The sequence below is a fragment of the Nyctereutes procyonoides genome, unplaced genomic scaffold, assembly GCF_905146905.1.
Source record: "Nyctereutes procyonoides isolate TBG_1078 unplaced genomic scaffold, NYPRO_anot_genome, whole genome shotgun sequence".
NCBI classification, from domain to species: Eukaryota; Metazoa; Chordata; class Mammalia; order Carnivora; family Canidae; genus Nyctereutes; species Nyctereutes procyonoides.
In genome coordinates, this window is record NW_026575021.1 from 10,990,662 (window position 1) to 12,144,094 (window position 1,153,433).

The 1,153,433-nt window shown below is 39.0% G+C and overlaps 8 protein-coding genes and 2 pseudogenes across 19 annotated transcripts; 8 read left to right on the top strand and 2 right to left on the bottom strand.

The window, feature by feature from the left end:
- Positions 1-918: 918 nt before the first annotated feature.
- Positions 919-13,247, top strand: CNGA1 (cyclic nucleotide gated channel subunit alpha 1). Its single transcript, XM_055339359.1, has 8 exons — positions 919-1,025; positions 2,097-2,219; positions 3,167-3,229; positions 7,786-7,827; positions 7,917-8,027; positions 9,184-9,291; positions 10,034-10,140; positions 11,625-13,247. Exons 1-8 carry the CDS (start codon positions 919-921, stop codon positions 13,037-13,039), a joined length of 2,076 nt encoding a protein of 691 aa, XP_055195334.1. The 3' UTR covers positions 13,040-13,247.
- Positions 13,248-30,145: 16,898 nt separating this feature from the next.
- Positions 30,146-102,521, top strand: NFXL1 (nuclear transcription factor, X-box binding like 1). Of its 2 annotated transcripts, none has more exons than XM_055340774.1 (23): positions 30,146-30,226; positions 30,589-30,828; positions 34,082-34,255; positions 45,385-45,494; positions 47,590-47,723; positions 50,615-50,793; positions 51,026-51,187; positions 51,308-51,408; positions 52,047-52,161; positions 52,987-53,111; positions 53,808-53,930; positions 55,885-55,975; positions 61,292-61,412; positions 61,643-61,802; positions 62,768-62,859; positions 70,171-70,192; positions 70,804-70,944; positions 76,918-77,084; positions 85,620-85,689; positions 92,911-93,015; positions 96,906-96,992; positions 98,013-98,066; positions 100,761-102,521. In XM_055340774.1, the coding sequence occupies exons 2-23, from the start codon at positions 30,591-30,593 to the stop codon at positions 100,932-100,934; spliced, it is 2,745 nt and encodes a 914-aa protein (XP_055196749.1). In that variant the 5' UTR covers positions 30,146-30,226; positions 30,589-30,590; the 3' UTR covers positions 100,935-102,521. The 2 variants fall into 2 exon arrangements, with proteins under 2 accessions (XP_055196749.1, XP_055196739.1); XM_055340764.1 differs by lacking the exon at positions 30,146-30,226 and adding an exon at positions 30,242-30,297.
- A 6,332-nt stretch (positions 102,522-108,853) lies between these two features.
- On the top strand, positions 108,854-328,719 carry CORIN (corin, serine peptidase). Of its 3 annotated transcripts, XM_055339217.1 has the most exons (22): positions 108,854-108,966; positions 140,554-140,698; positions 156,353-156,553; positions 176,673-176,877; positions 194,745-194,926; positions 246,450-246,563; positions 257,434-257,541; positions 260,091-260,201; positions 261,920-262,042; positions 265,987-266,094; positions 273,549-273,780; positions 277,490-277,635; positions 278,405-278,512; positions 287,509-287,622; positions 289,689-289,799; positions 290,913-291,042; positions 307,289-307,405; positions 310,004-310,053; positions 310,213-310,387; positions 318,556-318,827; positions 320,963-321,096; positions 326,782-328,719. In XM_055339217.1, the coding sequence occupies exons 1-22, from the start codon at positions 108,895-108,897 to the stop codon at positions 326,962-326,964; spliced, it is 3,141 nt and encodes a 1,046-aa protein (XP_055195192.1). In that variant the 5' UTR covers positions 108,854-108,894; the 3' UTR covers positions 326,965-328,719. The 3 variants fall into 3 exon arrangements, with proteins under 3 accessions (XP_055195192.1, XP_055195200.1, XP_055195207.1); XM_055339225.1 differs by lacking the exon at positions 246,450-246,563; XM_055339232.1 differs by lacking the exon at positions 156,353-156,553.
- On the top strand, positions 186,165-186,938 carry LOC129519080 (40S ribosomal protein S4-like; annotated as a pseudogene).
- Positions 328,720-329,359: 640 nt separating the features above from the next.
- On the bottom strand, positions 329,360-430,106 carry ATP10D (ATPase phospholipid transporting 10D (putative)). Of its 5 annotated transcripts, none has more exons than XM_055339191.1 (23): positions 429,696-430,106; positions 402,318-402,644; positions 399,946-400,140; positions 390,302-390,506; positions 388,070-388,155; positions 381,784-381,890; positions 381,360-381,491; positions 380,829-380,956; positions 380,455-380,707; positions 370,829-371,067; positions 364,129-364,317; positions 361,098-361,710; positions 360,419-360,525; positions 358,065-358,191; positions 355,717-355,901; positions 351,862-352,171; positions 348,929-349,005; positions 348,013-348,138; positions 345,146-345,346; positions 340,022-340,102; positions 338,508-338,612; positions 334,422-334,609; positions 329,360-331,153 (listed from the first exon to the last, which is right to left on the bottom strand). In XM_055339191.1, exons 2-23 carry the CDS (start codon positions 402,605-402,607, stop codon positions 330,823-330,825), a joined length of 4,275 nt encoding a protein of 1,424 aa, XP_055195166.1. In that variant the 5' UTR covers positions 402,608-402,644; positions 429,696-430,106; the 3' UTR covers positions 329,360-330,822. The 5 variants fall into 5 exon arrangements, with proteins under 5 accessions (XP_055195166.1, XP_055195165.1, XP_055195163.1 ...); XM_055339190.1 differs by lacking the exon at positions 429,696-430,106 and adding an exon at positions 428,616-428,838; XM_055339188.1 differs by lacking the exon at positions 429,696-430,106 and adding an exon at positions 428,241-428,606.
- Positions 430,107-447,028: 16,922 nt separating this feature from the next.
- On the top strand, positions 447,029-461,100 carry COMMD8 (COMM domain containing 8). The gene is made up of 5 exons (XM_055341779.1): positions 447,029-447,142; positions 451,868-452,023; positions 455,894-456,046; positions 458,653-458,808; positions 460,175-461,100. Exons 1-5 carry the CDS (start codon positions 447,077-447,079, stop codon positions 460,193-460,195), a joined length of 552 nt encoding a protein of 183 aa, XP_055197754.1. The 5' UTR covers positions 447,029-447,076; the 3' UTR covers positions 460,196-461,100.
- Positions 461,101-479,334: 18,234 nt separating this feature from the next.
- On the bottom strand, positions 479,335-838,455 carry GABRB1 (gamma-aminobutyric acid type A receptor subunit beta1). Of its 2 annotated transcripts, none has more exons than XM_055341766.1 (9): positions 838,319-838,455; positions 838,053-838,144; positions 837,572-837,639; positions 715,442-715,662; positions 583,816-583,898; positions 502,168-502,305; positions 501,879-502,031; positions 498,731-498,969; positions 479,335-479,807 (listed from the first exon to the last, which is right to left on the bottom strand). In XM_055341766.1, the coding sequence occupies exons 1-9, from the start codon at positions 838,396-838,398 to the stop codon at positions 479,460-479,462; spliced, it is 1,422 nt and encodes a 473-aa protein (XP_055197741.1). In that variant the 5' UTR covers positions 838,399-838,455; the 3' UTR covers positions 479,335-479,459. The 2 variants fall into 2 exon arrangements, with proteins under 2 accessions (XP_055197741.1, XP_055197734.1); XM_055341759.1 differs by having other exon boundaries at positions 498,725-498,969.
- LOC129520845 (U4 spliceosomal RNA) lies at positions 675,517-675,621 on the top strand (annotated as a pseudogene).
- Positions 838,456-872,856: 34,401 nt separating the features above from the next.
- GABRA4 (gamma-aminobutyric acid type A receptor subunit alpha4) lies at positions 872,857-1,096,144 on the top strand. Of its 4 annotated transcripts, none has more exons than XM_055339184.1 (10): positions 872,857-873,030; positions 873,378-873,496; positions 887,982-888,049; positions 889,048-889,268; positions 889,435-889,517; positions 892,085-892,228; positions 893,320-893,472; positions 900,075-900,334; positions 997,744-997,799; positions 1,096,069-1,096,144. In XM_055339184.1, exons 1-9 carry the CDS (start codon positions 872,945-872,947, stop codon positions 997,756-997,758), a joined length of 1,149 nt encoding a protein of 382 aa, XP_055195159.1. In that variant the 5' UTR covers positions 872,857-872,944; the 3' UTR covers positions 997,759-997,799; positions 1,096,069-1,096,144. The 4 variants fall into 4 exon arrangements, with proteins under 4 accessions (XP_055195159.1, XP_055195160.1, XP_055195157.1 ...); XM_055339185.1 differs by lacking the exon at positions 1,096,069-1,096,144 and adding an exon at positions 1,070,688-1,070,732; XM_055339182.1 differs by lacking the exons at positions 997,744-997,799; positions 1,096,069-1,096,144 and adding an exon at positions 932,682-935,108.
- On the top strand, positions 1,096,131-1,096,370 carry LOC129518990 (cytochrome c oxidase subunit 7B2, mitochondrial). Its single transcript, XM_055339186.1, has one exon. The coding sequence runs from the start codon at positions 1,096,131-1,096,133 to the stop codon at positions 1,096,368-1,096,370; it is 240 nt and encodes a 79-aa protein (XP_055195161.1).
- The last annotated feature ends 57,063 nt before the right edge of the window (positions 1,096,371-1,153,433 follow it).

Consider the following 1,153,433-nt stretch of genomic DNA (forward strand, 5'->3'; position numbering starts at 1 on the left):
GCGGGGCTCGGGTGAGTGGGGGCGTGGCTAGGACGGCTGGGGGCGGGGCTAGGGGCGGGGCTAGGCTCGGGCTGGGCTGGGAGCGGGGCTCTGGGGCCGGGGCCGGGGCTCTGTCGGCTAGGGGCGGGGCTAGGTGGGCGGGGCGGAGCAGAGGGCGGGGTTCTGGTGGCTGGGGGCGGGGCTCAGTGGGCGAGGGCGGGGCTCGGGGCGGGGGCGGGGCCTCAGCGGGCAGGCGAGGAGCAGTGCGCCTGCGCGCCGTGTGCCGCGCCCCAGCGAGAGCGGCAGGTGAGCTCGTGCCCTCCGCGGGCTCGGACTCACCTGAGGGCGTCGGTGAAGCCCTCTGGTCGCTCCGCGCCTTCTCCGCACGCCGGGAGGGGCTGCACCAAGCCGAGCCCTCTACGTGTCCGAATAATTTAGAACACTTGCTAAAAAAAAAGTGAAAAAAAAAAAAACAAAACAAAGCTAAGCTTTTTCACTAAAAGCTTTTCACTCCGAAGTTTGAATACCCCTCAGGAATCCCACCCCCCACCCCCTCCTTTTTTTGAATGCTTGCATCATTTTGGTATTTTATTGTGCTACTTTTTATCGTTACTTGTTTGATGTGTATGTGAGGGCCCCATAGTTCTGTTCTAGGCCTACATTGCCTGAATATTTTAAAGCTGGGATAAATCCAAAATAAAAAGTTCGACACCTCTGGTATATTCTTGAATTTTAAAAAATACACTAAAAACGAGCTAGTGGTAATTAAGGGTTTAGGCCACATCTGTATCCTATTAAAGAATAATTCCTACATATAACTGGAAATAAAATTGTTATGACAGCCTTGGATGAATGGTAGCGTGAAGCTTCTGATTAAATGGGTAAATATATAAAATTCTTCTAATGGGGCTTTTTCTTTCCCCAGATATTAAACTAACCATGAAGAAAAATATTATCAATACATGGTACTCTTTTGTAAACATTCCCAATGTGATTGTTCCAGATATTGAAAAGGAAATAAGAAGGATGGAAAATGGGGCACGCAGGTAAATCGTTGCATTTTTAATACCACTCGCTGTTCTTAAATTTAGGTTTAATTTCAGTTTCACTTTCAATTTGTGGCCTTGATCTTTGTAATTTATTTAATTTACTCAATTTATTTATACTTTGGAACAGCATAACTTGTCTCACAAATGAGCATAGTTTATTGTGGTCCTTATTTAGAAGCACTTATGCCGAATATTTCCTTAATCATTAGCAAGGCCTTTTCTTATGGGACATTTCAAATCTACAGAGACAGCATTGCCATAGACGAAATGTGAAATAATACAAAGTATGAAATGCTAAATGTTTTTAAAGTGTTTACTCTAGATCATGCTAAGCGAAATAAGTTAGAGAAAGACAATTATATGATTTTACTCATGTGGCATTTAAGAGACAGAACAGATGAACATAGGGGAAGGGAGGGAAAAATAAAATAAGGCAAAATCAGAGTGGGAGGCAAATCCTAAGAGACTATAGGAAACAAACTGAGGGTTCCCAGAGGGGAGGAGGGTGGAGGGATGGAGTAACTGGGTGGTGGGCATTAAGGAGAGTACGTGGTGTAATGAGCATTGGGTATTATATGCAACTGATGAGTTACTAAATTCTACCCCTGAAACTGATAATATACTATATGTTAATTAATTGGTTTTTTAAAATAAATAAAATGGTTACCCTACAAATGAATTGAATGGGTAGAAATGTGGTTGAATTTATTTTTTTGTGGAAAGAAATGTTATTACAGGTTAGTTCATACAAATGTATAATGTGACATAAAGCAAAGATACCATGCTTTCTATCTGATAAATATTAACATTAATCAATGCATCCAATAATAGAAATATGGAGGGCCTAGAAAGTAGTTTCTTATTATACGAATTTTACTGAATAACACATATACCCTAATTCCGTGTATTCTGAAAGTTCTCATTTCACTCTAATTAAAAAAGGCTATATGTTAATTTGAGAGGGAAGGAGAAAAGATGAGGCAATGGTCCTCCTAATGAGAAATGTTATTTTTTCGTAATTATTTAAAACATTGATCTGATTCATCCCTGCCACCTTTTGGACCATAGCTCCTTTTCTGATGATGATGGTGATGACGACAGTGCCTCCATGTTTGAAGAATCAGAGAATGAAACCCCCCATACAAGGGATTCCTGTAGAAATAACTCACAGAGAAGGGATCCATCACAGAGGTGAGCAGTATGAGCTACTCCTCCATAGCTCTTTTTAAACTCTTATTTAGATGAAATATAGGTATTCTACTCCTCTATTTAGTGGGCTTGACAAATGCTTCTGCTACCCCCACTTCAGAGGATCTTAGGAGTCACTTGCTACTCACCTTTTCCTCTCTTGGGCAACTGCCACAGCCTGGTGACTATTCATGTCCATGGGGCCTCAAGTCACAAACACCCTTGCTGGTCATTTTCAGAGGCCTGTCTTTCTTTGTCCCTGAAGAACCTCATGCCCCAGTCCCCTATGACTTCTTTCTGACCCTTCTTTCAGGGTCCTGAAGAAATTGTACGTGGGAGGGGTTGGCTGTGCTCCTCTAAAAAGCTGTGTCCCATTTGACCCTACTTTCAGGGAAGTCGAGCACTAGTGTGAGTAGCTAGAAAAGAAAAGCTACAAGTCCTTCATAGGAAATGAAACACTCATGAAAACTTCATACCCGTGACTCTGAGGGTGTGAGGGGAATATGGTTGTCGATGTGGATCAGGGGCTCCCATCCTATGGAACATATTTACTTTTACTTTGCTTTTGCTCCCTCCCTTTTTCCCCTCTCTTAATCCTTTTCCCACTGACCACCTTCAGTTTTCCCACTGTTTTTATTTATCTTTTCTTCTCTTCCCATCTTCCCTGACAATCTAAGTCTTAGATCTCTTCCTGGCAGTTGCAGCATCCAAGGTGGCTCACTTGAGGCCACGGAGGATGCTAAGCTTGGGTGTTAGCATTGATTAATAGGTATTTACTAATTACTTTGGTTCATAGCACTGATACTCAGCAACTCATGGAGGCTCTATATTTTCAAAAATTGTCTAGGCAGTAGTTAGAACAAAGAGTTTGTTCTTTAAGACTGTTGCTTGCCATGGACATTATGCAGATGGTGACGATTATGATTTCACTGTACATCTTCATTTTTCAGGGAGCAGTACCTGCCTGGTGCCATCGCGCTTTTCAATGTTAACAATAGCAGCAATAAGGAGCAGTAAGTACATTTACAATAGAACCAAAGCTTTGCTTTTAAGGAACATGAAGAAAAAGGTAGGAATATACTCGAATCTGCTATAGAGGAGATCTTTATTAGGAAAACTCTATCTACCATTACCATGGTAGATATTATGGTATCTACTGGTATAGATATGGTATTCTATTATTTTGTCATTTGGTTATTTATATCTGAAAAATGTGACTACCCAGATTGAAAGCAGCCTGTCTGTATGAATGTATGTATGTATGTATGTGTTTGAATACATACAGAAAACCATTGTCTATAGTGTAAACGCAATTGCCTCTCCTTGTGTACAAAAATAAATGAAATATCAGTAATCCCTTCTATTCTAAGCCAATGCGTCTTAGGTCAAATTTCTTAGGAGACAATCTCTGAGTGGGAGGTGTGTGCGCAAAGGTTTATTGGGAGCACTCTTAGGAACGATACCTAGGAGGGAGTTAGGTGAGCAGGACCAGGCAGAGGGAGAAGCTGAACTTCAGGAACAGAGTTGATATGGGGAGCTCTAGAGCAGGGATGGCCCTTCAGAGTCGTGTCATAGTCGGGTAGTGGGACTGGGCCTTTCCCCTCACGCAGTCATTGATCAAGGGCAGTGCCTAGGATGGGGCCATAACTTGGAGCATGGTGGCTTCCTTCAGCCAAAGCCAGCCAAAGGAGAGGGAGACTGTGACCTGTCAGCAACCAATACTCTTGGCAGGTGGGGGGAATGAGTGCCACAGTTCTGTGTGCTATTGCATCCATACCCTATGCTGCTTGTGCTGTTCAGCTCTGCTTTCTTCTTGCAGAAAATTCACCCTATTTGGGAACACCTCCTCTAGTAGTCTTGTTCTTCTTTTCCATGAGGAAGCTTATAAGAGGAAGGTTAATGGGATAAACTGAGGTCCCTGCCAGCTGCAGCTGGTCTCGAGGCTTTAACTGAAATTCCTTATGCTCTCCTTTCCTGCTTTCCTTCCTCCTTTCAAGACTCCTATCACCCCCTGGCCAGCACTTCTGCTGGTCTAGATGACTTTCTTGGTGGAATGAATGATGCAGACCCTTATCCGTGAACGATGTGAGCCCCTGGCCACGTGCCATTCTTGAGTTATAGCTGCTTTATTTGTCCATTTACCACTAAAACTGGGCTGGAGCACACCAAAGACACCAGAGCGGATCACCTGTGTGCCAAATATACCATCCCCCCAACCCATCATATAACAGCAAGACCATCTATGTGTGATGAAAGAAGTCAGTTACTTTTGCCAATATGGTGACTTCCTTTCGTACCTACTGGTTTTTTGACACGAGGGGCCCAAAGTGACTGGGGAGTAGTCACAGCTTAATGTTTAATGGGACACCGTGTTGCCTGTAAGACACATGATCCACCTGGAAACCTGGAAACCTCTAGATCTGCAGAACATAAAGTTGTGAGGATGAGAAGGACATACTCCCTATGTGAGTCACTCCCACTTAAACTCCTTGGTTCTTTGATCCATACCTGGCCATTTCCTTTTCCATACAAAGTGGATGATTGTGCACTACTCGAAGCTGTGCCATTGGGAAGATTAACTTTATCATGATCTTTTAGAGTCACCTTTAAAGTAGGGCCATAGGGTAGACACAACCCATTTTGGCTTGCATCTCGATGTCAGGCTGGCCCATGCCTAGACCATGCACCATCAGCTGCTCCTGTAAGACCCCCACATATGGCCATGGTGGACAATTGAGGGATGGGTGCTGATACAACAGTGGTAGATGACATGGAGGGAAGGTACCGAGCCACCTGCTCGATCCCAAATAAACCATTTCATCATACGATGGCTTGCTGTACAACCTTATAACTTGTTAATTCTGACAGAATCCAGGTCATGGTCAGTAGTCACTCTGTGTCCCATGGTCAGTTCATCCTCTTTCAAGGCCCTATATAGTGGAGAAATGTGATGTTCTCAGGAATATCCAGATGGTCCAAGTCCCTCTAGGCTGTGTTGTGACATTAAGAAGGAGAGAGAACATAGCTCTGGAAAAGACTATAAATGTGTTCTATTTTGCATCTCATAACTATTTCTGATCGTCTTCCCTGATAGTGATAAAAAATATAACACACTCCCCATGACTGACCTGGAGCATTAGGTATATGATGTAGAACTGCATGAATGTATTGCTTTTCACATTTGCCACAGTAGCTGCAATTGGGACTACTCTTTGCTCTCTGCAGTCTACTGTCACCCACAAGTATCCATGGGCTTTGTGTAGGAACCAGACTTTGTATTAAATGGCAATGGGAGGGAACCACCACCACTACATGCAGTAGGTCTGTAAGGACTGCATTTTCTTTTCTGTCCAGGATGCAGTGTTGTTTTCAGCCAGCAGACAGGAGGCAATGTGAGGGCTTCTACTTGGCCCTCTCCATTATGTAGCTCTTACTCTATAAGCCAAGGAACTAGTAGGGCTGAAGCTTCTGCTTCATGACCAAATATATACTTCCTACTTTTACATTGAGGAACTGGAGAAATGGACATAGTGGGGGGCTTTAGGCCCAGTGGAAGATCCGTAAGTCATATATCATGGATTCTGTTATTACTAGGTTACCATATGCTGCTTCCCCCCGCCCAACTTTAATGGGAGGCATGACATTTCAATCCCTGGGCCTCAATATCAGCTTGGGTGTCATGCCAAATAGTTTTTAATGTATCTGGAGACTCCCTTTCCCGCCAGGTGCAGCCACCTAAATAACCCACCAACAGGTTTTCTTTGGGGGAAAGACTGGGGAAATCATTACTGAATACACTTGTGGAGGTCTTGCAGGGTCCTTCGTGAGGGCTTAGCTTCTGCTTCAGTCAGTGGTTTCATTTCTGAGAATTGGCTCAGGTTTAGAAACTATCCATGAGGGTGTGACTTTTTATTGGGTTAACTTGCTCTCAACCTCCTGATCATCCATCCTGATCTGTTTTGATTATGTATATGTTAAACAGTGTCCTGACAAGCCAAAAGGATGTGAATCTACCTGTAGTAGAATATAGTGATCTATTAACCTCTTCCATAGCTCTCATGGGTTAAGTCCTCTGTCTACCCATGCTCACCTTAATGCTAATTATAGTTATTGAACCATCCCTCTTCTGATGAGTAAGCACTGCCACTGACCTCTCATTCCCAGATTCTATTATCCCTATTGCTCTCAGGGAACCCAGTTCTCTACCCAGTTTGGCATCTATCACTATCAGCCCTGGCTGACAGAGGGCCGCATCACTGAGTTTTCTCAGCGATGCTGGTGCCCCTCCTACGAGCACATTCCTTATCATTTTTGTGTCCTTTAAACTGTCTGAGGGACTGTAGTCAGTTGGTGGGCTCTCTTCCTTACTTGGCATGTCCACTATAGCATATTACTTCTCTGAGTCTTTCTGATACCTTTCTCCACTATCCACCATGGCATGTTGTAATTTACTCCACTTAGCATGAGCCATCACCTTTTCTGAGCTTCTGGGAGACATCTGAGCAGTGTGTTAGCACCATTTCCTAGGATCTGTGGTCCGATGTTAAAACCTGTATCACAAGAATGTGCTCTTAGAGCAATCAGTTCTCCCTCATCCAGTTTTATGTTCTGTTCCCCTTTGTACGTGACAACCTTAGGTGCCAAACCCCACTTCCTCGTCCATTCTATTTCCTGTTTCTCCTCAATAGCAGCATTCCACTTCTGCGCGGGTTATTCATGTACAGACTAAATTCATGTGTACGTTCCCACTTGAAAATTTCCTTCCCGTTAACATCCTCACTCTTCTTCTAAAATTCTCCAGCTCTTACCTGTACGTTGAGGCCTAGACCTGTCTCCCCTTAACAGGATCTCTGATGATGCTCCTGGTAGTGAGCTGCCTGTTTGTTCATGTCTGAATAATAAAATTTCCCAAGACATCTGAGCCAACAATGGCAGCCTGTTTTGACCTGAGGTCTGCCTGATTCTAGAATCCATTCTTCAGCTGATAGAAAGAGGCCTGTAATCACATAATCTCCACTCCAGAAGAAATTGCATATAGAAAAGGATGATTTAAAATCCAGTGAATGATTCTAAGAATTAGGATTCTACTGTGTGGAGCTTTTTGACTACTCATAAAAAATTGCTTCATTTGTGATTACCCTCCCTAAAGAAAATTGATGGCATTTTCTTGAAATTCTCAAAGCTCTTACTCAGTAATAAATATAAGTGATATCAAGAAGCTTAAATCTTAAATGGTTTTTTGGGGGATACATGGAGCCTGAAAGTGCACTCTTGGGGGGCTATTGCTTCCTGGATTTTCCTCTTTGAGTTTATGCCTTTATCTACTACCATTGCCTTCAATTTTCCACATGCACTAACCCAGGAATTTTTGTTTATTTGTTTTATCATCTGGGTACAGGTCCATTTTTGTAGAACTCTCCATTAGGAGACCAGATTTTTGGTCTCTGAGCATGGGGGCACGTCCCTGAGTGCAAGGCTCAGAATTCTTGCTCAATAGAGAGGAAAGTAAACAAGAATGGAAGTCAGAATGTAATTTGATCATGTGACTTAAATATTATTTCTTCTTTAGAGAACCAAAAGAAAAAAAGAAAAAGAAAAAAGAAAAGAAGAGGTAAGTTAGACTTTGGCATGAGTGATCCCAGATTTTTTGGCCCAGAATATTTCTGTGCTTTATGGCTAACCACATCTCTCTCTTTTCAGCAAATCAGGAGATAAAAATGAAAATAAAAAGGACTCAGAGAAGAAAAAGAAGAAAGAAAAGGAAAAAGAGAAGAAAAATAAAGAGGAGAAAGGCAAAGATAAGAAAGAAGAGTAAGTGGCACTGAAATTAGGAATGAATTTATAATGGATTTTGGATGCAGGGAGTTTCCTGAAAGCTGTTGAAGTTTTAATTTTTTTTAATATTTTTTTTCTTTATTTATTTATGATAGTCACACACACACACACACACACACACAGAGAGAGAGAGAGAGAGAGAGAGAGAGAGGCAGAGACACAGGCAGAGGGAGGAGCAGGCTCCATGCATCGGGAGCTCGATGTGGGATTCGATCCCGGGTCTCCAGGATCGCGCCCTGGGCCAAAGGCAGGCGCCAAACCGCTGCGCCACCCAGGGATCCCTGTTGAAGTTTTTATAAAGGGAAAAATCCTTAATAATATGGGCTTGGGGCATCTGGCTAGCTCAATCGGTAGACCATGTGACTATTGATCTTGGGGTTGTAAGTTCAAGCCCCATGCTGGGTGTAGAGATTACTTAAAAAGAAAATCTTTAGTTCCCCCACTACCAACAGCACCCCCCCCCAAAGTAGTCTTGATACTAGAAAATTTAAAAAATTTTCCATTTGAGCAAATATTTCCTTCCTTCCTTCCTTCCTTCCTTCCTTCCTTCCTTCCTTCCTTCCTTCCTTCCTTCCCTCTGCTCTCTATTGCCTCTTCATCCTTCATAGATGCTTATGAACAAATACTTTTTATTAGATTGTGTTACATTCTTCTTTCCCTACAGGTGAGAAAGAAGCCACGAGTTCCCTTTCCTGATTGTTTAGTTCCTGTAGTTCCTGATTGTTTTGTTACCTCCTATGGGGAGTGGCAACACTTCATCCTCTCATCACCCATAACCTACCAAAGAGGTCTATGGAATATCCAGAGTTTAGCAGGATCTGTGCCACTATTCCTTCTCAGTGGCTGGATTGATAGAAATGGCTGTAGCACCACAATAAAACAAGGGCTTTTAAAAAGCCTAATGTAAGGTTTAATGTAAGACTAGTAATTTATCTATCCAGTGCTCACTAAGCGATTTCTTATGTCTGGCACACTCATGCCAAGCTAGTCTTCTCCCTGTAGAGTGAGCTTCTCCAGCTTACTTCTGTTTCGTTCATTACAGGTGGGTGATGGACATAACCATATTGGATACGTGAAATAAAAATGTCCTTGTTTCTTGTTAACCTTCTACTTTATTTCTAATTGCTGTTAGGGAGAAGAAAGAGGTCATGGTTATTGATCCTGCAGGAAACATGTACTATAACTGGCTGTTTTGCATCACTTTACCTGTTATGTACAACTGGACTATGGTTATTGCAAGGTATCTATATATTTTTGTGGATCTCGACCTGCTTCTAATTTCTAAGTTACCTGACTTAACAGTGTGGTCCAGGGCTCTTTGGGACATACCTCTTTTCTATACCACAGGCTGTAAAGAGAGGTTGCATTATTCTCCATGTGTTTTCCTAAAATCAGGAGTGGGTGCTTTGGTTCCCAATATACTTAGATGCAGAGTAGAAGGATATTTTTGAACTTTTGATTGCTGAGTCACTTAATTAGAATTTGGGGAGAAACTTTGTTATTTTTTTATTTATTTAGGCCCATAAGAAAAAAAATGTTGTCAAGAGTGGGGGGATAAAAAAAGATCTGGGTTGTTTTAGAACAAGATGTGTTTCCCAAGTGATTTCTCTGGTTCTCTGTCCTTTAGACAGTAAGCATCTCAGCCATCCAGAACCAAGAACATTCCTTGAAGCATTTTGGGTACAAATAGTAAAAAAGAACCTGGTTATCTGTATTTTGACATTAGCTTGAGACCATTTATTCTTATTTGATGTCTTCATGAAGTGAACTAGTGTAATGGAAAGAATGTTGGAATTCAAAAACATGAGAAAACTACATCCAACCACTCAGATTCAGAAAAGCCATGGTTGTTTAAATTGACCCTAAGGACCTGATCAGCCTTAGTGTATTATATCTCTTAACGTGATAAAAATTACGCAGAGAAGACTTTCATTTGCATTTGCCCCTGTTTCATTTTATTTATGCAAGTTTTTCTTTTACAGAGCATGTTTTGATGAACTTCAGTCTGATTACCTAGAATATTGGATCATTTTTGATTACCTATCAGATACAGTCTATCTTCTTGATATGTTTGTACGAACAAGGACAGGTAAATGTGTTCGGCTTTGGATGTTTTGTAATTTGGCGCTTTTACCTCTACAGTATAATTTGAAATTCTGTCATTGAAGTGTTCCTCAAAATAAACTCCTAAAAATCTATTTTAGAGGAAAAAGCTGTTTGAAAGCAAGAGTGCCATATACCTACCCACAAGCTTAGGTCACTACAACTGATTCATTTTACTAGGCAACCTTTGAGTGTGGATTGGTGGCTTTCCCCCATTAACTTGCTCATGGGGTTAGTGCCATTTGAGAGGAATAAAGACAACAGAAAGATTCTGCTAGTTCTGTAGAGAAAGGGTAATTGCTACCTAACAGACATATAGCCAGGAAGAGGCATGGGGTGAAACCAGTATACCCAGCAGAGCTGTACTAGAGATTTTGTAACACGGTACAAATCCTTAATTCAACTTTGTGGTCATGGCGAGGCATTACTGACCAGGGAGCAGGATCTGATGGCTTCCCCTTAAGTATTCTTGACAAGTAGGTATAAACTTATCATTTTTACACTGCTCTCTGTGTGCAAAGGTAACCACCGTACAGAGAGTAGCACTTAAGAATCATTATTTAAAATAGGGACATGCTCCAAATACCAGTGGGCTGGAGCCATGCTCTGCTCACACCTCTGGTAGCCAGTCTAGGAAGGGGAACAGATTCTTTCCATGGTGAAATGTATCAGAATGTTAAAATTTAAAGCCCACTTTGAAAATGCAGGAGAAAGTAGGATCCCAGATATCTAAGGAAGCCTGGGGAACAAGAAGGAGAGAGAAAATGAACCTTCAAAGGACATTTATTCTTCACATTGAAGGGACAAGGAAGGAATACACATAACAGACAATAAGGCTGGTACCCAAGCTTCAGAGGTGGGGCTGGGATTCTGACAATAGACTAGCATGAGGCATTAGGCACAACACTAGGGCATTTAGAAAAATTTCCAAGAACGCTGTTCATAAAAATAATGGCTTTACCTGGGTAGAGATGCTGGATCTACAGAGGTCTGAATATATACAAAGTATATATTCATTGCCTATAATCTCTCACTTTTGCACTTACAATGTTTTGCTTTTTATTTCTTCAAAAGAATATCTTATCTTCTATAACCATATTTTAATCGGTATTCATATCTTATAACGTTGTTAAAAGCATGTTTATTAGAAATGAACTTTTAAAAATTTTAAAATTTATTTTAGAGCGAGAGAGCAAGTGGGGTAAGGAGCAGAGGGAGAGAATCTTCTAGTAGACTCTTCACTGCACCTAGAGCCTGATGTGGGGCTCAACGTAGGGCTTGATCTCATGACCCATGAGATCATGACCTGGGCCGAAACCAAGAGTCGGATGCTTAGCAGAATGAGTCACCCAGGGGCCCCTACTGGAAATGAACTCTTGTTTTGAACTTGATGAAGTTCCTTGAGGGTTATTTTAGAAAAATTCATAATGGCATAAAAACAAAAACATGAATTTTTTTTTTCTATTTTAGGTTACTTAGAACAAGGACTGCTGGTGAGGGAGGAGGCTAAGCTCATAGAGAAATATAAATCAAACTTGCAATTTAAACTTGATTTTCTATCAGTAATACCAACTGATCTGCTGTATTTTAAGCTGGGGTGGAACTATCCAGAAATTAGATTAAACAGACTGTTAAGGATCTCTCGAATGTTTGAGTTCTTCCAGAGAACAGAAACAAGAACAAACTACCCAAATATCTTCAGGATTTCCAACCTTGTTATGTATATCGTCATCATTATCCACTGGAATGCGTGTGTGTACTTCTCTATTTCCAAAGCTATTGGATTTGGAAATGATACGTGGGTGTATCCTGACGTTAACGATCCTGAATTTGGCCGTTTGGCTAGAAAATATGTATACAGCTTGTACTGGTCTACACTGACTTTGACCACAATTGGTGAAACACCACCTCCCGTGAGGGATTCTGAGTATGTCTTTGTGGTGGTTGATTTCCTAATCGGAGTGTTAATTTTTGCTACCATTGTTGGTAACATAGGTTCTATGATTTCCAACATGAATGCTGCCAGGGCAGAATTTCAAGCAAGAATTGATGCAATCAAGCAATATATGCATTTCCGAAATGTAAGCAAAGATATGGAAAAGAGAGTTATCAAATGGTTCGACTATCTGTGGACCAACAAAAAAACAGTTGATGAGAAAGAAGTCCTCAAGTATCTACCTGATAAGCTGAGAGCAGAGATCGCCATCAACGTTCACTTAGACACTTTAAAAAAGGTGCGCATTTTTGCGGACTGTGAAGCTGGGCTGTTGGTGGAATTGGTCTTGAAATTACAACCCCAAGTCTACAGTCCTGGAGATTACATTTGCAAGAAAGGGGATATCGGACGAGAGATGTACATCATCAAGGAAGGCAAACTCGCTGTGGTGGCAGATGATGGAATCACTCAGTTCGTGGTCTTGAGTGATGGCAGCTACTTCGGCGAGATCAGTATCCTTAACATTAAAGGTAGCAAAGCTGGCAATCGAAGAACAGCCAATATTAAAAGTATTGGCTACTCCGATCTGTTCTGTCTCTCAAAAGATGACCTCATGGAAGCTCTAACTGAGTACCCAGATGCCAAAACTATGCTAGAAGAGAAGGGAAAGCAAATCTTGATGAAAGATGGTCTACTGGATATAAATATTGCAAATGCTGGAAGTGATCCTAAAGACCTGGAAGAGAAGGTCACCCGAATGGAGGGATCAGTAGACCTCTTGCAGACAAGGTTTGCTCGGATCCTGGCTGAGTATGAGTCAATGCAGCAGAAACTGAAGCAAAGACTAACCAAAGTTGAGAGATTTCTGAAACCAATTATTGACACAGAATTTTCAGCTCTTGAAGGAACGGGAGATGAAAGTAGGCCCCTGGACTCCACACAGGACTGAGAAGCTGGTCATTAACAAGGACGTGCCTCATGATCCTTTTGGTTTAGGCAACTCTAAATTGGAAGAAGAGGGAGATTCAGCTGGGGGAGTGTTTCCATAAGGAAAATGGGCTTTGGTGCAGGATACAAGGCCCGCGCACCCACTTGGGAGGTACTGTGATTAACAATCATCATCCTTAGGATTTTTCAGAATGGATAATGTGCAAAGATATAGAATGATTAAGTTATCAGTATCTATATTTTCTGATTTTTTTCATATATGCTCCTTTTATGTAATACTCTATAAAAGCGAACAAGTATCCCTCACTTTCAGGCATTTTACATTGTGAAGGAGCAGCTGGGAATTACCATGTATGTCATGTTCAGGATACCATTTTAAAAAGGATTAGAATGCAATAAATTAAAATAAATCCTAAAACTATGGTGAATATTATTTATTTGATAATTTAATAGGGAGTTTAGGATCTTTTAGCACTTCAGGGTCATTTTAAGGATATTAGTCATTGTAGTCTAGGACTTAGGAAGGGTGGTGAAGAGAAACTTCTTATGAGAAAAGTGTGACAAATCAAACTCCACATATCTACACTTCTATAGAAATATGTAACATTAAAAATCATAAAATGTAGGAATCTTTTATAATATATTTTTTCCTTTCAAGATTTTATTTAAATTCAAGTTAGTGGGATGCCTGGATGGCTCAGCAGTTGAGCATCTGCCTTTGGCTCAGGGCATGATCCCGGGGTCCTGGGATCGAGTCCCACATTGGGCTCCCTGCAGGCAGCCTGTTTCTCACTCTGCCTGTGTCTCTGCCCCTCTCTGTGTCTCTCATGAATAAATAAATAAAATATTTTTTTAAAAATAAATTCAAGTGAGTTAACACATAGTATAGCATTAGTTTCTTGGGTAAAATTTAGTGACTCATCAGTTGGATACAACACCCAGTGCTCATTACATCAAGTGCCCTCCTTAATGCCCATCACCATTTACCCCATTCCCTCTCCCATCTCCCCTCCAGCAACCCTCAGTTTATACTTTTATAATAAATTTTTAAAAGTCTCTGATTCTTAAGACCTGACAGCAATAGCTACTATCTTCCTTACCTGACCGGCCAGCAACAAAAAAAGGTATAACAATAATCCCATTGCTGAATGATTAATAAAGGAAATTGTGATGTTAGAAAAGGAGATGTGTAGGTTCTGTGGACCAGCATGGCATCATCAGGCAACTTCTTAGAAATTCAGAATTTCAGGCCCTACCGTGGAGCTACTGGATTAGAAACTGCTTTTTAGCAGGACCCTTGGGTGATTCATACATTAAAGCTTGAGAAGCACCTAACTGGAGAACCAGGAAGGAGTTAATGGGATTTGTTCTAGGAATTTCAGAAAAGGGCTCTGTATGACAAGTGTGTGGTTGTGGAAGACATTGCTAATCCATCATAAACCTACTAGTTAACTCAGATGAGGTAAAAAAAAAAAAAAGTCTTCTTACCAGAGATCACTGGAATTGATATAAAATTTCTCTCTCTGCCTGTAATGATATGACTTAACGTGACATCCTGTTAATTTGACATTTCAGATATTTATATGGACCTTGATCAGTGCACGTCTATGGTATATTCTATTCTATCAATAGAATATTCTTTGAACTGTACATGGTATTTGCAGTCTCATGTTGACATTTTACATTTTATCTCTTCAATATCAGCTGGCAAGTATTTCTTCACTACAGAGGAAGTGACTAGTACTGGGGTGGGTGGGTCGTAATTAATATATAACAATGTTTCTGCCTGAGACAAGTACTCTTTTTCCTATCTTTTGTTTTTGTTTTTGTTTTTACTTTTTATTCCTTCTTCACATGCAGACTATTCTTTGTGCTCTTTGTCGCCTGTTATAAAAACCTCTACAACACTGTAAAGAGGCTTGATATGGTAAGGTAGGAATGGCCCTTGGCTCAGGGCCTCGCTCCCAAGGAGAAGCAGCCCTGGTCACAGCATCCAGGAGGGTGGGTACTTTGAGTCTGATTTCAACTAGAGACATCCCAGGGTTTCGACTTGATGAACTCTGACCCAAAGCTCTGGGAGTCTCTCTGATGCTTATATTGGACAGGTGGCAGATTCTTGATTCAAAGACTTGGGGTCGGGATCCCTGGGTGGCACAGCGGTTTGGCGCCTGCCTTTGGCCCAGGGCGCGATCCTGGAGAACCGGGATCAAATCCCACATCGGGCTCCCGGTGCATGGAGCCTGCTTCTCCCTCTGCCTATGTCTCTGCCTCTCTCTCTCTCTGTGGGACTATCATAAATAAATAAAAATTTAAAAAAAAAAAACCTTCAAAGACTTGGGGTCAGGAAGGCTCAGCCAATTCCTTTTCCGTGACTCCTCCAGGTGGAGGCTCAGACAGGTGGTGGCGAGGTTCCAGTTCAGAGCCCTGGAATGCAATGCTTCTGGCTTCATACCGAAATCATTTTTAAGCAAACAAACAAACAGGAAATAGGTGGCTTTCGAGAGACTCATGGTAAGGATGCTGAGCTGGGTACAAGTGAGTGCCAAAGGCGAATCCCACCTTTTGGTAGTCCAAAAACTACCCAGATTCCAGACTGATTCCAGACTCCAACTGGCTGTCTTAACATATTAAGATTATGACAGGCTTGATATAAGGACAAGGGAGGGCTGGTTACAATCTGAAGGTCGTTAGTAACTGCATCTGCGAGCAGATAAGAGAGTTCTGGAACTCATTGATGGCAGGTCAATGAGGGAGCAGAAACCCAATAAGCTAGTCTTGCCAGTGGATCTGTTTACTCTGCACCCCCCCCCCACCTATAATGTAATTTTCTCATAGGAATAGATCGCTTCAAGACTTTGCATGCATCTTTTAAAAACCCCAACTTTTCCAACTTGAAATATGATGCGATTCAACTTCTTACCATCAGGTGGCAATGTTGATCTATAATTACAACCTTCAAAGCTTAAAATTCTCTTCACAGAAAATATAGGTAGTAAAATCAGAGCTCTTCGGCAATAATGGGCATCCCCCGCCCAACATGAAGATTTCCAGAAGATTTTAGCATAGCGCACTATATGCCAGCCTAAAATTAAAACATGATCAAATAAAATTTCATGCAAATTTAATGGATGAAGCAAGATAAATGGAAGCATTTTAGTACTTCTTAATTTCAGAAAGTTCAACAAAGCGATAACAACAATTAAATTACAAGAAGCTTTTCATCGCTCTGTAAGATATGTATTCGAGGTAAGCAAAAGAAAAAAAGGGAGGAACCAGCATTTATTTTGAAATTCAGGTTATATTTTTATTTAAAATAAAAGTCCATTGCTTTAAAAAGTGTGGAAACCACTGATCTGTTTTAACAGTGTTGGAAGTATGCCTGGCTAAGACACTGTCAATTTAGGTAATATTCTTCCTATGACTAGAGAAATGGTATTTTTGGGTATCTTTACTGTTAAGAATGCAAAATACCAAACATCAGGCTTTTCAACCCCAAAGAAAAGCTTGCTGTTCGTGAGTTTATTTCTAGGTGAAGGGAGAAACTGGGAAATGCATGGGAAGGAAATTGGAAGATGTAGAAAATGCAAAACGACTCCAGAAATCATCTAATTCACCCCTTCTCATTTCACAAATACAGAAAAGATGATTAGGAAGCACTGAAATTGGTGAGGATATAGAGTATTGAGAATTTGGAATAACAGGGGGCATCTTGACCGTATGTTGGAGAGCCATATGCTAATATCCGCTAGAGCCAAGGTGGGGCTGATCTAAAACCCAGCAATTTCATTCCTTGGTATTGTCACTACAGAAACTTGGCCGCACATACAACAGGAGCAATGTTGAAGAATGTTTATAATAGAAAAAAATTGGAAACAGCTTAAGTGTTCATCAAGAGGAGGCTAGTTACATAAATTGGAATAAATTCCTATAATGGAATTATATAAAACGTTTGGATGGTAACAGAGACCATTAGGGTTTAGTTTGTGCCAGGCACTGTACAAAGATGCAGTTATTCTTTGTGAAAACTTATAGCTTCCACTATGTTTTTGGTTTAAAAGATGAGGAGGAAAGGCCGGCACAAAGGGTTAAAGTAATTTGCCCACCACTCACGGGAAAGACGTGGAACAACTGCTCCCTGAACCCCGACAACAAGGCTTCAGGGTGCCTGCCCTTAACCCCTGCCTTCATGCTGACTTTTGCATGTCCACGTAATATCTTCTGTAGAAAGTTTACAAACGCACAGCACAAGACTGAGCAGCATTTGTGGATCTGCACCTCTGGTGTAACAGTTTGATTAACAGGCTGGAGAATGCCTGTTATGAGCAGGAATCAAAACAGGGCTTACACTTGGGGGGCTGGAGAGAACAGGGTGGGAGGGAGAGTGAGACTTCTGAGGACTTCCACAGTCTATGATATCTCAAATTTTCAAAAACCATTTGAAGGAAATAAATCCAAATGTTAAGACCTGACACACCTGCATGCAAATACATGCATTCTCTCTATAATTTTGGTAGATCTGAACTGCTTTGAATGAAGGAGAAAAGAGGAGTAGAGGAGGTAAGTAAATTCACACAGCTAGTTCAGGACAAGGCCTGGACTTTGACCCTTGGTCCAGTGTTTACTTCGCTTAAAAGGCTGTACTCGATTGCTTTCTACACAGACTGAGTTGAGTGCTTTACGGGCTCTACTTGGTGATAACATGTCTGTTCTCTGTATGTTTTCACTTTAAACTAGTCAGACTGCATATTGAGTACATTCGAGACAATACTTGCTAGAATTACACTACGGGTCTGGCTCTTGGTTTCCTGATGAGTTAGAGGTGAAAGAATGCATTTTTCACCAATGCATTCCTTTGGGGTTCCAAAAATAGCAATTTACCACAAAATCACTCACTATCCTGACAATGTTGGCCCCTTAAAAGAGTTGATACTGCGTTTCTTGTCAGATCGCCAATGTCTCCTCTTTTTTAGTTGGGTTCATTTTTGTTCTATCTGGGTTGCGCGTTAGCCAGTTGGACTTGGTCCAAGAAGCTACTTGAGTTTGTTCTTCAGAGATCAGTGAGCCTGTTTCCTGAGTTTGTCACAAAGATTCATGGTGCCCAGGAGCACAGTATTGTGGTGGCACCAAAATCCATGGAGTTCTGTGGTATTCTTCAGTGGCCTCCTTGCTTATTCTCGGAAGAGTGACCAATGAGACAACCAGGGCACAAGGGATGAACGTTTGCCTACCATTAGCAGGAGGCTGGAGAACAGGAAAGTTATTTTTTTCCCACTCATTTCCGAAAGGAGGAAATCACTCTCCCTTGTTTCTTTGTTTGCAAAAAGTACTGGTAATTACTAGATCTACATTATGGGTGTTTCCATTGCTTCGTTCAGATACAGTGTCAAATTGCCCCCAAAGCACAAAATATATAAAATTACCGAGAAAGCATACCACAATAAAGTAACATGAAATTTACTTCAATTATATATATTTTTTATTTTTATGTCTAAGATAATTGGGTACTTGAAACTCATTGATTAAAGAGAGACAGGACTTTCCAGTGACAGAAAAATGAGAGTTGTTCTTAACTGAGCTGAAATGATGGCTATTTCCTCTCCTTTTAGAGATTCTTAATTAAAATTTTGGTTCTAAAAAATAAAATAAAATAAAATAAAATAAAATAAAATAAAATAAAATAAAATAAAATTTTGGTTCTGAATCTCTTACTACAGACCTCTTGGTTTACCACCACTGACCTGGTTTCATTTCTGTTTTTTTACCTGAAGAGGGAGCCTGCTTTCCTGGCCTGCATGCCAAACCAGAGAGCCTCTACTTCCTGGCAGCTCAGAGAAGATGGTCAAAAATGAATCACAAAGGATCTAAAAATACATAATATAACTTAACCATATTTCAAACACTTATCTGCGATCAAATATGGTATGCTAAAGGTGTTGACAATGTGGATTGAGTGCTCCCTGAGCCCAGTTAAGGTTGCTGTCTTCGGATTACATGATCTCTAGGAACATGAAAGCCGTAACTAAATCACCTATTTGAGCTGTAAGTAGATTTGTGGGTGAAAGGAAATCAGTAAATATCACTTGTTTGAACTTTTAAGAATTTATCATAACCACGATGATTATTTTTTTTACCACGATTATTAATTAAATTGTATATGACATTTAAAACAAGATTATACAATAAATGGTAAGAATAAATAGATTTTGCACATACTGATCCTGATGGGACCAGTTATACCTAACATGTTTAAATATTATCTTAAGAACCAATGGATGAACTTCAGTAGAGATAAATTCCACTGGAGTGCACTGAAGGAAAATAATTCAGATTATAAGTTTTCAATAATTCACTTTAAGCAGTCGAATATAGTAAAGGCCTACATAAGGAGTTTTGTTGCCTGTAATGTTCCAGGGAGGAATTACCCCCCAAATCACAAAAAGGTAGGGTTTCTTTAGGAAGTTTTGAGAAGCATCATTCTCTTGCCTTTTAGAAAATCATGAAACATCTGAACTTACAAAATTGTATGCACTTCTGTTTAGAGATCCCTGAATATATTTTATTACAGGTAGATAGGGTCTCGAAAATGAGTAAAAGGGTGATATGGGAATAAACAGAGATGCAGGACGGAGCATAGGCCTCCAGTACAAAAAGACAAAGACTGGAAGAAATATGCTTAAAATAAAACAAATCAAAGCAAAACCCAGCAGCAGCATCAACAAACAGACACCTGATGATTTTGAAGAGGATGGAAAGGGGGCGCCCGGGTGGCTCAGTGGTTGGGCGTCTGCCTTCAGCTCAGGTGGCTCAGGTAGTGACCCCGGGATCCTGGGATCGAGACCCACATCAGGTTCCCCACAGGGAGCCAGCCTCTCTCCGTGAGAGAATGGAAAACCTTAACCCTGATTAATTCATCTATAAAGTTCCTTCTGAAGCTGATTATCCCTAGACCTGTCCCTGAGCACTAAGAGAAAAGGAACATCCAGCCTTACTGTGGAAAGAGGCCTTAAAGCTTCTCTAATCTTAAAGCCAATTATAAGGTAAGCAGAGTGACCCAGCAGCCTCTGATTTTGCTCTACTGTTTGGACTTTCCTGTTTGCTGTGCATGTAAGACACAACAGACACCGTGGTACCAAAACTCCAGGAAGGCTATTCTCACTAGGGGAACCAATGGTCCTCAGCACTGAATCATCAAGCAGAGTTTTGAGGAAAAGAAGAACAAAATATTTCTGAGCAGAGAGAGGCCAGGTACAAGAGTGAGGGTAACAGTTTCTGGGTCAGTCTGTTCAAACTTCCCTGAATATTATGACCCATAATAAATGGCCCATGTGAAATGCTTTGTGATTATGATCCAGGAAACTGCGGCAACAAACCTTTCAGAAAAGAATACTTCCCCTTACACCATGCAGTGAGGACTTTCTCTTGTATCTCTTCTATTTCAGTTCTTTTGGAAAGAAAAATGCTTGTTGCAAATTACTAAATTGATTTCATGATTAATTAATGGGTCCCTACTGGCAATTCGCAGGGTGGGGGGCGGGAGGCAACCTTCCAGGGAAGGATAAAGTACGATTGCCTGGAAGAGACATTCCCTTTAAATTAGACAGAGGGGGAAAAATCACATAATGGGGAAGGGGAGGGAAAAATAAACAAGAGCAGAGGTTCTCGAAGCCTCTTTATGTAAAACATGAAGACCTTAAGTCCTCACTGTGCTGTCACCAGGAATGGAACAGAGCTTATCTAGAGTGGTTGCCTGTTATTCCTTGAGAAAAATAATGTACTGATGAATCATTTTGTTGCCAGATGGTTCCATCTCTGTCTCTCTCTATATCTTTAAGTGATAATCTGATTGTCAACCTCATCTGCAGGAACTTCCCTTCTGGTTCTTAGAAGATTTTCTTTCCACACATTCAGAGAAATAGTGAGTCTCTTACTAGATCACAGATGAATGGCAAGAATGTTTTGCAAGGTGCATCAAATCTACTCAGAACTTGGACTTCTCTGATTTTATTTCCTCCTTCGAGAGAACCCGGTGACTGTGGAAATGAGTTCTACTATTTTAGGAGCATTAGGCGGTGTACAGCACACCGTCACTCCATATTAGGAACTAGCTACCACGTTTCTGGTATCACAGTTTTGATGCAAACCCTGGAAAAATAAATGCAGCAGAATAATCCAACAACAAGCCCAGAAGAGACCTTGAGATGTCGAGTGAGCTATTGCTGACCTCCCCTGAATAATCTCTGACAATAATGTCTAAGCACTTTCAAAGGCCTCAAGGAATTAAAAATTGATCACCTCTTTTAAGCTAATGAGTCGATTCTCTGACAGCCATCTCATTACCTTTGGAATGTTTTTCCAATTCTTTTAATGACTTTCGATTACAGGTCTACGTAACATTCGTTGAAATCGAATTACCAACCTGCCTCCACAAAACTGGGTTATTTGTGTATCGCATGAGTCTAGAAGTGGGTTCCGCTGCCAGTGGAAGATAATAATGACTCAGTAGAATTCAGGAACTGGTTTCAACATGATGGATCTATAATTACCTCTCGTGCTGGAGTCCAGAGGCAGAAGAGGGCCACTGTGACATTTTTCAAAGACGTCTTCAGGGATATTAGCTCCTAACTGGGCATTTTGACGGATCTGCCTTTCATTCCCCAGGTCTCCTCTCCCGAGACCACCTCACCGCCTGAGATGGCTCATCCACCTTCTACCCCATTCACACATTAGGCATCAGGAAAGAGGAAGATAAGATAAAGGCCATTGTGTTCCGGAAGCTTTCCACCTCCACTTAGGTCTGGTTGATGAAAACTTAGTTGTGTGGTTACACTTAAGAGCAAGAGAGGCTGAAACAACATAGTTTTTACTATGGGATATATAATATTATATACGTGGTCTAGCCCATATACAATAGCTGTAAAATAATAGTGTAATATATACCGTATGCAATACATAATAATATAAATCTGAACAATATACCTTAGTGCATAATATGCATTATAGGTAAAATAACATAAAAGTCCAGCAGGAATACCTGTCTTCTTCCTTTAGCAAGAGAGGCCCTGATTTTATATATATCCCATGTATAGGATACCTGCCCGGATAAATCTGTTGTTTCCTGAGATCGTCATGAGCTAGTGAAGTATCCTGCTCCCGGCCTATCTATTTTTTTTAGAGTCAGCACTGAACGTCAGCACTATTTTCAGGGATTTCTTTTCTGGTTTTGGAGCATCTCCTCTCAACATATAGAAATGGTGAATCTTTTACTAGATCACAGATGAATGGCAAGAACATTTTGCAAGGTGCATTGAGTTTGCTCAGAACTGGGATTTCTGCTGGATTTGAACTCTGGGCTGAGAGAAGGGGAAAGCCTATCTTGGTTCCATGACTCAGAGGTTACAGCCGAGCTGAACGCTGGGAGGCCTGGATCCTAGGCCCGGAGTGCCTAGCCTCCTAGCCTCCAGAAGAGTCTCATGCCCCAAACAGTGCCCTGGCACTGCATTGCACCTCAGGGTCTTGCCACTACAGCAGCAGGCATGGGAGCGAGGCTGAAGAACGTCTGAGATAAGTCTGTTACAACGGGCAGGTGCTCCAGATTCCTGTCGGAGACACGACGTCTTCCCCTTGTGCACAGGCCCTAAGCCCTCTCTTTTACTCCAGGACTTTGCTGTTACAATGATTTCCCCCTTCCCTTGCCCCCCATCATGCTTTACCATCCCTCCACTCCCTGTGGATTGTCCCCTGCAGTGTGCCCTGGCTCAAATATTAACATCTACCTGATGCTTGACCCCATATCTGGTTCCAGCCAACACTGCATTCTGCTCTCCTTTCCTATAGAACTCTCTCTAGAATTGTCTTTGTAGAGTTCCTCTCTCTCTCTCTGTTCTTCCTTGAACCTGACACAGTGAAGTGTTGCTGTCACCCCACTGAAACTTCCTATCAAGGTCGCTGATGAACCCTGCTTTGCCAAATCTATTTGTCAGTCCTGAGTCCAAGACTCAGTGGACCTCTCAGTCATGTTACGTAAAGACAATCCCTGCCTTTCTTGAAACACCTTCTTCACTTCTTTCTTTCTTTCTTTCTTTCTTTCTTTCTTTCTTTCTTTCTTTCTTTCTTTCTTTCTTCTTTCTCTTTCTTTCTTTTCTTCTTTAAAAATGTTTTTTAGTTATTTATTCATGATAAACATAGTGAGAGAGGCAGAGACAGAGGCAGAGGGAGAAGCAGGCTCCCTGCGGAGACCCTGAGGTGGGACTTGATCCCAGGACCCTGGGATCACGCCCTGAGCCAAAGGCAGACGCTCAACCCCTGAGCCCTCCAGGTGTCTCTTCACTTGCTTTTCAAGACTCTTGGCTTTTAGTCACTTCTCTGGACTCCCACCTGCCTTGGTTCCCCTCCTCATTGAATCTTTAAAGGCCTAAGTGTTTCATGGCCATAATATTCACTCCCTAAGTGAGCTTGTATGTCCCATGAACTTTATCAGTATCTATGCTGAAGACTCCCTAATTTATATCTCCAGTTTCTCCTCTGAACTCCAGACTTGTATAATCCAACTAGGCAGTTGGTATCTCCTTTGGTAAATGTGCTTTAATACGAAATACATATTTTGGCCTTTATTTGTGGTTCCTGGCCCAAGCTCTTAAAACCGCTGTAGTTTCCTAAGTGATAAGAGCTATAGGAGCATCTTTTGTGATATTTGGTTTTTGTCACTGACTCCTAGACAGCTCCAGAGTGAAAAAATTTTAAAAAGCATTTTTTTTGTTATTATCACAAGCCCCTTTCAATCACGTCTGAATTTATGTTGACGAGGTAACTTTTGGAGAGCCCCCAAAAGAGGGGGGCTGGTTGCCAAGGGAATAAACCATATGATTAGAGACTTGGAACTTTCAGCCCTACCTCATGACCTCTGGGAAGAGGAGAGAGGCTGGAAGTTGAGTTAATTACCAACACCCAATGTTCTAATCAACAAGGCCAATGTAATGAAGTCTTTTTTTTTTTTTTTAAGATTTTATTTATTTATTCCTGAGAGATACACACACAGAGAGAGGCAGAGACATAGGCAGAGGGAGAAGCAGGCTCCATGCTTCGTTCCTGCAGGAACGGAGTCTGGAAGTGCACCAGCAGGCACGCGGCCTACGCAGCAGCTCCTACTCCAAGCCAAGGCACTGCTGGAGGACAGACTCTGTCTACACTAGGCTCCCTCTGCCTAGTGGGGATCAGAGTGCAGATCATCCACTTTTCAATAGGCCTGGGATTTGGAGCCAGGTGACAGGGCCACAGAACACAACTTCTGGACAGTCCAAGCCCCCGAGGTGTTCCCGGGGAAGTTCCTTGGATGGTGAGTGGGGGAGGCTGGTGGCCAGCCCTAGACGCTCCCTGAGCCCGGGCTTAGCTCCCATGGCAGTTGGAGGTGTCTGGGGAGATGTGTCCTCTGGTGGCCCCTTCCACAGGGGCTCCCCGTGTCCTAGTCCCTCTGCCCAGAGCACCCCTTGCTCCAGCTGTCCTCAGGTGTGCCCTCCTCTGATGCCCGCTCCAGGCTGGCCTCTAGAGTCTTCTCCACCACCCTAGCTCTTCCCTGGCTCAGCACCGGGTCTGATGGCCTAGTTAGCGTGTTCTCCCCCTAACCTGTGCTTTCCAATGTCAGCGACAGCCACCGGCCACATGTGCCTACTATGCTCACGCAACCTGGGTCGTGGCGTGCAGTATAAAACATACACAGGATTTTGAAAACTCCACGTCAAGTATGTAAAATATCTTTTTGATAATTCTTATACTGATTACACGCTGAGATCATATTTCGGATGTGTTGAGTTAAATAAAACATATTGTTAACATTAAAACAAAAAACAAACAAACAAAAAAAAACGGAGGCTCGTTCCTCCATGCTGGGGAGCTCCATGCAGGACTTAATCCCAGGACCTGGGGATCACAACATGAGCCAAAGTCAGGTAGGTGCTCAACCACTGAGCCACCCAGGCGTCCCTATAATGAAGTCTTAGTAAAAATCCTAACCCAAGGGGTTGGGGACACTTCTGCCTTATAACCACATTGAGGTGCTGGGACAGTAGGGGCCCCAGAGAAAGCATGGAAGCTCTGTGCTCCTCGCCACATTCCTTGTCCCATGCATCTCTTCCATGTGGCTATTCCTTAGTTGTATCGTTTATAATAGATCAGTAATAAAAAGTAAAGTGTGCCCCTGGCCTCTTTGAGACATTCCAGCAAATTACAGAACATGAAGAGAGGGACACGAGGACCTCTGATTTATAACTAGTTGGCCAGAAGGACAGGTGACATGAGACTTGGGGCTGGCACGTAAAGTGCGTGCGGATGCAGTCTGGTGGGTGGGACCCCGGGGGCCTGCACCCTCCAGGCAGCCAGTGTCAGAACCGGGTTAAACGGCGGACACCTAGTCTGTATATCCCACAAATTGAACTATTTCATGCGGAAGGAGCCAGACATCTGGGGCCAGCAGCTCTGTGCATGGAGAGAAGCTGGGGATTTTACTCTTCGTGAGGATGTGATGTGTCCTGAGCAGAACTCATGACTTCTTGTTCCCAAATGTGTTTCTTTCCCATACCCCCGATGGCAGAGCATGGCACTGCCATCGGTCCAGTGCCTCAGGTGAAGAACTCTGAGTCATCTTTTCTGGACTCTCCATCTCAAACCTGTCATCTAATCTGTTAGCAAATGCTGCCAATGCCAGCTCAGCTCAACCTTCAAGATACACCCTGAACGTCGTGGTGACTTGTCACATCCAGAGCTTTTCCAAACTGCCATCTTCCCCTGGCTTCCTACAGTTTGCTGTTTTTTTTTTAAATTTTTATTTAAATTCAATTTGCCAACATATAACACCCAGTGCTCATCCCATCAACTGCCCGTCACCCAGTTACCCCATCCCCCCAACCCCCCTCGGATTGTTTTCTATTGTTAAGAGTCTCTTATGGTTTGCCTCCCTCTCTGTTTTTATCCTATTTTATTTTTCCTTCCCTTCCCCTATGTTCATCTGCTTTGTTCCTTAAATTCCACATGAATGAAATCATATAATGTCTGTCTTTCTCTGATTGACTTATTTCACTTTGCATAATACACTCTGGTTCCATCCACGTCAGTGCAAATGGCAGGATTTCATTCTTTTTGATGGCTGAGTAATATTCCACTGCATACACACGCCACATCTTCTCTATCCATTCATCTGTCTATAGACATCTGGGCTCTCTCCATATTTTGTCTATTGTGGACATTGCTGCTATAAACCCTGGGGGTGCATGTGCCCCTTCAAATCACTATTTTTCTGTCCTCTGGATAAATTGTCCTGTGTAGAGTACTTCTACTTTTAACTTTTTGAGGAAGCTCCATACTGTTTTCCAGACCATTTTTGTCTCTGTTGTTGTTGTTGCAGTCGGTTTGATTGGGTCATATCCAGGATGTCAAGGAAACCTGATCTAAACCTGATCTAACCTGCCTATGTAGGTATGTGCCTAATCAAGAATAGAAACTACACAGTAGGTTAAGTTTAATATAAAGAATGAATGAGCTTTGATAAAAGAATGACCATAAGAAAACAATATATGGTATTTTAGGGCTGACGGAGAGTATCCAAAGGAGAGGCCTCAAAGCCAACCCCCCCGCCCTGCCACTCCCACCAAGGCTGGGGTTCAGATCTTATTTGAGAAGGTATAGTCCAACTCACTGGATAGCAGAGAATTTTGTTGGTTTGTCCTGGACACAGCTGTTCCTCTGTCCCTCTGGTGTACAGCTGAGCAGGAACCAGTAGGGTGGGCTTGCAGAGAGACTGGAGTCTGGGGCCCAGGGGAGTGCGCTATGATCTGCAGAGAATGCTGGCAGGTGTAGACTTTGCTGTCGGCTGCAAAGTCTATGGTGGCTCAGGGCACTGGAATGAGCAGGGGGCCTCAGGGTCAGTTTTCATGTGGAGAGGTCTGTCCCGCCAGACACAGGCTGCAAGGTTGCTGACAGTGGCAGAATGTGGTGGTGGAAACGCTCACCCCAACAGTTCTCTCCTCAGTGTCTCTCCAGCACCCTCTGCTGGGAAAACTTAGGATGATGCTCTCGGAGGAGATGCTTAAAAGAGCTCTGTCCTTTATTACAGAGCACATGTTGAAGGGTGAACTGGAGCTGAGAGGTCATACATTGATAACTGGCACAGGGTTTACCCAAGTATATATGTACTTATCGAGGATAAATGTGGTTGGGGGATTGTGTATGAATCCTCTGGCAAAAAGAATCCACATCAAGATAATAATCAGTAATGGAAAATAAATATAATTAAATCACATCTTTAAAGACATATTATCTATTTATTTTTGAGGGAGACAGTGAGAACGAGCAGGGGGAGGGGCAGAGAGAGAGAGAGAGAGACAAGCAGACTCCCCACCGAGCAGGGTACCTGACTCCGGGGCTCCATCCCAGGACCCTGAGGTCATGACCTGAGCTCAAATCAGACACTTAACTGAGTCACCCAGGTGCCCTTAAATCACATTTTTAAAGTGGTGGGCAATATAAGTATTCAGGTATCTTATTTTTTCTATATTTATTTTAGGATTTTTTAAAGAATTGAGGTGGAAATTGCACAAATCATAAATGTCTATATTTTTTGTTTGTTTTTGTTTGTGTGTACACACAAATGAAACTACTACACAGATCAAGATACAATTTTTCCACCACTTTGGTGGATACCTCATTCCTCTTCCCAGTTAAAATCCTCCGACCCATCAGAGGCAGCATTCATCTGGCTTTTTTTTTTTTTAAGATTTTATTTTTATTTATTCATGACACACACACACACACACACACACAGAGAGAGAGAGAGAGAGAGGCAGAGACAAAGGCAGAGGGAGAAGCAGGCTCCATGCAGGGAACCCGATGCAGGACTCGATCCCGGGACTCCAGGATCACGTCCTGGGCCAAAGGCAGGCACTAAACTGCTGAGCCACCCAGGGATCCCCCTCATCTGGCTTTTAGTTCTTGTTCAGGAACTTTATGAAATTGGAACCAGAAGTAAGTACTTTGTTGTGTCTGGCTTCTTTTGGTTAGTACGATGTCTTTGAGATCCACCCATTCATATATATATATATATTAATCTATATATATTCATCATATGAACATACCACATTAAATGAATATACATTTATTTTTCTATTCTTCTGGACATTAAGGTTGTTTCTAACTTTGTATTATTTGAATAAAGCCACCTTAAATGTGAATTTTTGGGGACTATGCACTCATTTCTTTTAGGTGTCTATACAGAAGTGGAATTGCTTGGTCATGGTGCTGCAGTAGTAGGTTATATTCAGTTTTAGTAGATACTGTCAAACATTTTTCAAAAGTCTTTGAAGCAATTCCACTTCCACCAGTAAGTATGAGAATTCCAGTTGCTCCAAATTGTTGCCAACACTTTATATTTTCAGCTTTTTTTTTTTTTTTAGCTATTCCTCTGGGTACTCTTTAAGAATTAAAATTAATTGGACTGCACATGATATTTATCGATCCTTATAATTTTAATTATCTCTCTAATTATATTTTGTGTTGTCCCCTTTGATAAACACAAAAGACCTCTTTTCTTCCAAATATTATCTAAAATTTCAAAGTAAAAATAACAACAAGTCACTTTTGAAAATGTTCTCAATTTACCCAGGCTTCGCATGATATACAGGTTTCCAGTGCAAAACTTTACTATCATACCACGACGGTTTCATAAGTGAGAGAACACGTAAGATTCTGATTCCAAAGTTATTATTATGATTATACATTTTCATTGTAGAACATGGCAGGTGAAAAATTCTGATTATGTGAGTTATTGGACTGATGAAGTCCTCTAAAAGTAACTGGAATTTCTAAGTAAGCATCAAGTACATTTATACAGTAACCATATGGCATAGTGCTTAAGAATATAGGCCAGGAATCCTATTACTCAGTTCTGATTCTGGTTCTGCTAGGATTTTGAATAAGAACATCCTCTCTGTTTCCTAATCTGAAAAATAGTACTGATAGCAATAACTAGCTGTGTGAGCAAAGGCAGGCTACTTGACCTCTCTGTGCTTCCATGTTCTTGGGTATAAAATGGGAATAAATAGTGTTATTGCGAATAACTAATTAGCTAACTAGTTAATACATAAGATGCTTTTTTTTTTTAAAGATTGTATTTATTTATTCATCAGAGACACACAGAGAGAGGCAGAGACACAAGCGGGCTCCATGCAGGGAGTCCCATGCGGGACTCAATCCCGTGACCCAGGGGTCACACCCTGGGCTGAAGGCTGGCGCTAAACGGCTGAGCCACCCGGGCTGTCCCATAAGGTGCTTTAAATAGTGCCTGGCACCTAAATGCTAGTTGAATATTAGGTATTTATTAATGTAGAGAGAAGTGAAGCTGGAGAGTTGCATGAAGACTGTGTAGTTCCAAACAGCGGTCAATGCATTTCTCCATCCCAGATGGATCCCCGTTTTTTTTTTTTGTTTGTTTGTTTGTTTGTTGTTTTTGTGGGTTTGTTTTGTTTTGTTTTTAGAAATTTATCGACCTATTTATATGTTATCGGAAAAGTCAGCGAAGTCAGCCTTAGGTCCCGGCTCTTACCTCTTACCTCTTAGTATGATCCACTTTAGGGAGCTGCCACATAGGTAAACACCGGCCAGCCTCCAGAACACCTGCCTGCACACCCTAAAACACGGAGTCGCCCCCTCCGGGTCGCTTTAGGGCTGAGAGGGATGCTCCCTCCGCTGCAGCCACGTCCCCGCTGCGCTCCCCGCTCCCCTGCCTCCTCCCCGACCCCGAAGTCTTTCCATCGCTTATTTCCATCGGTGAGAATCTCCCTGCCACCTGAAAGCGCGGGTCGAAGGTAAAGCTGGAGGAAAGTCAACTAGGGCCGGGGACACAGGATCCTGACACCCAAATGGGTTTGGGATGCTCCTAGGCAGCCCCCTCCCACCTCCCGCCTCTACCTTCCTAGCCTAGCGCCCTCTCCCCGCCCCGAGCCGGCCCCGAGCCCGCCCAAAGCCCCAGAGCACGCCGGGAATTGTAGTTTCCGGAGCCTCGCTCCAAGTCGGCGCGTGCGTCCTGCGCTCCCCCCGCCCCCTTCCAAACACTCCCGGATGAGGAAGTGGCCGCTGATGCCACGCGTTCTGCGGGCCGCGGGGCCGGGCTTCTGGGAGTTGTAGTCGCCGGGGGCGGACGCCGTCGGTAAGCAGACGTAGCTTTCCTTGGGGTCCGCTCCTGCAGTTGGTTCCGGGCGGGATCCGGGGGCTCGGTCGGTGCGTACTTGGGTCGGCCCCGCGCTCCCCCAGAGGCCGGGCGGGCGCCTTGGGTTCCCCGGCTTCCCCCTGCGTGGCGCTGGGTGCTCGTCGCCCCGAGCTCCATGCCTCTGCCCGGCCCGCTCCTCGGGCTGTCGGGTCCGTCCTCCACAACCGGGGCTCGGCGGGGACGGGCACTCGCCCTCCGGGTGACCCGGCCGCGACCTCCTGGATCGCGGCCCTTGCCCTCGGGCCCCCAGCCTCGCGCTCCCGCTCCCGCCACTCACCGCGTTCCTTTCTGCCCCCCTGCAGGGATGGAAGCCTCCTGGCGCCAGGTGGCCGGCGGCCGAGGCCGAGCCCGAGGACGGGCCACCGCGGCGGCCCCTTCTTCGGGGAATGGAATCCACCTCCGCGGCGCCGGAGGAGGGCGAGGCAAGGGGGCCGCGGGTCCTGGCCCCCGCCCGGGGGGAGCGGCGAGCCCGGCGGCGGCGGGGGGCTCGGCCCGGAGCGGCCCCGCGGGACCCGGAGCCCCGCAGACCCCCGCGGCGTGCGGTGAGCCCGGCCCCCGCCGCGCCTCCCCCTGCGCGGGCCGCCTCCGCGCCCCCTCCGCACCCCGCACCCCGCAGGCCAGGCGGCCCGCAGCCGCCCCTTGCACCTTGATTCCCTCCTTGACCACTGTCTTCTCTTCTTCTTCTTTTTTTCCGCCTGCTGAATCCCTAGGACCAGAAGTCGTGGCTGTGTTTTAGCAGAGCCTGAGCACACAGGCAGCTCTGGAATGTCCCTGCTAATAGAGGATTTGCATGAGGCTAAGGGAATACCCACCCCCACCCCAGAAATCATTTTATTTTTATGTTTGGAATTTATTTTTCAGTATATATATATATATATTTTTTTTTTCCCCCCAAGGGGAGGAGCAAGTTGAGCTTCTGAGTGCTTTTCCCCATAAGCCCATTTTAAAGTTAGATGGTGTTCTCTTAGTCTACAGCTGCTGAGTTTATTTTAATTACAGGGTAGTTGGCCTACAGTGTTTTTTTTTGTTTTTTTTTGTTTTGTTTTGTTTTAGTTTCAGGTGTGCGATAGAGTGATTCCACGCTATTGCACTGGGTTAGGATTGAGCCTGTAGTTTTGGGTTTGGTTCACGCAGTCCTTGAAATCTGAATCGGTTTGCCAGCGGGGTTTCTTTTCTCTCTCTCTCTCTCTCTCTCTTTCTCTTCCTTCCTTCCTTCCTTTCCTTCCTTCCCTCCTTCCTTTCCTTTCTTTTTTTGTTTTGTCTTTTTAAGATCTCATGAAAATCTGGTTAACTCTTTGTAAACTAGGATCCTGTGGCTTTAGCTTTGTGCATGGCAGTAGTCAGTTGCAGAAATCCCGTTTAGATTAGGTTTAGGGACTCCCATTTCACGTGGTCTCTCCTATCGGCAGGGTCGGTTGTCATTTTTCTACCCTTTGCAGGATTGCCTTGGGTTAGTGACTCTAATTGGCTCTGCCCTGTGTGAGCACTTGAGCTTATGCTTACTTCAAAGTAATATCACCTGAATATCATAATATATTTAGTGTTTGTACTTTTTTTCCCTGCCAGTTCAGAAACATTCTTATCTGAGTTCAAAAGGAAATTTATTTATTTATTTAAAAGATTGTATTCACTCATGAGAGATAGAGAGAGAGAGAGGCAGAGACACAGGCAGAGGGAGAAGCAGGCTCCATGCAGGGAGCCCGACGTGGGATTCGATCCCAGGACCTTGGGGTCACACCCTGGGCCAAGGGCAGGCGCTAAACCACCAAGCCACCCAGGCTTCCCCTATTCATAAATTTCATATCCTTTTTCGGATATGTCTGATGTGGCCTCCTCTGGCATGTCATTATCTTTCAACCAGGGCTGTGTTTTAGCAGAGCCTTAGAACACACAGGGAGCTCTGAATTGTCCATGCTAATAGAGGATTTGCATGAGGCTAAGGGAATAATCCCCCCCCAATTATTTTATTTTTATGTGTGGAATTTATTTTTCAGAATATATTTTTTTTCAAGAGGAGGAGAAGTTGAGCTTCTGAAGGCTTTTTCCCTAAACTCATTTTAAAGTTAGATGGTATTCTCTTAGTCTGGAGCTACTGAGTTTATTTTAATTCCAGGGTAGTTGGTATACAGTGTTTTTATTAGTTTCAGGTGTGCAATAGAGTGATTCCACGCTTTGCGCTCATCACAAGAGCACTCCTGAGTGCTCATCACGGATTTCACCCATCCCTCCCACCCACCCACCTCCCCTCAGGTAGCAGTTAGGAGTTTACAATGGTGGGAGTGGTGCAATGTGCAAGTTGGAGACTAAGAACAGTTTTAGTAAAGTTTCTTGGATATTGTAGGAAAAAGCAAGCATTCTCCTGGATATCCAATTGAGATTTGACTGTAAGACATAATATATAAAAAGTTCGCTTTTGTCACCTTTCCTTGAAGTGATCTTATGTGGATACGTTGATAGGGTTATGGACGTTTATATTATATCTTCTAATTCAGCCTTTAAAGAAATGCATCCTTAAGTGCCAGTTTTCCACAATTAGTGGCATTTATCATCTCATTGCAATCAAGTTTTGAGTCCTGTATCTTATAGTCATTACTTTTCTCCTAATACTTAAAAAGATTCCTGTATAGGTACTGTGTACGTTTTCTTTCAATTTTACTTGAAATAATGGCATAATACCCAGCTAGACTGGCTGCAACAACAAAAGGAAAACGTTTCACGAGAGAAATAAAAGATAAAACATCACGAAGTAGAGGCGCACCACCCAGACTAAGAAAGCTTATCTGGGTAGTGGCTCATTAGTTTCAAGCTCAAAGTGAATTTTCAATCAGTGATTTACAGTTTTAATTTGTGAATTTAGAATCCCCTCAATATGGGCACTAATAAATTCAGATCAATTCAGTTATGTTTGTGGCTCCTTTCTTAAAACTGTGGTTACCTCAGAACAATAAAAACCTTTGACTTCTGAAAAAACAAAAAACTGTGGTTGCTGTTTATAAGAGTTCGTTAATGGTACTTGAAGAAAACTCCCCTGGTCCTTGCCCCCTTAAGGACTTGCGAATATACTATGAAGTAATCTAAATCTTTTTGTGTTATTTAACCAAGTAACAAAATGAGAAGTACAGTCAGTGCTGAAGAGATTAGTGGAAGAACTAATCCAAAATTTAACATTTCTTTTTGGAATGAAACTGCTGTAAGAACCACATTTTCCTATCGCCAGCATTTTGTGTGGATTAATGTTAAATATATATGTTCTGTGGCCACATTTGAATAAAGGCAAAAAGTCCTTGAGCTTTCTAAGAGCAGATTATAAAGATAACAGGTATACGGTGAATATTGTTTGGGCCAAATCTTTGCTGGGCGGTAGCGTGGAGGAGGATTGTTTGAGAAAGCATCCAGTTTAACGGTTTCTGATGTGCTCCTAGGCGGCATGCATCTCCCCTCTTAAAAATCACTGTGCCTGGTTTACTTTTAAACATCCCATTTTAATTTTTATTAACATCCTTATTTTGAGGTTGATTAATGGTTTTTTGGATGCTTTTGTCATGTCTTTATAGTTTTTAAATTTGTTAATCAGTGCTTCTAGAACCAGTTGCGGCATTTAGCAGGATATCTAACAAAAATGAAAGTTTTCATTGTGGTACTATTGTGTTTAGTCGTGTGACGAGAAACTTGAAAATACTTCTTTTGTACATAGTAGTAAAATAGGATGCTCCAAGAATGACTTTTAAACCTATGCTCTTAGGGATCGTTTTGCAGAAACGAAGATAATTTTTTTGTTTGTTTTGTTTTAAGCAGAGCTAATGTCTCAAAGGAAATTTGAGGAAATCAAGAAGGCCAATCAAGCTGCAGCCAAAAAACTTGTTGAAGAACACTTTAGCTCTTCCTCTGAAGAAGAAGGAGATGAAGATTTTGAAGGAAAACGGGGGAAAATAGTTGCTAATACATTTACAAGTTACACTACTCAGACAGGTGCTGTGTACTTTTAACTTTTGACTTTTTAAAAAAGTTTTTATTTGAATTACAGTTGGTTAACACACAGTGTAATATTAGTTTCAGGTGTACGGTGTAGCGATTCAGCACTTCGTACAACACCTGGTGCTCATCACAAGGGCACTCCTTAATCCCCATCACCTGTTTAACCCATCTCCCTTTAGTAACCATCAATTCTCTATAGTTAAAGAGTCTGTTTCTTGGTTTACCATTCACTCTTTTTTCCCCTTGTTTTGTTTCTTCCACATGAGTGAAACCATATGGTATTTGTCTTTCTCTGACTGACATATTTTTTACTTAGCATTGTACTGTAGCTCTATCCATCTCGTTGCAAAAGGCAAGATTTCATTCTTTTTTATGGCTAAACAATATCCCATTGTGTATACATAACACATCTTTATCCATTTATCAGTCGATAGACATTTGGGCTGTTTCTATGATTTGGCTAGTAAACATTGGGGTGCATGTACCCCTTTGAGCCAATATTTTTGTATTCTTTGAGTAAATACCTCGTAGTGCAATGCTAGGTCATAGGTGGTTCTATTTTTAACACTTGGAGGAACCTCCATACTATTCTCCAGAGTGACTGCATCAGCTTGCGTTCCCACCAACAGTGCAAGAAGGTTCCCTTTTCTCCGTATCTTCACCAGCACCCGTTGTTTCTTATGTTGTTGATTTTAGCCATTCTGAGGTGTGAAGTGGTATCTTGTTGTAGTTTTGGTTTGCATTTTCCTAATGGTAAGTGATGGTGACCATCTTTCATGTGTCTGTTGGCCATCGGTAGGTCTTCTTTGGAAAAATGTCTATTTCTGTTTTCTGCCCGTTTTTTAATTGGATTATTCATTTTTTGTGTGTTGAGTTTTATAAATATCTTTATATATTTTGGATATTTGCATTTTATCACATATCTCATTTGCAAGTATCTTCTCACATTCTGAAGATTGCGTTTTCATTTTGTTGATTTTTTTTTTTTCCTTTGCTGTGCAGAAGCTTTTTTATTTTAATGAAGTTGCAGTAGTTTATGTTTACTTTTGCTTCTCTTGCCTCAGGAGACCTATCTAGTAAGAAATTGCTATGGCTGATGTCAAAGTTACTGCCTTTTTTTGCCTCTTAAGATTTCAGTGGTTTCTTGTCTTATATTTAGGCCTTTCATCTATTTTGAATTTTTTTTTTTTTAATTTATTTATGATAGTCACAGAGAGAGAGAGAGAGGCAGAGACACAGGCAGAGGGAGAAGCAGGCTCCATGCACCGGGAGCCCGACGTGGGATTCGATCCCGGGTCTCCAGGATCGCGCCCTGGGCCAAAGGCAGGCGCCAAACCGCTGCGCCACCCAGGGATCCCCCTTTCATCTATTTTGAATTCATTTTTTTGTATGGTGTGAGAAAGTGGTCCAGTTTTATTCTTTTGCATGTTGCCGTCCAGTTTTCCCAACACCATTTGTTGAAGACACTATCTTTTTCCCGTTGGTATTCTTTCCTGCTTTGTCAAAGATTCGTGGACCATATAGTTGTGGGTTCATTTCTGGGTTTTAGATTCTGTTCCCCTAATCTATGTGTCTGTTTTTGTGCTAGTACCATACTGTTTTGATCACTATATCCTTGTGTAAAATAACTTGAAGCCTGGAATTGGGGTTCCTCCAGCTTTGCTTTTCTTTTTTCAAGGTTGCCTTGGCTATTGGGGGTCTCTGGTTCCATACAAATTTTAGGATTGTTTGTTCTAACTGTGAAAAATGCTGGTGGTATTTTGATAGGGATTGCATTAAATGTGTAGACTGCTTTGGGTTATACAGGCATTTTAACAATTCTTTCAATTCATGAGCATGGAATATTTTTCCATTTCTTTGTGTCCTTTTCAATTTCTTTCATCGGTGTTTCATAGTTTTCAGAGTACACGGTCTTTCACCTCTTTGGTTAGGTTTTTTTCCTAGGTATCTGTGGTTTTGGTCTAATTGTAAGTGGGATTGATTTCTTGATTTCTCTTTCTGCTGCTTCATTATTGGTATACAGAAGTGCAAGAGATTTCTGTATATTGATTTTGTATCCTGGGACTTTACTAAATTTATGTATCAGTTCTAGAAATTTTGGGGTGGAGACTTTCAGATTTTCTCTATAGAGTATCATGTCATCTGCAAATAGTGACAGTTTGACTTCTTCCTTGCCAGTTTGGATGACTTTTATTTCTTTTTGTTGTCTGATTATTGTGGCTAGGACTTCCAATATTATGTTAAATAACAGTGGTGAGAACAGACATCCCCGTCTTATTCCTGAGCATAGAGGAAAAGGTCTCAATTTTCCCTGGTGAGGATATTAGTTTTGGGTTTTTCATGTGTGGCCTTTATTTTATGTTGAGGTATGTTCCCTCTTAACCTACTTTGTTGAGGGTTTTTGTCATGAATAGATGTTGTACTTTGTCAAATGCTTTTTCTGTGTCTATTGAGAGAATCTTTGGTTCTTGTCCTTTATTAATGTGGTGTATCACGTTGATTAATTTGTGAATATTGAACTGCCCTTGCTGCCCAGGAATTCATCCGATTTGGTCATGGTGACTGATTCTTTTAATTTACTCTTGGATTCAGTTTGCTAGTATTTTATTGAGAGTTTTTTTCATCCATGTTCATCAGGGATGTTGGCCTGTAGGTCTCTTTTTAGTGGAGTCTTTTATTTGGTTTTGGTATAAAGGCAATGCTGGCGTCATAGAATGAATTTGGAAGTTTTTCTTCCTTTTCTGTTTTTTTCATATAGTTTGAGAAGAATAGGTACTAACTCTTCTGTAAATGTTTGGTAAAATTTGCCTATGAAGCCATCTGACCCTGGACTTTTGTTTGTTGCGAGATTTCTTCTATTACTGATTTAATTTCTTTGCTGGTTATCTGTCCGAGTTTTCTATTTCTTCTTGTTTCAGTTTTGGTAGTTTATATGTTTCTAGGAATTTGTCCATTTCTTCCAGGTTGTTCAATTTGTTGGCATGTAATTTTTCATAATATTCTCTTATAATTGTTTGTATTTTATGTGGTGGTGTTTTTTTCTCCTCTCTCATTTGTGATTTTATTTATTTGAGTCTTTTTTCTTTTCTAAGTCTGGCTAGTTTATTAGTTTTATTAATTTCTTCAAAGAAGCAGCTCCTTGTTTCATTGATTTGTTCTATTTAAGTTTTCTATGTCATTTATTTTTGCTGCAATTCCTATTTTTTCCTTCCTTGTGCTGGCTGTAGGCTTTGTTTTTGTGGGTTTTCTTTTCCCCCTAGCTCCTTTAGGTGTAAGGTCAGTTTGTTTATTTGAGACTTTTCTTGCTTCTTGAGGTAGGCCCTGTATTGCTACATACTTCCCTCTTAGGATTGCTTTTGCTGCATCCCAAAGATTTTGAACTGTTGTGTTTTCATTTGTTTCTGTTTCTGTTTTTTTTTGTTTCTTTTTTTAATTCACTGATTTCCTGGTTGACTCATTCATCCTTTAGTAGGATGTTCTTTAACCTCCATGGATTTGTGGTCTTTCCAGATTTTTTTCTTGTAGTTGACCAGGTTTCTTATTATGGTCAGAAAACATGCGTGGTATGATCTCAATCCTTTTGTACTTGTCGCTTGATTTGTGTCCTAGTATGTGATCTGTTCTGGAGAGTGTTCTGTGTGCATCTGAAAAGAATGTGTATTCTGCTGTTTTAGGATGGAATGTTCTGAATATATCTGTCAAATCCATCTGTTCTAGTGTGTCATTCAAAGCCATTGTTTCCTTGTTGATTTTCTGTTAGATGATCTATTGATCTAGGTGTTAAAGTTCCCTACTATTACTGTGCTGTTATCAGTTAGTTCCTTTATGTTTGTTATTGTTTTACATATTTGGGTGCTCCCATATTAGGTGCATAAATATTTACAGTTGTTAGATCTTCTTGTTGGATTGTCCCATTTATTATGCTATAGTGCCTCTCTTTATGTCTTGGTACGGTCTTTGGTTTAAAGTCTAGTTTTTCCAAAGTTAGTATTGCTACTCTGGCTTCCTTCTGACGTCCATTTGCTTGATAAATGGTTCTCCATTACCTCACTTTCAATCTGTAGGTGTCTTGAAGTCTAAAATGAGTCTCTTATAGGCAACATATAGATAGGTCTTATTTTTCTTTCAAATCTAACATGCAATGTCTTTTGATTGGTACATTGGGCCCAATTTGCCCATTCAGAGCAATTGTTGATAGATATGTATCTAGTGCCCTTTTATTCTTTTGTCATTGCTTCTGGAGATTTTCTCTGATCCTTTCTTGTCTTTGTCACTTTTGGTCTCTCCTTTTCACTCTTTGACTCAGAGTCCCTTTTAATATTTCTTGCAGGGCAGGTTTCATGGTTCTGAACCACTTTAGGTTTTGTCTGGTAAACTCTTTATCTTTTCTTCTGTTCTGAATGAAAGCCTTGCTGGGTAGGGTATTCTTGGCTGCAGATTTTCCCATCCAGCACATTGAGTGTATCATGCCACTCCCTTCTGGCTCATTCCAAGTTTCAGTTAAGAGATCTGCAGCTAGCCTTATGGGTCTTCCCTTGTAAGTTAAAGACTTCTTTTGTTTTGCTGCTTTTAAGATTTTTTTCTTTATATTTTGCAAATTTAATTACAGTATATTGGTGTTGGCCTGCTTTTGTTGATTTGGATGGGAGTTCTCCATGCCTCCTGGATCTGGATACTGTTTCCTTCCCCACATTAGGGAAGGTTTCAGCTTTGATTTCCACAAATAAATTTTCTGCCCCCTTTTCTCTCTCTCCTTCTGGGACTCCTAGAATACAAATGTGAATACATCTGATGAGACTTAGGGACTGAATTCCCTAAGTCTTCTTGTGTTCCATAATTTTTCTTTGTTCAGCTTCATTATTTTCCATTACTTTATCTTCTATGTTATTTATTCCTTGCTCTGCTTCTTCTACCTTGTGTTCATTTCATCAAGCCTGTTTCCAGTCTCAGATACTGTACTTTTCATCTCTGACTGGTTCTTTTTTAACATTTATCTCTGCAGTAAGGGTCTCCCCTGATGTCTTCCGTTGTTTTCTCAAGCCCAGCAGTATCCTGCATACTGCTGATAGATCAAGCATTATCTCTTGCACTTAGACCTCTGGCCACGACTTGATCTTGTTCTTTTGTTTGGGATAAATTCCTCTGTCTTGGCATTTTATCTAAGTCTCTGCCTTCTTCTCTGTTAGAAAAGCCTGTTATGTTCCTGTTCCTGAGAATAATGACTTTATGAAGAAGAGGTTAATAGTGTTTAGGGCCTGGTGCTTCAGGGAGTTATCTGTGGTGTGTGCTGCGGGTGCCCTGCTTTTCTGGCTTGACTCCTGTATCCATTAGGCCAGTCCTCTGCAGAGGCTCTTCTTGCCTGCTGTGGGCAGTGTTTGGTCCTTGGCCAGAATGTGGCAAGTGGTCTGCTTATTAAATGAGACCTGATACTGCTTCCACTGGAACTGAAGGCCGGCAGAACTCTTTGGTCGGAGCTGTGGTGTGGGCAGGGGTTCCTGCTTGGTCTTCTGGGGAAGGGGCCTGCTGCCCTGGGACTGCGGCAGGCTTGACTGAGAAGGGCTGGTCCATCAGGATGCAGGGGTGTGGGACTTGGTGTAAGCAGGTGAGGCAGCCATTGTCAGTGCTGTGCTGCTTACCACTCGTGTCTCTGTGTTTATACTGAGGGGCGCAGCAGGGAAATGGCACCAGCTGGCTCCTTTGTCCCCAGAAAGACATCTGTAGTGAACATGGTCTCTCAGGGAGGACTCCAGGAGGAACGAATAATCTCGATAATCTCCTCCTTGTGCCCCATGCATTTTTCAGATCACTGTTTCCGCGGCGCTGTCTGCCCACAGATTGTTTGCCTGCCTTCCCTCCAGGAGCAGAACAGTGCCCTCTGGGCTCATCCCAGCCAGCCCGCTGACCTTTAAAGCTCTAGGCTTTTTATGCCCCACTGGTTGCAATAACTCATGAAAATCAGCCTTTTCCGAGCCAGTGGCTTTGAGGAAATGTTCTGTGTGTTCTCTTTTTGTGCTTCTCTCTCTCTCCCTCTCTCTCTCTCTCTCTCTCTCTCTCCTTTCTCTGCGACCATGGCTCCCCACCCCCACCCCACCGCAGCACTCAGGATCCGCTTTTCCCCTAAACCATTTTCTCTGTCTCCACACTTCCTAGCTGCTTCACTGTGGCTTCTTTCTCTACTAGTGGAGTTTATTCTGTCAATCTTCAGGTTGATTCCTGGGATATTGAGAATGATTTGATAGTTACCTTATAGTCCCTCAAATACTGTCTAGTATTCCCTCAAATACTAGCTAACTATCTAGTACTCCTCCTCTGCTGCCATTGTAGCTCACCCCTCAGTTTTGACTTTTTTTGACATCCGTGAAAATATATTCCTAACTTTTAAAAAACACCTTTAGTCTATATGGAAGAGTTTCTGCATCTTAAGAGTGAGCATTTTTTTATTGTAGAGTTGAATTTTTATGCATTTTACTGTTTGAGTTACATGGAGAACACTAATCTTCCCATAAAGCAGAGAGAATGGCAGTGTCCCTTATAGCCTTAGAAGTTCTCCTACATATATATACATACATACACACACACACACACATATATAGTTGGCAGTTCATTATAGTTGGCAGCCTTAGAAGTTCTCCTACATATATACACATACGTATATATACACACTCATAGGCAGTTCATTAGGCAGTTGATCAGGATTTGGGAGGGGGATATCAGAACTCCCTGAAATGAGTGGGGTCAGATTGTCCCCACTTCTGATTTGGTTGGGCTTGACGACTTTGAAGACTCCCTTAAATCTCTTCTTCATTTTTCTTTGTTTTTCATCATATTAAATGTGTTTTGACCTCAATTTCATTTATTACTTTATATTGTATCATACAACTTCCGACTTTATGCTTTTTCTTTTTAAACTAAGTCTTCTTTGGTTTAATGTGTACAGTCACATTAAAAGTTGTGCATATCTAGGTTGCTCTCATTACCACATTTGTTTACGAGTGAGAGGGCCAAATTGATGTTGCTATGAAGGATTTGGTACTAAGTATAAAAATAGATTATTTTACATTTTAATACTTTCTACATTTCATACTTAATGCCATTATTAGAAAAGATGCCTGCATTGTATCACCAGTATTAGTTAATAGCCTGAGTATTCCGATGGCATCATGAAGATGGGCACACATTCTCAAATAGATTTTCTGAGGAATTTAATATCTGCTAAGGAATTGAGATTAGGAAGCTTGAAGTCTGGCTCAGCCAGGTAGATTGATAAAGTGTGACCTTTATCAGCTGGCTTAATCAGGTAAGTTGATCCAAGAGTTACTTTAAGGTTAGGAAGTTTCTTGGTTCTAAAGGACTTTATAGAATGTATAACCTTAAGAAGTTTCCTTCTTCAAGAGGACCTCACTTAAACTATTTTAGATAGGGTTTTATTTTTAAATAGGAAATTCCAGATTGTAACTCAGTCACAGTACTTCTTCCTACTATTTAAGAAAACATTTATCATTTATAAGTTATTAATTTTTGGCCTGGCTCTCAGCTTAAAGTGTTAAGGCAATTTTTCTTATGTTTTTTGTCAAATCCATCAATATTTTGACTCCTGTTCCTTTTTGTTCTCTACTTTGCTTATATCAAAATAAGGAAATCTGATTACTTGATTTAAGAACAATAAATGTTAGGTTAGTGTGGTGTTTCCCATCTCAAATTAGTGGATTAAACACCAGAACTTTGCCCAAAAAGTTTATTCTTTTGTTTGAACCCAGTCTTTGTACGTACCTTCATGGCCCTTCTCTAAAATATCAGACTTGCATGGTCAACTTCCTGATGGGTGTCCCTATCTTGTTGGCCCATGGACTCATCAAACATAGGTTGAAAGATAACTTATTTCTTGTTTTGTTTACCTCAAATAGTAGCACCCCACCCAACCCAGAAATCCGAGTACAATGATGGCACAAACATGAGTATATCTCATCCAGTACCGTTCTCCCCTCTGCCCATGTTAGACATCTCATTAAACACAGCACTTTTTCCTTTATTGATATGAACATGGCTTTTAAAGGCAGGACGATCTAATTGTCACCAAGCCCTCCTGAGTTTTACTTCCTAAATTTCTTAACTCCATCTTTCCTCTCCCCACATACTGTTATTGCCTAATTTAGTCCCTGATGTCTGTTTAATATGTGGATTAAATCCACATTAACTCTATGAGGTAGATATTAGTATTGCTATTATTACCATTTTAAAGATGAGGAAACTGAGACAGAAATGATTAACTTGCTTAAAGTAATTTTTTGCTTTATCTGCTATGACTGCCTCTCAGTTGGTACTTCAGGCTTTCAGTCTTGGCCTTCATAGATTCATTTTTCTTCAGTTGCCAGAGTGATCTTTTTAAAATGTGTGACTTCAGATGCCAGGGTATCCACCATGACGTCTTAGGCAGTATACTTAATCCTGCAACCAAACTTGAATACAGTTATCAAAGAAATCTTAAATAAATGTTATAAAGTTGGACTTTGTTTTGTTAAAGCGTATTCTGTCATGTTCTCAAATTCTATTTTACATGTTAGCTTTTAAATTAGGTGAAATTTAAAATCTTGTACTACAGTTGACCCTTGAGCAACATGAGTTTGAGCTATACATGTCCACTTATATATGTATTTTTTCAATAAATATGCACAGTAAATGCATTTTCTCTTACTGTTTTCTTGATAATATTCCTTTTTGTTGTTTTTGTTTAAAATGTTTAAGTTCTGATTAGTTAACATATATTGCAGTACTGGTTTCAGGAGTAGATTCAATGATTCATCACTTGCATCTAACACTGAGTGCTCATCATAACAAGTGCCAGCACCTCCTTAATACCCATCACCCATCTACTAGCTCATCCCCCACCCATCTCCTTCCATCAACCCTCAGTTTGTTTTCTAGTTAAGAGTGTCTTATGGTTTGCTTCTCTTTTTTTTTCCCTTCCCATATGTTCATCTGTTTTGTTTCTTAAATTCCACATATGAATGAAATCATATGGTATTTGTCTTTTTCTGATTTATTTTGCTTAGCATAATACTCCATAGCTCTGTCCACATTGTTGCAAATGACGAGATTTCATTCTTTTTGGTGGCTGAGTAATATCCCATTTTATACACACACACACACACACACACACACACACACACACACACACACACACACACACACACCCCACATCTTCCTTATCCATTCACCAGTTGGATATTTGGCCCCTTCCTTAGTTTAGCTATTGTTGATAATGCTGCTATAAACATTGGGTTGCATGTGCCTCTTTGGATCTGTATTTTTGTATTCTTTGGGTAAATACCTAGTAGTGCAGTTGCTGGGTCATAGGGTAGTTCCATTTTTACCTTTTGGAGGAACCTCCATATTGGTTTCCAGAGTGGCTGCACTAGTTTGCATTCCCACCAACAGTGTAAGAGGATTCCCCTTTATCTGCATCCTCGTCAACATCTTTTGTTTCTTGAGTTGCTAATTTTAGCCCAGGTATGACATGGTATCTCATTGTGGTTTTGATTTGTATTTCCCTGATGATGGGTGATGTTGAGCATCTTTTCATGTGTGTGTTAGCCACCTAGATGTCTTCTTTGGAAAAGTGTCTATTCATATTTCCTGCCCGTTTCTTAACTGGATTATTTGTTTTTTGGGTGTTGATAGCATTTCTTACTCTCTAACTTACTTTATTGTGAGAATATAGCATATGATACATATAGCATATAAAATATGTTAATTGTTTTGTTATTAGGCTTTTGGTCAACAGTAGGCTACTAACTAGTAAAGTTTTAGGGAATCAAAAGTCATAAACGGATTTATGACTGTGTAGTTGTTTAAGGGTCAGTTGTATATTTGTTAAAGCCAACTATGTTGAAGAGCAAAGTAAGCACACAGTATGATTATTAAGTCTGCTTTTAAGAATACCTTTTAAACTTCAATTTTTTAAAAAAAATGAACAATTGTCTTTAGTAATTTTATAATACTTTATAGTTTGGGGAGTGATTTTATGTATATTTTCTTTAATATCCTGAATTATAATTATGTGTATTTAATGTAGAGCCAAGTTGTTGTATGTGTTGTTTACTTAGGTGATTTTAGAAGGTAAAGAATTAGCCAAATGTCTTACTTTTTTTCTTTGATGACTAAAATTTTGATTTGAAGCTTTTTATTGCCATGATAGCTTACGCTATTAGTCTACTTTCTTGGAGACTCAGTTCCTCTATTATGGAATCTATCACACTCAAGGCATGTAGGTTTATTTCTCTTACACCAAAGTGACAGGTTATTGTCTTTTTGGTGGCTCATGCTCTTGGGTAGCTTTTTAGGCTTTCATTTTGCTGTCACTTGTTATTTCTTGGATCTTCTTATAGTAACCTTTTGCTGCTACTGTGGTTAAGATGGCTCACTTTGCAGTCAGACTGAAGTTACTTAATTGTTCTTGCCTCAGTTTTCTCATTTTCTATGTAAAACAAAGATAAAAATAGCTCATTTAATCCCACTGAAATACAAATACAGTGCCTAGCAAATAAATGCTCAATAATTGCTTACAGAAAATTACAGTTTTGTGATATTTTCTAAAAAGTTCATGATACCTTTTTAAGCAAAAATCGTGAAATAATGAAACAAGGTTATTATAGGGTAACAAACTCAGGATTATTTCATTCAGCAAGTTTTCGGTAAGAATGTGCTGTGTATCAACACACCCACTTATATGTATGCTCACTGCGTCTGCTGAGGTTTGACTTTCCAGGTTCTTTCACTTTGCTCTTAGGTATGCTTTTCCTTGTTACTTGACATCTCACTGCTCTCGCTTATGGCTCTGCCCCGCCGGACTTGTTAAGGACTATAACAGCAGTAAGAGCAAGTATATTCTCAGAGAGGGCCAATGTGCTGTTTTTGAATCAAGGACATAAGATTTAACGTGTGGACTTTGTGATCTCTTGGCAGCTCATTGGTTCCTTTTTTTTTTTTTTTTTAAACTTCTCGTCTTTCAGCTATTTTGAACAATTGATAATGGCTACAGTCCTCACTTTATGTGGCACTATTGGTGAATTTGTGTTATTTTCAGCTGTTGCTTAACATGAAGTTTTCAATTTTTAAATTTCAAGATGGAGATATGCGTGAATTAGAGCGAACAAGACAGTATGTACATGAAGCTTTCCAAGCAGGGGCTATGACGTGCTTAATTTGTATTGCTTCAGTGAAGAGAAACCAAGCAGTAAGTTTTTCTCCTTATCTATTTTAACCCATCTCTACAAAATATCTTATTTTGAATTTATTGTATTGAACTATTCTTTTGCTTATTTTCATTCAAGATTGTTTCATTTGAGAAATTTATGAATTGATCTCCATTTTGCAAATCTGTAATTTGAAAAAATTTTACATATGCATCCAGGGCATCTGAGTGGCTCAGTAGTTGAGCGTCTGCCTTTGGCTCAGGTCATGATCCCGGGATCCTGGGATTGAGTCCCACATTGGGTTCCCCACAGGGGGCCTGCTTCTCCCTCTGCCTATGTCTCTGTCTCTCTCTCTCTGTGTCTCATGAATAAAGAAATAAAAATCTTTAAAAAAATAATTAATTGTAAAAAATGAGCATCTAGTATTTTTAACAATATTAAGTGAAGCAAATATATTCAGTTTTAATGCACATGTCAGTTTGATAAAGCATAGCATCTGTACTTTACACATTCCCACAAATACTGAAATGTAGAAGGAAGTAGAGAATCTAGCCATGACTCTTAGAGTTAATTAGTGAGCTTCTCTTGTGTTTCTTGTGTTGAAGACACTGTGGAAAATGGCTCGGGTCATTGGGAAGAGATGGATTCAGCTGTAACTTATGTACTTAGAGGTGCTGTGGTCTACTGGTGAAGTTAATCATATGTAAATTTAAAAGGGCATTAAAGAAGCAATTAAGGGGAAGTTATGACTGAATATGGTAGACTCAACATTTAGACTCAGATTAATATGCTGTTAGAGCAGCATTGCCTAGACAAAATCAGACTGGATGAATTGAGTTGGTTGTGTAGAGTGAATCAGAAATTTAACATGCATTGGATAGCATAGCTGTGGATTCACCTTCCTTTAGTGTCCAGAATCACATCTGGTTGGCTTACTCTAATTTCAGCTGCAGTGGATGAACAGTCTCTCTGCATATCGTTATAGTTCCACCTTAAACACTTGCTGTGTGTGTGGATTTATTGTTTTTAACCTTAATGCTTTCTACTTGGGAACTGACTCAGCTAGTACACGGACATCATGCACGAGCATAGGGGAGTCAATACCCCCTTGGGGCAACATTCTTCCACATGGAATTAATTGGTGGATGAGTGTCCCAGCCTTCTCCCTGGTAAGGGCTGGGGCTGGGGTAGTCTGTGATGTGTTTTACAGAGTCCCTGGTGGTTCTGAACTTGGGCCTTTAGCACTAATCAGCTCAACAGCATACAGTTTATTGGCATTTCCTCTTCCCTACCTTATCCCCTCATTGTTGCATCTCAGTTCTTTTCTCAGGCACTGCTTTGGAGGTAACTCAAACTAAGAAGTTGCCACTTTTTTCTTTTTTTGCCACCTTTTTTTAAATACTTTTGCCAGCTTAAGCATTGTGCTCCATGTGCGATTTTATTGAATGGTTGCAAAATGTTATATCGAAAGGAGAGCTGATTTTTGTCATTGAAGTGTTGGCAGGTTTTAAAAATTAATTTACTATTATTCCTTAAGTTTTAATATATAAAGTTTTTTGCTCAATTTTTAGAATTTAGCAGTAAGTGCTAGACTAATAGATTTTATATAACAAAAGGGTTATTTATGTAGAGATATATGTACATATTTCAGGATTCCTTTGTAGCATTATTTATAATTGGAAATAATCTAAATGTCCAACAAGAGATTGGTTACATAAATGATGATACATAAATCTACATGATATACAGTTATAAATATCATATATGAACATATTTTAATAATGGTAAATGCTTTATAGTATGTTAAAAGACTATAAAGTTACATACCAGTATAGCGTGACCTTCTTTTAAAAATGTATGAAATTTATACCAAAACAATTGGAGGTCATCTAGAATGTTAGTAGTAGTTATTTCTAGCTAAATGACTCTGGGTAATTAATATTCCTATTTAAAGTGTTCTACACTTAAATAAATTTTTATCAAGAACATTTCTTCTGTTAGACTGGAAAGAAAAATTTTTCTTTAGTCCTTAGGTAGCCCTTCAAAAAAATTCAGTGTGATGTTCATTTTAAAGTATTGTGGAATTATCAAAGAGAATCCTTGCATACATGTTAATTTCTGATACCTTTGTCTTAGGTTTGGAGCTGTTCAGGATGTTTCTGTATATTTCACATGCCCTGTATCCAGAAGTGGGCTAAAGATAGCCAATTTCTGGTATCTTCTCCTTTGACGGATGACGATTTTGGAAAGAGAGATTATCCTTGGCCATGGTAACTTTCTGCTAATTTAGTTGGAATAGTAAGTTGTAAAATAAATGAAAATTGTAGGTCATAAGTTGCCTTATTGGCAGTTTCAGGATCCTTGTTGGGCCTTCAGTTAGTTTTTAGTTTTGTGGCATTATAGTAATTTTTTTCTTCTGTTCTTGTTCCTTTCAAAAACTAATGAAATCTAATCATTCAGACTTTACTTTTTCTTCTGCAAAACAACTCCTTAATTATCTTTTAAAGAACTTCCATTTCTTTAAAATTCTATAGGACTAGAATCCATAATTCTGGTATTTCTCTTCTAGAGTTACTGCTAGTATACATTAGTTAGTATCACATGGTATAAGACTGTCATCTAATGTATTTTGATCATAGGCTTCCTGATTATATCTTCAAAATCTCTCAAACTGCAGGTGTTATTATCCAGTCTTACCGGTTTTTCCACATTTATTTCTTTAGCATGGCTTATTATTGATGAATATTTGATTATAAACTCCTGTTGTATTTCCAGGAAGAGCTGAGCAGTGGAGAATTTATATCTCTGCTAAATAAAGATAATTTATCCATCCTGGCAACTCAGAAGGTAGATTTACTGTCAGGATCTGGAAGCATAAACTTCAGGGTTCTGTGTTGATATAAATCTTTACTTTTGTGGCTAATTTTATATTATTAATAGAGGCCCCCAAATTATATGAGATTCAGACCTCAGAAAACCTGGATCCATATTAGACTTCCCCTTATTACCACAAATACCGATACATTTGTAAAATTGTGGTAGTGTAGTGGGTTTTTTTGTTTTTGTTCTTTTTTTTTTTTTTTTTTAAGTAGGCTCCACGCTCAATTGACTGAGCCAGTCAGGTGCCCCTGTGGTAGTGTAGTTTTTCAAAAACATTTTAATACTAGTTACCTTGAAAAATAATTCTTAGCATTCTATGAGAGTTCTTATTCCCATGTTAATGGGATATTGAAATTGATGAAGGAAAATAATATATTTGGCTTCTCTTACTTTTAAGTGGTAAAGCTAGGATTTGAAAACTAGAATTTCTGCCTTCTAAATTTAGTGCTTTTTCTATTCTTCTGAGTTGATTCTTATATTTTTAGAGATATAATTTGTTTTGTTTGCATTGAATATTAGCTTCTCTGCAACAGTTTAAAATTTCAGAGTCTGTATTTGTTTTGCTACTATATATTTGTGGGAGGATTTAAGTGTTCAATAGGTAAAAAACTAGGTATTCTGACTTAATTTTAGAGCTCTAAACCTTATGTATGCTTTTTATCACTCTTGCTCATCTCATTCTATTTTAAGTGGTCATCTTGCTACAGTGGTGGGAGATACCAGTTAAAAGGGAAATGAAACTTGTACTCTTTACTTAAATCTCAGAGGAACAAAAAATTGAGTTACCTGTGTAGTAGTAATCTTTGCATTCGGTATTTCATATTTTTTAAGAAAATCAAGGATTATTCTGGATTTATTTCATCCTCATCAAGATGGAACTAGAACTTGATACAAATATTAATAGTTTTAAATTAGTTTTGTGGATAATGGTTTGTATTAAGATATGGCTTATTTATACAGATATGACAATTACATTTCATTATTGCATGCCATTATTTTAGTATATGTGCTGCCGAAGCGAGCACTGCATGCCGTTGTTTTAAATAAAACACATGCATTTGCTCTTATTGCCCTTACCTCTCCCAATCCCCTGGGATAATTTAGCCTCACTGTTGATGGGTAGTATTAGGGTGTTGTGAGTTGTTTTTTAGCCATCCATATCTAGGCTTATTTAAGGTACACATCCCCCTTCGCATTGGCTTAGAAAAATGTATACATTTTTCTTTTATAATTCTTCCAACAAAATAATTTTAGTTACTATTCTTTTTGAGATATGGTATTTTGATTTTGATTTTTGATTACAGAAACAAATATCTTTCGTTATTTTGAATATTTATGTGGCATTTATTTGGAAACAGAACATGTTCTCAGGACACTGAAAATTTATATGATATAAAAGAAAGTGATACGAAATTTTTTCTAGTATAGTATGCTAACTATACTCGTTTGTCTGGGGGATAGTAAGGGATAGAACATCTTTTTAGAATGAAGCGATCTATGATCTAGAAGTGAATTTGATACGGCCGAGGTTAACACTGCTTTATTTTAATCTTGCTAGGTGAAAATCTTTCTGCTTTAGCAGAGAAGACAAAACAATATTTGAACTTTTTTATTTAAACACATTTGTTGTATACCTATTTTGAATTAGATGTCGAAAAATTCTTTATTTTTCCTCCTCAATTCTAAATTTTAGGCATGTTTCTTTCTTGCTGCTGTTGCCTACGTATAATCTGGTTTCTCTCTTCTGTTTGCTGTGTTAATCTGTTTTACTTATTTGCAGATCACCCAACCAAACTTTTAAAACCTTGAGCTTCATAAAAATTGGAATGACTACCTCAAGAATAAAGTGCATCTGCTTAGTAGAAAACTAATATTGCTTTCTTTTTGTAGCTTCATTCTAACTATATTCAGTACAGTAGCAACTAGCCACATATGGTTATTTTAATTTTGAAAAATTGTAAAACATTCTGTTTCTACCTCAGTTGTATGTGTTAGCCACATTCTAAGTGCTCGCTGGTCATATGTGGCTGATGGCTACTGATCTAGACATGGTAGGTATAGAACCATTCCATCAACTCAAGAAATTATATTGGACAGAGCTGTTGTAGATGGTTGAAATTGATTTTTGTAAAATCTTGTTTCTTACTAATATAAAGATAGAGCAGAGGGTGCATTAATAAAAAATTAGTTGCATATATTCTACTAAGTATATTTATATTCCTGTTTCTCATGTCGCTGCTAAAAATGAAATTAATTTCAGTAATTTCATTCTTTTTTGTAGTCCAAAATGTAGGTTTGAATACAAACGATCTGACACACCTAGTAGGTACTATTGCTATTGTGGAAAAGTAGAAGATCCACCTTTAGATCCATGGCTTGTGCCTCACTCATGTGGCCAAGTATGTGAGAGAGAATTTAAACCTCCTTGTGGCCATAAGTGTTTACTCCTCTGTCATCCAGGTGAGTTAAATACTACATTTCCAGTTATTTGTGGATGGTTATTTCTTATGTTGAGGCAGAAAAAAATTGTGAAAGTTTAATTCAGAAATTAGGTTTACATAAGAAGATATTAGAAAGGCATGTTTTTTAAAGTATCAGTAAAGAAAGCTTTACAAATTACTGATAGGTTTAGGAGTTGAAAGTTTTAAATTTTGACTTGTAATTTTTTCTTCCCCCTTTCATTGGATTCTAGGTCCCTGCCCTCCTTGTCCAAAGATGGTCACAATTACTTGTTACTGTAAAAAAGCAAAACCTATACCTCGTAGGTGCAGTGCTAAGGAATGGTCATGTCAGCTGCCATGTGGGCGGAAGTTGCTTTGTGGACACCATAAATGTGAAAGTCCTTGTCATGCAGGTAAAAAGGTCATATGTGTTTAGGTATTCTGACTTTTTAAGTAAAAATCTTAAGTAAAAATCAAGTTAGTCTTTATTGCTTTTGTAATGTTTCTATGCTAATTTATCATTGTGATTTTAGGGAATTGTCCGCCCTGTCCAAGAGTTAGTAGGCAAAAGTGTGTCTGTGGGAAACAAATAGCCGAAAGAAGCTGTGCAAGTCCACTGTGGCACTGTGATCAAGTAAGTGTAGGGGTTGAAGGGGTTGTATTAAAGAGTACACAAAGCATAAACAATTAGAAATGCCAATGAGGTTTAGCTACATAAAAGAAGAATAGCAAATCAAATGAATTATTTTCATGTTTTAGGAAACTATTTGCCAATTGAATGCAATTTTAATTAGTGGAGGAAACTTTTTTTTCCCAAATTAATTGCTATATGTTGAATTTTGGATTCAGTACGTATGTACTCTGCTTCTTTCTATCTCTCCTTCCTTGTCTTTCCCTTCTCTTCAGCTAACACTACCCCCTCTTGAGTTAATCCAATTGAGAAAGTAGGATTTTGTAGATTGTCCTAGAATTGACATGGTTTTAGTATCATTTGGAAATCTTTGGTAGATGGCCATATGAAGCTCTATGTACGTTTTCCCCTTTATTTTAAAAATAGACTTTGGTACATAGGAAATGTATGTGTGTATGTTTGTGTGTATATGTATATGATACCTATGTAAGACATAAAGCATAATGTGAAGAACATAAAGAAGTTGCTTGTGATTGAAAATAGATTACGTCATGCACAAAGTCTTTTCTGTTAACTTTTAAGTCCTTCACTTAAGGAAGGACTTAAAAGTTGCAATAAGTGCTTATTGCATTTTATTTTAGGTATGTGGGAAAACACTGCCATGTGGTAATCATACATGTGAGCAAGTTTGCCATGTTGGTGCTTGCGGAGAATGTCCTCGATCTGGGAAAAGGTTCTGTCCATGTCAGAAGTCAAGTAAGGCTTTTTTTTTTTTTTTTTTTTTTTTAAGTAAGGCTTTTTAAAAAAACTTTAATGGAGTACAATTAATTATCATGTTCACTTTTTTTTTATATCATGTTCACTTAGAACATGCTCTTAATTTAGATTTTTGTGTGACTTCATAATCTAATTTCAATAAAAATACCAATCTGATACTAGATTTTATTTTACATTTGGTGAGAGGACAATATAGCTTAATGAGTTAAGAGCTCAGACATTGGAGTCAGGCATATCCTGGTTCAAATTCTGCCTTCATGAATTGTAGTTTTCTCAAGTTAAATGCAGTAATAATACCTTCTTTGTAAGATAAAGAGAATGAAATGAGTAAGAATTAAATGATAAAATGCAGATAAAGTATTTGGTGTAGTGTCTGGCAATAAAGGTGTAGTGTCCGTCATTATCATAGGCTGTTGTCAGTATTGTATTGTGTATTAGGTTATGGGTGAATATAATTTGGCTGCTTTGAGATTAGGCTTAGAAGGATGTAGTTTGAGTCTACTTCTTTGACTCTGCACCAATACCAGCATACATATTTGTAATATTATTGCCAACACAATATGTTTAAGTTAAAGGTCAGTTTCATAATGTTCTCAAGTCTACATTTTTTTTCCTAATCCTGTGAGGTTGTTAAGAGCAAATTTTCTTTTTATAATTTTAGAGATTGTAGAATTCTTCATAGAGGTTTACATAGTCTTACTCTTTTATTTAGATAAAAATTCATAGTCTGAAAGGGCTATTCTTTAGAGAGCCAAAAGAACATGGCATGTATCTTATTAACTCTGCCTTTTTGTCCACTTTTAGAGTTTTCTTTGCCTTGTACAGAAGATGTACCAACTTGTGGAGACAGTTGTGATAAAGTACTTGAATGTGGAATCCATAGATGTTCACAGCGTTGTCACCGAGGTCCTTGTGAAACATGTAGACAAGTTAGTCATCTCCTATAATAATTCATTTTAAGAACCACCTATCTTTGTGTGTCAAATGGAATTATGCTATAATTGTTTTCCATTACTTTCCTAAACATCTGTGTGATGATCTGTATGAGTTTTGTGACCTAATATTTATGGTGGAGAAGTAGGAGAGTTGCCAACAATTAAATCTAAAAATTACCCTTTGTTTGATTTTGCTTGATATATAAGTTTAAGTTTTGTCTTTTTTTATAATCTGGTGTGGGGTTGTTTCCAGAAGATATTCAAAGCAATGATGAAGTTGACCTAGTGATGATGGAAAGAAATAAATGCCTAGAAGTGAGATGTTAAAGTTGTATGTCCTTTTGGTTTTGACCATACTACTAGATAATCCAATCTTTTGTTTTACTGAAACAAGATGTGCGCAGATGATATGGCGTACCCAGATGTGATTTTAATGTGTTATTGTTTCACTATTTAATATCCAATTTTTGCTAGATATAATAGAAATTCTATGAAATCTTTATTGTAACAAAGTAAGATACAAAGAATATCTGAGGAAACTCAGCTTTATTTTTTGCAAAGTCCTTTATATGAAAGGACTTTTGAAACTTCTTCATTCTTTACTAATTACAGAGATTGCAATGTGGGGGAAAAAAAAACAAAACATGTCAACAAAAGTTAGTTTTAATAACATTTATTCCATTCTTCCAGGAGGTGGAAAAGCATTGTCGCTGTGGAAAGCATACAAAACGAATGCCATGTCATAAACCTTATCTGTGTGAGACTAAGTGTGTTAAGATGCGGGACTGTCAGAAGCATCAGTGTAGGAGAAAGGTATGTGTAGTAAGCTTGGGAAATTGATTTAAAAATTGTTTTGAATTTGTCCTTTTTGAGACTGTGATAAGTACCATCACGATTTGTTCTTCAGATGTTCAAGTGTGTTCTTTGCTTTCCATATGAAATACTAACAAATATTCTAGATTAATCTTAATTGTTTATATTAGTGGGAAATCTTACCAAGGTTTTTAAGTGACAGGGGTGTCTTTTTGGCCCTGAGCATAAACCTTTTTTTTTATATATATATATTTTATTTATTCATTAGAGAGAGAGAGAGGAAGAGACACAGGCAGAGGGAGAAGCAGGCTCCATTCAGGGAGCCTGATGTGGGACTCGATCCTGGGTCTCCAGGATCACGCCCTGAGCCAAAGGCAGGCACCAAACCACTGAGCCACTCAGGGATCCCCGAGCATAAACCTTTTGACTTGGTTCTTGGACTGTTTCTGTTCCCTGAATTTTATTTTATTTTATTTTATTTATTTTATTTTTATTTTATTTTTTTATTTTTAATTTTTAAAAATTTTTAATTTTTTTTAATTTTTTATTATTTTTTTTGTTCCCTGGATTTTAAAACATAGATGATGATATAGGTGATATTTAAATAATTTCTGGAAATGGTTGTGCCTTCTCTTGGCAGTGGTTCTTTCTCAGATTTTGGTTATTTTCTTATTATACACGTAAAGATCAGTACTCAGCCAAGGACTCAAGGATCCTTTCTTGAGTTCTCTAGAGTTTTCTCTGTGGTGCTACCATTTCTCCACAAATTCTAGCCACACTGACCTCTTTGAAGTATGAATTTTGTCCGCTCAACATGATGATACTCCCAGACTCTGCTTGTGATCTTCTTCCTTGTGTTGTAGCCTAGAAACCAGGTCTAAGCAAGTGTTACCATAGGACTCACCTTGTTTGTCTCTCTTCTTTTACAGATTGTTGTACTGTGCTGCCCAGTTGTCTAATGTCTAAAAACTGTTGCTTCATGTATTTTGCCTTGTATCTTAGTTGTTTAAAAAAAAAAAAAAAAAAGTAAATCTGATCATTATTACTCCCATCATGGTCAAAACCAGAAATGTCGAAAGGCTTATTCAAGTCATGGACCACATAACTTTCTTTTTCTCCCACTGTTACTGGCAGAGTGATAGGCACATAGTATTCTGTGGCAAATATTCATCTAATTGAATGAACTATTTTGACTTTTAGTTGCTTTTCAATACTGTGTATTTTGTTTTGAACTATTTTTCTACACTGAGACTTATTCTTAAGTAGGTTACAACCCTAAGTTTTTTTCTCTTTTTTTTCCCCCTAAGTTTCTTTAAGACAGTTGTAGTCTGTATTTTTTTCCCTAAAGTTTGGATATATGAGAAGTCAAGGAAGGAATTAGGATGGCAAGATGGGCTTTAAGTAGTTGCTGTGTGTTCATAAATGGAATTGGGGGAGGTCTGCATAAATGGATTGGAAAACAGGGAGGTGAGAAAATAAAGTTAGAAGCAATTAGCCTTTCATTCTTTTAGTCTTTGATGCCATGATTTGAAAATAACTGCCAGACTAATCTATACATTGAACCATACATTGATTTATTTTCATTACATTTAAAAAATAGACTTGTTTGCCTGAATTGACTATCGGATTTGACCAAATCCATTCCTTTTGTTAATGTTGGCAGTCTCTGCATAGATAAATTAGAAATGAAGTTATCTAATGGGACTGTTTTAAGTCACAGAATAATTATAGGGCAAGGAAATTTAGCTTGACTTCATTAAATTAGGTCATTATTTAAATTTATAAGTCTTTAATGCAGTCTATCTAGAGAGAGTAATGTTGATACTCTTGAATACTTTTATGGTGAAAAGAAGTATCTTTTGCTTTTCATAAGTTTTGAGAATAATTAATAATGACGTTTATATTATGTATGGTTTTCAAATGACCTGTTCTTTATATATTGCTTTTCCTTCAGTGTTGCCCTGGAAACTGTCCTCCTTGTGATCAAAACTGCGGACGGACTTTAGGATGTAGAAACCATAAATGTCCATCTGTCTGCCACAGAGGTAAGATTTAACAATAGCTGTAATTATGTTTATATCTATACAGTGATTTATAGTTGATAAAGAGTTGTTATATTCACTGTCTTACTGTTAACAACCTGGAGAAGGTAGGGCAGTCACCATTATCCCTATTTTAGACAGGGAGATTAAGCTAAAGACAATTCAGTGACTTTCTCAGAAATATCTAGTAAAGCAGTATAGCTTAAGATTTGAACCCAGACCTTCTGAATATAAAAGTTTTGTTCTGGGATCCCTGGGTGGCTCAGCGGTTTAGTGTCTGCCTTTGGCCTGGGGCGTGATACTGGAGTCCACATCAGGCTTCCTGCGCGGAGCCTGCTTCTCCTTCTGCCTGTGTCTCTGTCTCTCTTTCTCTCTCTCTCTCTCTCTGTGTCTCTCATGAATAAATAAATAAAATATTTAAAAAAAAAAGTAAAAGTTTTGTTCTTTCTGTAACACATGTTATTTCCTTACTTCTCAGCTTCCCCTACAAAGTTTTTAAATTAATTAAAATGTTCTATGGTTTTTCAGTGTTATTTTGAATTTTACACATTTGTATGGAATTAAGTCTGATAAGGGATTGGATGTATCCTAAGCCAGTGGTTCTCCACCTTTTTGGTCTCAATATCCATTCACATTCTTATTGTACTCAAAGACTTTTTGTTGATGTTGGTTTTAATCTATTGGTATTTTTTGTATTTGGAGTTAAAATACAATATAAGAGTGTTTATGATTTTATTTAAAAATAGCAATAATAAACCCATTAATATTAATATGGTAACTTTTTGGGGAAATAACTATATTTTCTGAAAAATATAGTGAGAAGAATGATATTGTGTTACATTTCTGCAAATGTCTTTAATATCTGGCTTGAAGGAGGATAGGCAAAATCCACATGTATGTTTCTGCATTCATTTTGTTGTTATACCACTCGACCATGGCATCTGGAAAACTACCCTATGCATGTGAGACTTTGCAGACCTCCTGAAAACATCTCAGGGTTGCTGAAGTTACTAGACATTGAAAACTGAATTAATTGATGGGGTACCTGGGTGGCTCAGTTGGGTAAGCGTCTGCCTTCAGCTCGGGTCATGATCTCAGGGTCCTGGGATTGAGCCCTGAGTTGTTCTTCCTGCTCTGCAAGGAGTCTACTTCTCCCTCTCCTTCTGCTGGCTTGTGCTCTCTCCTCTCTCTTTCAAATAAATGAATAATCTTTATAAAAACAAAAGAAAAAAACCCTGAGTTAACTTCATCCCTTTGGAGTATGATGCTATGAAAAGAAATACTGATTGTATAGGGTAGTGGAAAGGGAAGTGTTAGGGTCAGAGGTTCTAGTTCAAATCTGGACTCTGCAACTTAGTAACTTTATGACCTGGGACAAACTACATTATTTTTGTTAACTTCCTTTGAGATTTGGTGGATACTAGATACCTCCCTTAATGTCTTAATCCTCTCAAAAATCCAAAAAGTATATTGTGCTACTGTTATTTTGTATAATAAGGAAACAGGCAAAGAGACTGTTGGCCCAAGGTCATAGAACTAGTTGCAGGGTCAGATGTGACCTCAGACTTTAATGATGTTTCCATTCTATGACATTGCCTCTCTGTTAGGAAAAGTGGCATATTCAGTTAACCCCATAGACCTTTTCCTGTGAATGTTCTCTGATTTGTTAGTATCTTTAAATTGTGAAAGAATTTTATTTTTTAAAATCATATTATGTCTTTGATTCATTAGATTTCATTAACACTAAATTTAGTCATTAATTCAATTAAAAAAGTATATTTGAGTGTCTAAGTACCAGGCACTGGGAACAATATTGACAAAGTGCCTGCTCTTATGGAACTTATTTTTTTCTCCTCTGTTAAAATATAAATAAATAATCAAATTAATATGGAATATCAGATAGTGACAAGTATAGAAAGAAAATCTAGCATGATCAGGGGAGGACTCTAGAAAGATGACATTTGAGAGGAATCCCAAAAGAAGTAAAGGATTACAGGCCATGTGAAAAAGGGAGTGGGATAGTGTTTTGGGCAAGAAAGCAGTAATTGCAAAGGCCTTGAGACAGGAGCATTTGAAAGAATTCACAAAGAGAATTGAAGTAAGTGATCAGAGAGGCAAATGATAGATGAGGTCATGAGATGGTGGATAAAGGATTGCTGGACAAATAATATGTATAGGACCTTGTTGATGTGGTTAAAACACTGGCCTTTAATTAGAAAACCTTAAGTAGTTGAATTATCGTAAAAGAAATTGGATCAGTGGTTTAGAATTCTCTCACCAAGAAAACATCAGGCCTAGTTGATTTTTACACATGATTTTTAACATTTAAGATCTCTGTGTGTGTAAGTCCATAAAATATTTGAGAGGATATGTAAAAAAGGAACATGTCCCAACTTACTATATTATCTACAAAGAAAGTAAGAGAAAATTACAGGCCAATCTAATGCATAAACATGTTTGTAGGGACACCTGGGTAGCTCAGCAGTTGAGTGTCTGCCTTTGGCTCGGAGTCGGATCCTGGAGGCCAGGGATCAAGTCCCGCATCAGGCTCCCTGCGAGGAGCCTGCTTCTCCCTCTGCCTAGGTCTTTGCCTCTCTTTCTGTGTCTCTCATGAATGAATAAATAAAATCTTAAAAAAAAAAAAAAAGGTTGTAAAATATTAAAATTTCTGCTACTCAAATCCAGCCATCTTACAATAGTATTAGCTATCTAAAACCTTAATCTTTCTTAATCAAGTTGGGTTTATTCCAATTATGTATGCTTAGTTTAACTTTAGTAAATCTAATGACGTGATTCACCACATTAGTAGACCAAAGGCAAAGTGAAACTATCTTAGTGTCTAAAAGCAGTTGATGGAATTCAGCATTCATATTTGACGTAAACTTAATTAGAAATAGAAAGGAGCATCCTTTGCCTGTTAGCACCTGCAAGAAGGGTAGAGCAAGCATCATACTTAGTGGAGGAGTGTTGAAAACATATCTCAGTCTTGTATTATATTGAAGCAAATCCTATAAATCCTTCAATATTCATTTCTAAAGGGTAGATTCTTAACCTAAAAATAGTTAAAATATTTCTTAATATCAGCAAATATCTGCTGTTCCATTATCTTATGTCATAAATATCTTCATTTTTTACTTTAGTTTGTATGACTCAAAAACCTGTAACGTTGACATATTGCAATTGGTTGGTGTCTCTAAAGTTGATGAATCTATACTTTTCTTCCTCTCTTTTTTCTGTTTTCCTTGTCAGTTATTTAAGAAATGAGGTTGCTTTATTTAGTCACAGAGTCTAGATTTTACAGATTGCAACTCTTCTCTGTATTTCCTATAAATTATTAGAGGTTAGATCAGATCCAGATTCATTTTTTTGGGGGGGGGGGCAAAGTATTTACTTATTTATTTTTTTTAAAAAGAAGCTTACTAGTCCCTAACAACATTTACTTTAATGGAAAGTATGTGGAAGATACTGTTAAGATGCAGCTTTCACCGTTTGTTTGATCCACAGTTACATTAAGATGTATAGAGCCATTATTTCATGCCGTTTTCCATCACTGGAGACACCTTCATGATCAGGGTTGTACAGTAACTTATAGGAAGAGGTGTGAATTGCATGTTTGTCCTGTGAACATATGAAAGTTTGACTACAGTTCTCGAAAGTCAAGGGCATCTGTGTTTATGGTTCTGCAATTACTGGACGGGTATACCCATTTTGGCTATTGGCCATTATAGTCGCATTCTATATGTTGCTTTTTCATTTAAAAAATATCACTGAAGCTGATTTATCTGTCCTGTTGAACAGGAAACTGTAACAAATTCTGTTGATGGCTAGGAAGACTTTTCAAAGAAATTATCTCTGTTTCTCAGGATTTAATTTCAAAAAAGGAAAATTGATGCTGTAGTTTAGAGTGTCAAAAAGGTGTTATGTTTGATAAGTTCCTGTTTGTATTACTGAAAATGAATGAAAATTGTAAAGTGTAGAAAATGATACAATATGCTGAATAAGGACAGACTTAAAGGTCTTTATTAACTTGTAGAAAATATGACACCTGATCATTCTTTTAGAAAGATAAAATAAAATTTGATCAAGTGGACAACTGGCTTGTCTTACCATCAAGAAAATATCTCACTGGATTATATTTTAATTTTCAAAACACTGAAGTGTAAATTTGGTAACTTGTACAATACATAAATGTTTTTCCCTGTGATGCTTTTTACTCTCATTTTCTTATTCCATGTTCATTATTTGAATCAGAATCCTCTGTTCCTTTTAGGATCTAGTTTAAGAGGCTTTAAACAGAGTACTTTTCAGCATTAGTCTGTTTCTTAGGTTAACTGCTCTTCAGTATTCTGTTTGGTCCTGACACATAGGCAGCAGTCTCTTATGATCCTCATTCCTTAGGTGAAGACTTCTATTCCCTTCTTGGTATTTCATTTCTAGTGGGGAACCTTACTTATTAGAATACTATAGTGGGAAGAAAGCCCTGAAGATAGATGTCAGAGCCTTAGAATTTTATAGCCTGTTTAAAAAAGTTTATTTTGTTTTTGTGTATTCCTCCCAAACTGTAACAAAGCTGAAACCCAAATAACTTTTCCTTAAAATGTTTAGAAGAGAAATATTTGGAATTATAGCCTAAAATAAGGGTTTAGAATTAGTCCTTCACAAAGCACAAGTAATCAAAAATCAAAACCTGATGAGAGAAATTACTCTTACTGGGGAATTTATCTAAAAATAATGTGCTTGAATAGAAGTATATATGAAAATAAGCCAAAGAGATGATTGATAATGTTAGATTTTTCCAAGATGTAGATCTATTTTGCTTGTGCAATGGTGAGTAGATGATTAATGTGTTAAATTTGTTATTTAGAATGGAATTTTTAGCAGATTTTAAAGAAAATTCTAAAGCTTTTTAATTGAATTACCAGTAAAGATATAGAAAAGTATACAATAAGAGTACAGCTTGATAAGTTTTTATGAACTAAACATAACCAAGTAACCAAAACTCAGATGATTAAGCAAAACATTACCAGTATTTCCAAAACCCTTCTTGTATCTTTCATAACCATAATCCTGGTTTCCAACAGTGTATATTAGTTTTTCCCATTTGTTTTATATAAGTGGCATCATATTCTACATACTCTTTGTGTTTGGCATCTTTAGCTCAGTGTTGTGTGTGTATGTGTGTGAGGTTCATTCACATAGTTTCTTTATTCTCATTGTAGAGTATCCAGTTGTATGATTCAACTCTTGATTCAACTGTTGATTGTCTTTTGAATAGTTAAGACATTTCTTTTTAAGTTTCAGACTTTTTTTTTTTTTCAGGCAGTTGTTATCCCTGCCCAGAAACCGTAGATGTGAAGTGCAATTGTGGTACTACAAAGGTGACGGTGCCCTGTGGCCGGGAACGTACCACAAGACCACCCAAGTGCAAAGAGCAATGTAGGTTAGTATGCGATTCTGCACAGACTTAAATCTGGTGTCTTACAAATTTAAATTCATATTGATTTTTAAAATTATTAGTATTTTAAATTTTGCTTTACTGTTCTAAAATACTAATATTCACAGTATTCTTGTTCTGTATGGAATTAGAAGATACATAAATAGATAATTGCACTTTAGATATAATTGTTCAATGATCAAAAGTAATTTAAAAAATTGTACTTTTTGATTTAGTCAACCACCAACTTGCCATCATACAAGTCAAGAAAAACATCGCTGTCACTTTGGCTCTTGTCCTCCATGTCATCAACCTTGCCAAAAAGTTTTGGAGAAATGTGGTCACTTGTGTCCTGCTCCATGTCATGATCAAGCGTTAATAAAGCAAGCTGGCAGGGTAAGGGAATATATTATTAAGAGGTAGTGCATTGCTCTGGGTCATGTTTTCTTAATTTTACTTAGTCATTCAGCAAGCAATGATTAAGTACCTACTGGGTGTTAAGCACTGTGATAGGAGCTGGGGTGCAAGGTAAATAAGACTTGCTCTTTTGTCTTCGGAAGCTCACGGTATAGAAAAGGCGAGAAACCAATAAACAGATGTTTGGTAGTGTCATGTGATAATCATGTAGGAATGCCGATACACATGAATTAGGCAGTCTTCCTTCATATATTGTGATTCAGGATTATAGATATCTTCTGATCTCCTCAAAATTCATTCACTAATTCAGTGAATATTTATGGAGTCCTTGCTGTGTGTTAAGCATTGTCCTAGCTGCTAGGGAGACAAGAGTGAACAAAATAATGAAGATTACATTCTGCTGGTGGAAGTTGGATTTTATTTTATTTTTTTTATACCATTTTTTTTATTTTTATTTTTATTTTTTTTTTTATTTATGATAGTCACACAGAGAGAGAGAGAGGCATAGACACAGGCAGAGGGAGAAGCAGGCTCCATGCACCGGGAGCCCGATGTGGGATTCGATCCCGGGTCTCCAGGATCACGCCCTGGGTCAAAGGCAGGCGCCAAACCGCTGCGCCACCCAGGGATCCCCTGGAAGTTGGATTTTAGAGTTCTGTTTCTCATTCCCCTTTTGGATAATAAGTCAGGGAAGCTACATTGCCTTTGTTCTGCCCTTTAAAAACTGTGGAGTCTGCCTTAATTTTTAATACCAAATGTGTGTGGAGGGGACTAATCTGATAGAATACAGATGGAATAAAATATTTCAGTAAGCACAATTTGGTTACTTGAAAAAATTTCAACTTGCTTGAGCAGAAGATATATGGAAATATTTTCTTAGGTTCTTATAGTGGCCATATGCTTTAATTCCTCTACTTTAAAATTGTTATGTCTTTTACTTGTAGCACCAGCCTACAGGCCCTTGGGAACAGCCTTCTGAGCCAGCGTTTATTCAAACTGCATTACCTTGTCCTCCATGTCAAGTTCCTATTCCTACGTAAGTATTTTAGAATTTTAACTTTAAGAAAAACAAATTTTTTTTTGACACAGTTCAAAATGTACCTTAAGGTATCTCCTTCTCTTTATCTTTGTCCAATTCATCATTATTTCAGGCCTAGTCTATAAACCAGTCTCTCTGTCTTCAGCCTCATTTTTTCCTAAGTACATTTTACATACTGCTTGAAAACCTCTAGATATCTTTTTTTGAGTCTTCCCCCAGCTGGAGTTTGGTGTCCTTCTGAGTTTCCATAGCAACTCACACTTACAATAATTCATCCAAGAGATCATCATCTGTTAGTTTTCCCAACTGACTCCCATGCTAGTGTGTGAGCTCCTTGAGGACAGAGGAAAGCCAGGTTATAGGTAAATAGGTAAGGCAAACTTGAAGGAAACACTGAAAATGAAAGAAAGTAGTGTCCTGAAAAGTAGTGTTCCCAGGAAATGACCTGGGTTGAGCTATAAGGAGCCAAACCTAGGGTACTGTGGAATCCTAGAATGGTTCATCCTCGGAGTAGAGGTTATAGATTATAAGAGTAAAAGAAGCACCACATTCTGGGAAGCAACATAAAATTAGAAAACAGATTGTTGTCTCCCAGTAATGTTCCTAATTGAATATTGGTATGCCTTCTCTACCTTTTTAAAGAGAGTTCTTGTTTACTTTAAAAGCTCTGACTCCTATTTTGTCCTTCCACATCTTTCCTCTCAGTTTAAGTGGCGTGTGCATTTTTAAATACTGGTTGTGCAGTCAGGTTGGGAGGCACAGTGCTGTTGGGAGCTATATCTACAAACAGAAGATTTTAGTCTGTAGATTAGTGGAGGGGGATTCATAGCACTAAAACTTTGTATAAATATAGTCAGTTATCTTTGAATTTCTTAAGCTGTCTTACAGGAGGATTATTTAACAGATACGCATATCTTATTTCAATTTCCTCAAAATCTTAGGTTGGATTAAATATTTTATGACTATAGAAAAACTGCCTGGAATTACCACCTCATGTTTAGTAGAGGTTTAAACAATTTTAAAAAGTCTTTCCTTTGCACTTGACTGGAATGTGCTGCTGAAAGTTTTTTTTGGGTATGTATGTTAAACACTATGCTTTAGAGTAAGAACTTGAGTCCAGGGTTGTGCTTCCTTCATGCTAACTACTACCATGAGTAAGTCATATATCTTCTCTGTTTGTAAAATGAGGAAATTCTGGATATTTACAAAGATGTTAGAGTAGAAGAGAGAATTTTTGGAGGTCCTTATCAAATAAGGCCTAGTAAACTGTTGTGCCTAGTAAACAATTTTTTTCTTAAATAGACTTTTTCTTAAATAGACTTTTCTTTAATAGACTTTTTTCTGATATTAGTATAGCCACTTTTACCCTCTTTGGCTTATAGTTTATGTGGAGGAATGGGCAGATTCTTAGAAATACAAAAACTTCTAAAACTGACTCAAAGAGAAGTAGAAAATCTGAATAAACCTATACCTAGAATGTAACCAAAATTAGTTTAACCAGAGATTAAATTAGTAACCAAAAGCTTACCATAAAGAAAAGCTGAGGACTAGTAACTTTACTGGTGAATACTACCAAATATTTAAGGAATTAACACTCATGTTTCATTATGGAGACACTTCTTATTCAATGAAACTTGTATTTCCCTGATACTAAAAGCAGAAAAAGACATCACAAGAAAAGAAAACTATAGATTAATATCCTTTTTGTATATAGATACAAAAATTTTCAACAAAATACTAGCAAATTGAAGCCAGCAACATGTAAAAAGGATTGTACATCATGAACAAGCGGGATATATCCCAGAAATAAGAGAAAATTAAAATATCAAAGTAATATTTTATCACAAGAATAAAGGACAATCCATAGATACAGAAAAACATTTGACAAAATGCTACATACTTTCTAGATAAAAACACTCAACAAACTTGGATAAACAAAGTCCCTCAACCTTATAAAGGGCATCAATAAAAAACCCTTAATCATACTTAATGGTGAAAAACTGAGAGCTTTCCTGTTATGGACAGGAACAAATTCGGATGTATGCCCTTGCCCCTTCTATTTATGTTTATATTACATTAGAGGTGCTAGCCAGAGCAATTATACTAGAAAAAAATTAAAAATGTATCCACACTGGGAATAAAGAGGTAAAACTATTTGTATTTTTAAATGACATGCTCTTACATATGAAAAATCTTAAGGAATCCTTACACAAGCTATTAAAGATAGTAAATGAGTTTGGTAAGGCTATAAGAAACATTAGTATACAAAAGTCAATTCTGTACACTAGCAATGAACCATTTGAAATTAAAATAATTGTATTTCCAGTGGCATTAAAAAGCAACTTGTTTATTCAAATTAAAAGAAATCTAAGATTTTTAAACACTGAAAAGTAGAAAACACTTTTGAAAGAAGTTAAAGAAGACCAAATGCTATGGTACTGGCATACAGATAGATATATAGATCAAGGGAATAGAATCGAGATTCTGGCCATAAATGTAGGAACTTATTTCTAATCAGTTTTTGATAAGGATACTAAGACACTTATTTAAATGGAAAGACATCCCATGTTTGTAGATGGGAAGACTTAATATTGTTAAGGGCACTACTACCCAAAATGATCTACAAATTGAACATACTCTGTCAAAATTACAGTTGCCTCTTTTGCAGAAATTGTCCCCAAAATTCATATGGAAATGTGAAGGACCCAGAATAGCCAAACAGTCTTGAGAACAAAGAACAAAGTTAGAAGACTCACACTTCCTAATTTTAAACTTACAAAACAATAGCAGTCAAGAATCTGTGGTATTGGTGTAAGGAGAGACATATTGATCAATGGAATAGAATTGAGGGTCCAGAAAGAAACTCATATGTTTGTAGTCAATTGATTTTTTTTTTTTTAAGATTTTATTTATTCATGAGAGACACAGAGGCAGAGACACACAGGCAGAGGGAGAAGCAGGCTCCTCACAGGGAGCCTGATGCGGGACTCAATCACGGGACCGGGATCACCCCCTGAGCCAAAGGCAGACGCTCAACTAACTTGAGCCACCCAGGTGTCCCATCAATTGATTTTTGATTAGAGTGTCAAAACAATTCAGTGGGAGGAAGAATGTTTTATGTCAGCACATGGTGCTGAAAGAACTGGATATTCACATGGAAAAAAAATGTAATTGGGCTTCTACTTCACAATATATATATAAATATTAACTCAAAATGGATCAGAGATCTTAAAGTAAGAGCTATTAAGCTCTTACAAGAAAAGATAGGTATAACTCTTTCTGTCCTTGGGTTAGGCAGTGGTTTGTTACATATGATACCTAAAGCATTAGCAACAAAAGTCAACGGAGGTTATTAAGCACAATTTCTTGATTGCGCTTCAGGAAACAATAAAAAAATTGAAAAGACAACCCACAGAATGGGAGAAAAAGTTTGCAACTCATATATCCCTTAAGAATATTATCCAGAATATATAAAGAATTCTTAAACTGAGAAGCAAAAAGACAAATAATCCGATTTAAAAATGGGCAAAATCTTTGAATAGACATTCCTCTGGAGAAGATCTTACAGATGGCCAGTAAACATGTGAAAAGATGCTTAAGTAATTGTTAGGGAAATGCGAGTCAAAACCACATTAAGATGCCATTTTACACTTAGTAGGAAGGCTAAAATAAGACAAATGTCAGTGAAGATCGCGAGTAGTTGGAACCATTGTACGTGACTGATGGGAATGTAAAATGGTGCAGCTACTTTGGGAAGCAGTTTGGTAGTTTCTCAGGAAACTAAACTTGGAGTTACCAATTTTACTCTTAGGTATACACTGAGAATTAAAAATACACGTTCACAAAAAAACTTGGACATGAATGTTACAATAATAGGAGCATTATTATTAATAGCCAGAAAGTGGAAACATATCTATTGACTGATGAGTGAATAAACAAAATGTGGTATAGCCATGTAATAGAGTATCATTCAGCTATAAAAATGCATGAATTACTGATACATACTATAACATGAATATCTTTGAAAACAGTTTAAGTGAAAGAGGCTGGACATAAAAGTTCACATAATATTGATTCTTTTTATATGATATGTTCAAAATAGGCAAATCTATAGAGGCAGAGAGCATATCAGTGGCTGCCAGGTGCTGTGGAGTGACTTCTAATCTTTACAGGGTTTCTCTGTTGGTTATGAAAATATGCTCAATGCTGATGATGGTTACATAACCTTGTGAATGTACTAGAAACCACTAAAATGTATTTTTCTTTAGGTTATTTATTTATTTATTTATTTATTTATTTATTTATTTAAAGAGAGAGAAAGAGAGCGTGCGAGTACAAGCAGTGGGGAGAGGTAGAGGGAGAAGCAGACTCCCTTGCTGAGCCGGGAGCCTGATGTGGGACCCTATCCCAGGACCCTGAGATCATAACCTGAGCTGAAGATATTAATTGACCGAAGCAGCCAGGTGCCCTGAATTGTATTTTTTGAAAGTATAAATTTTATGGTATGTGAGTTTTATTTCAGTTTTTAAAAGGAGGCAAACCCATATAAAGATCCTTCTAATTCTGATATAAAGATTTTTCAGTGGCATGTATAAGATCATAAAGTATATGTTAAAATTATTACTTGTCACATGAGCTATCTATGTAGTAGGATTTCTTTCTTAGAGGAGAATGTTCATGTCCTCTTGTCCCATTTTTAAACATAACATGACTTTTAATAATTTGGTCACATGGTGATAAGAATTCTGAACACGCGTGCTATATCATTTATGGCGCCTTTGGTTTCAAGTTATAAAGAACCTAAATAAAAAGGGACATATTAACTTTTATGCCCTGCACAATTAGACTGGAGATAGAGCAGCTCTGTGGTTAGTTAAGCTGGTTAATGCAGTGACCATCACAGGCCCAGATTCTATTTTATCCTCAGTGTGTCATTTTTGACCTCAGGCTGTTTGGCTTTCTGATCAACTTCCCATCCAGATAGGAAGTTTCCATAGAGAAAAACAGAAACTGTTTATGCCTTCTATTGTCATCATCTTTTTTTAAAGAGTGAGAAGCCTTTTCCAGAAGCCCCATAGCAAAGCTCCTTTCACATTTCGTTGGCCAGAATAGGATCATAAGACAATTTCTAAACCAGTCCCTGGAAAGGGATGCAAAATGTTTGTTTATTTAGTTTTTTAGTTTTTTTAAATAGACTTTATCTTTTTTTGATATATATATATATATATATATATATATATATATTAGTTTTTTTAGATAGACTTTATCTTTTTTCAATAATTTTCAGTTTTATAGAAAAATTACACAGAAAGTACAGAGTTCCCATTTGATCCTGCCACACATAGTTTCTCTTGTTATTAAGATTTTATATTACTGTGATACATTTTTTTTTTTTACAATTGAGGAACTGATGATAATATACACTACAGTCCATGGTTTACATTAGGGTTTACTTTTTGTGTTGGATGGTTCTATGAATTTTGATAAGTGCATGATCTCGTGTATCCACTATCCACCAGTACTATAGCAACCAGAGTAGTTTCGCTGCCCAAAAAATGTCCTGTGCTTGTTCATCCCCCACTTCCTCTCCCTGAAGCCACTTGTTACCACTGACCTTTTTAAAGTCTCTATACGTTTGCCTTTCCCAGAATGTCCTATAGTTGTAATCATATAGTTTATAGGCTTTTCAGCATATTTCATGTAGCAATATGCATTTAAATTTCCTCTGTGTCTTATGTCTTGGTAGTTCATTTTTTTTATTACTGAATAATATTCTATTGTATGAATGTGCCACAGATTGTTTATTCATTCACCTATTGAAGGACATTTTAGTTGCTTCCAAATTTTGAAAGTTATGAAGAAAACTGCTGTAAATATTCATGTGTAGATTTTGCTGGATCATATGGCAAGCCTGGTTTAGCTTTGTAAGACACTGCCAAACCATCTAACCAAGTGGCTCTACCATGTTGAAGTCTCACCAGCAGTGAGAAAGCCCGTTCCCGGTATTCTTGCCAGCATACGCTACTGTCCGTGTTTTGGGTTTTAGTCATTCTAAAAGGTGTGCAGTGGCACCTCATTTTAATTGACAGTTTCTAACAACATATGATGTTCAGCATCTTTTCATATGTTTATTTGTTGCCTGTATGTCTTCTTTGGAAGGTGAGGTGTGTGTTCTCCAAATCCCGACCATTTTTTAATTGGGTTGTTTGCTTTCTTATTGAGTTTTAAGATTTTTTTTTTTTACATTTTGGATATAAGCCCTTTACTAGATAAATGTTTTCCAAATACTTCCTGCCATTTTGTGGGTTCTCATTTAAGTGTTTTCATTTAAACTATCATTTAAGTGTTCTTCACAAGGCAGATGTTTTGGTTTAATAAAGTCTAGTTTAACCATTTTCTTTTGAAGATCATGCTTTTCGTGTATCTTAAAAAGTCATCATTAAATCCAAGTTACCTAGATTTTCTCCTTTGTTTATAGTTTCACACTTCACATTTTGGTCTGTGATCCATTTTGAGTTACCTGTTGTGAAAGGTGTGAGCCCTGTTGGGATTTTTTTTCTAGGTCAATGTCTTTATCCCAGCACTAACTGTTTGTTGAAAAGATTATCCCTTTTCAGTTGCCTTTTTCCTTTGTCAGAGATCATTTGACTATTTTTGGGTAGGTCTGTTTCTGGGCTATCTATTCTGTTCCATCAATCTATTTGTTCTCTTAGCAGTACCATGCTGTCTTAATCACTGTAGCTTCATAGTTTAAGTTGCATAGTGTCAGTATCCTGTTGTTCTTCAGTACTGTATTGGCTATCCTGGGTTTTTTGTTTTTCCGCATAGACCTTAAAATCAGTTTGTTGGTGTCCACTATTAATAAATTGTGGGATTTTGATTGGGATTTTATTGAATCTAGTTCAAGTTGGGAAAGAAGCAACATTTTAACAATATTTGCACCTTCCTAACAGTGAGCATGGGATATCTCATCATTTATTCAGATTGTCTTTGATTTATTTCTTTTGCCCATATAGATCACTTACATATTTTGTTAGATTTGTATCTATTTCATTTATTGTGCTAATATAAATGATAGTATGTTTCAAATTCCAATTGTTCATTGCTGGTATATAGGACAGCAGTAGATTTTTGTATGTTAACTTGGTATCCTGCAACTTTTCTATTATCACTGTTATTTCCTCATGTGTTTTTTGTTCCTAATAATACTAGTAGGCTTAGCAGCTTTGCTTCAGATAGTCTTTTTGAAGAATTTGAAATGTTTTCTACTTATTTATTTATTTATTTATTTATTTACTTATTTTGCAGAGAATGTCTTGGGAAGCATGAGGTGAGTCATAGGTACAAGTTTTAAGTGAAGCTTATAATCTATACCCCTTCTATATGAGGATTATTAGAAATGACAAAGTCAAGGTATTGTTTTTTTAAGTGCTCTAAAAAGTACAAGAGTTTATCTGCAATTTTTTTTTAAAGATTTACTTCTTTTAGAAAGCACACATGCATGTGTGCACATGGAGGAAGGGGCAGAGAGAGAGGGAGACAAGTAGACTCCCCACTCAGTGGGGAACCTGACACAGGGCTTGATCCCAAGAGCATGAGATCATGACCTGGGCTGAAATCAAAAGTCAGATGCTCCTGACTGATCCACGCAGGTGCCCCATGCTGATTTTAAAATATTTTGTAGTTTTGGGAATTAGCCTATGTATATGTGGTCACTGTCACATCTTTATATTGAATTTCCCTTTTAGGAATGGAGTATTTTGCTTTGACATTCATTTTTTGGACTTTTTGATAGGTTACTTTGATTTTGATAATAACTATTATTAATGAAACTGTGGTAGACCTTTATGAAACTTGTTCTCAAGTGATAACAGAGTCATTTCAGAAATATGGGTCCAGAAACTTTAGTGTGTGCTGCTAATCTTTTTTTTTTTTTTATAGGTAAGTCCACTACCATGCCATGCTGTAGGACCCTACTCTTGTAAGAGAGTATGTGGACGAGCCCTAGATTGTCAGAATCATACGTGTATGAAAGAATGCCACAAAGTAACTGAAATTGATGCCTGCATTGGCAAAAACAAGGTAATATCCTAAGGTTGAATGTATATGTACTTACAGTATGCTTGAAACATTTTTTTGAATAATTATGCCATACTTTTCTATTTTGTTAGAACTTTTTTCTTCTTGCCTTCATCCCTTCTTTCTTGCTATTCTTAATACAACCAACTTTAACAGCTTGATGTATATATGTATCTTTGTGCTAGCTCATGGTAAGTTTTTTGATGTTCTCTTTACATGCTGTACCTGTGTTAATACATAGGCTTTGACTTTATGATAAAAGTATTGAAGTTAGGGGGGATCCCTGGGTGGCTCAGAGGTTGAGCCTCTGCCTTTGGCTCAGGGCATGATCCCAGAGCTCTGGGATCGAGTCCCACATCGGGCTCCCTGCATGGAGCCTGCTTCTCCCTCTGCATCTCTCATGAATAAATAAATAAAATCTTAAAAAAAAAAAGTATAGAAGTTATGTGTCTATTTAGATAATAGGTAGCAATATCACTTCTACTTTTGTCCATTTATATCTCTTAGTTTAGGCTAGAGTTTTCTCAGCAACTTTTTATGCCTAATGTGTATGATAGGCAGTGTTCACAATTTTAATATTCCTAATCATTCTTTGGAAATAAAGTAATTGGCATCACAGATTAGGGCATGTGTGTGTGAAATTCACTAAAAGCATTTTACAAAGCATATGAGAAGTCAACCATTGAAAGATCTCTAAAATTACCATTTTACAAGGAAAAATAAATTTAGCTAATCAAATTTTAAATGATACTAAATTTTATTTTATTTTTTTTTAATTTTATTTTTAAACATTTAAATTCATCAACAAATAAAAATATAAAACAACAAAATTATTTTCAGTAGCAATAAAATACACAGGATTCCTATTAAAACAGAGATACAGATAGTCTCCTGTTCTCAATTTTCTAGGCCATATGAAAGGTGCTGACCAAGAAAATATAGGCAGAAATGTTTTCATCTCCAAGAATAGTCAGGAAAATCTTTGTTTATCATTAACTACTGTGCTCTTTCTCTACTTTTGTGATTGAGGAGGTTGTGTGTTCCGTGTGATATAGATAAAAGTTAAAATCACCCAGCGTCCCCGAATAATTGATTTGCCAGAGTTCCCTGCCAGCCTACATTTGACATGATGTGTGAATAAAAATAAACTTTTGTTATATAAACAATCATGTATTTTTAAAATATTTAATGTTTTTTGGTAAACTTCCACTCTTTAGGGAGTCAGAATACTATTAGCAAGTGTGTTTAATGAGGAATAAGCCAAAAATTTTAAGATTCATTTTACTAAATGGCATTAAATTTACAGATGCTTAAGTTTTAATATGAATTCTATGTTATTGAAAATTTCACTTGTAAAAAAAAAAAGAAAATTTCACTTGTATTTTTATTTTTTTGGTCTTTGATTTCGTGATTATAAAGCATGATAACATAAGTATTCCTAGTATCATTCTTGCTCTTATGCAGACAGGTTAAATGTATTGCTTATAATTTCTTCATCCACCTGTGCTTTGATCCTTAATAAAAACATACTCATGATAAAATGAAAAATATTGGAATTACAAAATCATAGTAAAGTAATTACAATTCAAAATCACTTTAACTAGAGTATAGCTACTATACTGGATTTTAGAATATGAAGTGAGTTGGAAAAAAAACACATTTTAAGGGACGCGTGGGTGGCTCAGCAGTTAAGCGTCTGCCGTCAGCTGAGGGCATGATCCTCGAGTCCCAGGATTGAGTCCCACATCAGGCTCCCTACATGCAGCCTGCTTCTCCCTCTGCCTGTGTCCCTGCCTCTCTTTCTCTGTGTCTCTCATGAATAAATAAAATCTTAAAAAAAAATACTCATTTTAAGAGCTGATAGGGTACTGAATGGGGAATTATCTTGGATTATCCCAGCATTGCTTCATGGACAGTGGCTGTGGTAAAATATGGGTTATAATTATGTGCAGTTCTTCTCAATTTAACTACAAGTCCATCTTTATCTTCCACTCAAGGAAGGCCACTGCAGTGCAAGTGAGTGAAAACTACATTATTTGGAGGATAACTTTGCAATCAGGTTAATTTATATATTAAAAGTGAAATAATTCATAAACTCTTCAAAATCAATTTCTTACTGTAACGTCTCAATTGAGACCCACTGGAAAAGATCTCCTTATATGTCTCTCTTGACTCAAATGGCTATGGAACTATTAATCCAGTTCCTACCTTAAATCCTAGCACAGAGCCTACAACAGAGCAGGTATTTAAAAGTGCTTATTGAATTGACTGGATTCAAAACTCTTTTGCTTCATATCTCTGTTCTGGTCTCTTTCCCTAGCCTAACTGGCAAATCTCAGTTCAGTCAAGGCTTTTTTTTGCAGGCAATGCCTCTGCTTGCTACCATTAGCAACAAATATATCCCTGTTGTCTAATTCATTTGGCTCGAGTAAGTGGAAAGCTGTTAACTGGGGATAGGTGTGAGGCTGATGGCAGATGAAGTGTTTTTCCCCAGCAAACCTGGGGACAGTTATTTTTTGAGTCACTGAAAGAAGAAATAATGAAGACAGTCTTTTCTCTTTGGGAAAAATCTATGCCAAAAGTAAATGAGAGGAAAAGAAAATATATGTACATAATCACACATAGACACATATATTTCTTATATAATTATGTTGTGACAGACCCTTGCCACGCAGTGTTGTCCGTAGACCAGCAGCATGGGCATCACCTGGAATCTTGTTGGAAATGCAAAATCTCAAGCCCTGCTTCAGTATTTTAACATTTGCCAAGTGATTGATCATGCATAAAAATGTTTGAGAAACACTGTTAAAGGCAGTGTGTGTGATGTGTGATGTTTCATTGATTAAAAAAAAAAGGGGGAGGCAGCCCAGGTGGCTCAGTGGTTTAGTGCCGCCTTCGGCCCAGGGTGTGATCCTGGAGACCCAGGATCAAGTCCCACGTCGGGCTTTCTGCATGGAGCCTGCTTCTCCCTCTGCCTGTCTCTCTGCACCCCCCCCCCCACTCTGTATCTCTCATGAATAAATAAATAAAATCTTTAAAAAAAATTGGTATAATCATCAAACTTGCTAAGAGTTTGGTACTTAATTGTTCCAGCCATTAAAAACAAAGAGTAATTTTGTAATGTGATAGAGGCATTAATTATTGTTACAATGACAATCTTATTACAGTATGTAAATGTTGAACACCTTGAATTTGTAACATATCAAATATATTTTAATGAAACGGAAAAAAGAATATTACTATCAAGATTTATTTTCCAATTTGTAATAGTAATCCAAATGCTTATTTTGCTTTCTTTCTCATCATCTCATTGATTATAATAAGAATTGCTGCCCTCCCTGAATTTCCAGATGTCAGATAAATCAGAAACTCATTTTAAAGTTGATAATGGGGACACCTAGGTGGCTCAATCAGTTAAGTATCTGCCTTCAGCTCAGGTCATGGTCTTGGGGTCCTGGGATTGAGTCCTGCGTTGGGCTCCCTGCTCAGCGGGGAGTCTGCTTCTCCCTCTGTCCCCCTTGCTTGTGCATGTGCTCACTTCACTCTCTCTCTCAAATAAAATCTTCTTTTTTAAAAAAAAGCTGACTTAACAGAATTATTGTGCATTATCCCAATTTATTCCCTAGGTTAGAATTTCTGGTTTTTCTTTTTTAAATGAGAACTGTATAAGATATTTGACAGCTAGGCTTGCTATATTTCTGAATTAAGATAGTTTCTTCTAGAAGATAGAACTTGATATTATAAGTGATCCAGAAATATAGCTTAGCAGTACAAATTAGTGATTTTTTTTCTTAATTAGAAGGAAGGAACCTCCTCTCATCATATAATTTTTTTGCAGATAGGGAAAGTGAAGATTGTCAGGTGACTTGTTTGTGGTCAGGTAACAGGACAGTAGTAATCAGAAAGTAGTATCCCTGATATCTTAACTCCCAGCCCACTATGTTCTATTCATGTTATTTAAATGAAAAATTATTGTAGGTGTACCACATAGCCAGGAAAAAGAACAAGCGAAATAGACTGTGTGTGTCATCTTTTGTTATGTTTGCATGTTTTGAGATTCATTGCCTATTTTTCTCCTGGTCTTTCCCATTTCAGAAAATTGTATTACCAGTTTTACCCAGTTCTGCAGATCAAAGGCAGGAATGTTGCTTGATTTCTTTCTTCATTGTCCTTGTCTCACAACATGTCTTGTCAGATTTATCTTCCAAGTACATCCCTGAATCTGACCATTTAGTATAACCTCTACCACTAATGTCCTCATCCAAGCCACTAGCATCTCTTCCCTAGAGGTGTCTGTACTATTCTCTCAGTCAGCCTCTCTACTCCCACCTTTGTCGTACTGCATCACCTAGGTTAATCTTTTAAAAATGTAAGTAAAAAAAAAAAAATTGTAGTCAAGTGTGTCATCTCCCTGCTCAAAACCCATCAGTAGCTTTCAGTTACTCTCAGGATAAAATCCAAATGGTCTTATGATGGCCTATAAGACTTCATAATGATCTAACTTCTGACTACATTTCCTACCTCTTCACTCATCACTCACTTGCTCACTTCTCCTTCTTGCTATTTCTTGAATGTTCCAAATTTGTTCTGTGTCAGAGCCTTTGCACTTAGTGATCTTTTCTCTGGAACTCTGCATTCTTATGGCTCTTTCCCTTATTTATTCTGTTCAAACATGAACTTTATCAGTAGGCTTTCTTCTTACTGCTTCTATTACTCCTTCTTAACCTTCTGTATCTTTTTTCAGAGTATTTATGAAGACAACTATTATGTTCTTTACCTCCCCCACTTAAATTTATATTTCTTATGTCAGGGATCTTTCCCATTTTGCATATTCCCAGTGTGTGAATAATTTCTGACATAAGATGCTGAATAAGTTAGAATAAATTAATATACTTTTAAAAATAAAAAATAAAAAAATTATAGAAGAATGTTTCATAACTGAAACACTTTTTCTTTTTAATCTACATTGTTAAAAATAGCTTAGATTTTTTTTTTTAATTTTTATTTATTTATGATAGTCACAGAGAGATAGAGGCAGAGACACAGGCAGAGGGAGAAGCAGGTTCCATGCACCGGGAGCCTGACGTGGGATTCGATCCCGGGTCTCCAGGATCGCGCCCTGGGCCAAAGGCAAGCGCCAAACCGCTCTGCCACCCAGGGATCCCAAAAATAGCTTAGATTTTAATTGACATAATCACTCTTGTAATCATGGCTATACTTAGGAATGATAACAAAAATTTCAAACTTTAAGACTTGGTATTGATGTCTGTAGCTCTCTTTATCTCATATATGACGTGAAAATAAATAATATCCTGCAATAACAGTTTTTAACCTTCTTTAGTAGGTAGATGGTATTTAAATTGTTAAATTACTAGCGCAGAGAGGTGCCTTGTTGAATTACGTTGAAGTACATTTACTTGTTAATGTGATTTTAGTTCATCCAAGTGCATTAAAACATAAACTGGTCATTCTCCTCCCACCCCCACCCCCATGAATGTTTCTCTTTGACAAGATGAGAGCAGTATCTCCAGAACATTGAATGCTTTGGGAATGTTTATGTATTAACAGAGTGTTGATTTCTTTAGTTTGATGGTGATCATGTTTGTTGGGTGGAAATGAATTAATAATGTTTTCTTTTTTTCCTGCTACTAACTATTCTCCAGGAAGTAATTTACATTTTTAGTAGGAATACTTCATATAATCAAGTACAATTTCAAGATGAGGCAGTTTGATTTAACGAGGTTTGTAGACAGAAATCTTTGTGACTAGTGGTCATATTGATAATCTTGCTGTTCATTGTGAATATGTATTTTTTTCATTTTGAATATTTTTAAGGTGAAAGCATACACCATTTTATTAACTGTATTCCTAAGAGCTACAAAAGTACTTCCTTTTAATGGGATATATAAATTTTATAATTTTAATATGTAGAAATGTTAGACTACTTAGGTGATTTATTTCCTTACTACCTATCAGGCTGGCCCAGAATGCCTTCAGTGTGAAGAAGGGTGCTCTAAATCACGTCCTCTGGGTTGTCCCCATCCATGTGTTTTGCCGTGTCACCCTGGAGAATGTCCTCCTTGTGTTCAGATGCTTAGAATAAAATGTCACTGCAAGATCACAAGCCTATATGTGGAATGTAGGTAAGTGGACTAGAGAAATATTCTTGTTTTACTATAATTATTTTTAACCAGTATCTTTTTGTAATTCAGAACCCTATAAAATGTACTTTAAGGAACATTATTCAGTGTCGCCCATAGGTGTTAGAAGCCTAGATTTTTCAGTAGAGACCTGAAGAAAGAAATGTAGAATACTTCACCGTCTAGATACTTACCCCTGATTTCAAAGACAGTTATGCTTTCTTTCCATTTGGGGATTCTGGTTAAGATTTTTTAAGGAAAAAAATTGGATCACTGCTTTAAAAAATATAGAAACATTCCTATAGTAGAGTGCTCAAATAACAGTGTCAAACTAGAATTTTGTTGGATAAAAAATTGATGTACACATAGCTACCAAGGCATATTTTTTTTCCTTTTATTACAAATGTATCTGTTATGGCTATGACCTTTTTAAGTTTAAATTCAATTAGCCAACATATAGTACATCATTAGTTTTAGATGTAGTGTTCAATAATTTATCAGTTGTGTATAACACCCAGTGCTCATCACATCATGCACCCTCCTTAATGCCCATCACCCAGTTACCCCATCCCCCCACCCATCTTTCCTCCAGCGACCCTGTTTGTTTCCTATAGTTAAGAGTCTCTCATGGTTTTTCTCCCTCTCTGATGACTTCCCATTCAGTTATGACTTCTGTATTTCCTTTACCTAAAAAAAAAAATCTGCACTTAATAAAATACATGTTTTTGCTTGTGGATTATGTGGGGCGGGGGGAGGATTGCCATTTTTTTTTCTACTTAATCATAATCTAACATAATTTACTAACTTGTTTAGCTCTTTTCACCCAAGTTTGTAAAGTGGGCTCTTTGTTAAGTATATTTTACTCAGGTTAAATTTGGGAATATGACTTTGTTTCTGATTTTTTTTAACATAAGTACTTTTTGAAAAATGCCAGTTAATACTAACTTAAATGTGCTTTTGTGACTGTAGGCTCATGTCTTGTTAAATTGGAAAAGTCAGATTTTATTCTTACTAAATATTATTTTGTTGAAATTTTAAGAATAAAATATTACTTTAGCTTTAGAAGTTTTGTAGAGAGAATGAAGAGAGCAATTTTGCTGTATTAATGAGTGATACTGAGGAAGGTTTTCTTTGGTCTTGCAGGACCTAAATTTCTCTTTTTTGCTTATTTTTCCCTTTGTCATGTAGTCTCCAGAGGGTGACTTTACCTTTTTACCTTCTTGTTCAGAGTGTTATCCTTCCAAGATTGGCTCCTTAATTCTTGTGCACTTTTTAAAGTTTCTTCCCATAGTTAGTGCTCTGACCTACCAAGACTTTTTCACATTTAGGGTGGACTTTCTCTTTCTCTTGTATGATGTTAGCTCAGTTGTGTGTTCTCTTTTCTGCTCAAGTTTTCCAGAACACTACTAGTTTTCTGAAATGATTTGCTGAGGGAGCTTGAAAAATCGTTCTGTTATGAATTGGTATTTATTTTTCAACTTACAGGTAATTTTGAACTTTGTAGAAATTTGCATCTTCTAATTATGTGGAGGTTATGGGATTTGAGTGATTTTATTACTAATGAGCTGAATGATTTTGGGGGAAAATGTGTAGATATATTTGGATTGAGGTGGTTTCCATTACTATAGGTGTCTGGAGTTCCTTTTTCCTTTCCTTGAATACATATTTGAAGTGTATGTTTTTTAGCAGAATACACTTTCCTTTGAAGTATACATGGAACATTCTTCAGAATGGATCACATATTAGGTTACAAAAGAGGCCTCAACAAATGTAAAAAGATTAAAGTTATATTCTGATCACAACACTGAAAGTAGAAGTCAACCACAGGAAAAAATGTGGAAAAACCACAAATACGTGGAGATTAAAGAACATGCTACTAAACAATGAATGGGTCAACCAGGAAGCTAAAGAAGAAATTAAAAACAAAAAAAAATACATAGAAACAAATGAAAGCGAAAGCACAGTGGTCCAAAACCTTTGGGATACAGTGAAAGTGATCCTAAGAGGGAAGTATATAGCAGTACAGGCCTACCTCAAGAAGTAAGAAAAATCTCAAAAAAACTAACTTTGTACCTAAAGAACTAGAAAAAGAACAGCAAATGAAGCCTAAAACCAACAGAAGAAAGGAAATCATAGGTTAGATTAGAAATAAATGATACAAGGGATCCCTGGGTGGCGCAGCGGTTTGGCGCCTGCCTTTGGCCCAGGGCGCGATCCTGGAGACCCGGGATCGAATCCCACGTCGGGCTCCCGGTGCATGGAACCTGCTTCTCCCTCTGCCTGTGTCTCTGCCTCTCTCTCTCTCTCTCTCTCTCCCCCTGTGACTATCATAAATAAATTAAAAAAAAAAATTAAAAAAAAAATGATACAGAAAATTTTTAAAAAATAGAACAGATCAATGAAACAAGGAGCTAGTTCTTTGAAAAGAAATTAGTAAAACTGATAAACCTTCAGCCAGACATGTCAAAAAGAAAAGAAAAAGGACCCAAATAAATAAAATCACAAATGAGGAAGAATAATAACCTACATCACAGAAATACAAACAATTAGAGTATTATGAAGAACTGTATGCCAACAAATTGAGCAAACTAGAAGAAACAGATACATTCTTAGAAACATAAATTACCAAAACAGAAACAGGAAGAAATAGAAAACTTGAACATATTGGTAACTAGCAAAGAAATTGAATCAGTAATCAAAAAAAAAAAAAAAAAAAAAAAAACTCCCAACAAACAAAAAGTCTAGGACCAGATGGCTTCAGAGGAAAGTTCTACCAAACATTTAGAGAGAAGAGTTAATAACTGTTCTTCTCCCAAACTGTTCCAAAAAATAGAAAAGGAAGGAAAACTTTTAAATTTGTTCTGAGGCTAGCATTACCCTGATATCAAAACCAGATAAAGATACCATTAAAAAAGAGAACTATGGGCCAATATTCCTGATGAACAGAGATGCAGAAATTCTCAATAAAGTACTAGCAAACCAACATTAAAAGAAAAAACCACTCACTGTGACCAAGTGGGATTAATTCCTGGGCAGCAATCGTCGTTTCAGTATTCACAAATGTGATACACCACATTAATAAAAGAAAGGATAAGAACCGTATGATCCTTTCAATAGATGCAAAAGAAGCATTTGACAAAGTACAATATCCATTCATAATAAGAACCCTCAATAAAGTAAGACTTAGAGGGAACATACCTCAATATGCTAAAGGCCATATCTGAAAAACCCACAGTTAATATCATCCTCAGTGGGGAAAAAACTGAGAGCTTTTCCTTTATGGTCAGGAACAAGACAGGAATGTCCATTCTCCTCACTTTAATTCCAAATAGTACTAGAACTTCTAGTCACTTCAGTCGGACAACAAAAAGAAATAAAAGAAAGAAAAAGCATCCAGGCTGGCAAGGAAGAAGTCAAACTTTCACTATTTACAGATGGCATGATACTCTATAGAGAAAACCTGAAAGACTCTGCCCCAAAACTGATAGAACTGTTAAAAGAATTCAGTAAGGTAGCAGGATACAAAATCAATGTACAGAAACCTATTCGCATTTCTGTATACCCCTGATGGTGTAGCAAAAAGAGAAATTGAGGAATCAATCCCCTTTACAATTACAAGATACCTAGGAATAAACCTAACCAAAGAGGTGAAAGATCTGTACTCTGAAAACTATAAAACACTGATGAAAGAAATTGAAGAGGACAGAAATAAATGGAAAGACATCCCATGCTGATGGATTGGAAGAAAAAATATTGTTAAAATGCCTGTATAACCCAAAGCAGTCTACACATTTAATGCAATCCCTATCAAAATACCACCAGCATTTTTCACAGAACAAACCATCCTAAAATTCATATGGAACCACAAAAGACCTCCAATAGCCAAAGCAACCTTGAAAAAGAACAGCAAAGCTGGAGGAACCCCAATTCCAGACTTCAAGTTATATTACAAAACTGTAGTGATCAAGACTGTAAGGTACTGGCACAAAAATAAACACATAGATCAATGGAACAGAGTAGAAAACCCAGAAATGAACTGAATGGTCAAGTAATAGTCGACAAAGCAGGAAAGAACATCCAATGGGAAAAAGACAGTCTCTCCAACAAATGGTGTTGGGAAAACTGTACAGCAACATGCAAAAGAATGAACCTGGACCTCTTCCTCATACCATTCACACAAAAAAATTCAAAATGAATGAAAGACCTAAATGTGAGACAGGAAACCATTAAAATCTTAGGAGATTACAGTAACAACTTTGACATTGGCAGTAGCAACTAATTACTAGATAGTCTCCTGAGGCAAGGGAAACAAAAGCAAACATAGACTATTGGGACTTCATCAAAATAAAAAGTTCTGTGCAGCAAAGGAATAATCAACAAAACTAAAACACAGCCTATGGAATGGGAGAAAAGATTTGCAAATGACATCTGATAAAATATTAGGATCCAAAATATATGGAGAACTTGTAAAACTCAACATCCAAAAACTGAATAATTGAATTAAAAAATGAAGCAAAGACATGAATAAATATTTTTTCAAAGAAGAGCTACAGAAAAGCATGTGAAAAGATGCTCAGTATCACTCATTATCCAGGAGAAGCATTCCAAACTATATTACCATCACTCTAGTGAGCTATCTCCTCACACCTGTCAGAATGGCTAAACTCAACAACATAAGAAACAACAGGTGTTGTAAGGATATGAAATAAGTCAGTCGGAGAAGGACAAACATTATATGGTCTCATTCATTTGGGGAATATAAATAATAGTGAAAGGGAATAGAAGGGAAGGGAGAAGAAATGGGTGGGAAATGTCAGAAAGGGAGACAGAACATGAAGACTCCTAACTCTGGGAAACGAACTAGGGATGGTGGAAGGGGAGGAGGGCGGGGGGTGAGAGTGAATAGGTGACGAGCACTGAGGGGGGCACTTGACGGGATGAGCACTGGGTGTTATTCTGTATGTTGGCAAATTGAACACCAATAAAAAATATATTATTAAAAAAAAAAAGAAAAAGGGGAACCCTTCTGCACTGTTGGTGGGAATGCAGGCTGGTGCAGCCACTGTGGTAAACAGTGTGGAGGTTACTCAAAACACTAAAGATAGAACTACCCTAAAATCCAGCAATTGCACTACTAGGTATTTACCCAAGGAACACAACAATACTAATTTGAAGGCATACATGCACCCTGATGTTTACAGCAGCATTATCTACAATAGCCAGATTATGGAATCAGCCCAAATGTCCATCAGCTGATGAATGGATGAAGAAGATGTGGGGTGTGTGTGTATATATAGAGAATGGAATATTACTAACCACAAAAAAGAAAGAATTCTTATCATTTGCAATGACATGGATGGAGGGTAGAGAGTGTTATGCAAAGTGAAATAAGTCCAAGAATGACAAATACCATGGATTTCATTTATATGTGGAATTTAAGATACAAAACAACCAAAGGAGGGGGAAAAGAGCAAATAGTAAACCAAGAAACAGACTCTTAACTATAGAGAACAAACTGATGGTTACTAAAGGGTCGTGGGTGGGGGGATGGGTGAAATAGGTGATGGGGTTTAAGGACGGCACTTGTGGTGATGAGCACTTCCATGTGTTGTATGGAAGTGTCGAATTACTATATTGTACACTTGAAACTAGTATTACACTGTATGTTAACTAATTGGAATTTAAAAACTTTAAAAAATCACAATGACCTACAACTCCGTACCTGTTAGCATGGCTAAAATTAAAAAGACAAAAGACTGACAGTATTAAGTGTTGGAGAGGATATGGAAGTATTGGAACTCATACACTGCTAATAAGAATGTAAAATGATACACTTTGGGGAAAGGTTTGATAGTTTCTTAAAAAGTTAAACATCTGCCTGCCATATGATACAACCATTCTATTCCTAGGTACTTAACCAAGAGAAATGAAATGTATGTCCCTACAAAGATTATGTACTTGAATGTTCATAATATTTTATATGTAATAACCTAAAACTGGAAACAATCCAAATGTCCAGCAACAGGTGAATAAGCAAATGGTAGATTTCTATACATTAGAATAAATAAAGCAGTAAAAATAAACTATTGTTATTTACAATGTCATGAATGAACCTCAAAATGTGAAATCTCAAGGTAAATGAAAGAAGCTGAGCAAAAAAGACTCATGCTCTATGATTTGGTTATGTAAAATTCTTGAAAATGGAAGCTAATCTATACAAGAAGTATGTATATCTACACATTATCAGTGGTTGCCTGTCAGGTGATGGGCAGTATAAAGAGATTCCTAAGGGACACAGGAAACTTTTGAGAGTGATGGGTAATGTCCATGATCTTGATTGTGGTGATGGTTTCATGGGAGTAAACCTATGTCAAGCCTTACCACATTTTGTTTTTTTTGTTTTTTTTTTTAGATTTTATTTATTTATTCATGAGAATACATGGAGAGGAGAGAGAGGCAGAGACACAGGCAGAGGGAGGAGCAGGCTCCATACAGGGAGCCTGACATGGGACTCAATCCAGGGTCTCTGGGATCACACCCCGGGCTGCAGGCGGTGCTAAACCACTGAGCCACTGGGGCTGCCCCTTACCACATTTTAAACATGTACATTATTGTGTTCTGCATTAAACCTTAATAAATCTGTTTTTAAAAGCACCTCCAAACATGAGGTGTATGTTTTTATAGAGACTTCTTCAAGGCTCAGTATTCATTATGATAATTTCATTTACTTTCAATTCAGTGAATTATTTCATGTTATCTTTTTTTTTTTAGTCCTTTTCTGCTTCATGTAATTTCTTCTGTAGAAATTAGATATAAAAGATACAGGTGTTGAAAATTAGTTTACCTAATTATAAAGTGATAGGAACAAAATGATACTAAGTCTTAAATTCAGAGGTGAGCGCCTTGTCAGAATGAAAGTATACAGCTTTTAGTAGAGCCAGTATAAAGAGTTTGCGATATTTAAACTTTTGCTGAGAAAATTGCATGTGTTACCTTGAGTACATTTATGCTAACTTATATGTATACTTAAGATAATAGTTTTGATATTAATTAGACTAAACTTGTATATTTTGGCAATTATGTCTAATAAAAGGAAATAAGAAAAGCAGGAAAAGAATCAAAAGGAGAAGAAAGGTGATGGGAAGAGAAAAGTAACCTATATGTGATAGGGATTCTAAGAGTGTCACTAGTTATTATTATGCCGTGTCTATTGTGGTTATATTCAACTATCTACGAGAAAGTTTTATTCTTTAGTGTTTGTGACTTTTCCTGAATTACCCATCAAGCCAAATATAAAAGCACACAGATTGATCTAAAATGATCAAATATAAAGGGAGTCAGTTTCTAACATTAGTAGATAGCTTACAAAAGCAGCTTAAGAAGCTTTCCGAAAATAAGCTTACTAAATTCTTCAATTTGAAGTAGTTTTTGTTGTTGTTGTTCTTTAAGAAACAAAACAAACAAGCCTAGGGAAAAAAAGGGAGAGGTAAACCAAGAAGAGATTCTTAACTACAGAGAGCAAACTGATGGTCACCAGGGGGGCTGTTTGTGGGGGGGATGGGTGATATAGGTGATGAGGATTAAGGAGGGCACTTGAGATGAGCACAGAGTATGGTATGAAAGTGTTGAATCACCTGAAACTGATTATACACCTGAAACTGATACTACAATTTATGTAACTAATGAGAATTTAAGTAAAAACTTAAGCATTTTCTCAGTGTTTTTAAGTAATATATTGAGCAATTAGGTTTTGTTTTGTTTTGTTTTGAGCCATTAGTTTTTAATCCTTTATGTAGAAGCTTTAGAAGGTGATAGCTATGAATAATGATTGCTCTACAAGGAAAGGTAATAGCAACTTTTTTAAAAAAGATTTTACCCAGGGGCAGCCTGGGTGGCTCAGTGGTTTAGCACTGCCTTCAGCCCAGGGCCTGATCCTGGAGACTCGGGATCAAATCCCATGTCAGGCTCCTTGCATGAAGCCTGCTTCTCCCTCTGCCTGTGTCTCTGTCTCTCGTGAATAAGTAAATAAAATCTTTTTTTTTTTTAAAGATTTTACCCATTTATTTGAGTGTGCAAGCACAAGCAGGGGAAGGGGCAGAGGGAGAGAGAATTTCAAGCAGACTCCAGGGTGAGTGTGGAGTGATGTGTGATTCCCTTACCCAGAGATCATGACCTGAGGCAAAATCAAGAGTCAGATGCTTAAGGGACTGAGCCACTGAGGTGCCCAGTAATAGCAGAACTATTAAAGAAAAGGCCAGGCACAGATGATATTTTGTGTGTGTTATATACTTTCTTTTTGCACTGATTACTCTTTTGGTATTTGATGTGTTGATAATAGATGAAGGGCTGGAAGGTTTCAGTTATCAGAAGGTAAATAATTTGAGGACAATTGTTACAGATGATACACAATTAAAATCTTTTTCAAAAAGAAATGAATAGCTTAATGGATATGTTTGAAATTGTGAATTATTTTTCTAGAAATTGCACTATAAAATGGACGTTGGTTTGAATGTCATCAGAACTTCCTCTTATTTTTAGAAAAATAACCACAGCTGATGAAAATGAAAAGAACCTCCTTAGTTGTTGCAAAAATCAGTGTCCTAAAGAGGTAAGCTTTAATAGAATCTTTTAACTTGTATTTCTTGGGCATTGTTCCTCTTGGATTTTCTCTTTTCTTGTTGGTCATCTTATTTCAGGTCTTTTCTGAGCCTGCTAGAAATGTGGGTCCAGAAAGGAAAATGTGATTGATGTCTGTAAAAATGTAATACATACTAACTGTGGATGCACATCACTCTTTCTGAAATTTTGGGGTATTAGAACTAGGAATAATCCTTTGAAGATTTTTTAAAAGCAATTTAAAGATAGCTTATATACTTTATATGATAAAGTATTGACCTAATGTTTACTCCCCTCCCAACCCCTTCAAATGTAAATAGATGGAGAACTGTGAGTGTGGATCATAGGCAGTTAAACAGTAGATCCATAGTAGGTTATTTAAAAAGCAGATGGTTGTGTGTGTGTGTGTGTATGTGTCTGAACTTTAAAGTTCATTATTATCTTGAATTGATTAATATAAAGCACTTATATAGGCAGTTTTATTTTTAAAGATTCTGATGCTTGTATATGCATTGTATTCATACTGAAAGTATGAAAACAGTGCAGGAAAAATTGCTCATAGTATAAAGGTAAAAACCAGTGATTTATCTTGATAATTTGAGAAACCAAAGTGGTCCCTCTGTAGTTGGTCAGTTTAAAAGTCAGAGTGTTCCCTCTTTTGTTGTTGGAGGTAGTGAGTTATTTGATTTGGTTGGACATTTATAAAGGAATTCTTTTGACTTACAGTTGTACTAATAGTACACTTTTATTCTAATTCTTTGTCTTTATGCACTTATCTGTTTTCTTATCCTCTTTAGAGTCAGGAGAGATGACAATGCCTTAAATAGAGTAGTCATTCTCTTTGATTAAAAACAGAAATTAATGCATGATATGCCTTTTTGCTAACAATATTTCCTTTTAACTAAAACTTTGGATGCCTTTTTGGATTCCTGTTTAAGAACTTTTGGAAATTGAACTTGGGTATATTAAAAGTTAAGTAAGATTATAAGAAGGGAGACCATTTCCAGCAATAAATGATTGTTTTAATAACCCTGTCTTTGTTATGTAAGTGAAACTAAGGGTATTAGGATATTTCAAATTTAATTTTCGGATTTCTTCAAATCCTGACTTTTTCCTTGTTAAAATAAATTTTCTTCTGTCCAGATTCAGATTCCAGGTAATAAGTGGTTGAGAATGCTTTATTTTTAATCTGATCCATTAACTTGATATGAGATTGTGGTTAGAAATAACAAAAGTAAAATTAGGGATTGCTAATTTGTAGTTTAGCATTTCCTTGGTGGCTGTGATTGAGTTGTGATAATGGTACAACATTTGGTGGGACTAGATGAGCAATCACTGTTTATTTAAAAATTTGTTTTCCATGCTCGTGATTTTTGGATTCTAGGCCATTCTCGAGCCCCTAATATTGCTAGAATCTCCTTGGGCTCTCTTGAAAAATATAGCCCTAGTTGGCGAATGATCCAAGTAGCTGTTATAGTTTGAAACAGTCTAAGAGTGGACAGGTGAGTATCCATGTGTCTCATAGAACTTATTCTGGTTTATGGCCTCCGGACATTGGCTACAACAGTACTTCTCAATCAGTTCAAGGGCTTCTTAAAACAGATTAACAGGCTCTGCCCCAGAGTTTCTGACTTTGAGGGCCTGAAGTAGGGGCTTAAGAATGCACATTTCTTTTTTTTTTCTTTTTTTAAGGATTTATTTATGCATGAGAGACATGGGGAGAGAGAGAGAGAGAGAGAGAGAGAGAGAGAGAGAGAGAGAGAGGCAGAGACACAGGCAGAGGGAGAAGCAGGCTCCATGCAGGGAGCCCAATATGGGACCGGATCCTGGGTCTCCAGGATCCCACCCCAGGCTGAAGGCGGTGCTAAACCGCTGAGCCACCGGGGCTGCCCAAGAATGCACGTTTCTAATAAGCTTATATATAACAGTGATATTGTTGGTCCTGCATCACAGTTTGATACTAAGCCGTAGAATCAAGTCATACTTAGGATCAACCAAGAACTCTGTTACTTTGAATCTGCAGTAGATATCTTATACTTGGAATTAAAGTATGGGATTATGATAAATTCTGATGTACTGACAAATTCTTGTTTACTTTCTCCTCCCGTTCCCTATACTATAGATTTCTTGGGGATAGGGACTATGTCATATTTGTCCCTGTATCCAGTTCTTTGTTCCCTGTTTTGTACACATTAGGCAGTTGGTAAATGTTTATTGAATGTGAATGAAACTGAACTGTGGGAATGGTATTGGCATCCTCCTAGCTCCACTGCTTCTCTGAGCTACTCCACTCTATATCTTCTGAGTGGTTTGAATTTAACTAAAAGAAAATATAAAGATACCATGAAGAACTGCGCCCCACATATACAATTCTACTTTTAAAAATTATTTCTGAATTTGGTTTTATCATCACTGTGAAGTTTTTCTACTTTTTACTTGAGCAAATTATTTAATGTCTCTTAACTCAAATTGTTTGTATATAAAATGGGGGCAATAATGCCACTTGCTTCTGAGTGTTGAGTATTAATGAGTTAACAGTATATGGTAAGTGCCATATATGTGCTAGCTATGGTGATGATGATATGGGTATTTATCCATAAAACAGTATTGTTTTGCAAGCTTTCTTTGATTATTTTTAAAGAGCTTTTTAAATTGTTGGTATTAAAATGGAACATCTAGACTAGACTGTATTGGTTATTGGTAAGGTATTTGAAATGACATATGCGAGTGTTAGAAAGATATTAAGGGCTGAGTAGAGTAGAAGAAAACCATCCCACATTGAGTGGAAAGAGTGGGACATCTCGTCTTTAAATTAATATCAAGGTTGGATATTTTAGAAAAACCTCTATTTTTTGGTGTGACGTCTGTAATGAAGATACAATCATAGTATGTAATGCTTTTTTTTTATAAAGATTTTATTTATTCACGAGAGACACAGAGAGAGAGAGGCAGAGACACAGGCAGAGGGAGAAGCAGGCTCCATGCAGGGAGCCTGACATGCAACTCAATCCTGGGTCTCCAGGATCAGGCCCCGGGCCAAAAGCGGCACTAAACCACTGAGCCACCCAGGCTGCCCTATAATGCTTTTTTTTTTTTTAAATAATTTTTATTGGTGTTCAATTTACCAACATACAGAATAACACCCAGTGCTCATCCCGTCAAGTGTCCCCTCAGTGCCCATCACCCATTCACCCCCACCCCCCGCCCTCCTCCCCTTCCACCACCCCTAGTTCGTTTCCCAGAGTTAGGAGTCTTTATGTTCTGTCTCCCTTTCTGATATTTCCCACACATTTCTTCTCCCTTCCCTTATATTCCCTTTCACTATTCTTCATATTCCCCAAATGAATGAGAACATACACTGTTTGTCCTTCTCCGATTGACTTACTTCACTCAGCATAATACCCTCCAGTAATCAGCTTCCTTTGGAGCTGCTTTTCAGCTCTTTCAGAATATAAGCTGGCTTTTGAGATCACAGATACTCGCACATCTTGTTTTTTAAACATTGATATTACTACCTACTCAAAAGTACATAACATATATGGACAGTTTTAACAAATAGTTAAAAAGCCAACACCATATAACTCCATCCAGGTCAAAAAATAGAGTATTGCTGCATCTCAGAAGTCTGCAAAGTCCCTGTCTGGTTATGGATTCTCCCTTCTATCCTGTATGTTACTTCCATCTGCCTTTTATAGTAATCCTTTCATTTCTTTTATTTATAGTTTTACTACCTATATGTATATCTGGAAACAATATTGTTTGCTTAATTTTATATTAGAAGTTCAAAACTATGAACTCTATTGCTCTGTGTTATGTTTGTCATGTTTATTGCACGTGGCTGTAGTCTTTTTCCCATTGTATGAGTATACTATGGCTCATTGTGTTTGCTTTACTGTGGGTAGATATTTGAGTTTCCAATTTGTGTTTGTTTCCAATTCCAAAATACTGCTATGAATATTCTTTTTTTTTTTTTAAGATTTTATTTATTCATGAGAGACAGACAGAGAGAGAGAGAGAGAAGTGGGCGTCAGAGACACACAGGCAGAGGGAGAAGCAGGCTCCATGCAGGAGCCCGACGTGGGACTCGATCCCGGTTCTCCAGGATCACGCCCTGGGCTGAAGGCAGCGCTAAACCACTGAGCCACCCGGGCTGCCCTTGCTATGAACATTCTTGTTTGTGCCTTTTAATATATGTGTGTACAGATCTATCTAGGCATATTGTAGTGCTAAGGGAGTGCCAATTATACACTCCAGTTGGTCATAGGGAGTGTATAATTTCAACTTGATGTCATATTGGTTTCCAAAATAGTTGCATTATTTATTACCAGTAAATTTTCTAATTTACCACCAGTATTTTATTTTTTTTTTAATTTATTTTTTTTTTTTATGATAGTCACAGAGAGAGAGAGAGAGAGAGAGGCAGAGACATAGGCAGAGGGAGAAGCAGGCTCCATGCACCGGGAGCCCGACGTGGGATTCGATCCCGGGTCTCCAGGATCACGCCCTGGGCCAAAGGCAGGCGCTAAACCGCTGCGCCACCCAGGGATCCCAACCACCAGTATTTTAAAGTTTCTGTTGTGACATATCCTTGTCAGCACTTGGTATTGTCAGAGTTTTAAATTTTTGCCAGTCTTGTGGCATCTTGTGATTTTAATTGAAATTTTCCTGATTATTAGTGATTTTAAATACTTTTTCAGGGTTAACGGCATTACTTTTGTCTGTGGGACATATATTGGATACCAGCACAGTGGACTTCTGGATGAGCTTCATTTTTTCTTGCAAGCTATAGTTATCAGTTTGGTTAACTTACCACAACCAAAGGTATATTTGGAGGCTATTGGGGACCAGTTTATAGATCCTGAAGGAAATGCTGTATAGCAAACTTCGGGAAGGGCAGGATCTGGGCAGCCCGCGGGGGTTTCCCAGCAGGAGCTTGGGGGCTCTGTAGTGAGATGACTGTTGAAAATACCACCTTTTCGTTTTTTAGTTTTCAGATTACCAGGAGAGAAAATCCGATTGGCCCCCCCTACATCAAGGGGCTCCCTTAGCATAGGCAGCAACAGACAGGAAACTGGAATGGATAGCATAGTCATGGCCATGGGAGAATTGTGATGAGCCAGGTAGCCATCCCAAGTTATGACTTTTGGGAACAGGATCAAATACAGTATTTAGAGAAAAGAGATTCATTTTGAAGGCAGAAGACTTAAAGGAGATGAGAGACTTTCAAGATGGTAGTGAAATTGTGAAGTGACCATGTGGTCTTTGAGGAGACAGAAAGATTTAACATCCAGACCGGTGGTTTTTAGCTTTTCATCAACCCCCAACATATTGAAAAAACACAATAGCATGATTCTGTGTAATTTCAGAGAGATCTTTACTGATTCTGACAGGCTTCCCTATTCACTTTCCCCTTTAGAATTATTGATTGAAAGTTAGAGTGCTTAGATTCTTGTAGAGAAAGATGACCGATGTAATTACCTCATAGACTGAAGCACGAACAAGAGGCTACAGAGATATGTTTTGAGAAGAAGAGAGGCTAGGTGGTCCGCTGATGCCAAACGTTTGTCTTCTTTGTGAAGTTAGACTAGAGGCACTGGCAGGAATGAAGGTGGGAATGAAGTTGAGGAGACAAAGACTTTACCCCTGTGAGGAGGTACTTGACAGTGAATAAATATTGATCTCATCGAGCAATGTTCAGTGCCTACAGTTAGGTGTAGAGAGAGACAAAACTGAAATGGTCCAGGGATGCTCGTGTGGAGCTCATTTGAGGAACACAGCCCTGTGATGGGATGGATGAAGATGTAGTGTGACTGAGCCAAATTCAGTTTTGTATGGATGTCTCAGCTAGAAAATGAAAGAACAAGCAAGCTTGTTGTTCATTAGAGTGACACTAAAGGCAATGGAAAAAAAAACTGGTGAATTTTTAAAAGTGAGTAAATAGCATGGAGGGATTAGTCTGGTGAATCATAAAGATCAGAAGTTGGAGAAACTCAGATGTGTATTAAGGTGTCCACTATTTGTAAAATGTCTTTGTTAATGAGTATAAGAGGCACAAAGACCACAGAAGACCATTGCCCTCAACTAACAACAACAATAATAATAATACTTTTTATTTTAATAGCTAACTTGAGCACAATTAATCCTCATGACAGCTTTACAAAATCCTGTCATTCTTCCCAGTTTTAAATGTGAGGCACAGAAAAATTAGGGGGCTTGCCCATGGTTTCACAGTTGGTAAACAGGGAAGCTGGGCTTCAGTTCCAGGCAGCCTGACTTTGGAATTTAACCACTAAACAGCAGTGTCTTTTATGCACAGTCTGCTCGGAGAGACAGACATTTGTGAAGTGTCTAAATATTTTTTTTAAGTTTAAGACAACACAAACAATGTCACAATAGTTTAGAAATAGATTTCTTATATAATTACTATTATTTGTTCAAGTATAGGCAAACTCCTATCATGCTTCTGTGGTGATTTAAGCCGTTTCTTGAAGTTTGGATAAGATTTGAATACAAAGGAGGTTAGAATGTTTCATCTGAAAGCTTGACTGGGATAAGAAGATAGTAAATAAAGAGAAGGAGCACATAGACATCATGGCAATTCCTGAGTTGGTTGGGTGCCTATGTGTTTTGATATATAGTGGCAAAGAGAAGTGATTTAGAGTAAAAGGCTAAGCAGTTGTATTACAGTACAGTGCCTTGGGGACAAGGAAGGTTTCTTTCTTTCTCATATAACCCTACAGGGACGGTAGAGGCATTGGCACTGGGCTCCATGTATTCATCCAGGAACCCAAGTATGCTAGGCAGCTCCGCTTCTCTTTGATATGTGGTTTCCATTATTGCTCTAAATGTCATCGTGTAAAGCACATTGGGAAGGGAAGAACATGGATGTGTGCTCTTGAAATGCATCAAGGCACCAAAATACGTATGCTTACATTCCGTTAGCCAGAATGTAGTCACGTGGCTGTAACTAGCCATAATAACGATCGATGTAAGATACATTCTTGGAGTGGAACTGGGGAGAGTATTGAACACTTCTGCGTAATTAAAATAATTTATATCTAAAGGAACGAAGTTGAAAAATTAGATGAGTATCCAGGGTTGATTAACCCCGTCGTAATAGACTCTCTCTTAAAATGGTTGTTGGAGGAAGGGGAGTTTGCAGAGTCTGACTAGAATGTAAATATGTAATTGCCTTATTTTGGTTTTATTTTAGCTTCCTTGTGGTCACAGATGCAAAGAAATGTGTCATCCTGGTGAATGTCCCTTTAATTGCAACCAGAAGGTAAAACTTAGATGTCCTTGTAAAAGAATTAAAAAGGTAAATATTTTAAGTTATTGAAAATACTGTTTTATGTAAAAAAATTTTTTTCTGCTCTGTGTTTTGGTAGCTCTTTGGCTTTTTGCCTTTTGATTTTAAGGTCTTATTTTTTAGAATCATTTTGTTAGCCCATCTATCTGTAAATACTTATTTTAAAAATCAGTTTTGTTTGACAATTTAGTTTTCTGTAATTTATTCATAAAAGAACTTTAAGTTCAATGCCCTTTTTTTGGATAGAATCAATATGCTCTAGATTTGAGGTCTTTGTACAAGGAACACAATGTGAGTAATAAAGTGAGTTTCGTAGTTTTAAGAAATGGTCTGGAATTAACCTTTGTTGCTCATGTTTATGCAACACTTTTTGCCATCAGGATCCAGTTGTGAAAACATAGTCTTAGATTTCACATGCATAGCCTTATAAAATAACCAATTTGGAGAAAATTCATTTTAAGATAAAATTGTGGTAACAGAAGTTTATTAAAGGGAAAACTAACGATTTAGAAAGCTCGATGGACACAAAGTGGACACTGTTGAGCTAAGCTAAGCTTACGAGGGAAGAGTCTCACTGATCTCCAGTGTCGGTAGCTGCGTGGTCTTGTTTTCAGTCCTTTCCCTTGGCTTCCCTGTTCACACTGTTGACCTCTGGTTTTTGCTATCTTTGTTAAATTGTAACTCCCTTTTTTCTTCATGTTCTTAACAGTCATCCCCTAAAGCTCATCTTTTCTTTTCTTTGAATTCATTCTTGTATTCATCCATCCAACAAGTATTTATTGAGAGGCTTTTGCTTTTCTTGAGGATCTTTGCTTTTCATTCATTTTCACAGCTCCTATTATTACTTCCTGGGGTATGTAACTTCTGAATTTAAATGTATAGGCCTTACCTCCTCTGGAGTTGAATCCCTAGGTTTTAGATATTTAAGTTGGACCATCAGTATATGAAAATCAATGTTTAGTCAATGCTTATCAATGCTTGTGATCCGGCTGTCTTTCAGGTTTTCTCTCATTTCATGTTACTGTCCAAGCACAGTTCTCCACCTGCTAGAGAACTTTGGCCACAGCTCATTCTTGGACTCCGATAACAGCTTCAGAACAGATTTCCTTGCCTCCGAGCATAATACTTCCCAATCTAAGTCCTTCAATGGTTCTTCCTCACTTATGGGAAAAAATATGCATTTAAAAGAAATGTGTATGCATATATAGAGTTGACATTCCAGGGAATCTGCGGTGGTACCTTTCTTTGCCTGCTTGTCTCCACTCCCATCCTCTAGTGGTTTTCTCCGGGAATCTGTTACTTACATGCCCTAATGTATATGTTATACTTCGTTTAATCCGTGGTGATAGAGACATTCTTTCTTTTCTGTAAAATGCAAAGTTTTTTTCCCTGCTCTGTTTACTACAATCCTGCTAGTATTCAGTGCAAGTATTTCCTTGTTTGGAACCTCTTCCTTCCCCTGACTCCCTTGGGAAGACTTGGATGCTGTTTCTCCTTGGTTTTCTTTATTCTAGGCTCATGACTAAAAGCTTTGTGATTCTAGGGATGTCTGTAACCTTGTTTTCTCATCAGGAAAATAGAGTTTATACATAGATTTATTGAAAGGAATGAAAGAGGTAATGCTTATATAGCATTTAGCACAGTGATTATTATGTTTAATAAATAACAGCTGCTATTAATATTAGTTCGCTACTTACCATATTTTTACATTATTTTTCTTATTGTGTCCCCTGTCTCTAACACAGCGCTTGGCATGTAATAGGTGCTCTGTAAGTACCCTTTGAATGAGGAAAGGTAGGGTAGGATCCCTCTCCAGGCTTGACAGACTTAACATCTGCAAATGCAATATTTATTTTTGTCTTTCAAGTTTGTATTTGTTATTTTTCCTTTGGACTATCCTTAGAAGACTGTTTATCACAACCTCAACCCAAAATGAAGAACTTAAGGGGGGAAAAAACTAAGTAATAAAATTCCATGCTATAAAGTGTTTTCACTAAATTATATGTATTTTGTTCGTAGGATTTGATGATCTCATATCTTAACTTTGGTAAATTTGAACTAAAAAAATTAGTATCTGAGAGTATAGTAAGAAAGGAGAAATTGATACAAATAAAGCAAAAGTAGTATCTGGCAGCAAGAAAAGGTAGATAAAACATCTACAAAAGCAAATTCTAGGACTTTAATATAAGGCTCACTTATTTTATGAGTAGTTCACAAATTGATTATAGGATTGATGTCACATAATCAAGAAAAGAGTAGGTTAGTTTTTTATTGTTTCAATAAATGCCTCCTTAGGCATTGAAGTGCAAACATAAGCTTTAGACCAATTTTCAAAATTTTAAAACTTAAAAAAAAAAGATTAAATGGTTGAGAGGAAAATTTGTAGCTCTCCAGAAAATTCTGCGAACTGCATGAGTTTGTAGCCATTAACCACATATGGCTGTTTATTTATTTGAATAGTTTTTAGCTTTACTGATGCACAATTGACAAAAATTGTATATATTTAAGATGCGCACATGGTGATTGTCTATACATACACACTGTGAAATGATTACAGTAATCAAGGTAACATTTACCTAATGGTTACCACTTCTTTGTGGTGAGAGCACATTCTACTCTCAGCAAATTTAAAGTATGTAATACAGTATTATTAACTATGTCATGCATGCTATATATTATTAGATTCCACAAAACATACTTACCTTATCAATGAAAATTGTACCTAGTGACCAACTTCTCCACATTTCATGTAGCTCTAGCCCCTGGCAATCTCCAATCCCTTCTCAGCTTTTCTAAGTTCTAATTTTTTAGATTCCACACATTAGTATGATCATACAATATTTGTCTGTATCTGATTTATTTTACTTAGCCTGATTGTCTCCATATTCATCCATGTTCTCTAAATGACAGGACTTCTTTTTTATGGCCGAATAATATTCCATTATAGGTAGATAGGTGGGCAGATCGCATTTTCTTCATCTCTTTATCCATTGATGGATACATACTTGTTTCCATATCTTGGCTATTGTGAATGATGATGCAATGAACAATGGAGCACATGTATCTTTTAGTTACTCTCTTCATTTCCTGGATATATATCTGGAAGTAAGACTGCTAGAATCTATACTAGATCTATTTGAAGTTTTTTTTTAAAGACGACTCTGTACTGTTTGTCTTACTGGCAATACCAATTTACATTTCCACCAACACTGTACAAGGTTTCTTTCTTTTTTTTTTTTTCATGTAGTCTTATCAACACTTGTTATCTGTTGGCTTTTCAATTGTAGTTATTCTAACAGTTGTGGGTTGATTATGTCATTGTGGTTTAGATTTGCATTTTTCTGGTGAGTAATGATGAACACATTTGCATGTACCTGTTGGCACCCTTATGGCTATTTAAATTTGAATTTTAATGAATCAACATCAAATAGTAGTAACCATCAGTTCCTTGATTTTGCTGGCCACATTTTGAGTTTTCAGTAGCCATATGTATTTAGTGTTACTTCATTGGATAGCACAGATGTAGAACATTTTTATTGTCTCAGAAAGCTGCATTGGTTGGCACTACCCTGGAGCATTTTTTCATAGCACAAAAATAATGAAAAGGAAATTGAAGCTAAGTTGATAGTGGCTCTCAGTAAATAATTACTAAATAGATGCTTTGAATTTTATGGTATTCACTTTTTTCTAGTTAGGAGGAAATAAAGGAATGATCACTTAGAATCAAGATATTTAATGCTTGTAACCGTATCATCATTAAATATTCATGAACATGGCTTTTAAATAATATGTATAACCTTAAGCTATCAGAGATACTTTGCTTTCTTCATAGCATAGAGTTAGGACTTTGAGGGAGAAATCTTTTAAAATCAAAATTTAAAAAAAAATGTTATTTGTAGGAATTGCAATGCAACAAAGTACGTGAAAATCAGATTTCAATAGAATGTGACACAACATGCAAGGAAATGAAGCGGAAAGCATCTGAGGTAATATCATGTTAAATGTAATTTTTTAAAAAAAGATTTATTTATTTTAGAGAGAGTGCAAATGAGCCACACAGGGTTGGCAGGGGGAGGGGCAGATGGAGAGAGAGAGAATCGCAAGCAGACTTCCCACTGAGCACAGAGCCTGACCCAGGGCTCCATCCCATGACCTTGAGAACATGATTTGAGCCAAAATCAAGAGTCAGATGCTTAACCTACTGAGCCACCCAGGTGCCCCAAACATCATTTTTAACGTGCTAATTAATGACCTTTTCCTGTTTATTTTGTACATTACTTTATGTGCTTATTACAAACAATTCAAAAGCTTACCTTTTTTGCTTTTGTAATAAAGCCTAGTTTTATAGGCCTATTTAAGATTCCCAGGTGTACTCTTTAGTATGTACTAGATTTTTTTTCTCTCCTCAGTAGCAGTAGCATGTGTGTTCCAGAACATAGTTTTCACCTTTATGTTACTATAAGCCTCCTGAAAGTTAGGTTAAAATAATACAAAATAAGGTTTTGGAATTCTTTGTTGTTTGCGTTACCTCTAGTGTCACTATTTCCCGCCATCAGTCCAGTGAATAAACTCTTGATGTTGCTTGACACACAGGATTCCCTTCCCAAGAGGGCATTTATGGAAAATGGTCCATTTCAACTCTAGAACAAGAGTAGTTTATTTAATAATTCATTAGAGACTTAGTATGGTATCTCAAGAGAAAAAATACAGTTTTAACAATATTTCATTTTACAGTTTTGTAACTCCTCGAATTGTGATCTAATATCTATTAGAGTTGTTAAGCTGTATGTATGTTTATATACAGTATAATACTGACCCTCCCCTCACCGCACAATCTATTAGAACCTTGGTAACGCTTCTCAATATAACATTTACATGTCTCTAATTTCCAATATAAAGTTACCGAAAGTTGTTACGGGTTAGTGGATCCTGAGTGGAAGATGTTAAAATTCTACATAAAATTTGATGATTACAATGTTAATTTATTTTTAAATGTCTATAAACAGATAAAAGAAGCAGAAGCCAAAGCTGCTCTTGAAGAGGAAAAACGAAGACAACAGGTAACTAAAAAAATACCTAGATTTATGTCTCTTTGTATTTTTTTAAAATTTTATTTATTCATGAGAGAGAGAGAGAGAGGCAGAGACACAGGCAGAGGGAGAAGCAGGCTGCCTGCGGGGAGCCCAACATGGGACTCGATTCTGGGACTCCAGGATCATGACCCGAGGTGCTAAACTGCTGAGCCACCCAAGCTGCCCTCATTGTTAGTTTTTATGCAAACACATGGTGTATTCCCACATACAAACCAGGAGCTGGTCAACTGTTCTCTAGACTGAAAATAATATGGTCCTACAAAACAAAAATTCTACTCATTCACTTCAGGGCAAGTATACTGAACCTCTGAAGAGGCACAAATCTTGTATATTCTCAGATATTTTGTATATTCCCAAATTTACTTCCTTGCCAGGAGCTTATGTCATCACTCACCTCAAAGTATTCTGAGTTCTGTTTTGCTGAGTTGTAGATGACAGAGTTAAGTATAAAAATGAGTGTTGTTTACTGACCAGTCACTTGCTTTCACAATTCATTGCCTTATTTCCCCTCTAAATTCCTAAATGCAGGGTTATTATCTGTACTTTGCTGTATAGCAGATAACAGCTACATTCCTGGTATCTTGTTTGCTTAAAATACCATATTGATTATATACTCCAAAGAGTGGTTTGACTTTCTAATAGTGACATATAATTATTTGTCATGTTGCATTTTGAGATGCTTATGCTTAACAGAAAGGGTATAAGGGTATATTATGTGCAAACTGCCACCTTTTGAATGAGGAAATTAAAATTTGACTACAGTGGAAGACTTTAGAAATAATTTAGGTAGCAAAAAGGTGGGCAGAAATGACCTCTGATATTATATGGTTCTATAAAGTTGATTTGCCTAACATTTCAAAATGAGTTATCAGAGCTATTACACTAGAACATGAATTGACAGGAATCCTGGGGAGGTTAACTTACTAGGAATCGTTCAGGGTGAACCTATTTCCCCTTTCTATAAACCATTTAATTGGAAATCTTAAATATATTTCCTATTCACTGACCTTTTAAATAGTGTGTATAGAACATAATTTAAACTGTAAATGATGACTATGGGTCATTATTAAAGCATCAGTTATTTTACTGGGTCAGTTCTCAAGTTTGGCTGTTTGATGTATTTTGATCTTCTCCATTTCAACAACAACCTGAGAATATTCTGACATTTTGGTTCATTGACAAATGCTACTGTGTTAAGTGTAGGAGTAGGGCATCTTCAAATGTGTTTTATAGGCAAAGTAATAGATACGTTAACTGAAGTTTGTACAGTTGACTCTTGAACAACACAGGTTTAATCAGTTTAAACTGCAAGGATCCACTTAATATGTCACTTCTTTTCAGTACCTACAATACAGTCCTATAAGTGTATTTTCTCTTCCTTATGGTTTTCTTTTCTCTAGCTTACTTTATTGGAAGAATACAGTGTATGACAAATACAACATACAAAATATGTGTTAATCAACTGTTACTGGTAAACCTTCCAGTCAATAGTAGGCTATTGGTAGTTAACTTTTTGGGGAGTCAAAAGTTCTATGTGGATTTTTGTCTCTGTGTGGAGTCAGCATCCCTGGCCCTCTACATTGCTCAAGGGTTAATTTATATTTCCTTCTGTTAAATAAACAATTATAGAATCTTGCGTGGATATTAGATATATATTTTAGTTGATGACTATCCTGTTTTAGTTACGGTTCACCATAGTGTATCATGTTATATTATTGTTTATAAGATTAAGTTCTTAACAGTAGATTAAAAATCCACATTTTATAATGAGTATCATCCAGTTACCCTTTTTTAGAACCAGTTTTTATATAATTCTACTTTCTAAAATTGTCATTTTGATTTAAAACATGAAGCATTTTTCCCTTGAATTTCTACTCTATTCTTAAATATATGTGGTAATCTGGCAGTTTTTTTCCCCAATTCACTTAAATTTCTTTCATACAAGCTAGTAATGTTTATTATCAGCATTATAAAAAATTAGAATTTTAGGTATTTTTTACTCTCACTGGGCATCTCTTGGAACTTGCTAGAAGTTGTATATTATAGAAACCCAACAGATTAATGATGTTGAAGAATAAATATTTAGGGCACCTTGATTTAATCAGATGTTTCTGTATTTAAATAGTGCCAGGGGCACCTGGAAGGCTCAGTCAGTTGAGCGTCTACCTTCTGCTCAGGTCCTGATCTTAGGCTCCTGAGATCCAGTCCCTTAGTCTGTAGTTGTAGGGGCTCCCTGCTCAGTGGGAAGTCTCTTCTCCCTCCCCTCTGCTCCTTTATCCCCCACCCCCTCTCATCCACTCTCTCAAATAAATCTTTAAAAAAACTAAATAAAATAAATAAATAAATAGTGTCAAAGTCAACCTTACAGTCTGAAATGATCTTCGTTACTCCCTGTTTCCCTTTCTGCTTACCCAAACTCTGAATTTGGTGAATTCAGTCCATAAATGGAGAGAGTTTTTTTTTTAAAAGCAAATCAATATATTTATTATATATACCATTTCTATTAAAACATTTGGCAAACTGCTTTATATTCATCGAGGTGGAAAATGCCAAGTCAGCGTGTCAGTTCTCAAGTTTGACTGTTTTTAATGTATTTTGATCTTGTTCTCCATTTCAACAATGAATTTAATATAAATGACGCTGTTTTGATTGTTGATTTAGGCCGAACTGGAGGCTTTTGAAAATAGACTGAAAGGTCGTCGGAAGAAGAACAGGAAGAGAGACGAAGTGGCAATTGAGCTAACATTGTGGCAGAAATACAAATACTATCTCCTTCCAGCGGGTGCAGTTGTGGTTTTAGTGTTTGCATGGTACATAGCCCATGATGTGGCTTAAAAATTATTGATCTGTTAATATACCTCAGATTGCGTTTAGATAAGTTGTTCACTCTGGAATATTAGGAAGTATATTCTGTAGAACATACATATTCCCATTCATCTCTGTATTCTCTTCCAGCTGTTGTTAGAAGGACAGACTGTTAAGCTTTATCTTAGCACACTAGAAGTGGCAAAATACCATTGTTTAATAGTAAAAGCATGACTGAAATTGTAAATATCTCATAAGGGATAGCCAGTGGCAGGGTAACATGTTGTTCAATGTGCTTCGTTGTGTTAACATCTGTGTTAACATCGTTGTTTCATTTACTGTTTCAAACCAACTTTGTTTTGCAAAATTAAGATGAAACTGAGCCATATATGCAGTAAAAGAAATATGTCACAATGTTTTGGTTACTTATTACAAGGTACTTTTCTTGATCATGTTTCCTGATCATGTAACTTTGTACTTAAAAAAAAAAAAATCCTCTAAAAGACCTCTTAAATTGTAACGTGAAGCTATATAATTAGATTCCGGAAATTGGTTTATTAGTGAGAAGTTTTTATCAGTTACTAAAATAAATTTTTAGGTAGTGGGTCCTTAGAGGAAAATATATAATTGTTTTTTTTTTAAATGAGAGGTTAGATTCCCCACATATGGCTATTTCTTGTGTAAGAAGCATTTAACTGAAGTTTGGCATGTTTTGTAAAACGTGTGTCTTTTCCAAATAATAATACAAGAAAAACTGGTATTTATGAGCAATAGATGCTGGGCACAGGGCTTATGAGCTTTATATAGTTATTCTCATGTCTTCTTACCATGATCCTATAAGTAGATTTCAGCTGGAAATAATCAGTTCTTATGAAACAAGCTGATAGAGAAATATCAGTAAGCCAAATCTGTTTGAATTGCCATTTTAAATGGTTTTGCTATTTAATTTTTGTATGATTAATGTTTTCATTAAAATTTTTCATACCAAATTTGTAACCTAGAATATTTACTATTAAAAAAAGAATATTAATATTATCTAAAATATTCAGGAGCCTATAATTTTAGGCTAGGTATTAGTATCATTGTAAAAAATCTCTAGTACTTGATGTAAAACATAGTTATTGATACTAAAAAGCATAAGAGTATGTATTAAACCGAAGTACAAAGGAGGACTTTAAACTTTGCTGACTTTAATGCAAAATTTTTTTAATGTTCTGTTCATCTAGTGTTAGCTAGGTGTCCTAAACAAAAGGGCAGTCATGCCTTTCATAATAGTATTTGTGTTTTGACTTTAGGTTTTGTTTCTTTTTTACCTTTCTCAATGTTAGAATACCTGGGTTGATGTTTCGGAAGCTCTAAATTAGAGCTGCTACATGCAAGTCATTTCCTCAATCTCAAATGAATATTAAAGACTATGAACAACTAGGTGTCTACCTACCTAGGAGCTATTTTCATGTGTCTCAGAATCTCGGCCTAATAAACAAGCCTGAAGCCTGTTTCCTATCCGTTTGTTGGGCTTCTGTTCTGGCTGGTTTTCTTTCTAATTTGTGGGGAGGAATTTAGTAAGCAGAGGAAGGAGATTGATTGAACAAATAATAAATTAAGCTGTTTACCATTTTTTATTTACCTCATTAATTTTACCTAAAGTCACACACCTGTTTGTTTGTTTATTTATTTAATCAACAGATACATTTCCTGTGCGATAGGTGCTTTGTAGTTCCCTTGGGGAGCTGCTAAGGAGCGGAAGAGGGCAGACAGGAAATAGATACACAGTAAAACAGGCATTCTTTCACCTTTCACGTGTGTTAAAAAATGAAATGGCACAGGAGGTGATGAAAAAGGAGGTGAAAGGTCACTAGCTGCTTAAGATTGGGGGGCGTCCCCGCTGAGATGGGGACCTTGGAGCTGTGGCCGGGGACCTTGGAGCTGTGGCCGGAAAAACCTCCATTTGAAGATCTGAGAGAAAAGTCCATGAGGGAGGGAGGGTAGCAAGTCCCCAGTCCCTGAGCCCAAGAGACCTTGGCAAGGACTTGGGGGGCGGGGGTGGTATTCCAGTCACAGTGGGCAGCCTGGGAAGGTTGTAAGTAGGAAACAGCTGTTGTTAAGGTGACTGGCTGCCCGGAGACAGGACTGGAGGGGGCAGGGGAGGGAGCTGGGTTGGGAGGCAGCCCGGGCTGGAGGTGCTGTGATGCCCGGAGTTCCCCATGGCCCTTGGATGAGTGCTGGCCTCCAGAATGAGCAGACAGCTGTGAGGAGGGGAAGAGGAGTGAATGAGCAGGATAGGGGAAATCAGTTCAAAAGGAAGTTCGGTTTGGCCTAAATGTGCGAATTTATTCTGAGGGAAATAAATCAATACATTTTGGCCTTTTTTGCTCCAATCTGAACCAATTAGAGAAGGACTGGAAAAGTTACCAAATAGCCGCTAGGAAACCACACAGATAAAACTGTGTCTGTGATGGCCTTTTCCTCCTACTTACTTTGCATCATTGAAAGAGTTGGATGAGCTTACTATTTGAAATTTGTGGAATGTTTATGTTGAAGTTTCTAGTTTTTCAGCTTCAACTTTTAGGGATTGGTCAGCACCTGGTGTTTGTATTTCAGTTACTTTCGCTCTTCATGTCCCAAATTAAATTCAGATAACCTCAAAAAATTGGTATAATCTTTGCTGAAATTGCCAGAGGAACTTTACTGAAGCAAAACATTGCAGACCTTTGCTTTCTGCAAAGAAGTCTGGCGCTTGAACTTCATGGCTATATGAATGTTAAAAATTTTAAACACAGATCAATATCTGTGGTAATGTTCCAAGATGACCTAAAGCCCTTTGGGCAGTGCATGTTATTTCAGATGACCAAGGTGACTCCTCCGGCTGTCACATTTGCCCATCCTTGGGTGTTAGAAGGTGAGGCAGGTGTTTAAGCCCCAGAGCCCGAGTCGATGTCAGGCATCTGAGTCTCCTCTCTGGTCTGCAGAAGTTGTCCCCTGTATTGAGTGACAGTGATTAGACCCTGGGCCAGTCTACTCATATGTTGGTGAGCTGCACAGAGGGAAGAAGCACCTCCTAGAAGAGATGTGAATTTGGGGGCAGGGAGGGGGGCAGGAGAAGCTGGGAGCCCCTCAGCTCTCCAGAGACCCTTCAGGGACAAGAGACCAGGTATCCACCTGGAGAACCATTGTCATGTATTACAGAATCTTGGTCTGTTGAGGAAGTTTAGGTCTCTTATTTGTGGTGCCTCCCCCGTTGCTAAGTTTCCTTTTCAGTTAATGTGGAGGCATGTATGTGTGTGTTCCTGTGAATTACCCCCTCCAGCCTGGAACTCCACAGTCCGGATTCACTGGAGTTCAAGCACCTGTAGAGAGCCAGTCCCCTTTCACCATCCCCTGGCCATCCTCCGTCTTCCAGTATTTTTTTTCTCGTAGCACCAAACAGTACGGGTCAGTGTCCTATGTGTCTGTTTATCGCCTCCTCTCCCTACTAGAGCATAGGCCGCGAGGGCAGGAGTGCGGTTTTGTTTACTGCCTTAGCCCTGGGCTGGGGCATGCCTAGCCACGTAGTAGATGCTGCTGTCAGTTTTCATGGGCTACCGTGGCAAATTACTGCAAATAGAATGGCTGAAACAACAAAAATGTATTTTATCACAGTGCAGGAGGCCAGAAGTCCAAAACCAAAGCGACCGTGGGATTGGTGCCTTCTAGAGACTGGAGACTGTCCCATGCCTCTCACAAGCCAAAGGCTTCCGGGTGTGAGCATCAGTCCGTGGCTTGTCCTGGCCCTGTAGACCTCATCTCTCCAGTCCCGCCTCCATCTCCACATGACCTTTTTCTCTGTGTCTGTGGTCTTTTCTGTCTCCTGTAAGGACACTACACTCTATTTAGGGTCCACCCTAAGCCAGTATATAATCTCACTTTAACTACTTACATCTACAAAGCCCCCATTTCCAAATGAGGAAGATGACATTCTCAGGTTCCAAAGGGACATGACATTTGGGGGATAGAGGGGAGGACAGTGTTCTACCCACTATAATGCTCAGTGTTGAATGAATGAATAAAGTGACTCTAGGCTATAAACTCCTTGGGCATTTTTCATTACTGTCTTACTATTCTGCAGAAGGTGGGGGTCAACAGGTCATTCTGGTTCCAGATTGCTCGGCTCCAATTCTGGTCCCGCCACTTCCCAGTCATGAAATCTCTCAGGCAATTACTGAACTTCTGTTAAGCCTCAGTTTCCTCTTCTAAAATAGTGATAATTAACATTAGCTATTATTATGTATCTGTGGCCGTTTTTTTTTTAAAGAGTTTATTTATTCATGAGAGACACAGAGAGGCAGAGACATAGGCAGAGGCTCCTGCAGGGAGCCCAATGTGAGGCTCAATCCCAGGCTCAGATCACAGTCTGAGCAAAAGGCAAATGCTCAACCGCTGAGCCACCCAGGCGTCCCTATCTGCAGCTATTTTATTTTTTTAATTTTTTTTTCTGCAGCTATTTTAAAAGCACTTTACATCTTTAAAATTCTCACACAGCCTATGTATTCATTTTGCAACAAAGGAAATCAGGTTTGTCTCAAGAATAAAAAAAAAAAATAGATGTCACCCTGTAAAGTAATTGGCACATAGCGTCTAGAACATCTTAGCTATAATAATAGATACATGCGACAACCTCATAACTTGAAGACCTCTGTTACAAATTGATTCATAAACTGGAGGAAAATCTGTTGTGAACTGAGACCCCCCCAGTGTTTGCTCATGTGGTCACTATCACTGAGAGGGCACTATCCCTGGGAAGACCAGGCAAAGTGCTGGCCAAACGTGGGGGCATTTGGACAAATTGCAGTAAGGGGCCCGGGTGGTGGGGGAAACAGCACGACGTGTGTGGGGATGCTAAAAATAAAATTCCCTGAGAACTTTTTCTGGGCCAGTTCTTCTAAACTACTTCCCAAATGAAGTGGTGTATCAGAGGAGGGGATTTGTGTCCTGGTAATATACACAGCAAATGGAGTGTCTACACGGACTGCTTTTAACATATGCAGGATATTTTAGCGTGCAGATACGGGTATGTTATTTTCTTCTTTTAAACTAAATAAACTCTCCCCTCCATGCCACAGGTCAACTTCTAGTTTGCCTCTTTCTTGCTCTTCAATATTTTTTAAAAGTCTGCATCTTGGGACACCAGGGTGGCTCAGTGGTTGAGCATCTGCCTTTGGCTCAGAATGTGATCCCGGGGTTCTGGGATCGAGTCCCACATCGGGCTCCCTGCATGGAGCCTGCTTCTCCCTCTGCCCCTGTCTCTCTCTCTCTCTCATGAATAAAAGCTTTTTTAACAAAGTGCATCTTTACATCTCAGCTAAAAAAGTTACATTCTAAATTCCTTAGAGCTAGTCCCACATTATTTTCAAGTATCTTTCCATAGCGAATATATGTGTACATTTTTTTATTATTATTCCACTAGACTGAAAGTTCTGCGGGGGCAGGGACTCATTTTGTTCATCTGGTGGCTAGCAAATCCTAAATTATTAGTATTAGTTGAGTGAACTAAATAAGCCGTGTGGTAGCATATCTATCTTAGCCACTGCTTGCCTATTATTCCTGGGAGGCTGGCTGCTTCTTCAAAATACTTCTTTCTTGTTCTCAAATTGCCTTCATTTGTAGTACTAATCACTAAACAGGTCTGTAATACATATATGTAACCAAAGTTTGGTCTGTAAGATCTTCCTTTCCAGAAGTATATTCACTACCTTTAAGTTGATTTTTTTCCATAAAGCTCTTTAAGGTTTGTATTTTTTTTCTCTTAAATTACCTAGTTAGTTGAATCTCTGCTCGAAATGCTAGACCATAAAAATTTCAAAGGGCTAGAAATGTTTCTTGTAAAGTGTTTTTAAGAAACTAGCTGATGTCTGCCACTTTAAGCTGAAAAGCAAATGTGGCAAATTCTTTTTAAAAAATAATTCAAATAGGTCATTGGAGATTACTGTGCATAAAGTACTCTGGATATGTTATGAGACTTCTCATATTTTTGTGATTTCTTACATTATAAACCTTTGTTACAAAGTATATAAAAATAGATGTTTACTCTCGTGCTAACAATACTTCACGTATTCTGGTGCTGTTGGTAACTAGAGCTAGTTGGTGGGTTTTTTTGTTTTTGTTTTTGTTTTGCTGGAAGGAAGCTTAAAGAATTCTTTTTTTACACCAACAGTGCAAGCAGCTTTAATTCTCACAATACAGTAGAGAAGTGGGAGAGGGACACTTGTCTACACTGGCTATCTCAAATCCACTGATGTAGCTACTTGAATTTCACAGTTCCAGCAGCACCTCCACCAGAGGGCAGAAAGTGGAAGAGAAAGGAGGTGGAAGAAATTCATGCTTGTAGAATGTCGGTGGAAACACTGAGGACTGAATCCAACTCTCCTTTTGCAAACCGAGTTAACTGTGGCTCAGATTTGCTCAAGGTAGACCTGACTGAAGAACCCCCTAGGCTCTCCATTGTCAGGCTGGTGTCCCTGCGGTGATGATGTCCCGTGGGGCAGTATTTTAGTTCAGAACACAGTCCTGAAATTACACCGCTTTTCCGGGCATCCCAGCTCAGCCCTCGCTAGCAATATAACCTCAGGCCGCCTACTGTGGCTCCCTAAATCCTCTTACCTCTAAAATAAACATCCTAAGAGCACTGACTTCCGAGAGTGGTTGCTAGAACTCTGAGCAACCACTTAGTGCATGCAAGTGAATGCAAGTTAATGCAGGTACCGTGCAGAATGCAAACCTTGCCTCAGATACTAAGAGCTTAATTTTTGTGAATTATTTTAAGTCTGGATTTTAAGTCTGATGTTTGCGGAACACCTAAAATCAGCGTTAATGTTTGTGAATCATGATAAACCTGTCAGATACTGGATTATAAGTCTGATGTTTGCAGAACACCTAAAATCTGTTTCCACCATTTTACTACACACATACAATACTTTTTACCTTTGCATTTCAGAAACAAAATACTAATTCCTTCCCCCACTAATTTTACAAAGAAATACACCCTCCCGCCCCCCAGCAATCACATTCAAGGAGCAGGTGCCTGCTGCATACTCTGGTGACCCAGCGAGGCCTCCACCAGAAGCGGGCGATGGATTTATTCAACGACCTCATGAGTCAGTTTTTGGAATTTCCATTAAGATCTGGCTTGACTGAAGTTGGCTGAAAACTCATCTCTAAGAAAGATGCAATGTACTCCCCTGTCCCCCGTCTCCCCCAAACATTTGACAACCGTCTTGGGCTCCAAACGGCCAAGTGAGCTTTACCTTGTAAGCAGGTGCTGCGCCCTCCCTGCCGCTGCGTGCAGAGTGGGTGCTAGTGGAGGGCGCAGAGGGGGCAGCCCTGGGCCCCTGGGGGGCAGCCTGTGGGTGCCTCCCCGGCTGACCCCCGGCCGGGTTTCTGGAAGCGGCCCTCGGCCACCCGTGCAGCCCTCCGCGGAGTCCCGGGCCGTCTTGCAAAAGCGGGGTGTCCCTGTGCCGCGTAGCAGGAGGCAAGTTTCCATCCATCTGCCAAGAACGCTCGCCTTGGAAACGTTACAGCTTTTTCGAGAAAACAAACTTGGCCCTCCGGTGCCAGCGGCTGCAGGTATTTGGGGTTTTCCCTGGGCAGGTGGGCTCCGGCTCGGCTACGAGGAGATGCCGGGATGGGATTAGGAGGCTCTTTAGCTCCCAGCTCCTCTGGTCTTCCCGCCCCTAACTTTCAAGCCCCAGCCTTGCTCCCTGCCCTCCTGGGGCGTCAGTTTGGGGCGGGGGCGGCGGGGGGTGGGGTGGGGTGGGGGGGAGGCTTCCCTCTGCCCCTGAAGGCGCGCTTGTTTGGCTGCGAGGAGGTGGGTTGCGGAGCGCCGGCCCCCGAGGGCTCTCCCGGCAGGACCCGCAGTGGCCGAGGGGAGGGTGCGCCGGGGGGTGGGGGGGGGCTGTCCCGCACACACGCGGGCCCCGTCCTGCAGCGTGGCTCGGGCCTCCCGCGGGACCGGGACATGCTCTGCGCGCCGCGGCCCCCCGCGCTGCCCCGGGCACAGCGCCACCGCCCCGCCGCGGCCGCCGACCAGGTAGGGCTGCGCCCCGCGCCCCCCGCGCCCCCGCGCCCCGCGCCCCGCGCCCGCCGTCGGTGGGCGCCCCGCCCCGCGCCGAGCTCCCGACCCGTCCGCGCAGGGTCTGCGGCGGACTTTCCGTCGGCGTCCGGGTCCCTGGGTCCCGGGGGTCCGCGGTCCCGCGGGGTCCCTCCCCGGCCCGGCGCCCCGCACGCCGCCCGTGCACTGGGCTCCCCCGGCGGGTGCAGCACGAGCCGTCGGCCCGAACCCCAGGACCCCCGCCCCCCCAGGGGCTGCAGCAGGAGCCGTCGGTCTGCCCCCCACCCCAGGACCCCCGCACCCACCCCGCGGGGCTGCAGCAGGAGCCGTCGGCCCGACCCCCAGGACCCCTGGCCCTCCCACCCCCACCCCCACCCCACCCAGGGGCTGCAGCACGAGCCGTCGGCCCGGCCTCCCTCCGGGGGACCCCGCGGGGCTGCAAAGGATCCGTCGCCCCCCCCCCGGGACCCCCGGCCCCGTCCCCCCGCGGGCGCCGCAGCCCGGCCGCCGGGACCTGAGCGCGCCCCACCGGTCCCGGAGCCCCCGCTGCGCTCGTCTCCCCGCGACCGCGGCCGCCCGGGGCTCACTGCGCGCTCGGCCTCGGCCCCGCGTCCCCCGCGCCCCCCGCGACCCCGCGTCCCCCGCGCCGGCCTGGGGGCGGGGCTCGGGGCGCGCCCCGGGAAGGGCCCGCGCTGCGCCTAGTTGGGGGGCGGGGGGAGCATCCTCGCCGGCGGAGTCCCCAGGAGCAGGGCCGACCTGCGCCCGCATCCCGCGGGGACCCTGTCTTGCGGGGACCCTGTCCTGCGGGGACCCTGTCCTGTCGGGCTCCGGGGGCGCGGGGCCGAGGAGCGCGGAGCAGGTGCGGGGCGGGCGCGGCCGGCGGACCCCAGTTGGCGCGGTGGCCGCCGCCGCCCGGGAGCCTCGGACCGCACCGAGAAGCCCCATCCTGGTGTCCGCGGTCTGCAGCGCGGACGGCGGGGCGGGGGGCGGGGGGTGATTTACTGAGGGAAGCAAAGCTACAGGGGAACGAACTGCAAAGGAAAGAGGCTGCAAAACACTGGTTCTGGGCATAACCCGGAGGCGAGGAGAAGAAACGATGCTTTAAAAAAAAAAAAAAAAGTCCCAAGTTGCATTTTTTGTTGCAGTCACAACACAACATTCCACCTGCCTGTGTGTATTGTTTGGTGCCCAACAGTTTTGTTTGGTTGTGAAATGATGCTAAACAGGAGCCCCCCCCCCCAACCCGATTCCTGGGGATTGAGAGGTTAGGCTGGACAGCGGTGTAGACATATGGGAGACTGGGGCGGGGCGGTCAGGTTTTCCCTAGAATCCTTTCCAAGATTGCACTTTGCCAGGTGTTGCACTCGAGTGAACTATTTCTAGAGCCGTTTGGCTGTGGAATCCCATCAACCTCAGAACCTCAGGATGCTGCAAAGCTTGATTTAGGGGAAGGGGCATCTTCCCAGAAAGTTCCTTGAAGGAGAGGCTGACAGTCCGAGGAGGACCGCCTCCGTTAACCTTCCAGGAGGTTAAAAAGACAAATAATAATTGCTTCCTTCATCTCACTGAGTGTATTTCCAGGCACAGGGAAACTTTTTTTTTTTAAGATGCAAAATGAATTCCGTGGGAAACCTTCCTCCTAATGCTGCGGTGATCTTGACAGCGATAGCCGGGAAGGCATCAGAGCCTCCACCACACACCAGCTGCGGCTTCATCTTGGAGGAGATCGCAGCCCGGGGGGCTCTGTTGCCCCGTGGGCACCTCAGCGGCCCCTCCCCACTGCGGGGAGGCGGTCAGGAAGGAGGCTGGGGGAGGCTGGGCAACCACACAGATATTCCGGCCAGTCGGCATCCTCACCCTCTGAGATCCGAATGTTCGGATCTCCCTCCTGTTCATCGGGTGGCGGTTGTTCATCTTTCCTCTTTCCCTTCCCTCTAGCCTCCCTTGCCATCAAGACCTAAGGACTTGCAGCTTTGGGGTTCTGAGCGCCTCTACCGCTGGGGAATGAGCAGGAAAGCTGGGCTGCAGAATTTTCCTGAATGAGTCCAAGGCAGAAAGATTCCTTGCATGTGCCACTTCGGCCTTAATAAGTTGACTGGCAAGCAAGCATCGCTGCATCCCTTTGGCCCCATCCCAGTGTTTGGCCTTGCGCTTGGCTTGGCCGAGTGAAAAATGGGGCTGGCCGGTTGGAGGATAGTGGCCTGTACGGACCCCTAGAGCCACAGGGGGTTCTCAAGCAACCTCCGGACTCAGCCTGTCTGACATCTGCTCAGACACACGCACATGTGGGCGCGCACACACACACACACACACACACACACACACACACGCTTTTGTGCTTCCGACTGTTCCATGAGGGTAGCAATGAAAGGACTCTCGAGAATGAAAGCTGCTCTTAGCTTAGTTGGGCCTTGGAGATGAGAGTATGGATTTTGGTGTCTAAACAAAATTCAAATCTTGGGCTTGACCCCTTAAAAGCCGCAAGGTTGGGGTGCCTGGGTGGTTCAGAGGTTGAGCGTCTGCCTTTGGCTCAAGGCATGACCCCTGACCCACAGGGAGTCTGCTTCTCCCTCTGCCTATGTCTCTGTCTCTTGGCTCTCTTTCTCTCTCTCCCTCTCTCTCTCTGTGTATCTTTCATGAATAAATAAATAAGATCTTAAAAAAAAAAAGCTCCAAGGCTCTGGACAGGTCCTATACTCCTGTTGAACCTTAATATCTTCATCCAGTTTGCGGGGATGACAGCACTGACCACTTACAGGAACGCCGTGAGGATTAGGGGAATGGATACGTCCTCGAAATACTGTCCCTAATAGTTGTACGTTCTGTGAAGCCTCCCTAACCTTTACTTACGGGGCTGGGCCCACCTCAGACCCAACGGGTCGTCAGGCTTTTCTCCGCAGCCCGACTTCTGTGACTAAAGCTGTACTCTCCCATGGAGGAGCTGCTGGTCACACACGTTGTTGTTTAGTTGATGTCATTTAAATTCATTAAAATGAAATCAAATTAAAAATTGAGTTCTTCAGTCTCCCAGACCCTCTCAAGGGCTTAATCACCAGTGACCAGTGGTTACCGTATTATGTTGATGGAACGTCATTTTCAATGTGGAATGTCCTCTTGAGCTTTCATTTACTTGAGTGATAATTTAATGAGGCTCTTGGATGATACAGTTTTTCCATCCAGAGCCTCCTGTTGCTTCTTTTCTTCCCGAGGAGTGGTTTTGTAGAGAGTTGGCGTCTTTGACGTTGCCGGGGCATTTGTTGAATGGTGAAGGGCCAGATCCCTTGGTAAGTCAAGTGTGAACTAGCCACCAAATCCTTGGGCATTCTTCCCTCGGCCTTGATGACTTTTGCTAACGTGTTCTTTTCCCTTCACAGTGAGCTTGACGGTGAGGGGTTTCCCAGGTTTAGGGCAGAAACTCTAGGAGACTAGAGGGAGGCTCCTCTCTCTCCCTCGTACCCTCACGCGTTGATTTTTTTTCTTCTTACAAGAATGACAAACTACAACACTAGGCTCAACGTCTGCATCAAAGTCCACTGAGCGTGCTCAATTTATTGAGATTTGAAACTAGTACCGCCACCCTAGTCTGTAGGACCCCCTTCCTGAACCTAGCACCGTTTGACACGCTGTATGTTTTACCTCTTTATGTTGATTGCTTTCTGCGTCCTCCTCCTACGCTCAGATCAAAGCTCCCATAAGCCAAGATTTTTCTGTGTTTCTGTTCGTTGCAGAAGAATGCCTTGGTGGGTACTTGGTACTAGTGATTATTTGTGAATGAGAGACCCTACAGATGTGTATTTGGAGCAAGGAGAGTTAGATGCTGGGATAGAGGGATGCTGCGTTCGTTTCCAAGGACTCTGTAACCAATAACCACACACCGTGTGGCTTAACACAACAGAAACTTACTCACTCACAGCTCTGCAGGTTACAAATCCAAAATCAAACTGTCAGCAGGGCCATGTCCCATGACGGTTCTAAGGAAGAGTCTTTCCACCCCTCTTCTAGTTTTTGGCGATTGCTGGCAATCCTTGGCATTTCTTGGCCCATAGCTGCATCACTCTGGGCTCTGCCTTCATAGCCCCTCTTCCCTGTGCCTCTTATTATCAGGACACCCGTCATAGTTGCTTTAGGGCTGACCCTGATCCAGTATGACCTCACCCTACATAAGCACAAAGTCACAACCCTATTTCCAAGTAAGGTCATGTTCTGAGATTCCAGTGGACATCAGTTTTGGGGGACACGATTCAAGCCGGTCCCAAAGCTTGGATAGCTAATCCTTTCCGTGCCTGTACTCCTAATGCCCTAGAGGCTGATTTTTGTTTCTGGGGTTCAGCTAAGTCTGCTTTATACCAAACACAGTCCACAACGGTTGTTATTCTTTGGACAGATCATCACTGTGCAGGTTGGGAGGTGGTGTCTGCTTTCCCCGCAGGGGTGGGAGGGTGGGGAGGGGGTACTTGGGGTGGCTCCTCTCGGATGGCTGCAACTGCTGCCCGCGCTGGGCTGCGGCTCCCCGGCCCCGGCTCCTGTCCTGCTCCCTCTGCGCCCCGGGAGAGCCACTGCTGGCCTAGGGCCTGGGCCTCCTGCTTGCCAGGCCATCGCGCTCTGCAGCCGGGGTTGCTCAGCTCCGAGCTCCGCCCAGCGGGGCCCAAAGATTATGATTTTCCGCTCAGCCCTCTGCCCAGCAGCTGCTTGAATGTGCTCCTGGAGATGCGTGCAGGCCATCGGAGCGGGGTGACAGGCGGGTGGCAGTGCCGGCTCGGGTGCAGGTGCTCCTGCAGGTGATCCTCTTGCTGCCCAGTATCAGTGCTGAGGCTCTGCCGGTGGCTCAGGACACCTGTGCAGACAGGCCAGGCGAGGCGGCCCACAGTTTGGCTTAGCAGTTGCCCAGAAGGTACGGGCCTGAGTGGCAAAGAACACTTGGGTGCCCTTCAGTCGTGCCCAGCCCGGGACCCCCTTGAGCCCTGAGGCTGACAGTGTTTGAGGAGCACCTTTTATTTCCAGCCGTTGGGGGCCTTTTTTTTTCTTTTTTTTTTGGCACATCAACAACTTAAGAACTTGTCACATGCCATTGAGCCTTTATTTTGCTTTTTTTTCTTTTGCAAAATTATGATTTCATTTGTCTTTCTCCTGCATCACTTGTATTGCTACTATTCCTAGGAAATGGTATCATTAATGGCATAATATTAATGAAGATGCATTTGCTAACACATATTGCTGATGGAAATGTTACATAGTAGGAAAACCATTGCTTCATCCCTTTTTTTTGGCAGGGGGAGCCTTTTAAAGAAAGGTCTCTATGCGGCTGTGAAAGTGAAGCACAGTCTCTCTGAAGCCAGGGAGCCAGCCATCCTGCTGAGGTGTCCCTGTAACATGGAAAAGGTTGATAGCGTCCAGAAATCCTACCTTGGGGGTTGCCCAGACCCCCACGGGTAGTGAAAAATCTCTATGAACACTTCCACGTGAATTTTTCTGGCCAGGGCACCCTAATCCCCCAAGAGGTTAAGAGTCATGTACGTACAGACCCACATCACTCCGCCTGATGAGCATCAGCCACACAGCCTGGGCAGCAAGAGGAATAATAGACTCATGCCCCCAGTCCGCTCACATGTCTACACCGGCATGGTACTAGGCACTGGGGCCCACCGGCGGCGAAACACAAGGATTCACGCACACGTGGAACCTGGTCTCTAAGCGCCACCCACACTGAATCAGGAGCACAGGGGAGAGCGATCTAAGTAGCATGAGTCCCTTTGCCTGTCATTCGACTTAGCGCCCAGGAGTGAGAGCCCAAGGTAAGAGAAGGGAGTCCACCGTTGGCTTCAGAACACGGGGGCCTTTATGTGTATCCACGTCGCCGGCCTCCGTGTGACCCCGTGTTCAAAGATTTGTGCCTTTCTCTCCTGCAACCTCAAGGCAATCATTTAATCTTGCTGCTCAGCTGATGAGCCTGTTCCATCTTTGGGGGGTTTACTGACCCGAGAGTGATGGTAGTCTCCAGGGTGGCACTTTCCGAAGGACTTCTCAAGGATGGCTTTGACCATATGTGATCCTTACCTCGGAGCGCCCATTCCGGAGCCTTCTCCTGCAAGCAAGGTGTCACTCCTCGGTAGTGTGGTTTGGAGATCAAAGCTGTATTATTTTACTTCAAGGTATTTTTCTGTGATCATTCAGAACAATTTTGTCCAATTCGAACAAAAGCAGAGAAGCACAGATGGGAGTCCTAGTCCTCATCTGATACTGAGTTGCTTAGAGACCTTACAGAAGCCAGTTACCCTGTTTGATCCCGGGGTCCTCATAGGTAAAATGAGATAGTTGGACTAGACACCCTCCGAGGTTTCTAGGTCTAAAAGCTGAAGGGTTGGGTGCCTGGGTGGCTCAGCGGTTGAGCATCTGTTTTTGGCTCAGAGTGTGACCCGGGGGTCCCGGGTTCGAGTCCCGCATCAGGCTCCCTCTGCCTGTGTCTCTGCCTCTCTCTGTCTCACATGAATAAATAAATAAAATCTTTTAAAAAAAAGCTGAAGTGTTAAGGTGCAAGCAGTGCATTGTACCTTTTCTTCCTTCCCTTGCCTCTTCTTTTTCTGACATTTGAGAAGTGCTGTCCGGGGAAGAGGCATCCTAGCAGACTTTCTCTCTTTGTGGGTCTTTTTGCTGATTCTTCTTATGGTGACCATCCACCAAAGAGCAGAATTGCCTGTTCAACCCCCCAAAAAACTGATCAGATGAAATCTGATCACCAGAGCCCTGATTTGTTCAAGGCTACAAGTCAGCGGCGAGCACTTCACCCACACATGCCGCTTGTGGGTGGTGGAGAGACAGTCCTGGCTGCTGGGGTTTTCCAACAGATGGCCCGGGATCAAGTTGGGAGCCAGGTACGCCTCGGGGTGTAGCTGAGGAGCAGTTTGACACGGGAGAAAAATCATCTTCCATTTAAGGAAGGTAGGACATCCACTCCTCCATACTCAGTTAAGAAACAAACAAACAAACAAATAAATGTGTTCAGAGTAGCCAAAGAACAGAATTCCTAGGAAAAAAAGGAAGAATTGTTGGGTCTCTGAAATTTAGGGAGCTTGGTTATAAAATAACTCAGGAGGTAGAGGGAGCCTAATGACATGGTTAAACCCAAGCCAGGAACTAGGCCCCTTCAGACCTGGGTCCTCACTTAGCTGCTTGCACCCCCAGCAGGTACCATTCTCAGTTTCCTTCTCAAAACAATGGGAACAGGATCCCCCCACCCCAGAGGGCTGTGATTGAGGATTCAGTAAAATAATGCTTTGTGGAGGTTCTTTGTAAGAATACAAGTTACTTCTTTTTTTTTTTTTTTTTTAGTTACCATTATCCGTGGAGAATTTAGTTGTACGTGCCCCTAGATAATATTCCTCTTGATTTGAAATCTCAATTCTGTGTAATCAGTCACTCTCCTTAGAGACGGTTGAAAGAAGAAATGTTGTTTTTTACGTCTGGGCTCCCTTATGATGAGTATGACCAAAATGAAGCAATTGAAATTTGACATCACCCTGCTTCCTTTGTGGTCTGCAGTAGCACCATCCCTTAGAAATATAGTGTTGGCCACAGGTGTTACATGAAACAGCCTTGCAGCTACATTTGAAAAAGCAAAAGGAAACAGGTTGATTTTAATGTATTTTATTTAACTCACTGTATCTAGGATTTTATAATTTTAACCTGGAATCAATACAAAAATTAATGAAATATATTACTTTTTTTTTATAATAAGTCTTCAAATTTCAATACCCTTATAGCTCACCCCGGTTCAGACGGGCCACATTTCTGTGCTCACTAACCACAGGTGGCTGGCTACGATATTGCATCGTACGGATCATGTGGAGTATGGTAGGTTGAATAATGGTCTCCCCAAATATATCCACGCCCTAATCCCTGGGACCTGCGAAGGCCACCTTATATGGCAAAAGAGACTTTGGGGATGTGATAAATTAAGATTCCGAGGTGGGGGAGATTATCCTAGATCATCTGGAAGGACTTGATGTAATCACCATGTCCTTGGGCAGGAGGGTCAGAGGAGGAAATAGTGAGACGGCAGGTGTAGATATTGGAGAGAGGTGTTTTCAAGATACAGGAAAGGTCCACCAGCCACGGCCTACAGGCCTACCAGCCACTAAAAACTGAAAAAGGCGAGGAAACAGATTGTCCCCTGAGAGCCTTCCAGAGGAAGAGGCCCTGATGACGACACGTTGATTTTGGCCCAGTGAAACTGGTTTCAGACTTCTGACCTCCAGAATTCTAAGGAAATAAGTGTATGTTGTTGTAAGCCAGCGTGGCAGTTGGTTGCAGCAGCCATAGGACACCACTTCCTCACTAAGAGTCTAGAGTTAATGTCATGTCTAAGACCGTCTTGAGAAGGTCTTCATCTGGCGCCATCATTTTAGGCAGTTACAGTTATTGGCTTCATTCCAGCCTGGGCTGGGGTGGCGAGGTGCCGTCCTTCCCAGGATTGGCACCCTTGATGGCCATCGTCCCTGAGCGGCAGGGTCTGTTTCTGACCCACTCAACTGCAGCCTTTGATGGCAAAACTCAGTTGACATCTTACCAGCGTCCTTGAGGATGAACCGCGGAGAGAGAGGAAGGGAAAATGGTCTGGAAAAAGTTACTGGCTCTCTCTGCTCTCCACTCAACCTTTTCTTGAATCTAAAAATGGGCTGAAAATAAGGTCCATTAATTTAAAAAATGTAGTGCCACGTGGGCTTGGAAGGGGTGAAGTCTTACTTTTGTGCCTTTATCTACAAATGTTGGTGAGTGTGGTGGGACCACGAATTCTCAACGATGAGTGGGGCAGGAGTATCCTTGAGATCATTGGGTAGGACCCAAGAATTTGCATTTCTACCAAGTTCCAGGGGATTCAGGCACAGAAGGTGGGCAGGTGGGTGTTGGGGGGGGTAGCCCCTGGGAATGCCTGGCCTGCAGGAGGCCATCCAAGGCCTGGCCTCCGTGGGGAGGGTGTAGCGCTATTGCTGGGAAGGCCCCCAGACTGGCCTCCCCGCCCCCCAGGGTAGACACAGAATCCTCCTCCGACAATAAGCTCAGCGGCCCTGTTGCTAAGGACCTTGAGAGTCGGCCCCCCTCCTCTGGCCTGGCTCTTCTGTGTCTCCCACCCTGAGGTCCAAAGTAGATGGCAATCCTGAGATCCCCACGGCTCAGCTAAAAATACCTCTCTTGCCACAACAGGCCAGCTGACTTCTCAGATTTCCCAGCTGGAGTGAATCCCCCAGATCTGGGGCTACCCCAGTGCAAAAGCTAGAAGCAGAAAATACCAGGTTAAAAATAGCCCTGGGGAGGCCCCTCCAAGCTCTTCACCCAGCTGCCCGCTGGAGATGACCAGCCCTGGGCAAGGGGGCGGGTGGGAGCATCCAGCCAGAAATGGCTGAAGGACTCCAGCTGTGCGTCTGGCTTCATTCTGTGGAAGGGTTAGGGCACATTTCAGAGAATAGCTTCCTGTCTCTTGGCCTTTGTGGGTTTTTTTCTGTGTGTGTGTGTGGGGGGGATGTGTGTGTGTTTTAAGATTTTATTCATTTATTTATTTATTTATTTATTTATTTATTTATTTATTTATTTATTTTTTCTGTGTGAGTGATGGGGAGGGGCAGTGGGAGAAGCAGGCTCCATCCCAGGATCCCAGGGATCAGGCCCTGGGTGGGAAGGCAGATGCTTAACCCACTGAGCCACCCGGGCATCCCTCTGTTTGTCTTTTAATGTAAATTCCAGACTTGGTAACTATAGGCCTAAACCTGGCTGAAGGTGATTTTCATGCTGCCTTCTTCTGCACCATAAAGCTGAGCTTCCCATCCTTTCTGAAACAGAGATGAGCCCTTGGAATGGTGTCCTCAGCAAGAAAGCCCGGGGGTCCCTTGGAGGGACTTGCAAGGGCTGATTCATGTCCCAGGGGCAGCGGCCCGGGTTGTCTTGTGGCCACCTCCACTTGTCCGCTTGACTCCATCCTGCGTAGCCTCAGCACTTTCTGTTGGGATTGTTTTCCTTGACTTCTATCCACGGAATGTCAGCAAGAGGAGCAAAAATGCTCTCTGGACGAGAGATCAATATTCCTAACTAATCATGTTCTCCAATCATTTTGTGTCAGGAACTCCTAAAAGCAGGCCACTCTCTCCCTTTCTTCCTGGAAGAGAGCTTTCCCAACTAGTTGAATTTTCCTTTCCAGAAAAATTACTTATTCTCCCTGATGGCAATAAGCGAAATTCATGGGATAACTATGTTAATCGTTATTAAAACAAATTTGTGATTAAAATGACATTTCTTTGACCTTTCTCTATGATTATTATTTTTTTAAGTTTTAAAAGCGGGCTTTTCTTTTTTAAAAAGTTTGTTGTCTCTACACTCACATTTCTCAAAGGCAGAAGAGAAATATAACAAAATTATCTAATTTGGCCCTTTTCCCCTCAATAGAGTGTTAAATGCTCTGAAGTGCAGCCCAGAAATTGGTCAAATGGGATGGGACGCGAGAACGCAGAGCTTCTGTGGTGATCTGGCTGCTGAGCAGAAAACGTGAGACCCACACAATACACACACACACTCACAACCTCCTGACGTCAAGGTGGAGGAGAAGGCCGAAGGATCCAGATCTTGTCGTTGTGTTCATTCATCTTTATATGTAAGTGGTAAAAGGGCGAGCAAGGGAAGAACGTGACTGCCTTCTAGAGGTTTCAGACCTTTGTGTGGATCTTCCAACTCTTGCCCCTTGGTGAACAACTGAGTCCTGAATTTGTTCTCTGGGTGTTAGCTGTTCTCAGACAGCGTGAGCATGGCACCCAGTGAGGAGATGGGGCCAGGAGACTTGTTGCAGCCTGGAGGACCCATCAAATAATCACATATATTAAGACAAAGCCACAGGGACTTGGGTCATGATCCCCGGGTCCTGGGATCGAGTCCCACATCGGGCTCCCTGCTGGAAGCCTGCTTCTCCCTCGGCCAGTGTCTTGGCCTTTCATGAATAAATAAATAAAATCTTTAAAAAAAAAAAAAGAATAAACCAAGTTCCTTGCTACTGGAAAAAGGAGTTAAAGATAAAGAAAGGCACAAGGCTAATCTAGAACCCTGTGATATGGGGTGGGAATTGGAGATAAGGGTGTAAATATATGTTTCAACATATAAAAATAGATACAGATGTCACGTGTGTATGTGTATGTGGACGAAAGATAAACAACGCTTTCCCCTGTAGCTCTTGTCTGCTGAAAGACACGGGAAACAGTGACAACCTAAAGCAGTGAGCATCCCCTGTGAGTTCCAAGGGGGACAGCAAGATATAGGTTTCAAATACCTTTTTTTTTTTTTTTTTTTAATAAAAAGGAACCAAGGTTCTTGGAGAAATGGCTGATTCCAAGGGTGAGGCAAGGAAAGTACAAGATGTGTCTAAAGCATCTTGTTCTGGAAGGCAAGGAGGGACTCAAAGAATGATGGGTGCTTGTCGAAAGGACGCAGGAGCCAGACTGACTCCCAAGGGTCAAAGGGTTGGTGTCAGATGAGTAATGGTGATGACAGATTATAAACCATTGAATAAAATGGGAAACCAAGAGTTCATGCACATGTCCACCAAAGAATAAGCTGAGAACGTGAAGGGATGGGGTATTTGCAGAACTTCAGGACCTCACCCCAAAATACTTACTGATTAGATAGATGAGGTGGGGGGGCGGAGAGTAGTATTACACAGGAGGTGGGCTTGGCGGACACCAGGGGACTGATGTGGTTTTGTCAATGAAGGGATACGTCGGTAGGATGCAATATGCGATATTTCTGGTAAGATGTCTGAGTTTAATCCCAAACCACGACTAAACATCCCACAAAATGACAGGCCTGTAATTTACAGAAGCAAAGTCCTGGAAGTCGGAGGAAGACTGCGGCAGGCCAAGGAAACATGAAAACTAAGTGTAAAATCTGGTTCTAAAGTAGACTCTTCTGGCATAAGGGGCATTGTTGGGGCTGTTGATAAAACCTGAGTTCTGAGAATTAATGGGAGCAGCGTGTCGGGGTGATCTGCTGGTTGTGCTGTGGTTATGTAGGGGAGTGCTTTGCTTTGTGGGAAGTACCCACTAACATATGCCAGGGTGAGAGGGTAGCCGGTTGGCAACGTATGAAATGGCTCAGGAAAATAGTTCTTTGTCTTGTACTTTTACTTTTCTATAAATGGGTGGCTGCTTCAAATTTTTTAAAAAAATATAAAGAAGTAAATATATTTTATTTAATATTTTCAGGAGAGTTTACAACTTCTGCTTGTATCTACACTGAGATTATTTGTAATCACAGCAACATTTTTTTTTTTTTTGGAAAGCAGTAAACAAAAAATATACTGTTAGATACAATTTAATCTTACAATTCCAAAAGGAGAATTTTCTTCTAAGTTCTTCATATGAAATCAGGATTATTCATACTTAGTTCACAATCATGATTGCAATTAAGCATTTTTTTTAAATGAAGGATAAACATCCATCCACCAAGTTTAGGGGATTATTAAACACTTGATGATATCTTTTTTATTAGGTTAGTCTAAGGATAAACATCCATCCACTGGGATCCCTGGGTGGCGCAGCGGTTTAGCGCCTGCCTTTGGCCCAGGGCACGATCCTGGAGACCCGCGATCGAATCCCACGTCAGGCTCCCGGTGCATGGAGCCTGCTTCTCCCTCTGCCTATGTCTCTGCCTCTCTCTCTCTCTCTGTGACTATCATAAATAAATAAAAATTAAAAAAAAACATCCATCCACCAAGTTTAGGGAATTATTAAACTCTTGATGATATCTTTTTTATTAGGTTAGTCTCTTAATTTGGATTCAGAGGTTTGCCTTTTCAGAAGCAAATTAGACACAATCCAAAACATACTACATATTTAAAGACATTTATCTTTTATGTTTGGTTTAGTCTCAAAGTATAGACAACTTTTGCACTGAAGAGAAACTCAGGAGAATTGACAGATGTTAGTCTTTGTGAAATAATATATTACAATTTAAAAAATTTTCCCTTTCACCAATTTGCCCATCCTCCCACCCACCTCCTCTCTGCCAACTACCAATTTGTTTTCTGTATTTAAGTCTGTCTGTTTGTTCATTTATTTTGTTTTTTAACTTCCATGTATAAGCAAAAACTTAGGGCATGTCTTTTCTATCTGACTTATTTCACTTAGTATAATATCCTCTAGATCATCCATGTTGTCTTTTTTATGGCTAATATTCCTATATATATGTTCATATATATATGAATATCTTTTTTATCCATTCATCCAGACAGACACTTGAGTTGCTTTCATACCTTGGCTATTATAAATACGCTGTGATAAACATAGAGATGCATTTATCTTTTCAAATTAATGTTTTTGTTTTCTTTGAGTAAATGCCCAATAGCAGAATTACTAGATAATATGGTATTTCTATTTTTTAATTTTTTGAGGAATCTCCATACTGTTTTCTAGAGGAACTGCACCAATTTATATTCCCACCAAGAGTGCACAAGGGTTCCTTTTTCTTCACATCCTCACCAGCACTTGTAAATTCTTGTCATTTTGATACTTGCCATTCTGACAGGTGTAAAATGATATCTCAATGTAGTTTGATTTGCATTTTCCTGATAATTAGTGATGCTGAGCATCTTTTCATGTCTTTTGGCCATCAGTATGCCTTCTTTGGAAAAATATCTATTCAGGTCCTCTGTCCATTTTTTAATTGGGACTATTGGGGGAGGGGTGGTGTTGAGTTGAGTTGTATAACTTCTCTATATATTTTGGGTATTAATCCCTTATTGGATATGTCATTGGCGAATATCTTTTCCCATTCTGTAGATTGCCTCTTTGTTTTGTTAATGGTTTCCTTTGCTATGCAAAAGCTTTTTATTTTTTGTGTAGTCCCAAAAGTTTAATTTTGCTTTTGTTTCCCTTGCCTTAGGAGACATATCTAAAGAAATGTTGCTAAGGCTAATGTCAAAGAGATTATTGACTGTTTTCTTTTTAGGAGTTTTATGGTTTCAGGTCAGGTCTCACATTTAGATCTTTTGTCTATTTTTTTTAATTTTTATTTATTTATGATAGTCACAGAGAGAGAGAGAGAGAGAGAGAGGCAGAGACACAGGCAGAGGGAGAAGCAGGCTCCACGCACCGGGAGACCGACGTGGGATTCGATCCCGGGTCTCCAGGATCGCGCCCTGGGCCAAAGGTAGGCGCCAAACCGCTGCGCCACCCAGGGGTCTCTCTTTTGTCTATTTTGAGTTCATTTTTGTATATAGCGTCAAACAGTGGTTTAAGAAAGTCCAGTTTCGTTCTTTTGCACGTAGCTATCCAATTTTCCCACCACCATTTATTGAAAAGACTTTTTCTTATTGTATATTCTTGCCTCCTTTGTCATAAATTAATTGACCATGTAAATGCGGGTTTATTCCTGGGATCTCTGTTCTGTTTCATTGATCTCTGTGTCTGTTTTTGTGCCAGTCCCACCCTGTTCTGACTACCTATTGCTTTGCAGTCATATATCTTGAAATCTGGGATTGGGATACCTCCAGTTCTTCTTTCTCAATTGCTTTGGCTATTCCAGGTCTTTTGTGTTCCCATACAAATTTTAGGATTGTCCTAGTTCTGTGAAAAATGCTCTTGGTATTTTGATAGGGATTGCACTGAATCTGTAAATTGCTTTAGGGAATATGGACATTTTAGCAATATTAATTCTTCCAATCTGTAAGCATGGTATGTCTTTATATTTGCTTGTGTCATCTTTAATTTATTTCATTAGTGTCTTTTAGTTTTCAGAGTATAGGTCTTTCACTGTGTTGGTTAAATTTATTCCTAAGTATCTTATCCTTTTTGATACAATCATAAACTGACTTTTAAAATGTTCTATTACTTGGGAGTACTAACTGTGGAAAGATATCAAAACAAAATTTAAAAATATGATGGATGGGCCAATGAGATTTATATTCTGAAAGGTCATCTTTTCATCTTTAACTTCTTATAATTTTAAGAAATGTTATGTAATTCTTAATACTTTGGACTCTGATCATAAATATTAAATAGCACAGGTTATGTTGTAAATATATATATTAACATATTAAAAACATTTGAAACCATCATTGGAAGAAATTGGGAACGTATTTATTAATAAAATAAATTATTTTTTATGGGTGAAATAATTCTAGCAATTCAGTTTTGAGTGCTAATAAGTATTCATTAGAATTCCTTGTCACTGAAGTATTTTCAATAATAGATTGTGCCCTATTGTAGTTAAGAACAACATGTTATGTTTTCATGAAAAAGTAGGACTTAGTTTTGGATGTTACATTACCACAAATTATTTACCCAATCATTACTCTATATAGCACTGAATACAATTATATTAAGTGAATATTTGTATAACTGTTAGTTCTCTTTCTCCTCCAATAGATTGTGTGTTCCATGAATATTGTTTTCAGTAGCCACTTGGCATAGATGTACAATCTAGAAAGCATGGTTTCTGAATTATTCTTGCAATGAATTGTCTACTGGAAGCTCTAAGAAGACAGCTTTCAGTAATTTCTCCAATGCTTATGTCCTTGGGGGTAATTAATTTATTTGTTCCTTGAGATCTTGCTCTTGCCCCTCTGTTTGATTTCTTTGGGTTCCAGCCATCTATTATTATCTAATAGCCACCAAAACAATCTTTCCCTTTCTAATAGCCTCTTTAAGAGTAGTAGACCTGGGTACAACTTTGCTGTTCTCTATCCAGACCTTCAGAGTCATGTTTTCTTCTTCCTTTCTGGTCAGCTCATTGGTGCAAGTCTCAGCTTTTCTTTTTAAGATCTCTTTCTTCCTCTAGCTTCATTAGTTTGTTGTTTTGGAAATCAGACCAAAGTATGTTTTTTAAACCATTCCACGTCTCCTTCACCTGAGGTAAATCAATTTTGTCAAGACAGAATGTTCAATGTACAGTCCTCTTAAATGGCCTTTTTAGGATTGCACTTATAAAAATTTTATAGAGTTGTGTTCCTATTTCACCTCAGGAAGGTGGAATACAAGATGATAAAGCCATCCATTCTTTTTTGTTTGTTTTGAAACAAAATCTGCCACCTTTCCCTCACAGAATCCATGAATTAGCCTCTAAAATCTAAAGCCAGGGTCAGAGGTTATTTAATTAACAAATCCAGAGTGAATTAGGACCATGTGATGGAAGATGGCTAAACCCTTTGAACAAGCCCCATACATCGGAAGTGTTGGTTTCTGTCCATGGCCCTGACGGAGTTTAAACAGCATAATAAATGGAACCTGGGGCAGCCTTTCTTCAGTATCTTTTCTCAGGCTGGCACAAATAGTCAAACCAGAAGTTCTCATCTACCTCTGGAAAGCCAAAGAATTTTAGCTGCTTTGTAGTTTCCAAGAAGCACATTTTGTTCTGCTCACCTGCAGGACTACAAAGGTTTGATCCTACCTCAGCCTCACTTGAAACGTTAGGCCAAGCTACACGAATCTCACTTGGTACAAGTCCACCAAAGCTTCAGGCCTCATGCCCTGTCTGCCCAAGAAATAATCGCTTCATGTGTATTTTCCCCCAAATATCACTCCTTAGGCTTCCTCACTATTCTTGGTTTAATGAAGTAGATGTTAGGTTTGGGAAGACTTAATAAATTATGCTTCTCCTCTTTAATTAATGTTGATATTAAGATTCTATGTCCTTCTATATGCCAGGTAGGGTGATGGTCATAATGAAAAGACATAATGTTTGATCTCAAAAAAATATACTATCTCTCTGTGGAAAAAAAGTGTAACTCTCAGTGTTTACTTAAAAGTATTAACTCTCGGTGTTAGTTAATGTCTGTAGAATGTGGGAGAAATTTGCTAACCTAGGACTTTGCCTTGCATCCGGAGCATAGGGCTGACTGTGCAGTATGTACTCAGTAAATGCCTGCTAGACAGCCAAAATGCTTCTCAACCAGAAAACATAGTACCCTGGGGGGCATTTGGAAATAATGGAGGGTATGTTAGGGTCACAGTGCCCGGGCTTAGAGGGGAGAGTTACTGCTGGCATTTATTAGGTAGAGGCCAGGGATGCCAAATGTCCTGAAATATGTGTGAGAATCCCATCAGTGAAAAATTGCCCTGCTTAAAATGTCAATTATATTGATTTCCCTTGGCTTCTCTCCTGTCTCAACCAACACACACATGCTTTCAGACCCAAGTGCTCAAGAAATAGTGTTGTTCACCTTGGTGCAAAGCAAACACTTACCTATTTAAAAAAATATAAGTGTGACCTGACGGTTCCCTAGTTCACTCCGCCCTCATGGTTGACTTATCCTTTCTACGTATGTGTATTGCTGTCCTGTCCTGGGGTATTGACATCACTCGTAAAGTGATGCGTCCCCTAGAACATAGGCTGTCAACTCTTGGAGGGCAGGGACTGTGTCTTTCTCATCTTCCTATAGCCCAGCTGTGCACCGAATAGGTGCTAAAGAAGCACAAGTGAAATAAGCCAAATTAATGAGATTTTGACATGTAGCGTAGACTTGTCTTGTAATGGAACACAATACAGAACTTCTCTGTATTTTCCAATTAGAATATTCATGAAATAGAGCAAAATAAATGATGAATATTAAGTTTGGGATTCATCCCTTTGCTCCAGATATTCAGAAAGAAATTGCTCCTTCATCTAACTCATAAAATTCTTACTTGTACTTTTTCTTTTCTTTCTTTCTTCTTTCTTTCTCTTTCTTTTCTTTCTTTCTTCTTTCTTTCTCTTTCTTTCTTTCTTTCTTTCTTTCTCTTTCTTTCTTCTTTCTTTCTTTCTTTCTTTCTTTCTTTCTTTCTTTCTTACTACAGGATTCCTCTTAGCAGGTAGGTTCAGTAGGTTAACTGTTTTCAACATCTGTTTATGTTTTACTTTGCATTGAAATGCCTAAAATGGATTGTTGTAGAGCATAAAATCCACTTTGTCTTGTATGCATTCCCTGATTGTTTTCAGCTGTAGGGAGTCAATATTGTAGCTCTGTATGCACTTTGCCAATCTGTTTGAATTTTTTAAAAGTCACAACATTTCCAATGTTATAGGATCAGTGAGTCAATTAGGTCTCTGAGATTTGCCCAAATTCAACAGTTTCTTTAATGCTCCATGGAAAGTAAATTTAGCTTCATTTGACAATACATTAGGCTCCACTGGATTTAGCCATAATTATCATTTGAAATACAGTAACTTGTAATCGGGGTGTGAAATTTAAAACATTTTATTAACACATTTTAATGAATAAATGTCAAACATCTAATTTCCTGAGGGATGGATAACCCAGCCCTCCTGTGTTTTTTTTCCCTGCTGTAGTCTCCATTGTTTCCAAAGAAGTACACTGAAAAGGCGTTAAGATTCGTTAATATATGCAGAAAGATTTCTGATGTTGTATCTATCTACCTTAAAAGGAATTTGTATTACTTTAAGATTTGTGCCTGCCACAAAATGGTAACATTGACATGTCTGAGATTGGGGGCAAAGTCATCTCACAAAAAGGACCTAGGGCCCTATTTATCTATCTTGTCTAGATGGGGAGTCGCCTGCTGTTTCATTCTGAGATAATCTCCTGTTACTGAACAGAAATATGACCCTCCCACCTTGCTCTGAAGAAAATGAGGTTTACCTTAAAAAGTTTTTTCCTGTTGCTTCTGAAGACATCTCCTCACTGGAATAAAGATTATTGTAACTTTCCTCCAGAGACTAAATTGAGCAAACTCCACACAATGTGTTGGAGAGAAATCAGGACTCATAGAGCTCTCTGAACTTGAAAGAGACATTGTTCTTCTTCTTCTTTTCTTTTGCTTTACCAGTTTCATTTTATTTTTGGAATATTTGTGGTTGGCGCAAGACATTTATTTTTCACCCCTTACTTACAGATATGGAAACATGGCTGGGACACGGTGATGGCTTTATAAGGTCACCTAGATTTTCAGTGGTGGAGACAATGTTATACAAGTTGCCTCTGAAACATTCCAATCTTCCCTCTCATATTTGAGACTTTGGCTGAACAATGCAACCCTCAAAACAGAAACACGGAAGCGATATGCTGCCTGGGTACTGGATTATCATTATTAGTCTCCTCAACAGGAAAAATATTTGTCGGTATTTAGTCTCTGTATTGAGCATCCATTCTGGGATGTGTGAATATTAAACTTGGCGTGGGGGTGCTATCTGGTGCTGCTGTTGTGTTGATTTTCAAAGGAGAAAATGTCAGCATAGTTGGCTTGCAGACCCATGTGTTCTGGTGTGAACTGAGTAATTTCATTTTGAGAGAGCTCATGAGTTCTTTGAACTTTGAATGCTTCAATTAAATACCAGAAAATGGGATGAGAAGACTTACTGAAAACCAGATGCTTGTTCTTCATGCCTCTTGGAACATTAAAAACAAACATCACAACAAAAGACATTTGGGTTTGGCATAATTCACTCATGGATGATTTTGGAGGCATTTCGCTTGTTGCTAGAGTAGAAGCTAATATTTGGAGAATTAACAGATGTCTGGTTTGAGTGTATCTAAATCACTGATCTCTTATTCAGTAAATCTACTTTTAATTCATACAGGGAATACTTCCACAGTTTATTGAGAACAGAGAGGAAAACATCTAGTGTCGGCAGATTTACTTCTTAAACATGGGGTAACAGTTGGCTTGTTTTTGCTCAATGGATAGACAGTGAGAGTGGGTTGGATAAGCTCTTCCTTTAATACTGAAAAAACAATTCAGATCACATTTCGGAGAGATGGTGTACAGGACAATGTTCCGACCTAAATATCTAACAGCAATTGAAGACTTGGTATCTGATTTTTTTTCAGGACTGTGAGTATATTAACACATGACAGTGTAGCATCCCCAGAGTTAGGGCACCTGCGTGCCTCAGTGGTTAAGTGTCTGCCTTTGGCTCGGCTCATGATCCCAGGGTCCTGAGATCAAGCCTTGCATTGGGCTCCCTGCTTCATGGGGAACCTGCTTCTCCCTCTCCCTCTGCCATTCTCCACCTCCCCATCCTCCCCAGCTTGTGCTCCCTGGATCTATCTGTCACATAAATAAATAAAGTCTTAAAAAAAGAAAAAACTAATATCCCCAGAGTTTAGAGGGAGCTTCTGTGTCTTGCTCAGGCCGCACCAGTCAGAGGGACTTTGTGATCCTTGCAGGCTGCTCTCTGCCCCACTGAAGCAGCAGAGTCCAGGATTCATCTGCACTTCTTCAGCTTCTTGTTTGGAGAACTAAGGTGCTAAGTTAGTCTCAAACCAACACATAGTTTGGGTTGGGGATGAATTTTTCTTTGGAATTGTTTTTAACATTGTAAGCAAATCTTTTTCAGTAGGACAGATGGTTATTGAATTGTGCCATAATTTTGCATAAAACCCCATCCACTAAAATGTGCAGTGTCATTTTGGTTTAAGAATGTTTTGATATTTGACTTGTGCATATCATAAACTTCAAAGTGATACATAGAATTTTACCAAACCTACCAGATTGACATTAGGAGTCAGGATACCCTTTAGGCAGTGATATTTGTACATGGCTAAAATTCACAGACTGTTGACTAACCGTCCTTTGTTAACTAGGGCTATATGATGTCATAATTGTTTTGAAGAAAATAGCTATTTTGATATTTAAGAAAATCCATAGTATATAGCATCACATTATGAAGGTGGAATTAACCTTCACGTTTCAAAATACTGTTAATCTGAAAGTGTACATATTACCTCAAGTTTATGTGATCTTTGGTTGCAATTTAAACATCCTATTTGAAATAAAAATAATCAATGTGTCTCTACATCTGATGCTGTTACACTTATAAGAAGTAGCGAGATGACATTAATCTCTTTATAGACAGTATCTTTGGATGAATATTTCCACTTTCAGAACTATCGTAGGCCAAGGATAGCATATATTTAGCAAAACCTTGGAACGGTCAGGGAAGGGAACAGTGTTTTTGTTGTTGTCGTAAATTAGGTTTTTCATGTATTAAATATCAATTTTAACCTCCTTTCTATTCTCATTTTTCACTGTTGAAATGATGTTGCTTACACTACACTACACTAAGCAGAATAACATCCACGTCTTTGAAAACTGATCACGAGGGCCAAGACCTGCATTCTCGGGGGATATTCTACACCATAGAAACTGTAGAAGATTTCACATTTTTCAGAATTCCAAAACATTCTCTGGCAATATTTTATAAATTTAATTCTTGACAGTTAACTTATTTTCTTATGATTTTTTTCCATGTCTCTGAAAGATGGAGAAAAGAAAACGTTTGTATTTAAGGATTCCGGGTAAAGTTTTGCTAGATAATTAATTCAAGATTTTAAAGGTAATTTTGAAATTTGAGCTTCAGAAAGGAATTGAAAAATGCCATGGATGGGCCACTTCTAAAATATATCTCTTATTGTCCAACTACCATGAAGTAGTAATCCTCCATTATCCCATATCTGGCCTGGGAGAAGGTGCAGAAGCATGGAGACTTAGGAAAAGGCCTATTTCTTAACCCCAAAGGGGCAGCTGTCCTGAGGAATGGGTGGTTTTGAACCTCTTATGATGCAGGCCATGGGATCTGGTCCTTCATCAGGTTTGGGGCATCAGGATTCAGTTCTGCATGACTCAGTGGGTAAAAGCTTAGTCTATCTTCACAGGAACAGAGCTGGAGAGTAGATAATGTGTTTAGGAAGTTCTGAAAGTCATAGAACTAAGCAAAATCAAAAAATTATGAGACCTCTAGTCTTTCTCCTGAGCTTCAGGAAAAGGAATGAAATGACTGAGTGTTGCTTTGGATTCTGCCTTTTTTGTCAATTACCTTGAAATATTTTTATGAAATAATTTATAAAGAACCTCACACTCCTCGTCTGTAAATAGGTATGTTAATAGCAACCCCCTAGAAGAGCTGTGTTGGGAATTAAGAGCTATTTTGTATGCAAAACACAGAAGTGCCTATCCCACAGGAAGTGCTCAATGGATTTTTTGCTGTACTGTTATTATTTCCATTATTATTATGACTGTCGTAATTATTTCATCATGGAGCAGCATTTTGGTCCTTGTGTTTCTAAGATTCTTCTGACAGCATGGGGGGGACACATTTAGGAGAGTTTATGGATTCATTATTTTTTTTTTTAATTTATGATAGTCACAGAGAGAGAGAGAGAGAGGCAGAGACACAGGCAGAGGGAGAAGCAGGCTCCATGCACTGGGAGCCCGACGTAGGATTCGATCCCGGGTCTCCAGGATCGCGCCCTGGGCCAAAGGCAGACGCCAAACCGCTGCGCCACCCAGGGATCCCCTGGATTCATTATTTTTTTAAAGATTTATTTATTTATTTGAGAGAGATAAAGAGCCAGAGAGCACATGAGCATGAGTGGAAGAGGGGCTGGGGTTGGGGGAGAGAGAGAGAATCCCAAGCAGACTCCTCACTGAGCACAGAGCTCCACACGGGACTCCATCCCAGGACTTGGAGATCATGACCTGAGCCAAAATCAAGAGTCAGATGGTCAACTGACTGAGCCACCCAGGCGCCCTGATTCATTATTTTAATACTTTTATGGAGTGCCTAGTAACATCCAGGCCTTTTTTTTGAGTTCTAGGGCTACAATGGTGGGCAAACGCCAACATGGACCCTGACTTCATGGAGTCTACAGTGTAGCTGGAATAACCAATGAAATCTAATAATCACAAACATACATGCAACTGGGATTAAGAGCAGAAAGATGAGAACCAACCATGGGGCGTGAGTTGATGAAGGAAGAGAATCTTGAGTGACACAAGCTGGTGGAGAGCTGAAGGGAGGCTTTCCTAGGCAGAGAATGCTTGTGAGGATCTGGAATAGAGGCCGAAGGTGGCAGAAGCATAGAGGAAGAGGCTGGGAGGGGTATGCAGTGAGCCAAGCCTAGGCAGAGCAGACCTAGAAGGGTCTCCAGATCCTGCTACTGAAAAGCAGCATCTGCATCACCTGGGAGCCAGTAAGGAATGCGGAGTTTCAGGCTCTACCCAAGACCTACTGGCTCAGCCTCTCCCACATGTTTCACATGTACATTGATGTCTAAGAAACATTGTCTTCTATGTCATATTAAGGAAGGTTCTGGAGGGTTTTAAGCAGGACCACAATGTGGAGATTGGAAGGGGACAAGTGAGGATGTGGGGAAACCAGGCAGGAGTTGCTGAAGTCAGTAGAGAACTTGGGGTTTCTGGTGGGATTGCAAGATGACCTCATTCGATGATTGCCTGCATTTTAACTAAACTTAATTTTTATTGCTTGGTCCCTATGAACTCCTGATGAAGACCTTTTGGCTACTACCCTGTATTTAGAAATTTTTAATTGAAAATTGAAAAGATATAATTTACTAAGTTGTACATTTTTTCCTTGGGAGTTTATCCTTGTTGAAGACCTATAAAAGGCACCAAGCATCTGAATAACAGGAGATAATCCACTGAGTTGCTGTTTTCCTGGCCAAAGGCAAGCAAACTTGACAGTTATAATATTTATCATAAAAATACTTTTAATGGTTTCTATCTCCCTCCCATCAAAAGTAAGTATATTAAAAATCCCAAACATTTCTTGGGAAATTATTTTTTTTAGTATCTTCACATAATATCCAGACTGGTGTTTGTTTTTTGGTTTTAAGATTTTATTTATTTATTCATGAGAGACACACAGAGAGAGGCAGAAACATATGCAGAGGGAGAAGCAGGTTCCCCATGGGGAACCCAATATGGGACATGATCCCAGAACCCCAGGACCATGCCCTGAGCTGAAGGCAGATGCTCAACTACTGAGCCACCCAGGTGTCCCTCTTCAGAAATTTTTTTGAGCATTGTGAGTCATTTATTCAATAGAGAAAGCATATATTTATTGTGATCCTATTATGTACTAGGCACTGGTTAGTTGCCTGGGGTACAAAATAATATTCTGGGCACATGATGTAGCAATTTGTTGAATGAATTGAACATGGAGCTTTACCTCCTGAAATTGTAGTTTAGTAATTTTAGTACATACGTACATGATAATGATGCAAAGTAAAAAGTGATAAATATATAGGTCAGTTGAAATTGTTTCAATTGCAAGTGATAGAATATTAAGATTAACAGTGATTTATCAAGAATTTATTCCTTTCTCATGTGAATATAGTCTGGAAAACAAGCAGTTCAGGGCTGATAGATTCACAAATCCATCAGGGATGTGGGTCCCTTCTTTCTTGCTATGTAAACACCTTCGGAATATAATTTTTAGCTCAGAGTCTTAAATAGTCGCTTGAGGGGCACCTAGGTGGCTCAGTCAGTTGAGTGTCTGTCTCTTGACTTTGGCCCAGGTCATGATCTCAGGGTTGTGAGATCAAGTCCCTCCTGGAGCCCCCTGCTCAGTGGAAGGTCTACTGGACGATTCTCTCTCCACTGCCCTTCCCCTGCTTGGGCACACTCTCTTTCTCTCTCTCAAATAAATAAACCTTTAAAAAAATAAAAGGAAGATTTAAAAAAATGGTTGCTTGAGCTCCAGCCATTACACTCATATTCCTTCCAGCAGGAAAGAGGAAGGACACTATTCCCCTCTTTGAAGACACTTCCTGGAAGTCACATTTACCACTTCTAGATTCATCTCACAAACAAGAACTCAGCCATGTGGTCTCGTATAGATGCAAGAGAGGCTGGGAGATGTTTTTACTCGAAGATGCCATGAAATATTGGCCCAATCAAATTTTAGGATTCTTTTTCTAACATCAAAGGAAAAGAATGGATGCTAGCAGCCAATCGGTCTCTGCCACTGACCAGAAACTCAGGTGAGGCAGAGGGAGATTACTTGTATCTAGAAGACCAAGGGAGGCTTTCTGAATGGGGTTAAAAATGAATGACTTCTCTAAGAATTCAGGCTTAGACAGGTAGACATTGGAAAATAGTCTAGAGCCCGATTTCCAAACTGAACTGAGGCCCCCAAAACACTGCAGTGACACACTGAGGCTCTGCTAGTTATTTTCCATTTTTTGAGGGGAATCCAGTGATACTCAACATTTGTTGGTTACCAAATGAAATAATAGCTTGAGGTAGTTTACAATGTCAGCATTAGATAGTACTGTGCTGTATTCCTTTTGATGTTGTCCTATCTTCATAAAACCGGGTTCTTGGTGGTTCTGTGTAAAAAGTTGAATGGTGGCGATTTCCAATCGGATTCCAAGATTTGAGGTATTGTGCACTGCCCAACAGACACACACATTACATTAGTAGGTGTCATTACTTAGGAATGGAGTGAAAATTTTATTTATTTCAAGTTATGTGTTGTATTTTTTTAAATGCCTACTAAATTTTTAGGATACAGACACTGATAAAGTAGTTGGACTTACTACGTGGAATTGTTAGGCATTTCTTTTGGTTTAGGCCACCGGAAAAAATTACCTGGTCACATAGTGTCCTGAACCAAGAATGTCTGGGAATCTCTGATTTAGGTGGCTAATAAAATTACAAAGCCACTTTGTTTTCTGTTCTTAACAAATATTGTATTTTTAAAAAATTTATCTGTAATAAAATTCACAAAATTTACTTCTTAAATTACAAAATTTTCTAGCTGACTTCAAAGCTCAAAATAGGAATTGTGAGTGGAATTGCACTAATAGTCCTAGTAAAGGCTGATTTTATTCATTTTAGTATATTTTTCCTGAAAGGGAAATATTTTCACTTTTTTACCAAATACATTTTCAATTTCATGATTTAGGAATAGACTTTGTAAGATATATACAATTTACAAAGAAGTAGTAATTTGCATAATGATGCACTGAGCAATTTTTGTTTAGGCAATTTAATTCATTTATTTATTCCACAGGTATTAATCTACTTCTGATTGTGTTCAGATGCTACGCTAGATGCTGGGTGTACACTGATGAGAAAAGGGAAGTATTTTCATTTAAAGAGAGAGTCGCAGCTGAGTTAATATTATTTATGCTATGATGACAAAAGCAGGTCTCTCTCTGTTCTAAAGCAGTTTTTGCCATTCGCAGCTGTGGAAGTCTTCCCAAGACTGGACTATGTGTTAATAAAGTCAAATGCTGGAGGAAAGTAGAACAGGATAAAGGTTAATGTACCTGAGATCTCAGGTCTGGTCTCTTTGACTTTTGAAATTGTAATAAAATGAACTTGAAATTCCATACACCCCTGTGCAAGTCCAAAGCCCTCCCCAGATCTCTACCAGGTCACTGGGTACATGCTTCTCATGATCATCTCTAGTTCCAGACTCGGAACCTCTTGAATTAGTTCACTTTGGGGATCATTTTTCATGTTTCCTTTTCTCATTATCCAGTGATATACAGCCTCTTTCTCACTGGGGCTAGAATGTGGAGAACAAATTAAGGAGTACAAGACTGGATAGAGGTAAGGTGTTCCACGTGAGACATGATGGTAGTTTTTACTAGAATGTAGGATCTATGAGGCTAGAGATTTTCACTCTACATAATGATATATCCCAAGTGTCCAAACAATACCTGACACACAATAAGTGCTCAATTACCTTTCCATGAGATAGGGAACTCTGGAAAAATACCAGATAGGGGGACGAAGATTATTTTTTTGATTGCAGACTTGTTAGGTTTGATGTGTTTTAATAACATCCACTGAGGAGATGTCAAATGGCCAATTGGATACAAGACTTTGGAGCTCAGGGGAAAGATCTACTCTTGCTGTTTTAAAGATGTAAGTCATGTGTGTGGGGCTGGCAATTGATACTATTTTTGTGGGTGACATGGCCTGGAGAGTGTGAATGTGAGAGAAGACCTTACAGAAAGAGAAAGAATGACCGGACAGGGAGGAGAAAGACAAGCCAAAGGAAGAAACTGCTTGAAGCAGATGGAAGTGGCTGACTGAGAACTTGATCTCTCAGATGATACTGGGATGTCATTACAATGATGGTTGAAAAATGTCTTTTGGATATGGCAACTTGGAGGTCATTGGCGACCACACCAAAAACTCTTTTGGTGCAGTGACAAAAGAGGGTACCAAATTATACAAGAGTAAACAGCAGGTGAGGAAATTTGGATATTAAATATTAGCAACTCCTAGGGCATGTTGGATAAGAAAGAAGGAAGGAGAGCTACAACAGTGGCTGAAGTGTGATATAGGCTTGAGGATAGCCAAAAATAAAAAAAAATAAAAATAAATTACTGAAGAGACCTAAACATGGTTAAAAGTTGATGGCAGTGGGGGAGAGAGAGAAAGAGAGAGATCTGATATATGCTTTAATGGAGAACTAAGATGTAAAATTCCTGAAAAGGGAGAAGGAGATGGAGTCTGTCACACAAGTGGGAGGAGTAGTCTTAAATATGAGGAGCTTTAAATAGCTTCTATTCTTGAACAGTAAAGAAAGGTTTTATAAATGATCACGTGTGTGGGTTTAGATTCAGGTAGATGGGGCAATTCTCATTTGATAGTTGTTATTCTCTCTGTAAAATGGGAATTGGGGCAGGTCCTCTTCTGAGAGTGATGGCATAGTGGGAGAAGATAGCTTGAGGAGAATGGAGAAGGCTTTACGTCAGCAACCCAATAGTCCTGTTGGGTGACTTTCTGCAGCCACACCCAACTGTCCAGGTGTAGACACACAGAGAGAAGATTACTGGCTTCATCTGCTGTTGGCTTTTACATGAGAGGGGAAGAAAATCCAGAGGGGTAAGCGGGTTCAGAGTATTAACAAGAGAATTGTTTCATTTATGGTCCAAAGATTCTAAGGAAGGTATGCAAGGAAATGAAAAAGGGAGAGAACTGATAGGTTGGGAGATGGTGGAGGCACCCATGGACCACAGATCCCCAGAGAGTCAGGGGAGGGCTGTGGTGAAAATGGTTGAAACGACAAGCTGGGAGGGGATCATGATAGAGGTAAAAATGTGGAAGGCGAGGGATGAGAAGGTGTCCCAAATGGAACGAAATTGACTCAAGAAAATATCCTAGATAGATTGTATCCGTACAGGTGTTATAAACCAACATGCCCCTGTTTTTAAAATAAATGTAGTTCTCAAGATATAAGAAGTGAGGTTTTACCAACAGGATTAGTAAAACACAAGAAGTACATATCAGAAGCATGGCAGGTCAATCAATCAGAGGCCTTCTTCCCTGCCTGCACCATGGAATGCTGTGCCTGGGCTTGGCTTACAGTTTCGAGCCTGTGGAGGGTAGATTCTGGAAGAGGGTGGCATCTGGAGAGAGGGCTGTGGTGTCCACTGAAATGAAGCTTAGGAATTTCCCCAGCAGTTTACCTCACTGGGCATTATTCACTCTACAGTAGAGTCTAAGAGTTCCATTATATCCAGAGGAAAGCCAAGGGCCTCTGAATAATGCACCACGAACAGCTGTCGTCCTAAGTGGCCATGAGCGCAAGAGGAAAGTTAGGGAATTGACCAAAGTGCTGACTTTCTTTGAAGTATTTCTTTCTCCTCACCCCTGGATAAGAGCAAACTATTTCCTGGACACTAGAGAACATATTTGCACCAATCATGAATAATAGGGTTTCTGAAAATCGAGTACTTGTTGATATATACTGACAGGAGATTTCAGAAGGAGCCTCTAGGACTTCCTCCGCTGACTCCTCACTTCTATATCCTAAGTGGGATGTGTTTGGCTACAGGATTCCAGGCAGCGCTGAGGCCATCGTGAATTTGCCACCTAAGAAGATGATCCTTAAAATCTCCTGTGTCCATCTTAACCAAGAAACCCTTTCCACTGTGGTGGAAGCCAAAGAAAGTTCACACCTCGTTAGCTCTCTGGTTGTATTTTACCACTCTTTTAAGCTATAACATGGCTTTTGGGGGATACTTTTCTCAGAATTATGTCTGCTTCAAGTGCTGGTTTCTCTACAATGTTTTACCTGATTCTCCAGTAAGAAATTGTATGCCTGTCCTTTGAATTCCTACAGCACTAGGTGTAAGTCTTATGGTGCTTATCGTTTGCTACCTTGACATATAATTATACTATTTATGGACATATCTCTCCTACAAGACTGTGAATTTGAGAGGGACAGTCGGGCTGAAATTATTGTTACATCCCTCACTAGGCATATTATAATAGTAGGTGTTCAATAACTAAGTGTTGAGTAAATGAAGTAAGTACGTGGGTTCTACTACTGTCTCTGTTGGGCTAGCGCCCCACACTTGTCTATCTCCAAGCCTGAAAGGGCACCCCCCCCACCAATTCTAGTGTTGACATCAATGCACTATTGCAGATCTCATGTTAAGTTGTGTCAGTGTGTTGGTTTGCAAACTTGGGAGTTTCTTTGGGTCAAATCTGAAACTGGCCTCCATGTACAGAGGGCAAGGAGATACTGAAGAGTCAGACCCCTTCAGACTGGTAGATGGCAGGTTTACTAAGTAAACCAGTGCCATGGTTACTAGGAGGCTTGTCTTGGGCAGACAAGATGAGTGGTTTTCCAGACCTGCCAGCCCGGATCATGGAAGTTTATATAGAATCCTTATCTGGGTTCAGTCATGTGTAACGTCCAGATGGTCGCCACAGCACGTTGCTCTCTCAAGGCTGCATTCTTGAAGATGCTCTGGCTGTGGAGACAGAGGTGCATTTCAAGGACAGGGCAGGGGGAGGGGGTGAGGAGCCTCTGATTGTCTGGTTCCAGCTCACGGGTCAACGGGTGGCCACATCGTTTTCATGTCCCCCTGTAACACAGTGCCGAGTCTTCTTGCAGGTCAAACTGAGCGATCTCACTTTGGTGGGTGGATTAAACCAGGTGCGGAGGGAATGGGTCAGTAAAGACATTCATCTGGGCCATCAAGCCATTTTCAAGCTACCATCATACGTTCTTTCAAATAATATGTCTCAGTGGGTATTCTTAAAATTACCGAGGGTATCATACATCATGGTGTATGTAGTGGACACTGCTTGCAACATGTGTAAGTGGACGAGAATTGATTCTGATGTGGGAGGAATAAGGCAGAAATGGAGTATCCCATATGCCTTGCGATTCAGAAGAACCTATCAAAGTTGCCTTTTTATCCATGGGAAACTATCAAGCACTTGTTATAAATGCTGTAAATGGTCAAGTACAGGACCGTTCTGTTAGAACAACTGCTTGGTTCTGATGAGGCTCTGACTCAAAGACCATTCCTTTCTCAAGAGTAGATACCATTTAGGGGAAACACCAACAAAACCTGATAATGCATGGCATGGGGGGATGATGGAGACGTGGAGAATCTTGGGGTTATTGGAGTAGTAGAGTGTCCGCCAGCACAAATGTGGACATTAGGAGAAGAACTAGTTTGAAGGCAGGGATGGGGAGAGAACTAGTTTGGTTTGGGTCATGTTGAGAAGAGATGCTGCTAAGTGCTAGGTGTTGGAAATGTATGATCTGACTTGAAAGGAAGTTCGGGACTCAAGAGAAATTTGGGAACTATGATGCAGAGGTCACAGTTCAAGCTCTGAAACAGTCGCAGGAGAAAATGCAAGGAGAGTCAGAAGTCTAAGAGAAAACCATGAGAAATACCTTCATATGTGACTGGAAGAGCTGCTCATAGTGTGGGGCTCAGATCTCTTAATTCCATCTCAGACCCTGTCGAAAAAGTCACTGCCCTAAGCTAGCCGTTTGTAACACAGACATCCTTTCTGGCAAGAGGCTGACCAGAAATTAAAGTATTTAATTTAAATTTAAATTAGCAAAACTTGAAGTATCGGAAAATAAGAACTTTATTTGAACCCTCACAATTGCATCTCGTCATCCTCTCACAGATGTATCAGCTACGTTGGCAGCATGGACGGTGGAAGGTATCCTGAGGGGCTGTCAGTGTGTAACTGGTCAACAAGACAGGCTCTTTTTCAGTGTTCAACTTGCCACTAAATGCATGGTCAATGATAGTCAACCTGGCTGAATTAGAAATGGCTGAAAACTAGTTTTATCCAGATTCATGCAGATTTGGGTTAGGACTGATGAAATCTGGGTAATGTCCTGTCTACAGCTCCTCATCAATTTGTTATCACTGTACGAGGCAGTCTTGGCTTTTAGCTCTGGGCCAAGGTGAGACCTTGCCATGGTAATTTGTAGCCCTTTGGAATAATATTAAATTGGCAAATATATTTTTAAAAAATCAAGGTGGAAGGGCCGCTGGATGATTCAGCGGGTTAAGCCTGTCTGTCTTCCGCTCAGGTCATGATCCCAGGGTTCTGGGATCTAGCCCCATTCCCTGGTTGGCGGGGTGTCTCTCCCTCTGCCCCACTTCCCCACTTGTGTCCTCTTTCACTCGTTCAACTCTCTTTCTCTCTGTGTTAAATACATTTAAAAACTGTATTTTTAAATACATTTTAAAATACATTTAAAAAGTCAAGATAAAATAAAAAGGTTTTATTTTATTTAATAAATAAATTAAAAAGTTCACATACTCCTGAAAAAATGTTTCAGAAATAGATGATTTTTCTCTGCCCTGAGTGTGGTTGTACAGTTATTCGTTCATTTAGTAGCATGATTTAGTGACTAAGTTCGTTTTCATGCCCTAGAGTACACGCACTAGGATCTCTTGGGAATGCTGCTGCTCCGAATGGACAGCTGTACTCGAAAATTTCATACTGTGTACCGCGTTGCTTAAAAACCATGCTTAAAACCATGTTTCATATTCCTCTTTTACTTTAGGTCTTGGTTGCTGTCGACAATAACATGGGTGATGGTTGCTCTCAGAAGCTGGCAACTGCTAATATTCTCCGCTTCCTATTGCTGGTCTTGATTCCATGTATCTGTGCGCTCATTGTCCTGCTGGTGATCCTGCTTTCCTTTGTTGGTGAGTGAAAAAAAATGAAGTCAAAATTCAAATGAGAAAAACAGTGATTTCTGTGTAGTCCTTATTTAGCCTAAGGTGTCAACTTGATGAGAGAGTTCTCTCTTGGCTACCTTATGCAAATCTGAAGTTTCAGCCACCATAATCACTCTGCTAGTTATTCCTATTAATATAAACTAATGAAGTAGCTAATTCAATGCATTTAAGGTGTGATTACCAGGTACCAGGCCCTTTGAAAGTCCCTGAGAATGTAGGGATGGCTAAATTAGCCTGACTTAGGAACTCATGGTCGAGAGGAAACAATGATTATTACACAAGGCAACACATGGTGATGGTGGAGGCAGCTGCAAGGTACTTTGGGGAAGTCACAGAAGGCTTCACAAGGCATTAGCATTTTAACCTTTGGAATAATTCATTGAAATTCAGAAGGAAGGCTGTGGTGCGTGGATTTGCAGAGAAAACAGCAAGTGCCAAAGTATAACCCCGTGATAGATGGAGATGGACTCAGGATTTGGGGTGGAATTTTGGCAGTGGGAGGAAATGCAGCCGGACTGATGGATAAAATCCAAATGACACAGGATTTTCCATGTTGTCCTAAGGAGATTGGGCTTCAGAATCTCCATTATTGGCTTTCAAACTCTATTGCATGGAACCTCCTCCAGGGAGGAGGTTCAAGGTTTTCCATAAATGTTTGTTTTGAGTTTCAATTTTAAAAAATAAATCTTAAACACATACTCAAGCTAAATATTACATACCAAGTTTTAACCAAGTGGAGACCAGCAGCCAAATAATTTGTGCTGATAGATTAAATGATTTGTATTTGGATCTTGCTATCTTTTTAAGTAAACAATATGTTAAATTTAAAAGATGAGCTATTGGGGAGGGGAAATCCAAAATATTATCTTTGGTAGCTACCTATTGCTATGAATTAGGGTTTCTTTTTTGATCACATGCAGTCAAATGAAATGGAGAAATAAATAAGCAAAATGATTCTGATCAAATTGCTTACCAACAATTTTGAATTTTTGTATTTTGCCAAAACTACCTACTATTCTCTCAATGTTTGGCTTTTAATAAGTCACACATTCATGACTTACAGAGTAAATTAATCCTAATGAAATGCAGCTTGTTTCTATTTGTTGATATTAGGACCTTATATGATATTAATTTGAAAATCATATTTATCTGCTACAAAAATGCTTGAAAACCACTACTTTGAGTGGTAGTTCACCACTGGAGGATCTTTCCAACCAGGGAGAAACCTGATCATATTTGCATTTGCGAACGACAGTAGACCTAGACACATGGCAGAGGATTGGAGGCAGAAAGGGAGGAAGCTTTTTGAGGCTCTGGCTGTGGCCTAAATAAGAGATGATAAGGGCTTGAATTCAGGCATTAAATCAACAGAAATCAAGACTGATTGGATTTTGGGGAGAAGGAGAATAAGGGTCAATGCTGAGTGCTGGATTTTTGGCTTAGGAAGTCAGGGTGATTTTTGGTGCCATCAGTTAATGTAGGAAGTAAAGGTGGAGGAGCATGATGCAGGTAGATGGAGGCAGGAAGGAAGTGTAGTGTGGACACGTCACCTTAGAGATTCTTCTGGGACTAACGAAATACAGTGACATCATAGTTCGAGTGCATTTATCTTGAGCAAATTCAACAGCGTGGGCAGGACCAAGAAATGAATGTAGGAATATATGAACATGTTGCTTTTCTAAGGGAATTTCAAGGGAAATTGTGACTTCATATGATTTTTGGCTTATTTGCTTGCTTTAGAGCCTAACCCCCACCCCACTGTTACTGATCTGAAGCTAGAAGTGTCCAGAAGGGAAGCTGAGAAGGGAGTCCTGGCTACAGTTAGGAAGGTGGGAGTCTCACTGGCAGTCGAAGCAGTAGAAGCAGATGAACTGTACTGATTAAAAGCCCAGGGGAGGAGCCCTGGGCACTTAAGGGGAAGATAGAGAAAGAGGAGGAAGTGAGAGATACAGGAAGAATGGTCAGACAAGAAGGAAAAAAACCCGAAAAGTGTCTGGGTTTCACAGACACTAAGAGAGGAGAGACACTTCAGAGGCCAGAGGGTGATAAGTAAGTAGAAGATAGAGAGGGGAGCCTGGGGGGGCTCAGTCGGGTAAGTGTCTACCTTTGTGATCCCAGGCTCCTGGGATGAGCCCAGAATGGGGTTCCTTGTTCAGCGGGGAGCCTGCCTCTCCCTCCCCCTCTGCCCCCACCCATGCTCTCTCTCTCTCTCAAATACATAATTAAAATCTTAAAAAAAAAGGGAGAGAGAAAAAGTGACTCAGTCCAGAGACTTCAGGTTTGTTTGTTTTAAATATTTTTTAAGATTTTATTTATTTATTCATGAGAGACACAGAGAAACACAAGCAGGCTCCATGCAGGGAGCCTGATGTGGGACTTGATCCTGGGCCTCCAGGATCATGCCCTGGGCTGAAGGGGGCACTAAACCACTGAGCCACACCAGCTGCCCTCCAATTTGAATTTTAAAGCCAAACAAGACTCCCCCCCCACCCCCCCAGAGCTGGCCTGCTTTTGTTTCCTTTCCAGGGCCTTCAAGTACTTCTTCTGTGTTTTGCCTAGATTTATAGTCGTTATCTCTGGGGGCTAGAGACAGAGGTGGAGGCTCAGTCCACCACTGTCGCTTCGAAGTCTGATTCTGCTAATATGTATTCAGAGGCTCAAGCCCATTGAAGATTCTTTCCTTGCATTCTTGGGGTCGAATGCTCATACGGGTGTTAAAAACATCTTTAAGTACCTCAGTGCTTAGAGGCCTCTGCACAGAGGAGAAATGCTATTAGGACAGTGCTTTATTTGGGTTAAATTTGTTTATTTTTTAGATTCTAATTTTTTATAGCTTTATTGAAATATAATTCACATACCTGCTTAAAGCGTATAATGGGATAATTTTTAGTATAGTCACAGGTAAGTGAAACCATCACTACAATCAGTTTTGTCACATTTGTATCACTTTAAGAAGAAACTGTATTTTTTACTGTCAATCTTTTATCTCTCCATCCTCTAGCTGCCCCTGCCCTAAGCCACCACTGATCTATGTTCTGTCTCTATAGGTTTCCCAATACTGGATATTTCATATGACTGTATGTGTTTTCTGTAACTGGCTTTTTTTCACTTGGCATAATATTTTTAAGGTTCATCCATCTTGTATTATGTATGAGAACTTCATTCCTCCTTATGGCCAAATAATATTCCATTGTATGGATTTACCATATTTGTCCATTTACCAATTTTAGTTGTTTCCATCTTTTAGCTATTATGAATAATGGTGTTGCTCTGAAAGTTCTCGTACAAGTATGTTTCCATTTCTCTTTGGTTAATTCCTAGGAGTAGATTTCTTTTTTTTCGCTGTATATGGGATTAGGAAGTGTACCATTTATATCCACTTCTAAGTGCCACTTTGGCTTATATTTAGGTGACCTTTAGAAAGTGGGGGTTTCCTGGACATATTCTTCAAAAGCATTCTTTTCATAGATTCTGCACCAGACGATGTATGGATATATTAAGTAATATCTGTTCAAGTAGACATTTGCTATTTTATAACTGAGATGTTTGTTGCTATAATGAGCAATAAAACCGTTTTATATTTGTGTTTTTAAAAAAAACCTCATTAAATTCTGCTTACTTTTTAAAATGTTCTGGTTGGTTTGAGTGTATAACTCCATGCTCTTTCAAAGTTTTATAGTTATTTATGGGCCCATTAGATTGCTATGGAATGCTGGGATGACAATTTTGCATAAATAACAGGAGCTGTAGTTTCAAAAGACAAAGATAATAGTGAGAGGGTGATTGTTTAGGAAAAGATAATAAAAGCTTTCCGCTAACACAGATGCACTATGTGTCTCTAATTTTGTCTCTTTGGGTTTCTCTCATGCACGTAGTCAGGTGGCAAAGAAATTCTTGAAGATAAGAGAGTTGGGCTTTCCTGAATAATTATTACAGCAGCGGGATACAGAAGAGAACAGTAGCAAACTGTTTCTCTCCTCAACCCCCAAAATCAAAGTTGGAGCTACAAAGGTTTAGTTTAGTTCAGTGTTTCTAAAATCAGGAGGTAGTCTGAACTGTCTGTATGTTTCCAAAGATCTGAACTCTAAAATAGATTTTAGTCTTTAAAAAAATGAAAGTCCAGGATCAGATGGATTCCAAGGTGGATTTTGCCAAATATTTAAAGAGGAGTTAATACATATTTTCCTCAAATTATTCCAAAAAAATACAAGAGGGGTGAGAGCTTACAAAGACATCCTATGTGGCCAGGATTACCCTGATACCGAAACCAGACAAAGACAACACACATACACAAACTATAAGCCGATATCCCTGACAAACACAGTTGAAAAATCCTTAACAAAATAATAAATCATTCAACAATACATTAAAAGGATTATCAAGCGGGATTTATTCTGGGGATACAAGGAGGATTTAATATTTGTAAATCAATCAGCATAATTAACCACATCAACAAAATGAAGAATAAAAATCATGTAATCTTCTTGGTAGATGCAGAAAAGCATTTAACAAAATTCAACACCCTGTTCATGATAAATACTCTCAACAGAGTAGATATAGAGGGAGCACACCTCAGCAAAATAAAGGCCATATATAGGAAACCCACAGCTAACATCATACTCAATAGTGAAAAAGTGAGAGCTTTTCCTGTAAGATTAGGAGCAAGACAAGAATGTCCCCTCTCACTACTTTTATTCGACATAGTATTGGAAGTCCTAGCCACAGTAATCAGAAAAGCTAAAGAAATAAGAGGCACCCATATTGGTAAAGAAGTTAAGCTGTCACTATTTGCAGATGACCTGATTACTATACATAGAAAATCCTAAAGACTCCACCAAAAAACTATTAGAAGTAGTGAATGAAGTCAGTAAATTTGCAGGATACAAAATTAACCCCCAGAAATCAATAGTATTTGCTATTGTAATACTGTACACGAATACTGTACACGAATAATGAAGAGGCATCACTAGGAGAAATTAAGAAAACAATTCCATTTAAAATTGCACCAAAAAGAATAAAATACCTAGGAATAAACTTAACCAAGGAAGAGAAAGACCTGTACTCTAAAAACCGGAAGACACTGATGAAAGAATTGCAGTGACACAAACAAATGGAAAGATATTTCATGCTTATGGAGTAGAAGAATTAGTATTGTCAGAATGTCCATTCTACCTGAACCAATCTATAGATTCAGTGCAATCACTATCAGAATACCAAAAGCATTTCTCACAGAACTAGGACAAATAATACTAAAATTTGTATGGAACCAGAAAGACCATAAATAGCTAACACCATCTTGAAAAATAAGAACAAAGTTGAAGATATCATAATCTTATGATATATGATATATTTAAGATATACTCAAAAGCTTTAGTAATCAAAACAGTATAGTGCCAGCATAAAAATAGACACATAGACCAGAGAAACAGATTAGATAGTCTAGAAATAAACCCATATTTACACGGCCAATTAACCTACGACAGAGAAGGCAAGACTGTGCAATGGGAAAACGTCTCTTCAACAAATGGTGCTGGGAAAACTGGACAGCTGCATGCAAAAGAATGAAACTGGACCACTTTCTTATACTATCCACAAAAAAAAAACTCAAGAGGAATTAAAGACCTAACTGTGAGACCTAAAACCATAAAATTCCCAGAAGAAAACATTTCTTTGATAGTGGCCATAGAAACATTTTCCTTGATATGTCTCCTCTAGAAAGGGAAACAAAAGCAAAATTAAACTATTGGGACCACACCAAAATAAAAAATTTCTGCACAGTGAAGGAAACCATTAACAAACCAAAAAGACAACTTACTGAATGGGAGAAGATATATACAAATGGTATATCTGATAAGGGATTAGTGTCCAAAATACATAAAGAACTTATAAAACTTTAACACCAAAAAAAAGAAGAAAGGAAGAAAGAAAGAAAGAAAGAAAGAAAAACCCTTCCCTCAAATAATCCAATTAAAAAAGGACAGAGGACCTGAGTAGATGTTTTTCCAAAGAAGACTTGCAGACACATGAAAGATGCTCAACATCCCCAATCCTCAAGGAAATGCAAACTAAAACAAAATTAAAAAAGAAAAAAAAAAAGAAATGTTGCTTTATGGCCATCAGAATGGCTAAAATAAGAAACACAAGGAAAGATAAGTGTTGGTGAGGATGTGGGGAATAAAAGAACACTTGTGCACTCTTGGTGAGCATTTTAAATAAAATCTTTTAAAAAATAAAAACACAAAACAAGTGAATAAACAAACAAAAAGCAGACTCAGACCATAAATACAGAGAACAGCCTGATGGCTGCCAGAGGGGAAGGGCTGGGAAGATGAGAAAAATGGGTGAAGAGAGGAGTGGGAGATACAGGCTCCCGATCATGGAGTGAAAAAGTCACAGGAACGAAAGGCACAGTAGAGGGAATATAGTCACTGATGTTGTCGTACGATGACAGGTGGGAGTAACACCGAGCACAGCATAACGGAGAGATGTTGAATTGCTATGTTGCATTTGAAACTAATGAGACACTGGATGTCAATTATACTCAAAAAATTTTTTTTTAAGATTTTATTTATTTATTCATAAGAGACACAGAGAGAGAGGCAGAGACACAGGCAGAGGGAGAAGCAGGCTCCCTGTGGGGAGTCCAGTGTGGGACTCTATCCCAGGACCCGGGACCACGACCTGAGCCAAAGGCAGATGCTCAACCACCCAGGTGGTTTTGAGGTGTCCCTCAAAAATGTTTTTTTAAAAAAGATTTAGGTTTTTGGGATGCCTGGGTGGCTCAGCGGTTAAGCATCTGCCTTTGGCCCAAAGCATGATCCTGGGGTCCTGGGATCGAGTCCCACATCGGGCTCCCTGCATAGAGCCTGCCTCTCTCTCTGCCTCTCTCTGTCTCTTATGAATAAGTAAATAAAATCTTAAAAAAAAAAAAGATTTAGGCTTTTGAAAGACATTGAAAGGAAAACTGAAGAGTGGGAAAGTACAATATTCACCCTAGGTTTTCATTTAATTATAGTCTAATAACGAAGGGCCATGTGACATAGGAAAATAACTTCTAAGAATTTATAAGGCTGAGGTCTAATGTCTCCCTTTTCCATTTACTAGATGTGTGAGTTTTCGTCGATGCTTTAACTTCTCTGTCAGAGGAGGAATATAATTCTTATTCATTTCACAGAATTGTTATGAAAGCCAAATGAAATTAAATTTGTGAAAGTGTTCCTATAAATGACAAAATTCATTATGACAGTAAAGCGTTAGTTTTTGTGATAGTCAAAAATTAACTTAAAAAGTGTGTTTCTTTCTTTTTCATTCACTCTATCCCTAAGAACTAAAATCTTTGTGCTATGATCCATTGTCAGGGTAATCCCATAATCCATAACCCCACCTACCACCAAGCCATGGCCACAATATATTTTAATTATCAGTGAAGTCACTAGGAAGGAATAAAATTGATTGTGAGACTTGCAATGTGATGGCAAGTTTCACACTGGACCCGAGAGTTAATGTCCGAGGCTAATCCATTTCTTTACTTTTTAAAAGATTTATTTATTTATTTATTTATTTATTTATTTATTTATTTATTTATTTTGTTTATTTTGACAGAGACCGAAGCACAAGCAGACGGAGAGGCAGGGAAAGGGAGAGGGGGATGCTGAGCAGGGCGCCCCATGCAGGGCTCAATCCCAGGCCCCAGGTACATGACCTGAGCCAAAGACAGACCCTTAACTGACTGAGCCACCTAAGCGCCCCTCTTTTTTCTTTAATTTAAAGATATTATTGATTTATTAGAGGGAAAGCTCTAGAGGAGGAAGCAGACTCCCCACTGAGCAAGGAGCCCGACAAGCAAGGAGCCCTACACAGGACTGGATCCCAGGACCCCAGGATCATGACCCAAGGCAGACGCTTAACCAGCTGAGCCACTCACGTGCCCCGTGGCTGCTGCATTTCTTATCAGAACCAAACTGGCAGCAGGTTGTGCTGCCGTCACATCCCTAGGAGAGTCAGCGTATGTCATAGGGGGATTTATTAGAGACCAAATTGATATCTGGTTCAGTTATAGGTAAACACATAAATAATACATAAACATATATCTGCAATATGTATATCCAATATTTAAAGTAAAATTATTTGGGGAAGCACTTGACAGAAATAGAATTGCAGCTGTATCTTGAGACGATTCAGCCAGAAACGGGTGTTTCTGGAGAGCAAGGCAGCATGTCACTGGCATTGAAGCAAGGGCCCTCACGGAGTCCCCTGGTCCCCGAAGGAGGAGGGCATGCGAAATGGTCACACCATTACTAAAAGAGCCACGAGGTGACTCTGCTGTGAGAAGAGACAGTTGCCACGCCACCCGATGACAGGGGCCCAGAGCTAGTCTGAGCTGAGGTCCCTTCTGACGGGGTGGGGCCTAAAACACAGACTCCACGGAGGGGGGATCGCACGAGGGACTGGCAGGCCTGGTCTGGTAGAGGCTTTGAGAGGGGGCCTTTGGCAGGTATGGGGGCGAGCAGGTCCAAATGGGTAGAAGCCTTGGCAGGAAGGAAAAATGGGGGGTACTGCAACAGTCCGCCAAGGGTGGTGCTTTGGGTGTTTGTTCGGCCCTGAGTTTTGCACACTGTTGGGCATCCTGATTTCACCAAAGTTATGATCCAAAAAAATCTCATCAGAACGCTTCCTGTCTTCTTTTTCCAGGCTACTGAAACCTTGGTTTCAAAGGCTTTTCTGTTCATCCACTTCTAAAATACATTTCATTTGTTTTAGCCCTAAGGTTAGTAAGGGAGGTCTAGGGTAACTTTCCTAATTTCCTTAGAACCGTGAAAGGACTGTGTGTGGCCAGTTAACGTTTTGCTTTGCCATGCAGGGGAGAAGAAAGAAAAATTAGAGTGCGGAAGCTTAGGGGGGATGTTGCAAATAGTCCATTTTTCTTGAACTCGGGAGAAATACTCCTCTACAAAAGTGACTTTCCTCTTCAAACATGTTAGCTGAGCTAAAGATCATTGAACTTAAATATAGTTTTTCTCTTAGCAAAGTCACAGCCTGTGGCTTTTACAAGAATTTGGAATTATAAGAGTTTCAACTTCCTAACTCATAAGGTTGTATTTTGATTATCACTTTCATATGGAAAGACCTCCCAGATCTTTTTTTTCCCCGACACCCCCAAATCTAAGATCCTCTCTGATCTTTTATGACCTGGCTCCATATTCCTTAGTTAAGCCCCCAAATTCCTTTAATAACCCTGACCTTTGGGGACAGATTTATGGACATGGAGTTCTCAGACCTGAGAATAGTTTTTCTGTGGCTGCTCAGGCCCGAGGTTACATGTAACGTGGAAAGCTTTCTGAAATGGAAGTCCAAAGCCTTGTCCCCCAAGTGTGGCCCATGGCCTGGCAACGTCAACCTCACTTGAGAGTTTGTGTGAAGTGCAGATCCCACCCTAGACCTGCTGGCTTTGCCTTCTAGCAAGATCGCCAGGCGATTTCTGTGCTCAATCCAGTCCCCCATCCCCTTCAATCTGATCTTCCCCCTTTCTCTTCTTGTCATACCTCCTAAACATTAGTACTTGGGCACCAGTGACTTTTCACCCAACGCACAGCATCTGAAACCAGTGTGCATTTGAGCAAGACTTTGAAATGAAGAACCCATGCTTTCTCTCTGTGTTTGTTTACACCAGTTCAGAAGGAGCAGGCTCATTGTTAGTTGGTGCCAGCAACACGGTCTTTTTTTCGGGTGGGATCATGTGACCATATAGGGTCTTGCCCAGTCTCCACTACTCCTTTTTTCTTCTCAAAATGCCTGCATATTTTCACTTCTGATTTTTCCTCTGCTTCGGGCTGGTCTTTCTCTGTCTCCTTGAGCTCATCTTTCTTTACCCAGCTATTAAATGTTGGGGTTCCCTAAGCTCGCTCTCTTCTCACTTTACACCCAGGCCTCTCTTGGCAGTGCCATCTACCCCCATGACTTCTTTCCTCATTCATACATTCAACAAATATTCTTTAAGGCCAACTTTGGTGCCGAGCATTCTGCTGGGCACTTGACATGCAGACATGAATAATCCACCTTCCTACCTTCTAGAAGGCAGGCAGGGAAACAGACAATCGCTCTTGAGTCTACGGGTGATAACAAAGAGCGTGTGCTCTGCGACCACAAAGAAGATAAAAATTTGTGGGCATCTGGCAAGGCATTCTGGAGGAAATGCTAAGATTCTCTAGATTTATTTATTTTTATATTTATTTATTTATTTATTTATTTATTTATTTATTTACTGATTCTCTAGATTTAGACTTTTTTTCCCCCTTGAATGTTTCACAGGCATTTTATAATCAATGTGTTTGTAAATTATCTATTGTAATAGATAGATTATAGGATAGGCTGTGCTGTACTATGTAACAAGAGTAATCCTAAAATGATAGGGGTTTAAAAACAACAAAGGTAATTCCTCACTCATGCTACAAGTCCTTTGTGAGTGACATGGGGGCTACACTCATTGAGGTCATTTAGGGACTCAGTTGATGGACCAGCCATCATTTTGCTCCTATGTAGTTATGGTGGCAGAGAAAAAGAAAAAGAGCATTGGAGCTTTCTTTTTTAAGTGTACGATACAGTATTAACTACAATTAGCAGGCTGTACGTTAGATCGCCAGGACTTATCCATCTCGTAACTGTGCCCTTTGACCAACATCAACAATGTCCAGAGGCAGAGAATGAGGCCAGAGAATGTAACCTACACATGTGTCTTAGTAGATAGAATGCAAGAAAATTGAAAATATTTGATGAGGGCAGCTCGGGTGGCTCAGTGGTTTAAACGCCATCCTGGAGACCCAGGATCAAGTCCCACGTCAGGCTCCCTGCATGGAGCCTGCTTCACCCTCTGCCTCTCTCTCTCTCTCTCTCTCTCTCTCTCTCTCTCTCTCTCTCGCTGTGTGTGTCTCTCATGAATAAATAAATCTTTAAAAAAATATTTGATGAATGGCACTCCTGACTACCGCTTCTCTCTCAGTTGGAGGTTCCCTCATGTACAGGGTAATTCAAATCAGAAACCTGGAAGGGATCTCTGACTCTTTCCCTTATAACTCACAATTTTGCCTCCGAAAGCTCTCTTCCCAAATGTTGCCTTTGTCTTCATTGCATCTGCCTTGGGTTGGGCCTTACTCTCTTCTTGCTTGGACTATTGCAGTAGTCTTCTTATCCTCTAGACTTGACCCCTTTCCCCATCACCTTGCTGCCAGAGGGGAGGGGTCATTCTCATGTGCCACCCTGCTTAAGATCTTTCAAAAGTTCTTCATCATAAAAACAATTCCAAGCCCTTAACAGGAACTACTCTTCACAACGTGGCTCCTTCTCCCTCTCTCACCTTTCCTCTTGCCAGTCCCCCTTGTGTTAGCTGTATTTAATTACTTGCTGCTGGGCCTTGCCTATCTTTCCCCCTTTGTTCCGTCTAGAAAGTTCTCCATTCCCTATTGGAGAATACACCTCCTTTTCCCCACAAATGCTTTGCTCAAACCTAGCTGATCCTTAATTATATTTTGAGATTTATATTGAGGATCATTCGCCCCTAAAAAACCTTTCCTGACTTTCTCAAATAGAATGACAGCTACTTCTCTACTTTCAGTCACCAGATTGCCTCATGCATATCATTCTCAAAGCACTTGTATCATGGTTTGTATTTTTAGACTACATGCCTGTTTCCTTCAACTAATCTAGAAACATCTTGATGATAAGAAGCTCTTACTAAATGTTGTGTTTGCAGCAGAAAGTAAATACAAAGTTCCTGGCACATAGAAAATGCCAAGTAAATGTGTTTCCACATGGCTAGAGATGTAAAGATGAGGAATTACTTTTAAACTCACATCATAGGAAGATAATTTTTTTACATGCATGTGATGGTTGATTTTTTCCAACTTGCATAATTTGTCCAAAGTGAGAAGTGTGTGTGTGGGTGCCTGTGTATGTGTGTGTGTCATGTCTCAATTCTTGGGTAAGCTAAGTAACTCTTGAAAGCTTCGTTTCCCTTCTCTCTTGAAGCATCTGTTTCAAAAGATTGTTGGAAAGCCAACTCAGTAGGTGTCTACAGTGAATATCCTTAGCCAGGTGCCTGTGTTAGTTTCCTATTGCTGCTACAACCAACCGATTACTTGGTAGCTTAAAACAATATAAATATATGACCTTAGAGTTACGGAGGTCACAAGTCCAACTAGGTCTCACTGAGCTAAAATTCAGGTGTTGGCAGTACCGTATTCCTTCTGGAGGTTCTAGGGGACAGTCTGCTTCCTGTCTTGTCCAACTTCTGGAGGCTTCCCACCTTTCTTGGCTTGTGGCCTCTTTTGATCTTCAAAATGAGCAATGGTCCACTGAGTCCTCCTCATGCTGCATGTCTCTGATGCACACCCTCTCACCTCCCTCTTGTGCTTATAAAAACCCTGTGCCCACCTTGGGCTCACCTGAATAATCTAGGGTCATTTCCTCATCTCAGATTCATCAACTAACTCACATCTGTTACACCCCTTTTGCCATGTAAGGTGTGGAAAGTGGCATATTCATGGGTTCTGGGATTTAGGATGGGGACGTCTCTAGGGGACAGTCATTGTGCCTACCACAGTGCTCAATCCATTCATTATAAGTGACCAGTAAAGTTTGTCTATTATTATTGGAATCATAGACTGTTTCTTAAGTGAGCTTGTTAAGCAGAGCCATGTTCCAGAGCTGAACCCCTGTGAGCCTTACAACCTTGGTCAGTGTTGTCTTGTGTTATTCACCTGGCGTGAAAGAGCCACACTTCTTTTCCTCCAAAAGTAGGTTAAGTGGTTCGTTTTGAAAATTTCTTTAGCCATTTTGTTATGTGGGATGCACTTACAGTAAGTGGAAATTGATGTTGATTTAAAAGTACCTTCGTTGCCGTAAGGAAGGCAGTTTTACTTTCCTTGCTATCACTGTGTAGTGATGACTAACACTTAATGAGAACTGACTATGTGCCAGGAACTCTTCCAAATGTATATATACATTGACTAACTTGATCCTAATGGCCAGTCCCATGAGGGGAGGGACTTTTATTTCCCTAGTTTATGGCAGTTGAGAGTTTGCCCAAAGTTTCAGGGCTAGTAAGTACCAGAGACGGGATTTAAATCCAGGCGGTCAGGCTGTAGAACCTGTACTTTTAACCACAGCCCCATAAAAATAGGAATGTAGAAAGGATGGGGCAAGACTGGAAGAATGAACCCTCCACTTTGGGCTAATACCTCTCAGCATTTTTATAGCTCGTCATGGTATAACTTGAGGATATTTACTCTTACTGAGTTTCAATTTTTGTACTTTTTAAAAATACGTGTGTTAGATGACCAACTGTGAGTAGAGTTGGTGAGTTTCCAGAGATGCTTGAAAACAAATCATCTGGTGAATTCAGGCCTTTAGGATGGTTCTCTCTCCCTCTCTGTCAGTTGGTCTGTCTGTCTCTCTCTCTTTTTTTTAAGATTTTATTTATTTATTCATGAGAGACACAGAGAGAGGTAGAGACACAAGCAGAGGGAGAACAGGAAGCCCGATGTAGGACTCGATCCCAGGACCCTGGGGTCATGCCCTGAGCCAAAGGCAGACACTCAACCGCTGAGCCATCCAGGCATCCCGGTCTGTCTCTTAAAAATAGACTTTATGGACATTAACTACAGTAACTACCGTATATCATGTATTACCTTTGTCTTTCATTCTTTTCTGCCAGCTTGGTTTGATATGTAGAATTTAAGAGCAAGGAAGCTGAATTTTTTTTAGAAAGTTGTCCTCCAAGTCAGTGTTTCCTACGAAAGGCAGTGTTCCAAAGGACTTCTTGGAGTGAAGAGATGCTATCAACACTTTTGCCCCTGTGGTTAGATGAAAAAGGTAAAGGAAAGGTGATTAATAGGTTGATCGTTACAAACAAGATGCTGAGAACAACTGTTGAAATACTTTATACTGAAAGGAGCTCTTTTTAAGTGAATTATATGGAAAGGAACTCTGTTTAAGTGAATAAAGAATCATGTATCTGCGAGGAGTTGGCGTGTGCTAAAAGTTATGCTGACAGCGCTGGATGCTGACTCAGAGGTTAGTGTAATTAATAAATCACCTTTTACAGGCTTTAAAAGTTCATCACAGCCGCATTAGGGGAATTAACATGTTATTGTGAAGAATCTCTTTCTGCCAGAAAAAAATAACAATAAGAGCAACTACTAAATGGATGAAAATAAAATTGTATCTAATTGATTCATACACGGTTGTATGAATGAAATACATATTACAGAGTCGTCTCTGTTTTTGATCTAGGATAGACCATGCATCAGTTTGAAAATCAAAAACAATTAAATGAGGTCTTTCCTTTCACTTACTACCTTTAATATTTACCCGTAATCACACAGTTTGGAGAGTGTGTTACCTGCACCACATGGTCACAACTGAGATTTTATGCTCCAGTGTTTTATTTAGAATCCTTCAGCAGATGAAACTGTTGACCTCAGTTAGCTAGAAAACAGCTGCTTTTCTATTTTGATTTGTAGTTAATGTTTTCCAAGTGTCAAGCACATGTAGAGAAATTTTTTCCATAGACTGATATTAAACATTTTATTTATATTTCTTTTATTTTTAATGGTCCGTGGACTGTTTGGAGAAGTGAGAGCCAATGAGAGCATTCATTGTACATTCCTTTAGGAAAAAAAAACCTCCCTTGGGTGCTTCTATAATGAATCAATATCACATTTGTTTATTTTAGTGACATACTCGATTATAGTACTGTATTATGGAAACAGTCTGTTGTCTATTTTTACTAAGTTAAAAATACATGATCTCTTTCAAAGTTTTCAGGAGTTTCTGCCTAAAGCCAAAGCCAGGTGATTTCCCATAATCTTAGGTTTGACTATTTTGTCAATGAATGAATACCTTGGTAATCTTCGCTTAATGGCTCTATCTTATCATTGCATTTATGGTTTCTGGTTGAAGATGAAGACAAAAATAAAAAAGATGAAGACAATTGAGTTCTTTTGCTTAGTTTTTCTGGAATTAGAGTTTTACATTTTGGGGGTTTTTATGGTATAGTCTTGGTGAATATATGAGCCCTATTATTTTTAGTTACCTGTTGCGCATGGGTCACTGAAATTTGGAAAACGTGGAGGAATAGAAGGCTGAAGCTAGGCAGGCACAGGCACTCTTGTCCTTTGGTGGCAAATGTAGAGATACGAAGAGCGTGTGTCCTGGGTACTAAGTAGCATAAAAGGATGGATGAAATTGAGAAATTCACTGTAGGAAACACTATAAGAGTCACATTTCATTTATTTACTGTGAGTCTCAGGTGAGGTGAAATTGCCCTAAATTCTGTGGGCACAGGGGCACCTTGGTGGGAGACTCAGTTTCTCGACCTGGAGCTTTTGAGAAAGCAGTAGTTTCTTCACAGGGTTTAGGTTGCTAGTGGTAGAGGAGACACTCTCTTGGTTGTACCAACAAAGTGGGAAGTTTTGCTAGCCATCATCTTCCTCTTTGCATTTGCCTGGATAGAATGAGACTTGGGAAAGTGGCTCTAGAGTTTGCTTAATATGTTTTTTAAAGTAAATACTTCTAAGTAATGTATCAAAATATCTTCTTTTTTCTCTCTCTCTCTCTCTCTTTCAGGAACATTAAAAAAAGCCTATTTTAAATCTAATGGGAGTGAACCTTTGGTCACTGATGGTGAAGTCCCAGTGTCTGAGATTATTCTTACAAATCCAGTCTGTAACAAAAGCACCGCGACATCGGCTACACATACCAGTCAACACATTCCAGCCTGGACCACGGATGCTTCTCTCCCAGGGGACCAAAATCACAGGAACACAAGTATGTCTGAGGGTGCTGACCACTCGTGCCCTTTAATGTCTGTAGAACCAACAGGTGGATTTTCAAGTGTGGCAGCCAATGGTCTTTAATTCACAATCACTCACTGGCCACCCAGGCAAAGCTGCACTCTCTTACCTGGCAAACCTGAGAGTTCTTTTCCTAAACTTACGATGCCATCCGCTCAGCTGTCCAGACAGGGAAAAGGGTAAGAAATGAAAATGTATCAGTGCCATTCAACATTTCTGAGGCATACAGCTTGCCCCAGTACCACGGTGCTGACTTTATGGTGGCTGACCTCTGAAAGTTTGTGCTTCTGCTTTGAAGTTTTAAGTTGCTTACTTTGAGACGGTTAAATGAGCAAGTAGGTGAATTTATGTATTTTGTTACTGATGCCTTGTGGGAGGGATCTCAGTTCTATGATGGAAGGTCAATGATTTCATGGGAACTACCCCTCCCCCATTTGCTTTTAAGGCGCTCGTGTGTTCTTTTTACCTTATTTCCATCTTTTCCCTCTTTTATTGGCTGTGCAATTTATTTTACGTGTTAGTGAATGACAATCACACCTTGAGGAAGATAGCGTGTGTGAAACTCTGCTTGAGGACACATGGAGGTATCTGTCAGCTATTCCAGAACAAGAGCTGGGAGAGAGAGGGTGGGGGACAGAAAGTGTGGAGATGGGACCAGTTAGATGGTGGCAGGCAATATGCTCTGCAATCGGATTGTATTCCTCAATATCCCTCAGATTTTTAGTAAAGTCACTAAGCTTCCAGCCAGAATGCTGGTGGGAGTGGAGCTGTGGGGAAAGTGTCCATGGTGTCTGCTCGGATCCAGTTAGTGCTGGCAAAACATAATCAGAGACCATTCACGAGAAGAACTTTCTCTGCAGTTGTCTTAATTCTTATATTTTCTTTTTTTCTAGGGATTTTATTTCTTTGAGAGAGAGAGCACGAGTGGGAGGGGGGGCAGAGGGACAAGCAGACTCTGGGCTGAGCATGGAGCCCCACATGGGGCTCGATCCCAGGACCCCGAGATCATGACCTGAGCCAGAGTCGGACACTTAACCCACTGAGCCACCCAGGTGCCCCTTATTTCTGACCTTCTATTTCTTAACACAAGGTTATGTGATTGAAAATTGTGCAAAGGCATCCACGGTCCTTCTTACTTGTTCCTCCCTCTCATGAAAACCCACAAAGGGAAATCACAGCCTAAGTCTAGGACAGAGTATTGATTTTCATTCTGAGCCAGGAAGGGAAGGATTAAGCTAACTTTTCGCTATCACAGCATATGTTTGCCAGTGTCTGAAGAAAAGCAGAATTATTCTATTGCTCTAGCCCCAAAGAGACAGATTGTTTGAATTCCATTGTTTCACACAGCACCTACGGATTAACTGTTTCTTAGGCTTGATGTTCACCGGTGAGTGCTACAGATTCCTGTCATAACTGCAAACCCAAACTATGCCAAGTAAAATTTGTTTTCCTCATGAGTTTGATTTTGAAGTTTTTAAGATTTTAGCCGTATTTTAAGCACTTGATTCCTCTTACGCCCAGTGTTTTTCATCCGAAGTGCAGAGGTAACCTAAGCGAAAACTTGGCCCCGCTAATGTGGTTGCAATTACAGCAATTGTTACTGTCTTTTGCTAAGTAGATTTGTCTCTAGTTTGAAAGTTTTGTCATTTGTTGAGATGCAAGTAGGGGTGGCAGACACAAACACCGAAGAGTAAAGAACCATATGGTATTTGTTACTCAGTTTGGAAGCTTGATGGAAGTCTGTTTGACTCGTGCTCTCTTAGTATGGCTGGAACATTGCTTGGGACTGGGAACATCATTTGACATGTAAAGGAAATCCAGGGGGAAATTGGAACGCTTATATGGAGCAAGGTCAACACCTTTGAATATATGTCATGCCATGTTGTTAATGTACTTGACAGTTAGCGTTGAGCTTGACCCCAATCTGACCACCCAGACCTTCAATGGACTGTTTGTATTAACTAAAATTATTTATTCATTGCAAGGGATAGTTTTTCATACATTTCAGTAGTATTGCTAGTCTGTGATTACAGAGCCTTTGGTAGTTTGGGGGGCATATTTAAATACTTTCTCTGTGGTTCTTATATATAATTAACTGATGAGGTATGCAGGTATGCAGGCAATACACGCCACTTCAGGTAATGGTATTGAGGCTTAGAGAAATTAAGTTGATTGACATATCCAATATCACCTGTGTAGCAATTGGTAGGCATGAAATTGGGATTCTGATCTTGGGACTCCTGGACCTGTGCTCTTTCGAGTATTTCGTGCTTCCACATTTAATTTTATTACGTTCTTTGCAGTTGCAGAGCTAATTTAAGCCCGAGGAGAGTAGTTTTCTTTGTTCACTGCTGTATAGCCAGTGCACAATAAAATACTTATTGCATGAATAAATAAATGAACTACGGTCATTAAAAAATTTTTTTAAAGAGATCTTATTTATTTATTCATGATAGACATACAGAGAGAGAGGCAGAGACACAGGCAGAGGAAGAAACAGGCTCCATACTGGGAGCCCGACGTGGGACTCGATCCCGGGGCTCCAGGATCACACCCTGGGCCGAAGGCAGGCGCTAAATCGCTGAGCCACCCAGGGATCCCCTCTTTTCAAAATTTTAATATCTGATTTACCACTTTTCATTAACAATGTCTAATCATACTTCTGCACTTGATATTTACTTAACCAGTTTCACTTAAAGTATCATTCCAGGCCTTGTATCAGTACTAACACCTAGCAGTGAATTGGCTCTTATCCCTTTTTAAAAATTATCTCTAATTGAAAGGTCATTTTAAATTCCTGGCATACGTGAAAACTATTTGCGTCCGCTTCAGTCCAAAAATACAGTGGCCAGACATTCTGTTCTATCCAAATATCCTGGGTAGGACACGGAGGAGAGAACTCCCTGCAAAAGGTATGAGGAAGTAGCCTTTCCTTAAGACCTTTCCGCCTGGGGGTCCTCAGTATCAAGCCAAAGCATAGGATTCTGTAATTGGTAAACTCTTAATCAGGATACCCACCCACTCCCCCATCACACTGTGTGACAGAGCTTTGTAAACGTAGAACGGGTTCTATGTGACATCTGTTACTTCTGGAGTTTCATTAGCTGCATTTTGAAACCCAGTTGTAATATGGAAAGGGAAAGGTTCATCAGTAGCTTGCATGTTGTAGTTCAGCAGGGGATTTTTCTAGGTTGCATTTTCTATTTTCACTTTTTTGTTTTCACCTTTCTTCTCATATATATTTTATAAATATTTAAATATAAACTAAATTTTAAGGAAAGGAAAAAGACTCTTTGACTAACCAAGAGCTTTTTTTTTGGCTAAGAATCTTATGGTACACAGTGAAATAACCTGGAAACTCTGATCAGGAACTAAAGGGACAAAAGAGTGGGGTAATGTGCGAAAAGCTTAGAGTGTTCTGTTTTCTCATCACGCTCTTCGATGACCAGCTCCTTACTCTTCTGTATCAGATGAAAATGCATCATGCCTCTCATTCACTTTTAAGAAAAGATGCATTAGCCCGGGGAACTTCATACCCTAACCACATGCTCCAAATCTGCTGAGTGTAGAAAGCTTACACACCAATCAAAAACTCTAAAGTTCTTTCTTCCTCATTTTCTGTTTGTAACATGGTATTTCTATTAGCTTGAAAGTGAGTTCTGCAAGAGCATGAAACTAAGAGGATCAGAGCATGTCTTAAAGTTTTGCCTGGATTATAATTCATCAGGCAACTATACTGGGGGGATTTGGGGAGAGGGAGTCTAGACATCTGAAATCACATAAAGTCCCGTCTCCTTTTTTCCCTGACGTTTCCTAATCCTGTCAACAATAGAATACTGGATGTCTTCATTATACTTTTCAAAAGTCAGGAGCTTACTGACTATGGATTATTACGCCAATTGGAGTGGGAATCTGTGCTTATCTGTGTAAAGGTGGATGGGTGAATGGATTAAATCTGCCCAAGAATTGTATCCTTAGCATCCCTTTCTTGTTGTTGGACAGTACTTTTCCATCTCGGGGCTGAGGAACTCAGATGTATTCCTAGGATCCAAGAATTCTCTACAACAATTTCTTAAATACGTACTTTCATTTCAGTGATGATAAAAAAAAATAACATGAGCCTGATCTCGATAACCTGGACAACCATCTTATAACAAGTACTTACATGGAATTTTAGTGCCTGTAATGAATTTCTATTTATGGTTTAAGTTGCTGCTAAGCTATATTGCTTAGGCACTTGCCAGCTATCAAGAAAGGAACAGAGGCAGACTTGATAAATATTCTTCTCAATCGCAGAACCAAAGTATGTACTGGCTTCTTGTGCAGAGGGCACCTTTGTGGCAATTCAAGTAGAGAAAAATGGTGGCCCACTTACTCAGCTGGGACACGTGATAGGATAAGCTTCCTAAATACAGAGGAACTTGTGGCTCAGCATCATATTTTTCTATTTTTCATACAATAATGTTGACACTATTCAACATAATTAGCTTAAATTTCATTTGTCTCATAGTTTTGTTTCTATTTAATGTATGCATATTAAATTCATAGCTGTGCTAGATCTATAGACATAAAGTGGCTTATATCTGTATGTACTTTCTTCCTGCATAACTTTCCGCATAACTTTCTTCCTGTGAAAATGCCTGTGCAAATTTCAGCTTGCAAAATACTGCTTTAAGGTAACAGAATTCTAGTTGTTGGTGTCACAGCCCCAGAAGAAGCAGCGATGCTCTATGGCAGAGCTTCTTAACGTTTTTTTGTGCCAAAGACTCTTTTGGCAACTGGCGGGGCCTCTCTGTGCCTTCTCAGAATAATGTTTTGGTGCTTAAAATAAATTACACAGAACCACAAAGGAAGGCGATTTTATTAAAATTCAGTTATAAGAATATTGGAAACATAAATTCATGATACAGTAATTCATGTGTCTGTTAAATAATGATATCTAGCAGTAGGTCAATAACTATAATTTTATAACAGGGATGATCATAAGTAAAATTTTGAAATGTCTGTCATAATGTCATGTTGATAGGAAAATATCATATGTAATTTTTAACTTGTTTTTCTACATTTGTTGCCTACACTGATAATTTTAAATTTAAGTTAGAGGTTAATGGAAATAGAGATGCTGGTTTTCTTCAATCCAGGTCCTTTATAGACAATAAAAATTCTATGTATAGACGCTTTAGGGTCTTTGGACTATGATTAAGGACACATACTCCAGATGAAAAGAGTCTTTTTTTGGTACCCAGGAGAGCCTAAGGCCTGTTTAAGTTGCTTCATTAGGAATTTGCTACTCCAAAGTTTATTGTAGTCGTGACCCTGGACACCAACGCTTATGTGCTCTGCTGGCCACCAGTGTTAGACACCAGTGTTCAAGTCGAGTTGGTTACTTCTTCTGTAAAGTCAATCATATTCTTCAGGCTTAAAAAATAGTTCTGAGATTCAGACATGGGCTTCTGGCTAGAAAAAACATCTAAGCAAGAACCAGGTGAAGCATTTAAGTAATTATTGCTTGCTTTTCTGGTTAGCATAGTAGCATTCTAGTAAAGACCTGCACAGTTCTTGGGAGAGAGAAAAAGGAAATTCAAGTGTAGTAATGGACTCTCTTTTCCCCTCTCACTCTCCTTTCCTTTCTCCATATTCGTCTTTAGATGACTGTCCCTGGGAGGTACTGGGTCTCCCCCAGAGAAGCAAACTCAATCACTTGTGGAGGTGAGATTTTGAAAGGCGTAATGGGTTGGTCACTGGTTCACTCTCCCAGTCTTCTCTTTTTCAAAGATCTCTGGGTGAGACTTCCTGACCTTCTTTCCAAAATGAATCTGGCAATATTCCATGGGGGTAACATGTTCCCCCAAAGGCATCGATTGTGCCTGTAACACATCATTACAGCAAATGAGAGTTAAATAGTTGTGTCAAGGGCTTGTGGCTTAAAATTTTCCTCCCCAGATTCATTATCACAGTTTCCTTTTCAGGAAGAATAGCCCGAGATCCTTGATCAGTATCAAGAAACAAAACAAAACAAAACAAAACAACCCAGTAGCATGGTGAAACTGCATTGCAAACACAGTCCGGATCCAATTCAAGGATAAAAGTGACCTTCTAAGAGCCAAATTCTCAGATAAAAGTTAAAAAAAAAAATCCCTGTGTAATTTACTCTACTCTCTGGTTCTGAAAGAAAATTGGCACTGTGTATATTCTTTTGCCTGAATCATTCAATTTGCTGACTGTCTTAGGTTTTTGGTCTTTGTACAATTCTGTGTTGAAAGTACAAAAACCATCAGTGGGAATCTGTTTGCTGTTACTTGTTCCTTTGGAGAATATGCCTTTTCACTTACTTACAAGTAAGTTGAAATGAATATGATAATGAATTTTGCAAGCCAAAAGCTTTGCATCAGTTTAAATTTGATGCAAACCACTCTTTGTCTTTTATTGTTAAAATATTTATTCTTCTGTTTTGCTCCTCTGCACCATTAACCTAATATTTGCATGTGGTGTTTGAATGGATAAAACTTATAGTACTTGTTTATGTTAATTGGCGTAAACCTCAGAATGAGTTTAAAACTCATTCTGAGGTTTACGTGCCCTTCCAAGCTTTATGAGACATCTCAATTTTTGAGAGTTTAGGATATTCTGGGAAGCACCAGTTATTCATCAACAGCTATTTATTGGGTACCAAACTCTGGGGTTTGGCTGTGTAGACTATAATGGTGGATCAGATAGAAATCTTGCCCCTAGGTAGCCACTGTCTAGTAACTGCCTTGAGACACGAACATATTGTTTACAATCTGAGAAATTCTATAAAAGATGGTCAGAAACAGAGGAAAACATGATCTATTTCAATTCTTCTTATTTCTTTAAAAGTTAAGGTTGCTAATTCGCACCACATTTATGCTATAATAAATATACATTTTCCCACACAATTAAGTTTTATTCACAATTATAAAGGTAAATTTTAGTTCTAAGGTTTGACCTGGATTTTTCATTTTTAATGAGATTATGCTGTATCATTATTGAATTTAAAAATTTATAATATAATTGCCTTAAATAATTTGAACATAGCCCATCGTTTTCAATTTTATGGGAAGGCCAGCCTTGCTTTTATAGGTACTACTGAGAATTTTATCTCTTCAGGAAGTGGGAGGTCTAGAATTATACAATTCCCTCCTTGAAATTTCTTTCCAATCTTTCAATGTTTATTAAGCAATCAACTCACTGGGTTTGTTTCTGCTTTGATTATATGTTTAGAAATGTGTGCTGGCCAAAGGATATGATTTTAAGAAGCTTATTTATGATAACATGATGGCTATTAAGCCGCCGTGTGTTACCATATTATGTATCCTTTAAAGTCAACAGAAAATTTTAAGAATAAATAACATGAGAGGGTTGCCATGGGTAAGAAATGAATTAAGTCTTTGCTTGTTTTAGGGTTTGGGGATTGGCCAAGTGGCCATGTTATGGCCAATCATGAGAGGCATGAAGCAAGTAATAATGTGTGGGGACACATCACACGCTGTCAGTGTTCAGGTGGGGAACCTGTCACCCTTTCCTTATTTCCTGTTTCTCCCTCTGGGAATGGCAATGTCTATCCTCTGCCTGTCCCACCTTTGTATTTTGGAAGCACATAACTTGTCCTCTTTCACAGTTTCATAGCTGGAGAGGAATTTTGCCTCAGGATGGATTGTGGTGCGAGTCTCACTCACATCTGATTTAGATAATATTTAGATAAGACTTTGGACTTGAGACTGAGCTGAGGCTGGAATGCCTTGAGACTTTTGGGGCTTTGGGGATAGAATAAATATATTTTGCATGTAAGGATGTGATTTGGGGGGCCCAAGGGTGGAATGCTATGGACTGAATGTTTGCATCCCTCTAAATTCATATGCTGAAGTTCTGACACCCAGTGTGATGGTATTTGGAGACGGGGATTTTGGGAAGTAATTAGAGCTAGAGGACCTTATTATGGAAATGCAAGGCTGGCTTAATATTAGGCACTTTTTTCATATGTCTTCTTGTTTAATTAATAAAGTAGATTTCTTTTATTGATCATCTCAATCGTTGAAGCAAAAGCATTTGTTAAAATTTGTCACGAAACAGGGAAGGAAATTCTTTTAATCTAATAAGGAGCATCCCTCAAAAACCTGGATGCTTTGGCATTTTTTGTAATTTCAAAAGGATGGAAATATTCTAAATGTCTATTAGGGAGCTGTTATGGGAAGCCTGGGTGGCTCAGCAGTTTAGCGCCACCTTCAGCCCAGGGCGTGATTCTGGAGTTTCAGGATCAAGTCCCACGTCAGGCTCCTGGCATGGAGCCTGCTTCTCCCTCTGCCTATCTCTCTTTCTCTCTCTCTCTCTCTCTCTCATGAATAAATAAATAAATAATCTTTTTTGTTGTTGTTGTTAAAAAGGAGGGAGCTGTTAACAAAAATATTGCATAGCCTAGGAATAGTGTAAGATACATCAGGGAAGATAATAAGATAGAAGTCTACACACTGATGTATGTAGTGATCTCTAGACTAAGTAGTGAATCGAGAAGTCAACATGCAAGACAATGTATAAAATATGCCACCTTTTGTGTGATAAATTGGAAAAGAGAAATATATTTACTTAAAAAATAAACATAGCGATATACCAAAAAGTAATTTAAAATTTTTTTTTTAATTGAAGAGGGAAAGGAAGGAAGTGACAGGGATGCAGATAAGACATGTTTAAGTGTACCTTTCATGTGGTTTCAATTTAGAATCAGGTAAATGACTCACTTAATAAACAGTTCCACCAGAGGAAAAAATTCATCAAAACTGAAAACAAGGCAATAAATTATCTTAACTGTAGATGAAGTTAGTGATTCGACCGTCCAAAATGAAAGAATTATCTCCACTGAACTTGGAATATTTTGATGGTACATCCCTAGTGGAGGTACTCTAAGCACCAAAAGAATTGCCAAGAAAGTTGAACGTCAACAAGTTCAAGTCTTTTTGTCCTGTTGGCTTGATTGAGGAAAAATTGGCAAACATTTGCATGTATTTAAAGTGTAAAATGTAAAAAGAAAAAATAAAAACAAATAAAGTGTAAAATGTGATGATTTGACGTACATTTTGATATGATTGCCGAGATCAAGGTCATTAACACATCCATCACTTCATGTAGTTAACTCTGTGGTGTGTGTGTGTGTGTGTGTGTGTGTGTGTGTGTGTGTGTGTGCGTGCGGTGAGAACACTTTTACTCTCAGCAGATTTCGAGTCTGTCATAAAGTATTGTTAACTATAGTCCTATAGTCACCCTGCTATCCATTAGGTCCTCAGAACTTATTCGTCTTGTAACTGAAAATTTGTACCCTCTGGTTGACAACTCCCTATTTCCCCTTAGCACCTAGCAACCACGACTCTATTCTCTGTTTCTGTGAAATCCTTTTTTTTTTTTTTTTAAATATTCCACATATAAAGGATACCACACAGTATTTGTCTTTCTCTGGGTTTATCCATGTTGTTGCTTTTGGCAGGATTTCTTTTTATGACCAAGTAAGATACCATTACAAGTTCTTTATCACTTATCCATCAATGGGCATTTATATTGTTTCATGTCTTGGCTGCAGTGAACATGGGGTGCATATATCCTTTCAAATTAGTGTTTTCATTTTTTTCAGATAAAAAAGAAATACCACTCTCCCAGAAATGGAATGACTGGGTCGTATGGTATTTCTATTTTCAATTTTTCGTGGAATCTCCACACTGTTTTCCATAGTGACCACACTGATTTCCATTCCCATCAACACCTTTATAAAAGGGTTCTTCTTTCTCTACATCCTCATGGACATTTGTTATCATTTGGCTTTTTGATAACAGCTGTCCTAACTAGTTAGTGTGAGATGATATTTTATTGTGATTTTTATTTGCATTTCTTGATGATTAGCCATGTGAAGCATCTTTTCATCTATTTGTTGGTGATTTGTATGTCTTTTTGTTGGAAAACTGTCTACTTAGGTCCGTTGCCCATATTAAAAATAGGGTTATTTGATTTTTTGCTACAAAGTTGTGCGAGTTCCTCGCATATTTTGAATATTAACCCCTTGTCAGACACATAATTTGCAAATATTTTTTCCCATTTCATAGTTTGCATTTTCAAGCTTTTTAGTTTGATATAATCCCACTTGTTTATTTAGCTTTTGTTGACTGTATTTCGGTATCTTATTTTTTAAAAAAATGATTGCCAAGGAAGATTGGCAGATTTTCCCCTGTTTTCGTTTAGAAATTTTATGGGTTTAGGTGTTATATTTAAATCTTTAATTCATTTCAGATTTTCATTAGCCCGTCTTATTATACTGAGGCTGTTATTTTGAAACCATTGTTTGCAAATACGGGGGAAAGCAAATAAGTATTTATATTCATGTTTTTGGGAACCAACATTTTCAACAAAAGAGGAAAGAGGTACAGTTAGAAAAACAAAGAAAACGCTATAATCTTAATTTTGAATTGAAATGATCACTGGAAACACAGTATCTTTTCCTCCTTCAAAAACACAGACTAGTTGTCTGTTCACCAAAAGCCTGAAAGAAGTGATCAGTCAGGGACAATGAACACATCTGGTGCCTAGTTCCTGCCAGTTCTTGAAGAATTATTCTAGAAAGCTTATTAACTTAAGCTGTCTATGTGTTGATGTCCATCATTCTGAGGTCATAATGAAATATGGTTTCCCCTTTCAAATGCAGACTCATTTATTCCTTCATTTCAGAAAAAATTTTCTCTGTAACCCTTACAGGGCTTTTTTCTTCCACTTCTGAGTGCTTGTTTTCAGAAGGACATTTTTTGTTGACTTGCTATTTTCCTTCTTTACTGTGCCTGTAGCGATTATCCTAAGTCTCTTCAATTTTTATTTATTATTTGTAAATGTTTTTAGGGTTAAATTACTATTTTTAGTGTTACAGTCTTGATTTTCTTTTATTACAATTTTTGTCTATTGTCTTTGAGCTTTTTTTTGAGGGGGCCAACATGTATATTTTAGGTATGTATTTATTTAAATTTTTATTTTACTTCCAGTTAGTTAATGTACAGTGTTATAGTAGTTTCAGGTGTACAAGATAGTAATTCAACAACTCCATATATCATCCTGTGTTCATCGTGAAAAGTGCCGTCCTTAAAATCCCCATCACCTATTTTGACCCATCCTCCCCCCTCTCCTCTGGGAACCGTCAGTTTGTTGTCTATAATTAAGAATGTATTTCTTGGAGCATCTGGGTGGTCCAGGCAGTTCAGCATCTGTCTTCAGCTCAGGTCATGATCCCAGGGTCCTGGGATCGAGCCTCACATTGGGCTCTGGTTAGCAGGAAGCCTGCTTCTCCCTCTCCTTCTGCACCCACCCCTGCTCATACTCTCTCTCTCTCTCTCTTGCTCTCCTCTCTGTCTCTCAAATACAAAAATAAAATCCGTTAAAGAATCTATTTCTTGGTTTTTCTCTCTTTTTCACCTTTGCTCCTTTGTTTTGTTTATTAAATTCCACATATAAGTGAAATCATATGATATTTGTCTTTCTCTGACTGACTTATTTTGGTTAGCATTATCCTCTCCAGCTCCACCATGCCCTTGCAAATGGCAAAGTTTCATTATTTTTTATGGTTGAATAATATTCCATTGTGTGTCTGTGTGTGTCTGTGTGTGTGTGTATACCCCACCCTCTTTATCCATTCATCAGTTGATGGACACTTGGGCTGGTTCCATAACTTGGCTTCTGTAAATAATGCTGCTATATAAACAAAGCGGCGCATGTGTTCTTTTGAAATAGCATTTTCATATGCTTTGGGTAAATACTCAGTAGTAGTATTGCTGGACTGTGGGGTAGTTCTATTTTTAACTTTTTGAGGAATCTCTACTGTTTTCCAGAGTGGCTGTGCCAGTTTGCATTCCCACCAACAGTGCAAGAAGGTTCCTTTTTCTCCACATCTTTGCCAACATTTGTTGTTTCTTGTGTTGTTGATCTTACCCATTGTGACAGGCGTGAGGTGGTATCTCATTGTGGTTTTAGTTTGTATTTCCCTGCTGGTAAGTGATGACAAACATCTTTTCCTGCATCTGTTGGCCGTCTGTATGTCTTCCTTGGAGAATTGTGAAAATGTTCGAGATATGTTAGTGAGTGAATAAGTGAGCTACTAAATAATATGTACATTGCATATATACAAAACATTGTAATACACTGGAGTGTTATATATGCTCATATTATGCTGAGTAATGTATAACATATATTTTGAAAGAAAAAAGACTACAAAATGATGTCAAACTAATCATGCGTCAAATATTGTGCTATATACCTTACATGAAAGTTCTATTAAGTAAATACTATTAATATTTATCTACTAATTATATTTATCAAATAATATTTATTTTAAAATAAATTTCTACTTATGCTTACCTCATTAGTTACATAGGTACTTTTGCACACCCTATAATATAGTAAAGATTTAATTAAGATTTACATAGGATATGGGATGCCTGGGTGGCTCAGCAGTTGAGTGGTCCAGGGTGTGACCCTGGGATCTGGGATGGAGTCCCACATCAGGCTCCCTGCAGGGAGCCTGCTTCTCCCTCGGCCTGTGTCTCTGCCTCTCTCTCTCTCTGTGTGTGTGTGTCTCTCATGAATAAATAAATAAAATCATTAAAAAAAGATTTACATAGGATATGGAAATAAAGGCAACAAATATATAGTTTGAAATTCTGAAATCGAAATAATTCAGTAATATGATTTAACTTAAAATATATCATTTTCTTTTTAATTACTTTCTGTATCCAAGGCATAGTTTCATTTTTTTTTCAAACTTCAAAATATGGGGGATACTTCTATTTTTCTCTGTTTTTGAGTAAGCAAAACAATAAGCTCTAGGTTTCTGGTTTCTATAATATTTAATTCATCACTATTAAAATTCATATTCCAACATTTTCCAATTATAGCAAAAATTACAATGTCCCTAGAAATAGAATTGAACTGACATTCCCCTCTTGGATTTTTTCTGTTGGATATTCCATGGCTTTCACTGCACCATTCAGATCTCTACCTCTCTAGGTTTGCATTATATCTGCCACATTTGAATCTGGGCCGCTGTCACTAATTTTGACTCTGCTTCTTTGCTATTTCAACTATACATTAATTTACATGTTTAAGCTTCCTGTGTTTCTCTATTTTGGCTTTATTATCACAGAGCCCTCTATTCCTCTATACCAGTTACTTCCATTTTCACCCTGACATAAAGAAGCAAAGAAAAGAGAGATTTCAGAATTTTCATTTTTTCCAAGGCCAGGTTTTACAGAGTCCTGTTTTTTGTCATCTGACCAGTGGATTGACATTATCTACTGGAGTTGGTAATGAGTAGGAGAAAAGTATTCTAAAATCTCCTGCTAATATCTTCTTGATAAAGAAGAAACACTTCTCTTAATGTTCAACAATTGTCTTCAGTTATAGCTTGATCAAATTTGTCTAATCTATCCAGAGTAGAGATATGGTGTAGCCTTTATTATTTTCTTGAGAAACTCCCTATGTATCAAGGACTCAAAATGACTGACTTATCATGGGCCAACCTTACTACGTGTGCTATAATTTAAAAGCAGGTATAAAGCAGCAAACATTTCAGCACAATAGTTGGAAAACTAGAATTAGACCATGTTTTTCTCTCTTAGGCTAAACTTGGGAGAAAAGTGGCTACTTAAAAGGGCAGAGCATGGGCTCTTTACCAGTCCTGTGTGGGCAGTTTCCCTGGAGAGAAGTGTGGCTCTCCAAATTGGAGCTGAAATCAGTTTGTAGATACATCTGGTTTCCCAAAAAGAGACACTACTTTTATATAATATTTGAATAGCTGGCCAAAGCCAAGGATGCTTGTGTGTTGGGTATCTCAGCCCTGGACACCTTAAAATGTTGTGAAAAGACAGAAATTCTCTGAATTGGAGGCCCCTACAGCTCTTACACTGATCACCTTTAGTTCTTACCTAACGTAACAGACAAATTCTGGAACTGCCACGCAAGAATCCCTACATGGAGATTTATAAAGTTTTCTGGAGGGAGGATTTCTTCTCTGATCATTTACTGGCTTCATAATCGTGCCGACCTGTGCATTACACAGAGTTCTAAGCAGAGGACTCCACGTATTATCTAATGCTCTACTGTCATTTTGTTGACATTATTAATGATAATATAAATAAATATAAATATTAAGAATAATATAAATAAAAAGTAACATAAATTTGGTTTTTGAACAGGGGCCTTAATTTTGCAATTTACTGGGACACCCCAAATTATGTAGTCCGTTCTGTTCTTGGGCTTTCCTGTGATTGGACCAACTTCAGTCTCTTATTTGCCCTCACTTACAATGCTATTGCCTGTAAAATATTTCTTTGTAATTCAGAGAGTAAGTAGGTAAATATCAGCTTAACTTGAGACTGACTTGTTACCGATTTTTTTAAAGATTTTATTTATTTATTTATTTTTTTTTTGACAGAGGGAGAGAGAACATGAGTAGGCGAAGGGACAGAGGGAAGGAAGTGGGGAAGCAGACTGAGCAGGGAGCCCAAGTGGGGCCGGGTCCCAGGAGCCTGGGATCATGACCCGAACAGGAGGCAGATGCTTAACTGACACCCAACTTAACCAGCAAAAAGTTTTATAGTTTATCATATGTGCTAATGATAAGCATTGTAAAAGCATCACTTAATCCTTACAATAACCCCCAATACAGTAATTCACAGATGAAAAAACATACAGAGAAGTTCAGTAACTTGTGAAAGGCCACATAAGTACAGAATGATAAAGGCTGGATTTGAATCAGACTGTGCAACCACCGTACTATGTGTAGGAAAAGTGTTTTACAGATGTGAGAGTACATATAAATTTGAATTATTATTATTCAACCATTCATAATTCTCAACAGATAATTACGTGGGACAAGATGTAGTTCTTTAAAGATCAATGAAAAATGCCTGACAGATGAAGATGTGACAGCTGCAATGTTACATCTTACTTTCTTCTATGGAATATGAATAATTAATTTATAATAAAATTTGGACCCCTCAATGCATTAAGAGGGTGGTCACAGTAGATATTTGTGATGAATAAATGAATGACAACAGGTTGTGTGCCCTCAGCTACCATTCAAACATCTTAGAACCAAGTAGTATGAATGCGTGAGTGTGAACGATAAGAGAGAATGACCTAGTAATAGGTATATGTAGGATATCAAAGCTTGGAGATTGGCAAGGACTTTGCCAAGAGATTTGAGGTTGTATTAAAAATGTTAAGTGTGGAATATATGTAATTATATAGAAAATATATAAACCCCCATCTTCATGAGTTTTCTGGCAGAAGGAGCTAGCTCTTACTTAACTTAGATAATTCATACAGTGTTGTATGTATTTACTTATTTTTGTTTGTGCATAGATTGGCAAGGCCTTGGGTTGTCTGTGTCCTTAACTATGTCTGTAAAGACTTTTTTTTTTTTTTTTTTTTTTTACAAATGCCACAGTTGACTCATGTGTTTTACTTTGTCTCATTGATCTTCTCTTATGGGAAATAAAATAGTTATTACATTTGCGTTCGAAGATGTTTATAGTTACGTAAGAGGCCCAGATCCTCACCCAGAGAGGCCCTGTCTTTAACTTCGTGTTCCTTCTTATCTTACCGGAACCCTCTCACAGATCTTCCTAAGTACATGAAGTGCTTTCAAATTAGTTTGCCCCAGACATCATTTGGACAAAATGTGACTTTTCCTGGAGGTTATCTAGAAGAGAGAATGGCTTTCATTATTCCATTCTGCTGATGTGGCCCGGACCTGGGTTGACTTTGTGGCATAACCAGGAATAGACACAGAGCATTCCCAATCCAAACGGACTCACAGTAAGGACAGATAAACTAACTTTGAGAGCAGATTCCCTGTTTTCTTTTAGAAGGTTTAATTTTTCTGTCAATCTTGGGGAAGCAGCTCTATTGCTACATCCAAGCAGATTCATCAAAATATTCTATAATGAATGAAGTAAATTTACAGTGTTTAAAATGGAATAGTACCGTTGGCAGAATCATACACAAGAGAAGAATAGGTTACAGGATCAGAAAGACCCAGTTTCAATTTCAACTCTACAGCCTAACGCTGTGTAACCTTGGCTACTTTCTCACCCTCATTGAATCTGTCTCATCAGCTGTAAAATGGGAATAAAAAGGCTTTCTCGGGACTCCTGGGTGGCTCAGTGGTTGAGCATCTGCCTTTGACCCAAGGCATGACCTTGGGGTCCTGGGATCGAGTCCCACATCGGGCTCCCCGCAGGGAGCCTGCTTCTCCCTCTGCCTGTGTCTCTGCTTCTCTCTCTCTCTCTGTGTCTCTCATGAATAAATACGTAAAATCTTAAAAAAAAAAAAAAGGGCTTTCTCACAGGATCATAAGAAGTTTAAGTCAAGTGGTGTAGATAAAGTACCTAGCTAACAGCCAGCCTCAAAGGTACTCCACGATCCTTTATCCATTTTTTTATCTTTGTTTTATATAATGTAAAACAATAAGTGGAAATGAAATTGAAAATATATTTTATATTAAGAGACAACTTGAATAGAAACAAATAATTATTTGGGCTTTTATTGTAAATTTATCTCGCCCTATATTCTTTGAATTATATATTATATAATTATATATATTATATATATTCATATATAAAAATATATGAATTATATATTTTTCTTGCTGAAGGTACCTGTTGACACGATAGTTGAATGTCAGCAGTATGGTGATTTCTGCTGTTTTCTCCGCTCTGGTGAGGTCTCAGGCTAAAAGCGATCGAGCATGCTTCAGGATAACTCAGGGTATACCTTTTAGAGGAAAGGGAGGACAGCCCTTTCTTACTTTCAGCTAACAGCTGCACTGTTAGTCCAGAGGGGAGTCCCAAGATAGGAATCAGTCCGGTGGAAGAAATAGGATGGGATGACTCTCTAGGTCCTGGTAAGTTCTAAGGAACAGATAATTAGCAACAATAGTTGCAAAAAAAAAAAAAAAAAACAAAAACAAAAAAAACAAAACAAAACAAAAAACCAATAGTTGCAATAATAGCCATCAACCTTAGTGCCTCTGGGTCTCAGCTACCCCGGATTGTTCACACCTTGCTCAGTAAGGAACCTTTAGTGGGAAGATGTGTTCCATATAATCTCCCCATTCACGCAGCAAATAACTATTAAATGTCTACTATTTGGTATCCTATAAATTTCCAGGCATGTGGACGCAATAGTGGGAATAAACAAAGAAGCAAACAGACAGGCAGACAAGATTGTATGAGGTGGTCCTAATACCATAATGAAAATAAAACCAGATGGTGTCATTAAGGGACATAGGAGCACTTTGGACAATATACTTGTGGGAACTTTTACAGTCCCCTGAGAAGGAAATCTCTTTTTTTTCTTTTGTGCGGCTTACGTATAAGTTACCCAGTATCTTGTGTTTTTTCACATGATGTCTCATTTTTCAGTAGTTTCTTTGGCTTAGGTGGGGGTGAATCAGCCTTTTGGTCATCTCATCACTTCAAGTATAGCTTATCTTCAGGTTTATACATTTAATGTCTATACCCTGTAAGGCTGTGAGCCTTACAGAAAATAATGTAATATAAGACAAATGGCAACATGTGGTCAGTACCCATGGGTGTGTTATCTGTGGATAGAAATTCAGACCTTGTGACATATCATCACATACTTTTTAGTCTTTTCCTTTCACAAGCCATTGGGATTCTCCTCTTTAAGATCTGTTTTTAACATAGTAACCCCTTTTGTGTTAGCCTAGGGTGGCTCAAAATCAGAGTTATTCAGGAGATATGGGTTTGAAGATCTGGATTTTCCATAGAATGGCTCCGCAGAGCTGGGCAGATGTCTTAGACTTGCTACAGTTGAATTTCCTCATATGTAATATAGATGCAGTATCGCTTTACCAGGTTGTGAAAATGAGGTGATAGTGAACGAGAGCCTTTGAGTACCCGTTTTGGTGCCTGGCACAGGCTGGTTTTCAAGAAATGTTTTCCTGAGATTGAATTTTCCAAGGCGAATTCATATTTCTGATGGAGTAAAAGTCTTACTCTCATTCCTTTTAAGTCAGCATCTCTGCTTGTAGGGCAATATAGACAATCGGACCATTTTGAGGTTTGCTGTGTGTGTGATCTCCCTGCCTCTGCTGCCATCCCGTGCTGGAATGTGTTTTAACCTCCACTAAATGACTTGACTGTCCTATTCATGAAACTCGCCCAGAGCCCCCGACCCTAGGGCGCACGTGGGGCCAAATTCACATGTACACGTGTCTCTTTGTGTTCCGTCTGAATGTTTTCACTTGGATTTTCTTCTTCTGTAACTCCTTTCTCTCTCATTTTTGTATGTTGAGTTTGATGAGGCCCAAACAGGTGTGGTGCCCTGAAATTGTTGGCTGTGTCTATCCTAGGGCCTAGAGTGCAGAGAAATCCCACACGTCGTTGGTTGCCTTTGAGAGTGGAAATGATGTTTTGGTGCCTCCCCACTGAGCTCAGCACACATTGGGGCAGATTATAAAACCAATGCAAAGTGTGGCTCTTCATGAAGTGTGAGCCTGAGCTCATGGCTACAATCTGGCCATTTGGGGAAAAAGACTTCCTACAGGGTCTGGGCAGTTTCCAGAGAGGTTTGAAAGAGAAGTGGGATTAGGAAGTGCTCTTAGTAGGATCAGAAACAAAGTCTCTGCGGTGACCAGTGACCGAAGTGAAGGAAGGAAGTAGAAAGAGAGGTTGGGAATCCCTCTGTAATAGGGTGTGTTATTCTGTATTACAGATCAAAGGGTTAGCTCAGCCATTTCATCAGAGGTGCAGCCTTATTTCTTAACATTATTTTTATTAAAATGAAATTAGCCCTAGGTTTGGAGAGGTTTTTCTCTTTATTTCTTTGGGAATTAGATAGTTATCAGAAGACATGTTTCCTTTCTTACTGAGCTCCTTCCTCTTCTTGCTTACCTCCCCCCTCTAGGGCAAAACTAGAATGAATATTTCCACTGCGTTTCCAAACCCCGAAGAATCTGCTTTTAACTAGTAGCTTACTTAAATACTAACCAAAATTTAATTATCTCCTTCTTAAAGCAAAAGTAATAAATCTTTATACAAGCCAATAAGACAATACAGAATTTAAAAAGTGGAATAATCTCCTAAAATCCCATTACCTGCACGCATATTAATATTTTGATTTATGTGACGCCAACCATGCAAATTCATGGAACGAAAGAGAGAGAGAGGCTGTGGAGGTGGTAGTGCTTGGGGAAAGAGCCAACTATGAAACAAAATAAAACTGGAGTCTCTGAGCTGACCCTGGGTTATCGGCATGGACAGGATCGGAAACCCTTATATTGTGGTGTATTTTTGAAAACAGGACCATAGTAGGCCAATTGTTTTGTGACTTGCCTTTTTTATTTACCATAAGCACCATTCTGCGTACCTGGATCATCTTCTACAGCGTCTTTCATGTGGGTAAATATCCCATTGTTTGAATTTCAAAGTCTTTTAAACCAATTCCCATTGATGAATGTTTAGGTGATTAGTGTCTTTTAAACGTTTTAAACTGTGCAGAGATGAAGATCCATATTCACAACCATGATTATTTCCTTAGGGTAAATATTTAGAAATATTAGTGTCAAAAGGTATGTATTTAAGGCTACATATATATATAAATTTATATAAAATATACAAATTTAAGGCTACATATATATAAATTTATATAAAAATATATTTTTATATTTATAAATATATATTTAAATAAATATATATATTACAACTTTGCCCTGCCTAGCTGTGATCTAGAATGGTGCTTGCCGACGTATATGCCCATCAACTACGTGTGGGGAGTGTATTTTTCTATACATTTGCCCAGGACACAGATGCGATTCCTTTGTGACCATGAGTAGCTTGATTTCATTATCATGTGCACAAATGCCCACACGCTTATTTGTACTTGTATGTGTGTGTGTGGTCATGTATCTGGAATCGTTCTTACAGGATGTGCTTTATCTTTTGAACATGTCAGTCTGTCATGTGGGGTGGGTTTTTCAATGCATCATCCCGGCGTGTCCGCTCCTAAATCCGACTGTCTTGACGTCGCAGGTGCCTGTCTGAACATCACCCACAGCCAGTGCCAGCTGCTGCCCTACCACGCCACCCCAACGCCTCTCTTCTCAATTGCCAACAACATGGACATGGAGAAGTTCCTCAAGTTCTTCCTGTACCTACATCGCCTCAGTTGCTACCAGCATATCATGCTTTTCGGCTGCAGCCTGGCGTTCCCCGAGTGCGTGGGCAACGGTGACAGGTATTTTGGAGTCAGGGTCCCTCAGTGATGAGTCAGGTGGTGCACAGGTGTGAGAGCCATGAAGCCATCCCAAGCTCCCACGGGTTATTTTTGTTAAAGGAGAAAACATCCCATAGCAGTCGTAGCCAGGTGTCATTCTTTCAAACTATATGTTTTTTGTTTTTTGCTTTTTTTTGTCAATCCTGGGATAGTTTTATTTCTGGAAGAAAGTGTTCAGGATGTGAGGCGGAGGCCACAGCTGGGAGCCCGAGCAGCTGCTTGAGTGAGGGTCTGGGCGAGGGCAGCAAGCTCCAGGAGCTTAGTGAGAAGACTTATCGAGGTGTAGACAGGTTAAGGGAACAAATCAATGATCCCACGAGAGGAGATGCAGTTCTAGTCCCCAAGACGTGGAGGGGCAGGGGGCCGACAGCCCTTGGAGAGGGTAGCGGCTCTGGGCAAAGGGTCCTCCAGCCACCAGGTGCTGCGACCTGAGGCAGGGGAGCACAGCCGCCACCGGCCCACCCTCCGGCCTAGGACAGGGAGAAACGAACCCCCTGAACTGGCTCTCCTCCTGCCCCCCACCTGCCAGGGCCCCCCCACCTGAACTCCCAGCCGTTGGGCAAGGGTGTGTTATTGATGTCAGCACAAGAGATGAGATCCCTGATCTCATCTAAATATCTCTGGGTCCAAAGTCCCAAACCTCATCCTCCAAATCAGGTATAGGTGAGATGCTGGGTGGTTCTCATGGTCAACACTGGAACCTAGAGCAGGGATGGGGGTGAAGGGTAGACGCAGAGGAAGAACGGAGACTGTTGGGCAGGGTATCAAATAAGGTTAGAAAGAATGTTTGGGTGGAGGAAAGAACATGCGAGTGAGTGTGCTTGTAAACTCATTTCTTTCTTTCTTTCTTTTTTTTTGAGATTAAATTGGCATATATCATTATCTGGGTTTTAGGTGTACCACATAGTGATTCAATATTTGTATATATTGCCAAACCATCACCACAATAAGTCTGTTTAACATCCATCAGCACACAGTTATAAATTTGCTGTTTCTTATTTGCTGTTTCGTTTGTGAGAACTTTTTTTGTTGTTGTTTAAAGATTTTATTTATTTATTTATGAGAGAGAGAGAGAGACAGAGGCACAGGCAGAGGGAGAAGCAGGCTCCATGCCGGAAGCCCGATGTGGGACTCAATCCCGGGACCCCAAGATCATGCCCTGGGCCAAAGGCAGGCACTAAGCCGCTGAGCCACCCAGGGGTCCCCTTATAGTGAGAACTTTTAAAATCAACTCTCTTAGCAACTTTTGAATATGCAATACAATATTATTAACTCTAGTCACGATGCTTTATATTACATCTCCATGAATTATTGAGTCTATAACTGGAATTTTGTACTTTATGACCACCCTCGCCTTATTGAAACGACACAATTTCATTATTTCATTATTATATTGAAATAATAATTTCCAATAAGAGTAAATCGATGAAAGTATACGTTATGGAGTATTTTAAATTTACTAAGCATCCATTTAAAACATTTTCTTCAAAGCAAGTGTTAAATACATAATCACATAAAGCATCACTTATTTTCTGAATTAAAATGTTAGAGAGTTTTCAGAATAACAATGTCAGAATGAAATTCATTTTCAAGTGCAATTAGGATCCATGTTATTTGTACTAATTTAAGTAGTGTGTAAAGTATGTTTTGAACAGGACGAAGCATTTATCATTTAAATGGGGGCCGGTCTGCATTGCCACAGAATAAAACGTGGGTAGAATAGAAACTGTAGATTCTTGATTGTAGAAGTAAAGAACTATATGCAGATAGTGCTTGCAGGAAAATATTTTACTAGAAAGAATCATATGTGGAGCATGTTTTCATGGTAACAAGAGAGAAACAGTGGCAGTATAACATGGTGGTTGCAATATTTTTCTAGAGCTGCTGTAACAAATTACTACAAGCTGGGTGGCTTAGTTCTCTCACAGTTCTAGAAACTGGAAGTCTAAAATCTGACAGGGCCCTGCTCTCTCTGGGGGTTTCGAGGGGGGAGAAATCATTCTGTTCCTATACCAGCTTCTGCTGGTTTCAGTCTTTCCCTAACCTGTGGCCACAGCACTCCAGACTCTCCCCCCATCTTCACGTAGCCTTCTCTGTGCATCTCTCTCCTCTTGTGAGGACACTTGTCATCGGTCCAGGTAGCTCAAGATGATCCCATCATCCTAAGGTTCTTAATTTAACTATGCTCACAAAGAAGACCTTTTTTCCCAAATAAGGTAATATTAACAGATTCCAGAAGTTAGAACATGGACACATCATTTTGGGCTCCCCCCCACCCCCATTCAACACACGGTAGTGGCCAGGAAGGCAGGCTAAGGAGCCACATGTCTCAGCCTTCTCATCTGTAAAATGGAGATAATAGTCAAACCTCCTTTGCAAAAAAGTTTTTCTTCTTAAATAGAATTTGTTTTTCTCTTGACCTGGTTCATCCTAAAAAATGCTCTCATGGGAGTGTTTTTCATTTTTTGTTATGGTGCTTATAATTTATAGTCACCTTTCAGGTATATTTTGGGGACTTATTTTTTTATTATTACATGTATTATTATCTTTAATTTTATAATTATGCTTTCAAACCAGGGCTTCCTGCTATCAGTGTGTGCGTGAAAACTGCAAACTAAATTTAATAAGCAAATAAGTTAGTAAAGGTAAAATGTAGAAAATAGTTCAAATATAGTTTTCTTATATTTCACTATTTTGGATCATCCACTATACTAATTTTCTCTAACTATTCAAATAATGGAGGATTGCCTATATTCCATCCCAGATAAGAAAGCTATTTAGTAATATTTGAAATTTAGGAAAAAAATAAAATAAAATTTAGTTTAAAAAGATCTAGTGGGATGTGTAAATTGTATGGTTTTTAACCTTTCCCCTTTGAGGCCTCATATGCTCATTAACTACATTATAGAACAATGAGCTTTAAGTTTCTATTTAGGCTAGGCTTGCTGTTAATAAATATGTGTAACACGAGCTAATTGAAGTGGTATATAATTTATATGGATTCAACGAAATTTATCTCAGACTATAGAGATTTCACTGATAAACAATTTGGATAGCCATAAACATATACAGGTTAAAAGGAGTAGCTTAAAAATATGAGCAAGAACTAGAGAGAAATCCACAATTCCTGGGCCAGGAGAATCAGTTGTTTCTGGATGGCTTTTTTTATAAATACAATGAAGATCTCTGTTTGGAAGCAGAAACAGGCATTGCATACACATGCTTTTGATGTGTCGTTATCACTCACACCCACCTATAACATTATCAAAGCCGAAGGGGGGGTCAGTGTGGCTTCGAAGGTCCAATTTTGCTTCTAGAAGACACCCAGGAGATCTGCTGATGTGGGGTGACAGTCACCCCACTCACATCCTATAGTACTTCGTGCTCACGAGATGAGTCCTTAACATTAAAAACTTGACATGTTTGCTATTGATTTTTTTTCTCTCTGGACTATTGATTTGTCACTAGGTCCTTCATAGAAATTCTTAATATCTGTGGGGATGAAATAAAAATTCTTTATTTAGCCAGATTCCTTGAGATTAAAGATTCTATTTCAAACCTAAGAACTCTAGGAAAAATTTCTGTAGTGTACTTAATCCCTGTGGGATTGTGATAGAGATCAAATGAGTTTCTTCAAAGGAGCTTCTTCAACAATGCTATGCTTTTTTTTCCCAAATAAGTCTGTTCATTGGAAATCAGAAAGTTTAACCTGGCAACTACAGAGAAAGCACTTGAAAGTTTGAGGGGAGATGAGACCTGATTCAAATTGTAGCTCTGCCAAATTGCCAACTGACCCAGGAATTGCCAATGTCTCTTTCTTATAAGACCTTGGGCGTTTTAGTTAGCCTTACTGACCTGCAGTTTACTCATCACTAGAATGAGAGTGGTAATACCTCCTTCATAGGCTGTGTTTGTTTGTGTTAAACAGAATAATTTATATAAAATGCCCATGCCTGGTCTACACTATATGGCACAGAGTAACTTCTCCATGAATAGCAACTTAACTATTATTTATATAATAGTCAACAATGGTATGTGATTCTCTGGGAGGGTTAGTATAAACTTCATCACTTCTTTTAGAGATGCAAGATTTGCATTTTTTTCCCTCATTTTTCCCACCTTTTAACCCTGATGAGTCATGTCGAGCATCGTGTTTCATGTGTCTTCTGGCCATCTGTATGTCTCTTTGGAAAAATACCTATTCAGGTCCTCTCCCCATTCTTTAATTAGATTTTTTGTGTGTGTGTGTGTGTTGAATTGTATAAGTTCTTTATATATTTTTGGATATTAACCCCTTATGAGATGTATCACTTACAAATATCCTCTCCCATTCATTATCTCCTCCCTTTTTGTTTTATTGATAGTTTCTTTCACTGTGCAAAAGCTTTTTATTTTGTTAGAGTCTCAATAGTTTAGTTTTGCTTTTGTTTCCCTTGCCAGAGGAGACATATCAAGGAAAATGTTTCTAAGGCCAATAACAAAGAAATTACTACTTATATTTTCTTCTAGGAAATTTATGGTTTCAGGTCTCACATTTAAGTCTTTAATCCATTTTGAGTTGTTTTTTAAGATTGATTGATTGATTGATTGATTGATTTTAGAAAGAGCTAGATCAAGAGAGTGAGCCTGTAGCTTTCTTCTTTTGTGGTGTCTTTGTCTAGTTTTTGCTTCTAAAATTTTGATAATAAACCAAGATTGGGATTCTGCTATGTTGCTAACTTCCATTCTCTTTATAGTCATCTTTTAAGCTTTTGCTTTTGCTAAAATCTTGGTAGGCAAATAAAAGTTCTAGGCCCATTTTTGTTTCAGTCCCTAGGGAGAAAGAAAAAAAATGTTAAAAGAAACAAGTGGTATTAAAAATTGCCTTTTGAAAGGCACATTTTGCTCATTTCTTACAAATACCTTAGACTTCCTTTTAGGAGCAGCAGAGTTCCCTAGAAAAAAATGAGCCCATACTCCAGTTCCCATTTTTAAAGTTACCATAGAAGTTTCCTATCATTTCAAATACACAGATGACACGGTTTTCCTATTCTGACTCCCTCATATCCCTAGGGATGGCCATATTACTGAAGTGGGCTCTAGGTGAATAATCAAGATGGGCACCCAAATTATCACTGGAATGATTAAGAAATATTTGCTATACTAGAATTCTAAAGCCTCTCCCCATCATCCAATTTATACTCACAGTTTCTACTACTGAACAGCATTGTATTGCCACACTATTTCTGAATTAAGTTTTGCTGACAATGTTTTAATAAATAAGAAAGCAACATTCATCTGATTCTAATATAATTTTGGAGGGCTTACTGTGTTCTTAAATGTGTTATTTTATAAGACAGCATGGGGCCAATCTCCTATGTAAATGCAACCCTGATATCATTGTAAAAGCTAATTGGAAAATATAGCTTGCTTTAAAACAATTTATCATATAAAGTCAGCATAAGCTTATTTTATTATTTTTTTTTCTAAATGGAGAATAATTATATACCACTAACATATTTTATTCAAGATTTTATTTATGTCCCAAGAACTCTATTGTGTCACATTTGGGAATGAATAGAAACATTAGAGAATTAACGTTTTTTTCATAATTATAATTTTTAAAATGTATATAGGTCAGTAGTCGAATAAATATAAGCTTTGCTATTACCGACTAAATATTCTAAAAGCCATTTTTGAGTTTTTCCCTGAGTTTTTCAACTCACTTGGAAGCAGCAGGCTTTTTTAGCCAAACCAATGCTGACTACTTGGCTGTTAAGATGGTGAATTATATGGCTGTTTTCTGTTTCATCCTCAGTTAATCTAATCTACCCTGCTTTTTTGGCATTATACATAAAGTATTAAATGATAAGTAAAGTTCCATTTTATGAGCCAAAATGGCTCCATGTGGTATAGTCAGATCACTCGTATTACTTTTATTTTACAAAGACGTAAAGCTAGAGAATCAGGTCACCACAGCTCAGCTCTTTCTGACAACGCTCTATCTTTTTAGATAGATGTGTGCTTCTGACACACATCACTGATGGTGAACCAAGCACACACATTGTATCAAGCTCAGAGGAGTCATTTGTTTACTTTTCTCCTCAATAATTCATTGGTATTATGTGGATGTGACTAGAATTTAGATTTAATGCTTCTGATTCCGTTCATTTGAAGATCCATATGTAAGGCATCATTTCATGATGTACAAAAATCAAAACAGCTGCAAAAATAATTTAACAATTGCAAGTTTCTTTTGTGAATTGTTAATCCTCTATCCCATGGGCCCTGGTAGGATGCCAAATATTAATGAGAATCAGGATTGTGTCGGTTACAAGTTGTGTGTAATTTTATATTCCCTTTCAGGGGTGGTTGTATGGTTTTACATTATTCACACTCATCTTAATTCAAGCTGTGTTTATCCTTGATCCTTGCTGGTATTTCCTTGTTTTTCTATTTTAAGGGTGACCCCCTACTATCGGCATATAAGCAAGACACTCAATCTGTAGAGGTTTCATCTGTAGCAATTTTACTGACATTTTCCTCTTACATGAGAATTATTTCAAGATTGAACAGCACGCGTAAAATTTGTTGACCTAATGGGGAGCAAATCACATGAGCAGGACTGGCATGAGCTCTTGTGTAATCCATAGAAATTGAGAGTTAGGTAGTGATGGCTCTGCTCCCAACTTATGGACGGCTTTATTCCAAGCAGGCCACTGAATCATCCCCTGCATGTGATTTATTTATTTTTTTCGACAAATATTTACTGACTGTATATACTAGGCATATAGCCGCAAACAAAAGAGATCCTTGGCCTTATGGAACTTTAATTATGTTGAAGGAAAATAAGCAATAAGCAAATAAATGGGTAACAAATTTTAAAAAAATTTAAATAAATAAATAGTAGCATATCAGACAGTGATATGTGCAATGGAAAAAATTCCAGCAAGGAATTGGAGAGCATTGGGAAAGTGGGGGTGTGGTGGCAAGATATGCAATTTTAAGCAGAGTGTTGCTCAAGGAAACTTCGCTGAGATCTGTGAGGACATGAGAAACCAGGAGATGAGGGAGACCTGGACATCTGTTGGTGTTTCCAATTTATTTATGCCTTTAGCAAGGATTTATTGGCACCTACAATGTGCCAGGTGCATAGTCTGTTGCTGGGCATGTGGAAATGAATAAGATACAGTTCTGCCTTCAAGGAACTGAGCATAATGGGGGACCAGACGTGAAAATAATTAAATTGTTGTGCAATGTGATCAGTTAACAAAGTGTGGGGGTAACAGAAAGACGGAAGAAGAACTCTTTTCCATCTGGCATTATTAGGGAAGGCTACTCCCGGGGAGGAAGTAACAGCTGAATTGGTTTTGGAGGAGAACTAGAAGTTTGCCATGTGGGCGAGGTTGAAAGAGGAGGTGTTGCAGGTAGAGTAACTACAGGGGAACTACAACTAGTTTAATTTTACTCGGGTATAAAATGGGGAGATTTTAAGCCTATGTTAGGGAACTCTAAGAAGTAAAATTAACAACACTCACTGACTAATTGCATATGAATGGTGAGGTTGAGGGTGAGGCAAAGGTTTTTGGGCTTGGGGACTCCGGTAGTTAGTATTACCACCAAGAAGATCATGTATCTCAAAGGAGAAGGGGTGGCTGTAGTGGTGCATAGAGCTAATATTGACATAATGTCTTTATCTGGTTCAAGAAGTACATGACAGTACTTTCCCTTTCAGAGGAGTTAACATTTTTTTCTTCTGTAAGAGATGATGTGATTTATACTTTTATCTAGTGGTTTGCTAGTGAACTGACTCCCTGAAAAATAAAAACCAAACCAAACCGAAACAAATCAATCATTTGTAGTATTTGCTGATTTCTGTGTTATAAACACTCTTACCAGATTCCAGGCTAATAATAGCTTAACAATCTACTCCCACAGCACTGTGTTTTATCCCTTGACAAGTAATTGTTGAGCTCTCGCTAGATCCAGAACACACAGCAATATGCTGGTTATTTCTCATTTACTTTTCCATATCCACTTCCCACCGTCCCCAACTTCTCTCTTCTCCACGGGGGGCGGGGGGTGTCTCAATAATGGCTACTTTCTACCTTCCTGTGGGGCTCAGCCAATGGGAGCCACCAACATGACGTCAGAGTATGGGAAGAGAGGTTATGTAGTCATCCCCTACTTCTTTCTTTCCCAGATTGCATGGGTTGCTGCATCCCACCAGGAGAGGCTGTGGCTCCTACCAGCCTTCTCCATATGGCTTTCTCTAAGTTCCAATAACTGCTCCGTAAGATTGAGATGCTAACAGAACCTGTCCCAGAATACTGCACTACTCCTTTGTTGGTTTTGCTAAACCCGGCCAGTACCTTTGCTAAGTGGCCCTTTCATTAAACGCTCTGCAGTGATCCTACTTCAGTGGGTCATTTCTTTCCTGCTGGAACCATGGCTATTACAAGTGAAATATCAGACAGACATAGTCCTTGTTTTTAAAGAGCTTTAGGCCAGTGTGACCAAAAATACCCTAACATTTCCTATTATTTCTCTTCTGATGTGGGACAATGACATACAAATATTCTCTTGTACGCTTTTCTATCTTCATGTCTGGTGAAGCTGGGAACCAAGGAAGCCTTTCTTACTGTCATACCCCATCTAAACCACATCTCTTATGAGGTCTCTTGAGGCCAACAGTATGTGCTGGCATAGGAAATTGATGCTGCTGGTCCATCAAAGAGAAAACAAGGCGTCTCTTATTTTTGTATTTTCCAGCAGTAGTGATGAAATCATGCTCCTGTGTCAGTTGTGGGCTTATTCCTGTGTTACCTGTGGCTCATGTTTATGAAAAGAGGCCAGCTAGGTGATGCATTTTGGAGCCCTGGGCTGGAGTCATGATATCCAACTATGAGATCTCCTTTTTAGGCTTCGGTTTCCCCAGGAGGAAATAGGAGTCAGTTATCTTGCAAGACCTTTCCAGCATTAACATTCTTTTCATGACTAAGGTCTGCAGCTCTTGGAGCTGCCTGTGACTATGACTTTGTGAGCATTGTCTACTGAATAGCTCAGCCTAACAAAGAAAATTTCAGATTATGTTTTTTTTAAATGATCATATGAATCTCATCAATGACCACGTCTAACTCAGTTGCATGTGTCTGACCCAGTAATATATCAAAGAAAAATATATGTTACCCATTAGTGTGTAACAAATTACCACGAATTTAGCAGCTTACAACAATGCACATCTAGCTCCATTTGTGCCTAGCAGAGCCATGGCTCATGGTCCCAAGAAGCATCTGAAGCATGTAGCAGTTCCAAAGCATTGGATGCTAGTTAAACTGACGGGGTGTGTTTGCTCCTTGTCCATCTCTTGGTCTCCTTGAACTGAAAGAATGTCTCTCTCTCATCGTTTTCCTAAGGAACAGACTTAAGTATGCCGTAATAGGAGATGAAGTAAAGAAGATCCATATATAGCATTTTATTAAGATTGATGGCAAGGTCCAAACCTACCCAGCAGAGTAGGTTATATCAGCATTGGTGAAACTGGGGAGAATTCCCATCTGATCTGTGACACTCAGGGTTCCTTTGCTGTTCATTGGACTACATCCAAGGGGGCCAAGTATAGGTTGTGCAAAGTGAGCAAGATCTTGGGGAAGGAGGGATTCCTCATCTGATGATCTGTGATGCTTGTATCATCTCCTATCCTGATCCCCTCATCAAAGTGAATGACACCATTCAGACCGATTTGGAGACTGGAAAAGTTACTGGTTTCATCAAATTTGACACTGGTTAATCTGTGTATGATGACCAGAGGGGCTAACCTGGGAAAACTGATGTGATTACCAACAGAGAGACACCCTGGTTCTTTTGATGTAGTTCACATGAAAGATGCCAATGGTAATAGCCTTGCCACCTGGCTCTCTGACATGTTTGTTGTTGGCAAAGGCAACAAACCATGGATTTCTCTTCCCTGTGGAGAGAATATCTGCCTCACCATTGCTGAAGAGAGAGACAAGAGACTGGTGGCCAAACAGAGCAGTGGGTAAAGGGTCTCTAGATGACATGGTTGGAAGTCTTTATACTTAATTAAAGATAATGCAGCATGATTAAAATAAATAAATAAATAAATAAATAAATAAATAAATAAATAAATAAATAAAGCAAACAGTACACATCTATTATCCCATAGTTTCTGAGGATTTGCAATCCGGGAATGACTTATGTGGGTCCTCTGCTTTAGGGTCTGTCATATGGCTACAATCAAGATATAATCCAGGACTGGGGTCTTATCTGAATCATATTGGAGGAATTTTAGTTCCTCAGGAGTTGTTGGACCGAGGGTCTGTTTCTAGCTGACTATTGACCAGACGCTACTCTTAAGCCATGTGAGCTCTGCAATATGGCAACTTGCTTCATCAAATCCAGTAAGGGAGAGAGTCTGCTAGCAATAGAGAAGTCATAATCTTATGTATTCTAATGATGGAAATGACATCCTATCATTTTGTATTGGTTGCAAGCAAGTTACGCTGACCAACACTCAAGGGGAGGAAGGGGCTTACACAGGGCATGAATATCAGGAGGTGGGTATCATTGGGACCATCTTAGAGTCTGCCGGCCACAGAGACTTTTTTTAAATGGTAAAAGAATTTTAAATCCCAAGCTCTTCTAATATATTCAAAAATGAGTTTATTTGCCAAAAATAAAAAGTGACAACTAAATGCAATGTGAGATCCTGAATGGAGATCCTGGGTATATTTGGATAGAGTTCTTTGTTAAGGTATTGTACCAATATTAATGTTCTAGTTCTGATAATTATACTGTAGTTACATAAGATGTTTGCCTTGGGGGAGTCTAGATGGAGGATATATGGAAACTTTCTGTAATGTTTTTATAACTTGTCTCTAAGTCAAAAGGTAGGTCAAAGTCAAAAATTAGAAAGAGTGATTTGTAAAATTTAAAAATCCATAGCTGTATAAACCTCCTTTGTGGCCACAGCTTGTTCAGTAATTAACATTATATCTTTATTGGAACTTTTTTTTTGCAGAAAACACATAAATTTGGGGAGAAATAGGAAGATGTTGGTCCAAGGGCACAGTAAAGAAAACAAAAACCTGTAATTTTTTTGTAAACAAAGCAAACAATTTTGGTAGATAAATTTGCTAAAGATTATGTAGGTACATATAGTGGAATATTACTCAGCTATAAAAAGAATGAAATCTTGCCATTTGCAGTGATGTGGATGGAACTAGAGGGTTTTATGCTAATCGAAATAAGTCCATCAGAGAAAGACAAATACAATATGATTTCTTTCACTCATATGTGGAATTTAAGAAATGAAACAGAGGAACATAGGGGAAGGGAAGGAAAAATAAAATAAGATACAAACAGAGAGGGAGGCAAATCATGAGAGACTCTTAATTCTAGGAAACAAACTGAGGGTTGCTGGAGGGAAGGTGGGTAGGGGGAAGGGGTAATTGAGTAGGGGCCATTAAGAAGGGCACGTTGTTGATGTGATGAGCACTGGGTGTTCGGTGCAAATGACGAATCACTAAATTCTACCCCTGAAAATAATAATACACTCTATGTTAACTAAATTGAATTTAAATTTAAAATTTTTTTAAAAAATTATATAGGTAAAATCTACCACTTTTTTTTGTTAATTATTTTAGAATGTCCTTCCCAGTGAAAATACCATAGAAGCCTCACTTTCACTATATAGTAGAATTATTTATATATTTATTTATATGTATTTGTTTCAACAAATAATTTACAGAGATGATGTAACAGTTTTCTGCTTGAACTTTAGTTGAAATGCGTTAGGGATTTCTGCACACCACCAAATGCACTTCACACATCAATTTAAAATAATCACCAGTTCTAAAATAAGATTCTGATAGCCAAATTCAACTCTCTCCCTGTACAGAGCACTGTTTTCAGATGTCAGTCAGCTTGCTACTTGGATATAGACACTCACGTTCCAAAATAGCGTGGTCTGTCTCACCACACTGCTCCATGTGATGAAAAGCCAAATACTTCAACCCCTCATTGGCAGTTGGATTTCATGCAAAGCAAGAACAAATGGCTCCTCGTTTTGCTCACTGTTTGAAAGGGCTGCTTGTTATAAATACTCTATCACTATTTCACATGTCCTGGTCCAGCAATTTGAAGCTTATGGGTCTCGGTTGGTTACACCTCTTAAGAGAGCTATTTGGAAACACTCTAGACATTTTTCTTACTCCCTATTTTTAGAATGGAAGGCCTAATGGTGTTTTAATGTCTCTATATATTCCCAGAACAAATCTCAAGAAAAAAATGTCTGTTACCTTCTGAAATTTAGCAAAGTTGGTCAGATTATCACTGCTCCTCTGAGAAGTATTGTGTTAAAGAATGAGCTTTGATTTACAGAATGTCAGTGATAAAAATTGGACCACAGAAAGTCAGCTCCTTCAAACCTCTCCCTTTTCAAATGAGGAAAGTGTGAGTTTAAGTGGGAATGAACTATTGGCCCAAGATCAGACAGTGTCCTCACGGGCCATATGGAAGCTTTAGAATGGTGGTAGACTTAGGCTTTCCTACAGAAGATGATCATGGTAAGAGTCAGTTAACAGTCCGTTTCTGAGATAAGATTCAGCTTTAGAACATGAAAATAGTCTGCTGGGCACTTGTGTAAAACTTTATTGCTCTTGTTATAGAAGATTCTGAGAAAAGATGTGTAGTCATCCAAAAATATATGGATTCAGAAGTGAGGAAAGGTCCAGAAACGTCTTTGGAGAATTGGGCTCTGTGTGTTAGACAGCTTCTCAGGGATCTTTCCCCCCACCCCCACTATGCTGGACGAATGTTTCCCCTATAAATGGCACCTGGCATTCCATCAATTAGACATTCCTTCGCTCCAGCAAACAATCTTATTCTAATGATGTAAAGCCTTGGGGAGGGCTAAGTGTCCATCTGTTATTATGAATTACTCTCTGTTATTTTCATCTTTCTTCTTCTTTGGCAGCCTAATTGGGATCTGATCACTTGGGGAATGTAGTTTTGATTGTAGGAAGGGAGGAAAATGTCTCCGAGCCAGTAATGCTCTGGTGGAGGTGGCCGTCTAAGTGGGGTGCTGCAGTGGGGGTGGCCAGGATGGTGTCAGAAACTGGGACCCAGGTCAGGGATTAGAAGGCAAAGGAAGAATGCTGAAGAGAAACCCAGCTTGCTAGTAGCTTTACTATGGGCTGTCTCACGCATGGGAAAGAAGGAGAAATGACTTCACTCTTCCCTGATGTTCCTTAGCCCCTTTGGCAACTAAGGATTCATTGCAGGTTAACAAGTTTGTGGAATGAAGGGAGAACACAGCGCTGTGTATATGGTTGGTCCACTAGGGGAAGTGCATACAGGCATGCCTTGTTTAATTGCACTTTACTTATTGTGCTTCGCGGGTGTTGCAGTTTTTACAGATTGGAGGTCTGTGGCCACCCTGTGTCAAACAAGTCTATCAGTGCCATTTTTGCCAACACATTTACTCATGTCATATCTCTGTGTCACGTTGGTGGTTCTTGCAGTATTTCAAACCTGTTCATCAGTATTATATTTGTTATGATAATCTGTCATCAGTGATGTTTGATATACTGTTGTTTTGGAATGCTATGAGCTGCAGTCATTTAAGAGGGTGAACTTAATCAGTAAGGGCTGTGTGTTCCCCTGGCCATCAGCTTCCCTATCCTCAGTCCCCTCTATTCCCTGAGACACAAAAATACTAAAATTAGGCCAATTAATAACCCTATAATGGCCTCTAAGTGTTCAGGTGAAAGGAAGAGGCACATGTTTCTCACCTTAAATCAAAACTAGAAATGATTAAGCTTAGTAAGGAAGGTGTGTCAAAAGCTAAGATAGGCCAAGAGCTAGGCCTCTTGTGCCAAACACTCAAAATTGTGAATGCAAAGGAAAAGATCTAAGGAAATTAAAAATGCTATTCCAGAGAGCACATGAATGATAATAAAGCAGAACAGCCTTGTTGTTGATATGGAGACAGTTTGAGTGGTCTGGATAGAAGATCAAACCAGCCACAACATCCCCCTAAGCCAAAGCCTAATCCTAAAGCCTAAAGCTAGGCCCTAATTCTCTTCAATTCTGTGAAGACTGAGAGGAAAACATGCAGAAGAAAAGTTTGAAGCTATCAGAGGTTTAAGAAAAGAAGCCATCTCTAGAATGTAAAAATGCCAGGTGAAGCAGTCAGTGCTGATGTAGAAGCTGCAGCAAGTTACCCCGATGTAGCTACGATAACGAATCAAGGTGGCTACACTGAACAACAGATTTTCGATGTAGATGAAACAGCCTCCTCTTGGAAGAAGACACCATCTAGGACTTTCAGAGCTAGAGAGAAGTCAAGGCCTGGCTTCAAAGCTTCAAAGGACAAGCTGACACTCCCGTTAGGGGCTAACACAGTTGTTGACTGTAAGTCTAAGCCAATGTTTAATATACCTTTCCAAAATCTCCAGGGCCCTTAAGAATTATGCCAAATCTCTTCTGCTTGTGCTCTATAAATGGAACAACAAAGCCTAGATAACATCTATTTACAATCATGATTTACTGAATATTTTAAGCCAGATCTACTGCTTAGGAAAAAAAAAAAGATTCCTTTCAAAATATTACTGCTCATTGACAATGCACCTGGTCACCCGAGAGCTCTGATGGAGATGGACAATGAGATTAATGTTGTTTGCATGCCTGCTGATCCAGCATCCATTTTTCAGCCCACGGATCAAAGAGTAATTTTAACTTTTAAGTCGTATTGTTTAAGAAATACCTTTTGTAAGACAATAGTTGTCATAGGTAGTGATTCCTTTGATGGATCTGGGCAAAGTAAACTGAAAACTTTCTGGAGACGATTAACCATTCAAATTCCTTGAAGAACATTTGTGATTCATGGGATGAGGTCTAAATATTAACATCACCAGGATTTTGAAAGAAGTTGATTCCAAACCTCATGGAGGACTTTGAGGGCTTCAAGACTTCAATGGAGAGAATAACTACAAGTGTGGTAGGAATAACAAGAGAACTGGAATGAGAAGTGGAGCCTAAACCGCGATAATCTCATGATTAAACTTGAGCAGATAAGAGGTTGCTTCTCACAGATGAGCAAAGAATATGGTTTCTTGAGGATGGGATCTACTTGTGGTGCAGATGCTGTGAAATGTATTGAAGTGAAAGCAAAGGATTCAGAATATTACACAAACTTAGTTTATAAGGCAGCACCAGGGTTTGAGAGGATTGACTCCCATTTTGGAAGTTCTACGGTGGGTCAGACGCTATCAAACAGCATCACTGCTACAGAGACATCATTCATGAAAGGGAGAGTCAATGGAAGCAGCAAACTTCATTGTTGTCTTATTTTAAGCAATTACCACAACCACCCCGACCTTCAGCAACACCACCCCGAGCAGTCAGCAGCCACCAACATCTAGGCGAGACCCTCTACCAGCAAAAAGATTACAACTCACTGAAAGCTCAGATGATGATTAACATTTTTTAGCAATAAAGTATGCCTTAAGGTATGTACATTGTTTTTTTAGACATGATGCTATTGCATATTTAATAAGCTATAGCATATTATTAACACAACTTATATATGCAATGGGAAACCAAACAATTGATTTGATTTTCTTTATTGTGATATTCACGTTCTTGTGGTGGTCTGGAACCAAACCCACAGTATCTCTGATAGGAAGTATCAAATTTTGAACTAACCTTGAGTTCTACATACATTCCTGAAGTCTGGATTCACATGAATGGAATGTTTAACTGAGTGGGTCCTGGGATCAATCTGGCTGAGTTTGAATCCTGGTTCTGACACTTACTACTTCAGCGATCTTGGACAAGTCTCTTACTTTTCCTTTTCCTGTGCTTCGATTTTTTTTTTTTTTTTGTATATTTGGGATGATAGTAATGGTACTTATCACTTAGGGCTTTAAAGAGAAATGAATGAGTTAATACATGTGAAGCACTTAGGGCCTAGCAAAGTGTTGCAAAGCCATTGCATAAGAATCCTATGATCTGATTCCTCAACTGTGTCCTTCAATTTATCTCAGAAAACATAGTCTCTAACTTCTCCAGGATAAGATTTGTTTTGTTATTGAAAGAGAGAGAGAGAGATAGTGTGATAGGGTGGTGGGGGAAAGGGAGGGACGGAAAGAGAATCCTAAGAAGGCTTCATATCCAGCAAGCACCAAGCCCGAGGTCGGGCTCAATCCTATGACCCTGAGATCATGACCTGGGCCAAAACCAAGAGTGGGTCCCTTAACCGACAGAGCCACCCAGGTGCCCCTCTGGAATAAGACTTAAAAATGTCATTCAAGTGACACTTTCTTAGCCCTATAAATATCCATGTATTTCCTGATGGCAGTCAGGTGTCTTCTTCACACCAAGAAACTTGCCTGGACCAAGTCATAATTTTATATCCCAAACCTAATCTAAATGCAAAACCTCTCTTTCCACATCTTCATTAGCAAATTTAGCAGGTAGATAATTATGTCAGGATTCCAAAAGACACTGAGTTTTGAGACAAATTCCTGGGAGGCCAGTCAACAACATTTGCATCCGAATGTAACTGTCGAGTACCCCCTTTCCATATCTGTGTATAGAACGAGACCCCTCTGCAAAGCTTCTTTCACATACTCCATCGGTGCTGTGGTACCTCGGTGGCTGGCGTATCTCATTATGTCCCTGCAATCCGTAGAAGTAGGAGTGGGGAATTTTAATGTGCTTCTTTAATCAAGGGATTTTTTTAAAGCCAAATTATTTGGTCCTTATATAAAAATAGACAAGAGAAGGATAGGGCGAGCATGAACCAAAAGTTCAGACACCTGGATTCTCCTCCCGCTTCTACTATTAAGAAGATGTGTGACCTTGAGTCCGTTCCAGAACTTTCCTGGGCCTGTCTCAAGTGGAGGATTTGAACCAGGTATTGCTTGGGGTTTGTGGCAGATCCCTATGGTGTGATTGCACAACATCCTAGTGACCCTACACTCGGGAGGTGTGTACTTTGCCTTGACTAACAAGTGTACTTTCTCTCCCAGTCCCCTGAAAACCGTTCAAGGTGGCTTTGCTGGATCACCAGCCAGGGTGGGAGACGATGGGCTCTGTGGCTGCAACGTGGGAAATGCCAGTTGGGCCTGCAGGACAGCGAGTCCCTGCCTCGGGCCCTGGGACATTCGGTCCTGCGGGGTTTGATTGCATGGCAGGTGAATCAAGGCAGGCTCCGGGGGCATCATGACTCTACCTGTGAACAGCAGTTGTTCACCTTTTTCTATTTTGCAGAGATAAAAGAGAAATTGAAGAAGATAAATAACTGCTTAAAAGCCAAAGATGGTTTATTACTGTAGATAAACAACTGAGTTGCCACTCATCTATTTTTTTCCCCGGGAGGCAGTGGAGGTTAAGGAGCAGCCTTCTACCTGCCTCTCGGAGATGCTGTTTTCTCAAAGGGATGATAAAGAGATGAGATTAACCTGTTTTGTGACCTACTTCTGCTTTTCCAATTTGGGGACCTTCATTTCTGTTAATTTACTCTGATATTAACTAGAGCTTTTTTTGGTGATAGGTTTACTAAGAAAATCATTTTGTAAAATACTTTTACAAGAGCTAGTAAGCTGATATGCTATGGAACTAGCTTATTCCCTCTGGAATCATGATAATAGGGCGGCTGACATCCTGGTTTTAGGACTTAATGTAGAAATTTAAGTTTTTGACCATAGTCAAAATTAAGATAAATTAAGATAACCTCAGTACAGATGGCCAACTTAACTTCATTGTTATATCAAGAAGTAGTCTGTAAAAACATTAATTTTCACCTTTTCCTTTTCTTCTAGCCATGGACTCCTGCCCTGTAGGTCCTTCTGTGAGGCCGCAAAAGAGGGCTGCGAATCAGTCCTGGGGATGGTGAACGCCTCCTGGCCGGATTTCCTCACCTGCTCCCAGTTTAGAAACCAAACCGAAAGCAGCAATGCCAGCAGGATTTGCTTCTCACCTCAACAAGAGAAAGGAAAGCAATGTAGGTGCCTGTGTTTCATTTCATTTAAAAATTGTTTTTATGGAGGCGTCCCATTCATTCAAGGTTGTATACAAATAACGTACACTTCATAAGTCTTATGAAAGCGATCAGACCCATATAACCAGCACCCAGATCAAGAAATAGATCCCACAAAACTTACACATGAATGTTCATGGTGGCAATATTTACAGGAGCCAAAAAGTGGAAAGAACCCAAATGTTCTTCATCGAATGTATGGATTTTTTAAAATGGCATATTCACACAGTGGAATATTATGGCATCAAAATGCATGAAGTACTTGTACATGGATGGAACTTGAAAATGTTATGTTATGTGGAAGAAGCAAATCAGAAAAGGTCCAGCATCCCAGAAAATCTCTCAAGCCCCCTTCCAGTCGTCTTATCATTCCAAAAGAAATCTCTCTAAGGGAAGCCGTCTCAGGTGACTTATGTCATCTTAGGCTTGCCAACTTCTGAGCTCCAGGTCGGTGGAAGGGGGCAGGATAGGCTCCTTCCCCCTCTGCACTATAATGTCCCTTTTGTTATCAACAAGTGATTGATTATATATACATCTATTTCTAGACCCTCTATTTGGCATAGAATTAAGCCAATACCACTCTATCTGGATTACTATGGTTTTATAATAAGTCTTTATATTCAATAGTGTAAATCCCTCAGCTTTCGGCTTCTTAAAGATTGTTTGCCTGTTCTGGTCCTTAGCATTTTATGTAAATTTTCAGATCACCCTGCAGTTTCCATCCATGCTTTTTGTTTTGAATTGGGATTGCATTAAATCCATAGGTCAAATTAGGGAGAATTGCTTTACAACATTGAATCTTCCAACCCAACAAAATTATGTACTATGGTTATTTAATAAGGCGTTTTAATGAGTTATTTAATTTCTCTCAATAATGTTTGGTAATTTCAACTGGATAGATCTTGCACATCTTCCCTTAGATTTATTCATGGATATCTGATATTTTTTATGTAATTTGTAAGTGGAATCTTTTAAAAAGTTTTTCTTCTGTTTGTATACAACTAATCACATTAACTTTTATACCTCTCTGTAGATTCATTTGGGTTTTCTAAGTGCACAGCATGTCATCTACAAATCACAGTTTATTTTCTCCTTTCCAATCATTATACTTTCTGTTTCTTCTTTGTCATATGCAAAAGTTTAACTATTTCACCTTTAATTATAATGTTTTCAGAAAGACTTTTACTGATACTCTGTGTCAGAGTAAGGAAGTCTTTTCTATTTCTGGTTTGCTAAGGTGTTTTTAAAATCATGAGTGGATTTTGAATTTTATCAAATGCATTTTCTATGTCTATTGAGATGATATGATTTTCTTCATATTATGTTAAAAATATAAGTTATAGTGATATATAATTCATATACCACAATATTCACTTTTAAAACGTATAATTAATTGGGTTTTTTTTTGTATACTTCTAGAGTTGTGCAACCATCATAGCCATCTAATTCCAAAACGTTTTGTGACCCTAAAAAGAAACCCTGTACCCATTAGCAGTAATGCCTCCAGCCTCTGTAAACCATTAGTCTACATTCAGATTCTATAGATTTGCCTATTTTGGACATTTCATATAAATGGAATCATAGAATGAAACCTTTTGTGATTTGCTTTTTTCATTTAGTACACTGTTTTCAAGGTTTATCCATGTTGTAGTATGTATCAGTACTTCATGTACTTTTATTGTCAATTACTATTCCTTTGTATGAATATGCTATTTTTAAAAATCCACACATTATTTGAGGAATATTTAGGCGTTTCTATTTTTTGCTTATTATGAGTGATGCCACAATAAAATAAACATTCATGTGAAATTTTTATGTGAACATGTTTCAGTTCCCTTGGGTATATACCTTGGAGTAGAATTGCTATGACTAGTAATAGCTGTTTAACATTTTGAGGAAATGCCAGTCTCACCAGCAACATAAAAGCATTCCAGTTTCTCCACATCCTCACCAAAACTTGTTATCCTTTTTGATTATAACCATCCTAGTGGGTAAGAAGTGGTATCTCATTGTGGTTTTGTTTTGCAATTTGATAATGAGTAATTATGTAGATAATTCAACATTTCATGAACTTATTAGTCATTTGTATGTCTTTTTAGCAATACCAATTCAACTATTTGGCCTATTTTAAAATTAGGTAATTTGTCTTTTAATTGTTGAATTGTAGGAGTTCTTAATCCATCCTGGATACAAGCTCATTATCAGATATATTATTTGCAAATATTTTCTTTTGTTCTGCAGGGTGTCTTTTCAAGTGATTTTCAAATGGCTTTTCTTGGTTGTGTCCTTTGGAGCACAAAAGTTGTTTTGTTTTGTTTTTTTAACTTAGAGTTCAATTTATCTCTTTTCTTTTTATCTTTTTGCTTTTAGTGTCATATCTAAAAAATCATAGTCTAATCCAAGGGCACTAATATTTACTCCTGTTTTCTTCTAAGCATTTTAAGATATTATCTCTCATAGTAGGTCATCAATTAATTTTTGAGTTAATTTTCATATATGTTATGAGGTAGAGGTCTAACCTCATCCAGTTATCTCAGCACCCACTATTGAAGAGACTTCTTTCCCCATGGAATGGACTTGGTACCTCGTCAAAAATCAATTGGCCATAGATGTATGGGTTTATGTCTGAGCTCAATTCTATTCCATTGATTTATATGTTTATTTTAACGTGAATATACACTGTATGGATTATTATAGCTTTGCAGTAAGATGATTACTAGCAGCAAAGAAAGACATTTTAAAATGATAATAGAGTCAATCCATCAAGAAGCCATAATCTAACATCAGAGTCCAGAAATATTTTAGGCAAAAATGATAGAGGTGAGGGGGAAAATAGATAACCATCATATTCCCTTTCAATAGTGGATGGAACAATTAGGTAGAAGATCTATAAGGAGGAAGAATTGAAAAACAATATAAACCAATTTGATTTAGACAGCTGTACAACACTCTAACAATAAATAGAATATATGTAAACATGTACATATCTCAAATTTTTCACTTTTTAACTTTCAACCAATTTGTGTCTCTGAATAGTTGAACATATAGTTGAATACTGTTTTTTATGCACTAAACAAATCATTGCCTTTTGATTGTAGTGTTTAATTTATTTATATTTAATGTAATTACTGATAAGAGAGGACCAACATCTTTTATTTTGCTATTTGTTTTCTATATATCTTTTACAAAATCCCTCTATTTTCCATTACCTCCCTTTCTATTATGTTTTTTAAAATATACCATTTTAATTTTTGTTGCTTATTACTATATTTTTAAAGTTGTTTTTATTGGTTGTTCTGGGACTTACAACTAGCATCAGGTTTGTTCGGATTAATATCAACTTAATTTCAATAGTTTACAAAGCTTGTCTTTAGCTTTGTTCCCTGTCCCTTTCTTTGTGCCATTATTGTCATACAAATTATATCTTTATACATTATAAACCCCCTCAACATAGTTTTAAACTTACTGACTTGTAAAGTTGTCTATTAAATAGGATAGAATAAGAAAAGATTGACAAACAAAAATATTCATATTGCTTTTTATATTTACCTAAGAATTACTTCTATTAGTATTTTTCATATCTTCACGTGGATTTGAATTACTGTCCATTGTCTCTTCAGTTCATTATGAAAGACTCCTTTTAGTACTTCTCATGGGGAAGTTCTGATAGTGGCAAATTCTCTCAGCTTTTATTTATCTGGAAATGTCCTACTGTGGCCTTCATTTTGGAAGAGTAGTTTGGCTGCATATAGAATTCTTGGTTGACAGACCTTTATTTTCAGCACTCTAAATATGTTGAATAATTTCACTTTCTTCTGGACTCGTGCTTCCTAATGAGAAATCAACTGCTAATGTTCTAGAGAATTTGTTTTGCCTCATAAGTTGTTTATCTCTTGGTGTTCTCAAGATTCTTTCTTGTCTCTCATTTTTGATAGTTTATGGCATAGCTATGTATGGATCCTTTTGAGTTTGTTCAGTTTGAGTTTATTGTTCTTCTTGAATATGTGGATCAAATTATTCATCAAATTTGAGATTTTTCAGGTATTATACATTCAAATACTCTTTCTGCCCCATTCTTTCTTCTCTCTCTCTCTCTCTCTCAATGAACAGTACACTGTTTCTTTTTTTATAATTTTATTTAAGATCAACTAATTAGTGTATTATTAGTTTCAGAGGTAGAGTTGAGTGATTCATCAGTTGCATATAACATTCAGTGCTCATTACATCACATGCCCTCCTTACATTACATCACCCCATCCTCCCAACCACAACCTCTCCAGAAACCCTCAGTTTGTTTCCTAGAGTTAAGAGTCTCTTATGGTTTGTCTCCCTCTCTAATTTTGTCTTTTTTTTCATTTTTCCCTCTTTCTTTTCTCCTTGTGGAACTTCCACTGTGCATATTTTGCTACACTTGATGTTTCTTCCAAATCTTGAAGGACCTGTTATTTTTCAGGGTGTCTGAGTGTCTCAGTTAGTTGAGCATCTAACTCTTGATTTTGGCTCGGGTCATGATCTCACTCAGGGTCATGGGATCGAGCCTCACATCAGGCTCTGCACTTAGCATGGAGTCTGCTTGTACCTCTCCTTCTGTTCCCCACCCTCACCACCCCCCAACTAAATAAATAAACAAAATCTTTAAGATAATTTTATAAAAGCATCTGTTATTTTTCTTGATTTTTTTCTTTGTGTTCCTTAGACTGAATAATCTCAATTTACTTATTTTCATGTTTATTGAACTTGAATCTTTCTTCTACTTGCTTAAATATGCTATTAAGCATGTCTGGTGAAATTTTCATTTTATTTGTTGCATTTTTCAACTGCTGAATTTCTATTTGGTTTACTTTTTTAAAAGAAAAAACTGATTTATATCTTTTATTAATATTCTCTATTTATTGGGACGTTGTTACTATATTTTAGTTTTTTCAAAATGGGTTTCTTTAATTCTTTGAATGTATTTAAAATAGCTGATATCTATTCTTTATCTATTAGGTCCAATGCCTGAGCCTCATCAGGGGCAGTTTCTATTGACTGTTTTTTTTCCCCTTACGCATAAATCATACATTCTTGTATCTTTGCTTGTCAAATTTTTGTTGTTGTTGTTGAAAATTGGATATTTTATTCTATTTTATTTTATTTTTTACAGATTTTTTATTTATTCATGAGAGACACACTGAGGGAGGCAGAAACATAGGCAGAGGGACAAGCAGGCTCCTCACAGGGAGCCCAATTTGGGACTCGATCCCCAGGCCCAGATCAAGTCCTCTGCTAAAGCAGAGGCTCAACCACTGAACCACTCAGGCATCCTGAAAACTGGATATTTTAAATAATATAACGTACAACTCTATAAATCAAATTTTCCCTCTTCTCAGGATTTGTTGCTATTACCATTTGGTGTTGCTTTTATTGTTGCTATTTTTGTTTGTTTGTTTAATGATTTCCCTGAACTAAGTCTGTTTGTCAAGTATGTATTCTTTGTCATATCTGACCACTGAAAGTTTTCCTCAGCAGCTCAGTAGTCAACTTGTGTTTGGACAGATATTTCCTTAAATACCTTGAACGAATAAGTCTCCCACCCTTTTCAATGGGTTCTGTGTGTATGTTGTGATAGGGCTTAAACACTCTGGCAATTTACAGCTCTGCCTTAGCCTTCAATTCCTGTTCATGTAGAACCTCAACATAGAGTGAGGTGAGAGATTCAGGGGGATACTTCCAGATGTCTTTATTCTAAGTGTCAGCATTCTTTCTTTTTTTCTTTTTAATCACCCTAACTAGGGACTTAACATTGGCATAAAAAACGTGCTTTGCTTAGGGGTTTATCCTTCAATAGTACTTGAGCATTCTGACTGTTAACTCTTGGGCCTGGTCCTCAGCTTTCTAGACTTTCCTACTATAGTATATAAGACTCTTCATAACCCAGTAGAGAGACTTTTTGGCTTTAACACATGAGATACAATTACATGTATCTTTGTGTTACTGTTTTCTGGGTCATTGATGCTTAACACTAAGGCATCCAATCTATTGTCCTTATAGTTATTATTATTATTATTATTATTATTATTATTATTATTATTACTTGCACTTCTGAAACCCCATTCAGTGCATTCCTTTCTATAGGTATATTATTCCAATTCATCTCTGATGAGGGTTTTAACAACTGAACTGCCACATTGTGCCAGGGTATGTCTGCCCTATGTTCTAGGAATGATGGCACTTCCACAGCAGGAAATAATCCAGATCAATAACCTCATCTTACAACATACTGTCTTGGTGATCCTGGGACTGTTACAAGTTGAGCTTTTCAGAAGTAGTCCCTGAGATAGAGTTTGTTATATGGGGTATTTATTAGGCATCAGTACTGTATAAAGGTGGGAGAGAAAACAGAATTGGGCAGAAAGAGAAATTGAAATTTCCTCAGGTCCATCTAAGCTTCTGCTAAATCCATGCAGAGCTCTGGAGTGTATATGGTCTGAGAAAGGTATTCCATGTTGGGCCAAAATAGCTGGTTCTTTATACCCCCATCTCAATTAGTCATCGATGTGATCCTTCCTGGGAAGAGTGTGCCTTTTAGCTCTCTGAAGTTGAAGCAAAATCTGAAGGAGCTAAAGGCTGTTGGCTGAGATTTAGGGTGCCAAATACTTTCTTGAGAAGGAGACACAAAGTGGAAACAGATCACCTTGATCCAACAGAGACTGAGCTGATTTTGCTGTTTTGTTAAGGTTCCGTTTACCTCTGGTTTGTCTGGAGTCTGAGAGTATATTTCTCCAGTGGTCCCAAATGAGAAACCGAGGTGTTTACTGCATTCTCTTTCTCCTTGAGCAGTCCAAAATTCTATATTTTTCTTCTCAGAACAATAAGATTGCTAGAATTTCCATTTTATTTTTGCAGATGTGTTTTTGCTTGGCTCTTTAGCCTCTTGCTCTTTGTGGAAAATGCTTCAAGGGAAAATCCTTCCAAGTGTTAGGCCTACTTGTCTGTGTCTCCTTTGTCACCACATACTTGGGTCCTTAATACCCACTCCTTTGGCAGCACCCAAACTCTAACTTGTGTCTCTCTATTCCTGTGGGTTGTCAACAGTTTTGCTAGTTTCTCTGCCTCTTTGCAGTGGCCCCATATAGAGATTCTCAGTTGTTAGCACCCTGCCAAGAACTGGCAAGTTCTACAAGGGAAAAAAGCACCCACAGAATGTATACTCTTTGTTCTACCGTTATCTTCTCTCCAGGATCTTGGCCATTCACATCTTAATTGTCCTGAGAACTATCAGATGCCTTTATACAGATGTTTCTTCTGTTTCATCTGGCTTTCCTAGTTTTATTTGATGAAGGCATTGACCTGCTGCAAGTTACAACATTTAAGCCAGGAGCGGAAGTTTTGTTTTATTTTTTTTTAACACAGTGTTTAATAGAGGTCTGCCACTAAGTTAAGATTCCATCCTAAAGACGGTATATCATAGTAAACAGCTAGAAGGATGAGTGAGTGTATCTGAAAGAGAAGTCCCTCGCGTCTTTTCTTTTTTTTAGCTACCTTTGTCCCTGTTTTGATAAGAACACTTTATTAGTGGTCTTTATTAGAGATCACTTGTAAAACGTAGCCTGTTGGTACAAGATTTAAGAATCCATAGAGAAAATTTAAAAATCAAAACATTGTTTTTTAACACTGATGGCCAAAAAGTCTCAGTTCTTGAAAATCAAAATAAGGTTATCAGTATCATTTAATAGCTCAAACTGAAATGCCACTTAATATAGGTTCTCCAGATATTGGAAAATTTTACAAATTTTCTGATCTTGGAAGTTTGAGGAAACATATCTGAACACATATGTTTAAAGAGACAAAAACTTCCCAAGAGGATCCGAGATCCTCTACTTGTCATAGTCTTCTGAACAGTTTTGGTTGTAATATTTTCTTCATGTAGAATTAGTTCTCTGAAAATAAATCTGATAAAAAGTGTTTGATGCAATATTTTCCTAGAATTGAAAATAATTGTTCTATCTCACTCTGGATGGATAAACAGGATGCTAGCAATCATAGATATGTTCCTAGTTCATATGTTAGGGAGAGAGCTACTACTAGCTATGATCTTTATATAAGGATAAGAATATAATTTCTAGCATATACACACAGTTACTGAAAATGTATTCATATACTAAGAATATGTATACCAACTAGAGAAGTATTTATCATATAATGCATAAGCTCCTATATGATTAAGACTACATTATAAATATACCTGATAGAGTCTTTTTCTAATTTTTTCATTTATTTGGTAAATATCAACTGAGTACCTATGTTCTGATCATCATCCAAGGTAATCTGAGAAAATAAAGGTAATCACAATAATCATAATATTAGTATATACCCATCTAGTGTAGTAGTTCTCAACCAGGAGTCATTTTGTAGCCCCTATCTGGGAACATTTGGCAATTTCTATAGACATTTTGGTTTTTACATCTCTACACACAGAAGGAGCTGATACTAGCATCTAGTGGGTAGAAACCAGATATGCTGTGTGACATCCTACAATGCACAGAACAGCTCCTCACAACAAGAGTATGTGGCTCAAAATATTAGTGCTGTGTTTAGGAAGCCCTAGTCTAAGGCTTTCTGTTTGCAAAATATTTTATAATAGTAATAATAATAATAATAATAATAATAATAATAATGATTACATGCTTCCTACATCTAGGGAGTGTTAAACCTCATCTGGTCCACTCTTTTGTGAGAACCAATGTAAGAAGAATATCAGCGACTACCTTTAAACGTGCTATCACACAAGAAACTACAAAGGGATACAGGTTAAATGTCAATGGAGTAGAGTGGAGTCAACTGCATAAAGAAATTCTGAGTATTTGAAAAAGAGAAGGGTCCCATCTGGCAAAGAAGAGAGATGGGCAGCCCTGGTGGCTCAGCGGTTTAGCGCTGCCTTCAGCCCAGGGCCTGATCCTGGAGACCCGGGATTGAGTCCCACATCAGGCTCCCTGCATGGAGCCTGCTTCTCCCTCTGCCTGTGTCTCTGCCTCTCTCTCTCTCTCTCTCTCCCTCTCTCTGTCTCTCATGAATAAATAAATAAATAAATAAATAAATAAATAAATAAATAAATCTTAAAAAAAAAAAAGAAGAAGAAGGAGAGAGATGGCATTCTATAGGCACTCAGCACCATGAACTTGTATTGGGTGGCAGGCTCCTATTTAGCCCATGAAATGAAAGGTCATTAAAAGTTGACCACCATGTTCGACTTTTTCTTCCCACTTGTGACTCATTTGTCCCAAGAAAATAGTAATTTCTCTCTTTACATTACGAGCCCCAATCTCCTTTCCAAAGTGCTTTCACAGCTGTTAGTTCACTTGCTTCCAGAGTAAATCTCTGAGGTATTATCACCTTCATTTAATTACCTAGGAAACCAAGGGTCAGGGAGATTGTTTCAGGATTATTTTAAATCTAGCCCCCTAGGCCCTATCATCTACTCAATAGTCCATCATTGTGGGACCATCCTGGGATTTAATTATTAATCCTTGAGTGCTACCCTCTGTTACAGCCCTCTGCTCACAAGAGCTTTCCAAATGTCTTTTCAGACTGAATGGAACCAAAATGCACGACTTGTAACAGCTGCTTTTCCCAGTGCACATTCTTCTGTTAACATCCTTTAGATCAGTCAAAACTCTGAAGAGATTTTGTTGTCATACAGGAAAAATACACACTTGTCTTATCCTTTCTATCTTATATTGATGCTAGATCCTGTAAAGTAAATCATGTGCTAAAGTGATAACGCTGTGGGAACTGTTCTTCAGAGGTTTTAAAATAAACATTTGTGTGTGTTTCCATAGTTGAGTTGTGAGAACTCAAGAGCAGAAGGTCAAGGCCCATCAATCATTCTGAGCTTTCTGACTAATCCTTTACTCTACCTTCTCTGTGATCATGTATGAAAAGTCCCTTTTAAATGGTATTTTTGTAGGTCTAAAGAGATCTCCCCTGCCATGAAAGAACTTCAGCTGTTTATTTTTTCCTCGTCCTCTTCCTTTTCCTAGTATCTTATTTGCCTTTCCAGCTCTGGTTGCTGAGAGCAACCAGTTCAGCAGTGTAGCAGCAAAATGGTAGTTTGGGGATCTTGGTAAAACATGGACTCCGAATTTCTGCTATTGAATGGTGGATTCCTTTGGGAGAAGTCATGCAATACTGTTCTTTGAGGTACTCCGTGCCAGTGTTTTGCCAGAGGTAGATGACTACAGCTAGCATCATGAAGTCCCTAAAAAGCTAGCCATGCACTTTTCGTTACAATAAATAGTCAAGTAAATTACGGTTTTCTTAGAACTTCAAATGTTCCTACATTTATAATTTTAAATTATTGAAAACCTTAAGCCATGGAAGCATTTTCTTTTTTTCCATATGTGGATGCTCCTTTTAAGGGCTTCAAACTTCGATCTGAAGACCTGTATTCAAGCCCTGATTGTTCTCCTTACTAATTGTGTGGATTTGAGCCAGTTTCTTAAACCCTTTTAACTCCCCTTTCCTCTCTCTCTCTTTTAAATATTTTATTTAATTATTTGAGAGAAAATGAAAGAGAGAGCATGAGATGGGGGAGAGTCAGAGGGAGAAGCAGACTCCCCAGGGAGCCAGATGCCGGGCTTGATCCTGGGATTCTAGGATCATGACCCGAGCTGAAGAAAGATGCTCAACCAACAGAACCACCCAGGCACCCCTTTCTTCTCCTTTTTAATAGGAATAATAATACCTGATGGTAAAACTGTTTTATGGGCTAAGTGAGGTCATGCATTTGAAAGAATTTTGGAAACCATAACACACTATACAAATGTGAATGCTTCAATTCAACAGACCTTTAGAAGTATATTCTATGTGCCAGGCAATTTACCAGGAACTGGCAAACGAAAGATGAACATGTGTACTTTTAAGAGATCATAGGCCAGTGCAAATATAGTCATCTAGGCAGAGAGGCAGAGCCTGAGACAAGAGTTTGAGCACAAATGGTATATTTGGAAGAGGCATGGGACAGTGAGGGAGGGGAGAGGTGATTCAGGGAAGGAAAGATGGCCAAACAAAGGTAAATTATTAAATCAGCTACCATAGTGGGTAACTGGAACTTAATCTTTTAGGAAAATCTGGAAAATAGTGCACAACATATGGTTCAGAATTACCGTACCCAGGGGGTGTGGTAGCTGGGTTATGTGCTTACTTCCTTTAGCCTTTGAAACTGATTGGATTCACTACAACCCACGAGTACTACATCCTTAAGAGTAGAGACAAGGGAGAATGGAGGAGAAAGTACAAAATCTGCCTGCAATGGAAGGCTTTTGTCCCAGTTGACATCTTCACCTGGAGCACTCTCTTTGCCTTTGGTTTCTAGATTGGTCTGATTGGTCTGCTTTCCACCACATCGACCAGTCTCTTTCCTTTTCCTCTACAGACCCCAGGATTCTAGTCTCAACCCTCTTTCCTCAACATTCTATACATTTTCTCTAGGACTTCTCTTGCCTGTGGCCACCTAAGTACTGACAACTCTTAAGTCTATATTTCACGTTAAATTGTGTTCTGCTTCCCCAAGCTTCAGACCCATATTCCAGTGTCCTCACTACCACTTCTCAAGCAAAGCTATTTCTTTCCAGGTCTTCAGGGATTTCCATCCATGGTGCTAAATCCCATGGAAGGTTCTTAGTTCTCCTCTGAGTTGACTTCCTGCATCATTTGTTTCATTTAATGACTCTCTCCTCTCTAATAAGCTCTCGTCCCTTAGCTTCCAGGAAGAAGCCACTTATTTCCAGCCTCCTTTGGTGTTTCCTCCACATTTCCATCACCTCTAAACATTGGACTGCCTCAGGGCTTAGTCTTTGGATCTTGCCTGTCTCCGTGATCTGATTCAGGCTCTTGAGGCTTGTGAAAGAAGCCCTCCATGCACTGACAACTACCAATGTGGGTCTAGAGCCTGACTCTTTTCTGGACTCTGGAACTGAATGTATATTTATATGCTTGTGTGTCTCTCTCTCCTTCTCTCTCTGTCTCTTTCCCCATCATCCCCTTTTCCACCCCCTCCCCTGGCACTGCCTTCTATGTATTTCCACTTGAGCATCTGAAAGGCATGTCAAACATAACACGTACTACTCATCTGATATTTCCCCCATATCAGCTCCTCTCCCAGCTTTCTCTCTTAGTCAATAACAACTTCATTTTTCTGGTTGCTCCAGCCAAAAATTTTAGGTCATCCTTGACTCTTCTCCTTCTCTCCCATACCATACCTGATCTGTCAGCAAATCCCATTGCCTCTGTTGTCAAAGTATATACCTAATCCAATCAGTGCTCACCACCTCCATAACCACTACTTGGTCCCAAGCCACCTCATCTTGTTCCTGGATTATCCTTCTAGCTCCTTATTAGCTTCTTTGCTGTCTTCCTATTCCCTGTGTGCTGTTTTCCACACAGAGGCAAAATGTTTTCTTTTGCTACTCAAATCCCACTGGTCCTTTAAATGTTCACACCTCTACTCTCCAAGGATTTATTATTTTTTAAGATTTTTATTTTTATTTATTCATAGAGATGCAGAGAGAGAGAGAGAGAGAGAGAGAGAGGCAGAGACACAGGCAGAGGGAGAAGCAGGCTCCATGCCGGGAGCCTGACGTGGGACTGGATCCAGGGTCTCCAGGATCAGGCCCTGGGCTGCAGGCGGCGCTAAACCACTGTGCCACGGGGGCTGCCCCTCCAAGTATTTTTTTTGAAAGGTTTTCCATCTCACAACCTTCAGGGCCATCCATCGGTATGGTTCCATTACAGCAGGGGAGCACCAGTCCCACAGAATTCAGTATAATTAGTGCTTCTTAGAGTTGTGCAGCATAGACATCTGGCCCTGCAATATCTGGCTCTGACTTCTCTCTGGATATTTTCCTCTTGCCTTCCTAGGTTCCAGCTATTCTGTTCCATCTGCCTGCCATGCTCCTCTCCCAGATACCCCTCGGTTCTTTTAAGCACCTGTCTAAAGAGCTGTAACATAGGGTGTGTTAGGGAGGGTGGCCAAAGACAAAGTAAGGAAAAGAAGCTATGCCAGTAATGGGTATCATTATCCTTGTTATTTGGGTAGTGAGAAAACCAAGGACATGGAAATATTCTTAATATATTTCATGATCAGAGCACCTGTGTGCTCAGTTAAGCATCCGACTCTTTGTTTCCAGCTCCAGTTGTGATCTTGGGGTTGTGAGATCAAGCCCCGTATGGGGCTCAGCTGGGCATGGAGCCTGCCTGAGATTCTCTCCCTCTACCCCTGCTTCTCCCACCCATGTCTCTCTCTCTTTCTCTCTCTCTAAAAAAAAAAAAAGATAATAAAATAAATTTAAAAAATAAATTTCATGATCAACTTGTCTGATACTTGAATTACATTTCACTAAAAATCGAAGCTTGAAGGTTTCTAAGAATCACTTAAAATCCCTAACAACTTCTTTCAATCTGTGAACCATGAGAAACGCTTATCTTGTGGATTTCCACTGTTTTTATGTGAAAACCACAGTCTTGTTTTGATTTCACTATGCCACATACCCCAGCTTAAAGAAGCAGAGCCAAATAAAATAGATTTCTTGTTGAGCCTAAATACTACCTGTTCTCTTTGGGCTCAGTAATTTTTGTTTATAGACCATTTGAGATTAGGTTTCTGTTCTCTGCCAAATATTGCTTTGCTTGAGGTAGCACAGAAACACCTCAACAGAAGGTGAGGTGTTTTCCTCAAACAGAAATAAGGGGGTTCTTTGCCTCACCTGCATTCATTCTTCTCACTCTCTTTACAGGTTAGTTACATGGCTTAGTGGTTGATAACTCAGAAGCCCAAGAGCATCAATTGATCCCTATGTTCCTTACAGAGTCTTTTTTTGTTGTTGTTCAGTGGCTGGAGACTAAAATCCACATTTTGGTCAAAACTGTGCCTCACAATCAGAAATTCACAGAAATTTGTGGCCTTACAGATGATAGGTTTCCACACAGTACAGATGATACTGATTAAATACAGAGATGTTTAGCTACAAAGCAAAAGCCTGATTTTTTTTTTCAGACTTTTTATACCTCTACCCCTTTTTTGGTCAATAATCGGTTTGATCACTGCAACGGGAATCAGTCACACCCTGAACGGTTCAAAACATCATTTACTTTAATTCTAAATTCAGCTTTATGTCCCCCATGGTGGTCAATTTAATCACAACAGATTCGTCTTTACAGAATCAGATAGTTGAAAGAAATTGCTGAGGGTTTTTTTGTTGTTTTTTTTTCTTCACGTAATTGAAATATTAGCTTAGTTCTAAGATTCATAAATGTCTCCAAAAATTCCCAAGAAGGGATACTATTTATGTCTTTTTGGTGGATGCAGTTTCTTAAGCTCAATCAGTTCTCCCTGAAATTGAGCTAGAATAATAGTAATTGCCTAGTAACTCAGGCATCCAAGTGTCTGAACTCCAAACTCCAGGCCACCACTGAAACTAATGGGTGATTCAGGATCATCACATCAAAATTTGTGAATCTCTTTTGAAATTGTGACTTCATTATGCCAAATAGCACTGCCATCTTCATAACCTCAATTCCATTGAGCTCAACGATTGGAAAGTCATCGCTGTCTTCATTTTCATCTGTTCCATCCATATGTTTATTTTGTGTCTGAAACCCTGCATCCATTTAAACAAAATGAGCTAAATTCTTATCGAGGAGGCAGCCTAACGTGGTTTTTTAGAGCTGAGGTCTTCTAAATATTTTTGCCTGTGTGACTCTAAAAGGATTTGGAAAAATGATACACGCCTTGTGCATTTTAAGTTAATATCTAAAAATTCTAAGTTGTGAATGTAATTGGCAAAGAGTATAATGTAAAGGATATTATAATAACTGACATTTTTAAATGAAGCTATTATATTACTTTTAAAAGGTGTCCAAAGGAATTTAAATACCATAGTGAGGTGACTCTCACCAACCATGCAAGAATTACAAGCTTTTCTTCTTCTTCTTGTTTTTAAAGAACCGAGACAGAGGGAGGGAGAGTTAGGGGGCAGGGTCAAAGGGAGAGGGAGCGAAGCAGACTCTCTGCTGAGTGTGGAGCCCTTGTGAGGCTGGATCCCAGGACCCTGAGGTCATGACCTGATGAGTATCAAGAGTCATCATTTAACTGAGCCACCCAGGTACCCCTAAAAGTCCTTCTTCTTCTTCTTTTTTTTTTTTAATATTTTATTTTTTTTATTCATGAGAGACACAGAGAGAGGCAGAGAGAGAGGCAGAGGAAGAAGCAGGCTCCCTGCGGGGAGCCCAATGTGGGATTTGATTCCAAGACCCCAGGATCACAACCTGAGCTGAAGGCAGATGCTCAACCACTGAGCAACCCAGGTGCCCCTACAAGTTCTTCTTTAGGGGAAACATTTTCCCTCAGTCATGAGACTCAGAGTGTCAACAATTTCTTTTTTGATTAATTTATCATAATAATTATGATTTAAATCTATTACATGTTTTTTTTTGTTTTTGTTTTTAATTTATTTATGAGAGTCACACACACACAGAGAGAGAGAGAGAGAGAGAGAGAGAGAGAGGCAGAAACATAGGCAGAGGGAGAAGCAGGCTCCATGCACCGGGAGCCTGACGTGGGATTCGATCCGGGGTCTCCAGGATCGCGCCCTGGGCCAAAGCAGGCGCCAAACCGCTGCGCCACCCAGGGATCCCTATTACACGTTTTTATAATTACTAAACTTAAATGTGACATTTACTGGAGACTGGTCTCTCAATGTATTAGAGGGATGGTTGGTTTTCTTTAAAAACTGGTTTGTGTACAGGGGAACTTCATTTGCAATCAATTCCATTCCTGTATTTTTCTTCTAGGTGGTTGCACTTTGAAACTTACTCACATAACTTAGTACAGGGAATAGAATGAGTTTTATTATAATAATGGCATTCAGTTATTTGAACAACTTCCCAGCTTAATGTCAAAATTCACATTATAATAACCTATCATTAAAAAGTACTTCTAATGCTTAGATGTCATCTTGATAAGGTCCTCCTTCCATTTTTGAAAACATAAGAGTTGGAAACACTGTACTTGTGTGTGAATTGGCTATTCAGTTATCAGAGTCATCACGGTCTTAATTTCTTAGATCTTTACCGGGATTTATCAAAATCTATGTATGATTTTTTTCCACTTAGAAGTTTATTTATTTATTTATTTATTTATTTATTTATTTATTTATTTATTAGATTTATTTATTTATTCATGGAAGACACAGAGAAAGGCAGAGGGAGAAGCAGGCTCCCCTCAAGGAACCTAATGCAGGACTTGATCCCAGGACCCCAGGATCATGACCTGAGCTGAAGGCAGACGCTTAACCACCCAGATGCCCCTAGAAGCATTATATTTAATCCTGTCTACTCAGAAAGGATTTGGAAAACAGAAAAATTGTTAATTTCAATTAATTTTTGCTAATGCAATATTTTTGCTAAAAAGCTTATCATAGTATTGCATTCTTGCCCTTAGCACAATACTTTTAAGATGCATCCATGTTGTTACATGTATTGGTGGGCTTTTTTCTTTTTACTTTCTAATCGTATCCCATTGTGTTGCTAATCCCTATCTGCTTATTCATTCATTCTTTGAAGGATATTTTTTGTTTCCAGTGTTTGGTAGTTATGGAGATTATGCTAACCCACTTGATTACAGTTTTTGTAAGCAAATTTCTCTAGGATAAATACCTAGATTGGTAAACGTATGTATTATTTTATCAGAAACTGCCAGCCTGTCTTCCAGAAAGGCTGTGTTATTTTCTCTTCCCTTCAACAATACATATGAATCCCAAGTTGCTCCACAAGCTTATCAGTACTTGGTATTGTCCGGGTTGAATTTTGTGGTTGTTTTTGTGTTAGTCATTCTATTAGGTGTGGAGACATATCTCACTGTGGTTTTAATTTGCATTTCCCTAATGACTAATGATGAGCATCTTTTAACATGCTTGGCATCACTGTATCTACTTCGGTGAAGTGTCTATTCATATCTTTTGCTCATTTTTTTTCCCTTAGGTTGTGTGATTTCTTACTGGTGGGTTTTGAGACTCCTACATGTATTCTGGGTGCAAGTCCTTTGTGAAATATGTGATTTGGAAATATTTTCTCCCAGTCTGTACCTTGTCTTATTATTTTCTTCACATTGTCTTTTTTTTAATTTTTATTTATTTATGATAGTCACACAGAGAAAGAGAGAGAGAGAGGCAGAGACACAGGCAGAGGGAGAAGCAGGCTCCATGCACCGGGAGCCCGACGTGGGATTCAATCCCGGGTCTCCAGGATCGCACCCTGGGCCAAAGGCACGCGCTAAACCGCTGCGCCACCCAGGGATCCCCCACATTGTCTTTCTCAGAGCAAATGTTTTTAATTTTTATAAAGTCTGATTTATTAGTTTTGTCTTGTATGGAACATGCTTTTGTGTCCTAGAAGAACTCTTCGCCTCATTCACATGCACACAGATTTTCTCCTACAATGTTTCCCAAGGCTTTCATAGTTTTCGTTGTACTATGATTTATAGTGAGTCAATTTTTGTATAACGTATGATGTATAGGTCAAGTAGTATTTTTTCTTTTTGCACATGGATGTCTAATTTTCCTAGGACTATTTGTTGAAAAGATTAAATTGCATTTGCAACTTTGTTAAAAAATAATTGACCAGGGATCCCTGGGTGGCGCAGCGGTTTAGCGCGTGCCAATATTAGCGTGACCATATTTATGTGGGTCTATTTCTGGACTCTTTATTCTGTTCCATTGATCTTTTTGTCTATCCCTGGACCAAAATGACTCTATCTTGGTTATTATAGTTTTATAATAGTATTAACTATCTGGTAACATAAGTTTCTCAACTGTGCTCAAAATTTATTTTTCCATTCTTGACGTTGCCTTTATGTATCAATTCTAGAATCAGCTAGTCAAAAAATCCTGCAAAGATTTTGATTGGAATTGTATGAAAGTTCTAGATCAATTTAGGGAGAAATCAATTTGATATCTTTAAACATAATGAATCTTTCAAACCATAAACTTGGTTTATCTCTGCATTTATTAGGTCTGCCATAGTTCTTTTATCAGCATTTTATAATTTTTATTATAGATCTTGCACAAGTTTGTTAGATATTTTTAGAGCTTATGTAAAAGTCACTGTTTTTAGAATATTGGTTTCGTATTGTTTATTGCTTCCTATGGTAAACAATTCTGAGATGGTCCCCAAGAGTCCAGTTGTCTGATGTATAATCTCCTTATTTTTGAATGTGGTGTGAAATGTGAATAGAATGACGTGGTCACTCCTGTGATTACCTATATGCACAGTTGACTTTAAAAAACGTGAAATATCTTTGGCAGGACTGACCTAATCAGTTTAATCCTAGTTTAATCCTTAAACGAAATCTCTCATCCTGGTTTCCTGAGAGTTTTTATCATAAAAGATGTTGAATTCTATGAAATATTTTTCCACATCTGTTGGCATGATTATGTGATTTTTCTTTAGCTTGATAATGTAGAGATTACATTTATTACATTTTTATAAATTGTTTGATTGAGAGAGAGAGAGAGAGTGCACTAGCAGGAGGGAGAGAAAGAGAGAGAATCTCAGGCTGATACCACTCTGAGTGCAGAGCCTGATGCGGGGCTCAGTCTCACAACCCTGAGATCACGACCTGAGCTGAAAGCAAGAGTCAGCCACTTAACCGACCATGCCACCCAGGTGCCCACATTTATTACTTTTTGAATGTTGAACTAGCCTTGTGTTCCCGGAGTAAACCCTATTTGTTTGAATATTGTATGTGGACATATGATTTTATTTGAGTTACTCCCGTCTGGGTTTTGCTGAGCTCATTTAAATTTATAGTTTTCATTAGATTTCAGAAGTTTTAGGCATTAATTTTTCAACAATTTTTTGTACAAATCTCATCCTTTTTTCTTTCTTAGATTTTAATGACATCAGCATTAGGCCTTTTTATGGTGTCTAATAGGTCCCTGAAGTTATGTTCATCTTTTTCAATCTTTTTTCTATTATTCAAGCTGGGTAATTTTTATTAATCTATATTCGAGCTCATTGATTCTTTCCATTGTCATCTTCATCTTGCCATTAGTGGCTTTTTTTAAAAAAAATTGTATTTTTCAATTCTAAAATTTCCATTTGATTTTTTTCTTATAGCTTCTATTTCTCTACTGAGAACTTCTGTCCTTGCATTCATGTTAAATTTCTTGGCCCTTATTCCATGCAGCATGGGTATAATAACAGCTGCTGTAAAGGCTTCTTTGTCGAATTATTCCAATATCTAGGTCTTCTCAGGAATGATGTCTACTGATTGTCTTTTCACTTGGAGGTTGCTGAGGGTGTCTTGCTTTGTTGTATGTCAGCTAATTCTGGATTACATCCTGGGTGCTTTGAACATATTATGAGATTCTGGGTTAAAAAATCTCTGGAGAATGTTGATTTTTGTTTGTATGTTTGTTTCTTTTCATAGTCAGCTAACCTAGTTAGATTCGAGTCACAAATCCCATGATATGTTCTGTGGGCTTTAGATCCAATGTCAGTTGACTTTTCAAAGACTCTGTGGCGTTACTTGGATCCTCCACGGATATGTGCCTCCCGGAGACCAGCCTGGTATTGGGCCATGGAGTGCACTGTAGTTCAGTTCTCAAAGCCTTCCGTGTTCATTTTCATGCATGCATCTTTGGGGGATAGGCCCAGGACTTCATATACAGTTCTATGGGATCTTCTCATGCTCTCTTCTGTCTGTGATCTCTCTAGAACTTTCTGACTTCCTGGGACACTTCCTCCTGGCCCTTTGTCCAAAATGCTATCTTTTCAGCATCCTTTCATTCATATCCTCCTCCAGGGCAAACAGGCAGCTCAGGCCACTGCTGCTCCCATTGTAGCCTGAGTACAGCTTCAGGATTGGGACCCCCTTCCTGAGGAGGGTCAAGAGAGAAAACAACTGAGCGGGATTTCCTCCACTCTCTTTGTTTTGCAGGGTCCCTTTTTTCCTATTCCTCTGACCAGAGAGAGAGTTTCTGTGGGCCATGTCTGCCGCACAGTTCCATAATTTCGCTGCCCAGACTCTATGTTGGGAAATGTGGATGGAAAAAGAAAATTACCAGAAAACTCACTTCCTAAGTAGTATTTTTTTAAATGAGGTATAATTGACATAGCATTATATTAGTTTCCGATGTAAAATATAAGGATTTGATATTTGTATTATTCTTTTTTAAAGGCTTGATTTCCTTTCCTAAACTGCCTGCTAATCTTTACTTTTCAGATACCATAGATAGTGGCTTTATATGTTTTGTCCATGATTTATAGTTAGGATCAAACGGGGAGATAAGATGGAATATTCTTATGCCTTAAATGGAACTGGTAGCTTAGAATCTCACTTGTTACTTCTAATTTTAGCCTATATATTTAGGAGGATGCCCAGTGCCAGGACACAATTTCTTACTGGAATGAAATGAATGCCCTCTCCTTCCATGTTTCTTATCTGTGCACTTTTGACTTTGCTCTTCAAGGAGTTTCCCCTAGGAACAATATATTTTCTGACATTTGGAGAATGAAGATGCAAGATAGCTAAATTGAAGGTATTTTGAAATGCCTATATGTTTGGAACTTCAGACAGTTTGCACCCCAGCATTACGCACCAAAGCAGGTTTGGAATCGAAAAGAGGCATGTCTTTCTTTCATCAATAAAGAAAGGGACATCATGGAAGAGGAGGTGGGAAGGGAAGACTGGTGACTCCACGCTTGGACATGACCTTAAGTAGGGTGATTATGGAAAAAGGGAATGTAAGGATGTGGACATTGGTTCCTTTAAAACCATCTCAGCCTATATGTACCCTTGGAAAGTCTTTGCTCATGCCTAGGGAAGCATATTCTATACTTAGAAGATGGCTATTGTAGGATCAGCAGACCTGGCTATTACCCTGGTTCTACTTTTCAGTGGTAATCTAAAGTTGAAAATAGGCACATATTTTTTTTGAATCGCAAGTGGCAGAAACTCAAATGCACATGTACAAGTGATTACATTAATACAGGGGATAAATATTAAGAACAGAAAAGTGCTGAGAAGATGGGTCAGCTCCGTGTTAGAAGCTGGTGGGGCTAGTCTGTGGAAACGGTACATTGGTTAGAGATTTGTAGAAGGGAAGATCAATTATTTTCAGTTTAAGCTTTCTCTCTGGTGAATATGCTTAAGGCAATTACAGAACTGAAAAAGAAAAAAAAAACACAGAAGAAACAGTAATTTTAATAACATTTAATGATAATATAATGATAACAATAATATGTAACACTTGCTGAGTGTTTATTATAACACTAAATGCTAAGAGTTTAGAGATATTATCTTATTTGCTCTTCGCAGAAGCACTGTGAGTACTGTGGTCATTCTTCCTATTTGGGACTACATATTGTGTCCCTCCAGAATTCATATGTTGGAACTCTGACTCCCAGTGGAATGGTATTAAGACACAGAGCCTTTGGGTAGTAATTCGGTTTCCATGAGGTTATGGGTGTGACCCCAGTGATGGGATTAGAGTTTTATAAGAAAAGAGACTAGAGCTCACGCTCTCTGTGGCATACCAAGGAAGGGCATGTGAGGACATAACCAGGTATAGGATCTTCACCAAGAACTGGACCATGCTGACACCCTGACTTCGGTCTTCCAGCCTCCAGAACTCTGAGAAATGGATGTTTTGTGTTACCATCCAGTCTGTGGTATTGTACCCACAGCCAAAGCTGATTGAGACTCTTCCCATTTTGTAGATGAGAGAACTGATGCTCAGAGAGGCCATGCCCTTTGCTCAAGATTATAGAAGTAGGAGTGGCAGGCAGTGATTCGAACCCATTTGAATCTGGGCCCGTTAGAGCTCAGAGATTTAATACATCACTGTTGTAAACATAGCACACACATTTTAGAAGGTGAAAAAAGGATTTCTGTGTACATTTAACTTAATAACATTCAAAATTAGCTCTAAGTGGCACTTTCTGTGTACAAAGACTAGTTATTAAAAATCATCCATCGGAAGCACTTAATTAGAAGAGATTAAACATTAGACCTACAACATTAGGCCCGCAAAACAAGGGAGGGGCTTATTTCACATAAAAAGTGAGTGTTGCATAAGGATACTTCTAGGTTATCTGTATGTGTAGAGGTATATGGAGACGTACATAGCACATGATTATATATGTAAAGCAAATCCTGTTCATTAACCTCATAATTTGTGATTAGACAAGCAGTGGCTACCTGCACAAATGCTGGTTGGTTTCTGACTCTTTTCTTCTTCATGAGAATGTTCCAATTTTTCTTTTCGTGGTTGGTAGTTCAAAGAAATCTCAACACAGGACCAAAAAAAAGAGGGGTATTTAGTTCGGAACTGTTGATATTGAGCGGCTGAGAAGTTTGGAGTCTTGCTTTCAATCTCTTTGGACAAGATGTCAGAAATGTATGGCTTAATTTAGGCTACGGCTTTGCACTGAAAATAAGTCTGCCTGCTGGCAGTCTTGTAATTGAAGGAAACATGTAATGTTTGGATCTGCCCGGTATAGAATAGTAGTGATAAAAATAAAAGCCTCGGAATATTTTTATTTCATGAAGTCTCTTCTTTTGCAAGTCAAATACAGATGCAGACATGAGTGTACTGACCTTTTATTTATTTCTGTTATTGGTAGCACATTTTTGCTATTTTTTTTACGAAGCAAGCAATGCAAATTGATCTGGCTAGAGACTTGATAGAAAGTAAAATGCAAGGCCACGTTCTCCTAGCAATAATGCAACATCTATCCTTTAGAAACTTGTCCGACTAAAATCAATTCAAATGGACATGACAGATGTTTTAGATGAAATATGAAAAAAATCTTCACTCAAAAATCTTGGGGAACATTTAACAAGTCGCTTCTGTCCACTGGGTAGCATATAGAGAGTCCGAAAGAGTTAATGTTTTTTGACATTGCCTGGTACATGCAACCAGTGGCTTCACAGGATCTGGCTTTTTACTCCATAGGATTTTATGAAATATTATTCTTTTGGGTTCTTAAGCTGTTTCCAATTTTCTCAGTTTGGATTTCAGAAGACTCCCTGCTAAGTATAACTTTTGAATAGAGGACTTTTACACATTTTATAGGATAAAATCTGAAGACTAGAAAACCTCTTGCTTATCTGGGAAATTCAACAGCCAGAGGATTAGCATTTGAACATTATAACGAAACAACTAGTATCTTGTTCTGTTGGAAATTAAAAGTGTTTCATATAATTGAATAGACTTGTCTAAAAGAACAAACTACTAGAAAGATGTAAGTAAAAGAGGATTACTTCTTTATATTCTTGTTTTTTGAAAACCCAGCTGAAAGAAATGCATTTACCCCTTCACTCAGCAGGTATGGAAAAGCCACGACGTGTCATTCGTGCACATGGCAAATGTATATGAGCGCCTACTCTGGGCTGGGGTTGTGTCAGGCACCGGGGATTCATGACCAAACAAAACAGAGTCCTGTTCTGAAGGACTCTCACTCTGGAGGATTTGGTGATTCACTGCGGAGAGGAAGTGAGAGAAGGTGTTGGTTGGGAATCTCATGGAGGGTGCTGGTTGGACAACTTGCCGATGTAGAAACCAGAGGGAAAAGAATCATTTGGGAGGAAGAACCATTTGGACCTGTGAATTTCTTGATCAGTTGGACACCTGAAACTCAGGAGTGAGGTTTGGGCTGGGGGAACAAGAGCCTGAGGTTCATTTGTGTGGATGCTGGGCTGAAATCAAAGTGGATGAACTCACAGAGGGTGGACGGATGTAGAGGGTGAAGGAGACAAGGAGGAAAGAGGACAAGACTTCAGGACATTTAAAGGGCAGGTTGCAAAAGCAGTTTATGGGATCTGTCCTCCTCTGAGACCCACCAGACTTGTGGGAAACGACGCTATGACTCATCTTTCAACCATTACACAGACTCAGGGATACTACGTCTTCCCCTTCAGGATTTCCTCTCTCATGTGTTTTCCCCAGTTGATTATTGAATCACAGGCCAGGGCCCCACTGGACTCAGGAGGATTGGAATGCAGGCGCCGGGACCTAGGAAAATTGTTTGGAAAAAACCATGATTCATTGTACTCTATGGAAAGATGGAAAATGTATATCAATAAACATTGTTTTGTTTAAAAATGACTTCTTGTGGGTTTTTAGCTCAAGTTAGGTAGGTGACAAGTGCTAAGTGTCATCTGCTAAAGACGAGGTCCTCAGAGCAATAACAATAACAGCAACAGCAACAATAATAATAGCTTTTATTGCGTGCATGCTGGGTGCCAATTATTGTGTTAAGCGCTTTATACATTCTGTTTCATTTAATTTTCTACACGGTGTAATTGGGAAGATGCTAGGACCCTTATTTTGCAGTGAAGAAAGCTGAAGCTCAGCCTTTTAGGATATCCCCCAACAGAATAACATTGGTGCTCAGTACATTTTTGACTAAGAGAATGAATGAAGGTGCTTTCAGCAATGAAGGGAAGAGTACTAATTGGAGGGGCGCGAAATTAATCCAACGGTTTGCATTTCAGCCAGGGAATCTCATTAGGATGAGTATTATGAGCCACAAAATAAGCAAGCTAATAGTAGTGTTTATTGCAGAAAAGGGAATGGGCTAGCAGAAACAAAGCCTAATGAGCTAGTGATTCATGTCACTCATGGGCATCCCTGTGGGCATATGGCACAGTCAGATGCCCATCTCCTGGCAGCCTGGCTGTTTTTATTCCTCCTTGAGATACTGGGCTCATGAGCTGCCCAGATTCCCCTTCACATCCTGTCTCTGCCCATGTCCTCTCCTGTCCCCTCCAGCTCATTGCGGGTTTACCGCTTTCCTGGTGCGAGATGGGGACCACACTGTGTCTTTGCTCATCTCTTATCTAGAGGCTAACTTTCCCAATTTCTTCCAGGCCTGGCAGGGTCCCCGAAGCTATATCCACTGAAATTCCTACAGCCAGTCGTCCTCTCATAGAGAGTCTCTAGGCCCCTCTTTTTAAACGTGATGCATATGCTTTGTTTCTTATCCCATGCCATGCCTCCTATAGGTCTAACAGATTGAACATCAATAAACGGGAATATTCCAGAAACACCTTACTGGTGGCCTGGTCCCCTTTTATAATAATCTCATCTGTACAGGGCCTACATCATTCAGTTGAAAAAAAGCAAAACAAGCAAACAAAAGCAGTTGGTCATTTAACCTACAAGTGGAGGCGTAGTTACATTTTGGGAGAGAGAGGCGGGTTCTTGAATGCGATCCAAACCAGTGTGGACACATGAGAGATAGTGAGGGTGAAGGATCGGGGGCAGCAAAGGCAAGAGCTGGATGAGGGATGTCTTGGCTGGAGGCACACAGACTGGTTAGAGAGGAAATGAAGGCTGGGAAAACTGGAGGGGTTCTTTGAAGCTCAGGATGGGGGAGTCTGCATTTGAAAAGGAGGCCACTGGCCTGGAGGGGCGACCTGGTCAAAGCTGTGGGTGAGAAAAAATAGTGTTTGCCAACTGGTAAAATCAAATTTGTACTGGTGTTGCATGCCGGAGTCGTCTGTTAGATCCGTTGTTGTTGTGAAAAACTCTGAAGGACGTTACAGTGGAAGATCAATGAGGAAAATCCATGGGTCTGACACGTCCGAGTTTCGACACAGAACATTACTTTTCCTTGGAACAAAGTAAATCCTTCTCTTGTTCGAGGGGCAGGCATCTTTTGGTCTCGACAGTTTCATGTTTAAAACTCCTCTTTAGTTCTGATTCTCGTAGTCGTATTTCCATGGAGATTTTTTTTTACGATGTCAGTTACGACCACCGGGTGCTGCACCTTCCATTGTAATGAATATATTTCCCTTTTTTTTCCCCAACATGTTATTCTTTCAGTTCACATGTATTAGTTTTTTGGTTTTTTTTTTTTTATAACAAACGTGAAAGGGGCTTCATTTTCATTTACTTTTTAGTAATGGCTGTGAAGCATCAATGTTTCTGTGTGATCGTTGAAGTCGTCTTCATTTTTTACGTTGGCGCACAGAAATAAAATGCCTGTCGTCAGAAACTGAAGCTTTTCTTGTAGCTGTATTTGGCTATAAACTCCTACTGCGCTGCAAGTGAACCTCCAGGAGCAGAAAAAGTTCATAGGAATAGGAAAACTACTCTTCTATGTGATTTGACTTTGTGTTGGGCTGTGATCCTTCATCTCTGGAGTTAAAAATTTTTCCTTGCTCTCCGAAGAGAAAAGGATGGAAATGACAAAGAGCTACAAAATTTCAGGCAACAGCTCTAACTGTGTCCCCGACGGAGAGCAAAGATATCTCTCGAATTTTGGCTGCAACATCATCACGTCGTCCGCTCAGGGCCCTCCGAATTGCAGAAGTTGTATACATAAAACTTTCATAGTCATAACCCAGTCTCCCGTTCCTTGATAGAGCTTCATTTTATGCCTTTCCATTCCCAAAGTCAAGCACTGAAACCAAAGTTTAGGTGTGTGAAAGCCTAGGGATAAATCAAATATTGGAAGATGGTGCTTGTTTGCACGAAGCCCTGAATACTCTGAATGAGGCCTTGTATACACCGAACAGATGTTGGGAGCAAGTTGGCACAATGCCTTGAGCCTCATTCTCCTCATATATCATCCAGTTACTTTTTAGTGCCTTCAAGGGTAGATGCGGCTTTTAAACAACCAGTTTACTACTAGGGAGCAACACACACATTAGGGAAAATAGAGTGCTGCATTTAGTTTAATTGAGTATGTCAAATGACAATTTGAGTAGCTCCCTTAAAATTCAGATGTTGAAATGTCTTCTACTTGTTTTTCCCTTTCTCTTCAGGGAGGGTACCTCATGCCAAACAGATGCAAAGTTTCTGCTTCTCACAAAGGCTCCCTGGGGAAATTTAAACAGTGCTCCTTGGCATACCCATCCCAATCTGTCATACTTGTTAGGAACAGAAAATTTGCCCCTGCCTCAGATTGCAGCATAGGGTTGGGGTTTTTTGTTTTTAGGGGTTTTGTTTTGTTTTTGCATGAATCCTTCATGGAGAAGAAAAGGCGTTGGGGTGCTTTTTTCCATGAAATCTCTCTTTATGTGTCTGATGAATATTATGAAGATTATTATGCTCATGGAGCAAGTCAAGGTCTGGTCAAGGGCTCCTGACACAGGCCAGATGCACTTTTTTTTTTTTCCAGATGCACTTTTGGTCTATGTTTCTGTTTCTAGTACATTATCCCTGGTTCCATGATCAGACTCTGATTCTGATATTAAGGATATTCCTTGGTGAGAGGACAATGTATTTTCAGTTTGTGGTAACTAGTATATTTTCATGGTGATATTTACTTATCTCTTTAGGTTAGAGTACTTGGCTTTCCCCCCAAGTATTTTGTGAATTGTTTTTTCTGTTTAAGTTGTACCATTTAACATTTACTAGTATTTTAGTTCTCTTCGCCGTCCTTATTTAGCCAAGATAATTTAGAATTCCAGTTCTCTGAGAATCCTCCTGTTTTCTTAGAGCTTCTTTCTTACATTATCCCAATTACTACTAAAGAGTATAATGATCCCAAGGCCGGGATTGATCCTTAGAAAACAGCATTTAAAAATATTTGTTACACTAGTGACATTTAAAATATATATATATTTAAAATATATATTCACATATTAATATTTATATAAAATATACGCTCTCTTGAGTTCTATTACTGGCAATCAGTTTTTTTACTATATTGACAATAGATGTGGTGATTTGAAACTATACTGATCATTTCTTTTTCGATAGAGGCTGACGTCTTGTTCTAGGTCGAGGTCAGCAAACCACAGCCTGTGAGCCCCATACAGCCTGCCACCTGTGTGGTAAATAAACTTTTATTGAAGCACAGTCATGCTTAGTCATTTACGCATCACCTATGCCTGCTTTTGCTGTACCCCAGCAGAGTTGAACAGTTTGCAACAGACACTGTATCACTGCAAAGTGAAAAAAATTTCTTATCTGGCCTTTTATAGGAAAAGTTTGCTGACTTCTGTTCTAGGTGAATTCATGTTTGCTCAAGACCATGGGGTAAGACATGAGAAAATCCATGTTCTAGTTCTGCTGTTACATCCTAAGTAGCTTTGTGACCTTGGCCAAGTCACATCCATTCTCTGGCCTCGGTTTCCTCATGACCAGAATGGACTGGCAGGGTTGTATGACTGCCAATTTCTGTCAGCTTTCAAGTTCCAGAAATCTATGGGCCCCGGGTGGCTCAGTTAAGTGGTCAACTCTTGATTTCGGCTCCGGTCATGATTTCAGGGTCATGAGATCAAGCCCCACATTTGGATTCTGCACTCAGCGGGGGTGTCTGCTTGAGATACCCTCTCTCCTCTTGCTCTGTCCTTCTTCCCTTCAAATAAATCAATAAATCTTAAAAAAAAATGCTCCAGAAATCTAATTAATTCTGTTTTACTTAATTTAAAGTTGGTTTTCTTTTTTCTCACAGATTAAGGTTTGGGTTTGTTATAATTCTTTTTGAGTATATTGGACACACATCCAAATTTCCACACACATTCAGAGATTTAAACCTAATAATATAACTTACCTATATGTGCCGCATACGGAGCCAGGAATCTTACCTTACCTCTTACAATCCTCCGAATACCACTCAACAGTGGATGCGAATGTTCAGCCATAAGAGACAGAGTCAGGACTTGAACTCGGTTCTCATGGTAAAGCTCCATCCCTATCCTTCCCACTGTAGCAACATGGTCCCTTTTCTTTTTTTAAAAAATTGATTTTATTTATTTATTCACAGCGTGGCCTGGGGTCAGCTGAGGAGCCTCCCAGGGACACGGAGTAGGTTTTGCAAATCCACGCACTCCATTTCAGAAGGTGGGGAGAGGGTGCCCATCTCACCAAACTTTAGTAAAAGGATGTTAGGAATCTCAAACAGATGATGCTTTGGTTGTTTGAATTGTTCACCACGTGGAATATTTCCTTCCTTGAAAATGCTAAACATATGAAACACCGCGGGGCCTGGCTCATTGAGGAAATCCTTCTCGGGATTTTCACCTATTGCTCCTCACTGTTCTGCTCTTTGCTACCCTCGAAGTCAGTGCTCACTCTCTGAAAACAGTGCTCTAGAGAGAAGTAGGTAATTAAAAGTCTGACTTTTCAGGCTCATGCATTATCAGATTTTCCTCACACCTTATTAAGCCTTAGATTTTCCCATTATCTTTTTAATCCCTGTGGCTCTGAACAAAGTCTTATTGTTTTCCTTATATTCTTTTAATCTTTTCCGAAGCAGAAATACCCATTTTCTTCCTCAGTTTTTAAAAACCATCTTGCTCTGACCCATGGAGTATTAACTGTGAAGTTAATTGGCGGAAGGAAACTTCTTTCTTCTACCCCTGGCTCTTGCAGGGATGGGGGGTAGGGGGTGGGGGGGGAGGATGGATTTTGTGGCTCTTCCTTTTATGTTTCCGTCTCCTCTTCAGTTTTTGGTTTCTTCTCCTGATGTGTAGGCATTTCCTTCCGTGTTGATTCTCTAACCCCTCACTTTTAATTATCTACCTTGGGGAATGCTTTAAAACCCCACACATTTTTTGAGGTATTATTTTATACAGTTTGTTTTAGGGGGAACTGTGCTAGAACTACTTGTGGAAGTTAAGAGATTTAGAAACATTGAATTCATTTATCCCTCATACCTCTGTGTGTATGTGTTGGGGGGGGGTTCCCAAGGAGGGAGGGTGGTAACCCCTCATAGCAAAAGCCTGAGGCAGGAAACTTCCTTAAAATAAATGTTCTTGGGATGCCTGCATGGCTCAGCAGTTGAGCCTCTGCTTTCAGCCCAGGCCATGATCCTGGGGTCCCAGGATCGAGTCCCACATCAGGCTCCTGCAGGGAGCCTGCTTCTCCCTCTGCCTGTGTCTCTGCCTCTCTGTGTCTCTCATGAATAAATAAATAAAATAATAAATAAATAAATAAATAAATAAATAAATAAATGTATATTCTCATAGAGGCAGGTCGTGGGCACCTGTCTACACCGAGCTGGCTTACCTCGGCCTATTAGACTCCTACCAACGGTTGTCAATGAATCTGGGGGGCTACCTTCGGGTTCCTCACTGGTGGTGGACTCGCCTTCTTCCTTGGGTCCTAACTTTAATTCAAGTTACTTGGCTTTATTCTCAGATCTTCCCCAGGGACAGATAGACAGTGGGAATGAACTCCCTCCCCCCCCCCAAGGTTCAAACCATTCCTAGTAATTATAGAAAACAAAACAAAACAAAACAAAACACCTGCTATAACAAAAGAGCTCTTGAAATACTGTGGCTTAAAGAGAATAGATCCAGGATGAATTTTCCAGTTTGTCAGCGCGGGCTGCCTCGAGGCTACACCCGGAGTCTTGGGTTCCATCGGTCGTGGCCCGGGGCCACGGTCCACGGGTGCAGGTGCAGCGGTTGTGCACCCCCCGCAGGGAAGCCAGCGATGTGACCCGTGACCACCCCATCTGCACGGCCCAGGTGACCTCATCGTCCTGCCCGCCCCCAAAAGGGCAGTTGGAGGGGACAGCGGAGCCCGGCTGCAGCAGGTGCATCCCCGGGCCAACGGCTGGCTTGTGGGGGACTGGTGGGTGCGCGGGCCCCAGCCGTCCAGGATCCCCCGGGGCCCACACTGGTGGCCTTGATGGCTGTGGGTGCCCCCCTGGCAGCAGCAGCTCCGGCCCGGGGGTGGGGGTGGGGGCATGGGAACCCGTGCGAGGCCAGCCGGGGGGGGGGGGGAGGGCTGTTCTAGAGCCATCCAGGTGGCACCTGTGCAAATACCGATCCTTGAGCCTGAACCTTGAGACCCGAGGACTTTGCAAGCCAATGATTGCATAAGAAGAGTAACACACACACCTTGTAGAAGCATTTATCAGAGAGCTATTAGGATATTCCAAAGACTTTTAAAATCCCTGGTTTAGAATGCTGAAGCATTGCAAGATGAATACCCATAGGATAGCCGTGGAAATCACATTTAACCATTGTCGATGGAAAAAGAACACTATTCTCATATGAACTTCGGGTGAACCATTTATTAACAAGGAAGATAATAGAAAAAGAAAATTTTCCATGAAATTGGCAATACAGCTCCAGACTGTGTAAGTAGGCACTTTGAATCATACATACATTTCGAAGCCACTTTTGATTTCTTGTATGATCTCCCACAATTTACGGGAAATCTCAGAAGAATCATTAAAATGTCATTGTGAAAATTTACATTTAAAATTAAATTCAGACTTACACGACACTGATTCATATGAAGAGTTATAGCTTTTTATTAAAATTGCGCCAGGAGAATCACCAGCTCTAGAAATACTAAGATTTGTATTTCAAAATAGTTTATCAAAAAAACAAAAACAAAAACAAAATAGTTTTTCAAAGAACTATCCTAATGTTGTCACAGCCTATAAAATACTCCCAACCGCAAGAGTAAGGTTTGTACCCGATTCTTCTCAAAATTATAAAATTAGCGAAAATCAGTTGTAACCTTGCATTTTTGTTGAGCTACCTACTGAAGCCATTTCCAAGTAGATAGGTTAAAAATAATGTTGCTACAAGTATAAATTAAGAAAGGAATTTGCAGAAAAGTGAGCCAGAAAAATAACATTAATAGCATATTGTTTATTTTATCATATTAGATTATGACACAATATATTTTCTGTGCTATTTGTAAGTTTATGTTGTTTTTTATATATCACTACTATTGCTTATGTTTTATAAGTACCAAAAATATTTTTAAAGGAAAAAATGTTTATAGTTTAGTATCCTTGAAGCACTTTTTCTTTCTTTTCTTTTCTTTTTTTTTTTTTTTCTGTGTAGGGGTCACTACCTCTGCATTTTCCACTGGGCCCTGCAGATTATGTAGCTTGTCCTGCCTGGGGACCAGCTCAGCTTTCTTTGCTGCAGTTTTTATACCTGCTACAGCATAGCCTTCAGTCTCCATAACTCTTTGCCCTCACACGTATAGCTCTTTTGCAGTTTTAAAGAATTTTAATTACTATTGATGAATGAGACAGAGAAGAGTCAAAGAGTCAAGGCTAAAGCTCCTCCTCAGGCCTTTTCTGTTCCTTTGCTCAGCTCATGGCTACTCGGAAAGTGAGAAGCTCATGTAGCTGCGAGCTATAAAAGCACAGATAACTCTTGGTTGCACCAAAGCCTGATATAGGATCCATTTGCATTTTAGGGTATCATCCCTGAGTCTCTTGAACACTCTTATTACAGGAATAGAATCGAATGGCAATTATCCCCCTAGTGATTTTGTGCGGCCGAGATGCCTGCCATCCTGGGCTCCACTTGCACTAGAATCGACTGAATCAGGCTGGGGTCAGGGATCATGACTAGAGATTCCAGACCACCGCATCTCTGACACAGGGACTGGGAAGGAGGAAGAGTAGGGCAGTCAACAGGTGGAAGAGAAGGCACACCTGTTGGAGTCATCCATTTGCAGGTGGCTTTTCATATGTACGGGGCACACAAATAATAGGTAAGATGTTAAAGCATCTGTGGTAGGCTAATAACAGCTCCCCACAGAGCTTCATATCCTCATCCCTGGAACCTGTGAGGGCAACAGGTGATGTGGTCATGGAGAATTAAGTTGGAGAATGGAAATAAGGACTCTGCCCTTAAAATAGGGAGATTCTTTGGGATTATGCGGGTGGCCCCAGTGTAATCACAGGAGTCCTTAACAGTGGAAGAGGAGGGCAGAAGAGGAGTCAGAGAAAGAGACGTGAAGGACACACAAGAGCAGAGCGATGCCGTGTGGTTGGCTTTCAACTCGGAGGAACAAGCCACAGGCCGAGGACTCAAGGCAGCCACTAGAAGCTGGAAAAGGCAAAGCAACAGTCTCGCCTCTTAGGGATCCTTGATCCTGGCCCAGTGAGACCCATGTCACACTTTGACCTGCAGGCCTGAGAGACAATAAATTTCCCTGGTTTGAAGTCACCCAAGTTTGTGATCATCTTCGATGACTATAAGAGGAAACGAACAGAGCACCCTTGAGTGTTTATTAAAAGTACGGGCTCTGGAGTCAGAGCCACTTGCGTGGGTTTTAGCAAGTAGGTCAGCCGCTGCTGATTAGCCATGTTATGGGGAAGTGCTAACTGTCCCAAGCCTTGGGGTCATCCTCTGATAAATGAGGTGATCACCCTCATGGCTGTGTTCTAAGGAAGAATGAAGGTCAAGCCCGGAAGACCTTGCCTGGTAAAGAGGAATCACTAGACGACTGTCCACTTAAACCCAGTCCTGGAAGTCTGATCGTGGGCAGTTTCCAGTAAGGCCTTTCTTCCTCTCCCATCCCCAGGTAATTCTCTGCTGCCCCCTCCCCTTCTTTGGCACCTGCTGACCCCATCTGACCCTTGGTCCTCCGGGGTCTTTACCCGGGTATGTCCTTGCTGGATCCACGATCTTAAGATTCTTCCCTTGCCTATTTTTCATACTTTGTTTCCAGTATCTTTTAAAGAAAGATAAATTTTTTTTAAAAAAGAGAGCTAAATACAAAGTGTCATCTCCAGAGGTGTTGATCACCTGATATTTATCTCTCACAGTCTCTGCGAGGCCTTATGACTTCCGCCGTGTCCAGCACTGGGCCTTCTGCAGACAGCCTTGAGAATCCTTGGTGGTTGAATAAATGAGGAGTCCCCAAGGCATTGCTTTTTAATTGAGGACTTTTGGCTTCAGTTTAAATGAGTAAAATCCAAACTGAGGAATTTCAGCTGGGAAATATTTGTGGCAGGGAGACCTCCCAGGAGCCCTTCACATCAAGCCAATTTTTACAAAGCATTTGGCCTCATTTTCTGCCGACTTGTAGTCAACAGCCCTGGAATAGCTGTCACAGAATTTTCTTAGGAAGGTAGCTGCTGAGGAAAATTGGCAGTTTTCTTCAGAGCTCTCAGAGCAGAGAAGTGTGGAGCTTATGAGACTAACACTTCGGAAGTACTGGTCCACAGCTGTGACATTTCACTTCCATCTGGGTGCCACGGTGAGCCCTTCTAACAGGCATCGGTAATGAGATTATCTCGTAATGAGATCACCTGCTGAAAAACCCATTTCAATTCCATCAAAACCATAATATGCACAAATTACAATTCTAAAAATGCATAAAAAGCCACTTGAAAGGGAACTGGCTGAGGACAAACTGGATTTCTAAAATCATTGGTTGTTACGAGGATGGAAAAGTCAATTCCAAAGTGAGCGTGTGTTGGTGTTCTGAACTGCACTGTTCTATGAGGGCTCGTATTTTTGTGTCTGTAGTTAAAATGCAAAATTGCTTTATTTATTTATTTGCAAAATTGCTTTAAAAAGTGACTTGATTTTAACGTAAATACTGCACACACATAAAATACAGGTGTTTTCAAACACTGCCATGCCCCTGGCCACTTTTGGCAAGTGTGTGGCAGGCTCTGTACTTGGGTTTACGGTGTGCTCTCCCTCTGCTGGTCGCTGGTAAGAAAGGTACTGGCTTGAAAGTCATCTCCGAATAATTTCTTCCCTTTGGCATTTCGCCGAAACTTAAACCTGGAAAGCATCTCAAGAATTCTTGTGTTCCATTAGATCTAGACCAGCCTATGTGTTTTGTATTTTGACCATCTCGACAATATGGGAAACTTTCTTATTGTAACAAAAATTAGCCAGTTGGTCTGTAGCCTTCCCCCTGTGGCTATGACAAAATCGATTTTGACCATTAGGAAACCCAACCTGGCTTTTCTATCTCTACGGCCTATTTTTGGCCTATTCTGGCCAAAAATGTGTGTCTCTCTCTCTCTTTTTTTTTTCTTCACAATGTGTCTCTTAATTTGGCTGTGAGATTTCTTGAGAAAGGCTTCTAAGTTGAATGCAAGGTTTATTTAGCTCACCTACGTGCCCATCCATCACTTGTCCATGACCCCACGGCGTAGCTGGAAACAAAACAGACAGAAACTACTGCCCTCATACGAGTTCCTGTTCTGACACACAGAACAGTAGACATTTTGCAGAGACTGATGTTTGACCTCACCTGTGAAACCTTTGTGTAGCTAAAGAGACAATGGATGTAAAAGACACATCAGGGATGGTCAGGGAGAAAAGAACTGCAACAAAAGGAGGCTCCAAAAAACCAACACTGAAGACAACCAAAAGAAAAATAGGCAGAAGATGTACGTAGGCATTGACTGTGGAAGGACGTTCCATTTCTCTGAAGAAATCATTAATTGGCAGAAAGGGGATTTCATGATTCCACGTGCACCTAGGTAAAGAAGCCAGCAGGGATGCCCGCTAGAAAAGTCTCCCAGCTGGACTCCCACGGGGTAGGGACCAGGCGGATCCTGCAGCCCTGCGCAGGCCTGTGTCCTGACTACGCCTGCCATCTTGTGATCTTGCTTGGAAACTGCACCCTTTGGGCAAGTGGGAGCAAAAATGGACCTTTTCCCAGTGGAATCACCTCCTTGCTGACCTCAGTCCCCCAACCCATCTCCGGTGAGCTGACCCCTGCGCCAGAGAGTTTCCCAGGATTAAGTTAGGCACGTTAAATTGCTCCGCAGGATATTTCTAGATGAGACTACATCACTGCTCAGATTGCAGTCTTGAGAGCTCTATTATAGTGATAAGGCGCATAGTTTTTGACTTCCCTTTATCTGCTCAAATGTCTTTCCTCCTCTCAGGGATAAAGTAGGCCATTTCCTACTTGACTTGGGGCTGAGTCAATGCCAATAATTTGCCATTCATTTCTAGTCCCCATTTGTCTTTCCTGAAGCTTCAGCCTCCCTCAACCTCTTTCTTGCCTTGGCTCCTTCTGTCCCCCTGGTTGGATCACTGCATCTTGTTCACAAGGACATTCCTTCTGTTTACCAGCACAAAGAAATGTGTGAGTATTGTGAAAATTTTGGGGGAAAATTAGCAGGAATTTTTCACACACACACACACACACACACACCCCGCCCCAAGCCCTTGGGTGTTACGCACCCAGGCTTGTAGTCTCAGCACGCTGGCAGCTATGACTCTGGAATGCAAGTTAATTAAATTGTGCTTATATTTAGTTTTAGGCAAGGTTGACTTTTTTCCATGTTAGGTTTAGTCTGTGTGACTTTGTTATATACAATCCCGGTAACTAGGGATACTGGGAGCGATTTTATGTGGCTGTTCTGTGAAAGGCATGCAGCGGCAGCAAAGGAAGCATGGGAGAGAGAATGCCGGGATCCCTGTGTTCCACCAGTATGTAAATCATTTAACAGAACGCAAACCACTTAACAGTAAAAGTCAACCTTCCTGGAGCAATTGGACTTCCTTTTCTGTCTCTGAGCCAAAGAAAAGTTAGGAATTCTATCCCTAGATGCTGTTAATTCATGTTCCCTTGTGTGTTGATCTCTTCAGAACCAGGCTCTTTTCCAGTTATCTTGGTTGTTACAAAGAATCCTATGCCCCCACCTTAGGGGGGCTATAGCCATTAGTTGGGGGAAGGGACTCTAGTTACTTCCAGGTTAACCTTTAAGCACAAGGCGTGCTTCAATGCTGCATGATGACCATCTCTGGGAAGAGAGCCACACATTTCCCCCCCTTCGTACATAGAACATACTGGGCGCTGCTCAATTTGTTGCCAGGTGCTTTATATCCATTACTGACCAATAAACTCAAAGGCAATACCAAAGTAGGTAGGATTCAGATAAACCAAAGCTCAGGAAGGTCAAATCACCTCCCCAAACCAGCACACATAGCTTATTTTAAATCCAGGTTTATACTTTTTCTCCAAGATGACTTTTACTTTCATATCTCAGGGTCATTATTGTGAATCATCCCTTTTCTGGTCTGTAGATCCCATCACTCTCAGTATGGATACTATAAGGAGTAATTAGAAATTTCCTCAGCATTAACTTATTGTCTCCTAATCATGGTACCATTTAGAACTGAAGTTTCCTGATTATTTTGGGGTGCTTTAAGCTCGAGGGGTCAGATGACTGGAAGTATCTAGGCTTTCCCATCCCTGCCTTGACCCCAAGCAATGGGATGCATGTATGAGGGTGAGTGAGTAGGGTTTGTTGCCATCGGCTAAGAGGATGGGGGTGAGAGAAGGAATGGGCCAGAGCTCTAACCTAGGGCTTCAGAATCTCGCCATCCAGCTACTGGAGAGCTGATGTGGAAGATAGGTGAGATCCTACAGTATCCTGAAGATCAGTGATTTAAAGACGATAATTCTTTGGAATACTGTGAGCTATAATAATAACAGGGAGTAGGTGGGAAAGTGATACAAAACAATCTTCATAGGATTCGAAGTAAATTTCTAGACATTCAGGATAGAACTGTGATCTGTTCTTAAAAGATGTTTTCTCAAAGCTCATTTTTATAGTAAATCCTAAATCTATATATTTATTCTATTCTGGGTCTTGGGCCACATACTATTGCATCATGAACAGTTTATTCCAGCTTTTAGGTCGATATAGAAAATGAGCTAAATTAAAATAAATTAGGATTACACGTAAATTTGGTTTGAGTTGAAAATGAAATCCATCAACTATTGACTTATAAAATGCAATTTGTATAGCCTAACAAGTAAGAAAAATAACGTGGACTAGCTCTTCAAACGGATTATTACTTTTTGTTTATCTTTCTCCTAAGTCTTCCTATAGGTGTTGTGACTGAGCTTCACATTTAAGAAAGGTCCGGAAAAGTGCCAGGATGTATCATTTTTCAGATACCATCATCTATGCATGCAAGAGATTGTCGTTTTCTTTCCAAATAATACGTATCTCTTTTACTTCTCTTAGATTTATATGTATATATCCTATTTTTCTGTAAAAAAAAAATCCTATATTTGAAATTTGTCAAAGGTAATGCATATATTTTTTCTATCATTATCATTTCATGATTCATAACCAATATTTGAAAAATACCATTTGAGACAGCCTTATGTTTGGGGAAGATCTCAAAAATATTTTAAAGTATGATTAAATGATAATCACTTGTTTAGAAAATAAAGTGTTGATTTCTTAAAGCAAATTCAGAAAGTAACACGCTCCATAAAACCTAAGTGTTTGAGTAATTATCTCTGAATTTAGAAATCTCTCCCTGCCTTGTCAAGAGGGTAGACGGTACTCAGATAGTTTCCAAACTGTCCATGTTCTTTCAAAAGTTGAAATTGTCTTATTGCACTTAGATGCAGGAAATGATAACTAACATAAAAATGGTGGGCATCTTATTTTCCGGTGGTTTTTGGCAAAATTGTTTCAGAGTTCTATTTGGGACTTTTAGACACTAAAACTTGAGGTAGTAAACTAGTATATCCTTTTAATTTGACAATTCCTGTTTGGAAGTTTTTCCTTCTCTCTTCTTTGCTCTGAGATGTTGAATGAATAAATATATATGTATTTTTAAGTTTTGTTTAGACTTCTGACAGTCTCTGATTGTGAAACTAAAGTCCTGCTTTTTATTCTGCTCTTTCTTTCTAATTAGATTTAAAATCTTCTAAGCAGGACCATGTCTGATGCTCTTTTTGTACTGTGATTTTACCTGAGATGTTGAATGATGACACAGAACTGCTTTGCAAGCTCTGCCTACATTTTTTCCCTCCTATTGGAGTGTCACCAGTTACAGGCCTAGTTTTGTTTCCTGCTAATGATTTTTAGATAATTTCACAATGACTGGTTTTTCTATAGAATGATAGGTCCTCTATCATGCTGTCTGACAGTCAAGACGTACTTAGTTCTTATATTCAGGATTTTAAGCTGCAGGCCAGATGGCAAAGCTTCCATTGAATCAAAGCATAGCTTTATTTCAGAGGGAGAGAAAAAAATGAGCCAAGGAGTAACTTAGTCTTGAGGACATTTCATTAGGGGAATTGTTTTGTTTTGGCTTTTCTTTGAACATGTATTTTTTTAAAGATTATTTGTTTGTTTATTCCTGAGAGACACAGAAAGAGAGAGGCAGAGACACAGGCAGAGGGAGAAGCAGGCTCCCTGTGGGGAGCCCAATGTGGGGCTCCATTCCAGGACTCCAGGGTCATGACCTGAGCCAAAGGCAGATGCTCAACCGCTGAGCCCCCCAGGCGCCCCTGAACATGTATTTGACAGAGGTCCTTTGCCACTGATTGAACATGCTATACAGCAGGCGCTGGGGGACTTGGAACTAAGAGTCATACTGTGTGAGGCTTTCACCGGGTCTTTGCAGCAAGTCTGTGGGCCCCACTGAGCATGAGACAGGAAGTCACTGTGGTACTTCTATTTTTAGGACAGGTAAGCTAACAAGTCTCTAAGTGCATTTATTCAGCTGACATTTGCTGACTACATAGCATACACCGCGACGGGATGCGGGGGGTGGAGGCCGCACCATACAGCGTGTGCGGGGCGCAGTAGGAACATGGTCTGGACAGGTCCTTGGAACAAATGTTGAAAGGTGCTAATAGAGTCTTTGCTCCATCGGGAATGAACGGAAAATCTGTACCCTAGAGGAGTCTGCTAAGAAAACAAAAAGAATGTGTGTTATCATTTCTGCACTTTCAAGAGGGAGAGCCCAGCATTGAGGAGGGAAGGATAGAGCAGAGATCCCACAGTGTCACCCAGGGAGGGTGGCATGATGGGACGAGGTTGGGGGGGCCGGGTAGAGATGGGGGGAAGGAGGTTCAGAGGGCTGGGAAGAGACGCACACCGGGGACATAGGAGAAGTCACTCAGGCTTGGATGTGGGACAGGGTGGAGTTTTGCCATGTCCCCCATGAGGCAGGGTACGGGCCTCTTGGCAGAGAGGAAGAGGTAGGCTCTCATGGGGAAAGGGCTGTGTGGGGCAACCAGGAAAGCCTGGCATTGGGGACCATGACCCCGTACCCTGGTAGGGATCAGCATCACCTGTCCAGGGTAAACCCCAAGGGCTTAGAACCACGCACCCCAGCAATCTCTGAGGAACTGGAAACTAGAGCCCCATCCCTTCCTCAGCTCCTCTAGGTACCAAGCAAGCCCCTTGCATCCTTGCATCACCTTCCCCCAAGGGAGGCTGAAACCCCTGACAAACATGCCTGAATACTACTTCTCATCACCTTTTTGAGTGGGGAAGTGTGAATTAACTTGATTTAGAAAAATAAAGTGATGTGGCGTTTCTCACACCGTAGTGTGACTCCTTTAGATCTACGCCCACTGCACCTTGGGGCAGGGCCGGTCATCCTGGGCACACTTGTGCTTCCAGGCCTCACTTCTCATTCTTTCTTCTCATGTTTTCTAACTTTCCCTCAAATGCTACGCATCTGACAGCCCATCCTTTCAAGTCTAAATATAATGAGCTCAACAGCCTATAGTTAAGTTCAGAACTAAGTGTTCATCGCCCCCCCCCCAAAAAAAAAGATTGAAGTGTGATCTCTCTCAGACGTTAACTAAACACTTGAAATCTTAAGGGTGAAGGGTTTTCAAACTTGTTTTTGGCAGCAAAAACCTATTTTCAATGGACGGAAATATGTAAATTGGACATGAGCAGAGCTCCCTGGCTGGAGTAGGGAACTAAAGACACCCCCCTCCAACCCATGACAGGGCCCCAATGCCCCTTTCCTTGGCACCCTAGAGTTCATCTGAAAACCTCCAATGTAACCTAAGCAATGAGTAATGTGGGTGTAGGTTTTGGGGGGGAACATTCATCACATCTCCACAAGCCAGTGGGAAAGATTATTTTAGGTAGAAGGGTCCTTTATATTCACTTGTCTGCAGGTTCCAGTGAGTATCCCACACTAACACGGAAGGATTTTAATATTACACCAGCCCTTTATTTCCCTACCAACCAAAAGGATAAAATGTGTAAGATATTTATTGCCTTTGAACATCTCCCCTGAAAGATATCATTTAGTTCTGCTAGGCACCTTATGTTCTGTCTTCATTTATTTAGTTAAACAAATATTTGATTCTATTCTAGACTCAGGATGCAGCAGTGAAAAAAAAATTTTGATACAGTGCTTTCCCTCAAGGAGCTTGTATTCTGGAAGGGAGAGACAGAGACCATAAGCAAACAAATACATAGCTTCTGCTAATATAAAGTATTTGAATCATTTGAATCATAAAGTCTTTTCTTAGACAGTCTGTAGTTCTCAAGTCTAACGGATACTCAAGACCATCCGTTAGAAGGGATTAGCACGGGGCACCATGTTTACAGATGCCCAGTAGATGTTGAAGAGGGTAAAGAAGAGAATGAGAGGATTTCTCATCTTGGAAGATACATACTTTTTCTGAGGAAGCCACATGTTAGTGATTTCAGATTAGAAGGACACAAAGATATAATTTTCAGGTTATAAATATATTCGGGATGTTGACGATTCTTCATCTCCGGTCTCCTCTATCTTCAAGAGTGATCATTATTTATTTGATCCAAGCCACACTGTAGGCAGAACTCAGTACCACTCTGCTTCTCACAAAGAATGTACTTGCACAAAATCATTTAAAAGTGCTTTTAAAAAAAAAACTCCACTTCCCTTGTTATCTACCAACAAATTTTTTGTTCTTTTCTGTAGAAAAAAAAAATGTCCTTCCTTTCGGCATTACCTCTTTTCTTATTCTCTCTTAAACATACTGCAGTCAGACTTTTGTCCGCCTCACTCCATTAAAACCACTCTTATAAAAAAAAAAAAACACTCTTAGCAGAGTCCCCACTGACTGCACATTGCCAAAATCCCATCCAGGCACACCAGCATTACACGGATATGCCGACAACTCACATGTTTGTATTTGTCATACTATCCTATTTCCTAGACTTTGAACTTTTATATCCAGTTGCCTACTCGACATCTCTACTTGGGCATCTACTATGTATGTCAGATGCAACATGTCCAAAGTGGGGCTCCTAATTTCTCCCCCCACACACCCACTCTTGCTCCTCCAATAGGCTTCTCCACCTCAGGAGACAGCGATTCCAATCATCTGGCTGGCTGGAAACTTGAAGTCCTCATTGGCTCTTGTCTTTCCCTCACAGCATACATCAAATATGCTTTCCCTCCAGGATTTCCTGGCTCGGCTTTGAGAATACATCCAGCATCCAATTATGTCTTGGCACCTTTACGGCTGCTCCCTTCAAGTCGCCATTACTCTCTCTGGATAACTTCAGTAGGTTCCTAACACTAGTTCTACTGCTTTCCTTGCCCTCCTAGAGTATTTTTAACACAACAGGCAGAGAGCCTTGGGAACATAAATCAGATCATGACACTTTTTACTGAAGCCTTGCAATGACTTGATTTTTCTCTAAGTTACAAAGTCCTTGCAAGGTCTTAGGTGGTTGACTCCTCCCTTCCACTCTGCCTCCCCATCTCTGGCCATGTTCTCCCCCACTTGCTCTATTGTGGCCACACAGGTTTCTTTACTGTTTCTCACAGCCATGCAAGACATGCTCCTCCTGAGACTTTGCATTGGGACTTCCTTCTGCTGAAATCTTCCCCTGAAAGTTGGTTAACTCCCTCACCTCTTTCAAGTTGATGCTTAGATGTCAAATTCCAATGAGGCTTTCCCCTGGCACCCTAACTAATATTGGAACCCGTCCTACCAACTCCCACATAATTTGTTGACTCTTTTTTAAATACCATTTATCATAAGAAATAACTTTTTATTTATTATGTTTATTAGTATATGTCTCCATAGAATATAATCTCCACAGAGCAAGGGATCTATTCTGTACTCAGTGATGTGTCCCAAGCTCCTGGAAAAGTGCCAAATTGGCTACCTAAGTGAGTTAAAATCTTAGAGAACAACATAAGCTTTGTTAATTCCACATGGCAGATGGAGGAAGAAATACCTGTCCCATCCCTCAGAAAACAACTGGAAATATCCCATTAGATATTTCTGTTTTATAAAAGGTCTTCTCTCTACTGTGCTTCTCAGGGAGACCCAACCAATATTTTTTTAAATCTCTCCCCGAAGACAGTGTCCATCAGCACTGGCCCCTCTCCCTCCCCATGGGGTTCCTTTACTCCGTCATACGCAGAGTTCTCTGATACCCATGCGTACCTACCCCAAACATCTTAGTGCTCAACAAAAGGGAAATTGTTCCAGTGCGTATGGCTTGGAAAGCAGGGTAAGACCAAACTTGCTTACTTGAGCATATCCTTGAATTTTCTTTTTCCTTTCTCATCTCCTATTTTTCACTTCAATCCTTTTATCAAGCCAAAGATTCGGTGCTCTCCCTGAGAGGAATTCTTATATCAGCTGCTAAGAGATTATACTTAGTGCTTTTTCATGTAGTCAATCTTGTCAAAGGAAAGAGCAATAGCAGTTGACGGTAGCTTGATTTCAAGCAGCAGGTAGAATGAAGGGCTCTTAGTACAGGCTCAGGTGATAATAGTCTATGCCAGGTCAGCTTTCTCTTCAGAGGTAGAGTTGAACCCAAGCTTCAGACTTTATACAAAGGCTCAAAGACTGGGTGAATGAGGGTATTATACAGTCAGTGATTGGTAGGTAATTTCTGAAAGGGACTCCAAAGATTAACAATTAGAGTATTGAGAGCATTTGCCAATATAAATGCTGGTCATAATGCACAAGCAGAGAGAACAGAGAGGGCTGGAAGCAGTTGCAGAAAAAAATCTAAAGGTCATTTCAGTATGTGGATGTTATTTGAGCAGTCTGTTATCAGAGACCAAAATACTGAAAAGAGCTAATCATCCTCATGGGCATGCAACATACTCCTCATATCCAGAGAATTCTGCAGTCCAGGTAATTCAAAATTATTCCGATCATCTGGACATGCAGACTTAGGCAATACACCTTTGTATGCTGCTATCATTGCATTAATGCTGATCATTGCCACATGTGTAAATGGAAGTTTGCTTTGGTGGTTAAGTATCCTTACTTGATAAAAGTATCTTTATCAGATGATGATCCTTGGAACATATGCTACACAAAGGTAGGGAAATATTTTTGTTTTCTTCACTGCTATAGCTCTAGGTGCTAAAATAATGCCTAGCACATAGTAAACACCCAATAACTATATGTTCAGTTAACAAATGAATCCTCCATTGATCAATCTGCCATTGATTTAAAGTCCAACATGTACCTCTTAGAATTATAGATGATGTTAGTGGAAATGGTATCTCTCTTTGTCACCTTGAGGACAAAGTCAAAAGACAGTTTGAATGAAGTTTGAATGAAGATGATTGTTGTAAGTGAAATTTATGATTGAAACAATCTCTATAGAAACTTGTTATGAGCTCTCTTAGGGTATTTTCCAAAAAAAGAAAAAACAGAGCAAAATATAATGTCATCTCATCCGGTCCAAATCACCTAAAAAATAAAGACAGATTTGAACTTTTACTTGAATTTGATGCCTTTGAAATGCACCACAAACCAGGTGACTACACAACTGCCCTGAACAAGAAACAGGGCATGAGTGTGGTATGGAGGATTGGGGCTAAAGCTCAGACCTCATGATTCTGTGTCTACGTGGCTATTTATATGACTTTGGGCAATTGTTGTCTTAACCACATGGCACTCCAGTTTCTGTATTTGTAAATCATCATTCCTCCTAAGGAAGTTGTGACAGAGTGCCTTCCTGTCTATTTTATGGGGTTCTTTGGAAATTCCAAATAGGATGTGTTTGAAGCACTTGGTTAGTTGAACAGTTTCACACACACACGAAAGTGGAAATTCTGAATACAAATTAAGGAGAAATCAAACAGAAAGTACACAAAAATTATTCTAAGTTTACAAAAATAATATTAATTAAGGAAACTATGAACTTTAAAGAAAGAATAAGAATAAAGAAACAAATTACAATGTCCTAAAACCAAGGACAGCCACACGTCCCACTGAGGAACCACACACAAAAGAAGTCAGTTTCTGTGGACTCCGCCAAGATAGAGGGATGTCAATAATCAAAGCAATACAAACAATGCTATGTTTTAAATTTGATCCAGATTTGATATAACTGTACATAGAAAATGGCTTTCCTGGCATAAAATATATGGGGTCTTAAAGATGAAACTTAGATGTTAGGAGCTATGTAATATTGAACTTTCAGCTACATTTCTTGAGGAATCCTCAGAGCCAGAAGGCAGGGAATGCAGTAATTCTCCTGAAGCATTGCAGCTGCTGAAATGCAGACAGATGAGATTTCTGCACTCTCTAATATAAGACAGAAACAATCTCAACAATAGGATAAACACTCATGCCTTGTGAATTTTCTCTCAACCCTAGAGAGAGGATATTGTATAGACTGGCCAGTAAAACTTAGTGTTTTGGATACTCATTTCATATCTGGTTTCCTGTGTACCTTTTAGAAGTCTGTATCTGTAGGTACAGGAATGCATTCCTGTGCTGAATCCTCTAAGACTATTTGAAATATAAACAGGCTCCATATTTTGACAGTTTAAGACCATAGATGTAATTTGTATTGATACAGAAATGGTGGCATGTAATGGAAAACCAGACATTTGTTGTTGATCTTATGATGATCACACATGAAGTAGCATCATAAGAAACTTAACTAAATAGACTAGTACTTAATGGTCTGCAAATCAAAATTCTGGCTTCCTTGATAGCATTGGAAAATAATCCATTAATTGCAAGATTTTCTTTGCTTTTTGGCAATATACTGTGCTTCCTTGGGATTGAGGTGACTTTTTCCCATCATATATTAACTAAGAACCTCCTGAGTGCCAGCCACTCTCCTTGGGCCCAGGAACATGGGAAATATGACAGGCATGGGCTTCACGTTCTTAAAGCCAGTGGCATGCCCCAGCCCTAAGCTCTTCTTCACACCCCCACCCTGCACTTTTCCACTGCCTTGCTAAAGCCACCAGGTGCACATGGTCCACACAGGGGATGCTTCTTAATCACCTGGCTCTGGTGGTGAGAAGGCATTCCTGGGTACCATAGGATTGAAACTACTGGACAGTTCTTGGAAGGCTAGATATATGCACCCTTATGTTTATTAAAGCATTATTTACAATAGCCAAAATATGGAAGCAACTGAAATATCCATCCACAGATGAACGGATACAAAATGGATATATCTCACATATATATATAATTGAATATTACTCAGCCATAAAAAAGAATGAAGTATTACCATTTGCAACAAAATGGATGGATCTAGAGAGTGTAATGCTAAGTGAAATAAGTCAGGGGAAGACAAATACCATATGATTTCACTCATATGTGGAAATTAAAAAACAAAAACAAATGAACAAAGAAAAAGAGACAAAAAAGACTCTTAAATATGGGGAATAAATTAGTGGATACCAGAAAGGAAGTGGGCAGGGTGGGGAGTGAGGATGGGTGAAATAGATGGAGATTAAGAATACACTTATCATGATGAGCACTGAGTAATGTATAGAACTGTTGAATCACTATATTGTACTCAAGAGTAATATAATTAATTAACTAACTGTATGTTAATCATACTGGAGTTGTAACTAATTAATTAAAAGTGAATTAAAGACATTTTCCCAAAGACATACAAATGGCCAACAGGTACATGAAAAGATGCTCAATATCATTAAGGGAGATGTAAATCAAAAGCACAATGAGATATCACCTCACATCTGTTAGAATAGCTATTATCAAGGAATGTCTGGGTGGCACAGTTGGTTAAGGGTCTGACTCTTGATTTGAGCTCAGGTCATGATCTTGGGTTTGTGAGACTGAGCCCCACATCAGGTTCTGCACTGATCATGGGACCTGCTTGGGATTCTCTCTCTCCTTTCTCTTCCCCTCCCTACTTGCTCTCTCTCTTTCTCAAAACAAACAAACAAACAAAAAACTATTATTAAAAAAAAGAAATAACAAACATTGGTGAGGATGTGGAATAAAGGGAACCCTTGTGCAGTGTTAGTAGTAGGAGCCTTTAATACCCCATTTACATCAATGGATAGATTATCTACACAACAAATCAATAGACATTGACTTTAAATGATACATTAGACAAGATGGACTTAACAGATATTTATAGAACATTCCATCCAAAAGTAGCAAAATACACACTTTTCTCAAATGCACATGGAACACTCTCCAGGATAGATTATATGTTAGGCCAGAAAACAAGTCTTAATAAATTTAAGAAGATTGAAATCATATCAAGGATCTTTCAGAGCACGATGGTGTGAAGCTAGAAATCAAAGAAGAAAACTGAAAAAGTGACATATATGTGTAGATTAAACAAGTTGTTATATATATATATATAGTGAGTCAATGAAAAGTTTAAAGGAGAAATCAAAAAGTACCTTGAAACAAATGAAAATGGAAATATAACTTATCAAAATCTTTGGGATGCAGTAAAAGCAATTCAAAGAGGGAGGTTCAAGCAACAAGAAAAATCCCAAATAACAATCTAAACTTACATCTAAAGAACTAGAAGAAGAAAAAGAAAAAAAAGCTCAAAGTTAGTAGAAGGAAGAAAATAACAAAGATCAAAGCCGAAATAAATGGAATAGAAACTGAAAAGATAATAGAAAAGATCAATGAAACTAAGAGCTTGATCTTTGAAAAGATAAACAACATTGACAAATCTTTACACTCTCCAAGAGAAAAGAGAGGGCTCAAAGAAATAAAATTAGAAATGGAAGAGGAGAAGTTACAACTGGTACTATAGAAATATGAAGGATCTTTAAAAACTATGAACAGGTATACACCAGCAAATTAGACAACCTAGAAGAAATGAATAAATTCCTAGAACAGACAATCTTCCATGATTGAATAATGAAGAAGTTGAAAATCTGAGTAGACCAATTACAAGACCGGAGATGAGTCAGTAGCCAAAAACCCCCCAGCAAGAAACAGAAGTCCAGGATCAGATGGCTTCACTAGTGAATTCTACCAAATATTTAAAGATTTAATACCTGTTCTTTTCAAACTCTTCCAAAAAGCTAAAGAGGAAAGAACTTTTCCAAATTCATTTTACAAGGCCAGCATTACCCTGATACTAAAACCAGACAAGGACATCACAAGAAAGAAAGGAAAGAAGGAAATAAAAGGAAATGAAAGTGAAGGGAAAAGAAAGGAAGAGAAAAATGATAGGCCAATATCTCTGATGAACACAGATGCAAAACTCCATGACATTTTTCACAGAAATAGAACAACCCTTAAATTTTAAATCACAAAATTTCCTGACTAGCCAAAACAATCTTGAGAAAAAAGAACAACACTGGAGGTATCACACACCCTGGTTTCAAACTGTATTATAAAGTTATAGTAATCACAGCAGTATGGTACTGGCATAAAAACGGACACATGAATCAATGAAACAGAACAGAGAGCCCAGAAGTAAACTCGTGCATATATGGTCAATTAATTTACAACAAAGGAGGCAACAATAAATAGTGGGGGAAGGATGAGCTCTTTAACAAATGGTGTTGGGAAAATTGGACAGCCATATGCTAAAGAATGAAACCAGACCACTTTCTAACACCATACACAAAAATGAACTCAAAATGGATTAAAGACTTGAATGTAAGACCTGAAATCATAAAATTTATAGAAGAAAACATAGATGGCAAGCCCCTTGACATCAGTCTTATTGATGAATTTTTGGATCAACTCCAAAAGCAAAGGCAAAAATACCAAAGATAAACAAGTGGGACTCTTCAAACTAAAAAGCTTCTGCACAGCAAAGGAAATAATCTGCAAAATGCAAAGGCAAGCTACTGAATGGGAGAAGATATTTGAAAAAAAAAAAAGGAGATATTTGCAAATGATATATTCAATAAAGGGTCAATATCCAAAATATATAAAGAAGGTATACAACCTATAGCAGCAGCAGCAGCAATAACAACAACAAACCACAATCTGATTTTTTAACTGGGCAGAAGATCCGAATAGACATTTTTTCCAAAGAAGACATGCAGATGGCCAAAAGACACATGAAAAGATGTGCAATATCACCAACCATCAAGGAAATGCAAATCAAAAGCACAGTGAGGTATCAGTTCATACCTGTTACAATGGCTATTATCAAAAAGGCAAGAAATAACAAATGTTGGCAAAGATGTGAAGAAAAGGAAACCCTCATGCACTTTTGGTGGGAATGTAAATTGGTGCAGCCACTATGGAAGATAATATGGAAGTGACTCAAAAAATTAAAAATAAAACTACCATTTGATCTAGTAATTCCACTTCTGGATATTTATGTGAAGGAAAGGAAAACACTAAACTGAAAAGATATACGCACCCCTTTGTTCATTGGAGCATTACTTACAAAAGCCAAGATATGTAAATAATCTAAGTGGTTATTGATAGATGACAGGATAAAGAAAATGTTATATATATATATATATATATATATATATATATATAACTTGTATATACACACAAAAAAAGTAATACCCTGCCATTTATAACAAGATGAGTGTACCTGGAGGGTATTATGCTGAGTGAAATAAGTCCGAGAAACACAAATACTGTATGATCTCACATGTGGAATCTACAAAACAATGCAAAGGAACAAATGAGACAAAACACAACACATGGATACAGAGAACAAAATGATGGTTTCTAGAGGAGAGGGTGGTTGGGTGTGAATGAAATGGGGGTGAATGGGGGTCAGGGGTACAAACTTACAGCTATCAAATAAGTTAGTCATGGGGATACAATGTACAGAATGGTGACTGTAGTCCATAATACTGCAGTGCTTATTTGCAAGTCGCCAAGAGAGTAAATCTTAGAAGTTCTCATCATAAGAAAAAACATTCTAACTTTGAATGGTGATGGATGGTAACCAGACTTCCTGAGGTGATCATTTGACCGTAGATATAAATATTGAATTATTATGCTGTATAATAACCTGAAACTAAGATAATGTTATGTGTCAATTATATTTCAATAAAAAAGACACAATGTATAAGAACATTTGAAAAGTCAAAGTAAAGTAAAATGAAGAAAATAAAAATTACTTTAAATCCTAATACTAGGGAGAATCATGGTAACCTTTGAGATACTTTTTCCTAGGCCACATTGTTTCATGTTTTTCTCATACAGAATGGTGTTTCCACTCCAATTATCCACTCAAATTATCTTGATCTTTGTTCCAAGACATCAAGTATTTTCTGCAGTATACTTTTCAATGGCTGTAACAGTATTTCTTATTTTGAAGGTAACAAAATTTATTTAACCAGCCCCTACTGTTGCATAGCTATTTTATCCTTTCCTTATAAATCCTGATGGTATAAATATACTTAAAAATAAAAACTTGCACTTATTTATAATGATTTCCTTTGTATGAGGTCCAAGAAATAAGATGCTTGGTTAAAGGTTAAAATGTGCATTTTATTTTATTTTTTAAAGGTTTTATTTATTTGAGAGAGAGAGGGAGAGCATGAGTGGGGAGGAGAGGGAGAAGCAGGCTCCCCACTGTGCAGGGAGCTCATTGTGGGACTGGATCCCAGGACCCTGGGATCATGATCAGAACTGAAGGCAGATGCTTAACCGACTAAGCCACCCAGGCACCCCTAAAATGTATATTTTAAAGGCATTTGATACACATTACCAAATATTTACATGTATTTCAAGACTCATTTTATTTTGAAAAGCAATTAATCCCCCCAACCTTTATTAAGTAGTCTCCCCACCCCAGCCTGGAGCCCAAAAAGGGGCTTGAACTCACCACCTGGAGATCAAGACTTGAGTAAGCTCAAGCTCAAGCCTGATTAACAGGCTGAGTCATCCAGGTTGACCCCTGATTTTTCCCTTTGTTAATGATTTTCCTTAAAAATCTTACCTATATTGTCTACCACAATTTTGAAACAATTGATTATTTGCTGAGTTTTTATTTTAAAAAGGGCACCATCATATACTAAAAAGCAAAAAAAAATCAAAGTGTAACTGCGTTAAAGAAAAGAATGAAAAAATTATTAGCTAATGTTATCTCATATCCCTTACACCAAAATAGACTGATAATTTTAACTGGCTTTTTTTTTTTTTTAAGGCAAATAAATATATTTGACTACAGGGCAGGGTGCCTGGAGGCTTGGTTCAAGCACACAATTGACAATTGACTCTTTTTACTGTAACTTTTTCTGTGCAACATTGAGAAGCCATTGAGAAGAGGGTTGTAGGTTTTTTTTTTTTTTTGATGTTTGTTAACCAGTAGTACTTCATTTTAAGTAAATTGCAACTATTAAGAAAAATACTCACATATGCCCCCACCCCCCACCTCCCTAGGCACAGGCTGTGCAACTGGTGAGCCGGCCGTCTCCTGCCCTGGGCCTGGGGCCCCCTCCCGCCCTGGGCCTGGACCCCCTCCCGCCCTGGGCCTGGGGACCCCTCCCGCCCTGAGCCTGGGACCCCCTCCCGCCCTGGGCCTGGGGACCCCTTCCGCCCTGGGCCTGGGGACCCCTCCCGCCCTGGGCATGGGGCCCTCTCAGCTACAAGCCCACGGGGGGAGGTTTGGGTTTTTTCTCTTTTCTCGGGCAAACCCTCTTTGTGGCTTTCCCAGGTAGTCTCACAGTCAATGTTCTAGAAGGTCCAAGAGCACCGGGTGGGGACGCGGAGACAGATCTAGAGCTGCAAGGAGGGCTCTCTTTCTGCTCGGTCTGTGTCCTGACTTTCCAGGAAAAAGGCTGGCTCTGACCCGGTTTCCCTCCCTCCTTTCCCAGCGCTCTGCGGCGGGGGCGACAGCTTCCAGTGCGCCAGCGGGCTGTGCGTGCCCCACAAGCTGCGCTGCAACGGCCACAACGACTGCGGGGACTGGAGCGACGAGGCGCAGTGCAGTAGGCGCGGGGCGGGCAGGGGTGGGGCTGTGGGCGGGGCGTCTGGGAGGGCGGGGCGAGTGGGGAGAGGGCGTGGTGGGGGCGTCAGGAAGGGGCGGGGCTATGGGCGGGGCGTCGGGGAGGGGCGGGGCGAGTGGGGAGAGGGCGTGGGCGGGGCGGGGCATCGGGAGAGGGAGCAGGCTGGCAGGTGTCAGGTGCAGGGGAAACCGACAGCCGGTCAGACCCCAACGGGGTCAGACCCCGGGTCAGACCCCGACGACCACAGGACCTTGGCGTAGACTCGTGTTAGTTTGCCTGGAGCAAACGTGGGCCGGCCGAGTGTTTGAGCCCCTTTCAAAGGTGCAATTCCGTTAGGAGCTCAAGACCTAGAGGTCTCGATGGAAACGTGTTTTGCATCCAGTGTCTTAAAACTGGAAGAGGGTCTTTTGTTGGTCTCGCGTGGGTGGGCATCTTGGTTTTGTTTTGTCGGTTTCATGAGTAGAAAGGTCCGTTTTTTTCAAAAAGAGGACATTTTCAATAGGGAGATGTCTCACCCTCGGGACCCTTGACATTCCTGACACAGCAGATGCGAAGTCTTGTTTGTGTTTCTCTAAATTTAGAGATAGTCTATGGTGTTACCTACTTTAAATCCATGGATTACTCGATCCAGCCATAAACACTGTCAATTTAGTTACTGTGGACCTGATGAGTTGTTTTGATTGAATTGGTCGGTGTTTGTCTAATATTGTAGGAGTCCGCTCGGGCTGCGGTATAAAATATCACAGGCCCTGTGGCTTAAACAGGAGCAAGTCATTCTCTTGTGGTTCTGGAGGCCAGAGTCTAAGATGAAGGTCAACAAGGTTCAGTTTCTGATGAGAGTTATTTTCTTGGCTTCTAGGCAGCTTGCATCTTCCTGCACACTCACCTGACCTCTTTGGAAGCGGAGGGGGTGAGGGAGAGGGTTCTGGGATCTCCTCCTCTTAGAAGGGTCCTATTGGGTTAGGACCCCACACCTTTATGACCTCATGTAGCCTTTATCACCTCCTTAAAAGGCCTGTCTCCAAATACAGTTATCTGGGAGCTAAATCTTTAAACAAACGCATTTTGGGAAGACAAGCATTCTGTCCATAACATATGTATTTATGTTCATATATATACTCAGCTTTTTTTAAAAGATTTCTTTATTTATTCATGAGACACAGAGAGAGAGAGGCAGAGTCATAGGCAGAGGGAGAAGTGGGCTCCGTGCAGGGAGCCCGACGTGGGACTCGATCCCAGATCCCCAGGATCACGCCCTGGGCGGAAGGTGGCACTAAACCGCTGAGCCACCCGAGCTGCCCATATATTCAGCTTTCAAGTTGTTTGCACTTATGCAACAGATAAAAAAGGAAAAATTAGCTTCAATAATACATTGCAGGATTTGCATCCAAAGCAGAGCCATATGCAATTGTGTTCTAATTACTTTTATAACTTATTAATTTTTTTATTTTTTATTTTTTTAATAATAAATTTATTTTTTATTGGTGTTCAATTTGCCAACATACAGAATAACACCCAGTGCTCATCCCGTCAAGTGCCCCCTTCAGTGCCCGTCACCCATTCACCCCCACCCCCCGCCCTCCTCCCCTTCCACCACCCCTAGTTCGTTTCCCAGAGTTAGGAGTCTTCATGTTCTGTCTCCCTTTCTGATATCTCCTACCCATTTCTTCTCCATTCCCTTCTATTCCCTTTCACTATTATTTATATTCCCCAAATGAATGAGACCATATAATGTTTGTCCTTCTCCAATTGACTTACTTCACTCAGCATAACACCCTCCAGTTCCATCCACGTTGAAGCAAATGGTGGGTATTTGTCATCTCTAATGTCTGAGGAATATTCCATTGTGTACATAAACCACATCTTTTTTTTTTAACATTTTTATTTATTTATTTTTATTTATGATAGTCACAGAGGGAGAGAGAGAGAGAGGCGCAGAGACATAGGCAGAGGGAGAAGCAGGCTCCATGCACCGGGAGCCCGATGTGGGATTCGATCCTGGGTCTCCAGGATCGCGCCCTGGGCCAAAGGCAGGCGCCAAACCGCTGCGCCACCCAGGGATCCCTAAACCACATCTTCTTTATCCATTCATCTTTCGATGGACACCGAGGCTCCTTCCACAGGTTGGCTATTGTGGACATGGCTGCTATAAACATTGGGGTGCAGGTGTCCCGGCGTTTCATTGCATCTGCATCTTTGGGGTAAATCCCCAGCAGTGCAATTGCTGGGTCGTAGGGCAGGTCTATTTTTAACTCTTTGAGGAACCTCCACACAGTTTTCCAGAGTGGCTGGAAATAATTTTATTTTTTTAAAGATTTTACATATTTATTTGACAGAGAGAGAGCACAAGCAGGGGGAGCAGCAGAGAGGGAGAAGCAGGCTTTCCACTGAGCAGGGAGCTCAATAGGATACCAGGACCCCGGGGTCATGACCTTAGTTAGCTCAAGGCAGATGCTTAGCCGACTGAGCCACCCAGGCACCCCTAATTGCTTTTTAATGGTTATAATCAGCAAAAGCTCTGTTTTAGTCCCTGTAGGAGCTGCCAAGGCTATATAAGAGCTCATAATTGTTGACCTTAATGGAAAGCTTCTATGGTCTGTTTGCCAGGTGGAACACCTCTATAACACCTCTTCTTCCATATAAAGGGTTGGGATGCTTATTTATCAGAAGTTTTGAAAGGTATCATATTATGGTTCTATTTCAGTTCAGTGTTTCCCAAACTGGTGTACCTGAGCCTTGAAAACTGCTTGAGAAAAAAAGATAATTTGACAAATGCTATCAAATCTACTTTTCAGAGAGTTGCAATACATATTCACACATTAAAAGTTCTGAGAAATGCCACAGTTTTTAAAAAGACAAATTCATTTTGCTTAACTTGGTATTTCCTCAGAATTGTTCGTTCCTCTACACCCCCACCTTTATTTATTGTTCACGCGTTCTTTTTTATTATTATTATTTGGTGTAATATGGAGCATCCTACGGAACTTCAGACATGCCCCCCATATTTTGGAAATGTTTTCACCAAGACATTTGTTTTTCTAATTTGGAACTCTCTCTTCAGGAAAGCTTGTAGCATATGGTTTTACACGAACAGCATTTTCATGGGATGTAGACATTAGGGAGTATTGCTGTGGATTTAGGAGGGAATATTTTATAGAGCACCCACAGTAGGGAATTATAATTATAATTCACTAGAATTATATCCAAAAATGGGAAATGTGGTGGAATCTTTTCCTTCTCTTCTAATGTGGCCCATGGGGGCATTATTAAAATTCCGCATGGGCCTCTGCTCCAGTGGTGGGCCAACACCGCTCATCATTACCTTCCTTCATTGCACGGAGCGCACTGAGCATTGCACTTTGCACAGTAAGAGATTGTGGCCACAATTTGCAATTGAATTTGAAGGAGTACATTTTCCTAGTCAGTGACTGAACAAAGCAGGCATCACTGTCCTGTAAGGCATAGAGCAATGTCCTGGGAGCCGAAGAGTTTATAGAGGAAGATACGGACTTTCCTCAGGAGCAGAAAAGTCCTATTCCCACGCCCATGTGCTCCAGTCAGCTGAGGAAATAAAATACATCCCTTCAGAAATTTTGTCTACGAAAATGCTTAGTTAGACGTTGAAAGCTTGGCATGTAATTATTTCCAAACTCACAAGGACATTCGACTCTGAGTTTTAACAGGCAGTGCCTGGGGCATTTCGGTGCATTTATTGAGGGTGCCCCCCTCCCACCATCCCCCCCCCTGCAGTGAAGGCATAGGGTAAGTCCGAAATAGGGCATGGATGCCAATCAGAGCATGCATGCAGCCTACAGACTCCTGTGGGGGGAGAAGGAAGTTTTGGTAGGCCAGCTCCCTGGGTGCACTGGCAGAGGAGGAGGGGGGCTGCCTTCCAAGAAAGGAAGGGAAGGAATTGTTATTTGTGAGTCCCCTGATCAACTCTGCTAGAGGCATCTATTTACATGATCTGATTTAATTTTCAGCAAAGGAGGTATTACTCCTTTTGTAGAGACGCAGAGCTGAGGTTGAGAGTTGATGGATGACTGTGCCAGGGGTTCAGAGTGCAAAATTTGAACCTGGTCTTCTATTACTTGTTTGTTTGCCTTTTTTTTTTTATCAAAGTGTAGTTGACACACAACGTTATATTAGTTTTAGGGGTGCAACCCAGTGATTCAACAATTCTGTATATTACATCAGCAAGCCAGGTATCTGGGACCTCTTCCTGACTTTCTCCCCTAACTGATTTTGTCATTTTTTCAATCTCTTCCCAAGTCTTGGTAGCTTGAATGCATTTCCAACCACCTGGAACAATTCCAGTGGTGTAGTGAAAAGATTTTCAAAAATTAAAAGTTTTCTTTTAGAAAGTCCTCTCTCTGTGACTTTAGGCAGGCTACCCCTCAATTGCTGGCTTTGTCCCGGAGGCTGGCTGCACATTAGCATCTGCAGGAAGGCCCACCCGCAGGGATCCTAACTCAGTTGGTCTGGAGGTGGAACCCAGCAGTACCTTTGCAAAACTGCCCGGGCAATTCCAATATGCAGCCAGATTTGAAACCACTGGACTAGGGAGTATCTGGTGTCTCTTTTGTTACTCACATCTTATCACTTTTTGATTCGATAGCCAGCTCTAGAACAGTGTCTGGTACATAGCTAGTCCTTAGCAAATGAATAATGGCCGTCACAAAGAAAAGAGCTTTAAGGAAAATAGTTGTCACAAAGAAAACAGCTGCCCCCCTTATGCCACATAAAATCACTGTCAAATACTTTTGGAAATCATTTGCTCGAATTTAGGGTAAAATTGGTTGACTTGTATTTTAATATAATTATACTACATACTATACTAATTATACTATGTACTAATTATACTGGGTTAACTACTTATTCTGAGTCTAATTAATTATACTAATCACCACAAAGTGTAGTGGTTACTCCTGCAAGCTCTTGAGTCAGGCTGCCTGGGGTTCCTATCTCTTCTTTACCATTTCCTGCTTCTGTGAATTTGGGGAAGTCACTCAATCTATCTGGGCCTGAGGGTCCTCATCAGTAAAATGGAGACAATAACAGTAACTGTCTCTAGGACTCTTGTGTGGAATAATGAACCTTCGGCTAAGCAGCACATAGACTGTCGTCTGTCTGGCATGTCATATCTCTGAAGGAATGCTAGGTTATTGCCATTTTATTCACCACATCTTCCCTCCCCTCCATCCCACACCTCACCTCCATCCATCCCTGCCCAGAACCTCTCACCTCCAAGCTGTATAGGATGACCACTTGAAGTCTTGGAGACAGCTGATAAAGATCAGGGGATATGCTGAGGAAACAGAAACACTAAAATATGCACAATGGCTTTATTATTTTTTTGTTTAGAAGATTTTTATTTATTTGAGGGGGGGCAGAGGGAAAGAGAGAGAGAAGCAGACTCCTCACTGAGTGTGGAGCTGGACACAGGGCTCGATCTCATGACCCTGAGATCATGACCTGAGCCAAAACCAAGACTCAGATGCATAACCAACTGAGTCACCCAGGCGCCCCAAATATCCACAACAGCTTTAAAACCAGCACTAGGTGAAGCTGTTTTAGAAAGGAGGCAACCCAAACAGCATGAAATAAAAACTGGTGTTCCAGATGATGTTTCTAAATCACCCCAAATGACCATATTTACTGTATCCTTTTTACTAAGGCAGGGATACAAGTAAATACCAGAAATATTTCCATCAAAATAATAAAAAAGGAAAATATTGCATTCTACACTGAAGGAAGAAGCTTCAGTTGTCTGGAAAATTCACTTCTGTTTAGTAACCATCTGTTACACGAATTGATAAAACTTGACTATTCTAGAAATCCTGCTACATGTGAAGCATGTTCTCGATACCCAGGAAATACAGAGATTGTTAAGACATGGGTTCTTTCTGCATGAGTCTTTGCGTCTAATCAGAGAAATAACATATACACATGGAGATCACTGAACACAGTACTTTAAGGCAATATGATAGAGGAGATGTCATAAAGGAAAAGAATTGGTGTAAACAAAAAATAAGGTGGGTAGGTCCTTTGAGTATGACAAAGACAGCATCATGAGGAGTTATGTTGGTGTGGAGAAAGCTGATGGAAAGATGGGATTGAAACCAGGCCTTGGACACAAGTGATGTTTGGAAAATCTAATTCAGTGGTTCTGAAGGGAAGGCAGTTTCGAGATGTATGGAGACATACTTGATTGTCACAGGTATGGACTTTGGAGGACGTGCTGTTGGCATTTAGTGGGTAGAGGCGAGAGGTGCTGTTCAACATCCTACAATGCATGGGATAGTGCTCACAGCAAAAATTACCCAATCCAAATCGTCAGTAGTACTGCTGTGGAGAAGTCTTCCTTCAGGGCTAGGAGTCGTTAGAAGAACCCGGGGAGTCAAGAAACCTTGGTAACTGCAATGAGTTGGGCAACTGTGGGCAAACCAAGTAACCTCTCTGGTCATCTCAAACCGAGGGCGCCCCTGGGTGGAAACTGAGCCTCCATACTTGAATCTTGAGTTGAGGCAACACAATTATGTTTATAGACTCATAGAGACTGAGCTAAAAGAATGAAGCTCTGGATGAAAGGTGTTCTGTTCTTAAATTTTCTCCTTTAATGATAATTTTAAGGGACAAGAGTTAATAACTAGTGTAAGATACCAAACAGAAATGAGTATCAACATGCAAGAACTTCAGAAGTAACATTTGGTATCAGGTACTCAAGAAGAAAAAAAAAATCCGTATCTAGAAAAACATCTACCTTAGGTTACACAAAATTATGCTTGTGTTGAGCAAGGAAGTCACAGCAAAAGGCTTTTGAAAATTTTGATTTGTTGGCCCTAAATTGTGCTGGCAACATCTCTTTTCAGTTCAAATAAACATTTATTCCAATAAAAGGAGGCACTGTGATCTTTGCTACTTGCTATTCATTTCTGCTAGGCGGGGCCTCGGGTTAAGGTTTTGTGTGTTTACTAATCACACAGACCTTAGGGAGGTGACAAGCTGTTTTCCAAGGGCAGCTAATTTTGTATCTAAACTCTGAAAACGGCTTCTAACCAAGTAATTCATCATGATGGAAAAGTGGAATCTGCACCTGTGTGAATAATAAGGAATTTTTTTAAATGCTTGAGTCATCTCCGTTTATGAAATAAATGTTTATTTTTATGAAATCACTTAATAAATGACAGCGTTAATTTAAAGAATATCTAGGACAGGGTGTTTTGATATGAATTACCAGGGTTTTCAGAATGGGCCTCATAGAGGGCCGCATGAATCTTTGGAAATTTTTGATGTGTTCCAAGGTTAATCAGATTCTAAAAGGAGTATGTGATTCTCTAGTTTTACCAACCAAAAAAAAAAAAAGTGTACTGCTAAAAAAAAAAAATTAACTCATATGGTTAAAATATGTCACCCTTCCACCTCACCCGCTCCTCTGGGGAATGCAAATACTTTCACGCTGATGGTCAGGTTGCGGCCCCTGGCTTTTGCTGATTCTAGCATACTGATTCAAAACTTCCCACAAGAGTAGTTTAGATGAAAAAACAGAGCAAAAATCAAAAAGACCTAAAACTTCCCAAGGAAATGTATATATTTTGATGCACAAATTCCTCAACTCTGCTCAGTGGGCAGGAGACCGAAGTTGTAACCTTTCTCAACTGGACTAGCAGGAGTGCCCAGGCAGTGGGGTGCAGGGTGAGGAGTTAGCACCCTCTGTTGAGTGGGAAGAAATAGTCCTGTCGAGTGAAAACTAGGACCTCTTTTTAGTGCATTTTCCCTTATGATGGTCATCCTTATTATGAAAACTATTCAGCCTGGGGGAAATTAAAAAATGAAAAGTACTTACAAAGTTCTGCATGTGTAGAAGTGTGAGCATATGTGTAGGCACGTGTGTGTGTGTTGTCCACATACACACCCTTTTAATTTGGACCCTGAACAGATGGTCCCTAAGGCTCTTTACACTTTTAAAATGATGTAATCCTAAAAGTATTTAAGTAGCTTCTTCGAAGAAGGCTTCAGGAAATAGAAATTTATAATTCATGTAAGTAATAAGTATAATATTTTTAAAAAGATGTTTTTAAAAGATTTTATTAAAAGAGACACAGGCAGAGGGAAATGCGGGCTTCCTGTGGGGAGCCTGATGCAGGACTCGATCCTGCAACCCCAGGATCATGACCTGAGCCGAAGGTAGACGCTCAACTGCTGAGCCACCCGGTGCCCAACAAGTATCATATTTTGATGTATGTGGCTGACAGTTTAATTGATCAATGCCCAAGAATTTTGATCCTTGTCAAAATTCAAATTATCATGGAGTTTGGGATGTTTATAGTGAAAAGTACCCATCACCAGTCATGTAAGATGCAGACGTAGGCTTGAGGAGAAACCATCAGCTAGAATTTAGGAGACTGGACTATTGATCATTAAACTTAATTCGCTTTTTGTTGTTGTTGTTGTTAAAGATTTTATTTATTTATTTTAGAGAGGAGAGAGAGAGATGGAGAGTGGGAGCATGAGTAGGGAGGAGAGGGAGAAGCAGGCTCCCCCGTGAGCAGGTTGCTTGACGTGGAGGCTCGATCCCAGGACCCCAGGATCATGACCTGAGCCGAAGGCAGACGCTTAACTGACTGAGCCACCCAGGTGCCCCCATTTAATTGATTTTAAATAACAGAAAAGATAATACATTCAAGAAATCTCATTTCTTATTAAATGCAGGCTTCCTTACACAGATTAATTTAAAACATTGTTATAGCTTCATGAGGTGCAATTTCCATACATATGTTATCCCATTGATTTGTAGTAAATTTATAGAGTCATATGACCATCACCACAATTCCCTTCTCGAACTTCTCCATCTCCTCTCGGATTTCCCTCCCACCTGTTTGTAGCCAATCCCACTTCCACTCCTCCAGCTACAGATAACCGCTGCTCTGATCTCCGTCTCTCTAAGTTTTCTTTTTCTAGGAATTTCATAAATGGATTGTACAATATGTAGTCTTTGTATCTGGTTTCTCTTATTTAGCATAATGATTTCGAGGTTCATCTATGCTCTCGCACGTATCAATAGTGTGATAGTTTTTTTTTTAGCAGTGTGATAGTTTTAATTTAAGCAGGATAGTATTTCATCATTTGAATATTCTATATTTTGTTTATTCATTCACCAGCTGGTGAGCGTTTGGATTGTTTCTAGTCTTTGGCTATTGTGTATAATGCTGCCATGAACGTTTACATCCAAGTCTTGGTGTGGATGTCTATCTCATTTCTCTTGGGTAGATTTCTAAGGTTGGAATTCATAAATCGTATGATAAGGCTATAGTTAACTTTATGAAAAGCTACCATACTGCTCTCGAGTGTGGCATTACTGCTTTACATCCCCACCAACTACATATGAGAGTTTCAGTGTCTCAAAAGCCTTGCTAATACTTGGTATTTTTTTAAAAAAATATTATTATAGCCACCTTAGGGGATATGTAATGGTACCTCATTGTGGTTTTAATTTGCATTTCCTTAATAACTAGTTCTATTGAGCACCTTTTTATGTGCTTATTAGCTATTTGCACATCTTCTGTAAAGATTTTCTATTCAACTCTTTTGTGGATTTGTAATTGAGTTGTCTGATTATTGACTGTAGGAGTTCTATATATATTCTGGGTCTAAGTGCTTTGTCAGATACATGATTTGCAACTTTTATTTCAGTATGTGCCTTGTCTTATTATTTTCTTAATAGTATCTTTTGAGACACAAATATTTTTTACTTTAATGAAGTCCATCTACTATTATTTTTTTGTAATGGCTTGTGTTTTGGTCATTATATCTAAGAATGTGGTATATCCAAGGATTCTTCCAAGGTCAAAAAGATTTCTTTTTCCTAGAGGCTTCATAATTTTAGCTCTTACATCGAAGCCCATGATCCACTTTGAGAAAATTTTTGCATACAGGTTGAGGTAAAAGCCAGACTTTGCAATTGGCCCACCACCATTTGTTGAAGAGCACTATTTCTCCAATGAATTATGTTGGCATCTTACATATATTAATTTGCATTACACAGATTTATTACTCTCTTCCCCAAACCCTATTAAGCAATTGATCTTATCCCAATGTCATAAATCACTTCACAGACTCATAGATTTTTAACGAATACACTCAAGTTCCCACAGCTAGTAGATGGTGGAACCAGGATACTCAACTATCTGGTTTACCCACATACAAGATCTACCTTATTAAAATTTCATTGCACGTTGCTTACTTCAATATTAAACGTTAAGCTCCCTGCGGTTACACATCCCTTAGTCTTATCCTGCCACTGTAATGTAGTCCAGTACTGCTTATTTGAGGGTCCTGTTATGCAACACTCAGTTGACTTGAGTGATAAAATTTGTGTGAAAATAACAACCTTATAATCTAAATAATTGTTTCTCTCAATTATGTTTATGCTTATCATTGACAAAACTAGACTTTCATTTTTAAGGAAACAAGTACTCACTCTCTATTAAAAGTCATTCATTCTGCATGAGCATGAGCTTCATTATGAACTAGGTTGAGCTGAGAGTGTTACTGGTTATAAAGGAGCTTTCATATTGACTGTACAGCGGATCTCACATAAAGACTTTCAGAAAGTGATAGAAGCTTCAGCTTGGAAGCCAGGAGGTCCTCGTCCTGGCTCTGTAGTAACCTATGTGACCTTGAGCAAGACCTTGGATCTCTCTATACCACAGTCTCCCCACTGGTAAAACAGTAGATGTGGACCCGGTTACCATTATGATTTGCCTCTCATGATGTGCTCTTGTTAAATGAAGTACTACTGTAACACCCTGCTCTGCTCTGGTGACACATCAGTGGCTTCTCTTCTGTGCAGACTGCAGCGAGAATCTCTTCCACTGTCACACGGGCAAGTGCCTTAATTACAGCCTCGTGTGTGATGGATACGATGACTGTGGGGACCTGAGTGATGAGCAGAACTGTGGTAAGTAGGCTTGTTTCCCTAAAGGTTTTCATTTAAAGTTACATAAATGTATAATCCAGAACTCGTAGCTCTGGATTGTTGTTGTTAATGTGATTAGCAAATTAAGTTACAAAATGATTGGTTTCTTAATTTTTAGAAAGAGTTTTTTTTTTCAATTACTGGTCTCAGCCATGTCTTATGTGTAAATGTAATATTTCTCATATAGACTCATAATAAGGAGGTGCTTAAGAAGTGGAGTAGAAAGATGGGTTACAGTTGTTAATATGGTAATAATTTTTTCCTCCTTGAAAGTGTTCTATTTCTCTTTTTGGTTGTAAGCAATGGCTCATATTTAGATTTTGAGCTCTAGAGCAAAACTAGGCAGGCATGTATTGTCATGTGTCTGATACCCTCATTATATGCAACCAAGGACCCCTCCTTCATTTGATTGCCAAGCATTGCAGGGGCAGCTTCTGCAGTGGTGACACATAGGGTTAGGACATGCACATTTATTTTATGTACAAAATCTGATCTGATCTTTTAAGAAAATGAACCTGCCTACTACTTTTAAGTTTACACCTATAAACAACATCTTCCCAATTCCCCACCCCCAGGGAATTGGTAACTACCATTCTACTCTTTGTTTTTTTACAAATTCAGCTAAGATTTCACATAAAAGTGCTATCACACAGATATTTGTCTTTTATTTTGACTTACCTCACTTAGCATAAACACACAATGTTATATATCCACTACATCTTAATAAATAAAAGGATGAACCTACTATTTAAAGAGCTGTGTTCAGTTGTGAATGCCATCTCATGAATTAAAAGCAGCAAACTTCCTTTTCCTTATTTACCTTCTTGACTTTGTGGTTGACCTTTAGAATTTTTAAGTAGTGTATTATTGAGTGACGTGAGGACTTTGTAATGCGAACAAAAAGGCAGGCTAACAGGAGGAGATACCCTGGGCAAATAATGTGAAATAATATTCAGCATTAGAAAATGTTGAAGCAGGTGTTGAGGAAGGATCAGAGAAATGCCTTGGAGTGGCCAGTGTCAGAAGTGGCCCCATACTGGGAAACTAGATAGTTTCTAGAAGCAGCTGTCTAGCTGCCCCCTCACTACATCCATAAAAATATTGTTAATGTGCATATGTACAAATAATCCCACATGTCAGTAGGTAGATATGGATTCTCTTTGGGGACTGAGTAATCATGGGACAAATAATGAGAGGCAGTTTTAATTGTATATATCATAGAATTTAGAGTTGGAAGAGGCCTTACAAGTGATCTAATCCAAAACCTCCTTTTAGTAGTGAAATCACTGGAGAAAAGAGAGGGGGAAGTGTGGGGGATTGGGTGGAGGGCTTGGGTGTAGCTTGGTAGTTGGACAGGTCAATGGAGAAGGCTAAGGTATAGTTACTGTGTGATCAAGAATGGTCTTACCACTCAACCTAATTCCTCTGAAGATGGTAGGATGTCACGAAATGTGCTCTTGGGGTGACTTTGCCCCTATGCAAAGGTAATTATTTCCCTTAGGTCAGTCTCTGCCCCCAGCTGCCCATTGTTAGCAGGCTGAGCATGTGGTGGTTCTTCTGGTTTCTGCGCTGGCATCTGATCTATTATGTCTTTCTTCTTCTCCCTGCACTCCATCTTCCATACACCTTACTTTATTGATCAGTTTGTCCTTTCAGATCCATGGTTGCTCTATGAGCCTGTGTTAGTGGCAGTGGCACTGTTAACAAATACTCATAATAGTTCCCCAGTATTGAATCTGTCACCTGTGAATCCATACACTTCTTTTAAAGTGTTATTTATATTAAGGTTATTCCACTTCTCATGGTAAAGAATACTATAGGTTCTGCTCTCTGTGAGAAGAAACATTGCTTGATTCCCTTTTTTTTTTTTCTCCAGGAATGTATAGTTTGGGGAAGAGGTTAAATCCAGGCTAAAAAGGATCATGAAAAAAATATAAATATTCCGCATTTCTTACCCAGCAGTTTTTTTTTCCATATGAATGTACATATTAAGATAGAAAGAATAGAAAATAGAAAGCAAAGCTAAGCATTGGGAAAAATGGAGATATTTGCCTTCCCAATTTTCCATAGAGAGGTGGTTACAATTCTTAGAAACATGGTAGCGTGGTCACAAATACATGCAATCAGCTATCTGCACCGCAGTTCTGTTTATTTTAGCCACTGTACAAATCAAGTGTTTTCCATAAGGAAAGAAACAACAACAAAACAAAACACAAAACAAAACAACAAAACAAAAAAACAGGAACTATGGGTCCTGAGAAAGCTGGCCACTTGTTACTCATCTGAAAAACAGACAGGTCTTACCCCACAGAGCTGGTGGTCAGTGGGTCACGTGCTTGTGTAGGCTGTGGCATTTTAACTGTGCCAGGCCCATCATCTCAAACTATTAACGAAAAAAAAAAAGGAAAAAAAGTATTAACGATATTGGAACAATTGGAACAGACTCTGTTCACCTGGAGCTAGGAGTCATTCCATTCCAAGCGTTTGTCATGCTGGTTTTCTACATCCCCATGAGTTTTTGTTTTCTCCAGATTGCAATCCCACAAAGGAGCATCGCTGTGGAGATGGGCGCTGCATCACAATAGAGTGGGTGTGTGACGGTGACCATGACTGTGTGGATAAGTCTGACGAGGTCAATTGCTGTGAGTGCCCTGAGGATTTCCATTTGCTTGTTTTTTTTTTTTTTTCATTTTTGCCCATTTAGACAAATAGACTATCCAGCATTCAAAGGGAAGGTCGTTGTATTTTGGGTCTAATCTATAAAGATGATAATTCAGCAAAGTGATGACAATACCAATGTCATGTCTCTGGCTTGCACATGTCTCTCCCCAGCCCTCCAAGCTTAATTTGGCAGCTCTGGCCAAGCAGGTGTCTATTTTCTCCATCGCTGGCCACACATCTCCTGTCTGCAACGGTGACCTTGTCAAAGGAGATGTTCTTCCCAAAGATTGAGGAATTTTTCCTGCCAACTGCATATGAGCAGTTAAGCTTCCCTGCATGAGGGTCCAAACATGTTCTCAGGCACCATTTGTGGGAGGACATGGAGAGAATCGCCAGAGAGAAGCAAGCTCTCATAGAGTTCATAGAGTTACACAGAGCCCACGATGATAATTATAACTTTATGGGCTGTTGTGTTTCTGGGTGAGTAAACAGTCTGGAATCTTGAAGCCAGGTGTTAAAAGAGAGCAATGTTGACCCGAAAGAGTTAATATGATGCATCTTACGCATGCTCAAACTCATTAAAGTTTTTATCCCATCTTTTACTGTCTAATAAAAATAGACAAAGTAGATTATTTAATTTGCCTATAATTAAAAGCAAAAAAAAGAAATCTGGCTTGCATGATTTCTGACATAAGAAAAGTCATCTAAATTAATTAACAAATGCAATGCCCAACTTTCCCCTTCCCGAATTGAGTTGGAACTGGAAATATCACTTGAGTCTTATTGGCGGACATAGTGGAACAGAGTGGGCTGCAGCTCCATGGATCTTGGGGAAGCTGGGCCTGGAGCTCACGTCCAAGGATTCGGGTGCTGACCCTCGGTTCAAGCATAGGGAGCGGTGACACGGCCACTAACTCAGTGAAGGCTGAGGCCACATGATACAGGGGTTTCTGAGGCTCCAGGAGACAACAGGGATGCAACGTAGGCAACCTGGAGGAAGGCAGGTTAGCAACCAGGTGACCATCCTGAATGGCAGGTGTCCTAAGCAGGTGAACATCAGGTGTTTCTTGTGTGCAGGGTCCTGAGTTCTTTGACACACGTCATTTCGTCGGTCCCTTAGATCAGGTTGGAATAAAGGGAAATGCTTGGGCATTTTCAGTAAGATGAGAGGAGACCAGACTCCTTCCCATTCCGGCACCAGCTTTTAACAGTCTCGTAACTTTGAGACAACACGAACCTCTCCAGACGTCAGGGTCCTTGTTCTACAGCCTTGGCTCGTGCACAGCGGCAAGCCCCTCCGAGGGCCTGAGGTCAGGTGCACACCCGCCTAGCACGTGGCTACCGAACCCCAAGCCTTTAACCCGATGTGACCTCTGGGTGCGTAGCGAAGCCACCATCATGAGCCTCATTAGCACAATTTCTCACCGTGTCCTGATGGAGAAGTTCGTTGTCAGTAAGCGGGGCGGGGTAAGGCAGGGAAGAGTCTAGAAAGAAAACTTGCTGCTCCCCAAACCGCTTGGCATGAGGCAGATTCGTGGCTCGCTCCTTCGCGGACGGGACCCTGCAGACACTCGGGGCGCGTCACTTGGTGATGCTGGGCGGGCGTCGTGTCCCACCCGCGGACAGACGGACGGACGCCGGGACGGACCCGGGCGGGGGCGGGGGCGAGGGTGAGGGTGAGCGCCGCCGCCTTCCGCAGCCTGTCGCAGCCAGGGCCTGGCGGAGTGCCGCAGCGGGCAGTGCATCCCCAGCACGTTCCGGTGCGACGGCGACGAGGACTGCAGGGACGGCACGGACGAGGAGGACTGCGGCGCCGGCGCCGGTGAGTGTGCGGCTGCGGCCGGCGAGCCGGGCTCACGGGGGCCCGCAGGAGGCCTAATAGGTGGCCCGCCCGCGTGCACCTGCTTCCACAGCGTATCCCCCGCGCCCCCCGCCCCGTGGTGCACCTGCTTCCCCACCGTCTCCCCCCCAACCCCCCGTGGTGCACCTTCTTCCCAACACCCCCCGTGGTGCACCTGCTTCCCCACCGTCTCCCCCCCGTGGTGCACCTGCTTCCCAACACCCCCCCCGTGGTGCACCTGATTCCTGGGCGTCTCCCCCCCCACCCTGTGGTGCACGTGCTTCCCGACCCTCCCCTCCCCGTGGTGCATGTGCTTCCCCACCGTCTCCCCCCTCCATGGTGCACCTTCTTCCCGACCCCCCCCCGGTGCACGTGCTTCCCAACCCTCACCTCCCCCGTGGTGCACCTGCTTCCCCACCGTCTCCCCCCCCCCAATGGTTCACCTGCTTCCCGACACCCCCCCCCCGTGGTGCACCTGCTTCCCGACGCTCCCCCGTGGTGCACGTGCTTCCCAACCCTCCCCACCCCCCATGGTGCGCGTGCTTCCCGACCCTCCGCTCCCCCGTGGTGCATGTGCTTCCTAACCCTCCCTACCCCCCGTGGTGCACCTGCTTCCCCACCGTCTCCCCACCCCCCGTGGTGCACCTGCTTCCCCACTGCCCCCCCCCCGTGGTGCACGTGGTCCCCGTGGTCCCCAAGCCTCTCGCCCTGAGAGGTCCTTCCGGGCGGGGGCTGAACCTTTGCACAGCAGGGACCCTCAGGTCACTGTTGGGGCAAAGTGAGCAGGGCGGTGACGGGACAGCTGAGTCCAGGGGACTCAGGTTGAATGAGATTAGGTTCCAGTTAGGAACTGGAGGAATTGGCTTCTGCAAGTAAACGTGAAAAGCTCCTAAAGTAACTGAGGTCAGAGAAGCTTGCCTTTCCTTCCATCCTTCCATCCTTTCATTCTTCCTTTCTGTTCAGCAGTGTCATTTTATTTTTCAAGTTTTTATTTAAATCCTAGTTGGTTAGCGTGCAGGCTAGTAACTGGCTTCGGGAGCAGAGGCTAGTGATTTAGTGGAGCCGTTTCATGCCTCGCATGACCAAGCCATTCGCTCCACCGCACTCGGAAAGGGGCGCTGATGTCATCGGTGAAGCCCAAAAAGAAAAAGTAAGTCAAATACGTTGGTTTTTCAACAACGTCTGTGTCAGAAAAGAAAGTTGCACGCTGATGGTTTGAAGCCTCACTTTGTGGAGAAGCATCTCTCTCGGCACTGGGCTGGTAGGAGGCCCCGGGGACTTAAAAATCACTGCATTTGTTTATCAGCGACCTTGCTACCCACCAGCACGGCCTAGTCCTTAAGAAGGGGGTAGTGGGGCCCAGCTGTCCAGGGTCCAAGCACCAGCTCTGCTACCTTCTATCTGCTTGACTTGAGGCTGGTAACTGAACTCTGTTGTGTCTCAGTTTCTGTGCCTGCAAACTCACAGGGTTGGCACAAGGTAAGTGTGAGCTATTACTACATGGCTGTTGTGCAAAAACATGCCTTGGGCTGGGTGTATCACAAATCAGCTACTGAGATTGGTCACCTGTAGTTAAATTAGTTTTGTCTTAATGAATACTGGACATTGGAATAGCCTTAGTGAAAAAGCATTCCTGACCCTTTTAATCACAGATTTAATACCTAAAACATCAGACGAGTGCTTCGTTTTACCAGTTTTAAAATTCAGAAGCAGATTCTTTTCTGGACATGGGTTATTATGTGCATATCAGCCAAGCACCTCCTTTGGGATCAAATTGTTCTTTCTACATAATTCGTCTCTGTTTGAGATAATTTTGGATTCTTCACTATGCAATGGCGAGATTTATAAATTATTTCCTTCAATGTGAGATGTAAGAAAGTCATATGATAAAGTGGATCAAAAGTAAAATTTTATCATCTATTACTTAATCTAATGAATTCAACTTAATAAATGTATTTATATGCCAATATGTGGTTAAGCACTGGGGATTTAGTGGCAAGCAAAAGAGCTGTTGGAGCTTCCAGACTCCTGGGGAAGATTGGCAAGATACAAATAACCGTGCAAGTCATTATCGAACTATGGAGTGGCATAGGCCATGAGGGAAAATTCAGGGAGCAATGTGCCATATATGGGATGCATGGCCTAGTACAGGGCCTCAGAGAAAGTTCTTTGAGGAAGAGATACTGGACCTAAGATCTGAAGGCTGAGTGGAGTTGACTCAATGAAGGAAAGTAGGCCTGGAAAAAGCATTTCAGACACAGGGAACTGCTTGGTCAAAGGTCCCACGGAGTAAAGGAGCAAGGCGTTATCATTCAGAGGGTACCCAGAGAAGGCCACTATGATTAGATCTGGGAGTGAAGGGGAGGGTACTAACTTCAGACTATTGTCACCAGTGATCGCAGGCTGGCTGTGCTACAGAGGTTGGGGAGGGTAGTAGGAGCTACTCAAGACTGGGCCCTATTCAAGATTCAGGACTTTACAGCCCTCAGGCGCTGCTCTTAGTCTTCCCGTCTAGCCTTTCTGAGGCTCTAGTGGTGCCAAACTGTGCCCTTCCCACTCCAGTCTTTGCATATTTTGCTGTCTGCTTGGGAAACCCATTTTACTTTCTTATACCAACTTGACCCAACTGCCTTAAAAACTCCTTCGAGAAGCTTTTCCCTTACTATCCTAGTCTGCTGCTATTGCCTTACAGATACCTTCAGTGGCACAATGAATCACACAGCATTGTAAGGTTCTCTGTTCATGGCCATACCCCTAGTGGGAATATAAGCCATTTCACCTCTTTTATCTTTTAATGCTTCATGTCACATAAGTTTGTCCCATAGCAGGCACTCAATATCTGCTGAAAGAATGAATGTATGTTGTCTTATTAAATTTATTTAAGAAATGAAACTCATGGAAATTGGCCTGGCTTACCTTGCAAAGATGGTTTGACTCTGATGATATTAAAAAAAAAAAAAAGAGTGGCATCTCTTTTCCTCAAGGCTATGATATATACTGTTGCACATTAATGGAAAGAGGCCAATATAATAAACACTGTCTTAGAATTATAGGTAAGAGTGATTATATGAATGTATATACACATACTGTCACTTACACTTAAAAACATCTTGCAAGATTTTCTAGACTCCAGATGACAAGTCTGAAAGTAATGGACTATAATGAGCAAGAGCTAGAAAGAGAATGAGCAGTGATTTATTACCTTATCCATTTAACCTACAAATGACCAGGAAATCAATGGGGAAAGCAGTTTCCTCTCTACATACCTTAAGGAAAAGCCATTAGGCTGACGCTACTGCTTTCATTCATTTGGAAACAAGAAACCCAATTCTCAGGTCATCGCAGCTAGGCCAGTGATACTTTCCAAGGACATAGAGAAAATATGGTTAGCAGCAGCTGCATAGACTGGCACCATGACAAAGTACCCACGGTGTACGGGTGTTGATGCCCTATTTATTTTTAGGGAAAACATTTTCCTTACGGGGAAGACTAGAGTTGGGTGCAAATGAGTCCTTAAAATCATACCATTTGATATTCAAGATTCCAGGATCATTATGTTGGCCATTCTCTCCAGCCACTTAAGTTTTATTTTGTAATCAAGTTTATTCACCCTGTATACATCAAACGCTTTTTTTCTCCCCCATTGAGAGCAACAAGAGCCTGTTTTGTGGGATAGCTTGCCTCTCATTTCTTTGTTCCTGCAGAGTCCTTTCGGAATAACTGTGTTGTATCTAGTTGCCAGGAAAATTAATGCAGAAAGTTACATGTTTAACCATGTGTTCAATATTTTTGGAGAAATTGGAAGGGAATTAAAGTTGTGTCATTCCTCTGCTCCACCAGACGTCCTTCCTTAATACTTTCAATCCTAGTGTAAGGAATTTACAGATGATGAAAGCAAATGTGCCTTTCCCCCCACCCCTTTGTAGGTCAGACTCCATGTCAAGAAGGTGACCAAAGATGCCTCTACAATTCCTGCCTTGATTCATGTGGTGGTAGCTCTCTTTGTGACCCGAACCACAGTCTAAATAACTGTAGTAAGTACAGCAGCTGACAAGTGCAATCACTGTGTCAGGATATGCATTTAGCTTTATTTTTTCTTTTGAATTGACATTGAAATAAATGCTGAAGTCTGGATCCCTCCAGATGTGTGTGTGTGTGTGTACATATATATATACACATATTTCTTTTTTCTTTTTTCAAGGTTGCATGTGGTAGCAGAAAAGAAACAAAATGGTCTCAGTTAACGTAAAACGAGAAACAAATGTGTCATTGTGAATGGCCTATAAATCCAGATGGCTTAATATCATTACCGTTCGTTTCAATTCAGCATCAGCTCCCATATATTACTTTCTTGGCTCCAACCGTGGGCAGATGTTATCTTTCTTCCCTTTTAAGGCACGGCTTCAAAAATGGAGACTTTATGCCCAGGAGCAAATACAAAGTTCGTCTACACAGCTGCATCAAACGGTGGCAGGCCATCCTCCCAATAACATGTACTTTCACCTTTCCAGGAATTTTGCTGACCTGTCACAATCTTGTAGCTATTTGGGTAAATCAGCTCACTCTAAATTAGCTTCTGTAGGGGAATGACTGGGGAGGAGACGATGGGCAGGGATAGCAGTGGGCTATACGGGCTCTCGTGGGAAATTGAAACTGGATCAGAAAGCCCCGCAGGACTCTGATCTCTAGTGATGAGTCCTTACTTGGGGGCTGTGCTCTCATATTCGGCTCCCTTCTTTCACTTTTTGTCATTGATTTTTGGCCTCATCTTCAGCTCGGGGCTTGAGATTCAGCAGTAGGCCTGTCAGCTTTCAGTTAGTTGAAAGGCTGAAGGGTTAGGGTCCTGGTTTTACTTGGTGGCCTTTCTGCATCACAGTAGAGCTCCTAGGGGCTGCTTCTGGAACCCCACGAGTGTGAGGGAGGCAGTCAGTGGAAAACCCAGATGGAGAGAATTTTTTTTTTTTGCCTATTTTCATGAGGATTTAATAACTGTTTGGCTAACGGCACAATACCCAGCCCCTTTTCACTTCTAGTTGAGAAAAAAGTTGAGATAAAGACGTTAATCTGACCATTTTATTCACTCTAAACTGATGTAAAAGTGTGCGTGTGTGTGTGTGTGTGTGTGTGTGTGTGTGTGTTTTGGGTCTGTTGTTTCACTTTGCTTTATCCCCCCCAGTCTGCTCTGGAGCTTTTTCAGAAGTCTTTCTTTACCTCACCTTGAACTTGGGATGAGGAACTTTGAACAGTGACAAGGTCATCTCAAGGATACATGTTTATTATTAAGGTTTCAAGGGTCATCAGCATGGAATGGCACTTCGTGTTAGATTTTTTTTTTTTTTAATGTTGAAAGAGCAGTGTTTGCCTGTGTGAGATTTGGGTGAGGAGTATTGGGTGTATGTTGTCCCATTTTCTCCATCTTTGAAATATGTCAAAATTTAGAAGTACGTTACACCTGTCGAGAAGAGAAGTGGAGAGAAGGGCACTGGGTAGCCCTGGCTCATCTGGCTCATGTAGAGCGTGCGTACGACATTCCAGGCTCTGGGAGGGGCACTGGGTACTTTAATGGCAAAGAAGGGAGATGTGATTTCTGCCTTCCTGGAGACAACTTTGCAGTGTGGGAGGACACACTGCCATCCTTCCATTCATGTCTTCTACATTAATTTTCTCTTCAGGGTCTTTAAATGCACTCAGTGTCCCCAGCATCTCACTGTCTCTTCAGCTCCTTCATTTACCACAGATGTTCCTGCCTGGCTCTTTCCATATATACTCAGCAGACATTTGATCCTGTCCTCCTCTGAGTACCAGGCACTGGGCTAGTCACTGGTCCCTCACTCCTTCTGTGTTATTAAAAGTAACTTCCAATCGAAAGTAAAGAAGTTTTTTCTCATGTTTAAAGGAGCTTCATGGTGGTACTTGTGTACTTGGTTGTCTGTAAAGTTGGACCCGTAGCATCTTCTCTCAGAAAACTTCATGAACTTGAAAATGTGATGAATTATTTGAAGATCTTTACCACTGGAGAGGCTATTGTTACTTAGATTCCAAGGCGCAACTACACAGCATTGTCCTTCTCTGGCTCCATGCTAATGGAAATAGGAGTTTGAAGAATGTGGATATTCTCTGGAGTCAGCCTCTTACTGGAGTTGCCGGGATTCTAGTCCTGGAAGACCCTTGTTCTTGCTATCCTACAAAAGGCTATGGGTCCCTGAAGATACACTGAGTGGAGCCCAAGTATCAGTATTTTTTAAATTTCCAGGTGACTCCAGTGTGTGGCCAAGGTCAAAAATGATCACTTTAGTGGTTTGTTCATGACTAGGCTGCAAGGGTATGTGATGTACCCGAAATTGAATGTGAAAAAGTTTTTATAGTTTTTAGAGTGTTCAGTGGAGAAGTCCATGGCTTATCTCAGATGCCCAGAAGTGCCTATAGTTATTTTTTTGGGGGGAGCCTAAAAACCACATCTCTGATGACAGGATGTACTGATGGGCTTGAAGCATCACAGTATCCCCACATCCACTCATAACCCAGAATCGTTACCGTGTTTGTGCCCTGCTGGGAGGCGAAATAAGAACATGTCCTTGCCTGAAGGAGCGGGAGCAGGCATGTTATTTCCCTTCGCTCTGGTGTGAGGGACGAACCCATCACTTCCACCTTGTAGTATGCAATCAGACAACGGGGGAACCCCGTGGAAAGAGCAGTTCCTGGACATGTGTCTCTCCCCACCTCTCTGTGCCCATGATCGCCGTGGCTGTGTGAAGCCAGGGAGGGCCGTCATACCCCAAGGACTCTCAGGTTCCTCACAGTGTTCCATCAACTGTTATTTCTACATGTTTACTCATGGTTTTTTCCCCCCTCCAATATTGAGGAATTGGACAGTTTTGTTCTTTGAATAATTTCCTACCACCCTCTCAATGCACTGCTTTTCCTTGAGATCTCAAGGAACGACTAGTATAGGGGTGTGATAAAGGGGCCAAACACCATAATGGTTAAGGACTTCGGTCCTTGAGAGCAAATGGTAGATGAGAGGAGTGATCTCTTTCTGAAAGCTTTCCCAACTAATCAGTGGGAAAGAAATGATTGAATTAGAATATTACCATTTGGTAACACTAATTGTCACCATTTGGTAATCAGTTGTTTCCATTTGGTGGCATGAATTGGTGAATTAATGGGTCAAGGCATCGCGCATCTACAGCTGCTGACATCACAAAAGGAAAGAAATCGGATATACTTTGCCTTCTGATGGAAGAACACCGTAGCACCTATTGTCTTACCTAAGGGATGAAACTTAATCAACTGCTAGATTCAGGGTAGGAAGGGGCAGGGAATATACCTCACTTCCCCAAGAATGTGTAGTCAGCAAAATTCAAACCCTGGCACACTCTACAGTCAAATCCCTGGGTTCTTCAAGAGTTAAACATTAATTAAAAATAGAAGGATGGAGGGGGAATCCAGATTAAGAGACTTAGAAGATAAAACAAGGTCTAAAAAATGGTCAGGTCTTTAAACTATAGTATTCAGGGTACAGGGCACACTTAGGAAATAAAACTATAAAGAAGAGGGATGCCTGAGTGGCTCACGGGTTGAGAGTCTGCCTTTGGCTCAGGTTGTGATCCAGGGGTCCTGGGATCGAGTGTCACGTTGGGCTCATCGCAAGGAGCCTGCTTCTCCCTCTCTCTCTGTGTCTCTCATGAATAAATAAACTCTTTTAAAAAAAACTATGAAGAACAAGGAGGTGATAACTATGAAACTCAGTAGTTACTCCATGGAGAAAAGAGAAGACAGGGTACACGGAGGACCATCTGGGATGTCTGGCAAAGTTCAATTTCTCGATCTAGGTGATAGGTGGGTGTTCACCTTATAAACCTCATGAAACTATTGAAGATAATGATAAAGAAAAATATAGAATTTGAGGCAAAGATGAATCTTAGACTATTATATATGCCGATGGACGTTGAAGGAGACATTTCCTCATGTAAGTGACCACCGTCTAACAAAGGACTTCCAGTGGCTTCCGAGTACCGCATCATCATGGCAAGGACGTAACGTCACTGAGTTAACAATCCCATCTTTAGGTTGAATTTAACCAACGTGGTTTTAGACTTTGAAAGGTGGGACATCATTAAGACTCCATTAGGATCCATTTTTTCAGCGGAATTTATTAAACCTCATCTGTGTTCAGGACAATGTGCTAAGCACAGCCTCAAACTTGCATTGAAAACAGTAAAGAGCCTCATGTTTGTAACACGACTGCCCTCTCGTGGCGATTGCAAGTCAAGCTAGGGACCCGGTGAGTCCAAGTCTTAAGATAAAAAAGCTTATTGATCCTGGGAATCATAGAACCTGCGGTTGACAGATATTTTGAGAGTCTATCTTGCTTGACACTCCGCGAGGAATGCCTTGTGGAGGAATAAAACATGAGATTCGATCGCCCTTAATCACATTCAGAAGAGATCTCCAGAACAACATAGGACCGTCCCTGCATCCCTTCATCTTCCTTGGCTCGGAAACACTGAAGGCTTATAGCACATCCCAAATCAAAAGCGATATGGTTCCCACATACGACAGAGAACAAATATCCATGTGGTAGGTCTACTAATCATCTAAATAAATTATACCAATAAACAGTTAAAACTTGATAGGGTGGTAGAGGAAGAGAGAGAAGGGAAAGGCATATACAAGGGAAAAAAAAAGACTACATCAAAAATCTCTGTGAATCATCTCATTTTTGGGTAAAATTAAAGAAATCAAGAAAAATATAGTTAGAGCGGCATCTACTGACTTACAAGACGGTCATGATGAATAACTGAGCAACAAAAGCAAGTTGAGCAATAGGAATGGTACGACTCTACGTTGGCAGAGGAAGCAAACACAAATCTCCATCCGTGTGTGTAGACACACGTGGAGATGTGAGCCAGCGAGAGGCAGGGAAGGATTCGAAGCCAGTCTGTTGTTTTTGAGGGTAGGTGAGGGAAAGTGGCAGGGAGACGGTGGACTTTTGCTTTATGGGTCTGGCATTGTTTTTATTGTCATGAGGAATATGCATTTTTTTATGATGCAAAATAAAAATATTTAAATGTTACTCCTCTTTCATAAATCGGTGGACATGATAAGCTGAGCCAGCCCCACACCTCTGTGTGTGTTTTTCTTCTCTGCACCGTCTATTCATTCTCAGGATTATGCCAGATTGACGGTGTTCCCTCTTTTCCAGTAAATGGAGACTCTAATTACACTGTCAGGAGGGCTTTTAATCAGACTCCTCCTCGGGAGTGCCTGGGTGGCTCAGTTGGTGAGGATCTGCCTTTGGCTCAGGCCACAATCTCGGGGTCCTGGATTAAGCCCCAAGTTGGGCCTCCTGCTCGGTGGGGAGCCTGCTTCTCCCTCTCCCTCCATGCCCTTTCTCTTTCCCTCTCTCTCAAATCAATAAATAAAAATTAAAAAAATTAGACTCCTTACCAACATCATTTCCTCGAAGCCCTCAGATGCTTTAAATTGAGCAGTGGTTCCAAGCTGTTTTGCTGTTTCACCCCAGTCCTTATTACCAGTCTTTCTGCACGTATCTCACTTGTTGGCCAAATCATCGAGTTTCATTAAATAATGACTCTTGGTCAGGCCTGGAGTCCTCCGGGGGCCTGGGCAGATTGCCCAGCGCACGTGCTTGCCTCTCACCCCCGAGTGGGGCCCAGCTCCTGCAGGCAGAGAGGGAGCGGGGGGCTTTGCCAGGTTCCCCTAAACCCCACTGATCCTGGGAGGGCTTCCTGCGCCCCCCTCCACCTGGCCCTCTGGGTACTTGCCTTTTTCTTCATCCCACTGTCCTGGCCTCGTGTCCTGCCACCGCTACCAGAAAAACCCATCTTTCTTCTGATAGAGACGGTGGCGTGCCTTAGCGTCCCTAGCGTGGCAGGGACTATGTTTTTCATTCTCGTTTACATTTTAGGTGCCTAGGAGAGCTCCTGACACCACCCACACCCCCCATCCTTCCTGCCTCCGTCCAGCACTGTGTGAGGGACAGACTTTGAGATTGAGAAATCAAAGCTCATTTCTCAAAAATCTCTGAATTAGAGGCTCCTGGGTGGCTCAGTCAGTTAAACACCTTGACTCTTGGTTTCGGCTCAGGTCATAAGATCGAGCCCCTCGTCTGACTCTGTACTCAGCACAGAGTCTGCTTGAGGTTCTTCCCCCCTCCCTTTTCTTTTGCCCCTCCCTCTCTGCTCCCTCTCTCTCTCTGAAATCAATCAAGAAATAAAATCTTTTTTAAAAAATCACTGAAGGGATCCCTGGGTGGCGCAGCGGTTTGGCGCCTGCCTTTGGCCCAGGGCACGATCTGGAGACTCCGGATCGAATCCCACGTCGGGCTCCCGGTGCATGGAGCCTGCTTCTCCCTCTGCCTATGTCTCTGCCTCTCTCTCTCTCTCTCTCTCTCTCTGTGTGTGTGTGTGTGTGTGTGACTATCATAAAATAAATAAAAAAAAAATTTAAAAAATCACTGAATTATGCGGAGGATGCAAGTGAGTAAAGCATACAGTGGAAGGCAATGTGTATGCCTAAGATGCTGTGGTGCTCAGCGGAGACTCCTGCTGGGAGGCAGAGGGGGAGGGTGGTTGGCCAGCCAGGAAGGCTTCCCAGAGGAGGTGTCTGTGCAGAGTCCTACAGGCCAAGGAGGCACTGGCCTGGTGAGAAGATGGGAAAGGATCATTCCAGGCAGCAGGTGCTACATACCCCCGGCAGCTAGAACCACAACTGCATTTGAGGGGTGATTACAAGTATGTCAGGAGGAGGAGATAAGAGAAGAGCCAACAGGACCCACGGGGGCATGTCAGTCTTAAAATTTTTGTTGTCACCAAGGAAATACCACTAATGAGATAGTCTTTGGTGCTGAGGGTGGGAAGTCAGGCTGAGGTTGACGTGTGAGACAGGTTGGATGCCAAGCTAATGGGTTGGTATTTTGTCTCGTTAGCCATGGGTGCCTGATGAGAGCTCAGCCTCCTCTTGCCCTGAGATCGTGTAGCCTTATGTTGAAACCAACTGATCAACAGTCAAATGTAGAGAAGGAAATAATCTTGTTGTCTATTTAACCAAATCCATTGATTTTTTTTTAAATGGCTGCGAAGATGAGGGAATGTCTTCATTAAGAGGTAATGAATAAATCAGAAGACAAAATGGGTAAAAGGAAACATTAAAAGAGAGTCACTTTCAGATCAGTTGAGCCGAGGGAAAAAGTGAAGAAAGACTTTCTCCGACGTGCATACTGGGCGCTGTGCTAGCAGCTGCCTCTACTGAAGTGATTCCTGGCTTGGTAGTTCTTTAACCAAATTCTTTATCTTCTGATGGAAGTTATATTCTGTTTGCATTCTAGTCTTAGTTATTATTTTTAAAAGGCGGTAGGATAGATTTCAATTTCATAAGTATTTAAGAAATTGTTTTATATATGAAATTTTCTCTCCCCTCTCTCTCTATATATATTTATGGACTTCTATGTATGTTTTCTTATTAGGTCAATGTGAACCGATTACATTGGAACTCTGCATGAATTTACCCTACAACCATACAAATTACCCAAATTACCTTGGCCACAGAACTCAAAAGGAAGCATCCATCAGCTGGGAGTCCTCTCTTTTCCCCGCACTTGTTCAAACCAACTGTTACAAATACCTCATGTTCTTCGCTTGCACCGTTTTGGTACCAAAGTGTGACGTGAACACAAGCCAGCGTATCCCACCCTGCAGGTAATTCAGTGGGGTCTCCCCCAAGCATCCTCATTTTTCCCTCAGGGACAATCAAGGGATCAGAGACGGAGTTTGAGTTCAGATCAAGTCCATGTTGCTAAGGAGCTCTGTGTTTAACAAATGATGTGCTTACAAGGTAAAGCAGTAGGAATTCTAAAATGAACATTTGAGTAAGAATTCATTACTAACGTACCACACGAGGGAGGTAGGAACTGCCTTCTGTAATAATTCGCATATTTTAATCGAACAAAATCAGACATGTTTCACTTTGGTGGATCAAGAATGATTCTAAAATGTGAGTTAGCAGAAGAAGGGGTGTATCTACCTCTTTGGGAACCCTGATGTGTTTAAAATGCTGCTTTCTGGTAATAATAAAAAATTAGAGACATGATATATAAGTGGTGGCCCGAAGGTTGGACAAGGGATGGACATCGCTGATGTTCTTCTACTTGCTTGGATGAAACGAGGAGCTTATAACTTGGACTCAGGATGAGTGAGATCCTGCCTTTCAGGTTAAGAGTACAACTCCGGAGTCCACTGTCCAGTCCAAGTCCTGGCTCTCCTGCAGCTGCTCTGTGGCCTGGGACAGGTTCCTTTGTCTCTTTGGGCCTCAGTTCTTCTACTTCTGTGAAATCAAGACAGTGACGGTTGTTGGGTTGGGCTGTGGGAGGTTCAATGACTGTGCCTAAATGTTAGGGCTTCTGGTTGTAAGCTCTTAAGGGAACGATAGCTCTGAGGGTAGGAGAGGAATCCTGCTGCGTGGTGGCTCTTTGGTCGCTCTTCTATGCCATGTGTGGCCTTGTGGTCAGAGAATGTGCAAGACGAGACAGCGGTCACAGAGGTGGGCAGCTGCCCTCTTGCTGCTTGATTTTCCTTCAAGAGGGGGATACACAAATGTGCGTGTCTAAATGTGAGCGGTGACTACGGGAACCATGTGTTGGGATCAGAAGTCACGTGGAGTTTTAAGAAACAGCAGTAACATCAATACAGTGGACAGATGGGAAAACAATAAATTGAATAGCAGATATCAAATGGATGACAAGGAAGGGACATCTGTAGAGGACAGGAAGCAATAAAATTTCAAAATGAGTTGGGGAGCTGGATAAATTATACAAACAGATGAAAAGTTAGTGTTAACATAATTCCGAAAACTTCTGTAAAATGCCCTTTAAAGTAATTGCTTATAAGACATCTACTCATTTTATGTTGTTTCTAGTTTTTACTCCACTTAGGCTAAGCAAGTCCAAGGATGATGAGCAATAACTCCTGATAATACTTAACACATGCTTGCACTGATTTTCTTTTCATGTGTACAAAAAGGTTCCCTAACACAGTATTCTCTGGAATAGATTTACATCCTCATATGATTTATAATTTCAGGGCTTATGTTTCACATTAAAACGCCCAAGACGAGCCTGACCCCGAGACGTTGCTCAATCAACATTTTAGTGAACTTCCTTTAGATGCTTTAGTTCTGTTTCTTCAGTTTCCATGTACATCTTGCATTTTCAGTGGCTCTCAAAATGAATTTTATGTTTTGATATTTGTGTATAAGAATTTTTCTTGACATTCTGACAAGAATAACGTACTCGTATGTTCATGAAGCAACGTTGCTTTTGCCATGCCCATGTATTGATCTTAATGTTTAGTTTTTAAGTTATGAACCTGAAAAATCCGATATTATCGAGCCCTTACAATGTACTAAATATTCTGGGGGTAGTGCTGCTTTCTTGCTCTCAAAAATATCCTTTTGACGGAGGGCCCTACCCTCAGGCCCCGGTGGCTGACCGCCCCATGGATTAGGACAAGAACTGCGACTCCCCTGCTGTGGCAGTCCCGCATGTTGTCTTATTTTTATTGTATTACTTCACTCGATTATTTTCATGTATTATTGTGCTTTTTCCATTTTATTGAAAAAATAGGAAGAGGTAGAGTCCGGCACCATACGGTGTTCCATAGAATTAGGTGTCCTATGGCTGATTTAAAATTGCAGCAATTAAATTGTAAATATTTTTTTAAAATCTGCAACAAAACTATTCAGTTTAACAGAGGGTCATTGAACCACCATTGAGCTTCCTGTTTTTGCAAAACTAACAGGAGAATCCGTGGCTTTGTCTTCACCCCAAGTTCTGGGACTCAGCCAGCATCGAGTTTATCCTCTGTCTTGTGCAGACTTAGATGTAAATGGAGCTTTCTCTAAACTTCTTCATTCTATTATTGACTTTTCCATACCAGTTTCTAGCCAGACTGGAGCTGACCTTTCTGGAAGATCTGCTCCCATTTTATCGAGAAAGAGACAGAGAACTTTGTTGAAATTAATAGCTTGAAGTTTAAAACTTCTGAAAATAAATAATATACTTGAAAGGAAATAAATAAAGGAAAAATTATTTTGGTCGTATTTACTTTTTTAAAAAAACTTCATAACCCATTTCCCTATAATATATTGAGGTAAAAAAAATCTGTGAAGCATGCTGATATCTCACTTTAAAAATACACTTTGAAAATAAAATAAAATAAAATAAAATAAAATAAAATAAAATAAAATAAAATAAAATAAAAGTACACTTTGTGCAGATGAGACGATGCACATGAAAGCAAGCCCCTAGCACAATGCTTAGTATATCTTTTCTTTAAAAAAGAAACAAACACACGTTACTTTAACCAACGTGAGCTCGGTATAGATGGGAATGGGAGAAGTACCAAGCTTTTCTAAGCTACTGGTCTAAGCTGAAGTGCTGATGGCCATGCCTTAGGTAAACCAGGTTGGCGCATTAAATAGTTCCCATGGTTGGTCACCAGAGGGAGACATTTCTGAGGTGGAGGCTGTTGTATAGATTCCATGACCCTTGGTGGCGGGCTCTCCAAACTGATGTTGGGAAGGTCCTGGCTTCCTGGAATAAAAACATTGGAGACTGTGTCAGCCTGAAAGACAGAATGAGAAAGGTGAGTGCGGAGGAGAATCTGTGTCCTGGATGTTGTTCGAGGGTGTGAACTTGCAGTTAGTAGATACCCAAGGTCCTAGAGATCTTCGGCACCATGTTCTGAATATAGACAACAATGTTATATTATAATTGTCGGACTTGCTAAGAGTCTAGATCTTAATTATTCCAACCACAGAAAAGACATGATAATTATGTGATGTTAGAAATTCTAGGGATCCCTGGGTGGCGCAGCGGTTTGGCGCCTGCCTTTGGCCCGGGGCGCGATCCTGGAGACCCGGGATCGAATCCCACATCGGGCTCCCGGTGAATGGAGCCTGCTTCTCCCTCTGCCTGTGTCTCTGCCTCTCTCTCTCTCTGTGACTATCATAAGTAAATAAAAAAAAAATTAAAAAAAAAAGAAATTCTATCACTACATGACAATTAAATTATACAGATGTATCAAATCAACATGTTTTCCACCTTAAATTTACATCATGGTGTACGTGAAATATATTTCAATAAAAAAGCACACAAATTTCTATTTCTGTAATGATGTTTCTCTTAGTGAAAGTATTTTGGTGGCGTGAATGTACTTTGTGGAGGTATTACTCATTTTGTTTTCCCAGATATCAGTTATGTGTCTGTGCATCACTGTGTGTTGGTACATACACACACCAGGCACAGAGACCCACACTCATACAGAATTAAAACCCTATGTATGGTCCTAACATCCTATCTCAGGTGTAGCTATTTCTGTTTCTCATGTTCTATCTTTCTGGCTCTTTTAGAGCACTGTGCGAGCACTCGAAAGAACACTGTGAGTCTGTTCTTGGGATCGTGGGCCTACAGTGGCCTGAAGACACAGATTGCAGTCAATTTCCAGAGGAAAATTCAGACAACCAAACCTGCCTAATGCCTGATGAAGGTGTGGAAGGTAAAGTTTTGAATTAATTACCATGGGATGTCTAACGTGGATGAATACATCAGCTTTCTCAAGTTTCTGTGGTTCTTGTTCTTATTGTCTTCTCATTGTCAAGCAGGGTACATGGTGAGTGATTCTATGAACTTGATTACATGGAAAAACTTGGTGCTCCTCTGTGAGATATTGTCTTCATTTTAAAAATAAATTGTAGAAAGGTATTTAATATTCCAGATATTTCTCTTACCCATACTCAACTCACAGAGCCCATTACTTGTGCATACTGCTTTTATACTTGGGGTCCCAAAGGTAATGGTGAACATCAGGTCTTGGTTACTTCGAGTTTAAAACATTTAGAGACCTTGGCAACACAGGATCATCAGGTAGGGAAATGAAGTCCGGGACCTGCCCACCACTGGTGGAGAAATTAGAAGAGGAAACAATTTTGACTCATCAAGGGCACTTAGGTAGTTAGAAGCATCAGCTCCCTGGGCTATTTCAGGCTCTGGCAATCCATTGGACAGGTTTGTCCATTCAGGGAGGTAGTCAATTGCCAGGAAGCATAAAGACAGCAAACAACTGACTGGAGAGATGATGCCAAGGATGAAGGAGAAAGCTACTGATAAACAGAGAAAGCCAAATTAACTTTGGTTGGGTCAGCTTTACAGAGGGCCATCTTATCTTCAGGAATAGCTCCTTGACAATAGTCCACATGTAAGTAGATAAATGAGCTGATGGTTCCAGGTTTTCTATTGAAAATAATATGGCTCATTGTTTTTAACAGAATGCTCACCTAGTCACTTCAAGTGTGGCTCCGGACGGTGTGTTCTGGCTTCCAGAAGATGTGATGGCCAGGCCGACTGTGATGATGACAGTGATGAAGAAAACTGTGGTATGTGTTGAGATGACGCTTTTCTTTTTCTTTTTTTAAAGATTATTTGTTTATTTGACAGAGAGAGAGAGAGATAGAGCACAAACAGGGGGAGTAGCAGAGGGAGAGGGAGAAGCAGGCTCTCCACTGAGCAGGGAGCCCAGTGCGGGGCTCGATCCCAGGACCTAGGATCATGACCCGAGCCGAAGGCAGATGCTTAACTGACTGAGCCACCCAGGCGCTCCAGAGATGACACTTTTCTTAAATATACATTAATGCCTGGTTAGGTGAAAGGACGTATTTAAAAATGTCATCTGTTCACTGATAATCATAAGGAGTGATGAGGATTGAGTGCTACTGTGTTTACTTTTAATATTACCAAATAACAAGGTATCAATCAATAGGCGTTTTTCATGTTAACTCTATTGATTTCCCCTAAATGATACTTCTGTTTATAACCTTGGTGATACACGTTCTAATCCTTAGTGGAAGGAGAAGCACTTCACAAACATAAGGGATTATTTTTATTATTAGAGATATAAAGCAGTTGTCACCTGTCTAGATGTCAGAATAACAGTGTCTTTGCATATGATTTCCACGTTGTTAACCAGGCATCTAGATACACAAAGACAGAGTTCAGGCTCCAACATTCAGATTTAATTGGAATTCATTTTCATGCCCTCTCTGATTTTGTCTCTGTCGGCAAAGGATAAAACTCTTTCTGACGTTTCTGCATTGAGTTCCAAAATCACCAATGGAAAGGCCAGAAATGCCAATGGTAATTTGAGTGGAGCTAATTTCAATTTTATTTTCCTGCAAATTTTCTGTACTCATAACCTCAGAATGTGTCAGGGAATAGAAAATAGGCAATGCTCTTAACTAAGCAATATTCTGGAGTAAAGCAAAATGATTGAGAGGCTATCCAAAGAATAGTTGGGTTACGATCATTTACCTTGTTCTGCGTACAAATGAATTGGCACTCTTTGTCTTTAAAAGCACAAAAGGCAATACAGCTTTTGAAATTATTTTATTCTTTTGGCCTTTGAGGTATGAAATATTGCCTTGTTTCCCAAAATAAATTTTCCGTAGTAGACATTACCCTTCTGGTCTAGACAAAATGTCACAAGCAATAAACTGAAATCCTATCAGTTGCTATAAATATGGACAAGTGCATCTTCTAGAAAATTAGACTTGTCAGGATGATGGTACAATAGCCAGGGGTAATTTTGTTAGAGAAGAACATCCAGTGTTTTGAGAAGCTGCTGTTGTTTGCTTGTGTGTGGTCTTTATGTAGAGAAATAAATCCAAACTCACCGAATATCCCTATATAAATGATTTATTGAGAATCTATTGGATTTGTTTGCTCAACGATGAGTACAATGGGTTATGGAATTCTGAGATGCAATTTAAAATGGATTATCTTTGATAATTTAAAGAGATTACATGGCACTCTCCTGGGATGGCTAGACCTAAACCTGTAATGGGGAACTAAATATTTGAGAAATGTAAAAACTTAGTTTTAAACGGTCAGAGTCTTTGAATATATTCTGCAAAAAGAAATTCAAAGCACTAGAGGGTTTACATGACCCTAACATGCCGAGTTTCTAGTGGAGCCATGAGGTTTTTTTTTTTTATCAATACTTTATTCACACAATTAAAGGTATACCAGAATGATAGAATCAGTGGTCTAATCCCTACCAACACTCAATGTATTATGGTGACAGTACTGGGAGAGAGCTCTGGTTAAGGAAAGTTAAGTGGGAGAGAAGTTAATCCATTTGGAGTTGCACTAATCGCCTCAATGGTATTCAGTTATGAGAAAACTTTTTTTTTGGTAAATTTATTTTTTATTGGTGTTCAATTTGCCAACATATAGAATAATACCCAGTGTTCATCCCATCAAGTGCCCCCCTCAGTGCCCGTCACCCAGTCACTCCCACCCCCCCGCCCACCTCCCCTTCCCCCCACCCCTAGTTCGTTTCCCAGAGTTAGGAGTCAGTTATGAGAAGACTTTCATTTTCTTTCTTTTTTTAAGATTTTATTTATTTATTCATAAGAGACACACACAGAGAGAGAGAGAGAGAAAGGGGCAGAGACAAAGGCAGAGGGAGAAGCAGGCTCCATGCAGGGAGCCCGACGTGGGACTCGATCCTAGGTCTCCAGAATTACGCCCTGGGCCGCTGAGCCCCCCGGGCTGCCCTCATTAAGTTTTTCAAAGAGACTGATGATGGAAATTTTTACACGTATTTCCCTTTGGGACGTATGCACACATTTGAATGGGCATGTCCGGTGCTCTGGGAAAGTGAGACACTTAAAAGCAAATGAAGAAGTCACCTTGAGGAGGGCCTAGGGGAGGACTATTGGGAAGTTGTCCAGCTCCCACTTGTCATTTTCCCAGTTGTTCCTCTGTTTCCACGGGCGTGCGTGGCACCATCTGGCGGTGCAAACATCAGCTCCAGCAAGGCTGGGTTTCAGCCCAAGCTTTTTACATGTTTCTGATTTATTCTGTCCATTGTGGAGTTTAATACATTTAAGGGCTTGGGTTTTTTGAATAATGTGACAGTTCACTATTCACTCTCACACTGCACATCCTCCAGAACTTCTAAAAACAGTATGAGGTTCTCCTCTCAAAAACAATACTTACTCATCTATAAAATCATTGATGTGTTGGAAATTTATTTTGTGGCTCTTTGGAAATCTGCAGGAGGAAAACACGGTAGCTGAAGCACACCATGTATAAATGTGCTGTCAAAATACAGGTTTCCCTTGCTGAAAGGAGAGCATTCCTATAAAAACTTTCCTAAGCCAAAATTGTGTAAAGTGAAGAGGCGATTACCAATAATTCATTGGAAGACTTTTTGACTGTTCCAAGACCCTAAAAATATCCTCCCTTAGGCTTTTCTAATACCTGCCGCACATTTTGCTAATGGATGTGCAAAATAAATCAAGACAAAGCAGAGATGCTCACAAACATCCAGGTGACAGTGGCTCGATGCCGAGAGGCCGGGTGTAGTTCCCCGGGGAGGCGCTTGGGGCGCCCCCCGCTGCTCAGGGTGCCTGCTGCCTGCAAAACAAATGCTGAAGCTATTTTCCTTTCTCACTGTTTTTTCCTAAAAGCAAAACCCTCCCCGTACTTCATTTGGTTAGGAAAGCAGTTACCCACGTGGGTCTTTCCTAAAAGCCAAGTGCCATGGTGGGAACTTCCCCGCGTGGGGGATGCCTGTAGATGCAGACACTTAGCAGGGAGCTGTGGGGCTCTGCAGCGTCTCCTGCTTCCGTGGTCAGTATTTTTTTTTTTTTTTTAAGATTTTAGTTACTTATTCACGAGAGACACAGAGAGAGGCAGAGACCCGGGCAGAGGGAGAAGCAGGCTCCCCGCGGGGAGAGCCGGGTGCGGGCCTCGATCCGGGGACCCCGGGGCCACGCCCTGAGCCCGAGGCGGGCGCCCCTGGAGGTCGGTTTATGCTGTCCAAGTGGTTTCCGCGGGGTGGTCGCTAAGGTCAGCAGCAGTTGAAGCACTGTGGGTCTTAGCGGCGTTTTCCGCACGCGTTTAGGAGGATCGCGCAAATCTGAACGCAGGGCTCGGGCCTTGCTCCCGGGGAGGAGAGCGGAGCCGCGGGGCGATCCGCAGAGTCGCGGCTGGGTCGATGGGAGGCGCGTCCTGGTCTCGGAGGTTGCGGGTCGGCCACTGGCGGGACAGGCGCCGCGTGGACGGGGATGCCCGTGGGGCCGCGTGGACGGGGATGCCCGTGGGGCCGCGTGGACGGAGATGCCCATAGACTCGCGTGGACGGAGATGCCCATGAGGCCCCGTGGACGAGGATGTCGGCGGGGCCGCGTGGACGGGGATGCCCGTGGTGCTGTGTGGATGGGGATGCCCGTAGACCCGCGTGGACGGGGATGCCCGCGGGGCCGCGTGGACGGAGATGCCCGAGGCCGCATGGACGAGGATGTCGGCGGGGCCGCGTGGACGGGGATGCCCGTGGGGCCGCGTGGATGGGGATGCCCGTAGACCCGCGTGGACGGGGATGCCCGTGGGGCCGCGAGGATGGGGCTCCCCGTAGACCCGCGTGGATGGGGATGCCCATAGACCCGCGTGGACGGGGATGCCCGCGGGGCCGCGTGGACGGGGCTCCCCGCAGACCCGCGTGGACGGGCCCCCGCGGAGCTAGCAACCTGCTGACACAGCTAATTTTCCCCGTGACCGTGCGCCCGGCGCTAGGGCCCCAGCGGGGGAGGGAGCTGGGCGGCCAGGGACAGAGCCGGTCCGCCTGCCTGCGGAGGTCTGAGCCCCCGGGGCGGGGAGCCTTGCTGAGCGGTGTCCGTGGCCTGAGGCCCCGCCAGGAGCAGGTGGCGCCCACGGCTCAGCGCGGGGTTCAGGACTGTAGCTGAGGCGGCTGCACCGCAGTGGCTAGAAATAAAGCCCCTTGGGGCACAGAGAGCCTCCCAGTCACTGATCGGTCACCCTCCTATGGCAAAGGGTGTCCGCCCTGCGCAGAAAGTGACCACAGCACAACCACCCACGTGGCATCGAGGGCCTTTCTGTTTATTTTCAAATGATGAAAGAGCATTTATTTCATCACCAATCCTTGCTCTTCTCTAGGGCTCCAGCAAAATAAGATGGAATCTTTAGATATGACCTTTCCTTGGGATCAAAGCACCCTAGGCTGTGTTCCAAGCCGCTGACTCTGATGTTTGTGGGGCTGTACAGCCTGATTTTAAAAGTTTTCCAAAAGACCTTTTTTTTAAAAAAAAAAATCCAAAAAAAAAATCCATTTGGACTCTGTAATAGTATTTGTGTAACTTCTCACAGAGAACGACTCACCTGGCATTTTTATCAAATAGTAGTCTCTCCATGCCTCTAGTTCTCTTGACCGTGCCCTGTGACTTATAGAAACAGAGGAAGAGCCATTGGGTCCAGACCATGTCAGATACCCCCAGACATGCTTTCAGGATGAATCTTCAGGATTGATTTTTTTTTTAAGATTTTATTTATTTATTCACAAGAGACACACGGAGAGAGGCAGAGACACAGGCAGAGGGAGAAGCAGGCTCCATGCAGGGAGCCCGACGCGGGACTCGATCCCCGGACTCCAGGATCAGGCCCTGAGCTGAAGGCAGGTGCTACACCGCTGAGCCACCCAGGGATCCCCCCATGATTGATTTCTAATCACTCAGTAGGGTTTAATTTTTTCCATGTTAAGGAAGAAACATTCTTCTCCGCTTTAGGTATTTTGTGACTTGGTTAATTGCTTTGCTCTTTTATTTGGCACCTTGGGCAGGCAGCTTGAAATGGCAGGGAGTGCTCTGTGTAGACCTCGCCTTGGATTTAAATCTCAACTCAGCCCGTAGAGGCTGTGTGACTTTTGGCCAGGCGCTTAAATTCTCTGGGCCTCAGTTTTCTCACCCATAATATGGAGAGAACACCCGCTTTATCCTCCAAAGCTTGGAATGCTTAGAACACACTTTATACATTCCTCAGGAGGCGATAACAGCTAGGCACCCATCTCCACGGTGCTAGGATATCCAGGACACGACTCCCCTCAAAGGTCACCCAGGGATCTCCCTTGAGGGGAGGAGTCCTGTCCTGCTCAGTCTGGTGTCTGGCAGACCAGGTCTTGTTTGTGGCAGAGGAGAGCAGGCTGGCATGTCACGTCCAAAGCATGAGCCAGGCATCTCCCTGGTTCACGCAGTAGACACAGATGGCAGGGTGGTGTCTCGTCCTGGAGGTGGTGCTTATTTGGGGGTAGATGTCCCCATCTCCAGGATTCGTCATCAGAGCGGGGGGGAGGGGTGATCCAGTCTGCACTTCGAAGCCCTTTCCATGACCCCATCCCGCTGCCTCCTAGGGTCCTAGGCCAGCACATGTTGAAGAGAGTGATATAGGGACGTACACCCCTAAACACAGGAGGAGTGGGGAGGGGCTGCCAAAGAATTGGGAGCCTCGTGGCATGTGCTGGTGTTGCTGCCCCCAACGGTCAGGCCTGAGACAGGTGGGGAGGCAGGTCTTCGTTTGGGCTGCCACTGCAGGTGTTGCTGCTGGTCCTTGAGACTGGTTCTCAATCTCCCAGGGGTCCATGCTCTTGGGGTAGGTTCACACTTCCTAGGCCTGGGCCTCACAGCTATAGCTCCAGCCAGGGGTTCACACCTGCTAGGCCTGGGCCTCATGGCCGCAGCTCCACTTGGAGGCTCACGCCTGCTAGGCCTGGGCCTCACGGCTGCAGCTCCAGTCAGGGGCTCACACCTGCTAGGCTGGGCCTCATGGCTGCAGCTCCACTTGGGGGCTCACGCCTGCTAGGCCTGGGCCTCATGGCCGCAGCACCAGTTGCAGGCACAGATGGCTAGATCCAGACCATTCCAGCCTCCGCCAGCGCCAGGACCCCGAGTTCTTGCCCCCTGCGCTTCTGACCAGTTCCTCCCTGAAGATAGTTTTGCTTCACGAAGCTCGAATTGCCAGACCCAAGGAGCAGAGCCTCTCCCCCTCCGTTCGCCTGACAGACTCTTCCAGTACGAGAAGCACCTGCTTCGGGGGGTTGCTGCCTTTGCCTCCGAGGACACCCTTTTGGGTAGAGGAGCAAAGGCGCCCGGTCGGGTGGGCCCTGCCGCGGGCGGGGAAGGCCGCTGCTCCCCAGGGTTCTCGCGGAGGTGGTGGGCAGAGGGAAGGGCCCCGCGCGAAGCCTGGCGCTCTTGGGGCTGCGGGGGTCCCTGGCAGGAGGGGCAGTCCGCGCTCGGAGCGGGCAGGGGCTGGCAAACTGGGCCGAGCCGGTCACTTGGGCCCTGGGGTGAGGTCGTCACCTGTGCACTGGGCGGGGGTTACCCTGACACGAGGCTGCGCTGAACCCCGCACTCTGGCCACCCCTGTCGTTAACCCTTTAGTGGGTCACGCTCTTTTCGTTCCAAAGCGTACCTGTATTACACCAAAAATGTCACTTCAAAGAGAGCGCTTTCTCTGCAAAATAACAAAGAAGATGAAGATGGGCCTCTTCATCTTAGTCCGTGTGTGCTCACCGTGACCCCACCGAAGAGGTGCTGGGCCCCACGGACTTTATCAGAAAAAAGATGACACAGAGGGTGAGTTCATGCTCAGGGAGTGAACCTGCAGAGTAGCCCTGCGCGGCGGCCCTGTGACTGTCCTGATATGGACGCTGAGGTCCAGAGGAGTGAGGTCACACAGTCACACGGTTGACCTCCTACCCCTTATGTCTACTGCGCGTTCTCCTCTTACGGAGGAGGGCAGCCTCCAAGGACTGGCACCTGGGCCCCACCTGGACCTTTCGCCGTAAAGCTGTGATTTGGAGCCATTTCTTTATTTTCTCTATATCCTCAATTTCTAAAGAAAAATAAATAAATAAATCTTCAGTTTCTTCACTATAATGGTCATAATGTTGACATTATGACTTAAGAGAATAATGACATTAATTATGACATTATTCTCTTAAGAATTAAAACTACTATTTTGAGTATGGTTGGTGGATCATGAACATCATCTCCTTGTGGTTATGGTTATTGAGGATCCAGGTCTTGCTTATGTCCCAGAAAATCTGCTTTTGTGGTCTCCCATCAGCTCATTCCAAAGGCCCAAGCTCTCCAGACTTTGAGGAAGCGTACCATGTGAATAATCAGAGAGGCTCGTGCTGTTTTCTCCCATTCTTTACTAGCAAGGGGTGTGATGTGTGGCAGGACTGTTCTCGACAGAATGCTCCAGATGATGTCTGTATCGTCTGCTAGCTCAAACCCCAAATAACATCCCCAGGAGTTCCTGGAGGAGATTGCTCTGGGCCTAAGACTGTTCTGCACATGGAAGACTCCGCTGTTTACTTCCTATGATTTTGAGGGGTGAAACACCCTAAATCTCATTTTAGCTCATAATAAAAATGTCTCTTCTAGTGACGTATTTCGACAACTGCTTTCAAATGAGAGTTTTGAAAAATGCATCTTATGATGGAGTCCAAGAAACATGAGTCAGGCATCTACAACACTTCTCTGAGTCATGTATAGTAGGTCAACGGGAAAATAGCATTTTTAAAGAAAGTCCTTATTTGATCCCTGCTTTGCATTTCACTCCCCTTCAACTGTATTATCTTTTCTCGGGAAGGGGAGACACTTTTTGTTCCTCCCATGAAACGAAGTTCCATTTAAAACACACGCGTGTGGAAGGCCTGCCGAGCGCTGGCCGCTGTTGTAGCATGGGGGCGAGGGTAAGGGGAACCCAAAGACATGAATGCCTTCTGGACCCTTCCGTCATGCACCTCACAGCCTTGTAAGGACCGTGGATCCCACTGGAATGACGGGAACGCAGTAGACTCTTGGCATGTTCTAGCAGATGTGTGAAATGTGCTGGATTTGGTCCAGATAGCATTTATTAAGTTCATTTGCAAGTTCTTGCCATTTCATAGACAAAATTACAGTTCAAGCTTATGGTCTTGATCTTGTGCAAATTACATTCATTTCTCATATTAATTGATGAAGTTGATACCCTACGTCTCCTGGACTACGTTACTGGAGTGACAGCTTTTGTACGTGGCTCTTAAATCAGTTTTGTACATATTTGGCATAGGAGACACCTCTTACTAAACACACGGATGGCCTTTCCATTTGTTGACCAAAATTACATTTTAAGGTAATATGCATTTAACTCACTAGGTTTTGGCATATTTACTTAAAAGCATAACTTATCATTTCATAGATGAGTCTTATGTGTTGGCAAATTGACTCAGAAAGCAAAAGAGACAGCTAAAAATGAGCATTAATGTATAGTTGCTTTTTCATTTTTTTCCCATTTCCCATATGTCACTTTTGATCTTCTCTTAGGAGAGCTGTCCTATTTCTGTTGCAGTATGGAGATTATTGAGTATCCCAACTCTCAAAATTACATTTTTAATGGTATACAGAAGTCAAGACTTTTTAAGAAGAAACAAATCATGCCATTGTGCTATAGTTTTTCTACATTGCTTGGTCAGATTCATCATTATTTTAATCTCCATGTCTATTGCAAATAGCCTCTTCTTCTGTCTCCAGGCTGTAAAGAGAGAGATCTCTGGGAATGTCCGTCCAATAAACAATGTTTGAAGCACACAGTCATCTGTGATGGGTTCCCAGACTGTCCTGATGGCATGGATGAGAAGAACTGCTGTAAGTGCCTACCTGCATTGGTCAACACAACTTTATGTTAAACACTCGTGGCCGCTCATGTTGAATATAAACTAGATGTTGGGAAATTGTATCGAAAGCTTTTAGTATATTCAAGTCTTTTGACCAAAACTCCACTTATAAAAATACATGCGAGAATGTAATCAAACATATGCAAATTATGTGGTTGGTGATATTATTCTAGAATTATTTATCACATGGAAAAATTAAAAACCCCAAATATCGGGATCCCTGGGTGGCGCAGCGGTTTGGCGCCCGCCTTTGGCCCAGGGCGCGATCCTGGAGACCCGGGATCGAATCCCACGTCGGGCTCCCAGTGCATGGAGCATGCTTCTCCCTCTGCGTGTGTCTCTGCCTCTCTCTCTCTCTCTCTCTCTCTCTCTCTGTGACTATCATAAATAAATAATTTAAAAAAACCCCAAATATCCAAAAAGAGGGGACATAAAATACAACCGTAAAATGAAACAATATGCAAATGTTAGAAATCAAATAAAAAGAATAATTTCTCGTGGGTTCGTTGCATGTCATTAGTTGAATGAAACAAAACATAAAGTATTATGTGCACTATTGTCGCAAGTTTTTAAAGTACTTATACCCACATATAGAAAAAGATCAGAAGCTCACAAGAAATAGTTTACAATGATTATCTCTGGGTGGTGCTTTTCTGACTTTTCTACATTTTCTGCAAGAATAGCCACCACTTTTAGAATAAAAAAAAATTCTCTCTCAAGATGTTTTACCTACCAGTAACAGAAAGTCCAACTCAAACTGACTTAAACGGTGAAGATGTTTATTATATTTTATTGCCATTTGTATCAGATATATCTTGTGTTATCATATGAAAAGTCAAGTACAGGGTGGATTCCTGAGGCTATATGGGGGAGTTCAGTCCTTGGGGTGCCATGCTTGCTTGATCGTATCCAGTGGGAAGGAGTGATGACCTCCCTCATGTCTGGAATATCATCACTTAAGGATTCACTCAGATTGGCCAACTCTGAACAAGATCCCAGCTAGCAGTCACCGGTGTTCTTATAGATTAGAAAAGATACCACCTAAAGAGTTGGATCGCAAAGAGAAGCACCCCTTAGGGAGAACCGATTAGAAAAAGATGCTGTTTCCTTCAGGCTGCCTGCCCCAGGTAGGGTGTATGAGCCGGCCAGCAGGGTTTAGGTGGGAACTACCTTGGTAAGCACAACCCCAAAAGTGGTAGGCCACAACTCTCATCTTGGGTCACAGGTTTACTGTCGGACTAACAACTTTACCCAGAAAAAAATAACTTTAGTTAGAAAATGCCCTGTCCCACTGACACTAGTCAGGGTCTTCTGAGGCTTTGGAGACCTGAGCAAAATCGGGCTCCCTTAAAAAAGGAGAAAGAAAGGAAATGGTTGTTAGGCAGTTAAGGAGTATCACTATGATGTATTTTTTTCCTTTTTTTTTTTTAAGATTTATTTATTTTAGAAAGTTAGAGGGAGAGAACCAGCAGGGAGGAGCAGAGAGAGGTGGGAGAGGAGGAGAATCTCAAGCAGACTCCCTGCTGAGGGCAGAGCATGACCCCCAGACCTGAGCCAAAATCAAGAGTTGGATGCTTAACCGACTGAGCCATCCAGGCACCCCAAGAGTAGGGATTTTTTTTTTTAAAGAGAAACATTATCCATGTATGTGGACAGAGCTTGTGTCCATCCTGTGGTTGCTTCATTCTGCCCCAGTGCTTGGCTCATGCCACTTCAGACTTGAACCCAGTTCTCTCAATCTTTGGAATTTCTACTGCTCTGGGTCCCACTTTTTCAATCCTAGTGTTAGAACTAGACAGTCTCGCCACTTGGAGATGGTCACACTGTTCAAACTCCTGCTATTTGTGTGGGTTGGCATCTGTGATGGGGGTTTTTACCGATTCTGTTACTCCGTCTTGATGCCTGTTTGGAGGCTCCAGTGACCACAGCTTCTCTTCCTTCCATGCTCCTGCCGACAGATGATGATGTGCATGTTAGTGAGACTCCCCCTTGTTTCTGAAATGTGTCCATCTTCTCACTTCTTGTTTCCTATGCCAGCGTTTTGCCACGATGACGAACTCGAGTGCGTGAACCATGAGTGCGTGCCCCGTGAGCGCTGGTGTGACGGGGAAGCCGACTGCCTGGACAGTTCTGACGAGTGGGACTGTGGTGAGCTTCTTATTCCACCATCGGCTGCAACTCTTAACACCCATCAGCTGTCTAAGCTTAATAAATCCTAAATGACCACACGGATTTTGCTACTAACCAATTTCACCTGTTTTGGTTTTTTACTATGACAAAAGCTGGCAGTAGTGATACACATGTGTTATTCCCAACTCACAGAACATTTCCCCCTAAGTTATTTCACTATTTGAAATGTCTATGTGATACATAAAAAAAATTTGGGTTTAAATTGTTATGACCCTATAACTACTAAAATACAACCTTTAAACTCTTGATCATCACCCAGCTTCAACAATGACCAATATTCTGTTATTCTTATGTCATTGACTCCTCCTGGAAGAGGGTATTAAAGTGGATCTTCCATCTTCTCTGTACTCCTGCTCAGATCCAAATGAGACGACTAAGTCCCTAGTTCCTTACATGGACTGGACTTAAAGGCATCTCCCACCATGACTTCCAGGGTTGGTTTGTGACGTTCAGTTCGATCAATTCTGTTGTCCCACACTCATCACTCCTTCCATTTACTGGGCTCTCATTTCAGTCCTTTGCACCCGTTGGCCACGTCGTGATCATCATTTGTGTTGTGATTAATTGCACGGTGTTTCACAAGTAGCCTGTGGCGTGCTGAGTAGAGAGGAGGCTCTTCTATAAGACAGGAATTAGTACGTGCGCCAAATGAATCCTAGCTGAACATCACTTTCATATCTTTGCCTTCTCACATGCTTTCCCGAAAGGAAACGGTATGAATGAAGTTACAACTAACCCCTTACAATTATGCAAATCCCTGGATACACTCGTGGGAGTAGGTCCTGCCTCTGGTTGTCTTCTAACTTGTAAAGAAACGTTAAGAACTGCCCATCTTTTTCACTAGAGCCTGTGGTCCCTGGAAGGCAGAGAGCATTTCTCATTCATTCTTCAGTCTTCCATCACATTGAGAGCAGTGCTTCGCACAGGGCAAGCCCTCACCAAATCGTTCTTAATTAAAATAAATAAAAACAAATGTATGCAAGTGAAGCAAAAGTATGCAGAGTTAGCATAGGGTTTCCTGAGGAGACCTGCTTCTAATTAGGGTTTTCCCTTTTTTTCCTTCCTCCTCAGTGACCCTCTCTAACAATGCGAGCTCCACGTCCTTCCTGATGGCTCACAGATCTGCCGTGGAACACCACGTGTGTGCGGATGGCTGGCAGGAGACGCTAAGTCAGCTGGCCTGCAAGCAGATGGGTTTAGGGTAAGGTCAGTAGTTTGTAGCACTGATGAATTTCCCAGATGGCTTCACGGGACTTGGCAATAATCTCTTCCTTATGAATGCAGAGGGAGTCAGGGCTCTCAACTAGAGAAATGAATCAGGTGAGAGGACCTGCTTTAATTACAGGCACCTGCTCTGCAGAGACTGAGACAGAACCCTGCTCTGACAAAGCCTCCCTCTACAAGCAAATGAAGTCATTGTCTTTTCAAGTATTTCTGAAAGGAAATGCTTTCAGTGTCTGTAAAAGCAGTAAGATGGTTCCTTCCGAGCAACTTGGATGGGGAAATCTTGAGATTTTTCTCCCAAGGGCTTGTTGAACATTCCTTTTTAAGCAGCACACGTGTTTTAATAAGTTGAGAAAGAGAACTTATGGTCGATGGTATTGCAGTTTAACCTAAGTATTTCAGGAAATGTAAATCAGGAATTAGTTCACCATTTTTGCTTCTTAGTAGAATGAAAAGACGCTAACTCTGGCTTTGATACAGACTGAAATCGATACTTTGAAAGTTGGATACTTGCTATTTGGTGGGGTTTTCTCTTTCAGTTCTGTTGGGGATAAAAAGCAATAATTGAAGGTCTTAGATGTGTGTGTGCGAGCGTGTGTATTCACATATTTTTTTCTTTTCGACTACTGATATATGTGAGATTTGGGGGAAATGTGGAAATGATAGAAATAAAAGATAAAGGAGTTGTAAAATTCTAGAATAAAACATTGAGTAAATGTCATTTCCCAGGATTCCACTGAACAGACTTGAAACAATTTTACAATAACGAGTGATCCAATTTTGGATTTGTTTTTTCACATTTTGTTCTCTCAGCTTGAAGAATGACATAAATCCCAGTATTTTCAGCTCATTTTTCCCATGTAAAGTCCTATGTCTTTGGAAAGTTGAGTAACTGATGCTAATCTATAAGAAAAGAACTTTCAACTTTGCCAGAGTAGAGAAATTATATTCACCAAGATCCACTAAATTATACTTCATTTTTCCAACATCCTTATGGTATCTAAATGAAATGGGATATGATTATGATTAGAGATAAATGAAAAGCCTTTTGAATGAGTTTTATTTTCCTCTCACCAAGACACAGGTTATTTCTCATTATAAAAACTTGATTACATAATGATGGATAATTCTATTGAGAGTTCTGAGGGAAAGTAGCAACCACAAAGATTTAGCCAGCAGAAAAATTCTTTTGACAAGCCACCCTGTTCTACTGCAAACAGAAGGGATCTTATTTTAAATGTTCTCCTTGATATTTCTTTTTTTTTTTTTTTTTTGCATATCGAACTTACATTTTTAATGTGATAAAATACACATAAAACTCACCGGGTTAACCATTTCAGAGTGCAAATTCAGTGGCATTTAGTGTATTTACAAAGCTGTGCAACAATCTCCATTATCTGGCTTCTTTCACTTAGCATAATGTTTTCATGCAACTATGGATCAGCACTTCATTCCTGTTTATGGCTGAAAAATATTCAATTACATGGTTACACGCCATTTTTAAATCTGTTCATCTGATGATGGACATTTTGGTGATTTCCACCTTTGGCTATTCTACACATATTGGACTTTCAAAAAATTTCTTGCTCTATTTGCTCCATTTCCTTAAAATAGTGGGAAAATGTTATCCAACATATTAGACATTTAAAATATAAAAGGACGTTTAGAATTTTTTTTAAGATAACTTTATTTCACAGAAAAGCTAGGGAAATCTGAGAGAGCAGTGTGGCTGGAAAACCATAACCATTATTTGACTGAGTCAGTGGGTAAGTAGCGATAAGTCTTCCAAGGAAAGGAGCAGAAAGGGTAATCTTAGTATTTTTGTACTTTTTGATTGCCTTCAGGTTTACTCTTCAGTTTACTGGGGTGGCTCATAAATTGACAAAAATCTGGAGAGCCAGGCTGGGACAGGAGCAAAGATAATGGGCAAGATGAGGCCATTAATTCCGGCCTTGAGAATGGGCTGCTTCAGAATCTTCTCTGTTTCTACTCTCCCTGGGGATCAACTGCTGTGCTGCACATTCACAGTTCTGCCACTGATGCCTGGAACTCTAAGTAACCCTGCCCTTGGGTCATTTCCTCCAGATTTAAAGTCCCTACAGAAGAGTGTGCCTGGCCATGACTAGACACTGACCTACACTCCAGCTGCCAGAGGGAGGGTAAAAGGACTAGCTGCCCCCCTTTAGCTTCTAGGGTGGAGTGCCCACCTTTGTACCTTCAAGCATACTCCACATCAGAAACTTGAAGTTTAAAACACAACCCCAACTCGTTCTTTTCAGTATCTCTTTCCTGTTGTTTTTTAAGTATCTGCTGATGGGTCTCGAACTGGAGTAGGCATTTTGTGGAGGATGCAAAATTAAGTAACATCATCAAAGAGCTTATAATGTAGTGGGGAAGACACATGAGGAAACAACCTAGAATATAAAGTTGGAAAAAACTTCCAGGCTTTTTGTCATCTAAGAATGGTTTGTGTAGAGCACAGCACATGACATACCTATGAAAAGTAAAGAAAAGAAAAATATTCAATGCTAATATTATCTTGATACTATAATACACATTTATTAAGTCATTCATTTATTCATTCAGTAAATATTTATAGAGAAAAGCACTGTAGTGTAGCATCCAAAACTAATATACTTTAACTCCAAATGGGGGGGAGGGTACATTTTGGAGCTAGTTCATCAAAAATACAGGTAAACACTGAATTACATGTTTTGCAGGGCTTCTATTGAAATGTTTTCATGATAGAGGCAGTCGTTTAAAAAACACCTGCACTTGGAGTTGTTCAGACCCAAATTACACCTTCCATGTCTAACAGCACAAATGCTCAGCTGTCAACTAAGTGCTTGCCCAAATGAAAAAATTAAGAATTCTTTGCTGAATCTGAAAAACTTTTTAGCCCCATCTGTAGATATCTTGAGTTTACCCCAGCCTGGGAGTATGATGACTATTTGATTAGACAAGGATATAAATCAACCCCTAAATTCTCATGACAGTATATTGACTTTGCTACCTACACGTCCACTATTAAAAACACATGGACATTTATTTAATCAACAATACAAATCAGAATTTAGACTGCCCTCTAATACTTGCCAAATGCTAAGTTGAGACATCTGGTATTGGAGGAAGTTGGTCTAAGGGAATGTGATTCTTTGTGTCTCTTGGCTTCATAAGCTTTCTCTCTCTATAAAACCAGATCATCTGGAAATAGGTTATTTTGGCAAAAATTCCTTTATGGGGTTAGCTGCAATTTGATTTCATGCCCTGATCTTTTAGAGTTGATCAATAGAAGCAACATCTGTCCAAAGAATATTTCCTTGTCTTGGACAAAACCTCAAAGATAGTCTCTATTATATTACTTAAGAGTCCCTGATATAAGGGTTTACATTGGATTTTTTCCCCCTAAAGTGTACTCCCAGGAAAAAGCTTCTAATTTCAGATTTTGTCATGTAAGGATGATTTTCTTGTTGATGGACTTCCATGAAGCTCAAAGACAAACCAAGTCCTGTGTAATAGTAAACCAAGCCTAGGTTGCTGGTCCTGTGCATGTAAACCATAGAAAAGAAACTCAAAATATTATGGTCTTTCTAAAAATTTTAAAATATAATTCATATGCCATAAGATCCACTCTTTAAAAGTATATAATTCAGTTGTCTTTGACAAACTGAACAATTTTGTGCAGTCATCACCACTGTCTGTTCCTTAACATTTTCAACTTGGAAAAAAAAAAACCCATGCCTCTTTACAATCACTCCTAATTTCTCCTTCCTAAACCCCTGACAAACACTAATTTACTCTGCTTCTAGGGACTGGCCCATTGTGCACATTTCATAAAAACAGAATCATATAATCATATACCTTTTTTGTCTGATTTCTTTCACTTAGCATAATTTTTTCAAGGTTCATCCATGTTTTAACATGTATCAGTGCTTCATTATCATTTATGGCTGAATAATATTTCATGTAGGTCTACCCATACTTTGATTATCCATTTATCAATTGATGGACAGGTGAGTTGTTTCCATTTTTTGGCTCTTATGAAAATTGCTGAGAGTATTCATGTACAAGTTTTTGTGTGAACAAATAAATGTTTTCATTTCTCTTGGGTATATACTTAAGACTAGAATTACTAAGTCAAATTTTTAATTTTTTGAGGTACTGCCAACTTGTTTTCCAAAAGAGCTGCCCCATTCTATATGCCACCAGCAATGCATGGGGGTTCCAGTTTCTACATATCCTTGTCAACACTTGTCATTATTCACTTATTATAGCTATTATCTGACTAAAAGGGATCACTCTGGTTGTTATGGAGAATATACTATAGGAAGGCAAGGGTAGGAACAGGAATAGTAGTTAGGAATCTGATGACGTAATCCAAGTGAGACAATTCGGTGACTCAGACTGGAACAGTGGCAGAGAACATGGCAGTAAATGGTTCAATCCTGAATATATTTTAAAGGTAGAGCCAATATCCTGGAAACCAAGAGAAGAAAGTGTATCAAGGCAAGACAATGGTCAAATGTATCAAAAGTTGCTGAGAAGTCAAATAAAATGAGGACTAGCACTGGCTGTTCCGCAATGTGCATGTCATCGACACGAGCAGTTTTAGTGCAATGAGTAGGAGAGAAGCATAAGAGATAGTGAACAGAGATAAATAAAAGATAGTATAGGACTTTTTGGAGGGATTTTGTTGCAAAGAGGAGCAAAGAAATGTGAGCAGTGATCGATGGGGGGAGTAGGGTTAGGATTTGTTTGGTGGTTCCATTTCCCTGGAAGCACTCAGTATACCATAAATAAATCATTATTGAGACCTGCCATAGAAGGAACATCATGTTCAATTGCTATTAAATGTTTTTGTTCCTCCAAATTGATATGTTACTTCCTAATCTCAAATGTGATGATATTAGGAGGTGGGGCCTTGGGGAAGTGATTAGGTCATGAGTATGGAGCCCTCATGGATGGATTTGGTGTCCTTATGAAATAGACCCCAGAGAGCTTCCTCACCCATTCCACTATGGGATGACACAGCAAGAAGTTGCACATCTATAAATGAGGAAGTGGGCTTTTACCAGACACCAAATCTGCCAGGACCTTGACCTTGGATTTCTCAACCTCCGGAACTATGGGAAAAAAATTTCTGTTGACTATGAGCCACCAGTCTATGGTAATTTGTCAGAAGCCAGAATAGACTAAGGCAAAAATAAACCATTTCTGTCAAAAGTCTTCTTTCATTCCACCTATTTTTTTTAATCAAATAAGTTTGAGCTATTTTCCCCAATTAGTGGGCTCACCATAGACTAGTCTATCTTTCCTTAACTTCATATATCCCTTTAATATGCTCCTCTTTCAAGACTGGCTTATCCTTCATCCATGTCCCACAGGCACATTCCTTTCTGCTTCTGCCTCTTTGTCCATAAATGTCCATACATTTCCTGTCCAAATCCTTAGGCCTCACTCAAGCCCCATGACTTCTGTGAAGACTCACCTGCATGATCCTTTCTCTCTCTCTACTTCCTGTAGCACAGAAAAATTGTATTACACAATTTCTCTCTTAATTCGACAATGCCGTATGTCATTTTTATTTTTATTTTTTTATTCTTTATCTTATTTCCCAGAATGGTTATACAAAAATAGTAATGGCTAACCTTAAGTGTGTGCCAGGCTGCTCTAAGTCCTTGATACGTATTAACTCAATTTGTCCACATTATAATCCTGTAATAGAGGTAGTGTTATTTCTACCTTACATATGGGGAAATTAAGGCTTAGATCAAGAAACTTTGCTAGGTCACAGAAAAATATTGTGCCAGGATGCAAGTCAAGCAAAGGCAACGGGCCTCTTGGGTATTATGAGTAGATCCCCTATGGCACCAGTTATTCAATAAGCATGATCTGACTGCTGTGGCTCACCAGTTTCCTAAACATTCCTAAACATTAGTACATGAGATTTGTGTGGCAAGTCTTAATACCGTGCCACCTTATGAACTTTTATCACTGTGGGATTTTTAAGCAGATCGGAGTGAGGAGGTGCAGCAGTGGGGAAAAGTCACCACGCAAGACAACAGTGTAAGTGTTTTTCCCTTTGAAAAATCACTTATAGTAATAACTAGATGCTTGGCATTTTCCAGGTAGAAGTTAGCTGAAGCAAATCCATACAGTGTTATTTTCTTTTGCACAGAGTCTTCACAGTTTTTCTGGCAGACATGTAGCTTGGGCACAGGGAATTAAATCCTACACATTTCCAAGAAGCTGCTGGTTAAGTAATTGCCTGGGTGAGAGGAAAATAATAGCGTCCAGTGTGTGGGTGTACAGTTCCCTGGAACATGCTCTTCTGGGGTGAGGAAAAAGAGCGATTTTCCTGAAAAAGTGCTATATCCTAAAGGAAGTAAAAGTGTTTTTTTAAGTCCTTCCATGAGACCACTGGGTGTGAGGCTTTAATAAACAAAGCAAGGTAAGTCTATCAGTTGTCCTGAAAGCATTTCCATATGATCAGGAATAGCAGGCTGTGCCAGGAATTTGGATATTTGTTAGCAAACTGACTCTCAAACTGTGTCAGTTGAGTCAATGAATATTTCATGAAATTAAAAGGAAACCTCTCAGTGGTGTGGAGAACTTCGCCATCATTAACTAGAATGGAACTATGTGGGATCCTGAATTTATCAGATTGGTTTTCTACTCTCTTCCATTCCATTTTGTGCTAACAAGTTTATCATTGAAAAATAGATTTGTATCTTGATTTTTAAAATCGAAGATGGTTCTCCAGAATTAAGCACTGTCGAGACTCAGCTTTTGGCCAAAAATATTTGGGCTGATGTGAGCAAGAAGATTCTAGAATGGGAAGAATCAATTTCCGTCATGTCTCTGGGGCCTTGGATTCCCCATTCATCATAATAATTATAGCATTGCCATTGGACGTGAATGTGAGTGGTGAGTCCTGGGAGCTAAGAACATGATTTACAACTTGAACGACCCACCAGGAATTGACCAAAGAGGCCTGTGTTATTTCTGTTAGAAGTCCTTATACGGCAGCTTCCTCGTCTGGGGACCCTTACCAGGAGACTCTTGGCGATGACTAACTTGAGATCTGGTATCTTTTTCATATGATCTTTCAAACCTACTGGCTTGTTACTGTGGCCTGTAAGACAGTGGCCCCTGCCTCCCTCCCTCTCCCAGCATTCTCCACTTGTCCGCTGAACTTTAGACACACTGACCTTATTAATACTGATGTCCAGACTGCAAACTCATGTCCACCTTGGGGGCTTCGCCCTCACCGTTCCTTCTGCTTGGAATGTTGATCTCTAGACCTTTACATGATCATCTCCACCTCATCGTTCATGTCTCAGCTCGTATATCAATTACTTGGAAAGGTCCTTGGCGACCCTGACTGAAGCAGCTTTCACCCTCACCACGTCACTCTCTGCTTATTTAGTTTTCTTCAAAGCACAAGATATTATTATTAATACATTCATAGCTTGTTCCTCTCACTAAAATAATAGCTCCCGGAGGAAGGGACTCCCCCTAATACAACACCGTTGTGTTGCCTTCCTTTCCATTCTACCTTATTAACCCATAGTCCTTTGTGTATCTGATGGCATCATTTGCTTAAATTCTGTGAGGGTAATGTTCTTCTGAGATCGAGCTCACTTCATCGCAATATCCGCCTCAAGACTCAGTGAGTAACCCAGTGTTTCTTTTATAAACATAAGTCAAGTCTAATTTCTTTTTTTTCTTCAAATCTTTATTTAAATTCTAGTTAATTTATAGTATGATATTGGTTTCAGGGGTAGAATTTAGTGATTCATCACTTGATACCAGTGATTCGTCACTTGATACCCAGTGCTCATCCCAAGTGCCCTCCTTAATACCCATCACCCATTTAGCCCATCCCCCACCCACCTCTCTGAGAACCCTCAGTTCTCTATTGTTAAGAGTCTCCTACCGTTTGTTTCCTTCTCTCTTTTTTCTCTCATTCCCAGATGTGTCCATCTGTTTTGTTTCTCAGATTTCACATATCAGTGAAATCATATGGTATTTGTCTTTCTCTGACATATTTCACTTCGCATAACAGCTCCATCTACTCCTTGCAAATGGCAAGATTGCATTCTTTTTGATGGCTGAGTAGTATTACATTATATAGATATAGATACAGATACAGATACGGTTATAGATATACACCCTACATCGTCTTTATCCATTCATCAGTCAATGGACACTTGGAGTCTTCCATAGGTTGGCTACTTTTGAACATGCTGCTATAAACATCAGAGTGCATGTGCCCCTTCAAAAGTATTTTTTTATCCTTTGTGTAAATAGTAGTGCAATTGTTGGGTTGTAGGGCAATTCTATATTTAACTTTTTGAGGAGCTTCTCTACTGTTTTCCAGAGTGGCTGCACCAGTTTGCATTCCCAACCACAGTGTAAGAGGGTTCTCCTTTCTCCACATCCTCGCTGACATCTGTTGTTTCCTGTGTTGTTCATTTTAGCAATTCTGACAGATGTGAGGTGGTATCTCATTGTGGTTTTGATTTGTATTTCCCTGATGATGAGTGACGTTGAGCATCTTTTTGTCTGTTGGCCATCTGAATGTCTTCTTTGGAAAAATGTCTAGTCATGCTCATTTTTAATTGGATTATTTGGTTTTTGGTGTTGAATTTTATAAGTTCTTTACATATTTTAGATTCTAACCCTTTGTCAGATATGTCATCTGCAAATATCTTCTCCCATTCCGTAGGCTGCCTTTTAGTTTTGTTGATTGTTTCCTTCTCTGTGCAGAAGCTTTCTATCTTGATGAAGCCCCAATAGTTCATGTTTGCTTTTGTTTCCCTTGTGTAAAATTTGTATGGAACCACGAAAGACCCCAAATAGCCAAAGCAATCCTGAAAAAGAAAAGCAAAACTGGAAGTATCGTGATTCCAGACTTTAAGCTATATTACAAAGTTGTAATCATCAAGACAATATGGTATGGCACAAAACCAGACATATAGGTCAATGGACCAGAATACAAAACCCAGAAATGGACCCAAAATGGACTCATACAGTTGACAACTGTATGGTCAACTCATTTTCAACAAAGCAGGAGAGAATATCCAATGGGAAAAAGACAAGTCTCTTCAACAAATGGTCTTGGGAAAACTGGACAGCCACATGCAGAAGAATGAAATGACTACTTTCTTACACCATACACAAAAATAAATTCAAAATGGATGAAAGACCTAAATGTGAGGCAGCAACCATCAAAATCCTAGAGAAGAACACAAGCAACAACCTCTTAAACTTCAGCAGTAGCAATTGCTTAGTAGACATGTCACTGGAGGCAAGGGAAACAAAAGTCAAATTTAATTTCTATCCAGTCTTTTACCATTCCTACATTTTCCAAAAACCAACAAAGGAATATGTAGAATCTTGATTCTGAGGCACAATAATCTTTTTAACTAAAAAATTTCAATTGAAGTCACTTGTAGCAGACATTTATTATGTTGCTTCCCTGCATCCCTTCCTTTTAGGGAGTTGCTCCACTCGCCATTTATTCTGGGGATCCTAACAGGAGCTGCCATATTTGTACATGACCCACGCTTCTTGGCCTCAGAGACTGGTCAAGGGATGGGTACCTAACCCAAGCTGAACCAATCAAAGGGCTTCACATCCAGGTCAAGGTGATTGGGTTTGAGATACTTGGAGTCCCTAAACAAGATTTGTGTTAGGTGGAGCTGAGAGAAAAAGACTTTCCTTTTTTGGTCATGAAGATGAATGAATTAAGTTTGGAAGAGCAAGTAGTGTGTCCCCTGGTTTGTGGAAAAGTCAGTTGGAGACAATAAAGCCACCCTCCTATCACCTCCTGCTTCCTCTCACAGAAGTGGAGTTGAGAGATGGAGGGTCCGGAGGACACTTGGTTCACTGGCACTAGCCATGGTGAGGACCACCCACATTCCTTTGAGTGAGGGGTTACATTTCTAGTTTTTTTTACCCAGATATTCTAGTGCTATTTTCCTGAAATTTTTTTGGTATAAAACTATTAACTGAATATATACATGAACATATATGAATTAATATTAAATCTCTAAATTATTTTATCTTATATTGAGAGCCATTGTCTGTCTTAATTGAAAAAGGTGTATTTTCTATACTTCTATAATTTTCAAAAAGAGGAAGCCTTGTTGACTAAACAAGGCTTCTATTAGAAAAATTAATTCTACTCTGGTTCATAGTCTTTCTCAACTAGTGGAATAAAAAATGGCATATTGCAGTTGAAACTGGAAATCTCTGCTTTTCCATTAATCAACTGGAAGTAAAGACAAAGAGGAAACACTCCCTTTGAAACTAAACACAAACTTCTGTCAATAAAATGTTGTCTGTTTCTTAAAAATAATTTTAAAAATTATATCAAGTTATCAAAAAAGAAATGGAATGTTTTGAACATAAAAGAAACCAAAGGAGATAGTTGGAATAGTGAGATTATGAAAGAGGTAGACACTTCTGCTTAAAAAGTATACTTACAACTAGACACCATTTACTGAGTTTGCTTTAGGACATTGAATTTTAAAAATGATTAAATGACATTTTAATTTAAAATTTTTATGATTGGTTAACTTTTTCACTTTTAATGAGATGTTTATTTTAAATAGTACTTTATTAATTTTATTTTCTAATTTATACTAGAATGATATGTATATTTAACTTATATTTTATGAATATATTTTACTTCATGTCATAATTTTATAATTTTATATCACTATGGGTTAAATTAGTTTCATTGATTTTTAAAATTTTACAGAATACCAATACTGTGATTTAATATAATTTACAATTTTCCGCCTTTGCTTTGAGATAGTTTTTGTCACTTATACCTACAGATCACTGCCTAATAAAGTTCTTATACTCTACCTCTGAGATAGACAAGCGAATAGAATATGTTCTCAGAATTTCAATTAAAAATATTTTTTAAATACTAGATTTACTGGAAAAATTAACTCAAACTTTATGTTCTCCTTTAAAAAACAATTCTGTTGGTGAGAGTTTTTCCGTATAAAGCATAAGCTAAGCTATCTAACCAGACAAATGATTCTATAGTACTATTCATGTTCTGTTTAACACCTGTTAGACTTTTTTTGTCAAAATCTCCAGGTCATCCTTCTACTTGACAAAATGATTTAACTAGCTTTTAATATTAACATGTTTAATCCAAAGGAACCAAACAGAGAAAATAATATGACAGGATTCAAGAAAATATTTCTGAATTCAGATAAGCTAAATGCTTAGTGGAAATATTCCAAGTTCTGAGCAGGATATTTAGATTAGTGAATAATGTCTTGTCTACTACACTAGGCATTTATATTTCAAGACCAACTGAGGTTATGAAAACTCAGATTATTTTTCCCCAATTATACCCACAGTAGAACAGACTTTGTCTTTCCTCTGAAATGTGTAACGTAAGCCCTGTTCTCTTGCTGCCAGAAGTAAAGAAGCCCTTGGTTTCTGGGAATCTGTGCTGACCTTCTTTTTTTAAGTAAGAAACCCCAGCATGATGATAACACGTGTTAAGTGTCCTATTACTAAATATCGAGTGTCTCGAGAGTAGGAGAAGCATAGGTCAAACTGTCTAGAGATCTGGTTGGCCACCTAGGCCTTGAAATATATCCTTCCTTTCAGAATATCAGGATATCTTAGAATTCTGAATAAGTTCCATCTTCTCATTTCTGGGGCAGAGGAAGAATTAAACATTTTTCATATGTGTCTTATGGCCACACAATCGAAGAAGCAAATTTGGAAATCCTTTGCTTTTCTGTGTAGAACCTTTAGAACCAGAGCACATGGGTCTTGCCTTGGGATCCATGATTTAGAGCAGTGGTGCTCCACCAGGCTTAACTTTGCCCCTTAGGGGGCATTTGGAAATGTCTGTAAGACCTTTTTAATTATTAGTCCAGGAGTGGCGGGTGGCTACTAGTATCTAGTCGGTAAAAGTCAGGGATAATGCTAAACATCCTACAGAGCACAAGATAGCCCCACACAGTAAATAATTATCTGGGTATAAAATGTCAATAGTGCCAAGGATGAGAAATTCTGATTTAGAGGACCACTCTGGCCTTCCTCCCCATCCATGCCTCAGCGCATGGGGCAAGGAGTCTGTCTCCCAAAGAGCTATGCCCACCTGGAGCCTGGTCCACGATCTAGAGAAATGTTTTCAAAGTGTAGTTCCAGACCAGCCAGTAGCAGCACCACCTGGGATCTTGTTAGAAAGGTAGCTTTTGGGGCCCTATGTCAGACTTAATGAATCAGGGAATATGGGGATGGGGCCGATAAGCTCTGTTGTAACAGGCCCTTCAGGTGATTCTGATGAATGCCCAAGTTGGAAAAACCACAGTTCCAAGGAGTCCAAAATCCTGTATTTGAACCTAAAAGATACGTTTGTCAAGATGGGAAGGTTAGAATACATTTTCTTTAATACCTTGTTAAGTTGATTTATAATATCTAAATATGTTGACATAGGGTGTGTGGGCCTCCATTCAGACCCTTACTCACAGATGTTTGGCCCTGCAAATGTTTGGGATGGGTATGTATCTCTGTCTCAGTCCTCTCAGGTTGTCAAATGAAGGTACTGGGGGCACCTGGATGACGCAGTTGGTTAAGCATCTGCCTTCCGCTCAGATCATGATCCCGGGGTCCTGGGACTGAGCCCCACGTTGGGCTCCCTGCTCAGTGGGGAGCTTGCTTCTCCCTCTGCCCTTCCCCATGCTTGGGTACACTCTCACTCACTTTCTCTCTCTCTTTCTGCCAAATACAATCTTTTTTTTTTAAATGAGGGCACTGGATTAGATTGTTCCTTAATTTCCTTCTCTAAATACGATTTCATGGCTACCTTAGATGCATTGACACTGATATTCCTGATACAGTCCTGCACACATGTTTGTAGGATACAGTGACTTTGATGCCTAGTCACTGCTAGAATGTTTTTTGTTCTTTTGCTCTCTACCCAACAGTATTTCTTTAATTTGATAAAATATGGGAAAAGATAGGTCAAATGCTTGACCAGGTGTCATACAAAGTTTGAAGAGCTAAGTTCCAGATACCTTTCAATAGCACTATTTACATTATACATACGGTCATAAAAATTAAAAACTACACACACATACATTCTTAATGATACATAAATTGGCATTAGTTTTTGAAATGAAAAATTCAAACTATTAGTCAAAAATTTAAGCTTTGATTTGATACTCTTATTTCTTGGAAATTATTTAGATTTCTAGGAAACTCTACACGTAGGCAAAGGTGAATGGTTAGGAGTGTTAAAGTGCTGATTTATTTTTATAACAAAAGTTGGAAACAACCTACACATGCATCCGTAGTGGGCTGGCTAAGTAAATGTATGTCCAGCCATATAATAGTAATGTCCGCAGCTATAGAAGGAACGAGGCATGTGCTGTTGATGAAGGGGGCCCGGTGGGGTTCAGAGTGTTAGGAGTTGTACTCTGGCATCAGACCGCAGACCATCTACTCACTGTGTGACCTTGGGCAAGTTACTTATTCTCTTTTTGCCTTATTTTTTTCCATCTCCAAAATGGGGAATAATAATGCCCACTTTCCAAATTTTTGAGAGGATTAAATAAGACTGACTGAGTCCTTTAGTGTAGTTGACAAATGTTAACTATTATTATGGAAAGACCTCCAAGATGAACCACTAAATAAAAATATATCAGTACAACACAGAACAATGTGTATAGGTTTTAAAAAAGGGGGTTTGTAGACATGAATGACAGCCAAAGCTGGGCAAGGATACTCTCAAATGCTATTTACAGTGGTTGTTTCTACATATCTGAGATGGGAAGAATATTTTTCATTGTATAATTTTCATTATTTTCTCCGTATATAAGGGTTACTTTTATAACTTTAAAAATTATTTAAGGAAAAATAAGAAAAATCAAAATCATGCAGATGCTCAGATTCCGTATGATGGCAGAAATAGAACCATATGGATTCACTGATATTTTTTTAATGAGCCATAGAATGGCATTTCTGCCGCTGAAAGATTTGTTTTTGTGCATGAGAAGCATTCTAGTGTTTAAGAATTTCATGGAAAACTAATCTTTATAATGACATTCCCCTCTTCTTGATGATGAATTTCTTGCATTTTCCACTTGATAAAACTGAGAGATCCGGACTAAATTGCCTTGCTTGTTGGAGGTTAATGAATAAAATGCAGAAACATCCCAGGTGCAGTGCTCTGTGGAGACCTTTTTCAGGGCAACTGCGGGTACCTTGAGGGTTGAAAGACTGAGGTGTCCTTTGCAATGATTTTTCTATCCACCGTCAGTGCAAATCCTATGCTAAATAGATAGGCCTCCTTGTGCAAGTCCCTTTTGCCCTATAAAAACCTGTCTAAAGAATGACTTAATTAAACAACAGATCTGAAGCTTATCTTCCTTTGGATTTTGGCCAGTAAAATGTCTGGATTTCAGAGGCCCCCAGGTTGTTCTACTGAAGAAAGGAATTCTCAGGATGTCGGTAGTAGGAGAAACACCATCAGTGGTGTGGGTGACCTCCGCCTGACTTGAGTAGTTCTCCTCTCGCTGTGCCCCCACAGACAGAACTTCTGAGATTGATGGAAAGCCAGACTCTCATTCTGGTCAAGGAAAACAAGAATCCCCATTTTGCGGCACATTTTGTGAAGTCTTCAATAATCTCACAGTTCATGCGAGTTTCTAAATAAATTTAAATGTTGCAGTCAGGGTTCATGCTCTTTGTTTTAAAATCAAATGGTTCGAACCCATTCCTTATGAAGAGCTCTGTTTTGTTTTCTCTTTGCCTCATTCTGTCATCAAGTGTTCTCTTGAGAGGGTTTTCCTGTTTTTAAAAGTAACAGGATTTGGGGGAAGTTTGGTTCCTTTCATTTTCTGTTACGAGATCACAGTCATTTAAAAATAATAATCAGTGGAAATGTTCATGTTTCTTTCAATGCCACAGAGTCGAACTTTGCTTCCCTTCCTGCCCTCCACCTACCCCCTCAGCCCCCCCCTGCTTTTTTGGTTAAAAAAATGGCATTCCGTAATTGCGAAAGAAAGTCACTAAAGCCTGCAGACTTGATGCTTCTGCAACTTCAGGATTTCCAAGTTCATTTGAACCCTCAGTGTTGTTGCCTCTCTTCTCACTTATCTTTGATGTGTTTCTCCAAACACCTCCACCAGGGAACAACTCCATATACGTGTCACTTTCCTCCTCCTCATGTACCCTTGCCACCCCCAACTTTCAGCCAAGCAGCTCACCTTTCACTTGAAAAGAAAGGCTATTTGATTTGAAATCTCTACCCTCTCCACCTTCAGCAAGGTACTGGCTTCCTTCCAGGCTCGGAGGCAGCCCTCCTTCTCCCTGTCTAAATTAATTCCTCCACTCTTCTACCCTTGAGCATCAAGTGACGAAAGTCGGAAAGGTTTTCTGCGAATATGGATTGCCTAAAAGAGCAAGTTATTTCATGAAGAATAGAATGTTTTAGACAAACCTGAATACCTTTGAAACCTAAGGTTTTAAACCTTGCATATGGTGCAACCAAGTTTATTTGAATGATTGAGATCCTCACAGGATGGTATTGGTACAAATTGAGTAAGAATATAAGTAAAGAGCAAAATAATGCTGTCAACACTCACCTTTATTTTCCAGAGATTTTCCTAATTTTTAGTGCAGGAAGATTTTGCAGTATGTTGAAAAACATCATTAGAATTTTATACTGTCCAAATAGACGCTAAATGGCCATCCAGTTACTTTACTTCTTCATTTTTTTTAACCTTATTTACTTTATTTTAAGGTATTGCTGCATTGCAGGATTACATTGGGCAGGAAAAGAGGAGGGAAAAAAAATCCCGGGCAGATAAATTTTACTTTGCTTTTTGTGATCCCTGCCCAAAGTTGCTCTCGTTTTTTAGGTATTGGAACTTTCTTTGACATTGTATACATTAGAATTCTATCACCTCCTAAGGTTCAAACACGTGTCAGTGGAGAGAATGATTAAAATAGCTGTTACAGTTTGGATCTGCATTGCTCTCGTATACTTTGAGTAGCCTCCTCTTCTGCTGATCACGTTCCATGTCGAATTTCTAATACAAATCTCCCTCTCGAAATTTTGACTTAGAATGTAATGCTTCTTTTGGGAAAAAGGACGAGTGCTGAGTAATGATATTGCCTGGTCAAAGATCACTGTGCTTTGAGCATTTCATCGTTCTGTGTCCTTCCATTAGAGAACCATCTGTGACCGAACTGGTACAGGAACAGGAGCAAGACCAGCAGTGGCTGACACTACACTCCAACTGGGAGAGCCTCAATGGGACCACTTTACATGAACTGCTGGTAAAAGGGTAAGATACCTTTCACAAGAGCTCCGTAGGGTGGATTATGTATGGAGCAAGAGCCTATCATCGGGGACCTTCTCCCATTTCTAACTTAAGATAATCCAAATTTATCACATTAGTAAAGAACTTTCATAGAATGGTGATTGACCTTTACATTTCAACATTGTTTGGCTTTATCTCTTCTTTCTAGACACAGATGATATTTTTCTCTTACTCATTGCATGTTTCTCTAATGATGATTACAGAAACTATCATGGTGAAGGCAGAGGAACTTAGGTTCTAAATTTGGAGTTTTTTTAGCATCCTGTTCAAAGTAAATCTCATATCTGTAGTTCCTACAGATGCTACATGGAACTAATTAACAGGGAATTGAAGTAATGAGAACTGATCAAAGTTGGAGAGTCTGAGAAAAAAAAACTGACACAATATGAAATTATAATCAAGTAGCCTTAGAAGTACACTTCTGAAGAATTTCCCCTAAAAAATCATGGCACCTTGAACGAAGCCATCTACCTTGTCTATGGATGGGGATACAGGAGGGAAATGGAAGGGATTAATACTTTTTTAGTGTTTATTACATATTACATAGCTATAGAAAATTTAGATAACCTGATCAAAACTCAGCCCACAGATGGTAAGTGGTGCCTCTCAACTCAAACCAAGTTAATCTGACTCCAAAGCTTTTAATAAGTGCTAGAAAAACCACTTCTTAAGAATTTCAGAGAAGATAACCTAAGGTAGGCCATTTCTTTTTAGAATGTCTTGAAATTTTACCCATACACCAAACTCTGCAGCCAAATTTCTGAAGTACTTCCTTCAAAACAATGACCTGAATCTTTCAGCAGAGTGATCTGTTTCCCCAAATTGCAAATCCCAGAATAACCCTTTCAGGTTTAATACATACATACATACATCATACATATATGTCATTGTAAATTGGGAATTGGTGGAACTGGTTCTAGTTCTGGATTCCTAACTAGATTTGTGATCTTACAGAACCACAATTTCCTATAAAATGAGGAGTTGGTACAGAGAGTCTTTGCTGTCTTTTCCTATTTCTACAAGTTGTGGTTTGGGGATCTAACAGATAACAACTGATTGCTGAGTATCTCTCCCATGCCAGGTTCAGTGCTAGGCTGTGAGGGGATATAGGAGTGAACGAGGGGGACAAACATCCCCCAGGCCTCCAGGAACCTACATTGTCAAGGTGGACAGAGACCATGAGCTAGGAAGCAAAATGAATTTCAGATATTTGGAAATACTACAAAGAAATTAAGGGTAACAAGATAGAGAGTAAGGAGGAGACGGGACTTCAGGTTGTAGGAAGGCAAAAAGCAAATATGCTTTTTCCATATTATATAATTTATTGACACAAGTAAGTACACAGTTCTCCATGCAAATTTAGCAAGAAATGAAAATACAGGAAATCCTCAAAAAGGAATGTGGCCATGACATATTTAGGGATAGATATTTTTTTTTCCTGAGAAGTCTAGGATTTTAAGTGCATCACAGTATTTTTGACAGTCCCAAAGGCTCTTTTGTTTTTTAAATTTATACTGTGAATCAGTGCTTTATGGTTAGAAGAAAACTTTGTGATTGAAATTTAATGTGCCCTAAACTGAATTCTCTCATGTAGCCATATTGATAGATGCTTAAATGTGGCCCATGTTCTTACCTTTAAAGGTGAGCTCTGGGGGCACCTGGGTGGCTCAGTGGTTGAGCGTCTGCCTTTGGCTCAGGTCATGATCCTGGGGCCCTGGAATCAGGTCCAACCTTGGGCTCCCCTCAGGGAGCCTGCTTCTCCCTCTGCCTGGGTCTCTGCCTCTCTGTGTGTCTCTCATGAATAAATAAATAAAATCTTTTTAAAAAAAGGTTAACTCTAATTTTTAGAAAGGTCTTTCCTGAACTTACTTCCCGTAAGTTCTACTGACTGGTTCTGATCCTGCCGTCTAGAGTTACACGGAATAAATTTAACCCCCCTTCTTCCTGTCCGCCAAACATAGATCTACATTTTGATATCCCAAGTCTCGTCAAGATTCTTTTCCAGTCTAAAAAACCCAGAGCTTTTATCTGTCCTCTAACTTTTTGAAGCCATATTTTATTTCTTCCAAACTATTTGCAACTTCTCTTGACCATCCATACCCTCTCCGTAAGCACAAAAATCTGACATGCTCTTTCCTCACCAAAGATTCTAAGAAGTAAAAATAAATAAATTAAAAAAAAAAGATTCTAAGAAGTAGTCCAGTTCCCTTACCTTCCTCTCCCTACTTTGAAAATCATGGTTTGAGTCAATATTCTGGGTGGTGCCACCAACCAAGATGATGTGGGAAACTTTGCTAGTAGTTTCTTTCTCTACCCATGTGAAATTATATTATGATGATATTAAATAAGCTTAAAAAAAAAGGTACAATCCTCCATATACCTTTTTTCCCAGGATGATATTCGACCTCAAGAATTCCTGCACAAAGTGTAGATAACCGTTACTCAAAGAACATGACCTCTGGGAACGGTTGAATCTGTGTCTTGCTTTTCCCTGGTAAAGTGTTTGAAATGAATGATAAATATGTAACTTAACATTATGCCTTTTTATGTTTCCAAATCTAGGCAGACTTGTCATAGCAGAAGTAAGATTTCTCTTCTGTGTACGAAACAAGGTGAGAGCATTAGCGGTGCGGTGATGGAATCTGACCTTAATTGGACTGGGTTCTGGGTTGGTGGCGGGGGAAACAATAACTTGCACCTCACAGCAAAGATCCAGGCATCGCGCTGGGCTTGGTAGCGGATCCCACACTGTCTTTTCTGCTCTTTGGTAGACTGTGGGCGCCGCCCTGCTGCCCGAATGACCAAGAGGATCCTTGGGGGTCGGACAAGTCGCCCTGGAAGGTGGCCGTGGCAGTGCTCCCTGCAGAGTGAACCCAGTGGACATATTTGTGGCTGTGTCCTCATTGCCAAGAAGTGGGTCCTGACAGTCGCTCACTGCTTCGAGGGGTAAGCTGCCCTTTGTCCTTTGGTTTTGCCTGAAGTTGGTCATCTTGTCACTTGGGCATTCTTAGTGGCATATATAAGTCCTTGAAGCCACTTCAGTGCAAAAGCCACAGTTGATCTACTCCCTTTATCTGCTTCAATTTTTCTACCTTTGACATTGTTGTCCTGTAGGTGTGCTCATCAGTTATTGGAAATGGATGTATATTGCTGATGATTTTTTTCCTAAGGGGAAGGAAGAGGAAGAAGTTTAGAAGGTTGACGCTGCAGCTAGCATTAGTCTCTTTTCTAGCCTTCCTAAATACATCAGATACACTTAAGGTCCAATAGAGGGGATTTGTCTAGACTCTAGTGAGTTTAGGATGCTGGAGGGATTAGCGAGGAGATGGAGAAGCAGAGATAAGGGCACCCCAGTATGTGTATTAGGGTTCTCCAGAGAATGAGAGACCAGCGAGAGAGGAGGGGTGAGTTTATTTTAAGAAATCATCTCTCATGATTGTGGGAGTGCTGGTGAGTCCAAAATATGCCTAAAGTGACCAGAGCAACTAAGACAAACGGCAAACCTACCCTGTTGACAAGCATCACCGTAGAAGTTCTCCCGTTCTGACCACTTGCGTACTTCACAGGCAAAAACAAAACAAAACCCAAACCAAACAGTAACAACAAAAAACACAAAAAATCCCAAACATTTAGTATGTTCACATAAGATTCTGGCGGTCAGACATTTGGATGTGACGTGGCTGGTGCAGTTTGTCTCTGATCAGCGGTGGATGGGGCCTCAGCTGGAAGATTCGAAGGCTGAGGGCTGGAGCCATCGGGAGTCAGGCAGTCAGTGCTGCCTATTGGCTGGGGCCGGGGTACACCTTCATATGGGATTCGCACCCCGGTGCTTGGCATCCCCCAGAACCAACTTCACTGAAAGGGAGACAGTAGGAAGGTGTGTCACCCTTTTTGGTCTTGGCTCCCAAGACACACATGGTGCCTCTCCTGGGTGGTTGCTCAGAGCCCCACAAGGCCCGGCCAGATCCAAAGGGAAGAAACAAAGAACTCTCCTCTCAATAGGAGGTATATTTGAGGACATATTTTAAAAACCACCATACGACTTTTTTCTGTTTTTTTTTTTTAAATAATTTTATTTTACTTCAAAGTAAGTCAAAAATAATAGCAAAAATTCAAAACAAAATGACTCCTAGTTCTATCACCTAACCGAATTGATGATTTTCACTTGATCGTTAATTTCTAGGAAAAAAAAACGCAATTTCTTCTTGCCTATTATTTTTCCTTAGCTTTGCCATTTACTGTGTCACCACAGGTCAAGTCATTAATTTCTCTGGGCCACAGTTTATTCACTTGTGACAGGAGGGAAATAAGAGTCCCCACCTCACAGGTTGGTGTGGGGGGGTGAGTGACATAGTTTTATGCAAAGCCTTGAGAATCATGCCTGCCGCTGATCAGTAAGCTCTCAGGAAATGTCAGCTTTTCTTTTAAAAAAAAATTACTGCTAAAAACATGCATTGTACGTTTCCCCTTTTCATGAGTAGTTTTGCATTTTACTAGCAGTATTTTTTTATCTGTCTGCTTTCTCATCATCCTCACAGTAACCCCTGTTAACAGCCTCGCCAGTGTTCCTTCATAGCTATAAGCTTACGTTTTTTATTTTTTTATTATTATTTTTTTTACCAGATGCCACCATTTACCTTTATAATTTGGAGTCACAGTCTGTGCTTTTGTTTGATAAGGTGTCTTTCCCGTATAACAGTATATCATGGACCTCCCTCTAGGTCAATGGATGTAGCTCTAGCTCATCCTTTTTCAAGACTATAAATGGTATTCCTTTATATAGATTTACCATAGCTTTTTCTGTTATTCCCCAATTGATGGACATTCGGCTTAGTTCCAGGTTGCTACCATCTTAACAACACTGCAATACATCTTCTCAAACAAAGCTGCTCACCTACTGGTTTCTACAGACTAGAGTCCCAGCGTATATATTTAGCTCTCCGCGGGGGTTATGGAGATGAATACATGTTCCCTTCCTTGGAGTGCTAACCTAGAAAGGAGGCAGACATTTAAGCAAGTAATTAAAATACAATGTGATAAGTGATTATAAGATGGAAATGTACACATCCAGGTGATTGCTCTTTTGGGGAAAATAAAATACGAAATATCAAACCAGAACCTCCTCTTGAGAACTTTTAATGTGTAAGATCCAAAATGATTGGAAGAGTTTGTGTAGTATGTCAGGAAATACACAGCAACCTTATTGCTTTGGAAGGGGCCCGGTGTTTCCAGATGTCTTTTCTAGTTCTGATTTATGACTGTGTGATAAGCAGAGATTATACTAGCAAGAGTACACTCATCAAAACATGATTATCTAGATAAATCCAACAGTTCTTTAAGGGAATAATACTCTTCACGTGCTAGTCAAGCCAGGTTCCTACGCCACTTTTGTCATTTCCGTAGGTGGTAGCCAAGCTTCCTCTTCCACTGACAGCTCTGTAAAGTTAAGAAAAAAAACCTTGCAATAGAGAAGAAATGTGTGTTTACAATTAAGGAAATGGATATTATATCAAAGGTCTTGGTGAGATTTCATGGAACACTAAACAGAACTGTCAAGAGGGGCCTGGCCCGTCCATAAAAAGCTAGAAATTGCCCAGCTTCAGATAAGCCTTTGCTTGAATGTGTGCTAATAACTGATTTCATTTTACAATCTCTCCAGTGGCCCGCAAGCTTTGAGAGCTTCTAATTGTAAGCCTTATTCTCTGCTGGAGCCATCAACTTCTGTAATTAATGGGATTCACTTCATGTCATGAGTCCACGCGTTGGCAAGGCCCAGCGTGACCCATCTGTAGGTCTTCTCAAGCCTGTCTCTTTTAATTATATTGGTTTAAAAAGAAAAAAAAAGGACAAGTTTGTTTTGCTCTTTTATGGGGAAGTATTTAAAAATCCCAAATGCAAATTAAAAACATGAACTAATAAGCGAATCAGACCAAGTCCCATATGCCCTAATCACAACTCAACTTCAACAGTTCCGAGGCAGAAAGACTTTTGACTTTCAGGGGTAATTTAATAAGCAGTTTTCTTCCTCCTTCTGCCTCTGGAAGTCTTAAGACTGAACTTCCCAGGCAGGCCCACAAGCAGTCATTGTCAGAAGCTTTTCATTCCTCTCCAGAAAACACCCATGCAAAGTGATCACCTCGCAATGTGACCATAACCCTAACCCCGCCATGTCACCCCTGCCTTCCTTTCTCCCAACCAGCTCTTCTCTTCGCCAGGACTGCACGTGCCCCCCAGTGGCTTCAGCCCCCAGGCTCCTCCTTGTGCCCTTTCTCTTCTCAGTTAACCTTGTGCTCATCACTTCCGTCCTCCTGCAGAGAACTTAAATCATGTTACGTCCTCATGATTCCCTCTGTATATCTAGGTGCTTGGGAACTAGGCCAGTAATTCACGATTTGTTTTTCTGTTCCATTGACTGGAGGGATATGATCCATCCTCACCACTAAAGCAGAAACTCTCCACTTGGGGTCCATACCTCCCCTTCAGCTGCACTGGAGAGTAAGCCAGTGTGGTTTTAAAAAGGCCTTGGTGACAATGACCTGACTCCACACTTGCCCCTGTGCTGCCTCCTGTGGAGATATTCTCTCCATCTTCCTCTCTCCAGTGGAAAATACCTGGGTTTAGGAGATAGTTGGCTTAAAATATGGGCCAAACCTTATAGTTTCTGGGGCTCAGAGAAACTGGGAGCTCCTCCCCTTTTAAGCTTTGTAGTTACTTACATGTTTCTTCTAGTCGTGCAACTACCTACCATGTATGTGCTCTGTATCTGCACCCCAACAGCTAACCACTGCTGAAGAACATCACACACTCTGATTGCTAACTGAGCTCACATAAAATGTATGATCATGAAATTCAGATAAGCATCTAACAATATGGGACCCTTCCAATATACCTCCAAAGGAAAGTCACTTTTCTACCTCCGAGACCACTATCTGACATCTGTTCCTTTCTCCCCAAATCCTTTCACCCTCCACTGGTCTTACCTCATACTTCATGTAGAAAACAGACACCATAATATATTTCACCTCGTCTCACCCTTAATCCCAACAAATTACCTGTAAATATGGCCACATCCCCTACTTTCCCTTGAGTTATGGTGGAAGATGTGTCTCTGTTTCTATTTAAGACCATCACATCCTCCTTCATCTTTTTAAAGACTTTATTTTTTCAATCATTTTGTCTATTTTACATCATCAAATTCTCATCAAATGCTGGATCATTCTCTTCAACAAACATGCCTTGATATCACTAACTCGAGTCCCCTTCTCTTGACTTCACATCTCTCATCAACCACTGCTCATTTTTGCTGGAATTCACAGTAAAACTCCTGACAGACTTTCATACAGTCATCATCTCCCCTTTTCCATTTCCCATTTTCCCCTCAACCCACTCTGGCTGAGCTCTCATCAAGTTCTCACAGATATGGCACAGATAGGACAAAGTTTCATGACTTCCATCTTGCCATATCGCATGGTGACTTTTCAGATTCCAGCTTATTGGAACCTTCCTAGTATTTCATCACTACTTCTTTCTTGAAATAACTTTTTCACTTTTATTTTAAAATGACAAAAGTATTCTTGTTTTCCTCTCATTTCACCGACCTACCCATTCCTTTCTCTTTTTCCATCTCTTTTGCTACTCCAGAGCTATTATGGATTGTAGGCTTTGTTTCCCTTTCAAATGCATGTGTTGAAACTCTAACCTCCAACAGAATGGAATGAGGATGTGAGGCCCTTGAGAAGTAATTAAATCATGATGGTGGGAGCCCCATGATAGGAATAATGTCCATATAGGAAGAGGAAGAGAGCTTGCTACCTTTTTCTGCCATATGAGGTTACAATAAAGAAGGTTATCTGTAAAGCAGGAAGAGAGTCTTCACCAGAACCCAACTGTGCTACCACCCTGGTCTTGGACTTCAGGCCCCCGGAACTATGAGAAATAAATGTATGTTATTTAAGTCACTCAGTGTATGGTAATTTGTGATAGCATCCCGAGCTAAGACAAGGACTCAATTCTTGGCTTTCGTATCTGTCCACAGTCATCTAATAATATGGTTTCAAATACATGCACATATTTGAACAAATATGAATATCAAGTACTGATATGAAGATCATTATGAATTTCATATTTGAAAATAAAATATGAATATCATAAATGTATTCATGACTTCCAAACTTATATCTCCAGCCCAGCCCAGGTTTTTCCCAACCACACCACTACCCACCAACTTTAAACACGTGTATTTACCTGCTTAGATGAAATGTCCATTTGAATGTGTAATAAACATCCTTCTTTACATGCCCAAAGCAAACCTTGATTCCTTACATCTCCTACTGATCAAATAATTATGCGCCTCACAAACTTTCCCCATCTCAGTAAAAATCATCATTAGCCATTGGTTCACCAAACCTAGGAATCATCCTTAATTCCTCTCACATTTACTCTAGTAATAATTTCTGTAGGATCTTCCAAATTATCTCTAACCCAACCACCTCTCACCATCTTCATGCTATAATCCTAGTCTAAGCCACCATCATACCAGGTCTTCACTATTATATTCATTTTCTAGGGGTGCCATAACAAAATCCCATAAACTGGGTGGCTTGAACAATAGAATTTCCTTATCTTACAGTTCTGGAAGCTAGAAGTCCAAGATCAAGGTATGGGAAGGGCTGGTTCTTTCTGAAGCCCAGGAGAGAATGCCCTCTCACCTAGATTCTGGTGGTTGCTGGCAATCCCTGGCATTCCTTGCTTTGTAGAAGCATCACATGAATCTGAATCTCTGCCTTCATCTTCACATAGTGTTCTCTTGGTCTGTATCTCTAACTCCAAATTTCCCCTTTTTAGAAGGACACCAGTCATGTTAGATTAGGGACCATCCGAATGACCTCATTTTAACTTGATTTCCTCTGTAAAGACCTTATCTCCAAAAAGGTCATATTCTGATGTACCAGGGATTAGGACTTCAACATATGAATTGGAGGTGGGGGAAACGTAATCAATCCATAACAATTAAAACGTTTTCCTATCCAGTCTTTTCGACTGCTTTCTTGTTCCCTTATGGTCTGTTATCCACACGGTGACATAGTGATCTTTCTAAAATGCAAATCAGACCGAGTCACTCCCCCTGCTTAAAACTCTTCCCATTGTAACAAGAACAAAATCTCATGGTGGCCTTTCAAGATCTAGTCCTACCTCTTGGACTGTATCTCCTCCTATTCTCCCATGTTACACTGGGCTGCAGACATCTAGCCTTGTGTTCCTGAAATCCTCCAAGCTCATTTCTACCTCAGAACATTTGAACTTGCTGCTTTTGCAGTTAGAGCCACAAAACTACCTCCTTCTGGTCATTAAAGACTCTATTTAAGTATGACTTTGTCAGAGACCTCTCTTAAACATCTTGGCTACAGTGAAACCACCCTTCTCGGTCATCTATCATATAACCCCATTTGGTCATTTCTGAAGTGCCCAAGATAATCTTATTTATGTATTTCCTAGCACAGTAGGATAAAAGCTCTATGAGGGCATGAACTGTCTGTCTTCCTCACCCTTGTATTTTCATTTCTTTCAGCATAGCATATACAGCCCCTCAATGAATATTTGTTAACTGACTAACCAGCCCCTTCTAGATGTTTCTTAGTAATCATATGTGCAGTTCTTTTAGTAGTGAAGACTGTAATTTGTCTGGAACTAGAAATGTTAATTCATCTACCGAAGGTCAATGATACCTCACTGAGTCCTCCCAAATCTTAGACCACAGCATTGTCATGTCTTAAGCACCTGTATATTTTATCAAATGGAAGATGAATCTTCTGCATATCTTCTGAAGAACATCCTCTTTGAATGGAGAAATTGGAAGCAAAGGAAACTCCAAACAGTTCTGTTTTGTCTTAGTTCTTCACTAATATTATTTGCCCCAGACAGAAATTTTCCCCTTTCCTTGTTCTTGCACCTTATTTGGCAGAGAAGTCATTTTTACATTTCCTGCTTTTTTCCTTTTTAAACCCCTGCTCAGTCTATGACTAAGACTTTCCAGTAATTGCTACACTTTCAGGCCACTCCTTTGTGGTAGAGTTTCTGGTTGCAAAGCTCTGGGATCCTTACGCAGTCACATTGACTCTTTAGCTGATTCTTCGTTTTCCTATTGCAGTCACTTGTGATGGTAGCATGAGAATTTGGCATTTTAATGCTCTCATCTCACTTGATCTGTACTTGATCCAGTCCCTGGATACGATATCATGTCTGCCCCCTTTTTTTTCTTCAAAACATTCTGAAATCTCATTCTTGAATTTCTAGAATATGTGTCTGACCACCCCATTCTTCTGCTTTTTTGGAACCTGGGATAAGAGGATTGTTCACGTTCTGTAACTTCACCATCGTGGCTAGCTCCCCCATCATGTCTGGGAGATATGTTCAGGAAAGAGATTCCCCCAAGAAGGAGCAAGTGCCTCAGAGAAATGGCAAGTTTTCAGGGGAACCTTTTGAAAACTTCAAGCCCGAGACTTAGAAAGGGGACAAGGCCCGGTGGTCAGGCCAAGGCCCAGGCCGCACTGTTTCTGAGCACTTGCTGGGAAGGTTCTAGTCCGTGCACCTTGGAACGCTGCACTCCTGGAGCTTTCAGATTCTCCATGTGCCAGATGTCTTCCCTCTTCCTTTTGTTTATTTTATTTTATTTTATTTTATTATTTTATTTATTTTATTATTTTATTATTTTATTTTATTTTAATTTTATTATTTTATTTTATTTTTATTTTATTTTATTTTTTAAATTTTATTTAATTTTCCTCACTCGGTGAAGCAAGGAACCTCCCTGCCTGCCTTTCAGACCGACCCGGTGTTCTTGGCCAGGAGAGCCCCGTTCTGGAAGCAGGAGCTTTGCTTTCCCCGAGAAAACCGACCGACGAATTGCTCAGGCCCTTAGAGGGATGCCTCTGAGATAAATGTGGTCGGCCCGTGGTCACAGAGATGAGATCTCTTCTAAAAATCACGGGTAAAAAAAAAATAATAATAATAATAATAAATTTAAAAATAAAAAATAACTAAATACAAATCGCGGGTGCGTTTGAGAGCCCAGGCCTGGGTCTGCGAGGCCAGCGGCTGTCGGTTCGTCGTTGCAGGCGGGAGGATGCCGCGGCCTGGACAGTGGTGTTGGGCATCAGCAACCTGGACCACCCGTCGGCGTTCATGCAGACGCGGCCCGTCAAGACCATCGTCCTGCACCCTCGCTACAGCCGGGCCGTGGTGGATTATGACATCAGCGTCGTGGAGCTGAGCCACGCTGTCCGCGAGACCAGCTACGTGCGGCCCGTCTGCCTGCCCGGCGCACAGTGGGCCCCGGAGCCCGACACCTACTGCTATGTCACGGGCTGGGGCCACACGGGCCACAGAAGTAAGCCGCAGCCGTGTCCCCTGCCGTGTCCCCCGCGAGGCTCCGGGGACACTCTCCCTCCCGTTCCACCTCTAGGAGTGCAGCCCCCGGGGCAGGTGCCAGGGGGCCGTGTCGCAGCCCTTGCCACACACACCAGAGGTGCCGGGCCCGTGGCAGCCCCCAAATCCCCCCCACCCCCCTATTCCTGCTTCAGGGAGCCCCTGCCAAGGCCCGGTGGGGAGGGCCTGTCGGTCACCCCAGCTGCAGACCATCTCCACCAGGGACGGGCCTCCCTCCGGTGGGGACAGCCCCGGCCCCCAGTCCCAAGCTCGGGGCAACGAGGGGGCCTCGTCCACACTTGCACCACCACCACCTACAGCCCTTCCAGAAGGAAAACCCGTTTGCCACTTGCCTCTGGAAATTGATTAAAAGTCATTTGGCCCCTAGATGACCAAACACCAACACAGAGCGACTCAACGGCGCGCCCCGGCGCTCCCAGCCCCCCTCTCGGGCCCCCTCTGTGTCACCTACCAAAAGTTCAGGGTAAGACTGTAACCAGGGAGGGGGGTCTCCTCCAACGGTAAGGGCCGGCCGCTGCGACCCTCGGGAATGCAGACTGCCTGGGCGTCCCCGTCGCCCACCTTAGCCACTGCCACTTGGAAGGACAGGTGTTTGGTCTTGTTTTTCCTTAAATTTTAGATCAGTTTTGGGCTGAGTCGAGTTTCTTTTCTGTATGATCGGTGGATGACAGAGAAAGCTAACAGACAGGGTTGAGTCAGTGACTTCTGAAAAGCTCCCACGGAAGGCCTTCGAAGGCCGTGCTGGCCATGTCACGTCGCCGTTCCGGGGACCCGGGCTGTCCAAAGCCCTAGTTGGTACCGTGACGTGATACAGCCGCAGCCTCCACCTGCATTGTTTCTACGACATCCGCATCAGACTCCGAGCAATCACATAGCATCACGCAGACCACGTATGTGGTGTCGCGTGAAGAGCAGGGGTCCGAATTCGGTTAGAAAAGTGTTATTGACCCTGACTTCCTGGCTTACTATAAAATGGAGAAAAAAAATAATAGCAGCTGCCTAATTCATAGGATTCTTGTAAAGATTTAAGACAAATAGGCCCAGAATATGCCAAGTGCAGGTCCAGGCCTACCACTAGTCTCCATAAATGTTACCGATGGTGGTTTTTTTTTTAAGATTTTATTTATTCATGAGAGACACACAGAGAGAGGCAGAGACACAGGCAGAAGGAGAAGCAGGCTCCATGCCGGGAGCCCAATGTGGGACTCGATCCCAGGACCCCGGGGATCACTCCGTGGGCGGAAGGCAGACAGATGCTCACCACTGAGCCTCCTGCGCATCCCAGGTGATGGGCCTTATTACCATTAACGAGTCCTTGAAACTGTCTCATCACATTGATTCTCCGGATGGGATTCTTTCTTCCCATAGGCCACCCTGTGTGTGTGTGTGTGTGTGTGTGTACTGTTTCCTCATCACTATCTAAGAGCAGAATGATGTGTGTAATTTTGTCTAAACAACAAGGCTATGATATGCTCTGAGGAACCCATCGTTATTCGGTGAGAACTTAGAAACAAGACAGAATTTGCAGGTTCCCTCTGCTGACAGACAGTAAGGGCTGGTTTTGTCCCCTTGGACACCTCCCTCCCTGTGCGGCCTCTGGGGTCAAAGCTGCTTACCTCCAGCACCGGCCTCGGTAGCACTTGGTGAGACTTTGCTCTAAACCTAGCGGGGGAGCCACCGTTCCCGTCTCAGTCCCGGGGGATGTGTCCTCCTGGGGCAGCGCCAGGCTCGCTCGGGGCTGGCGGCCCCTCCATTGGGCGCGGGGCTCCGGCTTGACTTTCTTTTCATCGTAGCAGCCGTGGTTTCTGTTGAAGCCTAGTGGGGGGGGGGCACGAGCCAAGTTGGCTGTCTGGTCTGTGCCTCAGTCTCTCATTGATCCAATAAAGGAGTTTGACCAGATGATCGCTATCAACGCGGTTGCCTAACGTGCCTGGTCTTTGAGATGGATGGCGCTTTAAGAATATGCTCCTCCTGGTACACAAGTGTCATCGTCTCATGCACGCCTAGCCTCGTTCTTGAGTCATTATACCCTCTTATATATTGTTTCTTTTTCCTTAAAAACCCAACCCAACCCAGTGCCTTTTAAGCTGCAAGAGGGTGAAGTCCGCATCATCTCCCTGGAGCAGTGCCAGGCCTACTTCGACATGAAGACCATCACCACCCGGATGATATGTGCTGGCTACGAGTCTGGCACCGTCGACTCGTGCATGGTAAATGGTTTCCTGGTTCCGAGGAGATGTGGGTCAGTGGGGCCGTATAAGATCATCGTTACTCATGTGTGGCCCTTTGGGAATATTTTTTGCAAGTTGCTTACTACCAAATATTTATTCGCAGTAGGTACTTGATCTAGTACCCAGGTGGCCCCCCTGTAGCTACCCCACGGCCTTCCGTCAGGTCGCCTTCAGCTTCCCTATCGGCTGCGTGGGGAGCAGCACCGGGGACAGTGGTAGGAAGAGGGGCCCTATCTGGCCCACCCTGCAGCTAGTATGAGGTTCCAGCTGTAACCGGGCTGCCCACCCTCACCCCTAGGCACAGAGCGACACCAAAGGACGTTTTCAGCCATCGGCCATCAGGATGACGGCATCAAAGCCCCTGCAAACACGCCCGCTTCCAGGGGGGAGTCGATCCCACGGGCCTGCACCCGAGAGCCAGCTTGTCCCGACCTATCGCTGGTCCGGGCCTGTGGACACTCGGGGCTCCTGGTCACGGTGGTTTGCTGAGCGCGCTAACTTAGCAATGCAGGGAGGCATTTTTATTCTTACCCTAACGAACACCCATTGACTATTACATTGAACTGGCTCCCAGGGAAGGACAAAAAAGTTCAAGTGCTCAAAGAAGCTTATTTTTTTCTATGTTTAAATTTTAATTCTGGTGTAAATACAATGTTACACTAGTTTCAGGCGCAGACTGTAGCGATCCCACACTTCCATACACCAGAGCAAGGGCCCCCTGAATCCCACCACCTGTTTCCCCCATCCCCACACCCACCTCCCCTCGGGTGACCATCAGCTTGTTCTCTACAGTTAAGAGTCTCTTGGTTTGTCTCTTTTTTGTTCCTTTGCTCATTTGTTTTGTTTCTTATGTTCCACATGAGTGAAATCATATGGGATTGTCTTTCTCTGACTGACTCTGCTTAGCATTATTAGCTTGGCATTGCACATGGCAAGATTTCATTCTTTTTATGGCTGAGTAATACTCCACTGTGTATATACACCACTTCTTTATCCTTTCATCCGTCAGTGGACACTTGGGCTGTCTCCACAGTTTGGTCATTGCATATAATGCAGTAAACACAGGGGTGCACCGGTTTCTTTGAATGAGTGTTTCTGTATTCTTTGGGTAAATACGCAGTAGTGTGATTACTGGATCATAGGGTAGCTCTGTTTTTAACTTTCTGAAGACCCTCTATACTGTTTCCATTGTGGTTGCACCAGTTTGCATTCCCACCAACAGGGAAAGAGGTAGGTACCTTTCTCTTCACGTCCTCACTAACGCTTGCTTCTTGTGTTTTCTATTTTAGCCACTCGGTGGTATCTCAGTGTAATTGTGATTTGCATTTTCCTGATGATAAGTGATGTCAAACATCTTTTCATGCGTTTGATGGCCATCTAGGTGTCTTCTTTGGAGAAACAGCTGTTCATGTCTTCTGCCCATTTTTCATTGGATTATTTGTTTTTGGGGTGTTGGGTTGTAGAAGTTCTTTATACACTTTGGATATTAACCCTTTATTGCACATGTCATTTGCAAATATCTTCTCCCATCCTATAGGCTTTTAGTTTTGTTGATCGTTTCCTTCACTGTGCAGACGTTTTTGATTTTGATGCAGTTCAATAGTTTATTTTTGTTTTTGCTTTTATTTCGAGACGTATCTAGAAAAATGTTGCTATGGCCAGTGTTAGAGAGATTACTGTGATGTGCTGTCTTCTAGGATTTTCTTTTATGGTTTCAGGTCTTATATTTAGGTCTTTAATCTATTTTAATTTTATTTTTTTGTGGATGGTGTAAGAAAGTGATCCAGTTTCATTTTCTCGTGTGTAGTTGACAAGTTTTCCCAACATTTGTTGAAGGGACTTTTTCCATCAGATATTCCTCCCTGCTTTGTTGAAAATTAATTAACTGTACAATTATGGGCTCATTTCTGGGTTTTCTATTCTGTTCCATTGATCTGTGTCTGGTTTTGTGCCAGTATCATGCTGTTTTGATTACTACAGCTTCGCAATATAACTTGAAGTCTGAAATTCTGATACCTCTTGGTTTTCGCATCTTTTGTGGCTCCACATACATTTTAGGATTGTTTGTTCTAGCTCTGAAAAATGCTGTTAGTATCTTGATAGGGATTGCGTTAAATCTGTAGACTGCTTTGGATAGTATAGACATTTTAACAATTTTTTTTCTTCCGTTCTAATCCATGAGCATGGAATGTCTTTCCATTTCTTCGTGTCATCATCAGTTTCTTTTCTTAGTGTGTTATAGTTTTCAGAGTACAGGTCTTTCGCCTCTTTGGTTAGATGTATTCCTAGGTATCTTACTATTTTTGGTGCAATTGTTAATGGGATTCTTAATTTGTCTTTCTGCTTCAAAGAAGCATAGAACAGTGGAGAAGGCAGTTACTCTACACCATGGCTCTGAAACACCTTTGCTATTTCACTACTGTGGGGTAGATAGGATTGCCCCACACATTGCTGAAGTGAAGAAGAGAGCGACAATATTATTACCACTAACACAATATAGTAAAGGAACACTGTTGGTGGCCTATTTCAGAACAGGCAAATAAGAGGACTGGAAATTGCCAGTGGTGGTTCCTTAGTTATCACAGGCAAGAGGGAGGCAAGCAGATGGTTTGGAGTTTCACTGAGGGCACCGTCCCTTCTGCCTCTTGGCCACAAATTGTCCGACTGAGGTGGATTGTGGTGAAGGAATTCCTACCTTCCTGTGAGAGGCCCAGGTTTGACTTCCCAAGCCAAACCAAAAAAAAAAAAAAAAAAGTATTTGGGGAGGCAGCATGGCATGGGGCTTGGGACACAGCATTTGCAGCCTGAACGTTCTGGGTTGGATCCAATCTCTGCCTATAAGGACAATGTGACCTGGAGAAGTTATCTAACCTCTCTAGAATCACAGGATGGAGCTGATTCTAATTTTCAGGGTGTTTTGAGGACCACCTGAGTCAGTGTCGGTGAAAGCCCTCTCTTTCACATATCCGTGTGTGATGTCTGGCACACTCACTCAGGGAAAAATAATCACATAATTAGCATCTATCAGTTAGTGCTTCTCATGTTCCAATATCTTTTCCAAATGCTTTCTAATAACTCATTTAATCCTCATCATCAATTCTTGTGGCACTATCACGGTTTTTACTGTTTTAGAAATCAGGAAAAACAAGGGAGTGGAGAGGTTAAGTAATTTTCCCCACATTACCCATCAGGAAGGTGGTTCAGTGAGGACATGAACTCAGGAAGCCTGGCTTCAGGGTCCAAGTGCTCACCTGCTACACTCTCGTGGTGGCAGTGATTAGCGTAGGCACATCTTCCCCCCCAACCCCCAAGATGGTTTGGAGGTGGACCCAAAACTAGTGCCTCTTCATCTCTTGGGAATTGTTAAAGGAGAAGAAGGGAAGGGATTCTTTGAAAGAGATTGGAGCCCAAGCACAGGCATGTTCATATCATGTTGTCTGATAGAAACTTGGGAGTAGTGGGAATTCAACACCGCGGGTGTCTTACATGTGTCCTGGGTTTTCTCCAATACATCCCCAGGGAGAAAACAAATCAACAAAAGCTACTTTTACCAGGTCTGGAGTAAGATTACTCACTAGAACCTCTCATTATCTTTCTTCCTTGCATCCATAGCACACATCGGAAGCTTCTATTAAGGTCTAGAAATCATGGGGATCAATATCAAAGCCAAACATAAACTTTGGCCTAAAGCCCAATATTATGAAAAGCAGACCAAAAAAGAGCAAATTGTGCCTTTTGCTATATTCTCTCTTGCATTCAAATTGCTTCTCCCTTCCTTCTGGTTTCCCACCTGACAAATGTCTACTTGCCTCCCTAGGCCTAGCTCAAAATCCACATCTTGGGAAAGGCACTTTTTGCTCCTCTCCAGCTGGTCAGTAAGCGCTCATTCCTTTGAAGCCTCCTTCGTGTATGGCCCTGGGACCTGGCCTTTGAGTAGAGTTACTCTTGTTACCCAAGCAGACTTTTGGCCACCCAGGGACAAAAAAAAAATCGTGCCCTCTTCATCTGCAGAGATCCTAGCACAGACTCTGGCAAAGAGTAGACACCAGATAATTATTTGGCTACACTCCTGATCTGGAAGTGGAGAGACGCTGACTTGTACACATCTTGGTTTTTGGTTTAAGTGGTAGTTTAATTATATGGACGCTACCTTTCAGGATACTGAATGCCCAAGCTACTATGCGCCCCTTTCCCATCCTCCTCTCTGAAGAGGCTTCTTTTTTTCGAAGCAACATAGACACATCCCATTTGAATCACTCCCTGGCATAATAAACAGCTCACCCTACGTGAGTCAGCAACTTAGTGTTGCTTTTATATAAGGGGAGATGGAAACACTTGTGCAATATGTCCAATAACACGTTTCTAGGAAATGTTGCTTTAAAAACTCAGGCTTTCAAATAGAACAACTTATCCAGCCCCTTGCGAGGTCTATCATTATTTAGGCTTCTGGCACCGTAAGGCGTACACGTAAAGAGGGCTGTTTCCATGGAAGCACGCAGCACAATCAGAAAACTTCATTTCACTTTAACATTTTGCTGACACCGTAGGAGGACTCCCACGGTAGTTAGGGACTTGGAGTCGTGGTGCCAGGCTGCCCAGGCCTCACGCTCCCTCTGCCTACGAACAGGTTACACACCTGTGCTTCGGTCTCGTTACCTCCAAAATGGGTATTACAGTGATTGTCATCAACTCATAGGGATTTCATCAGGATTCAATGAGCAAATCCAAGGGAAAGTGAGGAGCACCAGTAAACATAATTACTATTTTTCTCCAGTGTGACGGGGTGGGGTGGGGTGTGGGAGACCATCTGTAGAATTTCAAGTTTGACATCCTTACAGGGCAGGAGTATTTGTAAATCCCCACCATGAGTTCACATACGTAGTTCCTTATCTTCCAGGGTATCGATTCCTCTTTTTGGATGCCACGTACAATACACCTCATCTCTGATCTTTCCAGATGTAGCCAATATTCACGTTTATAAAGCCATAGTGTCTCACTGTTCATTACACGAGGGCAAAAGAACTGCAACACCCAAATCGAAATGTCAAGAATGAAAATATCTCTATGCACATGAGGGGGAATAGAGGCTACCAATACTATACCCAACTGTAAATAATTCTGATGTGGGATTCTCCATGTATACTAATTGAAAAAAGTCCTGCGAACTATTAAGAAATACAGCAAGTTGCCGGTATCTTTTACTAAATACATTCATTCATAAAGCAAGAATCTTGAAAATGGAGAGTTATTTTTGGAATAGTTTTCTACTACTGTTGCGTGGGGAAAAAAATCTGAGTGTTCCATTTTGGGTACTTTCAACATTAGGAGAGAATTAGTTGTGATACACTAGAATTTTTAAAAAGTGATGACCTATTTTGATAAGCACAGGAAATGGCTGAAAAGTCTGATTTCATGGAAATAAGAATGGAGCCCTTTCCCAAGGCACCCCCATTCCCTTAAAGATCAGGGTTTAAGATGTTCATTCGAAAGTTGCATCTAGGTAGTAAAACCCATGCTCCCTCCAGTTGGCAATGAAAACCTTGTTTTAAACTTTCTAAGAAGTTGGTTAGGCTGGGTTTGGCTTCACCGTACCCCCGGGATGACACGGACGGTCATGAGGGCTCTGAGATACTGGTGACTAACGTCCACTGCTGTTCATTACAGGGTGACAGCGGTGGGCCACTGGTTTGCGAGCGGCCTGGAGGACAGTGGACATTATTTGGCTTAACGTCGTGGGGCTCCGTCTGCTTTTCCAAAGTCCTGGGGCCTGGAGTTTATAGCAACGTGTCCTACTTCGTCGAATGGATTGAAAGACAAATATACATCCATAACTTTCTCCTGAAGTAATTCCAAAGATGACGAGAGACTTTTGCCAGCTACACTCAAAGAAAATGGCCTTTTTGACTGAGCAGAGCTTCCTGCAGAGAGCCGTCCAGAAGCACTTGTCACGGACAGTGACAAGCTCAGCAGTGCACTGCAAATTTTCATGTTTGCTTTGGTCTAATTTTAGTTTTTTCAGCTTTAGTTTTCTCTTATTTCAAGTTTAATGACAGTCTTTAAACAACAAAGCAAGGCAGATTTTGTTCTTTTGCCAGCCTTCATCTTGACCATAGCACAAAATTATCAGCTCTGGAATAAGGCAGGTGCTAGGGCAGCAGGTTCTAGAAAATCCTCTTTATTCCAGTCCCCAGGAGGACACAGAGACCCAGGCTGATGAATCTTTGCCAGCTTTTGTTTCTCAAGCACAATTAGCAGAGTTGGCAAATCTCAATATTAATATTGGAGACTTGCTTTTGATTTATTAAGAGCCAAGGCATTTTACATGCTTAAATTATTTACTATTACTCAAGTCTGCATAGTTCTGAAAACCTATGAAAAGACAGTTAGAGGCAAAAGACAAGTAAAGTGGCATCCATTTCAGTGGCTGAAATGGCAGGACGTGCTGACACAAAGGTTGTTAGAGTCAACACTAGCCTTTAGCGTTACAGGGCTGCACGCTCTGAACTTAAGTCAAGGATGCGACCTTACAGAAGGGTCTCCACAGAACCTTCCCTGTAGCCGGGATGTGTTCAGTGTGTTATCAGTTGGCTGACCGAGACCTCCACAACTAGACGGATATTTGTGGGAAACCTTTTGTTTTGCCTTATGTGACAATGAATTGACATTAAACTTTGCCAAAGGAAAACTTGCTTCGGCCTTGGTCACTAAAACAAAAATCTAAAAATGCTTTTAAGCGCTAGGTCACTCTATGCACGTCGATTCCCGAAGTAACTGGTGGTTAAAGGTATTTCTCCCCACTGAAAAGCTGCCAAATGCCAATTTTCACACGGAAATAATCTGTCAGGCATCCATTTAGCCACATCGAAATGCCTTCCGAACAAGTTAGGACTCCCTGCTGACCTTCACCAGCAATTTTACACTTCTTTTTTTTTTTTTTTGTACTTCTCTGCATGTACACACATTTCAGGTTTGAAAAGCTACCTTGACACTTTCCATGTTACGCGTCTCCTGCTCTGTGGTTTGTATAAACCTGTTGAGACTGAAATCCAGCAACGGAATGATGGACACAACTGTGTGAGAGCTGAAGAGCATACGTCGGTTTGGTTCTAGCTGTAGGTACATAATGTAATAACCTGTAGCTTCGCTCAACTTCTGTTCGGTCAAGTGTACCGACTGTACTTATTCTACATAACCCTTCATGCAAATAAAATGGTACAATCCTTCTTTTTAATGGACATGGAACATGGATCGCAAGTCCCAGAAATCCGTGCATCCCCCTATAACAGTTGGCCCCCAGATGCCGACCAATCCGAATTCACCTGTCATGTGTCCCACCGGCACAGCAACGTGCTCTTTTGTCTTAGTTGATGGGTGACTCTTTGAAAACGAGAGGTTGCTAATACTCTCAAAGTCCCTCCCAGTGTCCAAAGAAAAATTTAATCCTGGTAACAGCGCGAGGGATCTTTCCAAGAGTACATCTTGGGAGCCTGATACAATTCTTTCATGAATCTTTTGGGATAAAATTATACCCCAAAATGTATATCATTAAATCAATTTTTCCTGGTTACCAGGAGCAATGATACAATGCTTGGTTCCCCGAAACTTAGTAAAATACACTGAATACCAAAATGCAACAGATCAGATGGGCTTGGGTAACTCTGCGTAAAACTTATTTATTTGTAAATGAGATCCTTTAAAGCCTCACTACAGATCCCAAATCTCTTTTACCCAAGGGCCAGACATGTTTCAGAATCCAGAATTTTTCAGAAATTAAAAAACACAACTTATCACCCAGTAATAAAATGCATTTTTATAGCAAAGTATCTGAATAATTACATTTAAATAAGTTGCCTTCCATCTGTTTAGGACATTGAATTTTGCCTAATTTATGAAAAAATTTTCAGCTTCAGAGCTCTTGGGATTTTGAATTGTGGCTAAGAGATTGTGAACCTATAAAATGAACACTCCAGACTTTCTTTTAACTTGTATGCACGGATACTTGACATCCAAGAGACTGACTTTTTTTCTTAGTCCTCTTGGCTAATTCTTTTTATCTTTAGATTCTAATCTTTTATTTATATTCAAGGGATGAATGGCAGCTGCTATGAGGATAACAGCTGATATGACATTACTGATTTTCCCATATAAGAAAATTCTAAATTCTAAATTCTTCTAAATTCTGGTACCGATTACTATTGGATTCAGTGGTAGGCACAGGAGTGATGACAGTTTTTCATACATGTTTCTTATTAAACAGTTTATTTTTTAAAAAATCATTAAGAAAGCAGAAAGCAACCTCCAATAGCCAGGTGCGATTTTGAAAGTTCTAGCAATCCATCTGTATGATATAAGACTATTTGCAGTAATATCAATTACCCAAAAAAAGTCAGACCAGGACAAATAGGCAGCAGGAGATGATGAAGCCCTGAGAATATCAGATTAATAGTCATAAGACCTTGATACAGACATAGAAGGAGATTTCGGGAAGGAGATTCTGGGTGGCTCGTGGCCGACAATTTTCAGATGAATACATGTTGAGCTTTAAAAGAACTCGACAAGAATTGATGACCTCCTAACATCTGAGCTTAGCTGAACCTAGTCTCTGTTCCAATGAAAACGGGCATACATGATCTGCAACAGCAGTTCGCTTGCTGTAGACATTCCCGTCCTAAAATGTACTAAAAAAACACATTTTTCTAAGAACCTCATGGAATCCTGAGAACCACCTGTATTAGTCTCAATTCATAACAGCTGATCTTTAAAGGTCACAGCACCAGAGAAGTTGTAGGGTACTGTAAAGACGATGAACCCTCAAACAGTCTCTTGAAGATTGTCTTCAAATTGATTGTCTCATTTTGACCCGGCTGTCGTCAGCTTCAGAACAGGGCAACTGGCCAAAGGGGCTCCAGACCAGCTGATTCAGTCTGCCTGAAGACCTCACAAAAGGTCTTCTCTTGCCTGAAAGCGGAGAGAGGAACACATTCCTCCAGAACCCTGGCATCCCTCTGCCCTTCCCCAGGAAGACTCCGCCTCAAGAGAAACACCGAACCGAGCAGAGAGGTGTATGCCTTACGCCTGCGGTCAGATGACCAAAGGCATCTTCCCGGAGGAAATAAAAATCCATTAATAATCACTGATTACATTTTAAATAGTACAGTTATTACCCTACTTTAGGTACATTGTCACTTAAAAGGCTCTTGGGAATTTTTTTCTCTAGAAATTAACGATTTGTAACATTTTTTTCACGTGGAAATCTCTTCTGAGTTCTAACGGAGCTAAAAACGACTTTTTCTTCATTAAAGAAAATTCAGATTGGAGTCTGCTCGTTGAAAACATTTCCCTGGAATCTGAGAGCTCCCAATAAAATAAACAGATCTCAAAAGAATCGCCCAAGAATTTAAAATAAGACAGTTTAAAATGCTTTCACAAAATCCAGAAAGTTTCATAAAAGCGTTGGATTCGGAATTAAATAGTCCACCTCCCCAGACTCAGTTCAGGTTCAAAATCCAACCTGTCTTACAAATGTACGTACAAACATCCAGAAAGTGACATCATCACACTGGCTTTTCCAGGCACAGTAGAACGTCCACGTCCTTTCAGGAAAAATCCACCTCGTTCTTGCTTGACAGAGGTGTCTCTTCCAAATCTGAAATGAGATGTGCAACTGCAAGGAGGATAGATACCCTGTTTTGGTTTTGTTTTGTTTTAACCCTTCGAGGGCCCAGGCATCCCTGAGATTTTCTTTTCACAGAAGTCTGAGTCCAAAACAGTTTCATGTACAGATACGCTTCCCTGCTCGACAGCTCTGGAAGGTGCAGGCATCCTGGCAAAGGCAGCAGAAGGGCCAGGTGTGGCTCTCTTCTCTGACTTGGCAGCCGGGTGGTCAGCGTACTGAGCGGTCACCTGGCCCGTCGTTCCGGCCCTGCTCCACTTCTTGAGAGCTTCAGTTCTCTCCTCTGGCGTCAGTCTGTCCAGATGCTGAGCCCTCAGAACTGGAGATGGGAATAGGGATCCCTGGAGAACTCGGTATATGAACCTAGGGGACAGAAAGCATCACAGAGTTACAGTCGCCGCAAATGCCACACAGGACACACACACGTACTCCCCAGTTGGAAAAAATAACAGGGTCTGGTGGCCCCTGGCCTCCTTGAGGGAAAGGGAAAAGATAAGGACGCTAGAAGACGGAGACTGCGGCCCTACTAAGTCAGTATTTGTAAAGCACTTAGAAAACGGTGCATGTTTTCTGCAAGTGCCTGTCAAGTAAATACAAAATAAAATCTTTAAAGTAGAGGTACTAAAAAAAAATAAAAATTAAAAAAAATAAAGTAGAGGTACCAATACTGTGCTACCTCACAGACCTCACGGTCGGCCACACAGGCCAGTACAGGGAAAGCGCACGTAAATACACAGACAACGCTGGTGTTAGCTTCCTGGACTCCTGTGACACGGTACCACACACGTGTCCCCGAGGGTCCCTCCGGGCCAGCATTCTCCTGAACCCTGTGGGTCCTCCACTTGCGTCCTGGGGATCGTGCTGTCAGCCAGGGGGTCCCTCGGAGCTTTCTGACCGTGGCCCACCTCCTGTCCCGGCGGCTGCCGAGGTGGCTGGCGGGATCCAGGGCACAGTCCTCATGTCTTCAGCACGAGCCACAGGCTGTCCAGCCCCCCTGTTGGCCTCCTCTCGAAGGCGAATTCCCAAAAGCCCAGCTCTTCCTGTTCACAGCTTCTGGAATCTGCATAGGCAGAGAATCCCCTAAATCTAGTTTCTCTGGGTTTAATAGGCCTTCCCCTCAGTCTCCTTTCTCTCCCGTTTTATGCTAAGCAGAAGGAAGAAACCAGGCCGAACCTTCACCACTAAATATCCAAGTTCATGGTTCACAAATTCCGCTTTCCACCGAACAGGGGAACCCACTTCAGCTAAGTTTTCTGTGGCTACGCTGCCAAGATCTCCTTGCCTCAAATTTCCACTAACGCGTTTCTCATTTGTTTTTTTTTTTTCGGACTCCTCGCAGGCGGTGCCTTTAACATCCACATCTCTAGCAACATCCTGTTGAAGACGTATTTTCTAAGCCGATGTGGTTTTCTCCACCTGTGCCACTTCCCACTCTGCCCTGAATCTCACCAGCAGGAGCTTCAGCGTCCATCGTCACCCACAGTCTGCTTAGAGACGTCTGCTGTTTGTCTATCTCGCACCCCTACATCCTCCCGGTCTCGGCCCATCAGCCGGCTCCAAGCCACCTTCACCTTTTTTCAGAATTTGTTATAACGGGCGCCCACCTTCCTGGGAACAGAGTCTGCCTTCGCTTTCTGGGGCTGCTGTCACAAATTACCGCACACCTCATGGCTTCGCACCACCAAACTTCATTCTCGCCACTGTTCCGAAGGCCAAGAATCCTGACATCAGTTCACTGAACCAAAATCTAGGTGTTGGAAAGGCCACGCGCGTTCCGCAGGCTCCGAGGAGAATCCGTTCCTTGCCTCCTCGAGCTGCCAACTGCTGGCTTTCCTTAGCTCGTGGCCACGGAATCTCTGCCACTGTGGTCTGTGTCAAATCGTCCTCTGCCCCCCACCCCCTCTCTCAAGGATACATGGGCGTTTCGAGCCCACCAGATAATAGAGGATCATTTTCCCATCTCAAGATCCCTAACTTAATCACGTTGCAGGAACAAAATCCAGAACCTTCACAGACTCCAGGGATTACGGATACATCTGAGGGGGTCATTTCTTTCCAGCCTGCCACAACGATATAAGAATTGTACTGTGAATGCTCTTGAGGGTTTTTTTTTTTTTTCAGTGAGACTATAGAACTCTAGAGGACTTGTTTCTTCATGAATTCTACAAGTTCATCTTGTTGTTAATCTAGAAGCTGGTAATAACAGTGAGTAGTGTAAAGCATCTCAGTTTGGCAGGGATGTTGTTACGTACACAACCATAAACACCACAGAAGGACTCCAGTGGGTTTTCCTTCTACGTTTCTAGAAGGCACGCCCATCAGTAACAAAGGGAGCGTGCCCGCTGGGTCTTAGGATGGTGTTACAAACTGGGGGTGGCTGGCGAACTTTCCTCCAGTGGGCCAGACAGTAGTAGTTTGGGGTCTGCGAGCCAGACAATGGTTCGGGCTCTGGAACCATTCACGTCTGCGGGTGCAGTGCAAAATCAGCCGCAGACAGCACATGAGTTAGTGTGTCTCCGTGCCGATACAATTTTATTTACTTTTAAAAACAGGCAGAAGGGGACACCTGGGTGGCTCAGCGGTTGGGCACCTGCCTTTGGCTCAGGTCGTGATCCCCGGATCCGGGATCGAGTCCCACGTCGGGCTCCCGGTGCATGGAGCCTGCTTCTCCCTCTGCCTGTGTCTCTGCCTCTCCTCTCAATCTGTGTCTCTCATGAATAAATAAATAAATCTTAAAAAAAAAAAAAAACAGGCAGAGCGCCAGATCTGGCCTGTGAGCCAGTTCGTCGACTCTGTTAGAGAATGACCTATGATCACCATTTTGACTCTCCTATCATGTCTTAAAAGGCAGAACAATGACGTTGCAAAGTGTTTCCAGCTAAACAGATGGATTTTATAACAAACAGAAAGAGACAGAGCCATAGATTAAACGCCCACGCATACTTCTTAGCCATTTCCATCCCGGACCATATTAGAAATTCAAGTTAAACTAAAATGGGAAAGAGAACTGGACTCAGATACAAGAGGGACATTTCCAGTGTTTATAAGGTCATATAGAGGCCGCTACTTGTCCCTTGGTACACATTCTCCTGTTTTTTTTTTTCTTTCCCTTTTAGAAACCCTTAGACTTTAGCCACTCACAGCCTACACACTGAGGTCCTAGTTAATGGGAAATGAGCAAGGATGTGCAACTCCTGAGTCATGCCATCACAAATTAAAAACAAAGCAAAACAAAAACACAAAAGAGGAAAGCTGCTTGCGCTCTCTTTGCTCTCCTTCTCCCTCCTGCAGGCAGGGATGCGCGGAGGGTGAGTCATCTCCAGTCATGCAGAGGAGGGCAGCACCCGTGGGAGTTAGCTGAACAGAAAGTCAGAGGGAAGGATCCTCATCTAACCCTGTGGGTGAGGCTGCCCTATCTTTGGGGCATGGCAACCAGATGAGAATTTTCCATGAGAGTGAAAAGGACTCTTCCCGTTTGCTTAAACCAGATCCATTCTCTGGTAAAAAGAGATAAAACCAATGTTTTCTCAGCTATCAGTGAAAAGGACGGTCTGCCACCCATTCTCAGCAGCTGCTTGAAGAATTCTAAGCCTGTGATTTCACGTCCTCTCTTGATGGGGAAACACCATACCTGGGCAGAAGGGCGACGCAGGTTGTGAGGACACAAACCAAGTAGAAGACCGGATCCAGCATGTGCTCCTGCATGATCCAGTAGGGGTTGGATGGTGGGTTGCAAGTTACACACATGGCTCCAAAAACCAAGGCAAAGACAAGATAAGACAAGATGCTACCAACAATCACCAGCATGTGGATCCAGGTCTGCAAGACAGGAAAACACTCTCGCTGAGGGCTCTGCATCTGCAGGAAATCTGCCCCCTCGATGAGACAACGTGTCTAAGCAATGAATGAATGGTGTCATGAACCTCCGTGAACAAAACACAAAATACCAAAGAGATAAGAGCACCTTTCATGAGTAGCTTGTATCACTGTTTAAATTCTGTAAAACTAAGTCAAATGCCAAAAGGTTAATTCCCATGACCATTCTATTTTATATTGTTCATGCACCGTGAGATGTTTGGATTCTCTTATTATTATTATTTTTTAATACAGTCGACTACCCATTGGTCTGTTTCTTCATTAAGGTAATACTCCAGTCCTCAAACTTTACCCATTCACATGGCTGGTAGACGTTACCGTTCCTCATGGATATTCTAATTTCTTCCCACTGTGAGCATCTGGAAGGATTGCATTTGCTCACCCCTTAGATATAAAGCATGGCCACATATCCTGCTTTGACCAATGAAATGCGAATGGAAGGAATACAGAAAACATCCAGGTTAGAGGCACAGAGGAGCTGGTGTGCAATTTTCCACACCGTCTCCTTCCCATCCGTGTTGACTGAGACATTCGTCCTGGGGAATAATTCCAGATGGTAAAGCTACAAGACACAGCCTGGGGCACTGAGCTGCCCCCTCCGACGACAACTACTCTGAGTTATCTGGAACCTTAGCTAACTTTGTATGAGCAAGAAACAAATCTTGTGTATCACACCTTAACCTACCACCTTCCTATCCGCATATAGCTTGGAAGGTTTCTTAAACTGCCTTACTATTTAAGTAACTTCACTTAGGAAGAAAAGCAGATCACCACCTTAAATGCATTCTCGTCATGACTCGTCACGGGAGTGCTGAGTCTAGAGTCTGACGTTGGTTACAAAGGGAAACTGATGTAATTCTAGGTGTGAAAGCACATCACCTTCAGGTTATGCAGCCCTCAGTGCTCTTCAGTGCAGGGGACAGCACCCCCTGATCTCGTGGTGTGTGTCCTAGTGGAATATGGCATGCCCTTCTGGGGGAAGCAGGGCCTTTATTAATATCTCCTAAGGCTACAATTTTCAAGCAAGTTCCAATTCTCTCCTTTTCCCCCTTAACCTTGCAAAGGATTTCCCCATGGAAGATCACAGGGGTCACAAAGACTTTTTTTTTTTAATTTTTATTTATTTATGATAGTCACACAGACAGAAAGAGAGAGGCAGAGACACAGGCAGAGGGAGAAGCAGGCTCCATGCACCGGGAGCCCAACGTGGGATTCGATCCTGGGTCTCCAGGATCGCGCCCTGGGCCAAAGGCAGGCACTAAACCGCTGTGCCACCCAGGGATCCCAAGACTTTTTTTTTTTTTTTTTTGCAAACGAACAAACCACTCAGAAAATATTGGCTAAATCCTGATGATCATCATCCTGCCTCTTACACAATGATCTGCTATTTTTTTTCCTTCTCAAATGTCTTCCCGTCTCATTGAACCCTATTGCCTGAATTTTTTTTTCCTTTCTTCAGATGAGCTTTTGGCAAGTTAGCTAGCAGCTTGGGGGAGCTGGTGCTCAACACAAATTGAGACAGAGTCAAGAGAGGGGTGGGAGGTGCCAATGAGATGAGGAGCCAGAGCAGGAAGGGAAGCTGCTCCGGGGTCTCAGGCGGACTCTTACTGACGAGGGCCCTTCAGAGAAAAGGGGTTTAATGACATGTCCTTTCTACAGCAGTCACCGTTGGCCTTGGCACCTGGCTCTCACTCTCCTCCTTAACGCAGATACCCGGGCCTGTGCCGTCTTGCCACAACATCCTGCCTCTAGCTAAAGCCCAGGGCTGAAGCTAAGGAAACAGAATTCTGGCTCTAGGGACTAAACTCGGGGCACAATGAGGCAAGAACAGAAAGAGAAGGACTGCAACCAATTCAGAGCAGGACAGAGCAGGCCTGTCCATTAGCCTTGTTCCCTGGACTTCTGGAACCACTCTGGTTCCTCAAGGCGGTTTTGTTTTGTTTCGTTTGACTGTGGTTCTTCAATATATTTTTAATAACTTTTCTATTTGCTCAGGTCGCTGTTGCTCATAACCAGTGAACCCAAACGGACACACTGATGCATTAGGCCCTTTGGAGCGGTCCTAAATGTCAGGACTGATGACAATGCCGAAGGTAGTAACCAAAAGTGCCTACAAAATTGTTTAAAAATGAAATCAAACAGATATTAAAATAATGCCAAATATTTTGGTTCTAGAATTCCCTTTACTCTCCCTCCCTGGTATTTTCAGATATTAACTTTTTACTATACTTTTAGGCTCATACAGTTTGATGCGGGCAGGTTATAAGCAAAGCAAGTGATATCAAGAACGTTCCTTAGAAACCATTATGCTTTAAAAATTACTATAATTTTATAGTGTAACAACACATAAAATTTAAACTATAACCTCATTCAGCTCTGTCTGAAACGCATTCACTACCAAGATGGTAAACATACCCCCGAATACTGGTTAGTCGTTTAATCATTTGTTTATCCACTCAAACATTTCTGAGCACCTACTGTGTACAGTCTGGTCCTAGATTCTAGTATATGGTGGTCAACACAAGAAAAATGAACCCTGCCCATCACAGAGATTATAGCCTAATGCAGAAGATAAACATGAATCAGATAATCACATGACTGATGAATAATAAGAAATTATTGTTATTGTGATGAAGGAAAACATGAGGATGGTATGAAAAAATAGAGGCTTAGGGAAAGCCTCTTGGAGGAAGCAGCATTTCTGCTGAGACCTAAAATAGTATGTAAGCCGGGTAAAGAGCAAGGGACCACGGGAAGAGTGAGAATGCTCTCCTCAGAAGATATGGTGAATGCTAAGGACCTGACGTGGTAACAAGCTCACTGTATCTGAACCACTGAAGGAAGGACAATGTGGCTCCGGTCAATGAATAAGTGGAAATGTGATTGGAGGGAAAAGTAGAGGCATCACTGCATGCAGTCTTGTAGGCCATCTTATTAGGGCTTTTCAATGTTATTCCAAGTACAGTGGAAAATCACTAAGGGTTTTACCCAAAGGACAGGGACAAAGTATGATTTGTGTTTCAAAAGGAGGATTCTGGTTCTTTTGTAGAAACGGCTGGAGGAATCGAAAGTAGAGATAGGTGGGAAGTCTAAGGAGGCTGTACCAGTAGTCCCGGAAGTGACTTAGACGATAGCAAAGCCAATGCCAACAGAAATGAGTGACAGGTAGAGGTAATCACAGAGGTGATTTATTCTCCAGAGATGGGTGGGATGTTCTGCATCTGCAGAGGAAGGTTTATCACAGAGCTCTCACTATCTGAATCCTACACATTAGCTTTGCTGCAGAGAGCTACTGTACAATCATTTTGATGAAAAGAATTAACTTTCTCATTAAATTAGCAACTAAGATTAAAAAAAAAAAAAAAGACCTAGATTTAAATGAATGGTAAAAATTCCGGAGGTAAGAGAACTTTTTTTTTTTTTTTGTAACATGAGAAATTTTGTGATAAAATCATCACTTACTAAAGTCAGTATACCAGGATTATGACACGACATCTCTTTTTAGTCGAGTGACATCAGCACGGTCTTGAAGAATTCTGGTCACTGAAAGGTAACTGTTTCTCCAGCTTGACTCATGCCTCCATGAACCATCCCCTCCATGGATACCACCAAGGGGACCAGGTAGGTATTTTCCACTTTCCCTGGCTATACATCAACCTCAACATAACGGCACTCAGCAATCAACAAGAGTAGCCATGAATCATCCTTCTTACTTGGCATCATTATACTTCTCGTTACCATGTGTCTTCTAGGCATGAAGGGTTTAGCAGAGTCACCGCTAACAGAAGACATTTCCACAATCACAGTTTCAGGCTACTTCAGAGGCAGGAAAACCACTCACCAAACTCTTGCTTTCAATCACCAGGTGGAGGATAATGATGAACAGAGCAGCCGTGTTCAGGGGGTTTCCGAATGTAAAGATGTCAATGTCTGAGCCCTGGTAGGTCTACAAAGAGAGGACAACAGGCGGTGATCTGGGAGAGTTGTACCCTCAGTGGGAGAGTTGTACACTCAGTGGTCTGAGTATCATCCCTTTATAGTTTAGCTGAGGTAGTTCCTTCTTCAATGTTCCTAATAATGGGTCAGTTAGGATAAATGTGAATATTTCCGAAAGAGAAACTGACTCCTAGGCCATCTAATTTTTGAACTTTTCAGTTGGAATGCCTCTTTATCCTGAGTCATAATTCATCCTCCTGGATGAATTACACTTTTTTACTTACACTTCTGCCTTCGACGTAGAGAATAATATCAAATATGTCTGGTTTAACAGAGCTGCAAACCTCTGAGGCAGCTATTAAGGCTATCCTGAGGGACGCCTGAGTGGCTCAGTTGGTTCAGAGTCCGACTCATTTTCGGCTCAGGTCGTGATATCAGGGTCCTGGGATCAAGCCCCATGTTGGGCTCTATGTTTAGTGTGGAGTCAGCTTGGGATTCTCTCTCTCTGCTTGTGCGTGTGTTCATTCATTCATTCATTCTCTCTCTCTCTCAAAAAAGGCTATCCTGAGTGTATATCTCTGCTAAGTAAACATCCCCTCCTCGCCTACGTGTATGTCTTCAAGTTCTTCAAGTATTCTTCTAATGACAATTTTCTGACCTTCTGCAATTCTACTCACTCTCTCCTACTTACCTCCAGAGTACCTCATCTGTATTCCTCTTGAAATGTGGTATTATCCAGAATATGCTAGCTGGGCAAACTCAAGGCATTTTATTTAAAGAAGGAACTAAAGAACAGAAGTTGTTAACTTGAAGACTATAATTTTTTTCATTCTTAATACTGTGTTTTTGTTAACACCAATCCATAATCAAACTAGTGTTTTCTCCTGGATGGGAGTGTATCTAGGAGTAGGCCATTGTATCATGCTGCTTGGTGCTTGGTGTTGGCCTGAATTTTAAAATTAGTTTTTATACTTTTGCTTAGGCGCATTTCTTCTATCCTTCACCTATAAAACAGGCTTTTTAGAGAGACTGTTTATAAGAAGTTAAGTTTAATACTATGAATATCAGCCTAGTAGAATTTGCCCAGCACTAATAATAGATTTCATATCGACTTTCTATGATTTTGACTCCTCTCATTATATGCCTGGACTCTCAATTTTATTCAAGTCATTTATAAAAATTATCAAGCAGTACAGGGCTAGAACAGAGACTCAAGAGGAATCAGCTATATACTTCTCTCCAAATTTAATCCATTGTCTAACATGTTTGGTGGAGGACATAATAATTTAGTCAGTTAATAATCAACTTGATTATCTGAGCAAGCTACCCTAATATATCCATTCTATATGCTGATACTGGCAACAAAGAAACACCATTGATTCATTAGTTAACACACACTTTGAGTGAATAAGGACTCACGTAGTAAGGCACAAAGAAGCAGACCAGGCTTTGATAAAAGGCATCCAACAAGGTGATCCAGAAGGTAAGGGGTAAGTATGCCTGAAAAGGAAACAGATATGGTGGAGGGACCAAGATTAATAAGGGTCAAAGCAAAGTCAAGGAACAACACAAGCTAATAATTATTTTCGCTTCTTTGAAAAGAAGACTGCATTCCTTTGTTTTCTCACTCACAAACTAGGTGGGCTTTGCAAAGAGTAGAAGAAGAATAAGGTGTGAAGTTGACTAATCGGTGAAAAAAACCCAGGAAGGAACTCTTCAAATTATGTCACTTATATCAATGGATCAACCTTAAATCTACTTGAGAAAGGAAAAGTGGTACTAAATTCCCATTTCCTATTGATCAGGTGCTGTTTCAAAAACGTCTCCAAATTCATCCACTTCTATCTCCAATCTCATTCACCATCAACTCTATGAATGACTGAATAATCGCCTAACTGGCTTCTTTGCTTCTTCTCCTTTCCGTAATCCAATCTTCCACAGCAGTCAGATGGTTTTTAAAAACTATAAATCAGGTTATACCATCTCCCTAATTAATCAAACTGACCCCCTCCAATGCCTCCGATGACTTCCCACTGCATTCCCAATACAAGTTCCTTCCCATGGCCTGTAATGTCCTGGAGGGGACAGGACATTATACGGGAACCCTTGCTCTCCAGGGTCTCACCCTACCATCGTTATCTCTCATTCATTATGATCCTGCCACAAGCACCTTCTATTTTCCAACCTTGCCAGACCCATTCTTTCCTTGAGATTTCACCTGTGCCCCTCTCTCTTCTGCCAGGATTCTCTCTGCCCTGGACATCCCATGTGACTAGTTCTTTATTATTCACATCCTAGCTCAGTATCAGCTCACGGAGGCACTCCCAGGCCAGTCTAAAAGTTATACCCACCCCGTCACTTACTACCATGGCATCCTTAGAAGTCTCTTATCACCTCTGGAAATAACATCGTTTACCTAAGGATTTTCTGGTTCTCTCAAAAGAATGCAAACTTTATACAGTGGGGCTTTGATTTTTGTATTCAAGTGAGTGAAACAGTACCTGGTACATAACGACTCAATAAATATTTGTTGAGTCAATAAATAATTCCTATTTAACTTTTCATGTGCTAAACCACTTTTAACCAAAAGTCTATTATAGAAAGAAAGACCAAGTTCAAGTAGAGACATATCAAATTCAAGTGACTGAAAACAGGTTTTCAAACAAGAGCCACCTCTGATTGAATGTTGGTGTGTGTGCAGAAGGACTCGGAGGCTGTGTTCAGACCCAAGAGGAACAACAAAGTGCTCTGGTTTATTAGTGATGTCTGCCATGGACAAAAATTGCAAGCCTTATATCTCTGAGCTAGTCTTCTCTTTTCTTTACGTATTCTCAATCTTATTTCCCTACAAATGTGAAAAGGATGAAATATCCTTGAAAATAACCAATTGCCTCCTAACTAAGTTTTGTAAATATACAAATTGTCTATACACATTTTTCTATTCTTCAACAGACTCTACTTAGAATTTTAAAATCAATCTTTTTAAAATTTAAATTCAGTTTGCCAACATATCGTACATCATTAGTTTCCAACGTAGTTTTCAATAATTCATCAGCTGCATATAACCCCCAGCACACATCTCATCACGTGCCCTCCTTAATGCCCATCGCCTAGTTACCCCATCCCTCCACCCACCTCCCCTCCAGCAACACTCAGTTTGTTTCCTAGAGTTAAGAGTCTCTCATGGTTTGTTTTCCTCTCTGATTTTCCCCCATTTAGCTGCCCCACCTTCCCTTATGGTCCCTTGCACTATTTCTTAATATTCCACATAATGAGCAAAATCGTATATAAAATCTATCCTTTAAAAAAAAAAACAACTCCTCATTCTCTGGAAAATGAAAGCAATGAGGATTTGTTGTTTCTAATACTGTTACTATCATTGTTCCTTTTATTATACTGTTATTGTTCCTTTTCCCTATGTCCTCTTTTACTATTTCCTCCTTAAAAATGATGGGATCTTCTGTCTTTCGTCATCCAAAGGTCCATGAAAATCTAAGCAGAAGCACAAATGACAAGAGAATGTGGTAGCATCAAAGGGGCCACCAAAATGCCACCAGACAAGAGAGAACCATCTGGGATAAGCTAAAATGTAACTTCATGCTTCCAGAGGAGTGGAAGTTGCTCAAAAAAACCTAGAGAAAAAAAAAAAGTAAAAGCACAATTACTCCACAGTCACGTGAGTAAGGGAGCTTTGAAAGCAAAGGAGGGTAAAAGATAAATGAGAGGCTGAAGAGGCAAACTCATGGGATCTCCTGGAATCTGGGAGGGAAAAATGTGCATGTGAAGTCAAAGCCAGGAAAGGTGGCTGTGTGGGTGAGCAGAGACGGGTAACAGGTGATGGCTTTTCTGGAGGGAGCCTGTGCTGCAGCCCTGCTGATCATCTCCTTGGGGAGAGAATCTGCAACCTTGGAGAGTAGATTTCATGATGCTGAAGACAGGAAATGGCCCACGCATAAAACAGAATCCATTTGAAGGCCAAGTTCAAAGAAAGGAGAACTCTTCTGGAAGGTAAACTCAATGAAATCCATGACCTTCTATCAATAGCCATATGCCGGAAACCCGCCCTTCTCACCATGTGCTACGAAACTGGCTGGCTCGATACAACAACATGTGAAAGGACATTTCACAGGGCTCGACAGGAGGAATCAGTGACCTCAGCTCTTCCAAGGTAAGAACCAGTCACAAGTCCGTACAAATGGGCTTTTAAAATGCCAGCTATAAAAAACTGTGAAGGTCCCCCCTCACCTTTCTTTCCCTCATGGACTTGGAATTTAATTTAGGCTGGAGTACAGGACAAGCTTCATTCATATTGACCACACATTCCTGCATCCTGGCCTTGAACTTTAAGACTGGGTCCCTCTTGGAAAACTCCATTTAGTTCCTTGATCTGAATGCACTGGATGATACTAACGGATTACGAGGACTACTTCTCCCCTGAAAGTCGAACGTGTGACTGCTCTGCGATGGCTGTGGCAGGTGCCCGTGGACACTAAGCTACTCCCCAGCCTGGAAAGGAAGTTCAAGTCTGAACAAAGTTAAACTGATGAAAATAAAAACATTTTAAATTTGAGATGTCTTCAAGTTTCTAGTTAATTCTGGAGGGGGGGTGTGTAAAAAAATAACAATATTGAGAGCTTAATATGGCCAGAACTTTTCTCTTACTTAATCCTCACATCATCTCCATAAATAAACAGAAATACAGGCAAGTTAAATAATTTAGCAGGGTCACACACCACAGAACCAGAATTTAAACTCAGGCTAAACACAACCCATGACGTCTAACCGACCAGGGTCAGTGTCTTTAGAATAGCGAGTGAGGCACAACACACAGATTTCTTACAGTGGGTCTGAGTACAGTATGTGTGTAGGAAACCCTGTCTGTGTGATTCAGCCCTGTCTTCGGGAATAATAAATGTCCCAGGCCTGGTCAATGGGAGAACGATCTTTCTAGCCACAGTGATCAACACAGGAAAAGGCCAAACTGAGCTTGGCCAACGAGCCCCAACCAGGGCATTCAGAGGTGCTTTAAGAATCGCAGTGTTCCAGGGGCGCCTGTGGGGCCCAGTCGGTTAAACATCTGCCTTCAGCTCAGGTCATGATCCCGGGGTCCTGGGATCGAGTCCCATGTCGGGCTCCCCGCTCATCGGGGAGTCTGCTCCCCCCCCCTCTTCCTCTGCCACTCGCTCTGCTCGTGCTCTTTCTCTCAAATAAATAAATGAAATATTTTTTTTTTTTTGAAAAAAGAAACAATAGCAGTGTTCTGTCATCATGATTCTTGGATATGGCAGCCATATGAGTCAAAAAATTTCCCTTTTTTGTTAAGCCAGTTCAGGCTGGTTTCTACCATTTGCAACTAAGAGAGTCCTGACCAACACAGTCTTCCTCTCAAGTCTATATTATCTGACTACATCTGGGGACACCCCAGCTTTGCCCACTCACAGGTGTCTACAGGCTCCTGGCCTTGGGAGAGCATTCTGGATTTCCGGCCGGTGGACAGCACGGTGGAGGTGAGAAGGGGCCCAGGGGGTAGAAGATAGTATCAGTTGTTCTTTCTGCAGTGCGGCGTGTGGTAGATGGCCTGGGCTAGAGCCCCAGAGTTTACTGGCACCACGCACCAGCTCTGCGACCCGGGTGCCATCCCTGAGGTACCTCCAGGGGCCCGGCCGCCCTCATCTCCAGTGCAGGTTAACGATGCCACTTACTCACACGGTCACTTTGAGGAGGAGGTTTATGTATGTTAAGCACTTAGCACAGTGCCTGGCACAGAGGAGGCAGGACAGAGACGCTCACGAGCGCCCCATTACCAATAGCTATTACTAGTTTTGTAGAAGATCAATTAGTTTTGAGACAGCTAGCCCAAGTAATCAGCACCCACAATACTCTAGGTTGGAGAGAATGAAGACAACGAGAGGAGGTGAGAAAGGGGGAAGAGGTATCAGTGATCTATCAGACACAGACCCATAGGAGGAAGGATCACGTAGGCAGAGGCAGGGGGAGGACACTATTCAGATCATGCCACGCTGCCGCGTGACAGTAGAACTTGAAGAATTTCATTTTGGCTTTAAAACCAGACTAGGAAGGATCCATCCATATCCTGCCTCTGCCTTTTTTTTTTTTTTTTTTTTTTTTTTTTTTGCTGTGAGACTTTCCCAAATTCAGATTCTTCACTGTAGAATGAGTACAATACCAGGTTCTCCCTGAAAATGTTTTGTGGAGATAAATGAGACAGGGAACGTTTAGTCGTTTGCACAAGAGATGGCACAGCAAGGGATGGCAAACAGCGGACAACAGGAGTTGTGAAGTCCAGGCGCCAGCTCCCTTCAGATCCGTGCCCAAGACCTTCCATCTTTTTACCCCCGTTCACCTCAGAAGCAAGGAACTGAATACCTGCCGTGGTAGCAGAGGTCTTTTCAAACAGCCACACCACGCGGACAGTTTTATGTAGACCTGAGGCACCCCAGTCCCGGAGCTGAGCTGACTGGAAAGCGCCCCGGCTTGACGGCGGATGTGTGTCCATCCAAGCGTTTCTACCTTAGCACCTACCTCTGACTTCTGACCCCTCTTGTAGAGTTCAGGCAGTTGCATGAGGGTCTCTGCAGACACATCTTTCTCCAAAACACCATAAATGACAGGAGGCGCGGAAGTGAAAAGGAGGTTGAACAAGATCAAAACCCAGTAGTCGGTCATGGATGTTCCTGAAAATCCACAAAAGAACTGGTACCAGAAAAGGAGGTTCACATAGGCCTAGGGACACAAATAGGAACATGTGCATCTTAGAAACAGCAACGTGTGCCATGACCGCACGAGCCACAGGCTGCCGTGCTCAGCTACGTGATCTCGGCCTCTCTCTCGCTCACAAAATGCAAGACCACAACTTACCTTGCTGTCTTTTTTTGGGTAAACGTGTTATTCGTGCAAAACACACACAGACACACACACACACATACACACACACACACACACACGCCCCTTACTGTGTAATGCCGGCACTGCTGCAAGAGCTTTACAAATGATTTGTTCAACCTTCCTAACAACTTGGGAATTACCGTTGTCCCATTTTACAGATGAGGAAACTGAGGCACAGGGAGCCTGCCCAAAGTTATCTGGCTAATACGTACCAGAGCCGGTATTCTAACTGAGACCCGAAGAGATCCTAGCCCAGTGCCTGGCATGCAGCATGCACACGACACATACTCATTTCCCTGCTTTCTAGGTTCAAAATGATTTTTTAGTGGTGCCAGCTGGGTAGCCAACCATCCCAGAGAGTTTGGGACTGAGGGGTTTCCCAGGACGTGGACTCTCACTGCGAACACTGGGACAGTCCCCAGCAAACCAGGACAGGTGGTCACCCTACAGGCTAGAGGCATACATCCTACACGGTTACCCCCACTACTTTGTCTCGGACAAACTAAGTCCATGGCAGCGAAAGGCTCTGCGCCCTCAAGCAAGGCAGGCCGTGGACTTAGATTTAGGAGTTGTACTCAGGGCCTGAAGACGCTTCTAGGGCTATTTCCACCGAGGCCATCTTCCTAACCTCCCTCAATTTTGGTCTCGTCTGAAAAACGAGAATTATACCACCTTGGAGCTTAGTATCAGGATCAACTTAGAACGTGCTCACGACCTGTTAAGTGCCTTACACATATTAAGACATTACTACTGGCATCCTAGACGCACTAGGACACCTTAGGGTATGGGCCACAATCCTTAGAGCAGAGTTTCTTAAGTCTGGGGTCTACAGACACACACGTATCCTCCTGGAAACATATCAATTTGGGGGACGTGTGTTTTGGGGAGTCTTCATCAGTATCTCAAGTTTTCTAAGACCCAAGAACCATAGTCTCAGAAAGACAAGCTACTGGACTGGCATCTGGTCCCTGTCTTTTTCTCCATATTTTATAACACATGCACTATTTTCCTAGGTTGGTGAGAGGTAGAAAGAAGTCGGGAGAGGATCGCTGCGTATGGCCGAGGGCTTCACGGTGGACCGCAGGCCCCTTGTTCCCTGGTGATGGGGTCTCTAGGAGTCCACCCTGCCCCGCTCTCCAAGAGCATACGGCACCCCTCTTCCTAATATTAATGTTCCTTACCCTTTGGGTTTAATCTGGGCTTAAAAGGAAAAGGGGAGGGGGTGGGTGGTACCACAAGAGGTGCAGGTAGAAAAATGCAAGAGAGGCTCCTCCCCTCAAAGTCAGCGATCACCAAGTCCTATTGTTCTACAGGATTAAAAAAAAAAAAAATTCTGCTGACCAACAGAAACACACACACAGACAGAGATCTCAATTATACATTTGGACTATCTGAAAAATGACCTACTGGAAGTTATTTTTTTCCCCCTAAAGGTGGTGATTTACATAGAGTGATACACGCTGGTGTTTACTGTCAACATGCTACCTACAGGCTTTGCAGGCTATGAAAAAAAGGTGGCCTGAAAATAATACCATTGTGACGGATTCGCATAGTCACTCCGCCTACAAGGAACCTGACTAGAGCCATCTAAGGTTCACATGACCTCAGAAAAGAGGAGCCCGATTGAACACCAATAAAAAATAAATTTATTAAAAAAAAAAACAAAATTGAACACCAATAAAAAATAAATTTATAAAAAAAAAAAAAAAGAAAGAAAAAAGGAGCCCGGAATTTGGACGCATGCCGACCATCGGGCCTAGAACTTCTCACCAGAGCCTGCCCTTCAGGAATGACACAGTCCCAATGAGTTCCCTGACCACCAAGTGACCCCCAAGCACGCATTTTACAGGCTTGCTAGAGAATTCTTCACTTGGGATTAGCCAGCCACAGGCTCGGGCATTATCCTGGGTTTTCATGGGCATCTGGGTTTTTGATATACAGAACACGGGACACGAGTCTGAGGACAGCAGGGGGTTCTTGGTAGCTCCTGTAAAATGGAATTCTCTCCCGACAGGTAGCATTAAACAGGTCATCAGTCCACTTGTCACCACCTTTCCACGGAAGGTCAAAAATGGGGTCTTACGTGAACCAGACAGGGAATAGAAACGCCAGGAGAGGGCCGAGCCCAGCAACGTGCTGGCGGCAGTGGAAACGCAGCATGTTCCCAGGTTGGTTCTGGGCAGGCAGCAGGAGGGCTCGGGACTGCTCCCCAACACATCAGGGAGAGGCCAGGTGGCTTAACCCTGGGCAGGCAGCGGGGGGGGCTGCTCCCCAAAACATCAGGGAAGAAGCCAGGAGGGTTAACCCCAGGCAGGCAGCAGGAGTGCTCGGGGATGCTCCCCAAAACATCAGGGAGAGGCCAGGCAGCTTAACCCCGAGGCTGCTCCCCAAAACATCAGGGAGAAGCCAGGCGGCTTAACCCCGGGTGCCTCCTCTCTATCCCTCCCGCAGGCAGGATAAGAACAGCGAAAACAGGGAAGGGACAAGGGCCCAGAGCTACATACCACGTTCTTGTAGAAAAAATAGAGAATCATGTTGGCGAGTCGTGCGTAACACCAGTGCCCGTGCACGAGGAGGAGCTTGCCGAGATGCTTAAACTGAGAAATGGCAAAGTCGCTGGCCATCACCGCCTGCAGAGGCAAAGGGGACAAGACGCCACCCTGAGCCACCAGACCAGCTACGTGACAGACACAGCACGGCAGCCTGGCCCCCAGTGCGCGTGGGCAACAAAGCGAAATAAAACAAACCCGACGGACAGACGGACGGACAAAACGCACGAAGGCAGAGCCGAACTCGGCTTCCTGAGATGGTCACACGGAACAGGACTGGTCCTCGGTCGCCGCCCGCGATGGGAGTGCAGCCGATGCACGTTCCCGGCAAGCAACCCCTGAGCAAGAGCGCGGGCAGGGCATGCTCCCCGGCGTCCACTTCCCCCCACGAGGAGGACGTCGAGTCCACAGCAGGACTTTGTGCCCGAGTGTGCAGCAGGCCGGGCCGACGGAGGGCCGGGCCGCACGACACTCAGGGGTGCCGTGAGCCTCACACCCTATCCTTCTCCGACACCCTTTGCCCCACGCGTGAGCAGCAGTCTGTGCACGGGCTGCTGTCTGAATTCTGTGCCCCAAACACTATCCGGCACGTGCGCACCCAAAGACAGGCCACTCCCGCTCCTCATCCTCCCAGGTCACACCCCCTCCTGCTTCAGGCCTGCGGGGATTTTATTCAAAGCCTGCGCAGCTCTCCTCGGGGTCACAGGTCACACAGTCGTTGAGGCCTAAATATATAGATATTCTGACGATCTAGATGAGCAACATGCTTTAAACTGAACAAACACGCGGTTACAATTGCCCGGGAAATGGGGATGCCGCCCTCGGAGGGGCAGGTGACGTGCACGGTCCCGGGTGCATGATCCACACTCACCTGCATGCCTTCCTGACCCGAGATCCCAATCCCCACGTCCGCCACTTGTATCATGCTAACGTCATTGGCGCCGTCACCTGCACAAGCCGGAGGAGAAACCAAGAACCGTGTGAGCGGTAGAGACGCCACCTTCCCAAAGCCACAGTGACCACTCGAAGCAACCCGATCCTTCAAGGTTCACCCCAAGTCGGAAAGGTACTTGGGAGCTGGTTGCACAGAAATGAGCTGTGGCATCCCGCTGCTCTCCGGAAGAATTACAAACTCGGTTTTGCCCTAAAATCCTCCACGCGAAGCCGCCCATCTGCACTGATGTTCCCTCTCTCCACGCCACTCGCTCTCCAGTCCATTCTCCAGGTACCACTGCTGCTTCCAGCCACCGCACCTGTGGTTTCTGAGCCCCTGTAACGCTGTCCCGTCACCCCCGCCTCACGGGCTGGATTTCAATCGCATGATATCCTGGCTGCTATCTATTGCTTGGTGTCCCCAACACACTGGAAGCTTCTAGAGGGGAAGCATTACATTCCTGTTGGTAATAAACACCCGTTGTTCCCACCTGCTCACCAACCTTCCACCTGTTCTCTGGTTAAGAGTATCCTGATTTTCCTGGGGGACTCTCAGTCCGTGTGGATTGTTAGGATGAACCCAAACCCCGAGATTTAGGGTGGTAACTGATCGAGGCCTGGGCCCTTAGCACCATCTGTTCCCTGGCCTCGGCGACCGGTTCAGAGATGGGCACATGATTCAAGCGAGGGAGCGGACGTGTCCAGGGGTTCTAGCCTCAGGAACATGTAGATCCAGGGGCTTGAGAATTCATTCACTTGCGTGTCCATCCAATAAGACGGCTGAATAAAGTTCCACTCTAATCCTGATTCCTTACTCCAGCACCTGGGAAGGAGCTGCGACCGTTCCACTCAGGTTGCTAACAGGACGGGATGTAACCCCGGGAATTTTCGGTGGCTCTACCAGCACGCTGAGGGGAGCAGCTTGCTGAGCCTAGAAACAGTCCAGCTAAAAACGGACTGTAAGAGATGGCTGGGTCCTCATCCTGCCATTCTCTAAACCCTGGAGTATCTCAGAGCTTGATCTCATACTGCGTCTCTCCTCCACATATCCTCATTTCTCAGTGATCTCATCTAACATCATTAAGACCTTAAGTATCATCTAGATTCATGATTCCCACACTGACAGCTCCAGCCAGTCCCTCACTGCAAAGTTCCAGACTTTACACCCAGCTGCCCACCTGACCCATCCCTGCTTAGATCTCCAGTGGACTTTTTCACACTTAACCTCCATGAGATCCAGCTCCGGATGCCCCCGGCTCCACCTCCTTTCTCTTCTCAATTCCCTTAACTCCTTCTATCATATAACGTATCAAGTTCATCAGCAAATGTCACCAGCTCTTTCTTCACACCACGTCTATTATCTGACCAGGTTTCACCATCTCCTCTGCTCCCATCTGGGCTCAAGCCACCACCAGCCCTTGCCTCAATTATTCCAGGAGACTCTCAACTGGTCTCCTCACCTATGTCCTTGCACCCAGCAGTTACTCTTCAACGCAGCAGCCGTGTGATCCTTAGAAACTTAAAGCAGATCATGTTCCTTCTCTGTTCAAACTTCTCCAAAGACTCCTTTTCTCTTCAGAGAAAAGCCTAAAACTGGGGACCCCGGTGGCTCAATAGGTTGAGCATGTGACTCTTGATTGCCGCTCAGGTCATGATCTCAGGGTCGTGAGACTGAGCCCCATGTCAGGCTCCATGCTGGGCATGGATCCTGCTTAGGATTCTCTCTCCGCCTCCCTCTCCCTCTGCCCCTCTCCCCTAAAAAAAAAAAAGGCAAAAATTTATAATGGCCTCCAGGACCCTACAGGATCTGGCTACCTGCCACCTTTCTGCCCATCACTAACCTACAGAAAACTCTTCCCTTTGCTCAACCTGTTTTGGCTCTGAACACACCAGAGCTGACCCATGGCCTGCACTTCCACTGTCCTCACCAGGAGTGTTCTCCCCTCAGACCTCCCATGGCTCCCTTATTCTCTCTCTCTCTTTTTTTTTTAAAGATTTTATTTATTTATTCATGACAGACATAGAGAGAGAGGCAGAGACACAGGCAGAGGGAGAAGCAGGTTCCATGCAGGAAGCTCGATGCGGGACTCGATGCTGGGGCTCCAGGATCATGGCCTGGGCCAAAGGCAGGCGCTAAACCCCCAAGCCACCCAGGGATCCCATCTTCTCAAGTCTCTGCCCACGTGCAACCTCCTCAGTGACACAGTCTCTGAACAACTTTTAAATTAGCAGCCTCCCACCTGCCCCCTTCCCCAGTGCTCTACATCCCTTGGCTCTGCTTTACTTTTTTTTTTTTAAATAGCATGATATATACTTTATATATATATATATATATATATATATATATATGCCTTTTTTGATTTATTTCATTTTTTACCTTATGCCTCCTACTGCATGTAAGTTCCTTAAGAAAAAGCACTTAGTCAAGCTTATACACTGTTTTATCTCCACTGCCTAACAAAATGTCTGGTAAACAGAAGGCACTCAATAAATATTTGTTGAATGAAGACATAAATGATTTGTTAGTGTCCTGGAATTTGACTTTTCTGAAGGTGGAAGTCCTCGATTTTTTAGTTCTATGATTCGGTACATGTATCCTCCTGAACTTGCTTGATTTGGGATCTGACATGTAAGCCGACGTCCTCCTATACTGTTTTCCACTTCACTTCCGTAACATAGTAGGTGGTCAAATAGGTGAGGAAGATAAAGGGGGGTTAGGAGTAGGGGACAGAGAGGAAGGAGAAAAGGGGGGAGGGATGTGGGGGTGGAAGAGGAAGACAGAAGGGGAAACAGAAGTACAAAGGAAGAATCACCCCCCGTGCGGCTTCCACAGAAGCCATCAGCACACGCCTGGGTGCCACCCCCACTCACCGATGGCCAGTGTCATCACCCGGAGGTGGCTGCGTACCAATTTCACCACTTCGCTTTTCTGCAGGGGGGTGGCTCGGCAGCAGATCACAGCTTGACAGCAGGCAGTCAGCTCCAGGAATGGCCCCTGCAGACTCTCCTGCAGGGCAAACTCCAGGGTCTTCCCGGTGATGATGAGCCCAGCCCGCAGCCCGGAGCCCTGTGTGGCTGGAGGCTGGGGTAAACCCTCGCTTATGGATGTTCGCACGTTAGAGGCTGGATTCTTCTCCCGAAGTTCTTTCAAAATTGTGCTCATCAGCATCTCACAGGCATCCTTGAAACAAGAGGCAAAGACAGTTAGCCTTAGACTCCCCTTGGTGGCCACATCCACCTAAATTTACAATTGTCATTCTTTAGCGATGGCCCTCCCTAGGCAACCCCAGGTAGTGAATAAGCGGTTACCTGGGAAGATCTGCTCTTTTGCAGAGATTTGTGTGTGTGTGTGGAGACCGGCTAATAGGATAGAAGACATCTTACCCCTGGTTCTACAACTAAAAATAGCTTAGAATTTCTTTATTTGGACAATTCACCTTCTCAAACAGGGACTTTCAAGGGTCCTTTGGTCTTTTTCTACCATTTACTATCTGCTTGACTTTAGGCAAATTATGTAACGTCTCTGAGTGAGCCTCAACTTTCTCACGTGAAACATGCAAATGTCTACATGTCATTGTGAAGAACGAGTGAGGTTAACATGTGCAAAGCTCCTCGTGTTAGGCATGGCACAGGATTTAAAGCAATAGTTACTATTTTTAACTTCTTTTGGATTCAACATTCATTCATTCACTATGTATTGGGAAACCACTTGATGCTAGAAAACATCCCAGACATGCACAGAGAGAAAAATTTGAGTCATGTGACATGACTCCACCTGAAGCCAAATGAGGTGACGCTCTGTCTTCTAATGCCAGCTCCCATACTATCAATAAGCGTCCTTTTCACTGTTTGGTGACACATGTTCTGTATGTTTCTGCTTTTTGTTGATTTCACTGCTTAAAATGGCCTCCAAGCACAGTGCTGACGTGCTAATGGTCCCATGTACAAGACAGTTGTGATGTGCCTTACAGAGAAAATACGTGTGTTAGATGAGCTTCCTGCAGGCATGCGTTAGAGTGCTGCTGGCCACGGACTCACTGTCAATGAATCAACTATACAAATAGAAGAAGTTGTTTTCAAACAGTAAGACACATGGAACAAGGTTGAATATTGACTGGTTGACAAAAATGTTGTGACCAAAGGCTTGTGGGAGCCTAGCCCTCTATTTCCCCCGGGGGTAATGGCTCAGTATTCACTAACTCAGTGTTTGCGGCAACTTTACAGAACTTCACTCCATGACTAACGAGAGTAACTATAGAAAAATACACATTACGTACTACATCATACAATACAAAACCCACACTTGACAAGTAATCAGCTGGGGCTCCCTAGACGAATCACAACCCTTAGGAATTTTAGGCTATAAACATGAGGATAATTTCATCTGATCTATTTGTTATAACTGTCTAGTAAGATCTCATATGAGAAAGTCTTTTATAGATTACAGATTCTAATGAATGTGAAAATAAAGAGCCATTATCTCAGGAGAAAATTTTAAATGAAATCATAAAAATGAAACCTAAAAAGTTACATGATGGATCCTGAAAGAGCTTTATGAATCACAAAGCAGTAAATAATCCAAGATATGATTGTATTAACCCTCTGCCCCCCCCAAAAAAAAACTCCAAGACTTTTATGAGAATGGACACCATGTAAAATTTATAAATGGACACACTTACTATAATCCAACTTGCAAATTTAGGGACAAGGAGTTGATGGAAATTCATAAAGTGAGGTACTACACTTACTACACTACAGAAATGACCAGATATCTTACTGGTTTCAAGGTGGCCCAAGGAGAATGTCACAGAAGCCGTTTCTTCACTAACTGACAAACCAGCTTCCATGATCTTTCTTTTTTTTTTTTTTTAACTCTCAGCATTTCCTGATGGAGTGGAGTGATAGGGAGGGATGGAGGGAGGGAAAAGGAAGGAAGGAAGGAAGGAAGGAAGGAAGGAAGGAAGGAAGGAAGGAAGGAAGGAAGGAAGGAAGGAAGGGGAAGGGGAAGGGGAAGGGGAAGGGGAAGGGGAAGGGGAAGGGGAAGGGAAGGGAAGGGAAGGGAAGGGAAGGGAAGAGAAGAGAAGAGAAGAGAAGAGAAGAGAAGAGAAGAGAAGAGAAGAGAAGAGAAGAGAGAAAAAGAAAATAATATAGTGACTGAGCTCCTGCTATGTGCCTGGTATTTTATATGATTAGACTTGAGTCACCATAAAACTAAATTACATTCACTGTGTTCCGTTTAGTTATCTGGAAAATTCACATAGGTGGAATAGCTTTGATAGTTAAAAAAAAAAAAAGAAATTATTTTTTTGCACTTAGAACAGTCTATGCTGGATACTCCGTAAAGACTTCTTGAATTGGTAGTTTTATATGCCTTTAACTGTAAATTGTATATTTACAAATAAGTTCTACAATCCTAATGATCTTACTGCTCACCAAAATGCCAAAATCAAAGGTCAAGAACTGATTTTTCTCTTTTAACATTCATTGAGCCCCTTCTATCTGCCAGTCACTACATGTTTCATTTGTAGTCTGTATCTTCTCATTTCATGCCCACAACAACCTTATGAAATAGGTATAACACTTGCATCACAGGTTCGGAAAAAGGCCCAAAAGAAAACTCTCCAGGGTCACGTACCTGATACACAGGCAGGTCAAGCACATGAGCCGGGGCCTTCCCAACCTTAGGGCACATTCATTTTCATTACCAAAATGACTAATGACAATTTTCTTGTGCTCAGCTCCTGCTGGTACTGGGAGCTGCCTAGTGGTTGTGGTTATGGGTCTCCGGGCCACAGCCAACTGCCAAGGAGAACCCATTCTGTGTTGAATAAGGAAAACTCTCTTTCCTTAAAATGCACAGTCCAGTTGGGTATTGCCAAGATACTTGACCATAAAAACAGGGCTAACCATACATGGCAGCCTGTGACAGAGCCCCAAGATGTGCTCCAGGTGAGAAGCTCCAGAGGATTTCTGAGAGCCAGGTTCGATGTCATGGACTAAGTCTGACTATTGAGGAAGGAGGGAGGAAGTAGTTTTCCAAGCTAATTAAACAACATGCATAAATCTCAGAGAAAATTCCCATACTGGAAGATTTAAAAAAAAAAAGCCTGTTTAATTGATTAGTATGTTTCTGTTAGAGATTAATGGAAGTGAGGCAGGGATAATTATAAAAAAAAAAAAAGCTAGATCCAAACCTCTTAAATTCCTTCTTAAGGAAAAAATAATATTCCTTTCCCTTAAAACCGTTCTTCAAACTTGATGTTCCCAACAGCACTACCTATGAATTACCACTAGAGGGCATAATTATCCTGAGTCTATTTTTGTCATTAACCATAAAAATATTAGTGCATGCACCTGATGCTGATAGACTATTACTTCCCCCCCAACTTGAAATAGAGGTTTATTCCTGTCCCAGAACTTGGTCAATTCTGTCACTATGGGCTAAATCTGGTCAAATCGTTGGAGCTCCAATGTGGAGGGGGTGGGGAAAAGCAAGTAAAAAATAAAAAGGCAACTTTCTTTAGCAAGGATTCCTTTGAATCACGTTTAACCACAAAGCCTTTAGAAGAACTACAGTACCTTCCCAAGCACAGATGAGGCTGCTGGAGAGAAGACATAATCATCAAGGAGCTAATGGTTATTGTTTTTTTTTTCCCCTCCTTGACATTTATCGAATCACAAATGCTCCCCTGGCTCTGAAGAAGCAAAAAGGCTCATTATACGTACTTTACTTTGGGTATTGAGGATAAAGAGCTTGTCATCTGGCTCCAGCAGTTTGCACGCGTAAGCTATGTTGACAGCCGTCTCCTGCTTGTCTCCCGTCAGCATCCAGATCTTGATGCCGGCTCTTTGAAGGGCTTCTATGGACTCAGGGACTCCCTCCTGCAGACGGTCTTCAATGCCAGTAGCACCTGAAAAATAGCCAGAGTGCAGCGGGGCTTGTGAGAAACCAAGCCAGCAGGAGGTCACCCAGGCTATGGTTGAACTCTGTTAGTCAACCCAATCCTGCGCTACAAACGGCTTCCAGTAGCTTCCAGGGATGCAGAGGAAGTGTGAAGACCTAAACCAAAATCATAAACAGAGTAGTATTTTGGGAAGGAATCCTGAGGAATCAATGAGCTTATTAAACTTACTTGCTTTCCTTTTTGGCTAGCTTTCTTCTCTGTAAACTGAGGGGAGCTTGTTTCAATTACCCACGTAACTTTGCTCTAGAATTTTACGATTCTGTGATATTCCCAAGGGTAAGGGCAGGCTTTTAAAGCATGCCCTTGCCAATAAGTCGCTTCTATGATGAAAGAGCATGGAAAATAGAGATTACAAGTCCACGATTCCCTTTCTCAAACCAACTGGGGCCAGGTAAGTTTCAGAATTCGAAAGTTTTTCAGATTTTATTTATTTTTTATTTATTTTATTTATTTATTCATGGGACACACAGAGAGAGAGAGAGAGAGAGAGAGAGAGAGAGAGAGAGGCGCAGAGACACAGGCAGAAGGAGAAGCAGGCTCCATGCAGGGAGCCCAAGGTGGGACTCGATCCCGGGACTCCGGGATTATGCCCTGGGCCGAAGGCAGGTGCTAAACCGCTAGTCACCCAGGGATACCCTAAAGTTTTTCAGATTTTTTTTTTAATTTTTTTTTATAAATTTTTTTTTTAATTTATTTATGATAGTCACACAGAGAGAGAGAGAGAGAGAGAGGCAGAGACACAGGCAGAGGGAGAAGCAGGCTCCATGCACCGGGAGCCCGACGTGGGATTTGATCCCGGGTCTCCAGGATCGCGCCCTGGGCCAAAGGCAGGCGCCAAACCGCTGCGCCACCCAGGGATCCCAGTTTTTCAGATTTTAGAAAGGTAACAAAGTGCGTCTAGGTTTTGAAATATCTGCCAATGAAGCATATTAATCTTTCTGTCGCAAAACTTACAAATGTTCATACTAATTAGGATGATAAAGACTTATAATAATCTTATCAAACCAGGCCTGGGGGAAAGAACAACAACAACCCAGGCCTGAATTTGCAGCCAGACGAGTTGGCACTAAACCCACACAGCATTTTTGAGTTTGGCATTTCAGATGAGGAAATGTGGACCCATACATATACTACAGACACTGTCAGAGAAATGACACAGGACAGGCATCATTACTGTACGGGCTCCATAGTAAGTGAGATCATCGTTTTTTTCTCTGAACCAGAGGAATGGAGCTCAGAGACTGGTCTCTTGGTATGTTAGCGCTTCGATCAGAGTCTAGATCTCCAGACTCTGAGACTGTGGTGCTCAATCCTGGCTGCCTCTTAGAATTCCTTAGGGAGTTTTAAATAGTCAAATGCCCCGGCCACATGTCAGACCAACTGAATTAGAATCCCTGAGAATTGGATGCAGGCACCAGTATTTTTTTAAAGTGCTCCAGATGATTTCAGGATGCAGCTCAGTCTGGGACAAGAGGCGTCAGCTGTGCAAACCTTTGGCTGCAATCAGGAAGGAAGAGACGAGACACATATTTCACTGGTCCAGTTGTAGGTACAGAATAAAAGATGCGGGCCCCGGAACCAGGTAGGTCTGAGTTTCCTTCTCGCTCTGCCAGCTATAAGCATGTGACTTTGAACAAGTCAATGAACTACTCTGTGCTCCAGGTCTGCTCTAAATAAGATAGAGATTTGTTGCACAGGTTCGAAAAGACAACACATATTAAGTACCTTATCCAACGCCTGGCAAGAAATTTTAGCTGGATGTCCTCTTGAATCAGGATATTTACCTGACTTGCAAGGTCAAATATGTTAAGTCATATTTGAGTTAACATACCATTAAGTCTATGTTAAGTCATAAGGTTTTATATGATCTCCTTTATATGACCACCCTGATCCCACCATAAATGAAGTCTAGTTTGCTGCAGTGGAAAAAAACAGAATGAAAAGAACTAGAAACTGGGTCGAGATCAGACTGGACAGGGCAGAGAGAATTGTGTGCTCTATTAGCTTAAAGTGGGGGGGGGGGAACCCTGCTGGTGAGTAACTTACTTAGAGAGATCCAGTGTTTCCTCTAAATTTCTTTACGCAGACAATACAACATGGTCTACCTACCAAGTAAAGTCAGCTTGTTCTCCAACCTCATGGCAGATTCAAGTAGTAGTTCTTCCCTGTGGTCAATGCTGGTTTCAGCTAAAAAATGGTTCCTCAGCCACTCTTCATATTCAGTATCACTCATGACCTACCGGGGGGAGAAAAGAGCTATGAGAAAGGCCATATCATCTTTCAGGATCCAGCCAGGGAGGATCACTAGCAAAATACCAAGCCAGGTAACCTCAGGTCCATTCCTCATGCCACCTGGTCACAAGCTTCCCAAATTCTGTGATCACACTACTGTAACACTGATGAATGGATGGACCTGATAGCTCAGTATCTCTTGGAAATTCTAGGCATCCTGTAGGATGAAAGTGGGTTAATCTATTTAATTAAACCGGGGAGTATGTGGTTGGAAGAGCTCTCTGCTTGGTAGTTAAATCTAGAAAGATCCCAATGGTGCGATTGAGAAAATGGCATCAGAATTGCTCCGCTGGAGGTATTACGTAGCCAGCAGCACCGCGGATATCTTTTCATGATTAGTTTATGGTTCTCTGTTCTCTGAGTTATCTGCAAAGGTGAAAAGAGAGAGGGAGCCATACAAGTGGAGCCAGGAAGTACTCTTCCAAAAGAAATTAAATGGAATTCCTGGAGAAGGAACTGAGGATGTATTTTCCTTTTTCTTTAAGTTGCCACAGACAGAGAAATCTACATTTCAATTCTTATAAAGCAACATGAAGTAGAGGCAGTGAGGCAATTTACCCACTTATTCTGACCCACAAGGCTATCGGACTTGGGAAAAATCTGACATCTATTGGGCGGCATTTTTTATCAGGGGCAAGATCACTCCACTTGAAAAGACAAAACTCACTCCTTTTCCTTTGATCATGAAACTCTCCATTCTTTGCTCTCCTCCATGTGAGGCAGAGTTCTGATTCTCTATACAGCTGGTTGACCTAAGTGTTGACTAAGAGCCTGCAACGGATCCCAGTTTCCCTAACGCGACCGGCAAGAGCTAGAATTTGGGAAGGAAATGAAAGATCCCTACATTTGCATCAGGTCCTGGCTACAGTCTCCAATTCAGGCTTCTAGGAGGCTTGCACATTTTGGGAATTATAATGGATGGCAAATAAGGCGTTGATACTTGGATCTACATGTACCTCCCTGTCTCTCATACTCATCAGAGCCCAGGATGACAGAGGGAAATCGATACTCTGGCTTCCAACACAGCAAAAATTAACTTTGGGGTTTGGAGGGAGAGTAAGTGGGATAGGGAAGTAGGTGGCAAGATGGGTTTTCCTCAGTTCTTTTCTAGTACTTCCCCTACGTGGGCTGGTTGTTCCATGTTCTTCAGTGTTCGTCAAAGTCTCTGTTGTACCTTTACAACTGACTCCCTTCTCTCCCCCATAAGACATCCTTCTCTTGCCTCAACTCCTTCTAGGCTCTCTATACTCTATACTATACTCTATGCAGACTCCCATCCTTTCTGCTGCCCCCCACCCATCTACTCGGAAACAAAATAGGCAGTTGAAGAAGGAAAAAACACCGTCCAGGTATTCAGGTGCCTATCTGGCTGAGCCACGATTATAGGGCTAGGGCTGGGAAAGTCTTGGCTTATCAATGACGGAAGCCTTGCAAAGCCTCACTACAGCTGAGAAGCCTGACCTGATCAATACCTAAGCCCCATCCTACTGGCATAAAACAAATTGCCCAATTCACTCTGAAAGGGCTTCACGTCTGTTTCTCCCATGTCCCCAGGGAAGGTTCTGGCAATATCACCCCTCAATTTCTTGGAGCTCTATCTTCTTTCTTACTATTTAATTTTTTTTTTTTTTAGAAAGAATACACTACTTATCTCAGGATTATTCTCAATAACAGAATAATCAGTACTGACATAACATTTGGTAAAATTTCTTGGATTTACAGATAGACTTATAAACATGTAAGAAAAAGGTATTGAGAACTTACAGGGGAAAATTAAGGTCACTCTCTGGTTTCTTTCTTTCCAAAGAACATTTAATGCTATAAGGCAAAGGAATGGTATTTACAAAGTACTCAGGGAAAAGAAAGTAGGTCCAAGGATTTTTTTAGTTCCAGCCAAATCACAATTAACTTACAAATGCACTCACAGAGACAACTGAAACATGTGAGAACTCAGAGAACAGAACTTTTAGATATGCTTCTGGCAAAGTACTGAGAACATGAACTCCAACCAATCAAAATACGTATGGATGAGAGGAGCTGTGAGCGGAGAGCCCACAATCCAAGGGCTTCCACAACGGTGTGGACGAGGGTTCGATCCGTGCTCGAACTCATTAAGTGAGGGCTTACACGGGCAGGAGAATAAAGAGGATGGGCCTAGCTCAGAGCCTCACCTTCTTTGCTATACATAAAGTGCGTAGGCCCCGCCTGGCATAGTCATCCAAGTGTTTCTGGGTTTTCTCCCTTATTATCATCTGTTGTTTCTCCCGACTTGCTCCATCTGAAATAATTAACAAGGCAAGTATTCCCACCGGTCTTCCCAGTTACAACATGTTTTTACTAACAGTGATAGAGCTTACCCCACAACAAACAAAAGACCTTGTGGTTTTGAATCTCAGACGTATATTTATACATTTCCTTCTCCTGGGGGAGAAGGAAAGTACCAAAAACTTAATATAAACGCCATTCCCACACCATCAGTAATGACAGTAACAATAACAATAATAACGCTAGCTGCCATTCACCGACCACTTGCCATTTGGGAGGCACTGGGTCAAGACTCTACACATACTGTGTACAGTATGCCACTAAACCTCTAGGGGATCTATAAAAAAGGTACGATGATCCCCATTTGTTGAACACTTATGCACGGGATAGGTAGGTACCTTTACCAAGACACAGCCAATGACAGGGGCCAGATCCATGCCAAAACCTACACGCTTTCTCACCAAACCCTAGGCAGCTCCCCCTACTCCCGGGCCAGACCACTTGATGGTCTTTCTCAAACCATCCAGAGTGGCCTCTGAATCTCAGAGCCCTGCCTCTACCGCCCCGGCCCCAGCACGAACTCACCTGGGGAAGCCACGGAGAGCAGCTCCATGATGACCGAGTCAGCACCCTTGGTGTACACCACAACTTGGTTGGAAAGGGGGTGCCGAACTACAACAGACATTCTTTTCCTTACTGAGTCGAAAGGCAGGATGTGTAGGAGTTGAAATGTTAATGGTCCCAGAGCAGCAAAGTCCACCACAAGCTGCTCTGGCGACCGGGACTGCAAGGTGCACCGGTAGGCCTTGGCGGCGTAGACCAGGGCGGCTTCATCGGGGCTCTCTGCCTCGTAGCACAGGGGGACGGCAGAGGGCTGTCCAGGGCGGGGCCCCACCTGGCCCCCCGTCAGGCCGGGATCACCATTCGGTCTCGCAACTTCTGTGGGGCAAGGAGAGGTCCCCGAGGAGCCCTGGGGGCTCTCGCTCGTGGGGGAGGCCTCTTCCTCCACTGGGGAAGCCAGTTTCATTCGACTGAAGAGGGAGAGTCTGCTCACGAAGGCATTTGAGACCCCAGAAGTGGGCTCTTTCCCACTGGCAAGCGATGGCGAACTTGACCTTCGGACAGACAGCCTCTGGAAGAGGTTTTTAATCTCTTCCAACGACTTGATAGGCATCCCACTCAGTGAGGAGAGTCCAATCTAGGAAAGATAATTTGGGAGGGTCTCAATAAACCAGTCACAAGCAGTCTATAGCAACGTTGAAGTCAAACCAGGAAAAAAATTAGGTAAGAAGAGTTATTACTCCTCCTTAAATAGTTACAGCCTGCTTTGCACTTAAAACAGCCTCCAGAAAACATTAACAAAAATTAAAATGGCCATAATGAAAAATACATGCTAACGTTGATGGTGCTATGAATTTCTACAACTCTTCAGAAAGAGATCTGACAAATGATAGCAGAAGACTTAAAATGCTAATATTGCCAGCAATGGGCATACTATAGCAATGTTTCCTAACGGATGATGTAAAATATAGGCAACCCGTAATCTTTATTATGTACACCCTAGCAATAGCAATTTAAAAATTATAAGCAAATTAAGTATTCGAAAATAGCAAAACGGAAATATGCTTCTTGAAATGTTACACAATATTTTTTAAATATTTTATAAAGCCTAGGGGGTGAAATTGGAAAAGCTATAAAAATATAAAAATTGTGTGAACAAATAAAAATTTTAAAAACTGTGTGAACAATATAAGAAACAAACGAGTAATAATACATAATTAAAACACTGGAAGAAAGTCAAAAAATTAGCAAAATGGAGTTTTTTTCCTCTTTTACTTCCCAGGTTCTCTAAAAGGTTGTTACTATGACTTTTTCTGTTGTTTTAAAAAGGCCAGTAAAAGTCACTCACAAAAGAGTTACCAGCAGAAATTATCAGCTTATCAGCAGAAATTCACCATGAACGTGAGTTTCAATTACAGAATTTTTTGTAATTTGTAGCCTGATTTTTTTTCTAGCTCTTAACTTTTAACAGTGATTAAATTAGAATTTAGGATTAATTATCAATGCCAACTAATTAGATCCTAAAACTTTCTCATTCGGAAATGGCCAAGATATAAGTTTTTTCCTAAAAAATTACTAATCTTCTGATAATTGGAAACACACGTTGGTCAATTTTCACACTTATCAGCAACTTAGAAACGAAGAGAGGGTCTCAATAAACCAGTCACAAGCAGTCTATAACAACGTTGAAGTCAAACCAGAAAAAAAACCAGGTAAGAGAAGAGTTATTACTACTCCTTAAATAGCTAGCAGCCTGGTTTGCACTTAAAACGGCCTCCAGAAAACATTAACAAAAATTAAAATGGCCATAATGAAAAATACGTGCTAACATTGATGGCGCTATGAGGTTTCCTACTCCTTGTGGATTCTGATTAGGTCCTTACCCACTGTCCCTTTATCACCACCTCAAATGTCATGCAGATTAAGCTATGATACCTTTACAGACTTCCTTTCAAACCACAGCATATTATATTCTTTGGGGATAAAGCAACAATATTTTTCAAACAACAACAACAACAAAAAAATGAAGAGGTCCCGACTTTAGAAACAGATGTATGAGAAAAATTGTTACATGAGGAGAAAAAAAGAACTTTCAGTGATTTATTCTCTAATTACATAACCACTTTCCAAAAAAGAGCAACTCCCTAGCTGAAAGCCTTATAAAAACTGTTTTTTGATCAAATAAAAGCTTAACTGGAAACAAGTTATTTTTACATTAAAGTTGACCACCTCTGAAGTTGCCAAAAGAAAATGATCTGATGGAAAATTAAAATTTAATTGGGTTGTGCTGCAAATTGAGCTTTAAGTGGATATTTGCAGAAGAGAACGTCATACACGAGGAAGATACCACAGCATGTGGTGAATCACCGGTCTTTAAAACAAGTTTTTCTTTTTAATTGGAAATGAATTTTTCCACAAATTCTAAACTACAAATAGACTTCTTAAATCTAGCTTTCGTGGGAACTGTGGAGTCTTGGTCCATTATAAATGTATTGGATTTTAAATTGAGTTAGAACTAACCCAACTGGTACATGGAAATGGTACATTATCATTAAACATGATAATGAATCCAATACTTTCTATTTTGCTTGGTACAGTGCAGATGATGTGGGAGGTCTCAGAGGCCTCAAGGAAGCTTCAGTTAATAAGGAAACTATGCAAAATGAACGGAGCCACATTCTCATCAGCTATCCTCCTAGAGGCAAAACAGTAGAAGGGCACTGAGCCACCCGTGATGGGTTCAAGTCTCACTTGCCTCACAAATTGGCCCTGTGACCCCAGGAAAATTACTGAACCTTAATTATAAAATGGGGAATAGTGGAGTAGTATTACCTAATTTATGGGGGTTGCTGGGAGGATTACACATGTTAATATCAGTAAGTCACTTAGAATATCATCCGTGCAGAGCACAGATTAAGTGACACAGGTTAGCTGCTACTGTTATTATCATTAATAGCAGTATTAACTATTATCTACATAACAAGGCCAGTGTAAGTTCATTCGACCTCAAAGTTCTCTTCTGGAGAATAGCCCTTGTTTGCATTAGAGACCTTACCTTTTGTCGTGGTTGGTTAGGAGCAGAAACCACTACTGTGTTGCAAATTGCCAATGCAATAAAGAAGTCCACAATGTACAAAATCTCCAGTGGTGGACTTGGGACAGGCTTCTCCAGGGGGGTAAAAAGCTGAGGTGTAATCTGACTAAACTTGTCCAAAAGCCTGGTGTCTGGTACCACATCTGTTTCCTGAAAACCCAAGAAGACGGAAGTGCTATTACAGTTCAGTATCTAAAAACAAGAGCTTTAAATTTACATGATACATGAGAATCTATGAACTGTGAGATAGTTAACTTTCTTCTTCTTCTTTAAGATTTTATTTATTGGACAAGTGAGTGAATGTGCACGTGCACAAGCAGGGGGGTTGGCAGAGGGAGAGGGAGAAGTAGACTTCCGGTTGAGCAGGGAGCCTGATGTGGGGCTGGATCCCAGGACCCCAGGATCATGACCCGAGCCAAAGGCAGACGCTTAACCAACTGAGCCACCCAGGTGCCCTCCAAACTTTAATCTTCTAAAAAAGATTCAATATATATGGTGCCATGGGAAATGAGAATAGGAAAATAAGAGACCAAAAAAAAAAAAAGGAAAATTCAAGGCAGCCCGGGTGGCTCAGCGGTTTAGCGCTGCCTTCAGCCCAGGGTGTGGTCCTGGGGGCCCGGGATCGAGTCCCACGTCGGGCTCCCTGCATGGGGCCTGCTTCTCCCTCTGCTTGTGTCTCTGCCTCTCTCTCTCTCTCATGAATAAATAAATTAAATCTTTAAAAAAAAAAAGGAAAATTCAGAATGCCTAATATGGATGGAGAGTACCTTGACTATTAACGTAAACTGAGCAAGAGACAGGAACAACGCCTCCCACCAAAATCTAGTTGACTGTTTTCTTATTTTGAAACACACAGTTGCCAGAGCATCTGACAGCAACTGATGATTCCTCCAACAACCGAGGAGTAGCAACTCTTCTGTAAAGTCAGGACATTATTCATACCAGTTATTTTAACAAAATATCTTATGATTCGAATCACTGCTATTAATAAAAACAAAGGAGAAACAAACAAAACCCACCTCTCTCAAATAAACATTAGTATGAGCAGGTGAACATATTTAAAGAGCATTACCTAGTGATATACTAAAGACATTAGTGAGGGTTCCTCCAAGAAATTTCTGATCATCAAACAGATTTGGCCACTGTGCCCTGTGCCCTCCTCTTAAAGATCCTTGGTACGAATTAGCTCTCAGCAGTTACACTATTGAAAAAAATATATATATATCCATTTCGTTTAACACAGTGCTTCTCATGCTTACTGTTTTAACAAAAGAATGTTGTAGTAGAAATCTGTTTATAATACAGTAACATGTAGACAACTGCTTCAGAAATTCTGCAGAGAAGTCAAAAGAGGGACCGACCATCTGCTACAAATCAAGTTTTCGCACAAGCGCCCCTGAATTGCAGAGGAGTCAGGGATGTGGTTGGTTGGCAAAGCATACTGACTGCAGGAAAGCCAGGAGAGGTGATTTAGAGACAGGGGTAAAATATGGAGATGTGAGATGCATGATATTAGACTCAAAAGTGTCTTATATTTTACAATGGCTTGTATTTTACACTTAGGCATTTGGTGAGAACTAGCATAGGCCTAAAAAAAAAAAAAACAAAAAAACCACAGGCTGAAAATCACATGGGCTTGGGTTCAGGTCTAGGCCCACTGCACGCTAGCTGGTGCTTCAGGCAGCTTGCTTAACCCTCCAAGCTTCATTTTCCTCTTCTGAGTAATAGTAAAAACAACACCTCCGTCAGAAGGCGGCTGTATAAAGTGAATGAGATAATGATGTGATACCAGCATGACAGGAACTTTCAGGCAGGTTACCAGGCTCATGATGGGTCCAAAACATCTGCTGTCACAAAGTATTCTTAAAAATATATACATATAGGGATCCCTGGGTGGCGCAGCGGTTTGGCGCCTGCCTTTGGCCCAGGGCGCGATTCTGGAAACCCTGGATCGAATCCCACGTCGGGCTCCCGGTGCATGGAGCCTGCTTCTCCCTCTGCCTATGTCTCTGCCTCTCTCTCTTTCTCTCTCTGTGACTATCATAAATAATAATAAATAAAAATTAAAAACAATTTTTTTAAAAATACATATATATATGTTTTTATTTTATTGGGGGGGAAGGAAGGTGAGAGAGAGATGGGAGAGGGAGAGAAAGGGGAAGAGAGAGAGAGAGAGAGAGGGTGAGAGCACAAGCATGAGTGGGGAAGGGCAAAGGCAAACAGAGAAGCAGGCTCCAGCTGAGCAGGGACTCGATCCCAGGACCCTGAGATCATGACCAGAGCCAAAGGCAGATATTTAAGCAACCGAGCCACTCAGGCATCCCTGTCATGAAGCATTCTTAAATTATTTCTATTTAAATACATCCATGTCCACTGTGACTTGGCTAAATTTGAATCTGATTGCGGTTCGGTGGAAGTCATAGGCACTAATAACTGATGGCTGTTCACTAATGAGTCAGCCACGTTTCCTCATGAATCCCACGTACACACTAACACTGAGCTGGTGCCTGGGCCCTCAGTTCCTCAGAGAATAATCCTTCCCTCTACGACCATCTTGCCAAAGTGAATAGAAGAGAAGGGTAAAGTCGGAGAGACCTCTTGCTCACTCAGGGTTTCGTCGGCCAAGGGATGCTGGGGAAACCAGTAACAGGATATCTATCAAGGTCTCTGATCACACTGTCATCTACTGCTTGTGAGATTCCATGGGTTGGAAAATATTTCCAGAGACATCGGTCTCAGCATGCTAATACGCAGTAAGCCCAAAACCAAACAAAACAAAAACCCCAAACAAACCAACAAAAACACCAACCATATAACCCACACTTATTTCAGAATGGAACTCAAAAAAGGTTTAAATTAAACAGGTTTCTTCACTGCAGCTCTTCTCAGGGAGTTTCATGGCTTTGGGATTCTTCAAGAAGAGGCTGGTACACGCAGGCTTCTCAAATTACATTTTTTAGAGATGTCTGTTCTGTGGAACACATTTGGGACTGCGTTCAGACCTTCTAAGTTTATGGTGGTTTCATTGCATCAATCTCTGCACTGACTGATAACTGGCTCCAGGACATAAAGAGTCTACTGCATTCCAAGGTTTCCACCTTCCGCCTTTGTGGTAAACACCAGTGACATAAGTCAGTCTCACATATTAAGTATAAATATTTTTTAAAAATCCTTGTATGATAAATCTATTTTATTTAGAAGTCTTTTTTTTCTAAAGATTTTATTTATTCATACATATGGCACCCACAGAGAAAAGCAGAGACACAGGCAGAGGGAGAAGCAGGCCAGGGAGCCTGATGTGGGACTCGATACCAGGACCCTGGGATCACGACTAGAGCCAAAGGCAGACGTTCAACCACTGAGCCACCCGGATGCCCCCCAAAGAAAAGGTTTCTATTTCAAAGAGGTAAAATGAAGCCAGGCCTTGGGGGTCTCAAATCCCAAGAGGTTGGCATATTTTTTCAGCAGCCTGCCGAGGATCCTCACTCCCAGGCTCTCAACTTGCAAGGTGCTATATTACAATCTTCCATTTCCAGGTATAACAGGTCTCAGGGTGCTCTCAAGCTGGTATTCCTAACCTGGGCTCCGCAGACAGGCTTTGGGAATTGTACCCCAAATCTTTAGAGATGCTAATTTTTCAGATCGAAGAATCTATAGCTTCCTCAAAATAATCTTTAGTCTCCAAAAAGGGTAACGTCAACTTGTCCAGAGCAAGAGTGAGATGATCTCCTATTTCAAGGAACACAGACCTCGTTACCCTATATATATAATGGCATGGTTTTGGGATGCCTGAATGGCTTGGTGGTTAAGTCTGCTTTCGGCTCAGGGTATGACCCCGAGGTCCTGGGATCAAGTCCCACATCGGGCTCCCTGCATGGAGCCTGCTTCTCCCTCTGCCTGTGTCTCTGCCTCTCTCTCTCTCTCTCTGTGTGTCTCTCATGAATAAATAAATAAAATCTTAAAAAAATTAATGGTGTGGTTTTGAAAACACAAAAACCAACCACCCTGGTGCATCTATCCAATCAGAATGACATATGGCCTTGAAGTCTAGGGCAAAGAATGAAAATGAAATGGACTGAGTGGGAAGACTGAGCCCAGTAAGCAGCTTCGTGTAACAGCCTCCAAAACCACTTCTTGAGAAGGGACACACGAGGCACTGAGCTAATTGCTGAGGACTCAAGAAGAAAGTTCTTGCTCCCAAGGAGTAAATGGCATACGTCAGAGGCAGAAACAAGGCCTGTGTGATGAGAACCAAGGACGGGGGTGGGAGGGGGGGGGAGATGTGTACACAGAGCTCAGAAGCTGAGAAGAGTCTGGGAAGTCTCCAGAAGGAAGAATATTTAGGGGACACCCAGGTGGCTCCGTTGGTTAAGCAATGACTCTTGGTTTCAGCTCAGGTCATGATCTCAGGATTCTGAGATCAAGCCCAGCGTCGGGCTCTGCAGACTCTGCTTGAGATTCTTTTCCTCTTCCTTTCCCCTCTCACCTCCTCCCTCTCCCAACGTTTGTGCACAGGCTCTCTCTCGCTTTCTCTCCCTCAAATGAAAAATAATAATAAATTTTTAAAAAGGAGAAAGAATGTGTAAAGTAGTTTTATAGGAAATAAGTATTTCAACAGATTTCATAGATGGAGGTAGGTTGCCAGTAGGGAGAATAAATCGTAGATGGAGGAAATGGTACAGATAAAAGCACAGACTTTAAGGAATAGCATTTCTTCTAGGAAGATTTTGAGTCTAAATCAGGAAACTGAGAGGGTGGGTGTGGCACAGCCCCAGTGGGTTGCCAATGCCCGAGTAAACATGAGTCAACACATGGTAACTTCATGTGGGTGGAACATGTAAAAGATGAGTAGAGGAACAGGTAAAGAAGAAAGAAGAAAGAAGGAGGAGGAGGAGAAGGAGGAGAAGGAGGAGAAGGAGAAGGAGAAGGAGAAGAAGAAGAAGAAGAAGAAGAAGAAGAAGAAGAAGAAGAAGAAGAAGAAGAAAAGTATCTATTTCTGATATAGCCCTTTTCATAAAGATTTTATTTTCATGCCCACCATTTGCTTTGATGTGGATGGACCTGGAGTGTATTATGTTGAGTGAAGTAAGTCAATCGGAGAAGGACAAACATTATATGGTCTCATTCATTTGGGGAATATAAAAATTAATGAAAGGGAATAAAGGGAAAGGAGAGAAAATGAGTGAAAATATCAGCGAGGGTGACAAAACATGAGGGACACCTAACTCTGGGAAACAAACAAGGGGTGGTGGAGGGGGAGGAGGGCGGGGGGTGGGGGTGAATGGGTGACGGGCACTGAGGGGGACACTTGACGGGATGAGCACTGGGTGTTATTCTGTATGTTGGTAAATTGAACACCAATAAAAATTAATTTATATATATAAAAAAAAAAGATTTTATTTTCAAGTAATCTCTACACCCAATGTGGGGCTCGAACTCACAACCCTGAGATCAAGAGTCACTCTACTAAGCCAGCCAGCACCCCTTTCTCTGACATGGCCTTAAAGTGAGTGCACAGAGGAGGCTGTGTGCATTCTTTACTTTTTTTTTTTTTTTCCAGAAGCTGGAGAAAACTTAAGGCTACATGTTTGGAATAGTCCGACACATGGCAACGATACAACAGGACAAGTTTGATGTCTTCAGTGCCACAGAAATGAACTAAACGAGTTGCACTGGGATGATCACCCTCATTGCTGCAATGTTCATGGGCACCTCTGAAAAAAGAGCCAGGAGAGCCCCCTCAAGGCCCTCCCCGGACAAGTGAGGCCACTGGAATCCACTCGGCTCACATCTGTGACGCACTCATTTCAATACAGAAGATAAAGTCCACGCACATACACGGATTCCCCAAAGTGCGTTCGTTGTTGCTGTGTCACCGCCTTTAGAGGTCGACCAGTTAGTAGCCTCCTGGCTGGGAAGCCTCACTGCGGTGCAACACGAGACTTCACGCAACGTGGAGCCCGATAAAGGTTGCTACGCTCTTACAAAGGCGATTCTGAGTGCAGCAAGACCTGTGGCCTCTAATTCTTTCGCAGAAGTACCGTTCCGCTTTCCTACCTTCCACGTGGCCCTTCTACATTTTCCTGCAGCAAAAGGGTCTGGCAGTGGGTGTGACTAACAGTTTCCCAAACTTCTCTCCGGGAACCCAGTAACCCCAGCTGAACCCTAAAACGGAAATATCAGAAAGGGTCACTCTGAGGGCCCGGAGAGGGGAAAGGGGCCCGGGTGCTGTGGCATTGGGGGCGGGGGGAAGGACGCAGGAGGTAAGAAGGCTCTAGAAGGTACTCGAATTCCTTGCGATTCAGACCCCCTGCCCGATCTGTGAGGTAACCCTGCTAAGCTGGGCCCGTGCGGCCAGGGAGCCCCGCTCCTCAGGCCCAGGCAGCCTTCTTCGGGCGCAGACATGATGGGCCCTGACCAGAAATGCCATGCTTTTCCAGAAATGCCACACTACCTCTCGCCGCTGGGTCGGCCCACGAATTAGGAAGTCGTGCTATCACCCGCTGGCGTGCCATACGACGTGTGGCCAGGAGGCTGAGCTGCAATGACGCAGTCTCTTCAGGTAGGAAAGACAACCGTGTTCGGCTCTGTCACGGTGACAGCACGCTCTCTCAGGACTCGTGACAGGTGTGCAAAATCCAAGTCACGCGTTCACACTTACCATGGGGCTGCTGAAAGCAGCCTGTCTGGAGTGGGGCACTTCACTGGCTCCTTCTCCGCTGCCCGGAGCTCCCCCGCTCCCGCCAAGAGGACTCCAGGGTTTACTCCCCAAGGGCCCGTTAGGAACCGTCCTGCAGCTGGGGGCCCTCGGTTTGGCCGTAGTGCTGACGGGGCCGCTCGGCGTGTCTGCGGAATCTTCATCCTCAGAGACAGCTTCCTGGTAGGACTCTAACCTCCTGGCTGGGAGAGAAGAATCACACTGGGTCATGACCTGAGAAGAACCACTGGCACGCTGAATCTGTCAGGCAGCTCCTTCAGCAGCTACTTCACACCATCGCCTCCTCCCTTTTTAGGTCTGCCCTCCAAACTCCCCTCAGCAGGTTCCCGTAGTTCAAGAACTTACCTCCTGGAGAAAAGGAGAAGCCATCAGAAGGCAGCTCCCTTCTTCCCTCATCATCAAATCTACCAGCGTGTCCACACCTGTATCCAAACTCTGTCTTCCTTCTCTTCCTCCTCCTCCTCATGAAGTTTCAAATTCGAGGCTCTCTCCACTTGTGATGGGCCTCCCACCCTCTGGCCTTCTCAAGGACTTCACCCTTATTATTCTCCCCTTTGTGCTTACCCCAATCTCTCCTCAACCAATCTCATGGCTTTCCGTCCCCATCTGTCCACTGACACTACTACTCCTGGCAAGGTCGCCTGTGAGCTCCACATGACCAAATCCAATTACTGCTCATCTGTCCAGATCTTATGTGCCCTCTTGGCAACTTCCAATAGAGGGGACTATTCTCTTCTTGAAATGGTTCTTTTGATTTCTCCGACGCTATGCATACTTGTTTTTCCTCCTACTTCAATGACTGTTCCTTCTTAGTTTGTCCTGCTGTCTTCTCTCCTCAGCCCTCCACACTGGGTTGCTGCAGGAGTTTTTTCCCTTCTCCACCTCTGTACTCTTCCTCAGTAATATCACCCGGTCCTATATTTGAAATATCATTTCATATGCACATGACTTCCAACCCTGTATCTTCAACTTCTAACTGGAATCCAGACTCCTGTGTATATCCAGCTCTCCACGTGATACTTCCAGTTGGCTATCCAGTGGGCTCTTCAAGCAGAGACCCATATGGCTCACTCTCTTATCTTTCTCAAGTCTCTTATCATGTCCCTTGTCAGCAAAAACTTGCCAGATATACCCACACTACTGTAAATCCTACTTCTGCACTTACCATCATCTATACACTATCGATCTTGTTTTTATTTTTTGAATCGTCCAGTAGACTACAAACTCCAAAAAGGCAGTTTTGTCTATCTTGTTAATATGATATTCCCGGAGCCCAAAGCAGAGGCTAATACTCAATAAATATTTGTTGGCTAAATAAATAATAAATACCTTAAATTTGATATGGCCAATAAAGAACTCTTCCTCACTTTTCCCTCAAACTTACACTTCCCCTGGCCTTCTCCATCTTTCTAAATCACACCTAATTATTTACCTACTTACTTATGCCAGAAATCTAGGAGTTTCCTTGAGTCTTCTGATCTTCCCCAGCCCCCATATTCAAACCATCCCCAACAGCTGTCCATTATTTATCCAAAATATATCTCAACTATCTCGAACTCTCTCCATCTTTATTACCTCAGTTCAAGTCATCATCATCTCTCAACTGGACCAGTACAAATAGCCTCATAACTGGTCTCCTTGCCCTTCTGCACTCCATTCCTCAACCAGTAGCTAGAGTGATCTTCCTAAAACATAGAGCAGAGCAGATCACTCCTGCACACAACTTTCTCTATGTTGGCTTACATAACTCAAAATGATCTGACCTCTGCTGACTTCTCTACCGTTCTTGCCCCTTCTTCTTCCACACTTCTACCAAAGTCCAGCCTCACTGGCCTTCTTTTCTTACTTTGAAAATTGCCAAGCTCATTTCAGCCTGAGGGCCTAGATATGATCTGCTGCCTCTAACTGGTAGGTTTTTGTACCTGAACTGCAAGATTGTTACTCAGATCTAAGCTCTTGTCCCCCTACCAAACCCAAAGTGCCTTCCAATCCTTCTACGTCATTTCATTTTAATTCTCTGAAAAGCACTTTTCATTATTTTCTTCTTGATTTAAGAATTAATTTATTTGCAACTATTTTCTACAACAGAAGCTCTGTGAGAGCAGGGTCCCTGGTCTGTCTTGTTTATCACTATGTCCAGAGTCTGGAATACACAGCAGACATTCAGTAAATATGTACTTGCTGAACTGCTAGCTGTCTGTATTCAGGCCAAGTCTAGCTACTACATATAGAGTATGGCTTTTGGCAAGTTTATTTATAAAATAAAGAATATTTGCATATCTTGTTTTAATAGTTTTTACCTATATGTTTTGAGGACAAAGAGAGGCTAAGAGGCAATGTGGTGATTCTGAGTTCTAGAACCATCTCTTTCAAAAACTCAGTGTCTTCTAGGAAATTGCTTAGTCTTTCTGGGCCTCTGCTTTCTTATTTGGCAGAATGAACAACTTGGATTTAACGACTATTAAGATCCTTTTCCGGTTCCATAAGTTTCTTTATATTCTCTACCTAAGCAATACAGAATGCCTCCCTGTATGGCCTCTCAGCTTCAAAAACCCATCCACTTGAGCCCCAAATATACTCAAGTTCTCCATTCTCACCTGTGCCCTTGCTCAGAATATCCATTCTCTTCTCTATTTACATAACTCCTCAACATCTTTAAAGGCCAGCTCCTCAATGGTGACCTCTGAAACCATACTGGCCCTCCTCATTCGCTTGGGCCTCTGCAGCTTCAATGTACTGGATGCACTGAATGTTACAATGCACCGGGCAGTTGTCTCATTTAATAACCCAGAACAACCCCTCTGAGGCAGATATCATTAATAATTCCATTTTAGTGATAAAGAAATCAAGCTAATTTTCCCCATCTCACAAAATAATATTCATCAGTCTTACATCCACTTCTTTAAAGGCCACAGCCAATGCTCAGAGCCCTCATGTTATACTGTTTCTAAATACAGCCACATATATTAATGTGTATTATTCCTTGTCATTTTACATCAATATTGTCTGCCTGATTTCAGTGAGTCCATGCTTTGTAGTTTAAATATTTAATAAATGAATACTGAATGAATGTATGAATAGGACATGAATAAAATGTCCCTAGCATCAAGGGAAAGCTGTGGGGTAGATACCTAACATTTATCGGGTAGCTTCTTTTCATCAAGCATCTGTTTAGGTCCTTTTATAAACTCCTATATCTCCCTTTTTCATCTTAAACGTGAGGCTACCAAATAGAAACTCTAACTGCTCCACTTTGTAGCTAAGAGACGCTAAGATCCAGAGAGATCTCTGACCATGGACATGGTACTCTGACCACAGTAAAACAGCTAAGTGGAGGTAGAGTTGGGATACGAATTTAGGTCTTCCTGACCCCAAAGCCAGTATATGTATCTACTACATCCTATCTCCTTAGCAGTCATCTGTATATTATAGGTCAGTGCAGTGATTCTCAAAAAAAGGGGGTATTTGGCCCCAGCAAATATTCGGCAATACCTGTACACACTTTGGTTGTCACAACTGGGGGAGGAGCGCTACTGGCATTCAGTGGGCAGAGCCCAAGGAGGCGTCTAACATCTTAGAATGCACAGGACAGCCCCCGGGACAAAGAATAATCCAGCCCAAAATGTCAATAGTGCTGGGGTTGATAAATCCTTGAACAGCTAAAGAAATTTACTGGTGATGTGGTACCCTTTTTAAAATAAATAATTGTAGTATTACAAAACCTATAGAAACATAAAGGCTTGTGCTTCAGGAAGTTCTCCTAGCCATCATTAGGGAAATCAACCATCATGCAACTGTGTCATTAGTAGAATGCCAGACAGCTCAGCCCTTAGGACAGGACAAACTTGCTCAATAAACAGGACTGAAAGAGTGGCATCAAGAACACATGGAGTAATCTTTAATCATTTTGTAAAAAAAAACTACGAGAAGAAAATAGACCAATAAAGTTACAGTTTGATTCAGAAAACAAAGGTACTGGAGTAAGACTCTGAAAATTTTTCAAAAATTGGGAGTGAGAAGAAAAGGCTTTTATTTATTAGCATACTGATAAACAAAATCTACCCAAATGATCACGAAGACTTTTCACAGGTCTCTTAAAGCAGGTACTAATTCGTTCCGTGAATACCTCAGAGTCGGGCAGGAATTCTTACCTTCCAAATCACAGGAGAAAACACAAAGTTTGTAGTCTTTCCTTTGTCTCAAGATAGGTACTGGGTTAGACATGAGGTCAACTACTTTATTTCTCTTCCTAATTTAATCCCTAGTCTTCACTTCCAACTCCACCTTCAAATATCTAGCAACCTCTTCACGGCCTGTTACTTACATTTATTTGATATCTGGGGGAAGTGAGCAAGAGTCTATGGAACAGGAAGGTTATCACACTTTTCAATGTGCTCCCCAAAGGGCCAAAAACACTCATGATTTCTCCCAACTGTTTCATCCTCATATCCTCTAAACATTTTGCTATGAACTAATCCCCTAAACATTGCCAGCATCTCAACTTTCACCTGCTTGTAAACAGCACGCTCAGCTAAGTTTCGTCCAACTGTATCATCCATGTATCCTTGATATACAAATCTTTTATTCTAAGCTAATTCTCTGTGCATTTCCAGCATTCCAAAAATGTCTTGCCTAATATCCTTCTAGTGCGCGAACCTTGATCAATACTCAATTTACTGCCCAAACTGCCTGAAAAATCAAAACAATACGCAGCAAGAACACTGGACTTTAATCTTATGACACTAAATAAGTTATTTTTATGTTTCCATGTCTGTCTTCACAGTAGGCCATATGCTCCCCAAAAGATAAATCTATTTCTTATTTTAACAACTATAATTACAACAACAATAGCAGCTCATACTTATAAAGAACTTATTCTGTGCCATGCTCTAAGTGGCTTTTCATGAATTGTCTTCATGAATAATAGTAGATACTATTATTGAGGCTTTTTATTGAGGCCCAGAGAAATTAGATAACTTGCCCAGAGTCACTCGGCTGTAGGCACTAAAGATGGGAATCAGACTCAGGAGCCCTGATTCCAAAATCACTGTTCTTGCAAACTACTAAAGGCTACCACCATGTAAATCACATTCACAAACTGTGCATCCTAAGGGCACTCTCTAGACAAACTCAAATTGAGAAACATTCTACAAAATCTCTGAAGAGTGCCCTTCAGAACTAGGGTCTTCCAAAAATAGAAAGCCTGAGAAACTGTCAAGTCTAAAGGAGTCTAAACGATGACTGTCACACAGTCTCCTGAATGGGATCCTCAGAAAAAAGGTACAAACTGAAAAAATCTGAATAAAGTATGGATTTTGGTTAATAATGACATATCAATATTAGTTCACTATTTATGACAAATGTATTATATGACTAATATAAGACATTAACGACAGAGGAAACTGGATAGGGCAGCATTATGGAACCCTTGATAGCATCTCTGTAACTTTTCTATAAATCTAATACTATTCTAAACTAAAAGGATTATTGTTAAGAAAGACACTCTCTTCCAGTAATCTTTTAAAGAAATGTCTTTTAGGGGCACCTGGATGGCTCAGCAGTTGAGCGTCTGCTGTGGGCTCAGCTCATGACCCCAGGAGTCCCGGGATCGAGCCCTGCATCGGGTGCCCCGCACAGAGCCTGCTTCTCCCTCTGCCTGTGTCTCTGCCTCTCTCTCTACGTCTCTCATGAATAAATAAAAATATTTTAAAATATGTCTTTTAAAATTTTAATATGCACACAAATCACCTGGGAATAATGTTAAATGAAGATTTTATTTGAAGCTTTAAAGAGGGGCCAGAGATTAAGGCACACTCAAGTGTTGCTGATGCTGCTGAGTCCATGGACCAAATCTCTAAGTTGCAAGGTTTTATTTTTTTTTAAGTTTATTTATTTAAGTAATCTCTACACCCAACATGGGGCTTGAACTCACGACCTCAAGATCAAGAGCCACATGCTCTTCCAACAGAGCCATTCAGGTGCCCCTATGCTGCAAGGTTTTAAAACATCAAAGGGTGTCATCAAATGTGTTTACTGCATAAGTGCAGGGGCTATTTCCTAGCAGCAATGTTCTTTATGGAAGGATCTCCTGGGTAATGCTTTTGCCCCCAAATCATGAAAGGTTAACCCGTTTTCATTTCAGTGAACATAATAGGTCTTGGGTTAAATTCTGGAGAGAATAAGCCCTACTATTCCCTCCTTCATCAATCAGAATGTGTAATACACGTCCTTGTTTATAAAGCATTACAAAAAAGAGACCAGGAGCTCTGCATGTACCTATGGCAGAGATCTGCTCACAGTCAGAGTCGGCACTTTCTAGAGGTAGTGCAACACCCATGGTCCACAAACAGTTCAGTCAAGGTAGCATAGGATTCTTGGTCACTTGGTACTGTCTCTGCATAAGGGGCTACAGAAGAGCAGCCCTCACTGGACACAAGGTTACACGCTCAGGGACTGGGGTGGGGAAGGGCTGGTGTTAGCCCTCTTAACTGCTACCAATACAAAAAACAATGCAGTGCTTCCCATTGTGTATTTTGTGAAATATTACTACATTACTACTATAAGATATTTCTTGAAAGCAAGGCTCTATAGTTAAATATTTTGGAAGACGCTAATCTCACAAATGGGTGTGAATGCTTAGCTACACTGAGGTTCACTGTAGCACTGCTTACCACAGTAAATGACAGCGGACAACCTAAATTCATGGCGGATTACTGACATGAATTTTGGCAATTGTTATAGTACAATATAGCATAGCCTCTAGTAGAATTAGTAGAGAATAGAAAGGTGGTCATGATGAAGTCTTACGATACATGAGAGACTCCTAACTCTGGGAAACAAACCAAGGGTTGCAGAAGGGGACATGGTGGGCGGATGGGGTAACTGGGTAATGGGCATCAAGGAGAGCACATGATGTGATGAGCACTGGGTGTTATACTCTATTTTGGCAAACTGAATTTAAATAAGAGTTTTTAAAAAATGTTTTAAAAAGAAATACAGTTATAAAACCAAAAGCACACGATGATGCCATTAAAAAATATATATACTAATGTGTACAAGAAAAAAACTCAAAAGAAATGCACAAAAATGTTGACAGTGGTCCTGTTTGGTGGGGGTTAGTGTTGGCTTTTAAATTTTCTCTTTAGTTTATCTGAAATTTTCTATAATATTGCTTTTGTAACAAAAATACAACAAAGAAGATGAAACACTATAGGGTATCATCATATCCAATATGACTAGCTATTTTTTATAGTTATATAGTAATTATGTGATAGTCAACATTTTATCCTTCACATTCACAAGGAATAGCAAAACCTGGCTTAAAAAAATACATGTGCCTAGGAGAAAATACAGCGTATTTTTTTAAATTTTGGGCCAGGTGGGATGTCTAAATTTAACACTACTGTCAGAAATTATAATCTTCATAATCTTATTCATAATAACTGACAAGATTTAATAAACATATAAAAATTCTGACAAGAAGAAACCCCCTAAGAGACCACGCTGGATGGAATTCTAAGATGGCCCTCAAAAGTTTCTGGTCCCCTTGATGGACACACCTTCTGAGTACGATAGGGTTTCACTTATTAAATCGTGTTATGTGGAAACGTGGAAGGATTTTGCAGATGTCATCAAGCAGCTAACCAGCTAAATCTGAGTTAATCTAAAAGAAGACTATCCTGGGTAGATCTGACCTCAGCAGGTAAAAAGAAGGGTCATAGTACTTCTGCAAAGTCAGAGAGATCTCTAGAAAGCTAGAGATTCTGCTGCTGGCCTTGAAGTAGCCAACTGCCCCCCTATGGAGAGGTCACATGGTAAGAAGTGGTGGGCCACCTCTAGTTGCTCAGAACACAGTTCCAGGCTGACAGCCAGCAAGACAGCAGGGACTTTAGTCCTACACCATTAAAACTCTGAATTCTGCCAAAAACAAGGGAACCATGAAGAGGACACTAAGCCTCAGATAAGATCACAGTCCCAGCTGACACCTACATTTCAGCTTGGTGACAGACCCTGAGGGAGGATGCAACCATCCCACGCCCAGGCTCCAGCCCCACAAAAGCTGTGCCATAGTATATCTGTGTTGTTTAAAGCCACTAAAATTGTCATACTTTGCTATGTGGCAATACTCGTCATATACAGAAGGATAACATCACAGGGTCAAATTATTTAACATTTAGTTCAATACAAGTGCGCAAATGAAAATGGACACTGGCCATGGACAGCCTAGATTCGACAACAAGCTGAACACCAGCCCTGCCCTGCCTTAATAGATAAAAATCTTCCTACAGATTACTGAGAAAAACTGCTTTGTAAAACAGGGAAAGGAAACAATCACTTTACCAAGGAAACTCAAATGGCCAATAAACACATAAAAAGTTAAGCATCTCATGGCTAATCAGAGATAAAGTAAGACAACAAAGTGCTGAGCCTACAAAATTCACACAGATTAAAAGGAGTAACTTCACCTCATTATGGTTGTTGTGAAAAGCAGGTATTGTTTTTCTGGGTTGTGGGAATATAATTAGCAATATTTTAGAGGTAAATTTTATAGGATCTATAAAAGTTTTATGTGTGCATACCTCTGGAGCCAATAATATCACTTCTAGAAATGTAGGTTATAAAAATAAGATATGTACAAAAATGCATATTACATGAAGAATTTTATTTTAAGCTACATGAGATTAAGGGACTTGTGCCACATATTAGGGGCTCACAATATACGTTGAATGAGTGATAATTGAGTAAGTTGGCTGCAAGTATTGTTATAATAGCAAAGTAAGCCTGACCACATACAATGACTTGGAAACAAAGTCCATGAGATACTGTTGAATAAAAGAAGCAAACTGCAAAAAAATATATTAAACATGTTCTAAAGTATAAAAGGGAAAATGTGCAAATACATATGTTCACATATAAAAGAATATGGAGAATTGTATATTCATCATATTGTTAATGGCGGTTAGCCCTCTAGAGAGTAAGGTCTTTAATTCGTTAAGGCTACTTTAGGGATCCCCTCAGAATTATTTTCATAGAAGTGCATACTCCTTTTGTAAATAACTAAATTAATGAAGTTCAGTTCTTTAAAGAAAACTTGTCATTTCTGTATCTACTCCCTTAGCCTCAGAAGTTTAGCTCATCATATTTGTTCTTAAACTAAGTGTTCCTAACCATGAATCAATGGATATCTATGGGCTAAACGATGTGATGAGTTAGAGAGAGGCTATGGTCCCTCCCTTTGGAATTATTTTCAAAATATTTCTTAGGGAGATGGTCCACAGTTTCATTAGATTCTCACAAGGATCTATAATACTGTATTCTCACCCTACCTAATCTCCAATCTTCTACTACTACTAGTAATTTACTTTGCAATCAAAGAAACAATGGCAGTAGACTCCTTGACTCTGACCTACTAGTTTTGGAAAGAATATGGAAGCTTAACCCCTGTCAGGGTGAGGTACGTACCTAATGCTTAAATATAGCACCTCTAAGCTAGAATTATCAAACCTTTAAGTGGGTGCCAAAAAAAAGACCAATCTTAAGGTTGGTTTTCACAGAAACCCAACACTCACCATTTTCTTCATGGCAGTAATCAAAGCCCGCCACACTACATCTTCGGAAAACCATCTTATTCTCAGTGAGAGTTCCTGTCTTATCAGAAAAGAGGTACTGAATCTGGCCAAGATCCTCGGTGATGTTCAGGGCTCGGCACTGAACGGTGCAATCCATTTTCTCATTGTAGAAATCCACATCACTTTGAATAAAATATATCTGTCCGAGCTTCACAATTTCAATGGAAACATAGAGAGAAATGGGAATCAAGACCTAAGAGGAACCCAGTAATTTAAAAAAATGTTAGAGAGGGAAAAGAAAGTTTGAGAAACCAAATATAGCTGGGTAAGTAACAAAGATCTTAAAACACTCTGATGAGCCCAACAGAAATTACCTGTAACAAAATGATCATGGTCCAAAACATATAGAATCCTGCCAACACCGGTGATATGACATGTCCATCAGGCTCAGGGATATTAAAAAATATTATGTTTTCATATTTACTTAACCAGATTCCATGACCTTTCAAAAAACACACAGACATGAAAAGGATGCTCCATATATATTGTATAAATATAGAACTTCACTCTTAAAGAGGAGTAAGAGTATTGATTTTGGTTCAACACTAACTGTTTATTTTTTAAAACAAACTAAAATTCAAAAGGTTCCACATTCTTCCGTCTCTGTCTCTCTTTAAATCCCTTCCCAGGCCTCTTTCCTACTCTGGCCACATTTTCCTGAATATAAGCAAATTAATGCCTTTCAGATCAAGGAATGAGAAAGATAAAGATGTGAGGGAAAAAATTACTGGCAAATAAAATCTCTTTTGCAGAAGTTGAATATTCATAAATACTTTGAAAATACAATACTTTTAAATAAATATCTTGCTGCCAAGATGTCAGTAAAAAAATAATGTTTTACCTACCCAATGCACCAGTTAAACACATCACAAACAAAAGTAGGACACACCAGAGGACATCTGTATTTGCTCTTCTTTCTAATTTGCTGCGCTTATACCTTGGACCACTGTTGTTCAGCATTGCTTTGGTTTCGTGGCCTACATAGGTAACATGTCAGAAAATGTGCAAATTAAAGCCAGGTAGCAAATACCATAGTTTTACATCTCTGTGGAAGGTAATTTAATAAAGTTGCATAATACATTTTGCTAATTTCGTTTGCTTTTGTGATCCATTTAGAAAAGCAGAGACCAAGGATTAAGTTTATTAAGACAAAATTTCCTTCCTGCTTTGGCAGGCTGCATTTTGAATAAAAGGAAAATGTTAACTTGAAAAGAAAAAAAAAAAAAACACACAGAGGAGACAACAGCGAAAATCAGAAGTGTGACTAACCTGCATAAACCACAATGCCCACAACGGCCTCTGTGTTTCTAATGGTGCATCCTCTAAGTAATAAATTTTCTTTACTGAGACCCACACGTTCTTTGTTGGAATGTTCTCTGTAAGAAAGACAGCATTCATTTTTTAAATAGCAAAAGGGAGGGGAGAAATAGCAAAAATGGGAATGTAAAAATAAAAATCATGGATATTGAGTTTTCTGGACTGGGAATATTAAGTCAAGCAGTTCACAAGAATGGTTTCAAATCTCTGGGCCATTTATCTATTATTTTGCTTTGGCTCAGAAAAAGATGCAACAAGTTTTAACTGCCACTGTCTTCTATTACTCTCTGTCCACTTCTAGTTCTACAGAAAACTCAAAAATAATTCCAAATAAGGAACTGCTACTCTAGTATGAACTATAGTTCAGAATAATTTGGTAACAGACAAGGGAAAAATTCTTGATAGAGTTAGGAAATTACCATTTTCAACCCGGATGGAATCAAGGGTTATTCTAGGCCATGGTAACCTGGGGCAGCTAAAATCAAGAGGTTGCAGGCTGATGAGGAATTTTATAATGAAAGAATAAGGCCGACAGCGCCAGTCTTAACAGAACTACCAAGGGGACCAGGGACATCACAGGCCTCCAGATGGCATGGAATAAGAAGCATGTGCGTCCATCCACAGGATCCTTAGTCAAGCCTCTATAACAGCAAATCGACCTGGGGTGGACGGCATCAAGAGATCTGTGAAGCCTTTGAAACTATATGCAATATTTCCTGCATGTACGCATGTGCATGGATGCGTTTTGTAGAAAGAGAAACTATTTCTTTCATCAGATTCGAAGGTGCCTCTGGGACCGTTAACAGGAAGTCAGAGGGTCAGAAAACAATGTTCACTGCCACCACAAGGACACAGTCTGCCAAATACGAAGTGTGGTAAGCTGCAGGCAATGACCTGGTTTGTTCAACAAATGGATGGCACAGGGGCACAAGGAGAGGCAGGCAGGACTCAACTCAGAAGGAGGCAATCAGCTCAGTCTAGAAAGAGGGGTAAATCCTATCAGCTAGATGACCTAACCTCATGGGAGGAAAAATTTAGAGACACATCAACCAAATGAAACGGGCCAAATGAGACCTTGTTCTCATCCTGGTTAGGATACCCTGACTACAAAGACTTTTTTGAGGTAACTTAGAAATTTGAATGAAAACTAGGCACTAAATGATGTCTAGAAATTATTCTTAATTTAGTTGGGTGTGATAATGATGTTATGGCCCTGGTCCTTTACTCACAGTGAGGTATTTACAGCAAAATGCTAATGGGGAAGGAAACAGGAAGATAACTGAACAAAGTTGGCAAAATTATGAAATAGTTAGAACGGGGGAGAGCCCATTGGTGTTCATTATATTTTTCTTTCTGCTTTTGCATGCTTGCAACTTTCTTTAATAAACAGTTTAAAAGTTACCGAAGAACTACTTGATCCACTTAGGATTGTGGCAAAAACACAGAGAAAAATAACTGGACACTTTTTAAAAATAAAGATTAATGCATTTCACCTATTTGAAAATGCCCTTTTAATTTCAACATTAAAATTAGACTGTTTCCTAGGGAATAGATTTCACTCAATAAGTTCTTTCTTCTTTTTTATACATGTAGGAAAACTGTCACCGTATCTGGTATCCTTGCTATCTGGAATTACAAGGGACAGGAAAGAACTCTTCAAAGAAGATTTCATACAAAGGACAAAGAATATAAGATTTGTCACTTCACTCCTATAATCTGTAAACACCTTATTCTTAGGGTGCATGTCTATATTCTTTCAACATAAGCAGTTTTATGTACAACCACAGAGTCCTAATCAGAGCTAAGAGTGTAATTCGACTTTCTGGTTTTACAGATGAAGAATTTTAGTCCCAACATTCACATTTCCATGTAGTATTCCCAGGCAAGCACCACACAATCCTCATCAATATAGCATTTTCATTATCCCTAAAACCTTTATAAGAACAGATTTAACATACAACGACATTTCCAAAGTTCCTCAGTAAGATTTAAGATTTTTTTCCCCCCTGGGATCCTTATTTTCCACCATTATATCACTCTAGGTTACTATCATTAGATCAAAGCCCAACTTCCGTAATAAGTGCATCTGCTCAAACATGAAACAGGTCTTGCACATGACAGGTATATATTTGGCACTTATGACGTGGGACCTTTGGATTCTACACGAAGCTCCGACTGTCCACGTAGAGCTCTCATCCACTGAAGGAGCTGGGTAACACCTGCTGTGTGCCCAGCACTCCCACTCGGATGCTGGGAATAGAAAAACACACACAGTCTTGGCTCCTGTGGTTTAAGGGGAGGTGGGGGATAGAGGAATATCGAAGTGTAATATAATTATTATCGATACCAGAATACAAATCTGATATTCAGCATGCACTGTGGGCACAAATAGGGAGAAAGTTCTACCAGAGAGTGAGATGGGAGAAGTCACCATATAGAAAGTGAGCTTGAGAATCTCCATTTTTGTTGATTTTAGAAAACAGACCACAAAGCAGGAAAGGGATAAGGAATTAGTTTAGTGGATAAAAATAACTTTTCATAAAATCACTGTATCTGGGATCCCTGGGTGGCTCAGCAGTTGAGCGCCTGCCTGGAGACCTGGGATCAAGTCCCGCATTGGGCTCCAGGCAGGCGCATGGAGCCTGCTTCTCCCTCTGCCTGTGTCTCTGCCTCTCTCTGTGTGTCTCTCATAAATAAATAAGTAAAATCTTAAAAAAAAAAATCACTGTATCCCTCTGGGCTGACTGTCTCATTCAGTGCTTCCCTGCAGGTTGCTAAAGCCAGGTCTCAGAGACCCGGGGAAGTCCAGTCACTGCGGAAGACAGAATCTGAGGGAGGGACAGGACAAAGAGAGCGTCTCTTGGTTGTGGATTCCTAGAGGAAGGCAGTTCCAGAGGTCAGCCCAGGCTGAGCAGAAAGTAAGGCACCACACCTGAAGCAGACAAACATCAGAGGAGCCCATGGCGGATGGCAAAACCACAAAGCAGGTAAAGATGGCATCAGGGAACCTGGAAGCAAGCGGTAATTAGGAAAGCCAGGAGGTGAGTGGGGCCCTAGAACTACGTAAGGGCTTAGGGCAAGACTGAGTACCCGCAACAGCAAATGATGTTCTACTATGTCTGTTAAGAAAAAGTCATGTCTGATGTGGATGAAGAGAGAAAGACAGAGGGAGACAGACTGACAAGGTAGACCAGGACTCCAGTTCCAGAAATTGGGTTAAGAAACTCGCTAAGTTGCTTTCCCTCGCTGTAATTTAAGCTTTTCTTCTCAAGCAGTCATATACATCGAGTCACGTAGTATATATTCTTTTCCACCTGGCTCCTCTCACTCAGCGTAGAGTCTAAAATGCATCCATGCTATTGCATGGAACACCGGTGAGTAGCTGAGTAGCACCCCACGGTAGCACCCCACGGTAAGGATATCCGATTTGTTTCTCCATTCACCTATTGATGGACATCTGGGTTATTTCCAGTTTGGGACTCTCACAAATAAAGCTGCTGTGAATGTTTGTGTGCAGGTTACCGCATGAAGAAATGTTTTATTTTCTTTTTTCTTTTTTTTTTTAATTTTTTATTTATGATAGTCACAGAGAGAGAGAGAGAGAGAGAGAGGCAGAGACACAGGCAGAGGGAGAAGCAGGCTCCATGCACCGGGAGCCTGATATGGGACTCGATCCTGGGTCTCCAGGACCGCGCCCTGAGCCAAAGGCAAGCGCCAAACCGCTGCGCCACCCAGGGATCTCAGCTTTGTGGTTTTAACTTGTATCTTTTCACGTCGCTATTTGTCATCTACATAACCTTTTCTGGTGAAGTGTCTGTTCACATTTTTTTTTGGCCATTTAAAAAAACATATTGTTTGTATTATTACTCAGTTTTTTTTTATTACTCAGTTTTGAGAGGCCTTTACATATTCTGAACACAAGTCTTACAACCGATACATGCATTGCAAATATTTTCTTCCAGTCTATGACTTATCTTTTCATTCACTTAACAGTAGCATGGAAGAGAAAACGGTTTTGATTTTGATTCTTTTTTGCGTTTTTTTTTTGTCCTTTTATGGATTGTGCTTTGGGTGTTGTGTCTAAGAAATCTTCGCCTAACCTAAGGTATCAAAGATTTCCCTTACATTCCCTCTATGTTTACGGAGCTTCTAATCTTAGGTTTACATTTAACCACAGGCTCCAGTTTTAGCTAAGTTTTTTACATAGTGAGAAGTATGGCTTGAAGTTTATTCTTTAGAATATGCACATCCAATTGCAGTAGCATCATTTGTTGAAAAGAGGAATCTTTCTTCACCAAATTGCTTGTGTACCTTTGTTAAAGGCACATTTACAGATAACAAAAAACCAGCTGTGTGGGTCAATTTCTTTCATCTCTTCTGATCTACTGGCCTGTCTTTAGGCCAAAATGACACTAACTTGATTATTGTACCTTTAAAAGAAATCTTGAAATCAGGTGGCATTAGCCCTCCCTCCCACTCTATTCTTTTTCAAAGTTGTTTTAGGTTAATACAGGTCCTTTGAATCCTCACAAAAACTTTTAGAATAAAGTTGTCGATTTCCTAAACAACAACAACAACAAAAAAGAACAACAACAGCAACAAACCTCCAAAACCATGCTAGGATTTTGATTGGGATTACACTGAATCCACAGATCAATCTGGAGAAAAACTGACATCCTAATAATACTGAGTCTTTCAACCCATGAACAACGTGCATGCATCTCTCCATCTATTTGGGGCTTTAATTTCTTCTCCCAGCAGTGTTCCATGGTTTTGAGTACACAGGTGTTTCACATATTTTGTCAGAATTATCCTCAGGTATTTCATTTTTTTCTGACACTATTATAAGTTACATTTTGAAAAATTTCAACATCTGATTGCTTATTGCTAGTATACAGAATACAATTGGTTTTTGTATGTGGATCTGTATCCCACAACACTGTTAAACTCACTTACTAAATTCCTGTAGATTTTATCAGATTTTCCACAAAGAACATGAAACCATCTACAAATAAAACACAGTTTTACTTCCTTCTTATTTGATAGCTTTCATTTCCTTTTCTTGCCTGACAGCGTTAGCTAGAACCCACAGCACAATCTTGAATAAAAATGGTAAGAGTAAATATCCATGTCTTGTTCCTGATCTTAGGGGAAAAACAATTAAAAGCATTTAGTCTCACACCATTAAGTATGATTCTAACTGTAGATTCTTCACAGACGTCCTTTATCAGATTGAGAGAATTCCTTTCTCTTTCTAGTTTGCAAGAACAGAAATTAGATTTTGCCAAATGCTTTGCATCTATGAGATGATCACTTGGTTTTTCCTTTTCAATTTGTTGATTATGGCTTGTTAATATGGTAAATTACATCTTGTGATTTTCTAATATTAAACCAACCCTGCATTTTTGGGATAGGTCCCACTGGGTCATGATGTATTATCCTTTATACATATTGTTGGATTTGATTTGCTTTAATTTTGTGTAGACTTTTTACATCTCTGTTCATGCAGAATATTATCTTTCCTTAAATGTCTTTGTATGCTTTGGTATACGATGATTCTGGCCTCAAAAATGAGTTGGAAATCTTCTCTACCATCTTTTCTTAAGATCACCATTAGGAAGTAGGTCTGTCTCCCCTTAAAAATCAGGAAACTGAAGATCAAAAAGAGTAAATAACTTGGTTCAAGACATAAGGCACTTATGTGGCCAAAGCCAGGCCTGAAATTAGGTAAGACCTCAAATTCTAGCTGCCCTCACAAAAGGGATATACATGCTGCGAGAAATCTCCAGAATGAACACCACTGTAGCTTTCCATATTTTTTTCTTACACATGTTCCAAACACTTGGCTAACTTTTGCCAGCCAAAAATATCCACTTGACACTCTAATTCTGCAGCAGGACACTATCCTATCATGTTCCCTAGGTTGCCAGTTCTGTCCACATACCCTCTTCCCAACAACATGTCTTGGGCTTAATATGGAGCTCACGGAAAACATTCTTACACTACCAACAAAGATTTTACAATTATTTTAAGAATGAACTTGTGTTGTTGTTTTTTAAAATATACATAAGTAAATATTTACTAAAGGATTAAAATAAAGCTAATCAATGGATAGCTAAACACATGGTCTCTGGGGATTTAACTTGGATATACAGACACAAAAATTTTATTGACTTAAATAAAATTGCAATACACAATTCCACTCACACCAACAAATGTTAAGTCATGTATCACTCACAGATAGCCTCGGAATCTGTTGAGGTCATTGTTTGGACTTTCACATTCTATCTTACTGGAGAATTTCTCTGGATCAACTTCAGAGTCCTAAAAAATAATAAATAAATAACTATATATATATATATATATATTTTTTTTTTTTAATCACAACACAAGAATTCAAAGTCAAACCCTTGATATTTAAGTGTTTACCCTTTCGCCAGCTCTTAAGATAAAACTAATGCATCCTTGCCACAAAATTTAGGTCACAAATTGCCCAAATAAAGAAAATGATGAAAAAAGTACAGGCATAAGCACAAAGGAGTAAGTGGGATCAGGATGGTCCTAGAACACTGACAGGCATCTACAGGTGTTGAGAAGGTCTGAATCATACACGGGAATCCATGCAGGACTCTGCAGAGGAAAGCTTATACTCCTACAGCAGGTACTCTGTTAGGTAGCAGGCACTGAACACCTAAAAATATTGTTCTTTAATCATGCAGAGACTTTCTGAGATTAAGCATATATGTGAACATTCTGAGCACCTATACATTCATCCCAGCAAATTTTATTTAAAAACTTAAGCCGGACATCAGCATCTTAGAAATATCTCAAATGGATTAAATGGTAACTTTAGAATGCTTTGATGAGGGATCCCTGGGTGGTGCAGTGGTTTGGCGCCTGCCTTTGGCCCAGGGCGCGATCCTGGAGACCCGGGATCGAATCCCACGTCAGGCTCCCGGTGCATGGAGCCTGCTTCTCCCTCTGCCTATGTCTCTGCCTCTCTCTCTCTCTCTCCCTGTGTGACTATCATAAATTAAAAAAAAAAAAAAAAAAGAATGCTTTGATGATACCAATGAGCAAATAAGCCAAGTGCTTTTGTAGAACACGTACAGATTCCCTAAGAATAAGCCATGTGAACTTTATTTCATTTCCTTGCTTTCATATGATGGCTTGCCTAATAAAAGAAATACTACTGATGTATCTCATTAAGTATTAACATATCACAGCAAATGTAAGGAAAATGTGAATTATATAATCATATGATTTGACTGGCTCATCATTGATTTTTTTGAGTTCTTCTGGTATACAAAAATCCCTCTTATGTACTGGAAATATACTATTTTTTTCTTTACAATTTCATGAGGTAAGTGTGATAATGAGGTCTAATTAATAGAGAGAAACACACACAAAGAAGATAATTTGCTACAGGTCTCCACACAATCAAGTGTTTACCAACAGGATGCAAACTAGGTCATGGGATTCCAGAGCACTGACCCTTAACTGAACCCTAAGTGTGATGATTAATCAACTGGCATCACCCTCAAAGTAGGTACTTAGTCGTATGTGAATAATAGAATCTCAAGCTGTACAAGATTTTTACCAATGTCTTAGTTACATAAATGCTCGCAAAAGACAATGACAAGCTGAGAGGCGTATCAACCACAAGATCTAAAATGAAATCCAGACACAGAAAGATGGTCCAATGTTACATCAGATGATGAAATTTACTAAAGATCAGGACATTTATGTGGCTAAAACACTTTTTGGTTTACAAGTATAAAATGGAAGAGATCTGACTAACAGTTCAGTTTTTAAAAGACTATTAAATTTTAAAATACTTCATCTCAAGTGCACCCAGACAGATGGAAACGAAACAGATATGTAAGCCCTATACATGACATTTTTACATATATTACTTCATTTGCATCTCACAGCAACGCTAGGAGACGGGCATCATCATTTCTATTTTAAGATAAACTGGTGGATAAAATAAGTGACTATCCCAAGATCACATAGTAATTAAAGAGCAGATTAGGATTCATTCAAACTCATGTTAATAATATAACTTTGAATTTCTTGTTTCCCTCACTATGACATGTGAAGCTCTGTGGCACGAGAAGTTACACAAGTCTCAAAAGTCTGCATATAGATGCAATTATAGATTTTTATGGACAGAAGGTGATTAGCTCCACCGCAAAATAACTGTTCCAAATTGCAAAACAATTCTGTTAGTTTCCTTTAATTCAGTTCTAAAAAATATAGGATTGCCAGACCAAAATGTGTGAACTTCAAAGTCATTACATCCTATTATCTCTAAAACACTCATGCAGATGCCTGCAAATGGAGCAAGCCCTCTGCGCTTCTATTTTGTAATAGTAAAAATGAATTTAAAGATCTCTTTATATGTACCCGTGAAAATCTTCCAAAAAGAAAGTGTTCATATGTCACCAAGTGAGAACACATTATTTACCTGCTCTGCATATCCCCGAACCACCTGCCTCTGTTTTAAATTGCTCTCTCCGTCAAGGCCAGAAGTCTCAATGTGACAGATTTTATCTGGATCAGTGGAAAAGAGTAAGACCATGTCGGCAGGAATAACCTCATTACATGAAAGGCGAATAAAGTCCCCGACAGCAACATCTTTCCAGCATTGGTCCACATATTTTTTCTCTTTCCTAACAATGGGGGGAAAATAAATTTAAAGAGAACATTAAGACAGAAACATACATAATCTCATTTTTTTAAGTTGGGTATAATTTAAAGCATGTTTAAAGCATTAGGGTGAATTTTAAAAGGGGAGCCAGAGAACATCTAAATTCCAGAATTTGCTTCACCTGAAAATTTAGTTATTTAGCTAATAAAACATATTTCCCAGCTGTTCGGTCCTATAAGATTTTGAACTATGACGCTGTTTGAGGGTAACTCTGGAATAAAATTAACATTTGATGGGTTCATTCACGGGTAACACAATTCCTGTGTGCTGCCCTGTGGTCAGGTATCAAGGATCCAGAAATGCACAAGACACATAATCTACTCTCAGGGAGCTTCCCATCTGTCAGATAAGATGAAACAAAGGAAACACCAAAGAAGTAAAATAAAAATAAAATGAAATAAAATGAGTAAAATACTCAACATTTAAAAAATTATTATCCTACTATTAACACCTCTAATTACTACTTAATAAAATTCTGGTAAAACAGTCCTGGGTCTGCTGCAGGTGATCACTAGAAAGGAGGATGGACACCTTTAACTCTTTTCAAAAGTTCAGTTTTCCTATTTATATATTCATTTTAAAGGAAAGATACATCATTTGAGGTTGTGTTTCCTTAAATACTCTGCTCTATGTTAAAGTTTTTGCCATACTTCTCATGCCTTTTCATACTAACCTGCATGAATTATGCCTCAAAAAGCATTTTCCTTAGAGTAGAATGAGGACATCTGTATCACAGAACATCACATCAATTAGTTAAACAGCATTTCATATACAATGCCACCAACCAATATTAGGAAAGTCTGTCTCATTCCCCTACTGCCTGCCAAATACCCATAAAGAACTGGTATTTGTCACAAAGATACACTTATATTTTCAAAAGTAAAGATTTATTTTCAGTTATATTTATAGAACTAAATATTCAAATTCATTATCAAAGAAGCCTGGGAGCTATATTCTAAATTATGCATCAGGTTAAATAGAAATGCCACCTTGGGCCAATCCTTGGATATTTCCTGCTCTACAGAATTATCAGTTATTTCAAGAAATATTTAGCTTAAAGGGCTACCTAACAAGTACATTTTCAGGACTTATTTTCCCAAAATAACTAATGCACCATGTTGAATCCAACTGAAGGAAATCCGTGATTACCCAAAGAGTTGGTTAGTTCAAGGAGAAGGACAAATAAATGCTTTATTTTGTCCTTTCCTTTCTTTTTCCTAGTGTTTGTGCACACTGGTTCACTCTTCATGGAGGGAAGTAAGAGAGAACATCAAAGAACATAGGTATGGGTCATATTTCAAAGGTTCAGTCCTATATGTCTAGTGAGCAATGATTTCATTCCATAGAAAATGGAGAGTCACAAGGTCACCAGAAGAAGTATGTGATATTGGCTAACTCCTGAGACAAAGTAATGGATGGATTTTGGGTGTCTGGCTACTTTGGTGTAGGAATGGCCAAAAACCAATGTATTGAATTAATTCAGAAGATTGAAGATGATCAGAATTAAGGCAATAGCAACAGGGATAAACAGAAGATTAATTCAAGACATATTTGGATTTTTTTGACTTACATGTTTTATGACTTACTATACCACATTTTATTATGGAACTACACGTAAAGGAGTTATCAAGCATGACTCTATGGTTTCTAACTTGTACGACAGGATGATGAATGGTGCCTTTTACCACGTCTTAAATTTTAGAAGCAACTGGTTGTGTGAGAGGGCAGATAATAAACTCAGACTGGAAAATTTATCTGAAGCGGGCTGTGAAATTGAAGATGTGCAGCAGTTTGAAGGTTCTGATCTTATGCGCGTGGGTACAAATGTAAATGTGGAAGTCCTAGGTACCTGGAGGGCAGGTGACATCAGGTAAGGACATGAGATTCCTGAGGGAAAGAAACGTCAGTGTAACAAAGAATGGGAAGGCAGAGACACAGGCAGAGGGAGAAGCAGGCTCCAGGCAGGGAGGCCGACGTGGGACTCGATCCCAGGTCTCCAGGATCACGCCCTGGGCCAAAGGTGGTGCTAAACCGCTGTGCCACCTGGCAGCCCAGATATAGTATTTTAGAATGATGAACAAAGTCCAGATTTTGACCAGTTATAAAATTACCCAGCAAACCCAAATTTAGCGAATGAGAAAAATTTTTCTTTTTTTTCTTTTTTTAAGATTTATTTATTTTGAATTTTTCTTATATGTATTTGTAAATATAATTCTTGTCTATATATAACTGCTGACTTTTAGTGCTAGTTTAAAGTTGATAACGTGTGTTTGCTTTCCTAAATTGTTCTAAATAGGTTCTAATCCTGATTTTCTCAGTTAGTAGCTGTATATAGCCTTGGGCCAATTGCATAAGCCAGCTAAACCCTGGTTCCCTTCATTATGAATATAATAGTAATAAAACAGTAAGTCATAAAGCCCGGCCCTTTCTAAGTGCTAAGTAAAGGTTAGCCACTATGGTGATTTTTGTAGATTAGTAGTAACTATTAGCTAGAGTTTGTCACGTTATTAAGTTATTTGACCAACATTTGAGAACTCCTTAGGACACTGTATGGTTTTGCAATTATTAAAATTGCATAGTGGGAGACCTGGTCTAATTTTTTCCTCAGGTTTCCTTTTGGACATAGTCCAGATCTATTTTAGATGATTTGCATATAAACTTAATGATGAGATGCAATATTCTATTAAATTGTTTAAGTTTATCCCAAGATACCACTTTACTATTGCATTTCATAATAGAATCTGGTAACTCTTTGTCTTTTTATCTGTTATTCCGTGTAATTTGCTTTTTGTTTGGTATTGCAGAAGAAATAACGCTTACATCCCCCCCCCAAATTGTTCTTGAAACAAATTATAAGGATATAAAGAAATAAAGGTAGGCTATAAGACCATGCCTTGTTGATTTAAATATGCTAACTTAAATTCCTATGAAATACAGACATCACAGGAGAGAACAAATTTATTCCCCAACAAAATTAAGGTGAAAGTATGAAGCATTAAATTGTGCAAGGTTTTGGAGGAAGCATATTAACATTTCTGTGCAGATAATTTAATTCTTATTTGTAATATGTGGTCTTTCACGTGGTGCTTGTCTTTGGGCAAGTATCTTGGGAAATAATAAACACTAATACAAAAACGAAGCATTTAAATTTTATTATACCTCAATTAAGTTGGAATGAGCTATTATGGAAAACCTAACTTTCTCAAAATTGCTTTTCAAACAGCAGCCGTTTATAAGGTTTTAAGTTTTGTCTCAAGGATAATAGAAGTGTGTTGAAAACAAAACTATTAATCACAACAAATTTGGGTGCCTTACTTGTGTTGTAGGTACTGACAAATTTAAGGAAAAAAAATAGATACAGTGCCTTCCCTCCAGGACCCTACATTATTTTCTGATCTTTAAAAAAATCACTGTGTTGGTTTTAGGAGTTTCAAGTACTGGCTAATGTTAACATTTTAGGATTATCTCATAAATTCAAGAATCTCCTAAATTCATAGAATTTCATGCTTCTTAAAATGATACTAAATGCTTTCTAAGGTAATCAACTTTTTATTGTGATATTTTCAAAAGTGATGGTTCTTGAAATTCACTTTCTAATATACAACTGAAACATCTTTTATTTGATGGTCACCAATAAGTGACTATAGCTGAAATAAAGTCTGCTTCTTGAAAGATGGGCTCTGGAGCCTTGTTTTAAATCCCAGGACACTCAGGAGCTGTGTGACCTTGAGCAAGTTAATTAACCTGCCAAAACCTGTTTTTCTCATTTGTAAACACAGGCAGGGCAGGGATCATATAGTTCATTCATAGTACCAAGCATGTAACATTGATACAAAAATTAGATCCACTGGTGACTATTGAGCATCTGATGAATCTTAGCTGCTGTTTTATGCAATGATTATTCATTATTTGCTTATTATAAATTTTTAAGCCTTTTATGGAAAAAATGCTTAAAAATATCAAAGAGAAAAATTTATTCATAATCCTACTCTTTCTCTCTTTAAATTTGTTAAAGTAAGAAGATTACATTCTCCACCCTCGCTTCTCATCCCTCTCCTTCCTCCCACCTCTCAGGTCATGATTTCAGGGTCCTAGAATCAAGCCCCACATTGGGCTCCCCAGTCAGTGGGAAGTTGCTTTTCCCTCTGCCTCTGCCCTTCTACTTGCTCATTCTCTCAAAATAAATAAATAAATAAATAAATAAATAAATAAATAAATAAATCTTAAAAAAAATAATAGTTCAGTGTGTTCTTCCCAATGTTACCCAATGCTTATGTAGCAGAGCTGTGTGATCTTGAACTCTTAAAGAAGCAAAATGGGTCTAGAAGTTTGCCTGAAGAAGGGATTGTAAGAACGATGACCTCTCCAGTGAGAATGGCTCAGAAGCATAAACAACCAAGTAGATGCAAGAAGTTCTGGCTGAACGTTCAAGCTATTGAAGAAGATGGTCCTCTTATTAGTTTTAATTCTTTATTGGATAAGGAAATATGGCCTCATTCTGAGTCTACCACAATGAGAAGTCTTCAGAGCTAGTAAAATGTGGCGGTGAGCGTCGTCACTGGCTTGCCATTGCTTTCACACACGTGCTCTCTCCTGCCCTGTGTCTTTGCATCCTGTCTGATACACTTTGTATCCTGTCCCATCTTTCTTTACCTGACTCATTCTTGATCATCCTTCAAGACTCCCCTCCTCCAGGGCAAACCACCCTGACAATTGGCTCCCATAGTAACCTGGACGTACATACCTCTCTCTTATGAAAGTACTGTTTGTGTCTCTTTTTCAAATTTCAGCCATAACTTGTACAGGGTGATGACCATATATTGACCATTTGTGTGTTCTTAGCACCTAACATGGTTAACTGGCATTAAGTTAAGGTCAGTATATGTTTATTGATCTATTTTTGAAATAAATATTTTTTTGAAATCCTGGTATGTACTCCAAATAGGAAAAAATGAAATTAATTTAATTATGAGGGATCTCTGGGTGGCTCAGCAGTTTAGCGTCTGCCTTTGGCCCAGGATGTGATCCTGGAGTCCCAGGATTGAGTCCCACATCAGGCTCCCTGCATGGAACCTGCTTCTCCCTCTGCCTGTGTCTCTGCCTCTCTCTGTGTGTGTGTGTCTCTCATGAATAAATACATAAAATCTTTTTAAAAAATAAAATAAAATAAAATAAAATAAAATAAATATAAAATAAAATAAAATAAAATAAAACACTATTTACTATAGCTATTTTCTGAGGGGTGACTGTATCAACATCACCTCTCTATCCTGGCACATGATAAAGACATAAATGTCATCAAATGATTCATAGCAGTGTGGTAGTAAAATGCTCATGACTTTAAAATGAAAACCCTGAGCTTTTCCTATTATTTTCAGTTTTCTACATAATATGTCAGTTTTTTGGTTAGCTTTAGATCAGACATGAGTATAAGAAAAAAAATAGACCAAATTTTTAAGTACAAGTCACATCATCTTAAAAGGAGAAAAAAAAGTTACTTTGTTTTACTCCTAGATCTTTAAAAGGAATGTTGAGAAAGTCACTGATGAATTCTTATAATGAACAAAATGCAGAATCCTATAGGTTTCAGCTTAAGTATCACTTTTATCAGAGCAGCTTGCCCTAACCTCTTCCCTCTGCGGCTCACATAAAATGGAAGACAATTCCACCATCAATCAGGACAAGCCTCTGAGTTATTCTTCTCTCTAAACTAAACAAAACAAACATTATGTCACCTAGTGGAACTCTTGGTGAGTCCAGAGAGCCTTAAATTTGTTCAAAATATACTTTTTTATAATAAAACTATAATGCGACAACCTCAATGTCTTGTATTCAGACTTGGTAACTAGAACAGAAGAGAATCTCTAGTCTGACCAATTTAGAATTACAATCTTAAGAACTCAAGAGTTTACATGAGAACCCTAAAGTCAATCCAAGAAATGTGCCAAATACTTTGAGATGTCAGAAGAAAATGGGCAGCATCTAAGGGACCCTGTCAAGTCTCCTCAGAAGCTGAAAGAGATGCTTGCCTACCTCTGGGCTCAAAGCTCGGTCTTGTAGCTCTTCACGTTTTCTCCCCTGGGGATTTAAGTCAAACTCCTCACTTCAAAATCACCTCTAAACAGTCTGATGACTTCAAAACATCTTATGATAGCCTTTCACCCTGAAGCATGTAGAACTCCGGTAGCATGTTCCTATTTGTCCGTGGGGCCTTTCCACCGAGATGCCTGTCCTGCTACCATTTCCAGTTCATCCTACCTGAGGTGAATTTAGGGATCCTTATTTCTACCTGTGGTCAATTTTCTCCTCCAAAGCTGAGAAATCACAGAGGTCCACCAAATTCAATTCGGTTCTTCTTCACAGTATCTCTTCTAAGAACCCCTTGCTGTACCTTGCATCTACTCCCACAAGGGCCCCTGATGGATTAGCAGAAGCAGGTCTACCCTATTTGCAGAGACTATTCCCAGGACTTGAGTAGACCTATATTCCTAAAGCACATCTTTCACCACATTCCTTCTCTGCTCCACAGATGGAAACCAGCAAGGGGTGGGAATTGGGGGGCGGGGGGAGGCGGAGGAGAGAAAGACACACACACAAACCTAGAAACAGACTCTTAACTATAGAGAACTGATGGTCACCTGAGGGGAGGTAGGTGTGGGGTTGGGTGAAATAAGTGATGGGGATTAAGGAGGGCACTTATCCTGAGGAGCACCGGGTGATGTGTGGGATTGTTAAATCACTATATTGTACAACTGAAATTAATATTATGTAATATTAATATTATGCTGTAAGTGGAATTTAAAAACTTAAAAGAGAGAGAGAGAGAGAGAGAGAGAGAGAGAGAGAGAGAGATGGAGTCTGTAGAGGCTACTTTTAGGTACCAGGCTTGAGTGATGGAAACCTGACCCAGGCACAAGGGCCCACAGTGACAGGCCCCTCAGGAGACCCACCTCAAGATACCCATAAGCCTTAACTGAGCAATGGGCTACTTACAACCAGGTACGACTACAAGAAAAGGGAAAAATGCCATGTGGCCACACCGCCTCACCTTCCCCTTTTAAGCAGCCTGCACCCCCTGCCCTGTTGCACTCAGGCTTCTCTGCGGTCCTGCCCGCTGCCCCCACTGCACCCCTTTGCGGGTGTATTCAGTAAGCATCTATCTATCGCCTCTATTCTGCCTCAGGTGAAATCTTTCTCCACCCACACCATGGGCTTTGACCTATTTGGGGTCATCCCACATTTGGGGGCCCCTATCGGATCGGAGACACGTGACAGATTCTCTACCACTAAAGGAAAAGATCTCTGATGGTTCATTGTAAGCATCACCTGCACTAAGGATGCCCAGACACTGGTTAAACATTACTGCTGGCTGTGTCTGGGAGTGTTTCTGGGAGCAATTAGCATTCGACTTGGTAAACTGAGTAAAGCAGATGGTCCTCCCCAGGGTGAGTGGGTATCATCCAATCCCATGCGAACAAAAAGGCAGAGAAAAGTTGAGTATATTCTCTGCCCTCCTGAGCTGGGACACTGATCTTCCGACTGCAGCATCCCTGGTTCTCAGGCCTTCAGGCTTGGACTGGAATCTACACCCTCCGTTCTGCAGCTCTCAGCCCTTCAACCCGCACCCCTGGCCTTCCTGAGACACCAGCTGCAGATACGGGGGTTTCTCAGCCTCCATTATCACGTGAGCCAATTCCTGATAATGAATCTCATTCTTATTGGTTCGATTTTTCTGGACAACCCTGATTAAGACAACGTTCAAGGAGTAGCCTGGTGTTGCCCTCAAGCTCCCTCTCTTTCCATTTCTCATTACAGCTCCTTTAGCTGGTTACCACCTCAGGCCAAGTCAATATACTCAGTATCCCCAGAACACTCCACAAGCATTCCTACTCCTGAAATTGGCGGTGGGGGGGGGGGGGGGAGTGACATCATACACTCATTTGTAAAGCAATTAACATATTAGACCCAAAATTTCACAAATCTGTTCTAATGATGACTTTTTAAAAAGTAGATACATTTCTCACAAAAGGGAATGCCAGACAACTAATATTACAAACTTTGTAATTCATTTTCATAAAGACCTGGGAAATGGCTGTGGTGCAGTATTAGGCTAAAACAATTAGAATAAAAATATATGCAGGACAATCTTAATTTTGTAAGACACATACACAATGTGCACAGGACTTAAAACACTGTTGTCTCTGGATATGAGTATTGTAAGAATTTGCAAATGTCGATTTACAATACATAGCACAGTTCGAAACTCACCTTTCAGACTATTCTTAGCTACACAGTCTTTCTGTTTAATAAATACTGGAGATACAAGTCTCCACCACAGCAAATACACTTCAGAAAAGACCTCTTATTATGAACGCTCTCTGTTACTGCAATGGGAAGAGTTTTATAAAACCTCTAGCTTTGTGCACAAAGAAAGAGAACACTCTTCCCCGTTTTTCAGTATCTTTCCTCCATTGGTAGCTCTGGTCTTTTTCTTCATATTCCATCTTGTTTTTCATATCCATTCAGATTTTTCATATCCCATCCTTTTATTAACCCCAAACTAGAACATCCTGGATTAAAAACTATCTGCTTGCTTTCCTTCTTATGAAGTTTCATTCTTTCAGTTCCACTTATACGTAAGTTATATAAGCTTTTGATTTATCAACTCCTAGATCGACAATGGCTTATACAGATCCTTCCTGACTTATGAAAGGGTTACATCCCAATATACTTATTGCAAGTTGAAAATATTGTAGGTGGAAATGCACGTAATACGCTTAACCTACAGATCATCATAGCTTAGACCACCTTCCTAAAATGTGCTCAGAACATTTATAGGAGCCTAGAGTTGGGTAAAATCATCTAACTCAAAGTCTATTTTATAATAATGTGTTGAATGTCTCGTGTAATTTATTGATTATTGTCAATTCATTGACTACTTTCAATTTATTGAAAGTGAAAAACAGACTGGTTCTATGGGTACAAAATGATTCATCGTTTACCCTCATGATCACCAGGCAGACTGGAAATGAGCTTCCCCACAGCTGCCCAGCATCATGAGAGTACCTTGCCACATCGCTAGCCCAGGAAAAGGTCAGAATTCAAATTCTGAGGTAAGATTTCTACGGAACACATACTGCCTTTGTACCACTGCAGTCAAAAAATCCTAAATCAGATCATCATAAATCAGGACCACTGATCAGGACCACTACACATTTTGGTTCTGCTATGACACCTGAATTAAATTCACTGCAGGTCCTTAATAAACATTAGTTAAAAACATCACCGCCACCACCACATCAAAAAAGGGTCCTGACCACACCTAAGGGGGGAAAAGTAACATTCTGCATGTTTCTAAATGACCCATGTGTATTCCTTTGGGCAGCTCCTGTTACACTTACCTACTGTAAACTTTAGTTACTAAATTGTTGATTTGTTTGTCAATTTTGTATTTTCGGTAATCTTCCAAACCATCTTTAATTGCAATAATCGTAAGGACCACCACCAGAGGCAGCATTGTAATTTCCTTTTGGAAGGCTTCCACCAAAGGCACCCAGTTCAAGACAGCTAGAAACAGGAAATATAAATTGGCGGCCCTGTAATCCAAACACACACGAAGAAGTGTTAACAAATCACATAAAAGCCTAAAGCAAAAGGTTCAAAAAATACCTTAGGGCATTTTCCTACAAGTTTTTGATGTTACAGAATAGAGAACTAGCAAAACCTAACAAATCTGAACAATTCATAGCTCCTGTAGACATCCAGCTCATGGCATTACTGTAATAAAGGAGAGGTATTCTTTCTTAAATATATAATAGTAAATATGAGTGTGACAGTCTTGAGTTGTGTAAAACATAAGAAGCATAACTGAAAAGACTATTTTCTTTTTAAGAGCTCAAAAAATTTAGAGGAAATTCAATGCTAACACACTGTAGAAATAAATTTTTAAAAACCTCAACTGTCTGGCTTCAGAAGTTAATTTGCATGTCCAAACATTAGATTCAAACAAAGCTCAAAATAAATAAAGAAGAAACCTGAAAGGTTTCGTGTTTTTTTTTTTTTTTCTCCTTGAGACCAATCCTTCTATTTTAGCTTTTATGAGATTCACCATCTTCAGGAACTTCTTCTACTCCCTTATTTTATATATTTAATTACCCACCTACAGGCCCCTAAGGTAAATTCAAGTAGCCCATTTCCTTAAAAGAACTATAATCTCAATTCTTCATAGCCTCTTCCATTTTTATCATATCATTTCCCTCGTTAACTATTAAATTTCTCAAAATTAATTTACCTACATTTTTCCTTCCTCACCGCCAACTCCTTTTATTAACTGAAAATTTCTTTCTCAACCCCTTTTTGCTACTTTTTTGGCTTCAATTATTTCCATGTGGAGTGTATCCAAACCTACACCGAGGACCCTTGAACTCTGTTCAGGTTTCAGATCCTGATTCCCTCAAGGGCACTAGACTGCAAACTTCATAAAAGACAGAATCACCCAATAGCATTTAGAGCCTTAATTCAGCAAATTCCCATCTATATTTTTAAATATACCCATCATTTAATCAATGCACATGGAATCTACATAGAGTGAATAATGAGAATGAATATATGTAGAATGAATCATGAATGCTGAGAATCTATATACTCACATTAGCATCTCAAACTCAACATTTCCAAAAAAATAAAAGTCTAACCAAGTTTCTTTTTATTCCTATCTTTAGCTTTTTCTGCTAATCCTTCTGGTCCTCTCAGCTCAGTATGTTCATGCCATCTTTTTACTTAATTCCCCACATCTAATCCATAATATCTGAAATAGATAAACTTTCTTTTCATTCTCACATTCTTCTAAGCTCAGGTCTTACCATTCACCAGGGGATATGGAGCATCTCCCTACACGTTCTCTCTGCCTTTGCTTTACTTCTAATTGCTCCAGGTAGAGGGCTCCACGCTCCAGACCTCAAGCAATGTATGCTACTGCCTTCCTGCTTTTATTCATTACCCCTTCCTCCAGCTGAAATGTGCTTTGCTGACACCTCTGCCTTGAAAATCTCACCTGCTCTCTATAATTTTTTTTCATAATTAAGTTCAAATGCCAAATGTCATTTCCTCTTGCTGTTCTCTCTCTTCTGAGGCTTCCATCCTACTTGGTAGACACTTTACATCACTCATCACACCCTAAATGTGATGTCTTTTCATTGCATACACATCTTGTTTCCCTTGCTAGACTGCAAACTTCATTAGGAAAGAAGCACCATTTAGATGTGTATTTCCTTCAATGCCTAAACGCATAGGAGAGCTTCAATAACTACATATTAAACTGAACTATGTCACTGCTTCACCTGGTAGCATCTTACATCTGCACTTGCTTCAGAGCTCTATTTCCCCCATATCGCCCAGTAAGAAAAAGCTAAAATTAAAACACAGCATGGTCTAATGGAAAGAATATGGAAGCAAGAGTGAAAAGATTCAAGGCTAGGGCCCCTGGTCTGCTCCTTATCACTGGCATGATGTTGGGTAAACCACAGTAACAAACTTCATTTTCTAATCTACAATAGGAAAACAACAATATCTTCTCTGGTCAAGAAAAAGCATCTTACCAATTGTAAAGGGCTCAACACTGCATCACAAACTCTACTAGAATTGTCAAAGAAAATGTCCCAAGTCTTAGCTTATGAGGTGACATATGTTACAGAAATTTTAAAAATCTTATATCAACTAGAATAACAATGACCATGCTAAGATTTTTTTTCAATAAATAAATAAATAAAAATACCTGTGAAATTGTTCAAATAGATTTCTTGGCACAAAATTTAGAAGTGTGTATTTTGTTGTTCGTATTCGGTTATTCACGTAGGTGCCAGAGAACTTTTCATACTCATCCTTGAAGGGCCGAAGGTGGGGAACGACAACCCGGTGCCTCCCCGCCACTTTGGGAGTCTGAGAGGACTTGCCCCCACAGGCCAGCAGAGAGGAATAGTTGTATGGCCTCTCATCATCATCCCTGTTTGTGCCGCCCGTTAGTCGCTGCCAGTGATACCTGGCCCATTGCAGAAACTCGGTCATGTCCAAAATGCGCTGAGATCCGGGGTATGCAGGTAACCTAGCAAAACAAACAAAAACCCCCTAAAACACTTCGCATAAGCTTCCAGAAAGTCTTAGTATGGGTAGTAAAATTAATTTTTTTTCCATATCAAACAATATATGACCCAATGGGTATAAAGTAAAACTAGGCTTTGAAACTAGTAAATGGTATAATAAGTAAAGCTTGTCTTTGGAACTTCCATTTTAACAAAATTCTTATTAAATAAAGCAAACACCTTCTGCCTCAAGAGCCAACCATCTGATCATTGAAGCGATAAGAGACAGCACCTAAAAGCCACTCCATAACTTGAAGCAAGTAATTTGGGTTTAACGTGGACAAGCCTCTCAATTTATCTGATAATTAGCTTTCTCATCTTTGAAGTGGGAATGCCACACATGTCAGGAAATTTTTGTTAAGGACTGAATGACTTACATGTAAATTATCCAGGATAAAGCTTGATACAGAACAAGCAGTCCATAAAATCCATTCTGTGCAGATTTTATAAAAATGGCCACAAATTCCTTCCATTCCTAGATATACAATCTTTCATCCATCAAGTGGGAGGACCCAATGAACCTGGGCTTGGCCATGTGCTTTTCTTTGGGTAATGGAAGACCAGTAAACACAACAGAAGCAGAGGCTTGAAAATTCAGTGCTTGCTCATGGAACAACTTCTCTCTCTCTCTTAAAAACTCTGTGACCTCTACCAGGTGTCTGAGTACAGGCTAGTTTACTAGATGATGAGTACACATGACCCACTTACCACCACTGCTCCTGTCAAAACATGGGTAAGGCCAACGACTCCCAACTGACCATTAACCCATCCGTGTGCCCAATGACCCAACCTAGAACAGAGATGAATTGTCCCAACTGAGCTCAACCCAAACTGCCAACCCACCCAAATTGTGAGTCAATAAAAATTACATCACCAAGTTTTTAGGGTGGTCATAAAACAAAATCTAATTCTTATATGGTCTCTTCCTTATTTTCCTTATTTCCAAGTTTTCCTTATTTTCAGCCCTGCTTAGAATGTAAGCTCATTAATTTAAAAGAAAACAATAGCTAAGAGCATACCATATTCTAAGCATTTTGCAAAACATGTTACGTGCATTATCTTATTTAATAATTACATCAATCTTATGACACAGGTGTTTCTATTTTACAAAAGAGTAAACAGACTTAGAGAATAAAGTAACTTGCTAATAAAAACGTATATGGTTTGTAAGTAGGTAAGGCGGATTTAAACTAACTCTAACAGTTACTGCTTTAATTATTAATGTGCTTCACGGATTGTTGAATCCAGAGTAGCTGGCACTTAGATGTTCAATGAAAGTCCATGCTTGGTAACTAGCATGTCACCAAGATGTAGAGGACAAGGTCTGGAGGACTTGGTTTCTATTCTTACTTATCAGTGTCATTGCATTTATTTATCCCCTTCCACTGGAGTTCACCTCTGGAGATTATTTAACAAATCAGTGAGTTTGTTCTGGTAATCTGAACCATTAACAAAACTCCCCAGACCACATCTAGAGAAAAATGAGGTTATGTGCTAGCAACTAGAGCAGGCTAGGAATACAGAGATGCAGAGATGATTTAAGACCTAGATCCCTTTTCTCTAAGCACTCAGGGTCTAGGTGAGGTGACAGGCATGTAAATACATAAATGCAATCCCAGGTATAAAATGGGTGTTTGAGGCTCTTAAGTAGTTTGGGCAAATTATTTAAGCTGACTTCCTTCCTAAGCTTCATTCTAAGTTTATAACATGTCTATGGATTATTTTCTCTAAAATGTTATATTAATTAGAAATTAATAGGTTTCCCTCTAAGAACATTAAAATTGTATCCGACTTTCACGGATCTGAAATCATAGATCATTACCTAATAACCCTGAAGATCTGGTCCAATGACATTCTAGTAATGTAGTCAATATTTCTAATAATTGATTCTTGCTAGCTCACTTATGTACTATACATCGGTCCTTAAGCAATCCAATGGATTACAGTTTGCGGCATCACTTTATGATTGTATTTACAGAAAGTAAACTGAACTACAAATAATAATCTAAAAGTCCACCAGACCCTTAAAAATTTTGTGACCTAAAGCAAAATAATAAAAATAAGTAAGAGCAGAAAGTCCTTTTAATGGGAAGAACACAACAGCCTCCAAGTGTGTGTATCTGGATATTGAACCCACAATATGTAACCTCTATTACCACTGAGAGAAAATATTCGTAAAGTCAGTCTTATCAGGGTTTTTTGTTGTTGAGAGCCCAAGTGGTGGGGAGAGGCAGAGGGAAAGGGAGAACCAGATGCCCCGCTGAGCAGGGAGCCAGATGTGGGGCTTGGTGCCAGGACTCAGAGATCATGATCTGAGCCAAAGGCAGATGCTTAACCATCTGAGCCACCCAGGGGCCCCAGGCTTTTCAATTTTATACTAATGATGAAAAAGCAAAAGCAAAACAAAACAAAACAAAACAAAAAAAAGTCTATCCTTCTCAGGTCTCTGTTTGCTCTCTAAAATTGTATGTGTTCACCAAGAGTTAAATCGGTAAACATTGGCCAAATATTTCTATCTTTTCAACATAATTTTTTAAAAGCCCACATCTGAAGTAATGTGAAAAGTCTGGTTTTCACTTCGGGGTATAAAAATAGCTTCTTAACCTATAACTAGTAATGACAGTTTGTTATTAAAGTAATTCATAACATATCCAGAAATCTCCCCCGGAATAAGGATGTAAGAAAGTGCTTTATAAATGAATCAATAGATAATGTAAAAATACTAAGTGCTTTCCATGCATTTCGCCCCATGCATGTCAGGGGACTTAGGACAAACTTCGTGTTCCTCAGAGGGTTGAAATTTTACAGTATTTCTAGCAACTTTAAGTTTTCATTTGCAATTAAATTCTTAGTAAGACCTAGGAGTGTGTGTATCCTTCTGGCGTCCACAATCTCAACAGTAATACAGATTCTACTTAAATTTTTAAATTCCAAAGTATAATTTCTTGAAAATGTAAACAGGAATACTTAGACAAATATGACATGTGGGAGGTGTTCATTTCTGGTAATTCACTGTCTATCTAACAACTCCACCCTAGCAAAAACACTTAGTGGTTCACAAAAACAATCAGCTTTTCATTCCAAGGCTCTATTCCAGAATCTTCTCTCTCCCCAACTCACTCAGTTGCAAAGAGACAAATCTATGACGGGAGAACATTTCATTCCCAGAATAGCCCCACCTCCACCACCGTCCGTGACCCTTCAATGCCCTTAGATTTTTGTTAGATGCTCTATTTACTCAAAGATCGTCTTCCCCCTTCCCCACTTTCTTCTTCCCAAGGAATTCTGGTGAGGATAGAATTGGGGCTAGTTATTGGCCTCCTCAGCCACTGAATCTGCATCCTTTTCTCTAACACCAGGGGCTCATCATCTTACAAGGCCTTCCTCTCAGCACCGCCATGTTCTCCTGAAAAGTGATTACCAGATCAAAGGACTGATCTACACAAGACAGAGGCGGTGTTAGCATTCTCCAGGGAAAAAAGACCAGATGTGGAGATAATAACATGGTAAAAATCCTTTCAAGCTTCCAGTTCAGAATTTAAACCATTTTATCTTGAGCAGGAAAACCAAGGATCTACTTAGTCATTGTAGTTCAAGCGTTTTCAAAATTTATCAACTGCCAGGTCAGTGAGAAATGGGTTCTTTGAGGTAACCACCTAGAACCCACACACCCACATACATATACAGCTGAAACAAAAATTATAAAACAATTCTTATCCTTATTACTTGCAATGTATCCATTTTCTATTCTACTCTATTCTCTCTCCTCTCTCTCTCTCTCTCTCTCTCTCTGTCTCACTCAGTCTCTTTCTCATTTTCATGCTGGTCAAGATGCAATGGGTTGGTTTCAAGGTCTACTAATAGCGTTGCGATACACACTTTGGGAAGACACCACATGCGGTTCCACATGGGCTGAAAGCACACAAGGAAGTGAACTGATCCACTTTCAGCTCCTGCTCTGGTAGAAAGGCAGGGAAAACAGCAGCTGGACTAGAATGTTCCGGGAGGGCAACACTTTTCCCACCCAACTGGGAGGAGACAGCCTTTTAACCTTTCTCCATCTACCCCCGGCAAACCCCCAAAATATGTGACTATGTAAAGAAGGCTCTGCTATTAATAATAGTTCACATAAATATTCAGCAAAATTTCTCTAAGATATGAAAGGAAAGCAAATTGGAGTAAATCATATCTCATTAAGAATCATCATGAATCATATTTTAAAGCTCAGACTTTAGAGATTTATCTAACCCAGAGGTCCCAAACCAATGACTCCTAAGCAAAATTCTACTCGATGATGCATCTTGTATCATAATTTTTTCAAATATAGGACTGGCATTTCAAATAGAGATAAATTCACATAAAATACTGATACTTCGTTTCTCTTAAAAGGAAAAAAACCCACCACAGAATATTGGGCATATATTTTCACATGATAAATGTCAGAAGACTTCTTTTTTTTTTTTTTTACTATAGCCCTTGACCCTAACCCTTCATTTTCTAGCTCCCTTGTTTTAATTCAGTGAATGAGCACTCTGTTCACCACTTTTCAACAAATCACATTCTTTCTGCCCTAGAGACTGGCTTGACTATCAGCTGCAGCATCACTTATTAGGTGTGTGACCTATGTAATTAACCTCTGCGCCTCAGCTTGCTAATGAAAAAAATGAGACACCTTGAAGAGCCATGGGATACACTGGAGACAATGTTCATTCTGTTCCCCACTCTCACTCTCTTCTCTGGCAATTTCTCAGGCCATACAGAAGTCAAGGTTGGTAACCCTGTAAGTTGGGCAGAGATCCAAGCTGTCAATATACCTCTCAAATTAAATAAAGTTGTCCAACCCTAAGGGAACACTCAGTTCAATATAACTGTTGATAGCATGAAGTAGGATGCAAATAGAAGACCAAATAACCACAAAAGATGGGCATGACATGAAATGGCCTTCACACTATCTGATCTCTTCCCTCAACCATTCTCTCTGAAAGTCACCCCAATGAATACAGTTTGTTCAGGAACAAACCATATTCCACTTGTCTGGTGTTTTCTAAGCTTCTGTCAATAAGTCCCCTGGGCCCCTGCCCTGGAGATCCTGATTACAAGGATCTAGAATGGGGCCCACAAATGTGGAATTTAATTAGTACCCAGGTGATTTATCAGGAAGGTTGCCCAGCATAGCTTATCTCACCACCTCTGCAAATGTTTTCTGGATGGCTGGTCAATCCTATCATCCACTCACCACACCAGCCCCTGCTCATCCTTTAGACTGTTTTAGTTTGGCCATGGAGTTGGGGGGGGGGCGGTGGGGGATTGGGGAGGATCCACACAGGTGATGCAGTAAGGCATTCCCTCTCTACTCCCATTATGATCCCGAGCGTGGCCCAGTCACTGCACTTGCTTCAAGGTACAGCAGGTGGCTTTGTTCTTCAGAGTCAGGAAGCACATCATTGTGCTTTCCAAACTCCACAACAGAGTCTAATGCTTGGCCAAAGTTAGATCATCAACAAATGACTGCTGATCACTGACTTTTATAGAAAAGAGGTGTAGCATGGGGAAAGGAAACAAAACACCCCATTTCCTCTTTTCATGATTCGGCCTGGCTTTCCTTCCATTAGAAGCAGGAATAATAATACTTTGAGAAAACAGAAGCAGTCAGCCTATGATTGCATTCATTTATTAATAGAAGGAATCTGCTTCTCCAAGCCTGAAAGACTCTTACAGAAAATCCTTGTTTTCTTTCCTACTGGATTTATAAGACTAGTAAGCAGGACAGTAGTGATTAAGAGCACCGACTCTGGAGCTAGACCCCGACATCAATTCCCGGCACCTGCACTTGCCAGCGAACCTTGATCAAAGGGTTGTTGTGAGGATTAACTGAGTTAATATATGTAAAGCCCTCAGACTAGTGTGTGAATCATAGTCAAGTCATAGTCAAGTCATAGTCAAGTGCTAAGTGAAGTTAACAAATGTTTTTATCTGGAAAATGTTCTCCCAATTACAGTATTTATGTGTAAATATTGAGAATTTGTACCAGTATTGACCCTAACAACAATATCCAAGGACTTATCTATATTTCATTTCTTAAACTGTATATAACTCACGCTCAGCTTTAGCAACTTTGCTTTTCATTTAAATGAAAAGCCTGCCAAGCGACCAACTACCTGAGGATAGCAATACCCTCTCTTCTCAACTGTTCCCACAGGGAAACAAAGCAACCCAGTAGACAAAACTCTAATGATCAACTTAGTATGAAGCATTTTTAGGATTTTTCAAGGATGTCATTCATAATTCTAAGATTTAGCCCACTCCAAAAAGAGCTGATTTGTCACGGGGTTCTGCTAATACACAAAATGCTTTATTTGATCTAATACTCACTACTGATTGGAACACTGCCTTCAAAATTACTATTTAAGAAAACACAAAGAACCTGAATGCTTAAAGTTCAATTATTATAACTTAGAACCATAAAGTATTTTCAGATCTACATACCTTACTCCTCAATGAGCTACTGTTCTTAAAGGCAGGGAGATTCAGTATTTCATTAAAAAAATTTAAAAACCTACGATTTACCTAGGTTTTATTAAAGTCTTCATTCCTAACTTCCTTTTTAGTTTAAGAGTAAACTACTACTTGTGAAAATTTGGGTTACAAAAAAGTTGCTGCTGGTTAGTGACAGAAAAAATACTATTAAAGATTAACTATATGAAATGTTCCTGGGCTGAGCATGGATACTTAAAGCCCAACATTACCCAGATATGCAGTGTCAAAAAAAAAAAAAAAAAAAAAAGCACACCTAACTCACTCTGGACACTTTGCTTTAACCAACATTAGCATTTTATCTAATGCTAGAATTTTAAATGTTATCTAATGCTAGAATTTAAAAATTAATTAACATGGCCACAGAGCCTAAAGGTCAAGATTCTTAACATGTGAACACTAGGAAAGAAGGCCTGGGTATGAGAGTAACCTAAACCAAATGGGGATCCCTGGGTGGCTCAGCGGTTTAGCGCCTGCCTTCGGCCCAGGACGTGATCCTGGAGTCCTAGGATCGAGTCTCACATTGGACTTCCTGCATGGAGCCTCTCCTCTCTCTCTCTCTCTCTCTCTCTCTCTCTCTCTCTCTCTCTCTCATGAATAAATAAAATCTTTAAAAACATAAATCAAATGTGGCACACAACCAACTTGGAACGCTCCTTCACAGCTAATCATACAGTTAAAAAGAAAAACACACAACAAAAAACCTTTCATTGCAAGTAATCATTTATCATCATCATATAAATATCTATATGCATTAAAAATATGTAAACTTTTTCATAATTGCCACAAAAAACTATAAACCCATGTCACTCAGGAATATTGGTGGAAAAATTCAATAAAATCCATCAAATTAAATACAATGCAAAAGAATGGCTGCTGCTTGTCTCTAGAGGTTGAGAGCAGCCTCCTAGTGACAGCCAGCAAGAACCTGGAGATGTAGGTCCTCCACTGTAAGGAACGGAGTTTTGCCAACAACCTGAGGAAGGCGGGAAGTGGATTCTTCCCCAGAGTTTTCAGGTAAGAAATCAGCTTGGATAACATCCTATTTCAGCCTTTTAGGACCTGAGCAAAGAACCAAGTCATGCCATACCTGTACTCAAAAGGGGGTTTCTTTTTTTTTTTAATTTTTATTTATTTATGATAGTCACACACAGAAAGAGAGAGAGGCAGAGACACAGGCAGAGGGAGAAGCAGGCTCCATGCACCGGGAGCCCGACGTGGGATTCGATCCCGGGTCTCCAGGATCGCGCCCTGGGCCAAAGGCAGGCGCCAAACCACTGTGCCACCCAGGGATCCCCAAAAGGGGGTTTCTAAGCCACTAAACTGTGGTTGTATAATGGCAAGAGAAAAGTAATGCAGAGGGACCCAAAGTAGATCCCTGTATAAAGAGAAAAGTAATTGGAAACGTGGAATTCCAAACCAGTGGGAAAATGGTGACTTAACACCTCTGGAATAAATGGTTATCCATCTTGAAAACCAGAAAGCTACATTCCTACTTTACATCACATTAAACAAATTAGATTTCTATTTAAAAATATTTTAATTAAATAATTCAAAAAATACATATCCAGGTAGATTGAAAACTTAAATGTAAAAATTATAGTACACTTACTAGAAGAAAATTCAGAATATTTTTTATTTTTATTATAGCTGGGAAAAATTGTAGCTTCTCTCTTGCTTATTAGTCAAGTTTTCTTATAATCAATGCTAGTGAGGATAGGGGAAAACCAACCCTCCAAGAACGGAAAGTAAATTGCTATGATCTCCACCACCACCACCAAAAATGTTTTTTTATAATATCTATCAAAATTGAAAATACACTTAACTATGGACACAGCAATCCCACTTTGGAGAATTTTACCTATAGGTATGGCTTTATGTACAAGAATGCATTCTGTTGTTTTGGGGGGGTTGTTTTGTTTTGTTTGTTTTTTGGTTTGGTTTCTGTATTAACAATCTTGGAAATGTCATGAAAGTCCTTTGTGGAATAGCTGACTACACTGTGACATATCCACATTATAAATATTGCACATCTATTAAAAATGACATACGTGGGACCTCTGGGTGGCTCAGTGGTTGAGCATCTGCCTTTGGCTCAGGTCATGATCCCAGGGTCCTGGGATCGAGTCCTGCATTGAGATCCCCACAGGGAGCCTGCTTCTCCCTCTGCCTGTGTCTCTGCCTCTGTGTCTCTCATGAATAAATAAATAAAATCTTTAAAAAAAAAAAGACACATTCATCCATTGACCTGCACCACGACTATTACATATATTTTGGGGAAAAAAAGGAAATGACAGAGAAATGTAAATATGAAGGATCAAATATAAAAATGAACGAGGTATAGACCAAAATGACTGATCTGGATTCAAAGAATTAAAAACAACTTGGGCACAGCTGAAGCTTCACTTAGTTTACTAGCTACCAAAATATGCAAAGGTATACACAGGATGTAGGACACACATGAGAGGGTGTAACTCCAGTCACCTCCCGCATTCCTCATGAAGATAGCACCAGTTAGTAGTGTTGTCAGCTGTGAGGAATGTGAAAGCTGCTGGTTCACAGGATTCAGGAACATTAGCTCCATTGCCTTTTCAAATTCTTAGGCTGGAAGAGGGGCCACGTCAGCACACGAGGGTACGTGGGTCACTAACCAAAAGCTTAGTGCACCACAGCTCCACGGCCTTGGTTCCATTTCTTACTGCGTGTTGAGTCCACAAGTGGCCTGGCCCTGGTTCGCTTCACTCAGTAACACAAACTGCCTGGATGTGTGTATGTGCACATGCATTTGTAAGAATGTGGATCAAAGTATAGAATAATTCACACAAGGCTAGGAATATTGGTTATCTCACGGTAAGAATACAAAGGGAGTCGAAGATGAACTTTTCTTTCCTGTCTTTGTCACAATGAAGACGTACTGATTTATATTTTTTTAATATTTTTATTTATTTATTTATTCAGAGAGAGAGAGAGAGAGGCAGAGACACACACAGAGGGAGAAGCAGGCTCTGTGCAGGAAGCCCGACGTGGGACTCGATCCTGGGTCTCCAGGATCACACCCCAGGCTGCAGGCGGTGCTATGTCATTGTGCCACCGGGGCTGCCCTGATTTATAATTTTTTTAAAAACTAAACTTTTCGAAGGAAGAATTTGTCATTAATAGCTATGAAACAGTCTAATGTTGCCCTAAGCATTAGGTCTGCGTGATGCTACACGATCCAATTTTCCATTCACTTGAAGAAGCTGAAAAAAGAAACCCAGGAAGTTCCAAAATCCACAAGAGATAAATTTGAGTCACAAAATCAAGTAAGGTCAGAAATAAAGAAAATATAAACCAAGTACTTCTTATGAAATAAGTACTCAGGCATCTGGGTAGCTCAGTCAGTTAAGATTCCAACTCCTGGTTTTGACTCAGGTCATGATCTCAGGGTCATGAGATCGAGCCCTGCAATAGGCTCCACGCTGGGCACGGAGCCTGCTTAAGATTCTCTCTCCCTCCCTCTCCGCCCCTCCCCATTGCTGCGCACGCGTGCACACATGCACTCTCTCGATAAATAAATAGACAAATAAATACTAACACTTCTATAATGATTATTGTTTGTGAAATACACTTCCCACGTCATTTATGATTTCCATTCTGCAGAGTAAGAAACAAAAAGCCAAAGGTTTTATAACTCAAGGCATGCAATATTTTACTCCAAAGTCGTGCCTCTCTAACTATACGATACTTCCATAGAAAATTTAAAATCAAATGGGATCATTCAAAACTACATTATTTCTATTTAGTATATATTCCTGTTGAGAAGATATTAAAGACCAAACTCCCTCACTCCGTTGAGTGTGCCTAAAATAACACATCACAACTATGTTCCTTCTTAAACACAAATGTACTTAAAAGCAAACAGTTCTCGAAAAACTCCATTTCCCTTAATGAATGCCTAATGGAAAGTTGGTAGCAAGGCACATTACCAAAGGTAAATATGGGGTAGTGAATTCCCTTGGGCCCAGTTAGTATTTAAAAATTTCTGAGGTCATCAGCAACCCATAAGGAACTTGAAATACACACATAAGCTCACTTGTCTGAAAATCATTCTTATGTAGAGTCATTTCAAGACATTCTGTTTGTAGCTGTCAAACTCCTACGCGCATCGGAGTGTCCTGAACCACACCCCCACCCCGACCAGACTTTCTGATTCTGCAGGTCTGGGGTAGGGACTCAAGGATTTGCATGTCCACACGGTTCCAGGTAGTACTGCTGTTGCTGCTGCGGAACCGTACTTTGAGAACCACTCCTCTACGCTAAATCACTATATTTCAAGACGTAAAGTTGAAATTAAGAGTGAACAGTGTGTTAAGTACCACTCCTGTTATTGCAAGCCCCACTCACTTGAGTGAATAGACCAAGGCCATGTACCAATGACTTGACAGCCCATGCAAGCAGATGCTCTCATCCAATGCTAGAATTAACCAAAATCGGTGAGAGTCTCGTTTACACAAAAATCCCCAGAGGCTGGCGATGAGGCCTACAAGATTGATGCTTTCTACAGATTTCATACAGTCACAGTCAGTTTCAACCAACATTTCCAAAAGCTCAGCAAGAGAGAACGATAGGTCCTGGCCTTGACAGACTTCTAACCTTCTTCTCATCCAAGATGAGAAAACTCTAACAAAATATCAAAGTTGTCACATGCTCTCGACCTTGGAAGAAAGACAAGTGATCTAGCAGGGCCAGTAAAAAATGCAGAGTCATTTTATAGCTATAGGTTTCCGAGAATAAGATAGGCACTGTTTCACTGTGGACTCAAGATCTGAAAGTGTCCTTGACCTAGATGTCTCAGGTAGCCCTCCCTGAAGCACAGTGAGCCCTGATAAAGCTTGGGCTTATTCCGATCTGGATCATCTCTGACTTACTCGTCCAACGCTCTGTATAAGAGGCTTATTGCCCTCAAGGAGGCCAACTCCTTATCTGACAGGTAATAACGATGGTAAAATGATGCATCCCTTGATATCTCTGCTGGTTTGTTGCATCAGGTGCCAAAGTGACATGTTGGCATGGTTCCTTCAGTAACTACTCTCCTGTGATTTAAAAGGAGAAAGTATTTTCATCACCCCACATAATGTTTGGAAAAAATATGAACAGTTAATAGTTGTATCTAATACGGGCTTGGTGATGGCAAGGTCAATGAATTTATTTAGTGGGAGAACTGGATCTTGAATAATCAAGTCTCATAATCCTCAGGGCTCTCCAGTGGGTGGGAGGCATCAGATCTCCCAAGTCATCTTGGAATTCTGTGTGCTCTTTAATAGTTTCTATTAATTGAACTTCTTGAACTAAATCCCCAGTAGAAGTACACATTCTTTATTTTAGATGTAGTCAAGAGGTCAGTCAAGGGCCAAAATATTGAACCGAAGTAATTACTGTTGATAACTGATTATTACCATGGGAGGAAGTGCTATATAGGTAAATAAAAAGCTAACTCATAGTATCTTTCATTTTTACCATTATCAAAGAAATCTTTGTGATGGTTTTGTCATTTTTAGGACCCTAAATGGGGGAAAAGTTGACTTTACTCAAGCAACTAGCCCTTATGCATCTTTAGAAAAGAATGCTCACACCTGGCTCACTCAGTCCCGATTCGTCCACCGTGACCTGAACACCAGACCCCACATCTGATGCTGGGGAGACAGAAGCAAGATACCGTCCTACATCCCAGGGGCAGCCTCTCACTGAGACGGGGCGAAGGGAATCCTCCACAGCAATGAGTGACATGTTCGATGTCACTGTGGCTGAAGAGTCCAATTTGAATCTTCAAATACAACATGTTGATTTTGGAAGAAGACAGAGGCATAAAGTAGGAGTGTGGTACCCAGATGCATGGTTTTATACTGGGAAGAGTTACACGTTCTTAGTATTTCCAAACACACTAAATCTGAAGACATTCTTCAATTCTCTCATGTGAGAACGAAACATATACCCAGTCTCAAACAAGTTTAATCTCGCAAAACAGCAGGAAAATGGGACAGCTGTATGCACGTCTGTTACTGGGAACCAAAAAAAGCTCACCCACACTCACAGTGAGTTCCCAGTAGGTCTTTGTCTATTCTTCAGGATGAACACACACTTATTAAACTGTTAATGACAACAATCTTTAATACTGTCTTTTGACGCTGGGAATTTTAGATCGTACTCCTAAAATATTTGTCACTGGAATGACAGAAAGGTATGTTTTGAGATTGGATTACTCGACTCTCATAAAATATTAACCCAATAAACCTTGGATCATGACAGTATCTACCATTTATAAAGACATCCTGAATTCTGTGCTGGGAATGAATACATGATAACTTTAATCTTCACAACAGACTACCTATTATCCTCGTTTAGGCTGAAAACACTGAGGCTCAGAGTGATTGAGAAACTCAGCCAGGGGCCACACAGCTTGGTGAGTGGTTGGTTACCCAAGCCTAATCCAAGTATCTCGGACGGAGGGAGAGCCCCCGTGGCTATGAGAGCTCTGACAAAGGACGCAAACACTCCAGCAGTAAGTTGGCAAGAAGGCACATAGCCTCTGGCAGCCTACCAAAGAACACGAGGCTTGGAAGAAAGGACTAGTATAAAAAAAAAAGTGAACTTCTGTCATTCAAAGGGGAAAAAAAAAAGAACTAAAGACATACTTCATTTGGAAAACTAAAGTTAACAAATTCAAATATTTGTACCTAATTTTAAAGCACTCAACTGGATACATTCAACAGAAAGCTCCCCAAGTGTGTGACACATGACTCAGTAGATGTGAACAAAAGTTGCTTTTAAAGGATTCACTTCTGACCCGACTTCAGTACCATCTGACCCCACACAGACATGCAAGCAGCTAAACCACGATCCTTCACTGCTCCCCCTCCCTGCATGGCCTCACTTCCCTTTATTCAGTTTCAATTTTATGGTCAACCCTGTTATCACTTCCTTATGTGTCCTCTCTACCCCTTAGCTCCTCTCTCGTTTCTTGGCAAAACTCTTACCCTAGTTGCATTCAAATCCGTTATATCTAAACCTCTGCTGTAGCACCTACAGGTCGACAGCACCTGGAAAGAAACACTGCACCTCCGATCGGTGTCACTTCATGCATGGACATGCTGCCCACTGCGCTAAGAAGGCACCTGCGGACGTCACCTGCGGACATGACTGACCATGAATCACGAACTGGCCACGCATGCTGACTGCAATCCCCAGCACTCCCACTCTCATCGCCTTCCCACTGTCACAGACTATTTCCTCCCTTCTCCTCTAACTTTCCCTCCCTCTCTCCTGACTTGCATCCTGCTGATGACCTTGTTTCTACTGTACTGAGAAAACCAAAGCCAACAAACCACAACTTCTACAGGACCCTCCCCGCTCCCCGCCACCCACCTAACAGTCCACCAGCTCAGACCTTTTCCCAAAACTCCAGACTCCTATACCTGACCCCCAACGAGGCAGCCCATCGCTAGATGGAAACAGGCACAGAAGTGCCCTACTGCCCCCAAACCTGCATTCGCCACAGATTAGCCCTAAGAGTTGATGGCAGCTCCACTCTTACAGATCCTCAGCCCCAAAGCCTCTGATTCATCCTAGGGCCCTGGCCTTTCCTCAAAACCCATATATTGGGCCGCCTGGGTGGCTCTGTCAGTTAAGCATCTGACTCTTGGTTTTGATCATGACTCAGGTCATGATCTCATGTTGTGAGATCAAGCCCTGCATCAGGCTCCACGCTCAGCTCGGGGTCTGCCTAAGATTCTCTCCCTCTCCCTCCGATCCCTCACCCTCTCACTCTCTCAAAAACAAACAAACAAACAAAAAAACCCATACAATCAGCAAATTCAGTTGGCTCTACCTTTAAACTACATCTAGAATCTCACCACTTGGCATCACCTCTACCACTATCACCTAGTCCCATTAAAATCCACATTACATCCTGAATTTTCCACAATTCGAAACTCTCTAGGAGGTTCTCATCTTAATTATGACAACAGCTGTCGGTATCACATTTATCTGCCTCCCAAAGTCCTCTCCAATCTATTACTCCTCCCCTCTTTCCTGGTTCCCCCTACAGCAATCCCTGTTCTCCTTCCCAGTTTTATTTCACATAGAACTTTTGCATCACTTTCAAACATCATAAAATCACTTTTTTATCTTAGCTCTTGTGGTCTCTCCTCTCCATTAGAGGGGGAATTTCTATCTTTTTTTGTTCACTGATACAGGCTAAGTCTAAAAAGTATCAGAGTAAATTTCCAGTACATATTTGTAGAGTGAACATATGAAGTAAGACCCCTCTCATGTGCAGCAAACACCAGAACACTTGTAACAGCCAGGTATACACCAGCTCCACAAATTATAAAGCTTAGTTATCTCCTGATCTCACTAAATCTTTTATTGTACACGCTAAAGTTATTAGGGTTTCATATTAAGATTTATAGCACCTAGGGGCTCAGTTGGTTAAGTGTCCAACTCTTGATTTCTGCTCAGGCCATGATCTCAGGATGGTGAGACTGAGCCTTGCACTGAGCTCTGCACTGAGAGGGGAGCCTGCTTAACATTCTCTCTCTCCCTCTCCCTGCCCCTCCCCCTATTCACATGTACTCTCTTAAAAAAAAAAAGATTTATAGCATGTTACCCTAAAATGGCCACTAACCAGACTATGCAACAAGAAGATATAAAAAGGGAAATAAAGGGATGCCTGGGTGTGCAGTCAGTTAAGTGTCTGACTTGCTGTTGGCTGGTTGTGATCTCAGGGTGGTGGGATCAAGTCCCAGGCTGGGCTCTGTGCTCAGCGGGTAGTCCCCTTGGGCTTCTCTCTCCCCCTCTCCCCCTTCTCTCTTCCCAAAATCAATAAATAAAAATCTTTCAAAAAGTGAACATTTAAAAAAGGAAACTAAAACAAACAGGCCCTATTTTTAAAAATAGCTGACGTACTTGAATTTCATTGTTACAAAACTCTTAAGGAGGAAGTTTTCTGAAAACTATTTGAGAGTAGAGGAAAAGTATTTCAAAATGATAAGGCTTAACAACTTAAGTAGAAAATTCATAATTTTAAGGCTGGAAAAATTCTTAAGTAACCAATGAAATATAAACAAGAAGACTGAGGTTCAGAGACACTGACTCATCCATGATTACACATCAAGTTAGTGGCAGTCACATAAAATAATCCAGTTGTTCACTCCATTTTATTACTCATTCATATACAGGTAGGGTTTTATTAATTCCTAAACTGCATTATTTATAAATGTGTCATTAATTAATAGTTTAAATACAAGATTTTAGGCTTGCTAATAAAATTTAGTATGAGAGCGTGCTTAAACTATATTTAAAATCACTAAGATTTATTCACATTTGTATCTACCTTAACATTTTCACAGTTAATTTGTAGGCTCTGCCCTACTGTGTCATGTTCATCCTATAAAAAAGTCCTATTATCACTCACAACGGGCTACTTTGTACATTGATATCTTATAAAAGCAATATTAGAAACTATTCACTTCTGGTTTAAACATTTACAAGAGCATAGCTGGGAAAAGAGCGTGAACACTGGACACGGACAAACTACAAATACGTATGGAAAGATATTTCCAACTTCACCAGTAATCTAAAAAAAAAAAAGCAATTAAAGCAGAGTTAATATTTTCTTGCAGTAAATATAGCTAAGAATTTCTTTATTCATAACGTTCAATGAAAGCAAGCTTTCATACAGTGCTGGGGTAACCTAGTCTGCTGCTTCACTTCTCTGGAGCCAAAAGGTAATATGCTTTAAAATGTTCGTCCTCGTTGGCCTTGAGTAGAAAGATGATCAATTTAGCACCGGAAAGGACACTAACCCAAATGTCCAGAAAAAAAGAAACTGCTAAATTGTGGTATATCTAAATGGAAGCAAAATACAGCTGTTTAAAAAATATTCTAATGAATTTTTATTAAAAATATGTTTGGGGGCACCTGGGTGGCTCAGACAGTTAAGTGTCGGCCTTTGGCTCAGGCCATAATCCCAGTGTCCTTGGAATGAACCCCTCGTAGGGCTCTCTGCTCAGTGGGGAGTCTGCTTCTTCCTCTCCCTCTGCCTCTCCCCACCACTTGCATTCTCTCTCTCAAATAAATAAATAAAGTCTTTTAAAAACAAGTTTGGGGTTTATCAGGTTTTAATCCATGATTTATACCCATATACCAGTATGAACTCAACTGGAATATATAAATTATTTATATATACAAATTTGGAATAAGATACCTTTAAAATGTTAACACTGGTTTTTTTGAGATGGTACTTAATAGATAACTTTTAAATATCTTTTGTAACTGCCCATATTTTTTACTATGAAAATATATTTTTACTTTATCATTAGAAAACAGATCTCTAAAAAAAAAAAGAAAGAAAGAAAGAAAGAAAGAAAGAAAGAAAGAAAGAAAGAAAGAAAACAGATCTCTGGGATGCCTACGTGGCTCAGCGGTTGAGTGCATCTGCCTGCAGCTCGGGGCATGATCCTGGAGTCCTAGGATCGAGTCCCCCATCGGGGTCCCTGCATGGAGCCTGCTTCTCTCTCTGCCTATGTCTCTCGTGAATAAGTAAATAAAATCTTTAAAAAAAAAATCCAGGTAAACTGAAAGAATATAACCTGTGTTATATACACATGCACTAAGAAAATACTTTTATGCTGGGACTCTAACTTTATATAGATTAACTAATTATAACTTGAGTGATCAGAGTAGGAATCTATATCATTCCCCACCTCCACAAAGGCACTCAGGATCTCTAATAAGAAAACCTGATTCCCCCAGGCACAAACTCCCTACTGAAGACAAAAAAAAAAAAAAAAAAACCTTTTCCCCTTACGAAACACAAAAAATGTTTAGTTTATGTCTTTTGAAGCCACCTCAGTAATAACACACAGGCATTTGAAAGGGCATACAGGTCAGTGAATTGTCTTCCTTAGAGGCCTTTTAAACTAGACCAGGCACCTGCCCACCAAAACCCAGCAAATATGGCCCACTCATCAAGGATCTTACCATAAGCCTATGTTCTCAAACTATCACAGACCAGAATCACCTAGAATTTGTGAAAACATAGCCTATGTCCCTACACACACTCACACACACACATATACACACACACAGCAGTTTCAGATTCAATAGGTCTGCAGTAGGAAGGAAATGCTTATTTCTAACAGAAAATACGTATTTCTAAGGGGAAAAACTTATTTCTAAATATACTTTCTCCATGTAGTCATTATCATTAAATATTTTCATGCAACTAATCATTTCTATCCCAATAGAATCTATATTACCATGGTTCAAATAATTAGTGAAACTACTCTTTCATATACAAGAAATAGGGTATTTTCTGGATGCGTAACCACAGAAATTTTTTTTAAAGATTTTATTTATTTATTCATGAGAGGCACAGAGAGAGAGGCAGAGACACATGCAGAGGGAGAAGCAGGCTCCCTGCAAGGAGCCCGATGCGGGACTTGATCCCAGATCCTGGGATCTGGACCTGAGCCAGAGGCAGACGCTCAACCACCGAGCCACCCAGGCATCCCAACCACAGAAATTTTTTTAAGCCAAAGAAAATAACATGCTCAAAAGAATGAGGGATTAAAGGGGAAAAATGGAGTTCTCTGTAGCTAAAATGGAAAAAAGTTAACTGTTGAAGGAGGGTATATGCTTATAAAACTAGAGGTTAAATCAGTAGACCACATCAAGTGTTTCCCAAAGGTTTTTTGCAGATTATTAACCTGAGTTCTAAATATGAGTTAAATAAACACATCAGAGTAAAATTTTAGGTCATATTTTCCTTTAAAAGCATATGGCATCACTGGATAGATGATGAAGACCAGTATTTCTTTAGTTGAACTGTAAAAACATTTCAGTAGAACGGATAAGAGATTTAATTAATTTCTAAAAACTATTGTAGATTCATTTCTGGAAGTGTTGAGTGACTTAAAATACCTTATAAATATTTCATAGAGAAGCCTCATGTCACAATGGCTAAAAAGTACTTCAGCACATGACTTAATGTAACAAAAGCCTAGATTACATATGTCATCTGCAGGCATATGTTGGAGATATTCCCGTTCAGTTCCAGGCCACTCTGACAGTCAGTCCAATGAAATTTCTGGTTTCCCAGTACATATAAAAGTTAAGCCTACCTTATTCTGTCGTCTATTAAGTGTGCAATAGCATTATGCCTAAGAAAACAATATACATACCTTAATGCCTATCTGTCCTAATTTAAAAATGCTTTCTTGCTAAAAAATGCTGACCATTATCTGAGTTTTCAGCGAGTTGTAATCTTTTTCCTGGTGGAGGGTGCTGCCTCAGTGTTGATGACTGCTGACAGATAGGGGTGGTGGCTGCCGAAGGGTAAGAGTGACTGTGACAATCTCTTAAAATAAGACAACATTTGCTGCATCAACTGACCCTTCCTTTCACAAATGATTTCTCTGCAGCATGCGATGCTGACTGACAGCATTTTACCCAAAGAACTTCTTTCAAAATTGGAGTCAATCCTTTCAAACCCTGCCACTGCTTTATTAACTTTTTTTTTAAGATTTTATTTATTTATCCATGAGAGACACAGAGAGAGAGAGGCAGAGATATAGGCAGAGGGGGAAGCAGGCTCCCTGTGGGGAGCCCGATGTGGGACTCGATCCCAGGATCCTGGGGATCACGCCCTGGGCCGAAGGCAGGTGCTCAACCGCTGAGCCACCCAGGCGCCCCTTTATCAACTAAGTTTAATATTCCAAATCTTTTACTGTCATTTCGACAATCTTCATGGCATCTTTACCAGCAGTAGACTCCGTCTCCAGAAACTACTGATCACCATAGCAAATATAATAATGAAAAACTTAATGATCAAAAAGCTTGAAATATTGCAAGAATGACTAAAACGTGACACAGAGACACAAAGTGAGCAAATGCTGTCAGAAAAATGGCACTGAGAGATTTGACACGGGGTCACTGCATACCTTCAGTCTGTAAAAAAAACTCTATTATCTGCAATGCACAATAAGCTGAAGTGCAATAAAACGACCTATGGCTGAATTCAAATTGTCTCAACACATATATTTAAAACATCCCTAAGGCCTGTAAGTGTTACAAGGGATGGTATATGAACACCAGTAAGGGACAAAAGAAAGCTGCACATGGTATTAAGTTAATGGTGTGCACTGGAATTATAAAATAGATTTATAATAAATGGCCAATTCCAATAATCAACACAGTGCTACCCATCCTTCCAAAAACACATTCATCTCCGGGATGCCCAGGTGGCTCAGTTGGTTAAGCGTCTGCCTTCGGCCCAGGTCATGATCCCAGGGTCCTGGGATCGAGTCCCACAGCAGGCTCCCTGTTCAGTGGGTATCTACTTCTCTCTCTCTCCCTCCCTCCCACCCCATCCCCATTGCTTGTGCTTTCTCTCTCTCTCTCTCTCTCTCTCTCTCTCTCTCTCTCTCTCTCTCTCCTCTCTCTCAAATAAATAAAATCTTTAAACACACACACACATTCATCCCAAATAAGAAGTGATGATATAATTAACTGTTTTCAAAAAAGCAACAAACGCATCTGCAGTTAATAGAAAAATACAAGCTCCAACAAGTGATACTGATACTCGGTCAGATTGACAGTCTGCCACTTACCATAAGCTCTTAGCCCCTCTGGGCCTCAGTCTCCACATCTGTAAGATGGAAATAGCATCGTCCACCTCACAAAGCTTTGTAAGGAAGTTTATTAAATAACACACAGCGCCTAACATGCTAGATAACTTCATCTTTCAACTAATGTTTGTTGAGTTTCGACTATATGCCAGGCAATGTTACGGAAAACAGAAATAAACCAGGGAATAAAACAGACAAAAATCTCTGCCTCGGAGGAGTTACCTTCTAGTGTTCATGTAATTTACCTTGTCTTTGTCCCGCACTGGGTACTTCAGAAAAAGAATACAAGTGCTCAGAATAGGTCAACATATTCAATTCAACAACAACAACAAAAAAGATAACAAAAGTGTAATCACACGGTATAAAAATTTAGAGTAGAAAGTCCTATGGGAAGACATGAAATGAGGCTGGAAGATGGGAGTGGATGGAAGGCTCCTGGGAAGAGCAAGCATGTTAAATGAACTTTGGGAAACATCTACAATCTGGGAGGAGAGGTTGGTAGATTTGAGAAAAGGAAATACTATGAATGGAGGCTAGACGGCTAAAATACCCTGTGTTCGTGGAAGTACTGCTGACTAGTTCAGGTACAAAATAAGGAGGGGAAATTAAGATGGAAATCTGTGTCAGGACCATGTAAGCGCTTTTTTTTTTTTTTTTTTTAAGGACCATGTAAGTTCTTACTAAGATGAGGAACATACTTACTTTGAAGGAAATGGGAAATCACTGGAAACATCTGAGAGGGTGAGATAAGACATGGACATTTAAAGGACTTCTTTGCAAGAAGCTGAAAGACACATCGGACTAGGGGAGAAAAGGCAGGGAGTCTAGGCTGGAAAAGGGAGCAAAGTGCTTCAGAACACAGGTGGCCACCTAACAAGGAGTGCTATCATTAAAGATTTCCAAAGGCACCTGCCAGTGCACCTCTGTGACAACAGCAGCACCCATGGAGGGCAAGGGCCCACGCTCCTGTTCCCCCCATAACTCCTGTCCTTGGCCTGTCACCAATGCTGCATCCTTACCACCATGTCCTCTATCCACACGTCCCTACCATTACCCCATCTGGACCATGACCCAAATCAAGCGGGCAAAAAGTGTGACAAATTGGGCACCGGGGGGACCCTGATACCCCCTCCTCTTTTGCATCAGCTTAAGTGAGATGTTACAAATTTGAGACAGGGAGATGGTATAGGACTCCACTGCCCTCAGGTGCCGGGGTGGCTCAGGGGCACCTGGGTGGCTCAGTCGGTTAAGGGTCAGACTCTTGGTTTCGGCTCAGGTCATGATCTCGGGGTTCTGAGACCGAGCCCCCACCTCCCACCTCCACCCCCCAGCCCTTCAGGCTCCACTCTCAGCAGGAGGCTGCTGGAGGTTCTCCTTCTCCCTCAGTACACCACCACCACTACCCCCATGCTCACTCACACACTTGCTCTCTCTCTCAAATAAGTAAATCTTTAAAAACAAACCAACAAATAAAATAATAAAACTCCATTGCCCTATTCAAATGCCCTAAAACATTTCGCTTTTCTCTCAGTCCCTGGTTTACGAATCTTAAAAATATGATAAGAGTTCAGAATCAGGCATTTTTCTCACCTGGCAAGGTGGAAATATTGATGTTTTAGCTGAGGGACATCCCAGGTAAGTAGAGAGAATCTTTGTGATACAACTCTGAGAACACCTCTCCAGGAAAAACTTTAGTGAAGAAAGGATATTCTAAATTAAGATTTTTAAACCATAATCTTATGAGCCTATAAGGGAAATGAGAATCTTTTTAAATAGTGCTATTTATGAGAACAATAACAGGAAGAAAAAGACTTCCCAACGTCTTTGGATAATTCAAAACTGATTTCCACCCTCTTTCTCATAAGCTACTGTTTTGTTTTGTTTTTTTATTATTATTACCTTTCCTACATCAAAAGTTGAAGTTCTATAAATTTGTTTTGCTAACAGAAAAACACTCCTATCCCTCCTCCTCATTCAGAGAGGCCTTAAATGGAATAGGTTGATTTCAGAAAAAGAAATTAGGGAGTGTTTAATTAAGGCCTAGCGGCTTGAGCCCCAAGCAGATGTGATCAACAGGAAATGAAAAGGAATAAGGCTTTAATCAGTCCAGCACTGCTAATTATTTCAAAAAACAGCCGGAGGCAGAAGAGTGAATGTGACAGGAGTGAATTTTACCTTGGGATCTCCCTTATAATCCAAACATTCCCACCAGCAAATATAATCCAGAAACAATGACGACACCTGACATGGGATTACCCACCACAGAGGCTTTGTGAAAGAAGGGAGAGCTCACCTATGTGGTCTTCATTCTAGAATGAGCTGCTTTATTAGGACCGTGACTTGCTTTTCCTGATAACTCAAATGTATTTATTGTAGCAATTTTAGAAACTACAGATTAATACCATAAAAAAAAACAGAAATCACCCAAATATAAGTAACATGAACATTTTGGTTATTCTCCCCCAATAAAGTAGTTTCTGTGCATAGATTGGATTTTTTTTCAAAAGTAAGATTTTTTTAACTTTTCATTCCTTCTATCATGAACATTTTCTGTACCATTAAACAAAGTCTTCCTTCCCAACAACTTCACACATTTTAATTTACTTTTCATGTTTGTTAATACGATGTGTAAAAATGTGGTAACTTTTTTCCATGCTTAGGGTTCTCCTCCCAACCTTAAAAAAGTCCATTTTTCCCTTTTGTGATTGCCCATGTATGTCTATTTTCCATTGGGCATGATTTTTCACATGGGTGTCTCTCTCTCACTGTATTTTATCGTATCTTTTGAAAAGGGCTTATAGTATGTAAAATGGAGACTGTAAGAGTTTTAATTTCAGTTTGGGTATTTCTTGGTAATATTTTTCAAAACAGTATTTTTGTGATTATAAAAATAATAGTTGCCATAAAAGATTTGGGAATATGAGGAAAAATATTTTTAGAAAGCTCTAACTCCACCACCTACAAATCCAATTTCTTTTTCATATATGTCAGTGAATATACCCATTGATACAAACAGGAACTTGTAGGCAAACAGGAAGTACAACAGTCTTGTTCAACGTTCAATATTTGTTAATATAGGACAATGACATACAGGAAGAGTATAATATGTGAGAAAATCCTATTTTATATTTCAAAATTATCTTCTACACATTCGAGATACTAGTGTTAAATTTTGCTTTTTCAACCCAATACACTGCAAGGATATTTTTGAATCATGAAATGTTTTCAAAAACTATTTTTGAACTGAATTTTATCAACATAGATATATAGTACATTAAGTATTTTGCTATTGGGGCTTAATTATGTTTCTTTTTCTTTCATATTACAGATAAGATGGTAATGGACAGATTTATAAATCTTCATATTAAATTCAGGTGATTTCCTTGGTATGTATTTCTAGACCCAGGATTATTGAGTCAAAGCCTGGAAAGATTTACAGGCTTTAATATATTTTCCCATATTATTACATCCAATTGCTATAAGAATACACCCTCCATTTAGAAGCATAAAGAAAGATTCCATGAAGGCTACACGTATTCTACAAAACTAGTACCATTGGGATCCCTGGGTGGCGCAGCGGTTTGGCGCCTGCCTTTGGCCCAGGGCGCGATCCTGGAGACCCAGGATCGAATCCCATGTCGGGCTCCCGGTGCGTGGAGCCTGCTTCTCCCTCTGCCTGTGTCTCTGCCTCTCTGTCTCTCTCTCATTCTGTGTGACTATCATAAATAAATAAAAAAATTAAAAAAAAAAAAACTAGTACCATTATTACTTCATACTCTAATAGTGCCACTAGGTCCATGAAAAGGGTTGTTTCTGTGGCTAAGAGGATTCCTAAAACAAACCCATCTAAGATAACAGGAAGGGAATGTCTTCAAGAGCATACACTCACTTCAAACCTCTTCTTACGCAATAAGGAAAGCTACTCAGCTGCTCTAACTATGGCCCAGAAATGGTGATAGCATCCAGCACACACACTGTTCCAAGAGTTGATCAACAGATTCTCCTTTTTTTCCGAGCACTGACAAGAGATTAAATGTATCTTCACCAATGTGTTGGGTTTTGAGACTCCCCAGGTGATCCTGCTTGTAGCATTTTCTTTGCTTTCCCTTCATTACAAAGACTTCTTCTAACTAGATCAGCCTTCAACATGTGCACATTTTTACCTCTTAATCTAAAAACTGAAAGAAGTTTGTCTAACCAATGAGTCATTTCCTTCATTTCACTGACATCAGAATAAAAAAACAATCTATTCCATTTCTATTTAGGTTCACTAAGTAATTGTACTGGAAAAGTATTTGGTTCCTGCTATGCAAAGGTCAGGCATTCCTGAAATCCTGTGTTGTTTTTAAGATTTTATTTATTTGAGAGAGAAAGAGAGAGAGAGTGCACTCAGGAGCATGAGCAGAGGGAGGGGGAGAAGCAGACTCCACGCTGAGCAAGGAGCCTCACAAGGGACTGGATCCCAGGACCCCCGGGGATCATGACCTGAGCCAAAGGCAAAAGTTTAACCAACTGAGCCACCTAGGTGCCCCTTGAAACCCAGTTTTAGACTGCTTGGATTTCCCATTTCTCAATACAATTTAACAAATGTTACATCATCAGTGTCATTTTTAAAACTCCCTGAAACTTTTTTGAACAGTTGCCTCGCTGCCTATGTTGAATACATGCAGTGTGGCCTCATTTCCATAAAAACAATCTATCTCAAAAAAAAAAAAAAACCCACCAATCTATCTCAATGCAGGTATGTAATACCCATTTGTAAGGACACCAAGAAGGAGCAGACATCACTTCTTCCCGTGGCTTGACTCACACTGGGGAAATGAAGCAGTTGAAGGTGGTGAGTTGAAGTAGTAGTTACAGGTGACCATGTGTTATCAACCTGCTCTTAACAAGCCCCCCTCCCCCCCAAAAAAAAGAGTTTTAGGATTTTTAGGATGGTACTCTTTGCAGAAATTTGACCTAGTAAATAAAAACTATGTCCTCCGGAGTTTTCTGATAGAGCAATGGGATGGTTGCTGGATAAGGGGCCCCGATTCTTGGGCATCAGTGTTTGCAGGCGCTTCGGGGCCAGCCTCGCTGTCAGACCACAGAACAGGTCTTTCCTGCAAAGAACTTGCGCGCCAGGAGGCGGGAGGGCCCCGCGGCCTCCGGGGCAGCCCCGGCACCTGGGGCAGCCTGTCGCCAGGTGAGCGCAGCTCGGACGCGTCCCGGGCCCCGCCCTCCCGCGGTCCCCCCCGCGCGCGGGGACCACGGCGGGCCCGGTGGCAGCGCCCCCGCCACCACTAGGAGCGAGCCAGCTCCAGCGGAAACACCCCCTTCCTTCCCAGGGAAGCCCCGCGCCACCTGCGGGGTCCCCACCTGGACGCGCATCCTCCTCGCCGCGCGGGAGACCAACCTGGGCTCGCTCCCGCCACGGGAGTGCGCGTGCGCGGAGTCCACCTCCGCGCGAACCCCCGCGCGCTCGGAATCGAGAGAAGCCGCTCCTCCTTCGAAATGGACATCCAGGGGCTGGAACCGCTCTGCCTCCCCGCCCCCCTGCTTGCTTTTCTTGCTTTTTTTTTTTTTCTTTTTTTCTTTTTTTTTTCTAGCTCAACCACAGCCCTCGAGGCCACTTCCGAGGCGCTTCGGGGGACCCCGGGAGCAGCCGTCGCGGAAGCGGGAGGGGAAGGCGGGGAGCAGCGGGGGAAGTGACCCGGGCCGGGCCGGGCCGGGGCGCCCGCGCGTCCCGCTTACCGGTGCTCGGTCCGCACACATCCCAGCTCGGCGACCGCGACGCTCAGGCTGCGCGAGGGAAGCCGAGCACCGCCCCGGGACGCGGAGGCGGCCGGGCTTCTGCGCCCGCCATCTGCTCCTGCGGAGGCGCGAGGGGACGGGGCGGGGGATCAAGTCTCCGAAGACCGGCCCCAAGGCGGGTTGCGGGAGCCCGAGCCCGCCCGCGACCCCTCGGCCTCCTCCGGGTCCGCCTCCGGCCCTCCTCCGGTCCGCCTCCTCCTCCGGCCCCGCCCCGCTCCCGCCAGCAGCCAATCGCCGGTCGCCCCGCCCCGTGACGTAGGAGGGGCGTGGCCTGGGAGGCCGGCGTCCCCGCGGCGGCTGGAGCGCGGGGCGGTGCAGGTGCGGTGCTGGCCCCGGGGCCCTGCGGGTCACCCCGCGCGCGTCGCCTAGACCTGAAATGCCTGGCAGTCATTTATTTATTTATTTATTTAGAGCGCAAAGGGATCGAGTCTAAGCATTTAATGGTGTCCTTTTATAACTGGGAGAGAAATTGAGAAAAAGACCACAATTTGGATTTGCCCCCCACGCCTGTCTTCACTCAGTCTGCACGGTGCTTTGTGCATATATACCTGCCGTGGTCTGTTAGCTTTTAAAACTCAGGGATTAAAAATAATAATAATAATAATAAATAAAACTCAGGGATTTACATTTTTTTTCCTTCTAAATAAATTACAACCCAGTTTGGTCTCTCAAAACTTCTGACCTCGGGGATCCCTGGATGGCTCAGTGGTGTAGCGCCGCCTGCAGCACGGGCTGTGATGCTGGAGACCCGGGGTTGAGTCCCACGTCCAGTCCCACGTCGGGCTCCCAGTGTGCGGCCTGCTTCTCCCTCTGCCTGTGTCTCCGCCTCTCTGTGTCTCATGAATAAATAAAATCTTAAAAAAAAAAAAAACACCTTCTGACCGACTAAGTGCTTTGAGAAAGGAAAGGAAATTGAGAAAAGACAGAAGCAATCGTGGCAATACTGAAGACCAAAACTTAATGATCACTGGCTGCCACTGAAACAAAAAGCCCCCCCCTCAACTCTTTTGTACATCTTACGTTTTCTCAAATGTGCAGCCCAAGTGAAGGAAACTCAAGGATCCTATAACGTTTCCCTAGCAGCGAGGAGGTCTCCAGGGCAGATTCAGGGATCCGCTTGGGAGGCTCGCAGACTCTCCCAGACCAGGCCGGGAAGCCAAACAAGCTCCTGCACCCGCGGAGATGGTGCCTCTCCCAGCGGGGAGGAACGAGTTCTGGGTGTGGCTTGCTCTGATGCCTGAATCTGAAAACCTCCTTCTGCAGGCAAGGGCTAGTCTCTAGAGTTTACTCAACTCTGGGAATACATCCAGCTTCACAGCGCAGACACTTATGGACGTGGCCTCTGAAATGCGTGGCCTTGGTAGCATGCTTTGCAGTCCTTTGAGTGTCCCCAACGTGATTGAAGATCAAATTTTCTATCTGATAGCCGTCTTCCTGAGCACACTTAAATTTACGATGGGCCTCCCAGAGCTTCCCCAGGCAGCTGCGAAGCTGCATCCTGGGTGGATGGAGGGCCTCCCCGGGAGGACTCCTACCACGACAGCTCAGGCAGGGGCTGGTATCTGCGGCCTGTTGGGATCGCTTCAATCAGGGGTTCTAACCAGCTACACAGTCAGAGTCAGCTGGGCAGCTTGATGATGCCAAGGCCCCGCCCAGGCCAATTAAACTGGAATCTCTGGAAGTGGGGCTCTGGCAATTTTTCTTTCTAGCTGTCTGAGTAATTTGAACCTGCAACAAGGGTTGAGAATCTCTGGCTAAGATTTAAATTATTGCCTTAGAGAAGAATCTGCATAATAGATGTTTTTTAAAAATGCAGTAGCAGAATGATGTGAAATATTTTGTAATATAACTTAACCTTATATATGCTTCATATATTTTATATGAATATAGAAAATTTCTGGTAAGATATGCATCAAAATTATTTATTCAGAAGGGAAGGATGGCAGAGTGAGGAGGGGACGTTATTAGCTTTCTATTCGTGTCTGTATCATTTGACAAGGAAAGGCGCGTGTACCCCACTTATAATTTAAATATATTCAGTCAAGTTTTAAAAATTCATGCTTATGAATGTCATTGCAAAAAGCCACTATTAAAGTGGGCTTCAGTTTCTTTTTGCAAATGTGCCTCTAATATCTAATTTTCTCCTGGGGATTATTTCTGTTTTGTTTTTAAAAAAGAAAAGATCCATAAAACTCTTTAACACATTAGCTACCAAAACATAAGCATTAATCTACACAGTCATTCCCAAACTTGATATTTACTTCCTTATAATTCATGTAATGTACCTATCATCCGATAAATTTTTTAAACTAATATTCAAAGTATAGACTATAGATGTAAGGAAACTTCATCTTTTCCAACTGGAAAATTACTTGTAATTAGTATCTCAGTACTGATAGCTTCATAATTAATTCCCAATAGGTGGGATCCCTGGGTGGCCCAGCAACGTAGCACCTGCTTTCGGCCCAGGGCATGATCCTGGGGACCTGGGATCGAGTCCCACGTCGGGCTCCCTGCAGGGAGAGCCTGCTTCTCCCTCTGCCTGTGTCTCTGCCTCCCCTCTCTCTCTCTATTTCTCTGTCATGAATAAATAAATAAAATCTTTAAAAAAAATTCCCACTAGGAAACATGGCATAGTACCCAAGTGCCTAGGTTTGACCTGGCTTTAAATCTTAGCTCTGCACAATTTTAGATAAATGATGTAGGGTACCATCTCTAAGCCACATATGTAAAATGAATCCAATAATATCTACCACAGTGTTACTAAAATTACACCAAGTCATATAGCTGCTTCACTAAGGGCTTCTCACTGTGTAAATAACAGGTGCTTAATAAGTGATAGTTATTAATCCACTGACTTCTATTTTCCTCTCTTAAACATACCCAAAGATTAGCATGGAAGCAATGGACTAAGAATTTATCAGGAAACATTTTTATAAAACAGTAAATATGATTCTTCCTATGACTGTTGATACTTCTTATCCACTTATGCATGCGAAAGAGCAACATTCATTCTTTCAGGTCACTGCTTTAGCATAGAACATGGAAAACAATTTTTTTTTGGTTTGCCTCAAAATATTTTACATATAACAAGTGTTTCCCAACGTGACACACAAGCTGTTTCTGATCCATAAACAACCATTTCTTTCTCTCTATACTTCTTAACAGAGTATGACTCAGGCAGAGATGAGGATGTTTCCCAGGATTGGCTTCCTGACCAACTTTTAGACAAAAAGGGGATGGGTCAGTGCCTCAAGCAATAAAGACTTATTTCTTACAGACAAACCCTGATTTTAGTAATATCCTCCTGCATTTTTTTTCTTTCCTTTTTTCCTTTCCTTGACGTTTACTGAGCGTTAGTAAAACGTTGCTATGTTAGGCACTATTCTAAGTGGCACTATTCACATCTATTACCGCACTTAATCCTCTTGTCACCAAAGTTGGAGCAAACTCAAGTGTGAAGGATGAGAAGTCAGCCAAATGAAAGGGTAAATAAGGGTGAGACTGTTTCAGAGGGAGGAAACCTTCTGGAGGTGGAGCAGCTATCACGTTTGGGATTTCTAGGTCATCTTCATGTGACAAGCATGGAGATTTTCACAGGACACTGGAGGCTTTGGTCTGATTAGGTTGGCCATCTGCACCATGGTTTGACATTTCTGGCTCATATTTCGGGGGTGTCCTAATGACCATAGTCAACCCTCTGTTCCATTCCTTTTCCTACCAAAGGTCCACACCTCATCAATTTCCAACCCTGCAGACTCTCCCAGCTGTTTCTCCTCCTTCTGTTCCCAGGTTGTGTCCGCAGCAGAATGTTATGATAAGAAGCTAATGGAAGACTGTAGTTAATGGAGTCCACATTCTTGATAAGCAAACTTTCTGTTTATTGCTGGGCGATTCCTTATCACTCTCAGACAAGCCCCCTCTTCTGACAAACACTGACTGAGCACCCACCAGGTGCAAGGACCAAACAATCTCAGCCTGGACTCACCACCTTCACTCACCAGAAGCGAGTGCACAGCATGCTCAGATGGATCTAAGCACCATGATGTGTAAATCTCAGTATTTACACACACACACACACACACACACACACACACTGCATTTCTGCATTTCTATGTAAGCAGTCTTCCCTCCTTTAAAGAAGTTCATTTCTCTACAGAGTTGAGATCTCTGGCCACTGGCTCTTGCCCTTTCCACAGCCTTATGTTTGCAATTATTGCCTCTTTATATCTTTACTCTGTTTCTCTTCAGTGGATTCTTCCCCTACAAATATTTAGAGATAAATATATATGTTCTGCACACCGAGGACGAGGAAGCAAAAGAAGGCAGGAAGGGAGGGAGAGAGAGAGAAGGAAGGAGGCTCATGAAAAGAAAGGAGGGGAAATGACAGAGAAGGCTTTCTTTTGATCTTGCTATTGTTTCAGATGGAACTATGGCTTCATTTCTCTCCTTAACCCCATTACTAAAATTCACTGGAACGTATCTCAATCACTTGCTGACTCCGTAAGCCCCACACTCTGATTTCACTGTCCCTTTCTCCTCTGAACTTATCAATGGTCACAGTTCCAGTTGTCAGATTCAGTGGTTTCTCTCCCTGCTTCTGGGAACTCCTCTCTTGGGGACTGCTAGGATACTTCCTGCTTCTCTTTTTAATTGTTTAAATTAAAAAAAAAATTTTAAACTCTTGTCTGGCTCATCTGCATCGTTCTTTCGGTGTTAGGTATATGTACTCTCCCAAGGACTGCTCATTCACTTTCATGATGTGGTTATGGTCTCTAGCCTGAGGAATTTCCAACTTTCTGCCCTCTCCTGAGCTTCAGGTGTGCATTTCCAACTGTCTGCCAACCACCTCCTCCTCTTGATAGTGGTGGCATCTTGGTACCTCCAATGCCGCGTGCCCTTCTCTCCACACCTGCTCCTACCATCTCTCCTTCCTCTTTACCTACCAGGCTCTGCTGTGGGGCCACACCTTTGTCGGTCTGGCAAGCCAGGTGGGCAGCACACCAGAAGCTCACTGCCATGGGAGATCTAGGAAGAACTCGGGAGTTAGTTACTTCAGGAAGAACTTTCAGGATGATTTGATTGGCCTAGCAAAAATCTTAATCATCGTAGGGGCTGGATGACTCTAAGAAGAGCATGTTCTTTGTTTAGAATCATCTTTCCCTTCTCTAAGTATCACCAAAGAAACTTAATGCAAGTTTGTGAAATGCTAATACCACAATGTCTACTATAGAGGTATGAAACAGGTGTTACGGGGTCTAAGAGACGGGGAATTCATTTTTCTCATGGGACAGGGGATCTAGCAAAAGCTTCATATGGCGTTGTCACTTGAGTGGGGCTTCTGAAATGTGTAGGAATGCCCTGGTGGAAAAATAAAGGAAAGGCCTCTAGCCAAATACCAAACAGCAGGCAGGTAAGAAGAAAAGCACAAATACATTGGAGTATATGGCACACTTGAGAATTGGTTACTTTTTGTGAGACCCATGCAGAGTAGAGAAGGAGAGAAAGAGTATTAGGACTCCACCATGCAGGTTTCTGTGTGGTCAGTCCTGTGCCATAATAAGCTAAGCACGCTGGACAGGATGGACACTGCAGGGTGAGAGAGAGAGAGAGAGAGAGAGAGAGAGAGAGAGAGAGAATAAAGAGGTGGAATCCTGAGGCAAAGCTCTGGCAGTGGTGTGGAAAGGAAGGCATGCACTCAAGAATCTTCGCAAGGTCAACTCATCCCTGTTGAGAAAAACAAGAAGTGACAGGGCTCCGTCCCACACCAGAGGTTGTGTGGCTGGTGGGAGTGTAATTGCTCTGCAGTCACAGGGCCACTCGGAGGATCCCGAGCTGCAGGAGAGAGAGCCCTGACCTGGGCAGGCTGATTAGCAGAACCCTGGGAGCTGTGTTTTTGGTCTGATAGATGATACATGTCTTAAATGGTGAGAGCACGTGGCATTACTCCATTAAGTTAGGAGCTTCGTTAAGACGGTGCAAGTGTCCAAGGTTCCATGACCTTCCTGCCATCTACTGGGTGAAGGGCCAAATCTCTTCTTTGAAGGATTTGCCAAGGAGCTTCTCCTTCTCTGGGGGGATGTGTTCTGAGGTCCTGGATGTGCCAATACTTTGAAGCCTATATATATTCTGTTATTTCCCTACGTATCCAGACCTACAATAACAGTTAATTTCCAAATTAGGCACCGTAAGAGGTTGACAACCATAACTAATAATAAAATAGAATGATAATACCCTGTAATACGAGCTGTGCGGAGGTGGTCTCTCCCTCACAGTCTTCCTGTCCTGTACTCGCCCTTCTTCTTCTTGTGATGAGGTCAGATGACAACACGCCTCCATGAGGAGATGAAGGGAGGTGAATGACGTAGGCGGTGACATAGCATCAGGCCACTATTGCCCTTCCGACTGTATATCGGAAGGACCTTCTGTTACTGGACCACAGTTGAACCCCAGGTAACTGAAGCCACGGAATGCAAATTCCAAGTTAAGGGGCAAGTACTGTTACCAGAAAAAAAAATCACAATAGAAACTCACCATGACCAGGGAGGAGCCCACAGGGGACTTTAAAGGTGCTGGGGACGTTTAATATTAAGCTCAAGGGTGGTATATAATAGCCAGGATTCCACAGAGAACAGAACCAACACGATGTACATAAATAAATATTGGGAGAAAGAGAGAAACTTTAAGGAAATAGCTTGCCCAGTTGGCGGGGGTGGGTGGGGAGGTGGGGGTGGGGGTGGATCCAAAACCTGCAGCAGGCTGGAGACCCATGGAAGCATTGATACTGCCGAGAATTGCTGATACTGTTGAGAATTGCTGAGTTAAACAGATTAAAGGTTAAAAAGTCAAGTGCTGGAGGGAAAAGAGTGGGAGCCATGAGGAAGGAGAAGCTGCCAGATAGAAGGTGGGGAAGAATCACGATCTACAGAATTTTTTTTTTTTAAAAAAGCACTCCCATGATTTCACAACAAAACCAAATGAAGTGTCCCCAAATTCCAACAAACTAACTCACACTGCTTGTTGTAACAAGTGCAGGGCAAACGTCTTTGTGGCTTCCTTTACTGTCATAACTGGCTTGGGATAATACAGTAAGAGACTTTGGGGCCAGAAGTCACATTTGAATGGACCTAGAGCGATGAGGTGGCTGGCAGGACCTTTTCAGGCCATTTGCGGATTGCAGTTGTGGGTATTTTTTTCTCAGTAGCTGGAAGATGGAGTGGAATTTGGACCTGAGCATTCCTTCTGGAAGAAGAGTGTGCTGAAGGATGTAGTTTCCATCTCACTTGCTGGCTATCAACACAGGATCTGCAGGGAAAGCTGCAGAATACTCTCACCATCGCCAGAACTTTCTCAAGCCCTTTGCTAGCTTTCCTCTTTGGTTCTTCCAAGTACCCAATCCGCTCATGCTAAACTTTGCTGTGGAAGCTCTTTGCTTAGGCCTTTCTTTGGCAGCGCCTCTGGACCTGACCTTATTTACCCCCCTCAAGGGGGTTCAAAATTACCTATTTATTTGACTTTGACCAAGACTGCCTTCACAAAAACCTCCAGGCTTGACTAGACCTTAGAGAGGCTGCTTCCTGATGAATCCTCCCGACCTCCACTTTCCTAGGGCGTTTTCTTTAGAAAACTTGTAATTATAATAACTTTTCCCCTTTGAGATGGAAATCTTTTAAGAAGTCTCTCACCAGTGTTACAATTTAGGAACGTCTCTCTCAAGAGTTTGTGATTCATGTCTCTGAAGTGTAATCACCAAAGGAGATAGCAACCCTATGTCTGTCACCAATGGAAGGGCCCGAGCCCATACCGCTAGGTGCCTTACTTCATATCATAAACCTGTGTCCTGTTACCAAAGACACAAGAAAGTACTTTTCCTTTGCATAGAGCCAATAAGCAGGTAGAGAGATGGCCTGTGTTCTCATTCACACACCAGCACTTAAAAACGCTCTCACTCTGTGTTTCGGTGGAGTTCTGATCTCTCCCCTACTTGAGACACTTCCTTACTTATCTAACACTACTCAGTGCAACTTCTGCTTTGACCCTTCCAATGTTCTCCAAATTAAGATTCCCGTTTCATAATGGTTCTTCAAGTGAGATCTCAGGAGGAAAGTAATCAGACTTCTGTCATTTCTGCTATTGCATAATTGCTATTACTCTTTCTTGAGACGCGTAGGGGCTTTGCATATGTCTTAAACAGATATTTGTCAACCCATGTGTGCTTCTGAGCTCTTTTCAGGCAATGTAACAGCAGATAATTTATGTTTGAGACAATCGGGCAGAGATCTTTTTGGTCAAGGAGGTACTCTTGGACCATGCTCTAAGGCTTTAATCTCATGGTTCTCAAGTTCAGCTACACATTAGAATCACCAGGGGAGGGCAGCCCGGGTGGTTCAGCAGTTTAGCGCTACCTTCAGCCCAGGGCCTGATCCTGGAGACCTGGGATCGAGTCCCACGTTGGGCTCCCTGCATGGAGCCTGCTTCTCCCTCTGCCCCTCTGTCTGTCTCTCATTAATAAATAAATACAATCTTAAAAAGAGTCACCAGGGGAGTTGGAAAAAAATGTTGCTGGCTTGTATCCCTAGAAATTCTGACTGAAGTGTTCTAGGTGTGATTTGGTAATAGGGATTTTGGAAAACTCCTCAGTTGATTCTAATTTGTAGTCAGGGTTGTGAATCACAGCTGAAGCTCCCCATAGTGTTGGGTTTGTTTGTTTGTTTGTTTGTTTGTTTAAAATCACTCATTTTTCTCAATTCACCAAACATTCGTGAGGAATCTCCTTCATGCCAGACACTGTCTAGAATACCAAGTGAATGTGTCATGGCCCTGGTTTTTCAAGGAGCTCTCAAAATAACGGAAGAGGTGCAATATAAGCAAGCAGCTGCCATGCAGTGCAGAGAGGACTATGATAGTTTGCTCAGAATTGTGGAGACACAAGTGAGGCAGCAGTGAGAATTCTCTGGGGAGGTGTTTGACTTCACTAGGCCAACTAGGTGTGCATGGAAGGAGCTGCAGGAAAAAGGAGAGAAGATTCCAGGCAAAGTAAACAATAAGAATAACAGAGTGATCAAAACCCCACCATTCTCTCGATGTTCTAAAGGTCCTAGTTACTGTGCTGGTGATGCGACAACGCTGGTCTCAACTGACCAGATCTCTCGGTTAGGAAGGGGTTGCCTCCACACTTTCCAAATCTTCACATTTTCTGTGAAGTTTTGTCCAAATCAGTGGATCTCAGTACTGGTTTACATTAAATCACATGGAGTGTTTTTTCACACAAAATGTTGATGTTTTGCTCTCAATGAAATTCCAATATTATAGGCCTATGGGGTGTGATCTATTATCTTTTATTAAAAGCTCCCATATGATTATTTATAAACAGACACAATGGACATTTTACAGGGCCATGGTTTCTCAAACTAAACTGTGGGGATGGTTGTACAACTGTATGAATTCAGTAGATGCCACTGAACTCTACTTCAAATGGTGGGATTCTTTGATATATAAATCACAAAGATATTTCAAAAACAAAGCAAAATACGGATGTAGCACATTTAATGTGAAAGATCAATCACTCAAAAAACTCCCTGGAGTGACTCAAATGTGCTGCCTTGATTAAGAACCACTGGCTGAAATTCCAAGAGCTCACAGATGTGGAGAATTTTCTGTACAGTGATTAAGAGAGGTGGCAACTGAGAAAAGAGGTCTTACAGGCACAGAATCTTCATCAGAAAGACTAATTGAGGGATCCCTGGGTGGCGCAGCGGTTTGGCGCCTACCTTTGGCCCAGGGCGCGATCCTGGAGACCCGGGATCGAATCCCACATCGGGCTCCCGGTGCATGGAGCCTGCTTCTCCCTCTGCCTGTGTCTCTGCCTCTCTCTCTCTCTCTGTGTGTGTGTGACTATCATAAATAAATAAAAATTAAAAATAAAAAAAAAAGAAAGACTAATTGAGCACTTGACATGCCAGTCTAAAAGACTGCCAACCCCCGAGGATGCAGCGTGGATTACAATGCATCCCAGTTAAGTTCCGAAATTGCAGTTCGCTCAAGTATTTCACTTTAAACAGAACAATTTCAGAGCTCTTAATATATTGTATTCTTTAGTGAAATAACTGTTATGTATGATCTCTATTGCCCTTTTAAAATCAAAATGATTATTTGTTTCAATGATCACTTTCATGGAGAACTCAGATGGTGTAAGCCACAAGAATATTTTTTGATAAAGCAATGGAATAAGGAGGTATTAAAAGCATTTTTAAATTACAGATAAAGTTCAGAAAGAAAAAGACCCCCAGTTTATTAAGCTTATTCACCAGGATAAAATGAGACATTTCTCCAAGTGACTTCTAAGACACTTTCTCTAGGCAGCCCAATCGGAGTTTATTTAGACAAGATTGAACACAGAACCTCTCCAGTCTTTACAAATTAGCTATTCATAACTTCTTTCGATGCATTAGAATCAATGCCAATATAACATTTCAATATTTCCTGTATGGTTATAAGATGATAATTAAACTCATTTAAACTTGAAGGCCCTTTCCTCTCAACAATTTATGGATGGGAATAATTTTAAATAGATTGCAATGCAAATCACTAAGCACATCTGCATTGCGACACACCTAATTATGATGAACAAATTAGTCAACATCAAGTCATAGGATAACCTGAATATCTGGTTTGGACTGAGAAAATAGATGTGGAAAGCTACAGACAATTTTTATTAAAGGCAGCCTTAAACTCTGAATAGTGAATTAATGGCTCTTGATTCCTAGAACATTTGTCAGAAATTGTACTTACTGAAGCTAATGTAGTCAATTCCTGGGTATTAAAGTAGGGAGCCCCAGAATTTAGGGACAAGCAAAGGTAATCATCTAAAATTAAATAGTAAGACTCAACCCACCAGGAGGGGGAATAGAAATTCCTAGAGTAACCCTCCGGAACAGAAGTATTTCCTAAATCTTGGTCAAGAATCTGTATGAAACACTTATAAGGTTATGGTATCTAGGAAAAAAGGAGAGCCAAAGGGGCACCTGGGTGGCTCAGCGGTTGAGCATCTGCCTTTGACTCAGGGCTTGATCCTGAACCTGGATCGAGTCCCACATTGGGCTCCCCACAGGGAGCCTGCTTCTCCCTCTGCCTGTGTCTCTGCCCTTCTCTCTATGTCTCTCATGAATAAATAAATAAAATCTTAAAAAAATTTAAAAAAAGGGGCGGTCAAAGAAACAGCTTTTAGTTGTCAAGAGGAAAGGAGGCTTTGTCTTTATTTTTTAAGATTTTCTTTATTTGAGACAGAGCATGAGCTGGGGGAGGCACAGAGGGACAAGCAGACTCTCTACTGAGTAGGGAGCCCTACACGGTGCTCAATCCCAGGGCCCCAAGATCATGACCAGAGCTGAAGGCAGACACTCAACTGGGCCACCCAGGAGCCCCTAGAATGCTTTGTCTTTTCTTTACCTAGAAATGTTCCTGGAATGGAATGAACCATTGTGGTTCATTACAATTTCAAGGCAACATTTTAGATCTACTCCATTTCTTTCATTCACTCTTATATTCACTGAGCATCTTTCTAATCCATGATTTGGTTAAAGGAATTTATGGGCCAAGAGAGAATGCCCTAAGGAGAAACAATTCTTATCCTCTGACATTCTGGTTTATCAAGCAGTCTCTTGAGAGGTGGCTTACACAATAGAGATTTATTCCCACAGATCTAGGGACTAGAAATTAGAAATCCAGGTGTTGGCAGGTTGGTTCATTCTGAGAGCTGTGAGAGAAGGATCTGTTCCAGGCCTCTCTCCTCAGCTTGGAGAGCCAAGATATCTCCCCGTGTCTCTTCATGTAGTCTTCCTTCTGTCTACATCTGTGTCCAAATTTCCCCTTTTCGTAAGGGCATTAGTCACCCTGGATTATGATGCATCATAACAACCTCAACTGAACTTGATAATCTCTAAAGAGACTTATCTCCAAATAAAGTCACATCCTAAGGTACTGGGGCTTTGGACTTCAACATATGAATTTTAAGAGGGGCACAATTTAACTCATAATGGAGAGGATAGATATTGAGGGACCAACGGCAGCCTCTGCCATAATGCCCAACTGTGTCTGAATGATTGGCACAATTGATCTTCCCCCCCTGCCCAAATCAGTTTCTCATGGGAATTCACAGGGATGAATCAGCTCCATTTTTCTCTTGAACTGTCCTTATCAAGGCACCTCACCAGACCCATTAGCACAGGGCATGTGTGTACGTGTGTAAACATAACTTTGTTTCCAGGGCTGTCTACTACTCGTGCTCCAAGTGATACTACTACTGACGCAAGATCATAGTTAACCTGTACTATGGGCAAATTACGTTCCAGACGCTGTGCTAAACACATTGGGTGCATTATTTCATTTTAACTTTGCAGCAACTTGATTATGTGGGCCGTAGTCTTAACCCTATCTTCAGTCAAGGAAACTGAGGTACAGAGAGTTTAAGCAATTTACCCAAAGACACATGGCTAGTAAGTGATAGAGATACAAGTGGACTCTGACTCCAGAGCCCCTACAGCACACTCTTCCTCAAAAAGTTCTCACCAACGTAGTACCTGTAGCGTATGACTCTATCCCTTGGTCAAGTCCCCAAACCTCTGCTGTCTGGGACGACAGATGCTTTACCTTGTCTTCCTGCCTGCATTTTGTTTCTATTATCCTCTTTCTCTTTCAAGAGCATCCAACCCGGGGAATCCCTGGGTGGCTCATCAGTTTGGCACCTGCCTTTGGCCTGGGTTGTGATCTAGGGGTCCCGGGATCGAGTCCCACATCGGACTCCCTGCATGGAGCCTGCTTCTCCCTCTGCCTGTGTCTCTGCCTCTCTCTCTCTCTCTCTGTGTGTGTGTCTATCATGAATAAATAAATAAAATATTTTAAAAAAGCATTCAACCTACCATAAATTCCATTTTCCATTGATCTTAGTTCTAGAGTACCTTTTTTTTTTGAGATTGTAAACATGTGTTTGTCCTTTTTCAGTGAAATATAATTAACATTCAGTGTTAGTTTCAGGTGTACAATATGATTCAACAACTCCATACATCACTCAAAATATCTTTCGAGTCTTTCCTTTTGTATCTGGTTGCCATCGCCAGCGTTCATCATCTAGGCCCCCAGAGTTCTACAGTCTGTGCATGCAAATTAGATCATAGGAACTTTAATGCCTACATTAGCTGAGATTAGTTTGGAATAGCCTCCAGGTGGAGTCTCTTGCTTTCATGCTTGTACCCGAGAGCTGGTTTTCCAAAGTCTATCTGCTTTCTGGAGTATCACCATTTAAAAAATGCAGACTAGCTCATGTCTATGTGCTGATTAAAATCCCTGCCTATGTCTCTGACATCATCTCTGAGTAAGAGACAGGCAGGGCTAGGCAGGAAGAGACAGGTAGGGGGCCGTGGAATCAGGCTTACAAAACAAAGTCCCCAAATGCTGAGATGTAAGGAAACCAGAGATAAGAAAACAAACCAGACCATCTTGCCCTAGGTATGGGTAGAAAAGATAACATATTTTTTTATGATGGTCACCTGTGACCAACAAAGAATAACCAGACCCAAAAGGAAGCCATTAAAGGTGGTATCACCAGACCTTACTCAAACCAGAACATCACAAAAATGATAAGGTCACAGGCTCCCTGGTCAGTTTAAATAAAAGTCTGTCCAGGCCTATGCTGGCAGTCCTGTCGGGACCCCTCTCACTCCCGAGAGCTCTCTCTGTACTCTACTTAAGAAACTTCTATTGCTTTACTCATTCTCCTTTGTCTGTGAGATTCATTCTTTTTTTTTTTTTTTTTTTTTTTTTTTTTTTTTTTTTTTTGAGATTCATTCTTTGACTCCGTGACACAAGAACCTAGCTTTCCCGCTTCCCTCCCCACCTCACTTGCCTTGCTCACTACGTCTGGTCTGACCACACACAGGCCTTTGGTTATTATCCTAAGGCCGGCTTTCTCCTGCTTCAGGGCCCCTACATTCCCATCGCAACTCTCATTCCCCAGATGTTTGCCTTCATGTCTCCTACTCCTCCTTTATGCCTTAGTGTAAATGCCACTTCTTGGCAATGTCCCCCTTGACCAATCTCAAGCATATGTCCATCCTCCCTCTCTCTCGATTACATCACGCTGCTTCATTTCCTTTAAGATGCTTCTCCACAGCTGACATGATCTTGTTTTCTTACTTGTTCATTATTGGAGGCCCCGACATACACAACCAGAAGGCAAGTCATTGTTCACCGCCACCAGTGTCAGAGCCAGGAGAGTATCTGATGCATGGTAGATGTTTAACCAGTAATTGTTAAAGAATGAGTAAAGGAATAAACCTCCCAGGGCATGGTGCACAAAATTATTTCTGCCTCCTTCCACTTCAAAATGAAAAAAAAAAAATCCCAATCAAGTTGCTTCAAGAAGAGGGAACAAATTAACTCTTCCCCAGTCAGCCTGAATTTCTTTTTTTTTATTTTAATTTTTATTTATTTATGATAGAGAGAGAAAGAGGCAGAGACATGCAGGGAGCCTGACGTGGGATTCAATCCTGGGTCTCCAGGATCACGCCCTGGGCCAAAGGCAGGCGCTAAACCGTTGCACCACCCAGGGATCCCCTGAATTTCAATTTCAGCTCAGCAAGCACACTCAGTGAGGTTTACCTGAGATCTTTTTTACATCTCTCCCAGCTGTGATCACTGACTTACATTGCCTATACTGCACTGTATAACTGCCAAGGTGGGTTTTATTATTTATTTTTTTTAAGTTTTTATTTATTTATTCATGAGAAACACACACACACAGGCAGAGACACAGGCAGAGGGAGAAGCAGGCTCCCTGTGGGGAACCCAACGTGAGACTTGATCCTGTGACTCCAGGATCACGTCCTGGGCCGAAGGCAGGCACTAAACTGCTGCGCCACCCAGGGATCCCCCCGAGGTGGGTTTTAGAGGTAGATCATATTCCCAAGGCAGAGACTCTCCAATGCTGTACATAGGAAAGTATAGAGGAAGGAGACACCCTGCTTCTTTCTGGAACCCACTTAACTTTAGCTAGGTAACAGGTGAGGAAAGAAGGCCACTTACAAGGGCATCTAATAATGTTTTTTATGTGCCAGGCTAGACCTTGTTTCAAGGACTTTACATATTTAAATGCATGACTCTAAGTTCTGTACTAACATTCTTAACACAGGGAAGGGAACACAGCTTGCCTAATATTACATAGACACTAACTTGCCTAACTGGGGTTCGAACTTAAGAAGTTCAGCTCCAGAGTCCACATTTCCAACTATCACTCAAATAAGATTTGGAACATGGGAACTAGAACACACTTAGTAAAAATGGGAATGTAAGAGACCGAAATAGGTTTTGAAAACCTCTTGGGTCACACACATGTGAATGTCTTCTTACTTATCAAAAGGCAAATATTAAGCATTCTCAACTGGTGAACTCTGTTAGAAGCTGTATTTGTTAAAGGCTGAGTTTTTGTGTGAGGTTGAGTTTTTGTGTGTGTGTGCTACTATTTATTGAAGTTTTAATTTTAATTCCAGTTACAAAACAGCATTATATTCGTTTCAGGCGTACAACATAGTGCTTCAACAATTAAAGGCTAAGTTTTGTTACAACCAAATTCCAAAGGAAAGACTAAATTCTTCCTAATATCTAGCATTGCTTGAGAGAGATATCAGGATCTAATTCTGTGTCCTCTGACTAAATCTTGGGCCCTGTTCTTTGTGCCTATTTGCCTTATTTAGTAATCTGTTTTATGGCTTTAGGAAACCATATCGCCGCAGAATGCCTTTCTTTCCTCTTTGGGGCGAGTGAAACAGACTCAGCCCAGTGACTTTGGAACTAACACCTGTATGACCCTTGGACAAGGTTGACACAAGTTCACCAAATTTGTTTCCTCATCTTTAGAAGTTGGGGGGATCCCTGGGTGGCGCAGTGGTTTGGCGCCTGCCTTTGGCCCAGGGCGCGATCCTGGAGACCCGGGATCGAATCCCACGTCGGGCTCCCGGTGCATGGAGCCTGCTTCTCCCTCTGCCTGTGTCTCTGCCCCTCTCTCTCTCTCTCTCTGTGACTATCATAAATAATAAATAAAAATTAAAAAAAAAAGAAGTTGGGGTAACACCTACAACACAAAGTTATAGGGAGGATTAATAAGATAAAATATATAAACTGTTTGGCATCTACTATAGATGCTTGATAAATATTTTTACAACTTTTACAATATTCAAAATCTAGCTTTCTTAGAAAACAGGGTCTACCCTCAGTAGACTTACTAACAGACATACATGAGCCAGGAAGGTTCCAGATTCCTTGTTTATAAACTATTAATTGAGCAGCCCCTATGCACAAAGTCAATGTGTCTTAATCATGTTTCAGTTGGGTCAATGATCATTGGCATACAGGAGAGCTCGGTTCTTGTCTCGACGAGTCGAAGAACAAATCTGGCAGACAACAGAGAGTGAGCAAAGTGATAAAAGTTTATTAGGCAGAGGTACAGAGAAAGCTCTCAGAAGTGAGAAGGGTCCCCATAGAGTTGTCACTGAGGGCTTTTATGGTCTGTCTTTTCTAGGAATCCTATCTGGGAGCTTGGTCAAGTTCTTGCTAACATCAGGGTGGATGTTCCGGACAAACAAGGTGGACTTGTAACAATCATAATAACAAACCAGATGTTTTTATAAATATCATGAGCCCAAACAAGGCGCTCCCTTCTCTCTGGTTCATACCTCCTCCATATTTCTCTACATCTAGGATTTCTGGGATCCTAGTCAAGTAGCCCATGGCCTTGAGATGCTTGTGCCATCTTGGTTTGAGCAGCGACTATTTTTTTTTTAAGATTTTATTTATTTATTCATGACAGAGAGAAGCAGAGACACAGGCAGAGGGAGAAGCAGGCTCCATGCAGGGAGTCCGATGTGGGACTCGATCCCGGGCCTCCAGGATCACGCCCTGGGCCTAAGGCAGGTGCTAAACCGCTGAGCCATCTGGGCTGCCCTTGAGCAATGACTATTGATAACACCTTAATGACATATTTCTTTGTGTCTGGTGAGTTTCTGTGATTACTTAGTGGCCATTACAGGGGGGAGACTCCCTAATATTTTGGAGCTGGGGAGCCAGGTTTATTTTTTTTGTTTTTACTATCTTTTCTGTTTTCTTAGGTAGGAGCCTGACCCTGGGGCCTTTCCCTGCCTAGCCCCGTCTGCCCCTCACCTGTTCCTACATCAATTTTACATATATGTATGAAGAACCAGAAAGCGGTAAATATTTTGAGGGACAGTCATGAAAATTCAGAAGAGGAAGAAATTGCTTTCATCCCCAAGAGATGGGGCGCAGAGTAGAGAAAGGCTATTGAAGCTAAACACTGAAGGATGTCACTAATAAAGTTTTTCTTTGCAAAGCCCACAGACTAACATAATTACTCTCACATCTGCAGTATGCTCCATCAGTTTTCACCGCTTTTATTATTATTATTTTAAATATTTTATTTTTTTATTCATGACATAGAGAGAGAGGCAGAGACACAGGCAGAGGGAGGAGAAGCAGGCTCCGTGCAGGGAGCCTCATGTAGGACTCGATCCTGGGACCCCGGGGTCACGCCCTGGGCCTAAGGGAGCTGCTCAACCGCTGAGCCCCCCAGGGATCCCCTGCTTTTATTATTAAATGTATTAGACTGACTAGCAAGAACTGCCTTATCCCACCAAATTCTCCACCCTCTAAAATAACAGCTGTAAGGAGGAGAGAAATCACAGAGAAGCTGTGTAGTTTTTTGTTGCGAGCTCATCGGCATCAGCATTAGGGTCCGTGCGAGCTCATCAGCTCTGACCTCAGACTCGGCCTGACCTAAGATCCAGGACCACGTGTCTCCGACTTCCAGATAAACAGGGAGCACTTTCCTGGCCTAATCATGCCTCACACCATACTTTGGGCACACGGGTCAAGAAAATATTGTTCGTGGCTTCTCTGAAATTTCCAGTTTAACCGGGGACGGGCATTGCTGTTCCGCTACATCTGACCTCCTCGCTCGGAAAGGGGCTGGAGAGGGGCCTGCGAAGAGCAGCGGGTCTGGACACAACCCCGCACACCCCGAAACCCTCGCGGAGCCTCCGCAGTCGAGGTCAGGGGGGAGCACGGCCCCGAGCCGGCGCGGCACCGGGCAGAGAGGCTCGGGCGTCCGCGCAGCCGAGCTGCACCGCCCGCAGCGCCCGCCTCCCGCCTCCCGCGCCCCGGGCAGCGGCCCCGGGTCCTCTGGGCCGCGAGGGCTGCGCATCTGCGCACGCGCGCGGCGGCTCAGGAGTCCGCCCGCCCGGCCCCGCCCTCGCCCCGCCCCCTGATCACGTGGGCGAGCGGCGCTCCGGAGGGCGCGGGGCCGCGTCACGTGACCGAGGCTGACGCTCGGCCCTGGGATGGAGCCGGAAGAGGGGACGCCCCTGTGGCGGCTGCAGAAGCTTCCAGGCGAGCTGGGCCCGCAGGTGAGGGCGGCGCGGGCGGCGCGGGCGGGCGGGGCCCGGGGCAGGGACGCGGTGTCAGGCGTCCGGCCGCCGGGCTCCCCTTGGAGAGCGGGGCCGCTGAGGCTCCGGGCGCCGCGGCTTGGGGCTCCCCCCCCGGGTTGCTCCCTCCCCGGGCCCCCCCCGGGGCTCCCCGAGCTGACCCGGCGGCCGGCGGCGCTCGCTGCCCGGGGGACCCGAGACCCGCGGACCTCCCGCAGCGCAGGCCGGCGCTCGGCGGCCTCCCGTCTCATTCATTCCGGGCGCTGCCTGGGCCCGGCGCGGCGAGGAGCTGGGGACGCGGAGCTGCGCACCCTGCCCCCGAGGGGGCGGCGGGAAAGCCCCACAGCGGTGAGCCGCACCAGTAGTGGCCTCGTGGACGTGGACGTCGACCCCGAGCCCGGCTGCGGGGCCCTGCAGAAAGCAGCCTGGGTCGCATTCGTCCCGCCGGCTTCCCGCTGCAGCCAGCCTCGTGCTGCTGAGCGCGCAGGTGATGCAGGGCACCCCCGGCAGTGAGACCCGCCTGTGTCCTGGGCCGACAGACACCCACCTGGATTCTTTTTTTTTTTTTTTTAAGATTTTATTTATTTACTCATGATAGACACACAGAGAGGCAGGCTCGCTGCGGGGAGCCCGACGTGGGACTCGATCCCAACACCCCGGATCACGCCCTGAGCCGAGGGCAGACGCTCAACCCCTGAGCCACCCGGGCGTCCCGGCCCCCAAGCTGAATTAACCCGTATACTGAGCTCCTGGGACAGGTAGCGCCCCAGAGTTGAGGGGGCAGACGGAGGCTTTGCAGGAAAGGAACAGCTGGACTTCCAGGTTGGGTTCTTTTTTTTTTTTAATTAATTTATAATAGTCAGAGAGAGAGAGGCAGAGACATAGGCAGACGGAGAAGCAGGCTCCATGCACCGGGAGCCCGACGTGGGACTCGATCCCAGGTCTCCAGGATCGCGCCCTGGGCCAAAGACAGGCGCCAAACTGCTGCGCCACCCAGGGATCCCCCCAGGTTGGGTTCTGAGGCGTGCGTAGGAGCCAAACAGGCCAGGAGGGACGGAGTGCTTTAGGCAGAAGGACAGCAGCCCTGGGGCTGGAGGAAGGAAACCAGCCCCCACAGACTTGAGGACCTGCCGTTTAATTGGTCTTAATTGGTCGAGGCTGAAATTCAGAGTGAGCTGAGCGGAGAGACTAGGAGAGACTAGAGGGGCGAGTAGGAAGCCAGTGGCCCAGGTCTTCATGCACCTTGTGTGTCCACCCTCAGCACCGGAGGCGCCTTTGAGTTTGAAAGATGACACGTCGGGCAGCCCGGGTGGCTCAGCAGTTGAGCGCCTGCCTTCAACCCAAGGCCTGATCCTGGAGACTCAGAGTCGAGTCCCACGTCGGGCTCCCTGCATGGAGCTTGCTTCTCCCTCTGCCTGTGTCTCTGCCTCTCTCTCTCTCTCTGTCTCTCATGAATAAACAAATAAAATCTTAAAAAAAAAAAAAAAGATGATGCGTGGAGGCAGTAGTTGCATCCTGTAGAGGATTTTGACTGTGACCTGTGGAAGGAAGAGAAGACCCAGGGGTTGTGTTCAGAGGAAAAGCTGAGAGGTGGGTTCTTCCTCCTTGAAAGGAAGAAAAGACCTGAAGGAACTTTGCCTTGCCCTACAGGAAAGCAGCGTGTGCAAACTCGAGCCTCAGCACCAGCTCCGGGAGCCTGGTTCTAGCACGTCGGGTTGCAACTGCCACGTAACTAGGTTTGCTGCTGCTCCTCTGTGCCGCAGCAGTTGGGGTCTCCACGCAGGTCTCTGCACAGCTGCTTGGCGGTTGGCTCACCTCTGGTCTGGCTCGTTCTCAGCTCCCTGGGGGGTAGATACTCGGCTTTATAGCCCTAGCTCCTGAGAGTTGTGTCTGGCTCCAGCTGGGGTCTCTATCAGGTTCACCGAGGGCGGGAATTAATATGGCCTAATTGTGGGGGCAGTCACCTCGGTGCCCAGCTTCAGTGGGCATCTTCGGTATCCGTGGTAGGCACTTCTACATAAGCCCCATTATGTTCCATTCAGGATGGGTGAAGTGGGAGTGGGGGCTTAGCCTGCATCACGGGATGGGGGGCATGTGGTAGGCAGCTTTTATAAGCCCCGCGTTTCCGTCTTGTTTTTCCTCCATCCCATTTACCATGGGAGAGCGTGGGGGAGATAGAAGGGAATAAGCGTGATTCTCATCAGGATCAGGAAGAACCGTCGTAGCTCTTCTGTGGGGTTTTGTGAGCGCGGAAACGGAGAGGTCAGCAGAGTTGGAGTATGTGCCCGACGTTGTCAGTCCAGTGAGTGGCAGAGGAGGAGCGTGCGTTCACATCTGCTGACTGCAGCCTTTGTATTAGCTTTCTGCCCCGTCTTCCTTCTGCCCACTTGTCCTGTCAGGCCCACGACCTTTCCAGCCGTGGAGGTGGATGACGCCGACCTCTGCATCCAGCCAGAAATCTTTCCCTGAGTGTCAGGCTTCTGAGACACACCCCAGGTATCCAAACCAGTGTGTCCTTGGCTGACCTCCTTGCTTTCCTTCCCGGAGCTACTCTTCCTGTGGTTGTAGCCTCAGCGTCGGTTGGGGGGCACCACCATTTGCCAGCCACTCAGCCTAAACTTCTGGGTGTCGTCCTCTGTTCCTTCTCTTTTACCTCGTGGCCTCCATTCTGAGTGTCCTCAACTACTCAGGCCCCTCTTGATTTCTTCCTGGTAAACTGAAGGCAGGGGGCCTTTGGTCTCACCACCTCTCTTTTTCTTTTCTTCTGTCTCCCAGCTTGTTGGCAAATTTATGGAAAGATAATGCAAATATGTGAATAGGTGGCTTCCCTGTGGGAACAAAGAGCCTGGACGCTGTAAATAGGGCCCTTTACGACTTGGCCTCCACTCCCCTCTCCCGCCTTGTGTCTTGTCTTTTTTTCAAATTGAACATGAGTTTTACCCTTCCATTCTGTGCATACGCTGTTGCTTGTGACTAGAAATGCTCTCTCTTCTATTTGTTTTTTTTTTTTCCTCTCTTCTATTTAAATGGCCTTCCACTCATCCTTTTAAAGCAGACCTTTCTGTACTTCCTCTCTGTTCTCCTTTGTACCTTCTATAAGCACGGTGCCTGGTACTCAGTTGGGCCCTTAAGTGGTAGTTATTATGGTTATATTTGCTTTGTAGTTCTATTAACTTAACAATTGGAGTAAAGTGCTCATTATGTATCTGTATGTATGAATACAAACGTTTATGAATGAATGAATAAAAACATTTATATTCCAGAAGATAGCACTTTTATTTTTTATTTTGAGTTCTGGGTTTTGCTTTAGCAGTTTGAGATAACATGAGGTACATATAGATAACTTTGAATGAATTTTAAATTGAGAATGTTCATTGATTTATGGTAAATAAGAAGTCTGTTCATATAATGTATCAGCCGTCATTTTGAAGTGGGGTTACCAGTTGCTCATTTCTATTTTGGTATATGTGGTGTTATATAAAGTTAATAAAGTTATTGCTTAAAATGGTGTAGAATATGGTTGGGAGGGGGAGGGAAAGATTTGGAAGACTTGTTGCTTAAATGCATTTCCAAATTATTTGGGTTCAGATACTCTTTTTACAAGACAGAAATATCCCCTGGGAAAGAAAACCATATTAATCGTTTATCCCAAATAGTGCTCGCATAGTAGGCGCTCAGTTAATGTATGTTAAAGACTTGAAACAGTATCGACAGTAGTAGTGGTGGTAATAGTGATAATGATAATAATAATTAGAAGAATTGTAACAATGGCTAGCAACATTTAAGTTTTTGGTTTTTTTTTAAGATTTTATTTATTTATGACAGAGAGACGAGGGCAGAGACCCAGGAAGAGGGAGAAGCAGGCTCCATGCAGGAAGCCCGATGTGGGACTCAATCCCGGGTATCCAGGATCAGGCCCTGGGCTGAAGGTGGCACTAAACCGCTGAGCCACCAGGGCTGCCCTGTTTAAGTGTTTTATCCGTGCCAGGAATGTGCTGAGGGATTTGCATATACTCATTTAATCCTTGCAGCAACATTATGGGGACAGATGATACCCTCATTTTACACATGAGGATCCAGGCCCAGGACATTTAAATAACTTGCTAAAACTTAGGTAAGTATCGGAACTAGGATTTAAACTAGACAGTTTTATTCCAAAATTCAGTGTTAATCACGATGTTCAGTTATGTAAGTGTTAGTATTTCCATTGCTGATACTAAGGTAGGGTAGAGATAAAGGAATGTAGAAAAGGAAAAGAAAGATACTGACAGTTTTCTTGGAGTGGACCAAAAGAAGTAAATATGAATGCTATGAAAATGGAGGTAAAGGGAAATGATGTCTATAGATCTACAGTAATAAAACTTTAGTCTAAAAGTCATACTTTTTTAAGATTATTGGAATAAATAAGTAATACCAAGATGAAGCTTTTATTCTCGCCGTCTTCCTTTCAGGAATATTGGGGAAACAACAGTGTATCTGTGAGATTATTTTAGCTTCCGAAGGTGGACAAAATTATAGAAGGTTTGGGATTTTTATTGGAGCTTTAATTTTTAATTAATGAGAATAATGTTAAAAATGAAACTCTAGTTACATTTCAACCTCAGCTGCTTTTGCATGATCTTCTCCTAATAATATTTGTTTCCTACAGGGAAGATTAATTTTTTTTACAAGTTTACTTATAATTCATTTATTTCCCTTTCTCTCCAGCTTCTTCACAAAATAATTGATGGCATTTGTGGCCGGGCTTACCCTCTCTACCAGGATTATCACAGTGTTTGGGATTCAACAGAATGGAAGAATGTTCTAGAAGATATTACCAAATTTTTCAAAGCTGTAGTTGGTAAAAATTTATCTGATGAAGAGGTAACTTCACTCCAAATTTCTGTACCTTATAATAAGTAGTAAATCATTTTCAAGTTTTTCTTAAGTTGGTCTTTAGGATACTATATCACACAAGAGCCATTATCAGGAAGTATAATTATACTTTTTTTTTTTTTTTTTTTAAGATTTTATTCAGGGATCCCTGGGTGGCTCATTGTTTTAGCACCTGCCTTTGGCCCAGGGCGCGATCCCGGAGTCCCGGGATCGAGTCCTGCGTTTGGCTTCCGGCATGGAGCCTGCTTCTCCGTCTGCCTGTGTCTCTGCTTCTCTCTCCTCTCTCTATGACTATCATGAATAAATAATTTTAAAAAATTGCATCCGTATATAAAATAAATAAATAAAATATTTTATTCATTTATTTGAGAGAACACAAGGGAGTAGGAGCTGGGGGGCCGGGTGTGCAGAGGGAGAGGGAGAAGTAGACTCCTGCTGAGCAGAGAGCCTGGTGTGGCTGGATCCCAGGACCCTGGGATCATGACCTGACCTTCCTAGGTACCCCCAGTAAGTATATGTTATATTACAACAAAAACCACATAATTTTGAGTAGGCAAATCTGATTGTGGAAGTTCTTGTTTTTTATGGTTTTGGTTGATGTTTTTAAAATTGTGACACATTTAAATCATGTAGAAGAAAACTAAAAGTTACATAACAAACACCTACATTCCCATTATCACAGTTAAACAGTTGTTAATATCTTTATGCATTACAAGGCTTGTGTGCTTATTTTAGAAACAAGGCATTATAGATACATCTAAACCCTACCTGGGCATGCCACCCTTCCCCAAGAGATCACCACTTGTAAAGTTGGTATACATGTTTTGTATTCTATATTGTGTGAATATTTGCATTTTAAGCAATATATACAACTATTTGAGCTGTTTAAACGTATAATTTGTAAATAATAACCTATGTATCCATTTGTAATTTTCTTATGGAATGTTGTGTTTCAGACTTGTCAGGTGTTGGTAAATGTAAATCTGGTTCATGTATTTTAGCCTCTTGTAGTATTTGTTGATAAGAATTAGGACTTATTTTTCTGTCTCCGCTTCTGATGAACTACTAGATCACTGTCTCTTTAGTTGTTATGTATAGTACTTCTACAGACATTTTGTGTGTGTCTCCTTGTATGCACATTGGCTAGCTTTTCTCCGATAGACATCTTGAAGTGAAATTATATGGTCATGGTGTATCCTTCCATTGAATTGCTTTTATAGCTTAGTTAAAAATTATTTTGGCATGTTTGTTTAGGTTTCTCCCTTTTAAAAAAATGTAGTTTTAAATATGTTCATTTTGATTTGGATCACTTTCGATGGGAGTTTTTTGTTAGATACATCATGTATTTTAAATATCTTCTCCGATTATGGGGCTTGCCTTTTCACTCTTAATGGTGTCTTTTTGTGAACAGAAGTTCTGAATTTTGATCAAATCCAGCTTTGTATATATTTCTTTTGAGGGTTAGTGCTAGCAAGGTCCTGTTTAAGAAATATTTGTGCCAAAGTCATGAAAATGTATTTGTTAGTTTTCTTGTAGAAGCTCTCACATTTATGTTACTGATGCATTTTTAATTAATATTTGTGTGTGGAGTAAGAACTGAGTTCACATTTTTTCACATCAGTAGCCACTTGACCCAGTACTATTTATTGAAATGACTATCCTTGCTCCCATAGAATTTTTGTGCAGCCTTTGTTGTAAATCAGGTAACTGTATATGTTTGGGTCTGTATCTAGACTCTTTATCCGCTCCATTAGTTTATTTGTCTCTATTTCACAGTATTACACTGTCTTAATTACTGTAGAATTAAAGCTGTCTGTACTGCAGAAGACCTGCAACGCCCTGCTTCTCCAAGATTGCTTTGGTTATTATGAATCCTCTGTATTTTCATGTACATTTTGAAATCAGCTTGTCAATTTCAATGAAAAAAACTGCTGGACTGCTGTATCAAAATACTATAAACTAGATAGCTTAAACAACAAGAATTTATTTCTCACAATACAAGATAAAGCTGCTGGCTGATTTGATTCCCTGTAGAGGGCCCTTTTTCTTGCTGCAGACCACCTTCTTGTGTCTCTTACACTGGTGAGGGGAGAGGGCAGAAGCATGCTCTCTTGTGTCACTGAGAGATTCCCCACCCTTTGACCTATTAAACCTAATAACCTCTCTGAGGCCCCATCTTTAAATATCACAGTGAAGGATAGGATTTCAACATAGGAATTTTGGGGTGACACATTTAAGTTATATAGCCTGGGGATTGCACTGAATCTCTAGATCGTTTTGGAAAGAATTTACGGGCTTAATATTCTCCCAATCCATGAACACGGTATAACATTCCATTTATTTGGATTACTTCAATTTCTCTAATATTTTGTAGTTTTCAGTTATAGAGGTCTTGTTAGATTTATTTCTAAGTAATATTTTTGATGTTTTTAAATTTTGTTCTCCAATTGTTGGCTGCTAGAATGTAGAAACAACATAAATTTTTATATCTTTATACCATGTTTTACAATCTTTAAAAAAATTGTTTAACAGCTTACAAAACATTTTTTTTTTTTGGATTTTTTGGTATACAGTCATTTCCTTCTTAAATTTTAATACCTTTTTTTTTCCTTAGCTAATTGCACTAACACCTTTGAGACAGTGTTAAAAAACATAGCGGTATCTTATTCCTGACCTTAGGAAGAATGTATTCACTATTTTATCATTTATTGTGTTAGCTGTATGATTTTCTAGATACCGAGTATCTAGAAAACCTATAGGATAACCTGTTACTGTTGAATTTTATTTAAAGGCTTTTCCCCTAAGTTTGATGTTTTTTTCCTCCTTTATTTGTTGATGTGGTGTCTTTCATTGGATTTTTAAATGGTAAACTAAACTTGCATTGCCAAAATAAATGCCACTTGGTCATAATATCTCTTAATTTGGTTTGCCAGTATTTTATTTAGGAGTTTTGCATCTGTTTTTGAGTAGTATTGGCTCATAGTTTTTCTTTTCTGTAATGTACTTCTCAGGATGTCAAATTTTATTCTGGTCTAATAAAATGAATTAGGAAGTATTTTTTCTCTTATTCTCTGGAAAAGTTTACACAAGATTAATTTTATACCTTTCTTAGTACTGTGTTATGTTGTATAATTTTCAAATATTTGTAACTTCTTAAATCAATTTTCACTTAATTATACCATGGTAAAAAATATAGTTTGATTGCAGTCCTTTGAAATCTATTGTAATTTGCCACATGGCTCATCATATGGTTCATTTTGGTGAACCATATATTTTTGAAAATAATATGTATTCATGTAGTTGGTTGAGTGTAATGTTTGTGTCAACTAGGCTAAAGGAAGATAGTGTTTTCAGTTTTTAACTTTTACTGATTTTTTTTTTTTGGTTTAGTTACTGGGAGATGTGTTAACATTCTAATTATAATGGTAGATTTATCCATTTCTCCTTTTAATTCTGCCAAGTTGTGCTACTTTATATATTTTGAAACTATGCTATTAGGTGCACACAAATTTATGGTGGTTCTTCCTGTTGAATGGCCCTTGGGCCCTTCTTTATTTCTCGTAATACTTCTTGCCCCGAAGACTACATTGTCTGATTTTAGAATAACTATACCAGCTTTTGTGGTCTTTGCTTCCATGCTACTTGATCCCTCAGCTCTTTTAATTTGTTTTGCAAAAATGTGTTGAAATCTCTTGTTTGTGTTATACCTTCTCATCTTATTCTTTTCATAGATACAGAAATATTTTTTTCTTTTATTGTCATTTTAAAGAGTTTGTGAAGGGGGAGTGGAACTCTGTGTTCACATTTTAAACAGAAAGACCCTTTCACTTATTTTCTGTGTACTTTTATTTTTAATAGATATCTCAGCAGTTGAATCAGTTGAATTCATTTCATCAACAAGCTATCATGAAATGCTTGAAAAGTAGGAAAGATGAAATCAAGCAGGCTCTGTTAAAAGAAATAGTTGATATTTCTTCTGCACAACTACAAGATTTTGATTGGCAGTTAAAGGTGAGAATCTATTGGCATGTATCTTTTCTATCTCATTTTCTGAATAGAAAGGTTTATTTTTCATAATATACATCTAAAACTTCTGTTATTTGAAGAATACATTGTCAAAAAATTACATTTTTACATTAATTTAGTACAGTACAAACATCCAAATAATATGTAAGGACATTACATTGATAATAAATTTCGTTAACTAGAGCTGTAAATCATTAAATATTTTAAGTAGCAGAGTAGTATGTATTCAACATGTATTTTTGGCTAGAACTTTCTAGACTTTACATACTCTTCTGAGATTGGTAAATGTGGTTCTGCTTCCAGGGGGAAAAATCTGTAATGTGCTATTAAAAGAGCACTTAAAATTAATATTTTGAAAAAGGACTCGTGATTAGTAGGGTTCATAAAGAACAATTTCAGACCAACTCTCCATGCTGTATAGGGTTCATAGACCTAGATGGGGAGGTTGTATTGAAACACATTGTGTTCCTTCATTTCAGCATAATAACTAGATAAAGTGCCTCATATTGTCTGTGCATAAAGCGGAGAAAACTGTGGAAAAATCATGTAGCTATTTGAGTCATAGCTGGATAAATAACCAAAACCAGATGAATTTGTTTTAGCCAGGAAGGAGGTCTCTGTGATTCTGGTTTTGGCCCATACTTCAACATTTTTAGGAACATTATGCTCACCAAATCTGAGATCTGTTAAATATTATTAATTTGATAAATCAAAGTTTAAGATGATTTTACAGCAAATTACAGCAATAGCCCAAATGAAGCAGAATAAACTGAGCAGAGATAACCTAGGTAGAGGATTTTTATTTACATAAAACCAACTTAATATAAAAGATATGAGAGATATGCCAAAAGTAATTTATATGAGAAATACTTAGTTTTGATTAGCTACATGTGGCCTGAGTCAACAGTATGATGATTCAGTCTTACGTTTTGTTGTTAGAGATGCAGTGTTTCAGCAATGGGTAGTTCTAATTCGGTTTTCATTCATTAAATCTTTTTAGTTAATTTAGTAATAATTTTAGTTCTGGCCGCCAGATGTAAGAGATACTTAAACAAATTGGAGCCAAACCAAAAAAGAATGAAAGAAACTTAAAATCATGGTACATGCAGGTTTTTTGAAACACTTGAGACCATGTATCCAGAAAAGAAAAACTTAAGTAGAAAAATATCTTTAAAGGACTAAAAATCATCTGTGTGGATGAGGGAATTGATACATGCTCTGTGGCTTCAGAGGCTAGGACAAAGGCCAAGGTCTCGGGTGTGTTTGTAGTGAGATGAGTTCAACCTAAAGAGAACTTTTTTTTTTTTTTTTTACCTCAATCAGTATCTGAAGATTATTTAACCTCTTTTTGAGGTAGTGTGTTCATCATTGGTGGTCCTCAACCATAGACTGAGAAACCACTTGCTGGACACACTAAGGAGGAGAATGATCTGTAGGGTAGACCATCTTTGATACTTCCAAATGTCAGATATTAATGAGTCCTGGTCTTTGAAGACAGAATGGAGGAGAGATATGTGAGGATTCGATTCTGTAGTGTGTGCACTCCTAGGACGTTGGTTAGGGAAGTAGTTCCTTTCCAGTCATTGTACAAGTAACGAATGGTACAAGTAAATTTTGGCCAGTAGGAGCACTTTGAACATTCAGGTATTGTGGAGTTTTCTAGCTCAGATTCCAGGAGAATTGATCTTCCCATAGCCATCTGCCAGTGAAGCTATGGTGCTTGTTTCAAAAATTATTAGTATTGTAAATATTTGGTTCTTTTGTTTCCTCTAGGATTCTCTTTAGACAGAAAATAGGAAGTGGGATAAATGTGTTGAGTTTTCTTGCTGAATTACAGTTCTGGCTGTAATTGAAGGTAGTATCTTAATAACACGTTATTTTGTTTTTAAGATTTCTAAAACAATTTGTTCATTTAATAAAGAGAGCGAGAGCGAGTGCCAGTGAGAGCATAAGCAGGAGGAAGGGTCAGAAGGAGAGGGAGAAACAGACTCCCTGCTGAGCAGGGACTCCCCCCCCCCCCCCATGTGGGGCTCAACCCCGATGTGGGGCTCGACCGGAGACCTTGAGATCATGACCTGAGCTCAAGGCAGATGCTTAACTGACTGAGCCATGCAAGCTCCCCTTGATATAACGTGTTCATCAATAACTTAGAGAATTAGCTCATTGTGAATTAAGCATTTTCATTGCTCAGGCTTTACCAGTGTTTTTAGTTTTATCTTTGTACGTGGACTTTCATCCTCTTGGTGTTGTCACACTTCTTTGAGAATTCTCAGTGTCGTGATGCCTTGGACCCATTCAGCATTTCCCTTCCCAGCTGTCACTCTGCTCTGCATCTCTGCTTATACCACAGACTTTGGCCTGGTTGTCCTCTTTTCCCTAGTCGTCTTCCTCTCTATTCATCCTCCTTTCTCTGTCTATTCTTCATATACATGTTGGTGTAGCATGGATTTCTTCATTTCTTCCATCTTGTTCTGTATTGACAGCAAGCAGGAGTATTCTTTTTTTAAAATGTATTGAATATAAGCTGTGATGCATATTTAATGTCATCTTTTTTGCTACTTATTAATTACCATTTTCCTCATTTTAAACAGCTTGCACTGTCTAGTGACAAGATCGCTACTTTACAAATGCCACTCTTAAACCTTCATCTAGACATAAAAGAAAATGGTGAAGTCAAACCGTATTCCGTTGAAATGAGTAAAGAAGAGCTGCAGAATCTAATAAGTTCCTTGGAAGCAGCTAATAAGGTATTTTAATTGTGTATTTAAAATGCGTAAGTTTTGACTGATATCCTTAGAACAATAGAAGAAAAACTCATAATTGTCCTATTTCTTTTGTTCCTGATATTTTATGTCAAGGATATTGTTGTTGCTATGTTCTGCATCTCTAGTTTTAGACATTAAATTAATTATAATTTATAATTTTAACTACTTAGTTTTGAGCATAATTTATCAAGTACTGATTTTTGATAGAATAATAATGCTTTTCTAAGAGCTAGATTTTTTTATCTCAATGCTCAATAATGATAAAAAATATTTACCTTGATGCTATGAAATTAGTTGAATCTGAAGAGTTTTTATGATTATATGTAGTTATGACTTTAACAAAAGGAGTGTCTTATTTAACTACACAAATAAAATTGCTTTTATAATCCTCTAAGTATGGGAGACAAAATACGACTTGCAGTTATTATGACAAGTCAGGTTGAGATAAAACTAATGAATGACTAAAAATTTTACACATACAAAGGATTGCCTAAATAACAAGAACCATTCTCAGTATTTAATGAGAAAAATCATATTTAAACAGTAGAAATTGCTGTCAGAAAAAAATAAAAATAACTGTCTCTATATACACGTGTTCCTTTCATGATTGCTCAGCATTTTCTCTAGATCTGGTCTCAGTGATCAGGGTCACGTATTCTAACCAACTGCTCTTGCCCCAACTAACCTTCTTGGTCCTGTTTTTGTTTGTCTTGTTTTAAGGACTTTATTTATTAATGAGACAGAGAGAGGCAGGGACACAGGCAGAGGGAAAAGCAGGCTCCCTGTGGGGAGCCCGATGCGGGACTTGATCCCAGGGCCCTGGGATCACACCCTGAGCTGAAGGCAGACGCTCAGCTCCTGTGCCACCCAGGGGTCCCCCCACCCTTTTTTTTTTTTTAAAGTACGCTCCACGCACTGTGGAACCCAGTGCGAAGCCTAAACTCGTGGCCCTGAGATCAAGACCTGACCTGATATAGAGTCTGATGCTTAACCACCTGAGCTACTTGGGTGCCCAGCTCTTTTTGAAACCCTGGTATATTCAGCTTCCCTCTACTTTGAAGTCACTCAGTCATTTTAGTGCCATGATGACGGTCCACGTGCCTAGGAGCCACCCTGGTAGCCTGGCTTTTGAAGGGGTTGTCTGCGGGGGGGTGTGGTAGAGGCAGATACAAATGGAATTGGTTCTCAGCCGTGGATCTAGGCAGGTGCGCACCATCAGTTACTGTGCATTGTACTTGCTTGTTATCCGTTGTCCAGTCTTCAGAGATCTCAGAGCATTTCGTTAAGCAGATAAGGGCATCATTCTGGAATAACCTAATTCCTTCTCCCCCCGACTTTGTGTTTTAAGGTGGTCCTGCAGTTGAAATAACTGGAAATGGCAAATACCAACACTGTCCGAGTCCACTGCTACCCCAGATGCAGCCGAGTGAATACTGTGTGTCCAGAACCCCTGTGCTATACTGATTGTTTTGCTGTGCTGAGGAAGCAACAGTGTTGGGATTGCAGAGATAAAAATGTATCGCTTCCCAGAAGAACAGGAAATGACATGGTTGACAGGAAATGCATAAAAAATGATAGATGAAAAATCTATAATAGCAGTTTATATTTTCCTAATGGCTGTTTTGCCTCATTTATTAAATATTTGAGAAATCTTTATAGACAGACAGTTTTATTGAAAGCTAAAAGTAGGCTCTAAAGTAATGTAAACGTACAAAGCACAAATATACTTGAATGTTGCTTAAAGAAATATATGAATAGCAAGGATGTGTATTATGGATATATATGATTAATTTGTATTATTTTAAAAAATAACTTTTAAAGAATGTATGAGCTGCATATATAACTCAGGAGATTCCATATCTTTCTTCTATTTCAAAGGAAAGATTATAAAATGTAAAATTTCTTAGAGAAAGAAGCTCCTCTTCAGACACGAACAAGAAAAAAATAAATTTGTCTCAACAGTTTTGAGTTTATGAATTCTAGAGATTAAAATCTTTTACTCGAGTAGAAAAAAATGAAAGTAACGCTGTTACGTCTGTATTTCTGTGTCTGATTGGGAGGGTGTGCTTTGATAAAAAGAATAGATGTCATTGTATAGTGTGTATATATAACTTCAGATATCAGCTGAGATTAAATATAGGTCTAGTTTTGTTAACAGAATTTTAATATTGAAGTAAATTGTTTTGGGTGTTAACTTCACTGGAAAACAGACCGTTTTTAATTTCAGTTAACTTTAAAAACAAGCATTCTGAACAAATAAAAAATGTCATTTTATTTTTACCTATTGCTTTATTTCAAGAGACTTTCTACTTAATGCAGTGACCCATAATTAGTTGGTACCTGCTATTTGCGAGCTTAATTGCTTATTAGAGCATCAGACTATTTATTTGAGGTGTTCTGAGCAGTTATTACTATTCTCATAGAGACGAAGATAGGCTTAGAGGGCTTAAAAAAAGTCTGTGTGATCTAGACAGTGCTACTCAAAATGGCGTCTGTAGACCAGTGCCATTCTGAGGTCTGTGAAATGTTCGTTACAGGTCAGGGATTAGATGAAGAGCTTATGCCAAGAGTGCTCATCAATATATTGCTTTTCTTATTGAGAAATGTTGATTATGGAAAAAATAGTGGCTGAACTAAACAGCATGCTTAAGTAGTTGACGTTCTTCCTGTGCAAGTTCCCTGTGTCACAGACGAGTAGCGGTTTGTAGGCTGGCACTTAAATAATCCGTGATCCCTGATGTACAATGGTTTGACTTAAGACTTTTTGAGTTTACTATTGTGCTAAAGCAACATGCATTTAGTAGAGATCATACTTTGAATTTTGATTTTTTTTTCTTTTTGAATTTTGATCTTTTCCTGGGCTAGCCATATGCTGTACAACATTCTTTTCTGGTGTTGGGCAGCGGGCAGTGTTGCAGCTACCAGCCAGCCACACGGTCACGAGGGTAAATGACTGATACCCTGACAATCATCCTTTACCCACACAACCATTCTGTTTTTCACTTTTTGTACATTATTTAGGAAATTACTTGAGGTATTCAACGCTTTATTTAAAAAAAAAAAATAGGCTTTTGTGGAACTGTAGGCTAGAATAAGTGTTCCAAGCACATGTAAGGTAGGTGAGGCGTATTAAATGCACTTTTGATTTCCAATATATTCAGTTTATGATGGGTTTATTGAGATGTAACCCCATAAGTCAAGGAAGGTCTGTACTGATCTAAGGCCCTTCTGACTTTGAACCCTCTATTGGCTTCCTTTGCTCTACTTAATTGTTCCTCTCATCACCTTATTTATCACCCATTAGAATATTTAACCACCTTGATGAAGTTTGATATACTATAAACCTCACATATTTAGAATGTAGAGTCTGGTAAGTTTTGACATACACACACCCAAGAAAGCATCACCTCTCCCAGAATTGTGAACGTAGCAGTCACTCCTGGAAGTTTCCTCCTCCTCTTTTGTAATCCCTACCCCTGTACTTTCCCTGCCTGATCAACCCCTGATCAGTTTCCTGCCCCTTGCGGAGTAGGTCACACTTCTCAAGAGCTTTAAAACCAGTGGAATCCTATAGTAAGTACCCTTTCTTTTCTTTTGGTCTGGCTTCTTTCAGTATTGGATTCATCCAAGTCGTTGCATTCATCAGTAGTTCATTCCTTTCTCTCAAGTATTCAGTTGTATATTTTTACCATAATTTATCTATCGGTTAAAGAATATTTTGGTCATTGAAAATTTTTCTGGATGTCACATAGCACAGAATCCTGTGAACATTGTTGTGTAAACCTTTGTATGGACGTGTGCTTCCTTTTGAGTGAACACATTGAGGAATGAAATGTTTCTAAAGTGATGTTACCAGTTTACATTCCATACCACAGCTTGTGAAAGTTCTCTACTGCTCTATCTCTACCCGCTTGCTGACACTTGGTTTGGTCAATCTTCTTAATTTCAGCTGTTGATAAATGTATAGTGGCATCTCATTGTGGTTTTAATCATATTTTCCTGATGACTGATGCTGTTCATTGTCTTCTCATGTGCTCTTTGCCATCTGCATATCTTCTCTGGGGAAGTGCTTGTTCAGACCTGTTGCCCATTTCTAAATTGGGTCTTACTATCTTACTGTTGAGTTTTGGGAGTTCTTGACGGCCTGAATGTATGTCTTTTTCACATACATGCCTTGCAAGTATCTTCTCCCAATCTGTGGCTTTCTTTTTTCTTTTATAAATGGATGGTTTTTTTGTTTTTGTTTTTTTTTTAAAGAATAGCTTTAGATTTACATAAAAATTGAACAGATGATACGGAAAGACCCTATATACCCCACATCCAGTTTGCCCTATTATTAATGTGTTAGGATGGTACATTTGTTATAATGAGTGAATGTCAACACATTGTTATTTAACAACTAAATTTCATAGTTTACTTAGATTTCCTAAGTTTTTTACCTAATGCCCTTTTTCTGTTCTAAGATTTCATATTTAGTTGTCATATCTCCTTGGGCTTCTCTTGCTGTGATAATGTCCTATACTTTCTTTGTTTTTGATGGCTTTTACAGTTTTGAGGAATGTGAGTGAGGTATTTTGTAGGATGGTCCTCTATTGGAATTCAGTGTTTTTCTCATGCTTAGACTGGGATTATGGCCTTGGGGGAGGAAAATCACAGGGGTAAAGTGCCATTTACATTACATCACATCATTGAGGGTACATGCTGTTAGCAGGGTTTATGATTTGACATTGACCTTGCTCACCTGGATGAGGTAGTGTGGTTTCTCACTGTAAAGTTACTCTTTATTTCTCCTTTTTCCATATTGTACTCTTTGGAAGGAAGTCACTATGTGTGGCCCATGTTTAAGGAATGGGAAATTGTGCTCCCCCTTCTTGAGGTCAGAGTATCTACAGCAATCTTTTGGAAATTTGCACAGATTTGCCTCTTCTATTTATTAATTAATTTAATAATTTATATAATATGGACTCATGGATATTTATTTTACACTTTTGGTTATAAACCCATACTCCTTATTCAAATTGCTCCAGGTTTGGCCATGAGGAGCATTTTGAGTTAGCTCCATTGTCCCATTGGCATACCTTTATCACTGAAGGCAGGTTCTATTTGTTTTTATGCTATTTCCTTAACTTTCTGGCAAAGCAAGATGCTCCAGGCTCATTTTGTTTCCAACCCAGTCCTAGAATCTGCCATTTCTCCAGGAGGCCGTGGTTCATTTTATAGAAGAACGGTATTCAAAACCAAGCTAGGTATGCTCATTTCTCTTGGGTTATTGTTCACCTTAAGTCGTCTCAGCTGAGAGAGCAAAGAAATTGGTGAATGTAAACTAAGCTGTGTGTGTATACATACCTGTAATTATTTATGTAATCAGCTGTGTCTGCATTAAGCTACACGTGGGTTCATCTTGATGTCTTCAACTCTGTTCCTTACCATGTGGATCATTTCCCCCCTACTACCCTTAACTGTAAATTCACAATCCAGCAGTAAGAAACCTGACTGCCACCATCCATTTGCCTAATTCTTTTTTTTAAGATTTATTTATTTATTCAGAGTGGAGGGGAGAGAGGCAGAGAGAGAAGCAGGCTCCATGCAGGGAGCCCGATGTGGGACTCAATTCTGGGCCTCCAGGATCACACCCCGGGCTGCAGGTGGCGTTAAACCGCTGCGCCACCAGGGCTGTCCTCCATTTGCTTAATTGTTCAATTCTAGTATGTGTATGTGTATGTATATGTGTATGTATATGTGTATGTATACACACACACACACACACGTATGGCAGTATCTGAATTGTTTATCTATGGGAAACAATTTTATCTTGGAAGGAATTATGTGCAGTTCCTTTGCCTTTGGTCTTACAGACTTCACTCCTTTCCAGAGCTACTTACTTAGGCCAGTCCCTCCCCTACCTCCAACAGTGAGGTGGTTTTATACATTTGTAATACACTTAGATTTTTTTGCAATACTCTATGTTCTTTGCTGGGATTTCCTGACTTCCTAAATGATTTTTAAATTTGTGTAATTTTCTCTCTGTTGAATAGCTCTCTGTGACCTAGCAAATGCCTAATGTCATGAATTCACTTTACAGAATTGGTTGGTCAGCACCCTGAAAATCCCTCACGCTTTACTTATTCATCCCTCACCTTCCTCTGAACCCCACAGTCAGTGAGTTTTCTTAAAATGTCTTTATAGTTTTGCCTTTTCTAGAATGTCCTGTAATTAGGATCATACAGTACGTGGTCTTTTCAGAATGGGTTCTTTCCCTTGGCAATCTGCATTTTGGATCCTTCCATGGCTTCTTGTGGCTTGATAACGTTTCTTTTTTTATCCTCGAATAATATTTCATTGCAGAGATGTACCATTCCCCTACTGAAGGACAGTGGTACTGCCCAGGAGTGTGACTGCTGGATCGTATAGTAGGAAACGTCTAACTTTGAGAAATCCCCAAACTTTTTCAAAGTGGCTGTACCACTTTGTCCTCCCTCCCGCCCCTCAATTGTGGCAAAAAGCGCGTAACATGAGATCTCTCCTCTTAAATTTTTCAGTGTGTAGTACAGGAGTGGCAACTCACTGAACACTGTTGTACAGTAGATCTAGAACTTTTTCACTTTTTATCATTGAAACTCTACACGTTGAACAGCAACTTGCCACTTCCCCATCCTCCACCCCCCGCAATCACCGTTGTGCTTTCTTCAAGAATTTGACTACTTAAAAAAAAAAAAGAATTTGACTACTTTAGATACTTCCTGTAAACGGAGTCATGAAGTATTTGTCCTTCAGGAACTAGTGTATTTTACTTACCATAATGTCCTTGAGATTCCTCTGTGTTTTAACATGACAGTTTCCTTTTTGGAGGGCTGAGTAATATGCCCTTTACTGTATATCCCACATTTTCTTTGCCCATTAATCCACAAGTGGATATTCAGGTGGTTTCCACCTCTTGGCCGTTGTGACTAATGCTGCAGTGGATGTGGAGCGCAAATACCTCTTCAAGATCCTCTTTTCAATTCTCTTGGATAAATACCTGGAAGTGGGATCACTGGATAAGGTTTGAGGAACCTCTGTATTTTCCGTAGTGACTACACCTTTTTAGGTTCCCACCGAGAGTGCACAGGGGTTCCATTCTCTCCATGTCCTTGGTTGATGCTACTTACTTCATAGATACACAAGTACCTATCTTGTGTTAGCTTCATATTACCTGAAATTCTTATAGCAAATCCTTAACATGCAACACACATACGGCATTTTTCTTAAAAAAACTGGAAGGCCTTTTCTTCCTTTGCATAACATAGTCTTCGGAAATAGTAGCCAGTGTAGGATGGCTCTAAAATCCTTGGGATTTAGCTTCAGGCCAAGGCTCTGCTGATGTAGTGCTGACTCCTAGGTACTTTGGGGGACGGTTGTTAAAGTTGTCTCTAGGCTGAAATTTAGACTCTCATTGAAAAGCTAACCATCAGTTAATGGATATATGAACTTCACACCTTTAGTCTGTTTCTTATTTTATTGTCAACATATTATTTCTGAGGGGAGACAATGAATTTGGAGTTTGGAGGTCTTCCAGTTAGGAAAGACTGACAAATACCCCAACCCTGATATTCGTATTTACAGTGCAGATTTTAAAAGAAATTTGACATAATGCACCTCACAAATGGATGCTATTAAAGTCCGTTTTAGGCATCATTTTTTAATACAAAGAGACTTAATTTCTTCTTTTTTTCTAGTACATGAACACTCCATGTGTCCAAATGTTCGTAAGGCGTGTTATCTTAAAGAATTTCTTACCCCTAAAAATCAAAGTGGTACAGAAATAAGCTCCTGAAAAAGTGCTGGTACTTTGCCCCCAGTACTTGTTGGATTGTTGGATAACACTGCAAAGAATTTCTTCCAAATAAAGGGATTTTGCTTTGTATTAAATCTTACAATAAAGACTCTGAAATGATAGATTCAGAATTCTAAACATTTTTAAGGATTATAAAAAGATAGGCCTGAAATCTTGCATGTCTTTGAGCACAGTACACACTAAGCTTTTATCTGTGTTTTAGGAATAAAACTAACATAAACTGTACATATTTATAGCAATAAACTACACGGCAGAAGCTGGACCACGGCTTTTTGCGAATATAGCTGATGGTTTTTGACACCAGCCTTCAAATGTGTTTTCTTTCTTTCATTTGCTGAAACATTTAAAATCCTGAAGTACTAGAGCAAAGGAAACAGCAACTTATTTTCTAGCAAAGCCACACCATTAACAAGAATGCCGAGTGAACCGCAGTCCTGAGACTGGGAGTATCCGTGAGTCCTGAAATCGAGTACACGCGCATTTCTTGTGTCCATACCTGATTGCATGTAAGTTGTTTTCTGTTTTACAAGAACACATGACCACTCAATGCGAATAGAAAAAAGGCCATGAAAGGTGGAAGGGTCAGGAATCGGAGGACACTGCAGTTTCTTATTCACTGATTCACTGTTTAGAGGGAGATCTGTGTCGTCTTTGAGGTGTAGAAACCACAGTCTACAGGTTTCATAGATTTCTGTCCACAGTTTTTGAGATAGTGAAGTCATGACGTCCATACTCAAAGCCCATAAAAAGGGAATTAATGAAACGGTTAGACTATTTTAATCAAATCCCTAACAGGTTACCGTCGAACCCCCCTGTGTGAAAGTTTCATTTCAAATGTTAAAAGTGGCTACAGAAAATCTCAAGTTTCGTTAGAAGAGCAGTTTCAGTCAGAAAATGCAGCATATATTGGTACAAAATAGAAACTGGAATTATAAAAGAGTCCACCTTCCTTTTCTTGGCATTTTTAAAACTTTTCCCATTTCATTAAAATTTCTTTTGGTTTCCAGAAATGCTTATTCTTGCCATTTAGCTCTTCTAGTGGTCTGGCCAGTATACAAAGGGATTATCTGCTTATGTAAGAAAGCAAATGCTTATGTCGAAGGAACAAAAGAACATGAATATATTTTATGTTTCTTTGTAATTAATGGAGTTCTGCTTGCTGAAAAATAAAGAGGAAGAAAGGAATCATTTAATTTACGAGAACTATGTAATACCAATCAGGATAGGACTTCGCTAACTCCTGTTTGGTAGGAGGGTAAATAGACAATTCAGCAAATTGGTGGGGGTTTAAAAACACAAGGGATTGAACATTTAACATATTCTAACTTACTGGGTGAGTTGAGCGCAAGATTCGGAGAGGCAACATAAGGTACAAATGTTTGTGTCTAAGCACCTGCTTTTTTAAGCTTCAGCTACTTAGAACGTGAATTAGGGAGCTGTGAATGAAAACAGCAGGAGACTGGTTTGGAAAGTTGCACTAATTTTTGGATTCGATCAAGTTTTAGGTGAAGTGGTGCCAAAGGAGTGTTCCACTGCTGGCAGGATAGATATTTCCCCCACTCTTTAGCCTAATGAGTCCTGCTTTCCCAAACCTCCTGAATCACCATAAAAAGATGTTTGCCTCAGGTTGAGTCTCCTTGGGTAAAAGTCACAGGAATGAAATAATTATTCAGAGATGGACAGCCAAGAGAATTTTTCAAGCAAGCCACCCTAACCCAGAAGCGTTTCTCTCAAAAAGTTTTTATTTGTATTTACACAATGTTAAAGTTTCCAATTCACATTTCCATTAGCCTTTTAGATGACACAACAACATCATTTCACATTAGCCATTAGGTTCCCATCACAATGGCACAAAAATGCTGCCTGGTGGTCAAAAATAAAAAGCTTATTTAAAGATGTCAAAAATTTTTTTAGTCCTTGTAAACATATTTAGAATTTCTGAAAACCTCATGCAATCTTGACTTTGGAATAATGCCACATGGTAGTTTTTACCAAGAGGGTTATTGGCCCTCTCTGAAATAAGGAGTTGAACAACACAGTCAATAAACATATGCATATCTAAATCACGAGCATTCCCTACTTAGTAGTGGATGTTCTGAATATGAAATATCACTGTATTTATAACCTGCTTTCCATGACACTGCAGTGAGTTAGAATAATCAAGGGGCTTCCCTAAAAATGTCTCAGGAGCATTGTCGCAAAATATAAAATATTTCAAGCTTTATCCAGTGAGTATCTTAAAAAGATGTAGGAAACAGATTAACATGAGTTGATTAGCTTAAAAAAAGAAAAAGATACACTGCAATTCAATGTATTTGGGGGAATATCAAGTAGAAAAATACGTTATCTAGTAAAACTGGGGTGGCTGGTTGCCACTCTGAGGTAAGGCTTGCAAATGATGTATTTCTGTTACGCAAATTGGTAAATAATATACATAACAGGAAAACAGGAAAGTTAACAATTGAGGGGTGCAGAAAAGGTATTTTCTGTACATTTTACGCGGTCTTGAGGAACAGTGAAGAATTGCCCGTCCCTCTTAGATAGTGCTAAACCTTCTATTTATTTCTTGGCAGAAATGAAATTTGGCGTGCTATAGACCATCTTAAAAGTGTTTTCTCAGAATCCACATTGGAGCGTTCCAATTCTGCAGTGCAATCCCAGCCTGGACAGTAAACACCCCGCAGAACCTAGAGTCACAAGGCTTTTAATAAGGCAAATGGAGGTGAATGGGGGAAAAGAGTGGAACTTCGAACAGAGAATTTCCAGTTTCCATAAAGTTAAAGCAGTAGTAACCAATCAGCATGGAAAGTTCATTTCTGCCACAACTGGTGGATTCTCGAAGAGTAGTATTAAGATTCAGTCTGTTTGGTCACAAGCATTGGGGAAGAAATCTCCATGATCACTTTGCCTGGACCCAAACCTGGGCTCAGCTGTAAGTTTGACTTTATTTTCTGTCCATTTAGGGGGTGGACACCTACGTCTCAATGAAACTTAAATAACTTGGCTGAGGGTGTGGGCGGCTCCTGTTTCCCAAGGTGTTACCTGGAATCCTGAAGTACTGCCCATGATGAAATCCTATTTTTCAGTTGCTACATTTACCAGTGTAGGCCACGTACAGGCTCTCTGCCATGACAAGAACAATAGGGCAGTACGGAAGAGTTAGAGAATGGGGCACTGACCCTTAAGGACCTCACACCTTATTTAGGGAAGGGGAGCATCTTATTTGCAAAACTACCAGGAGACACACGAATTCAACTTCTATTACTATTGACTTAGTGGCCACGAGAATTGCTGGGGTGCTAGCAAGAGAGTGACTGGAATGAGGGAAGGTCACTCATGGATGGCTTTTTGGATGATGTTGGCTTGATTCTTAATCCACCATGGGGGAGGGGCTAGGAGAGAGGAAGGTCTGGGCAATGGAAATAAAGTGTCAAATGTTGAGCACAGCAAGGAGAACATTTTGGGAGGAGTGACTGTCGTTTCAGTAGAAGGGTGGGAAAGACCCGATTAGGATTAGTTTGCTTGAGGGGCAGGGGAATAATGAGAGAGAAAACGAGCAGGAGTGATGGAGAGACTGAGGTCGGATTTTAGTGGTTCCAGGGAGCCGACGCATATCTTTCCTCCATGGGGTTAGAATCAATTTACTAAGATTTCCCACACCTCTCAGGAATGGGGGTTATGAGACCCATAATTAGTGTGACTGGATAACTGTGATCCAGATGGGCAAATCTGAGGGTGAAGTGTGGTTCCATTGGTAATTACACACTGGCTCTCTCAGGGAAACTGGGGCATGTGGTCCCTTAACAGTAATATTATCCCAAAAGAACTGGGCCACACCTCAGGTTATGCAGCTGTCATGCAAGCTATTCCTTCTCCTCAAGAGGATAGTGAAAGGCTTCTGTCTGTTGGGGGAGGGGAGTGGGGAGAGGAGCAGGATAAAAAAGGACTGAAAGTGTTTCCTGGGCCTGTATCTAGACGTTTGGAATGGAAATTGCTCTTTCTTCCTACTCTCCTCCTATCTTTGAACCACCTGAGACCTGGATGGTCAAGGTAAAATGGATTAGAGACAGGCAGTGTGATAGGGCAGACAGAGCTTTGCCGTTGCAGCCAGAAACAAAAAGGAAACAAAACACCAAAAAAACCAAACTCAGATCGAATACTAACTCTATTACTAACTGGTGATCAGATCTTGGGGAAATCATTTAACCCATTTAGGTATTTCCAGATAGCGGTATTGTCATCGTAATCACGGGGTTGTAGTGAAGATCAAGTCATGAAATTAAGTGAAACAAAGTGTTTTCTGATGCCTTAGACCAACATGTGACAGTCACGACTGGATATCTATCAGTTTGGATATCTACCCAAAAGCCATTTTTCCCTCTTTTTGTTAACATATGCCATCTCACCCCCACCCCCACTCCCTGCCCCCAGACATTGAGCAACCCATTGGGTCAATATTGTAAGGCCATCATGATAATTTCATTCCTCTGATCAGTGACTGGCTCGGGAATGGTTGTGTAATCCACCTCCTGCCCATAGAACAAAAAAGATGGCTGGGAGAGATTTGCAGGGAAAGATTTCCTTGCTCTTAAAAAGAGCCCTGGGGTGATCCCTGGGTGGCGCAGCTGTTTGGCGCCTGCCTTTGGCCCAGGGCGCAATCCTGGAGACCCGGGATCGAGTCCCACGTCGGGCTCCCGGTGCATGGAGCCTGCTTCTCCCTCTGCCTGTGTCTCTGCCTCTCTCTCTGTGACTATCATAAATAAATAAAAATTAAAAAAAAAAAAAAGAGCCCTGGGGCAGGACTTTGCCTTGTTTCTGCTGCTTGATCTGAGTGCATGAGTGTAGCCCTGTCGCATTCACAACGGGTGCAGATAACACACAGTGAGGAAGATCTGGTCCTGGGAAGGGTCCTGGATCCTGGAACACCTCGCTGTGCTCTTGAAATAAACAAGCCACCCTACTTCCGCACTTAAGCCACAGGAGCTGTCATTTTGATTGTGAAGTTACTTTTAGTTGCATTTTTGTTACTTGTACCTGGATGAGCCCTCATGGCTATATATCTTAGTAAATATTCTTCTCAATTTGGTGAGAATTTGAAGACCTAGGAGTGCTTCCTCTGTTTTTAAAAATATGACATTAGATATGACCCTGTCGCAAGGTATAGAGCATGAGAAACCTGAGAAACCTGAAAAGGAAAGCTATGAGCTCACGACTTGAAGACGAGTGTGACTATACGTGCAGATGGGTGCAGGTGCACTGCCAGGGCAGTGGTCATATACCGGGTGCACGAGGTCAAGGGGTGGACAAGAGGCTGACTTTACCATAAAAGAGGCCATCTCCTTCGTAGACAGGCCTACAAGGGAAAGGGGGGATTTCTTCGGCATTCTCCCGCCAGTTCTGACTGTCAGGGGGCTCTCAGGAGAATCGTGGAGGTTTAGAGTTGGAAGGTATCTTTTAAAAGGGGAAAAGGGAGAACGTGGGTGTGCAGGAATCTCCTTGGGGATGGGTTTCAGGGATGCGTGTGCTTCCCTCGGAAACATGAAGCGCCAGACACGCTCATCTCATCCCAAGACTGTGAGCTGTCCGTCTGTCGGGGGTGAGCCTGATGCAGCAGGCAGATGGAGCCGGTGGGCTGGGGAAGGGGCCATGCTCGGAGGGCAGGGTGGGGAGTGCAGGTACCGGTTCCTGGGCCGAGGCCTGGGGTCTTTCCCAGTGATGTGAAGGGCTGCTCGGCCTCCATCTGCTGCTCCCCCCACGGGATGGGGACCGGGACGGGGCCAGCGCCAGGGGAATGGTGCCGGGCACTGCCCAGCATGTTGGCTCAGATGCTGCCCCCACCTAGGCCTCTCCACTCCCTGAGGCACTCAGGGCCGCGGTGCAGGAATGGCCTGAGGATCCAGACCCTGCAGAGACCCAGGACTAGAGAGCACACGGATCTGAGACCCCAGTGCCCTCAGGGGGAGACACTGTAGGACAGACCATTGCTAAGACTATAAAATGATTTATTTTTGCCATTTGCTTATGAATTTAAATGTCTTGATATTTTAATTTCAATGTATTTTTAAAGGAATTTGAACAGCTACTGACCTCGATTCACTGGGCACCAGATGGTCTACCCTGGGGACCCTCTCCCAGAGTTTTACAACAAGGAACATCATTACCTTTATGGGGTTATGTTAGCGGGGGCTACAGTGCTCCCGTATCTCCCTAATAACTTCCTGCACAAACAGACATCTCTAAAATTCCCTTTGAAATGTAGCTGGGAGCCTGGTTGCCAACTGGTGGAAATTTGGGAGGGACCTTGGAAGCCGTCTGGCTGCAGGTCCGAGCAGAGCAAGTGGGCAGCGGCAGGGGCAACTCGAAGGCTCAGGCGTGCAGGCCGAGCTCCAGGGCGAGGCCCCGCTCTCGGCCCGGCCGCTCATGTCCTCGGAACTTTTTAAAGTTAGCCCGCCCGCTGCTCGGTGTGCGTTAAGAGAACTCTGTTCTCTGAGCATAGAAATGCTGTTTGGAGAGAAAAAGATGTTCTACATACGTCATAGGGGCAATTTGGACAAGATTGCATTAGGACTTGCCTTACAAACTACATTTTATATGTCTGCCAGGGGCTAAGGGGGGGCTGGTGGGCGAGGCACACAAGTGGGATCTGTAGCAGGAATAAGACAGTGAAGTAGAAAGTGGTCCACTTCCTAGAGGATAGTCTGTAACCAGTGGTGTATCAAGTGGATGAGAAACCATTCTGGAAAGAATAGTAATAGGTTTTTTGTTTGTTTTTTTGTTTTTAAAAGGTGTACGAGTCAGGCTGGAGGAAGGCGGGAGTAAATGAGTTTGATAGAAAAGAGCTGATACAGTGTGACCTCACCTTACTGCAAACCAGAACGTAAGGGGACGGTCATGTCCTCACACTTTGGTGTAGATAATGTGAACTCGCCCAGGCTTGAGCTAACGATTTTTTATTTCCACTTTATTTTAAATCAGGCTGAGGGAGACAAGGTTTATGTAAACATGTACTCTTTACATAAAGGACAGAAAAAGCAGAAAAGAAAAACAACCCACGGCGGTGCAGAGGAGGCTACCATGATTACACAAAGTAACCTCCCAAGACCTTTTGAAGGCAATCGGAATAGGAATTTGGGGAGATTATTAAAATTCATTGTTTTTGTTAGTTGAAGAAGACACAGTAAGTTCAAAGAAGCTGAAGCTTTCAGCTGTGTTTGGGCAAGAGAACTCAGGAGGTTCGGAATGAGAAAGAGGAAAAAATGAATTGATTTCACTGGGTTAAGGCATGAGGCAGGATGGCATACGGTTCCGAGAAGGAATGAACACGAGAGAGGTAATCTACTTTACACGGCCAAACCTGCACAGCGCACACACTTATCATGTTTTTAACGATTTTCACCTATAAAAACGTCACACTGGAAAACGTTCCCCCTTTTCTGTTTCTCTTCAAAAGGGAACCAGGGAGGGGTGAAAGCCAGACGGCAATCCGACCGATGGCTCTTCTTCATCCTTTGGCTTCTAAGGGGAGCGGTTCTAAGCTAGTGAATCTGTGACCCTGTGTACCTAAGGCAAAGGCATCGTGTTATTTGGCCTCTCTTTTACGGATCTATTTTTCTGTTGTCTTCAGGACAGGATATGCAGGCAGCGTTGAACATGAAAATGGTTTTCCTTCCAACTGGTTCGAAAATAGACGTTTTCTCCCCACACCAAATTCCTACTGAAATCTCTGTGAGGAGTGCTGGTTGCCTCAGGATATGCCAGGCAGCCGGGGGCCAGTCAGGACTGATGTGAGCCCCTTGGTGCACCAAAGACTTTTGGATGAAGAAAAGCAAAACAAAACGAACACCTGTTGGACCTCGTCAACTCAGTTAAGGAAATTCCTGCTGCCAGAGAAGTAATATCAGACTCAAAGACCCTTTATCCTTACCCTTCTGGGAACTTAGTATTTTTTAGGCTTGCACAACTTCTATTAAAAAGGGTTTCCTTTCGAATGTTGCTCGTGAAGTTACCACCTTTAGCAATTAAGCTTCTGTCTGTTTAGTTGGTTTCAGTTATGTAGACAGACCATGATCCAAGTCAAAGCTCAGTGGATTCTGGATCTAGAAACTGACCCAGTTAGTTCCTACAAGGGCATCTGTCTTGTTTGATTACCAGTGGACACTAGCTGGCACATTTGGGAGCCAAAAGGATTCTCTGGGTACATAAAATCCTGGCACAAAAAGGGCCTACCTTGCTAAGTGCTTCACCCCAAGGAAGACGTGGTGCCTTCTAGAATGTTACCTAGAGACCAATCGGTGTCCCAGCTTGCTAAGATATTCTGGATTTCTGCGGACACCGTCACCTTCTCTGGGACTGCCAGCTGGCAAGAAAATACATCTTACAGCTGAATATCCCACCACTCTGAAGTCTTTTTCAAGAATTACCAGGACTTGGGAGAAATATATGTGAAAATATTTAATCACCAGATTCTATGTTTAACTAGCACACGACAAACACATCCCGGGCCCCCAGTTGACAAATACTTGCTTTAATTCCCAATACTTCTCTTTCCCATTTAGAAACAGCGACACAGTTACCTCTGCATCTTTGAGGGATGGGCCAGCCAGCTGGTGTTTCAGTGTCACTTGTCTTCTCTTCCTTTGCTCCTTCCCCTCAGTGGGCCCTTTGACTGTGTGTGGACCCTGATCAAACCCATCCATTCACCTCTGTTCTTTATAGTAAACGTTCTGGGAAACGTTGTGGAAGGAAAAAGAAGTTAGAAACTAAAGCTACTGGTGTGAATGAAGCTTCGGATGACCTGTGGATTTCAAACGTGTCTTTCGTTCCTGACCCCTCGACAGCGTGGACACTTTGGGATCCTGGTATATGCACAGCCACGAACGCCTGACCAAAGCACGTCTAGTTTTCACGACACGGTTCCAGGAGCAGGTGGCTGCAGTCCCCGTCTCTGCGGGTGGGTCATTCCTGGGCCCCACAGGAGAGCACCTGCTGGGCGGCTGCTGTCTTTTTCCCTGGGGGGGGGGGCGCGGGGGAGGGCACGGACACCTGGCAGCATACACAGCTGCACACACAAAATGGCAGAGAAAGAGCAAGAGCTAGAAGGGTCTGGCTGGCCCAAGTCGCTAGTTGCTTCACCCTGTGGATGAAAGCAAGTGCCTTGTAAGCGTCCGCTATTTACAGTGCTCGGATTGGCCAGACACCCCTGACGCCCAGGACCACCACGCAACAGGGAACAAGCCAGAACTATGTACAGAATTTACAAGGAAGTTTACACAGTAGTCTACATTCCGTTAATGAGGGGACCTTTGCTTTCAGGAAAACGGAGATGTTGGCTCATTGTTCTGTCTTTCTCATCCCAGGAATCGCTGATCGAATCCACACGAACAAATGCTCACACATTCTTTTTTGCCCTCCTGGGATATAGGATTACATTTTGTTTTTTGGGGAAAAACAAAACCAAAAAGTGGCACATCACTCTTTGGTGAGATACTATTCCAAATTGTCCATGTAAGAAATCTTGGAGGTCATTCCCTTCTGGAGTTGTAAATATATTTTGTTTGTTTGACTTGGCGAATTTCAGTTGAGCTCTTTCCTAAGTGAGTATTTATAAAGGAGTCACTGGTTTTGGAAGGATAGGATTTAGTCAGCATTTGTGTATCGGACAGAATGTTTGCCTAAGGAAAGCCTAGCCTTGGATCCACAAACCAAACTTTATTCTCCGCACCACAGTTTTCTCCTCCTGGCATTTTCAAGATCTTTCATTGCGTTATCATGTGCAACAGAGATGGCACAGGTGACGTGAAAACATGCATCGCTTAGTCAGCAGCATCACCAACCAGTCTGCTGCTTCTGTTTGGCAATATAGACACTGCAGGCAATAATCCCAGATAACTTCAGCCCAAATGTGTCTTTGCCTGGGTCTGCCTCACAAAGCCGGTACGCGTAACACACGTGACCTCTGATAGTCTACGCTAAGGAACATGAGTGGGAAAAATGAGGGTGTAGTCATCATTGTCAAGTGACAGATGGGATTTCTGCTGGGCCCACACAGGTTACATCTATGACACAGTTTATGTGACAGTTGATGACCCGTGAACACGGGGCCACCCGTGGGGGGAGCGAGTCCGCGCAATTTGGTGCCTGTGCCACCCCTTCAGGAATACAAGAGAGTATGGCTATTTTCATGGCAAAATGACCCCACCCGGTTATAGCTGGATGGTGACCCCTCAATCGTGTCCCGGTGGGACGCCTCCAGGGATGGGGGCCACTTTGAGAGCACTTAGGAACATCTAGCAACTTTCAGGTACATCATTTTGAGCAAGGCGAGGGAGAGAGGTGGAGAAGGAAGGGATTTTTTTTTTCCCCAGGCACTGGAGGGAGCATGAGGGTGGGGGTGGGGGGACTGGGAGGTGTCCAGAAGAAGGAAGTGGGGACAGAGGTCCTTGACCAGAGATATGTCAGCGTCTCCGTTGTTCAGGCTACCATGGCCTCTAAAATCAAAGCTATTTAATAAGATTTGCCCAATCCTGTGGCTGTGACTCCCCGCACAGCCCAGGGGGACATATGGTGACGTCATCTTGTGCCTGGTGGTAGACGTAGGCTTACTAGTTTCTTATTTTAGCAAAGGTCAAGATAGGAGAATTCAAAACGTCCTATTTTTCTCAGAGAAGCTTTACCTCCAAACTATAAGCATCCAATTCCTAGACTTTTAAGGCAAGATAAAAAAATAAAAGTAATTACCTCCATCTTTTTCAAGGAGAATGATCTAAACAGATGAATAAAAAATTATTTTGATAAGGAACACAGATCATAGATACTTCCTTTCGAATTGAGCATTTCATCCTTAAAAGCTTTTTAAAGAGCTTTGACAGCAGCGTGATTCCTTCCTGTTAGGCGTCAGCCGAGTCTCCCTTCCAGTCAGTATGTAAAATGCACAGTGGCTCCTGGGTGGTCACTGGGATGGTCACATCCCGTTCTTTCTGGGCATTTCACGCTGGCGAAGCATTTTCCCCCGCCAAGGACTAGTCGGTTTCAAAGTGGATCCCTTCGTCCCCCAGAGGCTGGAGAGTCTCTTGACCAGAGAACTGTGATTGTGCAACTGAAAAACCCTAGATGACAATTTCCCCATAACCTACTAATTTCTTACGAAGCCATTGAGGTCATTTCCGCAGAAGCACAGTCTTTGCTCTTACTCATGCATATTGTCTGGAGCCATAACCATTTATTTGGGGTTCTGTCCTCTAGAAAGAGGATCTCGGAGCTCTCTCCCCTTGGGGTCATCAGCGGGAATCGGGCCTTCTCTTTCCAGTTAAGACCGTAACGTCTGGCAGCCGATGCCACGGCACCCACGGAGCCCGGCAGGGCCTCGGGGGCGGCGGGGTCACCAGGCCATGCGGTCCCCCTTAGTTTTACCTCAGTCCTGATTTAGCATCCGGGGCTCGGGTCCTGAACACCTCGCCTCCCTCACTGCTTGGTCGTTTGAGGGTTTCCCTCAACCTTGCCAGGGAACACGCGCAATTCTTAGCGACTCGGGCTGAAAAAGAATAAGGAGGCTTTCACGACGGGACACGGGTGACTCTCACCTGCGCCGGGGGGGGGGGCGGGGGGGACGCGCGGAGAGGCGGTGCCGGGCGTCGGGACCACGGGGCTGCCCCGCGGGCGGGAGAGGGCGGAGCCGCCGCGACGGTGCCCCGCGGTGCCCCACGCGGCCGCGGCTGCCGGAGATGTGGGAGATGTCGGAGGGCCCAGGGACGTGTCACTGTCGTCACGGGGGCCGTCCTGCTTGGAAGCGTTCCTTCGTAGTGGAAGCCTGGCCTCAGGTTGGGGGGGCGGCGCGTGCGCACCCGCTGAAGCCTCCGCTTCACACCGTGGGACGCGGCGCCGCGCCCGGGCCCGCCGCCCTGAGGTGCTCCCCGCAAGGCCACCTGACCAGGCTGCGGCGGCCTCGGGGCGGCCCGCTGCGCCCGCGCGAAGGAAGAGCAACTTGTTTTCCAGGCCGGAAGTCTCACCCGCAGGCCGGAAGTGCTCGCCGCCGCCTTCGCCGTGGTCCCCCGGCGGGATCCCAGCGTCCGTCGCACATCCGCCTGCGAGTCTGACAGCAGCTTGGGGTCCCTCAGGGACGCGGCGGGAGGGTGCGGTCGGGTGACGGCCTGCAGGCGCCCCCACGAGGCCGGGCCCCCACCGGGCCCCCACCGGGCCTCCACCGGGCCCGCGGCCTGCATGGCGCCTTCCGCCGCCGCCTAGGCTGCCCTTCGCTCCCTTCTTCCTGGACACCTGGACCTTGTCAATGGCTTTGTGTGTTTTTTTTTTTTCTTTTGAGATCCTGGCAATTGGGGTGTTTTTGGCAGCACAAGAGCGTCACAGTTTCCCAGGAGGCGGAGGCCCGCGCGGGGGGCGGGGGCGGGGGGCGGCCGCTGCTGCTTCTCTCTCTGGTTTAAAAAAGTCCAGGAAGAGGCTCCGGGGCGGGTGGGAAGGGCGGCCCAGGGGTGCGCGCCTCGGCTGTCCCGGCGGCGCCCGGGTCGGCGGGGACATGGCGGCGACGGCTCTGAGGGCGCCGGGCCGGACCTCGGCAGACGGGGAAACACGGAGTGTGCGTGTGCGTGTGCGTGCGTGTGTGCGTGCGTGTGCGTGCGCGCGTCTTGTTGCCGGAAGTACAAGTACACGTGGTGCGGGGACACAATGGACAGCGAGACCTCACCGGGGCGGGCGGCCGAACGTCTTACCTCGGGAGGCAGCTGCGCGGCGGCGGCCGGGGGTCGGGGCGAGGCGCGGGCGCGCGTGACCCGGGCCGCCGGGCCGCCCCTCAGTGGACATAGTAGAGCCAGTAGACGACGTTAAAGAGGGAGAAGGTGATGGGGAAGAACATTCGGGACCACTTGTCTATGGAGTTCACGTCCGTCAGGTCGGGGATCTTGACCTTGAGCTGCGACGCCCGCCGCCGGATGCGGCCCTTGCCGTGCGCGCCCAGCCGGTCGGGGGCGCGGCCGTAGGCGTCGCGGCTGCTGAGCGGCCGGCGGAACTGGACGCTGGCGCTGTCGAAGGCGAACACGCCGGCCGCCTGGGGCTCGCTGGCGCCCGTCAGCACCTCGGAGCCGCTCGCCTCGGTCCGCAGCTCCAGGGCGCTCAGCAGGATGTTGCCGTGCGCGTCCACCTGAGGGAGAGGGACACGTCAGGCCGCCGCCCCGACCCGCCGCCGGACCCCGCCTGGCCTCGCGGCCCGTCCCCGTCCACCCGCCTCCCGCCGCGGTCCGTCCCCCGTCTGCCCGTCCGACCGCCTCCCGCCGCGGCCTTTCTGACTCATCACCCGCCTTGGTCAGTCCGTCTAAGCCATCACCGTCTACAGCTGCCTGTCCGTCCGTCCGTCCGTCTAATCCATCACCGTCTACAGCTGCCTGTCCGTCCGTCCGTCTAAGCCATCACTTCTCTACAGCTGCCTGTCCGTCCGTCTGTCTATTCCATCACCGTCTACAGCTGCCTGTCCGTCAGTCCGTCTAAGCCATCACTTCTCTACAGCTGCCTGTCCGTCTGTTTGTCTAATCCATCACCGTCTACAGCTGCCTGTCCGTCCGTCTAATCCATCACCGTCTACAGCTGCCTGTCCGTCCGTCCAAGCCATCACTCCTCTACAGCTGCCTGTCCGTCCGTCCGTCTAATCCATCACCGTCTACAGCTGCCTGTCCGTCCGTCTAATCCATCACCGTCTACAGCTGCCTGTCCGTCCGTCCAAGCCATCACTCCTCTACAGCTGCCTGTCCGTCCGTCCGTCTAATCCATCACCGTCTACAGCTGCCTGTCCGTCCGTCTGTCTAAGCCATCACCTGGCTACCCTCCATCTATTTAATCCATCACCTGTTCGTCTAACGCCTCTGTCGTGGCCACCTGCACCCGTCTGTCTGTCCACCACTTACCAGTCGGCCGTTTCTCCCAGCACCTACCGCCTCCCCAGCGGCTGCCTAGCCCCCCGTCTGATCTCCTATCACCCGCACATGGTTCTAGGTGTGTCTACTCATGTAAACAGATCACTTCTAAATAGCGCACTGGTGCTTGTTACAAAAGTGGCACATGGAAGGATGGAGAACTACAAACAGCAAACAAAAAATAAGAGAAATTTATAATTTCACCTTCAGAGTTCATTACTTTTGAAAAAAATTTTTAAGATTTTATTTATTTGTGAGAAACAGAGAGGCAGAGACACAGGCAGGGGGGAGGCAGGCTCCACGTAGGGAGCCCGATGTGGGACTCGATCCCAGGACCCCGGGTCACGCCCTGGGCCAAGGCAGCCGCCCCACTGCTGACCCCCCGGGCGCCCCCGGGGTTCCACCCTTTCCGTGTCCTGCGCCCTCCGGTTCGCACGCACTTCCATGCACAGGCTCACTGGGAACACGCGGACTTGCCAACGGCTTGGGTCAGTTAACAGGGTGCCTGGCCCTGTTCCCATTGACGCCGCCCCGCCCGGTGACCGCTGGCAGGGACGCCACCGCCTGGGTTCCGCTGCTGCGGGGGCCGCCCGGTGACCGCTGGGGGCCTCCCGGTGAGAGCTGGGGATCGCCGGTGACCGCTGGGGGCCGCTCGGTGACAGCTGGGGGACGCCTGGTGACCGCTGGGGGCCGCCCAGTGACAGCTGGGGGCCGCCCGGTGCCCGCCAGCAGGGACACCGTCGCCCGGGTCACGCTGCTGCCGGGGGCCGAGGCCCACTGCGCTTCGCCACGCGGCACGAACAGGCCCGCGGGGGCCGCCCCCGAGGACCCCGCACCCCCCAGGCCACCTTGCCCGCAGTAGGGTCAGGGGTCAGGCGGGGTGACCTTCGCGTCTGCACCCCTACTCCCGGCTGCGCCCCCAGCCCGGGGCCGACCACAGACCTCCCGGGGGTCGTCCCCGCTGCGCCCACCTGCGCTTGGAGCTCGGCGCGGGCGTGAAGTCCTCGCGGGCCGGCGGGGCTCCAGAGCGCGGTCCAAGTGACTCCCCCAAGGCTGGCGCCCGGCGCCACCGCAGGGAGCTCACATCCCCGAGAGCAGCTCCGTGGAGCGCGCCCCTCCCGCCCCATGCCCCGGCCTCAGGCTCCCGCCGCTGCTGCGCCCGGATCGCGCCCGGAGCGCCTGGGGCCCAGGCTTTCGTGCTCCCCCCCCCAGAAAGAACCGCCTCGCAGGCCTTGGCTGCCCCCGCAGAAGGACGCTGCTAGCCCTAGGCTTAGAGGCGGCTGGAGAGCCGGGGGCCGGGGCCGGGGGCTCCCCTGCCACCCGCAAGCGCTGGCTCCAGCCGGGGCACCTGCGGAGCGCCTGCTGTCGCCTCCCCTGCACGCCTACCGGCCTCTTTATTCAGGAGTTAATTTTCAGGGACGCTGGGGTTCCTGGGTGTTACTACACGACTGAGCCCCGGTGCTGCTTCTAGCGACACTGAAATAGCTGACGTCACCCTGGGTCAGCAGGTAGGGAAACAGGCCCCCAGAGCTTAAGCAAGTGCCCTGCGTGCCAGTGAACCAAGTGCTCGGTTGGGGTCACCATGCAGGACGTTCTTTGCCTTCAGTATAACTTCCCCCGTTTGCACGTTAAGGTACTTCCTTTGAGGCTCAGCTAAAGTCTTCCTTCTTGCGTCAACCTGTGTACCTGCCCTGATTCTGGCGACTTCAAACACCAGCTCCTGGGAAGCCTGGGTGGGTGGCTCAGCGGTTTAGCACCGCCTTCCTCCCCAGGCCTGATCCTGGGGTCCCAGGATCGAGTCCCACGTCGGGGTCCCTGCTTCTCCCTCTGCCTGTGTCTCTGCCTCTCTCTCTATAGGTCTCATGAATGAATAAATAAAATCTTAAACAAACAAACAAACAAACAAACAAACAAACAAACCTTCCTGTCTCTCAGCAAACGGTACTGAGTGCTTACTATGTGCCAGGCACGGTGCTAGGTGTCCAAGTGTGCGTGTGTGCTCATGAATGAAAAGTCACGCCTATGGAAGTGGATGGCAGGGTTGAAGTGACGAGTGCTGAATGCTCTACAAAGGGGACAAGGTCCTTAGAAGATAATCGTGGTGCACGTAATTCGGCTTGGCACTGTGACGCTTCAGCCAAGAGAGTCCTGGAGCACGGATTTTGTCCCTGAGATAATAATCTCCTCGGAGATACAGGAGTCAGACGTAATCTTGGGAATGACAAGAGTTTTTTTTTTTATTTTTTTTTTAAATTTATTTATGATAGTCACACACACACACACACACAGAGAGAGAGAGAGAGAGAGAGAGAGAGAGAGGCAGAGACACAGGCAGAGGGAGAAGCAGGCTCCATGCACCGGGAGCCCGACGTGGGATTCGATCCCGGGTCTCCAGGATCACACCCTGGGCCAAAGGCAGGCGCTAAACCGCTGCGCCACCCAGGGATCCCCATGACAAGAGTTTTTAACCACTGCTAAGTGCCACGATGTGGACCATGACAAGGGGCTCGTGGGAGTCTGGGGGTCAAGGAAGACTTCCTGAAGGAGGTGCAGCTGGTCCCGGGCCTTGAGGGATGGGCGCAAGAACAGCAGATTGCCAGCTGAAACCTGGGTTGCATCCTGGCTTTGTTATGAAGTCTATTTCTTCGTCTATAAATAAAAGGTTTTCACTAAGTAATCTGGAGGGTTTGTGCCCAATTTTTGAGTCTTTATTGTGAATAATATTCTAGGCAGAGGACACAGCATACTAAAAACCAAACCCAAAGCAAAACAAAACAAAACCTTCCAAAGACCTTGTAAAATTGCTTCCCTTGATCTGGACCGTATGCATCATTAAGTCACATTATTACAAAATCTCCCTAAATAAACAAGTTACTGGAATTGAGGGTCAGCCAGGGAAGCACACGGGTGCCCCTCACGGCACAGGAGTCACGCAAAGCTAACATTTTACTGAGCTGTGCCGGGTAACTGCGGTACAGGCTCGCAGGCATCTGTAAATCGCGTGGGTCTGAGTCCGTGCCAGGCCGCCGGAGTGTTTCGGCCCCTCGCGGCCTGGCTGGAGGCTGTGCAGTCGGGCCTGCGAGCACGCGTGCAGGGCGCCGCTTCACGGTGCAGCCCGACCCGCGCCAGGCTCCCCGTGGGGGAAATCCGGTGCGGGCGAGAGCTAGGCCCTGCCTCCGTGTCTCCCACGCAGTCCACAGCTTCTCCTAAAAGCGGCGGTGCAGATCGCGGGTGCGTGAGCGTGACGCCGTGCTCGTGCCCCCCCAGCCTTCGCAGCCTCGTACCCCCCCAGCTTTCCGCAGCCTCGTGCCCCCCCAGCCTTCCGCAGCCTCGTGCCCCCCCGGCCTTCCGCAGCCTCGTGCCCCCCCAGCCTTCGCAGCCTCGTACCCCCCCAGCTTTCCGCAGCCTCGTGCCCTCCCAGCCTTCCGCAGCCTCGTTCCCCCCCGGCCTTCCGCAGCCTCGTGCCCCCCCAGCCTTCGCAGCCTCGTACCCCCCCCCAGCTTTCCGCAGCCTCGTGCCCCCCCAGCCTTCCGCAGCCTCGTGCCCCCCCGGCCTTCCGCAGCCTCGTGCCCCCCCAGCCTTCGCAGCCTCGTACCCCCCCCAGCTTTCCGCAGCCTCGTGCCCTCCCAGCCTTCCGCAGCCTCGTTCCCCCCCGGCCTTCCGCAGCCTCGTTCCCCCCCCCGGCCTTCCGCAGCCTCGTGCCCCCCCGGCCTTCCGCAGCCTCGTACCCCCCCCCCCAGCTTTCCGCAGCCTCGTGCCCTCCCAGCCTTCCGCAGCCTCGTTCCCCCCCGGCCTTCCGCAGCCTCGTTCCCCCCCGGCCTTCCGCAGCCTCGTTCCCCCCCGGCCTTCCGCAGCCTCGTACCCCCCCCCAGCCTTCCGCAGCCTCGTGCCCTCCCAGCCTTCCGCAGCCTCGTTCCCCCCCGGCCTTCCGCAGCCTCGTGCCCCCCCAGCCTTCCGCAGCCTCGTGCCCTCCCGGCCTTCCGCAGCCTCGTACCCCCCCGGCCTTCCGCAGCCTCGTGCCCCCCCAGCCCTCTGCAGCCTCGTTCCCCCCCAGCCTTCCGCAGCCTCGTTCCCCCCCGGCCTTCCGCAGCCTCGTGCCCCCCCGGCCTTCCGCAGCCTCGTGCCCCCCCCAGATTTCCGCAGCCTCGTGCCCCCCCCAGATTTCCGCAGCCTCGTGCCCCCCCCAGATTTCCGCAGCCTCGTGCCCCCCCAGATTTCCGCAGCCTCGTGCCCCCCCCCAGATTTCCGCAGCCTCGTGCCCCCCCCAGATTTCCGTAGCCTCGTGCCCCCCCAGCTTTCCGCAGCCTCCGGCACCCCCCAGCCTCCGGCAGCAGCGTCCCCAAGGGCAACGGCAGGTTCCCTTCCCCTTCAGCCGCAGGATCAGAACAAGCCTGGGCTGACTAGGAGCAGGAGCCCGGACTGAGGCTTCGGATCCGCCCCCAGGACCCACTGACTGTTCATCCTCGCCTCACTCCCTCTTAGGGACGTGCACTTTATGCACTACGGGAGGCAATTTCAGGTGTACCACGGATAAACATTTAAAATGCTAATCATTCATTCATCCCTCATTCATTTTTTCAATGTTTACTGAGTGCTCACCATGCGTCAGGCGCTATTCCAGACACTGATGCAGAGATCGGCCCCTCCCTAAGTAAGAGGACATCCCGTCCCACATTTTAGAAACTTAGATCTCAAGTAATCAAGCCCCTTAATGTCACACTCTCCTGCACACGTCCTGGGACGCCCTTCACCTCTGATTGGTTCTAACTAGTTTCCTCAGACAAATACTGTGATCTGTTTCAAACTTAGGTTATTAATTTTTTTCCAACAGATTTTCTGAATTTGCTCCTTTGAACACGAGATCCGCTCTCTGCCCACAAAACCTTTCTCTAACCTTCCTCCTGAAGGCATCCTTGAAGCCTGCTGACCACATATCAGGGGAACCTGTGTAAGGACCTGGGGGGGGGGGCAACAGTCCAGCTGCTGCCTGGTGAGCCCTCGCCTTCCTTCGTGCAGTAGAGTGCTCCCCAACCACACTATCTTGGTTTTAAGTTCTGGGAAGATAGTGACCAAACACACAGAGTTCCTCAACTATTGGCATTTACATTCTTAAGGAGGAAAACCAGCAATACCCTCCTACCTTCTAAAATTAGTGAAAAAAAAAAAAAAACGGATAGCATTACGAAGAAAATAAAGTAGCTATGCATCTTGCTTTTAGCATATTAGGAAACAAATAGGCAGCATACTAACTTGGTGATTTGGGGCATGTTTTCCTTTACATTCATGCTCAGATTTCATTATAACGAGTGAAAAAATTATAGTGCATGTTTCTTTATTTTCTCCTGGACCTTACTGCTGAACAACCTACACGATAGCTCTGCAAGGAGGTTTAAAGGCTTCTTAATCTAAAAATAGAGCAGAACTCTTCTTAGCCAACTTGTTCCTCCCCCCGGGTGTCCCAAAAGAATGTTGCTCTAGGAGGCAAGGACTTCATCTTACGCACTACTGTTTTCCCAGAGGTAAGTGCATGGCATAGAAGCATTCCATAAATATCTAATGCATGCATGAATGAATGAAAGTACAGGTGGTAAAGGGCATGCTGGTAAACCGTGGCTGTCGCCTAGATGTTTAGTCTAGCTCTAGTCTAGACATGGCTGTTAAGGTGTCCTGTAGATGTGCCATTTCCCATCAGTTACTGTAAGTGGAGGAGATTCCACTTGATGATGTGGGTGGCCTTCGGACTATCACGGGAAAGTATTTAGAGCAAAACCTGAAGTCTCCTGGAGAAGAACTTCTGCCTGGATTTCCTGCCTGCCCTACAGATTTCCCACACACGGTTGTAGGATCCAAGTGCTTGAAGTGAATCTCTTTCCCGTATGCCTGCTGATTCTGTGCCTCCTGGCTCTGCTTCTCTGGACAACGCTGACTGATACACAGGCCGTGGCAAAGACCATGAGCCTGGTATTCAGACTAGGATGTCGCTATGATGGCCACATGGCTTCCCTCAATGGAATCCTGAGCAAACCTACAAACTCACTTTCTAGCCTGGGGCTGGCCTTTGTCTCACTCCTTCCATCTCACTCACCCCCTCCTTCCCTCTGTCCCCAACATCCTCAACCGGTGCCTTAGGCCACGAGAAATGTTGCCTCTCACTGAATTGAGCTGTACTGGATATTTTCAATATGTAAATAGAGCAGAACTCCTTTCAGTGTAATGGGAATAAATATGAGCTTGTTTTCAGTGGCACTTTTAGAGCCCCGTTGAGAAATACCTCTGGGCGCAACCTCCTTTGCAAACAGAAAGTGATTTCCTTCTTGCTAGCCAATTCAATCAGATTCACATTTGCTGGGTGGTTCTGAAGAACAGCACAGGAAGCCAAGGAACGTGATGCTCACGCGGAAGGAGCTCCCTTCAGAAGCCCACAGTCTGTTTAATTGAGGTTGTCGGGGCGAGTGGCTGCCTTCACCTGGAGGGCGCAGACTCGCACCTCTGTCCATCCTGCTCACAGCACGTACCACGGTCGCGCGGTTGCCATAGTCATCAGCTCTCCCTGGGGCTGCCAAATGCCAATCCCTTAGTCTCCAATTCCTGAGAATTTTTGGTTCAGTGGGGGGGGGGGGCGGGAGGAGGGGGAGAAGGAGAGGCTTTGCTGGAGGTGACTTACATGTCTCTTTGCCGTGTCCTGACAACTAGTGGTAGAGGAGGAGATTTTAATGTTGTTTCAAGAAGCTATAGAAGATAAGTACAAGCCTACAGAAATGTAAACAAATCCACACTCTATTATTTAGGAAACAGAGACGGGACATAAAAGATAAATGAAATAATTGGCAATTTTCCAGAACGATACTCAGGTAGCTAAATTTATCCTGCATCCCTTTCTTTGCCTCGTTTCTCCCATTCAGTGTCTGAGCAGATCCTAATGGCTTTACTCTTGAACACACCCTGATTCTGACCCCTCTTCCCCAACATCATGTCTTGCTGCATAATCTATCTTCCTCTTTCCAGGAACAAGGCCCTGTGGCCTTTTCTCCACATAGCACCTGGAATGGTACCTAAAAAATGTAAACCACACCGTGTCTCCTCTGTTTAAATCTAGCTACTTCACAAGACAGAATAAAATCCAGATTTCTCGCCCAAATCCGCAAAGCACTGTGTGACCGGAGCTCCTACAGGACCTCTGCCCTCACTTCCTATGGCTCTGAACCTTCAGCTCCCTGCTCCACCCACACTGGTCCTTTGTTGGCTGTCCCCTGATGCTCCTAAGTGCTCAGGGCATTGTCACCTGCTGTTTCTTCTGGAATGATCTTGCTCAGACTGTTCCCTGACTAGCTCCTCACCATTTTCTTCACCACAGTTAGCATCCTTTGCCATTGTATCATGTATTTATTTACGCATTTCTTATTCAACTGAAATGTACACCCCAGGAGGGCAGCTGCTCTATTGTTGCTGTTGTTGCTCATCACTGTACACCCTCCTGCTCTTCTGGAAAAGAGGCTGATACTGCTAAGGAGGGGCGGAGTAAATGTCTACACAATGAGGAACTGAAACTCAGACTTGGAGTCGTCTGTCTGAGCTCTGAGTTTCAATGGCCAAGGATACGTAAGTGGCTAGGATCTCTCGGGTGCTGATTCTCGGACACGAATGTGCATCTGTATCTATTGGGAAGCTTGTTCAAAATAAAAGTTTGAGCTCATTTCATTCTAAATGAAGGTCTTCCCAGTCAGCATTTTACACCCGCATTCCAAGAGTCCTGGCTGACTTTGGTGTGCCTTAAAATCCATAAAGAAGCTTATTTCAGACAGATAAGGCTTAATTACAAATATGCACGTCAAGCCTGAGAGATACATGACATGAAGGCTGGGGGGTAATTTCTTAGGTTGATGTTAGTGAGAATTTATTGAACTGCGAACAGAGATGATAGAAACAAGAAAACAGAAACTACTTTATACGTAGGAGTATTTTATACACTACTAGGGAGTCCCAATTTTGGAGATGAATGCTTTTTATAATTAAATATAAAATGCAGTACAAGCAGCAAATTCACTGAATTCTGAATGATGCAAATAAAGGCCATTTTTCAAATTCATCTTCAGTGAATCTCTTTAAAATAGTCATCCAAAATCTCTTTGGTACCCACCATTCGCTTCAATGTGGATGGAACTGGAGGGTGTTATGCTGAGTGAAGTAAGTCAATCCAAGAAGGACAATCAACATATGGTTTCACTCATACGGGGAATACAAAAAATAGTGAAAGGGATTATAAGGGAAAGGAGGGAAAATGAGGGGGAAAATTAGGAAAAATAGGAGAGACTCCTAACTCTGGGAAATGAACAAGGGGTACTGGAAGGGGAGGCAGGCGGGGGGATGGGATGACTGGGTGACAGGCACTGAGGGGGGCGTGTGATGGGATGAGCACTGGGTGTTATACTATACGGTGGCAAATCGAACATATATAAAATCTCTTTGGTAAGGTTTCCTTCAGGTAAATAAAAGAGTGCTTTTTGGTCACTTTGGTAATCATTACTTTTCACATAGTGGAAAGGGAGATATTTAAAATGTGTGATGTGTGATGTCAATGTGCATATGAATGTCTTGGGGTTTGTGGGATACTACACTTATGTAGATGAGTCCTTGTTACTATGTACATTAGGTGTGATCTTACTGTACCAGCCGTCGGTCGATTCCTAAGATAATCAAGAAAGCACTTCTATACTTTATTCCTCCCAACTAAAGAATATTATGAAGTACAGACAGAGTGAAGTTATCAATCACTTTAGATTCTAATATAGAGATTTTAGGAGAAGGGATTGCTGAGAAAATTATCAGGGCACCTGGGTGGCTCAGTTGGTTAAGAGTCCTACTCTTGATTTTGGCTCAGGTCACGATTTCAGGGTTTTGGGATTGAGCCCTGTGTAGCTCCATATCATGTCAGACTCTGTGTTGGGCATGGAGTATGCTTAAGATTTTCTCTCTCGGGGATCCCTGGGTGGCACAGTGGTTTAGCGCCTGCCTTTGGCCCAGGGCGCGATCCTGGAGACCCAGGATTGAATCCCATATCAGGCTCCCGGTGCATGGAGCCTGCTTCTCCCTCTGCCTATGTCTCTGCCTCTCTCTCTGTGTGACTATCATAAATAAATAAAAAATTAAAAAAAAAAGATTTTCTCTCTCTTCCCCTCTGCATCTCCCCCATCCCTCTCTTAAAAAAAAAAAAAAAGCTATCAACACACGCTGAAAGATAATACACACCTATTGTCACCACTGACTACCCCTAATCAAATGTCTTTCATTAAGAAATATCTACTATAAATATATATCTTTAAATTTTGAAAGATACCAAACAGTTCTCACTTTAGGAGAGGCTTCAAAATTTTCTTTTGTAACAAAAGGCATATAATAGGAAAAAAAGTTTCCAATTACACACGAATTTTAAGAGTATCCTGTTTGGTTTTGTAATAATTCACTAGTTCACTTATTAGTTTAAAAGTCACTTAAGTGGGATCGCTGGGTGGCTCAGCGGTTTAGTGCCTGCCTTTGGCCCAGGGCGTGATCCTGGAGTCCTGGGATCGAGTCCCGCGTCGGGCTCCCGGCATGGAGCCTGTTTCTCCCTCTACCTGTGTCTCTGCCTCTCTCTCTCTCTCTCTCTCTCTCTCTCTCTCTCTCATAAATAAATAAATAAATCTTTAAAAAAACAAATAAATAAAAGTCATTTAAGTGCCTTATTTGTGCCAGGCTCTATGACAGGCATTGGAATCCTGGAAGTGGAAGATATAGTGCCTGCATTCAAGGCCTATTCTGTTTTTCTTTATAGCATTTATTATTATCTGGCATCATAAGTGTGTTTGTGGGTGCTATGTTCGTTGAGTGTGATGTATTTGTGTTATGATGTTTATTGTCTTTCTCTGTCACCCAAATAAAAGGTTTTGTTTTATTAATTGCTGACTACAACCAGTGCGTAGAGAATATTCCCATAGTATTCCCTCATTAAATATTTGTTAAATATTTTTCAAATTAAAAAAAAAGGCAAGCATAATGTGCAGTGGAAAGGAGGAGCACCAACCTAGCATGACAAGTGAGGGAAGACAAAAGTCAAGAGGTGAATTCTGGGGAACACGTCAAAGTTAGTGAAGAGTGAAGACACGGCAATTTGGGAAACCTGTGAGTTGTGCTTCTGGAACAAAGACTGTGCTGGTGAAGGGCAGAGAGAGGAGGAATGAAGCAGAAGAGGAAAGCAGAACTGAGATCACAGTGGGCGCTGGATCCCACATTAAGAAGAATGGATATTTTCCTTCAAGCAGAATCTAAATCCATAATCTCTGGATTATGGTGGATGCCTTATGGTTCGATCTGATTCCACCCCACTTTCTTCTGATCACATTACCTGACATTCCTTGGTGCATGTGCTTGAGGTGGGCCTAACTGCATCTTTGAGACTCCAGGGGCAGGCATGTGACCTGGACCTGGGCATCTAGTGTTTTCCATCTTCCTGGTCAGAGAGATTGATTTCTGCATGACAGTATGACTCACGTTGATCCAAAAGACTCAATCCTAAGACTTTTTTTGTTGTAACTCTTGGGTGTAAGATAGCACTTTTGGGTTAGGGTTGTAGAGCTCTGAACCTGTAAACCTGAGCATTTTGGAACCACCATGAGGGATGGGTCTACCGAAATTAAAGCCAATATAAGGGAAATCAAAGTTAAGAGATGAAGACAGATGCTTCCTGATGACATTGTTTAGTATGTGGATACAGACACGTGTGAAATTACAACCATTTACAGACCCTCCAGTTGTATGTGGCAAAAAACCCCACCTTGTTTTCAAGCTTGTTAAATAAATTAAATTTCTTTCTCATTTACAAAAGATTCGTAACTGTTTGGGTATAGAAGAAAATGGACACTAGATGCAATAGAGAAAAATGAGAGAGAAAGAGAGAGAGAAAGACGGAGAAGGAGGGAAGGAGAGAGGAAGGAGACTGATTTTGAAATTCCTCGAATGGAAAATGAGACTGCTGAAGCATCTAGAGACTAGTTACATTAAGCCAAGACTGGAGAAGAAGGCATGAACTGAGCCAGATTTGGACAGAGATTTGAGGGCTAAAGAAGTTCATGAACTGCTAACACAGGCTGTCATTAGAAATCAAATGTCCTGCCTGAATTTCTCTGAAATCCAAGATACTAAGTCAGAAATGTGAAAACTTCATCAAAGGCTGAGAGAAGTGTTCTAGTTGGCCTGAGGACAAGGCAGCGATGTGGGGTGGGTCCTGAGCTCAAAGGCTAATGTAGGTATCCATTTGTTTCAAGCTTGTTTTAAGGAAAGAGCTGTTGACCCTTAGGACGCCTGTTTTCACAGGCATTATGTGTCCTGGAATTAATCACAGCACAGAGCTGATTTCCATATAGAAAGTTGTCTGAAAGTGTAATCGTCTAAAAGTGTCTGAAGATGTAGATAACACACCACAGAGAATAGGCATGGGAGAAAAGAGGCCAGGTTACGGTGCCAATATCTGATTCTGAAGGGAAATTCTATGTCTCACCATCTGGGGTGGCAATGGGGTGTTTGGTGTGAATTTTTGGCAGATCCCACTGGTGTTCCACCATGACTTCAAATGATTTTGAATCATTATCTGACTATAGAATGCCCATGCAACCATTCTACCTTAGGTGGATCTCTTTGCAAGTGGCAGGTATGTTGCCAACCGACACAACCACGTATATGCCAGGTTAATGTAATAGTGGCCCAGAGCAGCTTACTTACAGCCTACTTACACTGTGAAATCTATCTTTCCAAACTCTGAATACCATCTCTAGCTTCAAATGATGCCTGAGGGGTTCATAAATCTACAGTCTTTATCACCTTGGAGGTTGAAACTCTCCTAATGTCTGGATTCAGCATCTGTACTCCTATAAAAAGATGCTTCAGTGCAGCTGGTGGAAATATAAATCAAGGCAAAGCAAGCACTTCTGAAGCTTCAGTACAGATAACACTTGACATGACTGCCCGGCTAAGGCTATCAAAAGTAATGTGTAATAAATGAATGATGCCACGCTGTGGCCTATGGTACCAAGGCAAATATTAGGGTCCCTTAAATGAAAACTGTCTGGGACCATAGCACATATATCATTTGAATCCAACTGTTTACATGTATCTAAAAAGAAAAGGGAGGATCATCCAACCATTATATGAAAGGAAAAATCTGATTATCATTTTCTATTTTTTAAATTTAACCAGGGGGTAGCAGTTTTAAATACCACACAGGTTGCATTATTATTTTAACTGCTGGAGATAATACACAGAGCAGATGAAGTAATACACTTGCTTTGTTATTGAAGATTCTATCTATCTGCTGTTATAGGACACTGTGATTCAGAAAGAATAGTGGGGATTGATATAAATCATGCTTTAAAATTATTAAAAATCAAAGTGATAGAAACAGTAAGAAAGTTTGGAGCAGAAGCTAAAGTGGACTACAGACATTCTCTTTTTCTTACTTATTATGAATATGTAAGAGTTTTATAAAACATTATGATGTAATGCTCAGTACCTTGGGTGGTATCTAAGAACTCATCCTGAATCAGAAGGCTTCTCTAGAATTTATTCATTCAACAGATGTTTGTTTTTCTCTCTGTTCTAGCCACTGAGTAAAGCACAATAAACAATAATAGACAAGAACCTTGATGCCAATCCTTTGGAAACTTGCAGCTTAATAGAGAGATAGACATCAAAAAATAAGTAAACAAACATGTACTCAGTATTGTGGAAAAGCACAGGATGTATGTGATGAGGACAAATAATGGTACGAAATACAAATCAACAGTGGGGGGGTCAGGGAAAGCATCTCTGAGGTAGTAGCATTTATGACAAGGCCTAATGCAATGGAAAAAATTGAGAAATGGCCAATATTACCTTTAATTTCACTAGTCCTTTTCTCTCTCTCTCTCTCTCTCTCTCTCTCTCTCTCTCTCTTTAAGAGAGCATGCACGCACAAGGAGGGAAGGAATGGAGGGAGGGAGAGAGAGAATCTTAAGTAGGTTTCATGCTCAGCGCAGAGCCCAGTGAGGAGTTTGCTCTCACCACCCTGAGATCATGACCTGAGCCCAAATCAAGAGTTGGATGCTTAAATGACGGAGCCACTGAGGCACCCCAATCTTCTGCTTTTTTTTTTTATTTATTCATAAGAGACACACAGAAAGAGGCAGAGACACAGGCAGAGGGAGAAGCACGTTCTCTGCGGGGACCCTGATGCGGGACTCGATCCCATGACCCTGGGATCACACCCTGAGCCAATGGTAGATGCTCGACCGCTGAGCCACCTAGATGTCCCTTTTTTCCCCCCTTCTTCTTCTGTTTTTTAGTCCTTTCTTCTGTTGTATAAAATCTGATGCTAATCCATCTAATGCATTTTTCAATTCTATGATTTCCATTGGTTCTTTTTCATAGTTTTATATTTTCATTTATTTATTATTATTTTTTATTTATGATAGTCAGAGAGGGAGAGAGAGAGAGAGAGAGAGTCAGAGACACAGGCAGAGGGAGAAGCAGGCTCCATGCACCGGGAGCCCGATGTGGGATTCGATCCTGGGTCTCCAGGATCGTGCCCCGGGCCAAAGGCAGGCGCCAAACCGCTGCGCCACCCAGGGATCCCAACTTTTTCATAGTTTTAAATCTTTTTCTGAAACTCCCCATCTTTTCATATATTAAATTAATCTCTTCCTATGGACTTTTTAAAAACTTTTTATTTTGAAATTATTTTAGATTCCTAAAAAGCTGCAAAGACAGCACAGAGAGGTCCCATGTACCCTTCGCCTATCTTCTCCCATTGACTATAGCTCACTTAACTACTGTACAATATCACCCAGGAAACTGACTGACATTGGTGTAAAGTGTGTCTTGTTCTGCGTAATTCCATTACATGTGAAGATTCATAAGCACCACTGCCAGATACAGAACTATTCCACAACTTCAAGGATCTGCCTCATGCTACCCCTTTCTAATCACACTTAATCCCTCCCCTTTATCACTAACTCCTGGCACCCACTAATTCATTCTTCAATCTCTGTAATTTTGTTATTTCAGGCATATTACAATAAATGGAATCATACAGTGTTTAATCTTTTAGGATGCGCTTTTTTTTTTTCACTCAGCATAATGGCCTTGAGATCCATTCAAGTTGTATGTATCACTAGTGCATTACTCTTTATTGGGCTAGTGGTCCATGGTAGGAATATACTACAGTTTGCTTGACAATTTGCCTATTACAGGATATTTCTGTTGTTTTCTGTTTGGAGCTATTACCTATGAATTTTTCACTTATATTAACTGTAGTTATTATTATTAATTGTGGTCCTTATCTTTTAAGCCAACATTGAGACTTTTGTAGTTCTGTTTCTAGTGACTAAATTTTTTCTCTTGAGCATGTTTTCTTTTTTTTTTCTCATGCCTAGTAATTGTTTATTAGATACTATGTCGATGATGCACTGTAGAGACTCAGGATTCTGTATTTCCCTGACAAGTGTTGAGTTTTGTTTTAACAGGCAGTTAAATTACTAATAGGTCACCTAGAATGTATAGTGACTTGGTTTCATGTGTAGTTAGTGTGGATCTATTTTAGTTCTTCCTTAACTCAAGGTGAATTCCTTATTTTTGCTCTTTTTCAGCCTGTCAGCTATTTTTACCTTCCAGACTTCTTAACATTTTATACATTTTGTAGTTCAGGGATGAACCTTGGATTTGTGGGAAGGTGATATTCAGATTTTGAGATTCTTTTGTGGCTCACTTCTTTCTAAGATATCTAGGAACTCTGGAAGTATCAAACTCCAAGTTCTGATTCATCAGACCAATAAAACTGTAGGGGTTTTGTTTTGTTGTTGTTTTTTGTTCTTCCTGAAGTTCTGCTGTCCCACATCCCCAGACTGGGGAGAGGCCTCAGGGCAAAGATGTATAGAGATTTCACAGTGTCATTCCCTTTATTTGAGGGTTGATTCTCTTTTAGTTTTTGCTTCTTTTTAGTTACTCTGCTATGTCTTCAAGCAGATTTAAAAAATTTTTTGCTCAGGGTTTATAATTTTTAATCCATAGAAGGGTCAGTCTGATATAAACTACTCTTTCATGTCTTAACATGATTTATTTATTTTGTCTTTTGTGTTTCTGTGAAAAGTATTTGTGGAGTTTCTGTCTAGCTTTTCATGGATAAAAACACATTTTTATTTTCTTCTTCTTCTTCTTCTTCTTCTTCTTCTTCTTCTTCTTCTTCTTCTCCTCCTCCTCCTCCTCCTCCTCCTCCTCTCCTTCTCCTTCTTCTTTTTTTGTTTTTTAAAGATTTTATTTATTTATCCGGGGGGCACAGACAGAGGCAGAGACATGTAGGCAGAGAGAGAAGCAGGGTCCTTGCGGGAAGCCCGATGTGGGACTCGATCCCTGGACCCTGAGATCACGACCTGAGCCAAAGGCAGACACTCAACCACTGAGCCACTCAGGTTCCCCCACATTTTTATCTTCTTTAAGTGTTTCATCTCCTGACAACTGGGGTGGATTTTTCTACCCTTTCTACTGGGATTCAAATCTTAAAATGTCAATTCACCTGGAATAAAAGTTTTCTAATTTGAGATCCAGGGAAATCTTACTATGTTTAAGCCCAGTGCTACTCAAACAGCCTGCTCATGACATAAAGATCAGTTAGATAGACACATTTTACTTATTAGTGCAGTCACTAAGTCCTCTTCAGAGCAATATATATTATACATTTAGATATGATATGACATACAGGCTTTCCTTTTGTCTTTATTTGTCCTATAGCAGCTTAGAGAAGTTCTCTGATATCCTGGGGTGGAATCAAGGCAATGACCAAAGAGTTTTGCTAAGTTTCTTCCATGATCTTTGTAATGATCTGAATGAATTGATTTCAGTTTACTTGAGCTTGCCATTTAATCACCTTTCTAGAGAACATTGCTTTTCTAGCCAACTGAAAGGCTCTGTTTTCTCCTTGTTATCTTCTTTGTTTTTTAATTTTATTTGAACAGTTTTATTTTATTGAACAATTAGATTTATTTCAATTTCTCATTTCTAGGAAAAGAATTGTACTGCAAGTCCACGTGCAAATGACTTTACATGTGTATCTAATTATTTTTTTCAACAAAAACTGGGTCAAAGAATATGCTGATTTAATTTTAATTTTAATTTTTTTCCATTTTTTAAAATATTTTATTTAAATTCAATTTGCCAACATATAGTATAGCACCCAGTGCTCATCTCATCATGTGTCCTTGTTACCTTTCTAAATTCTACTTATTTTTGAATGTCCATTCAAGTTCATATCTTTGGGTTTTCCTACCAGTGAACCTATGCCACTTTATTTATGTAGGCCTTCCCCCCATGATATATCAATTAACACACATTTTAAGCCATTCAGAAGACCAGTTTTGGCTTAGGCAACTGAGATAGGAATGAGATAAGGCAGAAATGAGGTAGCCTTAAAAAAATTCTGCTAACACTTTTAAAGTCGGTATGGTTACAAGCTGACAATGGGAAGGAAGCCTTTTACTTTCAGATATACTCCTCAAGATAGGTGCTTTCCTGTATCATTTTATAATCTAATTGCCTCCTAGGAGTATAATTTTCTTTCCGAGGAAGATCAGAAGATTCTTGAGGGCAAGTATCATGCTTTCTCCTTCTCCCATAGAATCCAGCTTAATATTTCACATAAGAGTAAAAATGTATTTGGATGAGCTACTTTGGATCTTGACCATTTGGCTGAATCTGTTTGGTATTTTGCTCACTAGTTACCTGACAGTGTTTGTCCAGTTTTGGTGTCCCACCAAAATCATGAAGATACAACTTGGAAGATTTATAGTTTGGCTTCTGCCTGATTTTCCAACCACTTCTCAGTCTACATTTTCTCCCTCACTTGCTATACTCTTGCCACATTAGTCTTCTCTTGGTACTGGCCCACACCAAGCAATTCCTTCCTCAGAGTCTCTGTACTTTCATTTCCTCTGCGTGGAATAGGCACAGCATGGTTACTGCTGCTCACCTCTTAGGTCTCAGATCCACTGGTCATGTCTCAGACAGGTCTTTCTCATCACCTGCTCTACATTCCCATTCCTTGTTCCCTTGAATCTGCTCCAAATCATTCGCTTACCCATTTCTCTGTTTTATTTTCTTCAGAGGCACTTACTACAACCTGAAATTATCTTCTTAATACATTTTTACACGTTTATTGCCTGTCTTCCCACATTAGAATCTAAACTCTATGAGAGCTGAGCCAGGAACTTTGTCTCCTTCAGAGATATATTTCTAATGCTCAGAACAGAGGTTAAATAAATGAATATTTGTGTGTGCCATCCTGAAAACAATTTATAGTGGATATCGTATTTCAATGTACATAATTTGATTTCAGTGAAATGTGGCATAGAAGCAGAGGCTAAAGATATGTTCTCAAAGAATAAAAAGGGTATTAATTTTAGTTAATTCCACCCAGCAAAAGCATAGGTCATAGGATCTACCATTGTAAAGCAAAAGAAAAATAGTGACAATGTCTTATTTATAATGATAATAGCTAGCTATAGTGATAATGAGCACTATGTTCCAAGTATTGTTACAAATATTAGGCTTTAGAAAAATACTCATCTAGTTCACATAACAACTCTGTGAGGTAGGTATACTAAAATAATCTCTGTTTTATGGATGATCACACTGAGAAGAGAGGTTAGATGAGGAGTAACGTAGATTGATTTGCTTGAAGTTATAAAGCCAGTAGTAGTGGAGCTGGGAATCAAACTCAAGCAGTTTAACTCCAGTCTGTGTTTGTAACCAGTGGACTGTATTTCTTTATTTACACTTAGTACAGACTGATTCAGCGTAGTTCTCTCACTTATTTATCAAGCAAATATGGCATTATTCTTCTGTATAGAGTTTTACAACTACATAGTTTAGGAAGAATAATGGACTTGGAATTGAATTTTAGGCCCAGGTACATTATTAATTTATGTTAATTTCAACCTAACTTCTTTAATACTCAGTTCTCAAACATGGAAAAAGGAAGGGTATTTGAGCTATATTAAAGATATATTAATATACTTTTTTTCCGTTATGGGAGCCTTGAGAACCATGGTGCTAATACATTTTGGAAGAATATTGTTAGGAATATTTAATACATTACCTGAACTTTATTCATCTCCAGTTTGTTCTTTTCATTGGCGCTCTGGTCTTGTTTGCTAGCTCCCTTTTTCTGAGGGCCTTTTCCAAAGAAGATGTAATTTACAAAGGCATATTCCAGCAGAGCCAGGAACACAAACACAAAGCAACCCATCAGGTAAATATCAATCGCTTTGACATACGGGATCTTTGGCAAGGTCTCCCTGAGGTGAGTGCTGATGGTTGTCATTGTCAGCACAGTGGTGATTCCTACGAAACAGAAAGACACAGCTTAGCTGAATGTACTCATTAAGCTGCCCTTTAAAGAATGGGGAGACAGATGCAATTTCCGTAGTGGTGCCCCAGAATGATGGTAGTATTGCCATAAACCATTGGGCAGAAAAAGCAGACATTTTGAAAGACAAAGCTGCAGACTTCCCCCATACAGTCCATGAACAAATCATAAAACAGGATGTACCATTAATGGAGGGTTGGAAAACATTGTTTTAAAAAATAGTGCACATAGGAAAAAGAAAAGTAAATGGAAAGGCATATCAAAATCCCATTGATATGCTTACTGTCTACTGTCAAATGTCCTTTGTCCTGTTACACACCACATCTTCTTCCTTCTCTCAGCATCTCACTTTCCTACTAAATCTGTCCTTGGGATACTAATGCCCACAATGAAAGTTTGTGACCAGTCTGAGGTCAGTCCATTTATCTACAACACATCCAGGCCATAAGATCAGCATTACACATTGTTACACTAATAATGCATCATTCATAATGAGACGGCTCTAAAAGAAGAAGTACGTAAGAAAGTTCATGATTTGCATCAAGCACTTGATTTATGTAATTTTTAGATATAATCTTGTTGCTTTGGTTTTTCAAGTATTACCTTTACTTCTTGATTCCAGAGTCAAGAATGAATTAGTTCCCTGGAATCAAGAAAAGACTCTGAAAAATTCAACTTAGATTTGTTGAAGAAGATTAAGGCTGTAAACTTTCAAAAGGAAAATGATGTTTTGTCTATTTTGTTAAATGCAGCTTTCTTAACCATAGAATGTTTGCATGGCTGTATAATATTTGGTGATGATGATAGTGATGCTGAAATGTAACTAAGAAAAACAAGTTGCAAAAAGGAAGTTGGAACCTAATGTAGATAATTCATGCTGTAATACTAATATTACACATTTATATAGCATATTACACTTTTAAACACAGGTATGCTTTATATTATATGGCTGTAATGACAGCTTGCTGAGTATGATAGGGCAGGTATATTATTCCTGTTTTATAGCTGAATAAACAGATATTCTGAGATTAGTTATTTTGCTGTAGATCACCCAGCTAGGGGCAAAAAAGCAAGGAGGTGTTAAACAAAGGCATTTAAAATAAAGCAGAGATAGGATTAAACCTGAAATTTGATGACAGTCCTTAAAAATAAAGACAGGATATGTTAAAATGGACATTAAAGACAAAGGGCAGCTGGCAAAGAGAATGGGAGGTAGAAAATGAAAAGGGGAAAAAAAGAGTTTAGCACTCATTTACCTGTCAGATTATTTTAGATAAATTCCCTGATTTGATTATTCAACTTTTAAGAGAATAGTCAGGATTACCATATAGAAAGTTAAAATGATTCAGATCAGTGATGAATTCAAATGTGCTGCACTCTCATGAAATGTCATCATGAATGGTCTTACTTATTTCTTTCAATAAAAATTTAAATTTTGCCTAATATAATTCTAGTTCATAGAATTATGAACTAATAATCCTTAGCAGAAATAAACAGTTTATTTACCAATCCACTAATTGCACTTCCATTTTTACTCCTTGGTTTAAATTTTTAGGCAAGTTGGGTTAGTAAATAAATGCCTTTTTTATTTAGTTGTTTTAAAAGAGCACAGATTCATTTCAAAGAAAAGATTAAGTCAGCATTTTTATGTGCTGACATCTCTAATCAAAATATCATTAGCTTTGAGAATAGATGTGTAAAGAGAACCACAATTCATGATCTTGATAGTATTTATTCCCTGCTGTGCACATCATCTATTATTTTTTCCTTAACTTGTATTCATGGCCAAATAATACGTGCAGATTCATACCTGTGATGTGATACATTATTTGTTGGCTTTCCTTAGTTTTGAATGTTCAAAAGTTGAGAAGGGGCTTCCAGAACTTGACTTTGTGAGCCATTAGAAATTACTCAGCCATTAGAAATAAGCTAGAGAGATGACTATTGGTATAGGTGTGGAAGGATATACTGAGCGTCTAACTCAGTTTAGCAATCTCAAAAGAAGGGATGTGAATGTCAGTTTAGCTGGAAATGATGTTGTTATGTATTTGGTGTATGTGTGTGTGTGTGCGTGTGTGTGTATGCACGTATGTCTCTGCCTCTCTCTCTGTGTCTCTCATGAATAAATAAATAAAATCTTAAAGAAAAAGGACTCTGGGATTAAATAATGAGGCAGACCCACACATGCTCAGATTTATCAAACAGACCTTACATATTCTAACTTTCCAAGGAACCCTCTAAAGTCTCAAATATAGCCTTTCAGCTTGCAGCAATTACTCAGCCATGGCAAGATTAATTTTCAATTTTCTTCCCTGAGGAAGGAAGCCATTTTTATTCCACCCTGATCACAGATCATTAATACAGCTGATGAATGTCTGTGCCTTATTCAAGTGTGATGAGCTATGTTTAAGGGAAACTCAAATCTACATGACTTAACTTTAGTTAATGTTTGAAAGGTAGTATTGCCCAACAATTGACATAGCTTGTTAATAGTCACAAGGTTTAGCTTTTCTAAAATCCATTTGAGAATAATGAATTTTAATATTCTTTACTGTAAAAAGCAGGGACCAAAGAGGAAATCATCACAAAGTTAGTAAAAATTAGTATAATAAGAATTTAAAAGTAGACTCTAAGAAGCACTTATATAGTTAGTATTGAATATATTCCAAGATTTTGTTTTTTGGTAAAATGCTAAAAAGATATTTCATTGTAAAACATTCATCCTGAAAATGCTTACACTTAGGTGCTTTACTATCAAGGACCATTAACGGTCATCTCATTCTTTGACTTGCTCTGATAGACACCCGTGCCTATAATTTCTTACATTGGTTGGTTGGTTGAAGTTGAATTGTACTAGTTCTCTGCAGTGCTGGGAATGCATTACCTAGTGCAACTCTGGCTGCAGATGCATCATAGTTGATCCAAAAAGACACCCAGGACAGAATTGTAATCAGTGTGGAAGGCATGTAGGTTTGTAAAATGAAGTAACCAATGTTTCTCTTTAGACGAAAACTTAGTGACAGTCGTGGATATGCCCCTGAGTTAAAAAAAAAAAAAGAAAGAAAGAAAGAAAAGAAAAAAGAAAAAAAGAAAACAAAAATCAGATCTCCATTTGATAGGAATCATCCTTCTTTCACAGTGCTCCTACTTCATTTTGGGGAAAATATCCTCACCAGTTGTGAACTCCACTTTCTTGGATACCATCTTGTAGTCGACAATTGAAAACTGAGGAAGCTCAATTTTATTGACTCCAGTTACTGCTCCCTCTCCTCCATTCCAGTAAAACTCAATGTCATCCGTGGTATAGCCATCTGAAACCAAGAAATTTAGTATAGTTAAATAGAGTTCATTTGATCTAGAAATTCATTTTGAAGACAGTCTGGGAGCCAGATAGAAAATACCCAGCAAGTGATGGTAAGATGACAATACTTGAAATCAGGATGGCATATAGGTCTCACGATGAGAACTATTCCTGATGGGTTGGTTGATTGTGGCAGCACTGATAAGATGGATGCATCTGGCTTCGTGGACCTAAGCTCTGTGATCATCCAGTGATTTGTTATCACTGTTCTATATTTGCTTTTGCATCTACTAATGGGAACTCTTTGGTTAACTAGATAGCTAGGAGTGCCTGGTGGCTCAGTTGATTATGGGCCCGATTTTTTATTTGGGCTCAGGTCATGATCTACTGAGATCCCACATTTTGCTCCACACTGAGTGGGGAGTCAGCTTGGGATTTTTTCCCTTTGCCCCTGTACCTGCTTGCACGCATTCTGTTTCTCCCTAAAAGAAATTTAAAAAAAGGTAATAGGACAGCTGGATTCCAGTACCTGAGCATAGATTTTTAGTATACATCATTTAACAACAGTAATTATTGAGCACATATTTATTAAAAGGGAAACAGGAAGGGTAAAAGGATGGAGTATAATGAAAGACCAAATTTGTACATACCCATATATATGATCAGGACATTTAAAAAGTAAATATACATTTCTTTTAGAATATAAGCAAGCTTCCATTTTATATTTTTATTACATCTAATATATAGGTGAAAAATCCATATAGTTCTTAATTTAAGAAAAATTTGCATCTACTGATGGGAACTCTTTGGTTAACTAGATAGCTAGGAGTGCCTGGTGGTTCAGTTGATTATGGGCCCGATTTTTGATTTAAGAATTATATGAAAATTAAGAACTATATGAATTTTTCACCTAAAATTTAATTCAAGGTATATTTCACATACAATATTACATTTCAGGTTTCAGGTGATTGATAATTCTATACAGTATGCTTACTGCAGTAAGTGTGGAAGAACTATATGAATTCTTGATAATACTTGTATAGCTTAATATTTATGAGGGTGAGCTTTTGTTAGTTTAAGAGGAATGTGTAGAGGATTGTAGAGTGTATTAGAAAGGTCTATCCTAAAGTCTATTCTCTTTCCCTTTCCACTTCTGCTCCCACAGTGGCTTACCTGGATTATGGTCATTTAAAGGACTAACTTGTATAAAAACAATATATGGATATATTTAAAAATCTAAAAATCATTTAAGGCCATGGAAAGGTTTATTTGTCGCTTTCTACCTGGTAGAGACAAAGAAGATATTTCTAAGTTCATTTATATTTATATTCACTTCAAATAAAAAAGCATCAATTATTTTTTCCAGTAGAATTAATAGGATTTGTGTTTCAAAGATAACCATATAATGTAGTAGACATTATGCTGACCTACTTATGATTAAAGCCAGTAACGTTTTCTCAAGAGATTAAAAAAACAATATATTTAAAATTTAGAAGTGGAGTGCTACGTGCCAAAGGATCACCATCAACATATTATTGCAAGAATGTAAGAAATTTTAAGCTTTTCTTTTTTTGAGGGGAAATAAACCTGTCTTAACTTTATTGCTTTAAATTTTTCTAATTTCTCTTCAAGAAGCTCTTTTTTTGAATTCTGATTCTTAAACTCATTGAACCATAACTTTTATATTTATTTTTGTCACTCTATGGAGGTTATTATTTACTATGGTATGTCTCAATACATCTTGTTTTATTTCTCTTTAAAACTATTTCCTTTTAGGTCCAAGAACTTGCCTTTTCTTCAAAGGGTAATCTTCCAAGTGAAGACATAGAAATAGAAGATATTTACTTACTCTCTGGTGTCAGAGAGGCTGTAAGACCCTCTTTACCTAGTGGACTGAGAGTGATCTACATCTTATTGGCATATTGACTTATTGGTATATTGGGGGTTTATCCCAAATTTAGATAAGAGTCTGTAATCTGATAAGAACTTCTGAACTCAAGAGAGTCTTGAGTCAAGTCAAGGCTTGTCTTGAGAAGGCAAGCCACAGATTGGGAGAAAAAATATTTGTAAAAGACTTAAAACTCAACAATAAGAAAACAAACAACCTGATCAAAAAATGGGCCAAAGATACCTCACCAAAAAATATATACAAATGGCAAATAAGCATATGAAAAGATGCTCAATGTTATATATTTTCAGGGACACACAAATCAAAACAATAGAAAGATACCATTACACATGTATAGGAATGGTAAAAATCTGGAACACTAACACCACCAAATGCCGGATGTGAAGCAACAGGAATGCTTACTCATTGCTAGTGGGAAATTAAAATGGCACAGCCACTTTGGAAGACAGTTTTGCAGTTTCTTTAAGAAAACTAAACATACTCTTACCATGCCATCAAGTAATCAGTTGTGCTCCACAGTATTTACCCAAAGGAGTTGAAAACTTTTAATCATACAAAAACCTGCCACAGATGTTTATAGGAGCTTTATTCAAAATTGCTCAAACTTGGAAGCAACCAAGGCATCTGCCCTTTGGTAGGTGAATGGGTAAGTAAACTATGGTAACTTCAGACAATTGACTATTATTCAGCAACAAAAATAAATGGGCTGTCAAGCCAGGAAAAGACACGGAGGAAACTTATGTGCATGTTAGTAAGTTAAAGAAGCCAGTCTGAAAAGGCTACATCCTATATGATTCTATGTGACAGTCTAGAAAAGGCAAAACTATGGAGACACTAAAAAGATCAGTGATTGCCAGGGGTTAGAGGTGGGGAGGGATGAATAAGCAGAGTGCAGATGATTTTTAGGGCGGTGAAAATACTGCGTGGGACACTATAATGGTGGATACATGTCATTATACATTTGTCCAAATCCACAGAATGCATGACACTAAGAATGAACCCTGAGGTAAACTACAGACTTTGGGTGATTATGATGTGTCCATATAGGTTCATTAGCTATAACAAGTGTACCACTCAGGTAGGGGGGATGTTGATAATGGGGGAGGATGTTTAGGAGCAGGGGCCATATGGGATATCTCTATATCTTCCTCTTAATTTTCCTGTGAAACTAAAACGGCTCTAAAAAAAGTAAATTCTTTTAAAAAAATCTTCTAAAAAACTCCACAGAAACATATACATACATATGTATAGATAGATAAATACATAAATAAATATAATTTGATGGTAATTTCAGAGGATCATGGATCCCTCTGGATCCCATTTACGAGTTCTGGAATGAGAACCTCCTTTTTTGGGGAAAATGACTAGAGGCAATATGGCGGCTTAAATTCAACCCTGAGAGTCTGTCTCCCTTCCACTTCCAATCCAAAGTCCCACATGAAGTAGGATCTGATAATGTGAGGTTGCAACTCTGTTTGGATCTGGTGAACAATGGTGTCATCGGTTCTCCTTCCCACCCTCTCTGGGACTAGAGGGAGTCTGGAGACTGGATGGAGATTGGAACAGTGAGGTTAAAGCTGGGCACAAGGGCTCTTTGGGCCTATTAAATAAAGGGTACTAATAGCTGTGTGACTGGAGGAATTGTTTTTTCAGTCCTTTAAGGAGAGGTGGGGGGGTTAAAAAGGCTGTCTCAGAGAGAAAGACTACCACTTGGTGTATCAGCAGGAGAATGATCACTTACTAAGAGCTCACTCTACTTTTCACCTAGAACATTCTTTACATTTATGTTTCTCTGGCAGCTGGGCCCAAACCCCAAAGTGCATGCAGAAAAAAAATGTTTATAAGGAAATCCGAGAAGAAAAACAAGCAGAACATCCAGAGTAGATGGCTTCTAGTGAAAACAACCAGTGGTGGAAGCAGACAATAGTTTTAACTCTTCATTTCCCACACTTATTAAAAATATAGGAACACTCTATACATATTTATATATACATGCATATATATATGTACACTTAAATATATTAGAGCACAAAATCTTTCCTTGTGCTATAAAACCCATAGATTTTTAATAAAAGAGGTTTCAGACAAATTGAGAAGATGGTCACTGGTGAGGCCAGATTAATGTCTTAGAAGACAATTTGAAAGAAGTACCTCAAAGAGAACAAAATTATAGAAATTTGGAAAGTATGAAGAAAACATAATGGCTTTTAAACAAAGGGCATCTAGGAGATCTAGTCTATAAATAGTAGGCATCCTTGAAAGAAGAAGAGGAGTCATAATAAATAAAAAGAAAACACAAGTTCTCTTGAGCTTAATAAATAAATAAATAAATATTCTGCAGATCAAAAGTCTCATTGTATTAGGTAATTGTGATATCATTCCTAAACTCCAAGAATAGAAGAATAAGCTCAGAATTTTCCAGACAGAAAGTACAAGGTATTTTCAAAGGAAAACATATTGGACTTCTTATACTGAAAGGAAAGGCTATGGCATAACATCTACAGAATATCTATAGACAAAAAGGATAGCAAATGTGAGACCCAAGGGTCCCATTCCATGCCAAGATACTGCTTCTTTCCAGGGATGATATACAGAGATCAGAGAACAGATCACCCAGGGGCCTGTTTGAGGAAACTATTCTACAGAAAAGTCTAATCAAATGAATGAAGCAGGCTGGATAAATAACACATAGGGGCAATCACCTTGGAAACAGGGGGACTGTAAAGAATCATAAGACTACTTTGTTTCAGTTTGTGCAAACAAATTAGAAAATCTGAATGAAATAAATGATTTTCTTGTAAAAAAAATCTGCTAAGTTAAAATCAGGAGAGACACGGAAGATCAAAATAGCTTGATTTCACTTCCTACAAACAGACAGACACTCACTAGACTCAAATATTTAAGAACTTACAATTCTATTACTACTTAAACAGTTCCAAAGTAATGGTTAAGAATGAACACTTCCAAATTATTTTCACAAGGTAAGTAGAGCATATTAAACAAAATCTAGCAGTACATTAAATAATAAAGCACAGTGAGGATTATTCTAAGAGTGTAAATTGTTCAACATTAGAAAAGTCTAGTAACGTACTTCATTATATTAACAGATTTAAAGAGAAGGAGAACATATAATTATTTACAGAGGTGCCAAAGGGCATTTGACCAAACGTAATAGCCATTTAGTCTTTTAACAAAACAACGTCCCTCAATAAATATGAATAGGTGGACACTTCCTTACATAGTAAGATGTATCTATCTTGGTCTCAAAGTCAGCATCATGTTTATTGTGGAAACACTAGAACATTCCATAGAGTTGGGCTTTTATTTAATTCCATGAATTATTATAAATTTCAAATTAATTATAGTTTAACCTAGAAAATAAAACTATGTATGTACTAGAAGAAAATGAGGGAGAATTCTTTTATAATCCTGGCATTGAAGAGGCCTTTCTAACTGTAACACAACAACCAGAACTTATTAAAAAAAAAAAAGACAGAATTGTCTATATTAAAAAAAAAAAAACTCAGGCATTGCAAAACCCCATAAACAACATCAAAAGGAAATAATAAAAAATAATTAGGGATCCCCGGGTGGCGCAGCAGTTTAGCGCCTGCCTTTGGCCCAGGGCGCGATCCTGGAGACCCGGGATCGAATCCCACATCGGGCTCCCGGTGCATGCAGCCTGCTTCTCCGTCTGCCTACCTCTCTGCCTCTCTCTGTGTGTTTCTCATGAATAAATAAATAAAATCTTTAAAAAACAATAAATAAAAAATAAAAAATAATTATAGTGCATATTGCAGATAAGGGCTGTATTTCTTAATATATAGTTTCTACAAACAAAAAAAGAACCAAAAACTTAATGACAAAATGGAAAAAGGATATTAAAAGACAGTTCATTAAAAAGGGAAAAATGACCAATCTCAATCATAATAAGAAAGATACAAATTAAAATTAACAATATATCAAAATATATATATATATATTTTTGCCTGACAACCTGGCAAAAATCCACAAATTGATAACCCATTATGTTGCTGGGCATGTAGAGAAGCAAATATTGTCAGATATTGCTGGTGAGTGTCTAATAAATAAAATCTTAAAAAAAGAAAAGAAAAATTCTCCCCACCCCCCATTCCAAGTTCAGCTATAACATACTAACATTTGTGTGAAAAATGTGAGAAAAGCAAAAATATAATTATATATATTTGTATATGTATTAAAAAATAACTCTGGAAGTCAGAAGACAAACTAATAATTATATTCTCTGGGGGAACCTAAGTAGATGGGTGATAGGGATAGGAGGGAAATTTTCACTATGTTTATCTTGATATTTTTTATTTTTGAGTATGGCATGTATGTTAAAAACAAAATACTAAATTTTAAAAAAGGACATGGAGAAGATAAAGAATGGGGTTTATTTGAGAAAATTTTACCAGCAAAGATGTAGTGCAGTGCAAATTTCCCCAAATTCTCATTATCTCTTAGCTCAGGCTCATCAGAGGTAGACCGATTCTGTAGCTGAGATTCCAGTAGAGGGGAGGAGAGAGGAGCCCTGCCTTGTAATGCTTTACTTTCTAAGGGATTGGCTAGACTAGGTGACCATGTGACAATGGAAGGTCCCAGGGGAGGAAGTGGCCTGATCATAAAGTTACAGCCTTAGGAACTCAGCAACTGGGACCTGCCTGTGCTTCTGTGGGGTTAACTGAGATCTGCTGAGTCTGCTCTCTGCTGGGAAGGAGGAGATGAATGAGCTTCCAGGATCATCAGGACCGGTCTCTCTTCAGAGCCATAAAAGTGCCTTCTATCAACACAAAATCGGATCAGTTAAAAAATCCACTATGCCTCTGAGATGAAAACAAACCAACTGGCTTGGAAGAAGGAGAAGTGCTGATGCTAGGCCTGGGAAACATTTCTCCCATCCACCTTTTTTATGTGATGAACAATACTTCAGCAATATCCATTCAGGAAGATGGTGTGAGAGGTGAGAGGTTAAGCTTTTTCAAAATGATCGATGGAATCAAAATAAGTACAATTTAGTAAAAAAAAAAAATCCTTTAAAAAATCCAAGACAATATACCCCAAATTTAAAGCTCTCTTCTTGTCTGACCTGATCTGAGTGTGGGGTTTAGACTAGCATACCCCATACACTTTGCTCACCTTTATGTGGGGCTGGACTGGTTTTCATGCAGACAGGTCCTTGTTAGTCACATTTCACAAAGAGATACTGTCCTATTCTGAGCTAGACTACACATGATTTTGCTCTTAGTTGGCAACGTATTTAAACTGTAATTATTTGTTAGGGGGGAGGTTCTTAAACCTAGTGTCTAGAGACTTTCTGTGGAGAGACATACTATTTATAGATCAAAGCCTGAATATAAACTGTTGCCTTTGTCCCAGTTTGGGGATGGATTCACCTATAGCTTTTGACCTCATTAAGCCTCTATCATTACTCTGTGGCCCTTGGTGGCCTGTTTCTAGTAGGAGTGAAAACAGGGCTGATCAAACACAGTTTCTATGTGAGCTTCTATGTGCTGCTCATCAGAGACATCTGCTTGCTCACCTCCCCTTCCCAAGGGCCCTAATATAAGGCCTTTGCTGACTCTTGTCCCCTGCCATGGACAACTCTGGATTCTACCTCTCGTCTTCCTGGATATCCATCAGGACCTCTGCTGAAGCACCAACTGCCTCTAAATTGGCAGGGCAAATCAATGGAAACTACATTTAACATTCCAATACACCTATTTTTGAGAGTCTACTGTGTGTCAAGCACTATTCTAGTCACTAAAGATATACAGTGGGTCAGACTTGACACTGTTTTTCAGGATCCCGTGGTCTAATAGCAGGCTGAGCAAACTGTTAACCTCAGGGGGTTAGAGATGGCTTTGCAGAGGATTTGGCCGGACAGATGGAGCAGGCCTGCCTGCCAGAGGGAATAACAGGTAGAGGGAATAACATATAGAGGGAATAACATAACATTAGGATGATGTCAGTGGGAAACTGTGATTTACTTCATAAAATTTACTCAATAAGCAACTCAACTTTAGCAGGAAAACTGAAATTTAAAGGGCAAAGTTAAATATATACAAACATTATAAAATCTTCAAAGATTTCAGTATGCAAAGGTAAAAGTGGGCTGAGAAGAGTAAAGGGATTGGTAGCCGTGACTGAGTGTAGGAAGAAGAGTAGGCAGACACCTAAGGCAACTAGTCACAGCTCTTCCTGTTTCCAACTGACTTTTATCAACTCAACTACGCACTTGCCTTGAACACACAAAACCGTGTTGAATTTTACTTGGCTTCTTTGTCTTTCTCCTACAGGCCCTGAGTTCCTTGAAGTCAGGGACTGGTTTCATTCCTTTCTGTACCTCAGTGCCTAGCCTACGCCCCAAGTCCCTAGCAGATAGTCAGTATCTAATAAAAGTTTGTAGACTGCTGAATTCTTGCTTCTTATCATTAGGACTCCTGGCTTTGTGTTACCGACCTTACCTTGACAACCAGGCACTCACCCATACGTGAATCTCCATTCCATGAGTAGGTATTTATCGAGTGCTGACTGTGTGCCAGGGGCTGGAAAATTATGGGAGGTATAGTGATAAATAAAACTGTCGGGGCTCTTGTTTTCTGGGAGCTTGTAAATGTCATCTAACATGCTAGATATTTCACCCCAGAATTCATTTGGTGTCAGATACGATGTGTGTTGGCTTTCACTAGTATGTGTAGTATGTGTTCTGATCTTATTCAGGAAAGACAACTACGTTTCCCAGATTCCTTTGCAACTGAGTATGGATGGGACTCAGGTTCCCTGGATTAGATGGAGTTAAGTGAAGTCAGAGGTGGTATTTGACATACTCATTTTGTTGGCATAGCTCATATAGTATATCGATGGCTCTGGAACCAGGAATTCTGGTTTTAGCTTTTGTGGCCCTCAATTCAACATGGTGATAGATGCTACCTGATGACCAGCTTCCTGATTGTGGCGGTGCTGTCGGTTTCCTTGGGGGGCAAGTCTGCACTGTGGCTCTGGGGGCCACTTCCAGTGGCCCAGCCTGGAGCCTACAACTCCAGTCCTTTAATTTTGTAGGTACCACTTCCCTATATTAAATCCCTTTCAGCTTAAGTGAGCCAAATGGGCTTCTGTTATCTGTAATAGAAACTGGATTGATACATCTTCTTTTTCTTCTAGGGAAGACTTATCTGCTCCAGGTTTGGGATTACCTGAGCTTTTCAGTAAAACCTCCGTGATGGCCTGTGCCAGCCATCCATTCGGTGTTTCTGTGCCTCACGTTCCACCTTCCTTCCATACACGGTGGGTGCTGCTGGGCTGGACTCCTGGTCTCGCTGGCTTCCTGTCAGATGTGGCCCCTTGGAAGGGCCGTGTGAAGCGTAGAAGGACGGGGAAGGGAGGGCCTGAATTCTGGCTCTAGCTGTGTGGTAGTGTCACAGCGGGGTGATGGTGCGGGAGCAGGAGGGGGATCCCAGCTACTTGAAGCTGGGCAGAGGCAGCGCCTCGTCTGGCAATTCCACTGTATCTAGAATAGCATCTCCGGTGGGATCCCAGGGACTGGGACGCGGCCTCCAGCACGGGAAGGAGGGGCACGTCAGCTGTTTCCTTTGCCCCTTCAGCAACCACTTCTCCTTCTCCCTTTTGCTTTTCTAGCCCTTCCAATTTTTATAACCAATTCTATTAAATTACCTTTTTTTTTTGAGAAAACTTGAGGGATTTCTGCTTTCTTGATGGGCTCCCATCAGTTTCATGGTACATCTGATTGCTGAATATTTCATCTGTTTATATAGCTTTGTGTTTATCTCTGCCATTTATGTCCTCCAGCCCTCATTATACATACCTTATGAAAGCAAAGACCTTCTTTTATTCATTTAAAAAAAAATTCCTGATGCATAGAACAGGTTCTGTCTAGCATCCAATACATAGTTTCAGATAAATGAATTAGTGAATATCATTTGCAGCCTAGAGGCCTAAATGGGTTGCCCCAACCTGGTAACCCGGTACAGGTAACTTGATCGGTAGCATTCTTGAGCTGGATTTATTCCTTGATTAGGATGCTTCTGCTCACAGGGGCCTTGCAGGTGGGTTAGGCATTCAGGAAATGGGAAAAGCTGCTTGTTAATTTTAGCCTTACTGAGTAATTAGGTGACAAATTACAACCTCAAGCTGGTTTTTTGAGTCATGGGATCCTACAGGAGAAATGTAAGCAATAATTAGAATGGCGAGTCCTGAGATGGTCTGTAGCTTGGGGTTGAGAGGGGAGCCGAGACGGCTCCGCCCCTTGCCTCCAGTTCTGAAGAGCAGCAGAACACTTCAGTGCCATGCACAGCCGAAGAGCTGGAAGAGGGCCATGCACCTATACAGACTTGAATAGCAGTCAACTGTTTATACGGTCGGTGGTCTGGGTCTTTATTTCCAAGTTCACTTGCACTTTGTTTAACTAAAACCCGTTAGGCTTAGTGTTCAAGGTACTGAGATAATTACACATGATTTGGGGGAAAAAGAAAATGCTCACTCCATTTCAGGTAGAAGTTTGAGTTCTCCTGAGAGCAATAATGGCAACTGGATCCAAAGGAAAGAATAGGGGCCTAGAAATTCACTATTATTCAAAGGTTACACAAGAACATTTTGCCTCAGAGAGCGAACATCAATTTACTCACACCTAAACAACCTATTTACCAAAGGCTTTCCTTTATGAACCAGTGACTTCACACGGCGCCTCAAAGCCTAAACACTTGGATACCAAGGATATTGTTTCCTAGCAACAATAACTACACAGAAGCTCTTAAAATTTCCTCTCAGCCCCTGGGGACTTCGTAGCGGTGCAGCAAGTACAGATAAAATTAAGTCGATGTCAATGGATAAAGATGCATGGAGCTAGTACGAATGTAGAAGTATCTGGATGTTAGTGTTTCTTATTTGAAACACTCTATTTTGGATACGTTTTCTAATCTGAAAATAAAAATGACTCCCCACTGGGCTTAATAGACCCGAGAGGATGGGCTAAAATTGTACTTAAATTGTGTTTTAGAGAATGTAGATATTTAAGCTTCTCATCCATGAGTGGGCGCCAGTAATGTACCTCCCTTTGAGGAGCAGCCATCGCCTCACCTCACGTTTCCTAGTGTGGAGCGTGATGGGCCGAGGCCCATTGTTAAAATATCAACCCCTTTGCTGCGCTGGCTGGCTCAAGATTAGGCACTGATCCAGGTCTAAAACAATCAGCTCACAGCAATCCCCTGATCAATGATTTCTTAGAAATAGAGAGGTGGCCCAAATCGGTTCGCTTCCAGGGAAATCTGGGACTTTTGTTCAAAAGTTAGAGGAGAGATTTGCCCCTCTCTTTTAGCTGTCAGCACACAGGGAATGTGGCGCGGAAGGTGGCCGGTCCGATACAGGAGCCAATATGTTCCCCTCCTACATTGGCCAGTCCCTACTTGCACTAACTTGAAGAGTCCTAGATCCCCTTCATGATCAGCATTTCAGCTATTGTTAGAAAATGACCTACTGAAACAAACCTGGTAGGGTGCCACTCTCTAGTTCCTCCTTCTCCTTCTCCCCAAGGGCAGAAATATTAGGAGTTAATCGGTATCTCTGTTCTTTGAGCTTTGTAGGTATTTGTAATTGTGCGTCTCAGCCGCAGGTGACAGGGATGTCACCTGAGTGTCATCCTTCCAATGCCTACAAATCTCTTACAAGGTTTATACTAAAAGCTACTTTGGATTCCTTGCTCGCCCACATTTGTGTCTCTGTGATATCCTAAGGAGCACAAAGCAAACTATGGAAGACATACTTTGAAACTATTCTCATAGTATTAAAAATCTTTAAGTACAAATCTGTGCAGCAACCCACTTCACGTTTGGCTCCTGTCTGACAGATGCTGTCTGAGTGGTCATCCAGTCCCTAGGGATGGCTATCGATCCTTGATTCGGTTTGTAGGTAATCGTTGGAAAATATGTCCTCATAATAGATAAAAATTCATCTTCTTGGAGGGCATTCACTGTTTGATCCGTGTCTACCCCTGGTGTTAATAGAAGACAAACCCAGTACCTTTTCTATGTGGTAGCGCCACCCAGTTCTTGAGGACACTCTGCACCACCCCTTTCAATCTTTCATTCTCCTGGCTCTGGTCTTTCCTGGGATATCCTGTCTACAAAGCTTTTCCTCTGCTAGTAGTTTCCAGTTTGTTTATGGGCTCCTTGACCTGCGGAGTCCCAAACTGAGAGGGGGGGAATGTTGACCTCGTCTCTTCTACCTCTCGGAGGTAGCTGACTCCTTTCCTGCACCCCCAGCGTTAATCCTGCCCTGGTCATGGAGCCACTCCTGACTGACCTGGAATCACACCACTTCATTCAGATTTGGAATCTTAGAGTCATCTTTTCTAGTTTCTTAAGCATCCCCCGAGGAGCCCCTTTTATTTTCAGCCGGATCTAGGACTTGATGCCCGGGATTCTACTCACTCCCCTCACGCCTTGGTACCTCCTATGTCTGGCCCATATGGGAATTCCCAGAATGAGTTTTCAAGAGTCCTGCTCTTTTATATCTGATTGCTTAATACAGCCTGGTCCATTCATCCTTACATATGCTAGATCATCTCCACTTAAAGACTTTTATGCCCCAGGCACTTTTGCATTTGGAGACACATTTCTCATATTTTATTAACTATATTAAAATGCATTAATATCCCATGTTAAACATAATTTACATGTCACTATAAAAGCACTGGGTTTTAGCTGACTTGTTAATGTTATATTTGTTTTAAGATTGTAGTTTTCTCTATGTATTTTTGAGCCAATTAATTTAAGACCCTTGAGAAACTCATGGCATGAAGACACTGCCTATAGTGCTTGATGGCAAAGTGGTTTGGCTGGATCCCAGATACCAATAGGGCTTTAGTGCATTGCGTAAGATCTCTTTCCAAGGTTTCTTTATCTGGAATATATCCAGTTACGCTTAAATTTCTCACTGCTGGGTATCCTGCTATGATCATCAGATCTCCTGATTCTAATTGTTGGCCCGTCCTGAATTCTAAATTAGCCAACCACCTATAATTTCGTAGGATAAAGTTTACTGGCAGGTTGGACTGCCTCAGTAGCTACACCCTTGGGTTGTCCAGGGGCCACCTCTGAGACTGAGCATCTGTCTGACCCTATTCCCACCTTTTTTTTTTAAGATTTTATTTATTTATTCATGAGAGACAGGGAGAGAGAGGCAGAGACACAGGCAGAGGAAGAAGCAGGCTCCATGCAGTGAGTCTGACGTGGGACTCAATCCCGGGTCTCGATCCCGGGTCTCCAGGATCACGCCCTGGGCTGAAGGCAGTGCTAAACCGCGGGGCCATCGGGGCTGCCCTTATTCCCACCTTCTGTATCATTTTCCTGGCCCCATGCTGATGAGATGCTTATATATTAACGGTTTTAGCCTCGAGTCTGTATCTCTGTATTTATCACATTTTCCTGATTCAGTGATTTTGCAAGCCTATCAAATAAGAAAGCGAGCTCTGTGTTGACTTGTGTTTATAGAGAAATTGAGCTGCATGTCAATTACTGACTCCCCTTCTATGGGGTCCAGGGCTAGAATCCTGTCCAGATTGAATCAGTCTCATCAGACTAGGTGCTTTAGGATTTTCCTTTCTTCCCTTCTGGAAAAATGGAATGGAATATTCCATGCTGTCACCACCAATAACCATTTGGGGTACTAATGTAAGTCTGTAGGCTCATGATAATAACCTTCCCTTCACAATGTCAAGTTTCCTTTAATAAGTGCTAATTAATTTATGTAGGTGCATATGCTTTAGGGATATTTTTGGTCACAGATGAGAACTAGTGGTGCTCTGTTGCCAAAATCAGTGGTGGGGTAAAAGATAATTGCAACTGAAATCTTAAAATCTTATTATGAAATGTTTGTCTTATATGTTGGTTACCAATATAATTTTCTCAAAACAAACGGCCAGCAGCCATCTATATTTTATTTGTCTTAATAATCTAAGGGAGGATATTTTATGTCTCAGAAAAAAATTCTTATCCACTTCTTTCCAGTTTACATTAACAATCATGGAGTAGATCTTTCTGGGATATTTATGGTAAATTTTTTATAGTCTTGAAACCCTTTTACATTGTATATATATTTAATGAACATACCAACTCCCTGTATACTCCCTCCTTAAAAATAATAACTTGGGTAAAAGATGGAAATAAACATGACTGTTAACCCTTGTTTCTAAGTCCTGCCAGGATATGGGTACACCTTTCTTGAAGATAAATTTCACAGTATTTCAACCAAATAAAACGTGTACTCTTTGTAAAGTTCTGTGAGAACTCTCTGTTCCAAAATTGAGACAGTTTTTTTGTTAATACAGCTGTCACAGAAAGGAGAGGCCTTGCTTAATCAACTCATCTCAAATGAGGTCTTGGAGTTACGGTGGTTAGATGTCACCACCTTTGCCAGCAATTTCTGCTCTGGATATAAAGGAAGATCAAAACTCCTCTCCATTTTGAAACAGCTGTTTGGTTGTGGTCCTTTATGCCCATATTCTCTAAGTGGTCGGATGACAACATTCACTTGAACACATGAAGAAAGGATTAACCCATAAGCAGAGGATCCAGTACGTCAATATCAGAATGTCATTTAAGATAGTTTTAAAATCCTATTTAAGACCGTACATTATTTAAGAACGCTTGATCTAGAGGCACCTGGGTGGCTCACTCAGTTAAGCTCCTGGCTCTTGGTTTCAACTCAAATCTCATGCGTTGTGGGACTGAGCCCCCATAGGGCTCCATGCTCAGTGGGGAGTCTGCTTTAAGATTCCCTCCTTCTCCCTCCTCCTTCCTCCCCACTAGCATGTGCCCCTTTTCTCTCTCACATAAATCTTTAAAAAAATGCTTGATCTATTGGGCATCCTTAAAGTTGTAAATAATTGTTTTATTTAAAATAAAAAGGGGCACCTGGGTGGCTCAGTTTGGTTAAGTATCTGCCTTCAGCTCAGGTCACGATTCTAGGGTCCTGGATCAAGCCCCATGTGGGGCTCTCTGCTCAGTGGGGAGTCTGCTTCTCCTTCTCCCTCTGCCCCTCCCCCTGCTCATGCTCTCTCTCTCTCTCAAATAAATAAAATCTTAAAAAAATAAAAGAATACAAAATGAAATCAAGCCTAGGGAAAGAGTTCACCTCTGAATTTGGTAAACACCCAGTATGCTACATGTAGCCTTATTTCTAAAAGTGTAAATTTTCAGGGCACCTGGGTGGCTCAGTGGTTGCACATCTGCCTTTGGCTGGGGTCATGACCCCAGGGTTGTGGGATCAAGCCTTACACTGGGCTCCCTCTCCCTGCCTCTCCCTCTCCCTCCACCCCTGTCGCTCACTGTCTCTCAAATGAATAAATAAAATCCTAAAAAGGGCAGCCCGGGGGGCCTAGCAGTTTGGCGCCTGCCTTCACCCCAGGGCGTGATCCTGGAGACCCGGGATCGAGTCCCACGTCGGGATCCCTGCATAGAGCCTGCTTCTCCCTCTGCCTGTGTCTCTGCCTCTCTCTGTGTGTGTCTCTCATGAATAAATAAATAAATCTTAAAATAAATAAAGCGTAAATTATCTCTGAAGATAATAAGATTGTGAACAAGTAAAGTAGAAACCAAGGCAATTACCAACTAATCCACATGTAATACTACTTTACCCTTATTGCTCTGGCAATGTTGCTGCTGGCCTAAACCCAGATTAATAGTTTAGATGATAACGTCAGTTATCTAGTTTAATTTTCATGACCACTTTGTATCCAAAATATGGAAAACAATTCAGAATATCTTTATGGAATTTTTAATTTTTATTTTGAAGAGTCATGTGCATCCTAGTCTGACTGCTTGTGAGTTCACCCCTGAATAGCTACTGAAAAATTCCTCTTTCCTTTTTCTTAGAGTGCCACTTTTTACTGAGAAATTTGATGATAAGAAATAATGATTTGTCAATAAAACACATTTTGGGAGAACCTATTAAAATTAAATTTAAAAAAACTCCACCCAAACAACTTATGGTAAAATCTTTATGGTATGCTGTTAAGAGAAAACAAGCATTGAAAAATATATGTGTGTATATAATCAAGAATATATATAGAATACAAATAGTGGTTATTTACAGATGTTAGGATTATAGGTGATTTTTTAATTGAATTTTTTAAATTTAAATACAAGTTAGTTAACATACTGTGTAGTATTAGTTTCAGGAGAAGAATTTAGTGATTCATCACTCACATATTACACTCAGTGCTCATCCCAACAAGTGCGCTCCATGACCTATTTAGTCCATCCTTCCACCTCTCTTCCTTCTTCAACCCTCAATTTGTTCTCTATGTTCAAGAGCCTCTTATGGTTTGCCTCCCTTTCCTTTTTATCTTATTTATTTTTCCTTCCCTTCCCCTATATTCATCTATTTTGTTTATTAAATTCCACATATGAGTGAAATCATATGGTATTTGTCTTTCTCTAATTCACTGCACTTAGCATAACACATTTTGGTTCTATCCATGTTGTTGCAAATGGCAAAATTTCATTCTTTTTAATCACCAAGTAATATTCACATATATTTATCCATCAGTTGAATATTTGGGCTTTTTCCATAATTTGGCTATTATTGATAATGCTGCTATAAACATTGGAGTGCATGTGCCCCTTTCAATCAGCACTTCTGTATCCTTTAGATAAATACCCAGTAGTGCAATTGCTTGGTCATAGAGTAATTTTATTCTTAATTTTTCGGGGAAACTCCATACTGTTCTCCAGAGTGGCTGCACCAGTTTGTATTCCCACCAAAAGCACAAAAGGATTCCCCTCTCTTCACATCTTTGCCAACATCTGTTGTTTCCTGCATTGTTAATATTAGCCATTCTGACAGGTGGGAGGTGATATCTCATTGTGGTTTTGATTTGTATTTCCTTGATGATGGGTGATGTTGAGCTTCTTTTCATGTGTCTATTGGCCATCTGGATGTCTTCTTTTTTTTTTTATTTATTTATGATAGTCACACACACAGAGAGAGAGAGGCAGAGACACAGGCAGAGGGAGAAGCAGGCTCCATGCACCAGGAGCCCGACGTGGGATTCGATCCCGGGTCTCCAGGATCGCGCCCTGGGCCAAAGGCAGGTGCCAAACCGCTGCGCCACCCAGGGATCCCTGGATGTCTTCTTTTTAAAAGTGTCTATTCTTGTCTTCTGGCCATTTCTTACCTGGATTATTTGTTTTATGGGTGTTGAGTTTGATAAGTTCTTCATAGATCTTGGATACTAGCTCTTCTGCTGTTATTCATAAATATATTTTTCCATTCCAAAGGATGGCTTTTAGTTGTGTTGTTTCCTTTGTTGTGCAGAAGCTATTTATCTTGATGAAATCCCAATAGTTCATTTTTGCTTTTGTTTCCTTTGTCTCCAGAGATGTGTCTAATAAAAAGCTGCTACGGCAAAGGTCAAAGAGGTTGCTGCCTGTGTTCTTCTGTAGGATTTTGATGGTTTCCTATCTTACATTTAAGTCTTTCATCCATTTAGAATTTATTTTTGTGTACGGTATAAGAAAGTGCTCCAGTTTCATTCTTCTGCATGTGGCTGTCCAGTTTTCCTAACACCATTTGTTGAAGAGACTGTATTTTTCCTATTGGATATTCTTTCCTGCTTTGTTGACTATTAGTTGGCCTTATAGTTCTGGATTCTCTATTCTGTTCCACTGATCTGTATGTCTGTTTTCATGCCAGTCCCACACTGTCTTGATGATCACAGCTTTGTAATACAGCTTGAAGTCTGGAATTGTGATGCCTCCCATCTTGCTTTTCTTTTCCAATATTACTTTCACTATTTGGGATCTTTTCTGATTCCATACAAATTTTAGAATTCTTTGTGCTGGCTCTATTAAAAATGCTGGTGTTATTTTGACATAGACTGTACTGAATGTATAGACTACTTTGGGTAGTATAGACAGTTTAGCACTATTTGTTCTAATCCATGAGCATGGAATAGTTTTCCATTTCCTTGTGTCTTCTTCAATTTCTTTCACAAGTGTTCTATAGTTTTCAGTATACAGATCTTTTACCTCTTTGGTTTGGTTTATTCCTAGGTATCTTATATTTTTTTGGTGCAATTTTAAGTGGGACCAATTCTTTGATTTCTCTTTCTGCTGCTTCATTACTGGTATATAGAAATACAATACATTTCTGTATATTGATTTTGTATTCTGTGACTTTGCTGAATTCATATACTTGTTCTACCAATTTTTTGGTGGAAGCTTTTGGATTTTCTACAGAGTATCATGTTGTCTGAAAAATAGTGAAAGTTGACTTCTTCCTTGCTGATTTGGATGCCTTTTATTTTTTTTTTTTTGTTGTTGTCTGATTGCTGAGGTGGGGCTCCCAGTACTATGCTGAACAATGGACATGAGAATGGACATCCCTGTCTTGTTCCTGAGCTTAGGAGAAAAGCTTTCAAGTTTTTCCCATTGAGGATGATATTAGCTGTGGGCCTTTATGCTGTTGATGTTGTGGTATGTTCCTTCTATCCCTACTTTCTTGAGGTGTTTGTTTTTTTTTTTTTAAATCAAGAATGGATGCTGTATTTTGTCAAATCCTTTTTCTGCATCTATTGAGAGGATTATCTGGTTCTTATCCTTTCTTTTATTAATGTGGTATATCACATTGGCTGATTTGTGGATCAGTCCAGGAATAAATTCCACTAGACCATGGTAAAGAATTCTTTTAGAGTACTATTGTATTCAATTCAATTAGCTAGTACCTTGTTAAGAATTTTTGCATCCGTGTTCCTCAGAGATACTGGCTTGTAATTCTCCTTTTCAGTCAGATCTTTGTCTTGGAATCAAGGTAATGCTGGCCTCATAGAATGAGTTTAGAAGTTTTCCTTTCATTCCCATTTTGTGGAACAGCTTCAGAAGAGTAGATATTAATTCTTCTTCAAATGTTCGGTAGAATTCCCTGGGAAGCCATCTGGGCCTGGACTCTTGTGTGTTGGGAGATTTTTCATTACTGATTTAATTTCATTGCTAGTTATGGGTCTATTCAAATTTTCTATTTCTTCCTGTTTTAGTGGCAAAGGAATTTACCCATTTCTTCCATGTTGCTCAATTTGTTGGCATATAATTGCTCATATTCTTCTTTATAATTGTATTTCTGTGGTGTTGGTTGTTATCTATCCTCTTTCATTTGTGATTTTATTTATTTGGGTCTTTTTTCTTTTTGATATGTTTGCCTAGAGGCTTATCAATTTGCTAATTCTTTCAAAAAAAACTAGCTCCTACTTTTGTTGATCTGTTCTGTTTTTAAAATTTTTTTATCATTTATTTCTGCTCTAATCTCAATTATTTATTTTCTTCTGCTGGTTTTAGGTTTATTTGCTGTTCTTTTTCCACATCCTTAAGGTATAAGGTTAGATTGTGGATTTGAGACTTTTCTTGCTTCTTGAGGAAGGCCTGTATTGCTACATACTTCCCTCTTATGACCACCTTTTTTACATCCCAAACATTTTGGAATGTTGCGTTTTCATTTTCATTTGCTTCCATATTTTTTTAATTTCTTCTCTAATTTCCTGGTTAATCTATTCACTGTTTAGTAGAATGTTTTCATATGCTTCCATGTATTTTCTTATTTCTTCTTTAATTTCCTGGTTAACCCATTCATTGTTTAGTAGGATGTTCTTTAACTTTCATGTATTTGTAGTCTTTCCAAATTTTTTCTTGTGGTAGACTACATAGCATTGTGGTCTGAAAATATGCACTCTCTTTGTACTGGTTGAGGCCTGATTTGTGTGACCCAGTATGTGATCTATTCTGGAGAATGTTCCATGTGCACTGGAAAAGAAAGTGTATTCTGCTGTTTTAGGATGAAATGCTCTGAACATGTCTGTTAAGTCCATCTTGTCCTATATGCCATTGTTTGCATGTTGATCTTCTGCTCAGGTGATCTGTCCATTTATGTGAGTAGAGTGTTAAAGTCCCCTGCTATTATTGTATTATTATCAATGAGCTTCTTTAAGTTTGTTATTAATTGATTTAAATGTTTGGCTGCTCCCAAGTTAGGGGTATAAACATTTACAATTGTTAGACCTTCTTGTTGGATAGACCCCTTTATTGTGACATAGTGCTCTTCTCCCTCTCTTAGTACAGTCTTTGGCTTAAAATCTAGTTTGTCTGATATAAGTATGAGTACTCCAGCTTTCTTTTGATTTCCATTATATAAATGGTTCTCCACCTTCTCACTTTGAATCTGGAGGTGTCTACGGGTCTAAAATGAGTCTCTTGTAAGCAGCAAACCAATGTTTTGTTTTGTTTTTTAATCCATTCTGATACCCTATGTCTTTTGGAACATTGAGTCCATTTACATTCAGAGTAATTATTCATAGATATGAATTTAGTGCCATTATATTACCTGTAAAGTAACTGTTCCTATAGATTATCTCTGTTCCTTTCTAGGCTTTATTGCTTTTGGACTCGCTTTCCCACTCAAAGAGTCCCCTTTAGTATTTCTTGCAGAGTTGGGTTAGTGTTCATGAGCTCCTTTAGTTTTTGCTTGTCTTGGAAACTTTATCTTTCCTTCCACTCTGAATGACAGCCTTGCTGTATAAAGTACTGTTGGTTGCATATTTTTCCCATTTAGCATGTTGAGTCTATCATGCCACTTCTTAATGGCCTGCCAAGTTCTATGGGAAGGTCTGCTGCTAACCTTATGTGTTTACCCTCATAGGTTAAGGGCCTTTTGTCACTAGCTGCTTTCAGAAGTCTCTCTTTATTTTTGTATTTTGTAAGTTTCACTAAGTTATCTTGGTGTTGACCTGTTTTTGTTGATTTTGAGGGAAGCTAGCTCTCTGTGCCTCTTGGACTTGAATGCCTGTTTCCTTCCCTCAATTAGGGAAGTTCTCAGCTATGATTTGTTCAAATAAACCTTCTGCCCCCTTTTTCTGCTCTTATTCTTCTGGGATTCCTATGGTATGGATATTATTGTGCTTTGTGGAATCACTGAGTTCACTAAGACTATATTTGTGATCAAATAGTTTTCTTCCCCTCTTCTTTCCAACCTCATTATTTCCTAATTCTTATCTTCTATGTCACTTATATGATCCTCTGCTTCTTCCATCCTTGTTGTGAATACATCCATTCTGTTTTGCATCTCAATTATAGCATTTTTAAATTTTGGCCTGACTAGTTTTTAGGTCTTTTATCTCTGCAGCCAGGGTTTTTCTGGTGTCTTCTATGCTTCTTTCAAGCCCAGCTAGTATTCTCATGACTGTTGTTCTAAATTCTTACTCAGATACATTGCTTATATCTCTTTTGAGCAAATCCCTGGCTGTGACCTCTTGATCTTTCTTTTGGAGAGAATTTCTCCATCTTGTCTTTATGTTTACATTTCTATCTTTTGTGTATTATGAATGCTTGTTATGTTTCCTGCTCCTGAAAGTAAGTTATATTAAGAAGGGGTAATACACTCTCCAGGGCCTGGTGCTTCAGAAAATGTTTCTGGAGTATGCTGTGTGTGTTCACAGTTGTGTATTGACTGCTCTTTCTCATAGGTCAGTCCTCTACAGAGTTATTCCTTGCTTGCAGTGGGGGTTGGATCTTTAACTAGGTATGCTGTGATTTGTTTGTTGAGATAAGCCTGGAAAAAAAAAAAAAGGTCTGATCCAAAAAAAGAAAAGGAAAAAGAACAAAAAAGCAAACAAACAAAATACTGTAAGTCTGCTTCCAAAGAATAAAAAAGAAAGAAAAGAAAAAAGAAAAGAGAAAAGAAGCCTGATTCAAAAAAAATGAGAAAAGGAAACCAACCAACCAACAAGAAAAAAACTATGAGCCTGATACCAAAGAAAGAAAGAAAAGAAGAAGAAAAGAGAGAGAGAGAGAGAGAGAGAGAAAGCTTTGTCCTATTTCCAGCAGAACCGAAGCTGACTGAGGCTTTGGAGCACTCTATGATCAGTAGACCTGGTACATGCAGGAGGCCTGTGTTGGTCTTCTGAGGGAGAGGTCTGCTGAGCTGGCTCAGTCAGACCTGTCCTTGATAGATGTCCCTGCAGGGCACAGGGTGGTGGGAGTTGGTGTAAGTGTCTCCAGCCTCCAATGGTGGTGCTGTGCTTCTCTGAAGTCCTGGTGGAGTGCTGGTGGGTGGGGGGTGAAAGATGGTATAACTCTGCCCTCTCTTCCTCAGAAAGGAGAACTCGTGGCTGTGGTTCAGGAGGCTCTCCCAGAAAAGCAAACAATCTCCTCTCTTATGTCCCAGGCTTTCGTCAGATCTCTGCCCTAACCTGTCTGGGCCTGGGACACACACAATTCTCCTGTGTTTTATCTCTGGCTGGAGGCTGGGATTCAAAACTCCAAATCTTAAAGGGCTCCACAAGGCACAGACCTGCTCCACTCCCCAGGAGGAAGCCTCGGAGGCCCAGCACCATTCTGTCCCAGAAGAGCACTCCCATGGCTGCGCACGTGGTGGCTGGAGTCTGTAGTGAAGCGCAGTGAACAGCATGGCCAGGTTATCTGCCTTCTGCATGCGCCTTTGCCCTCTGCTGTGGAACAGCCACTCAATGGACCCCGGTGGGCCTTCTGTCCTTGGAGAGGCAATATCCTCTCTTCCAAATGTACTCCAGGCAGGGGAGAGATCTCTCCGAGTGTGACCCAGGGGAACTCCGCACCACGATGTATTGTGTGAACCCACACACCTCTCTCTTCCACTCTCTCCCTGACATCCCTCCTCAGAAAGCATCCCCTCCAGTCCACAGTCCACAGCACGGTGGCTTTTCTCTCTCCAAGTTCACAGCTCTGAACCTTGCATCTGCCACATTCTCTCCCTCCGTTTGTGCAGATTGTTTTCCTAATCCTCAGGTTGATTTCCTAGTTGTTCAAAATGATTCATGTTGATCTAGTTGTGCTCGAGGGATGAGGCAAGCTCGGGCTCCCCCTACTGCTCTGCCATTTTAACTCCTCCCTGGTGATTTTTTTTAATTCCCAAAATTTTATGTGGTGAACATGTAATGCTTTTAAAAATAAAACCTTAATGCATTTTGGGGAAGGGGTCCCCATGGTGTCCGAATATATCTTGGGAAAGTGAACTTCAAATCTGTGAATATTACTTAGATAACCTGTAGAGGGCACTCAAGACCTTCCAATTTCATAGGCAGAGCCAAGATATTGTCTGAAAAATCTTACTTTTTTAGTTGCAGGAGTTTTAGGTTTTTCCTGATGATTTTAGCTTTGGATCACTGATCCTTTCAAGGTTTTATTTTAAAATTCATTTATGTTAAAAGACACTAGAAAAATTGTGATTAATATACCTTGCCACAAATTCAAATTTTCAGCGAGAAATATCTTTACATTTAAAATACATGTGATTGCTATGGTAACTATAACAAATTACCTGTTTTGCTATATTTAATGCTTACGTTATAATCTTTTTACTAAACTGTCTTGAAAAGCACAGTCTTTACTATTTTGGCTATGCATGAATTAACAAATATCTACATGCAGCAAATGATACAGACTCATTCTTCATATCTCTTACTTATTATCATTATACAGCTGGTAAAAATATAATGCATTAATTTAAAAATGACCATTCCATTAGGTCAGAGTCTATTTTCAATTTAGACTAATTATTTGCCTAGTTCTTGATTTCTTTTAGGCATGTTTTTTAGTCTCATATCTGTTTTTCACTCATACTCTGACAATATTTATTGAGACTCACCCAATTTAATTTCTAAATTAAATGCTTTCCTCGTTTGTGCATGTGAAGTATGTAGTCTCTGCCCTGGGTTTTCACAGATGTATTGCCCACAGCCTATAATAATCACATAGTAGCTCTTGTATCCAAGACAAGTAAATTTTATTTCCCAACAAGAGAGATTTCTCCTGCAATTCTCAGTATGTTCAAATATCCTATATTTTTTGGCTTCCCTCTGGGATTGGGTTGGGTAGCCTTAGCAACTAGGAGTCCATGTATTTTTGTGGCTTAGAAACTATTATATGTTCTTGTATAATTTCTTGGCTTTAGAAATCCATGTGAGTAGAATGTTGTACAGCCAACAGTTCACAGTTTGTATCTACAACTTATCTGCACTCATTTCCACATACTAGATTGGTGTCAGGGAGGTTATTGTGGCAGGCATGTTTGGCACATTAATATCTGTGTTTTCAAAATTGCATTACAAAATTGCATGTCTGTGCATGACAGAAAAAAACCCTATCCGATTATTACTGGTTTTGCTGGGATGGAATTGATTTTTTACTCCGTGTAATTTGGCAGTTACATTGATAAAACATGTGACTTGCTCCCATTTTATTTATGTTGAGGGCTATATTTCTGATGTCCACCAAATAGAAAGACAGGCAAATGTAAATTTATCTTTGAAGCTGCTTGATGTGAAGTTTGGGAGCAGCAGTTAGGAAAGGGTGTTGCTCTGTAGTTATTGCCTGACCTCAGGCTGGGGAAGAAAAGTGGTGATTATCATTTTCACTTTTCAGAGGGGGAAAATGAAAGTACAGACTTCTATGACCTGATTGGGAAAGCTAAATGCTTCCAAGTTTCTAACTGTGGAAATGGGGCCAGTAATCTCTGCTACCTGACTCATAGGGAAGATAAAAAAGGTCATTTTGCAAAGTTACAGCTACAGAGCGCTTCTTAGAAGCATTCTATCATCAAAATACTTAGAAGCGTTACACAGACATCACATGTTGCTTCAGGATGAGTTTATAGCAGCAGTTCTCAAATGAGGGTGATTTATCCTGCCCAAGGGACATTTGGCAACATCTGGAGACATGTTTCATTGTCACAATTTGGGATGAGTGCTACTAGTTTCTAGCGAGCAAAGGCCAGGGACGTTGCTAAGAGTCCTGTGATGATCAGGATAGTCTTGCACCAGAATTGTCCAGTTCACCATGTCAATAGTGCTGATGCTGAGAAGCCCTGGCTATAGAATGCTATGGCTGGTAAAAGTGTTCACATTAAAACTATTTGTATTGGTGATGTGATAAGTGGTTCATAATGATACCTTGGTCTTAGTCTTTTAGAAAAGGAAGATGCAGAATCGTTCTGTAATTAAATCCCAAACAGAATTTCTTTGCTTATAGTCCAAGCACATCATCCCTACCTCGGCCTAGACAATACAATTGTGGTCATACACTACTGGGGACAGGAAGATGGGAAAAGGGGCCCTTGGGGAACCTGCATAATAAACATAGCAAATTCTTGGCTCTCCAGTTTAAAAGATTTTGAAAGTCAGCTGGATGTCTATAATGCAAACTCTCTGAAGAATCCTCTTCACCCTGAACTCCCACAATACATACAATAATTTAAGACTTCATGTGATGAAGGGGAACAGAAGTATAGAGAGAAGAGTCAGATGTGAATTTGGGAAGCCTTGTGCCTGCTTATGCCTCTTCAAGCTGGATTCTGGGAAGGTGATAGGACGCTAGAGAGCCTCTTTAGTGTTCTGGATATGAGCAGAGCCTGTGCCTGATGCTGGAGGTAAGATTATAGATAAAGCTTTTCAAAAAAATAAATAAAATAAATAAAATAAAAAACAAACAAACAAACAAAACAAAACAAAACAAAAGCTTTTCATTCTACCATTTGAGGGAACAGGCGGTATGTTCTGTTATGTTGTGAAGACAACAGAGAGAGCTCTGTCTGAGTTTCTTATGGATTCATAACAGTGGGGAAGGACTTCAGAATGTTTCTGGTTGCAGACACACACTGGGAGAGAACTCGTGGTCCTTTAAGAGATCTCAAGTTTGTCTCACTGGAAGGTTGCAGCACACACCAAGATCAGAGATCCAGTTAAGTCTTGGGCATATTACTAGTGCTAGAAAGTTGAGTGGGAGCTGAGTGAGCACCCACAAAATGTCTGGCCTTCATTGGAGTGAGATCTGATTTCGCCTGTGCTGGGCTCCAGACAGCACAAGTTCTTTCTGAAGTCACTTGAGGACATTCAGTCCCAGGACCCCACAGGCTGAGCATGAGAGGTGAGCACCTTCTCCCCACTCCATGGGGTGATATGTCTGTAAGTATCTCCAAAGCTTAGAATCAACCCCAGAGAGGGGAGTGTCAAAATTGAAATGTGAATGAACTTAGGTATATCCCATTTGCTCTCCTGGTGCCATTTACCTCTGCCCTCTGAGCTCACCATCAATATCAGGCAGGAAGAAAAGGGCAATTCTGGTTACTGCATTTATACCTGAAGTAAATTGCTCCAAGAAATTGCTATATTTAAAAGATTAAATGGAAATTACTAGACTAAGCCATCATCTCTAAAATTAAATTGTGGAATACAAAGAACACATTTTGACACATTTTAGCTTGTAGACTGAAATTCTTACTCATTGTAGCTGTATCTATGGGGAAAAAAGTAGAGAAGTTATGAAGTCTAGTGTCTCATTCCCAATTTCCATAGAATATCCAAGGGTCATATTGGAATCCCGTCAAGAAGTCATACAGTTAGATTCCCATGAAACAACATGGCTGGGGGTCTAAGAGTAGATTGAACTATTTTTTTCTCCCTAAAGAATCTCCATTTTGGTCTTTCAGTTATGTGGATGGGTGCTCGATTTCCAGAAGTTCGCATTAGTAAAACACAAATTTTTAAATAAAATTATACTAAAAGAATCCTTCAGCACAGTCTTTTTATTGTATATTTTCAGACTTTGCAAAGATAATTTAGTTTAATCTCCATATTGCTGACCAAAGACCCTGAAAGTGAAAATAATCTTGGCCATTTACCTAGATTGCTTTTGGAACAGGCACTTCTGGTTATTAATTTTCATTTCAAAAGCAAGATTTGGGCTGGATTATTCTCTAGAGAGCTTAGAACAATCAATGGTCTTAGAAATTCCATATAGATATTTATCTTTAAAAATCTACTGCTTCACTATGTCTTCCTCGTTGAAGATTACCTTTTACTAAAAGGTATTACTTGACAGGCAACTGTTTGTGGTCACCTGGTTAGACTCCATATGGTGGACCTTTTAATTCTGAGGGAAGTAATATTTAGTATCACAAGAAATTGCAAAGAAGTTATATACAGAATATGTCTAGCAAGTTAGAAATTGTGCTCCAGAATAAACCTGGGAAAGTAGTGTTTAAATAAACACCTTGTATCCAAGGTGTTCTCTTGTGATCACAATTTTAGCTGCCATTGATTTAGTGCCCTTAACAGGTCATGTCTAGAGCTAGACCTTTATATACCATGACCACATCATTCAATCTTTACAACAGTCATTTGGGAAGAAATTTTTATCCTCACTATAATGATTAAGAAACTGAGATTTAGAAAGCTTAAGTAACATGATTATAAATCCTGTTAAACTGTTTCCAAAATCTTTCTATCCCAGAACACTGCCTAGTTTCACATTAATTAACTTATACTACTAGTTCATACTTTTAGTTTCAAACTATAAAAAGAATTACTCCATACCCTATTAGGTTGAAACATATGAAAGTACTGATTTGATCCTTTTGAACCTAAAACAGCATTTCATATGGTTAATCTTAATATAGTGTGGTATGCAGTGGCCCAGCTCAGTCATGATTGTGGGTTTGGGCACTATGGGAATCCACAGACTGGTTTTGATCTATTGAACTACCCACTTCTCAGATTGCACTGCTAATCTGTAATCTTGAATAGAATGAGGTATTTGAAAAGCAAAGCACAAGTCATTTTGAATCCATCACCCCAGGTGAAACGATGTCAAAGCAGTTCTTGTGTGATGAAGAGACAGACATGGAATCAAAAGCCTGCATTCTAGTCTCAGCTCTGCCACTTACTGCTTGTGACTGATAAATTGGTAGCTGACTTGAGTCTTGACTAGCTCCTATGATTAGGAGGCTAATCATAATTGCCCATACGGTTGTGAGGATTAAATAATTTAACTTAAAAAAATTATTGCAGGAAAAAAAATAAAAATAAAAAAAAATTATTGCAGGCCTACAATGCCCAGGCATTGTGATAAGCTTTTGGTATAAACAGATCAATAAAATCTTTACCCTGTCTTTATCCTGAAAGAGTTCATTGTCTTAATGAATTAACTTTTACTTAATTAATTCAGAATAATTAATTCTTAATTAATACAGAATTAAGTAGGAAAAATAAATAAATACAATATACCGTTAAGAGTGCTGAAATAAAAGAGTGTACACAATGTTATAGGAATAGCAAGGGAAAAGTACAGCACACATACACTAGAGCAGAAGATTAAGAGCAGGAAGCTCATGTGTCATGCTTGTATTCTAATAAGTCCTTACTAAGTACTGGTAAATAAGTAAGTGGTTCATGGAGTTGAGGAAGAAAACTTCACTTTCTTTGCCTTTTCCACTTCCTTGCTGCCCTCCCACTTTTCAAATCATGTCAGCTTAGCTTGTGTCTCTACTTTTCTCATAAACCTCCTTCTGTAATAGCTTCTTCATTTTCTCTTTCTCCTCTTCCTTCTTCTTCTTTGCAATTTAACGAGAAAGAAAAGTATGTTCCTGGCAACACTGGAAAGACTAGCAATCAGACCAAAAAAGAAAAAGAGAGAGAGAGAGAAAAGGCATCCAAATTGGTAAGGAAGAAGTAAAACTTTCACTGTTTGCAGATGACATGAGAATACATATAAGAAACCCTAAAGACTCCACCCAAAAACTACTAGAACTGATAAATGAATTCAGTAAGGTCACAGGATACAGAATTGATATACAGAAATCTGTTGCATTTCTATACACTAATCATGGAAGAAAAATAAAATAATTATTTTTATAATTGCACCAAAATAATAAAATACTGAGGAATAAACTTAACCCAGGAGGTGAAAGATGTGTACTCTGAAAACTATAAAACAATGATGAAAGAAATTGAATATGACACAAACAAATGGAAGATATTCCATGCACATGAACTGATACAACAAATATGGTTAAAATGTTCATGCTATTCAAATGAATCTACAGATTTTATGCAATCCCTATCAAAATCCCAACAGCATTTTTCATAGAACTAGAACAAATAATTCTAAAATTTGTAGGGAACCACAAAAGACTCCAAATAGCCAAAGCAATCTGGAAAAAAGAAAAACAAAAATGGAGATACCACAATCCCAGATTTCAAGATACACTACAAAGCTGTAGTAATTAAAACAGTACAGTACTGGAACAAAAATATCCATATAAATAAATGAAACAGAATAGAGAGCCCAGAAATAAACCCATGATTATATGTCAATTAATATTCAACAAAGGAGGCAAGAATATGCATTGGGAAAAAGTCTCTTCAACAAATGGTGTTAGGAAAACTGGACAGCTACATGCAGAAGAATGAAACTGGACCACTTTCTTAAATTATACACAAAAATAAACTTAAAATAGTTTAAAGACCCAAATGTAAAACCTGAAATCATATTGCAAATTTCTCTGACATCAGCCACAACAAAATTTTTCTAGATATGTGTCCTGAGGCAAGGCAATAAAAGCAAAAATAAACTGCTGGGACTATATACATCAAAATAAAAAGTTTCTGCACAGCAAAGTAAACAATCAAAAAAATTAAAAGCCTACTGAATAGGAGAAGATATTTGCAAATGACATGTCCAATAAAGGGTTAGTATCCAAAATATATAAAGAACTTATATAACTCAAAACCCCAAAACCCACAAATAATCCAATTAAAAAATGAATAACCAGACGTTTCTCCAAAGAAGACATATAGATGGCTAACAGACACATGAAATGATGCTCAACACCACTAGTCATCAGGGAAATGAAAATCAAAACTATAGTGAATATCACTTCCCACCTGTCAGACGACTAAAATCAAAAACACAAGAAACAATAAATGTTGGCTAGGGTGTGTTGAACAAGGAACCCTTGTGCACTGATGGTGGGAATGCAAACTGGTACAGCTACAGTGGAAAAGAGTATGGAGATTCCTCAAAAAGTTAAAACCAGAACTACTATACCCTCTAGGTCACGATCTTGGGGTTGTAGGATCAAGGCCTATGTCATGCTCCCCACTCAGTGTGGAGTTTGCTTATCTCTCTCTCCTTCTGTCCCTTGCTCTTGCTCTTTCTCTCCCTAAAATAACCTTAAAAAAGAATATGAAAACCCCTATGTTTTTTGAAGCATTATTTATGACAACCAAATTATGAAGGCAGCCCATGTTCAACAGATGAATGGATAAATAAGATGTGGTATATATACTCAGTAGAATACTACTCATCCATAGAAAAGAATAAAATCTTGCCATTTGCAACAATATGGATGGACCTAGAGAGTATAATGCTAAGTGAAATAAGTCAGAGAAAGACAAACACTTTATGATTTTATTCATATGTGGAATTAAAGAAACCAAACAAATAAACAAAGAAAAAAAGGAGACAAACCAAAAAACACTTTAGAGAACAAACTGAGGATCACCAGAGGGGAAGTGGGTTAGGGGATGGATGAAATAGGTGATGGGGATTAAGCAGTGCACCTGTCGTGACAAGCACCAGATGATGCACGGAATCACTGACTCACTATATTGCACACCTGAAAGTAATAAAACACTGCACATTAACTATTCTGGAATTAAAACTTAAAAAACTGGCAAGACAAGGGAATATTTCAAGTGCACAGCAAAACAATTAGCAGAGTGAAAAGGCCTATGAAATTGGAGAAAATACTTGCAAACCGTACATCTGATAAGGGATTAATATAAAAAATATACAAGGAACTCATGCAACTCAATAGCAAAAAGGCAAATAATCCAATTAAACAATGGGCAAAGGACCTAATTACACGTTTTTCCAAAGAGGACATAGAAATGGTTAACAGGTACATGAAAAGTGCTCAACATCACTGTTTAGGAATCAGGGAAACATCAAGGAAATGCAAATCAAAACCCTAATGAGATATTACCCAGTACATATTAGGATGACTGTTATCAAAAATACAAAAGAAAAGTTGTTGGTGAGGGTGTGGACAAAAAGAAATCTTTCTGCACTGCTAATGGTAATACAAATTGGTACAGCCACTATGGGAAACAGTATGGAGGTTTCTCAAAAAAATAAAAACTGAAATACTTTATGATCCAGCCATTGCACTTTTGGGTATATATTCAAAGGAAATGAAATCAAGATCTCAATGAAACATTAGCACTCTCCTGCTTATTGCAGCATTATTCACAATACCCAATATATGAAAATAGCCTAAATTTCTGTCAATTGTTGAATGGATAAAGACAATGTATATGCACATACATGCTGGAATATTCTTCAGCCTTAAAGGTGAAGGAAATCCTGCCATTTGTGGCAACATGGATGAGCCTGGAAGATGTCATGCTAAGTGAAATAACTCAGGCACAGAGAGACAAATGCTGCGTGATCTCACTTATATGTAAACTCAGTGGCTTCTTAAGTGCCAAACCAACTGTGTTTAGTTGTGTTTGTTGTTGTTGACTATTTTCTCACAAACTCCTCACCTCCTTTCATTTTTTTGAAATGACATTTCTGGGTTTTCTCTTTGTCTACCTTGACAGTTTCTTCTTTTCTTTAGCTTTCCTTCAAATTAAAAACTCAGATGATCCTTAGGGAACATCTTACTCTCCTTGGATACCACTTCCCCTCGTGGCTTCAGCTACTGATGATGATTCCTAAATCTTATTTCCAATAGATCACTCTACTCTGAGAGTTAGGCTTCAATTTTCCAACATTCTCCCTGTCAAACTCAAATGAAAATCCCCTCAGCATAAAAAACTCTTTGAAATGCCCAAAATGGGAGTTATCATCTATCTCATTTCCCTAACATTTCATCTCTCGATTCTGGTACCCTCATGGTTCCAGTTCATGGCACCATCATTTTACCTTGTTACTAGTGGGTGGCATCCTTGAATCTTTCTTCCTTTTTATTGTGAATGCTATTGCCAATAGGTGGTTTCATCCCATTCCTAGACAATTTCAATTCCCAGACCCCTTACAATTAGTCTGAGCCTTCATCCCATTCCTAGACAATTTCAATTCCCAGACCCCTTACAATTAGTCTGAGCCTGATCAGTTGGCTATAGCCCAGAGTAACAGGTGTTACTAAAAGCCAAAGCCAGTGCCTGAATCTCCATGTTCTTTTCCCTTTTTATAGGGACCCAAGAAGCTCTCTTTTCCAGATGGTACTGCTATATGATTATAGAATCTTCATCAACTGGGTCCCTGAGAGATTCTGTGGAGCAGAACCCCACCCTTGTATCAACTCATGACAGACATTTAGCGTAAACAGGGTAGAAACCTTTATTATGGCAAGTCATTGAGATTTTGGTGTGTATTTGTGACCCCAGCTCTCCCACGGATACATATATCTCATTTAATAATAAAAGCTTCTTTCAAATTTCCCTTTTCCTTGTCCCTATTATCTCACTGCCATTCATGATTGCTTTCCTGGATTGCTTCCACAGCCTTCTGGCTGGGATCACAAAATACTCACATTTTTATCCTTTCAAATTCATCTTCTACACATCTACCAGAGTGTTTAATTTAAAATACAAATATGACAGTGTCATTCCCAGCTTGAATCTTTTAATGATCCTTCATTACCTGTAACAGTAATTTTTAAACTTTGTTCTTTGGAACAGTTAATTGGTGCTCCAGAAATCCCTGAAAGACGAATGTCCTCAGGCTCAAGAAGATTGTGCAGTAACGCACACTGTCTTGGAGACTTACAGATGTATATTGGCAGGCTGTTAAAATATCATGTGGTAAAGAAATTACTATGACTTTTTAAAAATAATTCTTCCGATTATTGGACTATTTCTAGAAGAATTCTTTTAACATCAGAATATCAGAGTATTGCCTAAGCTCTTTCCCTGACCTCAAAGCTCTTTATGTTCAACTCCTGTCTGTTCCTCCAGCTTCTGCTATCTTCTGCTTCACAGTTTATGCTTCAGCAACATTCAGTTGTGCATGGATCTTACCTACATCGTGCAGGTAAGAAATGAGCTTTTGGCAGGGGGAGGTACTTCATCTGGTATGCCATGACCCTATCCCATGCCAGTCGCCATATAATTTATGGCTAATCTTTCAGAGCAAGTTCAGATGATATTTGCTGCAGGAGGCTGTGTTGCAAGACCTAACATCAGAGCTCAACACTATGTGCTACCTCGATGTCTGGTGAAGTCAGGAGGGCCTTCAATGACCTGCAAATTTCTCCTACTCTGCTTCTGTGGATAAGGTCCCCTACATGTACAGCCTCCCTTTTTCATGAGGCACAAATCCTACTTACCCTGAATAATGGGTTTCAGTTCTCAGCCAGCCTGTGGAGTTATTCAAATAAGCCAATCATGGGAACCACGGGGCACCTCCCCCTCTTGAGAGTACAAAGCCTGCCTCACATAGCCCCTGATTATTCTCTGTGTTCATGACTACAAGCCTCCTGCCCTATGTGACTAATAAACTGTTGTTGATGTCTTCCGTTCACTGCCAGATGTTACATGTTCAGCTATCCCACAACCTAGGGCAGGAATCCCTCTCTTGTCAAGAGAATGAACAGAAGGCAATTAGAACCGAGATCCTCGTAGCCTTTTTGCCTCATCATTCCCCTAGTTCATTCTGATCCCATAAGCACTTGGGGTGTATCTTTCTTTGAACTTGCCACATTTTATTGTAATAATGTCTTTATATGTCAGCCTCTGTATTAGATTGTTAACCTCTTGATGTCAGACACCAAGCCTTACCCACAGTGTTGAATATATTGTTGCCACAACGCTGCTTGTCACTCTGATGGAAATAATAAATAATGTGTCTTATCACGCACTTTTACAAGTCACAACTCAAGGTTCCACAAGGTTGATATTGTTCCTATTCTAGAGATGAGCAACTTGAGCCTTAACTGAGCAATCTGCCACAACCACACAACATTAAGAGGCCAAGCTGGATCTTGGGCCCAGGTATGTCCCTTAAGACTGTCATTTTTATATATAGATGGAGGTACTGCTCTCAATCATTGAGTCTGTGATGTGCCAGATGACTTCGTGATGTGACCGTGGAACTCACGCAGGTATGAAGACTTTCCCTTTGTCCCCAGATTGGCAGGTGGCATAAAAAAACAGAGGCAAAAGAGGTACAAGGTATTTCACATTCTGAAGATTCTCACAAACAGGTGGAACTACGTGTCCCTTCCTGGGTGAACAGAGAGGCAGTAGACACTGTAACGTGAATCACCATTCATTCCCACCAGCCCAAATAAAAAGGATGGAGGGAAGAAGAGAGAAAAGGGAGTATGGAGAGAGAGAAAGTAAAAGAAGAAAGACAAAATTGAGAAAATTGCCCAGGTGTGAGTTATCAGCTAGCAGAGAATGTAATGGCTTTCTCTTCATCTCTTCACAGGGGAAAAAAGGGGCAAACCACTTAAAGACTGGGAGTACCTGCAAGAAAGGGACACTGTACCTCATTCCTGTAGTGATTGTTTACTTAGGCACAGACAGAAAGTCTGTGCTGTCCCTACAGGGAAAAGGACAGAACATATTACACAGGGCGGAAAGAAGGGGGAGGCAGCAGGGGAGCACTTGCCTCCCACTGTTTCACAAGATTAAGGTTCTGGTGGCTCAAGTTATAAGATCAGGGCATGAGTGTGTGTGGGGGGGTGCAGGGAACAGAGGGGAAGGGACAGGGTGATAGTTGGTGGTGATAGCTGCTTATTTTCATATCAGGGAACTGTGTGATGAGGAAGCCCCACGCCTCCCCAGAGCTCATTTAGACACCCAAGGAGAGAGGCAGGCAGGCTGATGGCGGCTGTACAGAGGACATGTTTGGTCAGACTGAGTTAGCTGGAGAAGCTTCGACACCTGACAATCCCTTAGCTATGGAGCAAACACTATTTCCTTCCTTTATGTACATCTCTTCCCCCAGTCTAGTCTCACAGAGGAGGACAAGTTGGCAGAGCAGACCCCACCCCTTTCTTTCCTATTGCAGTTCCCTGAACCGCAGGGCAGGGAGGAGTAGTGGGTAGGAAGACACTGGGATTTTAAATAGGATTGGATTTTTTGTTTTTGTTTTTTTTTTGGGGGGCGGGGGTGTTGCGTGGAGAGTAAAATAACTGAAAGTGGTTGCAAAGATACGGAACTTTTGCACATTTGCAAAGATTAGAAAGATTCATTAGCACACTGGGAGCCGTGATTGGAAAAAACCCTGAAACTTCTCCCTGTTTGTATCTCACAAGTCCTGACTGTTCAGTGCCAGCCACCTAAGCAGATTGTTAAAGCGACAGCCTCGACTTCTTCACACAACTGTGAAGAAAGCTTCCTCTACTCCGTAGGGGAACACCCGAGAACTCATTCCTGTCCACTAATTGTGATCCACTTCCAAGCAGCTTGGTAGTGTCCCTAGGATGTCAAATCCCAGAGTTTAGGGGCAACTACTTGCTTTTAATGGAAGGGAGACCCTGGGAAGACAAGCAGCTAGGCACTGCTTTTCATCTCTAGTGTTCCAGATTGTTGCCCACATTGGAAAACAGAATCCATCTGAACATCACCTGGTGCACACAGCAACTTTCTGGAAACACAGATGTCACAAATATTGTAAAGTCTCTTTCATCATGAACTTTAATTTTAGCCACTTGAAACTTTACTTGATCATTATTCTAATCCTATCAATGTTCCCATGATACATCCTTAAACTAAATGTGAGTTCCCAGGAAGCAGAAAGATTTGTTACTAAATTCTAAATAGCTTTTTTTTTTTTTTGTAAAGCTTGAGGACAAAAATAAAATTGTGTGTCTTTTGAAAAAATTATATAGAAAATCAGGTTGGGCAAGTTACTTAGAAAATTGAGAAGAAGCATCTCTATGGTATGCCTAAATTTAAACTTGATTTTTGGCTCTTTTAGTTTGAGCTGTAAAGTACAGTAAAAAAAGGAAATCACTGTAAAGATGATGTCACAGAATAACCACCTTTTTTTATGTTCATGGTCAGTTATTATTATAAACATTTTTCCTAACGCCATTTTATGGAATGCTGGTGTCTTCACTTGTAAGTGTCATATTTTCAGGACACCAATCATCATATGCTTAAGAAGGTGTAAGGTTAGGCCAGAGATGGTTCTGGGGAAGCATAGTATATCAGAACTAGAAGGGAATCTGGAAATTAACTCTCACTTTGCCAAGTGGAAACCAGGGCCCACAGAGATTAAAATTTGGTGGCGCTCACACAATTAAGTTGAAGAATGCTAAATTAGAAATTAGAAAAAAGAATTAGATGAGGATATGGGTAGTTTGTCTATTGACTTAATAATGGTTATTGCAAACTCCTCATGCTTTAATTCTAGGCAATATAAACTTAACTGGGGAAATTACCTCTTTTGCAGAAATATATGTGTGTGCATCAATAAAAAAGAGAGAAGTAAAGAGGTAATTATTACAACTGGGGACTAGACACAACAAGAACAATTTAGTGATTAAATGAGTCCCACTGTTCATTTCACCGGAAGGGAAAACTACAGCTTAGAAGGACTGTAATTTGCTCATGATCACACACCTCATTAGCAGCAGAACAAGATCAAGAACCTGGTCCCCAGGCTTATGCTCCTCCCACTAAGCTAACTGCCTAATGTTCACTTTTTGTTAGAATTGAGAACACATTTTTAACATTCTAAGAAATAATAAAATTTGATTTCACTAAAAAAGACCAACTTAAACAATGACAGTGGTCATAGACTACTGAGACTATTAGCTTTTATAATAATCTAGATCAAGGGCAATGCATAGTGAGAAAAGCAGGTCAAAGCATGGATAAAAAAGCACAATGCTAATCACAAGAATCTACTGTGTGAGAGCTTGAGCTTGGCTCCCTGTTAATACTTCTCAGAGGAAACATAACTGTCCTAGGGAATGGTTTTTTTAGCCTTGCTAATATTCTGTGTTGTGCTGGATACTTGTTTGTCATAGAGGGCTGTCCTATGTCTGATGGGATGTTTAGCAACACCCCTAGCCTCTACCCACTGGACGCTACCTGGGGCCTTCTTCAGTTATGGCAACCACAAATGTATCCAGACACTAAAATATTTCTTGGGGGGCAAAAGTGTCCCAGTTGAAGAACCACTGGCTTACCCTGTTAGGCCTGAGCTCATGGGTGCTGGGGAGGAGACAATACTAGTTAGGTACAGGACCCGGAGACTGGAGAAAGGAAATATGACAGTTCTTGATACTCTTTAGTAACAATATATGTATTTATTAACTCACACTTAGGCTTCATATACACACAAGCTGGGATGAGATGCTAATCATAGGGCACATTTTCGGATGTCTACAAAAAAGGGCCTCAGGTTTCTGGGTGGTGGTATAGTATGTATGACACAGGGCTTGAAGCCTCCACTCCCAGAGCACTGTCTACCTCCCCAATGTAATATATAATTATGGCTCACAACTAAGGTTTTAGCGTCCTAGTTAAGAAAATAACCTTACATGCTGGGTAGGTTTTCAGACACTGCTGAAAGGAATTTGGTTGCCCTCTACTTCCTTTTGCCTTCTTCCTGTGAGCTAGAATGTGGATACGATCAGCCAACCTTGACCATGTGGACAAGGGCAATGGCTGAGGGGATGGCATAGTCAAAAGATGAGAGGAATCTGAATCTTTGGACATCCTTTTGGAGCCGAGCCACTTACTCATCCTGGACCACCCACCTACCTCTGGTAGAAGCAACTATCTTTTTTGAGCCAGTAAATTTGGGATTTGTTTGCTCTGGCAACCTAGTCTGTGTCCCACATAATAAACAGCAACATGACAGAGGAGATTAAGTATGAAGACTGGTTGGGTACTACAAAGAGCTGCCCAATGGCACAGCAAAGGGATGAGTTGGAAGGAAGAGCCCACAAGAAGAGTTCTAGGGAACACATAACATTTGTTTGATTAGACTTTTCCTGCCATCATTGACTCTGGTCAGGCAGCAGTTCAGTGGTCAACACTCTTCTTTTTGGGACAGTTTATGATTTGTAGGAGAGCATAAAAGAGGAACAGTAAAGTTTCCTTTTTCTGTCAGGTTGAGAGGTCTGCTTCCTTGGAAATGGCTTTGGTAGGTAAAGTAAGCTTTGACTTAAGCTATACACTATTTTTCTTCTACTTTCAATGTCTGAGGGTATGCTAATGTGGGTACAAAGACACGGGAGCTTCCTAGGGGTGCTTACAGTCTAAGCAGGGAGACCTGACCTATATTAAGAGACACGTGCTATAAAGAAGCATATGACAAATTCACTGGTAAAGAATAAGGTCTCTACAGAAGAGGACTTGAAAGGAGTTTTGAGTGGCAGCGTAATAATAATGGTAACGCCTACTAATTATTTAGCACACGGCATGTGGCAGCAGTATTTGGATATGCAGAGAGGAAAACAGAAGACATTTCAGGTAAGGGAATAATGACGCTTGGAAGGAAGTCAAAATGTACATGGTGGGTATGTCAAAGAGGAAGACTTTATGTAGCATCGGGACTGGAAGACACCACATAACCTTGACATTTCAGATTATAACCACTTACAGTGCTACAACCTAATGCCAAAAAATCTCAGAAGACATTTTAATAGTCTACAAAGCAACAGAAATTGAAGCTCAATAGCACATGAAATCAGTTAAGTAAATTGTGAAGCATACATCACAGTACTATTGTTGCATGGCAGGGTAAACCGTGCAACTTTTCATCATAATAGAAACTAAAGTCAAAGAAAAATTATGAGTTATTTCATGGATGAGTCCACCTCTGCCACATGATGTTATTCTTCTGTTACTGAAGAATACAAGAGGAAAATATTTTTTGGAGAGTGGGGATGATATAGAGATTCTTTCCCCTTTCCACCATAAGCTATTCCCCCAATGCTAGATTTACCTGCCACTTGGAGCCAGATGGCAGATCTAAAGTGGTTGAATTTATCCCATGGACAAGAGAAGCAATTGAGGCTTTTAAAATCAGTGGGTAGCATAATGAGAATGTCTTTATAGAGAAATTAATCTGGTTGCAGTACTTAAAACATACAGGTGGAAGACAAAACTGGAGGAAGAGATGCTAGTTAAGATTTGTTTTTTGCAATAATTCATACCGATGTAATTTGAGGGTCATTAGGAAAGATTGTCCTACTTGTGTGAGAGACAATTCACTTTCTGGCTGAGATTAGTTATGGGCATTCACCTCCATGCACATCGAAGAGATCCTCATCTTGGGAAAATGGCTCACTATTCAGGTAAGTCTGGATGGAAAAGGAAGTCAGACATATTCTAGATAACAATGGCTTTATGCACCCGGGAGGTATGTCAAAATGGGGCTGTGTAGACAGCCTACGGGCAGAATGAGGGCACTGCATATAGGGTGGAAAATGCCCACGTTAAATCTGCCCTGACATACTTTTACCTACTGTGCCAATCAGGATCCCAGCAGGAAACAGATGGCACGCTCAATATTGAAGAGTTAATATAAGGCTATTTACAATCCTGAGGACAGGGCTAGCAGAAACCAACAAGGTATGGCTAAGGGTCCCAGGGCTAGCTACCTCCAGGGAGTTAGATACCAGCCACTCCTAGGACTGAAGGGACAGGAGGAGAGAGCAGGGTATCTGTGCTCACTATCTAGAGGGTGTAGCTACAGAAGGCCATTAAGCAGGAGCTATGGTCTTGATGAGGAGAGAGAGTCAATCCATGTCAGTGAGGGGAACTCCAGGAATAAATACCTTGATCTCACTCTACTCTTATTCTCTGATTTCCTGCCCATGTCTCCCACTGGTAAAATTAACAAAAGGTTGTGGGTAAGCAGGCCCATGGACACAGTCCATAAAAGTCAACCTCCCAGAACACAGAGTAGGGTGGACAAGAGTGGAGGGAGATGGGGAGTAGGGAGGAGTTGGGGGGGTGGAGCAAAGGGATGGCATTTAATATGAACTTCCTGGTATTGCTAATTATGAAAACCCAGGGCAGGAAGAGAGATGATCCTTATCCAAAACACTCATCCTTTTATAAGTAAAGTTATCCTGGAAAGAGTAGAATTAAATTAATTCAAACTGTAATTAACTAATGGATAAATAATAGATTAAACGGTAGGAGCCTATGGAAAGGACAAGGAAACAAATGAAAAAAAAAAACCCCACTAAACTCTGTATCTTTGCCTAGGGCTCATTGTACCTAAACTGTGGAGGTTTTATCTATTTCTTCTTGTAATCATTTGTGGAAGCTGAGCTGGGATTAGAGAAAAATATTATTACTTTTTCAGGTGAGGACTGAGAGGTGGAAGGATGGACAGGAAACAAGGATACATTTCAGAGTATGGCTTACTAGGAGATCATCTCTTTCTCCTCTTTGGCCTATTGTTTTTGTTTCCTTATTGCATCAAGAACATATCAGCATCTCAACATCATGTTAGAATTTCTTGTTGCCATGGACTATGTTGACTACTTAAATTTTCCCTATTCCTATTTTAGTTTGTTCTGCTTAATTCTTTAGGATTCCTGTTTTTCCCTTGTCTTCACTTTCTATCTCAAATTCCTTCTTTCTATTCTAAAGAAAGAATGAATTTTAAACAGTTTTTTAAAAGAATTTTTGCTCAACTTCTAAGTATTGCTTTTAACTTGGATTTTCTTGTTTTAGCTTTTATCTTTTATCCCTCTGACTTTCATGTTTCCAGCTTTTCATCTCACTGGTTATAGTGCTTTTATGTTTTTTATTTATCCTGGTTTTATCTTTAATTTTTATTCCTCTTATTTTCACATTTAAAATTTTTAAAATCTCACTTGTTTTAGTTTTCCTAGCTATTCTTTATGTTTTACCATAATAAATATTATATTTTTTAGGCTAAATTTTTATTTTTATTTTATTATTTTTTATCTTAGCCTTAATTTTATGCTTTAATTTGCTCCTTAAATTTCTTGTCTGCTTTATTCATTTTACATAACTTTCTTGCCTATCCCCTTCTCTCTTCTTCTTTCCTTCCTCCTCTGTCTTCTCCACTTTGACCTTCTCTCTTCCTCTTCTTATGCCTCCTTCTTCCATTTCCACTACTACATCTACTTCTCCTGTTTCTTTATTTTGTAGGGTTTTTTTTTTTTTTTGTCATTACAAGTAGGCAAGGGGCTTGGCAACATGAAAAAAAAAAAAAACATCAAATAAAATGAACAGTTTGGAAGCCTTTTCCTACCCATCTATCCCTGCAGCTACTTTTCTATTATCCCCTTAATGACCTCTCAGTTGACAGAAAGGTAGTCTCTCCTCAAATCCATACCCCAAAATTCTCACAATAATCTACAGCAATACCAGCTCCTCTAGTCCCTCCTGTGTTGGTTGAGGTCCTATCTTATTCCATTCAGACTGCTGTAACAGAACACCAAGCATGGGGGGTTTATAAGCAACACAAATTTATTTCTCACATTTCTGGAGGCTGAGAAGTCCAAGTTCAAGGTGCTGGCAGATTTGTTGTCTGGTGAAAGCCTGCTTCCTTGTTCATAGACAGTCATCTTCAGGGTGGTTATTCACATTGCAAAAGGGGCAAGGGAACTCTCTGGGGTCTCTCTTATAAAAACACTGATCTCATTCATAAGGTCTTGGCTCTGATGACCTAATCACCTCCCTAAGACTTCACCTCTGGGGATTAGATTTCAATATATTAATTTGGGAACACAAATACCAGTCCAATGCAAGTTCTAAAGATAAATCTTTTGTTATGTTGCTTTTCTGATGCATGAAGTTTGTACTGTATGATTTTAGATCATCTCTATTCCCAGTGATTAGATAAGAGTATCATTGGTGATAAGTTGATGAGGTTCTTTCCTCTCTTGCTCTCAGTACTGTTGCTGGGGTCCCTGAGTCATAAGACAAAATCTTTTTCTGTCTTGATTCAGTATTCTGGAAGCTAGCTATGATTGATCCTAATGTCTGTATGCCTCTGTCAAGGTGAAGACTGTTTCTCTTTTATGATCTTCTGTTCATTCTTTACAGCCTAGAGTGGAATTAATCACCTTATGGTCCCCTAAGTGCCATGACTGCCAGGTGGTCTGATGGCGTCTAACTTTGGGATTGCTTCCCTGTGAGCCATTCTTTTCAAGACGGTCTTATTAACCTAAATAGAAAATTATCCTCCAGTTCATCGTTACTAAATTTTACTTTAAAATGGACAGAATCTGTTATTCATTCAATTTCTATTCTATATTGGTAACCTGGGGACAAGAATCATAGATTATATTTTAATAAGCCCCGTTCTGCTTCCTGATATCCTAAAAATGACCCAGGAAAGTATCCAGGCTTCCTCTTTTTAACCCTGGGATGAAACATCCTGTAACCAGAGTGAGATTAGAAAATAAGGAAAAATAAGATGGACTGTTTTTCAGGCCTGGGATATGCCCTTCCTGCCCCAATTACCAACATGCACAAAGCCTGGCTAATTTCTAATTATTTGTCATGATATACAGTGGTCCATGGTGTATGATACATCAGATGGTTGTCCATAAGACAGCTCTGGGGGAAAACTGGGTTTGAATCCAACTCTGACAATCATCAACTAGATTGTGCTACCATGAACAAGTTACTTAAACTCTTTCTGCCTCCCTTTCTTTATCTCAGTAGGTTGATTGAGATATCAACTGGTTACCACTTTACCTGGCACATTATAACTTCTCAATAAATGTAAACTACTAATATTATTTAAGACTCAGTTCAAGGGGTTCCATGAAATATTCCATGATTGAGCCCGATGGGTGTGTTTGTGAGTGTGTGTGTGTGTGTGTGTGTGTAGGTACCTGTTATTCATTCTATTTCTATTCTACACTGGTAAGCTGGGGACCTATACATACACATGCGTGCACATGCACACACACACGTGTTTAGACACATACCCTTTTTGTTCATTCCAATGCTTAATATACCCCTTCTATGTAGCATTTTGTGCATATCTTTTTGTGGCATTTTATAATGCCCTAATGGTATCTGTCTACATGTACCTTTTCTGTTAGTTGATAAACATCTTAATATCAGGGATTATGTCTTAGACACCTTTATATATTCAACATCTGACACAATAGCTGGTGTGCAGTGTGTGTTTAACAAATATTTAATAAAACTGATGATGAATAGTTGATGTCTGAGAACTTTTAATAACTACATCTTTGATGCCTTAAGGGAAAGGGTCTTCCTTTTATGTCCTATGCAACAGATGGACAATAACCTAAACTTCTATATGTACCCTGTCCTGTTCTCTGAGAATCTAGATGGATAGGACTTCTCTGTAGTTAAAATTGGTTAATCCATCACTACAGAAAGAAAAAGAACTCTCTTAGGACCCTATAAAAATTTATGGTCAATTATAAACTACTCATTCCTTTGAAAATGTTCAGATATTACAATTCTATGTGTGTTTAATAGTCTAGAAATGTGGATAGATTCTGAGGTACTATCATTAGAGATTTGAATTTTATGGCTGAGGTCATTTCCTTCACCTCAATATGTCTCTCTTGCTAACACTTTAATCCCTTCCCCCACTTCATTGCCAACTTTCTATAGAGTTGTCCACAATGCCTGTATTTCTTCACTGCCCTCTTAGCCTACTCTAGTCTGACTTCAGTCTCATCACCCCCGAACAGTTTATGCCAATGTAGCCATGACTCTCATTTTTGTCAGTCCCTTATTCAGTTTTTCAGTCCTCATATACTTGCCCTGTCAGAAGCATTTTACTCTATTGTTCTTGCCTGCCTTCTTGAAACTCTACTGCATTGGCTTCCCTGACAACATTTTCTCCTAGTCATGCTCCTACTTTTCTGGGGACTCTGTTTGATAATTCTTTGCAAGCTTATGTTCTCTCAAGGTTGGTCCTAGGCCCGTCCTCTTTCCTCACTCATTTTCTCCCTAGATAACTTATCCATGCTGTTGGCTTTTACAACTATCTCCACATTTGTAACTTCTGAATGTATATAGATGTCCAGCCTAGACCTGTGCTTTGAGCTTTAGACCCACAGTCTCACTGTGAATTTGACAACTTTGGTTGATGACTAGAGCCATCTCAAGTTCAGTATCTTCAACATGATCTCTTGACTTTCTCATCTAACCCTACCATCCATAGTTGCATTAGTATAAGAGTCATCTCTGACATCTTCTTCCTTATCTTCGATATCTAACTTGCCATCATTTAAAAAATTTCAACACTGATATTGTTTTCATGATTTTTGGGTTATGCTACTGCAGTATTTTCTAAACTGGTCTAGTCATTTCCGCCATGTACCTCTCCAGGCTGTTTTCTGTTTTACAGAGGTGGCGGCCAGATGACATATCAGTTCATGTGTCTCCCACCTGCCCTCCCCCTTCAATTCCCTTAATGCTTTCCCATTTCTCTTGGGACACAGATCAAGACCTTTAATACAGCTCACAAAGACCTGAGTGGAATTCTCCCTTTCTTCTCTAACTTCTCCCTCAGCTTCTCCTCACTCTGATTCCAGACACTCTGGCTTCAGCTTCAGTCTCTCAAAAACCCATGTTTCTTTTTGCCACAGGTCCTTGGCATATGCTGCTGTTTCTGCCTGAATCTGGAATACTTATTATCCTGTCCCTTTGGATAGTTTACTATCAGTCTGTAAGATATTTTCATAAGCATGTTTTCATTTAAGTCCTCAGGAAAAATTTCTTTGGCTCTTAAGGAAAAAAAAATTCACTGAACGAGTTCTCTTGACCTCCTTATTTTATTTTGTTTTATTTTCATCTTACAGACACAACAAACTATTTAATGTATTATTTTTCCTTCTTGTCACTAGCTTCTCAAGCTGTTTGCATTGTATTATAGTTATTGGTGTAGAGTCTACAGCTAAATTAATTATATTTAAATCCCTGGCTCCTATATTCATTAGCTTTTGATCTGTCAAGTTACTTAACATTTCTGTGATTTCATTTTCTCATTTATAAAATAGAAATATAATACTTATTCTTAAAGTGTTGTTGTAAGAAGTAAATGAATTGGCATGCACAAAACACTACAGTGTCTGGTGCATAACAAGCGCTCGGTAAAACTAGTATTATATTATTATTTCTTATCTCATCAAAGATTGAATTGCCATGGTGCTTCATGTTAAGTTACTTCTGAGTCTTAATTATATGGATTTTTGACTCAGTGCTTCATTTTACTTTGAATATAATAATACATACAGTATTTGAAAAATAGTTTTGATTACTCAAAATCAAGATTCTATAGAAATAAAGTAGGCTCCCCATTGTAATGACAGACATTTTGTATTAAAATAGGAAAGATATTACTTGTAGGACTAACTGCAAAGGCATTAAATTTGCTCCATAGAACTATATAATCAAATCGATAGCAGAAAGTATCTTTGAAGCAAGGTTTTATCTAAATTCCCACCTCAACAGAAACATGCCTATGCACCATAATTAGAATCCAGGATTAGAGGCATGTTATATTATCAGCACAGGCAGTTCCTTTCTTACTTGTATGAAATTAGCTATTTTCTTACATATTTTGAGAGGTTGGATTCCAATTTTATTTTTTAACACCAAATGGGAAAAATCAACTCTGAATTGCAGTGCTCTTGCAATCAATCATTTAAAAAACATATGGGCAAAGAATAAGGTTATTCCTTAGGTTTTAAATCCTAAAAATGATCTTTCTACTTTCTGTACTCTTTGTATTTCAGAAAAATGATCTTCCTTATCCCACATCACAGATGTCTCCTTAGCTACAGACTCCACCATCAGAATAACAAGAGGATTCTCAAGATTATGCTGCGTCTGTTCATTTTTTTTTTTTAAAGCTTGCCTGCAGAGAGTTGAAACAGCCAATGCCTTTGTTGTACATCGTGTGATTATATTCGGACAAATTAGGTGATTCCCCTCTCCCCCCAACAATGTCGGTCAATGTAACAGGCTCCCAGAGTGAAAGAAAATAGAAATTTATTTTTAATTCACGACTGATGCAGAAAGCACACAAGGCAGAAACGCCGATCACTATTTTATTTAAGAAAGAAATCACCATCTGCTTTGTGTAGGGAGAAATATTCAGGCCCCATCTAATTACAGCAAGTATTTTCAGCTTAGGATCTTTTGACCACAAATTACCCTCAGTTTTTCTTTAAAGGGATTATGAAGGTTTGGCTATTAACAGAAAAGCAAAATGGGCATAGAGGGATGTTTTTGTCTAAAATTTTTAATAAGGTAAAATTGGATTTAAGAGCTAGCCCTACAGAAAATGGTGTTAAAAACAAAGTAAACAGTAAAGGATTAAAAATCTTTGTATAATCCCCACAATTTCTTTAAGGATTTAATTCAGTAGTCTCACTATTTATAAATTTGTATAATAATGGTGCCTTGATTTTACAGAATGATTTCAGAGCAATTTCCTCACTTTGGGTCATGTTTTTTCAGCTCATAAAGTGCTCTCTAAGATAGTTAGGCACATTGGGAAATTGGATTTAACTTTTAGGCCAATCAAGGACCATTGAGATGAAATGCACTAATGCATGTGCAAGCACTTTGAAAAGTACAAAGCACTCTACAAATGCAAAAAGGTTTCACTGCTATTAAATAACTGATGGAAGAGTTAGGGTGGCTTTTCCAAACACTTACCTTCACTTGCAACCACAGAATGACAAATCTTTAGATGAAAAAATGACAAATGTTCCTATCATGGTGTTCATTGCTAAGAGGTGTACTTCAGACTTTACAGTGCCATCTGACCCCCTTAAGGTTTGAAATCTTTGCAAGAACTATGAGATTATAGCTAAAAGCGATCAGTCCTTGAACAACAAGAATATTTTGAGTACCTGTTTCACTGTGCCATAATGCAGTTTATTTCATTTGATTCTTCCAATGGGTTTAAGTACTGGGAAACTGTAGTACAGCTAGTGTTTTTCTGGGGAAAAAAACAATCAAATTCCCATGTAGCTGGGCATCATCATCATCCCTAAGCTATTTAGTTAAAACACAGGAGATCTTGGTTACTAGTAATATTAAGACTAGCATTTTGATGGTAGTTATGGGCAGGACTGGTTTCCTAAAAACTGAGGGAGCCCATAAACAAACTATAGATGTATCACTCAAACTCAGAAAATCCCTGAGGCTACATTTATATTCAATATTACCCAAAGCATTATATTGAATTTACTACTGTTAGGGGCTGAATTATGTCCCCTCCAAAATTCATATGTTGCAGTCCTAACCCCCAATACCTCAAAATGGAACCATATTCAGATATAGGGTCTTAGCAGAGGTAATCAAGTTAAAATGAAGTCATTAGTGTGGATCCTAATCCAATATGACTGATGTCCTTATAAGAAGAGGGAATTTGGATACAGACACCTATAGTCTGCCTTCAGACTGCTTCTGGGTTTCAGCTACACCATTTTCTTCCCTGGGTCTCTGGCCTGCTGGCCTGTCTTGCAGATTTCAGACTCGCCAGGCTGCAAAATTTTGGAAGCTAATTCCTTAAAATGAATCTATCTATATATACATATGCACACCTCCTATTCCATCTCTCTGCAGAACCCTAATACAATTACCTACAGACAATTATATCCTAAAAAATATGAGCACAAACTATCCCTAAATTATATATTCAAGTTTAGTGGCTGCGTGAATGGTTTTGGAAAAACAACGATGGGTTCAAATTTTGGCTCTGCCGCTCTCTACCAATGTCTCTGAGCATACCATTTAACCTCTCAGTTTCCTCACTTATAAAACAGAAATAACTGGGCTGCCCTTACTTCCTGAGTTGCAGAGAATTTCATGAATAAATTGTTTTTAAAGTATTAGAATATTTTATTGTATCATAGATTCTCAATGTAATCATCATTATTGCTACTATTTATATGTTGTCTCAGGGATGATTCTTAGTTGGGGGCCATAGACCTGACTAAGGTTAATTTAAATAGAAAGGAATTTATTAAAAGATGTTAGGGAGCTCACAGATTGCTTGAGTATCAGGGAACCAGGCTCTGAGTTCACAAAGCCAGGAAGCATTGCCAAAATAGATGCTGTAGAACTGGTCCCGTGAAACCCCACTGCTATTGCTCTAGACATTGCTTCAATGTCAACAACACTGTGGCTGAAGACCAGAGGAGACCACTAGAATCATTCCAGTGGCTGCTGTTACGAGGCCATTCTCATTATGGTGGATTCTCTGTCTTCCTTTCCTCTTCATGTCAGGAACTTCTAATTTGGTATTTGCAACAAATGTGAGTGAATAGTAGAACCAAGGGCTGTCTCGTGTCCAGATGCAAGGGGAGCTGGGAAAATGAGTATCAGAGATTTTCAGTTTTGGTACTGAGAGACAGGCTCCGCCTTACAGGATATGGGGGTGGGTGGGAGTGGGTATGTAAGATGGACATGCTGAGTATTCAGAAAGTGACCAATATCTACCATAAGTAAAAATAGATATTTAGAACTGCTGACCACTGGTCACAGAAACTCTTCTCTTTACTATTATATATGTATATATATATATATATATATATGTATATATATATATATATTTTTTTTTTTTTACAATACTTTTCTACTTTTCTTTCCCCACTATTGCTTGGAATAATTCCAAACTCCTACACCCAAACTTCTTAATCTTTTTGTATACGTTGAGTTGATTTAGAAAATTTGGTATGACAAGTATCACATGATGGGACTAATATTATTTCATTGCCTATAGAGATATTTCATTATGAGAAAAACATCTCATTACAAGGGAAAAAGGTATCGAGAAACATGAATTTTGGAATCCAAAAGAACATGGTTTGTATTCTGTCTTCGGCTCAGCGTTACACTGACTATTGGCACCTTTTTTTTTTTTTAATGTTGGGTCTTCATTTCTCCATTTGTATAAGAGGAATAACAATAAATTGATGACCCTGAAGGATATTTGTGAGAACTGGATGTAACGTATGTCCTGTAGTGTGGAACTAGGCAAAAATGGAACCTACTGTAATCATTTCTCAGCCTTCAGGGGCATCAAAAAGACCAATGAAACAATGATTTAAATCTGATTTCATCAGATTTTTATCCGCAGAGCAACAACAAATAAATGTCAATTATTTTGAATGGTTCCTTTTTTTCTGGGTGACATTACATGATGGAAACTTTTTGGATTAAAAAAAAACTAGTTTTCTTTTAAAAACAAAAAGCTAAATCAACATCTTCCAAGGCATTTTTATTAAGGTTTATGACCTCCTCTCTCCTGCCAAATAAAACCAGCTCCCTCACCACACAAGAGCACAAAGGCCATCTTACCTATTACAAATACTTTCAACTGAGGGGAGGGGCAAGATGGCGGAAGAGCAGGGTCTCCAAATCGCCTGTCCCCACCAAATTACCTAGATAACCTTCAAACCATCCTGAAAATTTACGAATTCGGCCTGAGATGTAAAGAGAGACCAGCTGGAAGGCTACAGTGAGAAGAGTCCGCGCTTCTATCAAGGTAGGAAGACGGGGAAAAAGAAATAAAGGAACAAAAGGCCTCCGAGGGGGAGGGGCCCCGCGAGGAGCCGGGCTGAGGCCGGGGCGAGTGTCCCCAGGACAGGAGAGCCCCGTCCCGGAGGAGCAGGAGCTGCACCAACCTTCCCGGGCGGAAAGGGGCCCGCAGGGAGTTGGAGCAGGACCCAGGAGGGCGGGGATGCCCTCGGGCTCCCGGGGACACTAACAGACACCTGCGAGCACAGGAGAGTGCTCCGAGCTCCCTAAGGGCTGCAGCGCGCACGGAGGGACCAACCGGAGCAGCTCGGAGGGGCTCGGGCGGCGGCTCCAGGGAGGGAGCTGCGGGGCGGGAGCGCGAATCCACCAGCGCAGGCCCCGGAGCACAGGGCGCCGGGACACAGCCCAGGATCCAGCCTCCCCGGGACAGGCATTCTTGCGGAGGCTAAATCCAGGCTTCCAGAGTTGCCATAGCAACTGCTGCTGTTCCTCCTGGGGCCCCACGGGGTAAACAACCCCCGCTGAGCCCGGCAGCAGGCAGGGGCAGAGCAGCTCCCCCAAGTGCTAACACCTGAGAATCAGCACAGCAGGCCCCTCCCCCAGAAGACCAGCTGGACGGACCAGTGATACTCCCCCGTGTTCCAATACAACTTGTTTTTGGCCACTCTGCACTGAGCAAAATGACTAGAAGGAAAACCTCACCTCAAAAGAAAGAATCAGAAACAGCCCTCTCTCCCACAGAGTTACAAAATCTGGATTACACTTCAATGTCAGAAAGCCAATTCAGAAGCACTATTCTACAGCTACCGGTGGCTCTAGAAAAAAGCATTAAAGACTCACGAGACTTCATGACTGCAGAATTTAGATCCAATCAGGCAGAAATTAAAAATCAATTGAATGAGATGCAATCCAAACTAGAAGTCCTAACGACGAGGGTTAACGAGGTGGAAGAACGAGTGAGTGACATAGAAGACAAGTTAATGGCAAAGAGGGAAACTGAGGAAAAAAGAGACAATCAATTAAGGGACCATGAAGACAGATTAAGGCAAATAAATGACAGTCTGAGGAAGAAAAACCTACGTTTAATTGGGGTTCCCGAGGGCGCCGAAAGGGCCAGAGGGCCAGAATATGTATTTGAACAAATCCTAGCTGAAAACTTTCCCAATCTGGGAAGGGAAACAGGCATTCAGATCCAGGAAATAGAGAGATCCCCCCCTAAAATCAATAAAAACCGTTCAACACCTCGACATCTAATAGTGAAGCTTGCAAATTCCAAAGATAAAGAGAAGATCCTTAAAGCAGCAAGAGACAAGAAATCCCTGACTTTTATGGGGAGGAGTATTAGGGTAACAGCAGACCTCTCCACAGAGACCTGGCAGGCCAGAAAGGGCTGGCAGGATATATTCAGGGTCCTAAATGAGAAGAACATGCAACCAAGAATACTTTATCCAGCAAGGCTCTCATTCAAAATGGAAGGAGAGATAAAGAGCTTCCAAGACAGGCAGGAACTGAAAGAATATGTGACCTCCAAACCACCTCTGCAAGAAATTTTAAGGGGGACTCTTAAAATTCCCCTTTAAGAAGAAGTTCAGTGGAACAATCCACAAAAACAAGGACTAAATAGATATCATGATGACACTAAACTCATATCTGTCAATAGTAACTCTGAACGTGAACGGGCTTAATGACCCCATCAAAAGGCGCAGGGTTTCAGACTGGATAAAAAAGCAGAACCCATCTATTTGCTGTCTACAAGAGACTCATTTTAGACAGAAGGACACCTACAGCCTGAAAATAAAAGGTTGGAGAACCATTTACCATTCAAATGGTTCTCAAAATATACCCTAAAAACTATAGAACACTTCTGAAAGAAATTGAGGAAGACACAAAGAGATGGAAAAATATTCCATGCTCATGGATTGGCAGAATTAATATTGTGAAAATGTCAATGTTACCCAGGGCAATTTACACGTATAATGCAATCCCTATCAAAATACCATGGACTTTCTTCAGAGACTTAGAAAAAATTATTTTAAGATTTGTGTGGAATCAGAAAAGACCCCAAACAGCCAGGGGAATTTTAAAAAAAGAAAACCGTATCTGGGGGCATCACAATGCCAGATTTCAGGTTGTACTACAAAGCTGTGTTCATCAAGACAGTGTGGTACTGGCACAAAAACAGACACATAGATCAATGGAACAGAATAGAGAACCCAGAAGTGGACCCTGAACTTTATGGTCAACTAATATTCGATAAAGGAGGAAAGACGATCCACTGGAAGAAAGACACTCTCTTCAATAAATGGTGCTGGAAAATTGGACATCCACATGCAGAATAATGAAACTGGACCACTCTCTTGCACCATACACAAAGATAAACTCAAAATAGATGAAAGATCTAAATGTGAGACAAGATTCCATCAAAATCCCAGAGGAGAACTCAGGCAACACCCTTTTTGAACTTGGCCATAGTAACCGGAGAAGGACAAACAGTGTATGTTCTCATTCATTTGGGGAATATGAATAATAGTGAAAGGGAATATAAGGGAAGGGAGAAGAAATGTGTGAGAAATATCAGAAAGGGAGACAGAACATAAAGACTTCTAACTCTGGGAAATGAACTAGGGGTGGTGGAGGGGGAGGAGGGCGGGGGGTGGGGGTGAATGGGTGACGGGCACTGAGGGGTACACTTGACGGGATGAGCACTGGGTGTTATTCTGTATGTTGGTAAATTGAACACCAATAAAAATTAATTTATAAAATAAAAAAAAATACTTTCAACTAAACATAGCATTTTCCCATTTCTCCTTCTGACTTTAGTACAAGTGCAGCTAGAGATGGAACTGAAGACAAGATTGAGTACCTGACTGGCCACTGTTTGTCAAGAGATCTTTGTCTAAAATTTGTACCTTGGAAAAACGCTTGGAGACCCAAATTTGAGAAACAGAGGATATTTCTATAATAGCAAACTGACATTCCTAAATACATGCAACTAATAATTTTCTTAAAGTTTTTTTGGTTTGTTTGCATCCTGAAAATTAATTATGTGCTTGCTCATTCCTTTATTGGAAGATTCATTTAATAAGTATTTGTCAATTTCTGTTATGAGCCAGGTAGTGGTTTATAGACCAGCTGGGTAGCTAGCCTATAATATTTCTCATGTATATTTGGTCTTTATTCAAAGTAACTGGCTCACAGGTCCCCAAACCCTTGAAATTCCTGAGAGATAAGAACAATGTAAGCATTTTTTTGTTATAATATTTGGTCTTTTGTCTTCAGTTCCTGAAATGCTTCACAGCCATGAAAGTGAGATGGGTGTCTTATTATTCATAACAAGTCCCTTTCCACCACTACTAGGTTTATGTCAATGAGATGATTTGGGGAAAGCACCTAAGGTTGGGGGCTGGTTGCCAGCGTAGCCACTCATGTGATTAGAGGGTTGGAACTTTCACGCCTACCTCCTTAACCTCTAGGGAGGGGAGAGGGGCTAGGGATTAAATTGATCACCAGTGCCCTATGTAATGAAGAATCCATAAAAACACAAAAGGATGGGGTCAAGAGAGCTTCTGGATTGATGAACAGAGGAGATTTAGGGAGAGTGGCACACTCTGAGAGCATGAAATCTTTCTGCTGTTTTCCTGTACATTGCCCTATGCATATCTTCCATCTAGCTGTTTCTGAGTAATATCCTTTTGTAATAAACTGGTCATCTAGTAAGCAAAATATCTCAGTTCTGTGAGCTACTCTAGCAAATTAATCAAACTCAAGGGGCAGGGTATCATTGGCACCTCCTAGCTATACTATAGCTGGCTAATTTAGAAGTGGAGGTGAACCTGAGCTTGTGACTAGCTTATGAAGTGGAGTGGGGGGCAGTCTTGTGGGACTGAGTCCTTTACCTGTGGAATCTCATATTATGTCCAGGTAGTGTCAAAATTGATTTGATCGTGGGACATCCAGGGGTGATAGAGAATTACTCGAGTGGGAGGAGGAGAATTGCCCCTCATTGCCACTCCCCAAACACACACAGTGGGATTGATGAGAAGAATCTTTTACACACCTTAATGAAATTCAGTATTTTTGTTAAAAGGAAGTGTTCATTCATCCATTCAAATATTCATTCAACAATTATTTATCAAATGCCTAATAAGTGCCAAGTAGTTTGCTATGTGCTAGTTAATGATAGACACATTACATACATTTAATCTTCATAGAAACCTGTGAGAAGCACATTATTTTATAGATGGGGAAACACAGGCTTAGAGGGGTTAAGTAACTTGCTTAAGGTGACGTAACTAGAAAGTGGAATAGCTGTGGGGTCTGTCTGACTGCAGGGCCCAAACTCAACTGCTATTCTACAACTTCTCAGGAGAGGTCCATCTTGTGACTTACACAGTTGATGAACCAAATGACTATATCAATTTAAGTGTACAGCAGGAGAATTACTGCTCCCTCAGGGCCCTTGATATATCTGCACTAATGGTGCTAACAATTTCTATAAATTAGGAAAACAGTAATTAGGCCTACCGAGTTGAAATCCAGGGACAGAAATGGTACTGTAATAGTTACAGCCACAGATAGGGAGGCAAAAGCCATAGAAAGCAATTTGTTGGCTTGCTGAATGACCCCAGGAAGTCTTTATACCATACTGTTTCTCTGCTTTAGTCTCTAAAAAAGTAAACAATTTCATCCCCCACCTTCTGATTCTGAAGTTATTTTCATTTGTGAAAATGGAGTCTCTTCATTCTGAAAGGATAAGATTAAAGTCTAGAAAAATACAGTGGAAATATACAAGATAAGGACAAACTTATTCACATACACCTAGACAATCAAGGATATATTCCTTGAGTTTGAAGATAATACTGTTATACTACTAAGTGCTGAACAGAAGAAACTCTGGAAGCTAGAAAGCAGATGGTCAAGTGGAAACTGTCTTAGCACATTTAAGCAAACCAGAATCTAAGCTGGCAATGGGGAAAAGCTAAGAAGCACTCCATTTCCATTATGGAGCCTCAGAAAATCACAGCAGTTTCTGAACACCAGCTACCATTGAAAGTCAGGGTGATAAATGTCCAGCCACAGGGATTTCCTTAATTTAACTACAGTATATCTCCACATGGAACTTGATGTTGCTATATAAAAATGGAGAAGATCTCTACGATTGGTATGGAGGATGCCCAAAATATATCATTAATTGGAAAAGCAAAGTGTGGAATGACATATGGAATGTCAATCTTATTAAAAAATGGGAAAAATAAAACTATTTGTATATGCTTATATGTGCATAAAGAGATTGTAGAAAGACAAATAAGAAATTAATAAAAATGGTGAAAAAGGGTGAATTTGGAAAAGAATGGGTGTGTGATGAGACTTCCCAATATCTACCTTTTAATTTTGTTTTTATTTTTTAACTATGCAAATGCATTGCTGTTAAAACAATTTAAAAATAACATGGTGAAAAACACATATCTGAAAAAGAATCAGTATTCAAATATATAAAGAACTCTTAAAAACTCAATGCTAAGATGATAGATAACTCAAATACAAAATAGGCAAAAGATCTGCATAGACACTCTACCAAAGAAGAAACACAGGTGGCAAATAGGTGGCAAATAGATGGCAAATAGGTTTTTGAAAAGATGCTTAACATCGTTAAGTCATTAGGGAATTGCAAAATAAAACAGCAATGAGTTAGCATTACACAACTATTGGAATGGCTAAACTCCAAAACACTGACAACACCAAATTCTAGCAAGGATGTGGAGCAAAGGAATTCTCATTCATTACTGGTGGGAATGCAAAATGGTACAGCCAGCCACTTTGGAAGACAGTTTGGCAGTTTCTTACAAAACTAAACATATTCTTACCATACTATTATCCAGCAACTGTGCTCTTTGGTATTTACCAAAATGAGTATAAAACATATCCACACAAAAACCTGCACATGAATGTTTATAGTGGCTTTTTTTGTAATTGCTAAAACATGGAAGAAACCAAGACGTCCTTCGATATGTAAATGGCATAAGTGGAATATTATTCAGTGCTAAAACGAAATGAGCTATCAAGCCATAAAACCACATGGAAGAACCTTAAATGAACGTTGGTAAGTGAAAGAAGCCAATTTGAAAAGCCTACTTGCCTACTGCTTCAAGCTGAATGCTAGTGTGTGCTCCGCCCCCCCCCCCCCCATTCATATGTTGAAATCCTAATGTTCAGTGTGATAGTATAGAAGGTGGAGCCTTTGGGAAGTGATTTGGTGATTAGCTCTGCTCTCAGGGATGGGATTAGTGCCCTTACAGAAAACCACAGAGAGATCCCTTGCCCCTTTTGCCATGTGAGAACACAGTGAGAAGATGACCACCTATATGAATCAGGAAGTAGGTTGTCACTAGACACCAAATCAGCTTGTGCTATGATCTTGGACTTCTCTACCTCTAGAACTGTGAGAAAAAAATGTCTGCTGTTTATAAACTACCCGATCCATGGTATTTTGTTAAAGCAGCCCAAATGAACTAACTTACGACATTATAGGTGTTTCCAGATTAGAAGTCCCATCTGATATTTAAAATGATCACACAACCTCACAATAAGCCTCATCATTATGAAATTTAGAATATTAGGAAACAAAGGAAATATCCCAAAATTTTGCATAGGAAAAATCTATCCACATATAAAGATTCAAGAGTCAGAATAGCATTGATCTTCTTAATAGAATATCAGAAGTTAGACACTGGATTATTGCCTTAAAAATACAAAAGAAATTGATTTCTCACATAGGAGTCTATATACATAAAAATTCGATCAATTGTCATGAGAGAATAAAGGCATTGTCAGACACACAAAGTCTCAAAAAGTTAGTCTTCCTTCAGCTATTCTCAGGAAGCTACAGGGGAAAGCTCCACTAGGATGTAAATTAGAGAAAAAGATGATACGGAATTCAGGAAACAGGCTTCCATACAAAAGACAGACCCCTCCAAAAAAATCCCTAGTATGATAGGAAAGAAGGCCCTAAAGTGGTAATAGTGCAGGCAAATCTGAAGAGCAATTAATTCAGAAGCAAGCAAGAGAACACAGAGTTCTCGGAGAGATGTCCCTAGGAAGAGTAATTGGATAGATCACGTGTGTTTGAGAACAGATGTACACCTAAAACAAAGAATTTGCAGATGATTTAATAACGGAAAAGAGGCTAAGTTGTACAGGAGAGTAAGTCTGGTCATAGTCTACTACATAGCTCAGATGTGAATAATGTTCGCAGAATTATAATCATATGAACACTGAATACCAACATAACTAAAAATTGAAATAACAACCAGGGATTATATAATAAAAATATTATTTACCACTTGTTCTGGTATGGACCACAAAACTGAGGTACAGTGGATGCTGGGTAATTTGGAGGGAACCTGCTGTGCCAGGCATCATTCATTTTTGGATTATAGGAGGAGACTATCTTGGTGGTGAGGGGGTCTCTGGGTGAGGCTGGGCTAATAGAGGAGAAGTGAGTCTCTTGGTAGTTTCAGAGCAACAGCCATTTTTCTTTTTTTTATTTTTTATTTATTTTATTTTATTTTATTTTATTTTTTTATTTATGATAGTCAGAGAGAGAGAGAGAGAGAGAGAGAGAGAGAGAGAGAGGCAGAGACACAGGCAGAGGGAGAAGCAGGCTCCATGCACCGATCGGGAGCCCGACGTGGGATTCGATCCCAGGTCTCCAGGATTGCGCCCTGGGCCAAAGGCAGGCGCCAAACCGCTGCGCCACCCAGGGATCCCCATTTTTCAACCTATAAGAAGTATTTCAATATTTTAATAACAGTGGACACAGGTTAATCATTAGACACTAATATTAAGATGAAAGGGAAAGGTGCGTATGAATGCTGGGGGAGGGATATGGGATTTTTACAGAGTATGTATAAAAGTGAGGAACCAAGAATTAACAGTTCAGGTTATGTTATTTAGAAATGTTAAAGAGAGTAAAGAAATTAAAAGGACTGAAATCAGTTACTGCTGGCTAGTGGAAAGGGAGGGAGATGGTGTGTAGATGGGGATATAGGACTGCTGTTTTTATAATAGGTCTCAGAAAATTATTGAATTCTTAAATCACGTACATGTGTTACTAACAAAAATAAAAACAGAAAGTGAATGCCTGCTCTGGATCAGGCCCTGTGATATATATGATCATTCCCATTTTACTATAAGAAAGCAGAGTTAATTGGTAGAACTGGTGTCTTTTCTTCTATCCATTTAGTCTATTGAGTTGAGGAAGGGAATATTTTTTATATAATAGAAGACAAATTCAAGGTACTTATATTGAGAAGATTTCCAAACCATTAACTTAAATTAATTAAAGACTGATCTTGATTTATCTTTAAAATAAGTTAGCAATAATTATGTGCTTGTGACAGAAATATCAAAGGAACCACTCAGCATGCATTCCCCCAAAATGTGGCTTGACTTCATTGTCAGAGAAAATACTGAAGTAGAGAAACTTTGATGGAATTCACTATTACATTTTTATATTTTTAGTAGTCTTTGCTTGATTAAAAACATTGGAAAGCAACTGGATTTCAAACTATGCCAGGAAAGATCTCTGAGATTTCTATACACTCTTCTCATTAAACCTGCATTGCTATGAAGAAATAAACCAAAAATCAAAAGTAAGCAAATCCAAATGCATAAACCAAAAAACTGTGACTATTAAAGTATCAATCAGGCAATAGGCTAATTAGAATGTACCTATATGCTTGGAATCATATGGAAAAAATATCTTAAGAGAGACAAATTGTATGGTGAAGTTAGAAACAAGTCAATGATTTATCTTGACCAATGATTTTTGGTCTGGCTGTATTGGATGCTGTTTGTTGGGGAAACATGATAGACATTCTTGTCTTAAAATGGAAAGATTAGATGAATATTAGATGAGGAGGCTACTCTAGTTGGCTGGCTTTGGGGTAATCCTGTGATTATCCAGTTCATGATTTTCTGACCTGACACAAGGGCAGAGATCTACAGATGTGGTTCTTTTTTTGACCATCATGGCACCTAACAGAGTAGCAACATGGCAGGGCACCATATCTGTTGAGTAAATGAATGACTGCAAAACCTAGAGCAGCACTCATTGATTTTTCCACAGAGCTCTAAATTTGCAAAACCAGCATAATCTCTAATTTCTACACACTTCCTAAGATATGCAAAGAAACTTATTCCATTCCATTGTATTCATTCACTCAACAAATCATTAGTGAAGGATTCTCTGTCATCTTTTAGTGAAAACTAGCACAGAAGGAACCATCACTTTCTTCTCTCAAATCATGGGGAAGTCCACATTGGCCAGGATCATGAAACGTTTCAATTCACAGACTATGAGATGATAAAAAACCCAGAATTGATTTGTTATCATCACATCATCATGATTCATAGCACTCTGAATATGTTAAAAAATAGGATTACTTTTCTGGATGGCATGAATCCGACAATACAGTCAAAGCTTGTCAGGTGGCTATTTTTGCTCTTTCTGGAGGCTACCAGCCTGGTATCGTATCATTACTGTGATGTCAAGAAGGCATTTATTGAATGCTTCTATGTGGTAGACATTTCCTTAGAGCAACCTCATGAGAGAAGTATTGTCCCTATTTCACAGGTGAAGTAAATGAAGCACAGTGTGGTGTAATGAGGAACTGCACAGGTCTTCAAACTGGGATCAAACTCAGAGATGTTTGATTCTTACATCATTCTTTTCTACCACGCTACAGAGGAGTTGGCTGGTAGGGCTTGTTATCTTTGTAATAAATTAAAGGCAGCTATATTAAAACTATATACATACATTGAAATTACTTGAGGAAATGTGTATTGAAAATCTAGTCTTGAATAGAGTTAGATATATATTCACTAATGAATGCCTTTAAACCTCGTATGTATGTAATCCCAAAAGGAAAATACTTTAAATAATGAGAAAATAAAGAACTGATGTGATGTTCTTTTAATCAAATGAAATATATATTTTTTCAAGCATTAAGTTAGCTGAGACCAATAAAACATATTGCAGTCATCTTGCAAATGAGTGTATTATACTCTGAAAAGTATAGGTTATTATTATTCCACCCTTAGCATTTTCATAGGCACAAAGAAAGTATTTCTAAAATGAATAAATAACTAACAGAAGCAAAGACTACTACATGTGAGAGGTCTCTAAGGTGTGTGTATGTGTAAATATATTCTGACACCATCTCTGAATAAAACAAGATGAAATCAGAGAGGGAGACAAACCACAAGAGATTCTTAATCCTAGGAAACAAACTGAAGGTCACTGGAGGGGAGGGGGTGGGGGATGGGGTAACTGGGTAATGGGCATTAAGGAGGGCACGTGATGTGATGAGCACTGGGTACTTTATGACTGATGGATCATTGACCTCCACCTCTGAAACCAATAATACGTTATATGTTGATTAATTGAATTTAAAGAAAAAATATATATCCTGATATACTATCATAATTTTGATGAGAGATATATATCACGAAGACAGAACTGCCTAGAATCAGCATTCAAAATACATGTTCTTACCTCCGTTCCATTTTGAACTTTTTTTTTTTTAAGGAATACAGATATTCACTTTTATATTAGAAAAAAAATTACATGGCTCCGTATCACAAAATTTAACATCTTTCCATTAAGCATCACACAATCCTCCTCATTAAGACCTACAAACACCCTCAATGATATGGAGTTTCTTTTTTCTTTCTTTTTTTTTTTTTGATATGGAGTTTCTAAGGATATTCAACAACAGGGTGCATAAATTTTAACTAAGAAACAGCTGCAAAAATGCATATTGGGCAATAATAATGTGTGTGTGCCACCAGAGCTTGGGCTGACCGATGGCAGGGATCCTGCCTCCACGGCCTGGACTCTACATGCAGTCAGATGGGTCAGGTTCCTTCAGATCTTCAAATCTCCATTAGTGAGCTACTCCCTTCGAGAGTTTATATATAAATGTGTGTGTATATATATACATTTTTTTTCTTTTTCTCCTTCTCCTCCTCCTCCTCTTCCTTCTTCTTTTTCAATGTCCATGTCCACGGTTTACTTTTTTCCTTCCTTGGTTTCTCCAACTCCATATGCTGTAGTTTTCTTCTATTTCTCTGGCTGTTTCTTCCTTGTCTCCTTTCCATTCTTATCTTATTCTGCGCCAATCATTAAATATTGGAGTTCCTTGAGCCTCCTAAACCCTCTTCATTCCTCACACTGCATCCTCTCGTCTGGGAAATTCACCTATCCCTACAGCTATTATTATCAAAATATTCTGATGAAACACAAATTTATATCTTCAAGGTGGACCTCTTCCTGTGCTACAGACTTGTACCATACCTCAAGAAATTCAAAACTACACCTGTGATCTGTTTCTTGTCCCCCACTAAGAATTCAGAACACCATTCTTCTAATTTTCAGTGAATGACACTCTTGTTCATTCACTAATACAAACCTCCAGACATCGTAGGAGTCATTTTGTATTCATCTCCTCTCTCTCTCTCTCTCTCTCTCTCTCTCTCTCTCTCCATTTTTCCGTTTTAACTATGCCTTGCATCTATCTACTCCTTTCCATTTCCATCCTGGTCCAAGCTAGCATATCTCCGTGGTCCATTCTGATAGTCTTTAAAATAGTTAATTTGCCTTTTTCACCTGCATCAGTCTGCTTTCAATTCTGTAGTAACAGTGATTTTTCAAACACAAATCTTATTATGTTAGCCCTTCTTCCCCCAGCTCGAAATCCTCCAGTGATCTACTGCTTTTAGGATAAAGACAAAATTCCTATAAGATCCTATTAAGGTAGGTCCTCTACCTACATTTCTAGTTTCAACTCATACCATAATCTTTTGTCTCTTGTGGCTAAAACCACATTAGATTTACTTCCGTCCCTTACATTTGCCAACATCCCTCTTGCCACAGACTCTTGAATTTGATGTTTCTCTGCCTGGATTGTGCTTTTTTCTCCTCTTTCCTAGTTAACTCTTTACTCAGCCTTTAGATCTCTAAACAACAGACACATTCTCAAGGAAACTCTCTTGACCTCCATTAAGTGCAATCCCTGCTAATTTACTCTTTAATAGCATGAAGTGCCATGATTTCATAGCCATATTTACCTTAATTGGTGTAAGTCTTTGATAAATGCCTATCTCCCTTCCCTGCCTGGAAGCTCCACCGGGAAGATAGGGACCCTCTCTACTTTTGGTCACCACTCATCTAGAATGCCAGGCACACCCAAGCTATGATGCTTGCTGGATGGATTACTGAAATAATTAACTAGTTAACCAAACATTTCTGATTATTTGATGCCAATTCGAGAAACAGTTTAAGTTTTCAAGAGAGAATATTCAATTATTCATAATCAGAAAAGGAAATAAGTCACATACTTTAGTAAGATCAGATGTAAATTTTAATAGTGTAGATAAACATTTCACAAGGCACTGAAAGACATCATATAGACGGAGGGTCACACTGATGATAATACTCAGTGGCAGTAACAGGCTGGAGATGCCCTACTGACACTTAGGAAGATTTCAAGAAATTTTCAATCCAACTGTGAAAATTAGCAGTTGTGCTCATGTTCATTGCTAAACTCAAAGAGATGGAGGCCTGAAACAGAGCAGTAAAGTTTGATTCTGACTTAGTTACACATGACTCTGTATATTCTTTGATTTTTTCCCCCTCCAAATTATAATATTCTCTGGGTCCTCAGGATGTCTTCATTAAAAAAAGAAGACCTCCGGGGATCCCTGGGTGGCTCAGCAGTTTAGCGCCTGCCTTTGGCTCTGGGTGTGATCCTGGAGACCCAGGATTGAGTCCCACGTTGGGCTCCCTGCATGGAGCCTGCTTCTTCCTCTGCCTGTGTCTCTGCCTTTCTCTCTGTGTCTCTCATGAATAAATAAATAAAATCTTTTAAAAAATAAAAATAACAAAAAAAAAGAAGACATCCAGCTTCTAGGACTCCAACCACATACCGTGGGAGCACCTGGCTAAATCAGGTTCCCTTTTACAACCAGGCTAAGTTCTTTTCTCACATTCTACAATTAATTGGTGACCTGTCCTAGAGCAGAAGGAAGGAGGCAGTTCAGAAACCATGGTGTTGAGAACTAGATGGCCTGTTTCTCCTTCAACCAACTGCTGCGCTCTGAGCAGCTCACGTTTGGGATCACCCTTTGGTATCTCCTATCCAGAATTACAGCATTGGGTTAATGATTCTGTAATCTTCAGTTCACTTTCAAACTCCAAGATTCTTGTAGGAATTCCAGGTTTTTTAAATTGCATTTTAGTCAGCCAAAATGCTTTAGTTGTATAATCTAAAAAGACAGAGAATCTACATTGTATAAAGATTAAAAAAACATTAGCTCTTGAGTCACAAATACCTGGGTTCCACATCCCTGGCATTAACTAGCTGTGCAACTTTGAGCTTTAAGTCACTTGAAGTTTTGGGCCTTTGGTACCACACCTAGAAGCTAGCAATACCTCTTCCTTCACAGACAAGCTGTAAGGATAATGTGAGATACACAACGCATGTAGAGCACACCTGGCACACAGCCTACAGTTGAATATTAATGTAATTATGATTTTTATTTATAATAAGAGATAGTCCTTGCTGCTCCCTCTGATCCTATGTATGCTCTCTAGTAAGTATGGACATCATTTTCTGGTATATACAAGACAGGTCAGGCTACAAATCTCTGAGCCTCATTTGAGAACCAAAGTCCATCAGTCATTCTCAGCCATTCTCTGAATCAGAACAGCTGACAGAACAGAATCTTTAGTGAGGTCATTATTTTTAGCTTTGGAACTGTTAGAAAGTCTGCAGGGGATTTTCATGGCATTCAACAAATTAGCAAAGGTCATCAAAACAAATCCACTTACTGAATTCATTGGCTTGAAATCCTATCAACCAGTGCTGTCACATTAAATTAAAGAACTTTCCACTGGCAATATTTCCATAAAAAGGATCAAGTTGAATTGTGTTTAGATTTGCTCTATTGTTACTGCATCTTAAAGTCGTAAATTTTGACAGCAAACTGACTTGTCTCCTATCTGCAACTCCCCTATCACGTGGTCATGTGATTTTCTGCTGGTCTACAATCCCTCATTTCTCCTCCTTGTCTGTCCAAGTTCAGGTCCCATCTCCTTCTGGAAGCTATTCCTAAATTCTGTAACCCCTGATCTCAGCTCTGTTTACTTCTTGACCCAGAACAGGCTTTTTTCTTTTTCTTTTTTTTTTCCTTTTGAAATTGGTGGGTGTGATTTTGACCCTATTCAGCCCTGGATAAAGGGATTAAACATGACTCAGGCTCCTACATTTTCACAGATGCCTTTAATGACACTCAGCTCTGCTTGGCTGATTATCCAAGCTTGTAGAACAGCCATCAATCAGTATGATAGACCATCTACACCATGGGCTCTTGCCAGATATCATAATGTCGAGCTCCTTGCTTCCCATACTGCCACAAATGTTTTAGAAGAAATACTTGAAGGTCAGGTAATTAATCCATTTCTCTATAAACTCTAAATGATGCCTTTGAATCAAGCCAGACCACAAGGTTGTTGGATCCTTCAGCAACATCATTTTGGATCTAATATGATTGCTTTGCTGAATTGTACTTTGGTGTTATGCCAAGGGGCCACATTGATGGATTATGTTAAGAAAGAACTGCATGCAACTCAGGGCCCTCTTTCTGAATATCTACTGAAGAATACTACTGAACAGCAAATTAGGTTTTGTTTTATGGACAATAGGAATCTTATAAATTGTGTTTACTCTGTCTTGGTCATTAGAAAATTCATGATAAATCTGAGGTCTATTTATTTCAACCATATATAGTTTACCTCTAATAGCAAATCTGGCTTTACAATTTTTAGCCCATAATTTTCCTTTGCCATGGTCACCACAACTGCTTACTGTAATTCTTTCACATTGAAAGTATTTTTATGAGGTGCCTCACATCTTTAGTAGAATGAGGTGGAAATTAAAAATAAATTCTTGATCTATTTTTTCAGTGAATTATAGCAATTATAGCTTGTGGACCATTATTTAGGAATTATTTCTTGGCTTGTGTGCTTCTTCCATTGTTTTATGTCTCCATAACTTGATTTTAAGCCAGAGAATATTCTTTAAGTTTTCTAATATCCCCCACTACTGGCAGCTCACAGAATCTCTAAACCAGACTTTTGTACACAGGTCTGCTTCTAAGTAATGAGCCATGTGATATTCTAACCTCATGTCATTGAGCTTCACAGGATTTCACTCTTCTCATCTCTATATAAGAGAATTGTCCTAAGTAATCTTCAGTGTCCTCTCTGGTTTTAGGATTCTGTTCTAAGTGCTTGTGTTCTCTAAAAGTATTTTTGCCAGACACAGATATTGTAGGACAGATCTGACTTAAACTCCTCAAAGACATGAAGGTGACCAGGTGACCTATTTATTGCAGAGAAAATTCATGAAAGGAAGGGCTCTGTCCAAGAAAGACTTGCTTATTTATCCATTAAGAAAGTTTCCTGTAACCTATTAGTTTGGCTCTGCCACTTTTAAACCCTGTGTATTTGGCAAATTCATTTGGCTTCTTTCAGACTTTGTGACTATGTCAGCATGATGGGAGTCATGATAATTATTTTACTTTTCTTACAGGTTGTTGTGGGACTCAAATGAAAATGTATGAAAGTATTTAATACATGTATTGTATATGTATGTGCATACAGTGGGCCCTGTTGACATAAAGGGCAGTGGCTGAGAAAGACATCATATTGCAGGGCTGAAAGTCCATGGACAAGAGAGGGAAACTTTGTTGCTCCAGTATGGACAGTTCTCCAACTGCTTGAGTCACAGCTCAGACCACACTGGATGAAGGTGTAAAATTGCTCTTTACTTATAAGGTCACTGTTGTGATCACATTTTATTTGGCGGTAATTGGGCAGAGATACATTAAACAAGTTTCTCAAAGCCAGTAAGATAACTTCTAATTCTACATACTTGTTGGCAGTGACACTATTCTGAAGTTACTGAATAAACATGATTAGGATTTCACACATGTCATTTATTTAAAGCATACCCTTTTTATTCATTGCATTGAAGCAAGAAAGAGAGCAGGGAAGAAGACCAGAAACAGCAGTTCAGAACTGTTGAGTGTCTTGGTGGCACCGAACAGATCTTTCAACACTTCAGGACCCTATTACATGTCTATGAAATGTGACATAGGCTGTATGTCCTTCCTCAAGTAGTGTTAAGGGCAGAGCACAGGATTTAGATTCTAATCTATCTGAGTCCAAAGCCCAAACTTTTTTTCTCTTTAAAGATTTTGTTTATTTATTCATGAAAGACACACAGAGAGAGGCAGAGACACACAGGCAGAGGGAGAAGCAAGGCAATGAGGGACTTGATCTCAGGACCCCAGGATCACCCCCCAAGCTAAAGGCAGATGCTCAATCGCTGAGCTACTCAGACATCCCTTTGAGTAGTGTTAAGATTACTAGCTTTTCATAACTTCCCGATCCAAAACAGTGTCATATACATATCTGCACCTACTCTCTTTCCCTCTCTCCTCTCTCTCTCTTTCTCATATACACATACATACCCTCTCCATCCTTCTACCCAGTTTTTCTTTTCTTCAATACATTTGTCACAGCATATCATACTCCTTCATTATATTTTATATCAGTGACTTTGTTTTGATTATTTTAGATTTTCTAACTACAGGTTGTAAGGTATATCTGATTAGGGGCTTCACTTTATGTAGAACAGTTCATTATACTATTGACAGTATATGGGTAAATGGATAAAGTTATTAGAGTCTGAATTATTAACCAAGATTTTAAAAAATATTCTGCTTGATTCTCCAAACTCTTGGGTAGAGACCACACTCTTAGATCCACAGAGTGATACTTTTTGAAAATATATAAGCAGATGGGCCTCCCATTTTCCTTCCTTAAGGAAACAGATGATTGGGATCCCTGGGTGGCGCAGCGGTTTGGCGCCTGCCTTTGGCCCAGGGCGTGATCCTGGAGATCCCGGGATCGAATCCCGCGTCGGGCTCCCGGTGCATGGAGCCTGCTTCTCCCTCTGCCTATGTCTCTGCCTCTCTCTCTCTCTCTCTCTCATAAATAAATAAAAATAAAAAAAAGGAAAAAGATGATTTATCTATAATGGTGTAGGAGACACAGTTGCTCAAATGCAGTAAATGGATAACTAGGGAGGGAAATGGTGGGACAAATTTTTTGTCATTTCACTTTCTTGTCTATAAAGCAGGCTGAGCAATCATTTGCATGGTGCTTCACAGAACACACAAAAGGATGTTGAAAAGTAGTCTGCTTGGCAATGAAATGAACAGGAATAGGCTGCAACCAGTAGCTGTATTTAAGCCGCCAAATACATGGAGAAAGATATGCCTACAGAGTCTTTTCAAGTGATCCCAAGTTAATCTAAAAGGATTTGAGTCACTGGTCTGTGATCCTGACCAAAATAAATAAATAAATAAATAAATAAATAAATAAATAAATAAATAAATAAATAAATAAAATGCATTGGATGTTAGCACTACATTAAAATATCAACAGAATATTTCTCTAGTCGGTCAATGATCTAGTTTTTGATAATCTAAAATTCTTGAGGCTGGCATTTGTGCATCTGTACAAATGCTACTTTAGGAATGTAGCCTTTGGGGAACTATGATATAGTCATCTTATCCTAGAAGTACTGACACTGTTGGGAATGAGATGTGCACAATAATCACTTGTATATTACAAAAGAATCTGAAGCCTCTAGGAACTCAGAAATAGAACCAAGAAGGGTGAGACAAGTAGTTGCTCCTGGCACTCTGTTATCAGTCAGCTCAAGAGAAGAGGAGAAGACGGCTTTGATTGGTTGGTGATATACAGACAGATCAGCTTCTTAGGTAAAAGCCAAGGGAGAGAGAGGAAAAAATGGTTAGAAATGAAGAGGGGATAGTGATGACGACATTTCAGTAACAGTGGGAACAATCAGAGTGATGACAGGTATGACAAAACTGAGGAAAGGAAGCACTCACAATGGATGTGGAAGTTGGAAGTATTCAGGATGCTAAGGGAGCAAACATCTGATTGCCCCGTAATCAGTGATAGTTGTGACCACCACAAACTATAGAAAGTATTTTAAGCACTGTTCCAGGCACTTCAGCTTTGTCTTAATGAATTCCCATAATGATTTATACTCTTCTGTTTCTATCCTCCAGCTCTCCACAATTCCCAAAACCTTCCTCCAGTGCCCAGAGGAACATAGTCTAGCATGAGCAAACTCTCCCCCAACCTCAATGTCCTGGTCCTCAGCACTTGATCCCACCAAAACCAAGCTTCCCTTGCATACACAGCTTACCCAATAGCCCTCTCCTGGTACTGGCTGTTTTTTTCTTCTACACCTCTGGTGTTGGGTCTGGGAGTTGCACTAAGTGACTTTTGTTCCTCCTTTCTGAAAACTTCTAACTTTGAATTTCATGTCATCTTATTGTCTGACAATGCAAGGTTAATTCTCCTTTCTCTGTATGTTTAGCTTTTTTTTTTAACCAACATGCTCCTGTTTTGTCAATCCAATATGCATGTAGATTATTTTTCTGTGCACCAGACTTTAAATTTTTTTATCTTTTTTCCTGTAATGATAATTTCCTCCATTTTACCTTACTTGTAAATGGTAGATAGACCTTGACTGTCTCAGAAAGGACTTACTACAAATAAGAGACTTTCCATGTAAATTCTGTTGGACTGCCTTGACCCAAGTGCACTGCTTTTTTTTAATGATCTACATTTTGGCAAGTAAACATAGTATCAGAGACATCCTATCTCAGCATGCTTTAGTTTTAGCTTTTGTTACTTACATCGTAGCACTTACAGTCTTATTATTATTGTTACCGTCATCATTCAATTATTGCTGTTATTATCATTCAGTCTCAAATGGAACAAAACATAGACATTTTCAATATTGATTATGTGTGAAATTCTCTTCAAAGTAAAACCTGAAGAAAACTATGATCTGATATCACAGTAGCAGAAGGAGACTTCTCCTTTTTAGTAAAAGTTGAAAGATTTATGCGATCTGAAGAGAAATCAGAGTATTGAGACTTTTCCTTTTTAAACTTCATGCTACCTAGGAAGAAAATTCAGTTTTATTATAACTCTATATAATGATCAGGAAACTGAAAATTTAGCCAAGTCAGGCTTGACCCTTTGATTATGTCATTAGCTTAAAGGCTTGACATAAAGAATCAAGAGGAACAATAAGGAGGGTACTACTTTTTATTTCTTGGAGGAGACATTTCCTAATACTTCAGATAAGATCAGATGACAGTTATTTAAAATATCTTTTCTCAAAAAGAACAAGGTACGCTTTTGGCACAGATAGCATGTTTAAATTCAAAGAGGAAGAGATAATAATGACAGCAACAATGAGACTAGGGTATTACAGGTAGAAAACCCTTATAACTCAGTAACTGGATACTGAATGCATGCAGGTGACTTGAGAACCCATCACCAAGGCAGTCAGGAAGGAGGGAGGAAGGCGAGGAGAAAGTAGATACTGAAGGTCTGGACAATGGCTGACACCTTGAAACTAATGACTCAGGATAGAATTATTACTGATCCCTAATGAAGAGACTAGGTTAAAAATGAGGTTTAAACTGAGACTAGGTTTAAAATGAGAACTCTGCCAGGAAAATTCCTTTGGCTTGAGTTGTAAAAATTTGCTTACTTCACTAGGGTACACAGATTTAAAAATTGACATGCAAATTTTGTAGAAAGGAGCCTTCAGGGATGCCTGAGTGGCTCAGTGGTTGAGTGTCTGTCTGCCTTTTGGCTCAGGGTGTGGTCCCGGGCTCCCCACAGGGAGCCTGCTTCTCCCTCTGCTTATGCTTCTCTCTCATGAATAAATAAATAAAATCTGAAAGAAAGAAAGAAAGAAAGAAAGAAAGAAAGAAAGAAAGAAAGAGGAAAAAAGAGAAAAAAAGAGAAAGAGGCCTTCATCAGTCCCTTCAGGAAGACTCACAAAAAATAGGTCTTACAATCACTATGAGGATCAGAGTACAAAACCCTTATACTAGCCTTTGCTCTGGGGAAAGCTAGAGCTTCAACACCTCATGAAAAATACAGTTATGAATCATGAAAAAAAGAAATAATAATTTTTAGAATTGTTTGTTGAGAAAGATTCACTTTAAAATATTAAAGTCTAAAAAAAAATTAAAGTCTGGCAGACTTGGAGTCCTCAGAATGACTCATTAAGTCCCCGGTGTCTAGACAGCTGAGGTATAACTGTTGCTCCTTCCAACTAAAATCCTCTAGGTTAGTGGTCATAAGGTCAAGTAAAATCATTAGAATATTTTTCATTATTTTTTCCTTTACTAAAATTAAATCCTTTCTGCATACAAAATATTTGCCCACATATTTTGTTTTTTAAAGATTTTATTTATTTATTCATGAGAGACACAGAGAGAGGCAGAGACACAGGCAGAGGGAGAAGCAGGTTCCATGAAGGGAGCCCAATGTGGCATTCGATCCCAGGACTCCAAGGATCACGCCCTGGGCCAAAGGCAGGCGCTAAACCACTGAGTCCCAGGGATCCCCACATATTATTTTTAATGTGGGTTTAAGAGTACTAGTGACATACTATACCTGGGAATCTTCCACATAGAAAATGGTAGGCCACAAATGTTACATACTCCAGAGTACTTGATGAAGCCTAAGCTGCTTGTGTTTCAGTGTTTGGAAGTTATTCAGGTCACCTGAAAATGACTTTTCTGCCTCGGTTAATTTAAAACTCAAAACTCTCTTGAATCAAGTGCTGAGCAACCAGTGTGACAAAGGCTTTTAGCTAATTATTTAAATCTCAGTAGGAAGCAAACAGGCTGTGACTGTAGACTGAGGAGCACAGGTGAGACAGGTTTTTGTTTTTGTTTTCTTTTTTATTTCAGATCCTTACTACTCATTGTGGTCCATAGACCAACAGCATAAGTATTACCTGGTAATATGTTAGAAATGCAGACTCTCAGGCCCCAGCCCAAGCTTACTAATCTAGAAGGCATTTTAACAAGATCCTCAGGAGCATGTGAATGTTTGACACGCTGTGGCAGAGATCACATCAGACAGGTGAAGGGTCTCCACTCTGACAGTGTCTAAGACAGGAGCAGAAACCCTTGGGCTCTATTCAGTGGAATTTTCTTTGTTGGAATTGCAGGGCTATTAATCTAAGTACTGGAAATACAATCTATCTGAAATCAATGCAATCACCTAGCGGGAGCTCTAGGACGAATCTGTCCTTTCACACAATCAGATGAGTGCAGTCAAGTGCCTATGGGACAGGGCACAGGGAGATGAAAGCGAAAATAGAAATTATTATTATATTGTTTTTTGTGGTTGAAACAAACTATCCTCAATTTTGGTTTGATAAACTATTCCCATTAAAGCCCTGCTGCTGTGTGTTCATTCAAGTATAAATTTTAACTAGTTTTTTTTTTCCCTTTCTTAACATGAAAGAAAATGTTACTCAAGTAGCCATTGTGCATACCACTCTTTCCCAAGTAGGTAATTCCATTCACCACAGCATCATTATACAAGTTAATGTGTCATCAATTGCATTCATATAAATACATGGTATATGTACTGGGGCTTTTAAAATAGAGTAGCATCTTGTAATAACTTGACCTATTATTACATGGCTTTGAATGTCTGGTTGAAGCACTTAATTCCAATGAAAGGCAGTGTCCATTGGTCTATTTATTTCAAGGCATGCACTTTTAAAGAAAAAAAAAAAGGAGCCTTCTGCCAGAGGGGATAAAGAAAAGAATAGTTTAAATTTTCTCCTTTGATCATTTCAATGATTTCTTTCTTTGAAAATCATGCTATTTTCTGTTCTTTGCTGTACTTTCTTCTCTTAGTTCTGTTTCCATTTGGCTTCCCATTTAGAGAACTGGGTCTATTATAAAGAGAGGAGCAAAAATTCAAAGCATTATAGCTTAATGCACTGCCTATCAAACTTGGCTGCATATTGAAATTACCAGAGAGCTAAAAAATGGTTCTGCAAGGGCCCACCTTCCACAAATCCTGATGTTACTGTCCAGAGTGGGGTCATGGTATCCATATTTTACCTTTTTTTTGTTTTTAAAGTAGGTTCCATGCTGAGGTTGGAGCCCAGTGTGGAGCCTGAACTTATAATGCTAAGATCAAGAGTCAGACACAACTAACTGAGCCACCCAGGTGCCTCATGGTATCAATATTTTAAAAGCTCTTTGATCTTTGATTTTAAGGACAAGAATAAAGCAATTTGAGTGAAAACTAAATTATACATATTGTCACATAGGTCCTATATTGATGTGGTCAGAGAACAACACAAGTCAAGACGTCTCAGAATATGTCCATTTACAAGATTACAGATACTCATGCTTCAGTTTTATGAGTAATGAACAGACTTTGAAACTACAGCACCACTACAGTCAGTCAGGGCTAACACTATATGAAAATGACTTGGGAACTATTATCTGTAGCCATTTAGAAGAGAAAGGATTTCTGGCCATTGTGTGATCTGTTGCAACCATAAAAGTGACCTGGTAAAATAATGGTTGTTCTTTAAACTACATCAATATTTAGTTTAGTTGGCAAGAATGTCAGAATAAATGCCCACATAGAAAATGAATTGAGACAGATTCAATACAGAGAAGGACCAGTTAAAACCTGTTCTGTTCTCAGGTGTCTACTCTGTGTTCAGATACAGGATACCTAATAATCACCCAACTCGCACACAGTGGGGAAGCTAGAGAGAGGAGTTTCCCTTCGAGGCTGTTACATGAACTCAATTTTAGACTTTCGAGTCAGATTTGGATCACTATCATTTTGTGACTTGAGGCAAGTTACTACTAAGGTGCTTTATTTACTCCTCTAAAATGGGATAGAACAATAGGGTTTTGGTGAAGATTCAATGGGAAATCTTTGTTAAGTGCATGGCCCATAATATATAATAAATATCAGCTATTTCAATTGAGTTTGGATCTCAAGTAGAACCAAAGCTCTCAGTTTAGCAAGGATGTCTAGTTCTAGAAGATTGAAGTTCTGTTATAAAATGTGTCTTTAAGTATTTTGGCTAATACCTAAAGCATTTAGGAAAAACAATAGGCTTTATTTTGAGTTCCTCTTAGGAAGCTAGTAGCAAAGTGGTCATCTATCAGCGTGCCAAAGAGGGAAGAAATTTCTAGAAATCTAAATCTGTAAATCAGAGATAGCCTTATCAATCTACAGAGTCACTTATCCATGTTTGGAAATAAACTGCCTTTATGATTGAAGTGAACAGCTATAAGGCTAACTTTATAGTCAAGTTGATTGCAAAACTAATTTTCATAAAAAGAACTCCATTCCTCCACTGGCTTTTATTTTATAACTTTAAAGGATCAGAGACTTTTCACAAAGAGTGCTCTTTCACAGTTTCAAAGAAGCAGCCTGGAAAAAGGAATAAATTAATTCAGAAAGTATTCCCTTCTTCCCTACACCCACCCCTCTGCTCATCAGAAAAGCTACAGGCACCAAAATTCATTAACATTTCTATGAACATAAATGTGAAATATTCATTTTCATTAAGTAGTCTACTGAATATGGCAAAATCAAATTTATCTAAGGAGATATCCAATGCTGCTAATTTCCTTGACAATGGGGACATAAAGCAAGGGAAGCCATGAATCATTCATGAAGTTCAATTTACTTCTGTTATTTTTGGTGTTTAGCATCCGTGAATAGAAAGTGTGCAGCATGTTGTAGATGCTATTTTTAAATTATTTCAGATCAGAATTAATGACTTGGCAGGCAGCAATAAAGTAAGAATAATTCAAAGGCTTTGCTCGTAATTATCCTATATTTCATATTTTCTTGTGAGTATATGTTCATATATTCATAACATTTTTTCCATATTCTAATATCCTTTATAAATCACAATCACTTTAGAACCAATATTTTAGGCAAGCACATAAAATAACTTATTGGTGATGTAACTAAATTAAATAAACTCTCAGAGTCCTAGGTTTTAGGGCTTAACGACATCTTTAAGGTTGTATAATTAACTGGCCTCTCAAAGAGGAATGTCTTTTGCATTTATACTGGTAGGTGGCCATTTACAATTAATTAAAAAGTCTCTGTGAGATGGGAAGACGTTCTTTAGCAGGGACTAATTTCATGAATGGTCACCTTTGCACATTGCAAATATTTCTCTTAAATTCTACATCCTTCTTCCTATAAATTCTGCCCACCTGTGTGTTTGGTAGCTGCCGTATCCCCAGGATTTATTTTGCACACAGAGCCACATATGGTCACCACTTAAGAAATGCTAGTCGAATTGAATTGAATTGAATGGGTTCAAACCTAGCACTCTGGTTGTGCTAGTTCTGTGTTACCTTGACTGGGGTGCCCAAGTGGTTGGTCAAACATTATTCTGCATGCTCCTGTGAGGGTGTTTTTTTTTTTTTTTGGATGAGAATAGAATTTTAATTGGCAGACTGTGTAAGTAGACTGTTCTTCCTAATGTGCGTGTGCCTCACCCAATCAGTTGAAGGCCCAAATGAAATGAAAAGATTGACCCTTCCTGGAGTAGGAAAGAGTTCCTTCTAACTATCTTTGAATGGGGAAAATCAGATTTTTCTTCTTTTCAGACTGGAATTGAAACACTGGCTCTTCCTGGGTCTCAAACCTGCTGGCCTTCAGACTAGAACCACACCATCAAGCTCTTCAGCTTGTTGACTCATGCTACAGATCTTGGACTTACTAGCTTTCATAATTGCATGAGCCAACGCCTTATAATAAATATTGGGCATTCTCTCTCTCTCTCTCTCTCTCTCTCTCTCTATATATATATATATATATATATATATATATATACACATATATACATATATACACACATATGCATACATATATATATATATACACACACATATACATATACATCTCCTACTGGTTATGTTTCTCTAGAGAATCCTAATACATTGGACAACACCAAACATAAGGTTTCTCTTCTATATGATAGCAGTTAAAATCAGTTAATACATTTGGAAATGGCTGTTATGCTTCCCTAAAATTTTCTTTTCAGTTATCTTGGAATTCTTTCCAGGTATGGCATTAAAAACTGGACACATTTCTCCACATGTGGCTCTACCAGCACAGACTTTTGTAGAACTGCTCCTGTCTCATGTCTGGATACCACACTTATTTTGATTTTATCTCGAGGTGTTAAATAAAGCTTAGCATTTCACTTCTGTAAGCATCACTTTTCTCAGGGAATTTTCCATAGCTAGGTTGGGTAGCTTTATTAGGTAGATGCATTTTTTCTTATCATTTGCTGTTTTTTGGATGAGGAAATAATTTTATTTTGGAAATAATCCAACATGACTATGGCTTCACATTCTGTGCACATAGTGTTACTACCAATCAACACAATGACAAATATTCTGAAACTAAGAGACAGATTGAGTAGATAGTTCATGAAATAGAATACATTAAGACAATGCCTAAGTTAAAAGTTTTCAAAGCATTTCTTAAAAAGAAACAAATATAAAAATAACCAGGTATCATTAAATATTACCTTTGTTTGATAAATTGATTGTGGTTTAGGTAGGAGGGATGTGGTCAGTTAATGACTTAAGTGAAGCCCCGTCCCTGATAATAGTAATTCATCATTTTTATCAGCCAATCAAAATTCCTCAAATAATTAAAATGTTTTTTTTCCCTAATTGCCTCTTGGTTGACACATTTATAATCCTAAATTTTTGAGTTAGTCTTAAGGCATGAACATAAAACTGTACAAATGAAAGAATATTTCACTGCACATAAAAAAATCCCTGCCTTACAACCTATAGAATGGGAGAAGATATTTGCAAATGACATATCAGATAAAGGGCTAGTATACAAAATATAAAGAACTTATCAAACTCAACACTCAAAAAACAAACAATCCAGTCAAGAAATTGGCAGAAGATAGGAGCAGACATTTCTCTAAAGAAAACCTATACATGGTCAACAAGCACACAAAAAAAGTTCCACATCACTTGTAATCGAGGAAATCCAAATCAAAACCACAATGAGATACCACCTCACACCAGTGAGAATGGCTAAAATTAACAAATGTTAATTTGTTGTTAAACAACAAATGTTGGTGAGGTTGTGGAGAAAGGGGAACCCTCTTACACTGTTGGTGGGAATGCAAACTGGTGCAGCCACTCGGGAAAACAGTGTGGAGGTTCCTCAAGAAGTTAAAAATAGAGCTACGTTATGACCCAGCAATTGCATTACTAAGTATTTACCCCAAAGATACAAATGTAGTGATCCAAAAGAGACACCTGCACCCCAATGTTTATAGCAGAAAGTCCACAATAGCTAAGTTGTGGAAGGAGACAAGACATCCTTTGATAGATGAATGGGTAAAGAAGATGTGGTAATATTACTCAGCCATCTGAAAGGACGAATACCTACCATTTACATCACGTGAGTGGAACTGGAGGGTATTATGCTGAGTGAAATAAGTCAATTGGAGAAAGACAGTTAACCATATGGTTTTACTCATGTGGAATATAAGAAATAGTGAAAGGGACCATAAGGGAAGGAGGGGGAACTGAGTGGAGAAAAATTAGAGAGGAAGACAAACCATGGGAGACTCTTAACTCTGGGAAACAAACAAAGGGTTGCAGAAGGGGTGCTGGATGGGGAGATGGGGTAACCGGGTGACAGGCATTAAGGAGGGCACATGATGAGATGAGCACTGGGTGTTATACTATATGTTGGCAAACAGAATTTAAATAAAAAAAAATCCCTGATTTAAATTTATCTGAAAAAATTAGAGCTAGCCTTATCTTCTTAAATGCAAAAGACATGAAAAGTTTGGAGCCAAAACATTTAGTATATATACACCCCACAGGTACTTATTGTCAGGTATGAGACTAGGTTTTAATTATTGTGTTGTGAACAAAACAATGATCCTTCCCTTCATGGAGTTTATAATCCACAGAGAGGGAAAACACAATAAACATGGAAACACTACTATGTACTATTTGGGAAACTAACAGAATTTTGAAAGAGATTAAGTAGGGGTTCCTAATTTAGATTGGATTCTCAAGAAAGCTTCTTATAGGAGGTGGCATTGCGGGTGGGAACTATAAGATAAGAGGAAATCACCATAATGGGGAAAAGTATTTCAGCCAGAAGGAACAAGATGGTGAAGGTAATGAGATAGAAGAAAGTTTAGTCTGCAAGAAACAAAGAATCTGTAGCATCAGAATTTAGTGTAGTAAATAAGGGAAAGATGGCTATAGATAAGCATGGAGATATCAAGGGAGAGCAGGTCACACAGGAGCTTTAAGGTTATATTAAGAAATACAATATTCTTATATATTAAGATATATAAGAGCTTTCTTGGTGCAATGGGACATCTTTGGATATTTCTAGAGCATAGAAGGAATACAATTCAATTTACATCTTGCAAAGATCACTCTGGCTGCTGGGAATAGAATGGTTTGGAGACAGTGAGGAGTGAAAGCACGAAGACCAATAAAAAGGTGGCTATAATGATTCAGGTAAGAAGTAATGGTGGTTTGGTTGTGGTAAGGCTGGCAGAGGTGGAACGGTTTGATAAATATCTTGTAAGTAGAATGGATGGTACTTAACAACAGACGGAATGGGAGGAATGTGTGGGAAATGTTAACCATTAATCCTGGATGAGATTAAGAGACTAGAAAGGAAGCTCATTTGGGAGAGAAAAATTGATAGTTAAGTTTTGAGCAAATTAAATTAAATATGTTTTTGAAACATCAGGATAGATATGCCAAGAAGAGTGCTATGTATCAGTCTGGGGCTTCGAAGAGATCTGAGCTGGAATTATAAATTTGGGGATTATTAAAATAAAGATGCTCTATAAAGAAAGGTCCTTTGTAATCTTTCTGAGAACACTGTCAGTGGAGGTAGGAGATGGGTAGGCAGGTTCTAAATTATAGGGATTAAGAAGAAGTTGAGATAATAGACAAGAGATATAGACCAATCTTTCAAGTGATTTGGAGAAAAAGAATGCAGAAAGATTAGGAAAAGCCTAAAGAGAGATGTGCGCATATAGTAGAGGTGTTCATGATGAGAAGAGTTATTGTCTAGTTTTCAGGCTGTGAAGAGAGTAGTAGACTGGGTGAAGCAAAGGCTCTAGGAGAGCAGGGTAGAGATGTGTGTGAACTTGAGAAAATCAATTCCCAGAGGTAATAAGAGTTGGAATCCTGAACACAGGGGTCAGGAATCCATTCAAGGAATAAAATACCTCTTCCTTTGAAATATAGGAGGCTAACTCAGCATGGTGAAGATATAAGGGAGTCTAGAAGAAGACCGATGAGACCACTGGGAGATTCCAGGCATCAAATGGTTTCTACCTTTTTGGGATATAGTAAGAGGTGACACTATCTGCTGATACTGAGAAGTTAAGATTAGGATCGAGATTTTCCTCAATTGTTGCTGCAGGGAATGGGAAAAGGCACCTGAATCCTCCATGACTGTATCCCAAGCGCTTTCTTTTTTTTGTTGTTGTTGTTTTTAAAGACTTTATTTATTTATTTGACAGAATGAGCGAGTGAGTGAGTGAGCAAGAGAGAACAAGTTGGAGGAGGGGCAGAGGGAGAAGCAGACTCCTGGCTGCCCAGTGAGCCTGATAGAGCACTCCATCCCATCCCAGGACCCTGGGATCATGACCTGAGCCAATGGCAAATGCTTAACCAAATGAGCCCCCCAGGCGCTCCCTAGGCACCCCCCAGGCCCCTTCCACATCTCTATGAAGCTTGTGGCTATCAAGCCTTCACATGATAGCTTTATTGATTTCAAATTCCAAATCCTCTTAATACTAAATTCCTTGATTGAATTTTCTATGTGCCATTAACTCATTTTATAGCATCCCAGGGCCAAGAAGCTATTAATGTGCTCCAAGTTCAAGTAAAATTTCAATTTTACAAGGCTTTATGGCTTTTCCAATTTTACTTGACGAGATAACATTAAAGTAAAGCAAAACATCTTTAATTTGTCTCAAAGGATCTAACCAAGGAAAACATCTCCCCATCCTTGGGATGGTGATAGAAGAGAACATAAGCCAGTAAATTTTGTAGGGTAGGTAAAGTTTCCACTCTATTGGCCACAAAAGTGTGATTTGTCCAGTTCTTACATTGGCGGGATGTCTACTTTATCATTCTTATGTCCCACCTAATACTAGAGCTTCTCATTTGTGATCGCTTTAAAGTTCAGTTACAGTCTTCATAAACTCAGTTCAGAGAGAGGTGCTTCAGCAAATAATGCAACACAGGTCTCTTCATGAAGAGTTAAAAAATAGATGACTGACAGATTCATTATTTATTGCTACTTAGCAACATATCAATTATGTACATAGGTAAAAACAAGCAGAGCTCAAACTCTGTATTATTGCCATACGTTACTTAGTTACTTGGAAGTTATTACTCTTAAGATTTAAAATCTCTTTGCAGTGGCTAATTAAAAAGGAATACACTTTAAGTAAAATATTAAGGTAAGCAGTGTCATCATTTGAGGCTTTAAAAAAAATTTTAGGTTAACATCAATGGAATCAAGGAACTTGCTTTCCTTCATCCACAAACTATCCTCTCCCTCCATAGTTGCAATCATTTGACCTTTGACTGGCAAGCAAAATTCTGCTTCAGCTTCTGAGATCTATTCTAACTTTTATCAGGGATAATTTCAGGAAATACAAAGCACTCTTTGGTTGATTCAGCAACCTCAACCTCGCTGAAAGTGGTTCCAATTGGTGTTACACTTCTAATCATTGATGTTCTGCTTCCTTGCTCACCTATGGAGTGCAGGATTCTGTGATGGAAAGTATATTGTTTGGGTTTGAATTCCCACTTTACCACTATCCTTGTCCTGTGGTCCTGGGTAAGTTATTTTACTTCTCTGATCCTCAGGTACATACTCTCTCAAGTGTTGTTAGAAACACTTATGTTACAGAGGTGTTATATTAATGTCTAGCTTTTGTTTGGCAAGTAGAAGACAGTTCCATTTCTTCCTCCCCTTCTCCCAGATTCCTGCCTTCATAGACTCTACATAGCATAAATTCTCCATGCCTGAGTTTTTGCTTTACGTTAGGTAAATATCTTTAGAGACTAGATTTCTGTGAATTGCTATCAGATCTCTTTGATGATGGTCACCACCTGCCTGCATTCCTACATATTACTGATTTTAGGGTCCTAGTAACTATGCCTTATCCATCTGTCCAGACAACTTATTCCATCTAACTCAGTTGTCTCAATGATTATGATATGCTTGGGTCACCCCACCTATTGCCCGACATCATATTTTATGATAACTTTGGACTATCAGGTTGCTTGGGCTTCCCCCATCCCTGCCCCACAAAAGTTGTTTTTGATTTCTGCCTCATTTGCAGTTGTTGTTTGGGTCTTTATATGATACGATAAATTGACTTAAAAGTCAACTCTTTTCTAAGCACGAACCAAGAAACTCCCCCTCTTTAAGAAAAATATAAGCCTATGAAAACAGAAAAACTTTTTATGGATTATAAAATAAGATATACATTTTGTGAGAAAATGCCGTTAATTTCAGGACTTGAAATTTACAACACAGAAACAATTCAAGTACTTGTCAAAATTCATTACTTCTTTAAGTGAATGGTATACACCAGAAAATCTTGGAATTTCAAGAGGTTGTCATATCCTAATGCTGACTGGCACAGAAGTGAAGGTAACAATCAGTAGAATCAATGGAAGAGAGGTCAACCTGTATAAATGAGTAATTAATGCCATGTCAGTTCTAAAAGCTGAAGTTCAGTCTTATTTATTAAACGTCATTAGCCATTAATAAATAGTTGGGTTCACATTGCATTTCTGTGATTTGAATTGGTTGTCACTGGCATTTAAACCAAAAGTCACCATCAATACTTTCTTGTAGGGATCCCTGGGTGGCGCAGCGGTTTGGCGCCTGCCTTTGGCCCAGGGTGCGATCCTGGAGACCCCGGATCGAATCCCACGTCAGGCTCCCGGTGCATGGAGCCTGCTTCTCTCTCTGCCTGTGTCTCTGTGTCTCTGCCTCTCTCTCTCTCTCTCTCTCTCTCACTATCATAAATAAATAAAAAATTATAAAAAAAATACTTTCTTGTATTAGGATCTTTCAGCCAATTTATTTATATGACATATTTTAAAATTAGAATATTAATTAAAGAATAGCTCATGAATGATCTTGTTCATTCCAAGTTCTAGTAGGAGTAGATCAATGTGTATGACTAAATATACAGCTTTATCTACATAAACATCTCTATTTCCATGCCTATATGTAGTAAAACTAGAAAATTAATGTAATTGCTTAATAATCATTTACCTGTGAATACATTTATTCTTTAATTATACTATAGGGTCACCTGAAATTTTCCTTTGCCATTTGAAGTTTAGATCTAGAACTATTTCAGATTATCTAAATAAATATCCAGGTATTTCTCACATTACAGTAAGCAGTATTATAATGCTCTGAATTGCCTACTGGCACTCTTCTGTGTCCCCTGAAAACCAGGAAATTGCCTAGACCTGGTATTCACAATAAACGGGCTCAACTACCTGCATGTTGATGCCTGAGAAACAATGATAGTCAATCAGATTAAATATTAATGACTCAAATATTTTAATTGTTAAAAAAGCAATCAATGAAAAACAACCCAAGAAGGCAAACAAAAATCAGTCACTAGATTTGAAAAACATCAACTCTTTGGCCCAAAGCACAAGTCTCATGAATACCATTTATCATTCTGTTCTTTCCATGAAGAAAGACAAATGTGCACAAGATTCTAAAATAGTTGTTTTCTAGAAGACAGCAATTTACAGTCATTCAGGTGCACAGTCTATAGAACCAAAAACAATCTCACAAGGTCTTTTCATATTAAAATGTTTTTCCTCTCTTATTAATGCAACTGGGTATTAGAAAGCCTTGGGGGAAAACTCCATTCTAAGGAGAAAGCATGAGTTCATAAATTGTCCAGCTAAAATAAGTGAGTTTTTCTCTAATCGTTTAAAAATATAACTGCATAGAAATGACCCTTGAGCACCAATATGAGAGAAAATGTCACTGGACTGTGAATCTCTTGAAAAGCTGGCAAGGTGGTATAGCTAAAAGTATCCCCAGTACCAATCACTCTGCGCAAGGTTGAATTTAATGGAGTCAAGCAAACATCCCTCTTTCTCATTCCCCTGCCCGAGTAACTCACAACTTTCAATTTCCAGAGTGCAGTTCTGTTCATCCAGAGGATATCTACGTAGATCCATCATACATGCAGCTGTGGTTGTGATCCTGTCAGGATGAGAGAGAGAAAAGACAGCTTTGTAAGGATCATGACTTTCATTTCCAGGCTTCCCAGGCCCAAACCATGTTTTACTGGTTGGCATCAAAATTTTGTGATTAAAGTTTTTGAAGGTAAGCAGATTAAGTTAAAGTGTTCCTTTGCTACTCACTAGGTGTGTGAGTTTGGTCTAGTTTATTTATCTCCATAAACCTATGTCTCCTCATCAATCAAAACAGCTACTACAAAGGATGGCTATGAGGAGTAAAGGTGAGAATGTGTCCAAAACTAGCCTGGCGTCCTCTACTTGGTGTTCCACAAAGATGGTTGTGTTACAGCTGTTACTATCCCCATGGTCCTTATATTTACTAGCATCTAGCAATGTCTGTGACAGTATCTACAGCGAGTCTGGCCTTATGTGTAGGAGAAAGAAGGTCAACATGATGCATTAAAACTATCTCCCTCTCCTGCTATAACCTAATAATACAAAAATAATACAAAAATGACAAGAACAATAAAACCCCTCCTCTATGACATTTGGGGCTTCATATTCCCCACTATTAGAGAGATTTCTCAGATTCATCTCTGAGACCCTCATCTACCTAAGTCAGCAGGTAGCATATAACCAGTAGAGAAACATGATCCTAGGATTGGTATTCACACCATATTTGCCAGCTTCTGCTCTCCACTGAGGTTATTTATTTATGCAAATCCCAGGACCTTGACTCTAGATATCCTACTGGGGTTTCCATTATACCTCCATTTTCTCTTGCCTGTACAAGTGTCTTAGAATGTGGAGTCTGAGAGTAACTTAAATTCCCATGGCTAGTCCATGCTTACAGACATTTGGCATCATTTTGGAATTGACAAACAAAATACTTCTTTAAAAAAAATTTACATGATCCTTCTCCACGAAGTAATTAATGTGTAATCATAATGTAAAGAACTCAAAAGATTCAAATTTAGCAATGTTTCCTTTCTACCTTAATCACCAAGAGCTACAACACTGGACCTTTTCCATAAATATTCTATGCAAAAGGACACAGATATGTCTTCTTAGGGGGAAACTTCTTAAGATAGCAACCTATCATGTCTCCTGTTCTGAATCTTGCTTGTTTTCATTAACAATGCATTTTGGATTCGATTCTGTGTCAGTGAATAATAAGCTGTCTTAAAAAAATTTACTAGAGCAGGCTCAGCTGTATGGAAATATCGTAACTTATTTTTCCAATCATACTTCAGTGGGCATTTACACTATTTCCTATTTCTTTTTTACTTTTACAGAAGAAGATGCTCTGAATATACCAATATACTCTATTATGTCTATATATTACTGTATCTGTTGCTATTTTCAGAAAGGTAATTGTTAGAAAAAATGGTATGTACACTTAGTATTTTGTCACTTTACCCTTTATGGAGGTTGGGCCAGTTTACACTCCTGTCAGAAGTGTATTTAAATTTGACAAAGTATTTCTCAAATCTATGTTTTTTTTGTGGCTACTAAGATGACTTATTGTTTTGGTCATTTGTGTTAAGCTAATGGTCACATTCCCTTAAAAACATTATTAGGAAAAACACTGTTTCTAATTTCTCGCTGGCTTTCCTTACAAAAATTGAAAGTTTAGGGGCACTTGGGTGGCTCAGTTGGTTGAGTGGCTTTCTATTGATTTCAGCTCAGGTCATGATCTTGGAGGCTCTGTGCTCAGCGGGGAATTTGATGGAGTTTCTCCCTCCCTCTCCCTCTGCCCTTCCCTGAACTTGCACACACATTCTTTCTTTCCCATAAATAAATAGATCTTCAAACCAAAATTAAAAAAAAAAAAGAGAGAAAGTTTACCAAGGTTAATATTTGTACATTCCCTTTCTTAGGATGTTGGTCAACTTAATTAGATTTACTTGAGCATTAGAAAAGAGCAAAAGGAGTTTTAAAATTCAATTTAAAAATTTCTGCAAAGTATTTTTCAAAAAAAGACTAATTATATTCTAGAATTTAGCACATTAAAATATTTTACTAGATTCCTTATTGCTTCCTGCTCCCATTATCATATGAATTGATTTTTCCCTTCATAATATATCATGAATATTTTTGTTGTCTGAAAATACAATTCCACATTATTTTTATGACCTGCATAGCATCTCAAACACCCTCAATAAGACAACACAATGAATATTTAAAATGCTTTAAAAATCACCTATCTACTTTACTATATTCCTTGTTTAATAGCTGCTTATGAATTAAAAATGTGAACAATCCCTAGAAATTAGTAGTGGGGCCAGCCCTATGATCCAATGACTTAGCCAGTAATTCTCAACCAGGGATAATTTTTCCCCACAGGGGACATTTGGCAGTATCTGGAGACATATATTTGATCATCAGACTGAGAGCGGAGGCTTGGTACTGGCATCCAGTTCGTAGAGGCCAGGGATGCTGCTAAACTCCCTACAATGTCCAGAATAGCACCTAACAATAAAGAATTATCTATTCCAAAGTGTCAGTAGTGCCAAAGTTGAGTAACTCTGCTACAATGGTGGTTTTCAAATATTTTTCCTCTGAGAATAATTTTAATAAAGTGAAATCTCCTAGAGAACCTCAATATATAAAATACAAACAAAATGAAAGCCATATTTTGTTAATATAAAATTACCTTATAAATTCAAATGTTGACATCTATTTCAATGAGCACAGAAATTTGAAAGCAAGGATTACATTGAGAATTATGGTCTTAAATTTCTCTCAGCACCATTTTTTTGTGCTGTATTTTATTTTTATAGTATCAAAAAATCCTAATAAAGAAGGAAACACTTCTAAAAACATGACTGGCCATGAGCTACCTTGAATTGTCAGGGAATAACTCCCAGGTGATGAAGGAACCTCCTCTGTAGTCAATCACATCTTTGCAAATGGTTCAGACACATCCATAGGTGGTGACTCTACTAGGTATTTAATCTTGGATTAAAGGGAAGATTTACTTGTTACTTCATGCTCTGAATAAATTAATCTGGTAGCAAAAGTTAATGCTATGATGGTCTTGAATGCATTAAAATGTGGCATAGGACGCATTAGAGTGTGCATGCTTCTTATTACAGCTTAAAATAATTACAATATTTAAAAATCAAATATTTGTGGAACTATTGAAGAGCTTTAGGGATACTTAAGAGCATCACTTGAGCCCTATTGGTCAGTATATCTCACTTAATTGACCTCATTTTCAGACATGTGTCATCAAGTAAGTGAAACACATCATGTCAGAATAAGGACATAAATTGAAATCTTTTGTTGTTGAACCACAGATTCACATGTTGTGAGGCTCTGGAATTTTTACAAGGCAATATGGAAAGCCAATAAAGCATTGTCTATAAGTGAATAACAAATGTTTCATGGGTATGGGTCCTAGAGTTGTGAGTGATAAAAAAAACCCCACAACTTTTGTAAAGCATAACTGAATTTACTGAATTTGCTATTTGTTATGATCAATCCATTTAGCAATCAATAGATATAATATCTAATGGATAATCACCTTGGGAAACTATATATCACACCAGAGGCTTGCCCATGGTCTGATGATTTGTCAACTCCTATCACCTGGACGAGTTTACTTCTGCCTCAAGTCCCATTATAAAACCAATGAAAGTTAAATAATCTCAGCACGGAGATCATTATAACTCAAAAACGGAAAGAATCAAGGCAGCTTTAGGAACTTGAGCTGTGAAAAGTGCCTGACTTGCTCTGAAGAATACTGACATTAGTGAAATAACTTCCTTTTTGAGCTATATCTGTTCCAAATTTCAAATTGTCAAGAATATTTCATTGGCTCAACTTGGATTAGGTGCCAACTTTTCCAAAATTATTTAGTAAAGAGCTGGAAGGAAAGTTGCACTCATATAAATATTGTCACCAGGGACCCACTAGGGTCTCCTACCTCAAGAGAGGAGGAATCATTGATGCTTTACTAGAGACTTCTACACACATAGGAATTCATAAATTTATGTTGTAGCCTATAGAAATGTATGCAATTGAGTATCAGTCTCTGCTAACTTAAGGGTTTGGCATTTCTAGATTTTGAAATACTTATGGCTAAGTGAGTAAAGTATCTTGAGCAATTTGTGAGAAAAAAATTGCTGAGCAAGAATTCCCAGGGTCATCAATAAAAAGAGATGTCCCAGAGCAAAGTTCCGTTCAGCTCTTCTGTCTTCTGGGTGAGAAGCAACAATGAACACCTCTAAGAATGACTGCTCCCCATGTTTCCATTTGTTCTCTTTGCCAAATGTAATTGCTCAGTAGTGGTTAGTCACCTCCATAATTGATTAACACATCCATATGGAAATGTGCTCACACTGTGGCTGAAGCAGGCTGATATTCTAAATCTTCCACAGAATCAAAGGTGCCAAAGATTGCAAAACTGAATGAGTTGAGAGCTTCAAGACTGAAGTGTTTTTTGAATCTTGTTTTTAACTTTCACACCCAAGTCATTCATTCTGAGGGTGTGAAAACATTATTATTGGTTGATAGCAATGAAAGTACAATAGAGTAGAACCAGCTAAAAGTAAAAGCATTAACTGACTGCTTTTCTGAACCCAGACTTTCCAGAAGTAGAGGTTCATGACAGCATAACATTCATCTGTCTTCTTTCAAAGACTTTTCAAATGGCTTACATTATAATCCAATTTATTGACACTTTGAGGGTTAGGTCAGAACACTATAACAGGCCATTAGTTAGAAACTATGGTCCCATGAGACTTTGGAATGACTGGGAATCATGTTGCTGTAGTATTCATTTCTTAAGGTGTATGATGCATGGCCACTGACCTTAATTAAGTCACTGTAATTGCAAATCATGTATATTTGATATTTAAGGGCAGTATGACTCTCATTGCTGACAAAATACAATCCAGGAAGTCCTGGCCTATAAATAGATTAAAATCCAGTCTCTCCCCCCACCCCACAAGTACACACATATACATATGAGGAGAGCACTTTTGCAAGTAACAATGAAAACTCAAATCAATGAACAAATTATGTACATATGTTTGAGATTTTTCTATGAGCTCTAATTCTGTAGGCACAAACTCTCTGCAGAGCAAAATTATACTATTTAATAAAATATATTTTTTCTTTTTTTAAAATTAAAATTTAATTAACATATAGTGTACTATTAGTTTCAGAGGTAGAGGTCAGTGATTCATTAGTCTTATATGATATCCTGTGCTCATTAACCCATCCTCCTTACTGTCCATCACCCAGTTCCCATTTTCCCAACCCTCTCCCCTCCAGCAACCCTGTTTGTTTCCTATGATTAAGAGTCTCTTATGGTTTATCATCTCTGATTTTGTCTTGTTTTATTTTTCCCTCCCGTCCCCTATAATCCTCTGTTTTGTTTCTTAAATCCAACATATGAGTGAGATGATACAATTGTTTGATAGGTAAGCCATCTTTTCCATTTTTCTAGAAATGCAATTATCTTACATCAGAGAAATGTTTATCTTATCAAGGAAGCATGAAAAAAACAGTCAGAAGGAATAGAGTTCAATCCTACACTTATTTCATCGGTGGCAATTTGGACAAAAGATGCCTTAACCTGTGTTTGTGATGTTCCAAGAACAGAGGTGTTATGGAAGTGGATGCAGTGTGGAACAGGGAAAGGGAAGAGAGTTGTTATATGCACATACACGCTCACACAATAACTCTAGCTATTATTATTTTTAAACTATATGCTTATAAATAAATAAATAAAAACATGTAGGATTACTGATACAAATACACTGTAAGCTTAATGCATGGCTGTAATAAAACATCTGGGAAATACAGAAAATTATAGTTCAGAGAATACAAATGACCCATAATCTCATTACCATAATCTCATTAATTTCCTTTCTTCTAAGTATATTGTTTAGCAAAGTGAAATTACACTGCATTCAGCAATTTCATTTGTTGCTTTTCTGGCTAACCTTGAAGGTAAGAATTTTCGTAAGTCATCAATAGTCTCCATGAGCACATTTTGAATGGATATTCAACATTCTGTTATATAGATATCTTGGATGACAAGATATGGATGACATCATTAGTTACTCTTTGGTTATGCTTTAAAAAAAAAAAACCACACTGAATAAACAGCATTCTCATGGGTACTCTCATGTTTTTATTTTTTATTTTTTGCTTCCAGGTTTCTACTTTCTCTTCTTCCTCTGTTTTGTACTCTTATGCTGAATGTTAATGACACTCTTCTCAGCGCAATCCCAAGCAGTTGTTTTCAGGTAATTAGCTACATACCAAATGTTGTGTAAATGGGCTCATTTTTATTCATTTCTGTTGGGCTAGGGTGATTCATGAGTCACTTTGTGAATATGAAAAGCTGTTTATAAATCAGAGAGTCCTGGGGCAGGAGAGCAAAAAAAAAAAAAAGTAATAATAGGGCGAGAGTAAAATAGACCTTTGTCAAGGGTTCTGTGCCAACTTCAGTCATCTTTTTTTACCTTAGATGTCTGGCTGAGTTTAAAACACACTACTTTTCCCAAATACATCACCATATTCGTATAGTTGTGAAGTATAAGAACATCCTTTAAATCTCTATCACGTTTAATATTTCCTAATAACAATTAGCTGAGATCTGCGTTAAGGGGTGGAAAAAAAAGGCTACCTCTCCCAAATCAGAACATTTTTGTTCTCATTATTTTGATCATCAGGAATTTCTGTGGTGGACTATGAAGAGTTAAAATGATAACTAGCCCTTAAACAATGAGAAGTCAGTCAGATGTTTACCTTGAATGGAATGCTATAACTTGTTAATGAGTGCAGGCTAGTTAAACAAGGAGTCAGACAAAATTAGGAGGTAAAGCAAAGTTGTGGATCTTCCACAATTTTAATTTCTTTCTTGGTATATGTTAATGAAAATGTATATTTTTGTTTGTTTCAAGTTTTTATTTAAATTCTAGTTAGTTAAGATATAGGGTAATACTGCTTTCTGGAGTAGAATTTAGTAATTCATCACTTACGTATGACACCCAGTGCTCATCACAAAAAATGTCCTCCTTAATACCCATCACCCATTTAGGCAATTCCCCTGCCCTCTTCCCCTCCAGGAAGTTCTCCATCATTAAGAATCTCTATGGTTGGGGGATCCCTGGGTGGCTCAGTGGTTTAGTGCCTGCCTTTGGGCCCAGGGCGTGATCCTGGAGACCCAGGATTGAGTCCCACATCGGGATCCCTACATGGAGCCTGCTTCTCCCTCTGCCTGTGTCTCCGCCTCTCTCTCACTCTGTGTCTCTCATAAATACATAAATAAAATCTTTATTTTTTTAAAAAAAGGAGTCTCTATGGTTTCCTTTCCTCTTTTTTTCTCCCTTCTTCTATGTTAATCTGTTTTCCTAAATTCCACATGTAAGTGAAATCACATAGTATTTGTCTTTCTCTAACTTATTTTACTTAACATAATACATTCTAGCTCCATTCACGTTGCAATGCAAGATTTCATTCTTTTTGATGGCTGAGTAACATTCCTTTGTACATATATAATCTCTTCTTTATCCATTCATCAGTTGATGATTATTAATTTTTTTACTTGTTTGCAAATTGGCTCTGTTGCTTTGCTATATGATGATTTCTCCCAAAACAAAAAGCTCCCATGTTTACTAAAAGGTAATCAGAGTAATCTTGAAATGGTATTCCTGAAGGAGTAAAATTAGGTTTGACAGTAATACAGCATTCAAGGGATCCCTGGGTGGCGCAGCAGTTGGGCGCCTGCCTTTGGCCCGGGGCGCCATCCTGGAGATCCCACGTCGGGCTCCCTGCATGGAGCCTGCTTCTCCCTCTGCCTGTGTCTCTGCGTCTCTGTCTCTCTCTGTGTGACTATCATGAATAAATAAATAAAATCTTTAAAAAAAATACAGCATTCAAAAACTGCAGGGTCTTAGGACAATGGCTTTATGTTTTGAAAAATACAAAACAAAGCAAAACTTAAAATGAATATAAATAAGGCAGGAGTATAAATTGTGCAAAGTTTCCAGCTCCCTATCTCAGAAGAAAAGCAGGATTTGGGACATCATTCTTTTCCTTCTTAAATACATAATACTCTATAGTTCCATCCATGTCAAACAAACATAGAGAAAGAAAGGGGAGGAAAACCAAAAAACAGACTAAACACATGAGACCATGCTGCCGGTTACCAGAGGGGAGGTAGGTAGAGGGATGGGTTAAACAGATGATGAGATTAAGGAGTGCACTTGGGATGAGCCCCAGGTGTTGTACCTAAGTACTGAATCATTAAATTCTATGCCTGAAACTAATATTATACTGTTTGTTAACGAACTATAATTTAAATAAAAACTTGAACAAAAGCTGAGGTGTGATTGTGTATTTATTCTAAAAGACAAAAATCGAAGGATTTTACATGGTTCCAAATTAATGATGAAGCATTCTAGATATTGCAATAATAAAATATAATAAATAAAATAATAAAATAAAATACTATTTTTATCCCTCTACTTTTAAATCATAAATTTTCAAAGTGGAGCTACAAAATAAAACAAGGTTTCTCTTCTATTAATTTTATTATAAATAGAATGTTAAAGAGGTAAATTCTGGAGAGTTCAATAGGAATTAGCCATTCTCCTTTCAGATGCCTACTCACTTGTAGAAAAGGAGACAAAATAGAGATGTTTATCAAGGACTCTTTGTAACAGCAAAAACAGGTAAACACCCCAACTGCCCAGCAAAACAAAATGGATACACAACTCGGGTGTATAGGCTGTGGACTGACAGCAGTTAAAATGAATGAACTAGACCTACATGTATAAACATGGGTATACCTCACATATTGTGTGAGGAAAAAAAACCCAGAAAGGATGTGTACAAAAAGCTTCATCTATAATGGCATATTACTCAGCCATCATAAAGAACGAAATCTTGCCATTTGCAATGACATGCATGGAACTAGAGGGTATTATGCTAAGCAAAGTAAGTCAGAGAAAGACAAATACCATATGACTTCACTTATGTGTGGAATTTAAGAAACAAAACAAATGAGCAAAGGGGAAAAAAGAGAGAGAGGCAAACCAAGAAACAGACTCTTAACTACAGAGAACAAACTGAAGGTCACCAGAGGGGAGGCTGGTGGGAGATGGGTCAATAGAGATGGAGATTAAGGAGGGCACTTGCTGTGATGAGCACTGGGTGTGGCATGGACGTGCTGAATCACTGTATTGTACACCTGAAATTAGTATTATGGTGTATGTTGACTAACTGGAATTTAAATAAAAACTTAAAAAATAAAATAGACTTTTACAAGACCAAATTATATGCCTTAGGAAATCACATGTGTGTATGTGTGTAGTAAGATACAAATGTATACATCGAATTGATATGAGCAGTTTTGTCATAGTAATGTCTCAGCAAGGAAAGGCAGGGGAAGGAGAAGAGATAGGATGGGATGGAGATAGAGTTGTAGCAATCTCTCAAAGTTTTCTCACCCTTCTTCCATCTTTCCCTCTTTCTGACTCCTTTCCTTCCTCTCCCTTCCCTTCCCCTTCTTTGTCTATATATCTGAACAGATAAATCTTCAAATAACCCACTTATACCCTTATTTTAAACGTTGTTTTGAATTAGGTTTGAAAGGCCGCCTTACTGTCCTTATCCTAGAATTACCATTAAAAAAGTTTCAAAGGAACACAAAGTTTATCTTTCCTTCACATTTTCTATACATAATTGGCAACTGGATGATGATTATAATCTTCTGAAATGAGTCTCTTCAGTTAGAGACCTATCAGCTTATACAGATTTCCTCACATATATATCATAAAAATATAACATATGTATAATATATATTTTTCCTCACATATTTCTCATCACAATTTGCAATTGTACATCTGTTTGATTACTTGTTTCTTGCGTGGCTGCTTCAATAGATGGTAAGTGCCACAAGGGAAATCACCTCTTAATGATTCATTTATTGGTGTCTAGCCCCGTGTCTGGTGCAGAATTGAGGTGTAAATTAACAGAATTAATATGTAACTTCAGGAAACACTGAAATCATTACTTCTCTAGAGAAGAGAGAAAAAGACCACTGTGCAGTCTTTATTAAAAGGCTACTTACCAATGTTGCTTGAAATACAGATTGAAAATAAAGATCCACTTCCCTAATATCAATTCAATTTCTTATTAAAAAATCATTCATGGGATCCCTGGGTGGCGCGGCGGTTTGGCGCCTGCCTTTGGCCCACCGCGCGATCCTGGAGACCCAGGATCGAATCCCACATCGGGCTCCCGGTGCATGGAGCCTGTTTCTCCCTCTGCCTGTGTCTCTGCCTCTCTCTCTCTCTCTGTGTGACTATCATAAATAAATAAAAATTAAAAAAAAAAATCATTCATTTGGGGGCATTTGTTAAGTAAACAGCCAGAGGCTATTGTCAGTTGGATAATTTCTAGGGCCATGAAGCTGCTTTGACATGTGCTTAAATTGAGCCCAGTGTCCTAGGATGTCTCATTTGTTAGGGTTTTTAGACGCCATGTGAGAGAAAGGTAGCCCTGACGCTAGTATTTGCATTAAATAATCCAAATGTAAATGTAGGTTTGTGTACACCCTCTTTCTTTGCTACTGAGAGAACCTATACACTACAGGCTCAAGGTACAAAACGTCTGTTTCCTTTCCAGGAGCAAAATAGGGACTGTCATTACCAAATAGATGAATGGAAGGAGACCTCAGTGGTCAATCTGGGGCGGAATTCTCTCTCATGATTGCGAGTGGGCCAGGGGCTGGACCTTTCCGTGAAAAGCAAGAATTTACATGGCACAGGATTTTTGTTTTTAATCATTAAAACATTAAATTTACACCAGTATCATTAGAATACTAACTTCATAGGCAGTTGTATAGAAAAATGAAGGAACGTTTAGATAACCTAGAACTGAAGCATACATGGACAGAAAGGAAAAAACTTAAAAACACCTTGTAACAAGGAGTGATATGATGCTGTTCTTATATATGTAAATTGTGTATAAATAGCATGAGTGTAATTCTATCATCATCATTCTCCATTGAATATTAGCAATGCACATTTGCCTCTGTTTATATCCATTTGCATTAATTGATGGTTATACCTGAAGAAGGCTGTGATTAATTTCTTAAAGAACAAGTGCAACCAAATTACATAATTCACAGAAGGACTTTTGTAGAGCAGTCGTTCCTTTTTTTTTTTTTTTTTTTAAAAAGGGAGTTTTAGTCCCTGGCAATTCAGAGTAAATAAATATATATTTCTTCTAGTATACCCTCTCTCACCACCACCTGTCAAATTGAAGAACAACAAAACAAAAATACTCTAAATATACTCTACTCAAAAAAGATATGTGAGCACTATATGGGCTGTAAAGTTACAATATTTTCTCCTAAACAAGGGAAATTGTACATATAGCTTTACCTATGTTACATTAAACATAAAGTAATTTCTCTGACCATTAACCTTGAGAATAATAAAATTCATTATGATCATTTTCAGGTTTATGGAAACCTCAATGTTCTAGTGAGCGCTGGTAATTAATTACTCTGAATAAAAGACTGTTTTAGCATCTTGATCATTGAAATGAATAAACAAATGGTGCAGTCCTATAATCCAAAAACTGCATAAATTAGAACTACATTTTAGTAGAGACCATTAGCCTGTTAAGTAAATTCAAAACGCTGTGCCCAATAAATCTTATTTTTTATTTTTTATTTTTTTATTTTTTATTTTTTTTTTAGTAAGCTCTATGCCCAATGTCAGGCTCAGATTCATGACCCTGAGACCAAGAATCCCATGCTCTAGTTACTGAACCAGCCAGGTGCCCCACTAATAAATCTTATTCTTAAACTTTAATTATTTATTAAAAAAATATTGAGCAGTAAGCATATAGAACCTAATTTTGAATATTTCTTACACATCATCATTTGAGTTTAAACAACACGATGCCTCAGAGTAAAGGAGCCTTGAGTTTTATATATTTTAAAATATTTGAATTTAGCTTATTAGTTTAGTAATTATTAATCTTGTACTAATACTTATCAGTAATATTACAGTAAACGGTACATTTGAAAACATTCAGGACTTATAATATTACTTAAATAAAAGATATTACTGATGGAAATGTCAATAACATCTCCCTCTTCAGAATCATGACTCAGGGACGCCTAGGTGGCTCAGCAGTTGAGCATCTGCCTTCAGCTCAGGGCATAATCCCCTTTTGGGGATCAAGTCCCACATTGGGCTCCCTATGAGGAGCCTGCTTCTCCCTCTATGTTTCTGCTTCTGAATAAATAAAATAAAATCTTTAAAAAAAGAATCATGTCTCAATATTTCACATTCACATTTTCTACGAATAAACTGCTTTATTTAATAGAGAAATTTACATGTTGCATTTAATACTGTAAATAGAAATATGAGAAGGAATAGTGTATGCACTTCATGTATATCACAGTATCTATGTTGGGAATTGTTTTGGGTGAGAAGATAAATCTTTTATGTTAGAGAAGGAAATCATATTATGACCATAACCTTGTGTTCTATGTTGACTCTGGACTTGTGGCAAAAGCATAGATATAAATTTACAGGCACTTTATGAGTATTTGTGTCTATAATTCAAAAAGGCCTTTATCTTTCATTTTGTAGGGAAACTTGTGAAAGATTTTGAAATGAACCAGAAGGATTATTAGATGTCTTGTCTAGTGGTCAGGATTAGCTCACTTTTCATTGCCTAACAGTTATTTTCAAACTCTGTACATGGCAGAAAAATAACAATGCAAACAATTCTTATCCATTGAAGTGCAATGGCAATTGCTTATTGCCCTGTGGATAATTGGTCAATTTTGACAGTTTGCATCTATTTGTAAATTCTCTTCTGTATGCTATGTCTTTTCTGTATATTTTCCCCTTGAATTCTCATTTGACCTCACTGTAACATCTTACTAGTTCTCTCATTAATTGAGTTGCTGAAATCTTTGACACACCTTTGTTCCATATACTTACATGGTTTTTTATTTTTGAAATGATTATCCTTTAACAGTTTTGGAAGTAATCTGCAAGATGACTGATGGATTTACCTAACAGAGCCAGGTAAAATGTGTTAGCAGAAAACTGTATCTTACAGATGACTTAAACTCAGGCATGTCTTTTTCTTGGTTCCCAGGGGTGAAATATGTATTTATTGATTCATTTTAGAGATGAAACCCAAGAATGTAACTTTGCTGACTCTGTTTCTCCTTTTGTTCTCCCATACTGATTTTTTGTTTTATTTTATTTCTCGTTTGCTTATGGCCAGTAAGTTTTTCCCCATTGGTGAAAGCAATGATTGAGAATTTGGTTTCACGGTCTGATCTTTTAATGATTTCTGTAAACAGGTTAATGGATTATAGAGTTAGAGTTCTATACTCTGTTGGATGAGAGACACCAGAGAGTCTGGTTTGTTAGTCTTTTTGTTTGTTTTATCTATTTGTCCATTTAGAGCTCAAGTCAATTAAGAATCTTGTGCCCAGGGCCATGGAAAGCAGCTGATGGATAGATGTCTGGACCAAGAATTTCTGTGTTTCTGTACTGCTCCTTGATCGGTGGCAAAAATATACATCTGAATTTGTAATCATCTTTGTGTCCTTGTATCTATAATTGAGTTAATTAATGGATAATCATTATTGATAATTTCTAAGTAAATAGAATACTTAAACATTAATTACTGAGCATAATTTTAAATTTATATACTTTTGCCTGTTACTTCTTTATACTAGGACTAGCCATAGCTTTGAGGATGTTAATGAAAATGTTTATATTTGCCACTTTAAAAAGATATTAAAAGGGTGTATATGTCTGTAAAAAGTTGTGTTCTATGTGTTCATGAGCTCTACTAGTCTGCTGAAATACTTATATTAGATAGATAGTTTTCAATTTTTGATACCCTAGTTTGTTGTTGTTGTTGATGATTTTTTAAATAAAATACACATTTATTTCTTTGGTTAAAAGTTGTAATTAATAGGAGTAGTTGAGACAATTCTAGGAGTAACAATGACAAAAATATACCTGTATTTGTGTTTTTATTATTCAAGGAAAAAATAGTTTTATCTTAAGGTCTAAAGTGGTTCTCAAATTTTTTGTTCTCCTGATATATTTATACTTTAAATCTCAATATTTACTACATTTGAAACTAAAACTAAGAAAAAACTTAATGTATATTTATTGATTCATTTTCAGAGAGCAATAATGAATGAATTCCATGTTAACATCTTAATGTTATTATAAAAATAGTTCTGACTGCATAGACCCCTTGATAAAGAAGCATTGTTCTAAAGTAAGGAGTATATATGTTCTAAAATATGAAAGAACATGATAAAGAACAGACTTGGAAAGTCGATTATATTGCCTTGGTTTATAGTAACAGAGTCTGACAATAAGCTATGAAAGGTATTAAAAGTTTAGCAAAGTTTAACTAATGTAGATGAGTTTGCTTACTGATTTACTGATTAATGCCTTTTCCTACAATGTGAAGGTTACTCTTTATCTTCTATGTAATTGGCTCCTTAGATAGCAAACATTTTATGCTTCCTATTTGCTTTACTATGTCCTTGATTATTTAAGAAGAAGAAAAAACAACAACAAATCTGTCACCAATGGCCCTATCTTACTCAAATGTTTCAGGGTGCCTAGAGGCTCAGTCATCCAGTGCCTGGATGGTTAAGCATCTATCTGACTCTTGATTTCAGCTCAGGTCATGACCTCAGGGTCTTGCGATCAAGCCCTACAGTGCTACAGCCAGTGGGAAGTCTGATTGAAATTCTCTCTCTCCCTCTGCTCCTCCCTAATAAATAAAATCTTTCAAGAAAATGTTCAAATCTCTGACAACTCTTTTGATTTGCCATTCTTAACTCAGATCATATATATCTACAACCATATCTACACCTACACCGAGCCCTACACCTACACCTACACCTATATCTATTATGTCTTTTACATGTTAAACTGTCTGTTGGTTTTCCCAGAGGACCCCTGAAAAAAAATCACAAAGTAATTTTGTAAGAATTTGCATTGTAAGAATTCTGTAAGAATTCTGTAAGAGTTGGAAAGTAAGATGTGCTCATTTTGCCCCAATTAAATTTGTATCAGTAAAATGTTATTAATATAAATATTTCAGAAAGTGTAGGCTTTATGGAAAGTCTCTGGAAGTTTGTCAGTGTCCTTGTTTTCCACCATATATATGAATCTTAGGAAAAACACTGGCCAGAACTGTTACCAAATAGCTCTCTATAGTTTTCCTATCTTTATCAGAGTACTGATGGTGCTTTACCTGAAGATATGAAGCAACAACAGCATAGTATTTTCAGTCATAATTTCAGTTACTATTTGAAGTGTTTACTTTCCAATAAATCTAGCTTCATTAATTCTAACTTCATTAATATTAATCTAGCACTTTCTAGACAGTAAGGTCCTATTCTAGCCCCACATGTACTACTGTAATCTACTTCTAGACAAAACTGCAAAGTAGAGATGACAATGTTTTAACATTTCTCACTGGATTTGGGGGCCATATACCTCATTTGCTAGATCTTGCTAATCTCAGCACAACTGAGTTCTGGCCCCTCAGTCCCATTCCCTAAGCCCCATTCCCTGAAGTGCCATTACTTTGACCCCATTCCTTGAGCTCCATTCCATGAAAACCATTCCCTAAGTCTCATTCCCTAAAGTCTCATACCCTGAGCCCCATTGCCTTAGTCACATTCCCTGAGTCCTATTCCCTGAACTCCATCTCTGTGTCTCATTCCGAGTCCATTCTTGAGTCTCATTCCCTAAGTCTTATTCCCTAAACTTCATTCCCTGAGCCCCATTCCTTAAGTACCATTCCCTGAAGTTCCTTTCTCTGAGTTTCTCCTCCTGAAGGTCATCAATATTCATTGCTATCTCATTTCTCCTTCTGGGTAGTACAAAACTATAAAACAGTTTAAATGTTGGGGTCTATAAAAGTCCCAAGGCCAGAAATAATTGAGGCAGTGGTAGGGTCAGGTTTTTGGATCATTTGTGCCTTGTTATGATTTAACTTGACAACCTCATCTATGTATAGAGGCAATAAGGCTAGCAAACTGTCCTGTAGCACACTTGGGCTTCAGTTGCTTACCCAGTATTCCCCTATTATTTTGACAGTTGAATCTATCAATCGATAGACTAAACTAAAAATAAGGCACATACTGTTTTAGGGCGTGGCCAATTTACTTTAGTGAGCACAAACAAAAGACCAATAGAGAAAGGAATTTTATGGTGGAGCTTAACTAATTTTCCCCAAATTCAGGCTGAAAGTTGAAAGCAGAATATATAGGTTGTTAACATCATTTAGTCAGTTATAATCTATGAGAAATTCTACCTACACCAACAAAAGTATAGCAGCAGAGTCTTTGATTTGTGATTACCATTTCAGATTTGAATTATAACTATGTTGTAATACGATTCCTACATGTCAGTTGGATCATATTTCAGAGATAATATACTTTTTTTTTCCTGATTGAGCTGATTTAAAATAATAGCTCCAAAATGGAAACAGAAATTGACAGGAATAAAAGCCCTTGAAAATGTGGCATTTCTCCAGTTTTTACTCAGACAGGATGGGGAATTGAAACAGTCTCTGTGGACTGTTGGTTTCTGTTTCACCTCATCACAGATGATAATGGATCCTCAGGGAAGAGTCAAAGAATCCCTCCATTGCTGATGTGCATATCTCCCTAGCTCAGAAGATAAAAACTCAGCCAGAAAAAAAAGTCTCTGGTGTTGATTCCTTCACCCACCCACTCACTCATTCACTAATATTTATTAATTCTTTCTATGCAAGGCATTGTGCTTGTAAATATATGTGAAAGAAGAACATGTAATATGTACATAAATTGCACATATTAGAAAAATGAGATATGGATGTAATATTTATGTAAGAATGTGATCCTAACTAGTTTGCCTCTGATGACAGCCAGGCTCCTTTAATTATTGATATTGGGTAAGTTATATTACCTGACTTCTCTGCGACTCAGTTTCTTCCTTTCTAGGATTAGATAAAATAATACCTGTAAGCGTTGAGAAAACTGTCTTGAAGGTCAAGGACTCAATAATGCTTGTAATATTGCTGTAATGATTTAATTGCTTACCACAGAGCTTCCAAATAGCTAAACATCTCAGGATATTTATATTTCAGGAGCTGCCAGAATCTTGGAAAACATCACTAAAATAGAAGTTCTGTCTTGAAGGTCCAAATAAGCCCATGGATTCCATAGACACATTTACATCAGTGTTCTGTGATTAGTACTAACATAGATGTGTGTGTGGGAAATGTACTAGCTATCAATTACTGCATAACAATTTACCCAAAATTTAGTAGCTTAAAACAACAAACACTCGTTATCTCACAGACTTTATGGGCCAGGAGTCAGCCCTTGATGTAGTTGGTGCCTGTACCTCAGGCCCTTTCACAAGGTTGCAATCATGGTGTTGGTATTGTGGTCTTATCTGAAAGCTCAACTGAGGGAGGATGCACTCCTGAGCTCACTCACATGGTTGCTAGTAAGATTTGGTTCCTCACACACTGCAGGACAGGGGCCATATTTCCTTGCTAGATGTCAGCTGGAGCTTTCCCTCTTTTCTTTGTCACAAAGGGAAACTCTCAAATGGCTTTCATTAGAGCAAATGAGAAATAGCAAGAAAAGGCCAGCTAGATAGGAACAATTGTCTTTTCAAAACCTAATCTCAGAAGTGACATTATATCAGTTTTGCTACATTCTATAACTTTGAAATGAGTCATTAGGTATACCTACATGCAAGAAAAGATAATTACACATGATGTGAATATCAGAAGGTAGGAATTATTGGGATTCATTTTAGAAGCTGCTTAACACAGGGCATAATAATGAAACAAAGAGAACAGATAGAAAGACTTTAAGGGCAGCCCTAGTGGTTAGCGCCACCTTCAGCAAGGGGTGTGATCCTGGAGACCCTGGATGGAGTCCCACGTTGGGCTTCCTGCATGGAGCCTGCTTCTCTCTCTGCCTGTGTCTCTGCCTCTGCCTCTCTCTCTGTGTGTCTCTCATGAATAAATAAATAAAATCTTAAAAAAAATAAGACCAGTTTGATACAGATTTAAGGCATAAGCACAGGAAAGATGCAGAGAAGTGGCATTTTAGGTATGGAGGATAAAATGCATGCAAAAGCATTTCAAAGAACCTGATGTAACTTCTCATGTAATTTCTCATGTGAGAAATTATCTTGGTGCATTGGTACCTTCTAAATACACAAATAAACTTCCCAGAGGACATGGAACAGAAAGTTTCACAGACCAAATCAAAATACTTAAATACTTGATATATGAAATCAATTCTAGATACAGTGAGAAACAAGGGAAAATAAATAGAGAAACCTATACTTAGAATAAGGTGCAAATAGGTATAAGAAACTCACTATCTGGGACCTAGAGTGTTCATATACCCTCTCTTTCTTTGCTACCTCAGACTTCCCCACTGATGGCATGATTATGTGGGCTAGAGTTAAGGTTCAAGAAAGGTAGTCCACAGAAGGTATTTTGGGCCACTGAAATGTAGGGAGGGATATAGAGACAATTAAATCTAACCATAGCTGTGTCTTGGTAATTAGATCCTTGGACAGCCATGGGTTTTATTTGTATTTCTTGAATAGAACATGTGTCGGGCCAGAATTGGGGTTGTCCTAGTTGTCTACTGATGACCAAGACTTTGATCTTTCCGTATTTCTCTCTGTAAGTAAACATTCTTGTTTGTTCCATCATATTTTTCTATTTACTTTTTTCTTTGGTTTGTCATACATATTATTAACTTCTTGTCCATATTAAGCACATCTTATGAATTCTTTCACAAACTACTTCCTTACCATCTAAATTTAATTGTTCTATGAGTTTTGCCTGTACCTTACAAATGATTTACTTGTTATTTATGCTCAACACTTTTTACGAGTTTCATCTATATTGTTTGTTTTCTTATCTCTATAGAACAATCGAATATAATATATGCAGATTGTATCAGGGAACTTGAACAATTCTGATTCAGCCAGAGTACAGGGGCCTTGCCAAACAAAAGTGAGAGATAAATACAAAGAGGGCTTTGTATGGAAACATGGACTTTATTTTGCAAGCAACTGAGAACTGCTGAAAGGTTTAAGCAGAAATATAATTTTACTGGAAACGTCACGTATGTATGTAAATAAATAAAATGAGAGTAATATATGATAAATTCCCAGTGAGTGTATCAAATAAGATGACACATACACTTCAAGGTGGGCAAAATAATGTCCCTCTGGTGTAGGCTTCAAGGAAGATGAAACGTGTTTGTTAGTCTGTGAAGGAAGGGAACGATTGGTTGAGGATGGAAACTATCTAGGCTGAGAGTAGGACATAAATAAATGGACCTCTTCCCTGAGCCTTATACTGTCATATTCAATAGATCAAATAACAAGATTATTCTCTTTATTTCATAAAAAAGGTTTTCATGGATTTAATAACTGATTTTGACTCTTTTCTGATAATGACAAAGGTTCATTCCAATTGTTCATTTGTAATTTAGTTCAGGCACAAAATCAAATCTTGTAAGTTGTAAATTAAGTAATGACTAAGACGAGTTGTTTATTTCTTCCCTTTCTCTTAGCAAATGAATCTCAGTACAAAGTACTATTTTCATGGAAGTAAAGGAAAACTATTTTGGGAGTGGGTAGGGGAAATTTGGACCTCCAAAGATATCAAACAATTATTAACTATGTACTAGACATGTTATGATGTCTGTACATCTCATTTAATCTTTACAACCAGTCTAAAAGGTAGGTATTTCAGACATCAAGAATTCAGGATGAAAAAGATACTGACCCAGGTCACATAGTTGGGAAATGCTAGAACAGAGATTTGGACTTATGCAGTCTGATGTTAGTGTCTAGCCTTTAACCCCTGTGCAAGTCAACCTTACTCTATTGGTGCTGCAATGGAAGTGAAGAGGAAGTGAGGAGGCCTAAGAAAGTAATATTTGGTACCTAGCTAGTATGTACTTTTTATTTTTTTTAAGATTTTATTTATTTATTCATGAGAGATACAGAGAGAGAGAGAGAGGCAGAGACACAGGCAGAGGGAGAAGCAGGCTCCATGCAGGGAGCCCAAGGTGGGACTTGATCCCGGGTCTCCAGGATCCCGCCCTGGACTGAAGGTGGCGCTAAATAACCGCTGGGCCACCAGGGCTGCCCTACTTTTTTTTTTTTTTAGATAGTATATACTTTGGATAAACTAAAAGAAAAAAGTAGAATTAACCAGATGCTTGCAAATAAGCTGTGAAATAATCGATCATATACTACATATGGAAATGTACTCATGAGTTTAAAAATCATTTTAGTGAGTTCCCAGTCAATTAAAAACATTGCTGTCTAAATAAAAACTAAATTTCGGTTACAATCATGTTGGGAAGCTACACATAGTAAAACATGAAACTCTAATGGGAATGTGATCTGGAGAAAAATAAGCTTTTATCTTTTCAAGAACTAGGGACCATATGCCTCTTATGAAAGTCAAGTCTCTGATAACAGTGAGCATAGCACACCAGCCAGCTCTAACCCTTATGCTGTGCACATTCCCAAGTTTTACTGTACTTATTTCCATAATCTCAATTTTAGAAAATTAGGTCTGTTTTATTTCAGAAACTAAAATGAAATCTTCGCTGTAGCTACTCTCACATTGTGCTGTAAACTTTATAAATAAGACATTCCTAGAAAGAGGCAGACCTACCTACATATACTGGTGGTAGAGACCTTTCAGTCACAGGATATTGACCTCCAACCTCTGTTGTTCATTCTAAAATGCTACCATCTGATGCATCTTAGAAAGTGCTGTCGTGTTACATTTTTTGGTTAAGTATTTTTGAAGCCAATTGTCTCTTCTCTTCATTATAGGATTAAAGTTTTATTTTGCCTCTGTGAGCAGTCCATACTGAAAATACCTTTGTTTAATTATGAGACTATTTGTTTTGTGCTTTTACAGTCCCATATAGAGCATTTAGGTTCAAAGAACTGACAAGCATGGTTGACCTTTCACTTTGGTAATAGCATCTTGACAAGAGAACATATCTAGGAAGGCACTTTAGCTCTGGTCTTTAGAATTTCTTAGAAAAAGCAATCTTAATGCTCCATGAAAAGTTAATATAAATAACTCAGAATTATATTATACAAACCCTATTAAGAGAAAATTGAAAATAATTTTCTGCTTAGGAGAGGGAAATAAAAATTACAGATATTATTGCCTACATAGTATGGTGTTGAGGACTATCATGAATTTTGTGAGCTGAATATATTAGACATGACTAATGTTTAGGAGACAACACCACTGAACTGAAGTTCATAAGGATATGCATTGTGTGCAGCAAATGTAAATAAATACGAAAAAACTATCTGGCCAAAATAAAAGATAAGTGGTTTGTATAATATGGTGCCATTCACAAGTTGTATCTCCTTTTCCTATATTTTACTCTTAATTGATTCCTGGGCTTGACCCCTTATTCATAATCACTAAGGTCAGCTGCATAATCATCTTCTTGTCATAGGGTCTACCATTAACCTCAATGGTCTCCATGTTCAGATATGTATTAGTTTTCTATTGCTGCTATAACAAATTACCAGGAACTTAGTGGCTTAAAACATTACTTATTTGTCATCTTATAGAACTGGAGGCCAGAAATCTAAAATAAAGTTGTTGACAGAGCTTCATTTCTTCTGTTGGCTTCAAGGAAGAATCTGTTCTTTTGATTTTTCTAGCCTCTAGAGATATTTTTTTTTTTTTTGGCTCATGACATTTCCTTGTATTACTCTGACCTCTGCTTTCATAGTCATATCTCTTACTCATCCTTCTGTCTCCTTTACAAGGACACTTGTGATTATATTGGGCCCATATGAATAATAAGTTAATAGTCTCATTTCAAGATTTTAAATTTAACCACATATATAAAGTCCCTTTTGGCATATAAGGAAACTTATTTGTAGGTTATAGATATTATGGCATGGGTATCTTTGGGAATGTTATAATTCAGACTGCCACAAGATGTGTGACTTTCTAATCATTCAGCTTCACAAGCTGGAACCTTTTAAATAATAATTGCCAACTGTTATGGAGCACTTACTGTAATATAAGCCTGACATTGTTTTAAGTACTCTATATGGCTTATCTCATTTAGTTTTCGAACAACCTTTAAGGTAGGTGCTATTGTCACCTTATTTCACAGATGAAGAAACCGATGAACTTACGATCACACAATAAATTGCCAAGCCAGAATTTTAACTTAAGAGATATGGCCCTAGAGTCCAGGTTTTTAAATACTATGCCAAGATACATTCCATATAAATGTCCTAGATATCATCCCTCCTCCACCCTCTTCTTACTGGATCAAATGCATATGTGGTCAAAAAGCAGAAAGAGTTATCAAGAGACTGGTGTTATTACCTTCACTGAGTTGCTGAACCAATGCCCACAGCCTTCAGACTTCATTGTGTGAGAAATTTAGACCTCATTCAATTTTTCTATATCTTGCAAGCAGAGTGCATCCTAACTGATTGACTGACTCCATCAGGTAGAAGAACACTAATCTTGGGAGTGAGCAACTTAAAAATCCATCTTTATACTTTAGATCAAACATTAAAGGGCGATGTAGCAAAATTTTCCAGGACAGTTTCACCGCAAATTCATAGTCACCAACCTCAGTCAGGCTCTGAATCCAATTCCATATTCCTTTCAATTATCTTTGTTGAACTTTCTCTTACATTAAACTCAAGCACTATTCCAAATCATTTTTATTCTTCTCAAGTTCCCTTGAGAAGATAATAACAACCACATACGGTACATTGTCTAGCAGATAACCTCAATAAGAGGAGTGATTCCTCTTTCCATAACCTACAGTGCTTACATATCCATTCTTAGCCTTCTGTTTGAGGTAAAATCCTCAACTGTACCCACAGCCCTATCCCCTTCCACCAATGCCAGAATCCTTTTTTTTTCAATGCCAGAATCTTAATCAATTATTTATCCTAGGTTTTAAACCTTCCATTAACCCTTTTCTGAAATAGTTCCTTCATTACAACCCATAAACATGCTCCAAGCTTTGCAGTACAAATAGACACACAAATAAACAGAAACTCCAAATAACAATAACAATACTCTTCTCTTGGCCATGTCTCCTGCTCTAGCTACTGCCTTCTCTCTTTCCTTTCTTTCTTGGGAGTGTTTACATGTTTCTCCTAGCACATAGCTCAATCATTGCACTTATTAGCCTTTTGTACTCAGAGGTCACCACTGACTGTCATACAGCCAAATCCCATGGTCACCCTTCAGTTCTTACATTATGAATGTCTTTGAAGTACATGATATAGTTGACACTCTGCTTCTTAAACTCTCAGGCCTCTCTCTTTTTAAAGTAAGCTCTACCCCAAATGTGGTACTTGAACTCATGATTCTGAGATCAAGAGCTGCATGCTCTATCTACTGAGTCAGCTAGGCGCCCTGTAAAACTCTCAGATCTCCTGGTTCCATTCTACCACTCTCTTCTTGATTTCCTCCCATTTCCCATTTCTTCCTTTTCAATGGACTCCCTCTGTTTTACCTTTAGATGATGTCATTTCCCTTCTTTTTCCCATATACATCTGTTCTCTAGATAATGGTGGATTCAGTTCTGTACTTGCTCTCTCCCACTCTGCATCTGGTTACTCTCCCTGACTGCTGGCTACACTGACCACAGTGGTCATAATCTCACACTTAGATACTGGGCTGTGGACCTGGAGAACTGATAGCATGGCAGAGGTAATAATATGTCAATAGATTTGTTCACCAGCTCCTGTTCATTGTTCCACACTGGCTGTTGAAAGTATCTGCTTTACCAGATCCCCTTGTAATTTTCAACCTGTCTCTTCACAGTAGTGCTTCAGAAGACCTCATCAGAGACTTTGATACTCCAGCATCCCTATCTGGACTCTAACTTTCACAGGCTCTCCTCCCAAATGAGTAAGTTTTTATTCCCTTAATAAATCCCTTAGTCTCATATACTCATGATAACCTTGTTTCTACTCTAATACTACCACCTACCTGGATATTTATGTGAAAAAGAAATAAAGTTTTATTTCATTTAAGGCAGTATGTTTTTGAGTTTCTTTAATACATGAAACTAAGCTGTATCTTTACTCAGGATCATTAAGAGTTCTGTTTTGGACATATTGATTTTGAGATGCCGAATGGCACTGACACAGAAGTTTTAAATAAGCAGGTGAATCATCACATCTGGGGCTCATGAAGAGGTCATGGCTAGAGACTGAAATATAAGAATGACCAAAAATTTGGGAAATATATGATACATCAAGTCATGGAACTAGCTGTAGACTGAGTACAATGCTTAGGACTGAAGGGAACTCCAACATTCACATATTGGCAGACGATGAAGAATAAGTAAAAAAAATAACTGAGAAGTGACCAGTCAGGAAGGCATGATTAAGGGTTCAGGGGTATGACATCTTTGGAGCAAGAGAATATAATGTTTCAAGAAAGAATCTGAGTTAAATTCTCCTGAGATGTTTAGTAAGATGAAGATGGATAGCTTCTCTCTGAAATTAACAAGATGGAGGTTCACTGATCACCTGACAAATGGAATGGTGGGGAAGATACCCTGAAGGAAAGGAAATTTTGCCTTTCAGTGACTTTGACTATAAGCTATAGGGTGCTAGTTGGAGTGCAAGGAGTCAAAAAGGATAATACAGCATGTCTGTGTGCTGCAAGTCATAGTCTCATAGAAAAAGAGAATTGTAGGAACAAAGTCCTTGAGTAGTCAGAGGGGATAGGAGTCAATGCATAGAGTCCTTCATCTTAGATGACTGAAACTGCCACAGTTCATCCACTGTAACTAGAAAATGTCACTCTAGTGAGAATATTTTCAGAGGCTAGGTAGATTTCCTGGTGGATAAATGCAGTTCTCTTCTGATTGTTCCCCTTTCTTAATGAAATATAAACAAGAACAATTGCTGTAAATGGGGTTGGTATTGAAGACTTGAGGAGCTAGGAAAGGGTGTGAAATAGTGTCAGAGCACTGGAGAGTCAATTGCTTAAGAAAATGTGATAGGATTTTCAGACAGTGCTGACGATTCTTAATGTTTGGATATAAGATTCTTATGTTTGTTAATAATTTGATTAGTTATCACTGTTAGATATTCCCTCTTAATCACGTTCCTCCATTCACACAGGCATAGGGCAATTGTATTTAATTAGAGTTGGAGATTTTTCTTTTTTTTTTTTTGAAGATTTTTATTTATTCATGAAAGACACACACACAGAGAGAGAGAGAGAGAGAGAGAGGCAGAGACACAGGCAGACGGAGCCCAATGTGGGACTTGATTCTGGGACTCCAGGATCACGCCCTGGGTGGAAGGCAAAGCGCTAAACTGCTGAGCCACCCAGGGATCCTCACGGTTGGAGATTTTCTAGGCAAATATTATATGACAGGAATAAGAGAGTTGGGTATATATGTAAATGAATGATCACAGTGATGGAAAAGGGATTCTAAGCTTAGAAAGGAAGGAATTGAGCTCATTGTTGGAAGAAAGTCAATGGATTTGAAGGTCAATGGGGCTGATGTATTACTGGAAGGGTTTTAGAAAGCTGAGAGGAATTAGAGAGAGATAAAGGAACAGATTCGGAGCTAGCAGAGAGAAAGTGTTGATGCTTTCGGAAACCTTCTCAGGTAGTGGCAACTAAAAGAGAACACCTTATTAGCTGGTTGTTGGTACAGATTATAGCCATTGTTGTCCAAACCACAGTTGTCTGCATAGTGTCTTCACAATTTTTATCATATAATAAAATAATAATAAATATGTATTGAGTATTTGTTATGTGCAGATACTATTCTAAGCATTAAATAATTTAATTCTCATGATAACACTATGAAGTAGGTTCTAAATTGTATCCACGTTACAGATAAAATAATTGAGGCATAGAGAGATTAAAGAATGTATCTAACCTCACTTGATCCCAGAGAAGCTGGGCTCTAAGTGTCTGTCCTAGCCAGTATACAAATGGCTTCCTAATATTTGTTACTGTGTTGTGATTTTCTATTTTCTTTCAATAGACTCATCATATTAATACATTTAAATAAATTGTATCACTGCCATGAATAAAACTGATTTATTGTAAATAATGAAACATAAGTGTGAGGTGATCATAGTAAAAGTAAAATAATATTTTAAAATTCCAGTTAGTCACTGCTGCCTGCCAGATGCTCAGAAAGAGTGGCTTATTCTCTGTTACAAAGATTAGCAATTACTGGAAGGGGATGAAAGATTTTGAAATGGACCAAAAAGAACCTTCTAGGTTACCTTAGCTTTTCATTGTTCTTTGAGTTATTTTACAACTTAGTAAGTTGTAGAAAATGAGGATAATGCAAATAATTTTTATCCTTTGAAACAAATTCATTGTGTCAAGTGAATTGAAATTGATTATTGTCCTGTAGATAGACCCATTTTGCATCTACTTGTAATTTTATTTCATTATTCTTTATTTATCTATGTGTCATGAGGCCCTTTGAACCTTCCTTTGATCTGGTTGCAAAATCTTACTAGTTCCCTTATTGATCAATGAGTTAAACCTTTCACATGTGTTCATGTTATATCCATATGAAAGTTACAATTTTACTTGAAAAAAGTGTATCCTTTAAGACACCTTTAAGACACCATTAATGTTTTTCTCCCTTTTGTAATCAGAAGGACTGGTAAGGACTGCGAAGAGATAATTTCCTCACTGTGTGATTCAATACTATTTAATGACATTATTATTTAATGTTACTTAGAATTCACTCTTAGGGTGAAAGTCAGCCAGTGTACCACTCCCATCAATAAGCATCTTACACTTTGACAACCTTGAACTAGATTATTGTTTCTCAAGCTTGGCTGCTTTTCACAGTCACCTGTGGAATTTAAAAGCTGTGGCTACAACCACCAATTATAAATAGTTGTGATCTTCGAGAGCATATAGTTGAAAAGATGAAAGACAAGTAGACATTGGTTAAAAGGTATATATGAGCTAGGATGCATGAGGGGCTTATAATCTAGAGGGCGACTCAACCCAGATTGATGAGTGGTGGGAGAGGTTTCTAGGAGAAGGCTAGAGATGGGACAAGAATGAATGAGGTAGGCATTGGTGGATGTGTTCTAAGAGAAAGTAAGAGTGCATTGTGTAAAAGGTCTAGAGCCACAAGATGATATGTTCTTTAGAGAGCAGGGGAGCATTATTAGAAAATGAACTTTGATGTAGCATTTAGAGACAGGGTGGGAGGTGGGTGAAAGGGTCCTTCACTGTCAGTGGTTTTCAAACTTTTTCTTAACTTCACTTTCCAACAAGAAATACATTTAACCCAATACAATACACACACACAAATATTGAAGTAAAGGTTCATGAAGCATCATTTATTCTTAATATTTAGAAGTTGGTGTGCCTGGGTGAATTAAGCTTCCAACTCTTGATTTCAGCTTAGGTCATGATTTCAGGGTTGTAAGGTTGAGCTCCACACTGGGCTCCATGCTCAACACAGAGTCTATTTGACTCTCTCTTTCTCTTTCTCCTCGCCCCACTCCTATCCTTTACCCTCCTCTCTCTCTCTTTCAAATAAATAAAAAAATCCTTAAAAAATAGTTAGAAATCACTTTGCTCTATTGTGTCCTATTTTATTCATTTATAAAATTTGTCACCAACCACTAAATTGATTTCACCTATTAATGAGTGGCTGTGGTTTGAATATCGTTAGGTTTTCTTTGTGTATTTACTAACCTAAGAAACTTGGACTTTATCCTGAAATTGACGTGATAATCAAATACTCAATATTTGTTTGTTGACTGACTAAATGATTGGATATATCCGTCCATTCATCCCATCCAAACACCCCAGAGACAGAGGATGGAATAAAGACTTCTATTCTCAGATCACACTTCAATTTGGTTCCCCAAGTGATTCAGAAGAGAAGATGCAAATAACAATGAAAATGAGCAGTATAATACCCAGCGCTCTGGCTGCTGGAACACAAGTACAGCTTGTGCTTGCTGACCCCCAGAGGCCATCTTTAATGAGCAGTGAGACAGTTCATCTAAGTCACGAATTGTCACTATAGCTTCTGTTTCCTTAGAAACAGGGCAACTGGTGAAGCTCTTGGCTCTCTAAACCACAGTAAAATATCCAGTAGGCAGATGGTCTGGCAATCGAAATTGTCATGCCTATGTGAGCATTTATCATGAATTGGCATCACATGAGAAAAGGAATTCTTTCAAGTCAGAATTGAGCAGGAATGAAAAGTGTGATCAGCAGGGGTCTGTTGGTAATTGGCATGGAGGGGCAGGCAAAAGGCAGAAACCTGGGCACTGAAGCTCCACCCAGGCCACTGATTCCCAGTTTACTTCTGTTGTCATTGTTCCCATTGCTTCTTACCATTGAGTACAGCACTGTGAAATACATGCTATTTCTATCCTCACTGTGTCTAGGAACAAATGGAATTTTGAGCACTTTCAAATCCCTCTTCAAGGAAATGAATTTCTTATATATATCCCCTATAAATGGAAAATGCTAACCAGGACCAGCCAGAAGAGAGACTAATGTAAGTACTTTATATTCCCTGGCATATGTTTCAAAGATTTCTATGCATCGTCAGTGCCACTGCTATTGGCAAAATACTTAGTAGACAATTATATCTGAATAGAGGCCATATTATAAGACACTAAAGTAGTAAAAATAGTAACTTCCAGTTGTTAAGTGCTTACTATGTGCCAGCACTATACTAAGCATTTAACCTTATGAAAGCCTATATGAGGTATGTACTAGTATTATTCTTGTTTTACAGGTGCATAAACTGTGGTTTAGAGAATTATTTAATCTGGTTAAGTAATTTGAGTGCAAGTGGAAAAGAGCCACTACACAACTTTACCACGTGGCTTCCAAAGGATAAGGTGGCAAGATGCAGAAGCTTTAGAATAGAGTTTTGTAGACTTTTTATGCCATGGATCCCTTCCACAATCAAGTGAAACCCATGGACACCATCTCAGAAAGTGTACAGATGCAAAAAAATAAAGGATTACACAGGAAAACAATTATTTTGAAATATACTTAACAAAGTTTAATATAATATAGTACTTTTGTATCCTTTGGGTAAATACCTAGTAGTGCAATGATCGTAGGGTAGTTTTGTTTTTAACTTTTTGAGGAACCTCCATACTGTTCTCCAGAGTAGCTACACCAGTTTGCATTCCCAACAAGAGTGTAAGAGAATTCCCCTATCTCTGTATTCTCACCAACACTCGTCTCCTCTGTTGTTAATTTTAGCCATTCTGACAGGTGTGAGGTGATTTTTCATTGTAGTTTTGATTTGTAGTTACGTGATGATGAGTGATGTTGAGCATCTTTTTTGTCTGTTGGCCATCTGGATGTCTTCTTTGGAAAAATGTCAATTTAGGCTCCTTTAAAATTGGATTATTTATTTTTTGAATGTTGACTTTTACAAGTTCTTTACATATTTTGGATTCCAACCTTTTATCAGATATGTCATTTACAAATATCTTCTCCTATTCTGAAGGTTGCCTTTTAGATACAAAAATACTGATCAGGACACATGCACTCCTATACCGACAGCAGCATTACCGACATAGCCGTATTATGGAAAGAGGCCAAATGTACATCAACTTATGAATGGTTAAAGAAGAGGTGATATATATATATATATATATATATATATATATATATATATGTAAATATACATACATAAATATATATATTCCATTATGTATATTTACATACATATAATGGAATATTACTCAGCTATAAAAAATGAAATCTTGCCATTTGCAATGATGTGGATGGAGATAGAGTGTATTAGGCTAAGTGAAATAAGTCAGAGAAAGACAAGGACCATATGATTTCACTCATATGTGGAATTTAAGAAACAAAACAGATGAATATAGGGAGGAAAAGAGAGAGGCAAACCATAAAAAGGATTTTTAACTGTACAAAACAAACTGAGGGTTGTAGGAGGGGAGGTGGGTCGGAGGATGTATTAAATGAGTAATGGGGATTAAGGACTGCACTTGTGATGAGCACTGGGTGGTGAATCTAAGTGATGAATCATTAAATTCTATACCTAAAACTAATATTACACTGTATGTTAACTAACTGGAATTTAAATAAAAACTTAAAACAACAGCAAGACATACATATAAATAAAATTTTAAACAGCTCCATAATTTTCTGCTATTGAAAAAATATAGTAACATATATGCCTCTTTATTTTTTTATTTTTTTATATGCCTCTTTAGTAATGTCTTAAGATTGGACAGTGTGTCAACTAGCTACCATAATTTTGAAGTAGTAATTAGAATCATCTGCTCTATTTTTCAGTGATGTTTTAAAATACCTGCAGTAACTAAAATTAGAGAGAAAATTCGGTACATTGGTACTTTCTATTGGTTATAGGTCATAAGTACTGATAATTCTGCTAAGGCCTATTGCCTACATTTATCATAGAAAAAATGTTCAATTTCTAACAGTTTAGTATAAATCAAAATGTAAATCCTTCTCATCCAAGTTCAAGGATCAGTAGAATCCTATCTATGGGCCCTTTTGGGGTTCCACATACCAGATTAAGAACCCTGATTTTAGAGTTCTGGTTCTCCACCCAGCGCCATTTTGTGCCCACCCCACTCGATGGCAGCTTTGGTAATGTCTGGAAACACTTTTGATTGTCATTACAGGGCTAGAATACTACTTCACTTCTAGTGGATGAAGGTCAAAAAGATGCTGTTAAACATCCTCTAATGTGCAGGATAGCCCCACAGAACAATGATAATCCATCTGAAGGTATCAGTAATGCCAAAATTAAGAAACATTGCTTTAAAGCAAGATTTGGGTTTCAGTCCAAATGCTAGCCCTCATAAACTGAGTGATACTGGAAATCATTTCCATTCTGAATCTTGGTTTCTTGATCTATAAAATTTGGGCTGTTAAGATTTACATCATAGGACTTCTGTGAGAATAAAATAAAAGAGCGTGAAAGTGTATATAATAAAGAGTAATGCACCATACAAGTTGTTTTAAGCTATGTTCTTTTGAGTTTTTGGATTATTCAGGGTCAATCAGTGGCTATTTCTGGGGACTGATGAGGAGTCTGCAAGGTCAGATTTTTAGACATCTAATTCACACTTTAACCAGAGAATTTCTCTGCTTTTTATTCACTTTATATACTGAGCTTCTGGGATCCCTGGGTGGCGCAGCGGTTTGGCGCCTGCCTTTGGACCAGGGCGCGATCCTGGAGACCCGGGATCGAATCCCACGTCAGGCTCCCGGTGCATGGAGCCTGCTTCTCCCTCTGCCTATGTCTCTGCCTCTCTCTCTCTCTCTCTCTCTGTGTGTGTGACTATAATAAATAAATAAAAATTATATACTGAGCTTCTGCAAAAGATATTGAAACAGATAAAAATGCTGTTCAATATAATGGTAGACATAGTTATTATTTTAAGCATATCATGATAACCAAATACTAGAAAAGGATTCCCTTAGTTCTTAGCCTTTAATCACTTGTATGTGCATATTGCAGGAGTTACATTACAGAGCATCACTTTTGGTCAAAGTTTGAACACAGTAGCTTCAGAAAAAAAAACACACTCAATTTGCTTCTACATGTCATATTTTGGCAATTATTTTCTCTACAAGCATTGAAAACACATCAAATAAAATAGGAAGACATTCATATTTCAAAACTGCCTTTCCTCCTTCTGCTGACACAGAACAGAACTTTCTCTTTCTCAGTTTCATGCATATGGTAATCAGTTTGCTTTCCTTTGAACTAGATAATTGTAAGAATCACAGAATACCCAAAGCCTGTCCATGTATATTTATGTTAGCTAACACAGTTACACAAGGGATCAGCAGAAATATTACTGGTTCTGTTGGTTTAAATTAAATTCCTTAATCAATCCCCTGAGAAGTGTTATCCAGGAGGTAACTGCCGAATGTGCATGAATCTTTTATGTGCTTCATTCTACAACAGTTTCTGGGAGGCCTGCAAATGTGAATTTTGCACAACAAAAATGAGTTGCTAACATCAGACAAGGCACCTAGTGATTTCCTGATCTTGGAAACCTAATAACACAGGCTTGGCACAGCAGAAGATAGATATGATAAAGTTTTAACTCATACTGCTCTCCATGCATCTCCCTGAAGAGTAGCAGAAGCTAACATCTACTGATTGCTTTCTTATGCCAAAAATTTATCATTTTTTAGTTCCCAAAAGAACTCTGTGAAGTCAGAACTATCATCATCATCCATTTTATCAACTAAGCGAGCATGGCTCAGAGAGGTTGAGTAGTTTGCCTAAAATCATTAAGCTTGTAAGTGGCTAAAGAAGGACAGGAACCCAGGTCTTTTTGATTCCAGAATACATGGTCTTAGCCAGAACTAAAGACTGCCTTTCCTCATCTCTCTCTTCCCTTCTTCCCTGCCCCAGCAAGAAGATGATTATTTAAGGACTGCATTTACAATTGGACTAGAGGCGGGATGTTACAAAGAGCTAGGCTACTCTGGAGTGCTAGCATATCTGTCATTCTCTTACCAAGGCTAAGATGCAGAGACATTTGCTGTAGATGTAGAGAGAAAATAAACGTGTAAGTTGAAGCCTTTGTGGTTTTTCCTCCTTCTGTGCTTCATTGAATTGTACCCTGATGTCCTCCCTCACTCGTTTGCCCAGGTAGCTGGATGTGAACCACTCATTGGTTTAAAAGGAAGTTGTCAAAATAGGTTCAGAGAACAGAGTTGTCAATATAGCAGTTCTTGGACTTTTCAAAGGCTTTGTTTCAAGTGTGAGATGAAAATGACTTGAAAACGGACTTAATCCAGTGGCTGACCATTTTTCTTAAACTGAAAAAGCAATCTCCTTTAGCTGAACAGGCATGATGATTTAGACATTAGCTAAGTCTGAAAGGAAAGATCTCTAAGTATAGTTGGCCAACAGCACTGGGGAGGAGATATCATAGATCTTGTGACTGGGCATGAACAAAGCTCAAGCCGATGTGCCGAAGATTTTGCTCAGCCCGCCATTTGGCTTACCTGTGTGAGCAGCAACTTTCTCTACATTCTAGAATTGAGCAATGGGGTCATGTGACACTTCAAGGGGTGGTGAAGGTATGTGGATAAAGGAATGCTTATCTAGACAACATAGGGTAATTGGAACCAGCCTGCTATATCTAACAGTTCATACACAGCTAGAGAAAATAATCCCTTCCATGAATAGGTAATTTTATATTCTCTGTAAGTGTTCAATAAATGTTCTCTAATAATTTTAAGATCCCAGAAGGAAGGTAATAATAATGAGCTCTGAGTCTGTGGATGATTGTTACATTGACTGGGTACTAACTGTAAGAGCAACTAACATTAATTGAATTCTTAACTATATGCCTGGCACTATGTTTAACATTTTATATATATTATTGTTAACAATTTGCATAAAATCCCTATGAGATGATACTGCTTTTAAATTTCATTTTAGAAACAAAGAAATTGAGGTTTATTGAATTTAAGCAATTTTGGAGAAGGTCAGAAAACTGGCAATAAGTAGAATTTGGATTTGAGTCAGGTACTCTTAGTCAAGTCAGGAAAAAAATGAGTAAGAAAAGGGTTGAAATATGGAGGGGGGTGGAGGGAGCATCTCTTCATTTTTCCTGAAGGAAAAATATATTTAGGTGTGTGTGTGTGTGTGTGTGTGTGTATGTGTGTATACACACACACATATGTATGTGTAGAGTCTATCTTCAGTGTATATGTGTACGTATATAGATGTACATATACATATATGGATATACACGTATCTACATATGTATCTATATCTGTATTTATTTATTGAAAGAGAGAGAGAAAATCTACCTTCAGAGTGTGCATGCATATGTATGGCCTACCTTCAAAGAAATTTATTCTTCTCTGAGAGGCAACATCAATTTCAATACGAATATAATAATTAACAGATATCCTGAAGCGAGTGGGAAGTCTTGATTTGTATTCTTTTATATAATGATCTTTTAAATTATCTGACTCTCTCTAAACTGTAAATTTCCATGAGTGCAAGGACTATAATTTGTTTTTCTTTTATCCCAGAGCCCAGTTTAGCCCCTGACTAGCCCTAGGTCATCCAACCAGCCAGTGGGATTCAAACTCAGGTAGTCTGGCACAAAAGCCAAACTCTTAACATGGTTTTGCCTTGTATCTCACAGAACAATTCTCTCCCGAATATACTGCACTTTGATTTTAGGGCAGGGCTCCTTCCTCAGTGTGGGCGTAAATCAGATTCTCCTTATATTCTGCGCATAGTTTGGTAGGAAGCAAACTATCCAGAGAAATGTTGCCTGACTCCAAGCTTAAGAACAAAGCTGAATATCCATCGTCCCTTGCATCATCTTGCCAACTTCTTATTTAGCATGTGCATCGAAACATGAATAAATATAGCAGATTAGGATGCCCCAGATGACTAGGAGCTAGGGAGGATTTTATTCTGCAAAGCTTCTGCGTAACATGATAGATGGAAATGTTCAAGAATACTGCACATAAATAATAGATGCATATAAAAAAATGGGAGATTCTTAAGGCTTTTTAAAGACAATGCACCATAAGATACTTTTTTTTAATTCCTGTTTTTACAAGGATGCTATAGGTAGGTCATATAAATTATTGATACTCTGTGGATAATTAGCTATTGAATAAGCTAGAGTTCACTGCAGTGATGATTCACATCGTCTAGTTTGTAGATAATTAATTGTGGTGCTTTTGTCCTTTTTCTGGCCCTGTTTATTGTCTGAAGCAGTCCCATAAAATTAGACTGAGGCAAAGTCAGTGAGTAGGAATAAAATGTGTACAGAGATATCAATATAGCACTATTTATAGCAACAAAACCTGGAAACAAACTAATTGCCCAATAATAGACTAATAGTTAAATAAATTTTGGTGTCTCTGGTTAAAGGAATATTATAATAATAGAATAGTTTATAATTAGAGAAGTTAATATAAATAAATGCTTAAAATATGATAGACAATGGAATATCTAGAGTATTTGACATCTGGAAAGAATCATTTTAAATACCCTTCCTCCTGTATATGACAAAATTATTTTTAGTAATAATCATGAAATGTTACAAACAGTAACAATAGTCAGAAAAGACATATGGATAGTACAGTTCTAACCTTGAACTTTTTATATGACTTTATGACAATACAGAAAATAGACTAAAATACATTAAAAAAATCACAGTATAAAAAAGGAAAAATTAATAAATTAATGTTTTAAAGTATGTATTTTTAGGGAAGGAAGGAAGCATATGGAGAAGTATTTCCAAAAGACTGAATTCCCCATTTCATAGAATGATTTGCACATAGAATGATAGAATTGAAGTAGCTCAAGTTGTTATTTATCTTTACAACTACTGTGTACCATTTTTTTTTACATTCTGTTTTTTAAATTTATTTATTTTTTAATTTTAATTATTTTTTATTGGAGTTCAATTTGCCAACATATAGCATATCACCCAGTGCTCATCCCATCAAGTGCCCCCCTCAGTGCCCGTCACCGAGTCACCCCAACGCCCTCCACCTCCCTTTCCACTGCCCCTTGTTCGTTTCCCAGAGTTAGGTGTCTCTCTCATTCATTTGGGGAATATGCTACCATTGTTTATTTCAAATTTACTGGCTATGTGCAGAAATAAACAAGACATAGGGATTAAATAAATGAATGGGCCCACAGTGAGCTTGAATGATCCTGAACCCTATAGAACTTGCTTTTGAGGGGAGAGGAACACTAATTCTCTTTGTCATGGACCACACAGGGAGTCCTTTGAATTAACATCCATGTAGATTACAAGGTTGATTACAGTGTAATTAACTAAAGTGTGTTAATTTGAAGCTTAAATATATATTATTTTAGTAAAACCCATCAGCATCTTCACTAATTGTTTAGAAATTGGAACAACAAGAAATATTTTTGGAGAAGGAGTGTTTTATCCTCAATGTTTAGACTTGCTGGAACATTCTGATAATACAAAACAGGCTGAATATCATAGCTTTTACTCATTAATTATTGCTTTTAATGTCCCAATAATGCTGCCCCACCCCCCACTGCCACCATTGCTTGCACTTGGGGCCAACCTCTTCTCTCCCACTTCTGAAATGCCACAGATGATGTGTCTCAGGGGAAAAGAGATATATAAAATTGTGTATAAGTAAGGAGTCTTGGAGACTGCCTTCTGCACAAGGAAGGTTTGAAATGGCCCAGCTAAGTTTCTGGGGGTCTGTCATTTTTGATACCTGAAACCAAATTTGTGACCTTGGCAAGGATTAAGTAAACCAGTAAAAGAGATGCTCTATATTCGATGATGGGCAACAGACCAATCAGAACCTCTTTCTGCAGAAATATGAACACCAGTGTACCAATGAGGTAGGTTAATAATATTGAGTATTTATAAAGTTATTATTTCAGTTCTTCACAAAGTCAGTCTTAGAGGCACCGCGACCCAGGAGATTATCTACTATGTGTCTTTTCGGTTTTGTCTTTTTTGCAATAAACCCTCCATTATCCAAGTTTATCTCTGTGGGTGGGTCCAACTTAAGGAATGGTTTAGTTAAAAAAAAAATGAACGAATGAAAAAAAGATATGATTTAAACACTAGAAGAGGATATACAAACATTTCAACAATGGTTAGGCTCTCTGGGTTGTGAGATAATGGACCCTTGTTTTTTTCTTAGTGTTTTCTGTATTTCCTATATTATCTACCATGAACATGTGTTGTTGGCATTTCAGGGAAAAAATTTGTAAGAGATAACTATATTTTCTATTTTCAACTTGATTGGCTTTAAAAGGAAAGAAGAAACAACCTTTATATCTATAATTCCTTGCATAGAAGTAAGTTCTCTTTCCTCTGGAAAAACTAATGAGTGCCCAAAGTCAAAGGGCTAAAACCTGCGGAGATTAAACAGTTTATACTGAGCTCATCATCTGAATTTTTATCCCCACACTGTAGAATAAACAGACCATTTGAAGTTTTTCCAGGGTTGTAGGAGACCAACATAATGGCCAGGTAGTTACCTTGGACTAGAGAGGTGAAGTGGGTTAGTGCTTTTAACAATCTCTTGCCTATACGGAGAGGTTATTTTTGAAGACAAGAGTACTGAATGTTCCAAGTTCCCACAGTTGTCATGGAAACCTTTTAGCTAGCTGAATAGGTTAGCAGGATTTTATGTTCTCCATTTTGACAAATACAAGGAGACATGATCCCAGCTTTGCATTACTAATCAGAAAACTTCTGTTTTCAAGTCTTCTAGCACTTGATTAGTCACATTTCCTTAAATTTTTTTTTTCTTCTCCACAACATAAAGCAACAGGCGAGTTCTCTTTCAAAAATCATTCCCACTTCAGAAGCGGGGCCCAAATCGTGACTGGGCTGACCTTGCTGTGCTTGGGAGTAATACTGCTTGCAGCACTGAAAGGCTCCCGCAGGTTAATTTAGGCCCCTGCCGAAACTCTTCTGATTTGTACCAACGTTCAATGGTTTCCTGGAGGCAAACTCACTTGCTAATAGGCAGGAATTATTCCTCATTTTAGGAGCAACAGTCTGCCCACACCATCTTATAAAGCACAGGTAAGCTTTAGGAAAAAGGCTCCCTGAGGCTAGAACCAAAACAGCCCTGTCACATGGGTAAATCCGGATCCAGAAAATCTGACATTTTCCTTTTATTTGTCTATAACAACCCTCCACATTGCTCTGGAAGACAGACGTTGCTAAAGAATCCAAAGGCAAATTGGAAGAATAACAACAGCATTGCAGGCAACAGACTGACCAGTCTGGGTGAACTCGCTGAAGCTGGAATTTGTTGGGCTTCTTTACGAATCACTAGATGCAGAGAGCCCTGCGTGTATATGGGGGAGGTAGGTGACAGGGGCTCCTTAGGCGGCGTATAAGCAACAATGACGAATGTGGGATTTCTGTGACTTTGGGGAGTTCATCTTCAGTCTCGGTTTCTTTTTGGTATTATGGAAATATCAGTAGCACCCAATCCACAGGATTGTAGTGAGGATTAATAAATTAACATATGTACCGCTTATCAGCTCTGACACATCATACATGCTAAATAGGAATGTTTGGCCGTGTGAAGGCATGGGGGAAAACAGGAGTGATGGGAAATAAGGAAGAGTAAACTGACAGAGAGAAAGCAAATAAAGAGAGGGAGAGGACCCTGAAAGAATGAGGTTCACCTGGCTGTAGGGGTAACATCATTACCAGTTTCTCAACTGTTAAATGTTGCCACAATTCCCAACCCAGCCCTAGACCCCACTGGACCCCACCTCTCACCAGATGCAGCTAACTGAGATGATTTTATAGAATTCATTGGATGAACACACTGGTTTCATTATCAGATTATGTTCCAGTGAAATCTTGCTTTCTGTGGTTAAATGTTTGTGTCTGTTCTACACTGATGTAATGATGCTCGTCTAAGAAACCTCAAGTTGATAAAGAAGAGCATAATGAAAACCACTCTTTCAATGGGGAGGGAGGGGTTTGGGATTCGGGTGGTTCAGCCCTGCCAAGGCAGAGTTATATCTCTTCTGGGAATTTAAATAGTGAAGAAAATATATTTGTAATTCTTTTTAGAAGCTAAGAGTAATAAATTGACATTCAAATGGATGAAAATGAAACGAACCTCAATTTGATTCAAGTAGAACCTTGAACAGTGCATAAGACAAGGCCAAAAATCAATGATTTTGGAGATCATCAAAACAAATTGTAGCACAGATCACAACTCCAATATTAAACTAAAATGTGATTGCCAAATGAGAAGCTAGGCATGAAAATAAAACATCTTGAGTTCATATTCTGTACAAAACATGCATTTTCCTATGATACATCCTCACAAAATGATTTTCCACACATCCTAGGATAATTTTTTTATTATTTTTATAATTTTTATGAGTTAGGTATAATAATAAATAATCATCTGTACAATGAAGATTGTATTCTATACTTAACTAATCATTTTAGGCCAAATATATGTTATGAAAACTTGACCAGTAAAAAAAAAATGCCTATTTCTACTAGTTGGTAAGAATAATGAATATTTAAAAAATATTATAGTACATATTGCTCTGCATTTATTCTCCCACATTTTTAAAAAATATATTTATTTATTTTAGAAAGGGAGAGAGGGGCAGAGGAGAGAGAGAGAATCTCCAGCTGACTTCCCAGTGAGCACAGAGCTCAACATGGGGCTCTATCCACAACCATGAGATCATGACCTGAGTCAAAATCAAGAGTTGGGACACTTAACCACCCAGGCACCCTGTCTTGCACATTTTTCATGTAGCTCTTCTTAATCAAAATACTCATTCCAAAAGTCTTTTGTTCTCCACTGGGCACAGAATGTCAGATATTTAATAAATATGGGACAAATGGATGAATTAATTAATGACTAAGTAATCAGCATTATGATTTGGAGAGCTTAGTGAATAATAAAATGATACTTTTACCTTTTAGAAATGAATTAATTCTTATTTGACAAAATTTAATTTTTATCAGTGTAATACATGAATATGGCAAAGAAGTTTAAAAGATTTTAAGGAAATAAAGAAGTGTCTGCCCACTCATTTTTATCCTTTCACTTGGCTGTATAGAGAAAATAATTTTGAACCACTTTAGCTTTTTCTTTTGGTACGTTCATATTTCTAAACATTTTGTGTGTCCACTGCATTGCAACATTCTCTGACAGAAACTTAGTGTCTCTCAATTCACTTCAATTTGGAGTGAGTCCAGATCCCACAGGTTGAGAGACTCAGTCGTACATGACTTTCCCCATTTCAGCTGCCAGGTGCAAGTCCTAGATGTCCCCAAGCCACCCACACTTCTTCCTGGCTGACTACAAATTTGGGACTCCTCACAAGCCCCCTTCAGGTTCAAAAATTTGGTAGGTCACACAACTCACAGAACTTACTGAAAGTGTTATACTTCCAATTACAGTTTTATTATAAAGGATACACCTCAGGAACAGCTAAATGCAGGAGATGTATAGGGCAAGGTCTTGGGTGGGGGGAGGAGGAAGGACCCAGAGCTTCCATACCCTCTCCCAGGGGTTTTGTGCATGCTATCCTCCCAGCACATTGATGTTACCAACATGGAAACTCTCTGAGCCGAGCCTCACTGTTCAGAGTTTTTATTCAAGTTTTCCCTATATAGGCCTGATTGATTACTATCATTGGTTGAACTCAGTGTCTGGAGGTTGAGAGACGGGGGTGAAAGTTCCAATGCTCCAGTTATCTGTTTTTTTCTGACAACCACCCCCCATCATGAGGTTATTTATGGATCCCATTTCATTAGCATAAACTCACATATGTTGAGAGGGACTCTTTTGAGAGATACAGAGAGAGAGCATGCAGGGGAAGGGGCAGAGGGAGAAGGAGAGCAGACTCTGCTCAATAGGGCGGGGTGGTGTTGGTGACTCAGAGCTTGATCCCAGGACCCTGAAATCATGACCTGAGCTGAAACTGAGACTCAGATGCTTAACTGACTTAGCCACCCACGTGCCCTGGAAAGAGTTCTTTATGAGTAACAAGACATACTCCTATCAGTTACAAAATTCCAAGGCCTTTTGAAGCTCCATGCCAGAAACCAAGGACAAACACCAAATATGTATATTTTTTATTATACCACAACCACTATTTTGTACTGCCTTCCTCTTATCATGGTTGAATATATTTACCTTTCTTATACCCACCTTTTATTTTACCACACCATTTATGTGCATATATAAAAACACATATACCAATACAATAATTATTACATTAATAATGTTATTATATGTATTATTAATACTTTTGTTTTAGATTTTATTCATTTATTCATGAGAGACACAGAGAGAGAGAGGCAGAGACACGGGCAGAGAGAGAAGCAGGCTCCATGCAGGGAGCCCGACACGGGACACGATCCTGGGTCTCCAGGATCACGCCCTGGGCTGAAGGCGGCTGAGCCACCCGGGCTGCCCAATACTTGTATATTTGCATATATGTCTGTTTCAACTAGAGGTTAGTGATTATATTATTATTATGTAAAACCTGTTCACTGTGAGCCAAGCAGTGTATACCAAAATTGTTATTTCCTTTCTTGTACAAGTTTTGTTCTTTAATTTTATTAATTTCCTCATTTAAGAAATTTATTGTTTTTATATGTTTTTCAAATGACACTACTCTTTGTCACATGGATATTTCCACTGTTTTTAAATTCTCAAACAGCACACCCCACTCCATGCCCACAGCCAAATTATCCCCTCTTACAGCTCTTTTTGTGACTAATTTGCACATTAGTCATCTGCAGATTTCTCAGACTTCAAATTATCTCTCCTGTTAGGTTTTCCCATTATCTTACTTAGATTGCATGTGTCTCTTTATTATTATTATTATTGCTATCATTATTTCAGTTTATTATTTTAGTTTACTATTTCATTTTGCTATAGCATATTCTATAGCAATTTTCTAAGAAAGTATATAAATGAAGTATACAAATTTCTCCAGGTCTTGAATATCAGAAAACATTGTTATTCTATATGCCTTATTATTATATATAGAATTCTAGAGCGAAAATATTTTCCCTCGGAATTTTGAAGTTACCTTTCCACTAGTACCTTAGATTCTAGTCCTGCTGATGATGATGCCATTCTGATCCCAATTTTTTGGATATGACTTAAATTTCCTCCCTGGGAGCTTTCAGGAATTTCCTTTATTTCCAGGATAAATTTCTTTCTTATAATTTCATTGTGATGGGCCTTGGAATTTATCTTTATTTACTGATCTGGGAATTTGGGGAACTCTTTCAGCCTGGAAAATAAATTTTTCCAGTCTGTGAAAATTCCCCAAAATAATTTGATAATTTTCTCCTTTTAATTTTTTTCATTTCCTATGAAACTATTGCTTGTTAATTGACCTCTTAACATTTGAATTTCCTAGTTATTTTTTCTTTCATTGCCCATATGTTTGCTTTTCATTACACTTTCTCTGAAGTTTTCTTGGCTGTTTGTTCTACTCTTTCATTGATATTTTTTTCCCCAAGAGCTATAAAATTTTTACATTTCTGTATCCCATTTGCATTTTTATGGATACAATCTCTTCTTTCTTTTCATGAATATATTTTTAAACATTTTCCTAATTGAAATTATTTTGTGTCCCTCATGTAGTCCGTTTCTTCTAAATTCCATTCTCCCTCCTTTGCCTCTCTTGTAGAAGAATTTCTTCAAGTTGCTTTATCTTCAAAGATTCTATTTATTTATTTATTCATGAGAGACACACACACAGAGAGAGGCAGAGACAGGCTGAGGGAGAAGCAGGCTCCATGCAGGGAGCCCGATGTGACTCGATCCCGGGACTCCAGGATCAGGCCCTGGGCTGAAGGCGGAGCTAAACTGCTAAGCCACCTGGGCTGCCCCAAGTCGCTTTACCTTCAAACTGCTGTTGTTGCTTTTATGGTTTGCTATTTGTTCCTTTAGAGAATGAGGCAATTAAAAGCTGTGCATGGCTTCTCACTGAGAGACTGCATTTGAGACTAGCTTTTTGCATTCAGAGACCATCCTCTATGTTACTAATTGCACACTAATTTGACATTTTTTAGAGACAAATCCTCAAGCAGTAGATATACCCTGGGTTACTGGTGGTCTGTGAGCAGAGGTATGGGAATAGGACTGGGAGTTCCAATATGAAACTACTGAAACTTTCATTTAATTCCCTGCTTTCTCTTTAGTAATTCACCATGGCCTCATCACAGGGGGAACCACGAGCTCAAATTCTCTGGTCCATTTTCTTGAAAGAATAAAACTCTTCTAGTCTTTGAAAGTTGGGGAGGGATATTTGCCTAGTTGCAAAAGTTGTGGGAAGAAATCTGGGCCTGACTTCTCTTTATGAAGCCTTTCCACCAACTCTGCTGTTTTCAGCCCTAAGCCCTCCCCTTACATTTCATGGAGTGCTATGCCCCAAACCTGGGTCTTGAGGCCTGAGGGATGTATCTTTTGCTTCATCATTATTGACCTCCGTAGATCTGTTAAGAGTTTAGCTTTCTCTTCTCCTTTATCAACTAAGCTAGTAACCTTTTCTGCATCAACTTCCTACCTACAAAATTTTTATCCATATTCTTTCCTTCATTTCTACTGTTGTCTTCTTTTCAGTTTTTTGTATGTTTGTTTCTTTCTTTCTTTTGCCATTGAGGGTTTATACTACTTTTGTTTCTCCCCTTTCATTTTGGTAATATTAAAGAGTGGGCAGAAATAGACTTGGGTTTATTTCTCCACATTTAACCAGATCCCTTCTACCCAAATCTACATTCTTGAAATGGGTTAGTGATTTAATATTTAAGCCTTCAGAGTGAAGTGCTGAGTCAAACAGGCATCAACTGATCTCTGCCCTTTCCAGGATAGTATTAATCACCTGCCTTTCATGGTGACATTTTTTACTTCTGTATTCCCAGAGAAGGTGACTACCACTGGGTCATTTTAAGAGTTCAAGGAAATCCCCCTTGCCTCCATTAAATCTCTCTATCCATGCTTCACTTCAGATTTAATTTTGCCTTAAAAATTTGACTCTCGTTAATCTTTTAAGCTCCTTCCCATTATTTATAATTTGGAATAAATTTCAACCTTTGTTAAGGTTTAGTAGGAATTGGGGTTGAAAATACTAGAAAAATGAGACACAACGGGTGATGTGTATATTTCCAGAATAGGAGGTGGTCATGACTTTAGCTATGTTGGAAAAGACTGTGGTTCTAAAACCCAATGTTACTCTGGAACCTTTCAGATGTGGGCTTGAATCCTGACTTAGCCACTTTATATATATATATCACTTTATTTAACCTCAGTAGCCTCATTATAAATTGGTGTTAATAGTACTTTGTAGGATGTCAAGAGGACTGAATGAAATAATAGAAAACAAAACGAAATTTGGGATGTTGAAAGGACTGAATGAGATAGTAAATGAAAAAAAAAACCTACAACAAACTTAGAACAATGCCTTGCTCATAAGAGGGTACAATAAAGATTAACTATTTCTAAAACACAAATACATCTTACAAATATTAAAGGAAAAAAGTCACTTGTTTTAGAATCCAGATTTGGCTTACTATTTTCACAATTTTTGTGCCCCCACTTCCCCTCATTTGCCATGTTTATGATTTTAGACATGGTGGATCACTCAAATGGTTAACCTTAGAATTTTGGGGCATCTGTGTCATTCTCTCCAGTCTGGGAAACCTGCCCAGGGTGAGGGCCAGACTTGTCTATGGCTGAAAGTAAATTGACGGAGGCATGTAGGGATTGTTAAAAGTACCTGTCTTAAAGATGGATGTCTATTGCTGCATGATCAATTTGGCCATGGGGAATGAACTGATCACATCAACGGCAGCAATGAAAGTCTCATTCAAGGGTGCAGTCCACTTAAGTCAGCTGCATATGAACATGATCTGGAATAGATTCGCTTAATTAAAGCCAAGGGAATAAGCAGATGTTGGGTAGGGATATGGGAACTAAGACATTTCCTTAATAGTTTCTGTGTAATTTGTTAGAACAGAAATTTACTAGATTGATAATAATCCTGGGCGTAGAGTCAAGAGATCTAGATTTTACAGTGCATTCATACATTACTCATTTCTAATTTAATAAGATTCTTTCTGGAAAAAGAAAGTGAACTGTTTCGACTGTATATGTATTGAATGTGATTATCACAGTGGTTTTATAGGAAACTATATGTATCATTTTATGTAATTATGTAATTCATTAGGAAACCAGGTCTTGATAAGTGAATTGTTCTCTTGAGTTCTAAATTTTTGACTTCTTTTGTTTTATATATATATATATATATATATATATATATATATATATTCACTTTACAACTTTCCTAGAAAAACTAGGTTTGCTACATCTAGTAACTTTCATTGGTTCTCCTTTTCTCAAGCCTTTTATTTTCTCAATGGTGGTCACATTATCATGTTTATTTTCAATATCTAACATTTAATTTTATGGCAACATCTCCATAGCTCTTTATTTCTAGGCTAAGGAACTAATATATTTAAATGTAAAATGGTAGCTGCATAACTTAAAATTCCCTATGGTTAGGAGAAGGATATGGGACTTGTTACATTGTTTAAGAAAACCCTCACAAGCTGATGGAACTGGTATCTTGGCTGTGACTGTACTCTTCTCTGAACTCTGATTAACAATTCTAATCAGTTTTGGAAAGTTGAACACCCATCTGTTTTCTGAAGAGACTTCATGTATATTAACTTCAGTTACATTTAACTGTATATATATCACTATATATGACACTCTATAACCAGGAATATGGTACCACACACTGCAAGAAAATGAGTTCTTTTAATTGAACAGGATATGAATATGAGAGAATACAAAGCTATTGTCCAGAATGGTGCTTCTCCTCCTGTCATCCATTAAATAAAATAGTCATCTACATCACGTACAAAGTTGTTAGTTTTAAACTGCCCCTCAGAAACTTCACAGAAGCTTTCACTCCATCCTGTCTCATTTTGTTCACTACACTACTTCACTACCTGTCTTGCTGATGGAAGAGGCAGGCACTGGACTGAGGTGTGAGATAGAGAAAACCAAGGGTTGCCACTTATTATCTTCATAATGGTGGTATTTTAAACCCTGTTTTTAAACATACTGTTACTGTCATATAAAGATATTGAAGGCTGGGTAGAGAGTCTTTTTTTCTTTCCCAATTAGGGTGAACTGGTCAAGAGGCCAAAGAATAGATTTTTCACTAATCTCTTTTCAGACTCTCAGCTTTTCTTGATTTGGAGAAATCTATTTAACTAGATGTTCATTCTTTGCCTTTGTCTGCACTCAGCTCCAAAATACAGGAGAAAAGACACTGCTCGCCACCCTTCCTGCCTTCTCTTCTTTCACTTTAGCAGGGTCTGGGAGCTTGGTGCCTAGAGTCAGACTATGGGATTTTGAATCCCTGTCTCCTGTATCCTTTTCCCTGTATTCCTGGATTGTTCAACGTAGGATAATTTAATGAAAATGTCATAAATGGACTAATGTAAAAGGGTAAGCAGTTTGTAAGAAAACTATAATGGTTAGTGGGGTGCCCTAGTCATTGAAATAGAAGACGTGTTACTACTTCTAAACACTAAAGATGGAGGAGAAAAATTAGTTCCTAGGAGCAGAAGAAGAAAGCTGTTTAGACAGAGTCACTTTCAGGGGATCTGTGACACTCTGTTGAGGAATATAGCCAGTGTGAGACAATGTGTGAGGAGGGAGTAAAACCTGACCTCACCCTCTTCCCTACCTCTGGTCTCTTGCCAGGTTCTCCCATTGGCTAAACTCACCTGGAAGCTTGTCCACACAGGCCAGATTCCTATGACAGAAACAGGTGGAAAAGAATGGATTTGGAGGAACACATAAAAGTTATCTGAAAAAGGAAATGATTTAACCTGAGAGCCATGGTTTCCTCATCTGTAAAATGGGGCTAACCATAATGCCCACTCTAGAGCGTTGTGAGAATTCAAGAAAATACTGAGGAGAGTAAGCACTGAGTGCACATTAACTATCATTATTACACTTTGGTAATTGCTTACTAAATGAATATAGATCATCAGAAGACTCAGAGTTGGCTGGAACCTATTACATTTTTTCAAACCTGTTCCATTTTGTTATGAATTTAAATCACTGAAATAATTCAAAAACAATTTTTAACATATAATTAGAACTATTATAGTTTATATAGTTTATTATGGATTGAGTCCCTGAAGAACATCTTCAAACCAGGCTCCTTCCCTTTTTTTATCTCATACATCATCAGGCTCTGTCTACTTCATCTTTGTTCCCTCTCTGACTTAACTTAAGCCCCCACCATCTCTTCCTTGGATCATTACACCAACTTCTCAACTGACCAACTAGGCTTCAGGCTTCCTACTCCTCAATCCATTCCCACAGCAGTGATCCTTGTGAACTGGGCCTGTTATTAAACTTATACCCCTCGGTAGATACCAAGTTACTCCATGATCTGGGTTTTATCTGTCTCTTCTGGCCTGTCTCTGGTTATATGTGCTCATTGCACTACTTCATCAATAACAAAGCACAGTCTCTGGAGTCTCCCAACATCATCCTGTTCCAATGGTTCTCAAAATACTGTTCCAGGCCAGGTGTATTAAAATCAACTACAAAACATTACAACAGTGAATTCTTAGGCTTTACTTGAAACCTATTACCAGGAACTCTGGAGATGAGGCCCAGAAATCTATGTCTTAACAAACTCTCCTGGTGATTCTGGGGCACATTCAAGTTTGATATATGTTGCCATGCCTCTTGGTCTTGAGCTGTGCTGGTAAACTCTTTCTGGAATGGCATTTCTGCTTCCTTCATCTCCAAGACTCTCACTTCAGGCAGCAAAGACTCCAGGATTGACTTGCTGATTAGTTGTAGTCGTAACAAATTAACTTTAGTTCCCCTGAATAGCAATAATTATTTGTTTATATAACGACCATATTTGAAAAGAATGAAACTAATTCTCATGGTAGCTTTTTGGGAAAATGGTGTTTTACAAATATTTATTCAGAAGGGTTGATGCATTTGTTAGAAGAAAGGAGGGAACTTTTATGTAATCAGATTTCTCCTGAAAATGTGCCAGACAATGATGAATAACTACCTCTTCTCCTACTAATAACAGTTAATGATTTGACTCTTTAATGGGCCTTATTATATAGATAAAGAAACCAAAGCTCAAAGGGGTTATGTAACTTGTTCAGGGTTACAAATCTAGCATCTAGCAGAGCCAGGGCTGGAACTCAGGTCTGTTTGACCTCCAAGATCCAGATAGTTAAATATCATATTATCTTTGAAACACAGAGAAAGCAATTGCCTCTATTTTTCTTTCAAGGATTCATTTTTTTAATTCAAGCAAACTAGAGGGAGGAAGGAGAACACTGTTCTCTTGTAAGCAAGGATGTACAATTCTAATTAGTCACTAGGCCAATGGCAGACTTGGTATGACATGGTCCAGTATCAGTTTTCTCCCACAGTGTCATGACAAACTAGTTCTTTCACTTTGATTACATATAAGGTTTGCTACAAATAATATTTAAAATAATAGGATTTATTTATGAGTTATCCTTGTATACACTGAGGATTAAAGGTTATCTAAATAATAATTTTTCTCTCAGATTTTTGCATTTCACTGTGCTTTTGTAAAGAGAAGAGGAAGTTGGCAATATAGGTATTGCACAAGGAATTGTGCAAAGATTACAATTTATTTTGTAGGAGTGTGAACATCCTCCATTACATATATTCTAAGCAAGAGAAACATTTCATGTCTGACTTTATGGAACTGGTGAGTATATGATGGAGGTGGGGATGGGGGTATCCGGGTTCCTGAGAAAACCTCTCCTAATTTTATTTCTCACTAAAGAAAGGAGGTTCTCTGATGCATGAAATGGCAAGATTCAACCTTCTTGATCATGAGACCTACAACTAGGAGAGAAAATGATCTATCACATTTACAAAATAACTCAGTTTCAATACTTTCCTTCTTTCTAAAATAAGGTGCCCCTCATGGTCAGTGCTATAGCCTAGATTTTAATTTGTAACCATTGTTAGCTCATTTGCTATTCTAATCTGAATAGAGTCAGAGATATTATTCATTTTATGGATCACATTAATGATAAGTACTGGCATATTCAATAAAGTATACAATTACCAGTCCATTAGCTATTTTACTAAAGAAATTTCTTTATGACATTTCTTTGGAAAACATGGCTATTATGGCCTTTTCCTTATGTACTGGAAAATTGTGTCTTAAAAAAGTGAGCTTCAAAAATCTTAGTTTTCCTGAATGTACTTCACATAGACTACCCTAATGATTCATTTTATAAGTTCTTTTTTAATCATCTTAATTTCATCCCTGTAGGAGTAATGGAGCCAATCAAATGAAATTGTTACTGTAATAAAGGAGGGTGGGTAGTGTTCAAGATAGTATCCCTTAAGGCATTCGAATATACTTGATTGGAAGGGAACAATTTGTAAATAAGGCTAAGGAAATGGAATTAGAGATGGAGAGACACTGGATCACAAAGAAGACAGCAATAATGGTGAAGATGGAAAGTTTAATTACCATAATTACCCTACAGAGGTATTTTTAATAATAAAGTCATGTTTTCAAAGTCACCTTCCTGGTTCGCCATTCCAGAGTTTCTGCAACTGAAGTCAAATTCTTTTGTATATTAAATTTCATTTCTTTCTGCTTCAATTAGGGCTCATGTTTTACGAACAGGGTTCTCTGTGGACATAAACAAATAAACTTTCCTACCTTTTTAAATTCCTCATATGTATACAGATAAAAATCACACTCTCTCTCAGACTTCTTCCTTTACCTTAATTATTTTAAAGTATATTTATTCGATAGCCTAGAACCTGAAGCCACACTGTCTTGCTTCAAATCATCATTCTCCACTTGTCAAGGGTGTGCCTAGGGTTGAGCTACCTAGCCTCTTTGTGCATTGCTTTGCTCATCTGTAAAATGGGGTAATGATTCTATTTTCCAAGGTTATTATGAGGATTAATGGTCAATCTATATATAAATTTTTAAAGATTTTATTTATTTATTCATGAGAGACATAGAGAGAGAGGCAGAGACTTAAGCAGAGGGAGAAGCAGGCTCCCTGCAGGAGCCCAATGCGGGACTCAATCCCGAATTCCAGGATCACACATTGAGCCCAAGGCAGACGCTCAACCGCTGAGCCCCCCAGGCATCCCAAATGGCCAATCTATATTGAGTGTTGAGACCAGTGTCTGGAACATACCAAGCATGATAAAGGTGTTTTGTATTATCATTATTTTTGTTATCACATTGTCTTTGAATTTCTCCAAGTGATTTTTTTTAATTTCTCAACTTTATTTTCAGTACAAATAGTTATGTGGACATAGTAAGGAATCTGAACAATAAGAATGTGTACAGTTAAAAGCAAAGGGAGTACCTGGTAATAGTTTCTCAGCTACTCCTCCAGAGCATTACTGTGTTGCCTTTCTCTCTCTTTCTTTCTCTCTCTCTCAATGAAAAGACCAAATGTGCACAACATCCTCATTGTTCCACATATACAAATATGGTGATTAAAACTAAACACAGTACCCCAGTAGGGTAGTCTAACTAACTAGGAATCATTATTTTTTAGACCTTATCAACTGCTTTCTTTACAGCACACTGTAGCTTTCTAGCTGGTCTCAAAGCAGTGCCATATTGTTGGCTACTGCATGTGTGGATTTTTGTCCTGTGGAACCAGCCCTCGCTTCCCTGATTTCCTGAAAATGTGTAAATATTCCTTCCTCCTCTCCAATCCCTTATTAACATCCAGATTCTCTAAGAAGTTTTCCAGGGAGCAAAGAAAACTTGCAAGTCCTATGTGATGGTTTTAAATGATTAATAGTTGAACATCAGCATCTCCCACTCTTTCTCTGAGTAACTGAGAACTTGGAATTCAGGAAGCAAAAATGATAGTCTACCTACAAAATTGTAATACCAGATGCTCAATCCATTTTTTATTGCTTAGTTATATCAGATACAGTGCATTTTATACTTTAGCATACTAGATGCAGAAATTTTAAATGAATCTAACCTATGAAATTTCTTACATAGAAATCTACAAGTATAGATTTAAAACTCTCAAGGAGGCAGACCCATAATTTCTGTATAACCAAAGTAGATAAGATATATGTTATACAAACATTAAAGTATCTTCATAATTCATTGCTGCAGAGGCTGCGAGGGGGAGTTGGAGATAAAAGTTCAGAAACCCTTGGGTATTACTATGTGGATGAGGATGTGACCTTTCCATGGGAGAGTCTGGTTCTAGCATAGAACATCCAATGTTTGTCAGTATTCCAGTAAAGAGAGTGAACAAAGATTGCCGGTGTAAATTCTTCTATGAGTGATGTAAGCCTGGAGTGTGCAGAGGGTCAGGGTGAGAGCACACCTACAGTGTGCCAGCCTGCTAACCTCACAGCCAGGTAGGTACATTTGTGGTCTTCTCCCACAGAGCTCTGTGCAAGACCAGATGACCCAGACATTCTTCTCGTTGGCCAGGACACACACAGGTAACACACAATAACCATCTAATTGGCTAACATTCTCAAATGGGGGCAAGAAGAGGGAAGAATGAAAATACTAGTTCTATGCTACAACATCTTAGCACCTTCCCTTTAAGTCTAAATTACTTTTGAGAAAAAAAAAAAGCCACTTTCAGCATGAAAGCTCTACTGCTGCTGCCCACCATCAGAAACCACAATATACAGATTTTCAGTTTCTCTCACTGGAAAGATAACCTGTAAAACTACAAATGATGCTGTAGAGCTAAAACACAAGAATAGAAGCAACAGCTTTCTGAATTGGAAGAATCTGAAACCGATCTGCAAGGGAAATGAGGAATGCTGATTTATTATATACAACAAAAGAAGGCCAGAGTCTATCTATCTGGGTTTTCTGTGGCTTTTTCTAATTACATGGGCCAGTTTACTGAGAATGCACAGTTTGTGGTTCTTTTATAGAGGAATTGGAGGCTGGAAGAGGAATTGGAGGCTGGAAGAGGAATTGGAGGTAGGAAGAGGAAGAATAGGAACAGGATGAGGGAGAAGGAGAAGAAAGGCAAGGACAAGAACTGTCACAATAATCATCACAGTGGTTATTACTAAATGCTACCAAGGGCCAAGGGCCAAGGGCCATGCCATGCCCTCGCAAGGCCTGATTCCACTAACCTCCACCAAAGTCCTACGGTGTTGGCACTGCTGCTGTGCACAGTCTACACATGAGGAGGGCAAGGCATGGAACACTTTAATTACTTGCCTAGCCTCATCCATGTCTTCTGAAGCCAGCAAGCAAAGGTGCCTTTACATTTGAGCTCTTGGTGACTCTGGATTCAGCTCTTTGCAACTGCTGTGTAGTTACAGTAATATCTATGGGTGTGAAAGAGAAAGGATTGTTGTGCACCATCATGTCTTCCCTCCTGTTTAGCTCCCATTTGGTCTAGACATCCAGAAAGACTGCCTCTTCTATCGCCGGAGCCTTAGGCCAATACAATGCTAATATCCACCACTCCTGAAAAACCGAATTCCCAATTTATTAACTATGCATGCACAGGGTAGAGATACAGTCTATTTGAAAGCACAGCTCTTATCACTCAGAGAAATATCCTGATAATCACTTTGGCAAAAATAGGGGCTTTGGGAGGTGTCCTGTGATAAAAATTTTGACATTTTAGCTCACTTTTTAAAACTTTTACCTTTTATTTTATTACTCCTTCTTGCTTTTATAAAACTAACTCAGAAAAAAAAAATAGAATCAGGAAATGATCTCCTGGTGGCTGCCTGCAAAAGTGGAAATAATCCTCCCAAATAATAAATAATCACAAACATGCTATTCAGACAGAGCTGCAGGGTCAGATGATGGGAACTCCTAACAGGCCAAGAACTGAATAAATTGCCTCTTGATCTCTCCACTGAGAATAAATTCATGTAAATCCGAGGAAGCTGAGCTGCTGCTGCTGTTGCTAATCCACCATGTGTAGTGACTAATTTTATTAAGTGAAATACAAGAAAAAGAAAGATCCTTGCAGTAGAAATGTGCTCAAAGATGATTGCCTTGGCCTAAACTCTGAGCCCTGTGGCAGCAGCAAGTGAGCAAGGCCAATTAGGCTGCTCATCAGGCAGCGTTGGGGGCACCAGGGATGAGGGTGAGTGCTGAGCCACTGCACAGGAAGCTCGTGAGCACAGGACAGCACCCACCCTGAGCGCTTCTCTAGGAAGATGAAAATCAACTACTGTTCTTGACGTTGAGGTGACCTCTCTCTGAAGATGGGTTGACCATACTTTAAAAAGTTTGCCTTTCTTTGACTGAAATACTTGAAAGCCATTACCTCTGAAAATTTGATGTTTATAATTTCAGATGAATCAGTGTGCTAACTTCCTTTTCTGTTACAAGTTGTAAACTCAAAGCCTTTTTAGACCAAGCTATAGTAGCAAACAATACAAATAAATAAGACTGTAGAGGTTATAAGGCCCACTGCTAACCAGACAGGTCCACTGCTGATTCATTTTTCCCCCTGAATGTGCCAGACTCTACTACAGTGAAACATACACCTGGCCCTCACCTCAGCCATTCTGTTCCTAAGTATATATCCAAGAGATATGACCATGTATGTTCACCAAAAGACATTTACAAGCAAATTTATTTCTGATTACAAAACCTGAAGGTAGTCCAAAGAAATTTCATAATAGGAAAATGGATAATTAAAATGTGGTATGTTTGTACAATGGAATATTACACAGCCATAACAAAGAATGAAGTCCTCATACATTCAACAACATGAATGATTTTCAAATGTTATGCTGATTTGGATGAAAACACATGCAAAGGATTAAAGACTATGATTTGATTTATGTAAAATTTGAGAACCAGCAAAACCAACAGATGATGATAGAAGTCAGAATAATAACTTCTTGGAGTGGGGTATTGTTTGGGAAGGGTTATAAGGAATCATCTGAGGTGCTGAAAATATTCAATATCTTGGTCTGGGGTAGATACATGGATGTACACCTTTGTAAACTGGCACCAAACTGAACATTTAATATTGGCTTTACCCTATGTCTACATATTGGTGTATGTATGTCATAATTCAAAGGTTAAAAAAAATTATACCACCACAGGACAAAACAAAACAATAAAAAAATAAAAGCTGTGCCAAAAAAATGAAATACTTTGAGCAACAATTTGGCCACTGATCCTGAACTTATGTCCCCAACTAATGTTTCTAAATCTCTTTCCAACACAGTTCAAGACTTACTGTCTTCTTACTCCTTAGCTCATGGTTTCCCTTTCGGGAAAAGAATTAGGACATCACAAAGACTGATTTCCATTTAATATTTACATTTAGGTTTCTATTCTTAATTTTTGGATGTTGTTTAATCTCCAGATTTTGGTAAATTTTCCAGTTTTCTTCTTGTAACTGATTTCTAGTTTCATACCATTGTGGCTTAAAAAGGTTATTGATATGATTTCAAACTTCTTAAATTTGTTAAGACTTGTTTTGTGGTCTCACATATAATCTATCCTGAGGAGGTTCTCATGTGCACTTGAGAAGAACGTGTATTCTGTTGCTCTTAGATGGAATGTTCTATATATATCTGTTAATTCCATCTGGTCCCTTTTACGTTTAATATAATTTTATGTTGACATTTCCTAGCATTGCCATAGCTCACATCTATTTTATAGGATAGCATTTTATTAATAGATTCTTTAGTTAACTATTACATTATTTTTCAGAACTTAGGATGTTGCCAATTTTTCATTGAAATTAAATGAATTCTTTTAGTTTTCCATCCTCAGCTTATTTTTCTGGGGCTATACAGACAAAGGCCAGTAAGTGAATTCTCAGAGCCTATTCTAATGCCATATTACTTTTAAAGGGCTAGCATTATTCATGTTGTCAAATGACATTTATAAGACTGCCTATTTGTTACATCTTCACCAACATTAGGCTTGTTAAAAATCATTTTTAAAAAATCAAAGTACAATGACTAAAATTATTTAAAGGATCTTTATTTTTAGAATGGAGGCAGATTTCCCAAATACTAGCTAGCTTTTAGTATTTCTCTATTTGTGTATTATTTCTGATTACCTATTAAACAGAATCTGTATACCGACTATATATATTAATTTCAGTTTTCTCTATAATTTGAGTAGCAAAAGTTTATCTATTATGTTTACCTGCTATGTTTTCCTCATTCTGCTGTTTTAAAGTTTACTGTATTTTGCCTTACAAAAAGCTATCTTTATGTGGTCAGGCATACTTTATCTCTATTTTTTTTTAAGATTTTATTTATTTATTCATGAGAGACACAGAAAGAAAGATGCAGAGACATAGGCAGAGGGAGAAGCAGGCTCCATGCAGGAAGCCCAATGTGGGGCTCGATCCCAGGACACGGGATCATGCCCTGAGCCAAAGGCAGACTCTCAACCACTAAGGCACCCAGGAGTCCCTTTTATCTCTAATAACCTCAAATGGCTTTTTTTAAATGGCTTGAGTTTCTCTTTCTTCATATTAAATGTTCCACATTTAAATATACTATACTTTCTTCTGTACTTTATAAAATAAGTTACATGTTCTTTGATTCAGTTGTTATTTATTGCAATGTCAAATGTGAAATATAAGTCCAAATTAATTACTCTTCATATGAATATCTAATTATGCAAAAAAACTATGAAATAGTGCCCACTGTTATATTAGTTTTTGCTCAAATACTCAAAAAAGAATAAATATATGCCTTTGGATATTTCCTCCTAATTTTTAAAAGTCTAACCACATTTGGAGTTCTAATATCAAAACATTTGCAAAATAGATAAGCAAGTCTATTATCAATCATCTTTATGTAGCTGTGTCTGTTTCCTTGGTCTATCTATCTATCATCTCTGGTTTTCTTGCCTGCTGCTTATACATTCAATATAAATATTTTGAAGATGTTTTGCCTTTGAAGTGTTTTAGAATATTCTATGGAAACTGGAATTGATATCTTACTGCATTTATCAAATAATTTAAAGTAGTACAGTTTAATTATATTGTTGTTCAAGATAAGATGTTTACCTTCCGCTTTCTTCAGTCAGAATGAATTGTCCCTTTCCCTGTGTTTCCAAAGACTTACTCATAGTTTCCACTTGCAGATTCTCAATGACTGTTTGCTGCTTAAGAATAGATTGAAAATAGGGAATGCAGCAACATCAATATTTATGCCCAAATCTGATATGTTGATGGAATGAAGGGAGAATTTCAATTGTGTAGGTGGCAATATCAAAACATGCTCAAATCAAAGATGTTAATAAAGGGAATATTTTTTTCTTCCTTTCAAAATGCTCTGAATGAGGTAACAAGTTTAAGCCAGAAATTTTACCATCAACAAAGTCTTACACAACAAGGAAAGCAATAAAAATTTTTGTAAAAGAAGTAGACAATGGGATTTTTTTTTTTTCACAGAATGAAGCCAAGGTGATAAAATAGCATTTGTTTTTAACTTGGGGAAGCATAACAAACCTTAAAGTAATGGAGCTGCTGCCATCTTTTGGAGTGATAAAACACCCTGAATTATTTAGAAATTTAAGTTTTATTAAGTTCTTATGAACAATTTCATAGCTTGCATTCAAAGTAATTCATCACTCTGAAGGAAGTCTTCTGTTACAACCAATGAAGAGAACATTCTACGATTACATTTTTCTTATTATCCTGTCACATTTCAAGCAATATTTTATAGCAACCATAGGTTTCAAAAAGTGAGTATTTCAGGGAAGAACACAAGACAGTGGAGTTTATTCTTCAAGAGTAGATTAGTGGGGGCACCTGGGTGGTTCAGTCGGTTAAGCATCTGACTTCAGCTCAGGTCATGATCTCAGGGTCCTGGGATGGAGCCCAGTGTCAAGTACCATGTCAGGCTCTGGGCTAGGGGGAATCAGCTTGTCCCTTTCCCTCTCCTTCCACCCCTCCTCTGCTTATGCACATGCACAAATAAATAAAATCTTTATAAAAAAGAGTACATTTAATGATGTTAAATACACTTTCTTGACCAGCCATTAAATACTCTTATCTGAGGTGAATAAGCTATCAATGTCTGGTGTACTTAGTATTTGTACAATTTGAAACCATAGCTCTTTTTAAAAACACCATAAAATGTAATTTTATGTCTAAAATATAATGCAGGGAACCCTGGGTGGCGCAGCGGTTTAGTGCCTGCCTTTGGCCCAGGGCGCGATCCTGGAGACCCGGGATCGAATCCCACGTCGGGCTCCCGGTGCATGGAGCCTGCTTCTCCCTCTGCCTGTGTCTCTGCCTCTCTCTCTCTCTCTCTCTCTCTCTCTCTCTGTCTGTGTGACTATCATAAATAAATAAAAATTAAAAAAAAACACTTAAAATATAATGCATATTATGTTCCACTTTTTATATTTGTCAAGGATCTTGCACTTAGAAATTGATAATATAGTCTAATGATGTAAACTGAGATAAATGGAGAAATTATAGTACAATTTGGTAAGTTGGCACCTTAGTACATAAAATCTAAAAACTCTGAGAAGAGGAGCAACTAACCAATCCTCAAATAATAAGAAAAGTAGAATCCTGAAAAAGTTTGGATATGAGGAGAGTTAAGGAAGTTCAATTTCAGTAGTACCGTTTGGCAAAGAGTGGTAAAAGATGATGCCAGAGAGAGGCTGGAACCAACTATTAACACATTCATGTGACAAATGCAGAAGTTAAAATTTTATTTCAAATTACAAAAAGCTCTGAAGGTTCAGTGAGGTTTTCAAGGAAGACAGAAATACAATCAGCTTCATCTTGTAAGGAAGTGACTCTGGTGGCAGTGTAAAGAATGGTCAAGATTAGAGAGAGAGACAACTGGAAGAAGAGTAAAAGTATACAAACCAAAATGGCGATGATAATGACTTATGGCAGAGGAAGCAGGAATGGAAACAAGAAAAGACATTAGAGAAGAGTTTTTTTGAAGTAGAATCCAAAGATTTGATTATCCATTAGATGTGCTATGAGAAGTAGAGTTAGTCTGATGAAGGTGTCTGAAGATGTGGGTACTATTAATAGAAGTGCATCATGTTGGAGATGAAGCAGACTTGCAGGGGAATATTATGAGTTCCACCTCAGAACTTACAAGGTGAGTTAAGTGCTAAATCTGAAATGTGTGCAGGGAGTCTAGATGGGGATATATGTAATTAAATTCAGGGTCAGATGACAGATCAAAGTTTTCAGCAAAAACCATTGTTTTTAAAATCACAAAAGCAGATGATTATGGATGGACCAAATGAGAAGAGTTGGTTTAGAAACCTGGGGAAAATTAACATTTGAAGGATTGTTAAAGGATGAGAGAAGGTAATAGAATAAAGAGAAGACGGGGATCCCTGGGTGGCTCAGAGGTTTCGTGCCTGCCTTTGGCCCAGGACGTGATCCTGGAGTCCCGGGATCGAGTCCCGCGTCTGGCTCCCGGCATGGAGCCTGCTTCTCCCTCTGCCTGTGTCTCTGCCTCTCTCTCTCTCTCTCTATCATAAATAAATAAAAATAAATCTTTAAAAAAAATAAAAAAGAGAAGAAATAGGAAAATTCTACCTCAAAAGCCAAAGAATAGAGAAAATACATAAACATGTAAATAAGATATACCTAATAGAATGAGGATTAAAAATAGTTATCTGGATTCGGCAATTAGAAATTGCTGGTGATCTTAGTGAAAGAAATATGAGAAGTCAGTATTATCATCCTTGACCAAGCTCATGACTGCTGTATTTGAAGCTGCGAACAGTGGCTCTGGTTGTGGGGATTTTAGAGTTGGACACTTGTTAAAAGAACCAGGAAGGACCTTGACCCTAACACTGTTGTGACAGGTGAGAGAGAAGTTAACTTTAGTACCATGGGCAAAACTCTGATTTACAGTCATGTTTATAGCTTGCTTCTTCTATTTGTAAACTAGAAGGATAAAACCTACTGTTTTGTAGGGAATTGTTGGAAAGAACAAGAAGGTCTATACAAAGGGTTTGAAGATACATGGAACTTTGATATAGTATTTTAAAAACACAATGTGCTGAGTATAATTATGAGCATCATCAATTTGTTGCCTTGGAAAACCTTTACTGAAACTCCAACAGAGTTGAACACAGATACAATGCCCAAAATTTCTAGGTAATTGTGACTGTCCTCTTCATGGCTGTGTCGAAAATAAAGGAATAGCAATAGGCCTTCCCAAGCCCATAATAGTGGGCATGAGTACCCACTATTATGTTCCAGGCATGTTGTAAATACAGTTCATGTACCCAAAGAGCTCACAGTATCTCCATGCTCAATACAAAAAGCTAACCTAGTCCCTCAAATCACTGGATTTGTCTATCTCCAGGGTCTCCACCTCCCAGGCAACTGCTGCATTGTTACTTTGTGTTTTCCAATAATAAAAAACACTTTATAATAGACTAATTTCCACTGCTATCCAGTAAATTTTGATTTCCTCCTAAGTACATTTACAGCACTAAGGAAGTGATTTATCATCATAGAAGCAGAACATTTCTAGCTTTTAGTGATTGAGTCATAGGTTGCTAGACCATTGGTGATTATAACATGGCTATAATTATTTTTTTTCAATCTCGTCCTTTTACAGATGAAAGAACTGAGACCCAAAGAAGTCAGATGACTAACACAGAGCATTACTGTGATTTCAGTTAAGCATATGACATTTCTATTTGCTGACAACCATGATTCTCTTGAAATAGCTAATTTATTTTAAACTTCTCTTATGGAAAAATCAATTTTACCAAACCCATCATGCACTGTTGTTTTAATACAAATGCCTTAATTATTAGTTAATTGGTTTGAATTTTCCAGTAGCTTCTAAAGCTTCACCAGTGCCGATGTGCCTTTAGGAAGGAACAAAGGATTGGGACTCAAGAGCTTTTGCCTCTGGTCCAGCATTTTGAAGCTTATCCCTAAACCCACAGTTTCTGACTGCAGACTGAATTGATAGGTATGGAAGACCTTAAAGCCTTTTACCTTATAAATCCAGCCCTGTCAAGAGTCCCAGTCTGACTGAAGCCTCAAATGAAGGTCTATTATATGAAATTGGGCAGCTCTTTGACTGTCTTCCATGGGATATTCAGAAGGTATTCCAAAGACAATGAAGGCCAAATTCCATATAATGGACCCTTCCCCCAGAGCATAAATGCCCAAGATGGATGTCACTGAAGTTCCAGGCATTGTTTTAGACCTGGGATTTCTAATTAACGGAGTCACAGTGTTGTGGGAGAACACAGATGCAGGAGAGAAAATAAACAGCAAGTTCAATGTCAGGCATTGGCATTCATGCCTTCTTTGATTTGACCCATAGAACTGTGCTCCTGGTTAGTTCCTCCAAATGGTATCTGTCTGTCTGGACTGGAATGAAATCTGTATCATAATCACTGAACTTTTTGCCATTCCAAGGGGGTGGAGGGCACATTAAATATCATCTTTCCCCACTACTATTTCTCTCAAAATCTCCTCTCCCTGAAATGATTAGAGCTCCTTCTTACCTTTGTGCATGGATTTGAATGCAGTTTTTTTTTTGTAAATCACTTTTCAGAGGTAATCATGGCATGTGCTCCCAGTTGTGGTTTATAGGAGGATCCAGTGGGCATTCCCTCCAGCATCATTTAGCTCCCCAGCGGCACTGCCCACTTCCAGACTCAACTTCCTTCCCTCCTGTCACCTAATCCTCCCCCATACCACACACTCGTATAATTCATAGGCAGCAAGCTTCATTCTTAGCTAGCTTCGAGGCTTTGGGGAAATGAAAGGTAGTTCTTCAACAAAATGTGGGGGGCTTCCTTATTTTTATATCAATAATTTTTTTCCCTACAATTCAGGCTTTATTATAGCAACAATAATTTATTTTGCCAAATGTTTCCTTTGAAAGCTAGCACAATCCAATAAAGTATCACTTGTAAGTGCATTGTATTTATTTCCTATTGCTGTTGTAACAAATTATCACACATTTGGCAGTTTAAAACAACAGAAATTTATTCTGTTATAGTTCTGGAGGCCAAATTCCCACAATTAAGGTGTTGGCAGGGCCACACTCTCTCCAGAAGCTCCAGTGGAGAATCCCCTCCTTGTTTCTTCCAGTTTCTGATGGTTTCCGAAAGTGAGCATTTTTTTTTTTAAAGATTTGTTTATTTATTTGAGAGAGAGAGAGAGCTTGAGAGGACAGGGGGCAGGGGCAGAGGGACAGAGAGTCCTAAGCAGACTCCACTTTGAGCACAGAGGGGAGCTAAATCTCGTGACTCTGAGATTAGGGCCTTGAGATCACAATCACAACCTGAGCTGAAACCAAGAGTCAGACGCTTGACCGACTGTGCCACCCAATATCTCTACTAAGGACACATGTGATTGTATTTTGGGTCCTCCATGATACCAGCATAAGTAACTCTTCTCATAATCTTTAACTTAGTCACATGTATGCTTGTGAGAGAGAGGCAGAGGGCACGTTGAGATAGACACACACAAGGGGAAAGGTGGTGTGAAAATGGGCCAGATAACTGGAATGAGACAGCCATAGTTGAAAACTGCTCAACTTCACAGGGCGTCTGGGTGGGTGGCACAAGCCACCCTTCCCATAATCTTTAACTTAGTCACACTGTTTACAATATAAGGTAATATTTACTCTTTTACTACACAACGTAAATGTACACAGGTTTCAACGATTAGGAAGTGGCCTTACTTTTGAGATATTCAGCCTACCACAAACATTATGGTTACCAAAAGTCTATTTTTGCTTGGACATTCTTACTTTCTTTCTAGAAATCCATACAGAATTATTTGATACTTGGATGTCACACAAGCCATTCAATGAACTTCGCTCATCTAATGGTTGTGGTATAGTCCGTGGCAAATAAACACTACTTCTTTCCCTGTCCCCTTTCCTTAACATACACTGAGTCTTTCTTATACAATAAGCTACACCAATACTGAGTGGACATTCAGCATGAGTTTCATTCATTCATCCGATTTCTTTCGGCAAACATGTATTGAACCTCATACATCTGTCAGGTTTGAGCCAGAGACGCCAAATAATTTAGCTCACTTAATTTTCCAACAGCCATTTGAATAAGAGCTTGGCGTCATGATTAAGATGTAGTGTTTTGAAGTCAGACAGACTAGATTCCAATCTAGCTTCCCGATTTCTTAGATATGGGAGTATACATCTATACTGACAACAAGAGAGTTCTAGTGTTCTCTACTTGGGTCAGTCTTGAGCGATCTATTAAACCAAAACTTATACCTAAGGCACAGTATAATAGAGTTAGAAAGTGTGTTTGATATTCCCATTTGCCCCTCCAGACCCACTCTCCACCCTTTATTCACTCTCCTTGATGTCCCAGGATGATATCCTATATGGATTATAGAGAGGGCTTTGTGACCCTTTGGCTTCCTTTTGGATCTGGCCAACGGAACCCAGTAGCAGCAGATTAGAGGGTGGGAGGACAGTGAAGTCACAGTATCTGTTACTTTAGCTCCCACCTTGTGGGCTCCCCTCAGTATCAGGTGAGCCTCCTATAAAGCCACTCTCTCACCAGTCCCTTTAAGGGACCTCACTATTAGTTGGTCTAGGTATTGAACTCTGTGTCTGTTGATCCCCCTAAACTCTGCCTCACTTTTGCAGAGTCCCTTGATTAGACTTTCTCCAAATAACCAAGTTTGAATGTGCCATCTCTTCCTATCCTGACCAGCATAGCAAGTTCAAGTATTACTTAGCTATGGTCAACTCCAAAGGGTGGAGTAATGTCCCTGAATTTGCAAATAACTTTTAGACTTTGACAAAGATTATCAGATCCCTGGTGTTCCATGGCTTGAAAGGCAGTTTCATAAAGCCATTTCCACCACCAAACATGTTAGCTGAGCCTTAACCCTGAATCTGAACAAGGTTCTTGAGTTTGAAATGCGAGAAGTCTGAAACTTCCGTTAGGACTAAAAGACTCACCAGGTGGACAGATTCATACTGTAAAGCACCATTGTGTTGAGAATATGTGAAATTATCCTGCCCATTTTTTTTTATGAAACATCTGATACTGCTTACCTCTTTGAGAATGTGGATTATGTCTTTTTCTTTTCTTTTTTAAAAAAATATTTATTCATGAGAGACACACACAGAGAGGTATAGACACAATCAGAGGCAGAAGCAGGCTCCATTCCATGCAAGGAGCCTGATGTGGGACTCGATCCCAGATCTCCAGGACCACACCCTGGGCTGAAGGTGGTGCTAAACCACTGAGCCACCGGGCTGCCCAATTCTTTTCTTTTTTTAAAGGAATGATATAGCATAGTAGTCAGGGGTCAAGAAGCATGTGCTAATCTCTCTGATGTGACTTCAGCTCTGCAAATTATTATTTTCATAATCTGAGACAAGTTGTTCAGTCTCCCTAAAAAAATGGTTGCTATCTCATGTTTGTTTTAAGGAATAAAAGCACTCATAGTAATTGTAGTGAATGCAGTGGTGGACTGCAGAGAACTTCCTTTAGGACTAAAAGACTCATCTAGAAGTTTTTTGTTGTTGTTGTTGTTGTTTTTTGCTTGTTTTTTTGTTTTTTTTCAGGAACTGCCCTTCACTGAAGTAAACGGTGCAGCTCAAGGTTCTGCCCCCTGTGGAAGGATATAAAGTCAGCCCTGAAAGGCTATACAACTTCGATCATCCTGTGGAATTAGCTGAGGCACCTGTTTACTACTTCTCCACAGATCAACTTCTCCCTCTGTCCAGTCTTATTTATAGCATGTTAATCAGCAACAGGTGGTAAGTGCTTTGGAGACTTTGGTAAGACACTCCCCAAAGGGTGAGTGAGAGATGGATAAATATCCTGGGAGCTGCTACACAAAGTTTGAAGAGTCTTCACTGTCTGAAGTTTGAAGGGTCTATTACCCTAAAATGCAAGGATGTTTCCTCCAAAGTTAGAGGGATTGTTTTATCTCATATTTCTCACCACTGAGAAAGAAGGAAAATACTTGGCAAGCTTTTGTTTTCCATTCTGAAGGTAGCATATTCCACATATGTGGGACCCATGATGCATTCTTCTTTCCAATTTCTCCCTTTTAAAATGAGAAGTCTACCCTATACCTGTCCTACCACTGTATTTTGGAAGCAGATAACTTGTCTGGCTTTACAGGTTCACAGCTGGAGAATTTTGCCTTGTGATGCATCATGAGTTTCACCCAAACTTGATTTAGATGATATTTAGAAGAGATTTTGGATTTAGAGTTGATCCTGGGATGGGTTAAATCTTTTGAACTGGTAAGATAGGAGTTAATGCATTTTGCATGTGAGAAGGACATGAATTATGGGGGTCCACAGGATGGAGTATTATGGACTGAGTTGTGTCACCTCCAAATTCGTATGTTGTGGCTCCAACCCTCAATTTCTCACAATGTGATGCTATTTGGAGACAGGGCTTTTAAGGAGGTAATAAATTTAAAATGAGGCTGTTAAAGTAGGCCCTAATCCAATCTGATGGTATCCTCTGAGAAGAGATTAGCTCATACAAAGAGAAGCCACAGGGATGCATTTGCATAGAGGGACAACTGTGTGAGATAGCAAAGGGACAGCCATCTGTAAGCCAAGGACAGAGGCTCAGGAGAAATCAAACTGGTTGACAACTTCATCTTGGACTTCCAGACTCCATAAATTTCAGTTAAGCCACCCAGTCTGTGGATTTTGTTTTGGCAGCTCTAGCAAATGAAGACACCCTCCATCCAATTATTAATCAATGAGGGGATACAAAAGCCCAACCTCATTGGTTTGATTTAGGACAAATCTGAACTCAGTACTATCGTAGTTCCAGGGATCCATGCAGGATCAGCTAATTACTCTGTTGCAATTGCTTTGTGCCCAAATCTGTTGCCTCTTTCTGCCTAATCCTGCCTCCCTCACTGTTACAAGTGTTCTTGATAGCACATCAGTAAGCCTCTACCTTACAGCCTGTTTCCTGAAGAGACACCCAAAGACTCTCAAGAGACACATAAATGATATAGAAGAAGAGGTGGCACATAGTAAACATTTAATAAATGTAAGTAATCACTATCAGTGTTACTAGTATCCTTACCAGTCCAGGACATTGCCCATATGAAGTGTTGATTATCTATTTGTTTACATGAATGAATGAATGAATGAATGGCTACTGTGCTAACTCTGTTTTGCCCAAATACTCCTAATGAGTGAAGCTGCAGAGCCAGATTTAACTTGATCAAGAAGTTATAGAGAGGAGCAGAGAGGGAAAAAGGTACCTGCAGCAGGCATCCCTCTCAAATTCTTGATGTTGAATAATAAAAAGTGTTATGCTGCATTTATTTGTATAAGCTCTTTTTTTCTTTCATATTCCTTTCCATTTCAAAATAAACTGAGGGGACATGAAATGAAAGCAATGAGTTATTTTTTTATGGCAAGAGTGATTATTACTTATTCTATATCATTCTATATTTTCTGTTGTCTCCCCGTGTTCCCGTCTAGTCACATGGTTCAACTGCTAGTATTGAACAGAATCACTGAAATAATATTAAAGACATTTAAGGAGGTAAAAACATTGCTTACAGCTACAATTTTCACCAAATTTTATTTAGTTCACACCTACATAGCACAGCCACTGGGACTCAGAGAAAATAAATGTGACAGGATTATGTGTTAAGATACTTATTTGTGGTTGTGATTTCTGCTTTCTCATGCAGCCAACCCCCATGTTAAGAAGAAAGGCAGGCCTCAGGGGCGTTTGGATGGAGGATTCTTGGAGATAACCTCTCTTCCTGAATTTTATAAAAGAGGAAGAGGCTCAGGGAAGAGATTATGGTAGGTCCATGCTGGGAAAGGGGAATAGGGAGGACTCTGAAATAAGAATTAAGTGAGGGGAGGTTCCTTGAGAACACAAAGGGGATGTTTAAACATCCTGTTAGTAGTAGACCATTGTGCTCTACTTCTTGGCCATGCCTCATGCCTCTGGTTAGGGACTTTATACTTTTCATTTTTATTTTAACCAATTTGTTTGCTCACAATCTGTGGCTCAGCAATTTAGGATGGACTGAGTTGGGCCTAACTGGCTTGGAGTGATCTGTGTGGTTGCAGTGATGTTGTGGTTGGACTGTGGCTGGATGATCTGAGATGACGTCATCCAGGTCTTGTGGTGGATGCTTAGTGTCTGCCCAGCCCTTCCTTTCTAGTTCAATAGCACTGGCTTTTTCTCATATGGTAGAAACCCTAATGCACTAGCATTTTCAAGCTTCTGAGTGCTTCATATTTACTAATGTCTTACTGGTCAAAGCAAGTCACATGGCCAAAATCAGAGGCAGTGTTGAAGGCTTATACGAGGATATGGATACAGCAGGGAAGTCTTACTGTGGACCCTTACTATAACAATATACCACAAAAGCACATATAGCCAGCCAACCTTCATAATTCATGGATTTTGTATTTGCAAATTTTCCTACATCCTAAAATTTATTTATTTTTTAAAGATTTTATTTATTTATTCATGAGAGACACACAGAGAGAGAGGCAGAGACACAGGCAGAGGGAGAAGCAGGCTCCATGCAGGAAGCCCGATGTGGGACTCAGTCCCGGGTCTCCAGGATCAGGCCCTGGGCCGAAGGCGGTGCTAAACCGCTGAGCCACCCGGGCTGTCACTAACATTTATTTCTAACCTCAAAATCAAGACAGTCATTTTGTCCTCATTTGTGGACTTGTGCAGAGCAGGAAAAAATTTCCGTTGCCCAACATGCATGTTTTCAGCTTAGGTCGAACAAAATGATAGCTTCCCATTTCAGCCTATACTGTAAATAAGTGTCCTTTTTGCAAGTATTTAGTGGCACATTTTTCATATTTTTGTGATTCTGTCCATGGTGTTGCCTCCAAGTATAGTGCTGATAATGCTGTCTGGTAATCCTAAGTGCAAGAAGGCTGTGATGTGCCTCATAGAAAAAATACGTGCATGAAATAAACTTCATTCAGGCATGCTGTTGGCTGTGAGTTCAATGTTAGTGAATCAACAATATAGAATAAATAAGGTATCTTTAAACAGAAACACACATTAAATAAGGTTATGTATGTTATGTATTGATTGGTTGCCAAAAATGTTGTGACTAGCAGTTCACAGGAGCCTATCTCTCTCTCTCTCTCCCTATATATATATATAAAATATATATATATATATGTAAAATATATATATATTTTTTGCTAGAAATAGTGATTTAGTGTTTGCTAATTTGGTGTTTGAGGCAACTTCACAGAACCTAACTAACCATAAACAATGAGAATTAACTGTATACCAGCTCCTATTTAGTGTAGTTTTAGAGTAGTATCCCTACATTATTTCTAGGAGAAGTTAAAATCACAAGCCACTTCTGATAAATTAAACAATAAAGGAAAGGATGGAGTGATTTGAATTAGCTCAGTAACAATTCAATTTGATAATTATCAAGTAGGTATTTATATGATTGGGCAAGGCAATGTCATGTGCAGGTGCTATGGCTGGGAACAAAAATCTGAACACTTGCTTTTATCCTAAAGAAGCTCAGAATCTGGTAGAGGAAATAAAGCAGTGGGAAATGTGATTTGGATTCACACAGAGGAGAGATGTTCACAAAGTATTAAGGAAGCCCAGAAATGAGAAATGCATTTGGCTGGCAAAATCAGTGCAGCATTCATAGAAGAGATATTGAAACATGGATGGTATTTTAACAGATAAAGATGAGGGAAAATGAAACTTCTTTTGTAAGAAAGGAGCATCATGAGCAATAGATGCCCTGGAGAGGGGAGTGGGAGAAAGTCTGAGACATTAGGGAGTGGGTATAATGAAAGTCTAGTGGAGTGGTTGCATCAAAGCTGGTAGGAGCTACCATTTACAGAGCATTTAATACTACTCTTTAAGCATTTCACATGCATTATTTCATTTCACCCTGAAGTATAGTATTCATAAAACTGTTTCATAGATGAAGGAACTGAGGCTCAGAGAAAGTAACTTATCCAAGGTGATGGTACACTTCCATCTTATAGTCCTTTCCTATTTCTCTAATAAGTCCAAGCACATTCTTGCCATCCTCACCAATGGTATTTGCACTTGCTGATCTCCCTCCACGGTCTTAACTCATCAGCTCCTAGACAGGCCTTCCTTGAACATCTTATCAAATCTTGATACTAATTATAATGATACATATTTATATATTATATACTTGTGTTTCTATACTCATCCATTATTTATTCATTTACTTGTATGTTTTATTCACAGTTATGTCTCCTGTACCATGTTGTAGTAGACTCTCTTGGAACATAGTAGACACCTGACAAATACTTACTGAAAAATACAGTAAGTTCCGGGAGAGCAGGAACCTTGTATTATTGCTCACTTGTATATTTCCAGCCCCCAAATCATTTCTGGAATGTTATAAGGCACTTAATAAATATTTATGGCAACAATGTAGAACCAAGTAGAACAAGCAGAACAATGTAGAACCAAGTAGAACAAGTAGAACCAAGACTGAAACCAGGATTATTTAATTCCATAACTGAGCATGTAACTACTATTCTGTAGTGGTTAGTTGCATGAGGTCAGAAAAAATTAATTGAATCCTAATCATAAGGGATCTTTAATTCCATATTCAACAACTTAAATTGTAATATACAGACAACTGATGATTTCGAAGTGGAGGAAGCAACTGAATCACAGCTATGCTTTAGATCAAAAGTTCTCTTTACCACCAGTTGTATTAGATTAATTATAGAGAAGGAGCCACAACAGGGGCTGGGAGAAGAGTTAACATATTATTATAAGAGTCAGATAATAGATCAAAGGGGCATCAGAATCCAAAAAGAGGGTGATGGTTCCACAGATATTGGAGAGACCTAATGCACAGAATGGTGGAGTGAGAGGTAGAAAAGTACAGAAATGAAAGATAAGAATGAGGTTCTAGGGATCCCTGGGTGGCGCAGCGGTTTAGCGCCTGCCTTTGGCCCAGGGCGCGATCCTGGAGACCCGGGATCGAGTCCCACGTCGGGCTCCCGGTGCATGGAGCCTGCTTCTCCCTCTGCCTGTGTCTCTGCCTCTCTCTCTCTCTCTCTGTGTGTGACTATCATAAATAAATAAAAATTAAAAAATATATTTAAAAAAAAAAAAAAAAAAAAAAAAGAATGAGGTTCTAAGCTTATCTGAATAGCATGCTAGAGATGCCAATAATTGAAATTGGGAAGACAGAGGTTTTATTGTTTTGTTTTTTAAATATTTTATTTATTTATTCACAAGGTACGCAGAGAGAGAGGCAGAGACACAGGGCAGAGGGAGAAGCAGGCTCCATGCAGGGAGCCTGATATGGGACTTGATCCTAGGTCTCCAGGATCACGCCCTGGGCTGAAGGCAGGCGCTCAATCCCTGAGCCCCCCAAGGCATCCCAAGACATAAGTTTTAAGAGGGATTCAGGATCTGATATGAGCATGCTCATTTTTTTGTTGCTGGTAGATCCTCTGTGGAGAGAGAACCATTAGGAAGCAGGAAATTTAGAAGCTAAACTGGGAGTTATATACTTGGGAATCATCTGTAGTGTAGTTAATGAGATTGTGATGATAGGTAAGATTGCCACACTAGAGCAATTTCAGAAGAGGGAGAGTATATGTATGAAGAATGCCTTCCCTAAACAGAAGGAAGCAGGAGAATGGGAAATGGAGGGATCAAGAGGGCCAAGAAGAAGGAAAAAAGTGCCAAGTTGTAATAAGATATCAAGGAAAGGTTGTTTGGATGAGTAGAAGGTATTTGTTATTTATTTATTTATTTATTTATTTATTTATTTATTTATTTATTTATTTTAGAGAGAGAGATGCTGTGAGTGAGGGGGAAGGGCAAAGGGAGAAGGAGAGAGAGAGAATCTCAAGCCGACTTCCAGCTAAGCTCGGAGCCCAACTTGCGGCTTGATCTCACCACTCTGAGATCAAGACCTAAACCAAAATCAAGAGTTGCATATTGACTGAGCCACCCAGACGCCCCTGTAAATAGTTTTTTTAAAAAAAAAAGGATTTAAGAAATCTTGATTCGTAGGTTAGGTTGAAAGAGGTTGAGTAATATTTAATGTCTAAAGAAAAAAAAAATGGAACGGTAGCCCAATTGAAGAAGTTTCTTTAGGAGAAGGCCCTTCAAGATGTATTTTGTGATTTGGGGACAGAGGAGATTTGAATAATGGGCTTAACCACAGTTGGGAAGTGGAAGGCTGGCATGGCAAAAAAAATTAGAATATAAGAATTTTATGTTTCTGACAAGAGCAATTCTGAAATGACTGATCATGAGATCGAGGTTTCAGTAAGGAGATAAGTAATTCTTGGATGGATGTGATAGTCTGGAAGAACTGAAAGAAATCAAGATCAAAGGCACACTGCAGATAAGGAGTAGGTTCAGTAAGATCAGGAAGAGAAGAAATAAAAACTATAGCTTGTGTGTGGATTGAGTTAAAGAGGAAACTTTCATGGGTTTTGGTTTTGGAAGCAGAGGAATTTCAGGTACACTGATGTATGTATAAAATAAGATGGTAATGGGATGCCTGGGTGGCTCAGTGGTTGAGCGTCTGTCTACCTTTAGCTTAGATCATGATCCCGGGATCCTGGGATCGAGTCCCGCTTCGGGCTTCCCTCAGGGAGCCTGCTTCTTCCTCTGCCTATGTCTCTCTTTCTGTCTCTGTGTCTCTCATGAATAAATAAAATCTTTTTTTTAAAAAAAAAAAGGATGGTAATGACAGACATTAGACTAAGGATTGTGGGGAACAGAATTTAGGAAAGGTTAAAACATAAATATTGAAGTTATCAAAGGATGTCATCAAAGAACAATGACTAAAAGGGAATTGAGAGGACCACAAACCAAATATGATCAACGAGTCCAAGAGATTTTACAATGGCTCGATTATAATGAATGAGTTCAGGCAGGGTTGCTTACAAGGCTTGTAAAGCAATTAACAGAAGCACTTTAGAAAACAAATAATAATAAAATAATTTGTTTCAGTGCTTTATATTCATAATACATCTGTGGAGTACCTAAGTAAGTACAAGGTAGTAGGCTAGGTACTACATCTGCAGAGAGTATCAGATCTCACATTTGATGCAGTGGAACTCTGGAAAGCAGTAAAACTATTTCACATTGACTTTGCTAACTCCTTACAGAATTATGTTCAGTGAGTTGAACCTTAATATATTATCAGATTTTAACATGGTCACACGATTACACAGCACATACCATGAGACATTTTAAAGTAGGGGCACCTGGGTGGCTCAGTGGTTGAGTGTCTGCCTTTGGCTTGGGTCCTGATCCCGGGGTCCTGGGTTTGAGTCTCACATTGGGCTTCCCATCGGGAGCCTGCTTCTCCCTCTGCCTGTGTCTCTGCCTCTCTCTCTGTGTCTCTCATGGATAAATATATAAAATCCTTAAAAAATACATTTAAAATATATTCTACCTACCTTTACATATTTGATCTCATTTAATTTTCATAAGAAACTCACAAATATTGCTCTTCTTTTTAAAATGAGGAAATAGGAATCAGAGTAACAGGTTGTTCAAAGTTTTCTAGAGATCACACAGCTTATTAATCATACAGAGCACCATATTTTGAAATGAGGTCTATTGGCCATAGACTCCATTTTTTTTTACATTAACTTTTACAAAAGAAAAGTCTACAGTGATAGAAGTTTCTCTATGACCAGACGTTTCAGGTCTATTTTTCTGCCTTTGCCCACAGAGGCAGAAGCCACACATTGTTTCAGGAATACTTTGCTCTAGCCTAGTAGGATTTGGCATCTGCATTACATAGCGGGGCACTGTTTTACTGTGTATTAGACACAAACTTCAGAATGAAGTACACATAAAATACCATTAGCCTTGGAATAAGAAAAGAGAGATTTAAAAATGAATAATACATAGCCACTACTTCCTTCAAACAAGAGAAGCAGACACAAGAACAAGATGGAGAAGGAAATGAGGCAATGAAAAAGCATGGGAAATGTTCCTAGGATTTGATTACAGAAACAATGCTCGGGTTTGAGGGCACAGACATGAGTTTGTGGTGTTCATGACTTGCTTCAAAATCATGTTTCTGGATAAATTCTAGAGGGTAGCCTGAGCTGGTAGATGATGTTTGTAGTTAGGAGACAGTTTGTTAACAGTCTTTAACTCCCAGGCAAGGTCATCAATTTAGAAACTCAGGCCTCCACAAGATATAAGGTTCTGATATGAATGGTGTTTCTTGCCATGCGAGGGTACCCAGAATAATAATAATGATATTTTATAATAATATGTATTATTATTATATGTCAGAAATGAAAAAATATAGAGAATAACATAACAAGTATTTACTCATTCTCCATATTAGATTTATAACACTATAAATATAGTTGAAAATCCCTGTGTAGTTGTCCTCTGTCAGTTTGGTATCTTTTTTTTTTTTTTTTTTTTTGGGAAAAAAAAAGATTTTGTTTATTTATTCATGAAAGACACAGAGAGAGAGGCAGAGATGCAGGCAGAGGAGAAGCAGGCCCCCTGCAGGGAGCCCGATGCAGGACTCGATCCCAGGACTCCAGGGTCATGATCTGAGCCAAAGGCAGATGCTCAACCTCCGAGCCACCCGGGTGCCCCTTACTTTGGCATTCTTCATACATTCCTAGACTCAGTGGTTATCATTTTCAAAAATATCTTCATTCTATAAGTATGTTCATAAACTATAGTATTGTTGTCCATGTTCATCTTGTACATATTTATAAGTTTTAAAAAATATTTATCCATATCGACATATGCAAATCTAACTTGTTTATTTTTTAACTTGTTTATTTTGTCTGCAGTGTAATGTTTTGTTATGTGACTGTATCACATTTCATGTTTTCATTTTCCTGCTAGTGCATATTTCAGTTGTTTTCAATTTTCTTTCACTATTAAAATAATGCTACAATAAACAGTTCTTTGCAATTCTTTTTAAACATACATGCAAGAATATAAACTTAGGACTGGATTTCCTGGGTTGAAGAATGCACAAATTCAGTCTATGAGATATGATTTAGTTGCTTATCAATATGGTTTGTGTATTCCCTTCAGCATTCCATGAGAGTTCTTAATATCAACATATTATTGCCAAACTATTTTTTAAGCTTTGTCAGTCAAATGGGTGTGAAATGTTTTCCCTAGTTACTAGCAGAATTATCTTATCATGCATCTATTTGCCATTGGATTTCCCTGATTCTCATTAGAAATCTATGTGTGACTTTTAGCTATTGGTCTAGAAGTTATTCTGACCATAATTTTTATTATAATAGATTATTTCTATGCATGAAAATGGCATCAAAGAATGTCACAATACAAAGAGCCCTAATACTGACAGCTCGACAGTAGCCCTGAGGTTACGTCTGAGAACTGCTTAAGAAGGTCGGTCAGTGATTACTTTCCCATCACATATTTTCTACAATCACCATGGTATTTTTCTTAATGAAGTATAAAACAATGGTATGGCACTTTATGGCCAAAGATTCCCTTTCCTTTTTTTAAAAAATATCAAATATAGTATAATTATATTACTAATATTTTGAGGAAGTAGAATGAAATTTGAATGAGTTGAGTGAAAAATAAATCACTCTGAAAAGGCTAGTTTTGAACAGTGAAGAAGAAAAGTTTCTCATAAAATCTGGCATATTTCCTCAGCTCTCTTCTCAAAAGGTGATATTTATTCATGGTTCATTTTTCCTATTTACTTCCATTTTTTAACTTGGAAAGTCTATTCTTTATGACTAATATATTCAATTCCCATTTGTCAATAACAGACAAGCACAGTGGCCATTCATTTAAGGTAAGGGATTTCACAGACTGTGATATCAGCCACTTGAAATAATTTATGCAGTTGCAAAGCTCCTGTGTGAATAATTTGAGCAGAGCTGTGTCACCCAATATGAATGAAGAATTTGACTGAGCTGGCTTTTAGAAAGAGAGTATTCAGTCTTGCTCCAAGACTATTCTAGGCTGTTTGAATATCCAGTATGAACAAAACTTCTACTAAAGTGGGCTTATTCTTTGTAAATAAGTTACTGTATTGACCTAAATGAGTTCCAATAATTAAGTTGATCAGTTTATTGAAATATTCAGGTAATAAAAACCAAAATTAATGCTTCTTCTAAGGATATGGTTGATTCTTCTTGTTCTTACTGTCATTTATGATCATAGAGAACTCAGGATCTTATAGTACATCAAAGTATATTAGCTTTGACTCCTTCAGGGTATATCTTATTTATTTATTCATTCATCTTTTTTACCACAAGTTTTCATTTAAATTCCAGTTGGTTAACATACAGTGTAATACTAGTTTCAGGTGTAGAATTTAATGATTCATCACTTCCATACATCCCTCAGGGCTCATCACAAGTGCCCCCCTTAATCCCCATTACCCATTTAACCTATCTCCCCATCCACCTCCCCTCTAGTTTGTTCTCTATAGTTAAGAGTCTGTTTCCTGGTTTGCCTCTCTTTCTTTTTTCCCTTCTCTCATTTGCTTTGTTTCTTAAATTCCACATATGAGTGAGATCATATGGTATTTGTCTTTCTGACTTATCTTGCTTAGCGTAATACACTCTAGCTCTATCCACATCATTGCAAATGGCAAGATTTCATTCTTTTTATGGCTGAGTAATATTCTACTGTATTTATCCATCTTTTAATTTACTCTCTCATCTCCCTAGCATAGTCTTTTGGACTGGTTGTTGCTCAGTAAGTAAATAAATTTATATAAATAAATGATGTTTCCTGAACGCTTTAAACATATAATTAGGTTATCTGCAGGCAAATTTTAGAAATAGTAAGAGAACTCCATCTATTATGTTGGTATTCCAATCAGCAGAAATGGGGAAGGATAAATAAGGGTGCACCCATAGAGATCCCTGCAGAAGTCATAACATGACACTTTTGGTTGTATACATTGAGCAGTGTATGTCCTAAGACCATACTTTGCTGTAAAGGAAGCTAGAAAATGTAATTTTTACTTAGACCAGTTATATGATATGCCTAACTAAAACTTAGGGTTCTGTTCCTAAGGAGGAAGTGAAGAATGGATATTTTGACTTCTATTAGTCTCTACTACAACATTAATTAACTTTCCTCTCTTATGGAGAAATTCTGTTGACTGATGGCTTTGGAAACAAAATGAGGATTGGGGAGGATACTGTTATTAATGTGGCTGGGAGAACCATATTGCGAGGAGTTTTATAGTTTAGTAATAAAAATTTGAGTTAAAACAATATATGACACTTAACATTTTCATCGCCATATTTTTCATAAGAGGCTATTAATACCTTTTTTTTTTCAAAACATAGCTGAAATTCTCATTTCCTTCTAGATACAATTTTCTCTATACATTCTCCAAAAACCGATAAGGAGAGCAGATGAAATCAAGGATAACCTATGCCTATAACGTAAGTAGGAGACAGAGAACACCACAACTACAATTTGCCTGTAGGTAGGGAAATATTTCCAAATCAATGGGGCCAGCTGCAGAGCTCATGTTGGTGTTGGAAGTCAGGTAGAAACTGCCAGGAAGAGGGAAGGGGGGTGGGGGCTGCGGTGATAGAACACACATAATATTAGCTCCAGACAAAAAGAGCGCTACCATAAAAGGGGAAACACTGAGGTAGGACAAGGATTTGATAGCTCAGTGGGCTGAAGGGAAGGAGACTGAAAGTTCACAAGACCAGTGTCTTGTGACACTATTAAGACACTACCGCTGCAGATGGAAACAACCTTGAAGTCTTGGAATAAAGAATGAAAAAAAGCAGTGAAAATTAAGTCTTACCAAAATAGAATATAATCACAAAATAAGGAGATACACCTTCTGTACAGAACAAAGGAAAACACTATTGATTTTAGAAACAGCACCTCCTGAGACATACAGAAAAAGCTCTCTTCAGCTAAGAAATTGTGTAAGCCACACACATCACCACATGCACCTGTTATTGTTGGCCCAGAAAGATATAAGACATTTTTTACTGAAAAGAAGATGGCAATCAAAGTAATACAAGAAGAAAACAGAAATGAGAATTGTAGGATGTTATATGATAAACAATCTCCCCAAAACACACCATGAAGGAGAGGAAGAAAGCAAGAAAAGTCCTCAGTCTTAGTTAAGTATCGTTAAACATTTTCAGACGTCCAAATATGGTTTGGATTGGAAATAAAAAATTTAGAACATAAATCAACAAGAAGAGAGAAAGAGAGAAAAGGAGAGAAAAACGGGGAGGAGAAAAGGGGAGCGCTAGTAAGAAAGAGGGGGAGAGAGAGAGCACACACACATATGGCTATATGTTAAACACTGATGAAATTCCCTGCACTGAATTTTGAGCTTTTTCTGTAGATTTGAAATGTTAAGTCAGGGTGCACACATGGACACATAATCATTTAATTTCTACTTTGTGCCAATCACTGTAGTAGGGGCTAGGGACAGGGAGGCTATCTGGCCTCCCTAAGCTTAGAAACCACTGGAGAGATAAACATACATGCATTAATCAGTTAAGCACACAAATAAAAGGTTCTTCACTGATTATGGTAAATGCTATACAGGAAAAATGCCAGATGCTAAAAAAGAAAAGAAAAGAAGGGGCAATAGGGTGGGTATCTAATTTATATCAGTAAGTAGGTTTAACTTTGGTGAAGAAGTGATATCTGAGATGAGACTTGAGAGGTGAGCAGACTTTAAGAAGAATGAAAGGAAAAGAATTCCGGGCAGAAACAGTAGCATTCATGTACACTTTCCATCAAGAAAATAATTTAAAAAGAGCTCAGAGGTATGATGAGTTTTTTGCACACCTAATCTTTGTTCCTTCCACAAATATACACACTTGTGTCTCCTGCCACCTGGAGATTGAATTTAGGGGGAGAGTGTGGAGGATCAGGTGGGGTGTGTGGGGGGGTCAACTTTTTATCTTATTTTTTATACTTCTCTAGTGTTGTTAGGTTTCTTTTTTTTTAATAAATTAATTTTTATTGGTGTTCAATTTACCAACATACAGAATAACACCCAGTGCTCATCCTGTCAAGTGTCCCCCTCCGTGCCCGTCACCCATTCACCCCCACCCCCCGCCCTCCTCCCCTTCCACCACCCCTAGTTCATTTCCCAGAGTTAGAAGTCTTTATGTTCTGTCTCCCTTTCTGTTGTTAGGTTTCTAAAAGCAGTGAGCACATAAAACTTTTGCAAGAAAAATTAAAAATCGTTTTACAAAAGGAAAGGTGCTAAATGCCTTTTATTTGCTGCACAGACTTCTCTTCGTCCTTCTCCACCTGGCTCTGCATCTGAAAGATGAGTGAAATCAATGGCATTTGTCTCTGACTGACTTATTTCACTTAGCATTGTGTCCTCTAGATCCATCCATGCTGTTACAAATGGCCATCTTCCCTCACTTTTTATAGTGGGTATTATAATACCTAACACACGAGATGGCTGGGAGGGAAAATGAGTTAATGAAGTAAGCACACTTTTTAAAGTATAAAGTAAAATAGATTTGTTACATTGAAAATGGTTCTTTGTTCCATATTATTGGACTCTACTTGCTTGGCTATTCACCCAGGATGGAATAATCAAGCTAGAGTGATTAGGTAATGGTGTCACAAACTCATATTAGACCCAGGTCTAAAATCACAAAAATGGGGACAACTGAGTGGATCAGTGATGGAGTGTCTGCCTTTGGCTCAGGTCATGATCCCGGGATCAAATCCCATGTTGGGCTCACCGCAGAGAGCCTGCTTCTCCCTCTGCCTATGTCTCTGCCTCTCTCCCTAGGTCTCTCATGAATGAATAAATAAATAAATAGCCTTTTTAAAAATAAATAAGTAAAATCACAAGAATGGCTTATAATTAACTCTCTGGACAAACCTGAAAAGGCAGGTTGATTCTGGTGATGTGGGGAAGAAACAGTGTCCAAGCATAGTCAATATCAGCTGGTGGTTAACTAATGCTTTAAAGCTAAAATTCTCCTAAGTGTCCGTAAGCTCAGCACCCTGCTATAGTGGGTGGTTTGCTTATGTCTCTGGGCTTTTCATATCCTGCCCTTTATCCAGAATATTCTCATTTTCTTCTCTGCTTCTAGTTCCTACTTGTCACCTCTTCCTAGAGATGACATCCATCAACCACAGGATGAGTTAGGTGTTCATTCTCAATATTCCCATAACCTCTGTGATTATCTCCATCTTGGCTAATCAAATAATGGAAGTGTCTGCTTGCTGTTCATCTCCCACCACTAAACTCTCAGTTCTTTTAGGGAAAACCTATGTCTGGCATGGTGTCTGGCTCATAGAAAAGTCTCTATAAATATTTAATAAATCCATCATGAAAGAATCAGTGAACAATATGTAACATCTAGATTTAAATCTACATGATTATTGTCTGAAGACAACACTGTTCTTTGTATTGTTTTATCCATTCAGGAGTTAAAATTAAAAGCTTTTAATAGTGCCCAGCAGCTCTATTCAAGACTTTAGAACAAAAATAATGCAAGGGAAATGCCACAATGTAAAAATAGTCACCTTAAATGGAACAGCCAGACATCAGAATCAAACACAAATGCTCATAAGAAATCGAAAATCTGTAGATCCCCGAGAGACTTCCCTTCTGCTATCTAAATTTAATGTGGATAATTTATCATTCCATAAATACATCTTGGATTTGGTTCATTCATATGCTTTTCAGCCTCTGTATGCATTTCAGCTATTGGCTTCAGTGAGTGTACATTTATCAGGTTAAATAACTTATACAGATTTTCTTTTTTTTTAAAGATTTTATTTATCTTTATCTTATCCCCTGGGGAGCCCGATGTGGGACTTGATCCTGGATCCCAGGATCATGCCCTGAGCCTAAGGCAGATGCTTAATCACTGAGCCACTCAGGTGCCCAAACTTACACAGATTTTCTATTGGAATTGAGTGGGTCAAAAATCTGAAGTGCATATTTCATTCAACGTAATTTCTTAGAAAAGAATGACAGGATCTTACCATTAATACATTCAATTGCATCCCAATGCTGAACCACTGAGTTCTGCATTTGTCCCCTCCTGGTGTATATTTAATGACATATCAGTTAAGGACAAGTGTGAGTAAACGGAGCGCTTTGGAACTTGAGAAATGTTCTGGGTAACTATAAAAATGTAATTAGCCAGACTCTGATACATTTCTGTTATGACATTAGCAGGAAATTATGCTTATTTTGAAAGACAATGCTTTACTCTTCTTTAACAAGGCTGCAACTCTTGGAATACACACACACACACACACACACACACACACAACCAGTGAGGAAAGGGAATTTGTGGCTACATATCTACATAGGGGATTGATGACTGGCCCATTGAATATCTTACTAGTCACAAAACTGGGCACTTTTCCACTGAGATGTCTTTTGTTTTTGTTTTTTTTTTTTCATCAGTAAAGGTTTATTTTATTTACTGTGCTCTTTCAATGGTATTTATTACTGATTCATTTTTTTATTCATTGATTCATGTAAGTAACTTTTTTGTGCGTAACTATAGGCCAGGCACTCTGATTGAAGTGAGAAGATAAAAATAGCACATGGTTCCTCCCATTCTGAAGTTCATAGATTACTGAGGGAGACTGACAAATATACTAAAAATTACATTACGATGAATATTAAGATAATATTATTGTAGCTACATAGTATAGCAATATTATAACCAAGGGGAGTGTCAAGAGATGTGATTTACTTAGAAATAGCAATGGATTACTGAAGAACTGGGGATACAGAATCAAATCTGAGTCCAAATTTGTGAAATATGGGATTAGATTTAATAGCTCTAGAATTTTTCCTTCTTTAGTGAAAAGTAGATAACTAAAGCTCTTAGGTTGTAAATTATCTAGGGGCATTTCAGTTAGGGGGGAAATGGAAAGGTCTAAGAAGAGTCTAATAATTACTACTGTCAAAGTTTTGATGTGATGGTCAACTCTGTCTATGATCTAAAGTGATGTCTGAGCAATGAATGGGAAAGGAGGGCAAATTTCAGCAATATTATCCCCAGCTAAGCACTATCATAATCATAGGAAGAGGAGGGGGTCAGTATCAAGTCAGTTCCTCAACTCAGTAACATGTGACACATATGGTACCAAGAGCTTAACAGAGTGGTTGGTTTAAGGTCCTTCAGTTCTGTCTGTTTTGTCAGAATGGACCCATCTATATGAAAGAATGAAAATGCTCAAAATTAGAAAGACCAGCAAGGAAAGAGAAGCAAACCTGAACAATTTAAGGGAGCACAGCTAACAGTGCTAACTTGCATTTATTTACCACATTGACCTATCCATGTGGCTCCAAGTCTTTCCATCCCCTTACCCTTTTAGTTACAGATGTCCACCTGTACCTTATAACAATCTATGTTTTGTTTGTCTTTAACAGCTTTAATGAGATACAAGTTATATATCATACAATTCACTCATTTAAAGTGAACAATGAGGAGCAGCCTGGGTGGCTCAGTGGTTTAGTGGTGCCTTCAGCCCAGGGCGCAATCCTGGAGACCCAGGATTGAGTCCCGTGTCGGGCTCCCTGCGTGGAGCCTGTTTCTCCCTCTAACTGTGTCTCTGCCTCTCTCTCTCTCTCTCTCTCTGTGTGTCTCTCATGAATAAAAAAATAAAATCCTTAAAAAGATAAGATAAAAAAAAAAGTGAACAATGAGTTTTGGTATATGGCATTAAATGTTAATTTTTTTTAAATTATGACAAAATGTATAACAAAATTTGCAATAGGGGCACTTTTTAGTGTACAGATTAGTGGCATTAATTGCATTCACAATGTTGTACAATCATCACCACTATAGATTTCCAAAACTCTAAAATTATCCCTCACTTTTTATAGTGGGTATTATAATACCTAACACACGAGATGGCTGGGAGGGAAAATGAGTTAATGAAGTAAGCACACTTTTTAAAGTATAAAGTAAAATAGATTTGTTACATTGAAAATGGTTTAGCACCTGCCTTCAGCCCAGGGCCTGATCCTGGAGACCCAGGATCGAGTCCCACATTGGGCTCCCTGCATGGAAACTGCTTCTCCCTCTGCCTGTGTCTCTGCCTCTCTCTCTCTCTCTCATGAATAAATAAATAAAATCTTTAAAAAAGTAAAATTATCCCAAACAGGATATTTTAACACATTAAGCATCAACTCCCTGTTCTCCTCACCCCATAGCTCCTGGTAACTTCTAATCTACTTTCTGTCTCTATGAATTCACCTAAACTAGATATTTCATATAATTGGAATTTCATATAAATGGAATTTCATATAATTTTTCTAATTTACTTTCTGTATCTATGAATTTGCGTAAACTAGATATTTCATATAATCGGAATTGAACAATATTTGTCGTTTTGTTCCTGGGTTATTTTACTTAACATTATGTTTTCAAGATTCTTCCATGTTGTACCATGTATCAAAACCTTATTCATTTTTATGGTTGAATAATATTTCATTGTTTGTATATGCCATATATTGTTAATCCATTCATTTGCTGATAAACACTGGGCTGTTTCCAAATGGCTATAGTGAATAATGCTGCTGTGAACACTGGCATACAAATCAGAACAATCCATTTTTATAGTCATTATTCGATTACTCTAAGTAAATTCACAGATTTAACAGTTTAAGAGTTAAGTAACTCTTCCAAGGTCATTGAAGAAGTCATAGCCAGGAGAAGTTTCTAAAGACTGCATTTCTGTTGTACTGTTGTATTCTATAAGATGGATTGACTGCTCCCACCCCCAGGTTAAATATATAATTATGACTAATCTAGGTACCTTTGGGGCTAAATGAGTTTGGAGTTCCACGTGCTACAAAGATGTGACATAGAATGGAATCTGTACAAATGTGATTGAATAGCTGGCCATATACGTGAGGAGAAAGCTGTTTTAAATAGACTGCTGTGAATGCCTTAATATTATGTAAAAATAGCGCACATTTGAAATCACTGGATGAAAATATTAGCAACATTTCAAACACCTGCCATATTCAGATTTTATAACAAAAGCTGACTGCTTGCTAACTTCTAGTCAGTTGTATACAGAGCCTAAAAAGGTATTAAGAGTATGAGACTTGTGGAAGTTACATCCAATTACATGATACTTTTCTGAGAACTAATTTTAGTAGAGAAGCCAGTTCTGATTTATCCACTTCCTCACTGGCATAAGATGAGGAACATTGTGGGGGATCCCTGGGTGGCTCAGCGGTTTAGCGCCTGCCTTTGGCCCAGGGCATGATCCTGGAGTCCCAGGATCGAGTCCCACATCGGGCTCCCTGCACAGAGCCTGCTTCTCCCTCTGCCTGTGTCTCTGCCTCTCTCTCTCTCTCTCTCTCTCTCTCTCTCTCTCCAATGAATAAATAAATAAAACCTTTAAAAAAAAAGATGAGGAACATTGTGGCAAAAGTAAATAACAAGGGCCAGCTTTGGAAGAATCATTATCTTGGCATAGTTTTCTACTCTTAGAATCTAGTTAGAATTCGTACACTAATAAGTAGACAAAATCAGAAGTTGGAATTGTAAAGAAAAGAGAGACAGAGAGAAGCTCAAGTTGAATGTAACACCACATTAACATCAAGTTGACAGATTGACTAGGTAGGTAAATAAGCTGACCTGTATGGGGTTTGTGCAAGTTGTGCCATGAAGCTACAAGTTTCGATATATCCTTTCAGAGTCATTGGTAAACACTCATGAATTCTAACCATCTATTTACAAAACTCTTGTTCCTTCCTTTCCTCTCAAGAAGTTAGGTTTGAGTTCATCTCAAAGTAGCAGAAGATTGGTAGGAAGATGGGAAATCAACTCAGAGAAGTCATTTTCATGGTGGCTTAATGCCTTTCAGACTTTTTTAAAATTTAAATTCAAGTTAGTAAACATATAGTGTATTATTGGTTTCAGGGGTAGAATTTAGTGATTCATCAGTTGCATATAACACCCAGTGCTCATTACATCACGTGCCCTCCTTCATGCCCATCACCCAATTACCCCATCACTCCACTTTCTCCCCTCTAGCAAGTCTCAGTTTGTTCTTTATGGTTAAGAGTCTCTTATGGTTTGTCTCTTTCTCGGTTTTTATCTTATTTTACTTTCCCTTCTCTTCCCCTATGTTCGTCTGTTTTGTTTCTTAAATTCTACATGTGAGTGAAATAATATGGTATTTATCTTTCTCTGACTTATTTCGCTTAGCAAAGTACACTCTAGTTAAGACTTCTGAATAAGATTATAAATTCAGAAAATTTTTTCTGGTCTAATCTGGGAAGCAATAATAGTAATGATCCAACAAAATGAAATTTTTCTCTAAATGTACTAAAATGTCAGTATTTGTCCCTGTGTTTATGTTTTTTGTGTGTCTAGTTGTGAGTTAGACTGTATGGGTCAGATATTTGATTGTTCTTTGCTAGCTCTGTGGCTTTGGATAAATTACCTCCATCCTTCAGCTTCCTTGGTAAAATGAGAAAAATCATAAAACCTAGGTCTTTAGTGGTGTGAGTCTTAAGTGAAATAATAAAACTCAATGCTTTATACACACACGGTAAGTAGTAAACCAATATTAGCTATTACATTTATTTTTTGATTATGATATTCAATGTATTTGAAAATAAAGATTAAATAAATGCATTTTAGATATTTTATTGGTTATTTTGAGATGCAGCTGCAAAAGTTGAACAGGACTAGGGACACCTTTGAAAGAGGTGTGAAGTCATTGTATATTTAAGGAGATCAAATGTCATCCAGGTCCCATGGAGAGAAATTCATTTCTACCCCTGGCATTCTTTACTAGAATTATTTATAGATTATGACAGGATTTAGAGCTTCCATGAATTCTAAAATAAACAGTGAACGGTGAACAAAAACCTAGCACCAAACATTTTCATCTTAGCTTTTTCACCCCCACCAGATTAACCATTCTTTTTTAAATTATGTTTTTACACCAGAGAGTCTGGATAAAAAACATGAACAAGTCCCATTCTGGCAAAGGGAAAGCCTACAGTCTTAAGGTCAAGTCATGATTCTAAGACATTCAGGTGTTTTTTTGTTTTTAATCTCATGATCCTAATGCTTGAATATTGTGTTTTATTAAGAAAATCCCCATGGTTCTTTTGTAGTTAAGCCTGTATAAGTCTTTGCTAACTCTGGAAATATACTCTATACTAGTCTTTTTTTTTTCTTAAAGATTTTATTTATTTATTCATGAGAGACACACAGAGAGAGGCAAAGACACAGGCAGAGGGAGAAGCAGGCTCCATGCAGGGAGCCCAATGTGGGACTTGATCCCAGGACACCAGGATCACGCCCTGGGCTGAAGGCAGGTGCTAAACTGCTGAGCCACTCAGGTGTCCCTATGCTAGTTTTTTTAAACATTCACAGATAGTTGAGCAAAAATCTGGAGAATGATAAAGAAACCTCTGAACAAATGAGTACAAGCCTTTATCTCTCCCAAATACCTTAACTTATATTTAGCAAAATTCCCCTAAAGAGGGGTTTGATTTAGCACATGGAAGATATTTTTTCCTCCATTATCCTTCCTTGATTCAATAATTGCAGGAACTTGAAAAGAGGGGATGGGGAGTGAGGAACAAAAGCACTGTTCTAGATGGTAACTGGAATTAGAAAAAAAGAGACTGTAACACCAACATTTAAGAGCATGGCCTCTAGAACATCCCTACAAGGGATTTTATTGAATTTCAGAAGACATTTCAGAACATACATTCACATAAATCTTAAGCTGAATTGCTTTTAAAATTTGAGGCAAAATCAAGATATGTTCAAGTATTTTCTTTGGGCAAGATTAATTTAAAGGAAATAAAGTCAAGGAAAAATTAAATACTTCAACATCAAAGATGTCCCATAATTTTTACAAGCCAACATATTTTATGTAAATGACATAAATCAAATCTAGACATGTGACTTACTTATAGTTCTCTTGAACTGAATGTTTCCTACAAAACTGGAAAAGAGACAACTTTTATCTTCTCTGCCACATTTTTTCTTCATCTGATTTTAATCCAAGTGCCTTTTTAAATGAAAATAATTCTCATGTAAGAACCTGGTATCTATCAGTGTAAATTTGCATTAATTCCTTTGGGAGTGTTTGGAGGTTAAGCCTTGGAATTAAAAGTAGAGTTTATTACTTTAGAGATTTCATTTACCCACAGCCTAAGACTGAGTCTGTGTGCCTCTGTGTATGAACACGTGTAAAGTATACAGTGAAATAATGAGTGAAGAAAAGACAGGAAAACTGTCCTTGAAACCCACCAGGTACTCACTTATGTGTGAGGCCACTGATTTATGAACAGATTAAGGCCCAGAGGAGCCATGAGAGTTGTGTTTGAATAGATGAACAATTTTTTTGGTGGGTATGCTTATGGACTTCTCATGGGAGGAGAGTGAAAAGAATTAGCTCTCACGATCCCCATTAATCAGAGTAAAAATACTCAAACAATAATTTCTGAGTATTTGACCTGTGGTCTAAGGTAAGGCTCAGCATCACTTGAACCAAGGTCCAAGATTTAGAAGCCCTCAAAACTCTGAAACATTTGTCCAATCAGTGCTACTGGTTGCCATAGTTCCTGCCTGTGCTTCTGATTTTGATCTTCAAATACAGACAGAGAAATCACAATGTGTAGCCAGTTGTGAGCAGAGACATCAGACCACATGTGTGCCAAGCATGTAACCACAAATCCCAGGCCCAATGTGTTAGAACACTAATTATGTAACTATCCAGTCAGATAATTTAATCACATCATAAAGAAGACACAGTGATTTACCACTTACATTCAGATACATCTGCCTCCTTTAAATCTTAAGCCAGATTCAATTTTCCTTTCTCAGCATCTTCCAGTTTCAGAGAAGTGTGCAAAATGTAGAAAATTTATTGAGCTGGTTTTAACCCAGCTGTTTTATTTTTTATTCTTCAGACTGTCTAAGGTCCTCTGAGGTCCTTGCTTTCATTTTCTCCACCCCAGAAGGAGCAAATGGAAAAGGCTCATAGCAGAATGGGAGTTGTTCCAAGAGCAGTGCTATGAGTATACATTTGTCCTGCTCAGCAATGAGGTTTTGCCTCCACCTACACTGTGAGGGGGCAGCTGTGATGTCTCGATGGGATGAGAGAAAAATCAATATGCATGGCAATCTGGTTTTGTGCCCATGGGACCATGGAGAGAAGATATGCTGTGTGCCATCAGTGTGTCACAAATGAGGGTTGCCACCAAGAACCAGGGCACCTTTGTGTTAAAACAATTACTGAAAGGAAGGAGTGACAGTTGTAACAGCAGAAACAGGTTTTCCCACTTCTTTATGTCTCTTTTTTTTTTTTTACTTGCTTCAAAAATCCTTACTCATCCCTCTGCTGCTACCCCATCATCATTTCTATGATATGTTTGAGTATTCAGTAAAGTAGTAGATTTTGGGGTGAGAAGCTCAGTTAACTAACTGAAGTAGTAAAAATGATAGGCCCCCTTGCTCAGATTTGGGTAGAGACAGTTGGTGGCATTTGACCAGTGAATGTGAAATATTACAATGCTTTTACGTGTTGAGTAACTCTTTACAAAGTGGAAACACACAAACCACCTCTTATGGTGAGAGGGCAGGAGGTAGATGTTAGAGTCACTGAATGCCTGGGGGTGGGGAGGCAGAGGAAGTAACTTCTCCTTAGTTAGAAGTGCTTGGGATTACTTATTTTCTTAAGTAATATTGTCTTCCAAGGAATGAGCATGGATGACATGCTTAAAAGTCTATAGGACCAGCATTTTTCTTCAGGAAAGCCTGCATGGATGGTGTCTACATGGGAGGCAGAGGCAGCCAAGACCTCATGTCTTCTCTCTTCCAAGCCTTGAATACTCACTTCATAGACTGATGACACTGTTTCCCCTTACAGAGTGACTGAGTGGAACAACTCTTCCTGGGCCTTGATATGGATGCTGATGAACACTGTGCACTTCTCCTATTCACATGGGCAAATAACCAACCAGGGAGCCCGTGCCTGCTTCTCTTTTTGTAAATGGATGGTCAGTTCAAAAGAACTAGTGTTAAAAAAAAAAAAAAAAAGAACTAGTGTTGATATAGCGCCGAGAGTTCTTGGGATATTTCTGAGATAGGATGTTTCCATTACTGGGAAAAACGTTGCTCACACTGGTTAAGGAGGCTGTTGTCAACCATTCTTTGGAAATTAAATGTTTGCCCCATATGAAGGAAATGACCTCTTTGATACAATCATGTCAATTCTGTGCTTATTTTCTTTTCACTAGCTCTGGTGTCAGAGTGCATTCCAATTGTCCCCTTTTTTTCCATAGGAGTCGGCTGACCACTAAAAAAGTTTATATATTTGTAAAACTCAAAGTGGCTTATTCAGATGGGATGGAAGCGGCCTTAAAACTTATGATTTCCTACCTATACAAGATATTCAACAAATATTTATTAAATGAATGAAGGCTGTGCCACGATCTCTACCATTGAAGCCAGGATGGTGAGGGTACAAAGAGAAGACAGAGAGTATTTCTTATGGAGTGAGGGTAGTACATGTTGCATTAGGATGGGAGGACCCATGGCTATAGGGGTACTCTTCTATGCCAGTTAATCTAAAACAGGATGAGGCAGCAAATGATTATATTCTTCCAAAAGATTGGAACACACAGGACAGAAGGGACACTACAGGCCTACCTTGTTCTATCACGCTTTGATTTATTGCACTGCACTGTGCAATAAGTGTTTCACTTATTCACTGTTTCACTGTGTTTCTTCACTGTGTTTTTTACAAATTTAAGATCTATGGCAACCCAGCATCCAACAAGGCTATCTGAGCCATTTTTCCAACAGCACTCGCTCATTTAGGGTTTCTGTGTCACATTTTGGTAATTCTCATATTTCAAAGTTTTCCACAATTATGTGTTATGGTCTGTGATCAGTGATCTTTGATGATATTATTAATTGTTTTGGGATGTCATAAAATGTGCCCAAGTTATGGAAAACTTAATTGATAAATGTTGTGTGTGTTTTGACTACTCTGCAGCTGGCCATCCCTCTGTCTCCCTTTCCTTGGGCCTCCCTATTCCCTGAGACACAACAATATCGCAATTAGGCCAGTTAGTAACCCTACCATGACCCTGAAGTGGTTAAATGGATGGAGGAGTCCCATGTCTCTCACTTTAAATCAAAAACTAGAAATGGTGAAAAATAAAAAATAAAAATAAATAAATAAATAAATAAAAAACCTAGAAATGATTAAGCTCAGTGAGGAAGGCATGTCGAAAGCCAAGACAGGCTGAAAGCTAGACTTCTTGCACCAGTTAGCCAAGTTGTGAATGCAAAGGAAAAGTTCTTGAAAGAAATTAAAAGCACTACTCCAGTGAACACATGAATAAGAAAGCAAAACAGCCTTACTGGTGACATGGAGACAGTCTGAGGGGTCTGGACACATCAAACCAGACACAATACTCCCCCAAGCCAAGGCCTAGTTCAGGGCAAGACTTTAACTCTCTCCAGTTCTCTGAAGGCTGTAGAGGCAAGGAAGCTGCGGAAGAAAAGTCTGAAGCTAGCAGAGGTTGAGTCATGATGTTTAAGGAAAGTAGCCATCTCCGTAACAAGGAAGTGTAAATGAAAGCAGCAAGTGCTGATGCAAAAGCTGCAGCAAGTTACCCAGAAGATGTAGCTAAATCAGTTCATGAAGATGGCTACACAAAACAACAAAGGGTCAATGTAGACAAAACAGCCCTATACTGAGAGAAGATCCACCTAAGATTTTCAGAGCTAGAGAAGGGAAGCCAACGGCTTCAAATCTTCAAAGGACAGGCTGATTCTCTTGTTATGGGCTAACACAGCTGGTGACTTTCAGCTGAGGCCAATATTCATTTACCAATTCAAAAGTCTGAGGTCCCTTGAGAATTACATCAAATTCTGGCCATGCTCTATACATGTAAGAATAAAGTCTAGAGGATAGCACATCTGTTTACAAGGTGGTTTTTTTCACTGAATGTGTTAAGCCCACTGTTGAGACCTGATGCTGGGGGAAACAAATTCTTCTTAAAATATTACTGCTCATTGTCAATGCACCTGGTCACCGAGGAGCTCTGCTGGAGATAGACCATGAAATTAATGCTATTTCAGACCTATTAATACAATGTCCACTCTGCAGCCCGTGGATCAAAGAGTGATTTCAACTTTCAAGTCTTATTACTTAAGAAATACATTTTGTAAGGCCTAGCTGCCATAGAGTGTGATTCCTCTGATGGTGAAGTAGATGGAAAACATCTGGAAAAGATTCACCATTCTAGATGACAGTTAAGTTCATGGGAAAAGGTCAAAATATCACTATCAAATATCAATACTAACAGGAGTTTGGATGCCTTTGAAGGGTTCAAGACCTCAGTGGAGAGAGTAACTGCAGATAACTAAAATCAGAAGTAGAGCTTGAACATGTGAGGAAATTGCTGAAATCTCATAATGAAAGTTTAATGGATGAAGGGTCACTTTTTATGATGAGCAAAAAAGTGGTTTCTTGAGATGGAAACTACTTTTGGTGAAGATGCTATGAAGATTGTTGAAGGGAAAATAAAGAATTTAGAATATAATATAAACTTGGTTGACAAAACAGTGGCAGGGTTTGAAAGGATTGACTCTAATTGGGAAGTTCTACTGTGAGTAAAATGTTATCAAGCAGCACTGCATGCTACAGACAAATAATTTATGAAGGGAAAAGCCAATCCACGTGACAAACTTTATTGTTTTAAGAAATTGCCGCAGCCACTTCAATCTTTAGTAACCACAACTATGATCAGTCAGCTGCTGTCAGTACCAAGGCAAGACTTGAAGACCAGCCAAAAAATTCTGACTTACTGAAAGTTCAGATGATGGTTAGCATTTTTTAGCAACATAGTACTTTTAAATTAAGGTATATACTTTTTTTTACATAATGCCATAACATACTTAATAGACTATGTTATAGTATAAACATGACTTTTATAGGCAATAGGAAACCAAAAATTCATTTGACTTGTTTTATTGGGTTATTTGCTTCATTGTGGTAGTCCGGAATCAAACCCATTATATCTCCAAGGTATGCCTATATTCCAGTATTGGAATCATAGCTCTTATTTTCTGATATTTTACAATACGACTTGGAAAGCACTTTGATAGAGCTACGAGCTCAGAGGCTATAATAGTAGCACTATTGATTCTGCCTGGGGAAATGGACAATTTAGCATATTTGGCTTCATCAGATACAGTTGTGAATATTAAGGAAAATTCAACAGTACTGGTGAACCACCCCATTAGGTCAACAAAAATGGGCCAGCAGATGGGGCTTATTTATTGTGTGACATTGCCATTAATGAACTGGGGGCACAGTAGGATAGATCAGAGACTGAAAAACACAGTTAATAAAAAAAGGAATAATCCAGGAAAAATAAAATCCAATGAGCAAATCCACTCAAAACACAAAACCAAGGATAACTTAAGCATGCACACAGGAAATTATGGGCTTTGTATCAAAACAAAACTACGTAGAATATAACACATACTTTTTCTACATTTGGTAATGCTAGATGGCTCAAGGAACTCTAGAAGTTCTCGGTGATGTCTGGCCATTTCCAGAGGACCCTACCCATTACTGCAGGTTATTAGGAGAGTTCTGGCCATTAGAAGAACCCAGAGGTCACAGGATTTACTCTAATTTTATTTTTGCCACTTACTTGCTACCCAATGTAAGTTAGTTAGAATCTCACTTTGTCTCGGTTTCTTGTTAGTAATGCAACAAGTACATGCTGAGAGAATCCATGTATGAAGGACATAAGGGCTACAAGTAAGAAGGAATCATAAACACTGCCCTCAAGGAGCTCACATTGTAGTGAGTATGAAGACAAGTATACAAGAAATGTTCTACAGTGTGCTTAATGTAAAATGTATATACAAGGTACAGAAACATACGGAGCGTATATTTATTCTGGCTACATCATAATCTGATGAATGAAAAGTACCTATACATTTACTCTAAAAAAAAAAAAACCACTCTGCTAATAAAAGTTTGTTTTTTTTTAATACTAACACCCAGATTTTAACTCAATTGGGCATATATTTTCTGAAAATCGAACAACATATCTGAACCTTGTTCTAGTCTCTACCTCTCTCCCCACAAAACACTCTGTCCTCTGAACCATAACTCCAGGAGTCTTTGAGGGAGTGCCTGGGCCTGTTCTAGAAGAGAATGGAGATCTTTATTCTGTTTTCTTTTTGAGCCTATCTTGTCTCCTTATTTGCATATACACAGAGCCCTCACATGCTCTACTTGGTCTGCCTCTGTGGTAGCACCCAAGATTCTGGGCGGGATCTACCTAGAACTGAATCTTGCCGTTGCTTCCAACACAGGCATGATAACTAGAGTATAAACCCCATGAATACCCACCCAAGCACTTCTGAGCATACTTCCCAATCTGTGACAACTCAATTACATTCCATGTATGAGTTGCTGTCTGCTCAAGAATTTTCTCTCAGGGGAATATCTGAGAGTTGATTGTCTTAATCCTTTAGATCCATATTCTTTGCTTTCCAAAGTTACATTGTAGTATGTGTGTGCGGATCTCAAAGGGAAGCATTATTTGCTAAATAAATAGCCATCAATGCCATTGATTTTGTTCTAAAACCTTAAAATATTCACCACTATAGCATATGTTCTGAAATTCCCATACAACTAAGAATGTTTACCAAGGTCTACTTTTACTTTCCTTATTCACTCTATACAGCAGAAATAGTACTGAATTCGGGGCCAGGGACGGATGACCATAGATTTGACCTCAGACAGACAGGGCTTGCTATTGAATCACTGGTAACATTAGGCAATTACTAATGATTTTATTCCTAATTTCTCAAAATTAAAATTTTTAAAAATCATATTTTTCCCTTATTATTGAAAGAAGTAAGTGAAATTATTCAGTAGAGTCTTCAACACAGTGTCTGGAAACCAGTAAATGCTTAGCTTTGCGCAGTGGCAGTATTGTAGCCAATAAGGTTTATCCGAGGCGCGATTATTGCTAATTGGAAACCAGTAAATGCTTAATGTTAGCACTGTTGGTAAAAACAAACCAAGTTACACTCCATTTTGGAGGCTTGTGTTCTTATGGAGATAGAATTCAATGAAAATATTAAGGTCCAGAATTGTAATCCTTATCAAAGGCAGTTTATATAGTTTTAACTTGGAGCATGAAGTGGTGGGAGTATTTAAAAGCTAGGAATCATAATTTGGGATACTGATTTATAGGGCATGATCATTACCCGTATCACCCACCTCTGCCCACCTGATGTCAAGAGGCAGATTTACTGTAAAACTGATGAATCTTCAAAGCCTCTCATTTTCACTGGATTCTTTCCAAGACCTCTTTTAGGTCTTATATATTATATATTATATATATTATTAAATCGCACAACTTTCAGGCCCCCAAATCGTAGGTATGCCTCTGTTCTGGTCCCCAGACACTTCCTCTTAGTCTGTAGCTATGGCTATTTAAGGAGCTTTATATCCTTTGGATGCTAGGTGCACAACATCTTGAAGAATCCTAACTCAAGTATTCACTAACAGCAAACCTTCTCTTTTTGGAGCATATTCATTGAGTCCTAGAGTGACTCTTGGAAATGCCCTCATTGAGAAGGTCTTCCATAAAATACCTTATTAAATGTTTAAGAATATACTTCTATCTGGTAACTTTTGTACATTGATGTGCTGGTTTGAATAACACCCACCTGATGACTCATCATGGGAAAAATAGTATTTGCCATAAGAACATGGAACTCTCGGTATTATTAAAATAAAGAAAGTAAAAAGAAAATTAGAAGTTTAATACATTTTTGGAATAAGAAGAAGAGATAAAATAACCCCAAATGGTAATTTTATGTATTTTCACTCATTCTAAATAACAGAAATGACAGATGGGAAAAGCAAAACAAGAAGACTGGCAGAAACAACTACTCATTCTAAATAGAGTTTAGCCAATGAAAAAATGTAAGCTTGTTAAAAAGAGTATGTATATTATTGTGTGGTCTTTAGGCTGGCTGAAGAAACACATTCCAAATTTGGAATACATGGCTCAGGCTGTTTTCTGATTCCAGGCAAGGATACCATCTGACAAAATGACGTCAATTTTATTCCGCACTGTTGAACTTATGTCCTGTTTAATCAGCTTGACATGAATTTCGCAAGAAATAAAAGTGGTATATTAATGAGCTAGAGATGAGAGTGCTAGAGTCAAAGCACAAGCCGTTTTATAGTTAACGAAACTGGTGAAAATTTAAAGAGAAGCAGAATATAGTTAATGCTGTCATTTCAAAATAATCATCTGTTGTATCTCATTCTTGAGCATTGTGTCTGAAATAATACATTTTGCATGGAATTTAGATGATAAAAAGGAACTGCTGACCTTTTCTTGGTCATAAAAATGGCACTCGGATATCAATCACATTTTTGCATAATCTTTCCTTATTGTTGAGTGGTGAAGTTTCTAAAGTCTCCAATGAAGAATTGTGGAATGAAGCAATAATTTAATTTAAATCTACTACTACTACTACTACTACTACTACTACTACTACACACACACACACACACACACACACACACACACACACACACACACACTTTTATAGTTGGTCCTTGAACAATATGGAAGGTCGGACCACCAACCCCTGCATAGTTGAAAATCTGAGTATAATTTTTGACTCCCTAAAAACTTAACTGCTAATAGCCTACTTTTGATCCAAAGCCTTCCTAATAACATAAACAGTTGATTAACCATATTTTGTATATATATTATACACTGTATTCTTATAATAAAGTAAGTTAGAGAAAAGAAAATGTTATTAAGAAAATCATGAGGGTCACCTGGGTGGCTTAGCGGTTTAGCGCCTGCCTTTGGCCCAGGGCGTGATCCTGGAGTCCTGGGATTGAGTCCCACATTGGGCTCCCTGCATGGAGCCTGCTTCTCCCTTTGCCTGTGTCTCTGCCTCTCTCTCTCTCTCTCTCTCTCTCTCTCTCTCTCTGTGTGTGTGTGTGTGTGTGTATCATGAACAAATAAATAAAATCTTAGAAAAAAGGAAACCATGAGGAAAAGAAAATACATTTATAATATTGGGCTGTATTTATATTTTTAAAAATCCACATGTAAGTGGACCTATGCACTTCAAGCTTGTGTTGTTCAAGGGTCAACTGTATGTGTGTGTGTGTGTGTGTATACATATCCAATTTCTGCATTATCCCTCTTGCACAAAATCATTATATTGATAAATTAAGGTTAGACTCAATTGTTTCAAACTTTGATTTTCAAACAGGAAGGAAAGACTTTATTCAAAACTTCTGCAGTGAGGGGAGATAGTAAATGTAACTCCACTGAAACAAAAGATGGGAGAGTTTTTTAAATCCATGGGTGCATTAGCAGAAAGTACTAGTGAATCCTATTCGTGAGGATGCTCAATGTGATAATGCTACCTGTGTGTGCTGATTGGCGCTCATGGAAGTTAGGCTCTTACCCTTCCATAGAGACTGGGAGAAAGAACCCTCATCTTTCCTAATGATTACATTTCAAAGGAATGGCTTCCAGGTCCTTGAGAAAGACGTTCCTGGGGAGACAGATTTAGGTCACACCTTCAACAAAAAGCCATTTGTGTAGAATCTATTACTTGCTGGCTCCATGTGGATTGAAAACTTCTCCATACCGTGCTTAGGTATGTGGGCTCTGAAGACTGAGCACCTTGTTTTGAATTTCTAGCTTTTCTACTTCTTAGCTATGTAAACTTGAAGTTACTTAACTGCTTTCTATGTGTTTTCTCATCTACTAAAATGGGGGTAAAACCGGAACTCACAGCATATGATTGTTATGATTAATTGAGTTAATACACGTTCCTTGGAACTTCAGTATCTTAGAACAGTACCTTAATACAGTACCTTAGAACTTCATCCCATAAAGATTAGCTATAATTGAGATTATAAATGGTCTCTTCTGACTATTGAATCCATCATTAATTTTATATTCCTCAACTTTGATTTTTTAAAAAAATTTACAATAAAGATACTGCAGAATCTACTTTGTGGGACTACAGTGGATTAGTTGGAAAGTACAATCTTATTCCAAGATTTCTACCATTTATGTGGAGGGAGAAACATAACACATTCAATTATAAATGTGTAATTCAAAACCATGATATATTTTTAAAAAATGATTTGTTATATTAAGATGGAATCTGTTCTGCTTTAGGTTTAATTTAGAATTTTAGTTTGATCCAGAAACTACTTTAAATCTTTCTGGAAATAGGTAGTATGATCATCTTAAACAGTCAATGATACAATAAGGAAAATATATAAAATGGCTAATAATTACAGACTGAAATACATTTTTGAAATATTCTTTTCATCATTTTTACTCTATTCAAATTTGAGTGGAACTAAATTGCTTTTTTCTCTTTTTCACACACACAAAAACATATCCATTGTGCTTTGAAGTCAGGTGATTCAAAAGCCTTGAAGAATACTGTACTGGCCTTCAAAAGCTCATATAGAAGGATAATCATCAGTACAAGCGCTACACTCCTTACCACAGACACATTTTGGTTTTCACATGATTTCCCACCAGGCTGGTAGTGAAGTAGGCATTAAAGACATAAGGACACTGTGTCTCTCAAGAACCGCTCTCAAGCACACATCTTATCCTGATTCTGGTGCAATGACTTAAGACTTGAGACTTAAAAAAAAAGAAAAAAAAATCCAAGGACAAGAAGAAGAGAATGCGAACTATAGCTTGATTTCATTGGATGACTAATCTAGATGCTTAAAAGTCTTTAAATAACTTATAGGTTATAATTTGTGGTTTTTTGGTTTGTGAATCAGCCATGTGATGGAGGTTTCCTTGCATTACTTGTTTGGGTTTCCATTTAAATTACTGGAGTTCAGTTTTGTTATCAATGGGATAGTTTAACTCTTCTTGAAGTCTCCCACTTGCCCAGCTTCCTGACTCTTTCCTAAAAATTTTTTTCCTGTCATGGCCAATTTTCTTAAAAGAGTAGATTAATTTCCTTCAAAATACTTTCACTTCCACTATCTTACTGAAAACATTCTTATCTAAGGATGTTAATAATTTATTATCAAATCTGCTGACATTTTCTTAGTCTCACTCTGCTCATCTTTCACTTATGCATTTTGCAAATATTTTGCTAACTCTTACCATGAGCAATGCATTTCACTCATCATGGACAGTGATGGAAATTGGTGAATGAAGAAGTGAGTCTCTGCATTTATGGAGGTAATGGGATATTTCAGGGGAGAAGTAAAGATGGAAGATGGATTTTAGATAAAATAGTTATTGCTGAGGGGGTGACATTTGAGCTGAAAATGGACAAATGAAAACCCCATGTGATTTGGGGGAAAGAATATATCAGAAAAGGGACAGTAAAAGAGGCCCTGAGGCATCAAAGAGGTAGGCATTTTAGAGGAACTGCAAGAAGAAAACTTCTGGGAGCATTTGCCTTCCTTCTCCTTGTTACATCTTAACATGGGTTTAGTGATGTGGCTTTTGACAGGTTATCTGACTCTCTGATCATCCCTTCTTTATTCTCCCAGCCTTTCCTCTACATGCGCATTTTCTTTCCAAGTGAGGGGATGAACGTAAAGTGGATCATAAATACTCTACTGGGAGTCTAATGCCTCAAAAAGCCTGAATTTTGTTCTTAAAAATCTGATAATTCAAGTAATAGGATATAAAATGCAAGGCCAAGGAAAAATGTCATGTATCACTCAGACCTGAGTTTAGCACTCGCAGAGCTAAGTGAGACATCTGTCACAGTCCTTGGCACAGATTGAATTTTCTGCTCTTGTAGTCCAGTGTAGTGGTTTAGAACCACAGTGTCCTAGTATTTATACTAAAAGTGGCTCCCTGGAATCTCAGTCCCCACCTCTGACACATAACACTACTGAATCAAAATACACATTTTCACAAGATCCTAAGGTGATTCAAATGCACAGAAACCAAAATCATAGAAAGGGAGAATAGATAAGTGGTTGTCAGAGATAAGGTGGTGGTGGGTAAGGGAAACAGGTGAAGGTGGTCAAAAGGTAGAAACCTCTAGTTATAAAATAATTAAGTCCTGGGGATGGAATGTACAGCCTGACTATAATTAACAATACCGCATTGTGCAGTTGAGAGTGGCTGAGGGTCTATCTTAAAAGTTCTCATCAAGAGAAAAAAAAATGTAACTATTTGAGGTGATAGACATTAACTAAAGTAATTACGGTAATCATTTTACAATGTATACATGTATCAAATTATGTTGGATATCTTAAACTAATACAATGTTATATGTCAATTATATCTCGATAAATCTGGAGAAAGAGGTAAAGTTTGATAACCAAGGGGTTTTGGAGTCAGAGTAGCTGGAATTTAAATCCTGGTCCCACTTCTTATTACGTATGTCGCCTTGCTCAATTTAACCTTCCAGAATTTTAGTTCCGTATCCTTACTCTTTTGTTCTCAAAATAATATATTCATTATGCTTTGAAGTCAAAGGATTTAGAAGTCTTTGAAAATGGTTGTGATGGCTTTCAAAAGCACATGTGGGAGATACATGCAGGTGCTGACAACGATTAGGTTTGTTGGAAAGATTAAAAAAAGATGTATACAGCTATTAGCCCATACTGGATGTGGGTTTGACGTATACATACACAACATGATAGTTAAACTTCTCTCATTTGCCAAATCAATTAAAAATGAACCATCAATTTAACTATTTTGGATAGAGTTGAATAGGGTTAGCAGGGAATGGGCAGGCTGTACTTATGACCTCAGCTATTGAGCAAGCTGCCAGAAGATGTACCATATGACACATACAATTATTTTCTTAACTAAATTTTCCCAGTATGGCTCCAGCTGCCTTTTCAGAGAAATCTTGTCAGGTAAGAAGATTAAGGGAATCAGATCAAATAGGAAATAAAAGTTGCTTCTAATTGAACTGTTTGTTCTGACTTTATCCTGCTAGCAAGGAAGAGCAAACCAAGGTGGTCTGAAGTGCTTTCTTGAATTTTCCAATGCAGTTGTCTTGGATCACAAATGCCGGCATAGCTGCTTCTTACCAAAGATGGACCACTGGACACCTGTGAAGACTTAATAAGGATGTTTCTATCTTTCTTTGCACTATTGTGTGTTGTACAATAGAGCCTGGAAGCTCAGTGCATTAAAAAAAAAACCCCAACAATGTAACGATCTGATTTAATTCAAAAATTATTTATTATCCACAATCTCAGGAACTCTGCTAGGTCACAGGGAAAGAAAGATAAGACTAAGTATTCTACACTCAGGAGTGGATGCTCTAGTATAGTGCAGAAGCAGACTCTGTGAGTATGATAAAAATACCTAGTTTCTCGTTGCCCCCAAAATTAAGACTAGAATTACCATATGATCCAGTAATTCCACTATTTACCCAAAGAAAATAAAGACCCAAATTCAAAAAGATACATACACCTCTATGTTCACTGTAGTATTATTTACAATGGCTAGGATACAGAAGCAACTCAAATGTCTATTGATAGTTGAATAGATATATAAGGTGGAATATTACTCAACCGTAAAAAAAAAAAGAAAAGAAAGAATGAAATCTTGCCAGTTCCAAAAACATGGATGGACCTACAGGGTATGATGCTAAGTGAAATAAGTCAGTCAAAGACAAATACCATAGGATTCCACTGGTATGTGGAAACAAAACAAATGAAGAAGACAAAAAAAAAAAAAACAAAAAACAAAAGAACACTACTCTTAAACACAAGGAATAAACTAGTGGTTGCCAGAGGAGAGGTGAGTTGGGGGCGATGGATGCAATACATAAAGTGGATTAAGGGTACACTTATCTTGATGAGCACTGAGAGATGTATAGAATTGTTGAATCATTATATTGTACACCTGAAACTAATATAACAGTATATGTTAATTATATCTGAGTAAAAAATAACTAAAAAAAACAAAACATCTAGCTCCTTTTTGAAATGTAAGTTGGCTACTAAAAATCCAGCATACCTTCACTGTTCTCATATTCTATCCTCCACATTGCTCCTAGAAAGGGACTTGTTAAAAAATAATTCTAAAACAGTCATTAGCCTCTTTTCTAGATGTGGGATTGCTTATCACTGTTGTAACACTCTGTATAAGGACCCCACTTACCCTTGCATGCTTGACTCCTACACTTAGCCACACACGGTATTTTCCATCCACTCCAAGACTTTCCAAGTATTTCTACTGCCTGTTTCCTTCCCCTGACCTCTTCTCTTTTTTGGTAACCTGTTCAGCATCCCTCATAATTGAGCTCAATTATCACCTTCTTCAAAAATCTCTGCTCTTTTCATTTTTCTTAGAAGACTTAGGCTTCTGTTCTTTTGTGATCCCATTTCATTTTGTACATTTTCACTCACGATACTTTGTACAATGCATAGCATTTATTCCTTTCCCATATTCTCTCTGTAAAATATATGTACCATTCAACTTTGTATCTCCAGCAACTGGTTACCCTGCTGGAACACAATTGGTGCTCCATAAAAGTTTGTTGAATGGGCAACCAGAGTTTAATCACATATGGTATTTGCCTGATATAGAATGACATTTATTGTAATCCTCAAACCTAAAACAGGTTGAATTTATATAACCAAGGACGTTACATGCCAACTTCAGTACAAGAAGTTTGATATTTTATTTGGGCACTATCAGTGATCTTCAAACATGTTTATTGATTAAATGTCATGATTATTTAATGAAGTCTATATTAACTTGATAATATACTTTTTTACCTTTTCAAGACTCTTTTGGAATAGTCTTCAATGTCACACATCATAAAGGGGGGAATAGAGGGAATGGTTTCTTGATTTTAGTTCTAAAGCATCTTGAATTTCTGACAAACCAATGAACTCCAAGAGTAACAATATTTTTTTGATATATAGGAAATTTCACAGAGGAGTATTGATTGCAGTTCAACAAGCACAATATCATTTAACTTGGCAGCCAAAATACAATTTTCCCTTTTAAAGGTCAATTATATTTGGGGAGAAAAATCAACCAGAAACACATCCAGTAAATAAAATGGGTCATCTATTTAAAATGATACTATCTTGAACTTTTAAAAATTCTAAATAACTATAGAATAATGAAATTAACATCACTGAGTGGGTTGTGAACTAATTCTGAACTATGAAGACAAATAAATGTCAGTTTTTTGTTTGTTTGTTCTTAGTGGCTAATTTGACTAAGAAGACACTCATTTAGATTTGTATTTTGGGTTATATTTATTCATTAAGTTCTTATATAGTTTATGCTTTTTTTTAAATTTTTTTTAATTTTTATTTATTTATGATAGTCACAGAGAGAAAGAGAGAGAGAGGCAGAGACACAGGCAGAGGGAGAAGCAGGCTCCATGCACCGGGAGCCCGACGCGGCATTCGATCCCGGGTCTCCAGGATCGCACCCTGGGCCAAAGGCAGGCGCCAAACCGCTGCGCCACCCAGGGATCCCTATAGTTTATGCTTTTATCCAACAAATACTACATGAGTGCCTACTATGTACCAACCATGATCCGGTCACTGGGATTATAGCAGTAAACAAAACAAAGTTTGTATACTCAGGGAATTTACAATCTGGTTTTAGAGACAGGAATCAAAGTAATAGGAAGTACATACTTTGAAAAACAGTTATAATTGCTAAGACAAAAAACAAATCAAGGCAAGAGGAGATAGAGTACATAGAGTAATAGAAGACCTCTGTGGTCAGATGACATTGTGGGATCTGAGTGAAGGAGTCAGCTTTGTGGACTTCTGGAAACTTCCGGCAGAGGAAACGTAAGAACAAGGGCCATAGGCAGGAGTCAGCTTGACGTATATGAGCAAGAAGGCCTTTGTGAGAAGAGTAAAGTGATTGGAAGGATAAGGTAGGAAATAAGGTGCAAGAGGTACCCTGGGGTCAGATTATGTGGTGTCTCAGTTTGGATTCTTTTCTGAGTGAGGTGAAAAGTCTTCAGAAGGCTTTTAATAGAGAAGTGACCTGATTTGACTTCTATTTTAAGCATCATCATGGCTGCAGTGTATCTAAGAGATTTGGAGAAGAGGCTAAAAACTTAAAGAAAGAAGCTCAACTAGAGAAAGTTCATGGAATTTCATGCTAAATTATGTACATGTCTGTATGAATATGCATGAACATTTATTTTCATGGAGGGCAAAGTTCATTTCTTATACCAACCCCACAGAAATATCTGTGATCCAAAGAATTACAACTGTCAAGGAATAAAAGTAGGCACGTTCGGGTAAGAAGTGATGATAGTCCCAACTAGAGAGGGAGTAATAATGTAGGTGATGAAATGTAGTTGGATTCAGGTTTTATTCAGGATATAATTAATTTACAGTCATGCTTAATACATATATGCAGTCAGTTCCACAAAAAGAAACAATTACTTCCCAAAGTGGATTTAGTTAATTTCTTAATAATTTTGTGGCTTGAAGTGAAATTTGGGCTTGGGTTCTAAGCCTTGTCACCAGGAATCTGGTTAACATTTCTAGATATATTTTTGCTTATCTACAAAGCAGATTATTATGAGGATCATATGTAACCTGTAGGTAGGCATGCTTTGTAGATTTGAGAAGTCATCTAGTACAGAAGCTAAATGCAATGCCAAGAGAAATGGAAGCATAGATCCTACTTCTTCATAATATTGCTTCCAATATTTACTACATATGCAACCTTTTGAAAGTTATTTAATCACCCTTGGACCTTTATTTCTTCATTTAAAATAAGGATTGGGGCATGTGGGTAGCTAAGTCAGTTAAGTGTCAAACTCTTGATTTCAGCTCATGATCTCAGGGTTATGAGATGCAGCCCTGTGTTGGCCTCTACACTGGGTGTGGAGCCTGCTTCAGATTCTCTCACCTTCTCCCTCTGCCCCTCTGCCCTTCCTCCCCTTTCTCTCTCTAAAATAAAACAAATAAGGATATTAGTTTACCTAAGAGGGATTTTGTGGGACTGCAGCAAAATAATCCACCCAAATTGCTTTTTCATAGTTCCTGGCATACAGCAAGCACTCCATAAAGTCTAATATTTTATTCAATTGTTAGCTACCATGACTTCACAGTTTGGATAAAACACCTCTAAAAGCTATTGAACAATAGAGCCAAAGTGGTCTCTCAAAAAAGGGAAACTACTATAAATAGTATGATGGGATTAATATTGTCCTGTTTAGTTGAAGATATTCCTGCTTTAGTAGGGTGTTATTTTTAACTTATATTTCATGAGAGATAATTTCTGAAATCCATGGTTATTGTCTTTGCATTACTATCAATTTAGGATAGGTGGAGTACCTTAAAGATTCAGAAAAGTAAACTGGTTAGAAATATGTGTAATTTCATGAGACTCTAAAATGTATGGACCATATTCACCATTGTCTCTTGTTATTAGACACTAGATTCTCTAAATTGTTAGGCATTTTTTAAAGTATATTTGAGACCACCCGAAGGTTTTCAGACAAGTTTCCTCCACCAAGTGATGTTTACAATTGCTTTTCTAATTTTAGCCAAATTAAAAATTCCAAATAGGGACCTTTCTGTGATTTGTGGTCCATATTCTGATGCTTAGTATGCGTGCCAGTGTGCTTAGCACACAGTTACTGACTTTCTAATGGACAACTGAAAGATCATTTAAACGCAGTGATTACAAGAGAGAGCTCAGGACTAACTCCTCAGGTTTGTTTTCCTGAAACCAATTAGTTCCCTGGCTTTGTAAAACTGAAAGCACATTCAGGAAATGTTGACCAAAAATCCTATTGTTGGAATAGAATTTAATTTTTTAAAATATATTTTATTTCTTGGATGGTTTTCTAATGCTTAGCTTTATTTTGATTCTTTTAAAAAGTGCATAGTTAAACTTAAATGTTAAATAATTTATATTGGAGTGGCCTGATATTTGGTCTGAACAGATGCCTGGCCAAGGTTTTAGGAAGCCTGGGCTCTTGTCCTTTCTTTCACTCTTAAAAATTGGTAAACTCATTTCACTTAACTTTTCTCAGCCTTATTTCTGTCACCCATAAGAATAACAGTTTTGGACTAAATAAGTTTTGAGGTTCATTCGTGTGCTAGGATTTGAATTGCAATGCACTCAAAATAGTTTAGTTGTGATAGGGAGAATTCAAGACTATTTCAAAGTCTCTCTTTCAATTAATTAATATTTCTTAAGCATTGTATATGAAAACATGAAGAAGGTACAATGATTTTATGTGTATTATTTAGATTACTTTAATAAAAGCATTTAGACTCAAAAAATAAAAATAAAAAATATTTTATTTATTTATTCCTGAGAGACACACAGAGAGAGTCAGAGACACAGGCAGAGGGAGAAGCAGGCTCCCTGCAGGGAGCCTGATGCGGCACCTGATCCCAGAACTCTGGGAATCACAACCTGAGCCAAAGCAGATGCTCAACCACTGAGCCACCCAGGCGTCCCTAGAATTTAATGCTCAACCACTGAGCCACCCAGGCGTCCCTAGAATTTAATGCTTTAATGCTTTAAAGACATTTTGAGGAATGTGCTCAGTGTCAGAGCAATATTATGGATTCATGCAATATTTGAAGAGACACTTGATTAAGTGCTTTGGGGACCTCCTGGAAAAAGCTATATATAGGCCAGTCATGACAAGCTTTGAACATTGCTTGATGTTTTCACTTGGTTAAGTAGAGCACAGCCACACATGGTACTCTTCCATGAGACATCTGAACAAGAGGAGAGCAACAATCTGTTGCTGTCAGCACTTGGAGCTGAGATCTGCAGGCCAATATTTGATCACTGTTTTCATTGCAAGAGATCAATAACTACCATTTACTAAACTCTTACTATTTGCTGGTTACTTTACATACAGTGATACATAATAGAAAAATCTTGTGAGTTGATGCTATTAGCATCTTCAGATGAGGAAGTACTGACACTCTGAATACTCCAAAGTTTCACAGACTTGAACACAGTTTTGTATGATTCCATCACTACCTAATAATACAGAATACTATCTTTAACAATAAGACTGAACAGTGGATGGTTCCATATATCTTCTGTCAGGAAGTTTTAATGTTGACCTTTAGATTTGAGGCTGAAATTTAATTCATTTTTTTTCATATGATTGATTTCATGTAAGCTATGACCTTTTACTCCATGGTGGGGAGATGGTACAAAACAATTCCCAAAAAGTAGAAGTCTTAGTTCCTTCTAGGAATTGATTATGGAGGAAGGAAGAAAGGAAGGAAGAAGAAGAAAGAAGGAAGGAAGATCATCTTTTTCTGGAAGAACTGGAGGAGCTTTGCAATGACCTAATGGCCTATGCATAATCTTGTGAGAAAATGTGTCCAGTGGAAAAATTGATGGGTTTTGTTAACTTTTTTGCTCTAAAGACTGGTCAGTTTTATAAAAGCACAGAGATTAGCATTGAGAAAATGACTCCTTGACAAAAGAAAATGAAAAGTATATTGCAAGCATAAGCAGAACATTGTTTGAGACACTATGGAAATAAATTAAGTTAAAAATAATCTAATGCCTATTTTAGAGATGGAAAAGCAGGTGTGTTAAGCCTACTGCCTGTAACCCAAACCATGGCTTAGGAAGAAATAACAAGTGAAACATAAAACCATAGTACAGCAATGTAATCATTTTGTGGTAAGAAGGTAAATCTCTGACTTGACCTGTTCTCCAACTACTCTGCTACTATTCAAAAATCTTGCATGGTGGAGACTCTTGGATCTCATGATTCCCTCCCAAAGCAAGGAGGGAATTGAGGCCACCACACATTAGTGGATATATCATTGTGAAAAATGAGAGAGGCACCCGGGAACCACGGTTACTTATGCCACCTTGTTGTCTTTGAGATTTGCTGATTAAGGAGCAAACCAAGTCAAATTAACCTCAGCTGAGTACAATTTACCATTTTACCTGAAGCTTGACCTTGGATTGGCTTCTGTAGTCTGATCTAGTTCACGGGAGTACAACCAAAGTTGTTAAAAGGAAATAATTAAATTGGGGAAAGAATTGAGGAGAGCAAGGCTTGACATTGCTTTGTTGTAGTGCTAAAAGCTGCTCTATCACTGCTGTGCATAGGTTACAGTGAAATGAAGTAAGGGAAGGTGGAGCAATACAGTTTTTATTGTTTTTTGGTGGAAATGCAATTATTCCCCATCCATCCAGCCACTCATTCATCTACCTAGGCATTCATTCATTCAGAAACAATATTACATGTTTGCATTCTATCAATTTTTAAGGAGATAAAAGAAATGTAGTTTTTACCCTTAACAATCTGAAAATATGAGCACAACACAACACATAAGACAGATGAAAGATCATAAAGTGTGGTAGTAATAGGATGACTAATGACTGAAAGGATGGCTATTTTGGTAAAGTGGTGGGTTTATACACAGAATGGATTGTAAAGAGTGGTTTTCTCCAATGTTGTTCTGATGTCTACAAATGGAAGCAATATTAGAATAACAAAGGGTGGCCACAAGCTTTCTAGAGAGGACGGAAGGTTTTAAAGTGTGGTGAGGAACCACATTATAGTAGCCAACAATGGCACGCTGACAGAACAAGAGTCTAACGCGGGTGAATTGGGATGGGACCAAGAACTGGAGTAACTATTAGGGCAGAACCTTCAGCTGAGGGCTTGTGGAGGATGAGGTGAAGAGATTAAAGTGAAAAAGCATACAGATCAAGTGTGACTGGCTTTTTTTTTTTTTAATAAGAATGAAGCTGGAGGTCAATCAACTGAGAAGTGAAGTGGTCCAAAGTATTATCCATCTGATTATATTTGCATTGGATAGGAGATAGAATAGGATGAAAAACAAAAACAAAACTGCGAGCTATGTGAGTTAAGAAAGTAGCTGTAAACTCAGGGATGCAAAGCAACACAAGTGGAGGTTGGAGAGGGTGGTATAAACGGATATGGTGATTTAATTGTTTAGAAGCAGCAAATGGGGAAAAAAGAAGGTATCTGTACAGCATTTCATTTCCAAAGTTTGGTAGAATGAGGAAACATAGGAGTTCCAAGGAAGAAATGAGTGAATAGTCATGCTTTTTAGAGGAGTAGCAGATCACAGATCCAGAAGACAGAGAGAAAGGTGCTGGTTATCTTATATTATTCATGGAATTATCAAATATGAATCAAGAAAGGAGAACTGAGCTTAAAAAGAAATATGCTAAATGAGTTATATACAATGAGGCAAGAAGAGCTGATAGTATGCTAGTTTATCTGTTGGTACCACTCTCTTTAGTATTAGTAATTGCCTCACCACCCCAGATATTCCTGAAATGCTTGAGGTTCATAGAAGCATATGACTGGCATTACTTCACCTCTTTCATATCAACACCATATGTTTGCTACCTTAAATGAACCACACCACTGAACTGCAATCACAGATGTAACCTGAACTTTGACAACTAAGCTAATATATCTACTAGCAACAGCAGGGTTAGTCCACATAAGAGGAAAATTGGTACACAGGAGGCCTGTAATTTTCACAGCAAAAGGAATGCCTGAATAAATGAATAAATAAATAATTGGCAGAAAAGTATTTCCAGACATGGCAAAGAATCTAGGATTCTAGATTCTTTGGAATTATGTATCTGGCCCACTTTATGGGTTGAGGTTTAACTTCTAAAAGCAATATGTAAAAATCTCTGAACCATAACCCTAGAGTCTGCACTGCTATTGCACTAGGAAAGGAGTCCTTTCATACACATAAAATTACATCTAAATTAAAGCCACATATTTACTTTGTTTTAATCATCATCATTTAATCACCCCCTATTCCTGATTTAAAGTTGGTTGGGGAATGTGGGTAAAAAGAAACAACTTAAAATTTTTGTGTTAATTTTGTATTATGTACAAAGTACAACATTAGAAATTAACAAACAAGGACCAGAGAATTATAACAAAAATTCCACATTACATCAGTAGTTATGCCATGTAATAAGATTTTATCTTCTGACTCAAATAATGATCCCCATGCACATAAGAAGCAAAATGTCTTCTTTTCTAAATATCAAGGGAGCTCTATAACATGGTTATTACCAGTTGATCAGCATGAGATTCTACAGGATATCTGGTTATCAATTAAAAACATTAGAAAATATTTCTGATTCTTTATGTGAAAAATCTGAATGTCATGCTTTATTTTCCAGTGTGAAACCATGACTCTCTACGTATGCTTTTCTACATCATATCATCCTGGAGTTTAAAAAGTATTGCATTAATAGTAGTGAATAGCAAACCTGATTATGATTCCCCCTCCAAAAAGAAAAAAAAAAAAAAGAAAACAGAAAATGAACAAAAAATGTATTCCAGAAATCTCCCTAGCAATTTTCTGTGATATCCTAGGAAATTTCTCACATGTTCCCATGAACAAGTCTTTTTATAGCACTAACATAAGATTATGCACTTTTGGGGGCAAAGTTTTTAGTGCTTCTAGTCATAGGGTCTGAGAAACTATGGGGGCTCAAAGTACTAGTGAGAAAGAGGCTGGAACACTGGCCATACTATCAGAGAGCCCCAAACTAAGTAGTCTAAAGCAACATATGGCTGTAGTCACTTACCTCTATAAGTTTGGGGCTGCAGCTTGCACAAGCCAGCCTTACTGTGAGGTCATTAAAACCCAGAATGCTTGCAGGAGTAATCTCCCTTGGAAGATGAGATAATAAGCAAAATTTACCAAATATACAAAGAAGATAAATACTATGAAATCTTACACTTGGGCAAATAGTAATTATAATCATAATAATAACAACCATAATAGCAGCTATTCATGAACACTAATTAGGTATCAAGCATCATACTAAATGCTTTATATTTATATCTTGTTATTGTTCTAAAAATCCTGTGAGATATACTGTCATTTTCCCTCTCTTATGGGTGAGGAAACTGCAAGACAGGGATAGAAAGTAACTACTCAAGAACAGGAAGGTAGGAAGTTATGGAGCCAGAATTAAAACTTAGGCATCCAAGTCCAGTGTTTATATTCTTAGCCACTGTGTTCTATTGCAATGTGAAAGAACTTTAGTTTACATATAACTAATATTCCCAAGTAGATAAGAGTAAAAAGCATAAATACAATTATTTAGGTTTTTATTTTAAAAATCCATTAGAAAATGCAGAAATTAAAAATATGCTTATTGAAATGAAAGTCCCAAATGATGAGCCAAGTGGTACACTGGACACAATTGAAGCTTGAATTATTGAATGAAAAAATGAAATTGAGTTCACATAACGATCTCAGTGTAAAAAAATTAAAATATTAAAATTATGAAAAATATTAAGAAACATAAATAGAATAGATCTCGAAGCTCTAATATAAGCCTAATAGGGACTATAGAAAAAGAGAATATGTAGGATGGTGGTAGATTGATATCTGAAGATATGATAGCTGAGAACATACCAGAATTAACAAAATACATGAGTCTTCAATTTGAACAAAATATCCCAGAATATTGAGTAAACTTAAAAAAGAACAAAAATCACATAAACAAAAAACCCCACACCAAAGGACATTATAGTCAAATCAAGTATAGGATCAATACAGAGAGAAACTCTAAAGTATAATAAAAAGAATGAAGACTTTAAATTAGAAACGTAATTCAAAAGACAGTGGAAATGAACCCCCAAAGTGCTGAGTAAAAATCTCTTTAAAAGTAGAATTCTAGGGTTACTGGGTGGCTCCGTCGGTTAAGCGTCTGCCTTCAGCTCAGGTCAAGATTCCAGGGTGCTGCGATAGAGCCCCCTCATCAGGCTCCCTGCTTGGCGGTGACTCTGCTTCTCCCTATCACTCTGCCTACAGCCCCCTGCTTGTTCTCTTTCTCTCCTCTCTCAAACAAATAAACAAAATCTTTTTTAAAAAAGTAGAATTCTATACCCAAAATCTAACACCAGAACCCAGATGAAATAAAGACATTTTCTAATGTATGAAACCAGACTCTTGCTGCTTACATTCCAGCAAGAAGGAAAATAAAACGAAAAGGAAGTTGGGGAGTGAAAGAAACAAGAATAAATAACAACAAATATTATTAATTCCTGCTAGTAAATGCCAATGAGTATTGACTCTTAAAATATCAAAGCAATACATTTGTAAGCTCAAAAATGAGCTACGATTAAAATTCTTGACAATAAAAATTGGAAGACATTCAGAGGATAGTTAAAGCAGAGGATCTCATCATATTTGTAAAGGGACTAAAAAAACTTGTAAAGCAGACTAACTTTAGACTTTTCTAGAAAAAGATAAATAATTTGTATAACTTTAAAATGAAATGTGTGTACATCGAGAAGCTAAAAGAATATTTTCTCAATATTTTAATATTCTTTATAAAATTAAAAAGAAAGCTAAAGTAAAAAATAAATAAATAAATAAATAAATAAATAAATAAATAAATAAATAAATAAATAAATAAAATAAGACACTAGTGATTTGGGTACAATCCTTAGGTCTGAAGCCAGACCAAATTTAGCATTTCAAATACAGAATATATAAAATTTGGGGGCATTCATTATAATTTCACCCTGACTTCCTCAGATTCTTAGTTAGGCTAATGACAGTATTAACTTTCTGGGAAAAAAAAAAAAAAAAGCAAAATCCTAGTTTAAAGACTATGTCAGTTAATTAATTCACCTTTAGATAAAAGGTAAACTATCTTTGACTTTTTTTGTTTGTTTCAGGTGCAGAATTTAGTGATTCATCACTTACATAAAACACTCAGAGCTCATCACAAGTGCCCTCCTAAATACTCATCACCCATTTAACCCATCCCCCATCCACTTCCTCTCCAGCAACTCTCAGTTTATTCTCTATATTTAACAATCTATTTTATGGTTTGCCTCTCTCCCTCTTTTTTTCCGTTTTGTTTCTTAAATTCCACGTATAAGTGAAATCATATGGTATTTGTCTTTCTCTGACTTATTTCTCTTAGCATAATCTTTGGACTTTTAGATATCCAGGAAGTATCTATTATCCATTGATGTAGAAATAGCCAGTATTGAGGAAAAGTTTAATATTTCCCTTAATTGATGGACTAAATTTTTGTTTTATTTGCTCGAAATATTTACTTTTTTGTAAGTTTTGTTTTTTCATTGTTGTCATCCCTGCTGAAATTGGAAAAGAAATAAGATTCTAAGCACAGAATGAACCTATACTATGAACAATGTTGGCAAGTCATTCTGGATCAATGATCAAATAAATGAGGTCGGCTTAATTCTAGGAGGTTATTTGGGGGTCTTGAATGGAGAGATCACAAGTTTAATTGGAATATTTCCAATCTTAGATGTACCCTTGACATTAAACATATACTTTTCTCCCTGGACTGCTGAAAATCATCATGTCTATTTTTATCCAAGGTTTATATGCAAATTAAATAGGGTCTAATGATAAAACATCACACTGATATTGTACATCAGACTAGCTGCCATGCTAATATCTCATTCACACACATTTTATAAAGTACACATTAGAAAATTCTATTTTCATGTGGTTTCCTGAAATCAAAAAAGACTTTTGATTGTCACAGTATTGAGAGTTTGACATATAATACATAAACTGCCTTTTTGGACACTCTCTCTTAGTTTTAGATTACATAATTCAGGATTATAAAGTTAAGGAGTAAGCTAAAGAAACAGTGCTACGCAAATATATGAGTAGGAGCATTTTGAGTGATTGGTTGCAGACAAATTCTACAAGCTTTCTGATGTCCCTCAACAAAAAGAGCTTTGCCAAGAGTAGTTAATCATATGTAAAGTCCTAACAACTCCTAATGAAAATACTAGTCAATAGTTTAATAATCTAGGAAATCAGAAACAGAGCAGCTGATACAGACACAAGAGAGTTATTTGTTTTTAGCCTTTCAGGCAGATACTAGCTGAATGGAGGGAACTTCTAATCCAAAGCCAGATACTCTTCTGGTCAAGTCCATGGACTTTGTAGTAAAGTTCCATGGGTAAGTTATCTAACCTCTCTGGACTCTGGTTTCCTCATTTGCTACAAAAAAGTATAAAAGACTTCTTGTTGTGATTTAGTTCTAATTTCAAGGCATTATGGTCTGAGAATATGCAGGGGACGATCCCACTCTTTTGGTATCGGTGAAACGCCAGGACACCTGCACCCCAATGTTCATAGCAGCAATGTCCACAATAGCCAAACTGTGGAAGGAGCCTCGGTGTCCATTGAAAGATGAATGGATAAAGAAGATGTGGTTTATGTATACAATGGAATATTACTCAGCCATTAGAAACGACAAATACCCACCATTTGCTTCGACATGGATGGAACTGGAGGGTATTATGCTGAGTGAAGTAAGTCAATCGGAGAAGGGCAAACATTATATGGTCTCATTCATTTGGGGAATATAAATAATAGTGAAAGGGAATATAAGGGAAGGGAGAAGAAATGTGTGGGAAATATCAGAAAGGGAGACAGAACATAGAGACTCCTAACTCTGGGAAACGAACTAGGGGTGGTGGAAGGGGAGGAGGGCGGGGGGTGGGGGTGAATGGGTGACAGGCACTGAGGGGAGCACTTGACGAAATGAGCACTGGGTGTTATTCTGTATGTTGGTAAATTGAACACCAATAAAAATAAATTTATTAAAAAAGTATAAAAAGAAAGTATAATATTGTCCTCTGGACTGTTGGAAGTATTAAATAAAATTACAGTTGTGCTTGGCACTTAATATCACTTGATAGTAATTGTTTTTATTTTAATAGGTATTAGCTCCCATCCAAAACTCTACAGGATTAGTAAGATACTTAGAAAGAACTCACAAAGTTCAAGTGAAGAGAAATCCCAAAGGATAAATACATTTAGCTGCAAATTTAAAAATGCTTAGTTGACTCAAAGAGAATTTTAAAAAGCAGCCAAATAACTGTCTAGAGGTTTGCCTTCCTTAAATAGGAATGGTATGAAAAGCATTAGGAGGCATATGATTGTTATAGAGTACTTGATATTATTTTTGCCTTGTGATGTGAGTACCTTATATTTTTATCATTATTTTTAACATTAATGTTATTTTATCGAAAATATTTTTCTCCATTTAAACACATTACATCTTAATGTGTTGCTTCAATTTTCATGTAACTCTTAACTAGATCCAAAGAAGAAAGAAGTCCAGCTAAGTAAGCCAATGGGAAAATACAGTATGCACAGTACAAATCCACTTTGGAATAGATTTTGCTGGAACATGTCTCTTCTATAGGTGGATGGCATCTGTGATTACATGAGTACTTGAACATTTTCTGTATCAGGGATTCTTCTTCTTTGCATAAGGAGCTTTTAGATGGGAAAAGAGATTGTGGCTTGTGCCTCTGCTATTGGGTTATTACTCTGTCCATCTGTGCAAAGAGTACATTTCCAAAATGTATGTTGGCCATTCTTTATTGCCACTTGAACTCTCAAGAAAAAATAAAAGACTGCATGGGAATAGAGTGCTCAGAGCATCAGAGATGTTAGTGCCAGTATTAGGGTTTCTATTCATTTTCTACATTGACAAGAGGTGATTTAGTCACCAGGAACATGTCTGCTAGGCTGCCAGGCGATGGATAGAGAAGATATTAGAAACAAAAGGCTTCACTCTTTCTCAAATGGTAGCAGCTTTCTCTTCTTTTTGTTTAATGATCTTGAAAATGTTTGTTATAACAGCACTTAGAACAGCACCTTGTGTGTGGTAGTTCCTCAACAGTATCTATAGTAAAGTATTAAATGAATGCATGAGCTAAATGATAAGCTAATGGTTAAACCTAATCTTTAATTTCTACTGAAGAATCTTGGAAATAATAAGCCAGCTAATAAAAATGGCAATATTTATTTCTTGAATCTTTATTAATGTGCTAGGCTCTATACTGTTTTATACGCATTTTCACCCTCAATTATCAGGAAAGCCCTATGAAGTTGTAACTACCTTTTTTTTTTTTTAAGATGTATTTATCTATTTGAGAGAAAGAGAGAGAGAGGGAGAGTGCGCGCAGGTCGAGGGGCATAAGATGAGGGAGATAAGCAGCGGAAGTCCCATGCAAGAATGAACCCCAGGACCCTGAGATCATGACTTGAGCTGAAATCAAGAGTCAGATGCTTAACCGACGGAGCCACCCTGGTGCCCCAAGTAGCTATTATTTTTAATTTCCACATTTCAAGGGAGAAAACTGAGATTTATAATTTGAGAATATTACCCAAGGACATTCAGCTGGTTCTCTAGCTTGTGGCAAGGCCAGGTTAAACCTTGTGTCTTGTTCCTAAGTATGTGTTATAACCAATGCCTAACACCCTCCTGGCTCTGGAAAGCAGGCACAATGCAGTGGCAGGGGTGCAGTCACCTCAGAAGCCCAGATACTTAGAATTACCTCTGACATTTGCTGGCATACTAGTTGACTTGGCCTGGCATTCTAGCTCCAGAAGCAGTCACATTGCCACTTTTGTTACCCCGTGATCCCTGTGATTTTGTTCCCAAAGCCCTGCTAAAACAAAGAGGAATTTCCACAATGTTTAGAGTGGAGGGAAAATATAGGATATACAATAGGGAAGGAATGTGCCTTTGCTGTGTTTCAAATGCTCATCAGTGGCTCTGGCTGATAGAAGAGGACTAACATCCTCCTAAATTCCAAACTTTAATTTAAATTCATGATCTTCTCTTAATGGACTAATCCCAAAGTCATAGTGGACGCATTATGATTCAGAGTGTAAATTTGTTTGGTCCCAATGTCAATTCTTGGTTCTCCTAACAGAAGGAGGAAAGGGGAAGGTAATCAAGGAATCGATTTGGTGCGTGGAGTACTGAATATTTAGGTGGCTCTTCTCAGATCTGTTCTTGCAGCTGCTAAAGGTCATGGGCAAAAGATTTCCCCAGCACCATTTCAGACACTAGGGTATTGCAGAGATGGCCCCGGTAGCACCACACCTGTTTAAGTGGACATTAGTTTTCTGTTTTCTTTACTATATACCATTCAGGCTCATTATTTTGCTATTATTTCTTTTTGACGCTTCTCAAACATTGGAAACAAGTTAAATATCCATTTTGAACAAAATAAATGGCCTAAGAGTATGGCCCATGGTTCTCACAGGCATGTAGTAGTAACATTTTAAATTTCTTCACAATAAAGATAGAGATAAAAACAGGCCATAAAAGACCTATAACAAAGAAACTCATTATACTATATTTTCTCTAGAGTAAACCATAAATGCTACCCGCAACTGTAGCCCCAAATTTTATTAAGATTCTTAGTAGAAACTAAATCACTTGGCATCTCATTTGGCATGTGAATTTCCACCTGAAAGACACAATGGAGGCTGATCTTCAAAGACTCTTCATCTTTTCCTAAAATGGCATTCCTTATTGCCCTTTTTATATGGAGTGAATAAAAATGACTCTATATTTTCAGCACATATGGTTTCCTTGGTACAGAATTACCCTGTGACACAAAAGATGAAAGTACATAACATTTGAAAATAATGAGCAATAACAGAGGTACCTGCACCAAGATAATGGCTTCGTTCTTTTCTGGCCCCACTAATCCAATGACTCAAAACTCTAAGAACATAGAGAAGAATGAAATTCCTTTTTGTCCAGTTTGAACAAACCTACAGAGATTCTAAAAGGTTAGAGACAGATACCATCAAAGGTAATCCAAATGATTCTGTAAGGGTCATGAAAGAGCCTTCCATTTAATCTTGAAAGCATCGGCACCTTCCAAGGAAGTGGAAAAGCACTTTAAAGAGATAGACTCAACTCGCAGAGCAGTCCCTAAGAATAGGAATAGAACTACTATTTACTGAGTGCTTACTATGTGACAGGTACTTTGCTATGCATTTTAGATGCATTTCTCACTTAATTGTCTCAATAATCATATCCCATGGGCAGTATTACAATCCTATTAAAGAAACTGTGGCATTGACAAGTTAATTGACATGTCCAAGGTCATACAATTAACATACTGGAGAATTATATGGCTGCATCCAAGGACTGTCTGCCTCCAACATCCACGCTTTTAATCTCTGTGATTAATGTTTCTGTTAGCTCTATAACAATATGGAGTTACAATGCACCCAATAATCCACTTAATCAACCTGACACTCAGAGCTGGAATCCTACTTGCAGCATCTTTGACATGTATTTGTACCCTCCAAGCTCTATCTAAACATTGCTAGTAATGGAAAGGCCGATGTGAGAGAACGGTAAGAAAAAAACAAAAAGCAAGAAACACTTTCCTTTTCACGTCACACACATTAGTTCTTATAAAAACCTGAAAGAAAGGTGGCTATCACTACAGACATTCAGTAGATAAGGAAACTGAGGTTCAGAGAGGTTGCATAAGTGATCCTGAGACATGCAACCAGTAAATGGAGGGGCTTGTTTTCTAAAGCTTAAGTTCTTTCCTTTCCACCAGCCTACCTGCCTCTTGAGAGACACCAGTAAGAAGGCATTAATTCCATTTTTGAATGTAGCACAAATGTTTATAGTGCACTTTTTTTTTCACATTAGGCTCACAAAAGCAGACATATGGAACTGACATATTCCTTGAAAACTTCACATGTTGATCTTCTGTTAAGAGCAATACAGAATAGGGGTGCCTGGGTGGCTCATTCAGTTAAGCGTCTGCCTTAGGCTCAGGTCATGACCTCTGGGTCCTGGGATTGAGTCCTGTTGGGCTCCCTGCTTGAGGAGCAGGGAGCAGGAGTAGGGAGTCTGCTCCTCTCTCTGCCCATCCCCAGCTTGTGCTTTCTCTCTCTCCTACAACTCAAGCAACTATAACAGCACCCTATCTGTGGCTCTAAAGATAAAAAGATCTAAGAGTGTTAATCTTGAGAGACTCTTTAGAGATTTACTGTCTGCCTAGGGACAGAGTTCCGTGTTCTGTGCCATACCAGCTGTGTTTTTCTGGACTGTCAATATTGTTCTCAGTATGTGTAATCCAGGACTTAAAAAAAAGTCTAGCCAAGACCTGACATTGTGCTAAACCCGTATTTCTACTAGAATAGCCGTTAAGCATTTAAGCCATGAAATCAGATTGACTGATTTCAAATTCTGCTTCCGTTGCTTTTCAGCTGTATGATATTAAATACATTTCTTAACTTGTTGATGCCTCAGTTTCCTCATTTTAAATGGGAGAAAATGGGAATACTCATCTTAAGAAGTCACTGTGATGATCTAGTGCTACCACCCCATTGACCTACTATTTGTGTTTGTACCTGTAACTCTGCTTTCTCTCCTATTACAATAATTAAACTGCTCATGCTCTTATCTAAGGCTTAAGTAAGCCTCCACTTTAGCAGGAGATCCCATCTCTTCTTGAGTATACAAGGACACTGCACCCAAATCTCTTTACCCTCTCTCCTGAATTATGAAATTTCTCTTCTCAAATGTATGTTTCTCAACAGCACACTGATAGGTCCATTGTTTACAATTTCACTCCTCCCTCCCTCTCCTGAATCTATTCCAGTTTTGACTATTTCCTCCATCATTGCACCCAATTGGATCATGTCAAAGTCACCAATAACCCTCATGTTATCCTGATGATTAGCAATATTGGACACAATTGATTATTCTGACCTCCTTGAAGCACTCTCTTCACTTGGCTTTTAAGGAAACCACACTCTCTTGGCTTCCCCTCTATTTTCACTGGCTAGTTTTTTTCAGTTTCCTTTGAATTTTCTCCCCTCTTCTTAATTCTAAATATTGAAGGACATCTTTCTCCTGATGTGGGGGTCTCATCTCTGTTCAGTCTATATTCATTCCCTGGGTGATATCATCCAATTATATGGCTCTGAAGGCCATCCATACTTTAATGATTCTAAATTCAGATCTCCCTTCTGGATCTCAAGCTTTTGCATCAGACTGCCAGTCAACTTCCCCATTTGTGTATCTGCAGGCATTTCAAATATGCCTCAAACAGAGTTTAGGTTCTCCCCAAAAGTGTTTTGTCTACAGTTTTCCAACTCTGTTCTTCCAGTTCCTCAGTTCAAGTCCTTAGAGTCATTGTTAACTACTTAATTTCTTTTACAACATAGATCCAAACTATGAGCAAATCTATCAGTGCACTGATTTTATTAAATGTCCTTTGAATAATGACCTGCTGCCTATAATTTGTTAATTATCTTGTTTTCAGTAATTCCTAAAACATATTTACTTTAACAATTCTGGTTGGAATTGTATTTTCCTTACCTGATAGGATGGAAGTCAGACAGTAGTTGGATAGTTCTTCTACCTAACTCTGCTCTGGCAATATGAGACCATCAGAGCTAGCAATGGGTATAATAAATACAAATATGTTTGGGCTCTTAAAAGTGATCCCATTGAAGAGACACAGAATTATTTGATTTGTGTGCTTCCTCAGCTAAAAGCATTTTTCTACTCTCTGTTGGACTATGCATTTATAGTTATTTAGTGAACCATACAGGAAAAATTGTGTGTGACTGTGTTGCAACCAGTTTTTGACCAACAATATTGTTCACAAGTTTATTTCCTACTCTTATTTCTTTTTTCCCAAGTTTTTATTTAAATTCCATTAATATACAGTGTAATATGTTTCAGGTGCAGAATTCAGTGCTTCATCACTTACATACAATACTCGATGCTCATCACAAGTGCCCGCCTTAATACCCATCACCCATTAAACCCATCCCCCCACTCACCTCCCTCCATCAACCCTAAGCATAATCTCTATAGCTAAGAGTCTCTTATGGTTTGCTCCTCTCTCTTTTTCTCCTTCCCCTATGTTCATCTGTTTTGTTTCTTAAATTCCACATATGAATGAAATCATACATTTGTCTTTCTCTGACTGACTTCACTTAATACACTCTACCTCCATTCATGTCACTGCAAATGGCCAGATTTCATTCTTTTTCATGGCTGAGTAATATTCCATTGCATATGGAATATATGCATATATACCATATTTTCTTTATCCATTCATCAATTGATGGACGCTTGGGCTCTTTCCATATGCTGCTATAAACACCAGCAAGTGTGTAACCCTTTGAGTTAGTATTTTCGTATCCTTTCAGTAAATACCTACTAATACTGGCTTGGTGAGGATGTGGAGAAAGCGGAATCCTTTACACTGTTCGTGGGAATGCAAACTGGAGCAACTATTCTAGAAAAGAGTATGGAGGTTCCTCAAAAAGTTAAAAATAGAGGAGGGGCCCTGGTGGCTCAGTCGGTTAAGCATCTGACTCCTTGGTTTTGCCTCAGGTCATGATCTCAGGGTTGTGAGACTGAGTCCCATGTTGGGCTCTGCCCTGGACATGGAGCCTGCTTAGGATTTTTCTCCCTCTCCCTCTGCCCACCCTCTTAAAAAAAAGTTAAAAATATAACTACCCTGTGATCCAGCAATTGCACTCTTACTTATTTCTAATAATCACCTTCAATGTAACAATTTGCCAACATCTTGAATATTTAAACATGTGGCCAAGGGTCTGAATGAAATTCCTAAGGAGAAGTTGTAAATATACTGGAAGAATAAGCATATAGTTTTCTGAGGGAGCTACTTTGAAGAGAAAGCACTCATGCATCTAAGTTGGTAAAAAATAAATTTGATCCATAACATTGTATACACTCCTCATACCTTAAAAAGCTTTACTCTCTTCGAAGGAAGCCCCCTACCTATAAGCTACAGCAGAATGTGGAGCATTAGAATTAACCATTTTCATATAAGTTTTATTTTCATAAAATGAATTAGCTTTCTCCTTAAAATTTAGCAAATCTGACTGCACAAAAGCCATAGTCAGGGAGATATAGTTAAGAGCAAGAGTAAAGTTTAAAAATAATATGCAAAATGGTTATGTGCATGATTTGCTGCATATGTGCTGACTGTGGTATACATTGTGGGCAAAGAAGTATGAAAAATAGACTCTATATTCTCAAAAGATGCTACGTGTTTGGGGAGATGAGACTAACTTAGTAAACAATAATTACCTGGGGAAGACATTTCATAATTAAGTGCTATCTTTGTAAGTAGTTCCAAGTTTTGTATAACTGTGGAGAGGGAGACCTATGAGGTTTAAGGTAGTTACAGAAGATTTAGAGAAAGACATGATCTCTAAATTGGGTCTTGGAAGCTGAACAATGCACTGGTAAAAAGAAAGGAAGATATTTTTCATTGCTCAGTTAAAAAGAAGGGGAACTATTGACAGAGGCTAGGAAATAAGAATCAGTCTAGTAAGTAAGAAAAGCAAAGAGAAACCCACACTCACAATGTAAGGCTTCATGGCTGGGCAAAATCTTAAGTAAGGCTGTGTAACAGGGGTGAGTCTAATTGTGAAGTGTCATGAATGTCTGGAGAAAAGTTTTGCCTTGATGTGGTAGGTAACTGGGAATCAATAGGTTCCTCAGCAAGAGAATGGTGTGATGAAATGGTGTTTTATTAAAACAAATCTGCTGGTGGGCTGCAGGATAGAATAGAAAGAGAAGAGAAGCGAAAGAACTGGTAGAAATCCTAAAGGCCTAAAAATGAAGGCCTGAATTTTGTCTTTATGAGCAGTCTTTTGGCCTAAGGCATTCTTGAGCAAATGTAGGAAATACAGCATTAAAAATGACTTCTATAATTTTGAATTTTATGATTCTTTAATCTGCAAGTGACTTGTAGATATAATGTTATATTTGGAGGCATTTAATCAATAATTCAATAATTTTGATCTCACACTTTTCTTGTTTGAAGCCATTAAGTTTTGCTTGTCATGTCTCAAATATTTTCACAAAAAGTTTAAATGCTGGCAGGCCCTGGGGCCTGAGATGGTCATGCTTGTGAATAAAATATTCTTGAAAAGATGAAGTTCCTCTTTCCTGGTATTGTCCACTCTTTAGTTGAGAAGGTAGAAATATTCAAATTACATATATGTGGTCATGGTACCTTAAGCAGCATTCATGAACTTTTAGGGTCTCCCTTTAGTTATCAAACTACAATGACCTAGATTTTCAAAACAATCAGGTGTTTGGATTCTAGAGGAACACATTTCTTCATCTTCAATAATCCTTTGATATTTAGGAGGAACAAAGAATTTTGCTTTAAGCAGTTTTCTTCCAAAAACAGGGGTAAGAATGTGAGGGTTTAATAAAAAATAAAAACTGTATTTACATTATTTATTGTTACTGTTATTGAAGTATCTACCACTGCTTTGCAATTAGAAGAAAATGGATCAGGCATTTCTATCAGCTCAAGCTCTTTGTGGTTTCATTATAGGTTGGCTTTGCCCCAAGAGCTCTATCCCTGTCTTTATTAAAAAGAAGAAAATAAGGTTTAGGAAAGATGAGCCTCAAGTTTTCCTAAAAGATATAGAGAAGTGAGTATTAATTCATTGGACAAAGAGCTACTTCTCTAATACAACTTTTATATCCTGGAAAGAACAAAGCATGCTCTACTTGGATTAACAGTACTCACTGTTTCCGAACAGGAGGGAAAATTTGGTTATATAGGTAAACGTTTTTTTCCCCAGGATGTGTATTGTGACACTCTGAAGGATGAGGCATTAATTCTAGTAAATATGGTATTCATTGTTCTATTACTTCTTTTAGATGTAATTGAGTAATATTAGGTTTACTGCAAATATGTACTATTAACACCAGTGAGATTACTTATGTTGGTATAAAAAATAAGTTAATATTTTCCTAAGAGATCTAGTCTTAAACAAAATGTTTTCTATTATATTTTAATAGCATATAGCCTTTCAGAAATTCTCCCTGACATTTCTGTTGTGACACAGAATAGACTACTGCTTTCAGTAATGATATGGAACACTGCATATCCATAAGCATTACTTTACATTGGTCACTCTACATCTGGAAAGTTATAATACCATAATACTTAAAAAATAAGAAGTGATATATTAAGCTTAGTATTACTTGTGATAAACAAACCAAGGTGGAATTTTAGGTTTGAGAAACATACTCTGACTGCCCTTTGGTATTCAAAATGAGAAGCTGGATTGGAACACAGCCAGCTGGTGGCTTCTGGGGTGGCCATTTCATAACCTGAGATACAGACACTGAAAGGGAGGCTAGCTTTAACTTGATGCCTGAAAAGATTAGTACAGAAAATTTAGGTCTTTACTTCGATGATGACCATTATTATGTCTATAGCATATATCTGTTATCTACGTGTACCAATACCACGAATTTTAAACAAGGTAAGTCAGTGCTCATCAGGTCCTTACTATAAATCAGAGAATGATGTAGGCCCTTTACTGTATTAATTTACTTAACCTTAAGTGAATGTGGTTAGGCATTTTTACATTTTAATAAAACTCCTACCTTAGATGCATTTTAATGTCTATTTTTTTAAAATAGTAGTTTTCCAAATACAGAGGTAATGAAAGTTTCTTTTCAAATATACTAAGCAAAAAATGAGTTAATAATTTTGGATGATATGCAGTTGTGGCAAAAATCATGGAAGTGGTACTAAAATACTAAAGCTGTAAATGATGGTTCAATGAAATCAATTGCAGGTCCTGGAGAAGATTACTTTTAAAATTTTACAAATGATTGTCACAACCTAATGGTGTTGTTTGTAATTAGTATAACTAGTATATAAACAAATATGATACAGCTTTAAGATATTTGGTTTTCCTTTCCTTTTTTGTTTCCTCCCTCCCTCCCTGCAGTCCCTCGCTCTCTCCTTTCCCCATCCCTCCCCCCTCTCCCTGTCTCCCTGCCTTCCTGCCTTTTCTCCTGCCTGCCTCCCATCCCTCCATTTTTCCTTCTTTCTCCTTCTTACATGTTTTTCTCTTGTTCTTTTCTTCCTTTCTGAGAGTTCAGATTTGGTCTTATTCCATGAGAGACTCAATCAAGGTTAAGAATTTCAGGAGATGTAGTTCTTTTCTTAGATAATTTATGGTCCCATTTTTACTTAATCTCCTGCATTAACTGTATTAAGGAGGTTTACTCATAACAACACATCTACAGATCACATGGCCACACGATAGTTATAGTAATTGCACAATTATTTAAATTGGTCTTTCAGTACCTGAATTAGTCGCTGTATCATTATTTATCTAAAAGGAGATTCTAAGAAATATTTAATCATAAAATTTTTTTCATATTTAGATAGATGAATAAAGAACATTAAAAATAAAAACTTTGAAAAGCAAAAATAGCAGCCCTTTCACTGGAGAATATTTCAAATAGTTTCTCTGTATGTCACTGATGAAACTTTAAAATATACATCAACAGCGTGAAGGGAATAGCAATACTATGCTCTTTGGTGAGAACTGTAAAGAGTCTCCAGGCATTCTTCCTAACAGAATAAGCTACCTATTCTTTATGCATGGTCTGTTTTTTCATCTCTACCATTTGAAGTAAGAAGTTTCTTTCTCTTAACAGGATGCATTTGTCAATATCAGCCAGCCTTCCTCTGCAAACACTGCATCAGCCCACATATTTATTCTCTATAATCAACTCAACAATATCTTTGCCTAGCATGCCTCACAGGAAGCCCTGTGTGATCTGCCCAGGACTCCTGAATGTAATCATAACTGCTTCTATACACAGAAAGTCTGTAGGAGAGAGAAGTAATTTTTTTCAGGGTGTACAATCAATGTAGAGAGCTAATATGAAACATTTAGGACCTCAAACTGCTTTAAAATCAATTGTGGTAGGGTTTGGGTTTTTTGCGTTTTTTTCTTTATCAATATCATCAAAATAATTGCCTCTACTTTTTATCATGAAGACCAAGGCAAGACAAAATGATCCTCTGAGGAATACTGGGAAATTCTGTTTTTCTTTTATATTCAATAAATGTAGTCTTTGATTTTATTCTCATGCACAACTCATGGTCAGGCACTGTCAAGAACATCAAAAAATCAATTCGGAGTCAACCTAGGTAAGCAAATATGGTAGGGGAATTCTCAAAATCCCTCTCAGGCCACAGGTGTCTGGTTAGCCCCAGATTCATTTCTGAAACCTGCAATTTAGTAGTTTCTCTTTGGAATTTGGAGTCCTTTGTGTATGTTAGAAAACCTGACAAAGTTATGTACATTTTATAAATCTCACACACTTGGAAGAGCTATTCCCATTTATGCTGTTTATTCTCTCTAATTATTTTTATTTCTATAATGGTGAGCAATGAAAGCATCAGACATAGGTGACTATCTTCCCAGAATCATCTGCAGGAAAGACAAGCTTAAACAGCACAGAGAAAAGCTTCTCTGTGCAGGGGCAAAGAATGTAGGCTGAAATGAGGAAAGTTGGATTAAACTCTGCTTTCGACATTATGGTGGCTTTGCAAAATCATCTCCCAAGATAGAGTAGTGGAAATACTGTGCTACCTTCCAGCCAAGGAGGTGACTATGTGTGCATGTCTGTTACAACAGAAGGAAAATCTTAAAGCAAATTAAAATGCTACAGGGGAAGATAATGGAAAAGAGTCAGGACCACAGTGGAAATAATACTTCTTTTGTTTCATTTTTTGACTTTGGAAATATGCAAATATTTTATATGATTATGAAATCGAACTAAATCAAATTTTAAAAATCCAAACCAAAAACAAAAGGTTTCTTTAGTGGTGGCTTAATCGTACAATAAGACACTAAAGTTTAAAATGTAACTTTAAAAACAGTGATTCTACTCTATATCCCTAATGGGATATGCCCTAAAGGCAAAATCACTACAAAGAAATCTTAACTTTTTTTGGTAATTCCATCATTAGTAACAATAATGTTGGTATTTTTATTTAAAAACATGTATATACATATACACATATATGTACACATATATATACAATAAACTACATAATCATGTTAATATATTAGGAGTCAGTATTGTTAATGAAGATGAAAGAAACAAATAAAAAATTAAAGAGGTTGAATAAAAGCCCTATAATTTTAAAATTGAATTAGGAATATCAATATGAACTTGTAATGTTTTTCCTCTACTTCTAGGACACACAATGTACAAGTTGATGTATCAGAAGACCAGGGAACTGTCAATGACTACTGAGTTCATGCTGAAAGAACTCGGGAGCCAACTTAAAAGGGCTGCCAGTGGCCAAAGACAAGACAAAGTGAGGATTGAAAGTAATGACAGTCACAGTGGACTGGACTGTAACAGGCATACCTGTTACAACCCATCATTTTATAAGGATACACACAAAAAAAAACAACAAAACGCCAAGTCTCAGTGGTCACATTTGGGAGATTCTAGGGAAACAACTAGCTATTTTGAAAACTGCTCAATAAAGGGAAACAATCAAGCATTTATCTGCCTTCACTGCAACAATTTTACTTCAGATTATCAAATAGTTGATGAAGGAAAGTTCTTCCTTAGAGAATAATCTAGTTACTAAATAAAGAAGGAATGTTAGAATATCACATTTTGCAAATTCTAAACAGGTTTAGGCAAAGACTACCACTGGCTGCTAAAATTGTCATGGGCTGAATTGTGTCCCTCTAAATTCATCGGTTGAAGTCCTAACATCCAGTACCTCAGAGTGTGACCTTATTGGGAGGTAGAGTCTTTATGGAGGTAATCAATTTAAAGTGAGATCATTAGGGTAGGCCCCATCCAATATGACCAGTGTCCTTTTAAAAAGAGGACACAGAGATACACATAGAAAGAAGGAATACAGGGAGAAGCCAGACATGCCAAGGAATGAGGCCCAGAACAGACCCTTCCTTCATATCCCTCAGAAGAAACCAATTTTGCTGACTCCAGAACTGTGAGACTACAAATTTCTCTTCGCAGCCATTTTGTGGCACTTTGTTACACAGTCTTAGCAAACTAATACAATTACATAAAAATTAACAGAATTATTGTAATGGCTAGATCAAGTTGTCAGTGCCTAAATCTGCTCAACAATCTGCACATCACAAAGACATGTAGGCATTTTGTGTCTCCTGACAGAAGTGTGCAATGACTTATGAAGCAGTCTTGTCAAAGCAAAACAAAATAACTAATCTAAATCTGATCAAGCCTCAAATAGAGGGCATAGAGAAACACATTTACAACAAGGGGATGTAATCACAAAAAAACCTATGTTTTTTAATTTTTCAAATAATTTACAAGGAGAGAAATAAAGGAACAGTGAACATTTAGTGGAAAAAGATTTCAGATATTTTATCAGTCAAATGTAATGTGTATCTGTTTGACCTTGACAAGTATAAATTATGAGGCAAGAAAAATTACTTTAGATTCTCTTAGTATTAGTATATACTAATATATTAGTATACAGCATAATACTAGTACATAATTCATAGTGTTGTGGTAAAGATAAAATATGACAATAGAAGTAGAGCACTTAGCATAGTATAGTCTCAATTATTTATAAAGTTGGATATTCGTTAGCACATTTCTCTACTTGGATATTAGTATAGCACTCATGCATAGCATAGTTTCAATGATTTATTTACTTTGGTATTAGCTAAATTCTTTGATATAATTGATAGCAATGTTAAATGGCGTGAAGTGTATTACTTATTCTGTATTGCTTATGAAATGTGCACATAAGCCCACATAAACACTCAACATACTTACAAGATCCAATATGACCCAGTATTGAGCCAGAGAATTTTCACTATTCATTCCACTCCCCATTCTCACATAGCTCCTCAAAACCACCTGGCCCCAAGCTCACCTTTGCTAGAAGATGCAGGAAAGAAGCACCGTGAATCTTAGAAAGGAAAGCCAAGGCAAGGGTTAGGAGGGGAAGGCAAAAGAAGGGCAGTTTTAAGAAGGTTAAGTATTCCACTAAATACGTCCCAAGAATTCAGTCATTCCATGCCTGCCATTTTCAGGAAAGATAAATACTGTCTTTCAGCATCCACGGGGTCAGGCCTTGGAGAGAATCAGTGTTTGCAGCGAGCTGGATCATGTTTGGACAAGAGGCAGAACACATCTGGTCATTAATAGTGATAATCGCTCTTTGGTTAAGAGCCATCATTTAGATATAGGAAATGTTGCAGCTGACAATGATTGTGAGTCAGGTTACTGCATCCTACAAATTTTCATTTCAATTTTTCAAAATTTATTTGGTTTGAGAGAGGGGATCAAAGGTTAAGGAAATACAGTTCATATTTTCAGCAGCTGAACAATCTTGTTGCTATCACAGGAAAATAACCCCAAGACACAGAAAGATATGACATCAAAGGTGTGTTACAAATCTCATGGGCCTACATGAGATTAAAGCCAAGTAAGCTATCAAATCAGAATGAGTTTTCATCTGCCTAAAAAGACTGTGAAAGTCCTCATGGAGAAAGTGAAATTTCAGAGAAGCTTTTAAGAAAAAGGAGTAAGATGGGAAACAGTGGTGGAATGAGGAAAAGAGGGTTTGGGGATAATAGTGAAGTGAGAGCATTTCAGCAGGGCTCTAAGGTTGTCAGATAAAACAGGATGCCCACAGTTAAATTTGAATCTCAAGTAATATCAAATAGGTTTTTTGGTATAAATATGATCTATTTGAGTCATATATTTAGGTCATACATGAGTTTGAAATGCCTTGAATGTGCTTAGAGAAATAAGTAGGTTGCTTTATAAAAGTTTAGGCTTCATAGAGGAAGGAAATGGGCAATGATGTGGGAAAGTTGTTTTGGTCACATATAAAAAGTCTTAGATTACACACAGAAGAATAAAAATGTGATTCTATGGGGACTGTGGAGACACTTTTTTTTTTTTCGTGTAGGAGTGACATGCACTGTAGGAAGAGTAAGATGGCAGTTGATGAGAACAAGAAAAATTGAGGTAGGAAATTGGCCAGGAAGTGACAGATAGTAAGGATGTTAATTTAGATGATGGAATGGGTTGTAAATGCACATAGCTGAGATACAGCAGAGCAGAAACAATAGATTGGATCTCAGAACAAAAGAGATGTAGAGTTAAAACTGCCTACAAGTTCATTCCTATTGACTTGGAGGATGACGATTTTGGTTATTAGCAGCTGTATAAGGAGGAGAACTTGGTTTTAGAAAAAGAAAACAGGTAATATAAAATAGGGGTCATGTCAGGAGGATCTGGCTGGGTGGGCATCCAGATACAGATGCTCAGGAAGCAATTACAAATATTTTTATGAACTCAGTAATTTGGGTTTTAGATATTTAAGCTGTCACATCAGTGAGTTGATCAAACCTCAAAGAATCCCTTTAGTTCACAATTAGAGGCAAGAGAGGAACCAGTGAGGAAATAGCAAAAAAGACCAGAAGAACAGCAATAATGAAAAAACTGTGCCAAGTTGTGGAAATCCTGGCATCAAGGTCAGTCACTACTCTTAAATCATTCAGAGAAGTCAAGAGTATAGATTGAGAACCAGCAATGGTGCTGGTAATTTTGGACAGATTTGTTTCAGGAAAGTAGCATGAGTGGAGCAATGGTTTTGGAGACTGAGGAGTAAATGGTGAAGGAGTAAAGGAAACCAAAAATATGAGATATGAGAGGACTGGAAGGAGCCAGTGGAGAGGGAAGTCTGAAGATTTGCTAAAAGAAGAGAGCAAAGTCTGAGAAGAGTGTGCAGTAATAAAATGAAATGCATATGTGGAAAGACTGACCTTCGAAAGAGGAGGAAATCATCCCCAGAGTTAAACAGAAGGGAGGAAAGACAGAAATTTAAGGATTTGATGCATGACACTGACAACATCCATGACAATTCAGCTGTTTAGTCTCCATCTTTGAGGAAGAAAATAAATGACATCATGTGCTTTGAAAGGAGGAGGGTGGAGCAGTCATGGGACATGGACATAAGTTCTGGTCTCCTGCCACATCTCACCACATCACAGATATCTTTCATATAGATCTGAAGCAAAATAGAAGAAGTAATAGTGATGGTGGGGCTGCTCCTTGGTGTAATGCATTTTGTCACAGAAGAGGTAAACTTAGTGCAAAAAGCATAGGGAATGGAGCCTCTTCTATTTGCTGAATGCCTGTTGCACAGCAACCTGGCTCCTCCAAAAGCACTAGACTCCCATCAGACATCACTCTATTATTTTTAAGTGTTAACACAACTGTGTATCATTCCTCATGTGTAAAATCTGATTTGGCATAGTTCACAGAAATAGAAAACAACCAATTCTATTCTTGTGGCTTCATATACATTACATTTTAGCATCTCATAATGAGTTTGAATATAGGAGAATTTTATTTAGTTTAATGAATGGTCTTATGATTATGGAATAATTGGAATATTGGTTTTTAAAGGGACTTTAGGTACATTCAGAAAATCCCATTAACCCATCAATGTTAAAAAAAAAGATGCCATTAGTGTACAGTCTAATTTCATAATGACTATTAGCTAGACTTATGGAAAGAGATAAGGCAAGAATTTCATTCTTCTGAATACCCATATATAAAGTAAGTACAGCTATTAATATACCAATACATATGCTATATGATAAGGATTTTCTAGTACATGTGCTTAGGAAGTAATATATGGCAGTTATTCTTGAGAAGTCAATTATGAAGAAAAAAATACAGGTTGTCCTTTCTAAGACTAGGAAATCTATATCAAAAGAATTAAAATAAACAAGCCTGAATATATAGAATCATAGAAGCAATGGAAGTTAGATTTGGAAGGGAATTTAGGGAGAATTTTATGTAATCTCTTCCCTGTAAGACTGAGGACTCTGAAGCTCAGAGGAAGAAATAGCTTACTGAAGAGTACAATCTAGTTCAGCCACAATCTTCTGACCACAGTCACTAGTGAGTCCCCCTCTGTCACAATGACAAATTTCTGTCATGCTTCTGTGGAATTATTTCCAGGGCCAGAAGAGTGAATATATGGCATATACATTGCACTCAGTGAATTTTTTTAAATTATTTTATTTGAGAGAGAGAGCGAGCACACACATGTGAGAGAAGGGGCAGTGGGGGAAGGAGATGGAGGGGAAAGAATCTCAAGCAGATTCCCTGCTTAGCGTATAGCCTGAGGGGCAGCTTGATCTCCAGACCCTGAGCTCGTCACCTGAGCGGAAACCAATCAACTGAGCCATGCAGGTGCCTCTGAATGTTTGTTTGTTTGTTTCTTTGGAAAACTGTATCTCTGTTCTTGTTACTGATGCCCCTGGGAGTTAGAGAATCACCCTCCATGTGCAGCTTCTCTAGGACCTAATAAATCTATACAAGGCACAACGACTTCAGAAAAATACAACTTAGAATTTACTGTATTAACTTATTCATTATTTCGTAAGAATTTCCTAATAACGAATCAGGGGTTATTCACTCATTACTGCAGGTGATAGAACCAAGATTAGTAAATTTGTATGACTTGTTCAAGGTCAAACAACCAGAAATGTTGGAGTTGGGGGGAGGGAAGAAGACGACAAGGGAGGAGAAATATCAAAATGATGTGAAACTCTTATGGAGAATGCCGGTACCAAAAAGAGATCAGAATCCACATAATAAAGGAAGGGTCTATGTTTTCCTTGAGGAGAGCTATTTGTGGGCACCAAGCCTAGGTTGGCTGCAAAGAAGAGAAAGCAATGTTACACGATTTGGAAGGAGGTGTTGACTTCTTTGTGTGTTTGAAGGGTGATGGCGTAGGAAAAGCACACGTATGGAAATCAAGATACCTGGAGTTTAGTCCCAATTCTGCTGTTACTTTATTGTGCCCTTAGAAAAGACCCTTCCTGTGTTGTGCTTCAGTTTTATCAGTTTGCAATGAGATGTGTTCAACTTCATGGTTCTCAAATATTTTTCTTCCTGTTTATCCATTTCCATTGGTGGAGACTACCAATAATTTGAGAAATGCCTGAAGCGAGATTCTTTCTTGCCAATAAAAAACCTGATTGCTTTTTTTTTTAACAAAAACAACTTTTTATACATTCTTTGCTAATCATATATAGTTATTATACATGTAATTGATTATCTTACTAAGTTGGATTATGGAGTTTTTCTCAGAATATTTTTTTTAAGATTTTATTTATTTATTCATGAGAGACACACACACAGAGAGAGAGGCAGAGACATAGGCAGAGGGGAAAGCAGGCTCCATACAGGAAGCCTGATGTGGGACTCGATCCTGGGTCTCCAGGATCACACCCCGGGCTGCAGGCGGCGCTAAACCGCTGTGCCACCGGGCCTGCCCTTCTCCCAGAATATTTTAGAAGAATAATTTGTCCCTTTACACCTTGGTTATATCTGACAAAAGTTTCATTGACACAAAAAAATGACAACTGTTTTCCAGTGTATGCATCATCATCAAGGATCACCACTGATCTTGGATTAGATTTTGTCAGTAGTAGCTATCAACACACTGAAGGGAATTGTTGGTTTATTTTACGTTTTTTTTTTTTTTTTGAGAGATTTTTAGGTCAGAGATTTTAATCTAGAATTGAAAGCTCTTGGGGTACTGAAAAAGTGGAGAAATTACAAATATTATTTTGCAACTGATGCTGTTTTACCATGCAAATGAAGTCCAAATCTATCAACTAAATAATCAACCATTGGGTTAAGTTCAGAAGTTTTAGTGCAAAACTAAGTGCAGAAAAAAAGTGCAGTTTTTTGCACTTGCATATTGTTTTTGGGTATTTGATGAATGTACAGAAGTTGCTTGTAGCATTTTATCTCGTCTAGAGTTTTAGCGTGGTGTTGATGATGTGTGAAGAATTTTAGGGAGCTTATGAAGACTCTAAAACAATAGGAAACTCATATATGAGTTTGTGAATATAGCTTTCGTCGCTTCTCAAAGGGATCACAAAAGGTGACAACAAAGAATAAAGAACCACCACTCTACAATATCCCACAGTAACATGCCACAATTCAGGTATTTCTTTAGTAAAATGGGAAGCTGATTTGAATTCTAGCCCTAAAATTTTTAAATCCTTAACCAAATGAGAGTTAATAATAGACCACTATAAGTGTATGATACCTTTTTTTATACTTGAATCATAAAAAGCCAAATAAAATAAAAGCCACCATGGTGTAAAACATTTTGATATAAATTAAAAGTAACCTAAGTAAATAAAGGTACATCATATTCATGAATTAGAATATTAGATAATTTTAAGATATTAATTCTCCTCAAACTGATCTACAGAGTTAATGCAATCCCAATTATAATTCCAGCAGATTTTTTTGGTAGAAATCAGTAAGTTGGTTCTAGAAGTTACAGGAAGCACAATGTCTAGAATATTCATCCATAGGAATCTTAAATAATAAGTACAAAGTTGGAGGATTTACAGTATTTCATGATTTACTGTATAGCTATTGTAATTAAAATAGTGTGATACTGCTTATGGAGAGACAGATGGAACAATGGAATAGAATAGAGCCTAGAAGTAGACTCTCGCTTATCCAGTCAAAGGCACCAACACAATCTGGTGGGAAAAGAAAAATCTTTTCAGTAAATTATTTAACTGGATGTTCATAGGGAAAAAAATTGAACCTCAAGCCTTACCTTACATGAACAAAAATTAATTCAATACGGATCGTATGCCTAAATACACATACTAAAAGAGGGATTTAAGGGAATGAAAACACTATGAATCTTCTCAAAGTTACCACAAAATATTTCCAACTTCTTCAAAATATTGTTTCATAATTCTCTTTCATAATTAAGTAGCTATACCCAATACTTAGAACACATTTCACTTCCATCTGCGTGGCTCTGAGATAATCAAGCAATCAGCTAAAAAAAGATTTAATTTCTACAATAAGTTAGATATAAAATCTGGCAAACATACATTTTCCTATTACTACGTTTATTATTGGAAGTTCAGGGCAAATCATTCACTTACCTTTGATAAACGAAGTTGCCTAGAATTAGCTCAAATGATTCCAAAAGAGATTTTCTGGTCTGCAACATAATTTTGTTACATAGATGAAACTGTCTATACATTCCCCTACTTGGTTCTCTTCCTTCTGCCCATTTCCAAAAATAAAAAATAAAACATAACAATAATAATAACTACAACAGTAACAGTGACCCATGCAACACAAAGTCATTTACCGGAGTCCGTAGAGAACTGTTCCATCAGGATGAAGTCGTATCATTCGATTTTTCACTGTAACTCCATGCACAAATGATTTCTTGTCATTCAGAAAGTAGGTGTCTGGCACCCAGAGTTGGTCAGCTACCCTGTTGTCTAATGTGAGGTTTAGCGGGATTCCAGAATAAGAAAGCCTTTTGTCTTTCCAAGACTGCTGGAAATACATGGTGAGTGTATAATCCTGTGAAATAAATGAAAAAAAAATTGATTATCATTATCATCATCATCATCATCATCATCATCATCGAAGACCTTTTGTTATGAAAGTGATAGTAGGTGGTATTGTGTATTCCCAGAGATCCACCCTCCTGCTAATCCTGAAGAAGTTACATCTGAATACACAGAAATTTGCACCTCTGTGTATAGGGCAGCCAGTAGGTTAGAAGAACTGGAGCAATAATTGAATGCATGCACAAGCATTCACTCCAATGTAGGGCAAATCCATTTAACTGAATTTTAAGGTTTGAAGTTAAGGTAGTGATAATGGGTGAGGCCATAAATGAAAGTTATGCTGAGACATCCATGTTCATCCATGTTCAAAAACCTGCCTTTGAATATTATATTTATGGTATATTTATGGTACTATTATGGTACTATTGTGTGCGCAATAATAATAACTAAGAATTGGTGTGCTGAAAAGGAGAGGGTGTTTTCCAAACTGCAAATGCCTTTTGAATAAATACTGCCGTTTGCATTATAAAGGTCGTCAATCACCATTATCTGGATCTTTCTAGCAAATTACAACTTGTCTACTGGTACTAAAAAGTAGTTTATAAAGCACGTTTAAATGGAGATATTTATTTGGCCTGAGAACTGAAATCTGTGATGGAACTGCTCAACTATTTCTCTCTTATCTGATTCCTGTTTTGCTTTAGGAATTGGTTTGAGTTCAGAGCTGGGTTTGTGCTTGAGTTTGTTTCCTCACCTCTTGTAAGAGGTAATACTGAGGACATCCCTTTTTACCTTTTTTTTTCTGCCGAGATTTTCCCTGGCAGTGAGAGACAGGAAGATTCAGGCTCAATAAATAGATCAAGCTATTAGAGAGGAGCCATGATGATTATGAGAGTTTTAGTTATCTATTTTTAAAGAACCCTATTATAGAAAGTGTAATTGTCCATTAAAAAAATGGTAGCAGGGGATTCCTGGGTGGCTCAGCGGTTTGGCGCCTGCCTTTGGCCCAGGGCGCGATCCTGGAGTCCCGGGATTGAGTCCCGCGTCGGGCTCCCGGCATGGAGCCTGCTTCTCCCTCCTCCTGTGTCTCTGCCTCTCTCTCTCTATCATAAATAAATAAATCTTTTAAAAAAAATGGTAGCAATAGAGACACCTGGGTTGCTAACTGGTTAAGCATCTACCTTTGGCTCAGGTCACGATCCTGAGGTCCTGAGATGGAGTCCAACATCGGGTTCCCTGTGGGGAGCTTGCTTCTCCTCTGCCTATGTTTCTACCTCTCTCTGTGTGTCTCTCATGAAAAAATAACAAAAAATAAATAAAATAAAATAAAATAAAATAGAATAAAATAAAATAAAATAAATAAAATAAAATAAAATAAAATAATGGTAGCAGTAAAATCATAAAGTCTTTTAAGATGTGAGTCCCAGTGTAATAAAAACAGAAAGTTCATTTTTGCTTTTAAAGGATATTTATCTGTCAGTAGTGACTGTGAATGCTTTAGCAACAGTTAAGAAAACACTGCATAACTCCTGCACAAGGTCTGTGAACTGCCTATGTTGTATATACCACTAATTGAGAAACTCTGACTCACATCATGCCTTACATCTGGGCAAACCATAGTTTATTTAGAACACTTTATGGATCTATATTATATGCAGTTCTGAAAAATCGCAAATATAAGACAATATTTGTTCTGGATAATGAATTCCAGGGTCCTTTAACCATTATACTCAAGAATACTTACACTGTTTACTCAGAAGCCATCGTGCAATAATTCAAAGCCATTCTTTCTCGTTCATTAGCTCTTCACTATTAATCACTCAATATCCCTTAAAGGTCTAAAAGCTCCTTCCACTTTACCTTCATTTAACAAGAAGAAAATCCACAGGGTTACATACAATTCCCTTCTCAATTGCTACTATTCTTATTTGCATTCTCTTCAATTTCTTAACACCTTTTTGGAAGAAAAATGAATTGGACAGATTCTGGGCCAGAGATTTCAAAGTACCTTGATTCTAAGATCTACCACATATACTCATGCCTGAACCACAAGTAACTAACTTAACCCCGTATTGTAAATGCCTCATTTTTAAATAAAAATAATAGCACTTTCTGGCTAATTGTGAACATTACTTGGGAAAATTATGGAGAAGCCTCTTTAGAAACTGTAACATGCTAAACAAATATATTATCTTCAAAATTGTTGCTATTTAAAGATTAGTATCATACCTCCAAATTACTTTGAGTGTATATATTCATTTTCATAAGCATTTCTATTTTTAAAGAGATGTTTACGAAAAAAATTTGTAGGCAGAAGGACTCCACTGACCATGAAAATAAGCAATTGTCTGTGATAAATTGCAAGTCTTGGTGTTCAGTTCTTGTTTGTAATTCAGCCAAAGTAGGAAAATTAATAACTAGTCAAAGACATGTTAATGTAAACTTTGCCATGGTGATCAGCACAGTCAGCTTGGAACACATTGTTTCAGTACTCATGCCCAATAGTCATTAGCTTCCAGATCTTCACACGTGGGACAAAGAATTTCCTCACAGTGAGACCATGGGCAAAATGCTTATTCCATCTTTTCCTCAATAAAGTTTTAATGTGTATTGGCGAAAAAACATATTCTTGTAAAGTATACAGGGTTATAAAGGCAAAATAATACTCATGATAAACGCTATGATTAAAATACGAGTTTGTGATAAGTCAACAATGGGGAGTAGAAAGGAGAAAATAGTGTAACATGAGTAATCTCTGCATAGATCTAAGTAAGTGTGTGTGCATGAGTGCATGTATGTGCACGTGTGTAGACCTTTTCCCTTCTTTTTCTGGAAATGGTTTTGTTTCCTGTAGAGAAAGAACTATATACATGCAGTGAGATCTTTGCTCTGCACAACTCCCACTCTGTTTTCACTAAATATTGACTAAAAATCACATCACGGTTCTAAATTAAAGCAGTAATTTACCCTATTTGCAAGAAGAAGTAATTCACTGAAGAAGTATTTCTGCTTGTATGTTTTGGAACTGGGTGATTTGGCACAAGTATCCTTCAGAACTTTTCTTCTGAATTTCTAGCGTTACTATCCTAATCTATGACCCGATTCCATGACAAATGGAAATATGGGCAGATGAGATTGATAATCTTAATGAAAACTTTTTGAAGATAATGATAATCGTGGTGATAATGAGGAACATTATGGAAAGACCTAAAATACAGCCATATCTCCTTTTTTGTACTATTTGTACTTTAGTGTATGCCTAACAAGAATCTCCTTCTCAGAAAGGGGAACCCTCCTGCACTGTTGGTGGGAATGTGACCTGGTACAGCCACTCTGGAAAACTGTGTGGAGGTTCCTCAAAGAGTTAAAAATAGACCTGTCCTACGACCCAGCAACTGCACTGCTGGGGATTTACCCTAAAGATACAGATGCAATGAAACGCCGGGACACCTGCATCCCGATGTTTCTAGCAGCAATGTCCACAATAGCCAAACTGTGGAAGGAGTCTTGGTATCCATCGAAAGATGATGGATAAAGAAGATGTGGTCTATGTATACAATGGAATATTCCTCAGCCATTAGAAACGACAAATACCCACCATTTGCTTTGACGTGGATGGAACTGGAGGGTATTATGCTGAGTGAAATAAGTCAATCGGAGAAGGACAAACATTATATGGTCTCATTCATTTGGGGAATATAAAAAATACTGAAAGGGAATAAAGGAAAAAGGAGAAAAAATGAGTGAGAAATATCAGAAAGGGAGACAGAACACGAGAGACTCCTAACTCTGGGAAACGAACTAGGAAAGGGAGGTGGGCGGGGGTGGGGTGACTGGGTGATGGACACTGAGGGGAGCACTTGATGGGATGAGCACTGGGTGTTATTCTATATGTTGGCAAATTGAACACCAGTAAAAAATAAATTTATTTAAAAAAAAAAGAATCTTCTCCTGGGAATGCTCTGTGCTCTAGTTTTCATAGCTTTTCATATCTATTATCACATTTTGTTCTTAAAACCTTGTGAGATAGGCAAATTCTCCGTGAGAGAATTTATTATTTACATATTTGAGAAGCTACTGTATTTTAAATAAATTATTCTATCTGCATTTTAATAGAAATATTATCAGTGACATCTGACTATAATGGTCTATGTTCGTTTTGGTGTATTACATCTTTAGATGGAAAAGAAAGGCTTAAATTGCTGTATTTTGTTCTCTCATACAACAGATTTTCTATTAATTCTTCATTAGTCCAAAGCGCAAGCACTCAAGAAGGATAGAAAATTTTCAGAAAGAAATTAGAGGTAGCAATACCTTGACCAAGAACACTAAAATCATTTTGATTCCAAGTGTATTGACAATTATTCAACTAGCTTTCTCAAGTAGGCAAGCTACTCTGAGAAGAAGAGTGACGTATTTAGAAACCATGGGCCGTAGGGGATTCTCTGACACTGAAGCAAATTAATAGAATTAACGGGTGTGAGTTGGATAATGAAATTGGTCAGGCTAATTCAGGCATGAGAGAATTTGATTCATTGAGGAAAAGCAAGAGAAAAGATACCCCATCAGTAGTGCTCAATTAAACTCCAAAAGGACAATTATTTTAAATCTAAAAATGTTAGGGGATAAGAAAATATTTATAATAAATAAAGATAATCCTTATGGAGAATAAAAGTTAAATCAGTGGTTTTAAACTCCAGGCAGTTTTGCTCCCAGAGGACATTTAGCAATGTCTAGAGATAGTTTTGGTTGTCACAGCTGGGAGTAATGGTGTGTGTTACTGGCATCTGTGGGCAGAGGCCAGGGATGCTTCCCAACATAATGCACTGGACAGCATAGCCCCACAACAAAGAATCATCTGGCTCAAAATGTCAATACTGCCAAGGTAAGAAATCTTGCCTAAGATGAAAATATCTTTCCTTTTAGTATCAATAAAATACTAGAAAATCTTTTATCATTATTTAATCATGAAAAATATGTATGTTAACATGTCCACCTGAGCTTTTAACATATTCCTCAAAACTTCTGTGCTAGGGAATTCTGGTATTTGACGGTTTGTAATTTGCTACTTTGTCATAAGAAATCATTTGATAAAAATCTATTAACCTGCACTGGAATAGGGAAAATAGGGAATAGGGAAAAAAGATTTATGTGTTTTATTGAGGTATGCATTTTACCAGAATGAGCTCTGAGACTTTATAGTGTGTTGGAAAAGTGAGTCTTTTATGAGCTGTCTCCAACACACGTCTCAGGCTAACTTGTTAGTGAAGAGACAAAATATTGCTTTAACATCTAGTAATATTGCATCCACTCAGAAAGATCATATGAGTAATCCATTCTTTCCAAAGCATACTCAAGAAAGGGAATGTGTGTGTGCGTGTGTGCAGGTATGTGTGTATTAAAGAACCAGTGTTCTACACACGTTTGTATTTTATCTTTCATAAATTTAGATATACACTATAAAGCATTCCAATCTAAATCCTTGCTCCCTATAAAATATTCATGCCAGTTTAGTGTTCCCCAAGAACTGACTGTAGTAGAGCTGTGCATCACTGCCTACCAGGTCTACAGTCCCTTCTGTGCCCTGCTGACAGGCCCTGCTGATTGAACAAGGCCACCTTCTCTATCTCATGATCCTCCCACCTTGAGAACAGACAGAGAGTAGATACCTGATTTAAAAGCAGCTGATCCATAGGCAGGAAATAAACCTGTGCCTGGCTCAGAAAGATGATGAACCAACCAGAGTCCTCTCCCAGAAATTAGCTCTTGCATCAAGAATCTGAGACAGAAGCTGTGAGATTAAATGCAGAAGTCATGACCTAGAACTAGGGTGCACTGCTACTTTGCAGTTGTGAGAGAGGAGAGACTATGAATAAAAAGAGAAAGTCAGCTTGTACAGAAAGAAAGAAAGCAGAGAAGGAGGCAAAAACTAACCAGAAGATGAAGAAGGGTCTGACATTATTAGAGAATGAATGACAGAGCTCAGGAAGGCTTTTGCTTCCTGTTTCTAGTTCTCATAAGGTGTGGACATGTGGACAAGTCTGATACTTTCACCTGCTAGGAGCCCTCTTCGTGTCATCACAATAAATCCCACTTTCTTTGTGCTGAGTTATTTTCATGTTCTTTGACAAGAAAGAGCCATAATAATGATGCTGATCACCATCCATATCAGAATCTCATTAAGAACAAATTGCACATATTAAAGAAACCCAACAAAACCTCAATCATCTGGCCCATCTTCCTGGTTTCAAAAAAGGGAGCTCTTATGAGAAACCTGAGACCCAGAGATGTTAATTGGCTGAAAAACGAAAGAGGGACATATTTGGCTTTGCTTATCAACAAGAAGAGCAAAGAGAGAAGAGGGAAATTAATTTTACTTCTATCAAGACAATTCCCTATCAAACCCAATGGTAATTATGAAGAAAAGTAACCTGGAGAGAAGTGTGTACCCTGGCAACAAGTAGTACAGCTTGTAGAATAAGGATAGGAAAAAAAAAAAAAACATACAACTTGTAACTCATGCAAAGTTTAGTGGAAAATGGCCTGACAAATAAACCAATTTAAGTTGTAATTGAAATGAACCACACAACATCTGTTTCTAATGCAACCTTCTGTTTAAATGAATGTTTTTGTATCAGTGTCACTGTTAAGCACATTCTGCAGTGGAAATTCATCATTGTATCTCCAGATTTGCTGTTAATTTCTAATCTTTTATCTTAACATCATCTACTATTATGTTAACTATTAATATATGTTTGTTGTGCTTACTCCTTAGCCATATTTTGTTACAATATCTTTAAAATACCTGCATTCTTATTATTTCCAAAGCCCATGTTCCCATTTATTAGTATTTTTTTTTTCACCGACTGTAGCCTCATGCAATGCCTCAGAGAACATAACCTTCTTTACCTCTGTCTCATCCTAAATAGCCCCATTTGGTTTATCCATCTGTGTAGTTAGATTTTTTGTCAGTCTTGTGTTCTATTCTGAACAACATTGTGGGAGAACAGAAACAGAGTTATGGGCCTGTACCAGAACAGAAGCACCTATGAAAATCACATGGGCACACTGTGATGCATGAACACATATATGACATGCATGTGACAACTAGAGAAAGCACTTGGGTTGTGATGCAATGAACTGCATGATGCTACTGCTATTTGAGACCAAGACTAAGAATTTCAGCAGTTGTAATCTAATACCTACTGTACAAGCTATAAAGCATTTATTGTCTTTAAAAATATAAAAATATTTTTCTACACAAAAAAAATCCAATTTCTTAAAATGGATATGATAAAATTAATGTTTTATATAGTGACAGTTTAAATGTCTCATGTTCTAAAATCTAAATAATCAGAAACTCAAATAACTAGAGTTGTTTCCATGGTAAGCTATATTGAAATATTGGACCTAAAGTGGGGACAATTTTCCAGAAACTTCTCAGTTCTTCCATCACCTGTGTAACCAGCTCTCTGCATGAAATTCCCTCTACTTCATATACTCAGGGAACTCGGAATAGTTCCACTTGTTTTCATTGGCAGCTGCCTACTCAAGGAGACAAGCGTATTGAGTAGGAGGATATCAGTTTAACAAGCTCTGGCATTAACCTAGGGAATAAAGAGCTAAGTTAGAGTTGACTTCATACAGCACTGAAGGGAAGGAGGAAAAGAGGAAAAAACACGCGGAGCAGTGAAGTTGGAAGAGGGCATCAAGAATGACCCCTGAGTTTCTGACGTAAGTGAGTAGACAGGTAACAATAAGAATCGAAGATCTGGGGCTGAGGATGACTAATGTATTTGGGCCTGCTTTGTGTTGTGGGTGTCGGCGGCATTTGCACGTAGCGGTGCCAAGTAGGTAGTTAGGGCCCAGAATATAGGAAGACGGGGCTCATTGGGAAACAAAGCCATGTGAGTCACAAGTGATAGATGAAGTTGGGGGAATGAATTGGCTCGCCTTGGAGATGGTATAAGGTGAGAAGATAGAACCCTTGGGAAATTTAATTCTGTGATTAGTCACTCCTTTGAGCTCCCACAACTCTTCTCCTGCTTTGACTGTAGTTCTTGAAATTATTTCTCAGTCCTACTAGATTTTGAACTCCCCAAAGGTAAAGGATTTTTATTTTATTTTATTATTAAGTTTTAGACCCTAGCATAGTGTGCTTGGATAGCATGTGCTCAACTATGTTAGCCGAATGTGAATTAAGTAGTGCTGTGTGTTTGTAGCACTGAATTTAAGCACCACATATGTTACTGCAAATTAATCTTATCATATTCCAATCTTCTGAAAACCTTACCATCCTTAGAGAATATACATGGGGACTTTCAGTTAACTAAAATAATTATTAATCCAGTTTTTTTCTCTAATCAAGATTAATGGGATTATAATTCCCACTAACATAGATAACTGACAAATTTCTGGGATATGAGAAAAGCATATGGAGTTTAAAACGAATTTTCCCTTTAAGAATGAATTAACAGTGGCTCTCTACAAAATTCTAAAGACATTTTGAAATATATCAAGTGAAATTTCATTGATAGTTTTGGTAATAACTTGCCATTTTGGAAGTATAAGGCCATTTATGCCAAAGCTTTAAAAACGGGCTGTATTCAGTACAACTTTTGATCTCATTTACAAATTATTCAATATTCAAAGTTATCAGTAAAATATTTGATTGGTAATTAATTCATCAAGAGAATAATTCATAAACACTACTGATGTTTAAAACCACATAATTATAAACATATGACACACTAGGTTTTTTCAAAGTTCCTTAGTTCCAGAGATTCCTAGAAAATTAGTGTTTCTATGTTCTCTAATATCTAACTAAGAGCAGAAATAAAATCAGATGCATGGAGGATCTAGTGGGACATTCAGAACGTGGTAGTTTTGGTTGACCACGCTGAGTTGAACTATGAATATATGACCAGAATGGTAACCATTATAGGGTATGCACGGCAATTCCAGAAAACTAAGCTATGGAGTGATCTAAGTTGGGAAAAAAATTATAAGAATCAGAAAACCAAGATTCTACCAAAACAGACACTACTTAGAAGAGACAGAAAAAACTTGGGATCATTTTCTAGCCTAGAAAGGCAGTCTTGTCTTCTGAATTGTGATCTTGTAATGTGAACAGAGCCTAAAAGGAAGCAGTCAACAGTTGGAAACTCTCAGGAACTTTATTTTCAGATTTTCTACCAGGAAGAGGGATTTCCATCAAATTATTATCCTAGGGATCCCTGAGTGGCGCAGCGGTTTGGCGCCTGCCTTTGGCCCACGGCGTGATCCTGGAGACCCCGGATCGAATCCCACGTCGGGCTCCCGGTGCATGGAGCCTGCTTCTCCCTCTGCCTGTGTCTCTGCCTCTCTCTCTTTCTCTCTCTCTCTCTCTCTCTCTGTGGGACTATCATAAATAAATAAAAATTTTAAAAAAATATCTTTAAAAAAAATTATTATCCTAAAGAGACCATGCATAATAGTCTCTTGGGGAGTCCCCAGGAAACTCTCAAAAGAGAATGAGTAGCCAAATTATAGTGTCTGAATATCAATTTTATCACGTTTGCTCTCTTACTCCACTCTCTTCTGTACCAACGTGCTTTGTTTAGTTTTAATTTTACATTCAGAGACAATCACTATCAACATTTTGTGGCTACGTTTTCTATCTGCTTTTAAAAAAATAACATCATTCTATATATACTACCTTTTTATCATTACCTTTTAAAATTATTACCTTTTCTCCACACCTATTTATTTATTCATTTGCCATCTATTTGTTTATTGTTTATCAAGACCTTGCTCTTACTTTGTTTCACTTACCAATTGGTAAGTTGATGGGCAGCCTTTATATATTTGCTCATAGTCACACAATTATCTAAGAACATATATACATATAAATAGAAATGTTACCATTTTTTTAAAAAGGCATATTATTCACTTCTATGAATTTCTTTTTTAAAGATTTGATTAATTAATTGGTTTCAGAAAGAGAGTGAGAAAGAGCATGAGCAGAGAGGAAAGAGAGAAGTAGGCTCTGCGAGCAGGCTCTATCCATGGCCCCAAGATCATGACCTGAGCTGAAGACAAACGCTTACCTAACTGAGCCATGCAGGTGCCCTGGATTTCTCTTTTCTTAATGACGGCACAGAAATTCCTCTAAATCAACAGGTAGAGATATAAATCATTCCATTTAGGGCATATACAGTGTACTATAATATAGAAATTAATCATTAATCTATCAATGGTTGAGGTTATTTCAGAGGTTTTTTTATTTTTATAACTAAAAATAATACTGCAATCAATGTTCCTTTTTGATAGCTAGATCACAAGTTCTAGTGTTTCAGACTCTTGCCTTGTATGATGCTATGCTCGGGAGTTTAAAATGACAACTTGCTAAAGTAAATAAAAATAAAACTATGGGCTGATCCTTTAGTACTATAATTATCTAAGTTTGAACTAAATTCAAATTTATAAAAAGCATTAACTACATAAGGCCTTAAGTCAAGTTTATAGGACCAAAAAAGCTACATCAATATCCATACTGGCTATTTCCAGTGGCTCAAACTCATTGAGCATCTGTTGAAACTTCTGTTGGTCTTTGACTGGATCTGGCTAAAAAGTGGCTTGGCAGGCACTGCTGCAGAGAAGAACCTTGGCAACGTTATACCATTTAATGAGAAAAACAAAATGAAACCTCTAAACTCTAGGAATTTCTTTGGCAGTATAGAAAAAATAGTTTGTGAATTCTAAAGCTAATAATTCTGATAAACTTAATATTCCTCCGATATAGTCTCACAGTTGTCAGTCATGCATATCTAAACAGACTTGCATGAAGGATATAGATTGTACCCAACTAGGAATAAGACCTCCATGCTAACGAACTGATCCATCAACTAAGTCTTTGGCAAAAATAGAACTAGGACAGTTGGAATCTAGCTAAGGATTTATTTCTCACTAGTCCTATAATCTTAGAGCAAATATGAAATTCAATCTCCTTATCTGTGTGATGGGAAGAACAACTACCAACAAGTCTGTTGGAATAACGAATTAAAATAATGTACGTAATAGTTCTAAAAAACTATAATTGAATAAGGAAAACCAAGTAGCTTAAAGCATGTCACAGGACAATGCAATGCCTAGTATATATTTTCATTCTCTTTAGCTAAATTATCCATTTTCTCCCTCTCAAGTTAATAATATGAATTGCCTATTACTGCATGTTTAACTGCATGACCAGTACTTTAGCAGGTGCTTTCTATATGTTATATTGTTTATACCTCACATCTTTATGAAGTTGGAATTAAAATTCCCTTTTTATAGATGAGACTCTCAGTTGAAGAGGTGCCCAAAGTGACTCTGCTCAAAAACATCAGAGTTGTGATTTGAACCCACATCTGTTTAAGTTCCTAGATCTTTCCACTATATAACCAGCAATGGCTTAAGTATGTATCATAAGCACAAAAGGTTTTTTTCTCCTAGGACATGGCTTTTATCTCTTGCCTAAGGCTGACATCTGACTTGCTTTTTTATGGATGCAAATTAATCATTAACAATCAGTGCTAATGTAGACTTTTCAGTCTTCTCTGATGTTTTATCCATGAACTCGCCTTCATCAGCTGTTGCTGGTAATGAATACACTGCTATGCTCTTATCTGTGTGCAGTTGACATCCCCATGGAATGCTAAATAAAATCAATTGTTCATCACTGCCCTGGATGATTCTTTAGATGTTAGCTGAGAGAAAGACAATATTTTTGTTCTATAGTAATCCTCAAGGATTATAGTATAGGAAGTAGAATAATTTTCTTTTGGTAGGATGGTTTTCACATTCAAAAGCCTGCCAAAGTATTTTTACTATGTCCAAGTAAAAGCCGCCTTAACTATTAGCTATGGTAACGACTATATTTTCCTTGCTGGCAATTATTTCTAAGTAACAGTAGGATGAAAGACAAACATGGCAAGTGCATAGAGGTTAAGAATCTCTTAATTTAGATTGTGCATGCATGATAACACTCTAGAAGAAGAGAGGGAACATACATTTGTTGAGGGTAGGGGCTACAGTGCTTTTTTTCTACGCCTCTATCACCAAGATGATGTAATGCTGAATGAAAAAAATATCTATGGCCCCAAACAGAATCATGCCCACCCAGACTTAAATCTGGGCCTCCATTTCCACTCCCATTCTCAGTGAGAGATGATTCTCAACAATCGTACACCCTGTTGATCAAATCAGAAACTAGAAATCTTTCTTGACTCTTTTCTCTATCTCACCCCTTACTAAGTAAGTCAATAAAACCTGGCATTTCTATTTCATAAAAATAGCTTTATTTTGTTTAGTTGCTATGATCTAATTTGGCTTTATTATTTCTCACCTGATTAACTGCAAGAAGCTACTAACTAGTCCTCTGCTTTTTGTCTTGTTCTTCCCTAATGCATTTGATACGTGGCAAGTCAAGTGGTATTTCAATTTTTTTGACTTGCAATTATGATTATGTTGCTCCCAAAGTTAAACTTCAATGGCCCCTTAATGTTTGAAGATAAAAAATACAAATTACCTAAGGGCAAACAATGTGCTTTCTTTGCTCCTATCTCTCTAGTTGCACTTCTTTCTAGATTCCTTTTCCACTCCATCATCCAGCCATGCTGGTCTTCTCTCAGTGCCTCAAACACACAGTATTTTGTCTTGCTGTGAAGTCCGCTTGGCCTAGAACACTCATTCTTCTTCTCTTGCCCCTGGTCACCTCCTACTGAAACAGGCCTCAGACTGGCAGACAAATTGCATCTTTTTATCTCTAGTCAGAAGCCAGAAAGTCTGGGTTCAGTCTCTTCTATTGCTTTCAGGACTGCCTCTTCATAGCCTGCATTTCTCTGCAAGGAAAACTGGCTGGGTGCTCTTCTATTTCCTCCACTAGACTGTGAGCTCCGTGAGGACATCTACCTTGTTACTCTCTGTGCTGAGGGCAGAGTCTGCAGTCTAGGAGGTGTCCAACAACTTTTTGTTGAATGAATCAATAAGTGGCTTAGAGGAGGGGTAAATCCAGAGGCAGATGGCCCTGTTAAAGTTATAGCAGAGGTGAAACATTAGGCATCTGAATGGGGGCAGAGTCAGAGTAGCATAAGGACTGGAACAGAGACAAAATATTGAAAGAAATAGAATGGACTTAAAAATTGGCTGCTATGAATATGAGAAATTTAAAAAATAAGGCAAGTACTAGAGGAGTATCAGAATTTAGGGAAAAGTTGATGTATTTGTGCTGGATATTAACTCAAAGAGCTTGAAGTGGAGGTAAGAGTATTGTAGCTGATAATAAGGCAGCAGACAGATATCAGGGGCATAGACTAATGAGTCTCCATTAACTCTATGGTTACAGGATTAAATGAGATTATCAATGTGAATTTATAGAAAGAGGCAGGACGAGGGCATAGGACAGAAGCTTGGTGCAAAGCAGTCTTTCTTTTTCCATTGGCTGACAGATGCTCTTTCAGTGTGTGAAAGCAGGGCAATTGATCATTCACTCAAGAGAAGAGATGGGTATTAGTGACTATGAATAGTCTAAAATATCAAAATCTGTAGATAAACTCCCAAACCCATTTAACAAAATTCCAATATTTAGCTGGGAAAACTGTTTTCTTATGTAAAGTAGAAGATGCCAAGGACAAATAAGATTCACTTTTTAAACTATATTAGTTTGTTTAATTTTAGTGTGTTTATTCACCTCCTAAGGGAGATATGTATGTTTCCAAGCTAGGCATCAGCAGCAAAAATGGCCCAGAAAAAGAATTGCCTTGAATAATTTACCACCCAGCCAATCAAATTTCTAATTATATTGTGGAGTCACACTCCAACACATTCCTTTTAAGCATAGTTAAGAGGTATTAATTTAGTCATATTTTAAGCTCTACATTGTCATAAAACTTTTCTAGATATGTTACCTTTAAAAAAAATTCCCATGGGAACTGGTTTGCTAATGAGAATGAACCTAAGGATCTGGAGAATGGGTTTTAGAACTATGGATAATCTTTGGCAAATCAAATTCCCAGACAGTGATCAATTGCATCTAGTAAAATGAGGAGGTTGCCTAGATCAATGATTCTCACACTCAGTATATGTAATTAGTATTAGGACTACTTGGACTACTGAATGTGATTCTAAGGAGCACTATCCTGAAATTTAAATTTTGGGGTGGATGTTTTCCAAGGACGTTACTACGCTATTAATTCTCAGATGATAATTTGAGACATGGTGACCTGGGTATTCCCAAAGTGTTCCTCAAAATTGTCAATGATCCACGTCTATGCTTTCATTAATCTTATAAAACCTGTCCCTGTCTCCATTTATAATGTCATTCCCTATTCTATCAATTTCTTTTTGTGTTCTCCTTCCACTGAAGCAAAAGGAATATAAGCCTGGAAACTTCCCTTAGTGTTGCTCTACGAGAAACACATTTTTTTTTCCAATAACAAAAGAGGAAAAGGGAGAGAAAAAGAGTAAAAGAGAGAAGATTCTATTATCTTTACTTTCATATACTGTGTATTTTCCAGTCCTTCCAACTCACTACTTCTAGCTTAACACATTTGTTTTTAAAACATGTACTGGAAATTGAACCCCTTGCTCAGATGTGAGTGGAAATAAAGGATCAGCAAGTAGTATGGACGCTAAAGTAATATCTGCAAGCACAATGCAGATTTTATTTTTGAAGAGCAGCTTGAGTTCTTTCCAGTTCTTCATACCTCATCTGAAGATTTCCCCATCCTGAATATGGTACAGACTGAAGGGCAAGAGAGGTCTTGTATAAAAATGTCACAGAGAGCCTTAGGAAGAAAAAAAAAAAAACCAACTATGCTGATGTATTTTTTCATCTGCATGGAGCAATGTGTATTTTGGTACAGTGTTAAAAATCCTCAAGCGATTTCTCTCATGTCACAAGTTTTAGGAGTTATCTATGAATGAGTCAGCCTGAGAGTTGCCATGGTAACAATTCTCATCCCTTTGGAGTCCATCCTCTTCTAATGTTGCCACAGAAATATCTTAGTTTCTGGAGGATCTGAAGTTCCTACTACATTTAAATATTCATTATGTTATATATGCATTCCCTGATTTTGCAAGATTACCTGACTAGAAATCATTTTTAGAATGCTATAAATAGACCTGCTACGTCATGCTTTCTTCCACAAGATGAGAGACAAGTCCATAAAAATCCTTCCTGTGCTCATAGCACAATCCATCTCTCTCTCTCCCTCCTTTCATGGGTATAAATGTGTGTATATATGTGTGTAATCGGTGTCCTTCATATTTGAAATAAAGAGGCCACTCTGGACAGCAAGCATAAGCCCTCATTTTCAGGAGAGTGGCTGAAAATATTTGCAGGCTTGCCATAATGCAACTGCGAATGAATGTAAATGATGCTATTGTTTAGAGTGTTGTCACTATGGGCGACGTTGGTGGGGTTTTCTGATTTATATTCCAGGAACAATCTATTTAACAGAATAAAATTGCTTATAGTTGTCATACCTTCAAACAGAGAAATCCAGATTTTTTTTTTACAAGCAAGATTCTCAATAATCTCTCTCAATGTACTTTTCCAATACCTTTTCCTTCTTGACTACCTGCCTACTCAGGCATACCCTGCTGCAGACACAAAGTGCTACTCATTATTTCCTGAACATTCTTGTATTTTCCCATACTTCAGTCTTCAGGTATTTTTTGTGCTCTTGAAATAAAAATCCTATTTACCTACAAGGTCACCGATTTTCCTAACCCCCACTCCACACCAAATTAATCATCCCCCTACTCTGTCCTTTGTTACTTTCTTACTGTCTGTACTACAGCACTTACACATTCCACTTAGTGTGGTCATGATGTAGCTATTCATCTGCCAGGTCTCCTCACTCTGTGCTTCTGAGGTCGTGGCCCATGTCTTATTCATCTTTGTGTGTCCACAAAATTTAGCACACAGACACCAATAGATGTTCACCAGACTCAAATATGTTGACATGAACTGAATAAAACATTCTTACCATGGCTCAGGAAAACATCCAACTAAAGACCTTTGGATCCTTGTTGTTGATGGTGTGATACAGTGCTCATATTACACATAGGCTAGTCATCTTTGTAATATGGTGTTTATGAGTGATCCAGTTCTGAAGTAACCATGAGGTAAGATCATTTGGAATTATTCAGGTAGGCCCTAAAGCCAATGACATGAGTCCTTGTCAGACATATACAGAGGAGAGATATAAGGAAGGAGAGAAGAAGGTGATGTAAAAAGCTTAAAACCAAGACTGGAGTTATGTAGCACAAGTCAAGGAAAGCCTAGAGCCATAAAAAGCTGGAAGAGACAAAGAACGATTTTCCCCTAGGGCTTTCCGAGGGAGCACAGCCTTGCTGATACCTTGATTTCAAACTTCTGGCTTCCACAACTGAGAGGGAAAAAATCGTGTTGTTTTAAGCCACCTGGTTTTGTGGTAATTTATTATTGCATGTGTAGGAAGCAAACATACCTCCTAAAGTTGTTCTTTTGAATTTGGTATGTCTTTTGGATTTTCGCTTACATAGTCACTCAGTCAGCCTTTTAAGTAATATTTTAGTACTTAGGATTTTAAGTCTTATATGGAATATCGAATTTATCATGTCCCTGCCTTCAGTGTGGTCAGGGAGAAGAGATAAAAACATATAGGACAATTAATGAGCAATATTTATTCATATACTCAGATATTTATTCTGTTCAAATTATGCAGCAAAGATAGTTTTAGGTGCGGAGGATGCAATCAACTTGCATGTAAGTAGTATATTTAGAATCTGGTGACCAAAAGATGATGTTAGTATTTTTTTTTAATATGCAAGAATGAACACTCAGATACAGGGTCAACTGGACCCAGCAGTGAAGTAGATGAATATTTATGGGGTCTGACAGACAAACACTTCCAAAGCGTTTGCCCCATCCACATGCCATGAAGTATTCGCATTATCTCTGGAATTCCAGGGAAAACCGTCCTAAGAAATGAACATGTCAGTCTTCTTGTCCCCAGTGGTTTACCCAAACCTTTACCTAAAGTGTTTATGTGTATGTGTGTATTCCTCTGGTTGAGATAGAGCATCAGTAGAAACCCTTTACATTTCAGAACAGAATACTCTAAAAGACAGGAAAATAATAAAGGCCAGGAAAATGAGACCTATCATGGAAGATATGTTTTATACAATTTGCAATGTGCCTTCACATTGCAAATGCTGGAAAGGCACTGCTCACTTAACTGACAAGGTGAGAGAGAGAAAATGTGGAATCCTTATTTTTGGTGACACCCTCCTGGCTTCCTGCCAGCCACTAGGTGGAGGGTGGAGGGGGAACATTTTAGTTTGCTTTTCTTTTTCCGTAATATAGAAGATACCAAGGTACTGCTGCTGAAAGTATTGGGACAAACTTTCTGAATGCAGTTTGCAGCATATTTTTAGTTCATAACGAAAAATATATCTGAAATTTTGGTTTCCAGCTAAAAGGTCAAAGAAATCATGCTTTCCATGAAGACTATGTAGATATGAAGCAGAGATTATTTTAATAGAAGAAAACTGAAAGGAACATACACATCTATCCTATAATATATGAACAAACGCTAAGAGAGACTGAAAAGCACTGAGTCGGGTGGTAGTTATTTACCTTTCACATCCCAGGTACCATCTTGGTTTCGAGTTTACTTGGGTATTATCCCAAGTAAACTTTGACTTTGTTTTATCCTCCTTTACCTGTGTCCTTCCCCATTTAATCAATTATTTTCTTCATTTATAACTTCTATCAAGACTTCAACTGTAACCCCTCTCTCCTACTTACTGCCATGATCAGTAGTGCAGGTCACAATCTCTTTTCTTCTGAACAACTGTACAGTTCTAACTGGTTTCACTGCCTTCAATTCACCTACCCCTCCAAGTCTACTTTCACATTATCATCAGAATAATTATGTTCTAAAATGAGAATATGATTATGTCTTTACTTTTCCCAAATGGCTCCCACTGCTTTCAGAATTAAATTTAAACTTCCTGACATTATTTCTCAGACTACTTATGATCTCTTTCTATGCCCAATGCCATTTTTCTCTCCATCTTGAGCTCTACTCTCTAGTCATAGAATCTTATGTCATTTATTGAACAGACCATGCTCTTTTTACGTGTCCTCTTCACACATTCATACAGTAACATTCAGAATATGCCTTTCAGCATTTCTACTTATCTTCCCTCATCCCAAACCTGATTATACTTGCCTCTGCCTCATCTCCATTTTCTATTATCTAGTCCTAGTTTGATATATCATTTTAGATGTCCCTTCATTAGGGGATAATTTCTTCACCTCATAAGCCTAGACACACTCTTATAGTATCCTGTGCTTACCATCTTATTGAAACAACCTGTTTCCTTAGTGTCATCCCTTTGTAGCATAGGCTCCCCTAGGGATGAAATTATATTGTATTCATCTATTTTTTTCTAGCATCTGACTGTGCTTAGCTCATACTTATTGTCCTCAAGAATTATCTTCTGAAAAAAAAGAATTATCTTCTGAATTAATTGATATATGAGTCACAAAACAGTCACTTCAAGGGGAGTATGGTTATAGAGTCTGCCTCCGTGTTATCTGAGTAATTGGTTTAGGACTATCTTTCAAAGTTTAGTCACTAACTAACACATGGTCTCGGGATAATGTTTGGTGGGATCAGTGTTTATATTTACTTGAATTTACCTTGAAGTTAATGAGGGGCATACAACCCTAGAGAAAAAAGAAACAAGTATCCAATTTAATAGGCTCTTTAGTCCTAGTTTAAAAGCTATTAATAAGGATACCAAGTGTTTCTTAGAAATGATTACCAACACACATATATGTGTATGTATAATTTCTGTTTATTATAGATGTATATAGCATATAGACACATATAATGTATACATAACACATATACACATAATATACAAGATTGTACACATCTGGAAATCAGCTGACTGTACTAGTAGAGTAATATCAATTTGTTTACAACTATAGTTCATTCAAATTATTGGCACCCATACTGTATTCATTTTTAAGTGTTTTCTATCTACTAGTCTTGGTCATCTTAGGACCACTGGTAGTAAAATCTGATTTTTCAAATATCCTTCTTACAAACACTCTGAGGGATTGAAGATAAAACAATACTGAAGGAATATTTAAGCTCTTGGCAAAGAAGGCTGTGATTTGGGAGTTGTTAAATAGTTTGAATATCACATATGCCTCTATATTCATTATACAAATATTCTCTCTTTTTTTGGATAAACTAGCTTAAGTTGATACTATTTTTTTAGAACCAAAGATCTCTTAAAAGGGAACCTTCTTACACTGTTGGTGGCAATGCAAACTGGTGCAGCCACTCTGGAAAACAGTATGAAGGTTCTTCAAAAAGAAAAACGGAACTACTCCATGGCCCAGTAATTGCACTACTAGGTATTTACCCAAAGGATACAAAAATACTGATTTGTAGGGACAGGGACACATTCACCCCTTATCGACATAGCCAAATTATAGAAAAAGCCCAATGTCCATCGACTGATGAATGGATAAAGAAGATATGAAAGATTTATTTATTAAAAAATAAAGATTATATACCTATAGTGGAATATTACTCATCCATAAAAAAGAATGAAACCTTGCCATTTGCAATGACATGGATGGAGCTAGAGAGTATTATGCTCAGTGAAATAAGTCAAAGAAAGACAAATATATTTGATTTCACTCATAAGTGGAATTTAAAACAAAACAAAAGGGGGGCAAACTGAGAAATAGACTCTATTATAGACAAAAACCTGAGGGTTACTGGAGGGGAAATGGGCAGGGCGTTGGGTGAAATAGGTGATGGGGACTAAGGAGGGCACTTGTGATGAGCACTAGGTGTTGTACGTAAATAATGAATTACTAAGTCCTACACCTGAAACTAATATTACACTGTATGTTAACTAGGATTTAAATAAAAACTTGGAAAGAAAAAAAGAACCAAAGATCTCTTAATCATGAAGGACAGATCAAACAAATAATGGGGAAAGGTATCCATAACCCAAGGTAGAGGAAGGAGAGGGGATTATTTTGGTGGAAGTTTTAAGAAAAGGAAATAATAGGAAACGAGGAATGTCAAAACTAAGTAATTCATTGTTTCTGTGATCTGATTACTCATTTTCTTTTGCATGTCACAGCCAATGTGCTATTATACTTCATACCTGACAAATGCAATCGTTGCTAAGACAATTCTGTCCTTTTCCTCAAGGAACCACACCCCCCAAAAAAAGTTAAGAGCCCTTTTGGGATTTCCTAGATTTCCCTGGCACCTAACTTGCTGTATAGTCATTCCCATTCATTTCTCTAGCTATAAAAGTTACATTTGTACCAAGTAAAGCCACCAGAGAATTATATATTTTGATCTGAAATTTTTGGCTCCAATAACATTAGTCTTTCTCAATTACATTTCTTTATTATGCTCTCAGACCTGATATAATAGAAAATGAAATTCAGACAAAATTTTATATGATAAAATTATAATATATTTTGTATATATACAATATATATTTGACATATAGATTTTATGTCACAGAATTTACACTTCTTCCTAAGACTTATTTTGCTTTTCTTATGTATCCTGGGAACCCTGTAAGAGGGCACATTTTCTTATTCGACTTAGCTGTCAGAAAAATAGAACTGCTGTCTTCTATAACTCCCTAGTGTCATGAAACCTATATTTCCATGTAATAGTTTTATCTCTCTTGTTCTACCTTTATTTTCTCATAGTGCAGATTTACTACTTACTCTTTTTAATTGTATATATTTTTGTTGATTTTTCTCATATCTTTTGTGAAATGCAGTAGAGCCGCCTTATTCAAAGTACAGTCTGTGGACTTAAAACATCAGCATTAGGGATCCCTGGGTGGCGCAGCGGTTTGGCGCCTGTCTTTGGCCCAGGGCGCGATCCTGGAGACCCGGGATCGAGTCCCACATCGGGTTCCCAGTGCATGGGGCCTGCTTCTCCCTCTGCCTGTGTCTCTGCCTCTCTCTCTCTCTCTCTCTGTGACTATCATAAGTAAATAAAAATTAAAAAAAAAATCAGCATTACCTGGGAGCTGACTGGGAATCTCAGGCCCTGACTCAGCTCTACTGAATGTGCATTTCAACAAGATTCAGGTGATTCTTATTCACATTAAGGTTAGAGAAAACTGCAGTAGAATATTAAAAATAAGCTAACACAAATTTATCTACATTAGTGGTTAAAATTATATACTGGTTTCAATTCTGGCAATGTCAAATTATGAACTCAAGCCAATTGGGGTTGAGTGTTGATTAAAAATGAAAATTCCTAGACCTTTCACCTTCAAACTTGATCCAACAGGGCTAGAGGGAGATGTTGGAGTCTATATTTTGTCAAGTTCCCCTGGTGATTAGGTTGCAAATAACAGGCTTAAGCCCTAGAGATTGCCCTAGAGATTGGTTTTCTCATGGATATGATTTCAAAATACGTCAACCACTATAAACCTTCCTCAGTTGTTCTATGGTAGATAAATAATGTAAATTTATATGTTGGTGGTGAGTTAAAAGCTAAATGACTGAACTGATAGGAACCCTACAAGCAATAGAAAATATTTCTAGAGGCCTTCATTACATGTCTGCTTTGCTGAGGTCTGAAGAATATTAGAAATGGTGTGTTTATTTCATATTGAAAACTATTTTGGAAGCATTGCTCTTCTCAAAGCCTGTCCTTTCCCAATTATGTGCTTCTAGGCCTGCATGAAGGATTCCAAGTCTGTGGGGAGAATGATAGAAAGATCCACAATCCTGATCAATTAAAAAACTTAATCTGTCTTTGTAGAGAAATCAGATACACAAGGGAATACAGGAAAAGAAATAGTTGGAACGTGTAAGAAGTGAAGTGGAAGAATGTTGGTCTTTGAATTACTATAGTTATACTTTTATCCCAAATGTTTGGAAGCCATTAATTTAAGTCATTCATGGTGAATTAGTCAGACTTCTAATTTCAATGGCAGAAATCCAGTTCAAACTCATTTAAATTGAAATAAGGGAAGAATTCACCTCTTCTCATAGCTGAGAGGGCCAAAAGGAATCTCTTTAAATTTAGGGCTCAGCTAGATGCAAGGATTAAATGGCATCAGACCTCTGCCTTATACCATCTCTCAGCTTTGCTCTACCTGCTTGTCTTCTCAAATGACATAGTTTTATATCCCTGGAAGATGACTTCTGGCAGCGCAAATAATATGAAGTCCTTATAGCTTGTGATTCCCAAAGAAGGAGAGAGTATTTTTCTTTATAACTCTAATAATAATCCCGTAGAAGAATCTCACTGGTCCAACTTTGGTTATATGCTTATGTCTCAATCACTCCGATCAGGTTGAGAAAGAACTTTGGTCAGGCTTGGAAAATGCTCGACCTTAGCAGTCCTATCAGAACCATATGTACTCATTCATGTATCTGCTGGCCATTTGTAGGTCTTCTTTGGAGAAATGTCTGTTCATGTCTTCTGCCCGTTTCTTGAGTGGATTTTTTGGTTATTTGGGTGCTGAGTTTGGTAAGTTCTTTACAGATCTTGGATTGAGCCCTTTATCTGATATGTCATTTACAAATATCTTCTCCCATTCCATAGGTTGCCTTTTAGTTTTGTTGATTGTCTCCTTCACTGTGCAGAAGCTTTTTTATCTTGACGAAGTCCCAATAGTTCATTTTTGCTTTTGTATCCCTTGCCTTTAGAGACAGGTCTTGCAAGAAGCTGCTGCAGCTGAGGTCAAAAAGGTTGCTGCTTGTGTTTTCCTCTAGGATTTTGATGGATTCCTGTCTCATATTTAGGTCTTTCATCCATTTAGAGTTTATCTTTGTGTGTGGTGTAAGTAAATGGTTCAGTTTCATTCTGCATGTGGCTGTCCAGTTTTCCCAAAACCATTTATTGAAGAGACTGTCTTTTTCCATTGGATATTCTTTACTGCTTTGTCAAAGATTCACTGACGATAGAGTTGAGGGTCCATTTCTGGGTTCTCTATTCTGTTCCAATTATCTGTCTGTTTTTGTGCCAGTACCATACTGTCTTGATGGTAACAGCTTTGTAATATAGTTAAAGTCTGGCATTGGGATGCCACCACCTTTGAATTTTTCAGCATTTCTCTGGCTATTGGGGTCTTTTCTGATTCCATACAAACTTTAGGATTATTTGTTCCAGCTCTGTGAAAAATGTTGGTAGTATTTTGATAAGGATTGCACTGAATGTGTAAATTGCTCTGGGTAGCACAGACATTTTTAACACTATCTGTTCTTCTAATCCATGAGCATGAAATGTTTTTTCCCATTTCTTTGAGTCTTCCTCAATTTCTTTTTAAGTGTTCTGTAGTTTTTGGAGTACAAGTCCTTTACCTCTTTAGTTCAGTTTATTACTAGGTATCTTATGGTTTTGGGTACAATTGTAAATGGGATCAATTCCCTAATTTCTCTTTCATCTCATTGTTGGTGTATAAAAATCCAACAGACTTCTGTGTATTGATTTTATATCCTGCCATGTTGCCAAATTCCTGTATGAGTTCTAACAATTTTGGGGTGGAGACTTTTGGGTTTTCTACATAAAGTGTTATGAAAGAACACAACACATCACTTGGTAACAGGGAAATACAAATCAAAACCACAATGAGATACCATATCACATCAGTCAGAATGGCTAAAATTAACAAGACAGGAAACAACAAGTGTTGGAAAGGATATGGAGAAAGAGTAATGCACTTAGACTGTTGTTGAGAATGCAGGCTGGTACAGCCAGCCACTCTGGAAAACAGTATGGAGGTTCCTCAAGAAGTTATGACCCAGCAATTGCACTACTAGGTATTTACATCAAAGATTCAAATGTAGTGATCTGAAGGGGCACCTGCACCCCAATGTTCATATAGCAGCAATGTCCACGATAGCCAAACTGTGGAAAGAGCTGAGATGTCCATCAACAGATGAATGGATAAAGAAGATGTGGTATAATGGTATATTACTCAGCCATTAGAAAGAATGAATACTTACCATTTTCATCAACATGGATGGAACTGGAGGGTATTATGCTGAGTGACCTATTTTGGTCACTCAGAGAAAGAATTATCATATGGTTTCATGCATATGTAGAATATAAGAATCGGCAGAGAAGATCATTGGGGAAGGGATAGAAAACTGAATGGGAAGTCATCAGAGAGGGAGAAAAACCATGAGAGACTCAACCATAGGAAACTAAGTGGGGGCTGCTGGAGGGGAAATGGGTGGGGGAATGTGGTAATTGGGTGATGAGCATTAAGGAGGGCATGTGATGTGATGAGCAGTGGGCATTATATGCAACTGATAAATTACTGAACACTACATCTGAAACTAATGATGTACTGTATGTTGGCTAATTGAATTAAAAAAAAAGAACCACATATGCTAAAAAAGATTACTGAAGGAAAGGGGCAGGTGATTCTCCTAGAGCAAGGAATTCTGGACAAAAAAAATACATGTTAACTGCAGTAGTTATCAGGTTGAATTGGCTCAATATCTTATGATACTAATAAATAAAGTCCACTCACAAGACATTGATTCCAAATTGATCTGAGGTTAACAGACATACTCCTCTTTCACTTTTTAAAAAAGATTTATTGTTTGAGAGAGAGTGCATGGCAGAGAGGGGTCTAAGGGAGAGGGAGAAAGACTCTCAAGCAGGAGCCCAACATGGGGCTCGATCTCAGGACCCTGAGATCATGAGCTGAACTGAAACCAAGATTTGATGCTCAACTGATTGAGCCATCCAGGCACCCCTCTCCTCTTTCACTTTTGAAACACCTTCTATATCACTCCAGTGGCCTCAATTAGTAAATTTACTACTTCCCTTAAATGCTCAGAAGAGGCTGTCTTAAAAACTGAAGACTAATTTTAGTTTGTTTCATAAAGAATCAGCGAGAAGTTGTAATTTGCTATCCATGAAGTCTTCAATATATACTGACCAAACATCACTATGTTCTAGGAACCTTATAATATTTTTTCTGAACAGCTTATCTCAATTCAATGGAACCAATAAATTTAATCACAATTGCTTTGGTATATGGGTATTTCTATCCCTCTAGTTTCCTGGGTCAAATTAGTTTTTGCATTCATTTGTTTGTAATACATATATTGGATTGAAACAGATTGAATTAATTTTACTTGGAAAGCTCTCTAAAGTTTAATTTGTTTCACTGGTTAGATATTACTGCATTTTATTTTAGTAGAATTTAAAAGAAAAATCTCACAAACATAGTGCCTTAAATTCCTGTCATTAAGGGATGCCTGGGTGGCTTAGTGGTTGAGTGTCTGCTTTTGGCTCAGGGTGTGATCCCAGGGTCCTGGGATCGAGTCCCACATCATACTCCCTGCGAGGAGCCTGCTTCTCCCTCTGCCTATGTCTCTGCTTCTCTCTCTTTCATGAATAAATAAAATGTTAAAAAAAAATTCCTGTCATTAAGAATTGTTGACAAGCATTTGGCAGATGTCAGTCTATATTAGCCTATGTTTTGGAGTTGGGATATAAATGTTGTGGTTGCTAGCAGCGATTCTTTTTTTTTAATTTGCAAACAGCCATAAATATTTCACACTAGAGAGGCTTCTTTACGGCTTCTTCCTGCTGTTGGTACCCACTTTATGCTTGATATACCCACTAACGCTAACCATCTCAACAGGACATGGACATCTCTATTAGATGGACAGATTGAGGAACAATGATAAATGTTGCGTTTTTTTTTTCATTTGACAAAAACTACTATTTCTAAAAAATTTAAGATATCTTAACCGTCTGTCCGTTCTGTTCTCAGTCCTTTAAATGGTTGTCAGCCCACATATCCTCATACTAGAAACCCAGCAGAGGCTTGACATGGGCAATTACTGACAATCTCTGGTGCTCATCAGTATACCTCCAGTCCCCTCTTTCCTGCTGTTCTCTTTCCCTAGCTCCCTTATCCAACTGAAACCTTTCCTTCTTTCAACATTCTAAAGGCTATTTGGGAAAGGCTTCTCAAGCTTTGACTCTCCAAGTTAACTATAGGACAGGAGTTGGTTAAAAAACAACCTTCACATCTGCCCTCAACTCAGTCATGATCTTAGGGTCCTGGGATTGAGCCCTGCATCTGGCTCCCTGCTCAGCAAGGAGTCTGCTTCTCCTTTTCCCTCTGCCCATCCCTCCTCTTGTTCTCTCTCTCACTGTCCCTCTCTCTCAAATAAATAAAATCTTTAAAAAAATAAATCAACCTTCAGGGCAATTTAGCTTCCTTCATCTCCTTTCCTCCATTCTTATATCAGCAAATTTAGTTCTACTCTACCTGTTTCTCTTTGTATGATAATTTTAGATTACTTTTTTTGCAGGCACTTGATTTTTGGGAAAAAAAGTTGTTTGGAAACTTTCCCCTCTACACTGTAGGCTTTGATACATGATTTCATTCTTTATAAGTTTATATATACACTAGGTATTTTTTGTTAGTTTCCAACTGTATAATAAAATTAAGGGCAATATATACAGTAACTCTGATATTTTAGTTTGAAGAGATAAAGCACATATAACATTATAATCTGACATCTGTATACATTACAAAATGATCACCCCCAGAAATATGGTTACATCCATCACCCTACAACTGACTCCTGTTAGCCCTTTTGCCCACTCCAACTCCCTTCCCCTCTGGTGACCTCTTGTATTTTATTCTCTGTAATTATGAGTTTGTTTTCAGGTTGTTTTGTTTGTTCATTTGTTTTGGTTTTGTTCTTAGATTCCATATATGGGGGAAATCATGTGGCAGATGTCTTTATACTTCTGACTTATTTCACTAGCATAATACCCTCCAGATCCAACCAGGTTGTTGCAAATGGCAAGATATCATACCTTTTTTATGGCTGAGTAATGTTATACTGTGTGTGTGTGTGTGTGTGTGTGTGCGCGCGCGCACGCGCACATGCCACATCTTTATCCATTCATCCATCAATAGACATTTAGGTCACTTCCATATCTTGGATATTGTAAATAATGCTGCAATGAACATAAGGATGCATGTATCATTTCAAATTTGTGTTTTCGTATTCTGCAGGTAAATAATACTCAGTAGTGGAATAGATGGAACATATGGTATTTCTGTTAACTTTCTGAGGAATCTCTGTTTTCCATAATGGCTGCACCAATTTACATTCCCACCAACAGTGCATGAGGGTTTCCTTTTCTCTACATCTTCTCCAATACTCGTTATTTCTTGTCTTTTTGATAATATGTATTCTGGTCTTGTCTTTTATTGCATGTCCAGCCAAAACTTTTTGCTAATGTCTTTTTCTGCCATTTTTCACACAGAGTTCCATACATTTAAAAAACAGAAATCTTTCCTTTTTATCACTACTTCAAAACTAAACTCAAATTTTGGAGGAATGCCATGTACATTTATCTATAAGTCTGGCAGAATTTTTTTTTTATTGGCAATAGTTTTAAGTTGGTAGAATATTCACCTATTAAAAGAATCTAGGACTCCGCAGCCACCCCAACCCTCCCAGAGCACGGGTGCCTGGGGTTCTGGGGCTGTGGACACCCTTTTATATATAAAAAAAAGAATCTAATAAAACTCATTAATAAAATCTTTAAAAAAACCTGTTTATGTAAAATAAATCAATTATTTACATATATATATTTTTTGGTTCTTTTCCCAAGGACATTTATCACTGTGTTGTCACATATGTTTGAGAATTTTATATATTATTTTTTTCAACTTCACACATTGGTGACAATCTGTTATCTTGTTTTCTTTTCCTTTCTTTTTTTTTCCCAAATCAAGATAATTATGGATTTTATTGAATATATTTCATATAATATAAACCTGCTCCCTAATTGTTAGGAAAGAGAGGGTAAAATTATGTAGTTCTTATAGTGATAGGATAATCAGCACTAATCCCTTCCAAAGCACAGATGAAAATTGTAGCATAACCTTTATTTTCATCTTCATAGTGAATCAGTAGAGTATGATTAGAAACAACCAAATTATTAACCTATTGTTAGAAATGTCCTAAATTACTAGATGCAAAAGAGACACCTTTTTAAGAAATTACAAATAGCTATGCATATATGAAATCAACATTGGTAGTTCAAAATCTCCCTATAATTATTTTGAAGTGGGGATATATTTACTGAAGTTCTTTGAGCACTGATACAAAAACAAAAGATTATTATTCCCTAAAACTTTTACCTTCTTACCATGTAAAAGACCATATTTTCATGCTAAAACTAGTGGATAAAAGTTTGATGAAAATGGAGATAACTTAGTTTCAAGTAAATCTTTAGTAATTGCAGAGAGGGAAATTCTAATTTATAATGAAAAAATCTGGAGGCCTCTACCTTAATCAAATGATCAAAGATAATATCGTAAGTAATGGAACAAACCAACATGTGTGTCTGACGGGATTCAATGAGAACAGTTTTATTTCTGTGCTATCCCTGCCAAAAGTGCATAACCTGAATCTAATCATGAGGAAACATCAAACAAACTCAAACTGAGAAACAGTCTATAAAACAGCTGGCCTGCCTCTTAAAAAATGTCAAGATTATGAAAGACAAGGAAGGACTGATGAACTGTTCCATGTTAAATCATCACTAACTACAATCGGTACTACTGGATTGGATAATGGAAAGGTAGAAAAATATAGCTAGCTATAAAAGACAACTAAATTAAGGAACAATTGGGACAACTGAGGAAATTTGAGTATGAACCTTGGAATACATAATTGCAAGGTATTAATGTTAAATATCCTGATTTTGATCATGGTACTATGATTTTTTTTTATAAATTAATTTTTATTGGTGTTCAATTTACCAACATACAGAATAACACCCAGTGCTCATCCCGCCAAGTGTCCCCCTCCGTGCCCGTCACCCATTCACCCCCACCCCCCGCCCTCCTCCCCTTCCACCACCCCTAGTTCATTTCCCAGAGTTAGAAGTCTTTATGTTCTGTGTCCCTTTCTGATATCTCCCACACATTTCTTCTCCCTTCCCTTATATTCCCCTTCACTATTATTCATATTCCCCAAATGAGTGAGAACATACACTGTTTGTCCTTCTCTGATTGACTTACTTCACTCAGCATAATACTATGATTAAATAAGATAATATCCTTGTTTTTAAAAATATATACACTGAAGTATTTAGGGGTAAAAGAACATAATATCTGCAATTTATTCTCAAATAATTCAGAAAAAAGTGTGTGTGTGTGCAAAGAACAAATGATGGAGAAAAGAAAATGTAAATAAATTGGGAATTCTTAGTACTCCTGCAACTTTCCTGTAAGTTTGAACTTAGAGCAAAATAAAAAACTACACAAATATATTTCAATTTATTTATAATTTTTTTAAAAGAATGATAGCTAATTATAGTATCCTGTAACCTGGTAAGAAGGTCTTTGCATGTTTTTAAAAATTTTAAATTACTTAGTTTGTCAAAATAATTCATGAACATTTTAAAACAATAAAATAGTAGGGAAGGACCTTCCCTATCTGTTTCCTCCCAAACCTTTAACCATTTCTCTATTTAGTTTTGTTAGATACTTCTAAAATCCTAAATAAATGCCTGTTTTCCCCTCTTAATTTATCATTTTAAATACTATCTACAGATTTCTGTAATTGTTGGCTAAGATGGAGCTCATATACATTTTCCTTTCCTCACAATATAGCTGGGCATTGTTTTCTTCTGTTGGTAATCTTCGAAGTTAAAATATTTTCTTCTATTTCTATTATTTACTTTCTTTTTTAAAAATTAAAAAAATAAAAATATAAAAAAATAAAAATTTTTTATTTAAATTTGCCAACATATAGTATAACACCCAGTGCTCATCCCATCATGTGCCCTTCTCAGTGCCCATCACCCAGTTATCCCATCCCCCACCCACCCACCCCTTCCACAACCCTTTGTCTGTTTCCCAGAGTAGGAGTCTCTCGTGGTTTGTCTTCCTCTCCAATTTTTCCCACTCAGTTCCTCTCCTTTCCCTTATAATCCCTTTCACTATTTCTTATATTCCACATATGAGTGAAACCAGATGATAGTCTTTCTCTGATTGACTTATTTCACAGCAAATACCCTCCATTTCCATCCACATTGATGTAAATGGTAGGTATTAATCTTTTCTGATGGTTAATATTCCATTGTGTGTGTGTGTGTGTGTGTATACCATATCTTCTTTATCCCCCACTCCCTAATTTTTGACAGTTATAGTTTTGCTCTCCCCTGTCAAGGCTGATTTGATATTTATATTACACTCAAAAAACATAATTAAATATTTTGTACTTTGTGTACAAATTCAGTCTAAAAATTAAAAACCAAGAAATATCTCCTTTCTTATGACTATGCACATAGAATTCAATGCAGAACCAGGTAGTGTTGCTAAGATTAGTTTCCTTACCTCTCATTCAAATGTCACATCTCCAGAGCTCAGAGGAATGCTCAATGGACCTTTCTTTCCAACTACGCACCAGTAACTTAAAATTGTGCCAAATTTCACTTTGGCATTGTTCCTTTTTATACAATTTTTATCCCCAGATTGCCTCTGTGTGTGTGTGTGTGTGTGTGTGTGTGTGTGTGTATGTGTGTTTGGAAGATAGGGAAAGAAACCATATTCCCAATGTCTTTTAGCTTCTGATTCATTGATTTCTTGGAATTCTTTCCTTTTTCTGAAAAACACTGACTTTTTAACTATTTTTCTTCTTTTTCTTAAGGTTTTAGTTTTCTTTCTTTTTTACTTATATTTTGTTCTTTTAATCTAATCTTAAATTCCTTCTAAGATTCAATCATATTTTCTTCTCTGCAAAACCTCTCACTGCCCAGAAGACCTCTTTCCCGGAGTCTTCCATCAGCTTGATCCTATCTATATGAGTTGGCTGTTCTTTAGATTGCTTACAGAAATGTCTTTATGGGATTTCTCTTTATTGATTTTACTAATATATGTATCCCAAATATTTCTTTCTTTTTAAAATTTACTCCCTAAATTTTCTGATAAACATTCTCAAGTGATTTTCTAAGTAAGAGTATATCATGGATAAATTTGAGTCATTGCAAATCTTGAAATGTCTGTGTATTTTATAGCCTCTGAATTTACTGATAGTATTTCTGGACATTGGGCTTCGGATTTGAAACCATTTTCTCTCAAGACTTGAACTTAATTATCTATGTATATTAGCATCTGTTGTTGCTGAAGAGAAATTTGTGGCGGTATGATTCTCATTCTTTAGTGGTGACCAATTTCTTTTTTAAAAAGTTTTTTTTTAAGTTTTTATTTAAACTCCAGTTAGTTAACATACACTGCTCTTGTTTGTTTCTAAATAAAATAAAGAATATTAAACCTCATTGTCTCTTACTCTCTTTCACAACTACATTGTAGGGAATTCCTTCCATTTTAGTTTTGCCTTGTGTTGGCTTTCTTTTTAAATTTCACTTGGTATATTTTTAATTGCTAAGGACTCTTTATTGTTTTGCTCCTTCTTCATAGAATCTTGTTCTAGTTTTGAGGCTGCAATATCTTCTCAAAACTCTCTTAAGGATATGAATTATATTTTGTTTAAAGTTTTTTTTTTTAATCATATTCTTTGTTTCTTCTAGAGTAAGATGTTTCTCACATGCTTTCTTCAATTATATGGCAAATCTTGATTGCTCACTGTGTTTAAGAATGAAACAAATATGCTGATTGGAAGTTGTGGACTTGAGTGAATTAATGGGAAGTCAGCCATTACATTGCCCAAAGTACCAACATCGATGCTAGTTACTGCAGTTTGCTTTTGACCTTCTATTAATTTTAGAGAACTCTACTCCTTTTCCTCACACTTCCAAATCAGGAGTAAACATCTGGCTACTAGATATTCTAAATATTGCATTGAGGCAGTATAAAGATGGGGTGAAGGTTACAGAAGTTCATATTCACATTTCAATTATTCATTCACTTAAATGAAGCCATAAATTGTTATCAGTAGTCTACAAATTGGTTAACCAGACAAATTTTATGCTCTCTTGAAAGTTACTTTCTTCTGCAAGAGTGATACTGAACAAATTAAAACATAAAGATATAATATGCTAAGTATTATGAAGAAGATTAAAGCAGGGTAGAATGGATACAGAGTGATAAGTTCGAGGAAAACAGGAGAGACCGTTCTTGTCTAGGTAAAGTGGTTTAGGAATATCTCTTTGATAGACTGGTATTTGAATAGGGACTTGAAAGAAATAAGGAAGAGAAACACGGAGATCTTAAAAGGAAACATGCTGTAAGCAGATGGCAAGATGGGATTTTTCATGAAGGAATTATAGGTACTTCTCTTGCTTGCCTCTATAGGAATGCTGACTTCCTACCTAGCAGCAGGGTCCTCAGAACATAATCTATAAAGTGGCTATTTCCATCCAGCTTCATCACATCACTCTTATTCATGTACTTTCCTTCATTTCAGAAATTTGTTGAGATTTCTGGTTCATTAGCGACTCCATCCTTTGTTTACTGTCATAAAATTTTAGCTTACAACAAGTTTTTAGTGGATTCTTCAGGAGTAGAGAACATAAATGAGTAGGCTCAGGTCATTATCTTGAACAAAATTTTTTTGAAAAGCTCTCTTTTGAAAATGATCTCTTATGTTTTTTAAAAGCAATTTCAAAACAAACCAAAAAGAGATAAATTTTTTCACAGAGGTTCTAAACCAGCCTAAAAGCACTGGAGGATTTTAACAGTAATGGTAAGATGAAGATCTGTGTCATTATGCTATGTCTCACAACAACAGGAAAATACCAAGATAGAAAGTTAGCATATAAGAGATAGTGATTCATATTGTCAAAAAGGAAACAAAATTGTTTAAAAAAAGAGGAAGAAATTAAACCTGATTGGCACCTTCCCAATAAAATCAGCCCAATGCAATGTTTTATGAATTGATCTTTACTCCCCTTCAATACTATAGTCAATATCCAATGAATATTTAATAAACCAAAGCAAATAAAATACACCTAGTCCTAAGTATACAAAACCTCATGAAACTTCTTCTCTTTTTGAGGCAGTAGTCAGGAGGCTGTTTGTCAAATTAAATTGTAAATTTAAAAAAAAAAGGAAAGGAGAAAACATTATATCTAAATATGGAACTCTAATTCTATGAGCTATGAAAAAAAATTGTTTTGCTCTGCCAGAGAAATCAGTAATGGTTCTCAGGTATTATACTTGTCATCCAGAAAACATCCGGAGTCCTTAAATCCCTCCGATAGTCAATCTCATCTAAGGGTTGAGTAGGTTGCACACATTCATGGAGAGTTGGCAACATAGCAGAAATAAACTGGGCCATCAAACTCCAGGTACTGGTTCTTTCATTGTATCATAACACTGCATGGCTCATTTGAAAATAATAAATATTTCCCCATTCTGGCAAATTTGACTTTGGCAATTTTAGGGAAGCAGGTGATGATAACATCTAAAGCAATGGCCACATTACGTAAAACTGACTTGTACTCAGAAATAATAAGACTTTCAAGAACGAACACTAGACTTCGGCATTCAGAAAACAGTCTCTTTAAAAAAAAAAGAAAAGAAAATAGTCTCTTCTGTTTTCTTCTTGAAAAACAACAGAAAATTTACACATCTGTACATTGTTATAAACTTGTACTAATTTAAGGCAAATTAAGTATGTGTAGATAGTGTGATTGTATGTACATATATACATTTAGAAATAAAGAAACTAAACCTTTAGTTTGCTTTTCTATCTGCATAACGTTTGAACTTGATGCTGCATAATGTGATCTAAATTTCAGTATTAGTTAAAACTTTTAGAGGAAATCCTACTGTTCAAAAATAACTTAGCAAATAAAAATGCAGAAATAAAAGGTACCTAATACTGCTAGAAAAAAAAAAGACAATAGACTATTTGTGTGAATGTGAGTACACAGAAATTTTAAACCATGATAGTGTATTGTAAGTGGAAATGGTTTTGCAGCTACGTAGACAGACTTTCAGCTTTGGTTTATGCCACCTGCCAATCTGACCATTAGTCAATGTTCACTAGGCCTGTTTCTTGTAATTATATTTAAAGGACATTAAAAATTTGACTTGAAACCAGCTTTCTTGAATATAACACTAGTTCTTTCAGTCAAGAAAGACTTACTGAACCCTACTATAGGCTAAGCATGGAGCTGAGACCTAGAGATACAGTAATGGGTAAAACAGAGTCCTTTGGCCCTTAGAGCATATTGGGGTCCCTGCCCTCATTATGTGTATGATCTACTGTAAGAGATAAGCACTAATTAATAATTATACAATTAAATATATAAATAAAATGGTAACTACTAGTGTCATAAAAGAGAGAGTGCGTACCTCTATAAAAGCATGTATAGGAGGATTAGAGCATTCCTGGTTTGGGGAGTAGGCGAAAGAAAAGTCATGGTAGCTGGAGCCAGCTGTCATGGGGTAGTGTGCAGTCACAAGACTGCAGAGATGAGCAGAGGCCAGCCCACCTAGCACTAGTTAAGGTTTGTGGTCTTCATCCTGAGGGCAGTGGGAAGACATTGGAGGGTTTAAGCAGGGAAGTGACATGATCAAATTTGCATTTTGAAAAGATAATCCTTGGCTTGGTGAGGGGGAGAGGTTGTGGGGGAGGAAGAGGTGTGGAGATCAGTTGGGAGATTATGCAGGAAACAATCAACCAGGCAAGAAGTGGGGACATGCGATTCCCTAGAACATTTTTAGCAGGATTTTCAATATACTTTTCAAAAATCAGATGTTTAAAAATGAGACAGTGATTTATATGCTTAAAAAGTAAAGCCAAACTATATCTATCTATCTTCCTGCTTTAATTTTTTTTTCTTATATGTTGACCTTTCATTCCTGGTAGGTTGGTTATTTCTTCTTGCCTGGAGTCTTTGAACACTTGATATATCCTCTTCAAGGGAATGCTCTTCCTTCTAATCATGCTTTGGCCTTAGTTAAGTATCTCATTCTTAAGGAGACCTTAAATTGACTCTTAAAATCCAGGGTAACTACATTCATAGTGGCTCCCATTGCACCAGATAAGCATGGGCCTTAATTAACTATTTATAATTGCTAATCTGTTCCTCTCCCTTAACTGTAATGCCTTCAAGGCAGAAATTGTGTTTATCACAACATCATTTTATGTTACATATCTACAGCACTTGGCATACCATTGGGCCTGAAAAAATATTTGTCAGTTAAACGAATGCAATACAATTAACTTGACAAGACTAAAGGTATTTTACCTTTGAGATATCTGGGTTGTTTTTTAGGGTGATAGTGCATGTTGGTATTTGGTTTATGTTGTCTGCTAAGGGGGGGGGGCATAATCTATTTCAGTTTTGGAGCTGCTTTGCTAGTGATTGTCCATCATGCCTCTTCTATGATGAATATTCTAGAGAGTAGACTCCGGTCTGGACCAGAAGTTAACTGAAGAAGATGTTTAATTTCTGTACCTTTGGGTGGGGGAGGAAAGAGAAAAGTAGGTGGATAGATAGGAAGGAATGGTATATTTGGAAATAAATGATGTTGGAATTTCACTGCTTATTGTAATCATTTTTATACTGTGTATCCAAAAGCTGCCTTTTGGTAAAGGTATTTTCACAGCAGGTGCAATCACTTCTAATAACTCTGCTTAAGACTCAAAGTTTATGCAACATATTAGCTTATCTAGAGATATTCCACCTTTGTCACCCACTAGGTCTGTTGCTATGCCCTAGTTACTCTGTAGCAATCGATTGTGCTAAGAGTTGAAATTTAGTTTCAGAACCCCCAGGGTCACCCTCTATTGGAGTGAGGCAGATTTCATTCATGAGTATGACTTTCTTCTCAGAAATATGAGGAACCAGTCTCTCTTTTTTGCTATAAAAGCCATTACAAACACTGAATAAATATTTATGATGAGAGAAATAGACTATGATGTTTTAGCTACCCATTAAAGCATATCCTGTGCCTGGGGAAATCCATGACCAGAATCAGAAAATCATTAATTCTATGGATAGTCTAAGACAACTTGCTCCAACCTCTTTTCCCAAAAGGAAAAATTCACAGCAGCAATTCTGTAGTGCATTAATACAATTTTGGTTAATGATAGATAGATAGATAGATAGATAGATAGATAGATAGATAGATAGATACAGATATATTTATACTGCTGATACTTTTTTCTTTAGTTCCTTTATCTTTTACCACAAGAAAATAGGTTGCCAGTAGGCCACTATTATTTACTAATATTCTGCTTTGTACTTAAGCAATTTACCTAAATGTAAACAGGTCAATATAATAAAATCCACACTGATGTGATACAGATCAAAAGCAATTAAAAAATTAAAAAACAAAACAAAACAGTGTCTGCAGAGATCAGTGGCACCACTGCTCCTCTTTCCCAGGAAATACAATTCCTTGCCCCATCATCAGTTATGTCTAAACATTCCAGAAGGGGGAATACTCTGAGAAATGGTTTTCTCTCTAAAATATGATAAATATCATATGATAAAATAAGAAACCCATACAGGAAATCATCTGTGATATGTTTTCTGTACTCTAGATTGGATTTACCTACTCTAGCATTTCATTTAAGTGGAATTATACAATATGCAGTTTTGAATCTAGTTTCTTCTCTTCAACACGTTTTTGAGATGAAGTAACAGCTTTTCTTAATGATATTGATAATTTGTCTTATCTTTTAATTTTCTTTCTTTAAAAAAAAAAAGATTTTATTTATTCATGAGAGACACAGAGTGAGAGGCAGAGACACAGGCAGAGGGAGAAGCAGGCTCCCTGCAGGGAGCCCTATGCAGGACTTGATCCCAGGACCCCAGACCACAACCTGAGCTGAAGGCTCAAGCACTGAACCACCTAGACACCCATCTTTTTTTTGTTAAGATTTTATTTATTTGTTTGAAAGACACGGAGAGAATGAGAGAGAGAAACAGCAAGCACAAATAGGGTGAGGGCAGAGGGAGAAGCAGACTCCTGCTGAGCAGGGAGCCTGATGTGGGACTCCAGGATCATGACCTGAGTTGAAGGCAGGTGTTTAACCAACTGAGTCACCCAGGCACCCTCAGGCACCCATCTTTTTTATTTTCTTAGATTAAGTTGATTAGTCTAGGTAGAAGTTTTTCTATTTCATTGATTTTTCTCTTTTACCTTCATTATTTCCTTTCTCATACTAAATTTGATTTTTCTCTTTTCTTCCTAGCTTAATATGAAGCCTAGATCGTTGATGGGACATTTTTCTTCTGTCTTAGTATAAGCGTTTATACTCCCTTTCCAGCACTATATTAAATACATTCCATAATTTTGATTTGGAGAATCTTCATTTTAATTTAGTCCCCAATATACCTACTTTTAGGCTTTCTTATTATTGATTTTTAAATGTTACATCTTTTCATATTACTCTACTTTACCGTGTCTGCATTTTTGTATCTAAAATAGATTTCTTATGGATATTATTCTTACTCTGACTTTTTAATGGGTTTTATATATGGTTTATATTTAAGATAATGATACACTAGGTTTAAATCTTATTGCTATTTGTTTTTTATTTGTCCTTCTCTTTTTTCTCTTCCTATCTTCTTTTAGATTAATTAAACTTTAGTATTTTATTTTATGCCCACTATTGGGCATCTCTACATTTAACTCATCTACATTTAACTTTCTTTAGTGGTTGCTCCATAGTTTACAGTATGCATCTATAATTGATCACAGTGGGAGGCAATATTTTAAATCTCATTTTACAGATGAAATAACTAGAGGCACAGAAAGTTTATATACTTGCCCAAGATCATATAAAATGTAAGAGGCAAAGAAAATGTCGAAAGGGAAACACGGAGTTGAACCCAGATGGAGGAGCTCATGTGCAGAATAGCATATAAGCAATGAGATAGATAGTGAGAAAACGTTCATGGCACATGGTAAAAGAGACTAGTTACTAAATTACTTTAATAGCTAATGAATTAATTCATGAAGAAAAAGATAAGGTCCTAAAAACTGCAAACAATGAAGAAAAGAAGGAATAATTTCCATAAAAATAATTTCCTTAAATTTTTCTATTTATTTCCATGGGCATTGTTGGCTATGGAAACTAGCTAAGGCTAATTTAATTTGTACATCCAAATATTCTAATGCCAAATGATTTCCTATACATATATGAGTATATATATATATATATATATATATATATATGTACGTGTGTATGTATCCAACTATGTTAGTCTTTTTATAATTCTAGTACTTTATAAATTATTAATATATTGATATCATTCCAATATGTTTGACCTAAATAAAGTTCTTCAGTCCACTATTCTCTTAATTTATATTATAAGTATATTATCCATATAGGATATTATAATAAAAAAATAGTCAGGCTTAATATAAGGAGGCATTCCAACGTTTTTTTTTCCTCTCTATTCAAACTGTATCTGATTTTGCCCTATTTTTATAATTCTTAAAAATAACATGGAAAGGGACAGCTGTATTATGAACGTGGAAGCAGAGGCTAACCACCTACATAGGAAACATTTTTAGCACCTCATCTAGCTTATGCAGAAACGGAGGCTCACTGTAGAAAAAAATAGATGAAAAAATATATTTTGTTCAGGTCCTTATTCCCTCTTTTCTACTGGTTCAGCTTCATTACTGATCTTCCTGTAATTTTTGCCATCATCTCCTATGATTCAACCTGTACACAGTCATTAGCTTAACCTTGTGAAGCTTTTCACCTATTTGCTCAAAAATTTCCAGTAGCTTAACCACTAAATAAATAACAAGTTTCCTAGCATAGCATTAAAAGGCTCCATAGTCTGGTTTTTAATTTCCTCTCCAGACTTCTATTTCAGTATTCTTACATCAACATCATAGTCAGTGTAAATCCAATGCTGTTGCCATTTTAAATGTATATCTTCTGTAAGCCCAGATTTAACATGCTATTCTCTTTGTAAAGCCTTTCCTAATGCCAACACTCAGTTTTAAAATCCCACCCTTTTCAAAACATGAGGTCTCCCCAATAAAGTCAGCTTTTTGACCCCTCTATCAATTAGTTTAAAGGATTAATAGACCTATCTGAAGCCCTATGACCTTAGGTTGTATAGTTAGTTAGGTTGTACAGCATTTATTCTTCTATTGATTTATATGTAGAATATATGTTGATTTATTCCTCCATTTATATATAGATATATGTATACGTACATATATGTGTGTTTTTATTATTGAAGTATTATTGACGTAGTGTTATATGTTTCAGGTGTACAACATACTGATTTGACAATTCCATGTATTACTCAATGCTTACCATTGTTAAGTGTAGAAACCAACTGTCATCATACTCTATTACAATATTATTGACTATATTCCCTATGCTGTACTTATCCCTGACTTATTTATTTTATAATCGTTAAGTCTGTACCTCTTAGTCCCCTTTATCTATTTCACTCATCCCTCCACTTACCTTTTCCATAATCACCAGTTTGTTCTCTATATTTAAGAAATATGGTTTTTCTGTGTTCATTTGTTTTGTTTTTTGGCTAGTATATATTATCTCACTTTTTCAAATTTTTAAAAAGGTCTTATTTATTTATTTGAGAGCGAGTGCACGAGAGAGCAGTGGGGGAGGTGCAGAGGGAGAGGGAGAGGGAGAAACAGACTCCCTGAGGAGCTCCATCACAGGACCCTGGGCTGGGATCTGACCTGAGCCAAAGGCAGATGCTTAACCCACTGAGCCACCCAGGCACCTCTCACTTTTTAGGTTTTAAATTCTTTGAAGAAATGAACTGTTTATTTCATCTTAGCCCAGAATAGTACTTCTTGTAAAGTGGCTATGAATAAATTTTATTTGAAAGAGAGAATAAAGAAATGCTAGATTTATTGAATAAATATTCCCAAGGGGTGTTTACAATGTCAAAGTAGAGGATTTGAAGAAGTCAGGAGAATTCTGGTTTGTCCATCCATTTGCTTTCAGATCATTGTAGAATGACAGGTTCCTACTTTTGTATGTTAAGAGAGACAGTACGACAGCTTTGAAGTTATTGTTTGTCAATTCCAACCTCTACTTTCCATACTCCAGACTGTGACTCCACTAAACTTTTGGTGTGGCCAGCTCCCCAGCCTTAGGCTCTAGAGTAAGTAGAGAGAGCCAGAGAGAGTCTGCAGTCTGGAGGAGAAAGAAGGAATGTGCCCCTTCCTGTGGGTTTCCTGTGAGCCTCCTGTCCACTGTGGTTTCTGTGAGTCTCTCCTCGGCAAGACTGCTTCACCCCGGCAGGGATAGTTTTGTCTTCCAACAGCAGCTGTTGCAGCTTTTCCAACCCTTACAGAACCAGCTCCATCAGGCTGCCTTTCAGAGACCCCAGCTCCAGCTAAGCAGTGCCCACTTCTCAGAGGCTTGTTTCCACTCCACTGGGCCCCCTATGCCCAGAGTCTGTTTTAATAATTCCAACCTCTTCCCTTATTTCACCAGCCATGGGAGTGGTAGCTGCTTTCAGAAATTATTACTTCCATGGTATCTTAGAATTCCTTTTTTCACTCTTTCAGTTGCCTACCATTATCAATGCAAAAGGAAGAGTTTTCCTGCAAAAAATGAAGAACCAGTCTGAAGGTTATTCCACCCAGAATGAATTCAGCAAATTGAGATTCAACATTGTCAACTAAAATTTTAAACTTCTCTGCAGAAAGAGTGTTTCCTTGACCACTGATGATTCCAAGTTTTCAAGCATAAACCCAGTTACATGATTTTGGAGATACAGCTCTGGGCAATATTACGGTGACAGGATGATCACATTAAATGCTGACAGGGCTTCCCCAGAAGCTCTGCTTTAGGCTGTTTGTGGAGTCAAAAAGCCTGAACAGTGGGATCCCTGGGTGGCGCAGCGGTTTGGCGCCTGCCTTTGGCCCAGGGTGCCATCCTGGAGACCCGGGATCCAATCCCACATCGGGCTCCCGGTGCATGAAGCCTGCTTCTCCCTCTGCCTGTGTCTCTGCGTCTCTCTCTCTCTCTCTCTGTGACTATCATAAATAAATAAAAATTTAAAAAAAAAGCCTGAACAGTAAGCTGGAGAGGAATTAAAGATATAGACATCACAGAAATGGATTACAAAACCAGACAATACAAGTGTCTGGTCTTTTTTAATTCATAAGAAGATCATGCCTAACAAATTCATATTAATTATTAAAAATTAAATCGTTAAGAAATTATGTATTTTGAGATATTCAAATCAAAGGACATGGTATAGACATTTGGCATTTGTTTACCATAAATATTTCTAAGTCTCTGCTATAAGGAAACCACCTCAAAATTCCAAACAAATATTTTCTCTTACATAAAATAATTTAAATATAATTACACTTAATGAAAATTGATGTGCATATATAAATATCTCAGTATATCTAAGTATATTGGTTTTTATATGTTTTTATATGTTAAACAGTATACATTTATGTGTATAATTTTTGAAAATAAAATCCTTTTTTAAACCATCTAGGAAACATTAATATTTAAGGGGCATACAATAAGTTCTTTTGTAAAGAAGATGCATTTTAAATTACGAACTATTTTTAAGGTTATAGAAAATAAGAATGGATAATGCACTGAAAACTTATCCAGTTTTATTAAATCTTAATGGTTTGCTGTACTTGATTTTGCATATTTACAGTAAATAATTACCAATTTATTTGAAGACTACTGAATGCCCCAAAACTCCTTTGTCAAATTTGATTGCCAAAGTAACTATAAGCAAAAAAAACAAAAAAACAAAAAAAGTAACTCTAAGCCAATTTGCTGTTTTCTTATACATCTTTGTTTTATCTGATTAGTTTATGCTTATATGTTCTAAAAGTATATATAATTCTTTTGTAATTTCTCAAATATTATATAAGCTATATCATATATCACATATCACTCTACAATATATTTTTTGCTTGAAAGTAAATTTCTAAGATTCACATATGTTGATGTGTGGTAGCTCTGTTTCATTCATTCTGACTTTATCTCATTTTTAAGTACACCGTAATTTACTTGCCCATTCTTCCATAATTAACATGAGATTGTTCCCAATATTTTCTTAAACAGTGCTGCAGTGAACATTCTAGTGCATATCTCCTTATGTTTATGAGTTGCAGTTCTCTGGATACATCTAGAAGTAGGGTCCCTTGGGCCGAATGTTAAACACATCTTCAACCATACTAGATATGATCAATAACAAGGCTTGTACCAACGAACACTCCTTCCTGCAGTGTGTGTGAGTTCCATTCCTCCAGTTTCTCATCATTATCAGTTCATACCTTAATTTGCATCCAGATGGTGAATATTTAATGATGTCTCAGTGCATGTTCTATTTTGCATGTTCTTGATTACTAGTTACACTGAACCTCTTTTTAGGTGCTTATTGGACACATGGGTTTTCTTTTCTGCAAGTACCTTTTTAAATCTGTTACCTAATTTTCTACTAGGTAGTTTTATAAATTATAGATGGTAATACTGTGCATTTATACATGCTTTGGAAATTTTTCCTCGGCTAGAGTCTTGTGTTTTAATTCTTAGTGTCTTAGATTGAAGTTAATACTTTAATTTTGATGTGGTCAATTTTGGCAATTGTTTTATTTTATGCCCTATCCTTTTCGTATTTTGTTTAAAAACTATTTTCTCTTCCTAAGTCATATATATATCTGCCTCTATTTTCTTGTAAATCTGAATGTTTTACATATATCTGAAATTTTCTTAGGGTACGGTAGGAGTAAAAATAGAATTTTATATTATCTCATATTTATAATCCATTTTCCAGCACCTTTTATTTACAAGCCAATATTCTCTCCCGATTTGTAAAGCCATCTCTATTATATACCAAATTTCCTTGCATGTATAAATATGTTTATATTATTGTTGTTCCTTTGTTCATCTCTTCTCCTATCAATATCACACTGTCTTAACTACAGTAATTTCTTAAGTTTTAAAATCTGGTAGAGCACGTTTTCATACACATGTACAACTTGCAAGTATTACTACAAAAATATAGTCTTAAGTAGTATAGAACATTTTCTCCCAGGGTAGTTCAGAATCAAGCCTGATTATATGGTATTATATGGTATTCATAACCAAAATATAAGAAGAATTTTCAGTTGTTTCTTTAACAGGTATGTTTCCTGGAGCCTAAGACCAAAATGTTGCCCTATAGCTACTGAGTACTAGTGCTATTAAATAGAAGAACCAGAGATACTGCAAAACTATTGTCATTTCCTAAGTTCCAAGATGCTATTAAATAGATTACTGGGTAGGAGTTTGAGAATTGAAATGTACAGATGGTAAACAGCTATTGATATTAGAGAGGGTTTCACAGAGGAGAATGTGTCTGAACTGAATCTTGGCAAATGGTTTGTTCAATGGAAACCAGCAATCCGGAAGGCCAAAGAAGGTATCTAGAGCAAAAAGGCTTCCTCATGTAAAGACCTGGAGGTCTGATGGTGCATGTCACATGGCTCTAACATGCATGTTAGAGAGGCTGAACTCCATCTCTAATGGGTATGCTTTGATGCCCATGGAAACTTCAAAAACAACTCAAATATTTTTCTAAAAACTTAGAGGATCTGCTTCTCTCATAATATAAAAATAGAATGCAATATATAAATAAAGTAAAATATAATATTAAAAATTTTAGTGACTCCCCCATCATACACAAAAGTGGTAGCTTCTGAGAGCTTTCTAATAGCTTGTATTTTGTTCCACATGCTCAAAGAAAAGTTCCAGAGTGTGATCATCACAACAGTAAGAAAAATAGGACCAATATTAAACCATAATATCTAATCAGAAATCCCAAGGAAAAATTAGTAAATGTATACCTTTTACTCTCCCACCTAGTTTAAACTAATTTACTACTACATGTTCCAAGATATTAAGCTGTGACAATTCTGCTGACTTAGGAGACCAGATAAGTAGAGAGTGAATGAGGACAAATCATAGCAGTGAACATTATGGTATATAGTGATATTCTCTGTGTGTCCAAAGACATAATTTGAAGTGGTTTTTACACATCTTTGCTCAACCTGGCACTGGCAGGTTGAGCACTGGCAGATGTCTGCAGCAACTATTTTGTAAGTGAATAATATTCCATATTAAGGGTTATCTGCAGGGAGCCAATTCAAATAATTGAGATGAATGTCTTTGACTAGGAATGAACTTGCAAATACTTCACGAGTAGAACAGAAAAATAATTCTTAAGAAAACAAACCTTTCTCTTTCTGGAGCCCATATAAATACTGCATTAAGTAACTAGCTGTAGAGTAGACCAATCTTAGCAATTTGTTTTGTTATAAAATGTTCAAATAAAGCTAATAGTTAAAAAATCACAGGCTATTTGCAAAAATATCCTCAAACATTGAAGCTTGCTTTTCCTCAAATTAGTTAGAGTACCAATGCTATAAATGGCTTATATTGGTTAAATATATAAAATGGCTGCCCTTGGCAAAATGACACAGCCCAACTAACTTGATCATTGACAGTAAAAATAAGATGAAGTTAACAAAATGGGAAGCTAGAAAGTAGAATGCAAATAAAAGCATGGCACCATGTGGTTTGTTTTAGCATTAATGTGACACGGAATCAAATTTATAAGAGATGGAAAATGATATTCCTATTTTTAAAATTAGAGAAATTTCTAACTGTTGTAACTTTTCTTTATGATATTTTAATTAAAATATCATGCTTTTGATTAGAAAATCTTGATATGTCAAAAAAAAGGTTTTTTCCAGTTCAATATTTATGCATTATAAAAGTTTTTAAGATTTATAACATATCAAAAATATATGAAAATAATTTTCAGTTGAGTCTTTAATAGGCATGTTTCCTAAAAATTTAACACCAAAAATGAAAATCATGTATATCACCCAAGATTTAAAGATAATAGAAGTTGAACATCTTTTAAAAAAAAGTATTTTTGATGTCTTCATCTTTTTCCAAACTCACTTTTGTCAAGATCTTATTTGTTTATACTAAATCTTAATCTCTATCTCTACCCAAAGTATATATTCCAAGTACTCACAACATTCAGAGAATGTGGCAAAATAGAATATTTGAAAAAAATCAGGAAAATATTAAGACAGTGCCCCAAATTAAGAAAAAAAAATAAAAGTCTGAGTGTCACTTAGATTTGTGAAGCCAAGGAAAGGCAATATATGAAGAATAAAGAAATTCATGAATAAAGAAAATTCATGTGGGGATCCCTGAGTGGCGCAGCGGTTTGGCGCCTGCCTTTGGCCCAGGGCGCGATCCTGGAGACCCGGGATCGAATCCCACGTCGGGCTCCCGGTGCATGGAGCCTGCTTCTCCCTCTGCCTATGTCTCTGCCTCTCTCTCTCATTCTGTGTGACTATCATAAATAAATAAATAAATAAAAATTAAAAAAAAAAAAAAAGAAAATTCATGTGAAGGAATGAGTTTAAAGGATAAGATGAAGGATCCATTACAGTGTTTCAGCTATCAGTGCATATGTTCATTTGCAGTTAGAAATGTGTACCTTGAACTTAAGAGAATTATGAAAGCTGGAGATAGTGAGTTTAGAACCATCTTCAGTAAGGAGTGATTGAGATCATTAAATTCATTGGGCTTTCTGAGAATTACAAAGTAGAAAAAGAATGAGAGATAAATGAAGATATAATCTTGGGTCCATGTGTATTTAGGGCGCTTAGGGAAGAAGGGGAGTGAAGTCAGGTAAGGCATGGAGAAGCTCTAGGGGAGAGAGAACACCAGGAGAAGGTGAAGGCATCAAAACCAAGGTTGGAGACAGTGTTAAGCAGGACCAGCTTGATGGGCAGATGCATAGGACCCAGCACTGAGAAGTTTACCATGTTTGTTTAGCACTCTGTCCTTATAGTCTCTTATGAAAAGAGTTTTTGAACAAGAAACCCCACATTTTCTACATTGCATTGGGCCACACAAATTATATAGCTGGTTCTGATTTCAAAAATAAAAGTAGGTATAACTTCTCAGCATGGAGGTGAAACTGATAAATGATTTCCCAGGATTCTCATTAAAATACCTGTTACTATATGAAAACAGACAAAAAACTGGCAATAATGCCACAAACTAATAAATTAGAAAAGCCACATGCCAAAAAGTTGGGCAGAAATTCAATTACCTGCCTCCTTGATGAAGATGAATGGAAAAGTATATTCTTGGACAACATACCTAATATTGCATGCCCAGACTCACAGGCAGATGGCCACAAAAAATACAGGTAGGGATGGGGATGAACACTTTGGTTCACTGACGCTTTCTGTACCTAACCTTGATAGAGAGGGACTGCCAAGACCAGAGAGAAAAAGGGCTACTTCCCCCAAATATTTAGGAACTAACTTCTAAATGAACCAAAGTGAGACTCTCATGCCTTCTGAGCCAAGCAGTTCTCCTCACCGCTCCATGCATTCAGAAGTATTCAGGGAATGGCCTTGTGCAGGAAGTAAGGGTAGCAAGAGAAGTTGAAACATGTCTCTCGGTACACCCTGGAATGCTCATCTGTCTAAGAAAATCACTGTATACCAGGCTAAGACAGTCAAGTTTGGGAACAATGCATGCTGCTAACGAGCTGGGGTGGACTATTTCAGAACTAGAGAAGGACTGCAAACTATATGTACGTCTCTAACTCAGGTAGAACTGAGGCCTGTCGAACTGCCAAATAGCTGTGGACACATACCTTGCCTTCTGGCCCAGATAGTAGAGGGCAGGCCCCACATGACCATAGGAAGTCTAGGGACACTCTATATATTGTTATTTTTTTAAAGATTTTATTTATTTATATGAGAGACACAGAGAAAGAGAGAGGCAGAGACACAGGCAGAGGGAGAAGCAGGCTTCCATGCAGGGAGCCCGACGTGGGACTCGATCCCAGGACTCCAGGATCACGCCCTGGGCTGAAGGCGGCGCTAAACCACTGAGCCACCCGGGCTGCCCTATATTGTTATTTAAGAACAAAGTTATAGGGACCTCTTTCATTTATAGCTGAGTAAACTGAATAATCAAAAATGATACCTGGAAAATTTGGATTTATTGATAAAGCCAACAAAAGTCTTTCATTTCTAGGTTGTGCTTTGCTAAACTGACAAGGTGCTTAATCAATCTGAAATCTAGTACAACTAGAGTAATGATACTAATTAAGGACCTGAGCATTAGGAGCTGAGAGACAACAGTTACCCTTTCATGATGTTCTTCCTTTCTCCAGGTCTCTAAAATTTATCAATTCTTTAAAGTTGGATTAAAATCTACCTCTTTTTTGAAGTTTGACAAATTCTATTGCCTTATACTTACTCCTTCTCTGAATTTTCATCAGCTATAATGCCATTTATCATTTAACAAGTGGTTATATTTTATAACATGATTTGGGCTATTACTCATAATTACATGTTTTCTTTCCTTGCTGCTACATTTGGCTTCTTGAGAGTAGGGATTCAAGTTTTTGTATACTTTCCTCACCCAACACTGTGACTTAATTCAAGTTTAAGTATATAGTTTGAAGAGAAAACAGAAATGGCTAAAAGGAAAGAAATAAGAGAAAAAAGAAAGATGGATTTAGAAATAGGAATATTTTAGCTTAGCTAATTTTATAATTATATGTGTTTAATAACTTCAGAAGCAAGCATATGATTAACTTTCATAATAAAAATGCAATATTCTCACAAATATTCTCACAATATTCTCACAAAGAAGAATATAAGCTCCATAAGGGCAAGGCAGTTTTATTTCACTGTTGCCTCCCCCATGCTTAATACTGTGTCTGGCACATGGCAGATCTTCAGCGTTCACTGATTGAATCAAATTCGTTGGTTTAACGAATAATTGAAAGGATGAATCATGGATTCTGAGTACCAACACAAAAAAAGGAAAGGAACTGACAGGCACTGTGTACATTCTATGCATTATTTCCATTTTCACCCTCAGACTTATAAGGTTTTCTTTTTTAACAAATGAGGCTCCAAAAGTTTAAATAACTGAGTCGAGAGGACATACAGCATTACAGAGAGGATCAGATAATCAAACCAAGATCTGCTTGGCCTCCTCCAAAGGTCATGTACGTTCTGCTATCTAGTAACAAAATAGTAGACTACTACCTTTTATTCACTGAGGAAAGCAAGAGAAAATCAGACGTCTGATGTGCCAAATGATTTTTCAAATTAGACATAAGTAAAATCCTCCTTAGGGTTATTGATTTGCATTGGATTTCTAATAAGGATTTATTTTTGACAGGCAATGGAATGGTAGCCTAGGCACCAACTTCAAGTTTAGAATTAATTCTACTGCCGTCCACCTTCTACCATGACATTAAGAAAGATCATTCTTAATTTGGAGTAAATTCTGATATACACCCTTAAAAGTGTAAGTTTATGTCTCTAAGAAATTTATATTTGTTTCTGTCCTCACAGCTTATCTTTAAATTGGATACAGATCCCCCTTCACACTGTCCTTATCCCCTCAGAAGCTTAAAAGTGCCAGATACTTGTGAGAAGTTTTGAAAAAATGTTATTTATCAATTATATTCCCACATTTTAAGTCATAGAGATATATGATGATATACCAAACTGAAACTAATTTTTATCTACAAATTCTTCTGATTTAGTGCTCAGAGATACAGTCTTTTAAAGAACAGTTGAAAATGAATACATCTTTTTTCCCCCCAAATCACAGTGAGACATATTGCTAACTAGATCCAATTCAGTTTTGTTCTCACAGGAATAAAAGATTCTGGCTTCATGTTATAGTACCTTTTTATTATAAACCTTATTTGCACTTGTATTCTGAATTTACTTGCCTCATAGTTGAAACTCACCCAGCTTCTTCAGAGAAAAATACGTGAAAAGTCCCTGGCATATGGTGAAAGCTCAATAGGTATTTGTTGAATAAATTGAAACTCACATACTTCCACATTTTGGCAATTGATTCTCTAAGGAATTAATGTTGCTTCATCTTTTAGTTACCAGTGGTAGAACTGATGGTATTTAATGAGCCATCACTCTACCAGTATCAAGGCAGATCTGATTTCCCAAGCTTGTCTTTCATTAATATTTTAAAATGTATTAATTGAGTGAAAATCAAATCCAATCTTATTTACCATTAATGAAAATGTTTTGCACTAATAAATTATTTTCAATGCCTTTGGAACAAAATATATCTATGGATAATTAGAATGCATTATTATAAACTTATTTAATTAACACTGATTTTCTTAAAAAATTTTTATTAGCAAAAGATATGACAAATAAATATCAAAAATAGCATTATTCAAAGGATACACATTTACGGCATGTGCATCTTTTTTTGTTATGTTAAAATTCAATTAACAAAAGAAAAGATAGCATTGTCCTGAAATGAAGTTACTGCTACTTAGGAAAGAAGGCTTATTTAGTGATAAGAGTAGGTGAGCTGAGCAGTGTCTCTTGAGATTTGTACATAATTACAAAGGGTGACATTGAAGAAAATCATAGTGAAGATGGAGAATGGGCTGATTATCTGAGTAAATACTTCCAACTATCAGATTTGGCTCAATATCTTTAAAAAAAGATTTCTAACAACCTGCTGTATTCTCAGAAATAGCCCCAAGCCATTAACCTCAATCTACTGACTCTTTACATTCCCATCTATTCCTGAACTAATTAATTTCATTTTTACACCTTCACTAATTGTAGCTTCCTTTGTGATGCTTAGTATTACCTTTTTGGTCCTTAACCTCTGATTTCTGGCCTCCTTCTTCTACTGCAGTGCTAATCCTTTCCTTTTGTTGCTTCTGGCTGATTCATTTTAGCTCACAGGGACTTAGACACTGACACTAGCTTTGCAGACCAGTGCTTCAGTAATAATAAGGAGCTAGAAATGCACAACCGAAGCCGGTTTAATTCTTGGTATTGAAAAAAAATACAATTTTTGAAATTTCAAAAATGAATGACTCCAGAAGGTTTCAACATTCCCAACATTCATCTTCTGTATGCAGATAACTCCCAAAGTTAGAGTTAACTCTCTAAATTGACCACTCTCATGAGTTTCAGGACCCCAAGTAAGATGTTAATACATATCTCCCTTAAATATTCTTTTCACCTCTAAAATTAAAGACGTCTAAAATCTTATTTATCATATTTTCCCTATCTTACACCCCAAATTTTTTGCATGCTGTCATCTGCAAGTCCTCCTTGCAGTTCCTAGTTTTACTGAGACATCATCATTCTTCCAAATCAACCTGCAACCAAACCTCTGGGTTATGTAGCATTTCTTCCTCTCTCCCACTCTCTGTGAAGTTTGGGTAATTGTAGATTTCAGATAAAATCATAAAAAATTGTGTGCATACAGATGGCAAGGCATAGTTGCATTTTTTCCCCATCAGATTCTAATGAAGAGTGTCAATGTTAAAGAACTTTAATGATCACCTAAATTCCCCACCTCCAGATTATTTGTCCTGTCCTTTCTTTTTCCATTGATTCACTCACAAGCCAATAATCTAACCTGTAGTCTCTCCCTACTGTAGGGCATCCTTCAAACTACACTCACATTAATCATCCTAAAATAAATCTGATTCTATCAGTAGTCTGCTAAAAAATATTAATGGTATACCATAACCTACTAAAACATACCACGCTTGTAGAATGCTTTAATGTTTTCAAAGAACCTTTTTTCACGTATTATTTCATTTGAATTCTCATAACAATCTTATTCAAAGTAGCTCAAAGTCAAAAGCATTTTCTTCATCCCTCGCCCCTCAGGAAGCAAAAACCTTTAAAGAAGTCCATCAAGCTTTACTTGAGCAGCTGAGTTAATCTTTCCAGATAATAGATAAGGTAGATAATTTGAACTCTGTGGGAAATGATGTTTATTTTCTCCATGATCCACTTTAATATCCTGGGTATTAGGGTTTTGGCAAAATTTTTTTTAGCAAAAAGAAGACTGTTAAGGTAACATCTATAATAAAATTATGCCATTGTTTTACAACTTCCTAGAATGACAACTAATACTTATGAAAGAGGCTCATCATACAAGCCAAAAGCAATAAGCACAATGATTGTAACATGTAATTCTAAACTAATTAATAGGACACTATGGCTAAAGAGCAATAGATAATTTATTAAAACATGATTAGATGGAAAATTCTCTTAGTTTTTCCTTTGTGATTAATAGTTATTACTGTGAATGAACCTCTGAAATTTATAGCCAGAAATCCATGTATTTTCATTAAAGAAGTAATGAAATGTTAAAAATCTATAATGTACTATTTATATCAATGTGATTCCTACTAGATTTGTATTTACCTGATGACTTTACAATTATTCCAGCATAAAATTATGAAGAATCTACTCCAGAAGGGTTTTCAAAGTTTCCTTTCTATTGATCCTTTCCCATTTCTTTTATGGATAAACTTATTATTCAAAAAGTGAGAGATAAGCCTGGATATATTAATTCAGATGACTACTGAGATCTGAGCTGAAAGTGTTCTTTAAAAAATTCAATGGCCTCCTCAACCTTTTGCAGAATTAATTTTCAAGTGTCTGTGAAATTCATCTGAGGGGATTCTGATTGTCAGTGGTAGCAAGGCAAGTTCAGAGAAGATGAATAGCATGCAGTGAATATAAAATTATAAAACCATGCATCTGAAGTGGATTCAAAGTGGATTCATTTAAATTGGAAAGGAGAGGAGATCTGGGTTATTGTAAACACAATTGTTGGCTTCCAGATAATGAAAAATAAGAACAAAAACAAAATATGACTGATTTAAAAAACTTCAATCTTTAGCAGCTTTTATTAATTTCTTTCAGGTTCCTGTGTCATTCTTAAAGATAAAACAATACTATCTAAAAGTTACTCCCTATGAAATTTGGTCTCTTTTAAGTTTTTCTGAAAATTCTGTTTCAAGAAAAACCCATGGATATTTGGGATCACTAATAGATGGCTACTTTTGTTTCTTCTCTAGACTGATTTTCCTCCAAACCCACATATATTATTGGATTTTTACTATGTGCTAAACACTATTCTAACAGTTTTATTTATATTATATTAACTCATTTAATTTTTACAACCCTAAAAGGTTATTTATAGAAATTGGCTCCATTTTACAGATGAGCAGAGGTGAAGAGAGATTAAGTAACTTTCCCAATATCATACAATTAGAAAGTAGTATACTCAAGATGTCATTATTGTTTTGCTAAAAAGAGTGATACCCAATGAAAATATTATCCCTTAATTTTCCCAATTCTAATGAGTGAAGTCAGCATTGTAAAAAATCTCAATAGGACAGAAAAACTAGAATTTGCCCAGAGGAAGGTATGCAGATTGGGGAGTAGTTAAGAGAGGCATCAAGTAGAAGCTGAATATCAACCCACGAGAAATGGTGTATTAAGAGTCCCAGAGGCTCTATCCAGTTCTAAGAATCTAGAAATACAAATACATCACTACACACTGATGATGGTCAAACTTCATGAGGAAGTCATAAGCCAAAGGACCAGGGAATATGCTAGATTTCTGTTGAGCTAATGTCTTTGATTCAATTTTGTACAGTCCATTCAATGGTTGCTTTGAGAGATTTACAACCATTCAGATGCTTTTTAACGGGTAAACAATAGTATTTCAGAGAGGGAGTGATAGACTTTATTTTCCTGCCCAAAAAAGAAGCTCTTTTCCAATAATATTCCATTGGGAAAGTCTTCTAAAGAGTTTACTAAAGAGACACCCAACCACCAGGGTGTGATAGAGAATAGAGAACAGAATAAGAAACAGCTATCCAGGGAACAAAGATTGTTCAGAATAGGGCCAAGTAGTGAAGAGAAAATCACTCAGAGGAAGTGAACCCACATCTGGGAAATGAAGAAAAAAGGGTCATTAATTTTTATAGGACTTATTGTAGGACAATCAGGCCTGCTTAATACCAGTCAGTGAAGATTAAACATTAAAAAACTATGGAAAGAGATGGAAGTCTTATTATATAAAATCTTATTTGTAAAAAGAGAGAAAGAAAAAGAGTGAGAGAGAATATAGCAAAGTAAATATTTAGACTGAAGTCAGTATAAGGCACAGAAAAGTTAGTAGGGTTTTCAGAACCTGAAAGAAAATCTGACTGAACCCATCATGAAACAGTAGCCCACAGAATCTCCTAGTCTTTATGGGAACCAGTTACAAATCATTACAAGAAAAGAAAGAAAAAGAAAAAGGAAAAGAAAAAAAGAAAGAGAGAGAGAAAGAATCATTACATTTCTTTCATTACATGCAGAAGAACAGAGATAAGATTATAGTTTACTTCCCATTGGAAAACATGCAAATCAGAAGAAAATGGAATGGCATCTTTAAAGTGCCTAAGAGAGGGGGAAAACGGTCATCTCAGAATACTATATCCAGTAAAAATATCTCTCAAAAATAGAGGCAAATAGACATTTTCATACAAATATAAACTGAGAATTTGTTAGCAGTGTTCTTGCATTAGGAAAAATTTAAAAGTTTTTCATACAGAAAGAATCTGAAACTAGCCAAACTTAAGATTTTGTTAGGAAATAAAGAGTTCTAGAAAAGGCATAAATGAAAACAATATAAGATTTATTTTTTCTTATTTTTGATTGCTCCTGTTTTTTATTCTCTTATTTTTAACTGTCTAGGCAAAATACACTGACAATTCCAAGTGTTTTCCAGAAAGTGAGCCACTGGAACTCTCATAGATGACTGATGATAATACAAAATGGTATAGCCACTTTAGAAAAAAGTGGTTTTTTTTTCCCCTTATAAAACTAAAGATGTACTTGTCATTCAACTAACAACCTTACCCCAGATATATTTACCCAAATAAAAACATATCTTCAGACTAAACTCATATATGAATGTTTATAGCTACTTTATTTGTAATCACTAAAAATAATCTAAATGTCCCTTTAGTGAATGATAAACTATAGCATATCCATACAAATGGAATAATACTCAGCAATAAAAAAGAACAAAATAACATATACATGGATGAAACTCAAATACACTTTGCTAGTGAAAGAAGTCAGACTTAAAATAGTGCATATTGTTTGTTTCCATTTATATGAAAATAAGTACAGAACCAGAAAACAAACCAGAGGTGGCCAAGGGCTAAGAGTTGAGAGAAAACTTGACTATAAAAGGGCAAAGAATTGAGTTTTGGAATGATGAATTTTGTTTTGTCTTGACTGTGGAAGTTAAATAACCGTATGTATATTTAAAAACTTGGAACTAAACAGTATAAAGGGGAATTGTATTATATATAAATTATACATTTATCAAAAATTCAACCAAATATTTTTATATCACATAAACTATACCAAAATAATAAAATAAAGAAGTACAGGATAGACTATTACTATGATCCTCAGAATATATTTAGTACTTGACAGATATTAACTCATTTTTTTAATATACTGCAGAAAAAACACTGGCCTTCAGAGTTGATGACCACTAGTCAGAAGTTTTCCTGCTTTATTTCCCTATACATGTATTATATGGTACGAAGATAATTTTGTATGATTCTTTCAAACTTTATATTATACCCCAAACAAATCATATTTTAAAGTATTTTATTGCTACTCCAATTTTATCAATATGATTATTTAATCTGGACTAACCATTGACTAGTTTCTATACAGAAATACAAAATATGATCTGAATTTCACCAGAAACAACCGGAGCAGTCTAAACATTCTTGTGTTGAACAAGAACAATATTGTGGAAAGATGATTCTTCGAACCATACATAAGTTAAATAGAATAATGTAAGTAATCTAATAACAAAATTATTTCTAAGTATTAAACTTACTACACAATTTTGACAACAAAAAATATGAGCTCAATAAAATAATTTGGGTTGCAATAAGATTTACCTTACAATTTTTCAAGATACCTATAAAAAAGTACTATTTTGGAAAAATATTTCCAGCCAAAGACTATAAAATATCTCTTTAATATTTCTGGAGGCCATAGGTCTGTTTTTCACATATGACACTGAAAGATACACAAATATGATAACTCTACCATATAAAGAACAGAAGCTTTCCCCTATTTTTTCTATACTTTCATAGTTCTTACATAAGTTACTTTAAAGTCAGTGTTTTGTACTTCTTCATGGGATATCCTGAGATTCTACAAAGGTAGTTTATTCCCTGTCTTCTCATCAATCTTCACCCCAAGAGACCAACCTCCATGCTCATCCTTCACATATTAGATCTCCAAAGTGTACAACCATACACTTAGTTGTCCACGTGGGAAATTAGCAGTCATCCTTTCCTTCTCCTTCCTGTTGTTGCCTCTATGCAACCTACCTTAAGAACTCTTCATTCCATTGCCTTTACATCTTCTTGGATCTCTCCACCACTGATATGTCGAAGACCCATCATTCTTCACTAGATTATTGCAATAACCTCATGATTTTCCTTGATTCCAGTCTTAGACTTTTTCAACCTAGTCTTATGAATGTAGCTAAAGTACAAATCTGTTCATCCTACTCTCAAGTTTCTAGTTCCCTGTCCTCCATGTACTGGACCCTGCTTTTTCCTCCATTCTCATCTCCCGGCACTTTCTGGTCTTTTATATTTTGGCCACATTATATAGTATGAAATTCTCAGAGCTTCTGTTTTCTTCCTCATTTCTGCCATTTTGTTGCTCCCTTCCTTCAAATGGATAATTCCTGTCTTCAGGACTCCACTTAGACTTTACTTCTCTGGCATCTTACCTTGACTCCTTAACCCCAGATTGGGTGAGGTGTCTTGACTCTTCATACCTACTCCTATGGTTTCCATAATCTTCCCCTTCAATATACATGCATGCTATCCTATTTGCCTATGTCCTTGTTTGCCTTTACAATCCCTTAAACTTCTTGAGAGCAGGTGCAAGGTCATGCTCATTCTTAGATCCACTTCTCTTAGAAGAGTGTCCTTGAGGGTATGCAGGCAGCATGTGGCTATTTGTTGTTAATGGTTCATGGCTGAATAACACACAACCAGGGCAAAAAAACATACCTTGATTTTAAATGCCAACTTAAATCAAAACTTCCCTCCTTATTTGGTTACCTAAACTGTCAACTGTATTTGTAAAGGCAGATTAGCAGGGCCTGTGAAACTGTGGGATTCTTTTATCCTGTACCTTCACAGCCAAGTCATTATGACAACTTGCCAAATGTTGGTTGACTCTTGATCATTTCGTTTTTCAGTTTCTGCAGTGGAAGTCAGGTTCTCTGCTAATTAAAATGGCAGAGTGGAGTTTATTTGCAATTCCTACAAAGAATGGCACTCTTCCTCTTCCTATCTAGAAATACACTTCAGAGATGAAGGAGGTGCTTTTGTAAAAATGCCTTCCTAACTTCAAAAAAAAAAAAATGGGCATCTATCTGTCCCTTCACTTTCTTTCTGAAATAAGCATTTCACATCCAAGGACCAAGTTTTCAAAATCAGAATATAAAATACTCTATACCTGTACAATTCCCCATCATTTGATTGGTTGTTTTGGCACTTAAATATTTTTCATCTTGCTGTGATGTTTACTGCCATGTCATCTGCATGTTTTTTCCCATACAAGCACTTAGAGCCAAACATAAATAATAGCTGCTAAACATCATGAGATGTGGGACAGCAGAGATGATCTCAGGTAGAAGTAATATTTTTTCTTCTCTTCAGTTCTACTGTTACAAGGAGCTTCTGGTTACAGTGGCAGTGAGGAATTTGGCTCATATCAAGGAGGTTAAAATAAAGACTCTGTGCATCTTAATTAAATGCAGCCTCAAGAAATTGCATATTTTATATATTCCAGAAAAATGGAACAAAGTAATGGTAATTTCTAAACAAAGTTCTTTTTCTAATGTCCTCTTTTTTCACACCTCAAAATCATTTACAAGGCAAAACTTGTTTTAACTCTGCATTTCTGTTCCTCTTGTTCTGAGGCTATTGTATGACGCATTCCTCTCCTGCACCCTAGCTTTTAGTTTTATAGAAATAACCTGATTTCATGCATGATTCATGCACTCATACATTCATTCAACAAATATTTACAAGGCAAGTGTGCTATGCATTGAGGATATGCTGCTGGGGCAGAGTCTAGTTTAAAGACATGTAAAAAAAAAAAAAAGTAAAATAAATAAATAAATAAATAAAGACATGTGAGTGCAGCCAGATCCTGCCTTCTTAACTTTCCAGTTTCACTTAAGTCCATATCCCAGGTATACCCTATGTAACAGACACAGTGTGTTCACACACACACACACACACACACACACACACGTTTGTTATTCTCTTCCTTATCCTTTTCATTCCTGTTCTCCCCAACACATGGTGGCCAAATGCACTGCAGAGCAGTTTTAGGCTCTCAGATGTAATTTTAAACATGGATATTTTACAGTAAATATGATCCTGCATGAGTTATTATCCTTAAAATGTTATTAAATAAAGTTATCCTTAACAAAATTTCTCGAGAAACAATTTTCTAGTTATTTTTTATTTCACTTTAATTAGAAATACGTCCCATTCTCTGAAAATATAAAACAAAAATTACATTCTCCCAAACTGTCTCTTAAGTATTTGAAACTCTGAGCATACAACTTTATTATAAAAAATGACTTAAGTAAGCATATATAATCTGTTTGCTTTATCATATTCCTCCTTTGATAATGTCTCAATGTTGTTTTCAGAGTAAAACAGAATGTAAATATTCTTAAATTAAATCATGAAGGCGAATTTACAACTGAATGCCTTTTCTGTAATCACTAAATAAGGCATTTAACTAAGAAGCTTGTTTACAGAAAATTGTTTGGTGGGCTTTTCTAATGTGAAGTTAATGCTCATTAAAGCAGAGCACTAACAACACTAGGCGCTTCAATCTTGAATGCACTTGCAGAGACATACACATGAATCCTTCCTTCCAGTGTAATGACTCCCCCTAACTTTCTTCCTCAAAAATCACCCAGCATCCCCAGAGAGACTTGCCTGCAGGTGTGGCGAGTAAAAACAAAATGTTAAATTCTAGCTCTGAAATATTTCTTGCTTCTATAGCACTTAAAAGACAAGCATGGGATTTGGCCAACAGCAGACAACAAGCAGTCCACGAGCTTTGCATTTAGGAGAGTTACAGTTTTAAGGCTCACAATGTACTTTAATGTTCACTGTGGACTTCCATCAGGAGGCCTGTCTAGCTTAAGGAAAAAGCAAGCAACCTAGTAGAGCTACCTTGCCATTGGGGGACTCATAAGGTATATCTATCAGAGTTCAAAGTAGAGTCATAAAGAGTCCAATTCTGTCATTAGGGAGATGGGAACCATTCCCTACAGCAGCAACCTTCAGGCTTTCTTCTGTTTAATACACATGAGGAATATATTACCAAACTCCATGAGGTACAGTGATTCCCTGAGGTCATGATGTTGCTATTTTCCTACTATTTGCAAAACACTATTCTGTAACTTATTTAAGCATTTTCTGCTTTGATGAAATTGTCACACACAAGATAGAGATTCTTTACCAGGGCTATACCTATGCAGTCTTGTTAGTTAAATTGTCAAATGTGGAGAACAGAAAGTACTTTGTGTTTTTCCAGAAGCCAGTACTTTGTGCTCCAACCAGTGGATGAAAATCACTTGAACATAGATTTTTTTTCCCCAAGTATAAGAGCTGCCTAACAATATGATACATTGAAAATGGAATGGCCTACTTCTAAAGGGTTGCACTTTCTTTCAATGAAAATATGCAAGGAGTAGGTGACACCTACCCAGAGTTATCATAGAAAATGAACATGGCTCATTGGGAAAAATCCAAATCAGCATCTCAATACTGGGCATCACAGGACCAGGACAGTACAACACCATAGTGCCTCGCCTCCCTTACCATCACCTCAAGTTCTTAAATAATCATTTAACCTTAGGCTTTATTTAAACTTAAGTCATAGTCAATTTTTTTCCCTACACATGCTTTCTCCTATTGTGAGATTCCTGTGAGATGATGTATGTCGGTGCACATTTTAAAACCTAGACCCATTAGATACCATGAAATATAAAACACCTTCAGCTGTATGCTACCAATTAGTCCCAATACTCTACCCATCATTCAGAAAAAAACTCTCATTTGGAAACAACAACATTTGGTAGAAACCCTGATGGAGAAAGAAACAGTTTCATATGGCAGACAGCACAAGGGTTTAGAGCTATTCTGTGGGAATGACAACATTCACTTATAAAAAGTTTCACAATAAAAGGCCAATTCAGTAATGAGCTCTTTAAACTACATACAGTGAATCAATAAACCCCCAAGTAAATGATACCTATATTGATTTGGGGTAAGACAGGGAGACCCAACTCCAGGGAAGGCTTGGCAAATTTTACCGAAGTTGAAATGGAAATAAAGGGAGAAGGGAGAAAGAAATTTGATCAGAAAACACTTTTGTGTGTGCTGACAAACTACATTCCAGGTTGCCATGCTAATAACTCTTAGTGTTAGAGAAATGAATTGTAGCTGTTTGTGTCCAATGCACTCCAGCTCAGGAAGAAGTTGAAAAGATAGCACATATATAGTTAAGTATGTCCCAATTTGATATGACCAAATAAGTGAAGCAAACAGGGTACCAAGGGAAATTCCATAATCACAGATACTCATATATTGTACTGATGCTAAATTTTTGAGATATAAGCTAGAAGAACCAAGAAATCCTGAATTAGAGAAAGACAAATCCTGAGTCTAAGTAAACCAACCTAAACTATAAAATTCCTGATTTATGGATATGGAAAGGCATATGTTGTTTTTAAAACCTATGCCTGGGTTACACTGAATATAAATGTCACTATGGCATCAAGAGAATAAGGAAAAAGGAGGTTACTCTCTCCTTTTAATTCCAATATCATTTTCATTTGATTTATTCAACAAATATGTATTCAGCACCAACAATGTGCCAGGCAATACTCTAGATACTGGAGAATCGGCAATCAATGAAACAGAAAAACCTCCATGTCCTAACGGGCCTCATATTCTAATGGAGGGAGAAGGATATGAACAATATAAATAAGTAAAATATATGTAAAATGATATTGCATATTACATGTAAAAATATGTTGGACAAAACATAAAGCAAAACATTGAATAGGTGGTTCTGGGGATGAAAACAGGAGGTTTCAATTCCAAGTTATTTGTGGTCATGGAAGTTTTGTTTGATGGGAGCCATTGAGGGCAACCCCAGTGGCCCAGCGGTTTAGTGCCACCTTTACCGTGGGGCCTAATCCTGGAGACCCGGGATCGAGTCCCACGTCAGGCTCCCTCCATGGAGCCTGCTTCTCCCTCTGCCTGTGGCTCTGCCCCTCTCTCTCTCTCTCTCATGAATAAATAAAAAAAAAATAGGGATCTCTGGGTGGCGCAGCGGTTTGGCGCCTGCATTTGGCCCAGGGCGTGATCCTGGAGACCCGGGATCGAATCCCACATCGGGCTCCCAGTGCATGGAGCCTGCTTCTCCCTCTGCCTGTGTCTCTGCCTCTCTCTCTCTCTCTCTGTATGTGACTATCATAAATAAATAAAAAAAAATAAAATAAAATAAATTTATAAATAATAATAATAATAATAATAATAAAATCTTAAAAAAAATGATGGGTGCCATTGAGAAAAAGACCTAAATAAAGGTATCAAAGTAAATCAGGTATCTACAGAAAGAGGTTTTCAGTCGCAGAGACACCAAGCCCTAAAGCAGAAGCTAGATGAGTTCTAGAAAGAGCAAGTCGGCCAGTGACGCTGAAGCAAAGTGAGTCAGAGGGAGAGGGGTGGGGGACAAGGTCAGAAGCAGTGAAGGGACAGATGGTGTAGGGCCCTGGAGGGTATTATGAGGACTTTTGTTTTTCCTCTAACATGGGAAGCTACTGGGGGATTTTGAGTAGCAAAGCAACATTGTCTTTTGTTTCAATAGGATCAATCCAGATGTTATTTTAAGAATAATATGTAGATGGCCAAGGGCAGAAGAAGGAAGACCTAACCATATTATTTTTCTACTGCTGCTATAAAATATGACAAGAAATTTAGTGGCTTATCGAAAGATGAATGGATAAAGAAGATGTGGTTTATGTATACAATGGAATATTACTCAGCCATTAGAAATGACAAATACCCACCATTTGCTTCAACATGGATGGAACTGGAGGGTATTAGGCTGAGTGAAATAAGTCAATCAGAGAAGGACAAACATTATATGTTCTCATTCATTTGGGGAATATAAATAATAGTGAAAGGGAATAGAGGGGAAAGGAGAAGAAATGGGTAGGAAATATCAGAAAGAGAGAACATAAAGACTCCTAACTCTGGGAAACGAACTAGGGGTGGTGGAAGGGGAGGAGGGCGGGGGAAGGGAGTGAATGGGTGACGGGCACTGAGAGGGGCACTTGACGGGATGAGCACTGGGTGTTATTCTGTATGTTGGCAAATTGAACACCAATAAAAAATAAATTTACTATTAAAAAAAAGAAATTTAGTGGCTTATAAAAGTACAACTTTGTTACCTTGTCTTTCTCTAGTTTAGAAGTCTGTGAAGGTCTCATGAGGCTAACCTCCAGGTGTCCGTAGGGCTAGTTCCTTTCTGGAAGCTCTAGGAGAGAACCTATTTCCTTGTTTTTTCCAGTTTCTAGTGGCTGCCCATATTCCTTAGCTCATAGACCTTTCCTCCACCTTCAAAGACTCCAGTGTTATTTCTCTCTTAATGTTCTTCCACTGGCATATCTTGCTCTGACTTGGAGCATTCTTTCTTATTACATCTGGAAAAGATTCTCCATTTTTAAGGACCCATGTGACTAGATTTTACCCTCTGGATAATCCAGAATAATCTGTCCATCTCAAGGATCTTAATTATATCTGAAAGTCTCTATTGCCATCTAAGGTAACCCATTCATAAGGTCTTAAGGACTGGGACATTGTTATGAATGGGAGGTGGGCATTATTCTGCCCACTATGCTAAACTTACCACAATCTTCCTTTTACTTATCTTATTCTTATTTATGCATGTGCTTTATTCCCTTTACAAATCACTAATTCTCGGCAGGGATAGACTTGGTGTCTTTCTCACCTCAGTAGCCAGGTCTTGTTTCCATCATCTTGTCCCTCCTAGTCCGGCCCGTCTCCTATTTATCTTGAAGCATCCATTCTAATCAGTGCGAAGTCACAAGACAAAAACAATGGAATGCCAAAAAGACTTCTAGGATCTAAAAGCAATAAAAGAGACTGTATTTTCTCTCCATGCATAAGGATTTTAATATTCACACTGGCATGAGCACAGAGAGAAGAGATCCCTGAAGATATATTAAAGTGTGCTAGACCACCATCTGTGTGAAAGCAGGAGGACAGACTATAAACTATATGACATATGGAGGTATGTTTCCAGCTTTATGACTCCATGACAAAATTCCTTTAAATAGAATAAAAATGGGCTAAATAAAAGTAAAATATTTGACATTATCCTACTCTAAGCATTTTTATATTTGAAGAGTTTTCATTGTTCTGCAAACATATGGTTAATCTATCCGATGTCCCCCCTTCTCTCGCCCAAGATAAAGTTTAATAAAGTAATGATTCTCATTTAAATTCTAGATAAGGATGACCCATGGCTTATGGAATCTGATGCATGTGATTGATCTTTGGAATAAAAGTCTTCATTAAGTTATCAAAGATAATAGTCACTTCCATTGAAGAATAAGCACAATTCGCAAAGAATACATTAATATCCACATCTATGATATTTCAAAAGACTCAGCACTGACAGCTAACGAAAGTGATTGAAGAATGTGAAGATTAAAAGATCAGTATGAATCAAGAATCAAGTTATGAATTTCATGAGTTAGAAGTGTTCCGGTGTTTGCCATTTGTTGGTACAAATGGTAAGCATTCAGAAGAGTTATCATGTTCCAATGGCTCTGGCTCGCCACGTGCATCCGCAAGGCCTACAATACCACCTCATCGTAAACTTCTTATGTGTGCTTGTGAACCATGCCCTTGACCACAGCCATTATTTAATTGCCAAACGTTGTCCTTTTCCTTCATTTCTTGTTCCAGTTGTCTTTTCTGAGAGAAAAGAGCATTGCTCACACGTTGCCATCGCCTGCTATTGCCCTTATCAGGTACCACCACCTCTGTCAGGTACCTAAGGTGTTTCAGCTTGGCCTGCCAAGTTCACTGGCGCCTCCTGGCATACCACAGCTTGTAGGGCACTCAAGTTCCCAGAGTCCTTTGGGGCTCTATCAAAATGAGGAATTTCATTTCTCCTTCCTTCTTGTGTAAACTCTGTTCAGTACTCTGTTAAAGGGGTGTCAAAGCATTGGGGCCTGTGTCTTACTACATTTTCGTGGAACGACTTCTAAGTTTACATTTAGCAGTCACATCCTTTACTAAATCCTCAGACACACATTGTGCTGTATCAGAGATTTTTTTTTCCCTAAGCCAGGCTTTTTTGCCTTTTTTCTCTCGAAGCATCTTCTCAAATTCTAATTCAAGTTGACTCTTAGCAGCGTGGTTTACCAGGTCAATTACTGCAGAAGTTTCAACCCTAATAGAAGGTACCGCCCTAGTTAAAGCTTGGACTCCTGTACACATAAAAAAGTCTTATATTAACTGAATAGTAAAGTCTTAACACTTATGTGATTAGAATTAAATGGGTTTTATGAGTGGTTTGTTGGTTTGTTTTTTGCTTTTTTGCATTCTTACTTCTTCAAAATAATGGTTTAAAATGTTAGTTCTTTGCATTTTTTTTTCAACTACAGTCCAAGGAGCTACTTTGGTAAATATAAGGCTGGGAGTCTTGTCTGCTTGGCTGTGTTAGCCCACCCTCCCTTTTTGGCACTCCTTCCACCCCTGCTTCCTATACCCATAGCCCCTGAAAGGATACCACAAAACACTAAGGATAGATGGAAGGCAGTGTGATAATTATTTTTCAAAATTCTCCAAATAAGGTAGAAATGGTAGTAAATGTATAAAGGCTGCTCTTTTATTGGAATGCACCCATATAAAGAAAATTGTTATAGGAAAATCTTATTACAATTAGGAAATTTTAAGGCATAAAATGGTCCTTTAGAATTACTTAATCTCATATCTTAAAGAGATTTTGCCACAGTAATCAGTGCACACTTAGAACACTGTCAAGACTTATCCAATACTTAAGGACCTAATATATATATAAAAAGATAGAAATTCCTTGTTGTTTTTAAGTCTTAGAGTCCCTTCATTTTTCAATTAAGTGATAATTTGGAATTGTGATAAGACATGAGATTTTTTTTCTTCTGTTCTCAGGAAAAAAAATGGTGTAAATAATTTCTGCCTATAATTGTGTAATTTCCCACAATCAAGCAAATGAAGAACTAAGGAATTAAAATTAAGGACAAACTTACAGTTTTAGGTTTTTTGGTGGGGGATGGGGTGACAATATTGATTATAGGGAACATTGCCCATTGATTACTCTGGGGGCTAACAGATTACCTGGAGAATTATATGAAATTAATGAGTATCTATAGCATAACATAATAAATAAAAATGACTTAACTTTTACTATCTAATGGAAGAAATATTCTAGGAGTATTCCTATTGAAAAGGGATTTTGATTAAGGAACAGGTCACTTTATAGAATCTATTTCAGATGTTTTGGCTAACACACATCTAAAAGTAATAAAGGTAAATTAATACAAATTTTCCTTAACACTAGGAATAAGAAACAATTCTGCTTCTCTTGAATGGAATCCAAATGTGTATCTTTAAAAAAAAAAAGTTCTTCAGAAGTTTCCATATATGAATTACCAACTTTTAAAAAATAGAACAATTCCCTGTAAAACTAGCTGTTTAAGAAATTGTACAATAACACCCATAGTATTTCACTAATTTCGTTTTGTATTTCTTAACTGTTATTTGAAATAACTGAGCAGTAACTACAGTTAAACTATAAATAATGTCAGAAAGTGGTTTTGTCAACTGGTATCTGTAACATGACCTCAGATTCACAGATTCCTTCCTTCCTTTATTTACTTGTACATTCAACAAATTTTTAATAAATTTTAAAGATGTGCCAGGCCCTTTAGAATTGCTGGAGATTAATGATGAGCAAAAACAAATGTGATCACACAAATTAAAGCATAATTACAGTGACAAATGCTTTAGAGAAAAGGGCTATGAGAGTCTGGAGGGAGGCAATGACCCAGTGTGTGATCAGAGGAAGTCTCTCCAAGGAAGAAATAATTGAAGAGAGATGAGTAGGATTTATCCAGGAAAAAAAAAGGAAAGGAAACAGAACTCAGAGGCAATAGTGTGTAGGAAGGCCCAACAATGGGAAATAGCTCAAGAACCTGAAAAGAAGCTTATATAGTTGGAGGGTAGAAAACAAGAGGCCAGGGAAGGCAGGGTATGTAATGAGGCTAGTGGAGTAGCAGAGGAAGAACAAGAAAAGCCTTGGAAGAATTTAGTCTTTATTCTAATAGTAGCTAAAAGGTTCATGGAAAATCCTAATTTACATCTAGCAGGTGGAGTGGAGTGGAATGTGGGGAGGGCAGGTAACATCTGTGAGACTTAATAATGAACTGGAAATGGGAGATAAGTGATCCCAGTGTCTCCTAGGCTTGAGGGAGGAACACAGTGAACAAATGGACAAATGTGCCACTCATTGAGCCAACAAACTGGTCATAGGGGAGAGTCACAAGAATGGTTTCTGCTTGAGGAATGTCATCACTTTAATATGGGGAGGGAGACACCCATATAAACAAATAACTTGACTGTTATCTTGCTATTTATCTCTTTCTTCTGAACCTAGCAGACGTTCTGATAGTAACTGAGAGCTTTAAAATAGGGATTCTATTTTAGCACTGATGACTTTTTGAGCAAGACAATTGTCTGTAGTGAGGGATTGTCCTTTGTGTGGCAGGATGTTTAGCAGTATCCCTGGCGCCTACCTACTAGATGCTGGTAGCAAAACGCCTTCTCCTTGGATGTCAAAACCAAGAATATTTCCAAACACAGCCCAGTGTCTCCTGGGGGACAACACTGTCCCATGGAATAAATGAGCTGATCATGTTAAAATGGGATTACTGCTGTTACTGAGTTATACACACAGGACGAGAGTATAAAAAGCCTTTACTCTTTGAGGAGACATCCTTTGGAAAAGTTTCATAAAAGTGGCCCATGAATAAAGAGTAGAAAAGTGCTAGGTAAGTATGTGCTAAGTAGAAAAGAGTAGAAAAGTGCTAGGTAGAAAAATGCCAGGTAATTCCAGGCCAGGTAAGTATGCATCAAACTGCACGGCTTGTTCAAGAGTGACAGCTCTTTTTATGCTGCAGTGGTCCATACTTTCTAGTCTATCTATGCTTACCTTGCTGAGGTCATTGGGTAAAATGCTTACATCCACCCTTTACTTTAGTAGGTTCTCTAATCTTTAGCAACCAGTCAGGTAAACCTTTTTTATACTCCCCTAATGCCTTGAGATCAATAGAAAGGGTTGGCATAAGCCAGAGTCCCTGTCCTTAATTCCTGAGAGAGAGAAAAAATAATAGGGTGAGATCATGCAAAATATTCCAATATGCTATTGCTAACACCTCAAGATTTATCCAAGGCTGTGTTAGTCCAGGTCAGTTGTCAGGGAAATATCCTCCAGTTTGACTGATTTTCACCCAACCTCTTCACTTTACCTTTACTTCCTATCAGTGGATTCCAGATTTGCACAATTCCTGGATTTGAACACTTCTGATGACTAACAGGATACACTGTAAAATGGTTCTGTATGACAAATTTTGTGCAATTTTTTAAACTAAAGTATATGGGATGGGATAAGTCTATTGTAGGAAAGGCTGGTTACAATTGATTGTATTAGACATTTTCTATTTCATGAAATTAATAGCATGTCATTCAAACCTCTTTGCTGACAGGATATAAGAGTAAACAACTTATTTTCAATTTCCTATCCCTCAGACAGGTCATGTGTGGCATTAATAACTTTCCCAATCATAGCAGTAATTGTTTGTATATTCGACTAAAGTCATAACATTAGCAGTTTCCTGATGAGAAAATCTACTGAAGGAAGAAAAGTCACAAATGTAAAACTGAGATGACATGAGACAGAAATTGTTCTCTAGAATTATCAAAAGAAGAAGTATAGTTCCTGCCCTAAATCTCCACCCTGCAAATAATGTGAAAACAACTGGGATATTTTCAATTGTTCTTATGATGCTTTAAAAGAGCCTATGATTTACTTTTAAAATATAATTACCAATACATCTTTATTTCTATAATACCTACTTCCATGTAGTTTTAGTTTTCCTTCCAGATTTTAATAGTATAAAAAGTAATCATAAAATATATTAATTCCTTTCTACCCATCAAAAAATTGATCATATATTTGATTATTATCTAATTATGTGATTATAAGCAATACTGAAATCCTTAGTTGATTTTTTTCTCCTTCATTTGTAAAATACAGGGTGCTTCAGAACTTTTTTTTTTGTCACTTCTAAGATGACTCTTTATTCAGAACTTCTTATTTAGAGCTTCCTGATACTGTATTTTTAAATGTGTTTATTTAATGTGTTTTAAAAACATATATATATATATATATATATATATATATATATAATATATATATAATATATTCCCCACCAAACTCTGTGAACAGTAGGGATTACTCTTTTTACTTCCCAACAGTCTCGAAAATCTATCTATCCACAGCATACTTCAGACTGGCATTTTGAGCTGAAGCTGGATTAGAATGTAGTGCCTTTATTTCCCCAAAGTCAAGGCTTTCCCAATAGGCTCATGTGCTACCATGAAAAGGCAGATTATAAAAGAACGAAAGAGAGAAAGATGTGCTCTGCTCTCAGGAATAAAATCTTAAGGACACAAACCACTGAATCATTTCAAAACCTCAAAGTACAAAAGTGGTGAGAGATCAGAGATCTTCAAAGAGGAAAACATCTCAGTTTGTAAGATCTTTCCTCTACTTCTTCCTTTTCTCTGGTGTTTGTCAATCATGGTGATAAGCTGTGAATCCCATGAAAATTTCTTTGCTTCAAAAAGAGAAGTTCAGTGATCATTTAGGCTGGAGGCTAAAGATTACCCCAAAAATAAAACTTAACAAAATTTTAAAAATTGGCAACTAGAAGAAGAAAAGAAAAGAAGAAAAGAAAAGCAGACAGAGTCCTTGGTTTTCACAAAGCAAAGAGGTCAACTGAGGTCTCGGATAGGACCCTGAGACTGAGCAAAAAAAAGGCTTATGTGTTTTGCAGGGACAATCATACTGCCTTCTCTTTCTCAAAATACAGTATTTCTTATTTTTGCAAGCAAAGGCAGGTCTTGCAACATTGGCTATAGCCAAGAGAGATATAGTTAATTGGTTTTTTGCTAAACCAAGCAGACAGAATGATGGTCAGTGGCTCAGTCTTTGTATGTGGAATAGCAGTTGGTAGTTCGGTGGTTAATATATCATTTTTTAAATACTGAATACAATAAGAATTTTGTGCTTGTGGATCCTTGTGATATTACCTGGCCTTTCAATTACATAGCTGTAAAAGAAAGAAACAATCCTTTCTTCAGGGTCCAAGGCACAGAACCCCATGGTTCTACCTTAAGTAGCTTCCTGCTTCTCCAGCCTCATTCCTACCACTTTCCTTCCTTTTCTCTAAGCCTGTCCATGCAAACATACCAGGCTCTTTCTCCTGGGATTTGCACTGGCTCTTCCCTCAGCCTAGTACTTGCAGTCTTTATATTGCTAGATTCTTCTCACTCTTCGGATCTCCATTTAGATGTCCTTTCTTTAGAAAGATTCCCCCCCACCTCACCATTGAAAGTTATTTTCTTTGACTCAGATGTTCCTTTCTCAGCTTCCTATGTACAGTATTGCATTTGTTTATTGTCTGCCTCCCTTTCATGAAGGCAGGGATTATATGTGTCTCCTACACTCTAAACTCAAAACTATGGACTACAACTGTGGGACCCAGGAAATTTAACAAAAATCCCCTACCCCTGGACAAGCAGAGCAGGACTAACTCCATTTTGTGCTGCACCCGCCACCTCCTGTATCACCCCCACATGACCTGCTTATTGCTTAAGGCGCTGCCCCACCTTAGTCAAGCCGCTGGGCACACCCTAATGGGAAATCGCTCATAACAATGTAACCCCACCTTGTGCCCGCCAAAACTGCCGCCAATTCCAACCAGAGTGATAGGCCAGTTCAAATGGATACTATAGGGTAAAATGTAATTCAATTGGCCACTTGCGTGTGGACCGACATGACTGTGCAACTTTCTGCGTATCCCATTGGCCACTGGCCCCTATAAAGCTGCTATGCCTCTTAGGCTCGGGGTCCAAGTCCCTGCTCCCCTGTGTCAGGTATACTTGGACCCAAGCTCAGCTTGTACATAAACCCTCGTGTGTTTGCATCGGTGTCAGCTCCTGGGTGGTTTCTCAGATTCGCAATCTTGGGCACAAAGCAATTCCTCCCTACTTAGTGTTCAATAAATATCTACTGAATGAATTCAAATACCTCATATTTTTCTAAAAGTAGAAAAAGTAGTATTTTATACTTTTAAAGTGCTTTCATAGAAGGGGTATCTTATATTATTTCATATTTCCATACCATACTATGACATGTAGAAATCACCATTTTAATATACATATAACCAAGAAGGTAACTATTTCTCTCAGGCTCTAAGTAGGTTACAAGGTGGTAAAAACAATTCTAGCTTCTTGTATCAAAAGCCTGCTACCTCCTATTAGATAGTGTGCTAGAAGCTTTGCACATACTTCCTTCTTTAATCTCTCAAATAATCATACATTAAGGTTTATTATCCTCATTTCCCAGATGAGGAAAACATGCCTCAAAACATGATGTTAATTTGAGAGAGAGCTCTCTGATTCCACATTTTTTTCACCATACTATGCTATTTCCCCAACATATTTTCAAAAAGTTTATTCAAAATAAAGTTCTATAATACTATGGGATATTGTAGGATTGCCAGTCACATGGTTTTATACTAGATATTCTAGGATTTGACTTTCCTGTCTGAGAAGCCCTGAATATCAAGTATAAATGCTAACCTATTTGTCACATCATATACCTAAAGTCATAGCTGAATCTAAACTAAACTTCAGATATGTCTTGATATGTCTCATGAATTGGTAAAATCAACATATCATCTTTCCCCAGTGTCTATTTGCTTGTAGTAAATTGTACCTGCTTATTTCCAGTGGGGAGGGTTGCCTGGGGGCGGGGGGTAGGAGGGGAATCTGTGTGCTTGCTTGTATAGAGAGAAAAGTGGTCAATCAGAATAATAGCCTGGCTCATTACTATGATGTTTAATTTTTGTATTAACTTGACAGGACTAATGGATGCCTAGAGAGCTAGTAAAATATTATTTCTGGGCTGTGTCTCTGAGGGTATTTATAGGCGAGATTAGCATTTGCTTCAGTAGACTGCATAAAGAGATCTATACTCACAAATGTGGGTAGGCATCATTCAATCCATTGAAGGCCCCAAGAAAACAAAAAGGCAAAGGAAGAACAAATTCTCTCTCTCTTCTTGAGCTGGGACATCCATCTCCTGCTCTTAGATATCTGTGCTCCTGGTTTTGGGGCCTTTTGATTTGGGAGTTACACCATTACCTGTCTTGGTTTTCATGCCTTTTGACTCAGATTAAATTATATTACTGGCTTTCCTAGTTCTCCAGTTTACAGAGGGCAGACTGTGGGATTTCTTTACCTCCATAACCAAGTGAGCCAATTCCTATAATAAATTTACTTATACACACACACACACACACACACACACACACACATTCTATTTGTTCTGTTTCTCTAAATAACCCTAATACAATTACCTTACGCCACCCTTATGGATTACATATAAACTCTCTGGAGAGAATGCAGAGCTTGGAGGAACTTCTCAAATCCCTGAAAGACTTTCTGAGATATAGAAGTGTAAGCAGATTTTAAAAAACTGTGGCACAAAATGGGGGAAAACAACACTGCCCCCAATTCCACATAGCATAGAGCATGACTGCAGCACTGTGAGAACAAAAAGAAATATAATAACATTTTATCACTTTGAATGTCGCAGAATTAGGAGAATCAGAGTGGCCACTGTCTTGGAGGTGTCAGAAGCAGTACTAAAGCATCACACACTAGTAGCCTCCCAGGCACTAGACACGGTAATAGGGACTGTCTTGGAAGAAATGAGAGCACCTATTTGAATGATCGCATGAGACACCTCTGTGGACTCCAAGCCATCCTGTGACACAGGAAGGAGGTAATGAGCCAATAAACTGAGAGTGGTATAATCTGACAGGTACAGGAGCAGTTGTATTCACTCCACAGACCATGCTACAGTTTCTGTTCTAGTTTTCTGCTTGGCTTACCATGCTCATTACTGATACTTCAATGACTTCTGACTTCTTCATTGATGAAGTTCTGAGTTCAGATGAGCTAAGTGATCATAACTTCCCTTTATAAAGCAATGATTTGCTACAATACTATCCCTTCTCTAGCTTTTGACTTTTTCATATTTATTAAAAATTTTCTAAACAAAAGAATGTAACAAAGATTTGGTTTTCGTGGTTGCTTTATTTTTTATTTTTATTTTTAAGATTTTACTTATTTATTCATGAGAGAGGGAGACGGAGAGAGAGAGAGAGAGAGAGAGAGAGAGAGAGAGAGAGAGAGAGGGAGAAGGAGGTTCCATGCAGGAGCCCGATGTGGGACTCGATCCCGGGACTCCAGGATCACACCCTAGGCCGAAGGCAGGCGCTAAACCATTGAGCTACCCAGGGATCCCCGTGGGTTGCTTTAGATAAAATATCCTAGGAATGATGTAGCCAATGACTTTCTTGAGGAAAAATAAAAAGATTTTTGGTAAGGAAATTCCATTTCAAATTCAGAAGAACCATTAACCATTTCCCATAGGTCACAAATTTATTATTAAGTACGTGAATGTTTGACTAGGATTCTTCAACATCTGGAAATCTCTTATCTTTCAAAAATTCTCCATATTATTCTCTGAATACTTTGAGCTAATAATAATAAGTACAATTCTTTGTTTAACATAGTATTTAAGATCAAGAATGTTAAGATCATGAAGATAAAAGAATTCTTTCCAAATTGTCCTTATGGAAACAGTATATTGGCATGCCAGATTAGTATAATAAATCACTTCTCCCTGTATACACTCCCTTCTGCAATGTGATTTTGCTACTCCTGTCAAGAGCTGGAGTCTATTTCTTCACCTTCTTGTATCTGGGATGACCTCAAGACTTGCTTTGACTAGGCAAATGTGGCAGAAGTGGCACTTAAACTCTCCTTAGGTCTTAAGAGGCCTTGCAGCTTTTCTTCTTGCCTTCTTGGAAACTTGAACTATCATGCTGTGAAAGACAGAGGTCAGTAAGGTGACAGATATAGCCAGCTTGAATCACCAGGTGTGAATAAAGCTGTCCCCAATTGAGCTGTTAAGATAATTTTGGCCACATGAATGACTCCAGATTAGGCTAGCAAAAGAATTGCCCAGATTACCAATCCAGATAATCATGAGAATTTTTTTTAATTATTGTTTTAAGTTACTAGATTTTGGACTGGTTTTAAAGTAATTCAATCTGATCTTCCTTCCCTTGAAAAACAAGATCTCCTGAGAAGTGAGTTTTTTTTTCATTTTTGCAAAAAATTTGCCATTGTAAATTTGTTATTTACTTGTCCAACATGCTGTTTTAATCTCATACCAATATAAAAGGAATTTTTATAGTCATAGACAACCTGTGAACTGATGAACGCAGAAAACTAGATGTTGCATGAATACAAAGTCAATTTTGTTTACCTATGAATCTTCTTTTCACTTGTTTTTAGAGCAGAAAACAGTGTTTTTACATGTTAAAATACAGAAAAAAGCCACAAAATCTAATTTAGAGATACATCTATACTTATCTATCTATATATCCACCCATCCATCCATCCTTTCATTAAATCTCCAATGTCATGGGGGAAAATACTATAAAACTCGTTGACAAAATTTTATCACAAGTATTATTATAATCATCTGGCAGCAAATCAAAATGTTAGATGTAAATGAAATATTAGAGATTATCTAGCATTGACAAGTATAAGTATAGTTCCTTCATTTTAGAGATGAGGAAACAGGATAAATGAGTTGAGTGTCTTATCCACAATCGTGTAACAGTGACTGATAGCCCTTTCAAATGAAGGGAAAGAGACCTTAGCAGGTTAAGTACCTTGCATACTGTTCCATAGCCTGTAAGTGGCAGTTCCAGCTGCTGCCTTTTCCAACTTTAGCTCAAGGATTCTTGAAGAATAAACAAAGTCAAAGTAAAAATAAAAATGGGTAATTTAAAATACAGTCAAAAGGGAACAAGAAATTGGTTTTGTTGATACAGAACTCAAGTGTACAGTTCAATCTGAAGGTGACAAGGGTCACAGGTCCTGTGCCATCTTCAAGGGGCTTCTTCTGGTTCTGATAGGAAACACTCTGGGCACCTGCACTATGTGATTTATGACTTGTTCTAAATTCCTTAGAATGTGAAGCAGAGAGTAGAGACTGAGAGATGAGAAGCTCAGAATCAGGAAATATGGGAAGCCCCAAACTAATCACATCCACCATTACAGAATTCTATTTTATGCCAAGTGCTATGTGAAGTACTTTATTGGGTTGTATAAACTGACTGTAGGGAAGGATTATCAATGTCAAAATTGGTTATTCAGAGCATCTAAACACAGTGAAAGAGAGAGCGAGTTTATATGCCCTGCATCAAAGATGTGTTGGTACCTTGCATTTATTTTTATTAGATTGACCTCGAAGTACAGGGTTGAGTAATCCTGATTTGAAGGCATATATGAGAGTTGACAATAATTAGGCTTAACCAACTTAGTAGTGATAGGTTATACTGATTACTAGTTGAAGATCTAAAAGACAAAACACAGCTTCTCCTGTGTTTGCCTTGCAAAGCCAAAACCACATATTGGCAGAAGCATTCCCACAGAAGGCTGAAATAGAAATGGAATGACATTTCAGTCCAACACATTCTATTTATTTAAGCCATTATTGATGTTTGTCCTTGAGACTTTTAATTTATCTGCCATGAGAGAAACCACAGCTACTTTACATTTATACTGATGACTTATTCTAAGAATCCTTTTGATTAAAAAATAATCAGTTTTAATTTTAAGGAATCTAATTGTATTCTTTTTCTTATTTTTTTTTTCCCTTTACAGCTGAGAGTTTTTCCTGTGAGGCAATATAATGTTACAGCCTGTACACATGGGCTGGAAGACTGGGGTTTGGAGACAGAGTGAGCTTGCTGGGGCCTAGAGCAGGTGGCTGATTGTACAGACTCCCTAGTAAGGTATGTCACTGTTCAGAAAATGAAAATGGACTAGTAGAGTTTAGGGGGAATCCAGAACAAGTAATGTGTGGTGAGTAGTAAAGGTAAGTTTGGGCATCATTAACAGATCTGAGGTTTTCAGGGTAAGTACCAAACCCCAAAGGAGAGCTAAGCCAGAAACTAGTAGACATTGGTGTGGGGCATGGAAGAGTCTTGAAGTAGAGATGAGTAGCTAGTAACATGATAGAGCTACATTAACAAACAATAATATGCCTGATTGAGGGATCCCTGGGTGGCGCAGAGGTTTGGCGCCTGCCTTTGGCCCAGGGCGCAATCCTGGAGACCCGGGATCGAATCCCACATCGGGCTCCCGGTGCATGGAGCCTGCTTCTCCCTCTGCCTGTGTCTCTGCCTCTCTCTCTCTCTCTCTCTCTCTCTCTGTGACTATCATAAATAAATAAAAAATTTTAAAAAATTAAAAAAAAATAAAAATAAATAAAAAAATAAAATATGCCTGATTGAAGACTCAGGGAAGATTTGAGTAAGGACTTCCCCATTTTAATCACTGATAGTTTCCCTTAAGCACCTCTAACCCCAGGCCTTAAATATGAAACTTTTGGTATACATCTGTTACTTTTAATAAAATAAGACATTAAAAGCTGCAGGTTACCAAAAATTTTTAAAAATCAAATAAGCTTTGCTTACCTTGTGCTAATGTATAATTTGTGTGTGCATATGTGCACAATGACAGTCTGAAGAAAGCTGAAGTCTGGGCAGCCCCAGGGGCCCAGCGGTTCAGTGCCACCTTCAGCCCAGGGTGTGATCCTGGGGACCCAGGATCGAGTCCCACATCGGGCTCCCTGCATGGAGCCTGCTTCTCCCTCTGCCTGTGTCTCTGCCTCTCTCTCTGTGTGTCTCTCATGAATAAATAAATAAAATCTTTAAAAAAAGAAAGCTGAAGTCTAAAATATCCAACAGAAAGCATAGGCCAGTGTCACTCACCAACTTAAATCCCCTGCTTTGCAAAACTGAGGACATTATCAAAGGCCTGAGTTTCAAGTCATCACTAAATCATTGAGAACCCATCTATGCAAGACTAATGATCTCCCAAATTCATCTAGTGCTGTATTGATTCAGGTGTGCCTGCAAAAAGCATGTTGAAAGCAAGGTAATCTATCCTTTCTACTTTTCTGTTGTAAAAGCACACATCAATCAAGACTTTTCTGTAGCACTTTAGCAAGACAAGTCAAGGAAGCCTATTTCTCATGAATATCTCATAATTTCACATACTTGATGGCATATAATCCTCCAGTACAGATAGTATTAAAGTGAATTCCAAGATTTCCCCATAAGCTTGGCCACCTCTTGAATCAGTAATGTCAAAAGAAGTTCAAGATTACCTTACTTATAAAGACAGAACATTATGATGAACAAGACCATCCTTCTAAAAATGAGAATCTAGATATTCTCAGATATTTACTAAATGAAGTACTACCTATCCTTCATGCATAAATACACTGCAGAGTGTTATAGGGAAGAGAGACCTTAGAAATACTATATCTTAACACCCTTATTTGAAATTAAGAAACTAATGCTCTTAGAGATTAGTGACATGCTAAAGTCTGAGGAAGAACATGTACTTCCAGCTCATATACTTCCTGCTACACTGACTTCTCTACAAATGGGGGCTATTTCCTATGGATGGTAGACAAGATAATTTTAAGTCATTAGAGAAACAGCAGAAAATAATACAGTGAGAAAGATCTTCTCCTTTTAAATATTTTTCAATTCTTCTGACTTATATACAGGTGGAAAGACTTGGTGTAAAAGCAGTATAATATTGGGCAGCCCAGGTGGCTCAGCGGTTTAGCGCTGCCTTCAGCCCAAGGCCTGATCCTGGAGACCCGGGATCAAGTCCCATGTCGGGCTCCCTGCATGGAGCCTACTCCCGCTGTGTCTCTGCCTCTCTCTCTGTCTTTCATGAATGAATGATGAATGAATGAATGAATGAATGAATGAAATAAATAAATAAAGTATACTATTTAATGCCTCTAGTAACATCTACTAATCTCTGATTTTAACAAATAGAGCGGGTCAGAGGCACAGCAGACAGCAGCATCTAGCTAGAATTTAATGGCATTTTTTTAATTGAATTCATTTTTAAAGTCATCTACTATTTTTTAAAGTGACATTTGTTTTCCATTTCCAACAGTGACAGGAAGTTTCTTTTTTAGAATTAAGTTAATTTTGATAACAAAATAAGGTTGATCTAAAATATTATATAAACAACAGGTCAAGGGTTCTCCAGCTATTACAAAAATTGTGAAGGTGGCATCAGATGACTAAAGTTGAGTCAAGCCAAATATAGCATATTATTTAAACCACTAACTGTAACGTTATACATTGTTATATTTGTATAACTTCATTATCTTATCTAGAGTTATTTGCAGCTATTTAATCATTTTGTAAAATTAGCAAAGCAAGTTTTACCATCCCTATTTTATAGTGGAGGAGAGCGAAGCTCAGAGAAATGAAACAATTTATAATATAAAAACAAAATAAACAAATGACAGAGTCCAAAAAAGTTAAATTCATGTTTTACAGAGGTTTATTGACTGTTACACAGCCTACTCTTTTAGCAGGAAGGACTCTTGTCCCACCAGTTAATGAAAATATAAAGTTTGCTATGCAAAATAGCCAGTAAGGCATTGATAGGATTTTTGTGGGCTATAATACCTAATACTAAGGAAAAGCTATTGTAGTATCTCCTGTCTAAAACATTCAATACATTAAAATTGAATAAATTGATTTCATTGGCCATTATACATTAGCTTTATACATTAGTGTATAACGGAGGTGGAAAAGATAGATTTTTAAAGTATAATACTATGATTCTTTTTTGTTTTAAGATTTTATTTATTTATTCATGACAGACACAGAGAGAGAGAGAGGCAGAGGCACAGGCAGAGGGAGAAGCAGGCCCCATGCAGGGAGTCCGATGTGGGACTCGATCCTGGAACTCCAGGATCACGCCCTGGGCCAAATGCAGGCGCTAAACTGCTGAGCCACCCAGGGATCCCCAAGTATAATACTATGATTCTTGAGCACGAAAATCCTATACCTTATTTGAATGGTTATAGAACTTCAGAGACAGAATACACTGCGTAACATTTAGAGAAAAAAAATTTAATGCTAAAGTGCAAATTGGACTAATCACCTGCATCGGGTCAAGTTTATGTAAACTTCTTCAATATGCATTATTTCACTGGACCTTTAAAACCACCAAGTGGTTTAGGTTATCTTAATTCTGTATATTAGGAAACTGAGACTCCAAGAACCTAAATGCCAGGCCGAAGACCTGTTGAATAATGCCCTGATAGTCCCATAAACATGCCTCTACTACTATATCCCCAAAATGATCTGGGAAAAGAAAAAAATCTGACTTTTTGGCTGTGGTTGATCCATTAAATACTTTGGGTCTTAGTTTCAGAAAGTTTTTCAGAGGTATCAAACGCTGCATTATGTCATCTTAAACTGGGATGATTTTTAATTCTCTATATTCCATTTGTCAAGGATCACTATTCGTTGTAAAACATAATCTTAATGGATTAGAATCAAATCCCCTTCTTTTTCATCCCAGCTTCCGCATACTATTCAAACTATAAAGATATGTCCACCTGACGCACTGATCTTGCATATTGAGGTTTCACAATATTGTTAAGTGTAGTTAGAATGGTTTGATCCATAAATACATAAATCTAAACAAATCCCCTTTGTGTTTACCCACAGAACTGTAAATTGAAGTAGGACTGGAAAGGTGCCCTAAGCTCCTCTCTGAGGCTACACATCTCCCCCACCAGATTGGTAGAATGTTCACAAGACCTTCAGGGTCACTGTTTTGATTAAGAAATTTGTCTCTTGAAGCTCTTATTAGAAAGAACAAGAGTTACCTAGGAGAGATTACACAGCAGTCCATGCTAATGTGTTCATTTATCATAATATACTGCATTTCTATGACAATACTTCACACTCACTTCTCTTTCTCCTAACTCCTGATGTTTCAAAACTGACAGAATGATATTATTAGTTCCATTTCACAAATGAGGAGCAGGAAGTGCCTGTCATTTGCCATGTATATGGAGCTAATTAGTGATAAAACAGGGCCCTAGTTCTTTATTGAGTGGCCAAGAGTCTTTCCATGCAGAGAGTCAAATCTTGAAGGAATAGGACACATGATGGAAAGATGAGCTTGGAGGATAAAAAAAAAAGTCTAAGGAGTAACTGTGTGTCCAGGGGCAGTGGCCAATAAGAAGTCTTTGCTGTAAGAAAAGCTGGAAATAGAACGTCAAGGAGAAGGGTCCCAGAAATAGATTATAGTATTCCAAGGTGTTAGAGCTGAAAGATATCCTCAGGTCCACTGTTTTCATGCTCGTATCTTACAGATGATCAACATGAGGGCTATAAGAAAGACTAGGAAGCAAAAAGGACCACACACACATGAAAGAAAAACAGCTGAAATTAAGTCAGGCTTCCTAACTTCACATAATGTGCTCTGCTATTTACCTTACAACTTGGCATAAGGATGGCATTTTAGAATTTAAATTAGGTTAAGATGATTTTTTATGTAAGCAGTGAAAAGTTATGGTGTGGAAGTGGCAAACTGTATTGAAAGTGTAAGAGTGTGGTATAGAAAAAAAAAGTGTGAAGGAGGAAAAAAGGGGGGGGGCAAATAATAGCCTAAACCTGCAATTAGTCATGTGTCCGTTAAATTTTTCTAGGGACTGATAATACAGCAGTATTTCTAATCATTTAATAAAAACATGAGCTAATGAAGCTTTTGAAAAGCTGCTCTGCATGCTTTTAATAAGCTAATTTTGATCAAAAGGTGAAAGTGGAACAAAGTACCTCATGTGGTTTTCCTAAAACTTTATTTAGAAGGGTGTGATATTCTGTAGGCAAACTCTTCCTTGAGTTATTGTGTTTTTCTTAGCATGATTGAGAGAATGTGAAGTATTTTTAGTGAATGTTTTGACAGGATATACTTAGCAATTTGTAAATAATAGAAAACTTGCTGATTGTATATTCAAAATACATTTACCCTGCAGGCATTTTTAAGGACTATAATACAGATGACACGGAATAAGAAAAATAGCTCTTCTATGGATATTTCTTGTTTCACTTCAGTTCATTATTTTTGTTCTATGCTCCAGGTGGATGGTAAGGAGGTCATCCTTTCCATGTGGGTTGCTTAATGCATATTGCGTGCAAAACTTCTTAAAATAGTTTGTGGCCTAAAGTCTATAAAGGACCACTCTATTCAAAAAAAGTCTAGCTCCCAACAAGTTAAGAAATAAGGGAGTCCATGTTAACCTTCTCCAGAAACTCGGTTCTTTAAGTCAGAATCCAATGATACCTATGATAAGATACATTGATTTTGGAAACTCAGGTACATTTCAATTGCTGATAGAGTTCCACTGTATTTCCAGGTTTATGTAGCAAGCTCTGAATCATGCAGTCTCTTTGGGCAGGGATAGAGAAAAGGGGATACTTAGGAATGTGGGAGTTAGAGAGAAAAAGAAGGATGAGCATAGGCTTGGTGGGCTTAGCAGATGGTATGCCATGATAGGCTATGATTTTATAGCCTAACTTTATGACATGAGAGATGGTTAACTCATGATTTGGTCTCATCGTAGCAATGAGCCAAGGAGAAAAGAGTTTTCTTCAGTCAGCTTCCTTAAAAGCAGATCTCAAGATGGGGCTTCTCGGAAAAGCTGATTATTAAAGGAATGCACTCAGAAAGGAAACAAGAGATACCAGGGATCTGATGAAAACAGTTAAGCAAGTATGTTGTCTCTGGTGGAGAAAAGCTTTGGTCTGTCCCTCACCCTGGAACACAAACTGACCCACATAATTGGTCCCACCTTGTGGCCAGGATGCTTCCCTTTTTATATCATTGACTGTTGGCTGCTTGGATGGCGGTAGGTAACCTCTCAAGCAAGAATCTCATTAGATCAAGGGGAATTCTCTAGAAAAGGGAGTCACTGGGAGACTTCATAGGGACCCTCATGGCTGCTGGAAATGAATTCACCAGTCTCTTCTAAGGGGTCTATGCTGGCCCCCAACAGTCTAGACTGGGGCTAGTAAACCAATTCAACGGTAGGGATGATTCACAAAGGGAACAGCCAGAAGCCCATATGTAAAAGAACATATGGAACTCTTGTTTGGTCCAAGCATGTATATATTCAAGGGGCATGTGGCTGGTTCAGCTATGAGACAAAGCAAAGGCACCTCCGGCTAGTGAGTCATTGAGTCAAGAGTTTCATTGGAGCAAGACTTCCGCCGGTGACTGAAGGAATAATAACAAAGACCAGCCTTTTCTTTTTTTTTTTTTTGATTCAACTTGCCAATATATAGACTAACACCCAGCGCTCATCACATCAGCATCCTCTTTAATGCCTGAGAGACCAGCCTTTGATGAGGAAAAGGTGGACCAGGCCTAGATGGGAGGTCAGGGCCCCAGCTAAAATTTCTGAAGTCAGAAAAAAGAGAGTCAGTCCAACCTGGGGAACTGGAATGTAAACCAAGAAACAAGGCATCTGCTTGGGAAACTACAGCTAACTGGGAAGACAGAGTGTCGATAAGGGCTTGGCCAACACTCAAGGACATGGAGTTCTCCCATCTATACAACGATTACAGAAGTAAAACTCATTCCAGACTCTACTAGCTAGTAGAGTTTCATCTCCAGCTATAACTTGATAACCATTTCTGGACTGACTCAGGCAGGTTCCAAGGGCATATAGGTTTCTAGCCGCCCCCCCCCCCAAGGATTCCTGTATTTTTGGAAAAGGAAGATGGAAGTTAAATCCTCAGAAATCCTAATCCTAATATTCTTAAATACCCATTGCCAGTAATGCTTCTATAAATGTCCTGCATTTCTTTATTTCCCTTCTGTTTTTACTTATGCTGTTTTCACCTATTTTCTACTTCAGATGACCCCATCCTGGTGTGGCAACTAGGAATTTCTGTGAAGAACAAATATCTTTGAAAGAATAAACTGTCACGTTAATGAAATAGGCACAAAAATATGATATCAAAAAGAATTATCTAGATACCACAAACAGGTCAGTTGGAATCTGGGGTAGAAATATCATTCCTTCTTTGATTATTTCTGGAAAGAAGATTGAATATTTGATTCACTTGTTTGGTTCACCTGTTGTGACAGACCAAGCATAGACTGCCTACCCAACCCCAGCACTCATGAGGACAACTCTTCTTAATCTGCAGGCTCTATTTCTAATTGCACCACTAAGGTAATAACTGATAGCATCATGATGTGTGTCCAGTTTGTATATCTTTCAAAGTAGGTTTAAATTCTCATAATATTTGCAAAAGCTGATTTAGCTGGTACCAGTGGGATTGTTGCAGTGCTGCGCTTACTGGGCCAGAACCTGCATGGAAAAAAATCACAGGATGCTTCTGATTTGCTGCTGCAACAGGAACATTCCCGGCAGTATCCCTGCTCTCTGATTTCAGCTGATTTAATTCTAAGTGCTAGTGGCTCCTCTGTGAAACAGAAACGACTTACACAGCCTTATACTGGCAGTGAAAATCCTCATGGAAGCCATTTTTAATTTTGGAAGAAACTTGCTCTAAAAACAGCTCTTCCTCACCAGACCTTGGCAAGAAAGGAAGGAAATTCCTCCATTTCAGTAACACAGATATTTTAAGTGATTTGCCCTTAAATGCTGAGATAATCCTGCGATTTTCCTAGTACCACATCTGCCATTTAGTTACTTTTGGTACTCTGCAGAGAAAAGAAAAGTGGTTTGAAATTCAATTAACAATTGCAACCTCACTGATAATTACAATTCTTTTAGCTTGAGCCCCATTCCATCTTTACATGACAACTATATATTCACATTTTAGATAAGGCTCAAATGTCACGTCTTCTGAAGTCTTCTCTGTGTTACTTACGACTGCCTCTGAACCTTAGCATGCTGTGTATGCCTCAGTAGTATTATGACAATAACAAACATTTAAGGAGCACTTCTTACGCATCAAGCACCATGCTAAGCACTTTATAGCCATGATACCATTTCAACTTCCCAAGAATTCCTTGATAAATGTAATGTTAGTATCCCCATTTTATAGGTAAAAATGCCCTGCCTCTTCTGTCTCTGCCCTGGTAGTCCCCTGCCTCCTTATTTCATGTGCTTCAGAAAGTATTTTATCAAGTTTATCCAAACATTAGCTTTGCATGCTACAGGGAGGATCTATTTTTGAAGAGCTACAAAATAACCTTAAACTCTTGAATTGTATGCTACTTTTAGACACAAGCTTCAATGGTACATCTGAGCACATTGTACATATTCCTTAATTTTGTTCCATTTTATACAGGCATTTTTTAATATGTGATCTTTCAGCATATTTGTAAGGATGTTTTTCTATATAAAAAGCATTCATCATCCCACTTTTTCCAAAAAAAACTATTGTAAAAATGCCATTAAAAAATCTTTGGCAAGAGCAAAATTGTTTATAAAAGTGTATCAGAAGAAATTTGTATTTATCTAACACACATTCTGTGCGTTTTAGAAATAATCCAAAGATAGCCTGGAATTAATGATATTCCCAAATCGAAAAATGGGAATCAGAGATAACCTATTAATCTGTGTTTTATCCATCAACTCACAATCATATCTGATGATGTTCTATGACACCTCTGTTTGTATTCTAGATGCTTACTGACCTCCTCTCAGATAAATAGTCTGCTTAACTCACTTATTTAAAAAACAAAAAATTTATGATAGTCATCAGAGAGAGAGAGAGAGAGAGAGAGAGGCAGAGACACAGGCAGAGGGAGAAGCAGGCTCCATGCACCGGGAGCCCGACGTGGGACTCGATCCCGGGTCTCCAGGATCGCGCCCTGGGCCAAAGGCAGGCGCTAAACCGCTGCGCCACCCAGGGATCCCTAAGTCACTTATTTTTAAGTAATGGAAAGATAACTTTCCTATCTGTGTGGAAGGGGCCTCCAGTTCACTAACAAGACACTCTACATGGTGACTGAGTACCAGAAAAGATGATGAATTCTTCCTCTGCACACCAAATGTTCATACTTATAATTATTGGTAGTTTAAAAGCAGGAGAATGTGGCTCAATGAAGAGGCAAAATTAATTTCTGGAAATACAGAGTTTCTTTGATATAGATCTATCAAAGAATACATCTAGACTAGATAAAAAGGCCGATATTTCCAATTTTTCCAGAGTTGACTCATTCTGAAATCTTTCACTTAAAACACATCTGTATTTTAATAATCTTTCTGAAAGTGGCAGTGTATAGGTTTATAACAAGAACTATATCTAAATTAAAAAGACAAAACATTGTAAGTATGCTAAACGACAGAAATATTTAGCAAATACTCCATAATGGTGACACTATCAGTGTTTCTAATCACATTAACAATTCCAGATAAATTGTTACATTAATTTAAAGCACTGCCAAATTGGCTGTATAATTTCTGAATGTTAATTTAATTAGTGACAACAAATAAATAACATTTTTCAAGAGATTTATCACAGGAGAAAATAAAAACCAGCTTATCAAATCCATTTGCATTTTTTCATGTGATAGAGTATATAACCATGTGCCACAGAAATGTCATTCTTGGGAACAAAGAATATATGAGTAGATTTAAAATTTATATCACTGTCTGATCATTATGCAAACTTATATTTTCAGACAGGCATTAGAGAAATATTATCAAACATGATTCCACATGGTGAAAACTGTATTTAGTTAAATATAGGAATAAAATAATTGATTCCTTTATAATGCTGCTTATGTAGTATACTCTGTTGGGAGTCATAGTAGCAAACTAACATTTCCTTTTTCTCTAGGAACAATGCCCTTTTGTAGCTTGAAGAACTGCTACTAAAATATGTTTAGCTTGAATATGTAACCTGCTGTGAGTTATAAAATATTAAATTCTAACTTTTTTCCTGACTGTGATACCAAAAGAAACTCTCAACCATGTATTTTACAGAACTGTAATCCATGTGTAATCTCTATGGTAAATGTCATCAGTTGCTTAAAATGGTAAAGCCACAGGAAGCCACTACTCCTAAGTACTGCAATGTAATAATAATCTACTTGATTGAGTAAATATACTTGAGAGTCAAAGTTTACTCGAGAGGGCACAACTTAAAAAAGAAATCTGAAGCTTTTCCAAAGCATGAAAATATGCTGTTTCCACTCAGGCAAAATGACTTTTTGCCTTGTATTACTTCAACTTTTTGGTTTTTTTTACTGATGACTAAGAGATTACAAGGACTTCATTTCTTCCATAGAAGAGCTGTTTCAGGTAATTTACAATCAATAACAGTTCTCAAGATATTCTAACCTCAGCTTCCTCAACCCTATCACCTTCATCACCCAATTAAAATAGAACAGGAATTCTATGCTTTGCTGAAAAATAAGTTATATATTTTATTTTCACTAGTTGACAAGAATTAAGAATTTAGGGACGCCTGGGTGGCTCAGCAGTTGGGTGCCTGCCTTCAGCCCAGGGCATGATCCTGGAGTCCCGGGATCGAGTCCCACATTGGGGTCTCCTCATGTAGCCTGCTTCTCTCTCTTTTTGTCTCTCATGAATAAATAAAATACTTTAAAAAGAGACAGAATTAAGAATTTAAAAATAGAATGTATTCACTATTTATCTATTGAATGTCTTCCATGTGCTTGCCATTGTTCTAGGTACAATAGAGAACCAGATAAAAGTCCCTGCCCTGTTGCAGCTAGCACTGTCTATTGAAAAGAGATGGGAAAAGAAAACACATCGATGGGTGATACTTTGGTTGTTAGTAAGTCTTATTGATTAAGTAAAAATAAAGTAATGAGGATAAAGACTGCAGGGCGAGGGTCAATTACAGGGTGTGTGCTGTTTTATACGGGGATTCAGGATAGTCCTTACTGAGGAAATTATATTAGAGCAGAAACCTGAAAGAAGGGAGAGAGAAATCTTTCAGGGATCTAGATAAACACATTTCTGGCAGAAAAAAACTATTACAAGGGCCTCGTGAAGGGAATGCATGGAATTCTTAAGGAAAGGAGGCAGTTATGGCTGGGGCTCAGGAGTATAGGGGAAAGTGGGAAAAAGTCAAATCAGAAAAGTAGCTAGGGCCAGAAAGATTTTATAGGCCAAATCAAGGAATGGGATTTTGTTTTAAGTGAAAAGGGAAGCCACTGAAATGTAGAAGCAAAGAGGAACATGGTCTGACTTGGGGTTTAGGAGGATCAGGATCGCTCAGGAGTTTAGTACAAAAGCAGAGGAAAATTTATCAAAAGCTTTTGCCATAATCCAGGACTCGCAATAACAGTGTATGTGAGAAGTGATCAGTCTCTGAACATAGTAAGAAGGCACAGCATTTAGGACTTGCTGTGGATCTCTTCTAAGATGTGAAAGAGAGTCATTACAGATGATCCCATTAAATGGATGATCTAAGCAATCAGAAGGATGGTATTCCTTGTTTTAAGATAAGAAAAATTGTACAAGGAGAAATCTAGGTCACAGTGGGGATAGGGAACCAGGATTTTGTTTTCGGATATGTTAACTTTCAGATGCACATTAGACATCTAAATGGAGATGTCAAGTAGGCAGTTGGAAAGGAGTTTGGAATTCATGCTTGACATATCTGAATTTGAGAGTCCCTAGGGTGAAGTTGATATTTAAAGCCATTAGACTAGATAAAATCACCACTCAGGGAGTAGGCTGAAAAGAGTAAAGTTAGGAAAAATGAACACTGAGTTACTCCAAAGTTTAGAACTTGGGAGATAATAAATAACCAGCAAAGGGAACTGAGAAGGAGTGGTTGACAAGGTAGGGAGAAACTTACAGGGAGTGATATCCTGGAAAGCAAATGGACAAAATTATTTCAAAAAAGAAGGCAAATGCAATATCCTCACTAAGTACCTGAGAAATGACCACTAGGTGTAGCAACATGGAGGGTTTTGTTGATTCAGATATGAGTTGAATGGGACTATATTAGAGATAAAATGTACCATGGGAAATAGGAAAAGTGAAGATTTTTTTTTTCCTGGAAGGGGAAATGGAAAACCTGAATGAGGTAGCAGTGTGAAGGATTCTGATGAACAAGCATGGGAAGAAGACCCATCTCGTCAGAAGAGCATATTTAATGCACAGAATTACCTTAGGAACAGCAGCAGCAGTGACAGATGTGGCTTGAGAATATGGTCCCTGAGAGTATACAATGAAGTGAAGAAGAAAATGCAACCGGAAAAGTAGATGGAAACCACTGAATTTTGGCTGAGTTTAGAATTTAAGTGCTATAAAATGAAACAGCAGAGGTGTTTCAGCAGATGTGTCTTTTTCATGGTAAACCCTGGCAGAATGGTTGAATTGGAAAGTACGCTGGAGGGTTGCACAGAATGGATGGAGACAATTAGAAAATAACTTCATTTTTGAAGAGGAGGAATGGACGGCTCAACTAAGGACGTAGAAAGAGGAGAAATATTTCAAAAACAGATGATCAGTGACTGCGCAGAAAAGGAGTTTTGTGAGAGCACCAAGGTTTCTGGAGGGTTTGAGAGGGCTGGTGATGCTTTTAATGTGGGCAACAGAAGGGGAAAATATTCAACTGGGGGAAGAACCAGATTTCCTGGTTCAATGCTAATCTAAATTAATCCTACATAGGGAGATTCTTCAAGTCCTTCAAATATGGGGATGGGAAGGCAAAATTCAGAGAAGAGATTAGATTACAGTAAGCGCTCAGAGTGATTAAAAAAAAAAAAGCAAATTTGGAGAAATCATCTCTCTCTGTTGTTGTTAAATGTTTCACCTTTCTGAATCTAGGGCTTCTCTATTCCAGGCCTCTAAGCAACTGAGCTCAGAGCCTTGACAGCTGACCCACACATCACACAGCTGATTTATTAAGTTGGTCAACTTAAATTAGAAGACACTTTGATGAGATACTAGTGTCCCACTTTACATGCCTACCCTAACAGAGTAGACACAACTAACACCTAATTTAGAACTTGTGTTTCCCTCCCTCATCAAAAATTAATTCATACTAACTAAATGCTGCTTTTCCATCATCAATTTTTATTAGGGTTAAGCCTAGTTTTTCCAGACTAAAGAAATTCTGTGATCCCAGGTTCATCAATGTTTTCATTCTTTTCTGGATTTCAGATGGGGGCCATCCTTTCATCCCTCATTTCCTAGCCTATGAATACAAAAGCGGAACAACTATCATTGTTCAATCTGCAGGACTTGTTCACAGTGTCTGGCTAATCCGAAGACTGGCAAGCCTTGACTGCACCCAGTGATCTGGAGCTCTCATAGCAAGAGGAATTTAAAACAGAGTGATTTCAGGATGTTGCCACTCACTACTCATTGGGATTCTATTCTTAAGTATCCAAAGGGTTTATTTTTTTCACTTGTCTTTAAGTTTTTTGCACAATACTTTCTTTATCTTCCTTCATGTTTTTATGATGTCAGTTTGTGAATGGAGCTATCACTGTGAGTGACGAGCTGCCTGGCTAACCTGGGAGAAGTGAAACTGTGTGCCTTCAACAAGGAGGCAGTTTTCCAACTTTTGCTAATGGGGAAAAAAATATCACATGTCTGCACAAAATAGGCAATGCACATTTGGGTTCAAGGGAAGAAACCTTTATTATGTGAGAGATGGGACATTGTTTTTATTAAGAACGGTTGTTACTGGTTTAAAGCAGCATTACATACTGGTGTGTGGGTTTAATATGCCATTTGTCTTTCCAACATCTATTGCCATTTAAAATGTCACTAGTTGTCCCAGTGGTGAGGTAAAACCATGGGAACGGCATTCAAACTGCTTCACAGAGTACAAGCCAATTTTAACAAATTCATAATTAAAACCCAGCCAAGTTTCTTCTTGCACTGCCAAAGTTCTTCCTATGTATTTCCCAATTAAATATCCTTTCTATGAAGAAGCAGCCTTCTGGAGATGCCAAAACTGAATCACTAATGTCTTTATAACAATGAAACCTTTCGGTTCTCATATCATTTTCAAATGCCTTAATCCCACTGGCTTTCACAAACATTTTGAGAGATAATGCATCCATTACTTCATTCAGTAGATATTTACTGAACACCTACTACATACCAAAAACTATACTAGATAATGGGGATGCATCAAGAGCCAGACAATGTCCTTGCAGTCACGGTGCTGCCATTCTAGCAGAAGAGGCAAACACTAAGTAAATAAATAAGCAGACAGAGAATATATTACATTGACAATTGTCATGAAGAAAAATAAGGAAGAGGAAGGAAGGGGAGCTTTAGTTAGAATAGTCAGGAAAGGTTTGGTTGAAGAAGGGACATTTGAATACAGACCACATGAAACATAACATTCAGGAAGGGAATTCCAGACCAGAGGTAGACTCGTCTTGAAGCTAATGAGGCTGAAGCTTTAAGCTCCCTCACTTTTTTTTTTTTTAATTGGAGTTCAATTTGCCAACATATAGCATAACACCCGGTGCTCATCCCGCCAAATGCCCCCCTCAGTACCCGTCACCCAGTCACCCCCACCCCCTGCCCACCTCCCTTTCCCACCACCCCTTGTTCGTTTCTCAGAGTTAGAAGTCTCTCATGTTCTGTCTCCCTCTCTGATTATGCTGAGTGAAATAAGCCAATCAGAGAAGGACAAACATTATATGGTCTCATTCATTTGGGGAATATAAAAAATAGTGAAAGGGAATAAAGGGGAAAGGAGAGAAAATGAGTGGGAAATATCCGAGAAGCTCCCTCACTTAAATCAGACTCCTGCCAAGACCCTGGGCAGGGCCTTAGCTTTGTGTTCACAGGGTCATATATTTTTTGTAAAATTTACACAGTAAGGAAATTTAACCATGGTTATGTTTGCTCCCAGCTCCTACTTCTACTGCATTTCCCTCCTTCCTGTCAGGCAGTGTTGGTGTGGCCAGCACATTGTTGGGATTATAAGGAGACTCGCTTACTTTGGTCTTAGCGGGTTTGTGTGGTTTGTAGTCACTGTTTACTTAAGCTATTACTGGCTTCCCAGTGTAGGAATCCAAGTACACTCCTACATTCACTGTGCCAAGGTAGAGAATGCAATTACTTCATGAAAATATCATCAAGATGTTTGTCAGCTTATTCAAATTTGTTAATTGCTGTCATTTATTTTCTTATTCTAAATATTCACTTTTATATCTAATGTTTGTATTTTTATCACCCAATTTGTATAAGCGTCAGGCTCACAGCACCTTCTAGGCAGCACCTAGGTAGTGTGCTTGCCATGTTCAATGCCTACATGGGTGGAGGTCAGTAGAATTTGAGCAAAGTGAGTACAAGAGGGAAAGATAGGAGATGAGCTTGGAGATTTGCCAGGCAGATTGGCCTTAGAAGCTAGTATAACGTCCCCAGGTTTATTCTAATTAAAAGAAGAAGCCATTAGAGAGTTTTAAAATAGAGAAGTGATATAATCTGAATGCTGTTCTAGAAATAGCTCTCTTGGGATGCCTGGGTGGCTCAGTGGTTGAGCATCTGCCTACAGCTCAGGATGTGTTCCTGGGGTTCAGGGGTCAAGTCCTACATCAGGCTCCCTGCAAGGAGCCTGCTTCTCCCTCTGCCTGTGTCCCTGCCTCTCTGTCTCTCATGAATAAATAAATATTTTTTTATTTTTTTTTTATTTTTTTTAATAAATAAATATTTTTTAAAAAAGAAATACCTCTCTTGCTTCTATAGGGAGAATGGATTAGATGGTGGCAAGACTGGAAATTGGGAAAGCAGTTAGGAAGCTATTGCAATAAATAGCTTGAATCATATCTGTGACTACTATTACAGAACACAGAATTCAAGGGAGGAGATGATACGGCTTGGCTTTGGGTGGTGGTCAAATCTGGAATGTATCTAAAGTATGCCTGACAGGATTTCCTGATGGGGTGGATGTGAAGTGTGAGAGAGTTATAGGCAATTCCAAGATTTTTAGCCTGGGTAACTAAGTCAATGGTGGTGCCATTTTGAAATGAAAAATACTGAGGGAAGAGTAGTTTAGAGCAAATTCAAGATGTATAAAAATCTGAGATGTATAAAATCTGAGATGTTTTTCACAATTCAATCAGAGATACTGGTTACATAAATTTGAGTCATCAATGTACTACTGTTGGTATTTAAAGACATAGATGGGATAAGACCACCAGTAGGAGAGGAAACCAAAACAGAAAGAGTTTAAAAAATATGCTCAAAAACTCATTGTTTACTATGAGAACAGTAGGTCTCCTGACATCAAGAAGTTTTCTTCCTGTTGCAATATTTTTATGAGAATTAGAAGACCATTAAGGGAATCTCCTGAATGTTATGGAAAGAGTTAAAAAATTCTGTTTTTGAGGAAGAAAAGTAAAATATTGTATCTTTCTAGAATACACTTAAATATTCAAATCATGTCACGTAACTAATTTAAAATAAATTGCCTTACTTGTTTTACTGGGTTTCCACAGACTGGCATATAAAATATATATGCCATCAAAGAACATTCTAGGTAGGCCAAATTATCCAGGGAAAGGCACAGTATTTTTCTGGTGCAAACAAGTTTCTATTGAGTCAGCAAAAGAACCAAGCAATAAATTAATCTCTGACTTGTCAAGGAAAAAAAAAAAAAGACATTGCTTCAAGCTTGACCTGAAGGAGTCACTAGAAATCTAACAGGAATAGCTCAGGACTGGAAAAATCCTTTTGAGAAAATGACCCTGTCTGGTTTTTGCTCTGTTCTTAGTGGAATTTGGTATAAATGGCTTACAAGTGCCCCTTAATGTGATGCAGTTCAAATGCTATCAGCTGTGTCACATCAGACTGGAAGGAGGCTCGCCAGGACTTCAGGACCCAACAAGGTGCAAACCAGCATAAATGAAAAGACCTCATAATAGTAAATAATGCAAGAAGGTCTCCAAGGAGAAGATAAATATGACTCTGATCTACCTTGGCAGCATTATATCTGTCACTATTACAGAACACAGAATTCAATGTAGGAATAAAAAATAAGAATGAATATTACCATTTGAAAGTTGAGAGGGGATAAACTGGAACAAGGTTCTTGTGTCAAATTTGCCTAAGGAAAAACAAAGCACACTACAAGATGAATCAAAAGAAAGTATTCACAAAGTAGTCACACAGTGATGAGCATTTTGGGGAGAAACCGTGGGTTGATAAATTACATTCTAAAAAGACCACTTCCCCAGAGGAATTACTTTAAAGATGAGACATTTTCCTGCATTGACTTAAATGCTTTCTATGTCACTTCTGCATGACGTAAAGGCATTTTGGACTTTGCCTTGCTCACCAACATGAGTTGTTTCTTTTAGTTCAGTTTATTCTTCAAAACACTAGGCAACTACAGATAATCTATGCAGTTGATGGCAGAGAAGCAAGTTATTTTTTTAGTGGGAGTTACTAAGGAGGCCCAACTGCCTCAGAACCCCAACCTGTTTTCATTTCTTTCATTGTCTGAGTCCAGCAAACAAAAAGTAACACTTTTATCCATCTCTTTATTATGCTTATATACTTCCTCAAGCCTCTAATTGAATTATTTTCATAGAACAGACCACTAACGCAATTTTAAAAGCACCTACATGTAATTCACCTTTGTTAGCTTCTTTAGAATGTACTTCTTTAGAATGTATGCAGTGGGGGGGGGGAGACTTTATTTATTTATTTATTTATTTATTTATTTAGAGAATCAAGTTTCCTCTTGGGAGAGTTGACAGTTCAATTACAGATATACAGATTTCAGACCCAAAAGGAAATTCAAATCACAAGTCAAAGCCATTTGAAAAATAGGAGCATATGAAGCATTATTATATTCCCAGGCAAAATATTTTTAAATAGATGGATTTGATAACTATTTTTTAGTAATCTTGTGTTTCATAATGATGGGATAGAAGATTAAATATGTTTATTGTAGATTCACCACGGGACATTAATTCTTCAATTGAAACCATAAAATCCTGGAATTAGACACTTACTTTTAACAGCAAAATGCTTAAGATGAATAATAGTATGATTTATCCAACCAACTATGAATAACATAATGAAGAACAAATAGGGAAATGGAGAGGATCAACACTGCACATTTAAAGTGCCATCTTTCTTGGCCAGCTTACATGACTCATTCTAAGGCCATTTCTATCTCGGAAATTAACTGAAGCTGCTCAATCACTAAGATCAGCCTGCCAATCTACCCCTTGTAAAGATAAGTGTTAATGTGAGAATCTGTCAGAGATACCTACACGCCACTAGCTTAAAAGACCACACTAAGGTTTTTAACTATATATAAAGCCAAAGAAGGAGTTTCTTGTATGTTTTCTACTGAACTGCAAACTCTTTTAATTTTTTACTTATGTTCATTATAACTGAAAAGGACATATGAAGGCTAATTACACAATTAATCCTCACCAATGTAAATGCAGAAGTGGTTAAAGGGTTGCCTTCATTCTGCAGTTATAAGGTAAACCTCTGGAAGCTGAGATATTTCTGTGAGGGTTTTCCCCCCTTCATTTATAAGTGACAAAACAATTGTTTACCTGTTCTAGGATTCAACAGATTATGATGACCTTAGAGTGGCCTTATAGTTACAGTCTGTCAGGCTTGTAGTTATATTCTAGTTCCCCTACTTTCTGTATGACGTTGTATGTGGGTTATAGCTTGTCATCTCTGTTGAATATATGTTAGAAAGTTCACCACTGGAGGTCATATTTGTTCCTTGAAGCCTGTTCTGACAAATAAAATCCATTAATTATAAAGCATGGAAAAAGTGTGTGAACTCTTTCCTAAGGGGCTGGCCTCAGAGAGTTGCCATTCAAATATATTTATTTGGTTACAGGATAAGATAGTAGAAAGAATATAGCTGAGGAGCAAAGATGACTCCATATTTTGATGCTTGTACAGTCCCATTAACTGGAAATGCTGATTTGGGGGGGTGAGTTATAGTAAGTTCATTTTGGGATTATTGTATTTGAGGACTGGAAATTATATGACTGGCAAGCAGCTGAATAAGGGGCTAAACATATGGAAGACAGGTCAGGGCTAGAGCTACGTCTGGAAGTCAACAGCACACAGGTTATATTTCAAAGTCATAAAATTGGATGTGATCTCTAGCTGTATATTTTAGAGAAATTACTTGACTCTTCCCAACTCATCTATTACTATCAGAGATAAAACCCTGGGCTCTATGTATTAGAGATTTTGTTTCACATGGAATTTCTTTTTTAAAATTTTATTTATTCATGAGACAGAGAGAGAGAGGCAGAGACATACGCAGAGGGAGGAGAAGCAGGCTCCCTGCAAGGAGCCTGATGTGGGGCTCGATCCCAGTACCCCAGGATCATGCCCTGAGCCGACAAAGACAGACACTCAACCGCTGAGCCACCTAGGCCTCCCTGGCATGAAATTTCTTATATTTTTTCTTAGGTCTTTATGTTGCATTAAAAAAATATCTTGAGAACTACATGAAAGTCTCTGCTATTAAACGGCCTTTAAGTCTACTATATTCATTATTCCTCAAACAGCAGGAAACTGGGATCCCTGGGTGGCTCAGTGGTTTAGCATTTGCCTTTGACCCAGGGCGTGGGAGACCCGGAATCGAGACCCGGAATCGAGTCCCACATCAGGCTCCCTACATGGAGCCTGCTTCTCCCACTGCCTGTGTCTCTGCCTCTCTCTCTCTCTCTCTCTCTCTCTGTGTGTGTGTGTGTGTGTCTCACACATAAATAAATAAAATCTTTAAAAAAAAACACCAGGAAACTACATTAATACATTATTACAAGTAACGTGTATGAACCTGTCATATGAAATAAAGAAGTCAAAGGACCTAGTCTTACCATGGGATATCAAACACCACAGAGCAAACCCAAGGCTGAACAGTATTTTTCTCAACCCAGTCAGCTACAGGGGAGTAACACTGGACTGTGGAAGGACTAGGGAGTGACTCTTATTTGGAGTGTCCTAAATCTTCTGTAGTACAGAGAAGTTTCTTAGCTCACAGCCTTCCTCCTAAATTTTGCTTAGCATAAATATTAACGTTGGTATTTGTGCCAACTGGATTGACACTATTCTCCAAGATTAAGTAAAATGGATATTGCAATCTCACTAAATACACATTAATTAATTAATTAATTAATTAAATGAACCTCAGCATTAGTCCTTAGTAGGCACTGTCATTTTATTTTCTAACTGCAAAATGTGCCATTTATCTATTAAAGCATATTAACTATGCTTTATTTCCTGTTTTAAATCCAGTTCTCTGTTTCAAAAAATTATCCAAATACCTTAGTGAATAAAGAATAGACAAGAATGCCAATTTATGTCTGTTAGAGTAGACAAGAATGACAATGTCAGGTTCTTCATAAAAGCAGAAGGGATTTCAAAGGTAATTCAATATAATTATTTTCAAGCCCTTTGGATGAAATGTTATGAAGAACTGCAATATGTAAAGCAAATCTGGAACTGTCCTGAGAAAGCAAAGTCCCCCATTAGCTTCCTTGAGCACTCATGGTTCTCAGGGCACATCTGTGAAAGTCTAAGGAGCATGGCTTGAACATTCTTGAGTAATCCAACTCCCCACTGGATGTGAATCATGTCTTCAAACATGGATGCGTGAATATCCAGGGTTCTGAGAGCTCCTCTAGTGACATGTGTTTTGAGGTATACCTTACCAAAGGTTTTCTGCATGTCTAATTAAATTACGTCTACTAGTAATTCCTTGTCCATAAGACATTGGTTTACTTTTTAAAAGACCTATTTATGCCTGAGAGAATTCAGGTTGTTTAGTCAGGCATGATTTCCACTTATAGAAGTCATATAGACTTTTCCCCAATAGATTCTATGTGCTTATTTGTTCAACGGCCTGCCTTTGCGTACAGGTCAGTGATTAGTAAGAGCTTCTTGAATGATGATGGACCCTTTTCACAGAAGTGAAAGCTCTGTTCTTTAAATAGAAATTCTAGGTATTATCAGCATCTCATGCATCCTTGGTCTTCTTTAACCTTACAGGATATATAAAACTATGTTCCAAATGAATTATTTGCCTGTTACAACTACAGCTCTGTGCATGTTTTGCAGGCAGTTTTTACTAGTGCATATTTTCATGGAACATCTGTGCTATACATTGTGTGTTCTCCAGGCTCCATTTCTTGCTCCGAGTTTTCCCCTTTACCATAGCTAAAAATCTCTCTCTATTAGGAACCTACTTAATCTCACTTCTGTGAGATTTTGTGTAAAATCTCCATTAGGTGGCATACTAGGGTAAAAAAGCCTTGCATAGCTTCAATGCTAGTGACTACCTCACGTTGGTGATTGTATCTTGCTCGGACAGACTAAAGCCAAACTGCTGTCTCTACTTCCCTCACAATAAGAGACAATGTGATTCGATTCTGCAAAGTTTATTATGATGTAGTTAGCCAGGGTGGATTGCGAGATGGTGACATATTATATAACTAAGCTTACTGTTCACTGGATATTAGTTGGACTGGATATGCACTGTATAAGCTACTTTCTCAGAAAACAACTCCCATTGTGTTACTGTGTAAAGGAAGTCATCTTTATTCTAAGCCTGAAATGTGCTACAATTGTCCTATCTGGTTCTCTCCTGATGGTTTCTAATTTTGTATAAGATTTTCATGTTTAATCTTTGGTTATGTATCTAACCTCAACACGCTGGAGAAATAATTTTAAATAATGATAATCATCGTCTTAGTAATAATTCATGGATCACATATTAAAAAAAAACTAAAAAATGACTATTTCCTCAAAAATTCTGTGTCCCAGAATTATTAAAGGAATCATGTCCTTTCTTACTATATTGAAGGCTCAATCAGAGACACAATGATAGAGACCTAGGCTCCTTAGTTCATTTGTCTCTTCCATATAGTATCAGTGGTGTAAAAGTAGAACAAAGAACTAAATGTTGGACCATGGCTTATGGTCTTATAAATGCCTTATGGTCTCTCTCCCTCTGTCTCTTTCTCCTTTCCCCCCATTCCTTTCTACCAGTATAGAGGTGTTAAAGGCTGCATCAGGATGCCAGTTTAAACCCTTTTCTTTTGGGATCCCTGGGTGGCGCAGCGGTTTGGCGCCTGCCTTTGGCCCAGGGCGCGATCCTGGAGACCTGGGATCGAGTCCCACGTCAGGCTCCCGGTGCATGGAGCCTGCTTCTCCCTCTGCCTGTGTCTCTGTCTCTCTCTCTCTGTGACTATCATAAATAAATAAATAAATAAATAAATAAATAAATAAATAAATAAATAAATAAATAAATAAATAAATTTAAAAAAACCCTTTTCTTTCTTTTCAATCCTCCATGAGTTAATTGAGCACCTAATAATTTATACCCAGGCATATGTCTTCTAGGGCACTGACCCCAACTAATATGTCTATTTGTATATGTGTTCTTCTGTTTTTCCTCCTCAATCATGTTTGACTTAGATGGTAAAAGTGAAGATAAAAGGATTGCCAAGCATGTCTACCTTTATATGTGACTAGACACTCCGCACTACTTCATCCATCTCTGACAAGTTAGGGCCTGAGGAGTCCTCACACAAACCCAGGTGGAAAAGGTGGAAAATCCAGCATCTATTGGTCTAAGTTTACTCATGTGAAGCAGAAACACAGATTCTAAAGAAATGTTGTTTACTAAGCTGAGTTAGAGAAGGTGGTTTCTCAAAAAAGCGCAATGAAAATAATTGATTTTAAGTTTTCTTCACCAAAGAAAAAGGAGACAGATTTAAAGACCTCTGAGAGAATGGTTCTTCTTGTGCTTCTATGGCTTTGTTCTAATCAATTTAAGCTCTGTTTTTTTTTTCTTTTTTTAAGTTTTTTAAGATTTTATTTATTTATGAGACACAGAGAGAGAGAGAGAGAGAGAGAGAGAGGCAGAGACACAGGCAAAGGGAGAAGCAGGCTCCATGCAGGGAACCAGACGTGGGACTCGATTCCAGGAATCCAGGATCATGCCGTGGGCCGAAGGCAGACACTCAACCACTGAGCCACCCAGGCATCCCAGCTCCATTTTTCAATAAGGGTAAGAATTAAGTGGAATAGAAAGGATGCAACCATTGTTCCCCAGACTAGGTCACAGATAGAATAAGAGTTGGAATCCAGATGTATCAAGAGAACATAACTAGTGCCATCACATGGAAGATACTTAATAGGTGTTCATTGATGATTTGAATATCATGGCCTAGGACTCACCAATGCTAGAAATTTCACTAATAAAAACCTATCCATGAACTTAAGCCTTTGTATTTTATAAGAGCCAAATGCCCCTAAGCACACTTATAGAATAAGCCTTTTCAATGGTTTGAGCATGATCATAAATAGGTGTCATATCCAATCTTGAAGATAGGCATTTTTTCTTCAATAGAGGACTAGATATTTAAAAAAAAAATCTGAAAGCACAAGGTGCCTACAGACAGATGAGAAAGACTAAGCTTGGATAAGATAAATTAGGAGTGCAAAGACAGTTTTGCTCAAGGGTCTCCTGATCTATGGCTGGTAACTCTCTTAACACTTGGCAAACAGTATCTGTTTGAGTGCTAACAATAATGCTCTGTTCTGTCACCATCTCACCTGCCACCCAGCATCTCTGCTATGGGGGCACCTGTTTAACCTAAGATCAGGAAAAAAAAAAGTCATTCCATTTGGGGAATATAATTAGCATTCTGAACAATATTTAGACAAAGTGCTTGCCCATGTAAATGGTGTCTGCTTGGTTACCACTTGAATGCCTTCTACCCCAAAACAGGTAATTAAAAAGCCCACTACTGAGCTCCTTCAATCTCAACTCAATGGATAACTGCATTAATGGAGAACATTTAATTCCAACCCATAATTAACTTTGGCAGTCTGAAATTATTTGAGGTTAATCTTTCTTTCCTGAGATTTTTGAATTTCTTCCAAACCATCTCTCTTCCAGATTCTATGCTACATTTGCATCTATATATTACCTTTCTTCCCTCAAACAAATAACTTTGTTAAACACACACAGGAAGTATCAAGGTCTCATATCCCAAAGTGGATGGGAATGCTTGCATGGAAGTTTAGAAACCACACACACACACACACACACACACACACACACACACACATATACATATGGAAATCAAAGAAGAAATTCAAATATGAGAAAAAAGAGAGGAATATAAATCATCTTACTTACTTACCTCACTGTTCACTTCAAAAATGAGGAAGCCGATTTAACAATTCGGGTCCTATCATTATGAATAAAGTATATTTCTTCTATTAAGTTTACTGATTAAAAAAATCCTAAATCACCTTTTTATTACCATATATAACCATATACCATATACAATATAACCTGTGAAATTAAAAAATTTAGAAACTCCATCCATAAACTAATAATAGTATATTCTTGAACCACTTTGTAGACTTCAAACATCTTAGGCAATCATTATCTGTTGATCCTCATCACTCCTTCAGTCCAACACCCACTGCCACTCAAGAAGGTAGAGCAAACAACATGGTGCCTAATCACTAGGGGAGAAAAGAAGTGAGTCTCAGAGAGTTCAGTTGATTTTCTCAAGATCATGTGATAAGCAAACAAGACAGCAAGAAACAGAAGCTGGCCTTCAGATCCTGGTCAAGTGTTCTTTCCACTGAAGGACAGAAACTCTCACTTTCACACCTACATTCTCCTGGTCTCTGTTACCTTTTAAGTTTTCAAGATACAGAGCTACCAGTAACTGCTACATTGTAGCAATTCAGCCAAGAGCCATTTATATGCACGCATGATAGGAAAGAAAAGACTTGGTAAATGAGTGATCGTTTATATCTTCTCAAAATACGGAGAAAAGATTTTTTTAATATTTCAGTATCATATCACCACAGGCAATGGGCTGGTTTTTCTGTTCATTTTTGGATTTGGTCATTTACTCTGTTAAAGGAATTATCAAGATAGAAAAATAGATGATGTGAGATTCTGGTACTCAACGGGTTTAGAGTGTAGTAAGAGGCAAGACCAATGCACATGAAACGATCGGTGTGGACAGTGCAGGACTAAATTCCATAGAGCATCTCAGGGAAGTTCACTCTGGCATTTTTAGCTATGTTCTAATTCTAGGGGTGGGAGGGAGATACTGTGATGCCCAGCCCATATCTCACAGCACTTTTAGGAGTAAAACACTCAGTCCTCCAGCTGCGGCGACTGGTGGCTGGTGTCTCTCAGCTGAGTCCCTCTCCAGGGCTTGGGGAGTATCCCCATCACAGTCACTCACATCTCCTTTCCAGTGACAGCCCACATCATATAGCTGGTGACATGCCTCAATTTCAGATAATTCTGAAGTGTCATTCTAGTGCCAGACTTCCCTTTCGGGTTAGTTATGCATTTGTAGCAACTACATCTTGATTAAATTTCACTTGATCATGTACTATTAAAGTCCAAAGTTTCCCCTCCTCCTTCTCCAGTGTTGCTGCTCTCACTCCCTCACAGCAGTTGCTCCTAAGAGCACTCTCCAATACATCCTAATAGAAAAGCCCAACCTACAATAGGTCCCTTCCTACTCCTCTTTTTTCTCATATTTGAATTTCTTCTCTGTTTCCACCAATTAACAATACTAAGTTCACCTCAACCCCAGCTGGCTCACTGTCTCTTCTCTGGGCATCTCAACTCAGTTCACATAGAAGTGTTATGTCTGGTTCTCTCATTTACGTCCCTGTATCTACCTTAACATTAACATTAGGAATCTTCGAAGCTGTCAACATGCCTATCTCCTTGTGGACTATGCAGCTGCTTTATCCTAAAGTTTGCCAAACAGAATATGCTCGGCTAGGGGCCTCATGCTCAGGAACAAAGGTGGCACGGGGCAGCTGCCACTGGTTTCCACAGGGATGGACGGTTTAATCACATGGTATTTAACTCCACTGAATGTTCTGGAAGCTAATCCATAAAGGAATAGATACCTTGACAGGAAGAATCATAATACTAAGATGAAGTTAGGGAGAGAAATGAAAAGAAAGTTATAAAGCACGGGTACAAACAGAAAGCTCAGCAGAGCCAGCAAGAGGCTAGGAACCCAGCACATGCCTCTCATGAATTTAAAGCACTGGTTCAGAATTCCTGGGCTTCACCACCTCCTGTATTTAAAAGACTACAGCACAAATGGAGTCTTAAGGCAGACTGGGGCTGTGGTAGCTTCGTGCTTCTGAGTCTGTGTGCAAAACAACTTTAAACTGGCAGTCCATAGGCTTTTAAGTAACTGTGCATTGTTACAGGGGCTGAACTGCCAGAAAATCCTCTCCCCACACTTTCAGCCTATGTGTGAATATGCACATCAGTATTCACCTTGGGTTTGCAGCCTCCGTGGGAGGTCTGGTAGGAAATCGGGGAAGAAAACAATGACCCTCCCTTATGCCATGCTCTTGGCTCTCTGTGTACTCAAGCCAAGTCTTCCCATATTCCTTCCCTATAGTGGACTGTGGCCCCCATTTTATTTCTGTTGAGATGAGGGGAACCCAAGTTTATTTGGCACCTACTAGGTACCAGGTTTTCTGCGTCTGATATGGCACCTTTAATAACATTTTATACATAACCAGATGTCAGCTAGCATCCTCTGAGACTGAAGTCAATTAACCCAAGCCCTTCATCATGTACTATTAAAACTCCAATGTTTTCCTTGGGATTTTTGGGCATGTCCAGACATGTCACCTCTGGCTCTGATTTCCTGTTTCTCCTGAATTCTTATTATCATTCCGGTCTTAAGTACTTGGTTGTTCTCTTCTCTATATTCCAAGCTGACCCAGATGTGGAACTGGGCTCCTCAAAACCATTCCAATAAAGCATTTGTAAAATCACAGACTTTTTTGGAAAAAAGTAGAGAAGCAATGGTGGTTTGTATCACAGCAATGAAAAATAACACATCAAATAATAAAATCCCTGTTCTAAAGTCCTTCAGCCACTCTAGCACTGGGAATTATTCGCTGAGATTTTTAACTTCTTGTCTAGTTTCACAGCTCATTTTGTCTCCAGTCTTCCTCTCCACCCCGGTGTTCCATTTCCTATTCTGCCCTCAACTCCTCTCATATTATAACCCAGAGAATTTTATTTTATTTTATTATTATTTTTTTAACCCAGAGAATTTTAGATCTTCGCCCATTCCTAACTCTAGACATATTTTGTATTCCCAAATGCTCACTAATGTTTCCCCTGCACAAAGGGCCAGTTATTCTGGGGCTTGCCCTTTAGTACCACAGAGTAACTGGTAGAGCCTTTGAAATCCCAATATTCACTTCCTTCCTTCCTGCTTTTGTCAGCAAAGCTGAAGGGGCAACTCAAAGCTGTATCCTCCTACTGACATCAACGTTGCCTCCCTGCCTGAGAAAAAAGAAGCAGACTCAGTGAGTCTGAATGGCATGTTCCCCCTTGTCCCAGGGCACAGAACAAGGAAATTAACAGAGCACTCACAAAGACAGAGCCAGAACCCAGGGTGGCCAAATAACAACCCATACACTTTTCACCAGGCTGCTTTTCCAGAACAGATGGTGGTCAGATGAGTCTCTGTTAATTACTAAATTAAGGAAACACAGGGGAAAAGAGCACGGAAGGGAAGGAAAGATGGAAGAAGAGAGAGGAATGATCAATGATACTGAAACTGAGTTTGTGATTGAAGATTTTCGTTCCACTGATGTAGAATAAGGAGGGAAAAATGCAAGGAGTCAAGGAGATGGAACTGAACATTTGTTGTTCATTTGCTTCTCAATACAAAGGAGGCAATTTGAGGGAAAATAGTCTTTCTCCCAGTGCTGAACGTCTGCTTATTGCAAGCCGTTTGCAAAGCAGCTGTTCAACAAAAATGATAGGCAGGTATCTCTATACACTCTTATTGAAATAATTGTTTCCCTGAACCTTTTGCCCTGGCCTTTATTCTTCCCTTTGTATCTGAAAATTCCAACCACCTGGCCCCCCCACCTAAATAAATAAACAAACAAACAAAGAAATAAATAACTTCTTTGGAACTTCTAGCTGCAATCTCTTAAAATATACATATATTTATATATAGATTTATATATAGGCTTTATATATAATAAATATTCGGTATTTTTATTATATATTTATATATTATATATTTATATATTATGTATCTATATATTGTTTATATCATATATCTATATATTATATAGATATTTATGTTATATATTTATAGTTATATATCTATAAATTTATTGCATATTTATATATTATATTTATATTAATATATATTATATATGATTTTTCACATCTATATATAATCTACATTTCACATCTATATATCTATATATAGATAGATAATATATAGATATACAGGCTGATATAATATATAGACATATAATATATAGATATATAGGCTGATATAATAGATATATAGATAGATGTAATATATAATATAATCTATAATATGTAAATATATATAGGCTGACATGGGTGTTTCTTTTCTACTAACTCTCCAGTAAAATCAGAAGTTTAAGGAATTGAGAAGTTATAAAATCATGGTCTGATGATGTCGATTACCAAAGTTATTCTGAAATGGCATATTTTCATACCTCGATTAAACCCCCAATGCATTATGCCTAAAATTATAACTTTTTCTTTTTTTTTTGAAGCCCACTTGGCGCCTTCACCCACCCTGCAGCCCCAGGAACTCAGCAATGTCCTTGAGGCAAAGGTCGGAAAGTTCGGCCTCGACTTGCTCTGCGAGGCCTGGCCGGGGTTGGGGGGGGGAGGGCACACGTCCGTCCGTCTGTCCGCCCGGAGACCCACCCTGGGGAGGCATGTCCTCGCTGAACTCCCCACTGGGACGGAAGGCCACGTATTACTCTTCAGCTGCGAGGGCTGAACAGATACAGCAAGATCTATGTTGGGGAGCGGCAGGATTATGCCTTATTTAGTGCCCCCAAAAAAAGTAAACGTGCAGGCCTGTAATGGCTTCAGCAGAATTTAGTGGTCTCTCGAATAGCCTAACTCTGCATTTTTGAAATACAGAAACAACAGTTTATTTCAGGCAAGTTGTTTTCCCCTAAACTGTGTTCCATGACTGTCTTCTACTTTATAAATACACTGTTCTGCACTAAATCCTTTCGCCTTTTCTCTCCCTAGAAGTAAGTGACGTGATGGTTTTATTTCCATTACCCTCGTTTGGATGAAGCCCAGAGAAACCCAGGGGTGGTTGTTTTGGGGAGGTTTTGTGGTTGTTGTTGGTTGTTTTTTTTTTTTCCTCACATCTCTTAATATATGTCTTTAATTTCTACAATAAATGGACGGTGAATGCACACTCCCTCCACGGGGGAAAAAAAACGTCCCCTGGAAGCTGTGCGGTAATAATAACTTGCTATTTTAACCTCGAGATGCCATCTGCATTTCATAACGTGATTTCCCGTCTCTGAAAGGACAGTGATGAAGCGACGTGACCTTTACGCATCCCTGTTTGAGCTCTCCGCTCCGCTGCTCCGCTCCGGGTGTGGGGCGGGGAGTGGGGGGGAGAAGAGCTAAATATACCTGAGCCTCCGCTGTCCTCCGCGCCCAGCAGGGGTCGTCGCATCAGCTTCCCCGGCGTCCCCGCCGAGGAGCCGTCGGCACGCGGTCCCTCGTGCCGTCGACGCCGCACCCCCGCGCCCGGGGCGGGTCTCCCTTCCCAGCTGGCAGGCCCTCGTGGGCGGGCGGCCTCCCGGGTCTTGGGCTCCAACACCGGCCCCGGCGTCGCGGCCTGCTCGGCCGGCGACCCGCGCGTCCCCCGACGGCGGCCCGCACCACCGCGCTCTCCCGTCCCTCGGCGCCCGGAGCTCGGCCCCCCGGATTGCGCGCGGGTCCCTACCTCCGAGGTCTCTACCTCCGAGGTCTCTACTTAGCGTCCTCCAACGTTAGGGCCCCGCGCAAAGGCCGCTTACGCGCACTTCCGGGAGGCACCGCACTGGGAGGCTCTCCCGGGCTGGGGGGCGGGGCCCTGCGAGTCTCGCGAGACTGCCGTGGCGGGGCTGGGCGGCCGCACCTGCAGCAGCCGCGACCCCGGGCGCCCTGGCCCCGCGTGGCAGCGCTCCTGTTCCTCCCCGGCAGCGGCTGGGGCCGCTCAACGCCGTCTTACGAAATAGGCCTCGTGTTCGATGCCTGTGCCGGCTCCAGGCTGATGAGAGAGCCCCGAGCTGCCTCAGGATGGGCCGTGCAAGCTGCCAGGGCCAGTAGGGCTGCAGGCGTAGGCCAGGGACGCCCCATACAGTTCCCCAAAAAGGATATTTTCGACGTTCAAGGGGGTCTGCCCGGCTCTACCTCCCTCGTTAGTGAAGAGAGGCCTGGCCTGCAGCCTCGCTGATCGGACGGAGGCGGGAACACCGGCACCTTCCACGCCCATGTGCATCTTGAGGCCTGCAATTCAAAGCTTGAATCTTTTCTGCCTGACTCTTCGTGGAGAGAAATAAAAGATGGTTTTGGTTTTGTTTTTTACTTATGTATGTATTTTTTAGATTTTTTTTTAAGGAGATTTTATGTATTCATGAGAGACACAGAAAGAGAGAGCGAGAGGCAAGCAGAGGAGAAGCAGGGTCCCTGCAGGGAGGGTGAAGGGGGAAGCTCCATGGAGGACTCGATCCCAGGACCCAGGGATCATGAACTGAGCCGAAGGTAGATGCTCAAACACTGAGCTACCCAGGTGCCCCAACAGATCTGTTTGTAATAACACAATTCAGACCAGAGTGAACTCTAAAATGGAAAGATTTGATGGCTGGATAAAATGAGAAGGAGGATATGATACTATGATTTAAAAAAATAAAAAAAAGAACTGGGGATCCCGGGGTGGCTCAGCGATTTAGCGCCTGCCTTTGGCCCGGGGCGTGATCCTGGGATCCCGGGATCGAGTCCCGCGTCCGGCTCCTGGCATAGGGCCTGCTTCTCCCTCTGCCTGTGTCTCTGCCTTTCTCTCTCTCTCTCTCTCTCTCTATCATGAATATATGAATAAAAAAATCTTAAAAAAAAAAAGAACTACATATTTGGTCTTTGCCCCCACCCCCACCCTATTCTCTGCTATAAAACTCCTCGGATGGAGTGTGGAGAGTTTCCAGGTCGGTGAGCACGTTGGAGGTACTGGGACAATGGAATTCCCGAAGAGGACACAGAAACCCAGTACCTGCTCCTCATACCTTGCCTTATGGATCTCTTTGCTCTGGCTGTCCCTGAGTTATATCCTTTTACAATAAACTGGTCATCTACTGAGTAAAATGTTTCTCTGAGTTCTCTCAGCCACTAGAGCAAAAAATAATCAAACCTAAAGAGAAGGTCATGGGAATCTCCGGTTTAATGCCAGTCAGTCAGAAGTATGGAGAACAACCAGGGCCTGCGACTGCAATCTGAAGCGAGGGACAGTCCTGTAGGACTGAATCCTTAACCTGGAGAACCTGATGAGATCTCTGGGTAGACAGTGTCAGAATGGAGTTGAACTATAGGCTACCCAGCTGGTTCCCAGAGAATTGATTGTTGTATGTGTAGGGCCTCACCCCCACGTATATACACATGGGATTTGGGTCCCAGAACCCAACAGAGGGGGATCCCTGGGTGGCACAGCGGTTTGGCACCTGCCTTTGGCCCAGGGCGCGATCCTGGTGACCCAGGATCAAATCCCACGTCGGGCTCCCGGTGCATGGAGCCTGCTTCTCCTTCTGCCTATGTCTCTGCCTCTTTCTCTTTCTCTCTCTCTCTCTCTGTGACTATCATAAATAAATAAAAATCAAAAAAATTTAAGAACCCAACAGATGAGGTTAGGTGTATGGCTCCGAAGTCAAAGAGGCCTGAGCTTTAAACACAACTCCATCACAAATGTCCATGAACCTTCCTGTTCTCAGTTCTTTATCTGTGAAAAAGGGCTAGGAGTCCCATCTCGGGTGGCTCTTGTACAAACTGATTTCAAATATTTATTCTGATGTCCAATACATGGTATGTACTCGTGATATTTTAATAACTTTCTATTCATAGTGTTAAGGGCTGCCCCCTTTTTCGATGTAATGTATATACAGACTTGAATCAAATGCATTATATTTCAATTTAATTAACATAATTTTATTCAGCTTGCCCTGTGCCGAAGGTACTTATTAGGGGCACCTGGGTGGCTCAGTGGTTGAGCATCTGCCTTTGGCTCAGGGCATGATCCGGGGATCCTGGGATCGAGTCCCACATTGGTTTCCCCAAGAGGAGCCTGCTTCTCCCTCTGCCTGTGTTTCTGCCTCTCTCTCTGTTTCTCATGAATAAATAATTAAATTCTTAAATTAAAAAAAAAGAAGGCACTTATTAGGCACAATCTTTTTTTTTTTTATCTATTTATTCGTGGGAGACACAGAGAGAGGCAGAGACACAGGCAGAGGGAGAAATAGGCTTCCCACAGGGATTCCAATGTGGGACTCAATCCCTAAACTGGGACCACGCCCCCAGCCAAAGGCAGACGCCCAACCGCTGAGCCACCCAGGCTCCCATTAGGCACAATCTTTAAGAAACTCTCATTACAGGAAACCCTTGGCATTTGAAGATTTAGTATCTCCTGAAGCTCTTCTTCATTAACTACCCTAAAGGTTAGTGACATGGCAACTTTTTCTGAGATATAAGTTTGAGGAGTGTGTACTATAGGGTCAAGAAGTTAGTTGTTCCAGAAAGAGCCACTGAATTAATGACAGCCCAACCAAGTGCCCTGTCACTGCCTCTGAGTGTGTGGTTGTAATCCTCTTAACTATATATACTATCAAGATAATAAAAATGTGGGAAATTTTGAGGATCTTACAATGGATTATTTATAGGCATCAAGTAAAAATCTTAGAAGTTCAAATTTCTCAATCAGGAAGGGTCTTAGAGAAATGCTCTTTCTTGTGTCACCCTCTTGCCTTTAGACAGAAGAGCCATATAAGCCAACTGGGACAGATATAATTATCTTTTCTTGTTCTAAGGCTTTCTAAGGATGGACACTTCCCAGATACTCTTCATAGCTCCTTCCAGCATCTTCTCACTCATTACAGTCAAGATGTTCTTCCTTATGTCCAATCTAAACTTTGCTTCTTTTTTCAAGTTGAGTTCTTTCAGAGGCAGCATCAAATCCATTTTCTCTTTCTATTTCCAGTAAGTACCTTACACAGCACTGTAAGTGACACCTTGCATGAAATAGTCCAATGTGATTTAAATCAGTGAATGGATCAAACATTTTCATAATCTAAAGATGTTAATCAAGCTTCTCCTTAATCTTTACACGGTGTAACTCTGAGCTAAGTAATGTAATTTGCTAATTCATTTCATTGTAGGACACATTTTGCTACCTATTAATCATGTATCCTAATCTTTGAAACCTGTGTTTAAATGTTATTAGAAAAAATGATGTTTTAAGATCTGGCTGATTTAGTGATCTAACTACCACACATAGACTCTGAAGGCAAATCTTTAGATCTGGCAGGCAAATCACAGACCTTGGTGCAAATCACAGCTCTATCACTTACTGGTTGTATAACCTTGGGCAAGTTCTTTAACTTTTCTATGTCTCAAGTTTCCTTACCCGTAAGGTAGAAATAATAATGATACATACCTCATATGCTACCTTATAGATTAAATGGGTTAATAACTGCAAAGTACTTAGAATGATACCTGCTTAATAAGCATTAATTTCATTATCAAGATGACTTAATGATTTTCCAAGCCTTAAAATTCAAATTTTATTAATGAATTTCTCACTTTCTGAGTACTCTTGGTAATGTTTTCTCTACAGTCTTCTTAGTTCTAATTTTCCCTGCCTGGAATATCCATTACCTTCCTACCTAAATTATCTCGTCTTGAACATCTTAGCATGGTTGCATTTTCTCTGTGATGTCCTGAGGTGTGATCTTATCTTCAGGGCCCTTTTTTCAGTGCTATGTGCTTCATTCAGTGCTTCATTTATGACCTCATGAAGACAATTACCTTCTTTCAACTTACCTTCTTCTTGGTCAGATTCTTGGCTGTTCCTTGAAGGAATAAAGCAAATCCTACCCTTTTCAATAACCTTTCATAATTCTTAACTTTTATGAGGTTCTTGGTAAGCAAAAGTGAGCTGATTTATGATGTTTTTATTTGATTATCTCAAATTTTAGTGTAAAAACTCTTATTAGGTTATCTCACCCACTCTACCTAGTTCTATTGTTGATATTGACATACTCATACACAGTAAGTGCCCAATAAAGAAGAAGCATCAGTTTAAAAATAACCAGTATTTCCCCCAGGCCAGGAAACACATGATCACATTTTATCTTTAATGACATAAGAAGAAAGTATCATTTAACCTGCTTTCTAAAGATGAAAAAATTCAGACTTTAAGTGTCATAGAATGATCATAAATCTTAACTTTCCCAGGAGAATGTCCCAGGTAATATTAATAGTGTTCCCTTTTATTCTCGAAAGTGTATGTTTAGACCATAAATTATATGATTATTCTAGAGTAACAGATCCCGTAGGTGGAGGGCTATATTTAAAGAAGTCAACTCCAGAGCCCTAATCCCTAGGCTAAGCCCACGGAAAACCATACATCCTATTTCTTACACATACCAGGGAGTAACGCAAAATACGAAAATTAGAGAGGCATGGGAAGACCACATAGAGATTGAAACTTTGTTTGAGAAGTCTTAGAGTGAGAGCAAAGAGAAAGTGGACACAGTCTTCCCAATTTCTTTCTCTCAGCTCTCACAAAATAGTTTCAAAATTGGAAGTACTATACATTTCAACAGGTATGAGGAAAATCCCAATATTAAACAAAAACATTACTACATTTGATTATGCATGATGTGAATTCATGTTACTCCTGACGTCCTGGCATTAAAGAGGGAGAAATCCATGACAAGATTTGGAGATAATGGTAAAATAATAAAAATACCATCACTTAATATTTATATAGTAATTTGCAGTTTGTACATCACATATACAGAGCATGTATTTGTCTCTGATTTATCTCTCTTGATTCTCACAGCTCTCTGAAATAGGTGGAGCAGAAATTATTATTTCCATTTTACATGGAACTGAACATCAAAGGGCTTAAGTCATAAGATTTATGCTTGAGAGTATAAATTAGGATACAACATCATCCTGACATTTTAAAGTGATTTAAAATTATTCAAATATAACTTGACAGAAGCACATTCAAGGGGAATGTACTTCAGGAGAAAAACCAAAATTATATACGCCAGATGGGGAGTGTCTGGACTTAAAAAGTTGCCAGTATGCTGCCCACTAGGCACTGATTTTAACTATAAGATTCATTGTCTACAAAGTTATTAAAACTACAAGATATTATCTTGTAATTAAAAACACAAGATGTTATCATCACCTTGCTCATCAGTGTGGATGGTTCACCCCCAGAGAATGGAGGTGACTTTGTTGATTTCACATCTTGGGTTACACAATTTTGAGCACTGCTGTCAGATCAAGCAACATGCATTTTGAGTGCAGAAGATCAGTGTGGACAATCCAAATGCTGTCTCAGCACACCTCAGCCACTTTTTCTAGCTGTTTCATATCTGCTCCCAAAGTCAGGAAACTGCTGATTCTAAAGAAAAGTATGAAATAACTCCTATTTCCTCTCTCTTTGTATCCTTTTCCAACCCTGCATCTTAAGCAAGCCTGTTCTCTCACTCAACCATTCTTTCACACTCTGGTATATGGACAGGAATTAAAAACGAGCATTATTGTTGTTCCTCTCCAGCTTATTAGCAAGTCAGCAGGAATTAAAACTGAGGGTATCAGTATCTAATGATGGCATTTTAAGCTCGTGCTTCCCACCTACATACCAAAAGAATACCTTCTGATTCAAAAACAAACCTCCACTTGGTGAGATCGAACAGTATTGGAAAAAAAAGTTGAGTTCACCTATTTCTGTCCATTTTGCAGAACCAAAGGTGCAAATCCTTTAAAATGTGGAAAAGTTGCACAGTGACTATGCAGAAACATACTTTATCAAGATATGCTTATGTTCCATGACAGTGATCTCAAACACTGTAGGGCAGGTGTCATCTGTGATATTTGTCCTTCCACAATTTCAGAGACTCTGGTTATGAAATCCCCTTTCAATTTCATGACAGCACAGCTCTGCCAAACTGTTGTTAGCATAGGTGTGTAGGAGAGATGGGCCAACAACCCACCAAGGGCCGAATATCATTTTCCAGTTTTATGAGTACTTTCTACTCTCCGAATCTTTCAATCTGTCTTCCTCCTCCAATTTCTAACTTCAAAACTTCTCATGATATTCAGCCAAGAGTTTTCAATCATACCGAATACACAAATTGGATATATTCAATTATATTCTAATTCTAATTAAACTTTCTGGTGAATCTTCTCTGTCTTCTCTCATCAGCCTCAACTCAGCCACCAGTTTGAACTGGGACTTTATTCTTTCAGTTGTTTCTTTGGGATGTATGTGCTGAATCGTGGTGTGTGTGTGTGTGTGTGTGTGTGTGTGTGTGTGTTTGAGGGGTGGGCAGAGAGGTGGTGATGTCATTGGAAAGAATCTTTTATCACCACTTAACATGGTAGTGTATTTAACACATTTACTGATTATGGCAAATTACTGTGTGGAAGTTCCAGACAAAAGTTGACATTTGAAAGCAAGCTTATCTTGTAGCAGCAAGGACACAATTATAGCAAAAATAACTGAATAGGTGGGTAGATTATAAGCACACATATTAAATATATATATATTTCTGGATTAGATATATTTTTGACTTTATATTTAAAAATTTAATAAAGTTCTTTGGCTACCTTTTAAACCCTAACTTACCTCATTCAAGACCACTCCACATTGGCTGAGGAACCCTTTTTCATATGCCACCTGTTAAATTTGATTCTCCTTCTTATTAAATGTCATTTGCTTTATAGTCATCCATCAAGTTGTTCTTTAACAATTTCTTAAATGTTTCCAGAAATATTGATAGTCCAGGTGCCAGTACGGAAATGACATTTTGAGAAATGAAAAGCAGTCATTATTTTTTAAAGCTGATGAAAAGTTATGGGGGTGCATGCACGTGTGTGTGTGTGTATGTGTGTATTTATGCCTTGGTATTTGTCATGAAGCAATGTTGTGTCTGTGAAACTGACTGTGCCATGTGATAAACTTGTTTCTATAGAAACGGCTCCTCATTCATGATCATCCTAGAAGAAAATTTCAGATGAAGGCATAAGGTAGAACTGACAGAGAAACCATTAATTTCTAAATTAATACATTTAAATGCTGTCATTACTAACACTTCTGTATGACCAGAAAAATTATTTCATAATCTGTTGGGATTATAAAATATTACTAAGTCCCTGTAATATACTATGAGCTACATAGAGAGCATAAAGAATTTAATCTTAAACTTCCTGGAGCTTACATAGTACAGGCAGAAAAGACAAGGCCAATAAAAACTTTTTATGGACTAAAAGATAATCATTATGTTATGTTGGATCTTTTGCCTTTTGGGAGTCTTGTTTACATGCCATATATACTCTTTCTCCAGCATAATTCTATTGTGGATACAGAAAAGGTCCTATAGAAGAAAGATGACTTCCTGTGGGTTTTAAAGGAGATCTAGATGTATTTGAGTGGGAGAAGGATTGCAAGTGTTAGGAGGGAGAAATGATGGCCTCTGACATGAGAAATATTCTAGGCACAGGTAGGATTTCAACTAAATGTCATTGAAATGCCTCTATGGAAACCACAAAGCTATTCCTCCTGACTAGAGAATTGTATATCATTCCATTGGAAATAATAAATCAGAAGAAAAGAAAAAAAGAAAAAAAAAATCTCCCCATGAGTCACAGAGGGTTAGAGTAGGCAGGGAACCTGAGCTTTCAACAAATCTGTTCCTCCGCTTTCAGGAAGGATCCCAAATAACACTCTCATTCAACAGGAATCGTTTCTAGCAACTTCCCTGATTAATCCATTCAGGAACAAGAGTAAGGCATCTAGCTTCTAACTTTCTTGTTGAATGTGAAGTACCTTAACCCATACTCTTCTTTCAATGGAGGTAGGGATGGAATAATAGCTGATTGCTATTAGCTATCTAAGAACCCTCTTCTATTTGAGACCATTTCTCGAGCCATGTCTGTCTCTGTGTTCTTCCTCTAAACTAAATAATACAATATAGGAATACAACTTGGCTTAAATAGCTATCCCCTTTCTCTGAGAACATTTGTGAGGAACAGGGCTTTGTTGAATTCTTGGTTAAAACCATTCCCACAAATGAACAAGGGGTAGTGGAAGGGGAGGTGGGCAGGGGGTTGGGGTGACTGGGTGATGGGCACTGAGGGGGCACTTGGCGGGATGAGCACTGGGTGTTATGCTATATGTTGGCAAATTGAACTCCAATTAAAATTTTTTTAAAAAAATTTAAAAAACACAAAAAAAACAAAAAACCATTCAGACCAGGCCATTAAAATGTGTCGGTTCTTCAGCAAAGCTCCTGGGAGTCACTTGTTAATTTGCTGACAGCTGAACTTCATCTCTCAGAGCATGCTGTTGGCCTCACTTGTGCTCTGTTATAGCCAGTCTCATGTCATCACCAAATACACTTTTTGCAGGAACTCACAGTGCTTTCACATGACTTCACATGGAAACACAGTGTTCCAGAAGGACTCTGAATCATTTTAGGGATGTGGTAGAGAAGAGAGCAGATGCTGTGTAAGTGAGTTCTCCACACATCTTTTTTTCCCACCTATTTGGTTTTAGAAAGGCAACTAAAACAGTACAAAGATCACTTCCCTGGGGGAATTTAAAAGTACGTTCTATATCCTATTAGGGTCTAGGTCCTCCTAGAGAAAGAACAATATGGCTAGAGATTAAAGTTGACTGTACTCTATTCTGTCTTTGGCTAGCACCCTACCCCCATGTCTCTAACCGGCTCATTTTAGCCACCACATTTCTGTACCCCAGGATTTCCCCCTATAGAACTTGCTTTATTTACAGAATTAGAAGACTCACCAAAGAACTAGTCTTTTCCAGGATAGTTCCAATCTCCAATATTCCACCCCAATGTCCCTACAAGTACCTTATAATAACATGCTCTTTCGTGTTTTTTAATTCTGGAAACAGATGGACTTCAGTGGTGAAAAGGATGGTTGGGGCTTCTTTTCCTGTGTTCCTTCTCTGGGAAGATGGTACCACATGTGCCTATCACTCTACATGGAACCTTGCAGGGCATCCTAGGGTCATTTCATACTTAACTTCTGTCATTCAACTGGTTGCATAATCCCACTCATATATTTCTGCTTGATCTTTTCTACTTTTTTTTTTTCCTTTCCATTGCTAAGGCCACTCTTCTTCTGCTTTAGGTATTTATCATCTCTCATCTGGACTTTGAAACGCCCTCTTAGCTTCTTACCTAGGATTGCTGCCCCCAATTTTAGCCTTATCTACTTCATCCTTCACATAACTTCCAGAATGATCTATCTGAAATGCAAAACATAGTACCTGTTAAAACCTTTAGCAGGTTTTCTGAATTTCAAGATTAGTATTCATTTCCTTAGCATACATATTCCAGAATCATTTCTTTCTGTGCATGTGTGTCATTTTAAAGTAAACATTTAAAACATGTATGAGTTTTTTTGATAAATCAAATAACTCAGAAGGTCATGTGAAGTACAGCAGGGATTTCTTCAGGTCAGGTCATACCCCTAATCCTAGTTTCACTTCCAAGAGACAACCACTCATTTCTTACATAATCTTCCAGAAAAGTTCAGTGCATATACAAATAAACATATATATATATATGTATGTATGTATATAGACAGCTTTCTTTTTGCACAAGTGAGATCATTCAATAATACTGTCTTACACCTGGCTTTTAGTATTGTCTTATGTCTTGACAATCTGCCCTGTACCCTTAAGTTCTCATAAGAGTGAATTACCTATGGTTCCTGGAACACTCCATGCTATTTTCAGGCACACTTGCCAATGCTTATGCCCTTCTTTTTGCTTGAAGCTTCTTCTTTTCATTTGCAGCCTATCCATGGTCCTAACTACTATTCCTCTTTAAGATTCATCTCAAGGATTAACCCTTCACACCATTCCTTAGAAACTACCCCTCCTGCTCCCGTAGAATCCCAGGCATACATGTCTCAACCCAGCACCTAGCATATCATTTGAAAATAACTTTACGTGCACATTGTCTTGCATAGTGTAAAATATGTGAAGATACGGAACATAGCTTAGTCATATTTCCATCCCTAGTGCCCATTTCAAAGCATGATTTTTTTTAAAAAAGAATTGTTCTGTAAGTATGTGTTGAACCAAAACACCACCAAAACAAGATAACTATAAATACTTCCAAATCTTCCAAAGGGGAAAAAAAAAATCTTCATTCCAGCAAATAGGATTTTTAATAATTTTTTTAAGACTGTAAACTCTACAAGGACAGAGACTGATAGAGTAGTTGAATGAATGCTCTTGGAAAAAATGCCCTTTAATCTTAAATATACAATACAATGACAAGTTTACTGGGATTGAAAGAGGGGGGAATACGTTAGGTACTTAATGGAGGACTAGCAGAAAAACAATGAGGACTAATAAAGATTCTAAAATGGGGTAACTGGGCTCACAAAAAAAAAACCCATGCGTCTTTCACTTTTGTGGCCAGCCTTTTCTCTAAGTTATAACCACTGATAGGAATTAATTGTAAACCCTTCTTGAACATTTCTGTTAAGTGCTGAGTAGTAGATTGTTATATGCCACAGACTATTTAACTTCCTTCAAGGATAGTCAGGGGATTTCACAAAATGTACAGTCTGCTGCAAACAACTATTCTAAAATACAGAAACCCAATCCTGGTATTATAAAAAAAAAATATATAGGATTCAGCACTCTGAAAAAGTTCGTGGGGGATCCCTGGGTGGCGCAGCGGTTTGGCGCCTGCCTTTGGCCCAGGGCGCGATCCTGGAGACCCGGGATCGAATCCCACATCAGGCTCCCAGTGCATGGAGCCTGCTTCTCCCTCTGCCTATGTCTCTGCCTCTCTCTCTCTCTCTCTGTGACTATCATAAATAAATAAAAATTAAAAAAAAAAAAATTAAAAAAAAAAAAAAAAAGAAAAAGTTCGTGGAAAAACTCTGTACTAACATTTAATCAACTATAAGCACATATCCATTTATCCTCCTATTATCCTCAAGTATGGTAATGGCATTTGAGTTATTAAAACTCAAGTCAGTTGGGAACACTTACTACCATCATTTTTCTTTTGAAATGTTTTACCTTCCTTGATAATTTCAAGATTTCATTCAAGTGTGTTTTGAGGGTGCTATCAAGACTTTGGGGGGCCTGCCAAAACAAAAAGCATCAGACACTTAGAGAATTGATACCAAGTAATGTCTAGCTAAGATGAACATCTTAGCTTTATTTTTTTAAATATTTGATTTGTTTATTTGAGAGAGAGAGAGAGCACAAGTAGAGGAGAAAGAAGAGCAGGATCTCTAACAAGCAGGGAGCCTGTTGAGGGGCTCCATCCTAGCACCCTGTGATCATGACCTGAACAGAAGATAGTTGGTTAACCAGCTGAGCTACCCAGATGCCCTAACAATGGTGCTCCCAGACCACCTGACGGAAAGATTTTAAATGGTTTGGGCAAATCCTTTGAGATACCCAGATCCTGGAAAGTAATGATTTCCTACTGCTTTACATTAAGTGTTGAAAAATTTATCAGTTTGGCAGCAGTGGAGAAATGTTGCCAGTTTGCATACAGTGGACAGGACAGGAAGAAATGTCTCTGATTTGGTATTGGCTCCAACGTTCAACGCAATATAAATGAGGGAATAGTCAAGTCTCATTTTGAAGACCATTGGTCCAACGTATCCTATTGTTGTCTTTGGGAATGTGTTTAGAAAAAAATGGGTAATAATATCACGACCAATTAAAATGGTGATTCAAGAGGCTCGGGATCACACACAGTCATTGCTGCATTGTTCCCCAGAGACCACCATGGTTAGCGTTCAGTAGGAACTCAACAAACGCTTGTTGACTGACGTATCTAACAGAAGAATAAAGTAGCACGAGATGGACACTAACAGGAGAATGAGACGGAGTAGGAGAATTTTGATTTTGGCAGAGTCCAAAATCTTTAAAGATCTGCGTTTATATCATAGAATATTTGAACTGAAAAGAGGTTTATAGCAATAGTGTCATTTACCTTCATTTCATAGAGGAGAAACCTGATGCCCAGAGAGGCCAAATGACTCACTCAAGGTCCTGAACCTGAGTGAGTACTGTGAATATTTTTCTTTTCTTTTTTTCTTTTTTTTCTTTTCTTTCTTTCTTTCTTTCTTTCTTTCTTTCTTTCTTTCTTTCTTTCTTTCTTTCTTTCTTTTTCTTCTTTTTTTTTCTTGTCTGGCAGATAGGAGCCATACCCAGAGTCAGGTTGGCCTGGTTTCAAATTCTGGCTATATCACTACAACCTCTAACTTCTGAGCATATTATTTATCTAACCTAAATCTCTCCATCTATAATGCAGAGTAATAATCTGATATCTTTAAATCAAGGATTATATGAGCTAGTAATAGAAAGCACCCGATAAACATACCTCATACATTAGGATGTGCTCAATAAATGTTACTATTTATTTTCATTGCATTACACACTTTCATACCCAGTCTGGCCCCGTAATCCCAAGAACACAGGCTTTCAAATGAGAACTCAAATTTTTAAAAATCCAGATAGGCTGGCTTTGATGTGACTTAGGGTACAAAAAGATCTTTCTGTTATCTCCAAACAGAATGGCAAAGGGGAAGTTTTCCTTTCCTGACCTCTCAAGATGGTATAATATTGTAACCCAGCACCTAACAGTGAAGCCTTGTGGATTACTCAGACAAAAGAAAAATGTATTTATATCTTTACTTAACTGTCGATATCTGTTCCTGCCTTTAAATGATACTGACCTATTTGCTCTATTTGCAAAGGAATTTTATTATAACCTCACAGAAATTCCTGACATCAACAAGAGTACGTTTAAGCTATTTTACAAAGCTACTGCAAGCTCCTCCGTGGGGGGAAAACAGTTTGCAATGTTCTCTATTCTGAAAAAGAAAAGTCATTGGTGTTCTGTAAAGCAGCAGGATAGTATTGTCAGAGTTACTGTGGCTGGAAATATTTTCATAGTCATCGTTTAAGGTTGGCTGACTCATAAGTATTGACACAGTTAGGAGGACTGCTTATTAGTCAAGTCAAGCCCCATCATCGAGGCTCTCGCCTTTGTCCTGTTGCTTATCACCACTTATTCAACTAATGTTCCCTTTCGAGCATAGCTACCTGTTCATCTAGGAATTAACTTAAAACTTAATTTGGAACCTTGAAATAATAACATTCCTAGAGAAATTGAGGAGAAAAAAAAAGCTCATTTCTTAATAATGCAAGATCTTAGAATAACGTATTACAACCTCGCTGCTCAGAGTGCCATCCACACACCGGCGGTTGGCATCATGGCTCAGGAGATGCAGAAAGTCCACCCCACCCCAGACCTCTGATTCAGAATTTGCATTTTAACATTTTAAGATCTCACAGCGATTCAAGGACACATTACAGACTGAGAAACACTGACTTAAAAGAAATGGGCAGGGGGGATTCTGAAAGTGGTTACTGGTTTGTGTCACCAAAATCAAGTAATTAGACATAACTACAGTATGTACCACAATCCACTGGAATCAAAAATTAAAATAACAACAGCAACAACAGTGGAATGTAACAACTGTGGAATGTAACAACAGCGGATATTCAGTAAATTATATTTGTTTTTCTTTTAGGTATTAATTACACGACTGGCTCATTTTAGGCTTTTGTGGGTTTTTTTTTTTTTTTTTTTTTTACTCTTTTCATTGTTAATTGCAATGCCTAGAAGAGCATTCACTAGTGTATCCACCCACGCATGAAGGAAGAAAAGAAACAATGAATGCATGGTAATTATCTATTACTGGGAGTGGCTACTTGGATTAGGACTCAATGGATGTAGAGTCTTCTGGGAGTGAACATTGGGACCATTGCCCTTCAGATCAGGGACAGAATTTTCCTACTTGATCATCGGAAGCCACCTCCTCAATAGGAAAGAAGAGCTGGTTATTGGAATCTGAAATGCAAGAATTCAACCACTTGTTTGTAGGTTAACACCACGTGTCCCCAATCTTCTGCCCAAAGACCTGCTTACTACTGTTTGTGTTTTATGGGGCTTATATTAACAGATGTTAGTGGTTACTTTAAGGCAATTAATTGGGGCTCTTGTCTTCTTTTTTCCCCAGCTGCCTTCTGTTCAGATGGCCTGGCAGGAACTAAGGAAAGGTTCAAAAGGTTTAATATAACAATGGAAATCACTTTAGTTTTTTTTGAAGATAATTGTTCAGAAAATGACAGTATATAATCACTATCACCTGCATAGTATATCGAATGGTGTCTGCGGAAAAACCTTTCCTAATTTAATCAATAATATTAATTCCTGAAAAGGCAAGTTGTACTCCTAAGTATAGTTTTTTTTTTCTCCATTAGAATTCTTCCTCAGAGGTATATTGTTCAGAATTCATTGCTCAGAACCAGCAATTCTTGGTTGTATAGGCTCTTGACTGTAAAAGCTCTCCTTTATTTTCTTAATTTGGGGAAAATATTCTATATCCTGAAGATCATGAACCAGAAAATACTCGATGTTATGTCAGTCCTTAAAAGAGATAATGCTATAAAGCAATATGGAATTACATTTAGGGTAGCATAAGAAAAGAACAAAAGTCAAAAGCCTATTTCTCAAACCCATTAATATAATGCACAATTATCATGTCATTTTCCCAGTTGTGGAATGGGTGGGTAATAATGGTAATGAAGGGAAATATATAAATGAGCAGTGTTTAGTCTGAAGTCGCTGTATAACTATTTTTTTATTATAGTCTTTGTCCATTCTTATTTTGTCAATTTTGGTAAAAATTTCCTTTAAATAACCTCAAAATTTACTACCTAATCAGCGTACTGAAACATGCTTAATATAAAAATCAGTGAGTCTTATTTGCCATTGACATTTCAGCCCTACTTACATGATCTAAAATTCAAAGCATATTGTAGACAATGCTCTTAACCAAGGCCAACGATTGAGGTTGTGTTGATAGCCCTAGATCTTGAAATCCCTCTTCTTTTTTTTTTTTTTTTCCATCTTTCTTGGACTTATTTCCCTTCTGTTTAGCTCAATGCTTTGTCATAGATGAGAACAATAAAGTAGACCTTGAATCTCATTGGTAATACCATGGAACAATAAGTAAATCAGTGTTTATTATTTTTCACTGTTTAGTGGTTTCTTTTCCCCATCATTCTAACACCACTGTGGAAAGGTTTTTGGTATCTTAGTACAATATAGTTTTCAAAGGATTATCTGTTGGGAGAATATTTAAAAGTCAAGTACATATACACATGGTGCAGTAAGTAAATAGGCTGTATTATTCCATCATTAGGAGCTCTTTCCAGTGGTACTGCAATTAAATTCAATCCTTTTGTCTGGGCTATGTATGAATTCAGTTGAACAACTGGCTATACAGAGCTTTTTTTGTTGTGGTGGTGGTTATTTTGGTTAATAGCAACTTCCCTATTCAATTCAGTTTCTGTTTGTAACTCAGAAGTTGTTTGCAAATACGGTCAACAGAATTATACATTTTTTTAAATTCTGAAAAGCATCCTACCCTAAATAGAAAATGGACCACTAACAAAGGCACTGTTTGCCTTTTGAGCTGTCTGAATCTTCTCCCATTTTATAAATTATCTATGTGGGTACTTATAAGGTGCCAAAATAAATGACTGAAAAGGAAAACATTATCATCATTTATCTACATGATACAGACTACTTTTTAATTTATTATCTAATTTATCCAGTTACACTAGCGTGGAGTAGGTACGATTTGTATATGTGCGCAGGTTATTACATTCCCCAGTATTTGTAAATCATGTGTTTCAGGTTGGTTTGTGGTAGTGAGATGTACATGAACAGAATATTATAAATAAGCCAGCCTGTTAAAAATCTTTCTCGAGTCAGAAAACATTCACTGTGCATTCATTTTTAAAAATCAGTTTTTCTTTTCCCAATACAACCATCAGTGGCATTATTTTAAATAAACTGTTTAAACTGTTCCCTGTTTGTAGCAGGGAAAGCTACAACTATAAAATATAGAAATTTAAAGCCTTTTTCTTCTACTCCTATTCAATAGATTACAGACATACTTATTTTTTTCCCTGACATCACCTAAAAAAAAAATTCTTAAACCTTATTATGTTAAAATATAATGGCACAGTAGTAATAAAATGAAATGGCAATTCAGTAGCCTTTACAGCTATAGAGTGACAAAATCCCAGAGGGTTTTTAGTCTTTAGATTATTCAGGCCGTCTAAACCTCTGCTGCCACAGTTTTTGTTTTTTTTTGTCTCTCCCCCCCCCCCCCCCCGCAAATGGAAAAAAAAAAAATGGCATTTTGCTCCTGTAGATCTAGCTGTTCCCTGGGCGGTTGGTTCTAGAAAAGCAACAGGCTTTTCCCCCTGCCTTACCAGAAGCAACAGTTAGAAACTCTCACAACTAGACAACTGCTACCCCACAGTGGTTGGAAACAGCCAATATTGAAGATGACAGCTATGATTTCAATCTACTGTGCAACAGCTTCAGAAAGGGAGAAGGAAAAGGGAAATAGAGAGAATGTCAACCTTCTGAAAGGACTGCCCGAAGACCCTACCTCCCCCTCCCCGACCCCCCCAGCCCTGTCCTTTTCATCACCAGGCTTTCCCCGCAGGCTTAGGTTTCAGGCTTAAAGCAAAGCAATAACTCGACCCCTTTCTTTTTTTCTACTCGACCCCTTTCTTTTTCTTTCTTTCTTTCTTTCTTTCTTTCTTTTTTATTTTTTTGCTCAACCCCCTTCTTTTTCCTTCCTTTCTTTTTTTTTTTTTTGGTCAACCCCTTTCTTTCTTTTTCTTTCTTTTTTTTGCTCGACCCCTTTTTCTTTCTTTCTTTCTTTCTTTCTTTCTTTCTTTCTTTTTGCTCGACCCCTTTCTTTTTTTCTTTCTTTCTTTTTTTTTGCTTGACCCCTCCTTTCTTTCTTTCTTTTTTTTTTTTTGCTCGGCCCCTTTCTTTCTTTCTTTTTTTTTTTTTTGCTCGACCCCTTTCCGTTGCAACTTCAGCTTGCAGGAGGTGCCGGCCTCCCCAGGTCCCCAGTGCCCGCAGGGGCCGCCGCGTGGCTCAGCCTGTTGCTCGCGCCTGCAGGTGCGCGGGAGCCCAGAGCCCAGGAGGGGCCCTCGCGGCGCCGGGGAGCGGGGGCGCGGGGAGGCGGGGTCGGGGGGCGGCGACCCAGGGCGCGGGGCCCCGGTGCAGGCCGCGCGGCCGCCGGCAGGTGGAGCCGTGGGCGCCCCCAGCCCCGCCGCGACCCCGCGGAGGAGGCGCCCAGACTCCGCCCCTCGGGTCCCCGGGCAGCGCCGGGCACGCTCCCGCGGGGGCGCTGCGGGGACCTGGGTGCGCGCCGAGGGCCGGGAGCAGGGGCCCCGGGGCGGGGGGGGGGGCGACCCCGGCGAGACGCGGAGGGCGCGGGGCCCCGCCCCTCCCCCTCTGCGCCAGCCCGGCCGCGGGCCCGTCGGGAGGCCACTCACCATGTTCACTTCGGAGACCATGTCTATGCTGGCGACATCGATCCGCATGCCCACGTCCACAGGGGGCCCTGCGGGGAGGTGGGACACGTTGGGGGACATCGGGAGGGCGGGGGGCTTCCCTGCGCTTACCGCCTTTGGGGCGGGCGCCCTGCACCCCGCTCCCCCTTGCAGGGGGCGGCCTGGGAAAGCAGGTGCGGGCCCACGCGCGATGCAGTGACTCTGCAGAGGGGGGTCGGGCGGGGCAGGCCGGCGCGGCCCGGGGCTCCCTCCGCCTGCCCCCGGGGGTCCGGGGCGCGCGTGTGCATGCGTGTGCATGCGTGTGCACGCGTGTGCACGTGTGCCCGGGGCGCAGCGCGGAGAGCACACTTGCGGAAATGACATGCTTTTTTTTTTTTTTTTTTTTTTTTTGACATTTATCTTTGACAGGGAAGGAGACCTAGATCCGTACGGGTTACAGGTTGAAAAAAAGCTGAAGCTTTACCTCCGAAGTCCGGCCGCAAGCGGATGTCGTATCCCTTGAGCAGTCTGTCCACCGTCTCTTTCACGTAGGACATGTTGCTGGGCTCGTTGGCGCTGAAGGGGGAAGCGGGGACCGTGTTGAGCACGAGCGCTAAGTGCGAGCACGGAGATGGAGACGGGCACCCTGACCCCACAGCCCAGCTCCATGATCCAGCAGGCATGCAAGCAGGAACACACCGAGGGGGGAAAGAGAGAGAGAGAGAGAGACGTTCAACAACAGCAGCTCACCTGTGTGCACAACAGACCATGGCAATCATCACAGGGAAAGAGAGGAGCCCCAGACTCTCTCGGCTGTGTGCTGTCCACATTACTAACTCTGATCCAAGAATGGTCTTTTCTGCGAAGATTCAAGGAATGCAACTTAGTCGGCGGCAGGGCAGTAATCCCCGAATGGACCTGCGCATGCGCACGCGGGGCTCACTACCAAAAAAGACACCTTGCGCCTTGCAAACAGTATTCCTAGTGGAACAGGCAACAGATTTCAATCCCCTTAAAGTTCCTGTTGGTGGTGTTCCACGTCCTCCGAGTGGTCGGGGATCGCCTGTTCCTTCTCTGCTGCGGATCCTGGACGCATTTGCCTGCCGAGGTTTCTTTGAGCATTAGAGGTTGTTGCTGCCAGGTCCCTTTCCTTTCTGTCCTCAACCTGGTTTGTTGTTGTTGCTGCTGCTGCTGTTGTTGTTGTTGTGCTTTCTTGCAACTCAGCTCCCGGGGATCTGGCTGGGGCTGCCTGGGATTGGGGCAGTCACTGGTGCTCCTAGAACTGAGAGGGGCAGGGGTGGCTCTCGGGTCTCCAGGGGGTGCAGGGGGTGGGGGAGTGAGTGGAGAATGAGAGCCAGGGAAGAAGGGAGGGGGCAGGGGAAGGGAAACTCAGCACGAATTTGAGGACTTGGAGAATCAGATCCCCTTAGGAAGCATCCTGGAGCACCTGCCTCAGTGTAGCCCTTCTCCGTGGGAGGGGGAGGAGGAGAGGAGGGCCAACTTTTTCACTTGCTCCCCCACTTTTCTTTCTCCCCCTCTCTTGTCTCTCCAGGCACGAGATTTAAGGGAAGCAAGCGATGAGGCAGCAGCTCTGGGCAGGCAACCCTTTTTCTAGTGCCATCTGCCGCAAGTCCCACTTTTTTCCCCCTAGGTTCTGGTAAGGAAAACCTCTTTCTTAAAACTGCGGGTGTGTTGGCTGGCATCAGTAGCCCAGCACAGAACCCTCAAACCCCCCAGAGGGTCTAAGCGCTGCTCGCATGTAGTTTGGGGTCCTGTAGGAGCAAGGGGTGTTGGCATTATATTAAATTCAGTCAATGCAATTCAGTAAATGTCACGGAGCACATGTTAGGCGGGAGGCCCTGGGCTAGGAGTTTGTTCATTTGTTTAATGGTATATATTAAGTATTTACTATGTTCTTGACATTCTGGAACTCAGAGAGGACTTAGAGAGGGTTCCCGACCTCGAGAAATTCACGGGACCCCCGTCAGGAAGATGGACACAAATGTAAGGAAATCCAGTATGTCTCTAGGTAGTTTGTTTAGTGACAGGAGGCTTGTTAATACTACAGAGAGTGGTAGATAATGGTGTCCAGACAAGGAGAAAGCTTTTTGTCAGAGCCGGGAGGGAGAGGTATTCCAGAAGGAGGGAACAGCCTGTGCCAAGTCTTGGAGACTTGAAAGGCTGTGGTCTATCTACTTGGCTAGCTGACCCCAGAAATAACTGATTGGAAAATAAAAGGAGAGAGGTAGGGGACGGTGGTCATGAGGGGGCAAAGAGAAGCTGAGGCCAGACCATAGGGAAGTTACATCCTTTATGATGCCAATTTAGGCTTCTAGAAATCACTGAAAGTTTTAGGTAGGGATAGTCAGGGTCAGATGTCAGTTTTAGATACAATGTTCTGGTAAAATAATCATGATCAGAATAATTAGAATTTTATCACTTGCTGACTCCTTGCTGGTTATCGTGCGCGTTATATGGATGACCTTATTTAAGCCTTCATAATAATCCAAATGTGGTAGATATTATTATTATTCTCATTTTGTAGATAATGAGACTGAGAACAAATCAGGGTGATATAACTAGTTCAACATCAAACAGCTAATAAGTTGTGGAATGAGCATTCCAACCCAGAATCCATGGACCTGACTACTGTCTACTATGAAGGATGGACCCCAAGAGGAGAAACCAGAGACAGAGAAAACAATGAGTAGGGAGAAAGGTTATTACAGTGCCCCAGGCAAAAGGAGCTAAAGTCAGATGGTGTTTAGCGTGGAGCGGAGGTGATAGACTAATGCAAGTTTTCAGACGTATAATAGAGACATCAAAAAGCCGGAAAGGTCATCACATGAAGACTTTGGGAAGGTAACCGAAGGATTGTACAAACGTTTACACGTGTAGATCTTGACATTCTACATATATTCACTTTATTTTCTCCATTTGAGCCTCATACCAGCCTTAAACACTTGAGGCCATTTCTTCTGGAGACAATGATAACTCTTAATCAGGTTCCTTAATTTTCTGGAAAGGGTGTCAGGTCTACCTCTTTGTAATTCATATGGATCTGCTTTCAACGAGAAAAAGAAAAGGTTTATTTAAGCCTCACATCCTCACTGAAGAATAGATCCTCTCTATATGGCACAACTCCACAAACGCTTCATTGTAGAAAACAAAACTTGTGGAGGTTTACTTCCCTTGTTTGTTCATTCGTTTATTGCTCAAATATTTATTAAACATTTAGTAAGCGACTGACGCTATGCTAAAACCCAGCGACCCAACCATAAAAAAAGATAGCACATGGAGTCCCTTTTCACAAATTTGAGGCTGCAAATGGTAGCCTTTGCCAATCAAATTGAATTCATAAAAGAATTATTTGGTTAGGTGTTTACTCTTTGTTCAACTTCTATAGCTTTTATTGGGATGTATGTTTTCCAATTGGTCATAAACCCCCCAAATTCTTTTTGAATAACAACTGGGATTGTATTTATTAATTCCTATGAAAGAGTTAAGATTTTATTCTAGAATTAAGGAAAACTATGAATGATTTCGTGTACTTGAATCCCAATGTTTAGTATGCTGCAACTGGATCGGTTTCACTGACTTTGGCTTTTAAATTATGCCTCCGTTTGTATGGAATAACACTGTAAGTCATTAGATATTTATAATGTCATCTAATACTGGATGCTATTGAGGATGACGTGCACTAAGTCACTCAGTCTCTTATGTATGAGGACCTGTGGGAAAATTTTTCCTAGACCCTAGTTGGAATCCTCAAATTCATTAATTTCCTCATTTGTTTTGGCCACTGGGAATCTCAGAGTTATAGGTACAGTTCAGCTTTAATCATTATGTAAGGTCTTAATGACCTGCATTTTGTTATGTTACATTTCTCCCTTATGCCCTCGAATCCTGAATTTAATTTTCCTTTGTCACACTTTCCTAACTTAAAAACAGATATGTTGCACTGAATATATATAGTGTATAAACTGTCTTGAATAATTTTTGGAACTATTTGGGGAAAAATTCAAAATAATAAAAAGCAATAGGTAAATAATTGAAACATGCTAAAAATCATCAAACCTGGACACGCTCTGGGGACTTTTCTTTTTATGGCTTAAAACATCAACAGTTAGTTCCTTTGTGAAGTTGCTTGTTTCTTTTCCAAGTAACTCTCTTAATTAAGATCTTCCCCCTTCAAGACTCAACTCAATTTCCTTTTTTTTTTTTTTATTAAAGCTGCCCCTGAAAGCTATTGTATACTTGATCATCCCTACTCTTATTATCATCTACTGATAACTTCTAGAAGGATTCTAACATTTATCATCCATTTAGCAAATTTAACTGTGAACCTGTGGATGGATTAGTATGAAGTATTTACCAAAAAGGAAAGATTTCCTACAAGTGAATCGAGAGAAGGAAATGGGACAAAGAGAAACTCCAAATGAGGAACTGCAGATTAAAACAATGATATACTATTTCAAGCCTATTAGATATGCAGAATCTAAGAATGCCAAATATTGGTTAGGAACTCCGATATAGGGATCCCTGGGTGGCGCAGCGGTTTGGCGCCTGCCTTTGGCCCAGGGCGCGATCCTGGAGATCCGGGATCGAATCCCACGTCAGGCTCCCGGTGCATGGAGCCTGCTTCTCCCTCTGCCTGTGTCTCTGCCTCTCTCTCTCTCTCTCTGTGACTATCATAAGTAAATAAAAAAATAAAAAAAAAAAAAAAAGGAACTCCGATATACTTTTAGTAGGCATACAAATTGATCTGAATACTATGGAAAGCAATTTGGGCGTATCTGGTAAAGTTGAAGATGCCTATGCCCTTTTGCCCAGAATTTCCACCACAAGGAATATATCTCACACAGTCTAAGAATGTTCATTGCAGTGTTGCTTTTAATGGTGCAAAACTGACAACAACCTAAATGCTTATCTACTGGGAATAAATAAATACTGACATAGTTACACAAAAGAATCCAACAGTAAAAATATATAAATATCTACATGCTTTTCATAGATCACAATATAAAATATTAAGCAAAAACAAAATACAAAGAGCTAGGTGCATGCAAAAAAATGAAATAAAAACAAACAAACAAACAAACAAAAAACCCAAAGAGCTAGGTGCAGAATTATACAAGTGTGATACCATTAAGTGAAGTTAATAACATTTAAGTACAGGGGTGCTTGGGTGGCTCAATCAGTTGAGTGTCCAGCTCTTGGTTTCAGCTCAGATCATGATCTCAGGGTCATGGGATCAAGCCTCCCATCAGGCTCCACCCAGAGCAGGGAGTCTATTGAGGATTCTCTTTCTCCTTCTCCCTCTATCCCTCCCCTCTCCCTCCACCGCTCTTCCTCTCTCTCAAATAAATAAGTAAATCTTAAAACAACACATTTAGGCCCAAAACCCAGAAAATGTATTATTATATAGATAGATGTATAGATTTTAGGAGATGAATATCTATCACAATAATAAAGATAGGAAGGATATTCAATTTTAGGATATAAAATCCTAACTGAATCTACAATACTTTATCCAATAAAAGAATCTCAAGCAAATTAGTCAAAACATGATATATGGTGTTCATTGTTCTACTCTTTCCAGTATTTGAAATATTTTATAAAAATGAATTAAAACTAATAAGTGACAAACTGAGAATATATATTTGAAATTTTTATTTTTAAAATGCTGATGCATATCACTAAGAGAGATAAATAAACCTAAGAAATAAATAGGAAGATGATTATAATATAGAGGCATTTCGCAAAAGACAGTGACCAGTAGATATATTAAAAATTTTCAGTCTCAAAAGTAATAAAATGAATACCATTTTCAAAAAAGTATGAAGCACCATTTTTATTTAGTTGGCTATTTTATAAAGGTTTAACGTCAAATATCATGAGGGCTATAAAGAAATACGATTCTATATACTTTGGGGTCAGTGTAAATTACCATAATCTATCTTAAGGACAATTTGTAATACTAATAGCCTTACAATATGCTATTTTCTAAATCTATCTGTAGATTTGCATTTTTTAATTGATCGGGTTTTCTCACTTAAACTAATATTATATGTATACAATTATAATGTACTTAATGATGATTTAAGACTTAATGTATGTATACATTGTGGCATGCTTACTACAACCCAGTTAATTAACACATCCACTGTCTCACATAGTTACCATTTTTTGTGTGTGATGAGAACACTTAAGATCTACTCTCAGCCAATTTCAAGTATAGTGTACAATATGATTAACTATAATCACCATGTTAGATCCCCAGAACTTACTCATCTCATAACTGGCTAAAGAGCACAAACTTTCATTTATAGTGTGGTTTATTTTTGTCAAATCACTTCAAATCAACTCACCTTGAATTTTGGTAACCTAGCCACACTATTACTACTTTTTAAATATTTATATATCCTTTGTTATGCTTTCACCCCTCTTTAATAGATTTACTATATTTATTAAAACCATAAAATTTTGTGTCACTTTGGTATTATAGTAAGTCTACCAGTAACTTAAGTGATACTTTTATCTCTGTTTATAGAAATAGCCTCACTTTATTTTTTGCATATGAATTTATTCCCTAACGGTTTACTATCTTCTTGGGGGAAAAAATGTCATGTGTTTCAGGCTATATTAAGAGCAAGTTATTTAACAGATTTTTAGCTACTAATATAAAAAAATGTCTTTTTCTTTAAAAAAATATTTTATTTATTTATTTTAGAGAGAGAGAAAGAGCATGACCAAGCAGGAGGACAAGCAGAGGGAGAGGGAACTGAAGCAGACTCTGCACAGAGAAAGGAGCCCCACAGAGGTATATGGCTCCATCCCACGACCCTGAGATCATGACCTGAGCCAAGACCAAAAGTTGAATGCTTAACACACTGAGCCACACAGGCACCCCCCCCAAAATGTCTTTTTTATTTTGTGTTTTTCAGCTCTTCTTATTCAAATATTACAATGTGGAATTTGAGGACAAAATTTATGTCATGTCATAGATCCAAGTACATTTCTACCTCTTATTTATTTATTTATTTATTTATTTTAAATTTTATTTATTTATGATAGTCACACAGGGAGAGAGAGAGAGAGGCAGAGACACAGGCAGAGAGAGAAGCAGGCTCCATGCACCGGGAGCCCGACGTGGGATTTGATCCCAGGTCTCCAGGATCCCGCCCTGGGCCAAAGGCAGGTGCCAAACCACTGCGCCACCCAGGGATCCCTCTACCTCTTTTTTAAACTCATATTTAATTAAACTTCATGCTGTAACAATTTTGTAAATTATCTTAAATAAAAAAGTAAATTTATGTTTTATTCTTTACCTGTATTTATACTTGTTTTGAGTTTCTTCTGAAATTACTATTTCCAGTATTTCTACTATTCCCAGTGTTTGGAGTGATTATGAGAATATTCTTTTCTTGTTTTAAGGAGAATTCTACACAAATAGATAAGTGATTTCATGCTTTTTTTTTTATCTTGTTTACATTCCAATTAGTTAATATACAGTGTAATACTAGTTTCAGGTGTACAATTTATTGATTCAACATTTACATACAACAATATATACTCTATCTTATTAATTAATAAAGACATTCCAAGTTGTTGATTACATTAAAAATACTAATTTATATTAGGAAGAATAGTTAACATTTGTATAGGCTTATTATTTATCAATACAATTTTAAACACTTGACATATTTAGTGCTTACAGTACCTTCTGAGGTGGTGATACTATAATTAGTTCTGTTTTACAGATGAAGTAATTGAGACACAGGAAGTTAATTAAATTATCCAAGGTTACACAATGAAATGATAGAGACAGTTTAAATTCAGGTGGTCTATTGGCAGTCTATGCTCTTTACCAGTACACTATTAATTATGAAAAAAATGTTGCCACAATAGAGCACTTTTTAAAGCTCTATTGAGATAATGATTGATTTTTGTAAATTCTCCTATGTAATTACACACATCTAGAGTTTATCTTATTTTTTAAAAGATTTTATTTATTTATTCATGAGAGAGAAAGAGAGAGGCAGAGACACAGGCAGAGGGAGAAGCAGGCTCCCTGTGGGGAGCCAGATGTGGGACTGGATCCAGGGAGGGTGGGATCATGCCCTGAGTCAAAGGCAGGCACTCAAGTGCTGAGCCCCTCAGGGATCCCCTGAGCTTATCCTATGTTATAAGTGACTTACATTTTTAGAACCAGCCAGAATTAGAGATTTTTTTTCTTGAAACATAACAGACCTATGCTCCCCAAGTGGAATCTTATAAAGGGTCACTGTGAAAACTGGAAGTGCATGTAGGGTTGTAATCTGTGGTGATGAGTGTGATGCTCTGGGTACACAGAAAACTCAAAGAGAATGACTATTAAGTTTACCAGAGAGCTATTGCCTTAAACCATCATTTAAAAGTGTTGCCATTCATAACCCTGTTAATGTGCAGAGATTTCACTGTTGCTCTTTTAGTAGAAACTATTTATACTTTTCATTTTGATTATCCAGGTGAATACTTTTCTCTCTAAACATATAGCCCTGGGGCTTATTCATTTATTGACTCAAAAATATCTGTAGAACTATGCAACAATAAAAGATGCCTCATCTTTTATTTATCAGGGTAAACACATCCAAATGGCCAGTATATAATGCAGAAAATACTGGCAATGAGAAAAAAACATTCCATCGTATTGTTAAAAAGCAAAATTCAACTAAATACATTTGAAGATCTAATTGGTTTTATTAAGCCATTCATAAATCAGGAACATCCCACCTAGGGAGTAGAAAGGAGCTCAAGAAATTGCACAAAAGGAATTTTTTATGGAAGGAGGATGTGGGGGTGGGGGTGGGGGGGAGGCTTTATTAGCAAAAGAAAAGAAAGATTGCTTCAGGCAAAGTCTTCTTCCCTTGGAGAAGGAAAGGGGGTTTATTAGGTGGATTACCTCATCTTCCTTTGGGGGTTGGAAAGGGTCCCTGTGACACTTTACCTGCCTCCATGCTGCTGACCTACCGGCGAAGACTACATTTCTGGAGGAGGTTAGAACTACAGTTAGGTTAGGTATTGGGCCCTGATTTGGTGACTCCATTCTGGACTGTGGTTTTCTTTTTAACAACCTTGTCTTGTCAGAGAAGACGCCTCTAAAGGTCAACACTTTCTGCTAGACTTTCAGCTCATGGAATTAAGAAGTTGGGGCAGGTGACACACACAAGCAAAGGCATGAGTCATGCAGTTGATGGTGATCAAGGAAATGGTAGTATTTCAGGGAGAATGGGGCAGAGATTGTGTTTGTAGTGGTGAAAGAACTGGAGATGTGAGGAGGTGAGGAGGGAAGGAAGACAAGGAGAGGGAAATGTTCCAAGTTTTAGCTAACCAGGAGCCAGACTAGAAAAAGAAAATGGGAGATTTGGTTGGAAAATAAAACTGTTTTTTTTTCTCTGCGCTATGGTAAATACATACTATTACTAAATGGAGATCAAAACATTACTAACCTACCATTTTAATTTTGTTGTCATTAAAACATTTCCGATTATTTTAGGAGGGATTCAAAGGAAAATTTGGAAAACCTAGCTATTTGGACTGACCACCGAAATGATATAGTGACAGAGTAATTTGTTAATTTCAAAATTACTGTAATAATTTTCTGACTAAAGAAATCAAACTTATGAAACCATCCTCTCTCTTAAAGATAGAACCTAAATCATTTCACATTTTAAGTAAAAAAAATATATGTTCTTCAGGAATGAATAACTTCTATTATATACTAATGCTGAATAAATATAGGTTAAATATTTGGAAGTTGCAGGCCTCCTTTACTTCCTGAAATCAGAAATGAATTAATCATAGGCATGGAAAGGTTCTAATGTGGGTTTAAAAAATGAAATACTATAATACAGACCCTCATACATAAGTATAGACTGATAATCGGAAGTCAGCAAATCTTAAAGAAAATCATCAATTCTAAATAAATTTATTATTTTAAAAAAGAAAAGAAAATCATCAATTCCAAAAGGAGGAAACCAAATTCTTTTGGGAAATAGAACTATTATAATGTAAGCATAATAGCTTGGGAAAGAGTTAAGTAGAACCTAATGGCCAATAAAAAGAACAAACTGTTAAGCAAAAACCAAAGTCAACAAGGACACAAACTAAAAACTGAGGTTCTAGGAAATTGAAATGTAATTGCAAGTTTTAAAAGAAAATTCGAAGAGGCACCATGGTGGCTCAGTTGGTTAACCTGCCAACTGTTGATTTTGGCCCAGGTCGTGACCTCAGGGTCCTGGGGTCCAGGGGTGCCTCAGGTTCTGCACTCTGGGCAAGTGGAGTCGGCTTGAGCTTCTCTCTCTTCCTCTCCATCTGCCCCTGCCATCCTGCCCCCCACTCAAGTGCATGCTTTCTCTCTCTCTCAAATAAATAAATAAGTCTTCTAAAAAATCCAATAGATGAATTGAATGACACAATTGATGATTTTGTTAGTGAGCCAAATAATAGAATCAAATAATTATCAAGATTACATTGCAACTGACAAAATAAAATGTCACTGAAAAGAGAGGCAGAAGTTACATGGGAATAGAAGAAAAGGAGAGGAGCAAATAATGGAAGGAATGGCAACGTCCCAGAAATGGCAAAAGTTATTCTTTCTATGATTGAACAAGTTCATTGAATGTTAAACAGCATTAATTAGTCATATTCTGGTGAATTTTCAGAACATCTTGGATAAAGAAAAAAATAGAATTCTCCTGAGGAAAAAAGTCATATTATCACATAAAAAAAAAAAAGAGAGAGAGAATAACCTGTCATTCTTTTCAGTAAATTTAGTACCAGAAATTCTTCTTTATAAACAAGAGAAAAACAAACAGAAATTTATTAATGCATGCATCAGAAATTCTTATCCACAAATTTAGTTCCAGAAATCAAAGAAGCAATGCTTTTAAAATTCTGAGTGAACATGACTTTGAAGTGCTAATTCTTTACTCTCACAAACTAGCACTGAGTTGTGTTGGCGATTTAAAGTCATTTTTTGCAAAAAAGGACTGAGTGTTTTGCCCCACAAATCCTTTTAGCAAGAATTACTTAAGGATAACTACAGCAAAACAAAACATCAATACAAGAAAGAGGAAATTAAAACACAAAATGGAGAGATAAGCAAATAACGGGGTAAGAAAATTATTCTTCAATTTTTAAGTTAAATGCAGTGAGATCAAAAGCAAATGTTACTAAATTATTCTGAAGCTATTGGCAAAAGGTACAGAAGTTAAACATTTATGGGTTAGGGAAGGTGCCATAAAATTGACCGGTTGCAATGAAACAGGAAGGAACAGATATTTTGAATAAGCCATAACTTGTTAAGTAGAAATAATGAATTAAAAACAAAAGTTATTGTTTGTTTAATGCTTATTATGTGCCAAGCACTATTTTAAGTCTTTCAAATACATTATGCTATATATATCTAATATTTTTTTTAATTTTTATTTATTTATGATAGTCACAGAGGGAGAGACAGAGAGGCGCAGAGACATAGGCAGAGGGAGAAGCAGGCTCCATGCACCGGGAGCCCGACGTGGGACTCGATCCCGGGTCTCCAGGATCGCGCCCTGGGCCAAAGGCAGGCGCCAAACCGCTGCGCCACCCAGGGATCCCCTATATCTAATGTTTAATATAGTAATAATATATATAATATATTATGTATATAATATAAAAATAATAATATTTTTCAGATTTTTTTTTGAAGGAAGAAGAGATGTGTGAAGCAAACTGTTGTTGATCACAAAGTTTAGAATGACAGAGCCAGGGCTCAGGCTCAAAATGTAAAAATCCAAAGCCAGTATTACTAACTAGTATGTACGCTGCTGCTTCTTGGAGAAAAAGTGGAGTACAGAGAGTGAGATATACAAATGCTGGTGAACAGATAATGGAGAATTCCTCTCAGAAAATAAGAAGCCACTGAGTTGAGAGACAATAAGAGTGAAACACTTGAGAAAAGACCACACATGATTAAAGAGATACACCTTCAGAGAAGCCAAAATTACAGCCATCCTTGTGGGCTGCCATGAATACCTTCCACGTCCATTTCCAAATTCATCATGATAACTGCTATTCCTAGTGGCTCAGGATTTCCTGTGTCCTTACATGGCCAAGCATTGTGGCTAAGATTTCTCTGTTCTTCACCATCACATGCATCCCTACTTTAAATAAAACTACTAAATTGAAGCTGTGTGAGGAAAATAAGCATTTTCTTTAACTCACCCATACATACCCCTAATCTAGAGCTGTGTCTGGCACGAAATAGATATGCAATAAACATTTGTTGAATGAATGGACAAATAAATAAATCAACTTAGCAATATTTATCGAATATCTAATAATGAGCCAGGCACTAATCTAAATACTGAGTACACAGCCTCAAACAAAACAGAAGAAAATATATCTTTGCCATTATGGAGCTTCTATTCTAGTGAGGGAGATGGACCATAAGCAAGATAAATACATAAATTATATGGTGTATTTAGACAGTGATAAGAGGGTGGGAGGGGTAGTGGAGAAAGCCAGGGAATGGAAAAAGGAATCTGGAGAGAGATGTGTTTGTTGAAACTTAAGAAACAATGGTCAGGGAAGACCTCATTGACATTTAAGTGAAAGGCTATAGATGGTGAGGGAGTGAGCCATATAGACAGAGTGAGGAAGAACATTGCCAACAGGGTACAGCAAGTGTGAAGATACTGAAGTGGGAATGTGTTGGTGTGTTTAGGAGGCCAGTGCTGCTGGAGCAGAGAGGCAGAAAAAGCAACTGGAGATGAGTTAGAGTTAACAGATTTGCTCTGAGTAAGAGGGAAAGCCAACAGAGGGATTATGTGGACAATCCAGGATTTGATCTGACTTGCTTTTTAATAGAATCACTGTAGCAACTAGAATATAAACTGCAGGAGGGCAAGGGTAGAGGGAGTTAGATCACTAATCCAGAGGGGGAAAATTAGAGTAGCTGTGTTGGTGAAGAGAAGTGGTCGTACTCTGTATATGTTTTGAAGCTGGAGTTTTCAGGGCATTCTGAATGATTAGAGGTGGTGTGCGGGGGAAAGAGAGGAATTAAGGGTGACTCCAAAGTCTCTGAGCTGAGCAGATGGTAGAGTTGGGGAGGATGTGTGGAAATAGTTTGAGAGGGGGGTTTGTGACCTGAGTCAGCTCTGGTCATGCTAAATTGGATATACAGTGGATCCCCGAACAACACCAGAATTAGGGGCTCAGACCCGCACCGGGTTGAAACCCACATATAACTTTTGACTCCTTCAAAACTTAACCGCTAATAGCCTACTGTTGACCAAAAGCCTTACTGACAACCTAAAGTGTCAATTAATACAGATATCTATTATATACTGTATTCTTACCACAGAGTGAGCTAGAGAAGGAAAAATGTTACTAAGAGAATCATAAGGAAAAGAAAATACATTATAGTACTGTGCTGTGTTTATCAACACAAATCTGCTTATAAATGGACCCCTACAATTCAACCCCATGTTCATCAAGGGTTAACTATATTTGGATAACTCCATTTATTTTTTTATTTTTTAAAAATTTTATTTATTAATGAGAGACGGAGAGAGAGAGAGAGAGAGAGAGAGAGAGAGAGAGAGAGAGGCAGAGACACAGGCAGAGGGAGAAGCAGGCTCCATGCAGGGAGCCCAACGTGGGACTCGGTCCCAGGTCTCCAGGATCAGGCCCTGGGCCCAAGGCGGCGCTGAACCACTGAGCCACCCAGGCTGCCCAAGGATAACTCCATTTAAAGGAAGAAATCTTGACTAGAAGTACAAATTTGAAAACCATCAGCCCTAACTGCATGTCCTCCCAAAATTCATATATTGAAGCCTACCCTCAAGGTGACTTTATTTGGAGATAGGTCCTTTAAAGAGATGATTAAAGTTAAATGAGGTTATAGGCTGTGGTACTAACTCCACTATGATTGACATCTTATAAGAAGAAGAGGTACCAGGAGTATTTGAACACAAAGGAAAGGTCGTGTCAGGACACAGTAAGAATGGGGCCATCTTTAAGCCAAAGAGAATGGGGCCATCTTCAAGCCTCAGGAGAAACCAAACCTGCCCCACCTTGATCTCAGACTTCAGCCTTCAGAACTATGAGAAAATAAATTTGTTTAAGCCTCTGGTCTGCGATATTTCATTATGGCAGCCCTAGCACACTAATAACAGTATTTAATAGCATGGACTACATAATTTCACCAACATTGTGGGTATAGGTAGAAAAGAAGAAATTCAAGGCACTCTGGGGCTTTTCAATCCTTTGAGATTGGAGTGTCTAGAAAGGAACTAGAAAAAGAGACTGAAGCAATAGCAGGTAGGAAGAAAACCAGGAAAGAGTGGTGTCCTGAAAGCCAAAGGAAGAAAGAATGTCAGGAAAAAGGAAATGATTAATTATGGTATCAATCACTTCTGATAGATCAACCAATATGAGGACGCAGTGAACCTTCCATTAGGCAGATGAAAAATGCATTATTTTTTTCTGAAATTAGTGTATTTGAGATGTATCTGTTTCAAATGACTTTGATTCAATGTCATTAGGATTTTTAAGCTAAACTAATATCAGAATGGAAGACCTTAAAAGCTTATTTTCAGAGAAAATCAATTTTCCTTTTAATGGCTAGGGATGTATATAAATTTCATAAATTATCAGGAATGAGCCAAAAGATGAAGAAAAATATATTGTAAAATTTTAGTATTATCACATTATTTTTGGGTGCATTTGTTTTACTGCTGAGAGCTATAAACATTAAAATTCATCGACTGAGTAGGTGAAAAATGATTCTCCATTAAAGAGGAAAAGGCAAGAAATATTTATAAAAGAAAAAAATTAAATAAAAACACGGATAAACATTAGGGAAGCTGGCAAGAGATTCAAGTCTGGAAAAGTCAATAAGATTGAAATCAGGACTCAACAACAAACTAATTATTGGAGTTCTCAGAGAAAACAAGCAGTTATTTCACCCAGTGTTGCACTTCCTTAGCAATCTGTGTATGAGTGTGCGCAGGGTTCCAAAGCAGCGTTAATATAGTGCTGTGCAAAATTTTGATTGAGAGATTAGTTAGGTACTAGGCAAAAAACAATCACAACGAGAGTATTAACCCTTCAAATTTAAGTATCCTGACTATATTCCACAGTGGGTGGTTAAAAAGAAGAGAGAGAGAGAGAGAGAGAGAGAGAGAGAGAGAGTTTGTTTCTCATTATTTCCTTGGGTTTAGCCCTTAGGGAATCTTCCTACAGTGTTTGTCACGGCACGATTCACCCAGAAGTCTGTTTCATTGTTTTCTCAATATTTCTCTGAAGTCGTACTGCATGTAGTGCTTGGGTAAGAAAATATTCATTTTAATTTTCTTTGGAGTTCGCGAAAATATATGAAGAATGCGGCCATCGGCAAAGCAGCATACTTGTGAAAGTGTCATTGAAGGTGTGTGCTTGATGTCATACGGTTGCCAGACTCATAATTCTTTACTCTGACAGTTATGTCTTATCAAAAGCATGATGCCAAACACTCACTGAATCTTAACACCAGCAGGGAATTTAACAATCTGGTCCAACACTCTCATTTTAAGGTGAGAAATAGTGAGATACATAGAAACCTTGTGACATGCAGAAGGCTACACGTCTAATAAATTACAGGCCCGGAATTACACTCTAGGTCAGTTAACTCAAAACATCATTCTTTCCAAACAACTCATTATCCCTCTCTCCAAGTCAAAAAACATAGTATGAACCCTCACGTTCTCAAACCCTGCTTTCAAAACAGTCCATGCTATTTATTAAAAACTAAATTTCCTAATACTAACAGGTTGGAAACTTTAGCACCTAGTTCAAAAACTAATTGTACTCTCATTTCAACCAAGGAACATCATTTTGTTCATTAAATTGTCTGCATAATAGAAATTTTGTCATCTAGGAGAAGGTAAAGAACATTTCTGGATTTGATTTTCCTTTTCTTCAGAAAATTATTAAGCAATTTTGTAATTCACTGAAGTGTCACTATGTCACTTTAGTGATCAATTCAAATGATTACGGTTTTCCAGAAATTTCTATTAAATCGTTATTAAAAGAGCTTGAACATTTTTAATGATGGGAAAGAAAAAATAATTGAAATAACGAGCTTAGCTTTTCTCCAACCAACCAAGTATGAATTTTTATAAGGCAGAGTATGCAGAATTTTTAAAGGATCTTTGTTTTTTTGCAGCCTGGTTCAAATTTTGTTGAAGGCAACATGCTATACCTGGAGACCCAGGGAACCCTGACCCCATCTCAGATTATTTCTGTTATTTTTTCCTTCATTGAACCCCTCCCCTCTTACCATGTCCTCAGTATTTAAAACATTGGACTGCTTCCATTTTCTGTGTCATCAGAAACAAGTCTTTTATTTTATTTTTTATTTTTTTAATAATAAATTTATTTTTTATTGGTCTTCAGTTTGCCAACATACAGAATAACACCCAGTGCTCATCCCGTCAAGTGCCCCCTTCTGTGCCCGTCACCCATTCACCCCCACCCCCTGCCCTCTTCCCCTTCCACCACCCCTAGTTCGTTTCCCAGAGTTAGGAGTCTTTATGTTCTGTCTCCCTTTATGATATTTCCTGCCCATTTCTTCTCCCTTCCCCTCTATTCCCTTTCACTGTTATTTATATTCCCCAAATGAATGAGACCATATAATGTTTGTCCTTCTCCGATTGAAGAAACAAGCCTTTTATACGCTGAATTCTGTTTCTGTAGTATTTTTCTGCCCATTTCCTCCTTAAGAACGTCAAAGGATAGTTCCCCCTAATACTCCAGCTGCTGCAGCATGGGGTTAAAACCTTCATCCAAACATTACCCGGATAGTTCTATAGTTAGCTGGATATATATTTTAGCTGGATATACATTTTCCCTGCTAGACTGTGTCTGCTAAGAAAAATATCTGTGATAGAATATATCAGAAATCCTGGTACATTGTAGGAGATTAAACCTACATCTTAAATAAATGAAGAATGAGAATGGAATCAAGATATACAAGGGCTGTAGGAATGGATAGAAAAACCACAATTGATTTTCCTGTTAAGAGAAGAGCAAACATATTGCAAAACTAGCCCAGGCCTCCTCCCTGTTTATGTAGTAGTATATTGATAAGCAGAAGACAAATTTCCACAAATTAAGGCAGACAATTCATGGCAACCCTTCTAATGAATGCTCTGAAACCATTTGGCGTCAATTTTGCATCTCAGGAACTCCTTTGCAGTTACAGTGACTGCATGACATGTTCCAAGCAAGTAAATGTCGAGAGAAATAATATGGGTTTCTTTTTGGCCAGGATGGTTAAACACCTAGCGTGTTTTCTCTTTCTCTTATCCCTACTTGAATGAAGCCAAGAAAAGAAGGATAGAAAGCTAATATGGTGAAGCCATATGATGGGGGAATCTCGGAATCCCTGAGTCCGCAATTGGAGGAAATCTACTCAGGATTTTATATGAATAAAAACATTGGACTTTACATGAGGGAGAATAAACCTTTATCTTATTATGCTGTTTGTTTTAGAAGCAGGGTTAGGGATGCCTAGGGGGTTCAGCAGTGGAGCTTCTGCCTTTGGTTCCGGTCTTGACCCCGGAGACCAGGGATCGAGTCCCACATCGGGCTCCCCGCAGGGAGCCTGCTTCTCCCTCTGCCTGTGTCTCTGCCTCTCTCTATATATATCTCTCATGAATAAATAAATAAATAAAATCTTTTAAAAAAAAAGAAGCTAGGGTTACTTACCATGACAATGTATAAACATCAGTACTCTCAAAAGCATAATGTATGATATAAAAAGCAAATTGCATGATGATACTGTATATAAAAATATTAAAAGCATGTAAATAATGTTATTTACTCTGTATAGTTATGTAATAAAAATACATCAATATTCTAGAAAAGAGAGCCACCAAATTAAATGGAATGGCTACTTTTAAAGTACCCTGTGTTGCGTTGGAGTACTCTGGACGTTTCAATAGTATCTATAATGTTTTGTTTTTATTAAACAAATTCTGAATCGATTTTGACAAAATGTCAGAATTAAATTGAGCTGAGCGTGGAGCACCTGCCTGTTACGTCACTCTTGGTTGCTGTTTATTTTTTTTCCCCAAGTATTTTGAAATGTCTAAAAAGTCAACTCATAACAATTGAGAGGAGTTTAGATAGAAGTTTATAAATCGTGAGTAGTTAAGGAGGAAATTTGTGGGTACTCACTTCACACATAAAATTAGATTTAAGCACCAATCGTAAAACCCGAAAACCAGAAGTCTTTCTCCTTTGCCAAGAAACCACATTTTACTCAGAGAGTATAAACATGTGAGCCGCCTCAGAGAACAGTTTGGAAAATATTACATGAAGCAGGGACTAGTGACATTCATAAAGGCCACCGGGAGCTGGGACATGCCCCCCAGGGCCCACAAGCAGATCTCTCTGGGGACATTCTGGTCCTTGCATCTGTTAACGTCTCTGCTTTCTGGTCAAGCAGGACCACTTGGCCCAGGGTTGGAACCTTACTCTGTGGTTGCTGCACCTAGTTTTCAGCCCAAGCAAGCAGTACACAGCACAGACTTTCTTGGCTTGGCCCTATACCCATCCTGCTGCCAGTTTTCTTAGTTTTCGCAGCCTGGGCAGTTCACCACTGGGCTCAGTGCCCATGGCACTCCCCCCCCCCCCCCCAGATCTAGCGGCAGGCTCCTGTGTGTCTGCACAGTCAAGCAGGTAAGAAGGACCCTGATTTCATCTCTGGAGACATTCCTGCAACAGCAATGATAAGGTGAGGTCTTGGGCAAAACTGTGTGGATTCACAAGCCACCCCCTTCCTGGGTAGCAGCAAGATGCGTAGAACTGCCCAACCACTGACCAGAATCCTAAATGTTTATACGGAGGCTTACCTGGGTTCAGTCAGTCACCCTGAGTGTGGAGGGTCTCAAGGACACATTGCTCTCTTATGGTTAGTGCTTCCCAGTGTGAGGATGGTAGATGGAAGTGATCCCAAAGACAGAAGAGAGTGGGGAGCCTCTGATTCATGGGTCAAATGGTGGTCACTCCTCGGGATGACTTCCTCCAACAAATCGGAAAGTCTCTGAAGTCTGTCTCTGGGCCTCCAGCAGCCTTTTTTAAAATTAATTAATTAATTAATTCTATTCCTGAGAGACAGAAAGAGAGGCAGAGGCACAGGCAGAGGGAGAAGCAGGCTCTCCCTGGGGAACCCGATGGGGGACTTGATCCCGGGTCTCCAGGATCACACCCTAAGCTGAAGGCAGATGCTCAACCACTGAGCCCCCCAGGCTCCCCTCCAGTGGCCTCTTTTGCTAACTTTCCCCACTCAGTTGCATTTCATTCGTTAGGTGCCTTGACCTTTGAACTTCATCCACCGTTGAAACTGCAAATTATCTAATGCTCTAATTCTCACTCTGACTAAAATGGAGTCTCACCAATGTGTTAACTCCCTAATGTTTTAACACTTTTCAGCTTTTTTACCTCCAGCCATAGAATGACTTTATCCTCGTCAGTGGCAATGAGTTCAAAAAAAAAAAAAAAAAAGTGTCAGGTTCAAAAATGTAATGTGTTGGTTATTAATATAGCTAACACTTTATTAGTGCTCACTGTGTTCCAGGCACTCTTTGAATTGTTTTAACATGTATTAATGTTTTGAGTCCTCGTTAACAATTCTATAAAATAGGCACTATCATGGTCCTTAGTTTGCAAATGATGAGAATGAAGCCCAGAGTGGTAAAAAGATGTATCCAAAAGCAAACATTTAAGAAATGGGGTGGCCAGAAGTAGAATAGGTCAGAACCAATAATACCTAGCTTTGGGGGAGAAGTTATAGGAAGCTTGCTACATATTAAGGATACTATGATAATGGCATAGGGGCACCTGGGTGGATCAGTTGGTCAAGAGTCTGCCTTTGGCTCAGGTCATGACCTTGGGGTCCTAGGATGGAGCCCTGTGTCAGGCTCCCTGCTCAGCAAGGAGTCCGCTCCTCCCTCTCCCTCTGCACTCCTTCCCTTGCTTATGCATGCATGCACATGTGCTCTCTCTCTCTTTCTCAAATAAATAAATAAAATGAAATATGGTGATGGTATGATCATTTCACTACAATAAATGGTGTCCGGGAAATGAGCCACTCTTTCAACTGATTATAGGTACTTGCACTGAAAAAAGAAGGTTATCTCAGCATTGCTTACCATATTTCCTTCATTAGTATGCAACATCATAATTACTAGGCATTCATTAAAGGAACACTGGAATAGGGAATTGATCTAGATTATTTTATTTTTTTAAGATTTTTATTTATTTGACAGAGAGAGAGAGAGCACAGTAGGGGAAGCAGGAGAGGGAGAAGGAGGATCCCAGGACCCTGAGGTCACGACCCCAGCTGAAGGCAGATACTTCACCTTCACCCAGGCTCCCCTGATCTAGATAATTTTTAAAAATTTATTTATTTATTTATGAGAGACACACAGAGAGAGGCAGAGACATAGGCAGAGGGAGAATCAGGCTCCATGCAGGGAGCCCGATGCGGGACTCGATCCCAGGACCCCAGGATCATGCCCTGGGCCAGAGGCAGATGCTCAACTGCTGAGCCACCCAGGTGTCCCTGATCCAGATAATTTTAAGAATTCTTTCTGCTTTCATCCTCTATAAAAGGGTCTGGTTAGTTTTTTGGCTATATTTTATTATGTTTTGTTATTCCAGTAACATGATCATCTAATCACATCCTAAACATTAAAAAGGAAAGAAAGAGAAAGAAAGAAAGAAAGAAAGAAAGAAAGAAAGAAGGAAAGAAGGAAGGAAGGAAGGAAGGAAGGAAGGAAGGAAGAAAGAAAGAAAGAAAGAAAGAAAGAAAGAAAGAAAGAAAGAAAGAAAGAAAAAAGAAAGAAAGAAAGAAAGACAAGACTTAATTCCCAATGCCCATTTTTCAGGGTCTTCATTTTGAGCCCTATTCAGCTGATTGTGGCTGACTTGTGAGTCTTGACACTTGCTGAAACAGTCCGTTCCATCTCAGCCCTGGACTCCACTGCTGATTCAGTTCTGGAAACAACAGTGTGCTGTTCAGATGTTAGGAAGCTGGGCCAAGTGGGAAGGGCCAGACAAGTGTAGTAGGCAGCAATGAGGCGGCAAATCCTAGAAGACACTGAGAATGGAGACAGGCTGTGGGGCAGACAGGGACAGAAAAAGGAATAAAATCCAACTACTCAGCTCTGGGGAGGAGGAGATGGACAGCAGGAAGTGTAGCAGACAAATCGGGATCTGTGCAGCCGGGTCCTAAGCAGCTTAGTGAAGTCGGACACCAAGACGAGCGCGCTCAGGCAGGTGGGCAGGGCACAGCTGTGAGGCTGAAGGAGCAACAGCAATGGAACATCTGGGTTGACATATGGAGAGTGTTGCTGTCTATAATCCATAGTCCAGGAAATCTGGAAGTTTTGCATGGGAGGTGTCCACCAACTATAGGTAAGAAGAATAATAGGACTCAAGTCCAAGTTACCAGAGAGAGACTGAGTTTCAGGGACTAAGTCCCACCTGGAGAGCAAGCTCATAAAAACTCCAAGAGGGAGCTGAAGTCTAGTCCCAGACTGTTCTAGTGGTGCTGCTTCAATGAGCTTGCCTCGGATTCCTCCAAATGAGAGATTTTGACCTCATCAGTGCTTCCAGGCCTAAGCACTTCTTTTTCTTCTAGTTCATCCGATGAGACACCAGCAAGAATTGATTGCTGTCACAGCCAGTATGTCAGAGGCAGGGATGTGGACCTGAGGCTTGTGCAGTGCAGTTCCTGCTACGTTGCCTTGTTATGTATCAAAGGGAGGTCGAGGCAGCGTGTTCCACTCATTGAGAAAGCTTCCTTGAATCTGTGCCGAAGCTAAGCCTGGCTGAGAGGAACAGAACAGCCACAGTCATCCAGAGATGAGCGGAAGCCTGGTTAAAATGTCAGCTGTGGCAGGAAAGAATTCGGAGTTCATCTGCAAGGGCTCGGACAGCCCATCCAAATGCCTTGTTTTGAGAACTGCTTGGCAGGGGTTTTAAAAAGAAAGCTTTCAAAGTACACACATCCATTTTTTTTTTCAAGTCTACTGAATTTGGACGAAAACTACAGTTGCTTACTAAACAGGGACTGTCACGTCCTCTTGGTTTTACGTTGGTTGGGATCCAGTCTAGAGACCACCCATCCTGTGTGACATCAACCATCTCTGGCCAATATACCAATATAGGACGTTCTTGGTTCACTTGTTCTTGTCCGTTGGACCAGCCCTGAAACCATCCAACTTAAATCACCTTAACCAACTACCTTCCGCACCCACAGTTTAATTCCAGAGCACTACTGAAGACGATCCTCAATTACACGCATTGGTATGCTTCCTGGAATATGACCTCTGACGTCATCCGGATCCTCAGGGCCACCCATTTTATGTGTCTCTTGTCAGCTATCTTAACCACAATTTGTAGAATTAGACTCCTTACCTCTCAGGTTCTATTTTCCTTTCTCCTTAGAAAAGTTAAAATTGATCCTATTTTGAACACAGAGCAAGCTTAGTAGATGATGTTGATTAATAGGGTTGAATGCATTCATTTTAGGAGTGGTTCCCTAAAATCATACAAAGAAACCTATAGAGTAAGTATTTTATAACAGCAGTATTTTGAAAGTCCAGGTATAAGAAAAAATATTTTATTTTTTCCCCCAAATGATAGTCAACATCAGAAGTTTAAAAGTTGTGTTTAAATTCTACCATAAGCTTTCCACTCTTTCTTTTTTCTTTTTCTTTGTAGAATCTCATGGCTTTACCACCTACAATCGCAAATGTGCATTTCAAGTCCGGAGCCCTGTTCAGAACAGTGTGACTATGGGACCCCCTTGAATATCTTGTAGGCTCTATCTCCAATTACCCCTGTCCTTGTGGGAGAATTCTGTATTTAAGTGAATGATACCACAACCCAGTATTGAACCAACACCCAAATCTGGGTGTCGTTTCTTGTCATCAAGTGCAAACAATGCCTATCTTGCCATCTATATAGTTGTCTAATCTTTCCATTTGTTACCCTCCCCTACTTCCCTGCTACTACTCTAATTCAGGCCCACCCTCACCTGTAATATTGTAAGCACTTACCCTACATGGCCTCCCTGCCTCTAGACTTTTCTTCAGTCCAAATCATTCTTTTTTTTCGAAACTTGTTTTGTTTAAATTCCACTAGTTAACATATAGTATACCATTAGTTTCCAATGTAGAGTTCACTTACTCATCCATTGCATATAACCACCCAGGGCTCATTATGTCACGTGCCCCCCTCCTTAATGCCCATCACCCAGCCCCTTACCATTTCCCCCCACTCCTCTCCCGTCCTGTGACCCTCAGTTTCTTTCCTAGAGTTAAGAGTATCTTATGTCACTCCAAACTATTCTTTAACGAGTCTTACTCCCCTCAACCCCATCACTACAGTGGCAGCCAGAATGACTTTTTAAAATGCAAACTTGATATCAGCCCTAAAATATGTCTTTTAATGTTCTCCCAGTGTTTGGTTAGGATAAAAGTGCTTCAGTAGTACAGCTTATGCCTCCCCATGACCCGGACCCTACCTGTCTCCCCGGTACTTGTTCTGTTTCTCCATTCCCTACAAGGTTATTCTGGTTATCTATTTGTTCTTAACTTCTACTAATTTCACAATGATCAAAGAACACCCTTGGTATGATTTCAATCCCTTCACATTTGTTTTGATCAGCTTTAAATCCCAACGTGTGGTCACCTGGGAGTAATATTTTATGTCACGTGAAAAGAATATATATCCTGTAGTTCTGTCAAAGTTTCCTATAGTGTTTTTCTAAAGCTATGAATTGAGGTGCAACCGAATTCAGAATTATTATATTATCCTGGTAAGTTTATATCTTTTTCAACGTGAAACATTCACCTTTATCTCTAATAATGCTTCTTGCACCTAAAATTACTTTATCTGATAACATGGGGTACACTTTACCTTAAAATTATCCATGTCCTCACATTTAAAGTTAGTATCTTTTAAGTGATATAACCTGGAACTTTATTTTATTATTCAGTTTGCCCATCTTTTTCTTTCAGTTGCAATATTTGCTTTCACATTTAATGTAACTATGGGAATATTTGGGTTTAAGTCTGTCATCTTACTACATTTTCTATTTGTCCCACTTATTCCGTGTTCCTGCTTGGGTTCACATATGGCAGGATTCTGTGTTACAAGCAAAGCAAAATATGTTGAAAACATGTTAGTTATTGAATCTTATGCCAAACCCACATAAAATGTGTTTCAATGCTTGGCTTCTATAATTCCTTATTTTAGAAATGGTTTGCTTATAAGATAGATACTTTATCCTAATTCAAGTCATTGTAATCAAAAGCAAGTGAAGCAATTTGATTTCAGAGTAACTTTGTATTCATGATGTAAGGCAAATTATAGATGTAATAGATGTACCAGACTCATAAAACGAAAGAGTTCTGTCTTTATGATTATTATAGGGTATTTTTTTTTCATTTTTTTCACTTTTGTTACTAAGAACTTTATGGGAATATATACTTTGGGATAATGAAATAATATGTTAAACATCCTTCCCAAGAGCCAGACTTTTTCAGGACAACATAATTGAGGGGTCTGTCTGTGAATGTTGGGCAGCTTTATAAAATTTCTAAAAGCCAATACCAACCTAAAGTCAAAGTCTATGGTCACAATTTGATAGGGAAGGAGAAAAGAAAAACACATTTATCACTGTAATTTTGTTGTAAACAATTCAATTGAAGAGAATCCATTCTCAAAGAACATCAAAATGAGTCAGAAAGATAGTTGGGTTATATCAAGCAAGGGAAAAGCAAAAGGACATCATTGCATCTTTATGAGATGGCTTGAAAAAAAAACCCATAACATCCAAAGTATCCCCAAATCAGATATTCCAAATTTCAGTAAACTCTTTTATTTTTAAATTTCAGTAAACTCTTAAAAAAGAACAGGATGAAAGAAAAGAAGAGGGAAAGAAGAAAACCTTTATATTCGTAGAAAAGCGTTAAAATGCTGAGAGTTGGCTGTCAATAAGCCAGAGTTGTGGCCAAGTAAATGACATTATTTAACTAAGCACCATGTGTAGCGGGGGGCCTACTTAGGTAAAGGGGTTTGGTAGTCATTGAAGAACCCTTGGCTTCCAGTTTTAAAGAACTTACAGGGGGGAAGTAATGTTCTCAGTGACTGAAAAAAATAATAATAAAAAGGACATCTTCAGTGTCTGTATCTTCAGAAAGCTGTTAAAAATTTGACTCTAGGAAGTCTGTATGAATGCAGAAATGTTTTCACTGCTTCCCTATTTTCTCTTGAATTCCTATTCCTTTTAGTATCTAGTGGTTCCCTCCTCAGTGCCCGTCACCGAGTCACCCTATCCCCCCACACCTCCCCTTCCTCAACCCTTTGTCTGTTTCTCAGAGTCAGGAGTCTCTCATGGTTTACTCCCTCTCTAATTTTTCCCACTCAATTCCCCTCCTTTCTCTTATAATCTCTTTCACTATCTCTTTTATTCCCCGTATGAGTGAAACCATATGATGGTCGTCCTTCTCCGATTGACTTACTTCACTCAGCGTAACACCCTCCTGTTCCAACCACATTGAAGCAAATGGTGGGTATCCATCCTTTCTAATGGGTGAGTGGAATATTCCACTGTCTATATAGACCAATCTTCTTGTTATACTATAAGTTGGCAAATTGAACTTCAATAAAAACAAATGAAAAAAATAAAAATAAAAAATAAAAAAAATAGTGTCAAATGGTTCCTTTTGGAAATTGTGCTGAAACCACAAATTTGCTACATTTTTCAGCATTCGTGGAAATTTAAAATCTTACTGGATGGTGATTTCTTCACCAAGAATCACATTTGTTTGTTTGTTTGTTTGTTTGTTTGTTTTCACAGCAGGAGTGTTTCTGCATGTGGAACACTAACCCTGGGAACCACAAAGCCAGGTTGTGTTGGGCCTCAGCCCAGCCCCCCCTTAGCTTACACGCTCTCTAGTTGGGCTCCCTGTCCTCCCGGCACCCACTATTTATATTTATGCCTTAGCAGAAATTACAAATCGCTACATGCCAGAGACCTGTGGAAATGCCAAAACTATGAAACTATAAATGTTAAGACTGCAAATGCCAAAAGCATTTTTCCCCTTAGAAGTCTAATTTCTAAAGCTGAAAACAACTGGATGATACGGCATCAAGTACACATTCCCACTGGTTCTGGATTTTAGCCAACATATCTTATTAAAAATATATTCCAAGAGACTGTGTCATCTGTTTTTATAATGGTGTCACATGGCTTTCGAGAAGGCGGTTAAAAAACAAGGTGTGTTCGGAGCATCTTAAAAACCTCCTCCTCAGCCCTAGAGTGTATCTCATAATAGCGAAACAATCCAGAAATCATATCCAAGAGTCTGCAAGTATTGTCAAAAGTATTAATAATGCTGCCGTGTTGCTCATTGTATTCATAACCTTGGCATGCAGGCCTTGTTATTTTTTAGGGTAAATTCCTAGGCCTACTGGCATAATATTCAAGCCACTTAAAAAATTTTAAACATATTGCCTGATAGCATAATTAGTGATTTCCTAACTTGCCTGTAAATAATGTAGGCTGGGTCAAGGATGGTAGTCAGAGTCATAAAAAGGCTTTTAATTTTTAGACTTCAAGTCCATTCCCTAGAACGAAGTTTTCTCCCAAGAGAAGTTGAGGATTGGCCGGTAGGATAAAAATCTCTAGGTTGGAGAATCTGGAGACAGACTCAAATCCTGAATCTGGTAGTCATTAATTGCAGAAACTTGGGAAAGTCATATACACTGTTTGAGCCCCAGTCTCACACCTAAAATTACGTGGTGGAACCAGACGACTTCCCCAGTTCTATTTTGGCTTTGCAATTCTATGATGGAAGTGGGAAATTCAAAAGGTCAATACGGACATTGGACATTTACTTTCTCTGAAATCTAACTCTGTTCCTCACTTTACTGTCTGTTAAGCTTGAAATGTCAGGGGTGTCCTTCAGTTTCAATTTCCTAAATAACAATGAATTTCCTGGATTAATTCCTTATGTAAATATAAATTAATAAGCGCTCAGGACTTGGGTCTTGCAAGGATGCATAAGTCCCCATTTCCACCCTGCTGAAACGCAGCCAGGCGTGAAAAGAAACCATTGCACAAATGGCCAGCAGGCAGGGTTGGATAAGCAGAGTCCTGGGGTCAGGAGAGCACGGAGAGACTTCTCAAGCAAGGTGCCACTGAAGCTGAAATTTTAAAGATATATAAATGTTTGCCAGGTAGATAAAATGGAAAAGGCAATTTCTTTGACAGGTGGCACATGAATATACATGGATGCCTGAAAGATTTAGTAAGTACAGAAAAGATGGTTACATCTCATATATCACTGGAAGGAAAAATTGCATTGTCTTCTTCTGTCATAAAGCGAATAGGTGTGATTTGAAAGTCTTCTGCTACTCACAAGGCCTTCTTACCAGACATTCAACTTTTCACCGTTGTAACTTGTTTCCAAAATAACTTTTTTTGATGATGCACTCTTAGGGTAGGGAAAGTCTCAAATCTTTCTTTGGTCTTTACCCTCATGCATTTTTAATATTCATCAATAATACTGAGGTCCTTCTCTCTATTCTTAAACATGATATTCGGTTCTTTTAACTCTCTTTTAAAATTATGTGTAATGCCACTCCATGCAGTAGCCACCAGATGGTAATGAAGAGCAGTCTGGCTTCATAGTCTTCTGAGGACCGAAGACTATTACCGTCATGCCCCTCATGCCCCTTAAGGCTCTGTAGGTTTGTATGGGAAAGTTAGAGCCAAACACTGTGTTGGTTTGATAGCAGGCCACGAAAAGTCTGGGACATCTTGTCAATTTACTTTGTGTGAACCTGATTTGTGTGTTAAGTTCTGTACTGAGGATTTTAAAATACTGAAAAAGACATGTGAGTACATCATACGCTTTTCTTTAAAGGTTTTTGTTATTTAAAGAATTTGAAAGACCAGAATATTTGTGTCTAGGATGATTAGTGAAGATAAGTATATTTTTAGGTTTACTTTTTGTTCCTGTTTATTAATATATTTGAAGTAGGAATCTCTTCATTTCATTTGTAAAAATATTGATAAAATTGAAATATCCCATTCAGATATATGTGATAAGATTACATAAAATACAATGCATCTCACATCTTTGCTAAGTATGTTAATTCACTATTGATTTTCCCAAGCTTATAAAACAAATGGTGATATTTCTTCAAAGGGTTAGGCTTTTTTTTTTAAAGAGTTTAAAAGTGTTTTATTTGAATAATTTTACTGCACATGATTTGTTTCATTTTTTGCTATGCTGTTTGTATTCTCCAAAATTTCTATAATGAGCACGGCATTATTTGTTTGATTAAAAAGTCAAAACAATAAGATCTAAATACAAGGATTAATTTAGAACCCAAATTCTGGCTCATGTATGTTCAACATTTATAAATGCTCACATGTCATGAGTCTTTACTGTGTCACAAAAGTCTAAAAAGCATCCTAAATCAACAGTGACAGTAAGTTGTAACCAAAGATTCAAGATTCTATTATAATTTCATACCACTTTTTTTTTTCAGAAGAACTCGGTGGTATTTAAAAGGCAAGAAAATTTTTAACTTGTTAAATGGGCAGAATCATTAGATTTTTCTATATCCAAAATATTTAGGAAACATTTAGTCTTGTGTTCTCCTCCCACTTGTGTTAGGTTAGGGTTCTCCAGAGAAACACAACTAATGGTGTTGAGTTGGGGTGGGATTTATTAGTTTATTTTGGCTTATGCAATAATGGAGGCTGAAAGTCCCAGATCGATAGGGCAAGACAGCAAGCTGGGAATTAGAATGAGTTACGGTTTCAGTCTGAAGGTAGTTTGCTGGCCAAATTCCCTCTTCCCATGGGGAGGTCAGTCTTTTTTCTATTAAGGCCTTCAACTGATCGGGTGAGGACCCTCCGTGGTATGGAAGGTAATCTACTTTATTGAAAGTCTGATTTAAATGTTGACCTCATTGAAAAGACACTGTCACAGAAGCATCTAGAATAATGTTTGGCTGAATATCTGTGTAATGTGGCCAAACAAGTTGACACATAAAATGAACCATCATACCACTCTTATAAAATGGTATTTGATTTTTATATGAGGTATTTCAGGCGTACTGGAAAGTATAGATAATAGCGAGCCTCCAAAGATGGCCACCCAACAACCATGTCTCCCAGCAATATCATCTTTGTGTATCTCCTCTGCACAGATCTGATTTGTTCCTGTCTTGATTTGACCAGTAGAATACAGTAGTGGTGGCACTCTATAACTCCCAAGGCTTATTTTTAAGAAGTCTTACAGCTTCAATCTAATTCTTGAAATGTTTGTTTTGGAGAAGCCAGCTTCATGTTGTCAGGAATCCAAGATAATTAAGTGGGAGGCCAGAGAAAGAAACAGAAAGAGAGAGAGAGAGATCCAGCCAAGCTTCCAAATGTTCCAGATGTCCCAGCGAAGGTGCCAGTCATATGAAGCAATAAGCTCTCTTCAATGGCCAGCTCAGTCAAACTTTCAGATGACGACAGTGCCAGCCACCATCTAACTGCAACAGGATGAGGTTCTCTAGGGAGAATCACCAGATGAGTCTGGTCAAACCATGAACGCTAAGAGATCACCATAAATTGCCATTTTAAGCCAGCAAGATCTTTTTTTTAGATTTTATTTATTTATTCATGAGAGAGGCAGAGACACAGGCAGAAGGAGAAGCAGGCTCTCTGTGGGGAGCCCGATGTGGGACTCGATCCCAGGACCCCAGGATCATGACCTGAGCCAAAGACAGATGCTCTACCACTGAGCCACCCAGGTGCCCCAAGCCAGCAGGTTTTGTAATAGTTTGTTATACAGCAATAGAGGAACAAAAGCGTTAAAAAAAAAAAAAAAAAAAAGAAAAGCAATATGACGAACACCCAAGTCCCTACCATCAGAATCATTAATATTTAAGATTTTGTCATATTTGCTTCATTACTTAAATAATTGAAGTAGCCAATTTCCTTTCCCTGTTTCATTCCTCTTTCTTCCCCTCCAGCAATGCCCATTACCTTTAATTTGGTGTTTATTTTTCCATGTGGGTTACATATCGCTACATATATACCCATAAGCAATGTACATTATTTTTAATGTTTTAAATTTTGTGTGGATGATATTTTACTGAAGGTATTATTCTGCACTTGCTTATTTCATTTATCTTACATTCTTGACATATGCCTGATTTGCCTAATTTTAATTACCTTGTAGTACTCCATTCTTATCACAGTGCACAGTGTCCATTTCCCTGTTAAAGGACATTTGCTTCGTTGCTATCTTCCACTTTTAAAACGATATATTATTTTTCTGTCGCTCCCTTGCAAATATGTTTGAGAGTTTCTATGGGCTTGAGATGGCTTGATCATAGGGCATAATCATGTTCAATTTTAATTATTGCCAAAGGACTTACCAAGTTAGTTGTATTAGTCCTGTATCACCCTTGAAATAAAACAGCATAGAGAAAGATAAATACTGTGTGAACTTACTGATATGTGAAATCTAAAAAAGTTAAACTCATAGAAACAGAATAGTTGCCAGGGGCTGAAGGTGGGGGAAATGGGTTGATATTGGCCAGTGGGTATAAAGCTTCCATCCTTTATGAGATGAACAAGTTCTAGGGATCTAAAGTACAGCATGGTGACTATAGTTAACAATTCTGTATTGTGTGCTTGAAATTTGCTAAGACAGTAGATCTTAAATGTTTTCACCAACTATACCAAAAAAAGTAACTATGTGAGGTGATGGACGTATTAATTAACATTATTGTGGTGATCATTTCAGAATATATGTATATATCAAATAAAACACCAACAAAAAATTGCATTTTATCCAAGTAGTTCTCCAGGGAGATTTTTTGGTCCATCATGAACAAATTACTTAAGATATTTAAGCTTCAGTTTATTTATAAGAAAAGAAAAAGAATATCTAACCATAAATATTTTTTCTGAAGATTTAAGTGAAATTAGCTATTGATAAAGGATAATTGCTATTATTATAATAAAGATTATTATCACCATCATTATTGTTGATATAAGCATGTCAAGCATGCCTTTATGAATTTTAAAACTCATTATATGTATGTTATTTATTTATTCATGACACACACACACACACACACACACACACACACACACACACACACACACAAAGGCAGAAGCAGGCTCCATGCAGGGAGCCTGATGTGGGACTTGATCCTGGGTTTCCAGGATCACACCCTGGGCTGCAGGCGGTGCTAAACTGCTGTGCCACCAGGGCTGCCCTTTAATTTTGTTTTAAATACAGTTGAAGGAAGATCACTATGGTTGTTCACTAAATTGTGTCCCCTCCCCCAACCAAAATCTTTTTTTTTTCTTTTTTTTTTTCCCCAACCAAAATCTTAAGTTGAAGTCATACCCTCAGAGCCTCAGAAAGTGATTGTATTTGAAAATAGGGATTTTTAAAAGGTCATTAAGTTAAAATGAGGTTTTCAGGGTGAACTCTGAGCCAACAGGACTGGTGTCCTTATAAGGAAACTTGACCACCAACATGCATGCATGCAGAGAAAAGACCATGAGAAGACTCAGGGAGACAATGGCCATAGATAAGTCTAGGAGACAGGATTCAGAAAAAGCAACCCGGCTGACCCCTTGATCCTGGACTTCTAGACTCCAGCATGAGAAAATTAATATAGGGTGTTTAAGAAAAAAAAATCATAAGACAGACACTTGGAACAAATTTAACAACAGTTAAATTTGGGGCACTATTGGTAACCCGGGAATTTTCCTTCCTAATCATTACTATTATATACTGAAAAAGAAAAAAACCCAAAAAACAAAAAACCAGGAGCACCTGTCACTTGATCGTAGTATTTTCTTTCAGAAACGTTGAAAATACACACACCTCCACATATACAATTGAGAAATAATTAATAGAAACTAAGAAAAGCAAGCTGAATTCTTTCAAATTCATTTTATTACCACCCCAAATTTTTGGGTACCAGGCTAGCTGGATGTTTGGTAAATTGACAATAAATGGAGCTGAGTGCCTTTAGTGTAGACTCAAGATCTACCTAATAGTCTATGGAAGCTGGCAATGGATAGGGTCATCAAACGGGATAGAAATGTTTGGTACCCAATAGTTACAAATATTTTTCACCTGTTTGATTCTTCTATTTTATATGTCACCTTTTATATTAAAACATTAGTCTGTACTATAGTTGTCCTGGGCCTTTGAAAATCTGATGAAAGTTGATGAAAAGCCTCACAGAAAAATGCACATCGTTACCTGAATATAAAATTTTGTATGGACTTTTAGGGCATTTCATAGGCCCATGGACTCGGAAGTGCCCATCCTATGGCTTCAGCACTAGGGCAATCTATATTATTCTCATCCCACCATATCAGAGATAAGCCTTTAAGATAAACTTTTAATATGTGGCTGGCTTAACATAATGATATTTGGGGGTTGTGCACTTGAACCCACTTCGAATTCTGTAAAACTTAGCAATGAAAGACGTTTATTAACTTTAAATAAGGAAGCTATAGTTATACTTTTAACACTTCTGTATTTCTGCACAGTTATATAGAGACAATCATAAGAATTCACTCACAATCTGAGTCATAATGGGTGGAAGTCTATATAAAAAGTAATAGCATATTTAAAGATATTTGTAACTTTTTATGGTAAGTTGTTTTTTAATGTTACAGTTCTTTTAAATTCAGAGTGACAAAAATACACTTTTTAAAGATTTCAGACACTAACACTCAACATATAACTTCAAGTAATATAAAAGATAGCATAAATGAGAAGTTGTGAAATAAAATAAAATGATATATCTCTACTATTATCTTCAGTTGACCTTAAAAACCATACACCAGTTAACACAACTATAATTGGAAGTAGCTACACTGAAGGGATGAATCTTCTTTTTATACCTTGGGAGGTATTAGTTTCACATTTTTAAACTTAGAATTTTAAAAATAATTTATCTTTAACAATACAAAATCTCTTTTCCCCAAAGCCATGATCTTGTCTTAAAAAATATTTATATATATATATATATATATATATATATATATATGCAGGCAGCCCGGGTGGCTCAGCGGTTTAGCGCTGCCTTTGGCCGGGGGTGATCCTGGATCGAGTCTCACGTCGGGCTCCCTGCATGGAGCCTGCTTCTCCCTCTGCCTGTGTCTCTGCCTCTCTCTGGGTGTCTCTCAGGAATAAATAAGTAAAATCTTTAAAAAAATATTATATATGTATTTAATGGATATTATAAGAAAAAAATTGAAAATTCTGATTTAGGTTCTAGGAAGTATAGGAAAGCGTTAAGATTGGAGAAACGATATAATGTGATATAATAATAAGATGTATTATCAGCTTTTCTGAGGAGAATCTATGGAAACAAATTATGCTTTCATGACATATATGGGAGTACACTAATATTTCCATTTTTTCCCCCAAGAGAGTAAGCTTGAATTTCATCCAAATTAATTAGGATGGATCTGAGAGCAAGCAATTCATTAATTTGTTTAATTGTCCTTTCAATAAATATTTATTATCCTTGTACTATGTGCCATGGACTGGAATAAGAGAAAAAATAAATACAGATAAATAATAATTACCGGGCCCAGACCCTGAGGGACTCTTTTGGAGAAGAATGATACCTGTGGAATTTGCAGGAAGGACCGAAGCCGCCCAGTGCCACGGGAGCTCACCGCCAGGCTATCAGCACGTGGGCCTTCAGCGAGGCCTCCCCTTTGCAAAGAAGATGTTAATCCGGATCTTGAAACAAACCAAAGTAAACGGAGAAAACCCTAAAATTCCCTTGGCCTGACCGTTTTCCTATCAGGTCAGCCCGCCAGTCATCAAAATCGGAACAAGGTTCTAAACAGAATAGAACTCTTGGCGGTGACAGGTTCCACCAGGGAACCAGCTTTTTGGAAATCCCGCGGGTCACGGGGGCCCCGCGCGCGGCCTTCCGCGTGCATCAGTCTCCGCGTGGACGGCCCCGTCCCCCGAGCCCACGAGCAGCGCAGCGGGAAGGTCCGCGGAGAGGGCTCCTCCGGGGTCGCCCCGCCTCCCTCCGGGCTCCCTGGTCTCCCCCTTCCCCGGCCCCCCACCCCCCGCGCCGCGCCCGCGCCCTCCTCCCCCCGCAGCGCCCAGCCCGGGGCGCCGGGGGGGGGGGGGGGGGCCGCAGGTGCGCGCGGGCGGGGCCGCGACGGCGGGAACCAGCGAGGCACCTCCGCACCCGCAGCTCGGCGCGGGCCCCGCCCCGGGAGAGCCCCCCCCCGCCCCCCACCCCCGCAGGTCGCGGCGCCCGCCCCCCGCCCCCGGGACGGGTCCGAAGCAGGTCCTGGGCGCCTCCCCGGGGGGACCCGAGCCCCAGCGGGAGGAGCGGGACCCGGGGAGGGGGGTCAGTACCTGGTCCCCGGGGTCGCCCGTCCCCCGCCCCCGGGGATGGGTCCGAAGCAGGTCCTGGGAGCTTCCCGGGGAGAACCTGCGCCCCAGCGGGACGAGCAGGGGGTCACCTCGTTCCCGGGGTCGCCCGTCCCCCGCCCCCGGGGACGGGTCCGAAGCAGGTCCTGGGGCTTCCCGGGGGGAACCTGCGCCCCAGCGGGAGGAGCAGAGGGTCACCTCGTTCCCGGGGTCACCCGTCCTCCGCCCCGTCTCCGCCCCCGCCCCCGGGGACGGGTCCGAAGCAGGTCCTGGGCGCTTCCCCAGGGGGACCCGCGCCCCAGCGGGAGGAGCGGGGGGTGGTACCCGGCCCCCAGGGTCGCCCGCCCCCCGCCCCGGGCGCTTCCCCCGAGGCACGGGCGCCCCGGCGGGAGGAGAGGGCCCGGGAGGAGGGGGCCGGGCTGCGCAGGGGGCGGGGCCGGCGCGGGGAGCGGGGCGCGGGGCGCGGGGGGCGGGAGCGGGGCGGGGCGCGGGGCGCGGGGGCGGGGCCGGCCCGCGGGGCAGGTGGGCGAGCGGCGGCGCGGGCCGCGGGGACCCGGGAGGCGCGGGGAGCGGGCGGGGGGAGCCGCGCGGCGCGGCCGTCGGGAGCTCGGCGGGGAGCGGGGGGCGCGCGGCGGCAGGACCCGCCTCCCCCGGCCGCGTGCACACCCGCGCCCACCGCGGCTCGGGCCGGCTGAGCGCGGGCGAGTGTGAGCGCGGGCGAGTGTGAGCGCGAGTGTGCGCACGCCGCGGAGCCTCTGCCCTCGCCTCGCACCCCGCTCGGGGCCTCCGCGGAGCCCGGAACGTGGGCAGGCTGGAAGTATGGCAAGCTGCGAACATGGTCTCTGCCAGCAGGGTCCCCGCGATCGCCGCGTGCTGCCGGGTGGGCTTCGCGCTCCTGCCCGTCCTGTGCCTGGCGGCCTGGTGAGTGCCCCCCGCCCCGAGGGCGCCCGGCCCTGCGCTCTCCGCCCTCCGCGCCGCGGGGGCCGCCGCCGGGCTGCGACCGCGTAGACGCCGACGGCCGAGGGGCGCCCTGCGCGGTGCCCCCCGCCCCCCGCGCCCCCGCCCGCGCCCCCCCCCCGCGGCGCCGGGCACCCTCCGCCGGGGAGACAAACCCGTTTCCACCTGTTAGGTGACCCGTTCCTAAAACGACCCCTTTCGCCTGTTTTTTTTTTTTTGTGTGTGTGTGTGTGTTTTGTTTTTTTTTTGTTGGTTTGTGGTTTTTTTTTTTTTTTTTTTTTTTTGCTTTTTTTTTTTTCTTGCGTGTGCAGTTTAAACGAATCACCAGAACAGAACCAAAAGGAGGAGAAATTATGCCCGGAGAATTTTACCCGCATCCTGGACAGCTTGCTCGATGGTTATGACAACAGGCTGCGCCCTGGATTTGGGGGTAGGCGCGACCGCGGACGCGCGTGTGTCCTGTCCGTCCCTCGCGCCGCCCGCCTGTCCGTGTGTCTGCGGGACCGCCGTTACGCGGGCCTCGGGTGGAGCCCTGCCAGCCCTCGCTGCCCCCCCGCCCCCGCGACCTCCGCCGGGGCCGCCCGCACCCGCCCCCGCCCGCCCCTCCCGGGCCCCGCTGCCGGCGAGGGAGGGGGAGGGGCAGGGGGAGGCTCAAAACCGCGACCCCGGGCCGGCTGCCCAGCTGCTGCGCCCGCAGAAAGGGCTTCCCTGCCCCCGCCGCCTTGCCCCGCGCGGGTTGCACTTGAGGCGACTGATCCCAAGTCCCCTGTCCTCCCACGTGGCACCTGTCCCTCTGCCAGAACCCCGCCGCCGTGCTCTACCTAGGACGGGAAACTGGGGCACGAGCTGCAGGCTCTGCTGGGGAGCCCAGGCCCTCCCTGCTCTCTTCCACCGTGGGGTGGATTCTCACTTTTTGGGGGGACGTGGCTTCGGCTCCCCTCCTAAGACTTTGAAGTCCGAGGTGTTTTCAGCTTTATTTCTTCCCCAACTATTTATAGTGACTCTAGCAGAGGCGCATCCATTCACCGTCCTGTTGTTCTTTTTCATGTTCGTGTTCCCTTTGCTTATATAAGGAGCATTTGTGTGGCAAGCCTTGTGCCAGGCACCGCGTCCCCAGATCCTCCACATAGGGTTCTTAGCCTCAAACCCCCGGCTCAGTCCAATGGAGAGGGAACCCGTGACTTCATCCCAAGTGTCAGCTCAGGTCTGCTGACCACCTTCTGGTCCCTTGTCTCTAACTACACTGAACTAGTTATCTACTGGGAGAGGAGATGAACAAGACACGGGCTCTATCTTAAAGGAGCCTCCAGTAGTGGTTGCAGCAGTAATAACCACTAATATTGTATTTATGTATCTGAGTTTTCATAGAGGCGAGGCATTTCATAAGGCATTACTGAGAGTAAGCTCTCACTACCCCCATTCTACAGATGAAGAGATTGAGGCTTGGGAAGTTAAGTAACCAGTTCAAGTTCACAGTCGGTAAGTGGCATGGGCAGGATGTGACCCCAGGTCAGGGTGTCCATTTAAGAGACAAACTCGTGAAGATCGAGAGGGTATCGGATGCTGTGTGGCGAGCATCACAGGACAGGAGGTGCACAGGGAACAGGAGGCTTCCTTTGAGACTGTATAGGAGATGGGATGAGGAGGGAAGGGAAGAAATAAAAGGGAGCAGGACATCCCCACGAAAGAGAGAGTTACAGGGTCTCAGGTCTGAAAGAATGGTCAGAAATAAAAGAGAATTGGAGAGAGTGGAGCTGGACGGTTTTTCGGAGCCTGATTAGTCTGGTTCTTCTCATTTAACAAATGAGGACACCGAAGATTAGAAATGGAAAGTGATTTATACAGGGACACATAGCATATTAATGGTTGGCTGAAATCGGGTCTTCGGATCCCAAACTTCTTTCTGGATTTTACTGAGGAGGTTATAGGCGGCCATTGAGGATATTAATTGAGTTTTTGTGTGTTGACGGTGATAAATATGGATGAGAAGGATGAAAAGATTCTCCTAGTTCTTCTCACATTGCCTCTCCAGCAGTAGGATGCTCAGCACTGCATTTGCCTTCATGCAAATCTGAAAAGAAGCTTCCTTGCAGAAGTGAATCATTTGTCAATGCACGATCTCTCACAAGTGACTGGGAAATTATCACTTTATATCCAAAAAAGAATCTTGTGGAGAATATTTCAGATGATGTGATAGCGTCGAAGACTCTATTATATCAATAAAAGAGGATTTATCTGCCCATCAGGGTTTTAAACGTGACATTTTAAGTAAGGGGGGGAAAATAACAGAAATATCGAATCACATGAGTTTGAATATTTATTAGAGAATTGATGGACCTGAACATAAATTAAAGTGAAAAGTCATAACTGAAACGATACGGATTTATTATTAAATGGCGAAAGTTAAGGTAGCATCCTGTCCCATTGGTTATAAATACAAATATGACTCAAAAAGGAGGACTCCACTGTAGATGCATCCTTTTTACCCACTACCCTCTCCCATAATACTATAAAGACAATAAAATGAATGGGATCAATCTGTGTAAGCCACTACTAGATTTTGGCTAGCTGCAGTAGTGCTGAAGTGTCTCCAGGGCATTATTAGTCATTTTACCTGTCACCACCAAGTGATCTGCATTACCCACCTGCAGATACTTTGATAGTTTTATGGGAAGGGCTGAATTCACCTGACTTCAAGTGTGAGCAGTTGATTAATCAGTAAACATTTACTCTATAGCGCGGGCTTTTTTTCTTACTCATAAATATTTGTGGTACATGCGATTTTTTAGAAATGGGCCATTCTCTGTAAATGCATAGCACACCAAAGTGACAGGGGAATAGTAATTCTCACCTGCAGAAACCGTGTAATCTGTTTACAGGATAAGTGAACATCACTGAAAATAATGGGAAAACTCATTCTTAGTACAGACTTTGGATACCGTAAGTTTGGTCCCTTCTCTGACACTTCAGCACTTTGTGGAAAGTTTGGCATTTTAAAAATAAAATGAAAACAATTCGGATTTTGACCAGTGTGCTATAAATACAGATTTACTTCCTGGTTCCTTTAATCCTACCTCTGCTCTTTGTAGAGCATTTACTTTATATCTGTTTATACAACTTAGCTGTGTTCCATTTAAAATAAAGCTAAAAGCAAAGATTTGAATTGAAATTGGATGGTTTGTGATTGCTCAGTAGGCCGGCAGGGGTTGGAATAGATTTGGAAACTAAATTACATATTTTTAACTCAGCAGCACAGCTTGCAACAGGGAAGTAAAAGGAACTGAAATGATTCTCTTCTTTTCATCCCTCCAGGGTCTCCTCTCCCTTGTCTCCCACGTTCTCCCATTGGAGAAGAAAAGGGGAAAAGGTGAGAAGAGAAGGAAGGAGGCACGGTGAGAGGAGCCAGATTGGGACTTCTGAAGGGGTATAGTTCTTTTGGCCTCTGACAAATCAGTCTGCTGTCATCCTGAAGTAGCCCTCACCTGCTTAGAAGTGGCACACAGGTGAACCCTTCCACAAAGCAGCTAGGAAGTCCTTCCCCTGTGCTCTTAACCACTTGCAACACTGTTATGCTGGCGCCGTCTTAAAAAAAATGCATAGCTAAGGGATTAACCACCAGGAGATAGTTTAGGAAGTCAGCCCTTCACCACTTGAATTTATTGAGGGATTACACAAACCCTCGTGCATTTCAATCTTCTGAGGCTTCTGATCTGGAATAGTAAATACTTCAACAAGAGATCATTGCCTTAGAACATCTTCCACAACCTCTCTGAGATGGGAGCAGAGCATGAGGTCAGTTTTGCAAGGTTGCTCGCCAGCATGGTGGGGCTTCACACTGGTGAAGCTTGGAAACCTCTATAGTTTGGAAACCATTTGGCATAAAATGTTTAATGAGATTGTCATAACGACACAACGAGATCAGCAGGGTGGGCATCGTCAGTGTGTTAGAGGGGGCTGAGAGAAGTGCCAATGAATTGCTCAGAACCCTAAAACTACTAATAGGCCACTAACAGACTAGGGAGCTGCTGTGTTGCTACATCCACTTCCAAGGCTTTCTTCCATCCTCCTGTTTACCAAGAGTGAAGTTTTCATTAACATTCTGGTTCCTAAGTAGGTTATTAAAATAAGCAAAACTACGTTTCCCCCCAAAGGAGTGAAGCGAGAACTTTTATTCTAAAGCTTTAATAACATTTTAAAATGGAAAAGCAAATATAGAGAAGTACATACACTTAGGTAAATTTGGAATAATTTTCCCCCACAAATAAAAATACTCTTGCAATGTTTTCAGATGATCTATATCCTAACCTAAAAATTAAATTAATGCACTAACCACATGCTAGCCATATTAATTGGAGGTCTATTTAAATATCACCTACTACTTTTGTAAATATGTAGGCAAAAGAACACTTCAAATCCACAGGGCAACAGAAAAATGAAACTTCATCTCTTTTGAATTTGTCATTCTCAATTTATGCATTCAGTTGTTGAACTGATAGATTTTGAGACCGCCGTGTAGAAACCACAGGAACAATGTGAGGTTGTAAAGATATTATTCTAAATCAGACACAGGCCCTTGTGAACTTTATAGCTAAGCAGTGCAGAGGGAGAAAAATAACAGAGAAACAAGGAAGATATGAAAGATGATGCTATGGAACAATCTAGTAGCATGATAAGACAGAGAATTAATTGGGTAAAGGGCCTGTCTCAGATACAGTGGGGAAGAAAGTCTTTTAAGTTGAGCCCTAAAGGTGACAGATATGGAAAAGGCAAGCAAAAGTTGTTCTCAGGCAAGGAAAAAAGAAAAAAAAAAGAAAAAGCAACTGTAAGGATTCTAAGACAGATGATAAGTTAGTGTGATTCAGACTGTGAAGGGAGCCTGGTGAAGGGAGTTGCGGGAAGCTGGTAAGAAAGCCAGAGGAACAATCTCACAGGACTGGCTTGTTGTGGTAAGAAGAGGCCAGATCATGCAAGGTCCTTTGTACAAGAGTTTAGATCCTTCTTTTTTTTTTTTTTTTAAAGATTTTATTTATTTATTCATTAGAGACACAGAGAGAGGCAGAGACACAGGCAGAGGGAGAAGCAGGCTCCATGCAGGGAGCCCGATGTGGGACCCGATCCCAGGACTCCAGGATCACGCCCTGAGCCAAAGGCAGACGCTCAACCGCTGAGCCACCCAGGCGTCCCTAGATCCTTCTTTTAGTGAACCTGGAAGCCACTGGAGTTGTGTAGGTGGAGGCAATGACTTGGGGTGACTCAGATGGTAACATGATCCCTCTGGCTACTGCATAATAAGAAAGACTTAGATACAGATGTTGGGCAGTATTGGAAATGAAGAGCCCAACAAGGAAGGGGTTTTTTGTTGTTGTTGTTGTTGTTAGGAGGGGGTGGTTCTCTTCATTAAGTCAAGGATGGCTTGGTGTAAAGGTAATAAATGTAATAAAGAGAGATTTAGGTGGAAAAATTGAGATATATTTTGGAGGTATAATTCAACAAATAACTGGTGATGGATTTCATATGGTTGGTAAAGGAAAAGGAGAAGTAAAAAATGACTCCTGGGTTTTTATTTTGAGAAAACGAGTAGAGGATGGTGCTATTTAAATTAGGGAAGGGAGAAGAGACATGGGGGTGAAATCACGAAATCATGTGCAGATGTGTTAAGCTCAGAATACATAGGCAGAGTCCTAGTGGTTGTACATGTTTGGATATCGGACAAGAAAGAGTTTTGTCTGGAGATCTACAAGAGGGTCACCAGCATATGGTGCTATGAGAACAGGTGCCTAGAGGAGAGTGGAAAGAGGGCAAAGAGTCCAGAACCAAGCCTCAAGGAGCATTAACAATTGAGGAAGGGCAGAAAATGTAGTTTTGTCAGAGGATGAAAAAGAGTAGACTGTGTATCGTGGGCACTCAGAGAGCGTGAAGTTCTAGAAGTCAAGAAGAATGTCTTAGGAAGGAGGGATGAGAAGCCCCTGAAATTCTTCTAAGATTAAGTTAGGGCTGGCCGCATGAGATTCCATTCACTTTTCATCAACTACTTATTAATCCTGTACCATGTGCCCGGCGCTGCTCTAGGATGGCACCGGGGATGCATGAGTAGCCACAAGAGATGCAGTTCCCTGCCTTCGTGAGCTGATAATGTAGTGAAAGAGACAGAAAATGAGCAACAGAAATAAGTAAAATATAGAGTATCAGAAGCCGATACTTGCGATGGAGTAAGATAAAGCCGGGGAGGAATTGCGGTGTTACTGAAAGTAGTAGAGAAACTTCAATGAGAAGGTGATATTTTGAGCAATGATCCTAAGTAGGTAAAAGTAGAAGCCACGTTTGGGTTCGAAAGAATTGTATGTGCAAAAGTGCTAAGCGTGGAAGTCCGTGTGTGTACAGTAGAGTCTAACAGCACTGAAGAGTGAGAAGGGGTTGGCGTGATGCGAAGCTGAGGTTGTGTAACGCTGTTACTCCTGGTCCTATCACAAGTGATTGGAGGGATTCCATCTGGGACAGACCCTGACCTGCCTGATTTTCTTTTTCTTTTTTCTTTTCTTTTAAAATAAAGATTGTATTTATTTATTTATTCATGAGAGACACAGAGGGAGGCAGAGACACAGGCGGAGGGAGAAGCAGGCTCCCCGTGGGGAGCCCGATGGGGGACTCAATCCTGGGGCCCTGGGAGCACAACCTGAGCCAAAGGCAGACGCTCAACTGCTGAGCCACCTGGGTGCCCCTAATTTTCAAAGACTCACCTTGGTTGCTGTAGTGATGAAAGGAACTCAGGATCAAGGGCAAATGCAGAGGGGTTTTCACAATTAAGGAGGCAAGCGATGACGGATGTCTTGACTAAGCTGGTGGCACGAAGCTTGTAACGCTGGAGGACGTGATCAGGTGCTGGCTGTGTTTCGAAGCTCTGCTCCGCTAATGACAGCTGGAAGGTGGGGCATGGGGAAAAGGGAGGTGTCTGACTCCAAAGTGTTTGACTTGAACACCTAGAAAAATAGAGTTGCCACAGTGTTGGCAACACTGAAGCAGATGAGGGGTGGGGAGGAACAATTTGTACATGGATGTCTGAGTTTGAGTTGCCTAAGGGACATTAAGTGGAGATGGATCTGGAAAGCAGAGATGATTGTATGTCAATATATATGATATTTAAAGCCATAAGAGTACAGGGATCATCAAGAGATGAAAGATGATGGAGAAGAGGTTCAGGAAGAGAGCTGGGAAGGTCCCCTGCACTGAGCGGTGGGGGGAGAGGAAGAGTCTCTGGCCCAGGAGGACTGAGGAGTGGCCTTGGAAGTAGGAGGAAGCTCTCAGAGGGCACATACTGGATGTTAAGTGAACAAGAGGAGATGGAATTGATCATTTACTTCCTACTGCTCCAGACAGATTAGGAAAGATAACATGGAACTGGTCACTGCATTTAGCAACACCCACCTCTTGGGTGCTTTTGACAAGAGCAGCTTCAGTAGCTGCTGGGTCTGGGAGTCTGACTTGGGGTGGGGGGAGGAGTCTCTGGACATTTGACAGGGGAGCAGAGAAACGGGCTGGTAAAGGGAAGGAGCAGTGGGATCCAGACAGCTTCTTCAAAAATGGGTGAAATTAAGTTATTTTTTTAAAGTCCGTGTTAACAATGCCATAGAGAGGGAAGATTGATGGTATTGAAAGGAATTTTAGTGGATCCTGAGCCTGAAAACCAGGTTGTAACAGATGATAGAGTGGATAGAAAAGGAAGAATTAGAGGCCGTGTGTATGGGTTTTGTTTTCTTCCCCCAGAAGTTCAGAATGTGAAAGGGAAGAGAAGGAGGGAAGGCTGCCTTCTTTTAAGATTAGAAATATCAGAATACATCTGTGTGCTACTGGAATAATCTAGTAAGGGGTAATTAATATTACAGAAGAGGGAAGGGGTAACGGAAAGGAAGATGCCCTTGAGAAGACTAGAGGCTGCGCAACCCCAGGGCACAAATTTACTTTCTTATTTTCTCGGTTTAGCACCAAAGAGGTACCGCCGCTATCATTTATTTGCATTTTCTTTAGGGCGAGGATATTTGGTATTTCCCCAAATAGGTGCTGCACGATCTAGATATGGGCTACTAGTAACCTCATGGATATTCAGATGAGATTTCGCTGGGTTGTTAGTTTTCTTTAAGGTGAAAAATACATCAGCTTGCCTCATATTCCCGTCTAGGCCTTTTTATTGTATTTATTTTTGAAAGCCTCTTGTGTGCAGGATTGGATTCTGAATTAACAATACTTGTTTAACAATTACTGTCATTATTGGTCTGCACATAACCTTCTTTTTATCCACCCACCCATCTATTCATTCATCCCTTGTAACGTCATCACAGTTCAATATTAAACTGCGTGACAGTGACAACTTTTATCCTGCTAGGTGGTCTCCCTCATCCTCTCTTCCTGTCTGCCCTGCCCACGTAACTACCATTCTGAGTCCTTCCTAAATTCTCTTAATAGTTTTTCTTTGAATATCATTTTAGCTCAACTTAAAAAAATTAAATTACAAAAATGCAATGGTTTTGAGCATGTTATATATTAGCCTTTGGTGGCTTTTTTTTCCCCCACTTAATTGTGTATTGCTAAGATTCATTCTTGCTGTTGCATATTGCTATAGATCATTCATTTGACGGCTGTGTGATATTTCCACTTCATAGGAACCAGTTTATTCATCTTCTCTGTTGGCAGTAGGCATTTTGCTTATTTCCAAGATTGTGTTGCTGTGAATATTCTGGCCCAAATTTCCTGCTGTAAATGTGCAAAAGTTTCTTTTGCATATATATCCAGGAACGGATTTTTCTGGATCTTAGTGTAAGTGGGAGTTTGACTTGATGAGATAATGCCAAACTGTTTTCTGTGGTGGTTTTACAAATTCAAACTCTCATTTACAATGAATATGAGATTCAGGATCCACAAAACCTTCAAGTATATATATATATATATATATATATATATATATATATATATATAATTGAATATATTATATATGTATATTGTTAAGTATATTATATATATTTTTGAATATATTATATATTATTGAGTATATCATATGTTATTGAATACATGATATATAATTGAGTAGTTATATATTATTTATATTATATATTTGAGCATATTATATATATTATTGGATATGTTCTATATTATTGAGCATATTATATATCATTGAATATGTTATATATTATTGAGTATATTATATATATCATTGAATATATGTATAGAACTTGAAATGGCATTTGATTGTGAAATAATTAGAATTTTCTGATTTCTAATGTGAACATCTTTTCAAACCTTTATTGCCTATAAGAATTTTCCTTCTGTGAATAGCATTTTCATCTTTTGCCCATATTTCATTTTTTTTAAAACACTTCTTGTTTATTTAAGTACTGTAATCATTTAAAAAGTTGACCTGGATTGGTAGGAGGATCAGAGGACATAGGAAGCACTAATCTTTGATGTTATCTAAGTAAAACTCGATAGCTTTCTTTTTCCTCTGTGATGTCAGTAGATATCTCTTCTTTGTTTACTCTGCAGGAAGGCTAGTGTTTCTTTCTTTTCTTTTTTTGTTTCTTTGGTGACAAACAAAATTAGGTATTTCCTTAAGCATATCACTCAAGAATCCTTGTTGTTATTGTACCTCCTCAGTACTTTAAGTCTCTTGATTTTTAGAAATACAACAGCAGTGTTTTGTAAGATGTAGCTGGATGCGTGAATTTAGGTGGATAAGAAACCAGAAATATGTCCTCAAGTACGTAGCTGGGGACACAGTATGAACAAGGATGACATGTTTCAGTATTAGCAAGACATCTAAAGTCTTTCTCCTGGTTTTACAGCAAATTGGACCATGTTATTGGAGAAGAAATTAAATCCTTATATCCTTAAGTTAGCAGTGAGTGGAAAATCATCTGATACATTGTAAATTGTTTTCCTACTTTCCACCCAAGTTAGATTCAGTACTAAGATGGGAATATTCCTCTGAATTTCATCTTGGCAGTCTTGGCTCTGTCTTTCAAAGACTATAGAAGATCACTTTGCTTTACAAAATGCCAAATACATTTTGGGGATTAAAAACGTTTCCCTATTACCCAAGAAGTAGGATTTTTAAAATAAAATATGTCTCTGATGTTACACAAATGCATATAACATTATGAGAAGTCCTTCCAAGCCCAAAATTATCTGGTTTCTATGTAATTATGCTCTTAGTAAGGTTGATTTGAACGTCCTAAACAGTAGCGTTAGAGGAAGCGTCTCTAAGAATTATTCTTAATTACATAGCGACCATTATTCATAGAAAACTGATTTATTGGAAACCTATTACATTTAAGGCCTGAGATTAGTTCTGGGAAAGGATACAAATATAAATAAGACACATTTTCTGCTTTAATCAGGAAATATTTTTAGCTTAACTGGTGTAACGGATGAATCCAAGTAATTTTTCTTTTGGGGAAGTTTTAAAATCACTAGTGAGATGATATTAAGAACACGAACACATACTTATTCACCACCTAGTATGTGCAAAGCACTATGCTAGTTGGGAACTTCAAAGAGGATTAAGATTCCATCTTTGCTGTTAAGGGAGGAAAGACTCAAATAAGCTATAATAAGATAAGAGCAAAGGCATGGAAAGAACTGCAAGAACATAGCTCAGAAACCACGCATAAACAGAATTTACGAAATTTAGATATGGTATGTTATGCAAGAGATAGGAAATTATATAAGCCATTAATTATTGGTTTATTATTTAGTGATACCATTAGCATAGTCAGGCGAGAATGTACTTGGGAGATCAGTACAAGGGGCTTATAATTCTGGCTCTGGCACATGATATTTAAATTCTGTGAGCTCAGTTTCCAGATCCAGAAAATTCTCATGATAATATCACCCTTGGAGGGTGTTGTGAGAGTTAAATGAAATAGTGTATGGAAAGACACTGGTGTCCTGCCTGGCACATGGTAGGCCTTCATTAAATAGAATTATTATATCTCTGCTTATGGCTCTTTGGAAACAAAAACCTGTTCCCTATGAGCCAGCATGCCCTCTGTTCACACTCCATCCCCACTGTTGTATTCCTAGGGTAGGCCACCGCCATGTCTCCTAGGGTAGGCCACCGCCATGTCTCCTAGGGTAGGCCACCATCATGTCTCCTAGGGTAGGCCACCGCCATGTCTCTTAGGGTAGGCCACCGCCATGTCTCCTAGGGTAGGCCACCGAAATGTCTCCTAGGGTAGGCCACCGAAATGTCTCCTAGGGTAGGCCACCGTCATGTCTCCTAGGGTAGGCCACCATCATTTCTTTAGGCTAGTATGGTTGCCTCTTAGAAGAGACCTTCTGCTCCACTTGCCTCCCTATCATTTACTGGCCAGACAACCGCCAGAGTGATTTTATCAAAGACATAATTTAGATCACATAATTTTCTTACTTCAAACTCTTGATGGCTTTCCAATGATTAAGGGATAAAAATCAAACTTCCTCACAGCCTAAGGCAGAATTATACTGAATATCAAAGGAAGAGAACTTTTGGGAAAGAACAGAGGATAATTCTTTCTTTTGTATCTCTCTATTCTTCTGCTTGGGCTGCCAAAACAAAATACCGCAGACAGAGTGGCTCACAGGATAGGGAGATCAAGGTGTGCAAGGCTTAGCTTCTTCCGAGTCCTCTCCCCTTTGCTCTGGGTGGGTATCTTCTCCGCCTTCACTTGGACTTTCAATGTGTGTTCCTGTGTCCTAATCTCCTCTTCTTTTAAGGGCACCAGTCACACTGGATTAGAGCCCATCCCAGTGACCTCATTTTAACGTGATTCCCTTTTTAAAAGACCCCAACTCCAAATGCAGTCATGTTCTGAGGAACAGGGGGTTAGGACTTCAGCATGTGAATTTGGGAAGAACTCAATTCAGCCGATCACAACCTCTCCATGTGCTGCCCATCTGTCACCAGGATTTCTACAAGTTCTTTTCCATGAAGTTATGACAGCTGTCACTCCAGCACGTATTCTATGTTGCTTGGAAGATGACCCTTTAGAATATGGGCTCAGGGGTAGGTCTCTGTCCCACTGACTCTGCTTTTCATTCTTTTTATGTGGTTTTCATTTCGTAGCCTTCTCTTCCTTACCTGCTTTGCACCAGCCTTACCGGCCTCCTTTCTAGTCCCTGAACTCACCAAGATCCCTCCTGCCTCTGAGCTTTTACCCTGAAGTATTTTATGCCTGGAATGCAATGGTCTCTGCTCTTCCAGTGGCGAATGCCCACCCTCCACGTCTCAGTTTAAAAGTTACCGCCTTGAAGCCTGGCTCACAAATCGAGGCTTTCCCAGTCTCTTGTTCAATTACCAGCCTGTGTTGTACCTCTTAGGAATGAAAAGATTCTTCCATTTAGTTTATTATTTATACTCAGTCTCCTCTGATAGCATATTCACTTTCGGAGACAGGGAATTTATTTCATTTCATTTTTTTTCAAATTTTTATTTAAATTCTAGTTAGTTAACATATAGTGTAGTATTGCTTTCGGGAGTAGAATTTGGTGGTTCATTACCTACACGAAGCACCCGGCGAGACTGGGAACTCTTAGGTCTTGTTTACCACGGTGGCACCAGGCCTACTATGGGATCTGACCGGCAGCAGGTGCTCGCTTGATTAATGTTTATTGAGTGAGTGTCCAAGTGAAATCCCTTTACCAATCATGTATCTGTAGACTCTCAATCTCAAAGCCCAATATGATCATGTAAAGCAAATACTGAAGAGTATCACAGACTAATGAAACAAGACTAAGATTGTAATTCTGAACACTATTATTTTTCAAGAACCATTAAGAAAGTATTATGTAAGGTTTTGAAAATACCTGTTATTCACTATATGTTAAGTAATTGAATTTAAATAAAATAAGTAAAACAAAAAGAGAAAACACCCACCATTATCATGGAATCATTGTAACTACAAGAATTAGCATAACCCCACACACCTTAAAATAAATTTGTAAGCAAAAATATCATTGGCCTAATTCTTCTACATGTCCCTCGCTCTCATTGAACATCTCTGGTGTTCATGTTTTACAGGACATAGTTTGGTAAATACTGTTCTAGAAATTGGATGAACACTGTAAACTAGAATAAAGCGAACTGCATCACTGTTGTTCTGAAGAAACCAGCAGAGTGACTTGTGCCACTCTTGAACCACTTTGTGCCACTCTTGAACCACTTTGAATCAATTCACCAAGAAGTGAATAGGTCTGACTTGTAGGAGAGTTTATCTTATCTAAAGTTCAACACATATTACCATCTTCTTGGATTGCCTGTCTATTCCTGGAATATTTTGGCTTAATGAGCTTATGACCATCATATTTTTGTTGTTGTTTACAATTGCTCATTCAAATAAAAATCCAATTAACTTCTCACACTTATTTTTATCTGTTTACCTAATTTTTAATTGTATCTTATTTATCTGTTTTCCAAAGTATGTGTGTGGTTATTCTTTTTGAAATGAAAGCTCACGATAGATCAATCTAATCTATACCTTTTCTTTTGCTGTACTTACAAAGGATATATTTTTCTTAGGATACTTATTTAAGAGGGAGAAATATTCTGATTCATTTCTATGAAGATAACTTTAAACCTAGGGCATTAAGCCACACCAACTGCTCTTTGTCTTTTTTTTTTTTTCTTTTTTGGGCATAAAGCCAATTGCCCAACCAGTATCCAAAGGAAATAGTCCATCTTGATAACAGATGTTATGCTTTCCAGTACAGAATATCTACCCCCTGGCCAAACAATGGTATCAACCATCATTTAAGGAAATGATGTTGAAGAGGGCAGCAATTTTTAATTTTTATTAGTAATAAAAGGGTATATATAATAATAACGACTATCATTATTGAGTGTATATATTCTAGAGACTGGTACTAAGTCATTTACATTTATTATTTCAATTAATACTCATTAAAACCTTTACCTATTAGGATTCATGACTTGACTAAGATTGTATATTTAATAAGTGTCAGAGCCAAATTTAAATTCCACAGTTCCTGATTTTAAGCACCATGCTAAACCCAGACTGTGACCATTTTCCTTTGTCTAGAATCTGTGTCAGTCCTGTTGTCATGATGCCCTCCCTTCTTTTCTGCCAAACACACCCACATGTTTGTTTCCGAACCAGTCTTATTAAGGCCTAGGAAGGATCTCAGTAGTGGCCGGTATCAGAAGCAAAGAGAAACTACTACTTAATAAGTACTCTCATAAGAGAGTCACTATGTTCAGGGTCTTATATGAACAATTTCATTTGATCCCTATCAACAGTCTTGCCTGATGTGTGTGGTTGCTGCTTTTGAGAGGTTCAATAGCCTGCCCAAGATCAAACAGCTAGTAGGTGGCAAGAAGTGAATAGGTCTGACTTGTAGGAGAGTTTGTCTTTGATCTCAGTCACCAGTGGACGGTCTGCCTATTGTTAAAGGTGACATGAATCATTTTTGTGCTTAGGTTATTTCCCAGAATTCTCAGCTCTCCAAAGATGCATCCCTTACAACCATTCAAGTTTATCTCCTTCTCACTCTTGTGGCTAAATTCCCTCTTCTTAATAGCTTGCTTCTCTACTAACGGCCAATCAGATGATGGACTATAAAAAAATTACAAAGGCTAAAAGCTTTTGTTTCCTGCGCTGCCTGTCGTAACAGTGCCCGGAGGTGATGTATCTTTGAAGAAACAAGGTTCCCCTAAATAATTGGGTTTTATTTTTGTTATTTTTTTCACCGTAAATAAACACTGCTTTCTGATTCTGTTCTTTTGTCTACATTTTTTTTGTAGAAATGCATTATCTCACTGAAAATTTAAGATGCCCATAAAAACACATCATATCTGTATTTACTCTTTAATTATCCTCCTTGCCTGTAAAATTGGTAATTTTTTTCACTCTTACTTACTTCATACCTACTAGGTCCTGTTACAGAAGTAAAAACTGACATATATGTCACCAGCTTTGGACCTGTCTCTGATGTTGAAATGGTAGGTATTTGGGAAATTTAATGTACCTCTTGAGGTTTGAAGAAAACATGGAGAAGAGAGGGCAATTAATATTTATCTTGTTGTTAATCACACACAGCTAGAAAGTCAAAGAACTGCCCAATTAGTCTCAAAAGCTTATAAGGAGTAAGACATTGAATTTGCATTTCTAACATTTGACTATTTTGTGATTTAGAGTCATTCTCAACAAAGAAGAGAACTTTCCTGTTACTAGTCTCCATGGCACCACCTTTTATGTAGTGATTTTTTTCCTTAGAAAAATCACTGAAGAGAAAATTGAAGAATATAATTAGTTTTTGTAGGAAACTCTACTGTAGTCCTAATTGCATTTAGTATTCCATGTTGGCCCAAATGCTCACTCCCTGCCCCCACCCAACCCCTTCTTGCCCTGCCTTTCTCTCATGCTGAAAGAGATTAGAACACCAAACACTGGTCAGGATGAACTTGTCCATTCAGTTGTGCCCTCTACTAATAAATATAAGTAGTTTAAAGGTCAGAGGGCCTACTTTACCTTTTCCCTTGACCTAAGGCTCCTGGGCTAACTTTAATAAATTCTGTGAATATAAAATTGCTTTTTACATATTTTACTTTGTCCTAGAGATGCTTGCAATTTTATGATTAATTATGAAATGATATTTGTTACACTTTTACTAATTTTTCTACCTGGTCTAAAGTACAACTGTAATTACCTGGTGCTGGCAGTTTTATTAAATTATAGTAATTACTCTTGAATGATTCATGTGTATGGTAATTTACTTATCTAATAAAGTAGAAGATTAAGGTATCAAGATGGACAAAACATGTTTTAATTGCTGAGAATCTTTTAGCTCCACTGGTTTAAGAAAATTTCTGCTTCTATTAATTTAGGTTTTTTTGGGGGTAGTTTTTTTCTTTTTATGAGTGGGAAGGAGACTAGAATTTAATGCATATTTATGTGTAGTTGTCTGTGATTTGAATATGTCACAAACTAATTTCCCTAGGAATACACAATGGATGTGTTCTTCAGACAGACGTGGATTGACAAAAGACTAAAGTATGATGGCCCAATTGAAATTTTGAGATTGAACAATATGATGGTAACAAAAGTATGGACCCCTGATACTTTCTTCAGGAATGGAAAGAAATCTGTTTCACATAATATGACAGCTCCAAATAAGCTTTTTAGAATTATGAGGAATGGCACTATTTTATACACAATGAGGTAGTTATTTTCCTCCTTCACTTTTTGTGCTTTTTTCCATTCTTTCCTCCTTCCCTTTCTCTCTCCTTCTGTCGTTCCTCCCTTCTTCCCATCTTTCTCATTTTAGGTGTCCTTAAGAACATTTTTTAAAGTGAGAGTTAATTTTAATTCCATTTCTCCACTATAGACTCACCATAAGTGCAGAGTGTCCCATGAGATTGGTGGATTTCCCCATGGATGGTCATGCATGCCCTTTGAAATTTGGAAGTTGTAAGTTACAATACAAATATTCTTAGAATTATTATTATCTAATGCAAGCTAATACTTACATATGTGTGTGATTTCCCATTATCCGTTTAAATCATTGTTGATGGCAACTCTCCCAAGATTTTACTTTTAGGAGACTATTCCAACCCCTTTTCCAAAAGCCAAAAAAATCTATATGTACAGCTAGCCCAGGTAGACTGACTTGTTGATAATAGGTTGGTGGTCAGTGGTGAATTTAAGGACCTTTAAAGCCCATGTGTTGGTGGTGTGACAAGAAAGTGCAAAGGATTTTTAGTGGGGAAGGGAGTAATTGAGCAGTGTCTGTTACAAGCAGACTCCTTTATGGCAGATTTGAAGAAAGGTGAGGGAAGTTTCAGGGTTTCTTAAAATGACAAGGGTTAGAGTAATATCAGCAGCACTGTTAGTATCAAAGTGGCTGAAGCACGATGAAAGCATAGCAGGAGACATAGTCTGATATATAGACAGCCGGATAATATACTGCCTTATAGACCACATTAAGGAGTTTGGATTCTCGTGTAAACGCTACAGAAAGCCCTTGGGGCGTTTTGCTAGGAGATTTGGCATTCTTTGACATTTTACAATTTCATTTCAGCTTTTCTATGGAGAATGGATTGTAGGGAGGTTAGAGTAGAAGCAGAGAAGAGTTGGAGGCTATTGCTTTAGTACATCAAAGATGGTGGTGGCTTAGACAAGGACCCTACTAGAGGAGAAGCTGGGAGGTGGGTAAATTGGGCATATTTTGAGGAGGTGAAGGCAAGCAGGTGAAATGAATGGGTAGAAAAGAGTATGAAACTCTTTCCCCCTAAGCCACCTTCTCTGAGATGGCAGAAAAATGAGATTGCCTCTTCTAATGTCTGCCTCAAATCATTTGATTCAATCAGAATCTACCAAAAATAGGTGCTGGCTTTTACTGCAATAGTAAAAGATCCTTAGTGCACTGATTGTGAAACTCTTGGCTATTACCGTTGCTCACTGCTTAACTTAATGAGAATTGGCCATTGCCCTTCTTTTACAACCCCTAGTAATCACAGTATTCAGTGAGCTAAGTTAATGCTAGAGAGAGTCATTTGCTTTCTGACCAGTGACTTAATGAGAGAAGATTAAAAACAAAACAAAACACACAGGAAGGATGATCTCACTGGGGGCAGGATTAAAATTTATCTTTACTATAATAATAATAATCATATAATAATTTAAATTTCACCCCAAGGTATTTCTTATCTATGGGAAGTTCTTTCCCACTCAGCCCCCCCCCTCCCCCCGCCGGTTCTCATACACAGCACTCTTCGGAGTGACGTGAACACAGTGGATACTCAATCAAGGTACTAAATAAAGAAATCACTCTTTGGAAGTTGATTTTTGGGATTAGGAATTAAAAAGAGAGCTACCTTTTGATCGCCCTCACCCATGTTGCCCGTGCCCCCACTTCCTGCCTGAAATACTGAGTCATTAAGAGAAAGGTTATTCCACCCAGGTAGGCTAGCCAAGAGGAGGATGCCTGATTTAGACTCTGAGGGGCAGGCACAGAATGTTCAGGGTCTTTTGAATGTATGATGAAGCATGAATATACTCAGGAGAGAAATGTTGCCACGTAGCTGTTCACCGCTAACTGACCACACAGGCCTCAGAGTTTTGTTTTGTGAAGTCGCTTGTAAACATAGTGTCTCCCCAGGTATCAACTCCTTGGTAGAATTAAATGGTCTCACTGAGGACCTACTGTGCTCTAGCCATTTTAGGAAGGTCTGGGCAGGGAACCGATTCTTTTGAACATACTTGTGTGTGAGCCAAGCTGTCTGTGGTAGGTGGACTGGTAAGCGAGCAGCTGGCTTCCATTCCCATTGAACACCGAATAATAGAAAATGGGCTTAAATTGCCACTGGGATGCATTCGTTGAAGGCGAAAGGGAAAATGTCCTGACTGTGAGAGTTGAAAGGTAGTGGGATTGGTTGTGTGATTATATTCCCTGGAGAGCTTTACAGACAGCAGAGCCAGTCGTCCCTGCAGAATGGTTCCCGACTGGCCTGTGTACTGCCCAGAGGCAGTCTGCAATGGGCGACCCCTGGAGAGCTGGCCCCACAGTCCGATTTGTCTCTGGTTTTGTTGCTGTATTATTATTCTAGGCAGCCTCTGGTACGTTTCTAACTGGCGGAACTGCCTTAGGATGGAGGAAGTGAGTACTGGTCAAACCCTGGAAGGGAGTTAGAACGGAAGGAAGTGCCTTCTTGGTGGAGGGGCGTTATTTCTGCTTCTCAACTGCTTGTCCTATTAGTATGGACACACATCCAAACGCACTGATGCATGTATGACATTTAAGTTGCCTTAATTTTAGTCTCTCCTTCTCTGATTCTTTGACATGAAAACAAGAAATCAAGGCTGTTCATGTAATCTCTACAGCTTTCCAAATCTTAAACATGTTTGAATAAATCCTAATGATGAGTGTTTACTTTTGTTCCATGTTTCTTGAACAAGTGTAATATTCTTAAGTGTTGACCATCAGTACTGGTGAAAAAGGACCACTGACTCTAATCCCATTCTGGGCTCTCATTCAGATGCGTATCCGAAGAGCGAGATGATTTATACCTGGACCAAAGGCCCTGAGAAATCAGTGGAAGTTCCAAAGGAGTCGTCCAGCTTGGTCCAATATGACTTGATTGGGCAAACTGTATCAAGTGAAACTATCAAGTCCATTACGGGTGAGATGCTTAATGATAAAAGTCACTACTTGGCTTTCATTGTCTAGCCTGCAAATGGGATTGAAAACACGTTTTGGGATCTGAATCTTCTGAATCTTGGGCTCCACTGTCTGAGAATAAGACCACTGCTTTCCTAAGTAACTTTCCTAATATGTTGCTTTCAGATGTCACGTTAAAAGTATTTATCAAAAAAATAATAAAATAAAAAAATAAAAATAAAAAAAGTATTTATCAACAGCTACCAGAAATCTTTTTTTTTTTTTTTTAAGATTTTATTTGTTCATTCATGAGAGACACACAAGAGAGAGAGGCAGAGACACAGGCAGAGGGAGAAGCAGGCTCCCAGCTCAATGCGGGACTTGATCCCAGACCCTGGGATCACCCCCTGAGCTGAAGGCAGACGCTCAACCACTGAGCCACCCAGGCAGCCCCCAGCTACCAGAAATCTTAGAGTTTGTTTCCCTTATTAGCTTTCTAGATTTTTGTTTAAATGCCCAAAAATATACTTGAACTCAGGGATGTTACAAATGGCTCTGTGCTATACACGTCTCTTTGTATTTTTTTCACATGTATAACATTTAGAAAGACAGCTCTTTCCTAAAACCAAGGCAGTGAGACAGCCTCTCCCACAGCATATATGTATATATAATGTGTATTTCAATTCTTTCCAAATTAAACCTTAGATTTTCAAATGTGTGTATGTATTTCCATTTTTTCTAGTAATTTTTCCATAAAAGTTAGGTCTAAATTTTGCTCTTAAAAATGCTGAAATTGAAGGCTAATTGCTTTCTCCGTACCAGACCTTTAAAATAGAAGGCACTGCAAGATTTTTTTTTGCAAGGTTTTTTTTTAAAGTTGTAGCTTAATTTTTTAAATTGCTTAACCACTGTATAGAACAAAAGTATTTTTCTGTGTAATGATGTTCAATATCCTTTCCTCCCTAGTTAGGAACTATATATTTCTCAGTTTGCTTGCTGTGTACAGCACATCATTATTTGTCTAAAATACTGTTGAGTCTGAAATATGATTATGAATTCATTGACTAATTGGTGCATAACCAATAATACACTTTCCTCGTGTTTTATTTGCAGGTGAATATATTGTTATGACAGTTTATTTCCACCTGAGACGGAAGATGGGTTACTTTATGATTCAGACCTACATTCCATGTATTATGACAGTGATTCTTTCTCAGGTTTCATTCTGGATAAACAAAGAATCAGTTCCAGCTAGGACTGTATTTGGTAAGTGCAATTCATTTCTTGGGCATTTTTGTTCACATTATATTTTGATCACGATTCACGGGAGTAGCTCTTTGATATCATTTTTTTTCTAAGAAAATATTAAACAGTGATCTATCAAGCTGTATTGAGAAAAGAATCACATAGCTTGCTTGCTTGCTGGATTTCTTTCTTTCTAAACTTTCATTTTTACCCAGTGAATACAAATAAGACTTGAGGGGTTGTAGGTAGGCCATCCCATCCTTTGGGGCCCCATTGTATTTCCCTTTTTGAGACTGGTCAGATGCAGACCAAGTGGGAATTTGGATATGATTTCACTTTTCGTGATATTCTTGTGCTCCTACCTTAATGCTGTGTAATTGAATTAAAATCATATCTAGGTGTTAAAATGAAATGCAGTGGGAACTTAAAATAAGACAAATAAAAGTCATGGCTGAATGAGTATGAAAGCCTTAGAATAATTTGCCTTTTAATGAAGAGGAACAAAATGCAAGTGGTTTAAATGCATTGAGTTGAACGGTATTATATGCTTAGTTTATTAACTCATTGTTATGTGCTATTTACATCTTTTTTTTCCTGAACATAGTACATTTTCCTCTTTTTGTTTTTATAGTGGCTTCCTGTATATCATATTTTAAACAATATAAGGTCCAGAACACATCAGTTTTGAATTTTGATAGCTGTTGATAAGTTTTCTATATATCAGCCATGCTTTTAAGTAATATAATTAGTTATAATGATATTTATTTAATTTAACATATTCCTTTATTCTTTTTCTATTGATTGCGAGTGACAAAAGCATTCAGTAGTAGGGTAAGAGGAGTGCTGGTGAGAAGAGACTGGGGGGAAGTGGGAGCTTCTCATCTCACTTTCACATCCTTATAGAGAACTGATCAGGTGATGTCTTAGTGTCCTCAATGCACTTAAACATGAGGAAATTTTCCGTAGACACCTACACTCCCTCTGAATCTTAGGTTTACTCGAGAACCCTACTGGAGAAACTGTTACAGGAGGGTCCATGCTGGGGGCAAGGTATGACCCCAGGAGGCCAGTGAGCGGATATGGCAGGTATCATGGCACTACCTGCTTCATAGAGCCATGAGGGTTCAATTAAAGAAGAACTAAAAAAATAAAAAAATAAAAAATAACGACCCGTTGCAAGTGTTGAATAAATTTTAACCTATTAAAAATGGGCGTAAAAATGAAAGAAAAGATAACAAATCTAAGCTTTGGACTGTAATAGATTGGGGTTTGAAACCAGAATCTGGCACTTGTTTTCTCCGTCCTCATGTATCTCCTCCATCCTAGTACATCTCTTCTTCATAGACTAGTGAGGATTTAGATTGATGTGCCGTGCTCATGGGAGGGCGCGTGGTGCACTTAGTACATGTTCATGACTCTCTCATACTTCTCTAACATAGAGGAGATTTATTTCGTTGTGATTTATTTTTTTTTTAAGATTTTATTTATTTGTTCATGAGAGACACACAGAGAAAGGCAGAGACACAGGCAGAGGGAGAAGCAGGCTTCACACAGGGAGCCCAATTTGGGACTCAGTCCCAGGACCCGGGATCACGTCCTGAGCCGAAGGCAGATAGATGCTCAACCACTGAGACACCCAGGAGTCCTGATTTCCTTGATTTTTAATTGCTTTTCAGGAAAACATATTATTTTATTGTGTAATACCAGGCAAGTCCTTTATGCTCCTTATCTCACTTAGTGTGCATAGTAAACTTGGGTCTTTGTGTATCATATTCGGAGTCAGCCTGCCTGGGCAGGAAGTGCCTGTGGAGGCTGAGCACAGACCAAACTCCCACAGTTCTCCCTGGCACAAATCATATCAATATTGCAGGAATGGCTATCATTGAAAATAAATATAAAATCACCAGTACACATATTATCACCTTTTTGAGGGAATATCTAGAGGAGAAAATACTGACTCATCATGTGTGCATCTGATGAAGAGGTAATGGTGTCCTAACACAGATTCTGCGGCCAGGCAGCCTCGGTTCTAACCACAAGGTCTACCACTGATTTGCTGTAAACCATCAATGTGTTACTTCTGCTCATTTCCTCATGTGTTACGACAGGGTGAATGGTTATACCTACTCTCCAGGGTTGCTATGAAGATTAAATGAACTAATTTGGATGAAGCACTTGGAACAATGCCTGTCACACAATAAATTTGATTTATCTGTTTATTGCCCTAACTGTCCACGCTGCCATCTACCCCATTTGAGTGTCACTACTTGATACTATAATGTGAATGTCCTCTGAATTTTCTAGTTATTGTGATTGTTTGATAAACTTTGAAAGCTTTTTTGGTTGAATACAAACTGGTAGCCGCTGTGCTGTCTCACTTGTCCCCTAACGATAGAAATCTCCAGTGGTGTGGAGCAGGATGACATTGGTTACAGATGTGTCCACCCAACATTTCCAACAGATAAGACACCGTAAGGAAATTGAGTGGCAGGTAGTAAGGATACTGGTAATACTACTAATGCTGATGGTAAGATTTGACATCTTATGTAATCTTCACCATAACTCAGCAAGGTAAGTGTTGTTGGTTTTTCATAGATAAGGAAAAAAACTCAAAGAAATCAAGAAACTTGTATAAAGTCACATACTAAAAGTGATGGACCCAGGACAGCTTCTAACTTCGAGAACCCTGCATTTCTACTCTGCCATTCTGTCTTCACAGGAAGTATGATGATGTAGGCGTTTGTCAAATATTCAGGAGCTTCTGAGTGAGGTTGTATGGATGTGTGCTGAAGATAATTTGTGGGCAGCTTTTTCCATTTGAACTGTGACATTTGCCTGTCTTGTGCTCGTGTGCCAAGATGTTGGTTTTGATTGACCAGGGAAATTATGCACAATAATTAAGTCTTCAAAGACCTAAGATGTGTTAGAATGGTAATTACTAAACTGTTCATTGAGGCACTGAGATGGCATTTTCCTAAGGAAGTTAAGTTTTTAAGTATTTGGGGAGCATTAGTAATCTATTTCGTATGAGATTTAAGTAAAACATTAATTCTGGGCTAGTATTTCTTTTCCCTGATTTTCATTTCCTCTTCACTCAGGGAGGGAAGATGCTGGGTCAGGGTTGTCACTAGAGGTCATGGAAAAACAAACTCTCTTCCTTCCCCCCCAAATTAATTAGTGTAAATATGAGAAGCAGAGTATGCTAAGTTCTCTCCCAAGGCCTTCTATCTGCAGAGTTGTATGCCGTAAGTCTTCTAATTATTCCAGTATAGTAAAATGTTAAACCGGAGTAAATGCCAGCTGGCATATCTAAATCATTACTAGTTCGTTTTCGTGGAGTGGCCAGCCAAAAATTTACTCTTGTGCACAGTCTTAGCCTACTCTTACACGTCCTCTCCCAACTCCTGGGCCAGCCAATATGGTACATATTCAGCATTATAAAAGCAGGTATTGGCATCAATACTCGAATGTGTAAAAAAAAAATTCTATGGTTGTTGAAATGTTTTCAGGGTAGATGCCAGCTAAGCCATTTAGAGCAGATGCACTGTCTTCCTAGATGCAGAGGAAAGCATGTCTTCTTATCTGAAGGGTTGGCTTCTGTTTGCTACTCTTTTGGTGTTTATTTAACCAAATTCTCTGTCTAAAAACAGCTGTACTAAGCACATTCCTGTCATGCTAGTGTTTTCTTTAAGTTTGACCACAAGGCAGAGAAAACTTTTTGTCTAGAAGGACGGCAACTTCAAACACTTGGCCAATTGTTTATACAGGTTACTTTCCTAACTTTGCCAACAGTCATAAAATGTGAACCATAATATTTGAAGGAGTGTTCTACAAACTTTAAATTCAAATGGACTCGGGATCCCTGGGTGGCGCAGTGGTTTGGAGCCTGCCTTTGGCCCAGGGCGCGATCCTGGAGACCCGGGATCGAGTCCCACGTCGGGCTCCCGGTGCATGGAGCCTGCTTCTCCCTCTGCCTGTGTCTCTGCCTCTCTCTCTCTGTGACTATCATAAATAAATAAAAATTAAGAAAAAAAATTTAAATTCAAATGGACTCAAACCAGTGAAAGAGAAATGGAAAGTGGCCACATATTTTTTTGCAAGATGTTTTTGTATTTACGTCCATGGCATCATTTAACATCTTCGTGAACTTGGTGATCTACGCTTCCTAGTGATCAGAAAGTCATTTTGAGATTCAAGGCTCAATTGCCTAATATCCTATTTACTCAATTGCCTAATATCCTATTTACTTAGCATTAATAAGGGAATCTCTTCACGTGACAACAGGAGAAGACGAAGACCACTACTTCAGGTCTGCAGGAGAAATTGTTCCGGTACCAAAAAAAAAAAAAAATAAATAAAAGTTCAAAACAACATGGGAAATCCTAAATCACTAATATTTGAGTTTGAATTTTCCTTTTTGGTTATCACATTCTGCTCTGTAGAATTTTCTGAGTTCAAAGTAGTATTCTTATTTAGGCTGCACTGTTCATGTTTTATATCCAAGTACTTTCAGCATAATTTCTGTGATAGTAGAGGAAATATACATACCGAAGGTGTAGAGCATTTTTGAATTCTTAATAAGCTGTTAAACTTAAATTTTTATGAATAAGAGGAAAAACTTTGATTTATCTTCAAACTTTGTAGCTAAAATTTTCCAAGTTAATTTACATCTCACAGGCAGCATGGGAATGCTGCCATTTTTCTGAGATCAAATGGAGGCCTAAAAGTTCTAGAGTCTCTCTTTTTTTTCTTAAAGATTTTATTTATTTATTTGAGAGAGAGAGAGAGAGAGAGAGAGCACAGAGGGAGAGAGAGGAAGAGGGAGAAGCAGACTCCCTGAAGAGCAGAGAGCCCAACACGGAATTCATCCCCAGGACCCAGAGATCATGACCTGGGCTGAAGGCAGATGCTTGACTGACTGAGCCCCCCACGTGCCCCTAAGGTCTCTTTCTGAAATGAAATCCAACAAATCACAGTACTCCATTTTCATAGCGATTTTGATATCTTCACATCTGACCCAGCAGACTTTTAAAAATCTATTTCAGATGAATACAATTCTAAAAACAAAAAAACAACAAAAGAACACACACAATTTATTTTTTTTTTAAGGGAATACAACCAAATCTGCAAGTTTCTTTCTCTGTGGAGTTTATGGACTATTTTTAAAAGATCTATAGTTTATACAATGCACAGTTGCTGTGATTTTTTATGTTCTAAACATTAATAATTCGGAAGGGACTGGAGGAAAAATGGATTGGCGAGGAGCCGAAAAAAATGAGTTTTTATTTATTATGCATTTATCAAGTATTCAGCATTACATGAGGTATGGTAAATCCTGAAATCCTACAGTAAATGAAACTGTAGAGATAGGCCTCATGCATGGAACAATTAGGGAAGAAGGCAGAAAGTAATTAAATGCTGAGCTGAGGAGACAGTATAATTTCTTCCTTATTTCAAATATTATCATTCTTTTAGCATTGCATGGGGCTCCCTATCTCTTCAGTTTGACATGTATTATTTGGCTTTTGGTAAAGGATTAACACGATTGGAATATGTAGTTTAGGTGACTGTTTCATCATCATCATCACCATCATCATCCTCCCCAATTCAGGAGCTATTCTGGGCATTATATACAATGAGTTTAAGTAGATAGAGTAAGTTCTCAGAGAAATCCCCAAGCTTCGCTAGATAACATAGATGAAATACACAGATAGACAAAGATGCAGAGAGAGACAACTATTAACATCCTTCAATAACACATTTCTCTATAGCCCCAGTAGCAAGTGGAATTTTTCCACTGAGATGGAGACTAACCTTTTTTTCAGGGTTAGGAGAAGGCTTTCCTGAAGATTATATGCCTCAGAAGCCTACTGATGGAAGAAAGGTACCTCCATTCTTGTTGCAAAGATTTTCCTGCCTACCACAAGCTGATGCATAGATGTCCAGTATTTTAAAAATCAAATTATACTCGAAATCTATTTTTCCAGAAAATATAAGTTATTGCTTCTTGTGACTTAAGCTTTCACAACTAGATTATTATTATTTTATTATTATCTTAAGTCAGTGAAAGGTTATAAGTATCTATGATTCATGATTGTTCTGGTCGTGATTCTCCATTGCAACGGGCCATGGGCCATGGCTATCTCAGAAATTCTGATCCTCCAAATTACAATGCTATCAACTTCTCACTTCCTGTTGAGAATGAGTGCTTTGATGAGCCACACTTCCTGCTGGGTGTGCGAGTTGACTTTCTCAGGTATGTTGGCTCAGCTACTGATACCAATCCAATATATGGTAGGTGCCATAGATACTTGCAATCTTTACAGCAAATGCGATAGGTAGGTATCAAATGAAGCCCAATGAGTTTTCCTCACTTAATCCAAGTCCCTCTGAGCCCAATGAGTAGAAGAGCCAGGATTTTAATTATATCCATCTCTTACTCAAAAACTTGTGCTAATAATTTCACTGAACCACTAGGGTTTGAATCTTCCATCAAAGATGGTTTGGTTTGAGATATTACAAACTTTGTTGCTCCTCCCCCCACCAAATCCTTAGGTTTGTTGGTTTGTTTGCATGGAACTAATGGTAAAGTATTTTGTCTCTTTGCTCTTTTGCTTCTGAAGGAATAACCACAGTCCTCACCATGACCACACTGAGCATCAGTGCACGGCATTCATTGCCCAAAGTATCCTATGCGACGGCCATGGATTGGTTCATAGCTGTTTGCTTTGCTTTCGTGTTTTCTGCCCTTATTGAGTTTGCTGCTGTCAATTATTTTACCAATATTCAAATGGAAAAAGCCAAAAGGAAGTCATCAAAAGCCCTCCAGGAAATACCAGCTGCTCCAGTGCAGAGAGAAAAGCATCCCGAAGCACCTCTGCAGGTATTTGACTTAATCTCCTTCAGTTTAAGATTTCAGCTCTTTGGTCAGATTTGCATGGCCAGGGGAAAAACTGAAAATTAGAAAATCCCAGTAACAATTTCTAAGTCATTAAAATCCAGAAAGAGAGAAAACGGTAATTGTAGATTAAAAGTTTAAAATTGTGATTAATGGCTTAAAAATTTAAAAGGTCTGGATGAGCTAGATTTATGTGGAGCTAATTGTTTGAAACTTCCTGCCAGAATTAAAAATTTTGACAGGGGCGAAATCTGATGTATACTATTGAGAGGAACCTGTGGATATCTTTGAGTGGGTTGTGAAGGCATTTTCATAGGGTTAGTTGAACAAAGTAAAGCAGAGATTAACTTGACCCCACAATGGAACTATCCCATGGGGCTGGGTGGGACCTGTGCCTTGTATCAAACAAGAAAATAAAACCAATAAACAAGAAGACCCATAGTTGTAGCTGATGTACAGCAAAGATTGAAAATTCTTGTCCTAAAGGGACAGACCTAAAAGAATCTAAGAGCTACTGTAATTCATACTGGGCACATTAGTGATTCTGTTATTTTAAAAAAAGTTTTTAAGTAACTTTTTCCTTATCGACTCTGGTTGTACAAAAACAGCAAGATCATCATGAAAACAGGTAAGCAAATAGGCAGCTCCCCTTCATCTTTTCCCAAATCCCCCTCCTCCTCCTCTACTATCTGTCTTTCTTTTTTTTTTTTTTTTAAGATTTTATTTATTTATGCATGAAAGACAGAGAGAGAAAGGCAGAGATGTAGGCAGAGGGAGTAGCAGGCTCCGGGCAGGGAGCCTGATGAGGGACTTAATCTGACACCGCAGATCACACCCTGAGCCAGGGGCAAGTGCTCAACCATTGAGCCTCCCAGGCATCCCTACCTCTTTCTTTCTTACTCTTACTCTACTCAGCTTCCTTGTTGAATCAGCAGACAAGGGTCTGTAGTCACTTATCCACGTCCTTACTGTAGTCGTGACAAGTGGTGGTCCAAAACTCTTTTGCCCAAATCAAAGAATATGTAAATTATCATTTTTGTTGTCTGTAGATAATAACCCATTCCCTTATTTATTAAATCATTCATTAATTCCTTTATCTTTTAACTTGTTCAAAAAAATACACATCCAACTCCAACCATTTCACAGACTCTGTTTATGGTCTGTGTACATGTACATACCCCACTCCTCCCCCCAACAAATATCCTGCTCTATGGAGATTACGCTTAAGTATTTAGGACGAGGAAAGGGAGACAGATGATTTACGGAGCATAAATATTATATGTGCGGCGTGTTAGATGGTGACCGTGCTGTGGTAGTGCTGAGGGACGGACGTACTGCTGGGATTCCATTCAGAATACAGGTGGTCCCATATAATACCTTTTCCCTTGAATTCTATTTGGTCTGATTTTTATACTTTTTATAGTCTTAATATTAACTTTTGTAATATTTTTTATGACTAATTCCTTATTCTCTATTTTCTCACAACTTTGAAAGCTATGTATCACATTTTATATCACTAGTGATTAGCATTTAAGTTTTAAAACAACATATTTCTACTAATGATTTTCTAATAATATTGAAAGTATAAAACATGTGTACCACCTCTCCCACATACCTGTTAACTTCTCCCAAACCCAGGATTGCTCGAGTCCAGAGATTCGGGATTTGGAGACATATTTTATATACATATTTTTTTTTTCGGTTTATAATGAGTTGCTATAATTCTCTTTTCATTTTTGCTAAGTACACTTGCACCGGTGCTGCAATGGAATATTATAAATACTTAAAAATGCCACTTAATGAGAATAAAAATATTTTGCAGCATTTTCCAAGGTGGGAAGAGGACCAGTAATCTTTATTCGCTCCTTTAAACATAGCTCTTGCGTGGAGCAGCTGCCATTGCCAGTAAATGCTCAGTTGAACACATGCAACGGGCTAAGTCCACTCTGATTCAGTAACTCCTCTTGGCAGGATGGGTGACCTGAGTGCAAATGACATAAGCAATGTCGAGAAGATTAAATCTGTTTGTGAAGGCTTAGATCTATAGTATTTAAGGGTTGGGGAGGAAATCTAGTCAAAATGTACATCCTAGGCTTCATGTCCTCTACAGTGTTTGATGATGTCTGTGTAATAACTCTGATCTCCACATCGGCTTACTTAAAGGGTATCTGTGTCCTAAAGACAGTGATGAATAGGTTTGCCCACCCGTCCTCCTAAGTCCACGTTCCTGCCAGAGCACAGCTGGCTTTGGAACGCCAGTTGTCATTGAATGGTTTCAGTATTAAGTTCAACTTTCAAGGTTGAGAACACATTAAAGTTGAGGGGGCGGGGGAGGAAGCGAGGGGAGGAACAGAGCAAGAAAGAGAGAGGGAGAGAGAGAGAGAGAAACAGGGAGGAGGACGTTTAGAAGGAGGAAGAATGTGCTAATAGCAAAATTTTAAAACATATTGTTGGAAGGAAATATCCTAAGAATATATAAGGTTTGGGGTTTCGGTAGAGATTCTAATCAGACAGATGAAATTTGCTTATTCAAATATGTACTCCAACTTGTATGGCCGTTTACTTATTTGAATGATGCTGCCTGTGTTTAAAATGTGCTTAAACTCCTTATTTGGAATTGCCCTGAGAGGCTACATGACATTTGGTAACTCAGCAGTCCCCTGGGTAGGGTCACCAGTGGTTGGATTCATTGTCACCGTATGTGACCTATAGACTATTAATGGTCTGGCAGGGGTTTAGGGTGACCACTTCTATTCTCTGGGAGTTGGAAAGAGGGTGGTTTATGGAATATTCATGAAGTAGGGAGAAAGGGCCAATTGGCAGAATGTAAGGGCAGCTGTGGGCAGCTCAAATATGTCTTTGGGCCTCTCAGGAGGCAAAACAGCTGCTCTGCTTCTCTGCTGTGCGTCACCTTGACTCTTCCCTTGATCCTGTCCTTCCAGTACTTGAACTGAACTTTGCTGCCGTATCTGACTACTTCGGAGCCGGTCTGTCCTCTCGCTGATGCAGAGGATTTGGATTAATAGGATGGTTTAGAAAATAAATACATATACAGGGCAGCCCTGGTGGCCTAGTGGTCTAGCGCCACCTTCAGCCCAGGGAATGATCCTGGGGTGCTGGGATCAAGTCCCACGTCAGGCTCCCTGCATGGAGCCTGCTTCTCCCTCTGCCTGTGTCTCTGCCTCTCTCTCTCTCTTTGTGTATCTCTTATGAATAAATAAATAACATCTTTAAAGAAAAAAAAAAGAAAAGAAATACATATACAAAGGAGAAAATTTTGGGCAGCCCCGGTGGCTCAGCAGTTAAGCGCCACCTTCAGTCCAGGGCCTGATCCTGGAGACCCCGGATTGAGTCCCACGTCAGGCTCCCTGCGTGGAGCCTGCTTCTCCCTCTGCCTGTGTCTCTGCCTCCTTCTCTCTGTGTCTCTCATGAATAAATAAATAAAATCTTTAAAAAGAACAAAGGGGAAAATTTCTTAAAATCACATTTAACAAAATCACTTGAAAATATATCCTATAGTCCTTGTTCAGTTAGCAAGTATGCATTTATGAGCGTATGTTATGTCTTGTGAAAAAAATCCAATGCTATGATGACTAAAATTGCTTGAGCTCCCAAGTTGTGTCAGGTACTATGTGATGTGCTTTACATACGTTACTTAATTTCAAGGTCATGATAACTATTTTACAAATGAAGAAACTGAGGCTTGTAGTTGTTAAGTGATGTACTCAAGAAACGGTAAACCTAATATTTAATTAATCCAGCTGTATCTGAATGCAGAACTTGTTCTCTTTTATTACAACTCTGTTTTATAGTCTTTATGATATACCTACAAAGAACAGGCATTAGAATGTATATATTATATACATACATAAAATGAACAGCCCCACAGTCTTGTTCATATTTCCATAAATAAGTAATAATAGTGAAATGCTATTGTTTGAAGGCTCTTAATGCGTCAGTAACAAGAACTTTTACAGGCAATCAGGCCTTACTGACCGACTAGAAATGTTGAGTGATGGCATGGGTGATGAGATGGTGGTGGCATCATTCACTAGAATAGAGAAGAGCAGTGAATCACCTTTAATGAAGAAACTAATTTGTTCAAGTTTAAATAGTGGCAGTTTCCGTAGCAGGAGATTTTTTTTTTCCCTTCCCACGATAGTGATGATTTTCTTTTTTCAAACTGCAAGTGCATCCTTCTCCATGGCATACCTTTCCTTTCCCATCTACCCAATTTCTTGGTCTGTTTCCTTTTCACTGTAGCTATTCTTCACGGACTTTTCAGTTTTAAAGTGTTTGTAGATTCTTACAAGGATATTTGTAAAATTTTAAAAAAAGATTTTATTTATTTATTCATGAGAAACAGAGAGAGAGAGGAGGCAGACACACAGGCAGAGGGAGAAGCAGGCTCCCTGTAGGGAGCCCGATGCGGGACTCGATCCCGGATCCCAGGATCACGACCTGAGCCAAAGGCAGATGCTCAACCACTGAGCCACCTGGGGTGCCCATGTTTGTAAAATTAAAGAGCTATTTGTTTTACTTAGAGTCTTTTTAAAAAAAAGATGATACAAAAATATATAAATAACTCAAAGTGCCTCTTGGATTCAATAATTTAAGTGCACTCGTGAGAATCTCCTTTTTTTTTTACCCTCCATTCTTCAAAGTCAAACTCAAGCCTTGTTTCTCGTACAGGCCTCATTCTGACCGAGGTCAAGAATCTCAAGGACATGGTCTCAAGGATCCGTATCTACAAAGTGGGGGTGATAATGGAGCTTACTGGCGAGGCTTATCATGAGGGTTAAATAACATCAGGCATGTTAATAAGTACATAGTATAAGCATAATGCCCAGCAAAAAAATTGTGTTGTTATTATTATCCTTTATTATTGAAGCACGTCTTCAACATTCAAAGTGATGTATCACAAAATGTGTCATTTATAATATCCTGAAGTATTTTGCATAAGCAAATTGTTTCACGTATGACTGCTGTATTTGCCTAGCTTAGGTGGTGAGCTCCTTGATAAAATTCATTGTGGCTTCATTCTGTTTCCTCACACAGCACATTGCCTGTTTCATATTGTGCTTTATTGATGGATGATAATGAGTCCACTCTAGGGATTGGACAATGGGAAATGTGGTGGCTCTGAAATTCTATGTTTATCAACCGCGTTTAAACACATTTGAATCTCACATAAAATTTTTTCCCGCCAGAGTAAATGTGAACATCAAACAGGTGTTAAGTAGGGAGCTGGAGTGTCGAGAAGGGCAGATACGGAATCCTAGTGTCCTGAGGCACACTTGTCCGCAGTTGAACTTAGCTAGTGAGGAGCAATAGAGAGCTGAGGAGCTGAGCTTTAAAAAAATAAAACAAAAAGCTCAGTAAATCTGGAAGTGCAACTGTGCATTGAGAGGAGAGCATCATCTGTTGTCCTTCTGTCCTGTAAGTCAGAGCGCTCACACAGACGTCGATGACTATCAGCAACATCAGTGTTCAATACAGTGACTTCGGTGGTTGGTAGTACACAAGGCTCCTTCCCTTGCAACAGGGCGTACAAACTGGGTCAGTTTCAGATTTTCATTTTAATTATTCTCAGAACTCTTCATAAAAATGCTGTTCTTTAAATAGTTTAAGCCAACATGCAAAAAAACTTTCATTTTTTTCCCCATTTGTCCATGTTTCTTTCATTTCCTTAGTTTAAAAATCTCTTTGGCAGTTTGAAAAAGGACATGAAGCCGTGCTGTCAGTTCACTTGACATTTATGTGTGTTTGTGACAGTAGTTTAATGACATTCTTTAAATCTGATGTAAATTGTACCTCCCCAAGCCCATACCTTGCTCGGTACAGAATGTTCTGTAGTTGGTGATGCTCGTTAGGCAATGAGTAATTGCTTAATCGCACAATTACTGAACGGTACGATTTATGTTAAGAATAACAGAATTATGTTTCACCCTCAGCCATATTTTTGATCTTTTAGTTTTGTTAACATGTCTTGGGCAGATTCATGAGAAATTGTCACGTTGCTAATCCTTGAGAGCAAAATCTAGTCATTTAATCAGCGTTTACCAAGCAACTGCCACATACCAGTCACCCTGCAGGGTGATGAGGCCTCAAAGACCAGACTTAGGAGCGCTGTCTAGTGAGGGAGAGAGGCTGTTAGTCCTGTGAGTTATAGCATCTTTAGCATATAGAAGTGTGCTTTGAGTCCTGGTTTTGGATTCATACAAGCCTACTTTTTAGTAGTGGGGATTTACTCTCAGATCGTCACTGCTACTCAGACCTGCCTGCTGAAATACCAATCTCTGTGTTCAACTACATATTGGGAACCTATTGTGTTTCTGAATATATTTATGAAGTACCCATTAAGTGTCAGCATGCCAGGAAGGCTGTTCTCACTCCCTTCCTAGATACGAGGAGAGTAGGGAGGACCGGCATTCAACGATTAATTTCAAATAATTAAATAATGATTAATGTGCCAAATGCTGTGAAGGAGAAGCAGAGAGGGTAATGATAAGTTATATGACAGCATTAAGCTGAGACTTCACATTAAAGTGACAAGTTAAGGGCCATCACTCAAAATGACAGGAGGAGAAGCAATCAGTTTTAATGGCTTATCGAAACCATAAGCGTTGTGCATTTTGGGGTGATTATTGGTAATAATATTACATTGGAAGAAAAACGCCAACATTAGCATCATAATGAAAAATGTAGTCTATTTCTTCCTCCAGAACGAGAAATGCCATCATTTTGATGCTGCGTTGGGAAGGGTGGATATATTAGCTGGTGTTCAAGGCAAGAGTAAGGCGTCTTATAAACCTAGGGTAATACGGTGTAGGGTATGTGTGGAGGGAGGACATAGATACAGATTAACAGTAAATCTGCTCTTCTATTTTTACGTATTATGTGTTTATAAATATCATGGAAAAGGAAGAAGCTGTGAAACGTATTTATGTAGTACATGGAATTTGGGGAGGTAGCAAGTCATTACCGTCATCGTCATTGTTTTTATTGTCTACTCTGTACCATGTAGACGTGTGTGTGTATCCATGTACCATATGTGTGTGTAATACATGGTGCTATGTAAATATATATAATAGATACTGCTCGTTGCTTTACATGTGATACCTCTAACTTCCACAGTGAGCCCCAGGATGAGCTGTTGTGATGTTACGCACGTAATTTTATGGTTGAGGAAAGAAAATAAGCCTTGGTGTGAAGTGTTTTGGAGACTGTCAGATGCATGGTGCTGCCTCTCACTAGAGAAAACGAGGAGGCATGGAGGGTTTGTGTCTTTGCTCTCAGTTCTTAGGTGCAGCTTTAATCACGCACCCCAATATTTGCCTTTGCGCGTCTCTGTTAGATGATGAAGTTAGGCAAGATTATATCTAAATTTCCTTCTCAATGAAAAATCTGCATTACTACAAAGTCATTTACTCTCTGTAACTAATGCCAGCTTGCTTTATACTCTCTAACATGTGCTCACTTTAGTAAAGCTGATGAGAAGGAGGATGGTTCTTTTTGGGTTCACTGAGTCAGACCAAAATAAATATTCAGGTTATTTTATATTCATCTACATAGCAAAGATCATACTGTTCCAATGGCAGTAAAAACATCAACTGATACTATGTTACCAAGTGCCAGAGAGTATTTTAAGCATTTTTACGCATAACTCATATAATTGTCACTGCAGTCCTGTCCTATGTTCCTAGCTGACAGATGAGGAAATGGAAGCACAGAGAGGCCTAACTGATTGGTCCAAAATCATCCAGCTGCTAAGTAATCAAGTCAAGATGTAAACCCAGGTAATCTGGCTCCAGAGTTTGGGTTTATAACCACTAGGAATTGATGCCACACAGTAATTCTGTGCAACCACCACTATTGACCCTCTGCTATGCCTTTACCACCACATACTCATCCCCCACTCCAAGTCCAGGTTTTCTGAAGGCTGTACCAATGGTCACACTGTTGAAAGTGTAAGCCATACTTAGAAACTCTATCCCGTTTATAAACAGGCCCTGTCCATTAGCTGGTAGTGTAGTTTACATAGAAGCCAAAATCACAGAAAATCACCCTCTCCAAATCTCCAGCTTTGCACAAAACACACAGAAATTTTGTCAAGGCTAAAAATTATCAATTGATGTAGCACAGGCATTTCAACAAACTATAGAGCAGTCCACAGTTTTCCCAATGTTTGACATTTTAAACATTTAAAAAGACATTCAGTGCCGCCTGGGTGGCTCAGCAGTTTGGTGCCTGCCTTTGGCCCAGAGCATGATGCTGGAGTCCCCAGATCAAGTCCCACATGGGGCTCCCTGCATGGAGCCTGCTTCTCCCTCTGCCTATGTCTCTGTCTCTCTCTGTGTCTCTCATGAATAAATAAATAAAATCTTAAAAAAAAACATTCAAAATTATTAGTTATTTTTTGACCTGAAATAACCTGTCTTACATGTGTTGATCTGCTCAATTAACAGTATTTACTTAGAACATACACTCAGAAGAATTGTTTCAAAGGTGGTAGGGAAAATTTTAAAGTTCAAGAGACAGTTTTGCCCTAAATGAGTTTGCACTATGTCAGGCGGGGGAGTGTGGGGATGTAAATCCTCAGGAGGAGCAAATATTCTGTAGGGACCAAGGAATGTGAAGACGCAGCCTGACCTTTGGCAAGGGGCAGGGGTGGGAGGGTGCGGCAGGAGAGCTCAGCCTGGGAGTGAGCTGCATTTTCCCTGATGGGCAGCAGATCCAGGAGAAGAGCAAGGAGACGAGCTAGCTCATGACTGTAAATACCATTAGTTGGGTTTGTGATATTTATGGATTGGCCTAAGAATCACTCTCGCATCGCTATATGATTAATAAACTATACACTATTACTGGAATTTTTATTACTCCTCCATTTACTCCATTATTTCTCCAGCACATCTGGCACAGATTTGCTCAGAACCTAGCACGTGCTCAAGAAATAATTACTGATTGATTTCATTCCCCATACAACTGGCTCCGTTGCCAGGGCTAGCAGTATATGAAGGAACCACAGAGTTCCATCAGTGACATTTTATAAAAAGGTTTTTTTTAAAAAATGGTATTTCAAATTTTTATTAATTTGGTGATCTTTCTTCATCTATGTTAGGCATGTGGGTGAACCAGCCCTTCTTTAAGAGTGAAAAAAAAATCAGCTTCAAAAATTACAGCTGCTTGAAACAAATTCCTTCAATGTTTAGCTACATTTTCCAGCAAATTCTCTTCCCTAAGCTACTATGTAAGATTATTCATTCCTTCTGGTTTATTTGGCTAAGCTGCCAATTTCCCTTTTGCTATTTTGAGGGACTAATTTCTCACAACATAATATACATAGCTAAATCTAAATCTCTAGCTTTTCACTCAGCCTCAGATGTTTTAGAAGTTTCAAAAATTATCAGTTTGCGTATTACTTATTTCATTTCACTTAAATGAATTAGAGGATATTATGCATAAAAAATATCTCTGGTAGAAGATTATTATGTATTTTGGAGGAGAGGGCACTTTCCACTCAGGTTGTATGGCATGATTGGCTTTCTATGTTCTAATGTTTCAGGTTTCATAAGAACCTTAGCCTGTCTAGCTTTATTGCCTGAATAACATATCTTATTCTTTCACAAATCTTCTCTTATAGTGATCCTGCGTTTTAATATTCCTCTTACCTAATTTTTCTGCAAGGTTCTATTCTTTCTCTCTCAGTTTCTGTCTCTTGTACTTTGACTTCAATTTTTAGAACTCCAACATAGTCATAGAGATGACGAGCATGGGGACTTGTTAATTCTCTTGTCTCATGATTCCTAATCATGTAGTCCATTGAATTTGGCTTCTCTCTCAAGCTCTGTCTCTCTCTCTCTCTCTCTCTCTTTTGGGGGGAAATTTGGCTAAAACAAAAATTTTAAAGCATTACTTTTACTTGCTTTTTGTTTGACTAACTGAAAACACTTGTGGGCTCCACAGTCCATAAAAGGCTGTCTTTAGGGGATTCAAAGAGAGGAATGGGGATGTGAGGATGAAGGTGTGGTTTAGTTTTTCTGTGAGCACTGTCTATTTTTACCTTCCCAAAAAGTTTGTCTAAATCAAATCAGTTTAATGAGGACCTCAAGGGGGCCCTCGAAAGTGACAAATTGTCCCATTAAAATAAAAGGAAAAGATATGAAGGAAGAAGGATCCCCATCACTTAGTACATCTGTACTTTCTCTTCAGCCACATCTTTAGCACATGAAGATTGACATTTTCAAAGAGAATTTGGCAAAAAAAAAAAAAAAATGGTATGGACTCTGTATCCAGGGAGTGGAAAGTCAACTCTTCACATACAAAATAGGCATGCTATTATGTCTAGCTTAACCAGCCTTGAACACTTGTGAACATCCTGGAAAGATTTTACAAAAGTCTTCAAGAGTACAAACTTTAGGACCATTATTGAGCATAGAGCCTGGCACACAGTAAATGCCCATCAATATTTGTTGACTGAGGCAGTGGATCAAAGAATAAATGAATGCAATGTGCTCTCTGTACGGTATTAATAATAGTGACAGGAAAGAGAAGTTCTAGATGACAACAAAAATAGAAAAAACTCCCGTATACCCATTCCAGTATTGCTTGTTTACTCTCTGAGGCCCACACTGAATTTGAGGAGTACTGAAGTAAACCCTTCTTTTCTTGACCTGAAACCGCCTGGTGTCTTTGGAAGTATCTCATATGAAGCAACTGTTATCCCTGCCCTTTCAGTGGCTGTGCCTTTGGCTCTTAGTTTTGTTTGGTTACTCTGGCTCTTGATGTAGGTAGGCTTCTAGATGGAAGTGGCAGCCATGCCCAACTGTGCTGTTCAGGCTACACCCGGAATGCAAGCAATTGTTGTTTGATCGTATGTGAAGAAAGGATATAATCAATACTCTTCTGACAGCTGGTTTGAATGAAGAAGCACTAAGAAGGACATCTTGCTTGGGAGGTGAGAAGAGGAGTCCTCGTGGAGCTTGAAGGATGTTTCCACAGAAAGCAAGCAAGAGCTGCACAACCGTGTAGTAATTTGATAGTTCTACTCTTAGAGCAGATCCATCACTAAAAAATGCGGACGCCAGTGATGAATGAAGAGCACGGGCTGAGCACTTGACCTTCACTGGCCTCCCCTTCCATGGCCAAATGAATCTGGGATTTGTTTTGACAAAAGCCAGTTTTTATTAGGCCGAACCATATGAAAATGCCATTTCTACTGGTTAAAAACGGTTTAAAAAAGTCAAAAACGGTCTTTTGAAGTGAAGATGAGGCCTAGATCTGACTTACAGTTTCCTTTATCAACTCTGTCTTTTTTTGACAGCAAAACAGGTAATTAGAAATAAATTGTCCTAGGGATTATAGTGGTTAGGACTTTTTAAAAAATTATTAGTTTGTTTGTTTTCCAGGCAAAGATTTAGTTTGGAGCTGAGAATGTCAAAACCGTGGACCTGCACTCAGTGTGCCTGGGGCTGCTGGGGACATAGCCTCTATGGGCACCCTGGTACTCTCAGTAGGATTGTTTTGCTGGTTCATTTATTTTATTTTGACTCGAAGCAGTTGAGGCTTGTACAGTCGTAGAGCTTCAACAGACACTCTCCCCTGCGCTCAGCTCACTATCGCTGCTTCTGCAAGCGAGAAACCCACTTTGCTAAGGGCTTAGCTGATCCTGAAAAATGTTAACATGCTCTCTGCTTAATGTTTGCCGACGGGCTGCTCTAAAAATGGCACCGAGGAGGTTACCTATTATCCACAGAACAAGAATACATTTCGGGACTGAAATAGATTATGGTCAATGGGGACTTGATCTGCTGACAGAAAGTTATATTAGTATCCTTGAGCGATTCATAAAAATAGAATCAGATTTTATGTGGTGAATCCTGTTTGTTTTTGGTTAATTAAAAAAATGAATCTCTCCTTTGGTACTTCTAATACTTAAGTTCTGTTTCTCTCAGACTTACTTTCTCACAGTGTTTCTTTATGAAATGCACTCATCTTTCAAAATTATGGAAATTATCCATTTTTGCACATTTATAATGGGTAATGTCCTTTGTACCACAGCCAGGTTTATTTTATCAAATTCACTACTAAAAATACTTTAAAGAAGTGTTTTGAAGTGTCACTGAGATAGAATATGGAAAGACTTAAAATCCTATTTTGAATGAAACATATATTTTTTTCTTCTGTGGTCTTCAAATTCCTAGCAAATTGGAGACTTTTATTTTTTTTCCCATTAATGTATAATGGGCAGGTTGACTGTCCTTGTTCACCTGTTGGCCTTGTGGTCTACCCAATTTAGCATTTGTTTGGGACAAAAATGTCCTGGCTTGACCAATAGGCTAGAGAGTTACCCTAACAATGGAGCAAGTATAAAAAGCAGTTTTCCAGCAATGAAAATTTGCTAAAGGATTTAAGTTAATTATTTCTTTTTTTTAAAGATTTTATTTATTTACTCATGATAGACATATATATATAGAGAGAGGTAGAGACACAGGCAGAGGGAGAAGCAGGCTTCATGGAGGGAGCCCGATGTGGGACTCGATCCAGGGGCTCCAGGATCACGCCCTGGGCCAAAGGCAGGCGCTAAACCGCTGAGCCACCCAGGGATCCCTAAGTTAATTATTTCAAATTATTCTATCTTCTATCTATCTATCTATCTATCTATCTATCTATCTATCTATCATCTATCATCACTTTAATAGACATTCTGTAGTGGGGTTGAAGATTAAAATTACAATCAGTAGGGGATTTCAGAATCTCACAAGACAATTTAAGGTGATTATTGGCTACAAGTAACTTCCTGGTTACTCTCCAGTCATTTTGTAGCCAGGGAGTGCAGCTACCTACTCACAGTATTAGAAATCATAGCATTATGAAGTTTCTAAGTTCCAAGGCACATAAAATTGAAGTAAAAAGGATTGCAAGTCCTCATTGTAGGGCAGTGTTTGTACAAGGCCCAGGCCAATGGTTCTTTAATGTAAGACAGATCAATACTGTTGCGTTCTTCGCAGGAATTTTGTTATTAGATGGTCTTCCTCATGGTGGGAAAGCAAAACAAAACCAAGCTACAGAGACATGTGAAATTTGGAGGTAAAACAATGTGAGGTGAAATCAGAAGTATGAAAATAAGAACAGAGATACTGAATAGGATGTCCTTTCTTCCATGCCACTTGCTGGCATTGCCTTGTGTGTTTCTGAAGCACCTCAATTTTGGTTTTGTTGTTGCTGTGTTTTTTTGTCTTGTCAAGCCCTAATTGAGGATGTGCTAAGATTTCATCTTATGTGTTGGTCTGAATGAGAGTATATGCCAGATGGATGTTGGAAAGAAAGAACTCTGCTGTTATTTGGGATTATGGTACTTTGCTTGGTAAACCTGAGTAGCACTGTGTAGTATAGCCTGATTCACCATAGAGCTGACAGTTTCAGAAATAGCTATATTAAATGTGTGCATTGTATATGTTTATTCTAGACCAGCCTCCGAGCACAATAGAGTGAGCACAACCATACATGCTCAGCAATGTAAGCCATGAGACAGAATTTGTTGCTTTTTCAGTAGCTCACCAAAATGTTCTTCCCCCGTTTGAATGTGCTCCACAATCTGATTATTATGTTTACTCCATGGTGTTCTTTCTTCATATCATTAGTATCTTATTTTCTGGCCGAGGTTCTCTTTATTTATGATAATAGTTTGATAGATTTCCAGAGGACAAACAACTGTGATTATTTTAATGGTTAACACACAAATGGGATGTTCAATGGAGGGCTTATGGCTATTTCGGATCAGCTGGGTGATCTCATGTGGTGTAGGCCTAGCTAGCTAGGTTCACTATTAGAACAATTTCAAAGAGTGCGGAGACGATGAAGACATTAGCCAAAAGCCTCCTGACAAATTCATGGTAGGTGATAGATTAAGATGACAAGAACATAGCTCCGTATGGACTATGTTACCCTTTATGACAGCCATTCATTTGGTGCCACAGTTTCTGCATATGCATGCTCCAGGTTGAGCAAGTATAACCTATAATTTATGTAGGAAATGCCCATTTATCGGAGTACAAAAATAATTATATAAAAAAATTAAAGTACAAAAAGCTAAATTAGATAAAAGCACTTTTGGGTAATACTCTATCGTGCTAACTTATGTACGAATATGCTGCAATATAATTTTAGTGTAGAGTTAGTTTTTAGGATAACCAAATGCTTTGAAAATTGACAACGCATGAGTAAAAAGGGATTCTGCTAAGCACACACAAAAATTAATCAGAAACTCATTCCAAAGTTTAATTTCAATGTTCAGTTTTTTCATAATTCATCAAGCTGACATTAAAAGTTGCTCCACTCCTCTTTTAAAACTGATCATTTTAACTCTTCCCTCCCCAATTACCCCACCAACCAAATAGAGCTTTTGAAGCCCAGATCTCAGGCTGTTTGAGGCATTTTGGGTATTTAAAAGAAATATATTATGACAAAACATTTTTCGAGGTGGTTGTGATAAGACGTCTTCCCCCACTGGTCATCTGACCTGCGTTTCTTCCCATGTGATGTGGAGTCTTGGTGCCTCCGCTCTGGAATCTGGTTGGGGCAGTGGGGCTGCGAGCCCAGTAGAAGTGGTGCCATGTGACGTTGAGGCTGGCTCCCCTGAGACCCTTACTGGGAGCCAGCCAACATGCTATAAGGACCCCAGGCCACAAGGAGAGACCACAGGGAGGGAATTTTGGCTGACAGCCCTATTATCAACTCCCAGAAATGTGAATGAGGATGTCTTCAAGGTGCCTCTGTCCCAGCAACTCGGCCTGAAACCACCCGAGAGACCCTGAGTGAGAGCTGCCTAGCTGAGTCCAGTCAACCTCCAAGGCCCTGAAAGGGGCTGTTTGGGGCAATTTGTTATGCACTAAATAACTGGAAAGCCTATGCTTTTTAAAAAGTCAGACATACTCGAGTTCAAATACTGACTCTACCTCTTGCTAGCGGGCTGATGTCAGCCAAGACCTTTGACTTCTCTATTTCCATTTGTTCATCTTATGGATATTTAATGTGGAATATTGTAGGTCCCCAGTAAGTGTGTTTTCCTTCCCCTGTCCTGCCTTCCCTCCCTCTTTTCCTTTTTTCTTTCCTTCCATCCATCTTTCCCCTCTTTGCTTGCTATAACTTTTCCTTCGCATGTAAATTCAACTGAGTGCAGCTGCTTTTGCGGCAGACCATTTCGAACTGGAATATGTTAGTGCCAGGTGTGGATTTAATTGAACCTTTACTTAGAATGCAAGCAGACAGAATTCAGGATGCATTTTTTTCCCCAGTGAAAACTGCTGAATCACTGGTTCCAAAATCGGCATAAAATATGCTCAGACCTTCCACAGACGGCATGTGTGATGCTATCAAGTGTCTTGGGGGAATGGGGGTAAACACATTTTTAAAAAAAGGAATGTTTCCATCAGTGCACAGTGAACGTTATCTGAATTCTGTTCAGGCGAAGAATATCTTAAAAAGCTAGATAAAGGAAATGAAGGCGTGAGCAACATGTTATTTGTAGGAATGACATACATTATCTCCTTGGCAACTGCAGGGTGGCATGCAATTTGGTGATCTATGTTGTGTCATCTCGGATGCCTGGAAGTCACTGTTTCCTATGGAAACAAAGGAAAGAACAACATGAGAAAAAAAGTTCTGATTTTAGTATGCTGGAAAATTATTTTAAAATCAAGGGACCAGCAGGTTTCCATGGCATAACAGAAACCCAAAGTGGCATTACATTTTCATTTATTAATTCCACAGTGCTTTAAATATGGACTAATCCAATTTTCTTTGGCCCTGCTGAGCTTTTTATTCATGCTTTATGGTCAAGTGATGACTCAAGACATTTGTGTGGAACCTTCAATATACTGGTGTTTAGTAAATCTTCCTTAAACATCAAGATCTCAGCTTATGCACATTCATTTATCTGTTCATTCAACAAACAATTGTGGGGTGTTAACTTGTGCCAGGAGTTGTGCTAGGTATTGCAGTCGTGTGCACCCTTTGCCTTACATCTTACAATCATCCCAGCATATTCATGGGATAGTGTGGCATTTTCTTATTTGAAGTGAATCCATAATTTAGCAAGCATTCATTTGGCCCTGTCTGAAGATCCCATTATACTGGGAGTTAAGAAATAGTGGATGTGAACCACAGGGCTACGCAGTACTTGAAGGGACACGGAACAATTCTCTTCGTGGCTTTTCTTTGGTCATGATTTCAGTCAACTGTCTTGGGTATAGTGTCAGCTGGTTTTCATCAGCAGCTTCCAAACAAATGGCTCTAAAATATTTCTAATCGTGACCGGTGCTCAATATAATTTCATTCGGTAGGTAATTTGATGAAATTGAATGTCTTAAATGAGGGAAACTCAGATTGCAACATAATGGGCTGGAGTCTTAAAGTGTCCACTCTGATGAAATTCAAAGAGGTATCAACACTATAAACTACTATAAAGGCAGCCTGAATGGTTGCAGTGGGACTGCTTGGCCATAACAGAAGAATGGTATGGCTGGTGATGTGGAATTAAAGTGTGACATCGGTGCTGCCAGGGTCACCAGGGGTGGGAGGGTGGTGGGGGGGTGGGGTACTGGGACTTTTTTCACGATGTCGTGTGACAGATAAAGGACTTGAGATTTACTGTGGAGCAGAAATTTGGGTTCAGGAGTCGATAATTTCCAAGCATGATCTTGCCTCCCACTGATCAGTTTAGTGTCTCCAAACCATTGCCTTTGCTGCTTATTCTACGTCGGCTTCCAACCTCCCCACAGCAGAAGGTGGGACATCTATCCACAGCTCTGAGGTGTATTAAAGAATGAGTGGGAGGCTGGCTGCTAACATCCACCAAAGCATCTCACCAAAGCAGCTCATGGGCTGACCTTCCAAATAGTGATTTCAAGTATTCTTCTGTCTTGGAGGAGTAGAAACCATATGCCTGATTATAATTTCAATATTAAAATTAACGACCAGATTTCACTTCCTGGATTTTTCCCCCATAGGGTCTTATTTTACTATGTCCTTTCTAAGAGCAGTATTTCAGCTTAGAATTTTCTTGGGTTTGTGGGTATATTCATGGAAGATTTAAATAGCATTGCAGCTGTACAGAAAAGCTGTTCTAGTGTGTGCTTTGAAAATCAGCTTTTCAATAACTGATAGCTTTAGAACTATGATTGAGAGGAAAAATCCAGTCCTTGTTAAACAAGCTATTTCAGCTACTGGCTACATGTTTCAACTGGTTTGAAGGAGAGACTCACGTTTCCCATTGCTTTGCTCCTGCAGAGGCAGTTTGGTGCCTGTGAGCCTCGTGCTTTTCCTGGGTAGCAGCAGAGGGGAAGAGGAAGGTGGAGGTTGATCCAAGGGGTGATGCTCTTCTGCTCAATAGCAATCATTCAGTCATACTTTTAAACAAGCAGATGTATTAAATGGGAGAGGAAAGGCATTTAATTCTGGTTATCAGTTAATATTCCAGGATTGACTCATTAAACAGTTCATTAACTACTATAGTAGCCCAGGAAGTATAATCTGGATAGAATAAATGACTGTCATCTGGTTTCCAAGTGGATTTAAATGCGCTGCTTTTGGCTATATAGCTTTGCCAACTACTTATCTCCTGAGACACATTGTGTGAGACTCATTTTTGCTGTTCCGAGTGTACAGGAGGGAATGATTTGGTTGTTGATTTATTTCAATACAGTTTGCTCATCATTTATTTATTATTCATTTGACTTGTTTTTATTGACTATCTCTTAGTGTTTGGTACTGTGCTAGTTAGAGGGAGAAGGAAAACATCAAAGCCCCGCAGCCCTAAGGCACCCACAGTTGGGAGGGAGGGGCCACTCACACAGTATGCTACATGCCAGGCTAGGAAAAAGCACAGAATGTTGTGTGAAGATGTAGCAGTTCAGATTAGCATCTCTGGGGTGGGGTACTCCGGTGATGGTTGGTGGATGTGTCACATTAAGTTTCTCAGAGCAATCCATAGCTAAGTACTACCTTAGAAAACACAAAAGGGAGGCAAAGGAGATGGAGGAAAGAAGATATTAGGGCTATGTGCAAGGATCCATAAGCAGACAATGTAGCTAATACTTGTAGAACCAAATGAGGACATCCTGCTAGAATCCAGGTGTTTTAATTGGGTTTCCCCCAAAGCAGAGCTCTTTTGCAAGGATTTGTGTACAAGCCCTTCATTTTTGAGGTGATCCCAAGAAGCACTGTGAGGAAAGTAAGATGGCGGAAAGGAAGAAAATCCTAGAAAGTGTGATTCATGAGCAGCTTTACCACTATGTACTCATCATCCTAGAGATTCTCTTAGAGTATATGTGAAACACACCTCAGAATTTTCAAAATGGTTGATAGAGAAGTAGGATGCTTATTTACCAACTCTTGTCTCTTATTAATTTGGATTACCAAATTAATTAACTTTCTTGAACTTTTGAGCCAGCCCTTTCCCCCAGATCGATCTCCTGTAGACAGAGTATCCTTTAGTCAGAGAAAGGCAGTAAGCCATCATCCTGTCTGGAGTAATGTCCTGGGTAAATCAAATAAATACAGACAAGGCACCAATAGCAAATGCTACACTAGGGTAACTGGGGTAGTTAAGAGGAGGATGTGAGAATAATAGGGAAGATGAGACTGGGTTGGAAGGCAGGGCCCAGGTCCTGTAGAGCCCTTATGCTATATAAGTTTTGTAAGTTTTTTTTCTTGAAAACAGAGAGCCAACTGAAAGAATATAAGCAAGAAAGTAATGTGATCAGATTTACAATGTATAAATATTATTTTAATGAAGAGTAGAGAGAGGGAAGATTCATAGACATGTTAGATCTGTGAATGTTAACAGCCCATGCAGTAGCCAAGTGAGAAATGTTGGTTGCCCTTATAAGGCTGTGAAGAAGACTAGCCAGTTTGGAAAAATCTTGAAGAAGTTGGACAGAAAAGAATTAGGCAGAAGAAGGCAAGAATAGTTGAAGTTTCGTGGCATGTGTAGTTAGCTGGCTTGTGCGCCGGTCTTTAAGATCTAGGATACAGCAGGAGTGATGTATTTCTAAGGATAAATACATTGGGATCATTGGATATGAATAAATATTTATAGATTTGACTTTGGACAAAAGTGTAATTTCTGTAAGGGTAAGGATTTTGGGCCTTTCCTCCACTTTAGTATCGCCGAGCCAAGAATAATGCCTGACATATAAATACTCAATAAACATGTGTTGAATAATTGGATGAATAAGCGAGTGGGTGTACGAATGAATAAATCAAATTTTTAGTATGCTTCTAGTATATCTGAATGACACCCTCCTGGATATAGGGGGTCCTCAGGTTGGGGAAAATTTTGAGAAGTTAAACACTGATTTTATAATACTGATATAAAGGTGATAATCCAAGCCACTGGAAAGGTTTATTTACCCAAATATTGAGAAAATGGAGCTGTCCTAGAGTTGAATCTATGGAAAGATACCACTTTAGAATTAGGCAGGAGAAGAGCATCCACACTGGAGACAGAGAAAGGTAAAGGGAACATGACGAGACTGTGCAGTTTATGGGAAAAATTTAAAGAAGGAGGAAGTGATCATCAGTTTTAGATGCTGCTGGGACAGTAGGTAAAATAGAGATTTTAAAAAGGGCCTGTTGGAATAATCCACAAAGAGTTTTAAGGGAAAAATAGGAGGAGATATAAAATAATAATGGGTGCAAGTGAAGAATCAGGAATAGTAAATACAGACAATTTTCCCCTAAACTCGCAGTGATAGAAAGAACAGTAGCTGGAAGGGATCAAAAGCTTGAGTTGAGGGATATTTTCATTTTTTTCTTCTTTAATCATGTAAGAGAAATTTTAGTATTTATATGTTGGGAAAGTGAAAATATTTTTTCAGTTGCTAATATGATTAAGTAGAACAAAATCACAGGACTGCTGATTTTATGTCTCTTCAAAAATCATCAGTCCAGAAGGAAACCTTTTAAACGGGAGTCGTTAATTATCTCTGCAATTGACAAATCTGGGCAAGTTGGGTTTTAGCTAGTTCTTAGCATTGCTCCAAGGAACAGAGCTGATTATCTCCATCTAGAAATAGGAAATAAGGTGAATTTTGAGGAGAGCACAAAGTATAGTGTTCCCCTATGTTTCCAACATTTTCTGAGGCGTATAGTTACAGTATATTTAATATTTAGTTCAATTGAAAAAAGTACATCTGAGTTTAGAAATAATGGAAACTTCTGTTGTAATATTTTACTTCATAGGGACTACCCACTATTTTGTCTTCGAATTTGAAATGGTAGCAGTGCAATTTTAATATTTAACAAGTATTTCTTGCTTACTGTGTTCTAGGCAGTAGCATTAGGCGCTCTACGGATCCTACCCCATCATTAACTCATCATTTTACCCAGGAGAAATCTGAAGCACAGAGTGGCTAAGCAATTCCCCTCAAGGTCACATAGCTAGTAGTTAGCAGAATCCAAAACTTGAATCTACCCAATTTTAGAAGCTATGGTTCTGACTTTGGTTTTTAGCTCATCGTGCCAATGAGAATGATAATGAGGATAGACGTTTGGGAGCTTTTGGTTCCAAGATTCATTTTATAGATGTTTGTAGAGGGCACGTTTTTCTTGCTTCCCACCAGATATTTGGGCCATCTAGTTTCTGGCCCGCTTGGCTGGAGTGGTTATCAGGGTGGTAGACATTAATGTGCTGATGAGCCACTTACCATAAATTGGAGCTCAGCTACTGGTTCAATTCATGCTAAATTTGCAATCTGCCTTTACTGAAGTGCAAAATTGTCTTTCTTGTCATCAAGTGATAGAACATGCAAAATAGTCTAATACCTTATTTTCTAGCTCAAGTGAGATTATCTAGGCTCAGAGAAAGTTTTAAAATTTTCACTTTGGATGAACAGCTGTTTCAGCAGGAGAGCCTTGTTAAATGTTGAATGGTTTGATAATGCCCCACTGGAAATGATAGCTGAGATCACGGGACTTACTCTTCAGGACAAGTCAAATAATTTCCTGGAGAAAATCTAAATGGCTTCAGCAACGGGCGGGGGGGTCCTCTTTTTGACAACGTAAGAGCTACCCAGTGGTGTCATAGTAGAATATCAATTTGTTCTGACTTAATGTGCTGTTTTATTGTAGATGGAGTAGATTTGTAATGAATTGTGTTAAAAGGATAATTCAACATATGCTTTATGACCAATTGACTGTGCTTCCATTTGTAAAGACTAGGGAAAGCGATTGGTCTTGAAAATACAAGAGCATACACAATAGGTGGCTTAATGAGTCCTCTTCTACTACACACATATGTATACACATTAACTTTATACATAATTTGGCACGTGGATTGCTGAACTTCATTAACTTTAATTACTTGTGGATAATTACATGTTTGAAGAATCATTCTCAAGTCAGGAAGGAGCCTGTGTTGATACCCTCTCTGGGTTACAATTAAAGTTGAAGTTGCAGTGTCTGATGTACCAGGGGGGTAAAAATGTTTCGGCTTTACCATATCATATATTTGAATAGTAAATTTTTAAACATCTTTTTGACAGTGCTATATTCTAACTTAAGAGAAAGTTTGTGGAAGAAAGTTGGGGCACAGCTTCTCTCTTGCAAAAGATCATCATTAAAATATTTTCATCATATAGAAGATACAGATTTTGAGTGGTAATGTCGATTCATTTTTTTTTAATTTTTATTTCTTTATGATAGTCACAGAGAGAGAGAGAGAGAGAGAGAGAGAGAGGCAGAGACATAGGCAGAGGGAGAAGCAGGCTCCATGCACCGGGAGCCCGACGTGGGATTCGATCCCGGGTCTCCAGGATCGCGCCCTGGGCCAAAGACAGGCGCCAAACCGCTGCGCCACCCAGGGATCCCTCGATTCATTTTTAAAACAGTTCAAAAATTACAGGCTAGCTGAGATACGAAGTAATGTTGATAAGCATGTCAGGACAACCAAGCAGCAAAGGAATAGAAAGAGTATAAGGAAAAATGGGAGAAAGAGTAATCTGTAAAAAAAACTCTAGAGCGATTTTCACACATACTGGAAAGGCAGGATTAATCAGAGAAAGTTTTTTTTTTTTTTTTTGAGTCAAAGCATAGTAGAGTGTTTAGCTTATGACAGAAACCAAATAAATGTAAATAAAATCAACTCTGAAAAAGCCAAACCGTTTATGACTGTCACTCGCCTGGTTGGGTTGTTGTGGACATATTGCAGGTAAATTCTTTTCTGCTTTTCTTCAATCCCATTCATATATGCATTTGCTATTGTAGGCAGCATCCTGAGTGCTTAACAGTGTGGGTTTGGGATTTATTTATTTTTATTATTTTTTAAAAGATTTTATTTATTCATGAGAAACAGAGAGAGAGACAGACAGAGACACAGGCAGAGGGAGAAGCAGGCTCCATGCAGGGAGCCTGACGTGGGACTCAATCCCAGCACCCCAGGATCACGCCCTGGGCTGAAGGCAGCACTAAACCGCTGAGCCACCAGAGCTGCCTGGGTTTGGCATTTAAATCATGCCTCTAACCCCTTTAATGGTCTGACCTTGGGAGAAGTTCCTAACTTTTCTAGGCTTCAATGTCGTCGTCGTTGGAAAAACTGAGAATGTTCATACTAGCTCCCAGGTGGTTGTAGGAGATACTTGAGGTTGTGAAAACCATATAGTGTAGTGCTTGGTCCTTAGTAAATACCCAATACACTGTAGAGATGTTGGTGGGGATTCATGATCTCTGGCAAGTGCAAATATCAGACATTTGTTATGTTGGAGTAGCCCTGAATATAAGGCATTGCCTTAATTGCTCATTTCAGAACAATCCAAGAGGAAGAAAAGAAAAGGAAGATTTTAGAACATCCTTAAAGGGATCTCAAATTTTAACTGATAAGGAAGTTTCTCATCCTTATGCTACTGACAGAAATCTTTAGAATTTGTCCCTACTACCATAAGGCACTTCCTTCCTTTCCCCCACAGTCCCTTCTTTACCTGGTTACGCCTAACTCATCCCTAAAGTTTCAGTCACTTTCTCAAAGAGGCTTTCCCAGCAATCGGGCTATGTAATGCACTCCTTAATTTAAAAACTTTTTCTTTATAGCATTTATTGGTCATTACATGCTTTTTTCTAAGTCCTGAGAGAAGTTGCCAAGATGATATATATATATATATATTATTTTCATTTCTGTAGTCCCAATGCTCAGCAAAATAACTTGAAAAATTGGACACTCAGTACATATATGTTGGACAAATTAATAATAGAATGAATCAATCAGTGCCTTTAATAAGTCCTTTATTGCTTATGAGCTTAATTGTGGATCTTCTACTAATCACTTTCAACAAGAGTTAAAGCAGGACACTTGAGCTTTTTTTCCTAAAAATAAATCTATTGAAGATATTATAAATGTTTAGATTCCATAGGCAAACATTGTCTAATATTGCAAAGAAACAGCCTGTTTTAGGTGAGGTTCTTGACTCATCAAAGGCTTTCTTAAACTGCAATAGCTATGATTTTACAAAGGGATGTGATGGGTAATGCTTGAGCTTTGAAACGTTTCCTTCCAGCAGAAGTGTACTGAGAATCTGGTCTTGATAAATGATTGCTTTTTGGATAGTGCTCCTGTTGCCTTTGCTGAGGGGGATAAAATTGTGACCTGGACTATTTGGCATATCAGCTCCGGTAGGGTTGGCATGAAGCTGAATCCTTCTGGGTGGGTATTTGTCATGGCACAATTTTATTATGATCAAATCATATCAAGTCTATATTAAGAAAAAAAGCAGTGTCTAAATCTTTTCTCAGTTCAAATGTAATGTTCTGTATATTAAAAAATAAATTGATTTGGCCAATCAAAATAGGGATTTAAAAACTTAGCAAGATTTCTTTTGCAATGTTTTATCGGGTATTTATCAGGTATATTAACTTTACTTTTAAGGATTAAAAAAATCTTAATATAAAATGTAGAAAAGCTATAAAATATGTTAGTAATGACATTTTCCCAATATTTAAACAAATATTGCCCTGAAATTCACATACACACACACATTCACACATAGACACACACACACACACACACACACACAGAGAGAGAGAGAGAGAGAGAGAGAGAGAGAGAGAGAGTGTCATACATTAGAGTTGTAATATCAAGAGAGGCAAAAATATTTAGGGAAAAGTATTGGATAGTTAAGAAAGATCTGGAGCTAAGTCCAAACTAGATAGGATAGATAAAAGCCCCAGTTAACCAAATTCCTCTGATTTGAGTGAAGAGAAGATGAAAGGAACTCAAAAGGTACCCTGGAGGAATCTTATATCTAGGCAATTTGGATATTTTAGGAAAAGAATGTAGATGCTTTCCGGTATATAGGAAAGTATTTTTAGTCGTCAAGAACAACTAAATATTATAAAGAAATCAAGGCTTAATTCCTGTCAAAGGCATCTGTATTTCTCTGTATGTCTTGTATCTTAACTCTATCCAGGATATTTGAGGTTATCAGAGAGATATACTCACCCAGTGGAGAAGAGAACCGACTAGAAACAAAGAAAAAAAATCTGAAAAGAGAGAGCTGGAAGTTTGGGTTTTGTTTTTTTTTCTTACAAGGTTAATTAATATTCACTATTTTAAAAGTCTTAAAATATATGTGCCTTAAATTTAATTTTATTGAAGTTAGCTAATTGTTTTGGTGGGCTCAGGCTGCCATAACAAAATAACACAGATTAGACGGCTTTAACCACAGGAATGTGTGTCTCATGGTTCTAAAGGGTAGAAAATCCAAGATCAAGATTCCAGCAGGGTTGGTTTCTGGTGAGAACTCTTTCTGGCTTGCAGATGGCGGCCTTCTTCTTGTATCCTCTTTTGGTGTAGAGAAGGAACTCTGTGGTGTTTCTTCTTCTATCATAAGGATACTGGTTTTATCTGATCAGGGTTCCATGATTATGACTTAATTTCAGCCAGCAGTATCCTTTTCGTGGCTGACTTCTTACACCACAGACTGTCCCTTGTTCCAGTGTTCCTCCACCTTTCTGATTATTAGAAGTGGTGGCCATATTTTTTAGGAATATAGAAAATATCTTCTAAAAGTTTACTGTAGTGATTTATTTTTGAGTGATATATCTTTTTTCTGTTGAGGATAGAATCTCATCTGCCTTCTGCTGGATTATTTCTAAATAATGTTCATTTGATGCTCGCTATGTGCAGGACACTCTATGTACCTTATATTCATTGTTTTATTTATTCATTATGAGGAAGGCACCATTACTACTCCTGTTTTGGCAGGGGTTTTGAGGTTTCAAGAGGTTAAATAACTGGCCAGATATCTCACAGCTAGTAAATAGCAAATTTAATATTTGTGTCCAGGTCTGTCTGATTTGGGGGCACATAATCCTAATTATTTAGCCAGTGTTTCCCAATTTCTGATGTTTGATGTTTAGCAATAGCATAACTAACTAAATAAGATTTCCTGCAAATAGGCCTGAAATGGAGTTCTCAGCTAGCTCCCAGGTTATTCTTTTTTTTTAAGAAAAGATTTATTGGGGCAGCCCGGGTGGCTCAGTGGTTTAGCGACGCCTTCAGCCCAGGGTGTGATCCTGGAGACCCCGGATTGAGTCCCACGTCGGGCTCCCTGCATGGAGCCTGCTTCTCTCTCTGCCTGTGTCTCTGCCTCTCTTTCTCTCTCTCTCTCTCTCTGTGTGTGTCTCTCATTAATAAATAAATAAAATCTTTTTTTTAAAGATTATTGATTTATTTGTGAGAGAGTGAGAGAGAGAGTGGACATGTGTGCTCACACTCACATGCCAGCAGAGGAGGGGCAGAGAAGGAGGGAGAGGAAGAGAATCTCAAGCAGACTCCCTGTTGAGCATGGAGCCCATCCTGAGGCTCAGTCCCACGACCCTGAGATCAAGACCTGAGCTGAAACCAAGAGTTGGATGCTTTACCTGACTGAGCCCCCCAGCATCCTAGGTTATTCTTATAAAACTTAGAATGACTCTAATGCTGCTTTTCATTTATAAGCAAGAAAAGATTCATCCAGGTTAGTGTTTGCATTTGGATAAAATGAATGGAGTGTCCTTTGCCCACTACCCTCTCCAGGGTTATGTTGGAAGCATTGGTGAATGCAGATCCTGGAGCAATTGCAGGTAGCATTCTGGTCAGGCCCACTTGATCAACCTGAGAACTTCTGCTCTGACTAGTGAAAGCTCCGACAAAGAGATTTCCTGTACTAGACCCATATATTTAATATACAACGCATCAGAGAATAAAAAGGAGCACTAGGAATCGCTATGAAACAAAATTAATGACCACATTGCATGTCTTCAAGACATCCTAATAGTTAAACTCTCAGTCTCTAAACATGTAACAACAAAATAAATGAATTTTGTAAGGTCTTGTTCTCTGGCAATTTCAAATTGAAGACATAAATTTTTTTATCCCAGCGCTTGATATTGAAAGTAGTATATGGAAATACAAATGTTGAATTAAATGCTAACATTGGGAGAAAATGAAATATAATAAATAGAGAACTCAGCATTTTCATTTCTACATTTTGTTGTTCACAATGTATGATTGAGTCCCCTGGTAACTATTTATGAAATATTTAGCATATTTATTTGGAGGTGATATTTTTCATTTCTATGCAGTAGCATTTTCTAAAAACACTACTGGTAGTCTTCAGTAAATCATTATCTTGGAGTTTAGTTTCAGTCGCTCTACTGTACTTGGTTATTTCTTTATTAAGTAAGATGTGTGGCTAACGTCCTGTCAAGATGGCTTGGAATAAATGTCTTTACATGATTGGATTTTTTTGATTGGATTTTTTTAAAAAAATATTTTGACTCATTGATATTCTAGAAGATAAACCTGTTCATTATTAGGCTTGTTTGTTTTTAATTTGGAAGGATTAAATTACATGTTATTAAACCTCATCAGCTTTCCGAGCAAGCAATGTGAGCATAGCGTGTATCCTGCAAAGCTCGTCTTAGCCATTTTGTCTCATTGCTGCTGGAGTCATAAGTTCAGACGAATTTTCTTTTTGCAGTTGATGAAACTTCTTTAGAAACTGTGTCAGATCACAGTCATGATTGACGAATTGCTTGGATGTGCTCCTGTTTGCCTGTTGCTGCTTTGATTTGTTGGGAATGTTCGAGTCTGCTACCTCACATCCCTGTCCCACTAGTTTCCTTGCTTTGGGCTACTGTGACTAATGACAAAATGATTTCAAACCAAGTCATTTTTTAAAAATCAAATGAAACTTAGGTGGTTTTCTTGTTTGTAGCCACTGTGTCTGCTGAATAATGATGATGCCTCAACATTACATCACTCTGACACATTAGTTGTTCCAAAATTCGAGGGCTGTATGAATAGTATTCCTAGTGAATCCTGTGCCAGGTAGGTCAGCAGATTTTTTCCAGTCCTTTTGTGGTTTGTCACCATGGAAAATGACAACCACTTTTTACTGAGTAGTCCTTGAGACATAAGTACAAAATAACTCAAGTATTATTTGGCTGCTTGGTAGAAAGCAAAGATTTAAGCCCCAAATCAGTCTAATTCTGCTTTCCTCTCTGTGGGTCCTGATGCGTAGAGTATTGAGACTCCATTGGCATTCTTAGTCAGACTTGGGGTTGCATCAAGGTAACATATGCCTTAGGCAGTATCTGCAATATTCTAGAAATCTACTTCATAAACAAAGGGATGATAATCTGGAGGTCAAATAGAACATTTTTGACACTTTCAATTCAATAATATATCCATTTCAGTGGAATTTATTAAGAAATGACGTAGGTGTCTGCTGTGTGCGCTCTCCTACAGTGATTAACAAGATAGTCTGTATACTCTAGAAGCTTACTAATACTTTTAAACTAAGAATAAAAAGATCTGATCTTTGTTTTGGAGTGGTAAACCTAGGGCACACTTCATGCCACTCCCTCTATTTTCATGAAGTCTCTTGCATCTTTGATCTTTTCTTCCAATCATCTGAGATGGACCCTATCTCTTTGGCTTGGGATCATTTTTTTTTCTCCAGGTATATTCTTCAAGTCTGTGCATAGTTTCTTTGATATTTATAAGTCGTCTAATAGTAGATGTTGTGAGAATATAATAGCATATGTAGTCAGAATATTATTTTCAAACCATCGAAAAGAGAACTCATACAAATATGAAATGGATATCTGTTGGGCAGCCCAGGGGGCTCAGCGGTTTAGCGCCGCCTTCAGGCCAGGGTCTGGTCCTGGAGACCCAGGATCGAGTCCCATGTCGGGCTCCCTGCATGGAGCCTGCTTCTCCCTCTGCCTGTGTTTTTGCCTCTCTCTCTCTTTCTCGCATGAATAAATGAATAAAATCTTAAAAAAAAGGGCATCTGTCAAAGTTTTACCCAACTCATTAATTAATGAGGGAACCACATAAGTGGTAAAACGGGTTCAAAATCTTTTTGATGATTCTAAGTGGCATTTAAAAAATGGAGTACGATAATAAATACTAGATTAGGTACAGAAGTGAATAATATCCTATAGGACAACAAAACCATAACATAACCTTTGGTGGTCTGTTCTCCTGGACAGGAATCTACAAGTTAACATGTTCACTTTCACAATGTTTGCACTCAAATCCAATATTAAATAGCGAAATCAAACTCAAGCAAATTCCCGCGTACAGGCTTAATAATCCTTGGGTGGACTTGTTAAACAACGCTCCACTGTGACATTGAAAGGCCATGCTGTACTCTCTTCTGATTTCCAAGTCTTGAGTAAGTTCCCAACAATGTACTTGACTATTGCAAATACTTAACTGACTCACAGAGATTGGTGTACTTTATTAAGTTCTCTAATGTCTCCTCCACATATATTTATCAAGAGTCTGTAAAACTTGGCAAAACACTCTGTCAGTAACTCGCTGTATGGCTTCCAGCCAGTCATAACCTCTCTACTCTTACTTTCCTCTACTGTAATATGAGGAACTGGAATTTTAGAATTTCTTCCATTTTTAAAATACTGCTATTCTTCAGTAATGGAATTATAAAGGGCAAAATATCTTGGTCCTTCAGCTGGTATGTGGAGTTAGGCAACAGGGCCCCCTAATGGTTTTAGATGAATTCTGGGCTGGCTAGCTTTCTACTTACCCCAGAACGTTTGAGAGCTTCACCCTCACAAGCAGTTTGGCAATACCTTCTGTTAGGACTCCTGATGTAATTGGACTATCTGTGTTATCTAGTGCCACAATAAGACTGCATAACAAACAAAATTTCAGTGGCATACAGTAAATATTTACTTTTGCTTTCAAGTGTATGGGTTTAACTAGGATGTTCTCCTGATCTTGATTGGGCTTGGCTGAGCAGTTAATCCTCCCTTAGCTGGGACAAATTCGTGTATCTAGTGATCAGCCGTTGGGTGACCTAGGACAGCCTCACTGGGCTGACTGGCTCTGTTCCAAAGGATCTTTTTAGTTTAGTTTTTAGTTTAGTCTTAACTTCTTCTAGGGGTGTTGATGGCAGTGTTTTGAGCGAGATTGGAAGCAAGCAAGAACTCTTAAGGCTAAAACAAAAATGACACATCCATCACTTCCACCACATACTGTTGGCCAGAGAAAGTTAGGAGGAAGCCAGGTGGGGAGATAAACCCATCTCTTGATAGGGGAAGAGTGGGGATATCGAAAGAAGGAGGAAAGTTTGTTGCAATTTTTAAATTTATCACCAATATAGAACATGATTTACAGTTGAGATTTCAGGAGGTTCCAGAAAGATATTGACCTAGAGGGAAAACAGAATCCTATGAACGTTCTTGTGCTTTCTCCTGAGGCCCATCTGAGAGTTAATTTCATCGTTTCAGACGTTACTTTTAAAATACATTCAGCAGGACTAGAGCTGCATTTAGGGCTAATTATTTCATATTACTGTAGCAAGGTCCTTCTTAGTACTCTACCAAATGCTACATGAATGGTGAGATTTTACAGTCTGGCTGGTGGGAACATGAATTATTATCCCTGGTTTTGTGTGTACCACGTACCATTCCTTCTAATCCTTTTAGGGGGTTCTTTTTGCAGCCTTGGGTAGGACTTCATACTCATAAACTGATCCGTACTTAAAATAGTCAAGCAATGGGGACTCTTTCAGATTTCTGGAATCCTCTCTCTTTCTCTCTCTCTCTCAGCCTACATTTCTCTGTTACTTCTTCTTATGAACTCTAGCCACCTTGATTTCCTTGGATTCTTAGCTGCATGTCCTCAATTCAGGGAATCTGTCATATTTTTCCTGAATTCTCCTTTCCTGTTCTGTAGCATGGAACACATTCAAGTTTGTTTCTTCTCTCTCAATGATTATGGTTCTATGTTGCCTAACGCTCAATGTCTTCAAAAAACATATTTTGTCCAGATTTTTTTCTTGCCACTTCATACAATTCAGTCCATTGTACTCCATTTTGGCCAGAAGTGGAAGTCTCTAATTCTTAGAATTTAGTCTTGGGAAATATAGGAGTTTCTTTCTAAAGATCATGGGCAACCTAACTTGTAGGGGAAGAAGACAGTATGTAAATATCAGATTATATTTGAAAACATACGTTTCTTTTCCGCTTGTTTAACTGGTCTGTTATTACTCTCTTCCCTTCCCTTCTTAGTATAGTTGTCATTTGGTTACAGCTTGACCTTCACTATAGTTTACTTTTTGTTATATTTTTTATTGCATCATGTGTGTGGGTATGCATTTTGCCAATGGCAGTGTAAGCTCTTTAAATGTGGATGTACCTTATCCTTCTTTATATTCTTCACTGTTGTGTGACATTTCAAAATTGATGTTAATCAATTAACTATTATTCTTTTCTGTTAGGGACTCAAAATCTGAGGATTAAACTGACATTTACAATGTGCTTTGTAGAGGAAGAGTGCAGGGTATATCTTTAGCTTTTATGTTGATGTCAATTTTGGTTTCAGTTGTCTTCACCAAAATTAGGTGCCATATGATAGACTACCATTTCTCATGAGTTCAACTGAACCTGTTGAGAAGAATACTCTAGCCTGACATGAAGAATACTTTCTAAACCGCTCAGATCTTACTTTGGCTCTAAATTTTGTGAGGCTTTTATTCTTTCTCTACTTAGCAAGCTTGAAGTCCCAATCCACAAATATATTCAATATGGATTGAACACTTTCAACCTACTTGATGGGTGGTATTGAAGAGGGATTATATTTGTAGGTAAACATTTCTCTGTAAAACGAGCTCTCAGCTAATTGTATATAATATTATCTGTGATATTCCTGTAGGCTGGCTCCTTCTAATCACCCACTTCTGAGCTGGTTTTCTTTCCCTCCTTTATCTCCTCACTCACCACCTGTCTCATAAAATGGTAAGGGGAGAGTATAGAAGGCAATTACAATATACCCTTAATGTAGCTTAGAATAAGCACAAGGAGGAAATGTTTTTTACGAAAAGAATCATGGTATATTCTAACGACAGACATGATTATTTTGGGAATCCTTTGAGCATTGCTTTCCTTCATTAGCATGGACAATCTATAGTTGCTATCCAGTTATTTATAGTGCGTGTCACAATATAAGGAGAATTAATTTTAATCTTTATCATGCATCTGTATTCAAAGGATGGTCTTGTTCTACACATGAAATAACTTGATGGAAAATAGTAGTTCCATTTGGATTTAACCACCCTTTAATGGTAAATAGTTTGAATTCAGATATTTATGCAATGATATGGTGATGCTGTTTACATGTATAATATAACATTTTGTTTAAAATTAATGTTCCTTTGTATTTTCATTATTTTGGTGAAAAAATACATTAGGATTTCCAGTTTTTATAATAATGTGTAGGATTGCCTATGTAAGATTATGACAATAAACTTCAGGGATTTGGAAATTTAACCTTTGGAGTTCACTTTTTTTTTTCTAAGGAATGTCATGCACATATGGATGGTTCTTATTGTTATTCTGTGCACAAGTGTAAGTACAGTTCTTCCTATTTATAAAACAAACATATATAAAATTCACCAAAGGGTATACAACCTAGCACAGAATATCATTTTCAATAAAACAGAACAAAGAAGTTGTACAGCTATCATCAGGAAGTCCTAAAATAAAATCAAGCATAAGTCTAGTTTATTGTTCTAAAAGCCACATTTTCTATAGACTTAAATTCAATATTTTGAAACAGAAGATTTTTGATTCAGAGTTTCAAATACATTCATGTTCTTTTTTAGTTAGATATTTTTAAGCTTTTACATCAAGCTGAGTGGCTATAACATGTTAATAAAAGTTTATTTTATAGAAACAACTAATTTTAGTTCTTCGATCCCTTTAAATTTTGTATAAATCTATATAAAGTGACATAATCAATGTAATTTTTAATATACCTTTTCAGAACACAAATGCCAATCTGAACATGAGAAAAAGAACAAATGCCTCGGTTCACTCTGAGTCTGATGTTGGCAACAGAACCGAGGTGGGAAACCATTCGAGCAAATCTTCCACAGTTATTCAAGGATCTTCTGAAGCCACACCACAGTCTTACTTAGCTGCCAGTCCAAACCCATTCAGCCATGCAAATGCAGCTGAAACAATATCTGCTGCAAGAGCACCTCTATCTGCTCCTTCCTCTACTCCTAGTAGAACTGGGTATGTGTCCCAACAGGCTTCTGTTGGATCTGCTTCTACCCACCGTGTGTTTGGATCAAGACTGGAGCGAATTAAGACCACTGTTAATACCATAGGCGCTTCTGGGAAGTTGTCAGCCACTACTCCTCCCTCTGCTCCACCACCGTCTGGATCTGGCACAAGCAAAATAGACAAATACGCCCGCATTCTCTTTCCAGTAACATTCGGGGCATTTAACATGGTCTATTGGGTTGTTTATTTATCTAAGGACACTATGGAGAAGTCAGAGAGTCTAATGTAATTTTGTTGTTAGAGTAGTTTCCTAAAAGATGATGAACTTAATGCAGAATGCCTTTTTAAATGTTTTTAAAGATTAAACCATTGTTCTTTATTGAAATAAAAAGTCTATGTAATTTTTACATTTAAAAAATTCAAGCCAGTTATTGGGAGAGTTAATTCATTCCTCAGTGAAGAGAGAGTGAGCCATCTTTCATTTCAGAAAAATGATTTGAATAGAATCAATTCAGCATTCAAATTAGAACATTGCAGACCATCCTGGAAAGTTGGGTCAAGAGAAATAGGGCTATTAGAGATACGTGGTACATATTTATGCATTGAAATTTGAAAACAGACTATGACATTTTTTAATATACACTATGAATATCAACCAACCACCCTAAATTTCCCAGTGGCACTGCCCTTAATCAGAATTATCGGATATCATACGCGGTGACCTTTGGAGATCCTTCTAGTATCTACAAGAAAAGGACTTTCCTTGTTAAATGAAACATTTTTAAAAGGAAATGGGACAAAACAAATACCAGTGTGTGAAACCTCTGCTGCATCAAAAACAAAAACAGAGACCAGGGAAGATGTGTTCCCTGTCTTATGTTGGCCAAACAGGACTTAAACACTTGACTTGAAAAATCTGTGCTTTGAGCCAAAGTTTATCTCATTGTATGAATTCTTTTTGATAGTAGTTCATTCAGTTATGTATTCTTTAACATATAGTTATTCAGAGCCTACTGTGTTCCAGGCACTATGCTAGACACTGTGTCTCTAGGAAAGCTCTTTCACCTTTACCTACAATATTACTTGAATAGTAGAACAGTCAGTGCATGCTAATGAACCATAAACTAGCAGAGGACATTGCATTCTTTAATGGGAGAAATTTTTTTAGAGTCTGAGAGCATATTGAAAATATTTGCTTCTCCTGTATTAATAGAGGGTAACACATTAGCACAGCTTCAGCAATTGACTTCAAAATATAATGAAAATGTGTACAGATTGCTCTCTGAGTAAGAAGCACTGCTTACCTAAGAGGAGAAATCTGGGCACTGTAAGATCATATAAAGTATCTGTCTCAAATTTGATCAGAATAGTAGGATAGAATTCGATCAGAATCTTAGAATCATCAGAATTAGGGACTCAATACAAGGCCTTTTAGATGCTTTTCCCAACATAGATCTATATGGCTGGTGAGATGCTAATCTTCTGGAAAGTTTTTGTGTTGGTAGTTTGTATTTCTGGGAAGTTTGGTGTTTTGGGGGGAGGGCAGTTTTTGTACAGTTTCATAACTAAGGTGAGTATTTTTAAAAGAGCAGCAAAGGAATGGAGGAAAGAAGAAAAATCATAGCTAGGGGGTAGGACTCTGCTGACTCTGTTAAGCAATTTATCAGGATTTTCATGTACTAACTTTTCTTTTTCATTACATAGGCTTAACAACTTAATTGAATTTCTTGCAGCTGTCTTATGACACTAAATCTAGGTCTAGTTTTTTGTTGTGTTGCTTCCAGATTTTTCTTCTATATTTCTTTCTTTCTGATCTGGATTGTGTGAATGAATGTGTTCCGGATGTTTGGGGGGAACATTTTGATAAAAATGGCCACCTTCCAAGAAGAATCTCTTATATTTTAGAAAAGAAATGATATTTATTAATTGCCATTAGTTTTTCAGCTATTGCATTGCCTTGGAATGGTTGTGTATGAGAACTGTATGTAACGTGCAAATGCCAAATATTGTGAGTTATATCTGAGAATTCCTTTTTTGGCTATCACTCTAGGCATGTCCTAGAATCACTAACAATTTTAAGGCTGAAAGATGCCTTAGAAATCATCCAATCCAAGTCCTTATTTAAAAATTGATGCCAGTAATATGAGGCCAAATAAAATTTGTATATATGTATATATTTAATAAAGAGCACTTGTACAAAAAAGCTTATCATAAGTTATTTTATGAATGTGAGTAGATTCTAGCCTTAAGGACAATGCCTGTAATTATTGTTGGAAACTGTGATTGTTTATTATTCCAATGAAATGACCTTATTTCTTCAGTGAGGAATATACTCCTCGCTTATCCATTGGTCTATTCTTAAGAAATATCTTATTGGCTTCCCTTTTTTTAAAAAAAATTCTTCTATAAATCTTACAGATTTTAAAGGGATAAAAATTAGTGATAGATTTGCAGCCCAGGGATCCCCCAGGTGAACCTGTAATTTTCTTCTTTGTATTTGAAGAAGATTTTAAAATAAATTAGGTGGTCAAAAATAAAGAGGAAGGGAAAAATTAACTAAGGATTCTCAATTGTTAATATGAAGCATGAATTGAACAGTAAGTCTAATCATTAATATAATAAAAAGGAATTATTTCATTTGCATACTATGTTAATGATAATAATGCATAGTTTATTTTCTGTAACTCAATTTCATCAGATCAAGTCATGGCTAAATCTTTTATTTTGGTCATCATTCTTACCTTTCCAGTAACTCAGAGCTACATTAAATAAACACTTTTGTGAAGAACCAGTCACAGTAGCAAATTTTAGAAGAGTCATTAGGGGAGCTCAAGGTCTTGGTAATTTGTGAAGAAGAATTCTGGTTAGAATGGTTAACTTTGTATGTCTTATCTTTTAAAGATGAAAATCAGAATTGTCTTATTCAGTACCAGTATCTATATTCTAGCTTTCAACTCCAAGTAGGAGTTGATATTACTTCCAATTTACTCCAGGCATGACTAGGTATGATAGTATTTTTATATGATTAATCTGCAGTTAAAAATGACTTGCATTTGTTCATATACAGATATTTGAATAGTGTATGTTCTTTTTTTTTTTTTTTAAATTTTTTTTAACTTTTATTTATTTATGATAGTCACAGAGAGAGAGAGAGAGAGAGGCAGAGACACAGGCAGAGGGAGAAGCAGGCTCCATGCACCGGGAGCCCGACGTGGGATTCGATCCCGGGTCTCCAGGATCGTGCCCTGGGCCAAAGGCAGGCGCCAAACCGCTGCGCCACCCAGGGATCCCTGAATAGTGTATGTTCTAAATCAGACCCCACAAATCTTGAATTAGGGTAGGCAGAAAGAGTGGAGCCACTCTCTTACCCATGAAAATGAATCACAGAGAGGCCAGTGACAAAATCAAAAGCAAGTGGCTGGAATTAACATCGGAAGGTCATTTTTCAATCACATCACCTTAACAGTGACCGTGTTTCAAATAAGTAAAAAATTTGTTTGTGGTTTATTTTACCCATGAACTGCTCAATTCTGCCCAACGTAGAAAAAAAGATTCCCCAATCCTCACTCTCAGTTTTCCAGGGGTGAACTACTAGATTTGTGAACAACCTCCAGTGCAAAACACCAAGTGGAGAACGCGAGGATGACCTCATTTCAAGTTCTGACTCTACTGTGATTTTAAACAAGTTATGTCACTTTGGTAGGCTTGATTCCTTATTTGTAAGAGGATAGGAGAATTAAATAATTTTAAAGATTTCTTTTAATTTTAATATTTTCTGATCCTCATAGTAGACTAAATACAGGCATATACTTAGAATAGACACACTCAATACTTTGTGCCACAGTCGATGTTTATGGGGAAAAAGCCTGATTGTCATTTCACTGCCTAATTACTTTAAGTTCATGACTTGACTCAAGCTAAGGTTCCCTTACCTTAAAAAAAGAAAAGCAAAACAACCAAAAAAAAAAAAAATCCCTCTCCATTTAGATTAGATAGATGTTTTCTTCCCTGTGGAAGATTTTATTCTTTAAAGAATTTGATTATTTCTCTTTTCTGAGTATTTATTCATCCTTACTGAATGGGCTTCTGCTCCATATTAGGTACTATGCCGATTTTTAGATATACACAGAGAAATGAAACTGGTTCTTTTCTTTTTATGTGGTCCCAGTCTGGTAGTGATAATAGATGTGTAGACAAGTAACTACAGAATGTATTAAATGCTTCAGTGGTATAGAGTAGGGCTAAGACTAGGGTGATAAGAATGAGCCCCTCACCCAGAGCACAAAAAACAGAGGGTCATCAAAAACCTTAATAATCAAGATAAATAATATTTTGGAAGACCATTTTTAAAAATCAAATCCATGCAAAAATCAATGATTAACAAAATACCCAGGCTTTAAGTAAATGTGGGATCATTATTAATTTTTTTCTTTTGCATCAGGCTTTAAAAATATTGCAGCCTGGCACTGATATTGAGGGTGGAAAAGGCACATAATTTTATAACTTTGTATATAGGGAGGAAAAAAGAGTGATGGCAGGGAAAGCTTCACAGAGATGATTTTGAACTGAATTATGTGGAATAATTTGGAGCTCCAGTTCCTCTACCTACTTCCACAAACAAGAACACATTTTTACCACCACCTGAAGCATGTAGAACTCTTACTACAAATCATTCTCAGGAGGGAAGGTGAATCTGGGAAAGTGAAAGACGTTGAAGTTGGAAAGACCTGCTGGAGCTGGATTAGAGAGTTTCGTGTAAATTACTAAAGAAATTGGATTTGATCCTGGACTAATGGCAATTTATTGAAAATCTTTCAGGATAATAGGATGAAATGAATGTGCTATGTTTCTGTTTTAGAGAACTCACTTGATTGCTGTATTTGCTACGCTACAGAGGGCGACGAATCTGGAGATAATATAAGTATTGAGAGGTCTCATTTTTCTTTTCCCTTAATCTTTGCATTTCATTTCCTTTTTAAAATCCCAATGATTTCATTGTCATTTGTGAAAATGATACATAACTGTTAAAAATGAAGATAGGCATTGCAGAAATTTAAAAACAAGCTCAAAATCCCACCCCCTAAAAGTGTTAATATTTCTTGAATATCATGCCAGTTAACTTCTGTGTAGATATGTTTGTATAGAAGTGTAAAGTGAGTGAGTGATTAAGAGACAGTTTTACAAATTTAGGAGCCAAATATTTCATATATGAATGTTGTTAAACAATGAAAAAAACCCCCATCGCGAATCTACCTTTATCTATATTTCAGATTAAAAATACTAGAGCGAAACTGGGGAGAGTGTTGAAATTTAGATAGTGCTGAATAAAGCAAGAAATTCTGGGGACTCTGTGTTTTTATTCCACATTTCAGTCTTTATTTCAGGAAAGCTTTTTTACTATCGTGTGTCTAATTTTTCTTTCTAATTGCTAATTATGTCCAATCTCTTTTGCCTCTGTAACTATATTTTTATGATCACTTTTGTATTTATAAATTCGTTGTCAACTTTTGTCAACCATAACCCAAGTGAGTTTTCAGTTGTGTTTATTCTAGTTTGTAACCTCTAATGTAATTTTTAACCTCATACTGGTTTTATTCTTTCCCACTGCTTTCTTGGTCTGTGCCATTTCATTTTTTCATTTCTTTCTACCATTTTTATAATCTCTTAAAGCGTTATCTTTTCTTTGAACTTCTCACTCCCCTATTAACGAAAGCATGTCTGTAATTTGACTACAAATAACTCTATATAAAATTTTCCTGTTTCCTGAAAAAAATTTTTATTTTTCCTCTGGTATGAACTTCCCCTGCTTTTTCATTGTTTTTGCTTCCCCTGCCTGTGTTTCAGGCGGATTTCTTTGTATTAACCACTGAATGAAGCCAGCTATTTACTGAACTCTATGTGGGAAGTGGCAGGAGAATGAATCATAGCAGCCCACAGCAGCTATTTAAATTTCAGATTCCAAGCCCACCTCCCCAGATCTGTTTTAACTTCTGCCCAGGGACCATACTTTCCTCTGTTTTTGACATTTGGTGCTCCACGTGGCTCACAGTGTAAAGCTCTCCCAGTTTTACTTTCTCTGTGTTGTTAACACTCTCCTGATTGTCTCCCCTTCCCTTCTGTCTCTCACGCTAACGCAGTCTGTTTTACCCAGCATGCTGCTTCACAACTATCAAATACAGTCTATGGGCAACTTTTTCCTTATCCCCATATCCCCCCATTTGGGGAGATGTAACTGGACTTGTATGAAGACAGATTTTGTTTTTCTCTTGCCTCTCCATTTTCCATCTCATGATGGCTTCAAACAGTCTGTGAAGAATGTCTCAGGACCATGACATTGAGTGAAATCCACTATCCATGATGCATGCCAGGGAACGTCCTTTCTCCTGGTAATGCAAAATGTATCTCTGTTTGAAAGCTATTTATCACAGTTCATTGTCAATTACTTATAATTGCAGATGTGATTTTATTTTGTTCTTTTTTTCCCCCCGATTTTTCATTATTTATGTTATTTTGGGAAGGATTTCATAGGAGAACAGTGAATTGCTTTTATTTCACCATCTTCAACTGAATCACCATTTATCATCTGTATTTCTGTTAGGCCAGGGGTTGACCAGAGTATGGTTTAATGATCTCTTTTACTGCCAACCAGAGCTCTGTGGTTTTTTTCCCTTTTGTGTATCTTACTTGACTGGAATCAAGTAAGAAACCTGGATTAAATCTGTGATAACACAGTTGATGCATATACTTCCCTTTAAGGGAAAGAAAGGAAATTACAGTAGTAGTAGGAAATAGATATTATTGCAGTTAATCTTTGACATATTTTTTCCCTCCTGTACTTGTAAATGGTATGCTGCGTTTAGTCCTTGCAGATGCTTGCTGATATACTGGAGCATGTTTGTTGTCATTTTACTGATTATGTAGACCGTTTCCTAGTTCAGATAGAACAATAAATTGGAACTTTCATTTTTCTAGATATGTATAATTATTGTGGGTTGATGAAGAAGGGCTTTATAATTTTAAGGAAGTTTTACTGGAAAATGAATCAAAATCCAGTTTTGGGGTAAAGCCATCCTTTATGCTGTAAGACAATGAATGGCCACAGCAATAGGAGGTCAAATTTTCCACGGGTGTATCTTTTAATGATGAAAACTCCTCAACAATTTTATGCTAAAAACATTGAGAATTGAAGAAGGAATAAAGTATTGTTTGGTTTTTCAACTGTAGTGTTGCACAGACTGAGGAAAAAAAATCTATCTGCCTGTTCTTTGAATAATTTTAAATTGTTAAATTGCACACTTAAAATATTTCTCACTATGGGAGTAATGAAAGATAATGCATATTTCATCATATCATGAAAACTAAATTTGTTATTCTTTGAGCTTTATTATTCTTGCTGAATCAGAATAGCAAATAATTCGAAACATTTTATTTTAGACATGTTTATTTTTAACATCTAAAATTTGGATGAGATACAGGTGTTTTGATTTCATGGGAAGACAGTTTTCTTACAAAGTACACACTTCCTGAGCTTATAGAAGTCACATTTGACCCCCTGAAATTGATGGTTTTATGTAAGATCACAATATATTATAGTAAAGACCATGTAGTCATTATGATTTTATTTTTGCAAATTTTTCATCACTTTATTTTTCTATCATAAGTATACTCTTTAATCTCCATGTTTTTTGCAATTTGTCTTAAGAAGATGGAAACATTGGTTTATATTTTAAGATAATTCATCAGGAAATGGTTTTTTAATGTCCTTTAAGCAAACTTCTCTTGCTTCTCAAAGCTAAACTTATTATTCATGGTAATAAATTTCCTTGGCTTCTTAAAACAAAACTTATATCTGAGCATAATATTCTGGAATAATTCAGGTTTCATTTTCTTTTTACTAGTGGATGAGTATTTAATAAGGATTTAAATTTCTATCAAATGTGATCACAGGTACTTATATTTTAAGATATATGTGTTGGAGCTAAGCTCTGGGATTATTAAAACATAAACATTGTATCTAATGCTTTTTTCTATTTAAATTCAAAATAAACATAACTATCTTTGGGATTTTTTTTGTTTCATAACTTTTTTGTTTATAAATATACTTCCTTTAAGTTGGCCACAGGACTGTTTTGGATATGGTATTTTACTTATTTTTAAAAATATTTGAGGGGGAGAAGAGGGAAAGGGAGAGAATTTCAAGCAGACTCCCCACTGAGCGTGAAGTCAGGACATGGGGGGGGGGGGCTCAATCTCTCACTGCTCTGAGATCATGACCTGAGCCGAAACCAGCAGTTAGAGGCTTAGCCAACTAAGCCACCAGGTGCCCCAGATATTTCACTTTTGAAACCTTGCCTCATTCATGAGTATTCCTAGTTTTCATTTACCTCTACTTCCCTGCATGACCCATACCATCAGGTTGTAGTTTTGCCAAGTTTTCATGGTCTGGAAAATTCTTTGTGGGTAATATGGATGAAGAAAAGTCTCAGGACTTGCTATATTTGAAGTGGTGCAATGAGAACCTTACATATGTGATTTCGACGGATTAAAGGGGTATCAAATGTACATACATGTCTTTTTTTATTCTGATGCATCAAAATGAATAAAGTAGAGCAATTTATGACTTAATTCTAACTTACGAGACCAAAGTAAATGAGAAGCTGAATGAGGTTAACTTACAAAAATATGTGCGCTTATGCTTTTTAATACCTAATTCAGAATAGTAGCTGTATTTAATTTTGATGAGATGAAGTGCATTGAACACTCTGATGTCTTTAATTCAAGTTTTGTTTTTGTCTTTATATTTTACAATGTATCATGAAACATTCTGAATGTAACCCTCCTTGTTCTGAACAACTGTTTTCTGAAGAAAAATTCAGGCTTTTGATTTGTACCTTTTAAAAAAGAGAATGTACCTGACAGAAAAAAAATGGACCACAGATTTTCCACAGCACACACACATAGACACACGTTCCTGTTAAATACGTACTAATAAAATACATAGTACATGTAGTACTCTTTTTTTTTTGTTGCTTACTTTTATGATATTAAGTCCCTTCCACATTGAATTGTCCTTGTTCATGTATGGACTAAATGTTCGTGTCTCCCCAACATGCGTATGTTGCAACCCTAACCCCCACGTATGTTATGAGGGAATAGGGCCTTTGGGAGGTAATTAGGATTAGATGAGGTCATGAGGGTGGAGCCCTCAGGAAGAGGACTAATGCCCTTATAAGAGTCACTAGAGCTTGCTTTTTCTCTCTGTTCTCTCCCATCTCTGCTTCTCTCCCAAGGCTGAGAAGTTGGAAGAAGTCTGCAACCCAGAGAACCCGACCACTCTGGCACCCCAATCCTGTACTTCCAGCCGGTGGAACTGTGATAAATACATTTCTGTTGTTTAAACCACCTAGTCAATGGCGTTCTGTTACAGCAGCCCCCCAAGCTAAAGGCAGTTTCCTAGTCCTGAGAGAACATTTCTATCAGAATTTGAACATTGAAAGTGGATAGATAACACCTTTGTTGTGATTTCTGCTGTGCTTTTTTTTTTTTCTATAGGTCTCCCTGATCACCAGATCCTGTTTCCAATTGAACTGAATGCTAGGTAGAAAGTAGAAAGTGCCTGCCTTTTATTTTCAATATTGATAGTAGAGGATATAGAATAATGTGGAAAAAAGAGGAAGTCAAAATCAAACAAAACTATTCTCAACATGAATATAAAGACAGAAGTAGGAAGAGTAAGTTAATGGAACATGTAGAGGTATTACAACTTTTCAAATTGGATTACTTCAATTGTATATATTATACTAATTCCATTTGTTTTAGTCATTGGTAAATAATTTCTGCATGACTCATTTTTGAAGTAGAATAGTTAAAATTTTAATTTTCTTTCTGATTAATTGGAAGCCAGAGATGACTGCTGGCTGTTTGGCTATGAAAAACACCGAGGTGGTTCAATAATCATGAACTCGTTTACATGGTTCCTAGCCTATTATCATCCCCTGTGCATTCTGAAAATTGATTTCTCTCACCAGTAAAATTACATGGAAATCTTGCCATCATATTCAATTATGTTTTCTTAAAGTCAAATATACATATATATTGTGAGTACTTAAGTGGTATCCTTCTCTTTTTATTCTGGAAAATGTGAAATACTGTCATCTAATTAACATTGGTTTGGATAATGTTCTCATTTGAAAACTCTTTAGGGTAACATTCATCAGCTTGGTATTCTAGGCAAACAGATTCATGAATCTGTATCATTAGTGTTAAGATAAATGCTAATCAGTGGCAGCATTTATTAAGTAAGGGCCATGTCTGCTGTGGAATAATATTATTGTCAAGATGCCCCATGTGCATTTATCATTTGGAAACTAAACACACTGACACACGTGTACTCTGAACAGAGGAAGATATCTCACTTGGCACTTTACTCCAACTTTTTGATACATTTTTTTTTCTTTCTTGGTTTCAGTTGCCTGCATTTTGCCTACTAGTCCTTAGTGTAAACATAATATAGTATGTTATCAAAACTTCTTCCCTCGTAGTTTATGGTATCCCTACCAGTGCCATGGAGAGAACACAAATCCCTTTCGCTTCTGCCTGAAAAATGGAGAAGGTAAAGGCATCACTTTATTTTTGGATATATTTTTAAATTTTGTATATTTTTAAGTGCATAATTTTCTAACCAATACATCATATAACACATAGTACTTTTCCATAAATGAGAACAGTATTTTTTTTTAACTCATAAGGCTAGGTCTAATGTTTCCTCTAGCAGAAAAGCAAATATGAGGTAAAAAGCTATTACTCTTTATTGTGGAAAAGGTTGCATTGTGAATAGAATAATACTCTGGCCAGTCTAAGAATAGACCATACATAGAATTGAAAATGCCCTGTGGAGATTGTGCTAACTGAATTATTCAAATACATCCCTCAAAGAGCAAATCTAAAATGCTGGCATTCCTCATAAAGGTTGAACGATATGTAATTCATTTTCCATTATACAATTACTCCTTGCATTTCTGCTCAAGTGATGGCCTTATTTCCAGCTCTTTATTCTCATCTCTCCAGCCCCATCCATTCTACATGCTGATGTCAGAATATTTCTGTTCATTTCACACTTGCCTTAGCGTCTCTATTGGCTCTCCATCACTTTTGGGATAAAAAAGGAATTCCTTACCATGACATTCAGGGCCTAACACAACCCAACTCTAATGTCACCTTCATCCTCTCCTTCCATCTGTTCTATGATCTAGCCACCCAAGATTACATGAAATTCTCTGAACATTCTCTGAAATTCTCTTTGTGCTTTTTAAAGCTAAATCCTTCGCCTCAATTGCCCTTTTCCTGCTCTTGTCTTGTTGACAAATTCCTACAAATCACAGCACTGATATTTCCACTAACTGGGGCCATCTCTGATCCCCTTAGCAGAATTAATCCATGGCAATTTCCCATTTCTCCTACCACTCTTTTGTAGTATTTTTCATACAAAATTATGGTAACAGGTCTGTTTTATTCGTAAAATAAATAAATATATTGACTATATTTGGGCAAAAACGAATATACTATGCTCCTTGATCAAAAGTTGTTTTAAAAGTTTAAGAAGATTAAAATAAATAAGCCCATCGTCTGATGACAAACCGAGGTTCCTAACATAGTGCTTATCAATTTATAGGTTTATTTTTTATTTATGTTTTTTTTAGAGAAGGAGAGAGGGGAGGGCAGGGGGGGCAGAGGGAGAGGGAGAGAGAAAATCTTAAGCAGGTTGCAGGCACAGTGTAGAACTTGATGCGGGGCTTGATCTCATGACCCTGAGATCATGTATAGGTTTAGTTTTATTGGGTAATTTGAATTTAGTTGATTTCTATAGAGGACAGTATGCCAACAATAGCTTTCAGGTTATTTATGCATTTGATAAAATAATATTTAATTATTTAAAAGAAGTAGATGAAACAAATAACTTTGTATAATTCCAATTTAAGGTTGTGTACCATGGCCAAAACAACCAATTTTAATGCTTTAAACTAAAAATATTATTGTGGCTCTTTAACCATAATTCTGACATTTACTTGATAGAAATTGGAGGGAGATTCAGATGTACATATTTCAAAGTTGTAAGATTGTATATTTTTTAAAATAAATATAACTTTCTGGTTCTTGACTGTCTTTTCCTCACATATCCCTTGGTAAGAGAATATATATAGAAAATAAAAAAGTTCAGCTTCACACTATAGGATGGTTGAAAACGTCTTGTTATACCCCTGAGAAATTTTGTCACTTAAGTGCTCAAATAAATTCATCAGTCTTTCACAATAATCATACTCTGAATTACAAAACATGTCTTATTCAGACCATACAAATTGTTTTGAAATAAATGTTCAGATAAGTAAATATGGGATAGAATTTGTTTCACTGGTTTCAGAATTGACATTACATTGTTTTATGAAAATCTTACTTTAGTAATGGTATAGTACCATTGTACTGTATTGTTAATGGCATGTACCAAACTCCTTCTTATAGTGAGAATAGGAAGAAAAATATGGTATCAAGGAAGTAAAAAGGTGAGAAACAATGAAACAATGGCAAAAATTATTTTGAACAAAGTTCCACAATGGATTTTAAAATTGGCAAGGAGTGCAATGAAATGAAATACTTTACAAAGCAGGGATGCCATTCCACTATTTCTATATAAATTTTCAGTTTGTATAGCTCAAAGCTAACATTGGGACACAGAAAATAAGTTTAGATAGTGGAGAGGACAGAATGATGAGTCTTTTTCAATTAATATGTGATATGTCTTTAAGCTTGTTGTTCTTATTTCTGAATTGTCTGCACAGAAACATAGTATAATACTACTGTGCACATAAATTGCTGCTGCTACCCTAGCCACCCCTATTGAGGGTTTTTGGTTTTGTGGATACAAATACAAAACTAAAACCGTTTCTCTTACCTGATGCCTGACTGATTGGCAAGAAATGACTTCCTTTGAATACAAATTTATCTTTTTATTATTATAAAGAATGATTAAATAATTATTAAAAAGAATAATATAAAGAAAAGCGGTTGAAGTAAAAATAGAGTAAGAGCAGAAATACTCTGAAGATATAAAGCATATAAAAGCAAAATTAACACTGTTAATTTTGTATCTCTTGTATTAACATGCCTTCTCTCTAGGAATTCCTAACTATCCCTGGCTATAAACACTTCAGGAACAGATTATATGTAATCTAGTATTTTATCTTTGATGTTTGTTTCCATATTACTCTGAAAACTACATGATATTTGCTGGTAATATTGTATGGATAGAAGATCATATACAAGTCGAATCTTATTTAAGAGATAATATTTCTTTATTTTTCTGTTTTGAGGGAGGAAATATGTCTGATATGCTGCTTAACAAACTTCCTCAAATTTTGGTGGTTTAAAACCATGATTTATTTGTTTCATTGCTCTGTTGGCTCATCTGAGAGTCTCTTATGTGGTTGCAGTCAAATAGCAGGTGAGGATAAAGTCCTAGGAACGTGGTTTCACTCACAGGTCTGATGCCTGGAATGAGAGGGCCATAGTCGTGGTGGCTGCTTGAGATTTCTTTCTTTACGTGGCTATCCTGTGATTTCTCATGGCATAACGTCTCATAGATGAGCTGTCTCACAGGGAAGCTGGCTTTGCCCAGAGCAAGCATTTCAAGAGGTAAGAAGTAGAAATAGTTAAGTCTTTTATTTATTTATTTATTTTTAAAGATTTTCTTTATTTATTCATGAGACACACACACACACAGAGAGAGAGAGAGAGAGAGAGAGAGAGAGAAATGGTAAGTCTTTTAATGCTTATCCTACGAATTGGCACAAACATGGCACTTGTGCCAAATTCTATAGGTCAGAGTAGTTGCAGAGTCCTCTCAGATTCAAGTAGCGGCAATACAGATTTTCCCTTTCAATAGGACGGATGTCAAAGAATTGTAGCCCTCTTTAATCTGAATTTGTATTAACATTACCAGTGGCCTATTTAGTGACTATCAACATTTCATGCTTTCTTGGAATTTAGATATATCAGCCTTAGATTATCCACATTGAGATATTAAAAAAAAGTCTTTGCATAATGTGTTCTATAATCAGTACAGAGATTCAGTTTATGAAAAATAGTTCAAGCTATTATTCCCTTTCACTTGTTATTTGGTGTGCTGTTGTGTGCACTGATGCTACCTAGTAGTCAAACGCCAATCCAGAGGAAAGGGTGTAGGAGGAGAATCATTTATCCTTTGACAAAATCCATAGAGAATACATATCTCTACATTTATAACACATGAAACAAGACTCTGAGAGAATTGGGTCACATACGTTTCTGTCAGCAGGGAGCAAAAATTAGAGGTCATTCAGGTTCCTGGGAAAAGAATTACCAGGTAGACCAGCTTCTTCCTAAACCTTAGCTAAAAATAGCAAGACAATTAAGTAAAGGGACTCTGAGTTTTGGGATTATACAATGAAGATATTGTATCCTTCTGGTAATGTTACACCATTCCCTTTATTGTTCCTTTATTCAGCTAATTTACTCCAGGCCCGAAAGTGAGCCGGCAGTTGAGCCAATTAGGTGGACATTTGAAACAAGGAAATTTTTAATTTGGGGGGTGCAATTTCATAAATTTAGGCAGGCTATACAAACAAGAAGTTCTTATAAATAAATGGAGATGTCAGTTCTGCCAAATAACCTGCAAACCATTAGTTTAAAAAGAAAACAAAACCAAAGATTTGACAGGAAGCATATAGTAGAACCTCTCAAAAAACCGTGAAGATGGTCAAGCTGTAGGGCTCACAGCCTGGTAGCATAGATTAAACACATGGTATAAGTCTTAATATAGCTAGATAATTATTTTAGATTTGGACTATTTCTTGATCAGGGCATATCCTCTTATGAAATTTTATCTTAAATTCCATTTGTTGTTCTATTTTTATCCTAGTGAAATCATAGAGTTACAGTACGGTGGTCAGCATCAAAAAGCAATCAAAAATCAACTTCCAGGTAGATAAATTAATTTAGATACAATGAAGTATATTCATGTAATACACTTGACACTTCTTCCTTTTATGCGTTGTCCATTTCCCCATATTCCACTGTTACTTCCATATCCTTGTCTCTAAAAGTCTCCATAAATGCCTCCCTGAAACCTATACCATGTACCTCTCATCTTTTTACCTTTACTGCCTTTCCTCTTCTGAAGTTTAATTTTTCATCATATTCCATTATGAAGAAAAGAAATCAATCTGGCAACTGACAAAACCCTTCTTTAGAAGGTTTAATCTCCCTTTCTCCCCAACTTGGATTTCGGAGTGGGATCTAAACTAAGAAGTGGGGTTGAGTGGTCACTATTCAGAGATAGAGGAGACTGAGTTATGAGAAAAGAAAAGAGTTAAGCACAGTGTGTCCCTTCTCACTTCTGAGATTAAGCTCTGTGAATGAACAAAACAAAATACACATATTGAGATGCAGCTGCAAAAAAAGGGAAGTAAAGAAAATATATGTAGTTAGGTTAGAGATTATCTCAGAGAGAACTTGCTTCCACTCAGAGTTCTGAAGGTGTCGGGCTCACAGAAGCGTATCAGACAAAATAACATCTATCTATTTCTTGGCATCTTGTTCAAAACAGTAGCTCGGACATTTAATTTTTGTTGAAAAATTAGTTTTTATGTTTATATTAAAATATATCAGGGTGACTTTGTTAGATCTTGACCTTATACCTCTGGCTTCTGCCATGATCTCATTTAGAAATGCATAAACAGTCTGTAGCAAGCAAAATTCTGATGTCAACAGATTGTCAAACTCAAAAGACAACCAATAGATTATCTCTGGCCCAGGTAATTCCAGATCCAACATAACCAACACTTTTCTATTACGAATATTATACAAGACAATTACTAATAAGGCAGATCATCTGGGTCACTAGCTACTCAAGATAGTTAGGAAAGATAGCTCTTGGCCTTAGGAGGGCCATATGCAAAGTATCTGCTGCTGTTCCCCCTGCTGTCCACTTGGGGTATCATCCAATTGTGGCCTGGTCCATGCACAGGCCTTTCAGATGCAGGGGGCCTCTAGGTCCAAGATCCCAAAAGGAAAATGTTAATGAGATTTTACATACTAAATTTCTATTTCCAAGAAAGTTGATAAGTGACATGTAAAAGTGTCGATATTTATCATCCACATGAGAACAATAGTGATATCACTATGAAAACCAGAAGACAGGCCTGTAGAAGAATCATCAGCATCTACCACAGAGGTTAGTGGTTATTTTAAGAAGAGTGTATGGAAAGATAAGAAACTAACCCATGGCTGCAGAAAGTACAGGTCCATATAACATTGTGAAATAGAAGTTTTCTTTTAGAATAGATTACTATTCATCCAGTTAGTTTTTCTCATTTTTAATCCCAAGGTTTTCAGTGCATGTATTTTTTGTCACGATGGCTGTTATATAAGGCAGGCTTTTTATCATCATTATTCAATACTTCGTATAGTAAGTCAGTTAAATAACTTAAAATGTTTCTATTTTTTTCTGTTCAATTCCTAAAATCAAGCTGACCTTGAAAATTCATTTTTTTAAAACTAAAATATCTGCTATTACCAGGAACATTATTTCCTAATATTTAAAGGATTATGTTTAAAATAAAATTGTTCACTGTTTAATAGGAATTCATAAAATTGTCATATAGGAGTTTGATAAATCAAACTACAAAACTTTGTGATAAAATTAGAATTGAGTATCAACAACAGCAAAAGATTCTCAAACATAATAGCACGTTTTCTCTATTGCTCCTACTTAGAACTGTGCAAGTATTTGCTTTTTAAAAAACGCACTCTGTAAATAAATTTAAAATGGTCTACAAAGGTACTGACCTTTTTTATAAACAAAATTTATATAATTTTGTTGCACTGTGTTAAAAATCATTTAGAAATTTTTAATCGAATAATTCAAGAAATTTTATGCTGGTAATATTCAGATTTTGAGACTTTTGCAGATTATAATTATTGAAAAAAAAAAAAGCCTTCAACCCAGAAAGACATTTAAATTCAGCCCTGCAAAATCAAGGAATAACCTTAGCAAATTCAATTGGATTTTAGATGATGTATAAGACTTAACCTTGGAATTCTGCAATTATTCCTGGGAATATTTTAATCCATATGAATTTTTTTTGATGTATCTCCCATTGTAATTGAATAAATTTACAATTTTAGAGAAATAAAAGTCTTTCCAATTTACATCATCTAAATTTGACAAAGCCTTCAAAAGAATCATAACAGAAAAGTTACTTGATGAAGCTTGTGTCAAATATTTGCTGAAGACTAGTGCTCTGAATAGACATAAAAAAGACAGTGCTTGTGAAAATATTTGGCCTGAAAAATTCATACTTTAATATAAAAAAAAACAGAAGTGACATTTTCCTGTTTTAGTGTAATTTCTCTGCTTATTTTTTTTTAAATTTTTTTTTAATTTTTATTTATTTATGATAGGCACACAGTGAGAGAGAGAGAGGCAGAGACACAGGCAGAGGGAGAAGCAGGCTCCATGTACCGGGAGCCCGACGTGGGATTCGATCCCGGGTCTCCAGGATCGCGCCCTGGGCCAAAGGCAGGCGCCAAACCACTGCGCCACCCAGGGATCCCTCTACTTATTTTCTTTTTTTTTTTTAAATTTATTTATTTATTTATTTATGATAGTCACACAGAGAGAGAGATAGAGAGAGGCAGAGACATAGGCAGAGGGAGAGGCAGGCTCCATGCACCGGGAGCCTGACGTGGGATTCGATCCCGTGTCTCCAGGATCGCGCCCTGGGCCAAAGGCAGGCGCCAAACCGCTGCGCCACCCAGGGATCCCCTCTACTTATTTTCTTAATATAAAATAGAATCTACAGTGAAGAGCAAATTGAAGGTGTGAGAGTTTCCCATGTATCAAACATAAAATACATATTTGAGAAAAACCATGAAAGATGGAAAAAAAACCACCAAGAACGCCATTTTGAAAATGGAGAATATTAGTGACCCAGTTATTTGAGACCATTAAGGCTGAAACTCTTATTAAAATATGTCCATACGTGCCACAAATTACCATTCCCTCATTTTTAGCTCTCGTATTCTCAATACGAAGACATTTTTTAAAAAGTTTTTGCAAAAAAAAAAGTTATTGCTTGAATGTAGTTATTTTCCATTTTTAGAGATCATTTCAAGTTACAAAATGAAATTTTGAATCGTACTGGTTCCAGGCCCACCGATATTAAACACATACTTCCACATAATCTTGTTTCCTCCTTGTATTTTCGTGTAGATAAAAAACGTTTTGGGACAACATGTGACAAGGTTACCCCGAGTAACGACCTGGCAGGTTCAGGAGAGGGTCGATGCACCACAGCAGACTCGCGGCTCGCTTTGTCGTGTCCCAGGCAACTCAGAGTTCCCCGGAAGGAGGCTATAACCCAAAGGGCCTGGGAGCTGTGCCAAAAGATGGCCGGGGCAGGGAAGCACAGACACTCCGGAACTCCCTCACTACGCAGGGGACAGGCCAAAGAGCAACATGGCTCCCGGCTGCGTGTCTTCTTCCGGTAGTGGAGGCAACCCGAGAGCTGATTGGTCAATTTGGAAAGCGAGCGTCGGCTGTTGGACCCGCCCCTTCCTTTTTCCTTTAGGGAGGAGCTGCCCACAGGAAGTGCCGCTAAGCCCCGCCCCTCCGGGCCGTACGCTGTACGCTGCACGCTGCACGTGCGCGGACCTAGCTGTGCGCCATCTTCCGTCCGGTGCTGTCGGTGGCGTCGTCGTCGTTGGTAAGTCGGAGGCCCCGGGGCTTCAGAGGCCCCAAGCCTCCAGCCGGTGAGCCACGGGTCTTCAGCATCTTCTCCCGCCATTATCAAGGCATAACTGGCGTCTCCTGCCGCTTTGCTCTTCATTCTCTCTTCTCTCAGGGTGAGAGACGTTAGGATTGGGACGCCCCTCCCCCTCCCCCCAACCTCCAAGGAGATGGGCTGGGAGCCGAGAGAAAATGAAAAAAACAAACAAACAAACAAACAAACAAACAATGCAAAAAAGAGGAATTCTGTGCTGTAGGCTGTGGGCAAGGCTTCAGGCACGGCTCTGGCGCGGCTGGGGCGGGAGGAGCTCAGGTGTGATGGTGCTGGGCCAGGCGCGAACCACATTCTCGCGGTGGCAGTGGCGGTGGCGTTATAGCCTCAGGCGGGCAGTCCTGCTACGGGAGGGAGAGTGGCCACTTTCGTAAACGTGAACGCCCGTTGGTGTGGACGCAGGTCTGCGGGCTTTCGGCCGTTGGCAGAGGTGGGCAACCCTGGGGGACCCAGCGAGCAGAGTCTAGCGAGGGGTGCCGGGGCATCCTCACTGAAGCATCCCAGGCAAGCAGGTGCTACTGCTCGACCTTAAACTCTGATTTTATTTATTTACTTACTTACTTACTTATTTATTTAGTAGCTTTGTCTGAGACAGAAGTTTTGGTTATGAAGCAGATCTGATCTTCTCACATCCCAGCCTGTTTTGGGGTGTCTGCGTCCCCACTGTGTCCAGCTGTGCCCGGCCTCGGCTGCTGGTGCAGCAAAGGCTTCTCAGGTTCCCATCCCCTGGTTTGTTGTTTTGACTCCCCTTTGGAGTCCGAGGAAGGGATGTTGGGAGGACAAGTCTAGGGTTTGAGGATCTGTCTGTAGGTTTAAAAGTCGCTCTTACAGACCCGGGATCGAGTCCCACGTCGGGCTCCCTGCGTGGAGCCTGCTTCTCCTTCTGCCTGTGTCTCTGCCTCTTTCTTTCTCTCTCTCTGTGCTTCTCATAAATAAATAAAAAATTAAATCTTAAAGAAAAGTCGCTCTTACATTTGGATTTTAGGTGGTGCTGAATCTGATAATTCCATATGGCCTATGACTTTTGACTGCTGGAATCCAGACTATGACTCCGCTCACAGGAGCTTGATGGATATCAAATTAAAGAAGAGTTGGGACCCTTTTTGTAAAGAGCATATACATTCTCCTTAAATTGAGAGTGAAAAAAACTTTCTTTTTTTTAAATATTTTGTTTTTTTTTTTTAAGATTTTATTTATTCATGAAAAAAAAAACGATAGAAAAGAAGGCAAGTATTCCTTTCTAGCAGTCAGCAATAATCTGTTTTGGGGAAGAGATAAAATTACTAGCAGGTTAAGCAGTTACAAACTCAACTTTCTAAACAGGTTAAATAGTTAAAAAATTAAAACTTCTGAAAAGTGTGGAAGAGAATAGAAGAAAATAAAAGCTAGAGGCATATTTCATTGCAGAAAAATATGTAGCAGAAAAAATTGCTATTCAAGGTTTGAACAATTCGATGATGAAAGTGCCTAGAGGAGCACATGGAAGAGGTATTAGTTCTTACTGGGCCTCTAGGGGCTCGGCCTTCCGAAACCAATTGCAGCTTCAGTTGGGGAATCTGTGGAGAGTGATTTGCCCGCCGAAACAAATGGGATAAGAGAGAAACCCTAAGAGGCAGGCTTCACTAGCTTTGCAATTCCATAACAAGAGGTGGTGGAAAGAGCCACTTGTATAGGATTGAAGAGGATTCCTTCCTGAAGATAGTAGCCTGTTTCATAAGATAGAGTCCACTTCCAGCAGTACCAGAGGGCCAGAAACTGGGGTAAAGGAGGAAATGGTGATTGAGAGATTTTAAAAGTATGTTGCAGAGGAAAATACTGTACTTCAGATAAAATTTGGTGATTATGGTTGCAAATTTTTAAACTTTTCTGGAAGGCAGGAATGTCTCAAATGTCATTCTGTGAAAGAAACAGAATGCTAAGTGCATTTGGTTCCTAGATATGATGAATCTATAGTGTCAGAATTAATATTTTAGTAGTTTTCTGGAGTCTGCTACTCTCTCAGATGGACAAACATCCTAGTGAAGCTGAAACTAAGAATATTTCCAAGTCTCTTACTCCTTTAGATGACATTCAGTTCTGGTTTCTAAGAACACAGTGTTTTGGGAAATAACTAATTCTAAGATCTGAGAATGGCTTGTATTTAAACTTCACAGGTACAGGGCCAGTTTGTTAACTTTATATATTCATTTACTGTTGTTTTGAACCCTATAGCCAAAACTCAAAATCTAATAGTTCAAAACCTAAAGCGATATTAAAAAATATATACATTGATAAATATTTTATCCACTTCATATTTTACTTATTTAGTTGTTTCAGACACTTCTATAATACTTACTAAGTGCCCAATACTGTCCTATGTATTTTGCAAATGTTAACTCATTTATGTAATGAATGTAAGAATTCCTGTGATTCCCATTTTGTACATAAGTCCAGAGAGTTTAGTTAATTTTTAAATGACAGAGACAGACCCAGACCCAGGCAGTCTCAAGTTAGACTAGTTAAGTAAATGATTCAGTAGGCCTATACTATATATGGCTCTTGTGTCATTTTAAAAATGTGAATGAATGCAAATGTGAATATATTTTCTTAATTCTCTCCCTTTCTCTACAGAAGAAAGCAAACTTTATATACTGCACCTCCCCCCCCCCCACTTAACTGCATATTCTGGAAATATTTTCATAATACCTAGGGAGATTCTCATTCTGTTTTTTACAGCTGCATAGTATTTGCTATGTGAATGTGTCACAGTTTACTTAAACTGTCTCCTGTTGGTGGATACTTATGTGATTTCCATTTTTCTGCAATTACTAATAGTGTAGTAATAACATATACACTTGTATTTCTTGACAGGTATGTCTATAGTATAAATTCTTAGAAATTGAACTGCTGAATCAAAGATCAATGCATATGTAGTACTGTTTATGTACTGACAAATTCCAGAAGTCTCTTAACATTTCTCATTCTGCTTCATTATAGCTTCATCAACAGAAATGTTTAGATTTTTGCTAGTTTGATAGGTGAAAAATGTTTTTTTCAGTGTTGTTTTGATTTTTATTTATTATTTAATAAGATATGCATGAGTTGAAAATCTCATTTGTTGAAGGGCTATTTGTTTTTTTTTAATAAATTAATTTTTATTGGTGTTCGATTTACCAACATACAGAATAACACCCAGTGCTCATCCCGTCAAGTGTCCCCCTCAGTGCCCGTCACCCATTCACCCCCACCCCCGCCCTCCTCCCCCTCCACCACCCCTAGTTCATTTCCCAGAGTTAGAAGTCTTTATGTTCTGTCTCCCTTTCTGATATTTCCCACACATTTCTTCTCCCTTGAAGGGCTATTTGAATTTCTTTTTGTGTGTCTTTGCCCATTTGTTAGGGAGCTTTTCGTGTTTTATTTCTGTTAGATACATTCATATTTATTTTCAATGTACACATGAGCTACTTTGTATCAGTAGCAGATTTTCTTTAATAATAAAGGCACCACCACCCTTGCCTCCATCCTTATCTTTGTGATGATACAATGAGAGCTAGGCCAAGTGTTCCATTCAAGTGGCCAAATTGTTAGACGTAGGTGAAGAACATGAAAAAACAACTTTTCTCTGCTTATTAAGCAGTAGGAAGGCAGCATATCTTTGTCCCTTCTTGAAAGAGTCTCCTTGGGAATATGGGCCTGGTTCCTAACTATAACACTGGTCTGTAAGTAAAATCTCCCCAGAAGTCAGATAGCTCTATCTCATACCTAGAGAGGTCTCCAAGTTCTGGGTCTCATCCTTCATGAAATGTAAATACCTAGAAATAGTCTCCCCAGCACTTTGACCCATTATCTAGGTACCAGTCCCAGAATGTAACTTTTGTCTTGGGGGAAGATGAGTTTTATTATCCTTTTGGATCAGAGCAGTTAGCACTATAATTAGGTGAAGAAATGGCTACAGATTTAATCCTGTAAGAAAATATTTTCTAGGAGAAATGAAAAGATTCTCTAACTTGAAAGTTAAATACATTTTCATGTTGCAGGAGGGTTGGACTTTTTATAGGAAGGAACAATGAAAAATCCAGGAATATTTTATTTTCCTACACATACATTGTTATTTTTATTTCTGCTGGATAAAGATATTAAATCTAAACCTGGGGCATAGCAAATACTCCACAAATGATCACCATTGTAATAATAATTATGCTTATTTTATTTTAAGATAATAAAAATGCCTGCATCTATGTTGCAGAAAGAATAAAATGGAAATTACTTTATTTCACTTATGAAATGAATTTGTGGCTGATATTTAGGTTGGATAGCGTCTGTCATGAGCCTTGAAATCTACAGAGAGGAGCCTGCATTTTCCTCATAGAAGGCTATTTAGCTCACTACTTATTTGCCTTCCTTGGTAAAAGAGTACCTCCCTCCCACCTATGTATATGTATATATATCACATATACACACGTGCCTCCTTGATGTGCCCTAGGTTTCCATTTTCTCCAGAACTTTATAAAAATGGATTTTATGCCTACTAAGGCATAGAGACTTTATTCTCTACTAGTAGCTAACTAAACCCCCGTAGTTGGGAGATAATTTCTTATTTGCTGCCTTTTGTAACTCATCTTCTAGATTCTAACTTAAGGATTCAAATTCTTTTAAATTTCTGTTTAACACTGTGATGGTTTTTCAGATAGGGTAATATAATACCTAGCTGCAAAGACAAAGCGACTTCAGATGGAGTACAGTATAGGATGTTGTGAATCTGTAGTTGAAAAAGAAGGGTCATTTGAGGTTGAAGTATTGGTAATATTTAGTGGAGGATATGGTACATGAATTGGACCTTTTTATATGAAGTAAGGAAAGAAGATAACATACCAGGTTTGGAAACAAACATGAACTAAGGTCATTTCTTGATTACATCTCTTCTAGTGACATACAATGACAAACAAGAAGTATAACAACATCTTCATGATTTTACAAGATAATTTTATTTTTTAAACGTTTATTTGTCAGAAAGAGAGAGAGAGAGGCAGGCAGAAGGAGAAGCAGGCTCCCCACTGAGCAAGGAGCCTGCGGCAGGTCTAGAGATTCCAGGACTTGGGATCATGACCTGAGCCAAAGGCAGACGCTTAACCAATTGATTGAGCAACCCAGGCACCCTATAAGAAACTTTTAAAGTACAATGTGAATCGTTAATTATTATTATTTTTTTTGTTGTTAGGGAATGAAAGGAGATCTGCCATCAGCAGAGAACTTACCAGGTTAGACCAAAGAGTTTAAGATAATAGGCTACAGGCAGTGTAGGATAATCATAGGTTTACACAGGAAAGCAAAAAGAATGAGAAACAGTATTTTAGGAAAGTTGATCATTGGTAAATTGAATGGAAAGAGATTTGTTTCAGGAAGACCAATTAGGGAAATATTGGAATAACCTAAGCAATAAATGATGAGAACATCTAATCTAATTTTGACCTTTGGAACAGAGAATTCAAAAAAAGAATCAACAGTTTTTTTTAGAGTTAATTTATGAATGGAAGGAAAAGGTAATTTAGAGGTAACTTCAGGGTTTGGAGAAAATAAAAATTTGGAAGGGAAAGCAGCATATTAATTTTTACATATATTTGGGTGTTGGCCAATGATTGTATCCAGGAAAAAAATCACTATATAGATACTGAATGTGTATTATTGGATTTCTAATTAAGAGATAAAAGCATAGGGATCCCTGGGTGACGCAGTGGTTTGGCGCCTGCCTTTGGCCCAGGGCGCGATCCTGGAGACCCTGGATCGAATCCTACGTCAGGCTCCGGGTGCATGGAGCCTGCTTCTCCCTCTGCCTCTCTCTCTCTCTCTCTGACTATCATAAATAAAAAAAACTATTAAAAAAAAAGAGATAAAAGCATAGAACTCATTAACCTAAAGATGATAGCAAAACAAGCAGCCCAAATGGTTAGTTACTGATATCAGCCAAGATCTCTGAAACAAAGAAGCCTAAGGAGTGGCTTGACTGTCTGCTGTTTTGGCTGACAGTGTGTTTGTTCAAGATCACCATCTTTGAAGAGGGTGCTTCTTTGAAGCCGTTGCCTCAGCAATCAAAACTTAAGTCAGGCACTAATATTCCCAAAAGCCGGAAAACCCTGGGCTTGTACAACATGTTAGCTATATCAAATTTTGATGTGAGGTAAAAGAAAATGAGGTCTGAGAAATCCTCATTAATCTCTTAGTTTAAAGTATTATCCAGGATGGGGTGGAGTGTGAAATGGGGAAGCTTGAAATTTTATATCCATTTAAATTTGCACATTGACCCCTGCCACCCGTTATTGAAGAATGATTTGTCAGATAAATTGTGAATAAGCTATTTGAGCAGCAGAGAGAGATGGGGTGGTAGGAGTGTGTGGTGATGGGAGAGCAGTGCTAAGTTGGCAGCTCTAGGGGCTTATCCTGAGCTGTGCTTGAGGAAACAGTACTTGAGAGGGGACAAAAATGGGCTGGTTCCTAAATTACATCTTTTGCTACTGCAGGCAATTACTACTGTGTTTCTTAGCAGAAGAATGCTTGTTGAGTGGGGATCAAATAAAGGCAACACCAAGAAATACAGCTCTTCCTAACGCTCAAGAGGGTGAATGCTTGGCATTCTGTTATGGACACCAGCTGAGATGGTGTTGGCTTGATAGTTTTTATGAGGATCAAAATGAGAAGAAATATGGAGAGATACCAACTTCATCTGTCTAAAGACCTGAAATAAGAGTGGTGGTAGGGAAAAGCAGGGGATAAGGGATTTGAAACCTTAATTTTACAAAAGAGCTTGCAGTTCATGGCAGGGCCCTCAGTCTGAGTGACCTGTATTTCCAGACACTTGACCCTGTCTTGACCCTGTTTGTTTCTGGTTTTGTTGTCTGTGCTCCTGGGGTGAAGCTAAGGACAAAGGACAATTGGGAAGCCAGCTATGGCCAAAAAAGCCTTCAGTTGTCATTTTAATGGGTGTACCATTTCACCTTAATTTAATTTTCCTACCTCTAAGAATATATCTTGTTTTGTAAGTTCACAAGCTGACACATCATCCAGAGAGACTATTTTTCCCTATATTCTTCACACAAAGGCTGAGATTATTCTTGCAATAGTAATCAAGATCTTCTGTCTTTGGGTTGCAAAGAAAATGCATTCAACTGTACTTGAAAGGGAAAATTGAAATTTGGCTGCGAATGATAAAGCACTTTCAGTTCTTTCACTTCTGTCTGTTTGTATCAGCTGAGCTGCATTAATAAAAGCAAAAAAGGTGCCTGTTGCTTGCTATTGGCAAAAAATACAATGTTCAGTCGTGCTGTGTATTAGGTGTGCTCAAGTTTACTGCTATTATAGAACCTTGTGCTTTTAGTCCGTTTTTTCTTTGTCAGTGCTAGCATGGTACCAAATGAATTAGGAAAATACTCCCCAAAGGAAGGCTTTTCCACCAGCTTTAATGGTAGAGCAACTGTGAATCTTCCAAAAAAAAAAAAAAAAAAGCCCCAAACCAAAAATCAAATCTCAAGTATAATTGGCTTGTCTATCTGCTTGTTGTAACCTTTTTACATTACTGGTATAATTGTTTTCTGAAATAATCCTGTGGCCTTATTAGCGTGCTTAATGCTAGTTTCAATTCTTTATTTTATTAGTTGGGTGCACAAGTCATGAAATTGCTGCTGAGTACATTTACCAGTAGCACAACCACCACAATAATACAAGGCATCCGAAAATAAAAATACGTTGGTACCTCTGAGACAGAGATTTCCATAAACAAAGGGTATACTGCAGATTTTTCTTTTTCTCAATCAGATGATCTCATGGATGCGTGCTGATTGTGAAACCATAGTCAAATCTTTAAAAATACAAGGATAAGGACAACATAAAATTTTCAATCCATGTGGATTCAATAAGCAATTTTTTTTAAGCCAGCCCTAGAGCATGAGACCAGTAGCACAAGTCTAGGCAAAATTGTCAAGTAGGAATAGGTTATCTTTAATTAAGTACCTCTAGCCTCTTCTGTGCCTAATAATATCCCTTTCTTTAAAATCCTCATTGATTTTCTCTCCTCTTCAGAATTATTTATTTTCAAGAAAAGATGAAATTCATTCACACTGAAGTTTAAATAATGAAGGTGGTAATGGTGCTATAGAAAGACCTCTTTGAGCCCAAATAGCCCTAGCTTCAAAGTCCACTTATTTTCCAGCTATGTGATTTTAATGAATATGTTTTACCTCAGGGAGCTGCGGGGTTGGTGCAGACTAGAGCTTACACAATATGGGGGGCCTTGCATAAAAAAATACAAAGCTGTGTATATACATATAGGTAAGAAAGTAATTATACAATAAAAATGATACAAAAAATTAAGAAAAATAAATTTAGTCATTCCTTAGCCTTATTTATCCATGAAAATCTTATTTCCACAACAACAACAGTTAAATCTTAACAAAATAGCTAGTGATTTGGGGATACAGTGACTGACCTATTTTGGTCCTAATTCTCTGAAGATATGAGGGAAACTTTGATTTTATCTCCTTCTTAAGAGTCATTTTTTTTCCCTAATGAAATTGGATGTGAGGAAGAAGGCCCAGGGTTTGGGGTGAAGGAGTCAGGCACCATTGAATAAATCACCTTTTTTTTTTTTTTTTTTTGTAAATCACCTCTTTAAGTGCACTGAGCTCTACCTTCTGTACAAAGTGATGGCAAGTCCCCACAGTAGCTCATATAAGAAATGCATGCCCTTGTATGCTTCGGTTTCTCTATCATGGCCAAGCCAGTAAATACCTCTTGTAAGATGCTTCATAAATTCCATCATGACATAAAGATACATGATACTGATTTAAAAGATGTACACTTACACTGTGTAAATGTATTAACTCATGTGACATTCTTGATAGATGTGTCCCACTAAAATTATTAACAATATCAGTGAAGTCTGATAAAGAACATTTCTGATATTGCTCTTACTAGTCTGTACTATCACCTGTAGCAGTACTACCAATAATTCCTGCAATTAATTATCAAAGTCAGGAAGACTTGCAGGCTACTAGAGTTGGCGAGAGAGAATTTGGTTCTCCTGGGAGGAAAGATGCTTTTTCTTTGACAACGCTGTGTTAAGTAGATGGTTCTTTGGAACCTTTGGGTTGTGCTTGATTATAGCCCTTAGTATTTGCCTCTCCTGAATGATGTCCAACAATAGCTAAAACTAAATTTAACTGAATAAGGTGAAAGAGTAAGGAAATAAACAAATCCATGAGAAGTCCCTTGCACAGAGCTGGAACGAAAGAGACCCACTTATGTCTGAGACTCATTTTCTCTTCGGTGCATCAGAATAACCTGTCTTCTGTTTAATTTTGTTTTACAAGGCTCACAATCAAACTCAGCTTTCAGGATGTGTGACTCTAAAAAATCCATGGTCTCTTTAGCTTGTGTTTAATCTGTTGTCACTCACTAGTGACACAGGCTAGAGAAGAAGGGGAAGAAGCAAGAGGGCTAAACAAACTAACTCACAGTGGGATGGCAATGGTATTCACTAGCCTGCTACATATATTTCAAAGGGATGGGGAAAACTTAAATTTGATATAAGTTAATGCAGGGTTCTGAGATCAGAGAGAAGACAAGGAAACCTGACATAGTTACAATACCTACTCTTAGACACTTTGTTTTTGGTTTTAGGGGCATCTTTTTTTCTGATCTCTTTGTGTCACTGCTGCTCCTCTGTGGGTCCCCTGCCTCACTGTGACTCTTAAATGTGAATTATCCTAGGACTCTGGTCCTGGACACCTCTTTTCTTCAGATACATTTACTTTCTTGATGGTCCTCAAATTACCATCCTTATATTAAAGTTTCCCTAGGTTCTGTGACCTGAGTCTTTCCCCTGAACTTAGACTCATATCCAGCTGTGTACCTAAGCCTGACATTTCCAGACTTAAATTCTTGATTTTTCTGTACCAAATCTATTTCTCCCATAGTGTTCCTCTTCAAGTAAATGGTAACAGGTCAGAAATTTTGACGTCAGCTTGTCAGTCCTCATCTCACAACCCATATCAGCCAAAGTGGTGGTTCAACACTGAAGTTTCTTCTGAATCTGACTGCCTCTATCTGTTTCTTTTGTCATCAGCTTTCATTCAGGCCATAATCATTTCTTGCCTAGACTCTTATTTTATTCTCCTATGCCTCGTGTCTATTCTTGCTTCCATTTACCTATACTTCACACATGGTCAGAAAGATCCACTTAACGTCTAAATACTCATTTACTCTGAATAAAACCCTCTAATGATTTCCCATAACACTTGATAAAATAAAAAATCCTTACTCTGCCTTTAGGCCTTATCTGATTCCAGACTAACTAGTTTCTGTCCCTCATCACTGTTCTCTAGCTGTTCTGGATTTAACACTGGAAGACTTCACCTTGGTCTTTGAGCCTCTGTCCATAGCGATTTTCCTCCAGATGTTCACAAGATTTGCTGTTGTACTTGTTTCAGTCTCCATTTAAGTGTCTGTCAGAGAGAACTTCACTGCCTGTCTTGCTCAAAGTAATAGCCTTCTCTTGCTTTTTCTTTATCTCTTGGTTTATTGCCTCTCTCTCCAAGTGGGATGCGACATGGTCCTGTTGGTCTCCTTTTTATTCCGAGTCTAAAATGTCCTGGCATAGGGTAGTCACTGAATAAATATTTAGTAAATGAATGAATAATTTTTCATTTTCATTTAATGAAAAAGGGATCCATTTGCTTTAGAGCAGCATCCTTCTGTTGGGACAGGTAAAGGGAGTCTGTCAATAAGTCAAGTTCGTTTTAGTTCCAAGCCTGTTGCCAGACCCAGCTAATATGTACTAGAATTAAAGTCAAATCCCTGTGATTATGAAAATATGTCATGTACTAAGGAAGACCTAGACTTAGGCTGTTTTTCTCCTCAGACACAGCAGAGTAACATAAAGCTTCAGGTCTCCATCCAAATTACCATAAAACTTTTTGTGCCTGCTTTGTGGTATTGGTGGTACCTAGGGTGAGGGATTAGGGGAAGGGATAGAATTGAGATTTGAAGGAAGTATAAAGAAGAGATGAATAGGGAAGATACATCTTTGTGGTATAATTATTCAAGAAGAAATGTAGTAATGTGCCCTCTTTGGAAATATAATATAATGGAAGTATAACCTGCCCATCACTGTTACTTGACTTGTTATATATATTATTTATTTTTCACAGATTTTTTTTTTTATTTATTCATGAGGGACACACACACAGAGATGGGCAGAGACACAGGCAGAGGGAGAAGCAGGCTCTTGTGGAGAGTGACTGGAGCCAAAGGCAGATGCTCAACCACTGAGCCCCCTAGGCGTCCCCGTTATGTATTATTTTTGTGATTTGAAACAAATCTCTTAAAAATAATACTTAAATTCTTAAGTTGGTGTTAACAAGCTGGAAATAGACCAGAAGGTATATGTGGCTTGTTTCCTCTAATTCTAAAGGAATCCATTGACGTTTTGGTGGGATGCAGTGTCTGTTATCTAATGGCACACCTCTGAGAACCAAAGTCTTTGTCTCAAAGGAAAGCACTAAGTTCTTATGGCACCTTCTAAGGAACATCACTTTGCTACTCCTGTTGTGCTTCTAATGCATAGTACGCAGCATGTGAGTTACTGCTGCTCAGGGAAGTTCTGATAGTCACTGTGAAATGTTGTTTTCCAGATGTTTTAGTCATTAAGAGTAGTGTTAGCACAGCAAGCAGGGCTTCCGTTTTGGGCATTAATGCCTTCAGCAGGGGTTGGTAGCCTACTGGCTCTGGCCTGATAAATAGCTCCAAGTAGGAGTAAGGCATGTCCAGGAAGTGGCAGTGGAATCGCTGGCCTAGGCTGAGTCCTGCCTTTGTTTTCATTCTCCAAGCTGCCTGCAGGCTGTAGTCTCCTAATTCTGTGGAAGTGAGACAACTGGAGAAGAGTCAGTCTTACCATGCATGCCTACTTGGTATGAATTGTCAAATAAGGCTTCATTGTCTTGAATCTTATGAGATATTTACATTGTGAAGTTTTATGTACATGATCTTAGAGGAAACCTTTGAGCCCTAGACCCTAGGCAGTGTGCAGATGAAGGATGTAAGGCAACCTTGGCTGGTTTTCATAGAAGTTGAACTGGCTGGGGCTAGAATGAAGTTTTGCATCTTAAATGAATCTATTTGCTTTTGTTTGATTGGTTTTGTTTTGTTAATATCCTTAGGCGAGGCAGTATGGTATCTCTGGAAAATCACAGGAGGATCTATCTACTAAAATGCTTCTTAGAAGAAAAAAAGGAACAAATGAAACAGGAATATTAGGAAGAGTTGGGATTCATTCCTTCCCTCCTTTCCTCTTTCTCTCCTTTCTTTCCTTTCAGTTGGATTTGTATTAAGTCCTTCTAGGTGTGGGGCACACTTAATGGTTCCTGCCTCCTATTAGGGTTATAATGCTAATTGATAAAAAAATTATGTTTTTATATTGCTGAGATTTCTGCCGAGACCATGAAACACCTGTTTGTGATTTTTTTCATATCAATTAACAGTTCTGTCCAGTAGGTGGACTCCTTCGTGTTCACATAGGAGTTTTCTTTATTCTTTAATTAAGTGTTCCTTAAATCTGTGAAAAGGCTTTTTCCTCATATTGAAGTTTTGGTTTTACCTATTATCTGAGGCTGAAAATAGATTATTGGGATCTGCTTATTACTGTTTGAGAAATAACTTCATCTTTAGTTACTTTTCTAAAGATTTATTTATTTTAGAAAGAGAAAACACACGTGCTGAGGGCAGGGGAGGGGCAGAAGGAGAGGGAGAGAGAGAATCTTGAGCAGACTCCCCGCTTGCTCATGGAGCCCGGGGGCAGAGCTCTATCACACTACCCTGGAATCATGACCTGAGCCAAAATCAAGAGTCAGACACCTAACTGAGCCACCCAGGTGCCCCTAGTTACTTTTTTTTTTTTTAATTTTATTCATTTATTATAGGCACACAGTGAGAGAGAGAGAGGCAGAGACACAGGCAGAGGGAGAAGCAGGCTCCATGCACCGAGAGCCCGACGTGGGATTCGATCCCGGGTCTCCAGGATCGCGCCCTGGGCCAAAGGCAGGAGCCAAACCGCTGCGCCACCCAGAGATCCCTTTTTTTTTTTTTTTTAAATTAATGAGAGACACACATAGAGAGAGAGAGAGGCAGAGACACAGGCAGAGGGAGGAGAAGCAGGCTCCATGCAGGGAGCCCGATGTGGGACTCAATCCTGGAATCCAGGATCAGGCCCTGAGCCAAAGGCAGATGCTCAACAGCTGAGCCACCCAGGCATCCCAGTTACTTTTTTCTTTTATTTCATTTTTGTTTTAGTTTATGTTTTGACATTTTAATTTATAAATTGGGATTCCTTTGCAGCAACAAAATTACCATCTGATTGGAGTTTTACAAAACAAACTGCATTTCTGAACTTATATAAATCATAATTATACAAATCTGTGAATACTTATAATTTATTTAAGCATATACTGGCACCAAGGACTGATAATTATATTTGTTGTGAGAATAAATCTTTGCACAGTCTCCATGGTTATTTTCTTCATATCATTCTGTAGTAAATGATTTTTATAATGCATTATATAACAAAGAATCTGGCACATGGGGTCATTTGTAAGCTGGTCTCTGCTAGTTCTACTACTTAATTCCCTAGGCTCACCTAAAGTCGAGTAGTGTATGGCAATTTCTCTATGGTCACTGGGACAAGTGCAGATTCTCATTCTGTGTTATCAGTCTGCCTTTGTCCCTAAATCATTACTTTTTACATTTAATCTTTGAAAATATTATTTTACTGTGGACTTATAGAAACTGAGAGTTACCTGCATGGCAAAAACTTCAGTGGTTGATTCAATATATTTATTCCAATATTAAAAATAAATCTCGGCCTGGAACCCAATTTAGGAAAAGCCTCATTTAGGTAGCCTTTGTATGCTTTTTTTTTTTTTTGGTGTGTGTGACTAGGCCAGTGACGATAACATGTGACTTGAAATCAAATTTCTCTAATAATTCATCATCTTCTGAAATATTACAGGTTCTACTTTCATAATCATACAGTGCAGTATTGGTTTCTGGAGTAGAATTCAGTGATTTATCACTTTACATACAGCATCCAGTGCTTTTCACAAAAAGTGCCCTCGTTAATACCCTCCATCTGTCTATCCTATTCTCCCACCTACCTCCTTCCATTAACCCTCAGTGTGTTCTTTATAGCTAAGACTTTCTTATGGTTTATAAGAAAACCTCCCCCTCTCTGTCACTTTCCCATATGTTCATCTGTTTGATTTCTTAAATTCCACATCTGAGAGAGATCTTTTTTCTGACTGACTCATTTCACTTAGCATAACACACTCTAGCTCCATCCATGTCATTTCAGATGACAAGATTTCATTCTTTTTGATGGCTGAGTAATATTCCATTGTGTGTGTTTGTGCGTGTGTGTATGTATATACACACCACATCTTTATCCATTCATTAGTTCATGGATGTTTGGGCTCTCTCCATAGTTTAGATATTGTTGATAATGCTGGTATAAACACTGGGATGCATGTACCCCTTCGAATCTGTATTTTTGCATTCTTTGGGTAAATGCCTAGTAGTGCAATTGCTGGGTTGTAGAGTAGTTCTATTTTTAACTTGTTTAGGAACCTACACACTGTTCTCCAGAGTGGCTGTACCAGCTGCATTCCCACCAACAGTACATGAGGCCTTTTCTCTGCATTCTCCCCAACACCTGTTATTTCTTGCATTGTTAATTTTAGCTATTCTGAGAGGTGTTAAGTGGCATGTTATCATCGTTTTGATTTGTATCTCTCTGATGATTAGTGATGGTGAGCATCTTCTCATATGTCCGTTAACTACCTGGATGTCTTCTTTGGAAAATACCATTATTCATGTCTACTGCCCCTTTCTTAAGTGGATTATTTGTTTTTTAGGTGTTGAGTTTCATAAGCTCTTTATGGATTTTGGATACCAACCCTTTATCTGATACGTCTTTTGTAAATATCTGCTCTCATTCCATAGGCTGCCTTTAGTTTTGTTGATTTACATAATTGGATTTTTAAAAGCAATTGAAAGGAACGGATAATGTCCTTCATGTGATTAAACATTTTCTTCTAGAGGTGAAAAATGTAATCCAGATGTGATTTTGATTTAATTATGCCCAAAATGGTACTAATTTTACCTAGGATCCAACATCAAGTATGCAAATATAATTCACCTTGACTTTTTTAAGCAGAAGTTTAAGGTAGAACAGGCACATGAAGAGATGTTCACCATCATTAATTATTAGGGAAATGCAAATTAAAACCACAATGAAATCACCTCACTAGTTAGAGTGGCTGTAATCAGAGAGACAATAAATCTTAGAGAGGATATGGGGGAAAAGAGAGGCCTCATATGCTGTTGGTGGGAATGTAAATTGGTATAGCTGTGATAGAAAACAGTATGGAGGTTCCTTAGAAAATTAATAATAACTACTGTATGATCTAGCTATTCCACTTCTGGGTATTTATCTGAAGAACACAAAAATGCTGGTTCAAAAAGATAATATGCCCTCTTGTGTTCACTGCAGCATCATTTACAATAGCCAAGAAATGGAGACAACCCAAATGTCCATTGATGGATGAATGGATAGAGAAGATGTGGTGTATATACAATGGAATAGTACTGAGCCTTAAAAAACAATGAAATCTTGACATTTTACAACTACACGGATGGACCTTGAATGTACTATGTTTAATGAAATAAGCCAGAGGCAGAAAGATACCATATAATTTCACTCATATATGGAATCTAAAAAACAAAATGAATTAACAAAAAAACGAAAACAAACTCATGGATGCAGAAATCTGTTTGGAGAAGGGGGGGTTCCAAGAGAGGTGGGCAAAATGGGTGATGGGGGTCAACTGCATGGTGACAAAGTAACTAGACTCCATGGTGATCACTTGGTAGTGTATCTGGATATTGAATTGTAATGTACTGTAGTTGAAACTTACATATTATTACGTGTGCTAATATACTGCAGTAAACAGACAAAGCCAAAAACCCAAATGCAGAAAGCATAGTTTAAAGTAGAGATTTTATTCCCACTGCCTATCAAAATTAAGAAGAGCCTGACCTTATTTATATGAAATTGAACCTTCAAATTAAGTTAGCCAAGAGCCCAAATGAAAGATATTAATTAAATGCCCTTTCCCTGTTCGAAAATTCATCAGACGTAATGATGAATAGTACAGGTAGGTAGTAATTATGAAGGTTGCAGATAGAAAGAGTTAAGAATTGTGACTACAGTACTATTACGGAAATGACCAGTCTGTTGATTCTGTTTGATTTTTACCCTACCCCACAGGCCTCTATATCAAATGGCATTGAAAGGATTGCTTTCTTTTAGGTTCTACCTAATATCCTTTGGGTCTTTGCAAATCTGCATGCTACATAGGAAAAACCTCAACTTATAAGATGTCCTGCGCTTATAAAAGCGGAGGAAGTAGCAGCCCCAGGCTCTCTGTCTTTGTCAGGACTCCTCCTGAGATATTAATAAAGAAGTTCACTAAACTAAAATTCTAATTATAAAGCCTAGCTTCAGTTGGACATATTAAAATGGTTTATGGTTCAGGGTAATTTATCAGATTTATATACCTATTGGCATAATTTATAGTGTCATATAGACCACATACAGGTGTAGTTGAGGAAAAAAATCAATCTTTGTCATTCCTTAGTCTCTTTTGTCTTTGAGATGTGGCAGGAGTAGTGGTGAATAAAGGCAAAGCAAGCTGGAATCCAAAGATCTCAAATTCTTACATAAGCGGTATTTATACAGAGTTTAGAAAGAAGAGAGCTTTGGTTGTCAGATATTTTTGCTATTTTGAGATAAATGCATCTAAAATTCTAGAACTTTCAGTGAAATGTTTTTTTTTTTTTGTGTGTGTGTGTGTGACTTTCAGTCAGTTGTACTAGCCACTTCTTCAGAACATCTGTTGATCCATAATACCCATGATAGTAGAAGGAAAGGAGAGAAACTTTCTATATAGTAGAGTGGAATCTGTTAAGAGATGTCTGGTTGCTAGCCTCAATTTTTTTTAACCATTCCATCTTTTCCAATGTTTCTTGTTAGATCAAGAATGCATATTTTTATAGTTGTATCTTTATTTATTTAAACATTTTTTTATGGCTCTTCTGGTTAGCAAGGACACAATCAGTCCACCACATTTGAACTTCAGTCAATACCCAGCTAGCCTAACTTGCCTATGTGAGATGATTTTTAAGAAATAGATTTGAATAAGTGAAGTTTCACTGTTGTCATCAGTTGAATTCAGCACAATTAGGTATAACAACTCATCATAGTATGAACAACAGCAGATATGTTTTCAGCATAGATAACCCTATACACTTCCTTTTGGTACTTGCATCAACCTTATCTGCTCCAGTTTATTTTATATACGTGTGAATCTACATTCATATTTTAACACATTTTAATACTTTTCAAAATATCTTGTTAATAATTTTCTTGTGGAATCCCAAATTTACAGAGAAATTGGAAGCACATTACAAAGAATTTTTTTTAATCCTGAACCATTTGTAAGTTACTGATTTGATTTCCTATAATTCCCAAATATTTTAGTGTTTAAATCCTACAAACAAGGAAATTCTCCCACATACTTAGGACACTGCCATTAAAACTTAGAAATCAGCTGTGATGTATCCAGAGAAATCTCATATTCCAATCACATTGTGCCTGTTCCAAATACATCTTTGATAGCAAAAGGATCCAGGTCAAAATCACATCACGCATTTGGTTGAGTTTTGTCTCTTTTCACTTCTTCAGTATGGAATATTTCTAGTTTTTTCTTCTGACTTTCATTACTTTGCTACTCTTGTAGATTGCAAGCTAGTTATTTTATAGAATGTTCCCTCAATATGAATTTGTCGGATATTTCCCCATGATTACATTTAGATTAGTTATCTTTGTCAGGAAACTACAGAATAAATGCTTTCTCTCATTGGATCCTATTAAGTGTGCACAATTTCAGATTGCTTTGATTACTTGATTAAGGTGAATCTGCTAGTTTCCTTCACTGTAAAGTAACTCTTTCCTTTGTTGTAATTAATAAATGTCCTGTGGGAAAGTACTTTGGAACTATATACATACCCTGTTCCTCGTAAACATGTTTAATTTTTAAATTGTATCTGTGTAAACTTAAGACTTTTATTTTTGTGCTGAAGTTGTTCCCAATTGGGCAAGCAGTAGCCTACTTAATCTGGCTCATCTTTACTTAGGATATTTTTTTTTTATAATTTTTATTTTTTTTTAAATTTTTTTAATTTTTATTTATTTATGATAGTCACATAGAATGAGAGAGAGAGAGGCAGAGACACAGGCAGAGGGAGAAGCAGGCTCCATGCACCGGGAGCCCGATGTGGGATTCGATCCCGGGTCTCCAGGATCACGCCCTGGGCCAAAGGCAGGCGCCAAACCGCTGCGCCACCCAGGGATCCCTTTACTTAGGATATTGACCATTATTTGAGCACCTCTTTTCTATGTGGCTTATCTTTAAAATATTTTTCCCAGCTTTATTGAAGTATGATTGACAAATAAAAATTGTATGTATTTAAGGTTGTACAATGTGATAATTTGATATGTATATACATTATGAGGTAATTATTATAGTCAATCTAATTAGTACAGTCATCACCTCACAATTGACTTTTTTCCTGTGGTAAGACCTTGGATCTACTGTCAATAAATTTTAAGTATACAATATGTTATTCTTAACTATAGCCACCATTCTGTACATTAAATCACCAGAACTTACTCATCTTAAAACTGGAAGTCTATACTCTTTGACCAACATCTCCTCGTTTCCCCCACCATCAGATCCTGGCAGTAAGTCTTCTACTCTGTTTCTATGGATTCAACTTTTGATTCCACATGTAAGTGAGATCATGCAGTATTTCTCTTTCTGTGTCTGGCTTGTTTCATTTAGCATAATGTCCTCCAAGTTCATTTATATTGTCACAAATTATATGATTTCCTTCTTTTTATGGCTAAATAATATTCCATTTTGTGTGTGTATTTATATATGTTTTGAATAATAGGTTTTATATATAAAAACGTAGATATATATGGATAGATAAAGATTTTATCTATATATCAAATTATCTTTATATATATAAAAATATATATCAAATATATGTATATATATCTTTATCTGTTGATGGACACATCAGTTATTTTCAGGTCTTGGCTATTATAATAATGTTCCAGTGAATATGAGAGGGCAGATTCTCTTTGTGATACTGATTCCAATTCCTTTTAGTATATATCCAGAAGTGGAATTGCTAGATGGTATTGTAGTTCTATTTTTAATTTTTTTGAGGAATCTCCATACTATTTTCTATATGGCTGTACCAAATTACATTCCCACTAGAGTGTTCTTCTCCACATAATCACCAATACTTACCTTTCGGCTTTTTGATAATAACCATTCTAATGTGAGAGGTGACATCTCATTGTGTTTTTGACTTGCATTTCCCTGATGGTTAGTGAATCTGCGCACCTTTTCATGTCCATTGGTCATTTGTATCTGTTGAAAAATGTATGGGTTGTTGAGTTGTTTTTGCTATTAGTATTATTTTGCTGTTAAGTCGTAGGAGTTCCTTACATATTTTATGTATTAATACTTGTAATACCCATATCAGATACTTGTAGCTTATCTTACACTTTCTTTTTCTCAGGCTTAATATCAGCAATTTCTTCAATGGAGATTGGTAGAAGCTAACACCCACCCAGGAGTTAGTTACGTACCACTTGCTCTGGAGTGTCACTGTTTCCAGGCCTTACAGGGATATATCTAGGGAATACAAATGTATATACTACATATACATGTCAATAATTATGTCTCTCTGTGTAGTGAAAATCATCAATTCTCATTAGTACTACCCCCCAGTCCAAAACCACAGGATTCCTTCTAGTTCTCTCCTTTTTTGCATGTATAGTTTTCATCTCTGATTCTGAGAAACCTGTCTTCCAGGTTTGTCTCAGGAAATATATTACCCTAATATAACAACAGGCTGTGTTCCCTTTAACTCCTCCCCCACACAGATGCCCTTCTTACCCTTTTCCAACTCTGACTCTCCATGTGAGGATGTTCACTAGGATCCTCTGCACTGTCATAATACCTTGACGCCCTTTTGGAGTAGGGTATCCAGTGCTAGGCTTTTCTCATTTATAAATATCCTCTTCACTCCATTTGGGATCTTGATTCTCCCTGATGGACCAACCTGCATTCCTAAAGATCCTTCTCACTTGCATGAACTCTGACACTTCGTATCAGACCACATCCCTGCATGGATGCTCCCCTCATTTTACTTAGGTGCTGACATCTGATGTCAAGCCACCTTTCTACAGGGATCACTTCTTCTGCTGCTGCTTTTGAGTACCTGTGTTAGGTTTCTCCTCTTTCTTGCTTAGATGCTTTCCCAGTTCATACCTCACTCCACTTTGCTCTTCTGTGAGGATGCCTTTTTCACCCGGTTCCATCTTTGACACTCTGTCACAGGGAGACTTTCTCTGTGAAAGAGACTTTCCTCCTCTAACTTTGGAGTCTGATACACTGTTCTGGGTTACTATGGGTACCCACTCACAGCTGGCAGATATATCTGCTTTGCTCTCCCCTGCCTGTTTTGTAATTTCTGTCTTAGAAAATCAACAAGCTTTTTTCTTAAAAGAGGACAGAAACTGCTGTTTTGAACTCTGCAAATCAGATGGCCCTCTTATCTTTATAAAGAGAGTCACCAAAAGATTACTTAGATCTCACTATCAAGTATAAAATTTGATCTTTATTGATTCTTTTGCACAGCACACAGCTGTGTCCCATTTACATTTCTTAGACAATCATTAGGTAATGATATAAATAGTAGAATTGCATTTCGTAAACTATTTTTTTAAGATTATCATACCGAGTCCACTTTATGTTCTTATGTATCTAGTGTGTTTCCAGCAATGAAAAAAGCACAGTGAATAATAGGAAGGAATGAGAATAGGGAATTCCGTGACTTCAAGCAGCTTATGATCTGCTTGGACTAGCAATAGTTCAAAGCAGAAACAATTTAGTGCAACATATAAACTTCATTGAGTTACATAGTTGGAGGGTAAGTGTTAGGTAAATTCAGAGAATAATATGACTTGGGGGCCGGAGCAGCTGAAATTTTTTTATAGGATTTATGATACTTCAGTTTGTACTGGAGAATAGATAGGATTTGGAAAGCTGAAGAGTTGGTGGTTAAAAGAAGAGATGAACATCAGGAAAATAACTGAGGCAGACTAAGCAATGACACATGGTGAGTGAAAAGGAATTTATCCCAATGGGAGCAACAGTATGTTGGGAAGTCATAGGAGGTTTAAATTGATAACCAAAATGTGATACTATTTCCCAGTCCTGGGAACCTGTTAGCATAAGATGTGTGGGCTTTTCCCCATAGTTACTAGAACCAAGAAGGATCTTGAACAACACTGTACCATGATGAAAGTGGTGTTTTATAAAGTTTAATCTAGAGGATGTTCATAGTGTGGATTGGAGGCGGGAAGAACTGTCATTTAGGCAGTTAAAAATGAGCTGGAAGTGTTCACAGCCTAGAATTGAGGTATTATACTGAAGAGTGATAATATGGAACAACTGAGCTCTTTCCAAGGACAACTGAAGAAACCAGGAAATTTAAAAAAAAAGTAAAAGGTTAAAAGTAACTTTAGAAAATAGCAGGCAAAATGAGGGGGCAGTGCATTTTCTGAGAGAAACATTAAAATTGAATATTTTGCACTTGCTATTGGATTTAAAATGCCTCTCATTGATTTCCCTGTTCAGTAATTATTTTGTTCCGTGACATTTCCTGAGAATCTAAAAGATGCCCATTAAAAAAAGCACAAGAAAATATTAAAAAGAATTAGTAATGAATGATTAGAAAGATGTGCAGAAGATGTCTCTATGTGCATTATAGCAGTGAACCCATAGGCAGGTACTTCTAGGTAGTTTTAGTTCCCAGCCATAGTTCTAGAAGCAAAAAGAATATTTGAAGTATTTTTAATAAGCAATTTTGGGAGACATAAATGAGCCTGCAATTTTCAGGGAATACTTAGGAGACCAGCAGGTAATCAGAAATATATCAGGTAGGGAGCATTTGAGTTAAACAGCACTATAGATATGTTTGTGTACAAACACACACATAGCAGGAGAGGCAACCAGCAAAAAACTGCATGTGCAAATCTTATAAACCACAAAAATTCCAGTGTTGAGAGAAATTTCCAGAAAACATCTGCTAGATTTGCAGATCCTTGGCCAAGTTTACAACTTTTTGGGTTTTTTAAAAAAAATTTTTTATTGGAGTTCAATTTGCCAACATATAGCATAACACCTTTTTTGGTATTTTTAAAGCATCATATCTAGGCATACACAGACTAAAAAAAATATATTGTATGTTTTAAAAATGCATCAGGGGCTATATAAAACCTACACGTCAAGGCATAAACTTGATTTTCAAATATGATAACACCTGCGAATACTTTTTTCCCTTGGAACAAAAAATATTCATCAAGGAATCAGGATGGGCTGTATGTTCTTTTGTAGTTACAGAAATGAAATATGGAGACTAGATAGCTTCAGTTTGTCAGTTTTTTTTATATTAGATGCTGCAATTGAAAACATATATTTCCAGTGAAGATTTCAGAGGTGAAATTCTACTCACCACTTCATTCCTTTGGGATCTTCTTGTCTCTTCACTGCAACTAAGAACACTTCAGCTTTGACTTTACTATATTGTGAATCTTCAAAGAATAATGAATTTAAGCAAATTCTGGTCTTTCTTCCCTCCTGAGTATGTCGCTATTTTTTAAATAAAACAAAATTAAATACTGGATTCTTATCATATGTTGTAAATTCTGCATTGGATTTAGTTTTTGCAGAAGTCTAAGCCAAATGTCTATGCTTTAAAAAAGTATAGATCGATAAGCTAAAGTTCGTAGACTGAGAGAAGCCTTGCTTCAATTTGATTCGAGACACAAAATGAATTGTAATCTGAAAGCAAATATATTTTCCTCTTTATGTTTTATAGTATTTTAATCCATTTACCCACTGGGCATCAATTTCAGCCCCCCGATACTTTCCAAAAGAAAAGAGTGTGGTTTTAAATAAAGGCATGATAATAATACCTTTACTAACAAATATGGCAAACTGTATTAAGCTCCTACCATATTCTAAGTGCTTTCTACTTTACTTAACATATTTAATTAACCAAAGCTGTGTGGGTTATGTAGCATTGCTGTCCCCATCTTAAACACAGAGTAAGTCAGTAAATTACACAAAGTTACACAGCTAGGAAGAGGTGAAGACTTTTTTTTTTTAAAGATATTTATTTATGAGAGATGGGGTGGGGGCAGAGACACAGAGAAAAGCAGGCTCCATGCAGGGAGCCCGATGCGGGACTCGATCCCAGGTCTCCAGGATCACGCCCTGGGCCAAAGGCAGACACTCAACCACTGAGCCACCCAGGGATCCCCAGAAGAGGTGAAGACATTAAGTCAGACTCTGACATTCTGACTTCGGTTCATTTCCTTAACCTTATGCTCTAAAAGTGCTCTATTGGTATAATATGTGAGGAATTGTCTTCCTGAAATAGAAAAGAGGAGAAAGGTATGTGTTCTTAACTGTCAGAGGAATTGAGGGTATAAAAATGTCACTAAACATGTAAAATGTAATAGCTATAGCTACCAGACAGATCTCTTAGGTTATCATATTTAATTAAATGTCTTTACTTATTCCCCTTCCTGAGCACCATTTTCCAGATGAGGAAATTAGTTCAGAGAAGTTAAAACCTCCAGGACACAGAACTTATAAATGTCAGATTGAAAATCTGAACACATATTTCTAAAATCTGTACTCATTATTATTACTACTACTATTCTTTTAAGTTTTTATTTTAATGCCAGTTAGTTAACATACAGTGTTGTATTAGTTCCAGGTGTACAACATAGTGATTCAACACTTGCATACAGCACCCTGCACTCATCATGGCAAGTGCCCTCCTTAATCCCCATCACCTGTTTAACCCATCCGTCCACACCCCTCCCCTCAGGTAACCATCAGTTTTTTCTCTATAGTTGAGACTCTTTCTTGCTTTACCTTTCTCTCTCATTTTTTTCTTTGCTTGTTTGTTTTATTAAAGTCCACATATGAGTGAAAGAAATCATACGGTGTTTGTCTTTCTCTGACTTATTTGGCTTGTCCTAATATCATGTAGCTCCATCCATGTCATTGTAAATGCAAGATTTCACGCTTTTTTATGGCTGAATAATATTCCATGTGATCCAATCCATCCAAGTGATATTTATATATATATATAAATGTATCTTCTTTATCCATTCATCAATATTGATGGCTACTTGGGATGCTTCTGTATGTTGGCTGCTGTAAACCTATAAACCTATAAACCTAGAGGTGAATGTATCCTTTTGAATTAGTTTTCTTGTATTCTTTGGGTAAATAGCCAATAGTGCCAATGCTGGATCCTAAGGTAGTTCTATTTTTAACTTCTTGAGGAACCTCCAGTACTGTTTTCCACTGACTGCACCAGTTTGCATTCCCACCAATGGTGAAAGAGAGTTCCTTTTTCTCACATCCTAGCCCAAACCTGTTGTTTCTTATGTTGTTGCTTTTAGCTCTTCTGGCAGGTGTGCCGTGATAATCTCCTTGTAGTATTGATTTGCATTTCCTTGGCGATGAAGGATGATGAGCATCTTTTCATGTGTCCATTGGCCATCTGTATGTCTTTTTTGGAGGACTGTCCATGTTTTCTGCCCATTTTTAATTGGATTTTTTTGGGGGGGTGTTGAGTTGTATAACTTTGTTACAGATTTTGGATAGTAACTCTTTATCATATCAAATACATCATTTGCAAATATCTTCTCCTGATTCTGTAGCATGCCTCTTAGTTTTGTTGATTGTTTCTTTCACTTTTCAGGAGCTTTTTATTTTGATGTAATCCCAGTAGTTTGTTTTTGCTTTTGTTTCCCTTGCCTCAGAGACCTACCTAGTAAAAAGTTGATACAGCTTATCTCAAAGGAATTACTACTTCTGTTGTCTTCGAGGACTTTCATAGTTTCAAGTCTTACATTTAGGTCTCCCATCCATTTTGGATTTTTGTGTATGTTTCTGTTTTGTGATATTACATCACAGATTTTCTTTTCTTTTTCAAGGTTGCTTTTTGGCCATTTGGGGTCTTTTGTGGTTCTATAGAAATTTTAGGATTGTTCTAGTTCTGTGAAAAATGTTGTTGGCATTTTGATAGGACTGCATTAAATGTGTAGATTCTTGTGTGTAGCGTAGACATTTCAACAGCATGTGTTCTTCCTATCCATGAGCACAGAATGTCTTTTCACTTTGTTATTGTCTTCAGTATCTTTCCTCTCTGTTTTATAGTTTTCAGAATACATACAGGTTTCTCACCTCCAAATGGGATTGTTTTTTAAATTTCTCTTCTGCTTCATTATTGGTATATAGAAATCTGTGCGTTGATTTTATATCCCGGGACTTTACTAAATTCATTATCAATTTTGGCAGTTTTTTAATGGAGTTTTTCAATTTTTCTTTGTGTGATATTATGTTATCTGTAAGTTATGAAAACTTTACTTCTTTCTTGCTTATGTGGATACCTTTTCTTTCTTTTTGTCTGATTACTGTGGTTAGGACTTCCATTACTCTGTTGAATAAAAGACATCTTTGTCTTGTTCTTGACTTTAGGGGAAGAGCTCTCAGTTTTTCCCCATTAAGGATGATAGCTATAGATTTTATATAAATGGCCTTTATTAAAATGTTTCCTCTGAACCTACTTTGTTGAGGTTTATCCTGAATGGATGTTGTACTTTGTCAAATGCTTTTGATATGTCTATTGAAATGATCATGTGTTTCTTTTTTTATCCTTTATTGATGTGATTTATCACATTGATTGATTTGTAGATATTTAACTACCCTTGCAACCAAGGAATAGATCCCACTTGGTGGGGGTGAATAATTTTTAAATATATTGTTGAAGTAGTTTTCTTAGTATTTTGTTGAGGATTTTACATTAATGTCCATCAAGGATATTGGCCTGTAATTCTTGTTTTTGGTGGTATTTTTATCTGGTTTTGGTGTCAGGGTAATGCTGGCCTGATAAAATGAATTTGGAAGTTTTCCTTCCTTTTCTGTTCTTTGGAATAGTTTGAGAAGGATGGGTATTAACTCTTTTTATTTTTATTTTATTTATTTATTTTTAAAAATATTTTATTTATTTATTCATGAGAGAGAGAGAGGCAGAGACACAGGCAGAGGGAGAAGCATTCTCCATGCCAGGAGCCTGATGTGGGACTCAATCCCAGGTCTCCAGGATCATGCCCTGGACCGACGGCAGATGCTCAACTGCTGAGCCATCTGGGGGTTCCCGTATTAACTCTTTTTAAATGATTGGTAGAATTCACCTATAAAGACCTCTGGTCCTGGACTTTTGTTTTTTGAGAATTTTTTTCCCCTGACTTATTTACTTTAGTGGTTATTTTTATCTGTTCAAATTTTCTGTTTCTTTTTGTTTCAGTTTTGGTAGTTTGTATGTTTCTTGCTACTTTTACATTTTTTTCTTTATAACTAATATTTTACTAATTGAATTACAGCATGTCGGTGTGGGTCTGCTTTTGATGATTGTGTATGTGTGTGTGTGTGTTGGGAGGGGGGTGGTTCTCTGTGCCCCTGGATCTGGATAACTGTTTTCTTCTCCAGATTAGGGACTTTTTCAGCTATTATTTTTTCAAATAAATTTTCTGCCCCCTTTTACCTCTTCTTCTGGGACTTCTGTAATACAAATATTATTAGATTTGATGGAGCCAGTGAGTTCCCTATGTCTGTTCTCATTTTCTGTAATTTTTTTCTCTTTTGTTTAGCTTGATTATTTTTCCATTACTCTGTCTTCTAGGTCACTAATTCATTCCTCTGCTTTTTCTGCCCTGCTGTTCATCCTACTAAGCATGTTTCTCATACCATTTATTGGCCCTTTATCTCTGCTATTTTATTCTTCCTTTATCTTTGTGTTACAGGTCTCACTCTTGTCTTCCACTCTTAAGCCCATGATCTTTACGATCATGGTTTTGGATCCTCTATCATGCATGTTACTTACAACTGTTTTGTTTAGATCTTTGGCAGTGGCCTTGTCCTATTCTTTCACTTTGGGATAAATCTCTCTGTCTCCTCATCTTGTTTGCCTCTCTGTGTCTATTTCCATGTGTTAAGGAAGTCAGCTATATCTTTCCCACTTAAAAGTAGTGACTTTATAAAGAAGAGGTCTTGAGTGTTCTGCAGTGTACTTCAGGAGAGTATTTTATGAATGTTATTCATGCTTTGCTGTTGTGTCTGAGTCACTTTTCTTTTCAGTGCAGTTGTCTACACTGATTCTCTGCCTGTTTTGGTCTGTGCTTGCCCTGAGGTGTTAGTGAGACCCAGGCAAGCCAGTTCTGAGGGGAGAGGCCACCTGGGGAACTTGGAACTAGGGTGGTAGTGTTAGAAAAATTTGCACTGGGCTCCTAATCCTGTGCCAATCCCCTGAAGCACAGTGGCCCTGTATGATGTGTCTGACAGTGTGGCTGGGCACCATCGTCACGGTTGGGCCCCACAACTGGGCACTGTGAGGGACAGCAGCTGAGGGTGCATGGCTGGGTTTGGTGTGTGACAGAGGCTGCGGATACCAAGCTAGGCACGGTGTAGCAGATGTGCAAGGTGGCAGCTGTGCATCTGGCAGTTGAGTGGGTCACATGTGTGGCTTTAACAAAATTTGCCCTGAGCTCAACATGGAGGCTAGCTGGTGTGGAGTAGGCAAGCCCTCAGAACTCTGGGTGTGGCCCACTGCTAGTGCATTAGGTAGTAAGTATCTGGGTGGTCTCTGTTTATGCTGGAAAATGGGAGAGGAAAATGGGACCTGCCAGCTCTCTCCTTTTTGAAGTCCCCACACATACTCAGAAGTCTGTGTGAACAGGGCTGCCTCCCATTTGCCCCCAGCATTGTATAAACTGTAACTGCCATTTTTTTATGTGGTTTCTTTCAACAGGCTGCTATCTCTTTAAGGGTAGTGACCCAGCTACCACTTGGCCTTCCTGGTTTGCCCACTGCTGTGTCAGTGACTTTCTTTTTTAAGATTTATTTATTTAATTTAAGGTGGAGAGTAGCAGAGGGAGAGGAAGAGATACTTCAAGCAGACTCCCTGCTGAGTGTGGAGCCTGATGACAGGCTCAGTCTCAGGACCCTGAGATCATGACTTGAGTCGAGTTCTAGAGTCAGGTACTTAAACCTGGCTGAGCTATCCAGTTGCCCCATGTCAGCTGACTTGTAAAGCTCCAGGTTCCAAGTCCCACTGGTTTTACAGATTCATGGAATTTATTCACTTGGTTTTTAAAGCCAGACGTTATGGGATTTAGTCTTCCCCACGTGAGCTCTGTGATGTGAGAGCCCATTACCCTGCCTTCTCTACATGCATAGCTCTCCCTCTTGAGTGGGCCTCCGTCTGTCTTTCTGACCTGCCACAGTCCCTCTGCATTTAGTTGTGGAGTTTATTCCGGCAATCTTCAGATTGTCCTCTGGGTCATTCACTGAGCCCAGGGTGAAGGCTTGTTTCAGCACACTCTTCCAATATGTTACGGGACCACACCGTATTCTTGAAAGAATATTTTTTCCATTCTAAGTCAACAGATCTAAATTTGAGGTTCTAGCTCTGCCAACTACTGGATTAATAAATAGAGGATAATCACACATACGGTTTTCTTTCGAGTAGTAAATAGTATTTATCTCTCAAGGTTGTCATAAGAAATACTCAATGGTGGTTGTGAAATGGCTTTACAAAAGTGATCATCTGGGTCCTATATTTTAGTTACTGTTATGATAAGTTACCTTAATTTCCAGCTTTTTTTTCTTTCTTCATATGTTTCAAGAATAAAGCACTTACCCATCAGTTGTGGAAGGCAAGAGATATGATTGTCAATCTTTAAAACACCTGCAACCCATACAAATATACACATGTATGTACACACCCCCCCACACACCCACACCCACTCACATATGGCACCCATCAGAATCTTGAGGAATTGGAGGAGGCAGAGCTGCATTGTTTAAAAAAGTCTCCTGTCTGTAGGAAATTCTTAGGTATTCCCCTGCGGTGTGCCAGCCTACACGAAACCAAATAATTAGGCCAAGATTAACTTTGAAATGCAGTATATTAAAGCTCTAGAATATTCTCTGTATTTTCTTCCTCCTCTTCTCCGATGTTTAAAATACATGTAATGTAGAGCCAGTCTTTTCATGAATGAAAAATGGCCTGAAACTCACTTGCCGCTTGAGTTGCTATATTAAAATATCTTATAAGTGATGCTACAGTGCTTTCTTTGTTGTGAAATTTGGGGGGAGGTGTGTTGTTAAAAAAAAAGTCAATGAATGATGTTTATGCTTCTGGATTTAATTAGCAATCTCTTTTCTCCATACCTTTGTATAAACCATTCCTTCTGTTTAAACATTGCCATAATTCTACTCCACTCAGTCCCCAGCCTTGGCTAATTCCTATATTTCCTTTAGGTCTCAGTGTACATGTCAGTGGCCTTGGAAGGCCTTTCTCTCTTCATTAAAACCAAGAGGGTGATCGGGGGAATAAAATAAAAAATAAAATAAAATAACAAAAACAAAAACTTCTTAAACAGCCAGAAGTTTAAAAATTAAAATACATTAAAAAAATCAGTGTTCTAGTTTCTTTTGAAGAAAAGAAACATCAGAATTTCTAGCAACACTGGTCCATTTTCCATGGTTGTGAGATAAATAATCTCCTTACTCAAGTTTTCTATTATTTCTGATTTTCCCATAAAGACAAAACTGTTTTAATTGGGATAATACAATTTGGATTTTTAAAGGAACCAGAGTGTTCTTTTTGTGGGTTTGAAACTAAACAAATTATTTAAGAATGTAAATTAATTTCCTTGCAGTGATCAAGGCAGCTTTTTAGCTCCTTTGGGGAGTAGATCATGTTTTCTGGGATGTCCGAGTAAGACATTTTTGAGGGAAGCTGAATATCTTCTGGTGAATATAAGGGATGTAGTTTATGGATAATTAATCCAGAGAGGACAAACTGAATATCTTCTGGTGAATATAAGGGATATAGTTTATGGATAATTAATCTGGAAAGGACAGAAACTGAATATCTTCTGGTGAATATAAGGGATGTAGTTCATGCATAATTAATCTGTCAAGGACACTAACTTTTATTTTCAAATGTAGAGTGTATTGGGGGTTGCTTTTGGATGCCTGAATTAGGAGGACAGTACATCAGATAATTTTAGTCATTTACATGTGTCAGTGTACTTTTCACCTGTCATCAAAATCTGTTTCTCTTAGGAAAATAGTAAAGACAATAAAGGATGTTGTTGATCATTGCTTGACATTAATAGTGCATTAAAAGTCAATAAGCTTAAGGAAATATACCATCCCCATTAAAACATGAATAGAAAAAGGCAGTTTCTCCAGCTTACTAGCTTTTAATCTTCTGTTTTATGGTAAATGTTAAGTTAAATATTGTATATGTTTTATATATGATCTACTTTTCCTGAGTTTGCCAATATGAAGTATCTACTGTCACCAGGCCAGTTTCCAAGCTATTCTTTAAAAATACCATGCTCATTCCTTCCTCTTAGAATTCACAGGTTGCCTCGCTAAAACCATTTCATATCTCCTTGGTTCCCCAAGTCTTACCTGCTCTCCCAGGTCTAACATGAAGTTCTCTTTTCCACACATCCTGTTTTGATAAAAAGAGTTGAAAAATTGGGTATGGACTTTGGAGTTCAACAAACCTACTTTTGAAACCAGATTTTTTGCTTATTGGGTATGTGACTTTGTAGACCTTATTTAATATTAAGCTTCCCTGATCGTCGGTTTCCCCATAAAATTCTAAAAATTGTTTTTTTTAAAGATTTTATTTATTCATGAAAGACAGAGGAGAGAGAGAGGCAGAGACACAGGCAGAGGAAGAAGCAGGCTCTATGCAGGGAGCCTGATGTGGGACTTGATCCTGAGACTCCAGGATCATGCCCTGGGCCAAAGGCAGGCACTAAACTGCTGAGCCACCCAGGGATTCCCTAAAAATTGGTTTTTATAAGAAGAAAATGTTACAGCTCATTAATTATATGAGGCATTATAAAGTATCAAAAATATTTTTCTATAGTATTTCAAAAACCAAAGATTGTAAACTAGCAGCTCATAACATGGCGTATGTCTCAGAGATGTACTTGCTCGATTAATACCATGTTTTAAAATTAGCTTAAACACTAAATTAAAAAAAGAGATTTTATAGATACCTCTAGATTCTTGTTTCTGTTTAAAAAATGAGAATATCTGGAAGCCCTGGGCCTCCTCCATTCCCAGTTGGCAGCAGTCCACAGGCACTAGTGAGCAGCTTTTGTGAGAAAGCATGCTCTAGTTTGGCTCAGTATTTACTTTGCCCATTGCATTTATCTACTTGGCCTTCTTGGACCTGATAATCATTTGAATTTATGATCCCTGAGTTAAGCCATTCATTTTTGTATTTGAATACATTCTGTCTTTCATTTTTAACTATGTGTCTGTATCTTATTCTATGGCACATAAAAATACCATGTATTAATGTACCTAATTATATATAACACATCTTATATAGAGGCTAATTCTATGATAGCTCATTCAAGACTATGATACAGTCTTGTAGAGGTCAGACATGAGATTTTAAAAATTTCTTAAAAATCCTCACCTACGGGTGGCTCAGCAGTTTGGCACCTGCCTTCGGCCCAAGGCATACCTGGAGTCCTGGGATCGAGTCCCACATCAGGCTCCTTGCATGGAGCCTGCTTCTCTTTCTGCCTGTGTCTCCTCTCTCTCTCTGTGTGTGTGTCTCTCATGAATGAATAAATAAAATCGTTAAAAAAAATCTCACCTGCATTTAATAAGCTAACTAAATTAATTATAAGTTAATATGTACTAGTTAGATTATGACGTTGAAAGATTTAACTGTGATAGTGGAATTTATTTTATCTGCTATTAGTATTATTTCTACCTCTCTATGAGACTATGAAGGAAGAGAAGAGCAAAAAAAGTGCTAACTGTATTTTCTTATTCCTCTGCTTTTTCCAATGACGGCATTGGTTTTTCAGGGCTTTTCTTCTGTGCACTGAAACTTTAATACTGCGTACATTGTGAAAAACTCTTTGTTTTGATCAGTTTTTACTTCTGTAGCTCTCCCACTGGGAAATTGTACTCACTCTTTGTTTAATTTAGCAGTTACATAAATATGTTGAAATGCTCCACTATTTCAGTTCCTACTGTGAAAATATTTTGTAAACAGCAGTATTATAACACTTTTTTTCCCCTCCCAGCTATATAGATGATAGGAATTTCAAATCGGCAAGAGAATGTAAAGCTTAGAACACCTCCTCAGGACACCACTGGGGCTTAGAAAAGCAAAGGGTAAGCCCTCAGTTCACCTTGAGGAAGAAGAACCTCAACCAGGGCCCAGTATTCATGACTCCCAATTCAAACTGGTATTTCAATTTTAAATAGAAATGAGATTTTTATGATGTTTGTAAAGCCAGATAAAGTGGATTCCACTGAAGTAGTTGTTCTGTACCTCATAATCCGATATTAAACTAACTATGTGGTATAATTTTATTCTCCTTGGGGTTGTATGGGGTAACTATTGTTATTACCTCCTTTTCACAGTGGAAAATCTGAGGTATAAGAAAGGTTAAGTAACTTGTTGTAACTTAGATGGCTAGTGATAGCCAAGATGAGATTTTTTGACTCTGTCAGATTTTAGCTCTTGTGCCTTTAACCACTAGGCTACCTTCCTTGTTATCATCTGCTTATCTTCTGTATTCTGGTTTTCATGTGTCATGTGTGTAACTACTGATATAATATTGAACATTTTCAGTCTTTCTACCTGTGATTACTTGAACTCTTGAACTTTAATTTTTACAGTTAAAGGTTTCTACCTTTGTTACATAATTCTCTCAAACCATATCACCATTGTTTGAACTACTTCTATTCCTAGTCACCATTTGACCTATCTTTGAAATTTTGAAGTTACTACATTTGTGATTTTCTTCCACTGCAAATAGACCTTACTGACACTTGCCTCTTTAAAAAATAAAAATAAATAAATAAAAATAAAAACTTTAGCTAAAATAACTTTGGATGAGTACAGAAATTGTTGTAATAGCTTTGCCCCAAGACTTTTCTCAGTTACTCAAAAAACGTCTTTTCCAAAAAATAGAAATTGGAAAAAAAAATCTTCCAAAGTCATTTTGTGAGGCCAGCATTACCTTGATCCCAAAACCAGACAAAGACCCCACTAAAGAGGAAAATTACAGACCAATATCCTTGATGAACATGGATGCAGAAATTCTTACCAAGCTAATAGGATCCAGCAGTACATTAAAAGGATTATTCACCACGACTGAGTGGGCTTTTTCCTAGGCTGCATGGGTGGTTCAACATCTGCCAATCAATCAACGTGATACACCAAATTAATGAAAGAAAGGATAAGAACCATATGATCTCAGTAGATGCAGAAAAAACATTTGACAAAATACAGCATCCTTTCTTGGTGAAAACCCTCCACCATGTAGGGATAGAGAGAACATGGCTTAATATCATAAAGCCAATATATGGAACACCCACAGTGAACATCATCCTCCATGGAAAAACAGAGCTTTTCCCTTAAGATGAGGAACCTGACAAGGATGTCCACTCTCACCACTGTTTTTCAACATAGTACAGGAAGTCCTAGCCTTAGAAATCAGACAATAAGAAGAAATAAAAGGCATCCAGATGAGCAAAGAATTAGTCAAACTTTCACTCTTCACAGGTAACATGGTACTCAATGTAGGGAACCCAAAAGACTCTACCAAAAAATTGCTAGAATTGATAACAGATATTCAGCAAAGTCCCAGGATATAAAATCAATGCACATGAGTCTGTTGCATTTATATATACTAACAATGAAGCAGCAGAAAGAAAAATCAAGGAATCGATCCCATTTACAATTGCATCAAAAAACCATAAAGATACCTAGGAGCAAACCTAACCAAAGTGGTGAAAGATCTATACTATACTCTTAAACTATAGAACACTCATGAGAGAAATTGAAGATGACCCAAGGAAATGGAAAAACTTTCCATAGTCATGAGTTGGAAGAACAAATATTGTTAAAATGTCTGTGTTACCTAGATTAATCTACATATTCAGTGCAATCCCTATCAAAATACTGCTAGCATTTTTCACAGAGCTGAAACTGTCAATCCTGAAATTTGTATGGAGCCATAAAAGATCCTGAATACCCAAAGTAATGTTGAAAAAGAAAACTACAGCTAGAGGCATCACAATTTCAGACTTCCAAGTTGTATTACAAAGCTGTGGTCATCAAGACAGTATGGTATTGGCACAAAAATAGACCCATAGATCAGCGAAACAGAATAGAGAACCCAGAAATGGACCCTCAACTCTGTCTTCGACAAAGCAGGAAAGAATATCCAACGGGAAAAGACAGTCTTTTTCAACAAATAGCATTGGGAAAATTGGACAGCCACATGCACAAGAATGAAATGGGGCCACTTTCTTAGGGCATATGCAAAAATTTCAAGATGGAAGAAAGACCTAAATGTGAGATAGGAATCCATTAAAATCCTAGAGGAGAACACAGGCAGCAACCTCTTTGATCTTGGCCACTGGCAACTTCTTGCTAGACATGTCTCCAAAGGCAAGGGAAGCAAAAGCAAAAGTGAACAATTGGGACTTCGGTGAGATAGTAAGCAAAGGAAACAATCAGCAAAACTAAAAGGTACCCTACGGAATGGGGGAAGATATTCACAAATAACATATCAGATAAAGGGCTAGTATCCAGAATTTATAAAGAGCTTATCAAACTCAGCACCCAAAAAACCCAAAAAATCCAGTCAAGAAATGGGCAGAAGACATGAACAATCTCCAAAAAAGACATGCAGGTGGTCAACAGACACATGAAAAAATGCTCCTCATCCCTCATTGTCAAGGAAATGCAAATCAGAACTACAACGAGATACCACTGTACACCTGCCAGCATAGCTAATAGCAGTACAAGAAATAACAGGTGTTGGCGAGAATGTGGAGAAAAAAGAATCCTCTTTCACTGTTGGTGGGAATGCAAACTGGTGCAGTCACCGTGGAAAGCAGTATTGAGGTTCCTTAAAAAGTTAAAAATAGAACTATTTTACCATCCAGCAATTGCATGACTAGGTATTAATCCAGAGGATATAAAAATAGTGATTGGAAGGGGCTCGTGCACCCCAGTGTTCATAGGAGTAATAGCCCACCTATGGAAAGACTTCAGATGTCCAACAGATGAATGGATACAGAAGAGGTTGTACTTATATACACTGGGATGTTACTCAGCCATCAAAAAAAAAAAAAGAAATCTTGCCATTTCTAATAACATAGATGGAACTAGAAGATATTATGCTAATAAGCAAAATAAGTTAGAGAAAGACAAATACCATATGATTTCACTCATGTGGAATTTAAGAATTAGAAGAGATGAACATAGTAGAAGGGAAGGAAAAATAAGATGAAAGCAGGGAGGCAAGCCATAAAAAACTCTTAACTTTTAGACACAAACTGAGGGTTGCTGGAGGGGAGGTAGATGGAGGGATGGGGTAATTGGGTGATGGGCATTAAGGAGGGCACTCGATGAAATGAACACTGGGTGTTATGTGCAACTGATGCATCACTAAATTCTATCCCTGAAACTAGTAATACACTATATGTTAACTAATTTGAATTTAAATAAAAAATTAAAGAAAGTGTTTCTTCCCCTAAAAGTAGTTTTGGTTGTCAACTATTAATTTTACCTTTTCTATGTAAGGAGTGTCTGCTAGGATGAAAAACTGTGCACCTTCTATTCAAGAGAGAATAATAAATCCTGTTCAACTTTTTAATGTCCTTTTTTTTTTTTCTTCTCCAAAAGCTCTAACCAGGGACGCCTGGATAGCTCAGTGGTTGAGCATCTGTCTTTGGCTCAGGGTGTGGTCCTGGAGTTCCAGGATCGAGTCCCACATCAGGCTCCCTGTGGGGAGCCTGCTTCTGCCTCTGCCTATGTCTCTGCCTCTCTCTGTTTCTCATGAATAAATAAATAAAATTAAAAAAAAAAAGCTCTAACCAGTGCTAGATGAAGCATTGTAGAAGGAGATGAAAGGAGTGGAAACTAGAGTTTGTAGTTGAGGAATAAGTCCATATAAGGTATTGCTGAGCAGTAAAAATCAATGCCCAAGTTCTCTAGTGCTGAGCAGAGGTGAGGGGTGAAGTACAGTCGAGACATGCAATGTTAGTCAAGGGCTTTGGAAGGAAATCCTCCCCAGTCTTGTCCTGTAGTCATACCCTCTACCTGGCTTTTATCCCTCAATCACCTTTAGAACTTGGAGGAGCAGATAATTCAAAATGTGTGTGTGTGTGTATACATGTATAAATATATACATATATATGTATGATTTTGTTTTCATGATTATAAAACAAAACCAGACTTAATGGTGAGATTTTATGTCTATTTTGCCATATGTTGTATATTGTTCGAAAGCATCTTTTAATACCTTCATTATGTTTTCTTCTGTGGTTATTGGCATATTTTTGCTACTCTCTTTTCATTTTAGTTAGGAATAAATATTGAGCATTCTTATACAGAACTATATATTTTAATAATGAATTAAAAATTATATGATTATTTTTGATTATTTTTGATAAGTAATACTTTGTTAATTTCTTTGGGAATAAATCCTAGATCTAGGCTTTATAAATTAAATGTATAAGCTTTGGGGATCCCTGGGTGGCTCAGTGGTTTAGCGCCCGCCTTCAGCCCAGGGCATGAGCCTGGAGTCCCAGGATCGAGTCCCACATCAGGCTCCCTGCATGGAGCCTGCTTCTCCCTCTGCCTGTGCTTGTGCCTCTCTCTCTCTCTCTATCATGAATAAATAAATAAAATCTTAAACAAATTAAAAAAGTAAATGTATAAGCTTTGAAGAACAACAAAAATTTTGATTTTTTTTACGACAAAGCACATTATATAAAACTTCAGAAAATAAAAATTGACAAAATGAGAAATAAAATATAATCTTATATTAGGTTTCACTCTCTCTATAGTGTTTATAGGTTCATATTTATTTCCCATTAAAATGTTTCTGTGGTTTATCTCACCTAACTAGAACAAGCTATCTTTCTAAGTCATTAATTTTTTCTGAACACCCCCTTTAATGGCTTTATAATACTCTGTTTTTTAAGACCATATTATTATTTTGATGACTGCCTTTTTATTGGATATACGAGTTATTTCCAATGTCTTATAACAATTGTGTAATAAACATCTCTTGCTACAGGTTGCTGTATGTTGTTCCTGATATCTTATATTTAGTTATTTCTTTCACAAATATGTTTTGCATGTCTACTATGTGTTAAGACACTGTTTTGGCACAGAGAAAGTAGTCTCTAACCTCAATAAACTTAATAGAGTAGAACAGTGCTGTCCAGTAGAACTTTCTCAAATGATGGAAGTGTCTGACTTGTCAAATGCAGTTGTTTAATAACTAGTTTCAGTTTCAATAGCCATATATGGTTAGTGGCTACTACTGTCTTGGGTAGAGCAACTGTAAAATTTATTCATATTCTCAACTCTGCCAGCTATCTTAACTTTTGAGCACTGTTACAACTTTTGTGGGATTCATGCTGAGTTCCTTTCATGTAGTCTGTAAAGAGAAATACCTTGAATAATTCTATTTCAGAGGCTTTACTAAAATCAGTAACACTTTTTTAAAAGTCAGTATAGTAGATAGCCAGTTAACTAAAGTAAATGTGAAAGCCCTAAAATGCTGCATATTAATGTATGTTGATGCATGTGTTAATGTAGATTGTACTGTATTTGTTCCAGATGATTAAGAATCACTAAAAAGTTAGTAAATCTAATTTAAAAATACATTCAGTAAAAAAAAATACATTCAGTATATTTTGTTGTTTTGGTTTATATGGTTTAATTTTTTTGGTTAAAATAATTAAAAATTTTTTTTAAATTTTTCAAGTTAAGCAGAATTCACTTGAATTATCTGCAAGTAAGACACTTCATTCTTTTACTTTAAATTTTCTCGTTCCACCTATATGAAAACCTATTGTTATATAGAACTGCATGTAGCAAATATAGGTTCTAGAATTGGGTCCTGCTCCAACTCCCTGCGAGCCCCTTTCCTCCCGCCCGGGAAGGTTGGTGCAGCTCCTGCTTCTCCGGGACGGGGCTCTCCCGTCCTGGGGACACTCGCCCCGGCCTCAGCCCGGCTCCTCGCGGGGCCCCTCCCCCTCGGAGGCCTTTTGTTCCTTTATTTCTTTTTCCCCCGTCTTCCTACCTTGATAGAAGCGCGAACTCTTCTCACTGTAGCATTCCAGCTGGTCTCTCTTTACATCTCAGGCTGAATTCGTAGATTTTCAGGATGGTTTGAAGGTTATCTAGGTAACTTGGTGGGGACAGGTGATTTGGGGACCCTGCTCTTCCGCCATCTTGCCCCTCCCTCTGACCAGGTTCTAGAATTGAAATGGAAAACAAATCCATAATTTGTAAATTAGAGTCAGTTGAATTAAAATATACCATTAATGACACTTCTATGGGTATATCTTTTTGTGTAACTCTATTGGAATTATAGTGATATTTTACATATCCCCAATGTAAACCAATACAAAATCAGAACAAAGGAGGAGATAGGGAGAAGCCAAAATAGAATATAAAATAAAAATAAACCTAACTCTATTACAAATGAATAATATAACTACATTAAAAAGAGTAGGGAAGGGGGATCTTTGGGTGGCTCAGCGGTTTGGCACCTGCCTGGAGTCCCAGGATCGAGTCCCACATCAGGCTCCCAGCATGGAGCTTGCCTCTCCCTCTGCTTGTGTCTCTGCCTCTCTTTCTCTCTCTGATATACATAAATAAAATCTTTAAAAAAAAGAGGGAAGAAAATAGCCAAAGTTACTGTAGAAAACAAGAATCTTCACTGGATACTGTATGGCTAAAGGCAAAAAAAAAAGGTACATAAATGCTGTGATCTAATTAGTAAAAGTGTTTCTAACAGGCTTGGTATAGCAAAGCATGTATTTTTATGCATCTTATGTATACTAGAATTTTTATGTATATACTAGAATTGAACAAATACATTTTAGATAATGAGAACTGGGTTTTCTCACTGTTGTAGAATGAAGTATAAATAAAGAAAAAGGGGAGGCTTCAATGAATCCTGTGATATTGGATGCAATCAAAGGTATCAATATAAACTCATTGTGTTTTTTTTTCCTATTTTAACCAATAAATATTATTTTAGTAATATCATGAAGCACTTTTGAAAGAAAAAAATAAGAGAAAATTTGGGACAAAAAGCTTGTCAAAAACCCCAAAAGGTTATAGAAATCACTTTCTGTGATTTAAGATACTTGAGACAGTGAAAGAACCATGGAAAAGGAATGAAGCAAATCAGGGCAGGTTTGAGGGAACAGATACCAATTGTGTCTTTCCTGGAACCATCTAAACTATTAACAAAAACCTCTGGTACTCAGAAGCCTAGTGCTGCACCTTCTTTTTTTTTTGTTTTTTGTTGTTTGAAGTTGAGTTGACATACAAGTGTTAGTTTCAGGTGTACAATAATAAGTGATTCAACAATTAGATACATTACAAACTTTATTGTTTTAATATATATTCAGATAGATTGGAGTGTGGGAAGTTAGTCAAAATGGGTAAAGGGGAGTGGGAGATATAGGCTTCCAGTTATGGAATAAATAAGTCATGGGATAAAAAGCACAGCATAGAGAATACGGTCAGTGGTATTATACTAGCATCGTATGGTGACAGAAAGCAGCTATACTTGTGGTGAGGATAGCATAAGGTGTAGGGTTGTTGAATCACTGTGTTGTATACTTGAAATCAATGTAACACTGTGTGGCAACTATACTCAAAAAAAAAGGAAAAGGAATACAGTTCTAGTTATTCACAATAGTTATGATCTATGAAGTCACCATAAACACTGAGTTAGACAATACTGAACCATTGCTCCTAGGGGCAATACAGGATTAGGTTCCTCCAAGCCTCTGTTCACAATAGAAGTGCTGGAGAGGATGTAGAGAAAAGGGAAACCTTGTGCACTGTTGGTAGGGTTGTACACTGGTGCAACCACTATGGTGTATAGTAGGGAAGTTCCTCAAAAAATTAAAAATAGGACTACCATGTGATTCAGCAGTTGTACTTTTCAGTATATACCCTAAGAGAATGAAGTCATTTCCATAGGGAGAGATTTCTTTACTCCCATGTTTGTAGAAGCATTATTTACAAAAACCAAGCTGTGGAAACCATTCTAAGTGTCTGTTGATAGATGGATAATGAAAATATGGCAGGTATATCATACATACATACGGTACAATACATAAAATATTGTTCACTTGTAAAAAGGAAGGAAATTCTGGCCTTTCAACAACATGGGTGGATCTTGAGGGCATTATGCTAAATTGACAGAGAAAAGACAAATATGTGGATCCTAAAAAAAAAAGAACTTATAGAAACAGAGTATATTGGTGGTTGCTGGTGTGGGATATGGGGCAGGTGGGTGGGTGATGGTGGTACAGCGGTACACCCTCCCAGTTGTAAGTTCTAGAGATCTAAAACACAGCATGATGACTATAGATAATAATACTGTATCATATGTGTGAAAATTAGAGAGAGTAGATCTCAAATGTTCTCACCACACATACAATGTTAACTATGTGAAGTGATAGTTGTGTTGATTAACTGGCCTTATTGTGGTAATTGTTTCCCAGTACGTAAGTATATCAGCATACTACCTTGTATACCTTTAACTTACACACTGTTATGTGTCAGTTATATTTCAGTGAAGCTGGAGAAAAAGGGTAAAGGTATTTTCTTATTTGAATGCAGTTTGGTTTCTATGGAACTGCAAAGTCAGTGCTCTTTGGATGACACCCACCATCTAGGATCTTGTCTTGGGCCAAAACACCTCTCTTGGCAACAATTCTGGTGCCCTCTGTGCCTGTATTCCCAAATAACTTGCATACCTTTTTCTTTTTCCTGTCACCATTGTGTCCCTGCTTAATTTTCTTGGTATTGTTTAGTTCAGATTCAAAGAGAAAGAAATAGATTGACCCTAGTAATTTTTTTCTGATTGGACCAGTCCTCATCTACTGTCACAGGAAAATGTAATGGATTCACTGCCCTTGGATTAAATGCCGATCCCAGGTCCAGTGAGTTCTGGTCTTGTGGGGGCATAGACACGTGGTGTAAAATCTGGCTGCCTAATGATGGCATTCATCAGGGATCCTGGCTTCAGCAGCTTGCTGTAGTATTGGCCGGCTATGTATTTCATCTATGTAGAGTACCGGTTTGTTTTCACTCATATAACATTGGTAAATAACTATACTTCTTTACAATGTTAGTAATTGGTTTACATTTTTGCAGTGTTTTACAGACTACAATTGTGTTCACTTACGTAACTTCATGGGACGGGGTGACTGGGTGACGGGCACTGAGGGGGGCACTTGACAGGATGAGCACTGGGTGTTGTACTATATGTTGGTAAATCGAACTCCAATAAAAAATACACAAAAAATAACTTCATGGGGGATGGCACAGTAAAATGAAGTAAATAAAGCCTTACCCTAGTGGAGGTAGAAAATGGTACTTATATTGAGTAGGTTTTTCATGTGAGACGTCAGTACTATGATAATACATTGTGCATTTTGGAAAGCATAGATTTTGTTTATTCATAACAGCCTTTTCTTTCTGGCCTTGAAAATACTTATCAGATTGTCTTAAAAATAATTATCCGTGGATATATGCATCAGTAATACCAAGAGTGATAGTAGAATTGCAGTATAAATTTTGGAAGGAACTGTATGTCTCATTCAATCCAATACCTTAATTTTTAAAATTTCAAATCAATTTATCCATCTTGCGTAGGACCATTAAGGGAGATATGTGCTCTGATTTTTGCTTTAATGATCCTTGTAATAAATACTTAGAATTTACCACTGAGGAAAAAAATGTTTTGTTTTGTTTTAATAAAATTAAATACTTCATTTTGTTGGAAATAAGGTTACACAAATCTGTATTTCTTTGTGATAGCTGTGGGAAAGCATTGAGCTAGATTTAACTTTTAAATAGTAATAAGTGACTATTTTAAAAAGTGATTATTGTCTCCAATTTATTAAACAAATTATTGAGAGAAAACTACGGTTTAAACATAACGTAGGCCCTTTTTATTTGGCTGTAGTTTGTGTCTTTCTATCTGACAGTATATTCACATTTGCTTGTCTTAAGTGTATAGTTCTATTTTCATGCAAGCCGCCTCAGTCATTTTGGAAAGTAGCTCTTCAGTCAAGTAATGCTTATTGAGCACATACTATGTGCTAAAAGGTATATTAGTAAAATGCTAATATGAGTCTCTAAGGAGAAGCTTACATTTCAAATGAGGATAGGCAGAAAAAAGGAGAATGGGAAAGCTGTTGCTAATAAAATAGGTTGAAACAACTTCATGCCATGATCTAGTCTTATACCTCCCCTTACCCCACAGTGCCAAAGACATCGCTAAGAATAATGAAGACTGCTAACTTGAACAAACTGGAACATAGTGATTTAATCTTTTAGCCTTGATGACAGACCAAAACCTGGGGGAAAGCTGATGGTACAAGGGGCAGAGTTGTATTGCTAGGTTAGCCAGAGTGCACATAGACCAAATAGATTATAAATGTATAGTGCATATATCCAAACACACACATACTATACATATAGTGCACACATATATAGTAGGCAGAGTAAATGTAGATAAATACACACATACATGTAAGTAAAGTGTATAGAGAACCTACATAAAAGGGACACATTTTGTACAGTATCATTCTTATAGAATAGTAATTTTGAATCTTCTTTTACCATTTTGCCCCTCTGTGTACCTAAGTAAATGCTCAATTCATCTTCATTGAATTAATAAATAGAGAAGAAATTGTGTTCAAAGCATTCTAGGAAAATAGGATGATCACTATAGATAAGTCTAGATAAAAGCTGAATGCTAATCACATTAGGGCATAACATAGCCTTTGATTGTGTGACAGCGCTTTATAAATAGTGTAAGTTTGCATACAAATTATACAGGTACAAAAAGCATCAGGCAGCTTCTTTTAGTGATAGTTAATTCAGGGTCTTGCACATAATACATGCTCATTAGATTTGGTTGTATTGATTTAAAAAAATAAATTACAAGCCAATCTAAGCATGTCTAATAACAATGAAAAGTTTAAAAATAGGTTATGTGAGCTACTTAGTAATTAAAATGAGCTGACTTTGATTAGTATTAAGTGTTAGCCAGTTTTGAAATACCAACTTTCAAAGCCTTACAAACAGCGAAGTAGCACAACTCTGGCACTAATTGGGTCTTCCAGGGAGCCTAATAAAACTGATTTTAATTTATTTGGTGGTGCCTCTTAACCATTTTCTCTTCAGAAAGAGGCAGGAATGGAGGGTAGCTCCTGGCTTCTTGTGTCCCTTTCAGTGGTGATTAAGTATGAGCCTCCAGCAGGTCAGCCCACTCACCTGTCCCTTTGCTCTATGTCTCAGATTTCTCTGAGGAAGCTGGTAATAAGCCTCTTGGAGAAATGCTTTTCTGTTGGGTTTCTTCCTGCCTCACTGACCTCTTTTATTTGGTTTGTTTTTCCTGGCTCTTTCGTCTTTCTCTGGCCTCTAAATGTTGTGGTAACTCAGGGGTTGTGGTACTTTTCTCTTGGTGCATAACAAATTACTACAAAATTAGTGGTTTAAAACAACATGTATTTATTATCTCAGTTTCTTTGGGTGAGAAGTCTGAGCACAGCTTGACTCCGTCTTCTGCAAGTCTGTAGGTGGCAGCTGGTACTTGAGGTTACCATTTGAATGTTTGACTAGAGAAGGATTTCTTTCCGCGTTAACTCACTCATAGCGTTGGCAGGATTTATTTCCTTGAGGCTGTAAGAGTGAGGGCTTCATTTTCGTGTAGGCTGGAGATGCCAGGTAGAGGCTCCCCTAGTTTTTGGAGGCCACCCTAAATTCTCTGCCAGGTAGGTTTCCCAGTACTGCTCTTTGTTTCACAAAAGTAAGCTAGCTGGGGGAAAACTCCAACGAGATTGGGCGCTATAATCTTATGTAAGGTAACAATGTAATCACAGTATAATTCATATACATCCTGTCACATGTTACATTGAGTTAGAAACAACTTAACAGGTCCTGTTCATATTCTAGAAAATGAAAATCATATGAGGGCATGACCGCCAGGTGGCCTCGTTGGTGGAGCCACCTGAGTCGGTCAACTTTAAGGCTCCTCTGTCTCTGTCCTCTTTCTCCTCTATATCATGGCTTTAGATGTAGTCAGTGAGTGGACAACCCTCAAGTTTGTAGTTAAGGGTTTGATCTCCTTCTCTAAACTTGGCACTGACTTGGTTAACTGCTTTATATTGCTCCTCTTGGGTTTGTCTAATAGACCAATCAAAAGTCACATATCCAAAGTCAAAATAATTATTTCCTCCATAACCTGCTTTTCCCATTCCCACTAAATGGCAACTGCATCCTTTCCGTTGCTCAGATAAAACAAAACAAAACAAAACAAAACAAAACAAAACAAAAAAAACAAACCAAAAAACCCCAAACTTTATGTCATCTTTGACTTTCTGTTTTCTTGTACCTGCCATCCAGTTTATGAAAACTGTTACACAAATTTGCCATGTTTTTTTTTGGTTAGTATCTGTATCTTCAGGTGGCAAGATTTTATCTAAATTATAGGTCACTTGATGGCTTCCTGGCAACATTCCAGTCCTAGTGGGGAGCAGACTCTATCTCTCTTTTCTAGTAGCAGGCTCAGGGCTTACTTCTAACAAAGTGGGCCACAGGGAACCCCAAACATCACTCCTCTCTAACTTTGCTATTGACAGAAACTTATGTGGCTTTACCATATGCCGGATTGGTTCAGGTCAGATATCCCCTCTTCTCAGACAAGGCTTCATTTGCCTTGGTGAACCTCTTGGTAATTGTTTCACTCCAAAGATCAAGAGGGAATAATGGAGGTAACAGTAGTCACCTGACTGCTAACATACTCTTCCTGCAGGCTTTTCTCCCTAGCCTGACCTTTTTTCATCCTTCCTCTTCACATTGTCAAAAATTGTATTAAAATCTACTTCTGTGTCGGCAGGACTTCCCATCATTCACATATACTTTGATCTAAAGAAATAGATGAAAGAAATACTTTTTTTAATTGTAGTTTTACTTTAAACCTTACTCTTGTTCTACAATGAAGAATTTGTTCTTGTCAGCAGGATTTGAGACCTTAGTATCGTCGTGAATTTCATTTAGGGTGCAAACAGTTGGTAGGTCCATTCTTGTTTCTCTGAACTCCCTATCCTAGGTAGCAACCTGCTGTCTATTCATACCTGGTTAATCTTCGTTAGAACTTTTCCTGTTTCAGTTTAGGCACAGGTAGATGATGACTCATAGAGGCAGCTGGTAGAAAGAAGGGGATAATCTTAACTACGTGGGTTGGGAGACTCAGTTGACAAACCTCCTCTAATACTGTTGGAAGACTGGTAGCTCTTTCACAAATTTTATGATTCTTTCCTTTTGATTTTAGGTTGTTTTTTAAAGTTTATTTAATCAGATGTCATTTGTATAAAAATATTTACTATTAACAGAGCAGTAAATGGTGACTTTTCTCTGGGTAATATAGCCCAAACTTAGCTTTTGCCTTTTTTTTTTTTTTAATTTCCTTGGAATCTCACACTGATTTTCTAATTATATTTTTAGCAACCTGAATCTTGAACTTTCCGAAGAGAGGATCTGGGCTCCAGAGTTCTTACCAGGTAATGAGAAACTATAGAAAAGGCCCATACCGCTCAGATGAGAATTTCACAGTGTGTGTCAGTTTTAGATGACCCCCTTTTTATGGTGTGTGTGGAGGGGGTAGGGGGTCAGGAGACTTGAAGGTCTGGTAGGAAATTTTGCAAAAAATAAATTGGGCAGTGAAACCATTTTCAAAGTTTTATGTACTCCTAAGCACTCTGTTGACTATTGAGAATCAGCATAACCACAGAAAGAATAAGAGACAGATGCCAGTCTAAATAGACAAATGTTTCCAAAATAAGATGTTTCCTATCAGCAGAAAATGTTTTACTTGATAGACTAACTTGATAGTCCTAACAACGCAAACATTTTGGATGTAAAAGAAAATGTGTGTGTTGCCAGCAAACATTTTCAAGAGATAAGCACTTGTTGCGAGTAGTACATGCCTAGAAAAAAATCTCATTTTGGCCAACTGAGACCACCATGTGTTTTAGAAATATGTCATCCATCATTTCAGTGTTAAGAGCGCCCCCTGGTGTGATCGTGGAATTATATATTTATGAGAAATTTCGACATTGGTTTTTAAGATCTGTTTGCTATTAGTTGGTGATGGGCCTTTTTAAATATTAGGTTGATTTGATCAGTATGATGTGTAACTATCTAGAAATACACGTTCAATTTTTTTTATTTCCCTAGTTGATTGTTATATCTGGAGTCAGCTTAAAAGTAGATTTTGGAAATACCTAATCCCTAAAATGCTTCAGTCCAAGATAATGGGAAATAATATATCACTTAGTAAGTGTGAAATTACATTCTGAAAAATTTTTATAGCATAATCAAATTCTTTGCTGGTAATAACTTTGTTAAGTGGAAAATTGCTGTGAAGTTTCTTTTTGGTAAACTCTTGGGCATTTTAATAATTAAAGATGAAAGTTCAGACATTACATTTTGTTTTTGAAATATACATCATGTGAAAAATAATTCAGGTTTTTTTAAATTCAGGTTTTAATATTCCCTTCTAAGCAGCTCCCCTATAGCTATAGAACTTGCGAATATATACATAGTAATTCATCCATGACGCATAAATAGAGCTCTCTTCTGTCCTCTGAAATCACCCCCTTCCCCACAAATTCTTATTCAAAACTGACAACAAAAGACTGTCACTTTTCATTACATTTAATTTTTAGTCTTTTGGGAATAATTAAACCATCTTTTCAAAATGAAAGTGTACATAATATTCTAAATTACATTTCTATAAATTGGATAATTGCAATTATATTTCCTCCTACTGTCTCTTCTCCAGACTAATTATCTTGGTTGTCTTAACCATTTCTCATAGGTTCTGTGTTCTAAACTTGGTCATGTACAGGGCTGTAGTACTGAATTGTTTGCAGTAGACTGCTTTTGCTTTTATTTTCTTCTGTATGTTCCTCTTTCATTTAATTCTGAAGCTGTAAGCTCAGCACAGTATTAACACTAAGTCCTGGATATTATATCTTCTAAGATGTAGAATAAAAAAAATCAGAGCAATCTACTATCATCCACAGTAGATCTGCATTTGAATCCTGGTTCTCATATTTATTAGCATTGTGACCTTGAACAATGACTTCACTGACCCTCTCAGAGCCTCAGTCTCTTCTGTAAAAGGGAAATTGGAATCACTCCCCTTGAAAGATGTTTTAATCCGTCTGCTATGTTAGTATCTATTTAAGACTTATTTATGCCAGGTTTGGGGCTGGGTGCCTCACAAGCATTTATTTTCACAATAATTCTGTAAACTAAGTGCAGTCGTTTCTGTATTTATTGTTAATGAGGCTAAGAAATTTCTCTATTTATTGTTAGAAAGGCTAAGAAACCTGATAAGTGCAAAAGCCAAGATTCTAATTGAGATCTCTGACTTAAAGTTAGCTCACAACAACTCTACTATGTATTTGCTTTAATCATACTCTTTCCGCTAATTTGTTGACCTCATAGCCCTTAAGGTCCAGTAGTCTCCAATGCACGAACCTAGAGGAAACAAATCTGAAAAAGAAGAGATGGATTCTTTAATATGGCTGCTCTTGTCTGGAAGCCAGAATTACTGTGGGCGCTATTCATTCTAATATACAGTTTTTTTTTCCCCTTCAAACCAGGCAGTGCATTAAGGGAGTCCTTGTTATTAGCATGGCTGAGCTGGTAACAGCAGTGATAAGAACTATTGAGTTAGTGAACCTTAAGGCACCTTTATGCATAAAATAAAAAAGGACAATATAATGCTAGTTTTAGAAACTGTCGCATGCTTTCAACTCATCACTTGGATTGGTTTTCTCTGAACCTGGGACCATAATCTATTCCTGGATATCTTGCTCTTCTATTGAAGCATGGATTGGCTTTGTGAAGCCTGCATCATTTTCCTTATGGTTTAAGAACTTTTATCTGGTATTTTAGATGTCATATTTTGTTTTTTAATTGCTACCAAGGCCAGTGTAATAAGTTTCTCATTTTGTTAGTAAGTTGTTTTAAAGGTTCCTAAGTGCCTCACTCTGGAAGCACGGTCTTGATCAGGCCTGTTTTTTGCTTAATAATATCTGGTTTATATTATTCTCTAGGTCCTTGAGATTTGCTCTAGGAAGTAGGCTGTTCAACCATGATCCAAGACTACATTATTAGGTTTCTCGATGGCAGAGTGACTATTTTCTTGGAGAGGTTACTTCATGTTGTGCTTGGGTCAGATATACAGACATTGCAATGAACAGGTGTGTATATTATGTCTTAACCCAAACATATACTATCTTTAGGAAAACTGGCTCAATCATCATTATTTTTTTTAGATTATTATTATTTTTTTATTCTTGAGAAAGACACATACACACAGAGGCAGAGACACACACAGGCAGAGGGAGAAGCAGGGTACCTGCGGGGACCCCAATGCAGGACTGGATCCTGGGACCCTGAGATCACACCCTGAGCCGAAGGCAGGTGCTCAACCACTGAGCCATCATTATTTTTTTAAGATTTTATTTATTTTTTTGAGAGTGAGCGCATGAGGTGGGGGGGGGAGAGATCACAAGCAGTGGGGGAAGGTAGAGGGAGAAGCAGACTCCCCACTGAGCAGGGAGCCTGATGCAGAACTTGGTCCCAAGACCCTGGGATCATGACCTAAGCTAAAGGCAGACATTGGACTGACTGAGCCACCCAGGTGCCCGGTCAGTCATCATTATTGAATCACTGAATGAGTGAAGAAAGGGAAGTTGTCTTATTTTTCTACTGTCATTTCTATTCCATCTCTATACTTGCTTTTCCTGCCTGCCTCCCCCCTCCAACACACACAGCAATTGGTAAATATGTTTTTTTAAACTTTTACTTGTTTAATGTCTATGGAGTCTCTCTCTTTCTCTCTCTCTTTTTTTCCAATTCCTCTGGTATTGTTTTGGGATTGGCCTTCATATTTTTCATTTGAACAGTCGGAGTAGTCCTTTAACTGAAATCCCTCTTTCCACTGTTTCCTGTTCCCAGTAAACTGTGGCACCAGGAAAAATTTCCTAAAGCATTAAACTAATATGAGTTTAAAATCGTTTAGTGTTGGGACTTCTGGGTGCTCAGCGGTTAAGTGCCTGCTTTTGGCTCAGGGTATGATCCTGGAATCCCAGGATCAAGTCCCATGTTGGGCTCCCTGCATGGAGCCTGCTTCTCCCTCTGCCTCTGTCTCTACCTCTCCGTCTCTCTGTGTCTCTCATGAATAAATAAATAAAATTAAAAAAAAATAGTTTAGTGTGTCATTGTCTAAAAAGACCCTTTCGTTCTTGCTTACCTCTCTTCTAATTTCTCTCACTACCATTGCCTTTTGCCATTGAATTCTATGCTTTTGTACCACTAAAAATCTTACAAATCCCAGAATATTTTTTACTTTGTTTGCCTTCCTATGCCTTTATGTATTAGTACTCTGTGCCAGTAACATCCTTCTTCACATCATTTGGTGAGCTCCACTTTCTCTTTCTGTGGCAACTCTCTCACTGGACTCCCACTCCACAAACACACACCCCATTGCAGTTAAATGCCTCCTCAGTGGCCCACAGCATGACCCTGTGCTCACTTCTGTTACTGAAAAGTTCAGTTCAAAGTGGGCAGCTTGAAGGCAATTACGTTATTTTACTCAGCGTATCATAGTGCCAGATATATAGAAAGTGCTCAGGAAAACTTTATTTGTGAAGCCTATGAAGAGGCTGAATAAAAAATAGAAAGATACTAGGATTCCCATGAAGCTTATGCCTCAGTAGGGCTTAAAGCTTACACATCAAAATGTCCGACTCTGTCGGCCATTACTGGGGCAGCCTTCAGTTGATTTCATAGGCTCTCCTTTTATTTACATTGACTCTCTTACGTTTGTATTTTTATTTACACTGACTCTCTGCTAGCACTGCTTCTCATCAGTACCACTCTGACAGAGGTTTCCTGTGATTTAATAGTTATTCTCCTTTTCTTCTTATGGAGTCCTACTATTGTTGTAGGCTAAAAAATTAAAAAGAAGAAAAAAACACAAGCCCCTAATTTTGTCATCCTTCTTGTTATTATGCAAAACAATCTCCTATAGTTCTGTCCAGTGAAATATAATCAGAAATCCGATGGAATTTCTGGGAAGGTTTTGGTTTCTTGATACAGCGGTCATTTTGTCTTCTTCTGGCCCTTTCTTTCTTCCTTATTTGCGGAAGCTACACATGGTGACAGGAACTGGAACAGCTACCTTGTAACCCTGAAAGGCCAGGAGAATTAGATTTTAGACATGACATCCTTGAACTTCCAAATTGATATCAGTAATGCACTTTACCATGGAATTCTCATTATGTGAGAAGAATTTACCATGTTGTTTCAGCCATTGTTATTTGCAACTGATTCAGTTCTCTAACATACTAGTATTACCATTAAAAGAAACATATGGAATAGAACCTCTAGGGGTGCCTGAGTGGCCCAGTTGGTAGAGAGTGTGACTCTTGATCTCTCAGTTGTGAGTTGGAGTCTCATGTTTGGCATAGATTCTACCCCCTCCCCCCCCCAAAAAAAAGTTAATATACTAGAAGTCAATAGCTGAAGTTTCTTACCTGCCCACCTATATTTACGTTTCTCAGATCAGCAGCTATCTTGGACAGTAAGATACAAGGACTGGAATGCCATTCCTATGAGATGGCTTACAGTCTTCTGGGGGCACAGAAACAATATTAATTACAATATAGGATCCAGTATAAGATAGAATATGGGGCAGCCCCGGTGGCTCAGCGGTTTAGTGCCTCCTTCAGCCTGGGGTGTGATCCTGAAGACCAGGATCGAGTCCCACATCAGGCTCCCTGCATGGAACCTGCTTCTCCCTCTGCCTGTGTCTCTGTTTCTCTCTCTCTCTCTCTCTGTCTCTCATGAATAAATAAATAAAATCTTAAAAAAAAAGATAAAATATGTAGTATGGTAAGTACCACAGTAGTGTAGGTAGAAAATTCTAAGGGTAAGCAGAAGAGACTATATGCAATATGCTCAAGCTTTTCTGAAGATAGTAAGATTTTTGAAATTATAGAAATGGATCTGTCATCCGGGATTTCAGGCACCCTGAGGAGGACTTAAATCTTTGTGCTTTTTCTGTGAGACAGTCTAGGTGGTCACTTTTGTGTGGCAGCCTTGCTGCCTCATGGTAATAATTAAAATGAGCACAGTTGAAGAGACTAGGGACGGAAGCCACACTTTGAACTGCTGACAGGCTATCTTTGGAAAATCAAATTGGTGAAAGCAGTCTGTGGAGAAGAAGAGGCAAGAGATGACACAGGAAGTTGCCAAGGATTCTATTGACATACAGACTAAAGCAGCAAGCCAAGAGCTGTAATAAGGAAGGCAGTAAACAAGAAACTGAAGCTCAGTGGCTGAAAGGCAAGAGTTAGTTAATGGAGAGAGACATCAAAACATCAGGCAGTCAACAGCCTGGAACAGACTCACAATGAGGGGGGGCGGGGGGGCTGGGGAACAAGCCTCCTCAAGAGAGCACAAAAATAGGCTGCTCTACTCCGGGACTCTGGGCAAAGTCTGTAAGGAAAGCCAGAAGCAGACCATAATAAGGGCACTATTTATAAAACCACAGAGACTCAAAGGAGTTAAAATGAGAAAACGATCTTGAAATAAAGCATAAAAAGTATAATCAGTTGATGTTTTGAAAAAGCACAAAGTGCTCCAGAACCTGCTTCAAAAAGAGGGTCCAGGGATATTGGCATTGATTTCAGGGTTTGATTTTGAGGTGATTTTTTTTTTTTTTGGTATGGATTTTGAAATGAAAGAAGATTCAGGAAAGGCAAAATCAATGTAGAATAAAATGTCTGGGATTGGGCCAGGTGTCATTCAGAATTCTCATGTCTCAGGATAAGCTACAGAAAGAAATTTGAGTACATTACCATTTCTTCTAACTGTACCACATGGGGTTTTCCAGAAATGAATAAGAGGAAAGCTGCCAGTGATCCATATTCGAATAATAAGGACTGACCGACCGTCTCCAGTCTACCACACACTTGAGAGAAGCTATAAATACCAGTGAGGCATCAAGACATGTTTGTTCCATCACATAATAGTCCATACGTTTACTCTACTTAGGATTAAAAGGACCACATTATGCTTTGATGGCTGACCACCAGGGTCTGATAGAGAATTAAATACTTTTCGGTGGCACAAGTCCAGTCTTCCTGAAAAAGCAAAGAACAACTAACATTGATAACAAGTATTTTGGCTCCTGTGACCATACTCCCCATCTGCACTCTTCATCTAATGAAGAATGCTAATTACCTACCTCGTCAAATGAAATTTGACAGCGGTTTTCTCAAATATGTATATATGCATTTTATATATCTTATATCTGAAATGTATTAAGTCACTTAAAATATTACAGATGATATAAATTATTTTCAGTGTAAGATCTAGGAGTAGTTTATTCATGATTTTTTTTTTCCTTCAAAAGTGTTGCCTCTGAGACAGCATGATTTTTGGCATGATTTCAAATGCCATAGAATAGGGATGTAACCTAAATACCTTTTAACTTTCATAATTTGATGCATATCTAGCATATGTAAATTCACTAAAATTTTTTGAAACTATTTTGGTTATAGTTGGCAGGCTGCTTGCTTGATCTGTGAAACATAGTAATATACTTCAAAGAACATACTGTTTTCTAGATTTGTGTTTTAGGTATCTAGGATTCAGTAAATATTCATGTTTACTTTTTCCATGTCTTCTTTGTTTATAGTTATTTCAGTTTTTCAACCTCAATCTTTTGGAATGAATAGTTCTGGCCTATATTGTCTTCATTTATAAATATTATTATTATTATTGTCTTTCTTATAATCCTACCTTGTTCTTTGGTGTTTCTGAATTGTGGCAACAAGCAGCATGAGACAGTATAAGATAAAGCAGAATGTTACAAAAATCCCTTCATGGATATTTAATTGTTATTACTTTTCTAAGAGCCTCATCTCATCCTAATGATGAATCCTTTTCCCAAAATTATATATTCCTGATTATAAACAAATGTATGATTTAATGGGCCATTAATATTTGATGACTATGACTTGAAGATTGCATTAGATTTCCAAAAGAGATCAGGGGACTATAATAATCAAAAATTAGTTATGAATCTGCAAAGGAGTCGGATTAAAGAGTTTTTCTTTTTAAACTTCCAGTATCCTGCTTTGATCATTTATATAGGAGGAATTTTCTTCTGCAAGTAGTTTTTTTCTCTAGAAAACCCAGGTTAATTGTTTTCATTAATTTATATCTATAATCACATGTTTGGATTAGATCTTATTTTTATGTTGCACAGGTTCCCCTGTGAGTCTGATGCACACCAGTATATGAGGACACTCTAAAAAACTTAAGAAAAGTATGCAGAGTGATACTTTTCATAATGAGATGATATTTCAGAAATATGTTTAAGTTTCTGTGTTGACTTCAAATTAAATGTGGTTGCAAAGTATGTGCTATGGACTGAATGTTTGTGTTCCCTAAAAATCAGTTGTTGCAATCCCAACTTCTGATGTGATGGTATTAAGAGGTGGAGCTTTTGGGAGATGAAGTTTAGATGAGGCCAGAAGAGTGGAGCCCTCATAATGGATTGGCATCAGGTGTATAAAAATTATAATTAGGAAAAGGAGAGGAAGAGACCAGAGCTCTGTGTCAAGACACAAGAGTTAGGACATACTGCAAGCCAGGAAGAGAGCTGTCAGCAAGAGCCAAATTTGCCAGTAGTTTGATCTTTGGACTTCCAGTTTCTAAAACTGTGAGATATAAATTTCTGTTTTTTGTGCCACCTAGTGTATGCTATTTTGTTATAGCAGCCTGAGAAGATTAATACAACATTGGAAGACAGGGACAATTTGTAAAATTTCAGATGTTTTTCTAACTAATTAAGATTGGATCCTAAACTCACAGATGCCTTCAAGTTTCAATAAAGAATAGTAACCAAATGGCCAACAGTAGGCATTACTGAAAAGGTAATCTTTTAGGAAATAGAATGTTTGGGTAATATTGTGCAGATATTTTCTATAATTAAATCGTAATATAGAAAAACTTTTTTAGACAGAATGCCTAGAGAACAGTATTCTTATTTAATTGAATCTTTTTTTTAATTGAATCTTTGATAGAAGTCAAGCTGAATATTTTTTGTGACTGTTGTTGAAAATTTTCTTCAACTAATGTTATCTTTATCTTCTCTCCCCTAATACACTGATAACCAAATCTCTCTTTGCATTTGGAAACTTCTAATCTGAAGCAGATTTCTCATTCTATACTTTAAAAAAAAATTATTCATGAGAGACACAGAGAGAGGCAGAGACACAGGCAGAGGGAGAAGCAGTCTCCCTGCAGGGAGCCTGATGCGGGAGTCCATCCTGGAGCTCCGGGATCATGGCCTGAGCCCAAGGCAGATGCTCAACCACTGAGCTACCCAGGTGTCCCTGAAAAAGACTGTTTTAAATCTTAGTTGCTAAGAGTATTTTTCAAAATCAGTCTTTTTCAGTGGATGAATTTATAATGAAAAGATTGACATTTATTTCATAGTAGCCATTGGTCTGGACAGTGATAAAAAGAGGATTTAGGAGATTGACATGGTCTAAAATAAAGTATTTAAAGTTTTATCCTGATTCTGCACACTACTTTTTGAGATTAATATAGATCTAAACATAGTTCTATCTATGGTTTATGTTCTCCATATACCACTCTGTAGTACTAAGTACCTATTCTGTGCTGAGCATTGAGTTAAAGAGTTTACACACACACAGTCTCATTGCCATAAGTTTTATGTAACTTCATTTTTGTAACAGCCCTGGCAAAATTAATACATTTGTGAAATTAACGTGTTTGGGACTATGTGTGTTAGTATTCATAGCATAAATTAAAAAATTGTTTTATTATCAAATGAAATGTATTTTCTCTCGTTAGTTAAGACTGTTATAATACTGGAGGAAATAAAATCAAAACTCAATTGAACTCTTTCAGAATTGAGATGCTTAAGTTATAAACTATTGGAAGCATTTTAGGGCATTTTAGAATCAGTAGAGAAGTGAGTTCATCAGCTAGATAAATACAAATTAATCATCATTAATGGCAGTCAGTAGTTACAAACCACTTTCCATGCACTTTTAAAAAATTTAAATTCAATGAATTAACGTATACTGTATTATTGGTTTCAGAGGTGTAGATCAGTGGGTCATCACACTTACATAATGCTCAGTCCCATTACATCATACACCCTCCTTAATGTCCATCACCCAGTTATCCCATCTTCCACCCTTTCCCCTCCAGCAGCTCTCAGTTTGTTTCCTATAATTAAGAGTGTCTTATGGTTTATCTCTCTCTCTCTCTGATTATGTCTTGTTTTATTTTTTCCTTTCTTTCCCTATGATCCTGTTTTGTTTCTTAAATTCCACAAATGAATGAGATTGTATAATAATTGTCTTTCTCTGACTGACTTATTTCACTTAGCAAAGTATCCTCTAATTCCATCCAAGTTGTTGCAAATGGCAAGATATCATTTTTTTGATGGCTGAGTAGTCCATTATATCTATATATCTATATCTATATATATTTATCTATCTATATATCACATCTTCTTTACCCATTAATCTGTCAGTGGACATCTGGGCTCTTTCCACAGTTTGGCTATTGTGGACCTATAGTGTTGCTATAAACATTGGGGTGCAGGTGCCCCTTCGGATCACTACATCTGTATCTTTGGGATAAATACACAGTAGTGTAATTGCTGGGTCATAGGGTAGCTCTATTTTCAACTTTTTGAGAAACCTTCATACTGTTTTCCAGAATGGCTGCACCAGCTTGCATTCCACCAACAATGTACAAGGGTTCCCCTTTCTGCACATCCTTGCCAACATCAGTTGTTTCCTATCTGTTAACGTTCGCCATTCTGACTGGTGTGAGGTGTTATCACCATACACTCTTTTTAAAACATTTTTTTTCATTGTGGTTATATAACATAAAATATCCCATATTTAAGTGTATAATTTGGTGGCATTAATTACATTCACAGTGTTGTATAATCATTGCCACTATTTTCTAAATCTTTTTCATTATTCCAAAGAGTTAAACATTAAACAATAACTCATTAAACAATAACTGCCCATTTTCCCTTCCACCAAGACCCTGGTAATCTTTGATCTACATTGTGTCTCTATTATTTTTTGTTTTTTGTTTTTGGTGTCGGTTTACTTCACTTAGCATACAGTTTTTGAGATTCATCCATCTTCTTATGACTGAATAATTCTCCATTTTGTGTATATGTTGTATTTTGTTTATCCATTTATTGTTGATGGACACTTTGTTTCTACCTTATTATTATTTTTAAGGTCTCTATACATCTTAAACTAAGACCTTTTCATTGAACTGAGAACATTTGAAATACTGTTAGGTACTCTTTCATTTGGAAACCCAGGCCTGTACTGAAGTCAACATGCTCAAGTGAATTTTTGTATCAATTCAGTATTGTTCTACCTAAATACAAAGTGAACTTAATTATTGTCTAATTGATATGAAAAATTGTATAGACATTTATTAATTCATTTTAATTATGCAGTTTACTTGCTTTAGTTTCAATATATGTATATTTTTCAGACTTCAAACATTTTCAAAGACTTGAAAAAGTTCTTGCCCTAGATACTAACGGACTGGTTTAGTAGCTGAATTTTCTTTAAGGAGCTATATCCCACACCGTTTCTTCAGTAAAGGTCATTTCTTTTACTTCTTCTAAATCTGTAAGAGGATTGGGCATGCTTCCTGTCCCAAAATGCAGCTATCAGACTATTTTTCCACTTCTGCTCTCCTGATATGTTTTCTTTAGTGTGAGTGAATGTGTGTGTGTGTGATGTGTTTGTGTATCTCAAAACGGTTACTAGGTTTTTTCTTATTTTGAAAGCAACCCATTTTCATCATGTTTACAAACTTCAGTTTGCTAAGTTTGCAATTATAAACAGTGTTGTAGTGAACAACTTTGTACATACAGTGTGTCTGTGGGCAAGTGTACCCGAAGGTAAAAAAAAAATGTACATTTGTAATTTTGATAGATGCTTCCAAATTTTCCCGTATTTAAGTTGCACTGTCATGCACATTGCCACCAGCAGTATGTGAGAACACCCATTTCATAACAGTGAGTTATTAAATTTTGAGTCTTTACCAATTAGGGAAAAGAAAGATGTTCTCAATATTTTTATGTCTTTTATTTCACTTATTATAATTGAGAAATTTTTCATGTTTAAGAAGCACTCATATTTCCATTTTCATAAGTTACAGTTAATATACTTGCCCCTTTTTCTTTTGAGAGATTTTTTTCCCCCAAAGGATTTTGATACTGGCATATTGCTTGTGATATACAACTAATATCACATTATTATTTTTCTCAATTAACTTGTCATTTGATATTATTCCTCAAGGATTTTGTCATTCATGATTTTTTTAATACAGTTTTTTGTTTGTTTTGGGGAGGTCTGGTTTTGGTGAGCAGAGTGACTTCTAAGTAAGATTATTTAAAAATATCTGTAGTTTCTTTTAGTAGTTTGATGCACATTCATTTTATATATTGAAATCTTTGATTTTGGGGGGAATTTATCCTGTTGAACTGATGAGGCAAAGTCACAATCAAGGTGAGGAAGAAAAGGGCAGAGAAAATAATTCAGGTAAAATTCTTGGAAAAGAAACATGGATTCAGGCCATCAAATTGGCAGCCTCATTGTCCTAACAATTTTTATATAAAAATCCTTTTTTTTAAACATGAGTTTGCAATGCCACCTTTATTATATACCAAATTTCCAAGTGTGTTGCTTCAGAGTTTTTTTATGTTATTGACATAATATATCAGGCTTAAAATTACACTGATAATATAGCAGAAAATATGTTTTAACATTTGAGAGTGTCATTCTCACATTTCTTTTGTCTTTTTTAGGAATTTCTCAGTTTTTTTGTGCTTGTTTATTTTGCCATCTGAACTCTAGAATCAGCATATTTAGTTCTCCAAAACAAAATGAAACAAAATAAAACCTGTTGGTATTTTAAAATTGGGTTCATATTACATAATGGTATGGTTTAGGAAGAACTGTCATATTTATGATATTGTTTCCATTCAAGAATATGCATGTCTTTCTATATTATCATTTTATTTTTTTATCTTTCAACAATTTTGATGCTTTGTTCATAAATTCACATTTTTTTGTGAGAATTTTGTTAATTTGATTTCTTTTTACAGATTTCTGAGGTGTTTTACTGCAGTTATTTTCTCAACTCTTTCTTTCTTTGTCTTTTCTGGGACCTCGTTTATCAGTCTTACAGTTTACTGCTACATGTTTATATTCTTACTTTGAACTGGATTTTAAGCTTCAAGCTTAAAATACGTTCATGGAATTCCAATTTGCTAACTGAACAACATTCTCCATAACCCACCATATCTTCAGCATTCTTGTGCAGACTCATTTTTTGTATGTTATCTATAAATATGTATACACTGGAATATTACGGAGCCACAAAAAGGATGACATTCTGCCGTTTGTGGCAACATGGATGGACCAAGAGGGTCTTACGCTAAGTGAAATAAGTCAGACTGAGAAAGATCGTCATACCCTCATAGACTCGTGTGTAGAATCTAAAAAAACACAAATGAATAAACAAAGAGCAGAATCAGATCTATAAATACAGACAACAAACTGATAACTGCCAGAGGAGAGAAGATGGAGGGTGGGCAAAATGGGTGAAGGGGGGTGGGAGATACAGGCTTCCATTTGTAGATTGAATATACTGTAATAGCATCATATGGTGACAGATGGTAGCTGCACTTGTGAGCAGAGCTTAACGTCTAGAGAAGTTGACTCACTATGTTGTACACCTGAAACTGATGACTACACTAAAAAAATTTATAAAAAATTATTTACATGAACTAAAGTTTTTCACCATTCACTTATTCTTTCATCCCTTCATCCCTTTTCATATGGTTTCTGCTTAGAACTATTAAGTCCACCTGATTATAGTGACATAATAGTTTCAATCATTCATTCCTATCAGTTTTTTCCCTGTGTTCATCTTTCTTGCCTGACTCTGCATGATTTGATACATTCTGTTGACCTTTCTTTTTTTACTAAAGATTTTATTTATTGTTTGTTTGTTTATTTATTTATTTATTTATTTATTTATTTATTTATTTATTTATTTATTTATTTATTTATCTGGCACAGAGAGAGAGGCAGAGACACAGGCAGAGGGAGAAGCAGGCTCCTTGCAGGGAACCCAGTGTGGGACTAGATCCTTGGACTGGAGTATCATGCCTTGAGCCAAAGGCAGACACTCAACTGCTGAGCCACCCAGGTGTCCCTTGTTTATTCTTTCTTGAAAACCTTTCACTAGGTTTAGTGACACTGAGTTTCTGAGTCTTCTTCTGAATCTTTATTTCATAAATAATGTTTAAAAAACATGATTTCTAGGAGGTAGCATTTTGATTCTGCTCTTCCTGTATTTAACTCTTCTGTATTGTCATCTTTTATTATGCTTTCTACTTTAAGGATATGTCTACAATTGCTCAGATAAACAGTAGAAGCCGAATGCTAAAGATGGTAGAAACTTTTCAGCCAAGGTTCCTATATTTCTGTGGAGTGGACTCCCTCCCCCCTCTTCACTCTTACTAGGCTTTACATGAGCAAGAAAAAAACGTTTATTGCATTAAGCACCTTAAATGCTGAGGTTTTTATGGTACAGTAGCTAGCATTACCTTGTCTAATACAGTTGCCCTTTTAAAGGTATTTTAGACACTTCAAACTCATTATGTCCGGAATAAATTTTCTTCTGTTCTGCTAAACATGATATCTGGAAAGGAAAAACTCTTGTACTTCCTGTCTACTTCTGCTCTGGCCACTAAATGAGTTAAGTTTTTTCCATAGATTAACCAGTTCTCCAGCATCGCTGTGTTGTTCTGCAATTCAGTTCAGTTTTAACACTAAAGTTAGCACAGACCCCGCAGGTTAAGGGGTTAGTCCCACAGGATTCCTTCATCCCTGTAGTTCAGAAGCCAGATGCAAGCAGCAGGTCCTCAGGATACCTACAACTTCTGTCTAACTTGGTACAAATCATAGGTTCCCAGACATTCTCCTTGTGTCTGATAATTTGCTAGAGTGGCTTACAGAACCCAGGAAAACAGTTTACTTACTACAGCTAATTTTTTTATAAAGGACATCTTAAAGAATATAAGTGAAGAGCCAGATAAAGAGATGCATAAGGTGAGCCCTGAAAGGTTTCTAAGTGCAGGAGCTCTGTTCCTGTGAAGTTGGGATGTGCTATCCTCCCAGCACGTAGATGTGTTCATCAACCTGGAAGCTCTCTGAACTTTATGCGTTTGGGATGTTTATGGAGGTTATATCATGTGGGAATTATCTATTATTTATTTAATATCCAGCCCCTATCCTCTGTAGGGAGAATGGGGGTTGGAGTTGAAAGTTCCAAGCTTCTAATCATGACTTGACCTTTCGAGTGACCCTACGCTCATGCATGAGTCTACCAAAGTCACCTCATTAGAACAAAATGTATTTCTGTCACCCAGGAAATTCTGAGGGATTTTGGAGCTCTGTGTCAGACATTCCTATCACTCAGGATGTTATAAGAGTCTTAAGAGCTCTTATTATGTTAAAGACCAAATACTAACAGGAACCAGGGACAGACCTATTTTATACCTGAGCTTCCTCCTTTTCCTTATTCCTAGTAATGAGTAAGTATACTAAGTGTACTACAAAAGGCTTAGTCATTTGAACTCATTCCTTATCTCACTCAACCAGTTGCTTCCCATATTCTAGAAAATCTTTCACACATACATTGTTTCTCTCCTCTCCATTTTCATAGCATCTTCCCTATTTCAGGCTCTCATTATCTCTTGAAAATTATTACAACTTTCTAATCAGTCTTCCTCATTTCAAGTCATGTTACATCATTTCTTCTCCCAAGCTCTTCCCCTGCAACTGATTAATGCTTTTGACTTCTTTCTGATATGCCATTACCTTTAACTCAAATTTTATGTAGTAAAATTCAAATTCTTTGTCTATGATCTGCCTTTTAACTTAATTTTGCCTGCTTTATTTCATATGTCCTCACCGTATGGTACAATATATTGTGTGAACTGAAATACTTGCAATTCCTTTACATACTCTTTATTTTCCCATCTCCCTTGTTCTCTTCATTTGGAACGTCTTGCTTCTCCATCTCAGAATATCTGAATTCTTCCTAACATCAAGGTCCAGCTCAAATGTGTTTTTTATCCACAAAGCTTCTCTGATGCCCTGATTTCATAATTTCTTCACCTTCTAAAGGATGGAGTGTCATTTATGACACACTGCTTTTCTCTTAGTTATTCCATATGTTTTATTTTCTTCACTAGAGAAACAGCTTCATGATGACATCCTTTCATAAAACTATTACTAATTGAATTTTACCTGACAATTTTGCATATTGAAATAAAGGTTTCAGCATTTTTTGCAAGAATAAAAGTGGGTGCAGCTGAGGTAGAAAATAGATCCCCAGGAGATTTGTAAATAGATTATTCTTAGATAATTAGAGATACACTTGCTCCACAATCACAAATGGTTGTTGTGAAATGAGACATTATTATTTCATAATGTTCAACTAAACTGAATCATAGTTCTTTTTTTTTTTAAGTTTTGTAGTTTTTTTTTTAACTTTTATTTATTTATGATAGTCACAGAGAGAGAGAGAGAGGCAGAGACACAGGCAGAGGGAGAAGCAGGCTCCATGCACCGGGAGCCCGACGTGGGATTCGATCCTGGGTCTCCAGGATCGCGCCCCAGGCCAAAGGCAGGCGCTAAACCGCTGCGCCACCCAGGGATCCCTGAATCATAGTTCTTGATACATTTTTTCAGTTTAAGACAAGATTAGTCTTGGCAATATGACACACACCATGGAAAATAAATATATTCTCCTTGGGGGGGGGAAAGTAATAGTAAAATGATCAGTTAAAGCTTAGCTCAGTTAAAAGAGTATGGACACAGCATTATAGTCGTATTGAGAAGCATGAACATGCATAAATACATTTTTTCCTTTATGACTAGAGAATTACACATCTCTGATGTCAATCTGTGTAAGGCCTCTCAATTTTTTATGATTACCATTTTTGATTCCTCATGTCCACTGGCATTCGTTTTCACCCATACTCATATTAGACTTTGAGTTAAACATATTTTTGAACATTGTATGGTGTTACTCTGTACATGTATGTGTTCATGTATTTTTAGTTTATGTAAATCAATTTGAATCATCTTCTGTGTCATAGTTTTTCTATTCAACACTGTCTTTTCATAAGAAAACCATACATACATATATATATATATGGTTTATTAATTCTACTCTGCATCTAATTTTATTCTTGTCACTGTTGCCTTGAGTTCTATCTCATGCATATGCCACATTTTACTCATCTTATCTCCTATGATAGACACTTAGTATTACCAGAAGAGGGTTTTGTAGATCGCTTGCACATATAATTTCACTAAGTACTTTCTGATTGCTTTGTGGAATGGTTGAATCAATTTATAGGCCTAGCAGCAAAACATGGCAGCTTAAACCCTTATACTTTCTAATGTTTGCTACTGTCCAACTTTCTGATTTTTGTCATTTTGAAAACTGGTAATTTGAAATTTGTGTTACTTTAGTAGCACGGATGACTTATTTTTCATATATGCAGCCTTTGTTCACTCTTTCTTTGGAGTTTCCTGTGTTTTCCTTATTGATTTTCAGGAGTTCCTTGTATACACTCTGTTAATATTTCATTAATTTTTACATTGCAAACCTAGTAGTTTTTACATTACATTCCTACTCTTGAATCTTTTTTTAGATTTTATTTATTCATTCATAGACACACACACACACACACACACCCAGAGGCGCAGAGACAAAGGCAGAGGGATAAGCAGGCTCCATGCAGGAAGCCCGACGCAGGACTTGATCCCGGGACTCCAGGATCACACCCCCGGCTGCAGGTGGCCCTAAACCGCTGCTTCACTAGGGCTGCCTTCTTGAATCTTTTAACTTTGCTTATGGTATTCTTCATTTAATAGAAATCCTTTGTTTTGCCAAGTCCACTAGTTTTTTGCTTATGTCTTAAATTTAATAAAGTATAATTTATTGTAAATACATCCATGTTAAGTGTACAGATTGGTGAGTTTTGACATGAATACATCTGTGTGATCATCCCCACTATCAAGATGCAGAAAATTTCCATTACCCCTAAAAGTCTCTGATGACTCTTTGTAGGCATTTTCTGCCTTTGTTCCCCAATACCAGACAACTAGTGATCTGTTTTCTGTCACCAAAGATTAGTACTGTTTCTTCTAGAATGTCATCTATATAGGATCATGCAGTGTGTATATTTTGTGTTTGGCTTCTGTTATTCAACATTTTTTGGAAAAAGAAAGAAAAGATGTATATATATGTGTGTGCATATACATATGCAGGGATTTATGTATATACACATATACAGAGATAGATGTATATCTGTTATACATAAATGTCCACTTTATGTGTCTTATTATTTAACTGACTTACTATTTGGTATCATTTATCTTCTATCCCCTAGACTTCCTTTAGCATTTCCTTTAGTGCATATCTGCTACTAATAACTCATTTCCAGAAAAGATATTTGTATTTCAGTATTATTTGACAAAGTACAATATCCATTTATTATATAAAGACCTTCAGCGAAATAGGTTTAGAGGGAACGGACCTTAACATAATAAAGGACATATGTGAAAAACCCACAGCTAATATCCTCGGGGGAAAAATGAGAGCTTTTTCTCTCTCTGGTCAGAAACAAGACAGGAATGCCCACTATCACCCCTGTTATTTAACATAGTACTGGAAATTCTAGCCTCAGCAATCGGACAACATAAAGAAGTAGAAGACATCTACATCAGCAAGGAAGAAGTAAAACTTTCACTATGTGCAGATGACATGATATCCTGTATAGAGAATCCCAAAAACTCCACCAAAAAAGTACTAGAACTGATAGAGAAATTCAGTAAAGTCCTGGGATACAAAATCAATGTACAGAAATCTATTTGAATCTCTATCAATAATGAAGCATCAGAAAGAGAAATTAAGGAATCAGTCCCATTTACAATTGCACCAAAAACCCATAAGGTACCTAGAAATAAACCCAGCCAAAGAGGTAAAAGATCTGTATACTGAAAACTGTAGAACACTTACGAAAGAAATTGAACAATAACAAAAAAATGGAAAGATATTCCATGCTCATGGATTGGAAGAACACATATTGTTAAAATGTCTATGCTACCCAAAGCAGTCTGCACATTTAATGCTCAATCCCTAACAAAATGCTAACAGCATTTTTTACAGAATTTGAACTAACAATCCTAAAAGTTGTATGGAACCACAAAAGACCCCAAATGGCCAAAAAGAAAAGCAAAGCTATGAAGGTATCACAATTCTGGATTTATATTTAAGTTATATTCCAAAGCTCTAGTGATCAAAACTATGGTACTGGCACAAAAATAGACACATAGGTCAATGGAACAGATGGAAAATCCAGAAATGAATCCACAACTGTATGGTGAGTTAACCTTCAACAAAGCAGGAAAAGGTATCCAATGGGAAAAAGACAAAGAAAAAGACAAGTCTCTTCAATAAAAATTGTTGGGGAAACTGGACAACAACATGAAAAGGAAGGAAAATGGACCACTTTCTTACACCAAACACAAAAATAAATTCAAAAGGGATAAAAGACCTAAATGTGAGACCTAAAACCATAAAAATACTAGAGGAGAACATAGGCAGTAACCTCTTTGACATCAGCTGTAGCAGCTTCTTTCTAGATATCTCTCCCGAGGCAAGGGAAACAAAAGCAAAAGTAAAATACTGGGACTTCATCAAATTAAAAGCTTCTGCACAGCAAAAGAAACAATCCCTGAAACTAAAAGGCAACCTATGGAATGGAGAAAATCTTTGCAAATGACACTTGGGATAAAAGGTTAGTATCCAGGGGATCCCTGGGTGGCTCAGTGGTTTAGCAACTGCCTTCGACCCAGGGTGTGATCCTGGAGTCTCGGGATCGAGTTCCACGTCAGGCTCCCTGCATGGAGCCTGCCTTTGTCTCTGCCTCTCTCTGTGTCTCTCCTGAATAAATAAATAATTTTTTTAAAAGGTTAGTATCCAAAATATATAAAGAACTTCTTAACACTCCAAAAATGAATAATCCAGTTAAAAGTGGGCAGTGGACAGAAGACATGACTAGTTATTTTTCCAATGAAGATATATGGGTGACCCACACACACTTGAAAAGATGTTCATCAGGGAAGTACAAATCAAAACTACAATGGTCAAGGAAATGCAGATGAAAACTATGATGAGCTATCACCTCACACCTGTCAGAATGGCTACCATTAACAACACAGGGAACAACAGATGTTGGGTGGTTTGCAGAGAAAGGAGATCCCTCTTATACTGTTGGTGAGAATGCAAACTTGTGCAGCCACTGTGGAAAAATGGTATGGAGGTTTCTCAAAACATTAAAAATAGAACAACCCTAAAATCCAGCAAGCATACTACTAGATATTTATCCAGAGAAATCAAAAATACTAATTCAAAGGGATATATGCACTCTGGGGCTTAGAGCAGCATAATCTACAATAGCCAGATTATGGAAACAGCCCCGGTGTCCATCAACCGTGAAATGATAAAGAAGTGATATCTTTCAATCGGTCTATCTAAAGTGGAGTATTGTTTAGCCATAAAAAATGAAATCTTCCCATTTACAATGACATGGTTGGAGCTTAGAGACAATTATGCTAAGCAAAATGAGTCAGAAAAAGACAAATATCACACAATTTCATTCATATATGGAATTAAAGAACCAAAATAAACAAGCATAGGGACGCCTGGATGGCTCAGCAGTTGAGCGTCTGTCTTTGGCTCAGGTCCTGATCCCAGGATCTGGGATTGAGTCCCACATTGGTTGGGCTCCTTGTGGGGAGCCTGCTTCGCCCTCTGCCTGTGTCTCTGCCTCTCTCTCTCATGAATAAATAAATAAAATCCTTAAAAAAACCCCAAAATATGCATAGATAGAGACAAACCAAGAAATGACTCAACTGTAGAGAACAAACTGATAGTTAAACACTGGGGAGATGGGTGGGGAGAAGGATAAATAGGTGATGGGGATTAAGGAGCACACTTGCCTGTGATGAGCACTAGGTGTTGTGTGGAGGTGTTGAATCACTGTATTGTACACATGAAACCAATACTACATTGTTAAGTAACTGGAATTTAAAATCTTTTAACAAAATCAGTATCATTTTTGAAAGGTAGTGTTAGTGGATATGGATGGATTCTTAGCTAAGTTTTGTGGGTTTTTTTTTTCCCTCCTGTACTTTGTACATCCATTGTTGTCTTCTGTCCTCCACTGTTTGTGATACAAAATCCATTATTGAATCATTAGTAACATCTCTGTAATGTTATTTACCCCCATCCCTGCTTTCAGGGTTTTCTCTTTATCTGTAGCTTTCAGAAGTTGACTATGAAGTATAGGAGTGTGATTTTCTTTGTTTTTGTCCCACTTGAGATTTGTTTAACTTCTTGGATCTGTAACTTAATATTGCTGTTTTCATTTCTATTTTCCCCCCTATAAACTAAATTAGGGAATATTACAGCCCTTATTACTTAAAATATTTTTTTCTTTCACTACTACTTCTGGGACTCCTGACATGTACATTAAATCATTTAATCTTATTCCACCAGTCCCTGAGCTTTTATTCATTTTTCTTCAGTATTTTTTCTCTGTTTTTCAAATTTTATTAATTTCATTTATCTGATTCATTTCATTGATTTGATTTTCAAATTTACCTGTTTTTCTTTCATCTTAAAACTGATGTTGATCCCATATAGAAATTTTGCATATCAGTTGTACTTTTCCAATCCAGATTTTTTTTCCAAGTTTTTCTTTAAATTCCAGCTAGTAAATGTAGAGTGTAATACTAGTTTCAGGTATAGAATTTAGTGATTATATACATGACCTAGTGCTCATAACAAGTGCCCTCATTAGTCCATCATTCATTTAATCCATCTCCCTCAGATCCAGAATTTCTATTTCATTCTTATAGTTTCTGTTTCTTTGGATGAGATTCCCTACCTGTTCGCTCATTGAACTTTATTTTCCTTTAGTTTTGAATAACTCTCTTTAATTCTTCGAACACCCTTATCATAGCTTCCTTGAATTATTTGCTTAGTATATCCAGAATTGGTGCCTATTTTATTAATTATTCTGTGACCAGGGGTCACAGTTTCCTGCTTTCATTTTTATTTTGTTGCTTGCTTAGTAATTTTTAGTGGAAATGTGGACATCGTTAAGTAATATGCTTTAACAACTCAGAAACTCCTTTTTTTCTTTTGTTGTTGTTGATGATGATAATTATGTTCTCCTTCTCATAAGTAACTTGTCTGGACTCAAGTTGTGAAATCTATTTCTCCTATAATGTTCAGCAGTTGGTATTTCTACTAAGATTCTTTTTCCACTTCCAGCTGCTGTTACCACCTCCTCCTCATGCTCCTTCTCCTCTTCTTCCTTCTTTCTCTTTTGTCTAACAACCTTCAGGTGTCTTATCTGATCCTGCAATTTAGCAATTAAGCAAGGCTTTTATGTGCAGAGTTTATATTCAGATTTTGGGGTACATGCAGTTTGTTAGTTTATTCATATGTTGACATGAATCTTATTTTTCTTTTTTGTTCTCTTATTATGTGCATTACATTGATTGGTTTCCAAATGTAAAAGCAGTTTCTCATTCTGAGGTAGTATCTATTTACATATGATTTATTTTCCTATTTATATATTTTTGTGTTTGATTGGCCAATATATTATTATCATTTTAATGTTGCTTTTGATTTTTTCCCTCTAATAATATCATAATTTAGTTTGGGTTTCAAGGTGATGCTGGGCTCAGAGAATGAGCTGTGATATATTCCCTCCTCTCTTTGTAAAAAAAATTTTTTTCTCAGGATTAGTAATATTTCTTTTATACATGTTTGGTAAAATTAACAGTAAAGTAGTTTGTGGGGAGGTTTTAAGTTACGAATGCAACATCTGTAGTATATTATAGGGGTTTCATAGTTTTGGTATTTCTTCTTGAATCGATTTTGGTAATTTGTATTTCTTTTATTTATTTATTTATTTATGATAGTCACAGAGAGAGAGAGAGAGAGAGGCAGAGACACAGGCAGAGGGAGAAGCAGCTCCATGCACCGGGAGCCCGATGTGGGATTCGATCCCGGGTCTCCAGGATCGCGCCCTGGGCCAAAGGCAGGCACCAAACCGCTGCGCCACCCAGGGATCCCTTTTATTTATTTATTTATTTATTTATTTATTTATTTATTTATTTATTTATTTATTTATTTATTTATGTAGGTAATTTGTATTTCTTAGAGGACATTTCCAATTTTATCTAAATTGTTGAATTTGTTACTATAAAGTTATTAATATTCCCTTCTTTTAATATCTGTACACTTTATAGTGCTGCCTCCCTTTTGTTTCTGTTATTAATAGTTTTTGTTTTCTGTTTCATTGGTCAGTCTAGCTGGAAGTTTTACAATGTAATGTTACTGATTTTTTCAGTTAATCCACTTTTGATCTCATTAATTATCTTGTTTCCCTATTTTATTTATTCCTACCTTGAACTTTATTTATTCCTACCTTTATGATTTCTATGCATCCAACCAATTACTATTGGTTCAATTAATAATTATTTTTAAATTCTTTTTTTTTTAAGATTTATTTATTTATGAGAGAGAATGAGCATGAGCAGGGGTAAAGGGCAGAGGGAGAGGGAGTAGCAGATTCCTACATGAATAGGAAGCCAGATACTGGGCTCCATCTTAGGACCTGAGATCATGACTTGAGCTGAAGGCAGATGCTAAACCGACTGAGCCATCCAGGTGTCCCAATTTTTAGATTCTTAAAATACAAATTTATATTATTGATTTTATACCTTTTTAAGTATAATTTTTTCCTAAACTGCTTTAGCTGCATCTGAAAAATTTTGACATGTCATACTTTAACTTGTGATTTTTGTTTTAACCCAGTAGTGTGTAACTGATATTTCAAATACATTTTTGCTCTAATGTTTAATTTGTGTTGTAGTTATAGAATAGAATGTTTGTGATGTGAACCCTTTAATTTTACTGTAACTAGTCCTCATTGTCCAGTGTTTGATTTATCTGACTAAATGATTGGGTGGAGTGTTCCATAAATGTCACTTAGCACAAGTTGATTAATACTTCGTTCAAGTCTTTTATAGCCTTAGTGATATTTTGTTTTATTTAGTCTGACACTTGCTGGGTCATATGGTAAGCATATATGCAACTCACTGAGAACCTGCCTAATTTTCTGAAGTGGCTGTATCATTTTGAATTCTTACCTTCAATAAGTAATTATTGGTTTATATCTTCACCAGATTTTGATTTGTTCATTTGTTTTAATTTTAGCTATTCTAATAGTTATATAGTAGTACTTTATAATACATCTTAGGATGTTGAGACTTTTTTCTGTGCTCATTTATTACCTTTATTTTGGTAAAGTATGTTTAGATCTACTTTTTTTTTTAGTAGTTCTTTGTTATTGCAGAGGATTTTTTCCACTTATTTTTACTGAGTTTTAAGAGATTTTAATATATTCTACATATGTTATCAAACTACATGATTCAGAAATACTTTTTCCAGTCTGTGACTTGTTTTTTTTTCACTTTATTAACAATGTCCTTTTCAAAAACAGGTTTAAGATTTTATTTATTTATTAAAAGACTTTATTCATTCATGAGAGAGAGAGAGGGGGGCAGAGACACAGTCAGAGGGAGAAGCAGGCTCCATGCAGGGAGCCCGACGTGGGACTCGATCCTGGGACTCCAGGATCACGACCTGGGCTGAAGGCAGCGCTAAACCGCTGAGCCACCCGGGCTGCCCAGTTTATGATTTTAATGAAATATTTTAGTATCATATAAAAATACTTCATTATCAAATCTGAAATCTTACAGATTTTTTCTTTTACATATTTTTTCTAGAAGTTTTATTTTAACATTTTACATTTATATGATTTATTATGAGTTAGTTTTTGAATAAAGTATGACCTGTATGTTGAGTTTCATTTTTTGAATAAGGATATTCAGCTGTTCGAGCAATAATTGTTGAGAAGACTGCTGTTTTGATTACTTTGCTTTTGCACTTTTATAAAACATCTACTGAGTGTATTCATTTGGATTTACTTCTAGGCTTTCTGTTCTCCACTCTCTGTATCTTTTTCCCAATACCACATTGCCATAACTTCTTTAGCTTTCTTCTTTTTTTTTTAAGATTTTATTTATTTATCCATTAGATACACAGAGAGAGAGGCAGAGGCATAGGCAGAGGGAGAAGCAGACTCCCTGCGGGGAGCCTGATGGAGGACTTGATCCTGGGACTCCGGGATCATGCCCTGAGCCAAAGGCAGATGCTTAACCATTGAGCCACTCAGGTGCTCCTGTTTAGCTTTTTATAGTAAGTTTTGAAATAGGGAGTATGAGTCTTCTAAACTTGTTCTTCAGGATTGTTTGGTTGTTTTAGTTTCTTTGTCTTTCCATGTGAATTGGAATCAGGTTGACAAAATCCATAAAGACACTTGCTGTGATTTTGGTTGTGATTACATTGAATTTGTAGAACAATTTGGATAGAATTTATATATAACAAGATTTAGGAATTCCTGGGTGGCGCAGCGGTTTGGCGCCTGCCTTTGGCCCAGGGCATGATCCTGGAGACCCGGGATCGAATCCCACGTTGGGCTCCTGGTGCATGGAGCCTGCTTCTCCCTCTGCCTATGTCTCTGCCTCTCTCTCTTTCTCTCTCTCTGACTATCATAAATAAATAAAAATTTAAAAAAAAGAATTTATATATAACAAGATTTATATATATTGAGTTTTCCCATACATGTACATATGGTATACTTCTCCATCTATTTAGATCTTTGATAACTTTCCTTTAGTATGTTAGAGTTTTTAGTATATGGATTGTGTTGGTTAATTTTGATTAACTTGGCTAGGCCACAGTTTCCAGATACTTCGTCAAACACCAGTCTGAATATGACTGTGAAGGTATTTTTTTAAAGATAATATTAACATTAAGTTTTTTTTTTAAAAGAGTTTGTGTTTATTTGAGAGCTTGAGAATAAGAGCAGGAGTGGGGCAGGGTGGGAGGCAGAGGGAGAGGGAGGAGGAGAAGCAGGCTCCCCACCAAGCAGGGAGCCTGACTTGGGGCTAGATCCAAGGACCCTGAGATCATGACGTGGGCCAAAGGCAGCTGCCTAACCAACTGAACCACCCAAGTGCCCCGATAATATTAACATTTAAATCATTTGACTTTGACAAAAGCAGAGTATCCTCCATAGTGTGGGTGGGCTTCATTTAATCAGTTGAGGTCCTTAAGAGAAAAAGACTGAGGTTCCCCAAGGAAGAGGGAAATATGTCTTCAGACTGCCTTTAGAATTGAGCTGCAGCATCAGCTCTTGTCTGGTCTACAGCCTGCCAGCTTATTCTGCACATTTTGTGCTTGCCAACCTCTATAAACAAGTGAGCCAGTAGCTTAAAGTCAGTCTCTCTCTCTCTCTCTCTCTCTCTCTCTCTCTCTCTCTCTCTGTGTTTATATATAAAGAACAACCCTTGAACAGCATGGATTTGAATTTTTTGGGTCCATTTATACATAGACTTTTTTTAAAAATAAAAGCAGAATAGTACTTTAAGTAGATCTTCTCTTCCTTATGATTTTCTTAATAAAATTGCATTTTCTCTTGCTTACTTTATTGTAAGAATACAATATATAATATATATAACATGGGAAATATGTGGTAATTGTTTACCTGTGAAGTTTTTGGTAAATACTAGGCTATTAGTAGTTAAATTTTGAGGGAGATAAAAAGTTCAGATTTTCAACTTGCATTGGGAAATCAGCAACCCTAACCCCTGTGCTGTTCAAGGCTCCACCTTAAACACACATGCACACATAGACACACAGATACACTCATCCTGTTATGTTTCTCTGAAGAACCTGGCTAATATATAGATCTTACATTTTTTGGTTAATTTATATATAAATATTTTTGGTGCTATTGCAAATGAGATTTTCTTTTTAAAATTCCAATTCTTCATTAATGCTATATAGATACTCAGTTCACTTTTCCATGTTGACCTTTACCCTGCAATCTTAAAATCACTTAAAAGGATATTGCTTTTTAGATTCTCTGGGGTTTTCCCATAGATACCTATGTTATTTATGAATTGAGGTAGTTGTATTTCTCCCTCTCTAATCTGTATGCCTTCTCTTATTCTTGTCCTTTTACACTGGCTAGAGCTTTCAGTACAGTGTGTAATAGGAGTGGTGAGAGAAGATATGTTTATCTTTTTCCTGATTTTAGGGAGGAAAAATTCAGTCATCATTTTCTATTATGTTAACTGCAAGTTTTTCATATATTTCTTTTACTAAATCAAAGATTTTCCCTTCTATTCTGAAGTTGGTGAAAGTGGTCTTTGGTGTTATCAAGAATGGTTATTGAATTTGGTTGAATACTTTTTGGTATCTACAGTATGGATATTTATTTATTTTTTTATTTATTTAAACATTTTTTTAAAAGATTTTACTTATTCATGAGAGACACACACACACACACAGAGGCAGAGACACAGGCAGAGGGAGAAGCAGGCTCCATGCAGGGAGCCCGACGTGGGACTCGATCCCGGGTCTCCAGGATCGGGCCCTGGGCTGAAGGTGGCGCTAAACCACTGAGCCACGTGCTGCCCATATTTATTGTTTAAATCAGCATTAAATTCATATAATGAACTTCCTTTAGTTGTGATATATTATATATTCTATATATTGCTGGATTTGATTAAGAAAATTTGTTGATCATTTTTACATCTATGTTTATGAGGAATATTGGTCTATGATTTTATTTTCTTGAAATGTCTGTCTTGTTTTGGTGTTAGAATAATGCTGGTCTCAGATTGAATTGGAAAGTGTTCCAATGTGTGTGCCATAGCAACTGTGGCTGTTCCTCCTGGGGCCCCACGGGGTAAACAACCCCCGCTGAGCCCGGCAGCAGGCAGGGGCAGAGCAGCTCCCCCAAGTGCTAACACCTGAGAATCAGCACAGCAGGCCCCTCCCCCAGAAGACCAGCTGGACGGACCAGTGATACTCCCCCGTGTTCCAATACAACTTGTTTTTGGCCACTCTGCACTGAGCAAAATGACTAGAAGGAAAACCTCACCTCAAAAGAAAGAATCAGAAACAGCCCTCTCTCCCACAGAGTTACAAAATCTGGATTACACTTCAATGTCAGAAAGCCAATTCAGAAGCACTATTCTACAGCTACCGGTGGCTCTAGAAAAAAGCATTAAGGCCTCACGAGACTTCATGACTGCAGAATTTAGATCCAATCAGGCAGAAATTAAAAATCAATTGAATGAGATGCAATCCAAACTAGAAGTCCTAACGACGAGGGTTAACGAGGTGGAAGAACGAGTGAGTGACATAGAAGACAAGTTAATGGCAAAGAGGGAAACTGAGGAAAAAAGAGACAATCAATTAAGGGACCATGAAGACAGATTAAGGCAAATAAATGACAGTCTAAGGAAGAAAAACCTACGTTTAATTGGGGTTCCCGAGGGCGCCGAAAGGGACAGAGGGCCAGAATATGTATTTGAACAAATCCTAGCTGATAACTTTCCCAATCTGGGAGGGAAACTGGCATTCAGATCCAGGAAATAGAGAGATCCCCCCCTAAAATCAATAAAAACCGTTCAACACCTCGACATTTAATAGTGAAGCTTGCAAATTCCAAAGATAAAGAGAAGATCCTTAAAGCAGCAAGAGACAAGAAGTCCCTGACTTTCATGGGGGGGAATATTAGGGTAACAGCAGACCTCTCCACAGAGACCTGGCAGGCCAGAAAGGGCTGGCAGGATATATTCAGGGTCCTAAATGAGAAGAACATGCAACCAAGAATACGTTATCCAGCAAGGCTCTCATTCAGAATGGAAGGAGAGATAAAGAGCTTCCAAGACAGGCAGGAACTGAAAGAATATGTGACCTCCAAACCAGCTCTGCAAGAAATTTTAAGGGGGACTCTTAAAACTCCCCTTTAAGAAGAAGTTCAGTGGAACAATCCACAAAAACAAGGACTAAATAGATATCATGATGACACTAAACTCATATCTGTCAATAGTAACTCTGAACGTGAATGGGCTTAATGACCCCATCAAAAGGCGCAGGGTTTCAGACTGGATAAAAAAGCAGGACCCATCTATTTGCTGTCTACAAGAGACTCATTTTAGACAGAAGGACACCTACAGCCTGAAAATAAAAGGTTGGAGAACCATTTACCATTCAAATGGTTCTCAAAATATACCCTAAAAACTATAGAACACTTCTGAAAGAAATTGAGGAAGACACAAAGAGATGGAAAAATATTCCATGCTCATGGATTGGCAGAATTAATATTGTGAAAATGTCAATGTTACCCAGGGCAATTTACACGTATAATGCAATCCCTATCAAAATACCATAGACTTTCTTCAGAGACTTAGAACAAATTATTTTAAGATTTGTGTGGAATCAGAAAAAACCCCAAACAGCCAGGGGAATTTTAAAAAAGAAAACCATATCTGGGGGCATCACAATGCCAGATTTCAGGTTGTACTACAAAGCTGTGTTCATCAAGACAGTGTGGTACTGGCACAAAAACAGACACATAGATCAATGGAACAGAACAGAGAACCCAGAAGTGGACCCTGAACTTTATGGTCAACTAATATTCGATAAAGGAGGAAAGACGATCCACTGGAAGAAAGACAGTCTCTTCAATAAATGGTGCTGGGAAAATTGGACATCCACATGCAGAAGAATGAAACTGGACCACTCTCTTGCACCATACACAAAGAGAAACTCAAAATAGATGAAAGATCTAAATGTGAGACAAGATTCCATCAAAATCCCAGAGGAGAACTCAGGCAACACCCTTTTTGAACTTGGCCACAGTAACCGGAGAAGGACAAACAGTGTATGTTCTCATTCATTTGGGGAATATGAATAATAGTGAAAGGGAATATAAGGGAAGGGAGAAGAAATGTGTGAGAAATATCAGAAAGGGAGACAGAACATAAAGACTTCTAACTCTGGGAAATGAACTAGGGGTGGTGGAGGGGGAGGAGGGCGGGGGGTGGGGGTGAATGGGTGACGGGCACTGAGGGGTACACTTGACGGGATGAGCACTGGGTGTTATTCTGTATGTTGGTAAATTGAACACCAATAAAATTAATTTATAAAATTAAAAAAAAAGGAAAGTGTTCCCTCTTTTATTTTCTGGAAGATATTATGTATAATTATTTTTCTTCCTTAAATGGTACAATTTGCCAGTGGATATTTCTGGACCCAAAGTTTTCTTTTTGGAAATTTTTTCACCTGTATATTTAATACTTTTAGTAGATACAGGATTATTCGGGTTATCTGTTTTATAGTATTTCCTTATTGTCTTTTGGATGTCCATGCTGGTAATAATGATGCCCCTCTTTCATTCCTGATAGTAATTTACACCATCTCACACTTTTTTTTTTTCCCAATGAGTCTTGCTGTAAGTTTGTCTGTTTCACTGATTTTCCAAGAAACTTGTATTTGGTTCATTACTTTTTATTTTTCCTGTTTTAATTTCATTGATTTCTGCACAAATCTTCATACTTTCCTTTCTTGTACTGGCTTTGTATTTAATTTGTTCCTCTTTAGTTTCTTAAGGTGGAGCTTAGGTCTAATTTTACATCTTTTTTAATATAAGCATTTAAGCTATAAATTTCCCTCTATGTGCTGTTTTAGCTGCTGCCGACATATTTTCATATGTTTTATTTTATTGTGTTTTGGTTCATCATTTTAGCAATATCTCTTGAGGATTCCTTTTTGTTATGAGTTAGAAACGTGTTGTTTAATTCCCAAGTACTTGAGGATTTTCCATGTATCCTCCTGTTACTAGTTTTAAGTTCAGTTCCTTTATGGTCTGAAATATATATTGTTTTATTTATTTTCTTTTAAAATTTATTAAAGTTTAATATATGGCCCAGATATGGTATAATTTTTCAGTATTTTACATGCACTTGAGAAAAATGTGTATTCTGCTCTTGTTGGGTGGATCATTTTATGAATGTCAATTAGGACAAGTAGTTCATAGTGCTATTCAAGTTATTTATGTACTGAAACCGTCTCTGCTTAATTAATTTTTCTTTCAGTTATTGTGAGACGAGTGTTGAAGTTTCCAACTATAATTTTGGATTTCTAATTTTCTCCTTTCAGATCTATCAATCTTTACCTCATATATTTTGAAGTTCTTTTGTTAGATTCATGCACATTTGGAATTGTTTTATCTTCTCAGAGAATTATCCACTTTGTATTCATGAAGTGTCCCTCTTTATATCACATTATCTGTCTTGTTCTTAAAATTGCTTTATCTGAAATTAATAAGGCTACGGCACCTTTTTTTTTTCTTTTTTGTTTTCATGGTATACATTTCTCCATCCTTTTAGTTTTAGCCTAAGACTTTATATTTTAAAAAGTGGTTTTCTTGTAGACCGCATTTAATTGAGTCTTACTCCTTTATGCAATCTGAGAATATTGGTCATTTGGAAGGCAGCTATGCTAACCACTATACCACTAACGCCCCAATATTGGTTGTTTGAAAGATTATTTGGGCCATTCATCTTTCAAATGATTTTCCATATGGTTGGACTAAATAAAATCTACCATCATACTTGAGGTTTTCTATTTGTTACATTTGTTCTTTGTTTCATTTGGCCTCTTATTATTTTTTCCAGTATCCCTCTCTCCCTCTTCTTCTTCCTCTCACTTCCTTTCCCTCTTTCCTCCTTTTTTCTTTTATTTTTCTCTTTTCTTTGTACTCCCTCCTTCTCCTTTCCTTCCTTACGTTTGTTCTTCCTTCCCTCTTTCTTTGTATATATAATATACATTTAAAAATAATTTATGTCTACCTTTAAATACAGTATACCATTTCACATGTAGAGTGAGGACCTTATAACAATATATTCTCAGTTCCTCTCTTCAATCCCTTGTGCCATTTCTATCATGCATTTTACCTGTACATAATCTTAAAACAGATACTATATTTTTATCATAGATTGTAACAATTATCTTTTAAAAATATTTTATTTATTCGAGAGAGAGAGTGAAAGAGAGAGGGAGGAGCAGAGGGAGAGGGATAAGCCGACTCTATGCACTGAACACAGAGCCCAAAGTGGGGCTTGATCCCATGACACGGATGCTTAATCGACTGACCCCTACAGGAGCTCCTAAACAGTTAAATTCTAAAACAAATAAAACTGCGATAAATTTATCATTATTTATTCCATTTACAGTGCTGTTCTTTTCTGCGTGGCTTCAAGTTTCTTGCCTATATCATATTTCTTCTACTTTAAAAACTTTTTATAGTAATCTGCTGGCAATCAGTATCAGCTTTTGTTAGTTTCAGAAAGTCTTTCCTCCCTGCTTTCATTTTTGAAATTTATTTTTGTTTGGGATAGTCTTCTTAATTGGCAAGTTTTTGTCTATTTCGTTTTCTTTTAACAATTTCAAAGATATTGCTCTCTTGTTTTCTTGCTTGTCTGGTTTCTGATAGGAAGTCTGCTATAATTTTCTTTTTTGAGAGGGTGGACAGTGGAAGGAGACAAAATCTTAAGCAAGCTCCATGCCCAACATGGAGCCCGGTGTGGGCCTTGATCTCACAACCCTGAGATCATGACCTGAAATAAAATCAAGATTCAGATACCTAACCAACTGAACCACCTAGGCACCCCTGTCTGCTATAATTTTTATCCGTGTTTTTCTCTAGTGTATTTTATTTATCTTTATTTAAGATTTTTTCTTTATCTTTTGGTTTCAGCAGTTTGAAAAGGTACTTTTTTGTGTGTATATATATATATATAATATATATTATATATATAATTATTATTTTTTAATCTAGTGTCCTTCAACGTTTTTGGATCAGTAATTTGGTGTTTTTCACTAATTTTGGAAATTTCTCATCCATTATTTATTCAAATATATATATATTGGTTTCACTTTCTTCTTCAGAAATTCTAATTCCACATATTTAATCCATTTGATATTGTTTCATAGCTCCTAAGTCACAGCTATGTTCGTTGAGGTGAGTTTCTGTCTTGTTTTGTATTTTCACTTTTTATCTTTGTCTTTAAGTTAATTTCTGCTGATCTGTGTTCAACTTCATAGATTCTTTCTTTGCCTATGTCAGTTGTATTGATAAATTGGGCAAGGCTTCCTTGCTTGCTTATTTTTTCTTTTCTTCCTTTCCCTTCCCTCTCTCCCTCCCTCCCTTCTTTTTTTCCTGATTCTTTTTTTTAATAAATTAATTTTTATTGGTGTTCAATTTACCAACATACAGAATAACACCCAGTGCTCATCCCGTCAAGTGTCCCCCTCAGTGCCCGTCACCCATTCACCCCCACCCCCCACCCTCCTCCCCTTCCACCACCCCTAGTTCATTTCCCAGAGTTAGGAGTCTTTATGTTCTGTCTCCCTTTCTGATATTTCCCACACATTTCCTGTCTGATTCTTTGTATTTCCATTTGATCCTTCCTTATAATTTCCATCTCTCTACTCAAATTACTTAAGTCTTGTATGTTTTCTGTGTATTTTTAATGATAACCTTTAACATATCAATTATAGTTTTTAAAATTTTGATCATTCCAACACCTGTCATATCTGATCTCAATCTTCTGTGTTTTATCTATTTAAACTTTTTTCCCTTTTCCTTTTCATATGGCTTGTTATTTTTTGTTTATGTTGAAAGCCTAATGCACTCTACAGGATGGTAGATACTATAGTACTTTTTATTTTTTGTACGATTAGAAATTAACACACTTTTCCTTCTGCTAAACTGTAGTTTGCTTTAGTCCAGTCAGGAGTTGTGCTGTATTGCAGTGTTATTTTACTCTATACTTAGTAGAGGATTAGGGGAACTGGGGATTTTGTCATATTTGAGGAAGCCTGTTTTAGACTGCATTGTGAACCTAGTTCTCTAGGGTGTGGTCTCCATAGTTCTTCCTGCCCCTTCTCCAAATGTAATCCTGGAGATGGCATATACTGTCCTTTCACTCCAGACCTCAGGGAGATAGTTTTTTAAAATCCTGTTGCCATCCCACAGCTTCACTGTCTCTCTATCCGTGCATTATGTTTTAGTTTTATTGTCCTTCTCCCTGTAGATTGTTTTTTTTTTCCCCTGAGGGGACATAATGTAGGTAGGTGATGGAATTTTGGTGTTGGCTGCATTTCTTCTCCAGCTGTCATGGGTTTCCACTGCCTCACTCAGGCTACAGTATTTATTATTGTTGTTTTGATCTCTCCCCTGCAGATAAAGGCTCTTGATATGTCTGGGTAGAATTTTGTAAGTGGCTTATGTTTTTCCCTAGCTATCACCACGAAGTAAGTTCTTTCAGGATTTTTCTTATTTTCCCAGTTTGCATTGAGTGGGTTACCTGGAACAAAAGCCTGTAAAATCATGGAACATCCCTAAGTCTATAGGCCCTCAGGGGCTTCATGGCCCTAACACTGGCCCATATACAGCCTTTAGAAATTATTTAAATATATATGTATATATTTAACATTTTTTTAACTTAAATTGAATTTGCCAACATACAGTATAACACCCAGTGCTCATCCCATCATGTGCCCTCCACAGTGCCGTCACCCAGTCACCCCATCCCTCCACCCACCTCCCCTTCCACTACCCTTTGTCTCTTTCTCAGAGTTAGGAATCTCTCATGGTTTGTCTCCCTCTATAATTTTTCCCATTTAGTTCCCCTCCTTTCCCTTATAATCCCTTTGACTATTTGTTATATTCCCCGTATGAGTGAAACCGTATGATGATTGTCCTTCTCCGATCGACTTACTTCACTCAGCATAATACCCTCCAGTTCCATACACATCAAAGCAAATGGCGGATATTCATCTCTTCTGATGGCTGAGTAATATTCCATTGTATATATAAATATTTCTAACTGAAAATCTTACTAACATGTATGGCGTATGTTAGTATCTGTACCAGATAAGCTGGTCTTGTTTTTCCTTACAGGCACCTGTTTCTTTTCAGATTTTGGATTACTTGTTTGTATGAAACCTCTGTTCTCTGGTTAAAGAAAATTATTAACTTGCTGTTTAAATTTTATTTTGTTTTTGTTATGTAAAAATAAGAATGGGTCTCTTTTTGTCTCTAAGATACTATTTTTTTTAATATATTGGTATATTCAGTTATCCTTTATGTTGGTATTCATGAACACTTTGCTGTAAGTTTTAGAGTCTGGGTGTTTGTTGCTAGGCTGTGAAATAAGTTGATAGCATCATTTCTTTCTCTGTAGGAATTTATATGAGGTAAATTTTATTTGTGTTTTTTAAAACATGATACAATTATGAAATGATCCAGAACTTCTTATGTTTTGGTAAATGGAGGCATTTCTTTTAAGAAAATTTCATTTTTCTTTTTTTTATCAAGTTAATTTTACTGTTTCTGTGCCACATTGGCATGGTGCTATTGTTTTTTTATCTATGACAATCAGTGAACTAAAATTTTCCTCCCTCACAAGATCATGTGAGGGAGGAAAAAATTACACAAATAGTTACTTCTCCCTACCCTATGTACCATAGTCTTCTCTTCATCTCTACCCCCTTTATGTTATTTTTTGTCTCCCATGGGTATCTTTTTTTTAAAGATTTTATTTATTCATGAAAGATACACAGAGAGAGACACAGAGAGAGGCAGAGGGAGAAGCAGGCTGCATGCGGGGAGCCCGATGTGGGACTCTGTCCTGGACTCCGGGATCCCACCCCAAGCTGAAGGCAGATGCTCAGCCGTTGAGCCACCCAGGTGTCTCTAGAGCCAAATATTGAAGGGTAATTTGGGATTCACTAAAAACATCAAAGAATGTTGCTGCCACATAGGGTTCGTGTTTTCTTCTGGAAAAGTAATTTCTGTTAGAAGGAATTATCTCTGCTGTCTAATATTCTTTTCTTTGATAAGAGTGACTGAATTCTTTCTGGTGTATCTTTTGAAGTGTGTCTTATGGCTTTTACCTCATGACTTCCTACTGAGTTTCTATGGCACTTTGTTAAAAAAAATTGAGAATCCATATTTGAGTTGGATTCAGAATAGAAAAGCTTGAACTAGAACCAACCAAGTATGAAGCTCAGAGGTATGTTTTAAGTGAGCAAAGTCAGCATAAGGCAGTAGATCTAACTTTAGTATGCATGAAGCCCAACTGAAGAAGAGCCTGTTAAAATTCAGTTTCCTAGGGTTCAGCTGCAATAATTCCAAATTTCTACCTTGGATTGGACTGCTTTCCAAGCTATATTACCTAACTGCTATTATGTGTTAGTAAAAAGCAAATCATCAGATTAGATAGAGGGTTGTTTCAGTCCGAATACCTAGTACTAGTAATACCTTGCAGGAATGGCACAGCTGCCTGTGGAAATGGAGACAGTTAATTGAAAGGTCTGGAACTTGGCTTTGATCATCCTAATCCTTTTTTTGGGACTGGATCCGGATTTCCTGTCACCACTCTGCTTTGCTTTAGTATTTAACCATGGTTTTTAATTTTTATTCATTGCTTTTATTGATTTCTCTGCCTTAGGATTGTAAGCTTCCTGGAGTGAGATGTGTGTTTGCTATTTTATTTCCAGCCTTCAGCACAGGTGCTTAATACATACATGTACAAAGCATAAATATGGTGTGACTCTGAAGTGGTAACACCAAAAAGGACTTTTGGTGAATAAAAGGGGGATTGGAAAGTTCTCCAAATCAAACTTACTTACCTTAATTTTACAGTTTTTTTTCTGTGAAAAATCAGTCATTTAATAATCCCTGCTACATAAGAAACTCTACCTCTTGTCAGCCTAGAGATGCTAACATGTCTTTTTTTTTTAAGGCTTTGTTTTAAAAAGGGTAAAATTGAAGGTGACTGTGAACATGTCAGCATGACTGGAAAGTATTGTTATTTATTTATTCAGTCATTCATTAAAAAATAGTTTCCAAGCACTTATAACATATAAAACACCATTGTAAATTAAAAAGTAGAAATAGTGATTCCTTCATTCTTGAAATTTATGGTGTTGGGGAAGAAAGACGGTCAAAGGAGTAATTAACACAAAGTGGGTGCTTTCTGAAACGTTGGCCATGTCTGAAGTAGTACGGAACAGAGGCTCTGTGTTGATGGCACAGATAAGACAGGTGTGCCACCTGTGGCACATTCCATGCAGATAACAGTATGGGTGTACGCTGTGACAGAGGGCACTGATTGTAGTCAGACGCACATTCTGTGTACTTACTTAGTTTTTCATACATTGAGAGATGCTTAAAGTCTAGAAGTCTGTCTTCTGTGGTCATGTATTCTTGACAGGGTTTACTGCAACATTCTGAACAAGTGGACCTCTAATAACCTTGACAAACTGACCTGTCCTACCTTCTGCCAGATGTGCAAAAAATTAATAAGATAGTTAATTCAGTAATGGTTGCTGAGTATATACAGGAGCATTGAATAATTGAGAATTGACATATGATTTTTCTCTTTACTCATTCTCACTGGTCCAGCCATTCTGGATGTTTTCACCAGTCCATTCTGGCATCGATGCCAGTGTAGATACCCTTTGTAATGAAAGCATAGCAAGACTCAGTAGAAGCCACTGTACAGTATTTTGGTAAGAAATCTCTTTTGGAATTTTGAGCGATTCTGAAATTTAAATTTCTAATCAGTTCATTTTCTAACTTCTGAGAAATGCGTAGGTTCAAAGAGTTATTCAGACATCTCATATACAAAGTAAGTTCTGAGGGAGAAAATGTGTTTGTAGGGGGTCGCAATAGGGTGACCCTCCAACTCTTCTCAATAGCAGCACTCACTCTGATCTACTGAAATGATTAGAAAATCTGGCCTCCTTTTAGCTGCCCCAGTTTGAGACTTTTCCCCCCATCTCCTGGTTTCTTTAAATTTCATTGAGCCTGACTTTGCAACCAGACTCCAAGCCTCTGTGCTATTTTTGCTTTAACTTCATCATGTTTCCTCAAGAGGGGAAAGTATTTCAGAAAGTACTGTTTACTCTGTGACCTAGGATTATGCTTTCATTATGTAATTATTCAGAATATTTAGAGCCAGTAGTTAGATAGCAAATTAAAGTTGTCCAATTAAGGAATGTCAGAGAGAGTAAGGGGGAAAAAAGGTACAGTGAAAATGTCAGTATTCAGATCATACTAGAGTTTATTCAGCATGTTATATTGGAGAGGGGACTGATGGGCTGAAATGTGAACCAGCTTGGCTATACCTAAATTAGCTATACCTGAATCCCCAGAACCTCCCCCACTTCATCATTAATAGAAAGAAGGATGATGGTTCTACTTACGTCACAAATTGTTGTTAGAATGGAGTAAAATAATCCATGCAAATCCTGTAGCAGAGTGGTAAACATTGTATGTGTCCATTCCTTTCTGATTGTTTTTATCATCCAGCTGTACACAGGGAAACAGAATAGAGACACAGTCAGTGCTATTGTAACACCATTGTATGGTGACCTATGGTAGCTACACTTAGGAGCACAGCCTAAGGTCCAGAGTTGTTGAATCACTGTGTTGTGCACCTGAAACTAATGTAACATTGTGTGTCAACTATCCTCAAATTTAAAAAAGTACTAAAGTACTTTTTAGAACAGCAAAGAAGAGTGACATGTTGCCAGTTAACTACCTAGTCTCTGTACATGAAGTTTAAAATTCAGTTGCTTGCCCTCTGTTCCCTTTCTTCTTGTCTGCCTCTTTTGACTTCCCACTCATGAACTGCTGCCTGAAAATACTGAGCTAGAATTGAATCACTCTTTCTCTCCATACTCTAAAAGGCAAAGTGAGGCAAAATCCTGAATCTAACTCCTATTTAAAAAAATTTCTGAGGTTCACAGACAAGCTACAGAGCATTCAAAGTAGGATCTCAATCAGCGCATTGTGAGTGCAGCAACTGCTTACTAACTGGATGTCTCTGACTTAGGTCTACTTCTAGTCCACAGCCAGGGTTACAGTATAAATGAATCAGTGAGATATGTAATATTCTGCTCAAGTGAAAACCATGAAACTTAAGAATTCTTTACCATTATGAAGTAGATTATTTTCTTCTAATGGAAAAATATTTTAATACAGAGTATCATTTTTTAAATTACACTTTTTTTTAAATGAAATCTTATCTTCAGCATTTGATTGAGTTCCTACCATGTACAAGATATCTTGCTAGAAATTGCAGAGGATTTAAAAAAGATTCAGATACCAATCCTGGTTTCAAGGTGATTACCATTTAGTAACAGATATGGTAAGCATTAATTATAATGCAGAGTAGGTCATTTTAAAAGATTCTAATAGTATACTGTGAAAATTCAGAGAAGAACATGATCACTTCAAATCAGGTTTAAGGAAGGGTGGAATTTGAAAAATAGTCATGATTTAGATGTCCACTGAGGTATAGAAGAAAAAGGAATAGAAAAAGGGCATCTAGACAAGGGAACACCCTAAGCAAAGAACTGGGGAGTGGGGAGCAGAGCTGGAGGCCAGAGAAGATGAAGTGTGTATTAGCAATGGCAAAGAAATCCAATATACGTGAGGCTTAATGATAGAATATGAGGTGAATTTTGACTATATCATTAACCTTGTCTGAATACAAGGTTATAATTTGTTTTTTTTTTCACATGTATTCATGAATACAACAATTTTGTTGTAATTGTAGGATATAATCTCAATCTTGTATTCAGTATATACTTTATATATATATATATTTTTTATTGTCAGATAGAATGAGGGTGGCTGACATTGGTGGAAGATATAAGGAGAACTTACATATTATTTTCTTCTCATGTCATCAAGTATTTATTTTCAATGAAATAGACTCAGATTTTTTATTTATATCAAATATCTAAGTCAAAAGTCTCACTTTACTCCCATGCATGAGAGAGAAGAGGAAGGTGTTATGATCTTCTTGTGGTTTGACAAATCATACAAGTATTTATTTGGTTCCTTTCCCAAATAGAAATATCAGTTTAACTATTACCAGAAAATAAATCATCTATTTGGGACAACTAATCTGTATTACAGACATTTTAGAGGTTAAAGCTTACTTTCACATTCACAGGGCATTGCAACATTCTCAGAAGCCCTGATACAATAAGAATGTTTTGTTAAAATAACACTTATAAGGACAGCTCTAATAATGGAAAATAAAAGGATTATATGTTTTCCCCAATCTGAATAAGAAAGTAAGATTTGTTAAGTGCTTATTTCATCACTTGAGCAGAATTTAACCGGCCTTTCTGCAATTGCAGGTCAAGGCAGACATATTCTTCTTAATATACTAAGGTTTCTTTTACTAACAATTTGGACAGCCTTTTATTTCCAAGGCTAGGCTCTGGAATTTTCCTGGTTAGCACTGAAGAGAGGCATGGTAAAGGAAGATCTAAGGTGCACAAAATGTACAATATAAAAAGGGAAAATCTGTATTAGAATTTTAATAAGTAGGATTGTTTATCATATTGCAGGCCATAATGATGACTATGACTATATCATGAGTTAAGTCCAAGTAAAGCCAATGCAGTGTGAATTTAATAGACATACACACACACACACACACACACACACAAAATAGACATACAGATTTTGTTCATACTTACTTTGTAACGTTAATTGAAAATAATTCCATCATTTAAAAGAAGAGTCTAACTTCAACCCCAACTGGAGATAATTTTATTTGCTGTCTGAATAATTTGTATGCTTTTTTTTAAAAAAAGATTTTATTTATTTATTCATGAGAGAGAGAGAGAGAGAGAGAGAGAGAGAGAGAGAGAGAGAGGCAGAGACATAGTAGAGGGAGAAGCAGGGTCCCTGCAGGGGATCCCGGACCTGGGATCAGGCCCTGAGCTGAAGGCAGATGCTCAACCGCTGAGCCACCCAGGCATGCCTAATTTGTATGCTTCTGAATAATATTTTCTTATGCCAAATCTGATTTATTAGAACATACCAACAAAATAAAAGAATAATAGGATTGTTGGAATGTTTTTTTACCAACACATACAAATTCCCCCACATCTAAAATATGACCATTATAAGCAATCGGCCATAACTAATGCTAATGTCTCTTTGACAGAAGTGTCCAGTGGCAGTCAACTCATCAGTATTACAGAGACATAAAAAGTGGTGGATTTTGAAGTATAATCTATGAAACCATTCATTGCCGAGAGTCTTATCATAACATAACCTCATTCATTAGTATGAGTTACAACTTTTATAGACACATATCTTTAAAGAAGGAAGTTTTTCTAAGGTATTTTTATTAACTACCTTACAGGCTTAGTTCATTTTCTTAAAGGAAACATGTTGTTTTATAAACGTTCTGCAGTTTGCACTCAGGTCAACCATGCAAATAGTAGTTTTGGAGGAAGATGATTATATCCAGGAAGGACACTCTATCTATCTATTTATTTGAGTTCAGTTTGCCAACATATAGCATAACACCCAGTGCTCATCCCACCAAGTGCCCCTCTCAGTGCCCGTCACCCAGTCACCCCAACCCCCTGCCGACTTTCCTTTCCACTACCCCTTGTTCATTTCCCAGAGTTAGGTGTCTCTCATGTTTTGTCACCCTCACTGATATTTTCACTCATTTTCTCTCTTTATTCCCTTTCACTAATTTTTATATTCCCCAAATGAATGAGACCATATGATGTTTGTCCTTTTCCGATTGACTTATTTCACTAAGCATAATACCCTCCAGGTCCATCCATGTCGAAGCAAATGGTGGGGATTTGTCATTTCTAATGGCTGAGTAATTTTCCATTGTATACATAGACCACATCTTCTTTATCCATTCATCTTTCGATGGACACCGAGGCTCCTTCCACAGTTTGGCTATTGTGGACATTGCTGCTATAAACATTGGGGTGCAGGTGTCTCGGTCTTTCACTGCATCTGTATATTTGGGGTAAATCCCCAGCAGTGCAATTGCTGGGTCGTAGGGCAGATCTATTTTTAACTCTTTGAGGAACCTCCACACAGTTTTCCAGAGTGGTCGCACCAGTTCACATTCCCACCAACAGTGCAGGAGGGTTCCCCTTTCTCCACATCCTTTGCAACATTTGTTGTTTCCTGCCTTGTTAATTTTCCCCATTCTCACTAGTGTGAGGTGGGATCTCATTGTGGTTTGGATTTGTATTTCCCTGATGGCAAGTGATGCAGAGCATTTCCTCATGTGCTTGTTGGCCATGTCTGTGTGGGATTTCTGTTCATGTCTTTTGCCCATTTGATGATTGGATTGTTTGTTTCTTTGCTTTTGAGTTGAATAAGTTCTTTATAGATCTTGGAAACTAGCCCTTTATCTGATACGTCATTTGCAAATATCTTCTCCCATTCTGTAGGCTGTCTTTTAGTTTTGTTGACTATTTCTTTTGCTGTGCAGAAGCTTTTTGTCTTGATGAAGTCCCAATAATTCATTTTTGCTTTTGTTTCTCTTGTGGAAGGACACATTTAAAGAGACATTGCGTATCACTTTTCTCAGGTTGATCCACCTAAAGGAAAACAGATTTGTATATTACCTTACGGAAGGAAACTACTCCACTGAACTGGGGAAAACAAAATGGAAGTCAGGTTCTGAAATTTGCAGTGCTATAGGCTTGATATCCAGTGACAGACCAAGAATTAGACAAATAAGTATTTTTTTAAGAGCCTGTCCCATGACTAAAGTATCATCAAATTAAACTAAAAATTCAGATTCAGCTATTTATGCTGTTATGGAGATTGCTGATTGCTGACGAAAATCCATATTATAATTTTTCTGCTCACACTAGTAGGCATTTGCTAAGCTTTCTTGCAAATAAGTATTGACTATATGACTAAATGCCAACAAGTGGAATGAGAGCAGAGTTGACATGTGCCACTTAATAGGCCTGAAAATGCAATACAACTTCCATGTAAGTGCTTTCATGCCCATTGCCTCTTTCCGTGACCTGGAATTGAGACTTCATTTTACTTGAAGAAGTCAGTCACGCCATTCACCTGCTTTTAAGTGAACAGAAATAAATTTCTAATGTGTTTAACTTATATGATATTTTGGAGTGTATTTTAACCATCAGGCTAATCTAATTTAAAATGTTTATAATATTTGGGCAAAATGCTATTGTGATTCAATATTGAAATTAGGGAAGCCACACAGTTTAAGTCCACATTTATTAAAAAGACCAAAAAGCAAAACTAACTTTTAGTACTTACATGAAGAAATAGAAGAGATTTCCTTTTTTTTTTCATCATATGGAAAGTCAAGCATTAGCATTGTGATTTTACCTTTCCTAAGTCATCATTAGTGTTACTTGCCTTTGTTGGTTATATGAACATGAAATATTAAAATGGAGTATTAAGATTATAATTACCTGTTACTATAGTCATGACTAAAAGGAAAAAAAGATTTCAAAGGCATATTTAGGACCAGTACATTAAAAGCCAGCATGAATCCATGTAACATATGATAGCAGCAAAAGATAAGATGCATTCACAGTGACAAGTAGATGATTCGGACCAAATAAGCATTTCTTATGAGGCAAACTGTACAGGCACAGACAATGCCTCTGAGATATGTGCATCCATGTGTGTATGCACTCATACCTGTCTATCTATCTATCTATCTATCTATCTATCTATCTATCTATCTATTTATTTATTTATTTAGAGAGACATACAGAGAGAGAGAGAGAGAGAGAGAGAGAGAGCGCAGAGACACAGAAGAGAAGCAGGCTCCACGTAGGAAGCCCGACTTGGGACTTGATCCGAGAACTCCAGGATTACACCCTGGGCCGAAGGCATTCGCCAAACCGCCTAGCCACCCAGGGATCCCCAATACAACTGTCCATATTAATTAAGCATATGTGGTCTGCCAAGAATTAGGAAGGTAAAGGAAGAAGGAAAAAAAGACCTAGACCCCAGGTGACAAAATTATAAAGATAATCAAGATATTTTAGCAAAGGGCTTATATCTTACCATCCTTTCAGATATTTAGAGGTTACATGAAGACATGGAAAAGTATTTTTTTATTTTTAAAGCAATATCTGATAGAAACAGGAAGGAGTACCAGTGTATTAAAAAAGATCATACTGAGGGAGGGGCAAGATGGCGGAAGAGCAGGGTCCCCAAATCACCTGTCCCCACCAAATTACCTAGATAACCTTCAAATCATCCTGAATATCTACGAATTCGGCCTGAGATGTAAAGAGAGACCAGCTGGAATGCTACAGTGAGCAGAGTTCGCGCTTCTATCAAGGTAGGAAGACGGGGAAAAAGAAATAAAGAAACAAAAGGCCTCCGAGGGGGAGGGGCCCCGCGAGGAGCCGGGCTGAGGCCGGGGCGAGTGTCCCCAGGACAGGAGAGCCCCGTCCCGGAGGAGCAGGAGCTGCACCAACCTTCCCGGGCGGAAAGGGGCTCGCAGGGAGTTGGAGCAGGACCCAGGAGGGCGGGGATGCCCTCGGGCTCCCGGGGACACTAACAGACACCTGCGAGCGCAGGAGAGTGCTCCGAGCTCCCTAAGGGCTGCAGCGCGCGCTGCACAGCGGACCGGAGGGCTCGGGAGCTGCTCCAGGGAGGGAGCTGCGGGGCGGGAGCGCGAATCCAACAGCGCAGGCCCCGGAGCACAGGGCGCCGGGACACAGCCCAGGATCCCGCCTCCCCCTGGGACAGGCAGAGGCCGGGAGGGCCCAGGACAGCGAGGACGCTCCTGCCCCGAGCTGAGCAGATCAGCGGCCCCGCCCCGGAGCCTCCAGGCCCTGCAGACGGAGAACCGAGAGCCCCGAGCCCCGTAGTTCCTGCGGAGGCTGAATCCAGGCTTCCAGAGTTGCCATAGCAACTGCGGCTGATCCTCCTGGGGCCCCACGGGGTAAACAACCCCCGCTGAGCCCTGCAGCAGGCAGGGGCAGAGCAGCTCCCCCAAGTGCTAACACCTGAGAATCAGCACAGCAGGCCCCTCCCCCAGAAGACCAGCTAGACGGACCAGTGATACTCCCCCGTGTTCCAATACAACTTGTTTTTGGCCACTCTGCACTGAGCAAAATGACTAGAAGGAAAACCTCACCTCAAAAGAAAGAATCAGAAACAGCCCTCTCTCCCACAGAGTTACAAAATCTGGATTACACTTCAATGTCAGAAAGCCAATTCAGAAGCACTATTCTACAGCTACTGGTGGCTCTAGAAAAAAGCATTAAGGCCTCACGAGACTTCATGACTGCAGAATTTAGATCCAATCAGGCAGAAATTAAAAATCAATTGAATGAGATGCAATCCAAACTAGAAGTCCTAACGACGAGGGTTAACGAGGTGGAAGAACGAGTGAGTGACATAGAAGACAAGTTAATGGCAAAGAGGGAAACTGAGGAAAAAAGAGACAATCAATTAAGGGACCATGAAGACAGATTAAGGCAAATAAATGACAGTCTAAGGAAGAAAAACCTACGTTTAATTGGGGTTCCCGAGGGCGCCGAAAGGGCCAGAGGGCCAGAATATGTATTTGAACAAATCCTAGCTGATAACTTTCCCAATCTGGGAGGGAAACTGGCATTCAGATCCAGGAAATAGAGAGATCCCCCCCTAAAATCAATAAAAACCGTTCAACACCTCGACATTTAATAGTGAAGCTTGCAAATTCCAAAGATAAAGAGAAGATCCTTAAAGCAGCAAGAGACAAGAAGTCCCTGACTTTCATGGGGAGGAATATTAGGGTAACAGCAGACCTCTCCACAGAGACCTGGCAGGCCAGAAAGGGCTGGCAGGATATATTCAGGGTCCTAAATGAGAAGAACATGCAACCAAGAATACTTTATCCAGCAAGGCTCTCATTCAGAATGGAAGGAGAGATAAAGAGCTTCCAAGACAGGCAGGAACTGAAAGAATATGTGACCTCCAAACCAGCTCTGCAAGAAATTTTAAGGGGGACTCTTAAAACTCCCCTTTAAGAAGAAGTTCAGTGGAACAATCCACAAAAACAAGGACTAAATAGATATCATGATGACACTAAACTCATATCTGTCAATAGTAACTCTGAACGTGAATGGGCTTAATGACCCCATCAAAAGGCGCAGGGTTTCAGACTGGATAAAAAAGCAGGACCCATCTATTTGCTGTCTACAAGAGACTCATTTTAGACAGAAGGACACCTACAACCTGAAAATAAAAGGTTAGAGAACCATTTACCATTCAAATGGTTCTCAAAATATACCCTAAAAACTATAGAACACTTCTGAAAGAAATTGAGGAAGACACAAAGAGATGGAAAAATATTCCATGCTCATGGATTGGCAGAATTAATATTGTGAAAATGTCAATGTTACCCAGGGCAATTTACACGTATAATGCAATCCCTATCAAAATACCATGGACTTTCTTCAGAGACTTAGAACAAATTATTTTAAGATTTGTGTGGAATCAGAAAAAACCCCAAACAGCCAGGGGAATTTTAAAAAAGAAAACCGTATCTGGGGGCATCACAATGCCAGATTTCAGGTTGTACTACAAAGCTGTGTTCATCAAGACAGTGTGGTACTGGCACAAAAACAGACACATAGATCAATGGAACAGAATAGAGAACCCAGAAGTGGACCCTGAACTTTATGGTCAACTAATATACGATAAAGGAGGAAAGACGATCCACTGGAAGAAAGACAGTCTCTTCAATAAATGGTGCTGGGAAAATTGGACATCCACATGCAGAAGAATGAAACTGGACCACTCTCTTGCACCATACACAAAGAGAAACTCAAAATAGATGAAAGATCTAAATGTGAGACAAGATTCCATCAAAATCCCAGAGGAGAACTCAGGCAACACCCTTTTTGAACTTGGCCACAGTAACCGGAGAAGGACAAACAGTGTATGTTCTCATTCATTTGGGGAATATGAATAATAGTGAAAGGGAATATAAGGGAAGGGAGAAGAAATGTGTGAGAAATATCAGAAAGGGAGACAGAACATAAAGACTTCTAACTCTGGGAAATGAACTAGGGGTGGTGGAGGGGGAGGAGGGCGGGGGGTGGGGGTGAATGGGTGACGGGCACTGAGGGGGACACTTGACGGGATGAGCACTGGGTGTTATTCTGTATGTTGGTAAATTGAACACCAATAAAAATTAATTTATAAAATAATAATAATAATAATAATAATAATAATAGCTCAAGACCTTATTAAGAAATCTTGATAACTTTGGAAATTACCAAATCTTAAGCAAATAAAGAGATCAAATAGTCTTTTAAAAAATAAAAATAAAAATAAAAAAGATCATACTGATCTATTCTATCGAAATCCATAAAGTGGCTGAAAATATGGAGAAGAGAGGAGGACATTGTAAAGAGAGAACCAAACAGGGCAGAAAGAAGAGGTATACAGAGGTTATATTAAAATATTAGATCTGAAATTTTTAAAAATCTTCATTCAGCTTCTAGATCTCTCATTTGTTAACCATTTAACCTTGTTTTTTTCCAGTCTTAATTCTCATCCATGTAAAAAGAATTCTTTACGTATTTACCTTGTAGGATTGTAATGCAGATGAAATAAGATAATAGATGTGAAAGAACTTTGTTAACGTGTAACATAGTCCTCATGCACATGGTTTCCATAATATATATTTTTTTTCCTTTTTTGTCTTTTTTTTTTTAAGTAGGCTCCACATCCACTGTGGAGACTATCACGGGGCTTGAACTTGTGACCCTGAGATCAGGCCTGAGCTGAGATCAAGAGTTAGATGCTCAACCAACTGAGCCACCCAGACAACTCCATAGTATATTCTTTAACATAGATTTTTGAATCTTTTTGGAAGGACTATATGATGTTTTCCTAACAGAGACCTCAAAGATAGCACACAGGCAAGATTCAGTAGGGAAGATAGCTTTAGAAAGTCTCATTCTGATATTTTTTAAACATGAGGGGATGGTGTAAACTGTAATAAATACTCTCTTTGTGATCAGCTTTATTTCTTGGAGAGTAGAAAATGCAGCCCACTAAATCAGGCTGAATTTTTGCCAGTGAGCAAGAACAATTGTGATATGAATGCACTGAGAACATAGAAAGTGTCTCAAGTTAGGAGAATACATACATGTACTATATTTGTAAGTATTAAATATTTGAGAGGGGACAGTGGGAGAAGAATGTAAAGCTATATGGGTTGAGACTCTTAAGGGAACATTGGCCCAAGAAGATGGAAATCTTGAAAATATTGACTCTAATGCAATAAAATACTTGATGGAGAAGTCAAAAGTGTGATAACTGGATCATGGTAACTGGACAGGGAGCACTAATTGAACTTAGATTTTTAATAAAGGATACTGGGAAAAGCTGAAATGAGGGTCAGTTAACCACAGAGTATCATGAAAGAATAGGCAACAAAGCCCAGAATGAGCTGTAATTTAACAAAAGTGCTAAACACAAGAAGTAGGGAATTTTATCTATCATAAAAAACGGTTGGACAGGATTCTAGCAAGGTATAGATATAATGATGTTAACATTTGAAACCAAGAAGTCAAACATACTGTGATCTTATTTAAATTAAACTTAAAAAAATAAATTCCATCTTCTCTAATAAGTAGAAAGTAGTTGAAACATAGGCTGTCTTAACTCCACATAGCATATTTAGTAGAAAAAGTTACCCCAAAGCAGATATAGGCACGATGAAAGATGGGACATGCTAGAAATTTGCAATAACTGGAAATCTGGGAGCATGACTCAGAAGGTAATAAAACTTCCATTTCTAGAATGCTTAAGTAAAGGTTGTGTTTTAGTGTCGTTGTTAATATTGTAACTTGAATAATAAAAGTTTGAGTTAGATTAATTCTAAATTCCCTACCAATGCAAAATAATAATGATAATGATGATAATAATAATAATAATAATAATAATAATAATAAATTCCCTACCCGTGCTAAGATTCTGCAGTTCTAATTGAAATTAGGGTCAGTTTATAAAAAAAAGAAGCCAAATTTTAACAAAGAAAAATATAGGACACCCAAATAAATTTGAATTTTATATAAATAATGACTAATTTAGTATATTCCAAATATTTTATCTGGCAACATGACATTCTTTCCGGTGAATCTCTTGCCCAGTGTTTGCTTTTTTACTGGGGATATAAGGAATAGACAGTGAAGAAATTACCAGCAGAGCCCAACTGACCTCAGGGATTTTTGCCAAGATTATTAAATGCTAGGATCCATAGACTTATAAGACTGAAAAGAACCCCTGTATGACATCAGGGCAATTTTAAGAGCGAAGTGGGCAATTTGGCTTCTCTAAGACAGAAAGTAATGAAATGGAAAGTTATTTGCCATAAGTTGCTGGTTGCTAAGGAAGTTTATGGCACCTCTTTTATTATAGGTGATTCAAAACCATCTAGAGGTAATCCTCCCTATGCATGTGGGAGTAGAAGGTAGACTTCTCCAGGCACCATTTAGCTCTGGAAGCCTATTTTTAAGTCTTACCAGAATTCCCCTCAGGTAAAATCACTTCACAGTTGTATATAGGACTAAGTTTTTCAGCTCATCAATCCCTGAAGTTCCAGTAACTTCACTACAGATAGTTGTGGGGATAATTTAAGTCAAGTCCCATATCCCTCCGATTTCCTTTCCCACAGCTTCTCTACAAAATAACCCAAGCATGAGACACTTTGCAAATGTGACAGCCTAGTTTCAGCCTCTCCTGTGTTTAGAAACTTGTGGCTAACCTTTGGAGAAATAACTCAAAGTAGGAATCTCTCAAATAGATGGCAGTACTGTAATTCATTCATTGTTGCTTGAATAATTTATATAAAATGACAGTAATGCTACTGGGGCGTGATTCCCTTACATAATTAGAGTTATATGCCCCCAAAAGGGCATTTTTAAAAAACCTGCAAAATTCTCTATTCATGATTTTTCTCAACATCAGAACTTCCATAAAACCAGTATTTATTTGACATTCCTTCAAGGAGGCTACAGAAACTAGTTAAATAAGCAAGTTCTTGTTATATTGAAGGACACTGTCTGAGACATTTCATGCATAGAATATAATTTCATTGTCTAGTCTTTTTTAAACTAGTAGACCTGCCCATGTAACGTGTAACCCAAACCACTTAATATAACCCCAACAGGGATTTGGGCTTCTCAGATTCTGCTTATCACCTAAACACTGGCCCTTTAGACTGACACAGCTTCCTGTTTTTTTTTTTTTTTTTTTAAATCGTATGAATGGAAACCACCAGAGACTTGCTTTTCATTACAAAGTACCTTCTGTGCTGGCTGTTGTCTACCAAGAGGTTTTCTTAGAGTGGGAAAGAATTGTCTTCAGGAAAGGGTTGTTTCTACTCTATTAATATTGTGCCTGGAGTTTACTTCCTGAGAGTAAGTATATCTGTTCTAAGCTCTAAAGACCTGTGCATACAGAGGATACATTCAGAGGTTCTTGAAGGAAATTTTGTGTAAGTTCCTTGATCTTCCTGGCAAAAGCTGCAGTACTTCTGTGTTAGGAAAGCAAGTGGGGAACTCAAAGACACCAAGAGTAGTAGGTACTTAACTTGGCACCGAGGTTGTTCTTCAGCCTTCTCATATTTACTCATTCTCAGTTTACTGTCAGTGGGGTGATGAAGATTAGAAAATTCACTAAACTAGATTTCCACGGTGAATCTAACTCAATGATTTGTGGGAAAACAGTGACTTCTAGAGCATTTAAGATCTAATTCAGGTGACCTCGGTGCCAAATACTTCATTTAGGTCATGCAGTCAGTACTATGGGAGATTGCCAATACCTAATGAATCATATTCTCCTTGGCTTCCTGGAATCTGGAATGGGAATACTTTATTTTGATAATATCATTTAAAACTATCTGGTTCAAATAATATAAAAATGATTGCAAGGACATCATCTCTGGGTCAGTGTAGACCCTTCATTAGATTCTTGTTTAAATATCTGAGAGTCATAGCCTTATTAGGCAGTCTGAGAATCTGGAATAATCTAAGCAGTTTCCATCCTAAAGGATTCTTGACCTATCCAGGATACAATAGAGATTCTTACTACAGAGTTTGAAACCTACTTCTGAAAGTTAATTAGGCATCTTTGGGATAAAATCTTAGGATCTTTGTAATAACTGCAATATTTGGGGGATTTAGGATGCTCTTTGGCTCAGTACCCACTTGAACTGTGTTACCTCATTTCACTGGTAAACACTGAAGTCAGAATTGAAAATAGCTGTTAATTATAATAATATAATAATATTAATATAATATAATTATAATATTTCTTATAGTATGTAATAAAGAATTAGGTGGATACCAATAATAATCATCATTGGATGCAAGCTGGAACTCAAATCAGGAGGGTCGGCAGATAGTCTCCTGCTCTTTGAGCATCCTGTGGAAAGAGTACAACTCATGTGCCCCAAGGGTTTGGATTCTAGGAGAGAGACTCCAGAACCCTTCTTTTCTTTAAATAGGTCAAAGGGGAGAACACTCTTACATGGGAAGAAGTGGACAGTATGGACTTAGGCACTAGACTTTTAGTTGAGTATTTGAAAACTAGTTGCTGAGCACTTTGACATCTTGGGGGCTGTCAATCCATTTAGGATTTAGTTTGGAAGAAGGAGAGTACTTGGTCCTAACTAAGTAACTGCAAAGCAGTCTGACGAAAGCTGCCAAGTTTATTCACTAGACAGTTTTATCCAGTGTGAAGTAAAAAAAACAAAAAACAAAAACAAAACAAAACAAACGGAAATCTGAAGGTTAGTCAAGAGTCACCTACAAATCTATCTTGTGAAAAATATTATTTTGTTAACATTAGAATTATAAAATGTCGTACATGTTTCCTATAACTATTTCTGTTCAAAATTTGGGTAATTAGTACATTGTGTTGGCTGCAGGCATTACGTATCAAAGGCAAAAATGAAGTACTCTCATGAAATGAACTGACATTCACATGGAACTTCACTCTCACTGAGGAAGTTTTGGAATAAATTGGAAAAGTGCTAATAGGCTAGGGTTTGATTCACAAGCAACAAGAATCAGGTGTTCCAACAATAGAAGGTTGAGAGTTGAGATGGTTCCAAATGATGAATGGGCAGATGCCCCGAACCCATCCAGTAGAATTCACCTCAGCGGACGCCATTGAGGGAGACTGTTAATATTTTCCTCTTTTTGGACAGATTTGTCTCTGGAATAGTAAGAGACCGAGTTTAGAAGTGGCAGAAGGACATAGGTATGGGCTGAAAATAGTTAGACTGTATTGAAAGGTGGAATACCAAAGGCAGGGAATATAGCTTGGGGTCAATCTGATGGTCTTTAAGATGGCTTGGTCTTGAACTGGGATAGTGGTAGTAACAGTGAAAAAGGAATAACAATAAGACAAACATAGGATAATAAAGTAATAAATTAACCTTCCTAGGTACACAGATTTGTGTTTTTATAAACCAAGTGAACAAACTTATCAAAAAATGTCATTCAAAACACTGCAAATGTTATATGTATGAATAGAAAACTCAGGAGTTGAGCTTTTCAGGGGCTACTTTCCTGCCCCCCTCCAAATGAAATAAAACCCATACATTTAGGATACAAACTGGGAATCATCCACAAAGCCTAGCCTTAGATCAGCACTTAATAAATATTTGCTGATTAAGTTAATAGAATCACAAAGAACATACCTAGGACAGATAAATTGCTTGTTCTCTTCTTGCCTCAAATTTCCCTATATTTCCTGATTGTAAGCAGACATTGTATAAAGATATGCTTAGATGACAGATATGAAAATTACAGACATTATACAACATAAAAGTATATTTGATTTTAAGATGTATCATTGAGACCAATATATTTTATGCAGCTTTTTCTAAACCTAAAAAAAGAGGTTTTTGATGAAAAATGTACAATAACCTTTATTTCCTGTAGTTGCTAAGTGGTAATTCCAGAGAGAGTCTCACTTTTCTGATGTTATTTTTAAAATTTCAAGAAGTGTCACCTCCATTGGAAACATTTGCTAAATCTGAACTTTCAGAATGCTGGTAGGATACACTTTAATTGGATCTATAAAAGTAATTCTCCAAAGAGTGTACCTCTGACCAGTTTACAGAAACCAATTCCGGGTTTACAGAGGAAAAAGTGAAACACTGAAGAATTCTAAGTCTTCCTTGCTCAACTTAATGTTTGGATGAAAAACTGAGGAATGAAGCTTTAGTAGTTCATTTGAGTGACAATTTATTATTTTTTCTGTTAGATTGGATGAAACGTATAATCCCATTGCATTTAAGTGGTTTGTACCAGTGTTCCAAGATCATGATGCTATTAATACCATTAATAATCATATGCTCATAAATAATCATATGAGATCACTCACTTTAAGATTTCCATAGTAACGGTAAGCAGGTAGATAAATGAAATTGACACGTAATGCCACAGGATATTTTCATTTAATAAGTGATTTTAGTATTTCTAGAGTACAATTTTTAAAATCTGTTTTCTGTTTTGAGATTTTTTGTTTTTGTAATGTTTTTGACCAGCACTAACATTAACAAGTTGGAGATGAACAATATTGATCTGTTTATGTTCTGTGATTCACTAGTTTTGTTTACTGCTTATTTTGCATTTTCTTATACTGACTCTTATCTGGTAGGAATCCAGGGGTAAACAATTGAATAGTCAAAGGAAAGGCAATCAAAAGAGAAGTAAATGGCCTCGATAATCCATACCCTAGCTAATCAACCTCCTAATTTTTGAGTGTTGATTGGATTCACAGGCCGTGAAATGGAGTCCTCTAAAGTTTTTCTAACTAAACCTCAACATAATTTTACTTCCTGGTAAAAAACTTAGTGAAGTTTAGAAACAAAATACTAAGAGCACACCGGAGGGGACTTAGGACCTAAAGCAGAGAATAGAACAAGTGAGTATCTTGAAAAACTAGCTGATTAAGTATGGTGCTTGTTAGAAATGGTAGCCTTACACCTAAGTCTCTCTACAATTCTGAGGGTAAATAATTCTGTTTCATATCATTCATGAACTGAGTTAGGTGAACAGTTTTCTCCTTTGCACTGAGATTGATAAAATTATTTTCCATAAATTTCCAGTTATTTTCCTGCAGCATTTTACAAACCTGGAACAATATGAATTTACTAGTAGTTTTGCTTTAATTATATTTATCTTTTTGTGACTTTAAAAATAAGCTTTATTAATGATATATGCATATATAAATAATTTAGCATTAATATATTTATATTATATATATAAAGCATGGCAAGAATCAGGTGTTTTATAAATTCTGGTGATTCTAAGGATTTTTAAATTATCATTTAAGATTGAAGCATGCTGACTAGAAATTCTTTTTAAATTTTTAATTTCTTATTTTAAATTTCTGACTCTTTAAAAATAACTATTTCATTTAATACAGATTTTTTTAATACAGATTTTAAACTGAAAAATGAGCCCTAGACATTAAAAAATAGCATGGGTTTAAAAAGATGAATCTTTTCAAGGCACATAAATGTCATCAGAACTCTCAAAAGGCAGCTTTTGCCTTATGTTATCCTATTATGTATAATGTTTTGTCTGCCATAGAAATAAAATTGGTTTTTCTTTTTTTTCTTTTTTAGAGAGTGAGAGAGCACATGAGGAAGGGCAGAGGGACAGGGGGAGAGAATCTTAAGCAGGCTCTATGCTCAGCATGAACCTGATGCAGAGACTGATCTCACAACCCTGAGATCATGACCTGAGCTGAAATCAAGAGTCAGGCACTTAACTGACTAAACCACCTATGTGTCCCTTCAATTTAATTTTTATGTTATATCCATCATTACTTGATTCCATTTTTGTTGAGTTAAATAGAATTGGGCTTTCTCTGACGAGCTTACTTTGTTTAGCATAATGTTTTCTGGCTCCATTCACACTATTGCAAATGGCAAGATTTCATTCCTTTTTATTGCTGAATAATATTCAGATCTATATACACATGCCACCTACATCACATCACATCTTCTTTATCAGTTCTCAATCAATGGACACTTGGCCTGTTTTCATAATTTAGCTATTGTAGATAATGCTGCTATAAACATCAGGGTGCATATGCGGAATTTAAGAAAACAAATGAGCAAAGGGAAAAAAAAAAGAGGGAGGCAGACCAAGAAATAGACTCTAGTTGTAGAGAACAAACTGATGGTTATCTGATGGGAGGTAGGTGGGGGGGATGGTTAAATACATAATAGGGACTAAGGAGTGAACTTGTAATGAACACCTGGTGTTGTATGGAAGTATTGAATCACTATACTGTACACCTGAAACTAACATTACACTATATATTAATTAACTGAACTTTAATTCAAAACTAAGATTTTTAAAAATTAAAAAAATTTTCTAGGGATCCCTGGGTGGCGCAGCAGTTTGGCGCCTGCCTTTGGCCCAGGGCGCGATCCTGGAGACCTGGGATCGCATCCCACATCGGGCTCCCGGTGCATGGAGCCTGCTTCTCCCTCTGCCTGTGTCTCTGCCTCTCTCTCTCTCTCTCTCTCTCTCTCTGTGACTATCATAAATAAATAAAAAAATTAAAAAAAATACTTCTTAAAAAAAGTTTTCTAAAGGAAATAAATATATTTGGACTGAAAGTAAATGACCAATGATATCAAACCTGTAAAATTATGAATTTGTGGCTTCTCACCTATCTGATAGTTTGTTCTACAATGTTATTTTCAAGACTTTTCCCTTTACCTTTCTTTCCTGGGTTTTGGTTCATGTCATTTTCTCAATCCAGGTTCAAGTACCTGGCTCAGTTTGTTCAAACCCTTGTTCCCTGAAGTCCTAAGCTTCAAGCAAGATAGCCATAGGGTGAAGAGTTGGTATCATATTTAATAATATTGTATGGTACAGTGGGGAACCTGGGTGGCTCAGTTGATTAAGCGTCTGCCTTCAGCTCAGGTCATAATCTCAGTGTCCTAGGATCAAGCCCCATGTTAGGTTCCCTGCTCAGTGGGGAGTCTGCTTCTCCCTCTCCCTCTGCTCCTCCTTCCTGTTTGTGCGTGCGCACACACACACTCTCTCTCTCCCTCTCAAATAAAAAGAGTAAATACATATTGTATGGTACACTTAAAGATTTGTTTAAAAAGGGTAGATCTCATGTTAAATCTTATTACCACAATTAAAAAAGAAACAGAAGAAAGAGATTTTTTAAAAAAAGAGTTGGGGATCACAGGCCATATACATCAGAACTAAAAGCCATCCAAGAGAAATGGAGTGACGAAGAAGACACACTTTAAGTAGTGAAGTTAAGTGGGTGGTCAGAAACTGGGTAAGTAGAAACCACTAAAACTAGAACTGACTGAGGTCCGAAGAAAGAAAATAGGGAGAACACAGAGTATTAGAGTCAAGGCAAGGTGTGAGAGTAATTTCAGAATTCCTCTCTAGCCTCCTTGCAGCTTAATGAAGTCCTATTGAACAAGTGCTGAGGTCTTTCTATATCGACTCTGCCAGACACTGCCTCCTAGGATTCTCATCCTAGAGTCTTCAATAAAGGCTCTTCAACATCCCCCCAAGCTACAATTAAGTCCCCTCAATACTTTACAGTATTCCCATTGTTTTTGTTTTTGTTTTTGTTTTTTTTTACTTAATAACTCAATTCAGTAAAGGTTGAGTGCCTGCGGTGTACCAGGCATTCGGCTAGGAAATTCCTTATCAGTCTTTATTAGCCTCGTTTTCTCTCCTAAAATCACACAAGGAGAATTTTTAATGAGTAGGAGATGGAAGATGGCCCTGTTTTCTCTGTTGTAGTTGTTAGTATTCTTGTTTTTTGCAAGCCCACAATAGATGCTTGAAGTCCAGGAATTTTCTCTGCTATCCTACATATGTAGTGGGGATTTTTTGCTAGGATTCAAGTTCCTTAGATGTGCTGCTCTAGTGGTGTACTCTCCTAAGTCTGACTACTTCCTTGGAGACCAACCAATACCTGTATTACCAAAGGGACCTACAAACATCTCTTTCTCCACCCAGGCATCCTTACCTTACTGCTCTCCACTCTAGGATATGTGACATAATCTCAGTGGTTTTATGCTTTCTGTAAATGACAGGTTTCTTCAGCTGCTTCCACTTTATACCAGATGGTAAATCCTCAGGGAAAGAATTACTAAACTAGATTATTTCAGTAAGATGGGAAAAAGAAAAAAATGTATCTAAAATCTCAAAAATTTACTTGCCAGTCTAAAATGGAAGACAGTATTGAACAAGTGACTATTATTGATAAGAAAAGTGATTATGATTGTAGCTACTAGTTATACTTAGAGGATTTATTCCTTCAAAAATAAACAAGCACATTAATATGTAACTACATTTATGTACTATATTTATGCTTATCACAATATCACTTTTTAGAGAAAATAAGTGGAATCAACATTGGTGCTCAGCGTGGGTGAAATAAGTGGGTGGAGGTGGTGAAATAAAGGGTGTTGGTGAAATAGAGTGGTGAAATAAAGGATGTTGTATCTGTGCAAAGGTGTACTACATGTATACATGGGTGTTAAAATGATGTTGCTGTTGGTATGAGAAGATTTGTATAATACATACTTACGTACAAAATATGGCTTACAGGGCTACCTGGGTGGTTCAGCTGGTTAAGCACCAGACTCTTGATTTTGATCAGGTCATGATCTCAGGTTCCTTCGATTGAGCTCCTTGTCAGGCTCTGTGCTCAGCACAGGGTCTGCTTGTCTCTCTCCCTCTACTACTCCCCCCAGGCGTTCTCTCTCTCTCTCTCTCTCCCCCCCCCCCTTCTCTCTCTCTCAAATAAAATCTTAGAAAAAAATACAGGTTACAAAGAACATGAATGAATGTACACGTCCCCCAAGTTGACTAGTGGTTATGGCTTAGTAACCTAGTTGGTGGGAATTCAAGAGTTTTCAACTTTATTACTTTGTTCACTTGCATTTTTTCATTTTTTTCTAAGGAATGTGTATTTCCTTTTAACTATGAAAATAGAACTAAAAAGAACTATTTTGAATTTCAAAAAGATCTTTAGTTGCTTTCATCCACTAAATGTTTACTGTGCTAGTCACTTAGGTAGGCAGTTTACATACATTATTTTTTTTTCTTCTCACCAATCCTTAAAAATAGGTGTAAGATTTTTTTTTCTGTTTATTTTCCTTCTTTATTCTCAGAAGAAGGAAATACTAATCAGATTGACAGGAGAGTCCTGGTTCCTACTCAACAGGATTGCTGTATGGTAACAGCCTCCTCTCTCATGGGTAGTCTATCTTCCACCCTATCCATGTGAAGAAAATCTACCCCCTCAAAGGCTTTTTTTTTCCCTATTCTCTTTGATTAATATCTTAGTATGCTTGTCACTGATGTTAGTTTGGGTAGAATGTAGTTGATGGAATGAGACCAGAAACAGCACTGTCATCAGAAACAGCTCTAATTTTAGTTGTTTGTTCCCCTGCAATTAAAATTTCTGGAGGATAGAATCTGGTTGGCTTAGTTTGGGTCATGTGCCCCCTCTTAAGATCAGAGTAGGGAAGAGTCCATTATCAGAAGAAAGTATTTTAGGGGTGCCTGGGTGACCTCAGTTGGTTAAGCATCTGACCCTTGATTTTGTCTCAGGTCACAATATCAGGGATGTGAGATTGAGCCCTGAGTCTGGCTCTGCACTAGGCACGGAGCTTGCTTTAAGGTTCTCTCTCCCTCTCCCCCATCCCCCCTGCTTGTGCACGTGCTCTCTCCCTGTCTCTCTCTCTCAAGAAGAAGAAGAAGAAAAAGAAGAGTTGTAGGAGGAGGTGGGAGAGGAGGAAGAGGGGGAGGGGGGAGGAGGAAAGTATATTAAATATTCACATCTAAGGACTGGACCATAGTAGCTACTACTTTTGCTTTCTCAGTATGTTTTTCCTATGTTGCCTCTTTCTCATCTCTCCTGCCCACTACCTGATAATAAGTAAATCTATTCTCTTAGCTATGTGGTTGACTATATGATCCAAGCTGTTGACAAACATATCTGACCCCTATTTTTTTTCTAATTTCAAAATGATAACAGTTATCTTGTATCTGTCACATTGAAATCCATCACTAGGTATAAAATCTTTTCTTCAGGGATAATTATGGTGAAAAATCTAAGACATCGACTTCGCATCATGAAAATGACAGAATTGTAATGCACTGTTTTGATTTAATTAATTTTATGGAGATGATGAGTATTGACGAAGGCTAAGCGTTACTTTTGGTATCAAGCATAAACAATGATTTTGTAGTTGTTGAAATGTATTAAAGATGAGAGCAAAAGTGGCTGTTTGTATGACACATACATAGACATGCCAACCTGAAGACGAAAAAAGCCACAGCAGTTAAGGTCGTATTTATGTGTCAAGTATATGTAATCAGAAATCTGATGTTTTAAGTTCTTAGGGAACAAAATTCTGCTGGACAGCAATCTTATTCCTGCATCATTCTGTACATTTTTCTTAAACTATTACATTAGTTCTGAAATTTTTGATTTTATACTCTACATCCCCCAACCAGACTGTGAGAAAGGAACTGTGTCATTCATTTCTGTGTCTTATAACCTGGGGATGGCATAGGACACGATAATCACAGACTTACAGCAAGGGCTTTGGCTTATGTGCAGCTAAGTTGGAGTACTCAATTTACCATGTTCTAGCCCTGTAACCATGGATAAGTCATTGAATCTAATCAAGCTTAGTAAATTCTTATTTGTGTTTTGGGACTAATATTGCCTCTTTAGGGAGTATGGGAATTAGATATGACAACTTAAGTACATTTTAAATTACATTCTCTGGCATATAAATCTTAAATAAAATTTATATAGCCAATAGCTTTGGTTATTTAGCCAATATTTGAGGATGCTTAGGTGAATGTCTGCTAAGCTCTTCTTATTAATTCCCATTCTTTGCCAAAAGAATTATATACATGAATGTAAACATTTCCAGTATCTACAATGCAAGAGCAACATATATGTTTGATATTTTATTTTTGAATATATACAATTATGAAAACTCTGTGTTTTATTGAATGAAAACACATGCATAGTACATAAAAATATTACTTGAAAAGAATGGATGAGAGCCTCACAATTGAGTAAACTAGGTGGAAGGAATTATTGAATTACTACAGTGAAAATGTAGTTTAATTGATTATTCTTTTAGCTGAATTAACAGATGCTAAAAATACTGACAAATTTTAATGCAGATGGAACTAATTGATCCATCAAATTATTCAATGGATCATCAGTTGATATGATTAAGTGTGTAAGATATAAGCTATATTTCAAATGTCTGCTGATTCTATACGCTTCATATCGTGCATCAGCATCAAATGTACTTTTTAAAATTTGAGTGTAATAGTAAGAAACTATAAGTAGGTCACTCATAATTGAATTTGATAAATGGTGTTTAGTTTTAACAATACTGACTGTTCTGCTAGTTAATGAATATTTTGGTTGCGTAGTCATAAAAAATGAAACTCAAAATCTGCATGTGTTTATTTATTATCTACACTACTACTAAGAGAAAATACTGATCACTTAGAGGTTTCAGAAGATAACCTAGTTTGCTGAATGCATGGCTATTGTGCATTGAAGATTTTATTTGTTTATTTGAGAGGTGGGGGGGGGGAAGGGAGAATAAGAAGGAGAGGGACAATTAGATGCAGCATTGAGTGTGGAGCCTGACCTGGGGCTCCATCTCACTACCCTGAGATCCTGACCTGAGCCAAAATCAAGAGTTGTATACCTAACCAGCTGAGCTACCCAGGCGCCCCAGTATTGATAAAGGAAAGTTAATGATAATAGGAGATCCTATAAATCCTTTTAGGAAAAATATAAACAGTAATGATAGTGATAAGAAAGGTTTTAGCCTTATTCATGGATACTTCTGAGAAAGAATCTAGACATTTTCAAAATAACTGTTACTTTGAAATAAGAATCAAATAAAATTTGATTTTCAGTTCATACCTTATATCCTCCCCTGATAAATGACCCTTGTCTTTATTAAGAAAGGGTTCATTTCACTATGAGTCAATCATTGAAGGTATTGCAATTGTTAACTGTTGGTATAATAATTGAACATTTACTATATGCCAAGTACCATGTAATTACTTTTCAGATGTTTTTATTCATTATAGTTGTGTGCCTCCTAAGTCTCAGACACTTAAGCAGTAGGGATATAACGTAAAGAAAAACAAAAGGTGGAAAGATAGATACATTATGTCATTTAATCCTTCTCAACTTTATTACGTTGACACCAGTATCTCCATCTTCCACTTAAGAAATTGAGGAAGGAGAAGTTTAGGATTTGCCTTAGGTCATATGGCTAGTAAGGACTTAAATCAGGAACTAAAACCCTGCAGTGCCTCTCTCCACTATGATAGTCTGCTTTTCTTAGTCTGCTGCTTCTTAATTTACAGCCTATGCATTTCTTGAGAAAAGTGGAGCTGATCTACCTGCCAGCCTCTGTTCCCACATACTCTGCCTTCATTCTTTTAAGACAGATGAATTCTCTAAGTACCACTCTGAGGCCAGCCCCTCCACTTATACAGAGGATCCCTTCCTTCTTGGCCAGTTAACAACCTTGTTTTAACAATTGTCACCTTTTTCTTCTATTTTTCCTCTCTCTGTGGGATCATTTTCAGTCAGAGGACATAAGTGGTATTATTCCCCATTATTTAACACAGACACACACAGACACACCCACCCACACACACACTCTTCCTCTTTACCTCACTTTCCTGATTCATTTATCTCCTCTTTGTTAAAAACAGAATTCCTCATGAGTTATCTATACTGACTCCATCCAGTTGTACTTCTTCCATCTTCCTTAAAACCATTGAATTCAGGCTATCGCTCTTTTACTCCAGTGAAATTTCCTTATGTAAGTCCAAAGGCTTCCCCATTGCCAAATTTGGTGGTCATTTGTCAGTTCACATGAACTTATCAGTGATATTTGACACAAATCATAGCTATCTTTTCCTTGAAATTCTTTCTATAGTTGGCTTCCAGTTGACCATTCTCTTCTGCTTTTCTATTTCACTGTAGCTTTTTCTTGGTCTCCTTTACCAGTTTTTCCTCATGTGGTCAACCTTCTAATGACAGAATGATCCAGGGCTCAGTCCTGGATAATTTCCATTTCTATACTCACTTATTTGATGATCTCATTTAGTCTTAGGGTTTTAAATATAATTATGTGTCTGTAATAGATTATAGCATAGCACTCATTCATTCTCTGTGTCTCTGTAACAAGATATCATGTTTTTGCTCTTGCAGCATGACTAACATTGATCAGTGCCTCCTTGTAGGTGGAGTAGAAGTCACTACTACTATTCTTTTTTTTTTTTTTTTTTTTGGCTTGATCATATGATTGACTGGGTTAGGCCAATGAAATGTGAGCGGAAGTGACAGTATGCCAGGTCCTAAGCAGAAGCTTCATCTGTTCATACTCTTGCTCTCATTTTGTCATATAAGATGCAACTGGTATATCCCAGAAAGATCCTTCCTTCAGGAAGTATGCTCGAATAAGGAAACAGAAACAAAAGTGCAGCATTTAGCCCATATAGCAACCAAGAAGTAAGGTGAGTGAGAAATATTTGTTGTTGCAAACCAGCAAGGTTTGGGGAATGGAGTTGTCACTGCTGCAGAGTTAACCAGAATACTATTGATGTGCTAATGGCTCCCTGATTTCTACCTCTAGCCTTGCTTTTTTTGTACTCCCAAATGTTTACTGAGCAGTTCTATTAGATGACTAGTAGACATCTGAAACCTGACATACCCCAAACCAAATCTTTTTTTTTTTTGCTCCTAACTCTTTATTAGCTGCCTGTCTCATTCAGAAGTATGCAAAAATCTGTAAAATGGCTTATAAATACCTACCTGATCTTGTCTCTTATTTCTTAATTCCAGCCTACTTTCCCTTTTGTTTACTTCATCCAACCCTACTGGCCTCTTTATTGTTTATGGAATACATGCAGATCACTGTGCTCTGAGGATTTTTTTTGCTTGCCTTTGCCTCTGTCTTTTCTTTCAGTTAGCTCCGTGGTTTACTGTCTCACTTCCTTTAACTCTCTGCCCAAATACTAACTTAGTGAGGCCTTTTCTTCAGTAACCACTTCTAAATTACATATACTCATTGTCATCTATGCCCATCTCCTTTGTTTTTCTCTTTAGCATTTATTATTTGTTACATTATAGGACTTACTACTTTCTTGGTTGTTTCCTCCTCTCCCATTATAATGTATGTTATAAGACTACAGAATTCTGTGTTTGGTCTTTTCTGTATCCACAGCTCTTAGCGTACAGTAAGTTCAAGAAATACCTGTTATGTGAATATGTTGAGTTTTTTTTTTACTCCCATATATGTTATTATGAACTAAATGTTTGTGTTTCCCCAAAACTCCTATGTTGAAGTCTTAACCCCTAATGTGATGATATTTGGAGGTGGAACCTTTGGAAGGTAATTACATTTATATGAGATTATGAGGGTAGGACCCCCATGAAGGATGAGTGTGTCTTTACAAGAAAAAGAGACCAGATCTTGCTCTCTCTCCCTCTCAACGTGTAAGGGCATAGTGAAAAGTAGCAGTTTGAAAGCCAGGAAGAAGGCTCTCACCAGGAACAAATTGGCCGGCGCCTTGATCTTAGGTTTCCCAGCCTCCAGAACTGTGAGAAATAAATGTCTGTTGTTTAAGCTACCTAGTTTATGGTATTAGAGCAGCTTAAGCCAACTAAGACATAATAACTTCTTAAATTCTAAAGAAACTGCTGTCTTCTAGGTTACCAAAATGTTTGAATTTCAGGAAAAGATCACTTTCAAATCAGTGTGAAACAAGTGTGAAACATTAAACAGAAGATCCCTTGAAAACTCTTGATTTTCAGTCATGTAACATGAAGTGAGCTATTACATGATCTTGTCTTTCAGCCCGGCAGATGGATTTCCTCATGCACAGGAACAGAGGCCTCCTAATAGGGTAATTGTATTAGATTCATTTGCTTTTTAACACGTAAATTAAAAAGGAGGCAAACTGTGTACATCACTTAACTTTAAATTAGTTATTAGTGACCAAGAGAAACCCTGGATTTGTCAGAATTCTTGGAAATCCCAATTCTGCTTTTTTAAGATCTAGGTGAGAGGTGTGGCTCATATGTTTCCCAAGCTCCTCCTGGGTGCATGGAGAAGTCCAGGGGCTTATCTTATTATTTATTATTCAATTTCCAGCTACTGAAATAAAATGGATGAAGAAAGGAGGCAGAAATCCAAGAGACCTTATTCTTCCTTTCTTCTCTATAACTAATCAGTTACCAGATTTAGGAGAGGCTGTTTTTTCTTGATCTTCCCTTCTCTGCATTCCCATTGCCACTACCTTAAATTTTTAATCATTTCCCACTGAGTTTATTTCAATAGTGAGCATCCACTGCCAGGTTCACCCCTTTTCACATTATGCATACAGTTATTTCTCTGTAGTCTGTGTATCATCGGACTACTCTCCAGCTTAAAATTCTTTAGTGGCCCCTCGTGGCCACCAGGATTTAGTTCAAACACTTTGCAGGAAATGGTAAAATAAATCCCAAAAAAGTTGTGTTTTTTGCCATCATGTCATCATTACTTTGCTCTTTTATATCACATAAAATTCCTTTTAAAACTCTTTCTCGGGGATCCCTGGGTGGCGCAGCGGTTTAGCGCCTGCCTTTGGCCCAGGGCGCGATCCTGGAGACCCGAGATCAAATCCCATGTCGGGCTCCTGGTGCATGGAGCCTGCTTCTCTCTCTCTCTCTCTCTCTGTGTGTGACTATCATAAATAAATAAAAATTAAAAAAAAAAACCTCTTTCTCTCCCCACCCCCCATTTGTTTTGTTTTGGTCTCCTGGTTTTCTGCGGCTGCAAGCATGGGCTCTGTCTACAGAAGGTAGTCTTTCCCTGTCCCATACTCTTAAAGAACCAAAGGCGTAGGCTTTTCAGTCTGTCCACAGTTGTCTGTTGTCAGTTTTCTCTAATAGGCTGTATTTCATGAAGTCAGACATATGTCTTATTCACTGTTTTATCTCCAGGGCATAGGAAGGTTTCTAATATAACACATACATGTTTAGATAAAATATTCTTTCATTTATTTATTTATTTATTTATTTATTTATTTATTTATTTATTTATTTATTTATTTATTTATCTATCTATCTATCTATCTATTTATTTTTTCTTTTTAAAAGTCTCTTTATTGTTTATTAATTTATTTATTCATTTTTATTTTAAGGATTTTATTTATTCACAAGAGACACACACACACATAGAGAGAGAGAGAGGCAGAGAGAGGCAGAGACATAGGCAGAGGGGGAAGCAGGCTCCATGCAGGGAGCCTGATGTGGGACTCGATCCCGGGACTCCAGGATCATGCCCTGGGCTGAAGGCAGGAGCTACATTGCTGAGCCACCCAGGGATCCCCATATTCTTTCATTTAAATAAGTATTCTGTCTTTTCTAAAATTGCCAGTTATTGGCATCCCCATGTTTAGACAGGGACTCGAAAATAACGTTGGCCATTGGTCTGCCTTGTGTTGGTATTTTCCAGCACCATCAGGCCTCTTTGAACACCTCAGATAACAGGGATCTCAGTACCTCCCAAGAAAGTCTGTTTCCTTTTAAAATAGCTTTAATATTTATAATCCTCTTCTTCGTGTTGAACCAAAATCTACCTCTAAAGTTCTTTTCTAGTTTGTCTTACTTTTGCCGCATTGAACTCCAATCACTGTTCTTGAAGATACCATAAATAATGGAAGGTTTTGGCTCTCTATGTATCTTGCTGCTGTAACGTATTTTACTTTGCATGTGGAGAAAAAAGACATTATTCAGGAGCTTCCTATTGTACATTAATACATAACACAGGCAGTTGTTCATTGCAACATGACCCAATTAGACAAAAGCATTTAAACAGTATATTTATCATTGAATAGTAAAAGATAGTGGCAGTAAAAGTAGTGCACAGAAATGTGCAATATATTTCAGGGAAATGTGGCATTCTAAAAACTAGGTGTTATGTTTTCCATGATGAAAGATTTTAGTCTTCCTAAAGTACAATGACTTTTTGCAATTGCATTAGAGCACCAAACTGAATAGAGATGATTGTGTCAACAGTATATGACTATAATGCTAAAATTTGGCTTCAGAAAGTTTGATGCTCTGATTTGCAAAATAGTCTTATAAGAAATGATTGTCATAGCATACTGGAAGTCATATTTATACTTTCCTATAAAGAATATAACCTGTCTTTTGTTAGTCATTATCTTAACTAAGCAAACCTGATATACTTGGCAGTTTATTATTAAGTATCAAGCAGTATCACATATGATGTCTACACTTGAGGTAATGCTGTAATTGAAGTAACAAATCAGAATACTAAAACTTACAGAAACCTAATTTTATTTCAGCAATATAAGAACAACCATTATCTATTTGTAAATTAAATGAATGTTGCATCTTTATATTTAAAGAAAACATAAGCTGTCTTATATGGTGCCTTATGTTTCTGAATGAATGACTTGCTGTGTGAATTGAATAGTGAAAATGTAAATTTTACATTTCATCAAATATCTGATACATTTAACTTGCTTCTCTTTAGGAGAAGCAGAATTAGCCCTTGGAAAAATGTCCCTTTACTCACCCCTAAGAGGGCTTATTATCAGCCACCATCTTTACCCACCAACAATAAAATTTTGGGGAAGAGAGGTACAGGTAAAAAATTTTGAGCTTTCAAAATGGATAGAGATACAAAAGAGAGGAGCAGGGCGTATAGCACAGAAGGGAAAAAAAAGAATAAACTGTGTATGAAGCCATCAATACCAACAAACGATACTTTACATAAGGGATTATGGGAAACAGACAAGACTACCAATGGAAACAAGGTAAGACAGACATCACCTTCCCTTTCATTAAGCACTTCACTTTGTACCGTAGTATGACTGTCTACAAAAGATGTAGAGTGGAGAGGCGGTGATGTATGAAAATTTAATGAAACAAGAGCATCAAAGCACTACTGAGTGTAATTAGGGAGTTAGTGTAATTTCTCTGAATTTGAGGACTAGGTTAGGCAAATTTTAAATCCAACACAGAATCATTTAAAGTAGCCATGAATAGAAGAATTAAGTCCTAAGATAATGAGTTATAAATGTGGTGTTCGCCAAGGCAAGTAAGGAAGGTGGTTTTTTTCAAAGAGAACGACTTGGAAAAATTGCAAGCACCTTCCAAGAGGGGAATAACAGCTATTTGAAAATATTAAAAGGGTGAACCTATTGACTGAAAAGTAACCGTGGAAAGTATAACTCAACCAATTCTTTATCTGACTTTCTAGAAAGAAACTGTTAATGAGTCATCCATAGATTCCTTAAAAACCAGAGTATGAGGGACTCCTTGGTGGCTCAGTGGTTGTGCATCTGCCTTCGGCCCAGGGCGTGATCCTGGAGTCCCGGGATTGAGTCCCATGTCAGGGTCCATGCGTGGAGCCTGCTTCTCCCTCTGCTTGTGTGTCTGCCTCTCTCTCTGTGTGTATGTCTCTCGTGAATAAATAAATAAAATCTTTGGGCAGCCCAGGTGGCTTAGCGGTTTAGCACTGCCTTCAGCCTGGGGCCTCATCCTGGGGACCTGGGATCGAGTCCCACGTTGGGCTCCCTGCATGGAGCCTGCTTCTCCCTCTGCCTGTGTCTCTACCTCTCTCTCTCTCTCTCTCTCTCTCTCTCTCTCTCTCTCTCTCTCTCCCTCTCTCTCTCTCTGTGTGTGTGTGTGTCTCTCGTGAATAAATAAAATCTTTAAGAAAAAATAAAAACAAACAAAAACCCAGAGCATGAGAGCAAAAATCCATGTCAGTCCAAAGAGAACAACAGAATGAGGGAATTATGAGAGCACATGTTTCCCATTACTGTAGCCTTCTCTGGATAGTAAAATTAAATTTAGTTATTATCTAACTTAAATATCTCTTAATTCAGACTATCAAAATAAATAGCATGCCCTGAATAGCTTATAAACAACAGTCTGGAGGCTGCAATCTCAGATCAGAATACTGGCATGGTCAGGTGCAGGCCCTCTTCTGGGTTGCAGACTGACTTTTCACTGTGTCTTATTGTGTCCTCGCATAGTGAACAACAGGGCTAGAGGTCTCTTTGGAACCTCTTTTGTAAGGCACTAATCTCATTCATGATTGCTCCACCTTCAAGATTTAAGTACCACCCAAAGGCTCCAATACCTCCAAATACCATTACCCTTGGGGGTTAGGATTTCAAAATAGGGGGGAAGGGGGAGCACAAATATTCAGAGCATAGTAGCATTCCTCTAGATAAAAGTCCTAAAGAAGTAGGTCATAGACTGAATATGGTCTCCAGATGTTTTGTTTGCTCCGCACCTTACATAGAAATTAAATCTTCTCTTAAAAATCAGGATATTTCACATTCATAACTTAGTATTCAGCTCCTCTTTAAAAATGAGATCTGGAAATATAACGCAAGTTCCAGCGGGGCACAAAAGTCAAGTACGGTTAGAGAACATTATTTCATTAGTTCACCATGGTTTCCAACATAGCCTGTTTCTCCCAATACTAAAGCTTCGTGTTCACATGTTTGTTCTCTCTCTCTCTCTCTCTCTCTCTCTCTCTCTCTCTCTCTCTCTCTATCATGCTTACACCATGGCTTTTCTTTGTAGTAGTAGGAGGAATATTTCTCTGTATTCCTGACTCAAATGGAAAATCAAATCAGTTTACAAATGGATATTGTATTTCCTGTGTTTTAAGAAAACAACAAATACATATATTTTTGTTGAAGTCTAAAAAATGTCTCCCTGGTTCTTTTTTTTTAAATTTTATTTATTTATTCAGAGAGAGAGACACACACAGAGAGAGGGAGAGAGACAGAGATACAGGCAGAGGGAGAAGCAGGCTCCATGCAGGGAGCCCGACGTGGAACTCAATCCTGGGTCTCCAGGGTCACACCCTGGGCTGAAGGTGGCGCTAAACCGCTGAGCCACCCGGGCTGCCCATCTCCATTCTTAAGAAAGTTTCAGCCCATTTGCCACTTTTCCATTATTTTTCTAGCTTCTGTGGACATTTAAGTTATGCCTTGTGCTTTACATCCAACAGTTTAAAAAATAAGTTTTTTTTTTAAGTTTTGTAAAAAAAAATCTTATTTAAAGCTCACCACACAAACTCCTTAGGTAGTTCGGCTGCCTAGAGTCTCTGCTTATAGGAGGTAGGTACCCTGAATACTGTACCAAGCAGGCAATAGCAGTACATCATCCTGGTGTCTTAAGATTGTGAGAATGGACAGTATGACTTGAGCATCTGAAACCTAAGCAGTCCACATAAGTTGCTGGATAATAAAAGGAATTTTTATTAGGATGAAAATCAGGTACTGGATTGTGATCACTCTGCTTAAACACCTAAAGTAGCTGACTATTCTGTTTTCTTTTAAGTGAAAAATGGATTTTATTGTTTTGAATTTTTTCCATGTCAGCATTTCTTAATATATACACTTAAGGATCCTAAATAGTAAACAAAAAAATACTAAAGAATTCTGGCATAGTAGCAGTTTGAAAAAGAAGACAGTTTGGAAAGGTAATCTTTCATGTCACATCAGCTGACTCTTGTAGGTGGTGGCCTCCTCCCCGAGGGAAGCTGACCTGAGCGTGTTGTCATTGGATATGTTAGCTCTAACCTGTTTTCTGTCTTAATTCTACAAGAATTTGTATTGCCTGCCTCCCTTGTATTCTCTTCAGGGTAAGTGAAGAGATTCAAATATGCTTAGGTAAAACCTAGGTAGAGAATCAGTTTGTTGCTGAAATCATTAGCCATTTATTTGTTTTGTGTTTATGTGTAAATTCATACATGTTTGTATATACACATACATGAGTATAACTTCAAATACAAAAGATATTTGAATTCTCTGGTGGTTTCATCCATAGTCCGTATAATTGAAACTGTTTTTTTAAGAAATCATACAGAATACAGACTTTGTACCTGCCTTGTGCTAGCTCTCTTGCCTTTTTTTTTTAAGATTTTATTTACTCATTAATGAGAGACAGAGAGAGAGGCATAGAGACATAGGCGGAGGGAGAAGTAGGCTCCTCCAGGGAACTCTGGGACCACTCCCTGAGCCGCAGGCAGACGCTCAACCACTGAACCACCAGGTGTCCCAATCTCTTGCCTCTTAAGTTCATAAATTATGATTTGGCAGGAGTGGGGAGATAATTATGTAAGTACATAAAGTCTAAGGACTAAATTTTATTGAATTACAATCATGTTCATGAACTGTTAGAAATGGTCAGGAGTAGGATAAGAGACCTTTTGTGCATGAAGGTTTAAATGTTACAGTCCTCTGGAAAATACATCAGAGAAAATTTTAGGACCAACTAGACTACTTGGGTCACTATTGGTAGGAATAGGATTCTATCCTTGGGTCTGCTGTAAAACCATCTAACATAAAGGACACACATGCACACTGCCCCCCCCTCACACACAAATAAGCAAATGGAGAATGTCTTTCTAAGTTCATGAAGTTACACCCTTTTAAAAAGGGAAAATTGAAACTATATGTGTGTGTGTGTGTGTGTAGCTATTATGTGTGTATATATAGCTTTCATGTGTGTATGTATACATATATGTATTTTTTTATTTAACTGGAAAGACATACACAAACTGTGATGTATAACACTCTTCTTACTTCCTGATTTCCTTATCTTCTCCAGTATGGCCCTATGTCTGGATTCCTATCTTGACTTAGCTCTATTAGGAATCATTCATTCAGCAAATGTTTACTGAAGAACTTTTATATGTAAGATACTCCATAGGAGCTAGGAATTAAAATATGAATAAAAGAGTTCCTATTCTTAATAAGTTTACAATTAAGTGGGAAAAATCAGGCAAGCATTGTTATTAATAAAGTTTGGTAAATACAGTTATGGAGCTAAGAAGCCTTTTGTTCTCTGCTGGGCACCATATTCCATTGTCACTTTATTTCTCCTCTCATTAAACAACGTATAAGTCATTTCTCATTAGACCGCAATGATTATTATCATCGTTATTTACATATGAGGAGAATGAAGCATGGGAAGTTTGTGCCTGGCTAAGGTCACATGGTTAATCAAGTTGCAGAGCTGAGACTAGAATTTCCTGGATCTTGCATCCAGGATCATACTGGTCATAGAGTTATTTGCAGTCTCACCAATATGCTTTTAAAAAATGTAGACAATAGGCAGATAGGTGACAGTCATGATTAAAGAGATCAGTAAGGTGCTTTAATAGATGATGGGATTTTTAGGCCTCTTGTAATTCACTCTTCTCAACAACTTTGACCTATAGTTAGAATCTCTGATTTCTCCTGGGCTCTCTTGATTTTTAATCCTTAATACTTCCAAAGGTCTGAGAAGGGCATAACAAAAAGCAATTCATCATGTTGGCCAGCAGAGATCCAGATTTCCCTGGGGCAAAGCAATGAACCTTTGAGTTTCAAACAGCTTGGGATATCAAGTCCAAACATTCAGATTCAGACAAAACTAAAAAGGACCTAATAGCTCCTGAAAATATATTCTCAGCCTTAATTCTGTTCTTACTTCCTCAGCAAGAAACAGTGTTACCGTAACACATACAGGAGCAGTTCAGCAATCTCCTCTGTCCTGGGACCAGGAGAACAGAGGAGGGGTGAGTGACCAATTAAAGCGATACAATCTATATGTGGAAGGAAGAGGAGACTGTGTATTTAGTAAAGGCCATTTCTAATGTGCCTCTGGAAGCTGTGCCAGCTCTTTAATGGATACCTTGGCTGCATGAAAACAGCAGGAAACTATATTGCACTCCAGATGCTACCATTTAGGTGGCCCCCTGCTACTGGCTCTGCTGACAAGTACACATAGGAGTAAGGGCTATTTTTCAGGGAGCTCTGGCTTCTGCTGGCATAGCATCGTTTTTTAAAGCCTTTTCTACTCACTTAAAAAGGATGTGATTAAGAAAGAGCTGAGGCCCTGCTAAGAGAACACTTAGCTTGATATGTAACCCACCTGCCTTCCAAGAAGTTTTCTTGTGGTTTGATTTGCAGGCAGCTTAAGTGACTGAGAAATTAAGGGTCAGAGTGGTTTTAAGGGTCAAAAGGAGGAGGAGTTCCCCAGCCCAGCTGGAAGGTAGATTTTACTGTAATTTGCTTCTGCATATACTCACCAGCGTGATTCTGAGTTCTCTTCTAGGCATCTGGACACTTCAAAAACCTTTCTCATATATTTTTTTTTCTTTGTTTCTCTCAGTTGACTTTTCAGTAATTTCCTCAGATTTACTTTCTTGTTCAGTAATTCTCTCTTCAGCCATGACTGCCTTTAAACTCATTCATTGGATTTTAATTTTTAATTTTTAGAAATTCTGCTTCATTCCTTTTCGAATCTTCTTAGTCATTGTTTATAGTTTCTTGTTCACAGGATATTTTAAGGCTTTAAAAATTCTGTAAGGTAATAAATATGTTATCTTAGAGTCTGTCTCTGATAATTATATTATCCGAAATACTTGTAGGTCTGTTTTATTATTTCTTCTAGATCTTGCCTTGGTGCCTTGTTTCCTGCATATTTGGTACTTTGTCTATGAACAATGATTTTCCTTAGATTTTTAACTGTGGAATCCTTTGAGATCTGGTGTAGAAGTGTGTTGTTCTGGAGAGGATTTACATTTACTTCTCTAAGTCTAGGATCTCTAAATTATATTCTCAACTTGAGGGCTTTCAGACTACCAAGACAGTGTGAAATTGGGCTATAAAACCTGCAGGAGGGCCAGTTGGTGGTTCCAAAATCTTAATCACCATTTTTAACCAATGTTCTCCAGGCAATTTCAAGGTTTAAGATAATTAGTTTTCTTCCAGTTTTCTACAGAGTGGTTTATATCTGGTTGACCCTTTCCCTAAACATATAACTCTGGAATCTTAGTTAAAAGAAGATGGATTTCCTGCCTTAGACAAGTTTGGGTCTTGGTTACTAGTTTCTGCACATGATTAAAGCATGAAAACTGAAGCTCATTCACTTTTTGAGGAAAAGGTCTCAGAATAAATGCTGCTTAAAACTGGGCATTTGTCTGGGTTCCACTATCACTGAACCTTGCTTTGAGGATATACATACTTTTCTATGTCCTGCCTCTTTACTACAAAGAGAAATCTTAATCAGGAACATACTAGAAAGGAGATTTGGACACATACATAGCTATTCTTATAATTTACTAATTTACTTTTTCCCCCCTGAGGTAGAACGTCTCTTTATTATCTTTACCCTGTGATTTCAGCTTTATTACCAGAACTTCTGGAGATTGGAAATATATGAAACTTTCAGCACTTAAAAAAACCTACACAGACTATCTGCATGTTTAGGCACTTGACAGTATGCAGAGACATGAACGGACTATTCTGTGACTCCTGCCCAGCACATGGCCAAGATAACGTCTAATTGAGACACAGAGGGAGACTGACTTTACAAGTGCCATGCCAGCCACTCACTTGTCTAGATTTTCTATGCTTTGTGACTCTCAGTTTAGAACATTGGAAACTCTACTAGATTATCTTAAATTGCTACAAAGAGATTTTCACCAAACTTTGAATAAATACTGCTTCAGTTTCTAAAAAATAGTACTGTAAGAAATGGTTATATAATGAAATTACAATGAAGTATTGTGCTTACAAATAAAATCCAAAATCCTTTGTGTCCAGCAAGGTTCTGCATTACTGGCTCCTGTCAACCTTTTCTAACTTACCTGTCGCTAGCTTCCCTCTGGTTTACAATGCTTCCGACACACTGAGCTTCTTTCAGTTTTCTACCTCAGGGCGGCCTCTATGTGTGTTGCATCATCTCTTAGAATTTCCTTTCCTCTCTTCTACTGGATCATTGTATTGTCTCACCCTAAATGTCTTTTCTTCAGAAAAATTTTTCCCGCCTACAGAATATTAACATTACTTTTCTGTTCCCATTTTCATAATACTTAGCATTTTTATAGGATTTATCACATAGTGTAATTATAAAAGATTGTGATTGTTCAATGATTTGCTTCCCCACTGTGCTTTGTAAACTCTACAATGGCAAATAGTGCATGTTTTTTTACTGTTATTTCAATAAATACTCAAATTTACAAATAATAGCAGAACATAAAATCTTCTAATTTTGTCTGCTTTAAAATGAAGATGATAACTAACTTCCGTGTTTTCTGATGAAAATTAAAAGAGAATAAAATATCGATACAAGAAGTGGGTTATAAAATAGACACACAAATATTAAGTGGCATGCAATGCATTCTATCACCAATAAACAAATTCATATGTATGCTTCAGTAAAACTCTAAGTGATGTGTGTCATAGACCTAATTTGTTGCTTTTAAGTAGTTGAAACAATAAATGAGGGAATATAAATATCTGACAACACTGTGAGCTGATAATGGAGGAATGAGCTAGAATTTCCTACTGTGAGAGAGAACAGCAAACTCAGTGAAGAGAAGGAATGAGTGTTTCCAGAAACTAGTAGAAAACCACACGTAACTAGAATGCAGAAAGTGAATATATTTGTCAATGTGATGTTGCTGATTAAGTGAACAGGATCATAAAAGCCATATATATATATATATATATATATAAAGATTTTATTTATTTATTTATTTATTTATTTATTTATTTATTTATTTATTTATTTATTTATGAGAGACACAGAGAGAGGCAGAGACGTAAGCAGAGGAAGAAGCAGGCTCCATGCAAGGAGCCCAGTGTGGCACTCGATCCCAGGACCCCGGGATCCACACCCTGAGCCGAAGGCAGATGCTCAACCACTGAGCCACCCAAGTGCCTCAGTAATAGCCTTCTAATAAAAGCCTTGTCATGCACTAAATGTTACTGTATCTCCAAAATTCATATGTGGAAGCCCTTGTTCCCAGTGTGACTGTTTTTGAAAATAGGTCAAGTTGAGGAGATGATGAAGGTTAAATCAGTTATATGGGTGGGTATCTCATGTATTAGGACTGGTGCCCATATAAGGACAGAAAGAAGACTCTGAGTTTGGTCAGTTTCCTACATGTGAAGACAACAAAGAGGTAGCCATTTCCAAGCCAGGAAGAGAGTTCTCACCAGAATGTGAACCATGCCAGATTTTGATCATGAATTTTTTAGCCTCAGAACTGTGAGAAAATAAAATTCTGTTGTTTAAACCATGTAGTCAATGCCATTTTTTTTAATGGCAGCCCAAACAACCTGGGCAGTCATTTAAAAAATGTTAGTCTTTATCTTAAAAGCAGTATATTCCAATGTCTAGTGATTATGTGACCACTAAAGGCAGCTTATTAAATATATAAGTACAGGTGATTTAATTTTGTTCCTTTAAACCAAAAGAAAAGAAGCTTTTGTGTGGTACTATGTCCTGACTAAAACAATTCGGCTTTTCAACCATTTGTCAGGTCATTTGGGTAAATATTTGTATACTCTAATACTTTGAGGATGTTCTGTGCATAATGGGCCTTTATATTAGATGGTATTATGGTGAAAGAAATTCATAGATGTATTTTGTTAAATATGTGAAATTAAATAGCACAAGAGCATAGGTTCTGGCACTGTCTTAAGGCACTTTAACATACTTCTTTTATTTATTTATTTATTTATTTATTTATTTATTTATTTATTTATTTATTTATTTATTTATGAGAGAGAGAGAGAGAGAGAGAGAGAGGAGAGAGAGAGAGAGAGAGAGAGAGAGAGAGGCAGAGACATAGGCAGAGGGAGAAGCAGGCTCCATGCACTGGGAGCCCGACGTGGGATTCGATCCCGGGGCTCCAGGATCACGCCCTGGGCCAAAGGCAGCCGCTAAACCACTGCACCACCCAGGGATCCCTAACATACTTCTTAAATAAAACAATTATTTCTAATGACAGAAGCAGCCAGTCAGATAGTTGAATTAGTAATATAATTCTGTATAAAGTGGGGAAAACTTCAGACAAATAGAATTCTATCAAAGGGCTATTCCCAGTGTATCAGGCTGCTATGCTTACCAGATTCTCAGTCTTTATTCATGCAACAGCATTAGGCCTGATAAACCCTTTATAGTTAACCATGTATTTTGAAAAATAGTCATCAATAAAAAGTTATTTCTGGCATCCCTTAGGTTAATTAACAAACCCTCTGATGTACATTTTCATAGTTAGGTTTCAGGTGTATATGTAATCATTCCTGAAGTGTGGATGTCTGGTTAGTGTACTGTAAATTCTATCTAACAACTCCTTGAATGAAAACTAAGGTTAATTTATTCACAAAAATATCATACTATTTATATTGAAAAAACTTTTTTAAAGATTTTATTTGTTCATGAGAGACACATATTGAGAGGCAGAGACATAGACAGAGGGAGAAGCAGGCTCCTTACAGGGAGCCCAACATGGGACTTGATTGTCAGACCCGGGATCTTGCCCTGAGCTGAAGGCATACTCTCAACTGCTGAGCCACCCAGGTGTCCCTATATTGAAATATTTTTAAAGTAAATTATCAGAGTGTAACAAATGTTTTTCAGTGTAGATGTGATAGTCATGTTTCTGCATATAGAACATCAGTTGTAAAGAATGATTCAACATAAATCAATAAATGCAATAAATCACATTAACAAAATGAAGGATAAAAATCATATTGTCATCTCAATAGATTTAGAAAAAACATTTGACAGAATTCAGCATCCTTTCATGATTAAAGAAAAAATTAAGAAATTGGGTATAGAAGGAATATGCCTCAGAATAATAAAGGCCATACATGACAAGCCCACAGCTAACACACTCAACATCAAGAGGTTGAGTTTCTCCTCTAAGATTGTAAATAATATAGGAGTGCTCACTTTCACCATTCCTGTTCAACATAGTACTAAAAGTCATAGAGCAATCAGGCAAGAAAAAGAAATGAAAGACATCCAAGTGAGAAAGGAAGAAATAAAATTATCTCCATTTGCAAATGACAGGATTATATAGACAGAAAGCCTTAAAGGTCTACCAGAAAACTGTTAGAACGAATTCAGTAAATTTATGGTATACAGAATCAAGATACAAAAATCATTTTCATTTCTGTGCACTAACATTAACATTTGAGAAGAAAAGTTATGAAAACAATCTTCTTTACAATAGCATCAACACAAAAGTTTTTAGAAGTAAATTTAACTGAGGAAGTGAAAGACAACAAAAACTATAAGACTTTGAAGAAAGAAATTGAAGAAGACACACATAAATGGAAACATATCCTTTGTTTATGGCTTGGAAGAATTAATATTGTTAAATTCTCCATGCTGTCAAGGTGTTCTTACAGATTCAATGCAATCCTTACTAAATTTTTACACAGATAGATAAAAGCAACTTTAAACTTCATATTAAGCCACCATAGACCATAATTAGCCAAGTGATCTTGAGAGAAGAACAAAGATGGAGGCTTTATATTTCCCGATTTAAAACTATATTACAAAGATATAGTAGTAAAAATAGCAGGGAACTAAATGAAAACAGATGTGTGTGTGTGTGTATGTGTGTGTGTACCAATGGGACTAAGTAGAAAGCCTAGGAATATACCCATACGCATTGTCACCTAGTCTTTGAAAAGGGCACCAAGAGCAGACAATAGGGAAAAAATAGTCTCTTCAATAAATGGTACTGGGAAAACTGGATAGTCACATACTAAAGAGTAATATTGGAGCCCTGTCTGACACCACTCACAAAAATTTACTTTAAATGCATTAAAGACTCAAATATAAGACCTGAAACTAAAAACTCATGGAAGAAAACACAAGTGAAAAGCTCTTAGACATTGGTCTTAGTCTTAGCAATTATTTATGGATTTGAGTAGAAATAAACATGTCAGACTACATTAAACAGAAAAGCTTCTGCACCATAAAGGAAACAACAAAATGAAAAGTCAACCTACAGAATGGGAGAAAATATTTTAAAAACATATATCTGATAAGGAATTAATATCCAAAATATATAAGGAAACTATACAACTCAATAGGAAAAAATGAAATAACATTAAAAAATGGGCAGAGGACCTGAGTAGATGACATTTTTCTAAAGAATACATCCAAATGGGTACCAGGTCATGAACATGGCCAACATGAAAGAGGTACTTCAATATCACTAATGTGAAATGTAAATGAAAACCACAGTTAAGATGGCTGTTACCAAAAGACAAGATAACAAGTGTTGACAAGGGTGTGCATTGCTTGTGGGAATGTAAGCTAGGGTAGCTATTATGGAAAGAAATATAGAGGTTTCTCAGACAATTAAAAGTAGAACTACCATTTGACCCAGGAATCCTACTTCTGTGTATATATCCGAAGGAAATGAAGGCAGTATCTCGAGGTATCTGCACTCCCATGTTCACTGCAACATTATTCATGAAACTTGGAAAAAAGTTATCATTTGTGACAAATAGATGGATAAAGAAGAAAATATGATAATATTTGTAACGAAAATTACTTATCCATAACAAAGAAGTAAATCTTGTCATTTGTAACAACCTGAATGAACCTGGAAGATGTTATGTTAAGTCAGATGGAGAAAGACATATACCATATGAGCTCATTTATATGTGGAATATATAAAAAACTGCACTCTGGAAACAGTAAAGTAGTGGTTGCCGGGGACTAGAGGTTAGGGGAAATGGGGAGATGTTGGTCAAAGAGTACAGACTTCTAGTTAGTAAGTTCTAGGTTTCTAATGTATACCATAGTAATTATATCGAGCAATACTGTTCTTACCATGCACCCTATATCCACACACCACTCAAAATGATAACTGTGAGGTAATGGATGTGCTAAAACTTGATTGTGGTAGTCACTTCAAAGTATCCATTATTAAATCATCACATTATATACCTTGAATTTACACAATGTTGTATGTGAATTATACCTTAGTAAACCTGTTGGAGGGCAAATACAAAAAAAAATCACTTGTGAGCAGTTGGGGAGAATAGATGAGGGCTAGAGGATGGCAGGGTGGTACTATGGGAACAACATTTAAGGAAAGCAATAAAGAAAAGTTGGGCCATTGTGGAGACACTTTGGATGGAGAGAGGTCAGCAGATTTAAGATGTTTTTAAGATGAAAAAGAATCCAGTGGTGTATTAAATATTCCTGGGGAATTGAAGGTATCTAAGCAAGAATGATTTCTAAATTTCACTTGCTTAACTAGATAGGTGGAGCTGGTGTTTGCTGGGTTAGAAATAGAAGAGCATGATTGTATACCATTAGCCTATTAATTTTGTGTACATCAAATGATCTTTTTTCTTTGAGTTTCTTAGAATTTGAATTCTTTTAAGAGATGTTATGAAGGCATTTTCATGTAGTGCCCTTGAATGAAGAAAATGATTTATATTAGGAGATAAAATTTGAGAGTTATCTAATTGCCCATGATAATTAAGTTTATTAGCATGGCTAGGAAAAGCTAGAGAGCATATAAAGTGAAAATATAAGGGAACCTGTAGCTGAGCCATTAGAAACTTCTACATTAAGAACCTATTAGAGGAGAATGAGTTTGTAAAGAAGAAATAGCCATAGAGATAGAAAGTTAAGGGAGTAGCATAGAAGCTAAATGGAAGAGATTTCTAGAGAAGGATGCATCATTGGTGCTATTTTAGCTGAAAAGTCAAGACAAGTGATTTAACATGTCCACTTTAGGGACCGAGAGGACGTAAATGACCTTTGTATTTATTACCTATATAAAATGATGGCCTGGAAACGGAATGGAGTGTAAGAAGAATGCATGGAAGTTGAGGAAGTGGCCAGGGTTCATTTTGTAGTTGTTTGAAACCAGAATCCCTTTTCTTTCTTTTTAAAAATTAGTTGTGTATTTTTATTTTTTTTAACTTTTATTTATTTACAAAATTTTAACTCCAGAGTAGTTAACCTACAATATTATATTAATTTCAACTTTACACTTCAGTGATTCAACAGTTCCATATATTTATTCACTGCTTATTAAAATGAGTACTTTTAATTCCCATGATCTATTTCACCCAACCTACCTCCCCTCTGGTAACCATCTATCTGTTCCCTATAGTTAAGAGTCTGTTTTTTGGTTTATCTCTCTTTTTTTCCCTTTGTTCATTTTTCCCCCCAATTTTGTTTAAATTCTAGTTAGTTAACATACAGTGTAATGTTAGTTTCAGGTGTAGAATTTAGTGATTCATCACTTAGATACAACACCTAGTGCTCGTCACAACATGTGCCCTCCTTAATACCTATCACCCATTTAACCCGTTCCCCCACCTACCTCCCCTCCAGCAGCCCCTCAGTGTGTTTTTTGTAGTTAAGAGTTACATTTGTTTTATGCTTTCCCTCTTTCTTTTTCCCCCTCTATGTTTATCTGTTATGTTTTCCTAAATTCCACATATGAGTGAAATAATACGGTACTTGTCTTTCTCTGACTAACTGACTTTCCTTAGCACAATACTCTCTAGCTCTATGCATGCCATTGCAAAAGGCAATGCTTAAATTCTACATATGAACAAAATCTTAGGGTATTAATCCTTCTCTGAGGGGCTTATTTTGCTTAGCAGATGCTCTCTAGATCCATCTACGTCATTGCAAATGACAAGATTTCACTCTTTTTATAGCTGAATAATATTCTACTGTGTGTGTGTGTGCACAAGGATTCATTTTTTCCCCCACATCTTCACCAACACTTGTTTCTTTAGTTTCTTTAGTTTTTTAGTTTAGCCATTCTGACAGGTGTGAGGTGATATCTCATTGTGGTTTTGATTGGCATTTCTCTGATGAGTGACGTTGAACATCTTTTTCATGTATCTGTTGGCCATCTGTAGCTCTTCTTTGGAGAAATGTCGATATCTTCTGCCCATTTTTAATTGGATTATTTGCATTATTTGTTTTTTTTGAGTTTTATAAGTTCTTTACATATTTTGGATACTAACCCTTTATTGGATATATCATTGCAAATATCTTCTCCCATTCGGTAGGTCGCATTTTAGTTTTGTTGGTTGTTTCCTTTACTGTGCAGAAGCTTTTTCTTTTTATGTAGTCCCATCAGTTTATTTTTACTTATGTTTCTTTTGCCTCAGGAAATCTATCTAGAAAGATGTTGCTAGGGCTGATGTCAGATAAATTACTGCCTGTGCTCTCTTTTAAGATTTTTGTGGTTTCAGGTCTCACGTTTAAGTTTGTAGTCTATTTTGAGTTTAGTTTTGTGTATGATTTAAGAAAGTGGTCCATTTTCATTCTTTTGCATGTTGCTAACCAGTTTTCCCAGCACTATTTGTTGAAGAGACTGTCTTTTCCCATGGATATTCTTTCCTCCTTTGTTGAAGATTAATTGATTATATAGATTGGGGTTTATTTTGTACTTTCTATTCTGTTCCATTGATCTGCGTGTCTGTTTTTGTACCAGTACCATACTGCTTTGATTACTGAAGCTTTGTAGTGATCCTGAAGTCTGGAATTGTGATACATCTCTAGTTGTGTTTTTCTTCTTCAAGATTTCTTTGGCTATTCAGGGTTTTGTGGTTCCATTCAAATTTTAGGATTGTGTTTTTTCTGGTTCTGTGAAAAATGCTGTTGGTAGTTTGATAGGGATTGTATTAAATGTGCAGATTGCTTTGAGTAATATAGACGTTTTAACAATATTTGTTCTTCCAATTCATGAACATGGGATGTTTTTCCATTTCTTTGTTGTTGTCTTTATTTCTTTCATCAGTGTTTTATAATTTTTAGAGTACAGATCTTTTACAACTCTTTGGTTAAGTTTCTTCCTATGTATTTTATTATTTTTTGTTCAATTATAATGAGATTATTTTCTTAAGGTTTTTTTTCTACTGCCTCATTATTAGTATATAGAAATGCAACCATTTGCTGTATATTGATGTATCCCTGTCACCTTACTGAATTTGTGTATCAGTTCTAGCGTTTTTTTTTTTTTTGGGTAGAATCTTTTGATATTCTATATTTAGATAGTATCATGACATCTACAAATAATAAAAGTTTAATTTGCTCTTTACCAATGTGGATGTCTTTTATTTCTTTTTGTTTTCTCATTGCTGTGGCTAGGTTTTCCAGTACTATGTTGGAAAAAAGTGGTGAAAGTGGACATCCTTGTCTTATTCCTGATCGTAAGGGGAAAAGCTTTCAGTTTTCCTGCATTGATTACAATGTTAGCTGTGGGTTTTTCAAATAAGGACTTTATTATGTTGAGGTATATTCCCTCTTGACCTACTTTGTTGAAAGTTTTTATCATGAATAGATGTACTTTGTTCAAATGCTTTCTTGCATCTATTGAAATACTGTTTTTATCCTTCCTCTTATTGATGGGATGTATCATATTGATTGATTTATGAATTGAACCAGCCTTGTATCCTGGGGATAAATCCCACTTGATTGTAGTGAATGATTTTTTAAATGTATTGTTGGATTCCATTTGCTAATATTTTGTTGAGGAATTTTGCATCTGTGTTCATCAGAGATTGGCTTGTAGTTCTCATTTTTTGTGGTGTCTTTATCTGGTTTTGGTATCAGGGTAGTGCTGGACTCAGAATGAATTTTGAAATTTTCCTTCTGTTTTTTTGGAAAAGTATGAGAAGAATGGGTATTAACTCTTCTTTAAATATTTGGTCGACTTCCCCTGTGAAGCCGTTCCTGGATTTTTGTTTGTTGGGAGTGTTTTGATTATTGATTCAGTTTTATTGCTGGTAATCAGTCTATTCAAATTTTCTATTCTTCAGTTTATTTTGGTTGGTTATGTGTTTCTAGGAGTTTATCCATTTCTTCTAGGTTGTCCCAATTTGTTGGCATATAGTTTTTCATAATATTTTCTTATAATTATTTGTTTTTCTGTGGTGTTTGTTATTTCTCCTTTTTTTGTTTCTGATTTTATTTTAGTTCTCTCTTTTCTTTTTTCTTTCTTTCTTTCTTTCTTTTTTGATGACTTGGCTAAAGGTTAATCAGTTTTGTCTATTTATTCAAAGACCCAGACCTCTACTATTGTTTTAGTTTCTATTTATTTATTTCTGCTATTATCTTTATTCTTTTCTTCTATTGCTAATTTGTAGTTTTGTTTGTTATTTTTCTCACACCTTTTGGTATAGGATTAGGTTGTTTATTTGTGATTTTGCTTGCTTTTTGATATAGGTCTGTATTGCACTAGATTTCCCTCTTAAACTACTTTTGCTTCGTCCCAGAGATTTGGATCATTGTGTTTTCATTTTCATTTCTTTCCATGCAGTTTTTCATTTATTTTTGACTCTTTGATTGACCCATTCATTGTTTAGTAGCATGCTTTTTAACCTCCATGTATTTGTACTCTCTTCAGATTTTTTCTTGTGGTTGATTTCTAGTTCCATAATGCTGTGGTCAGAAAAATACGTACGGTGTGACTTCATCTTTTTAAATTTTTTGAGGCTTGTTTTGTGTCCTAATACATAGTTTACTCTGGAGAATGTTTCTTGTACATTGAAAAATATGTATTTTACTGTTTTGGGATGGATTGTTTTAGTTGTCTGTTGAATCCATCTGGTCCAGTGTATCATTCAAAGCTATAGTTTCCTGGTTAATTTTCTGTTTGGATGATCTGTCTATTGGTATAAGTGGGGTGTTGAAGCCCCCTACTATTACTATATTACCGTTGATTGGATCCATAAGTATTTATATTTATAACTATTATATCTTCTTTGTGGATTGTTCCCTTTATGATTATACAATGTCCATCTTTGTCTCTTGTTACAGTCCTTGGTTTAAAGTCTATTTTGTCTTAAGCATTGGTACCCTTGCTTTCCTTTGACATCCACTTACATGGTATATGTTTCTTCATCCCCTCATTTTCAATGTGCAGGTCTGTTCAGGTCTGAAATAAGTCTTATAGGCAGCATGCCAGTCTTGTTTATCTGTTCTGTTACCCTTTGTCCTTTGGAGCATTTAGCTTCTTTATTTTCACAGTAATTTTGATAGATATGAATTTTTTCATTTTGTACTTGTTCTGCGGTTGTTTTATATTTTTATCTGATCCTTCTCTTGCTCTCTTTCATGGTTTGCAGGCTTTCTTTAGTATTATATTTGGATTATTTTTCCTTTATTATATTACTATTGTATCTATTACTGGATTTTGACTTGCGGTTACCATTAGGTTTGTATGTAACATCTGCATATAGCAGTTTATATTAAGCTGATTGTGACTTAAGCTTGAATCCATTCTTTACTCCTCTTCTCCTCATATTTTACACATATGGTGTCCTAATTTACATCCTTTTTATTTTGTGAATCCTTTGACTGATTTTAACAGATACATTTATTTTTACTGCTTTTGTGTTTCCTACTTTTCATACTCTTACTAGTGGCCATTCCTTTCTACTCAAAAAGTCCCCTTTTAACATTTATTCTTGGGTTGGGTTAGTGGTCATGAACTCCTTTAGCTTTTGTTTGCTGAGAAACTCTTTATCTCTCCTTGTGTTCTGAATGATAGCTATGCTGAACGGAGTATTCTTGGCTGCACATTTTTTCCTTTTAGAATTTTGGATATATCATGGCATTCCCTTCTGGCTTGCCGAGTCTCTGCTGAAAAAGCCACTGATAGCTTTATGGAATTTTCCTTATATGTAACTACCTGCTTTTCTCTTGCTGCTTTTAAAATTCTCTATCACTCATTTTTTGCCATTTTAATTACTATGTGTCCTGGTATGGACCTCACTGGGTTGATGTTATTGGGGGAATCTCTGTGCCTTCTGGGTCTGGATATCTATTTCCTTCCCCAGATTTTGGGAAGTTTTCAACTATTATTTCTTCAAATAAATTTTCTGCTCCATTTTTTTCTCTGTTTTTCTTCCCATATCCCTATAAATACAAATGTTACTATGCTAGTATAATGATGTAGTCACTGGATTCCCTAAGTCTATTCTCTTTTTACCTAATTCTTCTCTTTCAGCCCTCAGCTTGATTATTTTATGTTATTCTGTCTTCCAGATTATTAATTCATTCCTCTGCTTCCTCTAGTCTGCTATTTATTCTAGCTAGTGTAGTTTTAATTTCACTTATTGCATTCTTTATCTCTGATGGATTATTTTTTATCTCTTTCTTAAGGGTCTCATTGAGTCCTCCACTCTTTTCTCAAGTCCAGTGAGTATCTTTATGATATTTATTTTTTTTAAAGATTTTATTTATTTACTCATGATAGACATAGAGAGAGAGAGAGAGAGAGAGAGACAGAGACAGAGACAGAGATAGAGATACAGGCAGAGGGAGAAGCAGGCTCCATGCCAGGAGCCTGACCCGGGACTTGATCCTGGGACTCCAGGATCGCGCCCTGGGCCAAAGGCAGGCACCAAACCGCTGAGCCACCCAGGGATCTCTGATCTTTACTTTAAATTTTCTGTCAGGCATATTGCTTATATCTGTTTGCTTAGGTCTCTTGCTATGGTTTTGTCCTATTTTTCCTTTGGGACATTTTTCTGTCTCTTCATTTTGTCTAACTCTCTGTGTTAGGAAGTCAGCTCTGTCTCCTGCTCTTGAAAGTAATGGCCTTATGAAGAAGAGGTCCTATGGTGTCCTGCAGTGAAGCATGTCCCCTGTTACTCAGAACATGGCATTTCATGGGGCATCTCCTATATGTATTGTGTGGCCTGCTCTTGTGTCCTGGCCATGTTTTCTTTCACTCTATTTGCTTCCAGTGACTTCTTTTGCCTGTTGTGGGCAGTGTTTGGTCCCTGGCTGGGGTGAAGCATGCAGTTTTAACAAGTGTTCAAAACTGGTCTACTTGCAAAATGAAACCTGCAGCTATAGCTGCAGGGATCAGGGCTACATAAGGGGGGTTAGTGGGGAGTGTGCAGTTTTAACAAGGTGTGTCTCAGGCTTCCACAGGGCTCTGACTCTGCTGCTGCCATTGCTAGCACCAAGGCCCCACAAAGTGCTCTGCATGGGAGATGAAGTGTTTGCAAGGTTTGTGCTGGTCTTCTGGGGGAGGACCACAGCTCCAGGACTAAAGCTAAGATGACTGGAATGGGCAGATCTGCCAAAGCTGAGGGGACAGGTCTAAGCAAATTCAGTAGTGCCTGTCCTTGCTGCTGCATCATGTGGCCCTGTGTTCATACTGAGGAGAGGGGAGAGAAATGGATCCTTCTAGCTCCCTTGTCTCTAGGACAGGCTCTGAGATGAGTAAATAGCTCTCTCTGCCCCATGCCCTACGTGTTTTTCAAACTGCTCCTTCTACGTGTGTCTCCCAGGGCTTTTTGTCATACTGTCTCTTTAAGGGTGGGAACTCAGCTTCCTGTTGCCCTCAGGACTCTCCCAAAGCTGAGCCCCATGATTTTTAAAGTTCCAGGCTTTACATCCCACTGGTTATAAGAACTCAAAAAATTCAGTCTTGCTTTCAAAGCCAAATGTTATGGGCTCCCTTGGATGATAGTCTGTTTCTTGCCCTTCTCCACGCCAGTGGCTCCCTTTCTTCTGCGGCCTGCTAGGGTCTATTTTGTTCCCCCAGCATCCCCACCCTTCCTATATTTTTACTATGGCCTCATCCCTACCTTTAGTTGAGGAATTTGTTCTGCCACAGTCTTGAGTTAGTTTTCTGGGTTATTTACACTGATATGAGTTTATCTAGTTGTATCCATGGGATGAGATGAGTTTAGAGTCCTCTTACTCCATCATCTTCCCAATCTCCTTGGATCCCTTTTGCCATATGGCAGTATCCTTCCATACACTTCGACACTGTGTGCAGTTCACACGGTATAAACTGCTGTTGTGGCTTAAAGTGTTGTCATTGTTGTTATGGGACTATCTTCTACAGTCAAATAAATAAATGTTATATGTAGGGAATTCCCAGAATTATCCAGCTGCTGGATATTGTATCAGTATTTTTGGACTTTGCTGGTATTTTGACAATTATCATTTGTAGTTTCTTTGATAACATGAGACATTGGTTGTAAGGCATACTTGAGGCTTAAATTCAGTCCGTTATGAAGCATGGCTACTATTTATTTCCCAGTATTAATTCCAAAACTTTCTTAGTTATTCTCTGTCTCCTTAGTGTAAATCATAAAGTTAATAGGTGATCTTGCAACATCATGAACTCAGACGAAAATGCAGGAAATGGCTCCACCTTGGATATTATTAATTCTGAACACAATTGGATTATGACTATCTTAACTCCGATTATTTTGTATCTTATGAATTGCCTACATTTGTTTTCTGCTATCATTTTGTAGTAACATTAAAAGCAAATTTTTATAAGGATTACAATATGATGTTAAATCAAGATGAAAATGTATTATAGAATTGGCAGAAAGCCAGAAGAGGTTTTATTTCAGTGTGCTGCTTATGTGCCACTGTTACATGTGCTGTTGTTTTGAATTGGACATTAAAGGAGATTCTCTTGATTTATATATAGTTGGACTTGTAGGCCACCTTAGAGGAGAAATATTTGAAAACTAAGTTTTAGTGTTGGTAGTTGAAGAAAAGCCATTAATAAATGTCTCCACTTCCTTTCTTTTCATCTGGTTAAGCCTATTCAAGAATTTAGCTCAAAAAAAAAAAAGAATTTAGCTCATCCACCATTAATTCAGGAGGTTCTTCATGAGCTGTTTGGATGAGAAAGGTACCTCTTATTTTTGATGGCATAGTATCGTGATCATGTCAGTTATAACACTTTTCGTACTGAAACCTTATGATTATCTGTCTCTTCCAATATCTGAATATTCCTGAAAGAATGGGACATTTTTATCCTCTTTGTAACTCTGGTGTTTAGCAGGCTATAGTCACATAAGAGAAGCTCAATTGAATCATGTTAAGCAATAAAATAACCTCAGTATTATTCAGGTTTTCTAGAGGACCTTTTCCTTATGCAAAAAATTCAAAAGGGCAACTTCCAGAAGAGTAGAAATAAATAGAAGAGTATTTATGTGCCCATTCTCACACAGTTGTAATTCCTCCTAACTCTTGACTTTTCTGGGCCTGTGCAACCCATTTATTTGAAGCTTTTAATATAGAAACAAAATGTTAGAGATAGAAGAAACTAGAGAGAATATCATATACTGATTCCCCGTACTTTAAGGAATGAATCTCTGTGTTTTTACCCTCTACCCCTGATGGACGTGTGATTGGATCAAAACAATTTTTTCCAGTATAGTGGTCTATTTGTTTATTTACTTATTTATTTCTCATTCAGTATGTATTCCATCTTCTTCTGTTAACAGCATCCTATTGCTCTTAGGAAGCTGTCCATCTTCTGTTCTCAGTCAAGGTCCTGATTCTAAGAAGGGAAAGGATTCAGGTTCCTCACCTTTTTCTATATCTAGACCTTTGTTTCTTTTTCAAAATGAGTTTGCATTAGAAAAATTCACTCATGAGTTTGGTTCTTCACCTCTCCTTCAAATAGAGTATGAATCTAGGAAAGGAGTAGCTAGAGTTATGTATTTACTATCCCCTCCCTAGCCTCCTATTTCTATCCATGTTCTTCAGCATATGTTTATATCAACTCCTGAATGTCCAGTGACCAAATGATTACTACAGATATTCAAGGACAATTTAATGATGTCTTTGTCACTTAGATCTTATGATTCGGATTGATAAATGTGACAAAATACATTTATAAAGAAATCCACAGTTCCATCATCAGCAGTGGTTGTAAGCTGTATAAATTGTATGTGTAATCAAAATTATGGCCTATTTGCATAGAAGTTTTACTTTCCAATTAACAAATATCCAAATAGTTAAATTAGGCTAATTTAGTTAAGAATGTCATTTTTAGTCTGTGACATTTTAGACTCCATTAGATTCATAAGAGAGAAACTGAAAGTAACCTCTTTGAAACTAGAATTCTAATTGGAAATCTTAGGATTTCAAAACAAGAATCTGTGTTCTGAATTTCTGTTGCATGTGTTTAGATGGGTAACCTCTTCTTTAGTGTCCTTCCCTCAGGAACTTAAAAGAAACACTAAAATGAGATAGCAGTTCACTAAAGCAGGATCCCTGCCCCAAGGGTTGGCAAAGTGCATCCTGCCTCACTTTCTTTTGAGGCATTTACAAGGGAAAAAAATATCAGTTTACCAGAGGCAGCTCCTCTGGCCAAAGTCTTTCTCATTTCCAAATAATAGATCCTAAATGGAAGAACAAAAAGAAAAAAGGTAAAGTGCCAACATTTTGTTAAAAGTTTTAAAAACATATTAAAAATTTTATGAAAGTGGAAAGAAAAAAAAATACACCGGAAGAGAGAACTGGCCTGCAAAAACACCTCGGAAAGCGATCATAGGTACTACTTTAAGGCTGTGAAGTCCTCTTCTCATCAAATGGAATTTCTCCACAAATGCTCCGTGAGTTTCCAGGTGATGGCAAGAACAAAAGCCTTACTTGTAAAGGTTTTATTTACAAATATATTTTGAGCAGAATTTAGGAGGACAGTATAGTCCAAGTCGTAAATAAAACATCTGGAGATTTCAGAAACAAGGAAGAAAGGATTATTATGGAGTGCTAATTATTCCAGTCTGAATTTGGGATCATTTGATCCAAATTAACTTCTCAAATAGACCCTTACTGGCCTAATTTCAGGTTAGAGATTAAGAACCATTTTCATGAAAAATAGAAATCTTCAGTTAAATGTGTCTTTCAGTTTCAAAATGTCTTTAACATCTAAAAGTTAAAAATTTTAATTTTTACTTTTACATATCAGTGAGATACTTAGATTAACTGCAGGGATGGCTTGTACATTTTCATTTCAAGATTTAAATGAAAATTTCAGAGTATGCAGTGAGGGCTTATGGATGCAACTCTAATGGACAGTGCAGCATCATGCAGTCTTTCTATTCATAGAGCATTTAATGAATAAAGGTAGATGTGGAGAAGAGGGAAACATGTACACAAATATTAAAACTGCAGAAGTTAGAATCACATAATGAAGGCTAGAGTTAATTGCTACTGTGAGTGTTGTTAAGATACCCTGGGCTTACCATGCACTCTGTGCTCCTGCAGTCGTATGTGAAGAGTCCCCACAAGGAAGTAATTTTGTTTGTGTAATGCCTCCTGGAATTATTAAACTATTAGAAATGAGTACAATGATGTAACAGCATTGAAAACACAGAGACATTCTTTTTTTGTCTCCTGAAATGTGTTCTGGAAAACACTAATACAGAGATCCACTCCAGAAAAAAAAAAAAAAGCATGGCATGTCCAGCTTAGTTTGGAAAGCACCATGCACCATCCTGTCAGAGAATAGACATGTCCATTAGCACAATAGAGGTTTAGAAAATACTTCAATAAAGAAGAATTTGACTTTGTTATCTGCATATTTCCCAAACTTAGATGACTTTGAAGCCCTTTTTAAAAGTGACACCTACTAACATCAAACAGAACTAGCAAAATAGGCACATCTTTTGGTGAATATTGATAATAAGGTCACTTATGATTGAAATCAGCATCAAGCTAGTAACGCTAAGAGATACATGATGTATTCCATTCACTGGAATGGAATATTTTTCTTTTGAAGTTAAAGAATTAATTTTCACAGTCTAGTTTATACATCAAGTTCTGAGATCTCCAGTGGCGTGAGGTAGATCCTCAGAGGCTGTCATCCTTAGGTCCTGTGCCAAAGAATTGTGTTCTGGCTCTGCAAAGCTGAGGGTTAGATACAGAAATATGATGACTACAGAAATAGGAGACTGGCATATTTTGAGACCTTAATTGGATGAACTGTCCAAGTTCAAGTCCTTATCATTAATCATTGGAATATTTGCAGTATTCTGTTGCAAACCTTTCCTCGTACCTGTACTAGAGTAATGTCTAAGCTACAAATCTGACCATGCAATTCACCCCTAATGTCTTTCAGTGACTCCATTATCAGTTTCTGGATAAACTTTTCAAAGTTTCTAGAATGTATCATAACCATGACCATCTTTTTCCAAGATGAGGTTGGAGAAATGCTGTGCATTTATCCAGATGTTTTGACTTGTTGATCCACTGAAATAGTCTCTTCTAGCAGGACGTGACTAAGCAACAATCCATGAACTCTGGAATGCAGTTAAAGAAAATCTTTTGAAAGTAACCACAGCTGCCCCTTTAATACATTGCCTAAAATAACAAGGTCACCTATTTCCAGTATTTGAAATGGATCAAAATATAAAATGAACTTGGGCATCTACCTTGAGGAAATTTGGTGGGCTCATTAAAGTTTAATGGAAAACAATAATTTTGCACAATCATGCCACTGCCTAGAAAACAGTGTGTGTAGCATGCAGAAAAACCTTCAACCTCTCTGTTACTGTTTTGTCCTCTTACACAGCTGTCAGAAAGGGGTAAAATGAGTCTAGTTGAAAGCACTAAAGGCTAAAGAAAATATAAATAGGTCCTTAACGAGTCAGTCACATTAATGTGATCAGATCCATGAAAGGAATTGCTTGAATGAACACTGACTATTCTCAGGAAAGACTTTATTGAGTACTTTTAGCATTCTATATAGGATAGACTTGGTTTATTGAGACTTTGACTGTGGGAAGAAAATGAGGGAGTGTCCATACCTTATATCCTTCACTTTTCAGGCAACGTTTGTCATTTGTGGACATCAACTTACAAGTGTCCACTCTGTTGCTTCTCCCTCCTCACATAACAGCTCACTACTATGCTCTACCTTTTTATTTGTTCAGGTAACATCCATTTATGTAACTTTTTAGACTTAATATAAATGGCATAGAACACAGCCTTAAGCAAATGGCTGTACCATCCATCAATTCAGTGACTCAGGAGATGATGCCATTACATATGGAATAGAACCATTGTTCAGCATTTCTCCCAGCAGCATTGCTGCTTGCAGGGTTCCCATATTTCCTGTTACAGAAAGACTGAAGGCTTAAGTAATTATGATGGGAGACACTTTGCACTGTGTACACTTAATCCTTCCTTGAGCAGCATAATCTTCTGAGAAATACATAAATGAACAAAAGACACTGCGGGTTATGTGCATTTTCATTTCAAGAAGATTGTCTTTTTTATTGTTTCTTACTGAGTGTCAATATTCTGAAGCTGTAAAAAGAGTAGACATGAAAGGAGGTGAAAATAAAGATGTTAACAATTGAGCAATGTAGTCAAGGAGCCTCAGCTTTGAAAGTATATCATTCATTATATGGCACAACACCAGTATTACTAGTACTTTTAATGTTTTTAAATGCTGGCAAATGTTTCTGTTGACAAACTTATTCCCAGGGGGTCCCTGTAACTCAGGTCACTTAGGTGCTGATTTTTAAATTACCATTGTAATGAATTCAATTACTACTGTGACCTAAAAGAATAAATGGTCTGCCTAAAATGCTTTTCTCTTTGGAAAGGTCTAGAGTGTTAGGGCTGGATAGGACCTTAGAGATTATCTGATTTGCTGTTCCATAAACGTGTCTGATGCAAGACTCTTCTGAGAACTTTTAAAAAAGTTCTCAGGTTTTTTAAAAGATACAGATTCTCAGGCTACTTCCCTAGGTGCTTTGTTAGTTAGGTTCAACATGAATCTAGGAACCTATATTTTGTGACAAAGTTTCTGGATGACTCTTAGCAGCAGGCAGGTTTGGGAAAAGCCAAATTAATCCCACTTTTTTTTTTCTTACTTTATAGACGAGCAAGCAGATCCCCAGATAGATTGATTCATCAGAGTTGTGTACTGCACATCTTAAAACTTGAGGTTAGTTTGGAAAAAAAATGTTGATAGGCAATCTTTATGAAGCCTATAGCAGGTAATGGGAGAATGTACTTTCTTAGAATTTCAGTCTCTGTATTGAATAGAATAATGCCATTTAGAGGATTATGGCCGAAGTGATAGGAGACACTTTGTATACAACAGTGGTTCTTAACCAACGATGATTTTACTCACCAAGTGAGGTCTGACAATGCCTGGAGATAGATTTTTGGTGTCACAACTAAGGGGAGAACGGTACTACTTATTGGTATGTAGTATACAGAGGCAGGGATGCTACTAAAACACGCTGCAATGAACAGAATATCCCCCTAAAAGAATTATTTTGACTAAAATGTCAGTAGAGTCCAGGTTGGGGAACCTTGGTATTCACTTAATCCCTTCTTAAGCATCATCTCTCTGTGTGATTCTTACTCATAATATTTAGTCACATTTGAGAAATAGGACATAGTTTCTAATTTTCTCCCTAACGTTAGGTAGAAACCTTATATCAAAGCAGGACATTTATTAGTCTATGTCATGTTCTATTTAGATTGGATGAAGTTAATTTTTTTTCCTTGAGATCATACAGTAAATCATTTTAGAAACCCTACCCCCTCCTATTCAGGTACCCCTTTCTATTCCTAAAGGAATAGAATTATGGCCGCTTTGACCTTGCTGCGTTCTGTACCTAAATCACCCACACTCCAATTCCCTGGGGTCAGCTCAATCTATAGTGTCGATATCTGCTGATTTTTAACAGAAATAGACAGAATTTTGGTCCAAAATAAACCAATGGTTAAGTGAATGGACTTACTCAGTTTACTTAGAGTAATTTATTTTCCACCTCAGACTGATTTTCTTCTAATTTTTCTCAATTCTAGTTTCTTTCCATCTCTTTTATCAGAACTTAATTCAGATCCTCATCATCATTTTCTTGAACCACTGAAATAAACACCTAACACTGAAATAACCTCCTACCTTTCCTGCACTTTCGCCATCTTCCTGCCCATTCTTCACCTAACAAATTATCCTTGTAAAATACTTTTTCCCCATTCCATCAGTGGTCTCTACTCTAAGAATGTTTCTCAAACTTGGATTAAATATGGAATCTTTTTAAAGGGAAAACAAATTCCTTCATATCATTTGTACAGTCTTGAATTATTTTAAAATAACTTATACATGTGTAAACATAAAACCAAATTTATCCTCTTTAATACGACTATGAATCCAAAACATTTTCAAATTAAAAATGAACCAAACTATACAACAAAGAAAATTCAAAATTATAATATTAATTCAATATGTACCCATTAATAATGTCCAGAATCTGCAACAGTGCTTGCCATGGCCATAGTTCTTTTATTTTCAGATGTCTGTACCATATAGTGAGCTGTGGCATGACTCAATTTGTCTAATTCTTTGTTTTGTTGCTGGCATGAACACATTACTTAAATATAAAAGCTGACTCCGTTCTTTTCACATTAGCCCAGGATAAATAAATGTTGTGCACTAGGAAAGCAAAAAATGCAGAACAAAGATAAACCCAGGCACCAGTAATTGAAAAGCTACATCATCCAGGTCTCAATATTGTTGTCTTGTATTTCTTTATATTGTGTGAGTAAAAACACAGATCTAAGAATTCCCATTGGTAACTCACAGATAAAGGCTGTGAGTTTGAGTGCTCTTTTCTCATCAGTGAGGAACACGGATCTACTGAATTGAGTTTAAGTTCCAAAGCCAGGCATGTAAAGTCGTCACTGTGCTGCTGTTCTTTCCTCATCCCTCCAGGCTCATCAGTGGGCATTCACTTATTACCCAGTGTTATTGAGCTCTCACCAGATTGTCCTGCCCGCATGCTATTTGAGCCCTCTGTGCTTTCACTTCTGCTACTTCATCTACACCCTACACTCCCAGGTTTGTTTTTTATATCTTAACCATCCTTCAAGATCTAGCCTGCGTGTCGTTTCCTCTGAAACCATTTCTAGAACTTGAGGTAGAAATATAACTCCTCCTGTAGACGAAGGACACCCTGTGTTCATCTCTAGCCTGTCTCTTCCCTTGTAATAGCGGCTCTGTTCATTCCCTCTCTCGAGAGTGGGCATGGTACCACTGGCACCCAGCTCAGACCCTGACATACTAGTAGTCACTAGGGTGAACCGGTTTCAGTTAAAGAGTAACCTCTGGTAACCGCATTGTGCTTTTGTTTGTTTCCAATACTCAGAATTGAGTATACTTTAAGAAAAATGATAGTTGAAAAATGTACTAGATTTAAAATCTGGGAACTTGGATTCACATCTTGACCTGGCATTTGTTCGTAGGTACAAAATGGAGATAAATAATCAGCATTGCACACCGGTTTTGCAGATGTGCAAAATTCTGGGACAATACCTGGCAAACAGGCATATATTCATTAAATATTAGTTTCCCTACTATAGTAATATATTACGCTTTACTTATTTTTATAGACTTTAGTGATTTGAAATTATTTTTGTTATCAGTGGAGCTTCAAATATGTATACTTCCTTATTGCACTTAGACTGAAGTCTAGTATTCATTATTTTCCTAAACTGAGTTTCAGCATTGGTGTATAAAATAGATGACACAATCAATTTTTTCTTTTCATCCTCATGGGATACTTCACTCTCTTTAACTATTTATATTTATTCAGAACATATTTCTTTTCTTTTATTGCCACAGGCGTGAGAGAACCTCTACTGTGTTCTTTATTCCTTAGAGAAACCTGTCTTGTTCCATCTCTTTGTGGTCTGTTTTCATCAGAGAGCATCTACTTTTGAGAAGTATTTTCTTTACCTGCATTATATCATTGAATTTCTTTTTTTATGCTTTCATATGGATATTAGACCCTACTTCTTCAATTCTTTGGGTAATAAAAAAGGCTTAGGTGAAATTTATCATAAAAGTAAGTTATGTGGAATTGAACAGTATGGAAAATTTCTCTAATCCATGGATTCCTAGATCTTCTTGTGTTTTATAAGCAGAAATTGATATAATGTAGATATAAAGGCAACTGAGACAGGTGTAGCTAATGCTGACAAGGAAAAATAAAAAAAGGTGTCTAAGAGACTGCATTTTGTTTATTATAGGATGAAATGCTAACTACAAACTATAGGAGTTCCTAAAAGAAACTTATTTTTTTTCCCTAAAAGAAAATTCTTTTTTTTCCTCAAAGATTTTATTTATCCATGAGACACACACACACACACACACACACACACGAGAGAGAGAGAGAGAGAGAGAGAGAGAGGCAGAGACACAGGCAGAGAGAGAAGCAGGCTCCATGCAGGGAGTCCGACGTGGGACTTGATCCCGGGTCTCTAGGATCAGGCCCTGTGCTGAAGGTGGCGCTAAACTGCTGAGCCACCCGGGCAACCCTAAGAAAATTCTTAATAATGGATACTCACTGGTACAAGAAACTTTAGGCTAGACAGAAAAAAAAAATTCACAGATAAAGGAATAGCCAAAAGATGAATCAGGCTACAAAGGGATGTGATTAGTGTCACTAGAGACAAAGTAAATTTCAACTTCACATTTTGAGGATAGGAGTAATGAAATGTTTTGTCATACAGTAGCAGGCATGCATAGATGACCCACAAGAAATTCCTCTTACCACAATTATTCTGTTTTTTTTTCTGCCATCCTGTGTGCCACAAGTGGTTTTTTATTGAATTAAGCTGCACCTGTCATAGCCTGACCCTTTTCACCTTCAGCCTACTTCCTGAATTCAATTCAAATTAAAATCTTAGTGACTTTTATTGGATAGATTCATGATTAACAGGAAAGAAAAAAAAACCTTGAATATTTGAAACCTTTCTTCTAGAAAGGCATTTGGTTCTGTTTTTGTCCCTTTCATCACAATCAGGAAGACTACCACTTTACCATCTGGTAGGAAATAAAAGAGAACCTTAGGGTCTTGTTTTCTAAGTTGGGAATAAAGTCATTTGAGTTGGCAAATCTCATTGATCAGTTATAAGTTTACAAGTACTGACGTCAGGCGTTTTTGTATCCATGTTGCTTGCATTTGGACCACAGTTAACATATGTCGTTGCTAGAGACTGAGCATGTTCGACAGCTTGCACAAAGAAGAGAAATGGACAGAATTCCATGTGTTTCTGCTTCCAGATCTCTTGTTCAATATAACTGTTTAAAAAAATAAAATTATTAGGGCTGTTACAACCTGTACATTTGATTTCATGTTTTTTTTTTGTTTTCTTGTTTTTTGTTTTTTACTTGTCCTCTGTGTTCATTTTGACTGCTTTAAGGTTACCAATATCATTTATATTTTAGGTTGGTTTAAAAAACAACTTCTTTCTGTGCTTTTGTGTCAGCTACTCTGCATGCAGGGTAATATCCCTTGCTCTTGAAGACCTTGCAGTCTATTGGAAGAGAATATAATCTCTCAAGAAAATGACAAGACAAGCCACAGGCTGGGAGAAAATATTTGCAAAAGACATACATGAAAAAGGACTGTTACGTAGGTTCATTGATTGTAAGAAACGTAACATTTAATTGCCTGTTACAGGAGGAGGAAGCTATACATGTGTGGAGTCAGCATGTATATGGGAAGTCTGTATTTTCCACTCACTTAAGCAGTTAATCTAAAACTGTTCTTAAAAAATGTCTATTTTAAAAAATGATAAAGCCATTATCATGTTAAATGCTATGAAACAGGGTTGTAAGAAGTGTAGGAGCCCAGAGAAGAGGAGGTTTATTCAACCTAGGGAGATTTGGAAGGATTTCACAGAGGTAGTGATATTTAGATTAGGTTTTAAAAGGCAAATAGAATTTTACCTGTAGAAAGGTGCAAGGCAGGAATTACAGGTAAAGGAGGAGAAGGAGGATTTGAGGAAGAGCTTAAACAAAAGGGAGGGGGGAGGAGCAGGAGGAGGAGGTAGGATGTACTCTGAATGCCTTATAATTCTGACTGAAACCTGAGTTTACAGTAGTCCTAGGTCATTGGACTTGTGGGACATGTTGTGAATTGTCATTTTGTCGGTCATACTGATGAGTTTGAAGTCTAGGGAACAAGCCATTGGCTATTTGTGAAAAATAGAACAGATTAATACTTACTAGGTGCTTGCTTTTGTTGTTAGGGATTATCGCATGTAATTCTCATGTTACCTAAACCAAATTTGGCTGCCCATCAACTGAAAGATCATGACTCAAGAAACAAGTTTTGATTGGAAAGAAATTTGAACTTTATTCTGGAAGCTGGCAACCTGAGGAGAATGTGGATTCTTGTACAGAAGCCAACTCTGAGGTTTCTGCCTGGTCCAAGGATTTTTAAAGTTTTAGTGTAGTTAATTAGTCAAGGGAATGCAGCGGCCTTCAACATTTTCTTGATTCATGCAGACTCAGTGATGCCAGCTATAAAAGTTCTCTCAGTGAGAGGGTGTTGTGCAAGCGGCTCTCTTTCTTGTTTCATGATGTGCTGGAGTATCCTGTTCTCTTTGCAAAAGAAGGCAAGGTCTACAGATGCACAAAGGGACGTCAGTAGAGTCATCTGTGTAACCTAAAAAAGAAAAACATTTTGGTAAAGAACTACTGGGCTAATAATCAGAAAGCCAAGGTGGCTTCAGACAGACTTGTTGGGAATCTATGGCCTGGAAAAGTTCTAGTCTTTCATTCCTCAAGGCCAATGGTCTGCACATCTCAACGAACATAAATTAGTTCTGTTATAGATCACAGACCTTAGGTCAGCAAGTGAGGAGTGTGCTAACTTGAAGCTAACTTGAAGCAGGTCCCTTAAGACTAACCAGAGTGGTGTTATACACACAGAGCACCCTTTGTTGCTGGGCATTACTGTCTCAGTTTGCCATTGAAGAGACTAAGGCAAGGAGAGGTTAAATAACTGCCCGAGTTCGTATAGCTAGTCAGTAATAGAGCTGAGACTCAAATCCAGACATCATGGCATCGAAGCTAACATGACTGGTCACTCTGAGGAGTGGTGTGAATGAAACATTCTGAGGGAGGAACTGAATGCAGATCAGATGTTATTGCTCATCTTTTGTTTTTCCAGGTATCCCTGCAAGGAAATAGACCAACAGCTGCAGTTGACTGCAGTCCTGTCATACTTTCGTGATGTTTCCCTTGGCCAGAAATGCACTAAAAAGGTTCAAGATTCGAAGTATTCAACCAATTAGGTCAAGACAGAAACACAAAAAACACTCACCAGATTTCCATGACAAATACGGTGACACTGTACTAGCCAGTGGGACCGCTTTCTGTGTTGTTGCATGGGTGTATACAGCCACACAGATTGGGATAGAGTGGAACCTATCTCCAGTTGGAAGAGTCACCCCACAAGAGTGGAATGAGTAACCATCAAAGTTACTTAATACAAAATTGTTTCAAAATCAACTTGTCATTTAAGTACTCTGCTGCTTATTAAAATATAGCATAATTGAAGAAATAAAATATATTTGAAACCTTTAAAAAGTCATTGAAAATAGTCATTATAGTGCCTAGAAGCAAGACACTAGCAGTGGGTATGGATTATAGGATTATAGGAGATTAAGAATAATAAATATTTCAAAGTAGAATTAATAAACCATGTAGTTTCTGGCTTTAATGATTTATTACTAGGTATCCCTCTGTGGGCATACACACCTTAAAATTAGTTTAATTGTTTTGGCAAGTTCTATTAAATCTTTCATTAAAACATACTTGTAATAAAAAAAACGTATTCATAATCTGACTATTTTTCACATCCTTAATCTTTCCCACCATGATTGAATCAACCATACTCTAGCTCGGGTTATTATAAAAACTTTCTAACCAGTATCCCTGCTTCCCCCCAAACTTGCACCCTCTGTGCCACCACACATGTTTTTTTTCAAACACAGCAACCAGAATAATCATTCTGAAACATTAGTGATACCATTCCCCTTTTCAAAATCCAACGACTCCACATTTCACTCCATTAAAGCCAAAGTTTTTTTTAAATTTATTTTTTTATTGGTGTTCAATTTGCCGACATATGGAATAACACCCAGTGCTCATTCCATCAAGTGCCCCCCTCAGTGCCCGTCACCCAGTCACCCCCACCACCCGCCCACCTCCCTTTCTACTACCCCTTGTTCATTTCCCAGAGTTAGGAGTATCAGAAAGGGAGACAGAACATGAAAGACTCCTAACTCTCAGATTAAAGCCAAAGTTAAAGCCAAAGTCGTTAAAAAGGTACATAGGCCCCATATGCTGCATTGGTCAGTTTTACTCCTGCATCAGGACTTTTCCATTTGCTATTTTCTCTGCTTGGAATGTATTTCCTCCAAATCCTGTATGACTAATTTTATCACACTTTTCAGGGTTTTGTTCATATGTCATATTTTCAGAGGAGGCCTCTGACTACTCTTTTTAAAATTGCAGCCCCTACTTAGTTCAAGCTTTGCCCTGCTTCCTTGCTTTATTTTTCTCCATAGCAATTATCATCATCTGAAATAAGATATATTTTGTTTATTGTCTGTGTGCAAAGCTCCATAAAACCATAGTTTGGAAACTGTATTTTTCATGACTTTGTCCCTATAGCAGGGCCTAATAGATTAGACCTTCAATAATTATTGGTTGAATTATGAATATGAGTCTGCAAATAATGAATTTGTTTACCAGTGTGGGTTTGCAATGGTTATTAGTGTATTGGTTATCTATTGCTATTTTATAAATTGCCCTAAAGTTCAGTGGCTTAAAACATTAAACATTTATTATCTCACAGTAGGCCAGAAATCTTAATGTGACTTAGCTGGATATCTCTGGCTCAGGATCTCTGACTTCTGAATTCTGGAAAAAATGCTGAAGCCTAGCTAAGCTGACACTTAGAAAGCCAAAGTAATCCACCACTTGTCAATTTGACATAAGAGAGCATCTTTCCTAATCATACCTGTATTTGAAATAAAGACAATAACAAAAATATGCTTTTACCTAACGTAATGCAACTTTCCCTCACAAAACTAGTATGCTAGTTCTATTCCTAAAAGAGGATACAACATCCCTTTCCAAACCGTGGCAGGGTGACACTGTCAACTTCCAGTTTAATGGAGCCATTGCTGTGATCCCTAGTAGAAAAGACTTCTAGACCAGCAAACCCCAAATTTATAGAAATGGATATTTCTCTAGTGGAAGACTAGAGGTAATTGTGATAGGACCCACTCTCGTCTCTACCTATTGATTCCCAGGCCTGAAATGCCCAGCTCTGGGAAAATAGAACTATGTATTTGTTGGTCATGTTTAGAGCATGGAAGACATTACCTCAGCCTGGCAAGGTAGTGTTATCCAGCTGTTGCCATAACTAACACCTCTAAAAGGTTATTGCTTTATTGTGTACCAAGGTACTAACAGATAAAGCATTTAGCAAGTTCATGGATGATGGTATACGTAGAAAAGTTGCAAGGACAGAAAGTAAATCTACATTGTTAGTTAAGTGTTCAAGTGTTAGCAAACCACTGCCCTTTCCATGATTGAAGTGGTCCAAGGATTGGTACTCAATATAGGTGCAGTGGTGGCCTGTCCATTGGTAGACTGGGTGCACTCAACAGTGCATAGCCAGACTAGTCTTGATGAGTGCAGGTCCTCATTTTGAGTCCATACATAATCATCCCTGCTGTCATGATCACTTTGTGTCTTAGCCATTGAGAAGGATTGCTGAAGAAGAGTAATAACCATATGAATGGGTCATCTTGTTCACCCAATTGTTAAGATGATACTCTGCTACTATCCTTTTATGAATATCTTCCCCCTCCATGCCTATTTAAAGAAGTATGTTCACGTAATCCATTCTCAAACTCAGTGTCACCAATTTTCCAGTAGTGTTCCTTTTAGTTCCCTGATCAGCTTGTCAAACCACTAGCTGCTCCCCATGACTTGGTATAGAATTGTACTTCTGGTAATTTTCCTTTCTAAGTAAAATGAGCAACTATGTGTGCTGAAGTACTGCCCACCAGGAAGATTCCCCATCTTCTTCATTACTAACTTGGAATTGTGCTGAAGCCCTCCATTTTCAATATGGCCAACGTATTTTGCAGAACCAGATTTGAATTTTCTTCCTTGGTCCACTGGTAATAGGAAACTCACCATAGGGCCATACATACCTTTATAAGTTAGTAAGTTCAAAGTGAATGAAACTTTCATAAACATACAACTTGTAAACAGTGGAACTAAGAGTCCAGCTTTAGAACCTGTTATTTTACTTCCAAGTTACACTATTAGTCTTTTTTCAGGTTTACAGGTTGGAAGTTCTGGAAAGATTCAAGCTGGAACCAGAGAAGACAGGGAGCAAATCACAGATTGTTGTGAAACCCTGGGAGTGAAAAAACGTTATCAAGAGAGTAGATAAGCAAGGAAGTAGAGATAGGGAATGCATGTGGCATGTAATAAGTATTTTAAAATGGCAGTTACTTTCTTCTTTATCTTTGCCCTGAATATTTTCTGATTTGATACAGGGTCTAAAGTGTATATACATGTGTATATGTAAGCTTCTGTGTGTGTGTGTGTGTCTGTGTGTGTGTGCGCGCGCGCGTGTGTGTAGAAAGAACGTGTAGGTGTGATATCTATAGGTATAGACCTAGGCATGTACATATATCTATATAAGTATAGAGAATATATACACATACATATACATGTATATTTTTAAGAATACAGTTATTTTAAGGAACGTATATATGCAAATATATACTTAAAATTATTGTGGTATTAAAATTTGTGGCCACTTGTTCCTTATAATAAAATTTAGATAGTGAATCTTTTACTGTTTCTAACCCTTCTCACTGGATATTATATTTTGGTCATATGTAAAACATTGGAGCCAAGCCATTTTGTTCTCTGTGTGTCTTAAAACCAACTTTTGGGTACATTTATTAAATTACTAGCCACGACATAATTGTTAGTTACATTGTCTCACACACTTCTTGGAAAATTATATTATTATATATTTATCACTATGAGGAAAATATTACTTGGCAGTTATTGATTACATTTGCTTGCTGTCAGCAGAGTTGGATAACTTCATTTTGATACATATTCTCCCTTTATTTGAAAAAACTGAGTTGCCAGGGCTATATTTTGGTACTGGGCTCTAAAGAAGCATGAATAATAAGTGAAGAATGAATAATTAAAGTTTTCCATATCTGTGTGCTGTTACAGCTGTTAAAGGATTGGATGTTTTCCTCATTTGAAATTACAGTAATGCTCTAAAGTCTGTGAGCTGGTCATGTATCTTGTTGAATAGATGTATGCCCGTGATTAGCCATGGATTAGCTAAGTGACATGGAAATCAGTTTAAAATGAAGATAGAGGGATCCCTGGGTGGCGCAGCGGTTTGGCGCCTGCCTTTGGCCCAGGGCGCGATCCTGGAGACCCGGGATCGAATCCCACATCGGGCTCCCGGTGCATGGAGCCTGCTTCTCCCTCTGCCTATGTCTCTGCCTCTCTCTCTTTCTCTCTCTGTGACTATCATAAATAAATAAAAATTAAAAAAAAAATTTAAAAAATAAAAAAAAATAAAATGAAGATAGAAACAGAGTTCGGATCTCTTGGCTTCTGGTCCACTGCTCCATGAGGAATTCACAGACTCTCTATGAATAGACAACCCTGATCCTATCCCAGGTGGTGATGGGATATTTGAAAACTAAATGCTGTGGCTGCATGCCAGCTATTGAGAAGATTGGTAAGTAAGAGTCAGGCTGGAGGATAGGTCCAAGGGGGTGATAGGTGTTTGATCAGTCTTAACTTATGTCCATCTATTTTAAATAAGATTTGAATATGAAATCCAGTATTTACTAGTCCTTGTTTCATAGCCCAGCCTTATAGATAAGTTAGTAACAGTGACAAGTATATTAATGAACTGCTAAATTCTGGTTTCTGTTATAAACAATGAATAAAGAGATACCTCTGTCAGTTTTCACCAATTCCTTAACTGATTTAGCAGAGGCACTGTGTGCCATCTTTAAATGTGTGATCCAAGAAAAGTGGAGATTGCAAGCCAGTTATTAGTACCCATTGTTAAAACATTGCAACAATGAATTCACCCCTTTTAAGAGAAGTTTCTGCTAATTTTGGAAATTGTTTAAATATCATAATAGTTCCTCATTTGTTACCAATATAGAAAAGTGCAGAGATGTACAACATACATCTTCATTTTGCAGTAACAGCAGTTGCTTTCCTGGAGGGGGAACGACATTAATTTGAGCAGTATCTCTTATTTTCCAATAACCTTTTACATTACAAAAAAAAAATCTGCAACTTCATTTTCTTCCCCTATCTGGAAACCATAGAAACCAATGTGAAATTATAGCTAAGAAGTTCGTCACTGGGCTATCTCAAGCTGATCTCCATGGAAACATTTCACATTTTCTTGAAATGAAAGATCTTCCAATCAGGCACACAGCCGTAACTGATGGATGTCTGACAAATATAACAACAACAACAACAACAGAGAAGTATATGGATATTTTATTAGATAATACATGCAGGAGAGTTTTAAAACCACTTCATAAATGAGAACATTTAAATGGTAAGTATGATGCCAACTATAGAAATAAACATACAGCTTTGAAAACAATGTCCTGTCACTCTTTGTAAATGTTGTTCTTTCTAGATTTTTGCATTAAAGGCAACTTCCTAAAATAGTATGGACTTTGAATTCAGAAAGATCTATATTCAGAATCTAGTTCTGCCCCTTAGCTATCTGGATCATTGCTCCCATTTTCTTATTATAAAATTGAGGGAAATAATACCTGATTTACAGATTCTTTGCAGATTAAATGGAATTAAATGCTTAATAAGCATTTGTATATTTTTATCTAGTAAAATGAATGAGTGATGGAAGTATTATGGAGGAGGAATATTTTAGCTCTTTATTAAATGGTTAAGGGATAGCATTGTTTTATATGATAGATACTAGATACTAAATATGAATGCCATGTTTCCTAATATAAAAAGCTCTGTTGTTTAACTGTGATAATGCAAAGGCTAGCTCTGGTTCAAAATCTGGATAATTTCCAAAGATTCTTTTTTTGAGACTGTTATTTGGAATTTGGGTCACGTGAACAGGGTGTTCCTGTTGTAGGAATGAGTTCTAAAATAAGCCTGTAAAGCAAAAATACTATTTTCAAAATTAAATTACAAAATTGTAAAATCTCATTACATAATCAAAATTAATTACAAAATAGTTCATTATAAAACTCAGTATTCATTTAATTTTTTCTATTATAAATAGAATGTAATACACATTTACCAAGATGTGTGCAGGACCCATATAATTGTGCAGTCCAGGACAGAGTGTGAGGGCGTGCCCTTTTGTGAGAGCTCAGTGAAACTGAGAAACCACTCAGGAGCATGTCGAACTACTGAGCAGAACATCAGATGAAATGTTCTGTCCTATATGCATGTGTTCACCTTATATTTGTCTCTGTCATCTGTATCTATGTTTCAGTCTCTTAGTTTCCCCTCATGCCTCTCTCTCTTTGCCCTTCCTCTGTTCCAGCCTTTTTTTCTCCAAGCCTATGTAATGATAGGACTCCTCAATATACTAAGGACAGTATTAAGATTAAGCCCCCTTTAAACTTTTTCTGCTGCAACACTTGCTGAATGAGGGATATATGACAAATTTCTATGGATGTAGTCAGGATTTGATTTTTTAAAAAATAGGGAAATAAAGCAACAGGAACATACATATTTTGTGGGTTAAGAAGTCTTAAGTGTTACAAAAATATTTTAAGCATATGTAATTACACTGCTTGTAAAATATCTCAAACTGTTTTGAAGGAAATAACTAAAGATTAATAACCTACATGATAATTTATATTTACTTCAAGGGTGTTAACTATGTTGTAAATATTTTGCTTATCTTAGGCTACGATAGGCTTGTAGTTACATCACAGTTTGAAGTACGTTATATTTAGCCAAACATCTTTCACTCTCAGTGAAACACATTCAAATGCTTATATGTATAAAGGACACGTACTAGAAGAAAACCTTAAGTTCACTCCAGTTTCTATCTCTTTGCTATATACCTACCTCTCCCTACGTACTAAATAATTTGTGAGCTTGAGTCTTTAATTGTTACTACTGTAGTAATATTCAAGATATTGCGTTATTATTACATCATCTGATATGAGAATGGTGGTTAATGTAATACACCACCCTGCCAAAGTCTGCTTAACTCTTATGATCTATAAATTGTGGTACTAGGAAAACTTTGCAGTTCTAGGAACTATAAATTACTACCCAAGAATACTGAATAAGCAATCTAAGCTGTTATCCCCAGTGAAATAGGATAAGACTTTGACCTCACACTCATTTCAAAAATGTTACTCAAAATTAATTAATTAAATTAATTAAAAATTAATTAAAAAACTACTCAAAATTAATTGCTTTTTACATAAACTTTCACATCATATATGTGAAAATTCAATTTTCAGCATAGTTTTGAAATATTTTATCTGAAATATGGGTAATTTTGAGCTGTGATTATTTTCCTAATGTGACAACATTAAAAATAATTATTTTACTTCATATTCATGGAACAGACTACATTAAAATTTGGCCAGTTAAAAACTGTAACCAACAAAAAAGAGTTTTCTGTATTTGCTAAATATTACTCAATTTTAAAGTGGTCAATTCTTACTACCTAAGCGATGAGGAAATTCAAGATGATTGCTTATGTTAAAATGAAAACAATAATGCTATTAGTAACACCTAAAAGGAAGTTTCCATTTAGGAGAAGGAAAATCTTATATTCTTCACAACTACTTTTTCTAACGTATTATATACAATTTTTAAGCAGATTATTTGCTTGGTCTTATGTGTTACACATTTATATCGTCAATTAACTAATACAGTGTTGCTATAGATTGAATGCTTGTGTCCCTTCAGAATTCATGTTGAAACTTAATCACCAGTATGATGGTATCTGGAGGTGAGGCCTTTTTGGAAGGCAGAGTCCTCATAAATGGAATTTATAAACGGAATTAGCATCCTAATAAAAGAGATCCCAGAAGACTCACTTGCCTTTTCCACTATGTGAGGACAGAGCAAGAAAATGGCTGGCTGTGAACGGAGATGTGGGCTCTCACCAGATGATGAATCTGCTAGCATCCTGACCTTGAGCTTCCTGGCCCCTAGAACTGCAAGAAATACACTTCTGTTCCCTATAATCCACCCAGTCTATGATATTCTGTTATAGCAGCCCAAATATACTAAGAGAAATGTTTTATACTCTTTATTCATTTAAAATTAATAACTTACTGGCTTGTGTTATAAATCTCAGGATTCAAGATCATTAATTAGTTTGTGGAATATAATTATTAGAATTTTAAGTAGTTGTAGGGAAGACAGACAGTGGCAAAATAACAGAAATCATCTTTTATGAATTACTCCCAAATGTGTGTCACATTTTATTTGCATTAGTTGGAACTGACCATTTTGTCAAGCTGTCACTGAGCCAGTCTCTCTGCATCAAACTTGGTAAGTCTGTCTGTGATTAGTTAGGTACAGTAAGGCTAATAAGCTAAAGAAAGAGATCTAAAATGCAGTCTCAAGAAAATAGAAGTTTATCTCTCTCTGATTTAGCAGTTCGGTGTAGGCAAACAGTCCAGGGCAGTCTATTACACCCTAAAGCAACAACTTCCATAAAGCAGTAGTTATAGGAGACACTAAAGAGAGATAGGAAACGTTAATAACAGGAAAGAGAATTACACATTTCTCAAGCCAAAACAGGTTCCTCCTTTCCCCCCAAATAGGATGGTTACAAAATAAGATTGTGTGTATGTGATTGAAATCATATAAATAGAATAACCATAATGCAATTAAAACCAAAAGCATGGGATCCCTGGGTGGTGCAGCGGTTTGGCGCCTGCCTTTGGCCCAGGGCGCGATCCTGGAGACCCGGGATCGAATCCCACGTCGGGCTCCCGGTGCATGGAGCCTGCTTCTCCCTCTGCCTGTGTCTCTGCCTCTCTCTCTCTGTGACTATCATAAATAAATAAAAATTTAAAAAAAATAAAACCAAAAGCATTCCAAAATTATAAAACAGCCCCTTCCACCTAGAAGAACAGATCATAAACAATTTGTATGAGGCCTATCCAGAAAAATATAATCCATATGGTTCTTTTATATATATCTGCATATTTCCCTTTATCTATCTATCTGTCTATCTACCTACCTATCATCTATCTGCCTATCATCTATTTAAGCAGAGAGAGAGGGAAGGAGAGATTGTTACAAAGAATAGATTGGCTCATCCACTTACGGAGGCTGACAAGTCTCAAGCTCTGAAAATAGATACAACATGTAAAATGCAGTCCGAAAGTCAGCAGTCTCAAGACCCAAGGAAAGCAGGTGTTTCAGCCTAAGTTCAAGAGCCAGAAAAGACCAATACCTCAGATCAAACAGGCACAAGGAAAAATTCCTTTTTCTTTGCAAAAGGGTAAACTTTTTCTTCCCAGACCTTCAACTGATTGGATGAGAACCACCTATGTTAGGGAGAGCAATCTGCTTTAGTCAGTCTACTGAAATTCATTTTTTTTTTTAAGATTTTACTTATTCGTGAGAGACACAGAGAGAGGCAGAGACATAGGCAGAGGGAGAAGCAGGCTCCATGCGGGAGCTTGATGTGGGACTTGATCCCGGTACTCCAGGATCATGTGCTGAGCCGAAGGCAGATACTCAACTGCTGAGCCACCCCCGTGTCCCATCAGTCTACAAATTCAAATGTTAATCTCATCCTAAAACATCCTTACAGAGACACTCAGAATAATGCTTAACCACATATCTCTTATCTGGGCACTCCATGACCAAGTCAAGTTGACACATAAAATTAGCTATCACACAACTCTTAGGTCAAAGAGGAAACCAAAATTTCAGACCTTGAAAAATATGAGAATACCACATACCAGGATTGATATACAGTTAAGTTATGTACTGGAGGAAAACTTATAGATTAAATACCTGTAACAATAAAAGTGAAAATTGAAACACTCAACCACTTAGTAAAAGAAAAACTTTATAATGAACTATATAAACCACAAAGCAGAAGAACTAAATCAACTCCAAAATTGAAATATTAAAAAACATTAAGAACTAATAAGTTAATCCAATAGTGAACTCACTTATTTGAAATCACAATAAGCAACCACTATCAATCATACTAATTTTTAAAAAGTGGGGAAATATTAGATATATTTATGGAAAAATAACAGTCTGCATACTTCTATACAAATATGTTGAAAAATCTAGATGTGATGAATCATTTTCTAACAAAATTTATCAGAATAAAAATGTATCCTTTAATCCTAAAAGTTATAAAGTCGAAACATATCAATTATCATGGAATAAGTAGGGAAAGTAAAGAGATTACTCCAATTAAAAAGAAAAAAGATCCTGTATGGGTAGAGATGAGAATTTTTTGACAAACACATGTAATCCATTATAGAGCTAGAGATAATATTGCTATATTAATAGAGCTAGAGATAAATCATATACTTATGTTCATAGATGCATATTTTAAAATATTTGAAATTTATTATGCTTCAAAGACAAAAATCTGATTTGTATGCATGTGAGCGCACACAAACACACACACCCCTGTAGCCCTAAAGTTGGCATCTTACCTAATGGGGAAGCATTAGAGGCTTTCTGATTAATGTCAGGCATAAGGCAAATATGTTCTATTAGTATTTAACATTTTTTATCAGATGTATTAGCTAATAAAAGGCAAAAATGCAAACGTATAAGAATTGTAAAGTAAGAATTCTATTTACAGATGATAGAATTATATATGTAGAAAAGTAAAAAAAAATGATGGGGAAATAATTCCAGGATGATATCAGATTATAAAACCTTAAAATTAACTTTCAAAAAATTCTATGAATGAGACAGTTCCAGTTACAAAAGAAAAACACAGAATACCTATATATAAATTTATGTGCAACAAATGTGTGTGTCTATTTAAACGAATGAAAGCATGCCATATTCTTGGACAGAGAGTCTCAATGTCATATAGAATTGAGTCTTCCCTGAGATAATTTATAACATTAAAGCTTTTCCAAGAAGATGTGAATAAGCTGTTTTTCTTTGGAGCTTGGCAAATTAATTATAAAATTCATTCAGCAGAGCAAATAATGAGGACGTGAAAATTCCAGAAGTAGTGACTGACTCTCTTAGTTATTAAAACATTTTACAGAGTCTATAATAGACTTCTGAATCATTATGCTGTGTGTACAAATGGAAGCCAGACCAATAGAAGAGGTAATCCATAAGTCAATCTTAATGCATATGGAAATTTAATATATGATAAAGGCAGCATTTAAACAGTGGGGAGAGGATGAACTTTTAATAAGTAGTGTTGGAAGAAACTGGTTAAACATAAAGAAGACAGGTAAAATTGTATTCATTTCTGACATTGTGGGCAAGATAGATTCTAATGTTTAGAGTTTTAATACAAAAAGACTATAAAGCAAGAAGAAAACCTGGGGGAATTTGTAACATGAAAATGAGGAAAATATTCCAAATATCAGTCGAAATCCAGATGCAATAATAAAAATGGTAAATTTAAACATACTAAAATACTGCATTTGCATTGCAGCCTCCCCCCCCAAAACAAATTAAGAAACATAATGGCTAATATGAAAAGCGTTTGAAAATTATGTCAGTTTAGTTACTATCTCTAATATATAAAAGCCTTCTGGAGGCAGAGAGGCAAAATACAAAGGGGCAAAGAGATATGAACAGATAGTTCACCGAAAAAGAAATGCAAACAGCTCATAGATCTATGAAAATATTCACGACTCTCCATAATAAGAGACGTGTGCTAATTAAAGCTAAGCCGAAATACTGTTTTCTCACCAATCAGATTGGCAAAAATCCCAAAGTGTAACTATATGTTGATGAAACTGAAGGAAAACTGGCTCTGGCAAGCGTTGCTGTTGGGAATACAAAATGGTAAATCTCCCTGGAGGAGAGTTGGTCAATAGTCTAGATTTATTCTTTGACCAGCAGCCTCCTTTCTAGGTATCTCAAAAGGCACCAGCAAGTATGAGGAGAGTCGTGTGCTGAATGCTATTGATGGCAATCCTTTTATAAGAGGAAAAGACTGTAAACAGCCAGTTATTAAACTTCTGTGTCTCCGTTTCAAAACCCACCCATGTGTTTGTGATTTGCAGTTTGGGCCTCTACTAACCACATTTCTGTTCCTGCACTGGCTTCAGGAAGTCTCTGCCTGTGGGGGGCGCTACCGCAGGACTGGGGCTTGGGAGGGAAGAGAGAGGCCACCAGCCCTTATGTTTTGCCTCTGCTTCCTTTGAATGTCAGGACAGCAACGCTTCTTCATTCCAACGACCTCAGGAAGTTGTTCCCTGTTGTCTTAAATACTGCCTTTATCCTTTTGTCTGGAGTTTGACACGTTAATTATACAATACGTCAGGAAGAGCAAACATTATCCAGAAAAACCTGGACTTTTTAACAAGTATTGTTGGGCTTCACTAGTTAAACTATAGGAAAAATAGATGAAATTGATTGCATTTCCAGCACTATTCACAGAATTGTTCTGAGATTTAAATGTTTTAAAAAATGAAATCTTATAATCAGAAAGAAGAAAGTGGGAACGCTAAAGTGTTTGTTGCATGGGGAGTAACTATAGGAAACAATAACCACCACGACCAGGAAAACAAAGAAGATAAGTTGCAGTTCTAGACCTTGGCATAAAGAAACCATTGACAGAACTGGTGCCTCGGCCTCCGAAGGGGAGGCACTGTTTGGTGGTGCTGGCATCTCTGAGCTTAGAGTCCTGCAGGCCTGGCATACAGATCTCCAGTGAGGGAAGACCAGCAGGCTTGTGCTGGTTGGTACCTGTGATAGCTTACGTATTCCTCTGCGAGAGGTAGAGAAACTCTTAAGATGGAATCAACTGTTCCCTTCAAAGAATATTAGGAAATCATCTTATTATTTCAAAAATTGGAATACATATAAGGAAAAGAAGATAGCATGCATCCTCCCTTTTCCAATTGAATTCTAATGAAATATGAACAAATGGTGAGAAGTTTCTTTTCATATTATTGTAGGTAATAAAGGAAAAAAATGAGAATTAGAATATCTGCCATTCAAATGAAAGAACAGGTGGATAGATCTAAGCTATGATAATTAGTGACTACTTAACCTCTCTCTCTCTCACACACACACACACACACACAAAGAAAATCAAACATTCTATACCTACCGGTGAGAGTACAGTCACCATCTATGAACAGCTCTTTCCAAAAAATAACAAAGTTGGATATAAATTTAACCACTAACAGGAAGTAAAGAGACAGGAATGTTTTGGGCTGCAATAAGCAAAATCGAGACTGAAAAACTCTTGGACAAATATATAGTTTCCTCTGCAAATAAATGGCAAAGAAAAAGAGGGAGTGGATAGGAAGTTTAACATATTAAATTAAACTTGAGGCAAAAGTGGTATATGGACCTTCCTTGGATCTTGATTCAAAGAAACAAAATCTATATGAGACAATAGGAAATTTGAACACTGACCAGACATGTGATTTTTAAAGAATTTTTTTTAGACGTGACAATATTTGGGTTATGTTAAAAATAAAAGAATACTCATGTTTTAGAGCTATATCCTGAGACATTTATAAAGAAAAGACCATCTAGAATTTCCTGCAAAGTAATCCAGTGTGTGTATTGAGGGTGGGTGCATAAATGAATCAAGAATAGCCATTTGTTGAAAACTAAAAGCTTAGAATTCTGAGAGTTCATTTATTTATTCTATCTTTTTAAAAATTTTCCACAGTAAAAATAAATACATTCAGTACATTTCTAGTATCTTTTGTTGATAAAAATGATGGAAATCTAGCTTTCATTTGAGTACTAAAATGTTTTAGTCCCCACAAATGCACTCTTGCACAGATGCACAAATGTATTATGTCTTTAAATCTCTCCCTAAAACATGTGATCTTTGTATTTTTTCCATTTGTTTGATTTCAGAGCCTTGACTCTTGCGACTCCTTACCTCTCTGCCACTCTATCTAGTTAGTGGTAGAAAGTGATAAAAATTTCAATTGCAGGGGTGCCTGCGTGGCCCAGTGGTTGAGCGTCTGCCTTCAGCTCAGGGCGTGACCCCGGGGTCCCGGGATCAAGGGAACCTGCTTCTCCCTCTGCCTGTGTCTCTGCCTCTCTCTTTGTGTGTCGATCATGAATAAATCTTTTAAAAAAGTTTCAGTTGCAAGTTTGCCAGTGAATAAGCTTTTAGTATTAATACATAATAATTATTAAGTTATAATGGTTAATGTTTATTATTATCATGTGCCATGCACTGTTCCAAGATTTTTTTGTGTATTTATTTGATATTCTTAACCCTCTATGAGATAGAACATTTATTAGCTAAATGCACTTTTTTTTTTATTCTTGGTAAGCTTGCATGATGAGAGTCACCTATCCAGAATCTAATTAAGTCATTTCTCTTGTTAGACATATATATTTCTCCTTTGTTGCTGGTATTAGAAATGATACCATACTAAGCAGCATTTTACAAACATTTTGAATCTTCACTTTAGATATTTTTGAGTCTTATGAGAGAAATAACTGGGTATAACCATTCTTATATGGTTTTATATATATATATATATATATATATATATATATATATATATAATCAAAATGCTGTTTAAAAATTTTTTGCCAGCTTCTACCAGTTGTGCATAGCAGTTTTAGCATTATATGGAGTTCAGTATACTTTAATCCCTCTTAGTAATCTAATTTTTAAGAAGCAAAACTGAGAAACGAGGGACACCTGGCAGGCTCAGTCAGTAGAGCATGAGACTCCGTCTTGGGATTGTAAATTCAAGCCCCATCTTGGATGTAGAGATTACTTAAAAATTAAAAAAAGGAAAAAAACACTGAGAGGAGAACAATGCCATGTAATTTGCATGTTAATTTTCATTTCTTTGGTTGTCAATAGTATCTAATATTTTTAAATGAGATCATATTAAATGAATGTGTGTATGATGTTTTTTTGACTGACATTCTTGTCTTATTAAACTGTAAGACTTTTTCATATAGTAAAATACCAGCTCTTTTCAATCATATATGCTACAAGTGTTTTCTTACTTGCCTTTTAAATTTGTTCAGGATATTTTTGACTGGTGAATTTTCAATTTTGATGTAGTCGTAATCATTGCCTTTGACCTTTTCCACTGAACTTTTTGGCTCAATTGGACAGTGTTTTAGGGATCACAATATCAGAGAAACATTTGCAGACTCGTACATCAGTTGATTTGTTTTTGAGAACTTTATTATTCCCTTTGACCAAAATGCTCCTGTCAACTGATATCCTTTCATATCCTTGAATCTAGCAAGCTCTTTGCCAACTTGAGTTGGGAAAGGCATGTTGTAGTGCTTGCTCTCTAGGCAGTTCAAAGCTGGACCAAATTGTCCAAAGCTGTTTTGTAGTCTAAACTGGTTGAAGATTCCTGGCTGTTAAAGAACCTGATCTCAGCAGGGAATTCTTGGCATTGAGCTGAGAAGTATTATTAGTTAGAAGCTTGGGAAGCCAGCTTGTACTGGAGAATCACCAGTGCCTTATAGTATGAATGCGTGGCTTTGACACAAATAGGTCATGAGTAGAAAAGACAGAGAATAATTAATTGAAAAGCATCAACATCTTTAAAGCAGATTTTAATTTCTGTTGGCACTACTTTATGGCGTAGTAGACACTTAGCAAAATGCGTGGAGAATTTCACTCAAGGACACAGTTTATCTAAACCACTGAAGTTTCAATATTTAACTCACATAGAATACATATTTGACTGCAGAATGACAATGACAACAACAAAATAAATCATTGTTGTTAATGCTTCAGAGATGAGTTTCCATTTCGGGTTTTCGCTCAGACTGATAGAACAAGTGTGAATTTTAAAAACTGACTTTTGTTTGGAAATCTTATTTTGAGAAGAAACATTTTGAAATGTAATTTTTCCCACTATTTTTAACACTTAGAATTTGCAACATAGTACAAGTACATGGGTTTGAAAATTCAACTAGTGTAAAAAGACTTAAAACAAAAAACAGTAGTCTTCCATACTACCTCCTCCTGTCTTGTTTTCATTAGAACCATTTTACAGTTTTCTGATTGTTTTTCTAATTATTTTTCTTGTATCTCTACATCATTGTTGATTTTTGTTGATTAATACGTTTCAGCCATTGTCTGGGGAGGTCTTTGTTTGATAGATGAATATATAACAATTCCTTTCTTACACTACTCTGTTCTTATTTCCAGAGTTGCAAAACCTTTTCAAAACTGAAGATAAACAATAAAAAAAAGCTGGAAAATAAAATTTATTTTAAAATTGCCTTACAAAAAAGTATATCCATAGGCAATATATAACAACCCTCTCTCACCAGTGACCTTAGAAAATATATTAACATTTTTTAAAATGCCAACATTAAGATAGAAATTGTATCTCGTTTGCTTGTTTTTTCTTTCATCATTGACAAGGTTGATGCTTTAAAATTTTATTTGGCTATTTTTTTTCATGAATTATATCTGCTTTGATCCTTTGATGATTTTTGCAATCATAATACGTAATAGTTACATTTTAGAATTTGGTAACAAATCAAAATGTGTTCCCTAGTTAAGATACTTACATATGTCACCAGTTTTGTTTTATAAGTTTTGTAGTGTATAGGTTGTCTCAGATGTCCAGTCAACTTTTAAATTTTCTGTGGACACTGTCATCATCTACATATGGTTATGCATGTTGCTAAAATTCTAAAAACAAATCATAAGCACAACGGATGCATAAATGAAAGAAACATGTAGCAAGAATGATAATAGCTATATTCTTAGCACAGAAAAAAATAATTGGAAGACAATTGCAAAGAATGCAAAGAAGTGCCCTGGCATATCTAGTACAGCACCTGCTGAGAGGCTGTCACTCCATAAATATTTGGTGAGTGGATGAGTCAAGGAATTATAAGCAAGCAGAGGACCGCAGACACAGCTGGTGATGAGATCTCCTCCTCCTCTCAGTCTTTCCCTGATTAAGTAAATAAAACAGACCAGGAATTTTCCTTTGTTTTAGGTTTTTAGTATTACTGAAAATAATCTTACCTACATTTCTTCAGGGTGATGTTGTATTTATTAGCTTGTACTGTCAAAAATTGTCTAAACTTTTCAGAATAGGGTTGGACAAATAGTTCTTACCAAGTTATCGCTTATAGTGGGAAGCTTATTAATTCTTACTCAAGTCAGAGTTGTGGAAGTTAGTGTTTCTTTAAATAGCAAGTGGTATGGTTGTTTCTATTACTGCAATATGTTTCTAAGTTATTTTCTTTTTTGACCAGAATTTTATTTTGTTTTCAAAAATGTTTAATTGTGGCGCACCTGGGTGGCTCAGCCTGGATGGCGTCCGCCTTCGGCTCAGGTCATGATCCTAGGGTCCTGGGATCAAGCCCCACATCGGGCTCCCTGGTCACCAGGGAGCCTGACTCTCCTTCACCCTCTGTCCCTTTTCCTTACTCATACTATCTCTCTTAAATAAGATATTTAAAAAATGTTTAATTGTAGAAACAATATTCAAATCATATTAAAGATAATTTGGGAAAAAAGGAAACAAAATTGCAAGGCACAGCTGTTATTAATTTACATTCAATTTTCTTGATTTAATGAATACATACTTGTTAGAGGCCATTTGTGGACAGCTCAAACTAGGTATGAGAGTAAATAAATTTTCAATGAATTTGATCTTTTTGTGCAAAAATATGCATAGATAATGAGGTTACAGATTTCAATTGTCTATTCTGATTGTTGAATTTCATTATTATGAATATTTTTGGTGACCCTTCTATGTTACAAACCACAGAATTTATCTCTGGCCTTCACATCTTGTCTGTATCCCTTCCTTTGGTGGAGCTCTCCGTTGCTGTTTGTGAGATTGCAGGTGACAGGAGAAAACATAATCGAGGCTGACCTATAAGAATAGCCCTTCCTGTTAGGAACAATAACAACTCCAGAACTTTTCAAGGGGTTAATATGGATGTTAGTAGAAAAGGGGTCATAATACTTTTGTCATAGGAATATTTGGTATAAAGAAACAGCAGACTCAGAGCTCCCATCTTTGTTAAGATGAGGATATGGTTTAAGAATGAAAAGACAGGAGGAGCTTCTTCATAACATTTCAACCTTTGGTTCCAGCCAAACCTGAATAAAGAACTACCACAGGTATATTCTTATTAAATGAATCAATACATTTACATTTATTCTTATTTGAGAGAGATTGAACAGGAGAGGAGCAGTGGGAGAGGGACAAGCCAACTCTGCCCTGAGTATAGAGCCTGACACGAGGCTGATCCCACAACCCTGAGATCATGACCTGAACTGAAATTAAGAGTCAGATGCTTACCACGTTTATAGCAGCAATGTCCACAATAGCCAAACTGTGGAAGGAGCCTCGGTGTCCATCGAAAGATGATGGATAAAGAAGATGTGGTCTATGTATACAGTGGGATATTACTTAGCCCACCATGACGAATACCCACCATTTGCTTCGACGTGGATGGACCTGGAGGGTATTATGCTGAGTGAAGTAAGTCAGTCGGAGAAGGACAAACATTATATGGTCTCATTCATTTGGGGAATATAAAAAATAGTGAAAGGGAATAAAAGGGAAAGAGAAAATGAGTGAAAATGTCAGTGAGGGAGACAAAACATGAGAGACACCTAACTCTGGGAAATGAACAAGGGGTAGTGGAAAGGGAGGTGGGCAGGTGTTGGGGTGACTGGGTGATGTACACTGAGAGGGGCACTTGGCGGGGTGAGCACTGGGTGTTATGCTATATGCTGGCAAATTGAACTCAATAAAATAAAAAATTAAAAACAGGGTGGAGGAAGTACAAGTAATTTTCAGTATAATTTGAAGATATTAAAGATGGAATTTTATTTATATTACAATTAAAAAAAAGTCGGAAGCTCAACCCACTGAGCCACCCAAAAACCCCACGCATTAGGTAATAGCACCTTCCATCATAATTGCTACAAACAGAGCGACCAAAATGTCCTTCATTAAGTGAATGCATAAATACACTATGATACATCCATAAAGTGGAATGTTATTTAGTGGTAAAAAAGAAATAGCTATTAAGCCATGACATGGAACATCTTAAATGCATATTACTCATTGAAAGGCGCCAATAGGAAAAGGCTTCAACTACATGACATCCTGGACAGGCAAAGTGATGGAGACAGTAGAAAGGTCATTGGTTGTTGGTGATTAGGAAAGAATGTGTGATGGTGAATTAGGCAGTGAAACTACATTACATGACAGTGGGGGATACGTGTCATTCTCCGTTTGTAAGACCTACAGAATATGCAACACCAAGTGTGAACTTTAAGGACTTTGGGTGATAATGATGTGTCAGTGTAGGTTTGTGGACTGCAGCAAATGTACCACTCTGGTGCTGGATGTTGATAGCTAGGGAGGTCATGTGTATGTGAGGTCGGGGGGTATGTGGGAGCTGTCTGTACTTTCTGCTTAATACTATGGTGAAACTAAAACTGCTCTAAACAATAAAACCTATTAAAATTTAGGATCACCAAGAATAAGGTGTGTGAGAAAATGACAGATGACTTAATGATAGAAGTTATGCATTGTCCAACTGTCATGATAACAAGTTTAGGTTTTAGTCATATGTCATTTGGGGGCTGATTATGCATTTATGTATTTATTTTTTTCATCTTTGAGATTCTGTAACTTCATTGAAAGTCTGGCACAATAATCAGAGTTACTGAGATACTTTCAGTCTGATAATTCTATCAACCACCACTGCGACAGCCATCACCACCACAACTGCCGCAGGGGGAGTTGGCTTAGATTTACGTTCTTTTTTTTAAATATTTATTTATTTACGAGAGAGAGAGAGAGAGAGAGAGAGAGAGAGAGAGAGAGAGAGAGGAGAGAGAGAGGCAGAGACACAGGCAAAGGGAGAAGCAGGCTCCATGCGGGGAGCCAGACGCGGGACTCGGTCCCGGGACTTCAGGATCAGGCCCTGGGCCAAAGGCAGGCGCTAAACTACTGAGCCACCTGGGGATCCCCAGATTTACATTCTTTTTTTCCTGTGTGCTTTGCTGATTCCTAATACTGACAGTATTCTTCTCTAAATGTTTGCCAGCTTCATTTTATTTGTTTTTAAAAAGATATTTTTATTGATCTATAATTGTATATATATCACATTTTAGTGATAAGTAAGTTTAAAGTATACAAGCGTTGATTTGATTGTTGCAGTCTGATCACCTGCCATAGCATGACACCTCTATCAGGTCACACAATTTTTTTTTTTTTTTTTTTTTGTGGTGGAAACAGTGAAGATGTAACAGCTTTGAGGTTTATCATACATTATCATGGTCTATAATTAATCACTTGCCCTAGATCTTGGCCTTATTTATCTCCTAGTTGCAAGTGTGTACCCTTAAACAACATCCCTCTAGTACCCCTACCTGCTAGGGCCTGGTAACCACCATTCTACCCTCTGTTTTTATGAGTTTAGCTTTTTTAGATTCCACATAGAAGTGAGATCATGCCATGTTTGTCTTCTCTGAATTATCTCACTTTACATGCCCTCAAGGTATTAAGTATTTAAAGCAAGGCAGTAGCATAGTTTGTATGATAGGTAGAAAAGCTACTCTTGGAATTGTGAAAAACAGATTTGAGGAGATGAGATTAGAGGAAATGGAGGGCTATTGTTAAAACCCAGGTTAAATCCTTGAGAACTTGGATGAAGAGGTATCAGAGAGGAGAAGAATTCAAAAGGCACTAACAATGGCTAAAAACCTAAAATGTAATTGTACTCAAAGTATATATGATTTTTTCACATATCTTTAAATGGTAAATCTAAACTTCAAAAATTACTTTTTTATATTCTTAGGAAAGATTTTCCTTCCAAAGCCACCCAAATTATCTATTGAAATTAAGATGCAAAATGCAAATTATAGTGAATATCATAATTTAAAATATAATCCTAGCATTTAAAATCCATCTGGTTGCCAATGTAAATAATTGATATCATACTTTATGCATGTTTCTCTCTGGAACTTTATATATACAAATTTAAATCCAATATGAATTGTTAATAACTGCTAAACGTTGTATGGTCTCCATTGAGCAGTTAGTAATACACTACTCATTCTTGAATATCTCTGGAACTACAAATTGGAGCATAAAGAGAACAAGAAAAATGGGTGCTTGGCACTAATGAGAACTGATATGTAATTATTGCAAGAAGCCATTGTATTCATGTTGTCGGAAGAAGCATCTGTCAAATTCATCAATTTCTCTTTTTATTTACCTAGACACACCTACAGCTGAGCCTTCCTCACCCTTCACAGCAAGGTTCCTCTCTGAAGTCAGTAGTCACACAATCCCCACACCATCCCAACATTCAGAAATAGTGTCCTGTTTCAAGAATACAGGGCAAGAGATGTGAGAAACATGTTCGTGGAAACAAGGGCACTAATCAAGGCAAGGTATTAGTAGTTCAGCTTGTGCCAGTCTGAGTGCCAAATCCCGAATGACAGAGGTGCCCCTAACTTCCTTGTAGTGTTAGTGTGTGTCTGTGTGTCCATGTGCCTGCATGTGTATGTGATATCCAAGGCTGCCTAAAGTGTGTACGTGTGGCTCGATGCAGGGGTTCCTCTTGCCTCAGTTCAACTACACTTGGAGAAACATCATGACATTTTTAGCTAAGTGTCTAGGTTATTGTGGGCCCTTAACTGGAACAGGGATTATCATAGTAAGAGGAACAGACTTAGGAGAAAATCATAGTTTAAGTTAATTTTTATTTATTTATTTTTAAAGATTTCATTTATTTATTAGAGAGAGAGAGAGAGAGAGAGAGAGCACAAGCAGGGGGAGGGGCAGGCAGAGGGTAGAGGGAGAAGCAGACTCCCCGCTGAGCAGGGAGCCCAATGCAGGGCTCCAACCCAGGATTTTGGGATCATGACCTGAGCTAAAGGCAGACGCTTAACTCACTGAGCCACCCAGACACCCTGGGGCAAATTAATTTTTAGATAATGATGGGATATCCAAATTAAGAGATTTAGTTAAGTTAGAAATATAGTCTAAGCCTCTAAGTATAGGACAAAATTTGCAATATGGACTTAAGAGTTGCTAGCTTTGTAGTTTATAGGAGAAGGAAAGATTATAAGGATGCACTTTCACATTCGTCCTATTCCTCCTAAAAGGGAAATACATTTATTGTATATCAAACTCTAAACAGGCTGTAACAGCCAATGGATAAAGTTAATCTGTGGGTTAAATGCGATGTGAGCTCCATTTGAATATCTCTCCCAGTGGCCTCTGCTCTTACACTTTACTAACTTGGCTACCTCAACATCCCTGGAGCCTACATTTGATCTTTCTTTGCATATCTTCATGCCTCTTCCTGCCATGAAATTAGAATGTGATCATATTGAAAACCTGCTTTAGGTTGAGGAGGTGCATGAGGAAGGAGAATTTAAATGAAATAGAGAAGGTCATGGGTCCAGCTGTCCAGCTCCAGAGGTCCCAGCTTAAAATGGTCACAAGCTTTGAGGTTTAGAGCCAAAGATAGTTTTTGCCAAAAGCCTCTTTCTCCCTATTGCAACTGTTGTGTATAAATCTCATGAGAAGGGTGACATAGTGTAAGGTTAAAATTTCAGTACTCCTGGATAACCTGTCCACTGAGATTGGTGAAACCCCACCATAATAGTAAATACCGGGATAGCAGATAGTAAAAATCCTATTCCTAGTTGCATTACTGTGAATTAAATAATAAATTCAAATGGTAACATCTGAACACAAATGCAAGAAAAAGAAGCTTTCATTCTAGTCTATGTCCCAGGTCCCAAATGTCAATACAGATAGGAGCATTCCTTACCTACTGGCCAGTGCTTTACTTTTCTCACTCAACAACAGACATCAGGCAACATTGTTAATATAATACCAGAGCATATACTTTTGTGGACATGTACACATAAGAATAAATTCCAAGAAGTGAAATTTATAAACCCAAAAATGTGTCTCTTAAATTTTATTGTCACCAAATTGTTCTCCAGAGAGGTGGAGCCAATTTATGTTCCTACCACCAGTATAGAAGAAGGTTGGATTAATATTAATATTGTCATTTATGTCAACCTGGAAGGTAAAAATGGTATCAAATTTTTGTTTTAAATTGCATTTTGTTGATCTTGAGAGATTTAGAAATTGGTAATATTTCTTCTTTATATAATCTACCCATATTTTATTGGGTTTCTGAGTTATTCTTTTAATGTGTAGAAATGCTTTATATTTTTAAGAAACATGGTCCTGTTATTAGTTTATCATTTACCATTTTTACCTTTTTATATTTTTTCTGTGTTGACATTTAGTAACTATGGTATATATAACTTCAGTAATACTTTCCTCTGTGGATTCTAGAATGTGTGTCTCATGAAGAGAGTCATTTCTCACTCTAAGATAATGAATAAATGTACTTTTTTTTCTATTTCTCATGAGATTAATTTTCACATCTTCTACTTTGGCCTCTAAAAGTATTTTGGAAAAAGAATGATATTGGGACACAGCTTTATTTCTTCTTAGTGGTTAGCATTTTGAAGACTTTTAAGAAAAAAAAATCCTTTTTTTTTTTGCTATTGAAGTGAAATGCCACATTTAGCTCTTTGCCAAATCCCATATGCATTTGTTTCTATTTCTGGTCTCTCTATTCTCTTCCTTTGATCTGTCTACCTTTCTCACACCAAAGAAGATCAAGTGAACAAAAATTATGAAATATAAAATATGTAAATAAAATCAATAAGATAGATCTTATATAAATTCATATACCTACACACAAATACATATAAAACTAGCAAAGGTTATGTACAGTTTATAGAAGAAAAAATGCAAATGTCTTATAAAAATTTGAAACATGCTCGACTTGACTCAGAATCAAAGACATGCAAATTAACGTTACAGTGACATTGTATTTTTTTGGTCTATTATGTTGACAAAAGTTAAAATGTTTGATTAACACAGGTACTCCCTTATTGTTAATAGAAAATAAATTGGCACTTTTTCTTTGTATTAACTACTTGATAATAACTATCAAGACTTAAACTGTGCATATTTTTCAACCCAATAACTTCATACAGATATGCTGATATACATTTAAAAACTTATGTACCGTGTGTAGGGTTATTTGTAATATCAGAAAACAAGAAACAATTCATGGTAAGGAATTTTTTCAAACAAAATCTTGTATACATACAAAGTGATGTTAGCCTTTAAAAAAATGAGTTAGGTATGTATTGATAGGGGAAAAAATCCTCTAAAAGATATTGTAAATGAAAAAAATCTTTTTAAAATAATGTAAGCAAACACTGAAGAGTTTGTAAGCTAAGTTTTCCTGTGTGTTAAAGGGTATACATCCCTTACCTGAAAAAATACACATATCTGGCTGCATATGGATAAAACATCTCTGAATGAATATGTTAAGGGCAAACTAATAATTGGTGCTTATGGTAAGTGGAAGTATGGAGTCTTTCCAACATAACTGAAAAAAGAGTTTATTATAAGGTGTTTTTATAAGTAACAGAGGATACCAACAACTCTTTTAAAATGGACAAAGTAAACCAGTAAACATTTCACAGAGAAAAAATTAAGTACAGGGGGCCAAACGTACTACAAAATGTGCATTATTATGAAATACCATTCTTTGCCTTTCAGGTTAGAAAAGCTTGGCAATACGAAATGTTAACTGTTTTCCTTCATAATTTGTTTGTAATTTGGGTTCACTTTATTTCTGAGGATAATTGAATAGAGCTCTGTGTGACTGTATGTGTATGTGTTTCTGCCAACTTCAACCAGAAATCATTGGCTTTCTGTTTGCTTTCACCGTCAAACCAGATGCCTTCTCTGACATCTTTGCACAGCGTTGGTCTCCAGGAGGCTGACCTTTTAGAGGCTGTATCTCCCACGCTCTTTGGCTGGCTTCCAGTCAAGTCTGACCAAGAGAATGCACTGAAATTGTTGGAGAGAGATCAGAGAAAGATTGGGGTAATTCCTTGTCCTTGGTCCCTCTCCACTTGATAGTGCTTAACAGTGAATCCCTCTGCAATAAGAGCATCTACCACTTGGCCTCTCTTCCATCACTCTTGTTCTCAAGGAGCTTCAAGAACAGTTTCTTTCCCTTCCACCTTCTGGCCCAGAGGTGGTAATGTCTGCCTTCTCTTGTGAGTTGTTGAGTGCTCTATTTCTTTTATTGCTGTCTTAACCCTCCTAACACTTCTAAAAATAGTCCCTTCGATAAACTCTCTTTATTTGAAACATTAATGCAGGAAGCACATGAAATCTGAAAATTCACAAATCCAGAGATACAAGCAAAACAGAAAAGGGTTTTATATACAAGACAATGAAGGAAAGAGTTTAAATTGCTAAGCGATTAATGAGGTCATATGTCAATGGTACCAATAAATACAGCATAGTAAGTTAACATTCAGTATCAGGAGGACATTGGCGACTTGATGGTTTTATGGTGAATGATTTCAACAAAATTAGGGGCAGAAACAATAGATGGAGTGGATGAATATTGGTTGGAGTAGCTCTTTTGAAGAAAAACGTATTTGTCATATTTATTTCAGGTAAAACTGGACAATTCGGTCAACCCAATTGATTAAAATACTATTTAGTTAGTTTTTATTTAAACACAGCACAGTATAAATTAAAAACCTGGTATGTGAAGGCTGTAGAGGAAAGATTTAGAGTATTTTTCTTCAAGATTATCTTAAACCACCTAGTCACCTACCTGTTTCTTAAATATATTTAGAGAAGGCTTTTGTATAATCATTCCTATTCTCTAACTCCAAGATAGAATAATGCCTCCAAAAATTTATTATTCCCTACTGGAATTGAAGATCATTCCTATATCCCTTCTCATTATTATTAAATATTAATAATCACAGATCTTAATATTTTAATGGGAAGATGTCATTATCTAAAAATCAAACATCAGTATAATATGTACATTAGAGCTGATAAATAAAGCATAAACAAACAAGCTAATGGAACTAGCCAGTGTAAACACTTGCAAAAAATCCCCCCCAAACAAACCAAAAATAGTTCCTTTTAATGGAGAGTCATATTTCTTTTGCAGTGTTCCTGAGAAGAAAATTTTTGGATAGCATCTTACTTTGTTGAATTGCAGCTGAGTCATGTCAATTTGGGTACAATTTGCAGTATGATATATAAGCTTGTAAATGTAATGTTTTCTGGAAAATTAAGCACTAAAAAGAAATTAAAATCAAAACCTTTACTCAGGTCTTACGAAATGCTGACAAGATACCAGGTTCTGGCATATTTTTCAGTTAGAAGACTGTAGACATTAATTAATACCAGACTTTTTCAAGCATTTATAATTTCGATGAAAAGCCATTTCCATTTGTTTTAAAATGAATATTGACTTTATATTAAGGGCAGTTAAAATTATCATCAGATGAAGTTGTGAAGAGAAGCTTCCATCTTTAGTCCTTTTCCACACTGTGTAACTTGGGCACAGGATCAGAGCCTGGTGTCTCTCACCACCCACGTCACATACATCATACCATTTTATGAAACCCAGAGGTTCACCGAATCCACAGGTAGAACCAGAGATGCAAAAATCACTTGATTGAAATGATATTAAGGGAGTCAGGTACAAAACAGAACCCTGCTCTATGAGGAGCATAAAATATCAATGGAACTGAAGGAAACTTTTTTTCCGAATGATAAAATCGTTGGATCGTGATCAATGCTTTAGTAATTCTGTTTGCTGTAATCTGTCTACCCAGTATATGTGTGTGTGGCAGGGCCAATTGTGTCGGGATGGAAAGTTGAACTTTCTATGAGGATATGAGATTGAAACTGTTGAACCTGATTTTCTCTACCACAGTCGGGCTACTTCTCTATCTACAGACATGGAAAGAAGGCCATGGTTTCCAGAGAGTACAGGAGTCTGGATGGGAAAGAGCTTAAAGATATGTTTGAGACCAGGAAACTGAAGCCCAGGGTAATAGAACAGAAACACTATGATACATAATTTACAGTAACACAGGGACAAACTATTTTCCTTACCTTGGATCCATGTTTCAGCCTCACAGTAGTGCTGATACTTTTAAATAAGTCTAACTAGGAAATTCTGTGTGCTCCTCTCAAGAAAAAAAAAAAAAAAAGAGAGAGAGATAGAAGTGTTTTCCTCTTTTTGCCTCTTCTAGGACATCCAAAATGTTATCTTTCTAAATTATTGCAGGGATGGGAGGGATATATGGTAATTGATTCTGTTTGGGGTAACACTAAAATAAATAACAATGTAGGGCAGTATTTATGAGTATTCATTCATCCTTATGAATAATAATGTATTCATTTATTAATAATAACAAATTTTAGATAAATTTAGCTGAAATTATCTTACAACAGTACTATTCCACAGAAATATAAACTATGCACATATTTTAAAATATTTTTAATATTTTAGTTTGACATCTTCAAACTATTGTTGTTTCAACATGTATTCAATATAAAAATTGTTAATGAGATACTTTAGATTTTTATATCCATAGGAAGTTCTTGAAATGCAGTATTTTTTTTATGCATGCAGAACCCCTAATTTAAACTGGCCCCATTTTATGTGCTTAACAGCTCTATGGAGCTAATGGTTCCCAGCACAGCATCAAAGGACTAGAGGCAGAGAGAGCACAGCGCCGTAGCCTGATGGAGGCAAAAGTGAGATTCTTGGAACGTGAGGACCAAGGGATGTTAGAGGTCTGTTCTCTGTCTCCTTCTATCATATACTCCGCTATATGGCAAGATTTCAGCGGTGCTGGCTGCAAAATGCCTGGAGGTCTGTGAGCCAGGATCATTTGATTTAAAATACAACATTTTTTTGGAGTTGCTGATTCTTGAATAAATTTACACCTGTTGCATGGGTGTTCACTTCCAAATAAACAAAGATTTTTTTTAATTAAAGCTTCTAAATAGAATGATATGGACTTAACACTTCTGTTCCAAAAACACTCTTTTGTGGCTCAACCTGATATTTCCTAAATTCTACCTCTAATCCCCTGTTGAAATTATCCACACCAAGACAAGGAATGAAGAGGGTTACTTTTATCAGAGCAAGATTTATCATCAGAAATTGTCACCAAGAATTTGTGATGCCATTATTATTTTCTTCCACAACAGAGTAAGGAAGCTAGTTGATGGAACAAACTCTAGATGTCTTGTGACTTGTTATTTATGTAGTACTATTTTACTATAGATTTACAGTGTTCTCTGTATAACTAAGCCTGGGAGATAAAGTTAAGAATAGACTAAGCATAGCAAGCAATTTTCATTTTATATGTTAACTCTAAAGATTCGGGAATGGCCATCATCAGTGTTTTGTGAATAAAGAATCCGGGACTAAATTTTTCTTTTTTCTTTTTCTTTTTTTCAGCTTTATTGAGGTGTAATTGACAAACAAAATAGTAAGGTATTGAAAGTGTACATTGTGATGATTCAATACACATAGATTCAAAGTCCTCTCACCTAGTTAATGAAGCTAGGGTTGATGAGCAGTGTCTGCCATGGGTTCAGGAGGGAGACTAGATTAAATCATATTTGAATTACTATGTAACTATATAAATTTTCTTTTCTTTTTTTTTTACTATATAAATTTTCAGACTCTATGCCTTCAGAATCATGTGTAGAGAGTCTGACGTGCCCCAAAACTGTTTCTGCCTCATGTCAGTGTCCAGAGCCAATTCACAGCTCCTTTTCACTATTGTGAAAACCAGGAAATGGATGGCACCCAAGTGGCAAGGTGGTACAGTGGAAGGAGAATTGGCTTTGTAACGAGATTACTTCGACATAAATCTTAACTCTGTAACCTTAGTTGTGTACCTTTGGGAAAATCCATTTCCTCTTCTGTACAATGAGGATAATAATAATAATATCTATCTCATGGAAATGTTGCAAAGCCCTCTTTAGTGTATAAAGCTTTTGACACTTGCTATTCTTAGCTAAGTATGCTTTGGGACCACTATGAGATTTTTAAAGGCGAGGACTGTAACTTAGGTTCCTTTGTACATATCTGGCATAGGTAATCAGTAGGTGTCAAAACAAATTAAATGCCTTTAACCTGGAATGTTATCAAATTTTGCTTTTTGTGCACTTCAAAGCAAAAAGATAAATTAACTTTTCGGGTAGATCAAAGTGTAAGCTTTATTAAAGACAAGATAAGATACTCAAGTGGCTTCTTTGAGTTGCTGCCAACCTTTTCTTTCTATGCTACCTAAATAAAAAGCGAAAAAGGAAGGGCCTGCCCATAACAATTTTCAGCAGGGATTCATTGGTAGTCATTGTGTGGTTGTTGTAAAATACAGCTTAGTATTTTATGGCAGCTTAATCCACTTTGCCTTTCATCTGTGCATCTGTGAAAAAATAGTGACAACATGGAAAATATTCTAAATCAAACATATGGAGTGCTGGAGACCGCAGCCAAATCCTGTCCTTACCAAACTGTAAGTAGAAATTCCAAAGCTGGTTTTGAATGTTAGATAGTTGTAATGCACTCAGATAGCCACCCCCCTCAAGTTGATAATAATCAACAATATTATTTTAAAATATCCTCCAAACAGGGGGTGCCTGGGTGGTTCAGTCAGTTAAGGGTTCAACTCTTGATTTTGGCTCAGGTCCTGATCTCAGGGTTGTGAGACTGAGCTCTCCATGGGGCTCTGCACTGCTCATGAAGCTTAAGATTTTCTCTCTGCTCCCTCAACCCTGCTTTCTCCCCCTTCTCTCTAAATAAATAAATAAATAAATAAATAAATAAATAAATAAATAAATAAATACCCCAAACAGAAACAATGCTCAAATGAAGCATTTTTCCCCCCTGATCTTACCAAATGTTTAAAAAAGAAAAGAACTTTGAGTAAATCCATGTATAAGAAACACACATGCACGTGCACACATACACATTCACACAAGCATACATACTTGAGGACAATTTGAACACAAATTAAGATACATGGATTCAAAATGACACTAAAATTTCACAATAAGAAAAGTTGATGGCTTCATGTCACAACTGTTTATCACAGGTTTTTTGTTTCTACTTTTTTTTTTGATCTTCAAAGGGTCTATTGACCCTTTATGTTTATTTTTTTTAATAAATTAATTTTTATTGGTGTTCAATTTACCAACATACTTTTTTTTTATGTTGTGCTTCATGAATGCAGAGAGAGGTAAGGAAGGGAGCTCATGAAGTACTACTGACACCAGAATCAGTGTTGTGCTACTGGGACTGTGCCATACACCTCTGCAGAAGGGGCCAGTCACCTGGATTATGATGTGAGCAGCACCCCTTTGAGTTGTATATCGGAGCAGCACCCAATCTACAAATGCATTGACATTAAATGAACGTCAAACAAACGACTTTTTTGTGTGTGCCGGGATGGTGACAGTACCTTTAGTATGATCATATATTATGTTGGAAACCACTTGGTTTTCTATACCTTGTGCAGTGTGCATTATTAAGCAATGCTTCTTCTAGGGAAATGTTCCTCAAATGTTAGCTACAATATACTCACTGGAAGACCTGTTAAAACAAAGATTTCTAGACTTGACTGCCATAGTTTCCAATTCAGTATGTTTGAGGTAGAGACTGAGAATTTTATTTCAAATTGGATCCTAGGTGGTACTGATTCAGCTGGTTCAGGAACCACCAGCTAAGAACCACCTTCCTTGGAGCGATGATTGTAAAAATATACATATAAGTCAATGAGCTAAGGAGCAGAATTACATTTGTATTAATTTTTCTTTACAGTCTTGGTCTGTGTGGATACTATAGGCAAATGATTTTTTTGGGGGGGTTTCCTTGTTGTCTTTTTTTTTAAATAAATTTATTTTTTATTGGTGTTCAATTTGCCAACATATAGAATAACACCCAGTGCTCATCCCCTCAAGTGCCCCCCTCAGTGCCCGTCACCCAGTCACCCCCACCCTCTGCCCACCTCCCCTTCCACCACCCCTAGTTCGTTTCCCAGAATTAGGAGTCTCTCATGTTCTGTCTCCCTCCCTGATTTTTTTAAAGCATTCTTCGAAGAAGCCATAACACTACAAGTGGAGCTGGTGATTCATGTGCTGATGGAGTACCTAGATTATAGAGGGAATACTAATAGGGAAATAAATGGCCTCTTGAGAATGGGATTAAAATTTAAACAGAAATTGATGAAATTGCAAGTAACAGAAAGCAAAGTGGAGAATCCACGGAGGGAGCAAAAGTTTCCTGCAGTGAAGCAGGATTTCATATAGAGGGAGGTAGACAGGACTTACTAGGAGGAATCAAGTATACTCAGTCCATTAGAATTGCCTTGAATTTTATGATGAATGCCTTTATACTTCATAGTAATTTTGTTATAACTTTAATAATTCTATTTTAGAATGAACAGTTTAATACCCCAATGTGTAAGTCTACTAATATTTCCTAGTTTTGTCTGGTTATGAACCTTTGTTAAATGCTTTTATATTTAGTCTAGAAAGCTTCCAATTTAGAAATATTTTTCTTATCTTAAAATTAAGCTATAAGTTTCTGTCATTAACCAATTCTTAACAATAGAAGTAATAAAAACTGATGATATGTCATTTCTACTATTCACAATCTAAAATTTAACTTTTTTGGGGGGCACCTGGGTGGTGCAGCTAAGCGACCCACTCTTGGTTTCAGCCCAGGTCATGATCTGAAGGTCGTGAGATCCAGCCCCTCATTGGGCTCCACACTTGAGGGAGGAACCTGCTTGAAATTTTCTCTCTCCCTCTGCCCCTCCCCACCCACATTCCTGCTCTCTTTTTGCTCAAATAAATAAGTCTTTAAAATAGAATAAAACTTAACTTTTTAGTGGTTGGTGTTGAGATTGATGATTCATATCAAATAATAAAACTCCTTAAAAAACTACACAAAACTTTTTTGGGTAGTTTTAAAAATAAGTTGATTTAAAAAATAACTTGATTTTAACTAATCTTTAATATTAATCAAAATCATAATTTGTAAGGGAAACATGCTTTTTCACCAAGTGGCACTTTTTCACCTATCCCTTTAGAGTTGATGAATTAGCTAGAGAATTAAAGGCCACAGACAATTTTCTATTCCCAGAAAAACAAAATTCCCTTTTCTGTTATTTTCTCTAAACAGCTTATATATTTTCTTTACTGCCTTTCCTATACATAATGACCTCTGTCTATAATCCAACACCACACATTACTTAGCTACCTGCTCTTCCTCATGCATTGAGTGTGGGTAAAGTGAAAAACGAGGAAGATTGGAAAGGTAGGTTGAGATCAAATTTCTGAGTTATCTTGGAGGCATTTTTAGGCCTTCTGGGCTTGTGATCCTTGAAATGCATTGCACCTCACATTTTAATTAATTAATTTTAAAATTAGCACATTGCCTTTATTTTTTACTGTTTCTTATTTTAATTCTAATATGGTAAACATACAGTGTTTTATTAGTTTCAGGGGTACAATATAGTGATTTGACAATTCTATACATTACTCAGTGCTCTTCATGATACTATACTCTTAATCCCCTTCACCTATTTCACCCATCCTCCCACCCACCTCCCCTCTATTTTAGACAAGCACCTTCAGTTAAAGTTATTTAAAAGAGCATTTCAGTAATCCAGTTTCATACGGTGATGCTCTGGACTAGTATGATAGCAGTGTCTTGAGATAGTGAAACTTTGGCTTCTGGAAATATTCTGAAGATAGAGATAACAGGATTTTGTGACAATTGTATGTAAGGTATGAAAGAAACAGAAGTAAGAATGTCTTTAGGGAAAGATGGAGTGGCTATGAATGGAAATGGAACAAGCTGTGGACGGAGAACATTTGGGGGAAAGTATATCAGGGTTTAGTCTTGGATATGGTTAAATTTAAAGGGGGATATTAAGGCATCTAAGAAGAAGTGTTGAGAAGGAATTTAAATCCTACAATTCTGGAGTTTAGGAGAGGTCAAACTTCAATATAGACATTTGGTAGTTCTCAGTTCAAAGATGAGATCACCTAGGGGTAGTGAGGAGGTCTAGGGACTGCAACTGGGAGCATTCCAGCACCAAGAGGTCAGGCAGATGGGGGGGAACAAGTGGAAGAGACTGAGAAAAAGTATCAGTGAGGTGTGAGAAGATTTATAGATCATGGTATCTTATAAGCTAGGAAAAAGAAATATTTCAAAGAGTAATTGAATAAATCAAACATTGCTGATAGTTCACGCAAGAAGTCTAAGAATTGACCTTTGGATCAAATAATAAGAAAGTCTTTGCTGACCTTCATAAGAAGAGGGTGTCTGGGGAGATGAAAGGGAACATATTACTGAATTGTGCTCAAGACACAATGAGAGTAGAGGAATTGGAACACTCAAGAGTTTGCTTTTTATTTTTTATTTTTTTAAGAGTTTGCTTTTTAAAAGAAGCAAAAGAAAAGAAAATTGATGAGATAAAAAGGAAAAGATTTTTTTGGTTCCCCACCTCTCCCTCCAACAAAATTGATTAATGTTCATATTGATGTTATCACACATAAACCAAGAAGTTATGAAAAGGTTTATTGTTCATATAATGGGACTTTGATGAGAGGTGAGAGAAGGGCAGGTACAAAAGCCAAGGCAAAAGGAGGGACCTTTGTTTTTATTTTGCTTAGAAGGTAGGTAAGATAAAGATTCTTGTGTGGGCTAAGTTTGCATAGTTCAAATTCCTACTGATGCCAAAGGAGGGTGGATGAAGACTTTTTTTTTACTGTCTTTCCCAGCTGGGGGGCAAGAGAAGGGAAAAGATGGGACTTGAAAACTGTCATGGTCAACCATAAGAATAGAGTCAGACTATGACAAAATGGCTTGGTGACAAATTCTGGGTGAGGCTTCAGAGAAGTGATGAAGAATGGTTGTTTAACGTGCCTAAGGATTGATGACAATGCCATTTTTAACCAAGGTGGGAGACATCCAGTTGAGTATCAGGCCACATCTGGAGATTCCAGCCAAAGGGAAGAACAGGAGAAACAGTTGGAGAAGGAAAAGCAGAAAGTTGAGATATAGTAGCAAACGCTGATGGTGTGAATTTTGGCATTAGGGTCTTTGAATTATTCTCCTGAATATTAGTTTCTCTGTATACAAAATAATTCTGGTTTAGCTACAGTTTAGAGTATGAAAAGCACTTTCTTATTTGATACATTCATGGTCAGATATGATCAATCAACTAAAGGCAATTAATTTAAGGCAGCGTCATTAAAATGACGTATAAGTGCTACTCTACTTTGGGTCATTAGACACCTTGTTAGTATAAACTATATGGTGTGGCCTGAGAGGCCCACCATGAATAACAAAGACATTCCTATTACTTGGGAAATTCTAAGACTTTAAGAGGTTGCATCCCAGGAGCCCAGGACAAGGGCAAGAACTCTTTTTGAGCAACACTAAATTAATTACTACACAGATTATAATTATAAAAATTATATAATAAAATAAAAATATAATTGTAATGTGTAAATCTGACTCTAATGATTCTAGCAACCAACACAGTGGTCTCTCTGCAATTCTAATGTTCAATTTTTTTTTGGGGGGGCAGAGATTTTATTTCTTTATTCATGAGAGACAAGAGAGTCAGAAACATAGGCAGAGGGAGATGAAGGCTCCCTGTGGGGAATCTGATGTGGGACTAGGACCCTGGATCACCACCTGAGCCAAAGACAGATGCTCAACCACTGAGCCACCCATGTGCCCCAGTTCAATTCTTGAGGGAAAAAAAAAAGTGCTTCTATATCCTGGAAAAGCCTAATAGAGAATTCAGTTTCTTACTACACTTTTAAGGAGTCTATCAATATGCTTTATGCCAGTTGAAGAAATGAGTTAGTTGAGGTCATGTTTTCTATTTTTTTAAATTTTACAATAAGTATAAATTCCTTGAATTACAAATGTGCTTGTTTTAAAAATTATTAAAATGCTTAAAAGGTATTTTTTTTATTTTTTGATAGGGATTAGTGAATAGAATTAAATATCCACGGTTTTCTTTGAAAATAGTTTATTTTTAACTGTATTAGAGGCATCTTTTTTTCTTTGAGCCATTATTTATTGTTACTTTACCTCCCAAGTACTGAAATACCTATTGTTGCAGTTGGAAAGAGCTTCAAATCCTTGTTCAGAATCTCGATTTTCAGAAGAGGAAACTGAGACTTTAATGTGCTCAGTCAAACAAATTCTGGCAAAGCCCAACTATACCGTTCCTAGTTTCTGAGTTCAGCCCAACGCTCCTTATTTAGAGTTGAAAAAGCAAAGTTGCGACAATTGCTTATGTCCTGAGAGATAGCATGAAACAGTGAACAAAGCTGCATTTTTAAAATCAGTTCTACAGTTGAGTCTCAGCTCTGTTTTCATTGGCCAGATGCCTTTGATGAAATTACTAACCCTATTTAACTATAGTTTTCTCCCAGTTTTGGAATTATTAAGTAAGATATATTCCATAGAGAATAGCATTGGGAGTCCTTCAACAGATACTTGTGTTGTGCACCATTTAGTAAATAATCTAGTAATTTCAGACTTTACATATTTTTATTTGAACTGGAATATGAGCAGATTGTACATTTCAAATCTGAGCCCTTCTGATTTTCAAATCCAACCCTTTGAGTTCATGCTTTGCAGTTCATTGCTTCTTTAACTCTTCCATGGAGACTATTATTGCTGCATCATTCAAACTTCTGAAATGAAAGATTTCTATTCTTCTGTAGTGTTTTATAAATCACTAAGAAAATTCACTGAGGCTTAAAGCTTTGTAAGAATGCTCAAATCCCAAGGCAGTTGTCTCATGTGAAATCTAAAATATATTGAGGTAAAATGCAGAAGAGTGACTGAAAAGAAAGATAATATTGTTGTAATGATTTTTTAAATAGGAGTAATGTAAAAACCAGTATTTTTTAGTTTTCTAAAAAGCATTTTAAAATTTCAGCCAAGAATTAAAAATAAAAAAATAAAATTTCAGCCAAATGCTGAACTACTGGTTGAATATAATTTTTTAAAAGTCAGATACAAGTAATTTCATATTTCTGAGATCTGACTTGTGGTGCTTTTCTTTATTTGTTAAATCAGAAACTACTGAGTATAACATCCTGTCCATATTTCTCTCTTTCCTATGCTGTCTTACTCTCACAATGAATTTATGATGTTAAAAACAAGTGGGAATTATGGACAGGAACCATAGCACAAAATTCTAAGCATAATATGCATATAAAGTTATATCATCTAAACTATGGGATCATTATTTAGTTTAAAGACATAAAAGTAACCTTGGTTTGAATTCAACAAATGTATTTTTTGTGTGTGGGCACTCTGCTGGTAGCTAATACAGAGGTGAATAAGACATGATTCCTTTCTCCCTAAATTCTCGAACTAAGTGCTGGTAAATTGCATCTGTCCATTTGCCATGGGCAGTTGGTTCTCATTCACCAGAGATACATGATGATTAGGAAACTTCCAAATCTCTGGTATTAACAATAGGATGTAGATTTTGCAATTTATCTAATTACGTGTGGTTGGAGAGTTACCCAAAGCCCTGCTCTCTGTGTATTGTGTGATTAGTTTCTCTTAAAATATTCTTTCCCTTTGACAGAAGAGATTGTTTTCTAAGACTCTGAAAGGGAAATTAATTGCTACAATACTACACTACCACAGCATATTTTGAGGCTCAAATTGACATTGCTTTGAGTTACCCAAGGAGATGTTTTGGGAATCCTTCAGATCCCTGGGCAGTGCACCCAAGGATACAAACTGCTCAGATCATGAAACCGAAACTTAAGAGAGGGCTTAAACTATGTCCTTTTCCTGATAGAATTTTATTGAAACCACACACATAAAAAGATGTTGCCTCTTTTGTGATATGAAAAAAAATAATCAATAAAGATGGGAGAAGGCATAAGTCAGGTACTCTACGCTTTGATAGTACAGCCACAGACAGTCTGAGATGTGTAAGGTGACTTTGTTCCACAAAAGGAGCAGTATAATTGGAGGGGGCTAAGGTCTTCAATAGCAACGATCAAAGGAGCTAGAGCACACAAAGAAGCGAGTACCAGGGCCATCACTAATAGATTTCCAGAAGGCCAATTACATAGCTGGAACACAAAATTGCCAGGCTTAGAACAACCGTTCTTGGACATGTTTTTAAACATTTAAAAACATATTTTTAAAAAAGAGAAAGAATTAGCAATAATTAGAATTTAACATGAAAGAAAAAGAAAAACAATGACATTTTAGCAATAAAATAATTGGGGCAGAATTTGAGATGGTAACCACCTCCTCTGGGATGAAGGTTACAGAGGGATAAAGATGTATTGCAATCGATGGGTAAGGACAAGGGGATAGTAGACTTAAATTTCTAATTACAGAAATCACGTGTTTGTGCAAAGGCCTAGTCGGTTGTGCTGTAGTCCTCTGACTCACTCAACACATCAACACATAGCCAATTTTGAAATACATTTGGGAGACAAAAAGCAATCATTTGGGGATTGAAATTATGAAGGAAGTAATTGTAAACAATTCTCAAGTGTTTTGCTATTGTGAAAGGAAAGCTACATTTACAATGAGCAATTAAGTTTTAAGCTGCATTACAGTTTTGAATTTTGTATTATTTATTTTTTTAAATTTTGTATTGTTTAAAGCATAAATGAGAGACAAGGGTTCACCAGAAATGTCAAATATATTAGGATCCTGAGATAATTGAGCAGAAAGGTTTACCAGTTATTGTTTAAGGGCTACTGAAAAGTAAAGTATAAGAAATTTCATTTTTAATTTCAATAAAACTAAATCTGGCTTATTTTAAGGAGAATAAAAAATGATTCTTCTGTAAAAGGCAACTTAAAATTCTTTTAATGTTTGGCTGCAAGACATATGGTTACAAACAAATGTGTACTATATGATGAGGATATGCAGTTTACTTCTCTTCTGTATTTAAGACTTATGAATAGGTGGAACTTCTAAAACATTCCATGAATTATTGAGGTGAGAAAAAAATGGATCTAAATAATTGCTCCATGAAATATGGAATGAAGCAAGTGTATTAAAACTACTAGAACATTACATTCTTGAAGAAAAATGTCATGTCAAAGTTGATTGATTGCTGGTTTAGCTGCTTCAGATTTTTGATTCCATAATAATTCCACTGTATAGACTATATTATTCTGAGAAAGGAACAAATTTTATAACTTCTTTTGCATCTATACACAGTGTATGGTAGATAAGAGGATATTAACACTCAAGAGAAGCTTCCAGTGTTCTTCAGTGCTTAAAGTCTTCCACTGTGGTGTTTCATGACAATAAACCTTTTCAGTAATGCATGTTGGATCAGACCCAGTCTCCAAAGTACCTACTTTAAAAAAAAAAAACAACAACAACAACAATGTAGGCGCACTCAGAGGTTTTAGAGGCCCCATAGCCTACCTCCTTCATCTCACAGGCATGACTTGGAGCTTTGCTACTCAATGTCTGGTCCTCAGACAACATCTGAGGACTGTTAAAAAATGCAGACTCACGGGTCCTGCTCTATACTTACTACGCAGGAATCTGCATTGTCAGAAGATCCTGGATGATATATAGCATAATTAAGTTTAAGAAACACTGGCCTAATAGGAATTCTAGACCCAGTCCTAGATCTCGTAGTTGGTGTCAGAGATTGGCATAGGGAGCAGTTCACTCATGACTATACCTCACTAAGATATTAGTTTTCAAAGTATCACCACTGCAATACCATGAGATCTGGAATGTGACTTACAGTTTTGGGGCACAATGGTATATTTTGTTATTTAGATTTCTTTCTCCCTGATATTCTTTGGCTCTACGATTACCAATTTCTTTCAGTTCCATTTACATATATTATAAAAATTCATGTTCTAGTATAGCTGGGATGGTACAGATCAATGTTTTCTTGCTAAATCAGGTAGACTGAGACAGAAGTTGCCCAATACAAGAGATGGGAATTGTTATAAGAAGCGTATTGATCAGAAGTGAGTGGTTTGAGGAAGGGCTATCGTCTGCTATGTTTCATAATGAAATGGACTCACTTTCTGCAGATCCTTGATGGAAAGGTAACAAAAGTTTTAATAAATACATATAGAGGGCAAAAAGCCAGGGAAAGGAATGGTGAGTCACATAATTTTATGCAGTACAAGAAGAAAGAAGAATCTAGGGTAAGAAAAGCTGAGCACAGAGCATAGGTGAGTTGCCAAGCTTCAGTAAAAGTAAATGTAATAACATTTCCTGGAATGAGGGCCAGCAAGGATTTTGAAGTAAGGCACAGGGAAATGAGAAGCACATTGTCAAGTCCAAGGTTGGGCAGACCTTTTCTTTAAGACCTAGAAGACCTATAGTTTTTGATGTTCTTCTTTGTTGTTGTTCTTATTTTTTTTTTTTTTGTAAAGATTTATTTATTAGAGAGAACACAAGCAGGAGGAGGGGCAGAAGCAGAAGGAGAAACAGACTCCCCACTGAGCAGGGAACCTGATGCAGGATCCCAGGACCCTGAGATCATGACCTGAGCTGAAGGCAGATGCTTTAACCATCTGAGCCACCCAGGCATCCCTCCACTTTATTGTTTAAGAGGCAAAACTTGCAGCCTAACATTTAGCTTGTTAGTTCTCAAAAGCAAGAGAATAGTAATAACAAAAAGGACTAATTATAACTCAAGTTAATAGGAAGAGAACCTACCATAAAAATTGTGATCATGGCAATTGTGATTTGTAATGCTGTCAAAAATTAAAACAACTTGGGATCCCTGGGTGGCTCAGCAGTTTAGTGCCTGCCTTCGGCCCACGGCTTGATCCTGGAGACCCACGATCGAATCCTACATCAGGCTCCCTGCATGGAGCCTGCTTCTCCCTCTGCCTGTGTCTCTGCCTCTCTCTCTCTGTCTGTCATGAATAAATAAATAAAATCTTAAAAAAAATTAAAACAGATTTTAAAATTGATTTCTTTGTTCTTCCCATACATAGTTCTCATGATTCTTCCCTTTCTGCTCTAGGAGATGGTGCAGCCATATCATAGAAATTACCTGAGTCCCTGATTCACCATGTGGAGGAAAGAGTAAGGAGCATATGTGTAGAACTGCGATGCAATCGAGAAATGCTTTTATACTCTGTGAAGCCACTGGAATGGTGGTTATTTATTACAGTACCTAGGTTTCCCTAACTTACATAGAGATATGTTTCAGAAGTGGAGTGCTACTCTCCGAAAACACAAACGTTGGCTTAGCAGTCTGGTTGTGGGTGCAATATAGAAAGCTATTAACCTGGAGATTCTTGTTTACCATGGTAAAAGTTGATAAAACTGTCACCTGTGGTAAGTTGGAAGGTAGATCAAGTGCCTACTAAACCTTGGGAAAGTAGCTCTTAAGAAAGTTGTTGGAAAGACCCAGAATGTTATGTAAGATATTTTGGTTGCTTATCTCTTTCTAGAAAGAATAATTGACCAGCTTTTAAAGAGAAAATGTAAAGCAGTGATTCCAGATGACTGTAAAAACTGCCCTTTATTCCAAGGTATAGGAATTGAGCTTTCTTCTTCTTACTACTACTACTACTACTACTACTACTACTACTACTACTACTACTACTGATTGTTCCTCCTCCTCCTCCTCCTCTTTTTCTTCTTCTCCTTCTCCTCCTCCTTTTCTTCTCTTTCCTTTTCTTTTCTTTTTTTCTTTTCTTTCTTTTCTTTTCTTTTTGTTTCTTTTCTTTCTTTCTTCTTGAAGGGGAGTGGTTGTTGGAGGGAAAGACACGGGCAATTAAAACTTGAGAACTATATCTAGGAAAAACTTTTTTTTTTTTTTAGGAAAAACTTTTGTGTGTGATTTCTGAACATGGAACTAACTGGAGAAAATAGATAAGGTTTTTGAGGCAACTTTCTTTTTGATGGAACTAGGTTTTTGGTGGAACTTTGTTTTTGATGGAACTAGGTTTTTGATGGAACTGAATTGTTAGGGAAACCATGAGTCTAGCCAAAAATGACTTGTGACTCTGAACCAACTCTTAGCCTACACTTCCAACTTTCTAATAGGAAGCACCCTGAATTTCTGTATTTTCCTATTCTATAGAGACAGCAAACTTGCGTAGGCGTCTCCCAGTAGGCAGAGTCAAACGCTGCCAAGTATAATAGACAAAGTAATTCCTTTGAAATAACCAAATCTGGGGATCCCTGGGTGGCTCAGTGGTTTAGCGCCTGCCTTTGGGCCAGGGCGTGATCCTGGAGTCCCAGGATGGAGTCCTGTGTCGGGCTCCTGGCATGGAGCCTGCTTCCCAATGCCTGTGTCTCTGCCTCTCTCTCTCCCACTCTCCCTCCCCACCCCCCCTGTCTATCATGAATATATGAATAAAAAAATCTTAAAAAAAAAGAAATAACCAATTCCAGGCCTAAGCAAAGAGCAGAGGATTTTTTTCAACGTACCCACCCAGCAGGATTCCATTAGTGCCATGTATCAGTGACTGCTGGATGTTTCCTATTTTCACTTTTTTGATGATAAGTTTTTAATGGGCATATCCTGTCCCTGCTCAATCATTGTATATTGGCTTGTTGGTATTAGGTGGGGATGCAGCAAGTTTGTCATTGTTTTATATGTTGTTATACCCACCAGGGATCCCATGAAGACCTAAGGAAGAAGATAGTGTATCACCTAAAGGTCTTAAACTTCAAACTAGATTTAGTAACTAGTTGGGGCTTTGAATTGTTTGCCTTCAAGATAGGAATGCATGTGACCGTAGAATGAATGTTTATGTCTCCCCAAAATTGTATGTGGAAACCTAATCTGCAATGTGATGATGTTTAGAGGTAGGACCTTTGGGAGGTTGATTTGGTCATGAGAACAAAGCCCTTGTGAATAAGATTAGTGCCTTTATTTTTTTATTTTTTAAAGATTTTATTTATATTCATGAGAGACACACAGAGAGAGGCAGAGACACAGTAGGAGGGAGACAGACTCCCTGCAGGAGCCCGCTGTGGAACTTGTGAGGACACATCAAGAAGATGGCTTTCTATGAACTTGGAAGCAGATCCTCACCAGACACCGAATCTCCCAATTCCTTAATCTTGGAGTTCTCAGCTTCCAGAACCATGAGAAATGAATTTCTGTTGTTTATAAGCCTAATGGACTAGTTAAGTGTCTTGTAAGACTAGAAAGAAAAATGAAAATGGATAATTGATATTAAGAAGAACAATCTGTTGATATTAAGAAGAACAATCTGTAACCAAAAAGTGTAGCTTTTACCCAGTCCATGTCTTCTTTCCAGGGCACACAGACTCACTTGCAGTTAGGTTTATCTGTGTGACTGAGACATACCCAAATGAATGTGAGAAGAGTAACTTTCACAACTTAACAGACATGACCCTAAAAATATTGCATACTTGAAACTTCATACTCTTTCCCTTCTTACCTATTGGATTTATAGGTCTTCCAGGACCTACGGGAGGATAGAGCCACCGTATTGAAGAAATGTGGGTTCTAGGTTGCTCTGTGGAGGAAAGTCCCCATGTCCATGTGGAAGTAGAAGACAATAGAGAAGAGTGCTTAAGAGCGTGGAGTTTGGATTCACACTTGAGTCCTATTTCTCCCATTTAAAATCTGTGTGAGTTTAGGTAGGTTATCTTTTCTAAACCTTCATTTCCTTAAATGTAAAGTGGAGATAATAATAATAGTAAAGAGTTGGCCTAAGGATCATCATCCTTGAATCTATTATCTTCCATAAGTTACATTATTCATTTTACTTGTTATCTGAAAGGTCCAATGAGGCAGTCTTATTTTATTCTTTTATAAAATATGTAAGCATTTTTAAATATGTGAATAAGGCCTGCAGAACACTTGTGAAGGCACCCAGAACATGGAAGATACGATGGATATTAATCACTATTGAATCAAGATAATATTATTAATTATAAGAATTATTCAAACCTTGGCATTTTTGAGCATGTGGGTGGCTCAGTGGTTGAGCGCCTGCCCTTTGGTTCAGGTCCTGATCCTGGGGTCCTGGGATCGAGTCCCAAATCAGGTTCCCTTCTCCCGCTGCCTGTGTCTCTGCCTCTCTCTGTGCATTTCTCATGAAGAAATGATTAAAATCTTAAAAAAACCAAAACAACCCTGGCATTTTATTTTGTATGGATGTTTTCATGGAATCACAATCATTTATTACTATCCTATTTATAAGTGCTATTGTAACCTCTCCTGTTTTTGTAAATAATTTTTTGTTTGTATATTTAGGGCGTAGAATATAAATAATAAAATAACAAAAAAAGAAATACTCAACAAATACATTGTTTTTCATGGTTTAGCATTTATTGAAACATAAGAAGTAGTAATCACGGTGATATTTTTATCTAATAGAAATATATTAAAAATTATAATTGAAAAAGCTTGGTTCTAAATTAATTATACCTATCACTTAAAATCATTAACTTCTGTTAGTTATTCCTATGTTTTAAAAAATGTATACATTTTTGAGTTCCATCAAAGCAATATGGTTTATGTACAGCAGAATTTTTCAGCCATGACACTAATGACATCTGGGGCAGATAATTCTATTTTTAGAGGGGGCTGTCTTTGCATTGTAGCCTGTTTAGCAGCATACCTGGCCTCTATCCCCTGGATGCCAGTAACATTCCTCGGCCCCCAGTGTGACGATCACAAGTACTTCCAGACATTGCCAGATGCCCCAGGGGAGCAAAATCACTCCTGGTTGAAAACCACTGATGTACACCTTTCATCCATTTATTTATCAATTAATTAAAATTATTTATTGAGCATTTATTTACTCTGTGCCTGGCACTGTTCTAATATTGAGAGAACGACAGCGAATAAAACAAAAGTGTCTCTAATAAAACTTATATTATGGAAGGATACATATGGAATAAGCAAAATAATCTATGACATAAGATCAGATAGTGAGAGATGATAAGAAAATAAAGCTAGGCATGAAGATAATATTATGTCATTTATTTTCTGTGTTCTGAGGTTGTGACATCTGGGACTTCTTGACTCCAGAGGGCCTGCCCCTCCCAGGGTTAACCAGTTTCTAGAGAGAGTAAACAGCTTGCCAGAGCGTGGTGTTTAAATACAAACTAACCAGTGCAGACCCCTACCCTCAACCACTTCCTCTTCATGTTCTGGACCCCCAGTCTCCCCTAAATCACACCTGGTGTCAGACAACTAAAAACAGCCCCAATGCCACAGACGCTGGTAAAATTATTCAAAGTAGCCAATCCTAAATCTGCTTCATCTGTTTACCTTTCCAAGGAAATCACAGTTAAGTTTCTTGATGGCAGCCACCCCACTCTCCAACCCTTTCTCTTTGTCTCTTGACCAAATCTGATGCTTCTCCGTTTGGCCCCTCGTGCTGTGGTGTGCCTTCTTGGGATTTATGAGTAATAAACTATTTTTTCACTGGCAGTAGTCTCCTGATCTGTTGGCCTAACTATGCCTAAATTTTTTTTATTATTAATATACCTATATTTTAAAATAAGGATAAAGAGTGACAAGGTTCCATTTTAGATGGGATGGTCAGGAAAGGCCTTTGTGAGGGTGTAGCATTTGCAAAAACAAAATAAGGTGAGTGAACCACACTGATACTAGAAGCATGTTCCGTGCAGTAGTAACCACCAGGACAAGGGTCCTGAGACGGGAGCATGCACGTGTCCGAGGAAAAGCATAGGGGCCAGGATGATTGAAACACGGTGAGTGTGAGGGATAAAAGGTGAAATTGGAGAGCTATCTAGACTCTGATGACTATCGTAAGGGCTCTGACTTTTAGCTTGAGTGTGATAGAAAGTCAGTGTAGGCCTACTAGCAGGAAGTGCCTAATTTGATTTGCGCTCTGATAACTCTCCACTGGATGCTATTCAGAGAACAGAATACAGAAGAGGAAAGAGTGGAAGCAAAGGGGACCGGTTAGGGGTCAGAATTTATTGTAATTTGAACTAGGGGAGTAGCCGATGAGGGGGGATACATTTTGTATGTAAAACCAATAGGGTCAGTAGGACTTGCTGTGACCTGGATCTGCTGTGAGAGGAAGGAAATTATTGGTCTGAGTGACTAAGAGAAGAGTGATGCCATTTGCTGACGGAAGTACAGCAGGTATGGGAGGCAAAACCATCAATTCAGCTTGGAATGTGTGAACTTTGTGGTGCCTATTCAATTTCTAAATACAGATGTTGAATAAGTGATAAACGTGTGTGTGTGTGTGTGTGTGTGTGTTTGTGTGTCACTGATGTCTCAAGGAATGGTAGGGGCTGGTGGTATAAATTTTGGATTAATCAGTGTAAAGATAGTATTTAAAGCCTCTGAGATTGTAGGGATCAACTCATGACAATATATCCTGGTTATAGATATAGAATAATAAAGGAAAATAAGTGTAACTTGAGTTTGGACTTGGAATATATGATGTATAATATGTTACAAACATAATAAGGAATAAAGGGAAGGAAAATCCGATATAATTTCAGGTAACTTATTGGTAAATAGAGATGCTGCAAAAAAGAAAAAATAAAGAAAGAAAACACTTGAGTCCTCTTTAGATTTCTGGCAGCTGCTAATTTATTTCTTTTTAATTTTTTAAATTGTTTTTAATTTTTTATTAATTTTTTATTTTTATTTTTTAAAGATTGTATTTATTCATGAGAGACACACACACACAGAGAGAGAGAGAGAGAGAAAGCGGGAGAGAGGCAAAGTCATAGGCGAGGGAGAAGCAGGCTCCATGCAGGGAGCCCGACATGGGACTCGATCCCAGGTCTCCAGGATCACGCCCTGGGCTGAAGGTGGCGCTAAACTGCTAAGCCACCTGGGCTGCCCATATTTCTGTCTTTTTAATATTTATTGATTGATTGATTGATTGACTTTTCTGTCTTTTTTAAAGTACAGATTTATTAATGTGGAGAATCAGAAAATGGGGTAACATTTTCCCCTCCTCTTCAATAATTGTAGTTTTCACTCTATCAAGTAAAAGGTATTTCGTTATTTATTTCAGATTCTTAACCTGGCTCATTACCACCTCATCCTCCTTTTTTTAATTTCTGCATTGTGGCAGGATGTGAGACAACCACACTTTTGATGGCAATACATGAAGCAATATTGATTCCAATTGGTCTGTGTGGATTAGGATCATAATCCATAAACTCTGACTACTATTCTTAAAAGCGCATTGCCAGCATAAACACTAATGAGTCCTTTGGAGCCACGCGTTTGCCTCTGTCTCTGCTAGACTGAGAGAACATGAGCTGGGAGGAGCCGAGGAGCTGAGCAGGGAGCCTGGCACAGGGCTCAATGGATCCCAGGACTCTGGGATCTTGACCTGAACTGAAGGCAGATGCTTAACCAACTGGGCCACCCAGGTGCCCCTATATATGTATTTTATATGTGATTTTATTTGTGTTTACCTACCTACTTAACAACCTGACAGCCTTTATATTTAATATGAATAATGATGGAAAGATCATATTTGGTGTCTAATTTAAAAGATAAATGTTTTTAAGGCCATGGAGGTAGGTAGGTAGAATGGCACGGACTCATTTCATCTAACAGGGTTTCCTACGGGGCTAATCACTGCCAACAATGACAGGGTGGGAGGATGCTAAGCTGAGGAGGTGAGTTACCAAGGAGTGCATCAGGCTGTGAACAAGATGTATATAAATTGAACAAAAAGGCAAATCCAGTAAAGGAAATTATGGATTAAAGCAAATGGACTATTGAAGAGACAAAAGTAAGAGGTTATGTGAAATAAAAACAAAATCATTTTATAATTGAGAAAACCTAGAAAGAAAAGCATAGGTTCATAGGTACTACTGGACAGAGAAATCTAATTGTCATGAGAATAAATAGTGTGGATATGGATCAAGTATCTCCAGGTAATGTTCTTTTTTGCGTCCTCTTGCTGGAGTCTAAGACTTGACTAGATCTCTCATTTTGCCATATGTTCCCTTGACCAATTGTTTTCAGGCAAGGTTGAGACATACTTGAATTTGAGATGAAGATGTTTAATTTACAAGTTAGCTGATTTGGTGTAGCTGAGGTGAAATTCTTTCTATTGTCAAAGGCTTTAGCAGAGATATGGTTCTCTCTAATTAGTTGTTATATCTAAGACCTAATGAGCAAGAAAATCTTATCAAATCACCAAGGCTGCCTTTGGTTTTGTTCAAGCAAAGACCCTATGGTCAGTTGTTAGCCAGTCCACTGAATCTTCAGCCCATTTCATTCCATACAAATGCAGTTACATGAAAGCCAATCTGCAGACACTCAATATTTGCAGGTCTCTCATTCGCTTTCTTTTATTCTCCTTGATCTTTCAGCCATGAAACTAGGTTAACTATTAACCCAATACCACTAATATGTTTTATGTTTGCATGCATAATTATTATACCATCATCATTGCGCTTATTGTGATTAACAGTTGCCATTACAATGATCACTACCCTACTCTCTGCAGATACAAGTTTGGATACATATGGGGAAGGTCAAAGCTAGTTCATAATTCAACTTGTTAACACTGATTTCCTGCTAATATTTCTCTCTCATGGGTAATTTAGGATTTTATTGGGAGTTAGAAGGGGATAGGTGGTATGGAAAATAATGGAGCAGGCTAAGTGGGAGCAGGAGTGAAAGGAAGGTACAGGGCTGATGGAAATTTTAAATGGGACAGTCTAAGTGGGCCTGAGCAGGTGGCATTTGAGGGGAGGAGCCGTGCAGACATCTGGGAAAATAAGCCTTCTGAGCGTTGCCAATTCTATCTCTTATACATTTGCATGCCCTGGACTTTGCTTGCACTAACCTTTACTGGAAATGGAGATTTCACCAGTATCCCCACAAAACATGGGAATACCTGACTGCCCCCCCCACCAGATGTGACTCACTCTAGGAAGGCAATTACCTTACATAACAAGGCTATGAGCTACTCTCTGTTTCAAAGTTTCCAGCTTAAATAAAATTCTCCTAAAATCTTTGTGATGTCCACAAGAAGTTAACAGTGCACCCTAATACTCATGTATTTCTGCCAAGTCCCCGGATGTGCTAGCATTAGTGGACACAGAGTTTGAATCTTATATAATAGATAAAACATTTAGCAGAGTTTTGCTACCACTTAAGGATTTATTAAATTTCAGGCAGGAAAATGGAGCTCCGTATGACCTCAACTTGCCATGTTTCGTGGTTTATCTCTTTGGATTCTCCATTCCTGGTATCAATTTTTATAACAGGCAAAATGACACAAAAATGACAGCCTCAGCAGAATTGTGGAGTAAGGGAGATGTGTTCTAAAAAGGAAAGAGATTCAGGGAAGACAAGAGTAAATGTTCTCACCATAGTTGTTCACTAGTCATTACTTTAGCTTTTTATTTCATTGTAAATCCACTGATTATCCCAATGCAAAGTTCATGATGATGAAACATTTCATGATTTTTACAACTTTAATAGCTTAGAGATTATTTACTGTGTCACAATTTTTATTCCATCCAATCTAGACAGGTAAATAAATGACTTTTGGTTCATCACCACACAACACAGAGCAGACATAATGAGTTAGAGCACTGGTTCTTGAAGCTTAGCACGTATGATATCTAGTGAGCTTGTTAAAACACAGATTGCTAGGCCCCAGTCTCAGAGGTCAGAAGGTGCATCAGAGAATTTGCAATTCTTTTTTTTTTTTTAAAGATTTTATTTGATGAAAAGAGGATGAGTGAGCTCACACAAGCAGGGGGAGCAGCAGGCATAGGGAGGAGTAGCAGGCTCCTGGCTGAGCAAGGAATCCAATGCAGGCTTGACCCCAGGACCCTGGGATCATGACCTGAGCCAAAGGCAGAGCTTAACCACATAATGGACTGAACCATCCAGGTGTCCAAGAAAGTGCCCAGCTGATGCTCATGCTGATGATCAGGGGCTACGCTTTGAGAACCAGTGGAGTACTCTTCCTCATTGGAGCCTCAGAATCATTTGCAACACACAACTCCATGCAATTAGCAATCAGAATATTTTTCAAGCTTAACATAAAAGAATATCCCTATGTATTGTACAGATTAAGAAAGACTCCCAAGATTTTGGGGACATTTTCTACTAATTTTGCTAAAAATCAGTGTCTGTGCTTCTGAAAATTTTTACTGGCTAGAACCTGTAGGTGTTTCAGAAGTTGCTATTGGAATGAAAGTACAGCCTTTAAGATTTTCGTAGGATCCATTGTAATCAATCTTCCTCTCTTCCCATAACCCCCCTGACTTTGTCATTAAGTAATCAACACTTAAGATTCAAACAGACCAATATTTGCAGAACCATTAAATTAAACATTTAAGTGTTAAGCACTGCTTGCATCCAAATTATAGCAAATTCTTTCTGAAGATGTGTAATGCAAATTATGAATTAACTGGACTTGAATCTTAGAAAGATGTCATTGGAAATATTTTAAAGCCTTAAAATGCTATATAGCCCAGGATTCTTGTGCTCTATAATTGGGTACATATTTGAATTGTGAGTTCCTATCTTTCCATTTAGAAATTGGCAGGTACAGAAAACAGTAAGAAATAGAGAAGTTTCTTGTTCTCTCGGATATATTTTTTCACTGCAAGAAAAAGCAGTGAGGACTCAGAACTTACCGATCTAAGCAGGAAATGAAAACGAAAGCTAATCGTGTGAAGAAAAATAATCTGACACAGTTAAACTGTCAGAACAGAGAGCCAGATACAGAAATAGACCAATGGACAGTCAGAGTCAGCCAATTAGAAATGGCTTTTAAATATGCTTTTTCTTTTGAAAACCAAAGCATCCTATAGTTCTGTAATAAAACTGTCGGCCTGTTCAGCCCCAGCAGCCTCAAAAAATAATAATATGTTAAAACTTTCTAATCTGAATGCAGAAGGAGTTTAGCACAAAAGCAAAGCTTTAAGAAAGGAGACTCACAATATTGATTAGAGTGGAAGAAAAACATTCTTAATGAGTTGCTTCACAGCCAAGTGAACTCTGTTAGTGTATCCCAGGGTCAAGTACATTACTCATATATTCCTTAGGTGCTCACCTGTCTGACCCCAATGACCTTGGGAAAGTATGTCTGGAAGCATTTGATAGAATTAATCTCAGAGGCACTGGGATAGTAAGACATTCCAACTGAAGCCTCCAGAAATAGATAGGGAATAGGGCATGGTTTGGCTGTTGCATTGAGCTTGAGAAGCATAAATAAATAAATAAATAAATAAATAAATAAATAAATAAATAAATAAATGCCCTCAAGCATAAATAAGCCTTAGTTTAATAGAGTCCCATAACTTTTACCTAAGCAACTGCTGGTTTTGTTAAACTATGGTATTAGTTTATGGTATTAGCTTAACTATGGGTATTTTGATGCCAAGGATTTCTCGTTTAGAATCCTGGGAATTTGGGATAGTGGTCATCCTTAAAAGGATTATTTGCTAACCTATTAACATAGATGCTTTAATGAGATTGAGAAACATACACCTTCTCTGATTTAGACTGTAGCAATAAATAGAAACCACAGACTAAGAAGACTGAAAACCAGGGTGAACGATAGGATTTAAGACATACACCTGGAAGTATCAGCTTTCTGACACTACATCTATTTAAACATTTTTGGAGACGTTAATGCAGATTATAATGTCGAGTTCAACAAATTCTGATCTCCATGGCGACACTTGGGCATGCTAAAATCACTCCCATGGTTATGAAACTTTTTGGTTTCACATTCTGGAGTCTGAGTTTAATCAGTTCTCTATCCTATTGGGAATAGGAAAAGTAGGGGAACAGAAAAGGAGTCAGTACCTACTGACAATTGCAATCTGTCACTTTCATTTTCCTGAAGGCTTAATAAAGACCTTTCCTAGACCAGACATTGGGACTTCAAGCAAAAATTTATCTCTTCTGCTGGCTCCAATAAAATACTGCCACACTTTCTTAATATAATTAGAGATAGCCCTTAGAAAGTGTCAAAGAAAATTTTCTTCTCCTGTTCAGTTACATTGTGCCATTTTCCTCAATGTACCAAAGATCTCCAAATTGCTGATAGAGATATTTAGCAGGACTCAGATTATACTGGACAGACTATAGAGAGATTATTTTAATCTCTATTCTATTTATTGTACTTTTTTTCATCAGACTTATTTTTTTTTTCAATTTGCCTCAATTATGTAGTTTTCCAATTAGAGCATGATCACGAAATACACATTACCGCCAAGAGGAAGTCACCATGAATTTTGCTATATCAATATACTTTTCATTTCATAGGTTGCAGGTAAGAGCCTATCCTTGATTTATGTCTGAAATATTATGTCAGAGATTTTATGTGTATGTGGCTAGCAGACAAAATATGATATTTCTACCATAGCCATGTGGCTACGGATACAGCTACCCTGAGCCATTGTAGCCACAAAGATCTAAAGTAAAGGGAGCAGTATTTTGGTAGATTTTTAGGAGTTATGACTTTGGAGAATCCATAAAATCTTACTAAAACTTTAAGTTTATACAAATACACAAGCTATCTCAAACTTGATAACTCTTATCTGCAATTAATAAATACATACTTAACTGCAGATATAATCAGGGTCATAGAAGAGGCACCAACCTTCTATTAATTTGTAAGTGTTAAGCATGAATATTTAGAGAATAAGCATATGTCTTCAACAGGTTTCTAGCAATATTCTATTTTCACTTAGAATTTGAACACCTGAATCTCTTCCCCATCCCCCATGACTAGATATAGCACTTCGTTTTTATCAGCAGTTTCACTGAACCACTTCAATAATTATAGGATTTTAGTAATGGTTCCAGAAAGCTAGGTGATTCCCTCCTGTAGAAAACAAATGTAAATAAGTGCAGGAAAGGTCTAATAAAGACCTTATGTAATAAACATAGCCTTTAGGATAAAATGGGTAAAGTGTTTAAAAACCAGCTATTTGAAGGCATTGGATACTGACTAGAGGCATATAAAAATTAAGAAGTGTTTACTTAAAAAAATTACAAGACCTTCAAATATGAATGGTGAAAGACAATGCTTTTCTTGCCTAGAACTTCTTCCTTTTCTACTTCCCCTCAACACACACCCAACTCAATCTAGAAGAACTATAACCTTACCTTAAAGATAACAGGCTCTACCACAGTTTTGGGTGGAGAGTGAAAACCTGCAGGTTTACCTTAACTGGAAAATTTGGCTTAGAATCACAGAGAAAATCTGCAACTACGCTAGCCCAAGTTTGCATTCTGGTTTGTGGCAATCATCAGGCCAAAAGTTTATTGAGGAGAATTTACACATAAAGAAAACAGAAAGGAGTGAAATAACCTCTCACTCCTAAGCTTTCTCATGTGAGACGGACTGTAGAAATCCTGGCAAAATGCGAAAGACAAGGGAGATAGAGAACAAACTACAACTTTGAATGCGTCTCTCAACCCACATACTGCTCCATTGGCAGAGAGTGGAGGCCTTATAAATTTGAAGTGTTTGAGCACAATCTCTGCTCATCATATTCAAAGTGCTAAGTGAAAGACAAAGGAAATATCACTTAAGCTGCAAGTGTAAAACAACTCATTACACATGGGGACATGTTATCATATTCCCTTTTAGAAAAGGAAGGTCAGGAAGGCAATAGGATGGCATGTTCTAAGGGCTAAAAGAAAAAAATTGTCCATCAAGATTCTTTTTCAAGCAAACAATCCCATGATAAAAGCAAAAATACATTGTCAGATAAGCAAAAACAGATCATTTTACTAGTATTTGCTACCAAGAAAAATCTTTAGGATGAAAAGAAAATGAAAACTTGTAAAAAAAAATTAAAAAAAAAGAAAATGAAAACTTGTGATGATAGAAAAAAGTTGAAGAGCACCTCAGCCAGTTATCAAGGTTAACATTGATAGTGACGTCATACTGATAGTATGTATCCTTAGTATGACATGATGAAGATAGCACTTCCCTCCAATGGACTTACTTCCCTAAATCCATACCCTCAGAGAAATCACAGATAAATCCAATAAATCACAATTGAGGGGCATTTTACAAAATGCCTGACCAGTACTCAGAAGTGTTCAGGCCATCAACAACAAAGAAAGTCGAAGAAACCGCCACAGTAAGAGACACATAAGGAAACAACTAAATGTAATATGATACCTGGATGACATCCCGGAATGGAAAAAAGAGACCAGAGAAAAACTGAAGAAATCCAAATGAAGTATGGATTTCAGTTAATAATATGTCAATCTTGGTTCATAATCGTGACAAATGTACCATAATAATGCTAGATGTTAATAGCAGGGAAACTGAGTGTGAGGTGCATAGGAATGCTCTGTTCTCACTTTGTAATTTTTCCAGAAATCCAAAGCTATTCTAAACTTTGAAATGTAATTTAAAAATTTAACAATTTTACAATTTAAAAATTGTTAACTTGATCTGAAAATTTAAATTTAAGTAAAAATTTAAATTTAAATAAAATTTAAGTGGAAACCAACCCTGATGAGCCAAAACAGTTTTAAAAAGTAGAACAAAGTTGAAGGACTTACCCTCCCTGATTTCAAAACTTAATTAAAAGCTACATTAGTTAAACCAGTGTGGTATTGACATAAAGACAGACATAGAGACCAATGGGACAAAGCTGATTTTTGGTAAAGTTGGTGATTCATTGTAGAAGAGTCTTTTCAGAAATTAGTGCTGGAAAGTTGAGATATCAATATATCAATATGCAAAAACAAAGGAAAAAAGTACCGTGATACATCACACCATATGAACATACAAAATAAATTAACTTGAAATGGATCAAGGATCTAATTTTTTTTAAAGATTTTATTTATTTATTCATGAGAGAGACACAGAGAGAGGCAGAGACATAGGCAGAGGGAGAAGCAGGCTCCTCGCAGGGACTCTGATGTGGGACTCGATCCCTGGACCCTGGGATCACAACCTGAGCCAAAGGCAGATGCTCAACCACTGAGCCACCCAGGTACCCCTCTCCCTTTGATAAGATTTTATTTATTTATTCATGAAAGACACGGAGAGAAAGGCAGAGACATAAGCAGAGGGAGAAGCAATCAAGGTTCTAAATTTAAGAGGTAAAACTATACAAGTATTAGAAAAATATATTAGAGATAATTTTTATGATATTGAGTTAGGGACAGAGTAGAGTAAAGGAAAGTTCTGGACTAGGAGATGTTTTGTGTCTAATAGTTCTTTGTTTAATCTGAAGTAGATACACTTCACTAGCCACTAGGCATATTCAAAATATGTTGTAAGGAATCCAGCATGAGTACCAGCAGATTGGGTTGGATGTTAATCTTTAATCCTAGTGGAATATCACACTAGCCACTGTCTGAAACAAGGACTTCTATGTCTTTTTGAGTGTTCATAATTCTGGGAGGAATACAAATTGCAATACCACCTCAGTCACTTCTTGAGTAAAAAGCAGGCAGGGGGGTGGAACCCCGGGTGGCTCAGCGGTTTAGGGCCACCTTCAGCCGAGGGTGTGATCCTGGAGACCTGGGATCAAGTCCCACGTTGGGCTCCCTGCATGGAGCCTGCTTCTCCTTCTGCCTGTGTCCGTGTCTCTCACTCTCTCTTTCTCTCTCTCTTTGTGTGTCTCATGAATAAATAAATAAAATCTTAAAAAAAAAAGCAGAAGGGTGAGAAAAGAAAGAGAACCATAGAGCTACACTTTTGAACTGAAACCAAGAGCAAGGATTTGGGAGAGGATGTGAGGGCTAGGGGGGAAGCAAAAGATACCAACATACCTCATTTATTCTGCCAAAGTATGAATTAAACTCATACAATGTATCTTCAGTGCTTTTAGATAACATTTCATTCGTTCCTTTATCCACATGCCAATGCTCCACATAAACAGAGGGAGCAAAATAAGTGTGAGCAGAGACAATGAAAGGAAAGTGGCAGGAAAGGTTCTTAAATCAGAATTCTGTTTGTGACCCTTAACCTTCTCACCTTTATTCCTTTGCTGCCATTTTTCAGTTTTTGGATCCTGTGCCATCATTTGGACCTTTAGTCAGAATTTTTTTTCTTTTTTCTTTTTTTTTTTTTTAATGTATAGTGAATTTCAAACACTGGGACACTTATGGTAGCCAGACTTCATTTTGGAATTGGCTATTGCAGTGTTGGCTGTACATTCTGGACCACATCTTGAACTGGGCTTTTCTGCCCAGCATTGCCTCTAAGAAGCCTGATGTTACACTGTAATCACTGGAGTTCCCTTTGTCTTAGGGTTGCCTGTTCTTTGGCTGGGGACTGGTGTAGTGTGGATTGATTGACATGACTGATGGTGTGTTTATTTTCTAGGAAATGCTAGTGCTGCAGATTAGAAGGCAGATGCCAATTTTCTCTTCTACTTCTATCATATCTCTCTTCTCATCTTCATTTATCTTCTTCTCAGCATATAAGTTTAACAGACATTATCAGTGTTAGCCTCAGAGGGGCCTCTTGGAGAGGTTAATGGATTTGGTGGCAGAGTAACTTTAGTTTTGTACACTCAATGAAGGCATCTGTTCATTTCTTTTTTTATTTAGTGAGATCTTAGAAGTAATGCTGATTGGGTTTAAGGAAAAGAGCTGCTGTTTTTTCCCCCCTTGTTAAGAAGTAGGTGGGTGATAAAGAGTTGAAATGAAGCAAATAGATCTGTTTTTTTCAATTTTATTTTTTGATATATTGAAAATTACTCAAAGTAGAGAGAAAGATTGTGAAGTCTTACCAGTCTTCTTCTTCTGTGCTTTATCTTGTCTTTGCATGGTAGTTTCGTCCTATGCTTGGTAGCTTCGTTCTATCAATCTTCAGTGTCTAAATAACTGTAGCAAAAGTAACAACAGTTTCTGGCATGTGTAATCCTGGATATTATATTTCAAATATAATAGGAGAGGATTATTTTGAAGGGTTTTAAATATGACTTAGTTGGGAAAAACTTCAGTACTTTAAACATTCTTTTCCAAAATTGAATAGTTATTGTTATGAGTCAATGGCAAATCTGCTTTTAAGTAGGTATTCAAATTCTGTATAAAGCTCTCTTTAATTTTCTAGAAAGAAAATTACCTGAGAAACTATCAGATTCATGATTTAATGGAGAGCCCTTGATTTCATGGTCTCTCTTAATGGACTCTCCTTATATCTCGGCTCCCTAGAACATGGGTCCAATTCAATAAACCGTGAGCAAACACCAATAATGTGTTAAGCAAGTATGGGGAAAAACATAGTGATTCTTGTCCTCCATTAAATCATAATTAGTAGGCCAGTATTTTTGAATTTTGAAAGTATAAATCACTTAGCTAGAAATATAACAAGTGTGTGAATGTATAAAGTCACAGATTGGCAACCATAGAGATATACATGGATAGACATTGGATAAACTACCCAGCCTTGCATATTTTAGATAAGGTGATCATATAATTCATAATTCAAACTGGTACACTGTTGAGATCCAATGAAGAAGGGAAAAATAATTATTTAAGCACAACAGTAAAAACCTAGACTATCCTGGGGCACATAATCATATAATACATTTTATGTAGGAAAGTTTTGGTCCTAAAGATTCTATCATATTGCAGAGGTCAAATTATTGCCACCTATCTGTCTGGGATGCCCAGATTCCTTTCTAGTTCCACCATCACTTTCTTTCTTGGCCAGGATGAACTGCAGACAAATACTCCAATGACTGGAGAAAGTAGTTCTTTCTCAATCTCAGCTTGATTCACATCTTTGCCATCTTTGCCTTCTTTCCCAATTTATTCCAAAGTAGATCATGTCTAGGTACCGTCCAATTTCTTTCTTCCTCCATAACTGTATTACAGATTATTTTATGAGACTGACTTTTCTGAAATCCTTAAATGAACATAGTGGAAAAGCTAAAAATTCAATTAATTCACTCAGTACGTGAAGACATTATACGCTAAACACTTTAGGGAAACCAAAGACATTACGATATCATGTCTATTGCTATGGACTGAATGTTTATGTCCTTCCCTAAATTTGTGTGTTGAAATTATAACCCCCAAAAATGATGGTGTTAAGATTTGGGGCCTTTGGGAGATAATTAGGTCAGTGAGGGTGGAGCCTTCATGAATGGGATTAGGGCTCTTATAAAAGAGTCTTGAGAGAGATCCCTCACTCCTATGAACCAAGAAGCCTTCGTTGGAACATGACCATGCTAGCCCTTTGATCTTAGACTTTCTAGCTTCCAGAGCTGTGAGAGATAAATTTCCATTGTTTATAAGCCATCCAGTCTATGGTATTTTGTTACAGCAGTCTGGATGAACTAAGACACCTACCTTGAAAAAAATATGATTGAACAGAGAGAACTAAACAGACTTATAATAGCAAAAACAAGTAGAGTTAGACAAGTGCCATAAACAAAGTGAAA

Bases quoted from the DNA above. Each gene is read 5' to 3' on its own strand.
- CNGA1 (XM_055339359.1), top strand. From the start codon at position 919: ATGAAGAAAAATATTATCAATACATGGTACTCTTTTGTAAACATTCCC. The intron at 8,028-9,183 runs GTAAGTGGCACT...AATTGCTGTTAG, and splicing joins GGCAAAGATAAGAAAGAAGA to GGAGAAGAAAGAGGTCATGG. The intron at 9,292-10,033 runs GTATCTATATAT...TTTCTTTTACAG, and splicing joins TGGACTATGGTTATTGCAAG to AGCATGTTTTGATGAACTTC.
- NFXL1 (XM_055340774.1), top strand. From the start codon at position 30,591: ATGGAAGCCTCCTGGCGCCAGGTGGCCGGCGGCCGAGGCCGAGCCCGA. The intron at 53,931-55,884 runs GTATGTGTAGTA...CTTTTCCTTCAG, and splicing joins AGCATCAGTGTAGGAGAAAG to TGTTGCCCTGGAAACTGTCC. The intron at 70,945-76,917 runs GTAATATCCTAA...ACTACCTATCAG, and splicing joins CCTGCATTGGCAAAAACAAG to GCTGGCCCAGAATGCCTTCA.
- CORIN (XM_055339217.1), top strand. From the start codon at position 108,895: ATGCTCTGCGCGCCGCGGCCCCCCGCGCTGCCCCGGGCACAGCGCCAC. The intron at 108,967-140,553 runs GTAGGGCTGCGC...CTTTTACTTTAG, and splicing joins CCGCCGCGGCCGCCGACCAG to GTCTTGGTTGCTGTCGACAA. The intron at 321,097-326,781 runs GTAAATGGTTTC...TGTTCATTACAG, and splicing joins GCACCGTCGACTCGTGCATG to GGTGACAGCGGTGGGCCACT.
- ATP10D (XM_055339188.1), bottom strand. From the start codon at position 428,383: ATGTCCATTTCGAAGGAGGAGCGGCTTCTCTCGATTCCGAGCGCGCGG. The intron at 388,156-390,301 runs GTAAATAATGTG...ATTATTTTTTAG, and splicing joins TTCGGGGATATGCAGAGCAG to GACTCTGAAGTTGATCCAGA. The intron at 381,891-388,069 runs GTGAGTGATACA...TCTTTCTTACAG, and splicing joins AACAGATTCCGAGGCTATCT to AGAACATTCCAACAAAGAAC.
- COMMD8 (XM_055341779.1), top strand. From the start codon at position 447,077: ATGGAGCCGGAAGAGGGGACGCCCCTGTGGCGGCTGCAGAAGCTTCCA. The intron at 456,047-458,652 runs GTGAGAATCTAT...CATTTTAAACAG, and splicing joins ATTTTGATTGGCAGTTAAAG to CTTGCACTGTCTAGTGACAA. The intron at 458,809-460,174 runs GTATTTTAATTG...TTGTGTTTTAAG, and splicing joins CCTTGGAAGCAGCTAATAAG to GTGGTCCTGCAGTTGAAATA.
- GABRB1 (XM_055341759.1), bottom strand. From the start codon at position 838,398: ATGTGGACAGCACACAGCCGAGAGAGTCTGGGGCTCCTCTCTTTCCCT. The intron at 838,145-838,318 runs GTGAGCTGCTGT...TTCCCCCTTCAG, and splicing joins ATGGTCTGTTGTGCACACAG to CGCCAACGAGCCCAGCAACA. The intron at 715,663-837,571 runs GTGAGTGGCCTC...TTTATTTCACAG, and splicing joins TGGTCTCCGAAGTGAACATG to GATTATACACTCACCATGTA.
- GABRA4 (XM_055339182.1), top strand. From the start codon at position 872,945: ATGGTCTCTGCCAGCAGGGTCCCCGCGATCGCCGCGTGCTGCCGGGTG. The intron at 892,229-893,319 runs GTGAGATGCTTA...TTTTATTTGCAG, and splicing joins AACTATCAAGTCCATTACGG to GTGAATATATTGTTATGACA. The intron at 900,335-932,681 runs GTATTTGACTTA...ATACCTTTTCAG, and splicing joins ATCCCGAAGCACCTCTGCAG to AACACAAATGCCAATCTGAA.
- LOC129518990 (XM_055339186.1), top strand. From the start codon at position 1,096,131: ATGTTTCCCTTGGCCAGAAATGCACTAAAAAGGTTCAAGATTCGAAGT.